Source organism: Pelodiscus sinensis, chromosome 6 (genome assembly GCF_052426305.1).
Source record: "Pelodiscus sinensis isolate ZL-2025 chromosome 6, ASM5242630v1, whole genome shotgun sequence".
Lineage (NCBI taxonomy): Eukaryota > Metazoa > Chordata > Testudines > Trionychidae > Pelodiscus > Pelodiscus sinensis.
In genome coordinates, this window is record NC_143057.1 from 14,721,875 (window position 1) to 15,875,307 (window position 1,153,433).

General features: G+C 43.7%; 2 protein-coding genes and 1 long non-coding RNA gene across 10 annotated transcripts; all 3 read left to right on the forward strand.

The window, feature by feature from the left end:
* Positions 1 to 122,215: 122,215 nt before the first annotated feature.
* On the forward strand, positions 122,216 to 962,066 carry LINGO2 (leucine rich repeat and Ig domain containing 2). Of its 7 annotated transcripts, XM_025185824.3 has the most exons (6): positions 122,474 to 123,954; positions 323,590 to 323,697; positions 432,831 to 432,898; positions 597,949 to 598,032; positions 710,116 to 710,275; positions 958,939 to 962,066. In XM_025185824.3, exon 6 carries the CDS (start codon positions 958,975 to 958,977, stop codon positions 960,793 to 960,795), a length of 1,821 nt encoding a protein of 606 aa, XP_025041609.2. In that variant the 5' UTR covers positions 122,474 to 123,954; positions 323,590 to 323,697; positions 432,831 to 432,898; positions 597,949 to 598,032; positions 710,116 to 710,275; positions 958,939 to 958,974; the 3' UTR covers positions 960,796 to 962,066. The 7 variants fall into 7 exon arrangements, 5 of the variants coding, with proteins under 5 accessions (XP_025041609.2, XP_025041608.2, XP_025041607.2 ...); XM_025185823.3 differs by lacking the exon at positions 432,831 to 432,898; XR_012904604.2 differs by lacking the exons at positions 323,590 to 323,697; positions 432,831 to 432,898; positions 597,949 to 598,032; positions 710,116 to 710,275; positions 958,939 to 962,066 and adding exons at positions 143,502 to 143,605; positions 149,682 to 150,114 and having other exon boundaries at positions 122,459 to 123,954.
* Positions 962,067 to 1,003,341: 41,275 nt separating this feature from the next.
* LOC142829805 (uncharacterized) lies at positions 1,003,342 to 1,034,749 on the forward strand. 2 transcript variants are annotated; one of them, XR_016349843.1, is made up of 6 exons: positions 1,003,342 to 1,003,715; positions 1,004,163 to 1,004,342; positions 1,004,487 to 1,004,661; positions 1,004,817 to 1,009,046; positions 1,020,973 to 1,021,112; positions 1,029,924 to 1,034,749. It is a non-coding gene; the product is annotated as an uncharacterized LOC142829805 (long non-coding RNA). The 2 variants fall into 2 exon arrangements; XR_012904606.2 differs by having other exon boundaries at positions 1,004,487 to 1,009,046.
* Positions 1,034,750 to 1,056,838: 22,089 nt separating this feature from the next.
* UTF1 (undifferentiated embryonic cell transcription factor 1) lies at positions 1,056,839 to 1,085,698 on the forward strand. The gene is made up of 3 exons (XM_089779534.1): positions 1,056,839 to 1,056,913; positions 1,063,390 to 1,063,548; positions 1,085,411 to 1,085,698. The coding sequence occupies exons 1-3, from the start codon at positions 1,056,839 to 1,056,841 to the stop codon at positions 1,085,690 to 1,085,692; spliced, it is 516 nt and encodes a 171-aa protein (XP_089635660.1). The 3' UTR covers positions 1,085,693 to 1,085,698.
* Positions 1,085,699 to 1,153,433: the final 67,735 nt, after the last annotated feature.

Genomic DNA, 1,153,433 nt, shown 5'->3' on the forward strand with positions numbered 1-1,153,433 from the left:
CATTCTACCATATAACAAAATCTGAGGTCAGTTTCTTCTTTCCAGCCATGATGTGCATGTGCTTGAACCACTTAAGCCATAAACAGTTTTAAATATTTCCAATACAAATATTACAAATGAATAATAATTGCTCAATTTAAGGGAACATGCTCTGAGTAACCGAAGATGATATTATGGGGCAGAGGAAGAAATTTAATCTACCTGCTCTAAGGCACTTGGCTATCAATTGGGGACACTATACTGAATAGGAAAGAAATAAAAGGGTAAAATTCTCAACCATAGGGGCCCAAATCCCATTTTCAAAAGTGACTTGGATACTTAAAAGATTCTAGATACTTTTAAAATACCTAAATGACTTAGAGGCCTAAATCCCATTAAAGATCAAGGGAAAATAAGCTACTAAATTACTTAGGGTATGTAAGCTTGAGTGGGCTAGACTTCACTGCCTTCTCCAATGTCTAAAGAAACCACTACTTCCACTGCGGTACTGGAGACCCAGGCTGTGTCTACATTGGCAAGATTTTGCACAAAAGCATCTGCTTTTGTGCAAAATTTCGCCATTTGTCTACACTGGCCCCGAGTACTTGCGCAAGAACACTGACATTCTAATGCAGAGGTCCCCAACGTTTTGGGGCTGCCGGGCGCCCAGGGGTGGGGCCTTTCATGCACCAGGCACCCGGGGGTGGGGCTGCACACATGCCCAGTGCCGGCGCCACACATGCGCCACACTCCCGGGGCCAGCACCATTCCTGTGCTGCGCGCCCAGGTGCAGAGTCGCCCATATGCCGCATGCCCGGGGCCGGAACAGCCCATGTACTGCATGCGTGGGGCCGGTACAGCTCCTGTGCTGAGCGCCCAAGAGCCGGCAGCGCCCATGTGCCTGGGTCCATCACTGCTCCTGTGCCACCCCAACCCTCCACCTGACCCCAATACTATCCATCCTGGAACCACCAATACTATCCATCCTGGAGCCCCCTCCCTGAGCCAGCATCCTCCTCTCTACTTCCTCCTGCACTCAAATTCCCTCTTAGAGCTTGCATCTCTCACCCCTTCCCAGTGCTTTTTTTGAGCACCACAATAACAGTGGAGACAGCATGAAGAGCTGGGGCAAAGTTGTTGAGCTCCTCCTCTCCCCTGCCCCCAAAAAAAGGGCAGGGCCACAAAGACCTGGGGAAAAGTTGTTAACAAAAAAAGCAGCCGTGCCCTGGGACAGTGTACCGGCACTTATTTTCCCCCAGCATGGTTTTTGGTTTTTTGGTTTTTTTGCTCAACAACTTTGCCCCAGCTCTTCATGCTGTCTTCACTGCTATTGTGGCTCTTCATCTGGAATGGTTTGGCCACCCCTGCTCTATTTCAAAATAACATATCACTATTTCACTGTGTTTTTTGTGTGTACATACTCAACTTTTAAATAAGCTATTCCAGAAGATATCTTCCGGAATAGCTTATTCTGAAAGAAGTTTGCAGTACCCATAGGCATTTTGGAAAATTGTAGTTTTATATGCTTAATTTTTCTTAAAATTTTGTCCTAATGGCTGTGTAGAATACAAAGCTGCCTTATCTATGTAGCTGTGTGCCTTCTATCATAATATTTAGAGTTAGTAGGATTTTTCTCCCCCACCTACTTCAAAATTTCAACTTTGCAATAACAAATTGAAAGTGAAAAAAAAAAAATAGATTTGGGCAGTGCAGCAGAGGTGCTTTATGGGAATTGTAGTTCCAGGTGCTTCTATATCCTAGAGTTCTTGTATGTACTACATCTCACATGATGCATGATCTCCTCTGGCTGATTGTGAAGCACAGTGCACCATGGGAAGTGTAATGTAGCAAAGGGACCTAACCCATAAAGGAAACACTTTGAAACCTGCATTTTTCAATGGAAAGTAGAAACTTTTCATTGTTTTTTAGTTCAAATCTCAGTTTTCTACAGTAAAACAGTTAATGGAAAATTATTGACCAGCCCTGAAAATATTTCAAAGGCTTGATATTTAGTCAGTTTTGATTAAATAACTTTTTTTGAGGGAAACTATAAATGTGACACTTGGGGGAGGAGGAGGGGTGTCTCCCTCTAGTGATGACTAAGCCAGAGTTAGACATTAATGAGCCTGCTTACAGTCCTGGTCTTTTAGCTCAGGCCATACAAGTTCATACTTTAGTATCTGAGGTTCCCCACGTGGTGCTGAAGATCCATTTAGGGGTCTGATAAAACATTCACATTCTACATTTAGGCCTGAATTCCATGGTCCTTGTTCATTTCATTGATTGTTTTGCGTGAGTAAGACCTGCAGGATTTGGCCTGTATAACCTGCCCAAATTATAACACTTTTCCAACACTGGTAAGTCAGTAAGAATTGTGTCTTTTGCTTCTTGAGTAAAAGTGAGATCACTTTGAGATGATACTGGAGTCTTAGTGTAACCCACACACCTAGTGTGGTTACTGAGTACTGCAAGTGGCACCTAGACCACTGCAACAGTTAAGATCAAGAGACCTCTACAGCTTGGGCTAGGAGCCAGCTGGCTTTTAGCTCAGAGGGTAGAGGCTCCTAGATTCCAGGTTCAAATCCACCCTGGTGGTGGTTACATTAGCACAGAAGTTCCATGGTCTAGCCAATACTTGTTGAAATTTCCTTTTTCGTAGCAATGAGAATCTCTTGTTAGAAGCAGTATTTAAAACCTCAGTATCATTGCCAGTACTCCTGAAAGCAAAGAGGGTTTTAATCATAGCTGGTGTTATCAGAGCTATGAAAACCCTATCCAGTGTGAGTCACCATCATAGTCTTGAAATTTAACCCTGCAGTTGAGTTTACAAGGGGTTAGTGTCAGATCAGTCATTTCGTATTCACATGGAGGTATGAGCTTGAGACATATCAAGGGGATATGTCTGTCCCCTCCCTTACAGCTATACCCAAGTTTCCTTATGCACCTTTCTCCAGCAAACCTGACGAACCACCTTCCTTATTTGTGGTGTTTCCAGGGAACCCAGTGATCCTGTGTCTAGTGGCTTATGACTTTAAGGCCAAATTGACTGAGTCGCAGTGTAAACTGAAACAGTGTCATTGACTTGGAGCTATATGAATGTACACCAGCTGAGAATTTGCCCCTGTGTGTCTAGGGACCAAATGACACCTTTCCATCCTCCCATCTTTAACTCTTAACTCCCTAGTGTAAACTAGGGCTATTTAAAAAAATCTCCTTATTTTGAAATATTAAGCAGAGCGTCCACACTACCAAGCCCATTATTTCAAAATAATGGGCTAGTTATTTTGAAATCTGTACTCCTGCTTTCCTCAGGGAATAACGCTTATTTTGAAGTAGTGTTAATGTCGATGCTCTTCTGCTGCTATTTTAATATAACTATTCCCCGGAGTCATATAAAGTAATTACTTCCCAGTGCTTCCTGGGGCTCTAACTTGAGGTAGCACGTTCACAATAATGGAGCCTGGCTCGGACTAATTTCAAGGCTTCCCTGTAGTGTGGACACACTATTTCAAAATACTTATTTCAGGAGTTATTTCAAATTTAGTTATTTCAAAATGATTTTCTAGTGTAGAGATGCCCTGAGTGAATAGTGGACAGTTGACGTCTACACAGCAACATTATTTTGAAATAACTAGCATTTCTTCTAAATAACTTAGTCCACTTCTATACTGCAGACAGTTAGTTCAAAATCTTGAAATACTGCCAAGCTGGAGGACTTCTTACTCTGACTCCTGTAATCTGCAATGTACGAGGAGGAAGAGTGCTCTATTTTGAAATAAGTGCTGTGTAGGCACTCCCTATTTTGAAATAAGCTACGTAATTGATGTAGCTTGTGACGGAGCCAATGGACTCATGCCGGGAATCCTAGGGGGTGGGGCTGGTTGGGGAATGCCAGCTCGCCCAGAGGACGCCAGCAGCAACAGCAGCTACGGGGATGCAGGTGGTGCCGACGTGGCCTGAGACCCGCCGCCGGAGGCAAAGGCTGCCAGGCAAATGGTACCGTGGTCAGACACCGTGGCAAGCGCAAGAACAGCTGTGAGTGGCCATGAAAGGTCCCACCTCTCACGTCAAGGGGCGGGAGATAACGGGAAGATGGGGGAATGCCCGGGGGGAGGGAGTATCCCCGGGAGCGCCAGATTCAAAAGGGGCAAGACGCCAAACGGGGGAGGAGGAGTGGCCGGAACGGGGACCGAGCTCTGTTGGATTGGAGGTAGCCACGGGGGAGTCATCGGCGGAGGGGGCGATTGGGTTGTAATGCGCTAGCCAGGGAGTTTAATAGGGTGAGTAGGAAGTAGCCCAGGGCAGGGCGTCTGACCCGTGGATCAGCGAGTTTCAGGCGGTGTCCCCGTTGACCACAGTGAGAGGATAGAACAACTTCTCCCCTTACCTAGGGCCCTGGGCTGGGACCCGGAGGAGAGGGCGGGCCCTGGTACCCCTATTCCCCACCCTGCTACAATGAGGCGAGGGTGTCTCTGCTAACCCGGGAGTGTGAGCACGGTGTGTGCATTAAAGACATGGGGCTCATCCCAGGCAGGTGTGTAATTGACTAAGGAGGAAAGGGCTGACTGAGGACCCTACGTACAGGAAAGGGGGGGGGACCTGGACGGTGCCCAGACCCTGAGGGTATGTCTACACTACAGCATTAATTCGAACTAACTTAATTCGAATTAGTTAATTCGAACTAAGCTAATTTGAACTAGTGCATCTAGACCTAAAAGTTAATTTGAATTAGCATTTTGCTAATTCAAAATAGCATGTCCACATTGAGTGGACCCTGAACCGAAGTTAAGGCTGGCCGGAAGCAGTGCCGGCAGGGCATCAGGTTAGGACTTAGAGTGTGGAGCTGCTGCCTCAGGCTAGCTGAGGGCTGTGCTTAAAGGGACCCAACCCCCACCCCGGGCAGACAGTTATCAGGGTTCCCCGCTTGCTTGTCTAACTCCATGAGGGACAGCAAAGCAGTCCTGTCTTGGAGTGTCCTGAGTGCCCACACTCGGCACATCACAGCACTCAGCCATCAGCCCGGTTGCACTTGCCGCAGGCTGCCATCCGGGGGGATCAATCGGGGGGCTGTCAGGGTCCAGGAGGCCCTGCAGCAGAGCTCCACCCCAAGGAGCCTGCAGAGCCACCCCAGTTCTCCCCATCAGGGGCTCGCGCCCCATTCGTCCCTCATTTCCTTCCACTTTCCCCTCCCTAACCCCCCTTCCTGATGTAAAAAATAAAGGACACGTATGTTCAAAAATAGAAACTCTCTTTATATTTAACAAAACGGGGGGGGGGGGGGATGAGCCTCTGGGGAGACAGGGAAAAGGAGGTGGGAGAGGGGAAGAGAGAGGGTGGGAGAGGGGAGGGGGAAACCTGGGAGGAGGGAGCTGGAAGGGGGAAGCCAGGGGAAGAAGGATGAGGGGGTATGTCTACACTACAGCGCTAATTCGAACTAACTTAGTTCAAATTATTTAATTCGAACTAAGCTAATTTGAATTAGCGCATCTCGACTTAAAAACTAGTTCGAATTAGCATTTTGCTAATTCGAACTAGCGCGTCCACACTGATTGGACGCTGGGTCGCACTTAAGGGCGGCTGAAACCAGTTCTGGCAGGACATCAGGTCAGTAGTTGCTTTGTGTGGCTGCTGTCTGAGGCTAGCTGAGGCTCGTGTTTAAAGGGACCCCCTTGGACAGCCAGTTCTCAGCTTTTCCGCTTGCTTGCCTACCTCACCGAGGTGCTTGGCTTCCCCCCCAAACCTCATGCTTGGCTTCCCCCCAAACATTGATGAGGTCCACGATCTCCGCATTTGACCAAGCGGGCGCCCGCCTCTTGCGGCCCCAGGCAGGCTCCTGTGAGCCGCCAGCCTAGTCCCGGGAAGAGGGGGAGGGCTGGGTGGCAGCGGGTGGCTGGCTCATCTTGTGCCAGGTGCAGGGTCCAGATGCACCACCCCCACCACTGCTCCTAGCTACCCCAGAAGTACCTCAGTGCTCAACACACTTTTCCCCTTTTAACCTGCTTTATGGTTGCTAACCTTGACCTAATGTGTGACGAGTGGGAGCGGAGACTGTCTGCCTCCCAGAGTTTGCTACAATATGTGCTCTAGCTGCAGGACTGGTCACACTGGTGGGATATTTGCCCAGGAAAACCTTTGGGCAGCCCAAAGGTCCCAAGAAAACCAGTACAATAGGGGGGCCTATGAGCATACCTTCCAACCTGGGGAGAAGATAGTACTGCTCCTACCAGCTGAAGAGTTGAAGCTCCTTGCCCACTGGTGAGGGCCTTATGAGGTGATCCTCCAGCTTGGCCCTGATACACATGAGATCCATCAGCCAGTGGCACAAAAGACAAATATACTATGTAAACCTTTTAAAGCTCTGGCAGGTCTGAGAAGGACTAATGATTGTCCCGCATCCCCCAGACTCTAACTTGGGGCCCCAGGTTGTAGACCTGGACCCCTGTGAGTTGGCAGAGGAGCATGCGCTTGGTGACACCCTCTTCCCCCAACATCACAAGGAGGTTCGCCACCTGCTGAACTCCTTCCAGGTGATGTTTACTGTCATCCAGGATATACAGTCTAACAGTTGTCTATCATAAGATACAAACAACCGCAGGACTGTGATCAGGGAAGCGGCTCGCCCTCTTCCCCGGCAAAGGTGGGAAGCCATCCAGAGAGAAATCCAGATGATGTGGGAGCTGGGTATGATAGGACCCTCCCAGAGCAAGTGGCAAGGCCTTGTTATGTTGGTACCTAAACCCAATAGGACCCTGTGGTTTTGCATCAATTTTCACAAGGTAAATGAGATTTCAAAGTTTGATGCCTATCCAATGCCCCAAGTGGATGAACTGCTGGAGCGCCTGAGGGCAGCCAAATGTATTACAACATTGGACTTAGCCGAGGGGCATTGGCAGAGCCCCCTCAACCCACAGTTATGAGAAAAGACTGCCTTCACCACCCCCACCAGATGATAGCATTTTGTCAGGATGCCATTTGGGCTATGTGGGGCTTCAGCGACATTTCAACTACAGATGGACCATCTCTTGAACACCCACATTGACTGTGGTAGACTATCTAGATAATGTCATGATATATAGCAAAGATTGGGGCATGCACCTGAGGCAGGTCACGGCTGGCCTTCGGATACTGCAATGGGTTGAGCTTACAGACAACCCCAAAAAAGGTAGGGTTGGATGGCAGGAAACAACTTATTTGGTTTCCCTGGGCAGAGGACAGGTCTGACCCCTTATTGGGAAGGCTCAAGTGCTACAAGATTGGCCGGCCCTGAAGACCAAACGTCAGGTCTGGCAATTTCTTGGCCTGGCCTACTATTATCGGCATTTTATCTTCCAATTCACAACCATTGTGACCTCCCTGACTTTGTTCCTGAAGAAGGACAGCCCCCAACTGATCAGCTGAACTGCTGAGTGTGAGGAAGCTTTTGGCACCCTGAAGAGGCTCTTTTCGCAGAAGCCAATGCTTTTTAGTCTGGATTTTGATAATGAATTTGTGTTACAGATGGATGCCTCTGAAGTAGGCTTGGAAGCGGTCCTCTCACAGGAGGTGAAGGGTGATAAACACCTTATCCGGTATTTGAGTAGCAAGCTGTTCCCATGGGAATCCAAATACTCCACGATTGAAAAGGAAGCCCTAGCCATCAAATGGTCCATTAAGGCCCTCCATTATTATTTATTTGGTGCTCCTCATGATAGACCATGTTTCTCTGCAGTGGCTATACCAGATGAAAGACACCAATGCCCACCCCACACGCTGGTACCTAACACTGAGGCAATATGCCTTCTCGGTCCGACACCAAGCCGGTAAGGAACATCTAAATGCAGACTTTTTTCCCAGACTTTTTTCTCTTCTTCTCTAGGGGAAGAGATAGAATCCAGCCCTGGAGACCCGAGACTGGACTTGGGGGAGAGGGAGCATAGTGAGTCAGCGTGGCCTCTCACTGACCCAGAAGAGGAAACTCTCCCTAAGACCCATTGGTGGGCAGTGGCAGAGCAACCCAGCCACACTCATAGGAAACAGAAAGGCTATGCCAGACCAGAAGTATAAAAGTAGGAGCTCCAAGCTCATTTGGAGCCCAGCTGCCAAGCAGGCCAGAAGCTCGGCTCAAGCTCCCTAGGAGGAAGGCCCTGCCATACTGCGTTGGGCGGGAGGACTGAATTGAGCTGCCAGTGCCACTGCTGGGCCCTGAGGATTGGCCCAGGCCACCACGTCTGCTGCCAGGCCCCAACAACTGGGCAGAGATGCAGAGACTACTGCCAGAGCCCGAGGACTTGCCAGGACCCCCAGAACCTTTGCCAGGCTCTGAAGAATGGTCTGGACCATGTGGGACTTTGTCTGAGCCAGCTGCAGAGCCCATGGACATGTTGCCAGAACCTTCGTCCCCAGCGGACCCTGCAGAGCCAAGGTGGAGCCAGGTAGGACTACAGGGGGAACCGGGAAGCAGCCCAGGGTAGCTGACCTAAGGCCAGCAGAGGAGATGGAAGTCAGCTGGGTGGTGTGTTGTGGCCAGGATCCACATTGACCCGTGACCTGGTTTGTGCGTTGTGGCCAGGATTCCCGCCAATGCAGTGGCAGCCTGCGCTGCCACTGTTAGGGCCCTGGGCTGGGACATAGTGGAGCAGGTGCCTGCATTTTCTCCTTTCCCTCCTGCCACAACTCACCTTAGCTGGCAGCAGGAGTGGCCCGAGGCTGGCTGCAGCAACTGGCTCCCTAGGCTGGGCGGTGCAATCAATGGCCGTGACATCATCATCGGGCACCCGGGCCAGCGGCGCCCTAGGCAGCTGCCTAGCTCACCTAGGCTCATGAGCCACCCCTGGGTGCAGGTTCCCCCTGTAGGGAGAAACCCCCTGTGCTTGTCGACTCTCCACCTACAAGGAGACCAGACACCGGCTCAGCCTGGGCTTGAAACTGATCAACTGTTTGTTTGCTGCCCCACCCTGACCTAGGGCCTGGACTCCTAAACTGCTGCTCAGCTTTCCAGAGCACGGCTTAACTGTTTGTTTGCTGCCCCAACCTGAACCAGGGCGTGGCCTCTATTAACTGTTACTCTGCCTGCAGTCAGGCTCTAGACCCCGGACTTCTGTGGCTTGTAGGGAGCCAGCGTGACCTCTTGCTCACTGGAACCAGGGGCGGATATAGGGCAGGGTGAACAGGGCAGCTGCCCCGGGCCCTGCACTTCTGAAAGCCCCGTGCATGTGCCGTGGAGCCGCTGCGCATGCGCATGGTGTCACTGCACATGCGCCGTGGCAAAGGGGGGCCCTGCGGAATTATGCTGCCCGGGGCCCCGCAAAACGGTCATCTGCCCCTGACTGGAACCATTACAATGAACCCATGACTAAAGACTATAATATAATGTATACACTTCATTCTTCTCATCCATGCCTAACTCAGATCACTGAGAGCACAAGAAAGAGTTTCTCTGTGTTCAGTTCAATTAACCTGCAGCACAGCACCTAAATCATATCAATTGTCAAAGGGAATTTGGCTTCCATGTGCCTAAATCCATTTTGAAAATAAGATTTGGGCTCCTTAATCAAATTGAATGCCTAAATATCTTTCAATATGTGGACCTAAGAATCAGAGGAAGGATAATCTTATGATTAAGACACTAGACTGAGCAAGGAGATCTATCTTCAATTCCTTTTTGTGTAATCTTAGGTGAGTCCCTTAATCGCTGTGCCTATGTTTGCTACCTGTATAATGGAAATAATATATCCTTCCTTCTGCACTTTGTCTCATTTATTTAAATATCAAGATCCTTTCTTTTTGTATATGTCTGCCCAGTACCTAACACAAAGGGACGCTAATTTAAGGTCTAGGGACATTACCATAATAAAAACAACGAAGGAAGGTTGTTTTGTTCCTTCTTTTCCTTTCCTTTGTGACTCACTCTTATTCTCTTGTGTTTGAGTCTTCTCTATAGCATACTCAGAGCTGCAAATAATTATTGCTAAAAATAGTATCCTTTTCAGTATTTGTTTTTATGAGATTTTTATTTCAGTGGGAATGTGCTGTAATGTAAAAGTGAAACAAGAGGATCTGTAGTCATTAGCAAGAAATACTTTCCCACCTAATGTGGGACAGATGAGAAAAATGTATCTAAATTAAATGTTGCTTAGTGAGTTTTGTGCTTGTACCAGAAGAAACTAGCACTCCAGATTTTGAGACCAAATAGATTTACATATTGCAGTGTCAAACTACTGTTTCAGCTGTTTCCTGATTGCACATAGTACTAGTTATTAAATATGAAGTAATTATTTTAACAATGAACCTTATTACTGGAGCTACTAGGACTTTTTTTTCCCCATGGGAATGATTTTCTGACCAAAAAATACCCTTTTAAGAAACAGAGTTTTGGGGGGAAAACAGATATATCCCTCTAAGAAAAATCAAAATGACAGCTTTCCTGGGATGCAATACATATTGTTTAAAAAGAGGCTTTCAGGTAATCAGAGAAAACATTCCCTTGAAATCCCATACAGTGGAAAGTTTTATTTTTAAAGCAAAACTAAAACTGTGTCAGTAAAGCATGGTTAAATTCTAGTCTGGGTAGAGCTTAGACATGGATACCTGATCACATTCTGAATTTGACCTTTCTCTCCTCTGGCCAGTCAGTCAAGGTAATATCATGCCCTTCACTCAATTCCTAAAAGTCACATTTAAGTTTTCCTATGTAGACAAGTTGTCAGCATCAGATATATTTTCTAAGGGTATGTCTACACTTGCCCCCAAGTTCGAACTAGGGAGGCAAATGAAGCATACTGAAATTGCTAATGAAGCGCGGTATTTAAATATCCCATGCTTAATTAGCATATTCACGGCCGGTCGCCATTTTAAAAAGTGGGTAGCCCAAATTAACTTGCCACGTGTAGACACAGTAGTCCGATCCAAAACCCTTCCCTCGAATTAACTGTTACTTCTCATTGCACGAGGAGTAACAGATAATTCGAGGGAAGGTTTTTGGATCGGACTACCGCATCTACACATGGTGAGTTAATTCAGGCTACCGGCTTTTTAAAATGGCGACCGGCCGCAAATATGCTAATCAAGCACAGGATATTTAAATCCCATGCTTCATTAGCAACTTCAGTGTGCTTCATTTGCCTCCCTAGTTCGAACTAGGAGGCAAGTGTAGAAATACCCTAAGGTAAGTGATCCTCTTAGATTTCATCTAATCATTGTGCTAAGAAAGTGATTCTCAAAGTGTGGTCCGTGGACCACTTGTGGTCCATGACTGCCTTGCAGTAGGCTGTGGGCTCTAGGATCATCCCCCCTTGCAATGTGGAGTCTGCACTGGTGCTGCAGCCCTGTGTCTCCCTCCTGTGGTTGGAGTGCTAGTGCCAGCTTTCCACTGTGGGAGGGAAGCCCCGAATCTCACAGGCCAGATCCAGCTCATGGGGGGAGGAAGCAACTCTGTACGGTCCTGCTCTCTTTTCCCCCAGCTGGGGAACAGTGGTGCAAGAAACCACTCACCTGGAGGCTTTCCCTGCTGCTCCGATTGGCCAGAATCATGGAGCCAGGTAAGTTCCCCCTATTCCTCTAATGCTCAGACCCCACAGCCTAGCCTACTCATGCACCTGCCTCCTGCCGATGCTCTGCACCTCCATCCTGCTCCTCCTCTCATTTTGTTATCATGGGTGATTGACTGGTGGCCCACGGAAAGGTCTTCACTGAGTGGGTTGGAACGCAGGCCAAAAAGTTTGATAACCTCTGTGCTAAGGGAACAGATTTATGGTTGTGGACAAGGTCTCTGGATCTTCACTTATGAAAATATAAGTTAGCTGAGGTAATGATAATGTTCCACATTTAGAGCATCATTACTAGGTTCTTTGGAATATTATGCCACAAAATTATGAGTTATGAGTCAGCTTAAGGACAAGAAAGATCTTGGATATCTACAGACTCTAACTGGTTAAAATAAATAGACATAATGCAGCCTTTGGGGAAATCATTGGCTATTCATCATAGAACATTAAGTAAAATGTTGTTTCTTCTTAACCTTTCTCAAAGGTAGTATATAGCTTTTTACTTTTTCGTAACAGTAGGTATTGTGTAGTGTTGATTTTGTGCCATTAAGCAGCTGTTTCTCTGCTGTTACTGGTGAAATGATCCCTATATATAGTTTGTACACTATATTGGTATGCTAAATTTCGATAAAAGGTGCTGTACAAAATATAGGATGTTAATTAGAACTAGTATAGGAAGCATGTGGCAATTATTTCTGTATTATTTCTGTATTTGGAAGGATCAAAGAAACCAAACACCTTAGTAAGAATGAAGAAACAAAGTAGCCTATACAGTAACTACTTTAGCACACTTTGTTTTTCCAGTCCCTGATCATTACTGGGCTTATTGTCACAAAAGACATAAGGCTAATACATCTGAGCCAAAGTTAAATTCATAGAATGGTAAAGGATCTTTTAGTCTGCGTATGAGAAATAAAACATGCAGCTATAACCAGTTGTATTCTTTTAAATTACAGCTACTTATACTTGGGTAAACTCTGCCAGTCAATAAATGGAAGATTGCTAGCAGAAGGCTAATATTTGAATTTTAGTTTTCCTAAGCTTGACGTTGTCTCAATCACGTGTTATATTCTAAAACTGTCCATAAAAATTAGATAAAGGAAGCATGAGGTTTGGAAATATGCACCATATTGGAAATGTCCATTGTGAGTGACTCATTTCTACCTTTACAGACTAAACAGCTAGAATGGCAGGTAACTTACCAACATCATTGCTTGCAGGTATATGTTGAACCTCTGAATTCCAGGACTGTCTAGTCCAGCAACATCCATGGTCCGGCAGGTTCAGGGACTGGGCTGGTAGTGCGGAATGCAACCTCAGCAGAAGTGCTGCAGAGAGCACAGCTCTGCTCAGCTGGAGGTGGCAGGACTGAGTACATCCCCAGCCAGCTGGTGGCTGACAGCAGAGCCCTAGTTGGGGCCAACATAGGGGGGAGTGTAGCCCCACCCAGGCCAGAGGCTGTGGGAGTGGTGGGGGCTGGTAGCACAGCCCTGACCAGGCAGCATAGCAGGAAGCATAGCCCCACCCAGGCAGAGGCAGCGGGACCAGTGCCTGGGAATGCAGCTGGGACTGGAGCCAAGGACAAGGAGTGCAGCCCCAGCACTCACTGGGGAGTGCAGCCCTAGACTCAGGCAGAAAGCGCAGCCCCATCAGGGCTGGGGGCAACTGGCCTGCAGCATGGATCGGGGCCAACCCTCCCCTGGTCGGGCAAATTCTGTGGTTCAAATTGCTCAGGTTCCAAGGGTGCTGGATCAGAGAGGTCCCATCTGTATTTAAATGCATGTTCATTGCATAACTCAGGGTGCGTCTACACAGCAGGGCTTACCTCGAAATAAGCTATGCCAATTGAGCTACATCAATTGCATAGCTTATTTTGAAATAGCTTATTTCGAAATTGGGAGCATCTACATAGCACTTATTTCGAAATAGAGCACTCTTCCTCCACCTTCCATTACTCCTGGTACAATGAGGGTTACAGGAGTTGGAGTAAGAAGTCCTCCAGCTTGACAGTATTTCGACATTATTTTGAAATAACTGCCTGCTGTGTAGACGAGGACTAAGTTATTTAAAAATAATGCTAGTTATTTCGAAATAACTCATACTCATGTGTGAGAGAGATTTGGAACATCCATAATTACATTACATAGAATTTGTATAAAATGAGGAAATCCTTATGCTTTCAGGCATAAGCCAATCACTAATAGTTCATCTACACTGCAGGCTTCTTGCTCAAGAACTGTTTTGTGCAAGAGTTCTTGTGCAAAAGTTCTTGCACAAGAGAGCATCCACACTGCCATGTGCTTTTGCAGAAGAGATGTGCTTTTGTGCAAGAGCATCCATCTCAGTGTGGATGCTCTCTTGTACAAGAAAGTTCTGATGGCCATTTTAGCCACAGGAGTTTCTTGAACAAGAAATTAATGTTGCCTGTCTACACTGCTGTCTTGTGGAAGAGCTCTTGTGCAAGAGGGCTTATTCCTTGTGGGGAGAGGAATAACTCTTCTGGAAGAAGCCCTGTTTTCTGACACTGTACTGTAAATTTACTTGCGCAAGAACACGCATGCAGTGTAGACACCCGGCAAGTTTTTGTGCAAGAACATGTGTTCTTGCACAAAAAGCCTGCAGTGTAGACGTAGTCTAAGGGTATGTCTCCACTACAGAGTTTTGTCAGAAAAACAGCCGTTTTTCCAACAAACTTGAGTTACATCCACACTGCAGTTGTGTTCTTCCAAAAGTAAATCAAAGAACAGAGGGGTTTTTTTTTTCCATGTTGGTAATCCTCTTTCTACAAGGAAGAAGCCTTTTTGCCTAAAGAGCTCTTTTGGAAAAAGGCATATACGGATGGGGACGAGGGAGTTCTTTCAAAAGAAGAGGAAACAGAATAAAGCACAGGTGCCCTGGTGGCTAGTCCGTCCATAGTTCTCACAGCTTAAATGCAAGATAGAGTCCAGTCAGCGTGAACACTATCTTTCAAAAAAGTAGATCTTTTTTTGATGTGCTTTTGTGTGTGGACGCTCTATCAGAAGTTTTTTTGGAAGGTTTTCTGACAGAAGCCTGCAGTCTAGATATACCCTAACTGACATGGAGTTTGGGAAGACACTTCTCAATAGTGTGTTCCATAATTACCCCCTACAAAGCTTCTTGCACTTTTCTCTAAAGAATCTGGTGTTGATCTTTCACTGTCAGATTCAGAAAACTGCAGTGCTACTGGTCAGATCCAGAAATACAGTATGACAATGTCTGTGGGAGTATATGCTTTATATATATGTATACTAGCCAATTAGCCCATCATAAGATGGGATTTTCAGGTCTTTCCTCCATGTCGGTCTTCTCTCCTGAGCTTCCGGTCTCTCGATCCATTACTCTCTCTCTCCTCCTACTGTCCCCCCCCCCCTCCCCAGCTCTCCTCCTGCACCTGCCTCTCACTCGGGACTGCGGAGCCCAAATGTCCATTTGGGCTCCGCACTCCCCGTGCTGCATGGGGAGCGCGGAGCCCAAATGGTCACTTGCACTGCTTGCTCCCATGCGGTGGCCTGACTGAGCAGCGCAGAAGTCAGCAGAGCGCCATGGCGGGAGGCGAAGGGGGGCAGGGTGGTGACATTCATGGCAAGGGGGCGGGGCCTAGAGTCGCTGTCATGCCGCACATCACCACCCCGCCTCCCCTTCGCCTCACCCCGTGGCACTCAGCTGACTTCTGCGCTGGTCAGCCGGGCCGCCATGGGGGAGCAAGTGGCACAGGCTGCCCAGAGGGAAGAGCCAGCAAGTGGCACGGGCTGCCCAGAGGGAAGAGCCAGCATTTCAGGAAACTGCACCCCCCCAGAAGGAAGAGCCAGCATTTCAGGCAACAGCGCCCCCCAGAGGGAACAGCCAGCATTTAAGTGTTACAGACTCCCAGACACTGGGCTACTGTATATATGATGACCACATGAATATCTACAGTGTTGTACTTCAGAGTGTGAATTAATTGGCAGTAACTTTTAAATGTTGTTCTCTTGCCTTTATAATTCTTTTTAATCCTTTTAACTCCAAATGTGCTCCTGTGATCTTTATCTTCTCAGTTTCTTTAATGTAATTTCTGACAAGTAACCTCATAAGCTCCAAACAGAATGCAGTTTACTGAAAAGAGTTGGAGCCTAGCAAAAATATATTGTGTGTTTTATTTAATACTTCTATTACAAGTAACACCCAGGATCATGAATCAGGGCCCCGTATTGCTATGTACAGATCAGCATCTCAGCCCTCTTATCTCTTCTTACATGGCAAAAGACTGGGAACCAAGAGATGTGATTTCATCTCTCAGCTTTTCCCAGAATGTTACATTAGACAACTCACTGGGGCTATGTCTAGACTGCAGGCTTCTTTTGGAAGAAGATTTTCTAGAAGAAATCTGGAAAAACTTCTTCTGAAAGAGAGCGTCTGCAACAGCAAAAGCGCATTAAAAAAGGGATCTGTTTTTTCAAAACATAGTGTCCACACTGAATGGACACTATCTCACATTTAAGCTGTGATTACTATGGCTGGGGTGGCCACCAGAGCACCTGTAATTTTTCCTCTTTTCTCTTCTTTTGAAAGAACTCCCTCTTCCCCATCCACGTGTCCTTTTCCAAAAGAAGTCTTTCAGAAAGAGGATTCTTCTTTGTAGAATGAGGTTTACCAATGTCAAAAAAACCGCTTTGCTCTTTCGATTTTTTTTCAAAAGAACGTGATTGCAGCATGGACATAAGTGACGTTTTTTCAGAAAAATGTCTGTTGTTCTGAAAAACTCTGTAGTGTAGACATAGCCTTAAGGCTTGCTCTAAAGCCCTCTGAAATCAGTAGAATGACTCATATTGACCTCAGTGAGCTTTGGATCAAGTCCTCAAATTGTTTCTGTTTCCCAGTGGTTCCCAACCTCAAAGGAGTATTCAATTCTAACTCATTAATATTTCTGACTTTTGAATTGAAGGCTCTATATAAGTATTTTCATTGCTTCTGGTAAGTGGTGGGAACATAAATAGCAGAGATTTACATACCCTTTAAGTCAGCAGACACATGCCCAATTTTGGTGGTAACTGAGAGGATTCTTGACTTGGCAGAAAAATATTACCTACCCCAAAATAATATTAAGCAGAGAGAGAATGACTTCTAGCCGCTTGTGTATTCTTAAGGGTAGAGAATGCTTTTGCCATTGCAGTATATTGAATACACAGGATAGAAGTAATTCAGATATGAAAATACACTAGGGCTGTGTCTAGACTGGCAAGTTTTTCCGCAAAAGCATTTGCTTTTGCACAAAAACTTGCCAGCTGTCTACACTGGCCACTTGATTTTATGTAAAAGCACTGACGTTCTACTGTCCGAAATCAGTGCTTCTTCCGCAAATGCTTTGACGTTCCCGTTCGGGCAAAAGCCCTTTTCCGGAAATGCTTTTGCGCAAAAGGGCCAGTGTAGACAGCTGAAAACTGTTTTGCGCAAAAAAGCCCTGATGGCGAAAATGGCGATCGGGGCTTTCTTGTACAAAACTGCGTCTAGATTGTCACGAACGCTTTTCCGCAAAAAGTGCTTTTGCGGAAAAGCGTCCGTGACAATCATAGAATCATAGAATCATAGAACTGGAAGAGACCTCAGAAGGTCATCAAGTCCAGCCCCCTGCTCTAGGCAGGACCAATTCCAACTAAACCAACCCAGCCAGGGCTTTGTCAAGTTGAGACTTAAACACCTCTAAGGATGGAGACTCCACTACTTCCCTAGGTAACCCATTCCAGTGCTTCACCACCCTCCTAGTGAAATAGTTTTTCCTAATATCCAACCTGGACCTCTCCCACCACAACTTGAGACCATTGCTCCTTGTTCTGCCATCTGTCACTACTGAGAACAGCCTCTCTCCATCCTCTTTGGAACCTCCCTTCAGGAAGTTGAAGTTCTGCTATCAAATCCCCCCTCACTCTTCGCTTCTGCAGACTAAACAGACCCAAGTCCCTCAGCCTCTCCTCATAGGTCATATGCTCCAGCCCCCTAATCATTTTGGTTGCCCTTTTTATAGTGGGGGGCCCAGAACTGGACACAATACTCCAGATGTGGCTTCACCAAAGCCGAATAAAGGGGAATGATGACATCTCTGGATCTGCTGGCAATGCTCCTCTTAATGCAACCTAATATGCCATTAGCCTTCTTGGTTACAAGGGCACACTGTTGACTCATATCTAGCTTCTCATCCACTGTAACCCCCAGGTCCTTTTCTGCAGAACTACTACTTAACCGGTTGGTCCCCAGCTTGTAATTATGCTTGGGATTCTTCCATCCCAAGTGCAGGACTCTACACTTGTCCTTGTTGAACCTCATCACATTTCTTGTGGCCCAATCCTCCAATTTGTCTGAGTCAATCTGTACCCTATCTCTGCCCTTAAGCGTATCTACCTCTCCCCCCAGCTTAGTGTCATCCGCAAACTTGCTGAGGGTGCAATCCATCCCCTCATCCAGATCATTAATAAAGATATTGAACAAAACCAGTCCTAGAACCGAACCTTGGGGCACTCTGCCATCCTGACATCGAGCCATTGATCACTACCCGCTGGGCCCGGCCTTCTAGCCATCTTTCTATCCATCTTACCGTCCATTTATCAAATCCACAATCCCTTAACTTGCTGGCAAGAATATTGTGGGAGACCGTATCAAAAGCCTTGCTAAAGTCAAGGTATATAACATCCACTGACTTCCTCATGTCCACCAAGCCAGTTACCTCATCATAGAAGCTAATCAGATTGGTCAGGCACAACTTGCCCTTTGTGAATCTATGCTGACTATTTCTAATCACTTTCCTCTCATCCAAGTGCCTCAATATGGATTCCTTAAGGATCTCTTCCATGATTTTTCCAGGAACCGAGGTAAGACTGACCGGCCTATAGTTCCCTGGATCATCCTTCTTCCCTTTTTTGAAGATGGGCAAAACATTTGCCTTTTTCCAGTTATCCGGGATTTCTCCCGATCTCCACGACTTTTCAAAGATAATAGCCAAAGGCTCCACAATGACATTTGCCAACTCCCTCAGCACCCTCAGATGCACTAAGTCTGGACCCATGGATTTATGTACGTTTAGCTTTACTAAATAGTTCCTAACCTGTTCTTTACCCACCACGGGCTGTCCATCTTCATCCCATCTTGCGTCACTTGGCGCAGAAGTCCAGGAGCCGACCTTGTCCGTGAATACAGAGGCAAAGAAAGCATTGAGTACTTCAGCTTTCCCCACATCATCTGTCACTAGGTTACATCCTTCATCCTTTAGGGGCTGCACACCCTCTCTGATCACCTTCTTCTTGTTAACATGTCTGTAGAAACCTTTCTTGTTATCCTTCACATCCTTAGCTAGTCGCAATTCCATTAACCCCCCGGCATTCTCGAGCTATACCTTTAAACTCATCCCTGGTCATTTGTCCAAATTTCCACTCTTTGCAAGCTTCCTTTTTGTGCTTAAGTTCACCAAGGATTTCCCCTGTAAGCCAATCCAGTCTCCTACCATGTTTGCCTCTCTTGCTACGCATCGGGATGGTTTCTTTCTGTGCCTTCAATAAGGCTTCTTTAAAATACTGCCAGCTGTCCTGGACTCCTTTCCCCTTCATGTTAACATCCCAGGGGATTCTGCCCATCAGATCTCTCAGGGAGTCAAAATCTGTTTTTTTGAAGTCCAAGATGTGTATTTTACTACTCTCTTTTCTTCCTTTGGTCAGGATCCTGAAATCTACCATCTCATGATCACTGCTTCTGAGGTTGTCACCCACCTCCACTTCCCCTATTAGTTCTTCCTGTTTGTGAGCAGAAGGTTAAGCTGCGCACGGCCCCTGGTTGGATCCTTCAGCGCCTGTGTCAAGAAGTTATCCCCAACATTCTCCAAAAACTTCCTGGATTGCCTGTGTACTGTCGTATAGGTTTCCCAGCAGATGTCAGGGTGATTAAAGTCCCCCATGAGAACCAGGGCCTGCGATCTGGAAGCTTCACTCAATTGTCCGAAGAAAGCCTCATCTACCTCTTCCACCTGATTCGGTGGCCTGTAGCAAACACCAACCATAACATCAATGCTGATGTTTGCTCCTTTAAACTTAACCCATAGACTCTCAACAGGTTTTTCTCCCTCTTTATACTGGAGTTCAGAGCAATCGTAGTGCTCTCTTACATATAGTGCAACTCCTTCTCCTTTCCTCCCCTGCCTGTTGTTTCTGAACAGTCTATACCCTTCCATGACAGTGCTTAAGTCATGCGAGTCATCCCACCAAGTCTCTGTTATCCCAATTAAATCATATTTTTTGGTCTGGGCCAGGGCCTCCAGTTCTTCCTGTTTGTTGCCCAGGCTTCTCGCATTAGTGTACAAACACTTCAGGTAACCAGTTGATCGTCCTATCTTCTCCATTCGAAACATGGGTCCTCCTTTCTTGCCCCTTCGTCTCTGCATTTCTTCCCGGTATCCAACTTTCCCACTCCCCTCAGGGTTTTGGTCATGCTCTTTTCTTCAAATGCTTTTAACGGAAAAACTTTAAAAGCATTTGAGGAAATTCATGCCAGTCTAGATGTAGCCTAGCAGTTGTTCTCAGGTGCCCCATGATTTGAATAATCCAACTTTATTGTATTGTCTAAGAAATAGTTCTAATTAAGTCCTGTATCTGCACTCTTAAAAGTAATTATTTCACTCTTATTTACATTTCATACATTCTAAAGTTGAGTAGCCATATCTCCAATAAAATGAAATACTAAGAACTCTTGAAGAAGCCAAAGTGGTGCCCACTATTTACGTGCTACTCATTGGCATAAATCCAGAAAAAACTGACTTTTATGCCACCATTAAAGGCACAAACAAGAATCAGAGCTTGTTTTACATGTATGGATTAATATTTTATTCCAAGGAAAAATGTAGTTCTGTAGTGTAACGTAATCGAAGCTTCATTGTTAAATATAAGCATACACTAAAGAAGAAAATAAAATACACTACTCCAGATTCTTTAGATTTCTCTTCTCCTGTAAAGTTGAAGGATTATGAATTCCAACCTGCTATGGTAAATAAATATTTTGTTTTATGTATTCAATAAACTATAGCACCAGGATGATAGACGAGATGTTTTATGTGTTGTAAAATAACTTGTGAGGTAATTCATATATTGTAGGAAAGATGTAGGAAACAGTAGCTGCACTCTATGCCAGCAAAGAATGCAAATACCAACAAGAATTATTTTATTGACATGATTGTTAATATTAAGTCATAATATACATTTTTAATAGTACTTATACCTGAGAGCAATTCAGTAAAGTGTTCTGTCAGGTTATTCGTGGAATTCTGCTTTGAGCTGGTGTTATCAATAGCATATGGCAGTTCTAATCACTGTCCCCCACTTATTTGTGTAAGGGTCTGTGGGCCTGATTTTCAAAAGTGCTAACATTCAACTCCAATTGTCATCTCTGGGAAACATCAGAAACCATAGTTTGTACACAAACACACAAAAAAAGAAAGGTAATATAGGCGAGGCCCTGGCAAGCTTGAATTATCAAACGTGTTTGACTGAAGCAGGAGCATGTACAGATAATTTTGTAGGAGTCCCTGCCAAGCTTATATGTGTGTATGTTATAGTATGTGCTTATTTTTAGCTCTGAACGTCAGTTGCTTGTATTGGACAGCAGGATGGATCACTTAATGATTGTTCCATGCTGTTCATTTTTTTGGAAGCATCTGGCATTGGCCATTGTTAGAAGACAGGATACTGGCCTAGATGGATCTTGGTCTGACCTAATATGGCCATCTTATGTTCAAATGATCAGTTATTGGCTGAGATAGTTTCACATGATCTTGTGACCTATAAGGCTGTGTCCAGACTCAGGGGTTTTTCCGAAAAAAGTAGCCTTTTTTCGAAAAAACTTCACCTGCGTCTAGACTGCAGCCACGTTCTTTCGAAATTAAATCGAAAGAATGCGGCTTTTCTTTCGACGGTGGTAAACCTAATTCCACGAGGAAGAACGCCTTCTTTCGAAAGTGCTCTTTCGAAAGAAGGCGTTCTTGAAAGCAAACAGGCTTTTTAGAAAGAGAGCATCCAGACTCACTGGGTGCTTTCTTTCGAAAAAGCGGCTTGCTTTTTCGAAATTCCGCGTGCAGTCTAGACGCTCTCTTTCGAAAGAGGCTTGCAGTCTAGACATAGCCTAATAGAAAAGCCGGAACACTATTCAATACATAAACTGCAGCACAATAAGAATGCAAAAGCTGTTTTGTTCTGCCAATTTTTCATCTTAAATTGCATTTTTTCCTCTGAAAAGTGATTATGTAAAAGTGAAATCTTGCTTATTTATGTAAGTTTTGAGTGTTTATACATGGTCCGGGGATAGCAGTGCCAGGAGGCTGGGGAAAGGAGCCTAGGGGGTAGCTGTCCCTTCCCTCAGATCTTTCCTGGTTCAGGAAACTCCTTTGTCTAGGACTGGTCAGGTTCCAAGGGTGCCAGACTAGGGAGGTCCAACCTGTAGCTGATGAGTATGTCTAATTTTTTTAAAATTTTAAACCAAATATAAGCAGTTAACAATTACTGGAAAATTAAATATATTACAGTACACTTCTCAGTGTGTACTGAATATGGCCAGCATTTTCAAAACTGGATATTTAAAAATCAGCTCCTAAATCCACATTTACTCATCAAAGCATGACTGCTCTGATTTGTAGAATTATTGAGCACAAATTCTGCAGAAGCTGGGAGCTGTAGGTACTCACTGTCTTTGAAAATAAGGGCATTTTTTAGTTAGATGCTTAAATTTGAAAATAGGAATTTAATTGTACACTTCCAGGCAAGATACTGAAGCAGGAACCTCAAAATTAGATTCCTAAATCTGTATTTAGGCACTTGCCTAATTTCCAAAGATTAGGAACACCCAACAATGTTCCTGTTGATGTTGGTCATTTACACATACCAAGTTAAGAACACATCTTAATTTTTCATGGAGGCAATATAAAGGCATTTTAAAATTCACTGATTGCAACTATGTGCACTGTAAAAAAAATGGCAGTACTATTCAGAGGGGAAAAAGGTGCTTCAGAACATTAGATTCCATTTTACTAGATGAGGATGGAGTAATCTGTTTAGAACCCTGCATCATCTAGATTTTATACACTACTGGTGGTTTACATGAGATAATTTAGTAGCATTTCAATGTGATGCATAATTGAAATGGTGAGTTAATACTTTGGCTAGAATTATCTGCAGAAAATAATAGAACAGATTTTTTCCACTTAAAATTATAATCCTAAAATTGGAGATTGGGATTATTGATTATACACCAAAATGTGGTATCTTGCAGCAAGGTTTTTGGCTGGTACATTTAAAAGGGTTTTGCCTGTTTTTGTTTTTTTCAACTAACAGGGCCCTGAGTTGAGGTCCAGGGAAGTGGGAGGGTCTGGACCCCCTGCCGTGGGATGTAAACTTTCTCCCTATTTACTGACTCAACAGACTTCTACATTTGGGTTACTGTGGGACTATTGAATTGTGCTGCCCTGACAAAGGAGGGTGAGCTATAGACTTCGATCCTTGGGTCATTTTGGGGACTACTGGATGGGTTCTGTCCTGTCAGTAGGGTTGAGATATAGGTCAGGCCCTGGAGCTTGAGGGCAGAGGGAGTAAACATACTCCAGGGTGAGACTAGAGGAATTGGCTAGGGAGAAAAAGGGTGGGGATAAGTGTGATAGGGGCGATGTGGGCTACCCCACCATGCCTAAGACAATGTCGTCCCCATAGCCATGTGACATGGAGCCATCAATAGCAAAGTAGTAGAAAATATCTGAGACAGAAGTTACAATGCCAGTGACAAGCTGGACTCAACTGAGTACAGCAAAAGGAAGAAATGATGAGGTAACTGGTTCTGTAGACACGGGAAAGTCAGTGGATGTGATATACCTTGACTTTAGCAAGGCTTTTGATACGGTCTCCCACAATATTCTTGCCAGCAAGTTAAGGGAATGTGAATTGGATAAATGGACAGTAAGGGTACGTCTAAACTACATGCCTCTGTCGGCAGAGGCATGTAGATTTGTTTTTTTGGCAAAGGCAAATGAAGCTGCGATTTAAATGATCGCGGCTTCATTTACATTTACATGGCTGCTGCGCTGAGCCGACAAACAGCTGATTGCTGTTTGTCGGCTCGCACGCTAGTCTGGACGTTCCCCCTGTCGATATCAAAGCCCTTTGTCGGCAGCCCCGTTATTCCTCGTGGAATGAGGTTTACTGGGGCTGCCGACAAAGGGTTTTGATATCGACAGGGGGAATGTCCAGACTAGTGCGCGAGCCGACAAACAGCTGCTCAGCTGTTTGTCGGCTCAGCATGGCAGCCATGTACATGTAAATGAAGCCGCAAACATTTAAATTGCGGCTTCATTTGTCTTTGCCTATGTGTCTAATCTACATGCCTCTGCCGACAGAGGCATGTAGTCTAGACACAGCCTAAGACAGATAGAAAGATGGCTAGAAGGCCGGACCCAGTGGGTAGTGATCAATGGCTCGATGTCAGGATGATGGTTGGTTTCTAGCGGAGCGCCCCAAGTTTTGATTCTAGGACCGGTTTTGTTAAGTATCTTAATTAATGACCTGAATGAGGGGATGGATTGCACCCACAGCAAATTTGCAAATGACACTAAGCTAGGGGGAGAGGTAGATACACTTGAGGGCAGAGATAGAGTCCAGAGTGGCTTATACAAATTGGAGGACTGGGCCAAAAGAAATCTGATGAGGTTCAACAAGGACAAGTGCAGAATCCTGAACTTGGGATGGAAGAATCCCAAGCATAATTACAAGCTGGGGACCAACCAGCTAAGTAGTAGTTCTGCAGAAAAGGACCTCGGGGTTACAGTGGATGAGAAGCTGGCTGTGAGTTAACAGTGTGCCCTTGTAGCCAAGAAGGCTAATGGCATATTAGGTTGCATTAAAAGGAACATTGCCAGCAGATCCAGAGATGTCATTATTTCCCTTTATTCGGCTTTGGTGAGGCCACATCTGGAGTATTGAGTCCAGTTCTGGGCCCCCCAATACAAAAAGGATGTGGAAAGGGTCCAGCGGAGGGCAACCAAAATGATTAGGGGGCTGGAGTATATGACCTACGAGGAAAGGCTGAGGGAGTTGGGTCTATTTAGTCTGCAGAAGCGATGGGTGAGGGAGGATTTGATAGCAGCCTTCAACTTTCTGAAGGCAGGTTCCAAAGACGATGGAGAAAGACTGTTCTCAGTAGTGACAGATGGCAGAACAAGGAACAATGGTCTCAAGTTGTGGGGGGAGAGGTCCAGGTTGGATATTAGGAAAAACTATTTCACTAGGAGGGTGGTGAAGCACTGGAATGGGTTACCTAGGGAAGAAGTAGAGTCTCCATCCCTAGAAGGCTGTGTCTAGATTGGCCAGTTTTTCCGGAAAATCAGCCACTTTTCCGTAAAAACTTGCCAGCTGTCTACACTGGCCGCTTGAATTTCTGCAAAAGCACTAGCTTCCTACTGTAAGAAATCAGTGCTTCCTGCAGAAATGCTATGTTGCTCCTGTTCAGGCAAAAGTCCTTTTGCGGAAAACTTTTGCACAAAAGGGCCAGTGTAGACAGCTCAGATTTGTTTTCTTCAAAAAAGCCCTGATCGCGAAAATGGCAATCAGGGCTTTTTTGCGGGAAAGCACGTCTAGATTGGCCCAGATGCTTTTCCGCTAAAAGGGCTTTTGCGGAAAAGCGTCTGTGCCAATCTAGACGTGCTGTTCCAAAAATGCTTTTAACAGAAAACTTTTTCGCTAAAAGCATTTCCGGAAAATCATGCCAGTCTAGACACAGCCGAAGTGTTTAAGTCTCGGCTTGACAAAGCCCTGGCCGGGTTGATTTATTTGGGATTGGTCCTGCCTAGAGCAGGGGGCTGGACTTGATGTCCTTCTGAGATCTCTTCCAGCTCTATGGTTCTACAATTCTATGATTCTATGAAATAAGGTGTCAAGTCACAGGGCCAGGACCCAACAGGGTTGTGGATTCGCTTCAAAACAGAGTTGATTAGAGACAGATAGTTGCTATTATTAATCTCACTACATAACTACTATTACAGGCATAATACTGGCAAATGGTTACACAACTACTACAAAATAATACAAATCGGCATAGGCAAAGCAATGCATAAAAGAGTAACAGGCACTTGGAAGTGCTTACATCTGTTTAGTCTGAGGAAAGTCCCATTCCAGTCACCTTGCACCCAGCTGCAGTGGACGTGGCTCCATCTAGGGGGATTCAGGACACCCTTCGAGGTTTAGGCTGCTGGTGAGACTCACTGGACATGAAATTCCCTACATTAGTTATACTACAAGGCTACGTCTAGACTGGCAAGAATTTCCAAAAATGCTTTAATGGAAAAGTTTTCCGTTAAAAGCATTTTCGGAAAAGCACGTCTAGATTGGCAGGATGCTTTTCCGCAAAAGCACTTTTTGCGGAAAAGCGTCCGTGGCCAATCTAGACGCGGTTTTCCGCAAAAAAGCCCTGATCGCCATTTTCGTGATTGGGGCTTTTTTGCGGAAAACAGTACTATGCTGTCTACACTGGCCCTTTTGTGCAAAAGTCTTTTGGAAAAAGACTTTTGCCCGAACGGGAGCAGCATAGTATTTCCGGAAAAGCACTGACAATCTTACATGAGATCATCCGTGCTTTTCTGGAAATTCAGATGATTTTGCGGACAAACTTGCCAGTCTAGACACATCCCAATTGTTTACTGGGTGTGCCCATACCTGGCTCAATGCCATTCTTATCACTCTGGGTATGTCTACACTACCCCGCTAGTTCGAACTAGCGGGGTAATGTAGGCATACCGCACTTGCAAATGAAGCCCGGCATTTGAATTTCCCGGGCTTCATTTGCATAAGCATGGAGCCGCCATTTTTAAAACCCCGCTGGTTCGAACCCCGTGCAGCGCGGCTACACGGGGCACGAACTAGGTAGTTCGAACTAGGCTTCCTAGTTCGAACTTCTGTTACTCCTCGTGAAAGACATACCTTCTGAGACCGAGGTCAAACTTGTTTAATGCTCAGTAGTTTCCCAGCTCAAGGCATGGCTTAACGCTGATAAAGCCCAGCTGCTTTTTGGACTTGCAGGGTCCCAGGCTATGCTAAGCTGGGTACAGCAGGGATGGAAACTTCCATCCCAGGCCTGCTAAGCCACAGGACCCACATATAATTTTTATATGACACAAAGTACAAGAGTTATAATTATCTATATAAAGAGCATGCTTATAACAGCAAATGAACTATTAATAACGGTTGCATTAAATAAATATAGTATCCAGAATGAAATAGCAATTCATAAAAAGAGCTTTAGATTAGTTTGGAAAGTATTCTTTTACTGGCATGCTCATTCATCACTGTCCATTATCCAGATAGTAATAATCCATTTAGGTATAATATAATCATTGCCAAATGCATTCCTAGGGCCTAATTCTACTGCATTATAGCTTCTTTTATTATGACAAACTTCAGAGAAGTCATCAGCATTCTCTGGGATGGACACACCACCCCACAACCATAAATGATAAAATGAGACGAGTGGATAGAAAACAAATATATTAAATGTAATGCAAACTTTCTTATCAATGTATCCTTCTCCCCTACCCATAAATAACATGAACTAAGCAACTGACATGCTGTGCTCAAGCCCTGCAAGTGAATAATTAGATGTATGCTCGTAGAAAAGCTGGTGCAAATATAGATGTAATCTCAAGAGCTGTATCTAGGTTAAACTTCTAAAATCTGAGACTTTCTGGTCCAGCAACATCCATGGTCTGGCAGGACCATGGATATTGCTGGACAAGAGAGCTCCGGCTGGCCAGGCTGAGAATCTGGGATGGCAGTGGGAGCGTAGTCCAGGTGGCAGCGAGGCAGGGAGCACAGCCCCTGGTAGGGCTGGTTGGGGGGAAGCACAGCCCTGCTTGGAAGCGCATCTCTGCCTAGGACAAAGGCAGTCAGTAAGGCCAGAACCCAGGAGTACACTGACTGGAAGGGGCCCAGAGCACAGCCCCAGCCAGGTGGGCACAGCAGGAAGTGCATTCTCACCTGGCTGAATGCAGTGGCGTTGGTGCACAGGAGCGCAGCCCCACCCAACCAGCACAGCAGGAAGTGGAGTCCCAGCCCAGCTGGAGGCAGCAGGGCTGGAGGCCAGGAGAGCAGCCAGACTGCCATCCCCAGTGGTGAGGAGGCAGCTCCGGCAAGGGTGGGGATAGCAGAGTGTGGCAGGGAGCAGGGCCAGAGGGGAGCTTTGACCTTCCCTGGTCTGGCAAACTCCGTGGTTCGGGACCACTTGGGTCCCCAGGGTGCTGGCCCAGGGAGGTTCTATCTATATTTAAAGCCCAATGTAATCCTTGGCAAAATAATCCACATTGTGCAGCAAAGGTCTTGGATCCTGTGGCAGTTGGAGTGCCAGATTTGAAAATACATGTATCCTCCACTTAAACAAAAATATCTCAGGCTCTTGTGGCATGAAGTATGGTTGTTGTCTCCATGTTTTCCATTTTTGATTGGCTTCAGATTTTAGTATATTCAGCGCATTACTGTATCAAAGTGGTCAGTTGGATACAAAGGGGATGTTGGATATTTTGAAAGTTATTTGTAAATTTAAGTACAGGAAGTAGATACTAGTGATAAAATGAACAGCAGAAAGAAAAATCAAAAGTGACATTTTTAAGTGTGAACACTAGGGTTCAGAGTTAGCAAGTCATTGAAACAAAATGATTAGGACAGAACTGGCCTAGTATGCTTACCTAAGGGTATCTGAAAACTCAGAAAAATGACTTGTATTGGTATACTTTTGTTTCACATTTTTAAGGCTTTCTTCACAGATCTGCAAGCTGACAGATTCAGTTTTAAATCACACTTCTGCAACAGCAGTAGATGAATGAAACTCTGCTTCCATCAGTCCTAATGGTATATGACCAGTTATTCAATTAGTACAACACTTGCAATCTGGATATAAGAGAGCTCTCATAGGAAAAATGATTCTTTGACTATTTTATTATTAACTTTGACCAAGTTTTGCCTGAGTAGTACTTTATTCCATAAGTAGACCTGTTGACTTAAGTTTTGCTTCTTCTGACTCAGTAGGTCTATTCAATGTGTGTAGGGATAAAACATAAAATCAGAGAGAAAACATCAGCTCATCATATACAATAGCTGATCCTAAACACTGTAGCTCTTTGAGAAACAACGTAAGTTCCTTTCAATAACTTGGTAAAGCCTACTGAGTAGTGGAAATCCCAATAGTAAGTTTTGGGTGACATATGAAATGAAAAACTCTAGCCTACATATTACACAGAGATCCTGCTGACCAAGTTTTGCAATCACTGCTGTTGTGTGCTATTTGCTGTACTATGAGACTGAGAGAGCTCCAGCTCCCAAATGTCTCCATGGAAAGACAAAGCAAATAAACTAGCTATTGAAGGGAGATGGCTGTACCTGTTTGAAGACTCTCACTCCAGTTAGCAAAGAGGCAAGAGAGCCCTATTTGTGCAATCTTTAAATCCTTTTTAATGCTTCTATTTAAAAGCAATAAAAATGTATCTATAAATGTTGGAAAAACCTGCACATTAGCACAGAGAGAGAAATGGAGAGTAACCTCTTCCCCTTTTAACAGATTTTTATAAGCTATGTTATATTGGAGATGGGTTTGTCTCTGACATGATACACCAGATGCTGCTAGTCTAAGCTACAAAAAATAATAATTACAATGATAGTCTGATAAGACAGGAGCCCCGAGAGAGATTGCAAGACATATGGTAGATTGGGAAGATAACCTCCCAAAGTAGGCCCTTTAACGATCTAGTTGTAGACGACATTGTGTGTTTGTAAATTGGAGCCATGTACTCTAGACATGCCCTAAGTTTTAGCCCAGGGGGGTTTCCCTGAGTATCTTTATCAATTGGTAGCTCTTCGCATCTAGCCACTTAACTATGCTTGCAACTGTAGCTTTGTAATAAAAATTTGTTTTTTATTAGCCGGTATTGGTTGATTGTTGTGCCCTTTGACTCAATGCCTAGTTATGAGGGCAGAGTCCTGTTTTGTCTGTGAATCCCCTCTGTTTTTTCCAACTCCAAGTAAAACAGAGGTTGGGGTAGGGGAGAGTTACCTTGATGAGAGGGTTTCCCAAGTGATCTCTTCCCTGGTTTTTTTGGAATTATTTGGGGAGTGGCAGCGGATTTCTCCAAAATCCAGGTATTAGGATTTGGGGGGGAAGTTTTGATACCAAAGCCTGTAGAGACAAGGTTTTGGAACACTCTTGCAGGCCCTCACTTCTGCATTTGTCATGCCAGAGTGCAGAACAGCCTTGACAATCCCACTTTTCCAGCACTGGCCAGTATAGCAAGAAGCAGCAAATATTATATTTTCAAACGATGCAGCAGAAGCCATACTCAGCACTCCTGGGGGCTCATTTTAAAATCATAACACTACCCTAGAAAATAATTTCAAAATAAGAAAAATTGAAATAACTCCTGAAATAACAAAAGCAAAATAACACATCCCCACTATAGGGGGAGCACCGAAATTGCTCAGAATTATTTCAAAATAGCTTCACACTGATTGGAGCCTGCCTCGGACTTAGAATCCCCGGAAGCTGTGGCTGCTTGGTCAGGCAAGCTATGTTTTCAGGTGCTCCCCTCTACAGCTGCATCTCACGTTCCACTCTTACACTGCTTACCCCCTTGTGGGATACAGTGTACTCTGCTTGCCCTTGTGGACACCACAGCACTCACAACACGGAGCTGCTAAAAAGCAATTCTCATGGGCCTCATGCTGTGCCTCATAGTGCAGTACTTCCACACTGCCCACACACTACTCCAGCAGGATGGGGACCAGCCTGGACTGCAGGCACTCATCACCCAGTTCCTGACACTCCTGATGCTGTAAAGGCCTCTCAATCCCCTGGACACTGTGGAATGCTGCTTCTGATGGAGGGAGACCAGTTTGGATTGGTGGGACCACACCGTCCTGCTCCAGAACTTCTGCATGCACCTTCCTTAAACTCTGCAAATGGCTCGCCCTTGCCATCAGGTGACAGGACACCCGACAGACCTGCCATCCCTGTGCAGAATTGCGTCACCATTGCTCTGTGGAAGCTCGCCACACCAGACAGCTATCGCTCTGTCAGGAACCAGCTTGGCATGGGGAAATCCACAGTCAGGGCCATGCTCATACAAGTAGAGAAGGCCATCAACCACATGCTGCTATGGAGGTTCATCACTCTGGGCAACATGAACACCACTGTTGATAGCTTCACTGCTTTGGGCTTCCCCAACTGTGAGGGGGTCATAGATGGCACTCACATCCCTATCCTGGCCCCTGACCACTGTGCCTTGGACCACATAAACAGAAAGGGGTACTTCTCTATGATGCTGCAGGCCCTCATGGATCACAAGGAAAGCTTCACCAACATCAACATCAGATAGTTGGGGAAGGCACACGATGCCCACATGTTCCAGAACTCCTGCCTGTTCTGAAAGATGCACTTGGGTATTTTTTTCCCGAACTACACCATCAGAGTCAGGGACATGGACATGCCCATTTGCATTTTGGGTGATGCAGTCTCCCCCTTGCTTCCATGGCTCACAAAGCCCTACATGGGCAGCCTGGATCCCACCAAGGAGAACTTCAATGCCAGGCTGAGTGGGTGCTGTATGGTCATCGAATGTGCATTCAGCCATTTGAAGGGGAGGTTCTGGAGTCTCCTCATCTGTCTGGACCTCAGCAAATGCAACATCCTCTCTGTGGTGACAGCCTGCTTTTTGCTCCACAACTTGTGGGAGAGCAAGAGACTTTGCTGACAGGATGGGGGGAGGGGGCAGAGGCTGAACGGCTGCCCAGGGCATACTAGCAGCCAGACAACAGTGATATACAGAGAGCACATCAAGGGGAGAGTTTCATCCATGGCCACCTTTAAGACTCTCCCGTGAGCCTTTCCACAAATCTCCCTCCCCCGCCATTCTCTCTGTGTGCCTTTCCTCTCCCATCCTCCATTCCTTTTCTGCTCAGCTAGAACCTCAGATAGAAGAGGTTGGAAGTCATCAGTGTGCCATCTCAGCAAGCATTGCAGCCAATCTGGAATCTGCCATAAATTAAGGCCATGAAAAGCTAAAGAGAAATCATTCCATTTTGATTCCTTAAGCTGACAAAACCGATTCAAAATTATTTTCGTTATGCTCACCTATAAAGATAAAATAAAATAAGATAAAAAAGATAAAAGGATTTTTTTCTTTATGCAGGGCACCTATTCCATTGCTGAAAGTGTCAAGAATTTGTGTAGTTACTGATATCATTTGGTCAGCCATTGTACAATTAACTTTAATGAATAAGATAAAATGTATAATGATCTTAAGGTTTCAGTTTGTGGGGGAACGTACATGTCTGATTTATTACATACTTATTAGTCTGATTGTTGCTTTGTTACACAATCCATTCAAACATTTTACTGATGCCAAGACATTTTAGTAATTAGACAATTCCTTTTTAATTTTCTCATAAAATGCAAAACACACACACAGGTAAGTTATCCTTGTGTGGATTTAAGATCTGTTTTCTAACAGAGAAAACATAAACATATCAGTTGAATTTTCAGACTTAATCTTGAAAAAACTAACTTAATTTTTTCTACTAAGCAAGTCTTTTTTCTTTTATAACTCAAATGTCCATACAATTAGTGGGTTTTCTGAATACTAAACAAGATTTTAGAAGTAATTCCATGAATGTAATAAACAATTTGCTTTTCCCCCACACCACTTAGCTATAAAGCCCTCATAAAACCTGTTATACCAAAAGGTTGCAAAGTTAAAGGTACAATATTTCCAAGAGATTGGGCTGTATCTATTTGTAGCCCAAGGTCCAGTGTAGTCCAAGGTCCAGTTTCAGCAGCAGCCCTGGGAACTACAAGTTGTGGACTACAAACCGCAGCATGTTGGGAGAACTTCCTGGTTCCTGCCAGGATGTGCCCTCTGCTCCCAGCAGGGTCTCAGCAGGGACTGTGCTAGAAGCAGCACACAGGCTGCATGCTGAGAGAAGGGGCTGCTGAACTGTGATCCTGTTCTATGTTTTTTTTACAGAATAAAGCCTGTTCCTGGTGGTTTATCTTAGTGGGTCTGGTCTGAAGTGCACACACACATACACAATGCAGAGCACACCAGGCAGCCTCAGGCCTAGCCCTCCCACCAGCCTTCCCCTATGCTGAATAACCTCACATTGGGCTAGTGAACAGGAGGGGTTACACATTCACAAGGCAGCAGCTACTGCCAGGCAGTTTCACCTCCTTCAGTATTTGGTTGCAAATCTACAAAATGGTTTCAAATTCCATTTATGTAAGCGGGGGAATGGTCCTGCTTTTGTGGGAAAATTTCCTGGCTTCTATACTATCCTAGTGAAATGGACCACTGAAAGGATTTGAGTCCCCACCCTCACTTCTTTTACCCAAAAGCCTCCCTGACCCTGAGGGCTCCCCTTGCACTTTCCTGAGTATCAGAGTCCTCGAAATCCCAACAAGGCTGGGCCCAAGTTTTCTGGGGCTTAATCCCCGATCTTGTAGTCACTTAGGGCAGGGGCAAAGGTGTCCCTACTCCAGGGTGCTCTCTTCACACTGGATGCTTTCCTGATCATTACATACAGTTCAAAGCAAATACAATTTATTAAACAGCAAGGAAATAATAAGGAAAAAATGAGAGGTTAAAAGAGAACACATAGTCCCACTCTGTAGCACAGGGGCATCACAAAAAGCAGTCTGCGGAGTGTAAGGACAGTTCACAGTCTATTCCTCATAAGTCCCAGGGCTCTTTCTCAGGCCCTGGCTGTGCTGTAGGGGAGAGAGAGGGCTGCAGGTTGGACATGCTTGCTCTGGCTTTGACCACATGACTTTAGGCTCTAGGTGGCAGGACCCTTCTACCAGTTACAGTCCCTCTGCAAGTCTGGCCTGCACAGCCTCTTGGTGTCTCCCTGCCCAGAGGCTCTCCCCCACCCCCTGCTTTTTTTGCTGGTCCCAGCTGCTCACCACTCACAGCTGCTGATTATGCTGCTTTGCCAGCCTCAAGCTCTTTGTGTTGCTTCTCTGTCTCCTTTGGCTCTGGTCAATGCAGGTCTGCTTCTTAGCACAGGATCTGTGCTCTTTGGGCTGTGTGGGTTTCTGGCTCTGTCACTGAAGGCCTGCTTCTTAGCACAGCTTGAACCCCTTGCTGCTCTTCTTAGCTCTCTCCCCTTTCTCAGAGACCCCCCAAAAATCCCAGCTCACACGGAGGATGGGACCTGGCCTTCTAATTCCCTCATTGCCCTGCCAGACCTGTCAGTTAGGCTGATCTGGAGTGTTGGCCTCTTCCCATTGTCCCTGGGGACTGTTGTTGCATAAATTGCTGGTTTCGTCCCCTTGGAGGCTAGTCTGATTTACCCCAAGAAGAGAGTCACACTTTCAGGCTGGGTCCAACTCAAGTTTATTGGTTGCAACCAAGGTACGGCTAAGGAACTCAATGTTCAAATCAGAGCCGACGACCAACATCTCATAGGCAGGGGTTTTTATAGGGTTCACATCTTTCCTGGTTTAGGTGCCTTAACATGATAGGTTACTTCATCTTTGACATTTAGCATTCCTATAGGTCAGGTTAATTTTCCAAATGAGGTTAAATACAGTGCCTACTTGCTGAACAATGGGCAAGCCATACTTCCCTTTTTCCTTTCCTGCTTGAGCCGGTCACAAGTTTAAAGGATGTGGAATCTATCCATATCTCTACTTAACAGAAGACTGGTTTCACTTCCCCTCGTCTCCTTATTATAAGTTATTACCTGTGACAGGCCTTGACCTTTGTCATGTCTTACTCCTATACAAATAGCAAATATATCTAAGCATTAGCAATGTATGTATATTGTACGTGCCCCTCATAGGGGAATCAATGGCTCCGGGGGATTTGACTTCCCTTTTACACATCACTGTCAGTCTCAGGACCCTGATTTCTCATGGACCCTTCCCCTTTTAATACTGGGAGCTATCCAATGAAAACCCCCCACTGAGTTTTAGTAAGGGGCTAACAGTCCCCTTACATAAGGTTGTAAATCAAAGCCCATGGATGTCATTGAGTCTTTCTAAAGTCGTGGTCACCAACCAGTTGATCGCGATCTACTGGTTGATCCTGAGGCCTCGACCAGTCGATTGCGAGGAGTTCTGGGCTCCCCATTTCACCCCATTCCCAAGACGCCCCACTACCTACCTCAAGCAACAGTGGAGGTAGTGGCAGCTTCCTGCGGGGTGGATGGAAGTCCTACAGCTGCGCATCACTTCCGGGGGTTCTGGAAATGCGCTAGCTGCTTCTTTGCCCCAGCTCCCTGGTGTTCCAGGAACTAAGGGTATGTCTACACTACCCTCCTAGTTTGAACTAGGAGGGTAATGTAGGCATACCGCACTTGCAAATGAAGCCCGGGATTTGAATTTCCCGGGCTTCATTTGCATAAGCGGGGCACCGCCATTTTTAAAACCCCACTGGTTCGAACCCCGTGCACTCCTCATTCCACGAGGAGTAACGGTAGTTCGAACTAGGAAACCTAGTTCGAACTACCTAGTTCGTGCCCCGTGTAACCAGCGGGGTTTTAAAAATGGCGGCGCCCCGCTTATGCAAATGAAGCCCGGGAAATTCAAATCCCGGGCTTCATTTGCAAGTGCGGTATGCCTACATTACCCTCCTAGTTCGAACTAGGAGGGTAGTGTAGACATACCCTTAGTGGGTAAGTCCCCAGAGGCATGCACTGGGACTTCCCTTCTCTGTGGGAGGGGGGAGTCAGGCCCGGAGGGGGCGCACAATGGAGGCTTTCCTGGTCCATGGGGGGGAGTGTCAGGTCCGGCAGAGGCGCATGATGGGGTTTCCTTCGTCTGCAGGGGTGGGAGGTCGGCCCCGGAGGGAGCACGCAATGGAGGCTTCTCTCCGAGGCTGGTGTAGGGGACTCCCTGCCCCCACTGGCACCCTGCCCCTGAGCCTTGTTCCGTCTCCCCTGCCTCCAGCCACAGAACTCTGTCCCCCCACCCCCCTGCTACAGAAACCTGTCCCCCCTTTGCAGAAACCTGCCCCCCTGGCACCCTGCTCCCCGCTGCAGAAACTTGTCCCCTCTGGCAGCCTGCCTCCTACTGCAGAAACCTGTTCCCCTGATCGCCGCTGCAAAAACCTGCCCCCCCCCCCCCCCGCCTCACCTACTGCAGGAACCTTTTCCCCTGACCTCCGCTGCAAAAACCTGTCCTCTGCTGTAGAAACCTGGCACCCCCTGTCCCCCGCTGCAGAAACTTCTCCTCCGCTGCAGAGACCTGTCCCCCACTGGCACTCTGCCCCCTGCTGCAGAAATCTGTCCTCCTGGCACCCTGTTTCCTCTCCCCTGCTCCCAACCACAGAACTCTGTCCCCACTGGCACCCTGTCCCCTGCTGCAGAAACCTGTCCCCTGCCCTCTCAGCACCCTGTTCCCTCTTCCCTGCCCCCAGCCGCAGAACCCTGCCCCCACTGGCACCCTGTTCCCTGCCCCAGCACCTACTAGCACCCTTCACCAGTACCATGTCCCCTGCTCCCAACTGATTTTTTTGTGGGTCAGTGACTCCTGACTCAAGACAGGTATCCTGCCCTTCTCATAATTAAAGACAATGCAGAAACTTTTTGTGTTTGACATAGTATTTTATTTAAAAATGAAGCCTGGCCAACAAACCCCCAATTGAGGCCTAGCCCCCATCTGTCAATAACCACTCCTGCACGCCTCCTTCCCCCAGACCCAACATCTGAGCCTATCATACACTGGAACCCCCTGCCCTGAGCCCATCACATACCCCGACCCAAATTCCTGCACCCTCACATCCACAAGCCTGTGGCTTGCCTAGTACTCCAGCACTGCCCGGCCTGGAGTCCCCTCCCCGAGCCAGCGTCCCCTTTTCCACCACCTCCTGCATCCAGATTTCCTCTCAGAGCTTGTATCTCTCACCCCTTCCCATACCCAAATCCCTCATTCCCACCCCAGAGCCTACACATCCTGTCTCAACCCAGAGAGGATACGGCTAGACTGCAGGAGTTTTTCAGGATTCTGGAGATATCCCAGAAACATTCTTCTGCATCCAGGGATGCGTTTATTCTTCCTCTTTTTTTAGTGGAAGAGCAAACATGCTCTTTCGGTCACCCCTATAGTCCCCTTTCCATGAGGAATAAGGGGGCTTCCAAAAGAAGGGGTTTTTCTGACGTTTGGTCCAGTCTATACAGGCCAAATGTTGGAAAAACCTCTTCCTACAGAAGAATTGAAACAAAAAAGCAGCCAGTATAAGGATTGGGGATAGCAAGTGATGGAGAAGAGGAGAATAGAGAGGTCAGGGCTTCAAGGAAGGGGCGGGGCGGTAGTTCTTGGCGTGGTCTGTCATTTAAAAAGTAATCTTGGGTGTAAAAAGGTTGGAGACCACTGTTCTAAAAACTTCCATAGATCTGGCCTAAGCTACCAAGAGGATTCATCTTTGTAGTGTAAAACACTGACTATTTCTGTTCCACCCAGATGCTCCTTATCTCAAGGTCCCTGCAAGAATCAGCATTCTATCCTTATCTCCGTATGGAGGCGAAGGCAGCGTCTTATTACATCTCTCGCGTTGTCAGGCTACAGACTTAGCCTGACTCTTGCTCTCTTGCTAATAAGACTAAGATGGCTGCACACAAATTCTCTTATTCCCTTTTGCCTGCCTCCACAACTGGCATGGATGCTCTTGGGCAAAAGCACATGGCAGTGTAGACACTCTCCTGTGGAAGAGTTTTTGACCAAGAACTCTTCCGCAAAAGAGTTCTTGCACAAGAAGCTGCCAGTGTAGACTAGCCTTGATGTTTTTGACCACGGTGTCACATCAGAAGTGTGTTCAGCTGATCATCACCCCAACTCCCAAATCTTTTTCAGAGTAACTGCTTCCCTCATCCTGTGAAGATAGCCTACATTCTTTGTTCCTACATATAGACACATAGGCTATGTCTAGACTGCAAGCCTCTTTTGAAAGTGGTTTCTGTACTAAATCTGATTTGTCAGTTTAATAATGTGTTCACTTTTTTCATTGTATTCCTTTGGAATATATATGGTCATGCCAATTCTCTTCCAGAACATGGTCTGAGGAAGTGGATCTGGCCCACAAAACCTATTAAACCATCTTATTAGTCTTTATAATGTGAGCAATGTTAATTTTGTATTTTTTTAATCAAAATGTCACATGATACCAAGTCAGATTCCTTACAAGTATCTATTATATCAACACTATTTCCTTTATCTCCCAAGTTTGTAATCTAATTCTTTTTAAAAATCAAGTAAAATTGACGAGATGTCTTCCACAACCCATAGTGATTTTCATTAATTACATTGCCCTCCTTTAATTCTCTGTGTCCATATCAGCCGGTCGGTTCCCTTGTCCAGGCCTATAATTACCTGGATCATTTCGTTGTTTAAAATTTGATACTATTAATTTTTTTCCAGGCTTCTGGAACTTCAACGTTACTGGTCCAGCAAGCTCTTTAGACAGTTCATTTAAAGCCCCTTGGATGCGAGTTATCTGGATCTGCTAACTTTCTGTTTAACATGTTCCAGAGATGCTAATGGAATGGAAACAGTGTTATGAACATCATGTGGTGAGATTACATTGTCTAGTTTTTTCCCCCCACATACTGAACAGCAATATTTATTGAATATTTCTGCCTTTCTGCATTATTATTGACACTTCTAACATTTGTATCTAATAAGGACCAAAACTGTTGTCCGGATTGGTTTTTGAACCTAACATATTTTTAAAAATCCTTATTGTCCTTAAAGCTGCTGTCCAATGATTTCTCCTTGTTTCCCTTTATTTCCCTTCCCTAGCTTTTTACTTCCATTCATTGCTATCAGTTTCCCCTTTGTTTAATTTGTTATACAGGCAGTCCCCGGGTTACGTACAAGATAGGGACTATAGGTTTGTTCTTAAGTTGAATTTGTATGTAAGTCGGAACTGGTACATATTGTAGGGGAAACTCTAGCCAAACATTTTTTTTAGTTTTGGATAGCATAGGGAAAGGTTAACTCCCCTCTAATGTTTGTTTTGCTGTCTGTTCCCCTGTTCAGAAGATTTCACATCTATTTCTGTCCCTGTGACAAACTCAGGACTAAAGGAGTAACTCATCAAATACCAAACAGCTCTGCACCATGCTTTGAGCTAACAGCTTTATTTCCACACACCACCCAGGGTTCTAGGAGGAGGGTCCTTTTTTTGCTAACACAATGAGGCCAGCACTTTGTTTGTTTTGGTGGAGTCTTTGTTTGCCCAGGGAGCCCAGCATGTATAGGGGGAGGAGGGGCGGAGAGGCTGCTTTTGTCTGCTGTTCGGCAGCCTGTTGCTCAGGGGAGGGGGCAGCCTGTTGCTGGCAGGGGGCGAGGGGGGAGGCGTGCAGGATGCGAGGCCGCGGGGGGGGGGGCAGCGGGCGTGGGGAGGCACTTTTCCTCTGCCCGGCAGCTCTGCGGGATCCCTGTCCCTGTGGCCAGCTGCTGCAGGCAGAGGCCAGTTGGAGCCGGCCGAAGAGGAGGAGGAGGTGGATTCTAGGACCCAGGTGAGCGAGCCCCGGGGACGCTGCTGCGCTAGCCCGGCATGTATAGAGGGGAGGAGGGACAGAGAGGTGGCTTTTGTCTGTTCGGCAGCCTGTTGCTCAGGGGAGGGGGCAGCCTGTTGCTGGCAGGGGGGTGGGGGGGGCAGCCGGCGTGGGGAGGCACTTTTCCTCTGCCCGGCAGCTCTGTCGGACCCCAGTCGGAGCCGGCCCGAGGAGGAGGAGGATCCTAGGACCCAGGTGAGCGTGCCCCCGGAATGTTGCTGCGCATGTGCGGGAGTTGCCTCACCCCGTTCGTATCTAGGGATCCGACGTAAGTCGGATCCACGTAAGTCGGGGACTGCCTGTATACAATTTTTATAGCTGCCTTCACATCCTCTCTAAAACAGGTTGTTATGTTGTGTTTCTTATTTTTTTTAAACCATTATAGGCTTTCTTTTTCCTAAGTACTGAGACTGAATCTCTGGACATCTAGAAAAGCATTATTGAATGATTTCCAATTATCATTTACATATTTCTGACTAAATTGTTCTTCCTAGTTTATTTGGCTCACAGCTGTTTTCAACTTTGTGAAATTGGCCCTTCTTTAAGCAGTTTTTCAATAAAATATTTCATATATTGTTCAGTGCTTGAGATATCTACACCCTAAAAAAACTAGGACTATTTTGACTCTTCGATTCAACCGCACTATTGCTTATTTACTCTTGTGTAAATGAAAAATGAATTGGAAGCCCTCAGCATCTAACCATTCTGTTGCTATATATAACACGTATGGTATAGAGCACAGCTTCTCTTGAAGGACTCTTTTAGGAACCACACATTCCTGAAAGCTGAAAGTCATAAAAGTATGTGTTAGTTGAATGATGAAAAGTAAGGAGACCTCATGTGAAAGAAGCCAAAAAGATTTTCCATAAAAATGATTTAACATCCTCAATGATTAATCACATGTACATTGATTTTAATATTAAAATGTCATTCTTTTACATGTAATGCATTAATTTAATTTGTTCTTTACCTGCCAAAACCATAGGTTAGGCCTAGATTGGAAGCTCTCTGGGGAAGTGGACATCCTTTTCCTCTGTAGATGTGCATTGCCTCTCACAATGGGGTCCTCGTCAATAACTGGTGGTCCTCCACTCAACCAAAACACAGACAATACATAAAAATATTTATATTGAAATAGTGTCTGGTAGCCGGAGCCCCATTGTGCTAAGCACTATGAAAACATATAATAAATGAGGGATGCCATCAGCTGCTATAAAGCCCCAGACACAGTACAGGGCAAGTTCTAGCTGTGGACAGTAGAGGTGTTCTGTAGGTATTTAGCAGTAAGCTAACAAGTACATTCTCGCATCCTGCATTCTGCTCTCCTACACCAGGGTTAGATTTCAGTCTGCAATTATGCTCTCACAAAAAATTTTCGGCACTGCTACATGAAAAAGAAAACAACAGTATCTAATTACTTTGCAATTCAGTTCCACATCAACTGCTTACTTGAAAGCCACTGTGTAGTATTTAGCTATCATTGCAAAATACCTGATGGCGATAACAGTAGTGTGTTTATGCTCATTTGAGCGTTTGCCTAAAAAAAAACCCACTATAAAAGTTAAGTATTTTCTAAAGTTCTAATTTAATTACACTTTGGGTAAAGAAATTCTGCCTGAACTACTTATAGGCTAATCCCTTCCTCAACATCAATAGAACTCAGTTATTTTTAATTAGCTACTGTATGTTAAATAGCTCATTTGCATGTCTATTACTTTTGCTCTCAGATTCTTGTGTATCTCACGAGTGGATCATTTTTTTAAACATGTAAAATGCATTCTTTCCAACTCCAATTTTCCACCATATAATGATTAATTAACATAGCACAGGAAGTATGTGCCTATTTTTTGTGTTTGCTGAAATTATAGTTTTTGCCTAAATCTAAACAATTACTGAAACTATAAAAGCTTTTAAACAAGTCAGTATAAAAGATATAGTTTGTTACTAATGGATTTCATCCCTTTAAATTGTCTGCCAGCAGACTGGTAAGGTAATTGTTATGCAGCTATATCAGCACTCTTTCTTCAAAATTTGCAACCTGCTTATCCCTGGCTGTCTGTGTGAAGGAATTCTGCTACCTTTGGTAGCCTGCATCTGGCCCTCATGCAAAGAGATCTAACAGGCATTAGTTCTAAGGAGCCAAAGGTATGAGTCACCCTCTATCGAGATAGATGTGGGTAAATGTCTAGTTGAAAAATTTCACTTCTGGGACCCTTGGAGCTTCAGCTTGGACATCAAGAAACTTTTAAGCTATTGGTTGGGGTCAATGCTTCAGTGACTTTTCGTACACTTTTGGTTAGAAATTTAAGCATTTTTGGCAACCACTAAGTGTTGGCTTTGAGAATATCAGTGGTGGACGTAGGCATCAAAATTTCTTTGAGGTCTTAGGCTATACCTCCCCAGTAATTGCTAAGGGCTAATTCATTGTCTATTCTGCTTGGTGACCTCCAAGCACCATACATGGTGTGTTTCCAAAACTTCAGCTATTTCCTATTAAATAAAAATCTCTATATGTCTCTTGTTGGATGCAACTTTTTGTGTAGACAATGCCATGCATCTGGCTACTCATTTGAAAAGTTTCCTTGAAGTTGCATATCGGTGTAAACTGTTTCAAGCTCCAAAGCATATTTGTGTCATGCATGCCTGTAAAGACCCTAGGACATTTTTATAAAGGGAGAGGAAATATTCACTACTTTCTAAATGAAATACATTAAACTTCAGTTATTAGAGGGAGTTATATGTAAAGACTTTCTTTTGATATATTTCCTTCCCCTAAAGAATCTATTTCAATTCTAGTTTTACTGCTACAGTTAAAGAGGGGCAGTTACCTGAATAACTGTGTGTTGGAATCATTCTGCACTGGTATCTTTTGAGCCAAAGGTCATATAAAAAGTGCACTGGAGATTTTAATATTGGAATCTTAACTTGACTTGCAACTTCTCTTTGAGAGCTCTGATTGTGCTAAAATATTCTTATTAGGTGGCTGAGGCAAAACTTGTTATCTGCTGTGACAGAATGCATTTGGCAGTGTTCCAAAACTACATCATTGCTAAAGCAAGAGATAAAATAATTAGCATATTAATCTGAGCATTTGAGCCTTTACAAAAGCATGTTTCAAAAAGTGAAGAATAATTTTTAAAGGATCATTAGAGGGGAACCTGATCCTACATAATTAAAAATGAAATATCATTTCAACATCTGTGGATTATAATACTGTCATGGCTACAAAGTGAATAGCTATTGTACTCCAATTGCAGTCCCATTCATTCAAATGGTGACTTTCATACTTGTTTGGCATAATTGTAGCCTGCTCCCACTTGAGTGTTGCTATTAAAGTGGGAGCATGATAAGACCCTTTAAGAACTTATTCCCTAAAGATACTACTGTGATCTGGGTAAACCCTCAAAACATCAGTATGGGGTTCTGTCACACCTGCCTTGTGACCGTGTGTTTCTAGCTGTTTTGTGCAGCTTTGGTTCAGAGTGCTGACACCAGCTGCATCCTCACAACACAATGGTCTCATCCTAGCTTACACCTTGCAGATGACCTCAATAAACATGTCAGGCCCCAAGCCTCCTCAAAATCATCTCCCTTGAATACTCACAGAGATAACACCAAGTTCACTTTCTCCAAAGAGTCAGTCCAGACAACACCTTGTTAGCTCAGCAAGAGTTACATATTTCACCTTAATACACGGCACTGAAATACTCTGTTTTAACACTAAGAATAAGTTTATTAACATAGAGCATAGATTCAAGTGATTTCAAACAAGAAGAAAAGAGATATGAAAGGGTTACCAACAAGCCAAAAATAGCACGCTTTGCTCCCCTTATATTTCCCTAAAGTTCACTGGGTGCGCAGACTTATGATTATGATCGTTAAGCAGTCATCTCCCCTACTTGCTCATTTGATGGCTTTGCTTGCTTTATATGGAAATGTGCTTTTCATTGTCTTCTGTGACAAAGCTAGTCAGACAAGTGATACACATTCCTTTGGTTTGGACAGTCTAGGTTTTAAGTGCCGTCTGCCAAATAATTTTAATTACATATTTCTAGCATACATTTATAACTTTGTACATGCAGTAACATTAAGAAGCAATATGATACCAGTTTGTATGTGATACTTTACCACAGTTTTGAGATGCAGTTGATAATAATAGAGTGTCTGGACAATGTGGGTGCATCTACACTGCATCATAGCTCAAAATAAGATGCACAATTTGAGTTACACAAATTGCATATTTTATTTCAATCTTATTTCAAAATAGCTTATTTCGTACTTTGGCTCTGTCTACACAATGCCAGATTTCGAAATAACCCACTGTTCCAACATGTCCCTTACTTCTTGTGGAATGAGGTTAAACATATAAATCTGAGCTGCACAACTGGAATTTTTCTACAGATACCACTAGCCCATGACTATTCATAGGGTTTTTAAAGCTCTTTACACACAAATTATTTAAAATAAAATAGATTTGGGTAGAAGGAAATGATAGTTAAGATAGCACAGCTATTGGAGGAAAGGAAATTAAATACCATATCCTTTTATGATTTAATATAATGACCATGTGGAATAGTGAACTGGTTATATTTTGAAATAATGGGCTTTCTGTGAAGATGCAGGATAGCTATTTTGGGGTACTCTGGTATCCAAAAATAGTGTTGCAGTATAGACGTAGTCTATGTGTGTCAGGCATGATATGAGTCAAGGTTTAGTTTCCCTTTGCCATTGGAACTCAAAGACTCACAGGGTAATTACTGCTACTTGCACAGCATTCTCTTGACATAGACCTTAGCTTCTTAGCAGGAGAACTCCAGAATTCCGTAACGTGGTTGGTCAAACATTTTCTATCTAAACTATTTTTGGTGAAAAATTTGGATTTTGTTTAAGAAAGTACCCATGAAAAATGTCATCTTTCAACATAAAGATAGCCGTATTTTTCTGCTTACATACGGAACACTGCAAAACTGATGAGGTTTTTTATTTGAAAATGCTGCCATAGTGTATCATGAGAGTTTCCTCATGCCCTCCATTGTTTTCTGTTGCCCAGGTTGCTCAGCTGGACTCCATCTCCAATAAACATACCATGTCCAAGGACTCCCATGGTGCCCTGAAGTTCCTCAACAAAAGGGGAATCTGTGTGATTTCTGTGAGGTGTTGACTGGCCTGGAAACCCAGCCCACAAGACAGTGGAGACTCACAAAGTACAACTCCTGTGAGATCCCACTGTAACATTGTGAAAACCAAATTTTGAATTTTGAGTTAAGAGTTTTTACTGATTCCCCTGAAAAATTAAAAATTAAGAATATGGGGGGGGGGGGTAGCCCATATTCTTACTAGCTTTTGCGGTTACTTAATAAGGACAACTGTAGGGGGAAAGTAACTATGGATGTATGTGAAGCAACATAGTCAGGTGGAACCTTGTCTGAGGTAGCATGAAGTCCTCATTGTCAGTTTGGATTCATATCCTTTGCCTTTGGTGAAACTGTTGATGCAGTTGGAACACTTTTTATCCTTAAACTGATTCTTGAATATACAATGTTGACACTTTGAGAAAACATCTCTGGCTTTAACATCAGTATGGCTATTCCAGAGGCTCTGGTATAGTCAATAGCTACATTTCCTGAAGCCCATTTAAGGCTGTAGATCTCCTCCTTCCCCCCATCAGCAATATAAGTCCCTCTCTCTTTGTAGGTATTATTTTATTTGAAGGAAATAACCAGCTGCTACTTAAGGACATTAAGTAAAGTTTGATTTAGATCATTTTCTCCTTTCCTGTAAATGATACCACATTCTAGATCTCATCTGCAAACCTGAGAAGTAGATTGTGAATGTAAATTGGCTAGGATTTTAACACATATGTAAATCACAAGTGTAGTGAGAAAATGGTAAGCAGGATGATTTTTTGTTTTTACTTTTTTCAATAAAAGATGGCTGGGAAAATGATCAAACACTTTCTGAATAAGGTTCTTTTTCTCTTATCCTATGTCTCTTTCTGTGGAAAGTTACGATAGCACAATCTAATACATCCCCAAAATAAAAATACTGATCTTCATGTGCCTTGTCACAAAGAAAAAAGTGTGGTTCCTAGCCCTGTGTGCCTTTAACTTCAGTGTTTTGACATTTAACTTTAAAATTAGTTGATCTATTTTATTTAAACATAATTCACAAGGTTTCATGCGTTTGTCTCTTTTTTTCCAGTTAGTCCACATTTTCTATCTTTCTAGAAAATCAATTTCTCTCTCTCAATGTTTTTTTTTGCTCCCGTGGCCCCTTCATTTCCTTTTGTCTTTCCTTCCCTGTACAGCATTTTCTATCTTTGCTTTCTCTCTCTTATATCTTGTCATTGCCAAATACTCACCCTCCATCTTTTACTCCTGTACCTTTACAATCTCTGTATTTCTCTCTGTATCTCTTTCTTTGATCTGTGCTTTCAATAAAACATTATTCTCCATGCATCACTCATCTCCCATAGATGGCCTCTCATTTTCATACCATATCTGTCCTCTCCCCTCCGCATACACTCATCACTCATCCAGTCTCTTCTATGCATGCATACTCTCATTTCCCATAAATCCACAGTGTATCTGTGTCTGTATCTCTTTCTCACATCCAGCAACTTATATGTATCCATTCATCATTTACTCTCCGTCAACTATCCAATCTACTCTGTCATACCAATCACATGCAACTTGTAATCACTATTGAGCGTAGAAGTTGAGGAAAAGTACTCTGGAAGGTGGATATGTGATCTTGGGATCTCTTTCTCAACTCTTTACTCAAATTATTTGCTGGGATCAGGCTATGCCAAAGCTTAAATAGACTTTGAAAGTGACAAAAGTTGTCTGGAGCATTTAACACATTATTTAAAAATAATCCAAACAATGACCCTGCAAATGGTTATGCTGTATTTAATTTTAATTCCATCTGAAGTTAATAGGATTATTAGTGAATTTAACCTCAGCTCATGTCCAACCTTTTCTAGAAATGGAGCAATTCAGAGCAATTGAACCCTTAGTTTAAAAGGCAAGTGTCAGCTAATGATTAGTAGAGCTTGTGGGAACATATACATGTAATGAAGCAATAAAGTACACAGGTTGTGAAAATGTGATGTCCATGTACATTAATGGAATTATCCATTAGTCAAATTAATTATCAAATCTATAATGTATTTTGTTCAGGTTAGGAGTAAAGTTTATAGACATTAAATGTGGTCAGGTCTGCTTTCTACATCTAAATGCGGGGTCCTAATCTTGCAAAGAGAACCACATGAGCAGCCACCTGTGCCTAGACACAGTCACAGTGAAGTCAGAATTGTGACCTGAGTGTGTGGTTTTCCTTCATGTGTTTAAACAAGAAAATCCAACTGTATTTGTTTATTCAGCTATTGATGTCACTTTTAGAGTTGTGAAAACTTAATATAATTATTGGTGTTTGTGTGTCTTTCAAGCAGATGGATCAGCCAGTTGTGAAATGGACAGAAACAAGGGCTGCAAACTTGAAAGTGTGATAGTCTCTGAAGCGCGCACACAGACGGTCTGCAAGAAGCAGAGGAATGGCTGTCTAAACATAGTTTCCAATATGCCATTGCTGATATGTTACAGTGGGGGAGGACTAGGCTGGAGATTAGGAAAAGCTATTTCCCTAGAAGATGGTGAAGCACTGGAACGGGTTACCTAGGGAAGTGGTAGAATCTCCATCCCTAGAGGTGTTTAAGTCTTGGCTTGACAAAACCCTGGCTGGGATGATTTAGTTGGGATTGGTCCTGCTTTGGGCAGGAGGCTGGACTCAACTTCCCGAGGTCTCTTCCAGCCCTAGGATTCCATGATCTGTTGCTATGTTTTCCCTCAAACAGCTTTTATTCACAAATTAGTTTATGTGGCCAAAATAAAGAGCAGATTGATGCTTCTGTGTTTAAAGCACTAGAAGACTAAGACTCAGGAAAACTAGATTCTGTTCTTGATTCTACTAGAGATTTCTCTCTTTGGACAAGTCACTTAGTTTTTTGGTGCCTCATTTCCCAAAATGTTTGTAGTGTGGGGCTGATAATATTTTTCTCTGGTTTATGGGACTGCTAGGTTTAATCTATTATTATATGTGAGTCTTTGCTAGTAGAATTGTGGGCACTCTAGAAACACAAAACATTAAATAAAACAAATAAATAAAATATGTCATTGAATTTCTGCAAAGGTCTGGAAATGTCACTCTGCAATTTAACCATCAGGGCTATATAAAACTGGCTGTGATTCTATGCAAAAATGTTACTTCCGAATCAATTTTTCATCAGTCTATCCCTCAAAAATATATATGCTTTTACTGAAATGTGTGATTTTTTTTCAAGATTCAGTGCAAAATTGATTTTTATCAAAATTATATTTTAAACATTGAAGGGGGTTTCCTTGAAAGCTCAAGAGTGTGTGGGGGGTATGTATAAGTACAAAAAGGATAATCCCCCAAAATATTATGTGGCATATAGGCTCATTTTCAGCAAAGATGATAAAGGCAAGAAATGCTAATTTTTCAAGGATAAACTCTGCCTTCTGCAACAACAGTGAGAAAGGGCTATGCAACAGTTGGAAAAAAGAAGAAATAGAAATTTTGACTGACAACCAGAATTTCCCTTAGGCTTTCAACATACCCTAGGGTACTTGCTGCACCAGTCTTGAAGCATGTGACATATACTGCCCCCTTTGTAATAGAGAACCAATGGAGCCATGGCCTGACTTGGACTCCATTCTTATTCAGATACCTAGACCCCCAACAGGAAAAGAGGAGGAAGCAAGGATTAAGCTCCTAACAGGATTCTAAATACTTCCTGTTGAGAGGCACAAAATATAGTACAGCTTCTTGTGCCCTCTTTATGCTGACCCTCAGTAATTTTGGTTTCAGTGGGACTATTTGCACATGAAGTAGTAGGTCACATGAATAATGGTGACATAGTATAGCCATGTGTTTCTCTGGTAAATAATGTATCCTTCAAAAATATGTAAGCTTTCCTAGGGCCCAGAATTGAATGTTCTTACTTTACTTTGGTAAGATAGGACTTTTATTAAATTTGGACTAAAAAATACAGTGTACACTAGTGCCATTGCTGGAGAGCCCACTCTCCTGGGACCACACCCTATTCCTATTTAAGAATGTGTCCCTAGCACCATAGCAAACTTGCATACATCATAATTTAAAAAAATCCCTTCATATTAAATATTCCATCACACATACATATTTACTTGGGATTGCTACACCAGGATGTTATAATCTGTCAGACTTGTCCTCTAGTTCTTAATATATTTAATGTCTTGTGGCATAGTGCTGATTTGGAACAGGTTTGGCTTTGCTAGTATTAAAGAAGGAATCTTCCCATATTGTTGCATCACCAATACTATTTATAATGCAGGAGGAAAAAGGGGGATTCTCTGATCCTTTATAATTTGTTTTAGTGCTTTCTTATTTTTAACAAATGAAAATATCTATCTGCTGGTCCTTTCTAGTATTTATAAAATATTTAATAGCTAAATTAGTTTCCTTTTATATTAATTTCATCGGGATGTTACTGCTTTGGATAAAAATGCTGCTCTGCTACGCCAAAATGAATCTCAAGTTGATGCTAATTCACATCAGTGTAACTCATAGTAGAATCTGGCTCTAAGACTTTGAACTTTGTTGTAAACAGTGCTTTCTTGGTAAGAAAAAAGGTGCCAGTACTCCAGGGGGAACGTTGCTGAGCAAATAAACAAACAAACAAACAAAAAAGCCGCGCCAGGGGCTGAAATGCCGTCGTGGCCCCTTTAAGAACCATGTGTCCCGAGTGGGCTTCCGTTAGGAGCCCAGCTGCGCCAGGAAAAGAGGTGCCGGTACGCTCGAGGGGAATGCAATTCATTTAAGTTATGCAGTGAAAATAGGTGCTGATACACCGTCCTGGGGCATACCGCCACAAAAAAAGCACTGGTTGTAAATATTATCCTAACCATTTTAATAAAGGCATTACTGAAAATTAAATGCTAACCAGAAAACATTTTAACACGTCCTTTTCCATGCAGCCTGCTGAAAAAGCAAAATGAAATAGGCAATTTAGCATTGAATCCACTATCTGTTGTACTCACGTATATTGTTTTCTTAGTATTTGTCTGTCCATGTCAAATGGCTGTCTCTTGTCTTAGACCAGAGCTACACTAGTGGAGAAAGTCAAACTAAGATATGCAACTCGAGCTATGTGAATAGCATCACTGGCGCTGACATACCTTAGTTTGAATTTGCATGACCTCCCACTCTCCCTTACTCTTGGCAACCTGGTAGAATGTTGGAGTCGATGGAAGTGAGATCAGCTGTCAATTTATTGAGTCTTTATAGGCTCGCTGAATCAAACCTCAGGAGATTGATTTCTCCAGCGTTGATCTTCCGGTAAGTGGTGACAAGACCTTATACTCCAAACTGTGTGGCACATGGACTATCTTTTTGTTCTGTGTTTATGCAGCATCTACCACAATGCAGATTCATGACTGGGGCTCTTACACAGGACTGAAGTAATATTCACAATATCTTCTATATCCTTACCATTCTCTGGGGGGGCGGGAAAGCCTGTCCTGAACCATGATTATGGTTTCTGGTGAGCAGATGTGAGTGAAAATTGGAATGTCTGTCAGGAAATTCCAATATTTTGACTTTTTTTCCATCTCAAATTGGACTGTGAAGAGAAAATATCAGAATTTTCTACAGAATGAAGTTTCAAAAATTTCTTAATTCTGAAATTACAATATGTTTTGCATCAGTTCCACATTAAACTACATTTTCTGAGAGCACCATAATATGTCATGGGAAATGTAGTTCCGTTTTGTACTTCTCTTGGCCTGCATTTCTGGGACAAACTATGTCATTCATAAGGTAATGTAGTCATATGACTCCCATGAAGCACTGCAGGGTTATTGAGAGCAGGAAATCACACGATGCATGATGTTCCTGCATTTTTTGTCAAAATCAATATTAGGTCTTTTTAGATCCATGGACTGGCATATTTAATGGTTATTTAGATCCAAATTGACTAAAATAAATACAAATGTAAGAATGGTCGTACTGAGTCAGGCCAATGGTCCATCTAGCCCAATATGCTGTCACCAACATCATCCACTCATCATTCCGAGGGGTGGGGAGGGTAGTAAACACCAAAACAGTTGGAGTGCTTCAACTCTTTCTTCCCCTCCTGACAGTTGGACATTTAGGGTCATCACAAGTACGGGGTAACTTAAACGTGCTACCTATTAATTTCATCAAGTGATTGCAGGTCTTTGTCTTCCTTCAGTGTTCCTTGGTCATCTGGTGGCTTCATTGCTTGTTTGGCAGGTTTCCTGCTGATGATTTATATACAAAAAAATGTTACCATTAGTTTTTTCATCTGTAACAATTTGCTTCTCAAATTCTTTCTTGGCCTGCCTTATGCTTCCATACTTAACCTGCAAGAATTAGTGCACTTTCCTATTATCCTCGGATTTGGCTTTAAAATATTAAAGGATGTCTTTCTGCTTCATTAGTTTGTTGTTTAATATTGGTTGCATTCTTTTGGACCTTTTTATTGTCTTTTCTGATTTGCCGTATACATTTAGTCTGAAACGTCTATGATGGTGTTTTTAAAGTCTCCATGTCCCATGTAGCCATTTGTCCCTTGTGATAGTTTCATTTAAATTTTATCTAACAAGAATTCACATTTTTGTGTAGTTCCCCTCATTAAACTTCAATATTTTTATGATGAGTGGTTTTGGATTGGGGGAAGGGGGACTTTTTGGAATGATCTCCCTTACAAACATGTTAAATTTAATTACGTTATGGTCAGTATTACTGAGCAGTTCAGCTCTATTTACCTCTTGGACTAGAGCTCAAGAATTGCCTTTCCCTTTGTGAGGGCCAGCCTAGATGCTCTAAGAAGAAGTCGTTTATGGTGTCTAGAAATTTTGTTTCTGTATCATGTCCCGAGGTGACATTTATCCAGTCAACATGAGGATAGTTAAAATCATCCATTATTGTTGTGCTTTCTGCTTTTGTAGCTTCTCTAACTTCCCTTAGCATTTAACAATCAATGCACCATCGAGGTCAGGTGGTCAGGAGTTCAGTCCTGCTGTTATACCGTTATTATTCACACCATGGAATTTCTTTCCAGAAAGATTGTATGGCCCAATTTGTTTCATGTACTACTTTTACCTTATTTGATTCTATACTTTTTTTTTCACATATACCTCTCCTCTACCAGTTCAACCTACACTGTCATTCCTGTATGTTTTATACCTGTTATTATTGTATCACACTGATTATTCTCATTCCATCAAATTTCTATGCTACCTATTATATCAATAACCTCATTTAAAGCCAGACACTATACAGTAAGTCCCCGGGTTACGTCACTCTGACATAAGTCGGACCCCTAGTTACGAACGGGGGGGGGCGCAGCTAGTGCAGGGTGCCTCCCCCACTGTCGCCGCCTCCGGCAGCGTGGGGGACGCTTCCCCCAGCAGACCAGGGAGACGCGGAGCTAGCACCCCCCCCCCCAGCAGACCAGGGAGACGCAGAGCGGCTTTTCTTGCAGCGGAGGATGCAGGCGGTGGGACCGCTGAGATGCGCCATGGTCCCGCCGCCCGCGTCCTCCGCGGCAAGAAAAGCCGCTCCGTGTCTCCCTGGTCTGCTGGGGGGGGGGGGGGGGGCGCAGCTAGTGTGCCCCTGTGACGGCTTGTGTGGGTGCAAACACCCCCTCCCGATGGGGCAGGGGGGTTCGGCGGACCCGCCGCCTAGGGTTCCCCGAAATGGGGCCGCAGTTCGAGTGCGATCACCCGGCCGCGACTCCGGGCCGGGGATCAGCGAACTCATTGTCCCGACTCCCCTCTGGCCATCCCGGGGCCCTCGGCTGCCCGGGCGCTATGGGCAAGGGGCCGGGGTCGCACCCGGTGGCCTGTCCGGAGGCAAGGTACTTGCCGGGGCGGGAGAAAGGGGGCTTTGGCCCCTTAGGGTCCTATGGCCCAGCTTCCGCCCTCTACTGTACCTTAGGTTGTTCCCTCCCCCGACGGGGATACGTGGGCTTGGGGGTTTTACGGGAGGGAGTGGGATGTGGGGGACCCGGGCCCACCCTCTCCACCGGGTCCCAGCCCGGGACCCTAAGTGGGGGAACAATGGGGCCGTTCCTCCCACGACAGGTGGGGACTATTCCCGTAACGCACCTGTCCACGGGTGCCAAAAGGACCCCGCCCTGGGCTCCTTCCACTCCCCGCTCCCCTTCACTCCGGCAGGGGGTCCGCCAAGGTCGCTTACCCCGCCTGAAGCGTCGGTCCCGTCCCACTGCCGTCGTGCGGGTTTGGGGTTGGTCCTTCCTCTCCTCCAACGCGGGGGGGTCTCCCCCTGGCAGTTGGGTCGGCGGCAGCTCTTCCATGTGCCACCTCTGCTTGTTCCACCCGGCCGCTTTTCAAGCGGCCCGGGCGAGGATGCTGGGGACGTCCGTTCCGCCCCCCGGGCGTCCCGACGCACCCTGACGTCAAGGTCGGGGCGTGCCGCCCCAACGCTGGACTTGCGCCGCTCGCTTTGAGCGGCGTGCCATTTGGGCTCCCCGCCCACCGGCTGCGGCTGATCCCGGCCCCTTCTTCCCCGGTGCGGGGCCGACCGCTCCTTCCCCGGTTGGGTGCCCCTCCGGGTCCGTTCTCCCCCGCCCCTGGGGTTGCCTGTCGGCCCGCCCAGCATCCTGGGGGGGGGGGCGCTCCCTGCCCCGGCGCAAGTGCGGACCTGCCTGGGTCCGTCACACACCTCCCCCCTTTGGTCTTGGTCTCCCTCGGGGTGGTCTTGGTTTCTCCTATTCGCGAAAAAAAGTCCGCGTTTTTATGGGTGGCCCCCAGCCGGTTTACCACCTCAAAACAGTAGGGTTGCAGCGCTAGATACCAGCGCATGATGCGGGCATTAGTATCTTTCATCTTATTCAGCCAAACAAGGGGGGCATGATCCGTTATTAACTTTTATTTATTTCCCCATAAATAATATCTCAGGGCATCGACTGCCCACCTCACCGCCAGGGCCTCCTTCTCTACGGTGGCGTAGCTTCTTTCTCGGGGTAGAAGGTTCCTGCTGAGGTACAGGATGGGGTGTTCTTCTCCCTGCCGTTCCTGGGCGAGTACCGCGCTGAGGCCCACCTCTGAGGCATCTGTATACAGGAAGAAAGGTCTATTAAAATCAGGTTGGGTCAGTACCGGGGCATCTGACAGTTTGTCTTTTAACGTCCGGAAAGCCCGGTCCGCCAGCGGGGTCCACCGCACCCACGTTGGCTCTGTGTTCTTTACCATCTCTGTCAGAGGCGCCGAGAGGGTGGCAAATTGCGGCACAAACCGTCTATAATAACCCGCGAGCCCCAAAAACTGTCGCACCTGTCTCTTCGTCGTCGGCCTCGGGTAGTCACGGAGCGCTTGGATCTTGCTGTAGATCGGTTTCAGTCCCCCCCCCCGACTGTGTACCCCAAGTAAGATACCTCGCGTTGCGCGAAGTGGCACTTTTTCGGGTTGGCCGTGAGGCCAGCCTGGCCAAGGGTCATGAGTATTTCTTCCAGGTGTTTCAGGTGTTCCTCCCATGTCTGGCTATAGACGACGATGTCGTCTATATAGGCGGCAGAGTACTCTTGATGGGGGGTCAGTACGCGGTCTATTACTCTCTGGAAGGTGGCTGCCACCCCGTGCAGCCCGAAAGGCATCGTGATGAAGTGGAATAGCCCCACGGGGGTCGAAAAGGCCGTCTTCTCCCTGGCTTCAGGGTCTAGCGGGATCTGCCAGTAACCCTTTGAGAGGTCCAAGGTGGATATGTAAGCGGCTTGGCCTAGCCGTTCAAGGAGCTCGTCCACCCGAGGCATGGGGTAGGCGTCGAAGCGGGATATCGAGTTGACTTTCCTGAAATCAATACAGAACCGCGTTGACCCGTCTGGTTTTGGGACCAGGACAATTGGGCTCCGCCATTCACTACTTGACTCTTCTATCATGCCCCACTGCTGCATCTGCTGAATTTCCTTGGCGATGGTGTCCCACACCTTCCGGGGGAACGGCCGGAGTGGTTCCCAGACAATCTTCCCACCCTCGGTCACTATTCGATGCGCCCCCAGGGTCATGCGCCCGGGTCGGGTGGAAAGGGTTCGTTGATGTCGCTGAAGGACATCTCGTAGCTGCCCCCGCTGCTGGGCCGTCAACTCCGCCCCTATTTCGCCCTCCCCTTCCAGCTCCTCCTCCCTGCCCCAGGGTCCGAGGTCCTCTCTTTCGGAGGGCGTCGCGATCATCAGGGCCTCGCGGGGTACCCACTTTTTCAGCAAGTTCACGTGGAAGACCTGGGTGCCTCGCCAGCTCCCCGTCAGCTTTATCTCATAGTCCACCTCTTCTATTTTCCTTACCACCTCAAAGGGCCCCTGCCACTGGGCCAGTAGTTTGGACTCCTTCGTTGGGAGCAGGAGCATCACCCGGTCCCCTGGTCGGAACTCCCTCAGACGGGCCTTGGCGTCGTAATACCGGGCTTGGCGCCTCTGTGTTTCCTCCAGGTTTAACCGGGCGTATTCCCCAAGCCGGCTCAACCTTTCTCGTAGCAGTGTGATGTACTGGACGGTTCCCCTTCCCGTGGTGGCTTGGCTCTCCCATCCCTCGCGCAGCAGGTCTAGAACCCCCCGGGGGTGGCGTCCATATAGGAGCTCGAAGGGCAAAAAGCCCGTTGATGACTGGGGGACTTCCCGAATCGCGAATAGGAGGCCAGGGAGCATCTGATCCCATCCTCGGGGGTCATCCTGTACGAATCACCTCAACATTCCCTTTAGCGTCTGATTGAATCTTTTGACCAGCCCATCCATCTGTGGGTGGTAGGCTGAAGTTTGGAGCCGCCTAATCTTCAACAGGCGGCACAGTTCCCGGATGACCCGGGAGGTGACATTCGGGCCTTGGTCTGTAAGAATTGCCTGGGGGAGACCTACCCTCAAGAAGATCTTCATCAATTCTCGGACCAGGGTAGGGGCTTTGGTGTTCCTGAGTGGGATCGCCTCGGGGTAGTGGGTCGCGTAGTCTATTACTACCATGATATACCGGTGCCCCCTCCCCGAGGGTTCGAGGGGCCCTACTAAATCCATCGCTACGCGTTCGAACGGCACCGTGACTATGGGGAGGGGTACCAATGGCGCTTTTGGCACCCGGGCTCGGGCGGTGTGCTGGCACTCGGGGCAGGACTCGCAAAAGTCGTGCACGGCTCGGAACACCCCAGGCCAATAAAACCTCTGTAGTACCCGCGCTAGTGTCTTTTCATGCCCGAGGTGGCCCGACCACGGGTTGCCGTGCCCTAATTCTAGGACCTCCCATCGGAACCGCACCGGGACTAATAGTTGTTTAAGTTCCCCCCCCCCCTTTGGTCACCCGATAAAGGTGGTCGCTCAGTACCTGGAAGCCCGGTCCTTGGGCTGGGGAGTCCGGGTCCCCCTCCGATTCCTCTGGGCCGACTGCCTGCTCCCAGGCATGCTGGAGCGACGGGTCTTGTCTCTGCTCTACCACAAAGTCCGGGGCCTCCTCCACCTCCAGACACGTCCCTCTTCCGGGGCTTTCGAGTATTCGTTGCTCGGCACTCCGAGTTCCCTGATTCTGCAGTAATCGCCCGAACTCTGGCCAGTCTCGTCTGATTAATACGGGGTAGGGTAGATGTGGGGCCTTCCTTCGCTCCTGCCCGCCCCCGGCTTGGCGGACCCAGGCGGTGGGGTACGCCTTCACTTCGCCGTGAACACATTTCATCCACACAGGCTCCCCGGAGGGCTGTCCCGGGGGAAAGGTCCGCCTGTACCAACGTTATCGTCGCGCCCGAGTCCACCAGGGCCTTAACGCGCCGGCCCCCGACCCTCATGTCGGCGAGGACTCTCTGTTGCCCGGTTTCCTGCCCTCCAGGGGCTTCAGCCCGCTCCTCTTGGGCTAGGGTACAGTCCATGAGCGGGCAGTCCCGTTTAAAGTGCCCCTCTTGCCCGCACTGGAAGCAGGGCCCCCGCGGGCCGGGCCTGAGGTCTCTCGGGGGCCTCTCGGGGTTGTCTTCCCCCTCTGGTTTCTCCGGGGCCTTGCTCGGCCACACGGGGGCCAGCCGGCGGATATTGTCCCTCCCTCGCCGGTTCCCCGGGGCCTGAGCCCTCTCGGCGGGCTTACCTTGGGGTCGCGAGCCCCCGGTCTTCAGGCCCAGTAGCGTCTCCCGTCGGCTGCCTCCTTCTTCCACCTCAGCCAAGAGGTGGGCCTCCATCAGGCCCACCGCCTCGTTCACGGTCGTGGGTCGGTTTCTTTGCACCCACCGCTGTCCATCCCGGGGCAGGATGTGGACGAACTGCTCCAGGACTATCAGCTCCAGGACCTGGGTTCCCGTTTTGTGTTCCGGTTCTAACCACCGGGCCGCCCACTCCCGGAGGCGTTGGGCCACCGCCCTAGGTCGATCCCCCGCCTTGAAGGACTCCTGCCGGAACCTCTGTCGGCAAGTTTCGGGGGAGTGGCCCTGTCAGGTACGGGGCCAGCAGGGTGGACCATTGTTCTGGGGCCTACCGGGCTGCGGTAGCCACCCACTCAAATGTTGTCAGGAAGGCCTCCGGGTCGTCCTGGGGGCCGAACTTCATAAGCCGGAGGGGTAGCCCGAGTCCTTCCCCGGGTCCTGGGGGGGTTCCTCGCTGGCGTTCCTATTCTTTTTTCTACTGTCTGGCACCATTGATCCTGCTGCGCAGCCAGTTCCCGTACCAGCTGCCGCTGGTGCTCCTGGAACTGCGCGGTGAGTTGCTGAATCAGCTGCGCCTGCTGTTCCTGCTGGGTCTGCTGCTGTTGCCGTTGTGTCTCCCCGAGCCAGTCCAGCAGCTGGCGTGGCTCCATCGTGGGGACCCCATCGTTGTCATCATCGGTTGCCCTCCGAGTTCGCCAACTACTCGGGCGCCTAAGTTCTGCGTAATGAATGGGGAACGACCGCTAGTTCCTGCATTCTCCACCACTGTGATGGCTCGTGTGGGTGCAAACACCCCCTCCCGACGGGGCAGGGGGGTTCGGCGGACCCGCCGCCTAGGGTTCCCCGAAATGGGGCTGCAGTTTGAGTGCAATCACCTGGCCGCGAGTCCGGGCTGGGGATCAGCGAACTCATTGTCCCGACTCCCCTCTGGCCGTCCCGGGGCCCTCGGCTGCCCGGGCGCTATGGGCGAGGGGCTGGGGTCGCACCCGGTGGCCTGTCCGGAGGCAAGGTCCTCGCTGGGGCGGGAGAAAGGGGGGCTTTGGCCCCTTAGGGTCCTATGGCCCAGCTTCCGCCCTCTACTGTACCTTAGGTTGTTCCCTCCCCCGACGGGGATACATGGGCTTGGGGGTTTCGCGGGAGGGAGTGGGATATGGGGGACCCGGGCCCACCCTCTCCACCGGGTCCCAGCCCGGGACCCTAAGTGGGGGAACAATGGGGCCGTTCCTCCCACGACAGGTGGGGACTATTCCCGTAACGTACCTGTCCACGGGCGCCAGAAGGACCCCGCCCCGGGCTCCTTCCACTCCCCGCTTTCCTTCACCCCGCCGGGGGGTCCGCCGAGGTCGCTTACCCCGCCCGAAGCGTTGGTCCCGTCCCGCTGCCGTCGTGTGGGTTTGGGGTTGGTCCTTCCTCTCCTCCAATGCGGGGGGGTCTCCCCCTGGCAGTTGGGTCGGCGGCAGCTCTTCCAAGTGCCGCCTCTGCCTGTTCCACCCGGCCGCTTTTCAAGCGGCCCGGGCGAGGACGCCGGGGACGTCCGTTCCGCCCCCCGGGCGTCCCGACGCACCCTGACGTCAAGGTCGGGGCGTGCCGCCCTGACGCTGGACTTGCGCCGCTCAATTTGAGCGGCGCGCCGTTTGGGCTCCCCGCCCACCAGCTGCGGCCGCTCCCGGCCCCTCCTTCCCCGGCGCAGGGCCGGCCGCTCCTTCCCCAGTTGGGTGCCCCCCCGGGTCCGTTCTCCCCCCCCCCCGGGGTTGCCTGTCGGCCCGCCCGGCGTCCTGCGGGGGGGGGCGCTCCCTGCCCCGGCGCAAGTGCGGACCTTCCTGGGTCCGTCACAGCCCCCCCCCCCCCCCAGCAGACCAGGCTTTTCTCGCTGACGCCTGGGGTAGAGCAGCTGGGGTGCTGCTGGGTTGGTTGTGTTCCACGAGGCGTACAGATAGTTCGGAATGGCTTGCTAGTCCGAACTATCTAGCCCGTGCCGTGTGTAGCCGCGTGGCACGGGGTTCGAACAAGGCGGCATTTAAAAATGGTGCCGGCCGGCTTATGCAAATAAAGTCCAGGAAATTCAAATCCCGGGCTTCATTTGCACGTTCGGTATGCATACATTACCCCGCGAGTTCGCACTAGCGGGGTAGTGTAGACATACCCTTAGAGTCACTGACACTTCCAAATGTAATACGTCACAGGTTGTTTTATTAATGTTATTGCTAAGTTAAACATTTTTTAAAAACATTTTGTTCAGTAAAGATAGAAGGGACAGTCTCTACTTGGTAGTACAAAATGTCGGAATTATCTGTTAGGGGACTCAGTAAAAATGAGATCCCGGGGTATATCTTAATATCTATAGAAAAAAAACAACAAATGGTTTGGTAGTACTTTATAGATGAACGATACATGTACATGGTATCATGAGCTTTTGTGGGCACAGTGTTATTTTTTTTTTAAATTCAATTTTTTTAAATTAATGGAGATTGCCTATCTCCTAGAACTGGAAGGGACCTTGAAAGGTCATTGAGTCCACTCCCCTGCCTTCACAGCAGGACCAAGTACCATCCCTGACAATTTTTTTCCCCAAATCCCTAAATGGCCTCTGCAAGGATTGAACTAACAACCCTGGGTTTAGCAGGCCAATGCTCAAACCACTGAGCTATCCCTCCCTCAGGAAACTGGCACCCCAGGTGGGACATGAACCCACAACCCCTGGCTTAGGAGACCAGTGCCTTATCCATTGTTAGTCTATAAAGTGCTACGAGACCATTTGTTGTTTTTTTCTGTAACAGACTAACCCAGCTCCCCCCTGAAGCTCCTTAATATCTATAGTTCACCTAAATGTTTTTCAGATTACACATAAAACAGCGATATTCTTCTTTCTGGCTCAAAGGTGATCAGTAACAAAAATATTTACACTTGTAATTTAGGTGACCTTTGTAATGATGATGTATAGCCAGAATGGAATCCAGCATATTGTCTTGGATAGAATGATAGAATCATAGGACTAAAAGGGGCCTTAAGAGGTCATCCAGTCCAGTCCTCTGCACTCATGTCAGGACTAAGTATTATGTAGCTTAGATAGCTTTGTTCTACTGCAGTATTAACAGAAAGAGTAAAAATATTCATGTCAGTACATTATGTAGGAACAAACACAAAGTGTTAGACTGGGTGCCATACTTTTTAACTGGACACAACTCAAATGTGAGACATGATGTGTGATAGACCCAAAATTAGAAACATGGAAAATTAATTCATGACAACAAATTGACATGTGTTGCCATCTGTCTTTTTAATATAAATTACTCCTCTCATAGTCTGCTGGATGATTTTTTACTTCAGATATACATCATTGTCAACAATTAAAGTGAGGATCCCCCAACGTTGTTGGGAAGGTGACTGTTGAAGAAAAATGAATAACCTCCCTTGCAAAGAGATACATTTGAGAACTGTTGCAGGTGCTGGAAATGGTCTAATGAAAAAGAAGTTTAGTTTTGACCAAGTTATGACCAATTGAAAACTGCCCCCTATATATTAGCAAACTCTAGTGTGCATATAATATTACACTGTCTATCGCTTCTTTAATGTAGCTGTGAAGTGAAACATTTGTTGAGGATACACTGCGACAGAGACAGTACTCCTGACTGCATAGTATACTGGTTACGACAAAAGCTACACTGTCCCTTGGGTTCTCAGAGTGAACATAAGTGATTATTTTAGAAGGAACTCCAAAGAGCCTCTTGTTGACATCATGCTACTACATTGCAAGACATATCTGGGTGATTTCTCTGTCTCTGAAGAAATCAGACCCTCTTTGGACAGTGGAAAATCACTCCTGCCAGACATGATTTACCCCCACGAGGACTCATCAAAAATACTTCCAAGAAGCACAGTCTTGTTGGATTTTTTCCCCAAATTTTGGAATGGATAATATTGTACCATGTTCTGGGTATTTTTGAAATATTTTCATAGGGTGGCATAGCAAGGAACTGTTAATAAAATATCCCCAAATCTCCCTATAAATGCCAACATTTTGAATTATGCAGATTGAAAGCTGTGCTATTGTATCAACTTTATATATTTTTTATCAGTACACCTAAAATACTTTGCCAAGTGGAGTTGATTCCTTCGTTCATAGTGGATATGAGAAAGTGTATTTAAACTGGAAAACAAAGGAAAAGATTAGTAGTCCCTCAGGGTATGTCTACACTACAAAGTTAGTTCGAACTAACGGACGTTAGTTCGAACTAACTTTAATAGGTGCTACACTAGCGCTCCGCTAGTTCGAATTTGAATCGAACTAGCGGAGCGCTTAGTTCGAACTAGGTAAACCTCATTTTACGAGGACTAACGCCTAGTTCGAACTAGCTAGTTCGAACTAAGGGCTGTGTAGCCCTTTAGTTCGAACTAGTGGGAGGCTAGCCCTCCCCAGGTTTCCCTGGTGGCCACTCTGGCCAACACCAGGGAAACTCTATGCCCCCCTCCCGGCCTCGGACCCCTTAAAGGGGTACGGGCTGGCTACGGTGCCCGTGCCAGGTGCAAGCCTGCCAGCACCCAGCTAGCAGACCCTGCACCTGGCACGGCACAGAGCCACCCACCCGATGCCCCCCAGCCCACCCCCTCTTGCCGGGACCAGGCTGGCGGCTCCCGGGAGCTTGCCCTGGACCGCAAGAGGCGGGCACCTTCCTGGGCTAGTGCGGACATCGTGGACCTCGTCCACGATCTCCGCACTAGGCACAGGAAAGTGGCCGTCTAGGGCAGGAGAGCTGCCAGCCTGGCCACCCAGGACCAGGTGTGCATGAAAATCAAGGGGGTCCACTGAGACCCCCGACACTGAGCCCTGAGCTTACAATGGCCGTCCTGGGTCAGACCAAAGGTCCATCTAGCCCAGTAGCCTGTCTGCCAACAGCGGCCAACACTAGGGACCCTGGAGGGGATGGACCGAAGACAATGACCAAGCCATTTGTCTCGTGCCATCCCTCTCCAGCCTTCCACAAACTTTGGGCAGGGACACCACTCCTACCCTCTGGCTAATAGGACTCCATGGACCCAACCTCCATGACTTGATCTCACTTCCCTTTAAACTCTGTTTTAGTTGTAGCCTTCACAGCCTCCTGCAGCAAGGAGTTCCACAGGTTAACTATTTGCTTTGTCAAGAAGAAGAACAACTTTCTCTTACTAGTTTCAAGCCTGCTACCCATTCCTTTCCTTTGGTGTCCTCTAGTCCTTCTTTATGGGAACTCAGGAAGAACTTTTCTGAATGCACCCTCTCCACCCAACCCCTGCTTTTAGAGACCTCTATCCTGTCCCCCCTCCATCTCCTCTTTTCTAAGCTGAACAGTCCCAGTCTCTGTAGCCTTTCTTCATCTGGGACCTGTTCCCAACCCCTGATCATGTTAGTTGCCCTCCCCTCTCCCAGCCTTTCTCTTCCCCTCTCCCACCTCCTTTTCCCAGTCTCCCCCAGTTTTTTTTCAATAAAGACAGAGTCAATGTTGGAAGAAACGTTATCTTTATTTTGTACATCAATAAGAAGGGGGGCTAGGGAAGGGTAAGTGGAAGGAGGTGAGGGAGGAATGGGGTACGAGCCCCCGATGGGGAGGACTGGGCTGGCTCTCCGGGCTTCTGGGGGTGGAAGCTCTCCTGCAGCCCCCCAATTACTCCCTCTCCCCAGATGGCAGCCTGCGGCAAGTGCAGCCGGGCTGATGGCCGAGTGGTGTGATGTGCCCAGTGTGGGCACTCAGGGCACTCCAAGCCAGAACTTCTTTGCAAGCGGGGCACCCCTTAGAACTGTGTGTCCGGGGTGGGGGTCGGGACCCTTTAAGTGCAGCCCTCGGCTAGCCTGAGACAGCATCTCCATGCTCTAAGTCCTCCTTTTATGCCCTGCCGGCACTGCTTCCGGCCATCCTTAAGCCCTGTTCAGAGTCCACTCAATGTGGACTTGCTAGTTCGAACTAGCAAAACGCTAGTTCGAACTAGTTTTTAGTTCTAGATGCGTTAGTTCGAACTAGCTTAGTTCGAATTAACTAAATCGAACTAAGTTAGTTCGAACTAGCGCTGTAGTGTAGACGTACCCTCATTCCTTTTCTCTGAGAATATTTGCACTCCTGGGACTCGGGGGTTTGCCACACTTTCAGACTAACAGAATATTAAACTATTGATGGAATGACAGTGCTCCTGTAACTGGGGAGGGGGAAAGTATATATAGTGCTCCCTGTCACAAAAGGTTAATAGGAGCTACTTGTACTTGGACGCTGAGCTGGGCCTAATCGAAGATGAAACTCAGCTGGGAGGTGATCATAAAGAGAGGTGGCCTGAAGGAAAAAGGAATCTGGAAGCAGAGAAGGACTCTATAGCCCTTTTCTGCTTGGAATACAGCAATGGCCTAGAAAGAGGCAGCTGTACAGTTAAGGCAAGGAAAGAGCTGTAGGAGAGAGTCTGAAAGAAGGCCAAGTTAGGAAGAAATACTGTATAGCAGGGGTTCCCAAACTTTTTGACACGGGGACCAGTAAATCCATTCACGAACTTTTGGAGGACCAGTAATGTTCATTTGCATCTTTGTATATTCATTAATCAAATGATGAATATTCAAATAAGTTGTTTCTGGGCCTCCCAAAACCCTCAGTGCCAGCTTTAGCAAAGCTTTTGATATGGTCACCCACAATATTCTTGCCAGCAAGTTAAGGAATATGGATTGGATAAATGGGCTGTAAGACAGACAGAAAGCTGGTTAGACCAGGGTTTCCCAAACGTTTTACTTTAGTTGGAACCCTTTTTTCCAATACTGCTTTTTGCAGCCCAAAAATATAAACACATAAAAAACAAACTAAGAAAATACCAGACATATAACATGTCTGGTATTTTCTCAGTAGGTAAGTTGTATTATTACTAGATGTATCAGTTTGTAGTTTCGAGCTGCCTGGCTGGTAAATGTGCTCAGGCTGCATGAGTGTGTCTACCAGCCAGACAGTTCGCAACTACTCGAGGGGGTGTGTGAGTGGGGGGGAGGGGACAATAGAATCATGCTTTGTGCTTTGCAGGGGGGAGGGGGGAACAGGGGCAGCGTCCCAAGATCTACATATGGCCAGGTCAGTCCCACTCCCCGCAGGCCGATTCATTCCTCCCCCCTGTTCCCCCCGCTGCACCTCTGGTTAGCCCCACTTCCCCCAACCCTCTCCCGGGTGCCAGGTCCCCCCCACTTCTCCTCCCAATCTCCCTTGGCCAGCCCTGCTGCCCGCATCCAGCCCTCCTTCCGGCAGCTGCTTCTTCTCTCCACCCCCATCTTCCCTGGCCAGCTCCCTGCACCCAACCTCGCACCCCCAGGCAGCCCTGCTTCCACCAGCCCCCCAATCTCCCCAGCCTGCCCCGATTCCCCCATCCAGTGCTGCTTCCGGTGGCCAGCTCTCCCCTCCTCCTCACCCCAGAATCCCCTGGCACCTGCACCTTCCCTTAGCCCTGCACCCTCCTGGTGCCTCCCCCTTCCCTTACTGCCCCTGCCCCCTTTGCCCTCTCTTTCCCTGATACCCACCCCCTCAGCACTCTATGCCCCATCCCCTCCTGTCCCTCTGTGCCCTCACACATGACTTGCTCCATCCCCACTTCTCTCATGCCCCCCTTCTTTCAAGCCTTCTTCCAGCACCTCCTCCTCCAGCCCCCAATGCCCTTCCCTCTCCTCTCCTCTGCTCTCCTAGCATCACCCTGTCCCCCCTCCCACTGACACCTCCCCTCCTGCCCTTTCCCTCATTGTCTGCACTTGGCCCCCTGGCATATGTCTCTCTCTCCTGCACCCTGTTCCTTGGTGCCTTCCCCTTCCCCTCCGCGCAAGCCTGCCGCCGCCTCCGCCCAAGCCTGTTCCCTAACTTCTGCCGTCCACATTGCGGGGCCGGAGGCTGCTGGAGCCAGCGTGGCCCCGCCACGTGCCTCCAAAGACTTTTAAAATCCAGAGCCGTGACATCACATCACGCCCAGACGTCCTCCCCGCCCACGTGCAACGCCGCACATGGGCAGCAGCAGGCGGTGAGGAGGAGCCACGCATGGCAGGGACTCTCTGGGGGCGGGGGAGGAGGACGCGCGGGGGACCCGCGCCCGCGCCAGGCAGAAGCAGGAGAGAAACCCAGCTCCACATATCAGTGGAGCAGGGCCCCCGGCTCTGTAACTTGCCGGCACTTATGTGTTCAGGGGCGCGGGGCCCGAATCGGCCTAAGGCTGGCCCTGCCGGCAGCCACCAGGTACGCTGAGGTCCGGTATTTATTTCCCGCGGCCCGGTACCAGGCCGTGGCCTATAGTTTGGGAAACGCTGCTGTATAGGACCCAGAGGGAGCAGACCTTAGCTGCTCACCACAAGGTCGTTGGACTAGTAGACCTGGGAAGAAGGAAGGCCTGGTTTCCCTCATGGGCTACTGGGAATGTTGATGTGAAAACACTTTTGCACAAAGAAAAGAAGGATTAAATGACTGTGGAACTGTCTCCTGTGACTAAAGCTCTAGGACATATTGCTCTGCCCAACAGAGGAAATCAGCCCCGCAGAAAGAGATGAAGAATCTCCAGAGAAGTGAGCTTTAAGGTTAAGAATTATAGAATCACAGAAGATTAGAGTTGGATGACATCTCAGGAGGTCATCTAGTCCAATCCCCTGCTAAAAGCAGGACCAATCCAAACTAATCATTCCACCCAGGGTTTTGACAAGCCTTTCCTTAAAGACCTCTATGGATGGAGATTCCATCACCTCTCTAAGAGCTCATCTAGACTACGCTCAGGTGTTGAAAGAGAATATGCAAATTCCGCAAGAAAAATGAGGTCTATGCAGCTTTTCAAAAAGGGGGGGGTTGCTGAAAAAAAAATGCATCTTGACTACTTTCACTTTCGAAAGCTCTGCTTTTGAAAGTGAGATCAGAAGAAGATATTCCCGCGGAATTTGCATATCCTCTTTCAACTCTTTAGCATAGTCTAGATGAGCACTAACTACCAACCTATTCCAGTGTTTCACCACATCCTAGTGAAACAGTTTTTCCTAATATACAACCTAAACCTCCTCCTTGCAACTTGAGACCATTGTTCCTTGTTCTGACATCTGCCACAAATGAGAACAGCTTTGCTCCATCCTCTTTGGAACCCCTCTCAGGTAGTTAAAAGCTGATATCAAATCCCCCCTTATGGTTCTCTTCTGCAGACTAAATATTCAGTTTTCTCAGACTCACATTAAATCATGTGCTCTAACCCTCTAATCGTTTTTGTTGCTCTTTGCTGAACTATCTCCTATTTGTTTGCATCCTTTCTGCAATGGGGTGGAGGGAGAACTCAAACTGAATGCAGTACTCTGGGGCTATGTCTACACTCGCGGCTTCTTGCACCAGAAATATGCAAATGAGGCTAAGCGTGGAATATAGCTGAGCCTCATTTGCATACCTAATGAGCCACCATTTTGCAGAAGAGGCTCTTGTGCCAGAAAGAGCTGTCTACACTGCCCCTTTGTGCGCAACAAATGCCCTCTTGCGCAATGCTGTTCTTCCTGAAAAGTAATCGGTATAACAGCATTGCGCAAGAGGGTTTTTGTTGCTCAAGAAGGGGAAATGTTGACAGCTCCTTCTGGCACAAGATCCTGTTCTGTTTAGATGTGCAAATGAGGCTCAGCAATATTCCACGCTTAGCCTCATTTGCATATTTCTGGAGCAAGAAGCCGTGAGTGTAGACATACCTAGATGTGGCTCACTTCCCTCGATCTGCTGACAGTGCTCCATATAATACAGCCCAATGTGCTTTAGCCTTGTTGGCAACAAGGGCACACTATTGACTCATAGCCAGTTTCTTGTCTACTCTAATTCCCAGGTCTTTTTCTGCAGAACTGCTTATCCTGTTTGTTTAATTTTAGTTTATTGGACTCCTTGTTCACCTTGGAAGTGGAGAGACTTTAGAATGACCTGTCTGCAACATGAGAGACCTCTGCAGCATCAGAGCAGCTGTCAGTGGGAAATGATATATAAGGAAACAGCTGATATGTATCCTATGCCCAGCCACCAGAGGTGCACTAATGGTGAGTCAACTTTTCTACCATACCTAAGCTACAAAAGACAGGAAACTCCTCTTTTAGACCTCATGAGGTGCATGGGACATGACACAACAGTCATGCTAGCCAAATAGTTCACAATGTAGGAGTTCCTTTTCCTTTTTACAGAAATCCAAAAGAGTGCCATCAAAACACTATATGAAAAAAATAACATTGTTGCACCTCAAAGCTCAGAATAAGTCCCAAGCAAAGGTTATGCCTTGCCTTCTTCACCTTTGCATGTTTAGCATACAATTATTTCTATAGCCTAAGCTATCTGTGTGTAAAATACCTTGATATTTTTCTAATTGGACTATATTTATACTAATTTCATTGATCAGACTTAAATGAGTCTCCCTGCTGTAATACATACTGCAGAACAGACTTCAGGATTAGTGCTTAAATCAGGAACCATATTCATAGGTTCTTTTCAACTAACAGCACTGGTGCAATTGAAGGTCTGAAGTGTTTAACTACAAAGCTAAAGACACAAAGTTTGGTTCATACATGACAGCCAATTATCACTATGATCTATTTTGTTTTTAAACATGCAGTAGGAGTATCTTGTATAACTATGATTTACTATGTACTAGCCATATGAATTACTTTGGCGCAAGATGACTGATCTTGAATATGTAGTGGGAACAGAATCACTGAATCTAAAAGTGCCATTTTTATGTAAGGTAGGCACTTTTCTGACAATGGTCATACTTTCAATAATAGCATAGAGCCTGGGTGAGTGAGCAATGTCTGAAGCCAATTTCCTCTTTAGTCATTTCCCCTGTTTGGTATGTAGGACACAAAGCTTTGTTACAGATTATTGGTCTCTGGCAACAGAGTGAGAAAATAAGGTGACTGCACTGAGACAAAGCCTGGCAATTTATAGCTGAATGTGATGTGCTCAAATGAAATTGCTGCCTGATATCTGGACTAATATGAATGGTCACAATATTTACAAAGAAAACAGAAAACTTGAAAATCTGAGAATTTCCTATTTTGAGCACTTTTGGAAGAGAGGAGGAGGAGAAATGAAAAGAGGTGACTTTGAGGGGTTTTTCCTCAAAAATAAGTTTATATTTTAAAGGAGTATTAGCATACGTGTACTCAAAATTGATACCAGGGAATATATAACTAATTTTTTTTTTTAGAATTTTCAAAATCCATACAGAATGGTCCAACCTGTGGCCCCGGTCTTGCAGATGAATCTGTGCAGGCAGACCCTTGTCTGTGTAGATCCACATTGATTCCTGTAATATAAGAACTAGGGGTCACCATATTAAATTAATAGGTAGCAGGTTTACAACAAACAAAAGGACGTTTTTCTTCATGCAGCACACAATCAACCTGTGGAACTCCTTGCCACAGGATGTTGTGAAGACTAGGACTTTAACAGGGTTCAACAAGGCTAGTTAAATTCATTGAAGTTAGGTCCATCAAAGGCTATTAGCCAGGATGGGTAGGAATACTGTCTTTAGCCTCTGTTTTTCTGGAAAAGGATGACAGAAGAGGGATCAAGTGATAATTACCTGTTGTATTCACTCCCTCTGGGGCATCTGGCATTGGCCACTGTCTGAAGACATGATACTGGGCTGGATGGATCTTTGGTCTGATCCAGTACAACCATTCTCATTTTCTTAAGATTTTTATTAGAATGATATGTGGACACACATGTCTGATGGCCACAATCCAATTGTAGATTTCAGGTTCTAAAAGCTCAGTTAGCTTTCTTCCCTACATGGGAGCTGGGGAGGAACAAGAAGAAGCTTTAGTTTTGGGATTTAAACTTAATTGCATCCTGAGTATGTACATGTGCTGTGAGCTGTCACAGAACTGGTTTTCAGCTTGTCAGATGGAGCATGTTTGGCTTGCTTCAAATCTCGCTCAGGTCAAAGGTATTCATTTTACAATCTTAAATGGACTTTGGATGAGGCTTATAAACAGTCCATTTCTTTGTCTTTTTAAAAATTCAACCTTCTAGAAAAGGGAAACTGCCAAGATTTTATTAAAATATTTACAAAACTAAAAACTACTTTAATTCCCAGGTCAAAAACTGTGTTTTATGTTGAGTAGTCTTTAAACCTTCTGTCTGTGAAATTTGTGCCACCATCCCATTGATCATTAATGCATAATATGAATCACAGCCAAATTATTGCATTATATATTAAGACTGTAGATGAAATCCTGGTTCCATTGAAGTCAATTGCAAAACTCCCATTGATTTCACAAGAGACAGAGTTTTCCCTTTCACATCTTTCCTCAATCTATCAGTCTGTTGAAGCAGCTTCTGCAAGCTATAAGCACCTTCTCCTAAAATGGAGACTAGCATGTCAATATAGGAGTGTGTTCATTGCCCACACCCTTGCTCTTTCCAGGCTACTGCAAGTGTGCTGCCATGGAGGGAGTTGTCACAGAGCAGTGCTTAATGCCTTGCAGGTGCATGTGAATCCTGTTATAGGGGCCTCTCCTTGCACAATAGAAGAGCACCTATCAGGGCTGAATGTTAGGCATAGCTGAACTCATAGCAAAACCTCATGGCTACGTCTACACTGGCAGCTTCTTGCGCAAGAACTGTTTTGCAGAAACAAAAAGTCTTCCACAAGAGCACGTCTGCACTGGCATGTGCTTTTGCACAAGAGATGTGCTTTTGCACAAGAGATGTGCTTTTGCGCAAGAGACTCCATGGCAGTATGGTTGCTCTGTTGCGCAAGAAAGCTCTGATGGCCATTTTAACCATAGGGGTCTCTTGAGCAAGGAATTCATGTTGTCTGTCTATACTGCCCTCTTGTGGAAGAGCTCTTGCACAAGAGGGCTTATTCCTCGTGGGGTAAGAAATAACTCTTCCGGAAGAAGCCCTGTTTTACAACACTATACTGTAAATTTACTTGCGCAAGAACGCGTGTGCAGTGTAGACAGCAGGCAAGTTTTTGCGCAGGAATGGCTGTTCTTGCACAAGAAGCTGCCAGTGTAGACATAGCCCATGTGAACAGTATCACCACACTATCCATATGCAGCTAAGCAAGTTATATTTTCTCTGACTGCGACCTTTCAGAGGATTTTCTGCAAATCATCAATTTAATGTACTATAAGGCATTTCAGGCAATGGAGGTAAAAAAAGTCATTTACTACACTACTTATTTCAACTGCTCTACTCATGTGACAAGGTGTTATTCAGTGTAAAAGTGGCAGAACTGGGATCCCGATATTTTCTTCACATGGGACAAGTGTATCCATTCCTGATTGGAGTTAAAGGAACTACTCCTGTTATTGATCACTAATGTCACAAAGGGGTAAACAATCTGCCCATGATATTTTGTATGGCATTAAGAAACATTGTCATGGGCACACTCATGCACATCCTCTGTTTTTCTGTCCCTTCCTTTCCAAGAGTTTTGCTTTTGGTTTGGGTTGATGTCTCTAACTTGTGGCCTGACGTTGTGTCAAGTAACTGCCTCTTCTGTGCAGACTGATGTTAATAGAGTGACTCATAGACTCATAGACTTTAAGGTCAAAAGGGACCATTATGATCATCTAGTCTGACCCCCTGCACAGTGCAGGCCACAAAATCTCACCCACCCCTCCTAGAATAATCCTCTCACCTATATCTCAGATATTGGAGCCTTCAAATACTTTGAAGACCCCAAGATGCAGAGAATCCTCTAGCTGTGATCTGTACCCCATGCCACAGAGGAAGGCGAAAAACCTCCAGGGCCTCTGCCAATCTACCCTGGAGGAAAATTCCTTCCCGACCCCAAATATGGTGATCAGCTAAACCCTGAGCATGTGGGCAAGACTCACCAGCCAGACACTCAGAAAGTTCTCTATAGTAACTCCTATCATCCCTCCATTGACCTATTTCCCACTGATAATGAATGGTCAATTAGTTACCAAAGATCATGTTATCTCATCAAACCATCCCCTTCATAAACCCATCTAGTTTAATCTTGAAACCAGATAGATCTTTTGCCCCCACTATTTCCCTTGGAAGGCCGTTCCAGAACTTCACTCCTCTAATGGTTAGAAACCTTCGTCTAATCTCAAGTCTAAACTTCCTACTAGCCAGCTTATATCCATTTGTTCTTGTGTCCACATTGGTATTAAACTTAAATAATTCCTCTCCCTCCCTGGTATTTATCCCTCTACTATATTTAAAAAGTGCAATCATGTCCCCCCTCAGCCTTCTTTTGGTTAAAGTAAACAAGCCACGCTCCTTGAGTCTCCTTTCATAAGACAGGTTTTCCATTCCTCGGATCATCCTAATGGCCCTTCTTTGTACCTGTTCCAGTTTGAATTCATCCTTCTTAAACATGGGAGACCAGAACTGAACACAGTATTCCAAATGGGGTCTCACCAATGCCTTGTATAATGGCACTAATACCTCCTTATCCCTACTGGAAATACCTGGCCTAATACATCCCAAGATCGTATTAGCCTTTTTCACGGCCATGTCACAATGGCAGCTCATAGTCATTCTATAATCAACCAGGACTCCAAGGTCCTTCTCCTCCTCCGTTACTTCCAACTGATGTGTCCCCAGCTTATAACTAAAATTCTTGTTATTAATCCCTAAATGCATAACCTTACACTTCTCACTATTAAATTTCATCCTATTGCTATCACTCCAATTTACAAAATCATCCAGATCTTCCAGTATGATATCCCGATCCTTTTCTGAATTGGCAATAGCTCCCAACTTTGTGTCATCAGCAAATTTTATTAGAACACTTCCACTTTTGGTGCCAAGATCAGCAATAAAAAGATTAAATAAAATTGGCCCCAAAACTGATCCCTGAGGAACTCTGCTAGTAACCTTCCTCCAACCTGACAGTTCACCTTTCAATATAACCCACTGTAGTCTCCCCTTTAACCAGTTGCTTATCCACCTCTCAACTTTCATTTTAATCCCTATTTTTTCCAATTTAACCAATAATTCCCCATATGGTACTGTATCAAATGCTTTACTAAAGTCAAGATAGATTAGATCCACTGCATTTCTTTTATCTAAAAAATCTGTTACTTTCTCAAAAAAGGAGATCAGGTTGGTTTGGCACGATCTACCTCTTGTAAAACCATGTTGTAATTTGTCCCAATTGCCATTAGCCTCCATTTAACTGATTCTTGTTATCAGAATCATATAAAATAAAAATACATGTTGAGGTGCTTTCACATGTCTAGGACTCATTTTGTTTATGAAATACCCTTACTTGCAGAAAATGAGCCTTCAATTTTTTTTCAGAAAAAATAAATGTTGAAGTAGAAAAAAAAAAGGAAATAAAGGAACTAGAAAGCTGTGGGGCCACCCAATGCTCAACTGTATAACATCCAATCACTTATAGCCTCTGAGGGTCTGCAGCATTATTGAATTCCACTAGGAATTTTACAGCCCTTCAGAAAAGTGGGTATTATCTCACTGTGCAGGTGGGAGACGGAGGCAAAGAGAATGGTTGATTGACTTGCCTGAGGCCATGCAGGAAGTGACTGACAGAACTGGAAATATATTATTAGAATTTTTAAAACCAGAAGAGCCTATTTGTCATCTATAATCTGACCTCCTGCATGAAACAAGCCATAGAATATCATCTTCTGGATTAAGACTGTAACTTCTGTTTGTGCTGTAGCACATCTGCAGCCTTGATTTAGACTTCTTCAAGAGATGGTGAATCCATCATATTTATAGGCATATTGTTCCAGTAGTTGATTAATTCAATTAAATATGTGTGCCTTATTTCTAGTCTGAAATTGGTCTAGGTTCCAGCTTGTAAATATTTGTGATCTTGTTATAGCTTTCCTCTCCCCTTCTCTGACACTAAGCTAGGGGGAGAGGTAGATGCACTCGAGGGCAAAGGTAGGGTCCAGAGTGACTTAGACAAATTGGAGGATTAGGCCACAAGAAAAATCTGATGAGGTTCAACAGGGACAAGTGCAGAGTCCTGCACTTGGGATGGAAGAATCCCAAGCATTGTTACAGACTGGGCACCAACCAGCTAAGTAGTAGTTCTTCAGAAAACAACCTGGGGATTACAGAGAATGAGAAGCTGGACATGAGTCAACAGTGTTCCCTTGTAGCCAAGAAGGCTAATGGCATATTAGGTTGTATTAGGAGGAGCATTGCCAGCAGATCCAGAGATGTGATTATTCCCCTTTATTTGGCTCTGGTGAGGCCACATCTGGAGTACTGAGTCCAGTTCTGGGCCGCCCACTACAAAAATAATGTGAACGAATTAGAGAGGGTCCAGAGGAGGGCAACCAAAATTATTAGTATAAGAGGGGTAGCCATGTTAGTCTGAATCTGCCCAAGACAAGCCCAAGAAAGAAACCAACAGAACACCCCTGGCCATCACCTACAGTACTCAGCTAAAACCTCTCCAACGCATCATTAGTGATCTACAACCCATCCTGGACAATGATCCCTCTCTTTCACAGGCCTTGGGAGGTAGGCCAGTCCTTGCCCACAGACAGCCCACCAACCTGAAGCATATTCTCACCAGCAACTACACACCACACCATAATAACTCTAACTCAGGAACCAATCAATGCAACAAACCTCAGTGCCAACTCTGCTCACATATATACACCAGCAACACCATCACAGGACCTAACCAGATCAGTCATACTTTCACTGGTTCATTCTCCTGCACATCTACTAACGTAATATATGCCATCATGTGCCAACCATGCCCCACTGCTATATACATCGGCCAAACAGGACAGTCCCTACATAAAAGAATCAATGGACACAAATCAGATATTAGGAATGGCAACATACAAAAACCTGTAGGAGAACACTTCAATCTTCCTGGACACACAATTGCACATCTAAAGGTAGCCATCCTGCAGCAAAAAAACTTCAGGATCAGACTTCAAAGAGAAACTGCTGAGCTAGAGTTTATCTTCAAGTTTGACACAATCAACTCTGGATTAAACAGACTGTGAATGGCTTGCTAACTACAAAAGCAGCTTCTCCTCTCTTGGAATTCACACCTCCAGATCAGCTACTAGAAGTGGGCCTCATCCTCCCTGATTGGATCCAACTAGTCATCTCCAGCCTGATTCTGGCCTGCATATTTATACCTGCCTCTGGAAATTTCCACTACATGCATCTGACGAAGTGGGTCTTTGCCCACGAAAGCTTATGCTCGTACACTTCAGTTAGTCTATAAGGTGCCACAGGACTCCTCGCCAAAATTATTAGGGGGCTGGAGCATATGACCTATGAGGAGAGGCTGAGGGAGTTGGGTCTGCTTAGTCTGCAGAAGCGATTAGTGAGGGGGGATTTGATAGCAGCCTTCAACTTCCTGAAGGGAGGTTCAAAGAGGCTGGAGAAAGGCTGTTCTCAGTAGTGATGGGATGGCAGAGCAAGGAACAATGGTCTCAAGTAGTGGTGGGAGAGGTCCAGGTTGGATATTAGGAAAAACTATTTCACTAGGAGGGTGGTGAAGCACTGGAATGGGTTACCTAGGGAAGTAGTGGAGTCTCCATCCCTAGAGGTGTTTAAGTCTCGGCTTGACAAAGCCCTGGCCGGATTGATTTAGTTGGGATTGGTCCTGACTAGGGCAGGGGGTTGGACTTGATGACCTTCTGAGGTCTCTTCCATCTCTATGGTTCTATGATTCTTCCTCTTATTGCTAGTTGTAGATTGTTTTCAAGTCACCAATTCAGGATAGGGTCCCAGGCATTTTCTCTAACTAGCAGATAATGTTTTCTGCCTGAGCAGAAGTTCTAAGAATCTAATTTTTTTTTACCCTTTATTACTCCTACCTGTTTGTTTTTCCCCACATTATCCCTTTTATTATCAAGGAGATTGATCCCATTATTATGATGTTTTTGTAATTGCTCTTAATAAAAATAGAAGCTAAAAGCACTTGATAAATTGTTAATGTTTTAGCAGTATATTAGTCTACCTTCCTCTTTCAATAAACCATAAAACAAAGCCCGTTAGTTACTACTCAGATGTTAGAACTTGGTCAGCTTCAAATGCAATGCCATTCTATAGATGGTCCTGCCGGAACTTCATTACTCAGGCTTGAGGGCTATTGATTCTATGGAATGATTTCCTTTCTCTTAACTGGTTTCTACTGGCAGATATAGACCTGGAATATCTGGATACAGCGATTCATTTCCAAATGCCTTTGAAGCCAGAGTAGATGCACCATAGCAGGGAGATCAGCTAGCATAAAATATTCTAACTAACATAGCAATCTTTTATTTGCATGAGATATCTTAGATCTACATGATTATGTGGCCAGTGTGTACATTCCAGTGAGTGCAGCAATGAGTGTTTCAGGCCAGGGGGGGTCTTGTTTTCTTTTTTGTTTGTTTTTTGTTTGTTTTTGTTTTCTACTTTTACTACAGTAAATCACTATACATCTGTGGTGCAGTATAAATAGTAAAACAATCATCGTATTGCTTTTATTCTTATGCCTGTTTGTTCACAGTAATTTGCATTCATCTGTTCCATTGAGAATGTGTGTAAGAGAACACAAACAAGAAAACTCTATCAATGGAAGGGCTGTGCCATTTTTATTTGTATGCAAAACATTATGGAAAATCCATTTAAGTATTTATATTTTCCACAAGTAAAACTATTGTATACTTCCTCTGCTCTTCAAAATAGAAAATGACAAAGAGTAGACATGGTCTAAATAAAAACCAAGTGTCTGAGGGTTTTTGGTTGGTTTGTTTTGTTTTATTTAGATATTTGTCCACTGAGATCAAGCTTGCAAATTTAAAATATTGTAAACCACAAAAATTATCTGGTTGATTCTTAATAGAGGATAATAATTATGGGCCAGATCCTCAGCTGCTGCACATTAGCTTCGCTTATACCAATGAATCTACATCAGTCTCCAGCAACTGAAGATCTTGCCTTCTACACTAATGTCAGAATAGAAATATAAATTCAATTCCTTTCCTAAAATACTTCTCTTAAGAGAAAGATATGCTCTTGTACTCCTTTGGTAGGAATGTTTTGTAGAGAATTTCCCCCTTCTTCCTAAAAGCCAGTGACATTTTTTGCTAATGCTACCAGTCTCAGTATGTGTGTGTGTGTGTGTATATATATATATATATATATATATATATATATATATAGTTACATATGGTAGCTTGTTCATCCTGTCCAATGTAGTATATTTGCATTTGAATTCAAAAAGTAAAACAGCCAAAGAATTTGCTTTCCAAAGAAACTGATTGGAACACTCTTTCCCACTGATCTGACAGTCCAAAGATATGGCAGTTGTTTCATTTCCTAGTAAATTTTAAAACTATTAAATTGATTCATATTATTCTTTTTCTTAAATCCACCATCCCTTAACAGTCATTATTTCGAATTAACTTTAATAGCTTCTATACATGCAAACCGCTATTTCGAAATTAATTCAAAATAGCGGAGCGCTTAATTTGAATTTAGTAAACCTCATTCTATGAGGAGTAATGCCAAATTTGAAATAGCTATTTCAAAATAAGTGCTGTGTAGACACTTAATTCGAAATAGGGGGCCTCCAGCCTTCCCAGGGTGCCTTGGTGGCTCCCTGGGTAGAACCAGGAAAACTTCCTGATTTTAAGAGGAATAAGGGATCTTCCGGAAAGCGGCAGCCATGTTCATGCAAATGCCGCAAGGGATATTTAAATCCCCCACGGCATTTGCAATTCTGAAGTGTCTCATTGGCATCCCTTTTCCAGAAAAGGGTGCCAGTGTAGACACAGCCGTATAGTATTGTTTTATCCTCAGGATACTTCTAGGTGCCAGCAACTTTCTGAAATGGAAATAGTACACCATGAGTTATACTTTAATCAATGAGCAGTACAAATACATTCAATGAAATTTCTTGAACTCAATGTACTACCCAACATAAGTAAGATGGTAGAATGTGCCCCTTTGTTTTGTTGTTGTTGCGGGTTTTTTGGCACTTGCTTTTCATTTTCTGTAAAAACACTGGTAAATGACATTAATGTGATGGAGGTGTGAAACTTCTGAATCCTTGTTCCGTATATTTGATTCTTGTAAGTGATATTTACTGCATGAATATGTTGAGTTAGTTTGATGCCTGGAAAACCATTACTGAGGAAACAAATAGGAAGGCAACACAGGAGCCAGAGATAAAACATCTTGCAACAGACACCCAAGGGCAAGGAGCTTGTTGCAAAACACTTGAAAAACAACAGGGAGATCTGTAGCTTTGATGTTCTAGTTGGGGACCAAACTCATTTTGGACAGCAGATACAAACAGATGATCTGAGAGAGGTTTGGGTGGATTCAAATGGAGTCTTAAAGGTAGGAAGTGAGGGGTGATAATTAAGGGGAAGAGACTGAGACCAAGCCACCAGAGACAGGTCTCTAGGTAAGATATGCATGTAGACCTCTGATTGGTTTTTAAAAATCTTTTGCTCTTTCATAAAAATTAAACAGTTTTTAGTTTTAAGAAGTGTGTTTTGGTCACTGTAATTCGCTGGCCACAAGCTTCCAAAGGGAAGAACTGCAGTTCTCAAACCCTGTTAGACCAGCTAGGCAAACATGGTTGATCCACAAGATACTGAACTCCTAGACCAAATCTAAGAATGAGAGAATCATGGTATTCCTCTTTAAGGAAAGCAAAGGCATAAGGTCTGAAATCTGGGGCTGGGAAGCAATGTTCCCTGTAAGCTAAGCAGTTGGATAGCCACCCAGGGGAGATTCAAATGCCACCTAGCTGATTAAGTAGAGTGCCCACAGTGGGTAGCATGAGTTTCTATTGGTGGTGCACATCCACACATGCCTCAGAGTTCATAACAAACTTTATTTCATGCATGAGTAGAAAATATTAGAGAGAACAGTGGTGGGAACAGTAACAAGAGAAGAGGTCAGAGATGCACGTAGTCCTCTAAACATAACAATGGATTTCAGAGTTGCCATGTTCACTCCTGGCTTTTTCACCATTCATAAATGGGCAGAGCAAGATAAATTTAGCAACAATGTATTCTTGAAGCCCAAGAAAACAATTGGAGGGAAAACTATATATTTGGCTAACAGTGATAGCAGACTAGAGCTGAACCAGATAGCCCCATTAGTTGACAAAAAACATAAGTTTCACCTTTCTCTAGAAGACAACACTGCTGCAATTGCTACAGGTTAAATGATTTTATATCTAGTACAAGGTAAGTTCCACTTTTGTCCATTTCATGTTTATATTGTACCTTACCCCAATCTGTTTTAGTATAGGTATGGAGAGCACTTAAAATTTATTAATCTGTATCTTTAATGGTTAGAAATAATTTGCAGTGATGTAGTTCAATATTACAACTTTCAAACTACAAAAGCTAACTTTTTTTTTAAAGTCATCACATAGTAGAAAATTGTATGAAAGGTTCCATCTCATTCCTTAGAGAAACGCTTGTATTCCTCTGGCACTTCTTGGAATGTTATAGTTGAGTGAGAATGTTGCACATATGAAAATAGCCAACATTAGAAAAGGAAAGTTCAGCTTTCTCTTGGCTTTTATCATTTTAATATGTCCTCTGCTGAAGGACTTCATGCTGCCTAGCAAGGACAATGAACATAATGACCTAATAATAACTTTTTCATCCTTTATTTAGCCTCTACATATAAAAAATATACATATTAAATGACTTTGTTAGAAAAGGCTGAGCTGTTTAATGGTGAGGCTAAATAAGACCCAATTTGAGCATAAAAGATCCATCCCCATGACAGGGCATTAGATGCTAAATCCATGCACAGACATACAGAATTAAGAGTTGTTTTGCTGACTCATTCTGGCAATTACACCAGAACAGTTCTTTGACCATTACCCAAAAATATAAAAGCTTGAAATACTCCTTTCTAATACAGACCACCAAAAGAAAGCCAAAGGCAGATAGAAGCTATATGTATTTGAAACATTTGTTTTTATCATTTTAAACGGTCGGCTGGGTGCTCACAGCTTGTGGATGGGTATTTTCTTTTATTTTCAATTTAGTCTAAATTTAAATTAACCCCACCCAAAGGGGAAAATTAGGACAATGTTTTGTCTGGCTAACCTTTGATAAAAGTAGATTGGGATTACAGGTACTTAAATCACCTTGCTAAAGGTTAATGAACAGGAATTTTGAACCTAAGAACATAAAGTAATTTCTCATGTAGTTTCTCTATTTAAGAGGTTGATACTCCTCTAAACTACCTCTTTTCCCCCCTTTTCTTCAGCCACCTACCTCATTTTACTTTTAAAAGTGAAATAGTGGTAGTATCAGCGCTCTTCCTTTTCTTTTGCATTGATGATGGGAACATTTTAGATAATTAGGTACATGTAAAGCTATAGCATGTATTGGAAACAATGAGCCCAGTTCAGCTTTTTATTTGCACTTGTGATGGGGAAACCGTTCCCCGTACTCGCAGCTGCGGTCCAGTGGAGGCGCGTGGAGGGGGAACTGCCGGGCACCCCGGGGAAGCCGGCTGCGCGTTAGCCGGGGCCCTCAGCGCATGTGCACCCGAGCGCCCCGGGGAAGCCAAGGACGGGCGACTAGCAGAGCACAGAGCCGTGGGTGTGTTTAGGTGTCTAATATCCAAAGTCCAGAGATCTTTCAGGATATGGACATAAGGCGATAACCTGTCTGCAAAGAGCTCAAACAAGATAAAGTGTGCATGCCTAGTATATTGAATGGTATAGCTCATATTTTAAAAAAATTCTATTATGGCACCAGCTAAGTCAAATGTTGTTGATATTCTAAATTGTGCTTTATCTGTGTCAGAACAAGTTAACAATCAGTGCACCTGCCTTAAGGGTTCTGCTTTGCTGTCTGTGGAACCCTATTGCCTCTGAGAAGGCTAGAAGGGGTGATGAAATTTCTAATCACATATCATCTTTATGATGCTTCTCTATTATATATATTTGGTAGAGAGCCTTTGCGATGTAAGAACCAGCCATACTTCATACAGTTCTATGAGGAGAGAGGTCACATTTTTCTAATAATGCGTAGTATTGAATCTAGGTTTCTGGGGTTTTTTTTTGGTTTTGTTAGCAACAACAACAATTTCTGGTTCTGTTTTAAAATGCCAGTCCTACACTACAGCATTAAGCCAGCAAGTCATGGGATTTCTATGATAAATCTCATTAATAAGCCCCTTCCAGAATTGCCTAATTACTGGATACAAGCACCATATATTAACAATTGTTTTCACAAACACCATTCAAAGAAATCCTAGCAAGCTCAATGGTTCTCAGAGATGCTATTTTATTAAAATTCTGGTGTGAAGAGGAGGGGGGAGATGCACCTTTTTAACACTTCAGTTTGACAAATGCACAAATGAAGTCACGACAAAAGGAAAAGCTGAAATGCAGTGCATCTGCATCTACTAACACTTGAACTGCTTCAGACACGACAGTATACTATTGCTGTTTCAACTAACTGGATTAACCAAGGCATGACCAAAATAACTCTTCTGGGGGCCTGGGGCTAGTAGATTTTGTGGGGGCCCCAGGCACTGGAATGGGGACAAAAACAAGCAGTTCAGTGTGTGGGAGGGGGGCTTCTGGGGAGCAGATTGAGTGTGGGGCATGGGGTCAGGATGGGAAGTAGGATGCAGAAAGGGGCTGGGGTGCAGGGGCTGGGAGTGATGGAGGGTGCAAGAGTAGGTAAGGGTTGGAGGGTTCAGGATCTGGGAGGAAGGGAGAATGCAGGAGAAGGGCACAGGATTGAGGCCCTTATCTAGTGCAGTTCCTGTTGGGCGGGTGGGGGGGAAGAGAAGCTGATTCCTAGCAAATGGGAGAGTCAAGGGAAAAGCCTGCAGGTGAGTGCAGGGACAGAGCTTCCCTGCCCTCACAGTGATGGCTCCAGCCCATGGAGTGAAAGGGAACAGCAGGGCACAGAGCCACCTCCCCTCATCCCTACCCAGTAGAACCAGTCCACAATGCAGCATGCAGGGGCTTTAGTGGCTGTATCCCAAACCCACTTTAGCCTGGGGCCCTGGGTTGCATTCACTAAAGCCCTTCTTAATCCAGCCCTGAGGAAAAATAACTGATAATATATATATGGAGCTACAATAAGGAAACAAATCACAGGAGGTAGGTAATATATGCAAGCAGGCTCAGCTGTAGAACAGACTTCCTAGGGAAGCATGTAAGGAGGCACTTTCCACCTACATGGAGACAGGAGAGTCATGAGAGAGCAGTGCAGAGACTTCAAGAAGCTCAGTTCCTTCATCAATATGAGCAGTTCATCACCAAAATGGTTGAGAAGTAACAGTTCCCCCTACTCTGAGACCACAGGGTATTCTGGGAAAACCAGTTTTTCCCAAAACAAGATATTGTAAGGCCAGGTCTACACTAAAGGTTGAATCAAGATACATAACACCATCTAAGTTAATTATGTAGAAGAACTCGATGTACCTTGTTTCAAGTTTCCCCACTGTTCCTGTTGGCTTCCCTTACTCCTTGTAGGAGCAGAAGTACCAGCTGCCAATGGAGGTGTCCTCTGAGTCTGATTTAGCAAGTCTTATCTAGACGCACTAAATCGAACTCTGGAAGATCAATCATGGCAGCATCGATCTTCTGTTTAATGAAAACATGGACTAAGCCTTCTCTTACCAAATAGCAGCTTCCTCAAACTTTCAGACATAGATTATGCCCCACAGAGAGCAGCTTTCCCTTCCATTAGCCATCTACCGATCCCTGTCAGACTTTGCTCTCTATCTGCATCCCAGGAGGTAGGCCATCTCCTTCTGAACTGAGGAAGTGGTTGCTCCAAGCCTCCAAAGGTTAGGACCTAATCTTTTGCTTTTTTTGTTTGTTTGTTTCCTCTTTTTTTTACAACAGTGAGGGCTCGTCTACACTGGCCCCTTTTCCGGAAGGGGCATGTAAATTTCACCAGTCGTAGTAGGGAAATGCGCGGGGGATTTAAATATCCCCCGCGGCATTTAAATAAAAATGTCCGCCGCTTTTTTCCGGCTTTTAAAAAAGCCGGAAAAAAGCGGCGGACATTTTTATTTAAATGCCGCGGGGGATATTTAAATCCCCCGCGCATTTCCCTACTACGACTCATGAAATTTACATGCCCCTTCCGGAAAAGGGGCCAGTGTAGACGTAGCCTGAAAGTATAAATATGAGAAGAATAACAATGCTTTGCACATTCCAAGCATGCTGAGAGCATTAACCAAGTCATATTCCCACCATCACTGTGTGGTAGAGTGGTGAAGTTACTGTTATTTTACAGATGACTTAGAAACAATGAGGTTAAGGCATTCATTTTCAAAAGTGCCTGTGAGTCTTCAATGACTCAGTTTTTGGGTGCCCAGGTTGAGCTTGCTTCCCTCCCTCCTCCTCTCACCCCCATCTTTTAAAAGCGCTGATCCCTTTTTGCATTGGCTGGAGTTGTGGCTTCCCAATATCTCCATAAGTCAGGCTCTAAGTGATTCAAATTCTGAATCTGAAACACCGGAAATTAGTGGACACTTGATAATTTAGACCTCAGTGATTTGACATGTGGTAAGGTTTTGAACAAAAGTGTGGTTTAGAATTCAGAAATGCCAGATTTTCACTCCCTTGATCTTATCTGGAGACCACACAGCCATGCTCTGTTGTGTGTTTTTGTGAAACATTTTTTTTTTTTTGGATGAGTGGAAGGATAGGTAGATATGACATAATGTATGCCTCAGTGTATAAATAGATAGCTGAGGTGGAGAGCATAATAGTAATTCTTCCTCTGCTGTTGCAAGGTAACAAAATGATCCTGCTGGCCTTCAGTGATTTGTGATATTCACTGCATTTCAATTGCCCCGTAATACACATTTCCTACTACACAGCTCCACGCATACATGGAAAGGTGTTTATCAGATGTGCCCTGATTAGCCCTGAGATAACTTCAGAGCGCAGTTGGCTAGATGAATGGTAGATATTAGAACATCACTGCAATATGTGGTAGCTTTTCAGCTGTGTAGTGGGAAGGGGGATAACATATTTAATTCCCATGCACCATGCTTTGTGTTCACTCCTATGAAGTAACTTCAGCACTTAAACATTTCAAAATATGGAAATGGCAGCAACAGCACTTCAGTCTTGCATAGTGCGACAGCTGTTGGAAACTGGGAAAGGAAGTGCTATTTCAGTTTAAACAGAGGTAGAGGGACACATCCTCTTCCCCACCCTGATTGCTTTGTGCCCCCTCTGGTGGTAGAAAGATGCCACAAAGCCAGTTTTGTGGGACCTCTGGTGGTAGTATCCCCTGGTGGTGTACAGATGCTATAACAGGTAGCTTAGAAAAGGGACAGAGGAGTGGTCTGTGTCCTCCACATTCCCATTCTAATTCTGTCAGGAGTCAAGGGTTGTTAACATCTCCGATAAATTAGGGCAGCAATGAGGTTCCTCTAATTTATAATGGGGGATGGCCCCGTGATGAGCCAGTCCCAGGATTAAGGAAGCATATTCTCAGCTGAACTCAGGATCTGGGCCAAAATACATACAGTCAATTAAGGCCCTATTAATGGTTTAAAATGTGGTATTTGTAAGTGTGTTGAGAGAGAAGGATACAGTACTTTTTAAATTAGTTACCAAGTGCTGAATTTTATAGGCCAGATTGTTGCTTGAGTGGATTCTTCTACCTCTTGTAAATTCATATTATGAACTGATATTTCTGCAATAGTCTAAAATACCTTTAAGATTTTTATAAACTTAAATGGTAAAGGAACAAGATCTCCTTTGCATACAGAAATGCAGCACAAATGAAATGTGAAATCTACCCTCAAACATAGATTTGAGTTTTCACATGGTGTTAATAAACAACAATTTTGCTGAGTTACACCAACTGAGAATCTGAACCTATATTTTAAGGAAGATTTTTATATTTAATTACTGCTTCATTTCTGTATACAGAGACCATCTTGTTCCTTTAAGGATTTGTATATATACTTTTAAACGGTAAAGGGATTTTAGACTATTGTAGAAATCAGTTCATAACATGAATTTTCATGAGGTAGAGGCAAGTGTTAATATGCAAAATAAAGTATAACTAAAGGCTTGTATAGAGAAATAGGTAACATTTATAGCAGCAATTTGTGAAGAGAATTTATTATACATCACACCTGTCAGGGTATATTTGAACTGTATATTTACTACTTGGCTATGTCTAGACTGGCATGATTTTCCGCAAATGCTTTTAACGAAAAGTTTTCCGTAAAAAGCATTTGCAGAAAAGAGAGTCTAGATTGGCACAGACGCTTTTCCGCAAAAGCACTTTTCGCCATTTTCGTCATCGGGGCTTTTTTGCGCAAAACAATACCGCGTTGTCTACACTGGCCCTCTTGCTCAAAAGCATTTGCGCAAAAGGGCTTTTGCCCGAACGGGAGCAGCATAGCATTTCTGCAAGAACACTGACAATCTTACATGAGATCGTCAGTGTTCTTGCGGAAATTCAAGCGGCCAGTGTAGACAGCTGGCAAGTTTTTCCGCAAAAGCTGCTTTTGTGGAAAAACTTGCCAGTCTAGACGCAGCCCTTGAGTATAACTATACATTATGCTTACAAGAAGTGTTGCAAATTACATTCTAGGTCACTCTACTTATCTACTTTGGAAATATAATATAGATGTCTGAGCCTGATCTAATTCCCATTATATTCAGTGAGTGCTTTTCTATTCAAAATAATGGGAGATTCACCATACCCTAATATGGCTGTGTAATAGGCCTCAAGTGCTCCTGGTGTCCAGTCTCTGCCCTATTAAGCTCAGGCACTCTAGAGTGCTACATCATATTGGAAACCTGTGACTGAGAGCAAAGCCTCCTAGGGGAGCATAATAGGGTGCACAACTAACCCACCCCCTTCTTGGGCATTGGTTGCCCTCTCAGATCAGGATCAAAGACCTCAGGGTTCTGAACATGCCTCTGTTGTCCTCCCACCAGTGCCAAACTACATAGAATCATAGAATCATAGAACTGGAAGAGACCTCAGAGGGTCATCAAGCCCCCTGCTCTAGGCAGGACCAATCCCAACTAAATCAACCTGGCCAGGGCTTTGTCAAGCTGAGACTTAAACACCTCTAAGGATGGAGACTCCACTACTTCCCTAGGTAACCCATTTCAGTGCTTCACCACCCTCCTAGGGAAATAGTTTTTCCTAATATCCAACCTGGACCTCTCCCACCACAACTTGAGACCATTGCTCCTTGTTCTGCCATCTGTCACTACTGAGAACAGCCTCTCTCCATCCTCTTTGGAACCTCCCTTCAGGAAGTTGAAGGCTGCTATCAAATCCCCCCTCACTCTTCACTTCTTCAGACTAAACAGACCCAACTCCCTCAGCCTCTCCTCATAGGTCATATACTCCAGCCCCCTAATCATTTTGGTTGCCCTCCACTGGATCCTCTCCAATGCGTCCACATTCTTTTTGTATTTTGAGGCCCAGAACTGGACACAATACTCCAGATGTGGCCTCGCCAAAGCCGAATAAAGGGGAATAATGACATCAGTCTTTACAAGGTTCCCCCCCCCCTCTTACTGGCACAGGATTTAGCTAGGAAGCTTCCACTCCCCCGCTGACTGGCCCCTCTCTCACTGCCTACCCCCACTTCTGGCCCCTGGCTTATCAAGCTGCAGGTATTGCCAATCCTCAGGCAAGCATCAGGCCTTTAAATCAGCCCCAATCTGTTTGCCTTGATTGGAGCTGACACTGAAGGGACTAATTACCTGGTATTGCACCAGCATCTTGCTATATACCTCCCTCATTAAACCAACACCAGGCTGATTTAGCTCACCCTTCCCCCACCCTTGGCCTGGGACGTTACTCTGGAGCCACTCTCCCTGGTACCCAGGCTTATTCTTTTGGGATTCTGGCACCTCTTATCCACAAAAGGTGCACTGCATATGGGTGGTCTGCCCCACAAGTTCAACTCTGCCCAAAGGTCATCACACCAATTGCAACCTTGGACCTTTCCTTTCCCAGTGATCACTCTGCCTGGACATGAGCTGTTCTGGGCCTCTGCTCATCAGAGTTTGGACCTCCCCATTTTGGATGAGGAGAGCCTGAGAGTGGAAACCCATGACTGGGATTCCCTCCCTTGGGTGGTTCCATCACAGGGAATCCATTCCCCCATTGGTCAATCCCATAGGGTCTTGATCCCAGCTAGGCTGTCTAGAGATTCTCCTTTTGTCTTCATGGGATCATAGAGGACCCCTCCTTACTCAGGGCCCACCCCCATAAGGGCCTTGCCCTCTCCTGTTGGGTTTCTTCCTCTTGCTTTCTCCATTGGTATCCTCCCCATGCCCTCCTTTGCTTCTGCGGAAGGGTTTCATTCCATCCCTAAGACTATGGGTTAGGGCAACCTTTCGACAACCCCCCACCCATTTTCAGGCAAATTTTCTTGGACTTTCCGGGGTACCTGGACCACAGGATAATACTTCCTATTCCCATGGATGCATTCTGAGCTGCATCCTTTCCCTGTGGATAAGCCAATGTGGCTTTATTATTTGTCTTTGTATGAGGGAGTGGGTGGAAGCCATATCCCCTAACCCTCTCTTGGTCTTGCTCCCCATTTGCACAGGGATGGTGGCTAACCCATGCCTCATTCTCCATCCCTGAACCTCAGTCCAGCCACAAAAATCCACGGTGCTGTAGTTCATCAGTGGATAGTCTCAGTTCTTGTACCTCAGGTACCCACAGCACTGGCGGACAAGTTGTCCTGGGTGACTAGGGCCTCCCTTGTGATCTTTACGTTGCTTATGTCCAGCCTTCCCAGGTGGTTGTTCACAGGGATTCTTCCCTCCCCCTGGGTCTCACAGAGCCCAACGCTCCCTCAGGGGGCAACTCCTCCTCTACATATTCCTCAGTTAGTTTGACCACAGCTTCTTCTGTGCTGTGCTGACGCTGCCACACCCATACCAGGATTCTATCTGGGAAACTGCAAAAACTGCTGAGGAATATTTGATCTATAATCTGCCCTAATGTTGAGTACCAGGCTGGAACCACCACATAGCCCAATCTGTCAATTTCTGTGCAAAGGCCTGGGGGTGCATGACCCCTATCCACCAGGCTGCCTGAAACTTTTGTCAGTACTTCTTACATGAAAGCCCCAGGTGGTCCAAGATGGCTGCCTTCACCATATCATAGTCTCTAGCCTGGGCATCCATCAGTGCCATACATGCTGCTTGGGCTTCCCCTGCAAGATATGGGGCTAGTCGTAGGGGCCCAACGGCTATGTCTACATTCGCGGCTTCTTGTGCCAGAAATATGCACATGAGGCTAAGTGTGGAGTATCACTGAGCCTCATTTGCATACCTAATAAGCCTCCATTTTTGCAGAAGAGGTTCTTGCGCCAGAAGGAGCTGTGTACACTGCCCCTTCTTGTGCAACAAAAACCCTCTTGCGCAATGCTGTTCTTCCTGAAAATAATCAACGTAGCGGCATTGTGCAAGAGGGATTTTGTTGTGCATGAAGGGGCAGTGTAGACAGCTCCTTCTGGTGCAAGAGCCTCTTCTGCAAACATGGTGGTTCATTAGATATGCAAATGAGGCTTGGCAATATGCCATGCTTAGCCTCATTTGCATATTTCTGATGCAAGAAGCCGTGAGTATAGACATAGCCAACTTGTCCTGTGCCATCCAGTGCCCAGGACCACACATTCAAAGGTGCCCAGAGAAGCTTCAGGGTCAGCAGCAGATATAACTTTACAGAGGCTGAACCTGAGAGGGGATAAGAAACAGGAAGAGTTGCTGCTGTACCACCACCTGTTCTTTAATGAAGTCCTATAAAGTCCATTGCTCTGCCTGCCAAGCCTAGAGCCTGTTTCTCCTGCTGGTGGGACTTCTGGGTCTTCTGCATCTCTCCTTGCTGTTATATCAGCCACAGCAGAATGCCCTCCCTCTCCAGGTCACCAAACTGTATCCCTGGCAGTCGCAGACAAGCCCTCTCATGTAAAAACTAGCTTCCCTGCTTGGACACTGGTTACCCTCTCACATCAGGCTCAACAAGACGTCAGGGTTGTGCATAACCTGTCTCTTTATTCACACAAGCATGTCCCACCACTAGTCCTAAACTATGTACAGTTTTTACAGGGTTTCTTATATGCAGAGTCTGTCCTCAGCTAGGAAGCCTCCACCTCCCTGACCGATCTCTTTCTGGCTGCCTGCCCCCACTTCTGGCTCCTTCCCTTGGCTCACTAGGCTGCAGGTGTTGCCAAGCCTCAGGCCAACATCAGTCCTTTCCATCAGCCCCAGTCTGTCCCCTTTGTTCTCCTAATTAGCTGATAGGGAAGAGGCTAATTAGGTGGTTTTGCACCAGCACCCTGCTACAGGGAGAAAGCAGGATGTGAAGACCAAACCATTCCCTCAATAAAGAGAGGCGACCTGTGAATTAGTGATAGAAATGTAGCCGTGTTAGTCTGGTGTAGCTAAAACAAAATACAGGACTATGTAGCACTTTAAAGACTAACAAGATGGTTTATTAGATGATGAGCTTTCGTGGGCCAGATCCACTTCCTCAGATCATAGAGTGGAAGAGTTTTCTTCCACTATTTGATCTGAGGAAGTGGGTCTGGCCCACGAAAGCTCATCATCTAATAAACCATCTTGTTAGTCTTTAAAGTGCTACACAGTCCTGTATTTTGTGAATTAGTAGTACCTGGATAGCACACAGACAGCTGGTGCAATGCCATCACAGCTAAAGGGAGTAGGTAGGGTTTGTTTGAGCTAAATGGACAGCTCTGAGAGACGATGGTAAGACATTGATGTGAGGGTCATGGCTCTGCTAGAACTGTGCTGACCACCTGAAGTTTTGATGTGCAAAGATTACTGCTAGCCCTAGTACAAAAGAAGAAACAAGACTGGATGTCTTTCTTACTGTATCTTAACCAGAAATTATGGGCTTGATGCAGGAATTACTGAGTCAAATTATTTTGCCCATATTACAGAAGAACCTAGAATAGATTAACATACTTGTTCCTTCCATTGTTAAAACTTATGAATGTCCTGAATAGCACCTCATAAATGTGATGTCATGAAGATGAAGGAAGATTAATTATTCCCAGATTTTATTGATAGAGCTTTGGAAGCCATATACAAGGTAAAATTGGGAGTGCACTTTCTCTGCCAATACAAAGCTGTGTTTTGTAATAATCCAAGCAGCAAAAAGAGAGGCTCCATTTTGAAGCTGGTAGTTCTGTGATGGGCACAGCAAGGAGTCAGGGAAATTGAGATTCAGTTGTATACCTAAGGATGGAAAAGTAAATCTCACATCTCCTGAAAGTGATATTGCTCAATTTGCACTAGCCAAAGATTTTATGGATCTAATCAGGTATTGTTCAATGCATCAACAGTGTGAGGAAGTAATGATAAAAGAGTAATCTTCTAGATATCAAAGCTGCAGTAAAAGGTATATCCATTAAAAGATGTACATGCATTGAATGAAACTTTATATGCACAAGTATAAACTCACCAGAATGCTATGAGGAAGGCAGGTCTAATTATAGCAAGTAACTGGAGAAAGAACTCTTATAGAAACAGGCAAACTAATGCCCTAATTAGCTAATTTGAAATAGATTATGAATCTTAGGTCATCTAGACCAGTGTTTCTGAAAGTGCTCCATGAAACTTTTTGAGAAATACATTAACTGGCCACCCCGGTTTGTTTCTATTTACTTGCGCCACAGTCACAAAGCTTTGCGGCTCCCATTGGCTCTGTTTCATCCTTTGCAGCCAAGGGAACTACCGGAAGTGGCATGGACTGAGCCATCACTTCCTGCTGCTCTGCTTGGCTGCAAAAAGCAAAACGGAGCCAATGGGAGCCACAAGGCTCCATGGCTGTTGTGCCAGTAAATAAACAAACCAGGGCGGCTAGTTAATGTGTTTCTCAAAGTGGTTTCTCGGTGCACTTTCAGAAACACTGATCTAGACTGTTAACTAAGTCTGTGTCTAGTTAACAGAGGGATGTAAATTAGACACTTTGAAATTGCAAATGAAGCAGGGATTTAAATATCCCGTACTTCATTTGCATAATCATGTAATGGCGCTCTTTCAAAAAAGCACCATTTCAAAAGTAAAACCGTGGTCTAGACGCAGTTCTGTTGAAAATGGCAGGCTTTTTCAAAAAATCCAGTACAGACACGGTTTTTGACAGAATCGCGTCTAGACCACAGTTTTACGTTGGGAACCAAGCCGCCCCAGGAAATAGGTGACAGTATGCCAGAGGGGAATCCCATTCAGTTCAAGTAAGATGGGAAAATAGGTGCTGCTACGCCATCCCGGGGCATACCGTCTGTGATGTAGTGGGGGTACTTGCTGGGCTGTGGTGACCCCTGCTGTCTGGAGCAAGACCCAGCAGGGAAAACCTCATTATGCAAAGCTAATGCCAAACTTGTTGAACCAGTGGCCAGACACCCCCCATGGAGAGGAACAAAGGAAGGTGGAAGGCTGCCCTGGCTGGGGGGCAGGGCTGGAAGTTAGTGAGTTGGTGGCTGGCTGTCTGTGAGCATGGAGGAGACAGCCTAGGGAGAGGAGCTGGAGTTTAGGGGCCCAGTCTCCCCCCAACTCAAGGGGGCCTGAGGCATCCTAGCCCAGCTCTGTGACCAGATTACATCTGTGCTGTATCCTGGAGAGGCAATAAACTTCCTCTATTCCACCGGCTGGTGCGGTCTGTCTGTGCCATTTCGGGGTGCAGGAGACAGGGGACCCCCAACGCGCCGTCACACCGTCACAAAAAAAGCACTGGTTCTTCCTATGCACAAGATTGAATTTCAACCTTAGAGACACAGAGCACATGCAGAAATTTGAAATTATTTTGAGACAAGAAATCAAAGCATCTGGTAAAAATGAAAGATTGTTTGCACACCTCTAAAGTGTATAATTAAAGATGTAGACCATCCAGTGATGTCTGTAGCATCCAATTAGCTGTGTTTGTACCAAGGTATTAGAGATACAAGATGGGCGAGGTAATATCTTTTATTGGACCAATTTAGGTTGCTGAGTAAGCTCTTAAGTTTACACAGAGCTCTTCTTTAGAGACCTCCCTCTCTCTCTCTCTCTCTCTTTCTCTCTCTCTCTCTCTCACACACACACACACACACACACACACACACACACACACTTTCTTGTCTCTGCAGCATTTTTGATCTACCATTTGAGAAAGCACCCCTCCCTTAGCTGAGCCTTCTGAAGTAGCAGTGGCCATGGAGAGGCTGCAAGCTGCTGCAGTGACAGAGGGATGGGATTGTCCTCTCTCCTCAGGGTAGCCTCTGTACTGAACCCCTCATCCCCAGCACCACCCCAGAGCAAGGACTTAATGAAGTATGTACATTTTCATTTTATTTTAAAAAAATTAATTGAGTAAAGGACCCAAGCAAAGCCAGGTAAATGTTCTAGTAGTCTATAAGTCTTGGACTGAGCCTTCGATCGATGGATCTCATCTTCTATGACACCTTTGGTGAGCAACTAAACCAATCCTTGATTGGCAGAGCCGGTTACAGATGTCACATAAAAAGCCATCAACTGCAGGCGCTGTATGTTCTTTTCGGATCCTCCGCATTTCCAGAAATCCCTGGATATGTTGACTCTCAAAGCAATTAAGAGCCTGTACAGTGGTTTGTAGCCAGGACAATCTGACCTGGACTAGAGTTCCCAGATCATTGGGAGATATGCCACATGACTTCATATTGGCCTTTAAGATGTCTTTACAGCAGGGCCGGCTCTAGGCACCAGCAAATCAGGCAGGTGTTTGGGGCAGCACTTTGCCAGGAGTGTCATTTCAGGTAAGCAGCTGGCGCCAGCCCTGGCAACACCTAGCCCCACCCCACCGATTTTAAAGGGCCACGGCCCAGGAAATGCCGTGGCTGCGTAGCCAGCTTGCACCAATGCTCACCCAGAGCCTGCTGGCCGCCCCTGTCCATAGCTTACCTGGTTTCACAAAATGGCTGCCGGACGAAAGACCTAGGGGAAACTCCCTTGTTCCTATCCATGCTCCTATCCAAGGCTCAAAGGTGATATGCTGTTTTAATGCTGTTTTATTTTTAATTTTATTTTTATTTTTGGCTTAAGTCTTGGAGTCCCCCTTTTTTTTTTTGCTCAACAACTTCAGCCCCCCCCCTTTTTTTTCCCCTTCAACAGAATTTTGTTGTTGTTGTTGTTTTTGTGGGGCGGGGGGGAGGGGTGGCCAAAATTTTTTTTGCTTGGGGCAGCAAAAAACCTAGAGCCAGCGCTGCTTTACAGCACTTATATTGACCACTGATAGAGTGCTTTCCATGAGCAAGCTGGCTGTAGAAGACCATCTTTGGTGTCCATGTATCATCCATTCTTATAACATGACCAGTCCAGTAAACTGTTTGTTCTTAAGCGTTGCTTCCATGCCCATGACACCACACAGCTTAAGAACTACCGTATTCGGAATTTTGTCCTACCAGTTCACATGGGCAATCTTCCTCGGACAACACATATGGAACTGATCGAGCTTCAAAACATGGCGATGATATATTGTCCATGGCTCTGAGCCATACAGACAATAACATTCAGGACACCTGCCTGATAAGCCACTATCTTGGCATGGAGTTTAAAACATGGTCATTCCATAGGTGTTTGGTCAGTTTTCCAAAGGCAGCGCTGGCTTTGGCTAGTCAAATGATACATCATGATCAACATTTATGCTAGAGGACAGTACACTTCCCAGGTAGCAGAACTTGTCAACAGCTTTAAGGACTGTACCAGCAGCAGTAAGCACTGGAGTGCTGGGCTCTTTCCAGACAGGCTGAGGCATAACTTCTGTCTTTTTGAGGCTCACTGTGAATCCAAAATGGTCAGCAGAAGTAACAAAGCGATCAAAAAGCTCCTGTGCATCCTTCACAGCTATGCACAGTCATCGGCAAACAGAAGGTCATGAATAGTTGTAGTAACCATTGTAGTGTGAGCCTAGAGTCTCTGAAGATTGAAAATACTGCCTTCCATCTGTTTGAAACTGAATAGGTATGCCCAACATGTAGTCCTTAAAAGCAACTAACAGCATAATTGAAAAGTAGATATTGAACGGGAGAGGAGCAAGGACACATCCTTGCTTTGTACCATGTGATATTTCAAAACGTGCTGATGTGTCTCCATTGTCCAGGTCGCGAGCAAGGATGCCATCATGGAGAGACTGAAAAATGTTGATAATTTTTTCAGGACAACCAATTCATCCAATTATTTTCCAGAGCCCATTTCTGTTGACAATGTCAAACACCTTGGTCAAATCGATAAAAATCACAAATAGGTCCTGATGGTGCTCTCTACATTTCTCTTGAATCTGTCTGTCTGTAAGTAACAAAGTAGTCTATAAGTAACAAATACTTAATAGTGGACTTTCAATCTATCAGTGAAAGGTCTAGAAAAACCCAATGGCTGGAAGTTATAGTTAGATCAATTCAGATGGGCAAATAAGGTGTACATTTTTAACAATGAGTAATTAACCACTAGAATACAGATCATGGTGGATTCTACATTGTTAACATTTTAAATCAAGATGTGCTCTAGAAATTATTTTGAGAAAGTCTTCTGGCCTGTTATACAGGATGGCAGTCTAGATTATCACAATGGCTGGTCTCTTCTGGACTTGGATTCTATGAAATTATGTTGTGTTTTGCAGTAGTGACCTAAAAAAAAGGAATCTGATATAAATGATGGAGATCATAATATGCAAGGGGCTTCAGTTAAATTACTTGTATTATAGGATATTTTAATTCAGTGTGGTGATAATAACTTACCTTTATATATTGCATAGTAACTCTCATGCTTTCTTTTACCAAAATATGCAATGTTTCTGCATTTTCCACAAAACACAGGAGTACAATTGCACATAAAGTGGCTCTTATGCTCCAGTTTAAGATAGAAAATTAAATCCATACTCTCCATTTTTTTGGTCACTTCACTTGCCTTCAGTGACAAGCAACAAAGATAGAAATTGTAAAATAGAAATAAAAACTATTTAAAAAAAAGCTCTGTACAAGGGCTATTGCTGTTTTTATGTGTGTGCAATGATCTGGAGTGGATTGCTGAAGTTACTCAGGTACAGCACTGTAGAAGGTGAGAATTCATCAGTGGGAAATATTACAGAGAATAATCTTAACTGAAAAGACATACTTAAGCTCCGTTAAATCATTTTAGGAGTTGATATGTATGAGAATGACAGCAGAATGGGTTAAGTTTAGTGGTGGAAACAATAGGGTGGTATTGTGATTGGTGTCTGCTATAGACTACTGGATCAGATGGATGAGGTAGATGAGGCTTTCTTCAGACAACTGAGAGAAGTTTCCAGATCACAGGCCTTGGTTCCCATGGGGGACTTTAATCACCCTAACAGTTGTTGAGAGACCAATACAGCAGTACACAGGCAACCCAGGAAGTTTTTGGAGAATGTTGGATGTAGACTGATCAGTTTCTAGTTCTTCTGACTACAGAGAAAACCCTTTGAAATGTGAATTGAAGTGTCACTATCTGTAGGGATCTGATACTGCAAAGGGATCTGCTGTCTGTGCCTTCATTCCAATGCAAAGTCTCCCTGAAATCAATGAGACCATTTAGGAGGCAGTTCATTTTGCAGGATTGGGGCCTTAATGAGTTTTCTTGAAAATTCATTAGGTTTTATGAGGGCCATATTGTGCAAGCTTTACTCTGTCAGAATTCTCATTAATGGTCAGTGGAAAGTTAGTCTAAAGACTAAAGATAGGAAGTTTCTGCCCAGTAACATTGTAAAATGGTGACTTTTGGAAGAATAAGTCAACAAGCTGAAATGAAGCTGTAAGAAAGAATCTCTTCACCATCATATCTAATTAACCAGTCTTTCTCCTATTGATGCTTTTATGTGAACAATTAAGCAGGCTGATAGTGATTTTGCTATCTCTTTCTTCATACCTTTTCCAGTGTTGCATAAGAGAAACTGGTTAAATGTATGCAATAGATTTACAAATAACTAGGACTGACCTCTATCAATCTATGTCCTTCCACAAGCCAGAATCATCGGATTATTTCATTGGCCCCGTGGGAAAATGTATGTATTTGCACAGCAGAGAGAGAGATTTTCGTCTTTTGATTTCTTTTACCAGGGATAGGCTTCTACTATAAGAGATGGGAGGAGACTCTAATACAGTATATACTTCAGAAATATAGTGGCTATATATATTGCTGACCTAGTGGCAATTTATAATCAAACATTTTTTTAAAATAGAATAAACGTTGACTGACATATAATCTAATCTGATTAGAATATGTATATTTTTATGCATTAATGTTTGGAAAAAAATCTATTTACTGATCCTTAATTTTTTTTCTCCATTGCTGTAGGTAGCTAGGTGGTATTTGTTTATTCTGAGAAATGGTTGTAGTCATGCCTACCTTTGTCTTCGGTAGTTTGATCACAATATTTTTCCAGGTGGTAGAATTAGTGTCTCCTACTCTTAATTTGGAACAAGTAGATAAGTAAAAGCTAAACTCAGCTCCATTTTTTGTATAGTTCTAATTATTCCTCTTTGTATGACTGGTTTTATGGGTAGAGAGATAAAAGAAATAGTTCCAATTAAATTATTTTAAAATGCCCCAATAGTTGATTTTTCCCGAAATTTTTAGAATGCCTAATGATATTGTGTGCAATTAAAATTTTAGTATCCTGTGCTTGGAATGATTTGTATAACTCACAGTGCTGACCCTTAGTGGTAGTGTGACTATTCAGATGAATAGTATGCCATGCCATATATTTCCTCTGACACAATTACATTACACCATTACATATAATGCGTTTGGCCAACACTGAAAATTGGCTAGTGGTCTTGGGTCTTATGGATGCCCAATTTCAGACAACATTTAACAGGGCATAATGTTTTCAGAGGGCTGGTGTTCAGCACTTAGTGTAAATAAGGTCTCTTTATGATGTCTCAGGGACATTTTCCAAAACGGAGATGCCTGAAATCATTAATCTTTTTTTTAGAAAATTGAAGGTTTAAAGAGAGGATGTCTGGTGGAGTGGTACATTATTCTGTTGAATTTATGCCTTTTGAGTTTCAGAGGGCTGCAGTACTCATGAATGGTAAAGTTACTTCATTGCTCATATGGTGGGGTTTTTTTTGTTTCCTGGCCACGCTTTCATTTTTTCAATAAATCTGAAAGTGATGAACGAGTTGTCAACGTAAACAATAGTTGTAGCTTTTCACTGAGGCATTTCAGAAGGTAGCATTGGCTTACAAAATGGCATACATAGCTGCAAGGTCCAGCCAAAATTGCTTTAACTATTGTTTTAAGAATCCACTGTACAGTGCTCTATGAAATGATGATCTGTTGTTGTTGCTCATTTCATCCATCATATGGTCAATTCCTCTTTAGGTTTTTTCAGTGCACTTTCAGAATCGGTGCAGATTTAGCAGAGATCAATAGTAAATAAATACAATTTTATCCATACAAGTAATTTGACTACAATTGCTTTCAATACCAACTGCTAACTTTGATTTAGACAGTATAAATTATGTTTGGGTACATCTATAGACATTGAACAACACCAGTTTTGTTCAGCCAAATGTAATGATGTATAATGTTGGATATATTCACAAATAGGACGTGATTTTCTTTCATGTATGAGTCATGAAATCAATAACACTTGAGTACTCAAGTAGCTGTTGTTGAAGTATTGTATTATCTCCCTCACAACTGTAATTAGATCTAAAAATGTATACAGTCGCAGGGTTCTTTCTGTTTATCACTTCAACCAGTCTCCTTATCAAACCAGCACTCATCCTTTACTTTAAATGTGACTCATCAATTAGTAGAATCCATTCACCATTGTTCTCTTCAATGTGTTAATAGATTTTTCGTTGTGCTGCTTATCACTCAATGTGCTGTGTTGAATGATTTTTCAGTAATCTATCTTGAATGAAGTCCAATCCCAAATTCAATATCATTTGCATTTTGCAGTTCTAATACAACAGTATCAGAAAATAGTTGTTGGGCTCATACTAAACCATTTAAAAATCTCATTCATATAAAGACTATTACATATGTGCAAATTATCATATTTTCTCCATAACTTGTTCTTTTGCCTCAGTGGCAAAATTAGTATTTCTCAAACTTAAATCTCTTTTTACTGACACTTGAGTTTCCTGCTTGGTGCAAAAAAGTGTTTTTCCATAATGTACACTCCTATTATTTTAGGAGTACCAATAAATTAAATACTATTGTTTGTCACATCTCAGTTTACCATTATTCTAATTGACCTGTGACAAGGTATCAGATACTGAAATTAAAACATTTGATCATAGTGAACTTGTAGTTTTGTCACAAACATCACTATGCTGGAAATGAAATCCAAGGTTCAAAATTATTCCTCTATGAAACACATTTCATTTTTCCCAATAATGTGCTGAGAAAAATTAGTTTGTTTGATGTAGATGGGCTTCTTTGTTGTTAACAATAATGTAGTGTAAAAAAAAGTTAAGGCTACTGACATCATTTTAAGGACTTGCAAACATATCCTATTGAGAGGAGACTGGGAAGTATGAGTAATTGAAAATGAGTACTAATAGACTCATTAGATTGCATTAGTCAATGTCACTGAATGGTAACTCATTTTGGGAAAATGAGTCTTCCTTTGCCCTAACCATGGAGTTGTCAATATGAATGCATGTGTGTCATTTCTGTTTAATGTTGTTGGCATTATTGATGTTTCTTTCTCATGCTTTTGCTTGGTGTGTGGGTGGGTTACAGTCTATTAGGTGACATATCTCTCATTACCTGTGTGCTTTGCAGGCAATAGTGTAATTGCCAGGCCTGATGCAAGTCTCGTATCTGAGGATCATTTCAAAATCTTTGCAGATGACACAAGGGTGGTGCTCATACAATGTCCCAAGACATAGGCAAATCTTAGCTACTCCAATAGCAGTACAACAGTGGTGTGACCTTGGGGGAAGAAGCAGAAAATTTCTTTCTCTAGATCACAGGGCACAGATGAAGTATTGAGTCCACAATACAATCACAGAGGGCCAGGTCCTGAAAGGCATTTAGGCACCCATAACTGTGTTCAAAGGCAGTTGAATATCTAAATATCTTTAAAGATACAGATCACGGTTCTTTCCACCAGTATGTTATAACGTTCCATTATTTTCTCAGTCCAGAAACCCTTCAATCCTTTGCATGAGTAACTGGATTCTCACTGTACTGTCCCTCTCTTTGCTGGCATGGCAAAGGACACCCAAATGGTTACCTGCACCTACCTTCCACTCTCCGATGCACATTGCCAGACTCCAGAATCTAGCTAAGACTGTGTAAATCTAGGAACAGAGTGATCAAAATGAATGTGGTAATGGTGACTGGTTCTCCAGAGAAATGAATAATCCAGTACCACCTTAGGGTATGTCTACACTTGCACCCTAGTTTGAACTAGGGATGCAAATGTAGGCATTCAAATAGTCAATGAAGCAGGGATTTAAATATCCCGTGCTTCATCAGCATGATCTTGCCAGCTGTTTCGAAAGTGAAAGTGCGCACCGGGACACGTTAGTTCTAACCAAATCCCTTGGTTCAAACTAACGTTACTCCTCAAAAAGGGGTTTGGTTCGAATTAACACATCTTTCATTTTTGAAACAGCTGTTGATCGGAGTAACGCTTCAGCAAGATCATGCTAATGAAGCGTGGGATATTTAAATCCCCTCTTCATTGATTATTTTGAATGCCTGCATTTTCAACCCTAGTTTGAACTGGGGTGCAAGTGTAGCGATAGCCTTGGAGACTAATGATAGACAGGCTTTTGTGGGCAAAATCCACTTCCTCAGATGAGAAAAGTCAAGGGATAGCCTGGAATAGGGATATGATGGGGTAGATATTGTAATTGGTCCCCAGTGTGCTGGACAAGCCACTGACACCTGCTTTCTAGGGCTCCCCACCACCCTGTCCCACTGAGCCAGATCCTGTCTTTCCCCAGACAAGGCACAAAGTTACCAGCCCCCTGCAGAGCAACACAGACACTAAATCACAGTTCTAGGGCTCAACACCCAGGAAACCAACCCTCCTCCCCATTAGGATATTAAAAAACCAACAAAATTGTCTTTCTGTGTGTAAAAGTTGTACTCAGCAAAAACATACCCGATAATCTCTCTTTCATTGATAAAGGGAGATGTGTACAATGATTGTTCCCCCAGGTAACAATTATTTACACTGGGCCTGATAGTAAACAAAAGAGTTTATTCAGTACAAACAGTAGGATTAAAGTGGTTGCAAGTGAAAACAGACAGATCAAAGTAAGTTACTAAATTAAAATGAAAACAAAACACATAGCAAGTTCTAATTCACTAAAATGTATTGTATGCAGATTCTTACCCTAAACGACTTTTCTTATTTCAGGCATAACCTGCAAATCAGAGACTAAATCTGACTTGGGTCTCCAGCCCTCTTTAAAGTTCTTTGTATCCTTTTGTGGTGTGCCAGGCAATTTCCCAGGCCAATCAAAAACAAAAGGGGATTGCGTCTTTTGCCGTAAGGTAGGAACCCTTGGTTTTACATTCCCACACCCTCACCTCCTTCCATGAAAAAATACTAGGTTCAAGAGCTATTTGATCTGAGGAAGTGGGTCTGGCCCATGAAAGCTCATCATCTAATAAACCATCTTGTTAGTCTTTAAAGTGCTACATTGTCCTGCATTTTGCTTCAACTACCCCAGACTAACACGGCTACATTTCTATCACTAGGTTCAAGAGAGATGCCAGCACCAGATGGTATCATCACATGTCTCCCCAGAATAACCACCTTCTGGACTTACAGGACAAGGACTTTACAAGTCATTCAATTGATCGCCTAGTTATCAAACTTTCAGGGCACTAGTAACTGCTCTCATTAGCACATTTAAATCAATAAACAGACTCACACTTCATATTTCTAACTTCACATACAAGAACGATACATGCATCAAAACAGGATATACAGATCCAGCAGATTTTAATGTTACATGAGGTATTTTATGTAAAGCACCTTTGTATTATGCATATTTATATTCATAAGCCAATTTTTGTATAAAGAATGCGGGGAATTGTAATGGAAGGGTACAGCTGAGCCCCCTTTCTTATTAACCTGGCCTCGCTCCTACATTATGATGTGGTGGCAAGCTGCAAACTCCTCCAGGTACTGCACTTGCACTGATATCATAGGCAGGGGACATCAAACTGAGTGACATGAATGCTTTTGCCAGCCACTTGTGAACCAACAATAGAAAGTGAGTTAATTCCCCATAGCTCCCCAATCTAGGACTCCAGAGCTATACTGTCTTTTCCTGGACAGAAACATGGCCAGTGTAATTTTATTATCCAGTCTTCCCATCCCTCAGTGTGGCAAGCACATGTCCCAGTTTTTGTTCCTGAGCGGATTCCACAAGCACATCAAGTAAGATGCACGGTTTTAGGGAAAATCTAAAACAGATTTATCAACTGTGGAGAGAATTTAAATGAGTGTAAGTAATAAGGTAATCAACTTTGCTCGGTATGACCAGAAATAAAAATAAAATATCAATCTGAGTTCTATACATTAGACAGAATTTGAACCAAGCAGTGTCTCACGTTGATGATGTTATTTCTTCACGTACTGGCTGGGTTTCCCCTTTTCAGCCTGGGACTACCTCACCCATTCACAGTCTTTGTTCTCCAAACATGTGTGTTGAGTTGTGAAGGGAATGTGGAAAATAATGTCACTTTCCCTCCTTTACAGGTTCTTCCAGCTTGCTGGAAAGATCTTTTTGCTATAACATGAGTCAAGCAGTCTCCATTTATCTATATGCTCTCTCTGAAGTACCCATTGTACACAGTTCCTGTGGTAGTCCTTGTGCGTGCGTATTCCCCTTAATGGATCATCATCAGTTTCTGCCTGCTTCATTGTTGTACCTGAGAGGCTGGTTGTAAGTCTTCCCAATCTGACAACATATTTAAGTCACATACTTATAGCAAACTTCATACCTTCCCATACAGTCCAATAGGATATTAATGTTCAACAGATCAAGACTTTTCATTAAATCATAGAACTGGAAGGAACCTTAAGAAGTCATTAGTCCTCTTTGAAAACTCGTGGAGATCGGGAGAGATCCCGGATGATTAGAAAAAGGCAAATATAGTGCCCATCGTTAAAAAAGGGTAGAAGGACAATCCAGGGAACTATAGACCAGTCAGCCCTACATCAGTCCCTGGAAAAATCATGGAGGGGATCCTCAAGGAATCCATTTTGAAGCACTTGGAAGAGAGGAAAGTGATCAGGAATAGTCAACATGGATTCACAAAGGGCAAGTCGAGCCTGACCAATCTGATTAGCTTCTATGATGAGGTAACTGGCTCTGTGCATGTGGAAAAGTCAGTGGATATGATATACCTTGACTTTAGCAATATTCCCACAATATTCTTGCCAGCAAGTTAAGGGAATATGGATTGGATAAATGCACGGTAAGATGGATAGAAAGCTGGCTAGAATGTTGGCCCAACAGGTAGTGATCAACGGCTTGATGTAAGTTTGGCAGTCGGTTTCTAGCAGAGTGCCCCAAGGATCGGTTCTGCGACTGGTTTTGTTCAACATCTTTATTAATGACCTGGATGAGGGGATGGATTGTACTCTCAGTAACTTTGCAGATGACACTAAGCTAGGGGGAGAGGTAGATATGCTGGAGGGAGGAATAGGGTCCAGAGTGACCTGGACAGATTAGAGGATTGGGCCAAAAGAAATCTGATGAGGTTCAAGAAGGAAAAGTGTAGAGAAGAACTTGGGACAGAAGAAATCCCAAGCATTGTTTTAGGCTGGGGACTGAATGGTTAAGTAGCAGTTCAGCAGAAAAGGACATGGGGATTACAGTGGCTGAGAAGCTCACTACGAATCAACAGTGTACCCTTGTAGCCAAGAAGGCTAATGGCATATTAGGTTTCATTAGGAGGAGCATTGCCAGAAGATCCAGAGAAGTGATTATTCCCCTTTATTCATCTTTGGTGAGGCCACATCTGGAATATTGTGTCCAGTTCTGGGCCCCCCACTATAGAAAGGATGTGGATGTATTGGAGAGGGTCCAGCGGAGGACAACCAAAGTGAATAGGGACTGGAGCGCATGACCTATGAGGAGAGACTGAGGGATTTGGGTTTGTTTAGTCTGCAGAAGAGAAGAGTGAGGGGGGATTTGATAGCAGCCTTCAACTTCCTGAGGGGAAGTTCCAAAGAGGATGGAGAATGACTATTCACAGTAGTGACGGATGGCAGAACAAGGAACAATGGTCTCAAGTTACAGTTGGGGAGGTCTAGGTTGGATATTAGGAAAAACTATTTCACTAGCATGGTGGTAAAGCACTGGAATGGGTTACCTAGGGAAGTAGTGGAGTCTCCATCCCTAGAGATTTTTAAATCTCGGCTTGACAAAGCCCTGGCTGGGTTGATTTAGTTGGGATTGGTCCTGCCTTGGGCAGGGGGCTAGACTTGATGACCTCCTAAGGTCTCTTCCAGCTTTATGAGTCTATGATTCTCTGCATGCACGGTAGAATCAAGCCCCATTAAACCATCCCTGACAGTTATTGGTCTAACCTGTTCTTAAAAATCTCCAATCATGGAGATTCCACAACCTCCCTAGGCATTTAATTCCAGTGCTTAAACACCCTGACATTTTGGAAGTTTTTCCTAATGTCCAGCCTAAACCTCCCTTGCTGCAATTTAAGCCAATTGCTTCTTGTCCATCATCAGAGATTAAGGATAATAATTTTTCCCTTCTTCTGGTAACTTGAAATTTTTCCCTTCTTGGTACTTGAAAGCTGTTATGTTCCCTCTCAGCCATGTCTATACTTACTGGTGGATCAATGCTCCAGAGATCGATCTTCTGGCGGGCATAGCGGGTGTAGTATAGACCCAAAAATCAAACACTGAGGACAGCTCTAGCCAGCATTTGTGAGAAGTACAGTCACAAGGAATAAGGAAAGCCAATGAGAGCCTTTGCTCCCTTTGGCCTCACACAGTGTGGACAGCACCAAGCTCAGTTTAAAGCAAGCTACTTAGCTGGAGTTGTGTACCTTAAGCTGACTTTCCAGGTCTAGTGTACTCAGTCTTCCCTTTTTCAGACTAAACAAACCCAATACTTTCAAAGTTCCTTCATAGGTCATGTTTTCTAGACCTTTAATCATTCTTGTTGCTCTTCTCCGGGCCTTCTCCAATTTTTCCACATCTTTCCTGAAATATGGGGCCCAGAACTGGACACAATACTCTAGTTGAAGCCTAATCAGCACAGAAAAGAGTGCAAGAATTACCTCTCATGTCTTGTTTACAACACTCCTGGTATTATATCCCAGAATTAATCTTGATGTCTTTGCAACAGCAACACACTGTTGATTCATATTTACCTTGTGGTCCACTATGACCCCTAGAATCCTTTCCACAGTAGTCCTTCCAAGGTAGTAATTCCTCATTTTGTATGTGTGTTTTAGAATGATACCTCACAAGACATGTTGTGTACAAAACATACTATAATCTTTGCTTTGGGGTACAGAGTATCATAATAATTGACTAATAAAGATAGGAAAAGACTGGACTTCTGTTTTAATATCATATTGTAAGTGAAGTCAACTTCTGTACAGTAGTTCAGGCTGCAAGGTCCTCTGAACTATGATATTGCTTAGGCCCTATAAACTTACTATCATTATAGTGTTAAGCTCTCATGTCTCTCAGTACTAGTATTTGATAAAATTTATTTGAAAATCCATTCTAATTGACAGGTGTAATTAATCCTAGTCCTCTTGTCATCTTATGATTCTCCACATGTTGGCCATTTCCAGTCTGTCTGAAGCATTATTCATGGAGGAGGAACTTGCATTTTCCTTGACTGTAAACTGGTCGCCCAAGCCATTACTCCATTCCTGGCTGTGCTATTCTGAGTGCGGAATTTAGGTTCCTTCTCTGCACCTCTCTCAGCCCTACTTTACACTGCTTTAAATTCTCCTCCATAGCCAGTTCTAGGTATCAGAAATACTAACAGAGCCTCCTGTGAAAATATAATAAAATGTATAATGGTTACAAAATGAAAGAACTGTTCACATAAAATTGTGAACTGATATAGATACTACCAAAAGCCCTGTTGGGCAAGCATAGGAATGGTCCCACAAAGTATGAAACTTAAAGCAAGCAGACCATAATCTGCTTATTTATTTCCCTCTTTGTCTTGGATTGTCTATTAGTTTTAAATGGTGACTGAATACACACACATGCTCTAATGTATCACTTCCTGTTACAAATTTGTTAACTTAATGTATTTAATGTAAGTGTCCTCCTTGTGCTGTTTTGTACTAGCTTTTCATTTCCCTCACATTTCAATGTTTACCTACTAAGAGAGTCATGTACAAAGACATTTTCCTTTCCATCCACATCCAACCTGCAGAGAAGATGTAATGTGCTACCTTGGGACTTGGGAGATCAAAGGGTTCCTGTACAATGTTGGGCAAGTAATTTAGGCCACATCTACACTAAATGGAAGATTGCTGCTGCTGCAATCGATCTTCCTGAGTCTTAACTAGACTTGCTAAATTGAACTTAGAGGACACCCCCCACCAACGGCCAGTACTTCTGCTTGTGCATTTGCTCCTATCAGCCTCCTGCTGTGGGGATGGTGGGAAAACGCGAAACAAGGTTTGTTGATTCCTGTTACATAATTATCATAGCTGGAGCTGCATATCTGCATTTGATGTTCTCTGTGAGTGTAGACCTGGCCATACAGTAGTGTTTTCAAAAGGATTTGAATCCTATTTACATGTATAGACCTAAAAAAACCTAACCTTCTGTAGTCCTCATACAGAGCCATTCATTTATTGATTGCCTGGGAGAATGAAATTTATGAAACATGGAATTGACCCTCTCCATTTCATGCTGTTACTTACATACTATTACCTACTATTTCAAGTAGTATATATGTATATAATGAATAACAAGTCCCATTTAATCTATACAGAACTAGAGGTAATTGGTAAATATAAGGGTATGTAATACACAGTATCTGTAGAACCAAGGAGCTTCTTATGGGGGAAATTAAAGGTAAGCTGTAATTATGTATGAAGATAATTTTTACTTTCTTGTGCATAGTCAGCTGCCGAAGGTAAATTTTCTTTAAAAAGTTGGACAAGAAGTCTTGACAATGAATGATTTCACCACAAATGGTGGATTCCATCTGGGATTTATGTTTGGATAGCAATTACAAAAAACACTTCAAAAAACAAAATAATGCTTGTACCAGCTAAGAGATCTTTCCAATCTTTGCACTGGGATAATTTAGAAACATGTATTCTGTTTTTGTTAAATACATCATGAATTTGATTTTCAGTGAGCCATCTTGGAGGACATTTCAGTTAGAAATAATTAGTCCTCACTGCACTCCATAGTATTATAGTGCATTGTATTTACTGGCAGGCATGATGATATACTCATTTCCAAAAATGCTCCATCAGTTCTGTGTATTCATCAACCGGATCTCAGACAAATGACTTCTGAATAATAAAAGGCCTTGAAAAAGTTCTTTACTGTTGATGTGCAAAGAAGGGACAGAGCTCATGTCTTAATTGTAATTAGCTACTTAATAAGATTGAGAGCATACACATTATTTGGAGCCAGGCCTATGAGTGGGGAACCTAGTGGAGAAGGAAAAATATTCTCCTAATAATGATGAAGGTGGATGAGCTATGATATCTAAACTGTTTGCTTCATGCAGAAGTGGTCCTTGGAAAGGGAACTGATGTGTTTTTTGAGGGGGAGGGAGCGCCACTCCATATCTCACCTGTCCCAATGACGCTATGTCTAGACTGCACACCTTTTTCAACAGAGGCTTTGTCTCTTGACAAAGCCTCTGTCGAAAAAGAGCGTCTAGATTACATTATTTGAAAAAAAGCATCCAGACTGCCAGCTGCTCCATCTAAAAAAGAAGGCACCCAGAAGTGTTTCTGGCAGGACATGGGGGCAGCCTCTATTTCCAGGTGCTGCTGCCTGCCCTTTGCAGAGACGCATGCTTAAAGGGATCCCCCTGGACAGCTGTTGCTCTGCTCCTGCTTCTGGCTTGCCTGCCTCCTAGAGGGAAAGCAAAGCTGCTGCAGTGCTTGCTCTGGTTGCCCTGCTTCCTCAGACACCACAGCAGTTTATTTGCAAGGTTTTTTTCTGTTTTTCACCTTTTATTTGGCAATGGAGCCTGAGCGGCCCCTGGGCAGGCGATGGCCCCACGGTGCCATACTACAGCTTCTGCTGCATCTGCATGACTCTGTCATGAATCTCCTGACCCATATGGACCCGGACTGCACCGAGGAGACCCTCCTCTGGGATGCAGGAGCTCTGCTCTTGCCCCAAAACTTTTTTGGGGACAGGCAAATTTGGAGGAATGAGATGAGTTCGGACTGTTGGGACCAGCTCATCATGCAGCTCTGGGATGACGACCACTGGCTCCGCAACTGCTGGATGCGGAAGGCCACATTCCTGGAGTTGTGAGCATGGTGCGCCCCTGCTCTGGAACACCAGGACACCCACCTGCGGCTCGCCATCCCCTGCAGAAGCGCGTCACAATCACCCTGTGGAAGCTGGCCACCCAGGACAGCTACCGCTCCGTGGGACACCAGTACAGCGTATCGAGGTCTACCATCAGGGCCGTCTTGATTGAAGTAAGTCGCTGTTGGGGAACAGTCTCTGCTGAGTGGGGAGATTGAAAAAGAGGGACTGCCAGACAAAGCCAAGAGGGAGTGGGGGATGGAGTGGTACTCAGAGGTCGCTCCTTGGCCACCCCTGCACTGATGCGGGGGAGGAGGGCGTCCTGACAAGGGGACGGGTGGGTTGGTGGGGGTTTCTCCCAAGTACTTAGGTAACCTGTCTAACTCCTTGGTTTCTGTCTATTTGTCTCATGCTGCAGGTGGTGAGGAGCTGCTGAAGAGTGCGCTGAAGAGGCTTGTCTGTCTAAGGGACCTGGACAACATTCTTGCCGGGTTTGCGCCCTTGGATTCCTGAACTGCGGAGGACCCCTCGATGGGACACATATTGGAATCAGTGCACCTCTCCATCGAGCAGCCCAGTTTATAAACAGGAAAGACTACTTTTTGATGGTGCTGTAGGCCTTGGTCAACCACCGGAGACACTTTATGGACATTTGTGTCGGGTGGTCGTGGTGGGCACACGATTCCTGCATATTCCACAGGTTGCAGGCAGGAACATTTTTCCCCCAGCGGTACCTCGCGCTCAGGGACGTGGAGATGCCAGTGTGCATAGTGGCCGCCGCGGCCTATCCCATAATGTCATGGCTCATTAAGCCCTACACCGGCCACCTGGATGTGAGCAAGGAGCTTTTCAACACACATCTTAGCCAGGATCACATCCAGGTGGAATGCACCTTCGGCCGGCAGAAAGGGAAGTTCCGTTGCCTTCTCACGCTGCTGGACATGGGCAAAGGAAACATCCTGGAGGTAGTGGCTGCATGTTGCGCCCTCCATAACCTGATTCCAATATGTGTCCCATCGAGGGGTCCTCCACAGTTCAGGAAGCCAAGGGCGGCAAACCCAGCAAGAATGTTGTCCAGGTCCCTTAGATGGACGAGCCTCTTCAGCACGCTCTTCAGCAGCTCCTCACCACCTGCAGCATGAGACAAATAGACAGTGACTTACCTCAATCAAGACGGTCCCAACCGTAGACCTCCCCATGCTGAACTGGTGTCCCTTGGAGAGGTAACTGTCCTGGGTGGCCAGCTTCCACAGAGCGATTGCAACCTGCTTCTGCAGCGGGATGGTGGGCTGCAGGTGGGTGTCCTGGTGTTTCAGAGCAGGGGCACGCCATGCACACAACTCCAGGAAGTTGCGGAGCCAGTGATCATCGTCTCAGAGCTGCATGATGAGCCGGTCCCACCAGTCTGAATTTGTCTCGTTTCTCCAAATCTGCCTGTTCCCAAAAAGGTTTTGGGGCAAGAGCAGAGCTCCTGCATCCCGGAGGAGGGTCTCCTTGGTGTGGTCCGGGTCCATACGGGGCAGGAGATTCAAGACACAGACATGCAGAGTCATGTAGGAACGAATGATACGGCCAAGAATGACCTTGAGCGGGTTGCTGCGGATTATGTAGCGCTGGGAAGAAGGATCCAAGAATTTGGAGCGCAAGTGGTGTTCTCGTCCATCCTCCCTGTTGAAGGGAAAGGACTGGGCAGGGATCGTCGAATTGAGGACGTAAATGCGTGGTTGCGCAGGTGGTGTCGCAGAGAGGGCTTTGGTTTCTTCGACCATGGGACTCTGTTCCGGGCACAAGGATTGTTAGGAAGAGATGGGATCCACCTAACGAACAGAGGAAGGAGCATCTTCGCGGGCAGGCTTGCAAACCTAGTGAGGAGGGCTTTAAACTAGGTTCGTCGGGGGACGGTGACCAAAACCCTGAGGGGAGTGGGAAAGTCAGATACCGGGAAGAAATGCATAGAGCAAGGAGCAAGAAAGGAGGACCCCAGTTTCGAATCAACTGGTTACCTGAAGTGTTTGTACACTAATGCGAGAAACCTGGGCAACAAGCAGGAAGAACTGGAGGCCCTGACCCAGACCAAGAAATATGATTTAATTGGGATAACAGAGACTTGGTGGGATGACTCGCATGACTGAAGCGATGTCATGGAAGGGTATAGATTGTTCAGGAAGAATAGGCAGGGGAGAAAAGGAGGAGGAGTTGCACTATATGTAAGAGAGCACTATGATTGCTCTGAACTCCAGTATAAAGAGGGAGAAAAACTTGTTGAAAGTCTATGGGTCAGGTTTAAAGGAGCAAACAGCAGTGATGTTGTGGTTGGTATCTGCTACAGGCCACCGAACCAGGTGGATGAGGTAGATGAGGCTTTCTTCGGACAACTGAGTGAAGCTTCCAGATCGCAGGCCCTGGTTCTCATGGGGGACTTTAATCACCCTGACATCTGTTGGGAAACCAATACGGCAGTACACAGGCAATCCAGGATGTTTTTGGAGAATGTTGGGGATAACTTCTTGGTACAAGTGCTGAAGGATCCGACCAGGGGCCGTGCACAGCTTGACCTTCTCCTCACAAACAGGGAGGAACTAATAGGGGACGTAGAGGTGGGTGACAACCTGGGAAGCAGTGATCATGAGATGGTAGATTTCAGGATCCTGACCAAAGGAAGGAAAGAGAGTAGTAAAATACACACCTTGGACTTCAAAAAAGCAGATTTTAACTCCCTCAGAGATCTGATGGGAAGAATCCCCTGGGATGTTAACATGAAGGGGAAAGGAGTCCAGGACAGCTGGCAGTATTTTAAAGAAGCCTTATTGAAGGCACAGAAAGAAACCATCCCGACGCGTAGCAAGAGAGGCAAACCTGGTAGGAGACCGGATTGGCTTACAGGGGAAATCCTTGGTGAACTTAAGCACAAAAAGGAAGCTTACAGAAAGTAGAAACTTGGACAAATGACTAGGGAGGAGTTTAAATGTATAGTTCGAGAATGCCGGGGGGTTATCAGGAAGGCGAAAGCGCAAATGGAGTTGCGACTGGCTAAGGATGTGAAGGATAACAAGAAAGGTTTCTACAGGCATGTCAACAAGAAGGAGGTGATCAGAGAGAGTGTGCAGTCCCTAATGGATGAAGGAGGTAACCTAGTGACAGAGGATGTGGGGAAAGCTGAAGTACCCAATGCTTTCTTTGCCTCTGTATTCACGAACAAGGTCGGCTCCTGGACTTCTGTGCTAAGTGACGCAAGATGGGAAGAAGATGGACAGCCCTTGGTGGGTAAAGAACAGGTTAGGAACTATTTAGAAAAGCTAAACGTACACAAATCCATGGGTCCGGACTTAATGCACCCGAGGGTACTGAGGGAGTTGGCAAATGTCATTGAGGAGCCTTTGGCCATTATCTTTGAAAAGTCGTGGAGATCGGGAGAAATCCCGGATGACTGGAAAAAGGCAAATGTAGTGCCCATCTTCAAAAAAGGGAAGAAGGACGATCCAGGGAACTATAGGCCGGTCAGTCTTACCTCGGTTCCCGGAAAAATCATGGAAGGGATCCTAAAGGAATCCATTTTGAGACACTTGGATGAGAGGAAAGTGATCAGGAATAGTCAGCATGGATTCACAAAGGGCAAGTTGTGCCTGACCAATCTGATTAGCTTCTATGATGAGGTAACTGGCTCGGTGGACATGGGAAAGTCAGTGGATGTTATATACCTTGACTTTAGCAAGGCTTTTGATACGGTGTCCCACAATATTCTTGCCAGCAAGTTAAGGTAATGTGGATTGGATAAATGGACGGTAAGATGGATAGAAAGATGGCTAGAAGGCCAGGCCCAGAGGGTAGTGATCAACGGTTCGATGTCAGGATGGCGGTCGGTTTCTAGTGGAGTGCCCCAAGGTTCGGTTCTAGGACCGGTTTTGTTCAATATCTTTATTAATGACCTGGATGAGGGGATAGATTGCACCCTCAGCAAGTTTGCAGATGACACTAAGCTGGGGGGAGAGGTAGATACGCTTAAGGGCAGAGATAGGATCCAGAGTGACTTAGACAAATTGGAGGATTGGGCCACTAGAAATCTCATGAGATTCAACAAAGACAAGTGTAGAGTCCTGCACTTGGGACGGAAGAATCCCAAGCATAGTTACAGGCTGGGGACCAACCAGTTAAGTAGTAGTTCTGCAGAAAAGGACCTGGGGGTTACAGTGGATGAGAAGCTAGATATGAGTCAACAGTGTGCCCTTGTAGCCAAGAAGGCTAATGGCATATTAGGATGCATTAAGAGGAGCATTGCCAGCAGATCCAGAGATGTCATTATTCCCCTTTATTCGGCTTTGGTGAGGCCACATCTGGAGTATTGTGTCCAGTTCTGGGCCCCCCACTACAAAAAGGATGAGGAGAGGGTCCAGCGGAGGGCAACCAAAATGATTAGGGGGCTGGAGCATATGACCTACGAGGAGAGGCTGAGGGACTTGGGTCTGTTTAGTCTGCAGAAGCGAAGAGTGAGGGGGGATTTGATAGCAGCCTTCAACTTCCTGAAGGGAGGTTCCAAAGAGGATGGAGAGAGGCTGTTCTCAGTAGTAACAGATGGCAGAACAAGGAGCAATGGTCTCAAGTTGTGGTGGGAGAGGTCCAGATTGGATATTAGGAAAAACTATTTTACTAGAAGGGTAGTGAAGCATTGGAATGGGTTACCTAGGGAAGTAGTGGAGTCTCCATCCCTAGAGGTATTTAAGTCTCGGCTTGACAAGGCCCTGGCCGGGTTGATTTAGATGGGATTGGTCCTGCCTAGAGCGGGGGGCTGGACTTGACGACCTTCTGGGGTCTCTTCCAGTTCTATGATTCTATGATAAGGGGATGGTTGGATGAAATAACAGGATCTTGGTAACTAATTGACCATTCATTATCAGTTGGAAATAGGGCAATGGAGGGATGATAGGAGTTGCTATAGGGAACTTTCTGGGTGTCTGGCTGGTGAGTCTTGCCCACATGCTCAGGGTTTAGCTGATCGCCATATTTGGGGTCGGAAAGGAATTTTCCTCCAGGGTAGATTGGCAGAGGCCCTGGAGGTTTTTCGCCTTCCTCTGTAGCATTGGGCACAGATCACAGCTGAAGGACTCTCTGCATGTTGGGTCCTTCAAAGTATTTGAATGCTTCAATATCTTTGATATAGGTGAGAGGATTATTCTAAGAGGGGTGGTTGAGATTCTGTGGCCTGCACTGTGCAGGGGGTCAGACTAGATGATCATAATGGTCCCTTCTGACCTTAAAGTCTATGAGTCTATGAGTCTATGAGATGCAGCAGAAGCTGCAGTATGGCACCGTGGGGCCATTGCCTGCCCAAGGGCCGCTCAGGCTCTATTGCCAAATAAAAGGTGAAAAACAGAAAAAAACCTTGCAAATAAACTGCCGTGGTGTCTGAGGAAGCAGGGCAACAAGAGCAAGCACTGCAGCAGCTTTGCTTTCCCTCTAAGAGGTAGGCAAGCCAGAAGCAGGAGCAGAGCAACAGCTGTCCAGGGGGATCCCTTTAAGCATGCGTCTCTGCAAAGGGCAGGCAGCAGCACCTGGAAATAGAGGCTGTCCCCATGCCCTGCTAGAAACACTTCTGTGTGCCTTCTTTTTTAGATGGAGCATCTGGCAGTCTGGACGCTTTGTTTTTGAAAAGGCAGATCGATTTTTCGATCCGCATAATGTAATCTAGATGCTCTTTTTCAACAGAGTCTTTGTCGACAGATACTGCAACAAAGCCTCTGTCGAAAAAGGCGTGCAGTCTAGACGGAACCTAGGTGATGACCAGTGGTGTTCTGTTGATTTTTTTTGTTGGGCATGTCTTATAGTAGTAGGCTTCTGGGTACACATCTAGCTCTGTTAATCTGTTTCCTCACCTCCTCCTGACATGCGGGTTTTCTTATTTAATCGCAATAGTAACATATTATTGAGAACTGGCTTCGGAGTGAAGTCATCCTTGGTCATTGGTGATGGTTTCTGGTCATATAGTTCATTTTGGGATAAAAGCCCTGAAAATTAAACTTGATGATAGGAGAGTACAGTACCTGGCCATGGACTTCTATTGGTTATGCCGACATCCACAGTTAACCTGCATGTAGAAGATCAGTAATAACCCTATGGAGCTTTTTGTATGTCTTTATTCTAAGTGTCCTGTGCGGCCATAGACATTTTGACACTAGAGATGCTCATTGGCTAAGCATACTATTGTGTTTAGGATTGTTGGCAGATGCACATTGGATTCAATTTGTAGCTGCAGTTTTTTTTTATCAAACTTCTGTCCAAAAACCTGTACTGTATATGGTGAGTAGTACAGGAACAGATGGGCTTACACTGCCAGAGCAACAGCTGGAAATATGGAAACTGTGTAGGGGTAGGGATATGTTGTCATTCATCTTTCATCAGCCCTAGTAACACCATCTGGATTCCAGTTAAGAAACTGCAAAAACAAACAAAATTATTTTCATTATTTCTTGGGAGAACCACCGAGTAATGTATTGAATATGATTAATGATTCTGATTTTAACATCAAGGGGAATCACAGGATATGGATTCTATACCTCAAGTAGTTTTGCAGTGTGGGATGTTGCCTCGCAGAAATATTAGGGGAAATCCACATACTGTACCCTCCATTGCCATATACTTGTTTTTTGGCTGCCACTATATTTTACAGTGCATTTATGTCTCTGAGGAAGACCTTGATGCAGGTGGTTTCATATAAATAGGTCAGCACAAAACCTATGCCATGGATTTCAGTGGAGTGCACTGTAAGTTGGAAAGAGTATATTGTATAGATCATGTCTTATTTAATAATACTGTGAAATAATACCTGACACAATAAATGACTGAATATAGTCTAATTTCAGGAAATATAGCCATCAGTGAAGATCAGTTAATTGGGTTTTGTCACAACATTTTCTAATTCTTGAAATGGTTTCTTCTGATTACAAGTCAATGTTCTTGAAAAGCCTGCAAGTATATAATTAAGCTTCATATCTCCCTCATGTATAAGATAGTTAGAATTCTCTCATTTTGCAGGTTGCTAAACCAAGACACAGGAAATTTATACCATGATTTTTTCCAAGCTCATGTAGCAAGCTGTGATGGGGTGTGTATACCCTGCACTGAACCAGGTGGGGTTAAAACCCTGTGGGTGGAGGAAGTCCCATCCCTCGACCCAGACTAGGCATGCTCCAAATGCTGGGGCAGCATCAAAGGTCATAAGGGCTGGCCACCAGAGGAGAAGGTCCTCTAGCAGCAACTCATGGGTTGTGTCAGCCAGAAACCCAGCTGACTGCCACGAGCTACCAGCACCAGAGGGCCTGGAGACCAGATGGAATGTTGTCCCGCCAACGCCTTTAGGAAGTGAGCCACTGAGGGTGGTACCTACCACCCAGGAGAATTCAGTGTATTTGTCAGATCCCCCACTATGCAAGCAGTAGCCCACACTGCTTCTCAGAGGGCCATGGGTTGGGACCCAGTGGAGTACAGTGGGCCTGGGTCCCCCTACCAAGGCTGTTGCCCTAATTTTTTGACCCTTTTCTGAGTTAAGGGCTCCCCCTTTATCGACTCTGGCCATTAGGCTGTGCTGCCCTGAGTGAAGGAGCAATCCTGGACTCTAGCCAATAGGCTATGCTGCTCTGAGTTAAAGGGCTACCCCTTATTGACTCTGGCCAGTAGGCCACACTGCCCTTATTGACTCTAACCATTAGGATGTACTACTCTAGACTAAGGCTTGTTTTTAGGGCCCAAAAGAAACTGCCAGCAACTCGGCAACCTACAGGGTAGGGTTTACAACCTGGAGCCCTCCCAACCCAGGGACAGTGTGTGCATACGCCACAACACAAGTTAACAGAAAATGTGAATAAAATAGTGCAGCGTTTCCCAAACTATGGGCTGCAGCCTGGCTGCCAGCAGGGCCGGCCTTAGGCTGATTCGGGCCCCATACCCCTGAATCCGGAAGTGTCAGCGAGTTACACAGCCGGAGGCCCTGCTCCACCGATACGTGGAGCTGGGTCTCTCCCCTGGCTCTGCCTGGCCCGGGCGCAGGTCCGCCGCGCGTCCTCGCACCCTGCCCCCAGAGCGTCCCCACCGTGCGCGGCTCCCCCTCACTGCCTGCTGCTGCCCGTGTGTGGTGTTGCACGTGTGCGGGGAGGACACCCGGGCATGACGTGACGTCACGGCTCAGGATTTTAAAAGTCTTCGGAGGCACGTGGCGGGGCCACGCTGGCTCCGGTGGCCTCTGGCCCCGTAACGTGGACGGCAGAAGGTAGGGAACGGGCTTGGGTGGAGGCAGCAGGCTTGCGCGGAGGGGGAGGAGTGGAAGGGAAAGGCACCAACGGACAGGGGTGCAGGAGAGAGAGACAAATGCCAGGGGGCCAAGTGCAGACAATGAGGGAAAGGGCAGGAGGGGAGGTGTCAGTGGGAGGGGGGACAGGGTGATGCTAGGAGAGCAGAGGAGAGGAGAGGGGAAGGGCATTGGGGGCTAGAGGAGGAGGTGCTGGGAGAAGGCTTGAAAGAAGGGGGGCATGAGAGAAGTGGGGATGAAGCAAGTCATGTGTGAGGGCACAGAGGGGCAGGAGGGGATGGGGCAGAGAGTGGTGAGGGGGTGGGTATCAGGGAAAGAGAGGGCAAAGGGGGCAGGAGCAGTAAGGGAAGGGGGAGGCACCAGGAGGGTGCAGGGCTAAGGGAAGGTGCAGGTGCCAGGGGATTCTGGGGTGAGGAGGAGGGGAGAGCTGGCCACCGGAAGCAGCACTGGATGTGGGAATCGGGGCAGGCTGGGGAGTTTGGGGGGCCGGTGGAAGCAGGGCTGCCAGGTGGTGCGAGGTTGGGGGCAGGGAGCTGGCCGGGGAAGATGTGGGGGAGAAGAAGCGGCTGCCAGAAAGAGGGCTGGATGCGGGCAGCGGGGCTGGCCAAGGGAGATTGAGAAGAGAAGCGGGGGGGACCTGGCTGCCCGGGAGGGGGTTGGGAGAAGTGGAGCTGGCCCGAGGTGCAGCGGGGGGAACAGGGGAGAGGAATGAATCGGCCTGCGGGGAGTGGGACTGACCCGGCCATATGTAGATCTTGGGACGCTGCCCCTGTTCCCCCTTCCCCCCCACAAAGCACAAAGCATGAGTCAGTCCGGCCCGGGTACTCTATTGTCCCCTCCCCCCCCCACACACCCCCTCGAGTAGTTGCGAATTGTCTGGCTGGTAGACACACTCATGCAGCCTGAGCACATTTACCAGCCAGGCAGTTCGAAACTACAAACTGATACATCTAGTAAATAATACAACTTACCTACTGAGAAAATACCAGACATGTTATATGTCTGGTATTTTCTCAGTTTGTTTTTTATGTGTTTATATTTTTGGGCTGCAAAAAGCAGTATTTAGTTCCAACTAAAGTAAAAAGTTTGGGAAACCCTGGTTTAACCAGCTTTCTGTCTGTCTTACAGTCCATTTATCCAATCCATATTCCTTAACTTGCTGGCAGGAATATTGTGGGTGACCATATCAAAAGCTTTGCTAAAGCTGGCACTGAGGGTTTTGGGAGGACCAGAAACAACTTATTTGAATATTCATCATTTGATTAACAAATATGCAAATATTCAAATGAATATTACCGGTCCTCCAAAAGTTCATGAATGGATTTACTGGTCCTTGTGTCAAAAAGTTTGGGAACCCCTGAAATAGTGAATCCCAGTGGAAACGTGGGCTGCATCTAGACTGGCAAGTTTTTCCGCAAAAGCAGCTGCTTTTGCGGAAAAGCTTGCCAGCTGTCTACACTGGCCGCTTGAATTTCCGCAAGAACACTGACGATCTCATGTAAGATTGTCAGTGTTCTTCCGCAAATACTAATTATGCTTCCACTCAGGGATAAGCCCTCTTGCGCAAATGCTTTTCTTATAGATGCTTTTGCGCAAGAGGGCCAGTGTAGACAGGTAAAAACTGATTTGCGTAAAAAAGACCCGATGGCAAAAATGGCGATCAGGCCTTTCTTGCGCAAAACCGCGTCTAGATTGGCACGGACGCTTTTCCGCAAAAAGTGCTTTTGCGCAAAAGCATCCGTGCCAATTTAGATGCTCTTTTCCACAAATGCTTTTAACGGAAAAACTTTTCCGTTAAAAGCATTTGCAGAAAATCATACCAGTCTAGACGCAGCCCCAGAGTTTTGACTCCCAATGCCCAACTCCAAATTTCCATTTTATTTTTCCTCTAATACTTTTCATTAGCCTACACCACTCTTCAAAATCATGGGCTTTACTTATTGGAAATATATTTGCTGTTCCCTTAAAATCTATGAAAATAATGAATCATTGTTTTAGGTGCACTATAAGAAGCTGTACAACAGTATGTTCCAGATTTAGCTTTATATTATGTCAGCTTTCAAATCACTGTAGTGACTTACATACTATGATTTAGAATAGTGGGAGAAAACAATAACTAGGAAAGCTTTAAGACCTAACTTGCCACTTAGTAGTTCCAGTTTTACACTAGATTGACTCTAACATGACCGACATGAATAATCTGCATGCTACTAGAGAAATGCAGCGGTGACTCAAGCCCTGAAAATACTAACTTAAAAATACTAACTTCTCTTTCTTACAGCTAAAATTCATATGAATATATCTGTCACTTGTGTATGTCCTATGCACATATATTCACCTATGTCCATATTTTTATTTATTCTCACCCATGTGGCCTGTGGGAATGAAATAAATAATAATAATAATTAATAATTAATTTCTGGTCCATATTCTGAATATTCTAAACAAAGTGCTAAGAGTTATGCAGGAATTTAAGCTTTTGGTGTCAAAAAGAGGGCTAGAAATAAACAACACCTAAGTAATTAAACAAGCAGAGAAGATGACTTGTTCAAATAGCTGATGAACCAATTTCATGCAAAAGATAGGTCTAGTTGTATGTTTCTGTTTGTTTAAAAGGGAAAAGATACACATCAAGAGATGATTTCAAAACCTAGGTAATTGTATAACTTTTATAGAATATATAACAAATTCAAATTGATTAAATCATGAACAGAAGTTCTGTTTCATTAGATCTTCTCTCTAGGATATTGTTTGAAATGAAATGATTCTTTCCAGTTAAAAAACAAACAAAACCAAAATAAGCAGACAACTTTATTTTTGCATTAAAGATAATGACTTGATTTTGCTGAACACTATTTGATATACCTCTTCTCCAGGATACAGCACAGCACAGCACAGCACAGATGTAATCTGGTTACAGGAACTGGGGCTAGGAGGCCTCAGTGCCCCCCTTGAGATGGGGGGTGGCTGGGCCCTACAATCCCAGCCCCCTCCCTAGCTCCTTCTCCCCTGCTTCCCACACAGAAACTACCACTCTCTTCCAGCCCTGCCCCCAGCCAGGGGCGGCATTCCACCTTTCTTTGTTCTTCTCCCTGGGTGGTAATTGGTCAAACAGGTTACCTCCCTGTCCCTTCAGCAACTCTGCTGGGCCGTGGTACAGACAGCAGCCAGTGGGGGTCACCCACAGCCCAAGCCCAACAACCAGCAAGGTATCAACATTACGTCACACCCCTTATCAACCAATTGTCCAGGTAGGCAAAGACCTGGATCCCGAGGCACCTCATAAAAGCCACTACCACGGCCATACACTTGGTAAACACTCTCGGTGCTGTGGAGAGGCCAAATGGGAGGACTGCAAACTGAAAGTGGTCCTGATCTACTGTGAATCTGAAAAACCTCCTGTGAGCGAGGATCACTGCAGTATGAAAATACGCGTCCCAATCTCCTTTCTGTAGGGAAGGAATAATGGAGGTTAACCATCCTGAACCTTGTTTCCTTTATGAATGAGTTCAGATTTCTCAGATCTAAGACAGGGTGTAGATCCCCTTTTGCCTTGAGAATAAAGAAGTATTGAGAGTAGAAACCCCTTCCCTGAATTCTTCTGGAACAGGCACGATCGCTTCAAGCTGAAGAAGCATAGACACTTCCTGTCTTAGCCGAATCTCATGAGAGGGGTCCCTGAAGAGGGACAGGGATGGTGAGTGGACATAGCCCTTTGCTGCCAGGTCTAAAATCCATTGGTCAGATGTTATCTGGGACTAGGCCCAATAGAAAAGGGACAAACAGCAACCAAAAGAGGGTGACGGAGGTGCGACTTATGCTGTCCCCAAGCATACCCTCAAAATGAAGGCTTGGGTTGCTGGCTCGGTGGTGGGGTAGATCCCCGATCTGAGTTGGATCTCAAGCCCCTGCGCCTGCTCCTAACTGGGTCATTCCGACCATTATTACAGCCCCTCTTCCTCTCCTGGTCCGAGCCAATTCCACATTGGAAGGGCCTAGCATTTGACCTGGGGTTGAGAGGCCTCTGAAGAGCTGGGGTGTGGATCCACAGAGACTTCAAAGTCACTCTGGAGTCTTTAAGACTATGGAGTTTTGAGTCTGTTTGGTCTGAGAACAGGCCCACCCCCTCAAAGAGAAGGTCCTGTAATATATTCTGCAACTCCGGAGGGATGCCCAACACTTGGAGCCATGCACTTCTTCTCATTACTATAGCTGTGGCCATCATGCAGGCTGCTGAGTCAGCATCATTCAGGGCTTCCTGTAGCACTATTCACACAACTGTTCTGCCTGCCTCTGTTCTAGCCCCAAATCCTTGCCATGACTTCTGTGGGAGATGGTCTTTAAATCTGTCCGTGGACACCCAGGTGTTGTAGGCATATCTACCCAGTATTACCTGCTGATTGGTGATGAAGAGCTGAAGACTCCCCATGGCATGAGTCTTCCTTCCCAGGAGATCGAGTTTCTTGGGCTCAGATTTGGGCATCGGCCCTGGCACTCTTTCTGCCCGGCAGCCTGCACTACTATCAAGCCAGGGGGAGGGTATGTGAAGAGGTGTTCATGACCCACCAGGGAGACAAAATAGCACCTCTCCACCCCCTTTTATGTGGGAGGGATAGAGGCCGGGATCTACCACAAGGTTTTAGACAGTTTGTCCACCATTTTGTTGAGTGGTAATGCCACTCTACCCGGAGTGGCTACAGAGAGGATGTCCACCATAGGGTCAGTCTCATCCTGGACCTCCTCAGCTCGGACCTATAGATTAGCTGCCAATCTCCTAAACAGATCCTAGTGCACCCTAGCATCTATTGATGGAAGTGGTGGGGCAGAGTCTGCTAAGGCCTCATCTGGTGAGGAGGAGGATGATTCTCTAACCCCCAGTTGCTCTTCCACCAATTCCACTGTCTTACCACCTGGCCTACCTCTGATGGAGGCGCCATAGCCCCAGGAACTTACCCTATGACTGGAGGTCTTACTAGATCCTTGTCACCTGGATGGCTTGCCTCTGATGGGTGGGAGCTCTGTGCAGGGGAGTCGCTCAGGGCACACTCCCCTGGCACGATGACACCGACATCAGGGGAGGTGGGTCTTGAGCCTGGTGGTATGCCCACATAGTCCAGAATGGCTGCCACTGGGGAGGGGGGCAAGTGCGTGTATCTGCAGGGCTCCGGTGCCGTGATCTATGATTGAAGCAGGAGCAGTGCCGGGACCTCAACCTGTATGAGGACATTGCCGAGCGTACAGATTTGGCCTCTGACTCCAATGAGTAGTCAGAGGCTGACCATGGGGGATCTTCTGATGTGTTCTCCCTCTGGTGTTGGGCTATGGCTGTCGGTTTCCCTCTGAGCACCGGGTCCAGTGCTGGTGGAGGCATTACTGGTATTGGGGTCGGATGCAGTTGCTCCATTGCCAAGGGAGGCAGTTGGGAGGACATATACACCTGTGGTACCAGAGCAATCTGCGGTACCAGGCCCCCCAATGCCGTCCATGAAAGCGTGGGCATCGGCAGCGCTATGATTGCTGGTGCTGGTGTCAATGTCGGTGCCGGAGGGGATCCTTCAGTGAATAATCTGATGGGGAAAATTGATAGCCTTAGTAATAACTATTTCTTTTTTTAGCACAGAATAACTTAGTCTATCTATAGTTATGTTTCTTTATCTCCCACTTAGAAGAATATGCATGAGGTGGCATCCTCTAGAAGAGACTTTCATTTATCTTCTTGTCAGCGTACTTCTTGGAGTACACCAGTGCAGTTCTGTAAAACAGTAACCTGTTATCAGTACTGAACTAAAATTGTAGCAACTTCTTTTAGGACTTTCCTTTAGTTAGACATTATGCCAGTGGTCACATGCAGCCCCTTGGGTTTCTGTGAGTGGCTCACAAGACACCTTGTTTACTGTTACCCACATGCAGGTTACCAGATTCTGCTGGGTTTCATCCATGTCGTTTTTTTTCCTTCTAGTATTGATAAAGTGATACACATGTAAAGCAAGGGCACATGAAGTGAGGTGTGTGCTGTTTGCACACCACATTGACTGTGAGAGCTGTGCGCTCCCTCAACATCCAATCAAAACACTGCTATGATTAAATTAGAAAACTCTGCAAATTATAGATATGCAAGCATAGTTAGCAAAACAATTCTATCCCGGGAGACTGTCTTGGTTACAATAATCTTGTGATCAGAGATGGAGGGCCTCTCAAATCCATGGGATCAGATTTCATGCATCCAAAGGTGGCCATTATCTTTGAAAGTTAATTGAGATCGGGAGAGGTCCTGGACAATTGAAAAAGGGCTAATGTGGTGCCCATCTTTAAACAAAGGGAAGAAGGACAATTCAGGAAACTATAGACCTCAGTCCCCAGAAAAATCATGGAGGGGATCCTCAAATATTCCATTTTGAGGCACTTGAAAGAGGGGAAACTGATCAGGAATATTCAACATGGATTCACCCAGGGCAAATCATGCCTGACCAACCTGATTAGCTTCTATGATGAAGAAACTGGCTCTGTGGACATGAGGAAGTTGGTGGTTGTGATATACCTTGTCTTTAGCAAAGCTTTTGATTTAGTCTCCCACAGTATTCTTGCCAGCAAGTTAAGGAAGTACAGATAAATGGACTGTAAGGTGGATAGAAAGCTGACTAGATTGTCACGCCCATCTGGTAGTGATCAACAGCTGGTTGGCAGTTGATTTCAAGCAGAGTGCCCCAACGATCGATTCTAGGGCCACCTCAGATCCAGAGATTGAGAGGCAGGTGGCATCAGGTATATACTTTGAGTGGTGTTGACTACATCAGGTGAAAGAGGAGTTTTTTTTAAGGAAAGAAAATGATTTATCATTGCAGCTGACCTAATTAATAATTGACTAATTACTACTTACCTTTCAAAGACTTTTCACTACAAGAAGGAAGAACTACTATTTAACTTTGCTGGTGAAGGAAACTATAGCCCACAAATGTATCATAGCTTTTTCACCAAACGACCATTTAGTTTCTTAATAGGAATCAAACATTTTTTCTCTTGACATCTTCCTTTTTATTTTGTATAATTGACATGTTAAGCAGCCATAAACCAGTGTGAACTGGTTTAAGTATGCCCATACATGATTAGCATTGGTTTAACTAAAATGATTTATATAATTTAAAAATAGTGTAACTGTTGTCCTTATTTTCAGAGGTCTTTCTTTTCAGAAAAGCACATTGTGCTGATGTTTTCGAAGTTGAAAGACTCCGGTGCACTCTCCATCCAACTTTCAGAGCTGTATGAAACACTTTTTTATCAAAGGGTCAATGATGTGTGATGATTTTTAAAGAGGGGTAGGGAGAGGAACACTTTTTTTTTGAGACTCCAGATTAAGAGAGCAGTTAACTATTCTTATTCAATTACTGGGTATCTGTGAATAAAGGATATACAATAAAATCAGTGTTCCTGCTACTGAATAGAAAAGACTCCTGAAATGTTATCTCTTGCCCCCTAAAGATGTAAATCTGCCAAGGATTCTGATCTTTTCACTTTGCATGTAAAGTATCATCTGTTTCAAAGGGGAAAATTTGTCGATGTGATTAATGGTTGAAGTGTTAGAGTCTGCCCAAGAGGAAGTGGCAGAACTACATAGCTAAATTTCAATTTAAACAAGAGAAATTAAAAAATCTGGCAAATGAGAATCCCAACTGGTGGCTTCATGTCTCAAATGTCAGAGGAGGAAGTAGAGTTGCAGGATCTCGTATGACACTATGAATAAAGGAACAGGCTCTGGTTAAAGGAGACTCTGTTGGTAGAATGATCTAGGTCCATTTCTGGACCTTGGAAAAAGGTTAACTTCCAAACGAGTTCTTCAAGACCAGCGATGCAGGGCTTCCAGAAGGAGCAGAGAAAGTCCCCGTCTCCTTCTTTCTTTCTGAGCTGAGAGAAGGTTTCAGATTTTCCTTAGCTCGTTGGAGGCGTTATGTGACATTATTCACGCATCTATGGCGAGCTGACTGCCTTCCACGTGTTTCTGTCCAATTTTTTCTGGATGATGTTGGAAAAAGAGACACTGGCGTCACATCTTGCGCACACAATCCCTTCCCTGAGATGCTAATGGAAACTCAGACAGGGAAACAACGCAATCACCTCCAAGTTACGCTCCCCAGTTTGTTTGGCCCCCTCCCCCGCCCCCCATTGCGGGCTTGACTTCCTGCCGGTGGCAGCCGCCTCCTCCCCCCAGTGCTTGCCAAGCTCCCGGAGAGACGCTTTCCTCCAGCACCCGGCTGCGGCTTCTCCACGGCTCTTCCCTTGAAACGCTCGTGCTCACCCAGCTGAAGGGCGAGGTGCTTTCACATCCTCCGCTTGCTTCTCAAGCGTTCCCCTCCAGTGCCTGGCGGGGATGGAAAGCGCGCTAGAGGGGAGCCATCAGCTTCTCCCGCCCCTCTCTGCGCTGCACCGCTGCCCATTACCTGCAGGGCAACCAAGCGCACTCGGCTCCCCGAGGAGGACAAAGGCGGCGAGGAGCCTGGCTGGCGGGTCGCCTGGCTAAAGTTCTTAGCTCCGTGCCGCGTCCAGCGCCGGGGAGGCGCACACTTCAGTCCCCACCCATGGCAGCACCAAAACACGCGCTGTGGACACCTAACCACCCACGCCCCGCTCCCTGTGTCACAGTCACCAGAAGCCCCCTCCCCTTAGTCACCGCGCGCCAAATCCTTCAGCCGTCACTCGGGGAAACTTGCTTTCCCGGAGCGTCTGACCGCGCCCCAGCTCCTTCCCAGGAATATAAAGGGGCTCTTAGAAATCGCGCCTCTGCCTGGTGAATCCTATCTCCTCCCGCAAGCAGCAGCGCCCTCTGCCCTGAGCAGTGGGGCCAGGAAGACCGAGAATAAACCGGAGAGGTGCAAGCTGCGAACTGCCCCGCACCCAGCAGCACTGCCCCCAGTGCACCGCTTAGAAATGGCTGCTAAAGTGGCTGGGTCTTTCCCTCTCCTCACCCCTCCTCTGTACCAGCTGAGCTTTCCACCTGCTACCGTCTAGCCTGCTATAGGGCCGCATTGAAAATTTCCCGGCGCCTTGCCACACGCGAGTTCCAGCCGGCGTCACGCCGCACGGTGGGTTTAGGCAGAGGCAGAGCTCTCTTCGCTGCCTTCCCAGGACGAGAACTTTCCGGGGGCCAAGCGGGGATGCTTTGGCGCCGCTATTCGAAGCGGTGCGGGGTTGCCTCGGACTCCAATGCCGCGGGAGGAGCAGCTGCAGCCGCGGTTCCTTGCGGAAGAAGTGGCTAGGGCGGGGCGGAAGGGGTTAATAGCTGCCTGCCTTCTGCACAGTAGCGGGCGGTAATTGTCAGACCAGGCAGCAGGCTGAGAGAAGCGGGCGGGAAGGACTTTGGGTGCCTTGTTGCAGCCGGCTAATTACCGAGGAGTCATTGGTTGCTTTTGGGTGGCGCATTTTATTTTCATGTAGCCCCCCCTCCCCCTTCCTGCTGCTGGTGTGTGCGTTACAGCCCGGGAAGGTGCAGCTCTCCCTTTCTCACACACTCCCTCGCCTAGGCTGCTGCTGCTTCAGCGTCACCTGAAAGTTTCCTCCGTGGAAGGGCTCCTCCGGAAGGGCACTGGGAGAGCCCCTTGCCTTGCAGCCGCCGTGTGCCCCCGGCGGGGCAGGAACAGAGCGACTTCTCCGTTAAAGAAGACGAGGAGAAGGCTAGGCTGGAGGATTTCCGTTCCGTCCTGCCTGATCCAGGGGATTGTCTGTAACGGGAAGGAAGATATCTGAAATGCCAGCCAAAGTGTAAAGGCTGAGAGGCGAGAGAAAGCCATCAGTGCGGGGCTGTGGCTTGGCACATCCCTGGGAAAGATTTCTTAGCTGGTTTCTGGCACCTACGCGGAACTGTGGATTCAGAAGCAAGTCTGCTGCCTGGCTTTTCCTGCGTCCCATCCCGCTTGTGTTAAGGACATTAAGGATAATTATGATCGCCTCGAGGTAAGTGAAGGAAGGGGGACGCAGCTGGGGTCCCTCTTCTGTCATGTAAGAAGAAATAACTCGGGGGAGGGGGCGAATACATCAGATAAAATCGCCCCTCCCCGCTCTCCTCCGCTCCCTTGCGGTTCACAGATTGATTGCAAGAGCAGAGAGGAAAGTTAGTGCCTCCCTAATTAGGCAGGCTGGGGAGGGGAGTGGTGGGGCTGGCGATGGAGAGGGTCTTGCCGTTAAAACCTTGGGGTGATTTAATGACCAGTTAAATCTTAGCACCGGGACTTGCTGCTTCCTAGCCCCCACTGATAGTCCTCCACTTTTAACTGAGCTTTGTGAATTTGCGGCTGGCTCCGAAGCTCCGTGGTAGCAGTGTGTGTCGAGCACAATTGCAAAACGGGGAAGAGCGCCGGGATTGCAAGTCCACGCATCTCCCGGCAGCCAGCGCCGAGCGCTGTCTGAGCCACTCCACTCCGGAGACTTGTCCTGGTTGCGCTTCTCCTTCCTGCCGCTAGAGGCTCTGGGGAAGAGCTGTGAGCGCGGGGAGAGGAGTGGCCGAGAGACTCCGCGCAGCGCGCCCGTGCCAGCCACCGGCATCTGTGAGCGAAAGGTGCCGCGGGGCTCCTCTCTCCCACCAGTTCCGCGTCGTGCAGCCAGGCACCGCTGTACAGCGCCATTAGCTCTCCCGCGCTCGCCTACCGCCAGCCTTGGAGGCGCGGCCGCCCCCTCACTGCCCGTGGGGATTTAGCAGTGCCCGCGAGAGCGTCTCAAGGGGTGCCTCCCGGGCAACATAGGGCAGAGGGGTCATTGCCTGTTCTTCCCCCTCCATTGGCCCAGTTCCCTCACCCCTTCGACAAGTTTTCCTCGTCTTAGCTTCTGTGTATGGTTCACTGAAAGCATTGTCCTGATCCGTCCTGTCCTGTAATAGCGGCGCCCTGCCCTTTGCCTGACAGAAGGCAGGGGACTGCAGCTAGGTTGGAAGCGGGGCCTGAAGAAACATCCCTCGCCCTGTACTATCGTTATAGACCCTGAAACGCTCCATCCTTGAGGGCAGTGTCTGGTCCGGGTTGAAAAGAGAGTGCACGGTAACCACCACCCTTTGTGCTGCTGGCGGTGGGGAGGAGTAAAAGGAGAACAACAGAATAGGAGTAAGGCAAATGATGCTAGACCTAACTCCTCCTCCCCCACCCCTTCCTCATTTTAGTGGTCATAGGAACAAGCCTATGGGTGGGACTTTGTCTTGATGCAGCTTTTTATTTAAAATGCTTTTGTAAGTGGCATGAAGGGACTACCACCCCTGTGCCCCGTATGATGGCAAATGTGCCTCTTGGAGTTTTCACTTTTAATTACTTTGGAGTACCTGTGGTCATCTGATACAACACTGCAGAATTTGCACATGCGGGGTTTTAAGGAGGACCTCTCCCGATAGAAGTGCCGGGAGCCGGTATCTTGCATGAAACTGGACGTTAATAACACAAGCAACCAACCAAGTCGGGGCCATTATACCATCTATTGGTCTTGCTGAACACAAAAGTTTAAATGCCAGTGCTCGCAAAATAATATCTGGAGTAATAATATACATAAAATGATTGCAAACATTTCTTTTCCTAGCTTCCTGTAGGATGAGACCAAGGAACCAGTGTACTCTCACCTTTATCCTATGTGACTGTCATTTTAAACTATTGCCATATAAAAAATAAGATGTTTTTTTTTTTTAAAAAGAGGTTAAATATTTCCAAAATATATAAAATTGTAGGTTGGCTGGTGAAGCTTTGACAGTCAAAAAGGGAGGGACAGTAGGAGTTTGTGGCTTTGACACACAGACTAAAAAGCAGTGCCTGGTTCCTAAATCTGAAACTACAATACTAAGCCACAAACATGAAAATTGCTTCATCATTTGTTGTTGTAAAGAAAGGGAAGCTTGGACTTACATACTGTAGTTCTCAAGCCTCACCTTAGTTTGTGTAGCTGTGTGTCACAGATGGCGAGAACCACAGTGTGAGTAGTATTTCCAAGGGTTACCCTATGCGTATATTAGACATGCTTGCACTCCATTATAATGCACAGACAAAAACACGATAGCAAAGTTGGAGAAGAAGGAAGTAAATATTTTTGCAAAGCTATACTATTTAAAAAAAAAGAATTTTAAAAAAGTGACCGCTCCCCAAAATCAAAACAGTAACGGCTACATTTCTATCACTATTCTACAATCAAGATGGGCACCCCTGTGAATGAACAGCTCTTCAATCTATTCTGATAAAGATAATGTGTAGATGATATATCTATGACCTGAATTACTGTGTTTAATATTAGTTAATGTGTGAAACCTTCTCAACTTGTTTAAAAGCGAAACATTCTGAAATCGGTTAAACTGTGCAGGTCTGTTATCTCTTACACTGGGCAAATAGAGGAAAATAAATATTGCATTTAACTTCTCTGAACTCTGTTCACTGATTAAGACTAACAGCCACAAAGATACGACAATGTGATATAGCCACATGTGAGTTGTGTGTCTTGATATGCTAGCAGATATTGTGCAGCATTTTTTCCCCCTAGACGTTCTGTGAAAGGGCTGTAGGTGGAAATGTTTTCCTGTGCAGTGGGAAGAGGAGATGAAATACAAAGTATTGGAGAAGCTTGTCAGTGCCAGATAGCTATCTGTAAGCTCTATATTTGTTATGTTAACATTAGTTATGAATAAAACCATACATTGTGATGTGATACAGTTAAGACTTAGGAGAAGATTAATTTGATATCCATGGTATACTCTTCTAAAATCAAAAGGAAAAAGGAGTCTGGTCATGTGGGCATCAGCTCAGTGACCTGATAACGTATTTAAAAAATGCAGGTCTTTTGGCATCTATTTTTGAAGACATCACACTAGTAGAAACGTGGCATCTGAGTGTAATGTGTGGATGTAAAAGTCTAGTGACTGTTGATATTCACTAGCAATTTGTGCCAGTAAGATATTTTGCTTTTGACACTAGCCTCTTGATTTTTATTCCTCGTGTTTGTTTAGAAGTCCTATCCAAAGCCCTCTCACTTCAGTAGGCTTGGTATTAAGCCATAAATTGTGTGATCAACTAGCCCTCAGTGAGCCAGGTACAATTAAAAAAAAGAGTTTTGGATTGATGGATTGGATCTGTTTCATTGAAATAACACACATTTTTAATACTCCATTGAAAACAGAGTCCTTTTCACAAATAGCCTTTTGGGTGATGAGATTAATTGTAATGTAATGTGTGTGTGTGGGGGGGGGGGGGAAGAGATGATGTATTGGGGTCTTTTAACAGCTGTCATTAATGCAGTATCTTTTTCTCAACACTTACCGATCCAGATATCGGTTTTTTTAAACATGTCTTCGATATACTGCATTGTTTATATTTACTAATTAATCATGGATTGACATTTGTATATCATTAATAGACTGATTTTTAGCTAAGCCTGGGTGTAATTATGGATTCTTACAGATACTTACCATATCATTTAGAATGAAAAAATTATTATCTAATACATTTTTCAGGTATTTGGAAAAAAATCTTTGGAATTATTTTTTTATTCTAACTGGAAAAAACAAATTACTGTATTTAAAATGTGTTAATAAATGAGCTGAACTCCAGAACCAATGAAGCTGAATTAGTTAATGCTACGGCCACATCTCAAGATGTTTCATGCAATATATAAATCGCATGATGATTTCAGTCATTGCTACTTTGGATGTTAAAACCCTTTTTAAGAGTTATGCTTTATAGTTTTCAAACTTAGCCCCACCCCCAGTTTAGGTTGCCTACAACTTCATGTGCATTCTGATCTGTTGAGATACTCATTTCTTAACTATATAGTGAATAAGAAGAGAAAAAAGACAAGACCAAATGGTAAGCAGTGCTGTATAGTGACATTTCAGTGACCCAATTTCTGTTGGTAGAATGCAAGTGTGTGTTTGTTCAGAAAACAGCATTTGAAATAATCTTGCGTAACTATTTGATCAAAGAGCTAATCTTTAATTCTCTTTGCTTAAAATAGACACCACTGTCTGTATATTGCAGAGGATTTCATTCACATACAGATTTGCTATTACCTACTCCATTGTATTCTTATAAAAGTTGTTTTGGGTCAAAATAACTATTAGATTAATAGGCCTTCCACTGGGAAGAGCTTTTGATTGACTTTTTAAAACCTGCTATTTGATAAAATAACATTCAAATGAAGATTTTTATTAAAATATTTTAGGGTTCTTTAGATTGTGGATGTTCTTTGTTCTAAATATACAGTCATTTATTGTTGATTGCAAGAGACATTAAATGACACGCATTCACCAGACTTTAGATGACATTATATTGAGTGGAATTATATTTTCCTTAGCAAGATGACTGACTGAGATGGGTATCTAGTTTTTCCATATCACTTATTTATTGCCTGGTCCCTAGGACAGAAAGTAAATGACATTTTGGTTATCGAATTGATGTAATATAATATCAAATTGTCTAAAGGCAGATATTTTTGACCTCAAAGTCAAAACCAAATGCATGATACAACGGAAATATAGGTAAAAATCATTAGCTAAATTTTCTATTCTGTAGTCACACTGTAGTGAATTAGATTGAACAAAAGGATTTGTGGTCTTCACAATCTCATTTTAATATATTACTATGATTAACTGCAGGATGTCTCTTACAGCCAGCATGAAGAGGAATAGCTTGTACACAACCTATTGCTTCTATGCACCAAGAGTAAATTATTTATTATAAATGTATTTTAAGCCAGTCCCCTATTTACTTTTGGAGCTTTTTAAAAACTCATCTCCCAGCTGAAAACTGAATTTGATACACTATTTCAAAAGGGTTGTAGTAGAAACAGAAGCCTTGGTCTATACTTGGGAGTTACTTCAAAGTAACCCCCCCCCCCTTTTTTTTTTGAAATAACACGTGAAGTGTCCACACTACCAAGCCCTTTATTTCAAAATAATGGGCTGTTTATTTTGAAATAATTCCTGATTTCCAAGAGGAATAACACTTATTTTGAAATAGCAGCAGTGGAGCATCCACACTACTGCTACTTCAAAATAACTATTCCCTGGAGTCATTCCTGGGGCTCTAAGTTGAGGAAGTGCATCCACATTAAGGGAGCCTGCCTCAGACTAATTTTAAGGCTTCCCTATAGTGTGGACATTCTATTTCTAAATAACTTATTTTGAAATCACTATATTTCAAAATAATTTCCTAGTGTAGACATGCCTGAAGGGTCCTAGAAAACATGGTTTAATTTCTCCCACCCTAACTTGTGGTGATGGCTCAAGTTTGACATACTGAGGAGGACAGATACTGCAGCATTACACGAACTGATATACTTCAGGCATGTAGAACAGCTGGTGTCCAAGCAATAGTTCAGTTTTGATTTATAGAAACATAATAGGAAAGGAAAACAATGACAATTATTTCAAACACACCAGGCTGCAGCTTTTAGAACCCTGGTATACATCACAGCCAAGAGTCCAATCTAATGCCTGTTGAAGTAGATACAAAGGCTCACACTGAGTGCAGTGGTTGATTGTTCAAATCCCTGACTTTCATAAAATGTGGACCTTTTCTATGGTCCTTTCTTTAGCAGCTACCTTTTGTAATTGCCCTGGCGTGCCTCAATCTTCATTCTGAGACCACACTCATAGGAATCATTCCCAGTGTTCTGGTGCTCATAAGTGGCCCTTCATGTTTTGTTGGGATAACCTTCATCTTCCTCTATTCTACCTGCTAACTATTTTTTGTTCCTATTCTATATCATTACTCTAATTTTACCCCTTTCTCTTATTCCTGAGGAAATAGCATTGCATCAAAGTGAACAGTGGTAAGAGTTGCAATTGTTCTGATGCATTTTGAATTGGAGACCTAATGAAATCCTGGTAGGCTATAAATGCATGGCAGCCATGCATTAGCATGGTGACCAACTCCGGAAGATGGACCATGCCTTTGTGCTCTTTCCAGAGTGAATCCCAGTCAAGAACTTAGCACTGCTACTGTTGTACTCAGCTTTTCAAGTTTTCTAACTTCTGCAAAACAGACAGGCTTTAGTTCTTCCTTAACTCCATCTTGACAAAACACCTGCAAGAACCACAGTTACAGTAACTGTTCTTTTCGTTGTTGGCACAGTGGTGAAAATGACACACACAGAGATAGAGACAGTTGATGGGAAAACTTGACTAGGCTTTATTTCTTTGGGAATGCCTGCCTCTTGGGTGACTTCCCCACACCTACATATGAACATACTTTTGAATTTACCTTTTGCCTTCACCCCTCCATCCTTCCTATCCCACCCTTTTCAAATCTTTAATTAAGAAGGGGACAATGGGATGCTCTAAGGGCCCTGTGCTGAATCTAATGGGAAAAGGAGATGGTATGACTCCTGTCAGGCCCCCTACCTGTTTTTGAAGAGTACCCTCACCCGATCACCTGACATAGGGTTGGAAGTGAAGCATGCCCAGACCCACTGCTTTTGTGTGTGTGAGTAAAACAGCTTCCTGGGACTGACTCATTTTGGTTTTAACAGGAAAGCATGTGCTGGGGAAAGAGTCTATTCTCTCTGCTGAAAACTTCTCCCCTCCCATCAGGGCTTAGGGGACTCTGTCTTCTTTGGAGCCATATGGATTCTGGTAACCTGCTCTGTTTTCTGATACTTGAACATTTTGTCTATTACTGTACACCAGTTACCTAATGTATATCCACTATAGATTTAGGAAGCAGGCTCATGAAGAAGAATAGGGGCCTGAGGAATTGGCTTGTGAATGGAAGGGAAGATGAGCCTCTATTTGAAGGAAGTGGGATATTTTTGGTTGGAAAATTAAGTGCTAAATTCTCACTTTCTGTAAACTGTATAACTCCAAGATTAGAGGAAACACCTTCATTTGCCCCCACTGAAAAGTTAGCACAATGAGCTTTGAACAGGACTCTTTGAAATATTGATGCTGGCATCATTTTTAAAGGATGTTAATGTTACCCCAAAAATTCGCACTAGAGACCACACAAGATTACACTAGCATGGGTTTATAGACTGAGGAATTAACACTGCACTATATGGTTAAACTAAAGAGGATAGAGCTGCCACTAAAGGTTTAAACTAAAGGGGAATTGTTATGTCGTGGGGAGTTTCAGAGTATAGGAAGAAATCAGTGGAAAGACAGAGAGCTGGAGTAGGTGCAAGTGTCCATTTTATTGCATAGCACAGAACTCACCAGAACAAGCCCAGACTAGCTGGGCTGACCCCAGTGACCTACTCAGTTACCATAACAACAAGATCTATATCTACAACCCAATATACAACAGGAATCATCTCTCACATTCTCATTCCTACCCTCAGGCACTTACACAAGCATTTGGGTTGCAGAAGGAACCAAGGCATGTTGGTTCTGGAAGGTCTGTCTGCTGATCATGGCTGGGGAGCTGGTCAGGAAAGAAACTGGTTGCTTCTTCTCAGAAAGAAAGAGGGTTTCTGCTCTCTCCTTTTATTGACTCATCCACATTCCTCACCAGGGATTATGCCCAGATTTCTCTTGCTCCAGCAAAACAGCAGTCTCCTTCATTGGTTTGATGACTCATCACCTGTTCCACATACACAGCCTTTCAATCTCTAATCCCAGACGCAATAGTCTCCACACACACACACACACACCCCAGGGCAGAATGCAGTTTAGAATAAATTACAAGCAAAGTGGCTGAGCATTACAAAGTTGCATGGCTCAACAATCACCAACCTTACAGTAGGCTTCTGAACTTAAAGCAAAGTTACTGAGAGTTACACAGTTGCAAGGTATTACAAAGATTACAGAGTTGCAAGGTTTAAGATTACAAGAAATTGCAGAGTTTAAAACCATTACAAAGCTTCAGATAATTATTTACTAATCCATCAGTAATTAAATGATTTAGAAGACAACTGCCTCTCCCCCCCCCCCCCCCCAGCAATGCAGTCAGCAGGAGGCTTTTGTGAGTCTCTCTAAGTCATGTTTTGGCAGGACATTACAGTTTAGTGTATTTCCAAAAAAAACATGTGTAATAGCCCATGCGAAGGCTTTTATGCAACAATAGTGTGTTCATATTTTGTGAACATTGGATAGGAAATGCATAGGCACATTGGTAGTCTTGTTACCCCATAGGCTGCAGGTAGTAGTTACTCTATTAGATTTGAGGAAATGTATATCTATAAGCACATCATTACCGATTTTTAAGGTCTGTGTTTACCTATCACAAGAATATAAAAACAGCTATTTTTAAAGGCATAGTTTGAAAATTTAGCCTTTTCTTAACATTGTGGGAAAAGTTATAAGATTTTAGACCATCTGTCATGGCGTTCCCAATCATCCTTATATTTTGCAGGTAGCTGTAATTAATGTAATGTAAAAATAAGTTCTCATCAGAATTTTGGTAATTTGTTCCAGTGAAGCTTGTGAGTTATTCTTTTAACATCGTTGCAAGAAGGTCCATAACAATGTAGAGAAAAGTGAAAACTCTCTAAGGCACAGACTTTGATTTAAGTAAAGATATTTTTCTAAACTATGGACCTAATTCTGTTCCCAGAGAGGAGTAAATTTGGAATATCAATAAACTCAATTAGATTCACTTCAGATTTATATTGGTCAGGGACCAGAGTTGTCATAATTGACCACAACAAATTTAGAACAACACGCTTTGGGTCTTAAGCCAATCTCCAGCTACTGGAAACAATGAGGCGACCCAATATAGGTGATAGGGGGTGGCATACCACTCCTCTTCTGCATATTGTAGAGTTTGTACACCTTTCTTTTGAAGCATCTGGTACTAGCGACTGTTCAGATGCTGCACTAGCTAGACTTTGAGACTGAGCATGGCAATACTTGCTCATGTACCAAAATGTGTCCATAAGAACTAATATGCTTTAACAGATTTTTCTAACCACTTTTAGCTTAATGTTATGATTATTATTTATTTTATTATTTATTAATAATAAGCCCTTCCAGGTCAGTTGTTTTTTCCTAAGCATTCACTAAGGATAGCAAAAGTAGGCTACAGTCAATGGACCTGATTTTCATTTGCATTAAGATCCATTACCAGAGTAATATAAAGGGGCTTTAGTGTAAATGAGACTGAAACTCAGTGGATCTGCTAAACAAACAGGCTCTAAAGGAGATAAATATATTGCAAAGAAGGTAAAATATCTTTCAGAGCTTTCTCCACATAGGATGATGGGGAGATAATTACCCTAGAGTTACCCTGTACAGGTAGTGAAAAGATAGTGATGTAACAACCAGAGAAATTAAATTGCACTCAAACATACAGGCTGAATGGCTTTCATCCAAAAATTCTAAAGAAAGTGGAAAAATAAAGTAGCTGCATTACTAATAAAAGTCTGTAATTCATCATTAAAAATGATGACTCCTGAGGGTGGCCAGCAGAGTACCCATATGTTAAAAGGCTATGAAAGTTGAGGCCATGGATATGCTTTATTTTAGTGCTTATGAATGAATGAATGAATGAATGAATGACAAATTAGTAAGTAAAAATTACAGTGCATCAGAGAAGCATATGACAGGAGAATTTAGATGAGGAAGACAAACTTGTAAAGCGTCTTAACATTGGCGGCAGCTATCATACCTTGGCTCATGCTCTACCCCCAAGACTCGCTCCTGCACTTGCCTGTGCTCTGTCCTGGACCAGGCTGGCTGGGGCTCCCCACAAAGACTTTGGGCAGCTGGTGCTATAATCGTGCAAGCGCTCTGAGGCTGGTGAGCCTGGGTACCACAGTGGGGACACTTTGGGCTTCTGCAAGGAACAGGGAAGGCAGAAGGGGAAGAACAGGGCCAGGCCTCGGACACAAGGGTCGGGAAGGGGAGACCAGCCTCTCCCAATGGCTAGGTTACCAGCCACCTATGCATCTGAATATAATTTTAAAAACGGCTCTAGCATTTTGAGGTTTCCTTGAAAAATGTCACAGAAGTATTGATAAAAGTGAATCCATTGACATACTATAGTGTTAGGCATTTGAAGTTTCAGCGTATCCCCCTTCCGAATTCTTGAGACCACTTAGGCACTTAAATTCCATGGCCTCAAATGGGAGCTTTGTTTAAATTTAAGCACATGTTTAAGTACTTTATTAACTGGCCTTATGGGCTTTCATGATGCTATTAGGAAACTTGATAAGTATTGGGGGGACACTGTCAAGGATTAATACTTTGTTTCCTAGGTTTTAAGCATTTAAGGGAATTTCCCCCCCCCATAATGTGGAAGTGGTGTTTAATGGTAGAGAATCCCAAGGGGTCAGTCTACTAAGCCCAAATCTACACTAAGGGAGAACGTTGATTTAAGATGCATAATTCCAGCTACGTGGATAGCATAGCTGAAGTTGACATACCTTTAGGTCAAGTTTCTGCTGCATCCCCACTGTGGGAGGCTGACAGGAGACAGTCTTCTGTTGACTTCTCTTACTCCTCGTGACCCAGTTGAGAACTAGAGTAGATGGGGGTGTCATCAGTGATCAATTTAGTGGGTCCTTACTAGATCCACTATATCAAACCCCAGTAAATTGATCTCCGCAGTGTCGATCTCCAGGTAAATAAAGACAAGCAGTAAGTGATGTTGTCTATGTAGTAATGGATTTCAAAGCTGATTTGCCAGCAACCTTCTTTACTTCATTGTGTTTCAAGGCTGGGATTCTGGATCTTCTGCTCTTGCTATAAAGTGCTTAAAAGCATTTTACTTTGTAGGTTATAAGAAAGTTTTCACACTGCATTTCTTCTAACAGGAACTACAATGGGAAGAGATGTTACAATGGTTTGAGAGCTGAAAACCAGAGCAAATCATTTGAGCCCTTTTCAGTAGGGATGTTTAAGTGATTATTTAAACTGTACTTCTGCTCCTTGAATAGCTTTTCAGTTTTTGAACTTTCTCTTCAAAACATATGAAGTCAAAAACAATAGATAAAGAAGGGAAGATTGCCATATAGAGGAAGATTGCTATAGCATGTATAAATCCTACACTGGCCAACAAGGGGTTAAGTAAAGAATGATAACTCTATTAACTTCACTTTGTTGCACCTGATACTTCCACATTCAGTGGATACTTCAGACATTCAGCAAATAAAAATTTAGTACCGCTGAGAGGAGAGAGTTAGCCTGGAGTTTCTGCTCTGTAGAAGGTCCCAAAGAGGTACCAGGCAGAGTGGAAACTGTGAGAAAAGCTACAGGAACAGAGTTGTCTCCTGTCTTGGGCCTTGAAAGAAGGGCATGATTCTAGGGATGAAGCCTTGTGCTAGGGATTCTAAAGACAATCCGTGAATTCAATAGAATCCAAGATTGACTAAAAGCTCAATTTGCAGTGGCAGAAGGTGCTTAGTCTGTTTGGAAGCACTGTGGGCCGTGGAAGAAGTAAGATGTGGTTATTTGCCATTATTGGTGTGGGACACTAATGCAGTGGAAAGGATAGAGCTATAGTATGACCGTAGAAGAGGACCAAGTCAGCAATGTCCTTCCACAAGTCTTGAGTGGAGGAGAGGCAGAATGGCCCAGATGGGTGGTGCAGTGCAGCAGGCTGTGCGGTAGCTCTGCTTCCCACAACTCCTGCCATTTTGGTGGGGTGGGGAAGACCCCTGTTTGCCACCTTGTGCCAGGCTTCTTAGGTAATCCCCCAGACTGTCCTCGGCCTCACGGGCTAGTATCAATGTGGAGAACTGGCACAGGCACTGTGGCCAGAGTCTACTCCTTTAAGGGCTCCAGGATTGGGGAGGATCAGAAGAGTTTTCCTGGTTGTGCCCAGAGTGGCCACCAGGGCACCCTGGGAAGGGCTGGAGGCCCCCTATTTTGAAATAAGCGCTCCACTATTTTGAATTAATTTTGAAATAGCAGTTTGCTATAACTGCTGTTATTTCAAAATAACTTTCCTGTGTAGACATACCCTGAGAGACCAGTGACTACAGGACTCTTGAGGGAAGTGTCTGTCTGTAGTGTGTGTGGTATTTGGGGCTCTTTTACTTTGTGCTGAGTTTGTGTTTGTGAGTGTGGTGTGGTTTTTTTTTCTCCTTTCCTTGCCCCATTGAGTGTGTGCTGTGACTGGGAGCTGGAAACTGTTGGCTTCTAATTAAAGTTTGAAATCTAGTAGCCTCTGCTGATTGGCTGAGCCTTGGTAGCAGGAGGGACTATCAGGGACTCCAGGGCTTTATAAAGGAGTGAATCTGCAACCAGGGAGCTTGCAAACAGATGATTGCAAGCCAGGAGTTTAGAGAGGGAGTTTGGAAGGGGAGAGGGAAGGGGGCGAAGTACTCTTGCCTTTCCTTTAAACCCTTTGGGTATGTCTACACTGCCATCCTAGTTCGAATGAGGGTGGCTAATGTAGGCATTTGAAGTTGCAAATGAAGCCCGGGATTTAAATATCCTGAGCTTCATTTGCATTTTGCCGGGCGCCGCCATTTTTAAATCCCCGTTAGTGCGGACTCCGTGCCCGCGGCTACCCGCAGCACGGAGTAGGTAGTTCGAATTAGCCTCTCTAATTCGAACTACTGTTACTCCTCGTGGCAGTGTAGACCATACCCTTTGTCAGGATAGCAGGTATGGATGGTGATAGGTCTGCTGTTATGTGCACAGCATGTGCCATGTTTGTCTTCCTCCTGGAATAAAGAAGGGATTTCATCTGCACTAAGTGCAAGCTGGTCGCCATTTTGGAGGAAAAAATTAGAGGACTGGAGACCCAAGTGTCGACCCGCCGTTCGATCTGAGAGGATGAAGACTTCCTCGATAGAAGGCAGCATTTAATCCTGCAAGCAAGGCAGGCAGAAGAGCCAGAGAGGACAATACAGGACAAGGAAGAGAACTGGCAGCCTGTAACTTCTAGAAGGAAAAAAAGGCCAGCACACGAATCCAGCATTCCTACAGAGGTAAGTAATCACTTTCAGCCTCTCTTCACAGGCTCTGTGGTGGTGAATGCTTTGGAAGGGACCTCACAAGGAAGAAATCGGAAGGGAACCACTTCTACTGGAAGACATGGGTTGCGTAATCCTATGGATGTGGGCTCCATGATCACCACCCCCAAAAGAAGAAGGTGGGTGGTGGTCAGGGACTCCCTCCTAAGAGGGACTGAGCCATCCATCTGCCGTCCAGACCTGGAATCTCGAGAGGTGTGCTGCTTACCGGGAGCTCGAATTCAGGATGTGACTGAGAGTCTTACAAAACTGATCAAACCTTTGGATTGCTACCCCTTCCTGCTTCTCTATGTGGGAACTAACGATACGGCCAAGAATGACCTTGAGCGGGTTACTGCGGATTACATAAAGTTGGGAAGAAGGATCAAAGAATTCAAAGCGCAAGTGGTGTTCTCGTCCATCCTCTCTGTTGAAGGGAAAAGACTGGGTAGGGTTCATCGGACTGAGGAAGTAAATGCGTGGTTGCACAGGTGGTGTCGGAGAGAGGCCTTTGGTTTCTTCGACCATGGGACACTGTTAGGATTGTTAGGAAGAGATGGGATCCACCTTACAAAGAGAGGAAGGAGCATCTTCGCGGGCAGGCTTGCAAACCTAGTGAGGAGGGCTTTAAACTAGGTTTGTTGGGGGACGGTGACCAAAACCCTGAGGGGAGTGGGGAAGTCAGATACCGGGAAGAAAAGCAAAGAGTAACGAGCAACAAAGGAGGACCCCTGATTCGAATGGAGAGGGTAAGGCGATCAACTGGTTATCTAAGGTGTTTGTACACTAATGCGAGAAGCCTGGATAACAAATAGAAAAAATTGGAGGCCCTGGCCCAGTTCAAAAACTACAATTTGATTGGGATAACAGAGACTTGGTGGGATGACTCATATGCCTGGAGCACTGTCATGGAAGGGTATAAACTGTTCTAGCTACTGTGGTGTATTCACTGCAGTGTGTTGACTGGAGATACTCTCCCAGTCACTTCTCTTAAGTTTCTTGTTGAGGGGAATATCAGAGTCAAAGGGAGACTTGTTAGCAGTCAATTTATCATATCTATAGAGTTAATAAATAGACATCCACTATCTGATCACTTCCCTATTGATCCAGCATGAAGTGAAGACATGCCCTAAAAACAACCTATGACAAATGGGGCACAGAAGTACAAATAAGAAAAGGAAAATGGAACTCCTCCCACCCCCCGCTTACTGTGTGAGGTTTGGTCAGAACAACAACATAAAGGAAGTTCCTTGGTTAAATAGAATTGGGAAGAGGACCTATGGAAGACCTCACTGGATGACACCAGCATAGAATCATAGAACCATAGAGCTGGAAGAGGCCTCAGAAAGCCATCAAGTCCAGCCCCCTGCCCAAGGCAGGACCAGTCCCAATTAAATCACCCCAGCCAGGGCATTGTCAAACTGAGACTTAAACACCTCTAGGGATGGAGACTCCACTACTTCCCTAGGTAACCCATTCCAGTGCTTCACCACCCTCCTAGTGAAAAAGTTTTTCCTTATATCCAACCTGGACCTCTCCCACTGCAACTTGAGACCATTGTTCCTTGTTATGCTATCCATCACTACTGTGAACAGCCTTTCTCCAGCCTGTTTGGAACCTCCCTTTAGGAAGTTGGAGGCTGCTATCAAATCCCCCCTCACTGTTCTCTTCTGCAGACTAAATAGCCCAACGCCCTCAGCCTCTCCTCGTAGGTCATATGCTCCATTCCCCTTATCATTTTGGTTGCCCTCCGCTGGACCCTCTCCAATGCATCCACATCCTTCCTGTAATTGGGGGCCCAGAACTGGACACAATACTCCAGATGTGGCCTCATCAGAGCCGAATAAAGGGGAATAATGACATCTCTGGATCTACTGGCAATGCTGCTTCTAATACAACCTAATATGTCATTAGCCTTCTTGCCTACAAGGGCACACTGTTGACGCATATCCAGCTTCTCATCCATTGTAATCCCCTGGTCCTTTTCTGCAGAATTGCTACTTAGCCAGTTGATGCTTGGGATTCTTCTTTCCCAAGTGCAGAATTCCATACTTGTCCTTGTTGAACTACATCATATTTCTTGTGGCCCAATCCTCCAATTTGTATAAGTCACTCTGGACTCTATCCCTGCCCTCCAGCGTATCTACCTCTCCCCCTGCCCTCTAGGGCAGTGTCATCTGCAAACATGCTGAGGGTGCAATCCATTCCTTCATCCAGGTCATTACTAAAGATATTGAAGAAAACTGGTCCAAGAACCGAACAGTGGGGCACTCCGCTAGAAACTGACTACCATCCTGACATCGAGCCGTTGATCACTACCTGCTGGGCCCAACCTTCCAGCCAGCTTTCTGTCCATCTTACTGTCCATTTATCCAATCCACATTCCCTTAACTTACTGGCAAGAATATCGTGGGAGACCGTATCAAAAACCTTGCTAAAGTCAAGGTATCCACTGACTTTCCCACATCCTCAGAGCTAGTTACCTCATCATAGAAGCTAATCAGATTGGTGAGGCACACCTTGTACTTCATGCTGACTATTCCTGATCACCTTCCCCTCTTCCAAGTGCTTCAAAATGGATTCCTTGAGGATCCCCTCTGTGATTTTTCTGGGGACTGAAGTTAGACTGACCAGCCTATAGTTCCCTGGACCATCTTTCTTCCCTTTCTTAAAGATGGGCACTACATTTGCCTTTTTCCAATCATCCGGGATCTCTTTTGATCTCCACTTATTTCTTATTCAAAGACAATGGCCAAAGACCAAATGACATTTGCCAACTCCCTCAGTATCCTCGGATGTATTAAGTCTGGACCCATGGATTTATATACATTAAGCTATTTTAAATAGTTCCTAACCTGTTTTCCCCAGCAAGGGCTGTCCACCTTTGTCTCATATTGCATCACATAGCACATTAGTCTGGGAGCTGACCTTGTCTGTGAAGACAGAGGCAAAGAAAGCATTAAGTACTTCTTCAGCTTTCCCCACATCATCTGTCACTAGGTTACTGCCCTCATCCAGTAGGGGCCCCACACCTTCTCTGATTACCTTCTTCTTGCTAACATGCCTATAGAACCTTTCTTGTTTTCCTTCACATCCCTTGCAAGTCGCAATTCCAATTGCGCCTTTGCCTTCCTGATAACTCCCCTGCATTCTCAAGCTATACATTTTACCCTGCCCTAGTCATCTGCCCAAGTTTCCGCTTCCTTTTTGGGCTTAAGTTCACCAGTGATTTTCCCTGGTAAGCCAATCCAGTCTCCTACCATATATGCTTGTCTTGCTACTCATTGGAATGGTTTCTTTCTGTGCTTTCAATAAGGCTTCTTTAAAATACTGCCAGCTGTCCTGGGCTCCTTTCCCCTTTATGTTAGCATCCCAGGGGATTCTGCCCATCAGGTCTCTGAGGGAGTCCAAGTCTGCTTTTCTGAAGTCCAAGGTGTGCATTTTACTACTTTTTTTTCCTCCTTTGGTCAGGATCCTGAAATCTACCATCATGAGATCTTCCCAGGTTGTCACCCACCTCTACTTCCCGTATTAGTTCCTCCCTGTTTGTGAGCAGCAAGTCAACTTGCGCACGGCCCCTGGTTGGATTCTTCAGCACTTGTACCAAGCAGTTATCCCCAACATTCTCCGAAAACTTCCTGGATTGTCTGTGTACTATCATATTGGTCTCCCAGCAGATGTCAAGATGATTAAAGTCCCCCATGAGAGCCAGGGCCTGAGATCTAGAAGCGTCTCTGTTGTCCGAAGAAAGCCTCATCTACCTCATCCACCTGATTCGGCAGCCTGTAGCAGACACCAACTACACCGTCACTGCTGTTGCTTACACTCTAAACTTGACCTATAGACTCTCAACATGCTTTTGTCCCTCTAAATACTGGAGTTCTGAGCAATCATAGTGCTCTCTTACATACAGAACTAATTATTTACAGAACTATTCTGAAGTCTTCATGTATATTTCACAATAAAGTCATCTGATGTATTCGCTCCTGTTGAGTTATTCAACTTTCCTTACCTGCTTTGAGTAAATAGGCTTCATACAGGGAATTTAACAGGAATTGGAGGTGGAGTGTGTAATCCTCCAACTCACAGATCAGAGGCTGCTTGTTCATGGCTGCTATTCTTGCCTATAAACATTACCCTTCCACAACCCTTCTGTACGGAAAGGCAGCTTTAGACCACTGGATCCACTTAACCTTTATTATGTTAATCAGAGTTGCAGAAAACTTAAAAATGGGGAGTAAGATGACTAGATTTGGTGCACAGCCACAAAGCCCATATAGAGCATCACAGATCTGCATTGTGTTCCTGACTCCTAGTTTTTACAGTGGTGTGCCACTTCACTGATAAATGTCATTCACATACTAAAAAACAGTACCCTATTTATTATGAGTGAAATGAAGCTGATGCATACAGTTGATTTCAGCCAGCATTTGGGATATACCGATACTGTGCATTATTATAATTTTAATGTATGCATTTATAGTGCCAAAAGTGTAGCTGGCACTTCATAGATGAATAAGAAAACAAGGGCCTAGCCTTAAAGATGTCAGCATCTTAATAAATGGCAGATGGGGGATGGGAAATGACAAAATATTTTGTTTATTAGAATAGGTTTCGGTAATGATATACAGCAGGGATCTTATTAATGCCATGTTCATTTTTTCTTGAACAGTTGTGGTTGGTTTAGTTAGCACATTATGGTGGGGAATGCTATGTTTCACAGACCACTTGGAAAAGTGGGAATTACTGTGTTTCAGTTCATTAGTTGTAGAAAAGGCTCAGCCCACTTTTAGTTCAGTCATAGTTCATTTTCATTATTTTCAAGTGTTTGACCAAGGAGGCAGGACAAAAGTAGAAAGCAGCTTATCAATTAAGTTATGGCACAACTAGAGAACTGTGTTGCATAGTATGTTTGTATTGGGATGGATGGGTCTTATTTCTATTTTTAAGTGAATCAGGAAATTTTGTTTCGAGTAATACACAGACCTTTTTTAGAAGATAAAGAATAGATTTTCTATCTCCTTTTCAGATAATTCTAAATATGAGGCAAAAAAGTTTTTGACATTGTTTGAGAGAATGCTCTGATCAAAGCTTCAAGAACAAGTGAATTTTTGGAAATATCTGCCAAGTGACACCTATCCAGCATTATGTAAGATGGCCATAAGGTTCTGTTGGTGCTGGATTCTGCAGAAATACATAAGACCAATAATTTAGATTTGTATGCACCTAATTGGAAGCACTTATGTGCAACCTGTTTGTCTTTGAAACAGGAACACATCAGAGATTGTGCCATCACCTAGCAAACTCCAACCTGCATTCCATAATGCATGTGACAATTCACAGGTGGAACCAGACACCAAAAGGCAGTTCTGAAGAGCTTTGTCCTCTGTATTCCTTTTCCCACAGCCCTCAAAGTATGTTTTATTTTGCTGTGCATTTTGTAAAGTGCCAGCTGGATACAGTGCATGTAAAAGACATTGCTGTTTGACTCCTGAAAAGTTGGTTTTGCATCTCATGGTTTTGTACAGATAGGGTTACCAGATAGTTTCACAAAAAATACTGAACATGGTGGGGGGAAAAATTGGTTGAGCAAAAAAAGTAAAAGGACCCATCAGACACAGCAGGGGAAAAATGTCCCCGCCGGCCTTCCATCCAAGAAAAACAGAAAATACCGGTATTTTCTGGGTTTTTATTATTATTATTATTATTATTATTATTTTTTAAACTGGACAGAAGACAATTGCCCGATTGTCCAGGTGAAAACCGAACACCTGGCAACTCTAACCCCATGCAGGAAAGGGGTGGGGGAGCTTCCCTTCCCTTCCCTCCCCCTCTTGCAAGGGATTCCTCTCTCTCCTCCCCCCAAGCCTTTCCCTTAGGTTCCACATGCCTCCTTAACAGTTAAGGAGGCATTGCCGCCAGTGTAGGTCTAGCTAGGGCTACAAGACACTGCTCCTTGCTGCAGCCAGCCTGTTGCAGAGAAGGAGTTCTAGGGCTTGCCCAGATGTGGCCACCCCTTCCTCCCTAAATTCATCCCATGCAGGGAAGGGGCTGGGGGTGATTCTCTTCCTTCCCACTCCTGCAAGGTATTCCCCCCCTTCCCTCCAGTCCTGCATGCCTCCTTAACTGGTAAGGCTGCAGTCTGCCAGAGGCTAGCCTGCCTATTCAGGGAAAAGGGGGGCAGAGGAGAGGAAGGGAGAAGCTGGCCCTGTTGTGGCTTCCCCTTAGTTCCAAAAGGTGCCCCATGCAGGGAAGGGGCTCGGGCTTCCCTTCCCTCCCCTCTCCTCTCATTCTGCTCACCGCTAAAGGAGTTTTGCTGGCAGCCTCCTGAGCCCAGGAAGGAGCGGCAGCCTCTTTCACTGCTGCCTGGCTGACACGCAGCAGGACTCCACAGCACGTGGAGCTTCTCCCTCTGGCCAGATCTCCTGTGGGGCCTCTCCCACACGCAGGAGAGGATACAGAAGTATCTGGCCGTGCAGCAGGAGAGACTGGGAGAAGTTTTTAAAGTGTCCCCAGGGACATCCCACCCCTCTCCCCTGCCAGATGTGGCAGGGGAAAAATGTCCCCCCAGCCTTCCGTCCGAGAAAAACAGAAAATACTAAGCATTTTGCATGTCCGGTATTTTCTTCTTTTTTTTTATCGGACAGAAGATGCAATTACCGGACTGCCCGGTCGAAAACCAGACATCTGGCAACCCTAAGGAAACTGTATGACAAGAGAAAAATCAGTGATTTGAAGATTGGGAAAGAAGGTGAACAGCTAGAGAAACTGCTCTTTTGGGTCTATTCTCTAATGCTAAATGTCTTTTGTAGTGATGGTGTGATTCAATGCTCATTGAAGTCAATGAAAAGATTCCCATCGATTTATGGGGCAGATCCTTAGCTAACAATGTAAATTGTCAAAAACTTCAGGGGGTAGCCGAGTTAGTCTGTACAGGATAAATTTAAAAAAACAACTAATAACCTGGTAGCACTTTAAAGACTAACAAAACATGTAGATGGTATCATGAGCTTTTGTGGGCACAACCCACTTCTTCAGGTGACACTCCGGGTCGAATGTAAATGGTAATTTTCCTCAGCAGAGAATCTGCTTGAAAGACCTTTGTCTCAGGCCTCCAGCTCCAATTCAGGAAGGGGACTAAGCACATGTTTAAGACAACTGCTGAATTGGGGCCTTGATTTTCATATTCTTGCTGATATAAGAATTTGCCCCTTAGGTACAGCAGCTAATTACAACAACATTATTTAGTGTCCTCTGCAGCTTCCATTCTTAAGCGTGCCTCCCATCATGTTAAGTAGACAATATAAAAACAATTATTCAATGATATTTCAATTTATCCTTAAAAATAGGAATGTATAAAACCTATGGCAATGTAATTCATCAATAGCATCAGTAAATATTTTCTAAGAATTTTTAGTTTTGCATTTTAAAAATTGCTCTGTAAAGCTAAGCTAAAAACTTGATCTTTTTAATACGACTCCACCACCAGAAGCAGGCACAAGATGACAGAGGGGTGTTCTAGAGCAGTGCGTTTCTCAAACTTTTTTTATAAAGTACCCCTTTAAAAAAAAACCTAAGTACTCCCAGTACCTATAGTTATCAGACACACAAACATTTTTTTCTACCATTGCAACACACTTGTTTAAACAACTTAATCGTAGCTGGGCAGGCAATGAAATTTTTGGGTGTAAAAAGTACAAAAATAATGAAACGCTGTAAAACTTTAAACAAAAATTTGGTTTTCTCCAAATTTCAGTTGTGTTGACATACCCCCTAAACATCTCTCGAATACCCCCAAGCATACTCGTACCACTGGTTCAGAAACACTGTTCTAGAGAATTGAGGTAGTAGAGAGGTAGCCGTGTTAGTCTGATCTTGCTAAAACAAAAGGAAAAACTATGTAGCACTTTAAAGACTAACAAGATGGTTTAATAGGTGATGAGCTTTCATGGGCCAGACCCACTTCCTCAGAACATGTTCTGAAAGGGTACGTCTACACTTGCCCCCTACTTCGAAGTAGGGAGGCAAATGAAGCATACCGAAGTTGCAAATCGAGCGCGGGATTTAAATATCATTAGGGGTACCAGTTAATTCGAGAGAAAGGATTTAAATCGGACTACTGCATCTACACACACCAATTTACATCTGGCGACTGGCATTTTAAAATGGTGACCGTCTGCGAATATGCTAATCAAATGCAGGATATTTAAATCCCGCGCTTGATTTGCAACTTCAGTACGCTTCATTTGCCTCCATACTTTGAAATAGGGGGCAAGTGTAGACATACCCAAAGAGAATTGGCATGACCATATATACCAAAGGAATACAAGGAAAAAAGTGAACACATTATTAAACTGACAAATCAGATTTAGAACAGAAGGTTGGGGCGAGGGAGGGAGGGAATAGCTGTTTATAAGTCAACGAATGGCTAATCAGGGGTGATAAGTGGGGAAACTGTATTTAAAATGTGTAAGGTAATGAGCATCTTCCTTAAGGCCCATTCGTAAAGTACCAAATTTAAGCATGAATGAAAGTTCTGAAGTTTCTCTCTGTAATCTGATGTTAAAGTCTCTTTGAATAGTAGATACTGCTAGAGACTAGTAGCTATAGCCTCTCTTAAAACAATTATTTAATATCTCAATTCCTACCAAAAGCTTTTACTTTTATAAATCAGACTGAACTTTATATTAGGGCCCCTATATTTGTACTGTGTAACTTTAATTTGAACTCTAAAACAGATTTAAAAATTCCTTGTCCTTCAATAAGGGCCAATATATCATGCATTGTTTCATCGAGCACTCTAATTCTAAAGGGCGCAGTTTAAATGATATTTCCACTGAATCTGATAGGATTTAGCCACAGATATTTTCCTTAAAATCCTATTTTCAAATGAAAGTCTTTAAAAGACTACTTCACTCCTTAATGATTCAAGATGTCACAGAACCGTAATCCTTATTGTCTGCAATTACGGGCACTCGCCCTAGAGATTAACCCAAGTGTATCACAATGTCAATATATCACAGTGAATGGATGTAAAAGAACTTCAGCCAATTCCTGGTAGAAGGAAGCTTTAGAACACTTCCAGTCTAAAAGGTGAAAAGACACTCTAGAGACTTTGCTTTTACTGGAAAACACAGCCCTATTCCATTTATGTGCAGCCATTAGACATCTGTTCTAGTATTCTTCACATCCACAGGCACCAGCCAGATTTGAGCCCCAATGTGCCAGGAGCCACAACAACAAATACAAATATAAAGTAGGGATATCATTTTATATGTGTTAATGCCTGCGATTAATGCAGTCCAGGATTAACGCCTTAATTTTTTGAATGCGTTAATTGTAAGCATTAATGCTGCATTGCCCCTTTGAAGAGCTGCAGTACCACTGCAGCTCTTCAAAGGGGCAGTGCAACCCAAAACCCAGGATCAGCTGGGGAGTCCCCAGCTGACCCCGTGCTCCACTGCCCCTTTGAAAGGCGCAGAAGCGGCATTTTAAAGGGGCAGCAGTGGAGCCTGGGGTCAGCTGGGGACTCCCAGCTGATCCCAGGCTCTCTGTGGCAGCAGAACCCAGGGTCATGGTCTTGCCTGCTGACCCCGGGTTCTGGGGAAATACCTCCCAGAGCCTGGGATCAGCTAGGGAGTCCCCAGCTGCTCCCGAGCTCCATGGCTGCCCCTTTGAAATGCCACCTTGGGGTTTCAAAGAGGCAGCGCCACACAGCTGTGCAGTGCTGCCACTTTGAAGTACCTCTTCAGAGTCAGCAAAGGGTGGGGGGAATTGACTAGTCCACTAGGCAACTGACTATAATCAACTAGTCTTTAACTTCCCTATGAGGGATCAGCTAGAGTGCCCATCTGATCCCCGTCTCCTAATGTGCTGCCCCTTTGAGGCACCACAGCAGCGTTTCTAAGGGGCAGCACAACACAGAGCCTGGGATCAGCTGGGCACTCGAGCTGACCCCAGGTTCCTTGATGCACTGCCCCTTTGATGTGTCATTGTGGCACTTCAAAGGGGCAGCGTTGCATCGAGTCCGGGATCAGCTGGGGACTCTAGCTGATCCCGGGCTCTATGCAGCACTGCTCTGTTGAAATGCTGCAGTAGTGTTTCAAAAGGGAGGCACACACGATTTACTTTTTTAGTCATGAGACAGCCCTAATATAAAGTCAACCTGGAGGTTGGGAGAGAAGTCACATTAAGAGTTCCAAGTCCCTGCCCTCTGAAGAGAGCACTGAACAACAGCGGCTCCAGATAAGCTGTCTCTCTCAAGAAGGGTGCATCAGACTTTGTTTCCATACTGCATACTTTCAATAGCAATCCTTCTCTTCCCCGTTTTGGAACAACATTTCCATGTACAGCCCTAGCCCTGCATAGTCCTTGCACTCTGAGTCTGCTTGGCCCCTCTCTTCAAGGAAGGTTAAAGGAAGAGATGTTGGGCACACTCTTGTGCCATTCTTTTGTACAATTCATGTAACTAGTTTAAGAATCATGCAGCTAGAACTGCAAGCTGGTCAACTCATGGTGCCGTTGCCCCTCTGCCAAGCTCTAGGAAATGCTTGGTTCTTGCAGGTTAGTTTCCTAGTGAAGGAAAAGTCAGTGACATAGAAATAAAGTCTGTTATTTGGACAAATTGTTTATTTTACACTGCACAGACCAATACCGAGACATGTCCCCAGCTTGCCTAGATCTGGCCCCCAAGGCTCCTTGACTCCAGCACTGGGAGCCTGTGCTAGCACTCCAGCTCCCACAGCCCCCTACAAAACTGATTTTTCTGTGGGTCAGTGGCCTCCCAACCCAAGAAAGGTTCTCCACCCCTGCTCTACAGAGTTAGAGGCAGAGCAAACTCTCTCACCATTTGCCAGAATCTCAAAAAAAGTTTTTTTTTATCACAACTAAACAAAGCAGAATTTCTTCAAAAGATTGAAGAGAGCTCACATGCTAAGAAAAGCAACATGTAAACTATAATATATGAGCTGTCTGGTGACTTTTGCCATAAAAATATCAAGATTTCACAACACATCATGATCTTCATTCCCATCTTATGTTAGGAAATAAAACATGCATGCAAGCTGGGGAAAGAATCATTATATAGTGAAAGCTTTGTTATCTGGCACTCATGGGGAACTGGGGTTGCCCGTTACAGGTTGAACCTCTATGGTTTGGTACTCTCTGGACTGGCAACATCTGTGGTCCAACAGGACCAAGGATGTTGCATGACCAAAGAGACCCAGGCACAGAGATTTCCAGTGGCTGGCAGCCTGCAGGATCAGCGGCTTGGGGGCAGGGAGCACACAGCTCCTATTAACAGAATGGGGCCAGCCCCCAAGGGTACAGATCCCTGCCTTGGCCCGAGTGAGATCAGCCTGAAGAGAAACCCTGCTGGCTGGGAACAGGGAATCCTGCCAGCCTGAGACATAGGGTTGCTATGTGTCCAGTTTTCACCAGGACAGCCTGAGTCCCCTGTCTGGTTTTTTAAAAAAAAATACCCAGAAAATACTGGACATATAAAATATCCGGTATTTTCTGTTTTTCTTGGATGAAAGGCCGGTGGGGACATTTTTCCCCTGGCGGAGGTGGGGGAAATGAGACTCTCAGGATTTAAAGGCGCAGCAACCTTATTTTTTTCTTTCTTTTTGCTCAACCAATTTTTTTGTTTGGGTTTTTTGGTGAAAGTATCTGGCAACCCTACAGGGACATGAAGTACTACTATGGCCAGACTGAAGCCAGATGGGCTGTGTCCAGACTCAGGGGTTTTTTCGAAAAAAGTAGCCTTTTTTCGAAAAAACTTCACTTGCGTCTAGACTGCAGCCGCGTTCTTTCGAAATTAAATCGAAAGAATGCGGCTTTTCTTTCGACGGTGGTAAACCTAATTCCACGAGGAAGAACGCCTTCTTTCGAAAGTGCTCTTTCGAAAGAAGGCGTTCTTGAAAGCAAACAGGCTTTTTAGAAAGAGAGCATCCAGACTCACTGGGTGCTTTCTTTCGAAAGAAAGCGGCTTGCTTTTTCGAAATTCCGCGTGCAGTGTAGACGCTCTCTTTCGAAAGAGGCTCTTTCAAAAGTATCTTTCGAAAGAGGCTTGCAGTCTAGACATAGCCATGGAGAGAAGTCCTGATGGCCAGGGTGCAGAGTCCCTCCAGCCAGTGCTGGACCAGCAACCCATAGAGGATGCCCATCAGAGTAGCACAGTGGCTGGGGCTTGAGCGAGGAGGGGAGATTCCATAGCCTAATCTCCCCGGACTGGCAAATTTGGGGAGAGTGCTGGACTAGGGAGGTCCAACCTGGAATTAAATGTGCCAAATAGCAAAGCTTACTGCTCTGCCCTCTCCTCCTACCAGCAGATCCAGCAGCTCAAGGTAGTCTATGGAGGAAGGATGCACCTGCTGATGATGTCAGTTGGCTGCCAGAAGCCCTGCCTTCCCAACCTGCCATTGTGGGAGACAGGCATGCGTGCCTGAAGATGCAGTGATATTGTGGCTGGGTGCAATGCTGGTTAAAGTGCTGGATAACAATGCTGTCACTGAAGTAGTGTTTATAGTTCATGCACACAATGTTTAAGGCTAGATGGGCATTCACATCGGGAGAAGCTTTCAAATGTAACAGATCTAATGGAAAACATATTTACCTTCAATTATTAAGATACATTGTAATTACTAAGAGTTTAGAGAATTAATATTTCCATTTCCTGTAAAATCAAATAGGAAAAAAAGGATTGTAGTCCATTGTATTGAATTTTTGGCATCAGAAAGAGTAATGTCAAACAGCATTGTAATAGCATTTCAGAAGACAGCAGAAAGAAAAATGGAGCTAACATTGATCACTCTCCTCTGTTACAGTGGCAGCTACAAGAAAATGTCTCCATTGGTGTCTTAATACAGGGGCCAGTGTTCTGTTACTAACTTAGACAAGGGAATTCCATTCGTAACCAAATGTAAGTGCAATAAACATGAGATAACTAACTGACTAACCTTTCTTTTTGTGTCCAAATAATTCATTTGCACCTTTTGGTATTTTTTTTTAAAGCCATAGGACTATGGAAGAAAAGTGATAGGTGAGAACTGTAGTCCATTTGAAATAATTAAAAGATTTATACTTGATAAATGTAAAATAGTCATAAGTCTGAGTTTCAAAGAGTCAGCTGCACATTTGTGTGGACAAGTGTGTGGGTGGTGAGTGAACCTAGCCCTGGGGAAGGCCACCCAAATCCTTTCTTCTCGAGGCCCCGTGAGACCTATGCACCCCCCCTCCCCACATAGGTGTAAGGGCAGCCACCCCACCTCCAGTGTACAGTCCCAGTGTTAGCCTATCTCAGCCCCAGTGGGAGGGCCGGCCCTAGAGGGCTCCTCTGGCCAAAGAGTGCAGGCAGTGCCTAGTCCCAGCCCCTCCCTCCAGGAGGGGCTAAAGCCCAGACAGCTCCAGGAGACTGGGGAGATGTGCTGAAGGGGGGGAGGGGTAAGTTTTTGGGCAGGCATTACCTTCACCTGCCTCATACCCGTTGTGCATTTGTGTGTGTGTGTGTGGGGGGGGGAACAACCCAAAAAATCCTACACCTACTTTGCCTGCACAATTACTGCAGTAGTATATTGACATGACAGTTTTCATGCACATCTAGTCCATTTCCTAGCTGGATAACTGGTTGTTTTGGTGTGCAAATACCCAGGTATAGGGCAAAAGGGTCTAAGCTGGTGGTAAGTAGCCTGCAGCCCACTAGGGTTCCACCTGTGGCCTGCAGACCCCCTATCTGCCCCTCTCCCCCACATGTCTCTCATGCACTTGGGCCCCACACCTCCTCCTCCTTCTCAGCACTTTTGGAGACCATGAAAGATTGATTGGCACTCCATCTGCTGCTCCCCCTTCCTCCCAGAACTTGAACACTTGAAAACTGTTTGTGGCTTTTCATCCCTGTTCTTCCTCCTCCCTTCCTGAGCTTGGAGTGCAAGTCAAGCATTTTCTGGCACTCCAAAAGCACTGGGAGGGAGGGAGGGAGAGAAGTAGGTCGTGAAGGGCTCCAGTGCCCCAGTCTGAGAGGCATGTGGGAGAGGGAGGCAGACAGGGTGTCCACACACACAAAAGTTGTACTTTAAAGCACAAAGAAGGCACACATATATATTCATTTTCAATGAAAACTTGTTAGGGTTGCCAGGTGTCTGGTTTTCACCTGGACAGTAGGGCAATTGTCTTCTGTCCAGTTAAAAAAAAATACTGGTATTTTCTATTTTTCTCAGATGGAAAAAATTACTCAACCAATTTTTTTTCCCCTGCCATGTTCGGTATTTTTTGTGAAACTATCTGGCAACCCTAGTTTCCATTTCTTGATCTGATTAGACTCCACTCCCAGATCTCTAAAGATTTCTCTGGTTTCTGGCTATTTGTTTCTCATCTTAGGTTATCTAATTTTTGCAAACCTGTTGAGTGCCTTTTGACCTACTTATGAGATTATTTTTATGGGAAACATACGCTATTATAATCTTCTCTAACTAAAAAATAAACGTAACTGATCAGTATTGTAGGATGTTCTGTCATGAACATTGTGAACACACATGCCTTCAGCCTATTTTCTTAGACATTTTGTTTCCAATTGTTTTTCATGTACTTCCATTTTTATTTTTCAATACTCTCATCAAATAGAAAGGTCAGCTCTAGTGCTTACTGCAAAATGCTGATGTCAAATCTAGTGCTTTCTACAAAATGCTGATCTTGGGGAAAACTTTTCTGTCTATGCCACAGATCTCTGCAAAAAGGTGTTCATTCAGAAAACTGTTGTGCCAGTAGAATTTTACCGTTTTGTTGAACAGTCTTTCATTTATTATAAAGCATGCCAGGTGGCAGAGGTGACTGTCATTTGTGCCCAAAGGAGACAAAAAATAAATAGGCTAGATTTATCATGTGTTCTGAAGTGGCATAGCTCCATTTACCTCCATTGATGTCAGTGGAGCAATGCTAATTTACATGTGTTAAGGAGCTGACCTGTAGTACTCACAGGTGGTTCTGTCAGGTTAGCTTAAAATATGAGCAAACAAAAGTCAAAATAGAGGAGAATTCTCTGGATAAACATTTCTTAGTTTTACAGAGAAATTAGACTATAAATTGTGTTTTGCTTTAAGAACTCCTTGAATGTATAAAAATAACAGTTGTTGAGAAAATACACTTCTTTTCTTCTCATCAGCAATTAAAATTAAATGGAGATTGCCTATCTCCTAGAACTGGATGGGACCTTGAAAGGTCATTGAGTCTTGTCCCCTGCCTTCACAGCAGGACTAAGTACCATCCCTGACAAATTTTTGCCCTAAATTGTCTCTGCAAGGATTGAACTCATAACCCTGGGTTTAGCAGACCAATGCTCAAACCACTGAACTATTCCTTCCCCCTGAAAGTTATGGTATCTATACTGGCTTTATTTTCACAGTTAATAGTCGATACATATTAGTTAAATTAAAATGCATGCATTTTGCCCCAACTGAAAATACAATCAGTATGAAGCACCAAAAATGTGTAAGTCTGATCTCTGGCTCAATATCCAATCATTTCATTAGAAGCCTAATTTATAGATGTTACTGCTACTACCATCTATTACTACTTATATTTTACATTTCAAACTGACTTCAGTTGTTCAAACTTTACCAAACCATGAGCTAGGGTCTCAAACTCATGTCTTGCAGGCCATCTATAGCTCGAACATTTTTGCAATCTGGCCCTGGAGTTCCGGGGAGGGGAGGGGGAAGGGAGGGGTGGGGGGCAGGGACAGGGACAGACACATCCTCCCAAACCACACATGGCATCCCTTCCCCCAAGGGACATTGCATTGGGGATTACTGGGGTGGGGAGCTGGCATGGGGATGTATCAGGGGTTGGATCCCCCTGCACTCACTGTGGGTCAAAATTTTCCATGCTAAGTGTCCCTTCTGAGTGAATGGAAAATTTAAGCCAAAATGGTTCAGTTGTTTGGTGGTTTTTTTCACCAGAAATAGGACTTCCATATTCTATAGCAGTTTTCTTTCAGAAGATCCATGCTTTGGAGCAGGGACTTCAGGGGAGAGAGAGGTGAGGTAAAATCTACCAAAATTTTGGCCAAGTTCAAAGTCTTTGAAAACTCACAGTTCCCGCAGGCTTAGTAGAGATTCTAGAAGCTAAGTTGCTGTACTGTTCAGCCCTAGGACAGAATTAGTATTTCCCTTGTTGCTGTTGCTCAGCCTGTGCCAGGACTGAGCACTAGAATTAAGAAGAGGGAGTCTGCCTTGTGTTCTCATTGCCGCCACTGCTGGCACCCAGGCAGTGGGAGGCAGCAGGAAACTACCTGGTTTAAATGCAGATTGGACAATATCTGGAAATGGAGGGCAGGGGCAGAAGGGGTAGTCTGGGACCAGAAGCTGGGGACAAAAAAAACCTCGAAATTGGTGTAGTCAGGAGGGAGTTGAGGTAGGCATGGAGGCTTCTGCTGTCACAAAGTTCCTATATCAGTGGTCTCCAGCTTTTTTAACCACAAGATCACTTTTTCAATTTAAGTGCAATGTAAGATCTACCTCAAACCCTAATACCCCCAAGTATGTCTACACTGCCACCCTAGTTCAAACTAAGGTGGCTAATGTAGGCATTCAAACTTGCAAATGAAGCCCGAGATTTAAATATTCCAGGCTTTATTTGCATGTTCCTGGGTGCCGCCATTTTTAAATACCCGGTAGTTTGAACACCCTGCGGCTACATGTGGCACGGACTAGGTAGTTCGAATTAAAGCTCCTAATTCGAACTACCATTAAGCCTCCTTGCAGGTAGAATAACAGTAGTTATATTTAAATCCCGGGCTTCATTTGCAAGTTTGAATGCCTACATTAGCTACCCTAGTTCGAACTAGGGTGGCAGTGCAGACGTCCTCCACTTCCTTCCTGCCCCTCTTTGAGGCTCCACCCCTGCTCTGCCCTTTCTCCAAGGCCTCACCCTGCTCACTCCATTCCACTTCCTCCTCCATCTTCTCTCACTTTCACTAGGCTGGGATTGGGGGTTGGGGTGCAGCCTCTGGTCTTGGGTCAAGGGGTTTGGGGTGTGGGAGGGGCTTTGGGCTTAGCCCAGGGCAGGGAGTTGGGCTCTAGGAGGATTTTCAGGATATAAGCTCTGGGAAGGAGTTTGGGTGTGGGTAGACTCACATCTGGGGCAGGAGGTTGGGTGCAGAAGGAGGTTCAGGGCTGGACAGGGGTTCAGGAAGCAGGCTTTGGCTGGACACGGTTGAATTCAGACGGCTTCTGGGTGGTGGAGCAGTGTGGTTAAGGAAGGGTTACTTCTGCTCTGGTCCTGCACCACTCCTGAAAGCAGCTGGCATGTACATCAATGGTTCCATGGAGCCATGTGCTGCCCCTCATCTACAGACACTGAGCCCACAGCTTCTACTGGCCACAGTTCCCCATGGGAGCTGCAGGAGTGGTGTTTGCAGGCAAGGGCAGCATGCGGAGGCACCCTGCTCTGCCTTTCTCAGGGACTACAAGGACATGCCAGCCACATCCAGAAGCAGCAATTACCACAGGGATAGTTACTCTAGCCACGACAGGGTCAGTATTTTAGAATTCACTGCTCAAAGAAATAAATGTATGCATAAGAGAGAAATGAAAATTATGAATTGCACAAACCAGTCAAAACCCATAAATAACCCACTTTGCAAGCAGTAACAGAAGTAACAACAACCTCCCACATATGTGCTGGGCCAGGAGATAAGAGTGAAGGACAGTGTGTGTTTGTGAGCATGACAGAGACACACACAGAGTGTGAGAGTGAAAGAGATTTGTATTGCCAAGCTTCATCCATCTGCTTCTCTCTGTGTGTGGAGATGGGGTACAGGAGTGGGGGAAGGAGGGATACTGACATGAGAGCTCTTCGTCTTGTCCCTCCCACACCTTGCAGAGCAAACAGGAGGCTTCCAGGGGGGCAGCTCCAAGGCAGAGGGCAGGAGCAGCATGACAGTGGTAGGAGGATTGAAGTGGTGGGAGGACATGATAGTGCTTAGAGTGGACTGAACAACCAGCGCTCCATAGCTTCCTGGCCAAACCAGTCAGTATCACCTGTCAGAGGCTCCAAGAACTACTGGTAGAGCCTGGTCTACTGGTTGGTGACCACTGACCTGTATGATGCTAGGCAACTCACCAGACATTTCATAGGTTGTCACACATCTTCTGGTGGCTTGAATTGCAATCTCTTGATCTCATCTGGTTCATTCCCTCTGATGGTCACAGCTGCAACTCAAGTCAACAGGAGCTGTGCTTTGAATATATAAAGTACTATGTAATGCTCATTCTCTGAAAAATCTGGTTCCAGGTGTCTCAAATTGGACACTGAAAACTAATGGATATTCGTTTTGACTTCATCTTTTTGTATCTAAATTTACCATGTGCAAAATGGAGATAGTAACATCCCTCGGCTCACTAATGTTTGAGGAGTTCTCACTGTAGTGCTATAGGGTATGTCTACACTACAGTGTTATTTTGAAATAAGCTATTTCGAAATAGAAATAAGCTATTTTGAATTAACTAAATAACACGTCTACACAATGCATTTCGATATAGCGTTTTGCTATTTTGAAATAGCACGTCCACACTGAATGGATGCTGAATTGCATTTAAGACCGGCCGGAACCAGGTCCGGCCGGGCATCAGTTCAGGATTTACTTTGTGTGGCTGGTGCCTGAGGCTATCTGAGGCCTGTGCTTAAAGGGACCACCCCCCTCACCCTCCGGACAGCTGGTTCTTAGGTTTCCCTGCTTGCTTGCCTACCTCGATGAGGGACAGCAAAGCATTTTGTCTCTGCATGCTCTGCTTACCCTCACTTGGGACACCACAGCACTCTGCAGCATGGAGCCGGAGCTGCCCTTGGGCACTCTGGTGCTTCTCCTGGACATGTTGCTGCGATCCAGGCTACCATCTGGGAGGTCCATTGGGGGGCTGTCAGTATCCAGGAGGCCCTGTGGGAGAGCTTCCACCCTGAGGAGCACTAACAATCTCACTGATTGTGCCTCATTCCTCCCGCAAGTCCTTCCACTTCCGCTCCCCACTCCCTTTCCTGATGTAAAATAAAATACGCATTTTTTTCATGAACACAAACGGTCTTTATTTAACAAAACTTGTGGTGGGGGGTGGGTGGGAATGAAACTGTCGAGACTGTGGAAAGGAGGCAAGAAGGGTAAGAGAGAGAGGGTGGGAGAGGGGAGGGGGAAATCTGGGAGGAGGGAGCTGGAAGGGGGAAGCCAGGGGAAGAAGGAGGAGGGGAAGCTCAGGAGTGGGGGTCTCACCAGACCAATTGATTTTCACGTGAAGCTGCTCCTGGGTTCGCATGTGGCCTTTGGTAGCCAGGCTGGCAGCTATCCTGTCATAGACGGATATGTTTCTCTGTCTAGTGTGGAGATCATGGACATTGGGGGCATCCCTCCCAAACCAGAATAAGGTCCATGATCTCCACTCTGGACCAAAAAGGCGCCTGCCTTCTCCGGCCCCTGGCAGGCTCCTGGGAGCTGGCAGACGGCTCCTGGGGAGCGGTGGAGGGCTGGCTGCCAGTGGCTTGCTGGCTCATGTTTTGGGGCCACAGTCAGGGGCAGTGACTGCTGGCTCTGGGCTAGCAGGCTTGGAGCTGGGACAGGCACTGTGGCCAGAATCTACCCCTTTAGGGCTCTGGGGAGAGGAGTGTTTTTGGTTGTGGCTGGAGTGGCCACCAGGGCACCCTGGGAAGGCTGGAGGCCCCCTATTTCAAAATAAGTGTCTACACAACACTTATTTCGATTTAGCTATTTCAAATTTGGTGTTATTCCTTGTAGAATGAGGTTTACCAAATTCAAAATAAGCGCGCCGCTTCAAATTTATTTTGAAATAGCAGTTTGGCTGTGTAGATGCAAAGAAAGTTATTTTGAAATAAGGTCTGTTATTTTGAAATAACTTTTCTGTGTAGACATACCCATAGGAAAAAAATGAGGAAATTGATTTGTGTTCAGAGCGTGGTTTGAATAATGTGCAGTTTTTGACAATTCTTAACTATTAAGGTTGTGAAGTCAAGCATTGAAGAAAGTTCTCTTAACATTGATCTCTCACTACGGGTATATCTAGACTACAGGGTTTTTTCGAAAAAAGTGGACTTTTTTCGAAAAAACTTCCCTGCGTCTAGACTGCTGCCACATTCTTTCGAAAGTAAATTGAAAGAATGCAGTGGTTTTTTTCAAACGTGGAAAACCTCGTTTTACGAGGATGAACGCCTTGTTTCGAAAGTGCTCTTTCAAAAAATGTGCTATGTAATGCAAACGGGTGTGAGTGTTTCTTTAATAAAAAAAAAAAGCAAGCTGCTTTTTTGAAAGAGAGCACCTAGGCAGTCTAGATATTCTTTTTTTTTAAAGTACTGGTTGTAGTCTAAACGCTCTTTTTTTGAAAAAGGCTTGCAGTCTAGAAGTAGACTCTGTGTTAAAACTATTTCAGCCAATGTTCTTGGGGCCAGGGGGGAGGGGAGAGAGGGAAGGAGAAGAAGAGGGAATTTTTTTAAAGCCATGTTGTGATTATTGCCAGTTCTCCACATGTCCAAACTGTTACTCAGCTCAGCAGCACACTCCATCCCTATAATTTCAATTGTATATAATCTACAGTTTCAGAAATGAAATTCCTTATTCCAGAACATGTAAAAAAACCTGGTATCTGACACCTATTAAACTTCTAACAAGGAGCTAGTGCCTGTATAACAAGGGAATTAGCACCAGTGACATACTTGTCCCCCATCATTTCAAGGACTTTCCCTGCTGTCAAGCAAGATGCTAATTATCAGGCAGATATGTCCCTAGTGATTCCATGTTTCCTCACTGCCTTCTGAAACTGAAAGGAGACAATTTTATTGCACTTCAGAACACAAACCTTTAGAACTGGGTATGAAGTGGTGAATGAAACTGGTGAATGAAACTATCAGACCCAGGATATACATTTTTCAATATTATTCAGTTGTTCAATATGTATGAAAGGGTGCTTGGAAAAATTCATTCCAGTGGGATTTCTAGCAATGTAAAGTAAATGCAGTTTGCATTTACTGCTACACTCAACAGCCTAAGTATGATTTTTGGGGTTAAGGCTCCCAGAGTGGGATTAGGAATCCCATTCTCTGCTCTGCTTGTACCCTGAGCTAGTCACTGAATCCAACCCATGCCTTATTTATCCACCTGTAAAACTAGTGATATACAGAGATACTCAATATACTTGGTACTTTTTACAGCAACATAGTTCAATGAGACATGGACAGAGCAGAGCCTCTAAGTGCTATAAAGACATTATTAAAGGTCTCACCTTCCTTTGGTCATTTATAGTGTTGCAGAAATTTTTGCCTGTGGTATCCACTGTTTGGAGTAGGCATGGGGTATCACCTATCAGGTGTAGGAGAACGCACAGTTACACATTTCAAAGTACTGGTTCCTAATAAGACACTCTTCAGTAATATTGTCTTAATCTACAGGATATGACCTAAATACTACAAATAAACTAGAAGGTAAAATTATTTTTTTCTATTTTGTGTGTGTGTGTTAAGAAACCTTAACTGCTGCCTCTCCCTCTCCAGGGATAGAAGAAAAATCAAACCATTAAGGTTGTAGAAAGGCATTATTGTTTTTAAATGAATACAAAATGTGGCAAGTTGAAATGGCCTTAGTTTATCCCTATATCATCCCATCTAGCCTTGAGTCTCCAACTATACACGTGTGAACTGAAGGAACAATAATTATAGGAGCTGGGCCAGATTCAGATTTATATGGCCTACAGTCATTTGCACCTGAAATTTAGGCTAGTTGGATATCTAAGTAGCTGATTTTGGTGTATTCAAATTAAGGTCAATTTCTGAAATGTATTCTCCAGTAATATAGTTGCTGGGGAAAAATAATCTTGGATCTTTTTATGGACACCTATGCAGGAGCAAAAGTAACTTGATTTTCTTACAGGTACTGTTGTATTGTAACCCTTCTCAGGCAGGAGGCTGGAGGGAGGTTGTGATATAATAGTTCTTGTAAGACATTTAAATGTGGTGTGCACTGTGTGGGGGCTCAGGGCAGGGAGCTGTGGGGGGTGCAGGTGCTGGGGCTGAGGGTGAGGAGGGGCTCAGGGCAGGGGGTTAGGGTGGAAGACAGGGAGGATTGAAGCCCTCCTAGATTCATACCAGGGTGCTGCTTTGCTGTTCCCCTTCCTGTTGTTGGGCACTAGCTTCCTCCACCCAGTCCTTCAGCACTGCCCAGACCACCCAGAGGCAATTTAAAGAGCATGAGGTTTTAGCTGCTGCTTCTACTGTGGTAGCAGCAGTGGTGGCCAGGAGTCCCAGCTCTTTTAAATCATTGGGCTCGGCCCCTGAAGATGTCACATACAGGGAGAATGTTTAGAATGCAAGTTCCATTAAGCAAAGGATTTTGAAATTTTTAGGCTTCATTCTGAATTGGGGAAGGGTGAAGGGGAGACTTTTCAAAACTCTACATTGACTGACCTGCAACAGTTTCTTTAGATTTTTCTTTACAATTTTTACTTATTCATATTAACAAAAATGTTACTTTGAAATGAAAAGTCAGAACTTTTTGATCCAGAAATTATCAGTTTTCAGGCAAGTATCTGGTTTCCTTCCAAAACAAAATTCCACTGAAATCAACACAGTTTTGCAAAGCATTTTGATTTAGAACGAAGTGCATATTCTTCAATGACTAATGTTTGTGTGGAACATAGATGGACATTTTCTCCTCCTCCCTCAGAACTACAGAAAAGTAAGAACCAGATGTATGCGGATGAAAAAAAAAAGGAGAAAATTTGGCACTTTTTGCTTCACAAAATTTCCTAATAGAAGATGGATAGAATAAAAACTAACAATTGCAGAAATATTCACTGAGTTACAAAAATGCATTACTGTTTAGACATCACTGTTTTCTATTTCATAGTGGCTAAAATGGACCTGTTCACTTAAAATCGGTGTTTGCTTGAAGTAGTACTGTGCAAATAGATGTTGAGATTGACTTGGAAATGTATTGCAGAAATTAGATTGCTCAGACTCCTGCTTAAAAATTCTGTGTCTTCATGCAGCATTTACTAAAATTCACGTGGCACATTATGGTGGGGAGGGGAGGTCGGAGGTGGTTAATCTTAAAGATGATTAGAGCTGACAGTATGAGGGTAGTATTAAGTTTAAAGCATAATTTTGTTGGCTATTTGTTTCATATTTTTGGACTGCCAGAAAGAATGCAGGCAGTTGTAAGGTTCTTTTTATGGATGGGAAGATGTTTCAGATAATTATTATCTTAGCAGCTTGTAAGCTGCCTACAGAACTAGTCACTGAGTATAAATTATCATAGTTCTGGTGATGGGGACCTAGCCTACGGCATCCCCCCTATTTTGAAATAATGAACTGTTTAAAATTTCTGTCACCAGCAGTTGCCCCAACATCTCTTCCCTCCTATTCAGCATGCTAAGGGTACCTACTTCTTGCTTGTGTTTGGTTTAATGTTTGGTTTAATGTATGCTATTTGCCTTCTATAACTGACAGGCTATACTAACTACGTTGACAAGCCTTAGCACTTTCATATACAGAGTTCAGTTAGCACCTGGGCTGCTGCTGAGAGAGAGAATTAGTAGCAAAAGCCATGTTACTATCCCTCAAGATTGAGAAGAGACACAGAAGATGATTTATTTAGGATGCTGGACACACGCAAACCCCATACCTCTCTTGCTCTTCAGATTGAAAGGAATACAGTTAGATACCACACGTGTTAGGCTTTTGGGTAAGACCGGGCCTGGAGTCAGATACTTCAGAACGAAGAGCTGACTCATGTCTGCAGTGAGCCATGCACATTTGGGAAGTTGTAAGGAAGTTGTGTTGGGGAATCTATTAAAATAACTGGAGTGAGGCAATTCTGAGAGCAGTTGCAGTTTTTCACATTTCAGATATTGCATCTTAGTGGGGAAAAAAGGCCAAAACTATGTAAACATTTACATGGCATTTATTTGAAACTCTAACTACAATAATTTGCTAGTCAATTTATATTAAATTAACATAATTAATTAATATTATATACCAAAGCTATGGTGCTTCATATACTGGTGTGCTTTTCTCATCAAACACAGAGGCATAAAGAGACTCATATTGCCTCCATTTTCCAAACATTGAAAGCTATTTCTTCTTTGAGTACAGAACACTGATGTTCCAATGCCCACCTCCTCTCTGACGTCCTTATAACAAAACATAGTAATGCGTATTAGTTTTAGGATTTTGGAGCCTTCAAATGAAGTATCAACACCATAAACTGAAGGGGAGACCTTCAAAAAAGCTTAAGGGATTTTAAGAGCACAAGTCCATGAGTCTTTAATTATGATATGGGCTCCTGAGACTCCTTAGGCACTAATAAAATCTCCCCCGTTATATTCACAAAGTGTAAAAAAGATATATTAAAACAGTGAGAACATATTTAGAGGCGAGTCTCAGAGAGATAGCTGTGCTAGTCTATATTTGCAAAAATAACCAGGAGTCCTGTGGCACCTTTAAGAACAACAGATTGAGTTGGGCATATACTTTTGTAGGTTAAAAACTACTTTGTCACATGCATTGAATGGAAATCACAGAATAAGTGGGATTTACCAATGAAAGCTTATGTCCAGATAAATTTGTTAATCTTTAAGGTATCACAGGACTCTTTCATTTTTCTTTAGAGTTGAGGATTTTTATATTTTAAAAATCATAAGTGGTCAACACTCCACTGCATTCAGCCATATGAATGTGATTTGCCGTGTGTATTCTCTCATTCCCTCCCAGGGGAGCAGTGTATGCAGTGGAGTGTTTTTGCCTATTTTTTTTTCTATGTAAAGATATGGAAGAAAAAAACCTGACTTCTCTCTAGCCAAGGGTGCTCAACATTCCCACTCCTCCCTATCCCTCCCAGAGCATCCAGAACACTATGAAGATTTTCCTCTCCCCTCCCCCGATGCCCTGTCGTGTGGAGCGTCAGGCCTCCGGGGGCGGGGTTACTTCCTGGCGCCCCATTGCTGGGGCGCAATGGCCTGCCTGGGGCTGCCGGCAGGCACTGTCTCCCTGGGCGGAGCGGTCCCGCTCTGTCCGGGGCTCGGCATAGGTGGCGTTCCAGTCGTGTGTCTGCCTAGCTGCACCTTCCCGCCGGAGCCGGTTTCAGTACAGGCCTCCGCTGGCCCGTCACACGAGCTTTTAGGGTGTCACTACATCATAGTTCACTTCTAGTTCTTTAGTTTGGTTCCCCATCCTCCTTTGTGAACAGAAGTCTTAGTATGTTAATTGTTCTTAGCTGTTTCAGAACAACTTCACCTATTACCTTGCTTTGTACATTGACTGTCTTTGCCATATCATTTGTATTTACAAATTTACATTTGTATTTATACAGGTGTAAAATCCAAATAGGTTCTCATCACAGAATTTGTGGATTGAAAACCTTTGTCTAAATCATGTGCACACCATCAGGTTTTCAACTGCATCATTCTTCTCCTCGTGTTTCCAGTTGACATTGGGAATTTTAAAGGGTAGCACATTGTCATGCCCATTGTCACTTCTGAAGGTCACTGAAGTGACTCATGGTCATGTTGTCTGCCCCAGCATACTTTACTCTAGATATCTTCAATCTGTGGGGTGTGCCCAGGGGTACACCAACCCACCCCTCACAGGAGGCAGGGAGGGTGCGCCATGCAGCCCCACCCACTGATCCAGTGTCCATGCTCCTTTCCTGGCTGCAACTGTAGGCCTTGGCTTCTGTCCTACACCCTGTTCAGCTGTGGGGCTCCAAACTCAGCCTCTTACTCTGTTTCCTTTCTGGAGCTGTAGTCCCACTCCTTTTTCTGGAAGGGGGGGGACACAAACAAGGGTAAAGGAAGACATGAGGCAAAAAGTTTGGGGAGCACTGCTTTGATTTATCCTTGTTTAGTATGACATCATTTGCCTTGGGATCTGGAAGGCAGCATGCTACCCAATTTTTTTTTCCTCTGGTCCACAGTCCACTCATCCAATTCCCCTCTTTACTGAGTCATCAACACATTTTGTTTTTTCTTTCTTTCTTGATCGTTAGATGATGCCACAAATGGATAATTGCTTGTCTCCCTCTCCCTCAAAGGCAAAGATCCTCTTGATGTATGTGAAAGGGCTTTTACAATACTCTAATAAGACAAATAGAGGACAAAGATGTTTCTAGTTCTGAGCCTCCATAACTACCCCGTCCCTTGTTCCTTCTTATGATCTCAGATTACTTATTACTTCACTTGATTTTGCTTCTTACGATAACACTGGTTACTGCTTTGGCCTCAACCTTTTTTTCTTCAGGATGGAGATGAGTTTACAGTGTCAGTTGTTATGATATCTCATTAAGATAATTTCTTCAGGAATTTCTCTTAGTTGTAGGGATTTTGTCAATGTCCAGAAACACTAGCCTCTTCCTGTCAGCTGAAAATTATGTCCCCCTTAACTTAAACCTGGTCACATATCACTGGCTTGCTGACCTGGGCCACACTTGGACTTGGAAACAAAGTTGCCAAAAGGACATGGGAGGCGTGTTAAATGAATGAGCTGGGCAAGCAGGGTTTTTACTTAATAATAATAAAAAAAAAAAGTAAATGTACATGAGTAACTTGAAGTAGCTGGAAGGAGTGGATAGGTCAATCAGACTGCTTTGACTGTGGGGAGGGGGAGAAATCACTTCCATACCATCTAGAATTCATCATACCAGTGGTCTAACAACATTAGCATATTGGAATGTCCATCGACACTGAAGAAGATGACATTGCATAAGTTATAGAAATCTAGATTTTTGGATATCTTATACCTAGAGCTAAAGAATGAGTCAGTATATGTGGGAATAGTTTTCTCAAATCATTTGTAGTGAAACTTTTCTCTCTTTGGTAGATGGTTTGACCTTCATTCCTTATAGTAGTTTGAAAAACTGTAAGAAATAAGATACAGTGAGAATCATGTTCTTGTTTCCTGATATAAGCTCATAAATCAGTGAGGGTATATCTAGACTACAGGGTTTTGTTGACAAAAGTGGACTTTTGTCGACAAAACTATACCTGTGTCTACACTACTGCCGAGTTGACAGAACACAGTAGTTTTGTCGATGGCGGTAAACCTCATTCTACGAGGAATAACGCCTTTTGTCGACAGAGTTCTGCCAACAAAAGGAGCTATTGCATCCATACTGTGCTTTTTCAAAAGACAGTGTCTAGACTCTCTGTCGAAAAAGTGGCTTGTTTGGTCAACAGAACTGGCTGTTGTCTAGAATCTCTTTGTCGACAGAGCCTCCGTCGACAAAAGCCTGTAGTCTAGACGTACAAAATTCTTTCCCTAGACATGAGGGAAGGAACTTTGTACCTATCAAGATGCATTCAGATGCATTCAGCTATATTAACTTTGTAGTACTAATGGGGTAAACAAAAATATTTAAGTATCTACATATTACTTTTGTCATTAATATAAGGAGACTAGGAACAGATCTGTTGAATAAGATGGTGGTCTTGCAGAACCATTTTTATTACCACGAGCAAACTTTAAAAGATTCACTGTTTATAAGATCACATTTGTATTCTGATAAAATTGTCATTTCTTGACTTTAGAAAAGATGGGCTAGTTTCTCTAGAACCCTCTGGCAGCTCTGCACCATTTTGGGAATGCAAAGTAGCCATATCACCATTTCATCTGGTCCTCTGGGCCAGGTTTGTGGATGTTTTGAATCAGAGCTGCACAAAGTAGTATACCCCAGAATCTAACCCACAAAATGAAACAATGGATCTATGCAAGATCCACAGACCTACTCAGAATAATATACTATCTCTGGTTCTCCAAGAGTGACTCCTAACAAAAGTCTGTAATAGGTACTTTGGAAAAATTTGAAGACTATGTGATTTAAAAGCACAAACCCAATGATGTATAAGGAGACCTACCTCCAAAGTCACTTAAGTGCTTTTGAAAGTTCCACCTTAGCAACACAAATACTGTGATAGTTAAGAAGAAAACAAGTCTATATGAGAGCTCCCCATGACTCTTGCTAATTTTTCTCTAACTCATAATTAGTCTTTGGGATACAAGTGTAAATATTCTGTAATATATTTGATGGAGGGCTCGGTGCCAAGTGTCTTTGAATTCAATTTAAATGGTAATTGATTTTTAACACTCCTATAGCAGAATAGTAAGAGTATCTGACCCTTATTATTTACTGTTTAAATTTGAGCCAGCTCATGAAAAAATTGCTGTGATATTGAATTTGTGTAGAAACTGATTTTGAGTAAGTTTCACAAATTTAAAATTTTCATATAAAAATAGTCTAAACTCTGTTATAGCATGGCAAATCTTATGCTGGCCCCCATTTTATACATGCATCAAGCAACAACAATGAGAAACTTGGACCTATTCATGGATCCATTATTCATTTCTGTAGTCTCTGCTCTTGCATGTGAGATTGAGACACTTTTTGCTCATATAACTAAAAGGATTTTGATTCAGTGGGTGGGAGGAAACCTGTTATGATATTAGCCTACTGTAAGCATGTTTGGTGGTTTTTTTTTAAAACTCACAAAATAGGTGTTTAAAAGATGTATATGTGCTGTAAAGTTTTCTGTAGACATTTTGCAGAACATTCCTTGTGATAAGCACACATTTTAAAATATAAATCACTAAAACAAATAAGGTACTGTTTTAGCTTACCATCTAGCTACTCTAAAAAGTGTTAAAGTAGTATTGGTATGTGTATATCTACTAATAAACTTATTGGATGAAATTCTGCTCCCAATGAAGTAAAAGTGTTCTGCCTTTGACTTCTGTGGGGCCAGGATTTTACCTCATCCTTGAACTGTGATATAAACAAGAAGATTAAATTATTTAAAGTCATAGGTTTAAGTGCCTTTAGATGTAACTCAACTTTTCTGTCATAGCTTCTAATGCGAATAAATTGATCTCCACACAATTTTCTTTCTCAGTGTTTGAACTGAGACAATTACCATAGGTGACCACCTCCAGCAGATACGCTATTCGAGGAGGACTCTGTGAAAGCTGTGTTCTATTCCTGGTTCTCTGATTAACCTGCTGCATGATCTTGGCAGTGTCATTTTCATCTCCCTGTGAATATGTTTCCCATTTCACTCTTAGGTTGTTTTTGTCTATTGCGTCTGTAAACTCTTTTGTGGTAGAAATATGCTCTTAATGTGTGTTTGAGCAGCAACATAGACTCTGATCTGAATGCAAACACAAATAAATAATACTTGGAGGAGAGCTCAAGCTGTTGTGCAGGGACTGACATTTTTGTGTGGATATTTTGAAATCTAATCTAGTGTGTTGCAAAGGTGCAAAAAATCCCAAGAAAAATTCTTTGGAAGCAATTTTATAAAACAAGGATTAAAATCATCCTTACTCAGGCCTGCTGATATGGGGGGCAAAAGGGATAATTGCCCTGGGGCCTGGAAATTCAAAGGATCCCGGGGACTCTGAATTCCACTGCTGCTATTGCAGCTGAAGCAGCAAATGGAGGCTGTTACCACTGAGTAACTGAGTTAAATTGCCAGTTAAATTGCCACTGGAGCACCACATCACATGCTCCAGGTGGCTCTGAGGAATGGGGAGGAGAGGGGATACAGCACTCTGGATGGTGCTAAGGGCTGATTGCCCTGACCCCACCCTTTCCCGGAGTGCAAAGCAGGCTCCCCCAAACACTTTGCCCAGGGGCCAATGGAGGCTGTTGGCATCTCTGTCCTTACTGTATGGTTTATCATTCTTCTTAGAAAAGTATCCACTCTCTCTAAGAATGATACCATTCTTAAATTCTTCCCACATCATGTTTCCTTCTGTCAGAATCCTGAGCTTTCAGGTATAACCTTGAAATCTGACACTAACATTTGCAATTTTTGGTGACTAAAGATAGCCAAATTACATGCAAGTAGCCTAGTTTTCAGATCACTAACAGTTCCCATCAATAAAAAGTAGAGCAAATAGTGACAAAATAAAACACCAAAAAAGATATTGTGTAAAATTAAATAGGGAAAATATTGGCTTTCCTTTTCCTTTTAGGAACACAGTCTGCTGTCAGAATGGCTGTCTAAGTGGATGTCATGGTCTTTGGGATTATGAGGAGCTAAAATATGCTACTTTGCACATTTAATGGTTGTTTTTTCCTTGTCCCATAGGGAAAATTATCAAAAGTAGATACCTGAATTATTTCCGCAAGACACACGTGCACAAGCAGACTGTTCTACATGTAAAGTGTGTATTTTTGTATGCAAAATGGTTAAGTGCACAAGTAAATTAGCACTTAGACACATTTATCAGTCTGGAAAAGGTATTTCTGCTAATATTGCATTCTCTATAATTTGACGGTAAAAAAGAAGAAAAAATTTTGAATGTTATTCAGAAAAACAACAATACAGACAGAAAAATATGTTTTGGCACAGTATTACCTTTTTAAGCACAAAATACATTTTAAAAGCACAAGCTCAGTATCTAATTTTGAGGCTAAATACAAAAAGTGCAATTAGGAAAAAAAAAAAAAAACCTCGTGTATGGTTTGTTGGGAGACTTTCCTACCCCTTGCACAGTAAACATTCCATTAGACAGTCTGGAGGCAGAATATCCCCGACTGTGATGAGAGAATTATTTAGACTATAAGCTCTTGACAGTAGGGAACCATCTTTTTGTTCTGTATGTGCATGTGTACAGTGTCTAGCACAAAGGTGACCTGGTCCATGACCGAGACTTCTAGTGCTTCTGCAATATAAATATTGACTAGTAATGACTAATCAGGCTATTTTCCTGTGAGATTTCCTTGGGAATCTGGCTCATCAGGGGAGCAAACATGTCACTTGCAACTCCATGAGCACTTGACAGGTTTGAAGTGTCAAAATACAGCTGAAAACATCAATGCACATTGTCTTTATGCTTAGACTTTTGACATATTCACCCAGTCTTAAACATTAAACAATCTCATGAGCATGGTCTTACCCTTCTATTTTCAAGATACATAGCTGAGCAACTTGAACATGGGTGTGAGAGAAGGCAGAAGAGGTTCCCCACTCCCCAAGGCTGCAATTCAACGTTCTTCAGTGTGTGTTAGTGCATGGGCTCTGATCCTTAAAGGCATTTAGGTGTCTAACTCCTACTGCCTTAAATGGCAGTTACACACCTAAATACCTTTGAGGATCTTGGTCAGAGGACTTTAAGTTGGCCTTATATTTTTGCTAGCTAGAGCTGGTTGAGAAATTTTTGCTAAGCATTTTTTACTTTTTTTTGTCAAAATGGAAATGTTTGCCATAGTATTTCCATGTTAGGCAAAAATATGGGGAGGGCAGAGTGTTTTTTGACCAATGAAATCTGGCATTTTGAAAAATTTTCATCTTTGTCTAATTTTTGCTGGATTGAAAAATCAAAAACCCAGGTGAAAAATTTCATTTCAGTGAAAACACCGAAAGTTCAGCAAAAAGTCTATTAAATTTGTAAGATTTAAAACAAATTATTATTCAAGATTTTCTCAGAGGCAGTGAAATACATTTCCCAACCAGCACTAGTGCTAGCCCTCTGCACAGAAGTGAATTTCATGCCACACTCCACTGATGGTAATGGCAAAGGTACCATGCGCTTGGATATGCCTGTCTTAGTTTTGTATAGTCTTCTTCTTCTGCAGCCAAGTGTCACTAAGGACGGTGATAATTTTTGCAGGCACAGTGTGGGTTGACTGTATCTTCTCCCTCCATTCTTGGAATGCCATTTTTTTTCTCTCCCTCCCCATCTCCAAAAGGGGAAGAAAAAACACTGCTAGAAGGCACTGAAACCAAATGGGACTGAAAAGGTAAATATTCCTAATATATTAGTTTCAGTTATGTGTTTCAGTAGAGAAAACTACAACATCATCTTGTCTTGGAATGAAGACAAAACCTAGTTAAAGGAGAAAAGAACCTTAACTTGCATTAGTTAGTCGTATGGGGGGAGGTCTTAAAAAAGGGCTTAACCTGATTTTTATCTTTTGATATTTTTTCCTGTGAAAGATTTTATTTTGCTATGATGCAAGTATTACTTAATGTTAAAGCAATATTTTGATACTCCTGACCTAACGGTATAAATTGGAATTGAAAATGTTTTGATTTATTCAGTCACCCACTGAATTTCATTTTTGCATTTGTTTACTGAATTGGAAGTGAGAGCTAGATAAATCCACCAACTACATTCTGTGGTTTCTGGCAGTGTTGCTGTGAAAATATATTGCTGTTTCCTACTTCTTTTACTTTATATTTCCCTCCTTGCCTGAAGGAATAAAACATTCATTATAGTTAGCTCTTTACGAGGGTGGGGAGGGGAAACAAACAGTTCCTATGATCTTAAATGAGAGGAACCTAATGTAGGGATCGAGGCACTGTTCCTAGCTATCCACTCTGATTTGTTTCATGATCACATTGGTCAAGTAACTTATAGCTTGATTTTTTTTTCAGAGGGGACAAACACCTACTGCTCTTACTGATATCAGTGGGAGCTACAGGCACTCAACACCTCTGAAAACCAGGCTGTTAAAACCAAGGCGTATCCATCAGCAAAATGAGGCTACTTCCCCATCTCCTAATAATGTGGCACTTTGCATTAATCAAACCCTTTGAGAGTCTCAGTTGGTATAATAATACCCCCAATGTCTGGTTTTTGTGTTTTTTTTAATGTCATCACATTACAGATAATGTAATATTTAAAATAATTAAGTAGATAAAATGGAAATAATTCTAGCAACACAATCAGTCCTGTAAAAATCAGCAATAAGTTGTTTATTATTATTTATTATTAAAGTAGCATCCAAAGGTCCCAGTCAGACTCAGGGCCCTGCTGAACTAGATGGCTTCGTGGGTTTATAAGTAAATGCAATCACTGCCCCAAAGATCTAGTCACAGACCTCTGTCTTGCAATCAGAGTCACGTAAATAAAAATGATTTTCATTAAGTTTTTAGCAATAGTCTGGGAGTGCTGTCTTCCCAGCCCTTCATCCCTGTCACAACAGCCTCTGAGCTGGGGCTGGGAAGGAAGTCCATCTTTCCCTGGTAGCTGCAGCTCTGGAGAAAGTCATCTTCATTCTCTGGCCATTATAGTCCTGCACATCCCAAATTTTCCCCTTTCTCATTCCATTGTCCCTGCACCTATTTCCTATTCCATTTCCTCCCCCAATCCACCATCTCACCTTACATATGCATATTCTCCAGTGTTCAAGCACCTATTTAGGGGGGCCATGCCCACATGTCTCCACTATTTAGCTTTTGTGTGTAGCTGCCCAGGCATGCACCTTAGAGGGAAATGTCCACGGACCACCTGAAACGTCCATAGACCACTGTTTGAGAATCTCTGCTATGGATGTGCAGCATCACACCAAACCTCTTTTAATAACATAGCTGAAGACTGAAATATAATTACATCAGATTCTAAAAACTGAACAGGCTGTCTGATAATTAACTGTTTCTCTTAAACCTGCTTGATATTAATTATTCCCTTTCATGTAAGTATTGTATCACTCCTGTTCTTGATAGAAACATTGACAGCCCCTTAACTTAGACTATTATAAATCAATGCTTGAGTGTGTTTGTATCTTGGAATTAATTGATTTTTGAAGCAGGAGATTCTGGGAATTTGATATACATCCTCTCTCTATCCAAGAGTGATACACACAACAGAAACATGCAATATCTATGTATAGGTTAATTAGAAAAGCTATTGCATACATTTTCTTAACAGTGAATATAGCTATTCTAGAGGCACAGGAACACTGTTTAGTGGGGGTGCTGAGAGCCATTGAACCAAATTGTAAACTCTGTAGGAATTTTCCTATTAATATATTGGAGTAGAAATATTTCAAAGAGCATTTGACAGGAAAATTTCATTAGTGCCTTATATTTACCTGTTTCCACATCTATGTATGTGGTGACATCAAGAAGAGGATTCCTGGTTTTGGAATAATTCTCTGGTTGTTTGTAATAACAGTGCATGTTCTGTCTTTGTTGTAACTAGAAAACTTCCACTTGTGATGCGTGAGATTGATACTCCAGTTTTCAGTTACAGAATCTAATGTCATATCTCCTTTCTGCACTACTACAGGATCAATATAGGACAGTGAGGGTGCAGGAGGAGGAGTGAATGGGGAAATACCATAGCTTTGATAAGAGATGGGGTAAAAGCACGTTATCATTGTAATCCAATTGTATCATTGTCATAGTTCCAAACTGGCACTTTATTAATTGACCAATGATTAAAAGACTTGTATGTTGCCTTTCATTTAAAAATGCCAGTTGCCTGAAATATAAATTATGGCGGCTTCTTTCTTAGAACCAGTAGAACTGCTATTACTTCTGCCCCTTGCCTATCCTAGTGTGCCTTTGAAATCAGTGGGATCTCTTCCAGGATCAAGCCGTAGAGAAAGCGTATGCTGAGATATTATACAGACCAAAGTTCTATATTACCAATGGCTTGATTTCAATAGCAATATGGAAATGTACTCCATTACCAAGTTCTGACGCTGATATGTTCTTTCTGATCTGAGCCCTGCTGCCAACATAACCTTTACTCCAGGAGGCTCGTGAGGAGATCCTTAGAAGGCAGCCTTCAGCTTTTGCTGAAGGAACCTTTCCCCAATGAGGTTAAGGCATTAGAACACTTTTTATGCTACTAGGGACTGTTTACTTGACAAATCGGAACTGGAGTAGGAATGGGAATTTCACCCATCCTTTTTGCTTAAACACCACACTATGGCTACGTCTACATTGGCCCCTATTCTTTAATAGGGATGCTAATGTAGCACTTTGGAATAGGCAAATCCACGGGGGATTTAAATATCCCCTGCGGGATTTGCATTTTCATGGCTGCCGCTTTTTTCCGGATTGTAGATAAGCCGGAGAAAAGCACCAGTCTGGACGCGATCCTCCGGAAAATAAGCTCTTTTCTGGAGGATCTCTTATTCCTACTTGAAAGTAGGAAGCACAATGGGAAATCCTTGAAAATAGGAATAAGAGATCCTCCGGAAAAGAGCTTATTTTCCGGAGGATCGCGTCCAGACTGGCGCTTTTCTCTGGCTTATCTACAAGCCGGAAAAAAGCAGCAGCTATGAAAATGCAAATCCTGCAGGGGATATTTAAATCCCCCGCGGATTTGCCTATTCCAAAGTGCTACATTAGCATCCCTATTACGGAATAGGGGCCAATGTAGACACAGCCCATGAGAATGTTTTCTGGTTCCCCACACTATTTTAAGTCCAACCACCTCTCGTTGGTTAAACTCTTCAGGGTTTTTTTTTCCAGATTTGTATAATTTTAAAGGTGTGGGGTTTTTTTTTCTGAAGAAGATGGAGTATATTGGATTTGGCAGGGCTATCACCAGCAGATTACCAACCTAAGCTGTCTTCTTTCTCCCCCTGCATTTCCTAAACAAAAATATTTGGGAGTTGTGGAATAAATGATGTCTGAAATAAGTAATATTTCATTGCTGAAAAAGTGGCTCATTTTATTAAAGACCAGTCCTCCTTCACATAGTTGAACAATTGTATTGAACAAGTGTTGTGTTAGTTCTATGGTTCAGCTACCAGCAACCCAAAATCATTCAGCAAAATAATTCACAAAAATAAAGCAAAATTGTTCAACACTAGTTCATGAAAGAGTGTTTACCCATAATAATAACCTTATGGGAGTCAGCAAGTCTGAGTGCTTACTATAATGGAGGTGACAAAGTCTGGCCCATGATAAACCTTGTAACATTCTTCAAGGATCAGGATAGATGTGACCCTGACAACAATTGCTTAACTTTACTTGTGTGGAGTGATTGATTTGGTTATAGTTATGCAAGTAAGAATTAAGCATGCCCATAAATGTTTTTCAGGAACTGTGCTTTTTGCCCCAGGCATACAATCCTGTTGTGTGCCTATGTTGAGTGAAAAATTCACACACTTGCATGTGGTGCTTATAAATTGACTTTCATTTTGATTCTTAGATGCATAATAATTTGATAGCTGTAATGTTTCTTCCCTATATCAAACGTGTTAGAAAAAATGCCCGACAAGGTAAAGGACAAGCCTTTTTTATATATGAACTGTTATTTTACTTTAGAAATGTTACTCACCAAGGATACAAATGACTCTCTGAAATGTTTCAGTCTTTGATGTTATTAAAGAGAGATTTAATGGAATGCAATAATACAGCAGAACTGGCTATTTTATTTAGCAATTCCCAGCCAACATGCAAAAATAAAATACAATCTTAGAGAAAACTACTTTTTACCTGCTGTTTCAGATTGAGATAGCTGTGAGAGACCACGAGCTTAAATGAAAGCCATTTATTTTATCTTCTCCTTTTTGCCTAAAGCTTTCTTTAGATCGATGGCTGTGTTATGAATAGAAAGGTAATTTTTTTTTTAAAAAGAAATAATATTGTTGAATGTACAATGCATTCAGTGGAACACTGCCTATTATTAACCATGAACATTAAATTGAAACACTGCTTTTTAATTAGTGTATTCTGTGGTGCAGAGAAGTTATTTTCCGCTGCCAATTCGCCAAGGACAAATGGCTAATTCCTAAGACTCTTCTGAGTTCTTTCATAATTAATCTGTCATGGTGAGGACTAGCATTGTGCAGCACTGTTTTGAGATAGCTCTGTGGCATAATATGTCATTACAGTGTGTCTTTATAGAAACAATTTACAAAGATATTAACTGGTGAAACCACACTTAAATATGGGACTGCTTAAAAACTTGTAGTTTCTAAATTGTGACACTCAATACCACTCTGGAAAGAGGGCTGTGGGACAGAACTAGACAAATTAATTCTTAATATTAAAATGTACTGTATACCTCACTGTCCATTTAGTATCATCTTTAATTATATATCAGACAAATGTAACAGCAAGAGAATCACTGAAGCAAAGCAGAATCGTTCTACGCTCTTTTAATTCCTTGAGATGGCAGTGCAAGCTATTTCCTGCAATGTGAGATGATTTCTAAGAAAAGGAGCAGATTTTCATTTAATATAATTATTTCCTTTCCTCTGGAGAAGAGGGGACAAACCTTCAAATAATCTTTAACCAGTAATATTCCATGACAATATTATGAAGAATAGTTTTTCCATTAAGAGAAGGCTTTAAAGCTAACACACAAGATCCTTTTCCCTCACAATGACCTCTAGCTTGCTAATGGCAAGTTTTTCAGCTATAGGACCAATCATTCTGTTTATTGGCAAATAAAGCAATAAAGTTTCCCTGATGGGCAGCATGAATGAAATTCACCAATTTGCAGAAGGCCTGCGCAAACCCTTGTAGCATTATACTGTAGGCTGAGGTCTTCACACAGCCCTTAAGTCTGAGAGATAGGCCTTCTTTTAGAGCTCTGTTCAGGTGAATTTCAACCTTCAATTCATGTTTTTCCTCATTCATTATATTAAAACAGTAACTTGCGACAGAATTTTTGAAATAACCGTTTCCTTCTTTTATATAACATCAAGTGCACTGATTGTTTTGATATTTTGGTTTCTTTTATTCTTAGGCCTTAGTATTTGTGTATGAAGTGTAGGGGAAATCACAGTCCTAGAAACCAAAAATCCTTCCCAAAATGGCCCTGAGTTCAGACAACCTCAAATGGAAAAAGAAGCAACATTTATCAAACCAGGGTAATTCCTCCAGCTTTAAGTAGGTAGTGGAATTACGGTTAGTGCTGGGAAGTTATAAATTTTGGTGTACATAAGGAGATATTTACTTTCAGTATAAGAATCTGGGCTTAACATTAGTTAAGGGAAAGCCCTCTATCTTCCCCTAAACCTGATATGCTAGAAGTTGGATTCTGATCAAATCCACAAACATTGACCTATAAAAGTTCAGAAGAACCAAGTCTCAGTCAGACATAATTGTGTTTGCAAAGAAACAATCTTTCTACTCCATCTCCAGCCCTTACTACCTGCCATAGTTTTAGCTGTGGGGTGGTGGTGTTGTTTTTGTGCAGTCTGGTTTTTTTTATCTTATTTTTTGTCCCACAGATGCATTGTTGATTTAAAAACAGCGTTAAAAAAAACCCCTCTGCAGGAAAAACAAAACAAGACTTCTTATTTATAGTGATTATAGAGCTATCATGGTGGTTTGGATGTGTTTCAAGATATTTCATACTCAAATTTAGATATTTAGATATGGGGAATATGGGAGGATCTGATAATGGGGAAGATAATTGGACAGATAGACTTCTAACCCTACACCTGGATCACAACAATGTGTGACTGTGACAATCAGAATGCATGGCTGAGAGATGGATGACACTGGAACAATATAAAGTTATAATTACACATAAGGGCTTCTTAGAATGATTTATTGCTCTGAGCAACAGCTGCTAGAACATCATTTTTACTTCATGTAAATTATGTGGAAGCATAATTGAAATTATGGAACATTAAGAAATGAACCAGTCTGACAAGAAGAAAACAAAAGACCTGTGAGTGCCACATGATTTTTTTCTTGTTCCTTTTGTTCTAAGCATATTACAAATGATCCAGATGGTAAAATATAACATGCCAAAAATATACTGAGTGATGACTTCTTCCTACTGATTTATACTTGACTGTGAAGTCTTTCCCAGATTTAAACACATGCTTGTGGTGGGGGTATTACAGTGACATTATTTGAATGAATTTATTAATATTTACAAGGTTCGATTCCCCCCCCCCCATGTTGATCATCTTTTAAAGAGTTATAGGAAATGACAGAACTAAGGCAGCATTTATGAGCCCTGAACGCTTCAATCTATTGACAGGTACAGTGGGGCGGGAATGGAGATTTAAAGGTATAGGTTTTTAAGTTGACACAAGAGGGAGCATTTCCTGATGGAATCTTAAGAGCAAGAAATATCAGACGAGCACACATATACTAAAAGCTTAGCATAAAACCTTGACTGAGAAAATGAAGATCTAGGATCTGATTCTCCTCAGCTTCCCAGTGGTATAAAAAAGAAACTCCCTTGCCTTCAGTGGAGTTACACTGAAATGAGCAAGAGTTGAATTGGGAATAAAGGAAAAATAAAATTGAAGTGGAGAAACGTTGATTATTTCAAAGTAATGTTGCTGTATCTCTAGCATTGAATTGCAAGCCTCGCTCATAGACTAAACATTAAATAAAAATAAATTAAATATTTTAAAGAATAAAATTTTTGTTTCCCTTTTGGATTTCCCATTGTGCTTCACAGGGCCGGCTTTGGGAAGTGAGGGGCCCCAGCAGCCAGGATTTTTTGTTGAGCCAAAAAAACCCCAACCCCCCACACAAAGAGTCACAGCCCCTTTAAATCTCCAGCTATAGGGCAGAGTCATTTCCCGCCAAATCCCAGGGCCGACCCCACTCCTCTCGCAGCACAGGGAAACCCCTGCGCTCAGCTCACCCCTCCTGCAGCACAGGGAAGCTGCTGCGCTCCTCCTCCAGGGACGATGCCCCTTCCCGCAGCACACCTGGCACACCAGCACACTTCCAGCTTTAGGGTGTGGGGCCCTCTTAGGCGCGGGGTCCGATTCAGGGGAATCGGTTGAATCGGCCTAAAGCCAGCCCTAGTACTTCATCATCCCCATTTCTCTACATTGTGAAGGATTTCGGTCTTCCTTTTTCTGTATACAATACCAAATATATTGCCTGGCATAACTGTAATAAAGAACAGAGGGAGTGCCACACTGAGTTAATGTTCCACAATAATTTTTAATTGATATAATAGGCCATCAGCAATATTTTTAATAATTAAATTGGAAACATTGTCTTCTCTAAATTGCCGGATGGAATACCTAAAGAAATTAAGGGATATCAAACATGGTAAGGTGTACATTGAATTAAAAATAGTATTAAGGGTCAGATTCTAATTTACACTAGGCCTTTCAGGTATAAATTATATTTGCATCCACTTTTACATTGCTGACATGGTGCAAATGAGAAATAGGTCATGTGAGAATGCTGTATACACTAGAATCCTCATTAAAGATTGCAACATTGTAGAAGATCAGGAAATATGAAAATCAAGCAAGAAAACAAGCTTTAAGAATTCTCTTGGTGCCTGCTTGCTGGCACTGTATTATCTGTTCCAGTTATTTTGTAGAATGCTTTTGGGCTTTTGTAAACTTTCCCCAAAGTGAGCATAAAAATGAAACTTGATATTTGTAGGGAAGTGTTATAGAATTTTTATACTAGTGGAAATAATATAGAAAACAGATCTTTAATCACAATATTTTCAAATTTGTATGACTGGGCACATTTTAAAGAGGTGATATTGGCAAATAGCGGTTTGAAGGGATGGAGGTAAAGCAGGATTACATATTTGGTCGGATGCTATTGACAAATCAGGCCATGCTGAGAGATTTTTCTAACCTAAACAAATATTTTGGTAATAAAGTATAGGGGTTATAGTACTTTTCCTTGCAAAACTGCTGACTATTTTATCAACATTGCTTTTGAGGATTAGTGCTCCAAATGCTTCAGTTATAATAGGGGTCGTATAGTACTGGCCACTGTACATATAAAGAATAAAAGACAGTCTTTGTTTCAAAGAATTTACAATGTAACTGATAAAGTGTAATAGGTGGGTATAACACTTGACAAGGTCAGTGTTTTATTTATGGGTACAGTACTCATTCAGTTTTACAAAATGGCTGGCTATAGTTTCTGTAGTGTCTTATATTTGTTGCTTCTCTTACCCATTCTTTAGTTAGCTGAAGTGTCAGGGAAGTGTTCTTTAATAATATGTATCAGATTCTGACTTGTAATGTTGCTCTACTGGCAATGTTAATTCCATATTATATTTTTCAGAATGAACATATTTATACTGTTCACTGTGTAGTGCTAAAAAAAAAGCAGCTGTTAGTCTTTATTTTCATACCTGTATACTTATTATCTGAGTCATACGTAAAGAAAAGGAGAGAGATTGAGAGCCCTTAAATATTTGAGAGCACATTCCCGAAAGCAGTAAGGCAATGCAGAAAATCTAAAGCATTCATGAAATAGTACAACACTATTAACCTCTAATAACACATCCATTTACCAAAAATGTAACATGGAAGGTTTTTATCTGGATAATCATTACAGGAACATCACACTATTATGCTTATTTCAAATAAATACCAAGATAAAAATATTACCACTTCAAGGAAACACGTTAACTGGTAAATGACTTAGACACAGAGCTCAATTTCTTTTCTCTTCCTATGTTGTTTAAGTCGTACCCAATCAAGCAACAATGCATAGTATTTTTAGGTTGAAATTTATTTTTCTGTTTTATACAGAATACAGCAAATCCAGGTATTGTATGTGTAACACAACTGCAACACTGAAAATATAGATAACTGACTATAGCCTGCAAACATTTGTGCACATGCTTAACTTTTGTTAATGTGAGTAGTTCAATTGACTTAAGTGTGTCTACTCATCTGAATAAAGTTACTCTTGTGTATTTTGTGCATACATGCTTTCCATATCAGGACTAAGATAGACAATTTGCATATACTGAAAAATGTGCACAACAATATTCTGTCATGTGGCAAAGAAGCCATGCCTACTTAGGTGAAAAGTATATAGCTTATTCGATACATCAGTTCATGCTCCAGTTCACCTGATGAAGTAGATTTTACCCACAAAAGCTCATGAGTGTATCTACATTTTTTTAGTCTCTACAGTGCCACAGGACTACTCATTGTTCATCAATACATATTTTCTTTTAAATTGTGCCAACTATTACTGTGCCCAAAATCTTAAAAATCTTTTGAACTTGTGTGTTTGATTTTTATCATACTAAATGACAAAATAAATTATTCTAATTTTGATAATAATTTTCCTGTTTCTGGTGAATAACATCATATAGATTTACCATGCAGGATGATAGTTGCCACATCAAATAATTGTAATTAAAGCAGGGCTTTGCAAACAGTGGCAGCTAACAGAGCGTTTTGAAAGGGAGTAGGAAGGGGGCAAGGTACACTTGCCATTCTTTAAAACTTTTAAACTAAACTAAAAACAAAACTTCTGGATTTAAATAAACATGCTATCAATAACCTAAGTAGTTGTAGGCAGAAGCCCAACAGCAGAGTGCAGACTATCCTGTTAATTGCACTCGATGTAGATTATCCGCCCTATTGGTAGGTGGCGTATGTGTGCATTTGGTGCAAGGAGCTCCTGGCTTTGGAGGCCAGGGTGGCTGAATTGAAGGAGCCGAGAAGTACATGGATGAAGCTTTCCGGGACACCGTAGAACTGTCCCACCTCTGGTCAGACAGCTCCTGTATTATTAAGGAGGATGAAAGACTCCGGGAAGGAGAATAGTCAACTGGAGCAGAGGGAAATGATACCATAGTTGGAATCCTCCTTCCAGAGGATCTTACGGTATCCTCTTGCACTGTGGATATATCTCCGGGGGAGGAAACTCTAGTCGTTAGGAAAAGACAAGTGTTAGTAATGGGTGATTCAATCATTAGAAACATAGATAAATGGGTTTGTGATGACCAAGAGAACTGTATGATGACTTGCCTGCCCGGTGCGAAGCTTGCAGATCTCTCAATACATCTAGATAGTTTTATGAGATGTGGAGAAGCTGGTTGTCGTGGTAAATATAGGGATGACAATGACATTTGGAAGGGTAGGAGAGAGGTACTGGAGGCCAAATTTAGGCTACTAGGAAAGAGATTGAAATCTAGGACCTCTATGGTAGTGTTCTCTGAAATGCTTCCAGTTCCACGCACAGGGTCAGGTAGACAGGCAGAGCTTCAGAGTCTCAATGCGTGGATGAGGCATTGGTGTAGAGCAGGTGGTTTTGGAACCCACAAGGGGAGAAGCTATTCTTGATTTAGTTCTAAGTGATATACAAGATCTAGTTCAAGAAGTAAATATAACAGGACCACTTGAAAATAGTGACCATAATGTAATAAAATGTAACATCCTTGTGGTGGGAAAAACGCCTCAGTAGCCTAACACTGTGGCATTTAATTTCAGAAAGAGGAACTACACAAAAATGAGAGAGTTAGCTAAACAGAAATTAAAAGGTACAGTGACAAAAGTAAAATATCTGCAAGCTGTATGGAAACTTTTTAAGGACGCCATAATAGAGACCCAACTTAAATGTATACCACAAATTAAACACAGTAATAGAACCAAAAAAGTGGAAGTCAAATCCTAGTGAGGAAAATAGAAAGGACCATAAACTTTGTCAAATAAAGTTTAAAAATATAATATGAGCCAAAAAGGAGTTTGAAGAACAGCTAGCCAGATACTCAAAAAGTAATAGTAAAATGTTTAAGTACATCAGAAGCAGGAAGCCAGCTAAACAACCAAGGTTGAGGGGGCCCTTGGATGATCAAGATGCTAAAGGAGCACTCTAAGATGATAAAGCTATAGTGGAGAAACTAAATGTATTCTTTGCTTCAGTCTCCCCAGAATATGGGGGAGAGTCGCAAACCTGAGCCATTCTTTCTAGGTGACAAATGTGAGGAATTGTTCCAAATTGAGGTGTCATTAGAGGAAATTTTGGAACAAATTGATAAACTTTACAGTAACAAGTCACTGGGACCAGATGGCATTCACCCAAGAGTTCTGAAAAAAACTCAAATGGGAAATTGCATAACTATTAACTGTGGTTTGTAACCTATCCTTTAAATCAGCTTCCATACCTAATGACTGGAAGATTGCTAACATCACACCAATATTGAAAAAGGGCTCTAGAGGTGATCCTGGCAATTACAAACCGGTAAGTCTGACGTCAGTACCAGGCAAATTAGTTGAAACTATAGTAAAGAATAAAATTGTCAGACACCTGGATGAATATAATTTGTTGGGGGAAGGTCAACATGGTTTCTTCAAGGGAAATCATGCCTTACTAATCTGCTAGAGTTATTTGAGGGGGTCAACAAACATGTGGACAAGGGGATATAGTATACTTACATTTCAAGAAAGCCTTCAACAAGATCCCTCACCAAAAGCTCTTAAAGTAAATTGTCATGGGAAAGGGAAGGTCCTTTTGTGGATTGGTAACTGGTTAAAAGACAGGAAACAAAGGGTAGAAATAAATGATAAGTTTTCAAAATAGAAAGAGGTAACTAATAGGGTTCCCCAAGGGTCTGTCCTGGGATCCATCCTATTCAACTTATTTATAAATGATCTAGAGAAAGGGGTAAACAGTGAGGTGGCAAAATTTGCAGATGGTACCAAATAGCTCAAGATAGTTAAGACCAAAGTAGACTGCAAAATGCTTCAAAAAGATCTCACCAAATTAAGAGATTGGGCAACAAAATGGCAAATGAAATTTAATGTGGATAAATGTAAAGTAATGCACATTAGAAAACATAATTCCAACTATATATACAATATGATATATTGGCTACAACTACTCAAGAGAAAGATCTTGGAGTCATTGTGGATAGTTCTCTGAAAACATCCATTCAGAGTGCAGTGGCAGTCAAAAAGCAAATAGAATGTTAGGAATAATTTTAAAAGGGATAAAGAATAAGACAGAAAATATCCTATTGCCTCTATATAAAACCATGGTATGCCCATATCTTGAATACTGAATACAGATATGGTCCCCTTATCTCAATAAAGATATATTGGCAATGGAAAAGGTTCAGAAAAGGGCAACAAAAATGATTAGGTATTTGGAATGGGTCCCCTATGAAGAGAGATTAAAAAGACTTGGACTTTTCAGCTTAGAAAAGAGGAGACTCAGGGGGGATATGATAGAGGTCTATAAAATCATGACTTGTATGGAAAAGTGAATAAGGAAAAGTTATTTATTTATTTCCACAATATAAGAACTATGGGTCACCATGTGAAATTAATAGGCAGATTTAAAACAAACAAAAGGAATTTTTTCTTCATTCAGTGCACAGTCAACCTGTGGAACTCCTTGCCAGAGGATGCGGTGAAGGCTAGAACTTCAACAGGGTTCAAAAAAGAGCTAATGTACCTGGAGGTTAGGTACATTAATGGCTGTTAGGCAGGATGGGTAGGAATGGTGTCCCTAGGCTCTGTTTATCTGGGTGATAAGAGAGGGTTCACATGAGGATTACCTATTATGATCCCTCCCTCTGGGGCATTTGATATTGGCCACTGTCAACAGACAGGATACTGGGCTAGAGGGACCTTTGGTCTGACACAGTATGGCTGTTCTTATGTTCTTGCAAAACATTAGACATATAAATATGTAGGAAACACAATAACATTGGTAGAACAGCTTAAATTTGTGTGCAGGGGAGCTGTCTGGCCTGGAGCAGTAAGATAAGATGGTGGACAGCTGCCAGCAGCCTGTTAAGGCCAAAAAGCCTCAAAAGGATTTCTTAAAGGGACCATGATTTTTTTAAAATTTAATTTTTTTTTTGCTTAACTCTCGGGATCCCTTTTTTCCCCCCTCAACAACTTTGGTTTCCCCTCCTTTTTTTCCTTAACAGAATTTTTTCCCCAGTGGTTTTTTTGGGGTATTTGGTTTTTTTGGTTAAACCATCTGGAAACCCTATCCCTGGTTTACAATCTAGAAACAGACAAAGGGTGTCGGTGGGCGAAAGGGAACTCAACATTCAAGCACATGAAGACGGTGACCACATTTTCAACACTTACTAGTTTCAGACGTTTCATAGGACGGTACAAGAAACTGCAATAATATGCAATAACTTTCTGGGGTGGAGGGCAGCATGTTCCTTGCCCCCATTGGATGTATGCCGTGTACTAGGAATGCCTAAGTAATACAGATCGCTTATGGTTGGAATTGGAAAAAATGAAAGGCCATCCAAGCATGGTAGAATGTAGCAACTATTTCTGCATGTTTGGTAATAAGTGACTTCCAGTTATTTGAGTTGTGTCTTGCAAAGTGAGCTTAGTTTAGTTTCTGAAGAAGGCCACTTTCTGTTTCCAAGTGTGAGAATGAGAAAATATTAATTTTTAAAAATTGTGCAAAGTGAACATTTAAAAAAAATTAAGTTAAATGTAGAGAGATTGGGGAAGTTGATTACGCTTTAGAGGAGTTATGCCATTTTAGTTCACAAATACTTGAAAGACTTGAATTTTTCATTTTTCAGGTTTTAAAAACATGAAATCTTCAGAATGGTTATTCAGCAATTCTGAAAGAGATAGAGGACATTTGCACAATTGTCTGGCATATATTATACCATGCTGCCTTTTTCACACAGCATATGAATAACTAAAATGAGGTGAGGCAAAGGAGTAAAAGAAAACGTTTGTTGTATAGGGTCCATTTATATTGTGCGACCAAAATATAGATAGGCATGGGACCTGACTCTGCAACAGGATCCAGAAAAGTGCAGACCTCTTAGGTCTGCATATAATCATCCTGAACGGGGCTCCATATGAGGGGTAGAGATATGCTTTTGTGGCTTCCTCTGCAGAATTGGGCCCATGGATGAGGTTGCTGGAACAAAATGGCTTTTCCATTTTTCCAGACTGAGACTAAGCTGTGATAGTTTTCAGAAAGAGAATGATTGGCTCATTGCTCATGTTTTACGACCTGTGTGGAGAATTGCAAAGATTAAAGTTATTAGGTGGACAGTCTTACGTTACTAATTTTAATGGCAATGAATCTTCTACATCCTGGTTAGTTAACTACTGCTAGTAAGAAAAGAGACTCATACCTCACTCATTTCAATGAGCTATAAAATAGATATTATAGTGGGTGAAGAACTAATTGGGGCAGTATGTAGTAATTAATTGGACTTCAAGGAAGCAGGTTTAATTTTCTTTCTTAAAAGCTATCTATATCCCACTGCCAGGCAAGTTGGCAATCATGGCTTAGATTTTTTTAGATAATTTTAAATGTTGCGATCTAAAGTTAATGATTGTAAAAAGATATTTTTAGGTAAATGCTCATCTGAAGAAATGACCGTAGGCTGCACAGAAATGAGTTAGGTGACATAATATGATATAGCTCAGAGTTTTAGTTGTGTGAATACCATTGACTTCAATAGCAGGTGGGAAGCTAAAAAAATCAGCCTGAAAATGAATCTACTCCCTAATTCATGCAAAAGAGAATGTAGTAAGAAAATAAACCTTTGATTGCCTAAAATATTACAAAACAGGTCCTGAATTCACATAGAGATTGAGAAGGATAAGATTTTTTTCCTTTTTTTGATCAGATTGCTCTTGAGATAAACAAATAAAGCATCACAACACAGAACACAAATAATGTAACAGGCTAGATTCATTGGGTCTGATTCTCCTGCATAGAATCATAGCACACTAAAACTGGAAAGGACCTTAAGAGGTCCTTTCCCCTACCATCACAATGGGACCCAGTATTGTCTAGACAATCCCTGATGTCTGTCTCACCTGATCTTATATAGCTCCACAGATGAAGATTCCACAACCTCCCTGGGCAATTGATTCCACCCTAACAGTTAAGAACTTTTTCCTAATGGCCAACCTAAACCTCCCTTCCTGCAGTTTAAGCCCATTGCTTCTTGTCCTATCCTCAGAGGTTAAGGAGAATAATTTTTCTCTTTCCTCCTTGTGACACCCTTTTAGATACTTGAAAACTGCTATCATGTCCCCTCTCAGTCCTTTCCAAACTAAACAAGCCCAATTCTTTCAGCCTTCCTTCACAGGTCGGCTACGTCTACACTGGCCCCTTTTCCGGAAGGGGCATGTAAATTTCACTAGTCGTCGTAGGGAAATCCGCGGGGGATTTAAATATCCCCCGCGGCATTTAAATAAAAATGTCCGCCGCTTTTTTCCGGCTTTTAAAAAAGCCGGAAAAGAGCGTCTACACTGGCCCCGATCCTCCGGAAAAAGCGCCCTTTTCCGGAGGGTCTTATTCCTACTTCAAAGGTCTTATTCCTTATTCAAAGTAGGAATAAGACCCTCGGAAAAGGGCACTTTTTCCGGAGGATCGGGGCCAGTGTAGACGCTCTTTTCCGGCTTTTTTAAAAGCCGGAAAAAAGCGGCGGACATTTTTATTTAAATGCCGCGGGGGATATTTAAATCCCCCGCGGATTTCCCTACGACGACTAGTGAAATTTACATGCCCCTTCCGGAAAAGGGGCCAGTGTAGACGTAGCCGTCATGTTTTCTAAACCTTTAATCATTCTTGTTGCTCTTCTCTGGACCTTCTCCAGTTTCTCCATATCTTTCTTGAAATGTGGTGCCCAGAACTGGACACAATACTCCAATTGAGGCCTAATCAGAGCAGAGTAGAGTGGAAGAATGATTTCTTGTGTCTTGCTCACAACACTCCTGTTAATGCATCCTAGAATCATGTTTGCTTGTTTTGCAACAGTGTCACACTGTTGGCTCATATTTAGCTTATGGTCCACTATGACGCCTAGATCCCTTTCTGTAGTACTCCTTCCTAGATAGTCACTTCACGTTCTGTATGTTCAAATGGATTGATCCTTCCTAAGTGAAGCACTTTGCATTTGTCCTTATTAAACTTCATCCTATCTACCTCAGATCAATTCTCCAGTTTGTTTAGATGATTTTGAATTATGACCCTGTCTTCCAAAGCAGTTTCCACCCCTCCCAGCTTCATATCATCTGCAAATTTAATAAGCGTACTCTCTATGCCAATATCTAAATTGTTGATGAAGATACTGAACAGAACTGGTACCAAAACAGACCCCTATGAAACCCTACTTGTTATGCCCTTCCCGCATGATTGTGAGCCATTAACCATTCTCAGAGTAGTTATTATCCAGCTAGTTATGTACCCACCTTATAGTAGCCCCATCTAAGTTGTCTTTGCCTAGTTTATTGATAAGAAGATCATGCGAGACCGTATCAAATGCCTTACTAAAGTCTAGGTATACCACATCCACCGCTTCTCCCTTATCCACAAGACTTGTTATCCTATCAAAGAAAGCTATCAGATTGCTTTGACATGATCTGTTCTTTACAAGTCCATGCTGGCTGTTACCTATCAACTTATTATCTTCTAGATGTTTGCAGATGAATTCCTTAAATCCTTAATCCTTGCTCCATTATCTTTCCTGGCACAGAAATTAACTGATTGGTCTGTGGTTTTCTGGGTTGTTCTTATTTCCCTTTTTATAGATGGGCACTATATTTGCCCTTTTCCAGACTTCTGGAATCTCTCCCATCTTCCATGATTTTCCAAAGTTGATAGCTAAAGACTGAGATCCTCTTCTATCAGTTCTTTGAGTATTCTAGGATACATTTCATCAGGCCCTGGTGACTTGCAGGCATCTAACTTTTCTAAGTGATTTTTAACTTGTTCTTTTTTATTTTATCCCCATTCCTGCTAGTATTCACTATGTTAGGCATTCATTCATCATAAGACTTCTTGGTGAAGAGTGAAACAAAGAAGTGATTAAGCACCTCTGCCATTTCCAAGTTTCCTGTTACTGTTTCTCCCTCCTCACTGAGAAATGAGCCTACTCTGTCTTCGGTCTTCCTCTTGCTTCTAATATATTTTGGGTATGTCTAAGTAGCCTTTTTTCGAAAAATCTTTACCTGCGTCTAGACTGCCACCTTGTTCTGTCGACAGTAAATCGAAAGAATGCGGTGGTTTTGTTGACAGTGGTAAACCTCGTTTTATGAGGAATAATGCTATTTTTGACAGAGATCAAAATGTGTGGATGCGGGGAAGTTTTTTTTCCAAAAATAGAGGCCTCCAAGAAGAAGCCCTGGTGGATACTCCTGCCAGAACTTTCACCTCTATTGTTCCTGTCTGCAGCTATCTTTTAAAGGCACAGGCACCTAGGAGTAGCATTGTGGCAGCAAGCCTGCTCCAACCAGGACCCTGACTGCTTGGCTCTTGCTGGAAGGCCCACTCAGAACCATGTCCCAGGGACAAGCCCCCTGAGACCTCCCTGGCCCTTCCAGGGACACATCCCCGCACCAAATGCTTGGCACCCTCGTCTGCATCTGAGATCAAATCCCTCTTGGAGCTCTAGTCCAAGGAGGAGCCTCTACAGGCCCCGCAATCCAGGAGGAGGACTGCGGACATTTATGGCAGAATGGCTGATGGCCTTGCCAAAAATGGCCACCATCCCCGCACACTAGACCAGGTGAGAGCAAAGGTGAAGGAGCTGTGGCAGGGGTATGTTAAGACCTGTGAGTGCAGCTCTTGCTCTGGGGAAACAGTACACTATTCTGCATACTATGAGGACCTGGACTGGATCCTGGTGGGGAGGGGAACTCCTGTCTCCAGAGAAGGTAATGGAGTCTGGGATGGAGATCCCCGTGCAACAGCAGCCACAGCTCCAGGATGACACCCCAGAGGACCAGCAGCTCCAAGACGAGGAGGAGGACACCGGGAGCACAGTGACCTTTACCCTGGAGCCAGACACCCAGATGCAGGAGGCCTCCCAGACAACTTCAGACACCTGGGAGGGAACATCAGGTGAGTGCTGTGAGGGTCCAACATGCACAGGGCGGGGAGGCGGGAGCAAAGTGGATGGTGCAGTGATATGATATGTCATGCTGATCACAGCCTGGGAGGGAGGGCGGGGACACACACATGGCTGACCATTGGGAGGGCTGTTCTATCTCTGCACCCACATGGGTGCAAGGCACCACCTGCTCCTGCAGACAGTGATGCCAGGTGCAGGCTTGGATTGGGGACCCTGGGTTTGCCACACAGCTTCAGGCCTTTCAGCAACCTGTGGGAACCCCAACTGTGGCCTGAGACTTGTCTGTGCTGCTTGGCCATGGTGTGTGTGTGTGTGTGTGTGTGTGTGTGTGTGCGCGCGCGGGTGGGGAGGCAGGATGGTGGCCTGCACACCTTCTGGGCTCCAGGGAGGCTGTGGCTGCTAGCCTGGCGACACCACGCCTTGCTGAGACCACATGAGCATCCCCTAACCCTAGGACAGGCACTGACTGCAGAGCAGGAGGGCATGCCATTTCAAGGGAATTGTGAGCATGCATGATTGATGATTTTTCCCTCTTGTCCTTCACAGCTGGACCAGCTGTCCAGGAGGGGAGTGCCACACCTGTCCCACCACCCAGACGACTGCATGGAACACATCAGCACTGGTGCACATACTTGGACCTGATGCACCAGCACATCTTGGTCCTGCAAGAGATGCAGGAGAGAATCACACAGAGGATGCAGGCAGAGTGAGAGGGGCTCAGTCGCTTGCTGGACGAGTTTGTCCAGCAGCACAGTGCAATTTGTGCTGCTATCCAGGAGGCGATGGCCTTCCCTGGTCCTGTGCCTGTTCCTGCTCCTTCTGCTCAGCCTGACCCCCCTCACCTCTTGCCCCCCTCTCACCACCTTCCATCCCAGACCCAGGTGTGGCCCCACCTCCTGCCCAGCTCCCTACTGTCCCATATCCAGAACAGCATAGCAGTTTCCCAATACGATGGTGGGACAGTTGGGAGCAGGGGTGGAGCACTACCTGCTGCCAGAAGTGACATTTCTTTCTCCACCAGTGGCGTGTCAGCAGTCTTTGGTAGTGGGACAGCTACCTCAACCTCGGCTGTCTACTCATGACTACTCTACAGGAATCGCTTGTGGATTCAGATACTCCTCAGTCTAGTCAGTTCTCCAACCTGCTCCTGAGAGATTCCACCAGCAGGCACCTTTCACATTGGATGGTCCCCCACAGCCTGGATTTCAGTAATTGGGAATTGCAAGCCACAGTCCCTGCAAACCACACCAGTATCTGGGTAGAGGCATCCATGGTCAGGTGGTCTGTCTGGCTACAGGCACAGGAGACAGAAGCAGTGTTGGCACAGGTGTTGCAGGTTTTTCTAACTAGAGTAGGACTCACTCTTAAACTCTCCTGTCTGCAGCCCCTCACCCACTTTGCTCCCCTGGTTGCTCTCTGTCTGGCTTTTAAACTTTCCTCACCTAAAGTCAGGTCTACCCCCTTGTTAGCCACACAGGGGAAGGCTGATCCTGAGGCTGATCAAAGGCAATCAAGGGAACAAGGGATCAAATGCTCCCAGGCATACAATCCCAACTGCCACAGTAACTGAAATCACCTGAAATCAGAATCAAAATTCAAACAGTTGAGCAAACTCACTCACACCAAAAGCTTGCACACTCACCTGGCAGCCTGTTCAGCAGCGGGATCTCTTGTTCTCCCTCTTAAATTCCCCTGTCCTCTTTGCTCTTGTGTGGTTTGCCATTGTCATTGCAAATTGAGTGTGAAATGCTGCTACATCTGAAGGGTAATGTGTCATGTACACTCTCTGGGTATGTCTATACTACAAAGTTAATTCGAACTAACAGACGTTAGTTCGAATTAACTTTGATAGGCGCTACACTAGCGATTAAGAGAGCTTAATTCGAACTAGGTAAACCTTATTCTACGAGGACTAACGCCTACTTCGAATTAACTAGTTCGAATTAAAGTCTGTGTAGCCACTTCATTCAAACTAGTGGAAGGCTAGCCCTCCCCAGCTTTTCCCTGGTGGCTACTCTGGGCACCACCAAGGAAACTCGTCTGCCCCCCTCCCGGCCCCGGAGCCCTTAAAGGGGCACGGGCTGGCTACAGTGCCCGTGCCAGGTGCAAGCCTGCCAGCACCCAGCCAGCAGACCCTGCACCTGGCATGGCTCGAGCCAGCCACACGCTCTCCCCCAGCCCTCCGCCTCTTCCCGGAACCAGGCTGGTGGCTCCCGGGAGCCTGCCCGGGTCCGCAAGAGGTGGGCGCCCGCCTGGTCTAGTGTGGACATTGTGGATCTCATCCACGACCTCCGCACTAGGCACAAGAAAGTGGCCGTCTAGGGCAGGATAGCTGCCAGCCTGGCCACCCAGGAGCAGGTGTGCATGAAAATCAAGGGGGTCCACTGAGACCCCTGACCCTGAGCCCTGAGCTTAGAATGGTCGTCCTGGGTCAGACCAAAGGTCCATCTAGCCCAGTAGCCTGTCTGTCAACAGCGGCCAACACTAGGGACCCTGGAGGGGATCGACCGAAGACAATGACCAAGCCATTTGTCTCGTGCCATCCATCTCCAGCCTTCCACAAAAAGAGGCCAAAGACACCATTTCTACCCCCTGGCTAATAGCACTCCATGGACCCAACCTCCATGAATTTATCTAACTTCTCTTTAAACTCTGTTCCAGTTCTAGCCTTCACAGCCTCCTGCAGCAAGGAGTTCCACAGGTTGACTATTTGCTTTGTGAAGAAGAACTTTCTGTTGTTAGTTTGAAGCCTGCTACCCATTCATTTCATTTGGTGTCCTCTAGTCCTTCTATTATGGGAACTAATAAAGAACTTTTCTTTATGCACCCTCTCCACACCACTCATGTTTTTATAGACCTCTATCATATTCCCCCTCCGTCTTCTCTTTTCTAAGCTGAAAAGTCCCAGTCTCTTTAGCCTCTCTTCATATGGGACCTGTTCCAAACCCCGATTATTTTAGTTGCCCTCCCCTCTCCCACCCTCTCTCTTCCCCTCTTCCACCTCCTTTTCCCAGTCTCCCCTAGTTTTGTTCAATAAAGAGAGTTTCTATTTTTGAACACACGTATCCTTTATTTTGTACATCAGGAAGGAAGGCTAGGGATGGGTAAGTGGAAGGAGGTGAGGGAGGAATGGGGTACGAGCCCCCAATGGGGAGGACTGGGCTGGCTCTGCAGGCTCCTCAGGGTGGAAGCTCTCCTGAAGCCCCTTGATGGACCCCCCCTCTGGATGGCAGCCTACGGCAAGTGCAGCCGGGCTGATGGCAGAGTGCTGTGATGTGCCGAGTGTGGGCACTCAGGGCACTCCAAGCCAGGACTGCTTTGCAAGCGGGGAACCCCTGAGAACTGTCTGTCCGGGGTGGGGGTCGGGACCCTTTAAGCACAGCCCTTGGCTAGCCTGAGACAGCAGCTCCACGCTCTAAGTTCTAACCTGATGCCCTGCCGGCACTGCTTCTGGCCATCCTTAACCTCGGTTTAGGGTCCACTCAGTGTGGACGTGCTAGTTCGAATTAGCAAAACGCTAATTCGAACTAGTTTTTAAATCTAGATGCGCTAATTCGAATTAGCTTAGTTTGAATTAACTAATTCGAACTAAGTTAGTTCGAATTAGTGCTGTAGTGTAGACATACCCTCTCTTACTTTGCTCAGCAAAGGAAAGAGGAGGGAGGGAAGAGCACATCTTGGTGCCATCAAGAGATAAGAAATGAGATCAGAGTTTTAGTGGTAAATCCTGCTTTACAGGAACACCCTGAAATATCTCCAATACCAAACGCAGTCTGGATCACAGTCCCAGATAACCAAAGATTGGATGGGTGTGTTTATCTTTGAATATGCCCATTAAAGATGGGAAAATGCATCTCCCCCACAACCTATAAAAAGCAGAACCTGTTCTTATAGGGAGTACCAAAACCTGTTTGAACAGAGTGGGGTCAGACTGTAAGAACCAGACTTAGTGCTGCTCTGCATGGCATGGGAAAGAACACCAGATAGTGTGATTTTTTTTTAAAGCACAGTTATGTCCTGTGATGTACACAATGTGCTCCAAGTACACCTACTTGCATGCTCTAAAAAATATTTGGTTTGCATTGTCACCCTGTTTCAAGGAGGACTATATCACTGAAAAATAGTAACTTTGACTGCACCAGCAAGGTCCGTGTGGGATAGATAAAGTGCAGCGCATTGGAACATTTCTCAAATCATGCCTCTCTCTTGCCACACTGTGTAGTCAAGCTCTGAGATGCCTAGACACAGGAGGATCTGGGATTTGCTAGCAGACTGCAAGATTTAAAGCACTGTTTTGAATCATTTAATTTCAACCTAAAGTCTTTCAGTTTTTCTTTTCTCTCAAAACCATAATGAGATTTCTTTTTATAACTAATAGGCTCCCATGGTAGTATACCAGACTTTTCTTCATTTTAATTTCTTTCAAAATACCTTTTGGTTTATTTGTTTGAGCTAGGTGTTAATGCAGTGCTCTCTCTCTAGGACCTCTGTAAGTCACCATCAGACTAAGGAAAAAGGGAATCTGAAAATGAGGCATGATCTTCTTTGTTTCAGTTTTCACCCAGAAGGTTGGTGATGATTGGATGTATAACATAGTGAATGATGGTAAAAATGAGGTATGTACAGAAATTTAAAATAGGAAAAGAAGCTAAAAATTATTTATACAACTTAGATGTCTTCAAGTCACCAGTACTTGATAAAATGCATCTTAGAATACTTAAGAAGCTGAGTGGGTAGATAGGTATATCATAAATATCTCATAGAGTTGGAAGGGCCCTTGAGAGGTCATTAAGTCCAGTGCCCTGCCTTCTCATGAGGACCAAGTACCACCTCTGACAGATTTGTCCCAGATCCCTAAATGGCCCCTCAAGAATTGAACTCACAACCTGGAGTTTAGCAAGCCAATGCTCAAACCACTGCACTATCCTTCCTTCCCTCCCTTAGAGAGCCATTTGGTATCATCATTGAAAAGTCACGGACGATGGGCATGATTCCAGAAGACTGGCATCTATAAAAAGGGAAATAAGGTCATCCCAGGGAATTAAAGACTAGTCAGCTTAACTTCTGTACCAGAACAGATAACGGAACAAATAATTAAGGAATCAATTTGCAAACATCTGGAAGATAAGGTGATGAGTAAGTCAGCATGAATTTGTAAAGAACAAATCATGTCAAACCAACTTGATAGCTTTCTTTGATAGAATAACCAGCCTTGTGAATAAGTGGGAAGTGGTAGGTGTGGTATACCTAGCTTTTAGTAGAGCATTTGATACAGTCTTGCATTACCTTCTCATTAATAAACTAGGGAAATACTACTTAGAGGGAGCTACTATAAGATGGGGTCATAACTGTTTGGATAATCATTTCCAGAGACTAGTTGTCAATGGTTCACAGTAATGCTGGTAGGGCACAAGAAGTGGAGGTTCCACAGGGATCAATTTTAGGACCAGTTCTGTTCAATAGCGTCATCAACAATTTTGATGATAGCATAGAGCAGTGTTTCTTAAACTGTGTTCTGCGGCACACCGGCGTGCTGCGAGGCAGTCGGAGGTGTGCAGCGGAGAACAACAAAGTTCAAAATGTCTGCCCTTAAAGGCCATTTTAAAGTTTTTTTGCTCAATAACTCCCCCCCCCCCCCTTTTTTTCAACAAAAAATCCTTGGTGTTCCTCATAAAAAAAATTGTTTGGTGTTTCTCGGTCTTAAAAAGTTTAAGAGAGACTGGCATAGAGAGTACACTTACAACATCTGTAGATGTTACCAAGCTAGGAGGGATTGCAAGCGCTTTGGAAGATCGGGTTATAATTAGAATTAAAAACCCTATTGTCCAAAGTACTTGCAATCCATCCTAGCTTGTTTAAATAAATTATCTGGATAAACTATAGAAATGGTCTGAGGTAAATAGGGTGAAAGCCAATAAGGATAAATCAAAGTACTCCCCTTAGGAAGGAAAAATCAGTTGCACATATAAAAAATGCAAAATGACTGCCTAGAAAAGAGTATTGCAGAAAGAGATCTAGGGGTCATAGTATACTACAAGCTAAATATGTGTCAACAGTGTGACACTATTGCACCAAAAAAAACCTACCCCATATTCTGGGATATATTAGCAAGAGTGTTGTAAACAAAACTTGAGACTAATTCTTCTGATCTACTCTGCACTGATTAGGCCTTCGCTAGAGTACTGTGTCCGGTTGTGGGTATTGCATTTCATGAAATGCACAGAAAGTTCAGAGAAGAGTAACAACAAGTGTTTAAAGGTCTAGGGAAAGATTTAGGTTGGATATTAGGAAAACCTTCTGACTATTAGGGTGGTTAATCACTGGAATAAATTGCCACTGAGTTGTAGTATCTTCATCATTAGAGATTCTTAAGAGCAGGTTAGACAAACACTTGTCTGAGATGGATTAGGAGTGCAGGAGACTGGGCTTGATGAACTCTTGACTATTGCCTTCCACTTCTGTGATTCTATGATCACTCCAAACTATCAGATTGTAATAGAGCCCATGTAAGAGACAGGGTTGCCACCTTTGGTTGGACATATTCCTGTATGTATCATCACATGACATAATGTTTAATGAAAGATTACTTTTTAATTCCTGATGAATCCAGGGCAATCCTGGGGGTAATCCCCTAGTAAGATAGAATGAAACTAGAATATAATTCATTCCTGTTCAGGCAAGAAAAATGTGTAGTCCCCAGAGAGAGAGAAGATTGGGTTTCCTGTTGGCATAAAAATATCCAATTCTTGCTGTTCGTTTTTCATGTACAGACCTGAAAATCTGCCTCCTAAGATTGGATCGTATGTTGCATTTATATTGTCCTCAGTCATATGCAAACCTTGTCAAAATAGGGAGAAAGGGAGGACTTTCCACTGTGGACTTTTAAAAAAAAAAAAGCTAGACTGACAGAAGAGCATATGCATGAACTATGCTCTTGGTCAATGAGCAGTTAGACTTCCCTGTTTGCTAAAAATTGCCTGCCAGTGTAACTTAAAACTGTTTGAAGGTCAGTACTACTTAAATGAATTATCTTTAAAGGAAATTCCTATCAAACTTAAATCTCTTCATGTTAAAAAAATCAGTTCCTGGTAGATTGGGTTACTACCTGTGCTCCTTCTCAACATTTGTGAATTTGTCAATGGGAGCTTCTGAAAAATCAGGCCAGCTTTTTAGATGACTAAATATACAAATGTAGGAACCTCACTTCAGGTGCCCATAGTTGTTACCTTGGTCAGTACTTTTCTTGGACTGTTTAGAGCTCATCTGATTAGTTTTGACATCCTGTCATCAGAAAGTATTCCAGACACAGAATTACAGAACGGTACTTACTAATGATCAGGAAGTTCATAGTGGATAATTAAGATTTCTATGAGTTCTAAATTCAGTCAGATATCCCCTACCTAAAGTTAATAAAGCCGAACTTGTGATTCAATTTCCCTTGCTTTCTAGTTAAGATTTATTAAAGTTTTTCTAACTATTTTCACAGGTGGTGCCTGGCAGTCAGAAAGTTCATTAGTAATATTGCCTTTCTCTAATTGTATGGAGTTGCATGGAAAGACTTATATGGACCTAACTATCTGTTTTAAATATTACCCTTAAAGGTAATTGTAATTAAACAAAGCACTTTATGGAGGAGGGGACAAGTGGGCTAATGAGAAAGAAGCTAATATAATATATCTCTAAGGGAAGTGTAAGGTGTCATAGTGGGTCATGAACGAGAGTACCAAATTCACAACAAGCTGCTGAGAAACAGGGCAGATGCACCCTAAAAATTGGTGGTCCCATAAGACTACCAACAAAAATAAACGTCTGTTTCACTAACCAGAAGGATTAGTGAAAGGAAATCAACTACTGGCTTGTTAAGTCTCTGGTTGCTCCCAGATCATTCCTTCTTTCCTTGGTTAGGATGCTCCCATTAGTATAACTTATGCTATTGAGAGCACTCTAACCAGAGGTTTGAACAGGAAAGAGGCAAAACAGAGATGCTTCCAGGACCTTTTATAGTTTCTGCCATATGGAAGGAAACCTACAGAGGTATGCCTCCCTTTTCTAAGGGCACCTTTTGTTAGTGAAACATGCCATCTTCATAACCTAAAAGAATGAAGTTCATTACTCGAATAGGCATAGCACAGCTGGTGGCTCTTCCCTGTACTGCACTTCTCTGTACTTCAGTTGAGACCTTAGAACAGTACTTTAGGGAAGAAATGACAGTTCTGTCCTCATCCATGCTAATTCAGCCTTTGACTTCATCTTATTTGTATCTTGATCCAAGTGGCTCATATTCTACTTTGTTGTTCCTGTTAAGAGTTTCACTCTTTAAGAGCTGTTTTTTAGCCTTACTTCATGTGCATATGTCATTCTGGTGCTACTCTCCATTTTGACTTTATATTTTTGGTCAGAAGTTTACAAACCATCTGGCCTCTTAACACCTTCCATGTTGTTTAGCCTGAAGGCTGATGTCTCTGTGTGTGTTGTTTTGTTTTGCCCTTCAGTTTGCTCATCACCATTTTTTCTCATCATTCTGAAGTCTGCCCTTTTGAAAGATCATCTTAACAGTATAACTCCTAGTGGAATATCCTTCTGTGTGGATATCAAACTCAGTTTTGCAGTGATCAGAATTGCTCAATGATGCTTCTACACTCGACTCATCCAGCAGATCTTTAAAACCTTTTTTTTGTTTTGTGGTGTGTTTTTTTCTGTCCCAAAGATACCAAAGCAATTCTCTTCAAGAAGCAGTTCCATATGTTGCTGTAGAAGGTGAATGACCCCACAAGAGTGCAATTCAGTGGTTACTGGTCTCCCTGTTGAAACATAGTTCAGTCTTTCGAAATCCACAACTAAGAGGTTTTTAGACCTCCCCTATATCACAGGAATTTTGGGAGTGGCCTCGACCTCTGAACAGTCAAGGTCTCATCTAGCTGACAGCTCTTGTAGTGCCCACGTTTTGTAGGCAGGGGAGCCCAAGCCTCTCAGCTGGGCTCTGGTCACCATTTAGTGCTAACCAGCTACCCCTCTTCTAGATCTTTTGCTATGCTCCGTCTCCATTAGCTTCCTGGAGTAACTCGTTTCAGTCTAGTCTCTGACCTGCATGCTCAGTCACTGGTTTCTCCTTCATGTGTTTGCAATGGTTTGTGAGGCTTGAGGCAATGAACATCTGGGCACTACTTTTCCCTCAAAGCAGCTGTCTTCTTTATTATGCTATCACCCTTAGAGATGCTCTGCTTTCCTTTTAAAAACTTTGGAAAGCCTGAACAAGCTGGAATCAGGAGTGGGTGAGAATTCAGAGCTGCTTCTTAGTCCCTTGTTCGCCAGTGTGAGGTTTATTTATGCCATCACATGTATCAATAACTTAACTCCCCAAACCAGGCCAGAGTATGCCATTGAACCAGTTAATAGTGAGTTATGTGAAATAACCTAATTCTTTAATATTTAATATTTTATCACACTTTATGTATACATGTTTTTATATGGAGTTGTATTTGTATTCTTCACATACAGTGAATTTGTAATCTTGTATGTTTCACCCTATATGACAGAAAAATTTCTCAGATCTCAAATTACTTTGGTCTTCTCTATACAACACATAAAATCACTTTTCTCTGGTACCCATATTACCTTTTTTTTTTCAGTGCCCTGAAATACAGTGTACAGACTATGAAAGTTTGTGAAATACTAATTTGGCATAATGTGTTGCAGTGAAATGTTCATGGCATCTCAAGATATAGTGTGTAAATCCACACTGTAACATTATACTGTAAAATACATGTGTTTAAGAAGGAAGCTTGAAATACGTAAGGCTGTAGTGGTCACATCCTACATTGTAGTGGAATATCTCATAGTGCTTGGAGAACAGTAGTTTATATTTTGGACAAAGTAAGTTTAATTTATTCATTTCAAAACATCCATCCCCCAGAGCTTTGTGTATCATGAATATTTTCCACAGGCCTAAAACTTTCTATATACTGAAGCATATCAATTCCTTCAGCAATTAATAATCACTACAAAGCACATTATCTGTATAATAGACTATTGATGCTGGCTTGAAAGATGAGAATGAGACTGTGACAAAGTCAATATGAAATGAGCATTGTCTATGGCTGTGCTCTGTTAAATAGCTGTCATGTCCCGTACCTGGCACTGTTTCAAACGATGGCTATGATGTGACATAACCTCTACCAGCCTGGAGTTGCCTTTACAGTCTGAGATCCAATTTTTTCAATGGAAGCATAGCTCTGGATTCACCATTACCTCTCCTAGCCCAAACCAGTTATACCATGGAGCTTTTATATTTCTATTCAAAAGCCTCTGTTTCCTCTTAATCTTTTGCAGCATGTTCCTCTAATGAGGGGATATACAGCAAATACTATTTTCTAAAATAGGAAGAGTGGCCTCTGTTGACAAGTGCTCTATGGCTTTTGTAGTACAAAAGGTTTCTTTTAACAACAAATTTAATGGAGTGAAAAAGACAGCTATGATAACAGTGACAGGTTTCCCAAATTCATGCTCCTGGCTGGCTGATCAAAACCATAGGCAGCTCAGGAATAAACACTGGACAGAGGATTTGAAACTTAGGAGTCCTTTGGGACCCAGTCATATTGACAGATAATGAAACATCTGAATAGGGAAGAGCCAGGACTTTCTAATAAGTGTTAGATCTTGCTAGAAAGTTCCAGACACCAACCTGCTCAAGAACTTGTGGTGGTTGAGTCACATTTCTAAAGAGAAATCATGTCAGGTTGTACCGTGTTAATGGGGTTCCAATGTATGGTAGGAAACTTGAATGAAATATGGGATCCTTTTAATATTTAGACGAGACAGACATGTAACTCAGGGTATGTCTACACTACCCCGCTAGTTCGAACTAGCGGGGTAATGTATGCATACCGCACTTGCTAATGAAGCCCGGGATTTGAATTTCCCGGGCTTCATTAGCATAAGCGGGGAGCCGCCATTTTTAAATCCCCGCTGCTTCGAACCCCGTGTAGCGCGGCTACACGGGGCTCGAACTAGGTAGTTCGGACTAGGGTCCTATTCCGAACTACCGGTACTCCTCGTGAAACGAGGTGTACCGGTAGTTCGGAATAGGCACCCTAGTCCGAACTACCTAGTTCGAGCCCCGTGTAGCCGCGCTACACGGGGTTCGAAGCAGCGGGGATTTAAAAATGGCGGCTCCCCGCTTATGCTAATGAAGCCCGGGAAATTCAAATCCCGGGCTTCATTAGCAAGTGCGGTATGCATACATTACCCTCCTAGTTCGAACTAGGAGGGTAGTGTAGACATACCCTCAATATGCTTCATTATTTTAGCATCAAGACTTCAAAAAGAACTTTCCAGAGAGGTTTCAAAACTCAGCAACTATTTTGAATGTTTAGAGGTCCAGAACACACAAGTATAGTTTTTAATATTTCATTTGAGACCTCCTCAATTGAGTTATAACTTTTGTGCCTACATGATCTTTAGGTATATAGGGAGAAATTTTTATGCCTGAAATACAGATTCCTATATCCAGGATATGCACTGGAGAGCATTTTCACATGTGTATATTATTTATTCTTTTTTTGAGTTATGGTCCTTAATATATATGTGGATGCACATGTGCACCATGTACTGGAGTCAGACCTCCTAGGGACCAATTAAGACGGGCAATCCATTCTGCTAGGCACTACAAACACAGAGCAGACATTCCAAGCCCTAAAGAGTTTACAATTCATGTCCCATTTAAGCCAATGGGCCTACTTGTATGAGTAAGGTTTCCAATGTCTGGGCTTACACTGATTCTCATTACTGCAGTACTCAAAGGAACGAATACACAGTTCCAGGGATAAAAGGTCTTATTTATCTCATAAGTCACTTTCATTGTATACCTTTAAATCAATACCTGACAAAGAAAACATAGGGGGGGAAATGCTGCCAATATGTGAATATAACTTGTTACCTAATTAAATTCTCCTTAATTGGAAATCTGACTTTAAAAGAAATCAATATGCCACCATAGCAAGACTATAATAATTCAAATCTGGATAAATGTGAATCTTGAATTTTCTCCCCTAAGCAAAAGGATTCCTGAACTTTTAAAAAAGCTTCTGTGTTTGAATATAAGAGTAAATTCTGCATTGAGAACTTCATGGTCTAACTACTGTACCCTCTTACAGCCCCAGTGACATCAGTGGAGTCTGCTTGTAGTTTCAAGGTCTTTATGTCTTTTCATATTAGGATCTAGGTTGCAATTTAAGGAACTAAATTTCATTTTTTTTGTTTTTACTTGGCAATAATCAATTCCTTAATATTTTGAAAAAGCCATTTACTTATTTGGGTAAAAACGTCTTGGTGATTAATTTTGGCAAATTTGGGTTTAAAATATTTAACCTGTGGTTAGAAAGCAAAAGTCCAGACTGAGGAAAGTATATGAGCACTTGTTTTCAGTCCATGTCCATGTGTATTCAGAGAATGTGGTGAAATACCTCTATCTGATCCTCCTTAAACCCTGTGAGTTATCTGTAAGGGTACGTCTACACTACCCCGCCTCGTGGAATGAGGTGTACAGATAGTTCGGAATAGCTAGCTAGTCCGAACTATCTAGCCTGTGCCGCGTGTAGCCGCGCGGCACGGGGTTCGCACTAGCCGGCTTTTAAAAATGGCGGCGCCGGCTTTATGCTAATGAAGCCCAGGAAATTCAAATCCCGGGCTTCATTAGCAAGTGCGGTATGCATACATTACCCCGCTAGTTCGAACTAGCGGGGTAGTGTAGACGTACCCTAAGCTAGTATGAGTCATCAGAAGCAATTTCCTGTAGATCTTGTGTTAGAAGTTAGATAATTTCATGGAGGTTAGGTTCATAAAAGGCTATTAGCCAGGGGATAGAAATGGTGTCCCTGGACTCTGTTTGTCAGAGGGAGGAGATGGATGGCACGAGACAAATCGCTTGATCATTGTCTTTGGTCCACCCCCTCTGGGGCACCTGGTGCTGGCCACTGTTAGCAGACAGGCTACTGGGCTAGATGGACCTTTGGTCTGACTCAGTATGGCCATTCTTATGTTCTTAAGTTATTATGATAGGTCCCATGTCATTCTACCAGGGTTCAGCCAATCCTCTAGTGAGGACTCGGCCAGGTAATCCCAAGAAAGGTGGTTTCCATTCACTATGTCCCCTGGTTCTTATAATACAGACGGAAAGCAGAAGACCAGAAGTCCAAAGTGCAGGCAATGCAATGCTTATTGGGGTTAGTTCTAAGCAAGAATATCCATAGCTCTGTATGCTAGTCGTCTGTTTCCCAGTGTTCTGTTCCAAGCTCTGGCAGTGCATAGCCTCTATCCCATGTTACCGATTCCTGCCTGTATCCCCAATTCTATTTTTCAACTCACCCTTCTTAGCAGGCCCAAATATACCTGTTGTGCATACTCCTAGTCCTACCCCTTACAACTTATGGTCATATTCTGTTTTGGAGAGTCATGAGTTTGAGCTCTTCATCTCACACCTTTTATTTGCCATGGGAGCAGTAAGGAGTGGGTTGTGTTCTGGCCAAGGCTGGTCTTTCCTTTGGCTTTTAGTGTTTCTTACACCACAAACCTGACTAGGCAGAAGCAACACACAGTGTCATTGTTTTTGAACACATTAGGAGATAAGAGTGTCAAAGGTCAGACCCAAAAGTCTGCCTCAGGCTAACAAACAAGCCTATATGCTATCACGAGAAGAGCAGTCTCTCCAATGTGCTCAAGGTTATTGTCTGGCTGGGAGTTCTCCCATTGCCAGTAGTGTTAACAGACTTGCTCTTGCAAGGTTGAGACCAAGGTTTTCAACCTTTTCAAACAAAAGAGCCAAATTACATAAAAATTCAGAACAAGTGGTCAATAAAAGCTGTATAAGAGTGCCCATTTGCATGACTGAAAATATACAGTGCAATATTATTAAGAACATAAGAATGGCCATATGGCCATGACTGGGTTGAGGTATATGAGAGGCTCAGGGCAGGGGACTGAGTGTATGATGGATTTGGGGCACAAGGCTGCAGTATGTGGAGGTGCAGGATTGTTATGGCAGAGAATTGGGGATATGGAGGTGCAGGAGTCTGGGGATGTGGGGAGACAGGGGGCTCAGGGTATGGGATTCAGGTGTATGACAGGCTCAGGGTTGGTGAGTGGGGGAGGTGCAGGAGTGATATGATGCTGTGGCAGATGGAGGCTGGGCCCCAACTGTTGGCCAAGCTTCATTTTTAAATAAAGTAAAATATTATGTCCAACACAAAAGGTTTCAACAGCTTCTTGATTTATGGGTTGGGGGCCACTGACCCACAGAAAAATCAGTTGGGGACCACACAAGTGAGAAGCAAAAAAACCCCCCAAAACAAAAAACAAACCCTCCAACCCCAGTCCTCACTGATGTAACCCCCTACTGAAACACTTGACTCCCCTGGTGCTCTAGCCTCATAGTGGGGGGGAGAAGAAGGGAGGACCAAGGTTCAAGGCCTCAGGCCAGATTTACTCTTCCGGGGTGTGAGGATTGGGACCAAAAATGAGGAGTTCTGTATATGGAACAGGGCTGCCAGAGAATGGGAGTGCATGATCTGGGTGGGAGGGGGTGAGGTGTAGGACAGGTGAGGATGTGAGGTCGGGGCAAAGGGCAGGAGTGGGCTGAGGGCAGTCTGCCTGGCCAGGGGTGGCAGGTGGGGGTGCGGGTGAGGGGGGCAGAGGGCAGGGGCTGTCTGGTGGGAAGGATGAGTGAGGGGGTGGGCATGAGAGGGTAGGAGGCACATGTTTGCATGCTATATAGCAGGCTCATGTAATGCACCTGCTGCTCCCATTCCCCAGAAGCCTCCATAGAGGATTTATTGGGGAAGCCTCCAGGGAAGTGTTTCCCAGAGGGATGAAAAAGGGCATGGAACCATTTTGGCTGCTTGTTTCCTGCATGTGGAGGGAAAGCAAAGAGCAGTGCACAGACATTTTTTTGCTCCGCTTGTTCGCTGCATGCCAGATCCGGCATGAATCCTCAGGGCTTTCTCCCCTCCCCCCCTCCCAGAAAGCCAGAGCTTATGCTCCTGTCTTGTGGGGGGGCCGTAAGGTTGTAGCATCAGTGCGGGCTCCCTGCTGTGAGAGGATGGGGGGGGGGCTGAGTTGGGGCTCCAGACGAGCCATAACTGGCACCCTAAAAAGCCATGTTTGGCTTGCAAGCCATAGGTTTCCAACCCCTGTTTTAGACTATGCCTGTTTCCATGCTAGTCACTCCTTTCTGCAGCATGAGTCTGTTGCTATCTCAGCCAGTTGCCAGAAGGTTCTGCTAAAAAACACTTAAGTATGTGCTTTCACAGATGGTATAAGTACTTGCCTAAATGGGCATGCTGTCCTGATGTATAAGTGCACCAGGTTTAACATGTGGATGTTCACATTAAAAATCTATCCTGGGCAGCAACATGATGAAATGAGGCAAAAATTAAAATGACTTGATGCTCCATTTTGACTCTAATTAAACCTCTATAGATCTAAACTCTGCCAAAGTTAGATGTTCCGGTTCTGCTATAGTTGCTGTCTAATATCAAAGGGAGCTGTAACAAAGAGATTTTTCTCTACTCCAGTTAACAAGTTTTGATCAGCCAGCCATGATCTGTGAGATTTTTATATTCCTTGTTTTGTTAATTTTTGGTTGCCATAGTGCTATAGTATTTAGCATGGTTAATTGTTGGTTAATGTTTTAATGGATACCTCAATATCTAAAATTTTATAGCATAAAAGAATAGTAAGTTTTCCTTTGTCCATTGCCCCATGCACATGGGTATCCTCTACCTTTTTCTCTGTCTATGAATCTGCAATGTCTGGATTGTCTGAATCTGCATTGTCTGCAAACACCAAAGGTGATTTCCTTGATCTCTGACCAGATATCTAAAGGAAAATCCCGTTGCTGTTCCCAGGAGAACTTTTTGTCTCTGGCTTTTTGACTTAACATTTATCCAGCATTCTATTTGAGAAACTCTTGGCATTAATTGATGTAAGGGTGTGCTCAGAATGGATACCATGAAAAAACATAAGGAGGAAGGTACAACAGAGGAGGACCCCTGATTTGTACGGAGAAGGTAGGGCAATCAGCTAGTTGTTTGTACATGAACACAAGAAGTCTGGAAAACAAGCAGGTAGAATTAGAAGTCCCAGCACAGTCAAAGAACTACAATTTGATTGTAATTACTGAGATTTGGTGGGATTTGGTAGGATGACCCACATGATTGGAGTGCTGTCATGGAACTGTGTAAACTGTTGAGGAAGGACAGGCAGGGAAGAAAAGGTAGAGGAGTTGCACTGTATGCAAGAGAGCAGTATGATTGTTCAGAGCTCCAGTGTAAAGCAGGAGAAGAACCTGTTGCGAGTTTTTGAGTTAAGTTTAGAAACAGGAGAAACCAGGGTGGTGATGTGATGTGTTTCTGATCTAGACCACCAGATCAGGTGGATGACGTCTGAAGAAAGTCTCATTGACAACTAACAGAAGCTTCCAAATCACAGGCCCTGGTTGTCATGGGGGACCTCTCATCACCCAGATATGTGTTGGGAGACCAATACAGCAGTACACAGACAATCCAGGAAGTTTTGAAGAATGGGGCCATGCACAGCCTGACCTGCTGCTCACAAACAGGGAGGTTAGTAGGGGAAGTAGATATGAGTGGGAACCTGGGAAGCAATGATCTTGAGATGGTGGAATTCAGAATCCTGACCAAAGAAAGAAAGGAGAGTAGCAAAATACACACCCTAGACTTCAGAAAAGCAGACTTTGACTCCCTCAGGGCAGGATCCTTTGGAATGCTATCATGAAGGGGAAAGGAGTCCAGGAGATCTGGCAATATTTTAAAGAAGCTTTATTGAATGCACAGGAACAAACCATTCTGATGTGCAATAAGAAAAGCAAATGTGGTAGAAGACCAGCTTGGCTTAGCAGTGAAATGCTTCCCAAGCTTAAAAACAAAAAGGAAGTTACTAGAAGTGGGAACTTGGATAGATGACTAGGGAGGAGTATAAATATATTGCTCAAGCATACAGAGGTGTAATCAGGAAAACCAAAAGTGCATCTGAAATTGCAGCTAGCAAGGGATGTGAAGGGTAACGAGAGGTTTCTACGGACATATTAGTAATAAGATAAGTCAGGGAAGGTGTGAAACCCTTACTGGATGAGGGAGGTAACCAAGTGACAGACGATGTGGGAAAAGCTCAAGTGCTCAATGCTTTTTTTGACTCTGTCTTCACAGGCAAGGTCAGCTTGCAGACTACTGAACGAGGCAATACAGTATATATGGGAAGAGGTAGGCAGCCCTCAGGGGAGAAAGAACATAAGAATGGCAATATTGGGTCAGACCGAAGGTCCATCTAGCCCAGTATCCTGTCTTCAGACAGTGGACAATGCCAGATGCCCCAAAGGGAGTGAACAGAACAGGTAACCATCAAGTAATCCCTCTCCTGTCACTCAGTGACTTCCTGAAGTCTCTTCCAAACCTGTGAATCTATTATCTGTATTTTAATAACTGTTAGCAAGTGAGTCTTTTCTTCATAATTTGATATATTATTTTAAGTAAGAAGATTCACTGTAGTCATAGGAGTAGAAGTAGAAAATACTAGAGACCAAAGCAAATGTGTAGGTTTGGAGACTGAACTCTCCAGCCTCTGGGGTTTGGTAGGTAGACATGCCACCTTCTTTCAGCCAACTGAAAATACTGAGGAGGATTCTGCAACAGGGGGAATTCAGAATCCCTCAGTTTTAGCTCAATGTGGTGGAAGGGAGTGATCTGAACACAATGAGAGGAACAATGACAGTTGAACAGCCTAACTTCTTGTATATACTTCTAGCTAAACACTTTTTTGCCATAACAAGGCCAGGACTGCCATAACTTTAATTTAAAAAAAAAAGAAGAATCTTGACTCTCAGTATTTTCAGGGATGTGAAAGTAATTTTCATTAGAAGAATTTTATATAAATCACCATTATTAGTTTAACTGAATATAAACACAGAAAAATACATCAATATTTGGCTCATTAAAGTCTGTTGTATACAGCCAGTTCCCGAGTTGCGAATGATCAATTTTCGACCGTTTGCATTTACGACCAAAACTCCCATTGAGTGGTTGTAAAGGCAGTCTCCAAGTTATGAACGCGACCCGTGCTTATGAACAGCACGGTTGCCATGTAACTCAGTGGGGTCCGAGTTATGAGCATTTCGAGTTACGGCCAAATGTTTGGTCCATAACTCGTTCGTAACTCAAGGAGAGGCTATATTTCCATGTGTACATGCGTTTTGTAATCAATAGGATATGTGTACATGAAGCCTTCGTCCTCATTAGTTGGGAAAATGATTTCTAACACGCTCTAAAATGTTGCAAGCCAATTGGCCTGCATGGATTCTGTTGGCACAAATAAAAATTTCCCTACTGCACGTTATTTTAGTATTTGGGCTATGAAGATGCTCATTTTAAAATGACAGCTAACATATTTGTGAAGTTACTTGATTACATCACCAAATATTTCAAGATTTTTTATAATACTGTGAGAGATGGCAACACTTATAATTTTGAACCAGTAAGTATTCACATGTTTATTTTTATAATAAGCATTTGATACAACCATCAAACCATTTTAAAAATTACAAACTGCAGGATGTTTATTTCATGGTTGTATAACTTTATTCCTTACAATATCTCAGCCAACACAGGTGAAATAAATCAGGCTACATCTACACTGTCTGTTGTTTTTCGGCAGAAGATATGCAAATGGTGTGCTCATTTGCAGATCCTCTTCCAATCCTTTTTGTGGAAGAGGTTTTAGCAATAAAAAGCCCTGTGTAGACAGGGCCATTTGTCAGAAAAAAACCCTTTTATGAAATGAAGTTTACAGGCTCTTTCACAAAAGGTTTTTTTTCCCGACAAATGGCTAAATGAATAAATCGCAAAATCCTTTTCCACAAAAAGATCAGAAGAGGATATGCAAATGAGCATATCTATTTGCATATCTTCTGCCGAAAAAACCATGCAGTGTAGACGTAGCCTTAGATTTGGATAGAAATAATATGCTAAATGGGTGGGTACAATATCCCCTACAATGTTGCTAATTGAACATAAATCTTATTTATTAGTAGATATTTACCCAGAAAACCATAGTTCAAATATTGGAAATATTTCTATTTCCAGTCTATAAACTCAAATGAAGGATCAAAAAGTTTGAATTGCATAACTTTAATTGAAACCACAGTATTACTTGTGCAGAGTATTCCTGACATCTTGGATGTGTTTACAAGCATATTGGCAATTTCATGCTGATATGAGGTACATTTCATAGGTGGGAGGAAATCAGGGCTGAAAAGCCTATATAAATTGCCTGGGCTGCAGCATCTGTAACTTGTCAGCCAAATAATTTCACTTCTTTCTTTCCTTGTACCGTGTAGTACACTAATATTTGTTCTCTTTGGAATGGTTTGTAAACAAACAAAGAAAAGGTTACCTGTATTTCTACAAATAGATTATTTCTCAGCCAATGTACATAACTTAAATCAACATTGAAAACTTGAGTTCTGGAGACAGTGTGGAACTAAATGCTGATTGACAACATTCTATTTCCTCACTGTAATAGTTTGCTATTGGAAACATTCAATGGTATGTTAGCAGGCTGTGCTATTTAGCGGAAGGGAATTGCAACCATTCACTAAACTTGAACTTAAAAAAAAGTGGTTACCAAGTAGTAAATATCAAGAAATAAAGAGCAAAATTTAACCCTCTATGTATGCAAAGCACAAAGCCTATGCATCACTTAATCTGTTATCACAGATCTTATATTCATGGATGTCCAATTGGCCTTCTGCAGAGAGAAGGATTTCACCCACATTCTAACCATTTCATGTGGCTACATTCAGGGAGAAAAGACAGGAAGATACTTGCTTCTCTCTTTCTTACACATCTGCTAAACAATAAAACAGGCATTTTGCCTCACATTCAGCAGAGGATGCCCAGTTTTCAAGTTTGTTTTGATTCAGCAAAGCACTTATACTCATACTTAACTTTAAGCACATGAGTAGGCTTACTGGAACAAATGGAACTAATGTACATGCATAAATTAAGGCTATCTTAAATGTTTTTGTAGATCTGTACCAGAGTACTCTGTGCTGCATAACTGATCCCCATACCTCCAAGAAAGCATGCTACTTGATGTGGTCACATTTCCCCCTCCTCCCACTGTTTGTACATGAGTCACAGCATCAGAGCAATAGTTATAGACTGGATTTCTCTTGGAATGTGCATGTTGCTGTATGTTACACTATGCAGCTTCAACCAGTAAAGGCAGGATTTGTATCATGTATTTGTACAGAATTCTTATGATATCGAGAGCAAAATACTAATTAAAGACAATAACATACTTGATGTTCCATAGACAATGAATTTACTCTGATCATTGGAGTTACTTACTGAATAATAAGAGACTGTCAGACCATAGAGATGATTGCTAATGAGTAGGAGACATTAAGATTTCCTGGATTTTAATTTGCTCATAATACTCAGACAATACTAATTTTGTTGTAATGTATTCACTTCAAAGATATTTGTCTTGATTTACATCTGTGTATAAGCAATTTCAATCTATAAAAATAATGTATTGAAGATGAAAATGATCCACAATATCATTCTGAAGGACACTTCTCTAAGGTGAGGAAACAGAGTGAGTAAAGAGCAGCACAAAAATGACAAATTTTGCAATAAGCTAATTGGAATGGAAATGCTTAATTAGTAAAGAGATGAGCCATAGAACACAGACTGAATGTGGAATATGTATTTCCATTTTGTGCATTTGTGCAATTTTGAGAGGTTTGTATCACTACATTAGGGCTTTCTAAAAGTAAAGATAGAGGCAGAATGGGAAACCTCTACATCTGTGGTTATTGTATATTGCAGTAGGTCTGATATAACTCCTCCTGATATAGAGCATAAGCCAACCAATAAGGATAGGTCTACACTTGGAGCTGGGTATATGATTCCCAGCTGCAGGAGACATACCCATGGTAGCATGATCAAGCTAAAATGCTAAAAAACTAGTGTAGCTGTGACTGTACAGGCAGCAGAATAGCCTGCCTGCCCTGCTATTCTGCTGCCTATATAGCATGTACTTGGTGCAGATAACCCTTCCCACTACTAGCAACTACATTCTATTTTTTCAGCATACTAGCTCGATGAGAGACAATATGAGTGTGTTTCCTCAAGTTGGGAACAGGAAGATTATCAGCACAGTGTGAAATTATATTCTACCACTGCCTACTGCAAGGTTTCTTGCACCCTTCTGTTATGCTGTGAACCGGCTACAGGGTGGACCACTTGATGATTACCTGTTCTGTTCATTCCTCCTGAAGCACCTGGCATGGGTTTCTGCTGGCAGACAGGATGCTGGGCTAGATGAACCGTTGGTCTGACCTAGTATGTGTGTTTTTCTGAAGCAAATTCATTGGTCACTGCTGGAAATTGGATGCTGGACTGAATGGACTCTTGATGTGATTCAGTCTGCCACTCACTAGTATAGTATATAATAATGAAAGGGAAGCTGCCTGTCTGGGATTCCCTCTTTGCTCTGTGAATACCCTGTCTGTGGTGTAATGGGGTTTGAGGCAGAGAGAGAGGTGAGACTGAAGCCTGCCACACTGGGGTCAGGGAAAGAGCAGTGACTACTGAGCTATCTCATTCAGAGCTCACTGGCTACAAAGAGCTGCAAGCAGCAGTTTGCTCTGAGTGCCCCCTGCAGGTGACTCTTGTATTTTGGGAGTGGAACTGTAGCCATCAAGGCTCACAGAGGGGCTCTTCCCCTCCAGGTCAGTGGGCGGCCACTCCGCCTAAGTCCATTAAGTCCCCATAATCCTGGGTCTTGGGTCTGTGATTGGAACAGTAGTTAATAAATCAGTTGCCCTCTACAGGGCTAGCAATCCCTAGTCTTGGTGCTTGGGCCATTTGGGGCTCAATAGCTCTGGCAGGGGTTGACATTCCTCCCAATCAACATCTGTCTGGGGTCCTGGTGGTCCAGGCCAGTCCTCAGCCTCCCAGCTTGGGAGCACAGGGCAGGCATCTGGCTTCTCCGGTGGCTGGGGCGTTACTGAGCTCTTGGGCTGGCTTTTTATAGTACTAGCCACACCCAAGAGGGTTTATGGAGGGGCTCTTCCCCCTTCCAGGTTAATGAATGGCTGCTCTGCCTCACTACAGCAATGTGTTTGGAAAAAATAGACACTTGAGATAAATTTGTATACAAAACATGTCTCTCTTCCATCAAAATTCATAATTCAAGAAACCAGTGTTTATTCCTGAGCTGCCTTTTGGATTTTCATAAAATAGTGAGCAGCCCCCAAAACCCCCAAAATCACATCTATTAGTGATGTTTTCACAAGTACTGGCACCTCTGGCCATTGAATGTAGCAGTCCTTGGAGAAATCTCAGCTGTGGAGAACTTGGCCAAATTGACATGGTTACTTTGACCACCAAGGAGACATAAAAGACCTTTCTTTCTTTCCCTCTCTAGATATTAAAAATTGAGGCCTTGTAGAAAACAGGCTGGCTACATTTAATTAGTGATTGACCAGACAGTTCATAGAAATGGTGGTCTGCTGACTCTTTCAGCTACACATCTTCATGAATCAGCAACCAAACAATTCTGAACTGTTCTAGAAAGATGCTTTTATACACAAATACCTAACCCTAACCCTCCCCTCTCCCAGCCTCTCTCTTCCCCTCTCCCACCTCCTTTTCCCAGTCTCCCCCAGTTTTGTTCAATAAAGACAGATTCCATTTTGGAAGACACGTTATCTTTATTTTGTACATCAAGAAGAGGGGCTAGGGAAGGGTAAGTGGAAGGAGGTGAGGGAGGAATGAGGCATGAGCCCCCGATGGGGAGAACTGTGCTGTCTCTGTGGGCTTCTGGGGGTGGAAGCTCTCCTGCAGCCCCCCAATTTTCCCCTCTCCCCAGATGGCAACCTGCGGCAAGTGCAGCCGGGCTGATGGCCGAGTGCTGTGATGTGCCCAGTATGGGCACTCCAAGCCAGGACTGCTTTGCAAGCGGGGAACCCCTGAGAACTGTCTGTCCGGGGTGGGGGTCGGGACCCTTTAAGCACAGCCCTCGGCTAGCCTGAGACAGCATCTCCACGCTCTAAGTCCTCCTCTGATGCCCTGCCGGCACTGCTTCCGGCCATCCTTAACCTCTGATCAAGGTCCACTTAATGTGGAAGCACTAGTTCGAATTAGCAAAACGCTAATTCGAACTAGTTTTTAGTTCTAGATGCGTTAGTTCGAATTAGCTTAGTTCGAATTAACTAAGTTAGTTCGAATTAGCGCTGTAGTGTAGACATACCCCTAGAGAAGAGGTATGGAATAACAGTTACATTTAGCTATTTGTGTACTCATGCTTATGTTCAAAAGGAGTGAGATGGTTTAATTTCTGTAGTCTTATTTCAGTTATCTGTCAAATAGCTCTTCCCATAGTCTACATTTCCCACCTAAATTATTCTGTGCAATAAAATGTCTTACATGGGTTCTGTAAATGACGCAAGACTGAACATGCTGACTGCTATATTGCCACAGTCAAACAAAGAAGTACATCATACTTCTTTTGGATGAGCTGACAGTGGATCATCTACTTTTAAATTGATTTTTCTTTTACTAGAGTCTTGTATTTTAATGGCTGTAATCAGATTTTCCTGATTTGATTGTATAGTCTAAGTGAAAATACCCTAACATGAAAAATAGAGTGTGTAGGTTGAGGCCAGTTTGCAAGTATTAGTGTTTTGTTTTTGTAACTATCCTCCCTACCCACAGAACATTTCAGCAATCTAGCAACAAATTGAAAACCAAAATTGTCCAAACCCAAAAATGTTCAGGCAAAACTTGTCTGAAAACCAAATAATTTGATTTAGAAATGTCACTGTGATGATACTGTGTTTCATTCTGAAACTGCCATTGTTCTTGCAGGGCCAGAGTCCCTGAGAAGATTACACCTCCCATAATGCGCTATAGTCTTGCCATTGCAGCGGTGCCACGGTGCTCCATGAGACATGTAGTCAAGTAAGGCATCTGGTCCGTTGAAGAGGAAGAGAATAAGAATAGGAGGCACATGGACTGCTGTACTGTTTCCTAGAGATACATTGATGGTATTTCCAAATTTAGTTTTTCAGTTTTCAACAGAACTTTTTTTTTAACTTTTTTTTCAGCTCAAACTTAGGTTTTTGGTGGTCAGTTTTTCAGTCATCAAATATTTTTGTGGACATGAGATGCTTTTTTTCAGTGAAATTCAATTAGTTAACCTAATTTTCCATTTAAAAGTGGCTTTAGTAGAAAATTTTCAAGCAGCCCTAGTTAATGTGGTATCATAATTTAAGTATGTAATATTGTTGATGGAAGGACTACAGTTTCTTTACTAGCTAATGTATATGGAATACTTCCTTCCCTTTCCCCCCTCCCCTTAATGGTTGTCCAATTAGCAGCTGTCAGAGACCGGGTTGACAGAGTGAAAACCAACAGAAGAACCTGTATCCAAGTGATGATAGCTAATATGTAGCAATATCTTAGCAATGATTCACAATGTTTACAGTGTACAATATCAAAGCAATTTGGGTAGCTTGATATTTTCCAAAAGCTAAAATAAAGGTCATTATATAAAATTTTGTATGTACTCAGAGGACATTACATGTTGCAATGAGAGACTTGTTTGCCAAGTACTATGCCTAATTCTATTCCTCTATTGTGGGCCAAATAATCTCCTATTGTGTTTTCATGTGAGGAAGAGATGAAGAGCCAGCAATTACAGACCAAAATTACTCAGAATACATCAGGTGCAAATTCCTGTGAAATCGGTATGGCTCCTTGAGAGAGGTGCACAGGGTACTTTGAGACACTGGAAACATAGCTTCTGCGGGAGCTGAAGTGTCAGGTGCTAGGGAGAGAGACTGGAAGTGGAATGTTGAGAAGAGCTGAGGAGAGGACTTATTCTCAATTTAAGAATAGCTGAGGGGTTTGAGTGTCATGCCCCAAAATTACACAGTGTTTCAGAAATATCTGCTCCTACTTATGCTGGTATAGTGCCAATAAATTCAATAGTATAATTCTGGATTTACACCATGAAATGTAGACACAGAAACTAGTCCCATGAGCATTTTTTTTTCTGCTGAAGAAAGTAATCTCTTATCTGTCATTCTCAGAGCACCATTAGACAATAATAGGAATGATTATTAAAATATGCTATTCCAAGATACATAGGAATTCTTAGAGGATGGAGTTGGGAAGCACTCAGTGCTATAGTGAGATACCAGTGCATGGTTCCTGGGTGGGGGGGAAACCCACTTATAATGTGTATGCCTCTGCCATTTCTTAACTTAACCCACTAAATTTTTGTAAAGTTATTAGCCCAAATGGAAATGTTTTGCCCTCCATATCTAGTCATTTTAAGAAAGTTGTCAAAAATAAGGGGACATCAAAATAGATTCAATTACCAAAAAGGTTGAAAATGTTTATAAAAGAAAGAGAACATGTTTTTTTCAGTCTTCATGTTAGTTACACATGGTAAAGCGATAGTTGTCAGGTAAGTGGTATTGCTATCAGTCTAATGAGAGCAGACAGGAAAAATTTAAGCTCTTGTAGTCAAGTTTACAGAAACAGAAGAAGATGGATGCTGTTTGACTGATAAATTTACCACTAGTTATTGTTGCTAAACTTGGAGCCAACTCTGCTTCCCTTTTTAACTAGTCTCTGATGCTTTCCCCCCCTGCATCCCAACACTTGCACACAAACCTATATGTAAGCGGGGGAATGATCCCGCTATTGTGGGGAACTTTCCTGGCTTCTATACACCCCGGTGAAATGAACCAGCAAAAGGATCTGAGTCCCTGCTCCCACTTCCTTTACTCCATGGCTCCCTGATCCTGAGGGCTCCCCCTCCACTCTCCTGAGTAGCAGAGCCCTTGAAACCCCAACAAGGCTGGGCCCAGGTTTCCTGGGGCTTAATCCCTGACCTTGTAGTCACTAGGGGCAGGAGTTAGGGTGTCCCCACTCCGAGGTGCTCTCTTTACACTGCAGGCCTTCTTGACCCAGTGATTACTTCATAAGGTTCAAAGCAAATACAATTTATTAAACAACAACTGATTAAAGAGAAAAGAATAAGAAAAAAATGAGAATGGTTAAATGAGAACATACAGCCCTGCTCTGTAGCACAGGGACATCAAAACAGCAGCCTGCAGAGTGTAAGGACAGTCCACAGTCTCTTCCTTAGAGGCCCCTTAGAGGCCTTGGATGTGCTGCAGGGGGCTGCAGGCTGGACACGCTAGCTCTGGCAGTGACCACACAGCCTCAAGCTCTAAGTGGCCAGACCCCTCTCCCAGTCCAGAGCCTCTCCCCACACTTTGCAGTTCCCAGCTGCTCACCACATCCAACTGCAGGCTGTGCTGTGTGACCAGTCTCTAGCTTCTTGGGTTGCTTCTCTGCTCCTTTTGGCTCTCTGAGCACTGCCAGTCTGCTGCTCAACACAGGGTCTGCGCTCTTGAGCTGTGTGTGTCAGGCTCAGCTGCTGCAAAAACTGCCCCTCAGCACACAGCTTGCTTTGCTAGGGCTGTCTCTCAGCTCCCTGTTTTTGCAGGACTTCTTCACACAGCTTGTACTCCTATTTCAGCTCTCTGTCTTTGCAGGACCTCTTCTGCACACAGCGTGTTTGTTCAAAGAGAGAGCCAGAACAATCCCAGCTCACAGGGAGGAAGGGGCCTGGCCTCTCCCCTTCCTCACTGGCCTGTCCAACCTGTCAATCAGGCTGAGCTGGAGTGTTGGCTGCTTTTCATTGTCTCTGGGGTAAGTCAGTCTCATGAACTCTTCCCCTTCAGATACTGCGAGCTGGCAAACCAAAAACTCTCACAGAGTTTTAGTAAGGGGTAACAGTCCCCTTACATATAGGGATTCTGTCAGCATTATCATCTGTCCCGTTGAACAATAAAACTTCTTTGGATCAGTGACCAGTGGGGAGTGTGTCTGGCAAACTGTTCCAGTTAGTCATCTGAGATCTATCTTCTAGGAGGGCTTGAACTTTCCTCATTCTGGGAATGGGGATTTTTGATATTTGTATATTCATTTTGGAGAGAGATCTAAGTCTTTAAAACTTTTGGGATGCAAACTGTGGTGCATTGATTTATTACTTTCATTGCTTCCTATGCTAGCTGTGCAAGAGAGAAGCATTTTCTCCTGAGAAGAAATACAATTATCTTAAAGAGGGTCTAGCTGTCATAAAATTTTCAGTGGTGGCCTCTGGGTGTCTTAGTAGAGGCCATCAATATTTCAAGTAATAGTAGGTTCATTTAAAGGGTATTTGGAGAAGTAGGACAAGAGGCATTACTAAAGGGGTTCTGTAGCTTTAGAGGCATTTCTTAAGGCATTCATCCCAGAAATTCCCCTGCTACTCATTCTCTCTTTCTCTGCTCCAGAGTGCTATGTCCTTGGTTTGTCTCTCTCTTTTTCTTTTTTTTTCTCTTTTTTTCTGCTTTGAAATTGCATTTAATTTTCATGAAAGGTGCTAGAGTTTGATAGCAGCCATTCATGTCTCAGGCTGTGTTTTCCAGACAATGGGTCCAGCAGACCCTGTGCCAGTGAAAAACCTTACCATGTTATTCTCCTGCCAATGGGCAATATAGAAAGATTTTCTCAAAAAGGCAAAGGAATTATTGTTTGGCCTCCATACCCAAGCAATCCTTGGCAATATCAAAAGTGATGCCACCTCTGTTACCATTTAGTATGGTATATGATTTTATGCATCCATTAAGATTTTGGCCAAGACTGCTAACCCATTGTACATCCTGTATCAAATACCTAGATAAGTAATACTGAACTTTTTATACTACCTTTTACACACATCACAACCTCTTTATGAACTATATTCTGTAATAAAACCTGTAAAACATTTTAGAAACATATATACTAAATACTGAAAAATTAGGAAATAACAGTTAAGGGCCTAGCATTAACTCCATCCCTTGTTCTATGTGCATTATGATAGCTTGGTTATGTGATAATTTTCATCTGTGTTGGTCAAAAACTGACTCCTGGGTAAACTACAAGGCGTCTGGTGGCACTTGAAAGACTAACAAATTATTGGGGCATTAAAGCATAAGGGTTCCTGAGCAACAATTCACTTCCTCAGATACTGAAGAGAAAAAGAAACAAAGACAGAAAGGAGGGGAAAAAAGATACAGAAATAGGAGTGTGACAAAGTGTTAATTAAATCAAAATGGATGTGGCTAATTTCCAGAGGTGGTGAGAAAGTAGGAGTACCTAAATGGGAAATTACTTACTGTAATGTGAGAATGACTCCATATGTTTGTTTAGACCTTGTTCAGGGTTTTGAATTTGCATATTAATTCAGCTCATCAGTTTATCTCTGCAGTGTGGTGTTGAATTTTTTCTGTCTGAGAATGGTAACTTGCAAGTCCAAAACTATGTGCCTAGGTAAGTTAAAGTGCTCCCCCACTGGTTTTTGGATGTTGTCATTCTTAATGTCGGATTTGTGTCTGTTATTTAAAAAAAAAATTATTTTAGGAGACAGTTTGGTTTATCCAATTTAAATGGCAGAGGAAAATTGATGGCATATATTATATTAGTAGATGTGCACATGAATGAGCCTTTGATAGTGGTTATGTCCTCTGATGGTGTCACTAGGGTAGGTATCATATATATATAGTAGCCCAATGTCTGTGAATCTGTAACACTGACGTACACTGACCCGCTCCCTGGCAGTGTACGTCAGCACCCCGCCCCCCTTCCTCTCCCTCCGTGGCGGCTCGGCTGAGAGCTTGCCATTGCTTGCTCCCCTGCCACGGCCCAGCTGAGCAGGCAGCACTCAGCCAAGCGCCACGGTGGGAGGGGAAGGGACGGATGGGGAGGGATGATGTACTCGGCCCTGCCCCCTGGCCGTGTATGGCACCACCCTGCCCTCTTCCCCTTCCTCCGTGGTGGCTCGGCTGAGTGTTGCGCGCTCAGCCGGACCGTCGCAGGGGAGGAGGGGCGAGGCGGTGATGTTCACGGCCAGGGGGCAGGGCCGTGTACGTCACCACTCCCTTCCCCCCCTTTCCCTCCCTCGTGGTGGCCCGGCTGAGCAGGCAGCACTCAGCCGAGTGCCACAGCGGGAGGAGGAGGGGAAAGTTTAGGGGAAGGGGGGCAGGGAGAGACAGTGGGGAGAGAGAGGCAGAAGGAGGAGGAGGAGAAGAGAAAGGGAGTGAGAGGCAGGAGGGGGGGAAGAGAAAGAAAGAGACAGAGAGAGAGGCAGGAGGCGAGAGAGGCAGGAGGTGGAGGAGAGCTGAGAGAGAGGGAGGGAGGGAGGCAGGAGGAGGAGGAGGAGAGAGAGAGAGACAAAGAGAGACCGGAGGCTCAGGAGAGAAGACCAACATGGAGAGACCTGAAAATCCCATCTTATGATGGGCTAATTGGCTAGTGTGAAGAAGAGTTGGCAATGGGGTTTGTTGCAGAGATAGATTCCTGGGTTAGTGTTTCTATTGTGGGGTATGAAGTTGGTGGCATTTGCCTTGGGTTGGGAAGCTGTCTGTAAGTGAGGACTGGCAACATCTACTCTAATAAGAATAATTTAAAGACCTGCTGTGCTTTGTCTCCAATGTGTTGGTTAAATGTTTTATCAGTCTGTTGGTTTCATACATCAGTTTTATATTTATATTTAGCAACTTAACTGTTGGAAACCATGAATTAAGGGCATGAATTTGAAGTGCACTTATATCATCTACTGTAAACCTATGTGCAGCCTGCCTTCATTGCGGGTCATTGTATATGTCCACTCACACAAGTGGAGGAGGAATAGGGATGAGGAAATAGCTACTATGTTATGTTCTTCTGTTTATCTTCCCAATACACTGGCCTGGCAAAATGAAGTCTGTGTAATGTGGGAAAAGTAATGTTCTACTGGACTTACTTTGCTAAGATATCTTCTTCCTATGAAATACAGGCAGTCCCCGGGTTACGTACAAGATAGGGACTGTAGGTTTGTTCTTAAGTTGAATTTGTATGTAAGTCGGAACTGGCGTCCAGATTCAGCCGCTGCTGAAACTGACCAGTGACTGACTACAGGAAGCCCGAGGCAGAGTTGCTCTGCCCTGGGCTTCCTGGAATCAGCCGCAGATCAGTTTCAACAGTGGCGGAATTTGGACACCTGGGACAGAGCAGCTGGGGCGCTGCCGGGTAGGTCCCCACAGCTCTGCACCTCAGCGCTGCGGGGACCAGCCTGGCAGCACCCCAGCTGCTCTACCCCAGGTGTCCCCAAGTCAGCCGCTGCTGAAACTGATCAGCGGCTGATTCCAGGAAGCCTGGGGCAGAGCAACTCTGCCTCGGGCTTCCTGTAGTCAGCCGCTGGTCAGTTTCAGCAGCGGCTGACTTGGGGACTCCTGGGGCAGAGCAGCTGGGGTGCTGCCGGGTTGGTCCAGTAGCGCTGAGGAGCGGCGCTGCGGGACCAACCCGGCAGCGCCCCAGCTACTCTACCCCAGGTGTCATCAGGGAGAAAAGCCTGGTCTCCTGGGGGGTGGGGGCGCACTGGCTGCGCCCTCCCCCCCTCAGCAGACCAGGGAGACGCAGCTGGTGGGACCACTGAGACACGCCGTGTTCCCGCCTGCATCCTCTGCGGCTTTGCTCCCCGTCTCCCTGGTCTGCTGGGGGGGCAATACACAAACACCTGTTGGAGAACACTTTCATCTACCTGGACACTCATTAATGGATCTCCAAGTCACCGTATTGTTTCAGACCAATTCCACAAGCCAAATACACAGAGAAGGGTTGGAACTTAACTTCATTCACAAGTTTAATTCTTATGTAAATTGTAGGAACAGGGATATTGGCTGGCTGGCACATCCTAGTGACTTAATCAACCAGCCCAACAATGGAGATGCTACTTGTTCTTATCAGCCTCTTGTAACTATTTGAATCAACTACTCAATATCTTTTTTTTTTCTTTCCCCCTCCTTTTCTCTTTTTTTCCCCTCTCTTTTTTTCTCTCCCCTCCCTCGCCCCCCTTCCCTTATTTATGGTTGGATCTGGACTTCTAATACTCCAGTCATCTGAAGAAGTGGGTTGCGCCCACGAAAGCTCTTGATACCATCTGCATGTTTTGTTCATCTTTAAAGTGGTACTAGTCTTTGTTGTTTTTTAAGTTTTTTCCTTAATATGAAGGATTCTAGTGGAAAGTTGTATAGATCGTAAGTATGTGGGGAGGAGCTATGTAATTATGTTTGATACTAGATAAAAGGGAGTGTGTGACAGAGAAATTTTATGGAATGAGTATAGAAAGAAAAATAAATATATACCTGCAGGAACAGACCAAGAGCAAATTACTCCCCATTTGGTGCAAGATAGGGCTGGACCAGGAAGGGAAACAGTCAAAATTCTCTGCCTTGTGTGTTTCAAGATTCACATACCTATTCACTGACTCTCATTTAGGACAATCTAAATTTAAATGTACCTGTGTATCTTCTGAATGTTGAAATCTGTAGCTCAAATCTAAATTGCCCATAGGCTATTAAAATAGTTGTCATTGTACTGTACGAATAAAATAATATTAAGTACTTTGTCATTCTGATTTCATCAGGCATATCTCATTATTTAACTTTACACTTATTTGATTTTCTTTGTCAGACTGATTTTTATACCAACTTATGGAGGTTCACATTTCCGTATCTACTGGGTAACAGTACTTTGACATGTCTCACATTTGCTTAAGTGAAAATGTTTGGAATAATGTTATCAGAATCGCTTTTTCAAATATATGCACACACATTAACTGGAAGTACATTGAAGTCAGTTTGCTGGAGCAGGCATTTGTTTTTTCCCAATATGCTCCATTTCCAATATTCCTCTATCATAATTAGATTGTATTTTGTTAATGTATTGTATAGTAGTCAATTGTTTGACCACACTTTGAGTATATTTTGTAAAGAGCCAAAGACCAAATAACTAATGTCAGTCAGGTTTATTAATATGGTACAAGAAAAATATTCTATATGTTAAGTGTCTGAAGAGTAAGACCCTGCAGTAATAACTTGCTATGTGCTTTATGAGGAGGGTGTGCTCTCCAAAATTATACCTGAAAACTACCCTTCTATACCCTACTTGTTTGCCAGTAATGGGTTCTGTATACATGATTTGAAACTAGATGTAATTAGCTTTTTGTCTTGGTTTTTATGGAAACATGATGTACCTCTTGTCTTTGTTCTAACCCACCATGCACCCCAAATTGTGATGCTATCTTACCTTTTGTTCTGGGTGTCTACATTCCAAATAATATGGGGTGTGAAGAAACCTGTTAGGCCTGTACCAGAATAAATAGGTTTATAAGCGTAACTCTTTCTGTTGCTATAAGAGAAAAAATGTATATACTGTCAGTGTTCCTTTTCCTCTTAAGTTACTTTAGTATATGCAAGGAGTTGCAGAAATATAGCTGGGTCAGTTGCGGGTGGTTTAGTTTCATCTTTATTCAAATGGATTTCTGAGAATCTGCCATTCTGGGCAGAACTGTACTAGGTGCCAGCGGCCCCCTCATTCAAAGCTAGCTTTTACCCTGCAAGTGATCTACAAGAAGCCTTTTATGCCTGTACCCAGAGCTTTGGTATTAAGGCGCAGTATTGATTTAACTTAGTGAATTATGGATGCAGGAAATATGTAGTTGTTGGGTTTTCAGCCAGCCTTAGCATTTTTAACATAGGTTTGATTATACTGTGAGATGTACTAGTTTCAGTATAGTTTGTCCAGAGTTGTTCCATCTTGCAATAATATGTCACTTTTCCACTGGAATGTAGGTTCTCTCTGTAGAAATACAATTGTGATTTGGACAATGCTAAGTCCAGTTGCTGACCTATATATACAACTGTGCTGGAATCAGATGAGAAAAATCAATAGAATAGATCAATACAAGATGAGATACATCCGATACAGGCAATGCATACATGTAAGCAGGAGCACTAGACTATATTGGATTTGGCCAGGGTGCAGGGAAACTACTATGCTATCATCACACCAACTGAAATGAATGACATATGGAATAAAAATTATGTTGGTAAAATCTAGTGATGCTTTCCAAATTGTATATCTTCTCATGAAGAGGTCAGGATTTGGTATTCTTTCCCTAAGTCTGTTCATGGCTACACACATACCAAGGTCAGAGAAGGCTAAATCATTTGGACATCTCATTAATTATAGCCATATTAAACCTTTTAGGCAAGTTTTTAGCAGTGCCTGCAGTAGTCATTGTAAATGTGTACCAAAGTGCCATTTGGATTGTTTATTTGAGAGATGTATTTGTTAACTGAGAGTACAATTTTTTAAATGTGCGCAAATATAGCATACAGATGTGATCCTTACCACAGGGGTCTTAAATTCAAGACACCACAGAGGCTGATGCCTGTTGCTGCCCCATGCCAGGTCCTTCTGGTGGGGGGATGGGGAGTGGGGAGAAAGGGTACAAAGTAGAGAGAGGGCAGGCTGGTGGCAGGAAGGGATGGGACTTTAGGGATAGGGACAGACAATACACATGGTTGGGCTGGACTGCAAAATTGCTCTAGTTGTAGATGGGCTGTGAGTTTGAGACCCCCATTATACCTGTTCCCTATTTTCAGTCTAAGTCTCTTATATTTAGTTTGCACACTTAAAGCATAAAAAAGTATAAAAATGTGTGTTGTTTATAAGGGGACTTTTCATTGTCGACACCCTCAAAGAATTCTAATTGATTGATTAGGCATTACTTTTCCTTTATAAACACTGTCTCTTCCCCTAACATACCATGTTCATCTATTGCAGTGGTCCCCAACGCGGTGCCCGCGGGCACCATGGCTCCCCGCCAGGGCATTTGTGTGCGTCCGCTGACAACCTGGGCTGGCCCTGACCCCGGCGCGTGGCGCACTGGAGATGCCGGCCGTAGGCGCGCGACACGCACCGGCGCCTGGTGCGCGGAGCTCGGGCGGCTCCAGCCCCGGGGCACATGTGGGCGCGTGGTGCCGGTGTTGACCCCAGGCGCGCGGCTCGGGCGGCGGTGCTGGCCCCGGGCCCACGGCTCAAGGCTCTTGGGCGGCCCCGGCCCCGGGGCACATGCAGGCACCACGTGCAAGGGCATCCCGCCCCTGGCGTGCCCCGGGACAAGCGGCCCCGCCCCCGGGCTCCCGGTGCATGCGTGGCCCCACCCTCCGGGCGCCCAGCGCGTGAGTGGCCCCACCCCCAGGCACCCGGGAGCCTCTATAGGTGGGGGACCACTGATCTATTGTCTGTTGATTTGGTTCTTTACTATAGTTTCATTCAGTTTTCCTGATATTGAAATCAGCCTTGTTGGCCTGAAATTGCCAGGGTTGCCTATGGTGCCTTTGTTAGAAATTGGCATAACATTCACTCTTGGCCAGTCATCTGAAACAGGGACTGATTTATGTGATAGGTTACATACCACAACTAATAGATCTGCAGTTTCATATTTGAGAACTTTCAGAACTCTTGGATGAAAACCGTCTTATGTGGGTGACTTATTAACATTTAACTTATCAATTAGTTCCAAAACCATCTCTATTGATCCCTCAGTCTAGAGCAGGGGCCTGAAATGGAATTTACTTTAGGGCTAGCTCTAGTCCCCAAATCCTCCTGGTGGGCCAGCAAACATCCCCCTGTAATAGGGCTCTGGGGGAGGGGCGTGTCTGTCCATTCCCCCCACACATCTCCTGGCCCTGGCTGCTAGTCTGCACTTGTCCCTCCCCACCCATGAATCCCCAGCCCAACCTGCTGCCCCTGAGTGATTAAACATTTCCTCTCCTCCACCCAGGGACTTCCAGTGCCACCACTGGTAGTGGAGTGGGGCTAGAATGGCTTTCAGCTGCTAGCTCTGCACTACTACCCCAGTGGTCTAGCTGAGGTGTATGCAGAGCTGTCCCATCCATAGGATGCTTTTGTGTGGCCACCTTGAGCCTTGTACTTCGTGAGACCCCACAGTGGCTGCCCCAACTGTCCTGTGGATAGGATGCTCCCCCATACTTAAGTTTCCCATGGGGCCCAGATAGGGTTGCCAGGTGTCCAGTTTTGTACCGGACAGTCCAGTATTTGCATGCTCTGTCCAGTAAAAAAAAAAATCAGAAAATACCAGACATGTGCAATGTATTTTCTGATTTTTCTGGCTGCGCACCAAACGGAAACCTGGCGTGGGCAGGGGGAGTGGCTGGGACTGCCCTCCCCTCCATGACCAGCCCTGCTTCCCATTGACCCCCAAATCTCCCCCGGCCAGCCTTGTTGTCCCCCCTCCCTTAGCTGTTTCCAGGGCCCCGCTAGTTCGAACTAGCGGTTTGTATGTGTAGCTCCTATTAAAGTTAATTCGAACTAACGGCTGTTAGTTCGAATTAACTTTGTAGTGTAGACATACTCTCAGTACCTCATTTGTCTAATAGCCCAATTGATCTTCGTTTCGCAGTCCTCCTGCTTTTGACATCATATATATAGTAGGCCAGTGTCTGTGAGTCTGTAATGCTGACATACACGGCCACGCCCCCTGGCAGTGTGTGTCAGCGCCCTGTCCCCCTTCCCCTCCCTCCGTCGCAGCTCGGCCAAGCGCTGCACCACTCACCTGGGCCCCGGCGGGGGAGCAAGCGGCGGCAAGCGTCCGTTTGGGGTCCATGCTCTCCATGCGTGGGGCACGCAGACCCCAAACTGCTGCTTGCCGCTCAGGGCCCAGCTGAACGGTGCAGTGCCAGCGCCATTCAGCTGGGCCCTGGCTAGGGTTGCCTGGTAGACCCTGCTAAAAAACTGTACACACTTGTCCAGGAGGGGGACCTGCCAGGAGGGGGGGCGGGGCTGTCTGGAAGGGGGGCAGGAAGCAGAGCTGGGCCCAGGTGGGACTGGAAGGGGGGCAGGGTACTGATGTACACGGCCAGGAGGTGGGGCCATGTACGTCACTGCCCCCCCTTCCTCCTCCCGCCGTGGCGCTGAGTGGTGCAGCGACATACACGGCTAGGGGGCGGGGCCGTGTACATCACCGCTCCCCTCCCACTGTGGCACTCAGCTGAGTGCTGTGCCCCTCTGCCAGGCCACCGGGGGAGCCAGCAGCGCAAGGGGCTGTTTGGGCTCCCCCGCGGTGGGAGGGGAAGGGAGAACAGCGAGATACATGGCCCCTCCTCCTGGCCGTGTATGTCACTGCCCCGCCCCCCCTCCCTCGTGGCAGCCCGGCTGAGCAGGCAGCACTCAGCCAAGTGCCACGGCGGGAGGGAAGGGGAAGAGGAAGGGGTGCGAGGTGAGATGGAGTGGAGAGAGAGGCAGGAGGGGGAGAAGAGAAAGAAAGAGACGGAGAGAAAGGCAGGAGGTGGAGGAGAGCTGAGAGAGAAGGTGGGGAGGCAGTAGGAGGAGAGAGAAAGAGAGAGAGATGGAGTGAGAGAGCTCAGGAGAGAGAGAGCTCAGGAGAGAAGACCTGAAAATCCCGTCTTATGACGAGCTAATTGGCTAGTATTAAATAATAGTTGATGTTACTTTTGTCTCTTCTGCTAGTTGCTCTTCAAATTATTTTTATCTCTGCTTCATTATACTCGATTTTCCAGAATTTATGCTCCTTTCCATTTTCCTCTCCATGATTTGGCATCCAGCTTTCTAAAGATGTCCTGTAGCCTCTAACTAACTGCCTCTTTTACTTTATTCAGTAATGGTGGCAATTTTTGGTCTTCTTACTGTTGTTTTGTTTGTTTATTTGGGGTATACTTTTTGTTTAGTTTGAGCCTCTGTTATACTGTGTTTTTAAAAGTTTCCCTGTAGCTTTCAGACATTTCACTCTTGTGACTGTTCCTTTTAATATCATTGACTAGCAAGTTCATATTTGTGTAGTTCTCCTTTTTAAAGTTAAATGCTTCAGTGGTGAATTTCTTTGTATCCTCTCCAATTGCCCTGATCATTTCACAATCACTGTCTCCATCTTGGTTAGATAGTTGGTAACATATTCCTTCTGATGTGCTCTTATAGTTCAGGCATGGAATTTCTGGCCATAGAATTTTTTAGTACAGTGTGATTCTATGTTTCCTCCATTGTATAAGAAGGAAATCTTTCTTCACATCATGGTTATTGAGAGTTGGGTTTTGATAAAACAATAGTAAATGTGCTATTGCCATTTCAGCTGGCAATCTGTATCCTCTGTCTCCAATGGGATTTACTGAATGAGTTAATTCTTCTTATTCTCATGTTGTCAGCTAACATGGAAGACTTAGGTGACAAAAGTCCATATATAGATCCCTACTAAGCCCAAGTGTTGCATACTTCTGGAATTGAGGCCACTTGTTTTTAAATGTTCAACTGTGGATCTTAGAGAGACAAGGTGGTTGAGGTGGCATCTTTTATTGGACTAGCTTCTGTTGACAAGCGTCGAGTTTTTGAACTACACACAGGTGATCATCAGGTATAGGAAAAGAACACAGAGTGTCACATCTAAATGCAAAATTAAAAAAAGTCATTAGAATATATTTGAAGAGACCATTCAAGGTTTAATGACCTATTCCTATTCCCATTTTCATTGGACAAAAATAGGGGATAATGGGTTGCAGATGGTAAAAAGTCATAAATCCAGTGACTATGATACATATATGATTTTTAATGTCTGGAAAATTCAGCATTTTAAAGCATTTTCTGCAGGTTTCCTTTGAAAAGTTGGTCCAGCAGAGGACATTCCCACACCCACTTTGTCCTTCTAATATCTTGAACTAATATGCTTAGAACTATATTGCATACAACTGTGAATCTGTGTAACAAACATAGGCACTTACTTTCCAAAATTTAGACCTAACTAATTTGAACAGCCAGACAATGCTCAGATCTGGAATAGAACTTCATAGTCAATCCAGAAAACTATCGATCACCTATATTTAGATGTGAGGAACCTTTTATTTAGGAAGTATAAGATAAAAGAACCTGAATGAGACCAAAGGATGGTGGTGTTGAGAGTGTCTGTATCAGTTTAATGATTCCAGAAGAAAATGAAGCTTTCAATTAGCCTAAAATTTGCAGTGGTTACAGTACTCTATTATCTAAACGAGCCAGTTTTAATTTGAATCCCAGTCCCCTGGCATGCAAAAATGGACACTAGCCGTAAAAGTGGCTTTTCAGGTTGCTGTCCTCCCCTACTTCTAGTGTAACCTATGTGTGTGTTAGTAATAGAAATGTAGCCGTGTTAGTCTGGTCTTGCTGCATAGTCTTGTCTTTTGTTTCTATGCGTGTGTTAGAAGTCTAAATAGAACCAGCCTGAAGTCCAACACAATATAGAGGCACGTATTCATCAAGGATACTCTAATAATACTACTGCATTAAAATGGTGAGGTAGTGTCAATATAGGTAAGCTTATTCCAGGATATCTTCTTTTGATTAGGATGGAAATGGCCCATAGAAAATCTGTGGTTTCAGTTGGAAGATGAATAATACATGATTATAGTACTTTATGAATTGCTTGAATTTTTATGGCAGTTTGATGGAAAAATTGCAAGGTTAATTACATTATACCTGTTTTTGGTGGTGTCATATGACTAAAATGTCTTTAGTCTCTAGTTTTTATTTAAAATAAAATACTCTAGGATCTGAAATATGTAACGAAATGTGGTGTTTCCTTTCTACGAGTAGACTGGAAGAACTGCCACGTTGGATCAGATCAATGGATTGAACCATTCAATCTAGCCCAGTATTCTGGATTTATTGGCCATGACCAGTGCAGATCCTTCAGAGGAAATGAACAGAACAGAGAAATTATAAATGATTCATCCCTAGAAGTCAGAGGTTTAGGGATACCATGAGCATAAAGTTATGTCCCTCATCATTTTAGCTAATCACCGCTGATTTCTATGAATTTATCCCCTTTCTTGTTGAATGCAGTTATACTTTTAATCTTCACAAGATTTCATAGCTATGAATTTTGGAGATTGGTTAGTTATAGTTGTAACCAGTTGGACACAGCCCCTCTCTACACTGGCGTGTAGCTGACTGGACATACTCCTCTGCTTTTCCCTTGATCCTACATCTCTTAGGGTATGTCTACACTACCCCGCTAGTTCAAACTAGCGGGGTAATGTAGGCATACCGCACTTGCAAATGAAGCCCGGGATTTGAATTTCCCGGGCTTCATTTGCATAAGCGGGGAGCCGCCATTTTTAAAACCCCGCTGGTTTGAACCCCGTGCAGCATGGCTACACGGGGCATGAACTAGGTAGTTCGAACTAGGAAGCCTAGTTCGAACTACCTAGTTCATACCCCGTGTAGCCGCGCTGCACGGGGTTCGAACCAGCGGGATTTTAAAAATGGCGGCTCCCCATTTATGCAAATAAAGCCTGGGAAATTCAAATCCCGGGCTTCATTTGCAAGTGCGGTATGCCTACATTACCCTCCTAGTTCGAACTAGGAGGGTAGTGTAGACATACCCTTAGTTACAATTTATGTTAAACTCTGTATCATGCCTTTGGTATGTTAACCCATATTATTTACATTAATCTTTTTAGTATGTCAAGCAATCCAATTTATGGTAGGTTTCTGGTTATTCAAGGCCAGGAGGATGGATTTTATCTAGAAACCATATTGCTTAATGTATGCTTATGAATATGTATGTACCTGTGGAAAGTGTGTGAGGTGTGAATGAGAAATATCCAATCAACGGCAATTTAGGATCTGTGACCTTTTAAGGAACACACAGACCCTTGCATGCACATAAATTAACTGAGATGTAGCCAGAATATTTCTTTTTCTTGGACAAGGTGTAATATCACAACAGAAACCTGGGACTGGCTCAGAGAAAGTAAAGCCCCCTGCAGATCTGAAGGGATCTCTTAAGGAACATCATGGGCGAGTGTCTGGGAAGCTGACACCATTCCAGCCACCTGCAAAATCAAAAGTAATCTACACTGCACTTGTAGCCTGCTTCCAAACTGCTATCATGAGTGATGTGTGTGTGTGTGTGTGTGTGTGTGTGTATGTGTGCGTGTGTGTGTGTGTGTGTGAGAGAGAGAGAGAGAGAGAGAGAGTAGCACCTTACTCTTAAGAATATGTACCAATAAACAACCCCAAAAGCAATATTGCTCCAATCCATCCTTTATTTGGGTTTGTTCCTCAGCACGTCTGAGGAAGTACAACATTCGATGGTGGAGAATGTGAGCAGCAAAGGGTTAATTTGAACTTGAGCAGTATCTAACAGCGGGTAGTGTTCCAATTCTTGACTGCCACATGGGTAGGCTAGTGAGCCCAGGTAGTGTCGAGAGCCCTTGTTTTCTGGCTGCCATATTGGTTGGTTGACTGCGTAGGTAGTGCCAGACACAAAGCGGGATAGGATAAACACTATGCTGCTGTTCAGTAAAGGGAAATGTAACAGTATTTGATGCAGGACAAGTGTCTTTCTCTCAGTCTTAGTAGTCCCAGATAGTGTTGAGACTCCCTTGTATTTTTGGCTACTGCAGTGGGTAGGACGCGGTGTCCCCAGGTGATGCCAGCACCAAGGTAAGGGGGGAGAAACTGGGTACACCATGTTCCGATTTGGGAAAGGAAAAATTGAACAAATAGAGTCAGAGAAATGGAAGTGGGGTACAGTGAGCCGCCCCTCAGACCACTTGGCATGGCTGCAGAATTTAGGCACTGATTCTTGGAGTCCCAGAGTGATTGGAGGAGGGTAAAGAATGTAGTTTAGACCCCTAATAAAAGTGACATCTTGAAGGATGAGCAAATAAGTTAGGGGGGAAAAAAGAGTAAAAGTTGACTCTGCAGAGTCTGCAGGGAATTGAGCAGTTAAAATGATGTGTAAATACTCAAAATAAAAGTATTATTGGAAAAGAATTCTTGGTTTCTTTGCAGCCTTTGAGGGAAAAATGGTCCCTTTTCCTGAGGTATTTCTGTAAATAATCCAGGCAAAGAGACAATTTGATTTAAAATATTTGGCCATGGACACATTCGTTAAATTTGCTAAAAGGCAAATAAGGGGTCCTATTGAAACTTAACTGCTCGAATGCATAAAAGGAAATGCAATCTATACAATATAGGTTTGTTATTCTGTTTTGTAGGCTTCAGATGAACTGGTGGTGTTTTGTTTTCAATATACCTTTTCATTTAAAGCTCCAAAACTGGCAAGACATTTTTTGCCAGGCACAGATAACTAGTGCTGCTTGTCTTTAGGTATTCAGCATGTAATCCTTAAGGAACTTCAATGCTTTATTAAGGTTCAATATCTTGTTATACACCAAATTGTGGCTGGTACTTGGGGCAGCCAAAATCCCCCAAAATGAGGATGGGTTCTGGATTAGTTTCTTTTGGGGGGGAGAGTAACAAAAATCAGGCTGTTCTTTGATAATGGTACATAAAATCTGTAAGACACCTCATGTACTCCAGAACAAAGCCTCAATGGCTATTTTTGCTATGTGCTTTGGACACACGGAGCCCGGAATAAGCTGTGTGGTACTACCTTTGAAATGTCACCATGGAATTTCAAAGGGGCAGCGCCACCCTATCAACCAATCGAATAGTCAATGCAACAATACCATGATTATTTGATTAGTGAATTACATGATGCTAAACATCCTTATGCTGAGTACCTTGATGAGGCTAAACCACAACTCCCATAACTCAGTGAATAGAGTCTTTTGCTTTGTTCTTTTTCCAGAGGTCCTCAGTCCCCTAGATACATATAATAATTTACATTTCTGTGGGCTTCTGAGCCATTAAATAAACTTCCCAGGTAGGAATGAGTTTGCCCGAATGCCAACAAATTATGGTCCTTTGTCCTGCTCTTGTGGTTACATGAACACGTGTAATGAAACATCTACTTGTCCTTAAGCCTTCAAAGCAAAATACAAATAAATACTCAAGATAAAAATGTTACACACACACACTCCACCACTCCACAAATACAGCATTGGGTTTTTTAAAGTTAGGAAGTATCAGGTTTTTAGACCCTTGACATATCAAATGCAGAATAATCTAATGCCTGTTAAAATTGATCAGAATATAATTCTAGCTGTTAATATTTTTAAAAAATCATAAATTTGTCATAGCACATGCTTAAGGAAAAATACATACTTAGAGTAGCAGAAATCTATACAGGCAGTCCCCGGGTTACGTACAAGATAGGGACTGTAGGTTTGTTCTTAAGTTGAATTTGTATGTAAGTCGGAACTGGTACATATTGTAGGGGAAACTCTAGCCAAACATTTTTTTTAGTTTTGGATAGCATAGGGAAAGGTTAACTCCCCTCTAATGTTTGTTTTGCTGTCTGTTCCCCTGTTCAGAAGATTTCACATCTATTTCTGTCCCTGTGACAAACTCAGGACTAAAGGAGTAACTCATCAAATACCAAACAGCTCTGCACCATGCTTTGAGCTAATAGCTTTATTTCCACACACCACCCAGGGTTCTAGGAGGAGGGTCCTTTTTTTGCTAACACAATGAGGCCAGCACTTTGTTTGTTTTGGTGGAGTCTTTGTTTGCCCAGGGAGCCCAGCATGTATAGGGGGAGGAGGGGCGGAGAGGCTGCTTTTGTCTGCTGTTCGGCAGCCTGTTGCTCAGGGGAGGGGGCAGCCTGTTGCTGGCAGTGGGGGAGGGGGGAGGCGTGCAGGATGCGAGGCTGCGGGGGGAGGGGGGGGCAGCGGGCGTGGGGAGGCACTTTCCCTCTGCCCGGCAGCTCTGCGGGATCCCTGTCCCTGTGGCCAGCTGCTGCAGGCAGAGGCCAGTTGGAGCCAGCCGAAGAGGAGGAGGAGGTGGATTCTAGGACCCAGGTGAGCGAGCCCCGGGGACGCTGCTGCGCTAGCCTGGCATGTATAGAGGGGAGGAGGGGCAGAGAGGCTGCTTTTGTCTGTTCGGCAGCCTGTTGCTCAGGGGAGGGGGCAGCCTGTTGCTGGCAGGGAGGTGGGGGGGGCAGCGGGCGTGGGGAGGCACTTTTCCTCTGCCCGGCAGCTCTGCGGGACCCCAGTCGGAGCCAGCCCGAGGAGGAGGAGGATCCTAGGACCCAGGTGAGCGAGCCCCGGGAATGCTGCTGCGCATGTGCGGGAGTTGCCTCACCCCGTTCGTATCTAGGGATCCAACGTAAGTCGGATCCACGTAAGTCGGGGACTGCCTGTACACTTTTTGAAATCATGGCAGGGAGCATTAAACAATACCACTCTGATATACAACCCACAGAGCCTTTTCTGTTTGATCTAAGGGGTGATATGGGTAGAGATTGTTGAAAGCTCAAAAAGAAAGAGACCTAAATTCTGGTGCATTCTCTCTCCCTGCCCCTCCCCCCTTTATCTTGCCTAACTTGGATCTGATTCTGTGTTTCCTAGTAACCCAAATCCAGGGTACATAAGATCGGCATTCAGTGATATGAATGAGCAAAAAAATTCAGCTGTGAGCTGAATCTGGAGAGATGCCAACTGTCCTTCACTCTCAATGATATCAACAGTGGTTGAGGACAATCACCACCTTTTAAGGATCAGACAATAAAAGAAAAAGATCTTTAGTCCTTCATTTTCCCTAGTCTGAGTGAATCCTTTAGAACCAGATTTTCAGTTGGTGTAAATCAGTATAGCTCCATTGCAATCAACAAAGCTAAGTCCATGTGTGGCTGTATAAAATCTGTCATTAGAATAATACATATCTCACTTTGACATTCCTAAGATTTTGGATTTTTCTTTTGTTAAAGGAGCTGCCACACAGGGATCTGATCTGAGGAAGTGGGTCTGGCCCACGAAAGCTCATCATCTAATAAACCATCTTGTTAGTCTTTAAAGTGCTACATTGTCCTGCATTTTGCTTCAGCTACCCCAGACTAACACGGCTACATTTCTATCACTAGGGCACACCCATTTACTTTCACCTCTGCTTCCCAGGCTACAAATCCATCTTGTCCAATGAGCATTAAAAAGAGAGGTGTGTTGACCCCGGTGTGATTTCAGTGGTGTGACAACACAGATGAATTAAGCATTTATATAATATAAGCACAGTTGGTTTACTACCATGACTTGACTTTCTGTGTTGAGATTAAAATACCATTTTGTTTTCCTCCAGGTATCCTTTAACTTTATAAATAGTTAATCAGTCTGAAGCCAGCCCCAACACTTAGACAGAACGGCTGTGTCTAGACTGCATCCCTTTTCCATAAAAGGGATGCAAATTAGACACATCGCAATTGCAAATGAAGCGGGGATTTAAATCCCCCCCGCTTCATTTGCATAAACATGGCTGCCGCTTTTTTCCGGCCAGTCTAGATGGGGATCTTTCGGAAAATAAAGCCTTTTCTAAAGGATCCCTTATTCCTCTTAACCCCCCCCCTGCTTCATTTGCAATTGCGATGTGTCTAATTTGCATCCCATTTACGGAAAAGGGATGCAGTCTAAACACAGCCAAACTGTTTCTTTAGACACTGCCCAAATGAGCTTGCAAGTTTATTTTCTGATGAAATTTTCTATTACTAATTTCTGGTTTTCATCCAGCTAAAATTGCATCTGGCCTAATATTGAAGTAAATGAGCACTGAACACAACTCAGAGCTTCTTAAAAACACACCCTAAATGAACAACTATGGAAACTGTTTTTCATTGCTTTTTTTCCCCTCTATGAAAAATGAATTGCTACTTCATGAAATTTGTTTACAAAAAATAGTTCAATATCTATGGTTTGCCATATTAACATTCCTAAATGGTCATTATAACCATTTATTATTTGTTAATAAAAAGAATGGCATATAACATTGCTTCTCTTGTGATGCAGAGATCAAATAGCAAATCGGTGTTTCATGTCACAGTCACTCCAATCCTTTTGCTTCTTTACCCTGGTCTAAATACAGACTATACAACTGGCAGTACATCAGAATGTAGCATATTCCAGGGGTTGGCTTGATAAATATAAAGAACTCCAAATGATGTACAAAATCCTGCCCAAATTTTTCCCTATGTTGGCTGTTCCATGGGTTCCTCTCCCAACAGGTCAGCCCACACTCTATTTAAAAGACCATACCTATTTGTCTTTTGTGTAAGAGAAGTAATGGTTTATCTGCTTCAGTGACTCAATAAAACACATTTAACATTTCTCAGTAGAACCATCTCTTCCCTATAGGTCGAGGCTTACAAGCAATCTCAAATGTTTGGCCATTGTAGACCTATTCCATTATGTTTATTTTCTTTTATCTTTCAATTGCTAGCACGTTAAAATGTTTATTAGCAGAACATTTTGTGGTTTCTTTTAAAAAAATTGCAGATACGAAGTGCTTATTTAGACTTAATAAATTGAAAGTATTGTTTTTCTTTGAGAATATATTTCTCCTAATATATCTCTTATTTTTTCAGTTCTTTTAAATTAGATGTGCTGAATTACTGTTAAAGACTTTTTTCTCTTATGAATTTTAGAACACACTGCTTCTGAATGATTTGAATTAAGCAGAAAGAACACTTTTCAAGCCTGCTGCAAAGAAATAGCAGTTCTCTCTGTGCAGGATGGCCTGTGGTTTTTTAACTTAATTTATTATCAATCATTCAAATTAGAACACGTTAGAGACGTTTTTTCATCTGCACTAAGTGTAGGGTATTATTCTGCTGAATGTTTAAGGTGGAAAGTCATATTTAATAACTTTTTTCCTCAGGAAAAAATGACTACAATGAATCTACAGATCCATTGCGTATTGTAGATATTGTCTTACTGTCAACGCTTTCTTTCTTTCTCTTCCACAAAAGAGAGAAAAAATACAAGTGTTCTTGTTATAACTGCGACTGAAAACATTCTTGATGCAAAATAGAAACACTGACTAGAAGTTTAGGTTATATAAATCAATGTTATTCCATTGGAGTCAACATCATTCCAACAGTGCAAATTTCTCGAAGATGGTGTCTATATATAATTTTGGAAGTCTAAATCCTGTTAATGTTTATGGGCTTTTGGCTCCTAAATATGTATATCCCTTTTGAAAATGAGTCAGTGGAATTTAGTATCCTACATCATTTTTGAAAATGGGTCTGAGCTATCAGTGATTTGGGTAGATCAACACAGTGATTTGGGTAGATCAACCTTTTAAAAATGTGTCCAAATTCAGAGGTCATATTTATGTTGTTGTGCGACTAACAACATAACATAATCCAAGGCATACTGAAGTCAGTTACACTACTCACATGCATATGCATAAATTCTTTACTGAATATGATGTATTCCAGGGCAGAGACTTAATCAGGAGTAATTCTATGGTAATTAGTCACAGTGATATAAAACTGGCCTGCATGAAAGAGTAATGAAGCTTTTGGATCTAATCCCATTTTATTTCTTAAATTGTATTTGGTTGTTTACAATCTCTTATCTTAAATTACATGAAAAAATAATGTTTTTTTAAAAACTTGATGCTGTAATTTGTTATATAATTGCTAGATTATAAAATCTTTAATTATAAATCTGCACTTCATGTCTCAGAAAATAATCCTGAATTCTATTTCAAGAAAAAAGAGCTAACTCTTTAAGTGTGAAACACTGTATTTTATTTAGTCTTTTTCTCTATGATGATTTTTTCAGTTAAACAGTTATTACAGCAGTTAATCATACTGAGGTCATTTGCTCGTATGCAATCATAAACTAGACAGACAAGCTCAACTGTATTGCATTTATAGATTGATATACAATTGTCTGTTTGTACCCATTCACTTCAGGTTAGTTAAAAATAAAAGTATTCCCCTTAACTGAGGGGTGCTGTTAGTGTACTGTGTTCCCCATTTCTGAGAGTGTTTTTAATTTTTTTGGCAGGAAGTGGGTTCAAAATATTGCCCTCTACCCACTATCAACAGTAATGCTCGCTCTGCCTATGTCAAGTACCTTTATAAAATATAGTGTTGTTTGTTGATTATCATATAATTCTTACTTATAATAAATTTGATACATTGTTATAAAATCTCTTTTGCTTATTAAATTGGAGGATATACATAGATGACAGACCCATCTATCCATTTTATCACAAAGAAATTACAGTGTACTGTCATGATACAAATATTATAAGAACTATAGGTTACTCTCTAGCCTAGTTTTTCTGGTTAATTGTTGTTAAAAATGAAGAATGATCAGAAATTAAGGACGTTACCTGCTCTAATCAAAAGGTCTATGTATCTCTTCCATCTCATAGTATGTATTTCTGTCTTCTCATGTTCCTACCACTGTCATCATTTCTTTCTCCAACATTTCTCCCCCCTCCCCCCCGCCTTCTCAGCCACCATTTACAAAGTGAGTATTTTACTAAGAGTTACTGCACCATGGTCTCTAATCTCTTGTACCATATTTACTTTATATATATATTGTGGAATCCCAAACATCAATGTACCAAGTAAAGACAGTGCAGTGTTATCCCAGCATGTACATCTTACAGCACATAGCTATGAGCCTCCTAGGCTTGGGCACTGTGCATCTCTCAGGAGACTTAGCGTGCTGCAGCATCAAACTATTCAGCCTTAGAGTGGTCCAGTCTCTTACAACTTAATGGCTTCCTTATTTCCATTATGGCAGTATACTTCCATCTTGCCTCCATCTCTGGACGTGCCTACATTGCAGGCACCAGGATATAGCTTTTAAGGAAGAGGGTTTAATGCTTTCTCTGCCATGGGGTGAGAGCATTCTGTCATGCACACCATCAATTAGATAATGGATTAGTGTTCTTAGTTCACAGTTGGTTAAATTGTCTAGTGACACTCATTAATTGGTTTCACCAACAGCTCTTTGGTTGTTCGATTAGGAGTATTCTTTTGTAGCTGCCATCACATTTGTGCCAGCACATCGCAGCCAACTACCAAGAGTCATTAGCTATAAAATCTCATGTGTACAGATGGGCCTAGGGCACAAAATTCTTATTCTGTCTGCTGTTACATATTCAGTGTGTTTGGATCTGATCTTTTGACTTTCAAAATAAATGTTTCACTTACAATTGCATATGGCAAAAAGGTTTTGAGCTTTATATGAGGAAATTGAGGGTTGGGAGGATGGCAAATGCAAGGTATTTCCAGCAGAAATTGAGACATATTAAGGTTATTGTGCAAGGTATGGGTAAAATCTCATTTGTAATATTGTGTACAATTGTTATTACCCATGTTGAAGAAAGGTGAATCCAAGCTGAAATAGGTGAGAGAAGATTGAAAATGCTTGGTTTGTTTAGTCTTGCAAAAATTAGACTGATGAACAGATATGATTGTTTTCTGTGAATATATTAGGGTGTAATATACTATGGAAGAGGAGTTAAGAGTGTAAGAGTTATTTAGGCTAAAGGACAAAGCACAAGAATAAGTGGGTATAACTGGTCATGAACAAATTTAGGCTGGAAATGAAAACAAGGTTTCTAATGATCAAAGAGATGGGTTTATAGAATAGCCTCTCAACAAGAACTGAGCTGGACATATTTATGAATGTGGGTATTGTTCTGATGAAGGCAGGGTTCGGCAACTCTGAGAGTCCCTTTAGTTTATTTTAAATATGTAATTCTAAAATCAGATTTTATATACTGATCTATATATATATATACTTATCTATTTCTATTAATTTGTATTTTATGGCAATAGTGAATATTTTTAAAAATTATAAGTACCTGCTTTTTGTATTCTCATAACATTTTCAAATATCCTCCTTCTGGTCTGAAATGTTCCCTGCTTGCGCTCAACTTGTGTGCTCAGCATGTTGATTTCCTTTCAGTTGCTTTTGTTCTTGAGCTTGAATCAAATCCTGTCTACTGTGTTGATGGGGAGATGGGGTAGAATGACAGGTAGACTACACCAGATTGAGACTCCTTTGCACTTGATCCCATTGTCTTCCCTCGATAAGCCAATCATTGAGGCAATGATACACCTCAGTGTCACAGCTGAAGCCACATCTTCACTATGCGGAAGTGAAAATTGAACTTGGAGGGTGCCTCTGTCAGTGCTGGTACTCCTGCTCCTTGTGAGGAGCAAGGGAAACAGATGGGAGCATTTGCTCTCATCGATCTCCCACTGTGGAGACCAAACTCAAATTAACGTATGTTGACTTCAGCTACGTAATTAATGTATCTGGAGTTGCATCTCTTAATTTGGCCTTTCAGGTAAGTATAGATTAGGCCTTCAGATTTTAGCAAAATGAATTTTGAATGAATGATTTTTTTCCTTGTTCCTACTGTATGACTTGACTTGGAGGCTGGGAAAAGTGTATATTTATCTAGCTTTTGATGGAATGGGGAGGAGAAAGATGGACAAAATTAAGCGGGACTGCTGGGATCTTTATCTCAGAGATATTGCAAATGTCTTGTTGCAGTACACACAGATTCATTTTTGGATGATTTTGCTAACATTAGAAATGTTAAGGAGGTATAATTTCATTCACTACAATAATTACTGGTGAATTTCTGCGTTGTGTTTTCTACATTCATTTAGATCAGGGGATCCTGTAATCTATGAAATCATGGTCATATGTGAGAAAAAAATATATAGCTTCCTCAATAGTAGCATCTTGCTGCCACTTCTGCACACAATTTTTTGTAAATCCTAAAATACCTTTTTGTTCCCTCCCAAATACCACTGCATTGTTGATATCAGCCTGGAGATAGTGCCATCACTATGTCAATCAGTGTGCTGGCGCCCTGTTAACCCCAATCTTGCAGCAAGGAAAGTTAGCAATTTACCTTATTCTCAAACCCTTTACCACTATGAAGTGTGAACACTAACGTATTTAAACATGCTATTAAGCATAGGGAGTCTTTTTCTTCATTTTTTTTCTTCTTCTTTTAAACAAAGAAATTAACTTCAGGGAACTAGGTTAAGCATTTTACATTAAGCTTTTACATTTGAATGAACAATACTCTGAAGATGAAACTGTTAGACATTTCAGTTAAAAAATTCCCAGCAAATTATGGGGAAACCACAGTTCTAAAATCAGTCACTAGACAGGACTTACTCAGTTCCATTAAGCAATGAACATAAGAATAGCCATATTGGGTCAGACCAAAGATCCATCCAGCCCAGTATCCTGTCTGCTGACAGTGGCCAATGCCATGTGCCCCAGATGGAGTGAATCAAACAGATCAAGCAATCTCTCTCCTGCCATCCATCTCCACCCTTTGACAAACAGAGGCTAGGTATACCATTCCTTACCCATCCTGGCTAATAGCCATTAATGGACTTAATCTCCATGGGTACGTCTAGACTATGGACTTTTGTCGATAGAGGCTTTGTCAACAAAGAGCATCTAGACTGAATAACGTGGATCGAAAAAGCGATCCGCTTTGTTGACAAAGAGCGTCCAGACTGCCAGACGCACTGTCAACAAAGAAGGCACCTGGAAGTGATTCTGCAAGGTCACAGGGGCAGCCTTAAAGCCCAGGCACTGCTGCATGTTCTCTGCAGAGATGTGTGCTTAAAGGGATCCTCCTGGACAGCCGTTGCTCTGCTCCTGCTTCTGGCTTGCCTACCTCCTAGAAGGAAAGCAAAGCTGCTGCAGTTTTTGCGTGGTTGCCCTGCTTCCTCAGACACCACAGCAGTTTATTTGCAAGGTTTTTTTTCTTTTTCACTTTTTATTTGGCAATGGAGCCTGAGCGGCCCCTGGGCAGGCGATGGCCCCATGGTGCCATACTGCAGCTTCTGCTGCATCTGCATGACTCTGTCTTGAATCTCCTGTCCTGTATGGACCCAGACCACACCGAGGAGACCCTCCTCCAGGATGCAAGAGCTCTGCTCTTGCCCCAAAACTTTTTTGAGGACAGGCAGATTTGGAGGCACGAGACGAGTTCAGACTGATGGGACCGGCTCGTCATGCAGCTCTGGGACGATGACCACTGGTTTATTTTCAGGTTTGGTTTTTTGCTTTTCACTTTTGTGCTTTTTGGCCATGGAGCCTGAGCTGCCCCAGAGCAGGTGATGGCCCCACAACATCATGCTGGAAGTTCTGGAATGCCCATGAGAGCATCATGTTTGCAGCAGAGCTGGATTCAGAGCCCAGCTTTGGCTGCAGCCCTACTGCCCATGCCCCCGAACTTATTCATGGACAGGTGAGTTTGGAGGCTGGACACCAGTTCTGACTGGTGGGAACGGCTTGTTATACAGCAGTGGGACAATGACCAGTGGCTCCAAAACTTCTGTATATGGAAGGATACCTTCCAGGAGCTCTGTGCCTGGCTTGGTCCTGACCCGCAATGCCAGGACACCCGCTTGGGGGCCGCCATCCCCCTGGAGAAGCGTATCGCTATTGCTCTGTGGAAACTGATCACCCCGGACAGCTATCGCTCCATGGGACACCGGTTCGGCATGGGGAGGTCTACTGTTGGGGCCGTCTTGATGGAGGTAAGTCACTCTCGGGGGACAATCCAGGGAGGCAGGGGCAGGTGGAGAAGAGGGACGGTCAGGACTGGGCACAGGGAATGGGGTATGGGGTGGGAGTGGTGGAAGCCTGCATGCCCTCACCCTGCAGGAGTGGGGGAGGGGGACTCTCGGGGTCTGGAAGGGGTGGGGGGCACCTCTCACCAGCTCATGCAACTCCTCTCATGTCCTGTTATTTGTGTTTGTATTTGTCCCTTTCTGCAGGTGGTGATGGCCATCAATTTGGAGCTGCTTCACTGGACTGTCTGCCTCGGAGACCTGCTTACTATCTTGGCCAGATTTTCCGGGCTGGGTTTTCTGAACTGCAGTGGAGCACTCGACAGGACTCACATCCCAATGCATGCACCACCCCATCTAGCAACACATTAACAGAAAGGGCTACTTTTTAATGGTGCGGCAGCCCCAGGCCACCAGGGACTGTTAACAGACATTTGTGTTGGGTGGTCAGGCCGGGCACACGATGCCTGCAAATTCTGGAACTCATACTTGTACCTCAGGTTTCAGGCTGGGGTATTTTTCCCGGAGAGGAACTATGCTGTTGGGGATGTGCAGATGCCTATGTGCATCGTGGCTGACGCGGCCTATCCCCTTATGCCCTGGCTTATGAAGCCCTACACTGGCCACCGGGATGCGAGCAGAGAACTGTTTAACTCCCTCCTGAATTGGGCCCGCTTCCAGGTGGAGTGCGCCTTTGGCCAACTGAAGGGCAGATTTAGATGCCTGCTCACTTGGCTGGACATGGGGGAACACAACATCCCCAATGTGTTTGCTGCATGCTGTACACTACACAACCTAGTGGAGAGGAAAGGGGAGGCCTTCCTCCCTGCATGGGGGACACGGTCTGATGTGGAAAGGAGACACTTTGAGCAGCCCTGGACACCTGCCATCCGGCAAGCCCACCAGCTGGGTTTGTGCATTCGGGAAGCCCTGAGGGAGCAATTCTCCCAAGGAGGCCAATGATTTTCCGCAGGGCCTTCTAAATGTGGAATTGCCCTATGGCCCCAGTGCTTTCCTCCCCAAAACACCTCCCGGCCCCACATTCACATTGCACACAATCGCACTGAGAACAGAGACCGGTGTTGTTGTTGAAAAAAAATGTGCACAGTTTACTTCATTGTGGATTTGTTACAAAACTATAAAACTCTTGTATTCAGAAAAATAAATTGGTTTTGTTAACAAAACAAAGTGCTCCGACTTTCACAGGGGGAGAGGGGATGTCAACCTGCAAGGGGGGAGGGAGGCCCACAGCTGAGGGTGCTGCCTAGGATGAGGAGCCTCTGCCACCTTGACCGTGGAGGCCATATCAGAGACGGGTGCTCCTGTGGGCTGGGACAGTAGAGGGCTGGGCACAAGGTGGTGCTGTACCTGGGTCTGGAATGGCAGGGGCTGTGGGGGAGGGGGCGACAGGGGCTGAGGGAGGAGGGCAGGCTGAGCAAGAAGAGCAGGCCCAGGCACAGGCCAGGGAAGATCATGGCCATGACATGTGTGCTGCTAGACAAATTCCTCTAGCAAGCACCTGTACCACTCGGCCTCTGCCTCCATCCTGTGGTTCATGGAGTCCTGCATCCCTTGCAGGACCGAGATGTGCTGGTGCACCTGGTCTAAATAGGTGCGCCAGTACCGACGGGTTCCCTGCAGCAGTCTGGGTGGTGGGGCAGGTGTGGCACCCCCTCCTGGTCAGCTGGTCCAGCTGTGGAGGACAAGAGGGAAAAGTCGTCAGCTATGCATGCCCACACTTTCCCTGAGAGGTCATGCCCTTCTTCTCAGCAGGCAGTGCCTGTCCTAGGGTCTGAGGCTGCTCATGTGGGTCTCAGTAAGGCATGGTGTGGCCTGGCCCACAGCCACGGCCTCCCTGGAGTCCAGAAGATGTGCAGGCCACTGTCGTGCCCCCCCTCAAACACGCCCCATGGACGAGCAGCACAGACAAGTGACAGGCCATGGTTGGGGTTCCCGCCGAGTGCTGAGAGGCCTGCAGCTGTGAGGCAATCCCTGAGTCCCCAACCCATCACTGCCTGAAGGAGCAGGTGGTGCCTAGCAGCCGTGCGGGTTCAGGGGTAGGACGGCCCTCCCTGAGGGCGGCCATGGGTGTGCCCCTCCCCCCAGGCTGTGATCAGCATGACATGTCACAGCACTGCACCATCCACTTCGCTCCTGTGTGCTCTGCCCTGTGTGTGTTGGACCCTCACAGCACTCATCTGAGGTTGTCTGTGAGGCCTCCTAAGCATGGGCATCTGGCTCCTGGGTGCTCCTGGTGCTGTCTTCCTCCTCCTCTTCCTCCTCTTGGAGCTCCTGGTCGTCTGCCTGGAGTTGCAGCCGCTGCTGAACAGAGGTCTCCAAGCCTGATTCCACAAGCCGCTCAGTAGGCAGGGGTTCCCCTGCCACCAGAATCTGGTCCAGATCCTCATGGTAGGCACAATAGTGTGCTGTTTCCCCAGAGCGGGAGCTGTGCTCATGGGCCCTGACATATCCCTGCCTCAGCTCTTCACCTGTGCCGAGTGCTTTTTACTCTTTTTTTTTTACTCTTTTTTTTAATCTGCTAGATCCTAAGATGCTGAAGACAAGATTAAGAATTTTTGAAAATAACACCTGCCACTAATTGTCTTTTTATTGTGTTTCTAGCTATTATCTGGGAAGTTACTGCCTTCCTGTACAGTTCTCATTGAACTCAAACATTATAGGCGAAGAATAAATATTCCACTATCACCAGTTCAAGTTACATCAATACATTGACACAGTAAAGTCTTACAACACTAGAGAGAATAACTTCCCCTCACTCACCTGAGCTAAGGCAGAAAACATATAGTTATTACAAATCAATATAAATTGATTTATACAAAGCAGTTCCTGCAGTATTCATAATCTTGTTACATGTCAGCTTCATTTCTGTCATGCTGTAGTGGGAAGACTGGGAATGGCTGGGTGATCAGCTAATAAAACATATTATGATGTATATGCATGGTGGGGGAGGGACAGTGCTGAATTAAGATTGCATGGACAACCTTCATTCTGGCATTTTTCAAACTTTTTGCTTCTCGGCTTTGCAATGATAGCAATGTTGATTTAATATAGGATTTTTGTGTATAAGATAAAGTGAATATGTAGGTAAGAACAAACAAAATACTTTTGCTAAGAATACCAGTAGTTCTAAGATTGTTTTGGCATAGTAAATCAAATCAAATTGACTACACTCCAGTATAATATATAAATGAAATTGCCCTCTATCAGGAGGATATTGTCTTGTTGATCTTTTACTATGATGGACAATATGGCTAAAACTTGGAGACAAAAAAGCTAAATTGTGGTTTATAAAATGTCTTATTTGATAAGTTAATGCACAGTGACCAAAAATATACACCAAATTGGTATAATAATGTAAAACAAAGACATTTTGAAATATGATTGCTATATTTTCCTCCTCCCTCTGTGTTTCTGTCTTCCTCGTGCCTTCTGTCAGTGGTGGTATTTTTTCAAAAAATTAAACTTTGTGTGTCTGCTTGGAATGATGCCTCGTTTAGAGCCAGTGCTTGTGACAGTTCAAGAAGGGTGCTGACAACTGCAATGTTCGTTGGCTCTCTGAAATGTGTTTCCTAGCACTGAAGTGCAGGTTTTTGACAGACCTCTTCTTGGGTTTCCAAGTGTGCTGTATGCTTGGCCGGTTAGGTAGCTGTAAAACTGTTTTGGAGGCTGGCAAAAGTTCAGCTTGCTCAGAGCCATCCTTGCAACTATGGAAGGTTTTTTTGGTTTGTTTTTTTGGCTCTCCTGTGGTAGAGAAACACTGTTTCAAATTGCAGTGCTCAGCTCAATGACAGGGATGCATTTCAACTACAAATTTAGAGCAAAATGAAAGAACATTAATTCCATACTACTTTTTTATTTCAGTGGCACAAGTGCTTGATAATGAATGTCATACCTGATTCTTAGCATGATAGTATTAAAGCTATTCAGTACAGAAATTTCCAATGGAAAAAATTTATTGGAGAGGCACAGCACTTGGAAAGTATTAAGCAATACCAATGGGAAACCCTGAAGACTGCTAGACTGGGAGGTTTAGCATCTGGGGGCATTGACCTAAACTAGTCCTTTATCTCTTTTCAAAGGCCTTGCAAGAAATTACCTATGGTTATGCTCTATGGTTATGTTGGGATTGGTCCTGCCTAGAGCAGGGGGCTGGACCTGATGACCTTCTGAGGTCTCTTCCAGCTCTATGGTTCTATGATTCTAATGTGGAGTTTAAAAATTCATATGCATCGGGGGGAGGGGGGGTTAAGGTGATTGTTTCAATGGTTTTATAGAGGGCCTTTCTAGAAATTAATCAACTATATTTTAGCTAATCAGCTTGCTCAAATCATCTGTCAGTCTTCTATTTCTCTTGTAATACCAGGTACACTTGGTGCATTATAGCTGTCTGGTAATAAAATGATCTGTCATTTGCACACATTTTATCAAGAAACAATTCATTTTTATGGGGAACATAAAAGTATTATCTTTATACTTATCTCAGGTAAAAGCAATTTGGTTGTAAATAAATCTTCTCAAACATATTCTTTTATTTTCTTCTGCTGGTAGCTTCCCACACATCAAGTGAAATGCACTCTCCCCACATGTGAATTTCATAAAATCAACAAAATGTGCCTTATTTTACTGCAACATTTTCATTGGAGATACTCGAAATAGAAAGAATTGCAACAGATTATTCATTCAGGAAGCATCCACACTGCAGCTAAAGCTTGAAATAAGATACACAAGTTGTATAGCTTATTTCGATGTTATTTCAAAATAGTGTATTTCAAAATTTGTCACAGCACTTATTTCGAAATAAATCACTATTCTGAAATATCCCTTGCTCCTCATGAAATGAGGTTTACAGGGACGTAGGAATAGCAGGCCCATTATATTTCGAAATAACAGGCGTGTTCAAAAGACACAAAATAGATATTTTGGGATACAGGAGTTTGAATGGAATTCCTCCAGTTTACACTGATGAAAGAACAGAAATAGCTATTGATGTTATCAGTGAGACAATCACAACTGCATAAACTGGCTCAGGGCTCTGAAGAGCACTTATGCTTCTTACATGTCAGTTATGTTCTACACATCTCCATAAAAGAGAATGCAGACCAACAGCAAAAAGTAATACAGCCTGTCGGTTATTCTGTTTGGCACTAAAACAGTTACATTCCGAAAGTATCTGGAAGAAATATGCACTCTGGTGAAAATGACATTCAAACCATGTTGGTTGATATCGTTTTAAAATTTCTTTGGCAAACAAGGTTAAACCGTCAAGATGAGAAAATTGGGCCTTGATTGTTTTTCTCATATTCCCGTATTAGCTGTTTGCGGATGCTTGCACGTCAATACACTGTAGGCATCAAACAAATAAAACTGTATATATGTGCCAGAGTAAAACACACAAAACTTTACATTGTCTATCTTTTGGAAGACCTTGTTTTACCTGCAAATACTTCAGCATCCTCTAGTCATTTTAGCAAACACTGCAGGATCACTGTGATATGCTATGGTATGTTAAACCATTATGCTAAAATGAAATACTAGCATGCTTTTCATGAGGGGTATTTGTTATAAATAAAAGTAAAAGTTGCTTTTGAGATTTCAGATGATCAGCAAATCAGGACACTTAAGAGCAGTGGGATGCAATTGTGGATTCTCTCTCTTTTTTAAAATTTTCCATTTCTGCAACCCCAGTAGCCTATTTCATTTCTTGTCTAGGACAACCACTGATTTATTCAATCTCTGATTCGTTGCCTTGGATATATTCTGGGGATTCAGAGTGCAGCAATAAATTATCGCCAGATTGCTGCTATCGCACCTAACATGTGCTGTGAGTTATTTAGCTCTTATCTCTATGGCACCTCTTCCTCAGTCTGTTCAGTGGACAGCTTGTATAGTCATTCAGATTGCACACAAACATTTTATTTTGTTCAAAAGGCTGTTGTATTTTCTCAGTTACACCTAGATGTTTTCCAAGACCGGTTGTTAAGAGGGAAAGGTATCCCAGAAATACAGCAGCATTGGTAGTTGATTCCAGTTGAGGATTTGGCCCCGGACTGGGAGTCAAGGTGACACTCTTGTGGAGGTGAGAGTTGTATTGAAAGGGATGAGAGAAAGTCAAGTGTTCTTAAAAAAACTGTTCCTTCCCTCTGACCAAAGGGTTATTTTTCTATTTTCTCAAAATCTGTAGGACTGTCTCAGATCTGAAGAACAATTGGTCTTTAGTGTCAGCTCTGCTTTTTCCTTCACTCACTATTTTTCTGCCCTTATTCCCCTTTTCGAACCATGTGAGCCAATACCATATTTCTACAGAAAATTCTGTGATGCCATCTGTTTTATACCAACACTGCCCTTCTTGAAGATCATAGAGCATTCTGTGATGTACAGGCAGTCCCCGAGTTACGCGGATCCGACTTACGTCGGATCCGCAGTTACGAACGGGGCACTTCCTCTCCCTGGTCTCGAGCAGACCAGGGAGAGGAAGCAAAGCGGCAGCGGAACACGCGGCCAGCTGACAGCCCAGACGCGTCTGGGCTGTCAGCTGGCCGCGCGTTCTGCCGCTCTGCTCTGCTCTGCTCCGCTCCGCTCTGCTCTGCTCCCCCTCCCCCTGGTCTGCAGACCAGGGGGAGGGGGAGCAGAGCGGAGCACGCGGCCAGCTGACAGCCCAGATGCGTCTGGGCTGTCAGCTGGCCGCGCGATCTGCCGCTCTGCTCTGCTCTGCTCTGCTCCCCCTCCCCCTGGTCTGCAAACCATGGGGGGGGGGGGGGAAGCAGAGCGGAGCACGCGGCCAGCTGACAGCCCAGACGCGTCTGGGCTGTCAGCTGGCCGCGCGTTCCGCCACTCTGCTCTACTCTGCTCCCCCTCCCCCTGGTCTGCAGACCTTGGGGACGGGGAGCAAAGCAGAGCAAAGCCACGGAGCCCGAGGGCAGCAGGATAGCCACGGCGCGTCTGGGCTGTCCCGCTGCCCCCGTGCTCCGCGGCTTTGCTCCGGACGCCTGTGGTACAGCAGCTGGGGCGCTGCCGGTTGGTCCTGTAGCGCCACTCTGGGTGCCACTGGACCAACCCAGCAGCACCCCAGCTGCTCTGCCCCAGGTGTCCCCTAGTCAGCAGCTGCTGAAAATGACCAGTGGCTGACTACAGGAAGCCCCTGCCCCGGGCTTCCTGGAATCAGCCGCTGATCAGTTTCAGCAGCAGCTGACTTGGGGATGCCTGGGGTTCTTAAGTTGAATCTGTATGTAAGTCAGAACTGGCGTCCAGATTCAGCCACTGTTGAAACTGATCAGTTTCAGCAGCGGCTGAATCTGGACGCCAGTTCCGACTTACATACAGATTCAACTTAAGAACAAACCTACAGTCCCTATCTTGTACGTAACCCGGGGACTGCCTGTATTGAAGTGTAGGGTCCATCTTCTGTGAACCACACTTGCATATCCATGATGCTGGGAATCATTTTTCTTTAAGAGGAGAAATAGCAAACCTTTGATGGAGCATTTGCAGAGTACTGTACTTGTTTTCGACAGAACTGTCTGTATTGAGGATGTTCAGCAGAAGTTGATTCATTTTTATTGATTGTCCAATTGTCAGTGGTAATATGTAGAAGATACCGCCTTGATTTCTTTACTATTCCACTGGGAACTCCAAAGACACAGTGATGATCCCCTTTAGAAGGAGCTGTAATGAAACAGAAAATTATGAACATTTCATTCTATCACTGGGTTGCTATTTTCTTTCTTCCTGTTACCTGGGCACCATTGCCAAATGCCTTTTGTCAAATGCTGGAATAAGCAAATTCCCAGCACCCATGTGCTAGTGCTGAAACCTAAGATCCTTTTTCTCTTAGAAGCCCCCACTTGCAATGAATCTGTGTTGGGGCACGTTCCCTATTTCACCTATTCAAGGAGAAAGTTTGTTTCTCTGTGCATTCTCAGTTACTCGTGCTATAGTGGGGGAATGTTTGGCTCCTATGTTTATAAACTGCCATTCAAATGGCACATTATATTAACCTTGAAAATCTGGGCACGCACTGCATAGCCAGAGTTAACTAAACCTCAAGTGTTCAACTATTTCAGTCTGTAGTTCACTTTTCAGTATCTCTGCCCTTTCATCATTATTCCATTTCCAATTAAAATGAAGGAAAAAGTGTAAAAAGCAATGTTAGGAAGGTTTACCTAAGTGCTATATTTTGCACATTAACTCAACCTGCTGGAGCATAGCTGATGTATCAAATTATTCTGGTAAAAGCTTTTTTAAATGGATGATATCTGTGATGATTCAGTCAGAGGTTAAATTAAAGAAATCTGAGAAGGCATCAAGAATCCAAAAATTTCCACAGAATAAACAAAAACTGGGAATGCTAGAAGCATTTGATGTGCTAGTAGGCTTTCAAACATTCCATACTTGTTTGGGCTAAGATAAAGTGTGACATCAAATATATAATATACAATCTGCTGGGAGAATATATTTTCCCTTCATAGGGAGATGGACTCAGTGGTCCAATAAATCTTCTTATACCTCTAGCTATATATGGTCAGGAAACAGGGCTTCCTGTTAGTGATCCATGTTTGTTTGCAGGCAAATGTAATGCATTTTTAAGAGTGTTGTACTTGAAATATGTAGAGAATTGGTTTCCTGTGTGCCAGAATCATTGTTCGTTTGTTTAAAAATTGCCTTCGGATAATGTGTAGGGAAAAGTTTAATGTAAGACTAGGGATGTAAAAGAAGCCTAGGTGACCTATAAACTATTATTGGGTAGTCTAGTCGACTGCTCACATTCCCCCTCACCCGCTTGCTGCCTTTATCTCAGTCTAAATTGTATTGAGTACATGATTAGTCATTTACCCACTACTTAACATCCTTATGCAAGACTAGTGGAATATTTGGAGAAAAATGACAGAGAAAGTGTTTTCAGAAATGAAAGAGGATATCTGACCATATAGTGAGATTAGAAATTGAGATACTGTAATGTTTTAAATGTTTTTTTTTTTTTTGTTACAGTCTTCCTAGATAATAGATTTTCCTGCTGTAAAATTGGCAGCCAACAGCCAATGTAAGGGACACAGTGTCTACTCAGATTCTATGCCACTCTAATGACATTGACATAAGCTTTATGCCTTTCATGGAAATGGAGTAGTTATGTCGGCATAATAGGGCACTTATATCAGTGGGAAACAGGCTGTAGTTTACTCATTGACATAATGGGGGCAACGTAAACTGCTTTATGTCAACCTAATTTGGAAGTGCTCCAGGACCAGTCTCTGCAACTGGCAGGTGGAAAGCTGATAACATCAAGATGTATGCTGCACATAGCCACTGGAGTAGGACCTAGAAAGCTAAAGTTGAACCTATTAGATCTAAAATATTCTTTAAAACAGAAATACAAAATAGATTTATGAGGATTGCTGGGAGCTTAGTTTGAGGGAACCCATTCTATTTTGTTTACTATCAGAGCTAAAAAGGGGGTAAAGGAGATAGGTGTAGACCCTTAATTCGAACTAGTGGGAGGCTAGCCCTCCCCAGCTTTGCCTTGTGGCCACTCTGGGCACCACCAGGGAAACTCGTATGCCCGCCTCCCGGCCCCGGAGCCCTTAAAGGGACACGGGCTGGCTACGGTGCCCGTGCCAGGTGCAAGCCTGCCAGCACCCAGCCAGCAGACCCTGCACCTGGCACGCCATGAGCCAGCCACCCGATGCCCCCCAGCCCTCCGCCTCTTCCCGGGACCAGGCTCTTGGGAGCCTGGCCAGGACCGCAAGAGGTGGGCACCCGCCTGGTCTAGTGCAGACATCATGGACCTCATCCACGAACTCCGCACTAGGCACAGGAAAGTGGCCGTCTAGGGCAGGATAGCTGCCAGCCTGGCCACCCAGGAGCAGGTTTGCATGAAAATCAAGGTGGTCCACTGAGACACCCGATCCTGAGCCCTGAGCTTAGAATGGCCATACTGGGTCAGACCAAAGGTCCCTCTAGTCCAGTAGCCTGTCTGCCGACAGCATCCCCTAAGTACGCTGGAGGGGATGGATCAAAGACAGTGACCAAGCCATTTGTCTCATGCTATCCATCTCCAGCCTTCCACAAACTTTGGGCAGGGACACCATTTCTACCCCCTGACTAATACCACTCCATGGACCCAACCTCCATGACTTGATCTAACTTCTCTTTAAACTCTGTTCTAGTTCTAGCCTTCACAGCCTCCTGCAGCAAGGAGTTCCACAGGCTGACTGTTTGCTTTGTGAAGAAGAACTTTCTGTTACTAGTTTGAAGCCTGCTACCCTTTCCTTTGGTGTCCTCTAGTCCTTCTATTATGGGAACTAATAGAGAACTTTTCTTTATGCACCCTCTCCACACCACTCTTGGTTTTATAGACCTCTATCATATCCCTCCTCCGTCTCCTCTTCTCTAAGCTGAAAAGTCCCAGTCTCTTTAGCCTCTCTTCATATGGGACCTGTTCCAAACCCCTGATCATTTTAGTTTCCCTCTCCTCTCCCAGCCTCTCTCTTCCCCTCTCCCACCTCTTTTTCCCAGTCTCCCCCAGTTTTGTTCAATAAAGAAAGATTCTATTTTTGAACACACGTTTTCTTTATTTTGTACATCAGGAAGGGGGTCTAGGGAAGGGTAAGTGGAAGGAGGTGAGAGAGGAATGGGGTACGCTCCCCCGATGGGGAGGACTGGGCTGGCTCTGCTGGCGTCTCGGGGTGGAAGCTCTCCTGTGTTGCATAAATTGCAAGGTTTCGTCCCCTTGGAGGCTAGTCTGATTTACCCCAAGAAGAGAGTCACACTTTCAGGCTGGGTCCAACTCAAGTTTATTGGTTGCAACCACGGTACGGCTAAGGAACTCAATGTTCAAATCAGAGCCGACCCCCAACATCTCACAGGCAGGGGTTTTTATAGGGTTCACATCTTTCCTGGTTTAGGTGCCTTAACATGATAGGTTACTTCATCTTTGACATTTAGCATTCCTATAGGTCAGGTTAATTTTCCAAATGAGGTTAAATACAGTGCCTACTTGCTGAACAATGGGCAAGCCATACTTCCCTTTTTCCTTTCCTGCTTGAGCCGGTCACAAGTTTAAAGGATGTGGAATCTATCCATATCTCCACTTAACAGAAGACTGGTTTCACTTCCCCTCGTCTCCTTATTATAAGTTATTACCTGTGACAGGCCTTGACCTTTGTCATGTCTTACTCCTATACAAATAGCAAATATATCTAAGCATTAGCAATGTATGTATATTGTACGTGCCCCTCATAGGGGAATCAATGGCTCCGGGGGATTTGACTTCCCTTTTACACATCACCTGCAGCCCCCCGATTGCTCCCTCCCCCCAGATGGCAGCCTGTGGCACGTGCAGCCGGGATGATGGCCGAGTGCTGTGATGTTCCGCGTGTAGGCACTCAAGGCACTCCAAGCCAGGACTGCTTTGCAAGCGTGGAACCCTGAGAACTGTCTGTCCGGGGTGAGGGTCGGGTCCCTTTAAGCACAGCCCTCGGCTAGCCTGAGACAGCAGCTCCACGCTCTAAGTCCTCATCTGATGCCCTACCAGCACTGCTTCTGGCTATCCTTAACCTCTGATCAGGGTCCATTCTGTGTGGACATGCTAGTTCGAATTAGCAAAATGCTAATTCGAACTAGTTTTTAAGTCTAGCTGCGCTAATTCGAATTAGCTTAGTTCGAATTAGCGCTGTAGTGTAGACATACCCAAGGTGAGACCCTTTTATCCGGAATATGCTGCTTTCACCGCTGTTGATATACAGCAAGTTGACTAGAGCTAAACTGGAGGAACTGTATTGTCCCAGAAACTCTGATTCAATGGCATTGAAGTATTCTGTGAGGTTATGTCTCGCCTGCAAGCCTCTTTCGAAAAAGAGCGTCTAGACTGCAAGCAGTACTTTCGAAAAAGCAAGTCGCTTTTTCGAAAGAAAGCAGCGAGTGAGTCTGGATGCTCTCTTTCTAAAAAGCCCTTTTTGCTTTCAAGAACGCCTTTTTTCGAAAGAGCACTTACGAAAAAAGGCGTTCTTCCTCGTGAAATGAGGTTTACCGCCATCAAAAGAAAAGCCGCGTTCTTTTGGTTTAATTTCGAAAGAACGCAGCTGCAGTCTAGACGCAGGTGAAGTTTTTTCGAAAAAAGGCTACTTTTATCGAAAAAAACCCTGAGTCTGGACACAGCCTGGGAGCATGTCAATTGTACCAATGTTTTGGAGGAAACTAGGCAGATGACCTGGAAAGGAGGCTCTAGACTCCCCAAGATAACTGGCTCTCCAGTTCCCAGTTTGGTGGGCTGCCACAGAAATTGGGCATCTGGATGCTTGTGTTGGCCAGCTCCCCATGCTGCTCAGTTTCCCAGCTGCCCACCTGACAGGCAGTCCAGGAACTTACTTGGTAGAGAGCTGCATATCTTACCTGCCAGGTGGATGAATAACAAGCTCAAAAAAATGTTTCAGTTCTCCTGAAATGGAGTTTTCTAAATATTTCTTTTGTAAAAATATTGACTCAGCATTTTTGTTCCAATTTTTAACTTTTTTTTCAAAATCTTGTAATTATTGTAGAAAAGAAAACCCATACTGCCCAAAACCTGCTCCTGGTGCTTATAGTTACTTAGTTCTGTATTCTTACCGTGTCAAGCGTACTTGTCCAAGCAGTCCCATGGACTTCTCTGGGACTTCGAATAACTGCCACTCAGCACAGCAGTGGAAAAATTAAGTCAGTATAAATTAACTCAAAACAAGAAGCTACAACACACTGGAAATTCAACCTGTATTCTTGAAACCTAGAGCTCCCTATCAATATATAGCAGTTCTAACTGTTGCAGCTTAGAAGAAAGTTATTTATGTCATGATTTAAATTATGGTGAAACTGGCAAACTGAACTAAGAATACAAAATATTGCAAGCTGGTACCATGGCACTCATTTTCAGACTTTTTACTACCTCCTCTGATGTAGCGTTATCTATGTGTGAAACATCTGTGGTGAATATTGCTGCTGTTTCAAGAATATTTAGATCCAATTATTTTTTCTCCCCTATCTCTTCTGATTTCAGTTTCCATGGGTGTGGAATAGCCCATATTTATTGTCTGAGAAGGTCAAGTTTCTTCAGGTGCTAGTAACTTCCTCAGCAGTGATGAATCCCTTCAAATCTCCTTTTTCTTAAATTGGAGCTGCTGAATGCTTGGCACTCTTTAAAATAGCACCACTTATTTAGGCACCTAAGCAAGAATTTAGCAAGCGGATGTTAGACTCTCATGTCCTGAATCTCTCTCTCATTCACACAGAGGGGATTGGGAACTGGTCAGGAGTATAAATATTTTTAATTAGAGTAAATTCCAAGGCATTGGGTGAAGATTGGGGGAAGGTCAAAATTACAAGCTAGTTTCAGTCAGAGCTATCCAAGATCATTCTTTCTATAATTATCATATTTTGCACTTATGCTATAACTTTTATATGCTATCCTTTTACAAATTTGTGTAGCCTGATCTAAAAGTTCAGTTTAAAAAAGTATCATTTTCATATTATATGCTTTAAAGTTGACTGTAGAACTGTAGTATGCCTTCATTACACCAAAGAATTCATCCTTTTAAAATGTAGGGAAATTTCAATTGTGGGAAAGTGCTTAGCAACCCAGTTTAACTAAAAAATACTGATGCAGTACGAGTTTTTACAAGATTTTTATGGCAGATCCTGCTCCTACTGAATTCAGTTATAACTTAGCATTAGGAGCAGAATTTTCCTGTCACCGAGTACCACTTATACACATATGCAGTATTGTTGTACCTGTGTCAGTCCTCGGATATCAGAGAGAGTAGGTGGGTAAGGAAATATCTTTTATTGGACCAACTTCTGTTGGTGACAGAGACTCTGATCAACAGGAGTTGGTCCAATAAAAGACATTGCCTCATGCATCTTGTCTCCCTCGTATCACTTTTCATGTGATTCTCATTGATTCAAGCAGAATCTTCATGTGAACAAATGCTACTCAGAATGAAGACAATGGTATCTTTTTCTTTGTATCAGGAGCAAGGCAGGTAATAGGGAATACTCCTGTTGACTTCAGCGGAGTGCAGGTTTTACCCACTTTTATGATAACCCAGAACGACATAATGCATGCCTATAGTCAGGAAAAGCATCAAAAGCTGTTGTTAATCCTATATTTCATCTATTGTTTTTATCTTCTAATGGTTCTGGTGATTAAACTCTGGTTCTAGTGATTAAACCCTGACGATGCAAATTTCTACACATATTTTAATCATCTTTAAACTTGTAACCATATTTAATCATGTTAATCACGGTAAGATTATTAAGGAACTTAGGTATGACAAATAGAACTGTGAAGGTAAAATACACAGAGAATCAACCCCACCCCCCCTGCTTACCCTCCCGGCATTAGGATAGATTGAGAGATTCTATGAACCAGTTCATCCCTAAGAATATATAAACCATATTTTAATTACTTACCTCATGAATATTGGAAGAAGTACAAGGCTCATTTCCATCATAATTGTTTGAAGAGATGCCTTTGGGGATCTCTAAGCTATATTAGCTTGAAAAGAACATGATTTCTGAAATGAACTTTGGGACAAATACATCCAACATATTTGAACAGAAAACATTCCTTTTATAAAACTATTATGATGGCACAGTATCTTAATTCAGTCTTTGTGCAAATTTCTTAAACTTTTTATTTATAGTCTATACATATTTTGGATAATTATGTGTCCCTATATAGCATCATATTTAGTTCTCTAATGTATTTATTAGCAAACTGTTTCAGGAGTCTTCTAGATGGAAGGTGCTAAAACTCGTAAGGCTACGTCTAGACTGGCATGATTTTCCGGAAATGCTTTTAACGGAAAAGTTTTCCATTAAAAGCATTTTTGGAAAAGCACGTCTAGATTGGCAGGATGCTTTTCTACAAAAGCACTTTTTGCGGAAAAGCGTCCATGGCCAATCTAGATGCGCTTTTCCACAAAAGAGCCCCAATCGCCATTTTCGCGATCGGGACTTTTTTGCGGAAAACAGTACTGTGCTATCTACACTGGCCCTTTTGCGCAAAAGTCTTTCGGAAAAAAGACTTTGCCCGAACGGGAGCAGCATAGTATTTCTGGAAAAGCACTGACAATCTTACATGAGATCGTCAGTGCTTTTCCAGAAATTCAAGCGGCCAGTGTAGACAGATGGCAGGTTTTTCCGGAAAAGCGGCTGATTTTCCGGAAAAACTTGCCAGTCTAGACACAGCCGTAGGGTATGTCTACACAGTGGCGCTATATCAGAATAACGTCCATTACCCAAAATAGCATTCTGTGCCGTCTACACAAGTAACCCGCTATTTAGAAATACATTCAAATAACAGGCTTCTTTTTCTGGCTTCTGTAAACCTAATTGCATGAGGATTAAGGAAGATGCTGGAATAACGATTTATTTCAAAATGTAATGCTTTGTAGCTCAAATTGCATAGCTTATTTTGAGGTATTCGCTACTGTGTAAACATACCCTTAGATTCTTAGTGCTACCAGCCTGCACACTGGTTCAGTTCTGACTCACAAGGACCATCTACAAAATAGACAATGCTACCTCTTGCCCCAGTGGAAAGAGGTTGGCTACGTCTACACTGGCCACAATTTCCGGAAAAGCCATGCAAATCAGGTAAGTCAGGATAGGGAAATCCGCGGGGGATTTAAATATCCCCCGCGGATTTAAATAAACATGTCTGCCGCTTTTTTTCCGGCTTGGGGAAAAGCCGGAAAAAAAGCATCTAGACTGGCGCGATCCTCTGGAATAAAGCCCTTTTCCGGAGGATCTCTTATTCCTACTTTGAAAGTAGGAATAAGTAGGAATAAGAGATCCTCCGGAAAAGGGCTTTATTCCGGAGGATCGCGCCAGTCTAGATGCTTTTTTTCCGGCTTTTCCCCAAGCCGGAAAAAAAGCGGCGGACATGTTTATTTAAATCCGCGGGGGATATTTAAATCCCCCGCGAATTTCCCTATCCTGACTTACCTGATTTGCATGGCTTTTCTGGAAATTGTGGCCAGTGTAGACGTAGCCGTTGAGAATCCCTGCTCTCAAGTCTAACATTCACACTGTCGCTAGCATAGCATTCTTTTTACCTTGGAGACTTCATTTTCCTATTCCCTCACAGTTTTTCTTTGTCCTTTCTAAAGTTTATCTGCTTTTAAAAATACTCAGTCAGGAGTTTTAAATAATATAACAATAAATTAACGAAGATGTCTACCTTAATTAATATGGAAAGAAATACATAACTAGGGGGGCAGCATATTGGGAGCAGAGGATTCTGTTTCTGAAAGCTCTTATTCAAGAAAATACCCCTTGTTTTGGGAAAGCGTTTAAGTATTAGCTACCTTTTGAAAGGAATACATCAACCAGAGTCAAGCAGTTAAGTTAGTACTTTCCTGAATTGGGGTCTAAGTTCACTTCTGAAGACTCTCCCTGATGCATGTCCAAAAAAGACAAGCAACCAGCAGCTCCTCCTTCCTCTCCCTCATGTTGTCAAAGCAATTGTCTTGGGATGCTCTTTTTTTTTCTAACAGCAAACTCTGAAAAAATATGAATTCTCTTTGCTCTCTGTGCTAGTCAAATCTAGAAAAATCAGACCCAATAAGAGGTGTATCTGCAACTGGTAAAAACATGAGCTGAAATTAAAGTTTCTCATTTAAAAAAAATTTTTTTTGGCTAAAATAAAATATTGTCAACTAAATATCAGATGTCTCTCCTATCAGCAGCCTAAGTAGCAGTTCTGGAGCAGGAAGGACATGATCTTCCAAGGCCTCTTTTTTTAAAATTTCTAAGTTCTATAATTTAATTTGAATTCTACTTACTTTGTGCTCAAGTAGATCATGGAACAAAGAAAAATGCCAATCATGAAAGCAATGGCATATGCTTTGTTGTTACATGATTGACAGTTTAATTGTGTATCTCAAATCATCCCTGATAACTGCTGAGAGCTGGTATTAAGCATATAAGGAAGATGCGCTGCATGAAAACGCATCAGAATCCAAAATTCCCACAGCAAATCTCAACCATATTTAAGGGCCTCACTGTCAAAGGCCATGAGAGAATATTTAAATTTCAAACATTCTATAAACTGCAAAATAAATTCAGTGTTCCTGATGGCCATTTTGTTAGCACCACTTGACCAGGGCTGTGTCTATACTGGCCAGTTTTTCCGGAAAATCAGCCGCTTTTCTGGAAAAACTTGCCAGCAGTCTACACTGGCCGCTTGAATTTCTGCAAAAGCACTGAATTCCTACTGTAAGAAATCAGTGCTTTTTGCGGAAATACTGTGCTGCTCCCGTTCGGGCAAAAGTCCCTTTTGTGCAAAACTTTTTGCGCAAAAGGGCCAGTGTAGATAGCACAGTACTGTTTTCCGCAAAAAAGTCCCGATCGCGAAAATGGCGATCGGGGCTCTTTTGTGGAAAAGCGCGTCTAGATTGGCCATGGACGCTTTTCTGCAAAAAATGCTTTTGTAGAAAAGGATCCTGCCAATCTAGACATGTTTTTCCGAAAATGCTTTTAATGGAAAACTTTTCCGTTAAAAGCACTTCTGGAAAATCATGCCAGTCTAGATGTAGCCCACGTGTTCAGCTCAGCCTTGGGTTCAGGCAGTGCTAAGGGATTACTAAGCAGATGGATGTGACCACTTGAGAAATCCCCCAGCATGGGGAACTAGCAGAAAGTACAGCATTAGCTACTGTGTCACTCTTCCTGCTAGGCTGTAGCATGTGAATGCTTGTCCAGTGGCATAATGGATAAGGAATCTTCCTCTGGAGGTTGAGGGGTCAAGCCCCGCCAACCCACCCTAAGGATAGCTACCACCAGCTTTCTGAGAGATGCAGCTGGTGCCCCTGGAAGGTAGGGCTGGGAAAGATGGTGTTGATGGAGCAGGGAGAGGGTGTAGCTAAAGTATGCTGTGCTGCAGCTGTGCTCAACTAGGGTTGCCTGGTGTCTGGTATTGACCCAGACAGTCTGGTATTTTCTCCTCCTGTATGGTAAAAAAAAAATTCCGAAAATACCGGACACCTAAAATGTCAGGTATTTTCTGCTTTTTTTTTCTGACCAGGAGGCAAAAATCCTGAGTTACCGGGATCTGCAGAGGAGCTGTCGGGCCCAGAGCAGGGAGACAAGATGGCGGACAGCAGCTGGCAGCCTGTTAGGGCCAAAAAGCCTCAAAAGCATTTCTTAAAGGGGCCACACTATTTTTTCTCAACAACTTTGGTCTCCCCCTTTTTCCTGGCAACAGAATTTTTTCCCTGGTGGTTTTTTTTTGGGGGGGGGGGTGTTCAGTATTTGTGGTTAAACCATCTGGCAACCCTACTGCCAATGGCGAGGGGGGAAACACTGGAGAAAGTTGCCCTGAAACCTGGTGATTCAAAGGTGCGTGGGTAGTTGGAGCCCCCCAGGCTGTTTAAATCACCACTGGAGCCCACTGGTCTGGTGTGCTCAGGGCTGACTGCCTAAGCCCCACCCCTTCTGTTAGGGAGGCTGCCAGTGCGTTTGGGTCCCCACGGATATAAGGTGATAGTACAGCCCAATGCTTCTCTACTGTATGCTGGGGTCAGAGTTCCAGAAGAATCAGGAAGCTGGAACAAGTTGTCACCCAGTCTCCATTTCTGCAGTTGTTCAGCAGATGAACTGTGCCACTGTGGTTTTTTTACAAGAAAAATCAGAAACATTAAGGTTTATGAAGTTCAATTGCTTTATATTTTATATAATTCAAGATCCAATGACTAGAAGCTAGACTGGAAATAAGGTGCAAAATTTTAATGGTGAGAGTAGTTAACCTTTGGAAGAATTTATCAGGGTCACGGTGGAGTCTTCATCACTGACAATTTTTTAAATCAAGATTAGATGGAGTTTTTTTTTAAAAAAGCCTACAGTATAGGAGTGATAGAAATGTAGCCGTGTTAGTCTGGGGTAGTTGAAGCAAAATGCAGGACAATGTAGCACTTTAAAGACTAACAAGATGGTTTATTAGATGATGAGCTTTCGTGGGCCAGACCCACTTCCTCAGATCAAATAGTGGAAGAAAGTAGTCACAACCATATATACCAAAGGATACAATTTAAAAAAATGAACAAATATGAAAAGGACAAATCACATTGCAGAACAGAAGGGGGATGCGGGGGGGTGGGAAGGGGGAGGAAGGAAGGTAAGTGTCTGTGAATTGCTGATATTAAAGGTAGGGAGAGTGGGATGTTTGTGAGTTAATGGTATTACAGGTGATAATTGGGGAAACTGTCTTGGTAATGGGTGAGAAAGTTCAAAGACTTGTTAAGTCCTTGTTGGTAAGCGTCGAATTTTAACATGAATGACAGTTCAGAGGATTCCCTTTAAAGTGCAGATGTAAAAGGTCTTTGTAGCAGAATGCAGGTGGCTAAGTCATTTAGAGAGTGTCCTTTCTGGTTAAAGTGGCAAGAAACTGTTTTCTCTTTGTGATCTTTGTACAGTATAGGAATTATTCTGGTGACGTTTTGTGGTTCCTGTTACACAAGAGGTCAAACTAAATGATCACAGTGGTCCCTGGTGGTTTTGCGCAAAACCCCACAGAGCGTCCACACCTCATGCATGTTTTTGCACAAGTAAATTTACAGTAAATCAAAAGAACAGAGGAGTTTTTGTGGTGTAGGTATTCCTCTTTCTACAAGGAATAAGTCCTTTTTGTACAAGAGTTCTTGTGCAAAAAGGTGTGTATGGATGGGCAACAGGGTCTTTTTGCACAAAAAGAACCAATTGAAAAAAGCACAGGTGATCTGATGGCTATTCTGTAAATAGCCATCAGAGCTTTCTTTCAAGAGAGCGTCCGTGCAGTCTGGACGCGCTCTTGTGCAAGAAGTTTTTATGGAAGATCTCTTCTGCAAAAAGCTTCTTGCACAAAAAGCTTGCAGTGTAGACATAGCCTGAGCCATCTGGCTCTCAGCTCAGGCTGTAGAGCTCACTTATTCTTATCTCTCACTGTAAGTGGTCTAATGCCATTACATGGGACTGTGCACCACACCCAGTAGGTGTGTTAGTTACATATACTTTAAACTAGAGTATACAGACCTGAGTTGGGATGCTTTACTTTTATATCAGAAAGACAGGCATACATGCCATGTTTTAGGTTTCACTAATCTAGATTTTGATGTCTAGTCATCAGAAATATGTAGCTATTTTTAAAGACTGCAGCCAACATGCTCCAACTACTACCTCTCAAGTATACCACTAATTTCTGAATAGTCTTCCAAAATATTGTCTCAGAATGCTCATCTTCCTTCATACTAAACCTATTAAACTGCATTATTTCTATTCAGACCCTTGGAGTTACATCTGCATCTTTTCTTTCTTCCTGGTTTAAATTGGCATGGCATTAATTTTACATGTGCAATCTAATCATGGCTGCATATATGATGAATCTGGAAATAAAGGACAATGTGTTTAAACTGAAAGGAGGAGTATGTGGAATTTTCCTCTTTCTGTGGAATTAGTGCCCTTTTTAGATTACAGCCTCTCTCTCTCTCTCTCTCTCTCTCTCTCTCTCTCTCTCTCGGTATACAGGCAGTCCCCGGGTTACGTACAAGATAGTGACTGTAGGTTTGTTCTTAAGTTGAATTTGTATGTAAGTCGGAACTGGTACATATTGTAGGGTAGTGATAGAGATGTAGCCATGTTAGTCTGGTGTAGCTGAAACAAAATACAGGACTATGTAGCACTTTAAAGACTAACAAGATGGTTTATTAGATGATGAGCTTTCGTGGGCCAGACCCACTTCCTCAGATCAAATAATGGAAGAAAATAGTCACAACCATATATACCAAAGGATACAATTTAAAAAAAATGAACACACATGAAAAGGACAAATCACATTACAGAACAGAAGGGGGATGTGGGGGGGGGGAGGGGAAGGAAGGTGAATGCCAGTGAGTTAATGACACCATTATTGGGCCTAACCAAGTGAGTTACAAGATCAAGAATACATATTCCTGCGCCTCCAGAAATATAATCTATGCTATCATGTGCCGAAAGTGTCCGTCTGCTATGTACATTGGACAAACGTCTCAGACCCTTCGCCAAAGAATCAATGCCCACAAAACAGACATTAGACAGGATCACAAAGAAAAAACAGTTTCTTGTCATTTCAACCAGAAAGGACACAGTCTCAATGACCTGCTAACCTGCATCCTACTTCAGAAGACATTCAAATTTGCACTTGAAAGGGAATCCTCTGAACTGGCATTCATGCTAAAATTCGACACTCTCCGCACTGGACTTAACAAAGACCCCGGCTATCTTACACATTACAAAGATAGCTTCCCCAATTATCACCTCTAATACTATTTACTCACAGACATTTCCCCTTCCCCACCTCTAATATCATTAACTCACTGGCATTCACCTTCCTTCCCCCCCCCCCCCCCCATCCTCCTTCTGTTCTGTAATGTGATTTGTCCTTTTCATGTGTGTTCATTTTTTTTAAATTGTATCCTTTGGAATATATGGTTGTGACTATTTTCTTCCATTATTTGATCTGAGGAAATGGGTCTGGTCCACGAAAGCTCATCATCTTATAAACCATCTTGTTAGTCTTTAAAGTGCTACATAGTCCTGTATATTGTAAGGGAAACTCCAGCCAAATATTTCTCCAAAGCTCAGTTTTATTCTCCCACACCTCACTTCCCTCAGTCCTTTATTCTCAAGCTGAGGTGTCTGCTGAGAAAAGCCGCTCCGCGTCTCCCTGGTCTGCTGGGGGGAAGGCGCTAGCTTCGCATCTCCCTGGTCTGCTGGGGGGAAGCAGTTAGTGCGGGGTTGTCTCACCCTGTTTGTAAGTAGGGATCCGATGTAAGTCGGATCCATGTAACCCGGGGACTGCCTGTATAAGTAAAATATTTGTGCTTCTACAAATATTGATACATGACTGAGGTTCCTTGGTGCCACTGCAGTAGATATAATAGCATTTAATATTCAGCTCTATCACTTTCTACAGATTACTGAGTTTGAGCAGTGGGTTTGAAGATACTTTTCTTCTCTAAATGAAATTTGTTTGGTTAAATCAAATGGAAAATTACTGTTTTTGACCCAACTTGAGTACTTCCATACGACAAGTTGACATAGCAGATAGATATACCTGATAGAAATTAAGTTGTCTTCTGTCTGCTTTGTATACATATAACAACAACAGGCAGGTTACTATTTATTTGGGCTCAGAAGTTCAAATTAACCAGAGAGAGGACAATTAAATTTCATATAAGGTAGTGAAACTATAGTGCCAAAGGCAACTTGAAACATTGCCATCCTGTAAATTCAGCAAATCTTTGTCTTGTCTAATTAGATTATAAACTCTTCATGATAGGAAGTGTGTCTTTCAGTGCCTATCATGATGGGAATCTCAAGCTGGACTATGCAAGCAACTGATTTTTTGTTGTTGTTTATCTGGCCAAACCAGAAAAACATAGTTTGGGTTCAAGTAAAGTACAATGTTTGATTTTGTTTTAGAATTTCTAAACATTTTGAAAAATAAAAATGAAGTAATAATCTACATGAAAGGGCATTTTGGATAAAATTCAGTTTCTTTTTGGCTGAAACAATTTAGCAAATTTGACACAAATTTATGAAATGTGTAGGTCAACCAAATCTATATTTTTTTAAGTTGGGGTTTGAAGAAGAGGATGGTTTTGTCTCAAAATCTCACCCAGCCTTAATGACCGTCTGAGTTGGGGCCTCCGGGAGCTACTGTAGTATAAATAATGATATCTATATCTCCCAAAACTCACTGGTTGCAGTAATCCATCTATTCTGACTGCAATATACTATAATGTGTAAGTCACTGTGATGGGGACCCCAGCGGGTCCCGCAGTCCCTTGGCGCCAGCCCCGGCATACTGGGGCGAAAAGCTGCAACGTAAGCTGGGATGGCTTTGCGGAGCCTGCTTGGTGGCTGCCAGAAGGCTCCAGTTTCTGCTCTGCCCAGCAAAGGAAGGTGGGGACAGGGCTGAGGAGCCGGTGGGGCTGCCCTGGCGACTTCTGTGCAGGCGCTGTGAGACGCTTAAAGAAGGTGCCACTGACACCAGAAGTGGAGAGAGCATAGAGGCGGCAGGGACCATTTTTTTCAGCTCGTTGGACATCGACTGCGGGCACTCCCCAGGGCCGATGCCGATTCAAAAGTAGATAGGAAGTGACCCAGGGCACGGCCGCTGGAAAGGCCTGTGGGTTGGTGCATTGAGGGAAGCTTCCCCCACCAACCGAACAAGGGTCATGGACCCCAATCCTTAGGGCCCTGGGTTGGGGCTCGGAGTGAGGGTGGGCCCGAGCCCCACTACCTACCTCAGCCACTCTGGGGTAGCGTGGTGTGAGTGATAGCCAAGGCATGTAGGGCGGAACCTGGAGATGAACGACAAATGTGGGTGAGACGCCTGCAAATTAACCCAAGACAGGAGGGGATTGGGACCCTGGACAGACCCAAGTATTCGGGTGGATAGTCAGAGCCCCGCGGGATAGAAAGTTGGGCCCCAGTGGGGGTGCCGGATGGATAATAAAGGCGGGATTAGATCCTATCCGAATCCTGTCCTTTACAGTCACCTTCTAAGGCAACAGGAAAGTTTCTAAAGGTAATTGTTGCAAATCAAACAAAATAGTGTAGCTCTACTCCATGGCACAGCAGCATCACATTCAATAGTTTGTTGACCTAACCTGTTATCTATCTGTTTTAACCAGTACAGTGGCCCTGTTTTGAGAAGGAACTTCCATCTTGTTTTACCATGTGGAATGTAGAGTGTAGCAGAGGAGTACCTCAGTTTGTGTCATGAATACTTAAACCCTCATGATTTACTATAATACTGTACATCTGTAAGGGTACGTCTACACTAGCCCCCTAGATCGATCTAGGGAGGCTAATGAGGGTGACCGGAATTGCAAATCAAGCCCGGGATTTAAATATCCTGTGCTTGATTTGCATGTTCCTGGCCAGTTGCCATTTTAGAAATTGACTAGCCTGAAGTAACTGCCGCGTCTACACATGGCAGTGAAACGGGATTCCGGAATAAAGCTCCTAAATCGAATTAGGTGGTAAACCTCATTCCACGAGGAATACCACCTAATTCGATTTAGGGCTTTATTCCGGAATCCCATTTCACTGCCGCGTGTAGACACGGGCAGTTAATTCGGGTTAGTCAATTTCTACAATGGCAACCGGCGGCGCCCGGGAACATGCAAATCAAGCGTGGGATATTCAAATTCCAGGCTTGATTTGTAATTCCGGTCACCCTCATTAGCCTCCCTAGATCAATCTAGGGGGCTAGTGTAGAGGTACCCTAATAGATGTTAGGAGTTTCTGGCTCTGTGTAGCTGTTAGAGGTATGACTGTAAGTGCTTTTGGACAGCTAGTAGCAATAAATTGTCTGTGTGACAACATTCCCGGTCAGCGAGGGACAAGGCCTAAGAATTACATAGAGGAAAGATTTAAGTCTTAAAAGTGGAAAATTTAGTAATGTAATATCTTATTTTTTTTGTATTAGGCTTTGTACCTTTCAACTAAAGTGTACAGATCTGAACTGGGATGCTTTACTATTATATCAGTGGGTATGTCTACACTACAATGTTAAATCGAACTAGCGGAGCGCTTAGCTCGAACTAGGAAAACCTCATTTTACGAGGATTAAGCCTAGTTCGAACTTACTAGTTCGAATTAAGGGGTGTGTAGACCCTTAATTCGAACTAGTGGCAGGCTAGCCCTCCCCAGGTTTCCCTGGTGGCCACTCTGGCCAACACCAGGGAAACTCGTCTGCCCCCCTCCTGGCCCCGGACCCCTTAAAGGGGCACGAGCTGGCTACGGTGCCCGTGCCAGGTGCAAGCCTGCCAGCACCCAGCCAGCAGACGCTGCACCTGGTACGGCACAGAGCCACCCACCCGATGTCCGCAGCCCACCCCCTCTTCCCGGGACCAGGCTGGCGGCTCCAGGGAGCTTGCCCGGGACCGCAAGAGGCGGGCACCTTCCTGGGCTAGTGCAGACATCGTGGACCTTGTCCACGATCTCCGCATTAGGCACAGGAAAGTGGCCGGCTAGGGCAGGAGAGCTGCCAGCCTGGCCACCCAGGAGCAGGTGTGCATGAAAATCAAGGGGGTCCACTGAGACCCCCGACCCTGAGCCCTGAGCTTACAATGGCCGTACTGGGTCAGACCAAAGGTCCATCTAGCCCAGTAGCCTGTCTGCCGACAGTGGCCAACCCTAGGGACCCTGGAGGGGATGGACCGAAGATAGTGACCAAGCCATTTGTCTCGTGCCATCCCTCTCCAGCCTTCCACAAACTTTGGGCAGGGACACCCTCCTACCCCCTGGCTAAGACTACTCCATGGACCCAACCTCCATGACTTGATCTCACTTCCCTTTAAACTCTGTTCTAGTTGTAGCCTTCACAGCCTCCTGCAGCAAGGAGTTCCACAGGTTGATTCTTTGCTTTGTGAAGAACAACTTTCTGTTACTAGTTTAAAGCCTGCTACCCATTCCTTTCCTTTGGTGTCCTCTAGTCCTTCTTTATGGGAACTAATGAAGAACTTTTCTGTATGCACCCTCTCCCCCCAACTCCTGCTTTTAGAGACCTCTATCCTGTCCCCCCTCCGTCTCCTCTTTTCTAAGCTGAAAAGTCCCAGTGTCTTTAGCCTCTCTTCATATGGGACCTGTTCCCAACCCCTCATCATTGTAGTTGCCCTCCCCTCTCCCACCCTCTCTCTTCCCCTCTCCCATCTCCTTTTCCCAGTCTCCCCCAGTTTTGTCCAATAAAGACAGATTCCATTTTGGAAGACACGTTATCTTTATTTTGTACATCAAGAAGAGGGGTTAGGGAAGGGTAAGTGGAAGGAGGTGAGGGAGGAATGGGGTACAAGCCCCCGATGGGGAGGACTGGGCTGGCTCTGCAGGTTTCTGGGTGTGGAAGCTCTCCTGCAGCCCCCCAATTGCCCTCTCTCCCCAGATGGCAGCCTGCGGAAAGTGCAGTTGGGCTGATGGCTGAGTGCTGTGATGTGCCCAGTGTGGGTAGTCCGGGCAATCCAAGCCAGGACAGCTTTGCAAGCGGGGCACCCCTGAGAACTGTCTGTCCGGGGTGGGGGTCGGGACCCTTTAAGCACAGCCCTCAGCTAGCCTGAGACAGCATATCCACGCTCTAAGTCCTCCTCTGATGCCCTGCCGGCACTGCTTCCGGCCATCCTTAACCCCGGTTCAGGGTCCACTTAATGTGGACATGCTAGTTCGAATTAGCAAAATGCTAATTCGAACTAGTTTTTTAGTCTGGATCTGTTAGTTCGAATTAGCTTAGTTCGAATTAACTAATTCGAACTAAGTTTGTTCGAATTAACATTGTAGTGTAGACATACCCAGTAAGACAAATATGCATGCCGTGTCTTACGGTTCACTAACCTAGCTCTGAAGTCTAGTCATAAAAAATACATAGCTATTTTTAAAAACTGAGGCCAACATGTTCCAACTACTACCTCTCAATTATACCACCAGTTCTGAATAGTCTTCCACCATATTCTCTGCTTGAAAACTGCAGTGTCATTTGAAAGGCCAATCACAAGCCCTGGCAAAAATGAGGCCAAAAATCTTAAACATGGGGGGCGGGGGGAACATGGATGGAGAAAGGTTTAGTGTTATGGCTACAGTGAACTCAGTTCTCATCCTACAGAAGGAGAAGACCATCCTTCCTCTGGAACATTATAATTTCTGAATATCGAAAGCATTTCATCATCATGCTGTTACTTTGTGTTGTAAATGGCATGAGAATTGTGCCCTTCACGTGAAACACCCGAAGTACTTTGCAAACCTTTAATTGAACTTTGCACCACACTGTAAAATAGAAAAACAGTAATTCATTGAATGGTGGCATTGAGTGAGTTTCCCAATATTATGTGGCAAGTCGATGACATGGCAGGGAAGAGTTACCATGGGCTAAATTCAGCATTGGTATAAGAGCCTCTTATCAAGGTAATAAAGTTGAAGCCTGCTGCTTCCAAGTTCTCTGCCCTAACCACTAAACCATGTGTAACAAAGGCTGGTGTTTAAAATATCAGCTTTTATTGTTCTGCTTCAGAAATTCATGTACTTGTACAGTAGCATTAATATAAACATTATTAATGAATTTAATGTGCATATTAATGAAAATTGCTAATGTGGTAAGATCATGTTTCTGTAATTTCATGATCATTGTGAGAATTTCAAAACAGTTCAGTTATTTGTATGATATGGTAGGCATACTGTTGGATGCTAGAGGACCTGTTCCCAACCCTTGATCATTTTAGTTGCCCTCCCCTCTCCCAGCCTCTCTCTTCCCCTCTCCCACCTCCTTTTCCCAGTCTTCCCCAGTTTTGTTCAATAAAGACAGATTCCATTTTGGAAGACACGTTATCTTTATTTTGTACATCAAGAAGAGGGGCTAGGGAAGGGTAAGTGGAAGGAGGTGAGGGAGGAATGGGGTACGAGCCCCCGATGGGGAGGACTGGGCTGGCTCTGCGGGCACTCCGGGCAATCCAAGCCAGGACTGCTTTGCAAGCGGGGAACCCCTGAGAACTGTCTGTCCGGGGTGGGGGTCGGGACCCTTTAAGCACAGCCCTCGGCTAGCCTGAGACAGCAGCTCCATGCTCTAAGTCCTCCTCTGGTGCCCTGCCGGCACTGCTTCCGGCCATCCTTAACCCCGGTTCAGGGTCCACTTAATGTGGACATGCTAGTTCGAATTAGCAAAACGCTAATTCAAACTAGTTTTTTAGTCTGGATCCGTTAGTTCTAATTAGCTTAGTTCGAATTAACTAATTTGAACTAAGTTAGTTCGAATTAACGTTGTAGTGTAGACATACCCTGAGATACTAATGGAGCAGAATGTTATCCCTTAACATATGATGAGACTACATCATTTGTCTGTTCCACTAAATACAGGACAGAGAAACTGATTGCCCAATTTTACCTTTTATGTACTATTATTAATGATGATGCCATTTCTCTCTAATAGGTAAATATCAGGATCAAGTATTCCTTTTGTTCATAATATAATTAAAAAATTCTTGTACTATTGTTCTTAACTCTGCTGTCCACAGATTTCTTCTTGTGTTCCTTTGCTTTTCCTCTCAGTGTTCTACAGTTCTTAGCTTCTTATTTATATTAATTACTATCAGCTTTCCTTTATTTTTCCAGTTGCATTATTTTTATACCTGTTGTCACTTCTCCTCTAAACCAGGCTGGCTTTATCTAATGCAGCCTTCTTCCTCCATAGTGGAATTGTGGCTTTTGAGACATCTGGTAAAGGTGTCTTAGACAGCTTCCAATTATTGTTCACATTTTTGTATTAAACTCTTCCTCCCACCTTATAACTGTTTTCAGCTCTCTGAAATGGGCCCATTTAAAGAAGCAAGGCTCCATATTACTTGTTTGATTCTGATTATAAATGTGATTAAGACATGATTGCTTGTATCTAAAAGTTACCAGTAATTTTTAGTTTTGTTATGTGCTTCTCTTTATCCTACAAGGCCTAATATGAAATTCACTTGTGCTGGATGTATCACATCATAAGTTAAAACAATGAGTTCTTTCATGGCACCTTAAAGACTGACACATTAATTTGGCATAACTTTTCATGGGTAAAAAGCACTTTGTCAGATGCATGCATGCCTCTCTTCATGTGCTTTTCCCCCAGAACAATTTCATAGCTCCCATTGGCTGGAAACTAGTCAATGGAAGCTCTATGCTGACTATTCCTAATCCCTTCCTCCAACCCTCTGCACCCCCTACGTAACCCAAACCCTCTGCCCCCAGCTCCTCCATTAATATCATGGAAGAATGCAGCACCTGAACAGTTACCAAATTCTTGAAGTGTCCCCCCCGCCCATCAAAAATTATTGTCCATACTGGGTGTATAGGCTATCACAGAATTCCTTCTCCTCATGTCCTTTGGTTCCTAGGTTAACTTCATTCTCAGCATCTCAGTTTTGTCCTAAATGAATCTTCATGTCTTCCTTCTTTTTATACTCCCCTCCTGCTATTAGTTCTCCTAAATATGCTAGTCAGCCTGTTCCCAAGCATATTGGCTTCCTTTCTACTGAGGTGGAGGCCATCTAAATTATGCAGTACTCTCTCCTCATAGAAGGTTGTTGTATCATGCAAGCAAGGTACTAACAAACTTCAACAGGCCTTTATTTACCAAAGGTGAAACCTCTTTACAAAGCTGCTGCTGCCCCCTCTGTAGCTCTCACTCTGCCTTAGCTCCTCTCCTCGCTCCTCCTTCCTGTTTCCTGTGCTTCCAGACTCCCAACAGCCAGTGCTCTCAGTTCTAATCATTACAAGCAGCATCTAAAACGTCACAAAGGTCAAACAATGTTTCACAAAACCAAAAACCTATACCATTTACCTAGCTAGCAGTTTGCTTTCAGAGCATCTTCAGGTCCAGAGTAGAGGAAGGGCTCTCAAAAGTAAAATTGGGGTTTGATCCTGAAAGATACTGAGCCCTGCGACCCTGCTCCAGCAAAAAATGTAATTGAGCTTAGCTTTAAACTCATGAGTAGTCCTATGGGCTTTCAAGATATGAATTATAATGGGCTCTGTCACTGAAGATTGTGGGTCAATGGAAAATCATAATCTGACTACTGTCTTTATTAGCTGTTGCTGACTTGCCTGCCTGGCAATTGCTTTTCAGCTCTGAAAATACTCATATGGGGGATGCAGGGCTTCAACATCTCACCTCTCATATTTACAGCCTATAAAGAGAGTCAGTCCAATTGCTCTGTTACATTTGTATTATCTACCTTATTTTAATTTTGTCACTTCCTACTGATGATTATTGAATTTCAGTATTTCTCAACCCTGCAGAATATTGTAATGTGGTGCTATCTGCATATGCACCAGATGCAATACTGAAATCTGATTATCATTAAAACTATTCACTCCAGGGCAAAGAGAGATTAATAAGAAATAGAAATGTAATTCTACACTTGACTTTTTCACTCTTATTACTTCTTAGTCTAGAATCCCCTGAGGTGTTTGATTCCTCTTTCTTGTAATTGTTGATTTATGGAGTCCCCTCTCCGTGGAACGCACCACATTTGCTGCCACTGGTTAACATCTGTGTGGCAGAAAGGGTCACAAATATTATTGCAGAGCCTCAAGTTTACTCTTGTACTGAGGATTAGAACTTGGTAATTGCCACTGTCCCTGAGGGAGAGGAAAAACAATGCAAAGGCACTATTTCAGTGTTTTATTACACATATGTCCTTCATCTTAGCCTTACATGCTACATGAACCCAAGAGAGACAGCTGATGTTATTCCTTTTTCTACCATTTCCCTTAGTAACATGTTTCTTTTGCTTTGTAATGCTAGTTTGTTGGTAGAAAACCTAATCTCACGCCACTCACTTTTACATTTTAGTGCTTGGTATTTGGCTTAAAATTTTCAAAAAGTGACCTTGAGTATTGCATTCTTTAAATGCGGGGTGCCCAGATTTAATCACGTTTAGGCTATGTCTATACATACGAGGTCATGTTTCCAGCTCATTGGGTATGTCTACACTACAAAGTTAATTAGAACTAAGAGACGTTAATTCGAATTAACTTTCATAGGTGCTACACATACAAACCGCTAGTTCGAACTTAATTCGAACTAGGTAAACCTCATTCTACAAGGCCTAACGCCTAGTTCGAATTAAGTAGTTCGAATTAAGGGCTGTGTAGCCACTTAATTCGAACTAGTGGGAGACTAGCCCTTCCCAGCTTGCCCCGGTGGCCACTCTGGGCACCACCAGGGAAACTCTTCTGCTCCCCTTCCAGCCCCGGAGCCCTTAAAGGGGCACAGTCTGGCTACGGTGCCTGTGCCAAGAGCAAGCCTGCCAGCACCCAGCCAGCAGACCCTGCACCTGGCACGGCATGAGCCAGCCACCCACTGCCACCCAGCCCTCCGCCTCTTCCCAGGACCAGGCTGGCGGCTCCCAGGAGCCTACCCGGGGCCGCAAGAGGCGGGCGCCCACCTGGTCTAGTGCGGAGATCGTGGACCTCATCCACGACCTCCGCACTAGGCACAGGAAAGTGGCCGTCTAGGACAGGATAGCTGCCAGCCTGGCCACCCAGGAGCAGGTTTGCATGAAAATCAGGGTGGCCCAGTGAGACCCCCAGCGCTGAGCCCTGACCTTAGAACATAAGAATGGCCGTACTGGGTCAGACCAAAGGTCCATCTAGCCCAGTAGCCTGTCTGCCGACAGTGGCCAACACTAGGTACCCTGGAGGAGATGGAATGAAGACAATGACCAAGCCATTTGTCTCGTGCCATCCATCTCCAGCCTTCCACAAACAGAGGCCAGGGACACCATTTCTACACCCTAGCTAATACCACTCCATAGACCCAACCTCCATGAATTTATCTAACTTCTCTTTAAACTCTGTTATAGTTCTAGCCTTCACAGCCCCCTGTGGCAAGGAGTTCCACAGGTTGACTATTTGCTTTGTGAAGAACTTTCTGTTATTAGTTTGAAGCCTGCTACCTATTCATTTCATTTGGTGTCCTCTAGTCCTTCTATTATGGGAACTAATGAAGAACTTTTCTTTATGCACCCTCTCCACACCACTCATGCTTTTATAGACCTCTATCATATCCCCCCTCAGTCTCCTCTTTTCTAAGCTGAAAAGTCCCAGTCTCTTTAGCCTCTTTTCATATGGGATATGTTCCAAACCCCTGATTATTTTAGTTGCCCTTTTCTGAACTTTTTCCATGGCCAGAATATCTTTTCTGGGGTGAGGAGATCACATCTGTACACAGTACTGAAGATATGGCGTACCATAGTTTGATACTTCCCCTCCTCCTTCTTCCCTTGGCTTCCCCCTTCCAGCTCCCTCCTCCCAGGTTTCCTCTTCCCCTCTCCCACCTCCTTTTCCCAGTCTCCCCGAGTTTTGTTCAGAGTTTTTATTTTTGAACACACGTGTCCTTTATTTTGTACATCAGGAAGGGGGGCTAGGAAGGGGTAAGTGGAAGGAGGTGAGGGAGGAATGGGGTATGAGCCCCCGATGGGGAGGACTGGGGTGGCTCTGCGGGCTCCTCGGGGTGGAAGCTCTCCTGCAACCCCCCGATTCACCCCCCCCCCCCCCGGATGGCAGCCTGCAGCAAGTGCAGCCGGGCTGATGGCTGAGTGCTGTGATGTGCCGAATGTGGGCATTCAGGGCAATCCAAGCCAGGACTGCTTTGCTGCCCCTCATTGAGTTAGACAAGCGAGTGGGGAACCCCTGAGAACTGTCTGTCCAGGGTGGGGTCGGGTCCCTTTAAGCACAGCCCTCGGCTAGCCCGAGACAGCATCTCAACACTCTAAGTCCTAATCTGATGTCCTGCCGGCACTGCTTCCGGCCATCCTTAACCTCGGTTCAGAGTCCACTCAATGTGGACATGCTAGTTCGAATTAGCAAAATGCTAATTCGAGCTAGTTTTGACGTCTAGATGCACTAGTTCGAACTAGCTTAGTTCGAATTAACTAATTCGAATTAAGTTAGTTCGAATTAGTGCTGTAGTGTAGACATACCCATATAGACTTACTCATTGGTAGCTGCCATTGAATGAGTGTACTAAATAGTATTCTAACCATGGCAGCACAGGCTAGCTACCCCTAGTATAAACCCAACTAGACCCTGCAAGTATGTTTTTGGAGAAGCTAGTCTGTGCTGCAGCTTGTTGTCCATCCCTGTGCTATGCTACTGTTTTAACACACTAGCTTTCAACAAGCTAACACCACAATGTGTGCTCAAGTTGGGAATTGTGCCTCCAGATCCAAGTGTAGGTATAGCCTTACAGGTACTGATACTCGGAAAATCCCTCAGAAAAATCAAGCTCCTTTTAGTATCTCACATTGAACACCCGAAGTCAGGGTCACTTTTGAAAATCTTGGCCTTCAACTTCCCCTTCAGCAGGAAAACCCTTAGCTTCCAATCTCATTTGGTCATAATTGAGAGACAACTGATCCATGGAATGAAATGGAGTAAAGGGGGAGATGCTGTGGCATTGGGAGGAACACAACAGCATATATCAATATATCTATTATATTATATATCAACAGCATATATCTATTATCTTTTCCTAGAGTCATAATGGAGCAGTCATTTGACAACAGAGGCAATGTACTTCATGTGGCAACCTATTCCGCAGGCCTCTAATACAAGTATTGTCCCTCTTCTGGTCATACCAAGAACTTACTAGGCTACTGAAGGGAGGAAAGCAGAACAGTACAGTCATTTCTCACTAGACCTGGTTAAAAATGTTAAGTATGTTCATCAAAACTTTGATTTTTTTCTAATTCATAAAAAGTAAAATTATATTGACAATTTTTAAAAAATTTTCAACAACAAAGTTGGAAAAAACAACTGCAAAACCAAGGTTTTCACTTTTTTCTTTTTTTCCAGTTACTAAAGTGAAAAGGGAAGAAGCAAGAGAAGGAATACAAATGAGGGGGAGGGAAAAACCCCCAAGAGTTTGCTCATACGTTTTTCACTTTTAAAAGGCAGTTCTATAGAAACAGTTCAGATAAAACTTTAGTGAAAGCTATACAGCCCAGTGGTAGGAGGTGGAAATGTATGCAACTAAAGATTTAAACATTGTTTTACTAATCTTATTTTTAATAAAACTGAAAGTTACAAGTACCAATCTTTAACTGCTCTGTTGAAACATTTGGGCAACCTCACCTTTCTATTTATTTCGCCCAAGAGAACCACAAGTATCTGGAGTTTGAGGCTACATCTACCCTGCAGGTATTTGTCGGAGGAGAGTATGCTAATGAAGTGCTCATTAGCATTTGTTGTGCTGTCATTTGCATATCTCTGCTGATGCTTTTTTTGCAAGAGGTTTTTGCACAAAAACAAGCAGTGTAGATGGGTCCGTTTTGTGCAAAAAAAAAAAAAAACCTTTTGTGCAAGATCCCTTATGCCTCAAAAAAGGTTTTTTTTTTTTTTTTGCACAAAATGGACCCATCTACACTGCTTGTTTTTACGCAAAAACCTCTTGCGCGAAAAGCATCGGCAGAGATATGTAAATGACAGCGCGGCAAATGCTAATAAACACTTCATTAGCATACTCTATGCGGACAAATACCTTCAGTGTAGACATAGCCTGAGTGTATTTTTTATTGATGTGAGCCTGTTACTAATGTTTAAGAAACAATTTTGGTCAGCAAAACAAAGTTCTTCAGTGGTGGCCTTTTAGTGGTGATAATACAGATGGGCCATCAGGGCACAGTCATTGGTGTTCTTTTACTAAAAATTACACGCTTTTTAAGGTTCACTCTATGAGTCATTTTGTGATTTCAGTAAAGAGGGAGCTCATACATTTTATCAGCAGAGGTTCAATACAGGTAAAGGCAGCAGCAAAGTGGTAGAAATGAGATTTACAACAAAGTTGGAATCACATTTTGCTGGAAAGAAACAAGCTTTCCATAAAAGTGGATTTACTGTTACTCCAGCGCATATGTCTCTGCAAATCCACATAACAGGAGTGGCAAATTGACAAGTTTTAAACCATTCTGCGGTAGGGTTTATGGGGATGTGCTGGTTTTAATAAGCTAAAAGGAGATTTGGTTATGTTTACAATTTTTGCTTATTCTAAGCAGCCAGAAATTGATAAAATGTTATCTAAGCAAAACATTTGGAACCACAATTTTCACCATTACTCATATGTATTCATGCTAACATGAAAAAGGGCACAACTGATTCCAGTGATAAAATTCAGTAGAATTTTCCTTTATCCCTATCCTATTCTTTGCACAAATGTATTGTGATAAGTAGTTCATTTCAGAGGGGGAGAGAGAGAGAATGTTGCGTAAAGATGAACATTATTCAATAAACATATTACTGAGATAATTATATTCAGTTACAAATTGTGAAATGTTAATTTGTTTTAACATCCCAGTGGTGGGGAAACACTACAATAGCCCAACACTGTAGCATTTAATTTCAGAAAGGGCAAAAATGAGGTTAGTTAAACTGAAATTAAAAGACACAATGCCAAAAGTGAAATCCCTGCAAGCTGCATGGAAACTTTTTAAAGACACCATAACAGAGGCTCAAATTAAATGTGTACTCCAAATAAAAAACACAGTAAAAGAACCAAAAAAGTGCCACTGTGTCTAAATGACATAGTATAAAAAAGCAGAGAGAGAGAAAAAGGCATTGTTTAAAAAGTGGAAGTTAAATCCTAGCGAGGAAACTAGAAAGGAGCATAAACTCTGGCAAATGAAATGTAACAATATAATTATGAAGATCAAAAAAGAATTGAAAAATAGCTAGCCAAAAACTCAAAAAATAATAGAAGTATTTTTAAGTACAACAGCAACAGGAAGCCTGTTAAACAATCAGTGGGGGCAACAGGACTATTGAGATGCTAAAAAAGCATTCAAGCTCGATAAGGCCATTGCAGAGAAACTAAATCGGGAGTGGGCAATAATTTTTACAAGGGGGCCACTTCATAAATTTCTGAAGTGGCCCTGAGCTGTCCTGGAAGGAGCAGGGCCTTGAGCAGGAAGGGTGGGGCCAGGAGACTTCTTGTACTTCCCCCCAAAAAAGACCCTAATTGGCCTTGGGTTGGGGGAGCACGTGAAGTCTTCCTGCCTGCCCCCCCCCCCCCCACCTAGACAGAATTGCTAACTTTTAAAAACAGCTTGGTGGTTCCCTTTAGGCGTAGCCGTAGAAAGAGACATTGCGGGCTCTCTCTGCCCCCAGGAAAATCAGGGCTTGGGGGCAGAGGAACACACAATGTCTTTTGTCTCCTGTCCCTACACTGCCGTGGGTGTGCAGAATAGCCAGCATTTCTCTCTAGCCACTGTGCGCCCCTCGTAGGGGATGGAGACTTCGCATGGTGTGTGTGTGATTCAGTTGTCTTGCTCAAGGACTGACGCAGGTCGAGCATCGAGCAGTCCTCTTTGGGACCCATTCTGTTCACCACACATAGGGAGGTAGCTAGAAAAAATGCCCTAAGAACAGTCTTGCCTCTTTTCCTCCTGGCTGGATAGCTGCATTCAGCAGGATCACTATCCTAGCGGTTGAAAATGTAATGAAACTTCTCAACTTTGGAACCTGGAATGTATGTACCCCGATAGACAACTCAGACAGTGACTGACCAGAGCAACATATAGCTATCACTGCTTGTGAATTGAATTAGTTTAACATCAATATTACTGTCTTGTCTGAAACTAGAAGACCTGATGAAGGACAGGCGAGGGAGGAGAAAAGAGAATACACCTATTTCTGGAAGGGAAAAGTCTTTAGATGAACCTCAATTGGATGGAGAACAAGCTTGTAAGGTGCCTCTCTGAGCTGCCAATTCGCATCAATGTGCAGCTTATGACACTCTGATTGAGGCTCACCAAAAACCAACAGGCAATTATTGTGAGCCTCATTGGGGTCCATTGTTGGTTCATAGGCAATGTAAAGGAAACATTCTACTCTGAGCTGGAAAGCATTTTATTGGAGACCCCTAAAGAAGATAAGATTATTCTTCTGGGAGATTTCAGTGCACGTGTGGGATGAGACTCAGACCTGTGGAAAGGAACAATTGGGAAAAAAAAGGAGTTGACAAAACTGATCATGAACTTATCACAAACACCCCTTTTCAATAAAAGGACAAGTTCAAAACATCTTGGAAACATCCACATTCAAAGCACTGGCATTTTCCCGACTGTCATAGTTCATGCTTAATAGCGACTTACTTCTCACAAGAGCAATGACAAGTGCTGATGACTGCTGGACTGATCATCGCTTCATTAGATCCACAATGAAAATTAAGATAATCGCCAAATGGCTTCAAAAGAAACAGACCAGGTATGCAAGCTGAAGATTCAAGATCTGAAGGACCCCATTAAGTGTGACCACTTCCACGCAGTCTTAGAAGAAAAATTTCCATCAGAGTTTCCAGAAGAAATTGAGGAACCTTGGAGCCAGCTGAAAGCAGTAATCAATACCTGTGAGGAAACCATTGGCTACCACACCAGCATCAGGACTGGTTTGATGAGAATGATGTTGAAATTGAGCAGCTCATCAATGAGAAGAGAATGGCATTTTGTGCTTGGCAGAATTATATTAATTGCAAGACAAAGAGGGAAGCCCAAGCTAAGGTGCAAATGGAAGTCCAACATAAAACCAGAGAACTCAAGAACAAATGGTGGACTCAGAGTTCAAGAACTCCAACATTTTGTGGATTCCCATAGTTCACGTAGTTTCTTTAGTGCTATTAAGGCTGTTTACAGGCCAGCTTGTCATGGCATGAACCCCCTTCGCTCAAAGGATGGGACCACACTTTTGAAGGACAATGAAGGCATTAATTTTCACTGGAAAGAACATTTTGAAAATCTTCATCTGCAACCATTGAATTACTATTAAGAAGTTCTTGAGCAAATTTCCCAACAACCTTCTAGGGATGTGCTCTGAGCCCCTCCCAATTTGTATGAGGTGTACAATGCCATCAAGCAGATGAAGACCAACAGAGCAGCAGATCCAGATGGTATCCTCACTTAAATCTTTAAAGATGGTGAATCAGAGTTAATTCTGCAGCTTAGCCTGCTTATCCTTAAAATCTGTAAAAACTAAATACCCAGTGAAATGAGGAATACCTTGATTGTTATTCTCTTTGAGAAAGGGGATAAAGCAGACTGTAGAAACTATCATGGTATCTCTCTCCTTGCTGTTGCAAGCAATGTACTGGCACAGGTCCTTGCAATCCATCTTCTGCAAAATTTTACCAGGGTCACAGAGTGGCTTCTGACCACGTTGCAGAACTGTGGATATGAACTTCATTGCATGGCAGTGTCAAGAGAAGTGTTTGGGAGCAAAATCAACCACTATATATGGCTTTTACTGATCTAACTAAAGCTTCTGACTCAGTGAATGCCATGCCTTTCGGACTGTACTTTTGAAGATTGGATGTCCTGATAAATACATCAGCGTCTTAATGCTGCTTCATGACAACATGAAAGTGACTGTTTTGAGCAGCACTGACTCTCAGAGTGAACCTTTCAAAGTACAAACAGGAGTCAATCAGGGCTGTATCGTTGCCCCAATTATGTATGCAGTCTTTATTGAAGTCATTTTTTACCTAATTGTGGGAAACTCCCAGTTGGCATTGAAATCATCTACAGAATAGATGAAAAGATGTTTAGGCTTAGCAGACTGAAAGCTTAAGAGAAAGATTTCCACCACATCTATTGTGGAACTTCGGTATGCTGCTGCTGATGCAGTTGTTGCCCACTCTGAGAGAGATCTTCTGGCTATCTTAAATGTGTTGGCTCATTCAACATCAAGAAAACCAAAGTGCTTCATCAGCCTTCTCCAAATGAGGTACCATATGCCCCATCAATTACAATCAAGAGAGGCACTGGAGAATGTCAATCATTTTCTCTACCTTAGAAGTTGTCTTTCATCCTGGATAGTTATTGATGTGGAAATCCAGCACTGTCTGAGCTGTGCCAGTACAGCCTTTGCTCATTTGTGGCAGAGGGTTTTTGAAGACCATGACATTCGACAGACACCAAACTTCTTGTCTATCAAACCGTAACTTTTCCCAACACTATGATATGAGTCTGAAACCTGGAAGACCCACAGACATTACTTGAAAGTCCTTGAGCGATATCACCAATTGTTCCTCCACAAGATCTTGAAGATCAAATGGGAAGACAGGTGAACTAACATCAGTGTTCTAGAAAAGACAAAATCCACCAATATTGAGACCATGATCATCCATTCCTGGACTGGTCATATTATTTGAGTACCAGTCCATTGCCTCCCAAAATGGTTCCTGTTTTCTCAGCTGAAGAATGCTGTAGTGTGGGAGGACAATGGACTTCCTAAGGGATAACTTAAAGAAGTGCAACATTGACATTAACACTTGGGAGATACTCACCCAGGATTGTTCAAAATGGAGACCAGTCCTATGCCATGGCTCTCTGCATTTTTAATTTGCCCACCGACATACTCAAGAGGAGAAGAGGCACAGGAGGAAGGAGAGACTAGCTTCTAGTCATGGTCAACAGCCTCCTGCTGTACCTGGAAACATCTGTCCTCATTGTAATAGTACTTGTGGTTCAGGGATCCCCTGAGGGTCCATAATTCCCATGGAAGATGATCATACTCAGCAACAAGTGATTACCAATCATCATCACAGACTGATAAGTCTAATTTCCATACTAGCTAAACTGGTTGTAACTATAATAAATAACAATTGTTAGAAACCTAGATGAACATACTGTCTCAGAGAAAAGTCAATGTGGTTTTAGTAAACAGAAATCTTACTTCACCATTCTATTAGATTTCCTTGAGGGAGATCAACAAACATGTGGATAAGGGGGATCCAATAGATACCGTGTACTTAGATTTCTGGAAAGCTTTTGATGAGGTCCCTCACCAAAGGCTCTTAAGTAAAGTGATTAGTCAGGGGATGAGAGAGAAGGTCCTTTTAAACTTAGGAAAAAATGGTTAGTTAAAAATAAATGGTTAGTTCTCAGAAGGGAAAGCGGTAACTAGTGGTGTCTCTCAGAGGTCTATACTGGGACTAATCTTATTCAACATATCCCTTTCTCTATATCATTTATGAATAATCAGTGAAGTAGTAAAATTTGCAGATGACTGAAAACTTCTCAAGATCATTAAATCAACAGCAGACTGCAAAGAGCATCAAAAGGATCTTCGAAAACTAGGTAACTGGGAAGATGAAATTCAATTTTGATGAAATATAATCCTAACTAAACATTGAAAATGATGTGGTCTAAGTTAGCAGTTACCACTCAAAAAAAGAGTTCTTGGAGTCATTGTGGATAGTTATTTGAAAATATCCACTCAATGTGCCGCAGCAATCAAAAAAGCAATGTTGGGAATCATTTAGAAATGGATTCAAAATAAGACAGAAAATATTGTAGTGCCTTTTTATATAGCTGAGGTACTGCATGCAGACGTGGTTGCCTGATCTCAAAAAAATATTAGAATTGGAAAAGGTTCAGAAAAGGGCTACAAAATTGATTAGTGGTTCAGAATGGCTACCAGATGAGAGATTAATAAGACTGAAACTTTTCAGCTTGGAAAAGAGATGACATATAAAATCATGACTGGGGTGGAGAAAGATAAGGAAACGTTATGCTCTTCTTCCCATAATACAAGAACTAGGGGTTGTGCAGTGTCACATTATGGAAAAAATGGTGGGGGATGAGAAAATAATCTTCTTATACCAATAATAATATACCATAGAAAGTTACTGTTTCAGGGAAAAAAAAAGGTACCTATATGCTGTTTGATTTATATAAAAATGATGGGGGGAGAGATAATCTTTTCTCAGTCACAAGTGCATCTTGCATAAATTTGAAAATGCAGTGTCATAAAAATGTAGCTGTTGCAAGTACTAAATGTAAAAACTAGCCATCCAGAGAGATCACATCAGACTGTTTTTGTTATCCAAGCTGTACACTGCTATGCTGTATATACCAGATTTCATAGAACCATAGCGCTGGAAGAGACCTCAGGAGGTCATAAAGTCCAGGCCCCTGCCCAAGGCAGGACCAATCCCAACTAAATCATCCCAGCCAGGGCTTTGTCAAGCCGAGACTTAAAAACCTCTAGGGATGGAGAGGTAACCCATTCCAGTGCTTCACTACCTTCCTAGTGAAATAGTTTTTCCTAATATCCAACCTGGACCTCTCCACCGCAACTTGAGACCATTGTTCCCTGTTCTGCCATCCATCACTACTGTGAACAGCCTTTCTCCAGCCTGTTTGGAACCTCTCTTAAGGAAGTTGAAGGCTGCTATCAAATCCCGCCTCCTCTCTTCTGCAGACTAAATAGACCCAACTCCCTCAGCCCAAGTGCATAGGTCATATGCTCTAGCCCCCTAATAATTTTGGTCACCCTCCGCTGGACCCTCTCCAATGCATCTACATCCTACCTGTAATTGGGGGCCCAGAACTGGACACAGTACTCCAGATGTGGCCTCACCAGAGCCAAATAAAGGGGAATAATCACATCTCTGGATTTGCTGGCAATGCTTCTCCTAATGCAACCTAATATGCCATTAGCCTTCTTGGCTACAAGGGCACACTGTTTACTCATAGCCAGCTTCTCATCCACTGTAATCCCCAGGTCCATTTCTGCAGAACTGCTACTTAGCCAGTTGGTCCCCAGCCTGTAACAATACTTGGGATTCTTCCGTCCCAAGTGCAGGACTCTAAACTTGTCCTTGTTGAACCTCTTCAGATTTCTTGTGGCCCAATCCTCTAATTTGTGTAAGTCATTCTGGACTCTGTCCCTGCCCTCCAGCATATCTACCTCTCTCCCTAGCTTAGTCTCATCCACAAACTTGCTGAGGGTGCAATCCATCCCCTCATCCAGGTCATTAATAAAGATGTTGAACAAAACCGGTCCCAGAACCGAACCTTGGGGCACTCCGCTAGAAACCAACCGCCATCCTGACATCGAGCCATTGATCAATACCTGCTGGGCCTGACCTTCCAGCCAGGTTTCTATCCATCTTACCATTCGTTTATCCAATCCACATTCCCTTAACTTGCTGGCAAGAATATTGTGGGAGACCGTATGAAAACCCTTGCTAAAGTCAAGGTATATCACATCCACTGACTTTCCCATATCCACAGAGCCAGTTACCTCATCATAGAAGCTAATCAGATTGGTTAGGCATGACTCGCCCTTCATGAATCCATGCTGATTATTCCTAATCACTTTCCCCTCTTCCAAGTGCTTCAAAATGGATTCCTTGGATTCCATGATTTTTCCATAGACTAAGGTAAGAATGACTGGCCTGTAGTTCCCTGGATCATCCTTCTTCCCTTTCTTAAAGATGGGCACTACGTTTGCCTTTTTCCAATCATACAGGATCTCTCCCAATCTCCACGAGTTTTCAAAGATAATGGCCAAAGGCTCCTCAGTGACATTTGCCAACTTCCTCAGTACTCTCGGATGTATTAAGTCCAAATCCCTAGATTTATGTATGTTTAGCTTTTTGAAATAGTTCGTAACTGGTTTCTTTCCCCACCAAGGACTGTCCACCTTTGTCCCATATTGCGTTATTGTGCATGAGTCTGGGAGCTGACCTTGTCCATGAAGACAGAGGCAAAGAAAGCATTTAGTACTTCAGTTTTTCCCACATCATCAGTCACTAGGTTACCACCCTGATCCAGTAGGGGCCCCACACTCTCTCTGATCACCTTCTTCTTGCTAACATGCCTGTAGAAACCTTTCTTGTTATCCTTCACATCCCTTGCAAGTTGCAATTCCAATTGCTCTTTTGCGTTCCTGATAACTCCCCTGCATTCTTGAGCTATATATTTATACCCCTCCCTAGTCATCTGTCCAAGTTTCCACTTTTTGTAAGAACCCTTTTTGTGTTTAAGTTCACCAAGTATTTCTCCGGTAAGCCAGTCCAGTCTCCTACCATATTTGCTTCTCTTGCTACACATTGGAATGGTTTCTTTCTTTGCCTTCAAAAAGGCTTCTTTAAAATACTGCCAGCTCTCCTGGACTTCTTTCCGCTTCATGTTAGCATCCCAGGGGTTCTGCACATCAGGTCTCTAAGGGAGTCAAAGTTTGCTTTTCTGAAGTCCAAAGTGTGTATTTTACTACTCTCTTTTCTTCCTTTGGTCAGGATCCTGAAATCTACCATCTCATGATCACTGCTTCCCAGGTTTCACCCATCTCTACTTTCCCTACTAGTTCCTCCCTGTTTGTGAGCAGCAGGTCAAACTGCGCACGGCCCCTGGTCAGATCCTTCAGCACTTGTACCAAGAAGTTATCCCATCATTGTAGCAAAAGTTCAGGCAGAAACAGACATGGGTGCATCTAGACTGGCAAGATTTTGCACAAAAGAGGCCGCTTTTACGGAAAATCTTGCCAGGTGTCTAAACTGGCCGTGACAATTTGCGCAAGAACACTGACGATCTAATGTAAGATTGTCAGTGTTCTTGTGCAAGAGGGCCAATGTAGACAGGGACAGGAATTTTTTGCGTAAGAAAGCCCCGATGGCGAAAATGGCTGCCAGAGCTTTCTTGCGCAAAACCGTGTGTATACTGGGCACAGATGCTTTTGCGCAAATGCAAATCTTTTGTGCAAAGGCACTTGCCAATACAGACGCTCTTTTGCGGAAATACTTTTAACGGAAAAACTTTTCCATTAAAAGTATTTCCACAAAATCATGTCAGTCTAGATGCAGCCCATATGTAAATACATACATAGCGAAAAAGTTTTCTTATTATATTGTAATGGTGGTGTTTTACCTCAGGTGTTTTGCAGAGTGGATTAGAATGGGCATAGAGAATGAGAGAAAAGTATTCTTGGTGCCTGGAGATAGCCCTGGGGAAGAAGACACTTTTGTTTGAGGACTCTGGCTGTATTAAAGGGTTACTGGATCTCAAGGAAATGAGCCTGAATGTTGCCCAGTACACTGAATATTCAGATTTTAGATCAGTGATTTATCTTCACTTTGCACAGATCTAAATTGTGTTGCCAATTCTCACTGTTTTTCCACTATGTCACATCTTTTCTTAAAGTCCTAGCACCTGGAATCATGATTAACCAAGAATGTCATATTCAATTTCTAAAAGTTTCTATCCCTTATGTTTGCAAAGAAAAATTTGAAAATGTCACCTGAACGTACCTTAAGGACACAAAAACCAAAAGGTTTTTAAATCCCATCATTTTTATACCAGTGTCATGCTTGTTAAAGGGCCAGCTAATTATTTCTTTAAATATTTGGAATTGGCTGCTGCCTGGCAGTGAGAAGTATCAGTCCCAATGTGGTGTCATCTCATTCTGTCAGATAACACAAATGTAATTGTATGTTTACTGTTGCTGATGAGACATAGTTTTATGTTACTCTTTGTCACAGTTTAGTGTTGTTGCATATTTTTAGTAGGGTAGGTAAAAACATATTTTATATTGTGAAAATAAACAGAGAGTATCAAGGTCAGAATTTTGCAGTGTCCCCAGCTGACAGAAATTATGTGTTGCTTTGTTAGAGTCTAATTAATTTGAAAAATAATCAGATGGATTCCAAGTTGAGAATTGAGATTATATTTATGTAACCCTTCTGCCAGGTAGGCCTGGCAGTAACCAGGGCTGAGTTCAATATCTTGGGGTCCATCTCACAAAGAACCGGCTTGAGCCCCCACCCAGTAATCTGGGAAATTCACACACCCCTGGGTGCCTCTGAGAGGCAATGCTTCCCCACTCGCAAGCACTGAGTCTGAGTATAGGAAAGAAACATTTAATGAAACAGAGAGAGAAGTCATATGGCATTATCTTGGGGAAAACACCACAAACAGAGTTCATACATGAGCTAAGCCCCCACCCCCCAGACAAGAATCACCTGAAGTCAAGAGAGTCCGACACCTCAAAAGTCTCTGTCCCTGGTCAGGGCCACCCAGAGTCCTAAAGTTTCACCTCCCAACCTGAGTAGAAATAGCGGTGGGGGGATAGATTGGGGGCACCTTACGACACTGCGCCACGCTCCACCAGCTGACTCATCCCACGCTACCGGACGCTCCGCGGATCGCCTGCCGCTGCTCCTCGCTTGCTGCCGGTTGCCGCTCCTTACCTGCCGGTGCTCCGCACGACGCTGCTGGGCACCGCTCCATGCCACGCCACTGGTCTCTGCTGATCGCCGCGCCTGGCCGGCCGCCACTCCTGCCGGCCATGTTACGCCACCAGCCAGTGATTCCCACCAGCCACTCTGCTGGCTGCCACCGCTTCACTGGTTGCAATGGGTCTGGCTCTCAGTCAAACCAGTGATTTCAGCTCTCAGTGATTTCAACTCTTTAGCCACCAGCTGGACTGGCAAAGGAATCCAGCTTCCACTGTACTAGCAAAAGAAAAGACTCCTCAGGGTCTCCTCAGACTGGCCAGTTTTTCTGGAAAATCAGCCGCTTTTCCGGAAAAACTTGCCAGCTGTTTACACTGGCTGCTTGAATTTTCGCAATAGCACTGACGATCTTATGTAAGATTGTCAGAGTTCTTGCGGAAATACTATGCTGCTCCCGTTCGGGCAAAAGTCCTTTTGCGCAAAACTTTTGCGCAAAAGGGCCAGTGTGGACAGCTCAGATTTGTTTTGCGCAAAAAAACCCCGATCGCGAAAATGGTGATCGGGGCTTTTTTGCGGAAAAGCGTGTCTAGTTGACATGGACGCTTTTCCGCAAAACGTGCTTTTGTGGAAAAGCATCTGTACCAATCTAGATGCTCTGTTCTGAAAATGCTTTTAACGGGAAACTTTTCCGTTAAAAGCACTTCCAGGAAATCATGCCAGTCTAGATGTAGCCAGGGAGTCTGCTTTAGGTCTGTCCTTAAAACAAAGGGGGAAGGGGCAGGTTGGGGGGGGGGCGGCCAAAATTTTTTTTGCTTGGGGTGGCAAAAAACCTAGAGTTGGCCCTACCACCCACAGCCCCACCTTGACAGAGAGCCTATAGACTGCTGCTACAGCCTGCAGATAGGCTGAGACCTGAAGCTCTGTCTCGACTGCTAGTTGCTCCGCCCTGAACTAGGGCTGGTCTTGGGAATTGCTGCTTGGACACAACGTTGACCTGAGCTGCTAGACTTTGGACTGATAGCCATGAGCTGGAGCTGGGACACTCAGGCTATGTCTACACTACAGAATCCATTCAATATGCATGCTATCTTTCGATGTGCTTTAGCAGTATGGACGCTCTCTTTCGGAAGAAGTTTTTTCATAAGATCTCTTCCAGAAAAGCTTCTTCTGAAAGATGCCTGCAGTCTAGACGTAGCTTCTGACTGCTATTTAGCTGGGGTATAGGCTGGAGCTCCTAGACTATGGCAGGCTTGATAGGCCTCTGAACTAGTTGACACACCATGTAGTGAGGCAGTTTGGCCTCCCTTCAGGAAGAAACCAGTACAAAGCCATTAAAAAGAAGTCTAAATGACTGCTGATTGACTGGAAAATTAATACTCTGTTCACATCCTCTGTTTTTCCTGGAACCTAGACATTTCAGGAAGATGAACAGAGCTTTGATGACATTACTATCTGTGCCATTCACATCAGTGAGATTAGGAACAGGATCTATATTGGTCTTTGTAGAAAGAAAAGAAATATGTATTTAAGAGAACCATGTATCTTTCACTGTAACAAATACAGAATGATATAAATAATTTGGCTAAGATATGTGTAAAATTTTTGGGGGGAAGGTTATATGATATCTGTACTTACGCTGCTCCAAATTTGTGAGTGGTATGTAAGTACAAATTTGGAACGATAAATGCCTCTACAAAATTAAGTATAGAACACACAAAAATGTAATCATAGTTGTAACTTCCAAGGGTTAAAATAGAAGTATATTCAGTTTGATGGTTTTACAGATAATATATGATTGAATCACAAATTCATGTGTGATTGTGAGCTGAAGTCTTTGTTTTTTGTAATATAGTCATATAGTGAGATTTGCAATTACCTCCCTTAGCTATATCTATATATCTTTCTAACCCATCCGTTGAACTTATCTCGTTCTAATATGGTAAGTTCTGTGATGAAGTGTCATTTAATACATCTGGAAATAACCAAACTTTTGATTTTTCTTATGGGATTTTCTTATGTAACTGAATCTGTCAATGAGGGATGCCAGTAAGAAGTGCTATCTAAATAGATCAACTTCTGATACCCAACACACAATCACATTGCACTAGATTGGAGATCATGGGATTTTTGGAACTAGACATTTGCAATGATGACAGTGTTGGTGTTGGATTTTGTATTTATGTCTGTAGGTCAACCTAAAGAGCTAATGACTACAGAACTGCCTGAAGTCCAGTGATATGGCTTAATGGGGTATTAATTGGTGGCAGAAAGTGACCATCAATGTTGAACATATAGGCAGGGGGCTCAAGACAAAAGTGTGAACCCTAAGTAAGAACCCTTACAAATTGTGGGAAGATGTATTTCACTTCTCTGTGTTGGTAAGTACAATGCTTTGCCTTTAGACCATACAAGGATCAAATGCATGCTTTGGAATTAAGAATCCAGGAATATCTATACTGTAAATTCCTACAGCAACATTAACTTCTTCCCAAGGCACATCTGCTGGGCCACATTTAAGAAGAAAAACCATATAGAAAATGTTATATGTGAGTAATATAGCCAAGTCAGTGCTGCTGAAAGATCAGTAACTTTCTCTATAAAGTTTCTCTATAATATTGCTTTCCCAGCACGGAGTACAAATTTTTCTCTCCTTCAATGCAAAAGACAGGAAAGCAAGCATGGAAATCAATGAGGAATGCTGTGGAAAGCAAGTGTGGAAATCAGAGAGGACTGTGTATTATTTTCATGCATCTGTAGAAAACAAAAAAGGGTTCATGTAGGTCTAGGAAGGTGTGCTCCAAGTGGACTGAATTACAGCTCCAATGTGAAAGGGCATGGGTTCCTGAGGATAGGGCGACAAAGTAAGACTCTTCATAAAAGCTTTGAGGAAAAGGCTGTCAAGAGCATGAGGTTCTTGATGTAGTTACGTTGATTTGGCGGTGTTCTATTTCTTTAGCTCAAGCAAAATAAGTCTCCCTGGACATCAGGTCAACATCTGTGTTTAAGTAAACCACTCATATGCCTGGAAGAAAGAGAATAAATATTCTGTACCTAATCACAGAATAAAAGTTTACAACTTTCTTAAAGGGAGACCCCTGCCAGAGAGACCTCCAAAAACAAGGCTGTTTTGTTCCTACACATGTGGGCTGTGGGGAAATGTTCTTCATTTGCTTTCCCTTCCCACAGTGGAGAGGAATCCTGGATCAGTTGGTAGAAAAGGCTGCTATCTATGCAGCTGGGTGCTCAAGAGTGTGTCATGTTGGTTATGATACTTACTAAAACTCATATCCTCATGTAAGCTGGTGCAGTGAGTCAGCCAAAAGCTGTAATCATAATTTTTCATCAGGAGCAAATCTATATCCTTGAACCTAAGCATACAACTAAGAGCAAAGTCAAGCATTAAATAACCAATTTCTTGTCTGAGACACCTGGGAGGTTGTGCCCTTCTTGCTTTCCCATAGGCATTTTGTATCCTTCCTTTCAAGAGCTACTGTATAAAGGGAGAGGGAAAGGATGCTAAAGATCCTGTCTTACTGATATTATTGCTGTAACAGGTCACTGCAAATTAAGATTGTTGCATTGCTGTTTACATAGTACTTCTAGTGTGGGTGGTGCTTTACAGAAAATAAGTTCCCATTCCCTAAAATGAAACGTACCACAGACTACAAGTACATAGTATATGCTATATGTTTAACATAAATGGAATTAATTCTGCAGTATTCGGCAATGGTGATCCAAATTTACTTGGCATTATGAAAACACTAACTGTGAGAAGTATACTGTGCATTTTAGGAATCCTCTCTTCTCAGAAAATATGTTAATATGCCAGGGTGCCTCATTATTCTTCATATATTTTATTGTACATTGCTGGAGTTTTGTTGTATCCAGCAACTCAGTGCTAATTGCTCACAGTATGCTTGCAGCTTGAATAGAAATGCCTACCTCATAATATGGTTGGTAGTTTTATAATAGAAATCTTTGGACAGCACTTGTTACCAATGTATGCGTTTTCCATGCTTCTTATAATTGCATAGCTTTTAGAGTGACTTAAATATTGAATTTTAGTGAATATATTTTTGTGTATACTATGCATGGATTTGTTCATATAATCCAGTTATCAGTATGTAACTAATGGTTATGTAAACAAAGAATAAAATATAGATTATGCCATGAAAAAAGTGTTCAATTTTCATTAGGATTTATCAAAGGGGAAGCAAACTATAGCAATTTTAAATCAGAATTATATGATTCTGAAGCCTAAGGATTTGCTAAATATTGTTATGTAAAATGGGGATATAGAAAGTCTGTTTTGTGGCATTCTCTGTGGATCCCAACATCTATGATAAATTAATAGTTTCTGTAGAGTGCTTTTGTTAAGAATGTATCACTATTTCTATAATAATCCTTTCTTTGAGGATTTCAAAATCAATACAAAACTTACTTCATGCTTACAATGTCTCTGTCCAAGGATGTTTATTGCCGGACTGTTTTTCTGTCCGTCTGTCTCTATCTCAAATAAAATGTGGCACAATCTGTATTTTACTCCTTTGTTTATACAAGGAGAGAGAGAGAGAGATTTCCACTACTCTAAACTGTGCGGCTATTCTTCCAAAATGAGGTACTCAACCACACATCATGGTTGTGCATAGGAGAGGCACAGAAGAATGTATTTTCAGTCAACACCATTCTTCTCCCTCTCCTGCACTCCTGGGGGATTGTGTTGTGTCCTCTACCACTTTACATGTTTGAGATAGGAAAGACTCTCATCTTCATAACAGGAAAATGTAAAAACTCATGCCTTTGTCTCTGGAGGTCCCTGGTTTCATCCCCAGCCAAACCAGCATTATGGCCATCACACAGTATGGTTCCAATTAGTTGACTCATGCATGCTCTGACACTCAGAAGTATCTTCATTTCAATGCCTTCTCTATACAGGCAGTCCCCGACTTACGCGGATCCGACTTATGTCGGATCCGCACTTACGAACGGGGCTTTCTCGCCCCGGAGGTCGGGGCGAGAAAGCCCCATTCGTAAGCTGCTCCGGTGTCCCTGGTCTGCTGGAGACCGTATCCAGCAGACCAGGGGCACCGGGCGGGTTCCCGCGCTTCTGAGGCTTTGCCAGAGCAAAGCCTCAGAGGCGCGGGGAACCGCCGCTGCTGCCGCTTCAGTCTAGGTGCCTGTGATCTGCTAGGGACCGTCCCCAGCAGACCACAGGCACCCAGACTGAAGTGGCAGCAGCGGCGGTTCCCCGCGCCTCTGAGGCTTTGCTCTGGCAAAGCCTCAGAGGCGCGGGACCCCCCCGCGGCTGCGGCTTCAGTCCGGGTGCGCCCCCCCCCCCCCCAGCAGACCACAGGCACCCGGACTGAAGCCGCAGCCGCGGCGGGGTCCTGCGCCTCTGAGGCTTTGCCAGAGCAAAGCCTCAGAGTCGCGGCACCCTGCTGCTGCTGCGGCTCTGCTCCCCGTGTCCCTGGTCTGCTGGGGGGAGGGCGCAGCTAGTGCGCTCCCCCCCCCCAGCATACCAGGCTTTTGTTTTGGACTCTGGGGCAGAGCAGCTGGGGCGCTGCCGATTGGTCCTGCAGCGCCGCTCTGGGCACTACTGGACCAACCCGGCAGCACCCCAGCTGCTCTGCCCCAGGTCCTGATTCAGCCGCTGCTGGTCAGTTTCAGCAGCGGCTGAATCAGGATGCCTGGGGCAGAGCAGATGGGGTGCTGCTGGGATGGTCCAGTAGCACCGAGGAGCGGCACTACTGGAGCAACCCAGCAGCACCCCAGCTGCTCTGCCCCAGGCGTCCCCAAGTCAGCTTCTGCTGAAACTGACCAGCGCTGACTACAGGAAGCCTGAGGCAGAGTTGCTCTGCCCCAGGCTTCCTGGAATCAGCTGCTGATCAGTTTCAGCAGCAGCTGACTTGGGGACGCCTGGGGTTCTTAAGTTGATTCTGTATGTAAGTCAGAACTGGCGGTCAGTTTCAGCAGTGTCTGAATCTGGACGCCAGTTCCGACTTACACACAGATTCAACTTAAGAACAAACCTACAGTCCCTATCTTGTACGTAACCCGGGGACTGCCTGTAAAGCTTTCTGAAGCTCTGTAGGAACCTTCATGATAAGATTGTGAGGGTACACTACACTACAAAGTTAATTCGAATTAACAGACGTTAGTTCAAATTAACTTTGATAGGCGCTACACATACAAACCTCTAGTTCGAACTTAATTCGAACTAGCGGAGCACTTAATTCGAACTAGGTAAATCTCATTCTACGAGGACTAACGCCTAGTTCGAATTAAGTAGTTCGAATTAAGGGCTGTGTAGCCACTTAATAAGAACTAGTGGGAGGCTAGCCCTCCCCAGCTTGCCCTGGTAGCCACTCTGGGCACCACCAGGGAAACTCGTCTGCTCCCCTTCTGGCCCCGGAGCTGGCTACGGTGCCCGTGCCAGGTACAAGCCAGCAAGCATCCAGCCAGCAGACCCTGCACCTAGCACGGCATGAACCAGCCACCTGCTGCTACCCAGCCCTCCGCCTCTTCCTGGGACCAGGCTGGCAGCTCCCAGGAGCCTGCCCGGGGCTGCAAGAGGCGAGCGCCCGCCTGGTCTAGTGCGGAGATCGTGGATCTTATCCACGACCTCCACACTAGGCACAGAAAAGTGGCCGTCTAGGACAGGATAGCTGCCAGCCTGGCCACCCAGGAGCAGGATTGCATGAAAATCAAGGTGGTCCAGTGAGACCCCCTGAGCCCTGAGCTTAGAACGGATGTACTGGGTCAGACCAAAGGTCCATCGAGCCCAGTAGCCTGTCTGCCGACAGCGGCCAGCACCAGCTACCCCGCAGGGGATAGACCGAAGACAATGACCAAGCCATTTGTCTCGTGCCATTCATCTCCAGCCTTCCAAAACAGAGGCCAGGGACACCATTTCTATCCCCTGGCTAATACCACTCCATGGACCCAGGCTCCATGAATTTATCTAATTTCTCTTTAAACTCTGTTATAGTTCTAGCCTTCACAGCCTCCTGCAGCAAGGAGTTCCACAGGTTTACTATTTGCTTTGTGAAGAAGACCTTTCTGTTATTAGTTTGAAGCCTGCTACCCATTCATTTCATTTGGTGTCCTCTAGTCCTTCTATTATGGGAACTAATGAAGAACTTTTTTATGCACCCTCTCTACACCACTCGTGCTTTTCTAGACCTCTATCATATCCCCCCTCAGTCTCCTCTTTTCTAAGCTGGGAAGTCCCAGTCTCTTTAGCCTCTCTTCATATGGGACCTGTTCCAACCCCCTGATCATTTTAGTTGCCCTCCCCTATCCCACCCTCTTTCTTCCCCTCTCCCACCTCCTTTTCCCAGTCTCCCCGAGTTTTGTTCAATAAAGAGAATTTCTAGTTTTGAACACACGCGTCCTTTATTTTGTACATCACGAAGGAGTGCTAGGGAGGGGTAAGTGGAAGGAGGTGGGGAGGACTGGGGTGGCTCTGCGGGCTCCTCGGGGTGGAAACTCTCCTGCAGCCTCCCGATTGACCCTCTCCCCGGATGGAAGCCTGCGGCAAGTGCAGCCAGGCTGATGGCCGAGTGCTGTGATGGCCAAGTGTGGGCATTCAGGGCACTCCAAGCCAGGACTGCTTTGCTGCCCCTCATCAAGGTAGACAAGCGAGTGGGGAACCCCTGAGAACTGTCTGTCCGGGGTGGGGGTCGGGTCCCTTTAAGCACAGCCCTCGGCTAGCCCGAGACAGCATCTCAACACTCTAAGTCCTAATCTGATGTCCTGCCGGCACTGCTTCTGGCCATCCTTAACCTCGGTTCAGGGTCCACTCAATGTGGACATGCTAGTTCGAATTAGCAAAATGCTATTTCGAATTAGTTTTTAGGTCTCGATGCACTAGTTCAAATTAGCTTAGTTCGAATTAACTAATTCGAATTAAGGTAGTTTGAATTAGTGCTGTAGTGTAGACATACCTTGAGTGATATCTTGCTTCACTGAAGTCAATAACAAAATTCCTTTCTACTTCAGTGAAGATGAGATTTGAGATTAGAGGATGTTTAAATGAGTATTTGGTCCTCACACAAACTAAATTAGGGACCAGAAATATGGGGAAAGGTTAAACACTAAGGGTACATCTACACTGCACACTTATTTTGGAATAAACTATTCTGGAATAAATACTCTGAAAGGGTATGTCTACACTACCCTCCTAATTCGAACTAGGAGGGTAATGTAGGCATACCGCACTTGCAAATGAAGCTCGTGATTTGAATTTCCTGGGCTTCATTTGCATAAGCCGGGTGCCGCCATTTTTAAATCCCGGCTAGTTCGAACCCCGTGCTGCGCGGCTACACGCGACATGGAGTAGCTAGTTCGGATTAGGCTTCCTAATCTGAACTGACTGTACTCCTCGTGGAATGGGGTTTGAACTAGCCGAGATTTAAAAATGGTGGCGCCTGGCTTATGCAAATGAAGCCCGGGAAATTCAAGTCCCGGGCTTCATTTGCAAGTGCGGTATGCCTACATTACCCCGCTAATTCGAACTAGCGGGGTAGTGTAGACATACCCAAATTGATTATTTTGAAATAGCTCATCTACACTACACGGAAGCCTCGAAATTAGTCTGAGGCAGGCTTCCCTAATGTGGATGTGCTACCTAAATTTAGAGCCCCCAGGAAGCACTACAGAGTAATTACTTTGAATGGCCCTGTGAAGGAGCTATTTCGAAATAGCAATTTTGGAAGAGATGTTATTCCTTGTGGAGTGAGGTTTGCAGAAGTCAGAATAAGCCATCCATTATTTCGAATTTATTTTGAAATAACGGAATTGTTGTGTAAAGACTCACATTGTTTTTGAACAATGGCCACTATTCTGAAAAAACATTGCAGTTTAGACACACCCTTACGGTGTGTCTAGACTGTCATGATTTTGCGCAAAAGCAGCCACTTTTGCGCAAAATTTTGCCTCCTGTCTACACTGGCCATGAGTATTTGTGCAAGAACACTGACTTTGTATGTACAAAATCAGTGGTTCTTGCGCAAATATTCTGACACTCCCGCTCAGGGATAAGCCCTCTTGCGTAAGTATTCTTGCGCAAGAGGGCCAGTGTAGACAGCCAAGTTAATTTCTTGGGCAAGAAAGCTCGATGGCTAAAATGACCATCAGAGCTTTCTTGCACAAGAGAGCATCTACACTGTCACAGATGCTTTTGCGCAAAAGCAAATCTTTTGCGCAAAGGCACATGTCAGTAACGGAAAAAACTTTTCCGTTAAAAGTATTTGCGCAAAATCATGCCAGTCTAGACGCAGCCCTCGAGAAAAACTTAAAAACAACAAATGGTCTGGTAGCACTTTATAGACTAACGAAACATGTAGATGGTATTATGAGCTTTCATGGGCACAGCCCACTTCTTCAGATGACTGGAGTTTTGAGTTTAGGATGTGCAGACCCAAAATAAATAGGGGAGAAGGAAGGGGCAGGGGAAGGAGAGAGGGTGGGAAACAAGGAGCAGAGGGTATGGAAATATCAAAGGGAAAAACAGGATGGCAGAACTGGGAATCAGTAAGCACCTGAAGATTAGGTAGTTAAAACTAAGCAGTTAAGAATCAAAGGCAATACATAGGAAGGGTACTAACACAGGAATCTACACAAAGAGGCTGTGTCTACATTCGCACCCTTTTCCGGAAAAGGGATGCTAATGAGACACTTCGGAATTGCAAATGCCGCAGGGGATTTAAATATCCCCCACGGCATTTGCATGAACATGGCTGCCGCTTTTTTCCGGCTTGGGGTTTTGCCGGAGAAAAGCGCCAGTCTAGACGGGATCTTGTGGAAAATAAACCCTTTTCCGGAAGATCCCTTATTCCTATTTCTCATTCCTTGAAAGTAGGAATAAGGGATCTTCCGGAAAAGGGTTTATTTTCCACAAGATCCCGTCTAGACTGGCGCTTTTCTCCGGCAAAACCCTGAGCCGGAAAAAAGCGGCAGCCATGTTCATGCAAATGCCGCGGGGGATATTTAAATCCCCCACGGCATTTGCAATTCCAAAGTGTCTCATTAGCATCCCTTTTCCGGAAATGGGTGCCAATGTAGACACAGCCAAAGCTGTATGCACCTTCACTGAAAGTTAGGTCGATAGATCTAGTGGACTAAAATAATCTATATGTTATTGAAGTCTTCCAGTTTTGCTTCCTTTTTTTTTTGTATATGCAATTCTCCTTAGTACAACCAAATTGCTCAAACCCTTGTATAAGTCATCTGTTCTCAGAAGTGAAATGGTTTTCCTCTTCTGGAGTATGAATGTATTCTTTGTGATCATTGTATCAGTAATGCTCATCATCCAACTGATTTGTTAGATTAAATGAACTACTGTATCTGTTTGTTCCACCCATAATTCATATAATGACTTTAATGAGACAATTGTCCTGGTCCAGAGCCCATCAATTTCAGGGGAAAAACTTCCATAGAAATGAGTTGGCTTTGAATCAGCACATTGTCATGTTGGCTACATCTAGACTGGCAAGATTTTCCGGAAATGCTTTTAACGGAAAAGTTTTCCATTAAAAGCATTTTCAGAAAAGAGCGTCTAGATTGTCACAGATGCTTTTCTGCAAAAGCACTTTTTGCGGAAAAGCGTCCGTGGCCAATCTAGATGTGCTTTTCCGCAAAAAAGCCCCGATCGCCATTTGCGCAATTGGGGCTTTTTTGCGGAAAACAAATCTCAGCTGTCTACACCGGCCCTTTTGCGCAAAAGGGACTTTTGCCCAAACGGGAGCAGCATAGTATTTCCACAAAAAGCACTGATTTCTTACAGTAGGAAGTCAGTGCTTTTGCGGAAATTCAAGCAGCCAGTGTAGACAGCTGGCACATTTTTCCGGAAAAGTGGCTGATTTTCCGGAAAAACTGGACAGTCTAGACACAGCCGTTATGTATAGTGGCTCACAGCTCTGAGGGTCACCCTCAAGACAGACTGTGAAGAAGCAAGCAACAACACCCAAGCTGGCGATATGTTGCATAATTAGATTTCACCAACCCAGTAACAAATGTGAACTCCTGAAGAACTATAACAGTCTAAGCATGGAGGCAGACATTCCCTTTGGCCATTCCAGTTTCTCTTGCTAACCAGGCAAGCTGGATTTTGACACGCAGAGGTGTTTAACACCAAAAATCACAATAATATTCACATTACTTTCAAGCTAAAGACAAATTCCTATAGACAATCCTGTAACAAACTAAAGATATCTGAAAAAACAATGAATTATTTACAAGGTTAAAGTAGGTAAGTATAATGAGAAGCAGATATTATAAGTAAGATTAATCCATGAAGAATCCTACAAGCATTCCATAAAATCTTAACTTTCTTATAACTCTCATATCTATTTTTCATAATCTTTTCCTTAAGGATGTGGCGTACATAGCAAATAAAGCATGTGTGTTTTTTTAAAATTTTTACAAACTACTCATACAGTCCTCTTCATTGTTTGCAATATTTTGTTGATTCTCTACTAGATCTGAAAACATTGAAAAAATCATCATACATTTTATTTGACCCAAAACAAGGTTTTCCATCACTTTTTTTGTGCCAATCTGTTAAGAGTAAATGGGATGACCTGGGTATTTATAGGCTTATCTGTCTGACATTTAATCTTGGGCAAGAAAATGAAGTAGTTGATCTGAAACTTGATAATACAGAACAAAAGGGAAGGTAAAGTAATTAATTATGCCACTCAACTTGAGTTTATGAACAGTACAGTCTTTCAGACTACCATATTTTTTAATGTTATTACAAGTTGATATAAGAACTGTGTAACAGTGCAGATATGCTATATTTAGATTTCTGTTAGGCATTTGACTAGGTATAAGCCTGTGCCAAACATAGTCCATGGGCCCAGTGAGATGGGCAGAGCTCCCCAGTTCGACAGGCTCTCCCTCCCCCGATGCATAGAGCCTGGCATCATGATGTAGGGGGAAAGTTTTGGTAATCAATAACGTGTACACCATTTTGGAAAAGTCCAAACCACAACATGGACACCTTCTTGGTCACTGTTACGGGGTCCGTGAGCCCACCCCGTCCTGGGCAGTCACACTCCCACGGTTGCCGTCCCGGAAGGTCCCAGTCTCAGTGCCGCGGCGCCGGGTCGGCCCTCCCGGTGGTTGCCCCGAGGATCCCGCGAGCGAGGAGGTGAGGGGGGTCCGGGCCCTCCCTCTCTCCAGACCCCAGCCCAGGGCCCTAAGGCGGGGGAGATGCTCTTCTCTCCCCCGACCTGGCTGATGGGGCACAGAGCCGCAACGCATCAACCCTCGGGCTCCAGTACACCCGCCCTGGGCTGCTTCCTCACGCCCTCGCTCGTCCGCTCACCAGCTGGCTGGTCTCGCCGCCTCCTCGGTGTCTCTCAGTCTCTGCCTCCAGCGTCCTCCTTCTCCTCCTCCCCTGCTTCTGCCTCTCCTGACTTTATACCTGGGGAAGGTGCCGCCCCACCCCTCCAGAGCACTCACACCTGTGCTCATCCACGGCCCCAGCTTCTCCTCCCCAGCTGTTTCCCCTCACCCCCAGCGTTCTCTCCCTCTCCTGCAGCTGTGGGGCATAGGGCCGGCTGGGGCGCCCGCGGGGCCGCCCGCCCCGAGGCTGGTGGGGTGCCGTCCCTGCCCGGTTGTCCCCACTAACCTTGCCGGGGGGGGGGTTCTTCCCCCGCGCTGTCCCGGGCTGCGTCCCTGGAGCCGCCAGCCTGGCGGCATGTCCCGGCTGCCCTGCTGCCTGCGTCCCCGGCGGCAGCAGGTCCAGCCGTGGCGTCTCTTCCTGCCCCGCTGGGGGGGCCCTCCTCGGTGCGGGGTTGCCTCACCCCGTCACCGCCCTCCCCTGAGTTGCTCGGGGTCCCGCCCGCTCGCCCGCCTGCCGAGCGGCGCGTCCCGGTTACCCCACCGGACGCGTCCTCGGCGGCGGCGAGACAAGCCGCGCGGCTTTCCCCTGCCTCGCTGGGGGGGGCCCCTCTAGTGCGGGGTTGCCTCACCCCGTCACACACCTCCCCCCTTAAGTCGAGCTCTGGGGGTCCTTTCGTCCCCTCAGCCTCCTTTATACTTCGCGATAGGAAGTCCGCGTTCTGGTGCGCCGCCCCCGGGCGGTGTACCACTTGGAAACAGTATGGTTGGAGAGCTAAATACCACCGCATTATTCGTGCATTAGTCTCTTTCATCGACTGGATCCACTTCAACGGTGCGTGGTCTGTGATCAACAGGAACCGGTCCCCTAGAAGGTAATAACGTAAAGCCTCAATGGCCCATTTAACTGCCAGGGCCTCTTTCTCAATAGTCGCATAGTTCTTTTCCCGATCGAACAGTTTGCGACTCAGGTATAGTATGGGATGCTCCCCCCCTTCGACTTCCTGCGCTAACACTGCCCCGAGCCCCACCTCTGAGGCGTCCGTCTGCAGGATGAATGGTCTTGAAAAGTCGGGTTGTCGTAATATAGGGGCGGACACCAGGCGTCGTTTGATCGTGTCAAATGCCTGCCTGCCCCTTTCGGTCCATCTTACTTTTTGGGGTTGGTTGTTCCGCGTCATGTCTGTCAACGGGGCCGCTAGGGTGGCGAAGTCGGCTATAAATCGTCTGTAGTACCCCGCTAACCCCAGGAACTGACGTATCTGTCTCTTGGTTGTGGGTAAAGGCCAATCCCGTACCGCACTCACCTTGTCGACTAAGGGCTTTAGGCGCCCTCCCCCCACGGTATAGCCTAGATATGACACTTCCCGGCGTCCGAATTTGCATTTCTTTGGGTTTGCTGTTAAACCCGCCTCCGCTAAGGTTTTGAGGATGGCCTGCACATGTTTCAGGTGTTGCTCCCAGGTTGTGCTAAATATGACGATGTCGTCAATATACGCGACGGCGAAGGCCTGGTGCTGCCGCAGTATTCGGTCCATGAGCCGTTGGAATGTTGCCGCGGCGCCATGGAGCCCGAATGGCATCGTCACAAATTGGTACAGCCCAAAGGGAGTGGCAAAGGCGGTCTTTTCCCTGGCTCCGGGGGTCAGAGGAATTTGCCAGTAGCCTTTCGTGAGGTCAATCGTGGAGAGGTACTGGGCTTCTCCAATACGCTCGAGCAACTCCTCCACCCGGGGCATGGGGTAGGCGTCGAAGCGTGAGATCGCATTCACCCCCCGGAAGTCTATACAGAACCGTAATGTCTTGTCTGCCTTTGGAACCAGCACTATCGGGCTCCGCCAGTCACTATGCGATTCTTCTACCACCCCCCACTGTAACATCAGCTGTAACTCCTGTTTCACGGGCTCCCATAACTTCCGTGGTAATGGCCTGAGCGGGTTGCGGACTCTCTTCCCGGGCTCCGTGTCTATCTCATGGGCGGCGAGGGTCGTCTTACCTGGATGGCTTGTTAGTACGTGTGGAAACGTCTGTAGCAGCTGTTCCATCTCTTTCCTCTGCGCGGGTGCCAGTTCTCCCTCTATCCAGGGTTTTTCCTCTGGCTCACACCAAGGGCCGAGGTCTAACTCGAGGGGCCGCGGATCCACCAATAGTGCTTCTCGGGGCTTCCACCTCTTTAAGAGGTTTACATGGTATATTTGGGTGTCCTTCCTTTTCCCTTGTAACCTCAGTTCATAGTCCACCTTCCCAACCCTCCGGAGAACCTCAAATGGGCCCTGCCACCTCGCCATCAGCTTGGAATCTCGGTCTGGCAATAGCAACAGGACCCGATCTCCTGGTGCGAATTCCCTCAAACGGGCCCCCTGGTTGTAGCGTCTTTCCTGGTGCTCCTGAGCCCTTTCTAGATTGCTTTTCGCTAACTCCCCCAGTGCTCTCAACCTTTCCCGGAGTTGCAGCACATAGTGGACTGTCCCCCGGGCCCTCGACTCTTGCTCCTCCCAGTTCTCTTTCACCAGGTCTAATATTCCCCGTGGTTGCCGCCCGTACAACAATTCAAATGGGGAGTACCCCGAGGAGGCCTGGGGCACTTCCCTGACAGCAAACAACAGGGCCGGCAACATCTTATCCCATTCCCGGGGGTCGTCATGTATAAACCGTCTTATCATTGCTTTCAGCGTCTTGTTAAATCGTTCTACTAGGCCATCCGTTTGGGGGTGGTACACGGAGGTGCGTAAGGTTTTAATCCGCAGCATCCGACAGAGTTCGCTCATTACCCGGGATGTGACATTTGGGCCCTGATCCGTTAACACCTCCCGAGGGAGCCCTACCCTCGCGAAGATTTTTACCAGCTCTCCCGCGATCACGGACGCCGTGGTGGACCGCAATGGGACGGCTTCGGGATACCGAGTTGCGTAGTCTATTAAAACCAATATAAATTGGTGCCCCCGTCCTGACTTCTCGACCGGCCCTACCAGGTCGAAAGCCACCCGCTCGAAAGGGACACCCACCACCGGGAGCGGGATGAGCGGGGCCCTCGGGATCCCTGCTGGGGCCGTCAGCTGGCACTGTGGGCAGGAGTCACAAAAGTCCCGGACAGCCCGATATACCCCTGGCCAGAAGAACCTTTGCAGCACGCGCTGTTGGGTCTTCTCCCGCCCCAGGTGCCCAGCCCAGGGGTGGGCGTGCGCCAATTCCAAGACCCGCCACCTATACCTGGTGGGGACTAATAGCTGGCGGACCGTCTCACGCCCCTCCCTCTCCTGGGTCACCCGGTATAATCGATCCCCGCGTACCTCAAATCGGGGATTCTGGCCATAGGTCTCCTGAGGCCCGTCTCCTTCACCCGGGGCCGTAGCTTGGTCCCAGGCTCGCTGAAGCGAGGGGTCTTCCCGCTGAAGCTGGATGAAGTCCCCTTCGTCTACCTCCAGATTAGACAGCTGGGTATCCTCTCCGGTACCGGCCGGCGTAGCCCCTCCCGTAGGGTGCCCGCTAGTCGGGGCCTGGGCTTCTTCCCCCTGCGCCACCTCCGGCACCCTTTCCCCGGGGTCGTCCTCGAGTGATGTCACGGCCTGCCCCCATTGTCGGAGCAAGGGGCCCAGGCCCGGCCAGTCGTATCCCAGCAGGGCGGGGTACGCCAGGTTTGGGGCTAACGCCACTCGCCACGTCTCTGTATGCCGTCCGTCCTCTATCTGGACCCAAGCCGTCGGATAAGGGCGGACGTCCCCGTGGACACACTGCATCCAGATGGGCCCTCCCGTAGCTGCTCCCCCTTCGACCAGGTCTGCCCGGACCATCGTCTGTCCGCAGCCGGAGTCCACCAGTGCCTCCACAATACGGCCCCCCACTTTTACCCTGGCCATCACCTTACTCGGCAGGGGCTTCGCCTTCTGGGCCTCCGAGGTCATCACCCTTCCGAAAGTACAGTCCATTACAGGGCACTCCCGGCGGAAGTGGCCCTCCTGCCCGCACTGGAAGCAGACCAGCTTATTAGGTGGCCCCACCTTCCGTCCGTTGTCTCCCTCGGGGGCGAGCCCCCTCTTCTCCGCCCTGGGTTCTTCTGCTGGGTTCCGCCATACGGGTGCTAACTTCCGTCCCCAGGCTGGCCCCGGTTCCGCCGACTGCCTTCGCTCTCCCCTCCCGGCGGGGCCCTTACTTGCAATTGACGCTCTCCCGGGCGGACCACTCACCGGATTCTTCCCGCGCTCCTCCGTTCCTTCTGCGGCCACAAAATCCTCCATCAACGTCACTGCTTCAGCTAACGTGGAGGGCCGGTGACGCCGAACCCACCTCTGTCCTTCCCCCGGGAGCACCTGTATAAACTGTTCCAAAATGACGAGCTCCGCCACCTGCATTCCCGTCTTGGGCTCGGGTTCCAGCCACCGCATCCCGGACTCTTTCAGGCGATGGGCCACTGCGCGGGGCCGGTCTCCTGGCCGGTATCGTTCTTGCCGGAACCGCTGGCGGTACGTTTCGGGGGTTATCCCTACCTGGTCTAATATGGCCTCCTTCACTTTATAGTAGTGGAGCGCCTCCCTCGCGGGCAACCCCCGATATGCCATCTGGGCCGGTCCGGACAAGTAGGGAGCTACTATAGTCGCCCAGTGTTCTTCCGGCCATCTTGCCGCCGTGGCCACTCGCTCAAAGGTTACGAGGAAGGCCTCCACGTCATCCGCTGGGCCTAACTTAGCTAAACGAACGGGCGGCTGGACCCCTCCCGCTGTGTCTTCTTCCCCTGGCCAGGGGGCTTCCCCTCTCCCTCGGCGGGCCCCTACCGCCTGTTGGTGTTCCGTGAGCTCTCTAACCAGTTGCCGTTGTTGCTCTTGAAACTGCGCCGCCAGCTGTTGCACGATCTGCGTCTGTTGGTGCTGCTGCTGCCGCTGGTTTTCCATCACCCACTCCAACACCTTTGCCGGCTCCATCTGGGCAGCCTCCTTAGAGAGAAGACCACAAACCTCCACCCTTATCCGTGCCCAAGAGCCACCCCTGCTCCGCTAGCGCCCCCCTTCCGTTCGGGGGCCCGCTGCCCACATTCTCCACCACGTGTTACGGGGTCCGTGAGCCCACCCCGTCCTGGGCAGTCACACTCCCACGGTTGCCGTCCCGGAAGGTCCCAGTCTCAGTGCCGCGGCGCCGGGTCGGCCCTCCCGGTGGTTGCCCCGAGGATCCCGCGAGCGAGGAGGTGAGGGGGGTCCGGGCCCTCCCTCTCTCCAGACCCCAGCCCAGGGCCCTAAGGCGGGGGAGATGCTCTTCTCTCCCCCGACCTGGCTGATGGGGCACAGAGCCGCAACGCATCAACCCTCGGGCTCCAGTACACCCGCCCTGGGCTGCTTCCTCACGCCCTCGCTCGTCCGCTCACCAGCTGGCTGGTCTCGCCGCCTCCTCGGTGTCTCTCAGTCTCTGCCTCCAGCGTCCTCCTTCTCCTCCTCCCCTGCTTCTGCCTCTCCTGACTTTATACCTGGGGAAGGTGCCGCCCCACCCCTCCAGAGCACTCACACCTGTGCTCATCCACGGCCCCAGCTTCTCCTCCCCAGCTGTTTCCCCTCACCCCCAGCGTTCTCTCCCTCTCCTGCAGCTGTGGGGCATAGGGCCGGCTGGGGCGCCCGCGGGGCCGCCCGCCCCGAGGCTGGTGGGGTGCCGTCCCTGCCCGGTTGTCCCCACTAACCTTGCCGGGGGGGGGGTTCTTCCCCCGCGCTGTCCCGGGCTGCGTCCCTGGAGCCGCCAGCCTGGCGGCATGTCCCGGCTGCCCTGCTGCCTGCGTCCCCGGCGGCAGCAGGTCCAGCCGTGGCGTCTCTTCCTGCCCCGCTGGGGGGGCCCTCCTCGGTGCGGGGTTGCCTCACCCCGTCACCGCCCTCCCCTGAGTTGCTCGGGGTCCCGCCCGCTCGCCCGCCTGCCGAGCGGCGCGTCCCGGTTACCCCACCGGACGCGTCCTCGGCGGCGGCGAGACAAGCCGCGCGGCTTTCCCCTGCCTCGCTGGGGGGGGCCCCTCTAGTGCGGGGTTGCCTCACCCCGTCACAGTCACCCTTCTTCCTCCTCCCCTCAGGGCATTTTCCTGCTCTTTTGGAGTTCTGGTGGGAAAACATGTGACCTAGGTCTGCCCAGAAACAGCAGCTTATTTAAGGGCTGCCTCTGGTGTTTTAAGGGGCTGCCCTTCTGAGTGGCAGAGTCTGGAGCTGGTTAGAGGTTAACATCCTACTGTTGGGGATGTCAAGTCAAGATATGAAACCATAAAGTGAAGTTGGGCAAAAAGTGCAGCCTCAAATCTGAAACCTTATGAATTTACATCAAATTCAGATTCTTCAAATGCAGTCTTTGTTCTTGGCTTTGGTCATGTTCTGGTCTCTTCCACTGTTTCATTTTGTCCAATGCACTCAAATATCCTGCATTCAATTTCTGCTTCTGTGTAGAGGATAAATAATATTTATCTGCCTTTTGTTAACTGCTTTGGAGATCCTGCAATGGAAGGTTGTTTATAAATGCAAAGTATTTCCATTCCTCTAGGCAGCTCCCTCTGAACTGAAAAGTACTTACTAATAACGTTCAATATCTTGTCATTGACCTATATGAGCCATCTGCTGATGAGTCCAGCAGGTGTTTCTTCTATTATATGCTAATGAGGATTTATGGATCATTACATCTTCTTTATTCATAAGATTAGCTAGAGAATTCATTTTGCTTATAATGTTAGTATTTTCTCAGCACTACAGTTTACAGCACAGAAATTTAAAATAATTGTATCAAATCTCAGTGGTTCTGAAACTTTACTCAAATGTCTAATTTTAATGTAAAAATGTTTACATAAGTCAATCACTAAATTGTTGCCTAATGAACTGCATAGCATACTAGGGGTATGAACATAAGAACGGCCATACTGGGTCAGACCAAAGATCCATCTAGCCCAGTATCCTGTCTTCTGACAATGGCTAATATTAGTTGCCTCAGAGGGAATGAACAGAAAAGGTAATCATTATGTCATCCCTCCCCTGTCACCCATTCCTAGCCTCTAACAAACAAAGGATAGGGATACCATTTCTACCCATCCTTGCTAATAGCCATTGATGGAGCGTCCTCTGTGAATTTATCTAGTAATTTTTTGAAGCCTGTTACAGTTCTGAACTTCACAACATCCTCTGGCAAGGTGTTCCATAGATTAACTATGCATTATCTGAAGAAATACTTCCTTTTAAAAAAAATCTGCTACCTATTCATTTCATTTGGTGAACCCTAATTCTTATGTTATTGGAACAGGTAAACAATATGTCCTTATTCACTTTTTCCACACTAATGATTTTATAGACCTCTATCATATCCCCCTTAGTCTCCTTTTCTCTAAGATGAAATGTCCCAATCTTATTAATCTCTCAAAACCTCTATTCATTTTTATTGCCCTTTTCTGAACTTTTTGCAATGCTAAGATATCTCTTTTGAGACAAAGCAAACACATCTGTATGCAGTATTTAAGATCCGGTTGTACCATGGTTTTATATAGAGGCACTAAGGTATTCTCTTACTCGCTATTGCTTTTTAATTATTCCTAATATTCGGTTTGCTTTTTTGACTACTGCTGCATATTGAGTGGATGTTTTCAGAGAACTATCCACAATGACTCCAAGATCTCTTTTGAGTGCTAATAGCTAATTTAGTCCCCGTCATACTATAACTATATTTGAGATTATGTTTTCCAATATGCAATGCTTTCCATTTAGAACACTAAAATTTTTTATCCATTTTATTTCTCAGTTTTGTGTTAATGAGCCTTGTTTGCAATATCCTTTGTGCCAGCTAGTCTCTAGTGGCTAGAATGTGGTTCCATAAAACCATGATAACAAAGTTAAAATAAGGGATTCTTTCCATTAATGTATCTGTATCCATGTATATGAGTAATATATTACCTTAGTCCCTAAACCTGTGCAGAAACTTTTACTCTCTTAGCTGTGTCTATGTGTCTACTGACATGAATCTACCACAGTAACTATTTTGGGATTCATTTTTTTAATCATAGAATACAACTGGGCTACGTCTAGACTGGCATGATTTTCCGCAAATGCTTTTAACGGAAAAGTTTTGCAGAAAAGAGCGTCTAGACGCGGTTTTGCGCAAGAAAGCCCCGATCACCATTTTCGCCATCGTGGCTTTTTTTGCGCAAAACAGTTTTCAGCTGTCTACACTGGCCCTCTTGCGCAAAAGCATTTGCGCAAGAGAGCTTTTGCCTGAACGGGAGCAGCATAGCATTTCCGCAAGAAGCACTGATTTCAGACAGTAGGAAGTCAGTGTTCTTGTGGAAATTCAAGTAGCCAGTGTAGACAGCTGGCAAGTTTTTCCGCAAAAGCAAGTGCTTTTGCGGAAAAACTTGCCAGTCTAGACTCAGCCCTGAAGAAAAGGCTTATTGTCTCTGATATGTCAAGGGAATTATGTATAAATTCGATGTATTTTAAAAAAGCTTGAGGGTATTTTACTTTACATCTGAAAAACAGTCAGATCAAATACTAGTGAAGGTTGCTGAACAAAGGTCATTTGGACCTGGAATGCTGTAGTGGCAGGATCTTGACCTTTTAATATGACTAAATCTTGGTGTTATTAAGGCAGTTCCTTTTTATTCTCCATTACATCCACTTTTGACATGCCAGTCCATTGAGAATTACACATAGCAGGTTGTAAAGAATTCAAATGGATGAAATTGTTCCGTGCCTTGGGAAACAGTGTCCTAAAGAAATAGAAAGGAAAAACAATTTAACAATCAAGTTAACTTTCAACTAAATCTAATAAAAATTAATCAGTCCAATTGCTGGAGATAGGATCAAATCGTCTGTCATTATGGAGACTTGATTAATGCACAACTCCATGGTTGAGGTGTATTTTCAAGGACTTTCAATATTAATTAGGATTTGGCTTTGGAAAAATGTTGTTTTCCTTATAGAGACAAGGTGAGTGAGGCAGACTCTTTATTGGACCAGTTTCTGTTGGCAGTATTACCTTGTTTCTTTAATATCCTGGGACCAACATGGCTGCAACAACATAAATGATGTTATCCTTAAAGCTTTTATTGCATTTGTAGATTCTGTGTGGCACCTGATGTGAAATTTATGATTAAAAGTAATGTACACTATGTTTTCCTTCAAACTGGGGAGGTGGAGCATGCAGAAAACGTAAATATTCATATCTAGACATTTTTGTAGTAGTAACATTTCTTTTTGAATACAATGATGAGTCAGGAATTTCCCCAGCTTGTTTAATTAGTAAACACTGAAATTCACTATTGGTAACAGTACCAAGTTTTTAGTCCCTAACATTTGAGATCTATCAAGCTCTGAGCTTGCAATTAGTTTTATTCATGGAAATCCAGGATTGTACTAGAATCCTCATGAATTAACATTTCATGAAAGATTTATCTTTGTCATGTAATGAAATTTCAAGGAACATATCTAATCAGAGTGGATAGTCTTGCTTATATGAAGCCCCATTGACCATATCCAGTTACAGGCTGAGGGCTGGGCACCGTAAATGGATTGGCTCAATTGTGAGTTACATCGCCCCATAGAGAACTGGTTTCAAAAGCTGGTCTTTTTCACCAAAATAAATATCAAATAAATATAATACCTTATCCACCTTGTCTCTCTTATGTAAAACAAACTTTTTAAAAAATTGTTGAAGCGGAGAAACTCTTATCCCAACCAATATGTCTCCTTGCCAATGTACATGGTTCACTACACTGCACTTTGGGTTTTTTGTCTATATTTAAGTATCACAAGCAACTATTTTTTTCTTTTTTTGGAAAATCATTCCAGAAGGAAGTACATTTCACTGCGAAAGTTTTTCCCTATATTAAATCCATTTAATCACTCATAGGGATATTGTTTCGCATCCAGCTAAAGAACTAATTTCCTCAGTACTGTATTTACACCTTGCAAATGTTCGTATAAGAGTTTATGACTTCTTAAATTTTATTTTGGTTTAACTGTATAAACTACATATTTAAAAAAACCAGTGAAACTATTGTAAAGGGATCTTTTAAATAGGTTATTTCCAGGCTGAGTGCAATGTTTAAAGCAGGAAAATGACAGTCAGGATCTTCTGTTGTCAAATCCCTCTTCTGCCACTAACTCTATGGCCTTGGACAACTTATTTGACCTCTTAGTCTTAGTTCCTCCAACTGTAAGTTTGAGATAATACTTAATCAGTCTTATTAGGATATTGAGTTTTAAGTGTTTCCCTAGTGCTTTGGAGTGTGTTGAAGAAGTACTGTAATTATAAAACTTTTGGATAAAGTTGCAGTTGTAAGTTGATCTTCAGCTTCAAGTGTTCAACTATTACTTATGTTAGGGAGGGCTCCCTCTTGCAAGTACAAGTTGGACATCCATGGTCCAGCACCCTCAGGACCTGAGCTGTCCCGGACCAGGAGGTTTGCTGGACCAGGGGAGGTCAGTGCTCCCCTGCTGACTGCCCTGCTGCCAGCTCTTCTGCCTGGGGCTCTCAAGGCTGGGGCTCCCTGTCCTGCTGCCCCCGCTGCTGTCTGGGGTTCCCCAGCCAGGGCCACCTTGCTGCTGCCTGCACTGCTACCTCCATGTGGTTCCTCAGGGTTTCCTGGCCCCAAGCTGCCCAGCTGTCATCGGCTCTGGTGCTGCAGCTCGGCCCCGCTTTTGCCAGGGGTTTCATAGGATTCCCTGGGGTTCCCTGGCTAGGCTGGTTTCCCTAGCTGCCACCTGGCCCCATAACCAGGTTCCCCAGTTAGCATTCCCAGGCCACTGCCTAGCCCTACTGCTGCTGGGAGTTTCCCAGTCAGGGCTGCCGGCCATCACAGGCCTGCTGGTGCTAGGGGGTTCCCAGGATTCTCCAGCTGGGGGCTGTCCGGCTGCTGCTGGCCCCACCACCAGGGGCCCTTCAACCACCCAATATCACTAACACGGGGGGTCCAGGAACATCCATGGTCAGAGAGTCCCAGATTTGGGAGGTTCAGTCTGTAGTTGCACTGATCTCAATGATACTACTTGTGTATATACATTAACACAGGCAAACATTGTACAGTGAAGCAGTAAAGTAACGCTCACAATGTTGCTATAAATGATAAAGAGAATATTTACATATTAGCATTATCCAAGCAGTGCCACAATTTCATTGCCCTGTCAAGTTCTGGTCCATCATTATTGGAAATTATAAATAACGTAAAAACAGATGATCTTCCATGTTTCTCTTAAAAATATTCACCTCTCCTATCGTGAAAACTACTCAGGATAAGAAAAGTGAGATTGAATTTTGGCATACATTCTGTTAAATAGTTTATAAACTCCAAGATTCTTCTGCACCTACATGAGTATCTTTCATGGGTATCTGTGGTATAAAATGCTGAAGCAATGGTAAATGGAATGAATTTACTTCTGCACAAGCACACATGCGAGGGATTTAATGTATTGCTTTGAGATGACATGCCAACCTACAGAAGACAAGTTAAAAAAGCTAAATAACAATAAATGCTATTAAATTAACTGACATAGAGTTAGGACGTACCAATTCTGTAATAGGAAATCCAGATTGTTTTACACACATAGTTTCTTCAAATAATGGCATAAATCACTTTTAAAATTGAAACTGTTTCCAGTCAGGTTGAATTTATTAATTTATCTACAGCCTCTGGAATTTCACTATTTATATGTATGATGTCTGTTTTTGAAAATTTGAATGATAGCCATAGTTTTGGTTGGGAAAGTCATGATCAGATTTGTTAATCTACTCCAATATGAATGTTTTGGAAAGGTTGTATATTGACAAAGTGTACATTTTTGTGTTTACATATAAACGAATGTTGATTACATAATAGAATGGGTTTGGAATAATTTGAAATGGTCTGAGAGAAAATACTAATTTATTGAAATGGATTCTTTTTGCAAAAAAAAATCTGTTTTGATGAAACTTTCTTTGGAAAGGTTTCTCAGGTCTAGAGAAACTGACCCACTCAGTGTAATATAGCCAATGGCCTAGTAGTTACCTGGATGTGTAACCCTGTGTAACCCTAGTAGTTACCTGGATGTGAAACCCTGATTCAGAACAGGTACTTAAACCTGGGTCTCCCACATGCCAGTGTATGTCCTAATCACTGGAATATTGTTTATTTCTCTGTATTTTCACAAATAAATTATAATGTTTTTCATATTTCTCTGGATGTATAATGGGAAACGTTTTAGAATTCTCCAGTTTTCAAAGGACGGTAAGAGTTTCCAGACCAGCTCTAATTAATTGTAGACGTGTTCAAAATGCTATTCCTCAATGCTGCTCCTGTCCATGTAACTTCATTTTGACAGTGCAAGTTAAGTGCTAAATAGATGATATAGTACTTATGGGAAACTATGCATAACTAAGATATGCTGTGACTGAATAAAAGAAGACAAAAGCTGACTAAAGAAACAAATTTTGCTTTGGAGACTTTTTTTTTAAGAAAAGAGAGTGTGTGAAATTTGAAGACCTTAAAGGAATCCAAATCATTCTTACATCTTCTTTTTATTGGCTTTAAAAGGAGAACATTGTATCTTGTGTGATTTTGTGGGTGTGTGGATTGACTTTTAAACACTGTGTGTGAAGATCAGCCTTTGGATACTCTCATGTAACCCCATCAGTGATAGTGGTGGTGTAAAAGTGCAACGGAGAACAAAACGAGCCCTGAGCAGGGATGGAGTGAGTGTTTGAAACGTAGCTCTATAAACATCTTTTGGTCCATAGAGGGCAGGAGGACTCTCATGAGATGCGCAATATTTGTTTCAGAGTCTCGAATAGAATTCAGACTAACTTGTCAACTTTATTGCTGAGGGGAATAAAAAGCACTAAAGCAAAAGTGAATTATATAGGTGGGCAGAACTCAGAAATGTAAGAGTAATAACATACTCCTGCCAGTGTTGCTTGCTTCTTTGCTTACTTCGGGCAAAAACAATCAATCAAGGATTCACTCCTTTTTCTGTAATTTTCTTCTTCTCTTTAGACTCATTGACAAATTGCTAGTCTGATGGAATGACGGCTATCCAGGTTGCCTTCATTCATGAATCTGCCTCCATAGAGCTACCATCATGGTTATAGATCAGCATGTGATTCCAGGAAGATGCATCTGATTTAGCATCTTTGCTTTGTCTGGAGTTACTGTTCCAGTAGACAGTCATATAGGAAAATATGGTACATCCATTGAAGCATGTATCCCTTATTTAGGCTGTCTGCTCCCATATGATTCTCAGGCTTTGCAGTTGCTATGTGAATCAATGAAAATGGATGTGTGAAAGTGGATTTAAAAAACTGCTCCTACATAGTTTTATTTAAAAGAGCTAAGCTGGAATTGTACAAGTCTGTCAGACTTGTGCTCATTAGAACTTTTGAAAATTTCCTGCTTTCTAGATTGTCTGAATCTGCCTTGCTGATTTCTCTCAGACTAAACCTGTAAACCATGGGAACCAGTGTCAGCTAAAGAATCTTCTAAAAATCTTACACATATTGTGCCAATTTGCATTGGCCAGACTGGAAATCATTGTAAAAGGACAGGGTTCCATCTTTGGTCCTAGTTTTAGTTTTTAGTAAAAAGAATCTTTTTTTAGCAGCCAATCCCTGAAGTTTAGCTTTAATGTCTGAGGGTACGTCTACACTGCAACACTATTTCAAAATAATGAGAGCTATTCCGAAATAACGTAGTCTGCATCTACACAGCAGGCAGATATTTCAAAATAGTGTCAAAATGCTGTCAAGCTGGAGGACTCCTTACTCCGACTCCTGTAACCCTCATTGTATGAGGAAACAGAGAAGTAGGAGGAAGGATGCTCTATTTCGAAGTAAGTGTGATGTAGACGCTCCCTACTTTGAAAGAAGCTATTTCAAAATAAGATATGCAATTGACATAGCTCAATTTGCCTCGCTTATTTCGAGTTATGCCCCGGCAGTGTAGATGCACATTGAGAGTCATGCTGGGTTATTTCCTCCTTTCACTGTCATCAGTAAGAAAGTTTAGAAGGACTATATACATCCTTGGTTACACCTGTGAGCCCACATTGCCTTCAGTGGAGGTGTTGCTAGGTTAAAATTGATACGTAGTAGTGTGAAACTACAGCCAGGAGCATGGATCTGCGCCCTCATCTTGCCCAGGAACCTGGAAGTTCTGTCAGCCCTCCTGGGCTATATCAGGGTATTATAGAGCTGGAGCACCCTTGATCTCTTCTATGTGTAACCCTTCTGCCGGGTAGGCCTGGCAGTAACCAGGGCTGAGTTCAATATCTTGGGGTCCATCTCACATAGAACCGGCTCGAGCCCCCACCCAGTAATCTGGGAAATTCACACACCCCTGGGTGCTCTGAGAGGCAATGCTTTCCCACTCGCAAGCACTGAGTCTGAGTGTAGGAAAGAAACATTTAATGAAACAAAGAGAGAAGTCATACCGCATTAACTTGGGGAAAACACCACAAACAGAGTTCATAACTCAAACATGAGCCAAGCCCTCCCTCCCAGCCAAGAATTGCCCAAAGTCCAAAGAGTCCGACACCCCAAAAGTCTCTGTCCCTGGTCCGTGCCACCCAGAGTCCCAAAGTTCTCCCGCAGGGTTTCACCTCCCAACCTGGGTAGAAATGGAGGTGGGGGAATAGATAGGGGGCACCTTATACGAAACTCTGCCACGCACCACCAGTTGTCTTGTCCCATGCTACTGGATGCTCAGCTGGGCGCCTGCCGCCGTTCCCCGTCTGCTGCCGCCACTGGTCACCGCTCCTCGCCTGCTGACACTCCACGCCACGCCGCTGGTGGCCGCTCCTCGCCTGCCACCGCTCCACGCCACGCCGCTGGTTGCTGCCACTTCACTGGCTGCAATAGGTCTGGCTCTCAGCCAAACCAGGGTATGTCTACACTACCCCGCTAGTTCGAACTAGCGGGGTAATGTATGCATACCGCACTTGCTAATGAAGCCCGGGATTTGAATTTCCCGGGCTTCATTAGCATAAGCGGGGAGCCGCCATTTTTAAATCCCCGCTGCTTCGAACCCCGTGTAGCGCGGCTACACGGGGCTCGAACTAGGTAGTTCGGACTAGGGTCCTATTCCGAACTACCGTTACTCCTCGTGAAACGAGGTGTACCGGTAGTTCGGAATAGGCACCCTAGTCCGAACTACCTAGTTCGAGCCCCGTGTAGCCGCGCTACACGGGGTTCGAAGCAGCGGGGATTTAAAAATGGCGGCTCCCCGCTTATGCTAATGAAGCCCGGGAAATTCAAATCCCGGGCTTCATTAGCAAGTGCGGTATGCATACATTACCCTCCTAGTTCGAACTAGGAGGGTAGTGTAGACATACCCCCAGTGATTTCAGCTCTCAGTGATTTCAACTCTTTAGCCACCAGCTGGACTGGCAAATGAATCCAGCTTTCACTGGACTAGCAAAAGAAAAGACTCCTCAGGGAGTCTGCTTTAGGTCTGTCCTTAAAACAAAGGGGGAAAGGTGCAGGCTGGGCCAGTCTTATAGCTCACACCTGGCAGGTGTGAAGCAGGCTGACTCAAGCCCTTTAATCCTTTCCCCCAGCTCAGTTCACTCAATTCTGGAAGGGGGGGAGACTTGTTCCTCAGAGACCTCTTACCATGATGGTGGTGTCTCTCCTGCAAGCACTGGTGGCATGTTTTACAGTTCCCACAACAGTCCCAAATTATTTACAATTCTCCACATTCCATTCCAACACTGATCCTCCACCAGCCCTGGCTGATAGCAAGCAGCATAAGAACATAAGAACATAAGAACGGCTGTACTGGGTCAGACCAAAGGTCCACCTAGCCCACTATCCTGTCTACCGACAGTGGCCAGCACCAGGTACCCCAGAGAGGGTGGACCGAAGACAATGATCAAGCGATTTGTCTCCTGCCATCCCTCTCCAGACTCTGACAGACAGAGGCCAAGGACACCATTTTATCCCCTGGCTAATAGCCTTTTATGGACCTAACCTCCATGAAATTATCTAGCTTCTCTTTAAACTCTATTATAGTCCTAGTCTTCACAGCCTTCTTTGGCAAGGAGTTCCACAGGTTGACTACACGCTGTGTGAAGAAGAACTTTCTTTTATTAGTTTTAAACCTGCTACCCATTAATTTCATTTGGTGTCCTCTAGTTCTTCTATTATGGGAACTAATAAATAACTTTTCTTTATCAGCCCTCTCCACACCAGTCATGATTTTATAGACCTCTATCATATCCCCCCTCAGTCTCCTCTTTTCTAAACTTTTCTAAGCAGTTCAGCCCCTGCTTACATCTGTATCAAAAGAGCTATCTAACTTTTTTACAGAATCATAGAACTCTTGTGTAGGTAGGGGCATCAAAAAGTCTTCATGTCCAGTCCTCCGTATTGTAGCAACCCAACTTATCATTAGACCATCCCTGACAGGTGTTTGTCCTGCCTATTTTAAAAAACTTCCTGTGATAGAGATTCTACAGCCTCTCTTGAAAGCCGAATCCAGAGTTTAACTGCCCTTACAGTTTGAGCAGGTTCTTTCCTAATACCTAATCTAAATCTCTCTTGATATGGATTATGTTTATTCCTTTTATCCCTTAACTTCATGGGACTTCAACAGTTAATTACAATCCTTTTTATAACACACCTCTGTCTTTTCCTCCTCAATAGTTATGTGCCTGTTTCAAAACCTTTCCTAATATATCAGGTTTGTGATCTTTACCACAAGAGAAATGAAGATCCATCCCACTTCATCTAATGGATTTTACCCAGGAAAGCCAGCTTGTTATTTCAAAATAACAGGCTTGGCAGTGTGGAGCCTGCCTGATGCTCCAGCCTCAATGACTTCCCTGCCTTTCCCTGCAAGATTATCATGCCAGCACTGGCTTCCTGTGGGGATAGGGGGAGAGAAGACAGCCCTGAGACTCTGCGCCGGAGGAGTGCCAGGCAGGCGGCGGCTCGAACATTCCCGGTCTTGGCCAAGCAGCTGGAGGCTGCAGTTCACCGCTGGTCCCAGAACATTGGGGCCCCGATAGCAGTGAGGAGCTGCTGCCGCCACCCCCAGCCCTTCTGCTGAGAGGTGGAATCTGCCCAGACCATGCTACGAGGTGAATTTGCCATCCCTAAACAGTGTCTGGGGCAGAGAGGCTGAGTGAGGGCGAAGCATGCTGGATGCCAGAGTGAAGTGATGTCATCCCATAGGAAAATCTTTTATATATATATATATAGAGAGAGAGAGAGAGAGAGAAAAGGATGTTTACTGGATGTATTGAGCACTCCCTAAATCAAATTTAACCACAAGGTTAGAGATATATAGGCTAGTATATGAAATAAGTTAATAAATTCTTAAAGATTTGTAGCCATGTTAGTCTAGTCTAGCTGAAACAAAAAACAGGACTATGTAGCACTTTAAAGACTAACAAGATGGTTTATTAGGTGATGAGCTTTTGTGGGCCAGACCCACTTCCTCTGATACAAGAATACTAATGGACCTTCCCTTTCAAATTAGTTTTTGATCTGTGCCTGGTTTATCATATAAATTTACGACTCAAAAGAAGGTACTCTGCTTAAAATGTCAAGTCTATTGTTACACTGAAATGTCAGTACAACAGATATTATTAATATGCATATGAAGTTATTTCTACTTTATGTAATGGCAAAATATGCACTGAAAGTTTACATATTATTAAAAATAGGGATTCCTTGAAGCAAATATCTTATCACCTACCATATATTGATGAAAAGTGAAAAATAAAAAGTTCAAAAGACGTGGATAAGGAAAGGATGTGGCACAACACGCTGTGAATGAGTGGCACTGTTTGACATGTATCATGCCAGTCCTGTGGCTTTTCATTTTTGTTGACAATAAACTGTAGCATCACTGTATCACTGTTTATCCCAGTGAGATACCTCTCTGAGGGAATCCAAAGCTGCTACATGGCTCATACATCATGATATTGCTTCAGTGTCAGAGCTGACATCTGTATTCTGAGACCAATTTTATCCTCTTTACAGTTCACCATTCGGGAAAAAACGTGTTCCTGAAATCTGAGTCTCTTCATGATAGCAACTGCAGATGTTACACTTACTTAGCCAAAAATATTCAGCTTTTCCACTGTAGTGTTCCTCATCTATATTTCTAATCTCCATACAGATTATCATGTTTCCCGCGTGACCTTCATTATTCTGTTTGCAGAGATTTAAGTGAAAAATGACTACACTCCCAACACATGACAGCCTGCAGAAGCATTGGAACCCAAAGGAATTACCTACATGACAAAGGGATTTGTAAGATCTCACCTACAGGGACAACAAACAGACCGTAAGATTGGTACTTAAATCCTTTCTGAGTGTCACTCACGTCTCAAGTTTCTTACATGAAGATGTCTTGATCACACCAGTCTACAGAATAGCCTTTGGCTATGGGGAAAGTGGCCAAGGCCAGGATCAAGGATATCATTGTTTCTGGGATTACCTCTTCTACAAACTGGTGGTTTTATATTTCTGTACAGTTCACAACATTTTAGTGATCAAAGCATCTCATCTCTAGCCCAGGAAGCAGACAAGTAGCCACCTTCTTCCATGCATCATAAATAAGCTCACTAATAGATTGCTGAAGGTCTGAGTGACACCATATCCCATATTCTTCATAGATATATGATGATGTCATAGTTATCATGTGAAAAGGTTATAATCTGCTGACTATGATTATCCCATTTGTATTCATGTGTCATTTTTGCATCTGAAGTTGTGAACATTGACTATGTATCTGCATACAACTGGGTAATAACCACCAAATAAAAGGCCTTCAGTCTTGATGACTGGCTGGGAAGGTTAATGAGCCATTGTGTCTTCCTGAAGATGCTACATATAGCCTCCCTGTCATAGCACCTGTGACACTACAGGAACATGTGATCATGTCCACTCATGCTGGACTCCATCTTGGGATATCAGTACTTTTCCACTGGCTAGGATGGGAACTTAACATTTAACCAAAATGTTCCCACCATATGCAAAAGGTGTATAAGGCAGGTGAGTGACATCATCTTGGGTTTGCACTGACTTCACTCCCAAGGTGGGGCCTGGAAACACCAGAGGAGTAAAGACTGAATGGGGACATGCTGGATCTAGCCTGTCAATGGAACACCCGTGGATTTCAAGCTGTAAAGCAAGTGCAGCTTGCCCCTTAAGAATCTGCACCCTGCCTGTATAATCATGTAGGCAGTTTTGTCAAATGAAACTAATGCCAACATGCAAAAATCACCAAAAGGAAAATCACCAGAGAGTGTTCACACTTGCTCGCACTATTCACAGATCATGTCCACACTGGAGACACCATCCTCAATCCCGTGAGCAATACACTATGGATATGTATCCAACAGTATAGTGTTGTAGGAAGGCAGAACTGATCACATCTTGGGATTCTCTCATAGTTCTCCCACAATCACCTCAGCTTCTTGGGGCAACAAGAAGTTTTTCTCAGTAAGTTCTCTGTGCTGAGGAATGTCAAAGCAGCACAACAGTCTGTCTCTCTCCCTGTTCTTAGTGCAAGGCAGAACAGGAACACTCCATTATTTTCTCTTTGTTGGTTCCTCAGAGCAGATCAATCAGCTGTCAGATACATCATAGAACTTTGAAAGAGGAGGGGTACATGCCTCCAGGGCAGCAAGTATCACAAAACACTGAGCAGAATATCAGGGCAGGTACTATTGGATACTGTTAGAAGCTAGTTCAAAACAAAGAGTCAACCCTGGGGCTGTGTCCAGACTCAGGGGTTTTTTCGGGAAAAGTAGCCTTTTTCCGAAAAAACTTCACCTGTGTCTAGACTGCAGCCGCGTTCTTTCGAAATTAAATCGAAAGAACGCGGCTTTTCTTTCGACGGCGGTAAACCTCATTGCACGAGGAAGAACGCCTTTTTTCAAAAGTGCTCTTTCGAAAAAAGGAGTTCTTGAATGCAAACACGGGTTTTTCAAAAGAGAGCATCCAGACTGCCTTTCGAAAAAGCGGCTTGCTTTTTCGAAAGTTCTGCTTGCAGTTTAGATGCTCTCTTTCGAAAGAGGCTCTTTCGAAAGTATGTTTCGAAAGAGCGTCTTTCGAAAGAGGCTTGCAGTCTAGACATAGCCTGGGAGGGGAAAAGAAAAAAAATCTCTTGTGGGGTAGAAATCTTTTGTCACCAAAACTGGGAATTTTTTCCCAACAAAACTCACATTACAGTGTATAAGCTCTCACTGTTTTGTTTCCCAAAAGTTGTTTTTGGCAACAGAACATAGTAGTGTAACACAAAGGGTGAGAATTTGCTATTCATAACCAATCTCATTAGTATATTTAACTTAGTTTGCATTTTTGTTTCTTTGCCTAGTATTTGTTTTGATCTTATGCTATAATCCCTTAAAATCTATCTTTTGTAGTTAATACTGAGGATGTTAAGGACTAGTTGACTATGTGATAAGCAAATGCTTATCAAAGGGGGGAGGAAAGAGAGGGTGCTTCAAAGCAGCAGCGCTGCACAGCTGATCCCAGAATCAGCTGGGGAGTCCCTAGCTGATCCCAGGCTCTGTGCAGCTCTGCCGCTTTGAAAAGTCGAGCAGAGCCCGGGATCAGCTGGGGGCTCTTGTACATTTCAAAGGAGAAATGCAGACATGCCTATTGACTAGTTGAGTAGTTGATAGAAATTCCATTGGCTACTCAACTAGTAAATTAGTCATTAGTTAACATCCCTAATTAATAAAGCTGTTTTTGCTGTGTCTAATATCATCTGTGCGAGTTGTAAATTGGGCAGAAAGCTGTTGTGTATTTTTCCACATTGAGGGAGGGGTGAATTTCATGAGCTAATGCTATACAGTTCTCTGTGCAGTAGGGGATGGTATGTTTTGTGTTTAGAGGGGGTATGTGGCTGAGTAGCTAGGAAGTTCCCTGACTGGAGCTTTCCTTTGCAGGGTTGATCATAGTATCTGTATGTAACTGCAGGGACAGGCTAGAGAGACCTTTGTACCTTGTCACAGCAGTACAAAGTTAAAGGTAACACAGGTTAGGGGCACCCCGGGGGAACCCATCTCAGTCTGTTCAAGCAGATCTAGGAATTGTGTGAAATCTTAGCCTTGTTAAGGTCACTGGCAAAAATCTCATTGAGTTTAGTGCGGCTGAGAGTCTTGTTCAGGTTGGAGAAGCTCTAAAGCATGTCTTCTTCACAATTAGAAAATGATCCAATAAAAGATATTATCTCACCCACTTTGTCTTCCTAATAATCTGGAACCAACATAGCTACAACAGCTGTTATATGGAAACTTTTATAATAGCTCAGATAAGATGCATGGCATAAGGCCCCAATCTTCAAAGAGTTATACATATATGTAACTGCATTCAGTTTTAGTAGTCTCATTTTTAAGTTACTACTTGCAAAAGTCATGTTTACTTAGCCACATATGTCTTCCCTGGGTCAGTAACCCTTTTGTGCACACAATTATAAATAAATGAGCACTTATGTTTCACAAGGATTTTTAAAAAGCACAGTTCACGTAGCTGTCAATTTCATATGCAAGCTATGGGAGAAAATCCAGCCTTTACCTTTTGATGTGAGGTTTCTTACAGGCACAGTCTCGCCCTCACCACTGACTGCTTGATGTATTTGTAATGGAAGGTCAGCACAATTACCATAAAAAATGTTAAATGTGATTTGATTTAATTTAAAGAAATGTCACCACCCAATTAAAACCCTGAAGGTCAGATGTCATCAGAAAAAAAAATGGAAAATTAATTTACCTAAACAGAAATCAATTTGAAGAAGTACAAATCTTCAGTATTTTATTTTTGATTAGATTTCTGTATTTGAGACTACTACATGCTCAAACATTTGCAAAATAACAAGTCAAACAATAAACCCTTTTATCTCTTTAATCCTGATCAATTTGAATTTAGTATACAAAATATACTGAGAATTCTGAATTTCTTTAGGTTTCAAGTTAAAAAATGGGGAGAAGGGAGGTAGGAAGAAGGAAAGCCAAGCTCTGGTATGATGCAATCTCACACAATTCAATGGAGCTGTAGCTGGGTGCAACTACAATTTGGCACAGTTTACAAAATGTAATAGCCAAAACATAATTCTTATTATTCCTACCATTTTTTCACCCATGAGATTAGCATTCCTACAAGGGCTAGTCATGTTTCATTGTTCTCATTTTACAGCTGAGAAAGTGAGGTAAAACATTCTGAAGAGAACAGGATGTTCTTGTGATAAAGTCACTGAACTTGTGACTCAGAATACTTGAGTCAAAGCTCTTCCATAAGCTTCCTTTTTGACCGTGGACAAGTCACTTAATCTCTCTGTGCTACAAAATGGTGTTGATGATAATACTTCCTCTCTCTGCTTATCTATTTAGAATGTAACCTTTTCAAGGCATCCACAGTCACTTAGTGTGTTACTACCTCTGGGGCTACGTGTACACTGCCCAGTATTGCGCAAGAACATATGCGGCTTATTTTCAGGCAGAATGGCAAGAGGATTTTTTTGTGCAAAATGGCAGCTCATTAAGTATGCAAATGAGGTGCAGCGATATTCATCATTGTGCCTCATTTGCATATATTATTGCGGAAGACTGGGCAGTGTAGATGTAGCCCTGATGAATTAGAAGTCTGATTTTGTTCGGGGCCAATGAGTGCTACCAGTTAAAATGAAGTTGCTTCAGTTTATGCTTTGAAGGTCCAAGAGCCCTATCCTAGCATCTGTCCTCTGCACTATATTGCCTCTGAGTTCTTTTACTTTTCAAATAGCACTTAGCCAGCACTTTATTTTTGGCACCTTACAATTTTAAGTTGCAATTGTCAGTTACTGTATTCACTGATTGCTTGACAGAGCATGTGAGTCTAGAAGTGACTAGATACCATTTACATTGAGAAAGCAGTCAACTGCTCACAGATAACACACCTAGTAATCACGGTTACTTTTCCTACTCTGTGTAAAGAGGGAAACTGGTTAATCTGGCCATTCGCAAATGCTGAATGGAGACTGGTGATTGTGGAAAGGAATCTGGAGAGCTGAACAAAGAGTACAAATACTAAAGAGCAAAATCAGATTCCAGCAGTATGGAATGTGGTATGATTTCAGAAGGCTTTGGATCACACTCTATGTGAACATTTTTTACTGGTCTGCAATTGTTGCATTTAGAGCCTTAATAAAATTGCAGAATTTCTCCAGGACTGGCTGTGATCATAGTCCATAGTGTAGCTTTCTCATTTCTGTCAGTTCTGTGAAGACAAAAGAATGAGAAAAAAACCTACTTTGATTGTCATAGTATCTGGTTTAAAACGATTTTGCAGTTATCTAGGAAAGAATGGCAATATGGAAAAGCATATTTTAAGAACTGGCTAGAATAATGTTGTCTAGAACGAACTGTCACCTAGGAACTCTATGACAAAGTGACAAGCAATCTGAGGAAAGGTAAAATAGGGTGATATGTGTTCTGGAGCTGAAAATAGACCCTGTAACTGTGTGGTCAGAATGTAAGGAGTTGCTGTAGTCTGAGATTTTAAAATAAAAATAAACATACTGGAAATGTTTCTTATTATTGCTCTGTTTTTGTTGAGGCACATTAGTAGCAGCAGGCTTACTTTTGGCACTGCACTTCTCGATCCCTCAATCTTCATTTGAGCAGCAGTATGCTGGATTCTGTGCTTCCTGCTGTTTTGGCCAATGAGTGTGTCTGGTGTAGTGTTGAGAGCTGAGATGCTATAGATTAGTAGAGCTGGCTGGCAAACAACAATTCCATTTTGTTAAAAATTTGGAAGTTTTGAAATTTCTTCTTGGTCCAATGTGGAATAAAACGTAGACATTTCAAAATATTGAGGAGAAAAATAAACAAGAATCCCCATGTCAGAGTAGCAATAGCCTGTAGATTAGAGGAGGATTTGGAACATAAGGTTTCCCGCATCCCAAGGGAGTACAATTACTCCTTTCTTATATCCTGGACTTTTCTGATGTATTCAGAAGTGCTGTACTCTTAGAAACCATTTCTGCTTTGAAAAATTACATTTTTTCTATTAGAAAATATTTTGTAAAAAAATTCCATGGGCATTGTATGCTACACTTAGAAATATAATGGCAATACCTGAAATCCGGGGTAGTGAAATCAAAGTGTATAAAGGAGGGAAGAGCCAAGGAGAGAACTCCAGGGAACATAATGTAGTAAATCCTATCTTATCTTATCTCTAACCTGACTGACTTCCTTCTGTCTGTAGGGGGATGGAAGGTGGAAGAATTCTGAGCTAAATGCAATACAGTATCAGGCCTTGTATTAGCAGCCACCAAGGCATGCTGATACTGTATTATATTAATTTTCTCACTAAGATGTTCATAATGTGTCATATATTATATGAATTCAAAATGCATAAAGGTGAATCATTTTTTGTCTACAAGGGAAATAAACACTCCCTGAATCTAATTAATTGATACTGTACTTGTCCAGTCCCACAAAAGCATTTCTTCATAGATTATTTAATTAATTATTTACTTTAAAAATCCTTGAACAATTATTCATTTTACAGCAACCCTCATTAAAATTTTCTACTTAGTCATGGACCAAAAAGTAAAATCCATTTGAGATGCACTGCAGCAAATTTAGATTGTCAAGAGAGGAGGTTATAATTTTCTCAGTTTTTTAAAAATCTTAATAAAATGTTAAATTTGGCCAAATATATTTGCAGTAATTGTTTTTGACCTAAGTAAATGTATCCACTTTACTTCAGCGCTCACCCATACTGAGCCGTTTATTGTATACTCCTCCATCATGAGCACCATTATCCTCCAATAAGGCTTGTGCTGTCCTGTCTATTGATATTCTTGCCCACTCTTCTTTTTTTTTTGCTTTTGAATACTGCATGTGAATTATGTGATAGAAATGCTGAGATAAAAGAGTGCTATGAAGTAGAAACAAAACCTGTGTTCTTTTCATGCATGGACATGTTGCTGAAGAGTGACATGAAAATACTCATGTGTGAAAAGCTATGAGTGAGACACTGAGCCAGCACATATAAAAAGTGCCGCCTTGGTGTATTATATTCATGGTCTTCTGAAGGACTGATTCTATACGTTCATCTTGTAAAAAACTCTTTTCGGAGATGCATGAATATTTATTGCAGCTCTAAATTCTGGACCATCCATCTAAATGTTATCATCTTTGGTTTGGAATGTCCCTATAGGTACAGCAGTGCATTTGTCATTTATGTATATAAGAAGATAGATGGCTCCAGTAATAGCAACACTGAACATTGGCAGAGTGCAGTGGAACTGGCCAAAGCGCATGAAACAAAACAAAACTAAATCAAACAAAAAAGAGAATCAGTCATATAGTGCTCATGGACACGTTTAAAGATGGACAAATGTAAAGCATATGGATCCATGTGGAATCAGATCATAATTTTTTGTTCTGTATCCAGATGGGCAGAGTTTCATCATTTCTGTGTATACTAAATAACTAGGCAGACATAATGAGGAGGAACTATGCTGTCAGTTACCAAAGCCTTCAGGTCACTGAAGTGCCAGAGCTAATGGGTTGCTAATCTATTTTAGTGCTGAGTTCTGCTTAAAAAAATGAATAGCTAAGTTGAATCAATCTTAAAAAAGAAAATGAGTGTTATCTGGAAAAAAAAACACATGTTGATCTGAAAGGAATTTGAAGTATAACTATGGGGGGGGGAAATCCATGGGTCCACTAGGCAGTTGGGGGCTTCAAGAGAGGAATTTTTATGACTGAGAAGCACAATTGGAATGTGGAGCTTTTTAATCTGATGATTTATATCCTGGTCTGTGGAGACCTAGAACATTGTCTATAGTAGCTGAAAATACTTAATATTTGGATCATTTTGCAAGAAAACTGTTTGTTTATAAAAACTGTTGTTATAATTTTGGGTTTTCCTTGACAATTATGTCCACAGTCCTGATGGAGTGTTGCAGAGAGAGCTGGTTGACTTATTTTTTTCTTCAAATATTGATGAAATTTTAAAATTAAAAAAAATTCAATGAAGAGGAGAAAAATTATATTAAAAATCAGCTCAAGGGTTGATCATAATGAAACCACTAGAAAAGCTGATTTTCATCTCTGAGATATTTCTATTGCTGCTCATTGGCATAATCTTTGAATTTCTTCTAGAAAAATCTGAATAATTAAAACACAGGTTATACTCACAAGTGGAAAAATTTACTATATTGTTCTACATAATATAAATCTTATCTGGCTACCAGTTAATTGTTTATCCTGAGTCTTAATGAATGCTGAAACACACACACACATACCTAAAACCTGTCCTATTTAACAAGGGTTAAAGTAATTGATGGAGTACATCCACTAACACAAACTCTAAAAACACAAGGAAATGGCCAGTGGAGGCAAAATCTGTACAGGCAGTCCCCGGGTTACATGGATCCGACTTATAAACGGGGTGAGGCAACCCCGCACTAGCTGCTTCCCCCCAGCAGACCAGGGAGACGCGAAGCTTGCACCCCCTCCCCCCCAGTAGACCAGGGAGACGCGGAGTGACGCGGAGGGGGGCAGACGAGTTTCCCTGGTGCTGGCCAGAGTGGCCACCAGGGAAACCTGGGGAGGGCTAGCCTCCCACAAGTTCGAATTAAGGGTCTACACAGCCCTTAATTCGAACTAGTAAATTCGAACTAGGCTTAATCCTCGTGGAATGAGGATTACCTAGTTCGAACTAAGCGCTCCGTTAGTTCGAATTAAATTCAAACTAACGGAGCGCTAGTGTAGCGCCTATGAAAGTTAGTTCGAACTAACGTCTGTTAGTTCGAACTAACTTTGTAGTGTAGACATACCCTCAGAGAATGTGACAGTAACCCAAGTTCCAGCACCTTTGATAGAGTGATGCTGTGGCTGAGATATGGCAGTGGTGGGCAACCTGCAGTCCGTAGGATTTATGTGGCTAATTGAGATTCTATGTGTGGCCCACAAGATGTTTTGTTTACCATTGTCCACATGCAGGATTGCCAGATTGTGCTGGTTTCCAGCCACATAGTTGTTGGTTTTTTTATTACTGGTAGTAAGAAAGTGACATGCAAGTGAAGCAAGGGCATGTGAAATGAGGTACGTGCTGACCATGACACAACATTGACCATGGCAGCCGTGCGCTTCCTCTGTATCAAATGAAAGTGCTTCTACAGTTCACTCAGCACACCCCGCAAATTCTAGGTATGCAAGCACAGCTAGCAAAATGACCCTATTCTCTCTCGGTTACAACGATCTTGTGGCCCAGTTAGATGAAGAGGGGCTACCCATGCAACCCAGTCACCAGCTTAGCTTCCCATTGCTGAAATACAGTGTGTGGAATAATAGGAATGTATACAGTGTGTGGAATAACAGGTAGATTACATACAATTGATTTTGCCATAAATGGGCATTTCCTTGTTTATTTTATTTTATGTAAGTAGATTCTGTAACCTTAAGTCATTGTTTTAAAAGAATAGGTTGTTTGTTTGATCTTACATACACACTTATAGCAGTATATGATATTTTGTCTCTAAGGGTATGTCTACACTACCCCGCTAGTTCGAACTAGCGGGGTAATGTAGGCATACCGCACTTGCAAATGAAGCCCGGGATTTGAATTTCCCGGGCTTCACTTGCATAAGCGGGGAGCCGCCATTTTTAAAACCCCGCTGGTTCGAACCCCGTGCAGCGCGGCTACACGGGGCACGAACTAGGTAGTTCGAACTAGGCTTCCTAGTTCGAACTACCTAGTTCGTGCCCCGTGTAGCCGCTCTGCACGGGGTTCGAACCAGCGGGGTTTTAAAAATGGCGGCTCCCCGCTTATGCAAGTGAAGCCCGGGAAATTCAAATCCCGGGCTTCATTTGCAAGTGCGGTATGCCTACATTACCCTCCTAGTTCGAACTAGGAGGGTAGTGTAGACATACCCCAACATATTATCCATCCTATAATACATACTTTTCCAATATGTAATTAGAAAGTATCCTAATGGATATGCTCAGAGGCACGTTATAGCATACATCAAGCAAGTCTTTCACATCCTGATACATGAATGGTGCAAGAAAATAACTGGACATTAGAATAGAAATGTTTCTGAGACTTCAGGTGAACTAGGCATGTCTGCTACCATGAACTCTGTGTGGGTGTGGTTGTGTGTGTACGTTAATGTCTCTGTACCACTGTACTGTAATAATAAGAACTAATGGTACAGATGGTATCAATGAATGCAATTTCATATTGTACATATTTAAATCATGAGGCATAAGGACATAGTAAGAAACTAGAAATGAAGGAAAAGGGAAAGGTCTTAGCTTCAGTTCTCAAGATTTCTTGTTTCCTAATAGGTAATCCTTTGGAGACTTGTTTCAAGATGTAGAACTCTGCTCCCTAGACTATCAGCATATTTCCTGATTGAAGCAGTGTAATGAAAATAAAATTCGCTTTGCCTTACGGTAAGATCAAAAAATACTTTGGATTCTACTTAATTACGTGGGTTAATGCTAAAAGATGTAAAATATGTTGGATGTGTATATATATACCATTGCAGTGATCATCACATAGGTAAAAAAAATCAAACTAGGCTGAGCTGCTTTAAACCTTTTACTGCAAGTCATTTGCTCCTGCAATCATTAATTAACATTTATCTGGATGATGTAAAAAAGAACAAAGTAGACAATAATGCAAGATTTTAGAAATATTTTCTTTTATTTTCATATTGATATTTTTGCCTTTCAAACACTGTGGCAGTATGCTACTACTAATTTGAAACATGCTGCATCTTGATGTCAAACTGCATGATAAACATCTTGTCTAATGAGTTGTTCAGAAATGAAAATGAAATACTTTTATCTAAGATATCTTTGCTCAAGGGGCCCATTTTTTACAAGGCATTTTAGAGACAGTGTCTGTGGCAGAATGTCAAAGCTATATGGGGGGGGGGGGCATGTCGTAACTTAAGGAGGTGTGGAAGAATCCCAACAGTTGTTCAAAAAATCCCAGTGTATGTGGTGATAGTTCTAGTGCACCCCAGAAATGTTTAAACCTTGTCTGCAAAGAGCAAGTAGCACAAGGATGTTTCTGAACTCCTGCCAGGGTCAGTTATGTGAACTAGAATGGTGGTGTTCTCCATTGCAGACGGCTCTTTGCTAAAGCTACCTGCAGGCTTCACCCTAGTACTGTCTCACAATGTGATTGTAATACAGTTCGTAGCACTTTTGAACATGGGCACAATTGTGTTACAGCTTAGGGAGTATCCCTGTTTCCAAGTTGTTTCTAGCAAGTCTTTTTTTCCTCTCTTGTTTGTTTGTTTGTTTTTTTGCGGCGGGGGGGGGGGGGGGGTAGAGGGGAGAGGAGGGAGGAAGGAGAATGAGAAGTGGGCAGGACCTCTTAAAATAAATCATTCTGCTTAACTGTTCCATGTAGCCATAGTATCTGAGTCTACAGTGAGGCTGTGGACATGTTGCTCCATATTTTTCAGGAAACACATAGTGCAACCTGACAGCAAGTCTGAAAAATCAAATTGGTAATGTTTAGTAATAGGCGCCTATATAAGAAAAAGCTTTGGCTATGGGGACCTACCCTAAAAAATAGGGGGTCTGGTCTTCCTAGAAATACAGGGCCAAGTTCAGAGGCAGTATAATAAGATAATAGGAAAAGAGTAACTTGCTGAAAGTGAATGTAAGTTGTAGTAATTTCTTGTGTTTTGAGGGGCAAAAGAGGTGTGATGTATTGAAAACTGTAAGCTGTCTCATTAAATTTCAGGTGTAGGATTCCTGATCCTGCTTGCAGGCTATAGAACTCTTTAGGGAAGTGAGTGATTTGGGTCTAGCAACAGCTGTCAGCCTTCAGTGAGTCAGGATTAGACTAATGTGGAGTGAGTTGTCCCTTTTTTCAGCAGTGACCTGCTCTTGTGTGTGTCTCTTCTGTATCTTGTTTATTGCTCTGAATTCTAAGACACAAAGTAGCACTATGCTGCAATCTTCCTGCAGGAATATAAGTTTTCGATGTATATGCATGAATATAATGAATGGCAGCATTGTAACAGGGGAGTATTTAATAAATAGAGTAAAATTGGAGGTTGCTTAATCTTACAAACTCTTATTTTTTTCTTCTGTTACAATCTTTGTTAGTGCCCCACCAGCAAGTGTGCACTAACTTAAGCTATTACAATGACTTAATGACATTTAATTCTCACTATTATTTCTTAAAATGGACCATATTTTCATTTGATGCCATGTTCTTACAGTAAAAGAGCTAAATAAAAACAGACTCAGTCACTGAAGCCAGTGGGAGCAGGAAGTGCTCATTATCATATCAGGTAGGCTGATGAGGTATCCCAATGTGGATATCAGTGCTTCTCTTCAGGCACTCATGTTTGAAATTTTATTAAAAATAAATGTTTTCCCCCAATTGAATTGGTTATAGGAGTCCCTCATACCTAAGAGAGAGTGCCAGAAATAAGAGTGAAATGCAGTTTTGCTTCAAAAGAAAAAAAGAGGCCCACAAAACATTAAAAATAATATGAAATAGCAAATTATTTGACAACTTAATTCCTTAGCAAAACATCTGAAGTTTTCCATGGTGGCCTATGAAAAAATATCACCTTGATGGTACTGGTGATAATGGAGGTAGGTTTCCCTATCAGTATTGCCTCTATCTGTGAAAAATCTTTGATGAATCAAACGTTTGGGCTCAAGTAAATTCTTGCTGTAGTAAGTATTCTTAAGTACTCTAATGTTTTTAAAGGATTATTCACAAACTGTATTATGTATTATGGAGGGAAAAGAGAAAAATAACACAGTAAAATATCTTAGATTTGATGGTGTCCTGGAGTTGTATCTGATGCAAGAAGAGAAGTTTGTCTATTACTAAGAATGTTCAGAGCTACAATAGTAAAGTAGTTTGGGAGGGGGTATAAACTCTCACTCTGCAGAACATATGCAAATTTCTAACTATCGGGGACTGGGAGGAAACTTTCTGAGAGTAGTCTAGCCAATAATCACTTATTATTGAATTTTATGATAAATATCTCTTAAGTCCACCTAACACTTCTTCACATTTATTGTGGCACAAAGTCACACTCCCTTTCCATGAGCCTTCTAGCTAACAATTGCTGGCTATTGAATTTCTGATGCTAGTCACTGTCAGAGATAGGATATTGGAACAGATGGATCTGACATTTTTTTGCGTTCTGTTAAATCATCTGGTTCTTCTTTCTATTATCAATATTATTTTTTTCTGACATTGCTGAGGAACAGCTAAGGGAAACCAGGAATAAATCAAGAGGAGGTGGGGAGAAGATGGAGAAAATGTATGACTATAACTAACTCCAAAAGGAAGTTATTAAGCAGAAGTTTGAAGTTCATTTACATCTGTGTGGATGTGTCTTAAATAAAATAATTTACACAAACCCAAAAGGATGCCATTTGACTGGTAACCTGATCTTTGTGGTAAAATGTCAAGCTTTAAAAATCTTGTCTAAGACCCCTAAGACATGAGAATGTATCCGAAACGGATGCACCTTGCATTGTGATTTGAACTACAATGTTAATTAAAACTATTTTTGCCCTGAATAAGATACTTGAGATAATTAAATACATTGTATCTGATGATTATGAAGTGCTACTATACAATGGTGTGCCTGTGTACCTATATAAATGCAGAGAGAAGCTAGATGAGATGGTATCCATCTTAAGTTTGACTTGAGAAATAAAAATGTAACTTGTCCCTTAGCATTCTGAAGAGTGGTGGAAAATATTTGGCACAATTAAATCATAATGCAAATGAAACCACTGTTTTTTGCAGATTCCAAAGAATATGTCAAGTCAATCTTCCTCCTTTAACATTGGTCACAAATCTCTAAGATCCTTGCAGCTCAAATTCTGCTCATGACTAGCTTCAGTAGTTTCAAAAGCACTTTGCCATTCCATGCTGCCATTACCAAATTAGCTTTTTCCCTCCATAGCTCTTTTTTCTGCCTTCTAGATAAATTAGACAAATTTCATAGTTTTGAGGGTATTTCAGGCTGAAACTGCATAATAAAATTAATTGCAGAACCCTCTGGATACCTGTTACAGTCTGAAGAGAACAGCCTATGAAATTGGCATTATTAAAATAAAGCTTTGCAAGTAGCAGGAGCCTTGACTATACCACAGTTGCCAGTTAAATAGAGACAGTATGTTATTAATGGAATGTCTGTCAACAGTTCTATATCGTTATCTGAGCTGCTTGTCATGTAGTCTCTGCTCTGCATTATGTCAAGTGCTCATCTAGCTTCATTACATGTCTCTATAGGTCCAGATGAAATAACTCAATTGAACTCTGAAACGACAAGTCAAGAGCCTTGAAGAAAACCATTGAGTCTTCTAAATTTTGTTTTCCCCCATAGATTCCAAGGTCAGAAGGGAACATTGTGATCCTTTAGTCTGACCTCCTTTATAACCCCGGTCACATGGAACATCCCAAAGATAACGTACCCCCCAAAAGAACTCCTGGAACATATCTTTTAGAAAAAATCCAGTATTGATTTAAAAATTGTCAGCAATGGAGAATCCACCATGACCCTGGATAAAATGTTCCAGTAATTAATTATTCCTTTGTATACTAATTTCTTGTTTGAATTTATCTAGTTTCAATTTCAGACAATGGCTAATGTGATACTTTTCTCTTCTAGACTAGTGGTTCCCAATCTGTGGTCCGTGGACCCCTGGTGGTCTGTGATGGTACTGCAGGGGGTCCCTGGAAAGTTTAAAAATAAGTCTCAAGCCTAGTGTAGTGGGCCTGATCTTTTCTTTTCTTTTCTCCTTGCAAGGGGTGTGGGGGTGGGGTGTGAAATTTTAATAGATTGAAAAGGGTCCATATGCTCAAAAAGTTTGGGAACCTCTGTACTAGACTGAAGAGCCCATCATTAGGTATTTATTTCTTGCATAAACTTAAACAACAAATAGTCCTGCAGCACCTTTAAAGAGAGGTTTGAACAAAGACCTTAACTGGATTACCCACTACATTCCACATCCTAATGACATAAAAAAGCCAAACGCCAGGTACTTAAGAGTATTTAGAACCTACTCTGTCATCTTCATTTATCATGGACTCTCTAATTGACTATTCTTTTCCCATTTTTCTCCTTTCCTTTCCCTCCCCATCCTCCCTCTTTCTCTGCTATTTATTTGGAATCTGGACCCCTTAAACTCCATTCATCTGAAGAAGTGGGTTGTGCCCATAAAAGCTCATGATGCCATCTACATTTTTTGTAAGGCGCTGCAGGACTTTTTTTTTTTTCAGTTACAGAGTAACACAGCTACCCCTTTGAAACTTATTCATTGTATAGGCATTTATAAACTTGATCAAGTCACCCTTAACTTTTTCTTTGTTAAGCTAAATAAGCAATGCATAAGTTTAGCAAGCTAAAACTTCTATTTTAATTTTTACGTATATTATATGTATATAGAAGGAGGAGGAAGATATGAGATGTTGACTATCCTCCAGATCAATTTTTTCTTTAGATGAACCACATTAAATTCCTACTATTTCTAGGGTTGTATGCAGAATCAGTTTCTAGTGAATTGAACCAAACTGGTCTATCTCCGCTCTGATTGAACTCAGTGAGAGCTAAGTTAAACTATGCCGAATGCTGTAGGAAATCATACCATGAAAGTTCAGTTTATCCAGCTGCTCTTCAAATACGACAATATTAATGATGCTCAACCTGAAGAAACTAATGAAACAAACTTCCAGTGGGAGCTTGTAAATTGTTTTTCGAATAATTTCTGTTGCTCTCAGGGAGGGCTAACAAACTCCTTAGTACCCTGAGGAAGATGGGAGGGGCAGCTCTACACCCTCAGAAGGGGCAGGGCCTCAGGTAGATGGAGCGGGGTTGGTGGTAGTCTCCTCCAGGCAGCCTACAGCACCACCCAGGCTGTGCTGCCCGGAGCTGTAATGGCCATTTTGAAGGGCCTGTGTCTTTGGGTGGGAGCAGTAGTGGTGGCTGGGAGCCCCAGGCCTATCTGAATCACCAGGCCCCAAGACAGCTGCCTCCCCCCTCCACCCCATTGGCAGGCCTGATTGCTCTCCAGTAGAGATCAAATCTTTAAAGTATGTGAGTACTCCACAAAGGACAGAAATAACTAGTATTGCTTGGTATCGTATTTAAATTGTGCTGAATTCTGCATTGAAGGAATTCAACAAGATCATGGCTTTTATGAGAGCCACCAGGGAATCAGTTATCTCCACATGATCAGTGGAACATGACTGCGGACTCCTTGAAATTCAGCAGGATTGAGATCATTCTACCTCTTCCTGGACGATGAGGCTTCAAAATTTTCTATATAGAACAATAAATAGACCATGCACATTTTTCAACAACCATTTGCCCTTCTCCATGCAGTTGCTCTATATTTTGAACACTAGGTGATGTCCTTACAAACTATATTTATAATAATATCTTAGGAGAGTGGAATCAGTATAAGATTACCTCTTCCTTTAATTGTATATGAAAATTATGAACCTTCGGTGACATGCCTATCAGACAACTTCAGTGATGGCAAACATCTGAGGAGGGATGATATTTAGTTGGAAAAAAGCTTTTACTTTCCGTCAAGTAATTATATTGAAACATTATATCTATTCACAGGTGTTGACTCGTCATCATTTCCATTGTTGGTGGAACAATTTACATTGACCAACTTAAAATAGTGAATTTGTGAATAACTTATATTTATTCTGAGCTTATTTTAATTAATAACATAGTCCCATGGTCTATGGAAGATAAGTATCAAAGAGAAAGCCGAGAATGTACGTAACTGGAAAGACTGGAAAACAACAGATAGTCTTTTAGCACCTAAAAACTAGATAGTTAAAAGAGGCAGAGAAGAACCATTAGTTATCCATAGAGAGGAAGAGAACTAAAACCAGATTCTCACAGACACAAAGAACCATTGGCACCTTCATTGGTTGGTTGATAATGTCCCAGCCATCCAGTATCTCTATTTAAACCTTTAGCATGAGAATTAAACTTGTGAATGAATTGTAGTTCCAGTATTCCTCCTCCTGAAGGAATATTTCCAACACGCCAATGTACAGTGCACTGAACTTGTTCCTCACCCCTGCCAGTCCCACAAGAGGAAGACTTTTATGTGGATCCCCCACTAACAGTCATAATGAGAGTCTTGATTTCTACATATGTTATATGTTGTCAGCAAACAACAGCATATAAAATATAACCTGAGCCATGCAGAATGCAATGCTATACACAGCCTCAAAAACAATCCTAAGATTATAAACAAAGAGACTGACAAAGGAGAGGCTTTAGTCAGCATGAACAGAACAGATTATGAGCAGGAGGTAACCAGACAACTACCAATACCAGATGCTGCAGGCCTCTCTCCTGTGATCCCACTAAAGAATACAAAAAAAAACTTCTACCCTGAAACAACTGCTTATGGAACTCACTGATGCTGCTCAGGACCAAATTTACACTAACATCCCATCTAATCCCTGACCAGGAGCTTTCCATCTGCTATCCAAGGTACAGAAACCTGCATCATCTCAAGCATTAGCACACTCACAACAGGATTATCTGGCTATACTGACTCCTTCCTCAGACTCTATGCTACCAGCACTCAGAGCTACCTCCGTGACACCACTAACTTCCTGAGGAAACTTCAAAACACCAGTAATCTATCTGAAAATACCATCCTGGCCACTATGGACGTGGAAGACCTTTACACCAACATTCCACATGAAGGTGGATTACAGGCCATCAGGAACACCATCTTTGGGGACAGAGCTCTATGATTTTGTCCTCACCCATAACTACTTCCAATTTGGAGACAATTTGTATCTTCAAATCAGTGGCACAGCCATGAGCGCCTGCATGATATCACAATATGCCAATGTCTTTACGGCTGACCTTGAACAATGTTTCCTCAGCTACCACCCCCTAACAACCTTACTTTACTTACACTATATGGATGACATCTTTATCATATGTATCCATGGAAAAGAGACCCTTGAAGAATTTCACAAAGATTTCAACAACTTGCACCCCACCATCAACCTCAGCCTGGACTAGTTCTCTTGGGAAATCCACTTCCTTGATACTACAGTACAATTAAATGATGGACAAATTTCCACCACCCTATACCAGAAACCCACCGACCACTACACTTACTTTCATGCCTCTAGCTTCCCTCCCAGACACATTTCTCAATCTACTGTATACAGCAAAGCCCTAAGATATAACCGGATTTGCTCTGATCCCACAGATAGAGACTGGAAAGAATTTGTTTCAAGTTGGGGAGTTGTCTGTAAGTGAGAATAGCCTTTCCCCCAAGGCCTCTGGGAGTGAGGGATCATTTTCCAAGATAGGTTGTAGATTGTGGATAATGCGTTGGAGGGGTTTAAGTTGCGGACCGTAGGTGATCACTTTAATCTACTGGACACTAATTAAGAGATCTCAAAGTTGCTGTTTTGTTACAGACCAATTCCAGAAGCCAAATACACAGAGAAGGGTTGGAATAACAATTCATTCATGAGTTTAATTCTCATGCTAAGTGTTTAAATAGAGATACTAGATGGCTGGGACATTATCAACCAACCAAACAGTGAAGGTGCCAATGGTTCTTTGTGTCTGTGAGAATCTGGTTTTAGTTCTCTTCCTCTCTATGGATAACTAATGGTTCTTCTCTGCCTCTTTTAACTATCTAGTTTTTAGGTGCTAAAAGACTATCTGTTGTTTTCCAGTTTTTCCAGTTATGTACATCCTCAGCTTTCTCTTTAATACTTATCTACCCTCTGCTACTTTCTGTTTCCCCACTCCCATTTTTTCCTCCTCCCGCCCCCCTTCTTCTTCCCTCATTTATTTTGGTTGTGGACATCAAACACTCTAGTCATCTAAAAAAGTGGACTGTGCCCACAAAAGCTCATGACACCATCTACATATTTTGTTAGTCTTTAAAGTGCTACCAAACTATTTGTTGTTGTTTTTTTTTTTTCTAATTTCTATGTAACTTGGTTGTCAGATGTAGGAAGTGCTGAGGAGTGATTTTTTTGAATGCGAGGAAAAGCTACTTTATAGTAACAAGAATTGTTAGGAATTTTAGGAAATGTTGAAGATGAAGTGAATTTTTGTTGTTTTTAGCTAGGAATAGTGATTTAAAAATCTGGAGCTAAAGAATGCTTCAGTGATGTCATAGTAGAGAGAAACATTGACTGAGATGGAAGTTGGAAGAGCTGACTTTGGCTATTCCAGTAGTATAAAGAAGATGGATTGGACTCCTGGGAAGATCACGCTTAGGGCCTGTATAAGCAGACCTTTGCTTATCTGCCTTTCAGCCTCTAATGAAAGGATGTATTGGAAATATGGACTGAAGAGAATGTATCAGAAGGTGTTGGGGAGGCTGCAGCATGTTGCTCTATGACAGTTCTATGAATGCAGAACATCCTACAGGAAGCTGTATAAACTGCAAGTTAGAGTAGCCCAACTGTTAGAATCATAGAATCATAGAGCTGGAAGTGACCTCAGGTGGTCATCAAGTCCAGCCTCCTGCCCAAGGCAGGACCAATCTCAACTAAATCATCCCAGCTAGGGCTCTGTCAAGCCGAGACTTAAAATCCTCTAGGGATGGAGATTCCACCACCTCCCTAGGTAACCCTTTCCAGTGCTTCACCACCCTCCTATTGAAACAGTTTTTCTTAATATCCAACCTAGACCGCCCCCGCTGCAATTTGAGACCATTGCTCTTTGTTCTTTCATCTGTCACTAAGCACAGCCTTTCTCCATCCTCTTTGGGACCTCCCTTCAAGAAGTTGAAGGCTGCTATCAAATTTCCCCTCGCTCTTCTCTTCTGCAGACTAAACAACCCCAAATCCTTTAGCCTCTCCTCATAGGTCATGTGCTCCAGCCCCCTAATCATTTTGGTTGCCCTCCATTGGACCCTCTCCAATGTATCCACATCCTTTCTATAGTGGGGGGCCCAGAACTGGACACAATACTCCAGATGTGGCCTCACCAGAGCCAAATAAAGGGGAATAATCACTTCTCTAGATCTGCTGGCAATGCTCCTCCTAATACAATCTAATATTCCATTCACCTTCTTGGCTACAAGGGCACACAATTGACTCATATCCAGCTTCTCATCTACTGTAATCCCCAAGTCATTTTCTGCAGAACTGCTATTTAGCTATTCGGTCCCCAGCCTGCAGCAATGCTTGGGATTCTTCCATCCCAAGTGCAGGACTCTACACTTGTCTTTGTTGAACCTCATCAGATTTCTTTTGGCCCATCCTCTAATCTCTTTTGGTCACTCTGGAACCTATCCCTGCCCTCCAGAATATCTACCTCTCCCCCAGCTTTGTGTCATCCGCAAACTTGCTGAGGGTTCAATCCATCCCCTCATTCAGGTCATTAATAAAGATGTTGAACAAAATCGGCCCTCAGATCCTTGGGGCACTCTGCTAGAATTTTTTTGATGTTAACAAAAAGTTTTCCAAGCTCTCTAGATGAGAGAGGCCTCTACAGGCCCAGATTCAGCAAGGCACACAAGTATATGTGTAATTTCAAGCACTGCATAGACCCACTGAAGGAATTAGCATGCATATGCTTAGGGTCCAATTTCAACAGGTCATCTAGCATGGGGAGGTCTTAGACTAGGTGCTAGCAGCTGGCACCCTCGGCGAACCATGAAATCGGCGCCCCCACCTCCAAACCCCTCAATGATATTGCGCCACCATTTGGTGCCCCATGTAAGTTGGCGCCCTAGGCCTATATGGATGGGCTGCCCCTGCATCTAGCCAATAGAAAAACACCTGAAAAAAAATTAATGTCCTAAAAGAATTAATTCAGTTTTAGCCAAGCTTTGCTCTTTCTTGTCATATGGTTTTATCATAGAATCATAGAACCATAGATCTGGAAGAGACCTCAGAAGGTCATCAAGTCCAGCCCCCTGCTCTAGGCAGGTCCAATCCCAATTAAATCAACCCAGCCAGGGCTTTGTCAAGCCAAGACTTAAACACCTCTAGGGATGGAGACTCCACTACTTCCCTAAGTAACCCATTCCAATGCTTCACCACCCTCCACTTTATATGACTGGCAGATTATAAATTTGTGTTTTTCAGTGCTTATTATCTCATATGCTAGGACAAATTTATCCTTGAGTATAACTCCACTAAAACCAGTGGGATTAGACTGTGGATGTGTTTAGTCTCATTGAGTTCTTGCACAGTTCTTCAATGTAAGCCTAAATAGACTAATTTGCTAGTGTTATTGCCTCTGTTGAAAAGCTTATTAAAGTTCTCCTTTCTACCTTCCCCTTTATCCTAACTTCTTTCCTTCTAGTACCTGGCACTTTTTTAAAGATTTGGCTTCTGCAGTCATAAAACCCCGGTATAAATTTAGCTTGTATGATAAAGCTTATTTCATTCTTCTTCCACATAAATTAATCCTTGAAAATCCATGGCTATCCACTTTATATCCATGGCTATCCACATCTGTGGATGTGGATTCAGATATCCAGGGATCATTTTTGTGGATATGGAAGTAAATTTTGTATCTAGAACCCTGCAAATTTGCAGATATCTGCTTTATAGCCACAGGTTTCCACATCCATGCAGGGATCTACATATAAGGCATTCCAACAGATGAAACTACATCTTCATGTGACAAACCAATATAAACCTCCAGTCATGGATTGAACGTTGCTTATGAAATAGCCCACCAATAGGGTAGCAGAAACAAAAATATTCATATGGAGGAAACAGATCAGAAAAATAAAGTTAGAGATAATTAGTACTTTGGAAAACCAAAGTGTATAATGGTATATTCCTCCATTTGTTTTGATGCATGACATTTATTTAAATATATACACAGATTTGAAAAAAAAAATGTACATTTCTAAGAGGACGAGTACTAAATTATTATTCTAGGCAATTATTTTTTTTCTTTTATATAAGTTATATTTATGAGCAACTAATTCTCTAGAGAGGAATTTTAACCTTGCTATTTGGACCACCGATAAAAATTGTGGAGATCACTTAGGGTATGTCTACATTTCAAAGTTATTTCGGGATACCAGAGGTATCTACCTGATAGCTACCCTCTCCTCCCCCCTGCATCTTCTCAAGCCACCCGTTATTTAGAAATATTTTTTGAAATAACAAGCGTGCTCTTTCGGCATCCCGATAACCCTCGCTCCATAAGGGTTAAAAGATGTCTCAAAATAGCTGTGTAGACAGCACCCAATTTCAAAATAGCTATGCAATTTGCATAATGCAATTTCTGTATCTTATTTTGAGTTTAGAGTGTAGTGTAGACATAGCCCTACTTAGAGAAATCACCACATCATACTAAATAAACATTTGATGCAATTGCTGAGTCAAGTCCTTTTATCACAGGATAAAGCAATTGCCCCTTATTTAGGAGATGGGGCTAGTCTAATAATATTGCTACATAAATTATTTTTACATGATGTACACAGATTCTAATGATTTTATTATTGTTCTAGTTAATGTAGCATATAGTGGCCCCCAACAATATCAGGAGACCATTGAGCTTTGCATTATACAAATACTTATTAAGAAACTGTCCCTCTAAGGGTATGTCTAAACTACATCCCTCCGTTGAAAGAGGGATATAAATTAGACAAATCAAAAGTTCAAATGAAGTGGGGATTTATATATCCTGCTCTTCATTTGCATAATGGCGTCCGAGTGCTTTTTTGAAAATGAGTTTTTTGAAAGTGAAAGCGCCATCTAGACGCAATTCTTTTGGGGAAAACCCCCTTTTTCAAAAGATCCCATACTCCTAGGGAGTTTAGACATACCCTAAGTTCACAAGCCCAGCCTCTGTGGAAGTGGAAACAGGCAAAAAGAAATGAATTAAGTAAACCACAGCATACATGTAGGAGCTATGGCATTCTGGAAAACAAGAATTACATTTCATGAATAATGTCAGTGTTTGGGCATTTGTTGTTTTTTTGTTTTTGTTTTTTCCCTCATGGGACAAAACCGAGGCCTTGAAATCTGAGAGAGATTTTCACTCAGAAATTGCCAAAAGCCAATGTACTCACCTATGCAGTGGGAGATTCAAGTCGATGCTCTGAATTTGAAACTTAAACCTGGGTCTCTTACATCCCAGATGTGATATTTGATGAGATTTTGTATTAAAATCCCACCCAGCTCTATGAGCACCAAATTTGCGTATCATCACATTCTGTCTCTATGGCATTTTGTTTTCTCAACATCAAGTGTATAGTTTGTGAAATGGAGTTTTAAACAGATATCTTATAATCTCTACAAGGACTTACATTTTTTTCTGTTTACTCAGATAAAATTTAGAGCCCTGATACAATGCAGAAGTGGGATCAAATCTAACAACTCCAGACCACCTAGAAAATTGAGAACATTCAATTTTAAATGAAAAGCCTAGTTATGGAGATGAATCTCTTCACTGTGCCGAAGATATATTAATACTGCTCCAATTCATTTCCATCTGAATCCTTATTCACAGAAACACTGATGGAATTGAAGCAATTTTAGATTAGATGTACATATAACATATGGTAAATTTTCAATCTTAAAGTAAATTGAACATGTTTTTATTCTTGGTTACTGTTTCTATCTCTTTATGTTGTGCAGAGTTTAGGGTGCTTGTAGTCCCCAGCTGCGTATGTCTTCATCTCAGCAAAAAAATCTGAAAATTATAAAATAGCATAATCTTGGGGTTTCTTTTTCAATTTTCTTTCCTCATAATTGAAAAAAGCTCTCTTTTCTTAATAAAGAACATGTTATGATTTTTCCTTCTCCTTAATTAAGTGTAATACCAAGGAGAATTTTGGAGGATGTGCAAGTATATTTTTCAATATCTTGAGAATAAAGCTTTTATGGCTAGTAATTTATGAGACTAGACAAAAGCAAATATAGCTTGCTGTGCATAAGTTCAAAACTGCTTGCGCAAGCAACAAAACAAGTAGCTAAATAGAAGCAAGACAATGTGAGCTGTCTGCTGGGACACCACAGAAACTAAAAATTAATAGATACAGCGTTATTGTATTAGTGTATCTAATTTTTATAAATCCCGTTTTCAGGTGCCTGTTGCTGTCATTTTCTTTGAAACTGAATGATTATATATGAAGCAATATTTTTTCAAAATCAGTTAAAAAAAATTACATACTATGCATGTCTGTAGCCAAATATAATACTCTTAAATCTGATTCAATTGAAAATAAATTTAAGATTAAACAAAAAGAGAAATTGTGGTTTCTGAGGACAACTTGAACCTCCCTAGAGTACGTATAAGACCCGACTGATTGTGAACCAGGGAGTTTGACGGATCAGCGGAGTCAATGCTGTCCATTGCACTCCTGATTACCAAACTCCCCTCCTGGTTGCTGATCACTGGCCCTGGTCTCTAGCCTGGCTCCGTACCTTGACCTGTACAGGACCTAGGCTGCCAGGTTTCTAGCTGGCTCCTGCTCCCAGCCAGGAGCGGATGATAATTTTGTGGGGCCCAGGGCTGTGCTGCAGGGTCCGGGGAGGCACAATTTTGCACATGCGCCTCGGCAGCAGCCGACCAGAAGTAGCATTTCGCGCATGCGTCTCGGCAGCAGCCGACTGGAAGTAGCGTGCACAGGGTGCGTGCACGGGGCCTATTGATGCGCAGGGCCCACTCGCCCTGCCCTATATCCACCGCTGCTTCCAGCCACCAACCCCCTACTGAGCTCTGGGACCGATCACTGGGCCCCCTACCCACAAATTCCAAGCTCCCTCCCAACAGGGCTCTGTGGTCCAGCAATGTCCATGGTCTAAGGCTATCAGACCACAGATATTGCCAGACCAGTGAGGTTTAACCTGTAGTATTAAAAGAGCAAAAACTCAGCTCCATGGTTTTTTATCATCAATATTAATGAGGAATAGCTCTGAAGCCAATGGAGTTTTACAATTTTGAAATGTGTGTGATATAAGAATGAGGCCTACAATTCACCTGCTATGATTTTTATTCATGCAACCACTGAAATTCAAGGTCAAAATCTTAAAATGATGCCCCTCCCCTCCAAGGCATATTTATGTTTAGTGAATTGCTTTAAATGTGTGTGTGTACCATTGTCCTCGGCTGGTAGAAATTAGCCCCATTAAGGTGTGACTCCTATTCTCAAATAGCTGCCTTGGAAAAAGAATAAAATGGCAGCCACTAGACTATTCAGATCAAGTGATAGAGGCCTATGTCTTTTTAGTAGAAGGCCAGGGGCTCCATTCCAAATAAGCCCAGTGTCTTGTCTTTTGACAGTGACCAATACCAGGTGCCCCAAAGGGAATGAACAGAATAGGCCCCTCCACTGGCACCCATTCCCAGCTTCTGACAAACAGAGGCTAGGGATACCATTCCTACTCATCCTGGCTAATAGCCTTTGCTGGAACTATCCTCCATGAATTTATCTAGTTCTTCTTTGAACTCTGTTAATCTCCGGGTCATCACAACATCCTCTGGCAAGGAATTCCACAAGTTGACTGTGTGCTGCATGAAGAAGTTGTTTCTTTTTTTTGTTTTAAACCTGCTATCTATTAATTTCATTTGGTAACCTTTAGTTCTTAATGTTATGGAAAGGAATAAATAATTTTCTCTTATTTACTTTCTCCATACCAGTCATGATTTTATAGAACTCTATTATATCCTGCCTTAGTCTCCTCTTTTCTAAGCTGAAAAGGCCCAGTCATTAATCTTTCCTCATATGGCAGCCATTCCAAACCCTTAATAATTTTTGTTGCTTTTTTCTAATTTTTTTACAATCCCAACATATCTTTTTTTTAGATGAAGCAGCCTCATGTGCACACAGTAGTCAAGATGTGAGCGTATTATGAATGTGTACAGAGGCAATAAAATATTCTCTGTCTTATTCTCTATCCTTGTTTTTAATGATCCCTAGCACTCTATTTACTTTTTTAGCACTCTATTTACTTTTTTGACTGCTGCTGCACACTGAGCAGATGTTTATAGAGAATTGTCCACAATGACTCCAAGATCTCTATCAAGTAGCTATAGCTAATTTAGTCCCCATCATTTTGTATGTATAGTTGGGATTATCCTTTCCAATATGCTTCACTTTTCATTTATCAACATTAAAATTCATTTGCCATTTTGTTGCCGAGTCACCTAGTTTTGTGAGATCCTTTTGAAGCTCTTCATAGTGTGCTTTGAACTTAACTATCTCTCAAGATAGTTTAGTTTTGCTACCTTGCTGTTTACCCCTTTCTCTAGATCATTTATGAATATGTTAAATAGGATTTGTCCAATTATAGACCCTGGTAGAACACCATCAATTACTGCTCTCCATTCTGTGTCCTGAGACCATTTATTTCTACCCTTTGATTAGTGAGGCATGATTTCCCCTTACAGAAACTATGTTGACTTTTCCCCCAACAAATTACATTCATTTTTGTATCTGACAATTCTGTTCTTTGCTATAGTTTCAACCAGTTTGCCTAGTACTGAAATTATATTTACCAGTCTGTAATTGCCAGGAACAGCTCTAGAGACCGTTTTGAAAATTGGCATCACATTATCTGTTTTCTAGTAATTAGGTAAAGATGATTTAAAGGGTACATTACAAAGCACAGCTAGTTCTGCAATTTCATATTTGAATTCTTTCAGGACTCTTATATAAATGCCATTTAGTCCTGGTGACTTCTTACCAATTCATTTACCAATTTGTTCTAAAACCACCTCTGATGACACCTCAATCTAGGACAGTTCCTCAGCAAAAAAGAATGGTTCAGGTTTGGGAATCTCCCTAACATCTGTGAAGACCAATTGAAAAAAATTAATTAATGCTCCTTTCTATTTCCCTCACTAGGATTTAACTTCCACTTTTTAAACTATGACTTTTTATTTCCTACTGCTACTTTTACTCGGTGGTTATACTCAGTGGCTTTTTGTTGTTGTTGTTCTCTTAGGCTGTGTCCAGACTCAGGGGTTTTTTCGAAAAAAGTAGCCTTTTTTCGAAAAAACTTTACCTGCATCTAGACTGCAGCCACGTTCTTTCGAAATTAAATCGAAAGAATGCGGCTTTTCTTTCGACGGTGGTAAACCTAATTCCACGAGGAAGAATGCCTTCTTTCGAAAGTGCTCTTTCGAAAGAAGGCGTTCTTGAAAGCAAACAGGCTTTTTAGAAAGAGAGCATCCAGACTCACTGGGTGCTTTCTTTCGAAAAAGCGGCTTGCTTTTTCAAAATTCCGCGTGCAGTTGAGACGCTCTCTTTCGAAAGAGGCTCTTTCGAAAGAGAGCGTCTAGACTGCACACGGAATTTCGAAAGAGGCTCTTTCGAAAGAGGCTTGCAGTCTAGACATAGCCTTACTGTGTATTTTAATTTGAGGTATACATTTAAGTTGAGCCTCTATTATAGTGCATGCAGCTTGCAGGGATTTTACTTTTGGCATTGGACTTTTTAATGTCTGTTTAACTAACCTCCTAATTTTTCTGGAGTTCTCATTTGTAAAATGAAATGCCACTATTTGGGGCTGCTGTGGTGTTTTTCCTACCACAGAGATGTTAAATGCAGTTATATTATGATCGCTATTTCCAAGTGGTCCAGTTACATTCACCTCTTGGACCAGATCCTGCATTCCACTTAGGTCTAAATCAAGAATTCTCTCTCCTCCCGGGGGTTCTAGAACCAACTGCTCCAAGAAGCAGTTATTTAAGATGTCAAGAAATTTTACCTCTGTATCCCATCCTGAGGGATAGTTGAAATAGCCTTTCTAATCTCCCTTATCATTTCACAGTCACTATCCCTATCCTGGTCAAGTGGTCAATAATATATCCTTGCTGCTATATTAATATTGTTACATCATGGAATTACTATCCTTATAGAGTCTATGGAACAATTTAGTTCATTTACAATTTTTGCTTCATTTGATTTTATTTTCTCTTTCACATATACTGCTACTCGCTCATCTGTTCTGTCCTTCATGCTGATATTTTGTTCCCTGGTATGACTGTGTTCAATTACTTATCTTCATTCCACCAAATTCCTGTGATGCCTGTTTTATCAATATCCTTGTTCAATACGAGGTCTTATTATTTAGAGTGCTAGCATTTGTATATAAGAACTTTAAAAATTTGTCACTATAGGTTGCACCCTATACACAGGAACTCTTTGTCCATCTGGACCATGGATGTTCCAGGATCAGAGAATCCTGGCATCCTGAGGTGAGTGGGAAGGAGGGGGAGCCTGGTGCAATGCCTGGTGCAATGTCCTGGAAGAGGACGGTGTGTGGCCCAGCTTGGCTGCAGGGAAAGGGATGTAAGCCAGCATGCAGCTGAGCTGGGCTAGGCAGGCTAAGCTGGGTTGGGAGGGAGGAGCAAGGAAGCCTTAGGGCCGGGGTGTCAGGGCAAGGGCTGAAGCCAGCAGCGGGGGAGTGGGCTGTAATTACCTTCTCTGATTTGGCAAAATTCCTTATCTGGGACCAGTCAGGTCCCGAAGGTGCCAGATCAGTGAGGTCCAACCTGTCTGCCATTACCTGATGTGACTGAATGTGACTCTTTCTCATGTAACTGTTTCTTATCTGGTCTTAATGATATTTTTATAATTTTCCAACCTCTCCTCTTCTCTAGGACATAGAGAGTCTCTATTTATAGACCTTCCCCTGAGGGATGTGTCTGTCCAATCATGTGCTTCTCTGTACCTCTCACCTTTCTCCTAGGCCTTAACAGTGATTTGACTTTAGATCTAAAAGCACAAGAGTTATCCTTGAGCCAGATAACAAGGTCCATTAGCTCAACAGTGTATTGGTCTAATGACAACTTGAGGAGGAGAATCGAGTGCTCTTAGTTTGAGTTACTTAAACTCATGAGATGTCAATTATACTACATAGATTGTTCTCAGGAGAGATTGATCCTGTGACATCACTGTAATATCTGAATACTGCTACCCTACAAATGCTGTCTGGCACTGGAAAAAAGCCAAGTTAATGCTACAGCCCCAGTGCATCTTTGACATTTTTCAGTCAGAAAATTCCTCAGTATTTATAGACTAAGATTCCAGTTCACTGTGTCACTCTGAAGCCTTGAATGTCTACTAAGTTAGTGTGAAATGATGCAAATAGTTACATTCTGATGAGATTCAACAAGGAAAAGTGCAGAGTCCTGCACTTGGGACAAAAGAATCCCAAGCATCGTTACAGGTTGGGGACTGCCTGGCTAGTAGCAGTTTGGCAGAAAAGGACCTGGGGATTATAGTGGATGAGAAGCTGGATATGAGTCAACTGTGTGCCCTGGTAACCAAGAAGTGCATTCGGAGAAGCATTGTCAACAGAATTATATAAGTTATTATTCCCCTTTATTTGGTACTGGGGTGGCCACATCTGAAGTATTGAATCCAGTTCTGGGGCCCCCACTACAGAAAGGATGTGGATGCACTGGAGAGGGTCCAGTGGAGGACAACCCTAATGATTAGGGGGCTGGAGTACATGACCTACGAGGAGAGGCTGAGAAGAGAATATTGAGGGTGGATTTGATAGCAATTTTCAACTTCCAAAGAGGTTCCAAAGAGGATGGGAGAGAGGCTGTTCTCAGTAGTGAGGGATGGCAGAACAAGGAGCAATGTTCTCAAATTACAGTGGGGGAGGTCTAGGTTGGATATAGGGAAAAACTATTTCAATAGGAGGGTGGTAAAGCACTGGAGTGGGTTACCTAGGGAGGTGGTAATCTTGCATCTGACGAAGTGGGTCTTTGCCCATGAAAGCTTATGCTCCAACACTTCTGTTAGTCTATAAGGTGCCACGGGACTCCTCGCCGCTTTTGCAGATTCAGACTAACACGGCTACCACTCTGATACTAGGGAGGTGGTGTAATCTTTATCCTGAGAGATTTTTAAGTTCCGGCTTGACAAAGTCCTGGCTGGAATGATTTAGTTAGGGTTGGTCCTGCTTTGGGTTGGGGACTGGACTCTCCCTTCTGAGGTCTCTTCTAGCTATAGGATTCTATGATTCTATGAAAAGCATGTCTAAGAGCTCTTAGTTCAGAATATCACCAGTTCAGTCATCACTGGGATTCATAGTCTGTTATTGTCCAATTTAAGTTCTCAGCAATTTGGACTTTATGAATGACATTTCTGTAATATTACCCATATTAATGAAAAAGAAGGCATTACAGTGGACTAACATCTTTAAATGGCAGTGAAAATGATAAAGTGCTTGACCTGCCATACTTTCTGCATGGTAATATAAAGAAGAATCTCCCCAATAAACTTGTGGACCTTTCTTATTCTTTATATGCAAATAGGTCACTTATGTTACTGCCTATGTACATCCTTATGTTGATAAAAACATACATATAAGAGCTTTCGATAATTAATTCATTTGAAAATGTAAGCGTTCCCCTTAAATACACTTCTGATGGTGTTTTAATTTTACATATATATATAAATAAATTTTCACTGTTCCTTTTACTTCATTAAATTTCAAACTGGAAGAAACTGCTTAGCTTAATTGTTGACAAAGAGTATAACATTTCCAAAACTAGTACATTCAGTCTTGATGGAACATAAAACACTGGCAAATACATGTCCACATGTCTATATTTCTTTGTATTATCACAGCACTAAAGATCTCTAATCATGAAGGACCAGGACCCCAATATGGTCCCTCAAAACAATTTGATTTAATCAAATCCGCCTTTTCTGATAGAAAACAGTTACATCTGAGAATTTTCATTGAGCTCTAACAACTATCTTGCACATTGTGATAGAAAGGCCAAACTAATGTGTAGATGGGCTCTCAGTGTAGAATTGTTCATCCATTTTAGATATTACCTTATTTAGGAAGAACAACACACCGACTATTTAGTAATGCCACATTTGGAAGCAATTTTCTCTACATATTAACTTGGGGTAAATCCTTGATCTTGTGACTATTTAATCAATAACCTTTAGTATGCAGTTAGCTCACTTCAATACAGAAATGCATTAGAACTTGTAAAAGAACAGCCATAGAGCAAGTGGAATTTTGACTTAGTGTATATATCATACTTGCAAATTGTATTGATACAGAGGGTGGCAGCACTTGATTTTTGCTTAGAATATGGTCAGCGATGTTAGAACAGAAGGTGATGATGTATTATCCTCTATCCTCTTGAGGCAGACACCCAAGAGGCAATATATGCTCACCTCCGACACTGTTAGGAAGGTCATTTCTCACTTCAGACTTGTTAAGTACAATATGTACATGAATAATCATTTTGAAAAAAAAAAAACCACTAGATACTGTCTCCTTGGTGGAAAATATTAACATTCAGAAGATGAGAACTTTTAAGTATAAAGTTATAATCTGAGTATTGCATAGCCTAAGAGCTATCTCCTTGGATCTCTGATTAAAGCTTTACAGTTACCACTAGACCTCATAAAGATCAGCTTCAATTATAACAGTATTTTATATTGGAGATTTTTTTTCTTAATACTGTGATTTGTTTTTTTCAATAGAACTGGGTAAATTCCCTTTCACCTTCGAAAACTCAGTGTTGTGGCATGTAGCAATCTGTGAAGGCTTGGTAGTTTGCTGTTTCCATATAATAGTATATTCATCTCAAAGCCCAGCCAGAAAAGTATTGTGGGCTATCACTTTTTGCATTTGGCACACTAGTTATTGGGGTGCTTTTTTTTCTTTGTTTTTGTTTGTTTGTTTTTTTTTGTCTTATTTTTAGAAATGTAAGAGGACTAGCTAGTGATATAGTTATGAGGATGGTTTGGCATTCATCATATGAGTTCAGTTCAAAACTCTGCCACAGCCTTTCTGTGTGACTTGAGGTAAATCAGTTGGTTTCCCTTTATCTTGTTTTCCCAATTTTTTAAAAATTGGGAAAACTTCTGGCAGTCCACTAATTGGCACATGCTGATGTATAAACCAGGAAGCCATCATGGGGAGCTGTCACTATTTGCTTCTGCTTTTGACCTTGCCTTTCTGTGGTCCCTAGACACTAGCTTCTAACTGTAGTTGGTTCCAACTCTACTAGTTGTCCATTGCCTGTAAGTTGGTGCCTGACACTAACTATCTGGTATCCTGACCTAGTTCAACCCCATCTCTGGTACTTCCCTATAGTATGTAACCTAGTACCACACTCTGACTTCCTGTTATCCTGAGAGGATTCCACTAGGACTCTTCTACTCATCTCCTGACCATAACTTGGTAACTGACTAGGACAGAAAGACTGGCCACAGCCAGATCTTTACAACAATGCCAACTACACTCAAAGGGGACAATTTAGAAAGGCATCTGTATCCACAAATATGAGGTTTGAGGTTTTACTGACAGTACTTTATTATATGTGATGACTTGTGGGTCAGGGGGAAGAGGAGGATGAAGGGAGTAACGTTTTATGACACTAGTCCTTTAGAGCATGGCAGAGCTTATACAGCTACAAGCATGAATTGTATGCTGTTCTGGTCTGTCCTTAACATTTGCATCATGACGTAAGTTTCAGGTGCAGGAAGAGTTCTGCCTAATTTAGGTCTGTGCGACTGTACAAACAAAATTGAGCATGATAAAAATGAGGAGTCCCAGGGCATCTTAAAGACTTAACAAATGTATTTGGGTGTAAGTTTTCGTGGGCTAGGACCTTCTTCATCAGATGCGTGAAGTGGAAACTTAGGTTTGGCACAGATATATACATGTAAAGATGGGTACGTTACATGATTAGGCAGAGAACCAGTGCTAATGAGGTCAATTCAATGAGAGTGGATGTGGATCATTCCCAGCAATTGTTGAGAAGAGGTGAATACCAAAAGAGGGGAAATTACTTTTTGTAGTGAACTAGCTGCTCCTGGTCTATATTCAGACCCAGACTGATGGTGTGAAGCTTGCATGTGAATCCCAGCTCTGTGGTTTCACACTGAAGTCTTCTTTTGAAGTTCTTTTGCTGAAATATGGCAACTTTCAAGCCTGTTACTTAGTGACCAAGGAGATTCAAGTGCTCTTTGGTAGTTTTTGAATGTTACCATTCTTGATGTTTGATTTACGTCCATTTATGCTTTTGTATAGGGACACTCTGGCCTAGACAATATTCATGGCAGAGGAGCATCGCTGGCACATGATGGCATATATGACATTAACAGATGTGCAACTGAATGAGTCCCTGATGATATGGCTGATATGGTTAGGTCCTATGATGGTGTCATTTAAGTAGATATGAGGACAGAGTTAGTAATGGGGTAGGTTGTAAGGACTGGTTCCTTGGCTAGTGTTTTGTAATGTTTCAGTTGTGTGGTGCGTAGTTGCTGGTGAATATTTTCTTCAGGTGGGGGGCTGTCTGTAAGTGAGGACTTGCCTAGCTCCCAAGGTCTGTAACAGTGAGGAATCATCATTCAGGATAGGCTATAGATCTTTGCTAATGTATTGGAGAAGCTTTAGCTGGCGGCTGACATGTACGTTGGCCAAACCAAAATGTTCCTAATCAGTAGTGGTGGTCAGTAGCCGTGGGCCCTTTTGAATTGCTGGGCCCTGGGATAATTGCTCCCTTTCCAGTCCCTGCTTCCCTGTTGGCAGGCCTGACAATAGGCCTTGTTCAGTCTTGTGGCAATCCTTCAGTTTCAAATTTTTTTCTGTACTCCTTTTTGATTAATATGATACCAAGCCTGTATTTTTCCATACTCTCTTGCTCTTTGGTGCTCCCCTTTATGTACTTTGCCATGCAGTAGACGAGCATGAACAAACCTTTTGCTCTTCATATACTCTGATTTTTGAAAGACACTTGATATTTTGTTTAATATTGACATTGCATCATCTTCCAGGTCTAGACTGGCTCTTTATTTGGCACCAGTAAAAATACAGTGTAGCAGCTTCTGCTTTATTTCCTTCCTTTGGCATCTTTTGAGATGGTTCAGTTATTCAACAAGAAAGACTAAATTGGCAGAAAATGTGGAACAATCCACCTGCATCAAAATGTATCCCTGGAGATGTTAGTACCTTTGCAGACAAGAAATGAAAGGCAAGGTGCTGACTCTTCTAACATTCAGGTTCCTCTTATTTAGGTCCGTTATCAGGAGCCTACACAGCATCTTATTTTTACACTCCATTTGTTCTCATTGAATATGCAGACTGCAGGCATAGCACATCTTAAACATTCAGCAACAGAGAAATCACTGCATCTTACAAGAAATCACTGTGTCTTACAAGAAGATGCCTATTAACAATGGGCTAAATAGAAATCAGGGAGAAGAAAACCATTTGAATTACAAAAATCTATATTATTTTTTCATTTTATTAGCTCAGTAACACTCAAAAGCAAAGAGGCCTCTTCAATACTAGACCAAGTACGAGAATACATACGGTCTGATCAAATCATCAGCTGACTAACTAGCTATATTAATTTTGTTGTCTTCATTAAAGTAAATATGCCATATGCATCTTATGCTCTGATATTTACAGTGTAGCTACCAAGATTAGTAATGGGGCATGAGAAGCTTCTGTCTATAAAAGCTTTGGTTAAATCCATGTTTTATGTACTATTGTAGCTTCACCTTTTTTCATTCTTTCTGTACTCCAAAACAGCATGATTTCTGATTGGCCTGTATGAAATTCTTGAGGATCTGGGGAAGCTCACATCCTTTCTCCAAATTCTGTGGCTAGTCCCACTCATTTCTTTAAAATGGTCCTCAACCATTTTATAGACTTAGCAAGCTAAATGTCCTAAAAGTCAATGGCAAAACTCTTCTGTTGAAATCTATGGAGACAGGTCAGTCTCACAAGGTATATAGCCTGTGTGGTTTTTGAAGGAGGTCTGTGTTGCATAGATGGGCACACAATATGGTCATTGAAGGTTTTAGTTTAATGCTGACAAATGGACCCGAACTTGGGATTGAATCAATTTCCAGTTTCCAGTTTCAAGTGTCATCTCCTGTACTGGCTTCTTTTATGTATTTTTACTGAGTTAAACGCTAATAATTGGATAACTAATAATTGGATAACTGTCATCACTTTACTTAGCATTATGCAAAACCTACAACAAGACCCTGTGCCATGGAGCCTAAAATGTAAGCATCCAATCTTGTTAATTGGAGTTCTACAATTTGTTTCACTTCATATACAGTATGAGTGTGACTAGACTACAGGGTTTTGTCGACAAAAGTGGACTTTTGTCAACAAAACTATACCTGTGTCTACACTGCCGATGAGTTCTGTCAACATAACGTCGACAGAACTCAGCAATTTTGTCGACAGCAGTAAACCTCATTCTATGAGGAATAACACCTTTTGTTGACAGAGTACTGTTGACAGAAGGCGTTATTGCATCTACACTGTCCTTCGTGTCTACACTGTCATGTCATGCTTTGTCAACAAAACTGGCTGTAGTCCAGATGCTCTTTGTCAACAGAAGCTTTGTTGACAGTATCTGTCAACAAAACTTCTGTCGACAAAAGCCTATAGTCTAGATGTACTCCATGATTAGACCTTAAAAATTTGAGCAGCTTGGTTGAGGACAATTGAACACATCTCCAGGGTCCAAGACTAACAAACACCCATAACACTGCCCTTTCTCTCTCTGGCTATTGACACTGCATAAAGTTCTGGTCAATGGAGATCTCCTCTGTAGTAGTGTCTGGGAGGTATGGGTGGGGCACATGGAGAATATTCAAGGAGTAAAAGCAGGGTAAGAGAAGACTTCACTTTGCTTGCCCAATGCTTCATTATTTGTCGATGTGGCACAACTTTCAGCTGAGTGTTCTAAGTTGATGCTTCAGGAGTTTATATGCTGGCCTTTCTCCTCCCTTCTAAGTAAAGCACTCTCAGCAAGCTTTCTGGGTCTAAGCATAGGGCCATATCCTGATGCTGCATATGAAAGCATCATCATCATCATCGTCAACAACCATGGGCTCAATGCCCGTTGGTGTCCAATGCCTCCCTCACTATTTCCTTCCATCTTTTCTCTTTTTCTCTATTTCCATCTTTTCTCTTTTTCTCTATTTCCATCTTTCTCTGTCCAATCCGGAGTGGCTTAGTTTCTATAGACTAGCTCCACACCAATCTACTATATCATGGTATATGTGTTAGTTGTGGTTTTCTTTTGGTAGCCAACCTATCGATCCGTCCCCGATCACTTGATTGGTATTGTGGACCTTGTTTATCCAGGCGACGACCAAGCCAGCATTTTTTATCAATTAGTTGTACTGGCATCAGATTTCATTCATATTGTTGTTTTATGATCAGTGCATCGACACTCATCTGACCAACCCTCCTCCTTTATCCAGGCTTAGGACTGGAATGAAACCCCTAGATGGTTCATGGCAGAGTTATATGAAAGCATGGAGGGCACTAAATCAATGGCATCAACAAGTATCCCCTTTCCAGACATACACATTACAAATGTCCTGTATGTACAAGGGAACATGCCAGACACTCCTCTCTACTACACATTCTTTCGAACTTTCCATTGGCATCTGAATAAGGGATCTTTCGGAAAAGGCTTTATTTTCCGAAAGATCCCCATCTAGACTGGCGCTTTTTTCCGGCAAAGCTCCGAGCCGGAAAAAAGCGGCAGCCATGTTTATACAAATGAAGCGGGGGGGATTTAAATCCCCGCTTCATTTGCGATTGTGATGTGTCTAATTTGCATCCCTTTTACGGAAAAGGGATGCAGTCTAGGCACAGTCTGGGAGAGTAACACAGTGAATCACGGTGTTGATTTCCCTGTCAGAATGAATTATCAAAGCACAAGCCTTGTAGCTACTGAGTTGTTTAATTGACCAAAGAAAACAAAACAAAATAACATTTGTACTGTTTATATTCTTTTTTCTTCATTTAGACTACAGCCTTGGGACATTTAACTTCCATGTTTCCTGTTGTCTATTTCCTGCCCTGCAGAGAGTGAATCCCATTGGCTGAATTCTTGTGTCTCTTTTTCACAGAGGGTACATGGAATTTGAGGGTTCCATACTCAAATGCCTTGGACGTTCCTGTTTCTTCTTACCTTACTCAAACACTTAAGTGAAGAGCAGTCTCTCCAAGATGGGTTTCGGTTTGAGACATATTGGTGGGAGATGTGCACATGTGGTACTTGGGCACCAAGACAAGCCTCAGGAGGAAATTTGATAGATTACTATAGGTTCCTTATTTACATCCTAGATGGCAGGATGATTGATGAATGACTAACATTCTAACATTAATGAATTACTTTGGATCCATTTTTCTTTTGTAAACAAAGTTTAACTTTTTAAAGGCAACCTTGAATTTAACTTTGTAGCTTGAGGGGATACTCCCTCCTTCTGACCCTTTTTTGTAAGATTCAGTATAGTATTGTATCTCCTAATCCATCACACAGCAGACTTTTGCAAAATTTCATCTCATTTACTCATTTACCATTCTCTTCCTCATTTCCAGGAAGACCTTTGCTCACACATTACTTCTTTTCTTTACTTTGCCCTTTTCATTCTTTCTCTTTATCACCCACCCATTCATTCTTTCCAGAATTCTAGATTTAGTCACAGATAAGAAACACCCAACTACTTGTTATGATTTACCAAACAAATGTGGGCAAAGAGGAATGCTTAAATTATTAATCTGTTGAATACCACACCTACACTGAAGATAAACTGTACATTACAAAAAACATGAAGTACCAATATTTAGATCATCAAAATTATATTTCAATTCTGCAATCTTTTTAAAATATATAAAAATTAAAATTATTTCTCTTTATTAAAAACTTAGCAATGAAATTAAGCCAGGACCTGGATAAATAGCCTGGCAAAACTTTTAACAAAATTACTTTTGAAGCTATTGGAATGGGAAATACTTTTCTCTTAGCTGAAGTGTGTGTGTAGTGTGTGTGTGTGTACACACACTTGGGTTGGGATTTTTTTTGGGAGGCAGGGTTGCTTTATTTTTTTGCTTGTACAGGCAGTCCCTGGGTTACATGGATCCGACTTACATCGGATCCCTACTTACAAACGGGGTGAGGCAACCGCGCACTAGCTGCTTCCCCCCAGCAGACCAGGGAGACACGAAGCTAGCGTCCCCCCCCAGCAGACCAGGGAGACGCGAAGTGGCTTTTCTTAGCAGACACCTCAGCTTGAGAATGAAGGACTGAGGGAAGTGAGGTGTGGGAGAATAAAACTGAGCTCTGGAGAAATGTTTGGCTAGAGTTTCCCCTACAATATGTACCAGTTCCGACTTACATACAAATTCAACTTAAGAACAAACCTACAGTCCCTATCTTGTACGTAACCCGGGGACTGCCTGTATACCAGTCACTTTGTCTGGAAAAGTCATTTTAAAGAAATATAACCACTTATCTTAGGCTGAGATTTGATATGCCAGATTTCATGTTAGTAGGTTTTCTAGAACACTATTACCAACCAGCATAAGAAGGATGTAATTAAATTTCTGAAAAAAATTATGTTTAGTTAAGTTGTTTAACTGTGTCCTTTTCCTGCAAGTGAGTCTATTGAAATTAACATGATTAGTTTTGAAGTAAAGTACTACTCAGGGTAGAAAAATCTGATCATGAAAAGATAAATTAGAAGACTGTGATACTTGTATGGTTAATTACAATGGTCTGTCTTTTTAAATCCTTATAAAAGGCAGCTGTACATAAAAGGTTATGAAAGTTCATGCTAGGAAGTTTTTTTGTAAAGTAGAAAAACTCATGAGTTCTATACTTAGCATATTTTACATACTCCATTATGTGAATGGATGAATGGGGGGTTTTTTTTACATCTACTTCACTTGATGAATGAGAAAATATGTATTCATGTAGAATAATACAGTCGAGATCTTAAAAACATTGTGCTTTTTAGTATAAGAATATGTCAGTCCACTTGTCTTTTATGGAGATTCCACAGTGATGTGATGGGATATAACTAGATAGACCTGAAACAAAACCCTGGAGCCATTCACTGCTTAGGCTTTTCTCTTGATATATCTAAGAGGTTGTGATTTTCCTGGTCAGGAATATGGTGACACTCTTTTCTTGCTAAAAACACTGATTTTTAAGTTATTTTGTGCCCTCTTCTCCTTAGAACTTGCACATCAATCCCACAGAGCATTAGAAATCAACTACAGATAGTAGCGAATGGAGGTTCTGTTTAGCTGAAGTAATAGGTGTGACACTGCACCCCATATTTTTTATATTTGTATGGTTATATTCTTCTTTGGGTGATGTCCCCATGGGTGCTCCACTGTTGGTGATGGGTCATCCCCAGAGCCACAGTTCAGAAATTTTTCTTAGCAGTTGTCAGTTAGGCTGTGCATGCGCAGAAGGTGTCTTGCACTATTGGCTTCAGTCCCTTGTTAACCAACCTTGGTCACAGACAGAGCTCCTATTTCTCTCACCTCAGGTGCCCATTCTCTTTACACAGTTCTTGTTACTAAACCTGTTTTTGTTACTGTTTAAGCGTTGTTAACTGGTTCCTTGTTGCAATTTCATTCTCCCCAAAAAACAAAAACAAAAGCTTTTTTCCTCTCAGTCTCGGTTCTAACAGACCACTCCAATGGTGCTGGCTCTGATTTCCCCGATTCCCCTCCTCATTTGTTCTTCTCCCTTTCCTTCTCCATTCCTCCTCCCCCCCAAAAAAGAGAAGAACGCCTATTCTTCACTGACTGTCTCCCATGCTCGGCTCTCAGGCTTTAAAAAGTGTCTCTAATGCTAGCCTCGGATGGGCATGATTCCTTCATACGATGCTTGGGGGAGTCACATGTCCCCCAAAATGTGACCACTGCTGGAGCCTCGCCACAAAGGCTAGGAAGGACTGAGAACTGTGGTTCTGTATGATTCTCTGCAGCCTTCAGAAGAGCCCCAACCCTCTTTAACCCTGGGAAACCCAAAGCACAACTCTGTCTCTCCCTTGCCCCACAAACAGTGCAGGGCAAAATTCTCTCTAGCAAGATCGCTACCAATAAAGCCATCCCCCAGACTGGCCAGTGGGGACACACCTGGCACATCAGCTAAGCTGGTGGCAAGACATTCATCAGGCATAACTGCTTAAGCAAATTTGTATGACCAGAAAGGTAGACTTGTACGTCTCACTTGATGCTTCAAAAATAAGGTGTGGTGGTAGACGCTAGAGTTTTTTGCCCATTTTCCAAACGTCTGAAATACCAGTTGAGTTAGATAATATTATTTGCCTTACATTGTGTAACTCAGTATTCATTATTAGCTCCATCTTCCTGCCCTAGGTAAGCAGTAAAATGTATGTTATACCTAATGCTAGACTGGAATACTCCCCGATATCAATTTCTTGATATTTCATTGAGTCTTCACAGCAGTAAAGATTGAATCCAGATTCTGCATCCAAAGCAAACTGTCGGAGAGATGATTTTCATGGACAGAGTTTCCAGTGACTAAACATCTCCATGGACCTGTTGCTCAGATAGCTTTGTCTTCATGTTGGGCCTTTATGAAGTCCACATGCCCAATGAGAATTCTGCCTGTCAGGGGCCTTGGCCATGGCTGCTGTGGCCTAGCAGCAGCATCACTTAAAACTGTTGGTCAGGGCAGTGGTTCAGTGAGTTGCTGAGGAATAGTGATTAAGGATGGTTCCCAAGGACCTGGAGGGTTTAATACTGGGTTCCTGTTACTATTCCTCTGTCTTAATTCTTCTTATCCGTCTTCTTACCCTACTTCAGATTGCATAGCTAGGCTATGTCTACACAGTAACACTATTTCAAAGTAATATAGTACACAGTTTGCAGTTATTTCAACATAATGTCAAAATACTGTCAAGCTGGAGGACTTTTTACTTTGACTTCTGTAAATCTCATATGAGGAGTAAGGGAAGTCAGAGGAAGAGTGCTGTATTTTGAAATAAGTGCTGGGTCACCAAAATCCAAATTAACCTATTTTGAAATAGCTACACCATTGACGTAGCTCAATTTGTATAGCTTATTTTGAATAAAACCCTGCTGTGTAGATGCATCCATATTGTGCATATTGAAATTGTCCAGATATCAAGTCAGCACTGGAAAAAATCATGGATTAAAATTTCACGATAGCATATGCTTGAGGCTAATATAAAACTCATGATTTGCACAGATGAATGTATGTATTTGTTGCTAATCAGGAAACAGAGGGTGTTAGGTGTTTTTAATTAATTAACTTAAGAGACAATTTCAAGCATTGTTTGTCATTTGGAAAATCAACAGGATTTTACTGAGGAGAGTGGAGCACTAGGAGAGTGGAGTGCTAAATACACTTGTACAAGTCTGACTTATAAAGAAATAAAGGTGCACAGGATGGTTCCAGTCAATGTGCACCTCTTCATACAAATGAAAACAGATTTAGGGGCAGTTTGTGAACTCCATCATATGATCTGTGCCAAAAACTGTTTTTTCTGTCCTATCATCTTTAGTTCATGTTTGAGTTTTTAAAATTTCTTAATGAATGAAAGCAAATTTCAAAACATTGCAAATACAAAAAATGAAATTGTTAAAAAATATAGAAACATTTCCTATATTTTTCTAAATTTTTCAGTCAAATTGATCATGCATTTATAAATTGTTTCAGTCAACCTGAGTCTTCATTCTTCAATAGAAAAAAGTTTTAAATGAAAAAGTTTCTCCCTGATAATCTATGATTCCAAGGGTGAGTGCTTACCCACGTATTATCTCTGTGGAAACATGGCGACACAATCTATCCCTAAGAAAAGCCCATTTGGATCTTACATGGAACCTCTAGTACTAGGCTTGTCTCTGATTTTTAGGTCTCTTCCCCACTTATTCCCTCGCCCCTTCCTGTAGCTGAGCACTCCCCCACCTGAAGGGTCCTGCTCCCCCGCCCCTTCCTCCAGCTGCAGAGGAACCTGCGGGATGAGCGCTCCCCTGCCTGGAGGCTGGTGGCTGCATTGGAACCTGGGGCAGTGAGTGGCTAATCCCCTCCTCCCCATACTGTAAATATACCCCCAGCAAGTATACCCCCCGGCACAGAAAAGGCTTGTATACCCCACAGGTTATATTCGTGCACGGGGTATACACGATTTTTTTTACTCAACTATAAAAAACCGCGGGGTATATTTGGGTGTGGGGTATATTCGCTAAATTACGGTAACTATTTTGAAATAAGATATTTCAAAATAACGCTGTAGCATAGACATACTCTCAGTTTCCAGTGGGGCTACTTGTGGAGTAAATTAATGTTCATTAAATTAGTCCGCACTAACGGGTATTTAAAAATGGCGGCGCCCGGCAAGATGCAAATGAAGCCCGGGATATTTAAATCCCGGGCTTCATTTACAACTTCTAATGCCTACATTAGCCATCCTAGTTCGAACTAGGGTGGCAGTATAGACATACCCTTGGATAGCAGCTTTGAACATGTCTAATGGGATTCAAGAGAATATCATGTTTCACCATGAATACTTACTGTATGGAAGGAGCAAACCTATATGTGAAGCAATCAGCAGGTTGAACAAAACAAAATCCAAACCAACAAAAACAGTGCTTACACCTAAAAATTAAACATTTAGTAAATCAGTACACTATTAAATATTTACACCTTGAGCAAAAAAAAAAAGTTTTCAATTTGTCCAACTTTAGCCAATTCCTAAGCACTGGTTTATTTTGGATGATAGATTTTATGGATTCTGCTCATATATCCAAGAATGACATGTTAAACCACATCTTCTTTTCATTTTATGAAATGAAATGAGTTTCATATCTTGGCATGATTTATCATTTGAAGGTTGAGCCACATATCTATATGGGTCAATTTAATACTCTTAAAATGATAGGATATTATCACTCCTTATTAAAATAATTCTTGGATGGCTATTATTGCTATACCTCAAAAGTGAAACACTGAATAGTTCATTTAAGTTATATTTAATCTAGTGTCTCTCTGAATATTTTCTTCAATAAGCCTCTTGCTTTAAAGTTTCAAAATGTAGAGCTCAAAGGGATATTCCGAGATTATCAAATCTTCTTTCCTGCAGATTGGGCACATTACTTCTTGTACTACCTTCAGTATATGTGAAGAACAATTAATCTTCATCCCCTTTATAATAGCTTTCATGTATTTGAAGACAGTTATCAGGGCCCCTTGGGTCTTCTAATTCTAGACCCTAGATATTTCCCTATTTTGCTTATAAGAATGTTGTGTGAGATTGTAATAAAAGCCTTACTAAACCTAGATAGACGATGTCTAAAATCACAGATGAAGATATTCTAGCGTTTTGCTATTTCGAAATAGCACATCTACACTGATTGGACACTGATTCACATTTAAAGGTGGCTGAAACCGGTTCCAGCAGGGCATCAGGTCAGTAGTTGCTTTGTGTGGCTGCTGCCTGAGGCTATCTGAGGCTTGTGCTTAAAGGGACCCCCTGGGCAGCTGGTTCTCAGGTTTTCCTACTTGTTTGCTTACCTCGATGAGGGACAGCAAAGCATTTTTTTCTCTGATTGCTTTGGTTGCCCTGACTCGGGACACCTCAGCACTTGGCACCATGGCACCTCTGGGCACTCTGGTGCTCATTTTGGATGTCTTGCTGCAAGCCTGGCAGCAAGCGCTGGAGACTGCCTGGCAGCTTCTGTGGCAGCCCAATCCCCAGGTCCTCTTCCGGACCCACCTGGGGGCCATGGAGGAGCAGTGGCTGGATGCCGGGGGGGGGGGGGGTGCAAGTGGCATCTGGACACCAGCAGCGACTGGTGAGACCACATTGTTCTGGAGCACTGAGGAGACCAACAGTAGACCCAGAACTTCCTCAAGTTCTGTGAGTGGCTCGCCCCTGCTCTGCGATGACGGGACATGCACATGAGGCCCACCATTCCCCTCCAGAAGTGTATTGCCATCGCCCTATGTAAGCTCTCCATGCTAGATAGCTACCAATCCATGGGGAACCAGTTCAGCATAGGGAGATCCACCGTCGGAGCAGTGCTCATGCAGGTATGGCAGTTTCCGACCACTGTGGTGGGGGGAAGAGGGGGCGGTGCAAGGAGGGGTTGGGCTACCCTAGGAAAAATGGGGGGAGGGGTTGCAAGTCCCCTCCACAGGAGGGTTTGGTCTGTCCCAGCCACACTACAGACTGCCCGCGGTGGCCAGGATTGCAGGGGGATTTGCGGGAGGCCCTGCGGAAGAGCTTCCAGACAGAGGAGGAATGAAGTCTCCCTGGTGAGCCCCACTGGAGCCTCGTGCCTTATTCCTCCTTCACGTCCTTCCACTTTCCCCTCCCTAACGCCCCTTCCTGATGTCAAATAAAACACTTGTTGCCAAAAAGCCCTCTATTTATTGACCATAACTGGGGGAGGGGGGGTGAGGATGGGCGAGGTGAGGGGGAAACCAGGGAGCAGGGAGCAGTAGTGGGAGGAGGAGTGATAGCTGGAGTGGCAGCAGGGGCTGGAGAGGCAGCAGGCAGCAATCTCTGCGCCATGGTCTGCAGGTGGTCGTGGATGGCACGGCCCTGGTCACGCAGCTCCTGCAAGCTCTCCTGCCACAGCTGGAGGTCTTCCTGCACCCAGTGCTCCTGGCTGTGGACCTGACTTTGCAGTAACCCCAGGTGCTGTCGCTGGTATCCCTCCTGGTTCCGGTGCGCCTGCTGGCCCGGATGCAGGAGGATGTCCTGGGATGGGTGGTGCGCCCTGCATTCACAGCTGGTGCAGCTGAGGAGAAACCAGAGAGGTGGTCATTTATCCCTGGGGACACAGCCTCCCTCTGCAAGGTGAGGACATCAGGTCTCTGCACCATCATGTCCTGCAGTCCCCAGGAGTGTGAGCTGACCCGGGACTGTGTCCATGCCCCTGTGCTGTATATAGTGTGGGTGTGGGGGAGGTGGGGGAGGATGTGGCCTGCCTCTGCATAGAGGGGGCTTGTGGAGGGAGGGCATCATGCAGTGTCCCTCCTTGGGGTACGGAGCATGTTATGTGCCTTCATAGATACATGTGTGTGGGTAACGGGCCAGGGAACATGCACAAGTTGCTGTGTAATCCGTGGTCAGCAAGGCCCACACGCGCAGTCCCTGGGCTCCCTCTCCCCTCCTCCCCCCCCGCCCCGCATAAGGGGACAGTGATGGCACTCACATGTCGAGGCCTCCCAAGCCCCGGAAGACAGAGGTGAAATTGCTGCTGGTATGCCTTGGGGGTCCAGGGTGAGTGCCACACTCCCTCCAGGCTCCTGCGACTCCTGACCGTCATCTTCCTCCTGCTCCAGCTCCGTGTCCTGGTCAGGGCCCTCTGCTCCAGGGTCGATGACCACCTGGGGGGCACAGACCATCCGGCCCCCCAAGATGCTGTCCAGGGACTCTAAGTAGGGGAAGGGGTCTGGGTCTGACCCTGGTTGGGAGCTGCCCCCTGTGGCCCTGATATAGGCCTGCCTCAGCTCTTTTATCTTCATGCGCATCTGCTCCTGGGTGTGCATGTGGACTTCGGTGGCCAGGCTGTCAGCCGTCTGTCTGTAGATGACCATGTTCCTGAGTCTAGTGTGGAGATCATGGATGTTGGAAGATTCCTCCCAAACCTCAATGAGGTCCATGATCTCCACACTAGATCAGGAAGGCGCTCACTTTTTCTGGCCCCTGACAGGCTCCTAGGAGCTGCCAGCCTGCTCCTGGGGAGCGGTGGAGGGCTGGCTAGCACTGGCTGGCTCACTCATGCTGACAACTGGGGCAGGGGCAGCGCCTGCAAGCTGTGGGTTGGCAGACTTGGAGCTGGCACAAGCCCTGTGGCCTAACTGACTCTACTCCTTTAAGGGTTCTGGGATTGGGGGTGGGGAGTGTCATGATTATGAGGGTTAGCCAGCAGCCTGGGGATTAAGGGGTTAACTACACCTAGCCAGGTGGAGTGACCAATAGGAATGTAGGTGGGATTTTTCAAACTGGGACAAAGGAATTTGGGTTTTTTTCTTTTTTCCTTTTTGTCTCTCTGGGTGAGTTCTCTGCAACTACAGAGAGGGACAAGCATGTCTCTCTCTCTCCAAGACACCATTCTTCATTTTCTGTAAGTAGGGTAAAGTTTAGGCAGTTTTATTGTTTTAAGGATTGGGTATGGGATCTGAGATCTGGCACTGTTTAAAAGATGTTTTGGCTTTTCTTGGTAACTAAGTTCTAGGCCCATGGAGTTTCTCCATGAGTATATTTTGTTACCTCCCTATCTAGTCATTATGGTTGCAACAGGAATATTGTTGTAATAATAAAAGTTCTTTCTTTTCTTTTTATTAACCTGGCAGTGGTTAATTGTGTGCCTTGATTTTTATTTTAGGGGTAAGATTTCCCAAATGATCTTTCCCCTGATTTCTTTATCAACATTTGGGTGGTGGCAGCGGAAGTTTTATTCCCAAGATCTAGGTTTTTAAGATCTTGGGGGGAAGTTTTATACCAAAGCCTGGTAGATAAGGCTTTGGGGTACACTTGCTGGCCCCCACTTCTGCATTTATCATGCCAGAGTGGGGAAGGAGCCATGACAGGGAGCAGAAGAGTTTTCCTGGTTTGGCCCAGAGTGGCCACCAGGACACCCTGGGAAGGGCTGGAGGTCCCCTATTTCGAAATAAGCATCTACATAGAGCTTATTTTGATTTATCTATTTTGAATTTGGCGTTATTCCTCGTAGAATGAGGTTTACCAAATTCGAAATAAGTGATCCGCTATTTCAAATTTATTTCAAAATAGCAGTTTGTCTGCATAGACGCTATTAAAGTTAATTCGAAATAACGGCTGTTCTTTCAAATTAACTTTGATGTGTAGACATACCCTGAGAGACTATTTATGGAAAAAAGTATTACTCAATGTACAAGAGGATATCAAAATCTCGTCCTTTGTAAATGTGCAACTAATTATCCCTGAAAGTTACAAGAAAATTGCACACATAGGAAATAGGAAATATGCTCTGATTATACACTCAAAAACTTTCATACCAACATTCACATCTAAAATAAAATACCGAGAATTCTCAGGAAAAATAAGTAAAATCTCAAGAGAATATTTTTTGAATAATTAACTGTAATGTCAATTGGACAAAAATGAAAATGTAGCAGATATCAACAGTGCCATAGTTTTGTCTAATCAACACAGAGTCAACTTAATGCATTCTGTGTTTTCTTAAATAAGTGACCCATGTCCTATTTTTTCAATTGTCCTTTGTTAGTCTACTATTCTGAAATCATCTGAGAATTCGAAAGAGAATTTCCCTGAGGAGAAATTAGACTTTCTACATAGGGCCTTCCTTGGAAGTGTTGAGTGCCAGCTGCTGTAACAGAAAGGCTATTGTACTAGATGGACCTTTATCCTGATTCAGTTTGGTAGATCCTATGATGGCCCATCCAAGTAATTTGTTTCTTAATTAATTTGATTAAAACATGAATCCTCTTGATCAATACAGTCTCTTGATCTCTATTGCTATAGAGTGGTTAAGTGTATCTGACTATTTCCTTCCAATGTCTTCTGCAGATGAACCATAAGGCTGTGTCTACACTGGGCCACTTATTCCAGAAAAGCAGCCGCTTTTCCGGAATAAGCTGCGAGCTGTCTACACTGGCCCCTTGAATTTCCGGAAAAGCAGTGACGATTTACGGTAAGAAATCAGCTGCTTTTCCAGAAAAACTGTGCTGTTCCCGCTCAGGCAAAAGTCCTTTTTCTGGCAAACTGTTCCGGAAAAGGTCCAGTATAGACAGCACAGTAGTCTTTTCTGGAAAATGACGAAAATCACGAAAATGACGATTGGGGCTTTTTTCCGGAAAAGCGTCCGTGGCCAATGTAGACGCTCTTTTTCCGGAAATACTTATAACGGAAAACTGTTCCGTTTTAAGCATTTCCGGAAAAAGGTACCAGTATACACACAGCCTAAGAGTTCACTTAATGGCCTTTGTCTTTAAGTTCAAGGGGTGCTAAAGTGCGCTGGTTCTATTCCTGTTGACAAGCCATGGTCAGGAGGTGTTCCATGCTCCCAGAAGGGATGGGACTTGGGCCAGCCTCCCCCAGCCACCTCTTCAGTGCTGCCCAGATTGCACCAGATTGGAGCCAATTCAAGAAAATCACACAGTAGAACACAGGAGAAAGAAGCAGGATCACTCCACACTTCACAGTGTCAAAACTCTTAGGGTATGTCTACACTACCCTCCTAGTTTGAACTAGGAGGGTAATGTAGGCATACTGCACTTGCAAATGAAGCCCGGGATTTGAATTTCCCGGACTTCATTTGCATAAACAGGGAGCCGCCATTTTTAGAACCCCGCTGGTTCGAACCCCGTGCGGTGCGGCTACACGGGGCACGAACTAGGTAGTTCGAACTAGGCTTCCTAGTTCGAACTACCATTACTCCTCATTTCACAAGGAGTAACTGTAGTTCGAACTAGGAAGCCTAGTTCGAACTACCTAGTTCGTGTCCTGTGTAGCCGTGCTGCACGGGGTTCGAACCAGCGGGGTTTTAAAAATGGCGGCTTCCTGCTTATGCAAATGAAGCCCGGAAAATTCAAATCCCGAGCTTCATTTGCAAGTGCAGTATGCCTACATTACCCTCCTAGTTCGAACTAGCGGGGTAGTGTAGACATACCCTTAGGCTGTGTCTACACTGGTCCACTTATTCTGGAAAAGCAGCTGCTTTTCCAGAATAAGCTGCGAGCTGTCTACACTGGCCGCTTGCTTTTCCGGAAAAGCAATGATGATCTATTGTAAAATCATCATTGTTTTTCCGGAAAAACTATGCTGCTCCCGTTCAGGCAAAAGTCCTTTTCCAGAAAAACTGTTCCGGAAAAGGGCCAGTGTAGACAGCACAGTAGTCTTTTCTGGAAAAAAGCCCCGATCGCGAAAATGACGATCGGGGCTTTTTTTCCAGAAAAGCGCGTCTACATTGGCACAGACACTTTTCTGGAAAAGGTGCTTTTCCGGAAAAGCATCCTGCCAATGTAGACGCCTTTTCCGGAAATACTTATAACGGAAAAATTGTTCCGTTTTAAGCATTTCCGGAAAAGGGTACCAGTGTAGACGTAGCCAACATGTTCTGAGGGCAGGCCTGAGACCTTAGAGTGTTGGTGGGAAAAGTGTGTGTGAAAGAGACTCACTTTAAGTTGAAGTTTATCTTACTATATAATTTAGAAATGTGCTCCTGTCTGTCCACCTGTGAGTCTGGTTTTTCAAGAACTCCTCCTAAGCGGTAAGAGCTAGACCACCAAATTCAGTATGCAGCTTCCTCTTATAACTTAAAGCAGGGACAGTTATACACATGAATGACCACAATAGGGCAGCCAGCGTCCAAGCCCCATGGAGCCCAACAAGGCTCTCACCAGCCCAGATGGTCCTGGGGAGAAGCAGAAGGGTGGCCTGTACCCCACCCAACCTGTGTTGGCCACAGGAGAAGCCTCCTCCCCCCAGCTGTGGGCCCCCACTCCTCCAGGCCAGTCCCGGGGAGAAACTGCCAGTCACCTCCACCCCTTCCCTTTAGAACTCCCACCCTCCCGTGCCCCACCCCACATTTTCCAACTTCCAACCCTGAGTTCCCACCCCCTTCTGACTCCTGAACTCTCACCCACTGCTCTGAACCTCTCCTGCACTCCCAACCCTGACTTTTGAACCCCCACACGCCCAGCCACCTTGCCGGAAGAACCAGAGCAATGCTGCATAGATCTTCTAGAGTTTTATAATTCTGTTGTCTTGCCCTGTATAATATCAGTAAATTTATCATTTCAAAGAGAAGATATTGGCAGCATTGGGATATAAAACCTAACCTACTCCTACCCCTTCATAAAAACCAAATGTAAATTCTTCTTTAAATGAAGAATTCTGATTTTATTTTTTTACATTTGAAAGTCATAAAAACTTGATTACTTCTGCATTGTTTGAATGAACTTTGGTTTCATAGCCATTTTAAACTGACTTAATTAGTCTCAAAGAATAGGACAGTGAATCATTAAATGTTGCAGTTAAATAGGAACTGATATTGTTTTCCCATTGCTCTCACACTTTACCTTTAATTATTGCCTTTTTAATTAATTATTAGTAATAGTGTGGGGTTTTTTTTCAAAAGGTGCCACTGCAGGAAACGGGAAAAATACTGATCTATTATAAATTGTTAGTTCAAGAGGTAATTAATTTTCATAACACCTAATAAGAATGAATTTAATAAAAAGCATTGGTTATTACAGAGCTAGTTTAACCCCAAGAGGAAGTAAAGGTCTGTTCTGATTGCTGGCAGGTTCATTTGAAAGCTAATTAGAAAGTTACGTTCTTGGGAAAATAAAATTCATCTAATCTATCATGCATTCAACTAGTAACTAAATAGAGTAACTTAGGCAGAGTGGGAATGCCCTTCTAGCTTGTCTGTATGAATAACATCAAAATATATATTTTAATCGTAATACACATTTTATGACTTATTCTTCATCAGCCCTATATATGAAACATAGAATCACAGAGCTGGAAGAGACATCAGAAGGTCATCAAGTCCAACTCCCTGCTCTAGGAAAGACCAATCCCAACTAAATCAACCCAGCCAGGGCTTTGTCAAGCTGAGACATAAAAATCTCTTGGGATGGAGACTCCACTACTTCCCTAGGTAACCCATTCCATTGCTTCACTACTCTTCTAATGCAATAGTTTTTCCTAATATCCAACCTGGACCTCTCCCACCACAACTTGAGACCATTGCTCCTTGTTCTGCCATCATCACTACTGAGAACAGCCTCTCTCCATCCTCTTTGGAACCTCCCTTCAGGAAGTTGAAGGCAGCTATCAAATCCCTCTCCCTGTAGGTCATATGCCCCCTAATCATTTTGGCTGCCCTCCGCTGGACCCTCTCCAATGCGTTCACATAATTTTTGTAGTGCGGGGCCCAGAACTGGACACAATACTCCAGATGTGACCTCACCAGAAGCGAATAATGACATCTCGATCTGCTGGCAATGCTCCTCTTAATGCAACCTAATATGCCATTAGCCTTCTTGGATACAAGGACACACTGTTGACTCATAGCCAGCTTCTCATCCACTGTAACCCCCAGGTCCTTTTCTGCAGAACTACTATTTAGCTGGTTGGTCCCCAGTCTGTAACAATTCTTGGGATTCTTCCATCCCAGGTGCAGGACTCTGCACTTGTCCTTGTTGAACCTCATCAGATTTCTTGTGGCTCAATCCTCCAATTTGTCTAAGTCACTCTGGACCCTGTCTCTGCCCTCAAGTGTATTTATCTCTCTCCCTAGCTTAGTGTCATCCGCAAACTTGCTGAGGGTGCAATCCATCCACTCATACAGGTCATTAATAAAGATATTGAACAAAACCAATCCTAGAACCGAACCTTGGGGCGCCCCGCTAGAGACTGACCACCAGTCTGACATCGAGCCGTTGATCACTATCCGCTGGGCTTGGCCTTCTAGCCAGCTTTCTATCCATCTTACCGTCCATTTATCCAATCCACATTCCCTTAACTTACTGGCAAGAATATTGTGGGAGACCATATCAAAAACCTTGCTAAAGTGAAGGTATATCACATCCAGTGACTTTCCCATGTCCACAGAGCCAGTTACCTTTTCATAGAAGCTAAGCAGATTGGTCAGGCACGACTTGCCCTTTGTGAATCCATGTTGACTATTCCTGATCACTTTCCTCTCTTCCAAGTGCCTCAAAATAGGTTCCTTAAGGATCCCTTCCATAATTTTTCCAGGAACTGAGGTAAGGCTGTCCAGCCTATAGTTCCCTGGATCATCCTCCTTCCCTTTTTTGAAGAGCACTACATTTGCCTTTTTCCAATCATCCGGGATCTCTCCCGAACTCCATGACTTTTCAAAGATAATGTCCATTGGTCCCTCAGTGACATTTGCCAACTCCCTCAGTACCCTCAGGTGCATTAAGTCTGGACCCATGGGTTTGTGTACATTTAGCTTTTCTAAATAGTTCCTAACCTGTTCTTTTCCCACCAGGGGCTGTCCATCTTCATCCCATCTTGCGTTACTTAGTGCATTAGTCTGGGAGCTGACCTTGTCCTTTAAGACAGAGGCAAAGAAAGCATTGAGTACTTCAGCTTTCCCCACATCATCTGTCACTAGGTTATCTCCTTTATCCACTGGGGGCCCCACACCGTGTCTGATCACCTTCTTCTTGTTAACATGCCTGTAGAAACCTTTCTTGTTATCCCTCACATCCTTTGCCAGTCTCTATTCCAATTGCGCTTTCACCTTCCTGATAACCCCTGGCATTCATGAGCTATACATTTTAACCCCTCCCTGATCATTTGTCCAAGTTTCCACTTTTTGTAAGCTTCCTTTTTGTGCTTAAGTTCACCAAGGATTTCCTCTGTAAGCCAATCTCATTTTCTACCATGTTTGCGTCTCTTGCTAAGCATCGGGATGGTTTCTTTCTGTGACTTCAATAAGGCTTCTTTAAAATACTGCCAGCTGTCCTGGACTCCTTTCCACTTCATGTTAGCAACCCAGGGGATTCTGCCCATCAGGTGTCTGAGGGAGTCAAAATCTGCTTTTCTGAAGTCCAAGGTGTGTATTTTACTATTCTTTTTTCTTCCTTTGGTCAGGATCCTGAAATCTACCATCTCATGATCACTGCTTCCGAGGTTCTCACCCACCTCTACTTCCCCTATTAGTTCCTCCCTGTTTGTGAGCAGAAGGTCAAGCTGCGCACGGCCTCTGGTTGGGTCCTTCAGCACTTGTACCATGAAGTTATCCCCAACATTCTCCAAAAACTTCTTGGATTGCCTGTGTACTGCCGTATTGGTCTCCCAACAGATGTCAGGGTGATTGAAGTCCCCCACAAGAACCAGGTCCTGCAATCTGGAAGCTTCTCTCAGTTGTCCGAAGAAAGCCTCATCTACCTCATCCACCTGATTCGGTGGCCTTTAGTAGACACCAACCACAACATCACTGCTGTTCTTTGCACCTCTAAACTTAACCCATAGACTCTCAACAGGTTTTTCTCCCTCTATATACTGGCGTTCTGAGCAATCATAGTGCTCTCTTACATATAGTGCAACACCACCTCCTTTTCCCCGTTCCTGTTCTTCCTGAACAGTTTATACCTTTCCATGACAGCACTCCAGTTATGCGAGTCATCCCACCAAGTCTCTGTTATCCCAATTAAATCATATTTCTTGGACTGAGCCTTGAGTTTTTCCTGTTTGTTGCCCAGGCTTCTTGCATTAGTGTACAAACACCTCAGATAACCAGTTGATTGCTCTATCTTCTCCATTCGAATCAGGAGTCCTCCTTTTTTGCTTGTTCCTCTTTGCATTTCTTCCTGGTATCCGACTTTCCTACTCTCCTCAGGGTTTTGGTCACTGTCCCCCAACGAACTTAGTTTAAAGCTCTCCTCACTAGGTTTGCAAGCCTGCCCACAAAGATGCTCCTTCCTCTCTTGGGGTATGTCTACACTACCACCCTAGTTCGAACTAGGGTGGTTAATGTAGTCATTCAAAGTTGCAAATGAAGCCCGGGATTTAAATATCTCGGGCTTCATTTACATCTTGCCGGGCGCCGCCATTTTTAAATTCCCATTAGTGTGGACTCCGTGCACACGCAGCACAGAGTAGGTAGTTCGAATTAGGCTTTCTAATTCAAACTACCGTTACTCCTCATGGAACTACCTAGTTCGAACTGTAATTCGAACTGTGTAGCAGCGGGCACGGAGTCCGCACTAACGGGGATTTAAAAATGGTGGCGCCCGGCAAGATGCAAATGAAGCCCAGGATACTTAAATTCTGGGCTTCATTTGTAACTTCAAATGACTACATTAACCACCCTATTTTGAACTAGGGTGGTAGTGTAGACATACCCTCGGTTAGGTGGATCCCATCTCTTCCTAACAATCCTTGTGACCGGAACAGAATCCCATGGTTGAAGAAACCAAAGTCCTCTCTGCGACACCAATGGATGAACATTGCACCTGAAAATTACCATGAATTACACTTGATAGGTAAAATCTATTATTTAATATATCCTTGTAGGGAAGCACAAGCATATGCTTTAGTGTAATTAAAACGTGTTCTTGTTTTTACTTCAAGCAATGTAGGTAGCCACATCTCCAGGTTAAACTAGTAGAGCTGCCACAAAGAGGCAGGGTACTCTTTATGGAGAAATCTGTGAACTGAACACTGCTGTTTGGTTTGCAGAAATGGAAAATTACCCAGTCTTCAGGTTATCTTCGTGATTTGAGTCTGAACTTTAATTTTCAATTTTTTTTTCTTTGAGTGCTTGCTCATATCCGTTCCATTCTTGCTGTTTACATGCCCACATGAACAGTCATCAGATATATCTGCAGGTTTGGCTGTGGTATCTCTGGAGTGCCATGCTTATATATTAATATATTAGATGCCACCAGCCTCCTAGTTCCTTCTTAACACCCTTAGGGGTTAGTCGGAGCACATCTTTCCCTTGTCTAACAAGTAGTCAGCAGTTTTTTCTTTGCTTCATGCTATAGTGTTTTGTAAATAATTTTGTTGACAACTGTTAGTTAGTGAAGTAGTTGTTAAGCACTGTTGCTAGTAAGTTAGGTTCCCTGTGGGGACTTTACCCCAGGCAAACATGTCCCAGTCTCTGGATTTTAAGCCCTGAACTGAATGTAACAGTACTAGGCTAGTTAGTTAGCACTAGTCTGCCATAGCATCTTCCTACAAATGTAAGAAATTTCATCCCAAAATACAGGGATGAAGGCCCTCCTCATGGCGGCTGCTCCTTGGCTGGACTCTGCTCTCAGTACTTAAGCCTCTATGTCTTTCAGTGTCCACCCAGAGAATTTCATTATGGTCACTGCCTGTGATGGACCAGGACGGGTCTGGGCACCACTGAGAGGGGTCAGCTCAGGGTGATAAGGGAGAAGTGGTGGACGTGATATAACTAGACATTAGTGAAGCATTTGATTCGGTCTCACATGACCTTCTTATCAATAAACTAGGGAAATACAACCTAGACGGGGCAACTATAAGGTGGATGCGTAACTGGCAGGAGAAGCATCCTCAGAGAGTAGTCGTTAATGGTTCATAGTCATGCTGAAAAGGCATAAAAAGTGGGGTTCCATGGGGGTCTGTTTGGGACTGGTTCTATTGAATATCTTCATCAACTATTTAGATATTAGCATACAGTGTATGCTTGTAAAGTTTGCAGATGATACCAAATAGGGAGGGGTTGCAACTGCTTTCGAGGATAGGGTCATAATTCAAAATGATCTGGACAAACTGGAAAAATGGTCTGAGGTAAATAGGACAAAGTTTAATGAGGACAAAGGCAAAGTACTCCACTTAGGAAGGAACGATCAGTTTCACACTTACAGAATGGGAAGTGATTGTCTAGGTAGGCGTACAAGATAAATATAAATCAACACTGTTGCAAAAAAAGCAAACATGATTCTGGGATGCAGTAATAGGAGTGTTTGAGCAAAACATGAGAAGTCATTCTTCCACTCTACTCTACGCTGATTAGGCCTCAATTCGAGTATTGTGTCCAGGTCTGGTCATCGTATTTCAAGAAAGATGTGGAGAAATTGGAGAAGCCCAGAGAAGATCAACAAAAATTATTAAAGTCTAGAAAACTGGATCTATGAAGGAACACTTGGGCTTACTTGTTTTAGAAAAGAAAAGACTGAGAGGGGACATGATAGCAGTTTTCATATATCTAAAAGGATGTCACAGGGAGGAGGAGGAAAATTGTTCTTCTTGGCTTCTGATGCCAAGGAGAAGAAGCAATGGGCTTACATTGCAGCAAGGGAGGTTAAGGTCGGACATTAGGAAAGACTTCCTTACTGCTAGGGTGGTTAAGCATTGGAATACATCGCCTAGGAAGGTTGTGGAATTTCCATTGCTGAAGACATTTAAGCACAGACTGGCGGCCCTTACTCTTCTACCAAGGTAAGCTAAAGGATTTTTCATTTAGGGTACATCTACACTACAAGCTTCTTTCAGAATAAGCTTTTCCAGAAGATATCTCCCGGAAAAGCTTATTTTGAAATAAAGAGTCCACACGCAAAAAGCATGACGAAATAGTTATGTGCTATTTCGAAAAATAGCGTCCACATTGATTAGATGTTATCTCACATTTAAGGCCACTCAGAACAACTTCAGGCAGGGCATTAGATCAGTACAGGCAGTCCCCGAGTTACGCGGATCCGACTTACGTCGGATCCGCAGTTACGAACGGGGCACTTCCTCTCCCTGGTCTCGAGCAGACCAGGGAGAGGAAGCAAAGCGGCGGCGGAACGCGCGGCCAGCTGACAGCCCAGACGCGTCTGGGCTGTCAGCTGGCCGCGCGCTTTGCTCTGCTCCTCCCCCCCTCCCCCCCTCCGTCTGCAGACCAGGGGGAGGGGGAGCAGAGCGGAGCAGAGCAGAGCGGTGGAACGCGCAGCCAGCTGACAGCCCAGACGCGTCTCGGCTGTCAGCTGGCCGCGCGTTCTGCCGCTCTGCTCTGCTCTGCTCCCCCTCCCCCTGGTCTGCAGACCAGGGGGAGGGGGAGCAGAGCGGAGCACGCAGCCAGCTGACAGCCCAGACGCGTCTCGGCTGTCAGCTGGCCGCGCGTTCTGCCGCTCTGCTCTGCTCTGCTCCCCCTCCCCCTGGTCTGCAGACCATGGGGAGGGGGAGCAGAGCGGAGCACGCAGCCAGCTGACAGCCCAGACGCGTCTGGGCTGTCAGCTGGCCGCGCGTTCCGCCGCTCTGCTGTGCTCCGCTCTGCTCCCCCTCCCCCTGATCTGCAGGGGGGGGGGGAGCAGAGCGGAGCACGCGGCCAGCTGACAGCCCAGATGCGTCTGGGCTATCAGCTGGCCGCGTGTTCTGCCGCTCTGCTCTGCTCCGCTCTGCTCCCCCTCCCCCTGGTCTGCAAACCATGGGGGGGGGGGAAGCAGAGCGGAGCACGCGGCCAGCTGACAGCTCAGACGCGTCTGGGCTGTCAGCTGGCTGCGCGTTCCGCCGCTCTGCTCTACTCTGCTCCCCCTCCCCCTGGTCTGCAGACCTGGGGGACGGGGAGCAGAGCAGAGCAAAGCCGCGGAGCCCGAGGGCAGCAGGATAGCCACGGCACGTCTGGGCTGCCCGCTGCCCCCGTGCTCCGCGGCTTTGCTCCGGATGCCTGTGGTACAGCAGCTGGGGCGCTGCCGATTGGTCCCGTAGCACCGCTCTGGGTGCCACTGGACCAACCCAGCAGCACCCCAGCTGCTCTGCCCCAGGTGTCCCCTAGTCAGCAGCTGCTGAAAATAACCAGTGGCTGACTACAGGAAGCCCCTACCCCGGGCTTCCTGGAATCAGCCGCTGATCAGTTTCAGCAGCAGCTGACTTGGGGCTGCCTGGGGTTCTTAAGTTGAATCTGTATGTAAGTCAGAACTGGCGTCCAGATTCAGCCACTGTTGAAACTGATCAGTTTCAGCAGCGGCTGAATCTGGACGCCAGTTCCGACTTACATACAGATTCAACTTAAGAACAAACCTACAGTCCCTATCTTGTACGTAACCCGGGGACTGCCTGTAGTTGCTTCCAGGAGCTGCTGCCTAAGGTTATCTGAGCCTACATCTAGACTATAGTGTTTTTCTGGGATACAGAGGTTTCCCTGAAAAACTCCACCGTGTCCAGGGCATGCGTCTGCTCTTCTGACATTTTTTGCAGAAGAGCAAATGCACTCTTTCAGAAGCCCCTGTATTCCCTTGTTTCACAAGGAATAAGGGCTCTTCCAAAAGAGGAGGTTTTTCCGAAAAAACAATCAGAAAAAGGTACGCAAATTGTAGAGCCCAATTTGCATTCCTGTTTCTGATAAAACTCTGTCACCTAGACGTAGCTTGAGATGCGAGCTTAAATGGATCCCCCTGGAAAGCTGTTTCTCAGGTTCTTCTTCTTGCTTGCTTACCTCTCTGAGGGACAGCAAAGGATTTCTTCTATGTACTCTTGCCCTGCTTCAGGACACCACAGCACTCCTTACCATGGAGCTGGAGCTGCCTCTGGGAACACAATGGCCCCACACTGCCATGCTGCAGTTTCTACAGAAGTTTCTACCGGCTGCCTTCATGGCCCTGTATGAGCTCAAGCCCAAGCCTGAGCTCATCAGTGAGAACCTCTGCCTTGCAACCTCACCCCACAATGGAGCAATGCTTCTGGAGGCCTGACACCAGTTCTGACTAGTGGGACCGGCTGGTGATAGAGCTGTGGGATGACCGCCAAAACTTCCGCATGAGAAAGGAGACATTTCTGAAGCTGTGTGCCTGACTCGTCCCTGCCCTCTGAAGACAGGACTCCTAGATGCAACCTACCATCCCCCTAGAGAAGCGGGTCGCCATTGCCATCTGGAAGCTCTCTATGCCTGACAGTTACCCGTCCGTGGGCAACCAGTTCGGCGTGGGGAAGTCAACCACTGGGGCCCTCCTCTTTCAGGTATGGTGCTCTCAGGCTGCAGTCCCTGGAGAAGGGGAGTACTGGAAAGGGGTTGGAGGGATGGGGGTGGGGTGTGGGTGGTAGGGGGAAGCCCCCGTCTCTGTGTGGTTCTGCGGTCCTGCCCTCACACAGCCCGGAGGGGGGGCTTCATAGAGAGCAGCTCCTGGGGTATTTGGGGAGGGGGAAAAAGGAAGAGGAAGGCTTGGGGACCTCCCAAGGGCTCAGGCACTCCCTTTGATTCTCTCTTTTGTTTGTTTGTCTCCTTCTGCAGGTGATGGGGGCCATTAACACCGTCCTGCTGCGCATGATAATCCGCCTGGGCGACTTGCACCCTATCATAGCCAGATTTGTTGCCCAGGGCTTCCCCAACTGCAGGGGCACAATTGATGGAAACACACATCCCCATCGGGCCCAGGCCACCGTTTAGTGCAGTACCTAAACAGAAAGGGATACTTTTCTATGGTCCTGCAGGCCCTGTTTGACCACAGCAACCATTTTACGGACATTTTCACTGGGTAGTCAGGGAAGGCACATGACGCTTGCGTCTTCTGCAACTCCAGCCTGGACCACAAGCTGGAGGCCGGCACTGTCTTCCCCAAGTACAGCATCAGGATCAGGGGGGTTGAGATGCCACTATGTTTTGTGGGGAATGCGGCCTACCCCCTCTTGCTGTGTCTTATGAAGCTCTCCACCCGCCACCTTGACCAGAGCAAGGACTGCTTCAGTGGCCACCTAGGCAGTGCCCACATGCAGGACGAATGCGCTTTCGAGTGCTTAAAGGAACAGTTCAGGTGCCTCCTGACACACCTGGATGTGGGGGAGCAGAATTTGTGGAGAGAGAGGAGGAGGCCTTCTGGGGTGGGGAGCAGAGGCCAGCTGTGAGGGAGGGGGCCTTCGAGCAGCTGCGCACAGCTGACATCCACCAGGCCTATCAAGTGAACGGGTGCACCCGGGACGCTGTGAAGGAGCGTTGCTCTCAGGGACCCTAGTAACTCTCCCCAGGGCCTCCCCACTAGGAGCCTATGCCTTTCCCCTCTGTGCCTTCCTTCAGTAACCCCTCTCTTCCCCCGTATGCTCCTGTTCCCTGCAGACACAATAAAAAAACCTGTTTTGTTTTGAAAAAAAATGTTTGCATTTTTATTTGGGATAGAAGTAACTGGGGAGGTAGGATGAGAACCTGGAAATGGGGAGGGAGAGGCGCTGAGAAACTTGGAGGGGGAGGAGAGGCTCAGGGCTGGGCCTTAGAGTGCTTCCTTTGCCTTGTGTGCGGGGACTTTGGCGACCCTCAGGTGTAGGGGGTCCAGGGAGGATAGGGGGATAGGCAGAAGCGGGGCCTGTAGCTGGGTCAGGCATAGGAGGGGGAGCAGAGTCTGGCATGGGGGAGTAGAGACTGGAGCAGGGACTGAAGCAGGAGCAGGGACTGGGACTGGGTAGATCAGGAGAGCCTGGACGGTCATGCACATGTTGCATGCCTGCTGCAGCAGCTCAGTCCATGTCTCTCTCTGCCACTGCGCATCATCCTGGACCTTCTGGGCCATCATCTGCTGCATGTCTTGGAAGATGAAGACATGCTCTCTCATCAGGTCTTCTGCAGCTCTCATAGGGTGTGTCTAGACTACATGCCTCCTTCGACGGAGGCATGTAGATTAGCCAGATGGGAAGAGGGAAATGAAGCCGCGATTAAAATAATCGCGGCTTCATTTAAATTTAAATGGCTGCCCCGATCTGCCGATCAGCTGTTTGTCGGCAGATCGGGGCAGTCTGGACGCGATGCGCCGACAAAGAAGCCTCTCTTCATCGGCACAGGTAAGCCTCGATGAAGAAAGGCTTCTTTGTCGGCGCATCGCGTCCAGACTGCCCCGATCTGCCGACAAACAGCTGATCGGCAGATCGGGGCAGCCATTTAAATTTAAATGAAGCCGCGATTATTTTAATCGCGGCTTCATTTCCCTCTTCCCATCTGGCTAATCTACATGCCTCCGTCGAAGGAGGCATGTAGTCTAGACACACCCCTGGAGTCTGGTGTCCATTGCCCCACAGTCACAGCTGGAGAGAGTAAAGAAAGGTGTCCAGTCAACCCTGGAGTGGAAACACTGTCCCTGAGGCCTTGCCCTCATTGTGAGAAGAGTAAAAGTTCCCCTGTCAGGGGAAGGTGATTTCCTGGGAGCAAGGCTATGTGTGACCTGCCTTACACAGGCCCAGAGAGAACTATGCTTTACCCCACCCACCACAGACAAGGAGGTAGGGGAAATGACTGGCCACAATGGGATCCAATGGCTAGGAGAGGGGCCTCAAGGTATCTGGGCTTCCATTGGTGGCACACACTTGTGCCTGGCAGCACCGTCCCCAGGAACAAATGTTGCCTTGAACATGCAGGCATGCCTGTGTGCAGCATTCTGACAGATTTTCCCCAGATCCCTAAATGGCCCCCTCAAGGATTGAACTCACAACCCTGGGTTTAGTAGGCTAATACTCAAACCACTGAGCTATCCCTCCCTCCAGAGTCTATGCAAGTGCACATGTGTGCCCTTGTCCCCAGACTCCTTCCAGCCGTAGCTTGTGGCCGAAGGGCATCCCCAGGGGTCAGAAGGGTGGACAGCCTCCCAGAGCCTATGAGCAGGAGCCCAGGGGTGCTCTGGTGCTGCCTCATAGGGCTGCGTAGTGCAGACTGGCGCTGCACGTGCATAAACACAGTGCGATGGCCAGGTGAAGAAGGCTGAGTGTCGATCGCAGCCCCTCAGTGCCCGTCCCCCCTCCAACCCTGTGTGTCTGTGAAAAATTAAGAGCACTCACTTATGATCCCTCCCTGGCATTGGAGGATGCCTAGGACACATCCAGGCTGTGGGGTAACAGCTCTAAAGTCAGTGTAGTGCAAGTACTGGCTGCGTCCTCCTCCTCCTGGACTGGGACCCCCGGGTGGGCAACAACAGGCATCTCCAGCCCCATATTCACCATCAGGAGTGGGGAAGGGGATACATCTCCCTCCAAGATGCAGTGCAGGACTTCAAAATAGAGGCAGGAGTGGGGTCCTGCCCTAGCGCATGTCCTGCACTTCCTCGCCTTGGTATAAGCCTGCCTGAAGCTCTTTCACCTGCTTCAGAGTCCTGGCATGGCCCTTCATGGCCAAGCCCTTTGCCATCCGCCCATAGTTGTCGGCATTCCTGCATCTGGAGAGGAGATCCTAGAGGTTCTCTTCATCATACCACACCTCAAGGAGGGCTATGATCTCTGCTCCAGACCAGGATGGCTCATTAGCATGCTCCAGGGAATCCTGTGGGTGCTCCCTGGGATGGGAAGGGGACTCCTGAAGGGCTTGTGAATCACACATGGTGCCCAGATGTCAGACACTGTGAGCTGTGCTGTGGCTGAAGGCCTACTTCCTGCCACAAGTCCTGTCTCCTGTGCCTGCAGCTTTAAGAGCTGCTGCGGAACAGGAACCAGTGCTTTTTTTTGTGATAGTACTTCCAGGTATGCAGTATCGGCACCTCCAAACGCAGTACCGGCACCTCCAGTCAAAGCGTACCTGGAAAGCACCTCTTTTTTTGTTTTGTTCAACAACTTTTCACCTGGAATACCGGCACCATTTTTGATTCTTCTTTTTTTTTTTTTTTTACAAAAAAAAAAAAAAGCACTGACAGGAACTGAGAGTTGCTATGAGTATGGATGGAGTGGCCAGCAGGGCACCTGTGATATTTCCTGGAGGCCTCTTTTTTTGACAAAACTCCCTATTCTGTGTCCACATACACCCTCTTCCAAAAAAGCTTTTTCAGAAAAGAGCTTATTTCTCATGCAATGAGGTTTACCACAGCCAGAAAAAACTGTCCGTTATTTCGACTTTCTGCTGAAATAACACAGTTTCAGTGTGAACACTAATGCTGTTTTTCTGGCCATTATCACAGAAAAACAATTCAATGTAGATGCACCCTAAGACTCACTCCTCATGTTGGTCCCTTTATGTCAGGATTCATGATGCATATGCATTAATTTCTTCTACTGCTGGGCCATTTTTGTGGCTACACTGAGGGTTTTATTATACATTTGGGCATTTTTTTAAATCTACATTAAATGAACTGAATGAAAATTCTCTAAAGATATATTTTGTGTGTCTAACTTGTAACACTCATTCAGATTTTGCCCTCCTTCCCCCGCAAATGTCTGATTTTGACAGGTAAATCATAAAAATATACTTAGCAAAACAAAGTCAGGACTGAGTAGACCCTATATATATTTATCTGAATTGTACTAATAACATTCCACACATACCTACATAAATTATTTCTAGTTATTAAACAAGTGACAAGTATTCATGAACAATTGCTTCCTCCAATAGTATCTTTCAGGCAACATAAGTTCTAAATAATTAGAGAGCAGATAGCTTAGGGGCTTTATGACAACAAAATAATGTTAGTGGTCTAATGGTTTTCTGATGAGATAAAATTGTTGCTTTTCTTTCAGGTAAAGCTATCTGACAGACTAGGTTGTCATACAGGTTGATGGGTTCAAATAAGTCACTTTCACTTGTATGCTTAAGAGAATAACTAATTATTAAGTGGTTTGTGTCTATTGCTGTAGATTGTCTAAAGGTTAAACTAGTCTGCATCGGTAAATGACTTCCTGAGGCAAAAGATAAAAATAAATGCCAGTGAGAAATACAAGTACCAATATATCTATGTTTGGGTTTGATTCGGAACTAAAATGCCTAGCCTATAATAAACAGAATAAATTAATTCTATGCTTGAGGGAGGACATTTTTGTTAGTAATAAGATTGTAAGTGCAAAAAAATATAACTAGGGAGACCAGAACTCATGATCTAATAGCTGTCATGTAAGCCATAAGGCAGTTCTCTGATGTTTGTGAGTCCTTACCTGACTTGGTACTGCAGTGAAATTTGATTCTGAGGCTCAAGCTTGAGAGGCTTGTGCAAATCAGCTGAAACCTGAGATGAAATGATGACAACACCTTGCCAGAAAATGTGCGTTCCTCCCAGCTCATTTTAGGAATGACAATTCACTTTCAGAAGAGCAAGTCCTCAGTCATTATGGGTACGTCTACACTACAGCGCTAATTCGAACTAACTTAGTTAATTAGTTAATTCGAATTAAGCTAATTCGAACTAGCGCATCTAGAACTAAAAACTAGTTCGAATTAGCGTTTTGCTAGTTCGAACTAGCGCGTCCACACTGATTGGACGCAGGGGGGCATTCAAGGGCAGCTGAAACCGGTTCTGGCAGGGCATCAGGTCAGTAGTTGCTTTGTGTGGCTGCTGTCTGAGGCTATCTGAGGCTCAAGCTTAAAGGGACCCCCCTGGACAGCCGGTTCTCAGCTTTTCCTGCTTGCTTGCCAACCTTGCCGTGGGACAGCAAAGCGTTGGTCTCTGTGCCCGTCTGTGTCGGTGCTTCCCTTCGGGGGGGCCGGGGCAGGCGGCAACATGGAGCCACAGTTCGCCCTGCACCTTCTGGTGCACGTTCTGGACTTGCTGCTGCAAGCCTGCCAGCAATGGCTCGAGGCTGCCTGGCATCACCTGGTGAACGTCAGCCCTCGTCTCTCCGCCTGGCCGCCCTGGGGGCCGTGGAGGAGCCGCGGCAGCGCCCCGGCACCGGCGTGCCCCGCCGCGTCTGGCGTCTGGACACCAGCACCGACCGGTGGGACCGCATCGTCCTGGAGCGCTGGGAGGACCGACAGTGGACCCAGAACTTCAGGATGAGGAGGGACACCTTCCTGGAGCTCTGCGAGTGGCTCGCCCCTGCCCTGCAAAGAAGGGACACTCGCATGAGACCCACCATCCCCCTCCAGAAGAGGGTGGCCATCGCCCTCTGGAAGCTCTCCACGCCGGACAGCTACCGATCCGTCGGGAACCAGTTCGGCGTGGGGAGAGCCACCGTCGGAGCGGTGCTCATGCAGGTATGGCACTCGTCGGCCACCGAGCCGAGGGGTGGGGGGCTGCGAGGAGGGGATGGGCCAACCCAGGGACAAAGGGGGGGCGGGAAGAGGCGAAAGCGCCCCGCACCGGAGGGGTCGGGCTGTCCCGGCCGTACTACACGCCGCCAGGGGGGTTGCTACCGGGAGTGGGGCGCGGGGCACTGCCAGGGCATGCACGCTCCCAGCCACCCGGGAGCCCCACTGATAGGCGCTTTGCTGTGTCTCTCTCTGCAGGTGGTCAAGGCCATCAACCGGGTGCTGCTCCGCTGGGTGGTCCGCCTCGCCGACCCGGACGCCGTCATCCGGGGATTCGGCGCCCTCGGCTTCCCCAACTGCAGGGGGGCCATCGACGGGACGCACATCCCCATCCGTGCCCCGGAACACCAGGCGTCCCGGTACGTCAACAGAAAGGGGTACTTCTCCGTGATCCTGCAGGCCATGTGTGACCACCGGGGACAGTTCACAGACATTAATGTGGGCTGGTCCGGCAAAGCACACGATGCCCGGGTGTACCGCAACTCCTCCGTGTGCCAGCGGCTGCAGGCCGGGACCTTCTTCCCCGACCGCCACATCAGGGTCGGGGACGTGGACATGCCCGTGTGCCTGGTGGGGGATGCCGCCTACCCACTGCAGCCCTGGCTCATGAAGCCCTACAAGGGGCACCTCAATCCCTCCCGCCAGGCCTTCAATGCCAGGCTGACCAGGGCCCGGATCGTGGTGGAGAGGGCCTTCGGGCGACTGAAAGCCCGCTTTCGATGCCTCCTCACCCGTCTGGACCTGGCCGAGCACAACATCCCTCCCGTGGTGGCGGCATGTTGTGTGCTCCACAATTTGTGTGAGCGGAAGGGGGAGGCTTTCCTGCCAGCCTGGATGCCTGAGCCTGACCGCATGCCTGGACACTACGGTCAGCCCCGCACCACCGCCATCCGGGAAGCCCAGCGGGGGGCCGTCCGGATCCGGGAAGCCCTGCAGGAGAGCTTCCTGGTGGAGGAGGAGGAGGACTGACCTCTCCCTGCATGCCCCACTGGGGCCTTCTTCCACCCTACCGCCCGTCCCCTTTCCCCTCCCTACCTACTGTACAATAAAGACACCTGTTTTTGAAACAAAAACGTCTGTTTATTGAACATAACTGGGTGCGGGAAGGGAGGAATGAGGGTGGGAGAGGGGAGGGGGAAACCTGGGACGAGGGAGCTGGAAGGGAAGGGGAGGGAAGGGAGGAAGGGAAAGGAAAGCTCAGGGGTGGGAGTCCGGCTGCCTCTCCCGCCTCGCCACACTGCGGGACCGGGGGTGTCGGTGGGAAATGGTTGTGGAGGGGGGGGCAGGCGGGACAGGGGGTGTGGAGGAAGCAGGAGCAGGAGCAGAGGGAGCAAGAGGGGGAGCAGGCGGAGGAGGAAATGGGATGCGGTCCAGCAGGCTCTGGAGGTGGCCTCGCAGGGCACGGCCCTGCTCCTCCAGGGCCTCCAGACTCCTCCGGCGCAGCCTGAGGTCCTCCTGGACCCAGTGGTCCTGGAGACGGAGCTGTCGATCCAGGAACCGGAGGTGCCGCCTCTGGTAGTCCTCCTGGTTCCTGGCTGTCCTGCTTGCTCGGGCATGGGCGGCTGCTGCAGGCGGGGTGGTTTGCCCTGCAGTCCCAGGGCTGTGGTGTAAGAAGACCAGCGGTCAATTACCCCAGGGGCCCAGGTGTGTGAAACCCAGCTCCCCTCTGCAAGGCCAGGGCCCCTGCAGGATTCCCAGCTGCTGCTCCTTGGTGGGCAAGGCCCAGGCGCACGGTCCCGGGGCTCCCTCTCGCCCCAGCCCCCCGTACACATAAGGGGAACACGAGGGTACTCACAGGTGGATGCCTCCCCGGCCTCAGACGACGCAGGCGAGTGGCTCTGTGGCGTGCTTCGGGGGTCCCGGGTCCCGGGCAGGCTGGCGGCAGGCTCCTGGCTCTCAGAGCCCTCTTTCTCCTCCTCTGTGTCCAGGAGCGGTCCCTCTGCCCCGGGGTCAATCACGTCCCGGGGGGCAGGGACGGCATGAGCCCCCAGGAGGCGGTCCAGGGCGTGGAAGTGGGGGCAGGCCTCTGGGTCAGCCCCTGGCTGGCAGGCCCGGGAGTAGGACTGCCGCAGGTCCTTAATTTTCCAGCGCACCTGCTCCCGGCTGCGCTGGTGGCCCCTGGCGGCCAGGCTGGCAGCCATGTGGCCGTAGACAGCCGCGTTCCGGTGGCTAGTGCAGAGATCGTGGACATTGGAGGCTTCCCCCCAAACCTCGATGAGGTCCACGATCTCCGCACTTGACCAGGCGGGTGCCCGCCTTTTGCGCCCCCGGGCAGGCTCCTGGGAGCCGCCTGGCTGGTCCTGTGGAGCAGTGGAGGGCTGGGAGCCCTCGGATGGCTGGCTCATTGTGTGGCAGATGCAGGCTGTGCAGGCACGGGTGCTTGCAGCCTTGCAACTGGCACAAAGTGTGTAGCCAGCCCGTGGCCCTTTAAGGGCTCCGGGGCCAGGAGGGGGGCAATAGAGTTTCCCTGGTGTTGGCCAGAGTGGCCACCAGGGAAGCCTTAGCCTCCTACTAGTTCGAATTAAGGGTCTACACAGCCCTTAATTCGAACTAGCTAGTTCGAACTAGGCTTAATCCTCGTAAAATGAGGATTACGTAGTTCGAACTAAGCGCTCCGTTAGTTCGAATTAAGTTCGAACTAACGGAGCGCTAGTGTAGCGCCTAGGAAAGTTAGTTCGAACTAACGGACGTTAGTTCGAACTAACTTTGTAGTGTAGACATACCCTATTTCTTCCAAGGTGTCTTTCACTACAGTATTTAAGGCTCTATGCTCATATGTTGCTGTACTCAGCTATATCATTATGCCAATACTGAGAAAATGGGGTTTTGTTTGGGATAAGTAGCGTGTAGAGTCAAGTAGTACAGTGGGGGAGAAGACTAATATAATCTACTCACTTGTGGATCACACCTATGTAAAATGCATTTTATTGGCTTTTAATGTTCAGTATGTGTGACGGCGAGTTGGGGTTCCCCCGTCTCCTGCACCCCGAAATGGCACAAACAGACTGCACCAGCTGGTGGAATAGAGGAAGTTTATTGCCTCTCCAGGATACAGCACAGCACAGATGTAATCTGGTCACAGAGTTGGGCTAGGATGCCTCAGGCCCCCTTGAGATGGGGGAACTGGGCCCCTTAATCTCCAGCCCCTTTCCCTAGGCTGTCTCCTCCATGCTTCCAGCCCGCAACTAACTAACACTCTTCCAGCCCTGCCCCCCAGCCAGGGCAGCATTCCACCTTCCTTTGTTCCTTTCCATGGGTGGTGTCTGGCCATACTGGTTTGCATAGTGACTCATCCTGTTTTGCTGGGTCGTGGTACCCACGGCAGCCAGTGGGGGTTACCCCAGAGCCAGCAGCATAGAAACCAGCCAGGTACCCCCACTACGTCACAGTTCTCCCCCCTCCAAGAGCGAACTGAGCAGGGTCACTCCGGTCGTGACCTAGGGAAGTTCGGGTCCTCTGTGTGGGAACCTGCCCTGGGGACATGGGTGCTCCCCTTGACTCGGGCCGGCCGTGGCGAGGCCCCGCATGAGCTGGCTTCCCTCTGTCCACTCGCCACCCCGCTCCAGGGCGACTGGCACAGGCCTGTCCTCGGGGGTCACACCCACCCTTCCGCTGGCCTTGATCTCTGGCCAGGGTCTCTCGGGCCGGGCCCATGAGCTCAGCGAGCCTTCTCTGGACAGCCAGGGCGGCTTCCATCCCCGATGCTCCATCCAGGGAGGTCTTCCCCTCCCATAACTCTCTCAGCAAGCCCAGAGGGTCCTCTATCTGGGGTAGAGACCCCCAAGCCGCTTTCCTACTGTCTTGGGCCTTCCCGCCCCTCTGGCAGGAGTCACAGGACCGGCAGTACCGCTTCACGGCTGTAAAGATTCCCGGCCAATAGAAGTGCTGGAGCAGCCTCAGCCGGGTGCTCCGGATCCTCCGGTGGCCCCCAACGGGGCCGTCGTGGGCCAAATACAGCAACTGGAGGCGATACTTTCGGGGGACGACCAGCTGCCGCTGGACCCCCCATGCCCTCACCTTCCTGGGGAGAAGCCATTCCCGGAACAGGAGTCCACGCTCCCACAGGAATCTCTCCTGGCCACCTCTCCCCCGGGGCTGAGCTGCACGGAGGCCAGCCTGGTCCCTCAGCCTCTGCAAGGAGGGGTCTGCCTGTACCTCAGCCTGGAATTCAGCTGCTGAGGCAGGGATCGGGACCTGTTCCTCACCTTTGCCTAGGTCCGGAGTCCCAGCCTGGCTGGACCCCGTGTCCACTGGGATGGGACCCTGAGGACGCTGCCAGGAGTCCTTCCCTGGACCCACGTTGTCAGCCCCCCGCTGGCTCTGGCTCCAGGTAGTGACTTGAGCCCGCTGGGATTCATGGGGCCACTCCTCTAGGTCATTCCCCATCAGCACCTCGGTGGGCAAGTGCGGGTGCACCCCCACTTCCTTGAGGCCTTCCTTCACCCCCCATTTCAGATGCACCCAGGTAACAGGCACCTTAAACGGGGACCCATCTATGCCCTTCAGGGTCAGCTGGGTGTGGGGTAGTATCCGCTCTGGGGCCACTATGTCGGATCGGGCCAGAGTCACCTCCGCCCCCGTGTCCCAGAAGCCCGTCACCTTCCTACCATCCACCTCCAGGGGTATGAGGCACTCGCTCCGCAGGGGCCGACCTGCTCCCACCCGGTACCCGGAGAAATCCACCTCCTGAGAATCAGACCTCCCAGCGGAGGTGCACTGAGCATCCTTCCCCTCTCTCTGAGCTGAGGTTTGCCTGCCAGCCCCTGCCTCTGGGGCAGCCTGCCCTTCCTCCCGCCCCAGCCAGTTAACCCTGGAAAGTCCCCGGTCCTGGGACCTGGTGCACTGAGCCCTCTTGTGGCCTTTTTGCCCACAGCGATGGCAAGTTAGGCTTTGGGCTGTCTCTGTCCAGGCCCTGGCTGGCTCTCTGGGGCACAGACGACCTGTTCCTTGGTCTCGCCCCGTAGTTGACTCCCTCCATCGCTCAGCCGAGATCCGGTCTCTGCGCGGTTCCCTTTCTCTCCGGGACTCCCGTTCACATCCGGACCGGCTCTCCGTGAACTCATCCGCCAGCCTCCCAGCCTCCTGGGGGTTCTCTGGTCTCTGGTCCTTGAGCCACAGCCTCAGTTTGGGTGGGCACGCTTCATAGAACTGCTCCATCAGGACCAGCTTTAGCAGCTCCTTTGCGGTCTGGGCTCCGACTCCAGACACCCACTTGCGGCCGTATTGTGACAGGCGGGAGGCCAGATCCACATAGGTCTCCCGTGGCCCTTTCTGTACCCCCCGGAACTTCTTCCTGTACATCTCGGGGGTCAGCCCAAACTTGTGCAGCAGGGCCTCCTTGACTCGGTTGTAATCCCCTGGCTATAGGTCCTCCAGCTGACTGAGCACTCCGGCCGCCTCCTGGTTCAGTGCAGGGATGAGCTCCTGCAGCCAGTCAGCTGGGGGAACCCGTTGCAGTCCACAGGCCCTCTCAAAGGAGCTGAGGAACCCGTCTATGTCGCCCATGTCCTTCAATTGGGCCACCACGAGCCTCTCCAAGCGTCTGGCAGTCCCGGGACCCTGGGGCCCATTGGCACTTGGCACAGCCGGTGCCCCGCCGGTTCTCCACTCTGCCATGGCCAGCTCATGCTGTCGCTGCCTCTCTCGGTCCTGGCGGTCCCTTTCTCGGTCCTGGCGGTCCCTCTCTCGGTCCTCTACTTCCAATTCCTTGATCCGCAGCTGGATCTCCAGCCGCCGCAGCTCCGCTGGGCTGGTCCCTGCCCTAGATGGGCTACGGCTTGCAGGCCTCCTGGGAGATGCTGTCTCATCTCTCCGGTGGGTTCCAGCGCTCCTCCCCCTCTCTGAGCCTGACACACTCTCAGGGGGGGTCTGGCTGCTTCCCCTGGGGACAAGATCCTGGCCCTGTGGCCGGTCATTCTCTTCCAGCTGGGCAATCAGCTGGGCATTGGTTGCTTTCTGCACAGGCAAGCCCCTCTCTCTGCACAGTCCCACCAGCTCTGCCTTCAAAAGTCGGGCGTAGGCCATCTGCCCGCGGGTCCCCTCGGTGCAGACTCACCAGTCTAGTGCTGCAGCACCCCACGATTCCCAGGAACCGCTTCGCTCTGTCTCCAGCACGCCTGGCTCCAGGGCTCTTGCTTCTACTGCGCCTTGTCGCTCGCCGCTGGAAGCTCAATCCACGGGGTGCAGTGCATCCCGCTCCTGACACCAGTGTGACGGTGAGTTGGGGTTCCCCCATCTCCTGCACCCCAAAATGGCACAAACAGACTGCACCAGCCGGTGGAATAGAGGAAGTTTATTGTCTCTCCAGGATACAGCACAGCACAGATGTAGTCTGGTCACAGAGTTGGGCTAGGATGCCTCAGGCCCCCTTGAGATGGGGGAGACTGGGCCCCTTAATCTCCAGCCCCTTTCCCTAGGCTGTCTCCTCCATGCTTCCAGCCCGCAACTAACTAACACTCTTCCAGCCCTGCCCGCCAGCCAGGGCAGCATTCCCCCTTCCTTTGTTCCTCTCCATGGGGGGTGTCTGGCCATACTGGTTTGCATAGTGACTCATCCTGTTTTGCTGGGTCATGGTACCCACGGCAGCCAGTGGTGGTTACCCCAGAGCCAGCAGCATAGAAACCAGCCAGGTACCCCCTCTACGTCACAGTATGTAATCAAGTGCACTTGTAAATCTAAATATGGAACTAATTTAAAACATTCAGAGATTATTACAGTAAATTCCTGTTTACTATTGGAATTTAGGCTATTGGTAGAGCAAGAAAAAATGTCTTGAATTTTCATTTTTTTTGTCAATAATTTTTGATGAAAACTTTAATGTCTGTGGGCACTTTTTAAGCAATATAAACTGATCAAAGCATGAAAAGTACAATTTAAACACTATTTTAAATTCATATAAATACTTGGACAGGTCCAGTTAATGGTAATTATCATATAAATATTTAAGATAAACAAAATACTTTTTAGAAGTGAAATGAAACCAAACATTCATTTGTGTCCCAATAAAAAGACATTGACTAACTGCCTTGAAAAAAAATCCATCTGATGATGGTTTTCAAGTTCTCCCTGTTTTGTTCTATACCTTACTTATGACTATAATATAATATATTTTGTATTATTAACAAGTAAAATCCAGCTTTGCCCAATATCTTTATTCCTGGGAAAAAGACACAAGCTATTCTACACAATGAACTAGGAGTGTGATTCCCAGCTCACATACACATTCTCTCAAACTAGCTCTTATCATGCTAATGTAAGGACAAATAGCAGTAACTGGCCAGCAGTACATACCCATTGGTTTGAGCTATGCTGCCGCTGCCTTTGCTACCATAGGTATGCTACTTTTTATACTCTATCTAGCTCCATGAAAGCAAGTGTCAGTAGATGTGCATGAACTGGTGCACGAACAATGCTCATTGTTTAGACATACCCTGATACAAGGATCAATAAGAGCCTGGATACATCACTTGCATTCAAGGTAGCGCTTTAATAGTGAGTATTTGGCACCCTTGATTAGGAAGGAGAACCCAGCTCAACTTCTCTGTTTTCAAGTGGACTCTTGTGAATTCTGGAGTTTGCATAACCATGGTCTAAAAATGTTTTAAAGTGGCCCAGGCTGGCAATTATTTTGAACCTTTTAATTACTTGTGTGTTCCCTCTTATCTTGGCTGATCTCTCTAAACTAAAGCGTTACCACATTGTGCTAGATATAGCATGATTTTCTTATTTTGCCTAAATGCATTTCAAGACAAATTACTGGAAAATGTTGCCTATGAGCATAATAAATTCATGAGCACCGTGAGAGGTTAATAGCTGTACAAATCACATTGAAATAAGTTCTGGGCTTTCTCAACACCTCATTGGTTATCCTTGCTAAGCCAGAAGGTGCCATGTTCTTTTTTTTAGCTGCTGAATTTCAAACAAAACTATTTGTCATCTCTGTATATTAAAAACATGATTATTTTTGAACAGTATTATTTATTTTCCAGAGTAAAACACATACTTACTTGGCTTATACATGTTTGCTACTTTATATTCAATCACTTTCCTGCTAAGTGATGCTTATAGAACCTTTGGAAAACATATTCAGCATATTCGTCAAGTTAAATCTTGTAAACAAGAATCTGACATAATTTCATTTAGAGATAAATTTTCATTGTAGAGGCTGGTATGTTTCCTTGGTGAGGGGATGTATGTATATGAGTGGGGGGGGAGGGAAGTGATACTGGATTGCACCCTCAGCAAGTTTGCGGATGACACTAAGCTAGGGGGAGAGGTAGGTACGCTGGAGGGCAGAGATAAGGTCCAGAGTGACTTAGACAAATTGGAGGACTGGGCCAAAAGAAATCTGATGAGGTTCAACAAGGACAAGTGCAGAGTCTTGCACTTGGGACGGAAGAATCCCAAGCATTGTTACAGACTGGGGACCAACCAGCTAAGTAGTAGTTCTGCAGAAAAGGACCTGGGGGTTACAGTGGATGAGAAGCTGGATATGAGTCAACAGTGTGCCCTTGTATCCAAGAAGGCTAATGGCATATTAGGTTGCATTAAGAGGAGCATTGCCAGCAGATCCAGAGATGTAATTATTCCCCTTTATTCGGCTCTGGTGAGTCCACATCTGGAGTATTGTGTGCAGTTATGGGCCCCCCACTAAAAAAGGATGTAGACGCATTGGAGAGGGTCTAACGGAGGGCAACGAAAATGATTAGGGGGCTGGAGCATATGACCTATGAGGAGAGGCTGAGGGACTTGGGTCTGTTTAGTCTGCAGAAGCGAAGAGTGAGCGGGGATTTGATAGCAGCCTTCAACTTCCTGAAGGAAAGTTCCAAAGAGGATGGAGAGAGGCTGTTCTCAGTAGTGACAGATGGCAGAACAAGGAGCAATGGTCTCAAGTTGTGGTGGGAGAGGTCCAGGTTGGATATTAGGAAAAACTATTTCATTAGGAGGGTAATGAGGCACTGGAATGGGTTACCTAGGGAAGTAGTGGAGTCTCCATCCCTAGAGGTGTTTAAGTCTCGGCTTGACAAAGCCCTAGCCGGGTTGATTTAGTTGGGATTGGTCCTGCGTAGAGCAGGGGGCTGGACTTGATGTCCTTCTGAGGTCTCTTCCAGCTCTACGGTTCTATGATTCTATGATTGTATGAAGCTTGGTCCTGCTTGTCAGTCACCAAAATACAGCTACTTAGTAGCAAGTGTCAGCTCAAGGACGCATCATCTACCACATGCCATCAGAAATTCTCGAATGCCATATAACTTCTTGATTACCCTGTGCTCTTAAGGGCTACGTCTACATTGGCCCCTTCTCCGGAAGAGGCATGTTAATTTCAAACTTCAGAATAGGGAAATCCATGGGGGATTTAAATATCCCCCGCGGGATTTAAATAAACATGGCCGCCGCTTTTTTTCCGGCTTGGGGAAAAGCCGGAAAAAAGCATCTAGGCTGGCCCAATCCTCCTGAATAAAGCCCTATTCCGGAGGATCTCTTATTCCTACTTTCAGGAATAAGAGATCCTCCGGAATAGGGCTTTATTCAGGAGGATCGGGCCAGTCTAGACGCTTTTTTCCGGCTTTTCCCCAAGCCGGAAAAAAAGCGGCGGCCATGTATATTTAAATCCCGCGGGGCATATTTAAATCCCCCGCGGATTTCCCTGTTCTGAAGTTTGAAATTAACATGCCTCTTCCGGAGAAGGGGCCAATGTAGACGTAGCCAAGGAGAAAGGCGTTGCTACATAGGAAACTTGAGCCTTAATACAGTATCTCAATGCCAAGAACTATACCTAGGCCACAGGTTTTACAAACTGGATGGGTTCAGGTCTTCTTTAGCTAAGGAGTCTGACAGAAGTCTGTGTCTAAATTCCCTCTTTGCGTGTCATGAGTCTTTGCTTAACAATCTGTTCTGACTCTAAAAGTAAAGTAACTGTTCTCTCAAAAGTGCAGTTCCCCACAAAAGTTAGAATTCTGAATCCTATTTGGGCACTTAGGTTAGGCTATGTCTTTACAGCACTGGTCTCCAACCTTTTTAATCACTTTTTGAATTTAAGTGCAATCCACAATCTATCTCAAACCCAAATAACCTCGCCCTGCCTCCTTGGCACTCCTTTTCTGAGGCCCTGCTTCCTCCATCCTCCTCCCTTCCTCCCCCATTCTCCTTCACTTTCCCCAGGCTGGGGCAGCTGGTTGAGGTGCCGGCTCTGGTCTTGGATTAAGGGATTTGGTGTGTGAGAGAGGCTCTGAGATGAACTTGGGGCAGAAAGTTGGGATGTCGGAGGGGGTTCTAGGTGCAGGCTCTGGGCGGGAGTTTTGATGCAGGGGTGCTCAGAGGTAGGGCAGGGGCTTGGGCTGCAGGAGGAGGTTCATGACTAGGGTGGGGTTTCGGGATGTGGGCTCCAGCTGGGCCCTGCTTATCTCAGGTGGCTCCTGAATGGTGGTGCAGTGGGGCTAAGGCAGGCTCACAGTTGCCCTGACCCTGCTCCACTCCCAAAAGCAGCCAGCAAACTCCCTCCATACTAAGTCCTGTTGTGTCCCCTCTCTGCTCTGTGGAGATAGGATACAGGGTGGGAGAGGGGCACCTTGACATCAGCGCCCTCCTCTCCCTCCCCTGCTCAGCAAACAGGAGGCTCCTGAGGGAGCAGCTCCAAGGCAAAGGGCAGGAGAGGTGCAGCAGTGGGGGAAGGGGCAGCTGAAGAGCCAGCACTTAATAGTCTCTTGGCCAAACCAGTTAGGATCTCCTGTCAGAGGGTCCAAGATCTACCAGTAGATCCGGATTGGCTGGTTGGCGAGCACTGTTTTACAGGCTGAAATGGCTGTGTGGTATTCATCTTAAGGCACAGAGAGCTTCTGTTTACCAGATAAATTACTTCTGTGTAACATAGCAATGATTACCTGCTATATGCTTTAAACAGTCAGTCTTCTCCAGCTCTCTGCCCCAAGTGGAGGATGGCCCTTGATCTCTGCAGCCACACTCCACATCACTGCCTCACAATAATAAGTACTCCACACTAGTCCCTAACCTGCAGCTACTACTGATTTTAGTCAAAGCAAACTAGGAATTTTAGACAGTACTCGCATTACCATTAAAGGGAGTTGTTTTTAAATTCCCTAATTATCTATAAAATCTCAATCTTGAAGCCTAATTTAAGGCACTTGTTTTAGGAAAACACCAAAGTTTTTAAAGCTTCGCAAATATGTACTAGAGCACAGCACCATACGCCTGCAGCTGTGTGTCACACAGGCATTTTGTAGCCTATTGTGATAATTACCCTAATTGTGAGCACAAATATGGGAAAGTAGATAGCAGGTTATAACCTTTCACCATAAATTCTAATAATGTTGATGGGAGAAGATATAAAAGGGAAACAGTGGCACGAAAACATTTTTAAAAGTGAGGGTCCTGACATTCCCCCTTACATCTGTCCTTCTGTCCTCAGCTGAGGATGGGATCATATTCTTAGTATGTGGGAGCACCACTTGGGACCTGGAGCGTGGGGCTGAAGCAGAGCCTCTCTTGCACTCAGGGCCAGCAGCTGAGCCTGTAGCGCATGCGGATGCAGCCAGCTCCCTGAGCACTAGGCCAAAAGCCCAGGAGTGCTACAGCACTCCCTCCCCATAGCCTTAGTTTGTGGACCCATGGAAACAGACACAATTACTCTAAATGAAAAAGCCTAGTGATAGCATTCATGAATGGTGTTAAAATCATGCTGGGCAAACAAGAAAAGCGTGGGCCTGGAACTCAGTGAACCAAGATTGGAATGTTAGAAATGAGACCAAATTCTTGAACAAGATAATGCAGGGATGGGCTAATTCACACATCAGTGCTTCTTGCCAACTTTTAAAAAGAGATTGTGGGAGGGAAAGGAAATGAACAGACTTGTGTACATATTAGCATCTTAAAAGACAGTAGAATAGGAAGAAGTGAGTTTCATCATGGATACCACTCTCTCAATCTCCTGGAACCGCAGCACTTGCCATTACATGAATAGGTCATCTTTTTCCTGATCCAGAGAGCTCATGTAACCCAGTCACCTAATGTGGTTCAGTCTTATTTAGTGGCAATTATAGCAATAGGCAAGAATGAGTGATCTCTACAGCCTAAGTTGAGAGACAGCTGGCTTTATATAGCTGAAGCCATAGAGGCTCCTACACTGAGGTCCTAGGTTCAAATTTGCCTGGTGGCAGTTGCACTGTCTGTGACAATATCTAGGGTATGATGTGGACCATTGAACAACTTTGTCCCTTTAATATAGCTGGGATGCCTTTCACCTTTCTTTGATGTCACTATATCCATTCCTGGCCAGCTCCCCCAGCCTCAGCATGCAAGATCACTCCCAGCTAAATACATGAGTACTTTGAATTATCTATAGGGTGACATTTGCAAATTCCCAGTCCCAGTCTTGTCCCCCCAGAAATTTGTGTCTTATACTGCTCAATACCCTTCGAACAGTACAAGTTTTAGAAAGTCTGTCATTTAATCAGACAAAAATGATGATACACAAGCTTTGTTATCACACCCACTTTAAGCCAAACATGCTAGTTGAGTTAAAAAAATAAGATACGTTTAACTGCCGTAAGATAGATTTAAACTGATTACAAGTGATGATGCATAAAAGTCAGGATTGGTTACAAATGAAAAAAAGAGTAAAACACAAGCTAATACCTAATTTAACAAGCTAAGTGAACTTATAAGTAAGAAGTCTCACTATAAGCATGCAGCAGTTTGTTTAAGCTGAAAAATCCTCTACCTAGGCTCACTCCTGACCTCTTCAATGAGGTTTCTTTTCTTTTTTCAAGTATTGTTACTGCTGTGAATAGAGATGGAGAGTTCTATACCCTGTGAACAGAGATGGTGGGCCATTCTTACACCCCTTGCTCTTCTTTGAGGATTGCTCCCAGCAGGAATGCAGGTTATAGGTGTTTATATGAGGTATGAACTGTCCCTGGGATGAAATGTAAATTTCTGGTTTACCTATTTCCACTGCAAAAGAATGGCTGCCTAAGCAGATGATAGCTCTTTAACACCTGGCTGGAGCCAATGTGTCTCTGAAAAACTGGATTGAAGGTGTTACCCAGAATTGCAACATATTTCAGTAACAATCATAGAATAGAATCTTTATAATTTCACATATATTGTTGCTTCACATCTTTGAATAATCATGTTTAGCCGGTTATGACTTCTCATACAAAATTTACCATACTCTTGCAATGGTGGAAAATGTAGTTGTGTCACAGTATCCTGGTCAGACCATGCCAACCAGCAGGAACCAGGTCACCGCACCCACTCCAACTAATTCACAAATACCAAGCCCCGATATGAGACTGTCACATCCAGGCCTCACACACACACACACATCCTGCTTGTGATCTTTTCCTTCCCCATCTTGCTTCATCTCTTTCCTATCTTTGTCCTTTTGCCTTTTGTTTAAGTGTCTGGTGTAGCTGGCTAGTCGTGTGTATTTTGCAACAGTTCTGTGAGTGTGTGACCAGAAAGACAGCTAACAACAATGCCCCCGAACAGCTCAACATTGGTACAAGTCTCAGAATGGCCAATAACACTATACTTACGTTTTTCTAGCTGTGAGGTTAAAAGTGAGAGTTAGTCCCAAAGACTGAGGCAACATTTTCTTCCTTTGCTGTTCTTGTATCTCTCTTCCTGTGTGTATTTGTCTTGTTTTGCCTTCAAGGAGAGAGGATTAGACATTAGCATCGGCAACAACAGTTCATGCCTTTTTCAGCTGACTCCTCTTTTCCTTATAAAGGATAATGGTTACCATCTTTAATACCATGTAAGACATTGTCAGAGAAGAATGTTCCCTCCCTCTTTTAAAGACATTCTATAGGTAAGGGAAATAAGGAATGTTGTTAAAATGATTTTTTTCTTAATAATTTACCAGTGTTTTGCCTTATGTTTTTCATAGTGTGTGCACTATGCTACTGAACACTTTGAGGTCTCAGGATACCAATCCCTAGAGCTTGTTTAAAACTGTTCATTGTTCTTGTTAACATCTTTGACTTTTTGGGACCTATATATTCCAATAAAATTAACACAGCAGGCCCTTTGCTCTTTACTTGTAATTATTTATGTATGTATGCATTATTGCATTGATTTCCTTGTTAGAAAATATTGTTATGAATTTGTAGTGAGTTAACAAAATTAATGTGATTAATACGGAAATAGCATTAATAGCATTAATGTAAAAAATTCTGTTAATTCACCAGAAAATCCATTAGTTTATCAGCGAACAGGAAATGAGGCTGCCACATTATAGAACAATAATCAAGACTAAAGCATAATTGCACATTTCAGCAATGGCCATATGGTGAGCAGAATTTATTTCTTTGGAAATATTTAAAAACCAGTTCCGCCGAGTTGTTATCTTTATGACATCCATTTCAGTGGTGTGGGGTTTGTGGCCTTTTCTCCTCCCATCTGTTCTTCTTTGCCAGATGCATTGTTGCATATGGGGAGGAAGAGTGATGAAAATTCCAAATATCTTTTAAACAAGCAGGTAAAAATGTGATTATATCACTGTTAAAGTTTACAGAAGTGAAGAGAAATCCATCCATTTAATTGTGAAACTGCTCTTGGTTCTCATTCCTGCCAAATATCATACAGAATTGTGTGCAGACAGCATTGTTTTAACTAGTTGAGGATGACAAATGCCCTTTACCCACCCCAAGCTCAGTTTCATCCTTATCCGTGCATAGTTTAGCATTTATTATATCTTTGTCAGCTTTCAAGAAATGTTAAGGTACACAATTTGATGAAAAACAATAATTTATAGAAACAAAAATTAATGCATTTAGGGAAAAAGAGTCCAGATCTGTGCTGTGTTCTCCTGAACTATGTAGCTGATCCTGGATCCATGGGAAAACAATATGTCCCTATAATATAACATACAATTTTCAGACAAAACTGTGGTGGTGTGAGTATATATTCAGGATTTTATGATAGAGAAGATGCACAGAAATTTAACTATTGCGTCTTTTAAGTTTTTGATATGTCATGTACCATGTAGGAGAGAGTCTAGTAAGACATTTATTGTTAATGCATTGTTAATATTTTGCATTCAAGGTTGACTTTAATGTCTTAAAATAAATGAAAATTCATTTAGATCAGTTGTTCCTATTTTTTTTTTTTTTTACTATTGGGATCAACGTTAGATAAACTCAGCAAAAATTGACATTATTAAAAATATTAGACAAGAAAGGAAAAGGGAGAGAAATTCTTACAAATATGGCAATTTTCTTCTGAAAAAAATAGGGATTATTATTAAGTATCAATATCTATGACTCCAGTAGACTCTTTGCATCTTGGCATGAGTGAGGAGGAAGCGGCAGGGGATAACAATTCATACACTCTCACTCTCTCCTTCCCCACTACCTCATGGTCAGAAAGAGAATTCTGGGGCAGCCACTGACAGCATCTCTCTTCTGGTAGCCATGTTATATTTGTGTGTGTGGCGGGGGCCGGGGCGGGAGAGAGGGGAGGGCATAACAGTGCTAGAAAACAATTAAGTGGTCTGTGTTCTGAGAGGTTTCTGGGCAGCTCTTGAGATAAAGTAGTGTCCCTCAAAAGACACCACTGTTGGCTACTTCGTGAAGGTAGCTAAATCTGTTGTTCAAATATTTCTGTCCTTCTGCTGGATTTTCCTGTGGAATGGATGATTTAGACCACTGTGCTGATTTGAGATCTCGCAAATCCATCATTCTAAATGTCTGATAAATCAATGGGCCATAAACAAAGACTAACACTAAATGTGTCTAAACTCACGGCTTTTCATTTTAGTACATCATTTTTCACAGTCAGATAAGCCTTTCTTGATCTTTTTATTTTAATTCTGATTCTTTCAGGAGAAATAAAGCAGATCAAGTTGGGAAACTGAATTAAACTTTCTCATGTGAAGATGCTGAATCAGGTCTTGTATCTACAAAGTACTTAAACATAAGCATAGACATATGGCTTATGTTAGAGCAATTGACTTCAATTATACTTACACATATATTTAAAATTAATTATGTTTTTCAATGCTTTACTGAATTGGGAGCACAATAATCAAAGAAAATATGACCCACTATATACTGCAATTTTGATTTAAAATGTTGTGGAGGTTTTTGTGTGTGTGTTTAAAATATAATTTACTACAGCAGCATATTGTAGTAAGCAAGAAGATAGGGGCATTGCTTGTGCTAAATGGTATTATCAAATAAAGAAAACAACAAATGTCAAATAAAATCAGTGTTTCAGGAGTATGATATGGCTTCTAAAACTACATTATTGCTATATTGATTGCATGTTTCATTTTCATATTCACGTCACGGTGCTCTTTTGAAAAAGCGCTATTTTGAAAGTGAACTGCAGTCTAGACGCAGTCTAGCCTTTTTCTAAAGATCCTGTAAACCTCTGTTGAAAGAGGGATGTAGTCTAGACACACGATATGTCTTCTTCAACAGCACCTTGTATTTATTAGCTGCACTACTACCAGGCAAACTATATGGAAAAGTAGATATAATAGAATACATTGTTTATAAATATAGTTGTGATGGTTCCCTCCCCCTATGCTGTATGAGATTGTCTGATCTATGCAAATATGCATAACTTGAAGATGCTTTGCACAAAATACCTCATGTAACCTATACATTTTTATGTCACAATCTGCTAGATCTGAATATCTTATTTTCGTGTATGCATCTTTGTGTGTAAAGTTATAAATTTGGGGTCTGGAATGGTTTATGGTTTTAAATGTGCAAATGAAAGCCATAAAGATTTTTTCAATGCTAGGATACCTCAATGACTGGATGATCAACTTAACAACTTGATATGAGCCTGTATTTTTTTCTCTTAAGTTTGAACAGTAGTTGGTCCTGGAAAGACATGTGGCCACACCAGCTTATTTTCCATGGAAGAGGGAAATGTAGAAACAAAGGTATCTACCCAGAAAGAAGTATATTTAAACTGAAAAGCTATCAGTCTCTTTACCTTTGGCTGGCATGACACACTCAAAGGGAGAAAAGGAGGTAAGTGAGGTAGTTGAACACCAGGAAGAATCACAAGGAGGAACGAGCAACAAAAGAGGACCTCTGATACAGATGGAGAAGATAGGGCAATCAACTGGTTATCTAAGGCATTTGTGCACCAATGCAAGAAGCCTGGGAAACAAACAGGAAGAATTAGAAGCCCTGGCCTAGTCAAAGAACTATGATTTGATTGGAATAACGGAGACTGGGTGGAATGACTCGCATGACTCGAGCACTGTCATGGAAGGGTATAAACTGTTCATGAAGAAAAGCCGGGGAAGAAAAGGAGGAGGAGTTGCATTTTATGTAAGAAAGCCATATGATTGCTCAGAGCTTCAGTATTTAGAGGAAGAAAAGACTGTTGAGAGTCTATGGGTTAATATATGGATTAATATTCGAACTATTTTCCAAGTTTTTAATTAATATATCAACAACGGTTTAATATAGATTTATCAATGAAATTTGGTATGTGCCATAGCATTAGTACATGCTATCGCTGTTCTACAACATTAATTGTTGGGAAGTAATGAGGTTGGTTGAAAATAAACACATAGTAATCTAACTTATCTAACTAATCTACACAAGTACATTCCCGCCTAACCTTGTCACAGAGGTGGAAGAAGTCTGCAGTGTTGCCGGATGTCTGATAATTATCTGATTCTTTAATAAAACATCTCCAAAAAACTTTGTAATTATGTATCTGTACATTAAATCTTGATTTCAGCTGAAGTGAGAATAACTGTGACATATTACGTAAAGTGGTAAAGCAGATGTTAATATCAATTGTTATACAATCTGAAACTTTTTTTTGGCGCCTTTAGGACTTGCTTGCTAAAATATTATTCATTTTGGATTGAAAATGAAAAAAAACTGGAGCAGTGGAGCAGTCAAGATTTTCTGTGCTCCGGTTCCACTCCAGCTCTGGGCAAAAACCTGCAAGCTCCATTGCTCCACACTCCAGCTCCGGGCTCTGCTCCAAAGCCCTACTATGAATTGTCTGTTGAAAAGCATAAAATTATGGTGTGTATGTAGGGAGGGAGGAAATTGGAGATTTTTGGTGTAGCAGAAAAATAGACAAACTCTCAGGTAAACTTCTTAACATAAGATTTGGCTATTATAGAAAAAGTGTGCTGATTTAATTTAAGGCATATCTACATGTACAATTTGCTCTAATTCAATTTATGTCAGTTAAAATAATTTAGATAACAAATGTAAACCCTTATGTGGAAAGACTTTCATGAATTTAAAACTAGTTTAATCAGTTCAGCTTGTAGATGTAAATGTACTGGTACAAAGTAACCTAATATAAGCTAGGTGCAAATATAATAGAATCATAGGGCTGGAAGAAACCTCAGAAGATCATTGAATCCAGCCCCCTGCCCAAAGCTGGAGACCAACCCCAACTATACCATCCCACCCAAGGCTTTGTTAAGCAATCCTGGACTTAAAAACTTCTAGGGATGGAGATTCTACCACCTCCATAGGTAACCCATTTGTGACGGGGTGGAGCAACCCCGCCACTCACCGGCGCCGCCGGAAGCGGTCGGCGGCGGGGGAACAGGCGAGACGGGCCGCTTGGCCCCGGGGCGTCTGAGCAGTTAGGAGGTAGCACGTCACCACCAGGCGCCTGGGCACGCTGGTGATGACGTCACGGGCGCGACGTCGGGCATGGGGGGAGGAACCCGGAAGCGCGGGATGGAGGAGGGCGAATGGGACATAAAAGGCGTCGGGGCACCCGGAGGAGAGGTTCCGAACCCGGAGGAGTCCGGGGGCAAGGGCAAGGCGGAGGAGGCCAGTGGAAGCCTGGACGAGGGAGGGGCTCGGAAGGCGGAGGCACCACTGGGAATGGAGGGTAACTATCCCGGCTGATAGCCGGCGGCGGAGTGGAAGGGACCCAGGGCGGGCCGTGAACCCCGGGAGCAGGCGTGTTTGGGGTTTGTAACCCCCCTGCTACCACTGAGAGTCCTGCTCTCAGTGTTAGGGCCCTGGGTCGGGGTCCGGAGAGAGGGTGGGCCCGGACCCCCCACTCCGCCCAGGAGGCACTGAACCCGGCGGTAACCCGCACAACACAGGACAACAGTGAGGTCGGGGCGCCCGACCACGACCGCACCCCTTGACACGATTCCAGTGCTTCACCACCCTCCTAGTGAAATAATTTTTTCCAATATCCAACCTAGATTTCCCCTGCTGTAACTTGAGACCATTGCTCCTTGTTTTGCCATCCGTCACTACTGAGAACAGCCTCTCTTCATCTTCTTTGGAACCTTCCTTCAGGAAGTTGAAGGCTGCTATCAAATCCCCCCTTACTCTTCTCTTCTGCAGACTAAATAAGCCCAAAATGTATTTGTGTGTTTACCCACAGTCATATCAGTTTAATTAAATTGATTTTAAAACAAAACATTTTGCTACACTGTGCAACTTTGTGTGTAAACCAAGGCTAGATAAATATTTAAATGTATTAGTTATTTGCTTTGTACTGTCGTAAGAAACATTTTTCATCTGACGTACCTGTAGCTTCCACTGAATTTAGTGGGAGTTTCACCTAGGAAAGGAAGACATAATTTAGCATTTAATAGTTGGTTTGGCAGTATATATTTTTCTCATATAACCTTAAACCATATATGTACCACTGAATGTTGTAAAAAATGTGGCAACAATTTTGAAGGTGTCAAATTCACTCTGTGTTTTTCCTAGAAGTACCCTGTACATATTATTTTCTGTATAATAAAAGCTTTCACTCTGCAAATCCATCTTATCTATCGGGCATCTGAATTCTGCAGGCATAGGTGTTTTTAGTGTATCTCTTAATAATGCATCAAGATCCTGGATGATACGGTAGGTCATACTGGTCAAAAAGTCAAGTTAGCCCATTTGATATGGGCAATTTGCTGTTGCTTTTAGCATTCGATCACTGCAGAATGTTAGCAATGGTTCTATTTTTGTATAGATACAATCTTATCAGTCATTCTACTGAATACATTGTTATGACAAATTGCATGAAGATGTACTGTATTTAATTTCCAGTAATAAGGGACACCGTCAAGGTTGTTAGGTCTTGAAAATGGCTTGCTTGGAAAGTTTTCCAGTACCCTAAAGAACTTAGATATCTTATCCCCACCTTAATGCAGGCCCCATTGTGAACCAATCTCTGCAATTTTACCTATGATACTCGGCACTACATATTTGCTTACTTGGTTTGTCTTGATGACTATATGCCCAAGTGGGTTTTTAAAAGGCCCAGAAGGGAGAAGTAGGTTAGAAGATCCAGGAGTTCTACCATTTCTGACCAGTTTCAGGATTTTCCAGGCACCCACCTCCTCATCACAGAATCCAGACATGTAGTTTATCTTGCCACAGATACCTTATGTTTAAAAGTTACAATCGAGAGGAAGAGATGCATACCTGACTGTCCAACAGTAATATCAGTAGGCTTATTTTTTCTCCTCTCAAATTGTCTTCTTGTACAGGTCTCCTCAATTTCTTTACATATCACTTCATGTTATGTAATGTATTAATTACCCTGTTGCTCATGCTAGCACTTCATCTTTTTGTAGCATGTGTGTGTGTACAGGGTAAATTACCAGATGTCATAACAAATGGATGTTATGGCAGCCTTAATAAGGATCTGTTGCGGACAAACAAGGCTTTTGGGAATTTGGATAAACCTGGATTACTGCTGTTCCTCTCCTCAGTTGCCAATGAGGAATCCAGGTTCCAATAGTGAGGCAATTGAGCAGAGTCCTACAAATAGTGGAAATTAGGTCCGATTACAAAGAATGATTATAAACAAATAACATGTGTATATAGGGATAAAATTAGACCACACAAGGCACAAAATGAGATTAAACTAACTAGAGGCATAAAGGGTAACAAGACAACATTATACATATATTTTAGAAGCAAGAGGCATGCCAAGGATAGGGCAAGCCCTTTACTCAACAGAGGGAGGAGACACAATAACAGAAAATGTGGAAATGGCAGTGATGCTCAATTACAAGTTTGTTTTGGTTTTCACAAAGAAGGTTAGTAGCAATTGGATGCCTAATGTAGTGGATGCCAGTGAAAATGAGATAGGATCTGAGGCTAAAATAGGAAACGAACAAGTTTAAAAATGATTTAAACAAGTTAAATTTCTTCAAGTCACTAGTGTCTGTTGAAATGCATGCCACAATAGTCACAGAGGTTACTGAGGGGATATCAGAGCCATTAGCTATTATTTTTGAAAAGTGATGGAAAACTGGAGAGATTTGGGAAGACTGGAAAAGGCAAATATAGGACCAATCTGCAAAAAGGGAAACAAAAACAAGTTGGGAAATTACAGACCATTCAGCTTACTTTCAGTACCTGGAAAGACAATAGAGCAAATAATTAAGCAATCAATTTGCAAACATCTGGAAAATAATGAGGTGAATGATAATAATAACAATAATAGTATTTTTTGACAGGGTAACAGACCTTGTGGATGGGGGAAAACATAAATGGGATATATATTGACTTTAGCAGGGCTTCTGATAATGTCTCATTTGTCCTTTTAAAAAAAAACAAACAAACAAAAAACCCCTATGGAAATATAACCTAGATAGGGCCATTATAAGATGGATGTGTTATTGGTTGGGAAATCATTCCTAAAGAGTAGTTATCAATGGTTCACAATCATGCTGGAATGGCATAACAAGTGGGATTCCATAGGGATCAGTTCTGAATCTGGTTCTATGCAATATATTCATCAATGAGTTAGATAACAGCATAGAGATTACATTTATTAGGTTTGCAGCTGGTACCAAGCTGGGAGTGGTGGCAAGTGCTTTGGAGGATAGGGTGATAATTCAAAATGGAGAGCATGCTCTGCAGTAAACAGGATGAAATCCAATAAGGAAAATTGCAAAGTACTTCACTTGGGAAGGAACAGTCAGTTGTACATATACAAAATGGGCAATGATTGTCAAGGAAGGAGTATTGTGGAAAGGAATCTTGGTGTTAGTGGACCATAAGCTAAATATAAGTCAAATGTGTAACACTGTTGCAAAAATAGCAAACATCATTCTGGGATGTGTTAGCAGAAGTAGTGTAAATAAGAAACAAGAAGTAATCCTTCTACTCTACCCTGTGCTGATTAGACCTTAACGTGGGTATTGTGTCCTGTTCTGGGTGCCATATTTCAGGAAAGATGTGGACAAATTGGAGAAAGTCCAGAGAAGAGCAAAATCTGATTAAGGGTCTAGAAAACGTGATCCATTAGGGAAGACAGAAAAAATTGGTTTTGTTTAGTCTGGTAAAGAGAAGACAAGGATGGGATATAACCATTTTCAGGTACATAAAAGGTTGTTACAAAGGAGAGGAAGAAAAATGGTCTTAACCTCTGAGGATAGGACAAGAAGCAATGGGCTTAAACTGCAGAAAGGGAGGTTGAAGTTGGACATTAGGAAAATCTTTTTAACTGTTAGGATGTTCATGCACTGGGGAAAAAATGCCTAGAGAGGTGATGGAATCTCCCTAATTGGAGATTAAGAGCAGATTAGACCTGTCAGGCATGATCTGGGTAAAATTTAGTCCTGCCATTAGGGGACTGGATTGGATGATTTCTTGCAGTTCCCACCAGTCCTATGAGCTCAGGACAGATGTGTGAGAGTACATGTGTGAAGTGCATAGAAGCAGGAGACGGGGAGCAGACACCTGAAGATTCACAAGAGGCTTTAAGAATTCTTTACAGAAGTGAATATAGGGACAGGGACTAGGGAGAGGAAGTCCTAAATGATTGAGGAGGAGGGTCCTGGGAAAAGGGGTACTAGAGCATTATAGGGAGAACAATAGTGTTTTATGGTGGGTATCCTGGGAAATGGGGAGAGGGGTAAATGAAGAGTCAAAGAACATACATTACTACTAGGTAAAAGGGTATGTATGGTTGTGCAATAGAAGGCATAAAACCTTCTACAGGGAGGGTGGTGAATGTTCCCCAAAAATACAGGACATCTTGAGTCAGCAGCATAATTTTGTGGATCATGCAAAGATTCATTTCTAAGATTTGTCTAAGCTTGTTTCAGTGCTGGATGCTTCCACAGCTTCTAGTCCCCTGATCTTTGATCATTAGATTTTCTTCTTTCACAAGCTGCCTGTTTGACATGGTAGAAAGAACAAAGCAAGAGAGGAGGAATTTAAAAAAGTGCTGAAAAAGGCAGAGGGCAGAAGAGGAATACCAGAAAAAGGAAAGAGAAGTAGAGTGAATGAAGCCGTTGTGCAGGAGATCTGAGAAGGGACTTGATGCCCTGCTGGCTAGTGCTTGGAGGGCTTCTGTACCCTGAGGCTGGGATTTTTTTTTTCATTGACTTCAGTGGGTCTTGGATCAAGCCCTCTGTCATAAGGTTTTAATTCTTTAGATTCTTTATTACCTTTTGATTGATATAGCACTTTATTGAGAGAACTGTGTTACTGTTAGAGGCAAGCTGTCAGCAAGATAAACAGGAGAGAGATCTACAGTTTTTGTTCCAGAGAACAGAAGGTGTGTGTGTGTATAAGTGGTTCCAAGGGCACCAAGAGGACAATCCTATACAGGTTTAATATTACCATTACTATATTCTGCATGAACCTGTCAGCAAGTACATTTTTTGTGCACTTCAAAAAGGCATCAGAAAGAAAAAAAAGCTTTGCAGAAGCTTGTGTTGCTTAATTACCTCATATTTAAATTTATGGGATGCAACAGCAAGATGTCATAGTGAATTTATGAATTGTGCACACGCACTAGTGGAACCTGGGTATCACGCCTCAAGGCTCACTCAAATGCAAAGGGAATTCCTCATCTTGCAACTAATGAGAGGTTTTCAAATTATGGTGCTCACAGGCTTTGATTTTCAAGTACCAGCACTCCTGAGACTTAAAACATGTGTATGAAGCTTGAAGGTTTAAAATAATTCTTTTAAAATTCTAAGCTTTTCCAAGACTACCTTAGCATTCATTACAGCAATGACTGTCTTTATTTAAACTTTAAGGTAATAAAGTTGTGGAGTATAGTAGGAATAATATGTAGAAATTTGCTTGAATGCAGAACACCGGAAATAATCTACAACAATCCTAGGGTGATGAGCTGTCTGGTTTTTGACTAGAATACCCAGTGAAAAGGGATACTGGTGAGCTGTAGACTGTCCAGTTGGTGGTCTCTCACAGTGGGGCTGTCAGGCTGCCAGGAAGCAGCCGGCATGTCCCCTCTCCCTATTGTGCTCCCAAACCAAGCATGTCCTGGCCGCTCCCATTGGCGAGGAGCCACAGCCAATGAGAGCAGCAGGGCCAGCACCTGTGGACAAGGCAGTGTACAAAACCACCTCGCTGCATCTCCATCTATAAGCAACAGAGGGGACATGATGCTGCTTCCAGGAGCTGCTTGAGGTAAGAACTAGCAAGAGTCTGTATCTGACCTGCTCCTGGACCTCAGTCCCCTCTCCCAGGCCCAGCCTTGATCTGCCCCTTGCTCTCTGAACCCTTCAGTCCCAGTCCAAAGCCTTCATATCCAATCCCACCCCAGAGACCACACCCCCAGGTAGAGCCCACACCCTGACCCCTTACTCCAGCACAGAGCCCCCTCTTGTACCTCAAGCCCCTTATATGTGATTTCATCCCAGAGCCTGCATCTCCAGCTGGAGCCTTCAACCCCTCTCGCTTCCAAATCCACTGCTTTAGCTGGCAGCCCTTTGACAGTCTCCTCATTACTGGCCTCGCCACAGAGCCCTCATCCCCCCTGTCACCACACCTCAGCCCTCTGAGTCAGCCTGGTGACTATGAGTGAGTGAAGGTGGGGAAAGTGAGCAACAGAGGGAAAGGGATGGAGTTAGTGGGAGTTGGTGCTTCAGACATAGGCTGGGAGTGGCATGGGTGGCATTTCAGATTGGGGGATGGGGCAGGGGGGCAAGGATGTTCAATTTTGTGCAAGTAGAAAGGTGGCTACCCTATTCACCTCACAGGGAACTAGAGTCTGGAAGTTATTCTAGTAAAGAACCAACATTCATAGATTTTGTGCTAGTCTGTAACTAGAAAAACTTAAATAACATATAGTCTTCCTGCATATGTCATAGATGACACTGTGAGAGGCAGAAAAGTGTTTTGAGTAAAATTAATTGTAAAACTCCTTTTTTTATTTGAACAGGACTAATAAAAATTGAATCAATATGAGAATGTTCAATCAAAGGTAGCTTTTTTTTTGGGAGGGGCGAGATGGGTATTCCCCCTCCAAAAAGGAAAAATGGAAGCTGGTGGGAGGAACACAACAAAAAAGCAAAATGTTTTTATTTTGATTCAGTTCAAATTAATATGAAGAAAATTTATTTTTTCATCCTGCTTTAGCTTTTCGTACTGTTCTAATTTGGAAAATACCAGTTCATTTTAAAATAGTGCCACAGATTAATAATCCACTTCCTGGGGCTGTGCCATCCTGCTTTAGCTTTTCGTACTGTTCTAATTTGGAAAATACCAGTTCATTTTAAAATAGTGCCACAGATTAATAATCCACTTCCTGGGGCTGTGCCATGCATTCACTTTCTAGTATTTCATCACTTTCTACAGAAATTGCAATCACTTTCTTTACTTTTATTTCATTATTCAAAGAGAGCTATTCTCACTATTTGCCTAATCATATTGTCATATAAAAACTTTATTAATATATTGTATGTGATAAAGGGTTACCCTCCAGAAAGTAGTAATATGGCTACTAGCCCCATTTAGCATTCTTGTTCACTAGAGTACTGTGCTATGTTATGCCTTTATAGACTGTAAGATTTCCAGGGTAAGGACTTCTTATTTGTTTTGACATCTCCTTCCTTGTGCAGAGTGCTGTGTATGCTGACATTTCCCTAACAGTATTAGGAACAATGGATTTCTTGTGTTTGGGATAGAAACGTTACCTCCATATACTACAGGCTGTACCTTCCTTACCCAGGACTCCCTGGTTCCTGTACCACAGAGCCCAGGAAGAGAGAGGTATGGCGGCAGAGCAGGAGCACGGTGGGAGGACCGGCAACTCAGCCGGGAGCCCAAACTTGGGGGGAGAGGGGAGGATGGACAGCATGGCAGGGAGTTCTGGTGCCAGCGGAGATCCCTGCCCACAGAGAGTTCTAACCTCGCTGTGACCGTGTTCTTGTGCCTGAAGCTGGGAAACTCCAGCCCCAGTGAGCTCTGACCTGGGTTGTGGAGCTCTGGCCCCATACCTCTGCCCCAGCCACAAATTTCTGGCCTCAGCCGCAGAGCCAGGCGGCTGTGGAGTTCTGCCCCGGCTGCGCAGCTCTGCCCGTGGTGCTTCGGCCCTGGCAGTAGCAGGGCTGGAGAGAACCGCTGGGGGCTGAGGCAGCAGTGGGGGCAGGTCAGAGCTCTATCCCGGTGGCAACATGACCATGAGGGGAGGGATCTTCCCTGGTCTGGCAAATCCCCTCATTTGGGACCAGTCAGGTCCAGATTGTGCCAGATCAGCAAGGTCCAACCTGTAGTTACATATAACACTTATATGTACTAGTTACAAAGTCTCCATATACTAGTTACACCACAGTTGTGTAACTAGTATATGCAGATGTTTCTGTCCCACACACAAGAAATCCATTTCCAATTCCCAGATAAAGAAAGCTAAGAATTCTATTACCTACCTTGATAATATGGTAATGGACTCTATTATTTTTCTACCTGTTAGGGTTGTTAAATAATTCCTCATTCATGAAGGAAACTGCAGACTTGAAGCAATCTAACAGTAGTGTTATAGAATCCAGCACCTTAGAAAGGAGCAAGAAGCAAGTCCAAAATGCAGGAACAAACCTTCTCTCTACCCAAAGGGAATATATTGTCAGCCCTCCAAAAAGAGAATATTTCATACCCACAACTGTTTCTAATGAGTCCTTACAAAGCCTCCTTGCAGGTTGTTTGTGCCAACATGTTCCTTGGCTTGTCACATCAAGTTAGTGTGCTCCTCTTGCACTGTTCACATTAGTACCCAAGACAAATTGTGTTTCTCCAGATCTTTCCAATATTGATACACTGATACTCAAAATGGTAAACTCAAATTCTGTTACTGGACTGAATAGAAGTGCACCCTATCTGAAGATAAACAACTACTACAAGAACTTATTGCTTGTTATCTGAGAACAAAGTCAGTGGTTTCAGAACACACACTCCCCTCCACATTGCACCTTTATTGTCAGTGGAGAGATAGCACATATTCAGACAAATGTTCTCACTTGGTAGATCAGCCTCACCTATTTCAGCTTGTGCAATGTGGGTAGGTTTGGAAGGCAAATAAATGTGTAGTAGTTTTTTGTTATTCTTTCTTATTATAGCAAAGGGCACAGTAATTGAATTTTATTCCTGGGTTGTTAAATTTTGATAACAATTTAACAAGGCTGCAGTAGATAAAGAGATTAATTTGATAGCCTTTAGAAATAAAGCAAAGTGTTGGCAAACTATTGCATGCTCTAGTGAACCATCAAATAAGATATAGCAATTATTTACTCATATATGCATGTTTAATATAGCCATAGTAAATAAAAACATGTGCTTCTTATGCTTACTTCTGGCCAGAGATGGCTTTTTAAAAAACAAACAAATAATTAAAAAAAATTGAATGGATTTATTGTAGGCTATGCATCCAAGAAATAACTCCCTTGAGGAAACTCAGGAGGAAAATGTATTTTATTGCTGCATACTGTAACTTGTGAAGGAAACATTCCATCACTGTAGCAATACACATAATTTCTCCAAGATCTCGTTAGTAATACTGTCTTTTGTTGATTTGGATTTTTTTACATTTATAAATAAAATCATGAGCATTGTTTGTTAAAAGAAAGATCTGGTGCTTGTTTATTAATAGAGGCTCCGGTTGTGGAGGTTGAGTTTTGTACTTCCAACGGGGATTACAGCCCTTACTGTTTCCTGACCGTTATACTTATTAATTTATTTAACCTTAATTTGGAATTTCCTGGGTTTATAATGCTTGTTTTGGAGATGAATACAACATCCTCAAATGGATTTTTTCCTAAATTATTCATTGTTGATGTTAAACTTAACTCTATCTCAGCATAGTTTTTGGCTGGTCATAGATTCAGGTACAAGTTATCACCAGTGTTTCATTAGAGGAATATAAATATAATCCTGGAGTCAGAAGAATGATGAGCAACTCAGTGCAAGCTAAATAAGTCATGTGCGTTATGGTGGGTCTTTCACTCTCATTCACACACACCACTCTCCTTAAGCATTTACCACAACAGAGTGAAGGCATCTTGCTAAATGACAGACTGCCTACAAGGGCAAGGGCAGACTCCACCAGAAGGAGCATATCTGGAAAGTGAGGGGAGAAGAAGAGGGAAATTGCTATATGGTGAACAGCAGGAGACACATAGCAGCTTGCAAGCCCAGGAGGGAGGATATTCAAAGGGCACTGTGCAAAGTCTATAGAGCATGAGGGGTGATAACTACAGCACTCTCTGCTGTGTAGAGATGATGGCTGGCAGATCTACCTTCCATTCTCTCATTAACCAATAGCAAGCAGCAGGTAATATCTGCCTGAATATGGCAACACTAATGAGATCTGTGGTGTTCAGTTACTTTACATTTCAAAGTGAGATGCGCAGAAAAATAGCGTAAATCTCCTTCAGTGGGCAAACTCAGTCACATGTTTAGTAATCGTTGCCAGTAACTTTTATATGGAAATATCTTTGTTCAAGAGTCATGACTGTACAATAGCTAACTTTTCTTTCCTGTTCTACTGGGAAAATACAGTTTGGACATTCCTGGTCCAGCACCCATGGGACCTCACTGGTCCTGAAGGAGAGATTTTGCCATAGCAGAAGAGGTTCATTTCTGGTTGCTCTGCTACCGGCTTCCCAGCCCTGGACTGGTCAGTCCCTGCCACCCCCCCTTTTCTGCCATGCCGGTCAGCCCAGCTCCCAGTGCATTGGGCTCCCTCCCCACCGGGCAACGCTGCTGTAGTGCACTGGGCTTCCAGCCCTGTCAGACAGCCCCACAGTTAGCAGCCTACAGCCCTGCCATTTCACAGGGCTCCTAGGTACCTGCCCTCATCCCTCCATGGGGACTCTCTGGTCTTGCAACATCCTTGGTCCTGCCAGACCGTGGATGTTGGCAGACCAGAATCCCAATTTACAGATGTTCAGTCTGTACTACATTAAATGGAGCAGAAGTAACATTAGACCTGAGTGAAAATACAAGTGAGGTTTTAAACAACTATAATTCAGTCTTTTTATTGATGTTTTCAGAAGAACTACAAACCTTAAATATATAATATAATGTGATGGATAGGATGAGTGCTGGCCAACACTTGGTGACTAAAGGGTTAAACTCAGGTAGCTAGGGGGTGTTGGCAGGGAGCCAGAAGAACCAATGGAATACTGTGCTGAAATTTGAATGGTAAAGAGCTGGGAGAAGCAGGATGTTTTAAATCCAGGCAGGACTACCATACCTCTAAGGAGTACTGGGCATGGAAATGGACTAAACCTTGAAGTGGATCATGAGTAATAGGGAAATGTATATTTAGTCGCGATTAGGTTATTTCCTTTGTTTTGTTGTTTGGTTAATTTCTCTGTGCTAAGGCATGTGCTCCCTCCTCCCCCATTCATTGTAATTAAACTGTGTTTTAATTTTTCTTAGTTGCTCTGTAACATGTAGCAACCAGGTATGCTTTATCAGTCTATCTTTTTTGTTTTGTTAATAAAATCACCTTTTTTAAGGCGATGATTTGATTCTTGTGTCCTGGAACGTAGCAGGAGGTATGTGTATGTGTGCCCAGGGTATGTCTACACTACAGCACTAATTCGAACTAAGCTAATTCAAACTAGTGCATCTAGACCTAAAAACTAGTTCGAATTAGCATTTTGCTAATTCGAACTAGCATGTCCACATTGAGTGGACCCTGAACCGAGGTTAAGGATGGCCGGAAGCAGTGCCGGCAGGACATCAGATTAGGACTTAGAGCGTGGAGCTGCTGTCTCAGGCTAGCCGAGGGCTGTGCTTAAAGGGACCCGACCCCCATCCCGGACAGACAGTTCTCAGGGGTTCCCTGCTCGCTTGTCTAACTCGATGAGGGACAGCAAAGCAGTCCTGGTTTGGAGTGCCCTGAATGCCCACACTCGGCACATCACAGCACTCGGCCATCAGCCCAGCTGCACTTGCCACAGGCTGCCATCCGGGAGGGGGGGGGTCAATCGGGAGGCAGCAGGATAGCTTCCACCCCGAGGAGCCCGCAAAGCCACCCCAGTCCTCCCCATCGGGGGCTCGTACCCCACTCCTCCCTCACCTCCTTCCACTTACCCCTCCCTAGCCCCCCTTCCTGATGTACAAAATAAAGGACACGTGTGTTCAAAAATAGAAACTCTCTTTATTGAACAAAACTCGGGGAGACTGGGAAAAGGAGGTGGGAGAGGGGAAGAGAGAGGGTAGGAGAGGGGAGGGGGAAACCTGGGAGCAGGGAGCTGTAAGGGGGAAGCCAGGGGAAGAAGGAGGAAGGGAAGTATAAAACTGTGGTACATCATATCTTCAGTACTGTGTACAGATGTGGTCTCCTCACCGCAAAAAAGATAATTTGGCCTTGGAAAGGGTTCAGAAAAGGGCAACTACAATGATTAGGGGTTTGGAACAGGTCCCATATGAAGAGAGGCTAAAGAGACTGGGGGTATGTCTACACTACCCCGCTAGTTCGAACTAGCGGGGTAATGTATGCATACCGCACTTGCTAATGAAGCCCGGGATTTGAATTTCCCGGGCTTCATTAGCATAAGCGGGGAGCTGCCATTTTTAAATCCCCGCTGCTTCGAACCCCGTGTAGCGCGGCTACACGGGGCTCGAACTAGGTAGTTCGGACTAGGGTGCCTATTCCGAACTACCGGTACACCTCGTTTCACGAGGAGTAACGGTAGTTCGGAATAGAACCCTAGTCCGAACTACCTAGTTCGAGCCCCGTGTAGCCGCGCTACACGGGGTTCGAACCAGCGGGGATTTAAAAATGGCGGCTCCCCGCTTATGCTAATGAAGCCCGGGAAATTCAAATCCCGGGCTTCATTAGCAAGTGCGGTATGCATACATTACCCTGCTAGTTCGAACTAGCGGGGTAGTGTAGACATACCCTCGGACTTTTCAGCTTAGAAAAGAGGAGACTGAGGGGGGATATGATAGAGGTCTATAAAAGCATGAGTGGTGTGGAGATGGTGAATAAAGAAAAGTTCTTCATTAGTTCCCATAATAGAAGGTCTAGAGGACACCAAATGAAATGAATGGGCAGCAGGTTTAAAAATAATAAGTGAAAGTTCTTCTTCACATGGCACATAGTCAACTTGTGGAACTCCTTGCTAGGCTGTGAAGGTTAGAACTATAACAGAGTTTAAAGAGAAGTTAGATAAATTCATGGAGGTTGGGTCCATGGAGTGCTATTAGCCAGGGGGTAGGAATGGTGTCCCTGGCCTCTGTTTGTGGAAGGCTGGAGATGGATGGCACGAGACAAATGGCTTGGTCATTGTCTTCGGTCCATCCCCTCCAGGGTCCCTGGCGTTGGCCGCTGTTGGCAGACAGGCTACTGGGCTAGATGGACCTTTGGTCTGACCCAGTACGGCCATTCTTATGTTCTAAGCTCAGGGCTCAGGGTCGGGGGTCTCACTGGACCAACTTGATTTTCATGCAAATCTGCTCCCGAGTTCGCATGTGGCCTTTGGTGGCCAGGCTGGCAGCCATACGGCTGGAGACGGCCGCATTCCTGTGGCTAGTGCGGAGATCATGGACATTGAAGGCCTCCCCCCAAACTTCGATATGGTCCACGATCTCCTCACTAGATGATCCTAATGGTTGACATGATGTTGTTATACAGAGGTGAAAAGGGTGTTATAAAAATACTTGCCTTCCATTTTCTAGTCAGTACACAATTTGCATGAAGTTTGTTTGAGGCCTTCCTTGATTGACTCCTATGTCTCTCCAATTTTATTCTTCAGTAATACCCGAAAACAATAGTGTTATGCTGGCATAGAACTAAAGTCTGTTTAAGAAGTGGTGTTACTCTAACAAACCGGAGTAATGTTGTGTTAAATCAGATGTTATATGGTCTAGTTTCCTTAATTGTCATAAATTTAAATTGCTGTCTTCCAGTATTTAAAGCAATTGTTTATGCATAACAACATCTATGGATCTAGTTAGGAAGTCATACAGTAACTTAATAAAATCTTGAACATCCTTTAACAGCAAAGCTTTCCAGTGTTAATAGCTTTTATTGTTTTGGCCAAAACGAGCTGCTGAAGATTATATTCCAACAATTGTTACTGTCACCTGAGCTATTTTTTCTGAATGAGGTGCTCCTTTACTTTATACAGAGATCAGGAAGGAAGCTAGCTCTCATAACTATAGATTCAAATTTATAGTCTTCTTTTATGCATTTTGAAAGTTCACTATTAGTATTAGGTTCTTGGGCAGTTATGTTAACCTTAAAACAAGGTTTATTACCTGTTCATCTGTTTAGTCATGTAACTATGTATTTATCCAGACATTTTAAGCATATTCTGCATTGTGAAATGATAGCTGGGATATAATTACCATCAATAGCAACAACCTACTTTGTTATTCACAGTTAATTAGAGAATACCAGTCAGAATACTTATCCTGAGTACAAGAGGAAGAGTTCATTTTCCTGTTGTCATATTACTTCCCTTCACTTGATAAATGTTTACTGTCATGGCTTGCTGAGATATGAGCTACAGTCTGCTAGTTCTGGCAGTTTATGCTTAGTGAGAATGTTTAGCTTGTCCTCCTGAATTACAGCTCAATTTATTTTATGCGGTTTCATTAATCTTTTTGTGTTTCCGTGGTCAATACTATGGTCACTGCTAATGCTGATTAGAGAAATAATTGCAAGCAATACTGTTGCAATAACTTGAAGAGGAGGAGAAGACTCTATAAGGATTGAAATATTGTTTTAATTAAATTGGTTGATGTTAGTTTCATTAGACTAGTATGTTTGTTGGAAATAAACTCTGGCATACACGTATTCTCATATACCTCTCTGCAGGTATGTGATAAGTGACAAATATATCTGAGACTGGCAGTAGACCAATTTGTATTTTAATTCATTTTAGCTTGAGAAAAGGGAGCTCAGTGTTGTCACTTGCAGATGAAATGGAAGGAGAGCAGCTGATTGCTGCAGAAGTACTGAAGATAGGCAGTGGTTCCTGTTGAGAGCAAGGATAATTGATTGAATGTACCTGCATCACTGGCATTTTGGTGACATGGCAGTTTGGGTCATTTTGGTTAAAGTGCAGTTAAATGTTCAGTTTGGGAGCTATAAAGTGCAATTGACCTTGTAGGGAGATGTAAGGAAAAGGGATCAACCTTGAATGTGTCTAACTGAGGGTGCTGCCAGGCATAACTAGGTAAGAAAGCTGGATTAAAGTTAGTCCTTGCTGATGGTGAGGATTCTGTAAAGGATCTTACATACCACTCATCCCTCCCTAGAAGCTGTGCTGAGACTACTTATCAGTGCAGAATGATGGCAGATCCAATTCAGCAGCAGGGACAGATAGCTCAGAAGTGGTAGTGCTTAAGGGGACATATGGCATAGAGCAGTGGCAGACCTAGGAAGCATAGAGAAAGAGAAACAGGATCCCACACAAGGGACTCTGGAGCAGGCCTTCCTATCTGGCAATTAAAGCTGAAATCACTCCATTTAGTTTAGAAAGTGGTATGTTGGACCTAGACTAGCTTGCGGCACTGATCGTTTGAATCCTTGGCTGCCTTCAACCAAGAACACCCACCCATAAGAGGGGTGCTAGGAAGGAGGAAGGTAACTGGTTCTGTTGTATGTAAAATTCCAGAAGAAAAGATACTTTATTCACTCTTATTATAAACATAATTTATTTTACTGGAAACAAAACCATTTTAATTTGAGGGGGTCACACTGCTAAGCATGACAAGTGTTTCTTAGGGACTCCACTCAACGAATGGCTACAAATGTCAGATACATTTTATTCAACTGTATGAGGTAGAAACAATAAAATATATTTAGTTTAAGTCCATTAAAGATCTTTCAAAAGCCAAAGAATACACAGAAATGCAACCTATAACACTTGCAAAAATGAAGAACGATAATACAAAATGCATCAGCTTTATCCATGAAAAGAACAGGCAGTTAAGTTTTACTTGCAGTATTTGATTTCATCAACATCCAAGCAACAGTCTCTTACATTTTCTCTGGGGCAGCTGGTTGTACAGGAAGCTGTATAACTCATCCCTTCAGTAAGGTCACTGTACAAGAAGAGCCTCTAATACGAGTCCTAAATTCAGCAGTCTCTCCACCTTCCCTTTTTTTCCTTCTCTTTTGACCTTCTTTTTTTTTTTTTTTTTAACTAACATCTTTAAAGTTACATTTACAGTGAGAGGTTTTAATAATCCAACTATCCCTAAGAAAGAGTTGCATAGGAAATTGTTTGGCCCTCGCCTGTTTTTTACTGCCAGACCATAATCGAACATTGCCCTTTCTCTCTCCTTCACCTCTGCAGGTGTATTTAATCAAACTCGGTAGATGGGCCAAATCTGCACGGCACTCACATGCTAATCGGTCCCATTACTCTTCTGTAACTTCCAGGTCTTGCCCAGTTCCTGACTACCTTGTTCCTACAAGTTGGGCAATAGCATGACTTTGTCTAGAAATGTTATGCGTCAAGATCACACTTCCCTTTAGTTATGTAACTAACGGACTTATGGGATTTTTTATGTATTGAGCCTTTTAATCTCTAAGGACTCTGCTTTCCTTGATAGCAGACCTCCATTTCACATGAAGCTCAGACAATACAGCTTAACAGAGGACACACACGCACTATGTGTTCTCATGGAAAACTGATTTTTCTTTATTCTGTTTTTCTCTTGGTGTAAAATAAAGGTCATTCTGACTGAAAAGATCTAGTCTTCATCTATGGGGAAAATAAAACATTTCTCCACTCCAGTTATTTTTTATATAGCACAAGCCAGCCAAACTGTATCTTGTATTCTTCATATCACCTTCTGATGCTGACATATATGCTTAAATATAGAGTTCCTGATCCAAATCCTATGGAAGGCAGTGGAAAGGCTCTTACTGGCTCTAATGGGCTTTGGATTAAGCTCAGAAGTTGCTAGTAATGGTTGTTTGTGTCAGGGGGCTCCCCCCTGACTTGGGGTTGCCACCCCCATCCGGGGCCTAGTTCGGCCCGTCTGGTCCTAGCCCTCAAAGTACAATGCCCCTCTCGTAGGGGAAATACGGCCCACTGGCCTAGTCCCAAAGTACAATGCCCTTCTCGTAGGGGAAATATGGCCCACTGGCCTAGTCCTAAAGTACAATGCCCCTCTAGTAGGGGAAATACGGCCCACTGGCCTAGTCCACAGTTCAGTTCCCCTGTGCTAGGGGAAATATGGCCTCCTGGCCTAGTCCACAGTTCAGTGCCCCTGTGCTAGGGGAAATATGGCCTCCTGGCCTAGTCCACAGTTTACAGGCCTAGAGGCCTAGTCCACAGTTCAGTGTCTGTTACCCCGGTCCCCACTTGCCAGGGTCTCGGGCAGCAGGGTTAGGGGGGCCCGGGCCCTCCCTCTCCACCGGGCCCCGACCCAGGGCCCTAGTAGTGGCGGGTGGTTCCCACCTCTGGCTCGGCGGGGGCTCCTCCCGGCAACGCGCTGAGCCCTCAGGGGCTTCTACAGCTCCCTGCCCTGGGTCGCTTCCTACCCCCTTCCCCCGGCCCGTCGCGGCCCCACCTGTTGGCATCGGTCGACGGGCTGTCGTGGTACTTCCCCTGGCAGCCTCAGAGTTGGCCGAGTCCAGTCCGGTGCTCGGGGGGTGGGTCGGTCGGTGGCTCCGGCGTTGGGGCCAGCAGTGCGCTCAGCTCCCTTGGCGACTCCCTCTCTGGCCAGTGGTTGCTAGCTCCAGCTCAGGTCACAGTCTGCCCTTCCTGATCAGGCCAGCAGCCTTTTGTACCTTTGCTCCCTTTGGAGCATGCCCAGTAGGGCTGTGTGGGTGGGGCCTTCTCCACCCCCGGCCCCAGGTGGTTTCCCTGGGCTTGAGTGCGGGGAGGGGCCGCCCCGTCACAGTCTGGTAGCAATCAGTGGCACCTGCTATAGCACACTAGGCACACTGAAGCACAAAAACACAAAATGAACTATATAATAGTAATACTCCTGTTTTTTGTTTCAACTATATACGTTCTTTATGAAGCACAGCAATTGCTTTGATTTTAAAAATATATTAGGGAGCTGTGCCCTCTGCTCACTACGCTCACTGCCTCCCTCCCCTGGCCGCTTTCGCTTTGCTGAGAGAGCCTGTCGACGCTGATGACATGATGACATTCTGTCACCCAGCAGGAACATTCTGTCGGCCGTTAGGAAAAACTTTTTTATCTATCTATCTAGAGAGAAAGAGATTAAACTAGAAGACTTACTCGGTGTTACTACTCTGAGGTGGGGCTGGAGATGAGAAGCACAGTATGCAGGCTGCCCTGGGGAGAAAGGACATCCCCAGGCCTCACTCACCACAGCAGCATGGGGCCAGGTAAGAAGAGCCTGTCCATGGCCACTGCAGCTGCAGTGGGTAAAGCTGGGGGAATGGTGTATGTCTCCCAGCTGGGGGGACAGACAGACAAACTCTCTTAAGTATATAGTAGGTAGACATTCCTTTCTCTACATTCTTGTTCTCTGCTGCCCCAGTAGGATTTTAGCTGTCCCAGTCCCCATATCTGGCCCTCTGTAGTCATTATACATCATAACTGTCCTTGCTAACAGAGTCCTCCCTTTGTGTGATATGAGAAACAATCTCATTGCAGGCATGTCCCATTGTCCTGGCAAAACCAGACTCTGACCTTGTGTTAAGTTAGGAGAAGAAGAAGCTGCACACCAAATTTGGTGTCCTTAGCTCTTACTGTTTAGGAGAAGTTATTGAACAGACAGACCGACACACTGACTCTCAGAGAGACAAATTCTCTCAAATATATAGTAGATTATCTATGGATCACTTTACATGGTACTTTGTGTTCAAGAAAAAAATAGGTGGTCCAGGAGAGGATGGAGTAAACAAAACTCTTTTATTGCCCACGCACGTTTACCTCGGACATCCAACACAACATCTGAATGGCAACAAATTGGCACCAGTTACACCCTTTTATATATTTTAGTATGTTAATTCACACGTCTATCACTACTTTTTCTAAAACCTTATTTAGTAATGTTAACTCCCATAAAATGAATATTAATAAGCAGTTGATGAATATTATTATTTACTAATTACTATTTGCAGAATTTCTAATTAAATCAACACTTTCCCATGCTACAAACTTTCTGAATCAGCAGGATACAGAGATTACAAGAAAAGTAACCCAGAAATATTCATACAGAGCTACTGAGAGTACGTAAAAGACACAACAAAGAAGAGCAGCTACATGCTTATCTATTTTTCTAGGCTGCAAAAACAAAGGAAAAGAGCACGTTCAAGGGCAATGCCTACTGTGGCTGAACTCCTTGCCACTATCACAGACCCCTATTCATTTTACATATCCCAACACTTTACTGTGGAGGACGTCTTTTTGTAAAGAGCTTATGGTCTAAACTAAATTAGATCAATTTGGCCTCTTATTTTGAGAGGTCCAGACAGAGCATGCAGAATGTTCACATTAATGCAACAGTTCCAGAATCATAGAATCATAGAGCTAGAAGAGACCTCAGGAGGTCATCAAGTCCAGCCCCCTGCCCAAGGCAGGACCAATCCCAATTAAATCAACACAACCAGGGCTTTGTCAAGCGGAGACTTAAACACCTCTAGGGATGGAGACTCCACTACTTCCCTAGGTAACCCATTCCAGTGCTTCACCACCCTTCTAGTGAAATAGTTTTTCCTAATATCCAACCTGGACCTCCCCCGCCATAACTTAAGACCATTGTTCCTTGTTCTGCCATCCATCACTACTGTGAACAGTCTTTCTCCAGACTGTTTGGAATCTCCCTTAACTTGCTGGCAAGAATATTGTAGGAGACTGTATGAAAAGCCTTGCTAAAGTCAAGGTAAATCACATCCACTGATTTTCACATATCCACAGAGCCAGTTACCTCATCATAGAAGATAATCAGATTGGTCAGACATGACTTGTCCTTCATGAATCCATGCTGTCTATTCCTGATCACCTTCCCCTCTTCCAAATGTTTCAAAATGGATTCCTTGAGGATCCCCTCCATGGGTATGTCTACACTACAAAGTTAGTTCGAACTAACGTCCGTTAGTTCGAACTAACTTTCATAGGGTATGTCTACACTACCCTCCTAATTCGAAATAGGAGGGTAATGTAGTCATACCGCAATTGCAAATGAAGCCCGGGATTTGAATTTCCCGGGCTTCATTTGCATAAAGCCGGCCGGCGCTATTTTTAAATGCCGGCAGTTCGAACCCCGTGCCGCGAACTCCTCATTCCACGAGGAGTACAGCTAGTTCGGATTAGGAAGCCTAATCCGAACTAGCTACTCCGTGCTGCGTGTAGCCGCGCGGCACGGGGTTTGAACTGCCGGCATTTAAAAATGGCGCCGACCGGCTTTATGCAAATGAAGCCGGGGAAATTCAAATCCCGGGCTTCATTTGCAATTGCGGTATGACTACATTACCCTCCTATTTCGAATTAGGAGGGTAGTGTAGACATACCCAAAGGCGCTACACTAGCGCTCCGTTAGTTCGAATTTAATTCGAACTAACGGAGCGCTTAGTTCGAACTAGGTAATCCTCATTCCACGAGGATTAAGCCTAGTTCGAATTTACTAGTTCGAATTAAGGGCTGTGTAGACCCTTAATTCGAACTAGTGGGAGGCTAGCCCTCCCCAGGTTTCCCTGGTGGCCACTCTGGCCAAAACCAGGGAAACTCGTATGCCCCCCTCCCGGCCCCGGACCCCTTAAAGGGGCACGGGCTGGCTACGGTGCCTGTGCCAGGTACAAGCCTGCTAGCACCCAGCCAGCAGACCCTGCACTTGGCACGGATTGAGCCACCCACCCGATGCCCCCCAGCCTTCCCCCTCTTCCCGGGACCAGGCTGGCGGCTCCCGGGAGCTTGCCCGGGACTGCAAGAGGCGGGCACCCACCTGGGCTACTGCAGACATCGTGGACCTCGTCCACGATCTCCGCACTAGGCACAGGAAAGTGGCCAGCTAGGGCAGGATAGCTGCCAGCCTGGCCACCCAGGAGCAGGTGTGCATGAAAATCAAGGGGGTCCACTGAGACCCCTGACCCTGAGCCCTGAGCTTACAATGGCCGTCCTGGGTCAGACCAAAGGTCCATCTAGCCCAGTAGCCTGTCTGCCGACAGCAGCCAACCCTAGGGATCCTGGAGGGGATGGACCGAAGACAGTGACCAAGCCATTAGTCTCGTGCCATCCCTCTCCAGCATTCCACAAACCTTGGGCAGGGACACTACTCCTACCCCCTGGCTAATACCACTCCATGGACCCAACCTCCATGACTTGATCTCACTTCCCTTTAAACTCTGTTCCAGTTGTAGCCTTCACAGCCCCCTGCAGCAAGGAGTTCCACAGGTCGACTCTTTGCTTTGTGAAGAAGAACTTTCTGTTACTAGTTTGAAGCCTGCTACCCATTCCTTTCCTTTGGTGTCCTCTAGTCCTTCTTTATGGGAACTAATGAAGAACTTTTCTGTATGCACCCTCTCCACCCAACTCCTGCTTTTAGAGACCTCTATCCTGTCCCCCCTCCATCTCCTCTTTTCTAAGCTGAAAAGTCCCAGTCTCTTTAGCCTCTCTTCATATGGGACCTGTTCTCAACCCCTGATCATTTTAGATGCCCTCCCCTCTCCCAGCCTCTCTCTTCCCCTCTCCCACCTCCTTTTCCCAGTCTCCCCCAGTTTTGTTCAATAAAGACAGATTCCATTTTTGAACACAATTGTTCTTTATTTTGTACATCAAGGAAAGGGGCTAGGGAAGGGTAAGTGGAAGGAGGTGAGGGAGGAATGGGGTACGAGCCCCTGATGGGGAGGACTGGGCTGGCTCTGCGGGCTTTTGGGGTGGAACCTCTCCTGCAGCCCCCTGATTGCCCCCTCTCCCCAGATGGCAGTCTGCGGCAAGTGCAGCCGGGCTGATGGCCGAGTGGTATGATGTGCCCAGTGTGGGTACTCTGGGCACTCCAAGCCAGGACTGCTTTGCAAGTGGGGCACTCCTGAGAACTGTCTGTCTGGGGTGGGGGTCGGGACCCTTTAAGCACAGCTCTCGGTTACCCTGACACAGCATCTCCACGCTCTAAGTCCTCCTCTGATGCCCTGCCAGCACTGCTTCTGGCCATTCTTAACCCCGGTTCAGGTTCCACTTAATGTGGACATGCTAGTTTTTAGTTCTATATGCGTTAGTTCGAATTAGCGCTGTAGTGTAGCTGTACCCCATGATTTTTCCAGGGATTGAGGTAAGGCTGACTGGCCTATCGTTCCCTGGATCATCCTTCTTCCCTTTCTTAAAGATGGGTACTACATTTGCCTTTTTCCAGTCATCCGGGATCTCTCCCAATCACCACGAGTTTTCTAAGATAATGGCAAAAGGCTCCTCAATGGCATTTGCCAACTCCTTCAGGGTATGTCTACACTGCCCTCCTAGTTCGAACTAGGAGGGTAATGTAGGCATACCGCACTTGCAAATGAATCTCGGGATTTGAATTTCCCGGGCTTCATTTGCATAAGCGGGGAGCCGCCATTTTTAAAACCCCGCTGGTTCGAACCCCGTGCAGCGCGGCTACACGGGGCTCGAACCAGGTAGTTCGGACTAGGCTTCCTATTCCGAATTACCGGTACACCTCGTGGAAGCCTAGTCCGAACTACCTAGTTCGAGCCCCGTGTAGCCGCGCTGCACGGGGTTCGAACCAGCGGGGTTTTAAAAATGGCGGCTCCCCACTTATGCAAATGAAGCCCGGGAAATTCAAATCCCGGGCTTCATTTGCAAGTGCGGTATGCTTACATTACCCCCCTAGTTCGAACTAGCGGGGTAGTGTAGACATACCCTCAGTATCCTCGGATGTATTAAGTCTGGACCCATGGATTTATGTGTGTTTCGCTTTTTTAAAATAGTTCCTAACCTGTTCTTTCCCCACCAAAGGCTGTCCACCTTCATCCCATATTGTGTCACTTAGCGCATTAGTCTGGTAGCTGACCTTGTCCATGAAGAACTTTGCTCATAGTCTGTGTGAGAAAGTCTGAGAAAAACATCAACAATAAATCTATGTTGAGAGTGTGTGTGACAAAGATGGATGTATTTGTGAAAATGTTTTTTGTTGAGCATTTTGATTTCTTTTCTAAGATGTCATGAAGTGATGCTGGGAATTGTTAATCCATCCAGTATTTCACCTGAGAGGTGCCCATATTTCAATATGGGTGGAAATAGTTTGAGGAACCATTTGTCAAATTTCATTCAGGCAAAACTCTCACCCCCTTCAAAGGGTATGAAACGAATGCAACATTAGAGCCATACAACATACAGGTCTTTTCTGCTTTCTCTGAAAGCTTGTCTCTCTGTCGTTCCCTCTGCATCTTGCTCCTTGCACAAAGCATCAGGTACTGGCCTGTACCTCCATCTCTTCCTTTGGATGAGAGATGATGTATCTTGTAAACTTTCTAACTAAGACTTGTAATTTTAGATAACCTAAGCTTATCCCCAGATGTAGACAACCTTTCCTTTAAGTTGTGTAACATGATTTTTTATTTCAAACTTTAGTTTTTATAAATGGAAATGATTCTTACTGCTTTCAAGGAAATCGTTTCTTTATTAATAGGTTATGAAAAATGATGAGTCATTAGATATATTACAGCTGGGCATCTGCCAGAACAAACACTAGAGGAGAACTTTTCAATCAGTAGGAGAGATCAAAATTGGCGACACTTTGTATTCCAACAGGCTAAACTCCTGGGAAGACATTCTTTCAAACATTTTGAGTTAATAAGATGCTTTCCATCAAAAAAACTAGGAAGAAAAATGTACAATTTGAAAAGAATGACATGACAGAAAAAAAAATCCTCTCTCTCCTCCCCTCTTCCCCTGCATTGTAGGGTAAATTGAGGCTATCCACAGCAAGCATGTTTTGTTGAGGTAGATTGATCGCTATCCCACTCAGTGGTATCAGACTCCCAACAGCTGTATCTGAAAGGCTGCTGCATTCCTCCTGGGCCATTAATCCATATGGATTCTGCTAGAGGAGGATTAACAGGAACAGCTTGCAATCCTGGGTCTCTGTGCTTTTGTCAAAAGAGTACTATTGCTGTAATCGTGTGTTTGTTCTCAGATGGTCCAAGACGGGGAAAACAAAATTTCTCTTTGTGACAACAATCATCCTCTGAAACAATCCATTTCTGTCTCCCTCCATGAGCAAAATGAAGAAAATAAGGTTTTAAAATTAATCCTAACGGCTTGACCCAGAAAGCAATAATGTCATTGGAAGACAGGTTAAAATGAATTAATCTGGATATATTTGGTCAGGTTTTTTTTATTGAATTTTTCCAATATTTTGTGGACTCAGTATAGTTTTCTACCAATGTACTCTGAGCCAGGAGAGTCCAGACTCAGCGGGAGGACTCTTAAGTGGGTGCACAAGAGCTGTTTGGTGAATATGGGCCAGATTCTGTTACTCTGAACGTGTGACATCCTCTGAGAGAAGTCCCAATAAAATCAATGGGCTAGTGACAGAACAAGGAACTACTTCATGCAGTCATTGTTGCAGAATTTGTTCACTCATGGGCTAAGCAGCTTATGACAATGCTTCTCAGCAAGTTGGAAATCCACTCTTTGGCCTTTGATTTTCACCCTCTCAATTCTATAATGGGTGATCTTAATTCCCATCTAAGAGAGAAATGCTGGACTCTGCCAGGGTAAAATGGCAGAAGTCAAAGGTTTCACTTTAGAGGCATATTTCCCACATCTGTAACTCAGAATAGAGTAGTTGAGTTAAAAAGTTTTATTGAAAATGTGTGATACATACATATTAATAAATTAAATCAGAATTGGATCCATGCTAGTCATAAAATGGAAGAATGAGAGCATATGTGCATGCATGCATGTTTGGATTCAAAACTCATACAGGGAGGAGTTGATATAGCCTGTAGAAGCTAAAGCACATTGCAGAAGTACAGTAAAAATAGCTGCAAGATAACCACCCTGAAAAAGGATGGTAACAGTAAGAAAAAGAGTCTTCCCTTGATTTGCTTTAATATTAATCTTTTTATCTTGCAACATGCCAGAGAATATTGTATTATGGGACTAAAATTAAACATGCTTAAGATAATATTGCAGCAGATTGGGAGGTTTCAGTAGGTTTCTTATGTTTCTGCATACTTAGTGCTATTTTTCTTCTGTTTGTTTTTTCCCCATATAGTTTTTTCCTATGTAGATTGTATATAGATTCCATTTTGTTAATAATCTGTTTCTTCCAGTGTTTTGCAGTATGGCTCCTAAATGAAGGCAACTGGACATTCACTTGCTTTCTTGCAGCACCATTTTTATTGATTTCACAAAATTGGTATGAAGACAATGAGTTTTTTCTTCCTTAGAATCATAGAATCCTAGTGCTGGCAGAGACCTCAGGAGGACATTGAATCAAGCCCCCTGCCCAAAGCAGGACTAATCCTAACTAAATCATCCCAGCCAAGACTTTGTCAAGCTAGGACTTAAAAACCTCTAGAGAAGGAGATTCCACCACCTCCCTTTCCAGTGCTTCACCACCCTCCTAATGAAATAGTTTTTTCCTAATATGCAACCTAGACATCCATCACCACAACTTGAGACCATTGCTCCTCGTTCTACGCCATGTCACTATCGAGAAAAGCCTCTCTCCATCCTCTTTGGAACCAGGAAGTTGAAGGGTGCTATCAAATCTTCCCCTCACTCTTCCCTTCTGCATACTAAATAAGCCTAAATCCCTCAGCCTCTCTCTGCAGGTCATGTGCTCCAGCTCCCTAATCATTTTGGTTGCTGTTCACTGGCCCCTCTCCAATGTGTCCACATTCTTTCTGTAGTGGGGGTCCCAGAACTGGACACAATGCTCCAGATGTGGTCTCACCAGTGCCAAATAAAGAAGAATAATCACTTCTCTAGATCTGCTGGAAATGCTCCTCCTAATACAACTTAATATGCCATTTGTCTTCTTGGCAAAAAGAGCACACTGTTGACTCATCCTCAAACAGCTTCTCATCCTCTAATTCCCAGGTCCTTTTCTGCCAAACTCCTAGTTAGCCAGTCGATCCCCAGACTGCAGCAATGCTTTGAATTTTTCTGTGCCAAGTGCACAACTCTGCACTTGTCCTTACTGAACCACCTCAGATTTATTTTGGCCCAATCCTTCTGTTTGTCCAGGTCACTCTTGACCCTATCCCCACTAGTATCTCCCTCTCCCTTTAATTTAGTGTCATCCCCTCATCCAAGTCATTAATATACATGTTGAACTAAACCAGCCCCAATACCGACCCATGGGGCACTCCTTTTGATACCGACTACCAGCCAGACATCGAACCATTGATGCCTGACTATCTAGCCAGCTTACTATCCATCTTACAGTCAGTTTATCGAATTCATACTTCCTTAATTTGCTGGCAAAAATTATGTAGGAGATTATATCAAAAGCTTTATGAAAGTCTAGGTATACCATCCACCGACTTCCCTATGTCCACAGAGTCAGTTACCTCATCGTGGCAGGCAATCAGGTTGGTCAGGCATGACTTGCCTTTGGTTAATATATGTTCACTCTTCCTGAACACTTTCCCCTCTTCCAAGAGGTTCAAAATAGATTCCATGAGGTTTTCTTCTATGATTTATCCAGAGACTGAATCATAGAATCACAGAGCTGGAAGAGATCTCAGAAGGTCATCGAGTCCAGCCCCCTGCTCTAGGCAGGACCAATCCCAATTAAATCAACCTAGCCAGGGCTTTGTCAAGCCGAGACTCAAACACCTCTAGGGATGGAGACTCCACTACTTCCCTAGGTAACCCATTCCAGTGCTTCACCACCCTCCTAGTGAAATAGTTTTTCCTAATATCCAACCTGGACCTCTCCCACCACAACTTGAGACGATTGCTCCTTGTTCTGCCATCTGTCACTACTGAGAACAGCCTCTCTCCATCCACTTTGGAACCTCCCTTCAGGAAGTTGAAGGCTGCTATCAAATCCCCCCTCCTTCTTCTCTTCTGAAGACTAAACAGACCCAACTCCCTCAGCCTCTCCTCGTAGGTCATATGCTCCAGCCCCCTAATCATTTTCGTTGCCCTCCGCTGGACCCTCTACAATGTGTCCACATCCTTTTTGTAGTGGGGGGCACAGACCTGGACACAATACTCCAGATGTGGCCTCACCAGAGCCAAATAAAGGGGAATAATCACATCTCTGGATCTGCTGGCAATGCTCTTTTTAATGCAACCTAATATGCCATTAGCCTTCTTGGCTACAAGGGCACACTGTGCATTCATATCCAGCTTCTCATCCATTGTAACCCCCAGATCCTTTTCTGCTGAACTCCTGCTTAGTTGGTTGGTCCCCATCCTGTAACAAAGCTTGGGATTCTTCTGTCCCAAGTGCAGGACTCTGCACTTATCCTTGTTGAACCTCATCAGATTTCTTGTGTCCCAATCCTCCAATTTATCTAAGTCACTCTGGACCCTATCTCTGCCCTCGAGCGTATCTACCTCTCCCCCTAGCTTAGTGTCTTCTGCATACTTGTTCAGGGTACAATCCATCCCCTCATCCAGGTCATTAATAAAGATATTGAATAAAACCAGTCCTAGAACTGAACCTTGGGGCACTCCGCTAGAGACCGACCACAAACCTGACATCGAGCCATTGATCACTACCCATTGGGCCCGGCCTTCTAGCCAGCTTTCTATCCATTTTACCATCCATTTATTCAATCCACATTCCCTTAACTTGCTTGCAAGAATATTGTGGGAGACCGTATCAAAAGCCTTGCTAAAGTCAAGGTATATCACATCCACTAACTTTCCCATGTCCACAGAGTCAATTACCTCATCATAGAAGTTGATCCAATTGGTCAGGCACGACTTGCCCTTTGTGAATCCATGCTGACTATACCTGATCACTTTCCTCTCTTCCAAGTGCCTCAAAATGGATTCCTTAAGGATCCCTTTCATGATTTTTCCAGGAGCTGAGATAAGACTGACTGGCCTATAGTTCCCTGGATTGTCCTGAAATGTGGTTTGTAGTTCCCTAGATTGTCCTTCTTCCCTTTTTAAAAGATGGGCACTACGTTTGCCTTTTTCCAATCATCCAGGACCTCTCCCAATCTCCACGAGTTTTCAAAGATAATGGCCAATGGCTCTGCAATGACATCTGCCAACTCCTTCAGCATTCTTGGATGCATTAAATCTAGCCCCATGGATTTGTGTACATCTGACTTTTCTAAATAGTTCTTAATCTGTTCTTTCTCCACTGAGTGCTGCCCACCTCCTTCCCATACTGTGTTGGCTAGTGCAGTAGTCTGGGAGCTGACCTTATCTGTGAAGACAGATGCCAAAAAAGCATTGACTATGTCAGCTTTTCCCACATCATCTGTCACTAGGTTACTTCCCTCATCCAGTAAGGGCCCCACACCCTCTCTGATCACCTAACAGGCCTGTAGAAACCTTTCTTGTTTTCCTTCACATCCCTTGCTATCTGCAATTCCAATTGTGCTTTTGCCTTCCCGATTACTCCTCTGCATGCACGAGCTATATGTTTATACTCCTCCTTAGTCATCTGTCCAAGTTTCCACTTCTTGTAAGCTTCCCTTTTGTGTTTAAGCTCATGAAGGATTTCACTGCTAATCTAAGCTAGTTGCCTACCATATCTGCTTTTGTTATTACTCATCATGATGTTTTGTTCCTGTGCCTTCAATAAGGCTTCTTTAAAACACTGCCACCCCTCCTGGACTCCTTTCCCACTTATGTTAGCATGCCAGGAGATCTGCCCATCAGTTCCCTGAGGAAGTCAAAGTCTGCTTTTCTTAAGTCCAAGGTGTATATTTTGCTGCTTTCCTTTGCTGCACATGGCCCCTTTGGTCAGGATCCTGAAATCAACCATCTCATGATCACTTGTCACCCACCTCTACTTCTCCTACTAGTTCCTCCCTGTTTGTGAGCAGCAGGTCAAGCTGCACATGGCCCCTGGTTGGTTCCTTCAGGACTTGTTCTAGGAAGTCATCCCCAATGTTCTCCCAAAACTTCCTGGATTGTCTGTGTACTGCTGTATTGATCTCCCAACAGATGTCAGGGTGTTTCAAATCCCCCATGAGAACCAGGCCTGTGATCTGGAAGATTCTCTTAGTTGTTTGTGGAAAGTTTCCTGTGTCTCATTTCATCTGATCTGGTGGTCTATAATAGGCACTGACCACAACATCACCTCTGTTGCTCCTGCCTCTAAACTTAAATAAGGACTCTCAACAGGCTTTTCTCCCTTTATACCCTGGAGCTCTGAGCAATCATACTGCTCTTATATACAGTGCAACACCTTCACCTTTTCGCCCCCACCTGTCCTTCCTGAACAGTTCATACCTGTCAATGACAGAGCTTCAATCATGTGAGTCATCTCACCAAGTCTCCGTTATTCCAGTCAAATCATAGTCCTTATCAATAGTCATAGTACAGTACTTGGAACGTCTACAGTGACTTCCACTGAAGAAAGCCTTGTACAAATATCAAAGTCTAATCTACACTTAAAAAATAGACTCATCTAGTTATGTTTCTCAGAGCACTAGCCCAAATCTGTCAGCCATGTCTACAGTGCTCCTGTCCTAGGCTGAAAGGATTCCCTCTAAGTCTATTCAGGAATCTGAACTAGGGAATCCCAATCAAAGGTTGGAACCCAAGAAAACAATGTACCTTGGAAATGGGTGTACAAGTCTAGATTTTCCTGACAATATTTTCAATGCTACCTTCCAGCAAAAACTACTTTTGTCTCTATTGAAAACTGTTCCTGCTACTCTTTCTTGTCTGGCACCCTTGGGACCTAACCAGTACTAGTGAGGGAATTTGCCAGACAATGGAAGGTCCCCTGACACCAGCCCCTCAGCCCAGTGTCCCTCCTTACTGCTGTCTCCTTCAGCCTGCCTGGGCTGTTAGCAGTCAGCCCCAATCCCAGCAGCACTGCTAGTTATCTGGGTAGCTCTAGACCTGCTGCTGAATGGCACATCACCTGATCGAGTTGCTGCTGCCCCAATCCCACTGCCAGGCAACACGTGGCTCCAGCTGCGCTGATTCTGTTGGGCTGCCAGGGCTGGCTTCCCTTCCTAGACTGCTGTGGCCACAGGCCCAGACCCTCTGCTGGACAGCAGGCAGCCTCAATCACGCTGCCGTCCGGACTGCTGTGGCTGCTTCCCAGGGTGACGCTGGTTAGGCTTCCCCTATTAGGCTGCTGTGGTCTCATCCCTGCTGCCAGGTTGCAGACAATCCCGATTGCGAACCACCCAGGCTGCTACACTCCCGCTGCTAGCACACTTGCATGGTTGCACTGGGCTCCCAGTTGCAGGCCCTCTTGCCCTGGGGTTCTCTCATCTAGGAGCATCTGTAGTCATACCATGGACCACGGATGTTGACAGATGAGAGAATCCCAGATTTGGGAGGTGCGAACTGTATTAGCCACTGGCCTTTTTTTAAAAGAGAAATAATTTTAGGCACTACTATAACCTCTCTTAATTTGTCATTTAATCAGAAACTGATTCATTTCAATAGGATTTTTGAGGGCATTATTCTTTCCCAAGTAGCCTGTAGTACTTTATCTTATTGATGACAGGTATGGTTAGGAGTACTGAGGTGATGAGATGCATTCGATGCATCCACAGTCTACGAGGCACCAGAAAATTGCTGTTCTAAATTGATCAGTTTCTGGATAATAGGAACAATGCACTGTACTCAAATGTGTAATGTTTCGATTCTACTTCACATTCATGCTCCCATTAGAGGCCCATCCATTATCTGCATGTTAATTGTGTGTGTGTGTGTGTGTTAATAAACATGCATGCACACATTCATATAGGAAAACAGGATAGACGAACATCTTTTAACTCAGGTGCTGAATGCTTGCAAACATATATATAAAATCAAGTGGAACAGTCACATTCAACTATACTATAAAAAGTAGGAGCTGACACAATAAATCTTTTCAAGGAGAAAGCTTCTATGCTGCTGTCAGTCATATCAGATCTGCCCAGGTGGATTGCAGACTACAGAAAGAAGGCCCTTCTGGATTCCATCAAATCTTGACATTCATGATGGCTCTAATGTGTAGTAAGAGTATAGTAACTATATAGGGACAAGCTGTCAAATGAGATAAAGCTGCCCGCCCCCCACCAAAAAAAGTCAGCCAGGACTTGAAAACATGCACTTTGTTTGCAGAGGAAGGCCCCTTATCCTGAGCAAGTAAAGTTGAAAGAAAATAAACTTATTTCAAATGTTGTTCCTATGTTTGTTTTGTATGTTCCCCATATGTCCTCTTTAAGGTGACAATACAGCAAAGCACTTACTTGTAAAAATGTGCTTAGCTGGCTTGCTTAATAAGGATGGACTTAAACAAGCACATGGTGAAAAAGTTAAATGTGTTCTCTAATGCTTGTCTATTAGGGTATGTCTATATTACCCCGCTAGTTCGAACTAGCGGGGTAATGTAGGCATACCGCACTTGCAAATGAAGCCCGGGATTTGAAGCCCTCCTCATTCCACGAGGAGTAACGGTAGTTCGAACTAGGAAGCCTAGTTCGAACTACCTAGTTCGTGCCACGTGTAGCCGCGCGGCACGGGGTTCGAACGAGCGGGGATTTAAAAATGGCGGAGCCCCGCTTATGCAAATGAAGCCCGGGAAATTCAAATCCCGGGCTTCATTTGCAAGTGCGGTATGCCTACATTACCCTCCTAGTTTGAACTAGGAGGGTAGTGTAGACATACCCTCAGGGCTTAAGTACCACTGGTCACTACTTTTCTTTATGTATAGAATAGCAGTCTTGTAATAGAAATGGTTACAAATCCCTCTTTCAAGGCTACCACTTAAAAATAAAGCCATTTCCCAAAGTTCACAGAGTGAAATCCTAGACTGTTTGAAGCCAGTGGTAGTTTGGCTCTTTAAGAGGTTGAATTGGGTAAGGCTGGAGAGAAGAGCATCTGTAAACATAACTGTTTTTGCTATGAGCACATCAGATCTTCTACTAAACAGAATTGGTTGTCAGTGACATCTCTGTCAAAACTGTAGGTGGGCACAGCAATTCTTAGTGCCACCTGCACTCATAAATGAAGGGCACTTCTGACAGACTACTTCTGTCCTCTGCTTTCACAGTTGGATTGTTCAGTAAACTACAGATTCAGTCTCCAAAATCTTGTTCATATTTCTGTTGCCTCAGCCATAATGGTTGCTGCCAGAAACCTTCAAAATGTGCTGTAATTTGTATGCCAAGCTTGTTTTGTAACATACTATGACATTGTATTGGATGAAAGGTCTTATATAAATATTAAAATGTTTAATTTGGGCCTTGTTTCTGCCACCTTCCTTAGGGTATGTCTACACTACAAAGTTAGCTTGAACTAACAGACTAACTTTCATAGGCGCTACACTAGCACTCCGTTAGTTCAAACTTAATTCGAACTAACGGAGCGCTTGGTTCAAACTAGGTAATCCTCATTCCACGAGGATTAAGCCTAGTTCGAACTAGCTAGTTCGAATTAAGGGCTGTGTAACCCCTTAATTCGAACGAGTGGGAGGCTAGCCCTCCCCAGGTTTCCCCGGTGGCCAGTCTGGCCAACACCAGGGAAACTCGTATGCCCCCCTCCCGGACCCGGACCTCTTAAAGGGGCACGGGCTAGCTACGGTGCCCGTGCCAGGTGCAAGCCTGCCAGCACCCAGCCAGCAGACGCTGCAACTGGCACGGATCGAGCCAGCCACCCAATGCCCCCCAGCCCTCCCCTTCTTCCCGGGACCAGGCTGGCAGCTCTCGGGAGCTTGCCCAGGACCGCAAGAAGCAGGCACCCACCTGGTCTAGTGCGGACATCGTGGACCTCATAAACGACCTCTGCACTAGGCACAGGAAAGGAGCAGGTGTGCATGAAAATCAAGGTGGTCCACTGAGACCCCCGACCCTGAGCCCTGAGCTTACAATGGCCGACCTGGGTCAGACCAAAGGTCCATCTAGCCCAGTAGCCTGTCTGCCGACAGCGGCCAACTCTAGGGACCCTGGAGGGGATGGACCAAAGACAGTGACCAAGCCATTTGTCTCATGCCATCCCTCTCCATCCTTCCACAAACCTTGGGCAGGGACACCACTTCTACCCCCTGGCTAATACCACTCCATGGACCCAACTTTCATGACTTGATCTCACTTCCCTTTAAACTCTGTTCTAGTTCTAGTCTTCACAGCCTCCTGCAGCAAGGAGTTCCACAGGTCGACTCTTTGCTTTGTGAAGAAGAACTTTCTGTTACTAGTTTGAAGCCTGCTACCCATTCCTTTCCTTTGGTGTCCTCTAGTCCTTCTTTATGGGAACTAATGAAGAACTTTTCTGTATGCACCCTCTCCACCCAACTCCTGCTTTTAGAGACCTCTATCCTGTCCCCCCTCCGTCTCCTCTTTTCTAAGCTGAAAAGTCCCAGTCTCTTTAGCCTCTCTTCATATGGGACCTGTTCCCAAACCCTGATCATTTTAGTTGCCCTCCCTCTCCCAGCCTCTCTCTTCCCCTCTCCCACCTCCTTTTCCCAGTCTCCCCCAGTTTTGTTCAATAAAGACAGATTCCATTTTTGAACACAATTGTTCTTTATTTGGTACATCAAGAAGAGGGGCTAGGGAAGGGTAAGTGGAAGGAGGTGAGGGAGGAATGGGGTATGTGCCCCTGATGGGGAGGACTGGGATGGCTCTGCGGGCTTTTGGGGTGGAAGATCTCCTGCAGCCCCCTGATTGCCCCCTCTCACCAGATGGCAGCCTGCAGCAAGTGCAGCCGGTCTGATGGCCGAGTGCTGTGATGTGCCCAGTGTGGGTACTCCGGGCAATCCAAGCCAGGACTGCTTTGCAAGCGGGGCACCCCTGAGAACTGTCTGTCTGGGGTGGGGGTCGGGACCCTTTAAGCACAGCCCTTGGCTAGCCTGACGCAGCATCTCCACACTCTAAGTCCTCCTCTGATGCCGTGCCGGCACTGCTTCCGGCCATCCTTAAGCCTGGTTCAGGGTCCACTTAATGTGGACATGCTAGTTCGAATTAGCAAAACGCTACTTTGAACTAGTTTTTTAGTCTGGATCCATTAGTTCGAATTAGCTTAGTTCGAATTAACTAATTCGAACTAAGTTAGTTCGAATTAACGTTGTAGTGTAGATGTTCCGTTGGAGGGAGTAGTGCTTTACTATGCAAATACCATTGTTTAAGTAAATAAGCTTCTCACATTAATACTACAGAAAGTAAGCTTGGCAGACTTGATTTTACAAATGCTCCAGAATAGTTCACTGCTGTGTGATCTAGCTATGGTTGTATGGTTCAGGATCTTTCTTTGAAATGTGTCTTATATGAACCAGAAGTTATTGGTCTAAATGCTGGAATTGCCAGAAATTATGTGACCTGTGTGAAGTAGATCAGACTGCAATGATGATTATAATGATCCTTTCAGGCCTTAAAAACAGTTATCCTATTTTGGGTTTTATGTGCTGTTGTAGTGTCAATAGAGCTTCATGTTTCTTCTTCTAGGAATGTTCCTGTGGATGCCATCTTAGGTATGCCAGCACTGCTGCACCCATGGTCGGCAGACTTTTGATAGCAGTGCCCACCCCCTTTGGCAGTGCATGCGGAGCACTGATGCACAACGCTCAAAATGGTCATCCTGTGGGCACAGCCAACTGCCTCCTCAGTTCCTTTCTGACTGCTGTCAGTTTTGGTCACACAAAGTAGCTGTCCTCACATACCTCAACCTAAAGTTAGACTTAGTGTTAGCTGTTAGAACACAAAGCTAAGCTAACCAATGTAATACTTTCTCATTATATTACAAAAATATATATTAAAAAGAAAGAAAGGAGAAGAGGGAGGGATTCTCCTCTGCTACACAGAAGCCATGGGTTCTACAATGCCTGCACAGACATTTTTCTCTTTGGCAAAAAGAGACCACCTCAAAACAGACTTTTTCCAGGACATACCTGGCTCCTCAAGATTCAAAAAGTGTGAATCCTATAAATTGTCCATTTCTTTTTCAGACACACATTCTCAGTAACTACCATTACTCCTCATTCCAGTTTTTTAATTTGGAGTATACGTTTAAGTTGGGCCTGTGTTATGGTGTCTCTGAAAAGTTTCCATGCAGGTGAGCTGAGAGATTCACTAGGCTGCTGGCTAAGTGGGGGAGGGCAGCTCTGTAAAGGAGCAGGGCCTTGCGCAGAATGGGCAGTCCTGGGCCAACCAGTCTTCTGTGACCCCCAAAATGCACCCAATCCCCCCCCCCCCCAGCAATGTCTGAAGTAGGCAATGTCAGGGGCACCCGGAGCAGCTTTTCTCGCCCCGAAGGTCGAGGTGGCGGGACCGCTGCGCTTTGGGCAGTCCCGCTGCCTGCGAGCTCCGGGGCGAGAAAGCCTCGTTCGTAAGTGTGGATCCGACATAAGTCGGATCCGCGTAACTCGGGGACTGCCAGTATCATGTACCTATTCTCTGTGGGGTCTGCCTCTCCTATTCGGGCCATCCATTATGCCGAATACCAGGATCTTAACTTTTCGCTCATCGTTCACTCTGCCTGAATAGCTGTAACTTCCGGTGTATAACCTTCTTCAGTAGGTTCTCTTTTGTCTGTATCTTCCTATACAATTCCTCATTAGTAACCTTCTGCATCCATCCTATTCTCAGGATCTTTCTATAACAACTCCTCTCGAACACCAATATCCTTCTCATCGAATCTTTCATTATCACCCATGTTTCACATCCATACAACATGCTGCTAAATACACACATTTTCAAGACACTCAGTTTTGTTCCTAAGTTAAATTACTTTTCCAGATCTTATCCATCGGCCTTCCAACTCACTCTTGCTTTCGCTATTCTAGTTGCTATTTCCTGCTTACTGTCTAGATCATATGCCCTGTTGCTCTCCAAATCTGTGAACTTCTCTTCATTCTCTAGTTCGATCCCTTCTACACTGATCTTCCTTCCTATTTCCTTATCTCGCACACCAGTATTTGCAGAGTTTATAAAAAATAATCAGACTCTTTGCCTTCTGTAGTATGTTTTGCTGAAGCCGCTAAGGCCGGTGTGGAAACTTAACCAGAAGACTCATGAATACACTTTTATACTTTTCTCCTTAGCTATGTAACCACTATAATTCAGATGTTTGGTCTTGGTTTTGGATCAGTTGAAAAAGACAAACTATTGTAACAGGTGAAAATGCTTCCAGGCAGAAAAATTGCCTACATCATTTGTCTGCCTCTTGTGAGAAAGTTGAGTGTGCTGTAGCAGTCAGTATTTAAATAAAGTGGGGCCATGAGAACAAACCTCATAGATTATTCATGTCTTTCAGCAGAGAGTCTTGAAATACTTTCAAAGTGCTAGTTAAGCCTGACACACAGCTATGAGATAGGTAAGTAGAGTACTATCCCATTTTACACACTAGTAAAGTTGAGCATAATGATTCTGAATGGTTATAAGGGCCCGCAATTTGTTCACGGGGTCAGTGGCAGGAATAGAATTTAGGAATCCTGGCTCCCAGTCTACACTAGACGCCTTTTTATGGTAAGCTTTAATTTTTTTTTATGAAGTAGAACTAAAAATACAAAGGATGGGAGAAAGACTGTGTAAGGAATGGGAGTTTAATGCTAGAAAATAGCTTTGAGTGCAGTTAGCTGTTAAGTATTAGTACAATTCTCTGCTAACTCCAATAATCTGATTTTACTTTACACTCCATTAAGCTGACCACTAAGGTTTTGTAAATGAACTGCTGTTGTTTTGTCCTTTCACCTCTGTTTATATACATTATGAGGAGTACTCAGATTGCTGACTTTGGTGCAATATGTCAGGCCAAACCGCCTTGCCTGCAGAATGTTAGCTGTTTTTATTACACAATAGATAAATAAATGCAGATAAAGCTGCTTTGCTACTTTTTAAAATTTATTTAGCTATGTACTTCCAGCATACTTGTTTACAGGATTTTAGACTCCCCATATGTTAATGCATTTTCCATAGCATGTTAGAGAATCTGTAGACCTTGTTCTTATTGGATATAAATAGAACAAAGCCAACTAGCAAAAGGGGAAATAAATAGGCATGACTGTACCTGACTTCTGTTCTGCAATTGACAATGCTTTGATGCTATACCATTTCTGTAAGTTTTCAGAGTGTGTTTGCAGTTCTTGCACTCGCTCCTCCTTTTTACAAGTTTTCTATCTCTGTATTACTTATTTTTGCTGACCATAGTTTCTATTCCCCTTTCTCTAAATATTAGATATGGAATCAGATTCAGATTTCAGCTACAGTGGTGAAAATCCCGAATAACACTATTGACTTCTGAAGGTACTGTATGTCAATATTTACCATTAGTCTGAGAGAATCTGACATTTCTTTCCTTAATTTTCAGAAACATTCTTTCTTTCATTTTCTCACACTACTGTATCTGCTCCCTAGCCACTCTCTGCCAAAGATACTAAACCTTTTTATGTCAGAAGCTCCCAGACTTTTCTTTCTTGGATGTCTGTTCAGTCTTTCTGGCTGTGTCTACACTGGGCCACTTATTCTGGAAAATCAGCCGCTTTTCCGGAATAAGCTGCGAGCTGTCTACACTGGCCCTTGAATTTCCGGAAAAGCAACAAAATCAGCCGCTATTCCAGAAAAACTATTCTGCTCCCGCTCGGGCATAAGTCTTTATTCCGGAACACTGTTCCGGAAAAGGGCCAGTGTAGACAGCCCAGTAGTCTTTTCCAGAAAAAAGTCCCGATCGCGAAAATGGTGATTGGGGCTCTTTTCCGGAAAAGCGCGTCTACATTGGCCACAGACGCTTTTCCGGAAAAAGGGCTTTTCCGGAAAAGCAGCCTGCCAATGTAGACGCTCCTTTTCCGGAAAAACTGAAAACAGAATAGTATCCATTTCCGGAAATTCATGCCAGTATAGACACAGCCTCTGTGTTTCTCCTTCAAAAGCACATATTCTTGTCACTTTGCCCCAGTTGGTTGATCTCTAAAATGGGGCTGTGTAATACTCAATCACCTCACACAGTTTTGTGAGTTCGCACTAGCCGGCTTTTAAAAATGGCGGCGCGGGCTTTATGCTAATGAAGCTCGGGAAATTCAAATCCCGGGCTTCATTAGCAAGTTCGGTATGCATACATTACCCCGCTAGTTCGAACTAGCGGGGTAGTGTAGACATACCCTCAGAGAGTTCTCTGCAGCTACAGAGAGGGACAAGCATGTCTCTCTCTCTCCAAGACACCATTCTTCATTTTCTGTAAGTAGGGTAAAGTTTAGGTAGTTTCGTTAGGTTTTATTGTTTTAAGGATTGGGTATGGGATCTGAGATCTGGCACTGTTTAAAAGATGTTTTGGCTTTTCTTTGTAACCAAGTTCTAGGCCCATGGAGTTTCTCCATGGCTACGTTTACACTGGCCCCTTTTCCGGAAGGGGCATGTTAATTTCAGAAGCCGTAGTAGGGAAATCCGCGGGGGATTTAAATATCCCCCGCAGCATTTAAATAAAAATGTCCGCCGCTTTTTTCCGGCTTTTAAAAAAGCCGGAAAAGAGCGTCTACACTGGCCCCGATCCTCCGGAAAAAAAGCCCTTTTCCGGAGGATCTTATTCCTACTTTGAAGTTCCACAATTGTAGGAAGTAGGAATAAGATCCTCCGGAAAAGGGCTTTTTTTCCGGAGGATCGGGGCCACTGTAGATGCTCTTTTCCAGCTTTTTTAAAAGCCGGAAAAAAGCGGCGGACATTTTTATTTAAATGCTGCGGGGGATATTTAAATCCCCCACGGATTTCCCTATTACGGCTTCTGAAATTAACATGCCCCTTCCGGAAAATGGGCCAGTGTAGACGTTGCCATTATGTTTGCAACAGGAATATTGTTGTAATAATAAAAGTTCTTTCTTTTCTTTTTATTAACCTGGCAGTGGTTAATTGTGTGCCCTGATTTTTATTTTAGGGGTAAGATTTCCCAAATGATCTTTCCCCTGGTTTCTTTATCAACATTTGGGTGGTGACAGCAGAAGTTTTATTCCCAAAATCTAGGTTTTTAAGATTTTGGGGGGAGTTTGATACCAAAGCCTGGTAGATAAGGCTTTGGGGTACACTTGCTGGCCCCCACTTCTGCATTTATCATGCCAGAGTGGGGAAGGAGCCATGACAGGGATAATCTCTTTGGAACACAGAGAGTGTTTTATTATAAGTTTTCTGAATTGTTATGAGCATTCACCATCATCTATAAATGCTGCAAATAAAAAAAAGAATTTATTTTTACTAATGAAAGTGGTTGCAGACAGAATCAGAGTTCAAATGAAAATATAGTGGCGCAATAAATTCTACTAGGAAGACGGAGCAGAGTTATGATGTGCCTTCACTCTTCTATTTTTTTTAAAAGCTATTTAGAAGGTAGAAAAGATGCATACAGGCAGTCCCCGACTTACGTGGATCCGACTTACGTCGGATCCCTAGATACGAACGGGGTGAGGCAACTCCCGCACATGCGCAGCAGCATTCCCGGGGCTCGCTCACCTGGGTCCTAGGATCCTCCTCCTCCTCGGGCCGGCTCCGACTGGGGTCCCGGAGAGCTGCCGGACAGAGGAAAAGTGCCTCCCCCTGCCAGCAACAGGCTGCCCCCTCCCCTGAGCAACAGGCTGCGGAACAGACAAAAGCAGCCTCTCTGCCCCTCCTCCCCCTATACATGCCGGGCTCCCGGAGCTCAGCAGCGTCCCCAGGGCTCGCTCACCTGGGTCCTAGAATCCACCTCCTCCTGCTCTTCGGCCGGCTCCAACTGGCCTCTGCCTGCAGCAGCTGGCCACAGGGACAGGGATCCGGCAGAGCTGCCGGGCAGAGGAAAAGTGCCTCCCCACGCCCGCTGCCCCCCCCCCCCCCCCGCAGCCTCGCATCCTGCACACCTCCCCCTCCCCCCCTGCCAGCAACAGGCTGCCCCCTCCCCTGAGCAACAGGCTGCCGAACAGCAGACAAAAGCAGCCTCTCCGCCCCTCCTCCCCCTATACAGGCTGGGCTCCCTGGGCAAACAAAGACTCCACCAAAACAAACAAAGTGCTGTCCTCATTGTGTTAGCAAAAAAAGGACCCTCCTCCTAGAACCCTGGGTGGTGTGTGGAAATAAAGCTATTAGCTCAAAGCATGGTGCAGAGCTGTTTGGTATTTGATGAGTTACTCCTTTAGTCCTGAGTTTGTCACAGGGACAGAAATAGATGTGAAATCTTCTGAACAGGGGAACAGACAGCAAAACAAACATTAGAGGGGAGTTAACCTTTCCCTATGCTATCCAAAACTAAAAAAAATGTTTGGCTAGAGTTTCCCCTACAATATGTACCAGTTCCGACTTACATACAAATTCAACTTAAGAACAAACCTACAGTCCCTATCTTGTACGTAACCCGGGGACTGCCTGTAGAAGTAAAATCAGCCTAACAGAGGGAATCTGTCACACAACAATTGCTTTCTCATTGACATCATATACAGAACACCCTTATAGAACCCATCTCAAGAATAACCAAGCTGGAGACTCAAGTAAATACATACCTAATTGTAATTTCTAAGCGAGAACATCTTTTATATAAATATTCCAAACACCTCAAAACAACAATGCACATTTAACTTCCAAAGCAGACTGCTCCACAGGAATATTTTAAATATAGCAATTCAATAGACTAATAGGCATTGTGAAACAGGAGCAAGAAGTTGAGAGCAAGATTCTCCTCACAAATTTGAAAAAATCAGAGGATTATGACGACACAATTGTGGAACGAGGAGTACAGATAGTTCGGAATTGCTACGTAGTTCGAACTATCTAGCACGTGCCGCGTGTAGCCGCGCAGCACGGGGTTCGCACTAGCCGGCTTTTAAAAATGGCGACGCCGGCTTTATGCTAATGAAGCCCGGGAAATTCAAATCCCAGGCTTCATTAGCAAGTTCAGTATGCATACATTACCCCGCTAGTTCGAACTAGCGGGGTAGTGTAGACATACCCTGACAGACAAAAGGGAGCAAGAAAAAAAACCCAAATTCCTTTGTCCCAGTTGGAAAAGTCCCACCTACATTCCTACTGGTCACTCCACCTCACTAGGTGTAGTTAATCCCTTAATTCCCAGGCTGCTGGCTAACCCTCATAATCATGACAATCCCGACTCACAAAAAGATGAAAGAAAGCATATAAAGATATATTTTAAAATTGTTTTATAATATTCTTAAAGACCAAGATATTGCACTACTGATGTCGACGTGAGCTTTGTCATTGAGTTAAATGTTTAGATCCTAAAATATTTCAAGGTAAAACACAGAGAGAGAAATATATTTTATGTTGTTCTACAGCACTCAAAACACCATGGTGGATGGGGATGATTTATAGCTAAAATCAAAATCCAGTGATATGGATGGTTTTATGATTTAAGAACTGGCCTGAGACACATATCTTGTTTCATATCTTGTTTCCCGGCTTTGTCATAGTCTAGCTATTTTACTTTGGATTAGTCACATGGGGATAGATTTTCAAAATAGTTGAGTAGCCTATACCTTGGATTGTAATGCTAATACTCCATTTTTGTGCGAATGCTAATACTCCATTTTTGTGCAAATTAAAATTTCTCCATGCCTCAATCCACCTATAAAATGAGAAAATCTATATTTATCTGGCTCACAAAATCCTTGTGAGGCTATCCTTGTTTTTTGAGATGCCCTCTACCACGTGGTCAACTTTTTGCAAAAAGTCCAGAAAAAATCCTCCACACTCTGACTCTACTTTTACCCCAATGCAACTCTTTAAAATTAGAATACACTTGTGTAAAGCTGGCTAACAGTAGAGAACTATCTCTTAGTCTACAAACATAGGTAAGAATTGCTGGCAATTACAATTACAAGCAAACAAAGGACCATTGTGAATTAACATCTGTGACAGGGCATTGCCCTGCAGTGGCCCTTTAAGGGGCTGAGAGTGGAGTCAAAGGCAAGCCCAGCTGAGGCAGCTAATGAGGGCTCAGGTAGAGGCTATAAAGAGTGACTCAAGGAAGAAGGAAGAGACCAGCCTGCCTGCTGCTCTGGAGGGAGGGTAGTAGAGACCTGACTGCCAGGGAAGCAAGAAGCTCCCTGGAAGAGGGCAGAGCTAGGGAGGCTTTTGTGCCTAATAAACACAGGTTAACAGGCCTGAGGCCCTAGGAGCTGTGAGAGGCAGCCATGGTGGGCGGGGATGCAAGAGGCAGTCATGAAGGGCCGGGCTGTGAGAGGTAGATGCAGTAGGCTGGGGAAGCTTGGGCCACGGAAGCCCCAGGCCATAAGGCCTGAAGGCAGGGTTGCAGGAGACACCCTGGTAGGCAGAGGTAGCAGGTCTGCACCCTTTGCCTAAGGGAGGAGTGGCCTGTAGGGACTGCAGTCTGAGTGGAGACAGGGGCTAGAGAGGGACTGGCAGTGAGCCACTGAGGCCTGGAAGGTGCAAGGGAACTAGGTGTTCCTAGAAGGAGGTGGGTGTTCCCTGGTAGAAGACCTGGAGGCCCTAGGGAGTAGGGAGGGCCCTGGAGTATAGTGAAGGAAGAACAATAACACACACACCCCCAGAAGGGGGTGCTGACAAAGACAACACCGTACCGATGGAGGACATGGGGGAGATGCCAGCGGAAGGGGGCGTGTAGGAACAGTCAGTGAATTCTCCAAAGTCATGCTGCTCACGGCTCCATGCTGGTGAGTCGACCCCATTACAGCATCATATAAGTCAAAGTGGAAAACTCAGGCATCACTACGTGGCAATGAACACGGTAATAATTTAAAGACTTCCACAGCAATATATTATTAGATTCTATGGGAAAACTGACTTCAGAAATTGTGTAATGTCAACACAAAATCCAGCGGTGTGGTGGACGGGAATGAAGAAGAGTGAGAGTGACTTGGGGCGTTGGAGAGCTCAGTGCAAGACTAACAGGCTCTCTGGCCATGAAAACAGTCAGTGGGGGGTGGCAAGTGTAACGAGCAGGGGCCGCAGCCCCCTACTTCTGATTAAAATGTTATTTCTGACACCAAGACCATGTACACACTCAGGGGTTCTTTCGAAAAAAGTAGCCTTTTTTCAAAAGAACTTCCCCTGCATCCAGACTCAAGCTGCGTTCTTTCGAAATTAAATCGAAAGAACGCGGCTTTTCTTTCGACGGCGGTAAACCTCGTTTCACGAGGAAGAACGCCTTTTTCGAGGGAGATCCGTCGAAAGAACGTGAGTCTGGACGGGGGGAGCCCTTTCTTTCGAAATTATTGGCCTCCAGGAACAAGCCCTGGTGGACAATCTGGGCCATGGGTTGCACGTCTGTGGTTCCTGGCTGCAGCCATTCCTTAAAGGGACAGGCGCACCCTCACAGCCACTTGTTGCAGACAAGGAGCCAGAGCACACGGCGACCTTGCTGCAGCATGTCACAGCCCCAAGAGCGTCCTGGCCCTTCCTCCGAGCCTTCTGGGGACCCAGCCAAGGGCTCCAAGCGCCGGGCACCATCCTGGTCCGGCGCAGAGATAAAGAGCCTGCTGGAGCTGTGGGGAGAGGAGGAGGCCTTACAGGCCCTCAAAAGCCGGCGGCGAAACGCCGACATTTATGGCCGCATGGCTGAAGCCCTGGCCCAGAAGGGCCACTACCCCCGCACCCAGGACCAGGTGCGCTCCAAAGTGAAGGAGCTGTGGCAGGGCTACGCCAAAGCCAGGGAGGAGAGCTCCCGTTCTGGGGCAGCCCCCCACTACTGCCCCTACTACTCAGAGCTGGACCAGATCCTGGGTAGCAGTGCAGAAGCACGCACACCACGGAGGTTCGTGCAGTCCGGACTGGCAGACCCGGTGGTGGACGCTCCAGAGCGGGAGCTACAGCAGTCTGGAGACGGGGACATGGGCCCAGAGGAAGAGGACACCGAGGAGACGGCGACCCTCACCCTGGAGCCAGTCACCCAGACCTCTGAGGCCTCCCAGGCGTCATCTGGCACGGGAGAGGAAGCAGCAGGTGAGTACAGTGAGTTTGTGTCACACCCGGGGGGGGGGGGGGAAGGTAGGTGGGTGGGTGCACAGTGGGTGATGCACAAGGGAAACCTGTCATGCTCAGGCTGATGCCCAGGTCTCACACACACACACACACACACACACACACACACACACACACACACACAGTGTGACCTTCAGAATGTCTGCTTCCCCTGTCTCAAGGGAGAGGGCATGCCCTTTTGGACAGCTGTTGCACACATGACTGATTGTGATAGAAATGTAGCCATGTTACTCTGATCTGAGGAAGTGGGTCTGGCCCTGGAAAGCTCATCCCCTAATAAACCATCCTGTTAGTATTGTAAGTGCTACAGAGTCCAGTTTATAGGACTGATTGTGTCTTCTTCTTTTCCTCCACAGCCGGACCAGCCGTGGAAGAGGGCCGCAGCACCCCAGCCCCACCTCCATCTCCATCTCCACCTCGGAGACATGGGAGCCGCAGACACAGGCGTGTCTACGCCGACATCCTCCGGCAGCACGCCGAGGCTGTGCAGGAGCAGAACGCCATCCTGCTACAGAGGGCGGAGGCAGAGGAGCGGTGGCGTGATCGGCTCATGAATGAGCTGGTCCTGCAGCGCACGGTGCTGTACGCCACCCTGAGGGAGGTCAGCGGCTTGCCTGCTGCTGTGCCTGGTCCTGCTCCTCCAGCACCCCATGACCCCACCCCACCAAACCCCCCTTCCACAACAGCATCCCTTTCCCCCCTTGGACCTCCCTCTCCCCCAGCCCCCCCAGCTCCCCAGCCCCTCTCTCCCCCTGGCCCTCCTCTCCCCCAGGCTTCCACGTCCCAAGAGCCCCCCAGCAGCCAGCCAACCGACAGGTGCATCACCCGATCCTGTAGCCGGGGAGCACCCCAAACACGAGGCCCAGCCAGGAAAGGGAAATCTGCCAAGCCCCATTCAACCTGATCCCCTTCCCCCCTCCAGGTTTCCAGTCCCCTTCCCCCCTCCAGGTTTCAATCACCCCCATCACCCCAGTTAAAGCACAAACAAAGGGTTAAAGGAACTGTTTGTTTATTGTATATAGTTTGGCAACAACAAAAATGAAATTTTTTTTTGTTATGTTTGCCACATTGTTTGATAATATGTACAAAATTATAAATAAGTAAAGAGAACATTTTATTTTGAAACACACCCTGGTGTAAGTAATGTGTCCAAACTGGGTCAGGAGATGGGTTGTGGAGGGAAGCTTCTATTGGGGGCCAGGGCCCAGTCCCCAGGCAGAAGCCCCTCAGTGCACTCAGTGGCCTCCACTGGAGAATAGGTCCCGGAGGGCCTCCCGGATGCCAACTGCAGACCGGTGAGCCTGGCGGATGGCAGCTGTCCGGGGCTGGGCAAAGAGCCTCTCCTGGGCATCAGCAGCTCTCCCCCACCCTGGTAGGAAGGCCTCCCCTTTCCTCTCCACGAGGTTATGGAGGACGCAACACGCGGCCACCACCTCGGGGATGTTGGTCTCCCCCATGTCGAGGCGTGTGAGCAAGCACCGGAATCTGCCCTTTAAACGGCCAAACGCACATTCGACCTGGTTGCGAGCCCGGTTAAGGCGAGCATTAAACTGCTCCTTGCTCGCATCCAGGTGGCTGGTGTAGGGCTTCATCAGCCACGGCATCAGGGGGTAGGCCGCATCAGCCACTATACACACCGGCATGTGCACATCCCCAACCGCAAACTGGCGATGGGGGAAAAATGTTCCTGCCTGAAGCCTCCGGTACAGGTACGAGTTTCTGAAGATGCGGGCATCGTGTGCCCGCCCTGACCACCCAACACAAATGTCCGAAAACTGTCCACGATGGTCGACCAGGGCCTGGAGGACCATAGAAAAGTAGCCCTTTCTATTGATGAATTGGGCTGCTCGATGGGGCAGTGCACGGATGGCAATGTGTGTCCCATCGAGCGCTCCTCCGCAATTGGGGAAGCCGAGGGCAGCAAAGCCGGCCATGACGCTGTCCAGATCCGGTAGACAGATGAGCCTGTTGAGCAGCTCCGAATTGATGGCCCTCACCACCTGCAGAACGAGACAGACAACAAAGTGTTAGAAGGGGTGCCTTATGTCTTAGGAGGAGAACCCAGCACCCACCTTCCCTCTCAAACAAACAGCCCGGGAATCCCCTCCTCAGAACCCCCCCCCACAATTCAGGGTGAGTAGAGGAGCTCCCTCCCACCCCCACTCCACTTGGCCCTTCCTGACAGTCTCCCTTCCCCCCACCCCAAACTGTGACTGTCCCCAGACAATGACTTACCTCCATCAAGACGGCCCCGACAGTAGATCTCCACACGCCAAATTGGTGTCCCACGGAGCGGTAGCTGTCGGGGGTTGCCAGCTTCCAGAGGGCAATGGCGACCCTCTTTTCCAGGGGGATGGCGGGCCGCAGGTGGGTGTCTTGCCGTTGCAGAGCAGGGGCGAGCCAGGTACAGAGCTCCTGGAAAGTGGTCTTTCTCATGCGGAAGTTCCGTAGCCAGTCTTGGTCATCCCAGATCTCCATCACGAGCCGGTCCCACCAGTCAGAGCTGGTGTCAAACCTCCAAACACGCCTGTCCACGAAAAAGTTCGGAGGCAAGGGCAGTGTGGCTGCCGGACGGGGGAACCCCTCGTCCCTCTGGTCTGGGTCCAGCTCGGGAAGGAGCCTCATGATTGTCTCACGAAGATGCAGCAACAGCTGGAGTATGGTGGTGTGGGGCCATCGCCTGCCCAGGGGCAGCTCTGGCTCCATGCCACAAATAAGGGTCTGCAAGCAGAAAAACCTCAAAAGAAAAAAGCTGCTGGGGTGTCCCAGGAAGCTGAGCACTCCAAAGCAGCACTGCAATGCCTTGCAAAATTCCTCAAGGGACAGCAAGGGCAGCTGCAGGAGCAGAGCAACGGGTGTTCAGGAGTGTCCCTCTCACCACGCGTCTCTGCAAAGGGCAGGCAGGCAGCACCCGGAAGGAAATGCTGCCCCCATGCCCTGGCAGAAGCAGTTCCGGGTGGCTTTCAATTTCGAAAGAGCGTCCGTCAGTCTGGACGCTCTTTTTCGAAATAGCGGATCGATCTTTCGATCCGCGCATTGTAGTCTAGACGCGCTCTTTCGAAAGAGCCTCTTTCGAAAGATGCTTTCGAAAGAGGCTCTTTCGAAAGAAGCCTGCAGTCTAGACACAGCCCAAGGTAGCTACAAATGTTTCAACATGGTGAGTCTTATGATCTCTATGCACATTCACAGTCTGTGCTAAAGGCTCAATTCTGTAATCCTCTGAGAAGAGCTGAACAGAAAATTAAATTTTTGAGTCCAGCAACAAAACCAAAGAAATCAGAGGACATGTGCTGTCAGCAACCGATGGCTCTTGAGCCAAATACAGCTCAGTACAGAACCAAGTATGGCTTTTTTTGTCATTTCCAAAATACACACAACTTTTTAAATTAAAATGAAAAATTAATTAGCTACTCATGTCAGGATGGTCTTTTTTTGTCTCTTTCACCTTTAACCAGAGGTGAAATTAAGGCAGTGTGCCCTGGTAAGAACCAGCTACGCTGGGGCACTCCGCTAATTTAACTGAGGACGTGCTGTAAGGCACACATTCATGTTTCCAGCCAGAATAGTAACAGGGGCTGGCGGCAGCAGATGCCTCCATCTGTTTCTAGTGGCCTGGCTTTAGCTCCCATCTGACTGTCATGATTTGTCCCCAGCTACTGTGTTCCTGGGGCAGACGCTGCAGCTCAGCCATGGTGGCCCTGCACTCTAGCAGCCCGACTACAGCGGCCTGGCTTGGGCTCTCGCCGTGGCACCCTGGCCAACAAGCCCCAATCAAGGTGCAGCCCCCCGCCACTGGCCACAGCATCCTGCCCCCAGCCCTGATGATCCTGGGGCAGGAGGGATGTGGCACGGGCAGGTAATCCATCCCCAGGGATGCCCCCCATACTTAGGGTTACCAGATGATTTCAAAAAAATACCAGACACACTTGATCTCAGATATGGCGGAGGACGGCCAGGAGGGGAGCGGGGCTGGCTGGAAGCGAGGCTGTCCAGGGGAGATGGGGAGGGGGGAATGGCTAGCGGGAAGCAGGGCTGGCCGGGTGGGGGTTGGGAGGATTGGAGCGGGCTGGCTGGGGGAGATCGGGGGAGAGGGGGAGGAACCGGCCAGCGGGGCATACGGGTGAGTCTGGCCCAGGGGATTCCATCCCGACCCGGCCCCCTCCTCTCTATTGTGTAGTTGCATTCTGCCTGGCTGGTAGACACACTCACACAGTGTGAGCATGTTTACTAGCCAGGCAGTACGCAAGTATGTACTGATACTCATGATAATAATAAAACTTACTTCATGAGAAAATACATTCTTCATTTATAGTCCGGTATTTTCTCAATTTGTTTCCCAGACAGAAAGCTCAAATACTAGACTGTCCAGTTCAAAACCAGACACCTGGCAACCCTACCCATACTCTACTTCCCACACCCAGTGCCCTGCCTTGCCCATACACACCAACCCCCTGCCCTGAGCCCCTCATATACCCCAACCCTGACTCTTGCACACCCACATTCACAAACTGCACCCCCAGTAGCAGCAGAAGTCCCATTAAATAAAGTCTGTGAATATAATGTTTCATTTATGCTATTATTAATCATCATGTCAATTATTAATAATATGACATCGTATATTTTCTGTTATGCAAATGGGCATTCTTATATGGCTCTTTGTTGACCACTTGTTCTGAATTTTGATGTAGTTTGGCTCCTTGGATTGAAAATGTTGCCAACCCCTGATGACTTAAATTTAGTTCTTCCTTCCAGGTGACCATCCTAGCCTTGGGTCTGTAGGCTATTCTAGCATAGGGTTATCTCTCTTGTTGAAGTTCTTCCATCTTGGCCCAGAAAATATATAAGAGAATAAGTAGGGACAATCTATACTCTGGTAATTAAGGCACTTACAACTATTCAGTTTTTCTCTAGGCCTGATTCAGAGACAGAATTTGAATTGACATTTTTTATCTCCTAGGTTGGTAACTTCATCATCAAACTATGGATTGTTCCCTCTTCCTCTTTGTCCTAGTGAATAGTTTTGTATTTATAGAGAGAAGAACAGCCTATAGCCTGATGTTTATAGTATTCACTGGGTAGAGGGGAAACACAAATGTTTATACAAAGAGGAATATTTCAAAAGAAGAGACTGAGTAACCAATCCCACAAAAAATATGGCCTGATGCTCATGTGCATGGGGAAATCAAAGTTCAACTCTTTATACTTAGCAGTGCTAATTTAAATCTGTCACCCCCATAGTAAAAACAAATAACCTAAGGACGGAGGTTGAAGGTCTTAAGCACACACATATGCATTGTATTTTCAGCAAATAGGCTATTAATAAAATATGCTTAGCTTTTATCCTGATCCACCTACAGCATTTTAAGTACCCGAGTAAATCCCATTGACTTTGTGTGGGAGACAAAGCAAGATACTTTAGTAATTTGCTGCATTTGCTGGGAACTTAGAAGATGTTTCACACCAGCCCACTGCAGCTTTGTTAAACCAGCCATTGACAATGCAGCTAATGAAGACGGTACAATTTATGTCAGCACGCAGCTAAAATGAATTGCTGTGTCTCCACCCCACCTCTGAAAACCCTCACCCAAACCTTTTCTGTCCAACATTGTCCACTTCATTGTTTTCTACCCAGTCCTTATGCTACCCTAATATCTACCTGCAAAAATACCTAAATATACTCTCTCTGAATCTTATGGAGCAATGCATTGTATAGTTCACATGTCTTAGTGACTTCCTTCCCATTATGGGTATAGAGCAAATGGTCAAATTCAGAGCTAGCCTAACTAGGAGTATAATCAATTATTTCAATGTGAAGCCGCCTTATAATTGCTTCTTCTTGCACTAGTTTCATAAATGCTGAATTTGGCCCCACTAGCTTTAGTCTACAAAAGAAAAGAAATGTACTGAGGGTCAGACTATTCATGATAGTTTTCCTATAGTCTCAAATTACCCGAGTCCAACTAAATGGCACAATGAGGCTGACATGGACAATCCAAGCAAATAATATCACTAAGGAAAAACAGTTGTTAATATTTAGTTACAGAATAGCCCCAAAAGAGTAGTTATAGACTATTATGAAGCAATGAATGAATATTCTGAAGGTCTGCAATTATGGACAATCAGGTAATTATATAATGACACCAAATGATGAATACAACTTTTCTGACCAGAAGTAGGGATTTACTCAGTGGACTCTTTCTGCAGCTCCATAAACTTGTATTTTATTTTGATATTGCCTTTTACTTTAACAGTAATAAAATATATCCCAGACACATCTTAAACTATTGTCATTATAATACATCCTTTAAAAAGAGATCAGATTTACCATCTGACAGGCTCACATTCACCTCTGAGCACACATCTTTGCAAAAGGGCAGAGGGAAAAAGTTATTTATGGTTGGAAATTAACTAGTGCACTGCCCAATCTATGCTCGAGACTGTGCAGGTAGAAAATGAGGACCTTTGAGATGTACCATCCAGCACCCTGTGCCTGCCTCTTGGCCAGACACCCACCAGCACCCTGCTCCTTCCTCCTCCCTCCTGGCCAGACACCTACCCCCAGCTTGCTCCTGTACCCTATTTCCCACCCAGATTCTGCACCCCGATCCCATTCTCACTCCCACTCACTGACAGCCCTGTCCTGCACACTGGATCCCTCATTTTTGGCCCCACCTCAGCATGTAGAAGGACCCACAAAATCCACTCATTTGGAGACCCAGGAGAGTTAATCTGGCCTAAGGCCTTGAACCTCAGTCCTACCTACCCTCTCTGCCCATGGGGCTGGAGTGCCAAGGGAGTGAGGAGTTTCAGTTGGGGCTGCACCAGTAAGGTTTGGGGGTTTTTGGAGGGGTTATTTATTTGCATCTCACTTGTATGGTCCCCGACTGACTTTCTGTGGGTCAGTGGCTTTGACCCAAAACAGGTTCCCCACCCCTCCCATGAATAAAGACAATGCTGAAAAGTTTTTGATGGACATAATATTTTATTTAAAAATGAAGCCTGGCCAACAAGCCCCCAATTGGGGCCAAGCCCCCATCTGGCTGCAGCATCATAACACTCTTGCAGCTCCCACACACCCCAACCCTGAGCCTATCATACACCTGCACCCCCTGTCCTGAGCCCCTAACATCCCCAAACTCCTGTACCCACACATCCCCAGTCTTCTGCCACAACATTCCTGCACCATCCACACACTGCAAATCCATGCCCTGAGTCCATCATACACCCCAACCCAAACTCTGCACCTCACATCCACAAGCCTGTGGCTTGCTCAGGACCCCAACCCTCCACTTGACCCCAAAACTCTCCAGCCTGGTCCCCTCCTGGAGCCAGCATCCCCTTCTCCACCACTCCTGCACCCAAATTCCCTCCCAGAACTTGCACCTCTCACCTCTTTCCACACCCAAATCCCCCATTCCCACTCCAGAACCTACACCTCCTGTCTCCACCCAGTGAGACTGAGTAAGGGCTGGGGACAGCAAATGATGGAGAGGAGGGGAATGGAGAGGGCAGGGCCTCAAAGAAGGGGTGGGTTCTTGGGAAAGAGATGGGGTAGATCTTGGCTTGCCCTGACATTTAATAAGTGATCTTGAGTGTAAAAAGTTTGGCGACCACTGAACTATATGTTAATCTTTAAGGTGCTGCAAGACTATTAGTGACTGTTTTAAGTTTTTCCAGTTACAGACTAATTCAGCTATCCCTCTGAAGCTTATTAACAATGATATTGCACATACATTAGATTTTTCTTCAATTATGAACAAGTTTGCACACAACAATGCCAGAAAAGCATTCCTAAAAGGAAGAGTTTTGCTTGCAGTGAAATTCACAATTAAAGTTATGTTTTTAACATACACATAATTGGTATCATGACTTAATTGTTAATAAATAATTGTCTTAAGTGTCCATTTTCATATATTCTTTTGGTTTTAGTATGACCCTGTGGATGAGAAGTTAGATACATCGAGGGGCTGGGGCTGGGTTGGTACCTCTAAACTTAAGTGGCCCGGGCCTCTGTCATTCTGAGAGGGCCTGGTGGTGTTGTACTTATTCTTGATGACTTTTTCTCCCCCCTCCCTTCCACTCTGAGGCTTCCTTTTTAAGTTAACAATTCTACATTAGATAAATTCTGTTGTTGAGAGAGAAGATGGTTCTACACTGTAAAACAAAAGCCTATGGTGTGAAAAGATGAAAGTACATTGAAAGCAAGTATTTCAGTTTGCTCATTCTCACCACCACACTTAAAGTTCACAGTTATTGACTTCTGGTCTCAAAGGACCTTATTAGCTCCCAGCTCCCAGTAGATGTGGATCTTTACAAGTTTTCCCTTCTAAAAATACCGGTGTGAGGATTTTTTTTTTAATCTCTTAAATGATAATGACACTAACAAAAACAAAACTGTCAACATTTATAAAAAATCTATTGTAAGATATCGGCACTTTGAGCTTGAAATGGGAGAAAGAAAAATGGATAAAAAATTTTCTCTGAATGTTTATAAACAAGTTCTCTTTATTTTGCTGAGGATTTTCTCTCCCTCTCACTAAAGTAAATGTGTAAAAGATGTAAGCACTTTGTAGATACAAAATTATGGTAAAAGGAAAAAAGGAATCCAGTTTTTTAGCTGACATTTTGTAGACTGTTGATACACTTGAAAAAGTTGGAAAGGCCCTACTTTAGCAATTAAATCCATGCAGGCCTTTGCTGATTTGGAAATCATTATGGGCTAGGTTGCTCAAAGCCCACACATTCCATACAGAGCTGTTCCTATTAATATATAATAGACCACTCTTTGTAAGTAAAATGGGATTTATTGGGGCATGTGCAATATTGCTACATTTATATTCAGTGTATGAGAGGAAAGGAATCTATTTATATGGCACTCTCTTCTATCTCTTGGAGTCTGAAGACACTTAATGGTGCCCTGACATCTTTTTCAAATAAAAATTCTCAAACTTGAACAGATTCCTTTTTCAGATTCTGCCTGCACATAGCCATGACCTAAGGCTATAGCCTGCGCACTCAATATTTCTGACAGGGCCATCTTGAAAGCTTTGGTCTGTGCATCCACTAGCATGCTCCCTTGCAAATCTGAACATTTGCAACTTCAGGGAGGGGGATATAAGGATTAGACAGTCTTTGCTATCATCCAGCTTCCTGAATGACAATAGTCCCTAAATGTAATACAGGGACTCACCTATGACTCAGCTAGGAGGTGTATCCAGATTATAATACTTATATAGTGCCTTTATAACTTTCTCTTTCTTTTCCTTTTTCTCTTTCTCTTTCCTGAGAAAAGAATCTAATATTATTTGAGATTGGGTTGAATTTTGCAACCCGTGGACCAGTTTTTGATACTCTTACTTGCCCCAAGTAGCATCGTACTCCACATAGTCTCGTTCAGTGGAATTATTGGTGGAGTGAGATGCTGCTCACTATTGCTATGTCTACACAGCAACATTTTTTCAGAATAATGTCAGTCCGCATTTACACTTCAAGCAGTTATTTTAACATGATGTCAAAATAATGTCGAGCTAGAGGACTTCTTACTCTGACTCCTCTAACCCACATTTTACAAGGAGTAAGGGAACTTGGAGGCAGAATCTGAAAAAGGACTTCTTGCTGTGTAGACAGAATCAAAAGCTGAAATAAGCTATTTCGACTTAAGCTACGCAATTGACATAGCTCAAGTTATGTAGCTTATTTAAGCTTTAGCCCTGCTATATAGATGTACCTTAAGTGAAAGAATAACTAAATCACTTCCCATTGTATTCAAGTGGGTTCAAAAGTAGGATAAAGTTTGCCTCTATATTTTAATTAACACCAAGAATTATTAAGAACAAGAGAGATGTTCAGTGCTATCTCATATTAATGCAAACATAAGTCAAGAGGGAGAATGTACTGTATATTTCTTTATTATATTTTATCAGACCGAGTAAAATCTTATCCTGAACTATACAATTTGGAATGAGTATACAGGCAGTCCCCGAGTTACGTGGATCCAACTTACGTCGGATCCGCAGTTACGAGCGGGGCTTTTCTCGCCCCGGAGGACGGGAGCGGCGGGACGCCCAGATGCGCCGCGGTCCCGCCGCCCGCATCCTCCGGGGCGAGAAAAGCTGCTCCGTGTCTCCTTGGTCTGCTGGGGGGGGAACCCTCCCAGCAGACAAGGGAGACACGGAGCAAAGCCACGGAGCACGTGGGCAGCCGGACAGCCCAGACGCGCCGCAACTGTCCCGCTGCCGGCGTCCTCCGAGGCTTTGCTCACCATCTCCCTGGTCTGCTGGAGGGAGCTCCCCCCAGCAGACCAGGGAGACGCGGAGCCCCCCCCCCCCCCCAGCAGACCAGGGAGACAGGGAGCAAAGCCTCAGAGGACGCCGGCAGCGGGAGAGCCGTGGCGTGTCTGGGCTGTCCCACTGCCCGTGTCCTCCGCGGCTTTGCACCGCGTCTCCCTGGTCTGCTGGGGGGAGCTCCCCTCCAGCAGACCAGGGAGACGCGGAGCAAAGCTGCGGAGAATGCGGGCGGGACCGCGGCACATCTCGGCGGTCCCGCCACCCACGTCTCCCTGGTCTGCTGGGGGGGGGGGGGCACAGCTAGTGCACCCCCCCCCAGCAGACCAGGCTTTTCTCGCCGCCGACGCCTTGGGTAGAGCAGCTGGGGCGCTGCCGGGTTGGTCCCGCAGCGTTGCTCCTCGGCACTGTTGGACCAACCCGGCAGCACCCCAGCTGCTCTGCCCCAGGCGTCCTCAAGTCAGCCGCTGCTGAAACTGACCAGTGGCTGACTACAGGAAGCCCGAGGCAGAGTTGCTCTGCCCCGGGCTTCCTGGAATCAGCCGCTGATCAGTTTCAGCAGCGGCTGACTTGGGGACACCTGGGGTAGAGCAGCTGGGGTGCTGCCGGGTTGGTCCCCGCAGCGCTGAGGTGCGGCGCTGTGGGGACCTACCCAGCAGCGCCCCAGCTGCTCTGTCCCAGGCGTCCAAATTCAGCCGCTGTTGAAACTGATCAGCGGCTGATTCCAGGAAGCCCAGGGCAGAGCAACTCTGCCTCGGGCTTCCTGTTGTCAGCCGCTGGTCAGTTTCAGCAGCGGCTGAATCTGGACGCCAGTTCCGACTTACATACAAATTCAACTTAAGAACAAACCTACAGTCCCTATCTTGTATGTAACCCGGGGACTGCCTGTACTGTGTTCTCTGTATTGAACCTATATGTAATAGAGATACATGACAAAAAGGATTAAGATAAGAGGTGAAATCCTGGTCTCGCGGAAATCAATGGGGGTATGTCTACACTACCCCGCTAGTTCGAACTAGCGGGGTAATGTATGCATACCGCACTTGCTAATGAAGCCCGGGATTTGAATTTCCCGGGCTTCATTAGCATAAGCGGGGAGCCGCCATTTTTAAATCCCCGCTGCTTCGAACCCCGTGTAGCGCGGCTACACGGGGCTCGAACTAGGTAGTTCGGACTAGGGTCCTATTCCGAACTACCGGTACTCCTCGTGAAACGAGGTGTACCGGTAGTTCGGAATAGGCACCCTAGTCCGAACTACCTAGTTCGAGCCCCGTGTAGCCGCGCTACACGGGGTTCGAAGCAGCGGGGATTTAAAAATGGCGGCTCCCCGCTTATGCTAATGAAGCCCGGGAAATTCAAATCCCGGGCTTCATTAGCAAGTGCGGTATGCATACATTACCCTCCTAGTTCGAACTAGGAGGGTAGTGTAGACATACCCTGGAAGTTTTGCCATTGGTTTCAGTGCACTCAGGATTCCAATCCATGTGTCTAGATTCTCCAGCATTAATATTGCTGGTATTAACTTGTATCAGCTATAGGGAAACAGATGGTTATGGTCTTTTTTATATGAATTATAACGTGGACTTTTGATCTGGTAATGGAGATTAGGAAAAAATATTGTATAAAACCTCCCCAGGACATTAGTTCAATGTCTTTGGGCAGTTTTTGTCCATTTTGTGAAATAATATGCTCTAAATAACCTCAGTGTTTACTCTGGACATCTAAAATTAGTACTCTCAATTAGAACAAGTAAATCACCAGTCTAAATGTTTTCAGCAGTACTGGATCAAAGTTTGTTGACATTAATGAAGTATTTATCAATCTAATGAAAGCAGCCCCAGCTATCTAGTTTACTGTTCAAGTAGAAAATATTGCCAGCTCACAGCAAGTCACTCTTAAAACATCTTCAGTGTAATTCCTTTATTGACAAGCTATTTGTACTCCATCACATAGCCAATTTTGATTTAAACCAGAAATTACATATGAGAGTATATGGATGTCACAGACCATTGATCCTTAAAAACAAAACAAGAACCCACTAAACAAAATCAAACACAGACTAGATTAAGTTTATCGTATCTCACTTATTTTTATATGGTAACCTGTGTGCTTTGCAATGAATTTATTAAATGAAGCATCTGGAGTTTAAGAAGTGTTTTGATTTGCTTCACTAGCTGTTCCAACAGCAGAGTATGTACAAAAATATTTCTTGCTGGAGCTCTTAATATGAAAGCAACATTTCAAAAAGGCATGAAAAATATTTTTATCTTCACCTTGAGACTATATTCCTATCAAGATTATCTAACCTCTGTGGTAGGATCTTGTTTTCTCAATCTGGAGAAAAATATCTCAGGTTCTATGGATACACCCACTGAAACAGATTAACTCTGCATTATATGTATTCCATCACTTGCAAAACTAAACATTTTGTGTTAGGATGAGAAAAACATCTATTAAGATCATCATGTTACTGTAAGAGTTATAGATTTATACTGATAAAAGATAACAGTTGGATTTCTGGTAGACTGCTACTGTGTAAAAAGTGTGTATGTATAAATCTACCTATGAGTTACCTTTCTTTTTAGGCACGTCTCATTCTTTTACTTTAGAATCTAGATCACATTATCTGGCTAAGAAGGAGAGGGAATCTGGAAAGTGAATTTCATTAACTGAATTAAAAATGGCAGGGAGAAAGTGTCCAAAAAGCCTCAAATGTGATTGGTTCAGAATAGATTAGCACAACTTTAGTTCTTTGAGGATGTCTGCAAACATGGGAACAAGTGTGATACAGTAAGTACAGTCCATTTGGACTTTCAGAAAGCCTTTGATGGGTCCATTACAAAAGGCTGTCACGCAAACTATGCGGTCATGTCAAGGCTGTTCCCCACTCTGGCACTTCAAGTGGAGAAGGTGGGTGCTCACAAAAGACTTTAAAACACCCTGCTCTAAAGGCTTCTGCTTAAAACTCCCCAAGGTCACAAATTCCCTGACCTTGGGTGGCACACTGCCAAATCCCAATTGCAAAACCCTTTTGATAGCCTAGGAACACGCACTTGGGAATGTCTTCCTCTAGGGTATTCTAAAGCTCTTTAACTGTTCCTCCAGAAAGAGCTTGATAAAAAACTCTTTCTTAATAGCTGACCTCCAGTCTCAGGCATGTGGACACAGAACCTCCTGTCTTCTAGGACAGTGGTGCTCAGCCTTTTTTAATTTGTGACCCCCAGAGCCAGGAAATTTTTGTTGAACAACAACAACAAAAAAGCGCCAGGAACATGTTGTTGTGGACCCTTTAATTTAAAGCACCGGTTCGCTCTGCTCCCTTGCCATTCCTCCCGCACACGCCGTGTGTACATCAGGCGCCAAATAAAATGCCAGCCAAAGTACTGCAACCCCCTAGGAAGATGGCTGTGACCCCTTTGGGTTGTGCGCCACGGTTCTAGGACACAGGAATCAGATCACAGTCTTAAAAAGGTGATTTTTATTAACAAAACAAGATGACATACATGGTAAAGCATACTTGGTTGGTAAGTGTTACAGAACATCTGAAAAAAAGGCAAATTAAAAGCATAGAGAATTGCTTTCCTGGGTTTCAGTTTAAAAATTACAGAGTAGGGTGAGGCATAAATCAGCATAGAGGAGTTCAACCAAACCCCAAATTTAAGAAAGTATCCTCATCGTGTCTAACTACACATTCCCTGTTCACTTATATGGCTGTTGTTCTAAAGTTCAGTCCCTTATAGGCCTGGATATTGCTGGAAATTCCATGCTTGGTTTCTAGTTTAATCAATCTCCATGTCTCTCCTCTGGCCACACAAAGACTGAAGCAGGCATACCATTTTGTTGTTGTTGTGTTTTGTTTTGTTTTGTTTTTCAATTAAAAAACTCACACTGTCTTCATACTGGCTTTCCTGGCTCCCTGCCAACACTTCATGGAGACCCACGGTCTCTGTGTTTAACCCTTTGCAGGCAAGTTAGTTAACTGAATATCTGAAATGTGTACAAAAAGGTAGTACTCCTCTTATCCATCACAGGTCATAAGAAGAATGGTCCTCTTTTGAATCACTGGGGATATGTCTACACGGCAGCATTTTTCCCAGAATAATGGGCATCCATATTGCAATTGCGTTCTTTCAACAAAAACTCGAAAGAATGGAGGGTCTTTTCCTATGGTGATAAACCTCTTTCTATGAGGAAAAACACCTTTTCTTCACAGCTCCATGAAGGAGGCCTTCATCATGCAGAATTTTTAGAACCACTGTTGGTCGTCCCACCACTACATCACCAGCTGGTCCCATCAGTCAGAACTGGTGACCAGCTTCCAAAACCATCTCTCTACCATGGAGTGTGGTTTCAAGGGCCTTACTCCCACACACAGGAAGAGGGTCTTGGTGATGAGCTCGGTGTTGAGCTCCTGCGGGACTATGAAAGCAGCCTGCACAAAATGCCGCAGAAACTGCAGCATGGCTATGTGAAGCCATCACATGCCCAGAGGCAGCACTGGCTCCTTGGCAAGGAGTGTGCTGTGGTGTCCAAAAGCTGGGCAACCAGAGCATGCCTCTTCCTTGGAGAGGTAGGCAAGCAAGCAGCAGAACATGAGAAATGGCTGTCTAGGTGTGTCCCTTTAAGCACGTCTCAGCTAGCTTTAGGCAACAGCATCCGGAAGCAACTGCTGACCTAATGTCCTGCCAGAACTGGTTCCAGGTGACCTTAAATGAAAGATACCATCCAATCAGTGTGGACACTATCTTTCAAAATAGAAAATCAAATTAGTAAATTTCATTGCACTTTTTGCGTCTGGATGCTATCTTTTGAAATAAGGTTTTCCAGAAGATCTCTTCTGAAAAAGCTTATTCTGAAAGAAGCTTGCAGTCTAGATGTAACCTAACGATTTAAAAGGTCATTTTTCACAATGGAGAGAGTTAAATAATGGGATCCCTCAAGGATCTGTATAGGAACCCATAAATAAGCTGTAAAAAGTGGTGAACAATGAGGTTGTAAAGTGTGCATATAATAAATGTGCACATAGATCACTCAATCCAAAGTTATGCAAAGAACTACAAAGCAATCTCCCTAAACTGGTTGACAGTGCAACAAAATAGCAGATGAAATTCACTATTGATAAATGCGAAGTAATGCACTTTGGAAAATGTAATTCCAACTATATACCGTATATACTTGAGTATAAGCCGAGTTTTTCAGCACAGTTTTTGTGCTGAAAAATGCCCCCCTCGGCTTATACTCGAGTCAGCATCTCGAGAACTGAGGCGGGCAAAGCCTCAGAGGTGCGGGAACCCCCCGCGGCTGCGGCTTCAGTCCGGGAGCCTGTGGTCTGCTGGGGACGGTCCCCAGCAGACCACAGGCTCCCAGATTGAAGCGGCAGCAGCGGCGGTTCCCCGCGCCTCTGAGGCTTTGCTCTGGCAAAGCCTCAGAGGCGCGGGACCCCCCCGCGGCTGCAGCTTCAGTCCGGGACCGTCCCCAGCAGACCACAGGCTCCCGGACTGAAGCCGCAGCCGCGGGGGGGTCCCGCGCCTCTGAGGCTTTGCCAGAGCAAAGCCTCAGAGGCGCGGGGAACCGCCGCTGCTGCCGCTTCAATCTGGGAGCCTGTGGTCTGCTGGGGACCGTCCCCAGCAGACCACAGGCTCCCGGACTGAAGCCGCAGCCGCGGGGGGTCCCGCGCCTCTGAGGCTTTGCTCTGGCAAAGCCTCAGAAGCGCGGAACCCGCCCGGTGCCCCCGGTCTGCTGGAGACGGTCTACAGCAGACCAGGGGCACCGGAGCAGCTTTCACCCCGACTTCCAGGGCTAGACCCGGTATCTATCTTCATTTTTTACATTTACCAGTAGCTGCCTCATTTCCTACCCTAGGCTTATACTCGAGTCAATAATTTTTCCCAGTTTTTTGGGGTAAAATTAGGTGCCTCGGCTTATATTCGGGTCGACTTATACTCGAGTATATACGGTATATAAAATGGATAGGGTAAAAATACCACTCGAGAAAGAGATCTTTGAGTCATCACGTATAGCTTCCTCAGAACAGATGCTCAGCAGTGGCAGTCAAAAAAGTTAACAGAATGTTAGGAACCATTAGGAACAGGATAAATAATAAGACCTATAACATCATAATAACAATATATAAATCTGGAAAAAGGGATGAACAATGAGGTTGCAAAGTTTGCACATAACAGTTTATTCAAGATAACTAAATCCAAAGCTGAGTGCAAGGAGTTACAAAGAGATCTTCCTACACTGGAAGACTGTGCAACAAATTAGCAGATGAAATTCACTGTTGAAGTAATGCTCTGGCCATCCCTAAAACATTGACTGCCAGAAGGTTGGACTGGACAACAGGGTGGCTCCACTCAATTGCCCTTTTCTTTTCATTCCCTCTGAAGCATCTTGCACTGGCCACTGTCAAGACATGATACGAAAACCTAAGATAACTCCTGTGGTAATGTATTTAAGCAATGCTATGGGTCTTGATATTGTTAAATATCTAGTTGCCCATATCTTAGGCAATGGTCCATACACGTATTGACTTTTAGGATAATAATAATGAAGTGGCTTTTCTAGGGAGAGGCTAATGCAAATTCCCAACATTCTGTTTATACAACAACCCAGCTTTTTGTAGTTACCCTCTGAGAAGACACCTTCCATTTATTAACATTGACTGTTATGAAAGGCTAGGATCAAAAGTTTGAGCTGCATAAAGAAATAGCTCACATCCTCAGTCCTTGTTCTGGGTTGGTTCTAAGACATGAACTTGTAACCACAGGGAGAGCCCAATTGTGAGTTTTGAAGGACAAAAATCTACCAAGGACTAAAGTCCTACACAGGAACTTGAGGTGATTACTGGTAAACTTTTTAAAAAACATATTGTTTTAGTAAATTTTCTCTGTCATACTTTTAGCTTAAGAATAAATGTGCTTGCTTAGTAAGAAGTGCATGTGATAACTTATATCTTAGGGCAAAGCACTGCTCATAGTCTTTAGAGAGTCAGCAAAGTTCAGGCACTGGCCTGCTTAGGCAGTTGGGCTGGCTGGGGATATCCCAGCGTAAATCGGGGAGCTGTGCAACTTTAAAATCCCCCAATCAAGTTGCAGTGAAATGTGGGTCTCTGCCTCAGATAGGTGATGGTTGGAAGCTGAGAATCTAAAATGGATGCCCTTGCTGAATCAGAGGGGGAATCATAGAATTATAGAATCCAATGGCTAGAAGAGACCTCAGGAGGTTATCGAGTCCAGACCCTAACTAACTTTGTCAAGCCGGGACATAAAAACTATTACTGATAGAGATTCCACCATTTTCCTAGGCAACCCATTTCAGTGCTTCACCACCCTCCTAGTGAAATAGTTTTTCCTAATATCCAATCTAGACCTCCCCCACTGTAACTTGAGGCCATTGCTCCTTGTTCTGCCATCTGTCACTACAGAGAATAAAGATGTAGTTTCCATGAAACATGACAAACATCTTGCATCATAAAAATATCCCTCTTCATCTTCCCATTAGAGTTTAGCATGTTTATACCATGAAAGACAGAAGGGAAATAATTGCTTTCTCAGCTGTGAGCCATAGGATGGATATTCAGCCAGTCTTCATTTCTTCCTCCTTCCTAACATCCTGCTTCTCAAAGTCTGCTCCAGGTGGGCAAAAGAGAAGAGCAGCCAACCATCCTTCCCGTCTGGCCTGGGTGGGAGGAGGGATGGAAAAGCACTTTGTGAAGAGACTAGGAAAGGATAGATGTACACAGTCTCTGGTATGATGAGGAAAATGAGGGACTCTGGGGAGTGGAAATGCACACAGAATGTTCAGTGTTGGGGAACTGAGATGCACTAATGTGGGGGAAAGGCAGTCACACAGAGCTTCTGGCACTGGAGAGAATGGGAGTAGATGGGAATGAAAATGCCAAAAAAGCCCCAGCTAAGGGGAATTTGTTATGAGAGATGGGAGCAAATGAAGACATGCACAACCCTTAGTGGGAGAGTTCCAAGGAGTCTCTATAAAAGAGAGTGATGGAGGGACAACCAAGAAGCTTTTAGGTAGGACTGGAAGGTTCCAAGGAGTTGAAAGACATGGCAGCCCATTAGTTCCTAGTGAGCATTGATCAGAAATATAGGAAAGCCTCCATATTATGTAGCTGATGCTCTAAAACTCAACATAACTCGTTTTTTTTCTAGCTATCTTGGTATTTATAAAGCATCCATAATAATAGTATCTAAGTGCAAACAAAGTTATAAGAAATATTTCTATTTATATTAATATGAGTATCATATTCTTCTCTTTGCCTTGTGAAAGTGTTTATAGTTAAGTTGTTTTTAATTTTTATTTGCTGAAATGCAATTTGCCATCCTGAAGGAAATAATTGTTCTAAGGCAAATGGAAAAGGATGAATCTCATTAAACTCATATTTTGTTTTGTTTTTGTTGTTTTTTTAACTTACTTTTGAATTCATTAGTTTGTTCCCAATCACAACATGCAGCATAGGAATTGGGGATAGATTGTGTGCATCTACAAATTGTGTTTGCTTGCATGTGTCTGCCTTTATTACATGTGTGATAACAAATAATCATTTAGCATTTGGATTCCTCATGTTTACATTGCACAAGAACATTTTTATATTTTGCTTGCTTTCACGTTTTGTTGAAATTAATTAGCTTGTGTTCCTTTTTGCTATTTTGAATTAGCTTATTTTTAAATTGGGGGAATGAGTTATTCTTATTCAATGCTTTGGAGTGACAGGCATACCTGCATCCTTCTGCATGAGACTACATAAACTGAAATAATGTTACCTAAAGAAATAACACTTCTTTTTTAAGAATGTGCAGTTACAGATAACACGGGCACACACATTTCAGGACCGAAAAGAGCCTGAAGCACAAAGATACAGGTACAGAAAATACAAGAGTGTTATTAGACTTAGAATCAAGTAGACTAATTTCTTTTCAAGTCTTTTTTTTAATAACTTCTGGTCTCTGGTTAGTGCAGTGCCTGTATTACTAAGACAGGCGACCTTCCTGAATGAGGTTTTTTTTTCTATTCATTTTTGTCATAACTAATCTTATTTGTGCAGATAAAGCATAGAGATAATGAATAAGAATATTTCAGAAGTATAGTGGGTTGTTTAATAATTTTAGCAATAACTGGTATTTGTCCAGCAATACTTACTTTGGATTAATATCCCTGCAGCAAAATAACAAAGGATGTCACAATAAAAGGAAAAACTATGTAGCACATTAAAGACTAACAAGATGGTTTAATAGGTGATGAGCTTTCGTGGGCCAGACCCACTTCAGCACTAATTATAAAGATAATTAGTAATGATGGGTGAATTTTAAAAGGTTTAGATAAGCATCATAAACTCTATTTTCATGCAAAGTTTGTCTAAATTGACTTGAGATTCAGGCTTACCTGAGTTGTCTCTCTAACCAAGCTCTTCCTTGGATAAAACCCTCTGGGAGGAGCCTGGATTCAGAGATTTCCCTAGTCCCCTCTCCCCCCAGGAAGGATGTATCCCCCTGCATTTCCCCAGCACCTTCCCAGTTGTCAACTAGTTACATGGTTTAGTTGCTCAAGTGATCAATTTTGGCTGGCATTGGGTTAGAAATCACTTGAATGCTGAGATAAAAAGATGTTATCCTTATTATATGAATAAAGGGCAGCAGATCTGTATTTGGCCTGTCTTCATTGAGGGTGTCTCCTTCAACTGAAACACATGGAGCAAGGTGTTCTGATACCAGTGGAGAGAGGATGAGAACAGTGTTTTGCTTTACCTTCTGCCTAAGAATCACAAGCAATATGGCTACGTCTACACTGGCCCCTTTTCCGAAAGGGGCATGCTAATTTTCAACTTCAGAATAGGGAAATCCGCGGGGGATTTAAATATCCCCCGCGGGATTTAAATAAAAATGTCCGCCGCTTTTTTCCGGCTTGGGGAAAAGCCGGAAAAAAGCATCTAGACTCGCCCGATCCTCCGGAATAAAGCCCTATTCCGGAGGATCTCTTATTCCTACCTGGCATGGGCACCGTAGCCAGCCCGTGCCCCTTTAAGGGGTCCGGGGCCGGGAGGGGGGCAATAGAGTTTCCCTGGTGTTGGCCAGAGTGGCCACCAGGGAAAGCTGGGGAGGGGTAGCCTCCCACTAGTTCGAATTAAGGGGCTACACACCCCTTAATTCGAACTAGTAAGTTCGAACTAGGCTTAGTCCTCATACAATGAGGTTTACCTAGTTCAAACTAAGCGCTGCGCTAGTTCGAATTAAGTTCGAACTAGCGGAGCGCTAGTGTAGCACCTATGAAAGTTAATTCGAACTAACGTCTGTTAGTTCGAATTAACTTTGTAGTGTAGACATACCCTGCCATTTCACTATTAGTCAAAGATCATAGTCTGTGGCATCCATGCTCCAAAGTACAATATATATATATATATTGATTGTGATACCTGAAAAGTTTGAAATGGTGCGTTATGACTTGCATACCATACCATGTACTAGGTGCATGAGAGACAGAATCAGAATAGTGACTGATTGTAGAACTTAACATTTTCCGGCTTTAAACAATTGTTACAACTTCTGCCTCCAAATCATGTTGATTTAATGTGATTGACATTTTCTGTAAAGTCATTCATAACATTGTGTGTGTGTGTTTGTGAATATTACGATGGTACTTCTTTCTGATATCCTCTCTGTCTATGCGTTACTTACAGAAGGATAAAATGTCATAAGACAGGGTCTTGGAACAACTTGTGCGGAGCAGCCAAAAAAGACTTGTGTTCTTCAGGCTCATTTCCTGAGTATCTATGAAAAACTGAAAAGACACAAACGGCACATATAGGCCAAGACAGTAAAGCTAAAGGGAGTGGATGACAGTGGCTTTCAATTTTGTGTGTGTGAGAAGACCGAAATAAATCTTACAAGCAGATGAACATCAGTAATAGCCAGATGTCAGTTTAGAAGAGACCTGTGTTGTTGTACAAGCAATAACTGCTTCTTTTTCTCTCAAGTCATTCTGGAAATTTTAAAAACCAAAACACTCCAGTGTTCTCTTTCCCTCTCTGCCATTAACTTTCACCTGGAGCAAATCACCTTTGTGTACTCTGTCATTCTCCCTTTGAAGTAAATGGGAAGGCCCCCATTTTACTGTGATGCGCATGTGGGGGGTGAAGCCCTTGTAAAATGGGGGATAAACAATGCTTTTTTGGCTTTGAAAAGATTATTGAAATGGATGGATAAAAAAATGCTATACAAATGTATTGTATGATTACAACCAGAGAATTCACAACAGCTGCAATTAAGGTGACATAAGTGTTTCTGTTCTTTCTATCAGAAATTGAAAATTATTCTTTCTTACTGGTTAGTGTTGCTGTTTTATCTAGTGCTGTAGCTACTTCACATTGCACCTGCCTACAGCTTCTTTACCTGTGCACTAGATTCTTAGATCATTTACCTCAGCAGGACTGCTCACAGGTCTAGTAAACTGCTTCATTTCTTTGTTTCTTCTTTGCATACGGGCCCAATTTGGTGTGGAGGTATATTTTTCCTAAAAGCATCACCGCTTAAAATAAACTAAATGCAGACTGAGATTTTTAATATAACCTCCCTCTTTTTCTTTATTGTAAGTATACAATATTTGGGAGATTTTGAACTGAGCTATTTTCTTTCCTGCTTTTTTTTAACCTTTGGAATCTGAATCTTACAAGGTAAATGTTGCATTTTAACTGACTGTACTGTAAAGTTACTATGTCTCAGAAATATTATAAAAGTCTTTAAAGTAAAAGGTAATCTTCCCTGTCTTTAAATGTGTCTATGGTTTCCATCTGCTAAATTTTTTTTATCCATTTTTTCCCCATTTGTTTTGAATAAAACCTTTAATTCTGGTGGTATTACAGACTAGGAGTTTTTTTTTCTTACGATGAAAAAATATTTTTTACTGGCAAAATGAGCTCTGTGTCCCCGAAGCCTCCCTCCTCACCTTGAGAGAAAATCTGAGCAGCAAGGTCAAATGTTACATCTGTTCTATTTTTTTCCTTGGAGTCTTTGCACCAACACAATGTCCTCCCCTGATATATTATGTTCAGGTTCCATTAGTTTTCCTTACACAGTTGCATTAATCCCTCATCTTCTTGCCAGTGAATCTAGTTTATCAACTCATGGAGATGAGAGGTTTTTAAAAAAAGCTGAATAGGAGTCTTGATTCACATTTTTAAACTCAGTGTTGAGCTGGAGAATATCTTCCCTTCTCACTTGAAGGCTGCTGAGAGCAGTATCCTAAAAAGTGGAAATAGGCCTGTTTGAAAAACAATATCAGCAGCCTCCTTTGGCTCCCAAGATGGGAGTGAGTATCCAGCTCCTCTGCATTTACTTAATAAGCGGATTCCCAAGACTCTACAATTTCACATATTATAGCTCTCTAACAGAAAAAGGAAAAGATTAATCTTCCTCCACTGTGAGTGAAGTGCCAGAAGGAGAGGTGGGTGGGATTTCTAAATGGAAAAAGGAACAGCATTTCTCTTACAGTGGAGGCTGACTCAAATGTTTAATGTAAATACTGAAGTCAGAGCTTGATTCTTAATGCTACTGTTTTGCCTCATAGAACCTGTAAATAATAAACAGTTTTGGGGAAAGGCCAGATGTGATGGTTCTTCATGTATTGCTGAGCACTGGTTATGGCATGCTGAAAAGGTATGGGATGTTTCTGAGTCTGTAAGCTAGAAGGAGCTAGTGCCCCTCCCCTTCCCAGGAAATATTTAAGGTAGAATGTGATGTTAAAACCTCCTCTTCCATCCTGTTCTTGATAGACAAGTGTATAAGAGAAGGCAGAAGAGGAGACGATCTTGAAAAGTAATTGTCAGTTGTCAGTCCTGTTTCATCAAAACAAATAAGCACATGCTCAAATTAACCATGTCTTTAAGTCCCATTTGACTCAATGAGATTTAAGCATGTGCTTAAATTTTTGCCCCATAAGGAATCTTGTCTTCATTGGGGTAAGAGAAATTATTATAGAAATGTTGCATAAAGTTTTCAAAAGTGTCTAAGTAATTTTGTGTCCAGAACTCAAATTTGCTTAATTTATACTACTAAAGTATATTTCTGCCTACAGGAAACAGTTGCAACACTGTTAGAAATGATGAAGAGCAGGCCATTAGAAATGATGAAGAGCATGCCAGAAAAGATATAATGAAGGATGCAAAAATTGTATTTATAGAAAAAGAGAAACGGTTCTAGAAGATTAAATTGCTAAAAGGTATATATTATCCTTTGACTTGAAACACAGATGAATGTAAAGCTTCCACTTTACATTGGATGTCATGTCTGTGTATCCAAAGTGAGTATATGGCACTATGAAATTTTAATAGAAAAAAGTTGGTGTTCCATGTTGACAGGGCAATGGGGCATTATAAATGTCTTATGATAAAGATGTTTTGATTTTGTGCCATGTTTCTTTATCAGACAGAATGGAAGATTCCGTGTTGCAATCTGATAATTACACAGTTTTAACTAGTAATTTGAGGCTATGGAGAAATTAATTTATCACTTTCTTTTTTCTCTTTATTGAAAGACACCCTAACATCCTCTTTAGCAGTTACTTTTAACAACAGGTTTGAATGATCTTAAACTAAACATATCTCTTCCAGCTGTGTATGTGAGCTGCATAAACTATCACATTTGTGAAGCTGTATAAAGAATAGTTACTGGATCTTCTAAACGTCACCTCTAGGTTAGGATTAGATTCTGAGAAGAAATATGTAGGAGAGGCTTTTAATGTCTCTTTTCACAAGAATATGCCATCAATTTTCTTAACAAAAAAATCCATTCTGTTCTTGGGTCTCAGAGCACCTGACAATGTTTTTATCTCAGACTTTATTAAGGGCTCATCTCTTATGTGGATTAGCCCTTATTCCATGATCAGTCCCACTCATGAGACTCCTTGAGGAGTAAGGTACTTCTCAACATAAGCAAGAGAGATAGTCTGTCCCAATATGTTTTTACAAGATTATCAGCACTTCAGCCAATCTGTGAGCAAGATGTGGTGCAAATTGTTCTCTCAAGTCAACTGAAATATAGTTCATATATCAAGACTTTGGTCTCACACTTGGTCATCTTCCAGCATCATTGTCAGACCTAGCTTCCCTATGTAGGTTTCTTCTGATATTCACATGCCAGCATAGTTTTGCCTCCTCCGATTTATCTTCAATTGGAACAACCCACATTAAGCCTCTTCAACCTCATTTTGTTTCCATTTCTCCTAACATGATACATTTACTCTTTTCTTTGGGACCTCACACAGCACCAGACTTCTAGTCAGCATAGTTGGGGTTGGTCCTGCTTTGGGCTGGATTCTATTTCTGCAATGCAACTTGCACACATACTCCACTTACTATTCATTCAGTTATTTAACTTCAGCATCCCATGACCAATTAAAAAAATCAAGCAAAGCTGTTGTACATTTCTAGTGGGGAATCAGTACTCCACAGCTGACATGGGCATCAGTTCACATGAGCTTATCTGTTGGATGAAGCTTTACAGGTCAGATGTCCAACCCTGACACTGTAGGTTTGAAATTGGACTATCTTTATCTTGGTGAGCTAATGAACCTCAACTGCCCTGCAAGACTTATTTTAAGGAAATCTTTATTCACTGTGACATGCTCCATCATAGGGCCCATGTAGCATTTTAGAGAGGAAGCCACACCAACAATTTCCCATCAAGCCCTGCTGAGAGAAGTGTGTAACTGCTTATTGAATATTCTCAGCTGTCCTGCATCTCTCCAGGACATTCCCCTATCCACCACCAGGGGACATGCCCAGTGGGAGCTGATTGATCCATCACAGGTAATTCTGCATATACAGATGCATGATACTGAAAGCTAGTTGGTGTTGGTCTGTTTTAAATATATATCAACAATAGTGTTTCCTTCCCATCCTGAAATCCAGAGCCAGCGTTTTAGAATGGTTTATATTTTAGTCATTAGGCATAGTCAGACAATCTTTGCTATTTTAGGCTAAATTGCTCAGTTGAGACACTGGGTGGATTTGCAAAGCAAATATAATTCTGCTCATCTATAGAGGGTGAAACAGGGGAGGATAACATGCAAAAAGTGCGGCCAGACAAAAGCAGGACAATTAAAGGGTAAGATCTGGCTAAGTCTGTTCTGTGCCAGTAGGCTTAAAAAGGCCTAACAAAAGTTTGCACACTAAAGCTCATTTTCCCCATCATAGAATCATAGAATCATAGAACTGGAAGAGACCTCAGATGGTCATCAAGTCCAGCCCCCTGCTCTAGGCAGGACCAATTCCAACTAAATCAACCCGGCCAGGGCTTTGTCAAGCCAAGACTTAAACACCTCTAGGGATGGAGACTCCACTACTTCCATAGGTAACCCATTCCAGTGCTTCACCACCCTCCTAGTGAAATAGTTTTTCCTAATATCCAACCTGGACCGCTCCCACCACAACTTAAGACCATTGCTCCTTGTTCTGCCATCTGTCACTACTGAGAACAGCCTCTCTCCATCCTCTTTGGAACCTCCCTTCAGGAAGTTGAAGGCTGCTATCAAATCCCCCCTCACTCTTCGCTTCTGCAGACTAAACAGACCCAAGTCCCTCAGCTTCTCCTCATAAGTCATATGCTTCAGCCCCCTAATCATTTTGGTTGCCCTCCGCTGGACCCTCTCCAATGGGTCCACATCCTTTTTGTAGTGGGGGGCCCAGAACTGGACACAATACTCCAGATGCGGCCTCACCAAAGCCGAATAAAGGGGAATGATGACATCTCTGGATCTGCTGGCAATGCTCCTCTTAATGCAACCTAATATGCCATTAGCCTTCTTGGCTACAAGGGCACACTGTTGACTCATATCTAGCTTCTCATCCACTGTAACCCCTAGGTCCTTTTCTGCAGAACTACTACTTAACCGGTTGGTCCCCAGCTTGAAACTATGCTTGGGATTCTTCCGTCCCAAGTGCAGGACTCTACACTTGTCCTTGTTGAACCTCATCAGATTTCTTGTGGCCCAATCCTCCAATTTGTCTAAGTCAGGCATGTCCAAAGTCCGGCCCGCGGGCCAATTGCGGCCCGTGTTCCGGTTTAATACGGCCCCACAGGTAATTTGGCAATATCTATCTTTTAAGGCCCCCAACAAATCCACATGTATTGAGATGAATACATTGTAAAATCTCAGTTAATGTCAGTTGGTCTAAATCAGTTATAAATATATTTGGACACAACATGTATACTTGGTGTTATGTTCCTGTTCATATTTTTTGAACTTAAAAGTTGACAGACAACCTTTATTACCAATAATATGTAATGTACTTTACAATGTTCCTGACATATATTTCAGCTTCCTGGATTTTTTTTCATCTGGCCTTCAGATATGAAAGGCAGACTGATTTAACACCTGTTTAGATTTGTCATCCATGTGACGAAATGAAAAGTATGCCGTTTGCAATAAACTTTGCATAAAATAGTTAATTTGCATTTAATTTTAATGGTTCAAAGAATGTCAGGCAAAATGGTCGGCCCTCAGCATGTTCACTTCATCAAATCTGGCCCTCTTTGAAAAAAGTTTGGACTCCCCTGGTCTAAGTCATGCTGGACCCTTTCTCTGCCCTTAAGCATATCTATCTCTCCCCCCAGCTTAGTGTCATCCGCAAACTTGCTGAGGGTGCATTCCATCTCCTCATCCAGATCACTAATAAAGATATTGAACAAAACCGGTCCTAGAACCAAACCTTGGGGCACTCTGCTAGAAACCGACTGCCATCCTGACATCGAGCGATTGATCACTACCCGCTGGGCCCGGCCTTCTAGCCATCTTTCTATCCATGTTACCGTCCATTTATCCAATCCACAATCCCTTAACTTGCTGGCAAGAATATTGTGGGAGACCGTATCAAAAGCCTTGCTAAAGTCAAGGTATATCACATCCACTGACTTCCCCATGTCCACCGAGCCAGTTACCTCATCACAGAAGCTAATCAGATTGGTCAGGCACGACTTGCCCTTTGTGAATCCATGCTGACTATTCCTAATAACTTTCCTCTCATCCAAGTGCCTCAATATGGATTCCTTAAGGATCCCTTCCATGATTTTTCCAGGAACCGAGGTAAGACTGACCGGCCTATAGTTCCCTGGATCATCCTTCTTTCCTTTTTTGAAGATGGGCACTACATTTGCCTTTTTCCAGTCATCCGGGATTTCTCCCGATCTCCACGACTTTTCAAAGATAATAGCCAAAGGCTCCACAATGACATTTGCCAACTCCCTCAGTACCCTCGGATGCACTAAGTCCGGACCCATGGATTTATGTACGTTTAGCTTTTCTAAATAGTTCCTAACCTGTTCTTTAACCACCACCGGCTGTCCATCGTCATTCCATCTTGCGTCACTTGGCACAGAAGTCCAGGAGCCGACCTTGTCCGTGAATACAGAGGCAAAGAAAGCATTGAGTACTTCAGCTTTCCCCACATCCTCTGTCACTAGGTTACCTCCTTCATCCATTAGGGGCTGCAAACCCTCTCCGATCACCTTCTTCTTGTTAACATGCCTGTAGAAACCTTTCTTGTTATCCTTCACATCCTTAGCCAGTCGCAATTCCATTTGCGCTTTTGCCTTCCTGATAACCCCCCGGTTATCAGGATAAGATATCATTTTTACAGCAGATATCTTAAACATTTCTGGCAGCTCAGACAAAGGCCTACTCTGGCTCCTTGGCATAACTTAAAAAAAATTATCCCTTCGGTCAAATTGGAAATGTCACTGGGGAAGTGAGGGAGAAAGCAGTCCATCCACCAGGTGCTGGGCAACTGTCATGCTAGAGATGTACAACTCTGACGGTGTAGCTGCATGGTGCTCTGTACAGCCGTGATATGGGCAGAATTCCTTGCTAGATATCAAGGGCGAGATTCCATCTGGTGTTTGCATTGGGCAAAGGTAAAGAAGATGATGAAAGAAATGCTTTAATGGACAGGCCGATTTCTGGTTCCTATTCCCAGGAGTGTGCAATGCCACTGCAATCCTATTCTCTTGGCACATGGGGATGCAATGCCCCAGTGATGGAGGTGGAGCCATGGACTCCTTCCTCTACTGTCCTCTATGAATCACTTACATTGAGCTGGACAGCAGCTGAGTATGGAAGGAAAGTAGGATAGTAGGTAGGTAGGTTATTCTCCCCAAACAAGTGGTATCCTAGGGTGATGCTTCTTGGATAAGTCAGCTCCGCACTACAGCCAACGTAGTACTGTGTCAGTGAGGACCAAGGTTAGTAAGGAAGTAGAAAGGAGTCTCAGCTCCATTTTGAGAGCTTGGGTATTTCTTTTTTACTCTTTTCTAGAGTGGCATGAAATTTTGGGGTTTCACTTTTCATGGATTTTGGTAAATATTTAAAAGCAAGAAAAAAGTAATCAATATGAATTCATACTCCATGGCTCTGAGATTTCTTTTGAACATTGAATAGTTGAGCAAAATTCGTTTAAAAAGCCTCATCTTGGTCATTTCCAGCTGCCAAGATGCAAACCAGCACATTTTAGATTTCTCTTATTCCAAGTCATTGATTCACTCTTGTGTGGTTCACAATGCAGTGGGCCCATATTTATGTGAAAAAATCACATTTCTTAACAAATCCCTCTCTTAATTTATCCAGTTTTGAATTAGAGGAGAAGCAGGAATACAGGAGAGCTTTTTGTATAGTTTTTTTTTAAGTGCATATACCTTGCTTCCCTCTCTCAAATCCTCCTTTTGCTTTTCCTGGGGAATTGTACTCAAGGTTTGTTTGGTTTTGTTTTTGCCTGTCCTTTCACATATCCTGCCAGATGATTAACAAAAGAAAAAAATGGAGATGAATTTCTGGTGATAACTCACTGCTCTCATTGGAATAACACTCAGAGAAAGGAAGGCCGTTTTTCAACTCTCGTTAGCCAGTTTCATTTAACACGACCTGCTTGTTTCTTGACAGTGGCAGTGTAAGCCTCCAACTTCATGAAGGTGTGTTCTTTGTTGCAATGCGTGGTGATAAATCACGTAAGGAACAGGATAACATTTATTACTGCTTGTATTTCAGTGCTATGAGATAAAATATGAGTCTTTGCCTGAGTGTACTAAAGATCTGGTCCTGCAAACTCTTGCTGATGTGAATATACACAAACAGACCTTAAAGGAACTATTCACATCAGCAAGAGTTTGCGGACTTGGGTCTTTAATGAGATCACGCACAAGCATTCAGGGACAATAGTTTTGACTGAGTATACAGTAGTTGGTTACAGTCATATGCAGGGTATTAGGTTTTCCATTCTGTGGCAGTAGTTGCCACTGTAGCCCCACAGCTGTAACTGCACCAGAGCAAACCTCTACTCTAGACACATGGCACTGCTGTAAAATGTAGGGTTGCCAGGTGTCTAGTTTTGAACCGAACGGTATTTGAGCTTTCTGTCCAGGAAACAAATTGAGAAAATACCAGACATATAAGTATTTTCTAATTATGGTTTTATTATTATCATGAGTATCAGTATGCAGCTACGCAGTAGAGAGGAGGGGGGCGGGCCAGCGCGGGATGGAATCCCTGGGGCCAGACTCGCCCATGCGCCCCACCAGGACCGTGTGTGGGATGGGCAGCACCCCGGGATCTGCCAGCCCCGCTCCCTGATGGCCAGTCCCGCTCCCCCCGACTCCCTCCTGGACAGCCCCGCTCCCCGCCAGCCAGTTCCCCCTCCCTCCTGATCTCCCCCGGCCAGCCCCACTCCCCCCAACCTCCTCCTGGCCAACCCTGCTTCCCGCCGGCTGGTTCCGCCCCCCCCCCCCGATCTCCTCCAGCCAGTCCTGATCCCCCCAAGCTCCTCCACCCCATCTGAGATCAAGTGTGTCTGATATTTTTTTAGATCATCTGGTAACCCTAGTAAAAAGTGACCTACCAGGGTGTAGCTTTATGCCCTTTGCAGCTCACCGGTATAAGCTGTCTTGACTGGAATATTGTTTTTACACCCAGGCTGTGTGTCTACAGAAGGGTTACACATGAATGCAAAACTGATGCTGCATCATTTAACTCTATCTCATACATTGAGACTGATTCTGTTCTAACTTACACCTCTGTAATCAGGAGTAGCTCCATTGACTGCAGTGGAGTTATATCCGTGTAACTCAGAGCAGAGCCAAGCCCAGTGTGCTGTTAATAGGGGAGACAACCAAATGTCCCCTTTATTGCCAGACACTAGCATCAGATACTTTTTAGCCATTAGTAACAGCCTTGATATGCAAACTGGCTTATGATTTGAAAATCTCAGCTAGGGGATTCCTATCCTGCTGATTAAGATTTCTCAATAAGAACGGAGAGCTTATCTCAGAATGGTAGCAGAGAAAGCATAACCTAAAATGGGTAAAGACTATCCTTGTAACTGCTGCACTTTGCAGACTGGAATGCATTGTGCTTCAGACTGAAATGGCAAATTGGACAATTAGGTTAAAATGACTATTTAGAAATATGCAAAAAACTGGTATGGACTTCAGAAAAATGTTATGTGGGCATTACAATGATAATACAGAGGCTTAAATCTGTCCAAAAGGTACAGTTCAAGATTTTCCAAAGTAACTGATGACTTTGGGAGCCTACTTGGAGATACCCTACAAAGACCTGATTTTTAGGAAGTGCTGACCATTCTTTCTGCATATCAGGCCTCTGAAAGTTCTTTGAACTTGAATATTTAAAAACAGAAGCCCCAAAATCACCTTTGGAAATCTTTACTTCACTACTTAGAGAACCACCCTCCAAAAATCAAATTATATTCATCACAAAAGGAAAAAGAACATTCTGACCTTGATCTATCTGGGCTCCCAGTCCATCTTATCTGTTTTGCTGTTATCTTGTTTAGATTATTAGCTCTTTGGGGCAGAGACTATCTGTATTTTTTCTTGTACAGCACTGAGCACATTGTTGACACTTGAGCAATTAATAGTAGTAATGTGGAATATTTTAATGTCCTGAATAATATCTTCTTGTTCTTCAACTGATTATTAAAAATTATATAGCAACATTTAGATGTAAAATTTTGGGCCAGATGACATTGAAAAGGTAAATATACTGGAAAAGGGCAAATCTAGTGCTCATCTATAAAAAGGGAAATAAGAACAACCCAGGAAGTTGCAGACAAGTCAGTTGAACTTCTGTGCCAAGAAAGATAATGAAGCAGGTAATTAAGGAATTCATCTGAAAACACCAGGAAGATAATAAGGTGACAGGTGACAGCCAGCATAGATTTGTAAAGAACAAATCATGTCAAACCAATCTGATAGCTTTCTTTGATAAGATAACAGGTCTTGTGAATAAGGGAGAAGAGGTGGATGTGCTATACCTAGACTTTAGTAAGGTCTCACATGATCTTCTTATCAATAAACTAGGCAAATAAAACTTAGATGGGGCTACAATAAGGTGGGTGCATAATTAGCTGGATAACCATTCTCAGAGAGTAGTTATTAATGGTTCACAGTTATGCTGGAAGGGGATAACAAGTGGGATTCTGCAGGGGTCTGTTTTGGGACTGGTTCTGTTCAATATCTCCATCAATGATTTAGATATTGGCATAAAGAGTACGCTTGTAAAGTTTGCAGATAATACCAAGCTGGGAGGGGTTGCAACTGCTTCGGAGGATAGGGTTGTAATTCAAAATGATGTGGACAAACTGGAGAACTGGTAAATAGGATGAAGTTTAATAGGGTATGTCTACACTACCCCGCTAGTTCGAACTAGCGGGGTAATGTATGCATACCGCACTTGCTAATGAAGCCCGGGATTTGAATTTCCCGGGCTTCATTAGCATAAGCGGGGAGCCGCCATTTTTAAATCCCCGCTGCTTCGAACCCCGTGTAGCGCGGCTACACGGGGCTCGAACTAGGTAGTTCGGACTAGGGTGCCTATTCCGAACTACCGGTACACCTCGTTTCACCGGTACACCTCGCTACACGGGGTTCGAAGCAGCGGGGATTTAAAAATGGCGGCTCCCCGCTTATGCTAATGAAGCCCGGGAAATTCAAATCCCGGGCTTCATTAGCAAGTGCGGTATGCATACATTACCCCGCTAGTTCGAACTAGCGGGGTAGTGTAGACATACCCATAAGGACAAATGCAAAATACTTAGTAAGTAACAATCAGTTACTTAGTAAGTAACAATCAATCTCAAACATACAGAATGGGAAGTGACTGTCTAGGAAGGAGTTCTGCAGAAAGGGACCTAGGGATCATAGTGGACCATAAGCTAAATATGAAGTCAACAGCGTGACACTGTTGCAAAAATAGCAAACATGATTCTGGGATGCATTAACAGGAGTATTGTGAGCAAGACACCAGAAGTCAGTCTTCCACTCTACTCTGTACTGATTAGTCCTCAGTTGGAGTATTGTGTCTAGTTCTGGGGCACCTCATTTCAAAAAAGATGCGGAGAAATTGAAGAAGGTCCAGAGAAGAGCAACAAAAATTATTAAAGGCATAGAAAACATGAGCTATGAGGGAAGGCTGAGGAATTTGGCTTGTTTAGTTTGGAAAAGAGAAGACTGAGAGGGGATATGATAGCAGTTTCCAGATACCTAAAAGGGTGTCACAAGGAGGAGGGGGGAAAATTGTTCTCCTTGGTTTCTGATGATAGGACAAGAAGCAATGAGCTTAAACTGTAGCAAAGGAGGTTTAGGTTGCATATTAGGAAAAATTTCCTAACTGTCAGGGTAGTTAAAAACTGGAATAAATTGCCAGTGAGGTTGTGGAATCTCCATCGCTGGAGATATTTAAAAGCAGGTTAGACATACATCTATCAGGATGATCTAGATGGTGCTTGGTCCTGGTATGTGGGCAGGAGACTGGACTTGATGATCTCTCAAGGTCCCTTCCAGTTTTAGCATTCTATTATTCTATGAAATACCTACCCTACTAAGAGGGATAATGCATGAAGTACTTACAATAAACTGTGTGACTTTCCAGTTTAGTCTGACCTTACAGGAATGTGAAGGTATGATTCCTGGGTGATTGCCAATTAAGTTTGGGCATTTATCATTTTAAAGAAATTACCATTACCTTGTTATTCCTTGATTTTTCAAATAATTTACATCAACATTTTAATTATGAACACTCAGTTTTAAATCAGATAGTTTAGATTGCTATGGCATCTTCTGATTTGACAGGCCCTGATCAATGAAAAGAAGGCATCTTTAATAATCTTACAGCTACATAAACACATCATATTAATACGAACCATTAAATAGTTTTAAGCAACAAATGAATGTACTAAATAAACATAGAAAATCTATTTTCTTTTTTCATAAACTATGTCATAACCCTTCCATCTTCTGCTTAAATGTTTTATTTTTTAATTTTCAGAGTAGTAGTTCTATCTTTCAGCAAACAGGAGCAGTAAGAAAAGAAAAGGGGAAAAAGGAATAACTGTGTGTGGAATAGTGATTCTAAGGGAGACCCTTAACCTGAAGTATTAATGAAAGTTAAATGGGGGTCCTTATTAAGATAATGTACAACACCATCTAAAATTGAATAGAAAGGGTGGTTTATTGTGATATCGAGAGAAGAATTTATATGCCTGCAAACATTTTTTTAATTCCTGTAGGTCCTTTACATAACATAAGCATCTCAAATACTAAGGTGGTGATTAAGGTGAATCCCTCAGGCCACTGGTTCTCAATCTGGGGGACCGCAAGCAGGTTTCAGGGGATCTGTGAAGGACTGGACTCCAGCCTTGTGCAATGGGGCTCAGGGTTGCCAAAACCTTAGGGTCAGTCTTCAGCCCCAGGTTCCAGGTCTTGGTGGTAGAACTCAAACTTTGTCTTACTTGTTTGTAAAAAACCTTCAATGAGAGAGATTCTACAACTTTCCTAGGTAATTTCTTCCTATGCATGACTACCTTTATGGTTAGGAAGCTTTTCCTAATGTCTACTTGCTGCAATTTAAGCCCATTACCTCTTGTCCTGTCCTCAGTGGATAAGAACAGTTTATCATGTTCCTTTTTATAACAACCTTTTATATAATGCCACTCTTCATTTTTTTTCTTTTCCATACTGAAAAAAAATGGGTTTGGTTTAATCTTTTCTCATAAATTGTGTTTTCTACACTCATTTTTTGTTGCTCTCCTTTAGATTTCCTTCAATCTGTCCTGAAGTGTGATGCCCAGAACTGGACATAGTACTTCAATACTAATCAAGACATAGATGTGTACTAATTTTTTCCTTTGTTGCTTATTGGATTTGGTAGAATTAACCATATAGTATTTGATTCAAATGAATTCTTTCCTCGGGAAAAATTTTGACGAAACTTTGACGTGTTTAAGGGGGAAAATCTAACTTAATTTTCTTTCAAATGAATGAAACTGTCAGTAATTTTTTATTTGATATGTCTACTCATCTTGTTTTTTCAGTGAAAACAAATGTTGAAAATGGATGCAAATTCCATTTTCCTGATAGCTTATTTTCCAAAGAGGATGCTTGATACAGAAAACAAATAATGGACCAGCTTAATTTTAAGTAGGTATAAGTAGCCAGGTACAGATGATCTTATGCCATTTTATTTACTACTTTTGGTTGTGGAATATTATCATGATCCTTGAACCTCCTTCCAAGAAAATATCCTAATTTTTAAAGAGGAAGGAGAAGCAAAGGAGAGAGAAATGTGAATTGTGTTAAATAAATGGGATAATCCTAACATTCACAAAGAATTTGCAGCTCTGCAAGATTGAACAAGTCAGTCTACACAAATGTGCCCTGATCATATACACAACTATATACCAAAATCCTGAGGCTCATAGTTTCAAAGGAGTCTAAAGGAGATAGCTACCCAGATTTAATTTCAAGATTTAACAACCATAGACTTCTTTGAAATCCCAGCCTTGATGCTTTTCTAGTTTACATAACCCTTGTGACTGAGCATGCTTTGTAATGTAGGCACACCAAATGGAATAAGTGCATCAAATCTTTAATTTGTGGAGGGGTCGGAGAGAAAGATATGAACACGACTATTAAGGGTTGGATCTTACAAACACCTATGCACATGAGTAACGTTTAAATCAGTGAGAATACTTGAATGAGTAGATGATTTGTGTGGGGGGGGTTTTTGTGGAATTAAGCACATGTTTGTTGTTGCTAAATTCACTTTGCACAGATAGTAGGTTCCAGGATTTTAAACTGACAGTATAGACTGAGAAAAGATAATATTTGAAAACTTATAAAAGACTGCCTGTATTGCCATTGTACAGTGTCCAAAGTGTCCTTCCTTCATGTGATGTGTTAAGAAACTTTGCTGCACTCTCAGTTCTAATCCCAACATATAGCATTAATGATGAACTTTTCTCACATCTTCTCAATGTGTCACAACTGGATAGATGCAGGGGTGATTTCTTGCATAAATTATTTCCAGTGTTGTGTTTGTAACTGGACCTCTTTTTTACTGTTCTGTGGATCTAGATAATGATATGACCTTCATCTCTGTCATGAATGTAAGGGGTTAACATTCTAATGGATTTATCTTCAACATTCCTGTGAAGTAGGGAAGTATGCCTATAGGAGTAACTGAGAACTGAAAGGCAAAGTGTCATAGGCCGTGTCCAGACTCAGGGGTTTTTTCGGGAAAAGTAGCCTTTTCTCGAAAAAACTTCCCCTGCATCCAGACTCAAGCCGCGTTTTTTCGAAATTATTTCGAAAGAACGCGGCTTTTCTTTTGATGGCGGTAAACCTCATTTCACGAGGAAGAACGCCTTCTTTCGAAAGTTCCTCTTTCGAAAGAAGGCGTTCTTCAATGTAAAGAGGCCGTCTTCGAAAGAGAGCATCCAGACTCGCTGGGTGCTCTCTTTCGAAAAAGCGGATTTCTCTTTCGAAAGATCTGCATGCAGTCTATACGCGATCTTTCGAAAGAGGCTCTTTCGAAAGAGCCTCTTTCGAAAGAAGCCTGCAGTCTAGACATAGCCATAGAGTACCTTCACTACCCAAGGTCTCATAACAAGTCTGTGGCTGTCTGAGATATGTGTTGAACCCAGATCTTGTGAAGTCTTAGCTCAGTGTCTTATCCGTCTTAGAGCAAAGTTCAAGGCCTGTAACATTGTTACAGTAAAAGCTTTGTTATCTGGCACTTAATTAACAGGAAAGGTCAATTAACTAGCATTTCTGATACCTCTCAAGACAAATCCTCAATCTAGCAACCCAGATTAGTGTATTGCCCAGCACTATCTGCAATTGCACATTCGGCACTCTACCTTCATACAAAAGAGGCAGAAGACAAATACACAAGCTGATACCAGGGATTGATTAAAAAAAAAATGAGCTTCCAACATCCTGAAATACCTTCTGAATCATCAAAGAACGATTTAAATTATGTTCATTATATAGTATAAAGTGTATTTTAGGGGATCTGAGTATACATCATGCTGTCCATAGTGATATGTATTGTCATAAGATAACCTACTGTATAGAAAAATGTACTTGTATACACGTAAGAGGTTCAAGAAACCAACCACTCTGCAGTACTACTAGATTAGTGAGTACCTGTATGCTATTGTATACTTTATTCATTGTATTGTATTTTTAATTCTTTGAAAATTGATATTCCTTTGATAAAGCATAACTCTCAGTTAACCAGACTATTCCACCAACATACCAAATAGCAAAGCTTCTATTGTATTACTTACTGTAGTAGGCAAGAGTAAGTCTCAGGTCTGCCATTGGGTTCCCAAAATACAAAGGACGCTACACAGGTATCTATCAAACACAAACAGTTTATTTCTTGACAGCTAATAGCTGTGTCCAATAAATGGAAGAACAACATAACAAAGAAGCAACATATCTTATGTCCCTTCCTGCAAGCGTGGGACCACGGGTAGGCTGCGAACGAAGTGGGAGGTTGGCTTAGCTTCCGAGGCTTTAGCACCCAAAGCCCATCGGTGAGGTCCGATTTGCTAGGCTCTGAGACAGCCTTAAATACAATTTTCCTGCCCTGTTTGGCAGTTTGGAAATTTCCAGGGCTTACTCATTAGTGCTGATGAAGAGTTTAGCTGTTAGTTAGCGATCTGGTTCTGATCTGGATCTTCTTGTCCTTTGGCCCTGTTTACATGATCAGTACGTTAGGGTAAACAGAGTTGTTTATGTGTTCTTGCCCTTTACCCTCATCTCATACTTGTTCTTGCTATACTGGCCACAATGCTTATCTTAAGTGGTGTATGTTCCCAAAGACTTGCTTCTGGCTCACCAGATATAGGGAAAAGGGAAAGGGGGGAAAGAATGCAGGCCTCACCACCCCAAACTATCACGTACAAAGTTCTTCCGCAATTGACTACTACATTTACTTATGGAGTGCTATAGGTATACACATTCACAACAAACACACATACACAAAATAAAGTGCTTTTAACTTGGTGTGGAATGAAAGACCAAGCCAGGGAATGGATCTTAGAGGCATTGACATGTATGGAATGACTGGAGAGAGTGATATTCTTGTCAGCAGTGTTGGATGCACTTGAGGAGTTCCAAAAGAAGCAGGTTGTAGCAATTCAGATGAAAGATGATCAGGGAAGAGAGGAGCAGGATTTGAAAGTGAGCCTGGGTAGTATAAAGGAAATATGGATTGAAGTAGTAATATAAAGGAAGAATCAACAGAATTTAAATAGAGCATAGATATGGGGAAAAGAGTCAAAGATGGCAGATTTTGAGAACAGTATTATAACATGACGTCGAGAAGGAAGGAAAAGAGAAACACTGTGTGGGGAAAGAAGATACTTCAGGTTTGGACATAGCATTTAAATTATATTATTAATAGATCTGATCTATCTAATCTCAGGGTCTGTATCAATTTCCTGGTCTCTGTAATTGTAAGGGATAGTCCTTATTTTGGATGAGATCTGCTCTGATGCTAGAGCCCATGAAATACGTCATTTGCTAGTATTCCAGTTTCATTTAACCACATTATAGTATGCCCCAGCTTTGCTTTGAAAACTTATAGGAACTCATTTTACTCAATATGTATTGTTTGGAAATAAAATATGAGGTAATATGTGTTTTAGCAATAGTCAGCAAAATATATTTTTGTGTGTAGCTGTGGATAGATAATGGTGAGCAGAACTACAGCCAGTGACAATGACACATTTTCTGAATCATTAAATCGTCAGCACTCTCACAAGAAGTGCAGTAGTAATCGTATGTTAGAGTATTTCTTGGAAGATTTATGGGAATAGAAGAGGATTGGAGAAATGAGTTCACTGAGGGTATGTCTACACTACAGCGCTAATTCGAATTAACTTAATTTGAATTAGTTAATTCGAACTAAGCTAATTCAAACTAGTGCATCTAGACTAAAAAATTAGTTCGAATTAGCGTTTTGCTAATTCGAACTAGCATGTCCACACTGAGGGGACCCTGAACTGAGGTTAAGGCTGGCCGGAAGCAGTGCCAGCAGGGCATCAGAGGAGGACTTAGAGTGTGGAGCTGCTGCCTCAGGCTAGCTGAGGGCTGTGCTTAAAGGGACCCGACCCCCACCCCGGACAGACAGTTCTCAGGGGTTCCGCGCTTGCAAAGCAGTCCTGGCTTGGAGTGCCCTGAGTGCCCACACTCGGCACATCACAGCACTCGGCCATCAGACCGGCTGCACTTGCCACAGGCTGCCATCCAGTGGGGAGGGTCAATCAAGGGGCTTCAGGAGAGCTTCCACCCCGAGAAGCCCACAGAGCCACCCCAGTCTTCCCCATCGGGGGCTCGTACCCCACTCCTCCCTCACCTCCTTCCACTTACCCCTCCCTAGCCCCCCTTCCTGATGTACAAAATAAAGGACACGTGTGTTCAAAAATAGAAACTCTCTTTATTGAACAAAACTCGGGGAGACTGGGAAAAGGAGGTGGGAGAGGGGAAGAGAGAGGGTGGGAGAGGGGAGGGCAACTACAATATCAGGGGTTTGGAACAGGTCCCATATGAAGAGAGGCTAAAGAGACTGGGACTTCTCAGCTTAGAAAAGAGGAGACTGAGGGGGGATATGATAGAGGTCTATAAAAGCATGAGTGGTGTGGAGAGGGTGCATAAAGAAAATTTCTTCATTAGTTCCCATAATAGAAGGATTAGAGGACACCAAATGAAATGAATGGGAGCAGGCTTAAAACTAATAACAGAAAGTTCTTCTTCACAAAGCAAAGAGTCAACCTGTGGCACTCCTTGCTGCAGGAGGCTGTGAAGGCTACAACTAGAACAGAGTTTAAAGAGAAGTTAGATAAAGTCATGGAGGTTGGGTCCATGGAGTGCTATTAGCCACGGGGTAGGAGTGGTGTCCCTGCCCGAAATTTGTGGAAGGCTGGGGATGGATGGAACGAGACAAATGGCTTGGTCATTGTCTTTGGTCCATCCCCTCCAGGGTCCCTAGTGTTGGCCGCTGTTGACAGACAGGCTACTGGGCTAGATGGACCTTTGGTCTGACCCGGTACGGCCATTCTAAGCTCAGGGCTCAGGGTTGGGGGACTCAGTGGACCATCTTGATTTTCATGCATACCTGCTCCTGGGTGGCCAGGCTGGCAGCTATCCTGCCCTAGATGGCCACTTTCCTGTGCCTAGTGCGGAGGTCGTGTATGAGGTCCATGATCTCCGCACTAGACCAGGCGGGCGCTTGCCTCTTGCGGACCTGGGCAGGCTCCCGGGAGCCACCAGCCTGGTCCCGGGAAGAGGCGGAGGGCTGGGTGGCAGCGGGTGGCTGGCTGAAGCCGTGCCAGGTACAGGGTCTGCTGGCTGGGTGCTGGCAGGCTTGCACCTGGACGGGCACTGTAGCCAGCCCGTGCCCCTTTAAGGGCTCTGGGGCCAGGAGGGGGGCAGACAAGTGGCCACCAGGGAAAGCTGGGGAGGGCTAGCCTCCCACTAGTTCGAATTAAGTGGCTACACAGCCCTTAATTCGAATTAGCTAATTCGAACTAGGCATTAGTCCTCTTAAAATGAGGTTTACCTAGTTCGAATTAAGCGCTCCACTAGTTCGAATTAAGTTCGAACTAGCAGAGCGCTAGTGTAGCGCCTATCAAAGTTAATTCGAACTAACGTCTGTTAGTTCGAATTAACTTTGTAGTGTAGACATACCCTAAATGAAAAGAGTTGCCTATAAGTTCTACCTTCAACCTCAGGCAGAGTTTCCAGTCAAAAGACAAGTTTTCTTCATCTATTGGCATGAACAGCAGGTGAACTAAGGGCCTGGGGAGACTATCCCTCAGCTGGCCGACCGCCTCAGGTCCAGTCTGTCTAAGCACCCACCCACCCCAGCCCTGGAGCACCTGGTCAGTGGATGAGTAGCACAGCCCCTAACCTCAGAGCACCAGGTGTTCAGGCAATATGAGCACTGGCTCAAGTATCTTAGAGTTTCTGGCTGCAGACTGGGACACCAGAGCCTTCTCAGAAATGTGGAAGGGAGCCAGAGGCTCCCACCCAAGATGGAGGCAAGGACAGAAAGTCCCTTGCTGAGTCCCAGCCCCACAGTTATCCATGCAGCTCTCCCTGACCTGGCTCTGGCTGGGGAAAGGGGGAGCCTTAGAGCCTAAGCCATGATAAAAGCTGGGCATGACTCATAGCTCTTCACAAGTGCCCATGGGCAGCTCAGTCCATGGGCAAACTGCAGCTCTGAGGCCCTATAGGACAGCTAATGCAAAACCGCCCTCTCTGAAAAACACAGTGAGGACAAGGCCCCATATTTTTACTATGTGGAAAACTGTGTAAGGTCAGCCTTGGGCAAGTAGTACAGTGCTGACTTGTTCTACCTAACTTTATCAGTAAAAAAAGCGTCAAGCTCTTATCTCCACTTAGGATTTCACAGGGATCCTATCTCACTATCCTATGCACACGGGAAAAAATGGGAACTTTCTGCTGGTTCCTGGGTCTTATTTATTGTAAAATACAAATAGCATCATTGTGTTTAAATTTAAAAAAAAATCTAGCCTGACACTAAAAATATCAGGTAAGGGTGTACATACTGATGTAGAACAAGTTAAAGATGAATAGGTTAATAACTTGTCATTACAGGATCAGAATTGAAGGTAGACTATCTAGTTGTGAATTTTTTTCTCCTTTTTCTCACTCAGATAACTATTTTCCAAGGTATTGAGGCCCCACTTCTGGCCAGGCTTTGCCTTCCCCTGCCTCTGATACCTGCTGCTTATATCTATTGGAAATAGCTGGCCAATTCCTCAAAGGGCCATGTGTTCAATTGTGCATCCCCACACCACCGCCCTGCCTCGAATGAAAGTGTGATGCTCAATTGAACTGGTATTGAAAGCAATCTTGAATATTTCCACAGAGCAGGTAGCTCAACACAGTGTAAGTCCTAGCCTTTCGAGTTACCATACCTACTGAACTCATGAATTGCACTGGTTTAAATAAGGACTGAATTAGTCCCAGTGAGTATCTTTCCTATGAAAGTTTTAATTAGTTATAGAACCATAGAAATGTAGATCTGAGCAGACCTTGAGTAGTGCTCTTGTCCATTCCTCTGTGCTAAGGTAGGCCAAATAGACCTAGACCAACCCTTACAGGTGTTTGTCTAACCTGACAGATGCCTGTCGGACCCCATCAGATACATCCTCCCATTCTGATGAGAAACCGTTGGTAACTGTTCTTTGAGTATGGACTGTAGCCCAGTTTTGCACCTATCCTATAGTAATTTCATCTGGAACACATTTCTCTAGTCAAGGACAGTTCTAATCATAAGCAGAATAAATAATTCCTTAGGGCCCAGAGCAGCTCAAGGGGCTCACCAAGTAATTATTAGTATGTGCTGTGTGTGCACAGGAGACGTTATTACTGCTTTGGGTCCCCAATGGACTAGCATGGGTACTGTCCTTAGGAGTTTTTTTTATGAGACTGTTCATGTGAAACAGTCAAAAGCCTTACTAAACCAAGATACATCATGTCTACAGCTTCCCTATAGTAGGCCTGTTTCGAGTAGGCCTGTAACTCTGTCAAAAAAGGAAAATAGTGAATTTTGGCATTATTTGTCTTTAGCAAATATTCATTGGTTATTCTTTAGAATCCTATAACTAAGCTCCCTACTTGATTTATAATATTTTGGATCCCACAATATTAGACTTCCACCACAATTTTAATTTGAATTAGCTTACTTTACATACTCCACAATTTTGCATACGTTTTGAGATTTGTGACACACCTTTTTTTCACCATTCATACAATAGGATCCCCTTTAACTGAGCTGGTAGTAGTTGGAGCTTGGCTTTCAGCCCCATGCTTTACTGAACATAATATAGTTGCAGCAAAATATCTGGTTATCAAAGATTTTGTAGGCATAACATAATACGTGAGTGTTTATATTTTTCCAGCAAATTGTTCTTGAATAGGTGGTCTTTGACTTTTCCTAATTACTGCAATGAATACATGTCCAATATTATTTTTCTGTGATTTTTTTCATGTCTTATCCATAATTCAGTTGTAATTATTTGACAGTCATCTAGCAATTCAAGTAAGTCCTTACCTATTACCCTGTGGGTCTTATTCATTGATTGTTTAATAATTAGTTCCAATATCTTCCAGATATTGAAGTTAGGCAGACTAGTTTTTAATTCCTCAGGCCCTCTTTGTTTCCCTTTTTAAAGGCAGGTACAATATCTCCCTTCTCCTGTTCCCCTAGGACCTCATTCATCCTTCATGAGTTCGTAAAATAATCACTAGCCATTCAGAGATTGCTTCAGTAAGATCCTGAGGTACCGTGGGATACATTTTATCAAGCCTTGATGACTTGAAAGCATCTAACTTATTTAAATCTTCATTAACATCTTTTGTCCCTCTGTTGTTAATATCAGGTATGGGTCACAATTTACCTTTTCAGTGAGTGTCCATAGATTATGAAGGCACAGCAGCTGTGACCTGTCTTGATATGTATTTGGTAATTTTGAGAATAAGCTGCTTTTCCCCCCTAGGGATTTGGCTAAGCAGATGGCATTCTTTTTAGTTGTGTCCATTCTACGTTAATCTCAGCTTTAGAGATGGAAGGCTGGTATTTTCTCTGCAAGGGTTGCCATTAGCGAATAAATGGCATTGTTACACATGGTTGCCAGTTCCTGAGCTAGTTCTCTAAACCTTCATTTTGCCTGTCATCTATAAAAGATTAGAAAAAACAAAATATCACTTAAGTTGAAAAGCTACTTCACCAGTCAAAAAGAGTAATAATTCTTTCAAAAAGATGGATTTTATATCTTCAAGATGTTCTTCTTTTACAATGCAGTGTTTTAGGCACAGGCTATGTATTTCCAAGGAAAAGCTAGTCTTTGAGGTGCCACCAACCCAGCAGCACCCCAGCTGCTCTGCCCCAGGCGTCCTGATTCAGCCGCTGCTGAAACTGACCAGCGCTGACTACAGGAAGCCGGAGGCAGAGTTGCTCTGCCCTGGGCTTCCTGGAATCAGCCGCTGATCAGTTTCGGCAGCAGCTGACTTGGGGACGCCTGGGGTTCTTAAGTTGCTCTGCCCTGGGCTTCCTGTAGTCAGCCGCTGGTCAGTTTCAGCAGCGGCTGAATCTGGACGCCAGTTCCAACTTACATACAGATTCAACTTAAGAACAAACCTACAGTCCCTATCTTGTACGTAACCCGGGGACTGCCTGTACTGTCTTTTCTTCCTTTCATCAGGATCCTGAAATCTATAATCTCATGATCACTACTTCCGAGGTTGTCACCCACCTCTACTTCCCCTATTAGTTCCTCCCTGTTTGTGAGCAGAAGGTCAAGCTGCACATGGCCCCTGGTCAGATCCTTCAGCACTTGTAACAAGAAGTTATCCCCAACATTCTCCAAAAACTTCCTAGATTGCCTGTGTATTGCCGTATTGGTTTCCCAACAGATGTCAGGGTGAGTAAAGTCCCCCATGAAAACCAGGGCCTGCAATCTGGAAGCTTCTCTCAGTTGTCCAAAGAAAGCCTCGTCTAGCTCATCCACCTGATTCGATGCCTGAGCGAATTTAAGTTTTATTTGTCCTACAGTTGGAGAAATTTGACAAACTAGAAGTATATGTAGCATAAATAAAAACATGTTGTCGACTAGTTCAGCACACCTGATTGAATTTCACAGACTTTATTTTTCCCTCATTTTACAGTGAAGATCTCATTAACTAGAAAAAAGAATACGACAGCTTACACAATTATAATATTTGTGGGGAACAAAATCTTAACATTTTTACAGGGCAGTTACTTAGGAATTATGAAGTCCTCAGTGGAGCTCCACTGAACTCAATGGAGTTTTGTGCTTTATATCAGTTGATGATCTAATATTAAGGTCAAAGGGATGAGATCTGAAATGCTTCACTGTTATTTTAAAAATTCAAGATTACAACTCTATGCATTTTAAAGTTGTGGAGGAGCTGGCTGGGATATAGTTTTATTTTTTTTCTTCAAGAATTCTCATGGAAGAAATCCCCATTCCACATTTTCCTGTGAGTAAGTGGAAAATAAAGTGGGGGGAAAAAAATGAAAACAGTTTTGATACTTTGCTATTGTTTTCCAATTGGCAAATTCAGAACAATCTAAATGTCAGAAGGGGTGTTCCCCCTTTTTATCTTTTCTGTTTGTCTTCTAACCATGGCCATTTGGAAAAAAATAAAAAGTAGAGAAAGTGGTAAGTTAGTGTACGGATGTTAAATATCAGTTAATTGAACAGCTGAGAAACCTCATGAATTCTTATCAGTTAGTCGACTATTCTATAGTCCCTGGGGGCGGGGGGCTGGCAGCAACGCAGGATGCCAGGCGGGAGCTAGTCCACAAGGGGAGCCAGTTTAAAAAACAGCCCCCCTCTTGCAGACTGGCTGCTTGTTGCTCTTTGATGCTCCCACTGATAAAGAGGTATCAGTGCAGGGTGGCAGCAGCCCCTCTCGGAAGAGAGGGGTCTGAGCTCCCGGACCCATCGCAAACCAAAACTGAACTGGACTGTCTGCCTGTTTGGCACCTAATACATTTGAAATTCAGATCCACAATGGGGGTAGGTCCCGACCTGGCGTGAGCCAGAACTGAGCTGGGCTGGTGGCCAGCCTGCTAAAGATTTACTGGTTGGAGAGTGAAGGGAAATGCGTATGGTCAATAGCATTAACTTATAAACTTTTTCTAATTGGTTCATCGGTTAATCAACTGCACTATTACATCCCTATGTTAGAGTAACCCTTCCTTAGAGAGAGTAGTATCATCACTTAAAAGTTGTATTTAAAGCAAAAATCGAAGTATTTATTTCTCTTACTACTTTTTTTTTTTCATTTCCCACTCCCACTTTCCTAGAAAAGATATCTTTAAAAAATATGGAGACTTTCGCACAATTAAAAAAACCCCTCTGTATGCACACATATATCTTTTGTGTGATTCTCTTGTGGCAAATGTATAGCTCATGCTCAACTTCTAGACTTTTATGTTCTATCAGTTGTAACAGCAATGTTAGAAGTTTGTGATGCAATGCAAAAATGACATGTAATATGGACATTGTTACAGTTGTTCATAAAGTTTTTATTTTTTAAATATCTAGGAAACTACATGGGTGGGAAAAAAGAAAGTTTTTAGGAAGTTGTGTAGTCAGTCACCTTGGAAAAGGAATATAATGCTGGATTCTTCTACCTATTGCATGGAAAAAGGTTGAGAAGTAACAGACTGATAGCCATTCCTGCAACCTTGAGTACATATTTTATAATATAGTCTCGAATTACAAGATCATATGCCACTTTTTCAGTAAAACACCTTCATCATTAAATGCTCAGCTAGGATGCACAATAAGGCAGAATTTAAATTGTGCAGGCAACTATAAATCTGTTATTTTCTACCTTCTAAGGCTTGAATTTGCATTTTTAACATTTTTAACATAGTTCTTTTTGTACCTTTTTTATAAAGGGGAACTAAAAATGCACTGAAGGGGAGCAGGGTAAATAAATTGTATAAAGGAATGAGGTGTGCTCTTCCTCACTTTAAAGTCCTTTGGAAATTGAGGAACCATTCCATATATTTTAAAGTTCAAATACAAACATCTAAAGGTTGGCCCAAGTTTAAATAATTAATTATCATTGCAATCATAGTCTGAATTCCCTTTTAAGGTTTGTTTGTTCCAGCTTCATAAATGCTTTGGACATCTGACATAGCTTTTGAGTCCTTTAAGTTACAGCAATGGCTGTGAATGGAAACCTTGGCTTCTTTAACATAAGTAAGGGTACGTCTACACTACAGCGCTAGTTCGAACTAACTTAGTTCGAATTAGTTAATTCGAACTAAGCTAGTTCGAACTAACGCATCTAGAACTAAAAACTAGTTCGAACTAGCGTTTTGCTAGTTCGAACTAGTAAGTCCACATTGAGTGGACTCTGAACAGGGCTTAATGATGGCCGGAAGCAGTGCCGGCAGGGCATAAAAGGAGGACTTAGAGCGTGGAGATACTGTCTCAGGCTAGCCGAGGGCTGCGCTTAAAGGGTCCCGACCCCCACCCCGGACACACAGTTCTAAGGGGTGCCCCGCTTGCAAAGAAGTTCTGGCTTGGAGTGCCCTGAGTGCCCACACTGGGCACATCACACCACTCGGCCATCAGCCCGTCTGCACTTGCCGCAGGCTGGCATCTGGGGAGAGGGGGCAATTGGGGGGCTGCAGGAGAGCTTCCACCCCCAGAAGCCCGCAGAGCCAGCCCAGTCCTCCCCATCGGGGGCTCGTGCCCCATTCCTCCCTCACCTTCTTCCACTTGCCCTTCCCTAGCCCCCCTTCTTATTGATGTACAAAATAAAGCTAATGTTTCTTCCAACATTGACTCTGTCTTTATTGAACAAAACTGGGGGAGACTGGGAAAAGGAGGTGGGAGAGGGGAAGAGAAAGGCTGGGAGAGGGGAGGGCAACTAACATGATCAGGGGTTGGGAACAGGTCCCAGATGAAGAGAGGCTACAGAGACTGGGACTGTTCAGCTTAGAAAAGAGGAGACGGAGGGGGGACAGGATAGAGGTCTCTAAAAGCAGGGGTTGGGTGGAGAGGGTGCATTCAGAAAAGTTCTTCATGAGTTCCCATAAAGAAGGACTAGAGGACACCAAAGGAAAGGAATGGGTAGCAGGCTTGAAACTAGTAAGAGAAAGTTGTTCTTCTTCCCAAAGCAAATAGTTAACCTGTGGAACTCCTTGCTGCAGGAGGCTGTGAAGGCTAGAACTAGAACAGAGTTTAAAGGGAAGTGAGATCAAGTGATGGAGGTTGGGTCCATGGAGTCCTATTAGCCAGAGGGTAGGAGTGGTGTCCCTGCCCAAAGTTTGTGGAAGGCTGGAGAGGGATGGCACGAGACAAATGGCTTGGTCACTGTCTTCGGTCCATCCCCTCCAGGCTTCCTAGGGTTGGCCGCTGTTGGCAGAGAGGCTACTGGGCTAGATGGACCTTTGGTCTGACCCAGGACGGCCATTGTAAGCTCAGGGCTCAGGGTCGGGGGTCTCAGTGGACCCCCTTGATTTTCATGCACACCTGCTCCTGGGTGGCCAGGCTGGCAGCTCTCCTGCCCTAGACGGCCACTTTCCTGTGCCTAGTGCGGAGATCGTGGACGAGGTCCACGATGTCCGCACTAGCCCAGGAAGGTGCCCGCCTCTTGCGGTCCAGGGCAAGCTCCCGGGAGCCGCCAGCCTGGTCCCGGGAAGAGGGGGTGGGCTGGGGGGCATCGGGTGGGTGGCTCTGTGCCGTGCCAGGTGCAGGGTCTGCTAGCTGGGTGCTGGCAGGCTTGCACCTGGCACGGGCACCGTAGCCAGCCCGTGGCCCTTTAAGGGGTCCGGGGCCGGGAGGGGGGCATAGAGTTTCCCTGGTGTTGGCCAGAGTGGCCACCAGGGAAACCTGGGGAGGGCTAGCCTCCCACTAGTTCGAACTAAAGGGCTACACAGCCCTTAGTTCGAACTAGCTAGTTCGAACTAGGCGTTAGTCCTCGTAAAATGAGGTTTTCCTAGTTCGAACTAAGCGCTCCGCTAGTTCGATTCAAATTCGAACTAGCGGAGCGCTAGTGTAGCGCATAGGAAAGTTAGTTCGAACTAACGTCCGTTAGTTCGAACTAACTTTCTAGTGTAGACATACCCTAATGGACTTTCCTTTAGGAAATTCTGTGAAGTTTAGTGACATTTATAAATGTGGTAAGCTACTCCACAGCTTTAGAGCATTTTTTATCTGTAGACTTGGCAGAATGTTATTTTCTCTCTCTAATTTTAACAATATCAGTGTTTATTTTAAATCATTTTGTATTTTTATTAAATTTTCACAGTTGTGCAAAACTGAGTTTTAGGATTTTTCTTTCAATTGACTTCTTAATTTTTATGTTGGGGAAATTGTCACAGGGTCAGATGTTGAGATTGATATACAATCAAACTTTATTACCATTAAAATACAAATGATCAATTTCACATGTCAAAATATACTAAGTAAATACCTTAAACGAAATCCAAAGCAGCTTTTTTCTTACCTTGTCTTCCTACAAATGTATATTATAATTGATTAAAATATATTTTCATTGATTTTTATACAGTGAAATCCACAGTTACCAATACTATAAAAATCTATTCTTTCCAAGACTAGCTATGTTGTCATCTTTGAGCTTTTCCCCTTTTTTCTTTCTGAATCAAACTGGAAAGCAGACAAATAAAATGCAAACAGGTGTAAAAGTAGAAATGGACCATGGGCTTAAAATGATCCTTTAAACTTATGGAAAGTAAGGGCATAACTTCCCTGTCAAAAGGTGTGCCTTTGCCATAGGATGGCTAATGCAAAACTGCCCTCTCTGAAAAACACAGTGAAGACAAGGCACCATATTTTTACAATGTGGAAAACTATGTAAGGTCAGCCTTGGGCAAGTAGTACGGTGCTGACTTGTTCTACCTACCTTATCAGTAAAAAAAGTGTCAAGTACTTATCTCCACTTAGGATTTCACAGGATCTCATTATCCTATGAACACTGAAAAAAATGGGAACTTTCTGCTAGTTCCTGGGTCTTATTTATTGTAAAATACAAGTAGCATCATTGTGTTTAAATTAAAAAAAAAAATCTAGCCTGACTCTAAAAATATCAGGTAAGGTTGTACATACTGATGAAGAACAAGTTAAAGATGAATAGGTTAATAACTTGTCATTACAGGATCAGGATTGAAGGTAGACTATCTAGTTGTGATTTTTTTCTCCTTTTTTCCACTCAGAAAACTATTTTGCAAGGTAATGAGAATATGCTGTAATTAAATGAAATCTTTCTAAACAAAAACAAAAAAAATTTCCTTTTCCCATTACACTCTTAGAATATAATCATATACTGAAGACTGACTTTAAAAATGGCCCTTTGAGATTCCGTATTTCACTTGGGGCAGTTTTCGAAGTTGGGGTGACTAAAATATCCCTAAACCAGACTTTAATACCTGAACTTAATATATAGGTGCCTAAATGTGATATCTAGGGGTTCATATAGACTACATGGCTCTGTCGATGGAGCCATGTAAAATAGTTTACTTGGCATAGTCAAAGAAGTGGGGATTTAAATAATCCCTGCTTCATTAAAATAAAAATGGCCACTGAGCTGTGCTGACAATCAGCTGATCTGGCACAGCGCAATGGCCATTTTTATTTTAATGAAGGGGGATTATTTAAACTATTTTACATGGCTCCGTCAACAGAGCCATGTAGTCTAGATGCACCCTAGGTAACTAATTTTAGGCACAAACTGGGCCTCATCCTCCCTGATTGGATCTACCTTGTCATCTCCAGCCTGATTCTGGCCTGCATATTTATACCTGCCTCTGGAAATTTCCACTACAGGCATCTGACGAAATGGGTCTTTGCCCATGAAAGCTTATGCTCCAATACTTCAGTTAGTCTATAAGGTGCCACAGGACTCCTCGCCGCTTTTGTAGTGACAGTAAATGAACACAAGAAGAAAGCAAGGATTTACTGTGTGTCTCAGACATAACTGTATAATAAACTATTACATTGACTTCATTGGTTTTGCAATACGATGTATTCATCCCTATTAAAAACATAGCTATGATGTAAGGAGCAGCAGCAACCTACAACTGCTAGTCTGTATGCAGGGGCGGATATAGGGCAGGGCGAGCGGGGCGGCCGCCCCGGGCCCCGTGCTTCAAAAAGCCCTGCGCTTGTGCGGTGGAAAAGCGGGGCCCTGCGAAATTATGCTGCCCTGGGCCCCACAAAACGGTCATCTGCCCCTGTCTGTATGGGTTGAAATGTATTAATGACCAAGAGGAATTCAGGTCTGTGTGCACTCTAATGCATGTGACCTCTTTATTATTGGCCTGGTCTACACTGGGAGTTTAGGTTGAACTTAACTGCATTCGGCCAATTCTTTAATCAATGAGGCTAGACCACCAAGCCTTTGAATTTAAGGGTTGTTAAAGACGATTTCGGTACTCCTGTTTTTTATAAGCTGTAGTGGTAAATTCAACCTTGTGTGGATGACTTCAGGGTAGTGCAGATGCAGTGCTGGGAAAATTGATGTTCTTCACCTCTGAGAGGTGTTATACAGTGTACCACTCCGGCCAAGACTTTCAACTCTGCTGCTTTCCAGGTGCACAGGAAAAGCCCCAAGATATTTTGACTTTTATTTCCTGTTTGGCCAGTGTAGCGAGCATAGCAGCATATCTCAGCAGCCCAGGATTGTAAACAAGCACCAGCATGAAGTATGCAGGAGATCCTGGACCTCATTGCTGTGTGGGGAGAGGAATAGTTTCTGGCAGAATTATGAAGCAGCAAAAGAAACGCTGAGTCTATGCCAAGATGGCACAGGACATGGTGGTGAAAGGATACATCAGGGATAACCAGCAGTGCTGTGTGAAAATAAAGGAGTGCAGGCAGGTGTACCAGAAAACAAAGGAGGCAAACAGATGGTCTGGGCCAGCACTGCACACATGCCACTTCTATGAACCGCCGAAATGGATTCCGGAGGGGAGGGGGAGAATCTGACTAGTTTCCCAAGCTAGTCAATGGACTCCTCCCAAGACAGACCATGGATGGAAACTTCGCAAAATTCCATGAAAAGTGCCCCTGTGCATGCAAAAGTTTTGCAGCCACTGCTTATCATCTCATAGATGTATAATTATGTGGTCCCAACAGTCTGTGTTTGTCTCAGCTTGTCACCAAAGCTGACATTCCACTGTGCCAATAGGATTGAATACCACCATTATTTGCCAACAACTTACTTCTAGTGCTCCACAGAAGAGTATGGTCATGACCTCCCAAGATTCTTCCTCATTCCAGCAGGCTCTGGATAGTCTCCAGCATAAGAGACACAATGGTTAATATGATTGTCCTAGTAGCACTTTGTTACTGAATGGGTTTCATGCTGGGTTCCATGCTTACCCTACTATGGCATCTGCACAGATAACCAGGGATAAAAGGGCGAAAAAAGATTGTTTGCCATTGCTCTTAAGCAGGGAGGGAGGGAGGAGATGAAAACATTATGAGACACTGATGACATTTACCCAGAACCACCTGCTACACTGTTTTGTCCCATTGACACGGGGGGTATAACCCAGCATGCTAAGGGGAGGCAGGAACTGTGGGATAGCTACCCACTGTCCATTGCCATCAAAGAAGACAGTAGCAAACCTACTGGGGATGCATTATATCAAACTCATTCACACAGTGGGGACATGCATCTCTGACTTTACAAAATTGGGTGCTAGAAAATCAACCTTAATAAATTTGACCTTATCTCTGTGTAACAAAGGCCATTCCCTAACATTTTTGTGGCAGCTCTAGTGGCTGAATGATCAAGTGATTTCAGACATCTCTTGTCACATTGGAGATACATTACTTCACCTTTCTTGATAATAAATGAAGGCCATATATCACTAAATGTGACTGAATCTTTCTTTTGGGATATAACTTATTTATGATCCTTTCTGGGGATCAGTTTTACAAACAGGGAAATTGAAGCACAGGCAGGGGAAGTGACTTTCCCAGCTTCATCAAGCAGCCTGATGGAAGATCTGGAAATAGAATCCATGTCTCCTGCATCTCAGTCCAGTACTCTAACCACTAGTCCATATTAAGCCCTGGTCTCCCTTTATTTTGAAATAACAAGCAGAGCGTCCACACTACCAAGACTGTTATTTCAAAATAATGGACTAGTTATTTCAAAATAATAACTACTGCTTTCCACAAGGAACAATGCTTATTTCAAAATAGTTATTTCAAATTAGCAATCATCTGGATTCTACAGTACTGCTATTTGAAAATAACTGTCTTCCCAGAGTCATTCAAAGTAATTACTTCCCAGTGCTTCCCAGGCCTTTAAATTGAGGGAGCCTGCCTTGGACTAATTTCGAGGCTTCCCTGTAGAGTGGACACACTATTTTGGACTAGGGAGTCGTTATTTTAAAATGAGTTATTCTGAAATAATTTCCCATTGTAAATTATATGCCATTAAAAATATATAATAATTGCTCTTTGTTAAAGAAGCATTCAGCTTTATCAAACATGTTAACTTACTCTTTTCTTTCTTTTTAAATCTTGATATTTGAGAGAGAGCAAATTCAATTAAAAATGCACTACAAAAAATTCAAGGGACAGGACAGGAAGTAAGGCTAAAATCTGTTAGGCTATGTCTATACTGCAGGGTTTTTGCACAAGTATTTTGCGGAAGTGTTCTTGCACATCCACACCTCAAAGCACATCTCTTTTGTGATGCACTTTTGCGCAAGAGAATGGCCATCAGAGCACCTGTGCTTTTTTGTATAGGCTCTATTTATACAAGAAACCCCTGCAGAGCGTCTACACATGCCTTTTTGCGTAACAACTGTAGTGCAAAAAGGAGTTATGCCTCATAAAAGGAGGTTTACCTACACCGGAAAAAGCCCTCTGTTCTGCCATTTTACTGCTGATTTACTTGCTCAGAAGTGCATTTGAGGTGTGGATGCTCCACAGGTTTTTGCACAAAACCAGCCATTTTTGTGCAAAAACCTTGCAGTGTAGATGTAGCCTTAATCTGGGTTGGAAATATATTTTATAATTTCTTTCCGTTTCCTTCACTAAGGCAAAGAGAGGTGGTATATTACAGGCATTATTTTTTCATGCATGAAAAATAATAAGACATCTCAGTTATGAACAGGGCTTGACAAATAATACAATCTACTTGCCTGTGGCGAGTAGATTGCAACCCGGAAGAGCCGGATTCAGGCGATCTGCACATGCGCAGAATGATCTGCGCATGCGCAGATCGCCAGACAGCGTGGCTGGCGAGTGGGGCTTGCCGTGGTTCAGCGGGCCCTGGTTATGAATAATACCCAGTGTAGCTCCCCACAGGCAGTAATGAAAGGATAGATCAGTACCATTACTAAGTTTACCACTATGTGGTACTTGTATAGATAACTGAAGTCTGAAGAACTCTGATACAGCTCTTCCATGATCCTTAACAAGAGTGTTGCCAATGTCTTCTCTGACACAGTTTATTACTAGAGAGGAAAATATTTACACAAATGAATTATTAGTGTAGCATAGTGGCTTGGGATGCATTATCATATTCCTGGCATATTTAGGAAAGCACTTTAAAGTTATGCACATGCTTAACTTCCCTGAGTTTTAAGCATGTGTTAAAGTGATTTCCTGAATAGGGATATATTTCTGAATCTGAGCCCATAATAGTTAACCCACTACCTGAACGTTACTCTCTTTGTTCAAGTGGGGCTTGTGCTTCTGTTGCTGAAGGCTCCAGATTCAGTCCTTGTTGGTTTACTGTTATTTATGCAAAAGATCATTAATATTACCAAAGTTATTTCATTCTTAGAAGCATTTGTTTTTATAAATGACCGTATTATGTTCAAAGTGACACCCTCTACAATCTTTAATGTGACTGAAGAAGCTATAAATCAGAAAACGTTTTAGCAAATATTCTGTGTTCTTTTTCTTGCAAAGATGTGAAGTTATGCAGAATCTTTCCTAAATTCAAACAAAACTAGTGTAAACCTTTGCTTTAATAGGTGATTTATTTCAATTGCATTGAGAATATAAGCTGTTTGCAGGAGAGAATTGTCTTTTTGTGCATTTATAGAGAATGAGGGGGTGCCCCAATTATGGGCCCTTTGGATGCTATCAGAATAAAAATGATCAATAGACAAAAATGATCAATAGATCAACAAGTAGCCTGGGCTATGACAAACTGATTCTGTACATGCAATATTTTATTGGCACTCCTTAGGCTAAAAGCTGTTTAGGAAGGCACTTTCGTGTGAATGTGTATATATGTTGCACAGTAGGGTCCTGCTTCCTGATGGATACAAATAAATAAGTACAATTTGGTTTCGCTTTATTAAATTAGAACTGTTTTATAAGCTTTATGGTCACAGGAGAGCTTATTAGAATATATAGTTCCATCTGAGCTAAGAATTCCCATTTTTAAAACTGTTGTTTAAGGATCTGAGCCAGCAAGGGACTGAGCACCCTCAACTCACATTGAAGTTGATGGGGGCTGAGAGTGCTCAGTGCCTGGTAAGATTGGGCTTTTTTCTTTTCTTTTCTTTTCTTTTCTTTTCTTTTCTTTTCTTTTCTTTTCTTTTCTTTTCTTTTCTTTTCTTTTCTTTTCGGGATCCTTGTTCTTTAAAGTAAACTTTAGCATAACAAAGTGGGACAGCAGCAATGCCAAGTAGAGTAATATGGATTTTGCAAGTCTGAAGTGCTGAAGCCCAACAATTCCTTTTGGAAATTATTTTTGGCTATCTGAAGGGGCTGATTCAAACAGTGGACTTGACCCTGAGAAGTTATGGAGAGGGCATTCTTCTCTGTTAAAGTGAAGGTCTTTTTAAAACTACAGGCAAAGTTAAATTACTATCAACTTCAAGCAGTTCTGATATTAGCTGGGGACATTTTACACAAGATTGCACTTCCAGAGGGAAAGTAGATCCTGCTTTGGTAGTACCTGTCAGTACAAGAGAGGTTCATTTTAGAGGTCTCGGTCCAGCTGGGCAGAGCTAGCTGTGCAGCGGGACTGTGTCTGAGTAGAAATACAAAGATAATCTGATCTCTCATTTATGGTTACACTCAACTCATTTCTTCTTCTGCTTCTCCACTTTTAACTGGGGAAGCTTGCTTTAAAAGCAATAAAAGTCCTTGTCACTGAAATAAAAATGATATTCAGTTATTTCTCTTTTTCTTCTTTCTTTTTGTTACAATTTTGTCTGGATGTAGGTGACAGGAGAGGGATCACTTGAGGATTACCTGTAGTGTTCCCTCCTTCTTGAGCATCTGGTATTGGCCACTGTCGGCAAACAGGATACTGGGCTAGATGTACCATTGGTCTGATCCAGTGTGGCTGTGGTCCAGTGATCTTATAAAGTTAAATATATATTCTCCTCATAGTAACAGATACAAAGATCTGTTACTCAGTCATCAACAACAATCATATCAATGAAACAAACATTTGAATATAGACTCTTAAAAATACAAAGCTGACTGAAGTTTATCCTGTGAATATGGCCAAATTCATGATCAGTGTAATTGGGTGTAGTGCAATTGATAAGTAGGATTTCTAAATAAAACGTTTTTGTGGGAAGAGATGTAAATCACTAGTGACAAATCAAAAGATAGAGTAACCCAGAAGAAATGTTTCAAGATTAAACAAATCTTTCCAGGGGAGTGGTCAGGGGTCTATAGGTTGGAATGATTTGGCCCTGCATCTTAAATAGCTTAAAAAACTCAAAAATGTGTGTCACACACAAATGTCACCTCAGTAATCCAGTCTGATGGTGAGACATTTATGAAAAGGTCAGAAAAAGAAAAGCCATAAACCTGTGGCAAATGTTGAAAATATAATTGCTGTCCCTAATTAAAAATCAGTGGTCAAACTATTGTACATCAGAGAGATTACTATTTAGGATAATCCAAAACCCACTAATAATCCAATAAAAGCCAACAATAAAGTAGTTAAAACTCCAGGAGATATGAATCTTTAATTATCTCTTCCTCTGAAATATCCTCTTCATGTTCCTTTTTTTTTTCCAGATATCAAAGAACATTTTGGCTTTATCATAGTCAAAGAAAATCTAGCTATTTCCCCTCACAACAGACCTAGCCTTTGCTTGGTGAAATCTGATTTTTCTGTCCCATCATGGGGGAACTCACACTTTAATAAAGCATTTTTTTTAAATCTAGGCTGTTAAGCATGACACATTCCCTTCGTAATGCCACTTATTCTTGATCTGAGAGCATAGGCCACTGTTGCTTCTCTTTCTCCTTCAGGGCTTTTTGATATGATGCCAAAATATGTTAGCAAGTATAAATGAGACAAGGAAGAAAAGCAAAGTCTGATTTTAAAAAAAATCCCCCAAACAAAATCCTTTTTGATTTCAGTGAGAATAGGCATGGATGAGCGGATTATGAGGCGTGGCCCCATGTTTGGCACATAGCAAGGAATGTAATGCTCTTGTGAACACAGTCAGCACTAAATCACAAATGAGCTATCACATTATTTTCTGTCTCTGTCTTCTGAATAAGAAATTGATCTTAACAAAGGAAAGAGGCAGCACTGCGTTTAAAATAAAATTTGAAGTTGCTGAAAGAATTGTTACACATCCTGTTTTGCGTTTCTGAATTTTTTTTATTTGCTTTATGTAGACTAAGTTAAAAGATCATTTCAAATTTTCTGAAAAAAGACAGTGGAGTGAACTGACTGCTGAACAAAAAATACAGCCTTGCAGTATGGTGAACTGCCATGTAAATAGATTGGTTAAAACTAAATACAATGTAGTGCTACTTAATTTAAAGGGAACTAAATTTTGCTTCTGGGTTTTATTTTCCTAACTGAATGAGTTTTGTAATGATTCAAACAATCTTTGTCACTTTGGGGGGGGGGGAGGATTTTTTTTAATTTAAGATTTCTTCTACTATAGTAGACCTGTGGGAGGAGAAAAAAGAAATTATTGGAATAATTCAGAGAAGTAGCCGTGTTAGTCTGTTTCAGAAAAAACAACGATCCAGGTGGCATTTTAAAAACTAACCAATTTATCTAGGTATTAGAGCATAAGCTTTCCTGAGCTACAGCTCACTTCCTCAGAGCAAAAATTCTAACATGTTTAAACCCACAGGCTAATCTTTCTTACTAAAAACACACTCTTTTTTCCATGATCAAGGACTGTCTTTTTACATGCTTAAAACCAGGCAGATGCATCTGTACTTAGACATTTAAATAAGTACATGGGTGTTTAGGGTGTCTCAGTGCCTAGAACCTAAGGCCATAATTAATAGGCCTGATAGGCAGGGATGTTGAACTACCTACTAAGATCATAAGGCTAGTTTGGTGCTTCATTTTATCCTTGCCTTCAAGAAAGGTTCACTTGACAGGGATGTCATCCTATGGGAGCCAGTGGAGCTGTAGATTCTTTTTGTTCATAGCATTTAAGGCCAGAAGGGACCATTAATCATCTAATCTGACCTTCAAATCCATAGTCTGTCTGAAAATTGGAAACAATATGTGTGGCGGGTTGTAGCTATTCCAGTCCTGAGCAATTATGTACCTGGAGAAAGAAGTGGGGGTGGGGGGTGGAGTTTCTCCCTTTCTTTAGTGGAATTCAACAACTCTCACAGGAGGTTAAAACATATGAACCAGCACAATATCTAAGAGATTGAAAAGCTGTAGCTGATGGATAGTTCCCTTTAGCTTCTCCAAACAGGCCAAATGCAGAATGCATTAATACACTTCTTCCTCCAGAAAACTTTTTTGAAATATATCAATATGTATGTTCTTAAAATAGAGAAACTGAGGCTGTGAGGTTAAGTGACTTCCCCAAATCCTGGTATCAGAAGTGGTGTGAACATACATGGCTTTCCAATCACTTTATATGCCATATAAACAATCCATTTCTAAAGTGCTTTAGTAAATCTACACACCCTTGTTATGTTTCAGCTCCCATTCTGTGAGATTGTGTGTTTTATTTATATTGTGGTAGCATACAGGGTATGTCTACACTGCAGCATGGACCCAGAATAACTAGAATTTGAGTTAGCAGCCCCAGGATTTGTTAACCTAGTGCTTGAGTGTCTGTACTCATTTGTAACCCAAGATAAGGAATTGAACACTGGTGCTCTAGCATCTCCACTATGGGGCCAAGTATGACTATCCATATCCCAAGCTTCCTAGTGCTCTGTTTCCTGGTTTGACTGAGATTTGATATACCACCCCTATGGGGTGCTGGGACCCTGGGTCAGAGTCTTGGGTTAGTGTGATTTGTATGTAGATGGAAGAGAGATTAGACTTGACCCTGAGTTAGAACCCTGGGATTAGATTGCTGTGTAGACATAGAAGCCATGGTCCCATTATGATTGGCACTATGCAAATATATAACAGAGATAGTCCCTGCTCAAAGTAGTTTGCAGTTTAAATAGATAAGCATTATGCATCATAACCACATATTGTCTGTTTCATAGGATAATGATGCCTCAATAATAAAATATTCAGAAGACAGAAAACTTGCTCATTTTCCTCTTACAAAGTCACTTTGGGTGGTACTTTTTGGTTACTATGGCTGATGTTCTTCAAGTTTTCCAGAGCTATGCAGACAGTATGTATAAAATGTTCTCAGTTAGGTTTTGGGGTCTGTCCGGTATTGTCTCTATAAAAAGAGCTATGTTCTGATTAGGAGGCATGTGCAATACATGAGAAATATTTGAAATGGGAAACTTTCACTTTTCATTTTTGTTTTAAATTGATGAAAATTACTGAATTCAAAGGAGGAAAGAATGGGGATTTTTCTTGCTTTTTGGTTTGATTCATTTTCCTTGAGAAAGCAATTCTGAATAAAATAAATGCAAGTTTTCTATATACCAGCAGTTTACCTCATGTTTGTTTCTCTTACATTTGTCCTTCAGAATTGGTGAATGTAAATCAAAGGTTTGGCAATGACTATGCAATAATTATACAGCAGGGTTAGCATACAGGAGTAGACTCAGACCAAATCCTTGTCAAGTGAACCTTTCTTGAAGGCAAGAATAAAAATGAAGGATCAAACTTTAGTGGGCCATACCTAGGAGGGAAAGGGGAATACATCAACATCTTGTAATGAGTTGCCGGCTTATTGGAGAAACTATGGTAAGGAAACGGATGGACATGCTTCTTATTAAACTTGCAGCATCAGGAAATGCCCATCAATATTCTGAACTCTGAAGAACTGCAAGTTGTCTCACTCCCATTTCAAACTTCTCAATAAATCAGCTCTTCTATGTGAATCTACATGTGTGCATTTGTTATACAATTAAGAAAACAGTGACCTTTCCTGGAGAATATATTATTTCATCAACCCACACTTTTTCCTCTCCACCATTCATCTGAGCACTACCCAGTGTAGGAAGAATATGTAGCAGTCTCTCTAGCCCAGCAGAAAATAAATTGGAACAGAAAAAAGTATTCATGACACCCACTGACCTATTCAATAGATAGAAATGTTGACACCCAATTGAAATCTTTTCCACCATGTACAAATTACATTCTGTCCATCCTCCCTTCTTAAAACAGGCAGGCTTTAGTCCAGTGCTGGTGGATTATCCAACTCCCTCCAGTGCTCTGGGATTGAGGTTTTTTTTTTAATTTTTGGATATCTGTAAAATGTTACCATTCCTTTAGACCACTCTTGTTTTATTTGAAAGCTGCCCTCAGGGAGCAAGGACACAAACCATGAATGGGATCCTCATCAGCATTTTTTCATTGACCAACATGCATGAGACAAAGGGATAGGCTGTACTGCGATCACTCATATCCAGTTAGTACTGTACTCTGCAAGGAACCGCAGGTGGGACTACCTGTGCTGCAAAGTACTATTCAAAATGAGTAAGGGTCTCATAATTAGGCCGAGATTTTAACCACCATAGCACATGCCTGTCATTTGCATTTGTATTGGAGATAGACTTGAAGTGTCTGACCTGAGTGACCATAGAGATAAGGGGAAGTTGAGATTTGACCCTACACCTGGAAGTTTGAGGTCATCTCTAATTCATATTTAATACCTTTATTTGTAGAGATTTTTCCCAGGTGTGTTCATTGACATGTATGGTATGTTTTGCTTCACTCAAGTTCAGATTCAAACGCACCTAGAAAATCCAAGTGAAATTTGCCTGAGACAAATTAGTTTCATCATGAGGTTGACCAGCTACCATAAATTATTTTTTGAGGATGGAAGGGGAAGCTGCTCAAAATTTGGCCAAAGATCTCAAGTTTGAAGCCTGTAGGGGTGGATATCATAAGTGAGAGTTGTGGGTTTGTATGGAAGAGACAGAGCCATTGATGATTGCTGCTAAAAGTCTACTGTGATTTCTTTTTTGCTGTCCAAGACAGGTACACCCATTTCCTTTTAAGGATTCTGGGTAGTACAGTATAGTCCCAGTATCTCCAGTATTACCAGATATTGCAATGGGAACTTCTACAAGACGGTACTTCACTCTCTCTAGCCACAAATTGCTGTGTTGCAATAAAAACCCCTGCAAATAGAACCATTACACCTGCTCACATAGTTTTCATTACTAAAGTATTTTACATTTCAATTTGCACAGGATAGGAAACAAATACCTCATGGTGAATATTTGTATTGCAAACAGGTGAGTCCATTGTAGAAAGCCTATTAACTGTATTAACTGTACACGGTCATCTTATAATACAGAATCGTACTTACTAGGAACTGGACTTTTCATTGTTCAGCTTTTAGGTTGTTGCCATACCATGGATATGCAGAGCACTATTGCCACTTCACAATGCAACCAAAGTACATCTGAAAAAGCTTTGGTTCAAAGGCAGAAGTGCAGCAGTCGGAACCGGGGTGAGCAGGGACTGCTTTAGTCCCCACTTGCTCCTGGTTCCCCTCTGCTCTCAGCCTTTTAAATGAAGTAAGAGCCATGGGCGTCTATTACTACATTTAAAAGGCAGAGATGTAGCTGAGATAGCTAGTGCCTCACCTCCCCCTTATCAGCAAGTCAATGGAAATTACATCAACTACTCGATTAGTTGATTAATTGAAATTTATCATTCCTAACTCTGCACCACACACAATTGGGACTTGTGAACCTCCGTTTTCCATCCATAAAAGAGGGATGAAAGTTCTCTCTCTCAGAGCTGTTGTGGTGCTTAAAAAACCATGATACAGACATGAATATATTTATGACCCTTGCCTTGTAGGAGGTATGAGATTAAAGTAACATATTATATATTTCCTGGCACATACTTATAAAGTGAAGCCCAGTGTTGTTGCCAATTTTGGCATTATCATAGTCTTACGTATTGTTCTCTGGCCATTCCTTATTAATGCAGTCTTCTTTTCCCTCTGCCTTTCCATTAGCAAATTCATTTTGCTGGTAAACATTAAATCATTGCCAGCTTTGTTTGTTCTACATATCCCACTTTATAAGGTCGCTGGGGGTGCAGAGGCTTATTCTGTAACTGGAAAATAAGAGATGATTTTTTTGTAATGCGCTTTCATCGGTGTAAGAGTGTAATTTTATTTTCAATGGGATATTGCAACTGTTTAGTGACCATCTGCTTCTACAGTTCCATTTCTTGTGGAAAAAAATAGTTCAGTGCTTTCATCAGAAGGATTGGTTTATGAAGGTGTCACAAGTTCCAGAGGATGTCAAAGCTACAGCTTTGAAGACAACCAAGTAGCATTAGATTGGTTATTTTTTATGGCAGTTTTTTGTTTGATACTGTGAAGACAGTCTGGTGCTATTTAAGAGAGACCTCTGATTAAACCCTCCCAGCAGTAGATATGCGTGGCCCCATATTAACACAAAGCATTGAAAGCTAGCTTCTTCTGAAGTGGTTACCACAGTCCCATTTTTGACTGAGGCACACGTCAGTCCATTTCTAAAATCTGTGCTGCTAATAGGGTGCTGAGCCAACCTCAGCCATTTGCCAGCGTGCTTCTCCTGAAGATTTCTTTTGAGAATTATAAGGCAGACCATATACTCCTTCTCTTCTGTAGAGGATTAATGCACTCATGCAAATACATTTGTGACACATGCTTCCTTTTCCCACTGTGCCATGTTTCATCATTTCACAGTAACCAGAAGCTATTGTTTCCAAGGGAAACAATGCCAACCAGAAATGACAGCTCAGGATGACCTGCCACAATGCAATCTTATCTCCCAATAACATGGCAGACAATGCATGTCATTGCTAGTTCACTGATGAAAGGTGCCATACTGTATATGTCAAGGAGAATAACTATTATGTGTTATCTTGCTTCCTCTTTGTGCTCTGGCTCCTTTTCCTGTGGCTCCCACAGAGCTTGATAGAAACCATTTCTAGAAAGCAGGCATGTTCTACTCTTGTACTGAATTTCCCTATTTATTAAATGGCTTTATGTTGCATTCTTGATTAATTGTGAAAATTTAATTCAGACATTGCATTTATGTGCTATTTTGTATAATAGTATTAATATCTCTTACATAAACTTTCAGTGAGCCATAAGGCATCTGTTTTCTTCTTAGCCAGCTCACAATCATCCTTGAAATGATCTGCCTTTGTTCTTACAGTTGCTTTGCTCCAATCCTCTAAAGCGATTCACAGACATGAATCCTTATGCCTGTGCAGAGTCCCACAAAAGGCAGCAGGAGTCTACGCAAGGCCTCCTGTAGGTCCCATCTCAGGACAAACAGCCAAATCTGTACCTATCCTTGATTTATGGAAGAATGACTGTAAATTGCTTTGTAATAATTCGTCCAGATTGCTCATAAAGCGGGTTTTGTTCTCCATTAAAGGAAGCATAACTCCAGGTACTGGGTAGGTGGATGGTCTTATGGTATAAGACACTGGGCAGAGAGGCAGGAGGCCTGATTTCTTTTCCTAACCCTCCTTAGGCTAGGAAAAGATTTTCGGTGCCATCCTTAGATGACCTTTTATGGTCTGATTTAAGGCATTGAAAACTATTGGATGCTCTCAGCAGAAGTGTTGAGATAAAAATAATTTCGCTTAAGCATTTAATGCTATAAAAGGCTTTGAAATCTTTGGGCAAAAGGTGTTGTGGAAACACAAAGTACTGAGTTGGGAAGGTGAGACTTTCCTTCCCTCCCCCACTCCCGTATCCCACCATACCTTAGCTGCATTTTTGGTAGAGTATTGAGTAACTGGGGGATATTTCAGGAATAAAAGAAAACTAATCCAGAGGCAACAGTACTGCTGACAGCTGTGACCATTGCATTGGAGCTTTCAATGTGTGTCTATAGATAATAGCTGGTTCTCTTAAGAAAAAATATAGTAAGTGCTTTAAGCTTTTCCTGTATTGGGGGGTTAATATTTCATGAGGTACTTGAAAGAAATTAATATTGATCAACACAGAGCATTTAGCACGAATATTTGATTTGAAAACTAATATGATTCTCTTGAATACTACTGGCAGTATCTTCCATGCTATTTTTACTATGGTGGTACAGGACCACCTCTGTTGTATAGTTCACATTGAATCCAAACAGAAAAATCATTCAGGCTTGGACTAAGAAATAGACTTTTAGACCATTTCTGCTTCCCTCGATGTTGGTAGCAAAGCTCCAAGGCCCTACCTCAGCAAGGTACTTAAGCATGTTTTATTTAAGCATGTGTGTAGACGTCAGTGGGGCTGCATGCGTTTAAAGTCAGTTATAAAAGTCAGTGTTTTGGGGAATGAAGACCCGGTTGATTTAGTAGTTCAGGATAAACCCTCTTTTGTCCAGAGGTTAAGTCTTCAGCTAGGCCCCAGTCATGCAAAGTGTGTAGTATGTGTGAGTAAATAAGAATATCAAGCCTGCAATTTATCTTTAAATGGACTCAATGCTGCTTCCACTACAATCCAGTGAAAAAGCTGCCCTTATCTTCAATGGGACCAGAGTCTTACTACAGTAGACTTCCGATAATTGGCACCTTTGGGATTTAGGTGGTGCCGGATTATCGGCTATGCCAGAGTATCAGGAGGTACTCTGGCGGGGGGCTGTGACGGGTGTGCTGGGACCCGCACTGCATCCGAGGGGTTGGCAGGGAACAGCGTGGTGAGGGGCGAACCCTCCGCTGTTTTGCAGGAAGGTGGGGGAAGCCCCGCGCAGTCTCCAGCGACAGGCCAGCTGAGGAAACCCAGCTGCCGGCCTGTAAGCAGCAGCGGAGGAGAGGGAACGAGAGCTAAGTCCCTGAACTTGCCCTGTTCCAGCTGCGCTCAGCCCTGCGCCGCCGCTGAGAGTTTCTGGGAGGGGAGCGGGCTCCCCGCCCTCCAGACTGCAGTAGTTATCGCCGAGCAAGGGGTGAGGGGCGGTGCTGCGGAACCAACCCAGCAGCACCCCAGCTGCTCTGCTCCATCACTTCCCCAAGTCCATGCTGCCGCTGCTGAAACTGACGAGCGGCGGACTTGGGGAAGCGGCGAAACAGAGCAGCTGGGGTGCTGCCGAGTTGGTCCTGCAGCGCCGCCCCTCACCACCCTGCTCAACGATAACTACTGCAGTTTGGAGGGTGAGAAGCCCGCTCCCCTCCCGGAAACTCACGGCGGCGGCGCGGGGCTGAGCGCCGACAAAACGGGGCAAGTTTGGGGACTTAGCTCTTGCCCCCTCTCCTCCGCTGCCGCTTGCAGGCCGGCAGCTGGGTTTCCTCAGCTGGCCTGTCACCGGCGGCTGCGCGGGGCTTCCCCCGCCTTCCTGCAAAACGGCAGAGGGTTTGCTCCACGCCGCGCTGTTCCCCGCCCACCCCCCACCCGCCGGCCGGATGCAGCGTGGGTCCCGGCAGACCCGTCACAGGGGTATAATCCCCTTCCCCATTTCTCTCCTTCCCTTTCCCAGCTGCAAGCACTCATGGGGCTCACAGCAGCTCCAATTGTCCAGCTGGCCAGAGCACTTCCGGGTTCCAGTTGGTGCCAGACTATTGGAAGTGCCGGACCACTGGATGCCAGACAATTGGAGTTTTACTGTAATTATAAGCAGCTAATGCAAAATGCCACAAGAGAGTCAAATCATATCGGCACAATTTTTGACAGAGATTAAATTAGAATAATGGTACAAAAATGGCCAGGCATTGTTACAGGGTGCACTTGCCTCACTTGGTGCTCAGCCCCATGCGTCCTAACATTGTAAGTCAATATTCCAGCTCTCTTCCTGCAGGGAAGCGAGGCTAGCAGCCAGAGTCCATAGAACAGCTCCCTGCGCACAGGGCACTGTGGCCTAGCAGCTGGAGTGAGTCATACAGGGACGGTTAGAGCCCGTGGTGGGATTCGTGTGGAGAGGGTAGGGTGTCCTGGACTCAGCCTCCCTACCAGGGCCATGTCAGCAGTGGAGTGGACCACCAATTACACAGCGGGGAATCCAGTGTAAACATGCCAACCACCTGTGGTGCAACTCCCCACCCTTGGCTACTTCCTGTCACTTTTCCCCTTGTAGTCTGCTCCATCTCTTTCCTCCAGTCCAGGGGCTTCTGCTGTAGTTCTCTGCTGACTGGCAACTGTCTTTGGGTGTGTCTGTATGCTTCCTCAGGAGCCTGAGCAGCTCCTCCTTCCTCATCGGCAGTCAGCCCAGACTGAGCTGCTCCACAGGCCAGTTGGAGCATGCCTAGCAGCAGTGTGGGGATGGGGATTCTCAGCCAGGTAGCTAGGCTTAACCCCTGCAGCCCCAGTGTGGGATTGGTACACCCGTCATAGGCAATTTTTTAACAGTAGTGGAAAACCGGACATACAAATCTCCTTTAGTAAGGATTTGCTTCAATATATGTGTTTGCAGACCGCTAGATTTAGCGGATTAATATAAAGAAGGCAGCTATAAACCAAATTGAAAGATTTGAGTCCAGTGATCAATAATTGATAGTAATGCCATGGAAATTGCAAGTAAAAACTATGAGTTCTAAAAGATTATACGAAACATGTTGATTAATTATAAACAGTTTATTTCTTGGTAATAACTGAAAGGAGGATGTCAGAGGGCAATGCAAGATTTCTCAGGCTATCTAAGGAATATCTCAGCTTTTTTCAAATCTGTTCCTTTAAAAATGAAATGTCAGTTTGGTCAATTTCAAAACAAATTAATATTATTTAAATCAAACCGTCTTTTCTAACCAATTACTGTATAAAACAGAGAAAAAGCAAATCCATAAGCCATAATATGGATTTCATTTCTCTGATATTCTTTCACATGAAACAACGGGTTCGACAAGATGTCTATAATCGTATGTGTCTTCACTATACAGTGGTGATGCTTCTTTGTTATGACTGAGACACAATGAACGGAAAGGTCAGTGTAGAAATCTTTGGTTGTGAGGAATGGCACTTTAATCCCCATATTATAAACAGTTGTTTGAATGTGCAGAAAGTGGAACTTTTTCTCCTGATTGGCCTGGTGGTGGGGGGAGCATGCAAAGTCTTTGCCCCCCCCCCCCCCACTCATGGTGGAGGGATGTGTGGTGCCTAGAGAGAACCACCAGCTATTTTAAACAGTTGGAAGTTCCCTCTAAGTGCTGTACCTCTGGCAGGGAGAGAAGACTTTGCGAGCTACCATGCCCCCAGGCCAATGAGGGCCTAGGGACAAGGAAGCGTGTGAAGACTCTCTCCCCCTGCCTCTGCCCTGCCAGGGATGTGTGGCCCTAGAGGGAACTGCCAGCTGTTAGTACAAAACAGCTGGCAGTTCACTCTAGGCACCACACACCCCTGGTGAGGGAGGAGACTTCATGTGCTCCTCCACCCCAGGTCTTGATTGACCTGGGGGCGGGGAAGCGGCAGGGTGTTTACAGGAGAGATCAACCAGCGTGGTGGGCTAAATGCAGTTCCTGGTGTAGATGTATAGACATTTAGATGCTAATATTTTATCACTGGTTAATGGGTAAAATAGGTGGCCATCAGGGACTGCTTATCATTAATTTCTCTTGACTCAAAACATGAATACTATGCAAAAAGCTAATCTTTGTCCCTGTCACTGTTAGATCAGTCCTCCCTTTTGAACCTCCACTCCTTTATTGAACCTACTTGTGCTTTTTTTCATAATTTAGTTTTCAAACTCTCGAAAAACAGAGATTGGTCTAATTTGTGGTTGTAGTTCATCTATCATAATGGGGCCCTGATGGAGACCTCAAGGTGCTACTGCAATAGACATAATTGGGTATCTACTCTTGTGCAGATCAGTAGAGGTGACTAAGAGTTACCACAGTAATAAAGATGTATGAAAGAGACAAGTGAGCAGCAAAGGGAAACTGAAATTTGTAAGCACACAGGAGGTAGTTTGGGGAAGATCATGGTAAATGGAAAAACGGTGGAACATTGTGGAACAATGAAACCATGAAAGCTAGAACCAGATGGCTGGCAAAGCTGAATATGTCCATGCTGCCCTGAATTTAAGGGAGGCATGTTTATTGTTAATCTGTAGAAAGCAGAACTAGAAGCAAAGTTGCAAGTATCCAGAAATATTCACATTGTACCTTTGTTACTTGCTTCTTAACTTGGGAATCAAAGTCATCAGAATATCAAGTCCACTATTGAGTGGAACTGCAAAATCCTTTCAGTTTTATCCCCAGAAACTGGAGGTGAATCTTATCCCTTCAGGGGAGTTGGGTTTTGAAACACTTATATCTCCAAGGAGAAACCTCTACAACTACCCCTTTCTATCTCCAAATCTTCTTTCCCTTGTAAGTCCTATCATCCCCTTTTTTATCTTTGATGTCACTGGAGAAAGGAGGTTTTGGTAGCCTGTCCTGTATAGTTTGTGTGTTTTGTAACCATGAAAGAAACTTTGGTCCTAGTTCATAAATTTGTAAGAGAATAAACTGAAGTTCATGAACACTCTGAGCCTCCCATGGCAAGACAACTCTGAGTGCAGATCAACACTTAGGTTTAGAAGTCCTCCATTTACCAAATACCTTCAACTCTTTTTGACCAAATAGTTGGGTAATAAACAGGCATGAATGGCTAGCATCAATTTATGGAGTAGTTTTGCTCTAATTGGCTTTTCGGCAGGAAATAACTCTATGACAAACCAGCTTCTATTAATTCAGCCAACCAGCTCGGTTTGTGAATGTTCATACATTTTGAGTATATGTAAAATTATGTTGATTTAAATGTTATTACACACCTGAACACATTTTAGAAATAGGATTTAAGTTACCTAGAGTCCTAGACCCATTGTATAGTGAAAATTAATAGCCAGCATGCAGACAATTTTCATGTGGCTATAATTATTTCAGTGCAAAACTGGAGAGAGTATCACAATGGGATTGCAAAGAGTAGCACATCCACCATTTCCATAAACATGGCTAAAACATGAGGAAGATGAAAATATAAACAGAGTAACATGAAAACAGGTCAATGGGAATTGAATCGAATTGGCAATAACATACCAATAAAATGTAAATCCTCCAAATAGATGATTAATGATGAAAAACCCATCCCCCAAAAGGAAAGGGAAATCATGTATAAAAATGTAGGGGAAACATACTCTGGTACAAAATGTTCTTTGTAGAATTTACTGTGAATCTTGCAATTTAAATAAAATAATGATAATCATTGCCAGTTCTTTGCTCCTTTTCAACCAGAAAATAGTGATGATATAAATAGAACACGAATTGCATACATTATTCTTCAACTGTCAATTGCTATCAGATTTCAGTTACTTGGGATAAACTCAGATCTGATAATAACGAGATGCATTATCCGTAGTCCTCAGAACAACATGCCTGCTTTTAGGAATCTTTTTTTTAATATATTCTTAAAAACAAATCACATTCAACACTGCTAAACAACCGGGAGCTAATGAACTATAGCAAAAAACGCTACCCATGTGAAATGAGTAAGACTTCAAAGCTGCTATGTGAGAAAGTTTCCTGTAAATATAATTTCAGAATGATTTTGTTTTGTTTGTTAGTAAAGACACAATACCCAGTTATTTTCTAATGCCAATGCTAGTTCACCCTAATAGCTTGCATAATTATATACAATAAACTCTAGCAGATGGATAATACTTTGTTTTTCCATGATGTTAGGAATAACAGTCCACCAGAAATAATTATTTCAGATTTTAAAAAGTCATTTTCTAACATGGTGTAAGCAAAGACGTATCAAAAGTGGACAGGTTGAGTGACCATGAAACTTCAGAATTTTTTTCAGGTAACAACTTAGATGCTGTGTTTCTCTGTAACTCTGAAGCATAGCTCTCCCTCCCAAAGAATGTATAGCAGTTTTGATCTCTTGCTCCTAATTCTCAGCATTTTCCTCAGTTTAATTTCCTAGATTGTGCTGTCTTTCCATAATAAATTATCATTAATAATGTGTCAGAAACAGAAAGGGCAAAAAAGAAAGTCAATGGCCTCACAACAAACTTTAAGTCAAAATGCCAAAGTTTATTCTAGTAAACCATAAGGACCCTTGAAAAATCAAAGGGCAATGTTCTTGTGCCAATTGCATGTAGAATCAATAGATCATGGCTGGGAGGTTTGGGGCAGGTGTTTTCTTTTTATAAATTCCTCTCATGTGGCTCAGTTAGCAGTTTGTCTTTCTTGTACCTGAAAGTTAAAAATAATTGAAAATGCAACACTCCAAAAGCAATATAAATATTCGTTATTCAGGTACTGAGTGCTTCACGGAGTCAAAAATATTAAAGATAAATTCATTCTTTTCTGTTATCTGGAAGCAGAAGCAGTGTATGTATTCCAGTAACATGCCATAAGATAAGTAACTTTCTTTCCCTCATATTTCTGTTTAAAATACACAAAACTATATAACTTCCTCTAGATATTTTCAGCCTGATTCCATTCTCATTTAGAATATACTGATGTAAATCATGAGTTGCTCCATTTGAGATATGCAAAACCAGTGAAATCAAAACTTAATTTACAAGTTGTAGATTGACACTGAGTCTTGTATAATTTCAAGATCCAACCACTTCCTCTAGTGGAATAAAAGGGCATAGTTGCATTGAAGGTAGGTAGTTTACCCCATCTTAGAATCTGGCCCAGGATTTTTAACAAATGTTTAATTAAACTGAAATGGGTTTAGTGTGCTGTGTCTTTCCAAAAAGGCAATTCTGACAATTCATCAATAATTTAGATAATGGCATAGGGAGTACATTGGAATGTTTTCAGGTAATCCCAAACTGGGAGAATATAGTTATAATTCAAAATTATTTGGACAAATTGGAGAAATGGTCTGAGGTAAATAGGATTAAATTCAATAAGGACAAATTCAAAGTACTCTAGTCAGGAAGGAACATTTATTTTCACACATGCAAAATGGGAAATAACTGCCTAGGATGGATTACTGTGGAAAGGGATCTAGGGGTCATACTGGACCACAAGATAAACATGGGTCAACTGTGTGACACTGTTGGGGAAAAAAAGCAATCATCAATCTGAGATATATTAACAAGAGTGTTGTAAGCAAGACACAAGGGGCTCGTCTACACTGGCCCCTTTTCCGGAAGGGGCATGTTAATTTCAGCTATCGTAGTAGGGAAATCCGCGGGGGATTTAAATATCCCCCGCGGCATTTAAATAAAAATGTCCGCCGCTTTTTTCCGGCTTTTAGAAAAGCCGGAAAAGAGCATCTACACTGGCCCCGATCCTCCGGAAAAAGCGCCCTTTTCCTACTCTGGCGCTTTTTCCGGAGGATCGGGGCCAGTGTAGACGCTCTTTTCCGGCTTTTCTAAAAGCCGGAAAAAAGCGGCGGACATTTTTATTTAAATGCCGCGGGGGATATTTAAATCCCCCGTGGATTTCCCTACTACGATAGCTGAAATTAACATGCCCCTTCCGGAAAAGGGGCCAGTGTAGACGTAGCCAAGTAGTAATTCTTCCCTTGTACTCTGCACTGATTCAGCCTCAAATGGGCTATTGTATTCAGTTTTTGACACCACATTTCAGAAAAGATGTGAACAAACTGAAGAAGGTCCAGTGAAGAGCAACACAAATGAATAAAGGCCTAGAAAACATGGCCTATGAGGGAAGACTGAAATAACTGGATTTGTTCAGTGTATAAAAGAGAAGACTGAAAGGGGACATGATAAAAGCTTTCAAGTACCTAAACAGATTATTACAAGGTAAAGGGAGAAAAATGATTCCCTTTAATCTCAGTGGATAGGACAAGAAGCAATGGTCTTGAATCGCAGTAAAGGAGGTTTAGATTGGACATTAGCAGAGGAGCTGTTTGAGATATGCCGAGGCAAACCAGTGAAATCAAAACATAATTACAAGTTGTAGATTGACACAGCCTCTGTGGACCCCTGGGCAAGGTCAGTGTGGGAGACAGCTCCCCGCACCCAGAAGGGGTGAAGCCTTGGGATGAAGGGATGGGGCCAGGGATAGCCAGCCCACCCCACCAACCCTCACTCTCATTATGGGGCAGGTAGCACCCCTGGGCACATTTATACTTGCCAGAAGATCAAAGCTCTGCATGTCGATCTTCTAGTGTTTGATTTAGCAGGTCTAGTCCTCACCTGTAAATTGAATGTTGAGGGCAGCTCCCACCAGCATCTGATACGTCTCTTATTGTGAGGAGTAAGGGAAGCTGACAGGAGCGTTTGCTCCTATCAAGCTCCTGCAGTGTGGACGCCTTCACGTCTCAGCTTAAGGGAAGCTGACTCCAGCTACGTATTTTGCTGGATTTGCGTACCTTAACCTGACCCTCTAGGTCCAGTGTAGACTTGGTCTATGAGCCACTTGGAGAACTCCATGAGGCACCCAGATGGTGATTTAAAGGGCCCAGGGCTCTAGCCATGGGCCGGGATCCACAGTCTCCTTTGAATCCTGGGGCAACAGCCCTCTTTGCTCCCCCACCCTGAACCCTTCGGCAGACGTGGACATTAGGAAAAGCTGAAATTGTAGCAAGGGATACTTCAAGGTTTAAGATAGTATGTGTGCAGTATCTCTAAGACTCACATGACCTTCAGTCACATATTGACAGAGCACAATCAAATATCTAAATTCCCTTGGAAAATCATATATCTCCATTACATTGCTACTCACTACTTTATCAGTATTTATATTTGCACCAAAAGGAACTGTTTGCTGAATTATTAATATAGCCTCCTCTTAAAACCACATATTTTATGTTATTTATAGGGCATCTGCCATCATGGAATCTGTATGCTGTAAATTCTTTTCCGGGTAGTTGCAGCAGGATTTGCAAACTGCCTTCAAAGGCTGAATGAACACAGCTATCCATTCTAGCTACTACTATGAATCCAAGATACAGATGAGTTCCCACAACAATAACCCCTAGCCATGCCTAATTCAAGAAACCTATTTGCCCATATATAGCTTTGGCTTTCCTGACTCTTTAGCTATTCAGGAGTATATATAACGTGCTAGCAAAGATCAAGAAAAAAAATGTGCTTGTCTGTATTCCATGGCAGGAGACAGTAATGTTCCAGCCCTTCCTCTTATTCTTTTTCTGCATTTGTACACCACCACTTTTTACTGAGGTAGAAATTTCAAAACTCACTTTCAATAGTTTTCCCTAATAGATTGAAGCAGGTGGAAAACTAAAGGATGGTTTGGTGCTCTTCAAACACCAAAACTGAACAATATTGTTTACTGCAGTTTCACTGTCTTCTACTGAGCTTAGAGGCACATCTGTACCAAAGCAGCTACACTGCTGAAAGATTGCTTGTGTAGTCATTCTATGCTGATAGGAAAGAGCTCACCTGTCCACATAAAACCACCTCAATGAGCAGTGGTAGCTGTGTCAGCAGGAAAACTGGCCAACACAGTGCAATGCACACTGTATCACTCGGATGTGTGTTTTTTCACAACCCTGAGTGACATACGTGATAGAAAGCTTCAGGGGTAGCTGAGTTAGTCTGTAACAGGAAAAACTTAAACAACAACAAATAGTGTGGTAGTTGACCTGGCCTCATTAAGTCTTTTCCCTCTAATATCTTGAAGTGATCAGTCCCAAAGGTTAATTGCTCATTCACAGAAAAAAAGTATTTCCTTGTATCTATTTTAAAGCTGTTGACTTTTAATTTTATCAGCTGCCTTTTGTGCTTATTTGAATTGGCTGCTGCTTCATTCAGACAACATACACCTTCACTGAGAGGATATTTTAGAACCTTGGCCTTTAAAGCTGTGCTGGCAGAACCCTGCAGTATAGATGAACGCAGACAGAGATCAACCAGCAAACAACGATAGCCATGCAGACCAAAGCATTCTTCTACCAGCACAGCTGTTTCTACATTGGGGGTCTGCCAGCATTGTTATGTACTTTGTTACACTCCTAGCCAACACAGTTATGCTGGCACAACTTTGCAATCTAGACCAGGGCTGACATGTTCAGAGTGTCAACTAGATCTTTTTTCTGAGGGGGGAAAACCATGTCACAATTCATCTGTGTGTACATGTAGTTTACACTGTTCGGGTATGTCTACATTACCCCCCCTAGTTCGAACTAGGGGGGGTAATGCAGTCATACGGAGTTGCAAATGAAGCCCGGGATTTGAATTTCCCGGGCTTCATTTGCATAAAGCCGGCCGGCGCCATTTTTAAATGCCAGATAGTTCGGACTGCGTGCTGCGCGGCTACACGCGGCACGAATTAGCTAGTTCGGATTAGGCTTCCTATCCAAACTAGCTGTACGCCTCGTGGAAGCTAATCTGAACTAGCTAGTTCATGCTGCGTGTAGCCGCGCGGCACGCAGTCCGAACTAGCTGGCATTTAAAAATGGCGCCGGCCGGCTTTATGCCCGGAAAAAGCGCCCTACTTCAAAGTAGGAATAAGAGCCTCCGGAAAAGGGCGCTTTTTCCGGAGGATCGGGGCCAGTGTAGACGCTCTTTTCCGGCTTTTCTAAAAGCCGGAAAAAAGCGGCGGACATTTTTATTTAAATGCCGCGGGGGATATTTAAATCCCCCGTGGATTTCCCTACTACGATAGTTGAAATTAACATGCCCCTTCCGGAAAAGGGACCAGTGTAGACATAGCCTGTTTGTATAAGCAATAAAAAAGTACACTTTTTCCTCTTTGCAGTTTTTAGGTGTGTTGTGATTGCTTGGTTGTTTGAATATTTTTTTCTAATTTAAGAATGAATGTTGGGGGGAAATGACATATGTGAAATGCTTACATGTAACAGTATGTGGAGAGTGGCTGATGCAGTTGTTAACAACACATTCGCTTATTTACCTAGATGGTTCCTTTAAGCTGGTTACATTTGTTGTGTGAATAGTGAATATCAATGAACAGAATTTTTTGAAATGGCATCTTTCTCCCTTTGAAAAACAGGATTTTATGAAAGAGTGACAGAATATCTGAAGAAGAGCTCTGTGTAAGTTGAAAGCTTGTCTGTTTTCATCCACAAAAGTTGATCCATTATCAAGAAAAGATATTACCTCACCCACTATGTCTCTCTAATATCCCAAAACTAACACAGCTATAACACTGAAAACAGGTTCTTTTGAGTCTGTCATGTCAAAGTGGTTGCCACTTATGCATAAACTATTTTGCCACATACTAACAATTCTTAGAAACTTTATTCAAATGAGCCCCCTTTTACATTCTGTTTTTTATTATTTTCCATCTTCTTACCGCCACTATTTTTTGTTCCTTTTTATTTGTTTTTGGCATTTGATGTTTAATTCTCTCATTTGTAGAATGCTGCTGAGCCTTTGCCTACCACCCTTGGATGTACCCATTTCATTACCTAGTATTTAGGGCTGTTCTGAATTTGCGTGGAGGAAGTTAGGCTGGATGAGGCTACCCACAAAGCATAACAGCTACATGGAGGAAGGACACAGCAGATTTCTTTCAAGCTGGACCACCAACACTTCTCAGAGGGTACGTCTACACTACAGCGCTAGTTCGAACTAACTTAGTTCGAATTAGTTAATTCGAACTAAGCTAGTTCGAACTAACGCATCTAGAACTAAAAACTAGTTCGAACTAGCGTTTTGCTAATTCGAACTAGCAAGTCCACATTGAGTGGACTCTGAACAGGGCTTAAGGATGGCCGGAAGCAGTGCTGGCAGGGCATCAGAGGAGGACTTAGAGCGTGGAGATGCTGTCTCAGGCTAGCCGAGGGCTGCGCTTAAAGGGTCCCGACCCCCACCCCGGACAGACAGTTCTCAGGGGTGCCCCGCTTACAAACCAGTCCTGGCTTGGAGTGCCCGAAGTACCCACACTGGGCACATCACACCACTCGGCCATCAGACCGGCTGCACTTGCCGCATGCTGCCATCTGGGGAGAGGGGACAATCGGGGGGCTGCAGGAGAGCTTCCACCCCCAGAACCCGCAGAGCCAGCCCAGTCCTCCCCATCGGGGGCTCGTGCCCCATTCCTCCCTCACCTCCTTCCACTTACCCTTCCCTAGCCCCCCTTCTTATTGATGTACAAAATAAAGGACACATGTGTTCAAAAATAGAAACTCTGTTTATTTAACAAAACTCGGGGAAACTGGGAAAAGGAGGTGGGAGAGGGGAAGAGAGAGGCTGGGAGAGGGGAGGGGGAAAACTGGGAGGAGGGAGCTGAAAGGGGGAAGCAAGGGAAAGGAGGGGGTGGGGAAACTGAAGGATCAGGGGTGGGGGTCTCGCCGGGCCGACCGCCTCCCAGTACAGCGAGGGAGGGGGCCTCGGCGTCCCCGGGGCGATGGGGTGGAGGGTGCGGAGGTTGAGGTGGGGGGTGTGGACATTGAGGAAGAGGTTGTGGGGGTTGAGGAGGGAGAGGTGGGAGGGGGAGCAGGAGTGGGAGGAGGGACAGCAGTTGGGGGGACAGCTGGTGCAGGATCAGCACGGGGCACCATGCTCTGCAGCAGGAGCTGCAGGTTGGTGCTCAGCCCTCGGACCTCAGACAGCAGCTCGTGGCGGACCTGCAGGTCTTCCTGCATCCATGACCGCAGTGTGCGGTGCACGGCTTGCAGGGCCCCAAGGTGCTGGTCCCAGTATTCCTGCTCCGTGCTGGCAGTCCGGAGCAGGCCGCGGGTGCGGGAGCATGTCCCAGGCGGGGTGGTGCGCCCTGCACGAGCAGCTGGTGCAGCTGTAGAGAAAGAAGAGAAGGGGTCAGTTCTCCCTGGGGACGCAGAGGATGATGCCCAGCCCCCTCCCCAACTCCGCAACGTGAGGGTGACCATGTCCTGCACCGTCACAGCCGCTGTGCTTGTACAGAGGCCATGGTCAGGATGTCTGGCTCTCCCCGGGACTGGAAGCTGCCCCAAGACCGCACCCATGTCCCTGTGCCATGTATAGTGTGGCCGGGGCGGTGGGGGGAAAGGGGAGATGTCCCCTGCCTCCGTGTAGAGGGGACATGTGAAGGGAAATCATCCTGCTGGGTCCTGCCCCGGGGTCGGGAGCATGTCACGTCTCTTTGCACAAGCATGTGCCTATTGGGCAATGGCCCCTGGGTGTCACGCAGCTGGAGCCACCTGCCCAAGGGTGGCATGGCACGTGCTCGCACGTGCACAGGTGTCTGCGTGATCCGTGGAAGGCATGGCCCACGCGCGCGGTCCCTGGTCTCCCTGCCACCTCCCCCCCCGAACTACTTAATTCAAACTACTTACCCGGTACGGTCTCCCTGGACGACCCTGCCGACTCCGGTGCTGGGACATCCTGCGGTGGCCCCTCCGGTGTGCCCGGGTCAGGGCCCTCCAGTCCCGGCTCGCTGTCCCCCAGGCTGGCACGGACCGCCCTGCCCCCCAAGAGTCGGTTGAGGGCAGAGAAGTAGGGGCAGGTGGCAGCCCCTGCTGTGGCGCCACCCCTGGTGGCCCTGGCGTACGCCTGGCGCAGCTTTTTAATTTTAATGCGCACCTGCTCCTGGGTGCGCCTGTGTCCCCTGGTGGCCATGGCGGCTGCTATGCGCCCATAGACGGCCGCATTCCTCCTCCTAGTGCGGAGATCATGGACGTTGGGGGCCTGCCCCCAAACCTCAATGAGGTCCATGACCTCCGCACTAGTCCAGGAGGCCGCGCGCCGTCTACGGCCCCTGGCTGGCCCCTGGGTGCTGGGGGACTGGGCAGGGGACATGTCACTCCCACTGGCTGCCTGGCTCATGGTGGGGCCACTGGTTCGGGGCAGAGACTCCTGGCAGGGCTGGCTGACTCCAGTGCCGTCTGGCCAGAGTCTACCCCTTTAAGGGCCCGGGGCTGGGGGAGAGGAGAAGAGTTTTCCTGGTTGTGCCCAGAGAGGCCACCAGGGGGAACCTGGGAAGGGCTAGCCTCCCACTAGTTCGAACTAAAGGGCTACACAGCCCTTAGTTCGAACTAGCTAGTTCGAACTAGGCGTTAGTCCTCGTAAAATGAGGTTTACCTAGTTCGAACTAAGCGCTCCGTTAGTTCGAATTAAGTTCGAACTAACGGAGCGCTAGTGTAGCGCCTAGGAAAGTTAGTTCGAACTAACGTCCGTTAGTTCGAACTAACTTTGTAGTGTAGACATACCCAGACAATCTAACTTCATGTAGAAGTTATGTGTCTGTCCTCCAACCTAACTGCTGTATTCCTCCATGCTCAGGGGAATTAGCTCAGGGCACACCTAGACTGCAGGGCAAAAGTTGAAATAAGATATGTTAACTCCAGCTACATCAATTGCGTAGCTGAAGTTGAAAAAGCTTAATTCGGCTTATGACGCTTTTGGCGCTGTCTGCGCAGCAGGAAGTTGAAGGAAGAATGCGGCCTTGTAGACATACCCTCAAGTGGTAGTGTGCTCACTTAGCATGTGAGATCGATGGCAATGGGATCGATGCCAACATTCTCCAGTGACCAGGGTGTCCTCATTCCATCTTTAGTTCTGCCTTGGGCAGGCTGTTGGACTCGATGAGCTCCTGAGGTCTCTTCCAGCCCTAGGATTCTATGCTTAACAGTCAGTTTGGGCTACTTTGAACTTTTCCTTCAGAAGGTATATGAAACCACTGCTTGCAAAGTGCAGAGGGTAGGGTAATTCTAAAGGAAAGTAGTGGCATATTTAAAAAGATATAACAGAGGAAAAGAGAAGGAAGAGGAGAGTGGAGACTGTGTGTTATGGGGCGTGCACAAGTTTTACAAGATAGACTGAAATGGAAAATATGGAACTGTTATTAAGGAAAAGAATTGGGAGGGGACTCTATCTACTCCTGTAGTGACTTGCCTACACTACATACTCTCTTCTGTTCTTTTACTATTATTTCTTTCATAGTAAAAAGTATGTTCAAGGAATATATAAAGTCTCTGAGGATTGTATCCACACATTGTCGTACATCCAGATGTAATATTTTAAAACAGTCATTTGCTGGTGAGGGGAGAGAAGAGAGATTGTTTTCACTTGGGGATTAGACAAAAAGTTAAAGAGGTATGTCCAATAAAGGAGGTTCAAGAAGATCTAAAAGAAAATGGTTCTGCAAGTGGTCAAGTAGGGGGTGGGGTAGTGGATACTCATGCCCTTGGGTTTTTTGGCTAAAGAGGCCACAGCCATGATGAAAATGATAGTTGACTAGAACAAAGGAGGAATAGAGAAATGATCCTATAGGTCATGCAAAAGACATTTTTGAGCCCTATAATGCATCCAAATTTATTCAATTTGGATAAGTCTTATTTTCATGCTTTATTTTTGTATATACCATTCATTGTAGTTTTTTCAAAGTTCAGCGACAGAGGCATTAGCCAAGAGGGACACAACTGATTTTTTCATGTCCCACTGTAGGGCATGTTCTTAATATGGCTATAGGTTAGTGATTTTTTTTGGTAGTATTCTTATGCACTGAAGCTCCACGTGACTACTTTCATTGTACTCTCATCATCCAACCAAAATGTTTGGTTTTTATTTTACCAACTTCATCTGAAAAAAAAAGAACCTGATAATCTAAATGATTTTCCTTTTGCTAAATGTGAGGATGATTCCCCCAGCTCTGCTCTGCACCAGTCTCTATACTACAGTGTTAATTCAAGTTAACTTAATTCAAAATAGTTAATTCAAATTAAGTTAATTCGAATTAGCGCATCTACACACAAAAACTATTTTGAAATAGCGATTTGCTATTTCAAAATAATGCGTCCACACTGAGTGGACCCCTAACCAAAGTTAAGGCTGGCTGGAACCAGTGCCAGCAGGGCATCAGGTTAGGACTTAGGGTATGTCTACACTACCACCCTAGTTCGAACTAGGGTGGTAATGTAGTCAACCGGAGTTGCACATGAAGCCCGGGATTTGAATTTCCCATGCTTCATTTGCATGTTGCCGGGCGCCGCCATTTTTAAATGTCCGCTAGTTCGGACTCCGTGCCCCATGGCTACACGCGGCACGAACTAGGTAGTTTGGACTAGCCTTCCTATTCTGAACTACCGTTACTCCTCGTGGAACGAGGAAGCCTAGTCCGAACTACCTAGTAGACATACTCTTAGTGTGTGGGGCTGCTGCTGAGGCTAACTGAGCTCTGTGCTTAAAGGGACCCTACCCCCACTCCGGAAAGACAGGGTTCCCCACTTGCTTGTCTACCTTGATGAGGGACAGCAAAACAGGTCTGTCTTGGAGTGCCTTGAGTGCCCGAACTCAGGACACCACAGCGCTTGGGCATATGGAGCCAGAGCTGCCCCTGGGCATGCCGGTGCATCTCGTGAGGTTGTTGCCATCAGCCCGGCTGCACTTGCTGCAGGCTGCCATCCAGGGAGTCCATCGGGAGGACTGTCAGGATCCAGGAGGCTCTGCAGGAGAGCATCCACCCCGAGTCACCCCCAGAGCCTCCCCGGTCAACCCCTCTGTGGGCTCGTGCCCCATTCCTCCCTCACGTTCTTTCACTTACCCCTCCCTAGCTCCCCTTTCTGATGTCAAACAAAAGACACGTATGTTCAAAAATAGAAACTGGGTTTATTGAATAAAACTGGGTGGAGGGGGAGATGAACCTCTGGTAAAAGGAGGTGGAAGAGGGGAAGAGAGAGAGTGGGAGAGGGGAGGGGGAAACCTGGGAGGAGGAAGCTGGAAGGGGGAAGCAAGGGGAAGAAGGGGAAGGGAAAGCTCAGGGCCCAGGGTTGGGGGGGTCTCATCGGACCAACTTGATTTTCATGCAGACCTACTCCTGGGTTCGCATGTGGCCTTTGGTGGCCAGGCTGGCAGCTATCCTGCCATAGACGGCTGCATTCCTCCATCTAGTGTGGAGATAATGGACATTGGGGGCATCCCTCCCCCCAACCTGAATAAGGTCCATGATCTCCACCATGGACCAGGAAGGCGCCCGCCTTGTCCAGCCCCTGTCAGGCTCTTGGGAGCTGGCAGACTGCTTCTGGGGAGCGGTGGAGGGCTGGCTGCCCGTGGCTTGCTTGCTCATGTTTTGGGGCCACTTGGTCAGGGGCCCCGGTGGCCACTGCTGGCTCTGGGCTGGCAGGCTTGGAGCTGGCACAGGCACTGTGGCCAGGGTCTGTCCCTTTAAAGGCTCCGGGACTTGGGAGAGGAGAGTACGTTTTCCTGGTTGTGCCCAGAGTAGCCATCAGGGCTCCCTGGGAATGACTGGAGGCCACCTACTTGGAATTAAGTGTCTACACAGCACTTAATTTGAAATAACTATTTCAAATTTTGCATTACTCCTCATAGAATGAGATTTACCAAATTTGAATTAAGCGCTCTGCTATTTCAAATTAATTTCGAAATAGCAGTTTGCATGTATAGATGCTATTAAAGTTAATTCAAAATAACGGCTGTTATTTCAAATTAACTTTACAGTGTAGACATACCCTAAGGGAGTTGCGGTAGTATGAAAGTCCATTGCCTGTGGGGTTATTCCCTGAGGCCATACTTTTAGCCCTTTCCTACAGAAAACTTTTAGTCCTTTCCCTTATAGCCCTTTCCTACAGAACTTCTAGTTTTCATACTAACACCATTAATTTCAGCTGCGAAGTCCCCTCATATTGTGTGCACACTAATCAAGTTAGTACAGTGATCAAATTTCTCAAAGAGAAAATGGGACATCCCCAGCTGCCTGACACATGCTGGAATGCTGCTTTTCACTTGGTCTGCCTTCCCCTGTGGGGAGGCTGGCAACTCTGTTCATCCCCTCCTCACTCTACCCCATGGCTACGTCTACACTGCAGGCTTCTTGCACAAGAACTGTTTTGTGCAAGAGTTCTTGTACAAAAATTATTGTGCAAGAGCACGTCCACACTGCCATGTGCTTTTGTGGAAGAAATGTGCTTTTGCGCAAGAGCGCCCATGGCAGTATGGATGCTCTCTTGCGCAAGAAAGCTCTGATGGCCATTTTAGCCATTCGGGTTTCTTGTTCAAGGAAGCCCTCGTGGTGAGAGGAATAACTCTTGCTCAAGAAGCCCTGTTTTCTGATGCTTTACTGTAAATGTACTTGGGCAAAAAGCCTGCAGTGTAGACATAGCCCATGTGTTTGATCAAATCAGCAGGAGCAAACAGGATTGTTCCAGCCAAACAGGACATATGGTCACCCTATTAATTAGCCTCTTCACAGCAGAAGGATTCATTTTCTGGTGCCTGATAGCAAGACCACTTCCATGGGCGTGGGTCAGAATTCTGTCTTGATAGAGTCTTGATAAAAGCAAAAGGAAGGAATGGTAAAAGGAATATTTTCCTTCCCCCATGTACATACAGGACTGAGGAGATCCATTCTTGGCAACCCTGTCCCCTCCACAGTCAGGAAGGGTAACTCTTTCATTCTCCTTGAGCACCTTCCTTGTTCTGTGGCTTACTAAGAATAATTAGAATAGACCAGGGGTAGGGAACCAAAGTCCCAAAGGCTGAATGCAGCCCCCCCAAATTACCTGGATCCAGCCCTTGAGGCTAGGGGCTCTCCCTCCAGCATTGGGGAGCCTGGGCTGATGCTCCAGCACTCCCCCCAACGACTACCCCCCTATGGGACTGGAGCACACAAAATCTACTAGTCTTGACCCCAATAGGCTCTGATGTGTGAGGGGAGTGTCTTTCTCCTTCTTGGTCAGACTACAGAGGTTTTTTTTAAAAAGTAGCCTTTTTTCGAAAAAACTTCACCTGCATCTAGACTGCCATCTTTTGAAATTTAATTGAAAGAACACAGTGGTTTTTTGACAGTGATAAACCTCATTTTACAAGAAAGAATGCCTTTTTCAAAAGGGCTCTTTCAAAAAAAGGCGTTCTTGAATGCAAACAGGGCTTTTTTGAAAGAGTGTCCAGATTGCTTGGGAAAAGTGGATCACTTTTTTGAAAGTCTTGTGGATGTCTAGACGAGCTCTTTCGAAAGATGCTTGTAGTCTAGACGTACTGTCAGGGGTGGTGTCAGTGAGGGTTTGGGTTTTTTTTTCTCATTTATGTGCGGTGCCCAACTGATTTTTTTTCTGGGTCAGTAACTCCTGACCCAAGAAAGGTTCCCCTCCCGAGTAGACTCAACTACTCTATCACCTTTTGTAAAGATAAATATCTCATATATACATTCACACACAAATGTATTCTTATCACAGCATAACAACAAGCCAAGTGGTTGTTTCTAGTCAGGAGTGGCCTTAGATGAGCTGCCGGCAACTGGCACCTGAGGCAAAATGCGCGATCGGCACGTGATCGGCGCCCCCGCCTCCAAAGCCCTCAATGGCAGTTTATCTTGGTGCCGTAGCTGAACGTCTAAGTCGCCTGTATTGACAAGCTGCCACTGTTTCTAGTACCTAAATGGGTGACCATGTACTTTTTGGCTGTGTCTAGACTGGCAAGTTTTTCCGCAAAATCATCTGCTTTTGCAGAAAAACTTGCCAGCTGTCTACACTGGCCGCTTGAATTTCCGGAAAAGCACTGACGATCTCATGTAAGATTATCAGTGCTTTTCCGGAAATACTATGCTGCTCCTGTTTGGGCAAAAGTCTTTTTCCGAAAGACTTTTGCACAAAAGGGCCAGTGTAGACAGCACAGTACTGTTTTCCGCAAAAAAGCCCCGATTGCAAAAATGGCGATCGGGGCTTTTTTGCGGAAAACTGCGTGTAGATTGGCCACGGACGCTTTTCCGCAAAAAGTGCTTTTGCAGAAAAGCATCCTGCAAATCTAGACGTTAAAAGCATTTTCGGAAAATCATGCCAGTGTAGACGTAGCCTTACTGTACTTACTGAGTTTTAAATTTAGGATCATTCAAAGTAATAAGACTGCTTGTTTTCAGACATCCAGCTGCTGTCTCATTAATTGCAAATTACTGTGGCTCTTACAATTTATTCTTCCTATGATATGCATACATCCACAATGTCATTAATTATGTTTGCCACATGATTAGCTTCAAAGTTTTGTAAACCTCTGTAGAGAGGACAAGTTAAATGTTAAGGAAGGTACCTGTCATGTGAAAAGGATATTGATATCCTGGGTAAAAGGTTCCAGCTCTTGAGAGACTATATAAACTCCCTGTGCAATAACTATTAATCATTGAGGGCCATGAGAATGATTCCTAATACAGGCAGACAGCTGAAGGCAGCACCATCAACAACAGCAGCACAGAAGTAAGGGTAGCAGCAATACAACCCTCTGTGCACTAACCTTGCAATCACCTCACAGTTCCTTTTGGGTCAGGATCCTTACAATCACAACATCTAAATAACTGAAATAATGAAATTTAAAATTTGAAAAATCCTATGATCATGCAATTGGGTGTGCTGCAATGTAAAAGGGCTAAAAGGCCATGATTTGACCCCGAACCTTGGTTTTAGCTGATGCCTGCCTGGGGGAATGAGGCCTGAGGGTCATGCCTGTGCATATGCAGACTATTACATACTGGAACATGCTTTAAACTAGTCAATAATATACTGTAATTTTCTGTAAATGGATAGCCAAGGCCCTAGGCACTGTGAAGCAACAAGGCTAAGCAACTCAGCAAGCATCCTCCACCTTCCGTGAAAACAGAGGAGCTGCTCTGAAATCTGTGGCAGCTGGGGCTGAGACTGCAGTGTTAGTTAATTAGAAAATTATTCAATACCATATGTGCAGTGGGAGGCATGAATAACATAAAAGCTGAAACAGAGTGGGGCTTACAGAAGGCAGTCCCAGGGCCTTAATCCCTGCTAAAATACAGGTTCTCTCCTGCTGGGCTTAAGAACCTATTGGACAGAGGAGGCAGTAGCACAAGAAGATGGAGCTGAAGCATTGTCTTATGGGAGTAAGAGGGAATTTCAGGAGACAGATCTGGTCTGGGGTTCCTAACCCATATAGTGGCAGTGCTCTGCTTCAGCAGGATTTAAAATAACTCCATAGCTTTCCCTTAATCATCAAAAGAAACCTATGTAGCTTAGGAGTTACACAGTAGCAAGAGGTCCCATTGTCCAAGCAGCTCTGCTAGGGAGCTGAGCTCTGCTTCTGCCGTGATCCGGAACCCAGAAAGCAATGTTCCTTGTTCCACTCCCAACTACAGCAGCTTAGCTTCCCCAAAGGCAGTGAAGCTGCTAATTTTATTTCAAAATCAAGTTTGTTTCAAGAAGGCTTGTTCATTATACTGTACTCACTACCACATACCTGTCAGGAATTAAGTTTGAAAAGGATGCCACTTTTTATAATCTGTCTAAGTAGTATAGTTCTCCTGGACAGTTTTCATAACCATTGACTATTAAACTTTTCTGCCTCCTAGTATCAAATAATTCGATTGTTGAAGGGGTTTTATTAAAACTTCCAGTTTTAACCTGATCTTTGATCCTAAGGTCAACAGGAAATACTTTAGTCCAGACCACAATGTTTTGAGAACATTTTATATGTGACTAAAAATTAAGGATTAAACAGAAGTGCCATCTCAGTCTTCCTAAATTACACAAACACTGGAATCCATTGTGAGTTTCAGGAGCCTTGCCACAGGGTTTCTCCTGCTCCCACTGGAGTCAGTGCCATCATTGTTACTGAATTTAACTGCAGCCAGATTGGGTCCTATTTCCTTTATCTTAGCATCCACCAAGAAACCAAAGAACACCATGATCAATATTAGAACTTAGAGCAGAGCTGGGAGTTTTGATACTGTTAAGAGTTGTTCTTAATTTAAGCTATTTTTAACGTCTTTTATGAAGATGGTAAATATTGTTAAAAGGAAAATATGCCCCCTAAAATTTTGTCCCATAATAAATAAGAGTAAGCAACTTCATGTCACTCTCAAACACAGCTTCACAAATTTACACACCTATAACAAATTCTAATTGTCTGAAGCCAGTGGAATACCCACATTTAGTAGGTAGTGAGCAGCTGTGAGGTTTGTGATAACTATATCTTCATCCCTTCAGTGGAGCCAAGGGGCAGCTTACCTGCTGAGGATATGGCTTGTAGTCTTTCAACCTGAAGATGAGAGATCTTGAGAATAATCACCTATTGAATAAACTGCTTATATAGAAGGAAATCTCAATTGCCAGTGCCTTGTCTCTGAAATTCTATTCACAGCCGCATAGACTTACTGGGTGTTAGTGCAGGGCAAAAGTCTGCCCACATGTGTCAGTGCAGGGTCAGTGCCCAGGTTTGCAAACTTTGCACAGATCATAAAATCAGTGGAGATTTTCTTCTCTACTCAATTTACAAAAGAATATTTTTATATCTGAGTACTTGTTTTATTGTTCTTTGTTAAGGTACATCTACACTGCAACACTATTTCAAAATAACTAGTGCTATTCTGAAATAACTTAGTCTGTGTCTACACAGCAGGCAGTTATTTCAAAATAGTGTCAAAATACTGTCAAGCTGGAGGATTTCTTACTCCAACTCCTGTAACCCTCATTGTACAAGGAGCAAGGGAAGTTGGAGGTAGAGTGTTCTATTTCGAAGTAAGTGCTGTGTAGATGCTCACAATTTTGAAATAAGCTACACAATGGAAGTAGGTCAATTTGCATAGCTTATTTAGAGGTAAACCCTGTAGTGTAGACTCATCCCAGGTTGCTGAGTTCACACACTCTCCTTTTTTATTCCTCCTGGCATTTACCCATGAGAGTATGTACTAAGGATGTCAATGAGTAGTCGACTGGATGATTAACTGATAAGCCTAGGCTTATTGGTTATTCTTGTTGACTACTCACATTCCCGCCCCCCACTTTCTGCCTCTGTATCAGTGGGGACCAAACTCCCCATGGACAGAAGCTGCTATGCACCTCTGGAAAAGCCTCTGATGGCAGCAAGTATGGGCCCACTTCAGACTGAGGCTGCTTCACAGTAGCATCCTCTGTCCTCAGGGGAGTCCAAGCTCTCCACGGACACTGTCTGCATGGGGAGCTGTTTTTTTAACTATCTCCCCTCGCGGACCAGCTCCTGGCTAGCACCCCAGGCTGCTGGGACAGAGACAGCAGTGTGGGGTGACAGGGGCCTCACCAGGAGGCACACTGGTAGGGGACACACTGACTGCCAGCCCCGCCGTTGGGGACTATTGAATAGTTTAGTAATCGCTAAAAATGCATGTGGTTACTTGACTATTCTGTTACCGAATATCTCAAATCCCAAGTATATAAGTGCACTTTCTGGTTGCATATGCTAAGGAATTTTAGTAATTCTCTCTTTCTCTCATTTGTTCATTTAATACTGATAAGATTTAATGAAAATAGTTTTCTGGTGCAGCATCCATTTTCACTGCCCTTGTAATTTAGGCTAAGGCGTTTTCAGCTGAGAGATTTGTGGAAGTTGCCACTATCAGAATAACTATTGTTGCAAAGGTAGAAAAAGGATAAGGTTTGGAAGGTCATGAATACCAAAATATCCAAAATACTAGGCTAAGTCTCCCTTGTCCTACTTTATTCAACATGCAGAACTGTCTTCTTTATAGCAACTTCTATAGTTTTTGCTATCCTCTCCCCCCTAGTTTTCTCTATATTAAACATATCGGCTGTGTCTACATTGGAATCCCTTTCTGGAAAAGGGATGCTAATGAGACACATCGCAATTGCAAATACGTGGGGGATTTAAATATCCCCCGCAGCATTTGCATTTACATGGCTGCCACTTTTTTCCAGCTTGGGGATAAGCCGGAGAAAAGCGCCAGTCTAGACGTGACTCTCCGGAAAATAAGCCCTTTTCCGGAGGATTTCTTATTCCTATTTGAATCTTCATCTTCATCAACAGGGTGGGTGTATTTGTTTTAGTTAAAGTGTCTGTCCATTTCTTAAGTTTGGGTTGCTTGTATCCAGTCACAGGAGAAATCTCAACTTTATAGAAAAAAACAGATTATTTTTGTTTCTCACCAAATCCATCCAGTTTGACTCAGTTTTAATGCAAAAACCATAACAAAAGTCCTGTGGTGCCTGGAAGACTAACAGATTTATTTGGGCATAAGCTTTTGTGAGTAAAAACAACTTTGTCAGATGCATGGAGTCCATAGAATCCAAGTGATTTTTATGCATAAAAGCTTATGCCCAAATAAATCTGTTCAGGTATGTCTACACTAGCCCCCTAGATAGATCTAGGGAGGCTAATGAGGGCGACTGAAATTGCAAATCAAGCCCATTATTTAAGTATCCCGCGCTTGATTTGCATTTTCCCAGCCGGTCACCATTTTAGAAATTGATTAGCCCAAAGTAACTGCCCGCGTTTACACACGGCAGTGAAACGGGATTCCGATTTAAAGCCCCTAAATCAAATTAGCTGGTAAACCTCATTTCAGGAGGAATACCAGCTATTTAAATCCTGAGCTTGATTTGCAATTTTGGTCACCCCCATTATCCTCCCTAGGTCTTGATCTAGGGGGCTAGTGTAGACGTACTCTTCGTCTTTCAGGTGCCACAGGACTCCTTATTGTTTTTGCAGACAGAGGTTAACATGGCTACATCTCCGGTTGAATTGTCATTTCAAATTCATACTCTTCGCACTGAGGAAATGAAGTTCAATTTGTTACCTCTCTGTCTGGATTTATACCCATTGAGAATCTAGTTTCTGAAGTCAGTACCTCCACTGAAATTCATTGGAGCCCAGCTGATCTACATCTGTGGAAGAGCTGGTTTAAGGTTTAAAAAAAACCCTATTAAAATAGCATCTCCAAGAGATGTCTTTAATTAGCAACTCGTGTCTGGGCCACATGCAAGGAAAGGATGATGATTTTTTCCCCCCATGCTTCATATTCAACACTTTATGAATATATGTTCCATAGATATTGTAATATAACCAACTCCTGAGTTTTGTACACTCTTATGCATCTTATTTTACAGATAAATCTTGCCATTCCAAATGATAAAAACAGTCTTGTGTCTGATCTGAAGATGAAAAATCAGCTGTTTCTTCAAGTCCTGTTTTTCATGAGTTTGTAAAAAAAGAAACTTCTCTGTTTTCTTGCTTGCCTCAGGGTTTTTGTTTGTTTGTGTGTTTGTTTCTCTGGTGAAAATATGGGGCAGTTTTCACAGCTGGAGAGTTCCAATGTAGCAAGAAGAGTAATGTCAACATGAAAATAGCAATGTGAAGTTCCCTCTACTCACCTGTCACCTTTAATTACATGCTACATATGACACCATCAAATCTAACTGCTCACACATAATAAGGATCCCACATGGATTTCTACAAGTTGTACAAACTCCCAAGGGATTTCAGAGGGCTTTGCTCATTCTCTCATGTATGTTTTCTTGGTAGTTGGTGTAATCTTGGCAACTCCTTCTTAAATGTAACTAAGCACTGCTGAAACTCAACTTCAGACCGTATCACAGTAAAATTTCCTCTTATTTCAGTGAAATTTACTCATGTGCAGAGAATTAACAGAGTACTTATGTATCTTCTCGGTCTCACTTTGAAGATTTATGTGGGCCTTAGACCTTTGGCTGACTTGATTCTGCAAACCATTACAATTTCAACATCACTAACCCTTTCCAAACTTTGCTCTATACTCATGAGGGCTAGAAACGCTTTTTGTTTATTGAAAATGAAAGCTGAAATTCTCTTGATCAAAAGATTCCTGAAGTTGTGGGTTTTAGATAGACACCAAAAATTGTGAGATTCTTAATTAAATCATAAGAGTTGACAACATTGAAATGTCACCTTTGAGAAAGTTAGTTTGCAGTAGTAAAATGTCCCTGAGAGTTTAATGAAAGTCCTAACTAGTGAAGAAAATACAAACTGCTGTCCAACATCTTACCATTAAACTTATCAGAGAAAAACTGATAGCAGGAAGTAGCTGTATTAGCCTCCTGGCTAAGGACAAATATCTACCAACACCAGAAGCTAACAAGCCAGTCGTAAGATACAGTCACCCATTATCAGGATATCAAGCTATGGAGAAGCCAACCCCAACCAGGAGTGTGGTAAGTCCAATGTTGTTAAAGCTTGTTACAGCTGCACCCTTGTCAATCTTAATTTCTGGCAGTCAGGACCTTTGCTGTCACATATTAATCAAATAGGTAAAGCAGAGCATTGGAGTATTTGCATATTACCTCCAGATTTTTCAACCTGCACACTTGTCACAGTCCTTACCTATACATAGTAAAACTATGGGAAAAACTAATATCTCAGATACTAGTGTGGTGTCCTGGCAATTACTGGCACTTCGGTGGTGACCACTATGCTGTGATTTGAGTGAGAAAGAGACTTGGTAATAACTTGTTCTATATTCAGTTACATGTAGACAAATGGAGCATGTACTGTAGATGCTACACATAACTTAACCAAGTACACAGCCTCAGGATTGATGTAAATAGGTTCAATTGAATGAAATCCATAGTCTACTGGTAACATTGTTAGATTCTTGTTTTATAAAACAGTATTTAATGATCCACTCCTGTAAATAGTTCCACTCCCACATAAATGGCTCAAGTAAATTAAACCAGGCATCATACTATTATTGACTCTCAGTAACAAATTTCTCTAATGTTACACGAAGGCAGTGAATCCATTGGGAAGAGTTTGCAGATGTGCAGCAAGTAGCTACTTTTTCAGATCCTGAAAATGATAAATATTTGAATGTAATAATGCTTAAATAATAATAATAAAAATATGATTATTATTACAATTAATAATTAAATCAAAATAGTTGCCAAAAGAAGCAGGATTATATCTTCTTCCTTCTTCCTGTTTATTTAGATGGGCTTTCATTGCCAATGGTTTTCAATAATGAAACATGGCCTTCTGTGTGGGATGACCTTCAAGCAAAGCCCAAATTATTTCTTGCATGATGCATTTTGTAACGTTGGTTTTCAATTGTGTGTGATGCATCATGACTCCCCCTTTGTGCTATATTCAGCTATCATGCCTCTTGAGCCCTCCTTGCTCTGCCTGGACTGCACCAGTTTAGAGCCTTTAATGTCGCTACCAATAAAAACTAGAGTTTGGCAATCGATGTCTCACTTTGAAAGAATGGACTGGTATGGAGACAACTAGCTACTCAATCCTAGAGGGTATGTCTACACTACCCCGCTAGTTTGAACTAGCGGGGTAATGTAGGCATACCGCACTTGCAAATGAAGCCCGGGATTTGAATTTCCCGGGCTTCATTTGCATAAACTGGGCGCCGCCATTTTTAAATCCCTGCTCGTTCGAACCCCGTGCCGCGCGGCTACACGCGGCACGAACTAGGTAGTTCAGACTAGGCTTCCTAGTCCGAACTACCGTTACTCCTCATTCCACGAGGAGTAACGGTAGTTCGGACTAGGAAGCTTAGTCCGAACTACCTAGTTGGAGCCGCGTGTAACCGCTCGGCACGGGGTTCGAACGAGCAGGGATTTAAAAATGGTGGCGCCCAGTTTATGCAAATGAAGCCCGGGAAATTCAAATCCCGGGCTTCATTTGCAAGTGCGGTATGCCTACATTACCCTCCTAGTTCGAACTAGGAGGGTAGTGTAGACATACCCAGAGCTAGTTTCATCAGCCAGGTTATTGCTGCAAATCTTTATTCAGAATAGCACTTACACTTCTCCTTGCTGATTCTGGCACTCATTCTGTAGATAAAAATAGGCTTCAGTCTTAGCCACCTTTTGCTAGTTACCTTTAGTTTTACACATACCCCCAACAACCTTGGTACGATCCCAGAAGAGAGAGAGAGACATTCTTGATGACACAGGCCAATACGTGAATGTAATCATGAATTTCAATGAGCTGCAGAGGCAAGTTATTTTTATGGCTCATTATTACTTATTTATTTCATTTACTGTTCTACCTTTTTTCAGAAGTGTGGGTAGGTTAGCAGATCCTTTCAACTGAAGTTTCTTGGGACCCAAGGAATAAAACTAGCCATCAAAGGGAGTTTTGGATACAACATTCTTGATAACATAAAAATTAAATTAAAATGTTAAAGCTTTAAAATGTTCAAAATATATGTAAAGACAAGAACATGCTGGGAAATTTAGAAGAAAAATACGCAAACACACGCAGCCTGTAAGTGATCAGGGTACATATAATTTAACTATAATCAACTTTGATCATAATAATAAGTATGTATATTCTGCTCTAAGCAGAGTAATCTCAAAGCACTTAGGAAGCAGAATCAATAGAAAAACAAATGTAGCATTTACTCAGCACACTGGGTATTATTCAACTGCAATACAATGTATGTTAAAAATGAAATACTTATAAATAGCTATGCCGATTTGACATGTGGGGCTGACTGAGTGTAAGTGTTTAAGTGTTCATAAAATAATGGGCTATAATGGCCCTACAACTAATAATACTGTTTTCATGTGAATGCCATGTCCCATAGATGCAGGAAGGATAGTATTTTACTGAAAATTGCAAAGAACTTGTATTAAAATAAATGAGGTCATTTTGTCTGTTTATGCTAGAGCCGTAAAGGCAGTAATGCAATATTCTCCGCCTTTTTCCTTTTTAAAAACATAACACTGTTTTTTGTAGGCCAAGCATTTGTCTGCTAAGTGCAATTTTTGGAAGGAGCCCCTGGAAGGTAATTCTTTGGGAAATAAAATTTTAGTGCCAGCAGTTGAAGACACAATTGCAACATCAGACCCAAAAAGTGCATCATTGAACAAGACGGTGTTTGCAGATGCTGCATTTTGGGCAGTATTAAACATGGTGAGGATGAGCAGGTAGCACAATATTCACCTTGTAGATATTCTGAATACGTGAGCACAGGCTCAACAGTATGGACCATTCCATGCAATGTTGCATATTAGTTCACAGAATCCTAGGGCTGGAAGAGACCTCAGGAGATCATTGAGTCCAGCCCCCTGCACAAAGCAGGACCAACCCCAACTAAATCATCCCAGCCAGGACTTTGTCAAGCTGGGACTTAAAAACCTCTAGGGATGGAGATGCCACCCTTTCCCTAGGTAACCCATTCCAGTATTTCACCACCCTCCTAATGAAATAGTTTTTCCTGATATCCAACCTAGACCTCCCCCACTGTAACTTGAGACCATTGCTCCTTGTTCTATCATCTGTCACTACTGAGAACAGCCTCTCTCCATCCTCTTTGGAACATCCCTTCAGGTAGTTAAAGGCTGCTATCAAATCCCCCCTGACTCTGCTCTTCTGTGGACTAAATGAGCCCAAATCCCTCAGCCTCTCTTCAAAAGTTATGTGCTCCAGCCTCCTAATCATATTTGTTGCCCTCCACTGGACTTTCTGTAATGGAGAGCCCAGAACTGTATGCAATACTCCAGATATTGCCTCACCAGTGCTGAAAAAATCTCTAGGAGTATGTCTACACAGCAAAGTTATTTCAGAATTACTTTACCAGTGTCTACACAGCCAAACTGCTATTTTGAAATTAATTTGAAATAGTGGAGCACTTATTTCGAAATTGGTAAACCTCATTCCACGAGGAATAGCGCCAATTTCAAAATTGCTATTTTGAAATAAGCTCTGTGTAGATGCTAATTTCGAAATAGGGGGCCTCCAGCCCTTCCCAGGGTGCCCTAGTGGCCACTCTGGGCACAACCAAGAAAACTACTCTCCTTCACACCCCCCCCCCCCCGGAACTCTTAAAGGGGTAGACTCTGGCCACAGTGCCTGTGCCAGCTCCAAGCCTGCCAGCTCAGAGCCAGCAGTCGCTGCACCTGACCCCAGTGGGCCTAGCATGAGCCAGGGAGCCAGTGCCAGCTAGCCCACCACCGCTACCCAGGACTATTCTGCCAGCTCCCAGGAGCCTGCCAGGGGCCAGAAAAGGTGGGCGCCTGCCTGGTCCAGTGCGGAGATCATGGACCTAATTCAGATTTGGGGGGATGCCTCCAATGTCCATGATCTCCACATTAAATGGAGGAACGCAACCATGTATAGGGGGATGGCTGTCAGCCTGGCCATCAAAGGCCACATGCGAACCCAGGAGCAGGTTCACCTGAAAATATAGGAGGTGAGGTAGGTGTATGCCAGGCCCACAAGGGGGCAGCTCCCAACCAGGGGCAGACAAAGACCCCTGCCCCTATTTTGATGCCATGGACTGCATCTTGGGGGGGCAGGACTGTCCGTTCCCCCCAGGTGGTCATCGACACTGGGACAGAGCTTGCTGCCTCCTGCTGCTCCAGCCCCTGCTGCCTCCCCAGCTACTGCTCCTCCTCCCACTCCTTCTCCCCCTCCTGCTGCTTCCTCCGAACCCTCCCCACACCCCCAGGGATGCCGAGGCCCCCACACCCGTGGTGCTGGGAGACAGTTGGGCTGGTGAGACCCCCAACCATGAGTCCTGAGCTTCTCCTCCTCCTTCCTCCCCTTGCCTTCCCCTGCCAGCTCCCTCCTCCCAGATTTCCCCCTCCCCTCTCCCACCCTCCTTCCTCCCCTCTCCCACCTTCTTTCCCCAGTCCCACCTCAGTTTCATTCCCCCTCACCTCAGTTTTTTTCAATAAAGAGGCTTTGTTGTAATGAACACGTGTCTTTTATTGTACAGCAGGAAGGGCGGTTATGGAGGGGTAAGGCGAAGGAAGTGAGGGAGAAATTAGGCACAAGCCCCCAGTGGGGCACACCAGGGAGACTGTTACTGCCTGAAGAACCTGCTGCCAGGTTCGCAGCAACACATCCAGGAGAAGCACCAGAGTGCCCAGGGGTGGCTCTGGCTCCATGCTGCAGAGGGCTGTGGTGTTCTGTGTGAGGGCAACCAAAACATGCAGAGAAACAAATGCTTTGCTGTCCCTCAGTGAGGTAGGCAAGCAAGCAGAGAAAGTTTAGAACCAGTTGTCCAGGGGGGTCCCTTTAAGCACAGGTCTCAGATAGCCACATAAGGTAACTCCTGACCTGATGCCATGCCAGAACTGATTCCGGCCGGCCTTAAATGTGATTCAGCATCCTATCAGTGTGGACATGTTATTTTGAAATAGCAAAATGCTATTTCAAAATGCATTTTGTGTCTAGACATATTATTTTGAAATAAGCTATTTTGAAATAACTGTTTCGAAATAAGATATTTTGAAATAATGCTGTAGTGTAGACATACCCTAGATCTGCTGACAGTGCTCCTCCTAATGCACTCTAATAGCCTTCTTGGCTACAAGGGCACACTGTTGACTCATATGCAGCTTTTCATCCATTGTAATCCCCAGGTCTTTTCCCACCAAAGTTCCCATACAGTTCCTATAGAGCCTCATTCATAGGATCTTGCATAGTGCCCTGTGTATAACTTACAGGATTCCCAACTCATTCCTTATCTGTGAGTGGGACTCTGTACAGTCCATTATTCCTGTTTTTTGCACCCTGTGCATAGGTAGAATATTTTGGGAATTAGCTTATGTGTATGACATAATAAGCTTTATGTGAAATACTTCATGTGAGATATCATTGGAAAGATTGTAAACTGCTGAATATGATTATCTCATTTGCATGCATATATTATTCCTGTATTTGACATTAGAAATATAAACCTGTGTTACCAATGTAGGCATGCTAAGTGAGGGTCACTAGTCCTATTCATCTGAGAATAGACTTGTTTTTTCTGTAAGCCTAGGCAGAAGTCCCCTTGCTTCCTTCCGCAGCAGCTTTGGAGCATTATAGTACTCTTGCTCTGAGGAAGTTGCAGGTCCATAACAAGCAGGCCAGTGTGGGACTCCAAGGCACTATGTCACTATGACATCTGTCAGTTTTGTTGTCACCTTCCATTCTGTCTAGGTGCTTGTTCTGGGACCATCAAGGTAGTAGTCATCACTCTAGTTTCTGAGCATGATAGTGTCACGTTTGTGCAGAGTTTTGTTTGGAAAAGGATCTTGAATGCACAAAGCAAGGGGAAAAGAGGGAAGGGATTTACAGAATCGGATCACATGATGGGTGGGCAAGAGAGATAACATTGGCCACAGCCACTATAACAGGTACTAAGCGTGTGCAAAGGCTGCTGGGATGTACATAGATAAAGTCTCAATTGGATGTTATGTAATATGTGAAAACATGTCAGTAAATTGTAAATTAGTTTGATGTGAGAATACAGGTTGAACCTCTCTTTTCTGACACCCTCAGGACATGACTGGTGCCAAACCAGAGAATTTGCCAAAAACACAGGAGGTCAATATTGTCTAGAAGCATTACCAACACTTCCACTGATTACTGGGCTCTTAGAAGACATGTAGGAGTAAATTAGAACTAAATAACAGCACAGAAAACTGAGAGCCAGGACCAATGGTTGCAAACAAACTTTATGAGGCCACAAGAAACTTGGCCACACTCAGGATAAGTGGACATCTAGCTAGCTTAAATCCTGCCAAACCATGGATGTTGCCAGACCAGAGAGTGCTGGACTACAAAAATTCATCCTGTATCATCAAGCTTAGTGCCTAAACCTTTCTTATTAGGGATCAGTTAGGGAGAGATGGAGTTATTGTTGTTCTTTGCTGTTCTGCAATTTGATTTTACTGATAGATCAGAAATACAACATTTACATCACAATAAAATATACATAATTCTATGCTGACTCATTAAAAGGAAAAGATGAATAGTTTTTTTAATCATAAAGACCATCCTTTTGCTTTAAAAAACTGAAAATGTTTTTGACAATACAACTTCATGTAGTAGTAGAACATGATAAATAAGGCGGATTTTGGAACAAAGGGATGAGTTAGTCTTCAAGTTCCATATCATTACTGCATCCTTAATGAAAGATAGCCATTGTAGTTGGTAATTGTTTTCCTTTTTACAATTACTACATTGTATTTATATGACTAATTACCTAGTTGTTTTGGAACACCATTAGCATGTGTGGAGAAAAACCTATTTAAATCATTGTAATATTAGACAGTCTTTGAGGGCACAACACAAAACTGAGAGAGAAGAATTAGTTGGCTTTATTAAAATGATGCTGTCAAGATAGCCATAGTTTTAATCAATATCTTCTTGGAAGCATGAAATTTATATTTGTCTTGACTAATATGTTTTCTTCCTTCAAACATACCTGATGGATGGTTTTGTGCGTTTTCACACCAGTAGGAGGCCGTTCAGATTATATTTTTTATTTAAAAATTTGTGCAGGTTTGTCTGTTCTCTAATCCTGAATATATTTAGAAGGAGAAAGAATAAAAAGGATGGTGTCATGTCAACATTTTATTGCATTTGGGAGGACATCAATACCCCAGAGTGCAAAGACTGCAATTAAATTCTGTAGGTAATGCCAAACAATTGCCAGTGAAACCTTCGTATCACACCTCACAACTGTATGTTCTGGACATGCCACATGTTTCAGAAATAACTGTGAAAACTTTTTTTGTGGCTTTTACCCCCTTATTCCTCCACCAATAAGGTTTTAGTCACTGATTCAACAAAGTTCTCAACCACATGCTATGCACATTTGGCAAAACACTTACAGGTGTTCTTAAGAACTTTGCTATACTTACCATAAGTCCATCCAGGTCTCAAAGGAAAAGAAAAATACATTTTAGAAGTCTTCTAAATTAACTTTTACATGCATAGTCATATCCCATCTTTATTGCCCAGTGCCTCAGGTGTGTTCAGGGCTAAAAAAAGTGCTGTGTGTCCCAATGGAAAGTAAACACTCAGCCTTCCTTTGTCCAGTGAAATGAAGTACATTAACCTGATTGGTATAAAAAGCCTCAGGGGGTAGCCATGTTAGTTTGTATCTGCAAAATCAATGAGGAGTCCTCTGGCATGTTAGAGATATATTAGTGTAAAGAGCAAGAAGAAAGCTGGTTTGTCAGAAGAGCGGATGCAGGGCCGTGTGACTCATTACCCATCAAAACAAGTTCAAGTAGCTGGTCCCATAATTTGGGAGAGTACAATGATAGTTGTAAACCACATTTGCATCCTTCCTGCACTAAATCCTTCTTGAGCACAACTCATTCAGATCCAGCAGAATCAGAAAGATTCTGCTGGATCATGAGATATGGCAATACCGCTGTAATAAAATTGAATAATTTTGAGCCCTGGGTAAATGTAATTTTGGGGGAAAATTGTACATCTGAGAAGGCTGGCAAGGTTTTCTGTTTTAAATAGCTATTTGAGGCTATGAATGGGGATGTTAGTCCTAAGAAGTCCCGGAGAAAATGAAGCAGTAGTCAGAGTACAAGTAAACTGGACTAAGGTATTTTAATTCAATGTATAGTATGGTTCTGTGATTTCTCATCACTATTCGGTTCTGCATATGTAAAAATATGTGGATTTATTTAGTTTTCAAAATAAATGGAAAATGTTCTTTTATGCCCAAAAATGGTGTGGTGCTTTTAATTATATGCAATGAGCCTTTCTTGAATATCAACAAGGAGTCCTGTAACACCTTAGAGTATGTCTACACTACCCTCCTAGTTCGAACTAGGAGGGTAATGTAGGCATACCGCACTTGCAAATGAAGCCCGGGATTTGAATTTCCTGGGCTTCATTTGCATAAGGGGGGAGCCGCCATTTTTAAATCCCCGCTGGATCGAACCCCGTGTAGCGCAGCTACATGGGGCTCGAACTAGGTAGTTCGGACTAGGATTCCTATTCCGAACTACCGGTACACCTCGTTTGGAATAGGGATCCTAGTCCAAACTACCTAGTTCGAGCCCCGTGTAGCCGCGCTACACGGGGTTCGAACCAGCGGGGATTTAAAAATGGCGGCTCCCCGCTTATGCAAATGAAGCCCGGGAAATTCAAATCCCGGGCTTCATTTGCAAGTGCGGTATGCCTACATTACCCCGATAGTTCGAACTAACGGGGTAGTGTAGACATACCCTTATAGACTAACAGATGTTTTGGAGCATAAGCTTTAGTGGACAAAGACTCACTTCGTCAGATGCATGTAGTGGAAATTTCTAGAGGCAGGTATAAATATGCAGGCAAGAATCAGGCTAGAGATAACGAGATAAATTCAGTTAGGGAGGATGAAGCCCACTTTTAACAACTGATCTGGAGGTGTGAACACCAACAGAGGAGACACTGCTTTTGTAATTGGCTAGCCGATCACAGTCTTTGTTTAATCCTTAGCTGATGGTGTCAAATTTGCAGATGAACTACAGCTCAGCAGTTTCTCTCTGAAGTCTGGTCCTGACGTTTTTTTTGCTATAGGATGGTTACCTTTAAATCTGATACTGTGTGTCCAGGGAGATTGAAGTGTTTTCCTACAGGTTTTTGTATATTGCCATTCCTAATATCTGATTTGTGTCCATTTATTCTTTTGTGTAGGGTCTATCCAGTTTGGCCAATGTATATAGCAGAGGGGCATTGCTGGCACACGATGGCATATATTACATTGGTAGGAGACAAATCGCTTGATCATTGTCTTTGGTCCACCCTCTCTGGGGTACCTGGTGCTGGCCACTGTTGTCAGACAGGCTACTGGGCTAGATGAACCTTTGGTCTGACCCAGTACGGCCGTTCTTATGCTCTTATGCAAGTGAATGAGCCAGTGATGGTGTGGCTGATTTGGTTAGGTCCTGTGATGGTATTGTTGATGTAGATATGTGGACAGAATTGGCATTGAGGTTTGTTGCAGGGATTGGTTCCTGAGTTAGTGCTACTGTGGTGCGGTATGTAGTTGCTGATGAGAATATGCTTCAGATTGGTGGGTTGTCTGTGGGCGAGGACTGGCCTGCCTCCCAAGGCCTGTGAAAGTGAGGGATCATTGTACAGGATGGGTTGTAGATCACTGATGATGTGCTGGAGAGGTTTTAGCTGAGGACTGTAGGTGATGGCCAGTGGGGTTCTGTTGGTTTCTTTTTTGGGCTTGTCCTGCAGCAGGAGGCTTCTTGGTACACGTCTGGCTCTGTTGATCTGTTTCCTTACTTCCTTGTGTGGCTATCGTAGTTTCAAGAATGCTTGTTGAAGATCTTGTAGGTGTTGGTCTCTGTCTGAGGGGTTGGAGCAAATGCGGTTGTACCTCAGGATCCCTGAAGATGCCACAGCACAACTGGTGGCTGAGCTCTGTGACTTTATCTTCACACACAATTATGTCAAATTTGGTGACAATATATACCTCCAGACCAGTAGCACCGCTATGGGGCACCCGCATGGCCCCACAATATGCCAACATTTTTATGGCTGACCTGGAACAGCGCTTCCTCAGCTCTCATCCACTGATGCCCCTTCTCTACCTCCCTACATTGATGACATCTTCATCATCTGGACCCATGGGAAGGAAACTCTGGAAGAATTCCACCACGATTTCAACAGCTTCCACCCCACCATCGACCTCAACCTGGACCAGTCTACACAGGAGGACCACTTCCAGGACACCACGGTACAAATAAATGACGGTCACATAAACACCACCCTATTCCGAAAACCTACCGACCGCTATGCCTACCTTCATGCCTCCAGCTTCAATCCCGGACACAGCACACGATCCATTGTCTACAGCTAAGCACTGAGGTACAACCGTATTTGCTCCAACCTCTCAGACAGAGACCAACACCTACAAGATCTTCAACAAGCATTCTTGAAACTACGATATCCACACAAGGAAGTAAGGAAACCCCTCTGTTTCTTGAATATCGTTCAACATGAGAAATGATGAGTCATAAAACTAAGCACAGAGTTCTGTGTAGTCAACACAAAACTAGGAAACTGTCAATGTAGTATTCAATGTACTACAACGTTGATTATATGTAGCTTGTTTATATAACTAACTTTATGTTCATGCTACTGTCTAAAGTAGAACTGTAGAAATGGTGACAAGTGTATTTGCAAATATTGTTGGTAAATTCAACTAATAATTGAATTAATCAAGTTCATGCCAGCTTGTATCTTTCTTTTATTTGCAAACATTCATGCATGCATATTTCTATTATATGAACGTTTTTGTGGGGAGATATCGGTGAAACTATGGATGGTGGTCCATAAATAAGCTAATGTATTACCATGGAAGTGTTTACTGCCCATGTTACATATAAAGGTGGTGGGAATTGGGAAATTGAAAGAGGAAACCATGTATGCTCTGATAATACATGTGTAAATTTGTGTAGCTCAGCCAGCAAGGTAACCAGCTATTCTGTGCTTTGTGAATGGGTGCAAATTTGATGCTTTTCTTCCCCCAGAGACCTAATCAGAATTTTGGATGAAATAGTTTTTCATCTTTTCATCTCAACCATTCAAATTCATCTAAAGCAGGGACTTGAACCTGTGTTAAACTGGAAAGGTCTTAGTTGTCCCAACATTGCATACATACTCACCTTTTCTTGGCTGAGAAGCAAGGAGAAACACAATTTAAATAGTTTTCAGTTTCTTTTACTTGCTTATCTTCAGTTCCTTCCAATCCTTGCTTATCTTCAATTCCTTCCACCCTCTTTCTGAAAGATTCAGATTCATTGATTTCTTCAGGAGCTTCTTCTGCTTATAGAAGTTGAGGTAACCCAAACATGGAAAAGAAGCCATCCGTGTAAGTTGAATGACAAATCTCACAGTCCAAACTTTCTACAAACACTGCACAAAAAAATCTTAATACAAATATGTTCATAAAAACTAATTACCAAACAATCACAAGTAACAAGCAAATTGATAGGTTTGTCATTTCACAAACTGGGTGGGGAGTTAGAGCCTAATCCTGTAGATTTTGTTTTCTATTTAAAGGCCAAAGAACAATTTCATCAGCGGCTTCATTGTATCTAGACAATGTTGCTGTCGCTAGAAATTAGCAGTTTTTTGCTCAGAATTCTGGCAGCACGGGGGGACAACATGAAAGGCTTGTTAGCTGTTAACATCCTGTTGATCCAGAAAATGAGGCCATTGCATAGAGCACTGAGGTCTAGCATGCAGGAGCTTTGATGTATGCCAGAGTCTGCTCTGAACACTTTCCATAACAACCACAATTAAATGAATGTAAGGGGGGGGGGGGGAGATTTTTTTGTTCTGATAGTTTTAAAATGTCCTCTGGGAACAGGGTTTTTCTTCCTAGCTTAAGAAAAATGTACATTTTTGAAGAGAGATGGTTGAGTGTTCCTCTGCTCACATATGGTGTTGGAGTGATTCTCTTTGCTAGATATAAATCAGACTGTAATTCACGGAAGCTATTGAGACACATTTCCCAAAGAATTATAAATGTTTTTATACTTGCTAGGGTGTGAGCATACTGATGAATCCCAATCAGAAAGCCTATCAAATTCTGTGGAACAATTTTAGAAAACTTAGCATAATATGTAAAATAAAAGATGTAAAATATGAGAACAAATAGCTGCATCTTTTTGTTCTTTAAACTTTAAAGGGTTATAGGTTTGTCAAACTTACAGGTGAAGCTGCCCTTTTGACCTCGCTTAGTCCCTTTTGAGTATATCTCTTGGGTGACAGCCTTGGCTTCCTGCACTCCCCCATAGGTGGAACCTACAATGTAACCACCCTGGGACTGGATCTCTGAGCTGTATCCCCTTTGCTTCCCAGCTCTGTTAGCACAGCAAGACCAACTATGTTTGGCACTTGTAAGTCCTTTTCCCTCAATAGACAGACAAACAACCGCATACAAAGGAATCCAATGCATCAGGGAAGGGCAGACAAATAAGCAGTGGCAAATGTTTAAAGTGCTTCCACACAAATGCTAGGAGTCTGACTAATAAGATGGGTGAACTAGAGTACCTCGTATTAAATGAGGAGATTGACATAATAGGCATCACTGAAACCTGGTGGAATGAGGAAAATCTGTGGGACACAATCATACCAGGATACAAAATATATCGAAAGGATAGAGCAGACCGGGTGGGTGGCGGAGTGGCACTGTATGTGAAAGATAATGTAGAATCAAATAAAATAAAAATATTAAGTGAATCAGCATGTTCAATAGAATCGCTATGGATAGTAATTCCATGCTCCAATAATAAGAAATTAGCAGTAGGGATATATTACCGACCACCTGACCAGGACAGCAATACTGACATTGAAATGCTGAGGGAGATTAGAGAGGCTACCAAAATAAAGAACTCTATAATAATGGGGGATTTTAATTACCCCCATATTGACTGGATACATGTCACCTTAGGAAGAAAAGTGGAGATAAAATTTCTCAATGGCTTAAATGACTGCTTCTTGGAGCAGCTGGTGCAGGAACCCACAAGGGGAGAGGCAATTCTTGATTTAGTCCTGAGTGGAGTGCAGGATCAGGTCCAAGAAATAACCATTACAGGACCGCTTGGGAATAGTGACCATAATATAATAACATTCAACATTCCTGTGGTGGGAAGAACACCTCAGCAGTCCAGCACCCTGGCATTTAATTTCAAAAAGGGGAATTATACAAAAATGAGGAGGTTAGTTAAACAGAAATTAAAAGGCACAGTGACTAGAGCCAAATCCCTGAAAGCTGCATGGAAACTTTTTAAAGACACCGTAATAGAGGCCCAACTTAAATGTATACCCCAAATTAAAAACATAGCAAGAGACCTAAAAAAGAGTCACCGTGGGTGAACCACCATGTAAAAGAAGCAGTGAGGGACAAAAAGGTATCTTTTAAGAAGTGGAAGTCCAATCCTAGTGAGATAAATAGAAAAGAACATAAACACTGTCAAATCAAGTGTAAAAATGTAATAAGAAAAGCAAAAAAAGATTTTGAGGAACAGCTAGCCAAAAACTCAAAAAGAAATAACAAAATGTTTTTTAAGTACATTAGAAGTAGAAAGCCTGCTAAAAATCCTGTGGGCCCCCTAGATGATCGATCTATAAAAGGAGCAATCAAGAACCATAAAGCCATTGCGGAGAAACTAAATGATTTCCTTGCTTCAGTCTTCACGGCTGAGGACATTGGGGAGATTCCCAAATCTGCACCGTCCTTTGTGGGTGATGAATCTGAGGAACTGTCCTGGATTGAAGTGTCATTAGAGGAGGTTTTGAAACAAATAGAAAAACTTAATGTTAACAAATCTCCGAGACCAGATGGCATTCATCCAAGGGTTCTAAAAGAACTCAAATGGGAAATTGCTGAGCTATTGTCTGTGGTTTGTAAACTATCCCTTAAATCGGCTTCCGTACCTAATGACTGGAAGGTAGCCAGCGTGACACCAATATTTAAAAAGGGCTCTAGAGGCGATCCTGGCAATTACAGACCGGTAAGTCTAACTTCAGTACCGGGCAAATTAGTCAAAATAATAGTAAAGAATAAAATTGTGAAGCATGTAGAAAAACATAATTTGTTGGACAAAAGTCAACATGGTTTCTGTAAAGGGAAATCCTGTCTTACTAAACTATTAGAGTTCTTTGAAGGGGTTAACAAACATGCGGACAAGGGGGATCCAGTATCACAGAATCATAGAATCATAGAACTGGAAGAGACCTCAGAAGGTCATCAAGTCCAGCCCCCTGCTCTAGGCAACTAAATCCCAACTAAATGAACCTGGTCAGGGCTTTGTCAAGCTGAGATTTAAACACCTCTAGGTATGGGATGAGGTGTAACGGTAAGCCTAATTCAAACTACCTACTCTGTGCCACGTGTAGCCGCGAGCACGGAGTCCGAACTACCGAGGATTTAAAAATGGCGGTCTATTTAAATCCCGGGCTTCATTTGCAACTTCGATTGACTACATTAACCACCCTAGTTTGAACTAGGGTGGTAGTGTAGACATACCCTCTGTGGGCACTGTAGCTGCCTTGGCAACACTGTCCCCCAAATGCCTCTCCCTCCCCCTCCACTATCTCCACATAAGTAGAGTTTGGGCTACTGCAACCCACTCCTCCCCATTGGAGGTCCCCCTGGTACAAGATTGCCAGGATTCCTGTTAGCTAAACTCACTAGTGAATCTGATCTAGGATCTGAATGAGGAGGTTCCAGGATGGCTTTCAACATATGAATTGTGATGCTGCAGCTGCTTCAAGGAGGACGTTTAAATGGCTTTTGATAGAAAGAAACCTAAATGAATACAGCCTGGACAGTATGAAACACAAGCAGCGAGCGGCCTCGTGTCCTAGTGTATTAGCAAGGCACTAGTGTTATGCCATCTTTGACCTAAATTAAGGACCAAAGACCCTAGTGTTCTGCAGTCGGGCATAGCACAATAGAAAAGCAGCAGCCTACAATGCTCCTTCTCCTTCCTAGACTAGCCCACCACAGCCTAAAACCTCCACTTCAGACTGCAACCACAAACTGACTCTAACCTCTTCTTTTTGATGGGGAATATAGCAGAAGTTGTAAGGAAATGGGGAATCTTCTGGGAGTTAAACCAGGAATATTGGTGCACATCTAAAGAGCCCTTATGAAATGCTGCCTTCCTGGCCTTGGCTCCATAATGTCTAGGAGCCCCTTTGGAGTAGCTGGAGATCACTCTGCTAAAGTAGTTCTGCTTTAGGACTCTGTGAGGCAAGGCTTCCAAAAGCCCCCCCTGCTTCTCTACCTTTCCAGGGACTCATTGGCTGCCACCTGTTTCTCTCGTCTAAGTCTCAGTCCGTCCCCATTAACAGCCCATGCAGTCATTTTGCTAAAAGCAGGAATTATGCAGCCATTCCTACTGCTGCATAATCACACATGATGCAGAAGGATGTGTAACAGCTTGTATTAATAAAGACACATCTATCTACATTATTTTCTCTCGTACATGGGAAGAGATGTCAGTGCATCAGGGCAAGAGTATTTGATAAGCCCATTTATCTCTCCCTCACTCTCTCTGAGTGCTCTAGAGACTCACTGTTAACCAGAAAGCGAGGAATGCACAAGCTCTTGTACCATGGAGAAGTGATTACTATATTCACAAACATCAGACAATGCTGAGGCCCCTCGTATGTGCATGTCTCCTTTATTCTGGAGTGAATGTAATTATCAAACGTAATTATCCAATGTAATTATCAATCTTCATTTAATAGGATTTTCATTCTTTGGAATTTTTGGATCTGAGGTTCCTATCTTGTTGTCGTTTAAAGTTTTTCTGTGTCAAAGCAAAAGCCTCACTCAGTTTATGCAGCTAAATAGACAGCTTTATTGATCAGTAAAGCCAAGTGAGCCAAATGTGGTCCCAGCAGAGTCGGGCCCAGTAAGGCTGGCTAATGCAATCAAACCTAGTATCTTTATACCCTTAGCCAAACAGCCTGACATCAGGGCATCCAATTACAGAAATCCTCAATTAAACTTGGAAAAACAAAGTCTTATCAACAAGATGGCGGACAGGTACGAGGGAGTACATCTCCTGTCCCAACCAGCCCAATTAACACATTCCAATAGCCCATTCTGTAGGCCTCTTCTCACGGGGTGACAGAAAGTTCACTCTGGTCTATGTGCCAAAGAGAAAAGCTGAAATGGTTTCTGTTATACAAGATGGCTTCTAGCTAAATATGAAATGGTTTCTACAGCTTTTACACATGGAAGCAGAGCTTAACAGTGCCAATCTGCATTTGCTGTCACATCACTCTGAGCCTATGAAACAAATTTCTGTCTAAGCACAAACACCTTGCAATCATTGTACAGATTTTAAACTAAAACTGAAGTTTAAGGTCAGGAAGGGTTGTTTTGCAGGTTAAGGGAAATAATGACCAACTGAAAGCTACAGCCTCCCTATTTTGTGGATAAATGTGGAAATTAAAAAGCTTCTTAAATTTTAGGATTAAAAGCTAAAAAATCTTAAACCATAGCTAAGGACAATAAACTGCAGGAATAAATGTATCTTAATCACTACTTGTAAAATGGATGGTGGCTAATACGATAGTAAAGGGTCTTTTGGTGGGGGGAGGCCAGGCATTTTGGGCCGGTTATTTACTTTTAATTTAATTTAATTTAGACATATAATTTATAGAAAATTGATATATTTATATTAACTTATTCCTCTAAAATTACATAGTTAACTGTATTCTAAGGCTGTGTCTAGACTACATGCCTCTGTCGTCAGAGGCATGTAGATTAGACACATAGGCAAAGTCAAATGAAGCCGCGATTTAAATGATCGCGGCTTCATTTAAATTTACATGGCTGCCGCGCTGAGCCGACAAACAGCTGATCAGCTGTTTGTCTACTCAGCGCGCTAGTCTGGACGCTCCCCTGCCGACATCAAAGCCCTTTGTCGGCAGCCCCGTTATTCCTCGTGGGAAGAGGTTTATCAGGGCTGCCGACAAAGGGCTTTGATGTCGGCAGGGGAGCGTCCAGACTAGCACGCTAAGCGGACAAACAGCTGATCAGCTGTTTGTCGGCTCAGCGCGGCAGCCATGTAAATTTAAATGAAGCCTCGATCATTTAAATCGCGGCTTCATTTGACTTTGCTAAAACAACAAATCTACATGGCTCCGTCGACGGAGCCATGTAGTTTAGACATACCCTAAAAGAATAGTTAACTGTTGGCTGAAGCATTTGGGGTGGGGAGTCTTTTGTTTTGTTTTTATCTTTGTGGCAAACGGTATATCTCCAATATACCCATTTTAAAGCATTTTCATCCCTTGCAATTGTTTCCCTATTGCATAGAGGATTGTCTTTCATATGGATTCCTGGTGGTTTGTAGTTGTTTCCCTAACGGAGTGGCATGAATGCAGAAGGTGCTAGCTGTTTCAGAGGACAATGGATGAACTCTGAGGAAGACAGCTACAGAAACCAGCATTCCAGGGAAAACTTCCTCTGACCCTGCGTAGTTAGAATTTGACCCAAAAGCACAAAGATTTGTGAACCTTCTGACATTCTTGTTTACCTGTTAGACATTTTTTTATCCATATACTTGTCCAACCTTCTTTAGAGTCATGCCAAACTTTTTGGCAAGTGTCTATCACTTGTCTGTTAGTCCTTCACTTAGGCTGATATATATCTAGACTACAGGGTTTTTTCAAAAAAAAGTGGCCTTTTATTTAATGCACTAGACTGTCGTTGCAATCTTTCAAAATTAAATCAAAAGAATGCAGCTCATCCAGCTCATCCAGCAGCGCACAACAATCTGTGCCACAATCCAGGAGGTCATGGCCTTCCCAGATCCTGTCCCTGTTGCAGCTCCTCCTGCTCAACCTGCTCCTGCCCCCCAATCCCTTTCCCCCCATCGCCCCATGGCCCCCCAAGCCTCCTGCTATTCCAGACCCAGCTACAGCCCCCGCTCCTGCCCAGCCCCCTACTGTCCCAGGCCCTGCCCAACCCCAATCATGTCTAGGTCCATGGACCCAAGGTGGCAGGACTCTGTGGTCCAGGCGACACCCTGTACCCTGAGCCTCCCTCCCTCCCTCCTCCAGGTTTACAGCCCCCTCATCCACAATTAAAGAAATGTTTTTAAATTTAAAACAGAGTTTATTTTTGAAAACAGCACTGTTCTTTTGTTATGGCATGTACAGTTTTCTTGTTCTTTAACATACAGTCTATTTTTCAAACTAAAACCTCATGTTTGTGGGTATGTCTACACTACCCCACTAGTTCGAACTACCGGGGTAATGTAGGCATACCGCACTTGCAAATGAAGCCCGGGATTTGAATTTCCCGGGCTTCATTTGCATAAGCGGGGCTCCGCCATTTTTAAAACCCCGCTCGTTCGAACCCCGTGCAGCGTGGCTACACGGGGCTCGAACTAGGTAGTTCGAACTAGGCTTTGTGGAATGAGGAGTAACGGTAGTTCAAACTAGGAAGCCTAGTTCGAACTACCTAGTTCGAGCCCCATGTAGCCGCGCTGCACGGGGTTCAAACGAGCGGGGTTTTAAAAATGGCGGCTCCCCGCTTATGCAAATGAAGCCCGGGAAATTCAAATCCCGGGCTTCATTTGCAAGTGCGGTATGCCTACATTACCCCGCTAGTTCGAACTAGGAGGGTAGTGTAGACATACCCTGTGTTTACTGTCCGGAAAGTGGGGCAGGGATGGGTTGTGGGGGTGGGGAAGGTATTGGGGGGGACAGGTGCAAGCCCCCTTTGGGGAGGCTCTGGGGAGAGTCACTAGGCTCCTTCTGAGAATCTCTTCCTCAGGGCCTCCCGGATATGCATTCCGGCCTGGTGGATTGCAGCTGTCCGGGGCTGCTCAAACTGCCTCCCCGGAACATCAGCCTGTATCCCCCACCCTGAAAGGAGGGCCTCCCCTTTCCTCTTCACCAGGTTGTGGAGCACACAACGCACGGCCACAACCTCAGGGATGTTGTGTTCCCCCATGTCGAGGCGAGTGAGCAACCTAAACCTCCCCTTCAGACACATGAAGGCGCAGTCTACTTGCAAGTGAGCCCGGTTCAGGTGTGCATGAAATTGTTCCTTGCTCATGTCCAGGTAGCCAGTGTAAGGCTTCATGAGCCAGGAAATAAGGGGGTACACCACGTCAGCCACGATGCACATCAGCATCTGCACGTCCTCAACTGCAAAGTTCCGCTGTGGGGATAATGTTCCAGCCTAAAGCCTGTGGAACAGGTAGGAGTTATGGAAGATGCAGGCATCATGTGCCTAGCCTGACGACCCGACACAAATGTCCGTAAACTGTCCCTGGAGGTTGACCAGGGCCTGCAGCACCATGGAGAAGTAACAGTGGGGCGGTGCACGGATTGGGATGTGAGTCCCATCGAGCGCTCCTGTGCAGTTCGGGAATCCTAGCCCAGCAAAGTCGGCCATGATCGTATCCAGGTCTCCAAGGTGGACAATCCTGTGCAGAAGCTCCAATTTGATGGTCCTCACCACCTGCAGAAAGAGAAAAATACCCACCACCTCCCATTGGTTGGGACATAATCAAAACCACCCAGGTTCTCAAGAAAGTGGTGCTGATGTTTTAATACTGGACACTTTTTCCTTTGTCAGTGCAAACCCAGTGTTACAGTAGCATTGGCCACTGCTGAGATGCACAGTCCTTTGGAAGAAACATTGAACTGAGAGTCACAAGAACTTTGGACTTGAAAGATTATTTTGGACTTTTTACAAGATTAAGGTTCACCTAACTAAATTCAGAGATGCAGACTTACATTCTGCTCCCTTACATCCTGTCCTCTGCCTCCCGCAATTAGCTACTTTTGGTTCTAAACTGTTATGTATTGTTACTGAACACTGATAAACAGCTGCTATATTTCATCTCAGGAGTGGCTGTTTCAGTGGTGGTTTGACGTAATCCCCATACATCCCCCTTACTGGCTCATAGGGATGTTAAGTCCTAATTCAATGTCTGCAAAGCACTTAGAAAGTCCATAGTTAGCAAGATGCTTTATAAATGTAGGGTATTTTAATAATAGTGTTAGTGTGATTCTGTCAAAGATGTTTGTTAAAAACTTGGACAGGTTGGAAGTGTCTAGAACACTTTTGGCATTGTATAAATAATAAATAATAATATGACCTAGTTTTCTATTTTAAACAATGCAGAATAAAAAAAACATATATTTAAAACTGATGCTGGAGAGTATAACAGGCTTTTTTTTTAAATGCAAAAAAGAGTATCCCAGCTCTTAGACTTACATTTAAAGCAAGTTTTACTGCTGATATTTTTAAATCATTAGTTCATATAGCCTCCATCCACTGCACCTTCCTTTCTTCTGTCCCCATACTTTCCCTACTCCCTCCCTTCAACCCTAATCAACTCAATGCTCCAGCTGTTTTTCTTACTCACCTTCACTGATATTCTGACATCTCTGGATGGGATCTCTCCTATTCTATCTAATGTCACCAGCTCTTCTTGTGTATTTAGGGTTTGGGTTCAGAGGTGCTCCAAAAAGCATTTTGCATTACTCAGTCTAGCCTTGAGCAATTGCATGAGATTTGATGATGACAAAGGTTGCTGTACCTGCTGAGTCTCCTTCATGGATTGGATGAGGGAGCTACAAAGACAGAGGATTTTTTAAGGGCAAAACAGACTTCAGTTCAGGGAGACTAATACCAGTACTTTTTTAAATTGCCTCTAACGCTCTTAAGTAAATAATCCTCTTGTGGTTCTAAGCCAAGCCAAACCAGTACTTTTATACTATCCTCAATTGTTTTAGCTGAGATTTGGGCTCGGTTTTGTATTCGGTTTTTGCGCATCTTTCGTTAGGAAGGCTCTACGTGACATGGGCATTATTTTTTCATTTAGGTAACAGCTTTTGACATCATGAAATTAGTGACAACCACACAAGATACATTGAGCCAGAGATATCACTGATATCACATACAGCTGACAAAGCTTTGTAAACTCTGGTACTGTTTACCTGCTGTTCTCCTTGTCTCTCCTAAACCTGAACTAATTTTACAACTAAGGCCACATCATTAATAGAAGTTTGCTGCTGCTGTGATAGATCTTACAGAGTTCAATTCAGCGAGCCTAGTTAAGACTCGTTAAATCAAACTCAGAGGTTACACCTGCTGGTGGCCGGTACTCCTGCTTCTGTGAGAAGTAAGAGAAGCCAATAGGAGCATGTGCATCCATTGGCCTATTGCAGTGGTGATGGTGGGGAAACTTGAAACAAGGTATATCAACTCCAGCTACGTAATTAATGTTGCATACATTACGTATCTTGATTTAATGTTCCCCTTAATGTAGACCTGGCTTAAAAGATGAATTAGTAACTCACAATGAATGCTGGCCAGATGCTGTTGAAGAATGTAAAGGAAACAACAGTGTAATCATACTGAAAACAGAATTTGAAGATCACCTTGACCTTTTAACATTAACTAACACTAACTAAGCAAAACGAGGTGACTGATTTATTCAAACACCCCATGTCTTTATTCAATAAACCTCATTGAGAATACAGGCATTATATTGCATGACAATTTTATTGATATGGTACACATAATTTAGAAAAACAATTGTCTCATTGAAACAGGTGGCTTTCTCTAGGAAATAGATGCTGGTGAAAATACCACAATGCAGGGCTCAGTTAGAAATTATTCAGAATGTTTCCAAGCAGTTATTGCAAGTTATTTAATCTATTTTGCAGATGTGTAAACAAACTTAAGTTACGTGATATGAAGGATGTAACAGCCTTTTCAGTATCGGAAAGTGGAAAAATAATGTTGTAAGCTGTAATAGAAAATCTGACAGCTAACTCTACAGAATTTAAGGTGTAGAGGAAATACTTGAATAATCTGATATATACAAATTGACAGCCAGCGAGTGACACAATGAATTAAGAATCCTCCCTTATTGAAGAGTTTGTAATTTATTATTGAAATAGACTGGGGCTGATACAAATATGGCTGTGCTCATGGCTACCAAAAGCTGTGGACTTTGCAACTTTGGGCTCAAACCAAATTTTTGCTAACTAGATGGAGCACAGGATGCTACACCAACAGACTATGGGGGACTTCTTAAATAACAGGAAAGTTAGGGTTCCTTGCAAGGAAGGTGCAATGTGCTTCATGGAATGTTTTGAGTGATTGCTTGTGGCTTGGGCTTCATGTAATTTCCCTGTGAGCAGATAGGAGAATTATCAAGAAAAAATACTTTCAATCCATGTCAGCTACTTTTGTCCTATTATGAAATGTCAAAAAAAATGTCAAAACAAATGTTCTCTAGCAGTGCAGTGTGAATAGTGGTGCACTAGATTTAATACAATACTTTTTTTAAAAAAATGTGTTTGTTCCAGAAGAAGGATCATACATTTGTAAGGATCCCAGGAGATTTCCAAAGTAACATGGGTGGGTGATGTAAAATCTTTTATTGGATAAGCTTCTGTTGGTGAAAAAGACAAGTTTTTTTGAACTACACATAACTGGTCTGCATGCATTTTCTTGGAGAAAAACACAAGTCCTCTGTCCATTTTCTTCCTGAGAATTTATGGGAGGCAGTTTCTTGTTGACTTGTATACTTTCCTGTCTGACACACGAGGAACATTATTTCAGATTTGTAGAAGAGACTTTGTCATTCCTTTATGTGAAATTACACTATTCTGTTTGTTGAATGGGAAGGAAATTGTCTGAAAGACCAAGATGAAGATACCTGTGAATTCTGCCAAAGATTTATCTACAGTAGATTTTTCATTCTACATACCAGAAATATCACACCTCACAAAGATAGATCAGCAAAATTAAACATGGACATTGCAGTGTTAGTTGGGGCTATATAACATTTAGTATTCATCTGTAAGAAGCAAATATAGAGGGTTCTTCCCCTTACCACAAGAACAGTTCAGCATTCCCTACATATTGTCAACCTCCGACAAGTAAACTCCTTCTCAGCATAGAAAAATATATAGCCAGCACGTACTCAGTACTTTGAAGCATATATTGCAGCCTATTCAAACACTTCTTATATGCTACTTCCATTCCATCAAGCCAGCGTTCAGAAATCCAGAATGCAGATCTGGCCCTTTGTATCTGGCTCATGGTTTTTTATTTTTTATAGTCTTTTTTTAATACTGTAGTTCTTGTAAGAGATAATAGGGTCTGATTCTTCATTTCCTGGCTCTTCTTGCAAAGCAAAACTGTTCTGATCTGATTGTCTTTGCACACGTGTAAATGACTACAAGACGGACGAAAGAGTAGAGAATCAACCCTTTTCTTCAGTTATCACTTGTAGACTAAAATTATATTCTGACAACTTTAAGGCAATCAGTATTGTAATACAGTGCTACATGGAAAGTCAATAAAGTTAAGATTAACTACCCATGTTTGCACAATCTTATCCACAGTACAATGTGAAATGATGAATTCTTGTTAATTAGTTCCTATTAATATCTTTAAACTTCAGTGGAACACTAATTAATCAGATTGAGAGGAAAGTAAGAATCTTCCATGAGGAAAAAAATTGACTGTGCAAAATAGATTGCTGGTTCAATACAACTGTTATACTTTGTTGATGTGCATTTGTTAAATATTTTAATATACCCTGAAAACATTAGCACTTTGTATCAAGGGACTGACACTGATAGAAAACTGAGTCTCCTAGAGCCAGTTTAATCAGTTCTGAGGACAGAACTAGTGACAGAGCCATGTTTGAAGGCAGTAGAAGAAAATGGAAGGTCTCTGGCCCTAAGGGAAGCAAGTAAAAGCCTGGAGAAAGTGCCTCTCAGCTGAAGACGGAAGCTGCATCCTAAAAAGTGTGAGAATCCCTGGTTTCTTTTAGAATAAAGTTTGCCCCAGAGACATAGAGTCCAGAAGGGATTCCTATGTACCCAGAACAACCGGATGGTGCACAGCAGCTGTTGCTTTTCTGTGAAGATGTGGAAGTGTGACTGAAGATCATCCTGATTTTGGAAAGGTCATTGTAACAATATGAGCACCCCTTGGTGGCTGAAGGGGATCTCGCAATATTTAACTCGCCTGTCTGAGGGCGAGTCAAAGTCCAGTGTGTGGCTGAGGTTCAGGCCTCCTCTGTTACCCCCTTGCTCGAGTGTGGTTTTCAAGGGGTTGGGATGGACCCAGGCCTGCCTACTCCTCTGGGTCCCCGCCTAGGGACCCTATATGTCGCAGATACCTGCCGAGTTTCAAAGTCCATAGGTATGGTCAAGTTTCTGGGCTACTTCCCCGGGATGCCGCTTCATCCAAGGCCTTCTCTAGGGCCTTGCTGCAGAGTTCCCCTTGTCCAGGTTCTGTAGTGTTGTCCCTGGCTAGCCTTTAGCCTCAGGATCTAGCTTCGCTTAGCTACGAGAGCCCAGCTCCCACTCGGTGCTATCCACAGTTCTTGTTGTCCCAGTCAGCCCAGAGGGTTGCTTGGGTTGAGCTCCAGGAAGGAAGTGATGGGCCTTAGCTAGTAGCTCCTTATATAACTGCCCGCCACATTCTGCTCGGTTGCAGTGCAGGCTGCCCCTCCACCCTGCTCGGAGGACCTTTCCACTGCTCCTGCTGCTGGCCAGGGTGCTGAAAGGCTTCCAGCGGGGTGGTCAGCATTGTCCACTCCATCACAGTCATACTCTGGTCTACAGTGATCATGAGGTTATGAATAAACCTAACCTAAACCTAAATGGTCTGACTTTAATGCAAGCAGCAGCACAAAGTACGCACTCTCAGCTACCATTTGGCTCTCTCAATTGTGTATGTCAAGCTGTCTGTGATTCTTTTAATTGTTGCTTTCCTGAAAGCACTTACATTCTTCTTCAAGGAGTGTCCCTGTGGGTGTTCCACCTTTGGTGTCTGTGCACCTAGTCAGAGATTTTTGGTAGCAGTGACCTCCGGTGGGCTGCATATGTGGAGCAGATGGCATGTGCGATGCTGCTACTACTCATGCACAGCAACCATTCCTTCAGTTACTTCTCTGCTGCTGGCATCATCAGTCAGAACCGCAGTTGCTCTCCAGCCCTTTTCAAAAGCTCAATAGTTCATTTTTATTGCAAGTGTACTTTAGGATGCTTTAGTATAGTTTTTCACAGTGTAATAGTTAAATCAGTTATTTTTTTAAAAAAATCTCTTTGCTGATTATGGCTGGTTTTGCTTTAACAATATTTCCTTCCTGGGATGCCAGGTTTCCCAGGCTTCAAATGCTGCCTGTTCTGCAGGCTCCCAATCCCAGGCACTCGCAGTGTTTTCGGTGCCTGGGGCAGGTACTTGCCATCACCCAGTGCCAGAGCTGCAAGTGGTTAACAGCCCACATGCATAAAACCAGGGAGCTACAATTGAAGCTTCTCTCCCTAGAGAACACTATGACACCAGCCTCAGACCCAGAGCACTCCACTGTACCTCAACAACTCTCTCTGTTGGCCACGTCTGAGAAGGCTGTTCCCTCAGGCTCCAGCACCAGGGACTCTTCCTCCAACTGGTCTAGGAAGAGATCCCATTCTTCATGTAAGGGTGACTCCTCTTCAAAAAATGAGGGGGGAGGAAAAGGCAAACACCCAAAATACCCGCTGCACCTACCGCATCTAAGGCACTGGACAAGGAAAATAAAATTTCTTAGGTAGGCAATTGAGACATAAGGGGAAGGGGAGAGAAGCCAGAGTCAGGGAACTGCATGGTGTAACATTTTGGAAGGAGAGCGGTAGAAACAACTTATTTGTTCCCAAAGGAGTCTTGAAAATTATAGCATCCATTGGAGCAGACAGAGGCTGTGTCTACATTGGCACCCCTTTCCGGAAAAGGGATGCTAATGAGACCAGTCGGAATTGTAAATGCCGCGGGGGATTTAAATATCCCCCGCGGCATTTGCATGAACATGGCTGCCGCTTTTTTCCGGCTTGGGGTTTTGCCGGAGAAAAGCGCCAGTCTAGACGGGATCTTGCGGAAAATAAGCCCTTTTCCAGAAGATCCCTTATTCCTTGAAAGTAGGAATAAGGAATCTTCCGGAAAAGGGCTTATTTTCCGTAAGATCCCGTCTAGACTGGCGCTTTTCTCCGGCAAAACCCTGAGCCGGAAAAAAGCGGCTGCCATGTTCATGCAAATACCGCGGGGGATATTTAAATCCCCCGCGGCATTTGCAATTCCGACTGGTCTCATTAGCATCCCTTTTCTGGAAAGGGGTGCCAATGTAGACACAGCCATAGTGTCCTTAAAAAAAAAGTGCGAGAGGGGAGAAGCTGCCTTACACAATAGGTCTCTATATTGTAAATTGCCTTTCTGGGGTTAAAAAAAGAGAGAGGGGAGAGTACAATTCAAAGGGCTAAATCCTGGAGTTGAAGGAATGCTAGAGGGAAGCTTTAAACTACTAGCCCATGGAGATTCTGTAATCTATAGAAAAGTGTTAAAATGACAAATTACAACTTACAAGGGGTTTCCTGGTCCTGCTTTCATGCTAGGGGAGTCAATCAGAATGAGTTGTGCAGACAGCCTACCTAAAGTAATGCAGAGTGTTTAGTGATCCTCCATTTCAAGAAACAGACTGCTTTTTCTACAGTGTTGGAGATCTTGTCTGTTTTGGGTTCTGATTTCTCAGAAATTAAGTAGAGTTACATTGAAATCTTCCAGCAAGCATATTGTATGTTTTTACACGCAGATTTCTCCATGTTTTCCCTTCTGAGGCCTACTTCCTGATGTTGAAAGCTCAGCATGAATATCCCATACATTACCTTTCTTAGTTTTCACAACATTCTGTGGTACTTCAGGCCCCTGGTCGTCCCCAGAGCACTGTAAGAATCTCTGTGATTAAGCTGTCCCCTTAGGCTGAACATAGCTAGCTAGTGATGTGTTTTGTTTAAGAAATTAAAAATGTTGAAAGGGAGGGAAATGACGCATTTCCAACAGTCCTGTCAAATCACATTGTCCTCATCCTTCATTTACGAACGGATTCATAAATAGATTCAGCTTCCACATCTATTTTTGATCAGCTTCTGCCTCTTCATTCGAGTCTTCTTGCTTTGCCCTTTACGCAGCTATACTGTGATGAAAGCTGTGCTAGCACTTGTGCTATAAATTAATTTTCAAAGGTTCGTTACTATACTGTAAAAGTTTGCTTCAGTCTGAAGGATGGCCTGTGCGGCCCAATCTCAATAGTCATTTTTCTTCCATTAACTGTGTGTGTTTGTTTTAAGGTATTAAAACAAACATGGCAAAGTAACTATGTAAAATTGCACCTGCTTTATAGTTTAGCTTTATAAGTGTATTTGGCATCATATCCCATTATTCTTGTGGCTAAAATAAATGTTTACTACTATTATTTATTTGAGTAAGCACAGCAGAATGAAGACAGGTAAGACATTATGGGCTGGATTCTATTCTTCCTTGTGCATCATCAGCGGAAGTACTTGTTATGAAGTACAATTAGATGGCTAATTGATTTCACCTGTGCAATTTCACGTATGATGATGAGGTGGCATAGATGCCAATGAGGACTTTTTTTGAAGATGGTGGGTTGCACAGATGTAACTGAGGACAGAATTTGGCGTGTAGGACATTTATAGATAGTGATGCTTGTGAAGAGATGAACCGAAGCTAAGCTTAAAGGGCTGGTCATTAGGTAAGTACCAAACACACACCCCCACACACATCTTCATTAGTAGTAAGCTGAATGTGTTTACTTTGGGAATATGTGAGTATGTCAGGAATAAGGTCCTGCAAATGAGCCAACTTAGTCTCCTAGCAGCCTGATAAGCAACAGCTGGGCAGCATCAGCTAATCTGTAGCCAGAATGCCTTCTTCATTGGCTAAGAAGCTAGCAGGTTTGGTCTTAAGCCCAGCAGCAGCTCCAGTTCAATAGCTGCTCAAAACATCGGCCTGTGGATGATATAGCTCCTGTCTTGTTCCCAGGCCTACTCTTGCCTTGTTCATGCCCTGGAGCCAGTCCTGCACCTGCTTTAATCCCCAGCCTTTCTCCTGCCTTATCTCCCTCTTGTTAGGCTGACTGTGCCCCACAGCTCTGATTCCTGGCTGCTTGACTCCTGCTCTGACCTCTAGCCAGGAATGCTCATATTTCAGTCCCAGATGGAGACACAGTAAGCTCAAAACTCTTCAATGACATTTTCCTAAAGCTTTTCAGAGCAGACCTGCATTTTAACATCCTTGGGCTTATTTTTCATCAATCCAGTGGGCTGCCACATAGACCCTAGAAGACATCACAGGATTGCCAGAACACAAGACAACCACCAAGCCTACTCTCCTCTAACTCAAAACATGCACACATGAGTGCACCAGGGAAGAGGTTGCTTGGGAAAGGAAGTGCCAGGGCAGCCATGGCTGCTTGGACATTTTCAGATAAAATACTGTTTTGCTGATAAAAGCTAATTCATGGGACCTGAGATGTTGCACAAAAATACTTTGGGTTCAGTGAAAACCCCAGCTCATGTCCTGGCTCTGTTTCCAGGCACCCTGCCATAGAGCTGGGAGCCTGAAATCCTTGTGAACCCTGGTTCCCAGCTCACCGTGGGCTTCCAGGATTCCAGCTGCAGGAGTCCAGCAGGGATCCTGGAAACTCTGAGAGCCCCAGTTCAACCTGGCACTCCCAGGGCTTCCAGACTGTTTGCCTTTGAGCTGGATTTCTGGTCCAGCTGGCTCCTTGGGCTGCCCAAGTCTTGGAATCTAGGAAACCAGCTGCCCTAGGGTATGTCTACACAGCAAAGTTATTTTAAAATAACTGCTGTTATTTCAAAATAACTATTCTACCATCTGCACAAACCAACTGCTATTTCAAAATTAATTTGAAATAGCGGAGGACTTATTTTGAAATTGGTAAACCTCATTCCACAAGGAATAGTGCCAATTTCAAAATTGCTATTTCAAAATAAGCACTGCGTAGATGCTTATTTCGAAATAGGGGGCCTCCAGCCCTTCTGAGGATGCCCTGCTGGCCACCCTGGCCACAAGGTAACTTCTGACCTGATGCCCTGCTAGAACCAGCTGGCCTTAAATGCGATTCAGGCCCCAATCAGTGTGGATGCGCTATTTCAAAATAGCAAAAAGCATTTTGTGTGTAGATGCGTTATTTCGAAATAAGTTATATTGAAATAACTATTTCAAAATTAGATATTTGAAATAACACTTTAGTGTAGACATACCCCTAGGCTGCGTCTAGACTGGCAAGTTTTTCCACAAAAGCAGCTGCTTTTGCGGAAAAACTTGTCAGCTGTCTACACTGGCCACTTGAATTTGCACAAGAACACTGACAATCTAATGTAAGATTGTCAGTGTTCTTCCGCAAATACTATGATGCTCCCACTCGGGAAAAAGCCCTCTTGCGCAAATGCTTTTTTGCAAGAGGCCAGTGTAGACAACTGAGAACCATTTTGCACAAAAAAGCCCTGATGGCAAAAATGGCGATCGGAGCTTTTTTGCACAAAACTGCGTCTAGATTGGCACGGATGCTTTTCCGCAAAAAGTGCTTTTGCGCAAAAGCATCCATGCCAATCTAGACGCTCTTTTCCACAAATGCTTTTAATGGAAAAACTTTTCTGTTAAAAGCATTTGCGGAAAATCATGCCAGTCTAGATGCAGCCCTAGAGTTTGGATGTCCTGGCAGAACTTGCATGGAGGCTTGTCACAGATCCAGACCCTGGGATCTGCAGGGGCTGCTGACATATTTCTGGTCAATTTCTCTGCTGCCAACCACTAATTCTGAGTCTGCTTCCTGACCTACTTCTGGAGCAGAACCTGTAGCATTACCAATACACAGGGTTTGTCCAAAGCCACAAATATGCTGAGAGTTGTCCAACTCAAAGACAACTTAGAAAAGCTGCATTTTATCTTTTCATCATGTTTAACTCCTAACAGTCTTTCTTATACTTGGCATGTTATTTTTAACTTCACATCTCCAATAGAAACTAGAACAGGGAATTTAAAAATGCTGCTCACTTCATATGAGGAAAGCAGATAAAACTAGGGTTGTTATAAATCACTGGTTTTCCATTGCCTTGATAGCAATTTTATATAGCAATTTATTGTTTCGTAGGGTGAGAATGTGAGGTAGGAAGGGAGGATGTTAGATATTAGTTAGTATTTTATCTATTGTATTTATAGTAGGATGAAAGTCCATATCTAAGTCATTTTCCTGATCGTTTATTATGTTTAAACCTAGATTGGTAGTCAAATCATATGGTTACATGGTAGATTTATATCTAATTGAACATTTCAGCTTTAATGATGTTGGACTCTAGAAACATTTCTATCCTGAAAAATATTGAAGATGTTTAATGATATCCCCTGCCAAAAAGAAAAAGCTAAATTATGTAAGGTATTCTTGTTCAGGTCATTATCAATCTTAAAACATCAAAGTAATTGTGTTCCTGTCACTGTGTATGAGAATACACAGAGAATAGTGATACCTACATGAACAGATTCAGCATGTGAATGATGCATTATGTGCTGCCATCTTCTGGCAGCAAAAATGGGGGAAGTGTGGAAATATTCTATATTCTGCTTCAGAGGCAATATTCAGTTTTTGAAATTTGTATTTCCTTAGGTGTACTAAATTATAGTAATTTTATTTGGTGAACAGTTCAAAGCCTCATTTATCAAGGAGAGAATATAAATGTGAAGGGGTAAAATTTCAAAAAGTGACTTAGGGGTTTTTCTACACAAACATGTGGGGCTAGTCTACATTAGGATCATTGTTGTGGTGCATCTGCACTAATGTAGCAGCACTGATGTAGTGCTGCTAGTGTACATGCTCTGTTCCAATGGGAGAGAGTTCTCCCAAAGCAGTTACTTTGCCTTCTTGATCAGCGGCAGCTATGTCAGCAGGAGAGCTTTTCCCATTGACATAGTGTTATCCTCACCATTGCTTAGGTTAGTGTAGCTTATGTCGCTCGTAGGAGGGGGAACAATGCCATGAGTGACTTAAATTATACCAAAGTCACAGTATGCACTAGCCCATACTTTGTGGCAAAATGGGAAGTTAATTTGCCCTGCACTAACCTGCTGGGCACTAAGGCTACGTCTAAACTACACCCCTCTTTCGGCAGAGGGATGTAAATAATCATGCAAATGATATTTAAATCCTGGCTTCATTTGAACTTTCGAAGTGCAAAAAATGAGGAGTACAGGATCTTTTGAAATGGGGCATTTCTGTTGAAAATGCCCCATCTAAACTGCTGGGGGTTTTTTCCAAAAAGCCCCGTTTCAAAAAAAAGCAGCAGCCACCATTATGCAAATGAAGCATGGGATATTTAAATCCCAGCTTCCTTTGCACTTTTGATACGTCTAATTTACATCCCTCTGCCGACAGAGGGGTGTAGTTTAGACGTAGCCCAATTGATCACATGGCTTCTTTTGCAATGCACTAAAAATCCACTAGTGTGCTCTGATTTATTTCTGTTTCAAAGTGGTATAGGTTAAGAGCTAACTATGGATCTTTTAGTACATGGCTTCCTCTGAGCTGTTCACGTTGACATGACCTTGGCACACAGGATCAAAAGTTTCATGGACAGAAAGAGGCAAATGTAGTGCCCATCTTTAGCAAAGGGAAGAAGGAGAATCTTGGGAACTACAGATCTATCACCCTCATTTCGGTCTATGATTCTATGAAGCACTGGAATGGGTTACCTAGGGAGGTGATGGAATCTCCATCCTTCAAGATTTTTAATGCCAGGCTTGACAAGGCCCTGGCTGGGTTGATTTAATTGGGATTGGTCCTGCTTTTAGCAGCAGATTGGACTCAATGACCTCCTGAGGCCCCTCCAACTCTAATAGTTTATGATTCTATGATTTAGGCTCTTTAGTCCTTTACCCTTAATCTTTAGGGGGTGATCCTAAGGGTAAGGGTAGCTAAACAAAAGTGGTTAATTGTAAACATTTCTGGATTTAAATTTTATTCCACAATAGGCTTATCCTGGTCCTCCTGACTGAACTGGAGCAGTGGTTCCATATACAAATTGCTAGTATTTTGTCACTGCTTCTTCGCCCCTGGTTTGGCTGTGTTTATTGGCAACTGATTTGTAAATCTTTTTGTATAAGGCACTTGACTATATATGACTATATCCTTGCAATTCATCTGACTCAAGAATAATTTAGTAGTTGGACTGTTTGACTCCCTTCTATTATTAATATTCTAAGCCCTGAAATATATGAGATGATAATCACAACTATTTAGCATCTGCAACAGATTTATAATACAATACAAAGGAAAGCTTATGTAGCTCTTTTAATGCAAAAGCATTCTCTGGTGTTTTTACATTAACTACAAAAAATACAAAGGGTAAGAAATGTTCATTCACTGAACATGCCTGGGTAAAAAAGATAAAAAGACTGAATTCTAGACCCTAGCTGGGAATGAGTTACAAATTGGCATGTATAACTGCTCAAAGTATGTACACTGTTTTGAAATAGCCAACTTCAGACAGTCTTGAACAACAGCTACTATCTAAGAGAGATAAATACAGAGGTTCCAAATTGTGCAGTGCTTTATACTGTAAGTCATCATACAGCAATTTTAAAATCAATTCAGTGTTGAATAGGAAGCCAATGTAATTCTCTCCGAACTAAAGTAGCATACTGAGGCCACCTTGGGTGTGTTAAAATCCCAGCAGCCATGTTTTGCACAAGTCTAAGACCAGGTAGAAATGTTTTTAAGGGAAACATTTAAAAAGGCATTGGAACAATCTAACCCTATGAACTACAGATAGTGCAGCTGTCTGTAATGGGATTTGGATACCTGCGTACTAGTAGAGTGAATGTGAGAAAGAGAGTCAGGGCAGAAGTCTTTTGTTCTCTTTTATTGAGATGTTGTGAAAATAGTTTTGATTTTTCCTTATCCAAAGAACCCCAACTGTTTTTCCTAGGAAAATAAATGGTGTGGGAATAAAGAACCATAAAGTCTTCCTTAAATGAAAGACAAAACCTACAGTGGGCTAGATTCTGGCATCCTTACTCAAGCCTACTAGCATCTTACTCTGTAAGAAGTCTATTCACTTCTATAGAGCTATTTGTAGCATGAAGGTACTGGAATCTGGACCAACTTATTCACTTTATAAGGAGATTTACAGCTCAAATACAAAAAGGCAAACTTTGTCAAAGCTGAAAACCTTGCATTAGTGCCGGTAAAACACAAAGCACACTGATGGAGTTACCAGTCCCTTACTTGGTCCCACCTTACCTCCCTTTTGTAGCTGTCCTTATTTACTAATAGTTTTTTTGTTTATTATTTTCCAATTTTGATTTTCAGCATCTTGATTCTGATAAAGGTTTGGTCAAACAAATCTGAACATACTGAAAACGTGAGATTGATGCTCAGCTGACTGGACAGGATAGCAAGATTAGTAGCAATGGGCAAAATTCAAGCAGAAAAATGTGACATTTCCTGAGACTCTTCAATTTTCCACCATTTTAATGCAACAGATTATAATTTTAACACAGCCATCTTCTCAAGCTTTGTTTTGGGATATAAATTTGGATCTTCAGTATTTAATGCCAAAGAGATGGAAAGAAGTCTGCATTATGGTCCATATACAATGTTTCAGTCTCTTCCTGCTCAATGTTGACCATTGTATTTGGAATAAATCACATTGGCTAAATCATGGGTAGATTGTATAGCTGCTTTGATTTTTTTTTTTTGTATTGTTTTTGTGTGCATCCGGTCCCTGGTATTTAGACCATGTCAGATTTTTACTGATATTATGATTATAGCATCCCATCCTCCTAAATTCTGAAACAGTATTCAATTATTTTTTGAAGTCTAATCTCTTTCCGTAGTTAGCACGTATTTTGCACGCTAATTAAATGTTTTAATCAAACTCTTTCTTGTGCTCGAATTTCAACATACCTATGAAGGATCACAATCTTCTTGAGAGTTCTGCTGAGTGTCGCTGGGAAAACTGAAGAATGAGGACTTGTTTTTCAGTCATTCAGCACCAGGGGAGACAACAGCCTTGCCTGGGCAAGGTGAGTAGGCAGCTCCATGCTTCTGGAAGGGGCAAGGCCTTGAGTAGAAGGGGCAGAGCCTCAGTACTGCACAGACGGCACCATGCCCTCCCCACCCCAGCCCTCAATGCCATCTAGAGTATGCTGGCTGGGGCTCTGGAGCATGGCACGCTGGCACCAATTTGTAGGGCCTAGGGCACTGCCCTCTACCCCATCATCAGACCTGTTCAGCACAGAGGCCAATTGTAATTATAGAAGACATATTGAATTTCCACAGGTTGCTTCAGATATCGCTGCTTTCTCAACAAGGTTTGAATAATGTGCTGAGTACCTATATATAATGAGTATCAGAGGGGTAGCTGTGTTAATCTGAATCTGTAAAAGCGACGAGGAGTCCTGTGGCACCTTACAGACTAACTGAAGTGTAGGAGCATAAGCTTTCGTGGGCAAAGACCCACTTTGTCACATGCATCTGACGAAGTGGGTCTTTGCCCACAAAAGCTTATGCTCCTACACTTCAGTTAGTCTATAAGGTACCACAGGACTCCTCGTCGCTTATATATAATGAGTTTAATATAATTGTATCTTAGAAATTCACCCTTTTTTTTTTTTTTTGGTCCAAGCTGGTTAGAAAAGATCCTTTTCATGCATAAGTCTGTGTTCATGGGTTGCATCTTCAGCATCTAAGACAAAATATTCTGTATGTTTCTTTTCCGACTTTGAATCAGTAGTATTAAGTAGGAATGTATAGCTTCTTAGAGCCATTATCAGGTCACTTCTTGTCTTTTCCCTGCTATTGATCATGAAGGTCAATGTTGATGGTTTTGCTTTTTTCCTTTTTTTCTGTTTCTTCACATGCAGCATTTGGAGGTGAACATACAATTTTAAATGACTCTGGAGGGAAAAGGCTGAAAGGATAAAATCACTTCTTTAGATTATTCATTTTGCTATATTGAAGAGGATGATGTTAGCATAAAGGTTGCAACTTTCTGAACAAGTTTAATTGTTTTCCTTAGAATTCTTTTTATGGCATAATCACTAATTGACCTTAGCCATATTAAAGGGTGCATGCGCCTAAATAAAGTCAATGTTAGCTGCTGGAAAGCCTGAAAATGCAGCTAAAATGGTCATATGTTCTTTATTTTAGTTATAGTAGAATCTAGGTTAAAGTGCATTTGGTAAACGATTTGAGACTAGGTCTGCTGATGGGGGGAGGCAAAAGGGTCAATTGACCTGGGGTCTGGCAATTCAGGAAAGACCACGTCTCCTAGCTGTGCAGCAGCAGCAGCAGCCAGAGCCCTAGACCTTGTAAATCGTTGCTGGCGCACCAAGTAGCACACTCTGGGCAGCGCTAAGGGCTGGGGGAGAAGAGGTGGCACAGTCCCAGATGCAATGAGAGCTGGCTGCCCTGAACTGCATGCCTTCCAATTTAGGTCCTGCACTTTCCAGGAGCATGGAGCTGTGGACCCCCACCTTGCGCCAGGGCCTAGCAAGTCTATCAGCTCCCCTGTTTGAGACCTGTGAATTAAAAGTGTTACATTATATAAGTGGAAAGCATTGTTATGGGCTGTACATTGGTCACTCTTTAGGATATTAAAATCAAGTGCTAACCAGAAAACTGGTATGACAAAGCAGAGTCTCAGGTATGACATTAGCTTGTTTAACAGAGACGGTGGGGGAAGGGTCTTTAATTTTTTAGAATCTGCTATGGTTGAATAATGTGTCTTAATAGAACGTGTTAGGCCTCTGAATATGATGAAAGGAGGCAGGTAGGACATATGAGAAAGGCAAAGCCAGAATGGTATTTTGTGTATAAAATCCAGGCAAAGATTCCAAACTAAGCACTTTTATAACAGTCTCACCTGAGTGCACTGCCTAAGATACCCCACATTGTAATGTGCTCATCTTCCAAAGGAGAACACTGGCACTGACAAGAACACCATTGGGCTCGTCTACACTGGCCCCTTTTCCGGAAGGGGCATGTAAATTTCACCAGTCGTCGTAGGGAAATCCGCGGGGGATTTAAATATCCCCCGCGGCATTTAAATAAAAATGTCCGCCGCTTTTTTCCGGCTTTTAAAAAAGCCGGAAAAGAGCGTCTACACTGGCCCTGATCCTCCGGAAAAAGCGCCCTTTTCCGGAGGCTCTTATTCCTACTTTGAAGTACTTATTCCTACTTCAAAGTAGGAATAAGAGCCTCCGGAAAAGGGCGCTTTTTCCGGAGGATCGGGGCCAGTGTAGACGCTCTTTTCCGGCTTTTTTAAAAGCCGGACAAAAGCGGCGGACATTTTTATTTAAATGCCACAGGGGATATTTAAATCCCCCGCGGATTTCCCTACGACGACTGGTGAAATTTACATGCCCCTTCCGGAAAAGGGGCCAGTGTAGACGTAGCCATTGTGTTCTACCTACCACAGATAAGCTTCAGTGGGAACTGGAAATAACTCCCACAAAAGGTAAGCTGAAAGAGAGCTATCACATATAGGGTTGCCAGGTGTCCAGTATTGACCCAGACAGTCTGGTATTTTCACCTCCTGTACTGTAAAAAAATTCAGAAAATACCAGACACATAATATATGTCCAGTATTTTCTAATGTTTTTCCCCTGCCAGGAGGCGAAAATAGTGGACACCTGACAACCCTACACACACTCAGCAACCGGGCCCAGTTCCTGAGCCTCTATCCCCACCTCACCCCCTGGACCATCCCACTTACCTGGATCCACAGGGAAGCTGTCTTCTGGCTAGATCAGGAAAACAAAGATGGCTGCTGGAAAAAAGCTTCAATGACTTTTCTTAAAAGGGCCATGCTGTTTTATTTTTAATTTTTTTTTTAATTTTTTTTTTTGCTCAACAACTTTGGTCTCCGCCTGTTTTTTCTCAACAGAATGTTTTTCTCTTTTTTGGGGGGAGGGGGGCGTGGTGTTCGGTATTTTTAGTTAAATCATCTGGCAACCCTAATCACATAAGACACTGATTCAGGAAAGAGCTTAGCAAGAGCCAGTGGAAAAGAGCCAAAAAGTCTGTGAATTCAGCTGGGAAGGCTTGAGAGAGACCCAACATAATACAAAAGTTTCAGAGGGGGAGCTGAGTTAGTCTGTAACTGGAAAAACTTAAAAGACAACAAATAGTCTTACAGCATCTTAGGGTATGTCTACACTACCCCGCTAGTTCGAACTAGCGGGGTAATGTAGGCATACCGCACTTGCAAATGAAGCCCGGGATTTGAATTTCCCGGCTTCATTTGCATAAGCGGGGAGCTGCCATTTTTAAAACCCCGCTGGTTCGAACCCCGTGCAGCGCTTAATTCGAACTAGGTAAACTTCATTCTACGAGGTCTAATGCCTAGTTTGAATTAAGTAGTTCGAATTAAAGGCTGTGTAGGCACATAATTCGAACTAGTGGGAGGCTAGCCCTCCCCAGCTTTCCCTGGTGGCCACTCTGGGCCAAGCCAGGGAAACTCGTCTGCCCCCCTCCTGGCCCCGGAGCCCTTCAAGGGGAATGGTCTGGCTACGGTGCCCGTGCCAGTTGCAAGCCTTCTAGCACCCAGCCAGCAGACCCTGCACCTGGCATGGCATGAACCAGCCACCCGCTGCCAGCCAGCCCTCCGCCTCTTCTCGGGACCAGGCTGGCGGCTCCCGGGAGCCTGCCCAGGTCCACAAGAGGTGAGCGCCCACCAGGTCTATTGCGGAGATCGTGGACCTCATCCATGACCCCCGCACTAGGCACAGGAAAGTGGCTGTCTAGGGCAGGATAGCTGCCAGCCTGGCCACCCAGGAGCAGGTTTGCATGAAAATCAGGGTGGTCCAGTGAGACCCCTGACCCTGAGCCCTGAGCTTAGAATGGCCATACTGGGTCAGACCAAAGGTCCATCTAGCCCAGTAGCCTGTCTGCCAACAGCGGCCAACACTAGGGACCCTGGAGGGGATGGACCGAAGACAATGACCAAGCCATTTGTCTCATGCCATCCATCTCCAGCCTTCCACAAAGAGAGGCCAGGGACACCATTCCTACCCCCTGGCTAATACCACTCCATGGACCCAACCTCCATGAATTTATCTAACTTCTTTTTAAACTCTGTTCTCGTTCTAGCCTTCACAGCCTTCTGCAGCAAGGAGTTCCACGGGTGCACTATTTGCTTTGTGAAGAAGAACTTTCTGTTATTAGTTTGAAGCCTGCTACCCATTAATTTCATTTGGTGTCCTCTAGTCCTTCTATTATAGGAACTAATGAAGAACTTTTCTCTATGCACCCTCTCCACACCACTCATGCTTTTATAGACCTCTGTCATATCCCCCCTCAGTCTCCTCTTTTCTAAGCTGAAAAGTCCCAGTCTCTTTAGCCTCACTTCATATGGGACCTGTTCCAAACCCCTGATCATTTTAGTTGTCCTCCCCTCTCCCACCTCCTTTTCCCAGTCTCCCTGAGTTTTGTTCAATAAAGAGAGTTTCTATTTTTGAACACACGTGTCCTTTATTTTGTACATCAGGAACGGGGGGCTAGGAAGGAGGTGAGGAAGGAATGGGGTATGAGCCCCCAATGGGGAGGACTGGGGTGGCTCTGCGGGCTCCTTGGGGTGGAAGCTCTCCTGCAGCCCCCCGATTGACTCCCCCCCGGATGGCAGCCTGCGGCAAGTGCAGCCGGGCTGATGGCCCAGTGCTGTGATGTGCCGAGTGTGGGCATTCAGGGCACTCCAAGCCAGGACTGCTTTGCAAGCGGGGCACCCCTGAGAACTGTCTGTCCGGGGTGGGGGTTGGGTCCCTTTAAGCACAGCCCTCGGCTAGCCTGAGACAGCAGCTCCACGCTCTAAGTCCTAATCTGATGCCCTGCCGGCACTGCTTCCGGCCATCCTTAACCTTGGTTCAGGGTCCACTCAATGTGGACATGCTAGTTTGAATTAGCAAAATGCTAATTCAAACTAGTTTTTAGGTCTAGATCCGTTAGTTCGAATTAGCTTAGTTCGAATTAACTAATTCAAATTAAGTTAGTTCGAATTAGTGCTGTAGTGTAGACATACCCTAAGGTACTGCCAGACTATTTGTTGTTTTTTAAGTTTTTCCAACATAATACAGTCTTTCTTCAGACTCAGCAAAAGAAGACCAGCATAGACCTTGCCAAAACACTGTGGCTGTGTCTAGACTGGCAAGTTTTTCTGTCAGTGTTTTTCCAGAAATACTATGCTGCTCCTGTTTGGACAAAAGTCTTTTTCCGAAAGACTTTTGCCCAAAAGGGCCAGTGTAGACAGCACAGTACTGTTTTCTGCAAAAAAGCCCCGATCGCAAAAATGGCATTTGGGGCTTTTTTGCGGAAAAACACGTCTAGATTGGCCACGGACGGTTTTCCGGAAAAAGTGCTTTTGCGGAAAAGCATCCTGCCAATCTAGACGTGCTTTTCCGAAAATGCTTTTAATGGAAAACTTTTCCGTTAAAAGCATTTTTGGAAAATCATGCCAGTGTAGATGTTGTTAGTTCAGTGTTTTTTTCTGAACCCAGGCTGATATGTAAATAGCAATCTTTTCAGGATTGAAAAGAAAAACAGTTGCATACAGCTAGCTTACTCCACAGCTTCAGTGTAGTTGTAGACTGCTTATGGCTTGAATCTTAGCTAACACTGTTTAATTCCTAACTGGGATACCTAAAGATCATTAGCATTAGAAAAGACAAAGGGATAAAGCATGGCAGTATACTACTGATTCTGTTTCTGGCTTCCTTATACTGAAGATTCATAAAATGTTAGACTATTTTTAAAACATATCCCCTTTGAGCCAACATTAAGGCCACAAATACACAGGACAAATATCATGTTAACTTAATCCCCCTGGCATGATTTTCTGCAAATGCTTTCAACGGAAATGTTTTTCCGTTAAAAGCATTTGTGGAAAAGAGCGTCTAGATTGGCACGGATGCTTTTCTGCAAAAGCACTTTTTGCGGAAAAGCGTCCATGCCAATCTAGACGCGGTTTTGTGCAAGAAAGCCCCAATCGCCATTTTCGCCATCGGGGCTTTTTTGCGCAAAACAATACTGTGTTGTCTACACTGGCCCTCTTGCGCAAAAGCATTTTGCAAGAGGGCTTTTTCCTGAATGGGAGCATAATAGCATTTTCGCAAGAACACTGACAATCTTACATGAGATCATCAGTGTTCTTGTGGAAATTCAAGCAGCCAGTGTAGACAGCTGGCAAGTTTTTCCGCAAAAGCAGTGGCTTTTGTGGAAAAGCTTGCCAGTCTAGACGCAGCCCCTGTGTATAGCTGTAATGTAGGTGTATAGATGCTCTTCTCAAAATAGCTTCTTGGAATCTGTCCAATGTAAAAAAAAAATATACTGTACGGGAAGGAGTAGCCGGAGTACTGGCTATAAAAATCAAATTGTGCAAGGAAGAGAAATTTTACCAAAAAGGAAAGCCAGTGAGGAAAAAACCAAAATGGTTGCGAGTATATGGGTACGTCTAGACTACATGCCTCTGGTGACAGAGGCATGTAGATTAGGGTACTGGACATAGTAAAATGAAGCGGCAATTTAAATAATCGCCGCTTCATTTAAATTTACATGGCTGCCGCGCTGAGCCGACAAACAGCTAATCAGCTGTTTGTCAGCTCAGCGTGATAGTCTGGACGCTCCCCTGCCGACATCAAAGGTATTTGTCGACCACCCGGGTATGCCTCATCCCAGGAGGCATACCTAGGTGTTCGACAAATACCTTTGATGTCGGCAGGGGAGCATCCAGACTATCGCGCTGAGCCGACAAACAGCTGATCTACAGTTTGTCAGCTCAGAGCGGCAGCCATGTAAATTTAAATGAAGTGGCGATTATTTAAATCGCTGCTTCATTTTACTATGTCCAGTACCCTAATCTACATGCCTCTGTCACCAGAGGTATGTAGTCTAGACTTACACTATGTCTCAAACAAAAGAGACCTTGCAAAGGATACTGTAGCCAGCCAAAAGAAGGGACATTTTTAGGAGATCTTTGAAAGGAGCTGACCAGCCAGTCGAGATGAAACATCAGCATAGAGAAGGATGTAACCTTTATTTCTTCAGTGGGACATGAGGAAGAGACATTGAGTGAAGTACTTTCTAACATTTTCAAAGTTAGTCAATATTCACACACAAATTATTGTACAAACATCCTGGAAACAATGAATAAAAACCATTTTATTTCAGTTTTATTAACAATGTGTTTATCCAGTAATCTAAGCACAACTTTGAATCAGAGGTGGGTGGCCGGGAGGCTAGGAGGGGGCGAGGGAGGGAGTCAAACAGGAGAACTAGTCAAACAATGGGATGTTAGTTTCACAAAAATGTTCTCTCTTTAGTTGAAGTTTAATTGAAATATCAAATTTTGAAAAATTTTCCCCTGTATGAGCTTGACAGGAACCAATGTCAGTAACAATCCTCAACCCACCAAGGCAAAGATGCTTCCCACATGGAGTCACCAGAGTAGTTTAGCCCAGTGAATAGACTTGGCCTACTGCCTCTCTGTCAGAACAGGTGAGCCCTGTGGAGCCAATTAAAGGGTGCAAGGCTACTCCAGGGGATGTCAGGGAAAAAAAAGAGGAGGAGCTATTGGGACAGGGTGTTCCTGGAAAGAAGAACCACAGATGAGTAGAACTGCAATGTAGCCCCCTTGGGGACAGATGTTCAGGAAGATTATCTTGGAGTAGTTGTTTCAGAGGATTAAAAGACCTAGAGAAACCAGATGTTCCTTTTTTAAAGAGACAGTCCCATATTTAAGGCCTTCTACAGGTGTCCTGACTTTTTCTTAAAAATGAGCAAATTGTCCGGTATTTTCTGTCTTCCCCCCACATCAGAACCAGGGGTCCTGCTGTTGGCCAGATCTCTGCTTGCCAGTTGCCTACCCATCAGTGGCGAATGTGTAGGGGATATCCAGTGACCAATGATTGGGATGGATGTGTGGCAGCACAAACGTGCAGTGCTCAAACATGGGTGGTCCCACTGCTGGTCCATCATCACAGCCCTTCCTTGCATGCTTGCTGGACAGCCGGACCACTCGCCCCTCCCTCAGCTCTTTCCTAGCTGGCACTGGCTGCAGTGGTTTGTGAGTATTGGCAGATGTCAGGGAACAGCTCTGCTGCCCACCCATCCACCCTTTATGTGATTCCCCTCTTGCTGTGCTCTCCCTGCATTGTCTCTGCAAACCCCACCTCTATTCTGCTGCTCCTTCATATCAAATCACTTACCTCTTTCTATTTCGAATATAGTGTCCTCTCATATCTAATACAGAAGATACTATAGCTATGCAGAGATTAGAACATTCACTTTCAGCCTTATGGAAAATATCTTGTGCATGTCTGTCTTAGTAAGGAGTCATTTCCAAGGGTATAAAGAGGTGACAAACAGGAAGATTTGGCATTTTTTGAATACATCTTCAAAAAAACCCACAACTTTTCACCACTCTCCCATTCTAAGATATAACTGGCACCTTGATCACAGAGATAGAGATGTAGCCGTGTTAGTCTGGTGTAGCTGAAACAAAATACAGGACTATGTAGCACTTTAAAGACTAACAAGATGGTTTATTAGATGATGAGCTTTCGTGGGCCAGACCCACTTCTTCAGATCAAATAATGGAAGAAAATAGTCACAACCATATATACCAAAGGATACAATTTAAAAAAAATGAACACACATGAAAAGGACAAATCACATTACAGAACAGAAGAGGGATGGGGGGGGGGGGGGAAGGAAGACATTCAAATCTGCACTTGAAAGGGAATCCTCTGAACTGGCATTCATGCTAAAATTCGACACTCTCCGCACTGGACTTAACAAAGACCCCAGGGTATGTCTACACTACCCCGCTAGTTCGAACTAGCGGGGTAATGTAGGCATACCACACTTGCTAATGAAGCCTGGGATTTGAATTTCCCGGGCTTCATTAGCATAAGCGGGGAGCCGCCATTTTTAAATCCCTGCTGCTTCGAACCCCGTGCAGCGCGGCTACACGGGGCTCGAACTAGGTAGTTCGGACTAGGGTGCCTATTCCGAACTACCAAACTACCGTTACTCCTCGTGAATAGGCACCCTAGTCCGAACTACCTAGTTCGAGCCCCGTGTAGCCGCGCTGCACGGGGTTCGAAGCAGCGGGGATTTAAAAATGGCGGCTCCCCGCTTATGCTAATGAAGCCCGGGAAATTCAAATCCCGGGCTTCATTAGCAAGTGCGGTATGCCTACATTACCCTCCTAGTTCGAACTAGGAGGGTAGTGTAGACATACCCCCAGCTATCTTACACATTACAAAGATAGCTTCCCCAATTATCACCTCTAATTCTATTAACTCACAGACATTTCCCCTTCCCCACCTCTAATATCATTAACTCACTGGCATTCACCTTCCTTCCCCCCTCCCACTTCCCCCTTCTGTTCTGTAATGTGATTTGTCCTTTTCATGTGTGTGCATTTTTTTTAAGTTGTATCCTTTGGTATATATGGTTGTGACTATTTTCTTCCATTATTTGATCTGAGGAAGTGGGTCTGGGCCACGAAAGCTCATCATCTAATAAACCATCTTGTTAGTCTTTAAAGTGCTACATAGTCCTGTATCTTGATCACAGAGTCAGTGTAAACATTTGAAGGGTGGTTAAAACAAAAAACAGGACTATGTAGCACTTTAAAGACTAACAAGATGGTTTATTAGGTGATGAGCTTCTGTGGGCCAGACCCACTTCCTCAGATCAAATAGTGGAAGAATATTGGCACAACCATATATACCAAAGGATACAATAAAAAAAATGAACACATATGAAAACGACAAATCAAATTTCAGAACAGAAGGGGGATGGGGAGAGGGAGGTAAATGTCTGTGAGCTAATGATATTAGAGGTGATAATTGGGGAAGCTATCTGTAATGGGTAAGATAATTAATGTCTTTGTTTCGACCGAGGCGTAAAGTATCGAATGTAAGCATGTTCAGAGGATTCTCTTTCAAGTCTGGTGTGAAAAGGTCTTTGAAGCAGGATACAGGTAATCAAGTCGTTGAGACAATGCCCTTTCTGGTTGAAATGGCAAGAAACTGTTTTTTCTTTGTGATCCTGTCTAATGTCTGTTTTGTGAGCATTGATTCTTTGGCAAAGTGTCTGAGACGTTTGTCCAATATACATAGCAGACGGACACTTTCGGCACGTGATAGCATAAATTATATTTCTGGATGAGCAGGATTATGTGTTCTTGATCTTATAACTCAATTGGTTAGGTCCAATAATGGTATCAGCAGAGTGAATATGTGAACAAAGCTGGCAACGGGGTTTGTTGCAAGGGAAGGTTCCAGGGTTGGTATTAGTGTGGTATGTCCTGTGGTGGTTGGTAAGAATCATCTTGAGGTTAGGTGGTTGTCTATAGGAGACTATGGGTCTGTCTCCCAGAGCCTCTCAGAGTTTAGTATCCTGTTCCAGTATAGGTTGTAATTTATTGATAATGTGTTGGACAGGTTTAAATTGGGGGCTGTAGGTGATGACAAGTGGTGTTCTATTGTTGGTTTTCTTGGGTTTGTCTTGAAGTAGATGGTTTCTAGGCATTCGTCTGGCTCTTTCAATTTGTTTTTTTATTTCTCTGGGTGGGTAGTTGAGGTTGATAAATGCTTGGTAGAGATCCTGAAGTTTCTGGTCTCTGTCAGTGGGATTAGAGCAGATGTGGTTGTATTGAAGGGCTTGGCTATAGACGATGGATAGTATGGTGTGTTCTGGATGGGAGCTGGAGGCATGTAGGTAACTGTATGAGTTGGTGGTTTTTCTGTAGAGAGTGGTGTCTAATTTTCCATTGGTGATTTGTACTGTGGTGTCCAGGAAATGGATCTCTCATATAGAATGGTCCAGGCTGAGATTGATGGTGGGGTGTACATTGTTAAAATCTCTATGGAATGTCTCCAGTGTTTCTTGGCCATGCGTCCAGATCATAAAGATGTCATCGATGTAGCATAAGTAGAGAAGGGGTAAAAGGGTGGTTAAGATGCTGTTTTTTTCCCCCTGGGGGATGGGAGAAGGCAAACATAGCTTACATTCAGATGACAGCTTTTCTACAACTGGAATTTCTATAGGTGTGTTAATCTCCTGCTTCAGAGATGGAGACCAGTTGCTTGGACAGTGCAGAGTTCAGGTTATAGACCAGTGGATGATTATGTCAGCTGTCCTAACCATAACACAGGGAACCTGCTGTTGAGACTATCAAATATCCATTGAGTGGAGAGATACTAAGGATGAAAAGTTTGCAGATGATACAAAACTGTTTAGGATAGTCAAGACCGAAGCAGACTGTGAGGGACTCCAAAAAGATCTCACCAAACTGAGTGATTGGGCAACATAATGGCAAATGAAATTTATTGTGGATAAGTGTCAAGTAATGCACATTGGGAAAAATAACCCCAACTATACGTACAGTATGATGGGGGCTAATTTGGCTACGACAAACCAGGAAAGAGATCTTGGAGTTATCGTGGACAGTTCTCTGAAAACTTCCACACAGTGTGCAGCGGTGGTCAAAAAGGCAAATAGGATGCTAGGAATTATTAGGAAAGGGATAGAAAATAAGACACAGAATATCTTACTGCCCCTGAATAAAACTATGGTACGCCCACATCTTGAATACTGTGTACAGATGTGGTCTCCTCACTTCAAAAAAGATATTTTGGCCTTGGAAAGGGTTCAGAAAAGGGCAACTAAAATGATTAGGGGTTTGGAACGGGTCCCATATGAGGAGAGGTTAAAGCGACAGGGACTTTTCAGTTTAGAAAAGAGGAGACTGAGGGGGAATATGATAGAGGTATAAAAAATCAAGAGCGGTGTGGAGAAGGCCGATAAAGAAAAGTTATTTATTAGTTCCCTAAATAGAAGAACTAGAGGACACCAAATGAAATTAATGGGGAGCAGGTTTAAAACTAATAAAAGAAAGTTCTTCACACAGCATGTAGTCAACCTGTGGAACTCCTTGCCAGAGGAGGCTGTGAAGACTAGGACTATAATAGGGTATGTCTACACTACCACCCTAGTTCAAACTAGGGTGGTTAATGTAGTCATACGAACTTGCAAATGAAGCCCGGGATTTGAATTTCTCGGGCTTCATTTGCATGTTGCCGGGTGCCGCCATTTTTAAATGTCCGCTAGTGCGGACTCCATGCCCGCGGCTATACGCGGCACAAACTAGATAGTTCAGACTGGGCTTCCTATTCCGAACTATCTGTATCCCTCGTGGAACGAGGTGTACAGATAGTTCGGATTAGGAAGCCTAGTCCGAACTATCTAGTTCATGCCACGTGTAGCTGCGGGCACGGAGTCCGCAATAGCGGACATTAAAAAATGGCGGCACCCGGCAACATGCAAATGAAGCCCGGGAAATTCAAATCCCGGGCTTCATTTGCAAGTTCGTATGACTACATTAACCACCTGAGTTTGAACTAGGGTGGTAGTGTAGACATACCCATAGAGTTTAAAGAGAAGCTAGATAATTTCATGGAGGTTAGGTCCATAAAAGGCTATTAGCCAGGGGATAAAATGGTGTCCTTGGCCTCTGTCTGTCAGAGGTTGGAGAGGGATGGGCAGGAGACAAATCGCTTGATCATTGTCTTCGGTCCACCCTCTTTGGGGCACCTGGTGCTGGCCACTGTCGGTAGACAGGATAGTGGGCTAGGTGGACCTTTGGTCTGACCCAGTACGGCCGTTCTTATGTTCTTATGAATGTTCCCTCCCCACAGAGATTAACCTGAAATTGCATTGCAGTTGGCATCCATTCTGATTCCTGTGGAATTCGTTGATAGACTTCATGGTTACAAATATGTAACTCATTGAGCTATTCTAAATTGGCCTATGTTGGTAAGATAATTGGGAGCTTGGCCCAAAGAGTAATATGTTTCACTGAGACTAGATGTAGACTGCAGGCTTTTTTTGGAAGATAGCATCCACACTGAATGGACGCTATCTCGCAATTAAGCTGTGATTACTATGGACAGAGTGGCTACCAGGGCACCTGTGCTTTTTCCTCTTTCCTCTTCTTTCGAAAGAACTCCCTCTCCCCTGTCCACACATGCCTTCTTCTGAAAGAGCTCTTTCAGAAAAAGGCTTCTTCCTTGTAGAAAAAGGTTTGCACATGTCAGAAAAACCCCTCTGTTCTTTCGATTTTTTTTCGAAAGAATGCGATCACAGTGTGGACGTAAGTGAAGTTTTTTTTGGAAAAATGGCTGTTTTTCTGAAAAAACCTCTGTAGCCTTAGTTTTCTATGATTCATTGTCTTACAACTCTCTTTCAAAAGAAATACTGTATTCCTACTTCAAAATCTGCTCCCTATGGGTATGTCTACACTACAGCGCTAGTTCGAACTAACTTAGTTCGAATTAGTTAATTCGAACTAAGCTAATTCGAACTAATGCATCTAGAACTAAAAACTAGTTCGAATTAGCGTTTTGCTAATTCGAACTAGCAAGTCCACATTGAGTGGACTCTGAACAGGGCTTAAGGATGGCCGGAAGCAGTGCCAGGGCTTAAGGATGGCCGGAAGAGGAGGACTTAGAGCATGGAGATGCTGTCTCAGGCTAGCCGAGGGCTGCACTTAAAGGGTCCCGACCCCCTCCCCGGACACACAGTTCTAAGGGGTGCCCCGCTTGCAAAGAAGTTCTGGCTTGGAGTGTCCGGAGCACCCACACTGGGCACATCACAGCACTTGGCCATCAGCCCAGCTGCACTTGCCGCAGGCTGCCATCTGGGGAGAGGGGGTAATTGGGGGGCTGCAGGAGAGCTTCCACCCCCAGAAGCCCGCAGAGCCAGCCCAGTCCTCCCCATCGGGGGCTCATACCCCATTCCTCCCTCACCTCCTTCCACTTACCCTTCCCTAGCCCCCCTTCTTATTGATGTACAAAATAAAGATAACGTTTCTTCCAACATTGACTCTGTCTTTATTGAACAAAACTGGGGGAGACTGGGAAAAGGAAGTGGGAGAGGGGAAGAGAAAGGCTGGGAGAGGGGAGGGCAACTAACATGATCAGGGGTTGGGAACAGGTCCCAGATGAAGAGAGGCTACAGAGACTGGGACTGTTCAGCTTAGAAAAGAGGAGATGGAGCGGGGACAGAATAGAGGTCTCTAAAAGCAGGGGTTGGGTGGAGAGGGTGCATTCAGAAAAGTTCTTCCTGAGTTCCCATAAAGAAGGACTAGAGGACACCAAAGGAAAGGAATGGGTAGCAGGCTTCAAACTAGTAAGATAAAGTTGTTCTTCTTCACAAAACAAATAGTTAACCTGCGGAACTCCTTGCTGCAGGAGGCTGTGAAGGCTACAACTAGAACAGAGTTGAAAGGGAAGTGAGATCAAGTCATGGAGGTTGGGTCCATGGAGTAGTCTTAGCCAGGGGGTAGGAGTGGTGTCCCTGCCCAAAGTTTGTGGAAGGCTGGAGAGGGATGGCATGAGACAAATGGCTTGGTCACTGTCTTCGGTCCATCCCCTCCAGGGTCCCTAGTGTTGGCCGCTGTCGGCAGACAGCCTACTGGGCTAGATGGACCTTTGGTCTGACCCAGGACGGCCATTGTAAGCTCAGGGCTCAGGGTCGGGGGTCTCAGTGGACCCCCTTGATTTTCATGCACACCTGCTCCTGGGTGGCCAGGCTGGCAGCTCTCCTGCCCTAGACGGCCACTTTCCTGTGCCTAGTGCAGAGATCGTGGACGAGGTCCACGATGTCCGCACTAGCCCAGGCAGGTGCCTGCCTCTTGCGGTCCAGGGCAAGCTCCCGGGAGCCGCCAGCCCGGTCCCGGGAAGAGGCGGAGGGCTGGGGGGCATCGGGTGGGTGGCTCGAGCCGTGCCAGGTGCAGGGTCTGCTGGCTGGGTGCTGGCAGGCTTGCACCTGGCACGGGCACTGTAGCCACCCCGTGGCCCTTTAAGGGGTCCGGGGCCGGGAAGGGGGCATAGAGTTTCCCTGGTGTTGGCCAGAGTGGCCACCAGGGAAACCTGGGGAGGGCTAGCCTCCCACTAGTTCGAATTAAGGGGCTGCACACCCCTTAATTCGAACTAGCTAGTTCGAACTAGGCTTAATCCTCGTAAAATGAGGTTTACCTAGTTAGAACTAAGCGCTCCGCTAGTTCGATTCCAATTCGAACTAGCGGAGCGCTAGTGTAGCGCCTATTAAAGTTAGTTCGAACTAACGTCCGTTAGTTCGAACTAACTTTGTAGTGTAGACATACTTAGATATTTTACCACCCCTATTTCCTTCTGCTCTTGATCTTAAAGGTAGTGAGACGACTGATTTTTTTCCCCTATTGTTCTTGGATGTAAATCTTGATCATTCACAAAGAAGCAGACAAAGCTAAGGAAGAAAAATGCTGTGCATGTACAGTAAATTGGAAATTATTTGTTTACATTTTTGTGTTACGGCTTGTATTGCTACCATCTGCTTTTAACTCGACCAACCCCCCGGTACCTACTAACACTGTTAAGCAGAATTTTAGAAAGATTTATGCTTAAAACAGAATAGTTGCAGTAACTACACCATCATTTTGGGTCTTAACAAACAGAGTTTGTTTGATTTAAAGTAGATAGTTATTACTTTTTGACTGTGCCTGTACTTGTCCTACCACTGTGATACCTGCTGAGTGACTGTATTGCTATATATTATGTAGCATTACAATAGCGTTTTCCAGGGGAATGAATTATATTCCTTGATTACACCAACAACATACTACATACTGGTTACTGCTGTTATATACTTCCCAATATCATTCACTCCTCTCATAGGGAACATATTGTTATTGGATGCCACTACTTCCAGAGAAAACATTTAGGACAATGAGTTCTCTTAGGCTACGGCTACACTGTAGTTTTCGTGCGGAAAAGCTTATGCAAACGAAGCATGGCGTGGAATATCGCCACGCTTAATTTGCATAATTAATTAGCAGCTGCTTTTGCGCAAGAGGCTTTTGCGCAAAAAGGAGCTGTGTAGATGTCTCCTTTTTGCACAAACCCCCCCTCTAGTGCAAGAGCCGTTCTTCCTCATTTTTTCAGGAAGAACGGCTCTTGCGCAAGAGGGGGGTTTTGCGCAAAAAGGAGACGTCTACACAGCTCCTTTTTGCTCAAAATCCTCTTGCACAAAAGCAGCTGCTAATTAAATTATGCCAATGCAGCACAGCGATATTCCACTTCATGCTTCATTTGCATAAGATTTTCTGCAAGAAGGCTACAGTGTAGCCATAGCCAATATTGTGATAGAGAAGATCTGAAAATCCGAATAAGCAAAAAAGGAAGTTGTATCAGATTCCTTTTCATGAAAGTTTGTATAATGGTGTCACTTCTCTGTCTCTTCATTAGACTGTGGTAATCATTAAATACAATCCCGTGGTCTGGTCTCTGTGTCTTTTACATGTCCCCCTCTCTCATTCACAGAGGGATGTGAGACTGTTAGATTCTTTAGCTCAAGCTGTAGAATTTCAATCTTTCTAGTTCTGAAGATCTAACTCAATGTCTGGAAGGGCAGCCATCTCTCTGTAGCTACTGAATCCATTCTACTAAATTTCAGCAGCTTTTCTTTACTGATTTTAAGATGGCCTGATGAAGTCAAGCACAGATAAAATAACATGAAAATTTTGAGTCTGAACATTGCTTACCTATGTAAGCATAAATGTCACAGTATTTAATATATTTCTTTCTGTAAAGTACTAAACCCTATTGTAAATTAGGGTATGTCTACACTACCTTCCTAGTTCGAACTAGGCGGGTAATGTAGGCATACCGCACTTGCAAATGAAGCCCGGGATTTGAATTTCCCGGGCTTCATTTGCATAAGCGGGGTGCCGCCATTTTTAAATCCCTGGTCGTTCGAACCCCGTGCCACGCGGCTACACGCGGCACAAACTAGGTAGTTCGAACTAGGCTTCCTAGTTCGAAGTACCGTTACTCCTCATTCCACGAGGAGTAATGGTAGTTCGAACTAGGAAGCCTAGTTCGAACTACCTAGTTCGTGCCGCATGTAGCCGTGCGGCACGGGGTTCGAACGACCGGGGATTTAAAAATGGCGGCGCCCCGCTTATGCAAATGAAGCCTGGGAAATTCAAATCCCGGGCTTCATTTGCAATTGCGGTATGCCTACATTACCCCGCTAGTTCGAACTAGCGGGGTCGTGTAGACATACCCTTAGAGATTAAACATAAGGCTCATTCTAGGTAAATTACCAATACAAATAAATGTAAGTAATTATCTTTTTTTGGGAATTAAGGAAATACTGGTGATCAGCAAGTTACAGTATTGAAGTCCATGAGGTTATTCACACAAGTAAGGAATATCCAGATAAGAATGTGCAGACCTGCAGTACCCTTTTCCCAATTCAGAGCTCTTTTATATGAATTTAGGCAGTTTGGGGCTGTGGAGAGGAACATGAAAATCTGAGTTGTAACTTATTTAACATGACCATTGAAATGGCTAGCCTTTTCCTAACGAGGCTGCTATTACTAGAAATAATTTTGTATAAATGGAAGAACTATCCCGTTTTAAATTTTACTATTAAACACTTTAAAGAACATCCAAAATAATTGAAAACTGATTACTAAAATTGTCAGATACATTTTTAAATACCAGCATTAATTATTTACCATAGGGGAATCTTTCTCCTCAATATGTGCTGACTATTAGTTTTATTCCATTTTGCTCTGAAGTCAGAACATAGTCTCTACTGTTTTGATCCATTAATAATATCTGAAGATGGTATGTAGTGGAAGCCAGACGGTAACGTAATTGTCACAAGCTACAATATTTAAAGACATGGAGCAAAAAAATTAAGTCAGCGAAATCTAGCTGTTAAAAGCATCATTAATCAAATGTGTATTTGAAACAATATGTTTTCAATCTGTGGATATCAGAATTTGTTGTACAGATTGTAACTAGTGAGTCTTTTTAAAAGGATATATTATATGATTCTTAATTCCTTTATGTACATTTAATGTGATTTCTTAATGTGTTTATGAACCTTTATATTGATTGTTTGGGTCACTTTGTTGACTTAGTAAATAGTAACATTTGTGATGGCTCTATGAAGTGATTTTTAATGCATCATTTAATACAGTTGGTGTTGCTTTCCATATTATTTAATAATAAGAATCTATCATTTCAGTAGAAGTTTGTGTAAAATTACATAATATTGAAATCCATTTTTTCATTAATAATGCAAAGTTGAAGTGCCCAACAACAGCATACACTAATATTTTGCCTCCAAGTGTTCAAAGACATAAAATAAATGAGGCATGGCAACTGATTGTCTTTGGCCTACATTATCTGCACAGGAACTATTAAGAAGGCTTTTCCATCTTCCTTTCATGCCTCATTTTCTCACACTATCTAATGAAGAGCTTCACTTAAACCATAATGTGCTACTCTCTTGAAAGTACATTTTTATGGTACTAGAAAGTATACTTCTGTATTAAGGGCTTTTTTTTTACAGCAGTGTTTATTGCCTTGTTGCACTGTATCAGAATAATAACTGCATCCAATTCTACACCATGTTATTTGTTTAATTAATTTCTTGTTTTAAGGTTTATTTTGTTCACTAGAAGCACAAACTACAATCACTTTTTTAGTTGAAAAATGGTTGTCAGCAATAACACAAGGGTTGGAATTTTAGGCTAATTGTCAGCAATGTAGGTTTGTGATAGTTTGTATTTGTGTGCTTGTGTAAGTTACTGCTGTCTTCTGTTCACAACTGGTTTGTGTGCGGGTAAAGATGCTTTTGTGGCATTACTGATCTATGATCTATGATTTCTATCTGAGCATAGAAATACTATATTAAAGCTGAATTTTTGGTGTCAGGGCATATCTGTGTTTATTTATATACTAGAAGATTTACCCAGATTTGCTCAGGTCCTTCGCTCAATTTATGTTTGTTTTCTTCATTTAAATCATTGCTCTGGGGCAGGGCTGGGGATGAAAGGTTCAATATGCAGTTCTAGGGGAGAGCTCCGTCTCATTGCAGTAGCTTGGGGCCAGGTGAGAAGCGCCTCTCTATGGCCGCTACAACTCAAATGGGCACAGCTGGGGGAGAGGTACATGTCCTCTGTCTGGTCCAGGTCCAGGTTCATCTGCCCCCTGCACACCCCAGCCTAACTGTGCACTTTCCCCTTACTCCCTGATTAAGGGGAACAGCCAGTAATGTTCCTGTACAAATCGTGGGAGGAAGGGAGTTTCAGCCTTCCCTCTCTCTCTACCTAATGGTTGCCTGGATGAAGGGAGGTTCAAGGCTAGGGGAGTCCTAGTTGCCAGGGTATGCCTCCAGCCAGCCCTTTTCACACCTGCCTTGTGATTGTGTCTCTTTTCAGTATGGTTTTATGAGAAGCAATCTCATTCCAAGCACATCCCATTTTCCTGGCACAATGTGATGGGATGGACTAGTCCTCGATATCCCTGCTGGAGGCATTTCTGCACCCTGCCCAGCAACAGGAGCAGAAGAGAGGTCCTCAGGCAGAATAGAGTGGCGGCCTCTGCTACAGCCAATCAGGGTGCAGCAGGCCAATATAAAAGAAGCTGCTGGACCAGAGCTTGGTGGTTCCTTCTTGGAGCTTGACCCAGGCTGACTGGGAGAATAGCAGCACTCTGGACAGCTCCAAGTGGGAGCTGGACTTCAGATCTGGTCAGAACCAGACTAGCAGGTAAGCCAACGGCAACCCTTACAGAACCCTGGACAGGGAGGACTTGACCATGGTCCAAGAGAAAGGGCTAGACAGAGCAGCTTCCCGTGGAAGTTGCCCAAGGAATGTGACAGCATCCAACCTCTTTGAGACTCAGCAGATAACTACTACTTGTAGGGTCCCTGGGTCAGGACCCAAAGGAATGGGTGGGTCTTGGTCTCCCCCAACCTCCAGCAGCCACAAGTGGGGGTAAGAAGAAGCCTGGTTCAAGGTCACACACCGGATACTTCCCCTCCCGCAGACAGCCAGGTAAAGAGACTACAAAACTCCCCTCGGCCACTGACGGGTGCTCACAAGAAGGGTAGAGCCCTTTACACACAACCAAACACTTACCTAGCTTTAAGTTATTATAAGAGAAAGCTGTATATTAAATGGTGGTCTTAGCTCTTACCGTTTAGGGCGAGCTCTTGAACAGACAGACAAATGCACAGAGAGACAAACTTTCTCAAATATATAGTAGATGGGAGTGGAAAGAATTATGGGGGAAATCAGCAGTTTCACAATAGTATTGCTTTGAGACTTGTGTGGCTTGAATCTGAAACTCAAAGTGCAACTCAGGGTGAAAAGGAAATCCATGTAATCCAAAGAATATTTTAAGAATATTTATGTATGAATTAAAACAGTTGTATTTCCTACCACCATGATGGCAAAGATTATGTGTCACAACACAAACTTCATTGTGGTTTTCCAAGGGTTCCGGAGAACTCTCATCCCTGGAAAACAGTGAGAAACTTGGGACCACTGAATATTGTGACTTTAGTTCTAAAATTTGTTGGGCCAGTGTAATTTACATATAATGTATTTAGACCAAATGTTAAAACAGTGAGTCCTGTAGCACCTTGCAGTGCTTCTATACAGCACTTTAAACTCAAAATAAGATATGCAATTTACACTATGCAAATTGCGTATTTTATCTCAAATCTATTTTGAAATGGCTTAATTTGAAATTTGGTGCATCTACACAACACCAAATTTCAAAATAACACGCTATTTTGAGCCATCCCTTAGCCCTCATGCAATGAGGTTTACTGGGATGGCAAAATAGTGCACCCATTATTTCAAAAAATATTTTGAAATAACGGGCAACTTGTGCAGATGTGGAGTTGCTTAGTATCAGTTGGGGAGTATGCTGAGAGAATCGTACTTGGGCAGATTACGCCAGCTAACAGTCTGGCTACGTCTACACTGCAGGCTTTTTGGGCAAGAAAAGCCGTTCTTGCGCACAAACTTGCGGAGCATCTACACTGCACAAGTAAATTTACAGTAAAGCATCAGTAGAGATGGCTTCTTGCAAAAGAGTTATTCCTCTCCCCACGAGGAATAAGCCCTCTTGCACAAGAGCTCTTGTGCAAAAAGGCTAGTGTGGACAGGAACAGGGGTTTCTTGCGCAAAAAATCCCTATGGCTAAAATGACCATCAAAGCTTTTTTGTGCAAGAGAGCATCCACACTGCCATGGATGCTCTTGCACAAAAGCACATCTCTTATGCAAAAGCACATGGCAGTGTGGACGCAATCTTGCGCAAAAAGTTCTTGTGCAAGAAGCCTGCGATGTAGACATAGCCTCTAAGTACATCCGTGAAGAAGAGTTCTGGTAAAGGTACTGCAAGCAGTTACAAGATCTTCTACACTGGAAAATACCAGCCAGAGACAGATGAAAAATATATACAGTAAATTCATGGAAGGCTTATTTCCCGTGTTTAACTATTTGTCAATGTGAACTGTGAATGTGCAGAGAGAGAGATTCTCCATCCAGTCCTCCTGCTTCTCTTCTCTCCAGAGGCATAACTGAAATGGAGGTCTGCACATTGCAGAATCCACCAAACACCCCAAATACTACTATGTCAAAAATTCACAGAGAAAATTTTGCTGCTTTTGCAATTCTCTCTTAGCATATTCCTGAGTAAAGGAACAAATGTTGTCTCTGTGGATATAAATAATGCACCCGTGTAGAAAACGAGTTGCAGAGATCTCACATAACCCCAATTTGATTAGACTTGCAGGATAAGCAGAAGGGAGCTGAGGTTTTAAGGGGAACGCTGTAAGGTTTGTTTCAGTAGGTAGTGAAATAATTTATAGAGATAGGCAACATATTCAATACAAATATTATTTCAACTCCAAACTTGATTAGAAGAGAAAGTGAATATTTAACTTGGTTGCTCAAAGTTCAGAGATTACTCAGACAACAATTCCAGGCATTTTTGTTCTCTCTTCCCCCACATCCCCTCCAACAGCAACAGTCAAAATGCATATTGGTGGTTTAATACAAATTTCAGTGAGCACACAAGCTCCATGGTGGAATTCATTTTATTAGACCCCGCACTCAATATAAAACATCAATTGCAGTGGGTCACGCTGCATCTGTCTAGCTGTCACACCAATATCTTGCTGAGTGCCTGCTGCAATTTCTCAGGTTCTTTATTTATACAGGAACTCATTTAGTTTGATCCAAAACCTATTTCCAAAACGCCTGTAGTACACAAAAAAGCACTTTATCAACAGACAGTCCATTGCTCTACAGATGTGAATTTCAGGGAGCATCTTTGTAGTACGGGAATCTACTCTCTTGGGGTGATAATGGTTTTAAGGAGAAACAATCTTAATTCCCAGGTAAATGTTTATATATTAAAAACATCCAGATGTTTATAGGTCTAATAGCACATGTTGCTCTCTAAAGATATTTCTAAGAGCTCTGCTTTCCAGAGTTTCTTCCTTATTTTCTTACATGAATATACAAAAATCCTGACACCTGACATAGTCATTTCTATGAACTGTTTGCTCCAGCATGGCATATTTTAAAGAGCATCATTTTCATGTGATATAGTGCTTAATTTTTTAAAATTTAGAAAATAAAACAAGGAAAAGGTTGCTGCATTTCTGCATTCTAAAGTGATAAAATTTATGTTGCTAAAAAACCTAGCTGATCATGTGTGTTAAATCCTGCCAGTCTGACTGAAGCTTGTGAACAATGGATTTCATCTTGCCATGTATTGAGAGATCTTAATCTTCCTTGTGGTAGATGAAAGTTTTGGATGCTTAGCCCTTGAGGTCTTGTATCCTTGTGGTAGAAATTCACTAGCTCCCTAAATTTGATCATTTATGGAAAAAACTTTTCAACCCCTCCCCCAATTCCAGCTTGATAATCACGTTAGTCATAAAGGGGTTTTTTTTTGTTGCTAATCAGCTATTGCTAGAGAGAGCCCCACTGTCCTTTCTCATGATACATATGAGAATGTGTGCTTAGTTTCCTGCTTCATTAAGGGACATTTATAATTAATTGAAGTGTTTTTGTGTGTGTTAAGGAGCAGCCTGCTCTATTGCATGCACATATTTCGACAAACCTGATAAGATTTATTTATTTTCAGCTATTGGTAAAAGGGAAGTTTCCCAGGGGAAAAGGCAGCAGATGTATGCAGAGTTTAACTGGTTACTTACTATCTTCATTGTTAATCTACTTGAAGAGCTGCTTTTCCTGCAGGCATAATCTAGGTCTCTGCACTGCATGTATTTTAAGCCAGATTCTGATATCCTTGATTACACTGAGTTAGTGCCTTCCTCCAGGAATAGTTCCATTGAAATAAATGGGACTACAGATGAAGTAATGTAATAAATGAGTATCAGATTCTAGCTTTTACCACATATAGTTGGGATGGGGACTATATATCTCAGAGAACTGACAATGAAATCATCAATCTTTCAATACTATGGTCGAGAGTCAAATGTTTCCTATGTTTGTAACAGCAAAAGTTGCCGCTGTCTGATGGATGTTCAATGTCCAAATAAATTGATAATCATAATCCAGCTCCAACTCAGATGTCTGAATCATCAAACCATCATGACACCTGTCACCTTCTTGAGAGGCTCAGCAGAAAGTCGCCGGCTGTGTCTACACTGGGCCACTTATTCCGGAAAATCAGCCGCTTTTCCGGAATAAGCTGCGAGCTGTCTTGACTGGCCCTTGAATTTCCGGAAAAGCAACGATGCTCTACTATACAAAATCAGCCGCTTTTCCGGAAAAACTATTCTGCTCCCGCTCGGGCATAAGTCCTTATTCCGGAACACTGTTCCAGAAAAGGGCCAGTGTAGACAGCACAGTAGTCTTTTCCGGAAAAAAGCCCCGATCGCGAAAATGGCGATCAGGGCTCTTTTCCGGAAAAGTGCATCTACATTGGCCACAGACGCTTTTCCGGAAAAAGGGCTTTTCCGGAAAAGCAGCCTGCCAATGTAGACGGTCCTTTTCCGGAAAAACTGAAAATGGAATAGTATTCTGTTTTAAGCATTTCCGGAAATTCATGCCAGTGTAGACACAGCCCAAGTGTTTAATGGAAACAGAGACTTGAACTAGCTACTAGAACAGTTCAAATTTGTTGGTGGTTCCAGGGAAAATGAACTCTTTCAGACAAATCAAATAAGTTTTGATTTTGGCCAACCTGAAAGTGATTAAAAAACTGTAAACAAAATATATATAGCAGGGATTTTTTAAATTAAATAGTGTGTTTAACATGAAATGAAACATTTTGTTTCAATTTCTATGTTTCTCCTTTTTATTTTTTAAAACAAAATTAAACATCATTTCAAAATGAAAAGCAATTTTAAATTTAAAAATAATCTGTGTTTAATTCCATAATTTTTAATCGATGTTTTATCTTTCAGATTTTTTTATCTGAAACTTTTTTTCATGAAAACATAAAAGATGCCCTTCCAGTTCAGGGCCCTCCTCAGGTGGAACAGTGTGAGAAAGTTTATGATGCTGCAGCCTGTGATGTACCTGTTCTGTGGATAATAGTTTCATTCATTTGGGTGGTTCACAAGTATTGTGTAGCAGCTTGGTAGCCCTAGTGGAAAATAGCCTGTTTTCTGTGTAAGTTGCCAAATGTTCAAATCTGTCTGATTACTCTTAGAATTAGTAAAATGTGTGGGCTTCTGAGTTCTAACTTCACTGGAAAAAATGGGGATGGAGTAGAGTGTTGTGTATAGGTGTCTTAGAACCAAAGCAAAGACTTGTTTGCAGAAATGCTCTTTGCATTACTAAAATTGAAGCCATAAACATATCTCTTTAGTGTAGATCTGTGTTGGCATTTTTTCCATTAAACTGCAGACAGCAACAAATATTTTCATCAGGGACAAACAAGGTCACCTGCTAGTAACTGAAAAAGAACATCAAATAATTGGTGAATGGGGAACTACCTAAGGAGGAAGCAAACATCCAGGAGACAGGAGATGATCTTGATATCAAGATAGACACACCAAAGAAGGAAGAGATCATTGAAGCCATCAAATCCTTAAAAATTGGGAAGGCTAATTTGAATGCAGAATTGTTCAAGGTAAATCCTGAGCTAGCATCATCTATCCTGGCCCTTCTATTTATGTGAGTCTGGAAAAGGGAAAAAGTGCTAGATGAGTGGATCACTGCGGTTATAATGAAAAAATCAGAGAAAGGAACTCTCGGTGATTGCAATAACTGGTATGGTCAGCACATCCAGAACAAAATCAGTAGAGCCAGGAACACCAAATTTAGAATACTGCCTGGATATCATCAAAATACAACACCAAAACCAAACCTAAGATTGATCAGAGCTGCATACTTTCAACATTACTTATAGTACATGATGCTATGGAATGAGAAAGTATGACATGTCCAAACTGTCCTCACTCCATACAACCTTACCTCAGAAAAAGCCTTTATATCTTTTGATTCAAAACAATCTAATACTGAGATTTATTGACACTGTGCAGCCAAGAGAATAAGAGCACCATCATTGCCAGGAGGCATTGGAGAAGGATTAGCCATGTGATTCCATCACCATGTAGCAATAAGATGGAACTTGAAAGCAAGCAGAAGTGAAGCCACTCAAAGACATGGCAAAACCTGTAGAAGCTGAGCTGAAAAATCTGAGGCGTAGTTGGGAAACCATTGAAAGTCTTGCCTGGAATGGAAAAGCTTCATCACTGCTCTAAACCATTATGGGACAATGATGATGATGATGAAGTGATCGGTGACAGGGTGTGCAAGTTGCACATTGGTGAGTGAGTGTGAATCTAAAGGTATTTGTTAGAATAAATTGCATGGTAAAGAGGACCGAATGATGTGTAAATTAATCAGTACAGAGCTAGGATTTGTCACCTTCTGCTTCAGGGAGGAGTGGAGAGAGAGATGATGGTGTACTAAAATGCTAATGTATTGCTGGCACAAGCCAGAACTAAATTACCACCCTCTCCAAACCTCCATTTACTAGTAAGTATTGGGATTGGAGCCAAGGTTGTATCTGTTTTTCCCATCTGCTCCAGATAAGGAATAAACTGGCCTGTTGGCCTTTCTTAATCCTGTGTGCCCAGGCCAAAGTTCTATAGATTGTCTGTGGGGATACGTGTGTCAGATGTTTGCTATTATTCTTGGGGGGAGGGGAGGGCGAGGTTGGAGTTGGGAGTGAGGTTGGGGAGGTTAATCCCTCATGTAGGTGTCCGTTTCAAGTCACAATGACTGCTTTCCTTTCACTTTGATTTTTCATGACAGAATTTGGCCCATGGTCTTTAGAGATTTTCTCCAGAATTCTGTAATATATTCTGAGATCCTTTGGGGCTCACAATATGTGCAGTGTATTTAAGAGAGTCCCTCATGGGTTTCGTGAGTAAAATGTTGTATTTAACAGAAACATATTACTTTTAATGCTGATGTTCTCTAGCATCCTAAAATATTAAAATAAGGCAAAGTCTGTTGAATTATGTGAATATGATTGTCCAGTCTCCTTGATTAAAACTGATGGTAAAATATTTGCAAAAGAATTCATGAAAAAGACTGGAAATCATTCTGCCAGACTTGATTCATCCCAGCCAAGCAGATTTTATTAAAAATAGGATACTCATGTAAAACCATCAGACTGTTCATTGACCTAATAAATATAATTCATTATGCTAAGGACAAAATTGTTGATTTGGTGGATGCAAAAATAGCTGTGCAGAAATGGCTTTTTTGTATAGCTTTGGACTGGGGCAAAATTTCAACTGAATCATTTTTTATCCCCAGAAATAGAATTGGCAGTATATAGATATGGAAGGATGTCCAAAACACTTCCAAAACAGAATTGCAAGACAAGAAGTCTTTGATTATAAGTATGAACTGAAATTGCAATAACAGTAAGGCAAAAATGCACACTTACATTGTTGATAAAGAATTCAAAGCAAGTGTGTGTACACACCCAATTCTATAATTTATAATCAAAATATTATAATATTTGCTGCAAAATATTAAGAGCTCAGTAATTTGTGCTGTTAAAAGGGATATTAAATGGGAAAATGTCTTAACTAAAGTCCAGACCATGAACTGGCATCGCAAGCCCAGTTACAGCTCCTTTACAGCAATCATGTGACATACAAGCGGTGTGCTATGTTTATAGGTGGCCAGGATAGTATTCCTCCTATGAAGGGAAACTTCCTATTGGTTCATTTGGGCTACTGCTGGCTGAGCATCCATCATCTGCACCCCTTCCACACAGTATGGTGTGAGAGTGCAGAGCCAGGGAGAAGCTGTGGCAGAGCTCTTCTCCACTACACTTATCCTCCACTGACATGGGGTCCATTGAGGACACTAAATCAGTGTACATCTTAAGTTGTGCAGTAGTTGTTGCTAGCCCCAAGAATATGACTAACACACACACATACCTCTCCTTCCTTCTCCTTGCACCAAGCAGAGTTCTCGTGAACAAAAAAAACTGCCCCTCTGTCTAGTGACTGATCTGAGGAATACTTTATCAGAGGGAACATTTAAATGTACTGGGGTGGAGAGTGCTTAAAAGCACTGAATTGAATAAAACCGTTGAAAATTCAAGAGAACCAATTACAAGTACAATAAGGGCCTGAATGAGAGACCCTAACAGCTGTCCAAATAACTGACTTGTTTGTTTGCTGACATTTCCCAAAAGTAAATAAGTGAAATCAGCTGAAGTCAAACTGAAACCTGATTTTAAAAAATCAGGAAATAGAAAAAGACCAGAAAAAATCATTTCAGGTTGAACAGAAAGTTTTGTTAGGTTTAATGAAAGTTTGGGTACTGTCACCCAAATAACCCATTTTTAGAGCAACTCAACTGGATTGTGAGAAATCCAAGTTTGAATTCTTATGGTGAATCAGGGACTTGAACAGGCTCGTAGGTGAGGGCCTAAGCACCAGCATATTGGGTATTCTGGGGGGGTTGTCGTTCTGAAGCTCTGCTGTTGAAACTGCTTCATTTTGTATAAATAATTATACTGGCATTGAAGCAGGACCTGGAACATGGTGTCCTGAGCATGCTAACTACCAGGTTATAGGCTATTCTGAGGTAGACTTATCTCAATCTCTCTCTAGTTGAAGCCTGTTTGTTTGCATTCCATGGTGCAGTTTGGGTTTACACGGGGCTCAACATGTGGCCCACTGGTGGGATCCTTTGAACATGGCCTCCAGTGGGAACATGCTCCACAACAGCGAGGCATCTTCCAGGTGGGATGAGCATTGAAAGATGCAAGCAGATGGGCTGGCTGAAATGGACGACTACAAGGTGTCAGTGTTTCTAGCCCCCAGAGAGGAGGTGCTGGGAGCGCCGGGGCATTGTGGGAAGTGCTTTGTATTCATGCCCATTAGTGTGAAAGAAGCTATTTGCATATATAGCTCAATGTCTGTGAGTCTGTAACACTGATGTACATGCCTCCACCCTACTCCCCTTCGCCGCCCGCCATGGTGCTCGGCTGAGTTCTGCGCCACTCAGCTGGGCCACCGCAGGAGAGCCCAAATGGCCACTTGCTCCGCTTGCTCCCCCACGGTGGCCCAGCTGAGTGGTGCAGAACTCAGCCGAGAGCCACGGTGGGAGGCGAAGGGAGGCGGGGTACGTCACAAGGGTAGGGTAAAAAAACCCCAGACACCTTTGATCAGGGGCCGGAGGGAGGAGGGACTGGCTGGGAGAGGAGCGGGGCTGGCTGGGAGGAGGGAGGTGGGGGTGGGAAGCAGAGCTGTGGGGGGGTCAGAGGCAGCGTAGCTGGCCTGGGGAGAATGGGGGAGGGGAGACTGGTGGGAAGCAAAGCTGGGCAGGGGTGGGGGTCAGAGGCCATGGGGCTGGCCAGCGGGAAGCAAAGTTGGTTGGGGGTGGAAGTCAGGGGCACGAGGCTGGCTGTGGGAAATCGGGAGGAGGAACTGGCTGGTGGGGGTGGGGAGAGGGAATCAGCCCGCGGGGAGCCAAACTTACCCGGGCGTGTGCATCCCCGACGGAGACAGAGGAGAGAGGAGAGAGAGTGAGAGGCAGGAGGAGGAGGAGAAGAGAAAGAAAGAGACGGAGAGAGAGGCAGAAGGCGGAGGAGAGCTGAGAGAGGGGGAGGGAGTAGGAGAGAGAGAGAGAGACGAGCAAGAGACCGGAGGCTCAGGAGAGACTGATGAGGAGGAGAGACCTGAAAATCCCATCTTATGACGGGCTAATTGGCTAGTTTGCATATATTTGCATATATATTTGCAGGTAAATGCAATCATACTTAAGTTGTGGCCCTTGGCATGGCTGTATCATTGTGGCCCCCGGGGCTTCCAAAGTTGAGTAGCCCTGACTTATATGTCATCAGGCTGGAGAGAATCCCCTTGTGAATATAGACTCCCAGAATAAGAATGTTTTGATTTTTTTTTCCCAAATGAAACAGTTTTATGTCAATTTTGGCAATATGTGAAATGTTTTCCTCAATACGAATCTGCTTTATTTGCAGTGGGAAGAAAATGTTTCGTCAGTAAAATTTCACCCAGCATAGCAACAAAGGCTACATCTAGACTGTAAGCCTCTTTTGAAAGAGGCTTTTCCGAAAGATACTTTTGAAAAAGCTTCTTTTGAAAATGAGCATCTAGACTACAACCAGTTCTTTTGAAAAAGCAAGCTGCTTTTTTGAAAGAGAGCACCCATGCAGTCTGGATGCTCTCTTTCGAAAAAGCACAATTTGCATTACATAGTGCCTTTTTTCAAAAGAGTACTTTCAAAATAAGGCATTATTTTGAAACAAGGTTTCCCGCAGTCAAAAAACCTGCCACATTCTTTCAATTTACTTTCAAAAGAATGCAGCATCATTCTAGATGCAGAGGAAGTTTTTTTGAAAAAAGGCCACTTTTTTAAAAAAAACCAGTAGTCTAGACACACCCGTAATGAACACCGAGCCCCACTAGTGTCACTAGGGACACATCTAGACTTGCTTTCACTTTTGAAAGAAGATATGCAAATTCAGCGTGAATTTGCATACCTTTTTCCAATCACTTTTTTGAAAGAGGTTCCTTTGAAAAAGAAAGTAGTCTAGACGTGATTCTTTCGAGAAAAAACCCTTTATTCCTAAATAAATGAGGTTTACACGGTTCTTTCAAAAAACGGTTTTTTTTCTCAAAAGAACTGCATCTAGACTGCTTTCTTTTTAGAAAGAACCTCTGTCGCGCCTTTCATGCTGAATTTCCATATCTTCTTTCGAAAGTAAAGGCAAGTCTAGACATGCCCTAGGATGGGAATACAGAAGGCATAAGTTATGACTCTGTGTGAGTGAGGGCATCACAATATAGCCGTTAGGGGGGACGCAGCCAGTCACCATGGCTTTGGACCAGATTATTTTCTCAGAGTGGTGAATGGTGGATTTGAATGAGTGATGAATTCATGAGGAGAAAGGTGCCAGTTTCCATAAAAAAAGGTGAGAGAATCTGACTCCTAGAGGTGCAGAATTAATATAATGCTGTTCCACTTCTGCTCATCATCAGGAACTCTTCATCCCACTGAAATAATTAAGGGTGCTATGATAAATGCAATATAGTTCTACAATTTTGCTATCAGGTCCGTTTGTGGCAGTATAATGGCAGGAGATGAATATACTAGATGTAGCACAGGTTACAGTGTGCAAGGGTGTTGCAAGTGGCAGTGCTATTCCTACACACATACACAAATCCATTCAATTCTCTTAATCCACCCTTATAAACCTGCTTTATATGCCAAGGCTCCCAAATTGCCTCAAATACCCGCAGAACTGTGTGGTTCTTCTTGACTTCAGGTTCTATAATGGTTTCCTCCATGCAGCTTTCAGCACTGTAGTGCACTAAAATTCATGTCCAGTTGTTCAATATGCAATATGATGTTGGAAAAAAGTATCCGGGAGCTAACACTCAAACTTCTGAGTGCACAGAAAAAGGCAGGAAATACAACAGCAAGTCCAAAATCCATTGAAAGGGGGAAAACCTTTTTTTCTTTCTCTCTTTTTTAAAAATATTTGGGCTTTGAAAACCAGTCACCCTTTACTTATACTGAAAGGTTACCCTATTGTGATTTTGAGTTCCAGGTTGGCTTCATTGATTTAAAAGGCCCCTATCATAGTGGTATATTAACTTGTCACACTGTAACATATGTGTCCTCCAAATATCCTTGTCAAATAGAGAAGTGTTATTACCTCCCCACCCCTCGAGATGATGAATCAAAGCGCAGGCTTCAGCAAGTCACTTTCTCAAAAAGTGACTTGTCCATCGTCACACCGGAAGTCTATTAGGGTACATCTACACTTACTCCCTAGTTCAAGCTAGGGATGCAAATGTAGCTGACCGAAATTGCTAATGAAGTGGGGATTTAAATATCCTGTGCTTCATTAGCATAATCTCACCCGCGCGTTATTCCACTTGCCAGCTGATTTGAACCAGGAAGTGCTCTCTGGGACGTGTTAGTTCGAACCAAAGCCCTTGGTTCAAACTAACGTTACTCCTCATTTTTTGAGGAGCACACTTACTGGTTCAAATCAGCTGGTGAGAGGAATAATGCATGGGCGAGATTATGCTAATGAAGCACGGGATATTTAAATCCCCGCTTCATTAGCAATTTCTGTTGGCTACATTTGCATCCCTAGCTTGAACTAGGGAGAAAATGTAGACGTACCCTTATAGAGCAAGGAATGGAAATTAAATCTCCATAGTGCCATGCTACTGCTCTAACCAGTAGACATCATCCCTCCCTTGTTTTCTCTTCCTCCTTGTCTTTTCTAGCACCTCCAAATTGGAAGGTCCAAAGAACATCCAAATCCTCAATTTAGCCCTTATGGCATGTCTACACTAGGAAGTTATTTTGAAATAACTTATTTTGAAATAATAACTCTGGAAATAACTATTTTGAAATAGTGTGTTCACGCTACAGGGAAGCCTTGAAATTAGTCCAAGGCTACTTTGACTTAGAGCCCCAGGAAGTTCTGGGAAGTAATTACTTTGAATGACTCTAGGGAATAATTATTTTGAAATAACAGCAGTGGAGCATCCACACTACCACTATTTCGAAATAAGTGTTATTCCTCGTGGAAAGCAGGAGTTATTATTTCAAAATAACCAGCCCATTGTTTCAAAATAATGGGCTTGGAAATGTGGATGCTCTGCTTGTTGTTTCGAAATAACTGTAGATTAGGGATGTAATAGTATAGTCAATTAACCAATAAGCAAAAGCTTATAGGTTAATGCTATAGACTATATGCATTTCTCTCCTCCCAACCTTGCCAATAAATTTTTAGCAGGCTGGCCAGCAGCTCAGCTCAGTTCTGGCTGGCACCGTGTCCAGAACCTATTCCTACTGCAACCCTGCATTTAAAGTTTATTAGAAGCCAGGCAGTCAGACAGCATGGCTCAGTTCTGGCTCAGGCTGGGTCCAGGAGCACAGACCCACCTTAGACAGGGGCTGCAGCAGCACTGGGCAACAGGCAGCCAGTCCACAGTGGGAGCTGTTTTTTTAACTGACTCCCCTCCTGGACCAGCTCCTGCCTGACACCCTGAATTGCTTCCTCTTATAAAATGGCTACTGTCCTACCCCCAGGGACTATAGAATAGTCGACTAAATGATAAGAATTCATGAGGTTACAGGACTATACAATTAACAGATATTTAACATCCCTAGTGTAGAGCAGGGATTCTGCCTCTTGTTTCTTCAGATCTCTGATGCTCTTTATTTAGTTGCTCAAAAAGAAAATCACAGTTGTTTGCACATGCACCAGAATTAGTTGTATTTGAAGTCCTTTCTCAAAATTCACAAGCCTGCAGTAATAGGATATGAGCTTTGGAAAATAATTGAAGCTTCCATGACATCATCTATTCTCATATGTCTACAGCCGTTAGTTCGAATTAACTTTCATAGGTGCTACACATACAAACCGCTAGTTCGAACTTAATTTGAACTAGCAGAGCGCTTAATTCAAACTAAGTAAACCTCATTCTTCGAGGACTAACGCCTAGTTCGAATTAAGTAGTTCGAATTAAGGGCTGTGTAGCCACTTAATTTGAACTAGTTGGAGGCTAGCCCTTCCTAGCTTGCCCTGGTGGCCACTCTGGGCCAAGCCAGGAAAACTCTTCTGCCCCCCTCCCGGCCCCGGAGGCCTTAAAGGGCCACAGTCTGGCTACGGTGCCCATGCCAGGTGCAAGCCTGCCAGCACCCAGCCAGCAGACCCTGCACCTGGCACGGCATGAACCAGCCACTCGCTGCCACCCAGCCCTCCGCCTCTTCCCAGGACCAGGCTGGCGGCTCCTAGGAGCCTGCAAGGGGCCGCAAGAGGAGGGCGCCCACCTGGTCAGGTGTGGAGATCGTAGACCTCATCCAGGTTTGGGGGGAGGCCTCCAACGTCCACAATCTCTGCACTAGGCACAGGAAAGTGGCCATATAGGGCAGGATAGCTGCCAGACTGGCCACCAAAGGCCACATGAGAACCCAGGAGCAGGTTTGCATGAAAATCAAGTTGGTCCAGTGAAACCCCCGACCCTGAGCCCTGAGCTTAGAACATAAGAACATAAGAATGGCCTTACTGGGTCAGACCAAAGGTCCATCTAGCCCAGTGGCCTGTCTGCCGACAGCGGCCAACACCAGGTACCCCGGAGGGGATGGACTGAAGACAATGACCAAGCGATTTTTCTCATGCCATCCATCTCCAGCCTTCCACAAAAAGAGGCCAGGGACACCATTCCTACCCCCTTGCTAATAGCACTCCATGGACCCAATCTCCATGACTTTATCTAACTTCTCTTTAAACTCTGTTATAGTTCTAGCCTTCACAGTCTCCTGTGGCAAGGAGTTCCACGGGTTGACTATTTGCTTTGTGAAGAAGAACTTTCTTTTATTAGTTTGAAGCCTGCTACCCATTCATTTCATTTGGTGTCCTCTAGTCCTTCTATTATGGGAACTAATGAAGAACTTTTCTTTATTCACCCTCTCCACACCACTCATACTTTTATAGACCTCTATCATATCCCCCCTCAGTCTCCCTCTTCTAAGCTGAGAAGTCCCAGTCTCTTTAGCCTCTCTTCATATGGGACCTGTTCCAAACCCCTAATCATTTTAGTTGCCCTTTTCTGAACCCTTTCCAAGGCCAAAACATCTTTTTTGAGGTGAGGAGACCACATCTGTACACAGTACTGAAGATACGGCGTACCATAGTTTTATACTTCCCCTCCTCCTTCTTCCCCTGGCTTCCCCTTCCAGCTCCCTCCTCCCAGGTTTCCCCCTCCTCTCTCTCACCCTCTGTCTTCCCCTCTCCCATCTCCTTTTCCCAGTCTTCCCAGAAGTTAAAGAGAGTTTCTATTTTTGAACACGTGTCCTTTATTTTTTACATCAGGAAGGGGGGCTAGGGAGGGGAAAGTGAAAGGAGGTGAAGGAGGAATGGGGCACGAGCCTCCGATGGGGAGGACTGGGGTGGCTCGGCTGGCTCGTCAGGGTAGAAGCTCTCCTGCAGGGCCTCCTGGACCCTGACAGCCCCTCGATTGACCCGCCTGGATGGCAGCCTGCGGCAAGTGTAGCCAGGCTGATGGCCGAGTGCTGTGATGTGCCGAGTGTGGGCACTCAGGGCACTCCAAGCCAGGACTGCTTTGCTGTCCCTCATCGAGGTAGACAAGCAAGCAGGGAATTCTGAGAACTGTCTGTCTGAGGTGGGGGGTCCAGTCCCTTTAAGCACAGCTCTTGGCTAGCCTGAGGCAGCAGCTCCACACTCTAAGTCCTAACTTGATACCCTGCCGGCACTGGTTCCGGCCAGCCTTAACTTCGGTTCAGGGTCCACTCAATGTGCACATGATAGTTCAAATTAGCAAAACGCTAATTCGTATTAGTTTTTAGGTCTAGATGCGCTAATTCAAATTAGCTGAGTTCGAATTAACTAATTGGAATTAAGTTAGTTTGAATTAGTGCTGTAGTGTAGACATATCCATAATCTGCATCAATACATAAATGTCGGTTCCTACCATCTACTATCTAAGAATACAAGTGTTCCTAATACTCTTCTATGTACCTATTTTATTAAATAATAAGGGAAGCTTTAGGAGACCCTTAATGTAACTTTAGCAGATTACGCTGGGCTGCTTGACGAGTGCTTACGGGCACTTCTTAAGATGTGCTAGCTACTCAACCTCACAAATTTAAAAATAATGAAAGAAACAACATGAGCTGTCACTGTAATGCACTGGAAGATTTCTGACCCAGTTACCTAAGTTACTTCCTCTAAAGACTTTAATGTCATCTTTTTTTTTTTTAAACTAGGTTGATATGAAGATGTACGTTCTGATACATTGAAGCAGAGGAAGAGCTCCACCAGAAGCATGTGTGATGCACAGTTTCAAAAAGGTATGCTTCTGTCAATTTATTTTGTTGGTGGTGATTTTGTCCATCACTGATTTACATTTACAGTAACCTCTCAGTTGTTACAATGATTCCCCCTCTCATATTGTTGGCTATCTAGTTTTCCTGATGAAAACTGGCCTTTCTTTTAACAAAACACAAGTGTCTGTTCTGCTGGCTTAGCTAATAGAGATTTCATTTTACAACTGAGACCAGAACCTGCTGTAGTCCACATACAGGACGGACTGTTGTATAATATAAACAGTGTCTCCTCTTCATGTGGGACTAGTACCTAGGCGTATTTATGAACAATAGGCCTGTTCTCTTTGGACACTGGGCTACCTAGTGGTTAGGATACTGTGCACCCAGCAACCCAACCACCATACCACAGTGGCGGAAGCACATATTTGTAAGTTATTGAAGTAGGAATAAGATCCTCCAGAAAAGGGCACTTTTTCCGGAGGATCGGGGCCAGTGTAGACGCTCTTTTCCGGCTTTTTTAAAAGGCCGGAAAAAAGCGGCGGACATTTTTATTTAAATGCCGCGGGGGATATTTAAATCCCCCGCGGATTTCCCTACGATGACTGGTGAAATTTACATGCCCCTTCCGGAAAAGGGGCCAGTGTAGACGTAGCCAATAGGTGGCTCAGGCAGTGGTGCTATAAGGAGGGCTTTGGGATGTATGGCCACTGGGAAGCATTCACGGACAGAGGACTGTTCTCTCAGGATGGACTTCACCTAAGTAGGGAAGGAAACACACTTCTAGGATGGAGGCTGGCACAACTGATTAAGAAAGCTTTAAACTAGGAATTTGGGGGAGACGGTTGGGAGATGTCCAGGTAATCTATGCCGGATTTTAACATTGAGAGGGAGGAAAATGAAGTAAGAAAGGATCTAGCCGGGGGTAGGAGAATGTACATAAGGAGGAAGGGCAGAGTAGATGCTAGTCTAATAGGTCATATTGGAGGTACAATGTCCATGCCAAATGGGGTAAAGAATGTGAGTGAGATGAAACAGCAAAAATTAAGGGCTGCATCTAGACTGGCAAGTTTTTTCACAAAAGCAGCCGCTTTTGCACAAAAACTTGCCAGCTGTCTACACTGGCCGCTTGATTTTGAGCAAAAGCACTGACATTCTACTGTCTGAAATCAGTGCTTCTTGCGCAAATGCTTTGACATTTCCGTTCGGGCAAAAGCCCTTTTCTGGAAATGTTTTTGCGCAAGAGGGCCAGTGTAGACAGCTAAAAACTGTTTTGCGCAAAAAAGCACCGATGGCGAAAATGGCAATTGGGGCTTTCTTGCGCAAAACCGTGTCTAGATTGGCATGGACGCTTTTGCGCAAAAGCACTTTTCTGTTAAAAACTTTTCAGTTAAAAGCATTTGCGGAAAATCATGCCAGTTTTGACGTAGCCAAGATGTTTGTACACCAATGTGAGGAGCCTAGGTAACAAAATAGAGGAACTAGAGCTACTGGTCCAGTAAGTGAAACCAGATATTATAGGAAGAACAGAAACATGGTGGAATACTAGGCATGACTGGAGTACAGGTATTGAAGGGTATGTGCTGTTTAGGAAAGACAGAAATAAAGGTAAAGGTGGTGGAGTAGCATTGTATATCAATGATGAGGTAGATTGCAAAGAATTAAAAAGTGAAGGAATGGAGAAGACAGAGTCTGTCTGGGCAAAAATCACATTGGAGAAGAAAGCTATTAGATCCTCCCCTGGGATAGTGCTTGGGGTGTGCTATAGACCACCAGGATTTAATCTGGATATGGATAGAGACCTCTTTAATGGTTCTAAAGAAGTAAATACTAATGGAAACTATGTAATCATGGGAGACTTCAACTTTCCAGATATAGATTGGAGAACAAATACTGGTACTAATAATAGGGTCAGATTTTCCTAGATGTGATAGCTGATGAATTCCTTCATCAAATAGTTGTTGAACCAACAAGGGGGGGATGCTATTTTAGATTTGGTTTTGGTGAGTAGCAAGGACCTCATAGAAGAAATGGTTGTAGGGGACAAGCTTGGCTCGAGCAATCATGAGATAATTCAGTTCAAACTAAATGGAAGGATAAACAAAAATAAATCTGAGACTAGGGTTTTTTATTTCAAAAGGGCTAATTTTAATAAATTAAGGAAATTAGTTAGGAAAGTGGATTGGACTAAAGAATGTATGGATCTAAAAGTGGAGGAGGCCTGGGATTATTTTAAGTTAAAGTTGCAGAAGCTATCAGAAGCCTGTATCCCAAGAAAGAGGAAAAAATGTATAGGTAGGTGTTTTAGACCAAGTTGGATGAGCAAGAATCTCAGGGAGGTGATTAAGAAAAACAAGAAAGCATATAAGGAGTGGAAGATGGGAGGGATCAGCAAAGAAAGCTACGTTATTGTGTTACCAGATTTGCCCAATACTCTGGGGTATGCTCATTTATCAGGGTTACCCTTATGGGACTGGGGGATGGTTAACAGTTCTATCCGTGTGCTGTTGGTGCTTACTTGGGCTCTCATATGGAGCTGAATTCTCCCTGCTGCCAATTCCCCCTCCCACTGGAGCTCTCCTGCGGGAACTAGGTTCCTCAGGATGGGGTTCTTACCACCTTGGCAACACACACAGACACTCACACCCACTAACAGAGCACGTCTGAGAGGACTGGATACTCAGCACTCACAAGCTGACCCCCTCATATGTCCCTGGACTCAGCTGGCTGGGTTTCACAGCAATGCCACACTGCACCCTCATGTACCTTTGGACTCCGTGGGCTGGATTAAACAGCACTTTAAGCTGCCATCCTCATAAGCCCCGAGGTTCAGCACCCCCTATCCCCACTTTCACACCACAGTCATTCACCGGTAAACCAAACGATGAGCAAAACCCACAGGATTTTGAGCACTACAGGGATCTTTTGCTTGGGTACAAGAAGCGTTGTTGCAGAGCGAATGGGGAAGCCAAAACAACACCCCTTAAGGAAGAGTGAGCAAAAGAGAAAGAAAGAGAGAGAAGCAACCAGTTTAACAATGAAAGTGATTTATTTCTGAGTAGTGAATAGATATCAAAAGGTTACAATATTAAATCTAACAATTACAATATTAAATCTAAATTGAAACTGATTACAAATGTTAGGTAACCATATAACAGTTTACACAGGGCAGGGTCAGGAGGCTATGCTTAGAGAGATAGTTGATGAGAGAGAGAAAGAGAGAGAGAGAGAGAGAGACCTCACCACTCCACGGAGCTTGCACTGATCGGGGTTCCCAGATGATGATGGTAGCCGGGGGTCCAGAGGGCAGGAGAAAAGCAGGACAGAGCCCCCAGCACGATCAGACAGGAGATGAAGAAGTCTCAATGGAACTGATGCAGTTTAAGTCCAGGTATCAGAACAGTTTTCTTGGGACAAGGATAGGAGTTTTTATAGGGATAGTTCAAAGAGAAAGAGGAGAGACAATAGAGACTGATCACCCCTGGTTATGGGTGATGTTCCTTGAATGAGCTCACAATGCAACTAGGCAGTTTCAGTATTTTAGATGTCAATAGGATCGTTACTAGAATTGGTCTGATAATGACTAATTTGGGTGTGAGCAGGCCTAGGTTCATTAGCATCTGGAGCAGGGATTTCCCATCAGGCAGTGCTTCTCTGCTTTCGGTGTCCCATAGTTCACTGCGGTTCCTGCCTTGGAAGAGCTGCTCTCCATTCTGTATGCTAATGAGATGTCCCTCTGTTCCATCTTTAATGTAAATGAGGCTGGGGTGTTTCCTTAATTGTATCACCCTTGTCTGAAGCAGCTAGGTGTGTCTTCCCTGGCCTTTTCTTTGCTTTGTCTTTGATTCTAGCAGAGGCCTGAGGGAGGGGGATGGTTTTCCATGAATGTCACTCCCTGACTCCCCAAGAGCACAAGGCTGACAGGCGACCAGGTTCTGGTTCCCCAAGAATCACAGAGCTGGTGGGTAACAAGTGAGGTTCGAGCATGTAGGGACAAAGTGAGAAAGGCTAAAAGTCATGTTGAGTTGGACCTTGCAAAGGGAATTAAAACCAATAGTAAAAGGTTTTATAGACATATAAATAGGAAGAAAACAAAAAAAGAGGAAGTGGGACCGCTAATCACTGAGGATGGAGTGGAGGTTAAGGATAATCTAGACATGGTACAATATCTAAACAAATACTTTGCTTCAGTATTTAATGAGGCTAATGAAGAGCTTAGGGATAATGGCAACATAACAAATGGGAATAAGGATATGGAAGTAGATATTACCAAATCCGACGTAAAAGCCAGACTCGAACATCTTAATGGAATGATTGTAGTTCCTGGTCTGTCATCATCTCCAAACAGGGTCAGAATGCATTGCAGGGGGCAATTACAAAATAATTGGTGTCCTTCATAGACTTTAGAGAGCATCCTTTTCTGAAGTACTGATTTTTCAGAAGCAGGCCATTGACCACATACAGGTCCTTTTTGGGCCTGCCAGTGTGGAAAAAGGTCTACACCTACTCCTCTAACCCCACCCTCTTTGGCAAAGTTCCATATGTTTCTGGCATGTTCCAGCTTTTGCCCTTTCATCTCGAATTTTCAGGGGTAGCCAAGTCAGTCTGTTACAGAAAAAAACAACAAATGGGGTGGTAGCACGTTATAGACTAACAAAACATGTAGATGGTATCCATCTACATGTTTTGTTAGTCTATAACGTGCTACCACCCCATTTGTTGTTTTCACCTCAAATTTCTTAGTCATCTGCAAAATGCTGGAATTGCTGCCAAGACAAGGTCAGTGTAATCCTTGACATGTTTCTCTAAAGCCTTTCCTTACCCCCTTATGGACTGCTAAATAGTGTCTGATTCAGGGAATGCTTTTCCCTGATATGTGTTCAGTGTTGTCTTTACTACTAGTACTTAGGCCATATTGCTGTTACTTTGTGGTTCCTTGTATTCTCACTTGCTATGTGTGATCTGGGTCTAAGTGATTCTGTGATGATAAATTAGTGTTTCTTTCAGGAAATAATAGAGATGTAGCTGTGTTAGTCTGATCTTGCTGAAACCGAAGAAAGGACCATGTAGCACTTTAAAGCCTAACAAGATGGTTTATTAGGTGATGAGCTTTTGTGGGCCAGACCCACTTCCTCAGATCAAATTCTGGAAGAGAATTGGCATTACCATATATACCAAAAGAATACAATGGAAAAAATGAAAAAAAAGTGTTATAACATGTTCACTTTTTTCATTGTATTCCTTTGATATATATGGTCATGCCAATTCTCTTCCAGAATTTAGTCTGAGGAAGTGGGTCTGGCCCACAAAAGCTCATCACCTAATAAACCATTTTGTTAGTCTTTAAAGTGCTGCATAGTCTTTTCTTATAGGAAGTGTTATTGTAGCCATGCTGGTCCCAGGATACTAGGGAGATGCTGTTGAGAAGTAAAACAATTTTTTATTGGACAAACTTCTGTAGGTGAGAGAAGCTTTTGTGCTTACACAGAACTCTTCTTCAGGTCTGGGAGTTAGTTTCCCAGATCTGAAGAAGAGCTTTGTCTGGCTTGAAAGCCACATCACAATACTGACCTCTTTTTATAAAGTGCTTTTGATATCTACTGATGCACACTCCTATATAAGAGCGAGGTGCATTTATAACAGACAGAAAATCTGAAGTGGAGACATTAGTGATTTTCCATAGAGTGATTTTCCATAGATCAGAAACAGGAGTCCTAGTCAGAGCTGGGATACGAATTCAAGGAGTCCTTACTGCAGTGGTGGGTAATAATCTGGGCCCTTAATGGCTTCTTCCATCCTACTTGCTCATTTGGGCTGTGTCTAGACTGCAGGATTTTTTCGAAAAAAGTAGCCTTTTTTCAAAAAAACTTCACCTGCGGCTAGACTACAGCCACGTTCTTTCGAAATTAAATTGAAAGAACGCGGCTTTTCTTTCGACGGCGGTACTCCTCATTTCACGAGGAAGAACGCCTTTTTTCAAAAGTGCTCTTTCGAAAAAAGGCATTCTTGAATGCAAACAGGGTTTTTTCGAAAAAGAGCATCCAGACTGTCTGGGTGCTCTCTTTTGAAAAAGTGGCTCACTTTTTTGAAAGAAGAGATTGCAGTCTAGATGCTCTTTTTCTAAAGAACCTTTTTTGAAAGTATCTTTCGAAAAAGCCTCTTTCGAAAGAGGCTTGCAGTCTAGACGTAGCCTAGGTGTGCTGCTCCATTGAAATGTACTGCTGATATAGACTCAATGGAATAAAGAGAAAGCAGGGGAGGAATTTGGGTGTCCGAATCATGGTGTAGTTCATACTTAAAGCCTTGCTCAGGTGCATAAAGGTAGAATCTATGCCATCATAAATTAAATAAATTTAAATAAAACAGGTTTTATGGATGAGCTGTTTCTTGACATTTAACGGCTCAGTTACAGCACAGCATATGTTGTATGCTATATCTAGAAACATTTGTTTTATTTAGTACACCAATTAATAGTAAGATGGAAAAGTGGGTAGTGCAGGGTGAGAGATGTTTGCTCCACACACAGAATAGATTTCAAAGTTTGAACCTATGGTAGTTTGCATTCATATCGACATTTCTGGTGAGGAAAGCATTTTACACAGCTTGCATGACCTTTTAAGAGGTAGACACAATGAGTAGCTAATACATCTAAAAGCAAGGTTCGTCCCTTCAAAGAAAAAAGGCTGGTGGTGGTCATATTCAAAGAAGTCTGGCAGGATGGAATGAAACAACAATTAAAAAGAAATTCAAGGCTGACACTTGAAGGTCAAGACACTTTTCTGTGCAGTGTGTGTATTTTCCCAGAATAGGAACCCTGGTGGAGATCATAGATTTCCTTTATAGCAAAGATCTTTTAGAACAACTGCAGCTAAGTGCACATAAAATCAGGTTTGTATCACAGATGTGTAATATTTGCATTTAAAGAGAAGTAACAGCAAAAAGAAGGGGCTGGAGAAGAAAGAGGGCCTAGTAAGGGAATACAAACTCATTTAAGGCCCTGACAGAATTTGAGTAAAGGACAGAGAAATAACTGAGGGATTGTGAAGCTATTTTGAGTCAAGGGACTTTAATTTATAGGAAGAGTAATGGGCCAAATTTTCAAAATGCCCAGCATATTGGTGGCTGATTTTTTTCAAAAAAATGTATGCAGTTTTCAAAATGAAAGCTGCTGGATGCTGAATACTTCCAAAAGTGTGGTCCTACCTGAAAATTTGGCTCCACCATGACTTGCTGTGGCTCCTCAGGAAGTCTGTGGCTTGGATACAGATATCCTGAGACCCACTCTAGTGCCTGACCCACAAGGACACTTTTTCCTACTTCATGTAAGTGTTGAAATGGCCAGTGTGGCTGTGTTTACATTGGCATCCCTTTCCGGAAAAGGGATGCTAATGAGACACATCGCAATTGCAAATCTGCGGGAGATTTAAATATCCCCCGCGGCATTTGCATTTACATGGCTGCCGCTTTTTTCCGGCTTGGGGATAAGCCGGAGAAAAGCGCCAGTCTAGACGTGATTCTCCGGAAAATAAGCCCTTTTCCGGAGGATCTCTTATTCCTACTTGAAAGAAGTAGGAGATCCTCCAGCAGCCATGTAAATGCAAATGCCGCGGGGGATATTTAAATCCCCGTGGATTTGCAATTGCGATGTGTCTCATTAGCATCCCTTTTCCGGAAAGGGATGCCAATGTAGACACAGCCTGTGGGTTTTCACTAGTTTCCAATATAGCTGTTTAAACAATAATCACATTTACTTCAAGTAAACAGGGGATTTGTCCTTCTGCAATAGAAACTTGTGACTGCAATATTACACAAGAAACCAAGCATGAACAGAACATAGTGGGTCCAGTTCGATCTTAGTGTAATGCCACTGAAATCAGTAGAGTCACAGAGAGCCAGTGGAGAAGGATGAATTTTGCCAATTACCATTTAAAGCATAAAGAAAATAATTTGACTTTTAAAAAGATGTGGCCAAACCTGAGAAGAATATACAGCAACTACATGTGATAAATCGTGGAATATGATACCATGTTCATTTAAGGAATGTGCAGAATGTGTTTCTAAGTGGCCACTTAAGACATGATGTTGCTATGTAGAGTTCTCGCCAATTGCAAACACTTCATTTTATGCTTGAAAAAATTAGTTAAATTTTGTCCTGACCTTGAACATTTGTTGATATTTACGAAACAACAATCATGTAATAAGAATTTCATTTGCACCTATAATCATGATTTATAATCATTAACCTTTTTGCTGTCAATGTCTTTTATGCATGCTGATCTGAGTGGAAGAAAGAGAGGGTAGGGTGAGCAGGGGACACATAATTAGTAAATACTATAATTAGCTCCTAGTGCAATACTTGCTATCATTTTGGTAGCCAAGATTTCAGTTTTACTCAGGTATTAAGCTTTCCTTGAGGAAAGGATATTTTCTTTTTTTTTCTTTTCCTATAACTTTCATGTTAAAAGATATTGAATTGTGTATACGTTAAGATGTCTTTCAATTAAGACTCCTGTACTCTACAGCAAATGTAACACATAACCTCGTAAGCAAGGAAATGAGAAATGAAGCTATTTAGCAATATATTCCTTCCTCTCCATTCACAGAGAGAGAGGTACATACATGCACTTCATCCCTTAATATGCCACCATCTGCCTTGGAACAAATATCACAGCCTGACCCTATTCATAGAAGAGCGGCCAGAATTCCAGCCCCCTTTCTTTAAAATGGTATAATGCCACTGAAGTCGTCAATCGCAATCAACAGACCAGATCTGCCCCATAACATTACTTTCTGCACAGTTCTGCCTCCCCTCCCCACACTCTCCTACACATTTCCACTTTGGGAAGGGAGGGCTGAAAGAATGGTTTTCTAGAAATTTCAGCAGTAGACATAATAAAGTTAAATTCTTGGCCTCTGTTTTGCAACCAATGCCCCATTTGTGACGGTGGATTTTATAATGTGCATGTGCATGACACTGAACTAGTATAAACTGACATACTTTACGCACATCACTGAACAACCATTCAGTTGTAACTAGTTTTTAATTCCTAATAGTCTTCAGTAGAGTCATGCCAACAATCTTTATGTCACAGGGTTTGTGTCCTACTGTAGGTCCTTCCAGCTATCCCATTCAATTAACATTTTGTTCTGACATGCCGTTGTCACTCTCTCAGTTCCATATTCAGTTGCTGCTCCACTTCCTCTTAACATCAATGAGACTTTTTTTTTCTGTATCTACTTGAATTGAGTAAATTTCCTAGTCCAGACCTACACTTTATTTATCATATGTCCAAATATTACATGTTGAAGAGGTGCTTAAAGCTGTGTTTGGCATATTGCACATTACCTTTACATTATATTTGTACTGAGCTCTTTTCATGGAAGAGCATGCTTCCCTTTCAAGCATAAGGTATTGTCTGTTTTAGATATCTCTTTTCTTCCCTCATTTCATCTTTGCCATATATATTCAGGCACTGCTAAAGTTTTCTTGTTCTTTAAAGAGTAACTTTTTATTAGAAGCTCAGGCTCATGACTATCACTAACACAGCAATAAGAAATTTAAATAATCATGTCTATTTCTGGGCCCTAATTCGGCAGAATACTTGCGTTAGTTTTAGCATGTGAATACTATTTGCTTTAGTTTTAGCATGTGATTAACTCCATCCATAGTCAGCAAAATACTTAAAAATGTGTTTAGGTAGAACTATGGGTTTTGCTGAATTATAGCTCTAGTCTTCAAATGGCCCAGAGTACTGGATCCTCAGATTTGTTCCTGCTATATGAGTATGAATGCTTTACCAGGAATGGAGCTGCACTATTTACTGATGTGTTGGAAATAGAGAATGGCCAAAATGGACAAACTGTCTTAAATTTAACTTTTTTCTATTTAAAGCCAATGGCCATTCTCTTACGCACAACTGCCAGAAGTCAATATTCTAAATAATTATTTTGGAGGATAATATTGTATTAAAATGCAGGATTTTTGGTGCTAGAAGTCATTACTTCTTAAGGAAACAGGACAATAATATTTGATTTTTTTCTCTTAACCTTGTTTTCCTCCCAAGCCCAATGTCTGTAATAAAATGTATCATAAAGTGTCTCCATCTTTCACCGACGTATTTTTCTCCCCTTAACTTCCCTATTCTGACTGTGTGCTTTGTGGGTCAAGAAACTAAATTGAGGGCCTTAAAGTATTAACAGCACCACAACAGAGTGACCTTGTTGTTTGTTTTTCTACTACAAGTCCTCTCTGATTCTTTTCTACTCTATAAGAGATACAATCTGATGCTTCTCATCAGCCCACTTAGCCATGTATTCTGGTGTCCTGTATCCAGCAGCGACCAATAACCAATGCTTCTGAGTAAAAGGGGGGAGACCTCACTCTTTCAGCAATAGAATGGTTCTTCCTGAACCCTGAAGCAATTAGCTTATTCTTATTAGCATGAGAATGTTCCTGTCCTTTGAGACATTAATCTGCCTCTTCAGTAACTTCATGTTTTGTGCATGGTCATATTTTGTATCTTACCATTGCTGTTATTTAACTACATGTTCATAATTAAATTACATTCTAGTCATTCATTTTTTTAAATCAAAAGATATTTAATTATCAAGGTTTAGCACTTATAATATTTCATTTAGATTTGAAATCATGTCTAATTCATAGTACAGAAGTCTTTGTTCCATGTCAACTTAAAAAATAGTGGAAGTCCTGAGAGACCTTTTTATCAAAACCTACAAGCATGCATGAGACATCTGACATATGGTGCATGTGCTGTGAACCAAGATTGAAAGGGTGATTCACTGTTCATCTATCAGAGAAGCAGGTTTAGCAGTTCATAATTTATACCGATCCAATTTTCCCAACAGAGTTCTCCCTAGATACAGAAAAACCTGAAAAACACTGTTCAAAATTGGTAATTATAGTTTCCTTTGTAATTTCCCTTGTAAAGTATTCTCATTGAAATGCACTTTGTGATACCCTGCCTGGATTGCTAATTCTTTTCAAAGAGAATGCTTAGCTGAGTTATGTTACTAATCAAATGTATGCCTCCAGCAACCTTTCTTTATGTGTGTGTGTGTGTATATATATATATTTCAGAAATGTTGCAAGAGTAAAGGAAACTATGAGTGTGAAATATGTTCCCAGTACTGATCCTTTTAACAAAGATTTAGTAAAGATTTAAGCTTGCACCATATAATTTAAAATGACTGATCTATTAACCTGTTGAGGTTATTATTCAGTGTTCCAGAATATTAATCCTTTTCTCTAATTAAACTAACCTTTTAATAAACTGCTTTGTGTCTTGACACTGCATTTGGCTTTAGCTATAGTGGAAGAAAATGAGGTATTTTTGAACTTGTGATATTGTCTGTCATGTAGGGAAGATATTTTGTGCACCTATGGGGAAATTCCAGGCTTGTGGTCACTCCCTTAAGCACAGCTTTCAGAAGTAAATATTCTGGATAATTAGATTATTTTGGGGAATGATGATACATCAAAATGTAGCATTTTTGGCACTAGAACTCATTTCTTAAGGAAACAGGAAGATAATATTTGATTGTTTCTCTAACCCATTTTCCCTCCAAACCTAGTGTCCATAATAAAATGCGTCATAAAATTTCTCCATTTTCCTCCATAATATTTTTCTTCCCTTAACTTTCATATTCTGGCACTGTGCTTTGTGGATCAAGAAACTGAACGGAGGGTCTTAATGTACACCAGGGACCACAACAGAGTAACTCAGACATTTTTCTGAAGTTCCTATTTGTAGCAGAAGGGAAATCTGAAGTAAGCCAGAGATTGCCTGAATAATGAATGCTTTCCTTTGCCTGAAGAGTGTGTATAAACCTGGACATTTCTTATTGTGTATTTTCTTTATACTTACTGCCAAGTTCCTTACCACTCTGATTTTTTTCAGTAAACTTTCATTTACTCTTCTTATGTTTTTTCATATATTGTCTTACTTAGAGGATTGATTTTTTTCTCTCTTGCAAACCTGTCTTCTTTTTCTCATTGGACCCTGGCATGCACTCAGAATGGCAAGTTTCTTATACCATAGCTATTCTTAAGGCATGAGACTGATGAGAGTCAGGTTTTTAAATATACTGCAGGATTAGGCATATAATAGATGTTTGCAGTTGGGCACAGTAAAAAGGCCATAAAAGTACAGAAAATAAGCTGTGAAGCAAACACAGATATTTTCAATAACATGAGGCAGAGCATGTTAATCTAATGAATTTATCTGTGTATTTTTTCAAGTTTCTTCCTGTGTAAATGGCCTGGTTAAGGGATATGTGACTGTTGTCAGAATAGTGCAGTAAAAGTGAAATGTATGTTTAGCCTACCAAAATGCAGCAAACATCTCTAGCAAAGAATGTACATAATCAACTTTCCAGCAACACAATTAGAATATTCAGTGGAAATAATTTACTACTCTGTTATGTTCTGCAGAGGAATGCAGCATTCCTATTTCCTTGTCTTAATCTCTCCAATGCCTATGTGCAAAAATGCACATATGCACTAAGTGTATCGGCTGATTCCCAGGGAAAAAGAATGACCTTTTAGAAGTAGTTAATAGAAGCTATTTTCAACTTCTAATACCCTGTCTTGGTAACAGTAAAGTTTGTTAGTGATAGCAAGATGAAAGCTTTCTGCTGCCAGTAAATGTATTTGTTAAATGTTGTACATTTCAGAGCACCGGCTGGAACCTCATCCAGAGTAAATTAATGTAACTCACTCCAAGTCATGAGTGTATGTTGATTTACATTCTATGAGGATTCTGCACTGCATCATAATTTCATTGCAACTTGTTCAAAATCACTCTAAACATAAGGGTTCCAGATGGTTTAACAAAAAATACTGAACTCCCCCACCCCCCAAAAATGGGAAAAATTTTGTTGTACAAAAAAACCAACAATCCAGCAAAAGTTGTTCAGCAAAAAAAAAAAAAAGGGAGGTGGGGGACCGACCAGGGCCAAAATACAGTCATGGCCCTTTTAATTCCCAATCCACTCCATCCTCCCCCTGCTCCAGCCAGCCCAAGCTGTGCCTTCCGGCAGACACCCAAGCCAAGAAAAAACAGAAAATACAGCACATTTTACATGTCTGGTATTTTCTGAATTTTTTTACTGGTCAGAAGGCGCAAATCTCGGGCTGTCCAGTTTAATACTGGACACCTGGTAACCCTATCTAAACAATGGAAGCTCAATGGAACACAAGATTGCATGGATAGGATAGGGGCTTTTTTGTTCTGAAGTAGGGCTCATTCTGTCCTGATTTTGCATTGCTTGCATTATCACATTATAATGAAACTAGAATTGAATTTGAATCAAAACTTTAGATCAAAACAAGTCTTTGAGGAAGTGCAGATCCAGATTAGGATCTGATCTCTGCAGCTCAGGCTTATTTGCAAATGAAATATCCTCAGGAGTATAAAGAGAAGAAGCTCTGGAAACAACATTTCTCCATCATAAAATAGCCTGGTACTACATCCCAGCATCTGATGAATAGCTCCATTCAACCAATGGGAGCATCTTGCTGCACTGGTAAATTTAGATACCTCCCAGATCAAACAGCTTGGTAATAGATATACAAAGTAGTTACAAGTCAGAGTACTGAGAAGTAAAACCTCCAATTGGGAGGTCTTTCTTTCTTTCTTTCTTTCTTTCTTTCTTTCTTTCTTTCTTTCTTTCTTTCTTTCTTTCTTTCTTTCTTTCTTTCTTTCTTTCTTTCTTTCTTTCTTTCTTTCTTTCTTACTTACTTACTTACTTACGATTTATAGTTCTCTTGGCACCACAAACCATTTTAGGAATACACCTTGTAGTCAAAATCTAGTCTTCATCTATAACAGGTCATAGAAAAATAGATAATTTTATAGTTCTCTGGCAAATGAAGGTCCATTCAAAATGAAAACATTTCATTACATCAATTAATTTTCCTGCAATTTTTTTAAAGAAAAAAACAGGGTATGGGAGTTCTCATAGGGTGCATGTACATTTGCTCCTTAGTTCGAGCTAGGGATGCAAATGTATGCGACAGAAATTGCTAATGAAGGAGGGATTTAAATATCCCGTGCTTCATTAGCATGATCTCGCTGGCGCGTTATTCTGCTCAACAGCTGATTCGAACCTGGAAGTGCGCACCTGGATGCGTTAGTTTGAACCAAATCCCTTGGTTCAAACTAACGTTACTCCTTATGCCAGCAAGATCATACTAATGAAGCACTGGGTATTTAAATACCTCCTTCATTAGCAATTTTGGTCGCATACATTTGCATCCTTAGCGCGAACTAGGGAGCAAGTGTTGACATACCCATAATGTCAAAAGGTTTTGCTTTGATCTGTAACTGTTTTATCACACAGTGGTTTAATGCCCATTCCTCAAATGAAATAAAAAAGACTGGACTTTGGGGGAAGGAAACATGTTACATCAGGAAAAAATGAGAAACATTTGGTTAGCCGTGGTGGTAACTTTTTTCATGTGATGATGGCTGATAAATCACTGGCAAAAGAAGTGTCATATGTGATTCAAGCCATTATATATTTTCTAAGGGTACGTCTACACTAGCCCCCTAGAACGATCTAGGGAGGCTAATGAGGGCGACCGGAATTGCAAATCAAGCCTGGGATTTAAATATCCTGCGCTTGATTTGCATGTTCCTGGCTGGTCACAATATTAGAAATTGACTAGCCCAAAGTAACTGCCCACGTCTACACACAGCAGTGAAACGGGATTCCGGAATAAAGCCCTAATTCGAATTAGCTGGTATTCCTCCTGCAATGAGATTTACTAGCTAATTCGAATTAGGGTCTTTAAATTGGAATCCCGTTTCACTGCTGCGTGTAGACACGGGCAGTTACTTCGGGCTAGTCAATTTCTAAAATGGTGACTGGCTAGGAACATGCCCTCATTAGCCTCCCTAGATCAATCTAGGAGGCTAGTGTAGACAGACGTACTCTAACAGAAGAGCCCTTCCCTCTGCCAAATAAGTTGGCATTATTTACTAATAATAGCAATAATAAGTGATTCAATAGTTTTACATGCTCTGAATGGGTGAATTGGGAAAACATTATCAAATCTCCCCATCCTCATCTCCATAAGGAGAGGGGGAAAGAAATTAAAACCTTTCTGGTAATAACTGAAGCATATGAATGCAGTTTCAGTTGATTAATTTTTGCATCTGGTCCCAGCATCACTGCTGCTCCATAGTTTCTCATTGTGCAGCCACAACTGAGACTAATGAGATTGTTCTCTATTTGTTGTATCCTTTTGGGAGTTTTAGCCTGGCTTTATTCTCTTTCAGAGTTTTGGTTTTCCTATGTTTCCCTTCAAAACTGCCTGCATAATGCTTATCTGCATCTATTTCAGTCTCTCTCCATATAAACAGGGGGTTGGGGGTTAACTAAGTATTTATATGCAAGGCAATACTGATTTGGGTAAATCAATCACTGAAAAGTCAGAAACATTAACTTTTGGAGTTTCCCATTGCAGTGCTAGCTCAGCCAGGTTGCATAGCATTTATTATGGAGTTACAATACATTGGGCATTTAAAATGTTAATTACGTATCTCGGACCACTCCTCACCTGAATTACAAGGAGTGAAAATTTGCCTAGATTAAATATCAGAATGAATCCTTTCAGCCCTGATCCTGCAAAGCCTTGGGTATGTGATTAACTGCACACATGTGAAAAATTACCAAGTCACTATCCACATACCTAAAGTTATGTCCATGCGTATGTCTTTGCAGAACCTGAATGCTCCCATTGTATACAGAGAAACAAGGTGAGGCAATACCATCCACTTTGTATCTTTAATATCCTGAAAACAGCACTGCAAACAATGTATTGCATGCATCAGGAAAAGCACGTGCTCTCTATGTGCAATATGTCGGTTAATATTGGAATGAGAACCTTGTGCTTGATCCCCAGATATCCTAGGGGCTTGTATTACAGCTCCTGGCACACTCCCAGTACACCCCAGTGAGTTCTCTGTGATAAGCTGATCTTTAGCTGCTGCATTAAATCTGCTCTCAGTTTCTGCACTATTTCAGCCGTTCTAAAGGAGTTTACAAAGCTGTCAAGAATCTGCATTTGGGAATTGAAGACTGTGAGGGCTTGATTTCACAAAGTCACCATTACATTAACCCTAATTTTTACTTTTAATTTCCTTGAAAGCGTTTAAGGAAACAAAGTTGAGATGAATAAGGAGGTTTACCTTAAAAATAAACAAAACAAAACCAAGAGAAAACCAAGGCTCTTTAGTTTCACAAGAAAATAAGTTCTGCCATTTTCACTTGCATAGGTGCTCCAGACCCTTTTGGCTTCTGGAGCTGACAAACACAAAAAGGAATGAGGCATGTGGCTACACAGCTAAGACGCAGGTATGAAAGGGGACTCAATAGCCCAGCAAATGCCAAAAATATGGTGTGCAATATATCTGCATGAGCAAATATTCCAGATGGTTTTGTATGCTGGTATGAGTGACAAGGGGAATGGTTCATCCGTGATGATGTGTCTCCAGGGGCTGAAAATGCAGGATTCTAATAAGTGTATTTTAAAATAATTCATAGATAGTAAATTCATAATAAATCTTCCTTCCCCCACAGAATCCTCTGAGCTCTTATGAACCTATTGGCAGGAAAAGTGGGCTGTAATGCTTGACTTAATTCTCACCACACTCTGAAAACAGTTTCTATCACCCCAGATTCCAAGGCTAGAGGGGACCATTTGGATCATCTAGTTTGACCTCTGGTATAACACACACCATAAAACTTCCCTAAATAATAGTTCCTAAGGCAAAGCAATATATATATACATATTATAGCTAAGTGTCAAACTAAACATTAAACTAATGCATAACAAAAGATACAAAATATTGTTCGCTAAGAGTCAGAAGTTTCAGAGCTGTAGCCATGTTAATCTGTAACTGAAAAAAAACCTTAAAAAAAATAGCAAAGAGCCTTACAGCACCTTAGAGACTTAACAAAAATGTAAATGGTATCATGAGCTTTCATGGGTACAGCCCACTACTTCAGATGAATGAAGTTTAAATTGTCCAAGCTCCAAAAAAAATAAAATACATACAAGCAAAAGGCAGTGCTGCGTGCCTTTGCTGGTGCATACTGTGACATTGCTTGTGATAGGTTGAGATTTTGAGCTACGGTATTCTCCATAGACAAGGTGTGGAATTGGAGTCTCATGAGATTAAGGGACATATTTGGGGCACATGAAGGAAGCTGTTCAGTCCTTGTCTATTGTCTGTGCCCCTTGCAAAGGGAAGTGTCATTATCGGTCCTTCTTAGCCAGGCACTTCCTTTAGATCCGTTATCTGTTATCATATTTCATTAAGTATGCCAACACATGAACACACGATACTTTAAAAAAAAAAGCAAAAATCTCTATCCCGCCTGAACTTGATTTATTTTTGACTAATGTTGTTTAGCTTTATTTGATGAAATGTCATGGTCCTCAGATGAACACATTTTAGCCAGTTTTATCAGAAATCATGAAAACCTATCTCTAGCACTCTTGCTGTAATAGCTTTGCTGAGAAAAGAATAGAGATCATAATTTTTTGTGTATGCAAGATATGGACTGTGTGGTTTAGAGAGGTACTATTGTAAGGTGTCCTGCACAGGGAAACATTAATTTGGCCTTATACCAGTTCCAGATATAGAGCTCCAAATTAGCCCAACATACAGAGATGTCTTATGATGGAAGCAATTTGTAATTAAGGTTCTGAGGTGGAGATAGAGATTGAGATATAAGGCAACATCTGTCCTATTTACTAAATATTACTCATGTTTTTGTTTTTTAAAATAAGGAAACAGAGCATAAGTTACCTGTAACATAGAAGTTTACATATGTTAACTTTATAGGTGAGGTTTTGATGCTTGAAGTCTTGTCAGTCTCTGTCTTATGAGAAAGCAGTTCCAACAGTACTGAAATGTTCAGTTTTGATATATTCAGAATGAAAGATTTGGGGGTTTGGAGTCAACTATTTGTTTCAAAGCTGATTAATATAAAAGTAATCAAAATTGAAATAAATCACATAGTATTTTCCAATGTGAAACCATATCAAATAACATAACATTATATCTCTCCTTCCTGCCTCCACCCAACCTTTCCTTTATGGGGAAGTTTGGAGTTTTACTGTTTTGGAATAAAATTTTTTTTGAAAAACCTTTGTGAAATGGAACTGTCCTCCACACAGCTCTGTTCACTAGTGCATTTTTCACAGTGGTTCTGAATAATCGTATTTTAAAAGTCCAAATTTATGCTTATAGTCCGTAAAGTCACAGAAAAGGAAGTATTGAACTCTTTTAGCATCTTGAAATTGTGTTGTTAAAGTCAATATTCAAAAATAGTTCATTTCAGATACCACTGTCAGATAACAATACTTCCAGTCATCACCTACTGCCCCCAACTTAAACCAAACCAGCGTACCATTCAAAATCAACAGCCTATCCTGAAAAATGATCTATCCCTCTCACATGCCTTGGGGGACAGGCCAATCCTCACTTGGGGTATGTCTACACTACCCCGCTAGTTCGAACTAGCGGGGTAATGTATGCATACCGAACTTGCTAATGAATCCCGGGATTTGAATTTCCCGGGCTTCATTAGCATAAAGCCGGTGCCGCCATTTTTAAAAGCCGGCTAGTGCGAACCCCGTGCCACGCGGCTACATGCGGCATGGGCTAGATAGTTCGAACTACGTAGCCATTCCGAACTATCTGTATGCCTCGTGGAACAAGGTGTACAGATAGTTCGGAATGGCTACGTAGTTCGAACTATCTAGCCCGTGCCGCGTGTAGCCGCGCGGCACGGGGTTCGTACTAGATGGCTTTTAAAAATGGCGGCGCCGGCTTTAGGCTAATGAAGCCCGGGAAATTCAAATCCCGGGCTTCATTAGCAAGTTCGGTATGCATACATTACCCCGCTAGTTTGAACTAGCGGGGTAGTGTAGACATACCCCTACAGACAACCCCTTAACTTGAAGCAATTTTTTTCTAGCAACCATATATCACACCCCAAACATACTCACCCAGGAACCTACCCCTGCAATAAACCTCATTGCCAACTCTGTCCACACATCTATACAAGCAACACCATTATAGGACCTAACCACCTAAGCTATAACATCAGAGGCTCATACAACTGCACATCCTCTAACTCAATATATGCTATCAAGTGCCAGAAATCTCCCTCTGCCATATATATTGGCCAGACTGGACAGTCTCTGTGACAAAGTTTAACTGGACATAAGTCAGATGTCAGAAAAGGTAATACACAAAAACCTGTAGGAGGACAGTTTAATCTACTTGGGCACTCATTAATGGATTTTAAGTAGCCATTCTTCTACAAAGGAATTTCAGAAACCAAGTACAAAGTGAAACTGTGAAACTAGCCTTCATATCCACATTTGACACTATCTTTCATGGCCTGAACAAAAACCTGAACTGGATGGGCCACTATATTCAACACCCAAATCACATTAAAAGCTAAGTATGGAACACTTACAGCTCACTCACTTAGCCTCATTAGCATGGGCACTACAATTTACAACTATTTTTTCTCACCCTCTCCCTTCTTTTTCTGTTATAAATTGGAAAGTTCCCCCTTTTTTCTGAACTCTCATCTGAGGAACTCGTTTTTGTGTTTGTTTTTTAAGTTACAGACTAGCATAGCTATCCCTCTGAGACGATTGTATCTACTGTATTTTTCTTTCATAAGATCAGCAGACTAGGCTTCCAAATCAGCAACCACAGTATGTGGCAGTTGGGCTTGAAATATCTTGGCACAAGATCAAAACCTTTTTTCGTGTGTCAGCTATCCCCCTCAGTGTTTCATACATAATTAGAATTCCTTTAAGGCTATGGTGATGCATAAGTCACTTTTTGGTAATGTCTAGACTATCTTTTTGCTTCTTTTTTTGGTTGGTTGTTTGCAGTGGTTTTTGAAGTCTTCCTGTTCCATTAGTATTTTTCCCATCTGCTGCCTTAATGACATTTCAGTGGGGAGTGAGTGTTTGAGTTGCTTGACTGGTGAAAAACCTCTTTGCATGTTATCTCACAGCATGACTCTAATTCTCCATATATTATGTTGATATATACCCCAGCTCAGTTTCTCCCATCAGCCCTTGTACTGTGGTGCCTCTCATTTTTACAGGAAAAAACCCCCCACAACATACCTACTGTCATTTGACTGCAGAGCAGGAATAGTTAAACTGTGCTTTCATGTATACTTTTTCTGCCCTTGAACTTCATTCAACTCCTCTTCCTGAGAATAAAGTTCTGAAACTGTGTTTTCCCTGTGCTAAACTCTTAGTCAACCATGCAATCTTTTATAATTGAGGGGACGAATAGCTTAGAACTGCAGTTTTCCATCAGTGAAATTCTGATTAATCTACAGTACATTTAGCTTATAATAAATGGTAGATGTAGTTGAGTTGAAGTGAGTCTCCTTTATCTGCAGTGTTCCATTATGGAAATAGAATTAATCTGAATTAAATACTAGCATCAGAATCCCTGCATCTTAAAAGTGCATTTAATGTTTAAAATGTATCTCCTAATATTTTTATTTATTCACCCATGATTAATGTGACTATAAATATGGTGAAAATAAAGAGGGGCTAAGTTCTGAAGGCATTTAGACTGTTCTTTATAAGTTCTGAAGCTGAAATCATATTAGGATATTTTAATTCTTTTATTGTTTCTGGATTTGAACTGCCATCAAATCAATCATGGTTAATCTGAACTGGAAAAGCTTATAGTTTGCCACTCTTGAGCATTTCATGGTTTTCTAAATTGGTGAGTCCCCTACTTGGAAATCTGTGAGAAGTAGGATTAAGGTACAATTGGGATGTATGGAACACCAGAGCTGGGATGCTTTTGAGCATGTTGTCCTTGGGATAGCACAGTATAAGAACCTCGGATAGTCTTTTCTGATTAGTATCACAATATTCAGTTTCTTGCTAGATTTGGTGATAGTTCCTCATCATGAAATCATAATGTAATATACAGTAACTCCTCATTTAATATCATCCAGGGTGGGTTGGGCTCAAGCCCTCACTCTCTGGCTTCAGAGGCATGTACCTTATCCACTGCACCACTTTAACCCCCTTCCCCCTAGCTTCAGGGGCCCCCTTATCCTTCCTCGACTCCAAGGGTGACAGCTCTGTATGCTAGACTCTGCTAGAGTTCTTTGAAGGGGTCAACAAACATGTGGACAGGAGGATCCGGTGGATATAGTATACTTGGATTTCCAGAAAGCCTTTGACAAGATCCCTCACCAAAGGCTCTTAAGTAAAGTAAGTTGTCATGGGATAAGAGGGAAGGCCCTTTCAGGGACTGATAACTGGTTAAAAGACAGGAAACAAAGGGTAGGAATAAATGGTAAGTTTTCCAAGTGGAGAGCAGTAAATAGTGGGGTCCCCCAAGGGTCTGTCATGGGACCAGTCCTGTTCAACTTATTTATAAAAGATCTAAAGAAAGGGGTAAACAGTGAGGTGGCAAAATTTGCAGATGATACCAAACTGCTCAAGATAGTTAAGACCTAAGCAAACTGTGAAGAGCTTCAAAAAAACTCACCAAACTAAGCAACTGGACAACAAAATGGCAAATGAAAATTAATGTAGATGAATGTAAAGTAGTGAACATTGGAAAACATAATCCCAACTATATATACAATATGACGGGGACTATTTTGGTTACAACTACTCAGGAGAAAGATCTTGGAGTGATTGTGGATAGTTCCCTGAAAACATCCACTCAATGTGCAGCTGCAGTCAAAAAAGCAAATAGAATGTTAGGAGTCATTAAAAACGGGATAGAGAATAAGACAGAAAATATTTTATTGCCTCTATATAAATCATGGTACGAGCACATCTTGAATACTGCGTACAGATGTTGTTGCCTCATCTCAAAAAAGCTATATTGGCATTGGAAAAGGTTCAGAAAAGGGCAACAAAACTGATGAGGGGTTTGGAACAGGTCCCATATGAGGAGAGATTAAAAAGACTTGGACTTTTCATTTTAGAAAAAAGGAGATTAAGGAGGGATACGAGACAGGTCTATAAAATCATGACTGGTATGGAAAAAGTGAATAAGGAATAGTTATTTACTTATTCCCATAATAAAAGAACTAGGGGTCACCAAATGACATTAATAGGCAGCAGGTTTAAAACAAGCAAAAGGAAGTTTTTCTTCACTCAGCATCCAGCCAACCTGTGGAACTCCTTGCCAGAGGATGTGATAAAGGCTTGAACTTTAACAGGGTTCAAAAAAGAGCTAGATAGATTAATGGAGGTTAGGTCCATCAATGGCTATTAGCCAGGATGGGTAGGAATGGTGTCCCTAGCCTCTGTTTCTCTGGAGGTGAGTTACAGGGGAGGGATCATGTGAGGATTACCTGTTGTGATCTCTCCTTCTGGAGCATCTGGTATTGGCCACTGTCAGCAGACAGGATATTGGGCTAGATGGACCTTTGATCTGACCCAGTATGGCCGTTCTTATGTTTTTATATATCCTGGTTAATGTTGTATCATTATTATCCTGCAGACCCATTAGAGAATAGTCATGTAAAGTTGTGCAATCTTTGGTTATAACATTATTTGTCTGCTGACTGCTAGTACGTAACTGCTTTGTGATATAAGCCAACTGACAGTCCTGCTTCAGCATCGTAACCATTGTTCTTTATATTGTGTCAGTATTCATATTCCCTGAACATTTTTAAATCATTGTGATTGCATTACCCAGAATCATGAGTCTAAATGCCCAGCAAGTGATAGTGGCACTATCAGTAAGAAAACCAGGAAAACCATTAGTTTAGGTACTAAATTAAAGTTTTTTGATTCAGGTGAGCATGCAGCAGATATTGGCATTGCTCTAGACTTACTCCAACCACTGTGAGAACAATTTGGAGTAATGCTGACAAGATCAGGTTTAGTGCTCAGTGCATAATGCTGCTTAGTGCTACTAAAATAAGTGGATTCCGAAGTAGTTTGATGAAAAACATGGGACATCTTCTCTCAGGCTATGTCTACACTGGCATGATTTTCTGGAAATGCTTTTAACGGAAAAGTTTTCCGTTAAAAGCATTTTCGGAAAAGCATGTCTAGATTGGCAGGACGCTTTTCCGCAAAAGCACAGTACTGTGCTGTCTACACTGGCCCTTTTGGGCAAAAGTCTTTCGGAAAAAGACTTTTGCCCGAACAGGAGCAGCATAGTATTTCCGGAAAAGCACTGACGATCTTACATGAGATTGTCAGCGCTTTTCCAGAAATTCAAGCGGCCAGTGTAGACAGCTGGCAAGTTTTTCTAGAAAAGCGGCTGGTTTTCCAGAAAAACTTGCCAGTCTAGACACAGCCTCAGTGTAGAGGGAGGCCCAAAACCAATAGAGCATATGTCTCAGTTTCCTAGTGATACAATTTAAGGCAAAAAATTATTAGATATCCAATAAGAAGGCATGAATAACTGGAGCTATTTGGTTCAGAATGGGTGCCTCTCTATGCTGTCCCATCTTGATTTAAGAATTTATTACATATTAATGCCTGGATGAACTGCACAAAAACATCAAAGTTGTCTTTCTGAGACCTAATACCATATCACTCATCCAGGTCATGAACTTAGGAGCCCTCACTGCATTTAAAGTCTATTACTTATGACATACTTTTGACCAGATCATCAGAGGTACTAATGGGGAAGGGAAGCCTTTAATTTGACAATACCATGAGGATCTATGGCTGGGAAGCCGGTAAGTAAACAGACTGGAGTAGCTCAGTTGCAGCTTTCTCAGAGTAGGACCATTTTGAGAAACACTGGTCTAATACTTGTTGGGGTCAGTGGAACTATTCATGCAATTGAAGTTAAGCATATGCTTAAGGGGTTTGCTGGATTGGGGACAAACTTAGAGCTGTGTGAATAATTGATTTTTCCATTCACTGAGGATTCTTAATAAAGAAAAACATAAAGATAAGTGAAGCAAAATGCAGGACAATTTCTTAAATGCAATGTTTTCAGTTTACAATTTGAAATGACTTTTTGTTTCAAAGTTACCTTTGATTTTATTTTCATTTTTTAAAAAGAAAAAATCCTCAAAATCAAAATGAAAACTTCCAAGAAAGTGTTTCGACTCACCACTTATCTTTATAGTGATAGAAATGTAGCCGTGTTAGTCTGGGGTAGTTGAAGCAAAATGCAGGACAATGTAGCACTTTAAAGACTAACAAGATGGTTTATTAGATGATGAGCTTTCGTGGGCCAGACCCACTTCCTCAGATCAAATAGTGGAAGAAAGTAGTCACAACCATATATACCAAAGGATACAATTTAAAAAAATGAACAAATATGAAAAGGACAAATCACATTGCAGAACAGAAGGGGGATGCGGGGGGGTGGGAAGGGGGAGGAAGGAAGGTAAGTGTCTGTGAATTGCTGATATTAAAGGTAGGGAGAGTGGGATGTTTGTGAATTAATGGTATTACAGGTGATAATTGGGGAAACTGTCTTGGTAATGGGTGAGAAAGTTCAAAGACTTGTTAAGTCCTTGTTGGTAAGTGTCGAATTTTAACATGAATGACAGTTCAGAGGATTCCCTTTCAAGTGCAGATGTAAAAGGTCTTTGTAGCAGAATGCAGGTGGCTAAGTCATTTAGAGAGTGTCCTTTCTGGTTAAAGTGGCAAGAAACTGTTTTCTCTTTGTGATCTTGTCTGATATCTGTTTTGTGGGCATTAATCCTTTGGCGAAGTGTCTGAGATGTTTGTCCAATGTACATAGCAGACGGACACTTTCGGCACATGATAGCGTAGATTATATTTCTGGATGCGCAGGAATATGTGTTCTTGATCTTATAACTCACTTGGTTAGGTCCAATAATGGTATCAGCAGAATGAATATGTGGACAAAGCTGGCAACGGGGTTTGTTGCAAGGGAAGGTACCAGGGTTGGTATTAGTGTGGTATGTCCTGTGGTGGTTGGTAAGAATCATCTTGAGGTTGGGTGGTTGTCTATAGGAGACTATGGGTCTGTCTCCCAGAGCCTCTTTGAGTATGGTATCCTGTTCCAATATAGGCTGTAGTTTATTGATAATGTGTTTGACATGTTTAAGTTGGGGGTTGTAGGTGATGACAAGTGGTGTTCTATTGTTGGTTTTCTTGGGTCTGTCTTGAAGTAGATGGTTTCTAGGTATTCGTCTGGCTCTTTCAATTTGCTTTTTTGTTTCTCTGGGTGGGTAGTTGAGATTTATAAATGCTTGGTAGAGATCCTGAAGCTTCTGGTCTCTGTCAGTGGGGTTAGAGCAGATGCGGTTGTATCGAAGGGCTTGGCTATAGACGATGGATCGTGTGGTGTGTTCTGGATGGGAGCTGGATGCATGTAGGTAACTGTATGAGTCAGTGGGTTTTCTGTAGAGAGTGGTGTCTAATTTTCCATTGTTGATTTGTACGGTGGTGTCCAGGAAGTGGATCTCTCGTGTAGAATGGTCCAGGCTGAGGTTGATGGTGGGGTGTAGGTTGTTGAAATCTCTGTGGAATATCTCCAGTGTTTCTTGGCCATGTGTCCAGATCATAAAGATGTCATCGATGTACCGTAGGTAGAGGAGGGGTGAAAGGGGACGGGAGTTGAGGAAACGTTGTTCTAGGTCAGCCATAAAGATGTTAGCATACTGTGGGGCCATGCGTGTACCCATGGCTGTGCCGCTGATCTGGAGGTATAAGTTGTTCTCAAACCGGAAATAATTTCCGGTTTGAGAACAACTTATACCTCCAGATCAGCGGCACAGCCATGGGTACACGCATGGCCCCACAGTATGCTAACATCTTTATGGCTGACCTAGAACAACGTTTCCTCAACTCCCGTCCCCTTTCACCCCTCCTCTACCTACGGTACATCGATGACATCTTTATGATCTGGACACATGGCCAAGAAACACTGGAGATATTCCACAGAGATTTCAACAACCTACACCCCACCATCAACCTCAGCCTGGACCATTCTACACGAGAGATCCACTTCCTGGACACCACCGTACAAATCAACAATGGAAAATTAGACACCACTCTCTACAGAAAACCCACTGACTCATACAGTTACCTACATGCATCCAGCTCCCATCCAGAACACACCACACGATCCATCGTCTATAGCCAAGCCCTTCGATACAACCGCATCTGCTCTAACCCCACTGACAGAGACCAGAAGCTTCAGGATCTCTACCAAGCATTTATAAATCTCAACTACCCACCCAGAGAAACAAAAAAGCAAATTGAAAGAGCCAGACGAATACCTAGAAACCATCTACTTCAAGACAGACCCAAGAAAACCAACAATAGAACACCACTTGTCATCACCTACAACCCCCAACTTAAACCTGTCCAACACATTATCAATAAACTACAGCCTATATTGGAACAGGATACCATACTCAAAGAGGCTCTGGGAGACAGACCCATAGTCTCCTATAGACAACCACCCAACCTCAAGATGATTCTTACCAACCACCACAGGACATACCACACTAATACCAACCCTGGTACCTTCCCTTGCAACAAACCCCGTTGCCAGCTTTGTCCACATATTCATTCTGCTGATACCATTATTGGACCTAACCAAGTGAGTTATAAGATCAAGAACACATATTCCTGCGCATCCAGAAATATAATCTACGCTATCATGTGCCGAAAGTGTCCGTCTGCTATGTACATTGGACAAACATCTCAGACACTTCGCCAAAGGATTAATGCCCACAAAACAGATATCAGACAAGATCACAAAGAGAAAACAGTTTCTTGCCACTTTAACCAGAAAGGACACTCTCTAAATGACTTAGCCACCTGCATTCTGCTACAAAGACCTTTTACATCTGCACTTGAAAGGGAATCCTCTGAACTGTCATTCATGTTAAAATTCGACACTTACCAACAAGGACTTAACAAGTCTTTGAACTTTCTCACCCATTACCAAGACAGTTTCCCCAATTATCACCTGTAATACCATTAATTCACAAACATCCCACTCTCCCTACCTTTAATATCAGCAATTCACAGACACTTACCTTCCTTCCTCCCCCTTCCCACCCCCCCGCATCCCCCTTCTGTTCTGCAATGTGATTTGTCCTTTTCATATTTGTTCATTTTTTTAAATTGTATCCTTTGGTATATATGGTTGTGACTACTTTCTTCCACTATTTGATCTGAGGAAGTGGGTCTGGCCCACGAAAGCTCATCATCTAATAAACCATCTTGTTAGTCTTTAAAGTGCTACATTGTCCTGCATTTTGCTTCAACTACCCCAGACTAACACGGCTACATTTCTATCACTATAAAGATAAGTGGTGAGTCGAAACACTTTCTTGGAAGTTTTCATTTTGATTTTGAGGATTTTTTCTTTTTAAAAAATGAAAATAAAATCAAAGGTAACTTTGAAACAAAAAGTCATTTCAAATTGTAAACTGAAAACATTGCATTTAAGAAATGTCAACGCATTTTGTTTTGACTTGGTGGGATTTTTGTTAGGTTATTTTTTTAATCTACGCAATTCACTGAAAAACACAAATTGGCAAAATGTCTCAGTCAAAAAAATGGTCCAGCTTTAGTCAGAGTGGCTGTGTCTACACTGGGCCACTTATTCCAGAAAAGCAGACGCTTTTCCGGAATAACTTGCCAGCTGTCTACACTGGCCGCTTGCTTTTCCGGAAAAGCAATGACGATCTACTGTAAAATTGTCAGTGTTTTTCTGGAAAACTATGCTGCTCCCGTTCGGGCAAAAGTCCTTTTCCGGAAAAACTATTCCGGAAAAGGGCCAGTGTAGACAACACAGTAGTCTTTTCCGCAAAAAAGCCCCGATTGCGAAAATGACGATCGGGGCTTTTTTCCGGAAAAGAGCGTCTATATTGGCACGGACGCTTTTCCGGAAAAAGTGCTTTTCAGGAAAAGCAGCCTGCCAATGTAGACGTGCTTTTTCCAGAAATACTTATAACGGAAAACTGTTCCGTTTTAAGCATTTCCGGAAAAGGGTGCCAGTGTAGACGTAGCCAGTAAGTAAACTCATGTAAAGTCCTTGCTTGTATGTAAGTTCATGAGCATTTAATTATAGAAATACTGGTTCAGGGATCACACTTCTCAGAGGCCACATGCATTAACAAAAATGCATGATGGTAAAAGTGTACATGTGAACATATCAAGGTGCTTACTGTTGTTGAAAAGAAGGTGTTGTAACAGCAAGACTTTGTTCTATTTAAAGAAGAAAATATCATTAAAGAGAGATTGAAACTGAAACCCAACATGAATTATTTGGTTGATTTTGTTCTTTGCTTTTACCTCTGACTGTTCCTAAACAGCTTTGGAGTAAAATCTGAAATGAAGAATTCCATGAACAGTCTTTCAGTTTTATTTTATAACGATGGATTGAGTTATTCCTACCACTAAAAATATCAGCCATTAAGGCTAGCAAAGAAAATAGAGTATTGAAGAAAAAGTAAAAAAGTCCATGTAGCTCATGTTTGATTTACTCTATTCCCCCAAACAACTATGATTTCTGGTGTTTAGTATCACAATTGACTCAGCAACAACATATTTCAGTGTTGTTTAATAAAGGTGGGATTTAGGAGAGGAGAAGGAAGTGTTCTGCTGCTTTTTCAGCTACAATTTTTTGAGCCCCTGGAAATCCTTGTCCTAGGCCATCTTATTGAACCACAAAATGGTTTTATGTGTTGGTTATAACAGTTTTGTTAAAGTCAAAGAATAGTGAATCACTAGCAGAGTAGGATTTTGGGGAGTGGTTTGAAAGCTTCCAGCTATCAGTTTTTAAAAGAACATAGTGTATTATATTGACCAATGTTGGCTACTGACCTTTAAATTATGGAATGTCAAGAATATATCAGCTTTTCCGGGTTGCTCACCAAGAGGAGTTCTAATACTGGCTTCAGTGAATCCCAGATAAAGCCCAAATATGACATAAGATTCACATGTTTTAAAGCCAGGTGGGAGCTATATAACTAGTCAGTCTGTCCTCATGCAGAACACCTACCGTAAACCCAAGTCTATGCAAAATTTGACAGTTGATTTCTGTTTGTATGTTTGTATTCGATAAAGGAGTGACTTTGTTTCCACAGTTTGATTATTTTATTTTATTTTATTTTATTTTATTTTATTAGTTCTGTTGTGTCAGCTTCCCATGCTATGTTTACCATGGCTAAGAGAGATTCTTCCTGGACATTACTGGAAGAAGAAAGCTGTGTTTTGTAGAAGTGAGTAATCCCTGGATTCTGTACCTGTGTGGAAGAGCCGATGGCTGTGGTGTCTGTGTGATACTTCATGCAGCTATTACCATGCTGCAACAACAGCTCTAACAGGCGTCCACTTTTTCCTTTCCATTTTATGCACATTTCTCTTCTAAGTGGTTCTATTTAATTATTGGAGCAAATGGATGAAGGGCATAAGAACTGTTAAGTAAAGCTTCATCTGATTGCATGAATATAGTACTGTCTGAGTGAGGTGGAATTGTAAATGGCATCAAGGACAAAGAAATAATGGAGACCTAGAGGGACTGGAAATATAGGCATAAGATAACAAAGTGAGATCCAACCTATAAAAATGGAGGCTAAAAAATTGGGAAAGAAAACAATCCAAATCAGTTATATGCCATGGAAGAGAGGGAGATGTTAAAAAAAGAAGAAGCAGTATCAGTGGCAGAGACCTAGAGCAATTAGCAGACAGTAAATGATACAAAATAATATGGCTGCAAAGAAATCATATAATGGAATCAGGGAGGTAATAGTTCTTCTCTGTATAGCTGCAGAGTGACTGTTACATTTCTGACCACGGCACTGGGCAGAATACAACAAAGCATAGCACTGTATTAATAGATGCATATTAATACATCAGAAGCACCTTAGAGAAGAGCAATACGGTACATATAATCCAGGGACAAGAGGGATTGATTTCCAAGGAAACAGTAAAAGATCTAAGTATGCTGTTCTTGGCCAAAAGACTATTGAGTGGTGGAGGCTGGAGCATGGAGAAATCCTTGAATGGTGTAACCACCACTGAGAGAAAGGTTATTAATTATGATGTGAGGCATAAACAGGAGTAACTGGAGAGAATTGGGGTCGGGAAGGAATTTTCCTCCAGGGTAGATTGGCAGAGGCCCTGGAGGTTTTTCGCCTTCCTCTGTAGCATGGGGTACAGATCACAGCTGGAGGATTCTCTGCATCTTGGGGTCTTCAAACTATTTGAAGGCTTCAATATCTGAGATATAGGTGAGAGGATTATTTTAGGAGGGAGTGGGTGAGATACTGTGGCCTGCACTGTGCAGGCGGTCAGACTAGATGATCATAATGGTCCCTTCTGACCGTAAAGTCTATGGCTGTGTCTACATTGGCACCCTTTTCCGGAAAAGGGATGCTAATGAGACACTTCAGAATTGCAAATGCCACGGGGGATTTAAATATCATGCATTTGCATGAACATGGCAGACGCTTTTTTCCGGCTCGGGGTTTTGCCGGAGAAAAGCGCCAGTCTAGATGGGATCTTGCGGAAAATAAACCCTTTTCCGGAATAAGGGATCTTCCGGAAAAGGGTTTATTTTCCGCAGGATCCCGTCTAGACTGGTGCTTTTCTCCGGCAAAACCCCGAGCCGGAAAAAAGCGGCAGCCATGTTTATGCAAATGCCGCGGGGGATATTTAAATCCCCCGTGGCATTTGCAATTCCGACTGGTCTCATTAGCATCCCTTTTCCGGAAAGGGGTGCCAATGTAGACACAGCCTATGAGTCTATGAGAATTGATAGAAGGAGAATATGTTAGCTATCAGGAAAAACTTCATAGCACTGAAGTTTTTAAGGATGTGGAATCAATAGCCTGCAAAGCAAGTGCAGGAAGACTACTGGTTTGGGATGTTTAAAGCAAGAGTGGCAAAGAAGCTACGAAATATGTTATTTGGTTCAATCCTACATTGGCTCTCATGTTTGTGGACCAAGGCCAGAATAAGAAAGGAGCTTTATGGGCCGTAGCCCATGGCCCCTGGCTAACGGGGACCCATGCAAAAAGATCTCCAGGCCACCACGGACAGATCTTTCTGTGGTGCCCTCTTAGCCTAGAGTCCCATCTGCAGTCGCTGAAGTCCCTGCATTCCAGCTGTGCCTGGTGGATGTGGGAGAGGGGGACACAGCTCTGCTCTGCATGATGTTGTCCCCCCCCATTCCCAACTAGGCTGGACTTGCAAGTGCTGGAAAGCTCTGTCCACCTGCTTCCCTCACTTATAGACTCCGCCCCCGCAGCTCCCATTGGTGGTGTGTGCAGGCAAGCACAGAGCATCACACACAGCCACCTGGCCCCAACCTTCCCTCGGGTCTGTGCCACCAAAGAGAGCTGCCCCAGGTAAGTGTCCTGCACCCCAGTCCCCTGCCCCAGCCCTGAGTTCCCTCCCATACTCTAATTCCCACCCAGACACTACATCTTCACCCCCAACCTCCTGCCCTGAGCCCACTCCCACCCCCACAAACTCTTTGGCTCCAGCCTGGGGAACCCTCCTGCACTGCAACCCCCTTCATCACCAACCACTCCCCAGATCCTGCATCTCTCTCACTCAACCTTCTGCCCCACACAACTTTCTGACTCAACCCAGAGCCCTCTCCCACACTCTGAACTCCTCATTTTGACCACACCCCAGAGCCTCCGGGGACCCCCAATATCTAATAGCCCTGGGTCTCCAGAAGAGTTATTATTGGTCTAGTTACTCCATTCATGTGGAAAATTGTAACACATATCAGTACTAAGGAGCATCTTAGCATTATATAGTAAAAAAGCCCAAAACCACAGCAACCAGATCATCAGCTGCTGTAAATTAGTATAGTTCATCGAAATAAATTAAGCTAAACTCATTTTCCCCAGACAAGTATCTGTTACATGGCATGCACATAAAAATTAAATAGGCATGAGAGAGAACCTGGAAGGACTCTGTCGTACCGATGACCCTTGGTCGACCCCAGACATCTCTGCGGAGTAAGCTGCTTTCACATAAGAAACTCGTGATGATTGGCACGTGGAATGTAAGAACTCTGAGGGTACGTCTAAACTACATGGCTCCGTCGACGGAGCCATGTAGATTTGTTTTTTTGGCAAAGGGAAATGAAGCCGCAATTTAAATAATCACAGCTTCATTTAAATTTAAATGGCTGCCACGCTGAGCCGACAAACAGCTGATCAGCTGTTTGTCAGCTCAGCGCGCTAGTCTGGATGTTCCCCTGCCAACATGAAAGCCCTTTATTGACATCCCCTGTAAACCTCATCCTACGAGGCATAATGGGGATGTCGATAAAAGGCTTCCAGGTCGGCGCGGCGCGTCCAGACTAGCGCGCTGAGCCGACAAACAGCTGATTAGCTGTTTGTCGGCTCAGCGCGGCAGCCATGTAAATTTAAATGAAGCCGCGATTATTTAAATCGTGGCTTCATTTCCCTTTGCCTATCTGTCTAATCTACATGCCTCCATCGACGGAGGCATGTAGTCTAGACACACCCTGAGAGAACAAGGGAGATGTGCACAAGTGGCAAAAGAAATGCAAGTGTACAAACTCTCCATCCTCGGCATTTGTGAGGCCAAATGGAATACCTTTGGGAAGACAAGGCTGCAGTCAGGAGAGACCTTATTATATTCAGGAAAAGAGAAGGAAGATGACATCCATGAAGCAGGAGTAGCTTTTCTGTTGTCCAAAGAAGCCACCAGAAGTCCAATAGAGTAAGAGCCAGTATCAGAGCATCTGATCAGAGACAGATTTGAATCCCAATTCCAAAAGGTTACCATCATAATGTGCTATGCCCCAACTAATGCAGTGGATGAAGAAGAGAAAGAACAGTTTTATATACACCTGCAATTGGTGCTTGACAAGATACCTAGACGCGATATGCTGATCCTGATGGGAGACATGAATGACAAGGTAGGCAGTGACAACACCACTAGGGAAAAAGAAATGGGAACACATGATTTAGGCCAAATGAATGAAAATGGCGAAATCTTTGCAGACGTGTGCCTTTAATGGACTTGTAGTTGGAGGCACACTTTTTCCACACAAAAATTGCCATCAAGTAGTTTAAGTATCACCTGATAATCATACACAAAATCAAATTGACCACTTTGCAGTCCAAAGGAGATGGCAAAGATCTCCGGAAGATGTGCATGCTAGGTGCGGAGGAGACATCGGATCAGACCACCATTTAGTAAAATGGTTGCTAGACGTAAAATGAAACTTGTGGCAAGAAAATGACTGCCCAGCATAAGAACCGATGTGGGGAAGCTGAGGATACAAGAAATGAAAAAAACCTTCCAGATTACCTCGAGCAATCACTTTGAGGCACTCCAAAACAAGGAAGGAGCAGAACAAACTGCAGAGGGAGTCGGGAGCTTAATGAAGGAAGCAATAGTGGAAACGTGCTACGTGGTGTTAGGGCGACCTTCCATTAACCGAAAGGAATGGATCACAGATCAGACATGGAGAATGATTGAAGAACGGAAGGGACTCAAACAATAAGTCAACCAAGCAAAAACAAGAGGCCAGAAACAAGATGCATCATCCAGATACCACGAAATTGCTGGGGAAGTAAAGAAAAGTCTCCACAGTGATAAGAGAAATTTAATAAATGAGATTGCAGAAAAAGCAGAGGCAGCATCTAAACAAGGGGACTTGAAAACTCTGTACAATACAACTCGAGTCTTGAGAGGAAGGAAGAGAAACCCAAACAGACCAGTCAAAAACTAAGATGGTCAGTTACTTACCTCAGTGAATGAGCAGCTAGCCAGATGGAAGGAGCATTTTGAAGGAGTGTTAAACAGACGACCACCAACAAATCCACTACAGCTAGAAGCAGGAGAACCCCTAGACATCAACACTGGGACAATTACAAAAAAGGAAGTCTGCAGGGCAATAAAGAACCTAAAGAATGGCAAGGTAGCACGACCTGATAATATTCCACCTGAAGTACTAAAGGAAGGAGGAGCTGCTATAGTGGACCAGCTACACAGTTTGCTAAATCTGATATGGACAACAGAAGAGATTCCAAAGGATTGGAGAAAAAGGCTGCTAGTGAAACTCCCTAAATCCGGTGATCTGTCACTGTGTGAAAAGTGGAGGTAGATTACTCTCCTGTCCATCCCAAAAGTATTAACCAGAGTCATCCTGGAATGAATGAATGAATGAAAGATGCCATAGACCACAAACTACGAGAAGAACAGGCAGGTTTTACGAGAGGACGATCTTGCACAGACCAGATAGTAAGACTTCAGATCATCATAGAACAATGCATTGAATGGCAAGCACCACTCTATATCAACTTCATAGACTTTATGAAAGCCTTTGATAGTGTGGACAGGGAGTCCATCTGGACTATCATGCAACATTACGGCGTTTCAGGCAAACTGATTACCGTCATCAAGAAACTATATGAAGAATCCTCTTGCCAGGTCAGCCATGATGGAAAATTGTCAGAAAAATTCCAGGTCACAACAAGTGTACACCAAGGCTGCCTTCTTTCTCCATTACTCTTCCTGATTGTCCTAGACTGGGTCACAAAAACAGCATATGCTGATTCAGGTAGGGGACTCCAATGGACTCAAACTAGGAAACTTGAAGATCTAGAGTTTGCAGATGACTTAGCCCTGTTTGCAGACAAATTAGAGCATATGCAAGAGAAGACAGATGTCCTGCAGGAAACAGCTGAGCGAGTGGGCCTCAAGATTAGTCAAGAGAAGACCAAGTTGATGCTCATTAACAGATAGGAAGGTGAAATTACAATCAAAGGAAAAGCAGTGCAAGAGGTAGATCAGTTTGTATACTTGGAGAGTGTTATCAGCAAGAATGGGAGAACTGAAGAGGACATCAGTGCAAGAATATGAAAGGCGCAACAAGCCTTTGCCATACTACGACCAGTATGGGGTACAAGAGCCATTTCAACAAGAACCAAACTACGTATTTTCACTTCCAATGTGAAATCAGTGCTGCTGTATGGCTCGGAGGTGTGGCGCGTGGGCCAGAGCAACACTAAGAGAATTCAAACATTTGTCAATAAATGCCTTAGACACATTCTCCAGCTAAAGTGGTACGGTAGAATGCCAAACGAAACCTTGTGGACCAAAACAGATCAGAAACCAATGGAGGTCCAAATTAAGAAAAGAAAATGGCGATGGGCAGGCCACATCCTGCGTAAGGACTGTGAGGAATGTATCATGAGACAAGTGTTAGAATGGAATGCAAAGGGAAAGAGGAAAAGGGGACGTCCTAAACAAACATGGCGACGAAGCGGCCTGGATGAAGTAAAAGCAGCTGGCTTAACATGGGATCAAATCAAGACTATCGCTAAGGATCGCAAGAGATGGAGAATGACTGTAGAGGCCCTATGATCCATTAGGAGCCCAAAGGACAAATAGATAGATAGATGAGAGAGATGTTTCTTTAATTTTCAGATCTAGCACTTTATATGTGATTTCAAATTAGATACATGAATCAAACATTCAGGATATGTCTTCATTGTAATATAGGCTAGGGTTAATAGCAGACACTGAGGCTACGTCTACACTGGCATGATTTTCCGGAAAAGCTTTTAACGGAAAAGTTTTCCGTTAAAAGCATTTTCGGAAAAGCGCGTCTAGATTGGCAGGATGCTTTTCCGGAAAAGCGTCCGTGGCCAATCTAGATGCGCTTTTCCGCAAAAAAGCCCCGATCGTCATTTTCGCGATCGGGGCTTTTTTGCGGAAAACACTACTGTGCTGTCTGCACTGGCCCTTTTCCAGAACAGTTTTCCGGAAAAAGACTTTTGCTCGAACGAGAGCAGCATAGTTTTTCCGGAAAAGCACTGATGATTTTACATTAGAACGTCAGTGCTTTTCCGGAAATTCAAGCGGCCAGTATAGACAACTGGCAAGTTTTTCCGGAAAAGCAGCTGATTTTCCAGAATAACTTGCCAGTGTAGACACAGCCTCAATTTGTTAATGCAGGGCTTGAGCATCTGCACTCATTTGTAACCACAGGTTGGAAATTGATGAACCTTGGTTCCCTATCTGCAGCATCAGCATTTATGATGCATTATGAGGCCTTGAGTCCAAACACCCATATCCCAGACTTCCCATTGCCCTCCCCATATCTGGTTGCCCTACCCCTTGGTTGATGGTGCCATGTGAGCAAACCTGACTGTCCAGTGCAGTGATCCCCAACGCAGTGCCCGCAGGTGCCATGGCACCCGTCAGGGCATTATTGTGCGCCCGCTGAATGATCTGGGCCGGCCCTGCCCCGGGCCGTGGGAAAAAAATACCGGGCCTCAGCATGCCTGGTGGGTGCCAGCAGGGCCGGCCTTAAGCCGATTCAGGCCCCGCGCCCCTGAACCCAGAAGTGCCAGCTCTGCCTGGTGCGGGCGCAGGTCCCCCGCGCATCCTCCCACCCCGCCCCCAGACTGTCACCGCCATGCACGGCTCCTCCTCACCGCCTGCTGCTGCCCATATGCAGTGTTGCACGTGGGCGGGGAGGACACCCGGGCGTGACATGACGTCACGGCCCGGGATTTTAAAAGTCTTCTGAGGCACATGGCGGGGCCAGGCTGGTTCCGGCAGCCTCCAGGCCCGCAATGTGGATGGGAGAAGATAAGGAACGGGCTTGGGCGGAGGCGAGGAGGCAGCAGCGGGGGGCTTGCGCGGAGGGGGAGGAGAGGGAGAAGAAGAGGAAGGCACCAAGGGACAGGGTGCAGGAGAGAGAGACAAATGCCAGGGGGCCAAGTGCAGACAATGAGGGAAAGGGCAGGAGTGGAGGTGTCAGTGGGAGGGGGACAGGGTGATGCTGGGAGAGGAGAGGAGAGGGGAAGGGCATTGGGGGCTGGAGGAGGTGCTGGGAGAAGGCTTGAAAGAAGGGGGGGCATGAGAGAAGTGGGAATGGAGCAAGTCATGTGTGAGGGCACAGAGGGGCAGGAGGGGATGGGGCAGAGAGTGCTGAGGGGGTGGGTGTGATGGCGCGTTGGGGGTCCCCCGTCTCCTGCACCCCGAAATGGCACAAACAGACTGCACCAGCCGGTGGAATAGAGGAAGTTTATTGCCTCTCCAGGATACAGCACAGCACAGATGTAATCTGGTCACAGAGCTGGGCTAGGATGCCCCAGGCCCCCTTGAGATGGGGGGAGACTGGGCCCCTAAACTCCAGCCCCTTTCCCTAGGCTGTCACCTCCATGCTCCCAGACAGCAACTAACCCACACTCTTCCAGCCCTGCCCCCCAGCCAGGGCAGCATTCCCCCTTCCTTTGTTCCTCTCCATGGGGGGTGTCTGGTTCAAAAGGTTTGGCATCACCTTTGCATAATGAGGTTTTCCCTGCTGGGTCTTGCTCCAGACAGCAGAGGTCACCACAGCCCAGCAAGTACCCCCACTACGTCACAGTGGGTATCAGGGAAAGAGAGGGCAAAGGGGGCAGGGGCAGTAAGGGAAGGGGGAGGCACCAGGAGAGTGCAGGGCTAAGGGAAGGTGCAGGTGCCAGGGGATTCTGGGGTGAGGAGGAGGGGAGAGCTGGCCACCGGAAGCAGCACTGGACTGGGGAATCAGGGCAGGCTGGCGAGATTGGGGGGCCGGTGGAAGCAGGGCTGCCGGGGGGTGCAAGGTTGGGGGCAGAGAGCTGGCCGGGGAAGATGGTGGGGAGGGAGAAGAAGCGGCCGCCGGAAGGAGGGCTGGATGCGGGCAGCGGGGCTGGCCAAGGGAGATTGGGAGGAGAAGTGGGGGGGACCTGGCTGCCCGGGAGAGGGTTGGGAGAAGTGGGGCTGGCCAGAGGTGCAGCGGGGGGAGCAGGGGAGAGGAATGAATCGGCCTGCGGGGAGTGGGACTGACCCGGCCATATGTAGATCTTGGGACGCTGCCCCTGTTCCCCCCTCCCCCCCCACAAAGCACAAAGCATGAGTCAGTCCGGCCCGGGGATTCTATTGTCCCCACACACACACCCCCTCGAGTAGTTGCGAACTATCTGGCTGGTAGACACACTCATGCAGCCTGAGCACATTTACCAGCCAGGTAGTTTGAAACTAGAAACTGATACATCTAGTAATAATACAACTTACCTAATGAGAAGATACCAGACGTATTATATGTCTGGTATTTTCTCAGTTTGTTTTTTATGTGTTTATATTTTTGGGCTGCAAAAAGCAGTATTGGAAAAAAAAAGGGTTCCAACTAAAGTAAAACATTTGGGAAACCCTGGTCTAACCAGCTTTCTGTCTGTCTTACAGCCCATTTATCCAATCCATATTCCTAAACTTGCTGGCAAGAATATTGTGGGTGACCATATCAAAAGCTTTGCTAAATCTGGCACTGAGGGTGTTGGGAGGACCAGAAACAACTTATTTGAATATTCATCATTTGATTAATGAATATGCAAAGATGCAAATGAACATTACCGGTCCTCCAAAAGTTCGTGAATGGATTTACTGGTCCCCATGTCAAAAAGTTTGGGAACCCCTGCTTCAAAGCAATGGGGCTTGAACCTTGAGTCCCAGCTTGACTCAAGCTTGGATCCTCTACCCAAACAGGGTAGTTAGGCATGAATTCAAACCCTGGGCTTATGTTGCAGTGTAGACATGCTCACGTAGACTATGGCTACACTGCACAGTTATTTCGGAATAAACTATTCCGGAATAGTTATGAAATAGATTATTTTGAAATAGCACATCTACACTACAGGGATGCCTCAAAATTAGTCTGAGGTAGGCTTCCCTAATGTAGATGTGCTATCTCAATTTAGAGTCTCAGGAGGAATAACTTAGAATGGCCCTGGTGAGGAGCTATTTCAAAATAGCGGATGTGGAGGATCTACACCCACGTTATTTCAAAATAGCTATTTTGGAATAGCCATTATTCCTTTTAGAATGAGGTTTACAGAAATTGGAATAAGCCATCTATTATTTCAAAATTATTTTGAAATAACATCGTTATTTCAGAATAATGGCCATTATTCCAAAATAACTTTGATGTGTAGACACACCCGTAATATAATGAAAAAAATATTTATTACAAGCTTGGTGGAAGAAGTACATGACTTATGTTCAGTGCTTCCTTTGAGTTTTATTCCTCTGGTATGATATTGGAATTTATGGATCAAGTTTCTACACAAATGATTCACTTGTCAGAAGTCTTGTTGCTGCTGATCTGCTCCTTGCAATACTCTTGAACTGGAGATTTGTATAGTGTTCTGAAACTTTCAGTCTCACAGGAAAAATGTAAATGCCCAACATAAAATAATCATGAAAACATTAAGGCTGTGTCTAGACTGGAAAGTTTTTCCGCAAAATCAGCCGCTTTTCCGGAAAAACTTGCCAGCTGTCTACACTGGCCACTTGAATTTCCGGAAAAGCACTGACGATCTCATGTAAGATCGTCAGTGCTTTTCCGGAAATACTATGCTGCTCCCGTTTAGGCAAAAGTTTTTTTCTGAAAGACTTTTGCACAAAAGGGGCAGTGTAGACAGCACAGTAGTTTTTTCCGCAAAAAAGCCCCGATCGCGAAAATGGCGATCAGGGCTTTTTTTTTGCAGAAAACCACGTCTAGATTGGCCACAGACGCTTTTCCGCAAAAAGTGCCAATCTAGACGTGCTTTTCCGAAAATGCTTTTAATGGCAAAGTTTTCCGTTAAAAGCATTTTCGGAAAATCATGCCAGTGTAGACGTAGCCTAAATGTAAATGTGTCTATTTTAGGTCACAGTGACACAAACTGGTAAAAGGCTGACGTGTCATTTTTACCTGATACCACTATGTCGAGAAAGCATAAATATGTGAACTAGGAACTATTTCCCATCCTTAGTGATGTGCTATCAAGCTCCTTACTGCATTTTTTTTTACTTCCTTGTTTATGGTGGTATACTCCTGATAACACAATAAATAATCATGCAAGGTCCACCTAACTTTTCTCTTTAAATCACTGTTTTGCAGAATAAGCATTTCATGAATTTGAAAGACATCTTTTGTAAAATTAGATCTGTGAGTACTTTGCAAGCAAAGGAATCTTCAAAATAAATCAGAATTTTGGATTTCACTATTGCCAATTTCGAAGAGTTTGGGAGTCAACCCCTCTTCCAAGAGTTTCAGAATAGTCATATCATTTTCTCCCATTCTTTTAAATTTCCCTTCTTTTTTCTAAATCTTTAGGGTGTGTACAGCTCCTATTTCCGAGATTGTCTCTACAACCATGCAGGATAGAACCTTACTCTTTTTTTTTTTTTATGAAAACTGAGATTCTCATATATTCATCTGACTCCAGAAGCAGGAGCTTTAAGAAAATCAATAGAGTAGAATCTCAGAGATATGAAAATTGGAGCTGTTCATAACTCTGGACAAAATGTTTTTTTTTTTCTTTCAAAAGTTTACAGGTACACATTGACTTAGTATAGCTTTGAAATTTTACTATGCAAAAAAAATGCTGCATTCTCTTTAATTTTTGAGGAGAATTTAACACAATCATAATCGGTTTCTCTCTTGCTCTCTCTCCCTCTCCTTCCCTCTCACTCTCTATGCTGCTGCTTCTGCTGCTGTTACCTTATTCTGGTTCCAGCTGAAATCAGTTCTTAAATCTGGAAAACTTAAATCACAACAAATGGTCTACGTTTAAACAAATGGTTTAAGTTTATCCTGTACAGACTAACTCGGCTACCCCCAAAGCATCTTAAATCTAGTGTTTGTAGTTCTGAGGTTCTACTATAATTATTACAAAACATGAGCTGGCAACACTGGGATTTGTAAACATTGATATATTGGTTGCCATTTCTATGAAATACAAATGTGATGTGGTATCTTTGCGGGGGTTATCCTTGGAGCTTGTTGTGCCAGTTAGTATGAAACATACTGGGTTGACAGTCCCAGAGACTGAAGTCCTGTTATGAATTCCTGATATATAATTGCTAAGTTGTGGCTAACACAGTTCTACAATTGTAACAACATGAACACTCTCCTCATATCTCATTCTGAATGACAGCAAGCTGAGAATAGGTTGAAAAGGTCATCCTCTCCTGGAGCCTTTTGGCCTGTTTGAGCGCTACTTGTTGTTTGTGGCATTTTGCTTGGTTTTGTAGAATGGATACCACCTGTCTGCTGGGAATTGGCCTGAGTCAGGCTCACCAATAGGGTAGGAGTAAGGCAAAAGGGGCAGCTGCCCGTGGGCCATAGGGTTCCCACCTCCAGTACCAATGTGGCCATAAACTGCCTGCCTGCCGGCTCCTCCATGTCCAGGGCTGCTCTGGCCCAGCATGGCTGGCCTCCACCGGAGTTCACCAGCAAAGGCCAGTTAACTAGTTAACTGTTAAGTGTGCAGGTAAGCCTTATGTTTACCAGTGCACTTACTGCTTAATCCTTTAACCTCCCTAATAGCCGTTAAATTAGATTTGAGGGATCTCATGGAAGGAACCATATCTTCCTATATTTCTGCATAGAGCCTAATACAATGGGGTCCTACTCATGAAGGATCCTTTTGATGCTACCCTTACATGGAAAATCATTAGTAAAGATACTGAGCAAACCATCCATCCTACCCCTCAACTCGCCCAAGCTTCATTTGGTAAAATTGTGATAAAAGAAAGTTTTAATGTCCTTTTCCTCCCAAAGAAGAATGCTTTAAATATAGTTTCTGTTCAATGGAAAAGTAATATACCAAGTTTTATAACTTTTGTTTGAGTTGAGCTGGATTTTTCTGCACCAGTTTGCTCAAAGGTGTTAACATATAAATTATTGAAGCTAAGCTTTGAAGTTAATACTTAAATGGAAATTCACATTTTTTTTAGTGCTTCTCTGTATTACTTGTCTCGAGCTGGTAAATCAGAGAATGAATCATAGAATCATAGAATCCTAGAACTGGAAGGGACCTTGAGAGATCATCAGGTCCAGTCCCCTGTCTAGTCCAGTCCCCAGACCTCATGGTAGGACCATCGAGGTCATCCCTGATAGATGTCTATCCAACCTATTCTTAAATATCTCCAGTCATGGAGATTCCACAACCTCCCTAGGCAATTTCTTCCAGTGTTTAACCATCCTGACAGTTAGGAAGTTTTTCTTGATGTCCAACTTAAACCTCCCTTGCTGCAATTTAAGCCCATTGCTTCTTGTTCTATCATCAGAGACTAAGGGGACAATTTTTCTCCCTCTGCCTTGTAACACCCTTTTAGATACAGGCAGTCCCCGATTTACGCGGATCCGACTTATGTCAGACCCGCACTTACGAATGCGGCTTATCTCGCCCCGGAGCTCACGGCTTATCTCGCCCCGGAGCCCTACCAGCAAAGTCGCTGGACCCCCCAGCAGACCAGGGATACCCGAGCAAAGCCGCCTCCTGGCTTGCTGGACCCCCCCAGCAGACCAGGGGGACAGGAGCAAAGCCGCGGAGCACGTCCGCAGGGGGACAGCTCAAGCGCGCCCAGGCTGTCCCGCTGCGGGCGTGCTCCAAGGCTTTGCTCCCCATCTCCCTGGTCTGCATGGAGATGGAGAGCAAAGCCACGGAGCACGCCCGCAGCAGGACAACCCAGGCGCGTTTGGGCTGTCCCGCTGCAGGCGTGCTCCGCGTCTTTGCTCCCCGTCTCCCTGGTCTGACCAGCAGACCAGGGAGATGGGGAGCAAAGCCTCGGAGCACGCCAGCAGTGGGACAACCGCGGCACGCCTGGACTGTCCCGCTGCCCGCGTGCTCTGCGGCTTTGCTCCGGGTCTCCCAGGTCAGCAGACCAGGGAGATGGAGCAAAGCCATGGAGGACTTGGGCAGTCCCGCCACCCCCGTCTCCCTGGTCTGCTGGGGGTAGGGGGTGCAGCTAGTGCCCCCCCCAGCAGACCAGGCTTTTCTTGTCTACCCCTGGGGTAGAGCAGCTGGGGGCTTCCGGGTTGGTCCCGCAGCGCCGCTCCGGATCAACTGGGCAGCACCCCAGCTGCTCTGCCCCTGGCGTCTTGATTCAGCCGCTGCTGGTCAGTTTCAGCAGCGGCTTAATCAGGTCGCCTGGGGCAGAGCAGCTGGGGTGCTGCTGGGTTGCTCCAGTAGCACAGAGGAGCCGCCCCAGGCGTCCCCAAGTCAGCCGCTGCTGAAACTGACCAGCGGCTGACTATAGGAAGCCCGAGGCAGAGTTGCTCTGCCCCAGGCTTCCTGGAATCAGCCACTGATCAGTTTCAGCAGCAGCTCACTTGGGGATGCCTGGGTTTCTTAAGTTGAATCTGTATGTAAGTCAGAACTGGCATCCAGATTCAGCCACGGTTGAAACTGATCAGTTTCAGCAGTGGCTGACGCCAGTTCCGACTTACATATAGATTCAACTTAAGAACAAACCTACAGTCCCTATCTTGTACGTAACCCGGGGATGGCCTGTACTTGAAAACTGCTATCATGTCCTCTCTCAGTCTTCTCTTTTCTAAACTAAACAAGCCCAATTCTTTCAGTCTTCCCATAGATCATGTTTTCTAGATCTTTAATAATTTTGTTGCTCTTCTCTGGACCGTCTCCAATTTCTCCACATCTTTATTGAAATGTGATGCCCAGAACTAGACACAGTACTCCAACTGAGGCCTAATCAATAAGACCTAACCAGTGAAGGATATCTTTGCAGTCAGAAGGACTGAAATGTGAGTGAGTGAGTGAGTGAGTGAGTGAGTGAGTGAGTGAGTGAGTGAACATGCACACATGTTTAGTTTATGTCCAGTTGAATGAAAAAGATGAAAACATTCTCTGGAAGAATCTCAGTCTAGATAAATTCCTAGACTTGCTTGCTGTTTTTCTTGCTTTTGAATTCCCCCAATAGACTTCTAAAAGATAACATTCTCTGTTTTTCAGTAGAAGAGACTAATTTTAAAAGCCCAGAAAAACCTAGTAGGATGTTTTTGTACAAATAAATATTCTTTCACTTGCTTGAGTAGTTAGGTGGGGAGAGTGATACTGTGAATTTAATCTGAGGGAAAATATTCTTTATTTTTAAACCTGGTAGAAACATTTTGTATAATTAACAGGAATAGAATATAATAAGCATGGTGTGAAGTTTAATATTAAATACACTTTAGACAATGAGTCAAAATAAAAAGTAAGAACTGTCCCATTTTCATCACTGTTTGTTTCTCCCTTGTAGTTCCCTTGTAGCTCATGAAACTCCGTTTTGAACATTATTGTGAGAATTCCTGATCTCACTGAAGTCAAAGGAACACTGCCTTTAACTTTGATGGGGCCAGAATATCACTGTAACTTCTGCAGGTCTCTTCCAATTTCTCTTTGCCTTTGCAGTTGTTATGTCTTAAATTAATTATTATTATTATTAATAATAATAATAATAAAATCAATGCCAAGCCTTTTTGACTTTCAGTGTACCTTCCTGTGTAAAGTGTACATTCCTGTGTAAAGTGAAGCACAAGTGTTTGCAGAGTTAGGACCATAATATATCTGGTTATAATTGTAAATTTAGTTGGATGTGAGTGCATTTTAATGAGGCATTTACTCTATATTATACTGTAGCAGAGTCCCTGCTCAGGCCCCTTGGGCTGCTACACTGGCTGGTCCACAAATCAATCACAAGCCTTCTGATGCAAACACCCGTGCCTTTATTGTAGTTTCCCACCACCTTCTATTTACAACATTTAGGCTACGTCTAGACTGGCATGATTTTCCGCAAATGCTTTTAACGGAAAAGTTTTCCATTAAAAGCATTTTCGGAACAGAGAGTCTAGATTGGCAGGACACCTTTCCGCAAAAGCACTTTTTGCGGAAAAGCGTCCTTGGCCAATCTAGACGCGCTTTTCCTCAAAAAAGCCCCAATCACCATTTTCACAATCAGGGCTTTTTTGCTGAAAACAAATCTGAGCTGTCTCCACTGGCCCTTCTGCGCAAAAGTTTTGCGCAAAAGGGCCTTTTGCCTGAACGGGAGCAGCATAGTATTTCCACAAAAAGCACTGATGTCTTACAGTAGGAAGTCAGTGCTTTTGCGGAAATTCAAGCGGCCAGTGTAGAGAGCTGGCAAGTTTTTCCGGAAAAGCGTCTGATTTTCCAGAAAAACTGGCCAGTCTAGACACAGCCTTACAGTCCAGACAACCAACTCCTCTCTCCTTCTCCTTCTCCTTCCCCCCCCCCCCCCCCCCCCCCCCTCCCCCCCCCAGCACACTGAGCCACACCCTGGCTCCTTTGGCTTCCTTCCTCTGCCTTATATAGCTCTCCTGCTGTGAGCCCCACAGTTGCTTCTGATACCTTTGCCGGCCTGGGCTTGCTCAGCTGTTTCCCCTTAACCAGGTTACTGTGGCAGAGCTCTGGCTTAGCCAGCAGTCTGTCACATATACATATTTATATTTCTTTATATTAAGTTTCAGTCCAGTGAAGACTTAGATCCATGTGTAAGCAGTTTATGAAAGAGATCTCCATCTAGTTGTGAGCTGGGGAAAAGATTTTAGGTCCGAAGCATAGCATATTTGCATAAACATGCCTACTTTACCTAGGTGCACAGCAGAGGGCACTGCTGTACCAAAATGATCAGTTTCAGAGGGGTAGTCGAGTTAGTCTGTAACTCGACAAACTTAAAAAACAATGAATAGTCTAGCAACACCTTAAAGACTAACAAAACATGTAGATGGTATTATGAGCTTTTATGGGCACAACCCACTTCTTCAGATGACTGGAGTATTAAAAATCCAGATCCAATAATAAATAAGGTAAATAAGGGAATGGTGGGAGGGGGGGTAAAAAAAAGTGAATTGGATTGTTCAAGTTACAAGAAGTTGATAAGAACAATTTGCATCTTTTTAAGTACCCTCTCTTCCATGCCCCTATGCTATATATATTGGCCAAACTGGACCATCTCTATGGGAAAGAATTAATGGACATCTTGATATGCTGCCATCTTCACCTTTAAATTCACAAACTTTTACACTGTAATATCTGTAGCTATTGATAAAGTACAGCTGAAGATAACTGTCTTTGTTTCTACAACTGCTGGAGGTTTTAAGATCTAGATGTGTAGTGACACAAATGTGTAGAGTAGTTTTCTTGCAGTGAGTTTTAGCTCTGCTTTCCAGGAGAACTAATGGAGTTGCAATAGGAGTGTACAGAAAAGAGTAGTTTCTGGGGACTAGCAGTCAGTGGAGATAACTGTAATAGATTTCAGTTGAGACAAAGGCAATTCAGCTGAAAGAGCAGCACAAAGAGAATTATTTGTTGAGAGGATTTTTCCTGTGTTTTCATAAAGCAAGGTCTTCAGTGAGTTTTGAAAATGTATTAGAATTTGGCAAGAGAAGAAACATGACTATAAAACCTGATCTGCTTCCTTTCGATGTCTCATTTTGTAAGGAATACTCCCAAAAGGCAAGATTTATTTTTTAATTAAAATTTACCAAACTTTTCCCGTTTGGCTGAAACTAAAATGTGAAAGTGTAAAATAAATCACTTATTTATTTAGTGGGTTTTTTTTTTAAAGAAAAAAACAACTTGGAGCTACTCTGTTCATCAGATTGGTTCTGAATGTGCTGTGGTATTGCAATATCTGGTCATATAGTACAAATATTTGACATTCCTATTAAGTTGATATGATGCTAAAATGACATTGACATGTACTAAAATATTTAAGCACACAAACAATTCTCCATTTTGCTGTGTTGTTTCAGTAAGTTCTATTTAAACTGCTGTAAAATATAGCTGTATTCTTCATAACATAAAGATGTTCTTGCACTGTTAGCCCATTAGGTTGTCTTATTGTCAGATAGTTAATGAGCAGAATTGTTTCATATCTGGCCATCAGAAGTTTAATAGGATATTTGTATGCTAAGCTGAGGCAGGGATTTTATGTTTGAAGCAATGACTTTTAATATTACTAAACGTATGATGATTGGAGTTCATTCATCAGTATGACAAGTCTTATGAAGGATGAAGGATTTCTCCCCTTTGAACTCTTCAATCCTGGGAATGTTGTTCCAATCAGAACAACACTTCTGGAAGGATTCTGAAAATCCATCGTATTGACCTTTAATGATATAAAGCTCTGACATTCACAAGAAGACAGTTGCACACTAATTGGGGGAAAACACATTTTGGTTTACACTGTAACTTATGTAAGTCGGTGTCAGTTGATTATTCTGAAATTAACTACTTCCTAAAATAAAAATGTTCTTTTACCTCATCTTTCCTTCCCACACAAGCAGCGATTTCATTTCACACTTTCACACTTGCAGTGCCATATGTTGCAAACTAATAAGCGCTAGTGGGTAAATGGGCAGGTGTTGGCAGCAGTTCACCAGTCTCCCATTCATTTCAGCAGTAGACTTGAATTCCTATGAAAGCAGTACAGACACAATTTTCCAGTCTCTGCAGCAGACAGTGTTGTTACCATATGCAATAGGTTGCGGGCCTAGTGGACAGGGCAGTAGATTTGATATATCTTGATCTACTCATAAACAAACTCAGGCAATATGATGCAAATGAAATTGCTATAAAGTTGAGTGAGCTATATCTATCTATATATTTTAGAAATGTGTGTCCATCTGTGAATCCACTTGTTCAAGAACTCCTCCTAAACGTTAGGAGCCAAATTTAATATTCAGCTTCCTCTTATCCAATGTCAGGATTTGGTTGTGCCAGGACAATGGGATGCCCCTAGAATTCAATTGTTTCCTATAAAATGGAAAGGGAGGGGTCTGATGGGAGGCAATTATACTGTGGAATGAGCACAGGGAGGCAGCAAGTGCTCCAGTGAGAAGCCACAGGCAGGGAGCAGCCAACACCCCAACCAGCTTTGGGGAGTGCTGCAAGGCAGCTTGTGTAGCCCCCTCCTAAGCCAGGCTTGGAAGTGCAGGCAGTAGGCATGCGTGGCCCACCTCTATCACATGACTGGGTCCAGGGATGCTGGCAGGAGGTCTCTATGCCTCCTGCTCAAACCCCCAGTCCAACCCTTGAAAGCACCATTGGGAAGCCTCTGCCCACCTCCCATGTTGGGCTGGGTCCAGTGAGCACTGTTGGGAGGCCTCTGCAGCTGCCCTACCTCCAGGCTGGGCCAGGGTAGTGCCAGCAGAAGACATGTGCAGACCCCCACTGTAGGTTGGGTCCAGGGTGCACTGGAAGGCAGCCCAACCATCCCTGAGCTGGCCCTTATTAGCACCAAGTGGTGGCAAGAGGTCGGCATGGCCCCCCTCCTGGCCCTGGGCAAGACCCGGACAACAGCCAGTGAGGCTTCTAGTGTTATAATACATGTAAAGTGGGTTCCTAGAGGGTACTTGGGAAGCCTTTTGAAGTTATGCCCTGCAGAGAAAAACCCATTGTCTCCTAATTGCCTGTTCTGGAAACTCCAGATCAAAGGCCCCTGAAGTGTATAAAGGAGGGACTAAATGTTTCTGAGTATGTTAGTACAGAGCTGAGGCATTTATCAACTTGTTGCAAGAGAAGAGGGCTCTTTTGTAGAGTTTGAAGGACGAATTACCTGCAAGAGCCTATGTGGAGTTGAGCTGGTTTCTGGAAAGCTTATTAGCATTGTGTATAAGTTCTTTTATTGCTTTTAATATTTTTGATCTTTGATGTTTTTCCCTGAAGAATCAATAAGTTTGCATAGAGCTGAGGATAGCTTACTTTGGGCACTTACAGTATTAGTCTCTAAGGAGAAAGCAACATGTTTGTTTAGGCAGACTGTCTTCTGGTGAGAAATACAGAGTGAAGACAAAGAACCATCCAGCCTGGAAAAGATGCTGGGGTCAGAAATGAGAGAGATGTGTGTCTCTACCCAAGGGCTTCGTCTAGACTCGCATGATTTTCCGGAAATGCTTTTAATGGAAAAGTTTTTGGAAAAGAGCATCTAGATTGGCACGGACACTTTTCCACAAAAAGTTTTGCGGAAAAGGGGCCGTGGCCAATCTAGACGCGCTTTTGCGCAAAAAAGCCCCGATCGCCATTTTCGCGATCGGGGCTTTTTTGTGCAAAACAAATCTCAGCTGTCTACACTGGCCCTTTTGCGCAAAAGTTTTGCGCAAAAGGGACTTTTGCCTGAACGGGAGCAGCATAGTATTTCCACAAAAAGCACTGATTTCTTACAGTAGGAAGTCAGTGCTTTTGCGGAAATTCAAGCAGCCAGTGTAGATAGCTGGCAAGTTTTTCCGGAAAAGCGGCTGATTTTCCGAAAAAACTGGCCAGTCTAGACACAGCCAAGAGGTGCAAGAGCTAAGGGAGCAGTAAGCTTGAGACTAGATACCTTTACTGGGCCCTGGCAGGCGAATAGGTTGAATTGCTCTGCCTTGTGACATTAGGCAACACACTGTAAGAAAGAAGGGGACGCAGAATCCATAGGAAATCAACAAAATGATAAAAGGTTTTGAAAAACTAACTTATGAGGAAAGGTTAAAAAGAAAAACTTAGGTGTAGTCTTGAGGAAAGAGAAGGGATCGGATAATACTCTTCAAATATGGAAAGGGTTGTTAAGAGGTCAGGGATCAATTGTTTTTCAGATCCCAAAAGTAATGTGTTTAATCTTCAGCAGTAGAAGTCTAAGTTAAATGTTAGGAAAACTTTCTAACTCAAAGGGTAGTTATGCTCTGGAATATTCTTCCGAGGGAGGTTGTGGAATTCTCATCATTGGATGATTTTAAGAATAGCTTGAACAAATGTGGAAGCAAAATGCAGGACAATGTAGCACTTTAAAGACTAACAAGATGGTTTATTAGATGATGAGCTTTCGTGGGCCAGACCCACTTCCTCAGATCAAATAGTGGAAGAAAGTAGTCACAACCATATATACCAAAGGATACAATTTAAAAAAAATGAACAAATATGAAAAGGACAAATCACATTGCAGAACAGAAGGAGGATGCGGGGGGGTGGGAAGGGGGAGGAAGGAAGGTAAGTGTCTGTGAATTGCTGATATTAAAGGTAGGGAGAGAGGGATGTTTGTGAGTTAATGGTATTACAGGTGATAATTGGGGAAACTGTCTTGATAATGGGTGAGAAAGTTCAAAGACTTGTTAAGTCCTTGTTGGTAAGTGTCGAATTTTAACATGAATGACAGTTCAGAGGATTCCCTTTCAAGTGCAGATGTAAAAGGTCTTTGTAGCAGAATGCAGGTGGCTAAGTCATTTAGAGAGTGTCCTTTCTGGTTAAAGTGGCAAGAAACTGTTTTCTCTTTGTGATCTTGTCTAATATCTGTTTTGTGGGCATTAATCCTTTGGCGAAGTGTCTGAGATGTTTGTCCAATGTACATAGCAGACGGACACTTTCGGCACATGATAGCGTAGATTATATTTCTGGATGCGCAGGAATATGTGTTCTTGATCTTATAACTCACTTGGTTAGGTCCAATAATGGTATCAGCAGAATGAATATGTGGACAAAGCTGGCAACGGGGTTTGTTGCAAGGGAAGGTACCAGGGTTGGTATTAGTGTGGTATGTCCTGTGGTGGTTGGTAAGAATCATCTTGAGGTTAGGTGGTTGTCTATAGGAGACTATGGGTCTGTCTCCCAGAGCCTCTTTGAGTATGGTATCCTGTTCCAATATAGGCTGTAGTTTCTTGATAATGTGTTGGACAGGTTTAAGTTGGGGGTTGTAGGTGATGACAAGTGGTGTTCTATTGTTGGTTTTCTTGGGTCTGTCTTGAAGTAGATGGTTTCTAGGTATTCGTCTGGCTCTTTCAATTTGCTTTTTTGTTTCTCTGGGTGGGTAGTTGAGATTTATAAATGCTTGGTAGAGATCCTGAAGCTTCTGGTCTCTGTCAGTGGGGTTAGAGCAGATGCGGTTGTATCGAAGGGCTTGGCTATAGACGATGGATCGTGTGGTGTGTTCTGGATGGGAGCTGGATGCATGTAGGTAACTGTATGAGTCAGTGGGTTTTCTGTAGAGAGTGGTGTCTAATTTTCCATTGTTGATTTGTACGGTGGTGTCCAGGAAGTGGATCTCTCGTGTAGAATGGTCCAGGCTGAGGTTGATGGTGGGGTGTAGGTTGTTGAAATCTCTGTGGAATATCTCCAGTGTTTCTTGGCCATGTGTCCAGATCATAAAGATGTCATCGATGTACCGTAGGTAGAGGAGGGGTGAAAGGGGACGGGAGTTGAGGAAACGTTGTTCTAGGTCAGCCATAAAGATGTTAGCATACTGTGGGGCCATGCGTGTACCCATGGCTGTGCCGCTGATCTGGAGGTATAAGTTGTTCTCAAACCGGAAATAATTGTGGGTGAGAACAAAGTTACATAGGTCTGCTATCAGGTTGGCAGTAGTGTCCTCTGGGATAGTGTTTCTAATTGCTTGTAATCCGTCTTCATGTGGGATGTTGGTATATAGAGCTTCTACATCCATGGTGGCAAGGATGGTATTATTGGGGAGGTTATCGATGTTTTGTAATTTCCTTAGGAAGTCAGTAGTGTCTCGGAGATAGCTGGGGGTATTGGTTACGAAGGGTTTGAGAAGAGTGTCTACATAGCTGGATAGACCAGTAGTGAGCGTGCCAATACCAGAGATGATGGGACGTCCGGGGTGCCCAGGTTTATGGATCTTGGGAAGTAGATAGAACAATCCTGGTCGGGGGTCAGAAGGTGATTCTGTGAGGATTTGTTCCCGAGTAGCTGTGGGGAGGCTTTTAAGGAGACAGTGTAGTTTCTTTTGGTAGTCCAAGGTGGGATCAGAGGGGAGAGGTTTGTAAAATGTGGTGTTCGAGAGTTGTCTGGTTGCCTCCTGGTTATAGTCGGCCTTATTCATAATGACCACAGCACCCCCTTTGTCAGCTGGTTTGATTACAATGTCCAGGTTGTTTTTGAGACTCTGGATGGCATGGTGTTCAGCGCGGCTAAGATTGTGTGTCGCTTGTTGTCGTTTGTGAATAATGTCAGTCTGTGCGTTGTTGCGGAAGCTGTGTATATAGAAATCCAGATTGTAATTCCGACCGTCAGGGGGAGTCCATATAGAATTATTTTTCCTTTGGTGTTGGTAGGGGGGATCTGGTAGGTCAGATTGATGTTCAGTGGTGGTTTGGAAATATTCTCGGAGACGGAGGCGGCGAAAAAAAGCCTCAAGGTCACCACAAAATTGTATCCAGTTTGTGGGGGACGTGGGGCAGAAAGAGAGACCCCGGGACAAGACAGACTCTTCTGCTGGATTGAGTTTGTAGCTGGAGAGGTTAACAATATTATCCGGTGGGTTGAGGCAGTTGCTGTTGTAGCCAGTGGTATGGAGCAGGTTAGAAAATTTATTGTCTTTTCTTTGTTGTAGGGAATAGAAGTGTGTATAGTAGATTTTGAACAAATGTGTCAGGGATGGTTGAGGTTTGCTTGGTCTTGCCGTGGTACAGGGGGCAGAACTAGATGACATCTCAAGGTACCATCCAGTCCTGCATTTCTATGATCCTATGAAAATGGGTCTAATATTTAATGTTCAACCTGTTACAGATTGATGAAATTGGTGTTATCCTGCCTCCAAGGCTCTGTTCATCCTCTATTGGGCAAAAGGGGAAGAGAGAGGCTTCCTTCCTTCCTTGTGCCAAGCAAAAAAATTGCATTTTAAAGTAAAAAATAAAACAAAACAACGCGATTGGTACAAGTTAGTAAAACAAAAGGCCTGTTTTTAGGGGTGTGTTTTCCTACTTGGAATTTTGAAAATTGAAATTGCAGCCAATAACTCTGATTCTCATGGGTCTGTCCCAGGATGGTTATTGCGATCTGAATTCCATTTTGCATTGTGACACACATTTCACCTACTTTATGATGCCATCTGGGAAGAGGCAACCTAGCTGATTCATAGAAAATGTAATGGGTTAGGTCAACAGTTCAAATCCAGGTCTCATCTAATAGTGACCAAACATCATTAGCCTTCATGGCTCTTCAATGACCTCAGTAAGGTTTCCAGTTAAAAGCTGCCCACATCATAAACACTGTTGTCATAATAGCAACCATTACTTAATGGCCCTTTCCATTATCAGCTGAAACCCTGCGGGGCAGAGAGGTTGAGAAAGGGAAGAAAAAAGAGAATTATTTATTTTCTTGGTCCTAAAAGTTCTGCCAGGAAAGATCTGAAGCTTCAGCAAGAGCATAATTTTCTCAACCATTAAAAAGCCCTTATATTCACATTTAATGGAAAATTCAAATGCAATGTGAGACTTTGATTAAGCTTTGCAGTTTTGGTTGTTGTTTTTTTAAAATTATGTTACTACTAAACAGAAAAGTGAAGCAGAAATGGAACTCTTAATTATATCTTCTTTTGAGTGTCTAATATAAAGGGAATTTGTGGGGAAAGCCATACAGTGGTTGATTGAAAGGTGGGAAAGGAAACCATCAATCTCATCAGACCAGAGAAATACATGAGAAAGAAGGAAAGGGAGAGGAGAGGAGAAGATGAGGGCTCACTGGGGGACAAAACATAAATTGTCACTTGTGTTTGGAGAGAGAGAGAGAAATTGAAGCAAGAAAAATTAAGTGAAAGAAGGTCTCAAACTGAAATCATGAACTGGAGAGACAACAACTGATGAGAACTAGTCCTATGATGGACATAGTGTGAATCATAGATAGGCTTAGCAGAATTCAATTTTTAGTTTTATATGTATTTTATGGATATTGATTTTAAATTTTTACAGTAGTGGGGGGAGGGTCAGACAATAGTTAACGAGAGTAGTTGGGATTCAAAAAGTTAAAGACTTAAAACTGTTAAGACACAAATTGTCAGTACAGGTTGGACCTCCCTGGACTGGTACCCATGGAACCTGACTGGTCCTGGTTGAAGGATTTTTATAGACCAGGGGAGGTCATTTCAGTCCCCCTCCCCTTGCTGGCCCTCACCCAGGCTTCCTGGCTCCCCCACAACCCAGCTGAGCCATGCGCAGGCTCTCTGCCCACCCCCCTTGCATCTCAGCTGAGCCACATGCCAGCTCCCGGCCCCCTTCCCCCCTCACAGCCCAGATGAGCCATATGCCAGCTACCAGGCCCTCATCACCCTACAGCATGACAGGATGGTCATGCTGGACCCAGATGTTGCCAGACCAGAGAAGTCCGAATTTTAGAGGTGTAACCTGTATCCTATGTCAAAATATACAAAGCAAATATCCTTAAATCCACTTTCTTGAGCAGCATTTTTATTTCTTTGCCTGTCTACATATTTTTATTATTGTTCTATATTTTTCACTTGTGTGTGTGTGTGTGGTCTGTGTGTGTGTGTGTGTGTGTGTGTGTGTGAGAGAGAGAGAGAGAGAGAGAGAGAGAGAGAGAGAGAGAGAGAGAGAGAGAAATTGCCAATGCTTTCAACCCTAATCATGACGCTCAACAGTATAATGATGTAAAGTACATGCCCAAAGCACAGAGTTTTCCTACATTTTTTTCCACTGGTGTTTTCTTTAATTGGTTACCAAATTGACTCAGAAGCTAAAAGGAAATATAGTGTCATTGGTCTTCAAAAGTCTCTTTTTCTAAGTTAACTACCAGAGGAGGTTGATCTTTGATCACTATAGGCAATCCAAAATATCCAGTTAATACTGAATATTCTAACCATCTTCCTATATCAGGAAGAGTACATTATTTGTTCAGTGACTTAGAACTACTTTTTTAGGAAAAAAGAACACTTAACTGTTGTATTCTCTCTACTTATTTGAGCCTCTCTAATTCTCCTGAGAGCACATATAGCATATTCTTGGGATGGATCTTCAATGGCAAACATATTTATCATTTATATTTCTGCTGCCACAGGGTAACTATTTAATACCAAGATGTTGACAAATTTCCAAAGAAATACAGGTGCTTCGCACAAAAGATTGGCTCACAGTGAATGTATATAATCTCCCTCAATACGTACCAGGGTGTCTTACTTCACTGAGGTGTGAGAGAAGTAGATCAGTAGGTATTTAGACCAGGAAATTGTCCAGATTTATTTTTTAAATAGGGCATAGAACACTATACCTTGTTTAGTCTGACTCTCAGTATGAAGTACATATTAGCATTTGTAGATTGCTTGTCCTGCTTTCCAATACTGTTGGTAATCATGGTCTGTTCCATCTGTAACTCATTCAATAAGGGCTCCCCACCTTCCCTGACTACCCTTTTATTGCTAACTACTTCTCCTATTTCTTGTTACCCTTCACATCTCTTGTTAGCTGCAATTCCAGTTGCACTTTGGCCTTCCTGATTACACCCCTGCATGCTCAAGTAATATATTTATACTCCTCCCTAGTCATCTGTCCAAGATCCTGCTTCTTGTAAGCTTCTTTTTTGTGTTGAAGCTCACCAAAGATTTCACTGTTAAGCCAAGAATATTTGTGTTTCTTACTGCGCATCGGGATGGTTTGTTCCTGCACCTACAATAAGGCACAATAAATATTGTAGATGTTTCATGTCACTATGTCTTCTGATATTACAAAATAAAGCTCAGATAATCATATTGATCATTTTTCTGTTGAGTTATCATAAATCTGATGCATTTCAGATATGGGGGGAGAATTGAAGTGTATATATTTACCAAGAAAGCATATTGGATAGGTCGTTTCATTTTACCATACACTATGTAAATATCAAATTCCTGATTCTGAATCTGAAGACACTTATCAAAGGATCTAACAACCAAGCTTTACATTCTAGAAATCATGTATAAGCAAAGTAGTGTGTGATTAAACACATACACATACACTCGCATTCAGTCTGAGTTCAAAGCTCAACCACAGAATTGTTCATGCAGTGAATAATATTGTAAATATTTATCACCCAAAGTGAAAGATTATTTAAGCATGAGGCACAAATTAGTATAGCTGTTGATCCTGGACATAGTTTCTACAGCTAGTGCAAATTGAAACCAAAGCCAATGAAGCACACTGATTTACACCAGATAAGAAATGACTGATAAGTCCCCGGACTTTCATCCACCCCTTCCTCCAGTTGTCCTGGACTGAGAAAACTCAAAGCACCAAACAAGCTAGATATAAGGTTGTCCTATCAGCATGTGTTTAATGTTTTTTGGGGGGAGGGTGGCTTTAGAGGATCCATCACAGCTGTCTGTTGACAGGCTTTGAAGGGAGATCCCAGGTTACTGTCCTCCAACAGAACAAGCAATGCCAGTGAATATGGTCTTGATAACTTCTAAATTTTTTTAGACAAATAGTTTGCATCTATTACCAACTTTCAATGTCAAACCCAGTGACCTTGCAGAAAACATTTCATGCAGCATTAGCTGTCTTCTGGGCAAAGCGGAATTAGATTGTCAGGTCATAGTCAGAACTTGGCTTTAAAAAAGATGAAAAATGCCACTTCCTGGGCTAGTTTATTTAATTAAAGGATTAATGTGAAATGTTTCTTTCTTGTTGATTTTTTCCCAACAGGAGTTCTATCCTGCATGGTGCTGAGCTCATTCAGTTCCCTTTGAATTCATTGGCAGTTGTGGCCTTAACTCCTTGCAGGATGGGATCTTTAAGCATGTAAGCTCTATTGTAACCCTTTGCCTGTCCCCATTGTTTATTTACTGCAACAGGAATTGGGTGAACAGGACATTTTCCTTGGCCATAGCACAGTAATGAAAAATCAGGGAGTTTTCCTCAGACGTCCATGTTTCTGTACATCACCCACTTGAAATCCTTTGCTCATGAAGACCACAAAAAGAGAGACAATTTATGGAGTGGCTCCCTGACTCTCTTACAAGACCACTAAAATGTTAACATAACCCTCTGAAGGATGCTGAAAGGCTGAGCCAGGGAAAAAAGGTAGGAAGTGGGAGGAAGGGAACTTAAGCCTATTACTTGTAAAATGCCAAGCTGTGAGTAGTTTGCTTGTGCTCAGCAAATATAATGAGCGATCTGGCATTTGACTCATACCTAATAGAGAGTAGAACAAAGGGATTTGGGTACATTTAGTTCTGCTAATTCAGTAATGAAGCATTCCTTCTGCCTCTGTACAGAGACCTCCACACAGCAGATGTGAAATTATGTAGTGGGTTAGGTGGAAATTTCATTCCTGATTGGTTTTTGTTCCACTTTTTTCTCCCCTTTTAGAAGCATCCTGTGGAATAATTAAACAATAATTTCTCTCCCTTAAAGCAATATTTTCTATCTCAGTGAAATCCTGCAGAAAAAATGTAAGCAGAGAATAAAATGAAGCAGATGAATGAATATTGCATATCACTATGGTAAAAGTGTAAAATGATGAAGTGGAGGATTCAGACTCAGGGTGGACCAACTACCAGTAGTTCGTTTAAAGCAAGAATCCTCTGCTTTGAAAATTGTCCCATCTTTGAGGTTCATTTGGGATCACTTTAGCCTTTTTTTTAGGGGGGGGGAGGTTTGGGGATCTTTAAGGTATGTACACTACGAGGTGTACCAGTAGTTCGGAATAGGAAGCCTAGTCCGAAATACCTAGTTCGAGCCCCGTGTAGCCACGCTGCACGGGGTTCGAACCAGCGGGGTTTTAAAAATGGCGGCTCCCCACTTATGCAAATGAAGCCCGGGAAATTCAAATCCCAGGCTTCATTTGCAAGTGCGGTATGCCTACATTACCCCGCTAGTTCGAACTAGCAGGGTAGTGTAGACATACCTTAAGTTCTAGGCACATGGAGTTTCTCCATGAGTATATTTTACCACCTCCCTATTTAGTCATTATGTTTGCAACAGGAATATTGTTGTAATAATAAAAGTTCTTTCTTTTCTTTTTATTAACCTGGCAGTGGTTAATTGTGTGCCTTGATTTTTATCTTAGGGGTGAGATTTCCCAAATGAACTTCCCCCTGATTTCTTTATCAACATTTGGGTGGTGGCAGCGGAAGTTATTCCCAAGATCTAGGTTTTTAAGATTTTGGGGGAAGTTTTATACCAAAGCCTGGTAGATAAGGCTTTGGGGTACACTTGCTGGCCCCCACTTCTGCATTTATCATGCCAGAGTGGGGAAGGAGCCATGACAGGATACACCAGCACCTTCTCCTCATAATTTTAGAATGAAACTGAGGAGTACGTGGGGTTGACAACGGTCTCTCCCAAGGTTCTGTGCTGCAGCAGAGCCTGTTGTTATGTTCCACCCAGTATGGCTGTCTTTTAACACTCTTTATGCAAATGTTACATTTCTTAATTTTTGGACTGTGTCAATCCACATTGTAATGGTTCCACAGAAACAATTTGTAAGAGGCATATTAGTTACCATATCTATTATGTAAATATGAACTGTATAGCACATTCAACTGTTTCTTTTAAAAGCATATTATTTACCGCCCAAACCAAAACAGCTCCATTAGCACAATTGTATTCAATCATGTAAACACAAAAGCAGATGGTTGGGGGTTTTGTTTTAAGTTTGTAAATGCTTGTTATGCCCTTGATAGACCATTATGGCTTTTTAAGAGCCATAATGTTCTCTTGAATAGAGTAAATACATATTCAGGCATGTGTGCTGCATGGTGCATGTGCAGTCAGTATTGTATATAGGAAAGATCATCAACAAACCTGTGGAATACCTCACATTAATCACTGCCCCTTTGGAAAGGAACACATCTTCCCTACTTTTTTTCTTTCTATAGCAAGAGAGATTCTAGCACTTAATAAAAATCCTGTAGTAATGCTTTTGGGCTAGGTTATGGCTTGCATTACATCCTCATGAGGGAATAAGCACTGGCTGTCTCTTCACAGGTAGAAAACTCCACTCTTACTTGCATTTTTTGTGATGGTTGCCCTGGTCTACACTAGAGACTTATTTCGAAATAATACCCCTCATTTCAAAATAACAAGCGGAGCATCCACACTAATAAGACCATTATTTGGAAATAATGGGCTGATTATTTTGAAATCTGTGGTTCTGCTTTCCATGAGGAATAATGTTTATATTGAAATAGTTATGTGGACGTTCTACTGCTGCTATTTCAAAATAACTACTCCCCAGAGTCATTCAAAGTAATTACTCCCCAGTGCTTCCTGGGGCTGTAAATTGAGGTAGCGTATCCACATTAAGGGAGCCTGCCTCAGACTAATTTTGAGGTTCCCCAATAGTGGGGACACACTATTTCAATGTTGTTATGTTGGGATTTATTATTTCAAATTTAGTTATTTTGAAATAATTTGCTAGTGTAGACATGTCACCTAAGTGTTATCCAGGAGCACAAGCACAGCAGTTGTCTATCCCTCTACAAGAAAGCACAAAGTAACTTGATTCTATAGATGGTTTCATCTTTCACAGTTGGGAGTAGAACACCTGTCCTCCAGCAAGAATCAGTACTTTCATCCAGCCTGCTACAGGAAGGAGATTGAATCATGAAAAGTAGCTCTAGTCTGGATCCATACTTTCCCAATGATGGTCTGGGATTCTCTGAGCCAATACCATTCAGTGAATTAATCAATTATCAGATCTCTGTTGGGAGCTCAAAATTGTGTGTGAGAAAATAGCAGAAAAGTCAGTGGAAACAGAAGTACTTTTTCTATCCCAATTTTTTCAATAAGTGAAAATTTATTTTTAACTAACTACAAAATTGTATTGTACATAAGAATCTAAGGCTATGTATACACTGCACAGTTATTTCAGAATAAGCTATTCTGGAATAGTTATTCCAAAATAGCTTATTTCAAAATAGCATGTCTACACTGCAGGGAAGCCTCAAAATTAGTCTGAGGCAGGCTTCCTTACTGTAGATGTGCTATCTTGATGTAGAGCCCCAGGAGGACTAATTTAGAATGGCCTGGTGAGGGGCTTTTTTGAAATAGCAGAAGTGGAACATCTACACATGTCTTATTTCAAAATAGCTATTTCAGAATAGGTGTTATTCTTCGTAGAATGAAATAAGCCATCCTTTATTTCGAAATTATTTCAAAATAACGGAATTGCTGTGTAGCTGCTCACATAGTTATTTTAGAGTAATGGTAGTTATTTTGAAATAACTTTGCTGTCTAGACACACTCTAAAAGAACATATCAGCCAGGAACAAATTGTATACTCTGTCTAAGCTCCTGAAATTAAGGGTTTATAATAGAAATATGCTGACTAGCTATAATTGTTTTGTTCAAAAAGCCTGTTAAATTGTCCACTATATATATTGGTTATAGAAATGACTATAACTTTTAAACAACCTGAGTGCTGATTTTTCTTTTCTGTTCTATGAATTTCATTGTAGATGGAAGAATATGCTATAAAGAAATGAGCTTATGCCAGGGTTAAAACTGTTCATTGTGTTTTATGTTTGCCCCTTAAGTAGCTCTTCTTTCGTCATTATTCTGGTTATCAGGTATAGAACAATAAAATTTTTTCTCTTGATTTGCTGAGCTAAGAAATATACTTTTTTGATTCATCTCTGTCCTTAAACACATCAGCACAGACTTCAGCAGGATAAGATTCAGAAACCTGTGATCTCTGACAGTGAATTGTGTTTCCTTTGCCTTTAGTGGGATAGAAAGAAGATAACAAAAATATTATCCTGTATGTTGTCTAAGAGGTGATCCTCGGTTGGTCAGAAGTAAATAGGTACACAATGCCCTTGCTCTGTGAAGCTCTGCAGGTTTACAGACTAATGTGTTTGATTGGAAGAAAGACACTCAGCCTCTCCAACGCTGTTTATATTTCTCTCCAAGGCAATTATCTGCCACTGTCAGGCTTGAGTTCCCATAAGAGCCAGTGCAGTGGTATTTTATTAATGATGTTCTGCAGCAAAATGTGTAACAAATTTTGCTGTTTCATTAAAACAAAACCCTTTCCATTGGCAAGGGTGTATGTCTCTCCCATAACCTTCTACTTAGTGAAACAGCCCACTTCAGGAGCCCCTTCCATTTCCTGCCAAGCCTGAGTGCAACAGATGTGTGTTTGGATGTGCTGAAGTGAATTATGTTGAAACATAAATTAATAGAAAAGTTCTTCAATCTGTACAGATTTAATTGCTATCAAGCATCACATTCATGAAAGCAAACTCATCTGTTCATATTCTATTTGTGGCATTCAGGAATTCCAGCAGTGGGACGCATACCAGCAGGTATGCATGTTTAATCTTCAGTAATCTTCCTTTTTCTTGATGTTTGCCAGGGCTGATCCTCATTCTAGCACTCCGAGTGCAGAAGGTGGGGCCCCACAAAGACTTTAAACATACCTTGACACTACAGACACTGGTTACAAAAACTTCCCCCAGAATCACAAATCCACAGATTGCAGGGGAGAGGATTGCTGCCACCATCAAGTGATTTTTGTTATCCCTAACACTGGGAACGAACACTTGAATTCTCCCCCAAGGGTACCCCAAACTCTTCTGCCACAAGAGAGCTTGAAAAAAGAAGAGAGACAAACACGATGCAATCTCTGGTAGCTGACTTCTCAGTCTGAGGCATGCTGATACAGACAGACAGATCGCCTGTACCTTCCAGGACACAAGAATTAAATCATCACCTTAAAGTGATTTTAATTACAAAACAAAAGATATAATTGATAAAGCATACTTGGTTGCTAGATATTACAGACCAACTACGGAAAACAAATTAAAACACAGAGAAAATCTCTGGGAACAATGCTTAGGTCAGTGGTCTCCAGCCTTTTTACACCCAAGATCATTTTTTTAAATGACAGAACAAGCCAAGTTCTACTGCCCTGCCCCTTCCATTAATCCCCCCCTTTCTTGAAGCCCCACCCTTTCTTGTCTTCTCTATTCTCCTCCTCTACATCACTTGCTATCCCCAACACCTTATACTGCTGCTTTTTTCCCCAATTCTTCTGTAGAAAGAGGTTTTTCCAAGATTTGGCCTGTCTAGATTGGACCAAATGTCAGAAAAAACCCTTCTTTTGGAAGCCCCCTTATTCCTCGTGGAAAGAGGAATATAGGGGTGACCGAAATATCATGTTTGCTCTTTCACTAAAAGAAGCAGAAGAACAAATGCATCCCTGGATGCAGAAGAGTTTTTCTGGGATATCTCCAGAATCCTGAAAAACTGCAGTCTAGCCGTACCCTCGCTGGGTTGAGATGGGATGTGTAGGCTCTGGGGTGGGAATGAGGGATTTGGGTGTGGGAAGGGGTGAGAGGTGCAAGCTTTGAGAGGAAATTTGGATGCAGAAAGAGGTGGATAAGGGACACTGGCTCAGGGAAGGGACTCTAGGCCAGGCAGTGTTGGGGTCAGATATAGGGTTGGGGAACTTTGCAAGCCACAGGCTTGTGGATGTGAAGGTTCAGGAATTTGGTTTGGGGTATGTGAGGGGCTCAGGGGGTTCCAGTGTATGATAGGCTCAGATGTAGGGCCTGGGAGAAAGGGGAGCGCAGGAGTGTTATGATGCTGTGGCCAGATGGGAGCTTGGCCCGAATTGGGGGTTTGTTGGCCAGGCTTCATTTTTAAATAAAATACTATGTCAAACACAAAAGGTTTCTGCATTGTCTTTAATTATGAGAAGGACAGGAAACCTGTTTTGAGTCAGGGGTCACTGACCCACAGAAAACTCAGCTGGGGCCACACAAGTGAGATGCAAAAAAATCTCCTCCAACCACCCCTCCCCCTCTACACACACACTTCACTAATGTGGCCCCAACTGTGTTGGTGGGAACAGGGGACATAGTACTGGGGAAGGGTGCTAGTGGGTGCTTCGGCAGGGGGCAGGCTGCCAGTGGGGACAGAGTTCTGCAGCTGGGGACAGAGGAGTGGGGACAAAGTTCTGTGGCTGGGGGCAGGGGAGAGGGAGCAGGGTGCTGGGAGGGCAGGTAACAGGGTTCTGCGGCAGGGAACAGGGTGTCAGTTGGGGCAGAGAGTCCCCTGCACCTACCTCCTCCCAGGATCCCTGCCCCCCCGAGGCGGGAACCACCGTCGCGCGCCTCTGCCCGGGCCAACATGAGTCTCCTGCAGAGCAGGGAACCTCCAGTGTGCAACCCCTCTGGGCCCGACTCCTCCCTCCCGCGGAGCAGGGAAGCCCATGCACGCACCCCCTTGGGGCCGACCCCTCCTCCCATGAAGGAAGGAAGCCCTGTCATGTGCCTCCGCCGGGGGTGGCATGCGCCTCCCGCAGAGCAGGGAACCCCTCTGGGCCCAACTCCCCCCTCCCACGGAGCAGGGAAGTCTGAGCCCGTGCCCCCTCCGGGCCCAACTCCCCCCTCCCACAGAGAAGGGAAGTCCCAGCGCGCGCCTGTGGGGACTCACCTGGTGAGTTCCTGGCATGCCACAGAACTGGGGCAAGGAAGCAGCCAGCGCGTTTCCAGAACCCCCGGAAGTGACGCACATCTGTAGGACTTTTGTCACCCCACGGGAAGCTGACACTACCTCTGTTATCACTGGAGGTAGGTAGTGGGGCTTCTTGGGGGTGAGGAGAAATGGGGGATCCAGAACACATTGTGATTGACTGGTCGATCAACTGGTTGGTGACCACGGGCTTAGGTGGTAAATGGGGATGGGAGGCATAGATTCAAACAGAACAGTTCAAACCATACCACAAGATAAAGAAAATACCCTGATCACCACTAGATTCACTTTCCCTGGACTTTCAATCTTTTTTTTCTTTCAGTCCACTTCCATGCCTGAATTCCTTGAAGGCTTGATAATCCTGCCTGGGTTTCAAACAAACAAAAGAAAGTTTTTCTTCATTCACCACATAATCAATCTGTGGAACTTCTTGCCAGAGGATGTTGTGAAGACCAGGACTTTAACAGGGTTCAAAAAAGAGCTAGATAGATTCATGGAGGTTAGGTCCATCAAAGGCTATTGGCCAGGATGGGTCGGAATGGTGTCCCTAGCCTTTGTTTGCCAGAAGCTGGGAATGGATGACGGGGAGGCATTACTTGCTAATTCTCTGTCTTGTTCACTCCCTCTGGGGGCACCTGACATTGGCCACTGTTGGAAGACAGGATACTGGGCTAGATGGACCTTTGACCTGACCCAGTATGGCCGTTCTTATGTTCTTAAGAGACATGAATTCTATTTCTGGTTCTGCTCTGTGACTTTGGGCAAAACATTTCCCTTCTCTCTCTCTCTCTCTCTCTCTCCCTCCCCATGATTTGTCCCCCCTTCTCTATTTTATAACAACACAACAACAATAATAATACGAATATATAATTTATATGGTGCCTCTCATCAGTAAATCTCAAAGCATTTTACAAAGAAGGCCAGTATAATTGTTCCCGTTTTGCCAATAGGAAAACTATGGCAGAGAGAAATGAAATGACTTGCCCAAGGTCATCCAGTAGGCTAGTGGGAGAGCCGGGAATAGAATAGAGATATCCTGAGTCACATCCAGTTCGCTGTCCACTCTCTGTTTTGTTATGTTTGTTCACTTTCTAGGGCTTTCGGGTTTTAATCTTGGATGGGCCTTTAGGCACCACCATTTCTGTAACACAAATAATAGAGAATATGTGAGTCTTCCCCTTCCCTCCTCCAACAAAATAAGTTGGGTAGGAATCTGGAAGAAAAGTCATTATGTTCAGGGACAGACTAAGGGGTAGGTGAGCCGGGCAGCTACCCTGTGCGCCAACCAATGGGAGGCACCTGATGGCAGCTGTAAGGGGTGCACGGCATCCCTTATAGCTGCCATCAGGCGCTGTGCACCTGGCTCCCACAGTGCCAGCCCCCCCCATCCCTGCGGCAATGGCCAGCAGTGTCCTTCCCTCCACGGCTGCGGGGCCGTGCACAGCCAGGCGCGGCCCACCCTGGGCTGCGTGCCAGCAGCAGTGGCCAGGCCAGGCTGGGCAGCGCATATGCCATGGGCTGGGCAGCGCATATGCCATGGGCTGGGCAGCGCATATACCATGCGCCGTGCACCCCGGGGGTGGGCCTGTGCACCACAGAGGAGTGGGCTCACGCCCCAGGGCTGGCCTGTGCATGTGCCGTGCACCTGGGGGCGGCACCTCGCACCCGGGCCTGGAGCGCCAAAATGGCTCGGGCCAGCCCTAATTATGTTTGTAGAGTAGGGTAGGTTCCTTCCCACCCCCAGCCAATGCCAAGCCTCCAAACCCTGCCTATATGGGTTTGTGGAGAGGGCAGGATTTACTTTCAGGAGAATTTTGAGGTCTGTAGTGACTAATACAGACTCTTCACACTGGGAAGTATTACTTTATAAAGTGGAGATGCATTTCTGTTCCTAATGTAAAAAGGCTTTTTATGCCAATGTTTGCTCTTCTCACATCTCCAAATATTTTACTAGAGGAATTTTTGAAATGACTCTGATTGATAAATATAACACAGTAGCCACTTTACCAGCACTGAAAGGCCAGTCTCTCCTATTTTGATGAATCATTCAAGAAGGGACTATCAACAGCCAATCTGCTGAGCTGCTCAGAGATTACAGTTTTTGCAATGTAGGTTAAGGGAGGCTAGGGAACATGCATACAGAGTGATTCACTGTATATAAAAGAAACCAGGAAGCAGATGCAAAGCAAGTGCTGTATGAGAAATGTACTGAGGATACCCACACAACTGGGAACAGTCTAAATTAGCTGGCTGAAGATGTGGCTACATTAGTAATATGCTCAGCGTGTTCTCTATATAGCAGAGATGTTACGTCAGCAGTACAACCAGAGAAAGATAGCCCTTGGTCTCTGTTTAAATTGTCGGTAAATTACCAGTTAAACCTGTCTTTTTGTTTGGGACTTGCATACTGTAGATGTGCTGAATTGGAACTTCCAGGATCTTTAGATCACTCTAAAAGAAAGGAAGTGAAAGCTTTAATTGTGTTCATTTATCACAGATGCAAAATGGGAAAGCACTTACAGTCTTCAAGGCCTTAGGAATTGCATACAACAGAAGTCTGGCCTTTTTCTATCATTTAGCCAAAGCTTTATGAAAATCCCCATACAGCTTAGATTTTTTTTCACCTTTAACCATAATAATTTTATTTTTTCTCCTATTTTCATATTATCTCAATATATCCAGGACATGATACCTATTTTTATTGGGCCAGAGCCTCATTGTATTAGGCATTGTACAAATATGTAGCAAAAAGGCAAAAGAGCTTACACTCTCACAATAAGATGCAAGCTATACCTATAACATCTTTATACCAATATAACTAGGTCCACAATAGGACTTTTTATGGATGAAATTATCTCTCTTTCTAGATCAATATAGTTAAATCAATAGAAAAACACTTAATGATTCGGCTCTGTGGTTAGTGGATATAAAATGTAATGAGCCAAATTTATCCTTGTTAGTTCCAATATATTGTTTCAATTTAGTACATTTGCTCCAGGAATAAATTTGGCCCAATATGTTCCTTCTTGTACACAACATATTTAGCATTGTTTAAGTAAATACTATGGTAGTCAGTTTTTTAAATGAGAAAACCAGATTACTGTTATAATATATAGCATCATAATTGCATCTTCCGTCCGGGAGTGGTCTATTTATAAACAACTCTGTAATCAGTATTTCAATGAAGTTATAGAAAGGAACTCTAATCAACAATCTGGAATATTTTATCAAAGAGAGCAGATGTGATGTTGGTTCCAAATCTTATTGTTACAGATACTTATTTGGAATTGCAAACATACATTCTTATGAAAAAGAACTTTTGTTTAGTTTATACTGATAGCTTCTTAATTAGTGAGAGAGACTTCTCGTGATTAAAACATTGGACTGGGATTCAGGAGATTTGAATTTTTCCATGGTCTGTCCATTAGAGACTTGAGCAATAAACTTGGGCAAGTCATTTAAGCCTCATCTACACTATAAAGTTGTACTGCCTTAACTATCCTGATATACTTAATGGGGTCAACACACCGAGGCTACGTCTACACTGGCATGAATTTCCGAAAATGCTTTTAACGAAAAAGTTTTCCGTTAAAAGCATTTTCGGAAAAGTGCGTCTAGATTGGCAGGATGCTTTTCCGCAAAAGCACTTTTTGCGGAAAAGCGTCCATGGCCAATCTAGACGCGGTTTTCCACAAAAAAGCCCCAATCGCCTTTTTCATGATCTGGGCTTTTTTGCAGAAAACAGTACTATGCTGTCTACACTGGCTCTTTTGTGCAAAAGTCTTTCGGAAAAAGACTTTTTCTGAACGGGAGCAGCATAGTTTTTCCGGAAAAGCACTGATGATTTTACATGAGATCGTCAGTGCTTTTCCGGAAATTCAGGTGGCCAGTGTAGACAGCTGGCAAGTTTTTCTGCAAAAGCAGATGATTTTGCAGAAAAACTTGCCAGTCTAGACACAGCCCTAGCATGGATGCAGTTATACTGGCATAAAAGTGCTTGTATAAATGGAATTTACTCCTATAGGGGGAAGGAAATAATATGTAGCCATTTAAAAGTATCCACACTAGGCCTTTTACAAGTATAAATATTTAGGTAATTTTTTAAAAAGTCACTCCACAAATTTTATATCAGTAAAACTTTTAAAGTGGATACAGAGAGTCAGTGCATCCTTTTGTAGTAACATATGACTACATACATAAACAGGGCATGCTTTTCAGAGTGGCATGCACCTATTGGAGTTGCATTGGAAGATGTTACTGGAGTTGCAGGTGATCAGTACTTCTGAAGATTAAGCTAGTAAACTCCCTGTGCCTCAGATCTCAATTGGTAAAATGGGAAGAATACTGCCTTATGTCACAGTCCTGTCAATACATTTGTGATTGGGAGGTCCTCATAAAATGTGCCAATGAGTGCCTATAAAATATCTATTCAAGAAGCCTATAAAATAATCAATTTCATTGAGGGCCTCCTGGTTCCATGGCTCTGATTCAGTCCATTGTGTCTTTCCGGTATAATAAAGAACCAAATTTTAAAAGCTACAAGTTAGTAGACATTTAGCCAATCCTCAGGATGATATCACAACCATATAGTACACATCCACTGTAAAAGCTCAGTCTGGACCTGAACCTGAGCTGAGTTCACCTGACCTAAAACCAACCCAAAAGAGATGAGTTGTTTTCAGAACTGATCTGATCCAAATCTGAGACTTCCACAAGAACCTTTATCAGTGCCATTGCCCATCCTTAGGCTTGGTCTAGTGTACATGTTACTCCAAGAACAGACTCAGAGCTCCCAGAGAAGCCCTCCTATTGCTTACTTTTTGATTCCCAAGTTGTTTATCTATGAATCTGTTCTAGCACTTTTCAAAGCAGCTTACTTTTCACACTCTTACACGTGGGAGTCACTCTTTTGGTTTCACTATACCTAAATAAAGTTGTTCACATAAATTTATGGACTCATGCCGCAAAGAAGTCAAACTTTAGTAAATAAATTATCTAGCCTGTGATTGAGCACATAAAAAATATTCAGTGAGTGATATTTGGTAGCTTTCAGGACTGCAGCATCTCTACAATCATTACCTGTAATATTTTCAGTGTCCTATTTTTATGATAAATCGGGATTAATTCTAACATGGAAAAGACTTTCTTTGTAACACATTTTATTATATGCCAAGACCCACTGGATTGCAGGCCTTAAGAAGGGAATTGCTGAAGGTACATAGACATGAAGTCACTTTCCTGGCTTTAAAAAAAAACTTCTGACCTGGTTCCAGTGCTAAATGTGGTGGGATCTGGCTGCAAGTAGTCTCCCTTGCAATCCAACTGCCAGCAGGATGGATCTGTCTCTCTTTGATTTCTCCCCACTCTATCACTTTCCTTGTTTATGCTTAAGGCTAACACAGCAATATCACTAACACATTTAACTTCAACATTCACACTGTGGATGAAATGCAAGAACATCTGCAGTGCTTTAGGTAGAAATTTATTTTTAAGAATTAAGGAGATTTAAAATGCCTGACTCTGGAGAAAAAAAAAGTTAAGGTATGAGTCACCAAACTGAGCAGTAGTGCTGAAACACATTGGGGGAAACAGAATAGGTATCTGTTGCTAAAACAGCTGGAAAAAGCTGCCAACCTCAGTGGTAAGTTTTGCCTGAATAAAGACTGTACCAGTTCATGACCGCCAGCTAATAATAATAACTTTTTTTCTCATGGTAACATATAATAGAATCCTAGAGCTGGAAGAGACCTCAGAAGGTCATCAAGTCCAGCCCTTAGCCCAAGGCAGGACAAGGGAATATAAGACTAAGGGAAAGACTGTGACTAGCCTTAATGCCATTGTAGAAAGGTTTAGAGATAAAGTAGAGTCAATTTGCATGGTGGAATTGAGCCTTCCTGGATTACAGCTTCTGTCACAGTACTGAATAGGGGCTGAGCAGAGATGATCATCCCTGGGAACAGGAAAGATGAGAGCTAACGTCAGCCATGCTCAAGCCAGCAAAGCTGGCTGAATGTTTGACAGCCAAACCATGAAAATCAAAGGCGGAGATGAATTTTAGAAGTATGGACAGTTAAATTAGGTGAAAAGCTGCCAAGATCAAGAAGGATGAGGATTCAGTAGAGTCCCTGTGACTTAACCAGGGAGAGATAATGCAATATTTTCATAGAATCATAGAGTTGGAAGAGACCTCAGAAGGTCATCAAGAGCCTTGCAAAGACATATGTTTAAAGGGTTTCCACTGGACAGCCGTTTCTCTGGTTCTGCTGCATGCTTGCTACCTCTCTGAGGGACAGCAAAGCTCTTGCATTGCCTGCTGTGGTTGCCCTGTTCTTTTTTTGAATGCCACAGCTTTGTTCTTTGTGCCATGGAGCCAGAGCTGCCCCTGGGCATGTGATGGCCCCACGCAGTACTTTGTTCCAGCTGCCTTCCTGGTCCTGCATGAGCCGGACCCCAAGCTTATTCTGGGGACCCTCTCCCTGAGTGCGGCTGCTATACTCTGGAAACTGCACCTCACAGTGGACAGGCATTTTTGGATGTTCAACACTAGTTCGGACTGGTGGGCCCAGCTGGTCTTGGAGTGGTGGGATGACCAGCAGTGGCTCCAAAATTTCTGCAAGGGGAAAGCCACCTTTTTGGAGCTTTGTGTCTGGATCGCCTCCACCCTCCGGTGATGTGACTTCCACCTGTGGCCCGCCATCCCCCTGGAGAAGTGGGTCACAATTGCCCTCTGGAAGCTTGCCACCCCCCACAGCTACTGGTCGATGGACAACCAGTTTGGCATGGGGAAGTCCACTGTCAATGCCCTCCTCATAGAAGTAAGGAGCTCTAGGGCTGCAGTCCCTGCATGGGGGGATGGGGAGTGAGGGTCAGTCCTGGAAAAGGGGGTCCCTTGGAAAAGGGGGATTGGGGACTGTGGGGGTGGAGTGGAGGTGGGGGAAATCCCCGTCCCTAGAGTGTTGTGCCGTCCCGCCCTCACACATCCCTGCTGCCTGGGAGGTGGCCTCATAGGGGTTGGTTCCTGGGATGTTAGGGGGGGCAGGGGAGGGGAGAAGTGTGGGCAGCTCCCAAGGGCTCAGGCACTCCCTCTCTCGTTCTCTGTGTTATGTGTTTGTTTCTCTCCTTCTGCAAGTTGTGAGGGCCATCAACTCAATCCTGTTGCAGAAGGTCATCCATCTGGGAAACCTGGATATGACCATGGCCGGATTTGCTGCCCTGAGGTTTCCAAACTGCGGGGGAACCATTGATGGGTCTCATATCCTGATCCGCGCTCCGGACCATCGAGCATCCCAGTACATAAATCGAAAGGGCTACTTTTCGATGGTGCTGCAGGCCCTGGTCAACCACCGGGGACACTTTAGAGACATTTGTGTTGGATGGTCAGACAGGCCACAAGCTGGAGGCAGGCACATTTTTCCCCCGCCATGAACTTGACATTGGGGATATGCAAATGCCATTGTTCATTATGGGGGATGCAGCCTACCCCCTCATGCCATGACTTATGAAGCCATATACTGGCCACCTGGATCCCAGCAGGGGCCAATTTAATTCCCACCTGAACCAGGCCAGGATTCAGGTGGAGTGCACCTTCGGCTGCCTCAAGGCACGTTTCTGGTAACTGCTGACCCGCCTGACTGTGGGGGAGCACAACATCCCCAAGGTGGTCACGGCATGTTGTGTCTCCCACAATATTGTGGAGAGGAAGAGGGACGCCTTTCTCCCAAGGTGCGGGACAGATGCCAGCCATGAGGGTCAAGTGTTTGAGCAGATAAGAACAGTTGCCATCCGACAGGCCCATCAGGCCGGGGTGTGCATCTGGGAGGCCCTGAGGGAGAGGTTCTCTCAAGGACCCCAGTAACTCTCCCCAGGATCTCCTCCGTAAGGGCCTCTGGTTTGCAGCCCTGTGTCTTCCTTACCACAACCCCTCCAGCCTTTCCCTGACCTCTCAATAAACACACTTGTTTGGTTTTCAACAAAATGAAGGCTGTATTTATGAAACATTCAAAAAAGTTGGGCAAGGGGAGGGGTACTCCGGGCTGGGAGGGGCATGGGGGTGGCTCAATGTGCCACCTTGGGTGCGGGGATCTTGTCAGAGTTGGGGTTGGGTGGATCCGGGGAGTGGAGGGGGCTAAAGCAGGGTCAGGGTTGGCAGGGGGCAGGAGGTGGGCGCATAGACATCATCTGGGGAGGGGGTATCACCTGGGGAGGGAGCAGAGGCATCGCATGGGGAGGGAGCAGAGGCATAGCGGGGGGGGGGGCAGAGGGAGAATGGGCATAGCAGGGGAGGCAGGAGGGTTGAAGTCAGGAGCAGAGGCATCAGGTGTGTGTGCCATCATGCGCAACATGACGGCACACATGTTGTCATACATCAGCTGGTGCCATGTGCCATTCTGACACTCCAAGTCCTCGCAGACCTTGTGTACCAGGGTCTGCTGGATGTCGTGCAGGACACTGATATGATGGTGTCTGGTGGCTGGCTGCAGTGGTGTAGCTCGACCCTAAGTCCAGGCTGTTCCAGCTGTGGAGAACACAAAAAGGGAGAGGTAGTCAGTCATCCATGCAGACTCTGTCCCTGAGGCCATGGTCCCCTCTGCAAGCAGCGACCAACAGTCCTCGGGACAGAGGAGAGGGATGTCCCAGGAGAAAGGCCATGTGTGGTCTTCAGAGCAGGCCCAGCTTCAAAGGGGCCCTGACATGCCCAGAGGACTGAGCTGCCTGCTTAGCACCCCCACTCCTCCCAGCCCACGAACAAGCAGGTAAGGGAAGTGTCTGGCCACAGTGGGATCCCCTCATGGATGGCAGAGGAGCCGGGAGCAGCCTGGGCCTTCCTGGTGTCCACACACACAAGTGAGGCTCACAGTGCTGTCCGTGGGAGCAGCTGCTGCCTCGCACATGCAAACATACCCGCATGCTGTGTACAGAACTCCTTGGTCTGTGTGGGGTCGTGCCTGCACCCTTGTGTCTAGCTTGCTTCCAGCTGGGGCAGCCTCCCCGCCCCCCGCTCCTGTGGCAGGACATGTGTGGCCTGCCCTGAGCCTGGAAGCAGGATCCCACCCATGCTCAGGGGCTGCCTGCTGGATCTGCATGTCCCACACTAATGCTGCATGTGCACGGACTGCAGCACAATGCCCAATCCAAGCAACCTGAGCAACACTCCCCTCCCCCACCCATGTGTGACAAAGTAAGGCCACTCACCTGAAAATCCTTCCCAGGCCTCTCAGGATGCCTGGGTGATGTCCTGGGTCACTGGCACTGGTTCCAGGGAGAGGGCCATGGTGCCCTTTTCCTCTTCCTCCTCCTACGCCTCCTGCTAGCCCTGGACCTCCTGCTCTACCTCTGCAGAGACCTCCGGCTGGGTGATGACAGGGGTCTCCAGGCATGGGGAAGACGTTTCCCTACCCCCCAGGATCTGGTGCAGCTCCTGGTAATAGGGGTAGGTGTGGAGTCCTGCCCCTGAGCGTGAATTATGCTCTGTGGCCCAGACATATCCCTGGCAGAGCTCCTTAATTTTACTCCAGACCTGTTCCAATGTCTGTGATGGGTGTCCATGTTCCACCAGGGAGTCAGACATCCAGCCATAAATATCTGCATTATAATGCTTGGACCAGAAATCCTGCAAGATCTCCTCACCCCACAGTTTGAGGAGGGACAGGAACTCCGGTCCAGACCAGGATGGTGTGCCCCTTTTTCTCCCCCTGGGTGAGTCCTGGGACCCCTGGGGCTGCTAGGGCACGGGGGGCTTGAGGCTCAGACATGGCTGGCAAAGTGTAACAGACCGGGCCGGATATGAGCCCTGCTGAGGGTGTCCACTCAGAGCGAATAGCTCAAAACAGGGGCTCCTTACAGCTCCAGACTGGAGACCTTTCCCAAATAGGCCACAAACCAGTCATACACGAGTGCTCCAGCTGCCAGTCTGGCCAGCAGGAAACCTCACGAGCAAAACCCCTCTGCATCCCAGCTCTTCCTGTGCCACAATCAGCCCCAGGCCTGCACACAGCTGAGGAGTTATAGAACCCAATCTCACCTACCCCGAACGGGTCTTTCCGGTCCCAAAAAAAACAGCCACAAATCCCCAGTCAGTTTGCACTTTGGAACTTACCCACAAGAGCACGCTGAGCCAGTCCTTTAGAATGTAAAATATAATGGTTTATTAATAAAAGAAAGATACGGTATGAGAGTAAGGTTGTTAAGGAGAATACATTACATGCACAAATGACCTTGATGCAGGCTCTCAGCAGACATGTTACAAACTGCTATCTTAAAAGTCTCTGGTGTACATCCTATGTCATAGAATCATAGAATCATAGAATCATAGGACTGGAAGGGACCTCGAGAGGTCATCGAGTCCAGCCCCCTGCCCTCAAGGCAGGATCAAGCTCCGTCTACACCATCCCTGACAGATGTCTATCTAACCTGTTCTTAAATATCTCCAGAGAGGGAGATTCCACCACCTCCCTTGGCAATTTATTCCAATATTTGACCACCCTGACAGTTAGGAATTTTTTCCTAATGTCCAATCTAAACCTCCCCTGCTGCACTTTAAGCCCATTACTCCTTGTCCTGTCCTCAGAAACCAAGAGGAACAAATTTTCTCCTTCCTCCTTGTGACACCCTTTTAGATATTTGAAAGCCGCTATCATGTCCCCCCTTAATCTTCTTTTTTCCAAACTAAACAAGCCCAGTTCATGAAGCCTGGCTTCATAGGTCATGTTCTCTAAACCTTTAATCATTCTTGTCGCTCTTCTCTGTACCCTTTCCAATTTCTCCACATCTTTCTTGAAATGTGGCGCCCAGAACTGGACACAGTACTCCAGCTGAGGCCTAACTAGTGCAGAGTAGAGCGGCAGAATGACTTCACGAGTTTTGCTTACAACACACCTGTTAATACAACCTAGAATCATATTTGCTTTTTTTGCAACAGCATCACACTGTTGACTCATATTCAACTTGTGGTCCACTATGACCCCTAGATCCCTTTCTGCCATGCTCCTTCCTAGACAGTCGCTTCCCATCTTGTATGTATGGAACTGATTGTTCCTTCCTAAGTGGAGCACTTTGCATTTCTCTCTATTAAACCTCATCCTGTTTACCTCCGACCATTTCTCTAACTTGCTAAGGTCATTCTGAATTATGTCCCTATCCTCCAAAGAAGTCGCAACCCCACCCAGTTTGGTATCATCTGCAAACTTAATAAGCGTACTCTCTATCCCAATATCTACATCATTGATGAAGATATTGAACAGTATGGGTCCCAAAACAGACCCTTGAGGAACTCCACTTGTTATCCCTTTCCAGCAGGATTTAGAACCGTTAATAACCACTCTCTGACTATGGTTATCCAGCCAATTATGCACCCACCTTATCGTGGCCCTATCTAAGTTATATTTGCCTAGTTTATCAATAAGAATATCATGCGAGACCGTATCAAATGCCTTACTAAAGTCTAGGTATATGACATCCACCGCTTCTCCCTTAGAAGAGGATGGGTCAGGATGGGTCGACAATCCTTCCTGGCTCACTGTCTCTTGCAAGGCTGCATCTGGGATCAGTAGCAGAATTGAAGACAAGATGGCGTCTACCTCATGGCACTTCATATCCATCCCTGGTACCTTCCAAGATGGAGCAGGTCACAGTGACCTATCCCTGTGTCTCATGTCAGCAGCCATGATATTGGCTGGTTTGCAGGTCTCCAGATGCATTCCTCAGGTGGGCACTTTGAGAGCTATTGTCCTTGGGGCTGTGGTAATTAGCATAGTCATTCATTGGACAATCCTTCTTTACACCAGGCAGTGCAGGCCAGTATCAGCACAGAGTCCATATTTATAACTCCACCTACAAACATCACACAAGTATATGTGCAGCATACATAGACTCGGTAGAACAAAAGCTTTCATTTGACACCTCACATGGCCTCCTTTGTACAGACTTTGGGCAAACACCTCCCACCCCCCATGGGTGCAGCAGTGATCTGGCTTCTCCCTTTAAAATCCAATAACGTGACACAAGGCCTGTGGCAGGGAAAGCCATGCCGGGAGGTGCTGCTCTGTGTCCAGCTTCCTGCCACAAGGCTTGTCCAAGGTGCCTGCAGCTTTAAGAGGGGCCAGGAGACAGGAAATATAGAGTTGTGATTACTTTGTATGGAGTGGCCACCAGAGCACCTGTGCTATTTCCTGGAGGCCTGTTCTTTCAAAAACAAACAAAAAAACAAAAAAAAAAACCCTCTCCATCCACACACGTCTTTTCCTGAAAGAGCTCTTTCAGAAAAAAGGCTTCTTCCTCAGAGAATGAGGATTACCGATGTCAGAAAAACCCCTCTGTTATTTTGATTAACTTTTGAAAGAATGCAATTTCAGTGTGGACATTCCACAAGTTTTGTCAGAAAAACAGCCCTTTTTCTGAAAAAACTCTAGTGTAGACATACCCCTATACTAAAAATGCACTTACATTAGGCAAATGAATCACAGTGAAGATAGATAGAGCTTTATTTTTAGTGAATATCTCAACTGGATAGTAACAGTCCAAGCAAGTGAAGATATCTTACACAAGTATTGAACAGTGATAGGAATCATAAAGAGAACCAGCACAGACTCTCTGAGATGTTAGAGAACTGAAGATCCTTTGTGGATAAAAGAAAAATTGAAAAAGAAACCTCTAAAAAGCAGAAATATGATGTTTAGAAGAGCCATAAAAATTAATAGATCACAGACAGGAAGATATGAGAGATGAAAAAATCTGCTCACCAAAACAATGAATGCCCAAAAGAGTGACAAAACTAAAAAGACTTCTTAGAGTCTTTCAAAGAGTTTAGAAATGTTGGTATGAAATTAACTACAATGAATGTCTTTGAATTGCTGCAACATGTAATAGTTGTAAAAGGAATATAAAGCTGCTAGAAAGGAATTAGAATGTTGAATTTATTAAGGCAGTATTTAGTCTCATGAGTTGCACATATTCTGGAACTTAAAATATGTGGGCTGATTTCAGAGATCCAGGCATCCATAGTTCCCATTAAAGCCAGTACGTACTGGGCATACTCAGCACCACCCTAATCCTATCCACAGATAATTAGACTACTTATTTGGGGGCAAAAGTGTGGCTTGACATATCAGTCCACCTATTTGTTGCCTGTAACTTCATTGTGATTCTTTTTCCTCGTGTGTAAATGAGGATGCTTTTATCAAGTTCTCAGTGATTTGAGATACTCTGATAATGTTGAAACAGAAGCATAAGCTATTATTTATTTGTTTGCATATTTCAAAGCATTGGTTTTAATACAGATTCATAGATTCTAGACCAGAGGGGGCAAACATGTTAATCTAATCTGTCCTCCTTCATAGCACAGGCCAGAGAACCTTCCCAAAATAATTCCTAGAGCAGATCTTTTAGAAAAACATCTAATACTGATTTTAAAATTGTCAGTGATGAAGAATCCACCAAATAACACTAGGTAAATTCTTCCAATAGTTAATTACTCTCACTGTTTAAACATTTGCCTTATGGCAGTCAGTCTGAATTGATCTAGTGTCAGAGTCCAGCCATTGGGCTGTGTTGCCTTTTTTCTCTACTAGATTGAAGAGCCCACTATTAACTGTTTTCCTTCACAATGAATTTTGAAATTTTGGAGTTTCATGATAATTCAAAATTTAGCAAAATTTTGAAATCCTTCACAAAGTGGAATAATTGTCCTCTGATCAGCTTTCCTTCTGTCCAGTTAATATCTCAAACTTAACATTGAATTATTGCTATTTTTATACTGCAATATGCATAATTGGTATATCGCTTCAATAACATGCATTTAAACTATATCCTTATCCTCGTTTATTCATTTATCTTACGCCACATGGAGGTTTACAGGGCCTCAAAGTGGGCTAGACATCAGTGCTGTGCCCACTTTAATACATGTAAAGAGATTTATAGAATGGCCAAAAACTGGAGCTGTTGTCCAAAACCATCAACTATCCTCATTTACCAGCCCACCAGAGCTCAATGTGCCTTTGTTACCCTCCCTATATTCGCTCAATACCTAACACATGTTCATCTTCTTGATTTAGACTAGAGACATACCGCCTCAGGTCTTACTTCTCTCTGTCTACTGAACAGAAATTGGCTGCATAGCTCAGACTATCTCTTGCACCTAATCAAGGGCTTTACTTTTATTTCAGAGCTGATATGTGCAAATCTGGCAAAATCTGTTGTTGCACAACTGTAGCAAACAGTACAATGTGGCGTTCTTAGAATTGTGCCTTTCATTCAAGTTTCCCAAATGTCATAGAAATTTATTAATTAGATTGTAACATATCTATGAGGTGTGTAATATTACATGTATGTTGCAGATCAATGAGCTGAGTCACAGAGAAGTTGCATAATTTGCTGAAGATCACACAGTGAGTCAGTGGCAGAACTGGCAAGAGAACCCAGAAGTCCTCTTGTAACAATGATGCAGTTTTCACATAAGCACTTTCTAGCAGAATATAGAAGAATGTAGTATATATACCTATTCTAGCTTGGCTAGAATGACTCATTCTTCATTTTACATTTAATATGATTGTGCTGTTTTAGACAAATTGTTTAATAAAAACAGAGAGAATGTAATTTCCCCATGAGACTTCAGTGCTCTCGGCACACATTATGATAATTATTCAACATGGGTACATAATTTGGTAGCCTATAATATTAGACATGTGAGGTAATTGCTATATCAGAAATATAGGTGGAGAGGGTGACTCTCCAGGCTTTTGCATTTACATAGGCAATGAAGAAAACTCTTAACTTACAGGATTTCTCTGAACTATCCTAGAGAGGGCAGAGTATCTCATTTGCTTTACTTCAATTACACCGTTTTTCTCATGGAAGTTTTAATAGCAGTGGGAGTATCTAGGGAAGCAGGCTAGAAATGCAAGTTGAAGACCTCATGGGATGAGAAAGGGTGCCAGTAAATGTCAATATTTATTTTTGTTCTTGTACCATTGGAAAATGTCAAGGGTAAGAAAATGATCTCAGGAAGGTTATTGACAGGTTTTACCCTGAAGTGAGATTATATGCCTACATTTGCAAGTAGTATATGTATAGGACAATTTTTTAAGTGCTTGAAACAAGATAAGGTGAGATCATTCATTTTGCAGCCTTCCTCTTTATAATGGATTGATGCTTATTTGAACATAGTCCCAGAAAGTAATAAATTATTAATGTTCCCAGCAGATTCAATAGACCCCCAAGATAATGAGTTAGTTTGCCGATTGCAGTTTTTAGAACAAGAATAAGTCACTGAGAACCTGAAATTATTTTAGTGCAATGCTGAGACTGTTTTACAGTTGAGACTTTGCTGTAGGTTAATATACTTCCTGTTACCTGGTTTCTAAAAAATACAGATGTTTTAGCATATCCATATCTTTATTTTAGTCATATCTTGCTAGTTGTGTAATTATAATGGGTCATACTACAGGTTTAAATCACCCTACAGGAAAAGTTGGCACATCTTTTCATAGGCCTGGTCTATGCTAGCCTGGGAAGGTCACCTTTAAGGTATGCAAAATGCATAGCTGGAGTCAGCTTACCTTAATCTGCTCCAGTCAACTTCCCTTACTCCTCACAAAGGGAGGAGTATCAGACATTGGCAGGAGCTGCTCTCGGTGTTTGATTTAGGGGTCTATACTAGATCTACTAAATCGAAGGCCAGAAGATCGGACTCCATGTGCAATGGAATTATGTGTATAACTCCCAACTATAGTTGAAGAAGTGATGAGTCTGTCTGAGCTGTGCTAGGGAAATATTACCAAGGATTTCAGTGGGAGCAGAATTAGGTCAACACAAGATAATTCTACCCTTAAAATACATCTTTTTGTACCATAGTCTTTGTTCTGGTACAACAGAATACCTTCAGGGGGCCTTTTAACCTTTAAAGATGATGTATTGGTTGTACTTGCAGTGTTTCCGGTATTATGTATATGGAAAATGTCCAGGAATGCCTAGCTGTATGGATGATTTTTTTTCAGAATCTATTGAAGTATGTTTGGTAAACCTGAACTATATATGAAGAAATCTTTTTGGATGAACATAAAGCCTTATTATGTTCTTAAGAGTAAATTTAAGAAGAATATAGAGGGTTAGATCCACAGCTAATGGAAGTAATTGAAGTCAAGTGATTTGTGGTGATTTTTTTTGAGGATCTGGTTTATACAGTATATCTTAAAAGTAGAATATTAGTGCACAATTGCATGTTACCCAGTTTAGAAATGGTATTTGCTACTTTATCAATCTTAATTTTGCCAAGTTCATTCCTGACTCCCTGTATAAAACATGCCAAAACAAAGTATAAGAGATTGTATATCCTGAATGCATTCACAAGGGAAGTATCACTAGCAAGAAACTTTCAGAACAGGCTGATGGACTTTGGATTGATCCCCTTGCTTTCATACATAATCCAGTAGTCTATTATAGGATCAATATCTTCTCACAAACACTGAAAGTGACTAATGCCTGACTAAATACCTAACTAAATGCTACAAATGCTTTCGTAATTTCCTAAGATCCTGCTCTCTATTCCTCCAATAATGGCCATGTTCATGTTTATCACTGTCTGACAATCCTAATTTAATATGTAAAGCTTCATTGTTATCCACACTCACCACACACGGGTGCGTATGTTCACTTCAATAAATTAAAAATGAGATGATGGACTCTTTCCCTCAACACCAAACTCACTTAATGTAAACCAAGTCTGTGGGGCTACGTCTAGACTGGCCCCTATTACAAAATAGCCATGCTAATTTCCAACTTTGGAATAGGGAAATCCGCGGGGGATTTAAATATCCCCCGCGGGATGTAAATAAACATGTCCGCCGCTTATTTTCCGGCTTGGGGAAAAGCCGGAAAAAAGCGTCTAGACTGGCGCGATCCTCCGGAATAAAGCCCTTTTCCGGAGGATCTCTTATTCCTACTTGAGAAAGTAGGAATAAGAGATCCTCCGGAAAAGGGCTTTATTCCGGAGGATCGCGCCAGTCTAGACGCTTTTTTCTGGCTTTTCCTGAAGCCAGAAAAAAAGCGGCGGACATGTTTATTTAAATCCTGCGGGGGGGGGGGGTTTAAATCCCCCGCGGATTTCCCTATTCCAAAGTTGGAAATTAGCATGGCTATTTCGTAATAGGGGCCAGTCTAGACGTAGCCTGGGAGATTAGTATGTCTCTCCTCTTTACAGCACAGTTTGAAACTAGTATCTTTTCTAACCTGGTGTTTCGCCATCCTCTCAATTGTATCCATATAAACAGAATTTTGGGGCCAATTTCTTCTTCAAACTTCACCAGCATAAATCTATTGTCGCTTTCTGTACTTCACTGGACCTATGATGGTCACAGCCTGGCCCAAGTTAAATAGGTGAAGATCTCTGCATTCCTCAGTCTTTGCTAACAAGCTTTAACAAGCTACATTCCACCTTTATTCAATGCTTGACAGAGCAGCAAAGGACTATGTCAGCTCTAGCCTGACCTGTTTGAAGAATACAAAATGCCAATCAGTGGTGCATATTGTGTTTTAATGTGACACCAAACACTTCAGTGGCATACATGCCACCTATATTATGTTGATATGTGTTCTGAATGTGGCTTACGTCCAATTAGGACTTCTTAAGGATGCTGGCGAGCTTGGTTCACTCCACTGACTTGGCCCTCGGGTGACATCAGAGTGGAGTGATCAGAGCTCATTTGAAGGAGATCCAGCAGGAGCTGAATTCAATATAATTCTGCTATCATCTGACATTGCCCATTTTAATTCCATCACTGTAATAAACAGGACACAGTGAAAAACGTGTATTTCCTGCTTTTGCCTATTTAGACTTTGTTTTCCTAATTTTTGTTGCTGCTGCAAAGCAGAACTATGTTCCATATTTCCTTATCATATCTGTTGAAAGTCTTAAGCTGATAAAGACCTTGATCCACAGCCCATTGCTTTCTTTTGTCTCCATTAGTGAGCCAAATCCTGAAGTCCTTCCTTCTTTTATACATGGTCAAAAGTCACAGAATCATAGAACACTAGAACTGGAAGGGACCTCAAGAGGTCATCAAGTCCAGTCCCCTGCCCTCATGGAAGGACCCAATACCATTTAGACCACCCCTGTCTATCTAACCTGCTCTTAAAGTCAGTCCTACTGAGGTCATTGGGAGGTTTCAGAGTAAAACACTCAGGGTATGTCTACACTACCACCCTAGTTCGAACTAGGGTGGTATGTAGGCAACTGGAGTGGCAAATGAAGCCCAGGATTTGAATTTCATTTGCATATTGCATACTCACATTTCACGAGGAGTAACGGTAGTTCGGAATAGGAAGCCTAGTCCGAACTACCTAGTCCGTGCGCGGCACAGAGTCCGCACTAGCGGACGTTTAAAAATGGCGGCGTCTGGCTATATGCAAATGAAGCCCGGGAAATTCAAATCCCGAGCTTCATTTGCAACTCCGGTTGCCTACATTACCACCCTAGTTCGAACTAGGGTGGTAGTGTAGACATACCCTCAGGATTTGAGGTTTTCGACATGTAGTAGATGTGCGTAAACATGAAGAAAAGGAAAACACTTTGGATTTGATACTTTTATTTACATTTAGTTTGAATTCCCAGGGGTTTATTTAAGGACTGTCTATGTAAAATAAGAATTCACCTCAACCTTTGTCCTCACTCTGAGCCTGAACCTAAGTATCTTTGAGTGTCAGTGTGGATAATATTTTATCTCACCCTCTCCTCCCCTTTTCATAGACTCATAGAGCTGAAAGAGACCTCAGGAGGTCATCAAGTCCAGCCCCCTACCCAAGGCAGGACCAATCCCACCTAACACCTCTAGGGATGTAGATTCCACCACCTCCCTAGGTAACCCATTCCAGTGCTTCACCACCCTCTTAGTGAAATCATTTTTCCTAATATCCAGCCTAGACCTCCCCCACTGTAACTTGAGACCGTTGTTCTGCCATCTGTCACTACTGTGAACAGCCTTTCTCCAACCTCTTTGGAATCTACCTTCAGGAAGTTGAAGGCTGCTATCAAATCCCCCCTCACTTTTCTCTTCTTCAGACTAAACAAAACCAAATCCCTCAGTCTCATCTCATAGGTTATGCGATCCAGCCCCCTAATCAATTTAGTCACCCTCTGCTGGATCCTCTCCAATGTGTCTGCATCCTTTCTATAGTGGGAGGCCCAGAACTGGACACAATACTCAAAATGTGGCCTCACCAGAGCTGAATAAAGGGGAATAATCACTTTTCTGGATCTGCTGGCAATGCTCCTCCTAATGCAACCTAATATGCCATTAGCCTTCTTGGCTAAAATGGCACACTGTTGACTCATATCACGCTTCTCATTCACTGTAATCCCCAGGTCCTTTTCTGCTGAACTGCTACTTAGCCATTCAGTCCCTAGCCTGTAACAATGCTTGGGATTCTTCCATCCCAAATTCAGGACTCTGCACTATTCCTTGTTGAACCTCATCATATTTCTTGTGGCCCAATCCTCTAATCTATCCAGGTCACTCTGGACCCTATACCTGCCCTTCAGTGTATCTACTTCTCCCCCTAGCTTAGTGCATCTGCAAACTTGCTGAGGGTGCCATCCATCCCCTCATCCAAATGATTAAAAAAGATGTTGAACAAAACTGGTCCAAGAACTGACCCTTGGGGCACTCCACTAGAAACCGACCACCAACCTGTGATCAAACCATTGATCATTACCCTTTGGGCCCGACAGACTAGCTAGCTTTCTATCCAGCTTATAGTCCAGTTATCCAATCCATACTCCCTTAACTTGCTGGCAAGAATATTGTGGGAAACTGTATCAAAAGCTTTGCTAAACTCAAGGTATATCACATCCACTGACTTTCCCATGTCCACAGAGCCAGTTACCTCATCATAGAAGCTAATCAGATTGGTCAGGCACAACTTGCCCTTTGTGAATCCATATTGACTTTTCCTGATCACTTTCCCCTCTTCCAAGTGCTTCAAAATGGATTCCTTGAGAATCCCCTCCATGATTTTTCCAGGGATTGAGGTAAAGCTGACCAGTCTGTAGTTCCCTGGATTGTCCTTCTTCCATTTTTTAAAGATGGGCACTACATTTGCCTTTTTCCAGTCATCTGGGATCTCTCCTGATCACCACGAGTTTTCCAAGATAATGGCCAAAGGCTCCACAATGTAATTTGCCAACTCCCTCAGTACCCTCATATGCATCAAATCAGGGTCCATGGATGTTTGTGTATGTTTACCTTTTCTAAATAATTCCTAACTTGTTCTTTCCCCACCAAGGGCTGTGCCCACCTCTTTCCCATACTTCATTACCTAATGCATTTGTCTGGGAGCTGACCTTGTCCGTGAAGACAGAGGCAAGGAAAACAGTTTTCTACATGCAGTTGTCATGCCTCTTCAATTCCTGGCTGTGCCTGGAAGCTGATATGTCCAGCAACCATGAGAGAGGTCATTCTTTTAGTATAGCCGACCTGATAGAAACCAGGCAGTATCAGTTTTATTCCCAATTTTGTAGACACAACAAATTTGGACAAGGGTAGATACACTTAAGATAAGTATTCATGTCTTTGCTGCTCATCCTTACTGAATCTTTGATCCTTTTGAGGTTTGTACATTACTAGTTTTATTATTTATATTTCTTCCTTTTAAAACCTTTTTAAATGATTTATATTTTGCCTTTGAAAGCTAACTGACAGGCAGAAAGAGTAAAGCTAATTAATATTGGCAGCTTCCCATATCCTCATTTCTACCATATCTAATTTAAAACATCTTCATGACAGTATTGAAAGCCAAAAGCTGCAGTTTTATTTACAAAATACAGTAGGAAGTCATAGAAAACCATCGATATGTTGACCTTGCTAAGGGGGAGAATTGACTTGGGTTGAGTTATTTTTTATTGAAAATTTAGGATGACTAATTTTATTATTGTACTTGTGGTTTGGCATAACTCCATCTCAATATGATGTCTCATAATTTGTTTTATCTCACTCTATGATATAGGCCCAACCCTTGCTTTAATATTTTCCCATGATTCTGTCTAGCTGTCTGCTCACCAAAGTCCCTGAAAATAGTTGCCAAAACTTTTCTTCTGACACAGTGATAAACTGAAATTTTTGATTGGATATCAACAATGATTGCCATATATCAGTTGAGATATAACTTCAGTCAGTTGACTGAAGATGCTGTTAAAGTGCTCCAACAAAACAAGTTAAAGGGAGAGATCTATCTTTTTAAGAAGTTATTCCCAGAATAAAAGGATATGTCTCTGGTGAAGCCATTATATTGCCTTCCAGAAATACATGTGAGGGGGCCACCTTCATATGCCAAATTTAAAAGTTCTTATAAAGTTGCTTTCCAGTGATATTCTTTGTTTTGGGTTAGCTAAGATTTGGAATTCTGAAATTGAACCAAAATAGTGCAAGATTTTGTTACTTTTAAATCCAGCTCTGCATATAGAATGGCATTTCCTCCCACGTACAACCATAAATTATCAGGTCACTTCTTAAAAGTCTCAGAGCAGTGTCGGACCTGTAGAATATCTACTATACGAATGAATAGAAAATCACAGTGGCTCCCCTTGGCTAGAAATGGTGAACCAGAGCCAATGGGAGCTGCAAGCTCTATGGCTATGGAGCATGAACCTGCTTGCAGCTTTCCCAAACACTTTAAGAAACCCCTGTTTAAACTGACTCAGGACTTCTTTCTGATCCAGCAAATGAACAGATGCTTCTGTCCAAATGGCACTCCTTAGGGGAAAGGTTTGAAGGACTGAGAGCTGCCAGAGTCCAAAATTGGAGTTGCGGTGATCTCTGGTACACTTATTAGCATGTAGTTCTTTTGTTGTTTTAATATTTTCTCTGTAATTCTTTTACATTAAGATAAATGTGCTTATTCAAAAAGGGCTGTATGGAAACTTTTAATTGTGGGCAATTACGTTGTTCATAGCCTCTATAGAGGATGCTAATCAGGACTATTTAGGCAGTTTGAGTTGTGGGGGAACTCAGTGTAGGCAAGAAACCTGTGTGGCCTGGAAAAACCCCAGTCATAGGGGAGAGAGAGGCCTAAGAGAGATGACTTCTGAGGAGCTGCTCATTGATGGAGAAGGAATACAGGCCAAACTGAGACACTATTTACAAATGCTGACACATCACACATGCAAACAATATTATTGCATGCAGAAAATGGGCAAATTCCATGTATCTGCACTAAATCTACAAATCTTTACATGCTTGATTCTCACGGACTAATGGGAACCCTAAAGGCCAGATTTCTGATTTAGGTGATTAAAATGGAGATAGGTATCTAAATTCCTTACAAAGTCTGGCTCTAACCAACTCCAGCTCACAGAATTGGGTCAATAGTGAGTTTTTTTCTAAGGCAGTATTTCTAAAAGTAGGGCGCAGGCCCACTTTAAGAAAGCTGCTAACAAGCCATTCCAGTTTATTGAGGATCCATAGCCCCAGAGCCTTGCGGCTCCTATTGGCTCCGGTTCGCCATTTCCAGCCAAGGGGAGCAGCAGGTCCTATTTGAGAAACTCTGTTCTAAGTCAACATCCACAATATTAATTTTCAGAAACTCACAGATTCCCCTCCACTTAGCTAATTTGAGTTAGCCAGTTGATAATCTGTAAGTGCTATTTTTCTTCTCACTTCATGACAGCTCTGTAGTCTCTTCTTTTTTTTTTTTAGCATTTGTTAGTCCATTCTCACTTGTGCTCCTGCAACACCCATTGACATAGAACTGTTATGAGCCTAGTACAATTTTGTAAAGATTCATTTTTTAATTAATTATGATTCACAAACTATAGATGAGAAAAAAGTTGAAATGCACTTCTGTCTTATTTTTAGTCTTGAAACAAATTCTTCCCATCTGTGTTAATTAGGCCATTGTAAATATGCACTTGAATCATTTAGTCTGTGTTAGCTGAAGCTTGTATCCATAAATGTGAGCTGTTATTGTAGCTTGCTTGTGAAATAGATGTTTCATTACCTGGCATTTCAGTTAAACTCCAGATCAGACCCCAGTTCTTAATGCTTCCCAGCTATGATCTGCTCTTAGGGTTAGTTTATACTTGCAGCTGGGGACATGATACTCAAGTTTGTATAGACATACTCAAAATAGCTGTAATCAGGCAAGGTTTCTAAAAATAGTAATGGTGCCAGTATTGCTGGGAGGGGTGGCATAGTCTAGTTCTATTGAATACAAACCCAACTGTAGCCCATGAGTGCATACTCAGCACAGTTAGCCCATGCTGCCATTTAGCTGCAGTAACAGGGGCTGCAGTACACTATTTTACCATGGCAGCCCTGTAAGTGTTAGGATAAATATGTCCAAATGTGCTGGGAATCATAACCCAGCTTCCACTGAAGAGGGCGTCTTAATGACATTATTAGGTGCTTCTCCTTTTATCCCAAAGAAAGTAGGGCCAGGGGACAATTTAAATATTTAATGCCCTGACCTCAAATAGCATCTGTGGAGTTTTCACATTATGCTGGAATTATGAATTGACCTTAAAATTTACTTCAGCATGTAATGTTTCTTGAGAGCAAAAAGGCATATTATAGTCCAAGTAGTCTGGATAGGAGCAAAGTGAATTTTTGCTCCTGTTAAAGGAGAATCATAGTATTGAATTTTACATTCAAAACTAGAGTGGCTTCTTTGCCCAACGTATGAACTATTTGCTAATTGCTAAAGTTTTATTTTGAAAGTCTGTTGTTGTACTATGGTGCCTTATGTGTGTGTGCATGGGGGAGAAGCAATTTAAAATTGTCTAGAATAGGGTGTGAAGTCAGTGTGAGTGGACAAATTTAAGTTTGGATCAGAAAGGCTAGAAATTTCCACACACGGGTACTGTTTAGGTTTCATGAAGAATTTCAAATATTCTGATCTTTTTCTTTTCTAACTACATGCTCTGCATCAATATCTGGCCAAGGCCAGGAAGGTTAATGATCCAGCCAGAGGATTAAATTCAGTAATGAATTCTGGTCCCGTGCCACCTGACACACATTGCTCATACACTAAGAAGATTCTAAAAACATTTTGGTAGATATCTACACATGACCTTTAAGTCAATGGGGAGCTCTGGGCCAGAGGTCATCTTTTTGTTCTATATTTGTACAACATGTCACCTGGTCAGGTCTTGGTCTGTAACTGGGGCTTATAATCACTACTATGCTTACTATTAACCAGCTGGCTACATCTAGACTGGCATGATTTTCTACAAAAGTTTTCCGTTAAAAGCATTTGCGGAAAAGAGCATCTAGATTGGCACGGACGCTTTTGCGCAAAAAAGCCCCGATCGCCATTTTAGCCATCGGGGCTTTTTTGCGCAAAACAGTACTGTGCTGTCTACACTGGCCCTCTTGTGCAAATGATTTGCGCAAGAGGGCTTTTGCCAGAACGGGAGCAGCATAGTATTTCCGCAAGAACACTGACGATCTTACATGAGATCGTCAGTGTTCTTGCGGAAATTCAAGCTGCCAGTGTAGACAGCTGGCAAGTTTTTCCGCAAAAGCAGCTGATTTTGCGGAAAAACTGGCCAGTCTAGACACAGCCAAGATGTTTATAATAATTCATATAATTAATTAACAAAGTAACATTTGTTCAGATAATTTTTATTCTTTGTTTTTAAAGAAATCTTAGGTGTTATTTCTTTCTTCCTAACTTTTTAATAACTGCATTTTTTCAGAGTTCTTTTAACAATCAGTGAAAACTCTTTTTCCAATATACATTCACAAAGTTTAAAGCCCATAAATCTGAGCATTTATCATGTTTTCAAATGCCCCTCCTGCAAGTATAACTCATTAAAATACATGCATGGCTATAGTGAGCTGGGATAAGCACACAACAAAAAATCTGTCTATGTAGTTTCTGCAGCCTTCACCAGTGCTGTGTTTGAGCGCCTCTCAATCAATAACAGATTTTATGCTTGTATGAGACCCAAGGTAAATTAAATGACTTGTCTTCAGTCACCCAAGAAGGCAATGAGTGATCTGGGCATTGAACAATGATTCCCAAGTCCCAGTCCAGAGCTTTAACTATAGCACTATGAAAGCTCCTGCCCAGGGATTTGGTCGCTTTAGGCAGCTGACATAGTTCCTAAAGGAACTGGGTGATATAAATGAGAGTTTAGCTGAAGCCTTTGTGGTGCTCTTTTCCTGTGGCTTCTATAAGGACTTCATCTCCCCTCACCCACATGTACATTCTGCCAGCAGAGATCAGCATGTATGATGTTTGTGGGTAAATGAGGAAACACATAGGGTCTCCTGCTATGGATGAAAGACCAACTTTGAAACACAAAATCTTGATCTTAAATTCTGTCTGTTCAGTTGACCTCCAAGGACACTGATTGGAGCTAGATTTTTTTTTAATGGTGAGAGTCCTGACACCTTGACATGCATGTATACACTTTAGAATGTGCTGATACGTGTACACTAAGGCAGTTTGGAAGATGTTTGGGGATTTTCCTTTTATTGTGTGTGTAAAATACTTGAAAAACAAAAAGGGTTTGTTTTGTTTTTGTTTTTTTTAACAGGACTGATACCTGGGATTTGATTGGGTTGTGTAGGCTGTAAGCTGTGAAATAATGTTACTCCTTTACTTCTTTTATGGTAGTGATGAATGGCTTTGTATATGCATTGATCTTGCCTTGTTAGAGAAAGCCAGTGAAACTTAATTATAACTACGCTACTCTGATCTTTGTCTCTTGAAAAATATATACGTAATCACCAGAAACCATATGATACTCAGATTCTTTTTAAGTAGCCTAATTATGTGCACATGCATGTGTTTCTCAAAAAGAGATCTGCAATCCAGCAAGAGAACAGGCTCAGTAAGACTGAGTGTGCCTCTGCTCGGTTGCTTCATGTAAGTGGAGTCCTTTTCATTGAGTATTAATTGCTTTTTAAAAAAATAATACCGTTTAATTCTAGATATCATCATTCACTGACATTTTATGCTTTTGATTGACCATTCTCACTCCTTTACCTCCTGAGATGATGTTAGCCTTGTGGTGTTTTGATGAAGATAATAATGGTGATGAACTGTGACTGATTCTTGCTCTAGGTGCATTTCCATGCACTGAGTTCTCTGACAGCTCATTTGCTTTGAAATTGAGTTCTCAAATTACTTACAGTGTGGCTGCTTTTGATTCACACCTGATATTTATGGCTCATCTTGTTGTCTTTTCTTTCTTATGTTTTTGTACAGCTGTCAGTTAACTTTCTCCATTCACAGTTCTTTAAATAATGTGTTTTGGGCTTTGTTTGTTTGGGTTTTTTGTTTGTTTGTTTGTTTGTTTGTTTGTTTGTTTGTTTAGTGGGGCTTTTCCAGGGATGTGTGGTCCTTCAGACTGATGTTTTGCCTTCTTCACAGCCTGTTGTGCAAGGTGGATTGCATTAACAAATCTGACTCTTGGCTGATTTCTGTTGTGGACTGGTTTCTCTTTAAGATACTGTATAGTTCTGCAGTTTTGTGCATAGACAGATTCAAGAATATGTAATGCTTTCTCTTACTCAGCTTTCAGTTTGGCAACACAACAATAACATCAACATTGTTCCATGTGAGCATATGTAAACATGCATATGGTTGTGTGCACTAGTGATTGTCCCAGAAAAGCTAGTCTCTCCACACACAATTAATTGCTTTGTCAGTCATTGCATGCCATGCCCTGGCAGCTGCGAGACCGCTTCCATTTGATTAATTTCACTGCTGTAAACATAATGCTACTATAAGCAAGCAAATAGTATTTAAAGATTGCACTGGTCTCTCACAGGCATAGTTGGGGAGTTACTGCAATAAATTAAGGCTTTCCCTCCTGACATACAGACATTGTGTAAAATGTTTGTTGCATTAAAGAATGGATGAGTTGTTCTAGGGATAAATCTTTGTACTTAAATAGTATTTTGTATATTCAAAGCATAATACAAACACTGGCTCTGATTCAGGGACCTGACATTATTGCACCTACTACAGCACTGGGGAAGCTGAGACTGGCCCTTCACCCCGGACCTTGGAACAGGTCTGGATTAAAATGAAAGAGCTCCGTCAGGGATACATGAAGGCCAGAGAGTGCAGCTCACACTAAGGGGCAGGACTCCATACCAGCCCCTATTATTAGGAGCTGCTCCAACTTTTGGGGGGCGGGGAAACATCTTCCACCCCATCATCATGGATTCCAGCCTCGAGACCCCTGTCGTTGCCTGGCTGGAGGTCACAGCGGAGGAGGAAGAGGAGACAGACACCGTCACCCTGTCCCTGGAGCCAGTGCTTGTCTGACACCAGGGAAGGATCTTCAGGTGAGTGCTCTCAGTTTGTCACACACCCAGGGTGAGGGAGGCATGCGCACAGGGGGCGGGGGGCGAGCATCACTCGGGTTGCTCAAGCTGAACATCATGCTATAGTCTGTGCATGTGGAACCACATTCAGTGTTAGTGTGCAGCACACGGACTCCACAGGCAGCTCCTGAACACAGGTGGGATCCTGCTGCCAGGCTCAGGGGAGGCCACACACATGTCTGGTCCTGGGGAGGAAGGGGCCCTACCAGCACCTGCCACAGCTGGAAGCAGACTAGCCAGAAGGGCACAGGCATGACCCCAGACACCCCAAGGAGTGCCGCACACAGTACGCAGGTATGCCTGCATGTGCGAGGCACTACCCTCTCCCGCGGACAGTGCTGCAAGCTCCCGTGGACAGTGCTCACCCCATGGAAGGCCAAGCTACTCCCAGCTCCTTTGCCACCCATGGAATCACACTGTGGCTGGACACTTCCCTTGCCTGCTCATCCGTGGGCCAGGGAGGGGGGAAGCAGTCACCATGGTCCCTTGGGCACTTCGGGGCCCCTGTGAGGCAGGGCCTGCTTTGCAGGCCACACATGGCTTTGCTCCCAGGACATCCCCCTCTTCTGGTCTGAGGACTGTTGGTCACTGCTCACAGAGGAAGGTATGGCCTCAGGACAGTGTCTGAATAGATGACTGACCACTTCTCTCTCTGTGTTCTCCACAGCCAGACCAGTCAGGACTGAGGGGTGAGCCACGCCATCCGTGCCAGCTGCCACAGCCCAGGGGGACCCGAAAGCACACCAGGGTCCAGGAAGTCCACATGTGCCAGCATGTCAGCATCCTATGCGACATGCAGCAGACCCTAGTGCAGAAGATCCACGAGGATGCTCAGTGGCGGAACTGTGGCTGGGACCAGCTCATGTAGTGGTGCAATAGCATGTATGCCATCATGAAAGAAATGATGGCACACCTGCCAGCTGTCGCTACTCCTGCCTACCACCTCCTGCCCCCCCTGCTGTGCCCATTCCCTCTGCCCCCATGCAATGCCCATGCCCCCTCCCCACGTGATGCCTATGCCCCCTCCCCTGCCATCCCTAACCCTGCTCCAGCCTCCCCTCCTGTCCACTCCTCTGTGGTCCCCAGAGCCACCTAACCCCAACTCCAACGAGGTCCCCGCATACTACTCTGCCCCCATACTACTCCGAGCCCCCCTCCCCCTCCAGGTTATGAGCCTTCCTCCCCTTCTGGGTTATGAGCTCCCCTCCCCCTGCCCATCTTTTTTTAATGAAAGATAAATACAGACTTCATTTTGTTGGAAACCAAACTCGTGTTTGAATTGAGGTCAGGGAAGGGATAAAGAGAGGGGTTTTGGTAGGAAAAAGACTGGGCAGCAAGCCAGAGGCACCTGTTGGGGAGGCTCTGGGGAGACTTACTGGGGTTCTCTCCCTCAGGGCTTTACAGATGTGCACCCCTGCCTGATGGGCCTGGTGGATGGCAGCTGTCCACGGCTCCTCGAGGCTCACTCCTCACGGTTGGTGATTGCCTCTCACCCCAGGAGGAAGGTATCCCCCTTTCTCTCCACAATGTTGCGGAGGACACAACATGCTGTGACCACTTTGGGGATGTTGTGCTCCCCCATGTCCAGGCGGGTCAGCAGGCGCCTGAACCATGCCTTGAGGTGGCTGAAGGCGCACTCAACCTGTATCCTGGCCCAGCTCAGGAAGGCATTAAAATCGGTCCCTGCTGGGATCTAGGTGTCTGGTATAAGGCTTCATAAGTCACCGTATCAGGGAGTAAGCTGCATTCCCCACGATGCACAATGGCATCTGCACGTCCCCAACTGCTAGTTCACGGTGGGGGAAGTATGTGCCCACCTCCAGCTTCCCATACAGGCTAGAGTTCCGAAACACTCAGGCATCAGGTGCCCTGTCTGACCACCTGACAAAAATGTCCATGAAGTGTCCATAGTGGTCGACTAGTGTTTGCAGCACCATGGAGAAGTAGGCCTTCTGATTAATATACTGGGCCGCTCGATGCTCCAGTGCGCAGATTGGTATGTGAGTCCCATTTATGGCTCCAGTGCAGTTGGGGAAACCCAGGATAGGAAATCCGGCCATGATCAAGTCCAGGTCTCCCAGGCGGATGACCCTCTGCAGCAGGAGCAAGTTGATGGCCCTCACAACCTACAGAAGGAGACAAACAAACACACAAAACAGAGAATAAGAGAGGGAGTGCCTGAACCTTGGTAGGTGGCCGCCTCCTCTCCCTTCCTCCAGGAGCCACCCCCTTTGAGGCCACTCCCCCAGCAGCAGGGACATGTGTGTGTGGGGGAGGGGGGGAATGGCACAAACCCCCAGGGACTCCACAGTTCCCAACCCCCCTTTCCCAAGGGACTCCCGTTCCCAAGTAACCCCTTTTCCAGGACTCCTCCCTCCCCACTGCCTGAGAGTGCCTTATCTCCATGAGGAGGGCCTCGGTGGTAGACTTCTCCATGCCAAACTGGTTGTCCACCAACCGGTAGCTGTCTGAGGTGGCATGCTTCCAGATGGTGATTGTGACTCGCTTCTCCAGAGGGATGTTGGGCCGCAGGTGGGTGTTGCATCTCCGGAGGGTGGGGGTAATCCAGGTACATAGCTCCAAAAAGGTGGCCTTCTGCATTCAGAAGTTTTGGAGCCACTGCTGGTAGTCCCACCACTCCATGACCAGCTGGACCCACCAGTCCGAATTGGTGTAGAGCCTCGAGAAACACCTCTCCACTGTGGGGTCCGAAAAAGCAGGGCAACCACAGCAGGCACTGTGAGAGCTTTGCTGTCCCTCGAAGACGTAGGTAAGCACGCAGCAGAAGCAGAGAAACAGCTGTCTGGGGAAGTCCCCTTTTCTCTGCAAGGCTGCGGCACCAGCACTCAGAAGCAACTGGTGACCTAAAGCCCTGGCTGAAGTAGTTCTGGGTAGCATTTTATGCGAGAGCATCCAAGCAGTCTTGATGCTCTCTTTTGAAAAAACAGATGGCTTTTTCAATGTGCTTTTGTGTGTGGATGTGCTCTTTCAAAAGAAGTTCTTTTGGAAAAACTTCTTTCGAAAGAAGCTTGCAGTCTAGACGTAGCCTCATTCTTTCTCTCTTCTCACTCACTCCTATGACTCAGGAGAACTGGACGGTGTTGGAATTTAATTCCTGTAGTAATACCAAGAAATCTGTTTGTGCATGTTAAACATAATTTTGATTATATAAATGTCCTCCTAGAGGATTTTACCTCTTTCCTTGGTAAATCACACCAGGCCTGATTATATATTGGCTAAAGAGATAAATCCATTCAGTTGTAATTATGTTATCTTGTTAAGCATCTAACTAACTGATAGGAAATCAGTGATTACATTTCCATTCAGAATCTGTCTTCATCAGTTGCAAAACAAGCCGGGTGATTATCCCATTGTAATTGTGAGAACAGCACCTTCATTATTATACTGCTAGTTGTTTGCAGTTGAAGAGTTAGAGGAATTTAGTTTCTCTAGATCAGGGGTGGCCAATCCACTAAATGAAGAGAACCAAAACAACGGCGGAAAAAATGTGAAGAGCCACACCAAAATTGTTGAGCAAAATCCCTTTTAAAAACTGCGGGCAGGCTTTTTGGCCACATCAAGCTCCCGTCAGCCACCACCATTTTACCAAACCAGACAGCTCCCCTGCACCCGCTGAGCACAGGGGGCTGGGGCTGGGGGCCAATTGTAGGGGCATGTGGGATGGCTTCGCCAGCCATGGAGGAAGCTTCATGAGCCGCACTTTCAGGGGTGAAGAGACGCATGTGGCTTGCATGCAGTTGGCCACCCCTGCTGTAGACCACCTAGCCCAGTACTTTAGATTTGGTGATTTTTTTCTCATTGAGTGTCATGTAGCAAATTAATAGTATAGATTATGTTAAAATAAATAATATTTGTGTTGTCCTTCTGGGACACAAAATAGTACTTCTCTGCTGTGCCTCATGCTTCTACTCTGCCTTTTAATCCAGAGTGTTTTACAGATCTTCATGAAGCACTCCTAAAATACAGTTGCAATTATATTCACTTTGCTGATGGAGAAACTAAGGCATATGGAAGTTAAATGGTTTGCTCTAATTCATGAGATGACTCAGTTCCCTTGACTGCTTCCTGCATGGACTCAACTTGACTTCATATCTATCATGAAATCTTAAAACTCATGACAGTATCACAGTTATTTTGGTGGGAAAATGGCTGCAGACAAGTGCTTTGTGTGACATTCTTAATGCTTACTGTACTATTAACTGAAATGCATATTACATGCACACAGTGGTAAGAGAACATTAAGGGAACAGTAATTACATGATCACAGGGTCTCTGCCTTATTCAGTCCACAGCTGCTCTGAATCATGACTGTGAAGCAAAGGAGACTGTTGTCCCAGTCTCTTTGCCTAGCTGGTCTCCCTCTGCAGCCCAATCACCAGTCAGTGACTCTCCTTCCTCTCCTGCCCCAATTCCAATCTCTGCAAGCTACTTGTCCTAGTCCACTCCTTTCTCCTTTTCCACTTCCAGTCTGGTGCTTGTCCCCTGTGCATGTGAATCAGCAGCTTCCTCCTACACACGGTCTGGGAGTCAGCAAGGGGGTGATTCAGAGCTCCGGTGTCTGATTCCACCCTGAGAGGCCAGGAACCTCAATTGCAGGGCTTTGCAATTGCAACCCTGAACTAAATAAGCAAAGTTGCTGTCTGGGATGGCACACACATAATGCACTGGACACTAGGAACAATGAGGGAATGAATCATGCTCAGTGAAGACAGATCTTCAGAGATTTTTAGCTGCTGAAATGAGTATGGGCATGTGGGAACCCACATTTTCCAATTCTTGCAACTTGGCCAAATGTGAATGGATTTTCACACAAACATCCTTGACACACACAGGCCCACCAAAGAGGTGGGAAATGGGGGAGAGCAAGGGAGCAGTTGCCCTGGGGCCCAGCAATGGCAGCAGAAGTGGTGGCCAGAGCCCAGGGCCCTTTAAATTGCTTCCCGAGCTCTGTGTGGCTTGCTCTGTGCAGCTCTAAGGGCCAGAGGCATGCTCCAGACAGCATGGCAGGCTGGCTTCCCCAGGCCCTGCTCCAAATGCTCAAGGCCTTTGTGGGAGAATGGAACTGTGATACCCCTCCCCCCCGTCATTCAGGGGCCCACCTAGGCTATGGGCTCCCCATGACACATGGCACTCCGCTGCTTCCATCCCTGCAAAATTTCAAGTCTCTGCTTCAAAATTTGGGGATTCTAGAGCTTTCCAAATAGAAAGGTTATGGGATATTTTTAATAAGGGAAAATATTGTTTATTTGCCCTAGACTTATTCCTAGAAACTGCTGAGATGCCTGGAGTAGAACTTTTCAAACATTTCAGCCAGAGGCAGTCATCCAGTATGGAAAATTCTCATCCAAATGGTTAACATTTAGCAGATGTAAATTGAAAGCATGGCCTTACACTGGGAAGTATCAGGCAACCTTATTATTAGATGGCACTACCAAACCCAACTATAATCACCTGTCTATTGTATTGTAAAAAGTCAGCAAGTAATTCATTTTACTATAATGATCTCCCTCTCATGGTGAATCTGTGAATATTGCTAATGTCACTGAACCCATACATGCAAACTGCTGAACACTTTCTGGAAGTTGCTTACTTTCTTCAGGGATGGAAAAATGCCCAGTACCTCGCAAGAGTTATATCAGGGTTGAATTTTGGCCGCCTCTATTTTCTATTGCCAAGAATAAACTGTTTCACTTATGCTTCAGGGTGGCATTTATTCACTACTAATGTGCATTTACGGCTCTATTGATAGGCTACAAGCAGATTTCTATAGGTTTTTCAGTTACTGGTGGCACTTCTAACCATATCCGTGATGTGTATTCACCCTGCATTGTATTGGCTTTATGAATCAATATATTGCTTCACATCTCTGAAAAACCAATGTCAAAATGTAAATGTAAATAATTATTCTGGAAAGAAATGTGGTAAAACATTTTAATTAGAACTGTGAAATATATTATTGTACAATGGCAGTTTTTATGGCATCCTTTTTCATAGCAGCAAAGGAACTATTTTAAGAGAATGATGAACTAAATTCATATGAGTGAAGTGTCCTAATGTAATGTCATATTACAAGCAGCATTAATTAAAGATGCTCTTTTTGATTCTACTCTCACATCAGTGGAAATCAGCAGGAATCCTGCTGAGATCAATGCATGTGGGCCAGGTAGAAATCAATGTGAGTAAAGAATAATGGACGCTGACTTTAAGAGCCCAATCTTGAGAAATGCTGAGTACCTTCAAGTCCCTTTGGGTAGATGTTGCAAATAGTTGTCACTTCTCGGGGTCAGATCCTAACTTGAAGAGGTTTGAGAAGGTAGTGCCATATATTAGGGGTTGATTGTTAAACATTCTAATAGAATTATTTGTTAGATTACAGTGAGTGATACCTTTTTGAAATTAAAAGAACAGCTGCAGGTATTTCTGAGGGCGCGTCTGGGCTGTCAGCTGATCGCGCGCTCCGCGGCTTGGCTCTGCTTGGCTCTGCTTTGCCCCCCCCCCTCCATCCCCCTGGTCTGCAGACCGGGGGGGGGGGGCCAAGCAGAGCAAAGCCACGGAGCCCGAGGGCAGCAGGACAGCCACGGCGCGTCTGGGCTGTCCCGCTGCCCCCGTGCTCCGTGGCTTTGCTCCGGACACCTGTAGTACAGCAGCTGGGGCGCTGCCAGTTGGTCCCGTAGCGCCGCTCTGGGCGCTACTGGACCAACCGGGCAGCACCCCAGCTGTTCTGCCCCAGGCGTCCTGATTCAGCCACTGCTGGTCAGATTCAGCAGCGGCTGAATCAGGACGCCTGGGGCAGAGCAGCTTGGGTGCTGCTGGGTTGGTCCAGTAGCGCCGAGGAGTGGCGGCGCTACTGGACCAACCCAGCAGCACCCCAGCTGCTCTGCCCCAGGCGTCCCCAAGTCAGCTGCTGCTGAAACTGACCAGTGGCTGACTACAGGAAGCCCCTGCCCCGGGCTTCCTGGAATCAGCCGCTGATCAGTTTCAGCAGCAGCTGACTTGGGGATGCCTGGGGTTCTTAATTTGAATCTGTATGTAAGTCAGAACTGGCGTCCAGATTCAGCCGCTGTTGAAACTGATCAGTTTCAGCAGCGGCTGAATCTGGACGCCAGTTCCGACTTACATACAGATTCAACTTAAGAACAAACCTACAGTCCCTATCTTGTACGTAACCCGGGGACTGCCTGTATTCAGAATGTATTGATTTATCTAGGTATGAAAAATATTTACATTTAGATCCCAGCATTAAGTATTTCAGAAAATTATTGAGGAGCTTATAAAAATGTGCTACGGGAATATTTGTAGTCCTGGAGGCCTGGGGGTGGACTTGCTTGCATCTGGAATCATAACAAAGATTAATATTTGGAATCTGTTGCAGTGCAATCAACAAATCTCCTTTGTTTAAGCAGATTCAGAATGCCAACCTTGTGGATCAGCACTTGTCTCCTAGCCAGAAGGCCAGGAGCCAAGTTCTGAAGCTGGAGTGTGTGTGTGTGTGTGTGTGTGTAGTGAACTTGTTGCCAATAAATTACCAGGTGTTGACTGTTTTTATACTAAGCTAAGAGGGTTCCTTCAGAGATTCTTTAATGAGATGAATATAAAAAGAATGTAATAAATTATTTGTATAAGTTGTGTAATTAATAATGAAGCAGAACAATAGCATGTAAAATTAGGCCCTGAAACACCCCTGTGCTGTAATAAAGTCATGGTTAGTAACAGAACAGCAGTATAGTCATCTGGATAGAAGTACCTCTTTTTTTCAGGACTGCAAGTACTTTTATGGTTCCAGAAAAGTGGACATGGAAGGTCTGAGATTTTATGAATTGTTTTAAAAATAAAGAAAAAAAATAATTGGATCATTCTAAAACTTGCAAAGCATTTTAACTTTCACAAAATAAAAAAGTCAGTTTATGTTTGTTTTCTCATCTCCTCCTCCTCCCACCCCATTGAAAATGGAACAGAAACTTGTACATTTCCCCCAGGAAAAAGTCTAGAACTCATGAGGCTATATGCTCAGTTAGCATAAATCAGCATAGCGCCACTGAAGCCACACCTGAATTGCACCACTCTAGAATCTGGTCTGCACTCTTCTAACTACTACTTCCTTCTACACAATCTCTTGAATACTCTACTATGAATAAAATGCAGATTTCTTTTACTGCATATAAGTATTGTACAAGTTACAGCAGAATATGACTATCAAGACACCTTTTTATCCCTCTATAAATGTGAGATTGTTCCCAATGGTATGTTCTCCAGTGTTTTGATAAGTCTACTTTTAAATGACTCGGGCATTGATTAATCAATGAAATTCCAGTTTTTATATTCCCCTTTGTCCCCCAGAAGAAGAGCTTTAGACCCGTAAGATGAAAGGATGTTGGTGAGTCATTCTTCTGTGCATCTGTGATGTCAGCATTTATGTGGGAATAGTGTTTGCTGGTTAAGTACTCCTGTAATAACCAGTGCTACCGAGAGTTCAGAATATTGTTATCTGATCCACAAAAATTGTTGCCTTTGAAAAGATTTCTTACTACCTGCAAGATGCTAGCTCATTTATATGAAATGCACTTGGAATTTAAGTATAGTTCCTAGTAAAGAAGTGTTCATCAGATCACAATGAATTCTTTTGCTGGCAGACTTAGAAGAAAGACCAAGGGACTGACCAAATTACACTTTCATCTCTCAGAGGTAGCTCCTCCAGGTCGGGTTTGAAGTGCATTGCTGTGCAGTGTAAAGAAGCTTGTATTACCACAGCCCATGCAGTATCTGATCTGTGGTTTAATAAAGGATTTCAGTTTACAGAACTGTCTGTCCAGCTTTTCATTAATGTTAAAAGCTTTAACGTGTTTCAAAAGAAACATTCATCGTTTTTACATATCAAGATTTAAGGTAAGTTATTTAGATTTTGATCCTAAAATAACTGCTGCCTACTTTTGGTATTAATGTTGTAATTAAACTTTGGTTAAAAATGAGCCCAGAGGTTTTGCCTTCAATGTATTTATTTTCTTTGTGGAAGGGCTGAAATGGACCCATTCTCTCATTCTACTTTAGCAATCTGCCTCAATTGAATCTATTCCATCCATCCTACTGGATGGACCATGAGGGACCTTCTCAGGGATGGATATTTTTCATTGTTTGGTTTTCTCTCTCGGAGCAAGAGGACTGAAAGAACAATGTCAGGGCAGTGTTGTCAACTCTTGTGATTGTATGTGGTATTTTGTAAAAGTGTGGCTCTTGGAATCAGGTGGGAATCTCAGCTTACTTTATGCATAGAATAAGTTTCTAGTCCTACTGGCTATGTAGAAAAGCTTGAAAACATGAACTTTAAAGGCTCACAAACCAGAAGGCCAGTAAAAAGATCCCAATTTTTTTCCCCAAAAATGTCATCATTCTTGGGTTTGAATCATGACTATCCAGTGGCCTGGGAAAGAGGGGCCCTTGCCACACCCCTCACTAGGGAAGTAAGTGACTAGTCAACTAGTCGATTATCCAATAAGTAAATGCTTATTGGATATTCAACTCAACTAGTTGCTTCCTCCCTCCCCTTGCTGCCTCTATCAGAGAGAGAAAGAAAGCAGGGGCGCAGGAGACAGATGCTGAGGAAGCAAGCTTAAAAGCCGTTTTCCCCCAGCACCATCTCTGGGGGCGGGAGGGGGGGGCACAACAGGCAACTGGTGGCGCTTCTGCCTTTAAAATATAGCAAGTGTGGTGCACTTTGTGCTCTTGCATTTCAAAAGCAGAAGTGGCAGGGGACTCTAGCTCAGCCTAGGACGTCCCTGGGTGGGCACAGGCAAACTGGGGGGAGATTCAAGCTATTGACCTTTGGCTCTGAAGGCAGGTGCCTTAGCCACTGCACCAGTGAGGGAACTCTGTAGCGTCCCTACATGATGTCTATTGTTGGTATTAATGTTGTAATTAAACTTTGCTTAAAAATGAGCCCAAAGATTTTGCCTTCAATGTATTTATTTTCTTTGTGGAAGGGCTGAAATGGACCCATTCTCTCATTCTGCTTTAGCAATCTACCTCAATTGAATCTAGTATCAAAATCTAAATAACTTACCTTAAATCTTGATGTGTAAAGACGATGACTGTTTCTTTTGAAACACGTGTCTAGTAAAGCTTTTAACATAAATGAAAAACCGGACAGACAGTTCGGTCAACTGAAATTCTTTATTGAGGATAAATAAAGTTTGGCATTGGATGCACCTGGCACCCTTGGAAGAAAGGAGAGATAAGGGGGACCCAGAACATAGGGCAGCTGGGGTAGCTCCTCCAATGGTGCAGTGGCTAAGGCACATGCTCTCAGAGACCAAGAGGTTAACCCCTACTGTCAACCAACATGGCCCTGACACCCTTGGGACACAGGAAGTACAAGATTGCAAGGAGGCTGGGGGGCTCACACAGCAGATAAGGTACCCCAGGGATCAAGGACAGCATGTGTAGACCTCATGGTACTACCAGGGCTCTTGCTACATTTCAAAGTCAGAGGTGCCCTTATCAAGTAATTAAATACTCAATGCAAATTGATTAATCTAAATTTAACATCCTTACTTCAAACACCATTTTCCTTTTTCCTTTTCTCCCAATTTACAATGAGTCTTCTGGGGGAGAGGACTGTATGATAGCCCTCAGTCTCCATTATGCAGCAGCATGGCAGGAAACATTCCTACCACCACTACTAGGCTACGTCTACACTGGCCCCTTTTTCTGGAAATGCTTAAAACGGAACAGTTTTCTGTTATAAGTATTTCCGGAAAAAGCGCGTCTACATTGGCAGGATGCTTTTCCGGAAAAGCACATTTTCCGGAAAAGTGTCCGTGGCCAATGTAGACGCGCTTTTCCGCAAAAAAGCCCCGATTGTCATTTTTGCAATCGGGGCTTTTTTGCGGAAAAGACTACTGTGCTGTCTACACTGGCCCTTTTCCGGAACAGTTTTTCTGAAAAAGGACTTTTGCCCGAACGGGAGCAGCATAGTTTTTCCGGAAGAACAATGACAATTTTACATTAGATCGTCATTGCTTTTCCGGAAAAGCAAGCGGCCAGTGTAGACAGCTGGCAAGTTATTCCAGAAAAGCGGCTGCTTTTCCAGAATAAGTGGCCAGTGTAGACACAGCCCCAATGTATATTCAACTAAGATGGCCCAGGTAGTGGGTAGGCTGTCCATGACTTTTTTGTGTTCAGTCCCCTCCCTATAGTGTCCACATCACAAAAATCTCATTAGCACCTTTACTATCAGTCAGCAACAGATCAGAGATAGCAAGGCCCTGAAGAGTCCCTGTATTCCTACAGGTGGTCTTTTCAGGACAGGGCTGAGCTACAAGAAGTTTGCATTGCCTACTATTGCAATCCCTACTATTTGGCTGCCTGAAGTATCTGTGTAGGTTTATAAACCAGGTCCCCACAGGTGACTATGTGTCCAGATGCACTGTATAAACATGACAAAATCTGTCATAGTTCAGGATCTTTGTACTGCAGTTGGCTGCAAAAAGTAGTTTGACCAAAGCCATTAGACTGTTTTCTGCAGTTCTGCTGACAGAAGGGAAGAGGCAAGAGTGCAGGCCTGGTGATTTTAAAGAGCCCTGGAGCAGTAACAGTGGCCAGAGTCTCAAGTCCTTGAAATTGCTGGTGAAGCCCCATGCAGTGCGCTCTGTATGGCTCCGTGGGCTGGGGGAGAGAGCGGCATGATTGTTCCAGATGACACTGAGGGCTGGTCACCGCTGACCCCATCCCTTCTGCCTGAGGCTCTGCCCCTTCTCCTTTATCACATCTCCTTTATGTCCAGTGCCTTTCCATCTCCCTGGACTGTGGCACTGTGCTTTTAAAGGTAGAGTGCAGCCCTTAGCTTAGACGTTCAAGTTCTGTTGTCAATACGTTTTTCTTAGAAAGTAGGATTGAAATAACAGAAGGTATAAATAAGTGGAGGAAATACTGGCAGTTGGATATTGAGCCCATTTAAATGGGGCACAGGGGGCATTTTAGGTGTACTGCCATGTTTGGTCTTTCCTATCTGTACTTCCTTTTTTTAATACTAGCTTTGTTGAATGTTTGTGTCTTGTAAAATCATTGCTAACACAGTTTCATTAATAGCAATGCAGGCAGAGTGGAGAGACCAGTCCAGCTTTCTTTTACTGTAATAAAATAATGTAAGACAGATGACATTGATTTGCCACACGGCAATGTAAGATGACAGAAAGCTATTGATGCTTCAGTCTTTGTCCCATCTTCTGTAATTAACAAAAAGAATAAAGGTTGTGAGTCCAAATCTGTCCAGTACAGCAGCTTTTACATGACAAAAAATGGAATCTTAACAATAAAACAATTTATTTGTCTCTAGCATTTTCAGTATTTTGAACCTTATTTTTAAAACATTCTTGGTCCAAAGCTTTGGCATTGGGACCAAGTCTAAAATCGATGGTATTAACCCGCTGTGATGCTGAGATTTTTTTACTTTTCTTGAAAACTAAACATAGTCATATAATCATAATCACTCTGTGTCGGTGACTGGATTACTAACACACCATTTTTGCTCCATGACTGGCAATGCATTGTGTAGGGATAATGAGTATGCTATACAGACACCTAATATCATGCATGTAATGGACTGTGCGCTCTGGCTTTTTTATGTTGTTTCTTGAAGAAATGTTTTAAAATAAATTCCATTTCTTACCACTTTTACTGTCCTTTACTATCACTTACTCTCACCATCCATCTGCTCTATCAAAGATTGTTTTTACTGACCTCTGCAACTCATATTTCTGTAGCCCACTCACCTACATATACTGCTGCATATTTTTTCTGCAGATCCCTGGTGTCTGTGTTCAACGTCATCTTCTCTTCTGTTCTTGACTCATTTTCACTGTTCAGTCCACCCCATCAGCCAGCAATCATGGCTCCACTTTTATGTCAGTTTTCACTGTTCATGATCCTGGTGAAAATTAGAGATCACTCTGATTCTCTTCATTCCTCAAATTGTCTGCTCTTCTTTAAATTCTACCATATGACTTCCTCCCTGATTGGCTTACATCTATTTCACCTCTTTTCTCTCTGTCTTCTCATGCCCTCTTTGCTTCCTTCTCACTTCCCTTTCTCCCAAAGATCTTTTTTGTCCTTCCAAAGAAAAGATTAACATCTAATCTGCCTGGACTCCAACCAACCCTCTCCCTCTCCATCCCATTCTCTGATTTAGAATTGTCCTCCCTTTTGATCTCCAATCCCTGGATTACCTGCCCTTCCTTCCAAGTACTGATAGCTTTGCTCCCATCACCTTCTTCCTTTTCACCTCTGATATACCTTTTAAGATGTCTCTGGATGATCATACACATCTTGAGTTACTCAGGTTTCCTAGTCACTATTGGAAATCTTGGCCTTATTTTCTTAAGTACCATGTGCGCCTTGGTATATGTGTAGTTTTTAATAACCACATATTCACAATGTTATGAATTGTATGCTCTTTACAAACAGTAGTTGAATTAACTCATGTTTTCCTCTTTACTTTTGAGAAGTCTACTCATTGGTAAAAAGATATATTTTTGTTCAGGCTAATTGGTTTGTGTGTGAGAGAGAGGGAGAGAGAGAGAGATGTTAGGGTACGTCTACACTACAGCGTTAATTCGAGTTCATTTAATTCCAATTAAGCTAATTTTAATTAACACATCTACACACAAAACCTATTTCAAAATAGTGTTTTGCTATTTTGAAATAGTGCGTCCACACTAAGTGGACCCTGAACCAAAGCTAAGGCTGGGCAAAACCAGTGCTGGCAGGGCATCAGGTTAGGACTTAGGTGTGGGGCTGCTGCTTGAGGCTAACTGAGCTCCATGCTTAAAGGGACCTGACCCCCACCCCGGACAGACAGTTCTCAGGGTTCCCTGCTTGTTTGTCTACCTCAATGAGGGACAGCAAACAGTCCTGTCTTGGAGTGCCCTATGCCCACACTCGGGACACCACAGCACTCGGCAACATGGAGCCCGAGCTGCCCCTGGGCACGCTGGTGCATCTCGTGGGGTCGTTGCCATCAGCCCGACTGCACTTCCTCAGGCTGCCATCCGGGGGGTCCATTGGGAGGTTGTCAGGATTCAGGAGGCCCTGTGGGAATGTCCATCCCAAGGAGCCCTCCGGTCCTCCCCACCAGGCACTCATGCTCCATTCCTCCCTCACATCCTTCCACTTGCCCCTCCCTAGCCTCCCTTCCTGATGTCAAACAAAAGTTTTATTCAAAAATAGAAACTGGGTTTATTGAACAAAACTGGGGAGGAGGGTCATAGAATCATAGAACCATAGAGCTGGAAAAGACTTCAGAAGGTTATCAAGTCCAGCCCCCTGCTCTAAGCAGGACCAATTCCAACTAAATCAACCCAGCCAGGGCTTTGTCAAGCTGAGACTTAAACACCTCTAGGGATGGAGACTCCACTACCTCTCCAGGTAACCCATTCCAGTGCTTCACCACGCTCCTAGTGAAATAATTTTTCCTAATATCCAACCTGGACCTCTCCCATCCCAACTTGAGACCATTGCTCTTTGTTCTGCCATCTGTCACTACTGAGAACAACATCTCTCCATCCTCTTTGGAACATCCCTTCAGGAAGTTGAAGGCTGCTATCAAATCCCCCCTCACTCTTTGCTTCTGAAGACTAAACAGACCCAACTCCCTCAGCCTCTCCTCATAGGTCATATGCTCCAGCCCCCTAATCATTTCAGTTACCCTCCACTGGACCCGTCCAATGCATCCACATCCTTTTTGTAGTGGGGGGTCAAGAATGGGACACAATACTCCAGATGTGGCCTCACCAGAGCCGAAAAAAGGGGAATAATCACATCTCTGGATCTGCTGGCAATGCTCCTCTTAATGCAACCTAATATGCCATTAACCTTCTTGGCTACAAGGGCACACTGTTGACTCATATCCAGCTTCTCATCCACTGTAACCCCAAGGTCCCTTTCTGCAAAACTACTACTTACCTGGTTGGTCCGCAGCTTGTAACAAAAGCTTGGGATTCTTCCATTGCAAGTGCAGGACTCGGCACTTGTCCTTGTTGAACCTCATCTAATTTCTTTTGGCCCATCCTCCAATTTGTCTAAGTCACTCTGGACCCTATCTCTGCCCTCAAGCGTATCTACCTCTCCCCCTAGCTTAGGGTATGTCTACACATCCTCCTAGTTCGAACTAGGAGGGTAATGTAGGCATACCGCACTTGCAAATGAAGCCCGGGATTTGAATTTCCCGGGCTTCATTTGCATAAGCGGGGAGCCACCATTTTTAAAACCACACTGGTTCGAACCCCGTGCAGCGCGGCTACATGGGGCACGAACTAGGTAGTCCGAACTAGGCTTCCTAGTTCGAACTACCGTTACTCCTCGTGAAATGAGGAATGAGGAAAATGGCGCCAGCCGGCTTATGCAAATGAAGCCCGGGAAATTCAAATCCCGGGCTTCATTTGCACGTTCGGTATGCATACATTACCCCGCTAGTTCGAACTAGCGGGGTAGTGTAGACATACCCAGAGAGAGTGTGAGAGGGGAGGAGGAAACCTGGGAGGAGGGAGCTGGAAGGAGGAAGCAAGGGGAAGAAGGGGGAGGGGAAGCTCAGGGCCCAGGGTTGGGGGTCTCATTGGACCAACTTGATTTTCATGCAAACCTGCTCCTGGGTTTGCATGTGGTCTTTGTTGGCCAGGCTGGCAGCTATCCTGCCATAGACGGCCGCGTTCCTCCATCTAGTGCGGAGATCATGGACATTGCATCCCCCCCAAACCTGAATAAGGTCCATGATCTCCACCCTGGACCAGGAAGGCACTCACCTTTTCTAGCCCCTGTCAGGCTCCTGGGAGCTGGCAGACTGCTCCTGGGGAGTGGTGGAGGGTTGGCTGCCAGTGGCTTGCTGGCTCATGTTTTGGGGCCAGTGCTGGCTGTGTGCTGGCAGGCTTGGAGCTGACACAGGCACTGTGGCCAGGGTCTACCCCTTTAATGGTTCTGGGGCTGGAGAAGAGGAGAGTAAGTTTTCCTGATTGTGTCGAGAGTGGCCACCAGGGCTCCCTATGTCTACACAGCACTTAATTTGAAATAGCTATTTTGAATTTGGTGTTACTCCTCATAAAATGAGGTTTACCAAATTCGAATTAAGCACTCCACTATTTCGAATTAATTTCGAAATAGCTGTTTGCATGTATATACACTATTAAAGTTAATTCAAAATAACGATTGTTATTTCGAATTAACTTTGCAGTGTAGACATACCCTTACATACCTAGATAATTCCTTCTTGCTATCTTTGTGGACATGGTAGCTAGTTACAAAAAAGGCCCTCTGTAATACATTTGTACTGTAATACATTTGTGGTTTGGGCACATTAGCAGTTGTAATATTAGATATATAAGGGTGTCTTAAAATTTGTGTCTGATCCTTTATGTGTATTAATGGTTGATACTGTGCAAATTAAACTCAATGGTAAAACTCACACTACTAACCTGATGCAGGATGAGGCTCCAGTTGTGTTTATATTCATCTGACCTTGAGCATAGAAGATCAGAACAGAGTTATTAGTCTTGATTGTTATTAATACTGGTGCATCCAAGTACTTATATTTGATGTTTATACATTGCTGCCTTTTCAGCTAAAATCACCCAGAAGCCTGCAATAAATCTACAACTGTCTTTTGTTGGTGGTGCATTCTACATCAGATGTCACCAACCTTCTGCTTAACATTTGGCAAAGTATGTTTGTGGAGGGTTTCAATTTACTGTGCATTTTATTACATCTCTTTTTAAACCTGTCTTTTGTTTGCATATGCCTTTGGGTTTAACTTGATTACCCTAACAATTACCGTGGGTTACAGAACAGTTTCCATTATGGAGGGGGTTGCCAACTTTTTAATTACACAAAACTCAGCTTCATTCACATCACCCCCTTTATGTGATGCTCACTATTCCCTATTCTCACTCACTCATTTTCATGAGGCTGGGAGAGAGGATTGGGATGCAGGACAAGGTACGTGCTCTGGGATAGGGATGTGGACTCTAGGATGGGACGAGAAATGAGGGGGTTTGGATACAGGAGGAGGCTCAGGGGCAAGGAGTTGCAGGTGTGTGGTGCACAGGTTCTGGCCAGTGCTTTCTTTAAGTGGCTTCCTGGAATCAGCGATATGTCCCTCTGGCTCTAGGCAGAATGGCAGCGAGGTGGTTCCTCATGGTGCCTGCAGTCACAGGTGCCGCTCTTGCAGGCACTCCAGGCTAGGACAGCATGCAGAGCCACCTTGGCCCTCTTTCCAATGAGGAGCCAACTCACATTACTACTGCTGGGGAGCTATGTGGAGCCAGGTATGGAGCTGCACCAACTGGGCTTTTAATGGCCAAGTCAGCAGTACTGATTGAATCTGCCCAGGTCCCTTTTTTGACTGGTGTTCCAGTAGAAAATGGGGTGCCTGCAAATCTAGCTATGGCTCTCATATTTTACCTCAATTGTTGCTGTCTTACTTCCGTCTTTTTAAGCAGAAATGTCTCATGCTTAATGTGTTTCCAGTACTGAATGATTTAAGTTAGACGAAAAATCAGAATGCTTTTTTGGGAATATGCATTTTGGGAGGAGTTCTCCCTCATACATACATGCATTTGCTCTGTATAATAAAAAGTAAGTTGCATTCAAGAAGATGGCATCCACATCTAGGGGTAGGGAGCAGGTGGTGATTACGCTGCCAGCTTCCCAAAGTATTCCCGAGGCAGTGACAGTTTAAGTTCCAGCAGAGGCTCAATAAGAGTTATAATCTTAGATGCACAAGTGTCTCTTTCAATTGTTAAAATTTAGTTCTGAGACTGATTCTTTAGGCGTATGAGGGGCTGATACTGTGTGCATTAAAGTCAATGGCAAAGCTGAAGGGCCCCCAAGGAATCACTGTCTCTTCGAGATGCCTTGGCCCTGACATTTGCTGGCTGCTCCGTGGACCTTGCCAGTGAAATCTGGACTTGCCTTGTGAAGTAGAAGTTGCAGAAAGTTAGTGTCACTGCTGCCAAATTCTCCAGGCAGTTTTATTGTGGCTCGGATTAACAGCCTGGTTTCCACTGATAGAAACCTGGGGCAAAATAGAGAAAATCTAGGGCAAAATAAATACCCTTGATGCATATTCAGTTCTGCTTTTCTTGTTGAACTAGCCAATTAGCCCATCATAGGATGGGATTTTCAGGTCTCTCCTCCACATCGGTCTTCTCTCCTGAGCCTCCAGTCTCTCGCTCCGTCTCCGTCTCCCTCTCCTCCTCCTACTGCCTCCCCCCTCCTCTCTCTCTCAGCTCTCCTCCCCCTCCTGCCTCTCATTCGGGGGACTGCAGAGTCCAAATGGCCTTTTGGGCTCCACACTCTCCATGCTGCATGGAGCCCAAATGGCCACTTGCTCCACTTGCTCCCACGCGGCGGCCTGGCTGAGCGGCGCAGAAGTCAGTCAAGCACCACAGCGGGAGGCAAAGGGGGGCAGGCCAGTGACATTCATGGCCAGGGGCGGGGCCTGGAGCCGCTGTCACGCCCCACATCACTGCCCTGCCCCCCCTACCCCTCCCGCCATGGCGCTCAGCTGACTTCTGCGCCACTCAGCCAGGCCGCCACGGGGGAGCAAGCAGCCATTGGGGCCCCACACTCCCATGCAGCACGGGCCGCTCAGAGGGAGCAGCCAGCATTTCAGGCAACAGCGCTGCCCAGAGGGAACAGCCAGCATTTCAGCAACAGTGCTGCCCAAAGGGAACAGCCAGCATTTCAGGCAACAGCGCCCCCCAGAGGGAACAGCCAGCATTTCAGGCAACAGTGCCCCTCAGAGGGAACAGCCAGCATTTCGGAATTACAGACTCTCAGACACTGGGGGTACGTCTACACTACAGCGCTAGTTCGAACTAACTTAGTTCGAATTAGTTAATTCGAACTAAGCTAGTTCGAACTAACGCATCTAGAACTAAAAACTAGTTCGAACTAGCGTTTTGCTAGTTCGAACTAGTAAGTCCACATTGAGTGGACTCTGAACAGGGCTTAAGGATGGCCGGAAGCAGTGCCGGCAGGGCATAAAAGGAGGACTTAGAGCATGGAGATGCTGTCTCAGGCTAGCCGAGGGCTGCGCTTAAAGGGTCCCGACCCCCACCCCGGACACACAGTTCTAAGGGGTGCCCCGCTTGCAAAGAAGTTCTGGCTTGGAGTGCCCTGAGTGCCCACACTGGGCACATCACACCACTCGGCCATCAGCCCGGCTGCACTTGCCGCAGGCTGCCATCTGGGGAGAGGGGGCAATTGGGGGGCTGCAGGAGAGCTTCCACCCCCAGAAGCCTGCAGAGCCAGCCCAGTCCTCCCCATCGGGGGCTCGTACCCCATTCCTCCCTCACCTCCTTCCACTTACCCTTCCCTAGCCCCCCTTCTTATTGATGTACAAAATAAAGATAACGTTTCTTCCAACATTGACTCTGTCTTTATTGAACAAAACTGGGGGAGACTGGGAAAAGGAGGTGGGAGAGGGGAAGAGAAAGGCTGGGAGAGGGGAGGGCAACTAACATGATCAGGGGTTGGGAACAGGTCCCAGATGAAGAAAGGCTACAGAGACTGGGACTGTTCAGCTTAGAAAAGAGGAGACGGAGGGGGGACAGGATAGAGGTCTCTAAAAGCAGGGGTTGGGTGGAGAGGGTGCATTCAGAAAAGTTCTTCCTGAGTTCCCATAAAGAAGGACTAGAGGACACCAAAGGAAAGGACTGGGTAGCAGGCTTGAAACTAGTAAGAGAAAGTTGTTCTTCTTGACAAAGCAAATAGTTAACCTGTGGAACTCCTTGCTGCAGGAGGCTGTGAAGGCTAGAACTAGAACAGAGTTGAAAGGGAAGTGAGATCAAGTGATGGAGGTTGGGTCCATGGAGTCCTATTAGCCAGAGGGTAGGAGTGGTGTCCCTGCCCAAAGTTTGTGGAAGGCTGGAGAGGGATGGCACGAGACAAATGGCTTGGTCATTGTCCTCGGTCCATCCCCTCCAGGGTCCCTAGGGTTGACCGCTGTTGGCAGACAGGCTACTGGGCTAGATGGACCTTTGGTCTGACCCAGGACGGCCATTGTAAGCTCAGGGCTCAGTGTCGGGGGTCTCAGTGGACCCCCTTGATTTTCATGCACACCTGGTCCTGGGTGGCCAGGCTGGCAGCTCTCCTGCCCTAGCCGGCCACTTTCCTGTGCCTAGTGCGGAGATCGTGGACGAGGTCCACGATGTCCGCACTAGCCCAGGAAGGTGCCCGCCTCTTGCGGTCCAGGGCAAGCTCCCGGGAGCCGCCAGCCTGGTCCCGGCAAGAGGGGGTGGGCTGGGGGGCATCGGGTGGGTGGCTCTGTGCCGTGCCAGGTGCAGGGTCTGCTAGCTGGGTGCTGGCAGGCTTGCACCTGGCACGGGCACCGTAGCCAGCCCGTGCCCCTTTAAGGGGTCCGGGGCCGGGAGGGGGGCATAGAGTTTCCCTGGTGTTGGCCAGAGTGGCCACCAGGGAAACCTGGGGAGGGCTAGCCTCCCACTAGTTCGAACTAAAGGGCTACACAGCCCTTAGTTCGAACTAGCTAGTTCGAACTAGGCGTTAGTCCTCGTAAAATGAGGTTTTCCTAGTTCGAACTAAGCGCTCCGCTAGTTCGATTCAAATTCGAACTAGCGGAGCGCTAGTGTAGCACCTATTAAAGTTAGTTCGAACTAACGTCCGTTAGTTCGAACTAACTTTGTAGTGTAGACATACCCTGGGCTACTATAGGGTATGTCTACACTACCCTCCTAGTTCGAACCATTACTCCTCGTGGAATGAGGAGTAACGGTAGTTTGGACTAGGAACCCTAGTCCGAACTACCTAGTCCATGCTGCGTGTAGTCGCGCGGCACGGGGTTCGAACGAGCCGGGATTTAAAAATGGCAGCGCCCAGTTTATGCAAATGAAGCCCAGGAAATTCAAATCCCGGGCTTCATTTGCAAGTGCGGTATGCCTACATTACCCTCCTAGTTCGAACTAGCGGGGTAGTGTAGACATACTCATATATATGATATCTACCACAAATTTACAGAAGGTGTCACCAGGTTGAGTGAATGTTGCTGCAGGATGCTGAAATATTGAATTTCTTGACTTTTTTAAAATCTTGCAAGCTTAACATGGAATAGGTGTTGAGAACCAGATCCTTTTCTGGTGTAAATCTGCACAGCTGCATTGACTCTGTGTATTGGTTGAGTATCTGGCCCTGAATATTTTCCCTTCAGATGTAGAAGGTTTTCTGTATATATAAAGTTATCGTGTAAAATGTATAGGTGATTGGTATTAGTTTGTATTTGATCTTGTGCTGTTTGTCACCTGGGAAGCCTGCTATGGAACACCCAAATATTACCTCACAGAGTTCTACTCAGCACTCCTTCCCCAGACAAAATTCCCATTCACTTCAGGTGGGAGCTTTTCCCGTGATGGGGTGTGAAATGTACCCTCTCTGAGAAGGGACTTCCAGCTGTGTTTGCAGCAGAGTCATAGTGGACAGCTATAACTTTATAAAGATAAATATATTATTATTAAGCCTGATAGCTTTAATAGATCAATAACTACATGGTGTAGCAACACATATTCAGCAAAACCAATTTCTGTGGAGCAAAAGCTTCACAGTCTCTGGCCTTAATGTTTATCAAGAGCCATTTATGGGTTTGTACACTCTTCTTTATGAAGCACTTATTGATTAAGTAGTGATGCCCCCTGGTTCTTGGACATGGTTGACTATTTTTCAATTAAAATGAAAGAATATCTGTGTTACAGGTTCATTTCAAGCAGTTGGTGTGCTGTGCCGTGAGAGATGCTGTTGTCCATGACAGGAGAGGATTATTATGATCAAATACTCTATTTGGACTTCACCCAGTGGCCAAGCACATCATATGGTAGACAGCCACGGACTGAACTTTTACTAATAGTGTAACAGGTAAGACTATTGAAATCAATCAATTTATTGACCGCTTCCAGGGCTTCTATTAACTGCAGTTGTTCATAGCATTATATATCGCTCTGCTGTTGGTTTTTTGTATTATATACAACAGATGTCTGCTTTTACTGTATTTTCTCAAAGTGATTTCTGTCATTTAAATTAATCCTTCTATTCTCAAGGCATGATAAGGCAAAGACTGGGCTTAAGATTCACATTAGATAGGTACAATAACATTTTACTCACATGTCTCTGAACAATAGAGAGGAATACAAAGACATGCTTTGACATTATATTTACTGTGTGTGTTTCTCTTAAATTGTGGCAAGGTAAGCACTTGATTTGCCATAAAAACTGCATTAGAATTAATACTGGTCTAAAATATTTGCACAATTATATCTATTCTTTTGTTACTGTGAAAAACTGTTTTGTGCAAACAGAGATTAAAAGAGATTATTCGATTTCACTTCCAAATAACTGATATATTACCTGAAAAATTTTGCTTTATTGAAAAATCAAAATATTTTTGACTTTATCAAAGGACAAAAATCAAAGGGGAGGTACTCTGCTCTTAAGTACATCTGCATAAATCAGGAGGAGCTCTGCTGAACTCAGTAGCATTGTACTAGTTTGGAATAAATGAAAGTAAGGTAAAGCTCAGGCCTGTAGAAGCTTAAAATGGCCAGTGTTGCTTTATTTGAAGAATCTTAGAACCCTTGCTTACCTTCAGGCAAGACTCCCTTTTGGTTCCTGGCTAATTTAGCTCCCTGCTTAGAACTAGCCATAGAAATTAATTAATTTAACCTCATGTTATCTAATGTGATGAGAGTCAATCAGCCACTGCTGCATATAACCAGAATTAACCCGATCTGTTGCATCTCCAACAGGTAGCTTAATAGTTCAGGGATTTGTTTCTCTTCACACTCATTCTCTGTCTCTTGCTTTCCTTCCCATGTGAAACTGCAGCTAAAACAAGATCTAGAAACCACTTATTAGTTTGACACAATGAATGAAGTGCCAGACTGCTTGGTCTTGCTAGTGACAGTCCACCTTCTGACATAAAACCCCATGTTTATAGACACTGGTTAAAATCAATAATAGTCATCTTCTGTTTCATGACCTGGTAAAAGGGGTGAGAGTCTCTTACATTTTCTCAATGTTGCTGTATATATATATTTTAAGAAACATTAACAGAAGAACTATTTTTGTGGTTATGAAAGGAGAGGAGACTATAGCTGGTCTGCTGTACATCAGTGCATTGGGAATGAAAAACAATAATTACATCAAGAGGCATATTTGTAAACCTGATTATAAACTTAATCTTATATTCATAATGCCTATCCTCTGAATTCAGAAGTAATTATTTAATGAATAAATTTGTTTCAAATATTTTCACCATAGCTCTAATGTGTGCTATACTTTATCTTGGCAGGCTCAGGAGGAGGGAAAAAAGGCAAAAGTAATGACTGAAATAATATGGCAGTTTACAGTTTGGAGAGTACATGGTGGTGTAGCTGAAATTCTTGTGGTACTGTACTCAGGAAGTTTCATGGCAGTGCTTTTTATAAAATCAAAAACACGTTCTGTTTAAACTATGGGCATCATAGTCTGGGCTTTCTCTCTCACCTTTAAGGTCACTTTATGCTACGTAAACTGTTGTCCAATAGTATATGTCTGTCATAGGTTTAACTCATTTGTTCCAGTTTTACTGTGGTGTAGCTCTGCTGAAATACAGTTACACTGCTTCATAATCCTTAGCCTTTCACCCCCAGCTTTTTGTCCACCTCAAGAAAAGTCTTTGTGAAATTTAATTTCTGGAATAATATGGATGGAAGCAGACAGTGGTGGTACTATGACTTGTAGTTTAAGATGTTGTGTAGGCTATGATACATTCTGTGTGTATAAATACATGCACTGAATACATGCACTTCTTTCTACTTCTTCCAGAAAGGTCCCACTTTTCCCTTGCTTTCCACTCCTAGCCAGCCTCCCTTGCCTACACTATATAAACAAAACATATACTGTTGTCCAATAGATCCTTGATTGGATCCACCTTGTCATCTCCAGCCTGATCCTGGCCTGCATATTTATACCTGCCTCTGGAAATTTCCACTACATGCATCTGACGAAGTGGGTCTTTGCCCACGAAAGCTTATGCTCCTACACTTCAGTTAGTCTATAAGGTGCCACAGGACTCCTCGTCGCTTTTGCAGATTCAGACTAACACGGCTACCCCTCTGATACTTAATTTTACTTAGGAATCCATGCAGTGAGTGTCCCTTTGAATACACTGAAATTAGGGTCCTTTTAGGTGTCTGTAAAGTGCCACCCAAACATATGATGCTACAGAAATAACATCATGATAGATATAGATAAAGCTTTAGCACTCAGAAACATTACACTTCACCACACAATTTGCATTAAGGAGCAAATCTTACTTCCAGTGTATGGTCTGAGTTGCTAGATTGCATACGGTGGTTGTGCTTTGGTGGGTTCTACAGAGCCATGATTCTGTCCCCAAAGTTTTGGTTCAGCAGAATGACTTCAGTGGCTGTTAAAGCCGTTTCAGTGCTTATAATAGCCTTTCTGTCTTCTGAAGTACTCTGACTCATAAGCAGGGGGAGAGAGGGACAAAGAGGGCAATTGTGCTGAGGCCAGACAATTCAAAATGGCCAGAGGTTCCCAGATGCCTGTCCTGCCGCAACTGCAGCAGTGGAAGCAACCAGAACCCTGACGCATTAAATTGCTGCCAGAGCCCTTGGTGGCATGCTGTGGGTAGCACCGAGGACTTGCTGGTGGGGGGAGGGTGCAGTCCGGGTGATGCTAAGGGCTGGGATAGCCAGCCCCGCCCCTCTCTCCCAAGAATCTTCTGGGAACATGTAGCTACCCCCCCCCCCTTTGCCCAAGAACCCAACAAAACTGTTGGTTCCTCTGGGTACTCTTCATTGGGTGTTTTCTGGTGAATCTATTATCCTTTGTTATTCCGAATCCCACCTGAAATCACCCTTCTGTGGTGATGAGGAAATAGCCTTGCAGTGCTGGCAGAATTACAGAAACAAGCTGCTAGCATCTTCCCCGCCTTCTCCCAGAAGAAGTACAAGTTTGCTCGGGCAGGGATAGTCTTGGCCTCTAAATCTAGAACCAATATGTTTTTACAGGAGTCTATCCTTACCTGAGTCCTTTGGGTGGCGGGGGCTGGGTGTGTTACATGAACTCCCCAAATAATAAAGCATCTTCCGTGTTCATTGTTTTAAAAGATTTTTAATGGGAAAATTTTGCTATCCATTTTGCAGTTGTCATCCTTTTTTTCCTCTCAGTGCAATTTTTCAGCAGCTTCTAATAGAGTTGTTAAAAAAAATGCAGCAAGTCTTACCTCAGGATGTCTTATATTTATACTGTTCTTAAAAATCATTGTGCCACCTTTTGAAATTACTGCATAGCACAACTTTAAATATAACAGTTCATAATTTTACAGGACTTCTTTGTGCTTGTTCTTTGAGTAAGAAAGGAAAACAAAAAACACCCCCTCCCCATCCAGAAAGTGATGAGTCTGTCATGGTATTACAGCACATTGAGCATAAACAAGAAAGGAACATACTGCAGGCAGGCCAACAGTATTCCACTCCCTGGTTTTGCCTTAAATCTGACATGTAGTTTTTGAGAATTTATTGATTGATTACTATGAAATGCTATTATACTGTGTCCTTCTGCCAGGGTTATTACAGAAGTTCAATAGACAGACATGAAGCTTTAAATAGAGCTCAAATGTTCGTAATAGTGCACCTCTACATTTATGTAAAACATGCAGTTATTTGGGTGCACTAAGGATGAGTGACCAAGTTGGTACTCATATGATTACAGACTCTAATACAGGGTCTAACTGTTTAAATATGTTTTGATACTTTTTCACCCTCCCTGAATAGGTTATGAAACTAGAACTCACCCTATACCTAGTTTATCTTCAAAAGGCCTCGGGCTACCCTTTCCACTCACTCTCCCACCTTTACAGAGTTATATTAACCACTGTTGCAATTTCATAGTGAGTTTCACAATATTTGGTGTTTTTCTGAATTCACCCAGCTCCTGGAGTCATGTGAATGTATGAAAATCTCAGCATCTTCTTTTCTTCCAAGTTGCCATGGTTACAGGAAAACTTAATCCTTTTACTTGAGCATGTCTTGAAGGATCAGAAACTAGTAGGCAAAGAAAATGAATCCAAAATGTAATCTAAAAAAATACTGTGATCTTGGGAGATCTGGTTCTTAATTTTGAGTGCTTGGAGTTGACAACACTGGAGTTATCTTATCAGTTCCCTTCTATTCCCCTCTTTCCTTCTGTAGTCAATGGATTTAATTTACTAGTACCTTGTTGGATGATTGGTGGCAAAATCAGCTGGTATTCACCCTCCTAAAACTGGCTAAGGATCTTAAGGACTTCTCTGAAGAACTGTCCATTCCACATTAGTGCAGGGAAAGTGGGGTAAAACATTCTTCATTATCTTACTGCTCTGGCACTGTAATGGGAGGGAGGGAAGATGCCTGGGAGTGCAGCAGAGGAGTGTGATTTCCCACACAGCTAAGTGCTCTGAAGGAAGGTCTCAGCTTCAGATTAACAAAGGGCCTGTGAAAAAAGGGTTGTGTCACAGTTCAGGGCCTATCCACGTGTACCCCCTGCTGGTTGTCCAGCAAAGGCACCCAGTCTTGGGCAGAGACCCGCACCTCTCTCTCTGCTGACCAGTATTTTTCCAGGCTGCTTGGTACTCTACCTTCACCATCAAGTCCCCAGAAATGCAGATTGCTTCAGTAGGACTGCTTTGTCTTCTCTGAGGCTATAAATACTGTGATTGCCTACAGTTATCACACTGTTGTTTTCCAAGGAAGCACATTTATTTCATTCAGACTGATTCCTCTACCTTTTTTTGTCAGAACGGGGTAGGTTGACCACTGAAGGCTTAGCTGGGTGTGTCAGAGAGTGGAAGGGGGACAGTAGACCCAAGGGCTGCCCTCTCATCTTTTGGGGAAATGGCAGTGTTAGGAGGATGAAATCTTCACTTCTGGGTCCAAGAAAAGTGATGTTGAGCCTTTAAGAAGGAGACCCTTTTGATTCTTTCTCACATCTGAATGGTAGAAAGAGAGAACTTCTGCAGAGTTCTCTCCCTCACCCCCCATCTCGTCACCCCCCCCCCCCCATCCGGTCCCCATTCTAATTGACTCTGGATCTGGAGGCTACTTAAGAGCAGTGTTCTTCCAACCCCCAATTTATTGTTAAACAGGCGGAGCGCTAATCAAGCCCAGCCAAAGAGTTTGCAGGTCCCAAGGTGACCTGTTGTGATTGGCTGCACCGCTCCCTGCCAGGACAGCAAGCAAGCAGCCGGGCAGGTAGGTGCCGGGCAGCGCAGGGCCCAAGGCAACCACCATGCTCTCTTTGCCCTAAGGCTGGGCCTGGCACTAATTGGCATTCCTTTAGTTCCACCTAAAATGAAAATAGGGAAGGAGGTGCTACAGTAGATGGCATTGATCAGAAATCCCTCTGTAGCTCCAATCTGCTGTTAGCCATAGTACTGAAAGCTTTACCCAGGGAATCGACAAGAAAACCCAGTTATTATAGCTATTCAGCCTCAGTCATGCTTCAATGGCCAGATATGGTTGGTGATTGTATTATATAGAAAACTAAACATCTGATTTCTCCATACCCTGTGATTACTACGACTGCCTTTTATTTGCTTCCAGAAACCCTCTCTAAATACATCTTTGCAGAATAGGCCATATCAGCTCAGAACAACTCAGTATCCAGTACTCAGAAAAATCTCCCTCAATATATATTTGCTTAAAATGAAATCTCATAATCTGTTCCTGAAATTGGTGTGTCAATTAAAAAGGAGGAGGCTTCTTCACAACTTTGTTTCTCTTAGGAAGCTTTTATCTTTCCAGCTTTATCCGTCTATTCATCATTTAATCATCTCATCAATCATTAAATTTCAACTCTTGAGAGAGCTCAGCAGGCAGGGGAGGAAATATTACATGAAGAAAAAGTGAATATGCCCAACACCAGCATATGCACAAATAAAACTCATTACGCTGCAATAGAAAGCTACCCAGATTGTTTCAGTCTAGACACTCGTCTGAAAAGACTGGTTAAAGCACATCCTAGCTGAAAAACAGGATTACTATTAGAAACCAGGCTGAATCCTCAGCTCTGATTCTGAGAAGCCCTAAACTTTGGTGGAATACCCACCTGAATGCTGGTCTGGCCCTAGAAATAGGCAAGTAAGTTCTTACATCTTTCAGAATCTGTGTCAGATCAAACTTTGTAAGAAGTCTGGATAATGCCCTCACAGCTTCTCTATTTTTATTTTCAAACCCCTCTGCATTTTTTGTTTCTGGTGAGCACTGTGATGGAGTTGCCAAAAATATCCTATTTCAACTGTATTTCCAGCCTCACCAGGGCTATGTCTATACTGCAAGCCTCTTTTGAAAGATACTTTCGAAAAAGCCTCTTTCGAAAAAGAGCGTCTAGACTGCAAGCGGAACTTTCGAAAAAGCAAGTTTCGAAAAAACAATTTGTGTACCTTTTTCCGATAGGTTTTTATAGCGTAGACATAGCCTGTGACAGGATAAGTTAAGGATGAATTCCAACCTGTACACCAAAATCCAAATAAGTAATGAATAGGCATTGTTTGGATGGAGTGAAGACACAATGAGACAACACTGTAAATTATTTCATTTTGTTGTAGCTCATATGCCCAAATCTCAGCTGTTTTTTTATTGGCATTGTCGTTCTTCAGTTCTCTGCTCAGTAGCATGTTCAGCACAATTGCAAAGTATAATCTGACCTTTTAGATTTTTGTGGAAAGATCTCTGTTTAATCACATAATCTCATATGAATATCTTAATTGCAATCACCTCAAATGTCACCACTTTCCGCAGTAACAGAACTCTTCAGTCTTTTCAATTTCTTTTCCATCCACGTACACTTGTGCATCTGTTGTCCTATTCCCTATCTTCATAATCTTGATTTCTCTATTTATTTTCAGTTCAATTTTTGCTGATTCCTGATCTGCCTCTAATGTAAGGCCAATCATTTCATTCTACATCATACTTGTGCAATGTCATCAGCAACATGAAGGTCGTATAACTCATCTTCACTACCCCATGTCACACTACCCACAATACCTTTTTTTTTTCCTGATTCATCACTGAGTCCTATTACTAATGCAAAGTGAATTGGTGAAAACATGTTTCCTTGTCTAACTCCTGCCATAATATAGAATTGCTCATCCAGGCCTCTTTTCAATCTTACCATCCATCTACTTCCATCATGTGAACTCCTTAATATGCTGATTAGTTTGTCAGGCATTCCATAGCTCTTAGCAATATTCCACAGGTTCTCTCTGTAGATATTATCAAATACTTTCTTAAAGTCAATAAAGATTATGATGGATTTATGCCAAGCAGTAGCTTTTTATCAGTGCAGGCGATTTCATTGCACAGTTCAGCAAGAACTTTACTGGCTATCTACAGCAATGGAAATAGGATTTTCCAGTACAGGAAGATTCACAAACTCACAAGGACATCATCAGAAAATGAGACTGTCAACCAGATAGACTATGTGAGTATAGCTTTTAAACTTAAAAAAAAATCATGAAGATAGAAAGTGTTATCACAATAAAGATGCTCAGGACAAGGAAATCTAGATCTGATTCCAGATTGCAATTAGCAGCCATTCCAGTGTTTTACTGGACCAGGCTGATGGAAGTCTCAATATATGGTCAAACTAAATCAGGGGTAGGCAATAATTTTTGACTGGGGTGGGCTGCTGCAGAAGGGGTGGGACCTCAGGCAGAAGGGGTGAGGCCAGGACACTTCTGTGCTTCCCATTCCACAGACCCTGATTGGTCTGGGAGTGGAGGAACATTGTGAAGTCTTTCCCTTGCCCCTCCCCGAGAGAATCGCCAGCTGTTCTGAACAACTGGTGGTTCCCTCTATGTATCCACACCCCTGGTTGTGGGAGGAGAGTGCATTCTCCCCACACCAGCCCCCAGGTCAATCAGGGCTTGGGGACAGCAGGAACAGACAAAGTCTGTCCCTGACCTGCCATGGAGTGCCACGCTTAGAATCACCTGCCAGCTGAGCAGCAGCTTGATGTTGACTCTAAGTGCTGAGCCCCTTGCAGGGTGGGAGGAGACTTCACACTCCTCCCACCCCCAGGCCAATCAGGGTTTGGGGGTGAGGGGAGCACACAAAGTGTCCTCCTACCCTGCCCCCGTCCTGCAAGAAGCGCATGGCACTTCTAAGTGGCACGCACTCCTTGCAGGGCAAAGGCAGGGCAGGAGGAGACTTCGCACACTTCCCCCCATCCTCAGGCCCTGATTGGGCTGGGGACAGGGGAATGGCAGGACCTCTGTGGGCCAGATTCGGCCTGTGGAGGCCCTTTGGTCCACCCCTGCACTAAACAAAGATGGAAATTAACACTGCAAAATGAAGTAGTGGGCTATCAAAGGGGGGGGGGGAGAAAGATACATGAATTACAGGAATATAGGGAGTGATAGACTGGTGAATTGCTATGAAGGCAGAAAATAAATAGTGCGAAACATGGGCAGAATTCTTGGAGGCAGATGCAAGATACAGAGAAAAGGACAAAGAGATAAAGATAGAAATATCTGGGTCCAACAAGGGCTGAGGAAGCAAAAGAAGCAGTGAACAGTAGAGACTTCAGGCAACTCTGAAGAATCATGAAAAACCTCTCAAGGACGAGCCAGGTCATCACAGATAATGATCACCATCAGAGATTCTTATGGATGGATGTTGACAATAAATGAACAATCCAGATGATTTCCATTCCATATTAAACTGTCTCGAGTCAATGATCATGCATGGACTGGAAAGTAATGCCAATGCTAAAAAGGAATCAATAGCACCCACTGATATCAAAGCAGCCATTAAATGCCTCTGATAATATTCTGATGGAACAGATAAAAAAATGAAATATAAATGAAAAAAAAGAGCGCAACAGAAGGGTGATCTTAATATTTGAACTAGAGTACTATTGTATGTTAACAATCCCAGACAAAGTTTAATTATACTGAATAGCATGAAGAAGTTAGTGGATTAAATATAACGTGAAGAACCGGCTGGGTTCCATCCAGGTAGACCATGTTGTGGATAAATGTTCACTGTTTGACAGATCATTGTAAGAGATGCTACTTGGGAAAAAAGCCATTCTGCTGTTCAGTGTGAATAACAACCCCAAGCCCTAACGGGGGTAGTAGCAAATGCTCAATATTGACATAGCACGGTATTTGGATTTCTCCGTCTGATAATTAGATTATGACATAATGGGTCACAGAGTCAAGGAGCCTCTCCCCTTCCCTAAACATGGGGCAGAATCTGGGTTCTGTGGAGTATGTATTCTGGGTGGTTTTGTGATTAAATAGATACAAATGTACTTAAACACATGCACTCTCTTATTTGAAATTCTGGACTAAAATGGGAAATAATATTTTGCTGGAATTTCAGCAAAATATGAATCTTGTTCCTTTCCTGTCCACATTAATATTGTAAAATGCAACACTACAATAATCACATTCTAAACTGAAAGAAAAATAATGACTAACAATAATAAATTCCATGAAATTGAAAGACTGGTCCTACTACAGTACTGATTTTCTGGAATAGCTGCGTTCTGGCAAAATATATAGGCAGGTCAGTTTCTCACTGCATACTGGGAATTCTTTGGCTACTTTGATTACATTAGTTCTATTGCAGCTTCACACAGTGTAATGAAACATTTATGGGATTTTTTTGTAACTTGGCATATGCTCTTCTCTAAGCTAAGCTGCGTGGTGTATTTAAACATATGAAAGGATAGCTAAATACAGACTAAGTGTTTGCTTTTCTGTGTTTTAACTTAAAACCGATCCCTATTGTCCTTGAATGGTGAACCCTTTAAAATGGAAGAAGGAAGGAAGGTATTACAGGAACATGTGGTCTCTGTTGTTCATGAGCTGTAAGCATTTGGTAACAGTGCTTTCAGCAAGGAGGAATAGTTATCTGGGAGAAGATGCACATCTCATGCTAGTGCTAACGTGAACTATGTTGAGTGAAACAAGGGTTGATCTAAAACAGCATCATTCATCTGAAGAAGTGTGTTGTGCCCACGAAAGCTAGATATCATCTACATGTTTTGTTAGTCTTTAAGGTGCTGCTAGACTACTCGTTATTTTTTAAGTTTTTCTAAAATAGCAGTCATTAATCAAATTGTCAAACAAGTGCCACTGAATTTTTTGTTTTTTTGGGGGGGGGGGGTTGGGGGCTTGAATAATATACTTAAATACTAAAGGGCAATTTTTTCAAAGTTATTTGTGAGCAGATTCAGTCATATTTTTGTGCACTGGATGTTTGTGAGCATGTTAAAGACATGCAAGTCATGTACTTATTTATTCATGTGATCCATCAGGAAACTCACTGACGATTTGTTCATGCAAACACCTTAAAAACCCTTCACTGGGGATTTACACAAAATTGTGGGGGAGGTGTTAATATGGAGGCTAGTTACACACATTTAGCTCTGAAATAGCAGGAATTTGGCTATCATCTCATGCCATTGCTCATCAGAATTATGCAGAGCTCAGTGGGCTTGGCTCAAAAGGTTTCTTCTTAAACTTTTCTAATGTTTCCTGTGAGGTTGGTGATTGATTGATTGATTGGTAATATACAAGCTCAAAGTCAAATGCTGTTGAAAGCCTGAATTCAGATATTGTTTCTCTAACCCTGAATATATCACACACACACACACACACACACACACACACACACACACACACACACACACACACACACACAACCTGGTGAATATACAGGCAGTCCCCGACTTACGTGGATCCGACTTATGTCGGATCCGCAGTTACGTACGGGGCTCCCCCGGAGGACACGGACTGCGGGACCTCGCGGTCCTGCCGCCCATGTACTCCGGGGCTTTCTCCGCGTCTCCCTGGTCTGCAGACCAGGAAGACACGGAGCAAAGCCTCGGGGAAGCCGGCAGCGGGACAGCCCAGGCACCCCGCGGCTGTCCCGCTGCTGGCGTCCTCAGAGGCTTTGCTCCCCGTCTCCCTGGCAGACCAGGGAGATGGGGAGCAAAGCCGCAGAGGACCCAGGTGGCGGGACCGCGGTGTGTCTTGTTCCGCCGCCCGCGTCTTTCTGGTCTGCTGGGGGGGGGGGTGCAGCTAGTACGCCCCCCTCCCCTCCCAGCAGACTAGGCTTTTCTCCAGACGCCTGTGGCAGCGCAGCTGGGGCGCTACCGGTTGGTCCCGCAGCGCTGCTCTGGGCGCTACTGGACCAACCCGGCAGCACCCCAGCTGCTCTGCCCCAGGCGTCCTGATTCAGCCGCTGCTGGTCAGTTTCAGCAGCGGCTGAATCAGGACGCCTGGGGCAGAGCAGATGGGGTGCTGCCGGGTTGGTCCAGTAGCGCCGAGGAGCGGTGCTGCTGGAGCAACCCAGCAGCACCCCAGCTGCTCTGCCCCAGGCGTCCCCAAGTCAGCTCCTGCTGAAACTGACCAGCACTGACTACAGGAAGCCCGAGGCAGTGTTGCTCTGCCCCGGGCTTCCTGGAATCAGCTGCTGATCAGTTTCAGCAGCAGCTGACTTGGGGACGCCTGGGGTTCTTAAGTTGATTCTGTATGTAAGTCAGAACTGGCGGTCAGTTTCAGCAGCGGCTGAATCTGGACGCCAGTTCCGACTTACGTACAGATTCAACTTAAGAACAAACCTACAGTCCCTATCTTGTACGTAACCCGGGGACTGCCTGTATAGCAGAATCAGGCAAATATTGACAGGTTTCATGGTGAAAGTTTTGCAAAGTTCAATCAGAAGAGGTTTTTATTCGCATACAAGGTCTCTCTCCCAGTCCCACAAAATTATTTTATCTCATTTGTACTAAAATCTGCCCATAATTTGTTCATGCAATTTGCTCTATTGAGTTATGAAGCTTTGAGATAAAATCATGACTCATTCCAATTAATGAGATAGATTCATTAATGTATTTGTACTTGGAAGTAACTTTGTTTGAAATCATGTTATCTAATTAATCAGCAAGCAGTAGTATTAATTACTCTTTTACTTGCAAAGGACTAATCATGCAATACACACTGAGTAGTACTTATTTACATCTTTCATATTCAGCATCTGTAAACTATTATAGGCAAATAAACATATATATATTATTGATAAGACTTCCTTGAGTTACCGATACTTTGATATGCAACTTTTGTGTCTTTTAGACCAAGTAATTTTTCATGGCATAGCAGTGTTGGTTAAGGGAATAATTATTTTTTACTCTCCACATTTCTATACTAATGTGCATGAAGTCATACCAGCTAAAAATTATTTTGCTAGTATAGCTTATTTTGCTTGACAAACCAATATACATTTATATTGGCAAAAATCACTGTTTTGTTGGTATAATCCATGTCTATCCTGAGAAGATTTTCTGGTACAGTTATGCCTGGATAGATGTTCTGGCAAACCTTATTTAGAGTAGACCTAGCCTAAGTAAATTAATTTGAAATGTTGCATTTCAATGATTTTATAGTGGAAAGAGGAGAGAAAATGTCCTATTTCCAGTTAGTGCTGGGAGTGGCAGGTGTATCCAGTCATTTTCCTAGTTCTGTTTGAAGGTGCAGTGTTAGATAATAAACACATTTAAATAAGCAATCAGCTGCCTCAATTAGATTTCACTAGAACTTAAAAATGTATCAGTAAGTATCACTCAAGTTTCGTATTTAATGTTTTCATTTCACCCAATTTGGGTGATGAGAACTAGGCTGTTCTGTTTAATTTTTTGTGTCTATCCAAGTGTGTCTAGACAGCCCCTTCTGTCAGAATAACCTACACAATTTCTGCTGTGCAAATTGCGTAGCTTATTCTGAGTCTAAATCGAAAGAGCTTATTTTGAAATTTGGCACTGTCTACAAAACACTAAATTTCAAAATAAGGCACTATTCCAACAAATCCCTTAACCCACATGGATCGAGGGTTACAGTGATGCCGGAATAGTGTGCCCACTTTTTCAGGAAATAGCAGGTGCTTTTAAAGATGTGGTGTTGCTATTTTGGATACTTCCGGTATCCCAAAAGAGCAACGATGTCTAGATGTAGCCTCAGTTTCACTTTTTGGTTCTCTTACAATATGATGGAACTGTATTATTTGGGCTCCCTATGTTTGTTTTCTTTATATTTTTACAAAGTTGTGTATCATTTTAGCGAAATCTTAAAATTCTTGATGTTTACTCAGACCTACTCCAACATGAGTTTTACAAGAATAGTGACTGAATAAGGAATTTGAGATGTTGCTCAGTTCTGTTTGTTAAAACATTGTTTTTAAATCTAAATCTAATCTGATATTATACTGTTCTTTTCATGGGAAAATTCTTCTCTTTGTGAAGTGGAGTAAACAACGTATGGATATTTTTGGATTTTCCTTTTCGGAGGATTATTACTAGATCCCTGTTTAGTGGATCTATAGCTTTTGATTCCCAAATTTGATTGTTTTCTACAGTCCTCCGCATATTTTGATTCCCAACTTTGATTGTTTTCTACAGTCCTCCGTCTGTCCCAGGGAAGATAATGGAGCAGGTAATTAGGGAAATCATATGCAAACACTTGGAAGGTAATAAAGTGATAGGGAATAGCCAGCATGGGTTTGTGAAGAACAAGTCATGCCAAACTAATCTGATAGCTTTCTTTGATAAGATAACGAGCCTTGTGGATAAGGGAGAAGCGGTGGATGTCATATACCTAGACTTTAGTAAGGCATTTGATACGGTCTCGCATGATATTCTCATTGATAAACGAGGCAAATATAACTTAGATAGGGCCACGATAAGGTGGGTGCATAATTGGCTGGATAACCGTAGTCAGAGAGTTGTTGTTAACGGTTCTAAATCCTGCTGGAAAGGGATAACAAGTGGAGTTCCTCAAGGGTCTGTTTTGGGACCCGTACTGTTCAATATCTTCATCAATGATGTAGATATTGGGATAGAGAGTACGCTTATTAAGTTTGCAGATGATACCAAACTGGGTGGGGTTGCGACTTCTTTGGAGGATAGAGACATAATTCAAAATGACCTTAGCAAGTTAGAGAAATGGTCAGATGTAAACAGGATGAAGTTTAATAAAGAGAAATGCAAAGTGCTCCACTTAGGAAGGAACAATCAGTTCCATACATACAAGATGGGAAGCGACTGTCTAGGAAGGAGCATGGCGGAAAGAGATCTAGGGGTCATAGTGGACCACAAGTTGAATATGAGTCAACAGTGTGATGCTGTTGCAAAAAAAGCAAATATGATTCTAGGTTGTATCAACAGGTGTGTTGTAAGCAAAACTCGTGAAGTCATTCTGCCACTCTACTCTGCGCTAGTTAGGCCTCAGCTGGAGTACTGTGTCCAGTTCTGGGCGCCACATTTCAAGAAAGATGTGGAGAAATTGGAAAGGGTACAGAGAAGAGCGACAAGAATGATTAAAGGTTTAGAGAACATGACCTATGAAGCCAGGCTTCATGAACTGGGCTTGTTTAGTTTGGAAAAAAGAAGATTAAGGGGGGACATGATAGCGGTTTTCAAATATCTAAAAGGGTGTCACAAGGAGGAAGGAGAAAATTTGTTCCTCTTGGTTTCTGAGGACAGGACAAGGAGTAATGTGCTTAAAGTGCAGCAGGGGAGGTTTAGATTGGACATTAGGAAAAAATTCCTAACTGTCAGGGTGGTCAAATATTGGAATAAATTGCCAAGGGAGGTGGTGGAATCTCCCTCTCTGGAGATATTTAAGAACAGGTTGGATAGACATCTGTCAGGGATGGTGTAGACGGAGCTTGGTCCTGCCTTGAGGGCGGGGGGCTGGACTCGATGACCTCTTGAGGTCCCTTCCAGTCCTATTAATCTATGATTCTATGATATTACTCTATTTCATTTTCTTAATAATAGCAGTAGAATAGTTCATTTTCTTTAGGTAAAACAAATACAGCAATAAATTTGCTTTCACCAGCACAATGATGAATAGATATATTGTATGACAGACACCATAGTTGTGACTGCTTGAGAGAAATTAATGCAGCATATGAAAGAGCATGAAACATAGCCTACTGCCTCTTTCTTTTTCTTAAAACTAGCAGTGACCCCCTGTCACGTTGCTGGATCTTGAGGGGAGCAGCCAGATCACTGATGCACCCATAGGTGGGGGTGTTGGCCCCAAAAATGGTATAGAAGGGGGCCATGTGAGGTATTGAATAGAAGCTTATTATCTGATAATCCTATGTACGCTGTTCATGTGTTTGTATAATGTCTGTGTCTGCAATTATTAGCATGTACTTGTACGGACACTGAAGATTTCCCTGCATGTGGTTAAGCATTGGGCAGGGCTGAGCCTGTGGACATGCTAATTACCGAGGCCCTGTGAACAATGGCTTTCAATGGGCCAAGGACACACCCAAAGAATGGGGGCTGTCACCTGAGAGCAGCCAGCAGGGAACACAGAGAGGCTGAGGACCAGGTGACCTGCTGCATACCAGAAGAGGCCAGGAAGGAGGTATAAAGAGGCCATGAGGTCGATGCCATTTTGTTCTCAGCTCAGCACTTCATCCCAGAAGCAGCACTGCAGAGATCGAAGAGCCTGGAAGACCTGTGAACCCATCCTGATGATAGGATGTGCAACAAGAATTTTTAAACCAGCAGCTGTACATCTCTGCTAGAGCCTACATCGAGGACTGGGAGATTCGGTGCATGTAACGTACTATTCTTTAACAACCTTACTCTCATGCTTTTCTTTCTTGTGTTAATAAACCTTTAGTTGTTAGATGCTAAAGGATTGGCTCAGCGTGATTTGTGGGTAAGGTCCAGAGGGTAAATTGACCAGGGATCTGTGGCTGGTTTCTTGGAACCGGACAGAACTTGTTCGGGGTAGGTGGGATTGGGTGCTAGGACCCCCCACCTGTGTATGAGGCCCGGGGCCATCTGGGGCACGGATATTGCAGGGGTGCCGGAGGGGTTTTGCTCGTGAGGCTTCAAGCAGGCAGCTGAAGCGCTCTGTGGGACTGGTTTGTGGCCTGTTTGGAGAGGTCACCAGTCTGGGGGCTGTAAGGAGCCCCGGATTTGAGCAATTTGCCCTGAGCGGACGCCCTCAGCTGTGCCCAGACACGACCCGGTCCGTCACACCCCCGCTTTCCTAATTCACTAGATCTGTTTTTGCATGTGGGCTATTTATGCAGCTCAATTGTTGTTATGCACCATTTAGAGCTTCTCCATTGCTATGTTTGATGTAATCTGAGAACAAATGAAACCTTAAGAGGAAAACGAAAGAATCCCCATTCTTCACAATTTGTATATAGGATGCAGAATGTGACATAAGTTAAATGTTGAAAAGTAAAAATGGCTCGGATTTAATAGGAAATTATATAGTTTATAAGCTTTTGGGTTTCCCAGAAGTACAATCAAATGTATCTGTTGGCCCCTAAAATCAAAATGCATGCTAGAAGTACTAATTTCAGGAGGATACAATGAATCAAAGGCAAGAGATGTGACAGAGTTTGGATTCCTTGGGTTGTAATTTGGGCTTTTGGTAGAACAAAGGCGTGCCTTCTTCATTCTTCTGGTCCATAGCCAATGGAAGTTAAGGAAATTACTTGATCAACTACAGAAGGTTTTTTTCAATTCCTGAATCTGGATGGGTAGATTATGCAGACAGAGTTCTTTGACATATACCACAGTTTAACAATCTGAGAGGCATAGTCTTCTCTTTTGTGTCAGATCAGGGATATTTTGTAGTGTAGTTTTAATGATTGTATACCTTACTTTGTAATGAAAGCATTACACCTTTGAGCAGTTTGAATAACACTAGACAGTAGATGTATGTCTATACATTTATACCTCACCAAGCCTGCCAAGCACTAACTGTCCCTTTGGACCCTGCTGATGAACACTAACCATTCACTAGTGTGCTGTAACCTAGTTCTGATTTGAAGCAGTGTATCTCAATAGACACTAATTTTGAGTGTGCAGCAGGTTAGTGTAGGGTGGGATCACACTCCAGTTGTGAACTAAATGTGGATTTGTAGATGAGCCCTATGTGGCAACCAGGTTGGAACTCCTATTTCTCTCTTCATCTCTCTGTTTCTGCACTGTGAACATAAAGGTTATGGATATGAACATGATTAGATTGGGCTATTTGCTGTAGAGGGATCTCAGACAAAAGGAAGCTGAACTTCATTCTCAGAGGAGGTTGAATAAGGAATGGAGGTAACAGAGTATCCAGTCAAAGGTGAGGGAGTTTTGATTCTCCTATGCAAACAATGCCAGAAAGACTCTGGTACAGGACAGGACAGATGTTAAGCGAGATGATTGTGGGGGGCGGGGGCTATTTTACAGATGTCTATTTTCAGTACATGATTAATTATGAAGAGTTCTTTTGCACCTGACCAGAAGCATTCACAAATATCTATCCAGGTCAAGTAGACTAATTTAGCACAATCCCATCTCTGAATAAGAATCCATATGTAATTGGCATGTGATCTTGGGAGTATGAATAATTATGTAAATAATTATAAAATGAATGGAGCTGGTGGCCTTCTCAGGAAAGGTGTGGGAGGTAGGAGGAAATGATACCGGGCACAGAAACTTTTCTACATAGAATACAGTAGAGAGCAGTTGGGAATATATAGGACCAGGCAAGTTTGGAATTACTCATGAAGCCCACTGGGGCAATGCGTATAAAACAAAGGCGCAGGAAGGCAGCCTGAGTAGCCACAGCCCTGTGAACAAAAGGTGAAGGATTCAGTGCAAAGCTGCTGCACCATTCATACAAATTGATGTAACTGCAGAGAGAATCCCACAACTCAAAGGGAAAGGCCTAAACTAAAAATAGCACTAAAACTTGTAAAAAAAAATTTTTTTCAAGAAAAATTTCATTCTATTAGGGAGATCAGCTCCTCATCTCTATAATGGTGCCTTCATCTGTGTAACAATGCTCAGCTGAGGTACTTTATGCTCCCTTCTGCTTTTTTATAAAAGGGGACAGGTGACTGTTCCGCTGTACAGTTGCTGGCAGCTGCTCCCTGAAGCAGACTGGGATGGTGGGGGCTGTGCTAATCATTTGTGAGTATAATTCCCCCATGCTTGCTTCTCCCCTGTGGTCATTCATGAATATAATTCTCCCTGTTATCACACCCATTACTTTTCATTCAATGCGAAAAAAATCACATTCCACACACATCCTATTGTTCTGGCATAACGAAATCCTGACATTGCTTTAAGATAAGAGGAGGCTGCATACCAAATACTAGTTCTTACTATTTAGGAGGAGTTCTTGAAGAAAGGGACTTAGACAGAGTCACAATTCTAACTTGTATAGTAAGATAAAGGACCTGAACAGTAGGGATCTTACTGAAGATTGTAATTTTCATGAATTTCTGGACAAACTTATAGCATGCTGTAATTGTTGTGCATAGTGATATTGTAGGTTGAGATGCCCTGGAAGCTAAAGTTAGTTGATTGACAAGATTTATGTTGCTTTATCTAAAAAGCATTTAATTCTATATTCCAGGAAACAGTAAATGAAACTGAAAGGCTAGAGATTAGAAACAACGAATAGAAACACAGTTAGCCAGTGGAACTCACTGCTACGAGATATCATGAAGTTCAGAAGTCCAGCAGGATTTGTATGTATGTATTTATAATACACACACTCTCCAAAATTATATTTGGAGACCAGATAATAAAATCTACAGGGCTACAGATTTTCATATTGCAAGATATGAGCCAAGAGCCAAACCCTATTTGCTCTAGTTCAGCTGGAAATTCCCCTCAAAGCAGATTTTTATAAAATTATCTTTTACAAGTTTTCTTGAACCTTCTTAAATGTTTAGTATTGGCCATTACTGGAAACAGCTTGCTAGACTAGCAGATCAATTGGTGTCATCTGATATATGAATTCTTCTGTTTGGATAACAGAGCCTTTTAAAATGTGGGAACCTAGCACTGATATTCTACAGTCTACATTTTCTGGACTCCCACAAAAATCAAATATATGCAGAAGCTGAAAACACTGAAAATGAATGCCAGTTGCCTACTAGTATTTTCATTATCTGCAAATACCACATCAGGAAGTGTGAACATGACTAGAAAGTGGAATGATTTTTTTTTTATAAAGTAACACTGGTTCATGTAAATCAGCACTGAACAATAAAATATATAAGTGAAAAATTTCCTCCAGCCCCATAGAAGACATTTCTTTCTGGTGAAAAGGGGATGACATTGTAAAACATTTGCTGAAAATAAATGATAACTTCTGAGATCTCTTTAAATATCTCAGAGTATTGCATTGTCTGGATAAAGCTAAGCTAAGTATTGTTGTGGTTGGTATACCCTTCTTTGGATGTGGAAGTGTGGTGGCCACATGCAGTAGGTACCCTGGAAAAGCAATGCCATGTCCAAGTAACGCATCCGCTTTTCTGAACATTTTTTTAAAAAGTAGACGCACTCTTTTGCCATCCTTGTAAACCTCGTTCTAGGTGGCATAAGGGATGTGTCAAAAGAGCAAGTTTTTCTGAAATGTGGTGCCATGTAGACATGCCAAATTTCAGAAAAACCTCTTTCAAAACAACATTGGAAAAAGATGTGTAATTTCCATACCGCCAATTGCATATCTTTTTCCGATTTAACTCTGCAGTCTAGACGTAGCCTTAGGGACTGTAACTAGAGCTGTGACTGGTTAGAAAGGGTTCAGTCCCTTGAGTTTGAGCTGGTTCTATTTATGGGGATGGAATAGTGTTCTTCTATGACCAATCAACAGGTTATGAAGACTGATTTATACCCAGACCAGGATTCCATCATCCTCTCTAAATCATGCTGCTTACCTGCCTCTAAGCCACAGGAAGGAAAATGCAATCCTTAAGGCCCACTCTAGTCTTTGAGCCATATCCTCAGCTGGGACAAATCAATATAACTTCATTTTCGGACCTTGGAGTTTTACTAGTATGAAGTTCTTGAAATGTGTGAAATAGTCTCTGCCACTAGTCATGTTTAATTTGACAACACTAACAAAAAAAAAACCTAAACAAAGGAAATTAAACAGTTGTTTTTTTTCTTTGTGAGGCCTCATAGAAGATTTATGACCAGCAAATGAAGTACAATCTGCTAGTTTGGGTGTTTATTGTATTGCATTTACTTAGTCACACATGCTCTTTTTGAGCTCAATTTGCTTTACTCCTTTATAAATGTGATTTTGTTTAAAATTCCTCCTTGTTGTCATTTGAGGGTCTAGAGCTGTTTGGAAAGCATGTACCTCCAGCCACCCACTCCACCTTTTTTTTCCTTTTTGCAAAACTGTCTGAAATTTTTTATTATCATTTCAATTAGGAATGGAAACAGATTTTGAAATGTGGAAAGTCTCTGCAATTTGAAATTGTCAGGCTGTAACTATGTCCTGTGGGTACTCACGTACCGGGGAAGGGTCTTGAGAGTTCTAGGTTCAATTTCTTGCTCTGTCACAGACTCTTTGTGTGATCTTGAGCAAATTACCTCACCTCTCTGAACATCATACTCCATCTACCATCTGGGGATAATACTTCTATTCTCCATGGCTACGTCTACACTGGCACCCTTTTCCGGAAATGCTTAAAATGGAACAGTTTTCCATTGTAAGTATTTCCGGAAAAAGCGCATCTACATTGGCAGGATGCTTTTCCGGAAAAGCACTTTTTCTGGAAAAGCGTCCGTGGCCAACGTAGACACGCTTTCCCGGAAAAAAGCCCCGATCGTCATTTTCGCGATCGGGGCTTTTTTGCGGAAAAGACTACTGTGCTGGCTACACTGGCCCTTTTCTGGAACAGTTTTTCCAGAAAAGGACTTTTGCCAGAACGGGAGCAGCATAGTTTTTCTGGAAAAACACTGACAATTTTACAGTAGATCATCCTTGCTTTTCCGGAAAAGCAAGCAGCCAGTGTAGACAGCTGGCAAGTTATTCCAGAAAAGCGGCTGCTTTTCCGGAATAAGTGGCCCAGTGTAGACACAGCCCATGTGTTATCCTATTATTTTAATTGCAAGCTCTTCAGCGTAGGGATTATCTCTGTAATGCAAACAATGAACAATGATAAAGCATTTTATTCAAGTCCTCCTGCATGGGCTCTCATTTACCTTTTATTTTTAAGTGAAGGTGACAAGCTATGAGGATGAGAGATGAGAGACCACAGAACAGGCAAAAACCAAGCAAAAATCTAGCCTGGAGGGACCACTTTTATGTGTGGGAAAAAAAAAGTTTTGTGGAAGATTCTGGTTCAGATTTGGTCCTCTCAGACAGATTGTTAAAATATTCATTAACAAGAATTCTTCCATAAGTGTAAGAATTTTGTTAGTGAATATAGCTATCGCTGATTATAATAATTAGAGCTGTAGAGATGCTCAGGCAGCTAGTCAAGGGTGTCATTTTGGACGCATGTGGGGGCAGCAGCCGTGTGCTCTGGGACAGGGCTTGCTTTTCATCCCATTCCCTAGATGCTAAGGGAGTGAGGGGAAAGTGCTTGCATTCCATGCATTCCTCACACCTGGCTGGTGAGCTCTCTTGTGTGAAAGTCAGGTGTGAAAGGCATGCATGGAATGCAATCACTTTTCCCTCACTGCCTTAGCATCTGGGGAATAGGATGAAAAGCAATCCGCATCCTGGAGTGCATGGCTGCTGCCCCCCAACGTGCCCAAAATGGTGACTTTGCAGCTAGTATCCCCCAGAAATTCTGTTCTACTACAGTTTTTATATAGGACCCATGATCATAACTTCCGAAGTCTCTCAGTGTTATACCTACACTGATGCTAGGATGGGCTTCAAATCAATTTGACTGATCAATTTAACACTTGACTTAACTGCATTACAGGACACAAATAAAAGTAATATAATCCTGTGTTGTATTACTAAAAAGCATTCAGTGTTTTTACAACTCCCATAACTTACCTTAATATGCATAAACACTTCTATTCAATCTGATCAAGTTACAATGAATCCCACAGAAAATTAATTTGATTTATTCATACACATAGGCCCATGGTTTTCTGAATTCACTGTGAGCTCCTGTTCTTAGATGCTAGCCTTCGTCTCTGATTGTCTTTGATATTGCTGAGTATCCAAGATCTTGAGTAACTGATGGTGAAGATGTTTTCTTGGATGACATTTAACGCCCTCGATGGCCGGTGAAAGTTTAATCTAATAAAACAAGAATTCAGCATTGCATATACTAGTACCTTAAATTGTGAATAACATATTTGTGATAGGTTCGGTTACAGAGACTATCGCCTCATATGCTAAAATATTACTAAGCCTACTTACCTGCCCTCTGGGGTGTCACACCACTGAGTCCACAAAGCCTCCAGCCTCTTCCAGCATTGTCACAGAGCTGGGGTCACAACTCACAGCAATGCACCACAGATACTGAGATCAGCTCAGCTCTGGGAAGGCTCATTCATAGGGACTTGGTATAGCACTCATATACACAGCCCCACTGGGACCAGAACCCCAGATAAATGCATCTTACTTTGTTTAAAGTTTATACTGAGGAAGCTCATAAATTGTTTCCCCCTTTATCACTGAAAGAAAGATACACAGCTGGGCTACGTCTACACTGGCCCCATAAAACGGAAGAGGCATGCAAAGCAGGTAAGTCAGAATAGGGAAATCCGCGGGGGATTTAAATATCCCCCATGGATTTAAATAAACATGTCTGCCGCTTTTTTTCCAGCTTGGGGAAAAGCCGGAAAAAAGCATCTAGACTGGCGCAATCCTCCGGAATAAAGCCCTTTTCCGGAGGATCTCTTATTCCTACTTTAAGAGATCCTCCGGAAAAGGGCTTTATTCCGGAGGATCGTGCCAGTCTAGACGCTTTTTTCCGGCTTTTCCCCAAGCCGGAAAAAAAGCGGCGGACATGTTTATTTAAATCCACGGGGGATATTTAAATCCCCCAGGGATTTCCCTATTATGACTTACCTGCTTTGCATGCCTCTTCCATTTTATGGGGCCAGTGTAGACGTAGCCCTGTTGTTTCAGTAGCAATTATCATCTGATGAAGTGGGTTTTACCCATGAAAACTCATAATTCTACATATTTTGGTTAGTTTCTAAGGTGCCACAGGACTACTCATTTTTCCAGTAACAATTAGCTACACTAGATTTATTAATAAACAAAATGATTCTATTAAGTATGAAAAGTAGGATTTAAGTGGTTGCAAGTAATAGCAGACAGCTAAGCTTAATGCTAATTATTTATCCTAACAGTAGTTCTAATCATTTTTTCTCACAAGCTAGGAAGCTTTTCAACTTGGCACCAATCTTAGTGTTCAGTTCCAGGTGGCTGCAGCACTTTACAACCTTAGATGGTGAATTGGGGTGTCCAGGTCTCTGCCAGCAGTCCCTATCTGGATCCTCATTTATATAGAGATTTTGCTTAAAGTGGGTATCCTTTGTGTTCAGTTTAAACTTTTTTAGACTCCCCATGGAAAAGTGAAGCTTCCAAAATGCGTTCCAGCATCAGAAGACCTGGCCACATATCTTGGTAAGACCATCCATAGTCTAGGTTTACAGGAAAAACAAAGTTATTCACAGATCATTGTGACAACTACCAGGACATTAAGATTATTGAATACTACTAATGGCCCTCACGTAGCATGTCTAGATTAGTAAACATTTGGTATTTCTAACTTCAAATACAGGAATGATACATGCATTCAAACAGAATGTACATGTTCAGCAGATTGTAACTTTTAAAATGATATATTACATGAAGCATTTTGCAAAAAGCTATTTGAGTTATGTCATATTCCTATCCATAAACATATTTCTGTAAATCACAGATCACAATGTTAATCCCAATAAAGCCAAATAAAGAAATTGCCCACTTTATAATCCAAGTTATGGTAGTCTTGGAATCAGAGACACTATTTAAAAACGTATCATTTGTACTCCATCATTTCTACTATTTTCATGGTTAAAAAAAGTTACAGATAGTTATTGAAGGTTTTATTTATGATTTCAAATAAACTATGTGGGATCCTTAAATGATTCAACACAAGAATATTTAAGTGAAACTTATTTATATCAGGAGTCATATGCTGCTGTCCAGGATTCTAGCAGTTTTCTTCATTTATAACACACAAAGAAAAGAAAAAAGGTGAAGGGACTCATCAGAGGGAAAAAAGTACAGGGTTTTATGAAATGCTTTCCAAATCTCTACCACTTTCTTTTACCTTTTTCATTGTTTTTGTTCTGTTTATCATATGAGTATTACCTGGGCTATTTTTGCAGGGGCACAGGAACTTTATAGCAATCCTGTCTCCTTTGATTTCCTCATTTACTACATGATTTTTTTACAAGTGTGTCCAACTGTGTAAACACAAAGCACAATTTTTTAATCTTAATGTTCAGGATTTGCTTTACTGAAAAAAATCAGAAAAAGCAAGAAAAATATAGAAGCCCAAATAGTTCTGTTACTGGAATATGCACCAATACATTTTGTCTAGATTGTTATAATAATGGTATAATTTATTTAAGTGTAATGTCATGCCAGAATATTAATGGAGTAAAGAGAATCTCTGGGACCTACTATAAAGAGTGAAATTAAGTTGAGTTAAATTTCCAGAGACTTGAGAGAATCATGGAATGAAAAACAAGTTAAAAACTGAGCTCTAATAGTCTGAATTTTATTCTTACTATATCACCAGTAGGCTCAAGAGTAAAGAGGTCATAAGTGGAGAAAAAGGAGAAGACAACTGCAAAGCAACTACTGTCTGACTTAAAAATAAGAAAGGTCCAGATGTTTTGTGAACAGGAAAGTAAGCTACCTGCTGTTGGGAGCTCTAACTTTAGATCTATCAGTTGTGTCTGCATAGCTGAGAAATTGCTAGAAGGCAGAGTTTTGAGAGACAGTTTGAAGTACAAAGTATCTCTCTAGGTATCATTGTGTGTGAAGCATTACCACTTGGAATGTGTAAGCAAGGAATTGAGGAGGCATTGATAGGCAGACAGGTTGCGCCAGGTGATGAATCCAGGATGGTACTGAGGTTATTGATGGAGACCAGTAACAAGGGAGGTGGCAAATGTTTGAGACTGGTCTTTCTTCTCAAGAGAATTATTTCTGTAAGACTCCCATCTTTGCATGTGTATGCAACACACATATAATACGTTCATCTGTCAAACTGAAGTTTTCACATATTGTATATGATGAAGTAGGATGCAGACAACAAAAACTTATGCCCAGGGGTGCCGACTGACTTGCCAGGCTCGTGGGCAAACAGGGAGCTGGCTCTGCACTCCTGGAAATGGCAAGGCCTCGGGCGGATGGGAGAAGCTATCCCTCAGGGACTGCCCTGAAAGCACATCAACCTGTCCCCTCCCTGCAGCCCTCAGAGCTGCTTGGAACACACTGCCCAGCACTGTGGCACATATTTCAAGGGCTCAGTAGCACTGGTAGTGGCTGGAAGCCTCGGGCCTTTTTTAATCACCGGGTTCTGAGGCAGTTGTCCCCTTTATACCTCCCCGTCAGTGCCTCCTTATTATCAATGCATTTGTTAGTCTTAAAGTGCCATGGGACTCCTTGTTGGTTTTTCTGAAAGGGTATGTCTACACTAGCCCCCTAGTTCGATCTAGGTAGGTTAATGAGGGTGACCGAAATTGCAAATGAAGCACAGGATTTAAATATCCTGCACTTCATTAGCATGTTCCCAGCCGGAAGCCATTTTAGAAATTGACTAGCCCGAAGTATACTCGCGGCAGTGAAACGGGATTCTGATTTAAAGCCCTAAATCGAATTAGCTGGTAAACCTCATTGCAGGAGGAATACCAGCTAATTCGATTTAGGGCTTTATTTCGGAATCCTGTTTCACTGCTGTGTGTAGACATGGGCAATAACTTTGGGCTAGTCAATTTCTAAAATGGCAACCAGCTGGGAACATGCTAAAGAAGCATGGGATATTTAAATCCCACGCTTCATTTGCAATTTCGGTCACCCTCATTAGCCTCCCTAGATCGAACTAGAGGATTAGTGTAAACATACCCAAACAGACTAAAACTTGATGCCTTTCTTTGAGGTACTTGGCTAATAAGAAGACAGCATTTTACATTGAGATATGCAATGTGCAAAAGTTCTGTGGGGAATTCAAATGAGAAACTACTAGCTATGTTTTGTAATTTATCCTTTTAAATCATTTTCTGTACCTGGAAGATAGCTAATGTGCTGCCAATTTTTAAAAAGGGCTCTAGACATGATCCTGGCAATTATAGGTCAGCAAGTCTCACTTATCACTATGAAAATTGGTTGAAAGAAGAGAATTGTCAGACACACAGATGAACATAATTTGTTGAGGGAAAAGTCAACATGTTTTCTGTAAAGGGAAATCATGCCTTGTCGATCTACTAGAATTCTTCGAGGGAGTCAACAGGCATGCGGGCAAGATTGATGCAGTGGACATAGAGTACTGAAATTTCCAAAAAGCCTTTGACAAGGTCCCTCACCAAGGCTCTTAAGCAAAGTGAGCTGTCATTGGATAAAAGGGAAGGTCCTATCATGGATTGATAACTGGTTAAAAGATAGGAAACAAAGGGTAGGAATAAATGGCAAGTTCTCGGAGAGGTAAGTAGTGGTGTCCTGCAGAGGTCTATACTTGGACAAATCCTTTTCAGCCTATTTATAAATGATCTGGAAAATAAGTAAACAGTGAGGTGGCTAATTTGCAGATGATACCAAAGTGTTCAAGATTGTAAGTCCAAAGTAGACTGTGAAGAACTTTCACAGAGCTCACTAAACTACGTGACTGAGTAACAAAATGGCAGATTAAATTCAGTCTTGATAAATGCAAAGTAATGCATGCTGGAAAACATCATCCCAATTATATGTATAAAATGGAGACTAAATTAGCTGTTACCACTCAAGTGAGGGATCCTGGAGTCATTGTGAATAATTCTCTGAAAACATCCACTCAATGTGGATTCTCTGAAAATATCCACTCAATCCAGCATCAGTCAAAAGAGAAAAAGGAATGTTGGACATCATTAAGAAAGGGCTAGAGAGTAAGCATGTGCTAGCTTAGGTTTATCATGTTGGCAGGGAAGGGGTCATACATTTAAGGTGTTTCTGGTGGATTTGGGGTTATTTGAACAAATAAAGTGGAATTATATTGTAAAGTTGTTGCACAAATCTAAGCAGATCCGCTATGGAACGAGGTGTACAGCTAGTTCGGATTAGAAGCCTAATCCGAACTAGCTAGTCCGTGCCACATGTAGCCGCGCAGCACGGGGTCCGAACTAGCTGGCATTTAAAAATGGCGCCGGCCGGCTTCATGCAAATGAAGCCCGGGAAATTCAAATCCCGGGCTTCATTTGCAAGTGCGGATGACTACATTACCCCCGCTAGTTCAAACTAGCGGGGTAGTGTAGACATACCCTCTGAGAGGTAAGGTACTCCTTAACGTGAAAGGGCTTCTAAGAATCTGGCCCCAAGATATTTTTAATTAAAACAGCAGGATGTAACAACATCATGTTCAGAATAGTTATATGGTCAGAATAGTTACAGCTGGCATATTACTCTTTCATTTGCTGTTTTTAAAAAGTAAGACAGGAAAAGAATGCTAGTTTGATAAAGTATTGAACAGAAGCATTCTTTATACTTCCAGTTGTTATGTTTCTATAATCGGGTTAGTTCAGCTGAGATTTTTATTTTCCATTCTTCTATGAATAATAAAAATAATGTCAATTAATAAAATATATGAGACCTCTTGGCAGAAAATGGAACATCATGAAAATTTCCTCTGGGTTGTTAAATTAACATAAACAAAATGTTCCAGAAGAACACAGTGTTCTTCTTTTGTCTAGTTTTTTCCTTTCCTTTATATTATGTTTGCTTCACCTTCTCTTTCTCCTGTTAGCTGAATTCAGCAGTGCAGACCCATAGAACACAATTTTTACAAACTAGCTGACTGACTTCTAGGCAGACTGACTGTCTGCCATGACTGATGACCCACCCTTGCCAAAAGCACAGAGCAGCGAAGCAACTTCCCCAGGTTCATCCTGTAGGCTTGTGGAACATTGAGGAACAGAATCCAGGTATCCTGAGTATCTCTGTAGTGTGCCATACTGCCTCTTTTCCTCTGTCGATGGGGAAATTTAGACGATGGAGTAATTATAAATATCCAAACAAAAATATCTGGAAAACTGTTAAAGGTACTGATATGTGATTTGAGCCATGTCTGTAAATATTTTGAATAATGTAGCATTGACCTCTAGAACTCATTGACACAAGATGATGCTGAGGGCAAGAGCTTAGTGTTTTCAATAATAGGAATAGGCAAATAGATTGATAACAGGAAAATGAACAGGTACATAAGAAAAGAGCTTTATACAATTTTGAGGATATAAATCCTCATGTTTCAGGAGACTAATCTCTTGTTGCTAAGAATAAAAGTGACCAGATAGGCATATTTTTCCATAAGTGAGCATTCCTCTGAAGTACCTGGTATCGATTACAGTCAGAGACAGGATACTCAACTGGATAGACATTAGGTCTGTTGCCATATGGTGCGGGTTATGTTCTTGTACCTAGCACTGAAATATTTCTATGTAGCAGAAACCCCAAACATCACAAATAGTTCATAATCTAGACCCTCTACATAGTGATGTTTCAGGGGTGCTAGTAAATGTTAAGAATTCTGCACCCAGATTTTGCGAGCTTATGCTTTTCCCCTACAGCTGGCTGTTTTCAAGATTGAATTATTCAGTTCACCATCAGCAATATGAATGAATTTCTAAAGATACAGACCTATTGCTTTCATCCTGAAAACTGAACTGAAGCAACAGCATGTCAGAACATATGGCCCTACAGAATCTGAAGATCATAATATTTGTGAAGATAGCCATGACCTTGACTTTTAGAAAGGACAGAGTCACTGTTCTTTCACTCCCCTGGCAGTTATACAAAAAATACCATCATGTGTGATTTACAGAGCCATGCTAGGAATCTATCAGAAATACTGATTTGTGTTCTGGTTTTTGTTTGTTTGTTTGTTTCTTTGTTTGTTTTTTGGAGTAGGGGAAAAGGACATCTTTTCATGACATTTCAAGTTTAGCTACTAAATATAGTGCAGCTTTGTTAAACATATTTTAAATCAAGTTTATTAAGACAATATTTCATTTCCACATGTTATTATACCACTTTCCTACTCCCTGGAGAAATATGCTTTTTTTTTTTTTTGGCCTTTTGACAAGAGTGCCAGTTGGAAAAGTAATAGCATTTCAAGCCGTATCAGAATATAAACAAACATATTCAATCTAATAGTTCTACCCATTGAGACTGAACTGTTGCAGTCCATTATATGTGCCATTCTACAACTCTGTTAACAAAATTTTAATAGTCATGTTAATGCAAAACTAAGATTAACATTTATGTCAAAGTGCAACCCACACACAGAAAGGATTTTTGCACTTAATACCTTTAAATAGAATGATATTGCAACAGGGTGAACCAGGTTCAAAAGCCCCCTGCTGGAGGCCTCAGAATCTTGCCACACCCATCCCAAGAAAGGAGCAGTGGAGTTAGATCCTCCAAGTAGGCTAGAGAGGCTGTGGTAGAAACACCCAATCAGAGAGTCTATAGGGCGTAGCCTATTGGGACCCAGGGACTACAGAACTAGAAATAGTCAATGCCTTCTTGGAGTCAGAGGCATGTAAATGATGTTCCTGGAAAGCGAAAGGACACTGCAATCTCATGCACAGCACAGTGCTGGCAGGGATCGGGGAGCATGAAAAAACTCCTTGCTAGCTGCTGGGCCTGAACTCAGAAGAGCAAAAGGTGAAGCATCAGTGAAGGTTGGGGCCATGGGTAAGTGGTCCAAGGAACTGAAAGCAGTTTTATTTAAGGGACATGGCAACAGATAGCTACTATACTTAGGGTTCCTGGACTGGGACCCAGAATAGTGTGTGGGCCTCTGAGGAAGCAATACTAAAATTTGACGCTGAGTATTGGAATGGGGGATTCTTTTGACACCATTCTGAAAGAGATCTTTTTAGCTATTTTCTTAAGAAAATAGGCCTGATCGTCCACTGTCTGGTACCTTGTTGTAGTCTGTCAGGAGCTGGCCACCTGAGCCCACCCTGAGGAGGAGTCACAGTGATGGCCAGCTCCTGTTTTCTCTCGCCCTTCTGAGGGAACCACGCTGGAACCAGAGTAACCAATGACCCTTCCAGCGTCTACCTCCCTCAGGGCGTATTCCCCACATCCGGGTTCGCCTTCTCACCCTGGCCTATTCATCCCCTTTACCCTTGGCTGGTTCAATGGCCTGCACCCAGGGTCCACAGTTCAGCCCTACAATTAGTCCTTCACCCTTGGCCAGTTATGGCCTGTACCCAGGGTCCACAATTTGGCTCTATACCTTGTCCAGGTCCAAGTTTCAGTTCAACAGCTCTGTAGCAGCTCCAATCCAGGGGCCTTACTCCTGCCCAACAAAGAACTCTGACTCCTCTGAGAGCAGTGGTAGGGGGAACTGGGCCTTCCCTCGCCTCCAGGTCCTGGCCTAGGACTCTAAAGGTAGCGGCAGCCACTGCTACCTGGCTGATAGGGGCTATACCCCAAAACCTGTCAACCTCTTGGGCTTCCGTACCTGCCCTGGGCCACTTCCTACCTGCGCTAGGGCCTACCTCCCTTCGCTTGATTTGAGGGAAAACACTCTCTCAGGCTTGGCATCCTACATCTTCCTCAGCATCTGGCATCCTCTGAGGGTATGTCTACACTACAAAGTTAATTCGAACGAACGGACGTTAGTTCAAATTAACTTTCATAGGCGCTACACTAGCGCTCCGCTAGTTCGAACTTAATTCGAACTAGCGGAGCGCTTAGTTCAAACTAGGTAAACCTCATTTTACGAGGACTAAGCCTAGTTCGAACTTACTAGTTCGAATTAAGGGGTGTGTAGCCCCTTAGTTCGAACTAGTGGGAGGCTAGCCCTCCCCAGCTTTCCCTGGTGGCCACTCTGGCCAACACCAGGGAAACTCGTATGCCCCCCTCCCGGCCCCGGACCCCTTAAAGGGGCACGGGCTGGCTATGGTGCCCGTGCCAGATACAAGCCTGCCAGCACCCAGCTAGCAGACCCTACACCTGGCACGGCTTGAGCCAGCCACCCGATGCCCCACCAGCCCTCCCTCTCTTCCCGGGACCAGGCTGGCGGCTCCCGGGAGCTTGCCCGGAACCGCAAGAGGCGAGCACCCGCCTGGTCTAGTGCGGACATCGTGGACCTCGTCCGCAACCTCCGCACTAGGCACAGGAAAGCAGCCGTCTAGGGCAGGATAGCTGCCAGCCTGGCCACCCAGGAGCAGGTGTGCATGAAAATCAAGGTGGTACACTGAGACCCCCAATCCTGAGCTTACAATGGCCGTCCTGGGTCAGACCAAAGGTCCATCTAGCCCAGTAGCCTGTCTGCCAACAGTGGCCAACCCTAGGGACCCTGGAGGGGATGGACCAAAGACAGTGACCAAGCCATTTGTCTCGTGCCATCCCTCTCCAGCCTTCCACAAACTTTGGGCAGGTATACCACTCCTACCCCCGGCTAATACCACTCCATGGACCCAACCTCCATCACTTTATCTCATTTCTCTTTAAACTCTGTTCTAGTTCTAGCCTCACAGCCTCCTGCAGCAAGGAGTTCCACAGGTTGACTCTTTGCTTTGTGAAGAAGAACTTTCTGTTACTAGTTTGAAGCCTGCTACCCGTTCCTTTCCTTTGGTGTCCTCTAGTCCTTCTATTATGGGAACTAATGAAGAACTTTTCTTTATGCACCCTCTCCACCCCACTCATGCTTTTATAGACTTCTATCCTACCTCCCCTCAGTCTCCTCTTTTCTAAGCTGAGAAGTCCCAGTCTCTTTAGCCTCTCTTCATATGGGACCTGTTCCAAACCTCTCATCATTTTAGTTGCCCTCCCCTCTCCCACCCTCTCTCTTCCCCTCTCCCACCTCCTTTTCCCAGTCTCCCCTAGTTTTGTTCAATAAAGAGAGATTCTATTTTTGACCACACGTTTTCTTTATTTTGTACATCAGGAAGGGGGGCTAGGGAAGGGTAAGTGGAAGGAGGTGAGGGAGGAATGGGGTACGAGCCCCCAATGGGAAGGACTGGGTTGGCTCTGTGGGATTCTGGGGGTGGAAGCTCTCCTGCAGCCCCCCAATTGCCCCCTCTCCCCAGATGGCAGCCTGCGGCAAGTGCAGCTGGGGTGATGGCCGAGTGCTGTGATGTGCCCAGTGTGGGCACTCAGGGCACTCCAAGCCAGGACTGCTTTGCAAGCGGGGCACCCCTGAGAACTGTCTGTCCGGGGTGGGGGTCGGGTTCCTTTAAGCACAGCCCTCGGCTAGCCTGAGGCAGCAGCTCCATGCTCTAAGTCCTCATCTGATTCCCTGCCGGCACTGCTTCCGGCCATCCTTAACCTCCGATCAGGGTCCACTCTGTGTGGACATGCTAGTTCGAATTAGCAAAACGCTAATTCAAACTAGTTTTTTAGTCTGGATCCGTTAGTTCGAATTAACTAATTCGAATTAAGTTTGAATTAGCGCTCTAGTGTAGACATGCCCGTACTCATCCTGCCGGTGGGGAGGCTCTGGGGGAGTGTCAGGAGGCTCATGGTTCAACCTGTGTCGATACCCTATCAGGCCAACCACTCCCAGAGCCCTAGGCGGTGTGGAGGCTGGGAAACCCCCGTCCTCTGCCTGGTCAGATGGCGTTTCGCCAGCCGGCTCTGTGTCCTCCCCGTGTGCTCTCCACGCCACCAGCATTTAAAGCTCCCAGCATGCACTGGAGCATGCGCAGCAGCAGCATGGGGGAGGGGCAAGATAGCTGCACTCGTTAGCTGCTGCTCCGTCTCAAGGATGGGGCCGCCGTGCACCATCACTTAGTCACTTAAACTCGGGTGAAGTGCTACTAATCAAAATTTCTGATAACATCCATTTTGCATAAATGATAACCCAAGGTAGGCAGTGGAGAACCAGGCCAAGACCATCCAGTATATTTTATAGATTCCAGTAAGGTTCAATGAGCCAGAGTCATGCTGGGAGAAGGTGACATGACATACAGAAGGACAGAGCATAATGCCTTAAGGTTGTTGATGAGTGCAACTGACACCAGTAGTGTTCTGAAACTGCATGTTTCTTCTCTGAAAGTGGAATCATACCCAAGTCCCATGTACCATCTTCTAGTACCGTGGTCAGTAATAGGTGATCACTTTGGGTACGTCTACACTACAGCGCTAGTTCGAACTAACTTAGTTCGATTTAGTTAATTCGAACTAAGCTAGTTCGAACTAACACATCTAGAACTAAAAACTAGTTCGAACTAGCGTTTTGCTAGTTCGAACTAGCAAGTCCACATTGAGTGGACTCTGAACAGGGCTTAAGGATGGCCGGAAGCAGTGCCGGCAGGGCATAAAAGGAGGACTTAGAGCATGGAGATGCTGTCTCAGGCTAGCCGAGGGCTGCGCTTAAAGGGTCCCGACCCCCACCCCGGACACACAGTTCTAAGGGGTGCCCCGCTTGCAAAGAAGTTCTGGCTTGGAGTGCCCTGAGTGCCCACACTGGGCACATCACACCACTCGGCCATCAGCCCGGCTGCACTTGCCGCAGGCTGCCATCTGGGGAGAGGGAGTAATTGGGGGGCTGCAGGAGAGCTTCCACCCCCAGAAGCCCGCAGAGCCAGCCCAGTCCTCCCCATCGGGGGCTCGTACCCCATTCCTCCCTCACCTCCTTCCACTTACCCTTCCTTAGCCCCCCTTCTTATTGATGTACAAAATAAAGATAACGTTTCTTCCAACATTGACTCTGTCTTTATTGAAAAAAAACTGGGGGAGACTGGGAAAAGGAGGTGGGAGAGGGGAAGAGAAAGGCTGGGAGAGGGGAGGGCAACTAACATGATCAGGGGTTGGGAACAGGTCCCAGATGAAGAAAGGCTACAGAGACTGGGACTGTTCAGCTTAGAAAAGAGGAGACGGAGGGGGGACAGGATAGAGGTCTCTAAAAGCAGGGGTTGGGTGGAGAGGGTGCATTCAGAAAAGTTCTTCCTGAGTTCCCATAAAGAAGGACTAGAGGACACCAAAGGAAAGGACTGGGTAGCAGGCTTGAAACTAGTAAGAGAAAGTTGTTCTTCTTGACAAAGCAAATAGTTAACCTGTGGAACTCCTTGCTGCAGGAGGCTGTGAAGGCTAGAACTAGAACAGAGTTTAAAGGGAAGTGAGATAAAGTGATGGAGGTTGGGTCCATGGAGTCCTATTAGCCAGAGGGTAGGAGTGGTGTCCCTGCCCAAAGTTTGTGGAAGGCTGGAGAGGGATGGCACGAGACAAATGGCTTGGTCATTGTCTTCGGTCCATCCCCTCCAGGGTCCCTAGGGTTGGCCGCTGTTGGCAGACAGGCTACTGGGCTAATGGACCTTTGGTCTGACCCAGTACGGCCATTGTAAGCTCAGGGCTCAGGGTCGGGGGTCTCAGTGGACCCCCTTGATTTTCATGCACACCTGGTCCTGGGTGGCCAGGCTGGCAGCTCTCCTGCCCTAGACGGCCACTTTCCTGTGCCTAGTGCGGAGATCGTGGACGAGGTCCACGATGTCCGCACTAGCCCAGGAAGGTGCCCGCCTCTTGCGGTCCAGGGCAAGCTCCCGGGAGCCGCCAGCCTGGTCCCGGCAAGAGGGGGTGGGCTGGGGGGCATCGGGTGGGTGGCTCTGTGCCGTGCCAGGTGCAGGGTCTGCTAGCTGGGTGCTGGCAGGCTTGCACCTGGCACGGGCACCGTAGCCAGCCCGTGCCCCTTTAAGGGGTCCGGGGCCGGGAGGGGGGCATAGAGTTTCCCTGGTGTTGGCCAGAGTGGCCACCAGGGAAACCTGGGGAGGGCTAGCCTCCCACTAGTTCGAACTAAAGGGCTACACAGCCCTTAGTTCGAACTAGCTAGTTCGAACTAGGCGTTAGTCCTCGTAAAATGAGGTTTACCTAGTTCGAACTAAGCGCTCCGCTAGTTCGATTCAAATTCGAACTAGCGGAGCGCTAGTGTAGCACCTATTAAAGTTAGTTCGAACTAACGTCCGTTAGTTCGAACTAACTTTGTAGTGTAGACATACCCTTTGTTAGTAGCTGTCAAGCAATCAAATTAGGACTATATAGGAAAGCTGGTCAGGAAAACTGCTTACCGTGCCAGCTTCCACAGTACAAATCTCCAGAGACTTCTATGGTGTAGATTCTGTGGTACACTTGATTACTGTAAGATGTGCAGAATTGGTTAGTGTGGTATTGCAAAGGATTTACACAGGAGAATGGCTAAGTAAGAGTTAACTTTGGAGAGTGGGAGACAGGCAGGAAGAGATCCAAGGCCAACCCCTCCTTCAGCATCTCCTTCACAGAACTATTAATTTCCCTAACTTATAAAATATTCAGCACATTGTATGAAGACTAAACCAACACACGTCTCTGTTCCCAGCTTTTAGGAGAAAGAGAAATTCCTCCTGTTAGGGTTTCTAGTCACTGTAAGCTTCAATGTGATTGCTAAGTCAATGAGTGATAAGTCGTCAAGGAGAGAGTCTGAAAAAGGTTTCCTATGTTATAGCTCACAGCTTTTATGCTACAGAAATCTGATTTATTTCTGTATTTCTGTACCTCACTAACAAGACACTCTGGTGAGATGTTAATCTCTGCAGACTGCTCTTCCCCTGCAAAAAAAAAAAAAAAAAAAAAAAAAAGCGCACAGCATTCCTGGAAGATATTTTAATGAGGCATAGGAAGCAGCATATCCTTATCTATGTCTCATTCTGAAATGAAAGCAGTAGACTTTGTTAAGACAATTTTACTGCTGATATTAAAGAAAAGAAACCAAAAAGAAAAGTGCTTTCAGAAATATTCTAGTGACATATTTCCTCATGATTCCAGAGTTGCTCCCTGACATTTTCACTAGTATGATTGCTCCTGAATTTGGGTATAAAAAGAAGATCCCAAAGCTGCAGAGGAAGGAAGCCGGGGGGGAGGGTGGGAAGGGGGGAAAGAAGGAGCCAGGAACGGCTCAGTGTGCTCCCCGGTAGAGCGAGAGGAGCTGGTTGTCTGGACTGTAAACTTTGTAAATAGAAGGTGGTGGGAACTTACAATAAAAGCATGGGGGACTACACCAGAAGGCTTGCTGACTGATCTGTGGACCAGCCGGTGCATTGGACCAAGGGGCCTGAGTGGGGACTCCGCCACACTAAGCTTTTCCTAGACCTAAATCTGCAAATTAAAAGCTCATTTCTTTTGAAACGCTTGGATCTTATATCTTTATTCCCTCACTACCTATTTTGTGTCACACTGTGCACTGCAACATGGTTCTCCTTGTTCTTCTGATAGAGGGTATGTCCATTCTGAAACAAGAGTAACAGCCATTTTACCAACAAAGCCTGAGTTATGTCCACACTGCAATTGCATTCCTCCAAAAGTAAATAGAACAGAGGGGTTTTTCCAGTGTTGGTAATCCTTTCTATGAGAAAGAAGCCTTTTTCAAAAAGAGTTCTTTCGGAAAAAGGTGTGTGTGGACGGGGAAGAGGGAGTTCTTTTGAAAGAAGAGGAAAGAGGAAAAAGCAAAGGTGCCTCTCCATCCACAATAATCATAGCTTAAATGCGAGAAGTAGTGTCCATTCAGTGTGGCCGCTACCTTTCGAAAAAGCAGGTCGCTTTTTTGATGCTCTTTTGTGTGTGGATGCTCTCTTGGAAGAAGTTGTTTTGGATGATCACTTCCGAAAAAAGTTCTAAAAGAAGCCTGCAGTCTAGACATAGTCAGAGTCTGGTACAAAGCCCATTGAAATCAATGAAAAGATTCTCACTGACTTCATCAGCCTTCGGATCAGCCCTCTAATCTCCCACAAGCAACACTGTATCCTTTTCTCTGCTGCCCCTGTCAAGCAGTCTTGAACCAGCTTATGAACATGCATACTAACTTCAAGGCAGACTGTAAGGAAATATGACACAAACCCCAAATTTTTTTTGAGTTCTAAATGTAGATTTTGCCAACCAATTATCCAGTGTAAACTCCTTAGGCATTGTAATGGCATAACATGAAGTCACAGACAGTTCTGTTGGGTATTCTGAAGTGATCTTATTTTTCAGCAAAGATTACAGCAGTGTTCAGTAGTGTCCCAAATGACCAGGAGTGATGTTGTGGTATCCTCTGCACTGAGGATACCTCCCATGGGAGGGAACTCCATTCATTAGGAAAAATCAGGTGTTAGTAATAGGGGATTTGATCATTAGAAATATAGACAGCTGGGTTTGTGATGACCAGAGGAACTGTATGGTAATTTGCCTGCCTGGTGCAAAGGTTGTGGATCTCTCAAGACATCTAGAAAAACTTGTGTACAGCCAGTGGTAGTGGTACATGTAGGTACCAATGACATAGGGAAAGGTAGGAGACAGGTCCTGGAGGCCAAATTTAGGTTGGTAGGAAAGAGATTGAAATCCAGGACCTCTATGGTACCATTATCTGAAAGGTTCCAGTTCCATGTGCAGGATCAGGTAGGTAAGCGAGCTTCAGAGTCGCAATGTGTGGATGAGATGACGCTGCAGAGAGGAGGGGTTTAGATTTCTTAGGAAACTTGGGAAACTTTTGGGAGAGGGGAGATTATACAGGAAGCGTGGGCTCCACCTAAACCAATATGGAACCAAATTGCTGGCACTTAACATTAAAAATGTTGTAGAGTAGTTTTTAAACTAAGGACTGGGGGAAAGCTGACAGGTGTGGAGGAGCACATGGGTCAGACAGAGGGTGTATTAATAAAGATTCTCTGTGTAAAGAGAAGAGAATGGAGAATGATAAAGTATGGGTAAGATCAAATGAGAAACAATCAAATGAAAAAGAGTCTAATACATCAGGAAATGGCAGACAGTTAAATAGTGACAAATGTTTCAAGTGCTTATACACAAATACTAGAAATCTAAATAATAAGATGGGTGAACTAGAGTGCCTTCCATTAAAGGAGGATATTGATATAATAGGCACCATAGAAACTTGGTGGAATGAGGACAATCAATGGGACATACCAGGATACAAAATATGTTGGAAGTATAGAACAGGTCATCCTGGTGAGGGAGTGGCACAATACATGAAAGAAAATGTAGAATCAAATGAAGTAAAAATCGTAAATGAACCAAAATGTTCTATAGAATCTCTATGAGTAGTAATTCCATGCTATAATATAGGAATATAGCAGTAGGGATATATTATCGACCTCCTGACCTGGATTGTGATAGTGACTATGAAATACTAAGGGAGATTAGAAAGGCTGTCAAAATAAAAAACTCAATAATTGTGGGAGTTTCAACTATCCCCATATTGAATGGGTATACGCCACCTAAGGATGGGATGTAGAGATAAAATTTCTTGATACCTTCAATGACTGCTTCTTAGAGAAACTGGTTCTGGAACCCACAAGGGGAGAGGCAATTCTTGATTTAGTCCTAAGTGGAGTGAAGGATTTGGTCCAAGAGGTAAATATAACTGGACCTATTGGAAATAGTGACCATAATGTAATAAAATGTAACATCTCTGTGGTGGGAAAAACACCTCAGCAGCCCAACACTGTGGCATTTAATTTCAGAGAGGGGAACTACAGAAAAATGAGGAAGTTAGTTAAACAGAAATTAAAAGGTACAGTGACAGAAGTAAAATCCCTGCAAGCAGCTTGGAAGCTTTTCAAAGACAACATAATAGAGGCCCATCTTAAATGTATACCCCAAATTAAAAAACACAGAAAGGGTATGTCTAGACTACATGTTTTTAAATACATATTTAAATAATCCCCACTTCATTAAAATAAACATGGCCGCTGCGCTGTGCCAACAATCAGCTAATCTGGCACAGTCTAGTCGTGGATTTGTCAGCTGGGGAAGCCTTTGCCGACTGATCCCTTATGCCTCGTGAAACAAGGTTTACAGGATCGGTCAGCAAAGTCTTTCCCGGCCGGCAGATCCGCATCTAGACTGCTGCGCTGTGCTGGATCAACTGATCGTCAGCACAGCGCGGCGGCCATGTTTATTTTAATGAAGCGGGGATTATTTAAATCCCGCTTCTTTGCCTATGCTGGGTAAACTAGTTTACATGGCTCCGTCAACGGAGCTATGTAGTCTAGACATACCCTAAGAGAACCAAAAAAGTGCTACCATGGATTAACAACCAAGTAAAAGAAGCAGTGAGAGATAAAAAGGCATCTTTTAAAAAGTGGAAGTTAAATCCTAGTGAGGGAAATTGAAAGGAACATAAACTCTGTCAAACTTAGTGTAAAAATTTAATAAGAAAAGCCAAAATGGAATCTGAAGAACGGTTAGCCAAAAAATCATAAAGAAATAGCAAAATGGGCTTTTAAGTACATCAGAAGCAGTGAGGTTCTTGAACAATCGAGATGTCAAAGAAGCACTCAAAGATAATAAGGTTATTGTGGAGAAACTAAATAAATTCTTCAGGGCCGAGGATGTTAGGGAGATTCCCAAACCTGAGCCATTATTTTTAGGTGACAAATCTGAGGAATTGTCCTAGTCTGAGGTGTCAGTAGACCTTACATTACAGATTGCGAGGCAATCAGATACTGCAGTACTGAGGCCACATCAGAACCTCAACTATATAGGCAACAGACATTTTACTGCAGAGAGCCCTGGTGTTGAGGTCCTAGGTATAGTTTATATGGTTAAATACTGTCATTGTACAGTGACTTACTTTTCCTAGTGGAGAGGATAAATGGTGAGAGAGTTACTTTTTCAATTCAAGGAAGTATTAAAGGAAAAAAACCTTGTTAATGGTTTTTCTAGGAAATGTTAATCTCTAATGCTGATTTTTATTAAAATGACATATCTATTGGTATAAAAATGTGTCTATGGCTATTATTTATCTGGATATGAATATAAATGACAGCCTTTTCAGCTTTATCATCTGAGCTAAAAAATGTTCTTCTCTCACCAAAGAGGGCCAGATTTGCTGTTCCCTTTCTAAAGAAGTTAGAGGATGGATATGATAGAAAAGAGGCATGCCTTCCCATGGGGTTTGAAGTATATCTAGAAGCTATCAAATCCTGCAAAATACAAGATGCCTTTTTCATTGAGTATAAAACTCCATCGTGTTTTCTGTACGTTATCTGAAATAAGCACACATCACTCAACTTTTTCATCTTGGCCAGGTTTATCAAATGCTGCAGAAGTAGATTCTCTTGTAATGGGAAGCAGGGTGAATATTATTTATTAGGAAATTATATAATTCTCTGCATGATTGTAGTTCTTTTCTTGGGCAGCCACTGCCATCTGACAATTCAGCTGTGAACAGTCAGCAAACAAATGCTTCAGTATGAAAAGTAAATTGGTTGATTTCAGTTTTCACTCCTAGCAATTTTGATTTGGAAATAAAAATCGTTCTCCATCTGCTGGGGCCTGACTATCTTCTTAGTACCATAAATATAAACAGAATTTAGTGAGAGTTGAGGAAGTTTAAGTAGGTGTAGAGATGCACCAGATTTAGTGATCTGCTCCTTCTATTTCTCCACCTGGAACAGAAGACTGACACTGTCATCCTTCATATTGAGGAACTAGTATTCACCTTGCACTGAAATCCAGACATATGCCCTAGCCCTTATAATTGCAGCCTTGTCCTGCCAAATTATAGTACAACTAAGAGATGTGCTTTGTACCTTTTTCAAACAACAAGTTTCACAGCATTAGCCTCTTTACAATATGTCTATGTTGCACAAATAGGTGTGTTGTTAAGTTAGCCACCTCAGATTCAAGTACCAGTGAAGACATGGCAACTCAGCATTTAACTTTAACAGCTCAAGTTCATTGGGGTTGAATTTCAGCTGTTAACCCAAGTTAAAAGTCATGTCTTTGTTACTGTATTAATCCCACAGACCGAGAACATTCTTAAAACTGAAATACCCATGCAGAAAAGTGAAAAAACAGATCAACAGAGCCAGAAAAGTACCCACACATGAACTACTTCAAGAGACGCCAAGAAAAGAAAACAGAATACCACTTGTCATCACCTATAGCCCACAACTTAAATCCATTATCAACGATCTACAACCTATCCTGGAAAACGACTCCTCACTCTCACAGGACTTGGGGGACAGGCCAATCCTCGCCTACAGACAATCCCCTAGCCTCATACAAATTCTTTCGAGTAACCACTCAGCACACCTTCATCATACTCGTCCAGGAACCCACCCTTGCAATCAACCCCAATGCCAACTCCATCCTCACATCTGTACAAGCGATACTATCACAGGTCCTAACCACATCAGCCACCACATAGAAGCTCATTTAACTGCACATCTACTAATGTGATCTATGCCAGCAATGCCCCTCTGCTATGTATATTGGCCATACTGGACAATCTCTATGGGAAAGAATTAATGGACCCAAATCAGATCTCCAAAAAGGTAACACACTGAGACCTGTTGGAGAACATTTTAACTTGTCTGGGAACTTATTAATAGATCTCAAATCACCATACTGTTTCAGGCCAATTCCACAAGCCAACTCCCATGGAAGCTTTCGAATTTAACTTCATTTCTATCACAAAAGTATGAATAAAGACATTGGCTGGATGGCCCGCTACATTCCACATCCTACTGACATAAAAAACCAAACAATGGGTACTTAAGAACATTTTGCAACTTTTCCATCAGCTTCATATAGAATGGAGACTCTAATTGACTATTTCTTTCCCTTTTTTCCCTTCTCTCCCCCCACATCTTTTATTTATTTCAAAACTGGACCTTTCATAAATCCATTCATCCAAAGAAGTGGGTTGTGCCCATGAAATCTCATGATAGCATTTATATATTTTGTTAGTCTTCAAGGTGCTGCAAGAGTATTTGTTGTTTTTTAAGTTTTTTTGTGTGTGTTAACCCTAGTTAGCTATTGAAGATTAGCTAACTTGAGTAAAGAACACACTTTATTTTGCTGTGTTTACACATACTCTTAGGCTATGTCTAGACTGGCATGATTTTCCGCAAATGCTTTTAACGGAAAAGTTTTTCCATTAAAAGCATTTGCAGAAAAGAGCGTCTAGACTGGCACGGACGCTTTTCCGCAAAAGCACTTTTTGCGGAAAAGCGTCTGTGCCAATCTAGATGTGGTTTTGTGCAAGAAAGCCCCGATCGCCATTTTCACCATCAGGGCTTTTTTGCGCAAAACAATACCGCGTTGTCTACACTTGCCTTCTTGTGCAAAAGCATTTGCGCAAGAGGGCTTTTGCCCGAATGGGAGCAGAATAGCATTTCCGCAAGAACACTGAAAATCTTATATGAGATCGTCAGTGTTCTTGATGAAATTCAAGCGGCCAGTGTAGACAGCTGGCAAGTTTTTCTGCAAAAGCAGCTGCTTTTGCGGAAAAACTTGCCAGTCTAGACACAGCCATAGAGTATCAGGCTATATAGTGTTGGCATCTCAGAAAAATAAAACCGTTTTTAGTCAGTTTTGGAAGAAAATAATATTCTTCCACTATTATCCTAAGAAAGGGTTTTAAATTATTTGAGAGAAAGGTGAATTTTTTTTTCTACTTTAACCTTTAGGCTTTCTTTTCATAATTTTAAAATATAAAGGTGGCAAAAAAATCATTTTTTTTTATTACAGACATTCATTCAGCCTATTTGATGAACAGTTTTGAATGTAAAATAAAAAGCTAATTTAATGTTAATGATCAGGGGAAAATTTTTACTTCTGACTGAAAGTAATATAACTCATCTTTTCTTTAATGGCAACAATAAGTAAAAATAATTATTCATGCATACTTGCCATCTCATTAAGCATTTGATGTAAAAATCTCTCCAATAAAAACGCTAAGTGGATTTTTTTTTGCAAGGTTGAGTTTTAGAAGGTTTATTATTTCCATTAGGCTTTGGAATATGATTATTCAATCAACCCACTTCAGTCCAGAAAATCTCTCATGGCCTGCTAATTTAGTGATGCTTCTTGGTTCGTACCATGATTATTTAAAAAGATGTTCAAATAGCAACACTTTCTCCCTACTTCTTTTTCTTCCCTTTCTTGCTGTACTTCATTTGTGATAAGCACATTTTACAGGCTTTCTTGATAAGCTAGTTTAACTAGAATGGTGGGAGGGGGGCACCTCAAAAACCATAAGCAAGATTGATATACAGATGCAAGCTGGCATTCCTCCCAAAATATTGCTCTGCTGCTCAATAGCAAATTAGCTATTTCTCTTCTTTACATTTTAAAATTAACTTTTAAACTCATTTGTGCCTTTTTTTTGTAAAAACATCTGGGATAGTTTTCTTGTAAACTGAATAGTTTCACTGCAGCTTGAAAAATCTAGGAGCTTGAAATCTATTTGTGTTTGTGGACTTCAAGACTAAAATGTTCAACTGTTAGACCCATTTTCAGGAAAACATTTATGCATAGCCTTAAATTCCATTTATTTCAGTGGGTGTGAACCCCAGACTTAGATGTTCTTTCTGAGTAGGAATTCTTTCTTGAATCAAGGCTTAAATGATTGCATGGGCAATAGAGAGGTTAAAATACATTTGCCTTATCTACAGTAGACTTTTCCTAGTACTAAGGCTAAGATTTTGTCAAGGATTTTAGTAAGTCACAGACAGGTAACAGGCGATAAAGAAAAATTCACAGAAGTCATGGTCTGTCCATGACTTTTACTAAAAATATCTGTGGCAAAATGAAGAGCTGCATTCCCCACACTGCCTTCTGAGTGGCAGCTAGGAGTTCCAGGATCCCCCAAGAACTGCAGCGGCCCTCACCACATGCAACGGCTGGGAATTGTGCGATTCCCCTGCCACCTATATCTCTGGGGTTCACCTGCTAAGTTCCTGCCTCCCCAGGTCCCCAGAACTGCAGGGGTATCTGTAAGAGCCAGAAGCTGTGGGATACCCCTGCAGTTCTGTGGGCCTGTGGAGGCAGAAACTTGGAAGATTCCCCCATCCCTCCCCAGCTCCAGGGCCACAAGCTCTGGGGACCGACAGTGCCCAAGGCAGCCAGGAGCAGGGTTGCCTCTAACATGCATGCTGCGTGGACACACACCAAAAATTTGCCTCCCTCCCATCTCCTCAGAAAAGGTGCACAGTACCTGCTCAGCTGCTCTGGGATGGAACTGCGTAGCGGGTGGCTGTTTCACCCAAGGAGCAGCAGGGCAGCCACCACATAGTCCTGGCCCTAGCTCCAGCCCTCCACAAGGGCTGGAGCTGCAGGCTGTGTGGGAGGTGGTGGTTTCTCCCGTGGCCCGGCTGGGGCCAGAGCCAGAGCAACATCATGGGTGGTTGCTCCTCCAGCAGCCCTGGCTGGAGCCAGAGCCAGATGCCACGTGTCATGTGGTGGGGCCAGAGGCCATGTGGCTGGCAGCAGCTACTCCAGTAGCCCTGGCTGTGGTGGGGGCTGGAGCGACCCTGCCTGTGGCATGCCAGGCCTCACAGAGCTGGAGCAGCCAACCAGTTGACTATAAGTAGTATTGATTGTGTGTGTGAGTGCGTGTGCGCTAGGTTGGTTTTTTGGTTTTATTTGTATTATAGCTTTTTTTGAGCTGTTAAAAGATTTTAAGTAAGAAGTATTTTTTTTGTATTTTATAGGAATACCTAAAAATATTTTTAAAATTTTATTTTAATGATCATTTGTATTGTTTTAGTTGTTTTATTATTGACAAAGGGGTTCAGGATGTTTATTTTGGATTTCTCTTTTTATTTTCATGTATTTTATGTTTAATATTAATCACTTAAGAAAAAAAAAGTTAAACTTTGTGAAAGTATCAAAACACTTGAAGAGTTAACTAACAAAATTAAGGCTGTCGATAGATGCGTGCTGCCAGAGTAGCTGTCAGTTTTGTAAACTTGAATAAAATATTCAAATGGATTTTTATTCGAATTTTTAAAATATATTATATATATATATATATAATTTTTTTTTGAAAACTTGAGGTTCCGTTATATGCTTATTATGAGAGACAAAATATTTTAAACTTTCTTGGCTTACCTTTTAAGACCTGAAGTTTTGAACCTTTTTTGTTTTTAAAACAATTTTAGATTTTCAAAGAGCTTTGAGGGACATGTGTGTAAACTGCAAGTTTTGAACACATGACTCATTTAAGTTGCTTACATTTCTAAACTGCTATTCATTTTTATATTTAAACTTTGACCAAGGGTTTTGTTTTGTTTTGTTTTCAGGTGAGATCTCTTTTGAATAAGGGTTTTGTTTTGTTTTCAGGTGAGATCTCTTTTGGCCTGCACTTTGATAACTTCTGTATTTTAGCAATGTTTAGTTCCATCTTCTCCAAGAAATGGAGATACAAAATCACACAGTAAATCAGCGGCAAATATGAGAAAAAAGCCCAAGTCTTCTGCCTCAACATTGAATGCTAACCCACGTTATTTCCTGATTTAGTAAATTGCTCCGATAGTTAAGTGAATTCATTAGGTCTTATGAATTCATTAGGTCTGTGTTTCAGACATCTGATCTTAACTACATTTTTTTATAGTTAAACAATCTAAATGGGATTATTCTTGTACCTGCTGCAAACATCACAAATTACAGGCTTATTTGTTAGGAAGCAGCCATTTCCTTCAGAATGACAGTGAGGCCTTCCTTGTTGTGTGTGGTGACAAATCACATAGTCAATGAAGGGATGGTCAATAAGCAGGTTGTGGGACAAATACAGCACATTGGCACCTAGGGTCAGCCATTATAATAAAGATGTGTGGGTGAAAGTGCTGATTTAACAGCTCTTTTTTCCTCTGTGGCTGTGAAAGGGCTGTTTTAGTAGTCTTTCTTCCATAACATATATGTGACTATATTTGTTAGTAACTGGTGGGTGCAACGGTGGCACACATCCGAACAAGCACACATGACTTCAATATTGGTGCACAAGACAAAACTCACTCCGCTTATGGATGGAAAAACCTTAGAGGGAATGCTGGCCAGGAGCTCAGTGAAGTCTGTGGTGACCAGGAGCTAGAGGGATTCCCCTGCTTGTACTGCCCATTGTGGCTGGGAGCTTGCTTCTGCCACCTTCAGCCAGGTGGTTCTTCTGACGCCCACAATTCTAAGGAGCTTCACTGCCCACAGCAGCTGGAAACTGTGGGTTATATCCACTATCTGTGGTGGATAAAAGCTCAGAGGTTATCCTGTAGCTCTGCCCCCGACCCCTTGCATTGGCCAGGAACTCATGGGACTTCCACCATCTCCTTGGCAACTTGGAGTTCTTGGGGCCACCAGAGGTGGCAAGTGTTCTGCACAGCTCCTGGCCCCTATGGGCACCAGCTTTTAAGCACCACAGCCTGAAGTCACAGAAGTCCCTGGAAGTCACAGAGTCCATTACTTCTGCGACCTATGTGATTAAATCTTAGGCTTACTGATTACTGCTACTACTCATTCAGCCTCACTGGAGGTGGCAGCAATGGAAGGATGAGTGCATACAGAATTTTAAGCACCATGTCTTATAGACCTGATCTAACCAGAGTTAGCATTTTTAGCACAGCGTTATCTATCATATTTTTGTACCCTATGTGCTAAAGCTCCTGCTGTTGCTGCAACAGGTAGAACTGAATGGCAGTTAGCAGAGCTGGGAATACGTGGGACCCGGGGGACATCTATAAATGATAAGCCTTTGTGTCTCAAGACAATGTTGTGACATCTTGCAAGGCTGAATAAATAGCTGGTGAGTACCAATCTCAGCAAGGTGAATAATGGATCTTTTAGTTCATTATCAATTTCAAATATTTTGCTGAGTTCTAGGGCCAACTAACCAATATTATCCTCCTTTATAGTTGAAGAAATGGAGATACAAAATCACACAGTAAATCAGCGGCAAATATGAGAAAAAAGCCCAAGTCTTCTGCCTCAGCATTGAATGCTAACCCACGTTATTACCTCATGCAGTAAATTGCTCCGATGGTTAAGTGAATTCATTAGGTCTTATGCCTTTACTTTGTTTCTATGATCTACCACCAAGTCTTTGGCTGAAAGTATGATGACTCATCCTGGAATTTAGCTTGAAATTGTTGAGATCCATTTTGAAGCTATAATATAAATTACTCTTCAAATAAGATGTAAATCTGCAGGGCCAAATCATGAGATAATAAAATTGTCTGCTATTTAAACTGTAGACCTTAATTGGTGCTTTGTTTAGTACAAATCCTTAAATCTGTTGCTTGTACAAATCCCAAGATCCCCAACTTTGGATGTGCTGTTATTTCAAGAGGTTTTGAAAGTAATGGATTTCTTCCACTGAGGAAGTTTCCTTACGACAGGTTGAACCTCCCTTGTCCAGCAACCTTGGGACCTGAATAGTCTGAAATAACAGAGTTTGCTAGGTGAAGGAGGAGAAGGTTTCCTACCCGGCTGTAGGCTCTGCTTCCCAGTGGTGCTGTGATCCCTGCACAGCCTCCAGCCTCACGCTGTGCTAGTCCTGGCTGGGGCTATGTCCCCCACCACACAAGCCCTAGACATGGGCTAGCCCCACTGTGTCCAGCCCTGGCAGTGACTGTGCCTCCCTCCATCTCTCCATGGCACCGGTCTGAGCTGCGTGCCCTGCTTACTCTAGCCCTGGCTGTAGCTGTGCTTCCCACCATTATTCCCATTTGGTTCTGCACCCCTGCAACATGGCAGCTGGGACTAAGGCTGTGCTTCCCACCGTGCAAGCCCTGACCGAGGCTGCAGTCCTCAATGTGCCAGCCCGGGCCAGTGCAACACTCCTGGATTTCAGCCCTGCTCCCTGCAGCTCTGGCCAGGGCTGTGCTCTCTACTGTGCTGGCCCCACTGAACCTGGGCTCTCCACTGCCAGTCCAACCCAGGCTCTGCTTCTGAACCTGGTCAGCTGGGTCTCTCTGGTCCAGTGAGTCCCGGATTTTAGAGGTTCAACCTGTACAAGGTAAATTATAATGGTACTTAACAAATCTATTGCATTGCTACTAATTCTGCTTTCTTCCAGAAAATTAGCAATGAACAATTTCAACCCATGTAACAAATTTAATGCAGCTTACTTTGTTGTTCACTCCTTGTCCAGATTATGAATGGAGGAACTTCAAAACAATTAAGTTTGAATAAGCAAATAAAAATGTAACTAATATTTTCCAAATTTATCTTGTCAGATGTTCGGCTCATGTGAGGTGATATAGCTCCATTGAAAGTCAGTGGTAGTACACAGATCTGAAACAGCTGAGGAGCTGGTCACTTCCGTTTGGAGATTATATTGGAAAACTTATGAAAATATGCACTTCTGAAATATTTCCATTATTGCTACTTAAGAGTCAGGCAAGATAGTCTCTCACAGTCTCAACAATTTTGTGAGAGGCTCCCAAATCCCAGTCCCCAGATCTAAGCACCTTCGAAATTTTGAGAATTCCCAATCTAAACTTTGTATCAGGCTGGTTTCTAATTTTCACTGAATTTGTAAAAGGGTTGTTTCAATTAATGGTAGTAAAACAAAGTCTTGCAGAAAACTAAGCAAGGGAACACTATTTGTAGTCTTTACAAATAAAGTAGACTTTAGTGGAAGCAGGAAAAGCAGAGGGGTGTAACATCAAAAAAATAATCAAGGACGAAGAAAATTAACTGCCCTTTTTAAGCCTGAGAGGATTTTTACTGAAATTTAGAGAAAACTCTGGGAAATTCTCTTACTTATTTTTTTATTGGAGCCTGTTTACCCATCTCTGTCACTGATCTTATTTCAGATATTTTTTCACCCCAATTTAGCACATGCCTAGCATTAAGCATCTGAGAAATCACTTGCTTCAGTGACTCCCTTAATCAAGTGATAGAAATGTAGCCGTGTTAGTCTGGGGTAGTTGAAGCAAAATGCAGGACAATGTAGCACTTTAAAGACTAACAAGATGGTTTATTAGATGATGAGCTTTCGTGGGCCAGACCCACTTCCTCAGATCAAATAGTGGAAGAAAGTAGTCACAACCATATATACCAAAGGATACAATTAAAAAAATGAACAAATATGAAAAGGACAAATCACATTGCAGAACAGAAGGGGGATGCGGGGGGGAGGAGGAAGGAAGGTAAGTGTCTTCCACTATTTGATCTGAGGAAGTGGGTCTGGCCCACGAAAGCTCATCATCTAATAAACCATCTTGTTAGTCTTTAAAGTGCTACATTGTCCTGCATTTTGCTTCCCTTAATCAAGGCCTTTGTGCCCTCTTTTCTAAAGACCTAACCTTCTGAACCAGTGACTCATTTTCTTCTTTAAATACTTGAGAAATCTATTACCTTTTACCACTTTTTTTCTTTCAAATCACTTTAGTGCTGGTAAAAGCTGATGTACTGACAGCCCTGGAGACTGAAGTCTGTTTGTACACAATGAGTACAGCTTGGGCAGCTGCAATACAAGTTTCCTTACATCTCCATGTTAATGGTCTTCAACAGAATTTCTCCTAGAATTTCCCTCTCTGAGGGTGAGAGCATTTACCCTTCAAACTGATGTAATTCCGTATCTGTCTGGAGAGACCACTTAGGTTGTGCTAATTAATGACAATTGTGACCTCAACACTGGAAACTGGACAGAGCCTATCAAAGTCTCATTTGCAAGCTCTTGATTATTATTATGGGACCGGGCCTCTAAAGGCTGAGTTTCCCAGACACAGGATATGTCTAGACCAGTGTTTCTCAACCAGTGGTACGAGTACCCTTAAGGGTACTCGAGAGAAGTCTGGGGGGGTTCATCAACACAACTGAAATTTGGAGAAAACTGAATTTTTGTTGTAAGTTTTACAGTGCTTTATTATTTTTGTACATTTTACACGCAAAAATTTCATCACCTGCCTGGCTACAATTAAGTTGTTTAAACAAATGTGTTGCAATAGAAGAAAAATGTATGTCTGAAAACTGAAGGTACTAGGTCCTTATAATTTTTTTTTGAAAAAGGGATACTTTATAAAAAAAAAGTTGAGAAACACTGATCTAGACCACAGCTGTGGGCTGTTTTTACCCAAGCTACCATGTTCTAGCTAGCTTGCATACCAATAGCAATGAAACTGCAGCAGCACAGACTTCAGCCGAGGCTAGACAGCTGCGTAATTATCCAGCATCCCACACAAGTTTGCACTGCTCTCCACTGCTATCAGTATATGTGCTAGCTAGAGTAAAGCTCAGTGACATAGGTCAACACATGCTATGATCACACACCCCAATTTCAAAGTAGATATGCCTGTAGGTCTGGGTGGGGTTCGTTCTCTGGAGCTCCTGTTATGCCAAGTTGGAAATGGATACAGAATAAAGCACATTTCTTTCAATTACCATAAGCATGGGGTGATTACTGAATACCAGAGTTCTGACTTTGTCATTACTGACTTGAGTCAAATTTGAACTAGTGACCTAGAGTTAAAAAGGCTCCAGATAACATCAACAGCCTTTAAAAATGATCTTGTTCTTTAGTGTATTTTTCTTTATTGTATTTTTCTTCTACTGCAGAGGTTTTGTAGGTAGATGTTTATTCTCTACAAATGGACATTTAACACTTAAAAAATCAATACCAATTGGTATTTTCACTATTTATTTCGATGCCTTAGTTCTTTTATGTGCTGTTCTTGCAGGTTCTTTTATCAGCATAGAATTTTAAAAGAAAGCTAATTTAGCTGAAGCATGTGGCTTTTTCCTGGTTTTGGAGGGAAACACTGAAACTTTAACATAGTTCTTCCACTCATCCATGTGAATGTGCACATCACCGTTTCAGCTGTGTCTTCTAAGAACATTAGCAACTTCTCTGTAGAAGACACTTCTCCTCTCAGTGCTATTATTGGCAATGAGACCAGAGACTTGTTTGCAGTTTGTGACTTTAAAGAACAATTATTGATTTGTTCATGAATGATTGATAATGAATAGTTTGGCAGATCTGGAAACTGAAGTCTACTGTATCAATGAATGAAGAAGTCCTGCTCTGTCAGGTGTACAGCAAGTGTCGCCATGCTGTTTGGTTAACTAGGAGCTGATTGGACCCCTTCTGAGGGTCAAGAGGATAGTTCAGTCTACAAGCCCATCCAGGCCACATTCTGGTAAAGCTGATTGTAGAATAGTAATTGTGATTGTGGTATGTGACTGTGGGCCCCTATCCTTTTGAATGAAATTCAGACTGCAGCAATGGTTTAATATAGACCATTAAGCAGCTACCAGATAACTCATAGCCTGAGCTGGAATCCTAGCAGTAAAATAGGAGGCAAAGGCTCTGATATCCCCTTTGCAATGGCCTACCCATGTTATATGCCCTCCTTCCTCTAGTTTGTTCTGTGTTTTGTAGTGTTGTTTTTGGAGTCCTCTCTTTGGAGTTACATTTCAATGTGTTTCTCAAAATACTTCAAGGTCAGGCAAGGAGCCTCTTTTAAAGTAATTCACCCAAAGCCTATCTGGATCTGGTATTAGGCTATCTGACCATTGTACCAAATGAAAACTGGCCTCCTGCCATAGCTTCTTTGTTAATGGTGCCAAGAGCCTGACTAAAACAAAAAATAGGGATTTAGCAAATGGGATCACCAGGCAAGCCACTGGTCTTTCTATTACCCAGTGGTATTAAGAGGAAGATGGAGAAGCCAGTTTCCATTTTCACCAGAGGTCAGATGTGGTGTTTGTTTAAAGCACTGAGGATTATTAAGTGCAGTTGAAGAGCTTGTCTACTATGCAGTAATTATATTTTTGTAGTGTAGACCAAGTTGCTGGTTGTCTTTGGTGGCTGCCTTGATTGTGTAGGTCTCCAAAGCTATATGCAAAAAAACAAGGGGAGGCAAGAGACAGCCAGCAGGCCAGATGTGTCCTAGCAAGTCACCAAATCAGGCCTACAGCTGCCTCACCAGCACCCTTAAGCACAGAGCAACTGCAGCCTCTTTAAAGGCTGAAGAGGGAGGGGGGAGGATTTGTGTGCTGCCCCTGCCCTCAGCAAAATCCCTCAGCTCCCATTGGCCAATTTCTAACCAATAGGAGCTGAAAATTTTTGCTGGCAGCAGGAGCAGCGTATGAAGCCTCCTTCTCCCCCACCTCCATGCCCAAAGCAGAGTCACTTGGAGCAGACAGCAGCCTTGGACCTCAGCAGACAGCTTGCCTCAGGTTCCTGCAGGGCTGCTGGCTGGGAGCTGCCTAAGTAAGCACCTCCCAGCCAGAGCCTGCCTCTGGCACCACCCCCCAATTCCCTCTCCAATTACCTGCCCTAGATCACCACTGAAAACTCTGTTCCCCATTCTCCCAGGTCACAACCCCCTCCCTGATCCTGCTCCCCACTCTCCTGCCTTTGATCATAACCCTCTCCTTCACCCAAACTTCCTCTCAGACCCCACACCCCTTCCTCCACCCCAGTCCCCTATCCCAAGCTGCCTGCTGCATCCAACCTCCTAGAGGGAGTTTGGCTGTGGAAGACTCTGGGCTAGAGCAGAGGCTTGAGGTGCAGGGAGAGAGGGTGAGAACTCCAGCTGGCCGGGGACATTGGCTGGGGATGTGGGCTCTTGGGTGGTGCCAGAAATGGGGATATTGGTATGCAAAAGGGGATTTGGGGTTGCACCAGCACTTATCAGGGCTATCAAGAAGCAGTCTCCAAGTCTTTGTGGCCCCTTGGCAGAGGAGTGGTCATCAAGGCAGCCCTCACACTCACAGGCTCTGCCCCCACAGCTGTTACCAGCCATGATTCCTGACCAATGGGAGCTGAGGAGCCAGCACTCAGGCCAGAGCAGCACATGGAGCCTCCCTGACAACCCATATACCTAGGGCCTACAGACATCTACTGGTCACTTCCGGGAGCCTCACAGAACCAGAAAAGCCTACATTAGCCCCAAGCCCCAGAAGGCACTGGAGGGAGGGAGAGAGGAGGAGGGAGGAGTTGATCAGTGGGGCCCACGGACCCCTTGGAGTTCCCTCACAGACCCACAGGGGTCCCCAGCCCCAGTTTGAGAAATGCTGGTCTAGATATTAATGGTGAAGTCAATAGGGCTATGTCTACACTCGCGGCTTCTTGCGCGAGTAATATGCAAATGAGGCTAAGCGTGGAATATCGCTGAGCCTCATTTGCATACCTAATGAGCCACCATTTTTTTCAGAAGAGGCTCTTGCGCAAGAAAAACCCTCTACACTGCCCCTTCTTGCGCAAGAAAAACCCTCTTGTGCAATGCCGTTCTTCCTCTCAAGTAATAGGTGTTAGGTATGCAAATGAGGCTCAGCGATATTCCACGCTTAGCCTCATTTGCATATTACTTGCGCAAGAAGCTGCGAGTGTAGACATAGCCTAGGAGTTTTACCATTGACTTGAATGGGATCAGGATTTCACTGTACAGGTTCAGCTGTGAAGCCCTTACTAGTTCACACTTCAATGAGGCATTAGATTGACTTTAATGAGTCTGTGCTTACCAAGATAGGTAAGGGCTGCACAGTCAGGTCTTTACTCCTCACAAGAGGTCTTTAAAAGGTAGCATATCGATCAGGGACTGTTGGGCTCAGGTATCTGGTGATGCTGAAGACTATAGCTAAGAAGACTAACATTATTTTCAGATGTATAAACATGGGAATGTCAAGTAGAAGTGGGGATGTGGTGTTATTCTTGTATATACCATTAGAGCACTACTGGAAAAGCATATCCAATTTTGGTGTTCACATCACAAAAAGGACGTTGACAGATTCAACAGGATTCAGTAAAGAGCAACAAGAGTGATGTGACATCTGGAAAACATGCCTTGGAGTGAGATGCTGAAGAAGCTTACTCTGTTCAGTTTGACCAAGTGAAAATTAAGAGAAGACTTGATCTTGATCTACAAGTATCTAAACGAGAAAGCGATTTAAGATGAAAGAGCCCTTTATTATCAATCAGAAAGACATCAAATGATCTAAAAGTTGGAAGCAGAAGCTAGACAAATTTTGACTAGCAATGATGGACAAATTTTAAACAAAGTAAAATTAACATTTGGAACAACTTAATTTAGAGATGCAGAGGATACTCCATCACTTGAAGTTTTTAAACAAGCCTGAATATCTTTCTAAAATATGTGCTATAACTCATACAGAAGCTATGGGCTTAAAACAGAAATTACTGGGTGAGTTTCTTTCACCTTTGTACTGGTGGGAATTAGGATCAGTGATCACATTGGTCCCTCTGCCCTTAAAATCTATTAATCTAGTTGTAGTTAAAATAAATGCTCCAGCCTCTCTCAGAATATTTAATTATATTTTTCAAATGATATAGTATTTTTATAATTTGAAAGACATTAAAAAATGAAAAAGCAATTTGTTTTTCAACAGTATTCACAATTTCTGTCCACGTGAGCTCTTAAAACTAGGGGTGAGGCCCAGAGCACTTTCTGTATCTGTGAAGTTAAATTAATTGATATTTTAAGTGCACTGGGAACTTGGGATGGAAGACATTATATATACATATAGGCTGTGTCTACACTGGCAAGTTATTCTGGAAAATCAGCCGCTTTTCCAGAAAAACTTGCCATCTGTCTACACTGGCCGCTTGAATTTCCGGAAAAGCACTGACGATCTAATGTAAAATCATCAGTGCTTTTCCGGGAAAACTATTCTGCTCCCGTTCGGGCAAAAGTATTTTTCCGGAAAACTGTTCCGGAAAAGGACCAGTGTAGACAGCACAGTAGTGTTTTCCGCAAAAAAGCCCCGATCGTGAAAATGACGATTGGGGCTTTTTTGCAGAAAAGCGCATCTAGATTGGCCACGGACGCTTTTCTGGAAAAAGTGCTTTTCCGGAAAAGCGTCCTGCCAATCTAGACGCGCTTTTCCGAAAATGTTTTTAATGGAAAAATTTTCCGTTAAAAGCATTTCCGGAAAATCATGCCAGTGTAGACGTAGCCATAGGATGTTAAGGTACCCAAATACCACAGCGATTAGCTCATTAGAAATACAGAGAAAAAAAAATCTGTTATCTTTTAAAAAAAAAATGACATTTTCTGCCTGTGCCACCTACATCTGGTTTTCCTGAAAATGTTGTGACTGGAATAAGAAACATAACTATTGCATCACCTAAGAAAACTGAATCTGTTTTTTCAGTAGAGAGACTTTTTCCTGTATTTGTGTTTATGATGCAACCTACACATATAGCACAGAAGGTTCTGCTGCAAATGCTTGGGGAAGAAAATAATCAATAGGAAGGAAGATGTGTTGGACAGATATGTCACTCAATGGAAACTTATTCTGATTGCTCTGCAGAGATCAGCAGAACCAGGAAAGACTCATGTTAACTTGTTCTTATTAAATGTGAAGTATTGTTTGTGGGGCGTTATGCTGGATTTTTAACATAAGATATGTTTTCTGAATAGAAATGCCTATATCTTGTGAATTTTTGTTGATTTGTATTTGTTTCAGTGTCAACCTGGGTTGTGCTCGAAAGTGCCCTTTTTGTGCACTACTTACTGTACGCGTTGGGTGACAGAAAGATGCAGCATGAAGCTTGTGATGAGTGGATAACTTATTTTTTCTGTTCTCTAGTTATTTGGAAAATGTGAAAAAAATAATTTGTTGACCAGAAAAATTTGTCAAACAAAATATTTAAACTTTGAGTGTTTTTTTAAACTTAAAAATAAAACTAAAGACAACTTCTACACAAAATTAATATTGAATTGAAAAATCAAAATGTCTCACTAAAAATGTAAAAATGAAACATTTTTCACTTTTAGGGAATTTACTTTGGGGAGTGGGATGTGATGGGGTTCAACATTAACTGTCCTGTTAAACTGACACTCAATGGAAATACGTCAGGGGTGCAGAAATAAACCTTTCAGTTGAAAAATTTCACTCAGATCTACCAATTAACTCCTAATTAAGCCTTAAAATAAAGCCCTGCACAGGAGTAAATTTCACCCATTGTGTATGCTTGATATGAATTCTGCATGTGTTGTGCCTTTAGATTCTGAGCCAAGGTGAATCAATGTAAATCTAGAATAATCCCATTCATCTTGACAGAAAAGGATGTAGTAGGAGGATTAACACAGTACAGTATTGCTATTCACTTAGCATGGTGATTCAATGCAATCTGAACTTACTCCCGCTACACTGATTCCAACTGGTGATTTAACATTCATTTCAACAGAAACAGGTCATAAGGGCCAGTTCCTCAGTGTTACTATTTGTGTTTCCTTGAGGGAAAAGGGAATAGCACACACCTTCCTAAAGGGTGTAAGTCTGTGATGAAGCGAAAACAAGACCCCCAAATACTGCCATTTGAGAGCAATGATTTTATTGCATGATGAAAGAATACACAGAAAGGTGAATGGAAAATGGGTATGAATGCCAGAAAATGGGCAGGCTGTGTCCTATAAATAGAAGGTGCCCATCTCTGATACAAAACCTATGGAAAAATAAATATAAACAAGGATTTTTGGCCTGAGCAGCCTGCATTTTATAGAGTGAGCCTGTCCAGCCCTGAATCTTGAGACATCAGAGAGCTACCTACATGCTGTCTTTGCACTGTCATGTGGCACACCTAACAAAACAGCAAAAGATCTGTATCACCAGCACTCCGTGCCACATTGTGACCTACTAGCGTGCCAATATCTAATACGCATCATTGCAGGGTAAAGAAATTCGGGAGGTAGCATTGACTCTTCCTTCATGGCTATAGCAAGTATTCAAACAAACCTCTGCCATACCACAAACGAACAAAATGACTCTGACGCACTTATTGACTTCTACTAATTAACAAACCCTGTGTGACTGGCCAGCAAAATAGGGATGTGATCATCCTATGTGGGAAAATAGGGTAATTACCTAAGTGGGCAGGGGAGCCACAAGCCCCTATGGAGCTGCCAGAAGGGCTGGGGACTTAGGCAGAAGGGGCAAGGCCAGGGCAGTCACCCGTCTGCTCCACCCAGAGCATGATGCCTCCCCCCAGCCCTCAGAGCCGTGCAGTGTGTGCAGTGGTGCAAGGTAGTGTTCAGGTGGAGATTTAAAGGATCTAGAATTCCAGCTTCCACTACTGCCACAGTAGCAGCAGCAGCCAGGAGCCTGCAGTCACTTTGAATTACTGGGCTCCAGGGCAATAGCCCCCGCTTCCCCCGCAACCATTGGTGGGCCTGTCAGAGTAGACAAGCACAACAGAAGGGGGCTTACATAGACCTAATTCTGTAGTGTTCATGTCCCCCTTGGTGCCTTAAATTGCCCATGGATTTATTAAAAAATTTCAGATATCCAACCTATTGGGCATGGGAGTTTCTTCTCAGTGATGACAGCTTCCCTCCCCCCACTCTGGAGAAGGCATTTCAGACGTGGTGTTATTCTGTCATCATTGATTCTCTACATGCCTTTTATTCCATAGATTAGAAGTCCAGAAAAAAACAGTTTTGATCATTTGGTCCAACTTGTATACAACGGGCTATAGCATTTCCCTGAATACATTTCTGTTTGAACTAGACCATGACTTTTAGAAAAAACATCCAGGCTGAGGTGCTTCTTTACTGGACATTTTGAAACTACCACAACCCTTGATGCATTGGTCCAGTGCTTAATTATCCTCTTGTGGCCGGGTCTACCGGGCAGCGAGGTGACCTAGTGGTTCAGTCCCAGAGTTAGCTGGTGGCACAGGGCATAGGCCCCTACCAATGAGGCCCCGGGCCTAGGAATTCCAGCCACTTATTAGAGACTGGTTCTTAAGTTTGGGGCATGGCCCCAAGAGTCCAATTTCCCCCTGCTCAGTGAGGGTTCCTTCTGGTTCTCCCCTCTTTGCACCAGGGGGCAGGGTTGGAGGTTTACCTGCTCCTGTGGCTGACCCAGTAGACAGCTCTGGCTCAGGTCCTACAGACAGCAGAACCAGCTCCTGTCTCTTCACTGGTCAGCACCTAACTGAGCCAGGTTTCTCTCTTTTATTCTCCCTCCAGGCCTGGCATTGACTGAAGGAAAAATGGGGCAGGGCTAGTTGGGCAAAGAGGCCTTTTTTAGCCCCTGCACTGCCAGGCCCTCCTCTCACTCCCTCACGCCTCTGTTAAGAAATGTGTACCTTACTTCTAGTCTGAATTTTCCTGGTTTCAACTTCCAGCCTTCCAGTCTTATTGTACCTGTCTCTATTAGTCTAACGTGCCCTCTATTATCAAATTTTTGTTCCCAATATAGGAATCTATAAAATACATAGACTGTGATCAAGTCACCCCTAACCTTTTTATTTGCTGTGTTGAACAGAGTGAGCTCTTTGAGCATTTCACGATCATCTGAGCATTGGTCATTCATGAGAAAAAGAAGCCTGTTTGGTGAAATTTTAACACTAATTAAATGAGCATAATAATTATTTGTTGAGGAAATATTTTAATAATTAATATTATTAGGAGTGGTGAAAGAGGCTCTTTTTAAAGGTAAACCCAAATTAAAAATAAAGCCTATTCCTGTTTATTCTAGACTCATCAGTAGACCCGTTGCATTCATATATTAAGATCAGCATGATTGGGCCTTTATAGTGTGATTTTTTTTTAAAGCACAATAAAAGCTCAAATATTGTGCTTTTCCTCCTTTGCCACAGAATTAATTTTAGCTCAAAAGCAGAGAATCATGGATGAAATATTTCATGCATTGCTTTGGTTGCTGCTCAGAGAAAATGATCTTTTCATTAAAAATTCATCATTTGTCTCAGATGTTTGATTTGATGAATTCTCGGTATGTGACCTAGACCTTGACTGTGAGTTATGTTGATATGAACAATATAGCTTATTTCATACACCATGCAAATTTACCCATTTGAGTTTTTTCATGGTAATGTTTAAGTGCGATTTCCAATGCACAGGCACATTTTCTAGTTGTAGCTGTCTCATGGAGAATGAAATATTTACACATCATTTTAAACTGCAGAATAAAAGTATTCTATCACAAGTTAATGTGATTATCCTGTTTCTAATTTATCAACTGTATGAGTAACCAAATCTAAACAAGCATGTATTTGGTACTGGGAGTGATTAAACTGTTCAGCTTCTAAACTACAGGGGATTTCTCCATGATGAAAGGGATCATGCACAGAAATAAATAATTGTTTTAACTTTCCACTGCATTGTAATAATAACCAAATCTCATTTCTGTGTTTCTAATTCAGCAAATGATGCAGTTTGTCAGTACCAGTGTGGTGGCAGCTACATCATGCAATACAGGGTCCCTGAGATAAGCATCCCGATAATCTAGCATTAATATATTATTTTACATTTTCAAATTGATTTACAGACATGAACTAACTACTTCTCAAACCACCTCTGTCAGGTAGATAGGGATAAGTACTGTTATCTACATTTTACAAATGAGATGACTGAGATCCTGAAAGGTGAGGAAATTTGCCCAGTATCACTGAGTGGCATTCAATTAGCATTAGTATTTAGAACTCAGGTTGAATCAAACTACTCAGGCTATGTCTAGACTGCAGGCTTCTTTCAGAAGAAGCTTTTCTGGAAGAGATCTTCCAAAAAAACGTATTCCAAAAGAGAGTTTGGACTGACCCCTCGCCTCATGTGTAATCCATTAGAAAATGCTCCTTCTGCTTTTAAAAACTCCCATGCCTTCTGTAAGATGATCCCTACTGACTAGAGCTTATTAGAAAATGAGAGGAGGGGTTACGTGGATAATTTCAATGAGGATGAAAAAAAAAGAAAATTTCCCACAAAATATTGAAAACAGATAGAGTTTTTTGAAGTTTAATTCCCATTTTTCTCAACGGCCCAGGTTCCCTGGACAGATTACATTAAATGACTGGGACATGATCCTTTGACCCTTGATCCAGGACAGCTGACTGAGACCAGGAGATAGAGTTAAATCTCTCTACTAGCCTTCCTATATGTGTCAATTCTACATGACACTATCCACTAAGCTTAGGAGGGTTTAATATGGAGCTGAGACATGTTTACAGCAATACAAAGGATGAAAGTTCAAAATTAATTTGAAGTAGAACACACAGACTTGTAAGATTGTTAAACAAATTCCCATGTGATCCAGCTGATGGGGAAGAAATTGCTTTTTTTAAATTAAACAGTGGAGAGATGAAGCCACCAGTAAATACAAAATAAAACTGAAGGTTACCTGTGCTCTCTTCTGAATTTAACAGAATGCTTAGTTCCCCATGGGTTTGTTTGTAACACATACATTTTCTGGTTGGAGTTCTGGTTTTGGATTGTCTGCTTGTTTTGAGGGATAATTTTCCCTTTTTCCTATAAATATTCCTCAATATTTCCATTTCTTCAGGGATAGTTGCAATTCATTGTCACCTTATTGCTGAATACTAAGATTAATAATGTTGATAATTTTGTTGGTATAGGTTTGTCAGTGCTTTTTAAAAAAATATATCCTTCTTCATGGCAAGATGTTCTATTCCACATACACAAAAACACACACACACAACTGAAAGAAACTCACAAAGCTGATATCATGTAACCCTTAAGACACATTAGTCAAGCTCTTTTTTATTATTAGTCATAATAGTAGGCATTTTTCAGTTGTTTCAGAGCTCTGTAAGGGAAAGCACAATGTATAGGGATACAATAAAATCTTGATATTTGGGCTAGGACTCAACTTTCCTGGAATAGCTCAGACTGAGGTTATAGCTACACTACATAGTTTTTGGAAAAACAACTGTTTTTCCGAAAAAATGTCACTTACATCCACAGTGCAATTGTGTTCTTTAAGAAAAATAAATTGAAAGAACAGAGGGTTTTTTCCAACATTGGTAAACCTCTTTCTACGAGGAAAAAGCCTTTTTCTGGATGGGGAAGAGGGAGTTCTATTAAAAGAAGAGGAAAGAGGAAAAAGCAGAGGTGCCCTGGTGGCCACTCCATTCATAGTAATCACAGCTTCAATGCAAGATAGTGTCCATTCAGTGTGGACGCTCTCTTTCAAAAAAGCAGATCGCTTTTTCAATGTACTTTGGCAGTGTAGACACTCTCTTTTGGAATAAGTTTTTTTGGAAGATCTCTTGCGGAAAAGCTTCTTCTGAAAGAAGCCTGCAGTCTAGACATAGCCTGAGTAGTTTGATTCAACCTATTGTTAGATCCAATTGTGAAATTCTGAGCAAGAAATAGTCTGTTTCAAACTACAGGAGTCTATATACTTGTAATTTGGATGTATTTATTTATGGCCTGTCTTTAAACAATAGGGGCTCGTCTACATTGGCCCCTTTTCCAGAAGGGGCATGGTAATTTTTGAGATCGTAATAGGGAAATCCGCGGGGGATTTAAATATCCCCCGCGGCATTTAAATAAAAATGTCCGCCGCTTTTTTCCAGCTTTTAGAAAAGCCGGAAAAGAGCGTCTACACTGGCCAGATCCTCCGGAAAAAAAGCCCTTTTCCGGAGGATCTCTTATTCCTACTTCAAAGTATTCTGGAGGATCTCTTATTCCTACTTTTTTCCGGCTTTTAGAAAAGCCAGAAAAGAGCGTCTACACTGGCCAGATCCTCCGGAAAAAAGCCCTTTTCCGGAGGATCTCTTATTCCTACTTTGAAGTAGGAATAAGAGATCCTCCGGAAAAGGGCTTTTTTCCGGAGGATCTGGCCAGTGTAGACGCTCTTTTCCGGCTTTTCTAAAAGCCGGAAAAAAAGCGGCAGACATTTTTATTTAAATGCCGCGGGGGATATTTAAATCCCCCGCGGATTTCCCTATTACGATCTCAAAAATTACCATGCCCCTTCCGGAAAAGGGGCCAGTGTAGACGTAGCCTAGTAGAAAGAGAGGAAAAAGTGTTTCCACATGCAATTTAAATGTACAAGAAGAAGAGATAACACAAAGTTTTAAGCAAGATTTATACCAGTTAGAGCATTAAATCCTCAATTTAACAAGATACTTAAGTATACCTAATCTTAAGAACAGCAAGGTTCTTAAGCAGCTCTAACTTTAAGTATTTAAGTAATCATATTTAAATCTATAGTTCTTAAAGTTATGTATGCTTAATTAACGTGCTATGCCTAAAATGAGGTATGATGAAGTATCTTGCTGACTTATTGTATGTGCTCATCCTACGTTCTCATCCTATGTGCTTAAAGATCTTTTATCTAGACTGTCACATAGTATTCCAGTGGTAATACTATGTATAAATCAGGTATGAAGTGCACAGCACAAAGTTGCATATAAACAAGAATTAAATTATGGTTTAAATCAAATAATCTTTTTTAGAAAAGAAAGATGACTTAGTCGTTAGGGTGCTAGCTCTGGGCGTGGGAAACCCAGCTTCAGTTCCTGCTCTGACACAGCCTTCCTGTGTGACTTTTGCAAATCATTTAATCTCTCTGTGCCTCAGTTCCACTTCTATATAATGGGAATGATAATACTGCCCTGCTGTACAGATGTGTAATGAAGTTAAACACATTAAAGATTGTGAGGTGCTCAGATAATACTGTAATAGGGGCTATGTAAGTACCTACAGTACACAGAATAATGCAGAAGGATCCAAAGTAAAGCCTGAACGGAGACATAACATTAAAAGCGAGAGACAATACATACTTCAGTTTTTGGTAGTTCTTTAGTTTTAGGTCTCTCTTATCCCTGATAAAAAAAATTGCTTTTCCTACTTATGCATTTAATATTAGGCATCCAAAATTAGTCATCATCTAGCCACAAGAAGAAAGTTAAGTGCTGTTATTTGTTCTAATAAGTTTTATTCTTTTGTTGACAAAGGACTGTTTGATCACCTCCCATTCAAAGTAACGTTTCAATGTCTAATACATGAACTGCACCATTAACTTTCTGTGGTGCTAAAGCAGGAAGGCAATATATACTGTTTTCACTCTAGCTTCAGTTTTATTATTTATTTATGTATTGGAAGATCACTGCTTATCTATCATGCCTAAACATTCAGTCAACGTCTAGGACCTTTTTTCAGATTCTTCTCCTCCACCAATCTGCAAGAGAATCAACAAGCATGATTTCTGGTATTAGTTACTATCAGATGCTTTTCACATACACACCCTCCACTCGCTGGAAATAACTGTTAAGAAATGTCATGTGTCCATTGTGAAATGGTTAAATTGCTCTGGAATCTACACATAAGTAATATATTTCGCAGCTGTAAATAGCCTGTTTTTATACCATATTATGTTTTAGTTTGCTTTGACTATAAGCTATAGGCAGAATTTGTCCACCTAAGACATGAGTAATTGAGGCAGACTAAGGAGTGAACAAACAATAAATAATATATCTCCTCTTATGGGGCCTCATTGAAAGGCCATTGAAGACAGTGGGAGTCTCTTCATTGCCTTAAACTTTGGCTTAAGCCTTTGTTGGGGTTTTTTTCTTTATAGAGATCTAAGCACTTCATGAAGGAAGGTATGTATCAATATCACCATCTTCAGCATAGAAAACATGGGTCACCTTACCAAGCTTGGTTTTTGCCAGTTTGCAATTTCCCTTCCTTTTTTGCCCATGTTGTTGTTCACAACAAGGAGTAGATGCTGTGTAACAAAAATTCCAGCCATTGCCAGGCAAATATGGCTTTGTGCTTACTAATATCTGTGGGAATCAGGATCTCTTCCACTCCAACTCATAATAATGAATATTATAGTCCACTGTAAAGAACATAAGTCTTAGAGGAGTAACCATGTTACTCTGTAACTAAAAAAATCTTTAAAAACAGATGCTTCAGGACCCATATGAATGCATTTTGTACTGGCTAGGATACTACCTACTTAATAACCACTGGAGGAGCTAACAGATGTCTGAGTGGTATCCTTCCTGTCTTAGCAATCTATCTATTGACTTTGATTTTTATCTGCTTAGGTTTAAGTACCCATTCTCCAGATACTTAATGATTCTCTGTCTCACACACCCCTTCTTTTTTTTCTTTTTCTCTCCCCTCTCCTATTTATTTTGAGTTTTCATATCCCCTACTCATAACTCCGGTCATCTGAAGAAGTGGGCGGTGCCCACAAAAGCTCATGATACCATCTTCATGTTTTGTTAGACTATAAAGTGCTACCAGACCATTTGTTGTTTTTTTCTATAGACTCTACTAACACTTTTTTCCAATAAACACACTGATTGAAGCACTCAGAACCAAACTCCATCTCCTTTCAATATGTCCATGGGTTATTTATGAACTGCTGGCTTCCCTTTTTGAAGTAACACAGCCCCTAGTCTTCACTTGAAGTTCTCTGCCTGCACTGTTTATCTCTATTTTAGTGTGCTACTAAGCCAATGTGTCTTCAATGGCAATTAGTTGCTTCATTTTGGACAATGAAGAAACCTGCTGGGCACCTTACTGAAAATGAATCTGATTTTAGAAGACCTTTTAATGAAACCAAAGTTAATGTGGTTTACATTTGGCAAGGTGAATCATCATTCCTGATATCTTTTCTTGTCCAGCATAACTTTCAATGACTTCATATCAGTGACTGCTGCTTGCATGTTGTGAGTTTTTAAATTCCCCAATATCAAATAGGAAAACCTATGAATCTGGGCCAAAAGTCTGGAACTGCAAGGTGCATATGACCAGCATAAGTAGTTTATTTTGTGAAATTCTTCTCTCTCGGGTGAGCAGGAAAAGGTGATATAAATAAATAAAATATGTGCCTGAAATGGACTTGAAAAATATTTGACTCCAGGAGAACATTCCACAGTTCAGGGGAAAACTGTTTATGGGCTACCTGGAAATAAGGCCTGCCCTGGTGACTGTAGCAACTGTCTGTGTGCTGGATATATGTGCAAGAAGCTGTAGGAAGGAATGCTTCTCTCAGTCATTCGAGGCACCCATAGCATTTATCATAAAACCATAGATTAGGACTGGAAGTAACCTCAGGAGGTCACTGAGTCCAGCCCCCTGCTTCAAGCTGGACCAATTCCAACTAAATCATCCCACACAGGGATTTGTCAAGCTGAAACTTAAAAACCTATAACAATAAAGATTCCATCCCTAAGTAACCCACCCAAGTGTTTCACCACCCTCTTGGTGAAATAGATTTTCCTAATATCCAACCTAAACTTAATGCTTCCTCTCCTGACCCCACAGAGACCAGAACTAAAGGATCCATTCAGAATAAGAGCCACTAGTCTACATATGTCCCCATCCTGCACCCCTCGTCCATGCACTGCCGGGCCAGGGACTGCTATAGACAGAGCTGTACATCACTACATGCACCCAGTGCTCTTCTCAACGACAGCCCTGGAATGCTGCCTCCTTGAGCAGCAGAATAGCACTGAACACCCTTTGTAAAGTCACAGGCAAGACTTGGTCTTTGGTGCTTCCTCTCAGGTCCAACTATGATTGGAACATCCTTGTACTGGTTTTCCAGAAAAGGCCACATTTGGTGGATTTTTCCCCTAAATCACAATTTTTGAAGACAGTCAGCTGCTGCCCTTCACACACAGATGAAACAATAGGTTGTGAAAATGGCAAAAACTAATTACATCTCCACCTCATACTTTCCCAACAGCTTTTTTCTCACTCCTGGTAATGCTAAAATCTCTTTTCCTAACATTCCTGAGGTAATCCAGCAAGGATGCTTTAAAGCTTTGTTGTGCTGCATTTACTCCAGCAGAGGGGACTGAAGTGTTCAGTGCAGTGCATTATCTTTGCTCAAGTCAGTGCTATAGCCGCAGCTTTTTTAGTTCCTGATCATGAACAATTAATATGCCTGGGAACAAAATGCATCCTTTAAGCTACCTTAGAGTTACTGCATATTGCTTTCTAACCCTGAATGTTTAATGAAGTGTGTGTATGCACTTCATTAAATATTTTATATATACATGTGTGTGTGATTAGAGAAGGTGGCTGGTTAGAGACTTCATTAGAGTGGATAGTGGTAACCCTAATACTGCAAGAAAAAAATTATTGTTTCTACGCTAACTTGTTATTTACATGGTAAGGAACATTGTAGTTTAGGGGAACTGGATGGCTTTGGGCACTAGTAATTCAGTAAAGAGCCTTTGTACTTCTCTGTCATTATATCAAATCCAGTTTAGAGCAGTACTGAAGCACACCAGAGGAATCTAAAATATTCATAGAGGAAAATTGAGATGTGAGCATTTTTATTCATTTTGTTGCAAATGTTGAAATTGCTCTCTTTTTTGTGTTTAAAAAGAAATTCATTTGTAATAGAGAAAATGCACTGATTTTCAAAGGAAAGTAGACCTGTGTAGAGCCCAACAGTAATAGGCTGATGAACTCAGTCAGGTTCTTAATGGATGATTTGTCTGTATCTCAAAGACACTGGTTGGCACTGTCATTGATAGTCCTAGCAGAGAAGCAGAGAAGCTTGGAAAATACACTGCCCTTTCATCCTTCACAGGGGTCCCTTAAAATCAAAGCCGAGGCATATTGGCCATTGACCATACTGTATTGGTAATAAGGCTTAAAAGCACTTCAGTTCCAGGGTTGTAAGTCCAACACTTTTCACAAGCAATAAAGTTACATTAGAAAGAGAAGAGAGAGAAAAATTCTGAAAGGGGTTGCGTGACTGGCAAAGACACTTACAAAAGAGAGAGCTTATGATTTCATATTTGTAAATTAATGTACATGAAACATTTGCATCTAGTCTTGCTTTAGACCTTGATAAAAAGAATCAAATTGATATGGCTATTTGAATCAATTATTTTAAAACAAGATAGTGATTGCCAAATGCACATTTTATAGTGCTTTAATGTTACTAATTGCTAGAGTTTCATATGTCTGGCATAGCATGTGCATTTCTAAATGAATTTTGGACAATTATAGGAACAATGGTCTTGATGAGTTCTGGACCTATGCAAATCTTCTATCCTCTGCACTGCCAGATGATATCCAAGTATGAGAAATTAACTGAGTTAAAAATGTTTCTAGCAAGTCTTAAAGTCCATCCAGAGTTTTTAAAGTAGTATTTCAAATGGAGATTCATTTGAGAAAGGAGCCAAATGCAAAGCTGATGTGTAAGGCAAATCCCTGGCTAGATTCTCAACACACGGCCTCTCCCATGATTTCAAAGGAGATGCTCCAGATTCATATCAATGTAACTACCACTGAAGTAACTGGAATTGCTTTTGATTTACATTGGTGTGAGAGACTCAGGGGCTAGCTTTCTCGCCCACTCTCACAACTGATTCATCTTATTTATACCTACTTACTCTTGCTTAATGGGAGTAGGATGTCTAAGTGAATGTAGAAATATAGTAAGAAAAGGGAAGTTAAAATGGAGTTTGATCTATTTAACAAAAATCTAATCTTTAGAAGTGGGTGACATTTTGTAATGAAACTTTTTTGGCAAAAACATGCAGATTCAATTACACTGAAATATTTCATGTATTCAAGCTTCTTTTGCTAAATTGTTCATTTCTAAAAAGTACAGTAAGGCTGAAATGCTTTTATTTTTTGTTCAAAATAACTTTTTGTACTGAAATTTCCATTTCTTCATGCCAAACTTTAGATAATTCTCAGACTCAAATGAAATGATTAATTTCAAGTTAAATGAAATGTCTCATTCTACACAAACCTTTTATTTCAGGATTTATCAAAAAATTAAAAATGTATTTTTGGTCAATGTTTGCTATTCTGATTCCACCAAAGTGCTCGGCTGTGTCTACATTGGCACCCTTTTCTGGAAAAGGGATGCTAATGAGACCAGTCAGAATTGCAAATGCCGCGGGGGATTTAAATATCCCCCGTGGCATTTGCATGAACATGGCTGCCGCTTTTTTCCGGCTCGGGGCTTTGCCGGAGAAAAGCGCCAGTCTAGACGGGATCTTTCGGAAAATAAAGCCTTTTCCGGAAGATCCCTTATTCCTGACATTAAGAGGAATAAGGGATCTTCCGGAAAAGGCTTTATTTTCCGAAAGATCCCGTCTAGACTGGTGCTTTTCTCCGGCAAAGCCCCGAGCCGGAAAAAAGCGGCAGCCATGTTCATGAAAATGCCACGGGGGATATTTAAATCCCCCGCGGCATTTGCAATTCTGACTGGTCTCATTAGCATCCCTTTTCCGGAAAAGGGTGCCAATGTAGACACAGCCCTCCAGTGCTGGTTCACTCCTGTCTTCTGACACCTTAGGATATGTCTAGATTGCATCCCTCTGTCGCCAGAGGGATGCAGATTAGGCAGGTCGACATTGCAAATGAAGCAAGAATTTAAATATCCCACGCTTAATTTGCATTAAAACGGCCACCCTTTTTGCCGACTCAGCAGTTTATCGGCAAAAAGCAGCAGTCTAGAGGGGGATCTGTTGAGAAAGAAACCTTTTTCAACAGATCCTGTAAACCTCCTTGCAGGAGGCATAAGGGATCTGTTGAAAAAGGCTATCTTTCTCGACAGATCCCCTTCTAGGCTGCTGCTTTTTGCCAACAAAGTGCTGAGTCGGCAAAACCAGTGGCCATTTTATGCAATTTAAGCATGGGATATTTAAATCTTCGCTTCATTTGCAATGTTGACCTGCTAATCTGCATCCCTCTGCCGACAGAGGGAATCAGTCTAGACATACCCTTACTATGTAAGCTTCCTAGACTCAGCGAAGGTCTACGATACTGGGAAAAGTCAATCTAAGCTATGCAATTTCAGTTATGTTAGTAGCGTAACTCAAGTCACCATAGCTTAGATCTGTTTACTGTGGGGCCCACACCACTCATGGTCAACTGGAGAAACTCTTCCATCAGCTCGTCTTACTGTTCTCTTCTCTGAGTACTGGTTTAAGAGTGATTGGGAGAGCAATCAGCAATTCAGTGGCTCTTCAACCCCATATGGATTGATCACTGCAGCATCAATCCCATCGGTATGGAAACAAGCCCTCAGTGAACCAAGTGCATGGGTTATGTGTAAGGAGCAAAGTGTTGGTTACCCACAGGAAGTCCATGTCAGTCTTGAAAGGTGTAAATTATAGAATTTAGACTCACTAGAATCCCAGGGTCTGCGATTCTCCACTGCCTGCCAGTTGAGTAATAATTTATACTTGAGCAAAGTGGGTCTTGGATCCTACCATCCTAATGTGGTATATTACACAGGTGAAAACAATTACACATGATGAAAGGCAATGGAGACTGTCATACTTAAGCCTTAGAACTCTGAATTTAGGCCAAGCAATACAATCATTCCCTTTTTTCTCCTCATGCAGCCTTCTTATTCCATATTGCAGAAGGCTGACATTTTATTACCAAGCTCCTTAATCATTTTTATATGCCTAGACATAAAAATATGGAAACACATAGAGTAGGGTCCAAGATTAAAATGTAACAGAAAATGCAAACTATGAATTAGAAAAAGAATTGATAAATGTAGTCTGCAAACCTATGGTTATTTATTTTAACAGCTGCGGGTATAATACATTATTCCATAGTAATGTTGAAATTTATGAATTCAGTTCACATGGAAATTTAACAGCCTGTTCTCTGCTGAGAACTTGAGGATTTGCTGTAGCATATGCAGTGCTAGTTATTCCACTCTTGACACAGCTGGCAGTGGCATTGCCATTGAAGAATGGCAAAGTGAGGGAAAGCCCAATTCATTTTTATGGGAAATTTTAGCCCCTCTTCCATGTCTTAAGTCTTTCTTACGTTTCTCACCCTGTGTGGTGCTTATTTACTATTCTTGTTCTCTTTGTCCATAAGCAGTGCAAACATTTATTTTCAGTCAGAATAACATTTATTTGGTACTTAGAGACTGACAAACCAAAAAAGAACAAAAGTAGGGTTGCCTGGATAGTGTATTGATGTCACTCTGGAGCAGGCTGCATCAGGACATAATGGCAGCTGCATGTGTAGTAGGAAACTGTACCCTCCCCAAATACCATAAATCATGCCATAATAGATATAAGCTACACACTCTATGGATAGACGGTATGCTGTTGTTGACATCTTGCTTTTTCCCACTCTCTGTGCAGTGTTCATCTTACGTAGGGTGATCACCTGAGATTAAGAAGACTTGTACAGACAGACTTCTGCAACCTATTTGGAAGGAATGGCAGAGGGAGTGAGGCCTGTGTAGTAAGTTGAGGGTCAGTAACATGGAGTCAGCAGGCCTAAATAGAGGCCTGTAACATGAAAACAGCAACAGACCTGCAATCTAGTGAGCAAGACTTTGGTTCAGTAACACAGGAGCCAAGAAAGAGGCCCTATTGATAACTGTGTAATTGTGTAAGTTAGGTCGAGCATGGCAGGACACAGGGAGGCACTGGGTACAAACTGTAAACCAAAGGGGAGTAACTGAACTTCTTAATAAGAAATGTCTTGGTACAAAGACTACCTAAAAACTAATGCACATACCGACCTAGGTTCAGGACCAGGACGGAATTGACAGCATGAAGGTAGTAAGTAAGTCCCCCTTCCGTAAGGTGAGGGGTGGTTACTAGGCAACAGAGGGTGGCAACCTGGTACGTAAAGAAATGATGTAAGTTGTTTGTACCTGTCTATAAAAGGACACCGCAGAGGGTGCTCTCTGGCCGACCTTGGGGGGAAGGGGTGCACTAGGCGCCTGAACGGCAGGTGTCATTACCTAAACTTACAGAGTGTACAGTAGCTTAACTATGACTAACTGCTGTTAATATCTGTTATATGGCAATAGGCCTGCCCGGTGTTGGTACCTTGTCAACGCGGGCCATAGTGCCCAGTGGTGTAACATTGTACTGATCTCTGTTACCAACTGGTAGAGCTTCGCATTTGACAATAAACCTGCTCGACTGATTTCAAACCTTGCCTGCATCTGTCGTTTCCAGGCCTTTCAGAGATCTCCTGTGTTGACCCAAGTGCACGGGGTCTAACACTCTAGATAAAGGGAGTACCGATTGTTACACACGCAGCCGAAAGTTTATCATCACCGACTGAGTAGAGGTCCTGTCAGAAGCGTGCCAGGACGACCCTAACTAGATGACACTGACACTGACAGTTCAGATCACTGAAGGTACCGAGGTACAGAACACCGAGGTACGACAGCCTGGATCAGTGGATGCTACTGGGGGGAAAGGCAGGAAGTTTTGTAAGCTTTATAAGAGGTTCCAGATTGTTTCTCATGAAGAAGATGGGTTGGATTTCAGAAGCTGGTAGGATGATGGGATCAGGTACTGACTCCTAGGTATGGTGAGTATGTGCTGGGAAGAAATGCTAGCCGAAGTCAGGTCCAAGATGTTCAGGGCATGTGCTCGGGACAGGACCAAGGTACGAGGGAGAAAGTTACATTATTTACATCCACAGTGATTAAAGCATCCTCAACCTTTTTAACATTATCTTTTGATCTCCTATACGATCTGACATACAACAGAGGCCAAGGGCCGCACTCTTCCATGATATTAATATTAATGGAGGAGATGTGGGGTGCGGGATGGAGGTTGGGTGCAGAAGAGAGCTTGGGGTAAGGGATTGAGGTTCAGGAAGGAAGACTGGGCTCTGGGAGAGAGTTTGGGTGAAGGAGGCAGTTGTGACCTAGGGCAGGTGTCTGGAGTGCAGGGGTTTGGGATCTGACCTACTTTAGAAGGGGATTGTGATCTGCGGCAGGAGATTGGGATGCCAGATCTGGTAGGAGGTGTGTGTGTAAGAGGGGGACAGAGGGGTTGTGTATGTTGGGGGTGGGGGCAAAGGATTGGGGCGGGAAAGGACTGGGGTGCCAGAAATTAGCTGTGGCCAAGAGACTTACCTGTAAGCTGCCAAATTAGCCTTTGTGCCTGCAGAGCTAAGGCTTGCAGCGCTTAAAATGTGTCCCAGCCAACCAGACGGCCTGCTTGCCTGGCCATGTGCTTCATTGAATAACTGAATGGATGAGAGGGGGTGCGGTTCTTCTTGGCTGCCTGTTATTCCAACAAGCAGCTCCTATTGGCTGGTTTCTAGTCATAAACCAGCCAATGGGATTGTGATGGGGGCAGGGCAGCTCCCGAAACTTCCCCCTCTCCTCCAGTTTGAAAACAGAAACTGAGTCCTGCAGCTGCATTTCTGCACAGTATGCAGGGCTGTGGGGGCAAGCAGGGGAGCCTGTCTGGGGCTCCCTGCTGCCTCCAAGGACCAGATCCGGTGGCTTGGCAAGCCAGATCCAGCCCGTAGGCCGTATTTTGCTCAGGCCTACCATATTCCTCTGAAATAATTAGTTTTGCTTTTGTGCTGATATTGCATGTATTCCTATTGGATATGGATCTGGGTCTTGGGATTTTTGCTTTTTGTTTTTAAATAGCTATCAAACATCATTGCAAAATATTGCAATTTAATCAGCTTCTTTTACCAAGCAATTATGAAAATAATCTGAAGGATTGAAGTGTTATCACACTTGTTCAATCCAGTTGTGTGTTCCTGGAAACAAAGTGGAGACAGCAATGGAGATCAGTGTTAGACTTTAAAGGTTTCTTCTTTTTCATTCAGTAACTGAACTCTCTCTCCCAGAATATAACACTACCTACTGCTATTGTACATTTGGCTCTCGCTAAACAAATGCTGAAGAATGTGAGTTGTTCGGTATTTAACAAGTTTCAAAATGGATTCTAATTTTCTCCATGTTTTTAATGCTAGATTTTATTTTCACATGGCTAATTTGCTCATGTAATATTGCCCTTATTGCCTCATTGTCCTGCAATGAGGTTTAACAGGTATTTCAGAATCGGGCTTTATTTCGAACCCCCACTGCCCTGCTACGTGTAGACGCGGGCAGTTACTTCAGGCTTGTAAATTTTAAAAAAAAATGGTGACCGGACAGAAAGATGTAAATCAAGTGGGCGATATTTAAATCCAAGGCTTGATTTGCAATTCCAAATGCATACATTTGCAGCCCTATTCTGAAATAGGCTGCAAGTGTAGACATATCCTTAGATAGTATCACAATCTCCTTACTGCTTGTTGTTGCTATTCAAGTTGCAGTGAGGAATTGTGGGGAAACCCCACTCAATTCATCTCTTGAATGAAAAGTTGATGGTTGTATGGTATTGTTTGATGTTCTCAGTTGTTGTCATGGAAGTTGTCATTTAACTATTTCTGCATTAGTGCCATTTAGTTCATACTGAACTACATTGCAATTACTCCTTTTCTGCTCTTCTCCTTGTTTTTTTGTAACCACACACTGCATTGCTTCATATCTATAAAGATGTTAGCAAGAAACATTATCTAGTATAAGCAGGATGCTGACTAAAAAGAACATATGCTGCCTTTCATAGATTTGCACAGAAAAAAATCATTGATTTCAGTAGTAGTTTTCCTGTATACAGGCAGTCCCCGACTTACGCGGATCCGACTTACGTCGGATCCGCACTTACGAACGGAGCTTTCTCGCCCCGGAAGTCGGGGCGAGAAAGCCCCGTTCGTAAGCTGCTCCGGTGCCCCTGGTCTGCTGGAGACCGTCTCCAGCAGACCAGGGGCACCGGGCGGGTTCCCGCGCTTCTGAGGCTTTGCCAGAGCAAAGCCTCGGAAGCGCGGGAACGCTGCTGCTGCCACTTGGGTGCCGGTGCCTGTGGTCTGCTGGGGACCGTCCCCAGCAGACCACAGGCACCGGGACCCAAGCGGCAGCAGCGGGCGGGTTCCTGCGCTTCTGAGGCTTTGCCAGAGGCACCCTGACTGTACCTTTTGCCACAGGCACCCTGACTGAAGCCGCAGCCGCGGGGGGTCCCGCGCCTCAGAGGCTTTGCCAGAGCAAAGCCTCAGAGGCGCGGCACCCCGCTGCCGCTGCGGCTCTGCTCCCCGTGTCCCTGGTCTGCTGGGGGGAGGGGGCGCAGCTAGTGTGCTCCCCCCCCCCCAGCAGACCAGGCTTTTGTTTTGGACTCTGGGACAGAGCAGCTGGTGCGCTGCCGATTGATCCTGCAGCGCCCGTGGGCACTACTGGACCAACTCGGCAGCACCCCAGCTGCTCTGCCCCAGGTCCTGATTCAGCCGCTGCTGGTCAGTTTCAGCAGCAGCTGACTTGGGGACGCCTGGGGTTCTTAAGTTGATTCTGTATGTAAGTCAGAACTGGCAGTCAGTTTCAGCAGTGTCTGAATCTGGACGCCAGTTCCGACTTACATACAGATTCAACTTAAGAACAAACCTACAGTCCCTATCTTGTACGTAACCCGGGGACTGCCTGTATAATGAAAAATTGGGCAATCAAAAATGAGATTCTTTTCTGAAAGTGACTATAAAAATGTCCTTGTGGGGTTCCATGTTTCTTGTGCCTGGAGAAGTTCAATGTCAGATGTCCTCCATTTACCAATAAAAATCAATTTCTATCTGCCAACATGGGAAACACAACTTGGATGTTCGAAGTCAAATTGGGCGCTTTCCATCTTGGTCATTTCCAGTTGTAAAGTTTCTATAAGTGGAAAAAGGGAGGGATTCAGATTCAAAATATGGACTCAACAACTTCCAAAGACGTGTTTGTTGCCCAGAGTTCAAACTTTCTGTCTGCTGAAGTGATACATTTGGTCAACTGGTCTGTACAGAAGTGAGAGCTGGATACTTTAAAAGGTCACTGGGAAATAGGTCTGAGTTTTCCAGTTTTGATGTTATAGAAAAATGTTTAAAATTAGCTGGATAACCAAAACTATGAACAATTAGATGATGATGATGGATGAATTTTAAAAGAGCACAATTACTTGAGACTCTATACAAGACAATGCCATCATTCTGCATTGTGTGACGAGCAGAGCTGGGATACATAAATTAAGTCAGGAAGCAACACATGGAGTATCCAGCAACTTTCATACCTAAGGAAGGACTAATTCTTGGAACAAAATGCATACTGAGACATGATCTGGTTATTTTCTTTATTTGGGGGTTTGTTTGACTTCTTTGTGCTGAGCACATGTAACTACCCCCTTCAGTAACTTCTAAACTGAATTCCATGGAAGCAATTATCCATGCTTTAATATTTCTTTTTTTTTAAGTTGCTCTATAACATGTAGAAACCAAGTAATCTTTCAACAACTGTGTTTTCTTTGTTTTGCTAATAAAAATCACCTTTTTAAGACCATGTTCTGATTCCTGTGTTCTGGAAGGCAAGAGGTTCTGTGTGCACATGCCTAAGATTGCAAGGTCAACTACTAAGAAAAAATAAAGGTTTTTTTTCAAGCTCTCTGCAGAGGGAGAGTTAAAGAGCTTGAGGGTACCCCACGGGAAGAAATTCCCAAATGCACCTTCCTGGGTTTTCATTAGGGTAGTCGCAGCAATACCTCGCCAAGGCCAGGGAATCTGTGACCCTGGGGAGTATAGTAAAAAGAAGCCTTTAGTAGCAGGCTATTTTAAAGTCTCTTGTGTGCCCCACCTTCTGCATTCAGAGTGCCAGAGTAGGGAAGAGCTTTGACACAGTCCATGTCCTATAATGATATATAAATTCAATGTAATAAGATGTCCAAAGGTATTGCAGGAAATTGCCATATCTGTCACATCAATTTTTCAAGATTTCCAAAAGCCTGATGAACAAGAAAGACATGTCACTTGCTCACACAGGCCTCTTACTTGCTTATTTCTTTATTTTTGATTTGTGCCTTTTACCATACATAATTTGCAAATGTTCTGAAATGATGCCCTTGATTCATGAGAAAAAGTAATGACGTCAGGTAACTTAAAATGGGACAGTCATGTTATGGCAATCTTTAGATGGCATTATGTAAGAAAAATCTGACATTTGTGGAACCTGGGAGACCTCAGATAGAGGCTTATATATAAGGTGTCACAACAACTTAACTCTCGCTTTCTTGGTCTGTCTGATTCATTTGTGTAAAGCAGAAGTTCAACTGAGAAAACTTGAAATTACAGAACTCTTAGAGAGATACATTTCTGATGAAAGCTTTTACACATATGGGCCATTGGAAATGACTCCATCAATTTCTTACTTTTACTCACCTATATATAATTATAAAAGAAATTAATATATATTGAGAGAAAAAGCAATCCTTTGCATCAATGTTCTGTAAATTATTTGATACTGAGAGATGCTACTATATCCAATTCCCATATTCCTTCTTTGCATCTCTCAGTCTTAGTGTGAGAATAGTTTTTTAATTTGCATTTTAAGAATATTTTATCCTTAATGTCAAAAAATTGACATTGATATTTAGTCTGCTTCAGTGATTTCTATGTTGAATTTGATTAGTGTATATTCAAAACTAAGATATTTTTATCTTCCACTAGGACAAACTCTATCTGGTATCTGGAAACAAAGCTATAGGCCACTTCTCTTATTTCCTTCTAGTGGAAAATGCTGCATTCCACGAAATGGTACTGGTGTTAAACTGAAGAATGGTCAGAAACAGACTTAGTTTCTGCTTCATACATGTTAAACAACAATAAAGCATGTTGGATCAGAAATAAGCACGCAGAAGCTTGACTCATGTGTATATACCCATTACTTCCATTATTGCAAAAGTGAGCTTTGCCCACTTGGACTTTGAAACCTGGTGAAATGACATATTAAGGCCATGGAAAGCACATTTGCTATTCAAGATGATCTGTCCTCAAAGAACAGTGTTTATAACAAAAAATATAAGTCAGCCAAGTCAGAAAAAGCATCTGACATCCTAGCTTGAGTCTTTAACCCACTTCTGGGCAATGGGGCTCAGCCTTCCAGTAGGTGCTCTTCCCCTCTGTCCTGCAGCCCTTGATAGGCCTTCTCTGAGCACGGGGAGAGAGAAGTTGAAGATACCAGAGGGCAGGTGACACCTCTGCATGCTGTCAGATGAACCTAAGACTGCAACTGTACTAGGGATCCATGATGTGGAATGAAAGTCTGTATTTCTCCACAATTACACAGTACGGTTGTCTCCCTCTAGTGGCTGGATCTTGAAGAGTTCTCTGTCTGCCACTGCCTTTGATGTAAGAGCTGAGTCTTTTGGAAAGAATGAGCTTTAAGTGCCCAAACACTTAAAGCTCATGCTTTCAGATCTTGAAGTCCCAGATTCAATCCTCGCTATCAATGACTCGTCCAGAGCATCACATTACACTTCCATAGCCATGTGGATTCTGCTGTGTAAGGATCATCACTAATGTAAATAAATCTGTTTAGAAGCTAACATAAAAGCCAGGTTGTGACTGGATTTCTATGAGCACACAAGGAAAATAGTGTCAGTGCTGCTTTGCCAGTAGAAGAAGTGGGTAGGTGCTGAGAGGAACACAACACTAGCCCCTTTCAAAAGATGGCATATTTATGCCTTTGGTGTCCTGGAGTCCAGGAAGAAATCCAACCAAGTTTATTAGAATCCTTCTTTGGATTCCTACTACAGAGCTGCCCATTCACAATTCCTCTGTCGCACAGCTGGACCTTAAAGGCCCACAGAGAATGTAAACTCTGTCATATATCAAAGAATAATTTTGGAGCTTAAAATATCCACCCTTTTATTTTCTAAGACAATTCATAGAGCAACATAATGGAGAACAATTAAATGTCTCGTGTTCCTTTGAGTAAAATAACCTTTATTGGAAACAAAATATGATTTTGAAGGATTCAGATAATGTTCTGCATTTAGAAAAGAAACACAAGAGCAAAAAGGGAGAAGATAAGAACATAAGAATGGCCATACCGGGTCAGACCAAAGGTCCATCCAACACAGTACCCTGTCTGCCAACAGTGGCCAATGCCAGGTGACCCAGAGGGAGTGAATCAAACAAGTAATGATCAAGCGATCTCTCTCCTGCCATCCATCTCCACCCTCGGACAAACAGAGGCTAGGGACACCATTCCTTACCCATACTGGCTAATAGCCATTGATGGACTTAACCTCCATGAATTTATCTAGTTCTCTTTTAAACCCTCTTATAGTCCTAGCCTTCACAACCTCCTCAGGTAAGAAGGTCCACAGATTGACTATGCACTGTCTGAAGAAGAACTTCCTTTTATTTGTTTTAAACCTGCTGCCCATTAGTTTCATTTGGTGGCCCTTAGTTCTTATATTATGGAAACAAGTAAATAACTTTTCCTTATTCACTTTCTCCACACCACTCATGATTTTATAGACCTCTATCATATTCCCCCATAGTCTCCTCTTTTCCAAGCTGAAAAGTCCCAGTCTCTATAATCTCTCCTCATATGGGACCCGTTCCAAACACCTAATTATTTTAGTTGCCCTTCTCTGAACCTTTTCAAATGCCAGTATATCTTTTTTGAGATGAGAAGACCACCTCCGTATGCAGTATTCCAGATGTGGGCATACTATGGATTTATATGAGAGCAATAAGATATTCTCTGTCTTATTCTCTATCCCCTTTTTAATTATTCCTAACATCCTGTTTGCTTTTTTGACTGCCCCACTGCACACTGCATGGACGTCTTCAGAGAACTATCATTTTTTGAGGAGTAACGTTAGTTCGAACCCAGCGCGCACTTCCTGGTTCGAATCAGCTGTGATTCGAACTAGCGCACCAGCGAGATCATGCGACTGGAGCGTGGGATATTTAAATCCCGGCTTCATTAGCTACTTCGCTCGTCTGCATTTGCATCCCTAGTCCAAACTAGGGAGCAAATGTAGACATACCCTAATACATTAGAAAAACATGATTTTCCTTTACAGAAACCGTGTTGACTTTTTCCCAACAAATTATGTTCTTCTATGTGTCTGACAGTTTTATTCTTTACTATTGTTTCAACTAATTTGCCCTGTACTGACGTTAGACTTACCGGTCTGTAATTGCCGCGATTGCCTGTAGAGCCCTTTTTAAATATTGGAGTTACATTAGCTATCTTCTAGTTGCTTGGTATAGAAGTTGATTTAAAGGATAAGTTACAAACCATAGTTAATAGTTCTGCAATTTCACATTTGAGTTCTTTCAGAACTCTTGGGTGAATGCCATCTGGTCCAAGTTTATCAATTAATTCCAAAATTTTCTCTAATGACACTTAAATCTGTGACAAGTCCTCAGATTTGTCACCTACAAAGGACGGGTCAGGTTTGGGAATCTCCCTAACATTCTCAGCTGTGAAGACTAAAGCAAAGAATTCATTTAGTTTCTCCGCAATGACTTTATCATCTTTAAGTGCTCCTTTTGTATCTCGATCATCCGGGGCCCCACTGGTTGTTTAGCAGGCTTCCTGCTTCTGATGTACTTAAAAAACATTTTGTTATTACATTTTGAGTTTTTGGCTAGCTGTTCTTCAAACTCCTTTTTGGCTTTTCTTATCACATTTTTACACTTAATTTGTGTTTATGCTCCTTTCTATTTACCTCACTAGGATTTTACTTCCACTTTTTAAAAGATGTCTTTTTATCTCTCACTGCTTCTTTTACATGATTGTTAAGCCACTGTGGCTCTTGTTTAGTTCTTCTACTATGTTTTTAATTTGGGATATACATTTAAGTTGTGCCTCTATTATGGTTTCTTTGAAAGTGTTCATGCAGCTTGCAGGGATTTTACTTATTCACTGTAGCTTTTAATTTCTGTTTAACTAACCTCCTCATTTTTGCATAGTTCCCCTTTTTGAAATTAAATGCCACAGTGTTGGGCTGCTGAGGTGTCCTTCCCACCACAGGAATGTTAAATGTTATTATATTATGGTCGCTATTTCCAAGCAGTCCTGTTATAGTTATTTCTTGGACCTGATCCTGCACACCACTCAGGACTTAATCGAGAATTTCCTCTTCCTTTGTGGGTTCCTGTACCAGCAGCTCCAAGAAGCAGTCATTTAAGGTATCAAGAAATTTTGTCCTGAGGTGACATGTACCCAGTCAATATGGGGATAGTTGAAATCCCCCACTATTATTGAGTTCTTTATTTTGATAGCCTCTCTAATCTCCCTTAGCATTTCATAGTCACTATTACTGTCCTGGTCAGGAGGTCAATAATAGATCCCTACTGTTATATTCTTATTAGAGCAGGGAATTACTATCCAAAATGATTCTATGGAACATGCTGATTCATTTAAGTTTTTTACTTCATTTGAGTCTAAATTTTCTTTTACATATAGTGCCACTTCCCCACCCACATGACCTGTTCTGTCCTTCCGATATATTTTGTACCCTGGAATGATTGTGTCCCATTGATTGTCCTCACTCCACCAGGTTTCTGTGATGCCTATTATATCAGTATCCTCCTTTAACATGAGGCACTCTAGTTTACCCATCTTATTTTTTAGACTTCTAGCATTTGTGTACAAGCACTTTAAAAACTCGTCGCTGTTTATTTGTCTGCCCTTTTCTGATGTGTCAGATTCTTTTTTATTTGAATGTTTTTCGTCTGATCTGGCCCATACTTTATCCTCTTCCATCCTCTCCTCCTGATTAAAACTTAGAGAATCTCTATCAATAGACTTTCCTCTAAGAGACGTCTCTGTCTGATCCACGTGCTCCTCCGCACCGATCGGCTTTCCCCCATCTCTTAGTTTAAAAACTGCTCTGCGACCTTTTTAATGTTAATTGCCAGCAGTCTGGATCCACTATGGTTTAGGTGGAGCCCATCCTTCTTGTATAGGCTCCCCCTATCCCCAAAATGTCCCCAGTTCCTTACAAAGCTAAACCCCTCCTCACTACACCTTCGTCTCATCCACGCATTGGGACTCTGAAGCTCTGCCTACCTACCTGACCCTGCGCGTGGAACTGGAAGCATTTCTGAGAATGCCACCATAGAGGTCTTGGATTTCAGTCTCTTTCCTAGCAGCCTAAATTTGGCCTCCAAGACTTCTCTGCTACTCTTCCCTAGTTATTAGTACTTACATGTACCATGACCACCAGCTCCTCCTCAGCACTACACACAAGTCTATCTAGATGCTTCAAGAGATCCACAATGTTTGCACCAGTCTGCAACCTTTGCACCAGGAGAAGAACATTATGTCATGCAAAAGTTCACATATTTGAGGTGTGGAAGATAATAAAATACATAACTTCTCGAAATTCAAGAGGGACACTTCTATTATTATGAAACCAAAAAAGGCCTATTTTCAGAGAGAAGAACCCGGATTCTCAGTGCTATTTAGGTACTTACCTCAATGGGAGTTACGTGTCTTAATACTTTTGAGAATCAGAACCTATATTACTAAGTGACATGCATTTATTTTAGCCAATAAAGCCAATTTTCTAAAGAAAATTATCTGGGAAAAACAGGTCTCATTCAAAATGATGATGGAATGTTTTAGGAATGTTCCCCCTTGCACTCAGATATTTAAAAATTCACACTTTTCTTGTGAAGGTGTGGCCATTTGTCAAAATTGGCAATCAAGTCAATAAATGTAAAAGGAGAGATCTGTGACATTAGTGATTATCTTCAAAAATTCATGGAATATGGGAGAGATTTCAAAGGACTGGAAAATGGCACTATATTTGTCCACCTATAAAAAGGAAATAAGGACACCATATGGAATTACCAGTCAGCTCAACCTCAGCACCCAGAAAGGAAATGGAGCAAATAAGCTATCATTTTGCAAATACCTACAAGATAATAAGGTGAGAAGAAACAATCAACATGGATTTGTCAAGAACTAATCATGTCAAACCAACCCAATATTTTTCTTTCACAGGATAACAAAATTTGTGGATAGGGTGTATACGATGGACATGATATATCTTGAGTTGAATGGCTTTTCATCCTGTCTTGCATCGCCTTCTCATAAAAAAATTAGGAAAATACAAACCAGATGAGGAGCTACTATTAGGTACATGCCTAAGTGGTTGATTCCCAGGGAATAAAGACAAATGCAAAGGAAGGAACAATCAATTGCACACTTTCAAAATGAGAAATAACTGCCTAGAAAGGAGAATTGTAGAAAGAGAATTGTAGGTGTGATGGACCCAAATAATCTGGCTGCTGAACTCTAATAAAGGGCAGGTATGCTGGGCTCTGGGTATTATAGAATTATAGAATCATAGAACCATAGAACTGGAAGAGACCTCGGAAGGTCATCAAGTCCAGCCCCCTGCTCTAGGCAGGACCAATCCCAACTAAATCAACCCGGCCAGGGCTTTGTCAAGCCGAGACTTAAACACTTCTAGGGATGGAGACTCCACTACTTCCCTAGGTAACCCATTCCAGTGCTTCACCACCCTCCTAGTGAAAAACTTTTTCCTATTATCCAACCTGGACCTCTCCCACCACAACTTGAGACCATTGCTCCTTGTTCTGCCATCTGTCACTACTGAGAACAGCCTCTTTGGAACCTCCCTTCAGGAAGTTGAAGGCTGCTATCAAATCCCCCCTCACTCTTTGCTTCTGCAGACTAAACAGACCCAAGTCCCTCAGCCTCTCCTCATAAGTCATATGCTCCAGCCCCCTAATCATTTTGGTTGACCTCCAAAGGACCCTCTCCAATGCGTCCACATCCTTTTTGTAGTGGGGGGCCCAGAACTGGACACAATAGTCCAGATGTGGCCTCACCAAAGCCGAATAAAGGGGAATAATCACATCTCTGGATCTGCTGGCAATGCTCCTCTTAATGCAACCTAATATGCCATTAGCCTTCTTGGCTATATGGGCACACTGTTGACTCATATCCAGCTTCTCATCCACTGTAACCCCCAGGTCCCTTTCTGCAGAACTACTACTTAACTGGTTGGTCCGCAGCTTGTAACAAAAGCTTGGGATTCTTCCGTCCCAAGTGCAGGACTCTACACTTGTCCTTGTTGAACCCCATCAGATTTCTTGTGGCCCAATCATTCAATTTGTCTAAGTCACTCTGGACCCTATCTCAGCCCTTAAGCGTATCTACCTCTCCCCCCAGCTTAGTGTCAGTTCACAGTTTTCTCTTCCCTGAGTAAACAGTGCAGCAGAATTAGGCAGGCATTTGGGGCCAATTAAGAGCTTGCAGGAAGTAACAGGCTAATCAGGGTACTTGCAACCCATTAAGACCTGCTGGGGCTCGTTTATAAGACCTCCCCATCAGGGAGGGCAGAAGCCCAAGATCTGAGACTAAGAGGTGTTCTGAGTGAGAGCTGAGGACTAAGAGTAAAGCAGAGTGCTGTGGAGGAGCAGGACTGACTTGCTCAGGTACCACAGGAAAGGTACTGGTGGGATCGCTTGGGGAAGTGGCCAGGGAAGAAGCTGCCAGCCGGGAGTATAAGAACCCTGTCTATTGTTGCTGTCTTAGGGATTCTTGGCTGGAACCTGGAGTAGTGGGCAGGCCCAGGTTCCCCCCAGTCCTCCCATTGCCACTACAGAGTCTCTCCCTGAGAGGGAAGACCAGGACTGCAGAGGAGTATGCACCCCAAACTGTGAACTAGCCTATGATGAGTATGGCTCAGTAGGCAGTGGCCCTTACCTCTAGAAAAGAAGCGGCTATGTGGAGGATCACAGAGAGCCTCTGAGGCAAACCCTATGTGCTAAGAAGCACAGGACCCTTAGAGCACAGCCAGAGTTTTGCCACGGGGGTCAAAGTAGATTACTAAATGTAAGTCAAAGGTTTAACAAAAAAAGCCGACATCATTCTAGGATGGAATAGTAGGAGTGTTGTAAGCAAGACAGAAGACATACTTCTTTCACTCTGCTCTGCACTAATTAGACCTCATCGGGAGTACTATGTCCAGTTCTGGACACCACATTTCAGGAAAGATGTGGAAAAATTGGAGAAAGTCTAGAGAAGAGCAACAAAATTATTAAAGATCTAGAAAACATGACTTACGAGACAAGATTGAAAAAAGTGGATTTGTTTTGTCTGTAGAAGAGAAGGCTGAGAGGGGACATAACCGTTTTTAAGTACATAAAAAGTTGCTCTAAGAAGCAGGGAGAAAAATTGTTCTCATTAAGCTCAGGATGCAACAAGAGGCAATGGAGTAATTAACTGGATATTAGAGGACAAACTAGATGACCTAAGTGGCCCTTTTCAACATTAAGCCCTGTGGTATGATGACAGTGATCACTGAGGACAACAGATACTTTTGTGCCAAATTCAGGAAAACTAAATGTTTGAATTTTGCAGAGTTCTAGTTTGCAATGTTAAAAGATGAAAAACATAAAACTATGGCTGCAGTAGTATTCAGAAGTGCATAATGAAGCCCCTATTTGCAATAGTTCTCTGACTCTCAACTGGAGACAACATTCAGTTTTGTACCATTAGATATATTTAGAAAGTCAGGAGGTCTGAAAGATGCTCTCATTCAGTATTAGAACATTAATGTACTTCCTTCCAATTGGTTTATCTACTATGGTTTTTCATTTTAGCTTTCTTTATAGCAAAAGCTGTGCAGATGGATGCCCATTGGAACACAATCCCTCACGTCTTGTTAAATTCCCTAGCAATGTACATGTCATCTCTAAAATACATCCCTCTTCCTTCCTTCCTTCATTGTATTTTCTGTAGAGCAAGAATCTCTGCAGGGAATTCTGAGCAATGAAGGAGATTGATAGGGATGCAAGCCCAGGAGCATTATGTAGAGTATAACATGACTATATTTAGACTGGAAGAAACTGTCACTATGATAACTCTGAGGTGGTTCTGTAAGAGAATTTGCTAGATGCTTTGGGAACAAGTGAGTACAGGCTGCTCAAACAGCAAGGTGACTGGAAAGAGACTGCAGGTCTCTAAGTGACTAAACAGTGGCTGTGGTACTGCAATGCAGCTTGGTCTTGTACGCAGCTTGTACACATAAGGTTAACATCTGCTTTTCAGGCTAAGTTAAACCAAAGGTATGGGTCAGAGGCTGAACCAAAGCTAGAGTCTGGATTTAGATTCAGGTTCAGATTTCAGGTGCTGAAATCTCCTGAGCTGGCCTTAGGAGATTTCAGCTCAGAATAGCCCATCTTAGAAAGAGACACATAATGCAAGATGAAGACGTTATTCCATTGAATGCAAAACACTGAACATTGATCAGCTGGCCAGTTCACTTTCTGCTCTTGCAGCCTGATTCTGCTCACTTATACCAAGATAGCTCTGATTTCACTGGAAATACTTCTCATTTAAACTAATATGAGAAGTTAATCAAAGCCCAATTCTATAATTGTAGCTTGTGATCCATCTGCTTTGGGAAACATGACTAAACCCATCTTGAAGCTGAATAAAGCGTGCCTCGATACCTGTGAAATGTATGTAGTAAGTATCTAGGATAATCAAAATGATTAGAACTTCTGCTCTCACAGGAGCTCAGGTAATGTAAGCTGCATCCAAACAGAATCTAGAAAATAGGCCCTTACCAGTTTTTTTTTAATTCGGTGTCAAATCAAAAACCACAGGCCAAGTTTTAGATCCAGGGATTTGATTAGTTTGGTTTTTATAACTTTTAAACTATCTTGCATCCCCTACAACACGAAGATGTGAAAGAATGACAGATGCTGGAGAAGTAGGGCAGCAGGTGGCATATAGCTGTATATTTTGATTTAACATCATGAAGTGGCAGTCATTAACATGTCAGTAACCCTGACTCACAAGGGTATTGAGTGGACAAATGGTTTAAGGATTGTGAGGCACTCAGATACTATGGTAATGATTGTCACATAGGATAGCTAGATCTCCTACTGTGCTGCACCCAGCATTTTCAAGACCTAGCAGAGAATTTTGCCTAGGGTGCTTAATGAAATCCTGAGGCCAGGAGAGTATCAGAATTGGTGCTCTTTTGTCCATGTTTCACTATATACAAAAGCTTCAGAGGGTAGCTGAGTTAATCTGTACAGGATACATTTAAAAACCAACAAATAGTCTATTAGTACTTTAAAGACTAACAGAACATATAGATGGTATCATGAGCTTTCGTGGGCACAAATCCACTTCTTCAGATGACCAGAGTGTTGGACATCACTGTATTTAGACTCTGTTCACTAGGTAAATGGGTGTTTTAGGTTATTTCCTTTTCTAATGTGTCCACTGAGTCCTGTTATCTTTGGTTTGTAATGTGCTCTTTAAATATGTCCAAACAATACAACGTATAAACTGCCAAACTTCTGTTTAGGATACAGTGACTGGAGGAGGGAAGTCTACACAAGCACTTGATATTTTTGTGGTCTCCAGTTTAAATCCATTTGGACCCTGAAATGCAGAAAATCCTTTTTGATCTTTTGTTTTTAGCGAATAGTTCTCACTGGCCTCCTATCTTGTCAGAATTAAATGAGTAGCTTTAAAATGACTGGTCAACTGCTCCTGAAACAGTAGCATTTCTCTGAGAAACTAAAGTGATTAGAAGTTATGGTATAGCAACACTGGGCTAAGCTTCAGATCACAATGACATTGAGCTAAGCAAATTCTTTGCTGGGGGAAGCTATGGATGGACCCTACCCTTAGAGTGAGAGATGTTTAGTTCCTTGTCTGCTCCAGAGAAAAAAATCTATTTATAGCACGCTAACTGTGGCTGGTTTTGAATTACCTTATAAAATCCCACCCCCATAATTGAGAGCTACCTTTGGCCTAATGCAGAGTGCCCTGCAGGGAAAGCAAAACTAATCTTTGGTGTAGAGCTGCTTGTTATATATTGTGTGTTGGCCTCATACCACAGTGATTTAACAGTTCTAGAAACATAAGAAGGGCCTTATTATAGCCAAGCTTGCCACTTATCCTGAGCTTGATTTATACACCTAAAAAGAAATCGGAGAAAGCACCCTGGAAGGGTTCAGTCTTCTGGTTATCCTAGAATTCATTTAATTTTCTTATAATTGGGTTGCTGATTTAGCCAGATTTAAATAATCTTATAGGCTGTGTCCAGACTCCATGCCTCCGTCGACGGAGGCATGTAGATTAGCCAGCTCGGAAGAGGGAAATGAAGCCGCGATTAAAATAATCGCGGCTTCATTTAAATTTAAATGGCTGCCCCGATCTGCCGATCAGCTGTTTGTCGGCAGATCGGGAGAGTCTGGACGCGATGCCCCGACAAAGAAGCCTTTCTTCATCGACACAGGTAAGCCTCGTGAAACCAGGTTTACCTGTGTCGATGAAGAAAGGCTTCTTTGTCGGGGCATCGCGTCCAGACTCTCCCGATCTGCCGACAAACAGCTGATCGGCAGATCGGGGCAGCCATTTAAATTTAAATGAAGCCGCGATTATTTTAATCGCGGCTTCATTTCCCTCTTCCGAGCTGGCTAATCTACATGCCTCCGTCGACGGAGGCATGGAGTCTGGACACAGCCATAGTTGTTTGTTGTTGACAGCAAGGAGCTTTACAGGCTCACTAAAGTGACAGGCAAGTAAAGCCCTGGTTAGTGTAAGATTATATAGGCAAGCACTGTGTTTAGGGGTTTTATGTTTAATCCTAACCTGCAGCAAATAGACCCCTGTGTCCTCAATAGCACAATAAAGGGCTAAATCCTAAAGTCACTCTTGATGGTGTGTTCCATTTCAGTGGTACGAAACAGCCCTAAAGCTGACTTAACTAGAATACTCCTGTCACAAGGAAACCTTGGGTGACAGAGAGCTGCTATAGTGAATCCCACATCACCATCCCTGCTAAAATCTGGCACGGGGGAGATGGCCAAAAGAATGGGGTCATGACCAGGGCATTCCTATATGTAGGCAATCCCTGACTGCTGGAGCAGTCTCTTGGAGGGCTGAGCAGCTGGGCTAAATTACCACAGTCCTGAAGCTACTCTAACATATGCGGGGGGGCTAGGTCATCAGAGGACAGCTCCAGGATGCAAAGCCATCTTTGTCACTGCTCCTCCTTTTAAATTGTATGCCAAACTCAGCTAAGCTGAGTAGGAGAATCTGTCTCAATATATTTATAGCCAGCAGTTCTTAAATGGGGCTCTGATTTTCTGGGATGGCTGAATATCCTTTACAGCAGGGATGAGAAAACTTTTTTCGGGTTGGGGACTGCTGACCCACAGAAAAATCAATCGGAGGCCCAGGGCTTGGGGGAGGTAGCAGAGGGACTGGAGTGCCAGTGTGGGCTCCCCAATGCTGGGGGAGCCCCTAAGCCTCAGGGGCCAGATCCAGGCAATCCTGGGACCACATCGGGCCCTGAGACTTGGGTTCCTCACCTCTGCTTTACAGAGAGACTTAGGCACAAGTGAACTCAAGTCACAAGTGGCTGAAATTAGAGCATCACAGAACCTAAAAGAATATGGGCCACACTTATGCTCAGCTTCCTTCATAGAAACCCCAATTCATTGCCCTCCAATGATGGAAGGTTTGTGTGGGAAAGGAGGCAGGGAGGGCAAGGAGGTTACAGTGAAAAAGAAAGTTGCATTCCTCACATATACCCCATCATGCTGCAAATTGTGCAGAGCCAGCCAGATCATCATTGAAAAAAGCAGCCTTTGCTGGCTTGAAGCAGGCAAGATGTCTAGATAGTGGATTTATTTCCTGGCATTCTCTCAGACTTTTCAGTTTTTTAAATCTGGAGTGTTTCCCCTCCCCTCTTCCTCTCCCCCTCCCCCCCAGCTGCCAGAAACACTTGAAAAACTAGAGTTCCCTTAAATCTAGCCATTTTTTAAAGGAATGTCTATTCTGAAAGTAGTCAGGGATTAGTGACAGCTTTATCTAGTTAAAAATTCATTCTGAATAGCTTTTCTCCAAGCCATTATTTCTTTTATCTCTAGGGGTATGTCTACACTGCCACCCTAGTTCGAACTAGGGTGGCTAATGTAGGCATTCAAACTTGCAAATGAAGCTCGGGATTTAAATATCCTGGGCTTCATTTGCATGTTCCCGGGTGGGCACTGCCATTTTTAAATGCCCGTAGTTCGAACTACCTGCCCGCGGCTACATGCAGCACAGACTAGGTAGTTCGAATTAAAGCTCCTAATTCGAACTACGGTGAAGCCGCCTTGCAGTATATAAATATGTCATTTTACTTACAGTGCAGGTAGTCAAATTGCACTAATTATACTGTGATAGACCCCACTCTACCCTTGAAATCCATGTCAAAACACCCATTTGTTTGAATGGCATAGCATTAAGTACTGTCCCCCCCCCCTTTTTTTTTTTTTTTTTTTGAGAAAGCAAAATGTCTTTCACTGGGACATAGGCATACAGTAGCCTAAATGGGGCACAACCTTTCCAAACCACCAGGCTTGGCCCCACCACACTCCACCCCCAGAACACCTGCTGCCTGCATACTGAAGGCAGAGTGTTACTGCCCCTGAGCACCTGCCATCTCCGTGCTCCGGGGCTGGGAGATTGGAGCTGTGTGTCTCTCTCTCTCCCCGGTGCTCCGGGGCTTGGGGGGCTCAGGCCATATGCCCTCCTCACTTCCTGGTGCTCCGGATCTGGGGAGGCTGGGGTGCATGTACGCTCACCCCCTCCTCACACCTCCTCAATGTGCTGCCCTACCTCCTCCCCTCCCATGGTGGGGAGAGGGGACCTCAGCAGAATGGGTGGGACTATAGGTGTGGTTGGGGGCCTGCCTCCCCCAGCCCTACCTTCACCGACCTCCCATGCCTAGGGATGTAGTTTTATAAATTCTATCAAATAATTGATTTGTGTAAGCGCTTTTCATGGAATACAAATAAACTAAAGACATTAATGAACAGAATCTAGTTGATAGGTAGAGAACAATTGCTTATTTATATACACTTGGACAGAATGAATAACTTCTTGTACACAGAAGTTAACATACATATAAAAACTGTGTGCAGATGTGTACACACACATATGAATGTGTACAACATTTCTAATGTTTAGTGTTAATATTCAACTATTCACTAGAAGTGAAATTCAACTCTCATATGATTTTGACTCGGGATTTTAAGCAGGGTGTGGGGAATGTATTCATTCCTGCAGTACATGAATGGAGTGGCTGCAACACAGTCCCACTGAAACAGTAGCCACTCTCTTTCTGTCAAGGAACTGGGGCATTGGATCTGGGGAATTATTTTTTTAGTGGCTTATTACCAAACATGTTCTACATTCAAAGGCAGCAGTTAGGACCCCTCCCCTCCACAAACACATATAATATGGTAAGTGCAACATTCTTCTCCCCCACCAACCCCCAGCAAAGCCTTACTATGAGGTTTAAGTGTCCTTGTTCCAGTTCCCCAAATGCATCTTGAATTTGACTTTGACTAAGGTATAGTGGCAGTGATATTAGTTTCAGCCAGAATGTCATGATCTCACTGCCCTGCTCATACTGTTAAAAGGGAGGGGTGGTCCTAGTCCAGAAGCATGAGTCTCACTGAAATAGACTCAATGCAGAATCCAAAGCAGACCAAGATTTTTGGAGGGTGGATATTGGTTACTTTCTGAAAATCAGGCTTTAGAGGTGTTTCGTATTGGTTACCCAAATCACTGGTCACATCTGAAAATCTTCAGCCTGCAAGTTTTTGCCTTTGAAACCTATTCCATCATTCTTTCTTTCTTTCTTTCTTTCTTTCTTTCTTTCTTTCTTTCTTTCTTTCTTTCTTTCTTTCTTTCTTTCTTTCTTTCTTTCTTTCTTTCTTATAATGAGGTAAACTGATTTAATTACAGCATGTAATAATTATTGTGCTGGACAAAGCACACAGGAAACACATGCCAGGGTTATACATTGGGCAATATCAAATTTCTGTTTCTCTAGTATAGGTTGGCAAAAGATACAGAGGGAGGTTTAAAAGTCTACCTAATCACTGTAATTGCAACCATAAAAAAGCCTTCCTACCACTAACAATTATCTTTGGTACTAAAAGCATTCAGTTTCACTGGTTCATTTGTTAAGTGCTGCTGATTAAATAGATACTTTTGATTCAAACATGAGTTGTTGCCACTGGAAGTTCAGCCTTAAATAAATACAAACCTTTCATCTTTGCATAGGGCTATGTTGAGGTTTTAAACTCACAGGCTGTGTCTACACTGGCCCCTATTCCGTAATAGGGATGCAAACTTTGGAATTGGCAAATCCGCGGGGGATTTAAATATCCCCCGCGGCATTTACATTTTCATGGCTGCCGCTTTTTCCAGCTTGTAGATAAGCCGGAGAAAAGCGCCAGTCTGGACACGATCCTCCGGAAAATAAGCTCTTTTCCGGAGGATCTCTTATTCCTACTTTCAAGTAGCAACAACAATGTAGACGTAGCCAAGGTGAGTAAAAGACTCCATCCCAGGGAAGAAATATGATGTGAAGCCACAGTTTTTCTTATGTTCTCCCTCTTGCACCTGGGGGTAAATTAAACCAGCTCTCACCTAGCAAGCTTCACTGGCTGATGCATTAGAGCTCTGCTACTCCTCGTCTTCCCTCAGGGACTTTACCCATGTCAAGGCTGTTACCTACTCTGGCAACTCAAATGCAGATGGGGGTGGGGACCACAAGAGATCTTAAAATAACCTGCCACTGAATAATAAAGATCCCCAAGATCACAGATTCCCTGAGGGTACATCTACACTTGCTCCCTAGTTTGAACTAGGGATGCAAATGTAGGCGACCAAAATTGCTAATGAAGCGGGGATTTAAATATCCCGCGCTTCATTAGCATGATCTCGCCAGCGCGTTACTCCTCTCATCAACTGTTTTGAAAGAGAAAGTGCATGCCGGGATGTGTTAGTTTAAACCAAACCCCTTGGTTCGAACTAACGTTACTCCTAATATTGTGGAATAATGATAGTTCGAACCAAGGGGTTTGGTTTGAACTAACGCGTTCCTGCATGCACTTCAACTTTCGAAACAGCTGTTGAACGGAGTAACGCAATGGCAAGATCATGCTAACGAAGTGTGGGATATTTAAATCCCCACTTCATTAGCAATTTCGGTCACCTACATTTTGCATCTCTTGTTCGAACTAGGGAGCAAATGTAGACGTACCCTGACTTTCAGTGGTATGCTGCCACCACTCATATGGAAACACCCCTTCAGAACCCAGGACGATACACTGGCAAATATCTTGGGAATTTATTCCTGTTGGGAAACCCCAAGCTCTTTAATCCTTCCTCAGGAGAGAGTTTTCAAATATACTGTAATTTCTTAATAGCTGACCTTCAGTCTCATGCACATGCACACAGAACCTCCTGCCCTCTATGATACAAGAATCAGATCATAGTCATAAAAAGGTGAATTTATTAACAAAATAAATATATATTTGATAAAGCATACTTGGCTCCTAGGTGTTACTGAGCAACTGAAAAGAACAGACTAAAGCACAGAGAATTGCTTCCCTGACATTCAGTTCAAAAGTTACAATGTACTGGAGTACTAGGGCTCAGCAAGGAGGAGTTTAACCAAACCCCAAAATATAGAAGATAATCTGGTTCCATCTAATCAAACATTCCCTGTTCTACTCACATCTGTTTTTCCAAGGTTTAGTCGTTTCTTTGGAATGGAATGGATATCACTGAATTCCTGGCTCAGTTCATCTCTCCTAGCTCTTGTTCTGAATTCAATTAAAAAACAACAACAACCCTGACTGCTGGCTTCTTTCAGAAGAAGCTTTTCCAGAAGAGAAAAATGGAAAAGCGCATCAAAAAAGCGAACTGCTTTTTTGAAAGAGAGTGTCCACACTGAATGGATGATATCTTGCATGTAAGCTGTTATTACTATGGACAAAATGGCCACTAGGGAACATTTGCTTTTTCCTCTTTCCTCTTCTTTTGAAAGAACTCCCTCTTCCCCATCCACACACGTCTTTTTCTGCAAGAGCTCTTTCAGAAAATGGTTTCTTCCTTGTAGAATGATGATTACCAGTGTTGGAATTCCTCCCCCTCCCCCCCCCCCCCCCCCCCCCGCTTTTCTTTTGAATTTCTTTTGAACGCAATTGGAGTGTGGACATAATTGAAGTTGACCATTTTTCCGAAAAGACTCTGTAGTGTAGACATACCCGTAGAAAACATCTATGTAATTTAATTAAAAATATGAATATATCTGCATGGATATTTGTACCACCATATAGAATATAATTGATAATTATATCCAAATAATATGAATATAAAGACTAATTTAAAAAAAGTCTATCCTCCATTAAACTTTATTGCTTTTAGAGGGGTTTTTTCCCCCAAAGCATGCTATATTCTGGAAGAGTTTCCCCTCATGGCAAAAGCTTTGTCTTCTGTGCAGGCATGGAGAGGTCGCAGGGTTTGTCCTATTAGGAAAGAGAGAATAAAATAAAGACAGTAGAGAAGTAAAGCTTTTGAACTAAAAGCCCATCATACATAATTTCTACATCTCAAACTACTGCTTTTTATTTCTAACAATTAAAAGCGCTTCAGATGTTGCAGAAGTAACACTTGAATGGTAAGGGGCAATGAAGGAAACAGACTGTTTTTTGACTTGCTACGTACATACATACATGGTTTTACATCTCTTCTGTCTTGCCGTAATTCTATACAAGGCAAAAGTTTGACCTGAATCTTGAGAGCCTTTGACTTTTCTAAGGAAATGCAGCAGACAGGGCTTGCCTTTCATATTAAAGCAGCATTTTGCAAACTAAAATCCATGCTCAAATGGGTTTAAGTCTGGCTTAAGCCACAGTGGCTAAGAATCAAAGATGATGCTGTGTCCTTTGCTCTAGTCAGTATCTCAGAGGGCCCAAGAATAATGAGTAAACTCTCTTCCGTGAATTGCAGACAAAATAGGCTTAGTGAAATAGAGTATTTCAGCCTTGACTTTCAATTCTGTAGCATTTATAGGCTAATCCAACCTCTAACTATTATTTCCATGTTGCCTTTGTGCATCTTTTGATTGAAAGGCAAACCTGAGCCCTTGATACTTGTGCAGTAACAGTAAATTGCATTTCACATACTGTCTTTTTATACTAAACAATCCCCAAAAGATTTTCCAAGCCAGGACCCTCCTCACATTCCTTGGAAGGCCAAGAAACCCTTTGGAACCACTGGGCTCATATACACATGAGTCTAGATAATTTTGGGAGCATTTGAAATTAACTGCAATCGTTCTGAAGACCAGATGGTGAATCTTTTATTCTAGTTGCTCAGCAGTCACAGACAGAAGTGGTCTGAATGGAACTCCTCAAATGCATGGCAGCTCACTATTTTGAGTGGGAAAAAATGGCAATCTGGCCTTAAAACTCCATATTCAGATTCTTTGGAGTCATTCTAATGTAGTTTATCAATGCACACACCAGAATAGAGATGTTTGCCCCTTTGACAAAATGCAATATCTCTAAATACTTAAACTGCATGTTGTTAGCAGTGCATCTCTTTAGTAGTTTCACCGATCATTTTGCTTCTTCATTATATTTTCAGAGAGTTCTCTGAATTTCAAAAACACAGTCACAATGTTGATAGTTCTTTGTGTTGGTGCAGTCTTTGGAAACAAACTTTTGGAAACTTGGTGTAAAATGAAGTTCAAGAAATGTTTCCACTATCTGGTTCAGTAGGCACTTCCTTCTCAATAGTTCCCCTTCCTAAAGTGGCATTTGAGAGCTCTTTGGCTTAGGGCTCTTTTGTGCTCAACTAGTATGAACTAGAGAGAGAAAAAGAGACAATGAGGCAATGCTGCCTTTCCACTTTGTAAAACAGGTTTATGCTTTGGAGAGGAATCTGTACACAGGTAATTCCTTGGACTTGCTCCCTTATATGTTTGAAGTATAAGAGGGCTTCACAGAAATACCAAGAAAGAATCCCAGCAGAATTCCTGAAGTGCCTGCATATCAAAGGCCCAGGAGAACTGAACTCCAAATACCTGGCATTGATGTTTGTTGTATATACACCTGTAGTTTTATAGGCAGTCTTCCATAGGCTTGCAGCCTGTGCTATGAAGGAGCTTTGTTTATTGACATGTTTCCTTTGTTTTGTATCTCTGTTCCAGCAAGTGTATCAGTGGGGGGGGGGGGGGGGATGAGTCTTAAGTGTAAGAACAGGCTGAATGGCACTGGTTTGTAATTCACTGATCGATGCTCTTGTCATTTCGATAGGAAACTCGGTAGATACAACAGGGGGCAGCAACTAGGCAAGGGAAGTCAATTTGAATCAGTGCAGTGAACTGGAAGGAGACTTCTCCCTGCTCTAATGAAGGGAAAAAGTACAGAGGAAAGAAATGTTTTTAAAAGAGAGAGAAAACAATTAGAAGTGAAAATACACCTAAATCCTATGGAGTAAAAATGAGTAAAACACAGTTCTCTCCCCATGGGCTTTGGTTTAAGAGAGGATTACATGTGAGATTGTGCTTCGAGTCTTGATGTAGGGGAGGTTGGAGAATTAAGGATATGAAGCTTGAAGCAGAGGGAGAAGGAAATAGTGAGTCAACTTTGCGTAAAACACAGCTGTTCTCCACCACTCCCTGTTGGTGCATTTATGTGGTAATGTATTTCATTTTAAACTTGTTAACTAATGTTCAGAAGAAAAGAAGCCTGTGGCCCCTAATCTGATTTAGCAATGTGCAATGAAGTAGCCTGCCATCATCAACACATTGTTACCTATTTGCAAGTGCAATTTTTTCCAGGTTGTTCTGCATTAGAGTAGGGGAAAAAATGTATTCAGTCACTCTACAGTGAAAGTCAGATTGATTTAACCATAAGCAGTACCGATTTTTTTGGATGCTATAATGAAGGTTTGCCTATTTTGCTTGATGAGAAGAATGTGAATTTTAACAATAACCTCATGAATATATAGATACAGTTTTACACTTGACCTTGTTACATCTAATTCATTTTCAAGGCAGAGTATACACAATTAAAAGAGAGCATCTAGGGTAAGAACCAGGCAAAGCATTATATAGAATGGCCTTGATTTTATCAGACCTGCAACTCATTCAATTCAGAAACTGAATTTGTTATTCTGTTGTTCTTGTTTGTCTTGAGAGATGGTCAAAATTGTTTTGCCCAGAATTGTTTGGATTTTTTTAACTCTGAAAACTAACTTCAAGTCCCAACTTTTTTCTCTGTAGATTGCCAGGCCAGGCAGGGTTTACTCAGCCTATAAAACTTCCCCTAAATGATTCCTGCTTGCAGCATTCTTTCCAAGTGGCATTTCCTGTGCTGAAGGAGGCAGCACACTGTCTAGTACCAGTCCTTCCCTGCCTTTGGCCCTAAGTACTTTTTGTACATGTATTGCCTTTCTTATTGAAGAGAGAGAGCAGCTGGAGAAATGGGGGCAGTTATACAATTTTTTCACACCAAATAATTGGGAGGGAAGGGCACTATAATTTGTTTTATCCCAAACACTCTGAATCTTAATAATGATCATCTGAAAGTTAACATTAGGATCCTGGGGAATTGTAGGTGGAGCTTTGGGCTTGTGGGTAGTGTTGAAATAAAATAGAACCATCTTCCTTCCCTTTACGTTCATGGTGTACACTTAAAACAAAACAAACAGGAAAAATTGTTCACATCAAAGAGTGAACTGCCTGATGTTTAATGACACACACAAATGTTTAGTTTCTAATTCAGTTTTTTAAACATATAAATACAAACCCAGCAATAATGGAAATGGAAAATTGCAAGATTAACTGGAAGTTTCTATAAAGCAAAAGAGGGGAAGCAGTGAGATACCAAACTGTGTAGGGATTCTGTTGTTTCAAGAAGCTAATTTTAAAGGAGAGAAAATAACGTTACTGCTTCTCAGGGGTTGGTCTAATTATGTGGTTTATGGTTATCTTCAAGATGAGAAGAAGGAATGACAGCAGTAAACAATATGTGTAATCACCTCTGCAAGTGGACAAGTGTGGTTTTTTTTTTAAATCATACCATTTTGGAGCTGTGAAGTACTGTACAGCAAGTAGCATGTCGTTCTACTGAACAAATGTTCAAACATTCAAGATGTGTTAGAATAACATTGTTCGACTAAGAAACAAGAATACAATTAATGCTACAATTAAATGTATTGTACTTAATGTCAGATTCTAGCCAGCTCTTGTGCTTAAGAGGAGGAACCACAAGGAGTTTTTGCCCCTTTACTCTCAGCTGAGTGCAGGGGTGTTGGAACAACTATAATAGTGGCAGTGCTGGTGATGGAAACTATGTAACTGGTGCTACTACTACTTCAGCTTAGCAGTTAAGACAGCACCCCAATTTCCAAACCCCACAGACTAAGCAATTGTATAGAATCCAAATAGGGAGTATTCACTCTTAGCTATCCTGTGGTTAGTTACTAAATGCCTGAAGAGGGATAGGGGAGTACTAGATTTGGGTGAACAGCATATTTTTCAGTTCATTGGCAATTCCAAAACAAACAAAAATCCCACAAAACCATTCACAAAAATCCAACGATTTTGAACCAAAAATTATTATTTTTTTGTGAATCAAAAAGAAAAAATATCATTTGGGGGTCAAACAAATGTTTCATTTCAATGTTGAGCTTTTAAAATGTGTTTTAATTTTTAAAAAAATTTTAAAGGACATTTTGAAACTGTCATTTTGAACTGAACAATCAAAATGTTTCCTGTAGGATATATTAAAAAAATGTTTGTTTTCCAACTTATTTGTTCTAGGAGAGGTGGTTTCGTTTCTCCAACCAAAACCACCTCACACCAATTTGTACAAGATTTTGGTGTGCCTGGATCTGCATTTTTTTTCCTGAAGAAAAGTTTTTGGTTGAAAAATGTCTTCCAACTCTAATGAACTCAATGGCAGGGCTCCCCCTCCCTTCATGTCATCATCAGTACAGGCTGGTAGAAGGGAGCGGGGGCCCTGCCACTGGGTTCATTAGAGTGGGCTGTAAGTATATACAGCCTCTTCACAACTTAGTAATGTAGCCAGCGATAGTAAGTGGTGACAAGAGGCATTCTGAAGGAATTCTGGCTGACTTCCTGGAGATTCCATGTGTTAGAGTCAGCCTCCCTCCTCTTTCCAGTGCCTCCTGACAAAGCATAGGGCAGAATCTACCCTGTAATGTTTTTCTTTTGGCATCACTTTTGTGCATTAGGACATGTGATATACATTTAACAAGACAATGATTAACTGGAAAATAACACCTTTGATCAACATCAATCTAATTATTTAAATAAAGGGTGAAGAGAAAGCAAATCCTTCTATAGTCCACATCCTGTTGCTTACATACCTCTAGGTATATGGTCAAGAATCTGACCCATTTCCTGCAACACATCTTTCTTCATACGGATAATATGGTGCTACCTTGATTCTCTTGATTTATGATTCATTCCAAAGTGACAGAAGACCCAAGCCCTACAATTGTAGGAGTAATAAATCACAAAAGCAAACTCTTTGCTTTGGTGATGGTTTTGAGCAGGGGGGCTGACAGACATGCTGGGCCCCTGGGCAAATTGGGAAAGGCTGTCTCTGTGCTCCTGGAAGGGACAGGGCCTCAGGTGGAACAGTTAGGGCCTTTTGCATCCAGCCCTCAGCACCTCCCAGAGTATGCCACCCGGTGGCCCCATCATCCCCAGACAGCCCTCAGAGTTGTCCAGAGCGTATGGCATAGCACTCTAGCCCGGGGCCTCCAGCCACCACCACTGCTACTGTAGCAAAGGCATGGAAGCCCCAGGCACTTTTGAATCATCAAGCTTCCTGGGGCCACTTCCCTCTTTTCTTCCCCCTACTCATTACTCCCTCCCATCAGCAAGCCTCGTTTTGAATCTCATATAGATTAGCTAGCGGGAATTAAAGCACGCTGGCCAGGGATTCAATAGGTTTCTCATAGGGTGTTTAGGAAGTCCCATTTAACACATGCAGATGATGACAGGTGTTCCCTTTTTACTTAGTTCATTGAATTTTTCAAGTCTATTATTTTAAATATGTGATGTCTCCCATTTAATGATATTGAACTTACCTTCATATGCATATCAAACTGATGATTTTTGGTATAGTATATATGTGTAATTCACTTAATAGTCAAGGAATTGAATTAGTCTAAATAGTTTCCTGTATAGTGTTGCTGATTCATTCTATAATACAGGTTGCATCTCTATAAACCAGAACTCTCTGGTGTGCCAACATCCATGGTACAGCAAGACCACGGATGCTCCAGGATCAGAGAGTCCCAGCACACTGCAGGGGTTGGGAGGGGCCGGGAGCCCGGTGTTATGCAAGTGGGGTTACATGTGGCTCAGTTAGGCTGGGGAAAGAGGGGGAATCAGGAAGCCCATGGGAGGAGCAGGAAGGGGGTGGTGCTGGAAGCAGGGGGCCAGAAATAACCTCCCCGGATCTGGTAAAATCCCTCATCCAGGACCACTTGGGTCCCAAGGGTGCTGGACCAGAGAGGTCCAACCTGTATATAAAATCTCATAACTCAAACTCCATCTCCCATTCAGCACATCAAGAATTAGACACTTTGAAGGAAGTTGAACCATGGGTCAATACAAATACACTAAGGAATTTGCTAACCATGCATTAAAAAAGAAGTCAGGTGCTCCAGATTATAAGACTTATATAATATTACTACCTAACTCTTATCATTAGATCTCAAACTGCCTTATAGTGGAGAGTAGTATCATTACCCTCATTTTACAGATGGAGAAACTGAGGAACAGATGTGTGAACTGACTTGACTAAGGTCACTCAGCAGACTACTTGCAGAGCCAGCAATAGAACTCAGATCTAGTTCATTATCAACTAAGCTACACTGCCTTCCTCTAATTGTAAATAGCACTTTTTTCAAGAGTATTTATTATTATTTCAAATGAAAAGCACAAGGTCACACAGAAGCAAAGTTGGGAAGAGAGCCAGCAATTCCTGAATCAGTGCTTTTAGTGATACACAGCCACAAGTCTGTTATTGTTTTATTGTGCAATAAATTCATATAAGCTTTAATTCTCAAGGTTTTTCCAGTTCTAACTTCGATTTTTTTCAAAATCAATAATTTCTATCTGGTGAAGTTAGCCAATAGAAATAAAAGCTCTCCTCTAGGTTCCCAGTACATCACCTGTCTGTTTTCTTGAGTTTCAGCTCTTTGTGCTCTGTACAGCACCAAGCACTCAGACAATTAAATCCTTGAGCTAAAGAACTTTATTCTGTCGGGGTTAGAAAGGCATCATAGGAGGACCTCCTAAATAATATGTTAAACAAACTTGCTATAAGCCTTAACAATACAAAGTGGATATGCATTATAATAGCTAGTGTAACCCCCAAGGAGATTGCTTGGATTCCCGGGGCTTTGTCTGCTGGCAGCTCAGGGAGAGGCACTCTGAGTTTGCCTTGGCTCCCCCTCCCTACCAGGGCCAGAGTCTGCCCGGCAACCCACAGGGAGTGAGATGCCCCTCCCAGGGGGAAGGAGAGACCATTGTTGAGGGGAGTCTGGAGCCAGCCAGGAAAAGGGGAGGACTGAGTGTGTGGGAGCTAGTAAGCCCCAGGCCTGCATGCAGGGTTCCCCCTGAGAGCTAGCCTCTAGGGACCTGAAGGCAGGATCCCTCAGCTGGGTTTATGTCTCCACTGTTGATTCCCAGTTGTGGAGTTTGTTGGGAGGCTTCCCCAGCCAGGCGGAGTTGGCTCTGGTAGGGAGGGGGAGCCAAGGCAAACTCAGAGTGCCTCTCCCCGAGCTGCCAGCAGACAAAGCCCTGGGAATCCAAGCAATCTCCTTGGGGGTTACACTAGGCAATTGCAGCAAGGATTACAGACAGAAACATTTTATGAAAGCTTATATTTAAAAAAAATGCAAACAAAAAAAGAAGTTTCTATCTTGAGTGGTTTTTTTTTACTGCTGCCCTTTACTGTAGTATCTGAGAGCTTCCCTTGTAAAAGGTGACCTTCAAAGAGAGCTAGATGTAGTGGGGAACAAGGAAAATTACAATAGGGTCATAGCAACAACAAGTGGGAAATCACTGATAGAATCTGTTTAGCATCTTAGATGTCTATATACACACATGCAAGTAGGGAATAAACAGGAAGAACTGAAAGTATTGTAACATAAACTGAATCCAAACTTAATTGGCATTACTGAGACTTGGTGTGATAAGTCTCTTGCCTGGAGAGCTGGTATAGAGGTGTATAGCTTTTACAGGAAGAAGAATCAACATAAAAAACAAGGAGGTGTTGCATTATACATCAAGAATATTCATTATAAAACAAGAATACTTGTTCTGTAGTCCAGAAGAAGCTGAGAGGAAGACCAATGGGAAGTCTCTGTGTAAATAAAGAAAAAGGTGTGACATACTGGTAGAGGTCTACTATGGACCACCAAATCAGGAGGAGATAATGGATAAAGCATTTCTAGAACAATGGTAGAAATATCCAAAACATAAGACCTGGCAAGTGAAACGGGGCTTTACCTAGGTATCTCTTAAGGTACATCTACACTGCACTCTTATTTTGAAATAAGGTATTCTGGAGGAAATACTTCTCATTGCACGAGGAGTAACAGTTAATTCGAGGGAAGGGTTTTGGCTCGGACTACCATGTCTATACACGGCAAGTTAAATCGGGTGACCGGCATTTTAAAATGGTGACCAGCCACAAATATGCTAATCAAGTGCAGGATATTTAAATCCCATGCTTCATTAGCAACTTTGGTATGTTTCATTTGCCTCCCTAGTCCGAACAAGGGGGCAAGTGTAAACATACCCAAAGATTTTCCATGTACACTGAAGGTAGGAAAAGAAGAAAGGAGTTCAATCTGCAGCATGAGAGATTTAGATGAGATATTATGAAACTCTTTTTAATTGTAAGGGTAGTTTAAGCTCTGGAATAGGCTTCCTGAGGAAATTGCAGAATCCCCATCATTTGGAGGTTTTAAAGACCAGGGTGGACAAACAACTGTCAGGGATACTTTCAAGTCTTTACTTAGTTCTGCCTCAGTGCAGAGGGCTGGACTGGATGATTTCTTAAGCTCCCATCTGATCCTATGATTCTATGATAAAATCTTAGCCATAGTAAAGTCCCAGGTTTACTTCATGGGACCTCTGTCAGTTTCCTCTCCACAGGGTTAACTCTTTATTTTAGGATAGGACTTTGCTTTAGATTTTGCTAATACACTTTTAAGTTGATTTGCTACAGCATTTTTTGTTGTTGATTGGATTCCTGGGATCATTTGGGGAGAAGGAAGTGTTAGAGATTAGTTTGTCAATTTTATGGACAAACATCCATTACAGAGAGGAGGGTTCATAGTGTTTCCTAAATATGGTTAGACTATGGATTCACTTTATCATCCCTAGAAGTTTGTTCCATCTCTTTTGACCAAGAATTTTGTGACCTTAGGTTTTGTTCTCCATCTTGGGTTCTCTAACTTGCTCTTTGCCTTTACCCCATTCCATTTATCACCAAGATTGTGTTAAATCTTTGAACCAGTAACTAAATGATGCTATCAGTAGATAAAACAAATCCTAAAATTAAAACCCAACTTGTTTTACAAGATCACAACTGTTCTCATTTTAATAATCAAACAGAAGTAATAAATCAACTCTATTCTTCTGTTGACTATTGGACATAATAAATATTTTGAATAAAAATGTTGATTGGGGAGAGGATGACTGGAAGAATGAACCGTATATGATGGATGTTAGTCACATTAAGTAATGTGCTAATGGAAGGCTCTCAGATGCTGCAGTGATAAGGGTAATCTGAGAAGCTATACAGAATATAGTTGTGCTAGAAATCCAAATCCCGGGAAGGACTCTGCTTTCATGTTGCTAATATGTGGACATCACTCCAATGAAATAACTGACTTAGGTGAAATCATGGCCTTGTTGACACTGAGCAGAGTACTCCCAGTGACTTTAATAGTGCCAGGTTAAAGGAATATGTAAGGAAAGAGAAGTTTTATGTCAAAAAAGTAGCATTCTGTAGTTCTAGATAATATCTCTGGGTATGTCTACACTACAAAGTTAGTTCGAACTAACAGACGTTAGTTCGAACTAACTTTCATAGGCGCTACACTAGCGCTCCGTTAGTTCGAATTTAATTCGAACTAACGGAGCGCTTAGTTCGAACTAGGTAATCCTCATTCCACGAGGATTAAGCCTAGTTCGAACTTACTAGTTCGAATTAAGGGCTGTGTAGCCCCTTAATTCGAACTAGTGGGAGGCTAGCCCTCCCCAGCTTTCCCTGGTGGCCAGTCTGGCCAGCACCAGGGAAACTCGTCTGCCCCCCTCCTGGCCCCAGACCCCTTAAAGGGGCATGGGCTGGCTACGGTTCCCGTGCCAGGTGCAAGCCTGCCAGCACTCAGCCAGCAGACCCTGCACCTGGCACGGATCGAGCCACCCACCCGATGCCCCCCAGCCCTCCCCCTCTTCCCGGGACCAGGCTGGCGGCTCCCGGGAGCTTGCCCGGGACCGCAAGGGGCGGGCACCCGCCTGGGCTAGTGCGGACATCGTGGACCTCATCCATGATCTCCGCACTAGGCACAGGAAAGTGGCCGGCTAGGGCAGGAGAGCTGCCAGCCTGGCCACCCAGGAGCAGGTGTGCAAGAGAATCAAGGGGATCCACTGAGACCCCTGACCCTGAGCCCTGAGCTTACAATGGCCATACTGGGTCAGACCAAAGGTCCATCTAGCCCAGTAGCCTGTCTGCCGACAGCGGCCAACCCTAGGGACCCTGGAGGGGATGGACCGAAGACAGTGAACAAGCCATTTGTCTCGTGCCATCCATCTCCAGCCTTCCACAAACCTTGGGCAGGGACACCACTCCTACCCACTGGCTAATACCACTCCATGGACCCAACCTCCATGACTTGATCTCACTTCCCTGTAAAATCTGTTCCAGTTCTAGCCTTCACAGCCTCCTGCAGCAAGGAGTTCCTCAGGTTGACTCTTTGCTTTGTGAAGAACAACTTTCTGTTACTAGTTTGAAGCCTGCTACCCATTCCTTTCCTTTGGTGTCCTCTAGTCCTTCTTTATGGGAACTAATGAAGAACTTTTCTGTATGCACCCCCTCCACCCAGCTCCTGCTTTTAGAGACCTCTATCCTGTCCCCCCTCCGTCTCCTCTTTTCTAAGCTGAAAAGTCCCAGTCTCTTTAGCCTCTCTTCATAAGGGACCTGTTCCCAACCCCTGATCATTTTAGTTGCCCTCCCCTCTCCTAGCCTCTCTTTTCCCCTGTCCCACCTCCTTTTCCCTGTCTCCCCGTTTTGTTCAGTAAAGACAGATTCCATTTTGGAAGACACGTTATCTTTATTTTGTACATCAAGAAGAGGGGCTAGGGAAGGGTAAGTGGAAGGAGGTGAGGGAGGAATGGGGCACGAGCCCCCGATGGGGAGGACTGGGCTGGCTCTGCGGGCTCCTTGGGGTGGAAACTCTCCTGCAGCCCCCCAATTGTCCCCTCTCCCCAGATGGCAGCCTGCGGCAAGTTCAGCTGGGCTGATGGCCGAGTGCAGTGATGTGCTCAGTGTGGGTACTCCAGGCAATCCAAGCCAGGGCTGCTTTGCAAGCGGGGCACCCCTGAGAACTGTCTTTCCGGGGTGGGGGTCGGGACCCTTTAAACACAGCCCTCGGCTAGCCTGAGACAGCATCTCCACGCTCTTAAGTCCTCCTCTGATGCCCTGCCGGCACTGCTTCCGGCCATCCTTAAGCCCGGTTCAGGGTCCACTTAATGTGGACATGCTAGTTCGAATTAGCAAAACGCTAATTCGAACTAGTTTTTTAGTCTGGATCTGTTAGTTCGAATTTGCTTAGTTTGAATTAACTAATTCAAACTAAGTTAGTTCGAATTAGCGCTGTAGTGTAGACATACCCTCTGTGACCCTAAATGGGGAAAGGTGAATATGCAGTCAGGAGACCTGTGAAGAAATACTGCTAATGCTTTCTCTCCATGGATAAATATGGAAATCAGCACAGGAAATATGCTTATGGCTGTGGGACCCTGATGGAATCACACAATTTCTTTGTCTCATTTTATGCAGCAACACCTTATTTTAAAATGCAGCTTTTCTGCCTTGTGGCTTCAGGACAAGATTCAGATGCTAAAATAATCAACCCAAAAGACCCTCTCTTTTTAGGATATGAGCAAAGACAAGCTGGCAGTCTAAATGTATTTCAACTGTAGATCATCCATAATGTCAGGCTCAGTCCTACTCAAACTATACGGACAGAATCTGCCACCCTTACTCAGACTGAGTTGAACCTTACTAGCGAAATGGTGCCATTTATTTCAATGGGACTGCTCAAAGAGTAAGGAACTACTCAGTCTGGTTTAGGGTGACAGAATCTGGCCAAATTAAGTGGCCCTTTACCCACTACCGCTTAAGTGAAATGGAGATCACTCATGTGCGTTAGCTATCTAGGTGATTTTGTCAGACCTATTTCAAATTCTCATTGTTGGTGTATATTTCAGGTCAAGTGAGACCCATCTCTGTTAGATGCCTCCCTACCTTCAGAGCATCCCTTATCCTCCCTTCCTAATGTGGGAGCCAGCTCCATCCCTTGGGAAACTGGTGTTGGCTGCCAGGCCACTGCATGGTGGGTGGACTGGGAGCCGAGGGTGGGGTGGGGGGGACTCCATTCAACCACCTGCACTCCCCAGGGGAATCCCCTAGTCCAGTCAAGAACCCACCCCATCTCCCTGCCTTCAGAAGGTCCCTTATCTTATGTTGGCTGTCTGGTCACTTCCAGAGTTGGCGTCATTTTATCCTTGTAACTGAAGATTTGGCCAATAGTAAGATGAGTGACTGATCCATCTGTAAAGGTAGTTAGAACTCGGAACATATATTAAGAGTGCTTATACACTGCAATGGGAAATGTTGCAAATTGCAAATTCATAACATTTGATTATAAATTATGTTTAAGTGCTCATTAGGGCACAGGAGCATGCATTTCATTACCAAAACATAGGGATTTAATACAGGTGGAAAGTCATTATAACACTCACAGGGATAATAAACTATGAACAATTTACCAGTCTGCTGTAGCAGTGAACTAATATATATTCTGTTCTAGGCTTTACTCTAATAAATAAGCTCGGATACCAGGCAACATTCCAAAGAGTCCAGAAATGGAAATGCAAAATTTGCAGCTTGTAGTTTCGTTCTGTCTTTGATCAGTATGTGATCCACCTTGATTTGAGGCCTTTTCAGTGGAAATTTGGCCTGATGGGAGTTTGACATTATTACTGACAGCTTTACTTGGAAGTATCACAACAAGGCATTAATTGTGTGATCAAAAATACTGTTCTCTCTCTAAAGATGAAAAAAATTAACAAATCAACAAAATGGCAAACTACTCAAACAAAGAATGACAAAATGACACTCATAATCTGCTCAGCAGAGATCCTTGTTCTTGACCTGATTTCAAGTCATTCTGTAAGCATCGCTTGAGTACAGATACAGCTGTCTTCCTCCACTGACCTCCCCTCCCTCTGTAGTTATTTGTCCAGGAATCTCTAGTTATGAAAATTAGAATGCCTGACCAGTTAATGATAATGCACTTCTATAGCACCTTCAATCTAATGATTTCCAATGTGCTTTCCAAACCATTAATTAAGCTTCACAATCCCCCTGTGACATATGCTAAGTGTTATTCCCGATGACAAGGAAACTGAAGCACTGAGAGCAGTTCATCCAAGGTCAGGCAGACAGCCTGTGGCAGAGCTAGGAAGTGAACTCAAGTCTCCTGACTCCTCACCCTATGAACTAACCACAAGATGATTTCTACACCGAATGTCACATCTAATTCAGAATGAGCAACAACCTTGAAACGTCAGGAACTCTGAGTAGGAATAGAAAACAGCTACTCTGTTTTGTGCCATGTGGCAGAGGTCAGTAAGTTCCATGGGATAGTTATAGAAGAAAAGAGAAAATGACAGTCAGGGTATGTGTACACTACATGGCTCCATCCACGGAGCCATGTAGATCACCTTTGTAGACATAGGAAAATGAAGCGGCGATTTAAATAATCTCCACTTCATTTAAATTAAAATGGCTGCTGTGCTGTGCCGATCAGCTGTTTGGCGGCATAGTGCTGTAGTCTGGACGCTCCACCGTCGACATCAGAGGCATTTCTCGACCTCCCCGGTACACTTCGTGGGATGAGGTTTACCGGGGAGGTTGACAAATGCCTTTGATGTCAACCGCGGAGCGTCCAGACTACAGCGCTATGCCAACAAACAGCTGATTGGCACAGCGCGGCAGCCATTTTAATTTAAATAAATTTCATTTTCCTACGTCTTCAAAGGTAATCTACATGGCTCCATCGATGGAGCCATGTAGTGTACGCATACCCTTACTTGCAGCTAGATCAGATTGTCTGGTAAGAGATGCGTCAGTTTTTAGGAGCGAAACCTGTGAAATGTTGAGCATTTCTGTGAAGCACATTAAATATGTGCTTAACTGCTTTGCTGGACCCAAAGTGCCCAACTTCTTCTAACATCATGCTATTACAGACCAGTATTTGGTATGTTTCGGCAGATCTGTGAATCAGATTTTGTCTATTGCAATCTCATCCCAAACACAATGAATTCCTATGCACCTTTATTACACCACTATCCACATATCCAACCTAAGAATCTTGGTGCGGTTAGAGCAGTGGTGTTTTCGTGTACAACCCAAATTAATTGGTTTGTTCTTCAAAGCCAGTATTTATAGGAGAAAGGGAAGGAGAATATTTACATTTCCCCTTCACTTAGCTGCATGATGCAGCAGCAGAACATACCTGCTTGTTCCTTTTTACATTAGTGGTCACTTTGTATCAGGTTATTTTTAAAAAGCTGACTTCACAAAGAAAAGGGGTTCCAATTTAAGGGCATGATCCAAAGTCCATGGAAGTTCTTCCATTGCCTTCCAGGGGCTTTGGATTAGACTCTTAGTTATTTACATTTAAAATGTCCCCTTTACATTTTATGAAGGTTTAAGGTTAGGCCATGAGGTTTGAGTTCCAAAGTGCAGCTCTGTGTATTTATGGTAATTAGTTAAGTGCTCTGGAGTTCCTGAGGCTTAGACCAAGGCTATAGAGACAAAAAATAATAGATGCTGTAAGCTTCTGAAGTCTGTTTTAAACAAGAACTATGAGAAGTTTACTATCTTCTTTTCAACTTGTATGTCCTTTGGATTCATTTTAGAGATATCTAACCAGTCAGGCATGTATCCTGGAATGGCTCTAGTCAGCACAGTATATTGAGAGGCATCAAAAAGACACTGAATGTCAAAGTTCACTGCTGCAGATTATCAAGTGTTTGTCATGCTATACCAATTTCCTTGGAGCACACTGTTAGGAAAAGAATCAGAGCTAATGTATTTAAGTACAAGACACGGCACATAATTCAAAATGATCTAGACAAACTGCAGAAATGGTCTGAGGTAAACAGGATGAAGTTTAATAAGGACAAATGCAAGGCACTCCACTTAGGAATGAACAATCAGTTTCACACATACAGAATGGGAAGTGACTGTCTAGGAAGGAGTATTGCAGAAAGGGATCTAGGTGTCATAGTGGACCACAAGCTAAATATGAGTCAGCGGTGTGATGCTGTTGTAAAAAAAAAGCAAACATGATTCTGCGATTTATTAACAGGGGCATTGTGAGCAAGACACGAGAAGTCATTCTTCTGCTCTACTCTGTGGTGATTAGGCCTCAATTGGAGTATTGTGTCCAGTTCTAGAGAACATGACCTATGAGGGAAGACTGAAAGAACTGGGCTTGTTTAATTTGGAAAGCAGATGACTGAGAGAGGACATGGTAGCAGTTTTCAGGTATCTAAACGGGTGTCACAGGGAAGGAGGGTGGGATTGTTCTGCTTGACCTCTGAGGATAGGCCAAGAAGCAATAGGCTTAAACTGAAGCAAGGGAGGCTTAGGTTGGACATTGGAAAAAACTTTGTAACTGTTAGGATGATTAAACAATGGAATAAGTTGCTTAGGGAGATTGTGGAATCTCCAAGAGATGTTTAAGAGCAGATTAGATAGAAATCTGTCAGGGATGCTCTCGACAGTACTGGGTCCTATCATGAGGGCGGGGGAACTGGACTCAGTGACCTCTTGAGCTCTCTTCCACTTCTAGGGCTCATCTAGACTATGCTAGAGTGTCGAAAGAGGATATGCAAATTCCTCAAAAATGAGTTTTATGTGGCTTTTCAACAAAGGGGGGAGGAGTTTGCCGAAAAAGCTGTGTTTAAACTACTTTCCCTTTCAAAAGCTCTACTTTCGAAAGTGAGATTGGAAGAAGATATGCAAATTCCCATGGAATTTGCATATCCTCTTTCGACACTCTAGCGTGTAGTCTAGATGAGCCCCTAGTGTTCTATGATTCTATAATTGTCTATTTGAGGGAGTTATTTGTAATTTAAACTGCTGAATAGGGCAGCAACTTATTGAAATGTATCAACTGCCAATACTCATTCTTGTTAAGAGTTATTATTACCTTCATCCATGCAGTCACCCATACAAACACTCAGGGCATATGAGGTGAAGGTGCATATCCATTCTGGCTCTTGGCACTAGTTATAATAATAAACCTTGGTCATAAGAGGCTAAAATCACTGTTGTCTCATTTTTTACCACTGTATTTCAATTTCTCATACATCCTCCAACTTTTTCTACCACAAACTGGTAGATTGATTGGTTAGAAATTGGACAGGCAACTATAATACCACTTACTAGAAGACCCTTGCCAAGAGATACGTATTCTAGAATGGAATAGCATTGTGTATAAGACTTACACATCTGTCATCTTTATAAAACAAAGTGCCATGGTTGAGGGCAACTGCACACATATTTCCCCATACTAGTCCACCAATGGCAAACTGTGCTGATAGTTACTCACCTATCAAATCTCTTCGGTTGTGATGCACATCCCTCTCTCATCTAACCTGGGGAATGCACAGTTCCCTACCTAAACTATCATAGTCCTGGTGAGCCAGACAGCCCAAGGAGGCCAGCATCTGTTCTTTACTTTCTCTTCAGAGAGTATGAACATGTAACCCCCTTTTTCCTCCCCGGGTTACTCGAGAGCAGGTCACACACAGAGGTGTCCTTGGGTGCCTGATGGTTTTAACATAAAAGGAGATCCTGAGTACCTCAGTGGTGATGTTGTTTAGTTGGGGAAACCCTATCCACCCCCTTTCTGCAGTCCTTGCTCGTAACGAATATACAATGGCAGTGCCTCCACCTGGCTGGCCCCATACACACTTAATTATGTGCCTTGGGAGCCTCCAGGAATAAGATTATTCCAGCAATAATCTGGATCTAATTCCAAAACAACAATTACAAATTATAAATAATATACATGTAATTGATTACATTAGAACGAACACACCTTTACTTAACAACTTAAGGAAAGAGTGTTTAACAGATTAACAGTGAATAACATTAATGAAGTGAACAAAAGTAATAGTTACTTATCTATCTAGCATTTGCACTGCCACCATCTATCCCACCCCAGAGTGTGCACTCCTCTGGACTCAGAGTCCAAACGCTTGCATCGGCCCAGTTGAAGATCCACTGCAGCTGGAGTGGATGTTCTCTGTAGGTTGTGTGTGTATTAGTCCAGATGAGCAGCCAACTGCAAACTCCCTCTGCAACTACAGGCTCCATCAAATGCCAGGAGTTCTGGTTCCCTGGGTTGGACACTCTGCCTCTCTTTGACCCAGAGTAGTCTAAACCTCTGAGGTCTGTCCCAGGCAGCATTTTCCCAAGGAGCCCATTTACTTACAGCCTCCTCCTGTGTGTTGGTTTGTACAGTCCTTCTCAGCCACAGGCACAGCCAGAGTCTCTCTCCTCTAGGGCAATCAGCAGCCTTCTAGGTCCAAACACCGCAGACTTTCAATCCCAGGCTGCAGATGCAACACCACAGCTCCTGGATGGAATATAAGGCTCTTCAACAGCAGCCTGGCTCCTTTTGTCCCCTGCAAAAATGGAGAGCCCACCAGAATCCCCTGAGCCCTCTCTCCACATGGAAAGCCTCAGACCAAAAAACTTACTTCATGGTTTCCTCAAGGGCTCATGGAAATTGTAGTCCCTAGAGCTAGATTGAAGCACACAGGATCTTCCCAGAAAAAGTCAGAGGTATCTTTAGTAAGGGGACTACAAACAGTTATAGTTGAAGGCAGTTACAAGTCACCATAGGGCTCTTAATAAGCAAGTGCACTTATTCCTAAAGTGAAAGGATTACAGCAAAAAACATTTTTAAACCATAAAAGAACCAGTATGCATGTTAGTAACCTTGCCAGAGATCATCCTTCCTAATCAACAAAAATCTATCAAACTTTACCAAATGGGTTTTTTTCCTTGTGATTACAAGTCCATAACTAGGGATGTCAATGTGTAGACAACTACTTTATTAGCACATAATACTGGGCTTATTGGTTAATCCTGTTGACTACATTTATCCCATCCCCCCTTGCTCCCTTGACAGTGCTCATGGGGAGCCAGCTTTTAAGTCAGCTCCCCACGAGCACCAGATCCACCTTCCCCTAACACTACCATGCTGCTGATACAGAGACAGCAGTGTGGAAGATGAGGGTGGCAGGTGGGAGCTCTCCGCACATGCGGGCTCCCTGGACCCACCGGTCCCCTCCCCCATCTCGCTGCTTCCTACAGAGGCGGTGGGGAGGCAGAAGCCAGTGCTCAAGGGGAGTCAGTCCCACCTCCAGGGACTATCGAATAGTGGTATAACCACTAAAAAATTATGCACTTACACGAGTATTTAATTACACGCTATCTAATATCTCTATTCATAACAGTCTGTGCTCAGCAGGGCACTCCTTAAGCAAATGCAGCATACGCAGCTGAGTAGGATACCCACAAAATTGGGGCATCCCTGGCACTTAGTATCTACCTCCCTGTTCTGACCTTTCCAGCAGGCTTCCACAGCTACTGTTGCAGTCTTCCTTTACAGGCAGGCTGCCAGCAGAGGAGGGGAGGAGGGCCACAGGGAGCAGTTGTCCTGGGGATCAGCAATTCAAAGGGGCCTGTGGCTCCTGGCACTGCTACTGTGGCAGCAGCAACAGCTGGAGCCCCAGACCCTTTAAATTGCGACCAGAGCACTGCACTGTGCACTCTGGGCAGCTTTGAGAGCTTGTAGGGGAGGGGGGATGCCACAATCTGGGTGGCACCTGAGAGCTGTCTGTCACTGGCCCTGCCTCTTCTGCCTGAGGCCCTCCTTTTCCGGGAGAGTGGAGCTGACTCTCTCTCTCTCTCTCTCTCTCACACACACACACACACACACACTCTCTCTCTCTCTCTCTCTCTCTCACACACACACACACACACACACACACAACTTTCCCAGGGGCCTGTGGAGACTGTGGGCTTCCCTATTCAGAGGGCATCTAGTAACTTAAGAGAAGAAGCCTTCCAGCCTGCCAAGAACTATCAGCACAACACTGGAACTTTTAAAAAGCCATGACCGTGGTAATGAAGCTATGTAACAGGTGATTGTGAACGCCCAGTTATATCCTGTTGGTTTTTTAATTTACTGACAAAAACAGTTGGCATTACTGTGTTAGTTACTCAGATCATAATAGTCTACAGGACCTTGGTTTATAATCTGCTTTAAATTTATTCCATTACTGCATTGCTGAAAGTTATAAAATCATCTCTCACAAATCCTTGTGTAGATTTTTAGATGCACAATCTGAGTTAGATTTTTAGATGCACTATCTTTAGCTTTAAATGCTTGGATCTTCAGATGATTTTTTAAATAAATCCTTCAAAAGACCACCCTTGTCTGAAATACACAGTTCAATTGTAATTACTATAGTGCAAAAAACTTGCTTCCAAACTCTCTCTGACTTTCTGTCCATCCCTGTAAGTTTTCACTCTTTAGCCCCCTGTCGAAGAGAGCCCTTAAAACAGTGGTCCCCAACCTGTGGAGGTTGCCGGGCGCCAGGGGGCGTGGCCGTTCGCCCGCCGGGCGCCAGGGGGCGGGGACGGGGGCGGGGCCCCCCCCATAACCGCGCGCCCCCCCCCATAGCTGCGCGCCCGGGGCTGGCGCCCCCCCCCCCTCCTCCAAGTGCCCGGGGCCACCTCCAAGGGCCACGCGCCCGGGGCCAGCGCCCCCTCCCCACCCAAGCTCCGTGCACCCGGGGCTGGCGCCCCCCCCTCCTCCAAGCGCTGGGGGCCGGGGCCGGTGCCCCCCCCTCCTCCAAGCGCCTGGGGCCGGCGCCTCCTCCCCTCCAAGCACCGTGCGCCAGGGGCCGGCACCCCCCCTCCTCCAAGGGGCCGGGGCCGGCACCCCCCCCCCCAAGCGCCCGGGGCCGGCGCCCCCCCGGGGCCGGCGCTCACCATGAGCCTGGAGCCGGCTCCGGCACTGTGCATGCGCCACGTGCCCAGGGCCAGGCCAGCCCCGAGCACGTGGCGGGCACACACGAATGCCCCCGCGGGCGCCATGGCGCCCGCGGGCACCGTGTTGGGGACCACGGCCTTAAAAGAACAACACCCCTTTTCTTCCAGATAGTTGGAAAAATTAGCTTCCTTTTCTTTCCCTCTGACTATTTGATGAACTAATTTTAAGAGAATCCTCCAGCAAAATCAGTACCATAGTAAGATATGAAATCCTTTGTTATACCAAAAATCTTTGGAAACATATGATTAAGTTGGTGAAATTCCATAAACATGTCTATTGTTAGGGAGATCACACAATGTACATTAATGTTCTCTTTTTCTAAAAGCAATGAATATTGTTATGACTGAACATCTGTCCCTGATTAATTTAAAGTAACGTCTATTTTAGTTAGTTAAATATGTAGTAATCTGCAATGATTACTTTAGGAAAGCTTGAGAACATTTAAAAAATAAAATCAGCTTAGAAATACTGATTAAGAAAATATAAAACTGAAGAGCTGCGTCATGTATTGCTAATATTTAATGCTGTGTTCTGCAGGGCAACTAACTCTCCCTGATTACAAAGTTTTTGCAAATAAATCTCTGACAAACTTCAAGGTGTGTGTTTATATATTTAAACCCTCCATTTTTTAATTAGGTACCTTTTGCATGTCCAGTCTTTGCTCCATTTTCTTTACAAAGAAATTGCAAAAGAGTGTTTTTTTTTCAAGTATCATTTGCTTCGTTTGGGTTCAGGAATTTGGCTGGAAGGAATGGGAGAGAAATGAGAATGGAGATAGTGGGAAGATGGTAGTTCCTGGGCAGAGTGGGGGTAGGCTCTGGGACTGAGCAGGGGTGACATATAAGTGGGGCCACAGATAAAAGAGGTGGGCTGGAGAGCTAGCCTACCTAGGGAGCAGCTTCGCCCACCACACATGACAGCTCGTAAGAGCAGGGTGGCTCCCGCACACCCAGCATGAGCTGCAATCTCCTTAGGCAGGGGCCATATTCACAGAGCCGAATGTACCAGTGCCACACATGATGCATGAGGGAGAGAGTCAGAGGGTGTCTGTGGGGAACTGTGACTCTCTGCTGCCCTGACATGAGCCAGATGGCTGGGTATTCTTTGCTGCATTGTCTCTCCTCCCTTAGGTTGTGAGCCGGGGCTGCCATTGGGCTTAGGGGCACCAGTTTAATCATACTGTGTAGGGCCCCATAAATCCTAAGGATGGTCCTGATGCTCAGTCCTAGCAGCATCCCCACGAGTAGATTAGCCTTTCTGCTGTACAGATTAGGTCTTTATTCTCGAGATTCTGAGCAGGTAATCAGCACACATCACTTCACCATGTCACTTCAAAAAGCTGGGCTCTTGCATAACTGGCAATGGGGAATTTGTATTCACCTCCCCTTAGAAATTCCCCACACAAACCATTTGACACTATTTGTGCCAAAAGTCCACGCTTGCCTAGGACAATGTTCAACACAATCCTTTTGAACTTCATATATTTCCCATCTGCCCCCAGAGAGAGATTATATACAATGCTGGCCCATTGTAATAACTTTTGCATTTAGTACACTGGACTCCAAAGATGCTGAAGCTTGATTCAGTAAGGACTTTCAAGGATCTTTCAGGATAGTGCCATATCTGTTACATAAGGGTCTTGGTGTTTTGTTTGTACCTGACAAAAACATGGAAAAGAAGATCTGGAAAGATGCGACAATATCCAGTAAAATAGAGAGAGCAAAATTCTGCCAAATTAAATCACATAATACTGAATCTATATTTTAACTGCATTATTTCCTCTTCACTCTCATTAACTTCTGAACTACTGTGGGTGGGATCATGTACATCAGCATGGATGGGAGGCTGGTCTTTTAGTATAGGCACATGTCTGAGTTAGGAAACTGGTGAAATCCCTACTCCACTGAAGTCAGTATGGCTACATCTACATTGGCCCCTTCTCCGGAAGGGGCATGCTAATTTCCAACTTCAGAATAGGGAAATCCGCGGGGGATTTAAATATCCCCCGCGGGATTTAAATAAACATGGCCGCCGCTTTTTTTCCGGCTTGGAGAAAAGCCGGAAAAAAGCGTCTAGACTGGCACAATCCTCCGGAATAAAGCCCTTTTCCGGAGGATATCTTATTCCTACTTCAAAGTCTAGACGCTTTTTTCCAGCTTTTCCCCAAGCCGGAAAAAAAGCGGCGGCCATGTTTATTTAAATCCCGCGGGGGATATTTAAATCCCGCGGGGGATATTTAAATCCCCCGCGGATTTCCCTATTCTGAAGTTGGAAATTAGCATGCCCCTTCCAGAGAAGGGGCCAATGTAGATGTAGCCTAGGTGTTCAGACATTGACTTAAATGGGCTGGGATTTCATCTCAGGACTCTGCTGCTCCTGGTACTATCACAGACTCACTGATCTCAGGCAAGTCATTTAATCATACTATGCTTAAGTCTTTGTTTGTGTAATGAAGATGATAATATTTTTCTACTTTACCAGTAGTAAATTGGCAGGCTGAATGTTTGAAAAGGGGTTTGAAATAAATCTTCAACATTAAAGAACTACTCCTTATAAATTACTACTACTGTAGGCCAGGGTTCCTTTGCATTGATGTTTCTGTTGCCCTTTCTCCTTATTGCCCTAAGCTCCCAGAGTTTGCATTGCTCTTTTTCTACACATTGAGCCATGTTTTCAAGTATACATATAAAGGCTGCCCTCTTTCAATAGCACATGTAGATAAATTTGTAATGAATTTGTTAAGATCCCTCTTCTTACAAGTATCTATTCCAATTCTTCCTTTCCCGAACAAAAATGTTACTGAATTTCTTCGTTAGTAATTCCAAATTCATTCAGACTACAAATATTGGAACCCATACACATGGCACGTAAAGGATATATGGATAATGTTCCTACTGTGGGCCAAATTTAGTAGTGTTTTAAATGGCTGTGTGTCTTTTACTGTGGGTTTAAGTTGGTCAGAAAGTAGGGGGTTTTATTATTATATTATTATAATGGAGATTGCCTATCTCCTAGAACTGGAATGGACCTTGAAAGGTCATCGAGTCCAGTCCCCTGCCTTCACAGCAGGACCAAGTACCATCCCTGACAAATTTTTGCCCCAAATCCCTAAATGGCCTCCACAAGGATTGAACTCACAACCCCAGGTTTAGCAGGCCAATGCGCAAACCACTGAGCTATCCCTCCCCTCAAAATAGGAAATGCACCGTAAAGCGCCCCAAATTTTCAAAGGCGGGGGAGGGAGATCAGGAAGGAAGAGCAACTGAGAGGATTATATATCTTCTGCAATTTAATTTTACCCTCTCTTGTGAATTCGTTTAGTTGCCCTCATTTATAATTGGAAATGGGGGCCATTGTGCAGCTAGGAATGAGCGAAGCAGAAGTTGCTCACCTATTGTCCACCATCACCTAAGCCAGGGATTTATCTTCATAAGAGGAACCCTCTCTGTCATAAAGAGGGAGATCAGTGTTTACAGCATTGCTAGTAATTTCATAGGTATTTATCAAACTATATCTGATCTGAATTTTGCTTTGAGAGTTAAATTCTGCCAATAGTTGTGTCCATGAATATATAACTGAGGGCAAAAAAAAGCCTGCTAATCTGCATGCCTGTTAATACCCCATGCTTCAGAAGTATCCCTGAAAGATTGGTTTCTTTCAGCTCTTCTGCACCACAATATTTATTAATCACCAAAAAAGTATTGTTAAATATCTTGCTTTAGTTGCTGTATTCCAGAATGCTATCTTCCAACCATGACAAAGGACTCAATCCTGAGGCTATGTCTAGACTGCAAGCTTCTTTCGAAAGCAAGATTGATTGGATTCTTTCTCGCATTTAAGGCCATCCGGAACCATTTCAGGCAGGGCATTACATCAGCAGTTGCTTCTGGGTGCTGTTGCCTAAGGCTATCTGAGAGACACCCTTAAAGAGGCCCTCTGGACAGCCATTTCTCTGCTTCTGCTGCATGCTTGCCTGTCTCTCTGAGGGTATGTCTACACTGCCACCCTAGTTCAAACTAGGGTGGCTAATGTAGGCATTCGAAGTTGCAAATGAAGCCCGGGATTTAAATATCCCGGGCTTCATTTGCATCTTGCCGGGCACCGCTATTTTTAAATCCCCATTAGTGCAGACTCCGTGCCCGCAGCTACACGTGGCACAGAGTAGGTAGTTTGAATTAGGCTCTCTAATTTGAACTACCGTTACTCTTCGTGGAACGAGGTGTACCGGTAGTTCGAATTTGCAACTTCGAATGCCTACATTAGCCACCCTAGTTCGAACTAGGGTTGCAGTGTAGACATACCCTGAGGGACAGCCACGCTTTAGCAGTGTGTGCTCTGGTTGCCCATCCAAACTGGCTTTTGGATGCCACAGAATTTTTCGTGACATGGAGCCAGTGCTGCCCCTGGGTATTGCGATGGCCCCACATGGCCATGCTGCAGTTTCTGCAGGCAGCCTTCATGACCCTGCATGAGCTCGACACCAAGCTCATCCTTGAGACCTTCTCCCTGTGTGTGGGACCAAGACCCTTGCAATCTCACCCCACAGTGGAGAGACTGTTTTGGAGGCTGGACACCAGTTCCAACTGGTGGGACCGGCTGGTTATAGAGTGGTGGGACGACCAGCAGTGGCTCCAAAACATCCGCATGCAGGTGGCCACCTTCTTGGAGCTGTGTACCTGGCTTGCCCCTGCCAAATTCAGTAGGGATTTAAATGGCTGTGTGACTTTTACAGTGGGTGTAAGTTGGTTAGAAAGTAGGGGATGAATAGGAATGCAGAATAAAGTGCCACAAGTTTTCAAAGGTGGGGGAGGGAGATCAGGAAGGAAGAGCAACTGAGAGGATTATCTATCTTCTGATATTTAATCTTACTCGCTCTTGTGAATTCATTTAGTTGCCCTCATTTATAATTGGTATTGAGGTTTACCGCCATTGGAAAATACCCTCCATTCTTTCGACTTTCTGTCAAAAGAACACAATAGCAGTGTGGACATCAGTGTAGTTTTTCCAGAAAATGCTGCAGTATAGACATACCCTGAAAATGCCGCCTTTACTCTAAGGGTATGTCTAGACTACATGCCTCTGACGACAGAGGCATGTAAAATAGGCTATCCTGACATAGTCAATGAAGCGGGGATTTAAATATCCCCGGCTTCATTAAAATATAAATGGCCACCGCACTATGCCGGCTCAGCTGATTGTTGGCACAGCGCGGCAGTCAAGACACCGATTGGTCAACAAGGGAAGCGTTTGTCGACTGCTCCTGTAAACCTCGTTTCATGAGGTATAAGGAAGTGGTCGACAAAGGCTTCCCTTGTTAACCGATCCACGTCTTGACTGCCGCACTGTGCCGACAATCAGCTGAGTCGGCACAGCATGGCGGCCATTTTTATTTTAATGAAACCGGGGATATTTAAATCCCCTCTTCATTGACTATGTCAGGTAACCTATTTTACATGCCTCTGTCAGTCTAGAGGTACCCTAAGTGAGTACAGTGGCTAAGGCTCATGAGTAAGAGTGGCAGAGTGTGGCCATAAATAAATATTTTCCAGTGGGAACTATTATTCTTAAAGCTATCATTTGATCACTGATTCATGTTACTATCTAGCTGCCTGCTCTGCACTCTGACTCTTCCATTGTTTTCTTTTGTCATTGCTGAACCAGAAATAATGTAGTTTTCTAGAACAGGTCTAAAAAAAAACTGACCGAAGGCAAATCATTTGATCACTGACTCGGCAATCTGAGTAATGTCAAAAAGCCAATGTCTTGCCAACTTTGTTGTTCTGACTCTTGAGGAGTTGACATAATGAATCAACTTTCTGTACTGGCTTTTTTTACTTTGTTTAGTTTTGTGTGAAGTATATCTGTGTGTTAAGAATGTCTGCTTCTCTCTCTGGCTCCCTCTCCCCCACCCCAGAAATTCCATTTAGAATAGGTGAGGTGTGTTCCTCAGACACACATGGCACTGTTAGTTCACTGTAGGAACTTTGAGATTACCCTTTGACCAACAGAAAAGTCAGTGAGGGTAACATTTCAGTCTGTGGTGTTAGCTAATTGATGCTGCACTTACTTGCTCCCTGCCGAAAGAAAAGAAAGCTCAGTTTAGCTCTTTGTTGTTCTCCTTCACTCTGGAAACCTATAGTGTAGCACCAAAAACTCAATCCTTTGACTGAAAAAATATCAAGAAATTTATTAAATATTCTCTCCATGAGCAATGTCTGCTTAGATGGTAGAAAAAGAAATGAAATATTAATCTTACTTCTCTGTATTGTTGCTCTTATTTTACACTAGCATAATTCTATTTGAAATCAGCAGAGTAACACTAGCATAGAACTGGACTACAACCCAGTATTGTATACAGCTGTTAGTTCAGGCATAAGAGTCCACTGGGAGAATATCCAGGGAATGTAAACTATGCATAACACACAAAGAACAAATGGCATCCAGGAAGTGCTGCTGCAGGATCAAAATGCTCCCATTCTGAAGCATCTCACAGTTAAGAGGGCCCTTGTCCTATCTGTGCTATGAGGTGCAGTATAAAAGAGGTCAGATTACAAAGAGTGACCATAAAGTTTGTTTAGAGGTGTTCTGAGGGAAATCAGCTGCTTTCTCAGATAGTATATTTCATTGTGGGAAATATATTTATTTTCATTCTTAAAACAATAAATTTAATGTTAGTACAGGAACTGAAAATGTTCAATCAGATTTTATCTACACAGACCTGAAGAAATAGTCAGTTAACATGCTAAATCTTATTCCTTTATATAGTATTTAACTGTTTCACTGACTGCTCAGAATAGTGCTCTTCAAGGGACTATGTTTATGTCAACCAAGTAAAACATTATTAGTATTTCTTTTTTCTTTATTACCATGTTTATCCACAGCGTCCCAGGCATCTTGTAGTCAAACACACATGAGTTAACATACAGGGTAGGAATGAGGAAATATGAAAGATCAAATAAGCTGCAAGATTGCGGTATATGAGAATGAGATGACTGGGGCTGAGCAAAATAGAAGTGATGTTAGTTGATTAGGGACACCATGTAGAGCAGGCCTGGGCAAAATATGGACTGCAGGCCGGATCCGACCCGCCAAGCCACTGGATCTAGCCCACGAAGGCAGCAAGGAGCCCCAAGCAGCAGTGGCGTAGGAGGGGGGGCGGTTTCAATGAAACCTTAAAAAAGTAAATAGGATGATAGGACCTCAGCCCCTCCCTTCCCTAAACCTCTGGCCCCCTCCACCCATTCAACATATCCAGAACCTCTGCCCCCTCTCAGATCTGTCACCTGCCCCAGATCACAATCCTCTTCTAGTCTAGGTCACAACCCAAACCCCTGCACTCTAGTCCCCTGCCCTTGGTCACATCCGCCTCCTTCACCCAAATTCCCTCCCAGACTCCAGTCTCTCTCCTGTACTCCATTCCCTTACTCCAAGCTCCATTCTGCACCCAATCTCCATCCCTGACCCCGCATCACCTCCATTAATATAATGGAAGAATGTGGCCCTAAACCACTTTCTAAAATCTTGGAGTGGCCCCATCAGAAATTATTCCTCACTCCTAATGTGGAGAAAAGTGAGCTGAAGATACCACAGTACTAGTGGCCTTTGGAATACTTGAGACAAACAGACTGACAGGGATCATACTTGCCCCTTAAATTGGGAGTTGCCATTTAAGGGTACTGCAAAAACATTTGCTTTTGCAGATCCAGACTAACACGGCTACCCCTTTGATATTTAAGGGTACTGTGTCTCTGATTGCTCTTTGCTTAGTCTTGATAGAATTAAGCTTCCATCAATTTAAATTAGCAGTGGTACTAATTTGTGTACATGAGTCCAGAGACCTTGTGATGGGTGCATTCTTTTTCTTAAAAAAATAATCAATTTAAGTATGTTTGTTGCTGGAACACCTTGTAATCCTTTTCCTCATGGTCCCACTACATTTATCTCCAGATACTAGATTATAACAAATTTGTGCTTTCTTATAGGAGCTGAGATTTGCAGTGGCAACACTCATTCTAAAGATGTAATTTCACTGAAACTTAAGTTTTACTGGCATGTCCACTACACTAATTCAGCATGAGTCACATTCGCAGTCTCCAGTTGGAGAAACCACCTACAAACTAATGAATGTAATTTGTAAATGAACTGTTTGTTTCTCTGAAAAGATAGTTGTAGTCATCTTGCTGTCAGGTCTCCTCTGAGTTGCTGCATTGTTAATCAAGGATGTCAAAGTCTAGCCATTTTAAATTAGAGAGGATTTCTGGAGTTGTTACTACACTTGGCTCTTGGACAAAGAATGTGAAAGGCAGGCAGGTGATCTGTTTCCTATTTTTCTCAAAACTGTTTTCTCAGAATCTGTTTCCTATTTTTCTCAGAACTGATGAAGCAGAAGCACATGCTACAGAAGGTCTTCCATCTCATTGCTTAACAATGTGAGAGAGTGCTTAACAATCAGATCTCCTTGTAGAACATTTCCCAGCTTTGCATTCATCACTCTGTGGTGTGACACAGATGAGAGCTAAGAACAATTGCTTTATGATTATGAAAAAATCAAATATGAAAATCACACAGTGCACTCTCCGGAATAATGATAACATGTGACGCAGAGCCCAGGGCTCAGTAAGCCCCAAAGAGATTTACATGATTTTTCTTTAAAAGGGAGTCACTGTCTCATGTTATTTCTGTTCCTGCTCCCAACTAGCTCAGTTTGTTATAGTTCTTAGGGCTCTACTGGAATAGACATTCTTTTTCTGATGGGTTTTACTGTGCATGTGTATAACTCTGTTCTGTTTGCATACATAACCTGAATAATAAAGCTGGAGCTGGCTTACTGATTTCCTGTTACACTTATTAAGGGAGCATGTGCAGCCAAAACAGAGCCCAGTAAATTTCAGACCCTATTATAAGAAGGGTTTGCAGCATAAGATAAGGTTCAAGATTGCAGAATTCAAACTCCAGATCCTGATTAGACATGCTGGTTGATTCTTTCCTATCCATTTTACACTCAAAATCTATGATGGAAAAATGTTTTACTATATGCACCTACTTTGTACCCAGAAATTGTATCTGTAGATGTTTACTCTCTGGGTACAGGTAACAGTTACTACTTCAATTCAGTTGAGTCTTGCAATATTTGATTTTTTTGTTGTTGAAATCACAGCTCCTACATTCATGTGATTAGTGAAGATCTTTGCTTGAGCCCAGGATATATTACTTTAAAAAAAAATTAATGATTTTTTTAGCCAATTTTATGACATTTTACTCTAGAGTCTAAACTCATGATTTTTGATCACTTGGGTTGGTCGGTGCTGCAGCAATGCAGCTTGTGACACCGTTATCCATTTTTTAATACCGTGAATATGTTCATGTTCAATTGCCCTGCTCACAAATGACTGCAAACATGTTGTAGTCACAAATTAGGCACACTTATTGGAAATTTGAACTGTGAATGTTCTTAGTATTTGATGTGATGCCTGTTGCCAGAATTCAGGACAGGAAACAAGAATGACATACACATCATGATGTATTAAAAATAGAAACACAGGCAGCTAATGTACCTTTCTTCCCGTCTCTGCTCCTTGCCAAACTGAAATGGCACTCGGATTTCTCCATAGTGCTGCAAGAGAGGCTTTATTAGAGTTGAACTAATAATTGGCAATACATAATTTAATAACTCTTTTGCTTCTCTATCAGTTTATCAGTTGTCTGTAAACAAATTATAAAATTTGTATATTTATTCATTATTCTAACTTATTTGTGGATTTCTTTAGCGAATAATTCTTGGTCAGCAGATTTTTATGAAAAGTGTATTGGCAAACATTTACAATGTGTGTTGTCATAGACACAGACTTCTCTTCTTGCCAGGGAATGCTTGACACCCCCCACGCTCCACTCCAGGCCCTACCCTTGCTGCACCCTTTGTCCCAACCTCCTGCCCCACCTTTTTCCACCCCTGGTCAGCCTCCACCCCATTGCCACTTCCTGGAGCTTGAACACTGGGAATCTGCTGTTCATAGTGCTTTGGGAGGGAGAGGGGGTAGTTGGTGAGTGGGGCCACTGGAACACAATAGGTGCAGAGGGAGGGGCAGAAAGGGGGAGCTTGATCATTTTAGAATCATAGGGTTAGTCCAAAAACTAATTTGAATGGGTATTCCTGGAAAAATGTTCTGCTGGTTCCTTGGCTCTGTTTATTATGAACACAGTGCAGTGTTCCTCTGCAAGGACAGTTTTTTATTTTTACAAACTAATGTAATATTTGCATCCAATGCAAGATTTGCAGTAAGTAAACGGCAGTCTGTAGCCAGGTGGGCAGGCCCAGGGCTTCCGGCTGCCACTAGGGTTGCCAGGTGTCTGGTTTTCACCCGGAAAGTCCATTATTTCTGGCCCTTGTCCGGTAAAAAAACCAGAAAATACTGGACATGTATTTTTCTCTTGGACGGAAGTCTGGTGAGGACATTCTTTCCCTGCAGCATCTGGCGGAGGTGAGGAAAGAGAGAAGCTTAAGGATATTTAAAGGCGCAGCAACCTTTTCTTTTTCATTCAACAACTTTGGCTCCCCTGCGTTTTTTTTTTGTTTGTTTGTTTTTTTTTGCTCAACCAATTTTTTTTCCTGCCATGTTCGGGATTTTTTGTGAAAGTAGCTGGCAACCTGAGCTGCCAGACTCCAGGCCCTTTAAATCATCATCAGAGCTCCAGGTAGTGCTAAGGTTTGAGAAGGGGACACCCCTTCCTTCCACCCAAGGCCTCGCACCTTCTGGGAGCATGGAGCCATCCCCCTACCACCACCTTACCCAGGGGCTTGACAAGGCTGTCAGCTGCCCTGTCTATAGTGTCACCGCCCTGGTGTCAGAGAGGAAAATGTGTTGGTATGAATCATTGCCATATTTTCCTCCTGACCCCTCTTGCTGTGGGGAGGAAGAAGTTACTTTCCCTGGAGCAGTTTGCTTTCCTCCTGCGTACTTAGCTACGTGTCTGCCTGTTCCCTGGCAGTGTGAGCTTCTTCTCTACCCGTTTTGTTCACACCAAGGAATGAATGTGAGATAAGTATTTCTTGCTTTCTCTGTGAAAGCCAGAGTTGCAGTCTGTGCACGGGAGTAAGAGTGGCTCAATAAGGACTATGAAAGTCGAGCCTCAAATTCACTAAAATATGCTGAGATTACGTTGAACTCTACTAATATGGATTTTGATGATCTGCGATCACATTCAGGTGCAGTTCAGTTTCTACATGATTTTTTGCTAGATCATATTTACTGCAAATAAAGGAATAAATATGCTGCCAATTAGAGACATTTGGGAAATGTAAGAGCTCAGACATGGGAATTATATTGAGCTGTTCTCAGTGATTGATCAGACCTGTGTAGCAGTTCAGCTTTCCTTAATGTCACTATTTAGGTTCATGGGTTCTGCCAGTTCAACAGAGAGGAAGGTCATTCAGTTTCTTCCTCTGTCCTTTTCTTATTTCCCCAGAGTTCAACACTCTGCAGTCTATCTGCACGTTAACCAACTGGAACTGAAACCTCTTCTATCTCATAAACCAGACTCAAAAAAGACTCTTCTTTCATTGCCTACTTGTATATGTTTATACAGTGCTATTTTATCTTGGAAGGGGGAGAAAAATCCCTCTTCTGCATTAGTTGTGGCATTTTTTTAGCACAGTACTTCTGGCACTCTCACATCGGTATATAAATAGATCGGTATATGTACAGGACACATACACCCATGATTTCCTCTGTGTGTTTGTCTCTTTCAAGCATATATATGCCAAATTTAGATAGGACTGGAGAGCTGGCTTAGATCAACAGTGATCTTTAGTAATGGAAGAGACTGTGTTGTTTATTTTCCTTTAAGCCAATGGATTTTCATGCTTATTGGACCGTTGAAAGGTTTTTCAAAATTCATTGCCACAGCTTCCCTCAAGTCTTCTAGCAGCTTAAGTCACAGTATCTCTGTTTTTGGTATTTGTTTTCTAGTAGAGGGAGATGGCTGTTAAAATGTACTTGACTTGTTTTATTCATATGTAAAGTTTGAGGAAGTTCTGTGGGAAAGCACAAGCCTTTCTGACACGAAGTCATTTGAGATGGTTTGATCTATAGGAAACTGTTGAATCAGCTGGTTAAAATCTATCAAGTAAATGGGATTTGGGCTTTCTTAGCCTGCCACACATTCCCCTTTTCACACTTATCTTGTCTATAGCATTTGAAGTGTGAATAATATGCATCTTTTCTGACACAACACAGAGTCATCTTTTAAGGATTCTGTCTCTACTGTGTTGCTATTAAGTACCGTATAGCACATTTAAGCCATGTAGGATGTTTTAATGAGCGATACTAATTAAAAGAAGAGGCTATGCAGTATTGCCAGAAGGGACAGCCAATGGAAGAGTGATAAGACCTCTCGTTTCCACGGTTTCCCTCTATCTCCTTTCATCTCCAGCAGTTGGCCCCTTACCCAGAACTTTTCCTACAGCTCCTAATGAAAGCTAATAGCTGCCTCTCTACCTATCATGTTCCTTGGATAGCTGTTGGGACACTCTTGAGAGAAGCAGCAGTAGATGTTTTCCCTGTGGTGGGAAGTTTGGACTCTGCCAGGCAAAGAAGCTGGAAAATCAAATCCGGGCACAAACTCAGCTGTCTACTATCACATCTCAGGCTGGCTGGTTTACTTAACATATGCATTCTATTAACAGTATCTGTCACTCTATATAATGACCATGCAGATTGTGTAATATGCAACCTGTGTACATATGGTATATTATAAATGAACAAGGCTAATGACTTATGGGGAAGGTGGGGGAGTACCATTTAAAGGCTAATGCACGCAAACAAGGTAATTTCTTTTCAAGTCCCTATCCTTGAGCTGACTTGTATTTAGCTGCCTCAGTGACTTCACTCAAAGAAACAATATGAAGTTATGACTCGAGACTGTACTTACACATAGTTCCTGAGCCTCCCTGGCTGCTGCCATGGCTCTTCTCTGCAGGGCTTGTATCCCTTTTTCTTAGAGAGACATTCAGCCTTTCCTCTCTTTTAGGCGACTAAAACATTCTGTAACTGGTTGAATTGTTTGGATGAATCAGCAGAATAGCACTACATCTCCATCCAGGGTCCTAACGCCGGACAACCTGCTACAATATCTTACAAAAGTTAGCTGGTTTTGGAGTTATCTAATTTACAAAATTAAAAATAACATGCAGTGGGAATGTGATGAAGTATAGAAACACCATCTTTGAAAGGAGGAGGGTTAAGCAGGAGCTTTGGGCTTAGGGAGCCCCACTCTGTCACACATGGAAAACATGCATTGCTTGAAGGAAGAGCTCAAAATTAGAACAGCCCCAACGGCGAAGGTGGAGGTGATCTGATCTGGCCTGGAGCTCTTGCTGCCTTAAACCTGGTGATAATGAACTGAAGGTGCTTTAGTTATTTACGTCACCCTGTGGGAAAAGAGAAGACATGTAATACGTGATCCAGGGAGGTAACTGTATAACACTTCAAAGTGCAGGCTTTAACTACCTTCCTTGGGTAGGATCAGATCCTGGTAGAGAGTGTGAGCTAAGCTCTCCTGCCAATCCTAAAGAGGGACAAAGGATTGTTGCTGGGGAAAGGCTCTGAAGCTACAGTGATCCAGACCACAAGACCCTGATCGAAGGGGAATCCTTGCTGATTCTGAAGAGTCATTTATTGAACTCAGGAGTGACCTTGAAAGTATGACCTGGCTGTAGGGCTGAGTCTCTGAAAGGACATACCATTGCAGTATGGAACTGCAATAAGAAAAGGGGGATGCCAAGGGAAAAGGCAACCTGCCACTCACTTCCCGACCTGACCCCTACGAGGCACTGGCAGTGAATGTTTCCATTCACAGAGGGGTGAGACCTGAATTAGGTATTCTGTGCCCAATAATAGAGTTCACTAGAGTGGATGATTCACCATGACGGGCAAAATCTTGCTCTTCTTTCCACATGGAGAATTCTGATTTGATGCCCTACTTTCCTGGCACGTAAGAGAATAGAAGAATGTACCCCACAGATAGGAGGATCTGAATATCCAGGCCATGGTATGCCATGTGGATCTGAGAACAAATTTTTGCCACAAAATAGGAAGAGAGGCAAAATATATTCCCACACAGAAAAGAAGTTGAAGGTTTTTAAGACTGTGGCCTTGCCAACATGAGAAAGTTGCACTGCTTTAGGTAAAATTGATTTTTAGACTGTCCAAAAAGAACAATTATTGAATAAGCTATAGACTGGCATGATTTTGCGGAAATACTTTTAAGGGAAAAGTTTTTCTGTTAAAAGTATTTCCACAAAAGAGCATCTAGATTGGCATGGATGCTTTTGCGCAAAAAGCGCTTTTGCGCAAAAGCATCCATGCCCAGTATAGACGCGCTTTTGTGCAAGAACGCTCCGATGGCCATTTTAGCCATCGGGCTTTCTTATGCAAAAAATTAAGGTGCCTGTCTACACGGCCCTCTTGCGCAAGTATTCTTGCACAAGAGGGATTATCCCTGAGCGGGAGAGTCAAAGTATTTGTGCAAGAAGCACTGAATTCTTACATTATAACGTCAGTGCTCTTGTGCAAATTCAAGTGGCCAGTGTAGACAGCTGGCAAGTTTTTGCCAGTCTAGATGCACTCAGTAAATATAGCCAGGTTACAAATTCACTGCCTTATACCCTAATCAATTCCTTTGATTCTTTAGCTCCTTTTGACATCTGCAAAAGAGTGAGATTGACCAAACTCTGTTTAGAACATTAGCTCAATTTCTAAAGGTTTTGCAAATCCCAAATGTTTCCTCTTGTTTCTCTTTCATTCCTTTTGCAGTCAGATGGGAGGGGGGTTTATAGCTGGAAATGACTTTGTTTTTTAGTTTGAATGTGATACATTTAGCCTGGTCCCTAGAGAAGGAGGAGGTGGAAAACTGAGAGAAGGCAATGTCTTCATGCATTTACTACAAAAACTTGAGGGATAAAAGCTTCAATTTTTCTTGGCAGTCTGAATCAAATAATGACAGTGACCAAATTTAGAAGCTCTCACACATAGTCTTTGTTTTGCAAAGGAGAACCTTTGTTTTAACTTCCAGTTACAGGTTTGGGTGGTATTTTACTTTGTGTGATGCAGTTTATTTCAGCAAGACATACATTAGAAACCAGACTTCCCAGAGAATTCATGACAAATCATCATCAGCATTCTTGTCAACTTGTCTTCCACTGCTGTAACTGGTGTGGTGTTCTGCCAATCCTTTCTATAACAGTGTTTGGCCAGTCTGCATTTATAAGGGAAGCATGGCTGCTGTATAGCCATGTTCAAACTTAGGAGATTTGGGGTGGAGGGAAGTGGAAAGGGGATATTTTTGTTTTCATCTCATTTTTATGAGTATTTAGGTGGGCTATACTGTACATAGGAGTTACAGTGCACACTTCTTGGGCTGCCGTCTGATAGATCCAGCAGTGTATGGGTGTGCACATTTGCTTGTTCTTCTGTAAGCTGATCTCTGCTTGGGCCCTTTAGGCCCCAAATCTGATTAATTGTGCAGGAACAAACACTGATTCCCCTCTAACACTTGGCCATTTTCATATATAAGTAAATATCACCTAAGTCTTGGCAGTATTTCTACAGTGAATATGGGTAAGCATCACAGAGGAGCAGATACTGAGGTAACTTAAGCTGAGGCAGAAACGGCAAGGTTTAAAAGATAATAATTGTAGGCTGGGTGCTGGCTCACCTTGTGTGACTATCAGAAGTGGTCACAGCTGCAGGAACTTTCAGGGCATTTCTGACTCAGAATTGATAATGCTGTTGAGCTACAGGCATTTCTTAAGAGAGACTTCATATACATATGATTTGTCTAGTTTATAATCACATATAATCTAGATTGACCACCCTATTATTTGTTTCTTAGGGAGAGACAAGAAATAAATATATACATAGGGAATACCCTTTGTTCTCTTCCCACACCCGCAGAAATGCAGCAATTTGTATAATGTTGCATTTCCTCCAGTGCATCTTACTTGCATTTTATACTTTCTTCTGAAATCCCAAACAAATATATGCTATACTGTATATACTGTCTACTGCTATGCTGTTCCAAATCATAGTGGGGCAAGTTGATTTACCTCACTGAAATTGGTGTACGATATTAGATTTCTTTCTGTTTCTTTATTCCCTGATTATGGGCAGGAGCCCGTGATGCTGAAATGAAGAATTGGTTTCCTTGGCAACAAGAACCATATGTAAGCTCTCAGAAGTCCCCCTTTTACTCAAACGACTTCTTTCTATTCTTTCACAACTGCTAAGTAAAGGCAAAAAATAAATTGTTATCGCCATAATATAGTGGTAGGCATTAATATGCCCCAGTACATAGAAGTTGGTAGATAACCACTAACACACAAGCCATGTGAATCACTAGTAACTAATGGGACTTTCTGTTCTCTATATTGATTGCTCTATATTTTGATTCAGTTTCACAGCATAGTGTATTACTACTGGATCTCTTCTTATAGCAAAGAGGTATGCAGTTTTAGAAGGACAAGGCTTTTCTGTTTGTTCTGTTAGCCACTGTTAGAAACCATTCTGCCTTGAGTTCCACTGGACATTGAATATACAGGGCATTCCATCCATCTTTTAGAAAACTGAAGAATATTGGATTGCTCTTCCTTACTCCATATGCCTCCCTAGAACATAAATTATTTCTACAGTTAATAAGAATGAGCCTCCAGTGTTAATGATCTTAAAATTATGAAACTCTTACATATAATTTGGATGGAGTTTTTTTTACTTAGTCATCTCTTGATCCTGCATTCCCAATAGGAGTTTTCTATGCAGAAATAGTATGATAATGAGCCTATAAGCCTTTATGATTCATTCAGAGACACTCCACTACAGTCCATAACAAATACATTTTTTCTATATATGAGTGAATTCCCAAAACAAAACTGTATATTTCACCTAGTCTTATTTTTCCTTTATTTTTCTTTTTGTTTTTTGAGGAAACATCCTAACAAGGGAGATGTTCACTGTTGCCCACTGTCCTGATACTTCATTCTGAGTCTTGCAGTATTTGGTGTTTCACTCCTGAAGTCAGCTGATTAATTTTCTAGCCCACGTGGCTGCTGACAAAAGCTTTAAAACATGAAACCACAGGGGCTTAAAACTCAAAAATTCCATTCCATTAGGCAAATGGAAAGAACACAAAGGTGGTATGACAATAATGATGAGGATGATGATTAATTTTAAACTTAGAGTAAAATATGTTGAATAATCATAATTTTGGGACTTTAGGAGTTGATAGTACTGAATTATCCAGCTTTAATTTTGCTCTGTCAGTCTTTAAGCAGTTTATACTAGTGATAGAGCAGACACCTGGGATTAAGGGGATCTGGATCCTATCCTTGACTCTGTTGCTGGGCAAGTCATTTCTCTCTGGCTATGTCTAGACTGCAAGCCTCTTTCGAAAGAGGCTTTTTCGAAAGTATCTTTCGAAAAAGCCTCTTTTGAAAAAGAGCATCTAGACTGCAAGCAGTACTTTTGAAAAAGCAAGCCACTTTTTTGAAAGAAAGCAGCGAGTGAGTCTAGATGCTCTCTTTCTAAAAAGCCCTGTTGGCATTCAAGAACGCCTTTTTTCGAAAGAGCACTTTCGAAAAAAGGCGTTCTTCCTCGTGAAATGAGGTTTACTGCCGTCAAAAGAAAAGCCATGTTCTTTCGATTTAAGTTCGAAAGAACGTGGCTGCAGTCTAGACGCAGGTGAAGTTTTTTCTAAAAAAAGGTTCTTTTTTCGAAAAAAACCCTGAGTCTGGACACAGCCTCTGTGTGTCAGTCTTCCTGTTGAGAAAATGGGGATAATGATGAGTGCTTTTGTGCTTTGAGCTGTACTGATGAAAAGCACTACACAAAAATAGGGTAGGTATGGTAGTGAATTTGAAAAATCAGCAGCCAGACTGAAAATATACTTTCATTCCTTCAAGACAGCTAGCATTGCATTAGCCAATTGCATCAACAAAACAACAGTCTTGTTATTTCAGCTGTCTCAAGACTCTTTGGAGTTTGCTTACATTATGCTCTTTTCTCCCACAACCTAATGAGAGAAACAATATGATCATTATTTAAATATTTTGTTAGATTTTTAAGTTGCTGATATTACTTTTACTTTCATGAACAGCTTTATGTTTTCATGTATTCTGTTGTCTACACTCCTGCTCTTTTGCAGAAGAGGAAATGCAAATGGAGCGCTAATTAGCATATCGTATGCTCTCATTTGCATATTCTCTTCCGATTCTTTTTGCGGAAGACGTTTTTGTACAAAACAACATAGTGTAGATGGGACCATTTTGTGCAAAAAATCCCTTTTGTGCAAGAACCCTTTTTCCTCAAAAAATGAGGATTTTTTTTTTAGGAAGAAGGGTTCTTGCGCAAAAGGTTTTTTTTGCGCAAAATGGCCCCATCTACACTGTGTTGTTTCTATGCAAAAACCTCTTCCACAAGAAGGATCGGAAGAGACTATGCAAATGAGAGCATGAGATATGCTAATTAGTGCTCCACTTGCATTTTCTCTTTCACAAAAAAGCGGGAGTGCAGACGTAGCCGAGGAGAACATTATTCTTTAGATCCAGTGCATCTAAGGTAAATTTGTGTCTGTGTGCAGATAAAAAAATTTGCCTCTATTAATCTCATATGTATCCTACATAGTGAAACCTGAAGGATGGCCTTTCAGACCCTCTTTCCTAATTCATACTTGGCTGTCTGACATAGGAATCTTTATATATCTCCACTAAACAAATAGAGTTGCATTGTATATGAATCTGGTTCAGTCGCTGTTGAAAAAAAATTATCCGTAACATAGTATCATAGAAGATTAGGTTTGGAAGAGACCTCATGGGGTTATCTAGTCCAATCCCAACTAAAGCCCCAAACTTCAATAGTAGCCATTTGCTCTGAAACTTCCAAAGGGGGAGTATTTGAGTTGTATTTGTAAATTGCCACTTATTAGACAGATGATACATATATGATTCAGGCTGCTTTTCTCCTGAAATAGATTGGTATAGCTGCAGTTTAATTTGTTGTAAGGGTTACAGTGAGAGAACCTTTGTCCCAGAATGAAATATATGAACAAAGGGTAGCAAGAAACACATAAGGCTAAGATGCCAGGAAAGAAATTGCAATGGATAAATAAGATGAGATGAGGTCAGAAGTTTAGCAGGACAGATGACTTGTGAGCTGATTTATTTTGCTAGGGGGCAATCATTTTGTAGCCTTTTGATTTACAGGGATCATGCCACTATTTCCAGTCCTGATTCCCTATCTGATGGGGAGCTATAACTTGGATATCACAGAACACCTCTCTGGTGACTAAATGCTTGGTTCTGAGATGTGCAGACCACCAACTGCATGGTACTGGACACCTTCAAATCTTATTTGAATCTATGGAATTTGAGGATGCACAATGCCATACAAGTGGAACTCAGCACCTTGTATAACTGGGCCCCTAAAGACAGGTGAATATGCTTGTACTGGTCGCAGACCAGAGGAAGACCAAGCTGCCTCACTACTCTGCATTCCAACCAATTGTTGGGCCTGTCAGGTGCTGCTACAGGGCTGGCCTGCCCCAGTCTAAGGGGTTCCAGCCTATAGTCCGGCTAAGTAGCAGTCCAGGGTCCTGGGGCCCTGGCCCATGAGCTGACTGAGCAGCAGTTCACAGGCCCAGGCCTGGCTCAGGGTAGGCAAGCAACAGTTTCAGGGCTCAGGTCAAACAGAAAAACAGTTTATAAACAGCTACAGAGTTTAAGACTCAGACCCGTCTGTAGGCTGAGCAACAGTTTAAGGCCAAGTTCTGGGTCAGTGCTGGGCAACAATCAAACAGTTTAAACAGTTTAAAACTCAGGCCAGTCTGCAGGCCAAGCCATGGTTAGGTCTCCTTGATTGTCAGAGAGCCGACAAGCGCAGGAGGTTTTATCTCTGCAGGTGGGGAACCTGCCACCCAAGGTGAGGGTTGGCAGGGGAATGCAGGCCCACTCGCTCTACTGCCCTCCAGCCCAGAGCCCTAATAGTGGCAGCACGGGCTGCCACTGAGTCAGTGGGGATCCTGGCCACAACACACCAACTAGGTCACTAGGTCAGCGGGAATCCTGACCGCACTGTGCTGCCCAGTGGATCTCCATTTCCTTAGCCGGCCCTTGGCTGGCTGCCACCAGCTGCTTCCCGGTTCCTCATGGGGCCGAACAACTCAACCTTTGCTCCTCAAGGTCCACTGGGGATGATGGTGCTGGCAGCATGTCCATGGACTCTGGGTCAGGCAGGGGTTCAGGCGGCGAAGCCCAGTCTTTGGGGCCTGGCAGTGGTCCTGGCTGTCCAGGCCAGTCTTCCTGGCCTGGCAGCAGCCCAGGCAGCTCAACCCAGTCTTCCCTCGTAGGGTGGGACAGCCACACCTTTCTTCTCAGGAGCCCGGGAAAAACATCTAGCTTTCTCAGCCACTGGGCTCCAACTGAGCTCTCAGCCCCCTCTTTTATACTCCCAGATCCACCTTTCTGCTTCCTGTAGGTGTGGCTGGGTTGCTCTGGCACTGCCCACCAAGGGGTCTTAGGGTCGTAAGCTTGCCTTTTGCAGGACTTTCTGATAGAAAGATAAACTAACAGCTTGTGTTTTGGACTATGAAAATATCCTGAAACTTATCAGTGTCAGTGTTCTATTAGACTTGCCTTCAGACTTAAACAAAACTTTCAACATTACTATTATCATGATCCCAGTGGTCTTAAAATATCATTGTGCAAAACCACCCATTTTTGCATTTAACAAAAAAATGTGATTTTCATGATTTCACACGGGTAATTTCATGATGAATATTTTTGCTGGGAAGCCCTCCAGATCTCAGCTATGACAACAGATGAGGACAGGACGTAACGTTGGACTCCTTTCCATCCAGTGACCTTAAGTCTGATGAGGAGTATTTTGCCCTGGTAAGTCTCAGAGGGGTAACCATGTTAGTCTGTATCTGCAAAAACAATGAGGAGTTCTGTGGCACCTTAGAAACGTACAGATTTATTAGGGCATAAGCTTTTGTGAGTAAAACCCACTTCATCAGATGAATTGGAGTGGAGTTTACAGAGGCATTGGGAATATATCAGGACAAGAAAAGAAAAAGGGTACTTGTGTAAATGAGACTAATCAAGTCATGGTTGAAGTGGCTCATTCACAGCAGTAGATGTGAAAATGTGAATAACAATACAGTGGAAATTTCCTTTGTAATGTGTTAACCATTTAAGATTCTTATTTAATCCTAAATTGATAATGTGGAATTTGCAAATGAATTCTAGTTCACCTGTCTCCCTTTGTAATCAGGTTTAGAAATTCTTTTGTAGTAGGATGGCTACTTTGAAATCCATTACTGAATGTCCAGGAAGGTTCCCCTACAGGTTAGTGTGTGTTATCATTCCTGGTGTCTGATTTGTGTCCATTTATCCTTTGTCATAGAAACTGTCCAGTATTTGTTTGGCTCAGTCAATCTGTTTCTTCACTTCTTCAGGTGGGTATTTAAATTTGAAGAATGCTTAATAAACATCTATTGGGTGTTTGTCTATGATGGATTGGAGCAAATATAGTTGCATAGTTGCATCTTAGGGCTTGGTTGTAGACAGTGACTCGTGAGATGTGTCCTGAATGGAAGCCAGAGGCATCTAGATGAATAAGAATAAGAATGAGAAGTAAGAATAGTGGTCAATAAGTTTCTGGTATAGAGTGGTTTTCATCATTTAATTGTACTGTAGTGTCCAGGAAATGATTTCTTACATGGGATTGTTCCAGGCTGAGGTTGATAGTGGAATGAAAATTGTTGGAATCACAGTGGAATTCTTCAAGGGCCTCCTTCCAATGCGTCCATATGATGAAGATGTAGCATAAGTAGAGGAATGGTGCTAGAGAATTGGACCTGAGGAACTATTGTTTATTCTACCTATCTTATAATGCCCATTTAAGTAATTAATGGCAGAATTAAAAAAAAAATGTCTAATTTTCAAAAGTGATTTAGGCCATGTTCTTAAAAGGTGCCAAACGCCTGTTGATTTGGGGCTTGAATTTCAAAAGAACTCAGCATCCGGCAGCTCCTGCTATGTTGCTACCTTAGTCTAAGATTTCAGAAGTGACCAGTGATTCTGGATACCTTAGTTTCTAGATGCCCAATTTGACACCTAAAGGGTCATGATTTTCAGAAAGTGATAATCACCCAACCTCTGAAAATCAGGGCTTTTTAAGGTGTTTCAAAGTGGACATCCAAAATCACAAGTTACTTTTTTATATATAATCATGGTATCTTCTAGGTGCTGAACACTGTGGAAAAGTGGCCCCACATACCTCAACCTTAAAAGGTGCAGCAGAGAGCCAACGCTCATTGACTTCAGTAGGGGTTAGTGTGATCAGCATATCACGTGTACTTTGCCTTCCATGCAACCCTGACTCAGGCAAAGGCCTGGTTGAATAGCTAGGCCTGAGAGCCCTTCCTGAAGTTTGCTTGATAGTTTCCAAAACTTGTTAGGAAGTCGCAGTTGGTAGAATTTAAATAAGCTTTGGTGAGCAATCTTGATAGCCTCCTGTCATTACCATGAGGGCTGGCCAGCATCTGGGGATTAAGGGGTTAAGTATGTCTCCTGTCTTTAGCCAGGTATCTGCTGAGTCAATAACAATGCAGGTAGAGATTTCAAACTGGGACAAAAGAACTTTTCCCTCCTTTGTCTGAGTCATAGCAGTTTCTTCCATGTAACAGGGAGATGGAAAGGCCTGTCTCTCACTCAAGAATGGACTTCTTATAAGTGTAAGTAGGGCAAAGTCTAGATAACGCATCAGATTCTGTTTTCTGGTTTGGGAATGTGGTAATGATGTCTGTGCTGTTAAAAGTGGGTTTTTCCTCTTTTGTAACTAACTCGTGAGCCCAGGGGATCCCCCTGAATATCTAGATTAATTGGTGGCTCTTTTCCATCTAGTCACTATGCTGGCAACTATGGTTTTGTTTTGATGATAAAAGTTTGTTTTCTTTTTTTTTAATTAACCTGGTATTGGTTCATTTCTGTGTCCTGGAAAATCTATCTGTGGATATCTGCAAGCCTTTGACTAGGGGGCAGCTACCACAGACTGCAGCTTGTATTTTCTCTTTTCTTTGTCAAGCTCTTTGGGGAAAAGAGCTTGAGGTATCCCGAGGTTTTTAGGGAGGAGATTTCCCAAGTGATCTCTTCTCTTGTTTTCGTACAATTACTTGGGTGGTGGCAGCAGGTTTTTTATTCTCCAAAGTCCAAGTGTTAGGATTTGGGGGGGAAGCTTTTGTACCAAAGCCTGTAGAGATCAGGTTTTGAGGTGCTTTTGCGGGCCCCCACTTCTGCATTCATTGTGTCAGAGTGGGGAACAACCTTGACACCTCCTCAGCTTCAGAAGAGATGAAAGTGTCTTGTTACCTAAAATGCCCTCAGTTCTGCTTTGATGCTGTTTTGAGAGGTTTCTACTCTGACACTGCGCCAAAGCTGAAGTGAACATGATATGGAACAGCACAGTTTAAAAAATACCTTTATCCTTTCACCTTCCAGCTAGAGGGTCTTATTCTCAGTTTCTGTCTGCAGACCAATTAAATGTGTATATTAACTAAAAAGTATATTTTGCCCTCATCTCTCATCTGCCATTTTCTGTTTTAAGGCAAGAGTTAATAAATGCATATGGAAGTTAATAATATTTTACCTTCTTTTCATCCATCTCTTTTTATCCCCATTGACAAAATTAAAAGTCATCTTCATGTCTACCGTTCTCTGGACTACAGGTCCCTATCCAACACCTTTTCATCCATTATACTAACATTCACTTCTGTTGTAATTCCACTGCAGTCATCCACTGCAGAGTTGTGTTAGTGGGATGAATTTTGTCCAGGACAGTTAAAAGATTTCTCTTGACCCAGATGAAGCACTAAGTAGATTTCATGCAAATGAACAGAGTAGGTTTGATATAAGGATAAAAGCCCCAGGAATAAATGAACTCTGCAACTCAAATAATAGGATTCACAATGGGCTTTATGAGACACCAGGCTCAGAAATGATACATCATCATCTCCAGCCATCATATCTGTGACCTTCTACCATTCTAGTACATTCAACACACTACAGCTCAAATTCTTCCTTGCCCCCTAAACGGATTGGGTCATATAGAGTTCTACTCACTCAAGTTCCTCTGCTGGCTTCTGATCCCATTATACCTCAATTTCAAATACCAGCCTCAGGTTTCAAAGCTCTGCACACTGGCTCCTTACTACAACTGTGCCTATTGGTGGCTTGCTTGCTGTTGGTTTTTCAGTTGATTGAAATGCATTTAGCCATAACTGTGCCCCATCCTGGGAATTTTTGTCCCACTACACTTTTGTTTCACACTACATGGAACAACTTCCTTTCTCCATTATGCCAAACTGCTGTCCCTCTGCTCTTTCAAATCTCTCCTAAAATGCTCCTTTTCAGTTAGCGTTCTGGCGGCAACAACTGACCTATGCATTTGCTTCACCTCATTGCTTCACCTTTAATTTACCTCACAGTATGGAAGAAGAATACATTTCCATCTTTAAAAAAATCCCCAACCTTTTAAGCCTGACTCTGTCTGATCTAGCTGCCTCAGTCACTCTATTTCCAGGCTGAATTCTGTCCACCCTCACTTTTTGTCTTGTGGGGTGGACGGAATGCAGGGGCTTGCTATAAATTATAATCAAGACAATAAAATTAGGAGGATGAATAAATTCAATAAAGTTCACTCACTGCTCAAAGTTGTTAGTTCTTACTCCCCTTTCAGTTCATTCTTTTCCCCACAGCTCTCCTTTCTTTCTCTTCTTCTCTGCCTGATGTTTTTTCTTTTCTCTTCTTCACTTTTTGCACTTGTTGCCTTATTTACCAACCTTCTTTCAGTTTTTCTCTCTCTAGCTTCCTGTTCTTCCTTTTCTCTTTGTCCCTATTTTCTCTCTGTGCCCTTTCCTTTCTTCACCTTGTTGCCTGTCCATCCCATCTCCTTATCTACTTTGCCTGGTCTTTCCTTTCTTTCCCTTTTTTCTGAGTCCCCTAATCTGTCTTTGCCTTTTTTCTCTAGATTCCTTGTGCTTCACTTGCTTTAGGGCTCCCCAAACATCTTTTGTCATCTATTCCAGTTTCTCCAGCTTCTCACATTGCTATTCCCATCTCATTTTTATAAGGCTTCTCTGAGATTCACTTCTTCCATAAATCCCCTATCTCTATCAGTGCCAGATTTATATCTGATGTGCTTCTAGGCACAGCATCTTCAGCTCTCCTTGCCTAAAACTGACCTTTGTTTTTTCCATAAAAAAAATAAACTTTTAACTTTTAGGCACCCCTAGACACATGCCTACGGTGCGTAGTTGGAAATCCAGGCCTGATCTCTATTCCTTCTCTCCAGCTGTGAAAGGGGGAATGTATGAAATTGATGCTGGCACTTCCATTCCTGCAGAGCAAACCTTCTACTACTTTGCTGTTCACCCACACTCCTCTCTACACATGGGACTTCCCTCCTTCATGTCTTTTTTTTTTTTTTGTACCTCTTTTGGGACCCCGTAGTCACTCCCTGCCTACCATATTTCCTCCTTGCCTCTGCATCCCCTCTTAAGTGTCTTATCTCTGAGCCCTCTTCACATAATGGTAGGGGCTCCCAAACATTTTACCAGCTCAACCCCATTTTGATGAGTATTTCCTGTCTGGATCCTAGAAGATGCCAGTTTGAAGAGTTAAATGGTGCCCTTGGCCCCGTAGGGATCACTATGACCTCACCTGTTAGTGGCACAGCCCCACTTGGAGTCATGACCCACAGCTTGGAGACTGCAGCCCTGCAGCCTTCCCTAGTTTTCTCCCACCCCTTTCTCTAAGCTCTTATCTCAGTTCTCTCAGGCCTTTCCAGCACTGTGCTTCTCCTTTCCCTGTTATCCCTGTCCCCGGCCACCATTCTTTGCTTGTCTCTTTGGGCTCCCATTTGAGCTTAGCAAAGGAAGGGTACTACTAGGATTGACAGATGATCTCCCAAAAATACAGGACACGTGGTATTTTTTGGTAGCGCAAAAAAGAAAAAAAAAAGAACGCGGGATAATAAGTGCCCCCATTCTGGGACGATCGCAACCTCGCCTCCCAGCTAGGACTCCCAGGCTGGGAGGTGGGGCCATGATCGGCGCTGGGAGCCTGTGATTGCGCAGAAGCCTTGCAGGGGGTGGGGAGAGTGGCTGGGACTCCCAGCCACCTTCCCCCCTCCCCTCGCCTTTTGCGCAATTACAGGCACCCAGAGTGGCGATCGTGGCGCTGCCTCAGCTGGGACTCCCAGGCTGGGAAGCGGGGCCGCCATCGGCACTGGGAGCCTGTGATTGCGCAGAAGGCTGGAGGGGTTGGGGGGAGTGGCTAGGAGCTGCTCCCCCCACCCATGCCAGGCTTTCATCTGGTGTGCACCTGGAAAAATCAAAGAATACCGGACATTTCACATGTCCGGTATTCTCTGATTTTTTTTTACTGGACAAAGAGCGCAAATACCAGACTGTCCAGTAGAATACCAGACACCTGGCAACCCTAGGTGCTACTGAGCCATGGTTGCAGCAGCAGCAACATGTGGTCCTCTACTGCATCGTAGGGAGGGAGGGTCAGCCCAGCTGGGCAACGCCCCATGCAGTGATCTGCTACCTCAGAGTGGAGTGGCAAGAGGCAGTGTGCAGGCTTCAAAACACTCTAGTTTCCTGGGCACAACCCTAGAGTTCTTCTAACTGGCCAATCAGCTGCTGGGTGCTCAAGTCAGTCCCCTAAACAACAGAAAGTAGGAGCAGGACTTGGGGTTGAATCCAGCCAGCAGCCCATTTGTTTACACAGAACTCATAGACTGAGGGTGGTAGGGCAGTCAACATTTACTGATCTTGCTGACCTTGAGATCTAGCCGGCTCCAAGGAGAGCTGCAGTCAGGTCTGACAGGTAACTGGAGGGGGCATGCTGGTATGTTCCATGCCAGCCTACAGTGGCTTGCTCACTGGAGTATGTTTGTGGCTTAAATGAGAGCTATTCCATCTCAAAATATATTATTCAGTAGCAAACATAAGTATGTTATCAAGGCTGACTATTAGGGAGTTCATGCCTTTTAGCAAAAAACATCTGAAACAGTGCCCCTGCTCCTCCCCTTTAATATGGCACTTTGCAGTTCACAAGCTTGCTTGATTAGGCTTAGAAAAATGTTTCTTTTAAGGAGAATTTTTAAACCATAGAGGAGATTATCTTGTTCCCATTAAAGTCAACTGCAAAATTGTCATGGACTCCTATTGCAAGAAGAGCCACAACATGTAACCGGACAGCTGATGTAAATCTATTGAGTTCATAACTTTCACATGTGAAAACTTTTAGGTGAGGGAAAAAAAGAAATGTTGCAAAGAGGACAGAAGTGTGATTAGATCAAAAACATTTATCTGTGCACGTATGCTTTTAATATAGAATAAAATATTAAAACAAGCCTTGCCTTACTTTACATAGAGCAAACAATTCCACTTTTCCCTGCCAATAGCCTTTTAGAGAACTAGCTGAAATAAGGTTTATAATTTATCAGCAGCTCTGCAATCCTTTAATTAGCTATTCTGAACAAACACTCTGCTGACAGGCTAAATAGAAATATTGCCTGTCAGCTAATTCTCAGTCTCTTCTACAGAAGATGCAAAATAATGGCATGATTCTATCCCCTCTTTGTCTCCTGAGGTTCTAAGCTCCCACTAAATATCTTGGGAGTTGCTAGGCTCAGATAGTGTTCAGCTCCTATAGAATCAGGTCATAGGATTTTACTCAAACAATTCACAGTCCATAACATGCATTTTTAAAAGCAACCTGTATATTAAGGACTACAGGTTGAGTAATACAGAAGAATAGAAAATGCCTTCAGTGCTGTAAGAAGTTTATGCAATGTTTTGCATAACCCTGCAGAATAAAATGTAACTGATTTTTTTAATATCTCTACTATATGTGGGTGGTGATAGGGAACAGAATTTTATTTATGAAAGCCTCTATATTTTTAATTGCTCACATTCAGACATTCTAAAATTTTCTTTTTTAACATGGTGTCAAGTATCAGAGGGGTAGCCGTGTTAGTCTGAATCTGCAAAAGCGGCGAGGAGTCCTGTGGCACCTTATAGACTAACCGAAGTGTTGGAGCATAAGCTTTCGTGGGCAAAGACCCACTTCATCAGATGCATCTGATGAAGTGGGTCTTTGCCCACGAAAGCTTATGCTCCAACACTTCGGTTAGTCTATAAGGAGCCAGAGGGCTCCTCGCTGCTTTTTTTAACATGATCATTCATAGAATGTTTATGAATGTTAAAACAGCAGCAATCATTGGTAATTCTCAACTTGCAGCCACAGTACCTGTGTGTCAAACTGAGTGCAGTATGTGTGGAAAAGCTAGCCCCGAATGGCCAATATACAGTATCCTTAGGTTGATTTCTGGAGGTTATTGTACCAGAAACAATGGTTACCCCATCAGTTTATAGAACACCAGAATACAAAAGAGTTTGTATTATTATCTCCTGAATGAATGTTTTAATGCATGCATGACTATAACCTGAAACCCTGATTTATTTTTTAAAAATAACACACAAAATCACACATTATAGTTAACATCAAAAATTTATATTAAAAGCCATCTTTTTGTCAGAAATAAAAATGAAGAAAACATGGCTTTTTAAAAATATTAAAAATGTCACTCTTTCCCTGAAATCTCTGTTATAACTGTTCAAGTTTGTTTGGAACAGTAACCATGTGTATGCTGTAAGGAATCATGTGGCAAGTGCAATTCAGTCAGGATAAAGGATGGGGAGAGAAGTTTAGCTGAATGCCTTCCCTAATCTGACTGAATTTTCTGAACATGCTACTATTAAGTGAATGGTGCCTAAGGCACTTGCATGACAAGGTGTAGCAATTCCACATTCATTCCACTAATCCATCCTCAGCCTTTATAACATGTACAGAAGAGTTTAATTCTCAATAATAAAGACAACGTTTTGGCGGGAAAGATTTCAGTAGAGCTCTGCTCAGGCACACAACTCTATTCATGAAGTGAAACAGTGTAGGGTCAGTTGTGCCTGCTCAGGCTCCATTCTTGAAATCTACTCCACTTTGGCAGATATCTGTATTCATGAGGCATTCCATTTAAACCAGTGGGTCTTCGCACAAGCACAAGAATCCACTTTCATGGAAGAGATTGCATAATCGGAGCCACAGCATTTGGACAGATTTGAAAAGTTGATAGATCCTAAATTCAGGCAAATGGAGTCTGAATAATGGGAAGAAATAAAAGATTGCTACATTTCAGGACACATTTTATCCTGAAAAAAATTCTGTCCTTTGCTCCATCAGATCAGAGCTATAAAGCTGGAGTAAGTTTATCAGGAATTAGGTTGCTGTATAAAAAGCACAATATAAATATGTTCACAATTCTACTAATTCTAAATAATTTATGTTACCAGAGAACAAATCACATTTTTTTCTTTACTTTGCTTAGGTTGCATGTCAATGTGTCACACTCAATTCATTCTCATTCTTCAAATTGACTCAAGATAGTTAATACAACCTTTCTGAACCATATTATTCATTCTAAAGAGAAATTTATTGTACCAGAAACAATGGTTACCCCATCAGTTTATAGAACACCAGAATACAAAAGAGTTTGTATTATTATCTCCTGAATGAATGTTTTAATGCATGCATGATTATAACCTGAAACCCTGATTTATTTTTTAAAAATAACACACAAGATCTCACATTATAGTTAACATCAAAAATTTATATTAAAAGCCATCTTTTTGTCAGAAATAAAAATGAAGAAAACATGGCTTTTTAAAAATATTAGACTCAAGCAAAATCCAATTTAAAAAAATTCTTGTGTCAATAGTGGGAAGATTGGGAGGCGGCTAATTAGGGTGTGTCTACACTGCACCCTTAGCTCAAAATAAGTTACGCAATTTGAGCTATGCAGTGCCAAATTTCAAAATAAACCATTATTCCAAAATGTCCCTTAATCCTCATGGAACAAGGTTTACAGGGATGTCAGAATAGCGCTCCCGTTATTTCAAAAGCTATTTCAAAATAACAGACGTACTGTCAAGATGTGGGAAATACTATTTTGGGATACCGGAAATATCCCGAAGTAGCGCTACTGTCTAGAGGCACCGTTAGATAAGAGAGAGAACTCAGCTCCTACCTACATATGTCTACTCTGAAAATCTGTGGCTAGTTCATGCCAGCTGGCTGGGACTGTTTAATTGCAATGCAGATTTCCAGGCTTGGGCTGCAGGGGCCTGCAAAGTGAGAGGATCCAGGGTTACCAACTTTCTAATGGCACAAAATGGAAAACCTTTGACTTACTCCTGCCCTGTCCCTTCTCCAAGGCCCCACCCCTTATTCTATGCCTCCTCCCTCCTTTTCACTGGGCTGGAGCAGTGGGCTGGAGTGCAGGAAGAAGGGCAGATTCCAGCTTGGCCAGGGATGAGGGTGTTGGGGTTAGGGATGTAAAAAGTCAGTTAAAAAGGTAACCGTGTAACCACTAAAAATCTGAGTGATTATACAGTGACATATACTGTGAGCTCTGTCATATAAAACTTAAATAAGCTTTATGCTGCAGAGCCCACCGCAAAGCCACCTCCCCAGGAGCTGGTCTAGCAGGGTCTGCCGACTCTACTCCTGGGAAGGAGGCTTCACTGCAAGCTCTACAGCCAGCTACCCACTACTGCAGAGCCGGCTACTGGGACCCAGTGCATGCTGGGACCGAGCCTTCCAACTCCTAAACTATATAGCCTATATGGGGGCGGGTGGGGTGGGCTGAGCAGTTCTGGGTCTCGGGGCTGTAACAGGTACTACCCATGTAACTCCCATTGGTTGTGGTTCCTGGCCAATGGGAGCTGCAGAGCTGGTGCTCAGAGCACGAGCAGTGTGTGGAAGCCTGCTTGGCCACCTATACCCCTAAGAGTCACAGGGACCTATCAGCCACTTTCTGGGAGCCAGGGCAGATAGGGAGCTTGCTACCCACTGGACTTCTAACAGCTCAGTCAGTGATGCTGACCGGAGCCACCAGGATCGTTTTTTAACTTGATATTCTGATCAAAAACTGGATGCCTGGCCACCCTAGGAGGATACCAGATATCAGGCTGTATCCTGAGCCAGAATGTCCACACTGTAATTAAGCAACCTTGCCTCAAGCCCCACAAGCCCAGTTCAGCTAGCACAGGCCAGCTGCCGGTATCTAAAGACCATGTAGACATGCTTTGTGACACCAACGGCAAGAGCCTCCCATGAGATGTTAGCTGCCTTAGAATCATAGAATCACAGAATCATAGCGCACTAGAACTGGAAGGGACTGGATGATCCCTTGAGAGATCATCAAGTACAGACCCCTGCCCTCATGGCAGGACCAAGCACAGTCTATATCATCCCTGATAGATGTCTGTGTAGTCCCCTTACTAAAGGTGCCTCTGCTTATTTTCTGGGAAGACCTTGTGTGCAGGGCCGGCCTTAGGCTGATTCAACCAATTCGGCTGAATCTGGTCCCACACCTAAGGGGTCCCTGCGCCCCTGAACTCAGAAGTGTGCCGGGTCATGGGCGGCAAGTTACTATTCAGAGCTGGGGGGCCCTGCTCCAGCAATATGTGGAGCTGGGTCTCTCCCTCAGCTCAGCCTGGAGCGGGCTGCACTGCCGGCTCCTTTGTGCATCCTCCCACCCTGCCCCCAGAGCGTCCCCCTCTGCCCTGGACCATCCCTGCCATGCGTGGCTCTCAACATGGCTCCCCCTCGCTGGCTGCTGCTGCCATGGTGGTGTTGCAGGTGGGTGGGGAGGATGCCCAGGTGTGACATGATGTCACAGCCCGGGATTTTAAAACTCCTCGTAGACACATTGCGGGGCGTGGTTGGCTCCGGGTTCGGACTCCGGGACCTGAGTGCAAACTCCAGCCACTCAAAGTGGAAGAAAGAAGGTAGGGAAAGGCCTTGTGTGGTGGGGGAGGGGAACGGGCTTGTGCAGAGTGGGAGGGGAGAGGAAGGGTCTTGTGCAGAGGGGGCGGAGGGAGAGGAAGGGGCTTGTGCAGAGGGGGAGAGGGGAGGAAGGGAGAGGAAGGGGCTTGTGCGGAGGGGCAGAGGAAGGGGCTTTTGCAGAGGGGGAGGAGGAAGGGGAAGGGCCTTGTGCGGAGGGGGAAAGGAGAGGGAGGGAGAGGAAGGGGTTTGTGTGGAGCGGGAGGAGGAAGAAAGGGGAAGGCACCAAGAGACAGGGTGGAGGAGAGACAAATGGCAAGGGGCCAAGTGCAGACAATGAGGGAAAGGGCAGGAGGGGAGGTGTCAGTGGGAGAGGAGAGGGGAAGGGCATTGAGAGCTATTGGGGGAGGGAGAGGTGCAGGGAGAAGGCTTGAAAGAAGGGGTGGGCATGAGAAAGGTGGGGTTGGAGCAAGTCATGTGTGAGGGCACAGAGGGGCAGGAGAGGAATGGGGCAGAGGGTGGTGAGGAGATGGGCATAAGGGAAAAAGAGGGTAAGGGGGGCAGGAGCAGTAAGGGAAGGGGGAGGCACCAGGAGGGTGCAGGGCTAAGGGAAGGTGCAGGTACCAGGGGATTCTGGGGTGAGGCAGAAAGCCAGACACCTGCAGGGGAGGGACCAGCACCAGAAGAGAGAGGCAGGGCAGGTGTGTAGACGGAGGTGTTGGAAGAGGGGATGAGGAGGGGTAGCTCACTTGATCAGAGTGGGGCTACTGGAGGAATGGCCACAGGGGGGAGTGAAGGGCTGGTGGAGGGGGGCAGGTCGCAGGAGAGCTGAGGGCAGTGAGAAGGGCAGGAGTCAGGACAGCAGAGGAGGGCGAGGCGTTGGGGGGGGAAGCAGGCACCAGGGGAGATGATGGAGGAAGGAGAGGAGACATGGCAGCAGACAGAAAAGGTAAAGGTTTACAAATATTTATTAATAACTTGGTATGCTGCCCACGGCCAGTTTGTTTGCGCCCTGCGGTACAGTTTGGGTTTATTTGGGGATCAACACGAGACCGGCAAGTGGGAGCCAAAACAAAAAAGTAGTCAGTGTAATGATCCGTTGATATGTGTTTTAGTAGTTAATTTCATGGACTGTCATTGCTCATGAAAAGTGCTGTCACATGGGTAGAAATCGGGTAAATATTGCATTTTATTAATATCAGCAGAACTGACTTAAATGGGGCCTGTGTGTTGTGTAGTCTTGCCTTAATCTTTGTATTCATGCCTGTCAATGTGATATAAGCTATTTGTATATATTTGCTTGCATATGCAACCACACTTAAGCTGAGGCCCTCAGCATGTTCTGTAAGTATCAGTGTGGCCCCTGGGGCTTCCAAAGTTGATTTGCTCTAGCTCATCCCTGACAGGTGTCTGTCTAATCTGCTCTTAAATATCTCCAGTGATGGAGATTCCACAATTTCCCTAGGCAATTTATTCCAGTGTTTAACCACCCTAACAGGCAGGAAGTTTTTCCTAATATCCAACCTAAACCTCCCTTGCTGCAATTTAAGCCCATTGCTTCTCATCCTAACCTCAGAGGCGAAGGAGAACAATTTTTCTTCCTCCTCATGATACTTTTTTAGGGTATGTCTATATTAGATCCACTAGTTCGAACAAGGGAGGCTAATGTAGGCATTCGAAGTTGCAAATGAAGCTCCTGGAATGAGGTGTAACAGGTAATTCGAACTAAGGACGTAGTTTGAATTACTGTTTAACTGCCGCATGTAGCCGCAGGCAGTTAGTCCGAACTAATGGCATTTAAAAATGGTCACCGGACGGGAACATGCAAAGAAAGCCCTGGATATTTCAATCCCGGGCTTCATTTGCAAGTTCGAATGCCTACATTAGCCTCCCTAGTTCGAACTAGGGAGCTAGTGTAGACATACCCTTAGATATTTGAAAGCTGCTCTCATGTCCCTTTTCGGTCTTCTCTTTTCCAAGGTAAACAAGGCCAATTCCTTCAGCCTTGCCTCATACCTCATGTTCTCTAGACCTTTCATCATTTGTGCTGATCTTCTCTGGACTTTCTCCAGTTTCTCCACATTTCCTGAAATGTGGTGCCCAGAACTGGACATAATACTCCAGCTGGGGCCTAATGTAGATGGCTCATTCCCTGCCTAGGGGATGTAAGACTGGGCGGGTTATTTCCAATCCTCCTGTTTATTCTTTTCCTAAGCCAGGAGGGCACGGTAGTTCTGATGGGGGCTCTGTAGGAAGGCAACCCGCACTGCCCCCTGGCTGAAACCTTGTGCAGGTGTTAAACAGCTGTCCAGCCCACTCTAGAGGTGACTGCATTTCAGCGTGCCTGAAGCAACACAGCACCAGCAATGGACAGGAGAATGGCTCCCGGGCATGGCTTGCTCATAACTGCTTCAGTCCCATTGGATGGGCCTCCGTCTCTTTTCTTCCCCTCCCCTGCTTTGCAATGGGGCTGTAGACTCTGGTGGGAGAGGAATGGAGGCAGGCAGAGATGTCTCCCTGCAGCAAATGTAGACATGTCTCCGTATTAATCATTCTCTCATTGAAGTTTTTAGCTTTCTATTGAGTCCTTTTACATGGAAACTTTGTATTTTCATCTTGGTAGAATAGTCCCTAGGACAAGTGAGTCAGAGACTGTCCCTGTGGGGTGAATGAGAATATAGTAATGGTGTCTTTGCTTTCCGATATCATAAATAATGAACCAGCTGGTGATGTGTGTTTGCCTAAGTTGGGCTCAATCCTGCATGATGCTAAGCAATTACTGGAGGTGCTGAATTTCTTAGAATGTATATAAACACATATATATGTATGTATATCAGTACACTAAAGCATGTGGATTGCAAATTTTGTTTAGAATTTGAGATAGCAGTTTATTTATAGCATTTAAATACTTGTGGTTTATTCCCTGTCTTCACTGAAAAGGTTGTTAAATGGCCCATTGGGTAAACTGTATATTTGGGCATTTTCAAAGGTGATTATTTGTACTCACATCCATAATGCCTCTGAAGGAAGGCGCTATTAGCGTCCTTTATATATGGACAATTTCAAAAAGACAAAGAAAAAAATCTTGTGATTGTGAGAAATGTGCCTGATAGACCCAAATTGTTTATTTTCAGCCCGGTCTAAGGTATAAATTCATTCTAATGCACAGCTTACATCTTGTATGCTGAGTTTGACTGGAGTGATTTTTATGGCTGAGTTACAAACCCTTGAAAATAAGAGTGTATAATGGAAACATGGACAAGCCTTTAAGTGTAGCATGGCTGGCAGGCTCTGCTGCACTGCTGCATCTTTCCACAGGACTCCAGCAATAAACAAACTGCCAAAGAAGTCTCCTCTCTGTGAGCAGTTTCTATGTTGTTCCAAAGTGTTGATAGCCAAAAAAGGTCACAGATGACTGTGTCCTCTGAAATCGCAAGATAAACATTTGGGTAAAGCCACAGGGAAAGAACTTAGAAGCAGACATTTTTTCCTTCATTGCATTGCTTCTGAACATTAGCACTGCCCCTCAGAAGCATTAAATCCATTTCGCATATATTTTTAATGGAGGATTAAGGTTAACTTTTCATCATTCATTACAGCATTGGTTCATCAAAAAGAGACTTCATTGGCCTAATTTAGGCAATTCATGTGATTATTAAGCACCATCCTGTACGGGAGCATAGCAGCCATACTACTGTATAAGAAAGATGTGTCCTGTTAAGCTTTCTAGATATTGGAGTTGTTTCATAGTTGCCTTAGAAGGATGCAAGATGATGAACAGAGAGCAGGAATCCCATACTTGCCTTTACCCCATCAATAGCTATAATGAGAGGTCATTGCCAATCACTTTTCTTACTTGGATTCTCTGTCACATCAAACAGCAATATTGAAGGAAAGTCTAAGTCCAAGAGGTAAAGCTTGTATTACATACTGTGCTTTAAATTGCTTCCATTCTGTAGACATGCTGTGCATTACATGTGTTGATCTTAGGAAAGCTAGTGCATATATTTTTTCCATTCTGTATGCCCAGAAAGTTTATAGAAGGGAAGATTGTCTAACTGTGTGACAAAGTAGATGTGTCATTATTTTATCTTGATATATGCTCAATTTCTTGGACTAGAGATATTAATTTTGTTAGTTTTTTTTCTAAACATCCTTTGATATTTAATTTCCAAAGTCAATGAAAATTATTTTTTCCCTCATAAATTAACCAGTTTGGTTTGGAATTATAGAAAATCTATGTATCATTATAATGGAGAAAAGTTGATGACCTGTGGATTATGATGCTTTTAAATTTTGTCTATTCCTCATTCACAAAACTGTAAGGCTATAATGTGTCTATATATAATCTTTTCATGAAGCATATGTGAATTGTCACTTGGCTAAAGATCAATTCTAGGATCTTACAATACCTGGCTGTTGCTCTGTTCATGCTTCATGTTATATGGTTCTTTTCATGTGTGTGAAAGAGTTCAGAGAAAAAAAATGTACCCACCATATTATAGTCTGTCAAGGTATAGAAGTTTAATTTATCTTGTTCTATAAGAATGTCTTCTACGGGAACTTCATTATGATGTTTTATTATTCCCAGCTTGGCTCTTCTTAATCTACATAATAAAATTTCACCTTACATCATCATAGAGATTTCCATGTGCCAAGTCCAGTTCAAAGCCACATTAATATAATAACAGGTACCACTATGATACAGGTTAAGTTTAGACAAAAAATTCCTAACATATTGCTTTATACCTCATGGCCTTTTATTTAAAACAATTGACTTTAGTGAAGTTACTCCTGATTTTCATGGTGTGAGAAGAAACTCACACCCAGGGGCTGTGTCTACACTGGGCCACTTATTCCGGAAAATCAGCCGCTTTTCCGGAATAAGTTGCGAGCTGTCTACACTGGCCCTTGAATTTCCGGAAAAGCAATGATGCTCTACTGTACAAAATCAGCCGCTATTCCCGAAAAACTATTCTGCTCCCTCTCGGGCATGAGTCCTTATTCCGGAACACTGTTCCGGAAAAGGGCCAGTGTAGACAGCCCAGTAGTCTTTTCCGGAAAAGCGCGTCTACATTGGCCACAGACACTTTTCTGGAAAAAGGGCTTTTCCGGAAAAGCAGCCTGCCGATGTAGACGCTCCTTTTCCAGAAAAACTGAAAACGGAATAGTATTCCATTTTAAGCAGTTCCGGAAATTCATGCCAGTGTAGACACAGCCCTACTGTTTTACTGTGCTAACTGAATCAAAATTAAGGTGAATCGAGGAAAGTTCTCTTTTTTTGGATGGGCTTATTGAGCAATTCTGCACAATAAGGTGTTATTTTAAAAGCAGGTAAGTTAGATGAAGTGAATTGTATTCTGTTCTAAATCTCTGGAGGAACACTAGTGGTTAGAAGTAGTTGCTATATATTTTTCTCTAAGACTTTTTAAAAGGGTATGTCTACATTACAGAGTTTTGTCGGAAAAACGGCCATTTTTCTGTCAAAACGTGAGTTACATCCACATGCAATCGCATTCTTTCAAAAGTAAATTGAAAGAACAGAGGGATTTTTCCAACAGCGGTACTCTTCTTTCTATGAGGAAGAACATCTTTTCTGAAAGTGCTCTTTTGGAAAAAGGCATGTGGGAGTAATCACAACTCTATAGTTCCTGTCTCCTACCAGCTCTTAAAGCTGCAGGCACCTGGAACAAGCCTTGTGGCAGGAAGTCATCAGTGGAGCAGCACCCTGACCACACGGCTCTCCCTGAAATACAACTTGGAGGTATGGCCGAGCAACAAGCCCCCCAAAACCTCCAGGCCCTCACAGAGAGCAGGCCCAGGTCTCCCAGGACCCAGTCAGGGGCAGCAAACAGCCTGCGCCCTCCTAGTCAGGGGTGGAGATCCTGTCTCTCCTCGAGCTGTGGGGGAAGGAGGCCATCCTGCAAAATCCCCGCTCCTGGAGGCAGAATGCTGACATCTATGGGTGGATGGCTGAGGTTCTGGCTGAGAGGGGATACCACCCCCTCACCTTGGACCAAGTCAGGAGCAAGGTCAAGGAGCTGCACCAAGGATACGCCAGGGCCAGGGAGCACAGTTCTCACACTGGGGCAGGACCACACTCGTGCCCATATTACGAGGAACTGCACAGAATCCTGGGGTGTGGTGAAGCCCTTTCCCCACCTGTAACGGTGGACTCGGGACTCGAGACACCCATGGTCGCCTTGATGAGGAGGAGGAGGAGGACCAGCAGCTGCAGGAGGAGAAGGAAATTGCCAGTACGGTCACCCTCACCCTGAAGCCAATACCCCAGGCCCTGGACATCTCCTAGGCATCCTTTGATGCTGGAGAGGGATCATCAGGTGAGTGCTGTCAGTTTTAGACACAGGGCGGAGAAGGTGGGTGCAGAGGGGATGGGGAGCAATTGTCACTTGGCCTGCTTGGCCTGGCCAGCATGCTATATTCTGTGCACATGCAAGCACATGCAGCTGCAGTGTGCACCATGTGGCCTCAGGAGCTAGCCTGGAGCACCCATGGACTCATGCTCACAGGCTGTGTGGAGGCCCCACACAGGTCTGACCCTTGGAAGAACTCTCTCTCACCACCAACTGGTTGGCCACTGACCGATAGCTGTCTGGGGTGGCAAACTTCCACGTAGTGATGGCGACCCGCTTCTCCAGGTGGATGGCAGGCCACAGGTAAGTGTTGCGTCATCAGAGTGTGGAGCGAGTCAGGCACACAGCTCCATAAAGATGGCCTTCCACATGCGGAAGTTGTTGAGCCATTGCTGGTCCACAGCTCCATCACCAGCCAGTCCCACCAGTCGGAACTGGTGTCCAGCCTCCAGAATCGTCTCTCTACCATGGGTTGTGGGTGCAAGAGCATTGCTCCTGCATCCAGGTAGAGGAACTCACAGATGAGCTTGGAGTCAAGCTGGGGCAGGACCATCAAGATGGTCTGTACAAACTGCTGCAGAACCTGCAGCATGACAGTGTAGGGCATTGCATGCCAAGGGACAGCTCCAGCTCCATAGCAAAAAGAATGCTGTGACATCCAAAAGCTGGGCTACCAAAGCACAAGAGCTTTGCTGTCCCTCAGGGAGGTAAGCAAGAACTCAGCAGAACATAGACTCATAGAATCATAGAGTTGGAAGGGACCTCAGGAGGTCATCAAGTCCAGCCCCTGCCCAAGACAGGACCAACCCCAACTAAATCAACCCAGCCAGGACTTTGTCAAGCCAAGACTTAAAAACCTCAAGGGATGGAGATTCTACCACCTCCCTAGGTAACCCATTCCAGTGCTTCACCACCCTCCTAGTGAAATAGTTTTTCCTAATATCCAACCTAGACCTCCCCCACTGTAACTTAAGACCATTGCTCCTTGTTCTGCCATCTGTTACTACTGAGAACAGTCTGTCTCCATCTTCTTTGGAACCTCCCTTCAGGAAGTTGAAGGTTGCTGTCAAATCCCCCCTCACTCTTTGCTTCTGCAGACTAAACAAACCCAAATCCTTCAGTCTCTCTTCATAGGTCATGCGCTCCAGCCCCCTAGTCATTTTGGTTGCCCTCCGCTGGACCCTCTCCAATGCGTCTACGTCCTTTCTATAGTGGGGGGCCCAGAACTGGTCACAGTATTCCAGATGTGGCTTCACCAGAGAACAATAAAGGGGAATAATCACTTCTCTGAATCTGCTGGCAATGCTCCTCCTAATGCACCCTAATATGCCATTAGCCTTCTTGGCTACAAGGGCACACTGTTGACTCATATCCAGCTTCTCATCCACTGTAATCCCCAGGTCCTTTTCTGCAGAATGGCTAATTAGCCATTCAGTCCCCAGCCTGTAACAATGCTTGGTATTCTTCTGTTCCAAATGCAGGACTCTACACTTGTCCTTGTTGAACCTCATCAGATTTCTTTTGGCCCAATCCTCTAATCTGTCCAGGTCACTCAGGACCCTATCCCTGCCCTCCAGCAAATCTACCTCTACCCCTTGCTTAGTGTTATCTGCAAACTTGCTGAGGGTGCAATCCATCCCCTCATCCAGGTTATTAATAAAGATGGTGAACAAAACCAGTCCAAGAACAGATTCTTGGGGCATTCTGCTAGAAACCGACCACCAACCTGACATCGAGCTGTTCATCACTACCCATTGGGCCCAACAGTCTAGCCAGCTTTCTACCCATTTTACAGTCCATTTATCCAATCCATATTCCCTTAACTTGCTGGCAAGAATATTGTGGGAGACTGTTATCAAAAACTTTGCTAAAGTCAAGGTATATCACATCCACTGACTTTCTCATATCCACAGAGCCAGTTACCTCATCATAGAAGCTAATCAGATTGGTCAGGCACGACTTGCACTTTGTGAATCCATATTGACTATTCCTGATCACTTCCCCCTGTTCCAAGTGCTTGAAAATGGGTTCCTTGAGGATCTCCTCCATGATTTTTCCGGGGACTAAGGTAAAGCTGACTGGTCTGTAGTTCCCTGGATTGTCCTTCTTCCCTTTTTTAAAGATGGGCACTTCATTTGCCTTTTTCCAATCATCTGGGATCTCTCCCGATCTCCACGAGTTTTCCAAGATAATGGCCAAAGACATTTGCTAACTCCCTCAGGACCCTTGGATGCATTATATCCGGATCCATGGATTTGTGTATGTTTAGTTTTTCTAAATAGTTCCTAACTTTAGAAACAGCTGTGCAGGGAGGTCCCTTTAGGTGCGAGTCTCAGTTAGCCTTAGGCAACAGCACCCGGAAGCAACTGCTGACCTAATGCCCTATCTGAAGTGGTTCCTGATGGCCTTTTGTGTGAGATAGTGTCTAATCAGTCTGGACACTCTTTTGTGAAAGAAGAGATCGCTTTTTCAATTCTCTTTTGTGTGGGAACGCTCTTTTTCTAAAGATGTTTTTTCAGAAGATCTCTTCCGAAAAAACCTTTTGAAAGAAACCTGCAGTCTAGAAGTAGTTGAAGAGTGTTACTTAGTACATACTAAGTTGAGGATAAATTGCCTCACTAAGTTCTATTATTCTGGGAAACAATGAAAATAACTAGTTGAGGCTCTGATGAACTCAGAGAAATATGAATAACACATTACTGCTTGAGATGTATCAACAGCATGACGCCTGGGGACACACATTTCAAACATGCTAGGGAGTCCCAGAATAGTTTTCTCAATGGCAGGGCCAGCCCAAGGTATCCTGGTGCCCAGGCACGGGTGCGTGGTGCCGCCCCCGGACGCATGGCGCATGTGCGGGTCTGCCCATGGGGAGTGAGCCCGCCACCCTACGGAGCACAGGCCCGCCCCCGGGGCGCAACCCAGCTACAGCTGCTGGCGTGCAGCCTGGGTCCGCCCCCGGGTTGCACGGTGCATGTGTAGCCTGGCTACGGCCGCTGGCGTATAGCCCGGGGCCCGCCCCTAGGGTGCACGGTGCAAGCGCGGTCCAGTCTAGCCCAGCTGTCGCTGCTGGCACGCGCACCAGACCGTGTAGGGCTCTGAGGCTGTGGGGGGAAGGGCGTTGCTGGCCGACACCAAGGGGATGCAGGCGGGCCGGTGCTGCGGGAGCTGGGCAAACAGCACCTGATGGCAGCTGTAAGGGACGCCGCGCGCCCCTTACAGCTGCCATCAGGCGCCCCCCATCATTTGGCGCCCTGGGCAGCTGCCCGGCTTGCCCATGCCTCCATCCAGCCCTGCTCAATGGCAGATCTGGAGATGGCGGTCTCACCATGAGATTTGAAAGACCACTTTTGACGGCTCTGGAGATGAGAGGCTAAGCCTAAGGAAGTGGGACGTCTCTACAATTTACACTACCTATAAAAGGGGAGGCATGTGTGCACACCCAGAAAACTTGGTATTCATATGTTATTGGTACTTAAGTGATCATATTGCAGGATTATTACTCCTCCAGCCCAGTTGCTGGCTTGATACCCAGGAGAGTATGAGGACATGATAAAGTTTCAGAGGAAAGTACAACCTTGTTGAAATCTATTCCCCTGTAGATCTTAGTACATGACATCATGGTACAAAATAGCCCTTACCGTGACACAGTGTCCAGATATAAACAGTAAATGAACATGGGCTCTGTCACACATAATTCAAACCACATTTTTGTTATTTTATCCTCATGGAGAATGCACTTTTTTAAGATGAGATATTCCTATTGACTTCAGTGCACTTCTGAATCATTCTTCAGTGCCCTTGTGTTGGGACAGGATAGCGATCTAATTCTGCAATTTATATGTGCATATGTAACCTACTCACTATCCCATGTAGTGGCACTTAGACCACATACAATGAGAGAGAAGAATGAGTGTGTGTTACAGCCTAAGCTGAAAGCCAGCTGGCTTTATAGCTCAAGCTGTAGAGGCTTCTGCAGTAAGCTCCAGAGGGTCCCAGATTTTAATTCACCTGCAGGTGGTTACACATATACTAATGATGTTAATGAAACCTAATAAGTCCAGTAACTTCCAAATGTTTCAGCATCCCTATCTCTCTGCCACTGCCTGACCCATGGGCAGAGTCACATTTTCTGCCCACACCACCAATGAAGCACCTGTGCTTTTCTTTCTTGGAAATGCTGCTTCCCATCAAAGCAACACTTTCTGGAACACTGTTACCATGGTCACTTTTTTCTCCCTGGTGCTATTACATCATGCTCTGAGATACTGCTGGGAATAATGTATTAGCAGTTTGGAATACCCACAGGTGCATGACTTTATAGGTAGTGCCTGGGAGCATAGTCAGCTAACGGATACCTATTTGAAAATCCATCTGTAATTACTGGCAGAGTTAATGTACAGGCGATGACAGTATGGCACATTAGGAAATGCCTGAGTGAATAATGGCTAATAGTTCAGTCCTCTAAGGGTTAATTAGGAAGGGAGCCCCCTTCAGGACCAGGAACTGTTTACTTCAGTAGTTTTGATACAAACTACAGTGTTTCATTTGGGCACTAATTGTGCCTGATGGACCCATTACTCTGTAATCAGAGCAGCTCTGTCACTGATTCCCCAGTGGTTAATTAAATGGATGAGGTAGTGCCTAGATCTTGGTAGCAGACAAGACCACCTGAATTTTCCACCATCTGTACAGGGGAAACTATTGTTACTACAAGCAATTGAGTTGCTCTGCACCAGTGGTGTCTTTTACCTTTCAAGTTTATTAGGTTACTACACTAAGACAATGCAGCATGATCCATCAATGTTCCCCTTCGTGACTGGGCCTTGCAGCTGCACACAGAGGACCTCATGAGGCTCTGAAAACTTAAACTGCTTTCAGCCAGGCTTGTTTCCCAGAAAGGTTATTTCCTGACAAGATTAAAGGTGCAGCACTTGTGAAAATGACTGGGCCTTCATTAAAAGACAGGAGAGCTGTCACTTAACTGCTGTTCACTTCACAACATACTAAGCATGGCAGGAGGCCAAAATGAATGGTAAGGTGATTACATCTTATGATGTCTATTTATTGCTGCCACTGTGGTCTGTCCTGATGTGACGTGACTTTCAAGGGCTGTGGCTACTGGGTGCTCAGTGTAAATTGTGTTGTTTAATTGCAGTGAATCCATGTGAAAGGAGGAGGGAGCATGTGAAATTAGGCACTGAGCATATGAATGGAAGTGGAGAGTGAGCTCTGAGAAATAATTAATAGCAGACTGTATGGTTGTGTTTTGTGTGGTTTTTAGTATTTGTGTGGGGAATGTAGATTAAAAATATCAGCTATATGTATTTTTATGCCAGGAAACCACTGTTCTTGCAGTAGCTGTTTAATTCAAATTTAGGCACACCAGCTGTGCTAAGCACAGTGTAATTTGCAGGTGTTTATGAAAATGTTCTTCCCTGTGTGTCCTCTGCCAGTGCTTAGAGAGGAACTGTGTTGCCCTGGCCAAAACAATTAGTCCCCTTTGAGTTGGGTTGCAGGCAGGCTTGTCTTTAGTGAGCAGGCAACATCAGTCATGAAAAGAGCAGTGTCTGGGACTCTGATTCAGCAAAGCACCAAAGTACATGCTTATTCTGTGTTGAGTAGCATACTTAACCAAGTGTTTGAAGGCAGCGAGAGTTTGGCATATGCCTCTGCTTTGCTGAATACATAGGGATTTAAGCACATCTCCAGGTGAAGTTTGTGCATAAGTGCTGGGCTGAGTTGGGGTTTGGCATTCCCCTTCCCTCCACTCCCCACCTCATGCTTTGTTGTGTTTTAGTGAAATTCCATCATCAGGAGATAACTACTTTGAAATGGCTTGTGCATTCTGTTCTCTCCCCGTGCCTGTTTTGCTCTGAGTATCATCAAACTCAGAACAAAACTTACATCACCTAATGTAACTTGATAGTACTGCAAAACTACTAATTTCACATGGTTACAGTGAGATGTCAAAGGTGGGCCCGGACCCCTAGAAAGGTGGTGATCTTAGTAAATCTCAGGAGTAGATTTGACCGTGTTTAGTGTGATTTGGGATTTCTCTGCGAACTGTTTGCTCCACTTTTGTGGATACTTACTTCCATAAATTTGTACTTACTAGGAACATATTAAGTGGTTGGTACTCTGTTGTATAGGTTTATTGATGTTGCTAAGGGCATTCATGGGATTTTTAGAAAATTTCAAGGGAATAATGTAGGTTTCATGTTTGCATTGTTGAGTTAAATTAATAAAATTGAAAGAAGACAGCCAGCATAATAATAGGCTAATTAGTGATTATTCTACCCTGTGAGAGACTCCTTCATCCAAATAAAGAGTGCTGTGGAGACACCTTGAGGTTTTTATGCAATAAACCCTTCCAGTCATTAAATGGGTATGAGCTGATTGAAATTTTTCTGCCAAATTTTTACTATGACGGTATATTTCAAGGGAAGGGTCTGTTGTCCATGCATGATTTTGACTTTTCACTGAAAAAACAAATACACAAAATGCGTTCAATTTTTTTGCTGAAACAGAAAACTGAAAAGTCAGAATTATTTTCAGGAAAAGAAAAACTGAGCATCTTTAATGAAACACTTCAAAAGTAGATCTCACTGTAGCTTTTATTAAAGGATGGAGTACATCAATGAACAAACTAGTGGTGAGGAGTCTCAAGGAGACATATGGAGAACTCCTAGGATAGGGAGAGAATTTAGGCTCAAAAATCCCATGAAGAGAGAAGCTCCATTTTCTTCAGCATGTAGTGTGCATAACCCTGGGAAAAGCCTGAGGCCACAGGTATACTTACCACACCAGAGATCCATCTTCTGGCATTCCATTTAGTGGTCTAGTAAAGACCCGTTAAATCAAATGCTGAGGTTGCTCCTGCTTGTCGCTAGTACTCCTCGCAACAGTAAGGAGTAAGGGAATTCGATAGGAGCATTTGCTCTAGTCTACCTCCCACTGTGAAGTGGCGCCAAGTTCAGCTTAAGGTTTATCAACTCCAACTATGTTATTTACAAAGCTGAAGTTGTGCATGTTAAGCCGACCTTCCAGATCTAATATAGAGCTGACCTGAGCTGACTTCATGTAAGACACAGCCCATCAGTGGAAATAGTACCTAATTCCATGCTGACAAACAGTAATTACAGAATGACCAAGACACATCCAGACTCTTAATGCAAAATCATGAATATAGAGCCCAATCAATTTGGGCCAAAGTGGAATTGTTTCAGGAATGAAAATGTTAGGGGATAAGAGATGTAACTCACTTTAACAAGAAAACTAAGATAAGTAACTCACATTAGTAAGACACTTAGGGTACATCTAAACTACACTAATCTTTCAAAATAGGAATTTGCATTTTCTAGGATCTTTCGAAAACAAAAATAGTCTAGATGCAGTTTAAAAAAACACCCTTTTTTGAAAGAACTGCGTAAACCTCCTTTTTTTTTTTTTTTTTTTTTTTGGAAGAATGGGTTGTGGGTTTGTTTTTGGTTTTTTTCTGAAAAAGAGGAGGAGGTCAAAAAAACCGCATCTAGACTACTTTCATCTCTTTTGAAAGATCTTTGTAGTTTAGACCTACCCTTAGGGTGTTCCTCAAAAGATGGCCTCATCTATGGGGTTAAAATACAAGAAAATAGTGTTAGAGAAATGTCCATCTTTCATTTTTAACTACACAAATTCTGGCCTGCTACAGCAGGAGTTAGAAAGTGTAACTAACCCTGTAGTAAGTTTACTATAGATAGATAGATACTTAACCTATTAATGGTACACAATAATTTCAGTGTAAAATTAATAACTTATAATGCATTAACAGATAGGCTTCACAATTGAATTGAAGGCCCCACTGTGACACATGTTATCCGTACATCTAGTAAGAGACAGTCTTTGCTCTAAAGAGTTTATCTAGCCACTTTGTGTACTGAGATTGTAAAGAGTTAGAAAGTTATGTATTATCATCCCCATTTTACAGACGGAGCATTGAGACCCTGGGAGATTGGGATTTACTCAACATTACACAGAGTGCGGAGCCAGCAAATGTACCCAGAGCTCTTTAATCTCAGTCCAGAATTTAACCACAAAACCATCCTTCCTTTTTTCTTCATTCTGAATAGTTACCCACTAGACGTTGCAGACTCTATTTTGCTCAGCTTTGCACACGTTATTGTTATCATCATCAAAGTTGTGCAACTCTCTGAACCTGAATTGAAATAAAAAAGGTTTTAGACATAGTCTCAAAGCACTGTAGCTGAGCAGCATTCCCTGTCTGCTAAATTTGAATGACAGTGTTCTATTGACCCATTCTCCAGCAAATAAGGTTCTACACTTCCTTCCTATGGATTTCAAAACTCTTCATCTTATTTATGATAAGAAGGTTGAGTTGCTCAGGTCTTCAAGATAGAGGTTTGGGGATGCGGGGAACTCAGGGCAGGAGGCTAGAAGTGTGGGGGGTGTAGGAGTTTGAGGAGAGGCTAACAGCAGGAATATAAGGGTGTGGGACGGTGAAGAAGTCAGAGTTGAGGGGTGGTGAGGAGCTCAGGCAGGGTCTGGAGGGTAAAGCAACAAAATGGCAAATGAAATTAAACGTTGATAAATGTAAAGTAATATACATTGAAAAACATACCAACTATATATAAATATGATGGGGACTAATTTGGCTACAACTACTTGAGAGAGATCTTGGAGTTATTGTGGATAGTTCTCTGAAAACATCCAATCAGTTTGCAGCGGCTGGCAAAAACGCAAATAGAATGTTAGGAGTCATTAAAAGGATAGAGAATATCTTATTGCCTCTATATAAAACCATGGTATGCCCACAGCTTGAATACTACGTACAGATGTGGTTGCAAAATCTCAAAAAAAGTATATTGGAGTTGGGGGGGAAAAAGGCAACAAAAATTATTAGGGTTTTGGAACGGGTCCCATATGAAAAGACATTAAAAAGACTTGGACTTTTCAGTTTAGAAAAAAGGAGACTAAGGGGGAATATGATAGAGGTCTATAAAATCATGACTGGTATGGAAAAAGGGAATAAGGAAAAGCTATTTATTTATTCCCACAATATAAAAACTACGGGGCACCAAATGAAATTAGTAGGCAGCAGGTTTAAAACAAACAAAAGGAAGTTTTTCTTCAAACAGTGCACTATCAACCTGTGAAACTCCTTGCCAGAGGGTGTAGTGAAGGCTAGGGTTCAAAAAAGAGCTAGATAGATTTGTGGAGGTTAGGTCCATCAATGGCTATTAGCCAGGATGGGTAGGAATAGTGTCCCTAGCCTCTGTTTCTCTGGAAGTGGGTGACAGGGGAGGGATCACATGAGGATTACCTGTTGTGATTCCCCTCCCTCTGGGGCATCTGGTATTGGCCGCTATCGGCAGACAGGATATTCGGTTAGATGGACATTTGGTCTGACTCAGTATGGCCATTCTTATGAAGGAATCAAAGCATGAGGCAGGGGACTCAGGGCAGGAGGTGGGGTTGCAGGACTCTGGGCAAGGGGTTGGAAAAGTTGGAGGGGCTCAGGGTAGGGGGGGAGGCAGATAGCTGCTTCTTCCTGGAGCTGCCCGTGGTGACAGGGGCTGTGAAATCCTCCTGCTGGCTTCTCCCCATGACCAACCGCAGTGGTAGGGGCAGTGCTGGCTGGCCAGCAGCTGCTCCCCAGGGCCACACTGGCATGGCGGAGGCCCAGCTGCTCCCCGGAGCTGGGGCACTTATTGTCCCTCCCCCCCATTAGCCATTCGGGGGTATAACTGTCCCCAATGCTTTACTGCACCTTGTGGTCATTTGGAAGTAAAACAGTCCCCGCTATCACAACCCTCCCTTTTTCTTTTAACGAGAAACAATCTCACTCCATGCATATCCCATTGTCCTGGTACAACCAAACCCTGAGCTTGCTTTAAGTTATGAGACAAGGAAGCTGAAACCAAGTTTGGTGATCCTAGCTCTCAGTGTTTAGGAGGAGTTCTTGAACAAACTCATAATTGAATGAACACACAGACAGAGAGATGCACAAAGTCTTTCAAATCTACAGTAGATGTCTTAAATGGATGTTGTCCAATATACCTGAGAAGGATAACTAGGTGTCTTTTTTTTCAATCTTGTTCCAGTATCCCTGCTAATATCAGTTTTTGTTTTGTTTTCCTCTTCCAGTAAGAGCAGGCTGGCAAGCCTGTGTCTAATTACATGCTGCTATTCTGCCTTTCCACATCCTTCCAACAGTAAACTGAGCAGCACTATGGAGAAAGGAGAGGAGAATCTCCCAGGTTCTGATGGCCCACTTGTATCTCTTGCTCAGATTTAAGGTTTTGGTGGCCATCTCTCTTGGTTATACAGTAGACTTCCGATAATCCGAAACCTATGGGACCTAGATGGTGCCGGATTATCAGATATGCCAGACTATCAGGAGTGCCGGACTATTGGATGCCAGACTATTGGAGTTTTACTGTAGTAAGCTGCTGCAGAGATGCGCCAGGAGAGCAAATGAAAGGCCTCTCCTTCCTTTTGAATACACACCCCAGATGCACCTTGTTGCTTTCCCATAATCTATTCACTAGTTCTCTATACCCTTTGCCCTATGTTTGTCTCAAGGAGAATTTCTCCCATGCCACACTTCACCATTATTCCAGAATAACAGCTGTTATTCCAGAAAAATAATGCTAGCATCTACACAGCAATTGCTTTATTTCAAAAGAAAATCAAAATAACCAACAGCTTTTTCTGATGGTTTTTAAACCTCATTCCACAAGAAATAACTCCTCTTCCAAAATAACTATTTTGGAACAAGGGGGGTGTGGATGCAGCACAGGGAGTTTTCTTGGAAAAAAGGGTCTCCAGGAAATCCCACAGGTGCCCTGCTGGCCACTCCATCCACACTCCTCATGACTCTATAGTTCCTCTTCCCTTGTATCTCTTAAAGCTGCAGACACAGGGGAAAGGGCTTGTGGCAGGAAGCTGGCCCTCGTAGCCTCCAGTCACATCACAGCTGCCAGGGAACGTTGTCTGGCCACCATAGCTGACCCTCCCCTCCCCAAGAGCCCCCTATCCACCCCAGGGAGCATGCAGAGGGCTCACAGGAGCCTGCCAGGAGGCACAAAAGGCGAGCACCCTCCTGGTCTGGGGTGGAGATCCTGACCCTCATCAAGGTGAAGGGCAAGGAGGAGAACCTCCAGTTCCTCTGCTCCAGATGGCACAATGCTGATATCTATGGCCAGATGGCCGAGAGCCTGGCCACAAAGCACCATACCTGGACCCAGGAGCAGGTCCAGAATAAGGTTAAGGAATTCCACCAGGCATATGCCAGAGCGAGGGATGGGCAGGACAGAACCCCACTTCTGCCCCTATTATGAAGACCTGCATTGCATCCTGGTAGTGGGCTAGGGGCTGGAGATGCCCGTCATCAGGCATCTGGGGTTCCCAGCCGAGAAGGAGGACACAGCCAGCACAGTGATGACTATCAATCTGGACCCAGTACTCCTCAGCCTAGATGTGTTCCAGGCATCCTCTGAGGCCAGGGAAGGATGATCAGGTGAGTGGTCTTAGTTTCCTCACACACACACACAGGGTGGGGGTGGCGGGTGCTGAAGGACTGTGGTGGGATCGTCACTCAGCCTTCTCGGCCTGGCCATCGTGCTGCTATCCGTGCACGTAGAGGCATGTGCAGCTCCAGTCTGTGTCAGGCAGCCCCTGGAGACAGCACCATAGCACCTCTTGGCTCCTGCTCACAGGCTCTGGGGAGGCCGGCTACACTTCTGACCCCCAGGGTGGATGCCTTCCCACCACAAGCCACCTCTAGAAGGAGGCTGGTGACAAGGATGTACACACACATACTCTGGAGTGCCGCACACGGGTATGCCTGCATGCACAAAGCAGCATCTGCTCCCGGGGACAGTGCTGCAAGGCGCAGGTGTGTTGTGCTGCTCAATCCCTCCCCTCCGCACCCTCAGCCCCTCTCCTCCCAGCAGCCAGGGATACAAGGTCTCTCCCCTTGGGAGAGCCAAAGCCAGCAAGAGTGCAACACTGATTGAAGGCTAGGAACTCGAGGCCCCCCTCCCACCCATTGGATCCCAGTGTGGCTGACAATTTCCCATGCCTACTTGTCCTTGGGGGGTGGGATGGGAAGCATGGTCCACTGGGGATGTCTGGGCTGAGAGTCTGGCCACAAAGTGCAATACCCGGACCTAGGTGCAGGTCCAGAGTAAGGTTAAGAAGTAAGAAAGGGCCCACTTTACCAGGCCACACATGGCCTTGCTCCAGGGACATCACCTTCCTCTGAACTGTTGCTCTCAGCTCACAGATGAGGGCAAGGCCTCAGGGACAATGTCTCCAGGGATGACTAACAACCTCTCTTTATTGTCCACAGCCAGACCAGCCATGATAGTGGGGTGGGCAACACCACCCGAGCCAGCTGCCTGACCCCAGAGGAGTTGCAAGTGCCAAAGAGCCCAGGAGAACCTCATGAGGGAACATATCTCCATCCTCCAGACATGAAGGAGACACTGGCCCAGAAGGTCTGGGATGACATGCAGTGGCGGAGTGGGATGGAGCTGCTGCAGCTGGGACACAACATATGTGTGACCATCCAGGCTCTCCTGACCCACCAGGAGCCAGCTCCTGCTCCTGCCTCAGTTCCAGTTCCCGGTCCTGCTCCCACTCCCATTCCTGACTCTGCCTCATCCCCTCCTCCTGTTTATCCCCCTGCCTTCCTGGACCCCACCACCCTCTAGATCACCAAGGTCCATGCATATGAGGCAGAGGAAATACCCGAGCCACATGACACTCCCAGCTACAACCCTGAGCTACTGCCCTCCCTGCTCCAAGGTTCTCAGCCCCCCTCCTTTCTCCCAATTTCCAGGTTCAGTCCCTCTTCTCCCCACTCACTTCTACCCCAAATAAATCAACAAACAGTTCTGTTATCAACCAAAAAGGTGTTTGGTTTTTTTTAATTGTGTCTGAAGGGGAGAGAAATGATGGGAGGTAAGGAGGGGTTGCTAGAGGAAAGGCAGAGGGGGTAAGCCCTCTAGTGGGGAGGCCTTGGGGAGAATGTCACTGGGGTCCTTGTGAGAAACTCTCCCTCAGGGACTCCCATGTGCGCTCCCCCACCTGATGGGCCTGCCGGATGGCAGCTGTGTGCAGCTGCTCAAAGACCCTTCCCTCCTGGCCGGCCTCTGCTCCCAACCCTGGAAGGAAGGCCTCCCACTTCCTCCTCACTATGTTATGTAGCACACAACATGCGGACACCACCTGGGGGATGTTCTGCTCCCCACATCCAAGCGGGTTGGGAGGCACCTGAACCTCTCCTTCAGATGCCTGAAGCCCGCTCCACCTGAATGTGGGCCCTGCCCAGGTAGTTCCTGAAGCAGTCCTTGCTCAGGTCAAGGTGTTTGGTATAGGGCTTCATTAGCCACAGCATGAAGGGCGTAGGTTTCATTCCCCATGATGCACAGTGGCATGTCCATGTCTCTACCCCTGACGCTGTGCTTGGGGAAGAAAGTGCTGGCTTCCAGCTTGTGGAAGAAGCTGGAGTTTCTGAAGAAGTGAGTATTGCGTGCCTTCCCAGACCAGCTGACAAAGATATCTGAGAACTGGCCACAGTGGTTGACCAGGGCCTTCGGGACCATTGAAAAGTATCTCTTGGAGTTGAATAGTGATAGAAATGTAGCCGTGTTAGTCTGGGGTAGCTGAAGCAAAATACAGGACAATGTAGCACTTTAAAGACTAACAAGATGGTTTATTAGATGATGAGCTTTCGTGGGCCAGACCCACTTCCTCAGATCAAATAGTGGAAGTAGTGACTATTTTCTTCCACTATTTGATCTGAGGAAGTGGGTCTGGCCCACGAAAGCTCATCATCTAATAAACCATCTTGTTAGTCTTTAAAGTGCTACACTGTCCTGCTTCTTGGAGTTGATGTAGTGTGTGCCCAGATGGGATGCTGTCAATACCCCACCCCCCTGAAACTGGGAAAGCCCATGGCAGCAAAGCCAACAACAATGGGGTCCACATTGCCTAGGTTGATGACCCTGCACATCAGGGTGGTGTTCTCACCACCTGCAGAAGGAGACAAACACACAGAATCAAAGGGGGTGCCAGAGCACTTGGGAGGTTCTTAAGCCTTCCCCTTCCTTCCCCCCTACAAATACCCCAGAAGCTGATCCCTATGAACCTACCACCCCAGGCTGTTGAGGGCAGGACTGCAGAACCACGTGGGAATCCCCCACCACCTGCATCCCATCCCCTGCACCTCTAAACTCCTCCCCCCCCCCCCGCCCACCCGCTTCCTTAGGGTTCTCCTTTCTAGTACTTCCCCCTCCAGGGACTGCAGCCCAAGAGTGCCATACCTGCATGACGAGAGCCCTGATGGTTGACTTCCCCATGCTGAACTGGTTCCCAACAGCTCGGTAACTGTCTGGCGTGGCGAACTTCCAGAGTGTGATGACAACCTGCTTCTCTGGGGGGATAGCAGGTTGCATGTGCATGTCCCATCGTGTGAGGGCAGGGGCGAGCCAGGCACACAGCTCCTGGAACAACCCCTTTCTCATGTGGAAGTTCTGGAGCCACTGCTGGTCGTTCCACCGCTCCATGACGAGCCAGTCCCATCAGTCGGAAGTGGTGTCCAGCTGTCAGAAGTGTCTCTCCACGGTGGGGTGTGGCTGAAAGACCTGCGCTCAGACATATTTTGAGGGTCTCCTCAAGCAGTTCAGGGTCATGTTTCCACAGAGCCTAGAGGACAGCCTGCGGAGACTGCTGCAGAAACTGCAGCATGAAAGTCAGGGGCTGTCGCATGCCCAGAGGCAATTCCGGTTCCATAGCGGGGAGTATTGTGATGTCCAAAAGCAGGGCAACCAAAGCCCACAGTGGAAATGGTTTGCTGTCCATCAGAGACATAGGCAAGCAAGCAGAAGAACCTGAGAAACGGATGTCCAGGGGAGTCCCTGTGAGCATGCCTCTCAGCCTCAGGCACTAGCTCCAGGAAGCAAATACTGACCTAATGCCCTGCCTGAACTGGTTCCAGGTGGCCTCAAATGCGAGAGAGCATCCAATAGCAAATTGCTATTTCACTGCCCTTTTTGAGTGTAGATGTGCTATTTCAAAATAAGCTATTCCAGAATATAGCTTGTACAGGTGTAAATGAAGGCAGAATATCTGCCCTTAGTCATGCTGCTGCTGACTACAACAGAGTTTAAAGAGAAGCTAGATAATTTCATGGAGGTTAGGTCCATAAAAGGCTATTAGTCAGGGGATAGAAGTGGTGTCCCTGGCCTCTGTTTGTCAGAGGCTGGAGAAGGATGGCCGGAGACAAATCGCTGATCATTGTCTTCGGTCCACCCTCTCTGGGGCACCTGGTGCTGGCCACTGTCAGCAGACAGGTTACTGGGCTAGATGGACCTTTGATCTGACCCAGTACGGCCATTCTTATCTAGCAGCTCCAGGAAAAAAAAAAAGACAAGCAATGTGGATCATAACCAAACCAAGCTCTGCTAGTTACTGTATCAAAGCAAAGATTCCATGTGGAATCTCTTGAATGTTAGCTAGTAGCAGAGGCTGGGGGAGCTTACATTATTATAAATCAGGGGCTGACAGCCTTCTAAACCAAAGAGCCAAAGTCCATCAAAATTCAGAACAAGTGATCAGAACAAGAGCCATATAAGAATGCCTATTAGCATGACTGAAAATATACACCTTAATATTTTTGATAATTGACATGATGGTTAATAATAACATAGATGAAATATTGTTCTCACAGATTGTATTTAATGGGACTAGGGCTGTCAAATGATTAAAAAAATTAATTGTGATTAATTGTGTGATTTAAAAAAAATAATTATGATTAACCAGGCGATTAATCATGTGTTGCGCCTTTGAAATGCAGTGTTTCAAAGGGGTAGTGCTGCGGAAACCCAGGATCAGCTAGAGTCCTCAGCTGACCCCAGGCTCAGTGCAGCTGCCTCTTCAAAACACAGTGGTGGCGTGTCAAAGGGGAAGCACCGCAGGAGCCCGGGATCAGCCAGAGTCCCCAGCTGACCCTGTGCTCCGTGCAGCGCTGCCCCTTTGACAAGCCACCTCAAAGGAGCAGCACTACGCGGAACTGGCTCTCAGTTCCGCTGCCCCTTTGAAGTACCACTCCGATGCTTCAAAAGGTCAGCACTGCATGGAGCCCGGGGTCAGCTGGGGACTCCTAATACACTGCCCCTTTGAAGTACCAGAACGGCACATCAAAGGGGCAGCTCAGCATTAACGCCTGCAATTAACACGTTAATTTTTTTACAGGCCTAACTGGGACTGCTGCTGCATCTTTTCACACATTTCTTTGAAGTTTACATCAGAACTAGTCAAATTCGTGTTCAAGCTACATGAGTAATTATGTTTTTAAATTTTTAAATTAATTTACTTTTTAATTTTAAAAAATTGCATGCATTTTCGGAATGACAAAAGACGCATATTTGGTTCTATGCTGAGCCATATTTGTCTCGAGAGCCATAGGTTGCAGACTCCTGCTCTGAATCATTGAGATCACCAGAATATGATTTAAGATAAAAACAAGAGCTGTGGTCATGTTTGGATCCTATTAATTTTCAGAGGAGTTGAATATGGGACATCTGCTCAAACACACCATTATTAAGAGAATGTGGGGCCAAGGGTGAATCCTGTAATACAAAATGATACCTCAATGGAAGACCAGTCAAGGAAGCTTTGAGGCTAGTCATAATGAATGATTAATAATAATGATAGTAATTTTTTGAGATGTGAGGTATTAGCTTCCTTTCTCTTTTCTAAGATGTTTCCTAGCTGAGCTAATAATAGGTAATTTCACAATCTTAGGAATAGGCAGCAGAATTAACAGGGACAGTCTTCACACAAAAAGGTTCTGAGACCTCACAGGTCAGAAGTTGTCTGCAAGTTTTGTGGTTTAAAAGAAAAGAAAGGGTTGAAAAGTTTCCTCAGAAGTTATTTTGACATCTTGAAATGACTTGGGAATGATAAATGGAGATCATGTTCACTGGCATGAATTGGTAGTATTAACTCTTCTCTAGGAACTAAAGCTATGCCCCGTCTGTGTGTGTGTGTGTTGTTATAAGAGCTGTGTAATACATAGTGTCCCCAACTCTCAGAGACTTCCACAGTGTTTGTGCTGGCTTATCATCTTTCAGAGTCAAGGCCATGGAAAGGGGCCTAGTGGTTGGCTCTTAACTGAAGCTTCCTAAAGTTTACGCAAGTGACTTTTCTCAGTATCATCAGTATCCCCTGTTGTAAAACAGGACTAGTAAAACTCCTTTCAGTATAAAAGTATTGTGATGTTCCAATCATAGATAATCAAATTGTTTTAAAGAAAAAAAAATCTGATATTTTGAGATGAAAGACACTAGAGAAATACAAGTTACTGTTACTAATTTATGGTACTGCTATCCAATGAGCAAGACCAGCAAAATAAAATCTGCAGCACTGCATTAATAATAAATATAGAAAAAAGTTTGTAATTTTACAAGAATTGTGAGTACAGGGTTTCAAAATTTGAGCTGAAATTCATTTCAGACATAAGATACAACAGAGTTTCAAGGAATTCAGATGGGAATACTTGATCAGAAATAGAGCTTCTGGTGCTGTCTCTTGTCAGGGTTTTATAATAGGGACTGTCAAGTATCCTTGTTTTCAATTATTTGTAATTGTGCCAAGCTTTAACCATCTCCAGGTACCTTCCTCAAGCTGAACTTTTTTGGAGACTGGGATTGTATGAAGAGACTTGAACAAGGACTCTGGAATGAGAGAAGAATGATCTGATGGGTGGTAGAGGGAAAGATGATTGGGAATGAGAATAGGGGTGGAGATTCTCAAAGCTGTGCCTGGCAGAGGGTTGAATGCAAGGTTTTGGCTCAACTTAATGGAAAATTGTTTCAAAATGTGGATATAGATCCTGGTTTAGTTTCCAAACCTCATAAAGTGTTGTGGTATTTGAATTCACAGTAGGGTTCAGCTCTCTATAATACAATAGCCATATATTAATTAACACACATCCTTGTCGTGGAGAAAATACCACCGAAACTACTCACAGAAGCATTTAATTTCAACACTGAAATGAAAAGAAATGGTAACAAGAGTGAAATGCTTGCAAGCTGCTTGGAAACCCCATGCCAGAGCTTCAAACTAAATGTACATCCCCAAATAATAAAAAGTAAAGGGATCAAAAATACTACCATGGCAGTAAAAGAGGCAGTTGGAGTACAATTACATTACATCACTATTTTGGGATACCAGAGGTATCCCAAAATAGCTATCCCACGTCTACACAAGCCTCCCATTAAGTTGAAATATTTTTCAAAATAACGGGCATGCTGTTTTGCCATCCCGGTCAACCTTGTTGCACAAGGGTTAAGGGATGGCTTGAAATGACGTGTTATTTTGAAATTTGGTGCTGTGTAGATGCACCAAATTTCAAAATAAGCTATTTTGAAAAAGATTTGAGATAAGATATACAAGTTGCACTACGCAAATTGCATATCTCATTTTGAAATTAGTGTGCTGTGTAGACACCCTTAGAGGCAAAAAAGCATCCTTCAGAACTTGGAAGTCAAACAGCATTTTTTCAAGTACAGCAGACACAGGAAGCCTACAAAACAATCAGTGGGTCCACTACAATTGAAGTTCTAAAGAAACACTGAAGTGAAGATAAAGCCACTGTGGAGAAGCTAAATGAATTATTTGCATTGGTCTTTACTGCAGAGGATATGAGGGAACCCTTCCACCCCAATCTAAGCCTTTTTTTAGATAACAAATCTGAGATACCATCCCAAATTTAGTTGCCAGAGAGGAGGTTTATGAACAGTAGTATGTCACCATTTTGTTCACCTCAAAATTCTGATGAAACTCAAATATGAAATTCCAGCACAACCATAACTTAAATTAATCGCTGTGCCAGATGACTGGAGTATGGCTAATGAAATGGTACTTTTAAAAAAAAAAAAAAAAAAAAAAGAAAAGAAAGGCTCCACGAGCAATCCTGGTGATCACAGGCCAGTAAACTTAAATTCAGTATCAGGCACTGTTGTTTAAAAATAATAAAGAACACAAGAACTGCCATACTGGATCATGCCAAAAGGCCATCTAGCTCAGTATCCTGTCTTCTGACAGTGGCCAATGCCAGGTGACCCAGAGGGAATGAACAGAACAGGTAATCATCAAGTGATCCAACCCCTCTCCCATCCCCAGCTTCTGGTAAATAGAGGCTGGCTAATAGCCATTTAATAGCTTTCACAGCCTTTTTTCTAGCCTTTTTTTTTACTATGCACTTTCATTTATTTGTATTAAATCTGCTGTCTATTAATTTCATTTGGTGACTCCCTAGTTCTTGTAGTATTAAGGAGTAAATAACACTCTTTATACACAAGTCATGATTTTATAGACCACTGTTATGTTCCCCTTAGTTGTCTCTTTTCCAAGCTCAATCTTATTAATTTCTCCTTACACAGAAGACATTCTATAGCCCTAATAATTTTTGTTTCCTTTTCTGAACCTTTTTCAATTCCAATATATATTTTTATATATCTGCATGCAGTATTTAAGATGTGGATGTGCCATAGATTTATATACAGGCAATAAGATATTTTGTCTAATTTTCTACGCATATTGAGTGAATATTTTAAGAGAACTATCCATAATGATGCCAAGATCTCTCTCTCTTGAATGGTAATGGCTAATGTAGACATCATTTTATATGTATAGCTGGGATTATATTCCATTTATCAATATTAAATTTAATTTGCCATTTTGTTGCCCAATGTTTCAGTTCTGAGAGATCCTATGTAGCTCTTCTCAGTTTGCTAGGGACTTACTCTCTTGAGTAGTTTTGTATCATATGCAAAGTTTACACTGTACTGTTTGCCCATTTTTCCAGAATATTTATCAATACTTAATAGAACCAGTCCTAGTATAGACCACAGAGAGACACCACTATTTACCTCTCTCAGTGGTGAAAACTCACATTTATTTTCTATTTTTTAACCAATTTCCAAACCATGAAGGGACCTTCTCTCTTATCCCATGATAGCTTACTTTACTTAAGAGCCTTTGGTAAGGAAGCTTATCAAAGGCTTTCTGAAAATCTAAGTACAATATAATACCGTGGTGTGCAACCAGTCACACTCAACCGGCCGAATAGCACATGAGGCTAGTGGCTAGTGTGTAGGACACCACAACTATAGTCACTTGTTCCCCATTATTCACATGCTTGTTAACTCCCACAAGGAATTCTGGTAGATTGGTGAGGCTTGATTTCCCTTTAAATAGCCAAGTTGTCTCTTCCCTGCCAAATTATTTTCATCTAGGTGTTATAGTTTCAACCAGTTTGTACAGTACTGAAGTCAGGTTTACCAGCCTGTAATTCCTAATTTCTGAAGCCCTTTTTTTAAAAAAAATTGCCATCACAATAACGGTACTCCAGTCATTATATAGAACAGAATTATCAGACACGGAGATGAGCACTGTGTTGGAGAAGAGTCAACACAGCTTTTGTGAAGGGAAACATGCCTCACCAGTTTATTAGAGTTATTTTGAGAGTGTCAATAAGCACATGAACAAGGGTGATCCAGTGGATATAACGTACTTGGACTTTTAGAGAGTCTTTGACAAAAGTTTTTTGACTGCAGAAGTCATAGATATTCAATGACTTGCAGAAAACCAAAAATGGGGACTATGTCAGAGTCGGGACTAGTTCCTGATAGGAATGTGAATATTTAACCAGTTAAGATTAACTGATGAAGGCTGGAGCAGCTCCCCACCTAGGAGGCTTGCCTTGGACAGGGGTGCCTGTGGTTGGCGTGCCCCAGCACCTTCCTTTAATGGGTTAACTGATTAAACAATATATTTAACCGGTTAACCAATTAAATGGGATTTTACATCCCTAGTTCCTCCATCTCAATCCTGAGCATAAATTGGTATGTTGCAGTTGCCCTGCAGTTATAAGATAGAGTGTTAATGACATTTTCAAAGTTCTAAAGGGAAAATTGGTGCTACACAGAACCACAGTGAGGTATATTCTTGTGGTACTAAAATAGAGACCTGTGCTTGAGAAGTGAAGGTATCTGTGTATCTAATACCTAGAAGCCGAGAACTTGAAGAAAATAATGAAACTATGACTCCAAAGCCCATTAAAGTTACCAGAAATAATCCTTTAGAAAAATGGTGACTGTAGCTTTTTTTTTGTAGACTTTTTAAGATTGGAGCAATCTGATATCTCTAATAATATCTGAAACCCATCATTGTTGCTTACACTGGTGAGTTACTCAGGCAATATGGCTACTGACTGCTGAGCATTACCTGAGTAAAGCATGTAGAATCAGACCCCAGATTGATGAATATAAACATCCACAGACACTGAAACCAGCACTAAATATGTACACCGCAATTAGGCTACCATCTGTCCTAAGCAACCACTGTAAAGTATCCACACAGATTTCCAATAGGCTGTGTCTAGACTACATCCCTCTTTTAACAAAGGGATGTAAATTAGACACGTCAAAATTGCAAATGAAGTGGGGATTTAAATATCCCACCCTTCATTTGCATAATCACATCATGGCGCTCTTTCGAAAAAGCGCCATTTTGAAAGTAAAACTGTGGTCTAGATGCAGTTCTTTAGAAAAGATCCTGTAAACCTCATTTTTTGAGTAGTACAGTAACTTTCGAAAAAGCCTCCCATTTTCGAAAGAACCACGTCTAGACCACGTCTAAAAAAAAGCGTTTTATTTTCGAAATGACGCTTTTTTGAAAGAGTTCCATGATGCAATTATGCAAATGAAGTGGGGGATATTTAAATCCCCACTTCATTTGCCATTTTGACGTCCCTTTGTTGAAAGAGGGATATAGTCTAGACACAGACATTTTGTTTGACTTGTTGTAGAAAGTCCTTTTATTGAGCAGCTGATTTTGCTGATTTCTTTTGTGTTTATCTGAGCCAGAGTCATGTCTACCACTTGCCGTCTCTTTCCCTTTAAGAAAAATAGAGAAAGGGGAAGAATGAAATAAATAAAGCAAGTTATCACCATATATGCACTCCTTCCTGTTAAAAAAAAATCCTCAATTAGTAATTCCAACCCAAAAAGTTGTGCCTGATTAGAAATTAAAATGTATATCTTTTGATAAATGATAATGAGATTGTTAAATGCAGTCTGTATTAACTGTGCAGATATCTGAAACTTAACATGTGAAGACAATTTCAAAAGGAAGTGAAGTAATAACCAGCACCAACTCCCTTGTGCATTTTACTAGCACAGCTATTTTTTTCTTCTGATACTATTAAGCAAGCAAATAGCTGAGCTTTTTCTCAAAAAAAAACTTTTATATTTTCTAAGGTATTTCAGAAAATCTTTTCAGATTATGCTTGTAATGCTGTGATTCTTACCAGATATGAGTGGTCAACAATTATCCCATAGTGGCTGTCTTGACAAGTCATTCATTAAATGTATCCAGTGGGCTTAGCACAAGTCTCTATGCACACAAACGCTAGCACATTTTACATCTTTGCAGACCAATAGCTAGTTTCATATATCAGAGGAAGTGACTTCCTTATTAGGCAAGTTGAATATTCCACGACTTATTCCTCATGCTAAATACCAGCTTTAAATGCCCTCAAGATATGCACTGATGTCCTCTATGTGTAATGTTTGTGTAGTGGAGGAGATGGTGTATACTGGGACAGCCTCTGGGCCTCACCATTAGCTCAAAACTCTGTGGGCCAGTGGCAGAGTCCAAGCATTCCTTGTTCCCATTCCTCCCTTGGATGTGCTAAAATCTCATCAGGTTAGAAAAAGTGCTTGTTCCTGTAAAAACTTCCATGCTCGACTCCTCTTTCCCCAAGTCAACCCCCCTCTTTTTTCTTTTTTCCCTCTGTGCTACTGAACCATGTAATTAGCTAACCCAGTTCTATTGAAATGACAGGCAGCAATATTTATTTAATTAGTGCCATCTTTACAATTTTATTCAAAATAGTCCTTCATATAATTACGGATACTTGTTAAGACAGGGGAAAAAGAACAAGAGACATTATTTACTGCAGTCGGTAGTGAATGCAAAGAGAATATTAGAATCACACGATTCTAAAGGGAGTCTGAAATGGAGATTGTGACAAATAGATTAAAGATGTGAGGTTTCTGGAAGGCCCGGGACAGAATTAAAATAGATATAATATGGAATGTTTCATGAGAACTACGACAAACTGGTGCCAGGAAGCAAGGTGTCATAAAGCAGTAACAAGAGGATGTTTGTTCTCCAAGGCATTCTCTCTAAGCTATTCCTAATGAATGAGTGAATGAACCAGGCCCCTCTTTTGTTAAAATCTATTCACGTGATGATTTCTCCCTGACATATCACATCAGATTCTCATTATGTGCCTGTGACTTTTTCATATAATCTGTTACAGGGTTGCCAGGTGTCTGGTATTAGACTAGACAGCCTGGTATTTGCAGCATGTGTCTGGTTTAAAAAAAAAACAGAAAATATCGGACATGTAAAATGTCCGGTATTTTTTGTTTTTCTCAGCCAGAAGGCCATTTAGGACATTCTTCCCCCGCCGTGTCTGGTGGGGGTGGGAGGAACAGGGAGTGTGTGGGGATTTTAAGGGGCTGTGATTTTTTTTTTCTTTTTGTGCGGTTGTTATGTTGTTTTTTGCTCAACCAATTTTTTTTCCTGTCGTGTTTGGTATTTTTTGTGAAACTATCTGGCAACCCTAGTTTACTAAACATTATGGTGACAACTTGCCAGTTTAAGAGTTGAAGGAAGGAAGGAACTCTGATTTTGCAGCATATTCTATTGTCTTACTGTTTGCTAGAAAATTTTGGAATTTTATGCAGGGGTACCATACTTAAGAAGAATATTCTTGCAGATCAGGCTTTCTGCTTAGATATAACGAATAATTCTGTAAATTTCACAGGAGTAAAGGAGTAAATTTCACAAATTTCATATGTCTGCTTGATAAGGGGTGGGTGGGTGGGTATGTGACAGAGACTTTCTCTTTTACTTTCAGAATTTACTACTTATGCAATTTGATTAACTGTTGAATGCTGAATAGTAAAATTGGGAGCTGATTGCATTTTCTAAAAAATTTTAATCTTTATGTAATCTAGAAATCTTTAAGTGTGTGTGTTAATTTTATTCTTTGTAAAAAAAAATATAGAAAATTAGAAATAGAGGAAGTTTTATAACGCATACAAACTAGAAAGCCCAATTATGTATTTGCACACTCAACTTTTATTTGATTATACCATCCATCTATCATGAGTCTTCCATTGATATTCATACCCATAATATATAGATTTTTTTCCCCTTTCTAATCTCACAGAGGTCTTGAGTTCAAAAACTTACGCTGCATATGGAAATTTGTGGTTGTACTTCTCTAGCATATACTCTAAAATAACAAATGCTACAGAGGTTACTATTTTAAATATCCCTGATGCCTTGTTTGCTACTTGCAAAAAGACTTTCTTCTTGTTTTCCTAATGCCAGCCATCCCATAGGATAAGGTTTATATTAGAGAGGAAGTTTGATTTTTGAAGTACTTTTTCTATTTTCCATAAGGAAAATTGAAATAAAATATTTAATTTTGAGGCATTTTACGTGAATTGAAACACTTGACTAAAAGGTGCTTTATGATTAATTATGTATATGGTGAGGAAAGCAACGTTTTAATATTTATTTACATGTAAAAATAAAGTAAATCAAGCTTCTTTTACAAAGTGATTTGGGGATTAAAAGGACTTCTAGCAAGTAAGTGCAGGACACTTACTAGCAACTTTTAAAGTGTGTATATTTCATCTATATTTTTTAAAAATATGTATCCTTTAAAACATCTGGGAGAATAATAAAATAATAGGTAATTTTGTTATGGCACAGGCATACTCTAAATATTTATCTGTCAGATGGTTGACCAGCTGCTTCGTTTTAGTCAGAGAGCCTTCAACATATATCCAAAATTAAAGTTAAACTTTGCTTTATCTTTAAGGGGGAAATAGTGTAAAGTGAATAGCCATGAAGATCAAAGTCTGAGAGTCTCAAGAGCAATATATATATATTTTCCCCAAGAATGTTTATTTGTTCTTGTGCATTTATTCGTCAAATGAGAGAAGTTATTTTTCCTATTTTTCCCATATAGGCTTAATTAACTTCCTGCATAGCTGTTCCTTGCCCTAAACAAGAAGAAACTTTCTTATTTATTGTGAAGATGTTTTTGGAATCTCTGGACATTGCGTTAGTATGTCTTTATTATATCGGGTGTGTCAGAGACACTCCACACTCTTCATTTATCAAGTTGAGATCTTGCCCTTCTAAATTTAAATGGACTGGTAAAATGATAGCATCATAAATCTCTTCTAATCTGCCAGGGTATGTCTACACAGTAAAGTTATTTTGAAATAACTTTCCTAGCATCTACAAAGCCAAACAGCTATTTCAAAATAAATTTGAAATAGTGGAGCACTTATTTCGAATTTGGTAAAACTCATTCCATGAGGAATAACACCAAATTCGAAATAGCTATTTCAAAATAAGTGCTGTGCAGACACTTATTTCAAAATAGGGGGCCTCCAGCCTTCCCAGGGTGCCCTGGTGGCCATGTCAGCCCCAACCAAGAACACTCCACTCCCTCTCCTCCTCCTCGGAACCCTTAAAGGGATAGACTCTGGCCACAGTGCCTGTGCCAGCTCCAAGCCTGCCAGCCCAGAGCCAGCAGTCACTGCCCCGACCCAGTGGCCCCAAATCATGAGCCAACAAGCCACTGGCAGCCAGCCTTCCACCACTCCCCAGGAGCAGTCTGCCAGCTCCCAGGAGCCTGCTAGGGCCCGGATAATGCGGGTACCTTCCTGGTCCAGGGTGGAGATCATGGACCTTATTCAGGTTTGGGGGGATGCCCCCAACATCCATTATCTCCGCACTAGATGGAGGAATGCATCCGTCTATGGCAGGATAGCTGCCAGCCTGGCCACCAAAGGCCACATGCGAACCCAGGAGTAGGTTTGCTCTAAAACCAAGTTGGTCTGGCAAGACCCCCACTCCTGAGCCCTCAGCTTCCCCTCCCCCTTCTTCCCTTTGCTTCCCACTTCCAGCTCCCTCCTCCCAGGTCTCCCCCTCCCCTCTCCCACTCTCTTCCATCTCCTTTCCCCAGTCTCACCAGAGTTTCATTCCCTCTCCCCCAGTTTTGTTAATAAAGAGAGTTTGTGTTCATGAAAATACATGTATTTTATTTTACATCAGGAAGGGGGGTTAGGGAGCGGTAAGTGGAAGGACGTGAGGGAAGAATGAGGCACAAGCACCCAGTGGGGCAGACCATGGAGGCTCTTAGTGCTCCTCAGGATGGAAGCTCTACCGCAAGGCCTCCTGGATACTGACAACCCCCCACCCCGATGGACCTCCCGGATGGTAGCCTGCAGAAAGTGCAGCCAGGCTCATAACAATGTGTCCACAAGAAGCACCAGAGTGCCCAGGAGCAGCTCTGGCCTCCATGTTGCAGAGTGCTGTAGTGTCCCGAGTGAGGAGACAAAATGCTTTGCTGTCCCTCATTGAGGTAGACAAGCAAGCAGGGAAACCTGAGAACAGGCTGTCCAGGGGGGCCCCTTTAAACACAGACTTCAGCCCCGCACAGTAAGTCCTGACCTGGTGCCCTGCTGGAACTGGTTTGGGCCAGCCTTAAATGTGATTCAGAGTCCACTCAGTGTGGACGCGCTATTTCGAAATAAGCTATTTTGAAGTAACTATTTCAAAATAAGATATTTCGAAATAACATTGTAGTGTAGACATACCCCCAGAGACTACACTGCACCATTTATGCTTACCACTGATGCTGCAAAACCAGTAAATGAAACATGTGCCCTTTCAAAAGCTTTTCATGGAGTTCCTCTTATAAATTTTAACCCTGTTGAATAATACAGCTTCAAAATGATACTTCTAAAATGCTGGAAATGGTGTTATGGTAATTTTGTAGGGCCTAAAAAATTATTTTATAATGTTTTTGGCGATCTAATGTTTCTCCCAAAAGAACTTTTGTACTCAACCTAATCCTGAGAAGCCATATTTTCCATACAAAAGGAGATGCTCAGTGATATTCAGTATTATAAACTAAAGAACAGATACAAAGATGGGAATAAATACAAAACTTGTAAAGCCGCTGTGAGACACATGTATAGATGCTGCAAAAAAGTAAAGGATTTATAAAAGCAAGATTTAAACTTCAACATATGGTAACAGTTTGTTATAGAAAGGGAAAATAATTCAAGAATATTTTCATTAACCCTTATTTTCTCTTATGTTAATATGAAATCTTTGCTTCTCAAAGCAACTTAGGAGTGCTTTGCCTTGACAATATCCTGTGTGTCCTTTCATAACCATTAGAAAAATTCCAGCATGAACGCCATAATTTTTCAGGCACTCTCAAAAAGACATTAACAGTGTGACTCCAAGGTCTCTCAGCAATTGAACACCTTATTGGTATAGCTTCCAGCACAGTCAGAAACTTGGAAGTAACTAGACTCTAACTAAAAAATGCATGAAAATGTGCTTTCTTGAGTTGCCTCGGAGAAGCTGCTTAGGCTTCTGACTTTATGTTCTGCAGGCCTCAGCTAGAATACTCATACACTAAAATTCTCAAACCTCACATGTATGTCCATATAATACTACAGTAACATCCTTTGTAGAAGATAATGAAAATGTGATATTTTTTAAAGATACTTCCATGAACTAAGAAACCCACACCTAAGTAATATTACTCTGTAGAGTGCTGTTAAATATTTTAGGACTTAAAAACTTCTAGGGATGGAGATTCCACCACCTCCCAAGGTAACCCATTCCAGTGCTTCACCACTCTCCTAGTGAAATAGTTTTCCTTAATATCCAACCTAGACCTCCATCACTGCAACTTGAGACCATTGCTCCTCATTCTGCCATCTGTCACTACTGAGAGCAGCCTCTCTCCATTCTTTCTGGAACCTCCCTTCAGGTAGTTAAGGGCTGGTCTCTTCTGTAGACTGAATAAGCCCAAATCCCTCAGCGTCTCCTTGTAAGTCATGTGCTCCAGCACATCCAATGCATCCAGCTTCTCTTCCACTGGAATCCCCAGGTCTATTTCTGCTGAGCAGCTGCTTAGGATTCTTCCATCCCAAGTGCAGGACTCTGCACTTGTCCTTGTTGAACCTCATCAGATTTCTTTTGGCCCGATCCTCCAATTTGTCTAGGTCACAAATTGGTTGAGCATGTATGGGGCCTTCATTTTTTCTAACTCATTAATTTTGGGGCATTGGTTGTATTATTTCAATACTCATGCTGTGAGGACTCAGAATTGTATTGAAGCAGGAGTCTAAAATCTTCCTATATAGACTTTATAGCACGCTACTGCTAAAAACAGAAGTAATAGGCAGTTGCATTCTATGCTGCAAGTAGCCTGACAAATGATCATTGCTATTAATAGTGACGTTATTAATCATGTCACAAAATGAAATGATTATTAATTAAATAAATAATGGAAAAATAGATTTTTTTTCTCTTGGAAGTCTAGGCTATCTTTTCTATTCTAGTGCTACAGTACAAAGTTATTCCTTCAGTCTCCCACAGAAAATAATTAATTATATTCATGATGGAAAAGCAACTGAGTAACAGCAGCTGATTGTGCAAGATTTAAAAGCTGCTAGGGTGCTGGAGTGAATTCTGCTAACTTTTAATGAATCAGTCTGCTTTTATGATATTAAAGAAATTAGAAATTAGAGTTGAAGTTCCAAGAAATGTAACAATTATCTTTTGATATTTGAGTAATGCTATAAAGGAAGGCAGCAAAATGGATTTTGTAAATGTTCCAAGATACACAGTAATTCATCATCTCTTACGCTGATTAACACACTAGCACTTCATGCTTTGTAATCAAATTCCAATTTAAAAAAAATCAAACAAACCTGCTACTGAGAGGAGGACACTTTTCCCTCCAGTCTATTATCACTTATTTACAGCAAGTATTGCAGTATTGTGCTTGCAGTAAGCACAATAAGATAGTAAGAAAAAAAAAGGATATAAATATGTCCAAGGAAAAATAGTTTGAAGAACCGTATACAGTTGATGTAATAAATTTATGCAATATATTTAACATCAATGTGTTCATAGATGATCTGAGAATTTGGAGATGATCCTTTGAAGTAGTTTGGTAAAATGTTGCTCTGATTTATTCATCCCCTATCATTCTTTCTGAAGAGTAAACAAATTGTTTTTTATCACTCCTTCCCAAATTTTTAAAGAACCCCAGTAAGATTACAAAATACTGTACATCCAATTTGCATTACATGATTGATGCAGAAGCTAAGAATGCCTGTACTGTGATAAACAATGTAAAGACTTATAAATGAATGTGAACCACAGGTATCATTAGCAATAGCAAGGGTATGTTTGCCTTATGTAAATCCATTATGGGAATTAACGCTTTGTTTATAAAACTATTCCCTGACATTTAACATAAAGCATTTGAAACTTAGTAAACAACTTGACTTGTCAATAATTGGAGATACAGTGGTATAAATTAGTGAGGCTAAATTTTTATCAGTACAAGTTGTCCTTTTACATTTGTTAAAAATGCCTGCAGCAGTATGTTTGTTGATCACTGTCACCCAGCTCTAGCTGGGATAAATTTTTGAATGGATCTGTAAAGTACTCAAAATCAGAAGTCTGATGGCATTTCAAAACCCAACAATGATTTGTTAGAATTGTTGAATGGGAACTTTGTGCAAACTTTTTTATTCTATCTAGATTGCCAGGGATATTTTCTGTGTGTGACTTGCCTGTGCATTTTGAATCTAATTTGTCCTTGGGGAAGCTAACCTACAGCAAGTCACATGGTATTTTCTAAAACAGTCATAAGTTTTACTGTTTTTTCTGGCAAATTTTGTGTGAACAAGAATAAGTCTGTGTGCACCCATAAAACCCAGACCTTGCCTACAACTTTGCACAAACATTTGACCATGGTTTATTTGAAACAGCTTTGAACTTCAGAGCATCCAAAGCCATGCTTACATGGAAAATTGAGAATCCATTTCTAACAAAATGCAGAAGCATGCAAGCAGTTCTCTACTCATTGGGATTTAAAGCATTCTTTGATAGGGGGAACTGGTTGTCATTACTAGAAAAAAGCCCACAGGTATAGGTCTTACGCATGGTATTAGACATTTCATGTTTTCTAATATATCTTGTTGCACTTTACGTTGGCAGTATCTGAAGTTTCTATTTGTCTTACCAATCATGATGTTCTTTTGAGGCTAGGAGAATGAATCACAAATCTGGTTGAATGAAACACTGTAAATTGCATTTTGCAATCTATGTGAAAAACACATTGAACTGAGTGACTTTGTTTTTACAGTGTTACCCAAATACACTAAAACATAAACTTGTATAAATTGAAGCATTGCTCAGTTAGATGATAACTCCCATTGAAAGGAGCATCTACTATGTGATAATTCTGTTATCCGCTGACTCCAGTAAAAATAGTTTTACTTGAATCAGAATCCACTTTATTGGTTATTAAGAAGGGATGGGTTGGGTAAAATAAAAGCTTCACCTCTCATCCAAATCTCAGCTGAACTTGTAATAAGGCTTGGAAAAGTTTGGTTCAAGGTTGTCCCCATTATATTCCATTGTGATGTGCTTCTACATTTCCAGATATTTGCTAGGACTCAAAAAGAAAACCATAAATACTGAAGATGAAAAAGATTTATCAGCTGAGCCCATCCCACCATTTCCTCCTACCATGGTAAAACTGGATCCTGACAATGTGTTCTCCAGATCTTTCTCCAGATTAGTTTTAAATGTCTCCCAGGATGGCAGAGGAGTGGGGTGACTAGAAATAGCTTGACAGCTCCAAACACATTCAATTGTACAGGAAGTTTGAAATCTGGATTCAAACTTTTCAGATGAACCCAATTCCTCATGTAAGTTTTGGGAGAATTCAGATTAGTAGCCAAAGACCATTATCAGAATCCCAAAAATAATTATAATGGGCAATTATCTTGGGTGTTATATCTTCAAGACATCTTTTTAGAGGCGCCCCTGGTGAACTACTTGTCTGAAGACCCAGCTTCCACAAAAAAGTATCCTACAAGATACATATACAAGATGCATAATTCACCGATTTTTAGGTCTGTGAGTTTGCGTCTGCAGAATATACATCCTTTACACATAGCTTCTCCAGCTAATCTGGTCTCACTTTAATAAAGTGGAAAATATAGGATGGGTGTGACAGAGGCCCATTTGGTGCTCACTATTCTGTGTTACCATCACTTGTCAGTCCTCGCCTATTCACTACACCTATCACCCTTTTGTCATAATCTGTATATAAAAGCTGTCATGTAAGATAACACTAGTAAATGAGTATGTCCCTGATCATTAATATTCTTATACAATGTATGCACACAGTGTGTAAAACAAATTATAAGTATGTATTATAATTATATTCATAAACTGTGTTTGGCAAGCAGTTTTCTTTAGGGATGTGGAATTCATATAAATTTAGGATTGTGGATTCATGTCACTTTACATATAAGCAGTAGATCAGTGGTCCCCAACCTTTTTGGGTGTTGGGCGCTGCGCGGGACTGCTGGGCCACCCGGGGGCGGGGTCTGGGCCACCTGGGGGCAGGGCCACCCGGGGGAGGGGCTGCGCATAGGCCGCGTACCCAGGGGTGGGGCCAGGGCTGGCTCTAGGTGTTTTGCTGCCCCAAGCAAAACATTTTTTGGGCCGCCCCCCCAGGACAGGCACTGAGGAGGAAAGCGCCCCTGTCTCTTTGACTCCCGCCAAACCCAGCATTCGTCCTGTCTTCCCTCCATACACATCCCTGTCCACACACATCCTGACTCCCTCCCCCTCCCTCATGCACGCACGGAACCCAATTTCCACCTTCTCTCCCTCCCAGGCAAACCCTACCTCTCACTGACTGGACCCAGTCCACCCCTCTTCTCTCCCCCACCTGATCCACCCTGTACCCTCTTCCCTCCCAGCCAAACCAGATCCCGACCAGACCCAGTTTTCTCCCCTCTCCCGCCTCCCCCCAATGACCGAATTCCATCTCCTTTCCCTCTCCCCACCAAATCCTTGTGTCCCCTCCCCACAGCACACTGGCGGAGCACTCTGGGGGAGAGGTGAAAAGTGTCACGGGTCCCCCTACTTCCCTTTCTCTGCAGCTGTACACACCTTTCCCCCATGTGAAGCGGGGCGCCGCAGGCACCTCTCCCCTGCAAGAGGAGAGAGAGGAGCCACCAGGCCAGGGCTCGCCTGCAGCCACTGCAAGGGATTCTGCGGCCAGCAGCTCCCGGGGGTGCTGCGGAAGTGCGGAGGGGCCGGCATGGTAGTGCAGCTGGCTGGCAGCCCTGTACAAACACCTGGGAGCAGGAGCGAGGCAGAGCGCTGGGTGGGGCACTGCCTGCGCCAGGGTCCAAGCTCCCCGTGGAGCAGGCGGAGGGTCTCCCGAGCTCTCCTGGAGCTAATTAGACAAGAAGCCCGAGGGAAGGGGATAGATGGGGGGAGGAGCTGAAATCAACAGCAAGCGGCGCGGCGCGGCAGCAGTGCGAGTGGGGCAGCACTAGGCGGGCGCACATAAATGCCCCGGCGGGCACCGTGTTGAGGACCACTGCAGTAGATTAATGAAGTAGAGAGACTGCAGAAAACAAAATAAGTATTAGTAAATACCAGCAGGGAAAAAAGAGCATGGAGTATCCTTCACCACCAGACTCTATGTGACCTTCCTGACTGACTGAATACGTTTTACTTTGAGGGGCATCCAGAAGAATCTATTTCAAAGGTTTACTGGTTTATAATGACAAGGGAGCTGAACCTTAAGTAATAAACAATTGCGTCAACTTAATGTATACAATATTACTATATTATAAAAGTGTATAGAGCAGCAATAGGCAACCTAGAGTAGTAAGCCACAAAATGGCCCTTCTTCATCTCAGTGGTCTGGAAGATTGTCAGGATCGGGTAATTTTGCTAACTGCACTGACGTACCTTAACTGAACCGTAGTAGAACTTTGGCTGAATGCAGAGGGAGCACACGGCTCTCACAGTCAATGTTGTGTGCAAACAGTATGCACCTCACTTTACATGCCCTTGCTTTACATGTGTGTCACTCTTATAATAGTAGTAGCAAAAAAAGCAATGCAGATGAAAACCAGCAGAATCTGGCAACCCTCCATGTGGGTAACTGTAAATAAAATGTCTCAAGGACTACACACAGAACCCTAATGGGCCACAGATTGCCCACTACTGCTATTGACTGAGGTTTTTTCTAGAAGCTAGTGACACTTGTGATTAATGACATTATGATATATACATTTTAATACTAAATGAGAAAATATGGATATTTAATGATTCCATGCTTTAAACTCTGTGGCCAAACAGGGAGAAATAAGTTGCCTTCCAGACAGGGGAAAAGGCAGTACTCTCCTATGTAAGTTAAACATAGTAGGATCAAAACAAAGGCACTCCATTTACATACTGGGGGATGAGAATTCCACAGGAAGGAAGAAACCGCATGAGATCATCCTGCTTCTTGAAAGAAGGTATTTGAACTTTTGAAGATATTAGCAAGAACAAAAGCCATCTTTGGCATCCATCACTAGACAGATATAAGAGGCCAGACCCCTTGCTACCAGAGGTCTCTGGAAACTGAATACAGATGGAAAAAAACCTGCCTAGGCAAAGATGTTTCACATAGGAAATAAAGGGAGACTAGCATCTTGTTCTTCCATGGAAGGTCCTTCTTGAGGGAAGGTCAGTAATATCTGAGGAGAATAACTGGCAAGAAAAAACATCTTGAAAACAGTCTGTACTTTGCTGGATTAAGTTTTACTCTTGTGGATATATTTTCACTTTTATTTGCCATTACTTAAGCTATGTCTTACATTCGTTTTATTTTTATTATAAACCAACTCAATGCTGTGTTTGAAGGGAAGCAAGTTTTTACCCCAGTTAATAAACTGTGGTGTGGTTTTGTCTCTTTAAAGGAACAAATAAACCTTATTATATCTCAGAACTGTCCAAGAGAGAACTAGACACCTCAGGACATACCACTTTGGGAAAATTCAGGCTCAGTCTCACCTTGATGGTTGTAACCAGGGCTGGGGGAAATCCGTATGGGCCTGCGGGGAGGCTGGAGTCAGAACTGTTGAAGTAGGGCTGTCTAATACACAGACACTCCGAATGTGACCTGCATGCTTGTAGGTTGCTTATGACTATACCAGGCTAGGAATTACAGCAGTAAGGGATCAGAAGGCCCACTGGGTTGCAGATCAAGTGGAACATACCCTTCACTGGTCTAGCTTCAGTCCCGAATATCATGACAATAAGATTTTCAAATTATACTTAGCATTGGCCTAACTCTTCTGTCATTAAAGTAAATAATAAAACTTCTTGTCTTCAGTTGGAGCAGAGTTAGATGAATGTTTTTGAAAACCCTGTGTTTACAATATAGTAGGATGGTATTGCACAGACACAGTGAGTGGGAATAAACAATACAGAGAAGGAATCATCAAAATGGCCAGAGAACAGATATCTCTTCTTGTAAATAACACTTAAGGACAATTTATCCCACACGTCTGTTCAGCAATGAAATTCCAATGTATTCAGTGTGTCAGGGGAGTTCATGTCTATACCATGAAGCTGAAAATGAGTGCACTTTCTTTCTTTGCAATATGTACAGCTCGAAGTGAGGCCACAGAGCAAGAACAGATTGAATTTAGAATCTGTTCCCATGTGGGCTAACTCATTTCACAAAATGTGGCCTCATTGTCCTAAGCTGCCATTACAAGATATGTTTCAGTATTGCTGAATCAACAGAATAGAGGTACTGAGTATAGGGCTGCTGTGTTTTGTTGGCTCAACATAAAATAAATATTTGGGCTTAGTGAGTCTATAATGGTAAGACTATCTTCTCCCCACTTGAAATCTATGTATTAATTAATGTTCTAGCCAGCGTTTCAAGACTTACTCTGCAGTGACTTAAAAGCTTTGGAAGCACTGACTAAATAAAGACAGACAGAAAGAAAGAAAACAAAAAGCACTTTGAATTTTCCCACATGGTCAGTTTAGGAGCTAAAACCCACTTGCCTTACATTTAATTGTTAGGTCCTTTTGAATTATTTCTTGGATCAAATTTTCAGGAAGACATTGATTTTTACAGTACAACACAGATTCAAAGTCCACATCTTACATAAGTCCTGTAAACTCTCTTAATATTTGTTTAACCAGAGCTGCACAAATCTCTCTGAAGAACAAATTGGAAAAGCAAAGTGGGACCAAAAGGTTGCAGTTCATTGACTGGTTTTTTTTTTAAACCAGAATTTGGCTGCAGACAAAATAAAGATCCTCACCATAGCTCCTGTCACCTATTAAGGGTTTATGCTATTTTTTTCCTTCAAGAATCCCCAGCAGGGGGTGAATTCAGTATATAGAACAGAATTATACTTGATTGAATGAAAGGAAGGATGGTCTTTGGATCAACATATGACTGGGACTTATGAGAGTTAGGCATATTTCCTGGCTCTGCCACAGACTCACTGTGGAACCTTGAGTGACTCACTAAATTGCCCTGTGCCTCAGTTCCCCATTTGTAAAGTTAAGATAATGTTTCATTTCTCCCAACCTTTGCCAGTCTTGTTCATTTTGATAATATGTTTTACTATGTTGTTTTTCCAGTGCATAATGGGGGCTCAGTCTTAATTAGGGGCTCCACTGATATCCACAGCAAATAAAAATTCTGTGGTATGCAAATGTAGTGGAATTATTGTTGTGAATAGATTTCTTGAAGACAACAGGGTGACATTAATTTCAGTGGAAAATGTGTGTACTCAGAACATCTTAGGGTCAAAGCAAGGCTGGATTAAGACCTTTAGAGGCCCCAAGCACTGAAAAGATTATGGTGCCCCCCCCATATGTGCCACCCCAAATAAAAACAATACTATACCGTAAAATCTCTCTCTTTTTTTTTTGGTGCTCATGCTTTTTTTGGTGCCCTAAGCACGTGCTTAGTCTGCTGATTAGGTAATCCAGCCCTGGGTCAAAGCCAAAGTCACAAGAGCCATCCAATATTTGTTCATTAAGCATCAAACTAAAACCCAAACAACCAATTAGCTGAATGTAACATAGAAGTTAACCTTTGGAGGTCTCTTCCAATCCTAATCTAGTCTGATCCCCTGCTCAAAGCAGGACCAACCTCAACCAGGACTTTGTCAATCCTTATCTTAAAAACCTCTAAAGATCGAGATTCCACCCACTCTTTAGGTAATCCATTCCAGTGCTTCACCACCCTCCTAGTAAAGTAGGGTACGTCTAGACTACAGGCTTTTGTCGACAGAAGCTTTGTTTACAGATACTGTCGACAAAGCTTCTGTCAACAAAGAGTGTCTAGACCTCAGCCAGTTCTGTCGACAAAGCAAGCCGCTTTGTCGACATGAGACTGTAGATGCAAAGGACAGTGTAGATGCAATAACACCTTCCATCAACAGAACTCTGTCGACAAAAGGTGTTATTCCTCGTAGAATGAGGATTTCTCCAAGGACTGAGGTGAGGCAGGCCGGTCTGTCATTTGCTAGATTATCCTTCTTCCTTTTTTTTAAAGATGGGCACCACACTTGCCTTTTTCCAGTTGTCCAGGACCTCCCCCAATTCCCATGAGTTTTCAAAGATAACGGCTAATGGCTCTGCAGTCACCTCAGCCAACTCCCTCACCACCTTCGGATGCATTAGACCCGGCCCCATGGATTTGTGTTTGTCTAACTTTTCTAAATAGTTCTTAACTTGTTCTTTCTCCACTGAGGGCTGCCCACCTCCTTCCCAAACTATGTTGCCTAGTGCAGTAGTCTGGGAGCAGACCTTGTCTGTGAAGACTGAGACAAATGATTGAATATTTCAGTTTTTTCCACATACTCTATTACTAGATTGCCTTCCCTATTCAGTAAGTATCCCACACCTTCCCTGACCTTCTTGTTGCTAATATACTTGTAGAAATCCTTCTTGTTATCTTTCACATCCCTTCATAGCTGCAACTCCAATAGGACTTTGACTGTCCTGATTCAAACAATGCATGTTCAAACAATGTTTTTATATTCCTTTCCTGTCGTCTTTCCAAGTTTCCAACTCTTGTAATCTTCCTTTTTGTGTTTAAGCTCACCAAAGATTTCTCTGTTAAGACAAGCAGATCTCCTGCCATATTTGTTATTCTTCCTGCACATTGGAAAGCTTTGTTTGTGTCTTCTTTACAATGCAGCCAGCTCTCCTGGACTCTTTTCCCCCTTATGTTAGCATCCTAGGGGATCCTGCCCATCATTTCCCTGAGGGAGTCAAAGTCTGCTTTTGTGAAGGCCAGGCTCTGTATTTTTTTGCTCTCCTTTCTTTCTTTTGTCAGGATCCTAAACTCAACTATCTCATGGTCCATGCTGCCCAGGTTGCCACCTATTTCTACTTCTCCTACCAATTCTTTCCTGTCTGTGTGCATCTGGTCAAGAGGAGCATGACCCCTAGTTGGTTCCTTCACTTACACTCTCCAAAAACTTTCAGGCCTCACAGACTCTATGGCTTGTTTGACTTAACTAGGCAACAGGGATCCCGGAATTATTTTTTTACAGCCCCTAAATCCTCTCTTGTTTGCTATCCTCTCAGTCCTGTGCAATCAATGTAGTATCTTTTATGATGCAATATCTGATTTCAACCAAAGTAGAAAATAGGTAGGGTTTTATAATAGGGCTGTAAAAATTAAAATTGGTAGGGTTTCAGAGATGGGCTAAAAAAGTTGAAAAGAATGTTTTGTACATCTGATTGTGAAAAACATTTCAATTAATCAAATTATCTTCTGTGGATTGTTTGCTCAAGTCTGGCAATAACTGTAACCATGACTAACAGCTTACCCTTCTAAACCAATTTCAGATAAACTGGGGCAACTTTTTTTGTTTATAGACCAGGCCTTAGGAAGATATTATGGTATCTGTTAACTAGTTTTCCTGGAATTTGGGGGATCGAGATGGAGGACAGACGATGTGATCAGAATGGTCCTTGTGGCATAATCTGTGAATTGAAAATCTATGGATTTTGTTTAAACCTAATTAAAATGATTTTTCCATGTTCAATTCTAAAATTGTGGGTTATCTGATGTAAAATCTGGCCTAAATCCACACAATTCAGTGGATTTTCCCTGACTATACACTGGCAACAGAAATTTGTCCCTCTTTTCCTTCAAAATATATGGTCTAGAGTTAGAAAATGAAGTTTCCTAGTTTGAGGCTTTTTTTTTTTTTTTGGAATATAAATTCTTTTCATGATGATCAAGGCTTCACATCCTCTCTGGCTTATTTGACCTAATTATGTGGCAGGAGCCCTGGATTTTTTGTCTTAAGTTACAGCTGTCCAGTCCCCTTGGTCCTGGTCCTGTGCAATCAATGCAGTATCTCCTGTGCTGTTATACATTTAATTTGGGCTTGAATTCATTCTGGTATACTTTGCCCACGAACTTTCCATATGAGAATGCTTATGCTGTAACATGTAGCTGCACTGTAGACCTTGTCAGAGAAGAGTGGAGTTCTGGAGCTGTTGTCATCTAAGAACGCATTAGACGTGATGTTGTAATTTTAGCACTTAGAAGGCATTTGATGCTTTTGACACCTGGGAAAGGGCACATCTATTTTTTTCTCTTCCCCTTTTTTTGGGTGTGGGATGAGGAACTTTAAATGTGGCTGGTTTCCATTCCCCATGGCAGCAACTTCATGCCCTACTGCACTCTGCTCCAACATCTGACACTGCGTCCAACACCAGGGGATAAGCATATTATCTTAATGTTTCTCCTAAAGTGCTCAAAGACAAGAGTGCTTCTGTCGATGCAGCTATTCTCATTCAGGGAGGGTTTGTTACTATATCAGCAGAAAAACTCCTTCTGCCATTCTAAGCTGAAGCTGCATCCACAGAGCCATGCAATATAGACTAGCCCTGAATCAGCACTGCTCATAACAAATGTACCCAGCTAGTCACTAAGTCTCAAGTGCTGCTTGGCATTTAAGAGGTTCTTCTTTCCCACTCTTTGATTGGCTGGTGCAGTAAGTGTGAGTAGATTGCTTAAATTTTATTTGGGGGTGAATGTGGGTGGAGGGGATTACATTGAAATATGGTTTCAATGAATGGTTATGGATTCCTATGGATTCCTATGGATTATTTTATGATTATTTTGTCTACAGTGCCTGCAGAAGAACTGCCTTGTTTCTCTCAACAAGCCTATGCAGCGTACAGTGTGATGAGGGTATGCAAATCAACTGTCTCCATAAAGCATAATTGAAATGTGATTAAATGTCATCAGTTAACAAGACACACAAACACAGTGAATGTGAGGCTCTACCTCATTGAGAGAATTGTAGCTAAATGTGTGTCTTGGGTCTTATGCTCTCAGCCCTTCTGCTTTCAAAAGAAGCTGGCTTTTCTGTTTGTAGCTTCCCTCTGGCCTATGCATTGCTCCCCTTCCTTCTGAATGTTGTCATCTCTTGCACCCAAACAAGATCCAACTAGTTCATCACGTCATGGTTCAGGTACAGGACAAAAATATATCCCTTCTTTAAACATGAACCAAATCAAAAATATTTGTCTAGATCTAGCTGACCTTAGTGCTTTGGAAAAAGTGGGATCTAGTTATTCAATTATCACCAGTTAGATGATGTAGATGTTATCATGAGCTTTTGTGGGCGCAACCTACTTCTTCAGATGACTGGAGTATTAGAAGTCCAGATCCAAGAATAATTATTAATATTCTAGTAATAATAGAGTATTCTAATACTCTAATATTAGAGGACTTCTAATACTCCTGTCATCTGAAGAAGTGGATTGCACCCACGAAAGCTCATGCCTGAAGTTTAGATAGCTATAGTGTCAAATAACAGACCAACTTAAGCATAAATTAAGAGCACTCTGCATGGAGTCTGGAGCCACATTAGCACATCTAAATGCCCTTGCCTTCACAAATGTCCATTTGTGCATGGAGTTACCCATGCACAATAATGGGAGTGCCAAGTCACATGTCCATACATAAACCTGTCTCCAGTGTCTGAAAACCTGCTTCCCTGAGGTTTTCATGCCCCTCCCATAGAGTGCTAAACAATTCCAACTATACGTCATTTGCTTCATTTCCAATCTCTTCAACATTCGGTCTCTACAAACTACCTTGGTCATCCAGGCCTTTTTACCATCACTCTTTTTATATTATCAAAATATGAAAGAGTTATCAACAAAAAAATAACTTTACTCCACTACCTTGCCACTTTGGTTTGCTAATGTGACATCTGTCACCTTGTTCCTTTTCTCTCAGTCCTCTCCATGATTCTCTTCTCTCAAACCCCCTGGATCATAGTTCTTCCCTCCCCAAATTTCATTCTTTTCTCTGGAGAACTAAATTTCTGACATCTACTCTTTTTGCCCTTTCTTCCCAGTTCCCAAGTGTCTCTCATTTGATATTGCATCTTCATGGACACACACAAATATATCCGTGCTTTATACATTATAGCTATGATTACAGATCTGGGGTGCTGGGACAATTTTTATAGCGACGGTACAAGCCAGGTATTTTGTGTGTTGTTCTATTTCAAATAAACTAAAAAAAACAACAAATGGTCTGGTAGCACTTTATACACTAACAAAGCATGTAGATGGTATCATGAGCTTTCGTGGGCACAGCCCACTTCTTCAGATGACCAAAGTAAGTACACGCCGATCATCCAAAGAAGTGGGCTGTGCCCACAAAAGCTCATGATACCATCTACATGCTTTTTTAGTCTATAAAGTTCTACCAGACCATTTGCTGTTTTTTTAGTTTATCCTGTACAGACCAACTCAGCTACCCCATGAAGATTTTATTTCAAGTCAGGGTGTATTGCAGCATCTCCAGAACCACTAGTTCCAGCATTACTGATCTGATCTGATCAGTTCAAATCGTTTGAACCCTGTAGCTTCCATGGGTCAGAAGCACTCTGAAATGAATTCCTTCCAGAAGCAGAATGATTCATAACATTTGAGATAAGATGTACCAAAGCAGAGTTCCAATCCAACCCAATTTTATCTATGAAAGTTTGTACATGGCACCCATTCCTGTAATGTCTGAGAAACTTTACACCTCCTTTCGTGTTCCTTCTATTTGTAGTAAAGCCCATCTTGATATCCTCTTTCATCTCCTCTTATCACAGTATTATCTGTGGACTTTCATGGTGTTTTTGTGCTACAACTCCTCGTTCCAAAATCTCTTTGCTCAGCCATCTCCCTTGCCTTATTCAAATCCCTCCTAAAAACTCACTTCTGCACTAAATCTACAAGAACTGACAGAAGAAAATAAACAACATAAAAATGACTGGAACTTCTAACCTCTGAACATGCCTCTGATAAACCATATAATGGTATCCTCCCTATGTTCCTCTCCCTGTCTGCTGATGTCCCTCACTTGCTTTTGCATGTAGAATGTAGATGTTAAACTTGTCACTACAGGAACTTTTTTATACTGGTTTCTTGTGAGGTGTTTGGGCAATGCGCAAACAATGTATTATAACTATGTTCGTCCAAGCTCTTTGACAGCATAACTTCATTGGAGGCAGTAGGTGTATGCCAGCAGAGAATTTGGCTTAAATTCTTTCTTCCCCAAGGACAGAGCTTTCACTGCAGTGTTCCCAACCTGTCTCATCTCTGAGGTAAATAATTATGCTCATGTTCTTAACCTCAATCTCTTACCATCAGATTGTCATAGTTTCAGTTAAATACTTTTCATGCCCATTCATACTTTGCCTGCCTCTTTTAAGCAAAACCTATTATTGATACCAATAAGGAGCTCATTTTGTGCTTAAGAAATAAAGTGATGCTGAATGGGCTATCAGATACATTTCTCTCATGGTAAGGTCTGCATTCACGCTTAGCTACTATTAGTAAAAGGTGTGTGCATTGAAGTATGAAATGTTTATTATACTAAATTTCTAAAAGGGCTGTCAACTATAGTATTGTTGATAGCAAGTAACTCAAGTTGATAGATTGGGAATTATCCCTAAGAATAGGAATACAATGGCAATGTCCTGTGATTTCAGCTATTTCTTTTGTGTCCATAATAGTAGTGCACAGCAGTCTGTCTCTCTTTCTTGTCCTCCATCAGCTTAAAATGTGAACTTGACTTCCTATGCTGTGTGTCAAGGTCAGGCCAGACGGCTGCACAGAGTGGGAAAAATGCAGCCCCAAAAGGCCTGCTAATTAGGGGCAGAGGGCTGCAGGGCAATTAGGAGCAGCTGGGAGGGAGCTGATCCAGGCAGACTGGGGCCAGCTGACTCCACTTCTGGCCTGCCAGAGGCCTGCTGGAGGCCTTTAAAAGCCTCGCCAGTTAGAAGGCGGCAGAGGACAAGAATTAGATATGTATGAAGTATCTACAATTATAGAGCTAGAGACAGCAGGGGAGGGAGTCCCAGAGGGAGTGACTGGGCTCCCTACCCCAGAACCCAGCTGCAAGCCCATCCCCTGGCAAGGGGCAAGGGAGAAGGAGGCTGCTGGCCAAGGAAAGAGGGGTCCTTGCCACAGCTGCTAGTGTTTCTGTTGTCTGTGAACTTACTAATGGGAACTCCTATTTGTTTCAGTTAAGGCTTGGGGGAGGGATGCATAGAGAGAACAGGATAATAATCTAGATTTTTATTCTTAGAGTTTTAAAAGGATTAAATGAAATTATACCAAAGACAACAAAATTACATATATTTAAAAAGCGGTGACCTGAATTGTTGAGCATCATCTGTAGAGGTACAAGTAATTGCTGCATAATTATTATTCTCATCAGCCCAAAGCATGTCAGTAATTGAGTGGAAAAAAATCCTCACATTATGTAAAGTGATTACTGCCTTTAAGCCATAATAAACAATGATATTCTCATAGTAGTGCTGTTAAGCAGTTGAACAAATGAGTGCAGTCTGCTGATTGTGCACTGTCTGGATCATTACCGGTCACTGTAACCCCAAAGAAGTAAATGGTTTAATTATTAGGATGCCTGTATAGTTCATTGTTGAAAGAAATTAAAAGCACAGGAAGAACCCACTAAATCCCATTTTTTTGACTCTGAGGCTGTGTCTACACTGGCATGAATTTCTGGAAATGCTTAAAACGGAATACTATTCCATTTTCAGTTTTTCCGGAAAAGGAGCGTCTACATTGGCAGGCTGCTTTTCCAGAAAAGTCCTTTTTCCGGAAAAGCGTCTGTGGCCAATGTAGACGTGCTTTTCCGGAAAAGAGCCCCGATCGCCATTTTCGCGATCGGGGCTTTTTTCCAGAAAAGACTACTGGGCTGTCTACACTGGTCCTTTTCCGGAACAGTGTTCCGGAATAAGGACTTATGCCCGAGTGGGAGCAGAATAGTTTTTACGGAATAGTGGCTGATTTTGTACAGTAGAGCATCGTTGCTTTTCCGGAAATTCAAGGGCCAGTGTAGACAGCTCGCAGCTTATTCCGGAAAAGCGGCTGATTTTCCGGAATAAGTGGCCCAGTGTAGACACAGCCTGAGTGACACAGGCATCTCTACCTATTGCATTCTTGCCCCCTGGGCTTTGGCTCATGTTCGACTTTGGTACTGCGTGGCAGGGTCAGGATAGTTGTTAAAATGCAATGAGTATTTGGAGTGCAGTAACTGACACATGTTCCAAAGGCTGCTGACAATCTTACTGAATGAAATTCATTACAGCTCCAGAGACGGGCTGCTCTTTTATGGGAACAGCAATCTGCAACACCACCATGAAAAGTTGATTTCTTCTCTACTACTCCAGGCTTTATACGATGTAGGAGGATCTCACCCAAAATTGAGTGATGGGATAGATTTAATGGTGACATTGCTGTCTCCTTCGGCATATTTTAGGCTGTGTCTAGACTACACCTCTCTGTCGACAGAGAGATGTAGATTAGACATGTCGAAATTGCTAATGAAGCAGGGATTGAAATATCCCATGCTTCATTAGCATAAACATGGCTGCTGCTTTTTTTTCAAAATAGAGCTTTTTCGAAAAAAAAGCAGTCTAGATGGGGATCTTTTGAAAAATAAACCCTTTTTCAAAAGATCCTATATTCCTCAAAAAATGAGGTTTACAGGATCTTTTGAAAGGGTTTATTTTTTGAAAGATCCCGGTCTAGAATGCTGTTTTTTTAAAAAGCTCCATTTTGAAAAAAAGCGGCAGCCATGCTTATGTAATGAAGTGTGGGATAGTTAAATCCCTGCTTCATTAGCAATTTCGACATGCCTGATCTACATCTCTCTGTCAATAGAGGGATGCAGTCTAGATGCAGCCTTACTATTTGCTTGAGATACAAACTGTTGCTTATAGAAAGAAGGAATAATCCAGAGAATTTATCAGAAAAAAATCCCATAGTCTCCCAATTAGCATGCTGTGCATGGAATAGAAACTTCCTTCATGCTGCCTTAATAAGTCGTAAATACTGACTCTTGAGTCAATAAGTATTGGGCCACAACTCCAGCTGGAGTGTGGGTATTGGGAACTATACCATTTAATGATTTATTTTCCCATACTCAAAATCTGGTGGAAAGACTCTGCAGGACTCCATATTCTATCAGGGGACTTTTGCGAGGGAGTTCTTCAGGTAGAGGAGTGATTACAAGGCTGTTGGGATAAGTTGCTGTCTGTAGTGTGTGTTTGTGTTTGCAATGTACAATGCTGCTTGACCAAAAGATACTGTGTGGTCTGTTTGTTTGGAAAACCATGTGCTGAGGCTATCAGCCAGCAAAGCAAGGCTGAGCATATTTTAAGGAGGCTTTGATCCCTAATCCTTTGAGCACACACCAACTCTTAACTGGGATACATACACTTAACATTCCTTACACTTGTTTAAACTTAAAACCAAAATCCAATCAAGAAAGTATCAAGCTCCAGGAGTAAAAAAAAGGATGCAGACAGAAGCCCAGCAGCAGAATGGGAGCTTTCCAGTTTATTGAACCCTATGTAGCATGTATGACTACCTGCTCTATGGGTAGGTGGCATATGTGTGTATTGGATGCAAGGAGCTCCTGGCCCTCAGAGACTCCTACAAGCTTTGGAGACCAGAATGGCTGAACTAGAGTCGTTAAGATACACAGACAGATGATACTTTCCAGGGCATAATAGAACAGTTCCATCTTGGGTCAGCAGACTCCGTGCTGCTGAGGAGAGTGAATGATGGAGAAGTGGAGCAGAGGAAAACAATCCCATGAATGGGACCATCCATCCAGATGATGCTGTGGTATCCTCTCACATTGAAGAGAGGATGCATCTTCAGGAAAGGGAACTCCAGTTATTAGGAATAGTATTAGTAATGGGGGATATGATTATTAGAAACAATAGATAACTATAAAAATGAGTAGTCCTGTGGCATCTTAAAGTCTAACTAAAATATATAGTGTAATGATTTTTCATGGGTAAAACCCACTTCATCAGATGATGAGCTGAACAAACTGTGTTTGCGATGACCAGGAAAACCGTATGGTGACTTGTCTGCCTGGTATAAATGTTGTGCATCTCTCAAGACATCTAGATAGACATATGTGTGGTGCTGGGGAAGAGCCAGTGGTTGTGGTTCATGTAGGTGCCAATGATATAGAGACGGTGTGATGGATAGAAGGAGTGCTGGCCAGCATTCAGTGACTAAGGGTTAAACTCAGGTAGCTAAAGAGTGTTGGGAGGGAACCAGGAGAGCCAATGAGAGAGGGTGTCAGAATTTGAATGGGAAGTGTTACCTGCCATTGTTTTCTTTGTGAGAGTTTTTAAGAGAGGAGTTGGGGGAACAAGATGAATTGAACCAGGCGGAACTACCATGCTTACAAGGAATACTGGGCATGGAAATGGACTAGACCTTAAAGCATTAATCTGTAAGTAATACGGATAGCTATCAGGGAATGAAAGATATATTTAGACATGATCAGATTATTTTCTTTGTTTTGTTGCTTGGTTAATCTTCTCTGTGCTAAGTACATGTGCCTCCCACCCACCCCCATTTGCTATATTAAGCTGAATCACAGAAATACAATTCTCTGTTTTAATGTGTTCTTTTCTCAGTTGCTTTTTAACACCTAACAGCCTAGTATACTTTACCAAGTTTATCTTTTTGTTTTATTAATAAAATCACCTTTCTTAAGGCTGTTATATGATTCTAGTGTCCTGGAAGGTAATAAGAGGTCTGTATATGCATGCCTAGGACTGAGAGATCAGCTCTCAGAGATTGCAGATTGTTTTTTCTTTTCTTTTTTTTCCGAGCTCTCTTGTGGTACCCACTTGGGGGTACCCACTGGGAGAAGTTCAAATGCTTTCTTCCTGGGTCCAAAAAGAAGGGGGATTTCACTCAATGGTAGCAGTCTATCTCCCAAGGCCAGGAAATGTGTGACCTTGAGAGTTTTTTAAGCAGAAGCCCATAGTGACAAAGTATTTTAAGGGCTCTTGTGGGCCCCCACCTTCTGTACTCAAAATGCAGGAATGGGGAACAGCCTTGACAGAAGGGTTGTAAAGAGGTCCTGGATAACTGTCTGAAAACGTCCACTCCACATGTAGTGGCAATCAAAAAAGCAAACAGAATGTTGGGAATCATTAAGAAAGAGATACATAATAAGACAGAAAATATTGTATTGCTTCTCTATAAATCCCTGGTATGCCTGCGTTTTGATTACTCTGTGCAAATATGTTCACATCATCATCAAAAAAAAAAAAAAAGATAACAAGGAGTCCTGTGGCACCTTAAAGACTAACAGATTGATTCTGATGTTGAGGTCTAAAGAAGTTACATGTAACAAAACTTTTTCTGGAGTAGGGATCCGCAAACTTTCAGAACAGGCATGCCAAGATTTAATTTATTCACTTCTATTTACAGGTCTGCATGCCAGTGATACTTTTTAAAGTCAATAAAAGTCCTACTTATATTTTAGCAGTTTCATTAATAAATAAATATAGATGCAGATCTTACATTTAGTGTGATCCTTGGCCTTGCTTTCCCTTGCCAAGTTCTCTGATCTCGGGCTCGTAGTTTGATACTTTAAGCAGCCTCTGTCGTCAGAGCTGCTCCACCAGTGATGATGGCAGAAGAACGGCAGCCAGATCCCCCCACCGCAGCAGCAGCAGCCACTGCCACAGCAGGTCCCCAGCACTCCCATTCCACACCACAACTCCAGGTCCAGCCCTAGCAGCCACCCTGCGGCCTGCCCTAGGAGCAGATACCAGACAGTCCTAACCCAGCTCCAACCTACCTTCTCCAGGACAGAAGCTGGGGCCAGAACTGCATGGTGACTTCCCAGCTGTCCTGTGTAGTGGTCTCGGCTGCTGGAGAAGCTGCTTCTGTGGCCACACAGTCTTGAGCCAGCCCTGGAGGAGCCACTGCCACGTGATCCCAGGCCAATCCTGGAGGCGCTGCTGCCTCAGCCACGCAGTCCCAGGCTGGCCCCGGATGCCTTCTCCCACCACCACCAGGTGCAGTGCAGCCTAATCTGTTTCCAAGGAAGGGGGAGGGCTCCAGCGGCAGCACAGGCTTCCCACTGCATAGGGGAGGAGGAGCTGATCTCCCTGGCTACGTCTACACTGGCCCCTTTTCCGGAAGGGGCATGTAAATTTCACTAGTCGTCGTAGGGAAATCCGCGGGGGATTTAAATATCCCCCGCGGCATTTAAATAAAAATGTCCGCCGCTTTTTTCCGGCTTTTAAAAAAGCCGGAAAAGAGCGTCTAGACTGGCCCCGATCCTCCGGGAAAAGTGCCCTTTTCCGGAGGCTCTTATTCTTACTTCAAAGTAAGAATAGTGTGATCCCTGGCCTTGCTTTCAAAGTAGACGTAGCTCCTGTGAGCTGCTCAAAATTGGCTTGCATGCCACTTATGGCACGCATGCTGTAGGTTGCCAATCCCTGTTCTGGGATCGGCAACCTACAGCATGCGTGCCATAAGTGGCATGCAAGACGTAGGTTGCACTGGGGTGATCTTATCGCACTTATGGCATGCATGCTGTAGGTTGCACTGGGGTGATTGCAGACTGAGATGGTATTACTCAATCCTCTCCTTTCTGGGCTGTGTAGCTGAAATCTTGCTAGCCAGTCATCTGCTGCCCTCCCATCTCTGATGTTAGGGATTGTGCCTGAAGCAGGAGCGACTTGATTGGGAGTCCACAGTGCACTCAAAGACGCCAGGAGCATGATGGCTTCTTGGGAGCTGTTACATGACAATTCAACTTACAGTGTCCCTGAGACTACTCTGTATTGTGCTGAAGAACAATTCAACCTCCAGGATTGGGTGTAGGAGTGGAAGTAAGTCTGTTTAGTGCCCTTCACCTTCAGAGGTTTGCTGCTCTGGTGCACCTGACTTCCAGTTCTATCGATCCAGTGCCTTTAAAAAAAATAAGAGTAAGGGTTTTTTCTCAGTGTCAATGGCTCAAATCCTCCCTTCTTCTGTGTCCCACCCCTTCCTGCAGTGTACCATTTGTTGCATTTTTAATGAAATCCACACATGGTGCATCTCAAAGGTGTTGTACTGTTACATAAATGTGCAATGTTGTTTGGACTATTTTATTTTAAGTTTCAGGTCTGGCACCAAAAATTCTGGACAGTTTTTACTTTATTCCTATATCTCTGTGACAGGCCTTCTTCAGTATAGTATTTTCTCTTCCATTCTTTCTCCCTTTCTCTTTCAGTTTCCCTCCAAGTCCAATTTCAACATACATATATACATCACACTAAAAAGTCATGTTCAAAACAGAAGGTTAGGAAGCAGTGAATGCTCATTCTACAAAACACCTCTGGGGCTAGACCCTGAGCTGGTGTAAATCAGTGCAATTTCATGGACTTGCTGTGGTTCTAACTTTTTTTGTCTTTTGGCTAGACAACCAACTTCTGGGGGAACTGAATTTTATTGTAGTGTTTTTTTTCCCCTCTTTTGGTCATTTTCAAGCGTTCATTGCAAAGTTAAGTTGCTATGGGCAGAGATGTGAGATTCACAAGCTGTCAGAGCTGCACCACAGCCAGTAGTTTGCAGTGGCTTTCAGTAAGTCTTGTCTCTTTTTTTTGTTTGTAATGAACATAGCAAACTAAATTATGCTTTTTGTCATATGTAGATTTCCCTTCCCTTTTGTGGGGATCACAAGTTTTTAATGTGAATTGTATAGTACCGTCTCCTCCCTCTCACCCCTGTCCTCTCAGGTATTGAAATGCCATTTGGTCAGAACTGCCATCTTCCCTGATGCCCCGGTTTGTCCCCTTTTCCTTCCAGCTTACTCATTAACTGCTTTCTGATGCCTGTTACTGAACTGAATCCCTAATTGAATGAATTTTTGAGAGATGCCTACAAAGCAAGCAATACATATTTGTGTGAACTTGTTGAGCAGCCTTTTGATCTGACACTGTATTGTGGAATTCTTGTAAATTATTTTTTCTGAAAATTAACATATAAGCATATATTATTTTTAAAACTCCACAATTCTTATATTTATGGCCAACCTCAGTGGACCAGATTTATCTCCTCATGTAACCCCACTGCCTCTAGTGGAGTTTCTTCAGGAGTGCATTTGGTCTAGGGTATTTCCATGAATCCCTCTTAGTTTTGTAGCTACAATTTCTCTTAAAGAATGGAAAACCATTTTAATAAAGCTGCAATGAAAGGAGCTCTGACAAGATAATGTGATTGTAATTACTTTGCATTCTGTCTGTCTTTTATAGTGGTCTCACAAAAGAAGAACCATGTGAGACTAACTGCTATGCCAGTAGAAAACTCCATCTTATTACTGTCCACTCACTCTGTGCAGACATGTTTCTAATGGACCAGTTAGCTAAGTGCCACCAAATTCTGTTTGAGAGATGTAATCCTGTACACCTATCGTGCAATTATGCAACCTTCCACCATTCTGAGGACACTGACATAGCAGTCTGAGATGGGGTAGCCGATATCAAAGACTAGTATTTATGTCAAAGACTATTGTGACAATTATAATTGAAACATATGTAGTGATAGAAAAGTGCTTCTTTTTTACCAAAATTGAGCAGTTATATTTTATGTATTTATTACATCAGCTCCAAAGGATTGTTCTTTGGAATAATTTAATTCTTTAACTACTTTAATAAATCCTTTATGTTTCTGTATTCCTACAAATGAATTGATACTGTGTTCAGAATATATTCCATGTTATTAATGGATGCTCCCCAGAAAACATTGTAATGAACAAATCAGGTCATCTAAACAATGACTTCTGTTTAGCACCAGCCTGGATTGCTTTATGTGTTACATTAGCTAAGATGCACACAGCTCAATGACACTTGCATAAAAAGACTAAAAAGTAAAATTACATAAATAATCAAAGGCAGTGGGCAGAGCACCCTGGAATCTTTACTTTTCATCTAACCAGGTGAAAAATAATTACCACCATCTCCAATTTGCATCAATCACAAGGAAATAAAAGCAATAAATATCACTGAGCTCATTGTATGTAGTGTAACTGTAATCATGTGGGTTCAGGAATATGAGACATACAGGAAAGTGAGATAATATCTTTTAATGCCACTTTGGAAAGTCTTTTGCAGTAGGTGCTAACTATTTATGCTAAAAAGTCTCGGGGGTAGCCATGGTAGTCTGTAACTTAAAAAAAAAAGAGCAGTCCTGTGGCACCTTAGAGACTAAGGGTACATCTACATTTGTTCCCTAGTTCAGACTAGGGATGCAAATGCAGACGAGCAAAATAACTAATGAAGCTGATTCAAACCAGGAAGTGTGCGCTGGGACGCATTAGTTCAAATCAAAGCCCTTGGTTCAAATTAACGTTACTCCTCATTTTTTTTATTCGAATCAGCTGTGATTCGAACTAACGCACCGGTGAGATCATGCTAATGGATCGCGGGATATTTAAATCCCGGCTTCATTAGCTACTTCACTCGTCTGCATTTGCATCCCTAGTCCGAACTAGGGAGCAAATGTAGACGTACCCTAAGACAAATATATATATGATATATAGTATCATGTGCTTTCATGGCCAAAAGCCATTTCCTCAGATGAGTTTGAGTGGGTCTAGCCCACAGAAGCTCATGATACTATATATATTTTTCTTAGTCTCTAAGGGCATGTCTACACTACAGGGCTAAAGTCGAAATAAGCGATGCAACTTGAACAATATTACTTGCGTAGCTTAAGTCTAAATAGCTTATTTTTACTTTAGGCTCTGTCTACACAGCAGTGATTTCAAAATAGAGCGCTCTTCTCCTGACTTCGCTTATTCCTCGTACAAGGAGAGTTACAGGAGTCGGAGTAAGACGTCCATTATTTCAAATTTATTTTAAAATAACAAGCTTGCTGTGTAGACTCACAGTATGTTATTTCAGAATAACTGACATTATTCCAAAATAATGCTGATATGTAGACATAGCCTAAGATGGCACAGGATTTCTCATTATTTATGCTAAATAATTTGTTCCATCTTGCATTTTGTTGTGACACTAGGAGTGTCTTTTCCAGACCTAAAGAAGAGCTCTCTATGACTCAAACCTTTGTCTCTCTCACCAGCAGAAATGGGTAGTGATAAGGATATTACTTCTCCCACCTTGTTTCTCTAATTGAGTTTAGGATTAGCAATTGCCCGGTTAAGGAAACACAAAAAGGAGATGAGAAATTCATAGAGGGTAGATGGCCATGTCAGTCTAGTCATCGTATCAAGATCTGATGAAATAGGGGAAACCAACTATTAGCTGTGCCATCTGACAGAACAGACGTATACATGTAGCTCTTCATTATGTGGCAGGACCATTGTCTCAAATCCTGTGTTAAATTTTACCCTACAAAATAGAAAAGCTGCCTTTAAATTTGTTTTCCCAATTATTGTGCTAGGCTTGTGTGCAAAATGCACAGCGTGAAAAGCAATGAGATTCCAGTGAATGCCAGATGAGGCCTAGACACCCACTGGAAATATACAGAGTAGTTATGTGATGTGAAGGTAGCTTATGATGGACTCACTGATTTACTGCACGTGCCACATTGCACTTGGTGGTGATTTTACACAGCAGTGCCTATTTAATCTCTTATACTTTTTAATTTGTATCATAAGATATGCTAAGATGCACATATTATAGGATGTACTGTGCCTAGGAGCTCTAGCCATGGACAAGATCCCCACAGTGCTAGGCACTCTGTGGACACAAAACAAAAAAGATTGTACAATATTTCTCCTGCCACACTTTTCAAGGATCACAATGCATTTTTAGAGACCCAAAAATGAAACCTTACATAATCTGTTGTTTTTTATTTATGGGGAAACAAAGGAAGCAAAGCAATAGCAAAGTCAATAATAGAACTCAAACATCCAATTTCCCCGACTCTATCTATTAGCCCACGCTACAATTATTGGTCTAACTCAGTGTTTTGTACTCCTCCTATTTGCCACAAATAATTCCAAAAGCTGTTAGAAGTTTTCCACTGACTAATATACAGTGTGTGGGCAAAGCTGCCAAACCGCAATCTCCACAATTGTCATGTTAGATTACAGTAGCAGAGGAAGAGATTCGAGTGTTCAGCTCTGTCTCCTGAGGGCATTTTCACACCATAGAAAATGTCAACGGAGTAAAAGGTTTGACAGTATTATCGAAACATGGAAGGGGTTTTTCATTCATCTTGAGGGAAAATAAAACCCATTTGTTTGTCTACAAAACAGCTTAGTTCACCAACTACTTACCTGTCACCAACTTGCATAGTCAACTCTTGAAGAATAAATCTCATCTCTTCAACGTTTGATGAGTTCCAGAATGGGAAAACTTCAAGAATGTGCACAGCATGATCGGTTTTTTAAAGTCAACATTTATTAGCTATTAATATGCTATTATTATTTTTCCATAAGCATAGCCAGGAATGGTGATGATCTCATGTATCAGTGGAAAATATTGACAGTTACTGCAGATGCAGGGACTAGTACTTGAACACTCATTGAATGGTTCTCCTCAGTTAGGGTATGGCTACGCTGCCACCCTAGTTCGAACTAGGGTGGCTATTGTAGTCATTCGAACTTGCAAATGAAGCCCGGGATTTAAATATCCCGGGCTTCATTTCATGTTCCTGGGCGCCGCCATTTTTAAATGCCCAATAGCTCGAACTACCTGCCCGCGGCTATATGCGGCACAGGCTAGGTAGTTCGAATTAAAACTCTTAATTCGAACTACTGTTACTCCTCCTGCAATGAGGAGTAACAGAAGTTTGAATTAAGAGTGTTAATTTAAAAATGGCGGCGCCAGGGAACATGCAAATGAAGCCCAGGATATTTAAATCCCGGGCTTCATTTGCAAGTTCGAATGCCTACATTAGCCATCCTAGTTCAAACTAGGGTGGCTAATGTAGCCATACCCTTAGTTCTTAACTCGTGCAGCACTATTATATTGGACCACTATGCTGAAGGAGGTACTGTCTTTCCAATAAGATGGTGAACTTGTGACTAGTAAAGATCCGATGGCATATTTTGTCAGAAGGGAGAATGCTAATTCACTAAATGCTATTGTAATGCCCAAATACATTTTAGCTTTGCTATTCACAATCCACCTACTTGACTCTTACAAGATGTGGAAACTTAAACAGATAACTAGGCATGCGGGGTTATAATCAAGAAGGCAAAAGCACAATTTGAATTGCAGCTGGCAAGGGACATGAAGGGTAACAAGAAAGGTTTCTATAGGCATGTTAGCAAGAAGAGGGTGATCAAAGAGAGTGTGGGGCCCCTACTGGATGAGGGAGGTAAACTAGGGTACGTCTAAACTACATGGCTCCGTCGACGGAGCCATGTAGATTTGTTTTTTTGGCAAACGCAACTGAAGCCACAATTTAAATGATCGCGGCTTCATTTAAATTTACATGGCTGCCGCGCTGAGCCGACAAACAACTGATCAGCTGTTTGTCCGCTCAGCGCGCTAGTCTGGATGCTCCCCTGCTGACATCAAAGCCCTTTGTCGGCAGCCCCAGTAAACCTCATCCCACGAGGAATAACGGGGCTGCCGACAAAGGACTTTGATGTCGGCAGGAGAGCGTCCAGACTAGCACGCTGAGCGGACAAACAGCTGATCAGCTGTTTGTCGGCTCAGCGCGGCAGCCATGTAAATTTAAATGAAGCCGTGATCATTCAAATCGCGGCTTCATTTGCCTTTGCCTGTCTGTCTAATCTACATGGCTCCATCGATGAAGCCATGTAACCTAGACACAGCCCTAGTGACAGAAGATATGGGAAAAGCTGGAGTGCTCAATTCTTTCTTTGCCTCTGTTTTCTTGGACAAGGTCAGCTCCCAGACTACTGCACTAGGCAACGCAGTATGAGAAGGAGGTGGACAGCCCTTTGTGGGGAAAGAACAAGTTAGGAACTATTTAGAAAAGCTAGAAATACACAAATCCATGGGTCTGGATTTATTGCATCCGAGGGTACTGAGGGAGTTGGCAAATGTCATTGTGGAGTCTTTGGCCATTATCTTTGAAAACTCATGGAGATTGGGAGAGATCCCGGATGATTGGAAAAAGGCAAATGTAGTGCCCATCTGTGACAGGGCGCCTGCCCTGCACTGGGCCTTTAAGCCCAAGGCTCAGGCCCGGAGCCTGAGGGAAGCTGGAAGACCAGCTGAGATGGTTAGGCTAATGAGCCCAGCTGCCAGCTATAAAAGGAGAGGCCCAGTTGCTGGAGAAGGGAGGGCAGGGCTGACTGCAGAGGCAGCAAGAGCTCCTGGGAGGGATACAGCTGCAGGAGAGGGACTGGAGAGGGAAGCTCTCCCGCAGCAGTTGCCGGGGACTCCAGGAGAGGCCTGGAGGAAAGCAGAGGTGAGTTGGTGTCACCTGGAGACTACCTGTCGAGGGGACGCCGGCCTGGAGATCGCAGCCAGCTGGGCAAGGCCAGGTAGGAAGTGGCCCAGGGCAGGAGTGGGAGGCGCCCCTCTTTGCCCGAGAGCCTCGGTGGGTTTCGGCTAGCTAGCCCCACCGAGGGAGTGACCCTATACCCGGTTGCTCACAGGGCCCTGGGCCGGGACCCGGTGGAGTAGGGTGGGCCCGGGTCCCCCTACCGGGGGTGCCCAGCTATGACGAGAACCTGTTTGTGGACTCGGCCTGTTTAAAGGGCCAGTATAAACTGCGGTGAAGCCGATGATGAGCAACCCATACAGACTGTAACTCGCCCTGAGATGGGCCATGTGAAGACAGTCAGGGGGCACTGAGGCTACTGGGGGGCGTGCGCCCCATGACACCATCTTTAAAAAAGGGAAGAAGGACAATCCAGGGAACTATAGACTATAAGATGGATAGAAAGCTGGCTAGACTGTCGGGCCCAACAAGTAGTGATCAACAGCTTGATGTCAGGTTGGTGGTCAGTTTTTAGCGGAGTACCCCAAGGATCTGTTCTAGGACCGGTTTTGTTCAACATTTTTATTAAAGGCCTGGATGAGGGGATGGATTGCACCATCAGCAAGTTTGAAGATGACTCTAAGCTAGGGGGAGAGGTAGATACGCTGGAGGGCACAGATAGGGTCCAGAGTGACCTAGACAGATTAGAGGATTGGGCCAAAAGAAGTATGATGAGGTTCAACAAAGACAAGTGTAGAGTCCTGCACTTAGGACGGAAGAATCCCAAGCACTGTTACAGGCTGGGGACCAACTGGCTAAATAGCAGTTCTGCAGAGAAGGACCTGGGGATTACAGTGGATGAGAAGCTGGATATGAGTCAACAGTGTGCCCCCCTGTAGCCACAAAGGCTAATAGCATATTAGAGTGCATTAGGAGGAGCATTGCCAGCAGATCTAGAGAAGTGATTATTCCACTTTATTTGGCTCTGGTGAGTGTGTCTAGTTCGCTCCCCATCCCCTGCACTATAGAAAGGATGTGGTCTCATTGGCCCAGCGGAGGGCAACCAAAATGATTAGGGGGCTGGAGTGTATGACCCATGAGGAGAGACTGAGGGATTTGGGCTTGTTTAGTCTACAGGAGAGAAGAGTGAGGGGGGATTTGATAGCAGCCTTTAACTACCTGAAGGGGGGTTCCAAAGAGGATGGAGAGAGTTTGTTCTCAGTAGTGACAGATGGCAGAATGAGGAGCAATGGTCTTGAGTTGCAATGAGGGGGGTATAGGTTGGATAGTAGGAAAAACTATTTTACTAGTGGGGGAGGGTGAAGCTCTGGAATGGGTTACTTGGAGAGGTGGTAAAATCTCCATCCCTAGAGGTTTTTATGTCCTGGCTTGACAAAGACTTGGCTGGGATGATTTAGTTGGGGTTGGCCCTGCTTTGGGTGGGGATGGAAGCCTGGACTTGATGACCTCCTAAGGGCTCTTCCAACCCCATGATACTATGATTCAATGATACTCACCTTGCTTTCTCAATTTAAAATATTGTCCCAAACTATTCCATATTGTTGCTGTGACCTGTTAAAGCTGCTATATTCGACCAAAGAGATAACTGTATTTAAATAATAAAAGTTATTACTGTACTTAGTGAAGTTTGAAAATGAGTTTGTAAAATATTTTGAGAGGGAAATGTTCACCTGACTCTCCATGTGTAAGAAAAGCATAATGTACAACTCCTGACTCCCAGTCATGTGCTCAGTTTAACAGACAAAATAATAGCTTATGTTCATGTAGCCACTTTCTTCTCAGAGAATCTCCAATAACTTTGCAGATCAAACCTTGGTCCAAAGCCCACTATAGTTAATGTGGGCACTAATCAAATCCACAAACTGGAATCTTGGTCACACTTTATGATACAGAGATAATAATCACACTTGTAATTACAGTGTAATTACAAAATAGTTATGCTTTCTAATAACTGCTACTAGTTGGAATAACCAGAAGCTTTATTACATGACTGAATTACTTATTACCAATTCTTTTTCTTCATAGTTAAAATCTAGGTGCATCAATTAAATTGTGTTTTCAATTATTGTATTAGCAAGTAACTGCAATACATGATTGCAAGCAAGTTAAACCAATTTTTTAACCTTAGCAACCTTATTCATGTTTCGCTCATCAGACGAAAATACAGTGTTTTCAAATCACAAACCCTGCTGAAATAATCAAACATTTAATAGCATACATGAAGCATGAAACAGGAAATAAAATCCAATGTGGCCTCACAAAGCTATGTTAAAGATTGACATGACATTTCTAATTGGATGCTTGGAGTAAAGAGCATTGCCTTTTTTTTTTTTTTTTTGTTTTTTTTTTTGCATACATATTATATACTTTTGAATCTCTTAGGGTATGTCTACACTACAGAGTTTTGTTGGAAAAACAGCTGTTTTTCCGACAAAACCTGAGTTACATCCACACTGCAGTCGCATTCTTCCAAAAGTAGATCAAAAGAACAGAGGGTTTTTTCTGACATTAGTAATCCTCTTTCTAATGAGCTCTTTTGGAAAAAGGTATGTGTGGACGGGGAAGAGGGAGTTCTTTCGAAAGAAGAGGAAAGAGGAAAAAGCACAGGTACCCTGGTGGCCACTCCGTCCATAGTAATAACAGCTTAAATGCAAGATAGCATCCATATAGTGTGGATGCTACCTTTCAAAAAAGCAGTTGGCTTTTTCAATGTGCTTTTGCACATGGACACTCTCTTTTGGAAGAAGTTTTTTTGGAAGATCTCTTCTGAAAAAAGTTTCTTCCGAAAGAAGCCTGCAGTCTAGACATAGCCTTAGCAATTCATGGAAATTATATCCATTTAAACACAAAAATATTCATGGATCTGATTGCTGACATGAATACATTGGATAAAGAGACACTAAGCTACCATCTGTAAATTCAATGAGAAGTTTTGTGTGCATATTAAGCATGCTTATAGTTTTCCTTTACATTTATGAATCCCTGTTGTGCTTAAAGGCATTGGTCTAGATCCTCAGCTAGTGCAAATCCATGTACCTCCATTGACATGGACAAAACTATGTTACTTCACACCGGCTAACAACCTGGCCTGCTGGATCAAAAACACATAAATGAAAATTTCCTAGCAGCAAAGGACAAGGCTCTGATTAGGACATGTACAAAACAAAACCCAAAGCACTGCCCAAGAAGACGCACCAACAGATACATACACACAGTCTCAATGAGATTGGAATCTGCTGGCTATGGGTTAAAATACTTCTTTCATGCTGGCTGGCTGTGGGTATGTCTACACTAGCCACTCTAGTTCGAACTAGGGTGGCTAATGTAGACATTTGAACTTGCAAATGAAGCCCAGGATTTAAATATCCCGGGCTTCATTTGCATGTTCCCGGGCACCGCCATTTTTAAATGCCCCATAGTTCGAACTACCTACCCGCGGCTACATGTGGCACGGACTAGGTAGTTCGAATTAAAGCTCCTAATTCAAACTACCATTATTCCTCCTGCAAGGAGGTTTAATGGTAGTTTGAATTAGGAGCTTTAAGTCGAACTACCTAGTCCGTGCCGCGTGTAGCCACAGGCAGTTAGTTCGAACTATGGGGCATTTAAAAATGGCGGCATCCGGGAACATGGAAATGAAGCCCGACATATTTAAATCCTGGGCTTCATTTGCAAGTTCGAATGCCTACATTAGCCACCCTAGTTTGAACTAGGGTGGCTAGTGTAGACATACCCTCTGTGATATGTTGCTTGTTAAGAGAGGGAGAAGAAATGTATAATCTTACAGGCACTTACCACCATGAAACAAAGCCAGTATCAAGCAACATGCAGTAGACAAGAGGAGGGAAGTTTGAACAGGCTTCACTGTACAATCCCTTCACTAAATAAGGAATATGTGTTAGACATTTGGCAAGTACCATAAACGTGCTTGATATCTCTTCCCCTTACTGGAGAGATGGTCTTGTGGTCAAAATATAGGCTTTGGACTCAGAAAAGATACGGTTAATATCTTAACTTTGTTTTGAGTCCTGGCAAGGTTGGGATGTGGAAAACTGGGGCTATGTCTACACACTGGCCTTTAAAACAGCATGGCCGTGCCACTTCAGCTGCACTACTGTAAAGTGTGCTGTGTAGCTGCTCTTTTTTGCCAGGAGAGAGCTCTCTTGGTGACAAAATAAAGGCACCGCAAGAGATAACAGCTTCACCGGTGGATGCACAGCTCCCGCTAACAAAGGGCTTTTCATCATTAAAACTTGTGTCATTTGGTGGGAGTTTTTTCATTCTTCCATTCACCTAGCTGCATCTTCTTTGGGGTCGATCTAATTATATCACACTGGGCAAATATTTTTCACGGTCCTGAGCAATGTAGCCAGATCTGACTAATTTTTAGATATAGACCAGGCCTCAATAATTCTCTATACCAGTAGCCAAATTTTGTTGCTTCCAGTCCTGGAAAGGAAGTTTGGTTTAGCATGAAACTCAAAGAATCCAACCAAACTAAAACTGATGAGTTGCAAAACTCAGAAAGAATGTTTGTAGGACCATTGAAACAGATGGAAGGAAACATAAGGTGTTCCTTTATATAACATAAATAACATTTTCTGCAAACTAATTTTCACGATTCATTCAAGTAACGATACTAAATAAACTGAAATAATAAAAATGAGATAAAATAGTTTGTGGCATTACAGCAAATCTGCACCTAATATATAGGACACCCATTGTGATGAAGGACAGTTGGGATACCTGCTTCAAGGGCTGTTATGGGCTTGCAGGTTTGAATCTAGAAGCTCAATTCTATTATCTTTTCTTATGATCTGCAGTTGCTGGCACTGGCAAGAGAGGCATTCAGAAAACAAAATGTGCAAGAAAACATTTTAGCTAGATTATATCAAATCATTAACTGCAATCCTGGTTTAATCAGTTCTGCTAACCAGGCATAATAATCTGAGAGTAATTATCGATGAGAAGGGTAGCCAGAATGGGAGGACCTGCCCGACACCGTGTCTAAGTACTGGAGCTGGAAAGACAAATTGTGAAATGCTGGATTCTTTTTTTCTTCAGTGCTCGCATCAGCAGAATACTAGATCAGTCCAGCACTGGCACTCATTGCCTCTATCATGTTTGTGCTTAATGTTTTCAGTCAGCAGAAGTGTGAGGTTTTAGCAGATCAAATTTTTAGAGTTTCAGGTCTCTGAAGCCTGCATGTGAGAGGGTGACTCTGATGTTTTCTTACTCTTGCTGAAAAACCTAGGTGCTCATAGGTAGGCTTTCCTCCTTGATCATTTTCATTTCAGAGAGAATAAGTTATTTTCAGTGAATTGATGGTATATGTGAGTGATGGCACCTTTCACTATAAAGATCTTTGAGATGCTTCCAGAATAAGATGCTATATTAAAAACAGCAAAGGAATTAATATGTGCTAACATCATCCTTTCAAAGACACGTTTTTTACCAGACTTAGCCTTCCTAATAAAAATCTTGGCTGAGTTTCCCAAATTGAGCTTTTGTGCTGTTTGACATGGTTTTTCTATAATCCGAACCATTTTATACAGTTCTATAAATCCCCGTACTTGCTGCTGTTAGCTGAATAATGGTTGTATAAAGTACTCCAATCTGAAATTGTTTATAAAAGCACTCTGTTTCATACTCATGGCTTTTCCCTTATCCATTTTCCCTCTGTTATACTGGATTTTTTTTAAAATCCTCTATTCTATGAGTTGTGTGGGTCCTTCCCCTGCCTTCATCCCACTTTTAAAATGCAGGCCCTGATTCTACTCTTAGTAATGTCCAGTGAAGGTTTGCTATTAATGTCAGCGGAAACAGCATAAGGAGTCCCTTCTTTGGGAATGTTGTGTTTCAGTTTGCATTCAGACTCCTTGTTTTGATATTTTCACGCAACCTAAGCTCCCATGTGCTTTGTGCCTCAGTATGTGCCACATACTCCTGAAAACACTGGAAATAAACCGTGCTGTCTTTGCACTCTGATAGGCCCAAATCATATCTCATCTTCCTTTACCCCAGTGATAATTGCTTATCAACACATGCAGACTGTTTCATGTAGCTCTGATGCCATCAAAGTTTACTATTCCCAGAAAAGACAGACAAGGTGTTCTGTCCAATGAATCAATTTTTAATGGTTTCCATAGAAATTGGATGATGATAGACCATTGTGCACAGCTGATGCTTGTGTATAAAGATAAGGCCCTTCCATAGATGTATTTTCCTCTCTTTTGAATTCTGTCCTTCTCTTTACCTCTCATGCCCCCAAGATATGGGGAGAAACAATAAGAAACATATTCAACCAAAACTAAAAATTAGACTGAGCACTTCCAGCTATACTGCAGCTTTCTCCACACAGCAAGATCAAAGGCATGAAGATAAGTAGCATCCAGACACACAGGTCTCATATAAATAAATAAATCTTCAGCACTATGTGTAGTAAAAGTGAAAGCAGCATTGGGTGTCTCAACTCTCTGGTGGAATAAATTAGTCATCACTGCAGTTCATGGGCCACGGTCAGGGTTGGACACTGTGGCACAACATGCATGAAGTGTGGGGGAAAGACGTCAATACAGTATTATCAATACTAATACTTATTTGTAATATGGTAATACCTAGAGATTGAGGCCCCATTAGGCTAGGCACACAGTAGCACACAGTAAAAGTCAGGGCTTGCCCTGAATAGTTTCCAGTCTTTCTAGAACCAAGAGACAGAGTGGAAGGAAGGAAGTATAGTTATCCTCATTTTGTATATGAAGAGACACAATGAGAATAAGTAACTTTCCCAAGATCACACAATCAGCGGCAGAGCCAAAGGGCCAATAGAATTGTGCAATGGTAGGGGGTGGAGGGAGCAGCGCCCTGGGCAGAAGGAGTGGGACTGACCTCAGCACCACCTGAACTGCACTACACCATACCCCCTCCAGTCAGCTCTTAGCACCGTCCAGGGCTCAGACAGCCATCGAATGGGCCGGGGACTTTAGCCACCACTGCAGTAGAAGTAGCAGTAGCAACAACAGCCAGGAGCCCTGGGTAAGGTTGGCAGGTGTCTGGTATTCGCCCAGAGAGTCTGTTATTTCTGGCCCCTGTCTGGTTAAAAAAAAAAAAAAAAACAGAAAATACTGGACATGTAATTTTTTTTTTTCCTACCATGTTTGGGATTTTTTGTGAAAATGTCTAGTGACCCTAGTCCTGGTGCCTTTTGAAACACCGGGCCCTGGGGCAACTGCCCTCTTTGTTCCCCGGTTCACCCGTCAGTGGGCCTGTGCAGAGCCAGGAGATGTACCCTGATCTCCTGAATCCCAGCCTTGGCCATCACATGACCCTTTCACCTTCATGTCATGCTAAATTTCAAATTCATCAGCTTTCAAATTACTGCCAGCTTTGTTTCTGAAACAGCAAAAGATTCTTTTCCTTCATCTTAACTATAGTTTTACCCATAAACAGGGACTCGGTGAAACTAATTTTTTTTAGTCAGGGCGATTGGTCCTTTTTTGCATATGTGACCCTACTACTTGGAATGTGAGCGGGGTGGCACTGATCTGAGAGGCGAGTCTGGCCAACAAAGAACAAAGCTTCACTGTTGGGTCTTTGTCTCTCTCCTTTTCTCTCTCTCTGTCCATTTCGGCCCTCTGCCTTTTTTTCTCCTTGTCCTTTGTCTTTCCTTTTCTATCTCCCCCTTTTCTATTGTCTCTTTTCTGACTCTGCTTTTGTTTTCTATTTGTCCTTTTTTTCTTCCTTCTTTCCCCTTTTGTTTTTCTTTCTTTACTTCACTTCTGTTCCTCTTATCATATTACTCTGCTGCACCAACCAGAGGTGCTCTGTCCCTCCCTGTCCCCAGCTGAATACTCCCACTGCTCAGTTTCATGTACAAATGGTGACAAGTGAAAAGCAGCCTGATCTCTGAAGCACAGTAAGTGCTTGAGAGATCAGAGATTTGTCAGTCTTGTTTTGGTGCTTTCATGTTGACTGAAGCAGAAGAAAGTGCACGTCTAGGATACGAATGTAGGCTGGGCTAACTGGAATCCTGCCCCAGATTCCCCAGCAAGGTGGCATTTCATAGATACAATGAGGTTGCTCTTTTTCTAGCTCGTCTTACCCTTAGAGTCAGGGTCATAAGTTAGGGTTACACTGGAATAGAACATCTCTCACTGGATTGTGTCAGCTGTCTTGGGTGGCAGGGTTACAAAATTCAAATGCAAACACGCAAGCTCCAGCTATTCTATAGTCCCACAGCCTGAGCCCCACAGGCCCATGTTAGCCGGAATGGCCCAGCTATGGGTGTTTTATTGCAAGGTAGACTTACCCACAGTGTCTTTGGTCTGGGGTCTGCATAAGCAGTTAGGCCCAAAGTCAACTAGTGGAGCAGAGTTATGGAGGGCCTTTCAGACCCATCATTTAAACCCATACGGAGGGACATATCCAGACTTCATCTCCCTGGCTATGCATAGCTCCTTTGCCACAGGATTAACAGGGCTGTCCTGCACAAGGTGGAAAGCTGGATGTTGGAGACTTATGCAGTCTCTTTTGACTGGATGCTGGACTCCTGATTGGAGACGGAGTGGGACTTAAGTGGTTTATTAGGGCATTACTCAAGCCCTCTCAACTGAAGTGACTTTCATCCTACTATATATTATTCTTATTAAATACTCTAACATTGCTTGTATTTGCATTTAATAATAGTGGAGCCAGAATGTATTTGTTAAATTTAGCGTTTTTTATATTAATAATGAATGAATGTCAGAAAATATTTGGGTTTGTACAAAGTTTGGCCTAAGGTACCAGAGGTTTTTATTTTACCCAGCCTGGTTTGCTTATCTCATAGATAACTGGTTGTAGTGAATTTGTAACTGATGACAATGTAGCACAAGCACAGTATGCGATGAACACCTATCAACGACTAGATACAATCCAACTGGTCAGTCATGTGAGTAAAGTTGTCTTCCACTATGATCCTTCCCAGTTCACCCTATGGAGGGAGAGGAAATAATGAGCATGGTGCATGGAGGAGAAATGAATGGAAATGAAGCAAGAGAAAGTGTCTGCTGAATGTCAGGAGGAGGTTTCTGAGGCTATGTCTACACTATCAAGTTATATCAAAATAATAACTCCTGAAATAACTATTTTGATATAAGTTTATTCCTCTTCACAAGTGGGACTTATTATTTTGAAGTAACAAGCCCATTATTTTGAAATAACAGGCTTGGAAGCGTGGTTCTCACCTTGTTATTTCAAAATCTATTTTATTTGGAAATTTATTTTAATTTAATCTATTGTTATTTCAGAATAACTCCTTAGTGTAGACATGCCCTAAAAGTGAAACATTTTTGGCTATGGAATAGATTCTCAAGAAAAAAAGAGTATAATGGGACTTTTTAACAAGATGATTGGGTAAAAAGGTACTGTGAAAGTTAACTTTGCATTGGCATGGAGATGGAATGGATGATCCAACAGAACTGCCTAAACATTTGTGATTATGGAGAAATAGTACTCTCTTCAGAACTTGGGGTATGTCTAGACTACATGGCTCCATCGACGGAGCCATGTAAATGAGTTTACTAGACATAGGAAAATGAAGCGGTGATTTAAATAATTGCCACTTCATTTACATCAAAATGGCCACCGCGCTGTGCCAATCAGCTGTTTGGCAGGACAGCACGGTAGTCTGGATGCTCCATGGTCGACAACGGAAGCCTTTGTTGACCGCTCTGGTAAGCCTCATTCCACAAGACATAACGGAGCGGCTGACAAAAGCTTCCGTTGTTGACCACGGAGAGTCCAGACTACCACGCTGTGCCACCAAACAGCTGATCGGCACAGTGCAGTGGCCATTTTGATGTAAATGAAGTGGTGATTATTTAAATTGCCACTTCATTTTCCTATATCTAGTAAACTCATCTACATGGCTCCGTCGATGGAGCCATGTAGTCTAGACATACCCCAAGGGTACAGCTAGCATCTATGATAAATTCCCTTTTTATTTATACTGAAAAAAAAAAGAATTTGCATGTATAGTGTCTGTTTACTGATGGGGCAGGAATGAGATTTTTAAATTATGATGACAGACCTATTTCTTTGTACTGATCAAGAATACACACAATGCATTTCTTTTTATGTTTCAGAAGGTTGTAGAAAGCATTGATTGTGTGCAAGGAAGGGATTGCCCAATATCTTTGGTTGACTTTGGTCACTGAAAGAATTAATTAGTGAAAGAGGGGTCTGAGAGAATATATTCAGCATGTGTCCATTCTCTTCTCCATTGGTTCTCAACAATATTTCAGAAAGAAGCCATTGCACAATCTTAATCTGAAAAGTCACATAGTTAATTTCTTCAATATTTACAAAGCAAACTCTAGTGATCAATGATCATTTCTCCTTAGTAATGAAAGCATGAAGATTTTGTTGGTGTTTAAAGATGGATCAAATTCAGCCATGTAATGGGAATCTATCCCTTGAGGGGAGATAAGCTCCCACATAAACCAGAGATATATTCCGATTTAGGCCTAGAACCCCGAACATTTTCTATTAAAATCAAGCCTTTGTACAAGGGCTGGTAAAAAAAAATCCATTAAAATGGGAAACAACGTTTTTTGATAACAGAACTTGTGTAAAAAATATCTGCTTTTCACAAAAATGTTCAGTATTTCATTAAAAATGACTACAATCCATAAAGATTTTGGCCAAAATGTGAAATGTTTGATTTGCCTCATTGAAGATGTTTGGTTGCCTTGCATCTCCTTTCTCCTCTGTGGGCTGAGCTCTCTGCCCTGATTACATCTCTGATGAAGCCTCCTCTTCACGTAGCCAGATTTTAGAGTATGTATCATGGGAGATGAAATCCAGACAAAGAGCCATATTTTAGAAGACAATAGGAACATGTTTCGCAAACGACAATTCTCATGAGAGACACTATTGACATTTTTAATCAAAAGACGTCATTTTTGTCCAAAATATTTTCTGTTTTGATATTTAACTGAAAAGCCAAAATTTTCTGTAGACAATTTTCATAAAAATAAAGGTAGCTTTGTTTTTGTTTAATTTGTCAGTGGACCCAAAAAACCTACTTTCCAACCAGTTCTAGACTCTACCACATCAGCTAAAAGGAAGTGATTGTAGTTAAGGAAAATCGCTTCAAAAGCATTTTGAAAGTGATCATCATTATTTTGTCTTCATTGCAGCAGGAGTGATACAAGCAACTGTAGTTTAGATTTAATAAATATTTAGGTTGGGATTTTCAAAAGCCTTTAGTATTGGCTGAATTCTGTTCCCATTTAAGTCAATGATAAAACTTTCATTTAGTTGAATGGGAGTAGAGTTAGGCCACCTCTGAACTGTTTTGAAAGTCCTACCTTTATTTTTTGCTTCCTGGTTTCAGTTACTTATAGCTTTCCTGAGCTTTCAGGTTGAAATTTTCCAGTCTTATTTCTGCCCAAAAGTGGTATTTTAAGAGTTTAATTACATATTATTTAGCTTTATTGGAGTAGAAGAGTAGGATACATCTGGGATGAAGAGAGAAATCACTCAGGTAATTCCCGTCTCTAGAAAGCTTATGAATCAGTTTCAACCAGTATACTGAAAAATACCTTTCTGAATGTGCAATGAACTACCCACAAATATATGTCTGCTGTGGTGGACACTAGAGAAAATGTACTGATTTTCTGAGTATGCCCTGTACATGGTCTCCAGAAGTAAACATCTGCTAAGCATATACGCAGTTTATTTAATCAAAAGGAGACTGTACAGTTGAGTAGCAATGACCTTGCCTGGCTCAGTACTGTATCCCTGAAAGGCTACAAGGGAAAAGATGATTGACAATAGGGGGAATTAGGTGCTGTGGACTGATGGCACTGTGGTGCCCAGTTATCTGATGCTGTATTTTTAAGGCAGTTTTATCAAGTGTATCAGCAAGCCTTTGCCGTCAGGTAAGCTGTAATAGTCTAACAGACACCTCGTAACTTCATAAAGGGTGTTGTTCATGCCATGCACTTGATGAACTTTCTAAGTGTGGGGGTGGATTTTTAGTGCCTTTGTTTCAAGGTTGTCTTTCAAGAGGAGTTGCACGGCACTCCGGGTTCTTCATGGAGCCTGTATTCTCATTTTATAAACACAAAGGGTTTTTTCCAATACAGAAACTGTGTTTTCTGACTGCTGAAGTTGCTATTTTGCAGAGACGAGAAAAACAGGTAGGAGGCCGCTTTAAATATAAATTCACAGGCAATGAACAGAACAGGGACTCATCAAGTGATCCAGCACCTGTCGCCCATTCCCATCTTCTGGCAAACAGAGGCTGAGGATGCTTCAGAGTGGGGGGGGAATAATTTTTGATGGGGGGTCCAATCCAAGAATTTGGTAAGTGTTTGAGGGCTGTACTTTCCTCTGATACTAATGGAGCAGGTGCAGGGTCAGGGCTGGAGATTGGATACAGAAGGAAGCTCAGGTTAGGGGATTAGGGTGCAGGTGTGAGAATGTAGGGGGTGGGATGGAGTTTGGGTGCAGGAGGGGCTGTGACCTGGGGTAGGGGTGCAAGGGATGGGTTGTGACCTAGGGCAAGTTGTGACCTGGAGGAAGGTATTGAGGTGCAGAAGGGGGTGTGGGATCTGGGAGGGGATTTGGATGCAGGAGTTGATTCTGACCTGGGAGAAGGGTTCAGGGGGTATGTGACCTGGGCCAGGGAGTTGGGGTGTGGGAGGGTGTCAGGTGCAGGTTCTGGCCAGGAAGCGCCTACCTAAGGTTGACTGTGTGATGAAATACTTCCTTCTGTTTGTTTTAAGTGTCCCACCTATTAATAATTGTGTTTGATTGACTCCTAGTTCCTGTATTATGAGAAGGAGTAAATAACACGTCCTTATTTATTTTTCCCAAACCAGTCATGATTTTATAGACTTCTGTAATATCCCTAATCACTTTTCTTGCCCTTTTCTGTACCTTTTCCAATTCCAATACAGGTTGGACCTCCCTGGTCCGGCACCCTCGGGTCTTGAGCGGTCCTGAACCAGGGAGTTTGCTGGACCAGGGGAGGTAAGTGCTCCGCTGCTGGCTGCCCGGCTCTCAGTCTCCTTTCCCTGCTCTGTCACTGGTCCTGCTAAAGCTGCCTGGCACCGCTCCCCAACCTGCTGCCCACCCATTGCCCCAGGGTTTCTCAGGGTTCCCAGCAGGGACTGCTGCTGATCCCACTACCACAGATGCCACCCACTGCTGGCCCTGCTTCTGACAGGGGTTCCCCAGCTGAAGACGCTCTAGCCACCCCACCCCACTGCTGGAACTACCCTGCTACCCACTAGGGATTCTATGAGTTCCCTGGCCAGGACCACCCACCTCATCCAGGAGTTTATTGGCAGAGGTTGCCCGGTCACCCCAACCCTGCTGCCACTGGGAGTTTCCCAGGGTTTTTGGTTGGGGCTAGGAATGTGAACGACTAGTCAAGTAGTCGACTATCTGATAAATAAAAACAGATAGCTTATCAGATAGTTAACACAGTAGTTGACAAGTTGTTTCTGCTCCCCCCCCCCTCCCCCCCGTTCCTCGCTGTGTCTATCAGAAAGAGGCAGAAAGCAGGGGGAAAGGAGGGTGCCTCAAAGTGGCAGCACCACGTGGAGCCTGGGATCATCTGGGGACTGCCCTGCTGGCCCCATGTTCCCCGCAGCGCTTTCGCCTTTGAAGTGTAGAAACAGCCCCAAGGCGCCCTTATCGACTAATCGAATAGCCGATGCAAATTGCATCGGCTATTTGATTAGTCAGCTAATCAAAATTTAATATCCTTAGTTGGATATTACAGCCCAGGGTTCCCCAGCTGGGGCCAGGATTCTCCAGCCATGTGACCCCAGCTGGGGTGGAGCTCCCTGAGGCCACCTGGCCCTGCTGATGCTGGGGGCTCTCCGACTGCTGCCTGGTCTTGTTGATGCTGTGGGCTCCCAGCCAGGCTGGGGGCTCTCCAGATGCTGCCTGGCCCAGCCGGTGCTCCTCAGCCCTACATTGCACCAGGGCTCTTTGGACCAGCAACATCCCTGGCCCTGCTGGACCATGGCTGTTGCTGTACCAGACAGTCCTGGATTTGGGAGGTTCAACCTGTATATCTTTTTTGAGACGTGGTGACCAGATCTGCATGCAGTATTTAAGATGTGGCCATACGGTGGATTTAGAGGCAAGAAGTCATCATATGTCTTATTATCTACCCCTTTCCTAATGATTTCCAATATTCTATTTGCTTTTTTGGCTGTCATTGCACATAGAATGGATGTTTTCTGAGAACCATCCACAGTGACTTCAAGATCTCTTCCTTGAATCAGTAATGGCTAATTTAGAACCATCATTTTGTATGTATAGTTGGGATTATGTTTACAATTATTTAAAAATATATAAATCTTCCTCTCCTGTATTTGTATTTCTGAAGAACAGAAAGAGAAAGAGAGAGAGAAAGAAATATGTGTGTATAGACAGTACATGTTGGCTGGTCTATGTTGTGACACTCATCTTCACAAGGGAAAAGAGACCATTTTTTGTTACTCCTCCCCTCAATCATAAAGATCAATTAGATAACATAAATCAGCTTTAATGTATTACTCTCCATGTAAATGATTAGCTGCATAAAATGGCTCAGCTGCATGCACAAATATCTCCCACTGTATATCAAGTCTACATGCCTAGTGGTGCTTGCAGGCCCATTATTCTCCCTGCTCACACAGCCCTCAGAAGTGCTGCATCTAGTATTTGGCATTTTCCAACCTGTGGACTGTTTAATAAAAAGAGAGGGAAATTCTCCTGGGCCAGATCCCAAACCCATTTGGGTTCCTGCTTTGTGCTGAATTCGTATCCTCCTTAGATCCCCAGGAAGGGCTTTGCAGACCACGGGCAGACCAGCTCAAAGTGATGGTTCAGAATGCTGTGTGACAATGTACTGGGGTTCTCTTGTGAATGAGGAGTTCTTCAGCTTCCTACTTCCTTCTCTCAGGGGAAGGGCTCTAAGCAGCTACTTCAGGAGGAGTGTCTATGAATTTAGTGAGACTGTGGAATAAGGCACTTCTCAGTGACAAAAAGTAGCAGAAGCTTGCCTCATGTAAAAGCAGGAAATGTGTTAAAAGGCAAACAGTGTTTTACAGTAGTATTGTAAATATAACTGTGATTATATTAGTGATAAAGGTCAACATTTTCAGATGTGCCTCCTAATTTTGGCTGCCGTACATGAGACACTTAGGCCCTGTTTTCAAAGGTGCTGAGCATCTACAGTTCTTGCTGACTTCATCTGGAATCAGGCCCACTGACAGGGGGATAAAAGAAGCAATTGCACTGAGATTCGGCAATCCAAAGGCACTCCAAAGGGCTCCTGGCCACCACCGCTGCTACTGTGGCAGCAGCCAGAGACCCAGGTCCTTTAAATTGCTGCTGGAGTGCAGCACCATGTGCTCCATGATGAGACTCTGAGGGCTGGAGAGGGGCCCAGCACCATGCTTCCCATGGTATTGAGGGCTGATTACCCATGCCCAAATCCCTTCTGCCCAAGTCCCCGCTCCTTCCAGGATGCAGAGCCAGCTCCCACCCCTCTTGCCCAGGGGCCCACAGTGGCTGTCAGCCCTGATGGCTGGAATAATGGGTGCTCAGCCCCTCTAGAAATCAGAGTGTTTCAAGCTGAGCACACAAGAAATGAAGCTTTTGAAATCACAGGCTGCTTTTGAGAATGCCCCATATATTCTTCTTTCATTTAGAATTATTGTTTCTTCTCTCTTTCTGTTGTCTGTTTTTGTACCCCCTTCTCTTTCTTTGCTTAATAGTGACCTTAAGGACAGTTTTAAAAAACAGTGTTTCTCAAATTGGTGGGGATTTGCTTGCATTTCAGGCCATTTATTTCTTCCCTATTTTTCACCCATAAATAGGTACAGGATTTAGTACACGAGAGTATGATTTCTATGCAGTAAAGTATAGTTTTTTATAAAACTTTTAGGACTTGGTGCATTTCAATTTAGCTTAGGATATTATAGGTTTATTAAGATAATAAAAAAGATACAGTTGTCAAGCTTTAAAAGAAGAGATGTGTTAAACTCTTCTCCACAGTAATCACAGTGGATTACATAAACTACTTGTGTCATCTTTTGCTGAGGCTAATTATTGCTGCGCTTGGTTAGTTCTGGTTGTTTGGTTCGCTTCTGACTTTAGAGTGCTGTGTGAGTGCTGAAATTGATTGTAGTTAGCATAGCCTTAGCATAGCATAGTCAACAAAAGGCTTTCTTGCATCACATTCAATGTGATTTGAACCGAAGAACAAAATGGGCCTGATTCTGTTAACTCTAAGGCCCCTTTATACTGCTCTAACAATAAATTACATTTACATTCACTTTAAGAGTCCTTTACAGCACCAGAGCTACTTCACTCTGACGGACCTTAGTGTAAATGAGAATCAGGCACAAGGTTATCTAATGATACATATTCATCAACATCTTCAAAAATCATATTAAGCTATTTTAAATAGAGTTGGGTGAATTTTTTTCAGCAAAATGGTTTTTTAATAGAAAATGCTGATTCAACATTTCTACATGAATTCATGTAGATTTCCATGAATTGTTTCAGTTACAAAAGAAAACAAAAATTCAGAAAAGCTGAAGCTATTTGGGTTGAGTGTGTGCTCCCATACCCCCACTCCAGTAGCCCAGTTATCATGGGCTGCACGAGGATGCGGGAAAACCAGGCTCAAATAACCACTCTGAGCATTGGCCTGAATGCTCTTTTTCTCTCTCCTGCTGAAGCCATTCCACTTTATATAATGAAATATTAATTGGACCAGAGAGAGAAAAGGGCTCTATAAACTGGTTGTTAGGTCACTTCCTAGGAGGCGGACATTTTGGGTTCTAGTCGCAGCTCCACTAAATATTTCATTATTGATACTAAGCAGAACAGCTTCAATAGGAGAGATGATTAAGAGAGATCTGTTCCAGACTTGCCAATAGCCTACTGTTTAGGACATTCATAAGGGAACTTAAGAAAACCTCCAATCATAGCTTTGCTCCAGAGTAAGGATTTGAACCTGGGCGCATCCGAAATGTATGTCCTAACCACTTGGCTATTGGGTAGAAAGGATACCTCCTCTTCCATTTTGAGAATCTAGTCTTCATTTACAAATGTCCTTTGTTTTTATTTTTAAATAGCAGTTTAAGTACCTCAAATCAAAACAAAATAGTTGGTTTGGGGTCAAATAAATGTTTAGTTTGACCAAAAAGAAAATGTCTTCTGACTTTTTGATTTATAGAAAATTCTGCAAATTATTGATTTCAGACTGGCTGAAAATGAATTTTTTGAGAACTGCCAGCAAACCAAGTAAACGGTTAATTGCATAGTTCTAATTCTAAACAGTACTGAGATTCTAGTCAGGAACTAGTTCTGAGTGGAAGCTGAACATTATGTGTTCACCACTTGTTTTAGAGGGGAACATGTATGTGTGTGTTTATTGGAGTGGATGATAAAGATATATCTGGGTGTTTCTGAGGAATTCATCAAATAGTTGATTATCCCTAGCATAACTTAAATTTCTTACATGTCCTGTTAAATTCATAATCTTTATTTTCCTGTCTGGAAAGAAATGTTTCTGGTGCCATTGGGTCAGCACTTTCAGTAGGATAAATCTGATGGAAAAGGTAGTTGAATTATTGTATATCCTATAATTCAGCAGGGTATATTGAGTACTGGACAAGCTTGTGAAGCAGAAATGTGAAATGTTGACCTCTAATGCAATCTTAATTAAAATGTTTCTCAATTAAAATCTCTGTCCTTCTAGCAGTTGATTACCAAGGAAACTTGGCTGTATATTTCATATAATATACAGTAATTTTGAATTTTAGACAATAGAGAAGTCATAGTTTTCACTGAAACAGAAGCAGATCATGCACACACACAAAAAGCAATATTTTACCTCAGGGAATTAAGTTAGTAGCATGCAAGGCTAGCTTTTGAGTTCTCTTTTTCAGACTCTTAGTCAATTTTATTGATTAAACCTCAAACTATCAAATGCAATGCATACTCTTAGATGTCTATAAATTGTCTCTGAACACATTGTAAAAATTTGGTCTGAACAGTTAAGTAGCACCAGTCAGCACGGCAAGGCTGCCTTCTGTGTTCAAGGTCAAATAATATTCCATCTGGATTTTAAGAAGTGAAGGGAAAATTTCAGAAAATTCCAAAGTTAATTTTAGAGAAGCCCCAAAATTTTGGGTTTCTCAGCCTTTGGTTACCTCTTCCAAATTCAAACTTGGCATTTTAAGAGATTTTTCCATCACTGCTTAGGACTATGCACAGTTATAACAGGTTAAATATTAGTCATTGCAAACCTTACCCAAGTTCTGTGGTACTGTGGATATGAAGTGAAAATCTCATGAGAACAGTATTTTTCATGAGATTTCCTTTGCCTCTAATTTCCAGTCTCCTCAGAAACATAAGAATGGTATTTTTGTTTGGGTTGGGTTGGTAATTCAGCTATTTTGTTTCCTATTTCAATTTAAGTATCATTGTTATTTGTACAGTAATAACAACCAGTCATGCATCAGGATCCTATTCTGCTAAATGGTCTACAGACACAAAATGACAGACAATCCCATTATATAAAGGTACTAGGGGACGGTGCCCCCTACTCGCTACACTCGCCAACCACCCTGTTTGAGGGTAGTCAGTCACAGTTCCCCCCAGCTATCAGGGAGGGCCAGGCTGAAGTGTGGCAGCCCTGAGCTGCCCCAGCTCTCTCCCCCTCCGGCCACCAGGCCAGTCCCAGTTCTCCCCCCGCCCCACCGGATGCCAGGGGATTGAGGTGGGCCAAGGACGCAACTGGCCCATCTCTTTCCCCCAGGGCTCTGGGGAGACTGGGGAAGCCACATGGCTGCTGCCCGCCCCAGCACCAGAGGGTTTGGCCTCCTAGTGCCAGTAAGGGAGGGAAGGGAAGAGGTTGGGTGGCTAAGTGGGGAGGGGCTGTGGGACGCAGAGTGATGTGATGATGTCACTCTGTCATCCCTCAGGAAAAACTTTTTTATATATAGAGAAAGATTACATAGAATTCAAAGGATTGTAACACTGGAAATAGTTTAATAAAAAGTTTAACAAAAGGTTTGTCCTGGTGTGAGTTTGTGTTTAATCTGAAGAATTAGAGTGAAATCAGTTTGGAAATTGCAAGTAAGATCAGGCTCTCTCTGTCTTTGTTTCTTGGTTTGGTTAGGTCTGGGCTTGGGAGATCCATCTGCTTCACAAGAGGGTTCCTGTGTGACCTTGGGCACTTCACGTAGCCTCTGTTCCCCATCTGTTGACCTGGCAAACCCCTGTAACACTGAAAGGAAATTCCCTGCATGGCTTTAGGTGCTTGGAAGATTAGCAGCTGTGCAATACAGATAGCACTCCTTTCAGTTACTGCTAAGGTCAAGCAAAAACTTAGGCAGGCCCTGTATGATGACAATGGGGCTGCTGTTCAAGAGTCGACCGCCCCCCTAAAATCAGTGAGTCACCGCACAAGTAGCGAGCATCTGCTCTACAGATTACACGCTACATGATAGGTTCCTAAGTAACACAAAGTCTGTTACTTTGGGGGGTAGAGAAAGTTACAGGTCCAGGACCTTCAATGTAGAATCCCCTTTCTTGACAAAATTTTCAAGGGCCCAATTCCCATTCAGGCCCCAAAATAAGTGGCCAGATTTTTAGAAGTGTATCTCCTAGAGCATCACAATGGGAGCTGCTGGGCGATGAACTTTTGAAAAATCTGGCTCTATTTGTGGGTACAGAGCAGGGCTGGATTACCCAATAGGCAGACTAAGCATGTGCTTAGGGCACCAGCAAAGCAGGGGCACCAAAAAAATGAGATTTCACAGTATAGTATTGTTTTTATTTTGAATTACATATGGGGGGCACCATAATCTTTTCAGTGCTTAGGACTTCTAAGGGCACATCTAGACTACATGGCTCCATTGATGGAGCCATGTAGATTAGGGTTGTGGGCAAAGGGAAATGAAGCAGCGATTTAAATAATCGCCACTTCATTTAAATTAAAATGGTCGCTACGCTCTGCCGATCAGCTGTTTGGCAGCACAGCGTTGTAGTCTGGATGCTCCGTGGTCGACATCAAAAGCATTTGTCGACCTCCATGGTAAACCTCATCCCACGAGGCATAACGGGGAGGTCAGTAGCCTGCACTCTGGATTTGAAACTTTTTTTTTTTAATTTCCCTTCACTTTTGATTAAACATGCTCTACTGTGCCTTACTCTGTCTTCTATGGCCAACTCTGATTTTTCTTTTGTTTAGAATACTTGTCACAAACATCCTTTTGGGGATCATTCAGTTCACATGATCAAGGCAAAACCTGTTCTCAGACCACAGAATAAAGGGCAAGACACTCTGGAATGTTTATACAAGAAATAGGAATAATACCCACTATCAACTTTGTGGATTTCTGCAGATTGAAGGATACCTCTGAGGGGGAGGGAATGCCAGTTAGGAAGAGGCAGGTGTTAGTAGTGGGTGATTCGATCATTAGAAACATAGATAGTTGGGTTTGTGATGACCGGGAGAACTGTATGATCACTTGCTTGCCTGGTGCGAAGGTTGCAGATCTCTCGAGGCATCTAGATAGACTTATGTGTAGTGCTGGGGAGGAGCCGGTGGTTGTGGTACATGTAGGTACCAATGACGTAGGGAAAGGTAGGAGAGATGTCCTGGAGGCCAAATTTAGGCTGCTAGGAAAGAGACTGAAATCCAGGACCTCTATGGTGGCATTCTCGGAAATGCTTCCAGTTCCACGCGCAGGGCCAGGTAGGCAGGCGGAGCTTCAGAGTCTCAATGCGTGGATGAGACGATGGTATAGGGAAGAGGGGTTAAGATTTATTAGGAACTGGGGACACTTTTGGGAGAGGGCGAGCCTATACAGGAGGGATGAGCTCCACCTAAACCAGGGTGGAACCAGACTGCTGGCACTAAACATTAAAAAGGCCATAGAGCAGTTTTTAAACTAAGAGATGGGGGAAAGCCGATTGGTGCGGAGATGCACGTAAATCGGAGGGAGACTTCTCTTAGAGGAGAATCCATTGATAGAGATTCTCTAATCTGTAGTCAGAAAGAGAGGAGGGGAGAGGGCAAACCACGGGCCAGGGCAGACAAACAACCGCATACAAAGGAATCCAATGCATCAGGGAAGGGCAGACAAATAAGCAGTGGCAAATTTTTAAAGTGCTTGTACACAAATGCTAGGAGTCTGACTAATAAGATGGGTGAACTAGAGTACCTCATATTAAATGAGGAGATTGACATAATAGGCATCACTGAAACCTGGTGGAATGAGGAAAATCAGTGGGACACAATCATACCGGGATATAAAATATATAGAAAGGATAGAGCAGGCCGGGTGGGTGGTGGAGTGACACTGTATGTGAAAGATAATGTAGAATCAAACAAAATAAAAATATTAAGTGAATCAACATGTTCAATAGAATCGCTATGGATAGTAATTCCATGCTCCGATAATAAGAAATTAGCAGTAGGGATATATTACCGACCACCTGACCAGGACAGCGATACTGACATTGAAATGCTGAGAGAGATTAGAGAGGCTACCAAAATAAAGAACTCTATAATAATGGGGGATTTTAATTACCCCCATATTGACTGGATACATGTCACCTCAAGAAGAAAAGCGGAGATAACATTTCTCAATGGCTTAAATGACTGCTTCTTGGAGCAGGGGAGAGGCAATTCTCGATTAAGTCCTGAGTGGAGTGCAGGATCAGGTCCAGGATATAACCGTTACAGGACCGCTTGGGAATAGTGACCATAATATAATAACATTCAACTTTCCTGTAGTGGGAAGAACACTTCAGCAGTCCAGCACCCTGGCATTTAATTTCAAAAAGGGGAATTACAAAAAAATGAGGAGGTTTGTTGAACAGAAATTAAAAGGCACAGAGACTAGAGCTAAATCCCTAAAAGCTGCATGGAAACTTTTTAAAGACACCATAATAGAGGCCCAACTTAAATGTATACCCCAAATTAAAAAAACATAGCAAGAGACCTAAAAAAGAGTCACCGGGGCTTAACCACCATGTAAAAGAAACAGTGAGGGACAAAAAGGCATCTTTGAAGAAGTGGAAGTCCAATCCTAGTGAGATAAATAGAAGAGAACATAAACACTGTCATATCAAGTGTAAAAATGTAATAAGAAAAGCAAAAAGAAATTTTTAGGAACAGCTAGCCAAAAACTCAAAAAGAAATAACAAAATGTTTTTAAGTACATTAGAAGCAGGAAGCCTGCTAAAAAACCTGTGGGTCCCCTAGATGATCGAGCTATAAAAGGAGCAATCAAGGACGATAAAGCCATTGCGTAGAAACTAAATGATTTCTTTGCTTCAGTCTTCACGACTGAGGACGTTGGGGAGATTCCTGAATCTGCACCGTCCTTTGAGGGTGATGAATCTGAGGAACTGTCCCGGATTGAAGTGTCATTAGAGGAGGTTTTGGAACAAATAGAAAAACTTAATGTTAACAAATCTCCGGGACCGGATGGCATTCATCCAAGCGTTCTAAAAGAACTCAAATGGAAAATTGCTGAGCTATTATCTGTGGTTTGTAACCTATCCTTTAAATCGGCTTCCGTACCTAATGACTGGAAAGTAGCCAACGTGACACCAATATTTTAAGGGCTCTAGAGGCAATCCTGGCAATTACAGACCAGTAAGTCTAACTTCAGTACCGGGCAAATTACTTGAAACAATAGAAAAGAATAAAATTGTGAAGCATGTAGAAGAACATAATTTGTTGGACAAAAGTCAACATGGTTTCTGTAAAGGGAAATCCTGTCTTACTAATCGGTTAGAGTTCTTTGAAGGGGTTAACAAACATGCGGACAAGGGGGATCCAATAGATATAGTATACTTGGATTTTCAGAAAGCCTTTGACAAGGTCCCTCACCAAAGGCTCTTGTATAAATTACATGGCCATGGGATAAGAGGGAAGGTCCTTTCTTGGATTGAGAACTGGTTAAAAAACAGGAAACAAAGGGTAGGAATAAATGGTAACTTTTCAGATTGGAGAGGGGTAACTAGTGGTGTACCCCAAGGGTCAGTCCTGGGACCAATCCTTTTCAACTTATTCATAAATGATCTGGAGAAAGGGGTAAGCAGTGAGGTAGTAAAGTTTGCAGATGATACAAAACTATTTAGGATAGTCAAGACAGAAGCAGACTGTGTGGGACTCCAAGAAGATCTCACCAAACTGAGTGATTGGGCAACAAAATGGCAAATGAAATTTAATGTGGATAAGTGTAAAGTAATGCACATCGGGAGAAATAACCCCAACTATACGTACAGTATGATGGGGGCTAATTTGGCTACGACAAATCAGGAAAGAGATCTTGGAGTTATCGTGGACAGTTCTCTGAAAACTTCCACGCAGTGTGCAACAGCGGTCAAAAAGGCAAATAGTATGCTAGGAATTATTAGGAAAGGGATAGAAAATAGGACCCAGAATATCTTACTGCCCCTGTATAAAACTATGGTACGCCTACATCTTGAATACTGTGTACAGTTGTGGTCTCCTCACCTCAAAAAACATATTTTGGCCTTGGAAAGGGTTCAGAAAAGGGCAACTAAAATGATTAGGGGTTTGGAACGGGTCCCATATGAGGAGAGGTTAAAGAGACTGGGACTTTTCAGTTTAGAAAAGAGGAGACTGAGGGGGGATATGATAGAGGTCTATAAAATCATGAGTGGTGTGGAGAGGGCCGATAAAGAAAAGTTATTTATTAGTTCCCTAAATAGAAGAACTAGAGGACTCCAAATGAAATTAATGGGGAGCAGGTTTAAAACTAATGAAAGAAAGTTCTTCTTCACACAGCGTGTAGTCAACCTGTGGAACTCCTTGCCAGAGGAGGCTGTGAAGGCTAGGACTATAATAGAGTTTAAAGAGGAACTAGATAATTTCATGGAGGTTAGGTCCATAAAAGGCTATTAGCCAGGGGATAAAATGGTGTCCTTGGCCTCTGTCTGTCAGAGGCTGGAGAGGGATGGCAGGAGACAAATCACTTGATCATTGTCTTCGGTCCACCCTCTCTGGGGCACCTGGTGCTGGCCACTGTCGGTAGACAGGATACTAGGCTAGATGGACCTTTGGTCTGATCCAGTACGGCCGTTCTTATGTTCAGTCTTCCTTATCCAAATGGTTGCCAAAAGTGCCAAACAGACACACTTCAACTATTGAACTACAGCTATAAGATACTGTCTATGCCAGTGTTTCTTAAACTATGTTCCGCGGAACAGTGGTGTGCCATGAACAACTCGCAGGTGTGCCGCGGCCTCGTCTTTCTTTTTGTTACTTCTTTATTTTTGTCTTTTTTTGTGTGTCAACAATTTTTTTAAGAAAATTTTCACTGGTGTTCCACAGAAAAATATTATTGTTTGGTGTTCCATGGTCTCAAAAAATTTAAGAACCACTTAAATGATATTAGAGGTGATAATTGGGGAAGCTTTCATTAGCTCACAGACATTTACCTCCCCCCCACATCCCTTCTTCTGTTCTGAAATTTGATTTGTCCTTTTCATATGTGTTCATTTTTTTGATTGTATCCTTTAGTATATATGGTTGTGCCAATTTTCTTCCACAATTTGATCTGAGGAAGTGGGTCTGACCCACGAAAGCTCATCATCTAATAAACCATCTTGTTAGTCTTTAAAGTGCTACATAGTCCTGTTTTTTGTTTCAGCTAGACTAGACTAACATGGCTACATATCTATTACTATGAGATAGTTGTTATTGAGGCCACAAAACTGCTATAGCATTATTCAGATGATCAGGATGTAATATGTCATCATTTCCAGTTTGTTCCCACAATGTGATTTCTGGAACACTTCAGCTGAACTGGTAAACCTGAGCAGTCAAACATCATGGACTTGGTGTAAAAATGATACATTTTAAAAATAATAAACGTTGGATTGATTTTGATTTGTCTCCTGGGTTTTGAACCACTAGGAGGCACATTTTAAATCTTTCCTCTGTTTAGAAACACAGTTGCGTGGGGGAGGGGAGTGTTGGTTGTTTGGTTGTATAATTACCTGGCTGGAAAGCTAAGCCAGAAAGGAAAAGTATAGGATGGTTAAGGTGCTTGACAAATGCCAGAAGAACCTGGAAAAGCTAATACCCAGAGCAACCAGGTAGAAGTGTCCTAGCTGTGAGTAGACCCCATCTCAAAGCCACAGAAACCTGAAATCTGGGGCATGCAGAATGCTGCATCACTAACATAGAATCATTCTCTGTAATGAGGCCATAGATCTAGGCCTTCAGATGCTAAGATTTTCTGTTGAGTCCACCTCGTCTCATAGGTTCTTCAGTACAGTTTGGAGAGACCTGCTTCTGAAGAATGAATAGATTTGCTCAGGCATGTCCAATAAGTGCATAAAATAGGCTGGATTATCTCATAGGCAAAGGGAGCTACAGGTAGAGCCAGTTCCGTCAGCGGAAAGCTCTAGCAATGTCTAAACTTGGCTAAGGAATGTGTTGTTCTTGTTTTTAGAGCTGCCAGTAAAGCCAAGAATGGGGAAGAGGTTGACGTATTGGGATGTTTGATTTATTAGGAGAAGGGTGGCAATGTGACTTGTTTACTTTGTGCTTATTTATATTTTGATCAGTTATATTCATGGGCCCAGAGGGAGATAGAGACCCAAAAACATTCATCCCAACATCTGGCACCAACTTGTTTTCTAAAAGGTATTGTACTGGGTTGAAAATGTCTGACAATAATATATATTATAGCAATAAACTCATCAGTATGATGGGGGGAAATATGGATGATAGCTTTTGACATTTCACTAACAAAGCATTAAAATATTAACTGCTCACAGTCAGCTATTTAACTCTCTCCTCCCTGCCGTTATTTAGGAACTTTTATTTCAGAGAGGTCACAGGTCTCTCTGTAATATTATTCTTTGTAACTTATGCTCCATTTACTGGTTTGTTGATGCTTTTAGCCAGGGAGCCATGGTAACCTCAGGAAAGTAGGAAAGTAACAAATCATCTTCTGCAGAGTAGAAAAAGATAAAGATAGTACTGCAGAAAAATGCAGCACTACTTACAGTTCTGGATTTCCTGGAGAAGTGAACTGGTCTATTGGAAGAGTGTTAAATAATATTCCAGCAGCCTGGTTTGGCATAGGCAACATTTCCTTTGAGCAGCAGAATACTTCTGTGGGAGGAGGGTTGAATGACAGAAAGAGAACTTCTTTGTCCTTTTTGCTTTCTAAAAAAATGTGTAAATGTGCACCTGGACTCCTTCCTTATTACAGTAGAATAATTAGTAAGGTTAGGTATCCTGATAGCCCTTTAAGTGTTTGTTTCTGACTCTTCTTATTCCCATACCAGCTGCTTCAGTAATGATCAGAAAACTATTTTTCCCCCTCCCAGCTTTCATTTCAAATCCTGGCAAAATTTCCTCTAATCTGCTTTACTGCATATTTTTATATGCTTGCACCAAAGTGAAGCCAGGGAATGAGAAAGAGAAACACAAAAGGATTGTGATGTAGGAAGAACTGGAAAAGGAAGGGCTGGTGGTGTACTTCTGTCACACAAAATACTAAGGATTATTGATTTGTGGAGGATTTGCAGGTCTATGAGTTGTCTAAAAGGTGTCAAACTGAAATCTGGCCAAAGAGATGTGGGGAGGGAGCATGTATGTATGTGAGCATCCTAAGAGCACAGCTGTTCTTTTTGAATATACATTCTTTTAAGTTATTTAAACACAAAAAAAGCTGAGTTTGGCTGAGTTGCAAATGTGAGAAATAGGCCAATTATAATGGTTTTGAATTATCTTGTTTTATACGTTACAATACATCAACTACAATTCATGAATCTATACAAGGGGGTTTGTGAGCACCTCAAGCATGATTTTTTTTAAATGTCCAGAGGTTTATGGTTAAAAACCATTTTTAGAGGTTTTAAGTCCCAGCTTGACAAAGCCCTGGCTGGGATGATTTAGTTTGGATTAGTCCTGCTTTGGGCAGGGAGGCTGGACTTGACCTCCTGAGGTCTCTTCCAGCCCTAGAATTCTATGATTCTATGGTTTTCTATTAAGGTAGAACAAATGAGAAGTAATGAATACTATATTGTCTATATGGAAAAATAGAATGAATTTTTCAGATACGCAATCCTGATTGACTGCTTCATTATATGCTGTAAAAAGGGGCATCAGTATCAATTCTGCTTTTGCATTAAAAGGAAGAGTAACTTCTCCTCTTTGATGTTTTATTGTCTCTCTTAAACCATCACTACCTTTACCTGCCCTTTAGTCATGACCAGGTTCCAGTCTGGCAATTTTATACCCTACGGGAATCTAAGGAGTACAAATTCCAGTAAAGCTGGTGCTTCTGCTTAGCAAAGTTCCTGCGGACTAGTGTTGAACATAACACCAGATGTTTGAATACTGGAATTTTACTAGCCATCAAATGTATTACAAAGATAGGTCCCAAATGTTGTTGTTTGCACACAATGAATAAAGGGCCTGCTAGCCAGTTAATTTTTTCCCTGGTTTGTCATTACTCAAAAGACACATGAATGATATCTTTGAAATGTGTTTTCATTTGGAATCCCCCTGCCAGATTTACTGTAATAGGCCTTACTACCGTTCAATGACTGAGAACAAAATCATCATAATTAGACCAAGTTGGGACACTGCCTGAAAAAGAAATTTCAATTACCAAGTAATTATCATCAACCATGTATACACAAATAAACAGCAGTTGGTTCCTGTGATCAGTATATTGACCATTGGGGGCAGATATAAGCCCAAAGATCTTGGTGAATTTTCCAATCTAAGGGTACGTCTACACTTGCATCCTAGTTCGAACTAGGGATGCAAATGTAGGTGACTGAAATAGTAAATGAAGCGGGGATTTAAATATCTCACACTTCATTAGCATAATCTTGCCCACATGCTGTTTCGGAACTCAGCTGTTTCGAATCAGAAAGTGTGCTCCATGCCATGTTAGTTCGAATCAAACCCATTGGTTCAAACTAACGTTACTCCTTTGAGTAACCAAGGGGTTCGAAACAGCTGAGTTCCGAAACAGCACGCAGGCGAGATTATGCTAATGAAGCACGGGATATTTAAATCCCTGCTTCATTTACTATTTCGGTTGCCTACATTTGCATCCCTAGTTCGAACTAGGATGCAAGTGTAGACATGCCCTAAATGAATAATATTTTAATAAAAATGACTTTGGAGAAAACCATGTTGCATATTTCCAAATTCAAGACCTGTGGGGAAGAAATACTGTGTCAGCACCTAGGAGGTCCTCTGGCTTCATGGGGAAGCCTTTCACCTTCTTATACATAGGCTTAAATTCTCCCTTAAGATATAGGTGAAATAGGTGGGATGCTTTCATCATAGTTCCTAGTGTGCCTTAGTCTTCACACAATTTGCTCTATATAGTAGTCTCTTTGCTCCAGAATGGTCTGGGTCTGCAGTTCTTATGAAGTAGGTGCATCATGGGACACTGTTACAGGGGCAGCTCTGGAGAACAGTTTCAACAGAGTTGTTCTTTTCTTCTTTTTTTTTAGGCCCTGCTTTTTGGTGTAGAAAGATTCCCATTTCTAGTGAAATCTGTGGTGGTTGGAATCGAATCGAGAAAGATATAACATGGCTATCAAGCTAGACAAATTCAGACTGGACATAAGGCATAATATTTGTAACAGGGAGATTAATTAACCATTGGAGCACTTTACCAAGAGTCGTGATAAATTCCCTATCACTGCCAACTTTAAAATCAGTATTTTCCTAGAGGAAATTTGGAGCTACTTTTGGGAAGTCCAGTGACCTGAGTTATACAGGTGGTCAGAGTAGATGATTGCAATGGCCCTGGCATCTAGTTCAGCCCTTACTCGCTGCATGCTTTTGCTTTGCTCCAATTCCCTCCTTCCCCCAGAATAAAGTTTGGGTTTTTCTAGTACCCCTCGTCTTCAATTTGTCACACTCATTCCAGTGACTGTTTGTCGTCAATGAGATTTTAGGTTCAGGAGCTAATGGAAAGGCTGAATTATTAGAGATTCCTTTCAGAGGTGTTAGTCTGTTTCAGCAAAACCAAAAAGGAGTCCTGTGTCCATCTACACAGCAGCATTACATCTACACAGCAGCATTATTTCAGAATAATTGATGTTATTCTGAAATATCATGGTACACGTCTACACTACAAGCCTATATGCAATTGACGTTGCTGAAGTTGCATAGCTTAATTTGACTTTAGCCTGGCTGTGTAGACTTACTCTTAAAGACTAACAAATGTATGTGGGCATAGCCCAAATGAATATGTTTGTCTGTAAAGTACCATAGGATGACTTGTTTTTACAGAGATTCTACAGCCACAGTTACAATATTGCTGGCTAGAATAGTGTAATATTTATTGTCATGTAGTCATTTCCTCGCAGTTTCTGAATGACAAGTGTGTATCAGTTACCAGTACTGGTGCTACCTTAACTTTTAAGATCCCAAATAATATATTCTCATCTGAGTTTGTAGAGTTTTTCACAATTGCCTTTGATATTCATGGGTATGTCTACACTACCCCCCTAGTTCAAACTAGGGGGGTAATGTATGCATACCGAACTTGCTAATGAAGCCCGGGATTTGAATTTCCTGGGCTTCATTAGCATAAAGCCGGAAATAAAAAAGCAAATTGAAAAGAGCCAGACGAATACCTAGAAACCATCTACTTCAAGACAGACCCAAGAAAACCAACAATAGAACACCACTTGTCATCACCTACAACCCCCAACTTAAACCTGTCCAACACATTATCAATAAACTACAGCCTATATTGGAACAGAATACCATACTCAAAGAGGCTCTGGGAGACAGACCCATAGTCTCCTATAGACAACTACCTAACCTCAAGATGATTCTTACCAACCACCACAGGACATACCACACTAATACCAACCCTGGTACCTTCCCTTGCAACAAACCCCGTTGCCAGCTTTGTCCACATATTCATTCTGCTGATACCATTATTGGACCTAACCAAGTGAGTTATAAGATCAAGAACACATATTCCTGCGCATCCAGAAATATAATCTATGCTATCATGTGCCGAAAGTGTCCGTCTGCTATGTACATTGGACAAACGTCTCAGACACTTCGCCAAAGGATTAATGCCCACAAAACAGATATCAGACAAGATCACAAAGAGAAAACAGTTTCTTGCCATTTGAACCAGAAAGGACATTCTCTCAATGACTTAACCACCTGCATTCTGCTACAAAGACCTTTTACATCTGCACTTGAAAGGGAATCCTCTGAACTGTCATTCATGTTAAAATTCGACACTTTACAAAAAGGACTTAACAAACATTTGAACTATCTCACCCATTACCAAGACAGTTTCCCCAATTATCACCTCTAATACCATTTAACTCACAAACATCCCACTCTCCCTACCTCTAATATCATCAATTCACAGACACTTACCTTCCTTCCTTCCCACTCCCCCTCCCCCGCCCTGCATCCTCCTCCTGTTCTGCAATGTGATTTGTCCTTTTCATATTTGTTCATTTTTTTAATTGTATCCTTTGGTATATATGGTTGTGACTACTTTCTTCCACTATTTGATCTGAGGAAGTGGGTCTGGCCCACGAAAGCTCATCATCTAATAAACCATCTTGTTAGTCTTTAAAGTGCTACATTGTCCTGCATTTTGCTTCAGCTACCCCAGACTAACACGGCTACATCTCTATCACTATTCTGTAAACTGTGATACCCTCACGAGGAAGTGAGCAGGGATCGTCGAATTGAGGAAGTAAATGCGTGGTTGTGCAGGTGATGTCGGAAGGAAGGCTTTGGTTTCTTCAACCATAGGACTCTGTTCCGGGCACAAGGATTCTTAGGAAGAGATGGAATCCACCTAACAAAGAGAGGAAGGAGCATCTTCGCGGGCAGGCTTACAAACCTAGTGAGAAGGGCTTTAAACTAGGATCATTGGGGGACAGTGACCAAAACCCTGAGTCGAGTGGGTAAGTCAGATACCGGGAAGAAATGCAAAGAGGAATGAGCAACAAAGGAGGACCCCTGATTCGAATGGAAAAGATAGGGCAATCAACTGGTTATCTGAGGTGTTTGTACACCAATGCGAGAAGCCTGGGCAACAAACAGGAAGAATTGGAGGCTCTGGGCCAGTCCAATAAATATGATTTAATTGAGATAATAGAGACTTGGTGGGATGACTCGCATGCCTGGTGTGCTGTCATGGAAGGGTATAAACTGTTCAGGAAGAACAGGCGGGGAGAAAAGGAGGAAGAGTTGCACTATATGTAAGGCTGTGTCCAGACTCAGGGGGTTTTTTGAAAAAAGTAGCCTTTTTTCGAAAAAACTTCACCTGCGTCTAGACTGCAGCCGTGTTCTTTTGAAATTAAATCGAAAGAACGCGGCTTTTCTTTCGACGGCGGTAAACCTCATAGCACGAGGAAGAATGCCTTTTTTCGAAAGTGCTCTTTCGAAAAAAGGCATTCTTGAATGCCAACAGGGCTTTTTAGAAAGAGAGCATCCAGACTCACTCGCTGCTTTCTTTCGAAAAAGCGGCTTGCTTTTTCGAAAGTACTGCTTGCAGTCTAGATGCTCTTTTTCGAAAGAGGCTTTTTCGAAAGATACTTTCGAAAAAGCCTCTTTCGAAAGAAGCTTGCAGTCTAGACATAGCCTAAGAGAGCACTATGATTGCTCAGAACTCTAGTATATAGAGGGAGAAAAGCCTATTGAGAGTCTATGGGTTAAGTTTAGAGGTGCAAACAACAGCAGTGATGTTGTGATTGTTGTCTACTACAGGCCACTGAATCAGGTGGATGAGGTAGATGAGGCTTTCTTCGGACAACTGAGAGAAGCTTCCAGATCACAGGCCCTGGTTCTTGTGGGGGACTTTAATCACCCTGACATCTGTTGGGAAACCAATACGGCAATACACAGGAAATCCAGGATGTTTTTGGAGAATGTTAGGGATAACTTCTTGGTACAACTGTTAAAGGATCTGACCAGGGGGCCATGCTCACAAACAGGGAGGAGGACAGCAGAACAAGGAACAATGGTCTCAAGTTGCAGTGGGAGAGGTCCAGATTGGATTGGTCCTGCCTAGGGCAGGGGGCTGGACTTGTTGACGTTCTGACCTCTCTTCCAGCTCTATGGTTCTGTGATTCTATGACACTTAGATGTCAACAACCAGACCTGTCCCCTGTAGATTATCATAGCCTTTTCCCTGGCTCGTACAATACTTACACACAGCTGCTGGGAAAAGTGTTCCCAGTTGCCAGCAGTATGCCGAAGGCATATCACTATGTTGTTCACACCTAACAACTACATTACAGTTATCCCAGCATCTGGAGGAGGAAGAGCTGGCTGGTGTTAAAACCTAGAAAGATGTAGGTTTTGGTAGGGGGCAGAGGAAAACAGTTTGACAATGTTTTCAAAACAGTGCAACCTCTGTGAGTTAAAACCATACATCCATAAGGTGTGGAGACAGTCCACAGCTTGATTCCTCACAGATCCAAGCCTCTCATATAAATGCATATGGAAGAAACCTATTCCACCACTCACCTAAGAACCTGCATCCCACGCTTGCTGATGATTACCTATACTCTGTTATACATGCATTTGTCACTGCCCAACTGGAATATGGTGATGTCATGCAATTAACCTTACAGGCATTAGCTGTGAAAAATCTGCAACTGGCTCAGATTGCAGCATCAGCTCTCTTCAGCAACTCAGGTACCAAGAATAGCTCACCTAGACGACATTCTCTGTTGATGGAGCCATGTAGATGAGTATACTCGGCAAAGGGAAATGAAGTGGCAATTTAAATAAACGCTGCTTCATTTACATCAAAATAGCTGATTGTCGGCTGATGGTCGGCACAGCGTGGTAATCTAGACGGGGATCAGCCGACTCCAGAACCTTTGTTGTCAGATCCTTTATGCTTGCTTCCCTAAGACAATGCCAAATTTAAAAAAAAATCAAATTCCCTGGAGAATATAATCCTGTTTATTGCATATATTAATGCAACTTTCCTGGAAGAGAGACAACCTCTTCAATGGAAGTAGGGGAATCATTTTTCACATTTTATTTTTTATTTTTTACATAGACCTGATGATGACAATGCCAGCGTTTACTTATTTTAATCAGAGTGCTCAGCCCTCCTACTGGTCTGGTTTCTGAGGTAATTTACTCAAATGGTGTTAATTAGTGCAGCTGTGAGAGATAAATGTAATATTTAACTCTCACGCAGTTCCATTTTCGGCCTCCTGGTGATTCCAGCTATGTTTCCTAAAGTAATAATAACAGATACATGTATACTGAAAGAAAAATTAAAGGACTCTTAGCTGTGGTGTGTAATTGTAAATGAAACATGGGACAACAGCAAATGGTCTTTTGATCAAGCCTAGGAATGTACAAGTGAAGATCAGGATACCTCTTCAGTAAAGATTTTACCCAGAGTAAATCATTTGAAATAAATAATGTTAAAAACTTACAAGCATCAGTATAACGTTACAGTCTTTGGCAGCATTTTTTGCACAGTGCTTAGTCTCCTTTTTAAGTATTATTTATCTGAGCCAACAGACTTAGATTCTATTCTTGACACTGACACTGACTCATCCTATTACCTCAGAGCAGACTTTTCACCTCTCTGTGCCTCCATCCCCCTCCTTGTCAAATGTAGACAATATTTACTACAGTCTGTGACATATCCTATAGTCTGCCATATCCTTGGGAGACTTTATTAAGTAGCTTCAGAATCCACTGTATTAAATGAATGGTTTATGGGTTATTGTGGGCTGGGATTGCATGGAACCTTTTTTGGGGGCGAAGGGAGAGGTTGGCAGATGGGAGGCCTAAGGAGTCAGAGGACTATATTAAAGAATGTTCCAGACAGGAATGGAGTTTTGGAAAAATAAGCATCCAAGTGTTTTTTGTGAAGGAATATCTAATTTTCCATCCCTGGTTATGCAAAAACTTTGCCTTTTGAAGCTATGCTCTGAGGCACAGGCTATTTTTTGCTAATCACCTGTTAAATGAGCACACGATTGAAGACCGATAATGTATAAAGGAAAGATTGAACTAGTTATCATGGCTCTGGTCCTTACTCTGAGATAATTATAAATGTGTTGCCACAGGGAAAATCCATTTGTGGGTTTGGAGCAGGTTGAGCAACTTGCAGCCCATCAGGGTTGTGTGTGTGAACTTAGGACATTTTGTTCACTATTGCCCATGCACAGGGTTACCCGGTTCCACTGGTTTCCACCCACACAGGTTATTTTCCTACCATTATCACTAAAGTGGCACACGTGTAGCAACAGTATGTAAAGTGAAATGTGTGCTAATTGACACAACATTGACTGAAAGAGCCACATGCTCCCTCTGCAACCAATCAGTGTTGCTACAGTTCAGTCGACACACCATGCAAACGCTAGATACTAACGCGCAGTTAGCAAAACGACTCTTTTCTGAGAGATTGTCTTGGTTATGACAATGAAATAAAGGAAGACCACTGCATTGGTTGCCCCTTGTTGATTTAGAGGGGCTAACATCTGAGGTTGGAGCTGGGGTAGCCTCTGGTAAGCTTCTTAGCATGTGTGTAGATTCTTTTATTTTTTGTAATTTTTTTCCATTAAAACATAACGGAAAAGATAAAAGAGCTACATAGTAACTTATAACTGCAAGCCAGTGTGCTGTTTATAGCCTCTAGAGAGAAAGCAAAGCATAGATACTGGCCTGGTCAGGCAGTCTAGCTTGCTGGGAATAACACGTAGTAGGCAGGGAAACTGTAATCTGGAAAGCCCCTGATCAGGAAGAAGAGATGTGGGTCTAGGGTTACCAGGTGGCCTAAAAAAAAATACCGGACACACTTGATCTCAGATTGTGGAGGGAGGGGACCAGTTGGGAGGGGAGTGGGGCTGGCCAGGAGAAGGTGATAGAGGGAAAAACCGGCCGGTAGGAAGCAGGGCTAGTGGGGGGAAGGGGTGGAGAGGGCAGCGGGCCTGGCTGGGAAAGATCAGGGGAGGGGAAACCAGCCGGTGGGAAGCAGGGCTGGTCGGGGGAGATCAAGAGGAAGAGGGAGGGAGAACCAGCTGGTGGGAAGCAGGGCTGGTCGGGGGGAACGGGGCTGGCAGGGTGGAAGGTGAGAGAATCGGCCAGTGGGGAGTGAGACTGACCTGGGCGCACGCAGCTCCCAGGGTGTTGCCTGTCCCGTGCATGGTCCTGGTGAAGCACAAGCGAGTCTGGCTCCAGGGATTCCCTCACGTCCCCGCCCACCCCTCACGTAGTTGCGTATTGCATGGCTGGGAGACATGCTCATGCAGTGTGAGCGTTTCTAGCAGCCAGGCAGTTTGCAACTACGTACTGATACTCCTAATAATAATAAAACTTACCTAATTAGAAAATACCGGACATTTCATATGACTGGTATTTTCTCAATTTGTTTCCCAGACAGAACCCTCAAATACTGGATTGTCCGGTTCAAAACCAGACACCTGGCAACCCTATGTGGGTCTGTATCCAAGAGAGGTAACAGCTGAGAAGCTTTGAGTGTAGAGTTCGTATCCTTAATGAACCCTGGAGAGAGAAAACACTAGTTGCCGTGAACTGTGATATTGCCAACTGAATAATTTGGATTAATTTCACCTTCTGCATCTGTTCCTGAATTGTCTGTGACCAGACTGTAAAATCTTCATATATATTGGATATTCTGTATTTCTTCTGCTCATAATTCTTTGCCCACAAATAATTTCTGTGCATATTTGCAACTTGCATTGTTTGAGAAATATGTAGATTGCTTGATATTATTCCTGTCCTTGTATAGGATTACTTAAATAATTAATCAGTGCAGAGCAAATTTTGAATTTTACTTTATTTCTGAGGCTCTTTTATGACTCTTCCCTGTCTACTTCTGATCCTGCCTCTTTTTCTGTTGCTTCCTGTCCCCTCCAATTTATCAAACACACCAAGCTCAGATGCTCATTTGTCTGATAAATTTCTCTGAACTTTCTTCCATGCTCCCCTTATGCATGAACTACCCTCCCTAAAAAATCCAAATCTTCAAATTATCTTGCTACTACAACACTACTACCAGTAATAATTTTAACATAAAAAATTGGGCTTTTGGTGGGTATTCGCCCTACCAGACTTTTTGTGCTGAAATATTTGTGGAGAATGAACACTGGCTTATGAACATAATCAAAGCTTTCTTCCAAATTTGAATAAATTGCTAGAGAATTTTTTTGTGCAATATATACACAGTTCTAACACTTGCCTACTTCAGAAGGATGCTGTAAGGTTTAATTAATTATTTGTGAAATGTCCTGATGTCTTGGATGAAAGGAGCCATAGAAACGCAAATGGATTCTTCTTGTGTATTAATTATTGGATTGTATATTGATTAATACTTAGACGGGAAGTTCTCTAATGGGAAATAAATTCACTTCCTTAATGTAAGCATCATTGATTCTAAAGCTCTGATGAATGCACAGCCAAGAAAGAAGGAGATGACAAACTTCCTATAGAAATGAAGAAAAGCTATAAAGGAAGATGGGAGAGAAAGGAATAAATATGATGACCCATGTGCCACTGCTCTGCATCAGTGAAACCCCGATTCAAGAAAGCATCCCTGTTCAAGACAACATTCACGCACATGCTGAAGTCATCCAGATAATGGGCCTGAGAGAACAGGAAGCAAAAACAGACCTCTCATTTCCCAATGCACTATGCAATACATTACATTGAAAAAACAAACAAACCGTACTTTAAAAGACTGTTGAGGTTGCAAACTCAAGCATTCCAAAGCTAGAAAATGCCAGCATAAGAACTATGCAATCTTGTGTCTGCATTATGACACAGTCTTTAATTACATAATTACATATCTGTTCCTACCCCTGTGCCCCTCTGCTCCTGTCCATTCCTGCCACTTGCTCCTGTCCCCACTCTCCATCTATTACCCCCCTCATACTCCTATAATCCCCTATTACCTTCTCCTCTGCCACATTCCCTACACTTCTACTTTCCTCTCTGTCTCATTGCTCTCCATATCAGTGCTTGGTGTCCCATAGCTGGGAAGACTAGCTGCAGGGAAAATCCTGCTTTCACACCTGCAGTCCAGAGATGGAGAATGCTCAGTAGAGACTCTTCAGAGAATTTAGCTGTCAAATTACAACAATTTTCTATCGGAAATGGGCTAACAGATATTTTGAAGGCTTAGTATTTGCTCAGATTTGTGCAGGTCTATATGGGAATGGCCAATTACAATAATGTGCACCGCTGACTAATTTCAAGACCCTTCTCCAAAGCATGGAAGAGCTACAGCTTCTCTACAAAATAGCTCTCTGAATCTTTTTAACATGGGTAAAACAACATATTTTTCCTTTAATTTATTCTTAGAAATGGCTGAAATATTTTAATTGAAACTATCCAAAAATATTCAGCCTGAGACAGACACCCAGAATAGAAAATTTCATCCATGGTAGCTAGTTAGTAAACATAAACAGCTGAAAACAGGGACTTACAATACCAAGTGTTAGATGACTTTTACTATAGGCTATATTGTCAGCTCTGTCTATAACACAGTTATCCCTGATTTGCCTGTTTGGGTGTAGGTTCTACACTACCAAATACTTATGGCTTGGCTGAATTTGGTCTTTAGTCTTTTACTGGCTCTGGGTAGACCCTGTGTAGTGAAATAGAGTCACAGTGGACAAGGTATAAAACCAGATCAAAAAGGAGTATGAGCAGCAGGACAGCAGCTATTAATCATCAGGGCTGGATAAATTATTCCTATTTAAAGGTGAAATTCACAGCCCTATAGAGGGTCTGCACAAGACCCAAACAATCTTATATAGTCTGTTAAGTGGTACATGGGATTTTGGGCAAGCTTGCTGCACTGGGGTGTTTTCTAGTTTAATGTAATGCAGGTATACTCAGGCTCTGGTCAAACATTTGCATTTAGCTAGAAGAGAGATAATCAAAGCTGCAGGGTTTTGAACAAGTGATTTGCATTTCAAAAGTCTGAATAAATACTAGCAAAAAGGGGTCTCAAGTGTTTTGGGTGAGATCAAACAGAACTATTAACTAATGACTTAAAACAAACATTGTTATTTGTTAATCAGTCATCTGAATCCTGGGTAAGGTCATATGTTGAAACAGGATAGGAGGGATGGTAACCTAATTCTTAACAATGAATTTAAAAGGCACAGTCAGTGACTGAGAAATGAAAGAAGATGAAGTTTAATTTTTACTCTTCAGTGAGGAATAGTGTCCTGAAATGTGTCATTCTGTCACGAAAATAACCTAAAAAGATGGGTGACCAATTTTCAAATATGGATAATCCAGATCAGGCCTTTGGATGCTTAATTTGGCACTGAGGCAGACAAGTAAGTACCAATTTGAGTATTCAGCTCAGCAATGTAGCTGCCCTACTAGATTATTATATCTGAAAGCTGAATCCTTTGTCAGCTAAGTGCAGAGTTTTAAATAAAATAAACATCATAGAAGTGTAAAGAGAAATGAGCCACCATTAAATGTACAGTCAACTCCAGAACAGTCATTTTATGGACAAAATATGTTATGCATAATATTAATTCATAAAGTCAAAGAAAACTTCACTGGATGTGGGGTGACTGGATGATAAACTGAAGTGTCTGTAACTGTTGTTTTAACACATTCAAGACTGCACTTACATTTCATTCCGTGAAATGCTCACTAATAGTTACAAAAGATTCCTTCCTGTGGTTTGTTTCCTGTTTCTCTCTGTTAGATTATAAGGTCTAGGTTTACTTTGTTCTGCCTCAGTGCAGGAGGCTGGATTTCATTATTTCTTGAGCTCCATTCAAGCATGACATTTCTATTATTCAATAATCTGCAAGAACACAGATTGCTCAGATACATGCCATAATATAGAGCCTAAAGAGAAGAGAGCTGGAAACTGTTGGTGTAAGCCAAGGGAGGGGAACCTAAGTCCCAGGAGCCAGATACAGCCTCAGGCTTGCCTGGATCTAGTCCCTGAGCCTCAGGGCTCTCCACCCAGCATCGGGGAACCAATGCTGATGCTTCAGCCTCCCCCATCCCCGATCCCACAGCAAACCAGAATGTGAGGATTGGGTTGTTTGTTTGTTTGCTTGCTTGCTTCTCTCTTCAGTGAGACCCTGATTGATCTTTCTCTGGATCACAGGCCCCTTACCCAAAAGAGGTTCCCCATCCCTGGTGTAAACTGATAGACTGACCACAGATTATCACTATTTAACACACTGAGTAGTAAGGCAAGGCAATGTATGCTTCTAACACGTTAGCTGATCCAGTTGAACCCTAGGCAGAAATCTTCTAGGAGTGTGAGCTAGCATATTCTGAAAATATAACTGTGGCTGGGTCTCCCGGGCAGCAGGGTGGCCTAGTGGTTAGGTCCCGGTGTTAGCTGGGGGCCCGGGATGTAGGATTTCCGGCTGCTTTTCAGAATCTGTTCCTTCAGTTTGGGGCATGCCCCAAAAGTCCAATTTACTTCTGGTTCTCCCACTTTGTGCCAGGGGGAGGGCTTGGAGGCTTATGTCCTCCTGTGGCTAACCCAGCAGATAATTCTGGCTCAGGTCCTGCCGACAGCAGAACCAGCTCCTGCCTCTTCGCTGGTCAGCCCCTAATTGAGCTGGGTTCTCTGCTTTTATTCTCCCTCCAGGCCTGGCATTAGCTGCAGGTAAAATGGGGCAGGGCTAAATGAGCAAAAAGGCCTTGTTTAGCCCCTGCACTGCCAGGCCCTCCTCTCACTCCCTCACGCATTCCCCCGCCTCCCTTATGACCGCCATTGGGGTCTGGCCCTCCCCCAGCTGCGTTCCATCCCCCTTGGAGAAAAAGTCTGCATTTGCATGGGCCTTCCTAGCACAATGTTGAATCCAAAAGGAGAAAGGGTTGGAGGGAGAGGTACCACCTCATAATTCTGGGGTTTGTCTTTTCCATTGCATGTAGCCAGTGAAGAGGGGCATGGTCTGTGTCTTCCCAGGAGGTAATATCAGAGGGTATGTCTACACTACCCCGCTAGTTCGAACTAGCGGGGTAATGTAGGCATACCTCACTTGCAAATGAATCCCGGGATTTGAATTTCCCGGGCTTCATTTGCATAAGCGGGTCGCCGCCATTTTTAAATCCCCGCTCGTTCGAACCCCGTGCCGCGCGGCTACATGCGGCACGAACTAGGTAGTTCGAACTAGGCTTCCTAGTTCGAACTACCATTACTCCTCATGGAATGTTCAAACTAGCGGGGTAGCGTAGACATACCCAGAGTGAGTCCACTACCCATTTCACCACTAGCACCTCCTCTTCGATTGCAGAGTAGGTCTTCTCTCTGGGAAATACTGATGTAGAGGATCGGGAGAGAACAGCTCTGAGGCATCTGTCTATAACAAGAGCTCCCTTGAGAAGTCAGGGCTGTACAGGACAGGTTCTCAACAGAGCTGGGCCTTTAGGGCTTGGAAAGCTTCCTCACAAGCTTGAGTCCACTGGATTTGGTTTGGACTCTCTTTCTTGAGGAGGTGGGTAAGGGAGACTGCAATGGAGGAGAAACCCGGGATGAAGCGGTGATAGTACCGGCCTGTGGGCCACATGCAACCCACAGCCCATTTATTTGCAGCCCACGGTGCGGTTTGGGTTTACGCGGGGCTCAACGTGGCCTGTGGGTGGAATCCTTTAAACATGTCCTCCACTGGGAACATGCTCCACAACGGCAAAGTGTCTCCCACATGGGGTGAGCATTGAAAGACGGGCTGGCTGGAACAGATGGGTACAGAGTGTCGGCATTTCTAGACCTCAGGGAAGAGGTGCTGGGAGTGCTGGGGCATTGTGTGAAAGAAGCTATTTGCATATATTTGCATATATATTTGCATGTATATGCAACCACACTTAAGTTGCAGCCCTTGGCATGCGCTGTGGGTATCATTGTGGCCCCCAGGACTTCCAAAGTTGAATAGCCTGGGATTACATGAAGTCAAAGCACAATTTTTATTTCCCTAGTGAGGGCAAGGCCTAAAATGCACACAAGGGAGTTGGAAGGGAGGAAAGTCTCCACAAAAATAACTAGTAGGAGGAAGAAGATGTGATGAGTGGGGCTGGGATGCCTATGCAGCAAGAAGTTAAAATTAACCCTCTATTCTCTCAACTTTAATTCACATTTTCTTCTGGCCTGCAATTGTGTGAATCAAATCAGTTTCATTCTTTTAGACTCCCCTCCTCCTGTACTTCCAAACATATAATTTACACCATCTTAAACCTCTGAACCTCAGACATACACAGGCATATTAATGTGTACAAATTTTCCAGTGCACATGTATACACATACAAACAAGTTATTACAAAAACAACCTCTTTTTCTTCATCCAGTCATGGTGAAGAAATCCTTTTGTCACTTTTCATTCTCCTTATCTCCAACTTTTATGTTACTTTGAAGTTTTAGTTACCAGATAGCATGGATGTCTGCAGAAAAACATTTAATACTTTTGCCAACTCAGATAAGCACTCCGGGGATGCTTGTCTTCCACTGAACCTATTTACTTTTTGTTTTCTACATTAGGTGAATAAGATGGGGAATGAATTCCCTGCTCAGCAGAAGTATAACCATGAAAGTGCTAACCTCACAGACTGAGTTAAAATATAATGATCAGAGTGGCTGAAAGCCCCTTTGATCAGAATTCAGTGGACAGACCCAAATCACAGAGGCCTAATGATTTTCAGTCTTAACTTAGTTCCTAATGAAGTGAAGTTTATCTTGGAAAACCTTTGTCACAGTTGGACATAACCAGTAATTTTTATTCTCAAGACTTCTACTGAAGGGGGAAGCTAAATGATTCTCAGCAGTTTGTCCGTACAGGACAAGGTTGAAATGTATTTTTATAGGTAGTGTAACAAAGAATGGTCTTCATCCTAGTCCCTGGGTAACATCACAAACCACCACACAATTTACCAGCATTATCAGTTTCTGCCTGGGAGAAGCACTGGAGTGGAAGAGGGAGGCCATGCAGGTCAAGGCTAAGGTGCATGCACACAGTTATGAGAGGAAACTTGCACTGCCTATGCGAGCAATGTGTCTAGCTCTGAAAAGTGTTTTTAGTCACATACTTTCATGTGACTTAGGAACATCTTTTTTGTGTATGGAGTCACAGAGATCCTTTAAAATGCAGCTTCAGGGGACAGTAATTGAATTTAATAGATGACGTTCTTGGATAAGCTTCCCTCGGTTTAAATCTGCAGGTGGGAGTAAATAAATCTAATAGAAACTGTGGCTATGAAGCAATACATTGTCTCTATTTGGGAAGTGTTTTGTGGAGGGGCGGGGAGTGGTTCACTGCTGCTGCTCCTCTCTCCCCATCACTCCTTACATATTTAAGAATGAAAAAGGTACTCGGTAAGCAGTGACCTTTGCAATAGCTTTCATCTCAATTGGGCTTAATAAATAAAATCCCTTTGTGAAGCTAAAGCAAAGTTTCAATAAGAATGTACATGCTAATCAGAGATGCATCAATTCCATCTGTCTGTCTGTCTGTCTGTCAAGCTTTAATATCACATCACTGGGTCCCAGCGCTGCAAACATTTCATAAGTGCAATTAATTGTATTGCTATGCCTGTTACCACAGAGAGTGTGTTTGTCTCTGATTTAGCAACAGCACTCTCATGCCAAGACCTACATTGGAAAAATAATACTCTAGTCACTGTATCCAGTAAGAAGAATTGCTGAATGGTGTATGTGAACAGATTCTTAGACCTATCTCTTGACTTGTAATGAAAATCTGTTTTCTTTTTGTCTCCATTTACTATGTGGTTTCATTGTGGTTTTGCATGGAAATCTATGCCTGCTTTGAAATGGGTGCCAGAAATCTGGTCAAAACACTATTTTGTTACTAAGCTATCTTCTCCCCTTTTTCTTACTTCTTCCTCCAGGCTTGTGACCAAGAAGTAGACAACATTGGAGGAGTCATGCTTCACACGGCCATATCATGCTGGCAGCCATTCCTAGGTCTGGCTGTGCTGCTTGTTTTCATGGAGTCCACCATAGGCTGCCCAGCACGCTGTGAGTGCTCAGCACAGAACAAGTCTGTTAGTTGTCACAGGAGGCGCCTGATCTCTATCCCTGAGGGCATCCCCATTGAGACCAAAATCCTGGATCTAAGCAAGAACCGACTGAAGAGCATCAATCCTGAGGAATTCACATCCTACCCGCTGCTCGAGGAGATAGACCTCAGTGACAATATTGTTGCCAATGTAGAGCCTGGAGCTTTTAACAATCTTTTCAATTTGCGCTCGCTGAGACTGAAAGGAAACCGTCTGAAACTCGTCCCTCTAGGGGTATTCACAGGGTTGTCAAACTTAACAAAGCTTGATATAAGTGAAAACAAGATTGTCATTTTGCTGGACTACATGTTCCAAGATCTGCATAACCTGAAGTCCCTTGAGGTTGGGGACAATGATTTGGTTTATATATCCCACAGGGCATTCAGCGGACTGCTTAGCCTGGAGCAGCTCACCCTGGAGAAATGCAACTTAACAGCTGTACCAACAGAAGCCCTTTCCCATCTTCACAACCTCATCAGCCTGCATCTGAGACATCTCAACATTAACCTTTTGCCTGCATATGCCTTTAAGAGATTGTTTCGCCTAAAAGACCTGGAGATCAACTACTGGCCTTTACTGGACATGATGCCTGCCAATAGCCTGTATGGTCTCAACCTCACTTCTCTCTCAGTCACCAACACCAACCTGTCTGCAATACCTTATTCTGCTCTTAAACACCTGGTTTACCTGACACATCTAAACCTCTCTTTCAACCCCATAAGCGCCATAGAAGCAGGCATGATTGCAGATTTGGTGCGTCTGCAGGAACTGCACATGGTAGGGGCCCAGTTACGTACCATTGAACCACATGCTTTCCAAGGGCTCCGTTTTTTGCGTGTTCTTAATGTGTCCCAAAACCTATTAGAAACACTAGAAGAGAATGTATTTCATTCCTCCAAAACTCTTGAGATCCTCTGCATTAACAACAACCCCCTGGCTTGTGATTGCCGCCTCCTTTGGATATTACAAAGGCAGCCCACGTTACAGTTTGGTGGCCAGCAGCCCATGTGTGCCGGCCCAGACAGCGTCAGAGAGAAGCCGTTCAAAGACTTTCATAGTACTGCCCTTTCCTTTTACTTCACCTGCAAGAAGCCCAAGATACGAGACAAGAAACTACAGTACCTGGTAGTGGAGGAAGGGCAGACAGTGCAACTGATGTGCAATGCTGATGGTGACCCTCAGCCTACCATCTCCTGGGTGACACCACGACGGAGGCTGATCACGACTAAATCAAATGGAAGAGCCACAGTGCTGGGAGATGGCATGCTAGAGATCCGATTTGCTCAAGATCAAGACACGGGAACCTACATTTGTATTGCGAGTAATGCAGCTGGGAATGACACATACTCAGCATCCCTTACGGTAAAAGGATTTACTTCAGACCGTTTCCTTTATGCCAACAGGACCCCTATGTATATGACAGACTCCAATGACACCAGTTCCAATGGAACCAATGTGAACACCTTCTCTCTGGATCTTAAGACAATACTGGTGTCCACAGCCATGGGCTGTTTCACATTCCTTGGAGTGGTTTTATTTTGTTTCCTACTTCTTTTTGTGTGGAGCCGAGGAAAAGGCAAGCACAAAACCAGCATTGACCTTGAGTATGTCCCCCGCAAAAACAACGGTGCTGTGGTTGAAGGGGAGGTTGCTGGACCACGGAGGTTCAACATGAAAATGATTTGATGGTATAATGTGAGCAGCGCTTTTCTCTGTGGCATTATAACCAATTAAACATGCCTGGCATGTGGAATTGCCAGGCAGGGGCAGCTCAATGCAGTTGTCACTGTGTCAAATGGTTATGTGGAAATGGAAAGACTATTTGGGGGTGTACAATAGAGCCTCCTAGACTTGAGGCATGTGTGTCAGGGCCTTTCAAATCGTTGGTAAATGGTACTAATTGTTTGCATTGCAAATATTGGCATTCTGGGGATCTCAGTAATGAACTGTTGGCTCATGTTCATGGACAGTTATTCAACATTTTCTACCACTACAAAAAGAAAAAGAAAGGAAAAAACCTACAGTGTAGGATTTACATATTTAAAAAGACACATTTGTCTAAAACATACTCTGCAGTGAAATTTGTATCTATAGATCTCATTTGTTAAAGCCTTGCATCATACCCTAGAATTGGTTCAACACCACAAAGAAATTGAACTTATCTTTTTTTTTAATATACATATATACTGTGTACATTTTAAAGCAATATGAATGAGAGGTTGTGCTTTGAGCTATCCACCAAGACTGACCCAAGTGTGATGTCACTCCTCCCCTTAACTACACTCAAACTCCAAATTAAACCTCTGTAGTTACCAATGAGATAACCCAAGATACTTTTGTTTTCATGTAGAAGGCCAGAGAGGCATAGAGGCATAGCTTAGGGCAGAAATGTTCTGCTCTGTCGGTCCTCTCTTCATATAAATAAAAGGCATGTGCCTAGTTTTGATACAGAATGGAGTATTTTTTATATCTGTGATATCACACTGGACCAGCTTACTGTAAAAAAGCCCTGGTTCTCACCCAGGAGAGTCCAACCTACTATGGATAGCAGACATATATAGGAGATTAATTATACTTTGAAAAAAGAGATTTGTTTTTGTCACCCATTGGTTGTAATTTACAAGCCATGTTAAAATGTTAATGTGTCCTGGGAGGGCGAGGGAGAAAGAAAGAAGAAAACGTGTTCTGTGTACTCCTAGGGTAATATGGTCACCTTAGTATTTGAGGGAGTGAATTAAAATGTACAAAAACTCTGTTGATCGAAATGAACTCTTCTCCAATGCCAATAAACTTGGATTGTCCATGCATAATACAAGGACTGTACTACTAAAGAATTGTTGAATACATGATAGCCTCCAAAAGGCCAAAGTCACTGTCAAGCGCATCCCACGTATCTATAAATAACATACAAACACAAAAGCTAATTTCAGCTTTTCTAGCTGCCATTTTAATAATTGTATTGTCTTGGGGGCTTTAGGGACGATGTCCCAGAGCAGGAGGGGACAGTCTGTTTTGTGTTTTTGTGTGGAGAAGGCTAGGGGAACATTGACTATGTGTTTGTTTTGTTCCTCTAAAGATCATGCAAAAAGGGCTTGGAACTGGAACTGTAATGTCATCTCATTGTACTATTTTCAGATTCTTGGTGGGAGGAGTTGTGTTTAACTACCTTTTAATGTCCTAATACATATGAGCCATGGATTCATTTATTTAAATGTATGATTTATTTGGAATAACTTTCTATTAGAATAATAATCCATGTGCTTAACCAGTATGAGTACAAAAATCAATCCACGGTGAAATGTTCAAAAGTGTCTAAGTGACTTAGGAGCCTATGTCTCATTTTGCAAATTGACACAGACACTTTGGAGACTAAATCAGACTGATTACTGTGATTGTCACTTCTGAAAATGTTACCCATGCTCCTTGGCTGAGATGTTCATAGCAGAGCTATGGAATTCAGACACCCTAATTCCATTGCTATTAATACTAGAGGGTTCTTAAATCCCTTAGGCCACATTCCTACAATGAAAGCTGTCCAGACAGATCTCTGATCTAGATGCAGGATCAGGATCTATGCTGCTTTGAAAATATCAACCTGTTGTTTTCAGCAGCTGATCTCAGTTCAAACCATTGCTATGTTTCATGTATCTGGATTTCAAGAGGAAGCTGAGAACTATGAGGGTGTTCCCTTTTATAGCACTACACTAGATAACTGAAGATTTACCTGCTGAATAAATTCAATGTATTATCCTTTGAAATTAATAAAATGAAGTTACCCCTGAATAAACACATGACAACAGATTGCTTTTGCTGATCAAGCAGCAAAGCCACTGAAACCATGTGACACCATATATGGACAGTAACATAAATAAATAAATGAGCGGGGAAGATGGCTGAATTGTCAGTTGGAGACATTTCCATTTGCTTTTCTCTTGTAATCATGTATTCATTAGCAATCCATTTCCCCTATAGTGATGATGACCTGATTTAACTCAGACAATAACATGAACATTTTGCGCAAAAGTGCTGCTAGTCTCGTTAGTAAAAATCTAAGCGGGTGAATTTTTTATTGCTTTAAAATACGCACAAAAGAAGAAAGTGATGGGGAAAACAAGGGGAGCTATGTTCACAGAAATTAATCTAGAATTAAGTGTGTTTTCAAGTTCAATTTCTATCCAGCTGCTGAACTCTTTTCTTCCTCCCCTTCCCCATCCCCCAGATACATCTCACCGTGGAAAAAGTAATGCCAAATTGATGATGTAGTTGTTGCGCTGATAGGGTATCTTATCAGTACTAGAAGTGGTCATTTAGTTATGATGCAAATGGTAAAATCCATAACTATGGAGGCCTTGCAGAGACTTAATTCATAGGATTACACCCAGCAAGAGGTAGAGGATTATAGTACATTCTGACTTTTGTTGCCCAAGCACCGCTATTTGCTTGTAGGCTGATCCTATTACCCTCATGCTCAGCAGTACACTACTCCTTAAGACAGCCCCAGTTATTTCAATAGGCGTTTGAAAAGAGTAAAGTCCAACTTAACATGAGTAAAAATGGCAGAAAAGGGCACTAATCATTTGGTTTTTGGCTTCCTTTAGACCTGATCCTATACTCCTTGGGCATGTGACATTGACTTCACTGGGGTGAGCAAAGAAGGCAGGTTCTGGCTCAAGGTGAGCAATTCACTGCTCTGTTTGTAAACATAAGGGAGCAATGTCCAGAAGTGTATTTATTCTGCCTCTTATGCACCTCCAATCTTTGTCTGTTTGGACCACTTACACACCTGCCTTTGAAAGCAGGTAGTGTCTTTAGCTTCCTTTACTGTGGGCCAGATTAGTTTGAGAGGAATTAAATTGAGTGTAATGGGTTTTGTCTACTGCTCAAGGGTCCACCATAGCATATTCCCAATGCAGGAAAGTGAGCACAAATTGAACTCTTTGCCCTTGCTTTTACTTGTGTTTTTTCTACCTCTAAAGAGCTCGTTGTGGGGACTTGCAGACAGTGAAATTCCATCCTGTAGTGAGTTAAACACCAGAACTGCGAGCAGCACCAATGCCAGGCATAGTTCTTTTGAAAGGAAGTAGTTGGAAGCACTGAGAGTCCCAGAAGTCCCAGCTAGAGCATGCATTAGAGAAACTGAAGAAAGCAGTATGCTTGCTCACCCCTTTCAAAGTCTTTGAGACACAGACAGCATCTTGCAAGTCAATAAATCCTCCTGCTTTGACAAGTGAAGATCACATTGCATATCTGCCTTATAATCTGCAGCCTATGTGATTGCTCTGATGCCCCACAACTACAGTGAAAAGGAATTTGCAGGCATATCAAAAGGTGATATTAGAACACCATGACACTAGGGTGGATAAAGGGCATCTGAGCACTCTGACATGTCTACCCTTTGGTCTACCCCATGTGACACAGCGTATTAACCCTACACTGGGCCTGAAGGAATTAGAGAATGATTCTAGGTCCAGGTAGCACTTCCTCTTCAGACCTGCAGAGCATGCTCAGCTGGAGAGAAATCTTAAAAGGGAGCAACGCAGTGTTGAAGGGGGATATAAGCACATTCCAGTTTCACTCCTTCTCTGATTTAAAGAGGGGAAGGACTCTGCAAATGGAAGATGGAGCTGAACTTATCCTCCAGTGAAGAACCAGACTGAAAAGCCTTCCCCATTGAGGGGCAATCTGGGCATGTTACCCACTAGGTCACCTGGCCTCTGAAGGTTCTATTACATGCTACAATACATTTTTGTTCTGACCTTGCTCATCAGTTAGGAAACATCCACTGCCAACATCCTACCAATCAACTTAGCTAGATTCACTGAGTTTCCCCCCGCCCAGGCAGCCCAGCCTATCCTTGTTCTATATTCTGCCTGCAGATGTCAATAGCTGGCAATATTTTCAGAAGCTATTCTTGAAATAATGCAGGTGTTGTTAGAGGGCTAGTGGTGCAATATGGTGTGTTAAGTGCATGGGGAGGGGGGAGGGGGGTTGAGGCTGCCTCTAAAGATTTCCTCTCTTGCATGACCAAAAATCTACATTTTCTTTCCTGTATCATCATGACATTGTATCTGCTAATGATGCCATCACTAGGTAGAAGGGTGTGGAATCACACCCACCACATTGCAAAATTCCATACAAATCCAGTTATGGTATTCGCTCATCATTATTATTGCACATTATTTATAAAATAGGAGTACCCAGAAGCCCCAGTAAGGATAGCCACCTATTCTGCGAAGCATTTTATAAACTGATAGATACGTGTTCTTTCTCCCACAGAATAGGTAACACTTACTAACTGCAAAATGCCAAAAGACACTATGCACACATATACGACCGCCCCCAAAGTGAGTTTAGCCATTATTTGTTGCAGATTTTGTGGCTGGCTCAGTGAAGCCCTCTAACCTGTGAGTGCTCTCCAAACCTGCTCACTTCCAGGTGTTCTTTGCTTTCTCATCTGTTATCATCTTGAGGAAGCCAGCTGTTTGTTAACATCCTTTCCACTGTGATTGGGAAGAGGCCAGTTGACCTGCACTGCACCTCAGAGGTATGCCTCCTTCTCCTTCACCTCTCACTGTGGAGAATCCACTTCTTTCATCCTTCCGTTATTGGTCATGATTTCCTCTTTCTTTACTCCAGCCCTTGCATGGTATCATCCCCTTTCTTTTGTGATGCCTTTCTAGCCTGTCCTATTAGGGTGGCTATCTTCGCTCTTCACTTGCTCTTTGTGCTGCCTCCTCTCTCTTCTTATTAGCTTTGAAGGGGATAAACCTTCATCCAGTGGAGGGACCCAGTAGAAAGAGGAGAGAGAACCTGCCACTTTCATTTCTCAGGCGTCCCTCCTGGATCAACCTGCAATGAAAGACACAAGAAGGAGCTAAGAAGACAATAGACTATGTCTCTGGCTATCCTGAAAGAGGAGTGACTTCTACTAGACGTAGCTAAGAATTCTGGTCACATCCATGCCAAGAGATGCTATGGGGAAACATCCGCCATTTATTGTGGGTCCCTTGTTCCCTTTAATTCAGCTCCTCCTAACACTTCTGCTGCATAAGGTAGTTGGTTAACATCAGAAGCTGTTTAGAAGGCTCGTGTGTGTGGCTTCCCCATCCTTTCTACTCATCTCAGATCACAAAATGACCAGACATAAAGGTTAAAATGTAGGACTGTGTAGCTCATCTGCTCCAATCCTTTCCTCTGGGTCTTAATTCTTATATCCTATGGCCCATCTCCCCAAAATTCATGGGTAGTCCTCCCCTGCTCTGAGCAAGCCTATGACGAGAAAGATTTCAGAGACAAATAACTGAAAAGCCATTTGTTTCATGCAGTAGTTAAGAGAAGATTAATTGTTCTTGGGGTGGGGTTAAAAGTTAAGTCGCTGCCGTGGGAAATAACAAACTATGTGATAGATCAACTAATCATTGGGTTGGTTGCTGGAGAGTCACTGGGGAGAATGAGTGAGATTTTTCAAAGCCATATAAGTGATTTGGATGACTAGCTCCTATTAAATGGAATGGACTTGTGGACTCAAATCCCTTAGGCAATTACGAAACTTTCAGTCTGTTGCTTAGGTGATTTTTTTCTCCATTTGTTTCTCTTCTTATTCTTCACGCAAGCACCCTCCACATAACTTTGACCCACAAGTGCCAATATATAGATTTGGAGACATTTAAATATTTGGGATCTAAAGCTCGACATAGAAGATTACAGTGTGTGAACCTCTCCCAAGAACTTGGTTGGAATTAACTTTCCCTGCAGATGACACCAGCCAAGTTTTCCACAGTTCTCCTGGCTAATAAGATAATCGCATGCTGACAGTCAGTTGAATGAGTCTGATTTTTTCCCCTTTTACTAGGAGCAGGTGCTTTGAAATAATGCCAGCCTGAAATAGAAATCTTTCTTTATAGCATGGCCAGAATGAGAAAAAGCACTGGAATAGTCAAGTTCCCTTTTATTTTATTTTTAAGGAAAACTTTATCCCTAATATGCAAAATAGAAGTCAACAGATAGAAGGTTTTCATTTTGTAACTTGCTAATTGACATTTATTCTTACAAGTGCCAAAATATCTGCATCTAATGAGCAGAGGTGTTAGAGCAAAATAATTGAGGCCAGACTTATCTCATTTAGGCTGCTGAAAATCAAGTTTAACTCCATATAAAAGTGGCATTCCTGATTTACATTGGTAAAGCTTATATTGGAAGCTGGCCCTGTGTTTTCCATATGAAGAGGGCTAGCATGAAAAACATGAATTTGTTTTATTTATTTTTCACCTCATTGACATACCTTCTGTTCTGACTGGGTTAATAGTTATCATTGCTGGCTGAGCAGGTTATGAATATTCAGACTTCCAATAAATAAACAAACACAACAAACACAAACTAACAAGCTGTATATTGCAACGTATGGTAATAGCAAATCACCTACCATATAGACTCACATATAAACACAGAATTTTAAGCTAAAATTTCAAAATAACTGTTGTGGTGCAGTCAATTTATCCATAGGATAATAATGCTGTATTATTTCAGAATTAAAATTATTATTTAATAATTTATACGTTTATTTTATGTTAGTAAATAGAGGCCAGCATGATTGGGCACCCAGTGTGTTAGGCACCATACAAACATGGTAAATGACTGTCCCTGCTCAAAACGAATTTACAATTTTAAACTTACATGTGAGTATATATGATAACAAGTCTCCGTTGGGGAGGAGTTGCCATAGCATATAATTTTTATAACATTGTCACACATACTGAAATCCATCTGCAAGCATCTGTAGTCTTATGTATATGTTTGTGTGTGCAAAAAAAGTTATATTAGATTTTTTTTAGACTTAAAGTATTAAATGTGATTTTAAAAGATAATGAGGTAAAAGCAGCAAAAAAGTTGTGTTGTATTTTATTTTAAATATAATGATCATAATTATGGATGATAAATGAAACAGCCCTGTTTTTATGATCTATGAAGCAGATGGCAACTAGGGTTTGCCTGAAAGCTTGTTTCATGTTTAAACAAAATATTGCTAATGCTAATGTCAAAGAGCTTTGTTTCTCCTGAGAACTATCCTCAATGTCTTTTTTTTTTAATTTCATTTTGTTTTGATCTTAGGAATTATGTCATGGTGTTTATCAGGCTTAGCCAAAATAATCAATTCATGGACTTATAACATTTATTTAAAAAAACTGAAGAAAGTTTACCCTTCCATAGTAACTGTTCATCTGTTTCCAGGAGGGTAATGAAATGTAACCAAGCAAAGGAAAACTGTATTCTACTCACATTGAGACCTGAACTCTTTAGTCAAAATTCTAAATGAAGCCTAAGAAAGGTGTGAACAATGTAATTCATCTCAAAGTGGATCTTGATAAATTTACAAATGGGATTATTTGACTAGGTTGTCTGGGATAGCAAGGGACTGGACTAAGTGACCCAGATGGTCCCTGCTATGTTCCTATTACTATCATCAGCTACAGGTTAACAGCTTGAACCTTTTGAATTAAAAGTATGCACCTGTACTATTTCAGGTAAAGGACTAAAACTCCAAACTTTAACAGCTAGAGTGCACCAGTCATTTGTGGGGGGACCAAGTCCTGCAATGTAGCATATGGGTTATAAAGGACCTCACAATGCTGCTTCAGTATCAGAAAAATATCCTAATTATGAGTACATCTACACAGCAGGGCTAAAGTCAAATTAAGCAAGGCGACGTCAGTTGTGTAGCTTAAGTTGAAATAGCTTAATTCAGCTTTTGATGCTATCTACACAGCAGGAAGTGGAAGGAAGAACACTCTACCTTTGACTTCCCTTACTCCTGGTAAAATGAGGGTTACAGGAGTCAGAGTAAGAAGTCCTCCAGCTCGACATTATTTCAAAATAAAGGCTTTCAGTGTAGACATGCTCTTTGTTTTTTCAGAATAACATCAGTTATTCCAAAATAATGCTGCTGCGTAGACATACTCAGGGGCTGTGTCTACATTGGTGTGATCTTGCGCAAAAGTGGCCACTTTTGCGCCAAAACTTGCTGCCTGTCTACACTGGTCACGAGTTCTTGCGCAAGAATACTGATGTTCTAATGTAAGAAATCAGGGCTTCTTGAGCAAGAACTCTGATGCTCCCGCTCAGGAATAAGCCCTCTTGCACAACTGTTCTTGCGCAAGAGGCCAGTGTAGACAGGCAACATGAATTTCTTGCGCAAGAAAGCCCTATGGTTAAAATGGCCATCAGAGCTTTCTTGTGCAAGAGAGCATCTACACTGGCATGGATGCTCTTGCACAAAAGCACATCTCTTGCACAAAGGCACATGCCAGTGTAGACGCTCTGTCCTGGAAGAGTTTTTGCACAAGAACTCTTCTGCAAAAGAGTTCTTGCTCAAAAGCATGCCAGTGTAGATGTAGCCATAGAGTTTTATGCCAATTGGATAGTCATCCCAGGAAAATAGGGGAAACTTTGTTTCTTGTGTCATTTAGAACTTACCAGATTAAGCACTCAAGAGCATGAAAGCATTATGTCATGATTCACGAATGTAAATCCAGGTTCACATAATGTTAGAGAAAGAAGTAAAGGATATTTATCTGCCTGCAAGATAAATATCTAAGTACTTACATTGCTGTTGGCATAATTAGGCCATCAACACAAGACTTCATTAAGTTCTTTAAGTTTGTTTCAAGGCACTTCTTAAAACTCTCAGGCATGCAAGAAACATGATCAACAAGTCATGTCCCTGGGATCAGTATGAAGTGTGCAGATCTTCATGTAAAGTTCAATCTTCTATCCTAACCATCACTACCTCACATAATACCCTCTTTAGGGTCAAGGGCAAGCAGCAATTGGACACATGATGGAAAAAGGCTAGCAAGACTCCTGCACACCAGCCCCAGGAGGATTATAGTAGAAATATAATACAGCCACAGAATATATATTGCCTTTTCTAAAGAGACTTCTGTGGTCAGGGATCACAGAATCATAGAACCATAGAGCTGGAAGAGACCTCAGAAGGTCATCAAGTCCAGCCCCCTGCTCTAGGCAAGACCAATCCCAACTAAATCAACCCAGCCAGGGCTTTGTCAAGCCGACACTTAAACACCTCTAGGGATGGAGACTCCACTACTTCCCTAGTTAACCAATTCCAGTGTTTCACTACCCTGCTAGTGAAATAGTTTTTCCTAATATCCAACCTGGACCTCTCCCACCACAACTTGAGACCATTGCTCCTTGTTCTGCCATCTGTCACTACTGAGAACAGCCTCTCTCCATCCTCTTTGGAACCTCCCTTGAGGAAGTTGACGCCTGCTATCAAATTCCCCCTCACTCTTTGCTTCTGCAGACTAAACAGACCCAACTCCCTCAGCCTCTCCTCATAAGTCATATGCTCCAGCCCCCTAATCGTTTTGGTTGCCCTCCGCTGGACCCTCTCCAATGCGTCTACATCCTTTTTATAGTGGGGGGCCCAGAACTGGACACACTACTCCAGATGTGGCCTCACCAAAGCCGAATAAAGGGGAATAATGACATCTCTGGATCTGCTGGCAATGCTCCTCTTAATGCAACCTAATATGCCATTAGCCTTCATGGCTACAAGGGCACACTGTTGACTCATATCCAGCTTCTCATCCACTGTAACCCCCAAGTCCTTTTCTGCAGAACTACTACTTAACTGGTTGGTCTCCAGCTTGTAACAAGGCTTGGGATTTTTCCGTCCCAAGTGTAGGACTCTGCACTTGTCCTTGTTGAACTTCATCAGATTTCTTGTGGCCCAATCCTCCAATTTGGCATCTCCATAAAGGTGGGTCTCAGGAGAAGCCATAATAGCATGCCTCCATTGGAAACATTTTGCCAGGAGTAGGGTAGGAAGGGATACTCTACAGGATTTGAATGCTATCCCAAGTCTATTCCTTCTGGGGCAGAGAATCCCTGCTTCAGTAGAGCCAGGATTTCGCCTTAGGTCTTTCTTGTGATCAATTCTATTGAAAAGACTAATAGGTAGTGTTCTGACCTAACCCTATTGTCAGAAGTTTCATCTTCCTTTGACACAGTTAGAAGGAGTTAGAGGAAAGGGGAAACATGCCTAGAGTTTTATCAGGCTCTGCTATCAAATGCAGAAGAGCCCTTTGCTCACTTTAGAGCTTTTATTTGCAGAATCACATTATTGTCATAAAAGTATTATTCAAGCTGGGCTCTTTGCATCCAGAGAAAAGAATAGGAAGAAAGCAGACTGAGCTCCCACCAGAATCACAGTGATGGAAGCAATGATTTGGAGGTTCTAAATCTGTGCTCTCTTCTGTCATCCTGATGATGTTTCCACTCACCTTAGAGGCCCATAGTGCTACTTTCTTCTTACCAGCAGAAGGGAGGCACTGGCTGCTTTCTGCCACTACAGTCTCCTTCCATGGCAGAGGTGCTAGGAACCTCAACCAATGTCTCCATTGGCCAAAGCTGGTATTAGGCCTGAGGCGAATTTGGCTCATTTTCATTTTTCCTTTCTTTTCCTTTCAATCTGCTATACCTTTTCTGGTCTGGAAAGCTGCATTCAGCTTCAGCATGACATGACACAAGAGCTATCCTGACTCTTCCCTGTGTGTTGAGAACACTGCAGTTAGAAAAGATGTCTAAGATGTCCTAAGAGAGCTCTTCCACCTCTAATTTTATTATCCTTTTATGCTGTTGTTATTCCTTTTCAAGGCTACCTGAGATTAGCTCCAGAAATGTAAGCCATTCCAAATGCACAAATTATGACATGGTCTTGTCTGATGTACACAGTGGTCAGAGAACACCATCTCCACCACCGTGGGCACTAAGTCACTGGCAACTTCCTTGAACATTTCAGCACAGCAATCAGGGACTGAATGGACATGGGGAATGAACTCTCTCCCCATAAAGCTGACCCCCCTTTATGAGACACATTGGCAAGTCGTCATAAGTGGGTTTCTGTTATTTCTGCCTGGGCTGTAGCATTTTTGCAAGAGATTTTTCAAAATCACCAAGTATATCTAAGAGCACAATTCCTATTGAAAATCAGTGGTCTCTATGCACCTGAATGCCCTAGGCATTCTCAATATCTCTCTTTCTAGGGATGATTACAAGATTTCAGTTTCCATGATTATCACATTTTTGAAATTGCCTTTAAATAAATACATTTTTAAAAAGTAGGGTGAGATTGAAATATTTGACTATTTTCCCTCTACCACTACCACATCAGCCACTATTTCTCATGCCAGATACTTGATTCCACATGTTTTCACGTGAGCTGGAAAGACAGGCATTGGGAAAGGAGGGTGGATTGAAAGCCTTTCATGTTTAAATGGCAAAATGTATCCAAAAGGTGTGTCAGATTACCAAGTTAGTGCAGTCTTTGAAGAGGATAGGGATGAAGGGAGAGGAGAATCTGGCACATTTGTGAAGAACCCCTGGTCCCATAGGATTATATATGCCTGAGTGTATAGTCTTTTGAACCATGCAAGCCCTACATTTAACCTTCTCTCTTGGGATCACATTTGGAGCAGCTGCACAGGGGGGTCTATGTATCCCTTGCATTCTCTGGACTGGAGGAATGAATACTCGCTTGTTCTAGGATCCATTGAGCATTGACCAAGGATGAGACTCCTGAATCCAGAAATCATATGTATTAGCCTCCAAAGGCAGTAAGCCTCCAGACTGGGTGTCAATTTCTTCCTTCTTAGCCTCCATGGAGCTCCCCACACAAAACCAGTCTCTGTGCTGGGAAGGATCAGTTTCACCCATAGTAATTAAGTAGAAAACATGGTTCAGTAAAGTGTTGGTGACACACAAAGTCTGATGATAGAGAGGAAATGAAAATGAAGCTCTCACAAAAGATGATGTGACCCTTGCCTCAGTACCTGGGTCTTGTGCAGAATTGCAAGAACCTAAGGGGATCATTTAACTAGTTAGTGTTGTAATCTCCAGCTGGATGATCTTATTTACCTCATCACTTTGTAAAGTGGAAGTTATATTTTTGTGAGATATTTTTCATAACATTGCAGTTTATATTTTTCAAGAGCACAAGTAGGAGAGCACACTTATTATAGGAAGACAATGCTAGTAAATTTAATCTATTACTTTTGCTACGAGCTATTAGCTATACGAACAAAGACTAATAGGTTGCATCCATTATATAAAGTGTTGCTATTTACTAAAACCAAACAACATTTCCTCTTACAAACCTACCACGCTAGACTGAAGTCTGCACAGTGCATCAATTCTAGCATTCTATTGGGAATTCCTTTCTTGGGCTTGCACTGCAAAGGTTTACAGAGCCAATACTTCCCGTAGATTTACATAAAAGCTTTAATTTTAATGTGGCTCATGGAGTCTGGTTGTCTTTGCTGTAGTGGATTTGGCAGGCTGTTGCATTTTACTAATGGTAATCAGATCAGCATTGTGTTTCTTTGGGATGGTCTCATTGTCAGAGGGAGCTGAGGCCTAATAGCATAAGCCCAAGTACGGGAATGGATATTCCCAAGTTTTAATCAAAACACTGCCCTTGAGTTTCAGTATCTTTGCCTCGGGATCCCTATGTAAAACGGGATAACAATATTGCCTGTTGATAAGGAAGAGTCTACTGCTGAGCTCATGGGTTAAAACTTAGACAGCTAATGGTGTTCTACTAGTCCTAGGTTAAGGAGTGAAAATCTTTCCCACAGGGTACCATTTAAAAAAGACATTTAGATAACTTGATTAAATATGCAGAAATCCAACACTAGCTATACAAAAATTTCCCAAAAATTAGTCTCAAGGTGGTAGCAGCGGTCTACACTATACTTTGTGGTTCCTCTCTATTTAGAATTAGGATAATGTTTGCAGAGAAATTGCAGTGTATCAACTGACAGTTTGTATCAACAAAATATATTTAATCAGCCTTTCCGTTTTCCCTGATTCAATGATTTCTCTCTTATACAGACATATAAATGCCCAGTTTAATATATTTTTGCAGGCTTATTAAACTCAGTTGGCTGTGTCTAGACTGGCCAGTTTTTCCGGAAAAAGAGCCGCTTTTCTGGAAAAGCTTGCCAGCTGGCCGCTTGAATTTCCGCAAAAGCACTGATTTCCTACTATAAGAAATCAGTGCTTCTTGCAGAAATACTATTCTGCTCCCATTCAGGCAAAAGTCCCTTTTGCGCAAAGCTTTTGCGCAAAAGGGCCAGTGTAGACAGCTCGGATTTGTTTTCCGCAAAAAAGCACCGATTGCGAAAATGGCGATCGGGGCTTTTTTGCAGAAAAGCGCGTCTAGATTGGCAAGGACGCTTTTCCGCAAAAAGTGCTTTTGCGGAAAAGCATCCATGGCAATCTAGATTCTCTGTTCCGAAAATGCTTTTAACAGAAAACTTTTCCATGAAAAGCATTTCTGGAAAATCATGGCAATCTAGACGCAGCCAGTTCACTTCTAAAGAGTTCGCCACAAATTCTCGATGTCCTTTTGACTATAAAAAACGGATGCCTGCACACACACACACAAAACACATATGGTCACCTGCAACCAAAGAAGGATGAGGAGGAGAGAGTGGATTGTGAGAGAGGAGAGCTCAAATCTGAACATTACTTAGAAATCTTAGAATCATACAATCATGGGGTTGGAACTTAGGAGGTCATCAAGTCCAACCCCTGCTAGAAGCAGGACCAATCCTAACTAAATCGACCCAGCCGGTGGGATTTAAAAACTGCTAGGGATGGCGATTCCACCATTTCCCTATGTAGCTCATTCCAGTGCTTCACCACCTTGCTAGTGAAATGAGGGAAGACTGAAAGAATTGGGCTTGTTTAGATTAGAAAAGAGAAGACTGAGAAGGGACGTGATAGCAGTTTTCAGGTGTCTAAAAGGGTGTCAGAGGAAGGAAGAAGAAAATTGTTCTTCTTGGACAAGAAGCAATGGGCTTAAACTGCAGCAAGGAAGGTTTAGGTTGAACATTAGCAAAAACTTCCTAACTGTCAGGGTGGTTAAACACTGGAATAAATTGCCTACGTAGGTTGTGGACTCTCCATATTTAAGAGCAGGTTGGCTAAACATCTATCAGGTATTGATCTAAACAGTGCTTGGTCCTGCCATGAGGACAGGAGACTGGACTCGATAGCTTCTCAAGCTCTCTTCCAATTCTAGTATTCTATTATTCTATTCTATGAAATAGTTTTTCCTAATATCCAACTTAGACCTCCCCCACTGCAACTTGAGACCATTATTCATCATTGTGTTGTATATCACCACTGAGAATATCCTCTTTCCATCCTCTTTGGAATATTATTTTGAACATTACTTAATAAACTTCCCTTTGGGTTGATCACCTTCTCCTATAAGTATGCTGAAAAATGAGGTGTGTACAGGTTTTTGATCATCTAATCAAATATTGGGTTTTTTTAAGTAAACAGATTCACAAAATACTCAAGAAGCTGTAATGGTTAAAGGTACCCATTTCTAAATGAGACACAGTGCCTGATGTCAATGTTTATCCCATAAAATGTAACCAGACAATTTACTGCATTTGTCACCACAGTGAACTATGGCCTGGCTTTGATTTTTTTCATGAAGATTGTTTTAATTAGACATGAGCCACTGCCTTTTCCCTAGCTTCTGTCTTTTGGATCCTAGTCTGTTTATGGCCAGAACAATTTGCTTTGAGCTCTATGTCAATGGAGTAACCATCCAGAATGACACAAACCAAGTGCCAAATTCCAAACTCTTATACTGAATAGCACCTTGCTCCTCAGGTGGTCTCATTACAGCCTTTGGAAATATTCATGAAGTAATAGGTTACTTGACATGAGTAGACATATCAGAACCTGGTCCTCAATTTCCTCTTCCATTGTTGAAAAGGGGAAAATAATTCTGTGTGTGTGTGTGTGTCCACTTCTGCCACTCAGAACACCTTTCAGCTCAAGTCAGTGAGAACTGAAGCCTTTGGGTGTTGCGCCTCTACTTCACTTCTCAGGTCTGAACAGAAAAAAAGATACCTGCCCAGAATTAATTTGGCTATTGGTCCATCTCTATTTTTAACATTATCTTTTAAAAGCCTAAACATATTATTACCCAGGAAAATCAGACTAATGCAAAAAAAAGGAGAATATGAGGGTGGATGAGCACTTCCCTGTCACAGATGATCTTTTTTATATTATTAATAAAAAGTCATAACTGAACTTGACAGATTTGTTTGACTGGGAGAGATTTTTTTTTTAATCTGATAACATTGACACTCCCTTGTGACTCTGTGACCCTGTGACAGGGTCCCTCTCTCCTTTCACAGGAAGAAAAGCTACAGACCACCTCCTTTCGTTACCAATGTTTTTTAATTCAGTGTGTGCTAATCAAAAGAACAAATCTCTTCTTCATCTTTTCAACAACTATTGCAATTGTTTTTCATAGGAATCAATTTTAATTGTAACATTGTTCTGCTAAAGCCCTATTGTCTGTGTCCTTCAGAACTGTCAGTTAATTAAATAAAATTTAAAAAGCTGAAAAGCACATTGTTGTAATTGCTTTGTATGTTTAAATTGTCTTATCAGAAAACAAGATTCCGAATTTCATCTGTTGAAATGCAAAAATAAAATACTTTCATAAAAAATAAATAAAAATAAACCTTCTCCTCTGTTTTGTTTGAGGTGCTTGAGAAATAAGTGTGCTGGTGTTGAGTAATACAGCATTATCCACACATGTAGTGTTCACTACGTATAATGATTTGAGCCAAAAAATACATTATAAAAGAAAGTTAATGTTGCAAAGTCAAACACATACACATCAGGAAGTGCTGGAATTAAGTTGCCCCGTGCAACCTTAATTCAGCCCCATAGTGTATGTACAGTATGATCACCTGCTATTATGGCTACTCCGTCACACCTTGTCATGGAGCATATTCCTTCTGCTCCTCACTGCCTGCGTGCCAGCTGTGGGAACCCTGAAAGCACAGAAGAGATTGACTCCCTGCTATCATTTGCAGTGTGCCAGCAGATGATAGGTGCAATCGCATGGAATAGCTGGTTGGTGCAATCCGTTCTGAGTGAGAGTACATTCAGTCACTCTGTGGGGATAATGCCTGTGCAGTCAGATCTGCATATCCGAGCTGTGAGAGGCTGGAGCATGCTCAGTACAAATGGTATCCGCGAATTTAGCTGCCAGACGTTTAAAAGTCTCTACTAAGCACGTGTGACCTGAGCTTTTCAGAGCCTTGTAACTTGAACAAATTTTCATGAGATGGCAAATGGCATCCTTAACGCCAGCCTGAGTGACCCCTCTATCAAATTTCAAGTTCGTGCATCAAAGCATGGTGATACCACAGCTCTGTACTGAATCATCTGAGAGAATTTTTATAATATGGTCAAAACAATGTATTGTTCCCTAATCTCATTCTGAGAAATGGCTGAACCATTTTAGCTGAAATTTTCCCAAAGTGTTGGCCCCGTGTTAGACATCCAGCATGGGGAAATTTCAGCCTGAACAGTTAAAATTTGGCAAGAAAACTGATTCTTATAATGGAAAATATTAGGCAATCATAACTAAAAGCTGCACTTCCTGCACCCACTGTAATTAGCTAGAATCAGTACAGGGGAGTGGATGGGGCAGGGAATAGTCAGTTATCAAATGAAGGGTGTTTGGTTTTCCCCAAGATTTTGATCCTGTATTCAATGCACAGTAAAGCTTTCTATGACTTAGGGCTGATTCATTTTGCTCTGTAATTGTGTATCAATTAGCATCTATAGAAAGTAGATGTAAAAATGTTACCAAATCTGAAAAGCATCCTGTATTCATTGCACAGGTATAAATGCCTATTGAAAGTACAGAGCACTGCTGTATTTATTTGACGGTACATGTGCATATACTTTACCGAATGTGGCTCATTCACTGGTTCACTGATGTGTAACACAACTGGTTCAGTGATGTGACACCAGGGATGCAGTTGGCTCAGTGTGATGGCAAACATACCTACAGTTAAATACCAAGGTTAAATACCACCATTGCCCTTTGAAGTGTATGTAACAGTAACCCGGCGCAGCCATGCTAATACAGCAGACAGACAGCTCATTTTTCAGTCATCACACCTCCACCACGGGTTACACAAAAAGAGAGCAAAGCTCTTGTACAGCAGCATATGACTCAGTTCCAGGTGCTTGGGCATGGTTAGGGTTCTTTATTTAATCCACACCTCCAGCAGTGGAAACAGTCCTCAGAATTAGTCCATGTCAAAGCCAAGATTAAACCTGTAAAATTCAGCTACCTCTTTCAATAGCCTTTGGAGAAAAATAAAAAAGTAGCACTATTTTCATCTGGCCAGCTGTGTTCTGTCATAGAAATTGCAACATTCAGAAAACGACATCTGCAGTCAGACAGATGAGGCTCCAATTAGGCAAAGCACAAAACCACATGCTTAAAGTACGTGAGTAATTTCATTAACTATAGTGTAAAACACTTCACTGGGACTTCAGGTAGTGGATTGGGAACCTTAGAAACAAACTCTCGAATAGGGGTGAATGAGAATTTTTCATCGGAACATTTTTCTGTCACACAATGCCAATTGGTCAACACGCAAACTTTTTGCAGGGACATATCAATTTTTATGTATATGGCTTCCCTGATCTTGGATGAAATTTTGGGTCCAACAAACAAGTGAGAGAATTATCGACCCACTAAACAACAGGACTGTAGCTTGGGATGGAGACAGAGGTTCAAGACCTTACTTTGCCTAACTGCTGAGATACAGCATCTCTCTGCCCTGTTGGAGCTGTTCCACTTTGCATACATAATTCATTGACATAGAGACTGACTCTGAAGCCTGAAACACTAGTTTTCTGGCCTTGAATACCACTGAGGCCTTTATTAGTAAAATGTTCCTCTATGAGCAGAGCTCTGTCGGCAGTATTTTAAGTGAAAGGAGCTAAAAAATAGTATTCAGTTCAACACATAGCATTATACGTTTGTTCTTATTAGGGATGAGTGAACTGGGTTAGATAAAATTAGAACTGAACTCAAACTCCTGGCCAAAAATTGAACCAGAATGAAACTGTTTGGGGGTGTACGAAGAGTTTTGTTAGCCTCCCCCCCCATCTTAATATATTAAGGAGAATGTTTGTATGTTTGTGCATTAATAACTTAGGGTATGTCTATACTACAAAGTTAATTCGAACTAACAGCCGTTAGTTCAAATTAACTTTAATAGCGGCTACGCATGCAAACCGCTAGTTCGAATTTAATTTGAACTAGCGGAGCGCTTAATTCGAACTAGGTAAACCTCATTCTACGAGGACTAACGCCTAGTTCGAATTAAGTAGTTCAAATTAAGGGCTGTGTAGCCACTTAATTCGAACTAGTTGGAGGCTAGCCCTCCCCAGCTTGCCCTAGTGGCCACTCTGGGCCAAACTAGGGAAATTTTTCTGCCTCCCTCCTGGCGCTGGAGCCCTTAAAGGGGCATGGTCTGGCTACAGTGCCCGTGCCAGTTGCAAGCCTGCCAGCACCCAGCCACCAGACCCTGCACTTGGCACGGCATGAGCCAGCCACTCACTGCCACCCAGCCCTCTGCCTCTTCCCAGGACCAGGCTGGTGGCTCCCAGGAGCCTGCCCGGGGCCACAAGAGGTGGGCTCCCGCCTGGTCCAGTGCAGAGATCGTGGACCTCATCGAGGTTTGGGGGGAGGCTCCAACGTCCATGACCTCCGCACTAGGCACAGGAAAGCAGCCTTCTAGGGCAGGATAGCTGCCAGCCTGGCCACCAAAGGCCACATGCAAACCCAGGAGCAGGTTTGCATGAAAATCAAGTTGGTCCAGTGAGACCCCGGGCCCTGAGCCCTGAGCTTAGCACGTAAGAATGGCCGTACTGGGTCAGACCAAAAGTCCATCTAGCCCAATAGCCTGTCTGCCAACAACGGCCAACACCAGGTACCCCAGAGGAGATGGACCGAAGACAATGACCAAGCGATTTGTCTCAGGCCATCCATCTCCAGCCTTCCACAGAGGCCAGGGACACCGTTCCTACCTCCTGGCTAATAGCACTCCATGGACCCAACCTCCATGAATTTATCTAACGTCTCTTTAAATTCTGTTCTAGCCTTCACAGCCTCCTGTGGCAAGGAGTTCCACAGGTTGACTTTGTGCTGTGTGAAGAAGAACTTTCACTTCTTAGTTTTAAACCTGCTGGCCATTAATTTCATCTGGTGTCCTCTAGTCCTTATACTATGGGAACTAATGAAGAACTTTTCTTTATTCACCCTCTCCACACCACTCATGCTTTTATAGACCTCTATCATATCCCCCCTCAGTCTTCTCTTTTCTAAGCTGAAAAGTCCCAGTCTCTTTAGCTTCTCTTCACATATGACCTGTTCCAAACCCCTAATCATTGTAGTTGCCCTTCTCTGAACCCTTTCCAAAGCCAAAATATCTTTTTTGAGATGAGGAGACCACAGCTGTACACAGTACAGAAGATATGGTGTACCATAGTTTTATACTTCCCCTCCTCCTTCTTCCCCTGGCTTCCCTCTTCCAGCTCCCTCCTCCCAGGTTTCCCTCTCCCCTCTTCCACCCTCTCTCCCACCTCCTTTTCCCAGTCTCCCCAGAGCTTAATTCCCCCTCCCCCAGCTTTGTTAAATAAAGAGAGTTTCTATTTTTGAACACACGTGTCCTTTATTTTTTACATCAGGAAGGGGGGTTAGGGAGGGGTAAGTGGAAGGAGGTGAGGGAAGAATGGGGCATGAGCCCCCGATTGGGAGGACTGGGGTGGCTCTGTGGGCTCCTCAGGGTGGAAGCTCTCCTGCAGGGCCTCCTGGATCCTGACAGCCCCCCAATAGATTCCCCTCGGATGGCAGCCTGCGGCAAGTGCAGCCGGGCTGATGGCCAAGTGCTGTGATGTGCCGAGTGTGGGCACTCCAAGCCAGGACTGCTTTGCTGTCCCTCATCGAGGTAGACAAGCAAGCGGGGACCCCTGAGAACTGTCTGTCCGGGGTGGGGGTTGGGTCCCTTTAAGCACAGCCCTCGGCTAGCCTGAGGCAGCCGCTCCACACTCTAAGTCCTAACCTGATCTCCTGCCGGCACTGGTTCCGGCCAGCCAGTTCAGGGTCCACTCAATGTGGACATGCTAGATCAAATTAGCAAAACGCTAATTCAAATTAGTTTTTAGGTCTAGATGCACTAATTCGAATTAGCTTAGTTCGAATTAGTGCTGTAGTGTAGACATACCCTTAGACACTATAAGAGCCTCAGCAACCAAACTTTGCATGAGATAACCTTTCCTCAAGGAGAAGCTTTTAAGGTACTTTTGGACCTGATCAGGCCCAATCTCAACCTGTAAAAATAAAAAATAACCCACTGCACTGCAGGGGCAGTCCTGCTTACCTTAGGTCACATGCCCGCCACCTGCACCCCCAGCACCATCCAGGACTCGCCCCACCCCCATGAACCCGCCTCGGGCACCCGCCCTGCCCCCCCCCCCCCATGGCTATGGTTACCAGGTAGTCTAAAAAAAAACGGACACACTTGATTGGGGGCGGGGAGGGAAGAACCTGCCAGGAGGGGAGTGGGACTGGCTGGGAGGAAAGGGGGGGGGCTGGAAGTAGAGCTGGTGGGGGAGCGAGGGCAGGGGGTATGGCTATGGGAGATTGAGGGATGGGTGGCCAGCAGGAAGCAGAGCTGGCGGGGCGGGGGGGCAGCGGGGCTGGCCGGGGGAGTTCAGGGGAGGGGCGAATGGCAGAAAGCAGAGCTGGTTGGGGGGAGGGGGGGTCAGAGGGGTTGGCCAGGGGAGATCAGGAAAGGGGCAGTTGGAAAGGGGCAGTCGGCAGGAAGCAGAGTTGGTCAGGGGAGATCGGGGTGGGGGGGCGGCCGACAGGAGTGGGGCTGGCTTGGGGAGATCAGGAGATAGAGAACCAGCCAGCAGGAAGCAGGGCTGGAAGGGGGGAAGCAAATTGGCTGGCAGGGAGCAGGTCCGAGCAACGCCGGGTAACTCCAGCTAGTTATTACCTATTCTTGGAAGTGCCAAGAGAGATTTTAGTTTCTATAAGTATTTCCAACCTCTCTGGAGCAGAAAGACTGTTTTCATGCGATTTCCATTGCAAGCCTGCAAACTTCAATTGACCTGCAACTCTTTTGTGGTTTGTCCATCACTATTTATTAGTTTTGTGAACCAATACTGTTTGATTGGGAGTCATTTTCCATTATTCAGGAGTAATCACCTCCTTGTACTTACTCCCCCACCTAACACTAACACTATTAATTTTTCTGGGTGCCAATTGTAACAACATTATTCCAGGTGAATTCTCCCACTGCTAATATAAATGTAATGGGAGATTCCTTGGAAATGTCACTATAGTTTATCATTAAGGTCAAAAGATGGTAAAAGCATTTATTTTGTTCCCCTCAATAGAAACCAAGCTGTATGGAAGGATGAAGGGGCATTTTCTTCCACCAGTATTATCACAAGATGATAGCAATCATGTCTAGCACTGAAAAAATGGTTTGCCTTCTCTCATCTCCTTCAAAATCTAACACTCTCCTGCTAATGAAGCTGTATTATATATATCTATATCTTTCTAAAGTGGTTTATATAAATAGAAATACAAAACCTTCATTTAATTTTCTCATACTGCCTTTTTATTGATTTGAATAAGCTTTCTCGGATCCTTAAATTAAATTAAGGGGGGGCATGGATCATGCTGTTGACCTGGGTGGGGGAAACAAGGTCTCCATTTTTGAGATGTCTATGTTTTTGACATGTTGTATTTCCTTCAGGAGGGACCATAAAGCCTACTGAAATGGAGTAGTGTTGTCAGTTTCATTTTGTTATATAAGATTTATATGCATGGTAAGAAGCACAAGAAAGCAATCAAGCAGCAAGGTTTCACTGTTGCTCACTGGGTCTGATCCACATCCCACAATGTCAGGGAGGCTTTCAGCTCCCCCTCTCCCTCTGTGAATTTAATCGCTCCTTGTTCAGCTGGATGGAGGCGATGTTTGGTTCTTTGCTTTGGCTGAACACAGAGTAGTACATGTGCAGATGCAGTGCCCAAGTGGGACTCCCAAAGTCCTGTATTTACTCACAAACTAGCAAAGAGAGTTGTTAACAATGTTTACTTAGTGTTTGGCAAAGCAGCCTTGGAGTTCATCTCTAGAAATTCATCTCACCCTTCACTGATCCAGAAATGGATATGGTGAATGGTGGAAGCTGATTCTAAAGCTGAGAGCGCAATATATTATTTAGATTTCCAGTTAAACAGCTGCATGGTAAATAATGACAAGACCAGCCTTCACACTGAGTTTTTGTAATCTCTGTAATATGGCACATATTATTTATGCAAGACCTCCATTTAACTGCAGCAACACAATTCTGCCCTGCTTTACAGATCTCATATTGGCAGTCCTGCTTTTTTTTTTTTAAAAGTAACTAAAAGGTCCTACTCCTAAGAGGAACTGGGAACCTACAAATCCACTAAATTCAGTGAGAGTTATAGAGGCCCAATGCCACTTAAGATATAGCCCAAAGCTTTTTAGCTGGGTTTTGGCAGCAGGGCAAGGCAATGCTATAATTATCAAACAAGAAAAGTGTAAGGCCAGATTGTATTGCATTCCACTGTGGCGAGTGCTTTTCTGCATGGTCCCACTGAAGTCTATGGGGCTACCCATTTGAGTCAGTGTTCACTCAGGAGACTGTTACCCATGGGGAATAGAAGGCACAGCAGGCTTTTAATGTTCTGTGGAGACTTTCTTCTGTATCTCACCAGTTCCAAGTCAATGTAGGCCAGCAATCTCTGACCACTGTTACCATCCAATGGCTATTCAGTGGGGAAACAGGGTGGCCCATCCTATAAAGGCAAGGAAGGGGAGGGGGTTTATCAATCTTGCCCTGCCACACATGTGCAGGGTTTGATGTCAAAGGAAGAAAGGACTGGAACCAACAGCTAGCTGGGAAGAAGAGCAGATAATCTATCCTGAGGTGGGTAAGAAAGCTAATTGGAGACAGGAGTCAAGGAGAGTTACAGCCTGTTTGAAAATCCTGGGAAAGAGAAAAGGGTATTAGCCTATCAAAGCTGGTATTGGTTTATTAGAAATGGGTCTAGCTGGCAATGGGGGAATCTAACAGCTGACCTTGGCTGAACTGTATACAGGTTGAACCTCTCTAGTCTGGCAACATCTATGGTCCAGCATGATTAGTTAGCTGAGTGTCCATTTATCATGTGTGTGGCCAAGTTTCCTGCGGTGCCATGAAGTAACTTAACTTGAAGTTACATAAAGTGTGTAACTTACAAAACTACGAACATAAATGGCAGAATCTGGAATCTTTCAGGCTGCATCTGCAGTGAAAACATTCCCTCTGCAAAGGGGGCTAACAAGGTAAACAACACTTTAAAGAAACCTTCCAGGTGTGACAGAGAAGTTGCAAAGCCATATGAGCTCAGAGAAAAGAAGAATATACCCAAATTGTACAGTTCTCTCTCCTACACGGTTGCATTCCAGCAGGGGTGCTGGAACAATTTTTACATCGGGGCAGCTGTTTAAATAAACTACAAACCATCTTTACAATGGAAACCACTTCAAGCCAGGGGGTGATTCTAAAAGCCAATATACACAGCTATGGATCAGTCACTGAGGGTATGTCTACACTACCCTCCTAGTTCGAACTAGGAGGGTAATGTAGGCATACCGCACTTGCAAATGAAGCCCGGGATTTGAATTTCCCGGGCTTCATTTGCATAAGCGGGGAGCCACCATTTTTAAAACCCCGCTGGTTCGAACCCCGTGCAGCGCGGCTACACGGGGCTCGAACTAGGTAGTTCGGACTAGGATTCCTATTCCGAACTACCGGTACACCGAACGAGGTGTACCGGTAGTTCGGAATAGGAATCCTAGTCCGAACTACCTAGTTCGAGCCCCGTGTAGCCGCGCTGCACGGGGTTCGAACCAGCAGGGCTTTAAAAATGGCGGCTCCCCGCTTATGCAAATGAAGCCCGGGAAATTCAAATCCCGGGCTTCATTTGCAAGTGCGGTATGCCTACATTACCCTCCTAGTTCGAACTAGGAGGGTAGTGTAGACATACCCTGAGGGACTAGCACCTTTAAACGGGAGCAGGGACCAATGCACCTGTGAGTGGCCAGCTGCCTCCTCACTAGACTTAAGAGAAGGCCCCTGAGCCCTGGAGAGAAGAGCCAGAGAGAGCTCTCTGAGAACAGACACAAAGGAGCAGCCCTGTAGGGAAAATACTCAGAAGTACAGTAACTATGAACTGCTGGTGGTGAGTGCTAAGAAAAACTGTTGGTCAAAGCTGTGCAATCCTGCCAAGGAAGTGTTATGTGGAGGCCAGTGGAAGCGACGAGAAATCCAGGTAGGCCAATGTAAGCTGGGCCCAGAAACAAGGGGTCCTTGGAAGGAGGTCCCCAGAAGCAAGGTAGGATTCATACAGGCAAGGAAGCCAGCGGAGTGTATTGCAGCAGGGATCCCACTGGCAGAAGACCCAACATGGAAGCCTCTTAACCGACCATTGAGGAAACACTGTGTTCTTTTTATGGCTAGACCAATGGGAAGCTGAAGTAGGGTGCTTCAGAGCCACCCCTGGCCATGAGGGGATGCTCAGGAGGCAGCTGGCTTTCGACCCGTGTATTTTCTCCTATCCTTTGCACAAAAGACTGCTCATGAGTTCTACTAGTTGGTGTTTGTAAAACTTACTAAACTTATCTCTTGTCTGTCTTTTTAACTACATTTCCAGTCTCTGATATCAGGAGTTTAGCTGGCTTCCAGTGATGCATTTTTATTCTTATGCTGCTGTTAGTTGGAATCTGTCTTGTAGGTATGATGATGGGCACCTTAGAACTGCACGTTCATTGATTGACATTTTTTAAAAGAAAGTCACTGGCCCACATTCATTGCTCCAGTCCAACTGAATTTACTGCAGAGCCAAGACTGGAGGGCAAAAGAGGCTTAAATCACTTTTGTATGCTCCTAAATCCCAAAACTGCTGGGTGCCCAACTCTCTTTAGCAGAAAACAGGAAGCTGGAAGGAGGCTAGTGTGTTTCACACCTGGCTTCTCCAGTCCCTTGGGTCAGATCTAAAAGCTAGTCAGATGCATATATGTCCAAGGCTCTCCCTCTTTTCCTTGCTCATAGCTAATGACAATAAATGCACCAACACAAAGCATCCTGTAATGTAGGTGATGCGAGGACCAGTGTTATTCTCATTTGCCATGGGGAGGTACCTGAAATACTGAAGTTATTACCCTGTGTTGGGAATAACAGGCGATACAGTAGTACACTGAAATTCCTTTCATCTGTCAACCCTGGGAAATGGAGTTTGCCAGATTAAAGAATTTGCCGGCCTAGGGAGGAAGTGAGGGGGGATGGGAGTAGGATGCTTGTCTGGCGCTCTTTATCCCCAGCTGCTTCCAGGCTCCACTCTCTGCTGCTCTGGGAGTGGCAGGAGAGAGTTTCTGGCAGAGCATGTTGCTGTGCTGCCCTTTCCTCAGCTGGAGGTAGGAAGGAGGAGCAGCAGCCTGTAGACCTGCTTCCCTCTCTACCTGCCAGTATCTGTACCATGGGCGGTGTTCCCAAATTAGACACCCAGAGTAGGAAGAGTATAGTGGGTCCCTGAAATCCTTGTGTAGAAAGGATTGGTAAATATTGACCCATAATCTGCAAATTACTTTGTCCCACAGTATATTATGGGAGTTCACTTTGTGGATGTCCATGAAAACATGAAGTCTGCTGTGGGTGGATCAATTTAGTCTCATTATCCAGGACAAATAGGCAACTGTTTGAACAGCAGACCCAGTAATTAACAGAAACCTTTGTGTTAGGCTAAGAAAAAAACAGTTTTCTCTGCTGTGGTGAAACCTAGGGCAAGCCCTTAGCATTAGCCTCATTCTTCTCGCAATGAAAATAACTGCAAAACCTCCCTCCAACTGCAATGGGTTCAGGTTTCAAATAAATAGCACAGAGAGGGGATGTAGGAAGAGGAGGAAAAAGAAATAGAAAAGATTTCACAGCTAGTGCCTAGTCTGAACCAAGTTAATCCAGCTTTTCTGTATTTGTCTTCTCTTTTACGAACTTTTGTCAATAAACACATTTCTCAGGATGTCACATGTCTGCTTGGAGACATTTTCATTACTTTAGGAAATATTAGTTGATACAACAGTTTCAGAAAAGATCTTGGAAAATGTGAAATATGTAGTTACTTAAAATCCCCATTCAGGAAGCTATTTCTAAGTCATCACCTCATTTCTAATCAGATACAATAGCTTCACCCTAATTATGTTCATACCACTGAAGCGTGTTAAAAAAATTGTGCACCTTTTGTTCAATGAAGCTCAGTGAAAGCACTCCTACAAAATACTTCTCGTGTATAGATAGCACGGTCTATTTTAAATGAACAGTTTGTTATAATTAAAATAGGAATATAATAGCTTTTGCTGCAGTCTTGGGTTCACAATAAATTTGCTTGATTTACCTCTCAAAGTACAATCCTAGCCTGTAATTCTACAACGATGTAGAAGCAGTAGTAGGTGGCCTCTGACACATCCTGGCTACGTCTAGACTGGCATGATTTTCCGCAAATGCTTTTAAAGGAAAAATTTTCCGTTAAAAGCATTTTGGGAACAGAGCATCTAGATCGGCACAGACGCTTTTCCGCAAAAGCACATTTGCAGAAAAGCGTCCGTGCTAATATAGACGCGTTTTTGTGCAAAAAAGCCCCGATTGCCATTTTCACGATCGGGGGTTTTTGCGCAAAATAAATCTGAGCTGTCTACACTGGCCCTTTTGCGCAAAAGGACTTTTGCCGGAACGGGAGCAGTATAGCATTTCCGCAAGAAGCACTGATTTCTTACATGAGATCGTCAGTGTTCTTGCGGAAATTCAAGTGGCCAGTGTAGAGAGCTAGCAAGTTTTTCCGCAAAAACAGCTGCTTTTGCGGAAAAATTTGCCAGTCTAGACACAGCCCCTGAGAACAGTGGACATTCTTATACATCCAGGAATGGTGTGGGCTTACCCTTTGGTGCAAACTCACATGTACCAGCCCCTGGTACCGCTGGGACCCCTGCAGAGAGGTTGTTTCTCAGCAGCAGCCTTCCCTATCCCTCCCCAGGACAGGCAGCAGTGCGGAAGCAGGCAGCACCTCAGAGACAGTGCTGGGAGGAACCAACTTATTAGTATCCCCCCACTTTGCTGGCCCCATGTTTCCACTGAAGCTCTTCAGCCCCTAGGAGCTCTTGTAATTTCAAAGCTTGAAGTGGCCACAGTGGGAACCATTACCAGCGGGGACTGCTTCAGCCACCACTTGTGCCATTTCTCTGCTGCGCCCTTACCCCCTCCATGGAGATGGTGCTGTGGGGAGCCATCTTTTAAGCTGGCTCCCCCCCGTACCAACTCCTACTTCCCACCCTTGCTGCCCCTCTCTGATAGAGGAAGAAAGGGGGATGGGGAATGACTAATTGAGTCACTACTCACCTATCCGAAAAGCTTATGCTTATTGGCTAGTCAACTAGTCGCTTACACCCCTTATTTTGAAATAACAATGAACGTGTCCACACAGCACGCCTGTTGTTTCAAAATTATTTTGAAATAATGGGCTTATTATTTTGAAATAATAACTGCTGCTTACTTCAAAAATGTTACTTCAAAAGAGTGCTAGTGTGGCTACTCAGCTGTCATTGTTTCAGAATAATTGGCCTCCAAAGGCTTCTCACAGCTGCCCTTGTGGTCACTCTGTCCACACCTCTGACATCTCCAATGCTCCCCTTCTCCTGCTGACTTTAAAGCTGCAGGGAGAAGGGAAGGGGCTTGTGGTACAACATGAGCCCTGCTAGTCCCATGCCACACAGCATGTCTTTGAGCCACGTCTGACCCCAGCGCTCCCCTTGAGCCCCGCAGTCACCTAGCCAGAGGTGAAAGAGGGCACCGGCTTGGACTGGTGTAGAGATCCTGGGTCTCATTAAGGGCTGGAGTGAGGAGACAAACCTTCAGGCTCCCTGCACCAGACAGCACAATGCTGATGTTTACAGACAGATGGCTGCCAGCCTGGCCAAAGGGGGGCACCGTGGACCAGATGTGGATGAAAATTAAAGAACTGTGGCAGCCCTACACAAAGGCCAGGGAGCAAGGTTCCCACTCTGGGGTGGCCCCACAGGTCTGCTGCTACTTGAATCCATGACCCTGGGGGTCCCAGGCCAATGCCCTATCCCCTCAGCCACTGTGGAGCCCACCCAACCTCTCTGCCTTCAGTGTTTCCCTTATCTGGCCTTCCTGGTGGGGCAGTCTATGGTAATGCTCTTGTGTTGGTAGGGCTTGAGCCCACATCCCTGGGGTCTCTAGGCCAATGCCCTAACTCCTAGGCCACTGAGAACCCACCTGACTACCTGCCCTTCAGGGTGTCCCTTATCCAGCCTTCCTAATGGGGCAACTGGTGTTGGCTGTGGGCAGCAGTTCCGACTCCATGATGAGACTGCTATGGCATCCGCGAGGGCAACCAGAGCACGAGGCATGAGTTTGGTGTCCCATGAGGGGGTGGGCAGTGCAGACGAGGACTATGAGACATGGCTATAGAGAGGCGCCCCTGTAAGCACGAGTCTCAGAAAGCAGCTAGAGACTACTCTCCTGATGCCCTCCCCAAAGTGCTTCTTGGGGGCTTTAAATGCAATGCTGGCTCCAGTCAGTGTGAAAACACTATTTTGATGTAATTTTGTGTTATTTCAATGGTGGCTTTGAAGTGTAGATGCACTATTTTGAAATAGTTATTTTGAGAGTTGTTATTTCAGGAGTTATTATTTTGAAATAATTTCCCTGTGTAGACTGTAAGTGATTTTCTGGTCCTTGGGGGTTCTCTTAGGCTAAGGTGCCAGGCCAGGTTTATTGTTAACAAAGCACAACTCTAGCTCTCTGGATGAGATGTCTACAGTTATGCTAATATATGTATGCTCATCGCAATTGACCAGCTCAGTTACTGGTGAGATTTTCGACTACCCCCAGGGTAAACAAAGAAATCCTCTCTGAGATACATCTTTTTGCACAAATACAAACAAGTTGCCCATCACTTCTAATGTATCAGGGTGCTACCTTGTATGTAGTGGTTCAATTAAAATGTTGCTATCCATCACGCTGTCACCCTGAATCCTATACTGCCCTGGGGCCAGTATGTTCCTGTTAGCTGTGGTACACCCTAATGGCATCACCATTCTGGAATGTGTTCACCTTGTGCCTAGTACTGTTAGGTATGTGTATTTATGCAATATCAGCTCTGTTCCTGCCAGACATGCCTGCCTTTTGCTCACATTTATATTAGTAAAATCTGGACTGCTTTCGACCAAGCCTCACACATCCGGTTATCATAGATGATTAGGGGGTTGGAAGAGACCTCAGGAGTTCATCTAGTCCAAGCCTTGCTCAATATAGGACCAACCCCAACTAAATCATCCCAGCCCAAGTTTTGTTAAGCCCCACCTTGATTCAGGCCCTCTTCTTATTACCCTAAACACCAAGAAAATTCAAGGTTACTCTTGCCATCTCTCTCTCTCTGAACAACTTGGAGCATACTGGGCCTGAGCCAGCGCCTGCTGCATGCCCCGGAAGATGGAGACATGCTTCCTCATCAGGTCCTCTGGTGCCTGCAGCTCCGGGGGTTGGTTGGCTGTCTTGGGTGGTGTTACCCACCCCACTGTCACGTCTGGTCCAGCTGGGGACAGTAAAGAGAGATGGTCAGTCATCCCTGGATGATGCACAGTGGTGAAGAGAAGTGGACTGAGCTGCTGCAGAAGGCATGCAACATGTGCATGACTGTCCAGGCTCTCCTGATCTACCTAGCCCCAGTCCCAGTCCTTGCTCCTGCCCCGCCATGCTTGACACCACCCCTCACGCCTGACCCCACTTTGCTTCCCATGATTGCCTCCGCTCAAGCTTATTCCCCTAGCCTCTTCAGACCCTCCACCCTCATCCCTGAGGTTTCCAAGATCCCCCGCACATGACACAGAGGAAGCACTTGAGCCACGTGTCATTCAAAGTCCCAGTTTCTCAGCCCCCCCCCCTTCCACCTCACCATTTCCAGGTTCTCATCCCCCCTCTTCCCCAATTACTTCTACCCCAAATCAATCAGCACACAGTTCTGTTTTTATCAACCAAACAGGGTTTTTTTTTTAATTGTGTCTACAGGGAAGAGTGGTGGAGGGGTTGTTGGAGGAAAGGCAGAGGGGGTAAGGCACAGGCCCCTAGTGGGGAGGCCCTGGGGAGAGTTACAGGGGTCCTTGAGAGAAACTCTCCCTCAGGTCCTTCCGGATGCGCACCCCCAACTGATGGGCCTGCTGGATGACAGCTGTGAGTGGCTGCTTAAAGGCTCTTCCCTCCCAGCCAGCCTCTGTCCCCTACCCTGGAAGGAAGGCATCTCCCTTCCTCTCCACAATGTTGGGTAGCACCAACATGCTGACACAACCCCCACATCCAGGCAGGTCATGAAGAACCTGAATCTCGTCTTCAAATGGCTGAAGGTGCATTCTGCCTGAATGCGAGCCCTGGCCAGGCAGCCATTGAAGCTGTCCTTGTTTGGGTCAAGGTGGCCTGTGTAGGGCTTCATTAGCCATGGTATGAGGAAGTAGGCCACATCCCCCATGATGCACAGTGGTATGTCCACGTCCACGACCCTAATGCTGCACTCGGGGAAGAAAGTTCAGACCTCCAACTTCTGGTACAGGCTGGAGTTGTGGAAGATGTAGACATTGTGCACCTTCCCTGACCAGACAACGAAGACATCCATAAACTAGCCACGGAGGTCAACCAGGACCTGCAGGATCACTGAAAAGTATCCCTTCCTGTTAATACATTGCACTGCCCGGTGGTTGGGGCCTGTCTGGGGATGTGTGTGTTATCAATAGTCCCCCCACAGCTGGAGAAGCACAGAGTGGCAAATCCGGCAACGATGGGGTTCATGTCACCCAGGCAGATGACCCTGCATTGAAGGACGGTGTTGATGGCTCTCACCTCCTGAAAGAGACAAATGAAGAAATAAAACAGAATCAAAGTGGGTGCAAGAGCCATTTGGAGGTCCCCGGTCCCTCCCCTCCAATAGCACAGGAGCCACCCCCTAAGAAGCCCACCCCCCTGCAGGGATGTCTGAAGGCTGGAGCTTCTCCCCGCTACACCCACCCTACCCTCCACGTCTCCAAACCCTCCTTTCCCTAGGGTCCCCCTTTCCAATACTCCTCCCCTCCCCCCGTCTTCAGGGACTGCAGTCCAAGAGCACCATACCCCCAATGGTCTACTTCCCCATGGTGAACTTGTTGCCTACTGATCAGTAACTGATCGGCGCAGAGAGCTTCTGGACGCTGATGGTGACCTGCTTCTCCAGGGGGATGGCAGCTCACATTTGCATGTCACATCGTGTGAGGACAGGGGCGAGCCAGGCACACTGCTTCAGGAACATCTCATACGGAAGTTCTGGACCTGCTGCTGGTCATCCCATCATGCCAGGACAGGCTGGTCTCACCAGTCGGAACTGGTGTCCAGCAGCCAGAAGCGTTGCTCTACGGTGGTGTGTGGCTGCAAGCGCAGTGCTCCTGCACACATACTGAGGTTCTCCTCGATCAGTTCAGGGTTGTGTTCATGCAGGGCCAGGAGGCCAGCCTGCAGAAACTGCAGCATGGCAGTCTGGGGCTGTCGCATGCCCAGAGGCAGCTCCAGCTCCATAACAAGGTATACTGTGGTGTCCAGAAGCAGGGCAACCAAAGCACACAGTGGAAATGCTTTGCTGTCCCTCAGAGAGGTAGGCAAGCAAGCAGCAGAATCTGAGAAATGGCTGTCCAGGGGGGTCCCTTTAAGAACACGTCTCAGATAGCCTCAGGCAGCACCTCCAGGAAGCAATTGCTTCCCTGATGCTCTGCCTGAACTGGTTCCAGGTGGCCTTAAATGTGAGAGAGCATCCAGTCAGTGTGAAAGCTATCTTTCGAAATAGCAAATCACTGTCATCACCCTTTTTGTTTGTAGATGCACTATTTCAAAATAGCGCTTCTGAAAAAGCTTATTTCGAAAGAAACTTGCAGTGTAGATGTACCCTAAGATTTCTATTGTCAGTTTTTATTTCACATTTTTAAACTTTTATGTTGTAAGATACAAAATGGAAAATGTTAATTAGAACAAAACATTGAATTTGTGTTTGTGACTAATACTAGAACACTCTTTTTCTTTAGCATTTCACGTCACAGAAAATTACATATTGCCTGTGAATTTACGTTTTAATTTATGCCCAACTGTACTTGTGGAATTTCCTTCTTCTTCTGTCAGCAGCCTTGTCGAACAATTCAATAGGAGCAATGGGACTTGAGGAGGTAAAGTATTAGGAATGCCGGACATTCTCAGAGCTACTGTAACACTGTGTCAATACTGTAATGTAGTTAAGCACATGTCCATGCTAAGTAAGCAGCGTGTTTGAGGCTCCTGTGTCTCCCTTTAATGTCCTAACCCTCACCATTCACCATGCTGTCAACCATGTCTGTTATAAAAAAAACACACCAAAGAAGTGATTGGTCAACATTCTTGTTAGTTTTCACATTTATACCTGAATAATTCCATGGATTTCTTTTCTGTATTGTCACATTTCCTATGTGTGTCCTTTGGTTCAAGTTATGGGACTGGCTGTGAACTGTTTACTTGGGTGGGCCCGCCACCCAACTTTGAAAATCACTGTTCTAAAATAATCATCCAAAACACTGCAATTCTGCCATTACAAGATATGCTGCCTGACCCTGATTCACTGATTCACTCACATTTGTCTTACGGTAATGCAGTGCTATTGGTTTCAGTAATGTTGCTCTGGACTTCAATGTAAATAGAAGAGGAATCGAGCCTATGGTGCTTTGGATCTTGGCAGTAGAAAGACTATGGCAATATATTTTATAACTAAGGCCTGGAGCTCAATAGTGTGCCTAAATGAGATTGGTAGTTACTAGCCAGGTGTGATGCAAGCTGTTTTGCCCCTTGCCCCAACTCAAAGGGGCTAGCTCTTGCGCATGAGACACTTATGCAGATGGCTTATTTTATACTTTCCCAGAAGTATAAAATATCTCCAATATCTCTTGCTACATCTCTAGCCTCATTCTCTAAAAGGGAAATTCACCATGCTCACAGGGCATGCCCCCATCTGAGCAGCTCTCTTCACAATGGTGAATTTCACCCATGTTTCATCCTTGTCTCTTCCTCCACCACTATCATTCATTTATTCCAAACTCCTCTCGCTACAAAACTCATTTTCTTCTTGCCATACTCCCTTTCCCATTGACAGTTTGGACCTAGCTCCCCTGCCAGTCCCCAAATTGCCCTTGCAAACCCCTCCCCCAGACCCACCAACTGGCCTGATCTTTTGCTGCAGTCATTTGCATTTTTATTATCAGTGGCAGTGTATTTCAAAATGTGTGCTCCTTATATTTAGAAAACTCATTCATATTCAGAGCCTGTGTACTGTACAACCTCCTTATTAAATAATGAGCATGCTGCATGCCCATCTCCCACATGGTGTCTTGTGTTAGCTGGAGCTGGTCGTGGCAAGCATTAGTAAATTTAATAAAAGTGTTATTACATATTCTCAGTGTACTCCTATGAAGCCCTGACACTGTGTGCCATGAATGCATGATTAGGATGGAAAACATAGATCTGTAACTCCACAAATCCTCACCTGGGAGTTTTATGACACCACAGACTATACAAAACTCTTCTAGTATCTATTAATCCTCAGTCAGAAAGAAACCCAATACCATGAATGTTGAATGCAGCAAAGTCCCTTTATAAGTATACAGGGCTTGAGTGGAATTGTAATAATAATATTTAGTGTTCATATACCAACTTAGCGTACCTAATATCTGCCATTGAAATGCAGCCATATAGTATAATTTAGAAATAAACCCAAACATTTGTGCAAGCTGAGGGTATTGAAAATCTATGCTGGGTCAGCATCCAAATTTAGAAAATGGCCCTGGCTCTAGAATGAACAGAAGTAAAATCTGGGGTTGAATACCTGGAGATGCTGGGATGTGCAAACATCCAGACTAGAATTCACCAGCTTAAGCCCATTGCTAGTATTATAATGATAAATGTGTGTGTTTTTCTCTAGTGACCATAATTTGTACCTCTTGAATATTTGGATTGAATGCTAAGGGGTGTTCTGCTCGGGTTGTATTATTTATTATTTATTTTAAGAGAGAAACCCAGACAGTACATTTCACTTCCAGGTTTGGATGATAAAACCGTCTCCAAAATTCTCCAATAAAGAATACCATGAAAACAGCTTGTCCTGTCCCAAAATTCCCACTACACATCATAGTTTCCAGACCAGGGAGCTCAATGCAGTATGGTGAAGGATCAGAAGTTTTCTTGTTTATCTGAACTGAATCCTTATGAGATTCACTCATGACTAGTTTCTCCACTCACCAATGAACAGCAATATCCAATTTCAATTTACAGAGTGATCTGTACAAATGGCATTTTGCATCTTGATCAGTTTAGGACAATATAATGGTCTTTTGAGGTTGTGAGTAGGTATCTTAAGGTTCACTGCAGGTATTTCTGATGGATCATTGAGTTGGAAAGGTGCCTCCATATTCTAATCTAATGCATAATCACTTAAAGGGGCCCCATCATGGCTGGATAGATAAAATGTAACTTTACATTAAATTTTTTTAAATGCTTTTTGAAAAACACTTTATTACTTCAGCAGCTGCAAGATCTATTGATGTTCCACGGAAAATACATCAGAACATCATGGGGCCGCTAGTACTTCAGGCAAGGCTAGCAGGAGAATTTTGCCAGACATGTCTAGCATGTAAAGCAGCAATTTCAAAACAGTTCATATTCCCTCAATTCTGAAACAAGCTATCAGCCATCTTCAAACTAAGGTTTTGCTGCAGTGCTGAGAACATTAAGGATAACAAGGATACAGTGTTTGTGATGATCTTGGATGTCTCTATGTTGAACTCTCTCTCACTTCTCCTTGTCTTTTCAACTCAAGCGAGAAGAGAGGGCATGGAAATCTTTTGGCATGTACAAGAGTATCAATACTTTGCCTGACCACAAGGAAGAGCAGTCCAGTGGCATATTTGGCACCCAGCATGTTCCCACAGGAGCCTTTCCTTCTCTGGCTCCTTGGCCAGGATCAGACCAAGATAGGGGTGCTTCTTCTCTCCCATTTCCGTTGCTTTCCACCCCTCTCTCCTCCACTTCACAGTTTCTCATCTTTTTCACAGCACTGCACCTGATTCTAATCTTTCTGCTTCAGGGGATAGCCAAGTTAGTCCATTACAGAAAAAAACAACAAATGGTCTGGTAGCACTTTATAGACTAACAAAACATGTAGATGGTATCATGAGCTTTCGTGGACACAGCCACTTCTTCAGATGACCGGAGTTATGAGTAGGGGATATGAAAACTCGAAATAAATAGGAGAGGGGAAGGAGAATGGGGAGAAAAAGAAAAAAAGAAAAAAGGAAGGGGGTTTGTGAGACAGAACATCATTAAGTATCTGGAGAATGGGTACTTAAATCTAGCATCTAACTTAGGTTAAGTACCCATTCTCCAGATACTTCATGATCAGGGCTCGACAAACCGCTGTTTCTACTCACCCGTGGTGAGTAGATTTCAGCTGGTCATTCAGTGTGCCCCATTCACCGGCGCTGCGCACGTGCACAGTGCCGATCTGGCGCATGCGCAGTGCGGGGCTGGCGAGTAGCTCTCGCTGCAGTTTTTTGAGCCCTGTTAATGATGCTCTGTCTCACACCCCCCTTCTTTTTTTCTTTTTCTCCCCCCTCTCTTTCCCCTCTCCTATTTATTTCGAGTTTTCATATCCCCTACTCATAACTCCGGTCATCTGAAGAAGTGGGTTTTGCCCACGAAAGCTCATGATACCATCTACATGTTTTGTTAATCTTTAAAGTGCTACCAGACCATTTGTTGTTTTCTTCTCTTTCTGACACTTAGCTGCTTCTGCTCCTCTCCTCAAAAACTGCCACACTCATCAACAAGGATTTCAGCATCCATATTGATGATCCACCTGACCTCCTTGCCAATGCCATCTCACAGTTCAGAAAGGTCAAGTCCCACCTTCAAATAACCTCCATCTCCTGCTTATTGAATTGTCAAACAAGCACATTGATGCTTTCTCCCATGCTCCTCCTCACATGTCAGTGGAGCTGTCTTGAAACACTGACTACATCCTTATCCTCCTCCAACTGCCTCCTTAAAACTCTGCTTTGCCATGTTGCCAATAAATAATGCTTGAAAAGGGTTAGGTTGCTGGCATGCTGAGACCACATAGCCGAGCAGGCTGGCCAATATTGTCCCCCTGTTTCCCTGCACTCTCCCAGTGTTGTCTCTTGTCTTATTCTGAGATTGTGCTCTTTGGAGGTAGGAGGACCATCTTTTCATTCTGTGTTTGTGTAGCCTCTTGTCCAGTGGACTTCTGGTCCATCCTATATGCTATAGTAATACAGAGCTCTTGCTCTGGAAACTGATTAGTGTTCAAGGAATGAGCTTGTTCAAGTTATACTGATGATAGATGCAACCATGAAGCGGCTCTTTGGCCGTGTCTCCGTTAGAATCCGGGTCTGACACACCAGTTAGCAATCAGTGAGGCAATACAGAAACGTCGGGGAGTTAGTATTTCAGGTTATTCCTAGTAATTAAAACTTGTGTCCTCTTCACTGTAACCATATTTTTCTCACACAAACTCAGTTTAAATGTCACTGCTAAGCCCTTAAGATGCATTCTAGCTCCACTCCTGCTCTCTTCCTATCTATGTCTACACCACACACCAGTGTTGGTGGCATGTAAGAGAGGTATGTCTACAAGATACAGTGAGAAGCAAGCTGTACCCACACTGCTGTGCATAGCTACACATATCAGTGAACGTCTCTGGCACAGGGAGGCAACAGTTATACTGCCAAAAAGAGCAGAGTGAAGGAGGAAGGGCTGATTGCTGTGTAGAGAGCTGTGTAGGGTACATACCCAGGTGAACATCCATAGGTTTCAGTGTGTCTTGCCTCTACTTGCCCAAGCAGTGCTTCATTGTTGCCACTCCTATGCTAGAGGCTCACCCATGTACGGACTCAGCAAGCTTCAAAAATAAGCATGTATTGTAGATGTACCTTCAGGTACAGTCCCAGCCCCTTGAGGGTAGAGTAGTGCTGCACTATCCAGCAGGGCCACTCTGGGAGGAGGCTATTATCTGTTCTGCTGTGAGATGCACAATGCGCCCTAAGGCACCTGGGTGTGCAGAGAGCATGTGCTAGCTCCTACACTACTTTGGGCAGGATAGCTTGTTCCCCACCATGCTCAGCACTACTGAATTGTGGAGAAGGGAAGGGAGGAGCAAAAGCTCTGCCTCTTCCCTGTCCCCTTTGGTGTGCTCTGTACTCTCCATGGAGTAGAAGCAGAGATGCCTCTTATACACAAGCAGCAATTGTGCCTGGCCTCAAACTGCACATTGTTGCAAGGGTTTTACAGAATCTGTCCCCTGAAGTATGATTTCCCTCTAATCACTTGTATTCACCCTATTCAGTTACTTATAGGAAAAATAGATTAGAAATAACAGGCGGCAGCAATACATTATTAGCATTCAACAGTTCATGAAATACATGGTCAGATTTTGCCAAAGAGCGAGCAAAAAAATATAAATTGATATACAAAATAATCAAAATGCTATATCTTTCTCCCTGAGCCCCCCAGAAAAAGAGATCACAGAGCACGGCAGCATATTATTTAACAGAATACCCCAGAGCAAGTACATTAGCTGCAAGAAAATTGGAAAGGATTTTGAGAGGTCTCTTGAATGTAGTTCATGACTTACATTAAATCATCTAGCTGTCGTTAGCTATAAAATACCTATCAATAATTTGGTTTATTCAGGCATTAAGACATTTGTGACTCTTTTCAATGGACATCTATCATGGCCATTTTTCTTGCTATAGGTGACTTTTATTTTCATAATAGCTACATTATTTTGATTATCTGGTATTTACAGCATCCTTTCCTAGCTAAGGTGATTCATCTCATTTTCGAAATTGGCTGGCACTAGCAGAATGAGCACCCACTTAGTCTGAGAGAGGGATAGAGTGCCATCTTCTTCAAGACTCAGTGTTCAGAGACCAATCGGTGAAGAGCTGAGCCCCCACTCAGGAGCTTTTTAGTTTGCTGCGGGTATTTTTTTGCCAAATGGTTGTGTTCCTACATCACCCTGTAGCTGCCTGTAAGCAGGGAGGCACCAAAGAACCAGCACTAGGTTCACTGAATTAAATTACTTTTAAGAGTGACTCAATATTCAGATAAAATAATTGGGTTGCATATCAGTAAGTGGAGTTGCCATGGGAGAGAAGGAACAGTCCAGTGGTGAGGATGACAGTCCAGTGGTGAGGGGACTTGGAAAAACCCAACGTCCTTCTCTGCCACAAGCTCCTACTTGATCTTAAGCAAGTCATAAGGCCCAGATTTGTACTCACGACTGCAAGGCTTAAGATATTTGGTTTTGGACATCGCTTAGGCACTGAGCAGCTTAAGCCCTATTGAAGTGAGGAGAACAGGAAGCCAAGTGGCTCAGAGCAACAGAGGCTCTATAGGAGATAGTGTACTCTGCTGGCATTTGTTAGCAAGTCTGGGGAAATAACTGGCTGGGCCAGCTTTCATCTGCATTTCAGTTAAGTGACAGCTGGGGAAATATTTGGTTAAATATAATTGAGTTTCGAATTTGAAGATAATAAAACACAATTTTTCCTACTGGGCAAGAAAAGGACGAGATAACTCCACCAAATGTGCTTTGTGTGATCCAAACTGAAGCCCAGCCCAGTTGGATAACAGAGCATAGGCAAAGCGACAGAGGCAGAAAGGGTCTCTTATCTCATGGTGGGAATGCATCTCCAGGGATAAACATTCTGTTTAGAGTTCTGTTTGCCACTCAGCTGACACAGAGATAACTTCAAGGCAGGCCATGGTGCTGAGGTAGCATTCATTGAAGCCACAGATGGCAGTAGCAGAGCTGAAGAATTCCTCTAAGGGGGCGCAACTAGGGAGCGTGGAGGACATGCCACAATGGCCACAGGGAGGGCCCAAATCAACAGATTCACAATTGAAACCTTCAGGGGAAATTATTCTGGTAGTTAAAAATAGCCACGCACAACATACAAGAAATTACAAGTAAAATTATCAGGATTTAGAAAGAACAAAATGTGAAACAGCACTTTCTTTGGCCTAACACTGATATTATTGCAGTACTGCACATACCCAAGAGCCATTTTTCTCACATCACATGTGCATCGCTGTACAACACATCTGAGTGTGTATGCCGTCAGAACATAAAGTATCCAAGCTGTTTTTGTGCTAATTGATAGCGAGCTCTCAACCATGAATGTGCCAAGTAAAAATGTGTCTCAAGCCCAAAACCACAAACATAAAAAAAGTAAAGTGGAGGCTCCGAGAAAAATCACAACAAAAATGACTGATTGGTTAACACATTCCTCTAAAAACCAAAATATCACATGTGATGGTGACAGCACCTGCAGCAGTTTTCAGCAAGGCCCAAGGAGACAGCATCTTAGTTAGTCGTATGGTAGATTCAGCTTGTGACGAGAGTGAGGCCTACGGAGAGACAATCCCAGTTGTCTTGGATTCAACTGCTGCCAGTGATGTGAGGGAAGCCAAGGGTGCTGTTAGCTACGGGTTTCCAGCCTCTAGTGATGAAGGGCAGGAGCTAGGAGAAGGATTATATAATGACTCTGATGTCATCATGTAAGTAGTATTTAAAAAATGAAGTGACAAATCCATCAGAATGGTCTTCCCCCATTAGTATTAGTGACATTTTTTGCCTCTAGATGACAGAGCTCGGGGATGAGGGTGTGTAAAATGTCCAGATGGACCATTTCCTCGGACAGAAAAGGGCAATTGAGATTTTTCCAAAGAGTTCTGTTTCAGACAGCTAGTTAATGTGGAACTTGTCAAACGTGACTGGCTCATGTATTTGCAGAAAATGAATGAATGAAGTATTCTGCTTTTTAGGTATGCTTTGTGAAACGCAAACATACGTGGTATCCATTTAATTAAGGGATATAATCACTTACCATTTCTATCAACTGTACTTCAATGACACAAAACTGGGAACTGCCACATAGTCCTATCTCTAGAGTTAAACTAAGACATGTCAACAACTGGGAAAGTGTACAGTCAGTTGCATAATATCTATCAAAGCAGAGAGGGAGAGTGGCACTGACTAGAGTGTTCGAATGCATTTTGATTCTGGCAGAAAGGAATTTAACACTGAGAGATAAAAATGCAGAATTTAGGAGAATTCAAGGAATGGACATTTTTTTAGGGCTATTACAACTTACTGTGATTGCTGAACATCTTCAAAAATTAAGATGATGAAGTGTATGACATCATAATTGAGTTGGTATTCATAGAATTAATTTCTGAAGTCCATTTTAGATTGTTTTATTCACAAAATTTGTGAACAGGTCTGAGCAGCTAAATACTATCTATCTGGTAGAATTAGACTGAACTCCCAACATTTCAATACATCAATAATAATATGTTATGTAAATATTCATGACAACAAAGGGACAAGCATTTGAGGAATTATTTCTTGGACTCACAAGTGTTAGTGATACAATGGGGAAAGAGCTAGCAGCAATGCTGATAAACATTTTAGATGAGCTAGAAATTGATTTGGCAAATTGTTGTGGCCAAAGTTACGACAATGGCTCAGACATGGCATCCAGTCAGTAATCATGGAATCCTAGGGCTGGAAGAGATGTCAGGAGGTCATTGAGTCCAGCCCCCTGTTCAAAGCAGGACCAACCCCAACTAAATCATCCCAGCCAGGGCTTTGTCAAACCAGGACTTAAAAACCTTTAGAGAAGGAGATTCCACTACCCATTCTAGTGATTCACCACCCTCCTAGTAAAATATTTTCCTAATATCCAACCTAGCCCTGCAACTTGAGACCATTGCTTCTCATTCTGCCATCTGTCACCCCTACTGAGAATAGCCTCTCTTCATCCTCTTTGGAAGCTGCCTTCAGGTAATTAAAGGCTGCTATCAAATCTCACTTCACTCTTCTCTTCTGCAGACTAAACAAGCTAAAATTCCTCAGTCTCGCTTCATAGGTCACATGCTCCAGCCCCTAATCATTTTGGTTGCCCTCCGCTGGACCCTTTCCACTACACATCCACATCCTTTCTATAATGAGGGGCTCAGAATTGGATGCAATACTCCAGGTGTGGCCTCACCAGTGCCGAAAAAAGGGGAATAATCACTTTTCTAGATCTGCAGGAAATGCTCCTCCCAATGCACCCTAATATTCCATTAGCTTCCTTGGCTACAAGGGCACACTGTTGATTCATATCCAGCTTCTCATCCACTGTAATCCCTAGGTCCTTTTCTGCCAAACTGCTTCTTAGCCAGTTGGTCCTCAGTCTTTAGCAGTGTTTGGGATTCTTCTGTCCCAAGTGCAGGACTCTACACTTGTCCTTGTTGAACCTCATCAGATTTCTTTTGCCCCAATCCTCCAATTTGTCTAGGTCACTCTGGACCCTATCCCTGCCCTCCAGCTTATATAACTCTTCCCCCAGTTTAGCGTCATCTACAAACTTGCTGTGGGCACAATATATCCCCACATCCAGATCATTAATAAAGATGTTGATAAAAATCCTGAAGCCTTATTTTTACCATGTTCCAGCCACAGTTTGAACTTGCTGCTCTGCAATGCTGCTTCCTCTTCTCAGATGGGAGATTTTAAAATAATTTGTTAACATTGCGTTAAAGCCATTTAGCGAGAGAAGGTGGGAAGCTAAATTCCATTCCATTAAAGCTCTGCGATTTCAGCTTGGTGACATTGTTAAAGCTTTAGAAAAGTTAGAGCACACAACAAAAGAAAGCAAAATTTGCTCTGAAGCTAATGCACTGTCAAACGAAAAACAGTGTATAGATTTTTTAACTTCTCTGTTGAGCTGGCATGACCTGTTGGCAGAAATCACACCATTAGCATTGCAGTACAGTCAGAAGACATCATGCTAGACACTGCTGTTCTGCTGATTGACAACTTGCAAGCTCTCTCATCAAATTTTTGAGAAAATAGATTTGAGGAAGCTTCTTCTGGTACACTTGCAATGGAACTCAGTGCTTCCACTGCTTTTCCTGAAAAATGCAAAAGCAAATGCAAAGCATTTCACAATGACCGGAACACTTACTGCACTGACCAAATGCAAACCTCTGACCCAGAACTTCACTTTAAGCACAATATGTTCTATGCTATGGTTAATGCAGTAAACAGCAAGATTGAGAACAGATTTCAGAACCTGAGACCAATATCAGAAAAATATTGTTTTCTTCTACAAATGGAAAGTATATCAAGGGAGGGTTTGTAGATCTGCTCTTGAGAAACTGAACTTTATACTGAAAAACAATGTTGAGTCAGTTTTTCCAAGTGTGGCTGTCGCTATAAGAGTGTTTTCACCATGCCAGTGGCAGCCACTGAAAAATCCTTCAGCAAGCTGAAACTGGTTTAAAAAATTACCTGCAGTCTACACCGGATCAAGAGCATTTAATGAACCTGGCAGTCATTGCAATTGGGCACAAGTTTGCACAATCCATTCCCTTCACAGAATCTTTGGCTGGCACAAAAGCAAGATATGTAAAACTATCATGTAAGTATTCTGATGCTGCTGTTTACAGTATAATGTATGTCTCAACAAATATCCATGTTGAATAATTAACAGATTATTTTATGTGATATTAAGCAATGCAGGTGATTGCTCTCAAATTTAAATTAAGAGACATTTGCGTTTATTAATAACTTGGGAAGTGCTGACTTTTGACTGGCATAAAATCTGTTTTTATTGTTCATTAAATAAAATACTAGGTACAATTAAACCTACACAAACTTATTTAATTGTTCTTTAATACACTGAGATGATGTAGTAAAATAATTAATGTTAGCCAGCAATTAATGCTCAGAAGGTCAGCCATGAGAGGAGAAGGGAGGGCAAAGTCATATCTTGCATGCCCCCATAGAACAGCTAGTTGCACCCCGATTCCTCTGAGGGCCTCTTCTAAGCAATCAATGAAATCTGTAATTATTCCTGCTGAGACAGGTAGCAGAGATCCTGGAGCAAATTAAATGGTGCTTTCTATATGGACGGGAGACAATGAAGAGTGAGTGAGGGTGTGCAGCCAAGGAAGGAAGTGACTATTGCTGGAATGTTTTGCTCATTCCATGAGAGGAGAACTGAGTATAAGATTATTGGAAAAACATCCTGAATAGACAGACAGAGGTATTGTTGTATTATTACCAACTTTCCCAAGTTTATTCTGATTCTCCTTTTCCACATAAAATTACCTTTGTGGGGTGGGGGGGGGGGGAGGTATTACTTGCAAAGAGAGATCCTTGGGTGGGTGCTCTTATTTTATTTTTCCAGGTTACTGGGTGAGGACAAAAGCCAATGTTATTAAGTTTTCGGAAGAAACTCTTAAATAACTGAACCTGGCCCTCTTCAGTTCTGGTAACACCTGGCAGAAGGTTTACAATGTTGTTGAATCTCAAGGCCCAAATGGGCTCTCAATGGAGAAGAAGAGTAACGTACAATAAATGAGGTAGGAGCCAGGAACTACCTTGACCCAGTCAGTATGCAATTCGGATGTTCTATTTGTCTGACTACATTCTGTCTCACCATGCTATGTAAAAGTAATGACCTAAATAACGATTGAACATTATAAATATTGAATATTGCTTTTTTCACTCAATATAGTCGATCCTCTGCACAGGTAAAGCAGAAAAAAAGGTAAGTGAGCATCAAATTATAGACATTATGTTGCAATGGCATCATTATCTTTAACAATTCCTGAATTTGGAGTGCTTCACTTTGCAAACTTCACCTTCTCTTAGTATTTTTTTTTTTTTGTAGGGGAAAATATGAAATGAGAAAAGCACACTAAATACAGTTATTTCAATTAGTTAAGGTTTCTAACCCACCATTCACATTGGCTACATCTACACTGGCCACAATTTCTGGAAAAGCCATGCAAATCAGGTAAGTCAGGATAGGGAAATCCGCGGGGGATTTAAATATCTCCCGCGGATTTAAATAAACATGTCCGCCGCTTTTTTTCTGGCTTGGGGAAAAGCCGGAAAAAAAGCGTCTAGACTGGCGCGATCCTCTGGAATAAAGCCCTTTTCCGGAGGATCTCTTATTCCTAGGGGGACATCAAAACTCATGCTGGGATATAGGAGAATCCTTATTTAGTGAATCCTGGGGTTTTGAAAACTAGATATAAATGTAGCTATCTCTAAGCTGTTTGATCCGGGAAACATGGCTGTAGCAGAAATGGGGTGTTCCAGTGGCAGGATGGGACAAGGCAGAATAAATAACATTTTCCTAAATTTTGCTCCTAAGTTTCACTGGAGGGTCACCTTGGTCTCCAGAGAGCCAAAGATTAGTGGAGGAGGAACGTGGTTTAGAACCACCTCTCTCTCTCTCTGCTTACACTCAGCTGCAACAAGTTTACTGTTGGCACAGATGAGAATTTGAGCCCAAACTATCTTTGAGGTGAGCGCCCTTAACTGGATCATTCTAATGTGGAAGGCCTTATCTGAAGTATTCCTGACAAATATATCCAAATGGAGTCCTTCTTTAATCAAGAGTCCTTCATCAAAGATTAAGCCCTCGTTAAGGATGCATTTTTAACAGAGGTATCCTTAACACAGAATTCCTATCTCAAGATAGCCTTGGTCGGACCTTATATTCTTTACATTTCTGGGATAAGTAGGTCACTAAAAAAATAAAATGCATAAGAACATAAAGAACATGAGAACAACCATACTGGGTCAGATCAAAGGTCCATTTAGACCACTTCTGGCAGTAGTCAATACCAGATGCTCCAGAGGGAGGGAACACAACAGGTAATCATCACACAATCCCTCTCCTGTTACCCATTTCCAGACAAAGAGAGACCACAATTCCTATGCATCCTGGCTAATAGATTCATGGAGGTTAGGTCCATCGATGGATATCTAGCTCTTTTTTGAACCCTGTTAAAGTCCTAGTCTTTACCACATCCTCAGGCAAGGAGTTCCACAAGTTGACTGCGTGCTGAGTGAAGAAAAACTTCCTTTTGTTTTTTTTAAACCTGCTGCCTATCATAGGCATGCACAGTGTGTGTGCCGGGTGTGCCCAGGCACACCCTAATGTCTCAGAAAAAAGTGGCTTTGCATTTTAATTTAATCGCATGGTACGCTTTTTTAGTTTTAAAGTATGGATTGTTGTATTATGCAATAAGCGCTGAATGTAGAAATGTATAGAAAGCCTGCGTTTGCTCACAGCATGTCCTTTATGATTGAGTATTCAATAAATGTTCACCTTTTAAAAAAAAATTCCCTGGGTGCACACTCTAATGAAATGTGCTGCGCATGCCTATACTGCCTATTAATTTCATTTGGTAACCCCTAGTTCTTATATTGTGGGAATAAATAGCTTTTCCTTATTCACTTTTTCCATAGCACTCATGATTTTATAGACCTCTATCATATCCACTCTTAGTCTCCTCTTTTCTAAGCTAAAAAGTCCAAGTCTTTTTAATTTATCTTCATATGGGACCTGTTCCAAACCCCTAATCATTTTTGTTGCCCTTTTCTGAACCTTTTCCAATGCCAATATATCTTTTTTGAGATGAGGCGACCACATCTGTATGCAATATTCAAGATGTGGGCATACTATGTTTTTTTTATAGAGGCAATAAGATATTCTCTGTCTTATCCTCTATCCCTTTTTTAATGATTCCTAACATTCTATTTGTTTTTTTTGACTGACGCTGCACACCGAGTGGATGTTTTCTGAGAACTATCCACGATGACTCCAAGATCTCTCTCTTGAGTAGTTACACTAATTTATCTACATATTAAACTCCCTCTATGAGCTTTGTATTTCTGAATATGACAGCTTTAAAAGACTTGCATATTTTTTTTCTTCTTCAATAGGGTCTGTGATTTAAGCCAAGTTCGTAAGTTTAGCACTTCTGGGTTATGCAAGTAACTGTCCTTGGGGAGGGTCTGTTCTCTCCTAGCTCCACCCAGGCCCAAACCCCACTCCACTCCTTCTCCCAAGGCTCCACCCTATGTCCCCATCCCACCTCTTCTTCATCCGGTCCAGTCCCCTCCATCAAGATGCAGCAGCATCACTGCTCTCCCGTGCTCCCTAGTGACTCCAGATGCTGTGAAACAGCTGATCCACACCAGGTGCTGGGAGGGAAAGGTGCTGACTTGTGGGGCCTGTCAGTGGGTAGGATGCACTGGAGAAAGGTGGAGTTTCTGTTATGGGGTGGCTGGTGGGTGCTCAGCACTCTATGCTTCCTCACTTCCTTCATCCTGGTATTCACTCTTCCTGATTTGCCTCACTCAACCCCACTCGCCTGTCTGCCACCCCTCCCTGACTTCCTCCTCATGATTTTATTAAAGCATGTGACCCCCAAAGTGTGGGACATCACCCTGAGGCACCACACTCAAGGAACAATTCTCAAGGAACTTTTCCCATAGTTTCCGGTTAGAAAAATTATTTTCCTTCTACTTCTATAACTCAAAAATGTCTGAACCAATTTTGATCACACTTAAAAAAAATCCCAGCATTTGGCTGAATCAGTTTCTAAAATTTTAGCCTTAGAACACACCTTACATCTGTGAAAGTTATGAGCAACTTTTAAAGTGGAGATTGGACTGAGAACAGAAACCTTATGCTTAGCTATAGCATATTTACAACAAATAACTTTTATTGGACTAATTTGTTCTGTTGAGAGAGGGAGATGCTTTTGATCTTTTTCAGATAGTGATGCACACTATTATATACATTGAAGCATTTCCACATTTATTGAGATTATTTCCTTGGCTTACATGGTCAGTAGCTCTGTCTTCTTCTGGACAGTCTAATAAAGTCACAGTTTATCATGTTCACATGTTTTCAGCTAAATGAGACATTACCAGACAGGAGAAAACTGCTTGGGCCAGGAACCACAAGGAGTGGAAAACCTTCAGTTCAATTAAGACCAGATACAAAGCTCATGGAAGGTAGTGGAAGTCATTCCATTGACTTCAGTGGGATTTAGAGCCGGCCCTAACTCATGTGGGAGTTTTTACAGCATTAGGACCTCAGGACTTGGACCAATAATTTTCTTGATAAACTATCCCCCACATCACTATGGCAATCATAGTGCTGAAAAATAATGCAAAATGTGACCTTCAATAGCTCAAAATAAAACAAATACAAGCTAAATAAAGTCATTTTAAAAATACTGTGTTTACCACAATTCAATAGGGAACACTACTTTTCCCTCCTAAAAAATCTTGAATGAAGTGCATGGCCATATATAATCCCTAGTCTTTAAAAATTAATACAGCTAACAGAGCAGAGCCATCAGACAAGTGCTAGAAACCACACCCCAGCTCCATGCATATCAGGGTAAGGGGTAGCAGAGAGCCTCCACAAACACCCTGCCCAATCTTCCATCCCCTAATATGACAATGCTGATGTTGTCTATAAATTCCTCTGCTCACCTACCACAGAATGGAATTACACAGACTTCACTGCAGAGCTGTAGGAAACTCCACAGACCAAATAAGTGAGGGCTAAGAAAAGATCAAGTTGCCTACAGGGCTGCTTAGGGAGGCATAAAGAGTTGATTGCATGATCTCCTTAGTGTCCCACTTCTGAGGAGCAGTGTCTCTCTATCACAGATTAGGAATAGGCCCCTTCAGTATTAGAACACAGCAGGGCCCAACCATCCTCAGCGTGGTACTGTGTCAAATTATACACAACAGTCAGGGCCTTAGGAATCCTTGATGGCTATATCAACAGGGGTCAGTGTTTGGCTCATGCTATTTAATTGATTTTGCAGTTTCTGCTTCAGGGACATTTTGTTAATGACTCTGCCACTGTTTGTTTCGTTCCCAGAGGGAGGAACTGTTAGTCAATTTGAAGAAGGAAGATAAGGAGGTAAGATTTCCACAGTAACTTAAGATATAAACATAATGCCATAGATGAGAGAAAGACAAGTGGGGATTTGTCTCTTGGTGTTCCCTAGAGGAACACTGAAGAATTAGGGCCTGATCCAAAGATTATTCAAACCAATGGGAGACTTTCCATGGATTCAATGGATTTTGAGACAGGCCCTCTTAGAGAAAATTATCAGCTCTGTGGGCATTGGACCAAGCTGACTACTGCAGTGTAGAAGAAAAACATGGGCTTCACAGGAATATGAGGCTGCCTATCAAGTTACACTAAGAGCAAGTTACACATGCTAAATCTGTTTTGAATGCATGTGATGCATTTGTAGAATAAGAGGATGCAATGCCTGAATGCACTCTGCTTGCCCATGCCAGAAGTCACCAGGGAACAAGTGTGCATGTGTCAAGGTGGCAGAGCTCAAACACACATACTATGAACTTGTACTGATAGGAAAATTGCCAAAAGTGTATGTGGGGGAAGGTATCCAGCCCCTTCTTCACTGGCTTAATAGTGGGTAGAGGCCTCTTGTGGCAAAATAAATACCCTCTCATTGTGTTCCCTGAGCTCACTGGATGGAAGAAGGTTACTCTGGTGGTTAATTCTGAAACATGCCATCAGCAGACCTGACTTTTGTTTTGGATGTAGTAATGACTTTCTCTGTGGCCTTGGACAAGTCAATTCGGCCAGAAATTTCAAAAATGGAAATTAATTTAGAATGTGCAACTGGAGACCCCTTCAGATTGGTGAGTGGTATTACTTCCCACTCCTCCGGTATGTGAAATTTTGAAACTGGCCATGAAGCTAATGTCATGCTCAATGGAACAAACTTTGTTCACACAATTGGGCCATGAACACGTCTAACCATTAAAGGTGCCAGCAAAAGAGCATTAACAACTCTCAGAATTCAGAACCTGAAAATGCCTTCTGAAATGGAGGGAATGCCTTCCTCAGTATTTGCTCCAATCCTGTTTCCCTTAAAGCTCATCAGCTGTTTGGATGTTGTTAAGCTAGCCTCTGAAGTCCTGAACAAAATGTCATTGAAGCCAGTGGATGGATGTCCCTGATCATAGTGAGTTAACATCTGTGTGCATCCCCATATGTATAATTCTTCTACATCAGTGTTCCTCAACCTTTCTTTATAAAGTACCCCTTTTAAAAAAAAATTACCCCTAGTACCTAGTTTTCAGACACACATTTTTTCTACCATTGCAACACATTTTTAAAGAACTTAATCGTAGTTGGGCAGCTGATGAAATGTTTGGGTGTAAAAAGTACAAAAATAATAAAGTGCTGTAAAACTTCAAACAAAAATTCAGTTTTCTCCAAATTTCAATTGTGTTGATGTACCTCCCCTCCAGACTCCTCTCAAGTACCTCGTACCACTGGTTGAGAAACACTGTTCTACACAACCATTAAAGACATCTACATTTAATATAGAATCTGGTATTGGTCATCTTCCTTTCCAAGTGCAAACTAACAGTTCTTATCAGCCTCTTGTAACTATTTAGTCTTTAAGATGAAAACTGTTTGTTGTTTTCAAAAGTTTTTCCTGTTAGGGCTCATCTAGACGACACTGAAGTTTCAAAAGAGGATATGCAAATTCCACAGGAGCTTTTGAAAGTGAAAGTAGTCGGAACAGATTTTTTTGGCAACCCACCCTTTTTCAAAATGCCACGTAAACCTCATTTTTTGAGGAAGAGCAGCTTTTTGAAAAAGGGAGGAGTTTGACAAAAAAAAAACCACGTCCCGACTACTTTCACTTTCAAAAGCAGAATTTGCATATTCTTTTTCGAAACTTCAAGCGAAGTCTAGATGAGCCCTTACAGACTAACTCAGCTATCCCTCTGACGTTTATCTACTCACTGTCTCTTTTTTTTCTTCCTCCCCTCCATTTTTTTTCCTTCTCTCCCCTTCTCTTCTCCCCCATTCATTCTTGGTTTTGGACATCCAGCACTGAAGAAGTGGGCTGTGCCCTCAAAAGTTCGTGATACCATATACATGTTTTGTTAGCCTTTTCGGTGCTACTAGACTATTCGTTGTTTTTTACATTTTTTCTGTTACAGACTAACTCGGCTACCCCTCTGAAGCGATTAAAGACACAATCCATGCTGTGCAGTGGGTGCATATAAGAAGTTCAGTCCTACATGGCTACATTTCTATCACAGTCCTTCTGATGTCTGTCATGTGAATTATTTTCCATAAAATACAGGAAAATGAGGCTAGAGTAAAGAGCAATGGTTGCTAAAGCAAGGCTATCCGATTGCATGGACTGACTGACCAAAAACCTATATTTGGTCCATAAATCAAAGGTTAGCGGGCTGCAGATCTCTAAATTGTCACTAAAAAAAATTAGACAAAATGTAGGTGAAAACACAATAAAAGGCATTCAGTGAAGTCCAGATCTCTGTGAGGATTACTCACAGGATGTGATAGCGTTTATGTAAAAAGCAGCTATACAAAACAGATGGCCTGATTTTTCCACTGATGTAAATCCACAGAGCCCTATCAAAGTTAGTAGGCTACACTGATTTACACCTGCTGGAGATCTGGCCCAGCATCTTAGTCAGAACAGCACGCTGTATGCCAAGAAAAATGATTAGGGAACATAATGCCACCAAATAGATGCTGTGCTGATTTGCATGATAAACAACTTACCATAAATATTTAAAATCCATTATAACTTTTTTATTTATTCTTAAATACAGTCTGATAATTTGGGGATGCTGAAATCATTCAGCCCACTTATTTGCATAATTGCCGGAGTGCAGTTAGATAAAAGTTTTGATTCAAGATATTTATAAACGATTGTGTGTTCATTTATTATTTTAAAAATTGACAATGTGAATTGCATTATAATCACCACAGATGAGCGAGAAGAAGGATTACATTTGAGGGAGGAAGAAATGTTTCCATAAATTAACAGTCTCTGCTGGGTGCTAAAACTTCAGAATAATCTGAGTAAATTGTAAAATGGGTGTGCTGGAAGAATGAACAGAGCAACATTGATTGAAATATTAACTTGTATTTAACTGTAATTGGCAGCAATTCAATAAAAATGATTCTTTCTAAAGGTGCACAGAAAATGGCAGTGAGTATCTGTGACAGGCGTGAACAAAGCCAAACCAGGCTCCGGGGCCTCAAGTAAAAGAGAGCTGGAGGGCAGAGCAGAATCTGTGGATGCAGAGAGCCATAGGAGCGAGGAATGTGTTTCTGGGGTTGCCAGAAGGTAGCAGCTTGGGCAGAACAGTTGCCAGCAGGATTCAGGGGTGTGAGAAGGCTAGCTGATGGGATCTGTGAGCCCCGGGGGCTCTGAGAAGAGGGCAAAGAAGGTATTGGGGCCCCAGGGAATTGAAACCGTGCTGGCTGAAAAGTTGAGGATGCTGCTATATACAGGGTCCCTTGGCTGAGTAGTGACTAGGTCAGGTCCCCCACCATAACCACCAATAGCCATATTATAGAACCAAGAGATATTTTGCCTCCAGCTGAAGGGTCAAATCATGAAAAGGGTGCTGCATTTCCCTGGCTCAGAGCAGTCTATAGTGGAGACAAGAACAAAAGAAGCACCACTACGAGATGGTGTGCCAACTGAGAGCATTAATCCCCAAGATGGCCAACAGGAGGCACTGCTCTGGAGAGTGAATTCTGTCATGGCACATTTTCAGATTTCTTTTTTGTAAGTGCTCCAGACTTTCATGCTTATCTTATGCTGTAAGACACATCCTGCCATTGTTCTGAGAATGCACTATCTATAGATTTCATGATTGCCAAAGGGAAAAAACCTGTGCCCCTCAATTCCAAAAGCACAAACGTACCACGTGAGCTGAAGGAGCAGCTCCATTAGTTGCTAGATGACCAGCTTTATCATGGCTGGGTCAGTGACTAGTGGGAAATGTTGACCATACATGCACTAAAGCCATTGTCTTGTAATTCCACATACTGAACTCCCAATGAAGCAGAACTAGAAAAAAAACAAGCCATAAAAATTCAGATTGGTTTCTGGCTCTGTCCTTTCTGTAGCCTGGGGCAGGTTGATCAGATGCAATGTTTTACTTCCACACTTTATAGGCCTAATATCCAACTGGTGAAGTAAATGTAGGTTCTGCCCCAGAGCTCAGTGATTGGGCCCACAAAATCCAGCTGTGTATTTGAGAATACTCGGGGTTGGTAATCTGATTCAGGCCCAACTCAGCTTTGAAGTCAGTAGGGGCTCAAGAGCTCAGAATTCAACAGCACATACAAAAAGAGAGTATAGGCGGCAGGTATAATAGGGAAGGATAAGCCTCTCTGGCACCACTGCTGCCGCAAGCTGAGGGGTTTGCATAGGGAAGATTTTGCTTTTTATGAGCTTGTCACATGTCTGAGGTCAGAACCTCGTCAAGGGCGGGATAGGGGTGTCTGCCTTGCCCTTGTTACGCCTGCATACTTTCTCTTTCACCCCCAGTCAGGGCCTTCAATCTTGCATGCTCAAGTCAGATTACTCCTGTCCTCTAACCCCTGGGTCCCAATCTATAGCTCACCCTTATTGGCAGAGCAGTTGAGTTCAGTATTCCCAATACAACCCAATGGTCAAAGTCTGTAAATTACCTCAATTAGCAGGGCAGCACAGTTCAATAGTCTCAATATGAGACTTAGGCATTGGTCCATAACCAAACATTTCCCACATAATCAAAGCATTATAAAGGGCTTTATACACTTGTATCACTGCAGCAGCATATTTGCACTGCTTCATGAAGACACTTCCTATCCCGATGGAAGAGCTTCTCCATTAGCATAGGTACTCCACACTCCTGAAATGCAGGAACTGGCTATGGGAGAAACTGTCCCATCAATATAGCACTGTGAGGCTACGTCTACTGCAGGCTTTGCAGGCAGTGCCTATGGAAATGAAGCATGGATTAGCATTTTGCCATGCTTCATTTCCATAATTTATTCAAGCCATTTTTGCACAAGGGGTTTTTGCGCAAAAACAAGCAATGTGTACATTTTTGCTCAAGGGTTTTTTTGCACAAAAATCCCATTTTGTGCAAGATCCTTATGCCTCTCTAGGACAGGCATAAGGAGCTAGTAAAAACAGGGGTTTTGCGCCAAAAAAACCCGTCCACACTGCTTGATTTTCCGCAAAAACCTCTTGAGCAAAAAGGTCTTGAATAAATTATACAAATGAAGCGTGGCAAAATGCTAATACGTGCTTCATTTGCATAGGCACTGCCGGCAAATCCAGCAGTATAGACATAGCCTGAGAATTCAGTTCAGATTTTCCACACTCCTAAGCAATGTAGGTATACCAATGTAAGTTCATAGTATAGATGGGGGCTAGAATGTACGCTCATTGGTAGAGAGGTCTGGCTTTTTTTCCATGATTGTGGGGCTCCTATGTGCTAGCACAATACATGCAATCCTTATAATAATTCTGAGCATGACCTGCAAAGATTGTATAGACAGACTGCAGAGGAGCAAAAGAAAACTGCAGATGTCTTATCCCTGCCTTATGTGGCTACAGATATATTTACATGGTCATAAAATGAAAGTTAAAAGACGGCATTTCAAAGCAGTTTTTAAAAACAACTGAAAATTATTCAGACTCAGCATTGATATGAAAGGGGCAGCTGCGTAGTCCTAGGGGACTACCTTTAAAAAAATTACTGCAACAGGAAACACAGCTTGAAAATCTCTGTATCAGCAACAGGAAATGCAGCTTTATAATGTCTACCAGGATAGACAGATAAGAGCCTGCTGTTCTATGAGAGCTCAGAAGTGTAGCCTGCTGTTCACAGCTGGTGGCTCCAAAGAGTATGGGCCTGTCCTGACACGTCATCAAGATGACAAAATGGTTGCTTCATGTTTATTAGATAGTCACAATTTTTAATGGAAAAGATCCATTTTAAGAAGTGTTGTATTCATTCGGGCAAGCCTTATTCCTCCGTGCTTGTCCTTTAGCAAAGCTGCCAGGCAGGAGCTACACCAAATTATCCAATCTTCACCCTGGTAAGGAAGCACAGATGTGTCAATGAGCAAAGCAAACCTCATTGCAAAACCAGATAAAATTATAAACTAATGGAACCAAGAGGCATAATGGTGTCATTTCCACTCACTGTAACAAAATGGACTACTACACACAAGTGGACAGCCAAACAATGCTTAGCTTCATTAGAGCTAAAGATAGAGTGAGCTTAGATTCACATGAATCTTTTCTATTCCCCACTTCAGCTCTAGCTCTGCACTGAAATCATATTCTCCTCCTATTTCCAGGACCCCCAAATGTTTTTTTTTAATCATGAGCCAAGATTCTAAATTCTTTGTGGCTTAAGAATCATTATATATATATATATATATATAGGATTTTTAAAAATTTGTCTTGTGCTTTTCTAGGCCTTTAGGGGGTACTGGTGTAAGATTTCCATTCTTTGATCTCCAACTACAGGTTGAGCCTCTCTGGTCTGGTACCCTCAGGACCTGACTGGTGTCAAACAAGAGAATTTGAAGAACCCTGGGAGGCCAATATTGTGTAGCAGCATTACCAACACTTCTGGGCTCTTAGAAGGCATTTAGGGATAAATTAGAGCTAAATAACAGCGCAGAACACTGAGAGCCAGGACTAGTGGCTGTAAACAAACTTTATGGAATCACAGAAAACTTGGCCACACACATGATATGTGGACATCTGGCTAACTAAAATGATTCCACACCACTGATGTTGCCAGATCAGAGGGTGCCAGACTAGAGAGGTTCAACCTGTATAAGGGCAAGAAACTTACTGGCTATGTCTACACTGGCATGATTTTCCAGAAATGCTTTTAACGGAAAAGCTTTCCGTTAAAAGCATTTTCGGAAAAGCGCATCTAGATTGGCAGGACGCTTTTCCGCAAAAGCACTTTTTGTGGAAAAGCGTCCATGGCCAATCTAGACGAGTTTTTCCGCAAAAAAGCCCCGATCGCCATTTTCACGATCAGGGCTTTTTTGCAGAAAACAAATCTCTGCTGTCTACACTGGCCCTTTTGCGCAAAAGTTTTTCAGAAAAAGACTTTTGCCCGAACGGGAGCAGCATAGTATTTCCGCAAAAGCACTGACAATCTTACAGGAGATCGTCAGTGCTTTTGGGGAAATTCAAGTGGCCAGTGTAGACAACTGGCAAGTTTTTCCGCAAAAGCAGATGATTTTGCAGAAAAACTTGCCAGTCTAGACACAGCCACTATGTTTTTTTTAATGAAAGCTGAGATTTTATAACATTCAGAAAATTCTAGAAGCTGGGGCCTTAAGAAAAAACACATTTATTGTGAGACTTATAAATATGTGAATTAGGTATTGCATAGCTCCCATTTACTATAGCATCTGAGCACCTGAAAATGTATATTTTGTTTGTGTTCTCAATACCCCTATGAGGGAGACAAGTATTATTTATCTTTGTTTTTACAGATGGAGAATTGAGGCAAAGCAAAGCTAAGCCCAAGATCTGCAAGGGTATATATGCCTGCCGTTTAGTTACCTAAGTGCCTAAATCTCATTTTTTGGCACCACAGCGACCCAACAAACTCCTGCCAAGCTGCCACCACAGTCAGTACCTAAGATTTTCTAGTCAAAGTTTCCCAGATGCCTGTGTTCTTGCATCTGGTCACGCTCACTGCTACCTCATTCTAGGCACCCGACACCTATCTCCTACTTGAGCCTTACAGTGAGCTAAGAGCTAGGGAAAGACAGGCACTCACACACATAATTCACATGCAGGGCCTCAGACAGTAGGTATGCTCAGAGGCACTTAAGTCCACAAAAAGTAGCCAGTGCAAGGAGGACCTCTCTTATAAGCTGCACCCCAGTGGTTTGGACACTCACTGAAAGATACCAAATCCCAACTCAGCTTCCTTTTCCTCATCAAGCAGAGGATAGACATGAATCTGTAATCTTGTATATCTGCATGAATGTGTCAACTACTGGACTAATAGTTATAAGGGAGTGGCTCTTGGTTGCTTTGTGTAGAGTTACGTGGCCATTGAACATGTTCCTACCTTGTTCCCACACGTGAGGTAGGCAGAGAGGAGCCTATTGTTCCCCTGGTTCATGGATCACTAGCAGATATAGGTACCCAATTTAGAGAGAGGCAGGGCTTAGCACACACCCCTCTTCTTGGAATCTCCCAGTGGCTAGGTTAGGTGGCTTGATGGCCTTTGTGGATCACATTCTAAGGTACCTCTCTCTGCCCATTCATTGTAGAGGGAAACTTGGTGCCTCATTCGGTCTTTGTGGGTCACAAATGGTGATCCTGTATTTCTTCTAGGCACTTAAAAATTAGGCACTGTGATGCTCAGCATCACAACACCTAAGTCTCTGTGTAAATGTAGGCCTCAATGGCATGTCCAAGATCATGTAGGAAGGCAGTATCAGAGCAGGAACATGAGCCACTCTGGCTCCTAGACTGTTGCCCTGATTAGTGGACCATATTCCCTCCACTAAAATGACAAAAGCTGGTGTGATGGTGTGTCGAGGAGCCTCCGACTCTGCACCGCCATCCGCAGCCAGATGTGACTCTCAGCCAGCAGGTAAAACAGAAAGTTATTGGTTCACATATCGATGTTAGCACAGGAGCCAGGGTAGGCAGCATTATTCCTCTCGCGGAGAAGGGGCTTCACCCCTTCCTTGATCTAAAACATCCTAGCCCAACCGAGACTAACTCACACTCCCAGCAACTGGTCACTCGGCCCCCGGGCAGCCCCGCCTATATCCCTTTGTCACTTTTTCGGGGAACAGAGTTGTTATCCTATCAGGCTGGCCCTTAGGTGTCTACGGCCAATACACACTTGGAGGGAGTCTTTGGGAATCACACATAACACAATACAGACAGGCAGAAACACAAGGTTACAAAGTAGATAGCACCCACACTATGTCACAGCTGGTAACACAAAAATTCTCCTTTCCATAATTCTTGCCTGCCATGGTTTTACAACTACAAGTGAAGTAGTTTTTTAAAATGCAAAGTCCAGTTTTCCTGTGGCAAATCTTACATATAATAGTGCACAGTAAAGCAGCATTTCCATAGTAACATGATAAAAAATCAAGTCACTGTTTCTCTTGAAGAAGCTCTAGTTTACAAGGTAGCAGAGGCTTACCAGCACAAGTGATGAATCGATAAAGCTTCTAGCTAGCTTGGGCCCTCTTTTTCCTGGGCTATTCTTCCCCAGGTTTGGGCTGTGTCAGCAAGGTAACCAGCTACCATTAGAGCTGGTAGGAAGGGGCTTACATGCATCTTCAGCCTCCTCATTCCTGACAGGTTTAGTGGATTTTTTAAAAGAAACTTCAGTTTCCAGGGCTATTATTCTAAAAACGGGTGGGGAACCTAAGGCCCAGGGGCTGGATGCGGCACCCGGCTTGCCTGGATCAGGCCTCCCCAGCCCCCCCTCACTGTTCCCCCTTGGGGCTGGGGAGTTGCAGAGTAGGCTCCCTGATGCTGAGGGGGAGTGTAGGCTATGATGTGTGAAAGGAATGTGGGGAGTATCTTTCTCTTTCTAAGTCGGGGGCCACTTCAGTGAGGGTATTGTTGTAGTTGTTGTTTGTTTTTGGGAGGTTTGTTTTTTGTTTTGGTTTGGTTTTGGTTGGTTGCAGTTTTTTGCTTCTTATTTGTGTGTGCCCTCCCCAAGTGATTTTTCTGTTTTTTCTGTGGGTCAGCAGCCCCAGACCCAAAAAAGGTTCCCAACCCCTGAAGATCCCATCAAAAACATACATTGCAGATAGTGAACCTGACAGCTACCTGCAGATTCCTAATTAATTCAAACTTTTTTTTACAAGCATCAGTTTTTTATGTTGCTAAATGACTGCTCCTACTCTAAAACTGCCTTTAACAACAAAAATATTCTTTCCTATTGTAAGATATTATATTTGTATTGCCTGCTAATTACAGCATTGATCAGATCTAATTAGCTGTAGTCTTTGTCCAGAATGATCAATGGGAACTGCCTTATGCTTTCCACCTCTTCGCTCTCCCTGTTGAGCTCTCCATTCTTTTCAATGACACACAAATCCATGGCTATATAGCATCTGCTGTGGGAATAATTTATTTCACAGACCTGCATATAATTATTACTATTTATTACTTCTGACAAGTGCTGAGTCATTCCAATGTGAAGATGAAGACTCCTGAAGTTTAGTCTGAAATAGTTACGTAATATGCTAAGCTCCTCAATTCAACCTATGAGCTCCATACCCCCAGAAAGGGTGGGGCCTGAGAGGCAAAATGCAAGGCCAGGGGCAGCCAGTCCTCTGCACTGCTCAGACTGTGGCACGCTGCCCTCAGAGCCACACAAAATACATCACACAGCTCTGGCCATGATTTAAAGGTCCAGGGTTCTGGCTGTCACCGATGCCACAGTGGCAGCTGAGGGCCCTGGGCCCCTTTGAATCACCAGGCCCTGGGGCAAGTGCCCTCTTTCCCCCACACCCTGTCTGTAGGCCATATAGAAACTGCTCTCCAAATTGGAGAGCCTCTCTGCTGACAGACTTTGTGCTACGTTACATTTAAAGCTCCAGTACATAGGAAACTAGAGCACAACAACTTCCAATAATGTATAGACGCATACACATACGAGTTTGTTTGCCTTATTTTGTATATCTATAAGCAGAATTCTGGTGCCACATATTTTTAATTGTAAGCTGGGTTATGTATGCTGTGCTATGAATGAGGTACATCAGGTCACTACCAATTTATTATTGTTTTGTTGCAACAAAAGTCAATTTTATATCCTTTTTTTTTTTTTTTTTTTTGAAAATGTGGTACCACACTATTTTAATATCATGTTTGGGATATAATCATAAAATTATTAATAATATCAACATCACTGTTATAAAGTTCAAAAATATCTCAGTTATAAATGTACAGGTATCTCTGCCTCAACAAATAATGCAGTAACAAAGACTCTTCTTTTATTAATTAAAAGAGGGGGAGGAATTGTTGAATTTTTTTTATTCAAAGAAAAAATGCAAGGAGAAACCTCAGCAATATGGAAAAGTAATATTAATAATGTTAATTTATTGTTTGGGCTTTTTATAAACTTGTTTGCACTTTAAATATAGTTATTACAATATAACAGAGCAAAAATGTTTAAAAATAATAATTAATGCATAAAGTTAACCAAATAATTTCAACAGATTTGTCTCCCAAACAAAACCAAGCATAATAAAAGTTTAAAACCTTCAAAGTATTTTCCTAGAACTATATTTATAATTCGTTTGGGAATTTTTATTTTATTTTATATTATGTTAAAGGAATGTAGTGATTGTTAACATGTGTACTTCTAAACAGTTAACCAAAGTGGAATTGGTTTCACAAGCAAATTAATTCTTAAAAGCATGGCAAAAATTATTCTACTAATTCTTTTGCTCAAAGTGTTTAGCAAGGGGAAGCAATACTCCTTCTCATGGAAGAGTGTGAGCATCTATTTTAACATTTAAGCATTACATTTAGTATAAAAATTAGTAATTCACCTCAAAATAAAATGAATGTCAACACAATATTTATAAAATTTAGACTTGCTCCCTACTACATTGTTAATCCACACAAATTAATCTGTGTATTAAATATGGGTTATTAAAAACAAGAGAAATGTAAAACAAACACACACACTTTTATTATATTAACTTACGTAAGCTGTTTAAGGTTATATCCCATAGACCAAAGACACCAAGAGATATTACACTGCAAAAACACTTACCAACACATAGGCAAAAATCAACAAACAAATGGCAACAATTAACATGAAGGATAAAAAATTAAATTACATAGTAACTACAAATTGGGTAAACAAATCCCACGTTTGTACCAGTCAACCTTTCAATAAGTAACACTGTATCCTAATTGAGGCACATAATTCAAAATAATCTTTTTCACTGTCTGGCTACCAACACTAAACTTGACACTTGTTAAATTGGTTAGTATCATTCAGTAGGTTATCTGGAAGACAGAAACTACAAGAAACAACTGGATCTGTGTCAACAACTGGTGTATCACAGAGCAGAGCAATGCAACCAATGAAACAGAGAAGCTAGCCATTCCTGTTTCCTAACAACAAACAGGTAAGTATAATCAATAACATGAATTAACAGTACTGTGTAGTAACTGAAAACAAAATGGACAACAAAAATCTATCCATCAATCATACAAGGAAGTGTGCAAATGAAGGGGCAAATGTGGCATGAATGTTTGGATGGCAAAGTAGGTGGCCACATAACAGTGTTCAGGCTACTGGGTCCATGCGTTATGCTTTTCCAGGATTCTGAGTAAACATCTTCCCCATAAAAACACAAAGTAGGGAAATATAGTAAGAAGAGAGCCTGAAATGTAAGGTTGTGTATCAGAGGCCTGGTATGAGGCTTAAGGCTTGGACTAAAGTAATGGTCAAAACTGTGCTAATCATAGAATAGTAGAACTGGAAGGGACCTGGAGAGGTCATCAAGTCCAGTCCCCTGCCCTCATGGCAGGACCAAGCCCTAACTAGTTCATCCCTAATCTAAAGCAAAGTGGAGTTATGAACTAGAGGCAGGCCTTGCTCACAGCAGCTAGCATGAATAGAGATCATATTGCAGAAACACACATACCTAAGAGGTACTAGCACAAATCACACAAACACATTCTAGGGTAGCACCAGATCATCCTGAGATCAGCACACTCTCTATCAGGGCAGCTGACAGACTCCTGGGAGGAGTGGGGCCTCTAGCAGAAAGGAGAGAACTAGGGCTAGCCTCCTCCAGAAGTGTGTTGCCCAGGGCTCTAGCAGCAATTTAGAGGGTCCAAGGCAGCTGCTGCTGTCACAGTAGCGGAAGAAGCAGCTGGGAGCCCCTGCCTCTTTTAAATTGCCAGGCCCCATGGCAGCTGCTCCCTTTGTCCCGATATTAGTGGGCCTGCTGCCCACAGAGAACAAGAATGTACTGACCCATTCTAACAATAAAGTCATGACAGGATGATAAATTGTTTTAGTCCAAACACAATAGAGGGTGTCACCTGGATGGATCAGGAATAACATGTAATCTGTTTGTATCTGTGTATAAAAATGTATCTTGGGGAGGGGGTGTCTTTGTCTGGCCTAGGAGGCATTGGTGGAAAGTTCCACCACTGGCCGAGCTGGTCCATTGTTGGGGCACATTGGTGTAGTGGCCAGGTAGAGTCTGCTAGCAACTATTACTGTGCTTCATTTGACAAAAAACTTGGCAGGGTGCCTGCATCCTTGTATGAGCAAGACTGTACAGAGTCTGTGACCCTGTCACACCCATGTGACCGCACAGGCTTTCATCTACCATTCATTTGTATGAAATATTTGAGCAGGATTCCCCTAACTCTCATAGTTCAATTGCTAATTTTTTTCTTGGCTTCGTACTGATTTTTTATGTAAGTAGTGGGCTTGCCATGCCAGACCCTGCTCACTGACCCTACCATAAATACCGTAGTCTGAGTGCAGCAGCTCTGTCTTTCAGTAAACTACATATCACAGCGTTTCCCGAGCTATGCCGGGCCCTGCGCCCCTGCACCCGGCAAGTGACGAGCCGGGCCCTGCTCCAGCGCTATGTGGGGGTGGGGGTGGGGGTGGGGGTGGGGCTGGGTCTCTCCCGGGCTCTGCCTGCAGCGGGCCTCGCCCCTAGAGCGTTCCCCTCGGCCCCGCCCCTTCCCTTCTGCGCGCAGCTCCTCCTCGCCGCCCGTGCGCGGCGTTGCACGTGGGCGGGGAGGACGCCCGGGCGTGCCGTGACGTCACGGCCCGGGGTTTTGAAACCCGCGGGAGGCACGTGGCGGGGCCTGGCTGGCTCCGGGTTCGGTCCCGCAGCGCGGAAGGAGAAGGGGGGAACCGGCTCGTGCGGCGGCGGAGGCGAGTGGGGAAGGCACCGAGGGACAGGGCTGCAGGAGAGACAAATGCCCGGGGGCCAAGTGCAGCCCATGAGGGAAAGGGCGGGAGGGGCGGTGCCAGTGGGAGGGGGACAGGGCGATGCTGGGAGAGGGGAAGGGCGCTGGGGGCTGGAGGGAAAGGTGCTGGGAGAAGGCTTGAAAGAAGGGGGGCATGAGAGAAGTGGGGATGGAGCAAGTGATGTGTGAGGGCCCAGAGGGGCAGGAGGGGATGGGGCAGAGAGTGCTGAGGGGGTGGGTATCAGGGAAAGAGAGGGCAAAGGGGGCAGGAGCAGTAAGGGAAGGGGGAGGCACCAGGAGGGTGCAGGGCTAAGGGAAGGTGCCAGGGGATTCTGGGGTGAGGAGGAGGGGAGAGCTGGCCACGGGAAGCAGAACTGGATGGGGGAATCAGGGCAGGCTGGGGATATTGGGGGCTGGTGGAAGCAGGGCTGGGGGGGGGAGGACCTGGCTGCCCGGGAGGGGATTGGGGGAAGTGGGGCTGGCCAGAAGCGCAGCGGGGGAAACAGGGGGGTGGAATGAATCGGCCTGCGAGGAGTGGGACTGACCCAACCCCGTTCCCCCACCCACAAAGCATGAGTTAGTCCTGCACAGGGATTCTACTGTTCCCCCCACCCCGCGCACACACACACACACATCCCTCGAGTAGTTGCGAACTGTCTGGCTGGTAGACGCACTCATGTAGCCTGAGCACATTTACCAGCCAGGCAGTTCGAAACTACAAACTGATACGTCTAGTAATAATACAACTTACCTAATGAGAAAATACCAGACATGTTATATGTCTGGTATTTTCTCAGTTTGTTTTTCATGTGTTTATATTTTTGGGCTACAAAAAGCAGTATTAGAAAAAAAGGGTTCCAACTAAAGTAAAAAGTTTGGGAAACCCTGGTCTAACCAGCTTTCTGTCTGTCTTACAGCCCATTTATCCAATCCATATTCCTTAACTTGCTGGCAAGAATATTGTGGGTGACCATGTCAAAAGCTTTGCTAAAGCTGGCACTGGGAGATCTGGGAGGACTAGAAACAACTTATTTGAATATTCATCATTTGATTAATGAATATGCAAATATGCAAATGAGCATTACTGGTCCTCCAAAAGTTCGTGAATGGATTTACTGGTCCCTGTGTCAAAAAGTTTGGGAACCCCTGACATATCATATTGCCCTGTAAATAATTCAGATCTAAACTTACTTTGACAATATATAGGGGTGTGTCTATACAGCAAAGGTATTTCAAAATAGCAGTCGTTACTTTGAAATAAGTTTCCTAGCATCTACACAGCCAAACCACTATTTTGAAATTAATTTGAAATAGCGGAACTTCATTCCATGAGGAATAACACCAGATTCGAAATAGGTATTTTGAAATAAGTGCTGTGTAGACATATCGAAATAGGGGGCCTCCAGCCTTCCCAGGGTGGCCACTCCAGCCTCAACCAAGAACACTCCTCTCCCTCCCCTCTCCCCAGAGCCCTTAAAGGGGTTGACTTTGGCCACAGTGCCTGTGCCAGCTCCAAGCCTGCCAGCCCAGAGCCAGCAGTCACTGCCCCTGACCCAGTGGCCCCAAAACATAAGCCAGCAAGCACTGGCAGCCAGCCCTCCACTGCTCCCCAGGACCAGTCTGCCAGCTCCCAGGAGCATGCCAGGGCCCAGAGAAGGTGGGCGCCTTTCGGGTCCAGGGTGGAGATCATGGACCTTATTCAGGTTTAGGGGGGATGTCCCCAGTGTCCATGATCTCTGCACTAGATGGAGGAACGCGGCCATCTATGGCAGGATAGCTGCCAGCCTGGCCACCAAAGGCCACATGCGAACCCAGGAGCAGGTTCGCATGAAAATCAAGTTGGTCTGGCGAGACCTCCAAACCTGAGCACTGAGCTTCACCTTCCCCTTCTTCCCCTTGCTTCCCTCTTCCAGCTCCCTCCTCCCAGGTTTCCCCCTCCCGTCTCCCACCCTCTCTTCTCCCCTCTCCTATCTCCTTTCCCCAGTTTCACTAGAGTTTCATTCCCTCCTCCCCAAGTTTTGTTAAAGAGAGTTTGTATTCATGAAAATAGTGTATTTTATTTGACATCAGCAAGGGGGTTTAGGGAGGAATAAGTGGAAGGATGTGAGGGAGGAATGAGGCACAAGCCCCCAGTGGGGCAGACCAGGGAGGCTCTTAATCCTCCGCAGGGTGGAAGCTCTCCCACAGGGCCTCCTGGATACTGACAGTGCCCCCCATCCCCCGATGGACCTCCCAGATGGCAGCCTGCAGAAAGTGCAGCCAGGCTCACAGCAACACGTCCACAAGAAGCACCAGAGTGCCCAGGGGTAGCTCTGGCTCCATGTTGCAGAGTGCTGTGGTGTCCAGAATGAGGGCAAGCAGAGCACACAGAGACAAAACGCTTTGCTGTCCCTCATCGAGGTAGACAAGTAAGCAGGGAAACCTGAGAACTGGCTGTCCGGAGGGTCCCTTTAAGCACAGACCTCAGATAGCCTCAGGCAGTAGCCCCACACAGTAAGTCCTGACCTGGTGCCCTGCCAGAACTGGTTCTGGCCAGCCTTAAATGAGATTGAGTCCACTCAGTGTGGATGCGCTATTTCAAAATAGCAAAATGCTATTTCGAAATGCATTTTGTGTGTAGATGCGTTATTTTGAAATAACTATTTTGAAATAGATATTTCAAAATAACTCTGTAGTGTAGACATACCCTAGGAGAACTACAGGTGCACACAGATGACTTCAGCGTCTCTGGATCATAGCACACAAAAAGTAGACTGGCCCTATCAAACTGAGTATTTCCTTTATTTGTGTGAAGTTTCAGAGAGAAGTGATTCGCTTCTCCTTTCAACTACTGCTATTTACAACAGTACAACTTATACCATACTAAGTGCAGGGCTCTTCTTTTTAAAACTGTCCCCTGGCGGACATGGTCAGTATCACCCCCATAACAGGCAGTAGCAGGGCCTGTAGGTTTGCTTCCCTGTACAGGAGAAATCAGTGACGTGGAGTGTGTGTATACTGTTTTACACCAGCCCCTGAAATGAGATGGTCAAGTTGTTTGCAGGGCAATACCATCTTCCATGCATTCCCACCTCAAGAATGTGCTCTAAACAGAGCCCAAAGCAGAGAACAAACTCGACTTGCTGATTGCACAACTCCAACTCTCCCAAAGCTCTATTGCTACAAAAAAACTCTCACAACCCAAAACTAGCATAGAGTGTCTTCTCAAGAGTCAAAACTTGCTTGTGTTCTATGGAAAAAACCTTGGAGGACAGTGTGATAAGAGTCACTTGGTGACACTGCCATAACAATTCTTATAGGTATGTAACTCCATTGACTTCAATAGAGTTACTCCTGATTTACAACAGCAAAAATTAGAACATTAGGCTGGTTGTTTTTAAACTACGCTAGATGAAATTATGAGTTAGCATCATAGCACAGTGTCCAGTTCTCAATGTGGGTATGGAAGATACTGTAAATAATATGAAATATTAATCATAAACTCTTTTCAAAGGTGTCATAGTGGGTAGTGTTTAACTCGCTGTAAAATTGTATATTTCATGTGATGTTATTTCTGGCAATTTAAACTACTCATACAAGGGTTGGGGTTTTTTGTTTGTTTGTTTTTTGTATTACATTCTATTCCCTGGTAATAAAGGTAGTATGCTGTTGCTGGAGATAAGTCATTGAGAAAATAGTGCAAGCATCAGCATGTGGAGGTGAGTCAAATATATGTGTGAGTGGAAAGCAGAAAGATTCTTTCACTCTCTTAGCTGAGTTCAGAGTGATTTACATGGTAGGGGCAAAAACTCAGGCTGGATAGAGGCTCTTGGCAGGTGTTTGTGATAAAACAATTATAATAATCAGAACAGTTTTATGCATATGTTTGAAAAAATTCCTATAGGATACAGCTGCATGAATGATAACGAGGACTTCTGTTGCACTTTAAAGACTAGCAAATTTATGTAGGCATTTAGTTCGTTAGAAGTATGAAGTGGAAGCATCAATTTGGCAAAGAAAAATGCACAGGCAAAGATGGGAGTGTTACATTACTATGTGGAGAACCAGTGTTAATGAGGCCAATTCAATCACAGTGGATGTGATCCACCCCCAACAGTTGATGAGAATACCAAACGGGGGAAATTACTTTTTGTAGTGAGCTAGTCACTCCCTGTCTCTGTTGAGACACAGTAAGATAGTGACAACTTTGTATATGAATTCCTGCTCAGCAGTTTCACGCCAAAGCCTGTTTTTGAAGTTGGGTCTTTTTTGTTGAAGCATGGCAACTTTCAAGTCTGTTATTGAGTGTCCAGAGAGGTTTCAGTGCTCTTCTACTGGTTTTTTAATGTTACTGTTCTCAATGTCTGATTTGTGTCTATTTATTCTTTTGCACGAAGACAGTCTAGTTTGCTAGTGTACATGGCAGAGGGGCATCTCTGGCACATGATGATATATATCACATTAGCAGATGTGCAGTGAATATGAGTGATGTGGTTAGGTCCTATGGTGGCGTCATGTGTGGACCAATTGGCAATTGGGTTTGTTGCAGGCATTCATTCCTGGATTAGAGTTACTGTTGTGTGGTATGTAGTTGGTGACGAGCTTTTGCTTCAGGCTGGAGATCTGTCTGTAAGCTAGGAGTGGCCTGCCCTCCAAGGCCTGTGAGAGTGAGTGACTGTCAGGTAGGATAGGTTGTAGATCCTTGATGATGTGCTGGGGAGGTTTTTGTAGGTAATGGCCAGGGCTCGACAAATAATGCAATCTACTCGCCTGTGGCGAGTAGATTGCAACTCGGAAGAGCCAGGTTTGGGTGATCTGCGCATGCGCAGAACGATCTAAACATGCGCAGATCGCCGGACAGTGCGGCTGGCGAGCGGGGCTCACTGCGGTTCAGTGAGGCCTGGTAATGGCCAATGGTATTCTGTTGTTCTTTCTCTTTTGGGTCTGTCCTGTAGTAGGTGATAATTTGATTGGAGGCATAATTAATTATTAGGTGGTGAAGACTGCAGTGCTAGGGGATTGTGCTTAATTATGTCTCTCTCTCTCTCAGCCTTAAATAAAAAGCAGGACTATGCTTTTCATTTCAGCTACACCAGACTAACACGGCTACATTTCTATAACTAGCCTTAAATAAAACATCGACCTCAAAGTTCTTAAGGTTAAACCCATGGGCTGTGTCTACACTGGCATGAATTTCCGGAAATGCTTAAAACGGAATACTATTCCGTTTTCAGTTTTTCCGGAAAAGGAGCGTCTACATTGGCAGGCTGCTTTTCCGGAAAAGCCCTTTTCCTGGAAAAGTGTCTGTGGCCAATGTAGACGCGCTTTTCTGGAAAAGAGCCCCGATCGCCATTTTCGTGATCGGGGCTTTTTTCCGGAAAAGACTACTGGGCTGTCTACACTGTCCCTTTTCCGGAACAGTGTTCCGGAATAAGGACTTATGCCCGAGCGGGAGCAGAATAGTTTTTCCAGAATAGCGGCTGATTTTGTACAGTAGAGCATCGTTGCTTTTCCGGAAATTCAAGGGCCAGTGTAGACAGCTCACAGCTTATTCCGGAAAAGCGGCTGATTTTCCGGAATAAATGGCCCAGTGTAGACACAGCCATGATGTTCTAAAAGGCCCTATAGTACTGGTTTAAGAGAGGCATTAATACTATTATTACAAGTCTTTAAAAGGTGGCCATTACTGAAACACCTGGGTACACTATTCGGTTTGATGAAATGGAAAAACATAGCCTGTTGATGGGACAACCCTGATCCTCAAGTGTGGTAGAGATCCTTCCTTTATTCTTTCCTTCTCAGAGGCTAGCTCAGTGTACTCAGTTACAAAAGCCCCTATGACACTGTCATAACCATGAGGGTTAGCCAGCAGCCTGGGAACTAAGGGGTTAACTGTACCTAGCCAGGTAGCAGTCAGCCAATAGAAATGCGGATAGGGATTTCAAACTAGGACAAAGGAATTTTTGGCTTTTCCCTCCTGTCTCTGGGCAGTTGACTCTCCAGATACTGAGGGAGACAGACAAAATGTCTCTCTCCAAGAAAAGACTCTTCACTATCTGTAAGTAGGGTAAAGTTTAGATACATCTATTAGGTTTTATTGTTTTATGGTTTGGGAATGGGAATCTGATGTCTGTGCATTTAAAAATGGTTTTTCTTCTCCTTTGTAACTAAGCTTTTGGCCCCTGGGGATCCCCCATGAGTATATTAATTGGGACTTTTCCATCTATTCATTATACTTGTAGTAGGCATATTGTGGTAATAATAAAAGTTCTTTCTTTTTTATTAACCTGGGTATTGGTTAATTTTTGTGTCCTGATTTTACTTTAGGGCTGAAATTTCCCAAGTGATCTCTTCCCTGGTTTTTCTTACCATTACTTGGGTGGTGGTAGTGGATTTTTATCCCTCAAATCTAGGTTTTTTTAAAATTCTGGGGGGAAGCTTTATACCAAAGTCTGGAAAGATAAGATTTTGTGGTACTTTCGTGGGCCCCTACTCCTGCATTCATTGTGCCAGAGTGGGGAAGGAGCTTTGACAAATACAATTTATTATTAAAGGACATCAAGGATCAACAGTTATGAATAACCCATATTTTTTTCTAGGAAAAAAATTGAGGTAGATTCAGAGACAGGATGGTGAACTGGCAAGGGGCTCAAGGAAAAAGTTACAAATGCAGACATTACAGGAGATACATTGTGTGAAGCCAAACCCTAATCTGTGAGCCTATACCGAAGGTCTCTGTAAAGACAATGGAGATATGTTCCATGCAAGATCAAATGTTAGCTTTAAATTGAGCACTTTACAGCAGGTGCCCAGACATTTCAGGAGTGCATCAGGACTTACTTGGTGAGAGGCCAGCAAAGGCAGAAGCCTGCAGATGGGAGGGCGGAGGCAGTAGTGAGCGGCTTCCCGCCGTGTCTGGCACATGCCAGGTCCAGCACATGTGGCCTCTTGAGGACACTGCTTCTTTTTTTTGCCCCAGAGAGAGTTCTAATAGGTTCCCCTCTTCTTCCCTCCAGGATGCCATGCAAGTTATCAGTCTTCCTCGAATCACAGCGAATGATCAGGAGCATATGATGAAGCATATGTGGAGGATGGAATAAGGCTGGCCTTCCCAAAAATATTGTGAGAAGGATCAAAGATTTCCTATGCGAGAACTTCATGGAACTGTCTATGCAGCCAAGACTCCTACTCCATGGGCTGACACATTAACAAACTGTTCTGTGCCCCCTACGCAGTGTAGGCAGAGAGTGTGTCACAGTTCACACCACATTGCCTCAACCTGCTTGTAGTTCAAAAAAGTTTGTGAACTCACTGGAAGTGCCCTCCTTGGGATTGGTGCTGGACTGGGAGACACCCTGGTAGGGTATGACCAGCTCCAGCATCATGACAAGCTCCTGGCTCTCAGGAATGAGCAGCTGACTAGTCTCCTCCGCCTTCTCATCCTCCTGCCCTTCCACCACTCCATTCTCCTTCAGGCTGATGACAAAGAGTGACTTGGGCAGACTCCACCACCATGTTGGGGGCACTAGCTGCCCTCCTCTCCTGAATGGCATCCAGCTGCTCATAGAAGCAGCACGTGTCAGGTGCTGCCCCTGAGAGTCCACTCTCCTCCTTCACCTTGTGATAGGACTGGCACAGGTCCTTGACTTTTACTCTGCACTGCTGTGTGTCCCAGGAATATCCTTTAGCCCCAAGGTAGCTTGCAGTCCTGCTGTAAATCTCAGCGTTCCTCCTGCAAGGCTCTGAGCTCTGTGAGGATGGCTTCATCTCCCTGCACCTTGATGAGTCCTAAGATTTCCTAGACGCTCCATGCCGGTGTTTTTCTGTGCCCTGGGAACTGGTGCCTAAATACTCGCAGTCGTCACAATATACATTGAAACATTGTTGGAACTCGTCTCCACGTGTACCACAGTGAGTTGCTCACTCACAATGGGCTTGCAATAGTGTCCCATGGAACAGGCCATTCTACTGTTCCCATGGCTTTTTGAACACTGCGGGAGTACAGAAATTGACTTCAGCAGCCCCTAAGGGCGACACAACAGGCTTGGTAGTGTAGACGCGGTACCTAGAAAATCAACCATCCGCAGCTAAATTCTATGTAAAGTCCTAGTGTAGACCAGGCCTCAATAGACAGAAGATAATTTCTTGATTTCAAGTAAAGAACGTAAATTCCACCAGCAGTAACTTTCAATATTTGACAAGCCCAGAGAAAATTTTAATTTTTTTAAAAAAAGCACAACTTTTTGCACTCTGATCAATTTGGTTTTGAACTTCATTTACATCTGTATGAAGTACATGCATGGCTGCTTAAACCATTTTAAACAAGTTTAAATTATTCTTGAAGAACAGTTTAATTTAGTGTGGCCTGAGTTATTTCTTTTTATTACATTGTTACAGCCTCAATTTGCATAACTTAAATGAATAATACTTGATTCTATATAGACATTTTGTCTGGTACAAACTGATCAAGATAAACGGTGGTATTTTGAAGACTATTCACTGGTTTTGGCATGCAATCACTGGCTGGTGTTCATATGGAAATTATTTTAAGAGCTTTAACTCATGAATCATAGTGAGGTGCAAGGGGATATTTTTTCTATTACATTTAATAGTAAAGTTAGTCATTGTGGGTATAATTTAATTAAGAGTCAGTAGATCCCCCAATAGTAAGATTTCAGGTATACAGTGTGAGGCAGATTTGTACAGTTTTGAAATTTGACAGAACACCTCCAAATATTCTTTATGTGCACAAGTGACCCACATATTCCAAAGCATGCCCGAGGGCAGATTTTAAAGTGAACGGAAGAAACGCTCCATTTCTCCCATAAGAGACTTACACCTAGTCAAACAGTCGTCCAGACCATCGCAAATCTTATGAAGTAAGGCATCAATTTAAATGTCAGTTCCAATCTATCGTGCTTGATTATTTTGGTAGAATCACATTACTTCCTTTGATTTCAGGCTTTCTCTAGGACTTTGCCATATTCGATCACCCTTTTGGTAACATCTCTAGAGTATCTCTTTCTGTGTTCCTACTTAATCTACCATGTATTCCCCCCCCCCCCCCAAAAAAAAAAAGAAACCCTCTCTCTGAAAGTCAGAAGCTCCATTTCCTTGACTCTGGGAATATACTGCAATGTATGAACTGAGAACTAACTAAGATTCAGAGTTCTTATATAAAACAAGGCTTAGTAGGTGATACAACAGAAAGATTACTATAAAGTTAAATGTACAAGTCTTGAATATTCATCACATATAATGAAAAAGTTAGAGTCAAATGCAGAAAATTACTATCCCTAATTCTGTGGATGTCTAGAGGGGAAAAATAATCTATTTAGAAAAAAAATAGAACTCTGCATCTTATTACTCTAGGGAAGGGGATCATTGGTCTGCATTTTTCTATGTTCTCAAAAGTTTATTTCAAAAGTAGAAGATGGACTATGTTATTGGTTAAAAAAGATATTAAAAGCTGTTCAGAGGAGAGCAACATAATGAATGAAGGGACTGATTTACGAGGAAATATTAAGACGCTAAATCAAAGACTTTTGAAATCAACGTAAAGAAACACACTGACTTACAGTGTCTACTGGATGAGGTCCTGAAAGTACAGTTTGATCAAAGTGGTTGAGTCCTGATGAAAGGTATGGAAAATATCACACCTAAATGTTAGCTTTGCTATCCTGCTTTAGGTAGATCATCCTGGTTCAAAATTTCCTCTGAGTTCAAGGAAAATCAAATTCAGTATTTTCCTCGGCCCATTTCAGATACTAGCTGCAATCTGGAGTTTTCCAAAACTTAGGTGGTTTTATCTTCTGTTCTAGCATAGGTCCTGCTTTAATTTATAGCTTGGCTACACGAAAAAGATTTAAGTGCCCACCTTAGCATCCCTCAAATTCTCACTGAAGACTCTAGTATTTAGTCTAGACTTGTAAAAGATTGAATGTACTGTACACAGAATGTAGTGCCAGGCCTTGAAGGGGAAATGTAAACATCTACAAGTTTCTGAGCAACATGTAGAGATGAAGCACCTGTTTAGGGTGGCCCAGAGGACCTTATTTGTAATTATGTGGTGGAATTGAACAAATTATAGGTTAAATCTGGAAATGTAACAGTGAGGTGGTCACTGTGGAACAGTCTTTCAAAGGGAAGTAGTGCAAGATGGAGTCATTTACAACAAGACAAAGCACTCAAGAACAGTGTTGGGAATGATCCTGCTGTGACAAAGGGATGGATGAAATCATCTAAAAAGGTTTATCTACATCACTAATGGTTGATAGTAGGGTTCTCTTTAAAGTATGGACTTACAACTGTGGTACTATCAATTTTGTCTTTAAATGACTGGAGATCATCACAGATGAACTAAGCTGAAGAATATAACCACTTCCCTCAAGCAGCTGAATTAGAGCAAACTACTTGTATTAGCACCAAGATACATGTTTTGAACTAAGAAATACTGTTTATATTACATCTCTCTTACAGCCCCCTACCTTTCAAATTTTAACAACTCATGTACCTTAAAGCAGAGGTTAGCGGATCTTTTTCATAAAGTGGAGTTATATTGCCATGTCCCCTCCTAGTCACAATGCCACAAACCTCCTATCTGTGATCAAATAACATCCTGGTGGCAGCTGAGACTAAATTGTAAGTCAAAGATAGTCTCATGCATTTTTCTGAGGGTTAGCATAAACTGTTGATTTTTATGTGTACTGTTCTATGGTCACAATCTGGAAAAAGCATGTTACTAGTGCCACTTACCTGAGTGAAACAGATATTTTAAATTAACCACATAAAGATGGCTTTTGGAGGTTGATTGGTATATAGATAATTGGGGCTCTGAAAAATAGTTGCAATGATATTTGGAAATACTGGGTTCTGAAACTATCCCAATTTCACATACAATTTTTTTCTTCAGAGTGGGTTTATTTTCAGTCTAAAAAACACAGGTTTTGAACATCGAATACAGAATTTCATTTTCACAGTGATCCGATCATGGCTTAAGACACAATGTTATTCAGTATTTCAATGCCAAAACTGCACGTGTTGTATAAAATGAAGTTGTGAGGCTGTGAAGTGGTCCCTAAAGAAAAGTGTTGATTGTCTTATTGTGATAGTTTAGGGGAGATATGGCTGTTTTTACATAGTCTTCTTGCTAAATATATTAGACTATCGTTTGAAACTGCACTCTATTGATTGCACCTGCAATTACTTGCAGATACAAATTTGGTAATTTAGACGTAAGTACCTGATTTAAACCTCAATCCTGTAAAATTAAACACATGCTTAACTTTAGGTATATTAATTATCTCAATTCAATTAAACTACTTCCATGCCTCAAGTTAAGCAGGTACATAAGTCTTTGCATGATGGAGGCCTTAATATTTAATAGGTTAATTGGATATTTTAAAAACTCCAGTTGAGCCTTCCTAGGAGGTTAATAGAAGCTGAATACTTGCTCCACTTTACACTTTACACTGGAATATTTACAATATAAAATAAAGAATCTTTTACTACATGTACTGCAATAATTTCCCTTCTGTAAAGGTAATTACATTAGCCAGTATATGGTTGTATAAAATTTAAATACTAGTGATATTTAACACACCATAGCTATTAAAGTATTACATTGTTAAAATAGATACATTTAATTACTCACATCGACACACACTGTTGTAATTCTCCTTATAGCTTGCAGATGGTGTGAAGTGGATGATTCCCCCCTTCAGAGCATTTGAATAAATCATGTGTGACATCACAGTCTCTTTCATCACCTTTTCACAATGCTGGACTAGCAAACAAACAACTTGATAAGTGGCTTCCCCTTCAGAACCTAGCCAGTAAGGTTTTTTTTTCTTTGTATTTTCTTAACATATGGGCTGTGTCTAGACTGGCAAGTTTTTCCGCAAAATCATTTGGTTTTGCGGAAAAACTTGCCAGCTGTCTACACTGGCTGCTTGAATTTCCGGAAGAGCACTGACGATCTGATGTAAGATCGTCAGTGCTTTTCCGGAAATACTATGCTGCTCCCGTTTGGGCAAAAGTCTTTTTCTGAAAGACTTTTGTGCAAAAAGGCCAGTGTAGACAACATAGTACTGTTTTCCGCAAAAAAGCCCAAATCGTGAAAAAGGCGATCGGGGCTTTTTTGCAGAAAACTGCATCTAGAATGGCCACAGACACTTTTCCACAAGAAGTGGCAGGACGCTTTTCCGCAAAAACAATCTAGACGTGCTTTTCTGAAAATGCTTTTAACGGAAAAGTTTTCTGTTAAAAGCATTTTTGGAAAATCATGCCAGTGTAGACGTAGCCATCATGTACCTTGATCCAGATCCTTCACTGGTGTAAATTAGCATTAGCTCCATTGAAGATAAGGGAGCTTTTCCGATTTATACTAGTTGAGGATTTGGCCATGAATGTCAGCCATTCTATTATTTTTGTTACTTAATGAAGGCAGAGAAAGAAATGATAAGCTTAAGCTGCAGCATATACTATTAAGGATCAGTGTTGAGGAAAACATGACTAATGTGCTGCTAAACATTTCAGTTCTGATCTGTGCAGGCTAGCATCCTGGGGAGGGATATAGGATGGAGTTTTAGAATGATGCTGTAGATCAAAGGTCAGGGGAGGGGACTTACAGAAGGATTCAGAGGTGCAGATGGCTGCAATGGCTACTACTTGAGGAAGGAAGTTGGCTACAATAAACATGGAGATAAACAAAGAGATGAAAAGGTGCAGTCAGTGCAGGAGCTGCAGAGGTATACGCATTGAAAAAGCACCAGTCTGGCAACAGGTAACCTGTTCAACATGAACTTCAAAGATACACAAAAGCAAAATATGCTCCTCCTGCCTATAGTTGATGGACAAAGCTGTAGTGATAACAATACAGAAACCAGGTTTCTGTGGCTGGGTCACTCAAGTAAAGTACAAAGTGAGGTTCTGTGGCAGATTTGTTTGTGACAATGGAGAAATATGAACAAACCATTGACTCCAATATTTGTTTTGAAGTTTAATTCAACATAATCTTAATCAGTGCATACAAAAAGCTCAGTAAACTCCAGTGAGGCTGAATCTACTAAAAGAGGTTCTATGGCCTGCATTATATAGAGCAGTGACTCATCAGGGTTCTATGTACGGCCCACAAGACGTTTTGCTTACCATTGCTCGCATACAGGTTTCCGGATTCCACTGGTTTGCGGCTGTGCCATTTTTTCGTACTGGTATTACTAAAGTGACATACACATAAAGCAAGGGCATGTGAAGTGAGATGCATGCTGATTTCAAACAAGACTGACTATAAAAGCTGTTCGCTCTCTCTACATCCAAAGTGCTGCTACAGTTCAACTTTCACACACCACAAATTCTAGGTATGCGGGAGATCTTGTAGCTCTTTGAGATAAAGGAGAGCCACTCCTGCAGTCCATTCACTAATCTAGGTTGCCCATGGTTGACATAGAGAATTGGACTAGATGACCCTTCTGGCCTTTAGTTGCGATGTTTGAGTTCGTAAAGGTGCAGGGAACCCAGGTCCAGATTCTCATTGTTACTTTGCTTAACCTGCATTCATTTAGGTGCCTAAATACCTTTTGAGAATCTGGTCAATAATGTGATTTGCAGAAGTACCTAGGCAGGTACCTGTAAGAAACAGCTGGGAAACCACTGTGTTACCTTTCTGCCTCCTCTTGTGTGAGTTTTACTAGAGATTAGACTGTTGTCAGCTTCCTTCTGCACCATTCTATCTTCCTCACCAGCAAACACCTCATGCCTCTCACAGCCTAGCCTGGTCTTAGCAAAATGATCAGTGAACTCTAGCCCCCAAGCTCCTCAGAGATCTTTCTCTGCAATGTGTAGCACCAACTACTTGACAGCCATGGAAAATATTAAGTTTGCTGTTATGTTAAAATCAATAAATTACAGATTATTTGCTTAACTGGGGTAAATGCACCCTTCCTTCAAACACAGCACTGAATTGTTGTGAAATTTTTTTAACAACAAAATTTCGTGGATTAAGTGATGCCAAATAAAAGACATAAAAGGTGGAAAGGAAAAAAAGCAATTAAAAGTGAAAACATGCAACTAAAATTCTAAAACTTGATCTCACAAAATACAGCTTTTCTTCAAAATGGTTTTTCTCATGCACATTCTTCCTTTTGGCTTTTTACTGGCTACGTCAGTAATCAGTTGGGTTATTTTGCCTCCTACTGTAAAGGATAGAGGTGATGCTTCTTTGTTCTTTATATTCCAAAAGACAAGTTTGTGTTTTGCAAGCCAGAAAGGCTTCCTGCAAATTCAGTCTCCTGTCTCTCTATAGGGTGTAGCAGCCATGTTAGTTGTATCTCTTCAGTTTAGAACACCTAAAAGCTTAGCTCAATGGTTTTGTTAACTGCTAATATGTTCACTGAGGTAAACTCACATTCTTTTGTGATGATACCGTTATCAGCAGACCATTCTATCACCTTTACCTGAACTAGGCTGTCTGGCTTTAAGTATGTTTTAGTAACACACTAGAGAGGAAATTCATAACTTGACCCATTAAATTAATGCATTCTACAATTATATTAATAACCAGCATGTTATCTCTCATATGATCCCTCCCAAGGAATATGTTGTGAAAATATTACTGCAGGGCTGTGTCTAGACTGCATCCCTTTTTCGTAAAAGGGATGCAAATTAGACACATCGTAATTGCAAATGAAGCGGGGATTTAAATCCCCTCCGCTTCATTTGCATAAAAATGGCTGCCGCTTTTTTCTGGCTCGGAGCTTTGCCGGAAAAAAGCGCCAGTCTAGACGTGGATCTTTCGGAAAATAAAGCCTTTTCCAAAAGATCCCTTATTCCTCTTAAAATAAGGAATAAGGGATCTTTTGGAAAAGGCTTTATTTTCCGAAAGATCTGCGTCTAGACTGGCGCTTTTTTCCAGCAAAGCTCCGAGCCGGAAAAAAGCGGCAGCCATTTTTATGCAAATGAAGTGGGAGGATTTAAATCCCTCCTTCATTTGCAATTGCGATGTGTCTAATTTGCATCCCTTTTATGGAAAAGGGATGCGGTCTAGACACAGCCCAGTAGTTTTTAGAAGAAAACTTGTGCCAAAGGTGGCAATACCTTCATTGAAATCCATATAAGTATATACTTTGGAAAGTCCTCTAGATACCTATATACTTTTACAGAACTGACTTCATGTACCTAGGCGATGCATACATCTCTGTGCCTGGTCCTGCTCCTCCAGCACCCCATGACCCCACCCCACCAAACCCCTCTTCCACAACAGCATCCCTTTCCCCCCTTGGACCTCCCTCTCCCCCAGACCCCCCAGTTCCCCAGCCCCTCTCTCCCCCTGGCCCTCCTCTCCCCCAGGCCTCCCCGTCCCAAGAGTACCCTATCCAGCCAACCGACAGGTGCACCACCCGATCCCGTGGCCATGGTGGACCCCGAACACGAGGCCCAAGCAGGAGACTGAGATCAGGCAAGCACCGTGCAACCTGATCCCCTTCCCCCCTCCAGGTTTCAAGTCCCCTTCCCCCCTCCAGGTTTCAAGTCCCCTTTCCCCCTCCAGGTTTCAAGCACCCCCATTACCCCAGTTAAATGACAAGGAAAGTGTTCAACAAAATGTTTATTGTATATAGTTTGGCATGAAACTATATTTTCTACATCAAAAATGAACAAAAGCTTTTTTATGTTTGCAATAGTTATACTATTTTCCACTGAGTGATATTTAAAAAAATAAAACGGAACTTATTATTTTGAGACAAACCCTGGTGTTTATGATTTCTCCAAACAGGGTCAGGAGATGGGTTGTGGAGGGAAGCTTCTTTTGGGCCAGGGCCCAGTCTCCAGGCAGAAGCCCCTCAGTAGAGTCAGTGGCCTCCACTTGAGAATTGCTCCCGTAGGGCCTCCCGTATGCAAACAGCAGACCGGTGAGCCTGGCGGATGGCAGCTGTCCGGGGCTGGGCAAAGTGCCTCTCCTGACCATCAGCACCTGTACTCCACCCTGGTAGGAAGGCCTCCCCTTTCCTCTCCACCAGGTTATGGAGAACGCAACACGCGGCCACCACCTCAGGGATGTTGCTCTCCCCCATGTCTAGGCGTGTGAGCAAGCACCGGAATCTGCCTTTTAAACGTCCGAATGCACATTCCACCTGGTTGCGAGCCCGGTTAAGGTGAGCATTAAACTGCTCCTTGCTTGCATCCAGGTGGCCGGTGTAGGGCTTCATCAGCCACGGCATCAGGGGGTAGGCTGCATCAGCCACTATGCACACCGGCATGTGCATATCCCCAACCACAAAGTTGTGATGCAGGAAAAATGTTCCTGCCTGAAGCCTCCGGTAGAGGTACGAGTTCCTGAAGATGCGGGCATCATGTGCCCGCCCTGACCACCCAACAGAAATGTCAGAAAACTGGCCACGATGGTCGACCAGGGCCTGGAGGACCATAGAAAAGTAGCCCTTTCTGTTAATGAATTGGGCTGCTCGATGGGGCGGTGCACAGATTGGAATGTGTGTCCCGTCGAGCGCTCCTCCACAATTCGGGAAGCCAAGGGCAGCAAAGCCGGCCATGACGCTGTCCAGATCTGGTAGACAGACGAGCTTGTTGAGCAGCTCCGAATTGATGGCCCTCACCACCTGCAGAACGAGACAGACAACAAAATCTTAGAAGGGGTGCCTTATCTCTTAGGAGGAGAACCCACCACCCACCTTCCCTCTCAAACACCCTGGGAATCCCCTCCTCAGAACTCCCCCCCCAACAATTCAGGGTGAGTGGAGGAGCTCCCTCCCACTCACACTCCACTTTGCCCTTCCTGACAGTCTCCCTTCCCCCCACCCCAAACTCTGACTGTCCCCAGACAATGACTTACCTCCATCAGGATGTATCCAACAGTAGACCTGCCCACTCCAAATTGGTGTCCCACGGAGCGGTAGCTGTCGGGGGTTGCCAGCTTCCAGAGGGCAATGGCGACCCTCTTTTCCACAGGGATAGCGGGCCGCAGGTGGGTGTCTTGCTGTTGCAGAGCAGGGGCGAGCCAGGTACACAGCTCCTGGAAAGTGGTCTTTCGCATCCGGAAGTTGCGTAGCCACTCTTGGTCATCCCAGAGCTCCATCACGAGCCAGTCCCACCAGTCAGAGCTGGTGTCAAGCCTCCAAAAACACCTGTCCACAAAGAAGTTTGGAGGCAAGGGCAGTGCGGCTGCATGACGGACGATCCCTTCGTACCTCTGGTCTGGGTCCAGATGGGGAAGTAGCCTCATGACTGTGTCATGCAGATGCAGCAACACTTGCAGTATTATGGTGTGGGGCCATTGCCTGCCCAGGGGCAGCTCTGGCTCCATGCCAAAAAAATGGGTCTAAAACAGAAAAACCTCCACACAAAAAAACCTGCTGGGGTGTCCCAGGAAGCTGAGCACTCCAAACCAGCACTGCAATGCCTTGCTTACCTCCTAGAGGGACAGCAAAGACAGCTGCAGAAGCAGAGCAACGGGTGTTCAGGAGTGTCCCTTTAACCACGCGTCTCTGCAAAGGGCAGGCAGCAGCACCAGGAAGGAAATGCTGCCCCCATGCCCTGGCAGAAGCGGTTCCGGGTGGCTTTGAATTTCAAAAGAGCGTCCAGCAGTCAGGACGCTCTTTTTCGAAAAAGCGGATCGATTTTCCGATCCGCGTATTGTAGTCTAGATGTGCTCTTTCGAAAGAGGCTTGCAGTCTAGACATAGCCAGAATGATTGGGGAACAGAAAGCTTTATAGACAATGTGTTAGGGTGTAACTACCATGCACCAGCCCCCAAAGGGTTAACTGTTGCAAGCTGAGAAAGCCTTGCCCCTCATGCTGTGGGAGGCAATGTATAAAAGGAAGCAGCCCAATGGGGCTGGCTGCTGAAGGAGGGGAGGATGCAAACTCTCTCCAGGGAGTTGCTACAGGCCTTGACTACAGAACCATGGCACCCAGACTTCCAGACAGACTTCAGGCTGCCTAATGAGCCCAGAGAAGAGACTGTGCTGGCAGGCACCTGAGGGTGCCAGAGACTCTGGGGAACTATAGAGCTTTGCAGAGGGAGAAAGGGTATAAAGCAACCCAGGGAACTTAAGACTCTTCTCCAGTGAGTAAACCAGAGAAGCAGTCAACATGTTTTGGGAGGATCCCCTCTGACATGGTGGTGACTGTGCCAACTACCAGCAGGATGCTGGACTGGAACTCGGAGGAACAGGGAGGGCCTGTGTCCCTCTACTATGGACCCCCCCCCCTCCAATTGACACCTCATTTCCCCAACAGGACACACAATCCCACAGAGATGAACTACTCTATTGACTCCATCCCAAGTGAATGGAATGGCTGCTTACTGACTGTACTACCACATTTTGTAGTCAGGTTCATGAACATAGAGCCTAGCAAACTGCTATCCAGTTCTTTTTCCTTTCTTCCAACACATGACCTGGCACCCAGGATGGAGCAAACCTATCCTAGGGCAGACTTTAATTCTAGGTTAATTTTAGCTTGTGGCAGCTATGGGTGCTACTGTTTTGACTATTTTGCTAGATTGAATAGCTTTTAGCATTTGGGTTTCTGCAGTCACCAGTTTAGTTATCACAGAGCAGCCATGCTGCTGGTTTTCAGCAAGTAGGAGCAAGGTGTGTGAGTCTCACCAGGAGCACAGAATCATAATAAAGAAGAGTGACGACATAGCTTGGCTTTGGACTGGGAAAGCCCGGAGCCCCTTTTTCAGCAGTTGAAGAAAGAACATAGTTGAAGTGGGTTGATGAACTGATGAGTTGTAGCTTTCACCAATAGCAAAGCTGTAAGAGAAACCAGCAGGAGACTCGGTTACAGAAGAGAAAAAGAACTGAACTATAGAAGCTTTCAATACCCAGGCTGAGAGTTCAGAGATAGCTGTCGGAGTTAGAGGTGGAAGCTGACGCAATGAGCTATGGGATTTCTCATCGCCTAAATCATTCTGTTATTCATCAGGCATTCAACATAATGATCAGGGATAGATTGAGTGATTGCTTCTTAACTACAAGGCACTTACAATCTGTCCAAGTAAGGTTGTGTGACAGAGATGAAGGTCTTCCTTTTGCATAGTTGGGCTGATTGATAATATTGTGAGGCTGTCTGGACATAGATTATCTGAGAGCAAGTGCTAATAACATCCTCTTCCTATTTATACCAAGTATACTTTGATTAGTTATGTATCTGAGTCTAAGATATTTCTGCCATTGTCTCTTGAATTATTTAACAGGGGAAGTTGGTAGTTCTGAAATCATGCATTTTTCTCCCCTAGAGTCAACTTTCTTTGCCTTCTGCGATAAAGAAGAGTTGGTTTGCACTCAACAGCGCTTTCACTTTTAGATTTGGCCTTCAGGGTCTATTGATGTATTCACAAGAAGGTTTGATCAAGGACCGATTTCTCAAGTTTCTATTTTTTTCAATTTTTTAACAATGAGGGTAATTTAACAATAGAAATAATTTACCAAGGGATGTGGTGGATTCTCCATTACTTGAAACCTTTCAATCTAGTTTAGATGTTGTTGTTCTCCCTACATTGTTGCTCAAGCACAAGTTATTGGAAACTGATCCAGGAATTACTAGATGAAATTATATGAGCTGTTCCATATTTCTAAATTTGTTTTGGATTCCTTTTTTTGTGTATTAAATGAGATTTTCTTTATGGGAACATGACCTTGATCTAGTAAAAGCAATTTAGTACATGGATAAATTTAAGTACATGAATGGCCCTGTAGTGGTGCACACACCTTCTCCAGACAGGGAAAGGTCACAGGAGAGTGGGTGGATACCACTTGCGCTGCTGCTGGTCTGGGCAGCATGGCCCAATGGCCAAAATCTGCAAAGCGGCCCTTCCTTCCAGGGCAGCATGGCCTAATGGCCAAAGTCAAGGAGATTGCCCCTAGATTGCATCGTCCTGGAGCGCTGGGGAGACAGACAGTGGACCCAGAACTTCAGGATGAAGAAGGACACCTTCCTGGAGCTCTGCGAGTGGCTCGCCCCTGCTCTGCGGCGATGGGACACTCGCATGAGGCCCGTCATCCCCCTCCAGAAGCATGTGGCCAACGCCATCTGGAAGCTCTCCACGCCGGACAGCTACCGATCCGTCGGGAACCAGTTTGGCGTGGGGAGATCCACCATTGGAGCAATGCTCATGCAGGTACGGTACCCACCGGCCACTGGGCTGGGGAGCAGGGGGGCTGCAAGGAGGGGATGGGCCGTCCCAGGGAAAATGGGGGGTGGGGGGACAGGAGGCGAAAGTGCCCCGCACCGGAAGGGTTGGTCTGTCCCGGCCGTACTACACGCCGCCCGGGGGGTTGCTTCCAGGAGTGGGCGCCCCAGTGATTCGTGGTTTGCTGTGTCCATCTGCAGGTGGTCAAGGCCATCAACCGGGTGCTGCTCCGCAGGGTGGTCCGCCTCGCCAACCCAGACGCCGTTATCTGGGGGTTCAGCGCCCTCGGCTTCCCCAACTGTGGGGGGGCCATCGACGGGATGTACATCCCCATCTGTGCCCCGGAACACCAGGCCTCCCAGTACATCAACTGAAAGGGGTACTTCTCCGTGCTCCTGCAGGCCGTGTGTGACCACCGGAGACAGTTCACGGACATTAATGTGGGCTGGTCCGGCAAGGCACACAATGCACGGGTCTACCGCAACTCCTCCGTGTGCCAGAGGCTGCAGGCCGGGACCTTCTTCCCTGACCGCCACTTCAGGGTCGGGGATGTGGACATGCCCGTGTGCCTGGTGGGGATGCAGCCTACCCCCTACAGCCCTGGCTCATGAAGCCCTACATGGGGCACCTCCACCCCTCCCACCAGGCCTTCAATGCCAGGCTGACCAGGGCCCGCATCGTGGTGGAGGGGGCCTTCGGACGATTGAAAGCCAGATTTAGGTGCCTCCTCACCCGCCTCGACCTCGCCAAGAACAATATCCCTCCCGCAGTGGCAGCATGTTGTGTGCTGCACAATTTGTGCGAGTGGGAGGGGGAGGCTTTCCTGCCAGCTTGGATGGCTGAGGCTGAGTGCATGGCTGGCTACTACGCTCAGCCCCGCACCGCCGTCATCCAGGAAGCCCAGTGGGGGGCCGTCCAGATCCAGGAAGCCCTACAGGAGAGCTTCCAGGTAGAGGAGGAGGACTGAACTCTCCCTGCATGCGGCACTGGGACCTTCTTCCACCCTCCCCACCTTCCCCTCCCTAACCCCCCTTCCTAATGTCAAATAAAGAAAACTGTTTTAACAACCAAAATCTCGTTTTGTTTTACATAACTGGGATGGGGGGAGGGAGGAGTGAGGGTGGGAGAGGGGAGGGGAAACCTGGGAGGAGGGAGCTGGAAAGGGGTGGAAGGGAAGGGAAAGTTCAGGCTTGGGGGTCCTGCTGGCTCTCCCGTCTCACAGCACTGCAGGTGCGGGGGCGTCGGGGGGGAAGCGGTTGTGGAGGGTGAGGCAGGAGGGACAGGGGGTGCGGAGGAAGCAGGAGGGGGAGCAGGAGTGGGAGGAGGAGCGAGAGCTGGGACGGCTGCAGGGGTCAGTGCAGGAGGAGGCAGGAACCTGTCCACCAGGGTCTGGAGGTGACCTCTGAGGGCACAGCCCTGCTCCTCCAGTGCCTCCAAACTCCACTGCCGCAGCCGCAGGTCCTCCCGGACCCAGAGGTCCTGGGTGCGGAGCTGGTGATCCAGGAACCGCAGGCACCGCCGCTGGTACTCCTCCTGGTTCCTGGCGCACCTGCTGGCCCTGGTGTGGGTGACTGTTGCAGGTGGGTTGGTGCGCCCTGCAGTCCCAGGTGCTGTGGCTGTGCTGAAACAAGAGCAGCGGTCAGTTCTCCCTGGGGACAAGGTGGGTAAAACCCAGCCCCCCTCTGCAAGGTCAGGGCCCCTGCATGACACCCAACTGCTGCTCCATGGCGGGCAAGGCCCAGGCATACGGTCCCTGGGCTCCCTCTCCCCCCACCCCCCGTACACATAGGGGGAGCATGATGGTACTCACATGTGGAGGCCTCCCCGGCCTCAGACGACACAGGCAATCGATGTGCTCTGTGGGGTGCCTCGGGGGTCCTGGGTCCTGGGCAGGCTCCTTGCAGGCTTCTGGCTCTTGGCGTCCTCCTGCTCCTCCTCCTCCATGTCCAGGATGGGTCCCTCTGCCCCGGGATCGATCACCACCCGGGGGGCATGGACGGCGTGAGCCCCCAGGATGCTGTCCAGGGCCTGAAAGTGGGGGCAGGCCTCCGGGTCGGCCCTTGGCTGGCATGCCCTGGAGTAGGACTGCCGGAGGTCCTTGATTTTACAGCGGACCTGCTCCCAGGTCCGCAGGTGTCCTTTGGCGTCCAGGCTGTCAGCCATGCAGCTGTAGATGGCCGCGTTTCTGTGGCTATTGCGGAGATCGTGGATGTTGGAGGCCTCCCCCCAAACCTCAATGAGGTCCACGATCTCCGCACTTGACCAGGCGGGCGCCCGCCTCTTGCGGCCCCGAGCAGACTCCTGGGAGCCGCCAGCCTGGTCCTGGAAAGAGGCAGAGGGCTGGGTGGCAGCGGGTGGCTGGCTCATCCCGTGCCAGGTGCAGGGTCTGGTGGCTGGGTGCTGGCAGGCTTGCAACTGGCACAAACACTGTAGCCAGACCGTGGCCCTTTAAGGGCTCCAGGGCCAGGAGGGGGGCAGAAGAGTTTCCCTGGTGTTGGCCAGAGTGTCCACCAGGGCAAGCTGGGAAGGGCTAGCCTCCCACTAGGTCGTATTAAGTGGCTACACAACCCTTAATTCAAACTACTTAATTCGAAGTAGGTGTTAGTCCTCGTAGAATGAAGTTTACCTAGTTTGAATTAAGCGCTCCGCTAGTTCGAATTAAGTTTGAACAAGCGGTTTGTATGTATAGTGCCTATCAAAGTTAATTCGAACTAACGTCTGTTAGTTCGAATTAACTTTGTAGTGTAGACATACCCCTCCTCTGGAAAAAGTTACGCAAATGGTGAACTGTAATTTGTGTAGCTTTTTCCGCTCCTTTTTTCGGAAGAGGCTTTTCTACATTTGGCCCATCTACACTGGGCCAAATGTTGGAAAAAAACCTTTTGGGGGACATCCCTTCTTCCTCATAAAACGAGGTTTACAAGGATGCCGAAAAAGTGCATCTGCTCTTCCAAAAAATATTTCAGAAGAGCAGACGTGTTCCCTGGACATAGCAGAGTTTTTCTGGGATACTTTTGGTATCCCAGAAAAACCATGTAGAACTATGTAGTGTAGACATTATATATATATGATATGCTACATCATGAATACTTCTTGCAGATCTGTTCTTCTCATCTAAAATACCAGATGTTTTGAATTTGGAAAAGATACAGAGAAGGACATCAGAAATGATGAGTGCAAAGGAACATCTTTCTGTGAGGAGAAATTAAAAAGACTGGGACTTTTCTGCTTGGAAAAAAATGACTAAAGAGTGGGGGAAATGTTAGAGAAAATCATGAACAATGTGGAAAAATAGAATAAGGAAATGTTATTCATTCCTTCACTAACATAACACAAGAAGCTGACCCAAATTAATTTATAGGCTGCAGATTTAAAACAAAATACATTATATTTTCATGGTCAGCCTGCCAAATTCCTAGCAAGGGTATAATGGAAAGGCCCAAATTATAACAGAGTTCCAATAAGAACAAAGTAAGTTCAAGGAGGATAGGCCAACTACTAGCAAAAACAGGCAGAGATTGTGTCCTGAGCCTCTGTTTGCCTGAAGGTGGAAATGAGCAACAAGCCTCCCAGCCTAGGTCAATAGACTCCTCTAGGCTTCAAAGCCTGTGCCTTGAGGTCAAAGCACTCTTCTACCACTATTTTTAGAGCACAAGCATGAGCCCTGATAGCCAATTCTATTGGTCCTGGCTGGGAGGTTCACTTCCATGGCCCATGTAGATGTACTCTGAGAAAATATAGAACTCAGTCTCTATGCCCACTTCCACCCCGAGCAACACCATTAACCTAGGCTGAAAGTACCACTTAACTCAGGTAAGAGGATAAGTTTGTATGTGAACGCAGGGGGTGCGTCTAGACTGGCAAGATATTGCGCAAAAGCCGCCGCTTTTGTGCAAAAACTTGCCAGCTGTTTACACTGGCCGATTGAATTTGCACAAGAGCACTGACGTTCTAATGTAAGAATTCAGTGCTTCTTGCACTGAGAGAATGACTGAGAGAATGACAGTGTGCCACTGGAGGAAAGAGTGTTGGCCAGACAGAGCTAATCCCTAGACTTAGTCACAAAAAGTTTCTTCAGAAATGAGCAGAGCAGCCCATGACAGGGAGTGTGAGAGAAAGTATCTTTGCATCCTCCTGCACTCACATACACTTACACCTACGCAGGGGCTAGGTGTAATGTTGACAAGATGAATATCACTGAAACCCCCCAGGGTTGGGAAGAGTGATGAACACATTTGTTAGACCATCTGAGCCTGGTCAAAGTATTTGTTGAAAAAATAATTCCCCAGGCTTTTACCAATGCAATAAAGATGAAATCCTGAAACATTGAAGGGAGCTTAATTTGCTCAAGGAAAAAAGTGCTGCTAAAAACCCCTCTGAAAAGTAATAATGGAGAAAGAAATGTTTTATACAATTCATCCACAGGAGAAGAAGGGGTTTGTATCCTTTACAATCTGTGAAAACCATCTGGAAAACTACACTGCAAGTTTTTTTTCTAATGCACTCTGTGCTATTTTAGACTCTACATATGCCTGTCAACCAGGAGATGCTCCCAGCTGAGGTCTGGTCTACATTGAAACTTTTGCCACTACAGCAAGGTTATTTCTACAGTAGCAGAAGTCCTAGTGCAGCTATAGTTATACTGGCAAAAAAAACCAAACACTTGCTGGTATTGCTTATTTTGTTTGGGATAAACTTCTATAAAATCAGGTCTATTGATGGGGGAGGGCAAATGGGGTAATTGTCTCAGGGGGCCAGAGATTCAAAGAGGCCTGTTGAATTGGGCACCGGAGTACTTCTTTGCATGGCTTTGAGGGCTGGGGGTGTGTCTAGACTACATGCCTCCTTCGACGGAGGCATGTAGATTAGCCAGATCGGAAGAGGGAAATGAAGCCGCGATTAAAATAATCGCGGCTTCATTTAAATTTAAATGGCTGCCCCGATCTGCCGATCAGCTGTTTGTCGGCAGATCGGGGGAGTCTGGACGCGATGCCCCGACAAAGAAGCCTTTCTTCATCGACACAGGTAAGCCTCGTGAAACCAGGCTTACCTGTGTCGATGAAGAAAGGCTTCTTTGTCGGGGCATCGCGTCCAGACTCCCCCGATCTGCCGACAAACAGCTGATCGGCAGATCGGGGCAGCCATTTAAATTTAAATGAAGCCGCGATTATTTTAATCGCGGCTTCATTTCCCTCTTCCGATCTGGCTAATCTACATGCCTCCGTCGAAGGAGGCATGTAGTCTAGACACACCCTGGGAGAGGTGCACCACACTCTGGTCAGTACTAATGGCTGACTGCCCTCAGCCCTGCCCCTTCTATGGGAACAGAGTCAGGCTTCCTCATGCACCTTGCCCTGGTCCTAAGATAAACTGGCAAAACATTATTTTGCAGGCCTAGCCTGTATGTACACTAGGAGGGTTTGCCAGTATCATTATAGCAGCCAACTTTTCCTAGTTTAGACAAGGCCTTCTTAGCATGGCATTGCCCCAGTGAAGAAAAGTGTACTTGTCCTGTAAACTTCACAGGGCTGAACTTCCATGGGATCAAACAGAACTGTGGGCTGGAGTGCGAGTACCTTACTGAACTGAGTCCTAAGTTAGGTTGTGCAATAGTAAAATCAGCCATAAATATAATTTTTAGAACACTGGTGGCTTTGTGGTTTTTCCTCAGGGCTATGTTTCAAGTGCCGGGAGATAAATGGAGCAAATGCCCTGGGCCCAAAGATTCAAAGGGGCTCAGAGCTCCCAGTTGTCACCACTGCTAGTGCAACAGCAGTGGCAGCAAAGAGCCCCTTGGCATTGCTACAGGAGCACCAGAGCACTGCTTTGACGTTAGAACAGTACTCTGTAAAGACATGCAAGGCCAGAGCCCAAACAGATGTATTTAGATGGCATAAATAAGACATCTGTAAAATTAGGCTCTCTTAGATCTACTTGCACCCATTTGGATGAGCATGGGGGTCTCAGATCCTTGCAGTACAAGTTATATCAAGAAAAAGGGGGGATACATTAAGGCCCCAGTTCAGCAAACTAATGTTTGCTTATGTGCTTACGTTCCTTTGAAGCCAAGTACCTGCATGAGTGTTTTGCTGAACAGAGATGGACTGATGAATTGGGGTGCAAAGTATAGTGAAGGTAGTTTTAGGTTAGATCTTTTTGGATTCCCTGGCATGTAACTTTTATGCCTTCTTAGACTCCCCTGCTTATGAGAAGAGTGGGTGTAAGTAGGTCAAAGGGAGTCTGACTGATGAATTTGGCCATGAACACTCTAGAGATCACAAAAGCAGCTGCTGTTTCTGAGAGCATGAACAATGATTTCTGCATTAAAGCCATTGCAGACAAAGAGCTATCACTGCAGGTCTTAAAATTGCTTAACTAATAAAAGAAAGCCTTCCCATGCACAAATGAGAGTTTAATGCAGGTTTTTTTGAATGAAAGTGCCCTGATATTGATAAATTACCTCATGGGAAATTGGCTATATTCTCCTCAAAGCAAATTGATGAAAAATGCAAGGCTCTGCTGTTCTCAGCTTCCTTGCAGATGAAAGCACAGATGTACAAAGGAAAAGAGAACTTTCCATTTATGATCATGTGATTGACTCACAGATCATTGTTGCAAATTCCTTTGATGGCTCTGAAGACAACAGGGCTCCAGCTTGGCTTGTTATGAGCAGAGAAAAAAAAGGCAGAAACTCTTTTTTCATTAAAGATGCAGATTCAGAAATGTCATGCTGTCTAGAATATCTCACAACATCAAGGCTACATCTACATTTCTCTTTCTTGTGCAAGAAAGGCGCCATTTTTGCGCAAGAGGCTTTTTGCGCAAACCCCCCCTCTTCCGCTTATTTTCAGGCAGAACAACTCTTGTGCAAGAGAGGGTTTTTGCAAATGAAGGAGCAGTGTAGACTGCTCCTCCTTGCGCAAAATGGCGGCTCATCAAGTATGCAGATGAGGCATGGTAATATTCATCGCCGCACCTCATTTGCATATGTTCTTGCTTAAGAAAGCGCAATGTAGTCGTATCCTTGCAAGATAGCCCTGCCTGTCTCTGGTCACTCAGCCATAAAACAAAGGCAGACACCTAAACTCGGTGGTATGTTCAGTAATTAGATTTCACCAAGCCAGTAACAAATATGCACTCTTGGATCACTATAACATGGAGTAACCAACAGTCCCCTCTCCAGCCTATCTTGCCACCCAGACAAACTGAACTTTGTAATAATAGTCACTTACACTACAAATCACATCACAACCAATTCTCCCATTTAAAAGGGACCATTCACCCTAAATCAATTTCTGTTCTGGATTTCTGGATCTTACACCAAAGATGACAGCCAACTCAATAGTAAATATAAATAGTATATAGTAAGTCTATATAGGTTTATTAAGAGAAAAAATGAATTGAGATGTTATAACAGGTAATATATATATATACAGGTGAATCACAGTCTATAATTCCAAATGTTCACATTTCCCAAAAGTCTGTTAGGGCTACCCAGAATAACACTGAAGGGCCTCCATATTTTTATTCAGTTATTCTGTCTTTTTAGAATCCAAATAATCTAAAGATAAGAGATTTTTCTTTGCATCCATATTTATAATCTTTTCAACACAGAAGGCAAGCTGACAGTGTCTCTATACATGTGGGCTGTGTCTACACTGGCAAGTTATTCTGGAAAATCAGCCGCTTATTCCGGAAAATCAGCTGCCGGCTTCCCCGAAGCTTTGCAAAGCCGCGGGGGGGCTTGGGCAGCGAGGCAGCCCAGGCATGCCTGGGCTGCTCCGCTGCCAGCTTCCCCGAGGCTTTGCTCCGCGGCTTCCTGGTCTGCAGACCAGGGAGACGCGGAGAAAGCCCCGGAGTACATGGGCGGCAGGACCGCGAGGTCCCGCAGTCCGTGTCCTCCGGGGCGAGTCCCGTTCGTAACTGCGGATCCGACATAAGTCGGATCCGCGTAAGTCGGGGACTGCCTGTAAATGTTTCACACTGACCACGTACATAATGGCCCTTACTTTGAACTGAATAAGTCCTTAAGTTTTCCATTGCCATTTTACAAAAAAATAATTATAGGTAATTTAGTTACAATGGCATTACCATGTGAATATTTGGTCTTACATTATGACATTAATAGATAAGTGAAAACAATAAAAGTATCATTCCACTAGTTTTCATGAAGTTTAAAAACCTGAATGCACACTTCTACATCTAACCATTACTTTGATCTACACAAGTGAATTGACCTGAATACACTCTAAAATGGCCTGGTCAGCAGGCTTCACCCAAAAGTTTTGCAAATTTCTGTCAGTTTTTTCTCAAAAACAGTACTTTAAAAAAAAGTTGCATTTTGACAATCTTAGTCATAGGACTGGAGGGGTACATCTACACAGCAACATTATTCCGAAATAGCAAAGAGTGCATCTACACTACAAGCCTTTGTTTCGAAATAATGTTGAGCTGGAGGACTTCTTACTCCGACTTCTGTAACCCTCGTTTTATAAGGAGTAAGGGAAGTTGAAAGAAGAGTGTTCTTCCTTTGACTTCCTGCTATGTAGACAGTGCCAAAAGTCGAAACAAGCTATTTTGACTTAAGATAAGCAACTGACATAGCTGAAGTTGTATAGCTTATTCCGACTTTAGCCCTGCTGTGTAGGTGTACCCAAAAGGACCTTGACCAAAGAAGTCATTAAGTACCTCTGCCATTTCCACGTTTTCTGCTATTTTTCCTCCTCTTCATTGAGTAATGGCCCTATCCTGTCCTTGATCTTCCTCTTGCTTCTAATGTATCTGTAGAATGTATTCTTGATACCTTTTATGTCTCTAGATAATTTGATCTTATTTTGTGTCTTGTCCTTTCTAATTTTGCCCCTGCATACTTGTGTTGTTTATATTCAGCCTTTGTAATTTCACCTTTTTTGTACAACTCCTTTTTGATTTTTAGACCATTGAAGATTTCCTGGTTAAGCCATTTTTCCTGTCTTTCCTACATTGTGGAATAGTTTGCCTTTAACAATTTCACTTTGAAAAACTGCTAGCTCTCTTCAGCTTTTTCATCTGAGATTTGCTCCCCATGGCATCTTATCTACCAACTCCCTGAGTTTGCTAATGTCTGCCTTCTTGAAATGCACTGTCTTTATTTTGCTGTTTTCCATTCCTTAGAAACATGAACTCTATGGTTTCATGATCACATTCACCCAAGTTTCCTTCCACTTTCAAATTCTGGACCAGTTCCTCCCTGTTTGTCAAAATCAAAACTAGAGCAGCTTCCCCTAGTAGTTTTCTCCACTTTCTGATATAAACAATTGAAATTAGATGTTTCAATTTTCATTTTTAAATTACTTTTTGTTTCAAAATTTCATTTAAATTTAAATTTATTTTAAGATAAAAATGTTTTAAATGGCTGAAGTGATTTTTTTTCAATTGCCTTTGACTCCCATATAGATGCCCCAAATCTGTTGTTCATACAGTATGAATGTAGACTCTGGGATCAACCCAGATGGAGCTCACTTCAAGGACTGGGACTATGCAGCCAACATTCAAATTACTACATTAACAAGACAGGGCTGCATTTCACCTTTGCAAGAGATGCCAAAATAATTAACATCCTAAGTAATGGCCCATGGGAGCAAAGGTATTGGGAAACAGCTGATGAGAGAATACTGTCAGTCTTACTACATGCCACAGTAGTGCTGATGGTGTTTTTTCTCTGGAATATTACTAATATAGCACTTCCCTTTGTTGTAACCATATTCCATGGTCCTTACTTCTTCCACCATTGCAATGCAACAAAAGTAATGGCTGGTATGTATGGAGTGTTTCTGGACATCAATTAAAGTTAAACATCATGACTTTTCTATTGCCTAGAGTTTAGCTCTCATGAGCTCTCAAATTGCTGAATCAGTCCCTTATGTGAAAGAATAACAAGGCACCTTAACAAATCTTGTCTATTATTTTCAATCCTCAGTAGTGTAATAAGCTGTAAATTAGATTTCACTGGATAAACAATGATCAAGGAAATTCAAAATGTACATGTGCTAGCTATCTGCAACACAAAGCAAATTATATGTAAAATTATGGATTCAGGGGAGATCCCATATTAAAGTAAATAATGGAACACAAATGGTTTTACAAAAAAGTAGACCAGGTTAGACAATACTGTGTTGATATTTTTTGCTTGAGGATGTCTAGCTATTTATCATGGAGCTGTGCTTGTACTGGAAGAACAGAATCTGGCTATTTGAATGATATGGGTGCCAGTAAATTGCTGGTTGTTGGCACTAGTGAAAGTTAGGCAGTGGGGGGTAACCAGACTTTATGGCAAGACTAGAGATTGACTTGAAAATGAAAAGAATAAGCTGCCTTTCAATCAAACCCATTTTATACAAAGAAATATCAATTAACAATTATACTAATCATGTTAATGTTGAACTGAGGACATAATTTATCTCCAAAGGGAATTTCACATTATAGTAATAGCTGACCTGAAATACTGTTTGGCCATGACGGGGAGGAAAAATTACTGTCTGCATTTGCATCCCCTTGAAGGTGCAAGGTGGCTAGCTCCTGTAAAAAAAAAATCCAGTTCCCCTGTGCTCTCATTTGGCCAACTAAGAAAGTGGAGAGGACTGGAGGGAAGGGGTTCCATTGAATCAGACCAGACTGCAAACATTTATTATCCCTGTTATTGTAGCCAGACAGCCCGCCCCCATCACATCCATCTTATTTGCCTCTCTGAGGTTCCTGAAGCATACAGGATAGAGAAGGAGGAATAAAATCAGCATAGTCTATGCTGGCTCATCTGATCCTGAGAAGCTGAAAACACAGATATGTGGAGAGAGAGCGATTAAGTCAATAAGCTGGCCTCGAGGCTGCGAGAACGGCCCCGGCTGGCACCCATGTTGATTCGAACACACACACAGTCCCTGGAAGAGGAATTTCCCACTGAGAAAAGAATCCCCAGTAATTCCAATTTAGTTATCTCTCTTACAAGTGTAAATTAAGTTCACAACTCCCTTGTAAGAACTGGTCTCACAAAAGACAGACCAGCCCCATTTGGCATGACAGACAAGAAAGAGAAATACGTGACCCAATGGGTATATAAGATGGGTCCAGCACACACTCACTTTGAGTGTCATTCTACCCTCTACCTGCTGGTCGGGTTAGGTGTTTGACCTCCCAAGGTTCTATGGGGACGCCCACCTCTTATTTTCGTCTTTCCTAGGAATTGAGGGACCGGCCCTGGCCTGACATGCTGGAGTCGAGAGGCACAGAAGGGGGTAAAAATTGTACCTGGATGTGGTCCTCTGTCTTAAGTGTACACATAGAAAGAGTAAGCTGTTACTTGGTACCATTATTTCTATTTTTCTATCTTTATCTTCTTTGTAACCATTTTTAAGATCTATATTTTGCTAGTAGTTAAGAAATAGAACAATAGCCATTGCAACCATATGATTTATAAGCTTCCTCAAATAAACCTGTAACTGTTTAAGTTTTAACCTGACTCCTTCAGTTGCTGTAATAGAACCAAGCACAATTTAAAAGAACTTCAGCTGGTCATAAAGGGACAGTTATAGGAAGAGTTTGGGCGTTTGGATTTGTGTCACACCCAGGTGACACAATCCACTTGGGCACCTTTCAGTCTTTCCCCAAGGCTGCCCGCTGTGAAGGAATTACGAATTCTAGCAGCTGAAATCTAAGGTGTAATTAGCTCTTCCTATAAACTCGGGGCGTCTGTTGGCCTGCTGGCCACCCTCTGCGATGGGTCCCCGGTCCTAGCAGTAAAGACACGGACGTTAAACCTTTTCTCGGAAACGTACACACCACTCACTGCCCTGACCATCAGTTGGCAGAATTGGGGCACTCGTCAACCTCCTCCAGGTTGCCCTCTGCAAGGGACCCCGGTCTCAGCAGTTGAAGTCTCGCGTGTATAGCACACACACACACGCACACACTGCCCTGACCGTCGGCTGACAGTTATCTATCAGGGATTTGTGCTATTCAAAAATATTCTCAGAGGGGTAGCCATGTTAGCCTGCATCTGCAAAAAGAAGCAAGAACCCTGTGACACCTTATAGACTAACAGATTTATTTGGTAAAAACCACTTTGTCAGATGCATGAAGTGCATAACATTTCGGTAAGCTTTTCTGGGCAAAGACAATCTATTACTCTGTTTGCACAGTACCTAGTTCTGCTTTTGATGAGTCCCTATGTGCTACCATAATAAACACAAGGTATTTATTATGGTAATCAACCTTCTTTGCCTCTCAGCTGTCTTCTTTTAATTGCACAAAAGTACTTCTAGGAATGATTCCAAGCTCTTGGAGGTGTTTCTGAATTTTCTGTGCTCAGCACATGAGCTGACAGATTTCACTATCTTCTTGTCCTTTCAATGTGATGCTTTGTAACTGGCTCCCGTCATCATCATGAATGTCCTGTTGCCATACCCTGCTAAACTGGCAGTGGGGTAAGCCACCTGACTCTCTTTTCTTTCATGCATTGTAGGTGTAGCCATGTTGATCCCAGGATATTAGCGATACAAGTTGGAAAGGAAATATTGTATTAGACCAACTTCTGCTGGTGAGAGAGAGATGCTTTCAAGACATGCAGAACACATTTTCTGCAGAGATAATGAATGGTTTAAGCCTAGGATTGGGGAACCAGGAATGCTTTTTCTAATCCTGGCCTTGACATTTGACTCACGCAATCTGAACTCTGTGGCATTAGCATGTGCTAAAGTTGTCCTGTCCTGGTGTAATGTATTTACATATTTTATGTGCTTTTAGCCGTGCTAGCAGTTTTAGTGCCATGTTCATGTCCCTGGCACTGACTTGCAAGCAAACATCTGCTTTTGACAAAGCCGATCTATTACTCATAGTATAACTCTTGCTTACTTTGGTTTAGGTCTCAGGCCTTACGCCAGGCCCATGTTTCAGGCTCTTACTTTCTCCTACAAGTGTTACATTAGCTAATCTCCAGTTCAGAGGTTGATTTAAGCAATAGGATGCATACCACATTTAGTAGATCTGCAATTTCATACTTTCACTTTCTTCAGAACTCTTGTGAGAATACCATCTGGTCCTGATGACTCATTACTCCAAACCATGCTGTTGACCCCCTCAATCTGGGTCAGTTCCTCAGATTTGTCTTCTAAAAAGAATGCCTCAGTCATGGAACTCTACCTCTCATCCTTTGAGGTGATGACTGATAGAAAAAAAATAATTCAATTAGGACAATGGTCTCATTTTTCTTGAGTGCCCTTTCATACTTCCCCAGGCTTTATGAAAATTGGTTTATGAATATGCATAACTTGAAGATGCTTTTACACAAAATTCCTCATGTAACATATTAATTTTAATGTTACAATCTGCTGAATGTGTATAACCTATTTTAGTGCATGTATTATTCTTGTATGTGAAGTGAAAAATACAAAATGTAGATCTGTTTATAGTTCTAAAGGTGCTAATGAGGGCCATTACAGATGCTCTGGAAACTTAATGTCTTGGTGATCAAATCAACAACCTGTGAACAATCTTGTTTGTCCTATGGCTGGTCTCAGAAGGACACAGAATCATAAAATACTAGGACTGGAAGGGACCTCGAGAGGTAATTGAGTCCAGTCCCCTGCCCTCATGGCAGGACCAAATACTGTCTAGACCAGGCATGTCCAAAGTCCGGCCCGCGGGCCAATTGCGGCCCGTGTTCTGGTTTAATACAGCCCCACAGGTAATTTGGCAATATCTATCTTTCATGGCCCCCAACGAATCCCTGAGCGCCGCTCAGGACTAAGGATGAGCTCAGGCGTGTTCGCAGCTCCACGTACCCGAACCCGCCGGGAAGATGACAGCACGCAGCGCTACTCACAAGTACTGAGACATTTTCCCAGTCCGCAGCTGCAGAGATTGGGAAATGTCTCAGTACCTGTGATTGGCGCTGTGCACTGTCAGCTTCCTGGCGGTCTCGGGCACGTGGAGTTGCGAACACGCCCGAGCTCATCCTTAGACTCTTCACCACACACAGCCACAAAGGCAAGGGGAAAGTTGCAGCAGTGAACCAGCTTTATTCACACCTCAAAGCCTTTGGAACAAAGCTGCAACTTTTCATAAGGCAGTTGTCACAAACACTGCCCAATACCATACATTTTTCAGCGTTGCAGGAAATAATGAACAGTTTTCCACAGGACAATATCAGTGCGCAAACGAGCAGGTATGCAGCAGACATCGCATCTCTTGCTGGGGAGTTTAAACGGCGCTTTCAGGATTTTGCTGCTGTTGAAAAGGAGATCAGCCTTTTCTCCTCTCCATTCTCTGTTGACCCCGATGATAATCCAGATCAGCTGCAGCTCAAGCTCATTGAGCTGCATTGTGACAGCGAGTTACGCAGTCGTCACCAACAGCTCTCTCTTGTGAACTTTTACCGCCAACTGGATAAGAGCTGGTTTCAAGAGATTCGAACATTGGCTAAGAAAATGCTGAGCTTGTTTGGCTCAACATATATGTGTGAGAAGACATTCTCTGCTATGAACTTTAACAAGAACCGCATGAGGACAAGACTAAGTGACTCTCACCTGCGTGACATTTTGCGCATCAAAACCCCTGCCTTTGAACCAGAGCTAGCCTATATGCTGCAGTCCGGATGTCAGTTTCACCCTTCACATTAGTGCAGGCAAGTTTTTTTTTCAATTGAGATTAATACATTGTAAAATCTCAGTTAATGTCAGTTGGTCTAAATCAGCTATAAATATATTTGGACACAACATATATACTTGGTGTTATGTTCCTGTTCATATTTTTTGAACTTAAAAGTTGACAGACAACCTTTATTACCAATAATATGTAATGTACTTTACAATGTTCCTGACATATATTTCAGCTTCCTGGATTTTTTTTTCATCTGGCCTTCAGATATGAAAGGCAGAGTGATTTAACACCTGTTTAGATTGGTCATCCATGTGACAAAATGAAAAGTATGCCGTTTGCAATAAACTTTGCATAAAATAGTTAATTTGCATTTAATTTTAATGGTTCAAAGAATGTCAGGCAAAATGGTCGACCCTCACGCATGTTCACTTCATCAAATCTGGCCCTCTTTGAAAAAAGTTTGGACACCCCTGGTCTAGACCATCCCTGGTAGACATTTATCTAACCTACTCTTAAATATCTCCAGAGATGGGGATTCCACAACCTACCTGGACAATTTATTCCAGTGTTTGACCACCCTGACAGTTAGGAACTTTTTCCTAATGTCCAACCTAAACCTCCCTTGCTGAAGTTTAAGCCCATTGCTTCCTCAGAGGCCAAGATGAACAAGTTTTCTCCCTCCTCCTTATGACATCCTTTTAGATATCTGAAAACTGCTATCATGTCCCCCCTCAAACTTCTCTTTTCCTGACATGTGGCCAGGCTACCTGATGCTGAAACCTATTTTGGATCCTGTACTTTTCCACTTGAGGTGAGAAAAGTTTGAACTGAGCATTCGTCAGAATTCCTGCCTTGAGCAAAAGAGCTCCAGAGGGAGGAAAACAATGAATAGGGACATTTGCCAGATGCTAGAAGACCTCCCCTCTTACCATCTAAAATGCCTAGTGGAAACATCTAAGACTGATCAGGCCCAGCCTAGGAGGCAGCTTAGCTTGTGAAAGAGTTGTCTAGAACAACTGCTTAAGATAAGAATTTGGATGAAACAAGTTTCTTAGTGGATTAGGATAAACTGGCGGTTTTTGTTTTAATTTAGTAATGTACTTTGATCTGACTGTTTTCACTTGCAACCACTTAAATCCTACTTTTTATATTTAATTAAAACAGTTTTGTTTATTATCAGTGTAAATCATTGTTACATGGGATTAGGGGGAGCAGCCACAGTGTGTATCTCTCTTTCATTGATAAAGGAGGCAGGCATCCTTATGAGCTTTCTCTGTGTAAAACATTTACATAGGGTAAGATGGATTTAGGTAGTTCCTAAAGATGGATTTGGTTCCTTTTGGGGGTTAGTTTCCTGGGTGCTGAGCCCTTGTATCTGAGCCATCCTCATTCAGCTTCTGTGTTGCTCTGGGAAGGGGTAGAGGTAACACCAACTCTGTGTTTTTGCTGAGGGAAACCAGAGCTTGCAGCCCAATAGGCCAGGGTGGCAAGGAGCCCCAAAAAGCAGGAGGGCGGGTGTCAGTGGATTGATCAGAATATGGGGGACAACCCAAGGGGATTTCTGTGTTCTCACTGATCACCGACTCTTTTCCATTTCTATCTAGTGGCCCCACTAATTGGCCTTCTGCTATATGAAAAAATAGCTGTTATATTTTGTCTTTTGATTGTTCTTTTTAAATTATTTTTGGCCTGCCTAATTATATGTTTTTACTTGATTTGCCAGCACTTTCTATTTCCCCTAGTGGAATTTGACTTCCCACTTTTACATGATGTCTTTTTTTATTCCTCTTAACAGTTCTTTTACTCTTTTTAGCCCTGGTATCATTTTTATCCTCTTGCAGATTTTTTTTTTGGGGGGGGGGGAAGAAGGAAGGAGGGTATAGATATAGGTTGAAGCCTTTATTAGGGTATTTTTAAATAGCTTTCATGGACCTTGTAGACTTTCACTCTTGTGCCTGTTTCTTTTAATTCCAATTTAACTAGCTTCCTCAGTCTTGTGGAGTCCCTCTTTTTGAAGTTAAATACTACTATGGTGGATTTCTGTGGTATTTTCCCTCCTACAAGGATGTTAAATTTAATTACATTAAGATTGCTATTACTGAGTATTTGAGCTGTATTCACCCCTAGGGACAGATCCCGTGTTTTACTTAGGGCTAAAACAAAAATGGCATCTCCCCTTGTGGATTCCAGGACTAGCTGTTCCAAAAAGTAATAATTAATGGAGTCCAGAAACTTTATCTCTGCATCCCGAAGTGAGGTACTAAGTTCCTAGTAATTATAGGGATAGTTGAAATGACCTGTTGTTTGGGAGTGGGGAGAGATTAATAGACTCTCTAATTTTCCTCAGCATGTTAGAATCACAGTCATCATCTTAGTCAGGTGCATGTTCCTACTGCTTTATTTTTATTATTCACACATGGAATTTCTATCCATAAAGATAGTTACAGTTTGATTAATTTTAACATTTACTGTATTTGACTCCCTGTTTGCTTTCCCATACAGAGACACTCCCTTTATCAGCACTACCTACTCTTATTCCTAACCCCAGCATTGCAATGATTGATTATCATCATCCACCAAGTTTCTGTGATTCCTACAGTATCAAATGTAATACACTGGAATCTTGTAAAGTAACTCCACTGACTATACACAAGGATGGACTGTAGCTCGCTCTCCCACAGCTGTGTTAGCTCAGTGCTAACAGGAATAAAAAGCAGCAATCATTTTATATGTCCTTTAATTAGTTGCTGCTAAACTGTATTTAAAAATGTTGGGGAGGTGGAGTGTGAGGCACAGAAAAACTTTGAAGAAAATATTTGTAAAATTGTTTTCATCTAAAGCTTTCATGGAAAATTAACTCTTTTTTTCCAGCAAAATTGTGATAACCAAAAATCAGAGAAAACCTGAAATATTTTAATTTAAAAATACTTCTGTAATGTAAGTTGTGGTTTGGGCGCTATGTTCTCCACAGTAGTCTGGCCTGGATGTCTGGCCAATCTCTCCCATGACCTACCCTCTGGGAGAAGGGAGGAGGTATATCAAAGGAATTGCAGCCATGGTGGCACACTTCCAAATTGGTATATTTTATTTGGGGTGAAGTATTTCAGGTTTGGAGCATGGTTTTTCAACAAAAAAAAGATAAATTATCCATAGTAAACAGATGCTTTTTGTGAAAAAATTGCCTTTAGACATTAAACTATTCTTTAATGGAAAATAGGGTTTGATCGAATACTTTTGGCTAGATCTAGACTATGGGGAAGATTCAAAAGAGGATATGCAAATTCTGCGGGAATTTGCATATCTTCTTCCGATCTCACTGTTAAAATAAAAAACTGATTGCACTGATTAATGTTAGGTATGACTGAATAATGAGTATGGGATGAACGCAATACATTCATTGGGTTTGTACTAATGGGACCCAATCTGTTCTTTGTAACTCTAAGTTCACATTGCATATTCCAAAAGGAACTAAAGTGTATTACTAGAGAAGATATTTCATAGCTATCCAACTGGCTGATCATCTTCTTTTTTAAAATCTTTTTAAAGTATAAAGTAATGGGTATTCAATATTGAATTTACCTACCCTAGGAGAAGAATATCTGTTCTTAGCTTTATTTACCTGTATTTTCACCATGCATTACAACTTCCTGTGACATATCAGTGTTGAACCAGGCTAAAGAGTAGTTGTCACCCCTTCCCTATAATCAGGGGCGCCTTTTACAATGCCTTAATGCTGTGGACCGCAATTTAGACTATTCACTAGCAGCCTTCAGCATGTGAATGACTTGCAGCTGTGCCTCTTGAGTGTGCTCTGCCAACCACACCTTGGCTCTTAAAAATTATCACACTCATTTTAAGGGAGTTCAGGTCATGGGGCCTAACAGTTAGAAATGTCTACAAGAAAAATAAAATGCTTACTGGTGTCTCATGTCACAGACTATATTAGATTCAAAGCACTGTTTTCTCACCATGTGCTGTCAGCAGTTCTAGTCTACACTGCACCATAGCTCGAAATAAATTGTGTATCTTACTTTGATCTTATTTCAAAATAGCTTATTTTGTAGTTTGGCACAGTCTACACAGTGTCAAATTTTGAAATAAATTGCTATTCCAAAACATCCCTTACTTCTTGTGGAATGAGGCTTACAGGCACATCAGAATAGTGACCCTGTCATATTTTGAAATAAAGGGCTTGCTGTGAAGATGTGGGATAGCTATTTTGGGATACTCTGGTATCCAGAAATAGCATTGCAGTATAGATGTAACCTTACTGACCAAACTCTGTAGGTCAGGACCCCACCCACAGAGTCCACTGGCTGCTCCTTTTGTCTCTGCAGGTGACACTAGTTATACTACAGTTGTTTACTGGGTATGCGCATACTGGCCCAATGCCACTCTCAACATTCCCACTGGGCTGAGAACCGAGGTCATGTTATTTATCCCATACTCGGCTCTCAGCTAGCAAGCATAGGGAGTTGCGTCTGATGAAGGCTGTCTGATAAATCCTGGTATTTTTGCCAGCAGAGCTCATGGCTGGCCTAGAAGAATACAAATTGAACCCCTGCAGGCCCACATATGGCTTTTTATGTGACACCTATGCTACAATTTCAGGTTTGTACATGGGTGTAGTGTAAGCAACAGAAATTCCTACAAGGTATTGTTCTGCAAAACATGTTTATCTTGTGCTACTCTCCTCAGGGAATCTGCTGTAATACTGCTACCACTCTGCCTCAACAGAAAAGAGCTCTTTATTCGATCTTAGAATGTGTCTTAGCTCCTTGCCATGCTAGTCTCCCTGCTTCCCCAACAAACTCCTCAAGTGCCAGTCTAAACCTTGCACTACAGATAACATTCCGTGAGCCTCAGTTCCCAGAGAAATGTGTCTGCAGTATCCAGTCACTTATTGTGCATTGATAGCAGTAACCAATCTGCTGCTTCCAAGCAGGCAGTGAAAATACCAGCCTGTTAGTTTAATATAACAGTGAAACTAAGGATACGTTTACAAGATATGGATAAGGATATGGTTTACAGTGAAACTAAGGATACGTTTATTAGTAAAGAACACAAATGTAAGTGATACTAAGTGAAAGAAAAAGAGACAGTTATAGTTACAAACAAAACAAATAAGAAGCTTTCTAATGTACAAAACTTAACTTAGAAAACTTCAAACTTTCGATTACTCTATATTCACCGGGTGCGTCTAGACTGGCAAGATTTTGCGCAAAAACTTGCCACCTGTCTACACTGGCCGCTTGATTTTGCACAAGAACACTGACGTTCTAGTGTCCGAAATCAGTGCTTCTTGCGCAAATATTGTGACGCTCCCATTCAGGAAAAAGCCCTCTTGTGGAAATGATTTTGCACAAGAGGGCCAGTGTAGACAGGCAGCTAAGACGTTTTGCGGAAAAGCAGACTAAATGGAAAAAAGCCCTAGTGGCCGTTCGGACGCGCTGTAGCTGCAAGACTGCTCCTGACTTCCTGGTAACCCGAGATCCCTTAAAGGCAGACCAGACTGCTGAGGCCACGAGGCAGAAGCCCTTCTGGGACCTCTGGCCACAGCTCTGCCACGCAGCCCCTGCTGACCCCAATGCCACCCAGACGACGATGGCAGCTCCGGGGTGGGGATCAAGCATCTGCACCCCCCAGCACAGGAGACCCCACGGGGTCGAAAAAGAAGGGCCCTATCCTTGTCCTCAGGGTAGCTGGAGGCACTGCTGGACCTCTGGCAGGAGGAGGAGGACCCGCATGACACCTGCTCCCGGCGCCGGAACGCGGACATATTTCACCACATGGCCCCGGCACTCGCCCAGCAGGGACATCCAGCCCGGACCCTGGAGCAAGTCCGGGCTAAAGTGAAAGAACTGCGCCTGGGCTATGTGCAGGCCAGTGAGGGCCAGAGGGCAGGAGCTGACACCTGCCCCCACTACCGACGGCTCCACGCCATCCTGGGCCAGCCAGCACCACAGGGACCAGACATCCCTGTGGACATCTTCATGCGCCCCCCCCCCATCACCAGGACCACCAAGGCGGGGAAAGGAGACAGCAGCGGGTCGAGGATGAGGCCAGCACTGCCACCCTGCAGGCCCCCTCCGGCAGCCCTGACGTCTCCCGTGCATCCTCGGAGGCCGGGGAAGGATCCACCGGTGAGTGTTGCACTCTGCACTCACAAGGGCGGGGAGGGGGAGAGCACATCACGCAGGCCACATGAGCTGCAGGGGCTGTGTAGCATTAGGCAGTATGCAGCACGTGCAACCATGTGGCCGCAACAGGCAGCTCCAGGGCACGCCTGTGACCATGCTGCTCACACACATCCGGCGGGACCGGGGGGAAGGGTGGATGCTGGCTGGAACCGGCCAGGGCCCCAAGGGCTCAGGCCAGAGCCCGCACCTCCGCAAGGGTGCAGCACACAGAACAGCAACACTGTCCCATGCCTGGCTGTGAGGCACAGCCAGCTGCTCCTGGGAAAGCCTCAGCGTCACAGCCCATGAGCATGGCCCCCACTCAGCCCCTCGCCTGTTCCCGGTGCCTTGGCTGGCCCCCCAAGGGAAGTCCCCATTGTGGCCACACATGTCCCTGGGCTATGTGTGTGAGGGCTAGCGGGAGGGAGAGGGGGGCCGCCTGAGTTTTGCTGCAAGGCTGGGAACTCCCCAGTCACTCTCCTGGTTCTGTCCAGGAAACATCCCACGTGATGGGGATCTGAGAGCCCAGACCACGTCTGCCAGATGTGCTCCCAGGCACTGTGCGGGGATTCATCTCACTCCCTGTCAAACACCATTTTGATTAGCCCAAAGCCTCACAGCCTCCACCAGCAGGGAGTTCCACAGGTTAACACAACACAAGCGCCCTCCCACCCTCCAAGTGGCCAGGACACAGACCGGTGGTTCCAATACATGGAGGAGGACCCTATTCCAGGGGCAGTCCTGTATGCAAACATACAAGACGGGGGGGTGGGGAGAAGAGTAACCGAGTGGGCCCAAGCCATACTACTGTGGGGTCACCTGGACTCAGGGGTGGAGCCCTGCAGCAGCGGCAGCAGCAGCACCCCCAGCCACCTCCGCCACCGGGACCGCCACGTGCAGGCCATTGAGCCATCACTCGGCGTGTGGAGGCGGACCTGCAGTGGCGCCAGGAGGCCTGGGGCTCCTTCCAGGCCCAGTGCATCTGCTTGACGGATTCAATTGCCACCCTCACTGCACACATTGGCCATACCATCCATTATGGCATGGCCTTGCCCCATGCCCCTGCCATCCCTCCCCTAGTACTGCCCCTCCCATCCTAGATCTCCCCTCTCCCCATTGTAAATAAAAAGTTACAAGTTTTTGTGTTCAAGAAAAAACTGTGTTTGTGGTTTATTAGGAGGTAAGGGGAGGAGAGGGGAGGGGAGGGGGAAGGGCAGGGGATGGGAGGGAGTTGTAAAGGGAGACTGAGGTGACCCTGCTATGGGGCCTGGGAGAACATGTCTGTCGGGGCCTCCCGGATGCGCACCCCAACCTGGTGCGCCTGGCGGATGGCAGCTGTGCCGGGCTGTTCATAGGCCTGGCCCTCGCCTGCCATCCATGTGGGGAGGAAGGCCTCCCCCCTCCGCTCCACAAGATTGTGGAGCACGCAGCACGCAGCCACTACTTCTGTGACATTCCGCTCACCCATCTCGAGATGGGTGAGCAAACACCGGAAGTGGGCTTTCAAGTGGCCGAAGGTGCACTCCACTTGGTTCCAGGCCCGGTTGAAGTGGTCGTTGAACCAGGCCTGGTTCTGGTCTGGCCGCCCCGTGTAGGGCCGCATTAGCCAGGGCAGCAGGGGGTCCCCCACGACACAGATGGGCATAGGCACATCCCTGACAGTAAACTCCCACCGAGGGAAGTAAGTGCCTGCCTCCAGCCTGTGAAACAGGCCGGAGTTCCGGAGGATGAGGGAGTCGTGTGCCCTGCTGGACCAGCCCGCATAAACATTGAGGAAGCGGCCACAGTGGTCCACGAGGTCCTGGAGTACGATCGAGCAGTACCCCTACCTGTTCATAAAATGGGCTGCTCAATGCTCCGGGGCCCGTACGGGGATGTGAGTTGCATCCAGGGCTCCCCCGCAGTTGGGGAACCCGAGGGCAGCGAAGTCGGCCACCGTAGCGTCCACGTCACGCAGGCAGATGACTCTCTGGAGCAGGACGTCGTTGATGTCATGGACGACCTGCAGAAGGGTGCAGAGAAACACAGGGGAACACATCACATAAGGCAGGGTGAGTGTGTGCTCCCTTGGGCCCCTCCCCCCGTGATGTCCTCTGTGCTCATGCACAAACACACACCAGGGCCCCCTCGCCCCATGCCCCCCCCCCCACCAGCAGGCCTGTGCAAGGGAGGGACGGCCCAAACCCCTGGGCGACCCAGCCTGGAGTCTTGGCTGCCCCTGGCCATGGAGTGCAGCACCCTCCCTCCACCCCACTCCCCCTGGGACCTACCTCCATCACGACGACACCAACGGTGGATCTGCCCACCCCGAACTGGTGTGCCATCGATTGGTAGCTGTACGGGGTGGCCAGCTTCCAGACTGAGATGGTGACCCTTTTGTTGACGGGGATGGGTGCCCGCAGCCGGGTGGTGGCTCTTTGGAGCGCAAGGGTGAGCCAGGCACACAGCTCCAGGAATGTCTGCTTTCGCATGCGGAAGTTCTGGAGCCTTTGCTGGTTGTCCCATTGTCCCAGGACCAGCCAGTCCCATCCGTACTGGTGTCCAGTCTCCACAGTGGCCTCTCCACGCTGGGCCTCCATGGTGAGGTTCTGGAACAGGTCCTGGAACAGGAGGACAGCAGCCTGGACCACCAGCTGCAGACACTCCAAAATGGCCGGAAGGGGCCAGAGCAGGCACATGGCCACCCCTGGCTCCATGGCACAAAAAATAAGGAAGATGAAAAAAAGAACAGGCAAAGGCACTAAAAGGCAAAAGGCAGTGGTGTCCAAAAAGGCAGAGGGCAACCACAAAAACTGCTACGGCTGTCAGTCCCTGCAAGAGGTCCTAAAGCTCACAGCAGGAGAGAAACGGCTGTCCAGGGAGATCCCGTTAAGCACGTGTCTCAAAGGAGCTCCAGCCCCCGCCCCCGGAAAGGGCTGGTGCCCATTTGCCCTCTTCAAAATGGTTCAGGGCTTCTGCTTTTGCGCAAAAGCGTCTTGCCAATGTAGACATGCTTTTGCACAAAAGCGCATCGTTGTTATGATAACTCCAGGACCAATCTAGGTGCTCTTTTGCGGAAATACTTTTAACGAAAACCTTTTCTATTAAAAGTATTTCCGCAAAATCAAGCCAGTCTAGACGTAGCCACCAAGTTTTATTTCCATTCTTAGTTGGAAATTTTACAAGATACTATTTTTTCTTGAGAAAAGGGGAAAAAATTCGTTCTTCAAATAGCTGCATGAGTCTGTGTTGCTTTTAACATAATGTTTGCATCTCATAGTCCTTTATGGCTCAATAGTGCAGTCAGTTACTCTGAGCTTAGGTCTACACTAGATCAGGCAGGTTGGCTTAAGGTTTTGGATTTGATTTACCTTAAGCTGAGCCGCTGCAGCATCTACATTGTGGGAGGCTGATGGGAGCAAAGGTTTCCATTGGCTTCCCTTACTCCTTGAAGAATGACGAGTACAGGACACCAGGGACTGCCCTCACTATTCAATTTGGGGGTCTACACTAGACTCGCTAAATCAAACACGAGAATATTGACCTCTGAAGGGTCGATTTTCTCCATAGTGTAGACATACCCCAATAGACCTTAACAGTAATGCTGCTAAACTGAGGCACAGAAAAGCAAAGGAGATTGCCAGTGCCCTGATGAGTTCCTTGAGCACAACTAGAAGTAAACTCCAGCTCTCCTGAGCTTTATTTAATCAGTGTACTCCCTAGACCATATTTAAGAATGTGGTTTGTTGATAAGTCATATTGCCATTTTGAAGTTTTCACTTTGCACAAATGTAAATGATACAAGTACCAGACAGGTCCATAATTCTGTACACTAGCACTTCAGCTACTGAATTTAATTTGTTCCATTGTGCTCATGATTCCAGTGAAAACACTGAAATTACAGAAATACCTCTGGAGCAAATTCCTGGTAAGAGCTACAACTTCTGATTCAATTAAAAAACAATGAATAGCTTTGCAGCACCTTAGAGTCCAGCAAAAATGTAAATAGTATACAGGCAGTCCCCGGGTTACGTACAAGATAGGGACTATAGGTTTGTTCTTAAGTTGAATTTGTATGTAAATCTGAACTGGCTCCAGATTCAGCCGCTGCTGCTGAAACTGACCAGGAGCTGACTACAGGAAGCTGGAGGCAGAATTGCTCTGCCCCCAGCTTCCTGGAATCAGCCACTGATCAGTTTCAACAGCGGCTGAATCTCGATCCTGGGACAGAACAGCTGGGCTGCCAGGTAGGTCCCTGCAGGACCAACCCGGCAGCACCCCAGCTGCTCTACCCCAGGGTCCACAACAAAAGCCTGGTCTGTTGGGGGGGGCCCCCCTGCAGACCAGGGACACGGGGAGCAAAGCCGCAGCGTCAGCGGGGTGCCGCGCCTCTGAGGCTTTGCTCTGGCAAAGCCTCAGAGGCACGGCACCCCGCCGCCGCTGCGGCTTTGCTCCTGGTGCCTCTGGTCTGCTGGGGACCGTCTCCAGCAGACCAGAGGCACCGGGAGCAAAGCAGCAGCGGCGGCGGGGTGCCGCGCCTCCCCGGCTTTGCCAGAGCAAAGCCTCAGAGGTGCGGGACCCCTCCGCCTCCCTGGCTTTGCTCCGGGTGTCCCTGGTCTGCTGGAGACGGTCCCCAGCAGACCAGGGGCACCCGGAGCAGCTTTTCTCGCCCCGGAGGTCGAGGTGGCGGGACCGCTGCGCTCTGGGCGGTCCCGCTGCCTGCGAGCTCCGGGGCAAGAAAGCCCCTTTCATAAGTGCTGATCCGACATAAGTCGGATCCGCGTAAGTCGGGGACTGCCTGTAATGAGCTTTCGTGGGCACAACCCACTTCTTCAGATGAATGAAGTTTAAGGGGTCCAGGTTTCAAATAAATAGCACAGAGAGGGGAAGAGGAGGAAAAAGAAGAAGGGGAAAAGTGGGAAAGAAATTGTCAATTAGAATGTTCATGCTAAATGAAGCTGATAAGACTACCTAGTACCCACTCTACGTACCCTTTGTTTTTTTATATCATTAGGATATGAATGTAGCCAGCCATCCAGCCAACATCTTTGTTTAGACTTCTGTTGTAGGTATCAAACTTGTAAATGAATTTAGGTTCTGTAGGTACCCTGTCGAGCTTGCTTCTTAAAATTGGTTTGAAATAATGCGGTGACTTTGAGATCCATTAATGAGTGCCGAGGCAAGTTAAAATGTTCCCCCAACAGGTTTCCATGTGTTGCCTTTTTGGACATCAGATTTGTGTCCATTAATTCTTTCTTGTAGAGATTGTCCAGTTTGTCCAATATACATGGCAGAGGGGCATTGCTGGCATTTGATGGCATAGATCACATTAGTGGATGTGCAGTTGTACGAACCTCTGATTTGGTCATTTACATGGTTAGGCCCTGTGATATTGCCTATATAGATGGGTGAACAGAGCTGGCATCAGGGTTGATCATAGGGTGTGGGATCCTGGATGAGTATGATGGAGGTATGCTACATGGTTATTGCAATGAATTTGTATGAGATTAGGGGGTTGTCTGTAGGTGAGGATTGGCCTGTCCCCAAGACTTGTGAGAGTAAGGGATCATTTTCCAGGAAAAGTTGTAGATTGTTGATAATGTGCTGGAGGGGATTAAGCTGGGGGCTGTTGGTGACAACAAGTGGTATCCTGTTGTTTTTTTGTAGGGCCTATCTTGAAGAGGCAGATGTCTAGATACTTGTCTGGCTCTGTCAATCTGGTTTTTCACTTCTCCAGGTGGGTATTTCAGTTTCAAGAATGTTCTATATAGATCCTGTAGGTGTTTGTCTCTGTGTGTGGGATTGGAGCAAAGCCAGTTGTATCTTACAACTGTAAACAATTGATTGGGAACCAAGATGCACAAACCTGGAAATCCCAGACAACCCAGCATCTCAAGCATTGGCACATTTATAGCAGGATTATTTGGTTATATTGACTCTCTGCTCAGACCCTATGCTGCCAGTACATCTAGCTATCTCCGAGACACCACCGACTGCATGAGGAAACTACAGAACATCAGAAATCTCCCTGAAAACACCATCCTGGCCACCATGGATGTAGATGCTCTTTACACCAACATTCACACAAAGATGCATTACTGGCTCGCAGGAACACTGTCCCTGATGACGCCACTGAACACCTGGTTACAGAACTTTGCGACTTTATTCTAACCCATAACTATTTCCAATGTGGAGACAATTTATATCTTCAACTCAGCAGCACAGCTATGGGCAGCCACATGGCCCCACAATATGCCAACATTTTTATACCAGACCTTGAACAATGTTTTCTTAGCACTTGCCCCATAGTACCCTTACTCTACTAATGCTACATTGGCGACATTTTCATCATATGGACCCAGGGGAAATGTTGGCTGGATGGCTTGCTACATTCCACATCCTAATGAAATAAAGAAAACAAACAAAGGGTACATAGAGTGGGTATTAAATATTCCTATCAGTTTCATTTAGCATGGACACTCTAATTGACAACTTCTTTGCCTTTTTTCCTTCTTTTTCCTCCTCTTCCCCCCCATCCCATTTCTGTGCTATTTATTTGAAAATTGCCCCCCTTAAACTCCATTCATTTGAAGAAGTAGGTTGTGACCATGAAAGATCATGACACCATCTACATTTTTTGGTAGTCTCTAAGGCTACATCTAGACTGCAGGCTTCTTTTGGAAGAAGATCTTCCGAAAAAACTTCTTCCAAAAGAGAGCGTCTCCACACACAAGCACATCGAAAAAGTGATGCTCTTTTTTGAAAGAGAGCGTCCAGACTGATTGGATGCTCTCTTGCATAAAAGGACATCCAGAACCACTTCAGCCAGGGCTTTAGGTCACCAGTTGCTCCCCAGTGCTGGTGCCAGAACCTTGCAGAGACACGCGCTTAAAGGAACCCCCTCACACACACCCGCGGAAAGCCGTTTCTCTGCTTCCGCTATGTGCTTGTCTACCTCTTTAAGGGACAGCAAATCTCTTGCAGTGCCTGCTGTGGTTGCCCAACTTTTGTGAACACCTCAGCTTTTTCCTGTGAACCATGGAGCCAGAGCTGCCCCTGAGCATGTGATGGCCCCACACGGCCATGCTGCAGTTTTTGCAGCACGTTGTGTCAGCTGTCTTCCTGGTCCTGACCGAGCTCGACCCTGAGCTCATTCTGGGGACCCTCTCCCCAGGTGCAGGAGCTACATTCTGGTAACTGCACCCCATAGTGGAGAGGCGTTTTTGGAGGCTCAACACCAGTTTGGACTGGTGGGACCGGGTGATCATGAAGCGGTGGGACGACCAGCAGTGGCTCCAGAACTTCTGCATGAGAAAGGGGGGGCTTATAGGAGGTGGCTCCTGAGGTGTCGTTTCCTGCATGTTGTGTCCTCCACAACATTGTGGAAAGGAAGGGGGAGGCCTTCCTCTTGGGGTGGGGATTCTGTATTTCTCTTTCATTACAAACAAGTGGACCGCTGGGAGGGAGGCTCATAACCTGGAGGGGAGAGGGGCTCAGAGTAGTGTTGGGGCCGGCTAGATGTGCCACCTTGGGTGCAGGGACCTCGTCAGGGTTGTGTGAGTCTGAGGACCACGGGTGGGTGGACAGGAGGGGGAGGCTGGAGTAGGGTCAGGAATGGCAGGTGGGGCAGAGGGAGGAGTCATAGGCATCATTTAGGGAGGGGATATGGGCATCACCTGGGGAGGGAGCAGAGGCATCGCATGGAGGGCAGGCGGAGGGGGAATGGGCATAGCAGGAGGGGCAGGGGGGTGGAAGGCAGGAGGAGCAATAGCAGTGGTTATGCCATCATGTGTAACACACCGCTGCATGAGCTGGTCCCATGCGTGGTTCTGCCACTCAGCATCCTCGTGGATCTTCAGTGCCAGGGTCGGCTGCATGTTGCACAGGATGCTGACATGTTGGCGCATGAGGTCTTCCTGGACCCTAGCATGCCTTCGGGTCCTCCGGGCTGTGGCAGCTGGCAGGGGAGGTGTGCCCTCAGTCCGAGCTGGTCCGACTGTGGAGAACACAAAGAAGGAGAGGTACAGACACTGTCCCTGAGGCTGTGCCCGTCTCTGTGAGCAGCAACCAACAGTCCTCAGGACAGAGAAGGAGGATGTCCTGGGAGCAAGGCCATGTTGGCATACACAGCGGACCATGCCTCACAAGGGCCCTGTGGTGCCCAGGAGAAAGTGCTGCCTGCTTCCCAATCCCCCTCCCCTGAGCCTGGCAGCAGGATCCCACCCATGCTCAGAGGCTGCCTGCTACATCCACGTGCCGCACACTAACGCTGCATGTGGTTTCACGTGCGCGGACCGCAGCACAATGTCCAGCTCCAGCAGTCCGAGCGACACTCATACCTCTGCTCCTGTGCGCCCACCTCCCCTACCCTGTGTGTGTGACAAACTGATACCGCTCACCTGAAGATCTCTCACTGGCGTCCGACGAGGCCTAGGAGACATCCTAGGTGACCAGCACTGGCTACTGGGACAGAGTGACAGTCTCCTCCTCCTGATCCTCTGGATGGCCCTGATCCTCCTGCTCCTCATCCACCATGACCTCCGGCTAGGTGACAACAGGGGTCTCGAGGCACCTCCTTGTGCAGCTCCTGGTAATAGGGGCAGGTGTGGGGTCCTTCCCCTGAGCGTGAGCTGCGCTCTCGGGCCCAGACATATCCCTGACGGAGCTCTTTCACCTTACTCCAGACCTATTCCAAGATAAGGGGTGGATGTCCGTGCTCCACCAGGGACTCGGCCATGTGCTTGAATATGTCAGCGTTTTGGCGCTTGGAGTGGAGATCCTGCAAGGTGTCCTCCTTGCCCCACAGCTTGAGGAGAGACAGGATCTCCACTCCAGACCAGGAGGGTGCACACCTCGTGGTCCCCCTGGGTGGTTCCTGGGACTCCTGGAGCTGCTCCCTGCGAGGGTCGGGGACTCACGGGGGGGGGGGGGGTTGTGGCTCAGCCATTGCTCACTGTGTGGGTAGCAGGGAGAGTCGCGCAGTCAGGTGGTGCTCCAGGGCTGGCTTCCTGCCACAAGACTTGTCCAGGGTGCCTGCAGCGTTAAGAGGTGCCAAGAAACAGGAATTATCAAGTTCTGATTACTTTGGATGGAGTGTCCACTAGGGCACCTTTGTTATTTCCTAAGGCCTCTTCTTCCGAAAAAAACCCCTCCTCCCTGTCCACACGTGCCTTTTTCCAAAAGAGCTCTTTCGGAAAAAGGCTTCTTCCTCATAGAAAAAGGATTACCAAAGCCGGAAAAACCCCTCTGTTCTTTCAATTTACTTTCAGAAGAACTCAATTGCAGTGTGGACGTAACACAGGTTTTGTCAGAAAAACGGCTGTTTTTCCAACAAAACTCTCTAGTGTGGACATACCCTAAGGTGTTGCAAGATTATTTGTTGTTTTTTAAGTTTTTCCAGTTACAGACTAACATGGCTACCCCTCTGAAACTTCTGATTCAGTGAGGTTCTCTAACTGGTTTGGGTTTTTTCTCTCTGTCAATATGTCATTACTAATAGACACCTCTAGGAACACCCCATGCCTATCTGCTTTTCTGGGTTTGCTTTTTATGCTTCACTCTTTATTGTTATTGATGCCTTTTTGAACATTCCTGCAGCAGTTGACAGCAGGCAATTACTCCACACTCCTCTCCTGAGTAAAGTCAATAATTACTGGTTGTGGATTGGCCAATCCAGATTGATGGAACACTTTGGATAGAACAAAATATATTTTATATAGTGCAGAAAATGTCATGTAACCTCCTTGTTTCCTTTTTATTGCTGTTTTGCACAGCAGTGGATCACATTTCTCCCTTCCCCAATCCAGTTCTTCTGTTGTTGGATAACCCAGCAGAGAATTCTTATATTTCTTAGTTGTTATATAGACATCCACTACTCAGTGCATAGTGAAGAACTATCTTTCAAGCTTGATGCCTCGCTAGCAGCTTTACATTGTCTTCTTCATCTCATATTTGATGCAGACCACACATTTTATTTGGAGAAGGAATGGTTTTAGTGTAGAGGGTGTGTATGAGAGAGAGAAAAAACACAGGGGTCTCACTGAATTCACCATGTAGATTTCTAGTGATATTGCTCTGTAAGTAAACATTAATAGAAGCATAATATTTCCCCAAGTCTCAGGGGATTTTAAGCATGTACTTAAGACTAGGATTTTCAAAGGGCTTAAATGATTTAGGAATGTAAGTCCCATTGAAAGTTGGCAGGTGCTTTTGAAAATTGTATTTAACATTTTAGAGTGGTAAACTGATTGAGCCTATTTCTTTTCAATTTGATCATCTGCAAAAATTGTCTCAGAGCATCTAATTGTCACAGCAAGCTGCTGCAAAGTCCATACATTTATTGTAAAAAGTGATTTTGTATGTTTTTTATTAGAGGGGAAAATGTAACAGGACTATATTGCATCACTGAATTTCCTTTGTAGATAATGCTAAAGTTTGATAGTTGTTTCTATGATCTCTCTATGACAGTATAGTAGGACATTTTGAATTATGGCAACATTAAACTGTTTCTCTTTTTAATTATTGTACTTTACAATTACAAAACAGACATGAAGCAAGAGAAAATTACAATTAGTCTCATGTACGCCACTATGAGTTAATTTTCTTTTAAGAAAAACCTCACAGGAGTTTAGAAAAACAAGATGAAAATGAGCTACATTATATTTGTTTAACCATGGTACCATATGCATGGCGTATTTACATGCAATATATAGAATGTAAATGACAAAATGTACTTTAGCCATATTTTTCAGCACTGCCTCTGATTTCTGGGTCACAACTTTGCTAGGTTCTATTGCAAATCATTGGCAGCATGCAACTCATAAAGAAATGTGGCAAAAACAAGGGTTTTTTTCAAATTATGGGAGGACATTGGTTCTGTCTTTTAATCTGCAGGTCTGCTTTCCTGTTCACTTTAGCCTGCTGCATAACTTCATCTTTGCTGTCAGTTCCATGTTTAATTCCTCCCTAGTCAAGAAGGCTAGCCTTAGAACATAGGATCCATATGCCACGAACTTTCACATTTGTCAGATTGTCTACAGGGCATATCATTCTGGCTGTTGACAAAAGGTGAAGCTGGCAGCAGCAATATTCCCACACACAATGCTGATCTTTGAACCTCATATCCAGGAATAAGTGGGCAAAGAGTGAGGAAGGCTTTTCCTGCTTTGGTCCCCCACCTAGGGGCCAAGCACTGCTGTGGTCCTTGAACTTACTTTATGTCTAGAACTGCTTTGGACCCAGTCTCCCCAGAGGAAATAGGGTCACTTTGTTTTCTTCCACTGTCCTGTATTGGGAAGAGGGTCTGTATGCTGCACTCTCTGCACTTTGAATAGATTCTTGGAAGGCACTGGTCCCACTTGAGGCACAGGGACTCCAGCTGCAATTGCTTGGATGGTGCAATACATATATTTGCACTTCAGGAATAATGCTATCATTACTAATTCTGAGCAACCCAACAGCCACCCCCCAAGGATGTCTCAGCAGCAGACTCACAGATCACACTGGAGGTTGCCTCTTGCTCTCTTTTCAGCTCCTTTTTAAAGGGACTATGTTGGAGAATCAAGCCGCTACTGGAGGAACTGTTCCTCAAAGAACAAATTGGATTCAAAATAGGCAGAAACTATCATGACCAGATCCTTGTATTGACCAACTCTATAGAAGCCAGCTGCCTATGCCAAGTTAACACAGCAACAGCATCTGTTGATCTTTGTTCTGCATATGGTACAGGATGCTGGAACACTCTTCTGCTGCAACTTGCAGGAGCCATACCCTGGCTCCCTATCATTAGATTCATTGCCGAATGCTGAGCAACCGCAGCGTCTCAACATAGCTTAGTGCTGCTGTCAGCAGCCTGCAAAAACTGAACAATGTACCCCCACAAGGGTCTCTTCTAGCTCCAGCATTTTTCAGTCATGCTCATGAATGACATCAAGCTGGCTACTCAGGCTTCCTCATTTGAAACCTCAAAAAAGGTTCTAGGACAGGACCTATAACCACTGAAACCTATTTCAAGGCATAAAAAGGTAAAAGCCAAATGTCTCAAACAGTGAGCTCGCTGCTTCAATGATTCCCAGACCACCAAAAAATTCAATATCAGTTTCTGTGGGTCAGTGTTGATGCATGTTCATAATCCACAGTACCTGGGAATAACCCTGGACCACACACTCAACTGTCAGCAGGTTGAACAAACCAAAAGGAAAACAAAGACCAGAGGCAACATCATACAGAAGTCTGCAGGAAGATCTTTGAGAAGCAACACCCACATACAGTAGACTTCCGATAATCCGGCACCCTTGAGACCCACGTGGTGCCGGATTATCAGAAATGCCGGACTATCAGGAGGTACTCTGGCAGGGGCGGGTCTCGTTGAAGGAGAAGCGGAGGAGGGGGCGGGGGTGTACCAAACCCTTCCTCCTGCTGCAGGGAGGCAGAACCTGCGAGCGGAAGAGGAGAGGAGGTGACAGGCAGGCAGCCGCATTCAGGACGTTCTGGTCAGTTACAGTCACTCCGGCTGGATCCACAGCCGACACGCAGTTAATGTAATTTTCCTCTCTACTGCCGGGAGGGGGGGGGGGCAGGGGAAGGTAGGGGTCGGTGGGAGGGGGGAGGGAGAGGGGTCTCCCACCGACCCCTACCTTCCCCTGCCCCCCTCCTCCCGGCAGTAGAGAGGAAAATTACATTAACTGCGTGTCGGCTGTGGATCCAGCCGGAGTGACTGTAACTGACCAGAACGTCCTGAATGCGGCTGCTTTGGCACACCCTCGCCCCCTCCTGCTCCTGCTCCCTCTCCCCCTCTCCCACCGACCCCTACCTTCCCCTGCCCCCCCCCCCTCCCGGCAGTAGAGAGGAAAGTTACATTAACTGCGTGTCGGCTGTGGATCCAGCTGCAGTTAATCAATTACTCTAGCAACTTGAAGCAGCTGCCAGAGCACTTCCGGGTTGCAGTTGGTGCCGGACCATCAGGCGTACCGGACCACTGGATACCGGACCACTGGAGTTTTACTGTACTTAAAATATCAGCAACTGTCATGCTCCATTCCACAGTAGAATACTGTACAGCACTTTGGAGGTCCACACCCCATTTTAGCAGACACCAAAGTTAATGCCATTCTTTTCATAATAACAGCACCCTCACATCAATGCCACTTCCATGGCTATCAGTATTGTGCCAGCAAATATCCAGTGAGACACTGAAACAAGTAGGGAGTATATCAAGATAATGGCGAATACCATGCCACTGCTCCAGCTTGACCTAACAGTTCTTCTCCCCAATAACTAATATCAAGAAAACCCATGCTACAGCCCTCCTTAGCTTCCACAAGAACATTCTCAGCAGGGGCTTTGACATCTAGGCAGCTGCCAACGTACTAAACAAAAATCGAATTGATGACTCAAGTGTGCAAGTGCTTAGCTTCTCCTCCCCACACACGTATAGACAGCTCTAAACTGTCCGCACCAGACGTGGCAAATGCATATTTAGTCCATAGATGGAAAGTGAGGAATTCATGGTTTTGGGACTGCGGCATGGAGAAAATTGTGAGACACATAAATGATTGTTTATTCCATGTTTATCCTGGATGTGTCGCAGCTCTTCCCTCTGCTCTGACCTGGATAAAAGAGCTTCACATTCAACTATTGTCATGCTGTTTACTTTCACTGTTCCACTATTGCCTATGAAAGAAGTTTATTAAAACAGCTTCTATTATCTTTTTAGAACCTCAGCCTGTAACTCATTAGTATGTTTACCTGCGTCAACATTGTAGATAATTCATTTCTTTTTCTTAATCTTTAGTTATAGGATCAGGCACAAGCATTGTTTTTGCTATAGGATTTGAGGAGCATTTGCTCTAGAGCACTGGTCACCAAGCAGTAAATCGGGATCTACTGGTAGATCTTGGAGCCTCTGGCAGGTGATCCTGACTTGTTCGGCCAAGAGGCTATCAAGTGCCACCACTTCAGCTGCCTCTCTCTACACTGCTGTGCAGCTTCTGCCTTCTGTCTTGGAGCTGTCCCCTCTGGAGCCTCCTGCTTGCTGGGCAGGGGAGGGAGAGGAGGGTGCTGATGTCAGGGTGCTATCCTGTACACTCTGTATCCTATCTCCACAGAGCAGAGAGGGGACACAACAAGGTATGGAGGGAGTTTGCTGGCTGCTTTTGAGAATGGTGCAGGGCCAGGGCAGGAGTGAGCCTGCCTTAACCCCACTGCACCACCACCTAGGAGCCACCTGAGGTCAGCAGGGCTCAGCTGGAGCCCACATCCCAAAACCCTACCCCAGTCATGAACCCCTCCTGCACCCCAAGTCCCTGCCCTAGCTCTGAGCACCTCTGCATCCCAACACCCTCCCAGAGCCTGCTCCTAGAATCCCTCCTGCACCCCATCTGCCTGCCCCACGCTCAGAGCCCCTCTCACACTCAAGATCCCTTAATCCAAGACCAGAATCTGCACCCCAACTCTCAGCCACAGCCTGGTGAAAGTGAGGGAGGGTGGGGGAGGGAGGGAGGATGGAGTGAGCACAGACAGGGCCTCAGAGAAGGGGCACAAAGAAGGCAGGGCAAGGATATTTGAGTGTGAGGTAGATCTTCGATTGCACTTAAATTCATAAAGTGATCTCATGCTTTAAAAGGTTGGAGACCACTGCTCTAGAGTAAGTGACTTGTTCTTTGAGACGAGGAGTAACCTGAACATCATGATTTTCATGTAAGGGATCATCTGTTACAAAGGCAAACTTGCATGGGTGGCAAGACAAACCAGAGTACCCATGGTGACTGTCTGTGGTTCCATGTTAAGGCTATCATAGAACTTTAGGAGTTGACACTTGATAAGTATGGAACTCACAACTTGTTTGGGGTTTGTGTCCTGCTTTATGTCCTCAGTTTACAATCTGCCCTGAGATTGGGACTCATGCTCATGAACCTCTCCATCTCCAGGTGGCTTGATAACACAAAATAGGATCCATGCAATGCCACTAAAATGCCATGCACAGCTCTTCCTGTTCTGCAGTACCTCACTGGAACATACTTACAATAACCAAAAGCATGGAATCTGATAAGTAAAACTATAGCAGGAATAGTTAAGTTTCATCCACTTCTCACTTTTGCACCTTGTCTTCAAAATGAATATTGATTGTTCTATTTTCCGACCATTTTTACAGGAAGAATGAAACACTCTGTGTACTATACACTCTGTGGCAAATAGCCTGCTGAGAATCTCTGTTGTTGGAGTTGCCTTTTGAGTGGGTGTGGGATATGGTAAGAGCTTACAGAAACTTTCTCCCGTGTGAAATCATGAAGCATGATTGCTGTAAGAAGTGTGAAAACATCTTAGCACATCACTATATTTTCTGCTTTTGAGAGTTCTTCTTTTGGCTGGCTATGGCACCAAAAAAATTGAGACTGAACACATGAGTTAGTGAAGGACAGATACTCCATCAATCCAAAGCTGCTTGAATCCTGAAATGCTAACATCATATGGTAAAGTTTGGCTTACAGTTAATGTCAGATTCTTCACAAACAAGCCCAAATTCAGTGCACATACCTAGATCTATGAGTGCAGCTGCTGCAATGGCATGTACAAGTCAGACATTTGTACATGCGGCTGGATATTTAGACATTCTTCTATGAGTCTGTAATCTCCTTTTTTTGCCTGTGTATTTGCCCAATTTGTCCATGCACCTGAAACAACTGTTTGTGCCAATACTGAGGCACTAGTGTGTGCCTCCTTCATTTAAAGATCTGAATCTCAACCTCAGAATTATTTTTAAAATCATAGTGTCAACAGGCCCTACAACATTTCCATCTGAATTTTAGTGGAACTAAACTGTTGGGAAGTCACCAGCACTCTGATTTCAGTCCAGCTTCTCCTTAACAGTTTTAAGTGTCAATTACATCACATCCTCTATGGACTTAGCTATACTTCAAGGATCTGTGCAATGAGAGCCCCCAAACTGCTCACTTTTTCCCACTCAGGCTTGTAACTCTGCATCCATCTTCCCAAACAGAATCATGACACTTAGGTATAAAAGAGGATATACATTTACATAATCTACAACTGTACAGACTCACAGAAACTGCACCTGTAGAAACCATACCCACTTAGAATGCTATAACAGCTTAACCCAGAGCTTCATTAGAGTAGGGTGCTGCCTGCATATTGCTTTCTTCCTGGGGTAAACTAAGATGCTCAGATACTAGCACGTGCATGTGAGTGCCCGACTCTCTCACAAAATTTATAGTAGGCCAGGAAATAAACCTTATCTTCCATTTCATCTGCCTTTGTTAATTGTTATGTTTATGCAAGGATGGTGAATCTGCTCATCAGAGGTACTTCCAAGAGAGCTGTGAAGATGCAATAGTCTATGATCTGCCATCTGTGACAGACACCTCAAACCTATTACCTGCTATGCATCAACAGTGTTCACAGTACCTATATGCATCTCTCGTTCTTTTCTTTTAGATAGCTAGCCAGCCAATCTTTTTTTATTACATAAGTGACTAAAAATAACAGAAGACTTGACTACCTATGAAATCAATAATATGTCTTTTAGTTATAATGGACTTATAATATAATTTAGTCTCTTATTTTTTTATCATTTGTATTATCATGGACCAGGACCTAAATGTGCTAGGTACTGTACAAACACAAAGCAAAGATCATCCCTTACTTTTAGTATTTAAATATTTGCGGTTTTCATTATAATTTGGGGGTGTTTTCTTAGTTTTCCAGCCTAATTCCTTTTGAGGTGATTGTCTTCAGCCATGCTATACTTTATGCTGCACCTTTGATTTGATATACTTTTTATGCCTCCTTACTTCTGCTCTTGAGTCTTTCGGTAGCTGCCATTTTCCACCCCAGAAGTGGTTGCATTTCACTAGTTGGTGAAGTGATTCTAGTATCTACTAATGAAAAGTCTTTAGAACTAGCCAATTAGCCCGTCATAAGACTGGATTTTCAGGTCTCTCCTCCACATCGGTCTTCTCTCCTGAGCCTCTGGTCTCTCACTCCGTCTCTCTCTCTCTCTCTCTCCTCCTCCTACTACTTCCCCCTCTTTCTTTCTCAGCTCTCTTCCCCCTCCTGCCTCTCACTCGGGGGACCGCAGAGCCCAAAGAGCCGCTTGCGGCACTTGCTCCCATGTGGCAGCCCGGCTGAGCGGCGCAGAAATCAGCCGAGTGCCACTGCGGGAGGCGAAGGGGGGTGGGGCGGTGAGGTTCACGGTAGGGGGCGGGGCCTGAAGTCATTGTCACGCCACACGTCACTGCCCCGCCCTCTTCACCTCCCACCGTGGCGCTCCGCTGACTTCTGCGCTGCTCAGCCGGGCTGCTGCTGGGGAGCAAGTGGCCATTTGGGTTCCCCTGCGGTGGCCCGGCTGAGCAGCGCAGAAGTCAGCCGAGCACCACGGCGGGAGGTGAAGGCGGGTGGAGCGGTGACGTACATGACGTACATTCTCCTCCTGCCGTGGCGCTTGGCTGACTTCTTCACTGCTCAGCCAGGCACCACGGGGGTGCTGCATGGGGAGTGCGGGGCCCAAACGGCCGCTTGCGCAGCTTGCTCCCCCTGGCTGAGCGGTGCAGAAGTCAGCCGAGTGCCACGGCGGGAGGCAACAGTGCCGCCCAGAGGGAACAGCCAGCTTTTCAGCATTACAGAGTCAGAGACATTGGGCTACTATATATATGATAAAAGGCACTATAGAAACACTCCATGTTATTGTAATAATGGCTACTGCACTATTAGGTAACATAGATTTAGCAATTTAGTTTTCAGTGTCCTTGGATTTCACTTCACAGAACAGTGGGGATGCATGTATGAGAGAGAGAGAGGGAGAGAGAGAGAGAGAGAGAGAGCACTCTGTCCGTGTGCTCAAGGGATGGGCTTCACAAAGAGCAGTTGCTCTTGTAATGCACAATGGAGCTCCCTGGGGTGAGAGTTTGGGATGGCTGACTAATGCAGGTGCAGAAATCTATCTTTCTCTGTGGCCGTCGGTCTCCAATCTTTAAGGGGTTTTCATGGTGTTCTTTAAAATGCATAGAAATTATCCATTTTGAAAAATGGACTGTCCTTATGAAGGCTCTTATTATTGCCAAATTTCCTCACAAAAGAACAGGCTCGCTGCTCCTTTTTCACACCATTAATGAGTTGCTTAAACCAAAAAGCACAGCTTGTAACTCCGAGTCCATTAAAAGCTCTTTGTGAAACTCCTCTGACCTTCTCAATAATAAAGTTGAAACTTCGTGGCTTTGGTTGGATGCCTGAACAGTCTGCTGGGAATCCTGATTAATGTGCGGATCTGCCATAGCTGCACTTCAGACAGAGCCCTGTGAGACAGTGGCAGGATTAATTCAGCCCCAGGCTAAGTGGATGCAACTCTCATTTATTTCAATGGAAGTTGTACCTGTGCACAGCAGAAATGAATTTAGTCAACCACATGTGTGTGGTGAAAGGTCAGCTAGCTATACTGCTGATGCCTCAGCCTACTCCCACTGACTTCATTGAGGTAAGGGAGTATCAACATGCTTTGATAATTGTAGCACAAGTAAATTAAGGGCCAGAAGGAAACTGCATAATTTTGGCAGCATTTGCCCAACTTTACTATAAACACCTGGTAAAACTTAAGTAAGTTTTAAGTTCCGCCTCCCCAGCTTGTATTAATTTCCATGAACAACGTGATTAAATGTGACTGTCATGAAGTCTCACATGATACAGGGTCAGAATCACATACTTCAATGGAAGACACATTTTTAGACATCCCACCTTAACTGTTCAGTATTATGTCAGCTGTATGAAATCCAAATATACCTGTGTCACTGCCCCATGCGAATTGGCTTATGAATATGAATATGCATAATTCTATGATTTAGGCAAAATGCAACAGTGACATATTGTTTTTAAAGGTACAGTCTGCTGAATGCGTATATTCTATTTCTGTGCATGTATCATTCTTATATGTGTAGTTAGAAATATGAAGTGTGGATCTGTTTATAATTCTAAATCTGCTAATGAGAGCTATTGCTGATACTCTGGATACATAATGGCTTGGTACTCAAGGTAACAATCTGTAAATGGTTTTGTTTTTCCTGTAAACTCAAACTGAAGTTGGTACAAAAAGAGCTGTGGGACTATGCCACCTGGTCCTGGAATCATCTTGAATCTAGTATTTTTCCAAGGAGATAGGGAGATTAAACAAAGGGTTCTTGCTCTAGGGAAAGTTTATTTAAGGGATGGAAAATGATCAGGTTTTGATCTTTAGCTGGCTTTAGAAATTGCCTTTTGACCCTAAGAGGATACACATGAAAAAACCTGGAAAAAAACCCAGCCGAGGGAAAAAATCAGCTCTCCTTTGAAGCATTTTACCTGAAGGAATATACTTTGAAACAATTTATCTTAGGGTATGTCTACACAGCAAAGTTATTTTGAAATAACAGCTGTTATTTCTAAATAACTGTACTACACAAGCCAACCACTATTTGAAAATTAATTTGAAATAGCGGAGGTCTTATTTCGAAATTGGTAAACCTCATTCCATGAGGAATAGCATTTATTTTGAAATTACTATTTCAAAATAAGTGCTGTGTAGATGCTTATTTTGAAATAGGGGGCCTCCAGCCCTTCCCAGAGTGCCCTGCTGGCCACTCTGCCCCCCCCCCAGGAAAACTCCTCTCCTCCCTCCCCAGAACCCTTAAAGGGGTAGATTCTGTCCACAGCACGTGTGCCAGCTCCAGGCCTGCCAGCCCAGAGCCAGCAGTCGCTCCCCCTGACCCAGTGGCCCCAGAATGAGCCAGGCACCCAGTGCCAGCCTGCCCTCCACCGCTCCCCAGGACCAGTCCCCCAGCTCTTAGGAGTTCAGGGCTCAGTGTTGGGGGTCTCACCAGCCCAACTGTCTCCCAGCACCGCAAGTGTGGGGGCCTCGGCGTCCCTGGCGGGGGCAGGGTGGGTGTAGAGGAAGAAACGGGAGGGGGGGGAGGAGTGGGAGGAGGAGCTGTAGCTGGGAAAGCAGCAGGGGCTGGAGCAGCAGGAGGCAGGAAGCTCTACATAAGAACATAACATAAGAAGGGCCGTACTGGGTCAGACCAAAGGTCCATCTAGCCCAGTATCCTGTCTGCCAACAGTGGCCAGCACCAGGTGCCCCAGAGAGGGTGGACCGAATACAATGATCAAGCGATTTGTCTCCTGCCATCCCTCTCCAGCCTCTGACAGACAGAGGCCAAGGACACCATTTTATCCCCTGGCCTTTTATGGACCTAACCTCCATGAAATTATCTAGCTTCTCTTTAAACTCTATTAGGGTATGTCTACACTACAAAGTTAGTTCGAACTAACGGACGTTAGTTCGAACTAACTTTCCTAGGCGCTACACTAGCGCTCCGTTAGTTCGAACTTAATTCAAACTAATGGAGCGCTTAGTTCGAACTAGGTAAACCTCATTTTACGAGGATTAAGCCTAGTTCGAACTAGCTAGTTCGAATTAAGGGCTGTGTAGACCCTTAATTCGAACTAGTGGGAGGCTAAGGCTTCCCAGGTTTCCCTGGTGGCCACTCTGGCCAACACCAGGGAAACTCTATTGCCCCCCTCCCGGCCCCGGAGCCCTTAAAGGGCCACGGGCTGGTTACACAGTTTGTGCCAGTTGCAAGGCTGCCAGCACCCGTGCCAGCAGACCCTGCACCTGCCACACTATGAGCCAGCCACCCGAGGACACCCAGCCCTCCACTGCTCCCCAGGACCAGCCTGGTGGCTCCCAGGAGCCTGCTCGGGGGCGCAAAAGGCGGGCACCCGCTTGGTCAAGTGCGGAGATCGTGGACCTCATCGAGGTTTGGGGGGAAGCCTCCAATGTCCAAGATCTCCGCACTAGCCACAGGAACGCGGCCATCTACGGCCGCATGGCTGCCAGCCTGGCCGCCAGGGCCACCAGCGCAGCTGGGAGCAGGTGCGCTGCAAGATCAAAGATCTGCGGCAGTCCTACTCCCGGGCTTGCCAGCCAGGGGCCGACCCAGTGGCCTGCCCCCACATCCACGCCCTGGACCACCTCCTGGGGGCTCATGCCGTCCCTGCCCCCCGGGACGTGATAGACCCCGGGGCAGAGGGCCCGCTCCAGGAGAAGGAGGAGGAGGAAGAGGGCTCTGAGAGCCAGGAGCCTGCCGCCAGCCTGCCCGGGACCCGGGACCCCCGAGGCACCCCACAGAGCCGCTCGCCTGTGTCGTCCGAGGCCGGGGAGGCATCCACATGTGAGTACCATCGTGTTCCCCTTATGTGTACGGGGGGCTGGGGCGAGAGGGAGCCCCGGGACCGTGCGCCTGGGCCTTGCCCACCAAGGAGCAGCAACTGGGGATCCTGCACGGGCCCTGGCCTTGCAGAGGGGAGCTGGGTTTCACACACCTGGGCCCCTGGGGTAATTGACCGCTGGTCTTGTTGCACCACAGCTGCAGCACCTGGGCCTGCAGGACGCACCACACCGCCTGCAGCAGCTGCCCGTGCCCGGGCAAGCAGGAGAGCCAGGAATGAGGAGGAGTACCAAAGGCGGCACCTCCGGTTCATGGATCACCAGCTCCGCACCCAGGACCACTAGGTCCAGGAGGACCTGAGGCTGCGCCGGAGGAGTCTGGAGGCCCTGGAGGAGCAGGGCCGTGCCCTGCGAGGCCACCTCCAGAGCCTGCTCGACCGCTTCCCATTTCCTCCTCCTGCTGCTCCCCCTGCTCCTCCTGCTCCCCCTGCTCCCCCTCCTGCTCCCGCTCCTGCTTCCGCTCCTGCTTCCTCCACACCCCCTGTCCCTCCTGCCCCCCCCTCCACAACCATTTCCCACCGACGCCCCCGGACCCGCAGTGTGGCGAGACGGGAGAGGCAGCCGGACTCCCACCCCTGAGCTTTCCTTTCCTTTCCTCCCTTCCCTCCCTTTCCAGCTCCCTCGTCCCAGGTTCCCCCTCCCCTCTCCCACCCTCATTCCTCCCTTCCCCCACCCCAGTTATGTGAAATAAACATACTTTTTTGTTTGAAAAACAGGTGTCTTTATTTTACAGTCGGTAGGGAGGGGAAAGAGGAAGGGGGGTAGGGTGGTAGAAGGCCCCAGTGGGGCATGCAAGGGAGAGGTCAGTCCTCCTCCTCCACCTGGAAGCTCTCCTGCAGGGCTTCCCGGATCCGGACGGCCCCCCGCTGGGCTTCCCGGACGGCGGCGGTGCGGGGCTGACCATAGTGTCCAGCCATGCGGTCAGCCTCAGCCATTCAGGCTGGCAGGAAAGCCTCCCCTTTCGCTCACACAAATTGTGGAGCACACATCAAGCTGCCACCACGGGACGAATGTTGTGCTCAGCCAGGTCCAGACGGGTGAGGAGGCATCGAAAGCGGGCTTTCAGTCGCCCGAAGGCCCCCTCCACCACGATGCGGGCCCTGGTCAGCCTGGCATTGAAGGCCTGGCGGGAGGGATTGAGGTGCCCCGTATAGGGCTTCATGAGCCACGGCTGCAGTGGGTAGGCGGAATCCCCCACCAGGCACATGGGCATGTCCACGTCCCCAACCCTGATGTGGCGGTCGGGGAAGAAGGTCCCGGCCTGCAGCCGCCGGCACACAGAGGAGTTGCGGTAGACCCGGGCGTCGTGTGCTTTGCCGGACCAGCCCACATTAATGTCCGTGAACTGTCCCCGGTGGTCACACACGGCCTGCAGGAGGATGGAGAAGTACCCCTTGCGGTTGACGTACCGGGACGCCTGGTGTTCCGGGGCACGGATGGGGATGTGCGTCCCGTCGATGGCCCCCCCGCAGTTGGGGAAGCCGAGGGCGCCGAAGCCCCGGATGACGGCGTCCGGGTCGGCGAGGCGGACCACCCTGCGGAGCAGCACCCGGTTGATGGCCTTGACCACCTGCGGAGAGAGACACAGCAAAGCGCCAATCAGTGGGGCGCCCGGGTGGCTGGGAGCGTGCATGCCCTGGCAGTGCCCCGCGCCCCACTCCTGGAAGCAACCCCCCTGGCGGCATGTAGTACGGCCGGGACAGACCGACCCCTCCGGTGCGGGGCGTGTTCGCCTCCTCCCGCCCCCCCTTTGTCCCTGGAGCGGCCCATCCCCTCCTCGCAGCCCCCCTCCCGCCCGGCTCGGTGGCCCACGAGTGCCATACCTGCATGAGCACCGCTCCAACGGTGGATCTCCCCACGCCGAACTGGTTCTCGACGGATCGGTAGCTGTCCGGCGTGGAGAGCTTCCAGAGGGCGATGGCCACCCGCTTCTGGAGGGGGATGGCGGGCCTCATGCGAGTGTCCCTTCTGCGCAGGGCAGGGGTGAGCCACTCGCAGAGCTCCAGCAAGGTGTCCCTCCTCATCCTGAAGTTCTGGGTCCACTGTCGGTCCTCCCAGCGCTCCAGGACGATGTGGTCCCACCAGTCGCTGCTGGTGTCCAGACGCCAGATGCGGCGGGGCACGCCGGTGCCGGGGCGCCGCCGCGGCTCCTCCACGGTCCCCAGGGCGGCCAGGTGGAGAGGCAGGGGGCTGACGTGCACCAGGTGGTGCCAGGCAGCCTCGAGCCATTGCTGGCAGGCTTGCAGCAGCAAGTCCAGAAAGTGCACCAGAAGGTGCAGGGCGAGCTGTGGCTCCATGTTACCACCTGTGGCAGCCCCCCCGAAGGGAAGCACCGACACAGACGGCACAGAGACCAACGCTTTGCTGTCCCTCGGCGAGGTTGGCAAGCAAGCAGGAAAAACTGAAAACCGGCTGTCCGGGGGGGTCCCTGTAAGCTCGAGCCTCAGATAGCCTCAGACAGCAGCCACACAAAGCAACTACTGACCTGATGCCCTGCCAGAACCAGTTTCAGCCGCCCTTAAATGCCCCCCTGTGTCCAATCAGTGTGGACGCGCTAGTTCGAATTAGCAAAACGCTAATTCGAACTAGTTTTTAGTTCTGACGCGTTAGTTCAAATTAGCTTAGTTTGAATTAACTAGTTAGTTCGAATTAGCGCTGTAGTGCAGACATACCCGGGGAGAGGAGCATCAGGAAAGGAGTGTGTGCAGGGAACTTCAAGTGCAACACCAGGATAATGTCTTGTTGTCCCTTATGGCTGTGATGGACTACATGGCGGCTTTCCAAGATGTATTTCTGGACAGGCTCCTTCCCCCACCCCTTGCAGAACAACTTTCCTTCCTCATCTAGCTCTGCAGCCTCCACCACCATAGGGCAGGGTAGATGCGCTAGTTCGAATTAGCTTAGTTCGAATTAACTAATTCGAACTAAGTTAGTTCGAACTAGCGCTGTAGTGTAGACATACCCTTATAGTCCTAGCCTTCACAGCCTCCTCTGGCAAGGAGTTCCACAGGTTGACTACATGCTGTGTGAAGAAGAACTTTCTTTTATTAGTTTTAAACCTGCTCCCCATTAATTTCATTTAGTGTCCTCTAGTTCTTCTATTTAGGGAACTAATAAATAACTTTTCTTTATCGGCCCTCTCCACACCACTCATGATTTTATAAACCTCTATCATATCCCCCCTCAGTCTCCTCTTTTCTAAACTGAAAAGTCCCAGTCACTTTAACCTCTCCTCATATGGGACCCGTTCCAAACCCCTAATCATTTTAGTTGCCCTTTTCTGAACCCTTTCCAAGGCCAAAATATCTTTTTTGAGGTGAGGAGACTACATCTGTACACAGTATTCAAGATGTGGGCGTACCATAGTTTTATACAGGGGCAGTAAGATATTCTGGGTCTTATTTTCTATCCCTTTCCTAATAATTCCTAGCATCCTATTTGCCTTTTTGACCACCACTGCACACTGTGTGGAAGTTTTCAGAGAACCGTCCACGATAACTCCAAGATCTCTTTCCTGATTTGTCGTAGCCAAATTAGCCCCCAACATACTGTACGTATAGTTGGGGTTATTTTTCCCAATGTGCATTACTTTACACTTATCCACATTAAATTTCATTTGCCATTTTGTTGCCCAATCACTCAGTTTGGTGAGATCTTTTTGGAGTCCCTCATAGTCTGCTTCAGTCTTGACTATCCTTAACAGTTTGGTATCATCTGCAAACTTTACTACCTCACTGCTTACCCCTTTCTCCAGATCATTTATGAATAAGTTGAAAAGGATTGGTCCCAGGACAGACCCTTGGGGTACACCACTAGTTACCCCTCTCCAATCTGAAAATTTACCATTTATTCCTACCCTTTGTTTCCTGTCTTTTAACCAGTTCTCAATCCAAGAAAGGACCTTCCCTCTTATCCCATGGCCATGTAATTTACACAAGAGCCTTTGATGATGGACCTTTTCAAAGCCTTTCTGAAAATCTAAGTCTAACCAAGGTCTGCAGTTGCTCACAGATGGCACAGCCCTGGGCAAGCAGCTCCCAACAGAGCTGCAGGTCTTCCTGCACCCAGTGGATGAGGGTGCGATGCAGGGTGATTAAAGTCACCCATGAGAACCAGGGCCTGCGATCTGGAAGCTTCTCTCAGTTGTCCAAAGAAAGCTTCATCTACCTCATCCACCTGATCCAGCAGTCTATAGCAGACACCAACCACAACATCACCCCTCTTGCTTCCACCTCTAAATTTATATCCTTCCATGACAGTGCTCCAGTCATGCGTGTCATCCCACCAAGTCTCTGTTATTCCAATCACATCATAGTTCTTTAACTGGGCCAGGGCTTCTAATTCTTTCTGTTTGTTTCCCAGGCTTCTCGCATTGGTGTACAAACACCTTAAATAACGAGTTGATCACCCTGCCTTCTCCATCTGAATCGGGGTCCTCTTTTGTTGCTCGTTCCTCCTTGTGATTCTTCCTGGTGTCTGACTTCCTCACTTACCTCAGGACTTTGGTCACCATCCCCCAATTAACCTAGTTTAAAGCCCTCCTTACTAGGTTTTCAAGCTTGCCCACGATGCTCTTTCCTCTCTTGGTTAGGTGGATCCCATCTCTTCCTAACAGTCCTTGTGCCCAGAACAGAGTCCCATGGTTGAAGAAATCAAAGCCGTCTTTCCGACACCACCTGCGCAACCACACATTTACTTCCTCAATTCGACGATCCCTATCCAGACCTTTTCCTTCAACTGGATGGATGGACGAGAACACCACTTGCACTTCAAATTCCTTGATCCTTCTTCCCAGCGCTACATAATCTGCTGTGACTCGCTCAAGGTCATTCTTGGCCGCATCGTTAGTTCCTATGTGGAGAAGCAGGAAGGGGTAGCGATCCGAAGGTTTAATCACTTTCGGAAGACTCTCGGTCACATCCTGAATGTGAGCTCCCAGAAAGCAGGAGATTGCTTCTTGAGATTGCAGGTCTGGATGGCAGATGGATGACTCAGTCCCTCTTAGGAGGGAGTCCCCGACCACCACTACTCGTCTTCTTCTTTTGGGGGTGGTGGTCGTAGAACCCCCATCCCTAGGACTATGCATCCCATGCCTTCCAGTAGATGGTATTCCCTTCTGATTTCTTCCCTGAGAGGTCCCTTCCAAAGCCTTCTCCACACAGTGCCTGTGGAGAGAGCCTGAAAGTGGTTACTTACCTCTACAGGAATGGGGGATACCTGAGTTGGCCTTCTTCTCCTTCTAGAGGTTACATGCTGCCAGTTTTCTTCCTTGTCCTGTACTTCCCTTAATGGCTCTGCACGATTAAATGCTGCCTTCTATCGAGGAAGTCTTCATCCTCTCTGGTAGAACGTAGGGTCGATACTTGGACCTCAAGTCCTCTAATTTTTTCTTCCAAAATGGTAACCAGCTTTCACTTAGTGCAGATGAAATCCCTTCTTTCTTCTGAGAGGAAGACAAACATAGCACATGCTGTGCAGGCAACAATAGCAGACCTATCACTATTCATACCTGTCTTCCTTCTGAGAGATTCCTCAGTTGTTATTAAATGCCTCCTTTAAGGACAGGAGTGTAGTTAAAATATTTTTAAAGAATGGCAACTGTATCTCACCCCTTGCCCACTCCCCTTCCTAATTCCCTCTCCAAACTTCTGTTAACAGCCCCTGTTCGCAAGCTCCCTGGTCACTGACTCACTCCTTTATAAAGCCCTGGATTGCCTGATAGCCGCTCCCCCTGATTATGGATCAACCAATGAGCAGAGGCTTCTAGATTTCAAACCCTGATTAGAAGCTCACAGCTTCCACCTGCCAGCCACAGCACACACTCCGAAACTAAGATCTTTTCTTCTAAGGAGTCTGTCTGCTCCTGCTGCTCATTTCCCTCAGCTGAAGTCATAATTCCCTGTGACATCACAGTTGCTGCTGAAGAAAAACAAATGTTCTTTAACAGTTCTGATCTTGAAAAGGCCCTAGGATGTTCTTATGAGCATAGTTTAAAAAATTGCATTTTGTATTCTGTTGCTGCCCACTCTGTTTCAAAGCCAATCTCTCTAAATGGCAAAGATATGTCCATAAATAAAGTAGAGAAAGCCCCCTGTTGCCATTGCTGAGTAGGCAGCATTGTCATTCTATTCCCTCTACATGGTATACCATAATAGCCATGCACCAGTGATAAGTGCTGTAAACCTTATACCCCTTCATATAGAGTGGGGTGGGCAATAATTTTTGATGGGGGGGGCACTCTAAAATTTGCTAAGTGATCAAGGGCCACACTCTTCCATGATATTAATAGAGGAAATGTGGGGTCTGGGACAGAGGTTGGAAGCCTATGGAAGCTCAGGGTATGGGATTGGAGTTCAGGAAGGGGTGTGGAGTCTGAGAGGAAGTTTGTATGAAGGAGTGAAGGAGGGGGTTGTGACCTGGGGCAGGGGATTGGGGTTCAAGGTCTGGGTGGGAGCGGGTATGGGTGCGGGAGTAGGGGCGTAGAGGGTTGAGGTTACATGTGGCGGAGGATTGGAGAAGGGAGGCACTGGAGTGCCAGAGTTGCTTACTTAGGTGGCTCCTGGCCAGCAACCCAACAGGTCTTTCTCTCAGGCAGGCTTCCTGCCTGTCCCACCCCCACAAGCAGCTCAGAGCAGCTGACTTCTGAGGCCATGTTCTGCTCTGAGTGCTGTGAGCTCCTGAAGGGGGAGGGAGGAGGCATACCTCTCACACTGCCTGCCCTGCAAACAGGCAGCTTCCATTGTCCAGTTTCCAGTGAATAGGAGCTGTGTGTATGTCTACACTACCACCCTAGTTCGAACTAGGGTGGTTAATGTAATCAACCGAAGTTGCAAATGAAGCCCGGGATTTAAATATCCCGGGCTTCATTTGCATCTTGCTGGGTGTCGCCATTTTTAAATCCCCGTTAGTTCGGACCCCGTTAGTTCGGACGCTACACGCGGCACAGAGTAGGTAGTTCGGATTAGGCTTTCTAATTCGAACTATCGTTACACCTCGTTCCACTACCTACTCCGTGCCATGTGTAGCCGCGGGCACGGAGTCCGAACTACCGGGGATTTAAAAATGGCGGCGCCCGGCAAGATGCAATGAAGCCCGGGATATTTAAATCCCGGGCTTCATTTGCAATTTCGGTTGACTACATTAACCACCCTAGTTCGAACCAGGGTGGCAGTGTAGACATACCCTGTGAGATTATGCTAGGGGTGGTGCAGGGCACAAAGCCTCTTCTATCCTCCTTCTCTGTCACGGCAGTGCTCAGAAAGGCACATGGCTCCCGAGCCAGCCACTCTGAGTTGCTTGCAGGGGTAGGGCAGGCAGGGAGCTTGTCTGAATCTCCTGCTGGGCTTTGGCCAGATCCAGTGGCTTGGCAAGCCAGATCTAGCCCACAAGCTATATTTTGGCTGGCCTTGATGTAGAAGCTGTCTGTTCTTCCATGGTTCCCCAGCACATTCTTATCTGAGCTGATACCCTCTATGTCATAGTAGTGTTCTCAATTTCCCACTGCTCTACTGCAGACCAGAACAGAGTTCCATACTTTGTAGGTCCAGAAATTGTGATGCTAAGCCTGGACATTCGGACCAGGAGGGAGGCAGCTGCTTCAGTTTGAGCATTTTCTGTTGCGTTTTTATAAAAAAAAAAAAAACAGTACACACAAACCCAAGCAGGTCTCAAGTACTTCTGTGCAAAATATCAAATTTCTAAGTGAAGCAAGACCAGTTCTAATGGGAGCTGTGATGTTTCACTAAAGTCAATACCAGTAAGACTCCTCTTGAAACATCACCTATTTGGTCCTGCAAGACTCATGAGTATTCCCTATCATTTCCTTAAAAAAATGAGAGGGCAGTGCATGACAATTTGAGAGGCACAGCTGATTCTGCACCTTCTGTGGAAGTTCGTGCAGATTCCATCTAAGGTACTAGAATGGCCAAGGGAGCTTCCAAAAAAGGCTATTAAATGTTTATAGAATCCTAGAATCCTAATGCTGGAAGAGACCTCAGGATGTCATAGAGTCTAGTCCCCCTGCCCAAAGCAGGACGAACCCTAACTAAATCATCGCAACCAGGCTTTGTCAAGCCGATACTTAAAAACTTCTAGGGATGGATATTCTACCACCATTCCAGTGCATAACCACCCTTCTAGTGAAATAGTTTTTTCCTAATATCCACTCTAGACCTCCCTCACTGCAACTGGAGATGATTACTTCTCGTTCTGTCATCTGCAACCACTGAGAACAGCCTCTCTCCATCTTCTTTGGAACCTCCCTTCAGGAAGTTGAAGGCTGAACTTCATCAGATTTCTTTTGGCCCAATCCTCTAATCTGTCCAGGTCAATCTGGACCCTATCCCTGCCCTCCAGCGTACCTCTCCCCCTAGTTTAGTGTCATTGCAAACTTTAAAATCTCACTCCTTGACTCTTATGCAATATTTTCCAGGGTCCTTGTGGCTCTTATGACTTTATCATGAGACTCTCAATAGTTAGGCTACATCTACACTGGCGCGTTCTCACGCAAAAACTCTTTTGCAGAAGAGTTCTTGTGCAAAAACTCTTCCAGAAGAGAGTGTCTACACTGGCATGTGCTTCTTTTGCGCAAGACATGTGCTTTTGCGCAAGAGCATCCATGCCAGTGTAGACACTCTTGCACAAGAAAGCTCTGATGGCTATTGTAACCATAAGGCTTCCTTGCACAAGAAATTCATGTTACCTGTCTACACTGGCCGCTTCTGAAAGAGCCCTTGCCAAGAGGACTTATTCCTGAGCGGGAGCGTAAGAGTTGAGGGGGTTGATCTTCAATGGATGGGGCTAAAGAGCTAAAGCATCATTGTAGCAGAACCCATGAGTGGAAGCAATTGATCAATAGAGACCCTGTGGCAGAGCAAGTAATGACACCTTGGGCCACAAAGAGGAAGCACACATCTGAACTGTGTCATTCTCCTCTCCCTTTCATTTTCAGAAAGACACTGGCGTTATGTCTAAACTGGCAGCTTCTTGCACAAGAATATCTTGTGCAAGGGTTCTTGTGCAAGAAGTCTTGTGCAAGAACATATCCACATTGCAATGTGCAAGATGTGCTTTTGCGCAAGGGCATCTATGGCAGTGTGGATGCTCTCTTGCGCAAGAAACCCCTGCCGATTATCCACACTGCCCCCTTTCGCAAGAGCTCCTGCGCAAGAGAGCTTACACCTGTTAGAAAAGAGAATAGTTCTTGTGCAAGAAGCCCACTCTTATCACACTGTACCATAAATCTTCTTGCACAGGAGCAGGTGGGCAGTGTGGATGCGCTGCAGATTCTTGCGTAAGAACAGCCATTCTTGTGCAAGACCCCGCCAGTGTAGTGCACAAGTGCTTGAAATGCTGCTTTGCCTGAGGGAACAGACAGGGCTAGTGTAACCCCCAGCCTGTGGATTTGAACCTGGGACCTCTGCATCTTAGTGTAAGACCCTCTACTGCTTGAGCTAAAAGCCAGCTGCTTCTCAGCTTAGGCTGTAGCGCTCCCTTGTTCTCACTGTAAGTGGTCTAAGTGCCACTACATGGAACAGTGAACCATACTAGCTGTGTGGGTTACACTAGGACAGAAATAGGTTGGTGGCAAGGGCCTCCTAGCTTATATTACACCAAGTCTCTTTCTTTAGTCATTTCATCATTCCTTGGTAGCAGTAATAATGTATGGAGTGGGATTTTCAAAACTGACCCAGCTGCTTGCATTAAAGTCAATGGAAATTCTATCCTTGATTTCAGTGGGAGCAGAAGTAGTCTGACATAAGCTTTTGCAATCCCCTCCTGATGTCTGTCTGAAAGTCTAAATCAGGGGTGGGGAACCTCAGGCGTGGGGGCCAGACGCAGCCCCTGGCTTATCTGGATCCAGTCCCCAAGAGTCAGGACCCCCTCCAGTATTGGGGAGCCCATGCTGGTGCTCCAACCACCCTTCCCAGGGCCGGACCACTCAAAATCTACTAGGTTGGGCTCCCCTAGGCTCTGGGATATGCAAGGAAGAATGTGTGGAGTGTCTTTTCTCCTTCTCAGGTGGAGGCCATATCTGTGAGGGTTTGGGGGGTTTTAATATTTGTGTTTTTTTTTTCATTTTATCTTGTTTTTTACTTCTCACTTGTGTGCAGCCTCCAGCTAATTTCTCTGTGGGTCAGTGGTCCCCGACCCAAAAAAGGTTCCTCACCCCTGGTGTAAATCTTTGTACTACTTCATATAAGCATAAGCCCTTTGCACTTATGTGGACATTATCAACTGAGTTAGAACGGCTACCATTGAGCTAGATTAGTTCTCACACACTCTGTGGTACCCCTCTCTGATATATTACCTGCTTGGCCTCCTGTAGCAATAATTTGGGGGCTCCTTTCCTACTGCACTGTATGCAGTCCATTAATAGGCTCTGGCTCTCAGGCTTAGGTGTGACCTCTGTTTGCATGGGACATTTTTGCTTATTATTATGCCCCATGCCAGTTCTAGCATCAGCAACCATCCTGGACTTTGGGAGCAGCATATACTGCCTCCTCATATGCCCCAGACAAGGGATATATAAAAAGCTCAAGTTCTTCGAGAAGAAACAAGCTTTTCCTGTGGGGCAGTTTGGAGTCTCGAGGGAATTAGTGCACTGTGTGAAGATCCCTTTTAACTCAGATGATGAGTGAAGATGTCCACTTGGTCCACTTATTGGAACAGAGAAAAACCTTGAAGCTCATTGGGAATGATTGAGGAAGCAATATTTTATTCTTAACATTCTTCTGTCACTTCTGATTCTTCCATTATGCTGTTCATTCGGAAGAACTCTTCTTTTTCACTGTGTCATGTTAGCAGTGGTCAAGTCTTTATGGTCAAGTCTAAAATATTTTTCTTTCTAAACCACAAATATGCAGTTAGGCTGCAGCCCACCCTGACTGTGAGCTGGAGCCAAGTGGCATGCATTCAATTAAGATAATTTTGCATATACATTGGAAAACAGTGCGTGCAACTAGCCAGTCAGTAAGAATCAAGTCTTAAATGTGTAAACCAACCACATTTTGACAATTCAGCAGTATAAATACACTGTCAGAGCAAGCTGCTGAATATGAAAATGTTGTGAAAGATCCACAAAGAGAGATTTTACGCTCTCTAGAGAAGGACTGACAAACAGTGGTTTGGGATGATCTTTTCAAAACAATAATCTGAGGGCACGTCTACACTGCAGGGCAAAAATCAAATTAAGCTATGCAACTTCAGCTATGTCAATTGTATAGCTGAAATCGAAATATCTTAATTGGGCTTTTGGCACTGTCTACACAGTAGGAAGTTGAAGGAAGAACACTTTTCCTTCAACTTCCCTTACTCCTCATGAAATGTGGGCTACCGGAGTCAGAGTAATAAGTCCTCCAGCTCAACATATTTTCGAAATAACAGCTTGCTACGTAAATGCGCACCATGTTATTTTAAAATAATGTCAGTTATTCTGAAATGACAGTGCTGTGTAGACATTCCCTAAGTGTGTATACTTTATCCCATTATGAAGCCTGGCTGCGTCTAGACTGGCATGATTTTCCGGAAATGCTTTTAACGGAAAAGTTTTTCGTTAAAAGCTTTTCGGAACAGAGTGTCGAGATTGGCATGGACGCTTTTCCGCAAAAGCACTTTTTGCAGAAAAGCATCTATGCCAATCTAGACGCGCTTTTCCGCAAAAAAGCAGAAATGAGGGTGATCGGGGCTTTTCTGCGGAAAACAAATCTGAGCTGTCTACACTGGCCCTTTTGCGCAACAGTTTTTCGCAAAAGGGACTTTTGCCCAAACGGGAGCGTCAAAGCTTTTCCGCAAGAAGCACTGATTTCTTACAGTAGGAAGCCAGTGCTTTTGCAGAAATTCAAGCAGCCAGTGTGGACAGCTGGCAAGTTTTTCCAGAAAAGTAGCTGATTTTCCGGAAAAACTGGCCAGTCTAGACACAGCCCCTGTGTATAAAGGGAGCAGTAAAACGGGTGCCTAGATCCAATTTTCTCTGTGTTGAAATAAAGGGGGAAAGATAGACCAGTTTATCTGATTATTTTTGTTATGCATTTTAAAGTCTTATCGCAGATGTGCTAGGGGTTTGTGATGAATGCAAAACCCAGAGAGACTGGAAAAGATTAACAAACTGTGGTAAGCTTAACCAGCCCTGCCTGCCACACCCAGAGTGGGTTTCAGACCTGTGGGGAGGGGATGAAAAGGAGAAAGCTGGTTGACTTGTAGCTTGTTTAGTCTCTGATGGACGACATGGCACAGAAAGTGAGAGCTATGTGTGTGTTGGGAGATTAAGAAGATGGTTTGTATCTGTGTGGCTTGGTGTCAGCTCATCGCTTGTTGCTGCTCCCCATGTCCTTCCCCTGCAAGTGTAGCCCCCAGTTGGTAACTTAGGCTGGGTCTACACTATAGCCTTTTATCGAAAAAAGCTACGCAAATTGTGCTCCACAATTTGTGTAGCTTTTTCCAATTGCTTTTCCAGAAGAGGCTTTTCTACCATTTGGCCCCAACTAGACAGAGCCAAATAGCAGAAAAGCCTCCTCTTTTGGAGGATTTCTTATTCCTCATAGAACAAGGAATACAGGACTCCCCAAAAGGGCATGTTTGCTCTTCCACAAAAAACAGCAAAAGCATTCCCTGGATGCAACGGAGTTTTTCCAGGATACCTCCGGTATCCCAGGAAACCACAATCTAGACGTACCCCAGAGCCCTCTCTGTGACCACCAAGATTTCCAAAGGTATCTAGCTGCCTGCAGATACATCAGAAACAAATGCATAGATAAAAAGGTGTATATTGGGCAAGGGCCCAGTGGAAGCAGCTACTTAATTTGCCTTGTTGCCAGGATGCTGCATACATTGCTTTTTACCCTGCACCTGTCAGGACCTGCCCCCTGAAAAATCATACATTTTTTTTATCATCTTCCAGTTCCTTCCATAGTGTCCATCTGCCTTTTAGGTGACTGAGGGCCACTTGGGGAACTCTGGGTACGTCTACACTACAGCTATAATTCGAACTAACTTAGTTCGAATTAGTTAATTCGAACTAAGCTAATTCGAACTAACGCGTCTAGAACTAAAAACTAGTTTGAATTAGCGTTTTGCTAATTCGAACTAGCGCTTCCACATTAAGTGGACCCTGAACCGAGGTTAAGGATGGCCGGAAGCAGTGCCGGCAGGGCATCAGAGGAGGACTTAGAGCGTGGAGATGCTGTCTCAGGCTAGCCGAGGGCTGTGCTTAAAGGGACCCGACCCCCACCCCGGACAGACAGTTCTCAGGGGTGCCCCGCTTGCAAAGCAGTCCTGGCTTGGAGTGCCCTGAGTGCCCACACTGGGCACATCACACCACTCGGCCATCAGACCGGCTGCACTTGCCGCAGGCTGCCATCTGGGGAGAGGGGGCAATTGGGGGGCTGCAGGAGAGCTTCCACACCCAGAAGCCCGCAGAGCCAGCCCAGTCCTCCCCATCGGGGGTTCGTACCCCATTCCTCCCTCACCTCCTTCCACTTACCCTTCCCTAGCCCCTTTTCTTGATGTACAAAATAAAGGACAATTGTGTTCAAAAATGGAATCTGTCTTTATTGAACAAAACTGGGGGAGACTGGGAAAAGGAGGTGGGAGAGGGGAAGAGAGAGGGTGGGAGAGGGGAGGGCAACTACAATGATCAGGGGTTGGGAACAGGTCCAATATGAAGAGAGGCTAAAGAGACTGGGACTTTTCAGCTTAGAAAAGAGGAGATGGAGGGGGGACAGGATAGAGGTCTCTAAAAGCAGGAGTTGGGTGGAGAGGGTGCATACAGAAAAGTTCTTCATTAGTTCCCATAAAGAAGGACTAGAGGACACCAAAGGAAAGGAATGGGTAGCAGGCTTCAAACTAGTAACAGAAAGTTGTTCTTCACAAAGCAAAGAGTCAACCTGTGGAACTCCTTGCTGCAGAAGGCTGTGAAGGCTAGAACTAGACCAGAGTTTAAAGGGACATGAGATCAAGTCATGGAGGTTGGGTCCATGGAGTGCTATTAGCCAGTGGGTAGGAGTGGTGTCCCTGCCCAAGGTTTGTGGATGGCACGAGACAAATGGCTTGGTCACTGTCTTCGGTCCATCCCCTCCAGGGTCCCTAAGGTTGGCCGCTGTCGGCAGACAGGCTACTGGGCTAGATGGACCTTGGTCTGACCCAGTATGGCCATTGTAAGCTCAGGGCTCAGGGTCGGGGGTCTCAGTGGACCCCCTTGATTTTCATGCACACCTGCCCTAGCCGGCCACTTTCCTGTGCCTAGTGCGGAGATCGTGGACGAGGTCCACGATGTCCGCACTAGTCCAGGCGGGTGCTCGCCTCTTGCGGTCCCGGGCAAGCTCCCGGGAGCCGCCAGCCTGGTCCCGGGAGGAGGGGGAGGGCTGGGGGGCATCGGGTGGGTGGCTCGAGCCATGCCAGGTGCAGGGTCTGCTGGCTGGGTGCTGGCAGGTTTGCACCTGGCACGGGCACCGTAGCCAGCCCGTGCCCCTTTAAGGGGTCCGGGGCCAGGAGGGGGGCAAACGAGTTTCCCTGGTGTTGGCCAGAGTGGCCACCAGGGAAACCTGGGGAGGGCTAGCCTCCCACTAGTTCGAATTAAGGGTCTACACAGCCCTTAATTCGAACTACAGGCAGTCCCCGGGTTACATGGATCCGACTTACATCGGATCCCTACTTACAAACGGGGTGAGGCAACCCCGCACTAGCTGCTTCCCCCAGCAGACCAGGGAGACGCGAAGCTAGCGCCCCCCCCCCCCCCAGCAGACCAGGGAGACGCGGAGCGGCTTTTCTCAGCAGACACCTCAGCTTGAGAATAAAGGACTGAGGGAAGTGAGGTGTGGGATAATAAAACTGAGCTCTGGAGAAATGTTTGGCTAGAGTTTCCCCTACAATATGTACCAGTTCCGACTTGCATACAAATTCAACTTAAGAACAAACCTATAGTCCCTATCTTGTACGTAACCCGGGGACTGCCTGTAGCAAGTTTGAACTAGGCTTAATCCTCGTGGAATGAGGATTACCCAGTTCGAACTAAGCGCTCCATTAGTTCGAATTAAGTTCGAACTAACGGAGCGCTAGTGTAGCGCCTATGAAAGTTAGTTCGAACTAACGTCCGTTAGTTCAAACTAACTTTGTAGTGTAGACATACCCTAAGGGAATTATTTGTCCTATCAACTGCTGTCACATCTGTGATATGTTTGCAAAATTACAATCACCTATCACAGCAGGAAAACAAGTTCCAGAGTTGCTTTTTGAATTCAAAGTGAATTGAGCTATGGACGGAACTTTTATGGCCCACATTGCCACAGTACTCAAGCACCTCACGCTATAGACATCCTCCTAACGTTCCAGGAAAGTAGGGAAGTGCTGATAGTTCCATTGTTCACAAGGGGAACTGAGGTACAAAGACACAGATCCTCAAAGGTATTCCTGGACCATTGATTTAATGAAACTTAGGCACCTAAATACTTTTTTGAGGATCTGGGTCTAAATGACTTGGCCCCGGCCACTCAGGAACTCAGCAGCTGTTGTCAGTGAGGTGCAGTCATCCTGATGGGTTCCTGACAGGTTCTCTACTCCGTCAATGATGATAAACTTTTGGCTGTATGTGTTCCCGTTTAACGTAAGTAGTTAACATGACAGACTCCAGAGACCACAAATCAGATAAGGATCAAAAGCACCCGAGTAGATTTATTGCCAGGGGACATACAATAATATTTGTCAGTGAACAGACTCACCACTACGCCACTACACCTATGTAAGCTGTGACAATGGACTAACATCCAGCTAAGGACTCTAGATTTCAGTGCCCCCACAGTCAGTCAACGATCACCCTTTGGGGTGCACTTTTATACATGGGTATAAACAAGTTACACGTCACTCCTGATGTATCAGGTTGCCACCCTCTGTTAGCTAGTTACACCCCTTGCCTCACAGAAGGGGGGTTTCCATTACTATCCATCACGCTGTCAATTTAGACCCAATGCTGAACCTGGGTCAATATGTATGTTATGTGTGGGGTGTGTGTTGTTATTACTAAGATGTTTCTTAATGAGGTGTTCTGTTATGACCCCTCTGGAATGTGCTTACAGTCTGTGTCTAGTACCTTTTAGGTATGAATATTTCCGTAATATCAGCCCCGTTCTTGTCAATTTCTGTGAGCAGGGTCTGCCTCTTACAGCTTAACTTTGCTTTATATTAGCAAAATCTTGATCATTGCTGTCTAGACCTCAGGCCTCATACCCGGCCTGTGATACAGGGCTTATGTTTCAGACCCTCATCTTCCTACTGCAGCCAAGCAAGGAATTGAATCTGGGTCTCCTAAAACCCAAGGTAGTTCATCCCTGTGCTTGAAATCTGGTAACATCCACAATTCCTGCCTTCACCCTTCGGCCTAAATTGACTAAACTTCCTTCAAATGCAAATAGCAGAACGATCGCCTTTTAAGAGTGAGAAATGCTTCAGGAAATGAGCCATCCTGGGCATTGCTTTAATAGTCCTTGATGGAAAGTATCTCAGTGAGTTCATTATTGCAATCTTGATAACACTTGGGTAACAGAAAACACATTTGACTGGAAATTGTATTGCACTATTCTCACTACCTAGAGGTTGCTCACCCTGTCTATATTGTGTTTTAAAGAGATGCAATTAAGAAGCTAATTACATGCAATGAATGGGAGGATACGAGCAGGAGCACTGATGTAAAAAAACCCAGCTTTCCATGTGTGGAGAGTTTTACCCTTCTTTTCAGAGATGGACTTTGTTTAAATACAACAAGTATACAAATATTCATTTTGAATTTTGAGGAATCTCAAAAGCATCAGCTGAAAGATCCTCCATTCTTAGTTAATTGGATTCAGATGAAAGGTTCTCAACAGATAATATTAACTACTGCTGAAATGTGTGTGCTGAAGTGGGATTCAGTGCTGCATTTGTCCTAACTATTAACATAAAACCCTACAGAAGAAGAATATATCTTTTATTAAGACTAAAACGAAGAAATCTGGGAATTCCTTCAGCAGCTCTACATTTACTTCACAAAGGAAATGATTTCATCACCTTCATCACCATAAACTCTATTGGTTTTGTTTGTTTGTTTGTTTGGAGTGCAAAGAGATGAATGGCTATAAAGGAAAACATACACACATTGGTTCTAGAATATTCCTCATGGGTATACAGCTTCTCATTAACTTTAAGTTTCGGGTCTCAAGAGCAATGTTCACAAAGCTTCACTGTGTACATTCTGCGTTTCATGGAATATACCTTAAATTGATGCCTTAATCTTAGGCCCAGATTTTCAGAAGAACTAAGTGCTCAACATGCTGAGTTCTTTTGAAAATACAGACATTACAGCCTATCCTCAGCAGGCCCATATGCAGGGGGGCACAAAGGGTGTGAAAGTAAGTATGCTCCAACCGGCCAGGGGAATGCAGGAGCAGTATGCAGCCCGGGCCTTCCCTCCCCCATGCTCTGGCCAGCCAGGGGAAGGCTGGGGCTGATTTTCTTACTTACTTGGGAGATCATGGGGGGGAATTCATATCCTTGTGGTTCACTTTTACAAATGCAACATATACAGAAATTCTTGTGTCCGGGCCTGCCCAGAGATGCTGAGAACTCCTTTGACATTTATGGGAGCAGTAAGCGCTAACATCTCTGAAAATCTGGCCCTGTGACCAGTGTTCCCTGAAAACTGACACAGCAAGGGGAAGAGGGTGAGGGAGGAACCCATGCCCATGGGGATCCGGCTTTAACCTGGCTTCCCATGAGCACCAGATCTGCCTGCTCCCCCACCCCATGCTGCTGCCTCTGATAGACAGAGGGTGAGGGGGGCAGGCAAGAACCTATATGCATGGGGAGCCAGCTTTTAAGCTGGCTCTCTGCTCATGCCTGCTCTGCGGATCTACATGCTCCCCCCCACAGCTGCCTCCTACAGAGGCTGGTGAGGGAGGCAGGAGCCAGTGGGGAGGGAGAGCCAGCTTAAAAGTTGGGTCCCCCCAGCAATGGCTCCGCAGAACCGTCTGCTCTCCACGCCCCACACTGCTTCCTTTTTTGGCATGGAGGAAGGGGGGCAGAGGAGGTGGCTGTAAAGTACCCTCTGTTTGTTATGGGTCCAGGCTCATCGCAGACAGAGGCTGCTCCGCAGCAGCAGACCCTGTCCAGCAGGGGGCGAGCTGCATTTGGAAAGAGGCTTCTCTGTGCTGACACAGCCTCTGTCTGGGAGGAGCTTGGACCCCCCCCCCCCCCACAGACAGGGGCTGCTGCCACCCCACTCTGCTGCCTCTGACTATTGAATAGTCATGACTCTCAAATAGTCATATAACCGCTAAAATCTGATGCAACTTCACAACTATTCAATTACTATCTAACATCCCCAGGTAATAATGAAAAGTTAAATGCCGCAGCAGCCATGTGTTAGTCAAGGTTTTGTTTTTTATAGCACAAGGGCAAAACTCTCAGACCAGGCTGCCTAAAGCTAAGCTTCCAAATCCACATTTAGTCCTCTATTTTCACTGCAACTGAGCTCCTGCATTTCTCACTAATTCCAAGTCTATAGGTCAGATTCACTGCTGGTGCAAACAGGGTGCTGTAGCAATGTGCATGATGGGGGTGCTGAGAGCCATTCAACCAAACTGTAATTCAAGTGCCTTTGGAGCTGTGGGAATGCACACACTTAAGCAATACTCCTCTGGCTTATTAAAGGTGTTGAAGCCATTAAGATCCAGTCTATTTACCTGAGGTCAAGGTTATGATGCAATTTCTTTGCATGTAGACAGCTCTCTAGTGGTGTTATAGTGTTTTCTTTTGATACAGCTGTGTTGTCCTATAGTAGCACTCAGTCTAGGAGTGAAGTTTTGGTGATCTGTGTGTTTCTTTGGGAGAAAGGGGATTGTGCTTTAGTTTGTCAAACTGCAAAATGGTTCCTGTATGTTACCAAATATCAAAATATTATTGTTGGGCTGCAGGAGCAGCTGTGGCAACTGGCCCCAGACAGACGGTGCAATTGGCATCCCCGCCTGTACGGCCATCAATGGCCATGACGTCATCATGGGGTGTCCCGGTGCCCCATGACGTCATCATCGGGCGTCCAGGCCAGTGGCCCTCTAGGCAACTGCCTAGTTCGCCTAGGTTCATGGGCTGACTCTGTTGGGATGTGAGGAACTGGGGAGATGTGGGAGTTTAAAGGGGGGCTATAAGCAGAGGGGGCTCTCAGTGTCCCTGGGATGTTACTGGTTAAATGTGACAAGGGAAGAGGGAGTCTGTAGTTTCAGAGAACAGCATAGAACTGGAGCCCCAGTGTCTGGTGCCCTGGTGACCCTGGCCCTGCTCAGAAGACACAACTAGTTCTGGCCAGACAACAGACAATGGGCTGCAGAGGGGGACCCTGGCGACTGACCCAGCTGGTTTCAGCAAGGGGAGAACATTGGATGGAGGACAGGGAAGTGGAGAAGAGCAACCCTGTAACCTGGAGAGAGACAATGGACTGGGGAGGGGCTGTTGCTCAGGTTACTGGAGGCTTGGCTGGAAGACTATTGGGCTGTTCAGGACAGAGAGCAGAGCAGGCAGGGTTCACCTAGCTTCAGGGAACACTGACGTGCAGGGCTGAGGGCCCAGGCCTGAGAGATCCTCTGCTGCATTCAAAGCTCAATAAACCCTCCTGTTTTGTGCTGGCTGAGAGTCGCTCTGGTCTAGAGAACAGGATAGTCCCTACTATTCTTCATGCTGTCAACTTTCACCCGGTCCTGAACTTAGGTCAGCATGTACATTAGTGTAACGCGGGAGCCAGTCCTGCTTCCCGCCGTGAATCTGTTCGCCCCCCTTTTGACGTCCCTCTCACCACTTGTGCTCCTCCGCTCCCCTCCTCCTCGTGCTGCGTGCCTCTCCTCCAGTGCCCTGTGCCTCCTTCCTCCTCTGTTCCCCTCTCCTCTCCTCCTCCACTCTTTCTCCCGCCTCCGCTCTCTCCTCCTTGTCCGCTCCTTCCTCCTTCACTCGCTCTCCGTCTCCCTCCTCTCCTTCTCGCTCCTCCGTGCTCTCCCCCTTTCCTTCTGCTCCTTCCCCCTTTTGAATTCCCCGCCGGCGTCCGGCCCGGGCGACGCAACGCGCCACGTCACCAGGCTCCGCCCCCGCCATGCGCGTGTGCCCGGTGACATCAGCCGTCACGCCGCCGAGGCTCCGCCCCTGCCCTACGTTGCCGTCCGGACGCAGCCCCGCCTCCGCCGCGCCGCCCGCTATCCGGGCCGCGGCCAGGGAACAGGCCTCGCAGTGCCGCCGCGCTCCCTGGGTGGCGCCCAGGAGGGACAGCGCGACCGCGGGCCGAGTGCGGGGCGGGCCGCCGGACGGGGTGTGGGGGCGGCGCGCCCCGTCACACACCTCCCCCTCCAGGTTCGCCTGCTCCTCCCCTCGTGTCTCTGGGATCTCCTCGGGTATTCTGGAGAAAAAGTCTGCGCTCCCGTGGTCTTTCCCCGCCCGGTGGCTCACTTTAAACCGGTAGGGCTGCAGCGCCAGGTACCACCTCTGGATGCGGGGGTTGGCGTCTTTCATAGCCTGGAGCCACCGGAGGGGTGCGTGGTCGGTCACCACCGTGAACGTACTGCCTAGGAGATAATATCGTAACATGTCAACAGCCCACTTAACCGCCAAAGCCTCTTTCTCTATCGTTGAATACTGCTGCTCCCGCGGGAGTAGCTTGCGGCTCACATATACTATAGGATGTTCTTCCTCTCCTTCCCCCTGGGACAATACCGCACCGAGCCCGCGCTCGGAGGCGTCCGTCTGCAAAATGAATGGGCGGGAAAAATCGGGCTGCGCCAGTACGGGGGCTCGAGTTAGCCTCTGCTTTAGAGTCTCAAAGGCCTGGGCGCACTCGGGGTCCCACCGCACCCTCTTAGGGGCCGCGTTCCTGGTTAGGTCCGTCAATGGGGCCGCCACGGACGCGAAGTCGGGCACAAAACGTCTATAATAACTGGCGAGCCCCAAAAACTGCCGGACCTGGCGCTTCGTGCTCGGGGGGGGATAATTTCGTAATGCCTCCATCTTCCCGATTTGGGGTCGTATCTGTCCTCCCCCCACCGTGTACCCCAAGTACGACACCTCCCGCTGGCCAAACTGACACTTCGCGGGGTTAGCGGTGAGCCCGGCCTCCTGAAGGGAGGATAATACTGCCTCTATTTGCCGAAGGTGCTCGGCCCAAGTTGCGCTGAAGATGACTATATCGTCGATATAGGCCGCTGCGTATGCCCCGTGCGGCCGGAGCACTTGGTCCATTAGCCTCTGGAACGTGGCAGCGGCGCCATGGAGGCCGAAGGGCATCCGTTTAAATTGGTATAGGCCGAACGGCGTGGAGAATGCGGTTTTCTCGCGGGCCTCCTCCGTCAGTGGGATTTGCCAGTACCCTTTCGATAGGTCGATAGTGGACAAGTATCGGGCATTCCCCAGCCGCTCCAGCAACTCATCTATCCTCGGCATTGGGTAGGCATCGAACACAGACACCGCGTTGACCTTTCTGAAATCGATGCAGAATCGGGTGGTGCCATCCTTCTTAGGGACCAGTACGATGGGACTTCTCCACGCGCTGCGGGATTCTTCGATCACCTCCCACCGCAGCATCTTGTCCACCTCGTCACGTACCGTCCCCCACAGTTTCCTGGGCAGTGGCCTGACCGGCTCCCTCACAGGGCGACCGGGTGTGGTCACGATGGGGTGCTGGACCAGGTCGGTCCGTCCTGGCGTCTCTGTCAGGACCTGAGAGAACCTCCACAAGGTTTCTTGTAGTCCCCTGCTCTGCCCTGGTGTGAGGCCTAGGCCCAGGTGGGGCCGTGTGGCCACCTCTCCTTCCCTCGGCTCCGAGCCCCACCCCGCCAGGGCCTCCCGGGACCGCCACGCTTTCAGCAGGTTGACGTGATAAATGTTGGTTGTCTTCCGTTTCCCGGGCATCCTAATCTCATAGTTCACGTCCCCGACTCTCCTGATCACCTCGAAGGGGCCCTGCCAACTAGCTAACAGTTTTGAGGATTGTTCGGGCAACAGGAGGAGAACCCTATCCCCGGGCTGAAAGGTGCGCAACCGGGCATTCTGGTTATAGTAGCGGGCCTGCTTCCCCTGCGCCTCCTCCAGGTTGCGTTTGGCGAACTCGCCTACCCGACGTAGCCTTTCCCTGAGCCTCAGGACATACTGTACTGTCCCTTGTACTCGGGTCTCCTGCGCCTCCCAGGCCTCTCTCACTATATCCAGGATCCCCCTGGGCTGCCTACCGTACAGGAGCTCGAACGGGGAGAACCCTGTGGAGGCTTGGGGTACTTCCCTTATTGCAAACAGGAGTGCCGGCAGGGCTCGGTCCCACTCCTTAGGTTCTTCTTCCACGAATTTCCGGAGCATCCCCTTGAGTGTCCGATTGAACCGCTCCACGAGCCCGTCGGTTTGCGGGTGGTAGACCGATGTCCTCAAGGTCTTTACCCTCAGCAGGCGGCACAGCTCCCTCATGAGCGCCGAGGTGAAGTTTGTCCCTTGGTCGGTGAGGATTTCTCCTGGTATGCCTACTCGTGAGAAGATCTTAATCAGTTCGTTCGCGAGCGTGGGGGCGGTAGCATTCCGAAGGGGTACGGCCTCGGGGTAGCGGGTTGCGTAGTCCACTACCACAAGGATATACTGGTACCGGTTCTTCGTCCGCTCCAAAGGTCCTACCAGGTCCATGGCGATCCTCTGGAATGGGACATCTATTACCGGCATTGCCACGAGCGGGGCTTTGGTTACCCTCCCTGGTCCCATTCTCTGGCATTCAGGGCAAGATTCGCAAAAGTCTTTAGCCGCCCGGTATATGCCAGGCCAATAGAACCGCTGCAATAAGCGCTGCACCGTTTTCTCATACCCTAGGTGCCCGCCCCAGGGGTTGCTGTGGGCCAGGTCTAACAGCCGCCTGTGATGTAGCTTCGGTACGACCAGCTGCGTGATCACCTCCCCGTCCTCTCGTCCCTCGGTGATCCTGTATAGGCGGTTGTCTTGGATCTCAAAGCGTGGGTAGCCCCTTTCTCCCTCCGCCCCGGTGGTCGCGTTCTCCCATGCTTGCTGCAGGAGGGGGTCCTCCCTCTGTTCCCGGACGAAGTCGGGGGACCACTCACCCTCTATGTCGGTCGGGTCCTCCCCGGCCCTCGTTCCCGGCTCCCTCGTCGGGGCCTCTGCATCCTCCCCGGCCAATGCGGCTTGATCTCCCTGCCACTCCCGGAGGGCCTGCCCGAACCCGCTCCAGTCTCTTCCAAGGAGCACGGGATATATTAGTCCCGGTACAAGGGCGACGTAGGCCCTCCCTTCCGAGCCCCCATCCTTCAAGCATACCCAGGCAGTGGGGTATGGCTCGACGCGTCCGTGCACGCATTGGACGAACACGGGGGGCCCCCGGGGCTCCCTGGGGGAAACTAGGTCAGCCCGAACCAGGGTCTGGCCGCAACCTGAGTCCACGAGGGCGGTGACTACCTGGCCCTCTACCTCCACCTGACGTAATATCCTTCCCGCGGGTTGGGGCCCCGACCTGATTTGCCCTGTCATTACCTGCGTGAAGGAGCAGTCCATCAGTGGGCAGTCCCGTTTGAAGTGTCCCTCTTGGCCGCATTGGTAGCACGCTCCCCCGGGGCCCCGTGCCGGGGGTGTGTTGACCTTCCGCTCTTCCAGGGCAGCTGGGCGGGGGATTGGTTCCTCCCTCACAGGGCGGCTCCACACCGGCGCTAGGCGTCTGCCGCCACCGCGGCCGGGGCTGGGGGGGGCACCCGGTCCCCTTGTCTCCCCTTGCCGAGCCGGGGGTCTGGTCTCCCTTGCTGTCCCGCTGGAGTGTTCCCCTCGGGACCTGGGCCCTTCCCGGCCCCCCTCGGCCGACATATAGTCCTCCATTAGGGTTACCGCGTCGGCCAGAGACGTAGGGTGGTGCCGTCTCACCCACCGCTGCCCCTCGCCCGGAAGGATGTGTATAAACTGCTCCAGGACCACCTTCTCCGCTACCTGGGGTCCTGACCGCTGCTCGGGTTCTAACCAGCGCCAACACGCCTCCCTGAGCCGTTGTGCCACGGCTCGCGGGCGGGCCCCCGGGGTATATTTTTCTTGCCGGAACCGCTGTCTATAGGTCTCGGGGGTGACCCCTAGCTGGTCCAGGACTGCCTCTTTCACTTTGTAATAATGTAGGGCATCTCGTGGATCTAGACTCCGATAGGCCAGCTGAGCTGGGCCGGTAAGGTACGGAGCTAGTAGCGTAGCCCAATGTTGTTCTGGCCACCGGGCGGCTGTGGCTACTCTTTCGAAGGTGACCAGAAAGGCCTCGGGATCGTCGGCAGGGCCCATTTTAGTCAACCTTACGGGGAGCTGGGCTAGGGCCCCACCCTCCGCCCCTTCCCCCACGACCGCTGGGGCTGGCCCCCGGCCCGCATTTTCCCATTGTCTCACCCAGTGGTCCTGTTGCGTCCGGAACTGCTCCGTCACGTAACGTAGCAGTTGGGCCTGCTGCTCCCGATGCTGCGTGGCCAACTGCTGGAGGAGGGCCGTCTGCTGTTGCTGCTGCTGGTGTTGATTGTCCGTCAGCCATTTGAACACGTCGGCCGCGTCCATGGCTCCTCGTTGCGCCCAGTCGCAGTTCTACTCGGCTGCGCGTCCTGTTACACCGTTACCTCCTCCACCCGTGGGTTTTTTTTTTTTTTTTTTTGGTGAGTTGTTTTGGGGGTTGTGCGCTTTTATCTAGAGTTCATGCCCACATTCTCCACCACGTGTAACGCGGGAGCCAGTCCTGCTTCCCGCCGTGAATCTGTTCGCCCCCCTTTTGACGTCCCTCTCACCGCTTGTGCTCCTCCGCTCCCCTCCTCCTCGTGCTGCGTGCCTCTCCTCCAGTGCCCTGTGCCTCCTTCCTCCTCTGTTCCCCTCTCCTCTCCTCCTCCGCTCTTTCTCCCGCCTCCGCTCTCTCCTCCTTGTCCGCTCCTTCCTCCTTCACTCGCTCTCCGTCTCCCTCCTCTCCTCCTCGCTCCTCCGTGCTCTCCCCCTTTCCTTCTGCTCCTTCCCCCTTTTGAATTCCCCGCCGGCGTCCGGCCCAGGCGACGCAACGCGCCACGTCACCAGGCTCCGCCCCCGCCGTGCGCGTGTGCCCGGTGACGTCAGCCGTCACGCCGCCGAGGCTCCGCCCCGCCCTACGTTGCCGTCCGGACGCAGCCCCGCCTCCGCCGCGCCGCCCGCTATCCGGGCCGCGGCCAGGGAACAGGCCTCGCAGTGCCGCCGCGCTCCCTGGGTGGCGCCCAGGAGGGACAGCGCGACCGCGGGCCGAGTGCGGGGCGGGCCGCCGGACGGGGTGTGGGGGCGGCGCGCCCCGTCACAATTAGTTTTTGGGGAATCACTTAGTACCAAGACGTTCTTATTGAGATGTTCTGCTACTCCCCTCTGGCTCACAACCTGTACTTGATCCTTGTACTTCATGCTTCCCTATGTTCTTCCATGCTCAGCCTAACTTACACAATCATACAATTATCAATAGAGCCTCTTTCCTGGCTGCTGTGTTACTGAACCAAAGTCTTGATCACTAGATTCCAGGCCTGTTGCTGTTTTTATGTTACAGGTCTTTATTCAGGCCTGCTGACTCCATGGCTGTGTCTAGACTGCATCCCTTTTTCGTAAAAGAGATGCAAATTAGACATATCGCAATTGCAAATGAAGCGGGGATTTAAATCCCCCCCGCTTCATTAGCATAAAAATGGCTGCCGCTTTTTTCCGGCTCGGAGCTTTGCCAGAAAAAAGCGCCAGTCTACACGGGATCTTTCAGAAAATAAAGCCTTTTCCGAAAGATCTCTTATCCCTCATTTTAAGAGGAATAAGGGATCTTTCGGAAAAGGCTTTATTTTCCAAAAGATCCACGTCTAGACTGGCGCTTTTTTCCGGCAAAGCTCCAAGCCAGAAAAAAGCAGAGCCATATTTATGCTAATGTAGCGGGGGAGATTTAAATCTCCGCTTCATTTGCAATTGCGATATGTCTAATTTGCATCCCTTTTACCAAAAAGGGATGCAGTCTAGACATAGCCATGGGTTTATCTAGACATACTTCATGTTATTGATCCTCAACTTACTGCAGAGTTATACAGAGTAAAACCAGCATTGAGAATCAAGCTATGTATCTGGAATCTTTCTGGGTAAATTCCTGGTGCCACTGCAGTATATGGAGTTTTGCCACTAACTTCAATGGGGCCAGGAAACCATCCTATGTTTTTTTCATATGAGATGATGATAACCTCTCATTGTTGGGTGTCAGTGCATTATTCACCATATCTGCTATCCTTTCTTGTTCCTAGCTGGCTTTCTTTGGTTAGTTATTATGAAGAGTCAAAGAACTATCTTGTTCCATATTTGCTAAATGGTCAGCTGACCTGAGAGGAGTGAAGACCAGAGTTCAACCCTGGACCTGTCTTTGCTTCAGAAGATTTGTACAGGAAACCCTTGCCACTTGTGGTGGATGTGATCCTGGCACCACCACTAATGGTGAAATTTGTGAATACTGGGAGCCATGGCTCCCAGCCCCCACATTGAGCTCCCTGCGGAACTCACTGCAGGGCTCAGAAACCGCAGGGAATTCACCATGCTCCCAGCGGATGCAGTGAGCTCCCCATGGCTCCAGGCAACCATGGGGAACAAGGAGCCAGGGGCTCCCAGCTCCCACCACCCCTTCTTCCCCCCAGGCCATGACAGGAGACTCCCGCAAATAGGTGAAACCATGAATAGTGATTCCGTGAATCATGAGGGTCTCCTGTACAACTTTAATTCCTTATGCTTTGCCTACCCAAAACTTCCTTTCACTTTAGTGGGAAATCTTGGTGAAATACGAATACAGGCTTATCTCATTTTAATAGTGTTTAAATAGTGTTTGTGTCGGAATAATATTTTTTCTTGTCTCACACTCCCATTAAAGAGAAAGAGTTGACATTTCACTACCAATATATTGATATGCATGAAAATACCTCTTCTTACAGCATACCGCCTAAGTAAATGTATATTCCGGATTAGGATTCACATTGTTTGTTTGAAGTTTATGCAGTGAACTGTAAATGTTCCTACAGATTGATATGTGTTTAATTATGCTAATTTTGAAAATATGTACTGCAGTTACTCCAGACTTACAGGTATGTAACTGATTACAGTACATGACCCTAGGTTCCTGCACTGGGGGATTTGCAACCTAAAGTCATGACCTTGCAGCTGTATATGTACTTAACATTAAGCACAAATCAGTGGAAGAATATTACTTACATACTTAAAGTACAGAGCATATGTAAATGTTTGCAGGATTGGAGCCTAAAATTAGAACAGAACAAAACAAAACATCAAAACCAGGGGAACCATACAATCATAGAGCTGGAAGAGACCTCAGGAGGTCAGCAAGCCCAGCCCCCTGCCCAAGGCAGGACCAATCCCAACTAAATAATGCTAAGTCAAATAAAGCATCTGGTCTCTTAAATGCAAAAAGGGGAAGACAGCTCTAGGTATAAAGCCAGAAGGAAAGAAACCCTTCACAGCCATTGCATTCTATCCTGTCACTCTATCTTGGTGCATGAATCACATGCCCAAGAAATCTGTAAAAGCTATCAGAATACATTCTGTCAAACCAGCAGTCATGAAGGAGCCTTAAACCAATGGACTGAAAAGCTTTAGCACTTTTTAATTTTGAGTGTTACTGAACACATGCTCTGGGAATGAGTCCTTTAAAATGTTAGCATCTCAATCTTCTTTCTTTGAAAAGGGGGAACTTGACTTTGAATTCGTTTTTAAATGGGCCATTTTTTAGTGTGTGTGTGTAAAAAAGGGGGACATTTAAAGTATATATATTTTTAACTTTAATTGTTACGATGGAATATTGCAGGTTGAGGCCTTGTAGGTCAAGTTCCAGTGATTTTTTTATAGCTGGTTCAAACTCATAAACCACCCAACAATAGAAGCTTATAATAGAAAAGCTGACACCATCTTAACTTTAATGACAGAAATATGCTGCTATAATTTTCTTTGCTAGCTAATCTCCTGCCGTTGCCCCAGGGAATTTTAAATCTCTAAAGGAGGAAGGGTGGGGAAAGTGTTCTCTTGTGGGTGTGAAAAGAGGTTAATAAATTAAATTAGTATCAGAGGTGATTTCATGCAGTCTTTAGAGAATACTAAACCAAGTGCTTTCATGTGCTAAGCTATCCAGGTGTACTGTTCTCAGTTCTTTGCTTTATATGTGCTTTTAAAGAGTCATTTCCTTACACAGGTAGGTGGATATGTGGTTGTTTGCCTTCCCCCTTCTAATTTTTGTTCTTGTCATGTACCTCTTGGATCCCAAGGTCACCCAAGCTAAGCTCTTCCCACAGACAGCTGGGTTTTGACTAACACTATACCACACACTCCTTTCTGGTAGATCCTCATGCAGGCATCCATAATTCTCTTTATTGTTCATTTGAAATGCAACTTTCTTATCTCTGCACAGCGAAAAAGGGCTAGTCGCCCTGTCAGTAGGGACTTGTGGAGCAGCAGCACCATCTGCTGGATTATTGCAGCATGGTTCATGTTGGCAGCAATTCCCAGGTGACCATTGGTTTAGCTGCTTTTTGCAGTGTCTTCTGTTTTTCTGTGGAGGATAAAATGATCACGTCACCATAGCGTATCTGTGTTATCTGTTACTGGCTTAAAGCTGAGTTTTGCCCTCACCTGTGTCTATGCGGGCATACAACCAAACATCTCAGGGTAAGTTTAGGGAAGATGAGATCATTTAAATTTGTGTCCCTTTGCAAGCAGTGAGTAGGATTTGCAGGGTCTCGGATATAGATATAGAAGTAGCAGAGACCACCCTGAACTACCCTGCCTTGATCTTTTCATCTTCTCTTTCCCTGTGACCAGCAATGTCTTCCCAGCTTGATTTCTCCCCTTGTCTCTTCTCTTCTCCTTCTACACAGACCTGTTTTTTTCTTTTTCCACGTTTTCTTTACTTGTCCTTTTTCTAACTTTTTCCAGATTCTCTTCATCTGTCCTGCCCTTTTTCTTGCTTCTTTCTCCCACCATACATCTCCTCTTATTTTTCTGTATACTCCTTTCCTTCAGCCGCATTTCCCCTTCCACACTTACTAAGAGATCCAAATGCAAGTGACAGAACTAACCAGATCAGTTTGGACTCAAGCAGACGTGCACTCATCTCTTATTGGCCCTCCCTGGTGTGAGAGGCAGCAAGAGATCTACTTCTATCTGTTTTGACATGGTCTAGACAGACCTGCTAACAAAGTCATTTACTACCCCTGGACTCCTGCCCGGCCTGGCCCGGCCCACAATAACATGGAACAATAGTTCTACTCATTGCTACCTACATTCAAGGTAATGTGGTCTCCTGACTTTTTGATACACAGACAAAGAGGTCAAAGGGAAACTAACAGAAATGAATGCTTCATTGGATTTCTTGTGTATTCCTTCATTTTTTTTCCAGATGTCTACTGTGTCTTCTTGGCTGGAATAGGGCCTGTTTGCAAACGAGGGAATCATTCTTGGCACTAAAACGTATGGCTGGCTTCTGTTTATACTGTGCACGAAGAAGTCCTCTGACAAGTGATGAACTTTACTGCAAGCAAAGCAGGACAAACCCAGCTAAAGGACATGTTTCTGTTTGTGGTATCTTTACAGATGAGAACAAGTTGGGCTGTAGCTGACTGACTCACTAATGAGTACCACAGAGGAAAGCAATTAAATGTTATTTGGATAGCCTCTACTGAATATGCTTATCACAGGCAGTGTTTTTGCTCATACAACATTTGCATTGTGCTGCAGAGGAGCAATAGGATTTCTTCTGCATTCTGCTACAAGACATAGATCTATTCAAGTTCCTGATTAAGGATGATTACCTGTTACCAAAGATAGCTTGAGTAAGAAGACAGTGTACAAAGTCTCTGATTTTTGTATGAAGCTGAAGGAACTGTGTGGCTTTCACAGTCTCCTGTGCTGGCTTTTGCATTTGCAAAGTTGAATTTGATTTGCAGGCCCCCTTTTGTTTTTCATCTGTTGCAACCATGATTCATTTAAAAAAAAAAAAAGGTTTCCAGCACAAAAAGGAACCTATGCTTTGCATTTAAGATAGATTCATTCCTTCCAAAATAGTACAATACAAATACTTGCTATTGTGTGTGTCTACATGCATAAAATAGAGAGAAAATCACACCTATCGTCTCCTAAGCATTTTTTCTCTGTTCCACTCATTTGGCCACTCTCTGCTCATTACAATACAAACACAAGAATATTTTAAGTTTGAGTTAAACATCCAAACCCACCATTTTTCATCAGGTTCTAAATTAGGCAAAATGAGTTCACCCATTCCTAACTGGATTTGTAACAAGTTGAAAACCTGGATAAAGGATGCCCTACATGCATACACCATGCCAAATAGTGCTTCTATTTCCTGGACAATGAACAAAGTTTAACTTTGGTTAGCACCTTTCTATCCCCTCCCACCAACCCTTTTCATTTTTGTCTAACTATGTCCTTTTGGAAATTACATATGGATCCTACAATTGCTGTTTAGCACTAGGCCTCTTCCATCTTGTGGCTTCTGGGAAGGGAGGACTCTGCGATCAGGGAAGAGGGAAGAATGTGCCAATTGGTATAAATTCAGCAGCAGAACTACAGAAATCAATCTTTGGGATCAGGGAGGCAGATGCAAAAAGAAACTTCGTCCCACAATCCCAAAACAAGACTGGGGACAGCCACTTACTTGCCCTATTCTGATCTCTTCAGTGAATCTTGTTGCTAATAATTCATCTTACAGGAGTAGCAAAAAACGTCAAATACTTGTTTACATGCATGAAGGCCTGAGAGACCCAGGCAGTATCTCACAGTTGGACAATTTATTACTGATGGGAACAATCCCTCCTAATCAAATTGCTCTAATTGCGCAATGAAAGGTAACTGGGTTTACCCGTTACTAAACAAGCTAGCTACACTGCTTTGAGGTACAATTGTGATGGTGGAGTTTTGGAAGGATGAAGATACTGTCATTTACCATTTGTTATTAACCTGGATCAGTGGTCTCTCTAGCTCATTATTCTGAGACTATATTTGGCCTCCCTGGTCCTATTTATAATTCCTAAAGCATACAGTAACCCAGCAGCTTCCCTTCAAGAATATATATTTCTGCTCTTGCTTTCTTGAAGGTAAGAAAAATATGAAGAATGATTAATATATAGTAGTGAAAGTCTTAAGATTGGTCACCTACTTTAAACTTCTTGGCTTCTTGGCTTGAAATTATATTATTTTTAAGAAACCAACTTTATTTTAAATGCAGGAGAAAAAGAAACCAGATATCTGAAAGATGCAGTTTGTTTCTACAGATGAAGTTTGAAATGATGAAGATGGAGAGTGGAGGTAAGAGGAGAAACATTGTTGGATGGACAAATAGATTTCATGGACATAGGTATTGCCATCAGAATCTGCATTGGGCCAAGGCAAACTTTTCCATGGGAAATATTTGGGGAACATATAGGGAGCTGCTAGCACCATGGACAGATCCTTGACAAAAAATGTTGAGGGGCTGGGGTACTAGTTAATTCCCCGATGTCCACGTAGTTGCTCTCCAGAGGTGAGAGGATCCATTCCAGACCACCAGGATGTGTTTTCCCTTTTCCTCCCATTAGAACTTGTGCCCAAGATCCTCTGAGCCATCTAAGATATAACAGGTGTCAATCCAGCTCTTTGCCATCTTTGCATTCTTTGGATCTTGGTTAAGAGATATCTTGTCCTGAGATGAGCTGGCAAAGCAATTATCTATGATGCAGTATTGTTAATAGCTTCAGTTTGGGCTCTGTGGGAGCAAGTGTCCAGCTCTCTTAGAACACCCAGACTCATGGATGTTCTAGGGCTGTGATCCCCAACCTTTTTATGCATGAGATCACTTTTTCAATTTAAATGCAATCAAAGCTCTACCTCCAGGATACACCCTTGCCCCACCTCCTTCTGGCCCCTTCTCCAAGGCCCCACCTCACTCACTCCATCATAGAATCATAGAACCATAGAACTGGAAGAGACCTCAGTAGGTCATCAAGTCCAGCCCCCTGCTCTAGGCAGGACCAATTCCAACTAAATCAACCCAGCCAGGGCTTTGTCAAGCCGAGACTTAAACACCTCTAGGGATGGAGACTCCACTACTTCCCCAGGTAACCCATTCCAGTGCTTCACCACCTTCCTAGTGAAATAGTTTTTCCTAATATCCAACCTGGACCTCTCCCACCACAACTTGAGACCATTGCTCCTTGTTCTGCCATCTGTCACTACTGAGAACAGCCTCTCTCCATCCTCTTTGGAACCTCCCTTCAAGAAGTTGAAGGCTGCTATCAAATCCCACCTCACTCTTTGCTTCTGCAGACTAAACAGACCCAAGTCCCTCAGCCTCTCCTCATAAGTCATATGCTCCAGCCCCCTAATCATTTTGCTTGCCCTTCGCTGGACCCTCTCCAATGCATCCACATCCTTTTTGTAGTGGGGCATCCTCCCTCTTCCATCCTCACTCACTTTTATTAGGCTGGGGACAGGGTTTTGGGGTGTAGAAGGGGTTCAGGATTAGAGCCCGGGTTTGGAATGCTGGCTCCAGCTGGGCACCACTTACCGCAGATGGCTTCTGGATGGTTGTGCAGGTGGTTAAGACAAGCTCACCTCTACCCTGGCCCTGCACCACTCTCAAAAGCAGCCAGCAAACTCTCCATCCCTGCCCTCCTCTGCTCTGTGGAGATGGGCTACAAGGTGTAGGGAAGGGCTCCTTGACAACAGCACCCTCTCCTCTTCTTCTTCCCGTGCCCTGCACAGCAAGCCAGAGGCTCCCAGGAGTGAGGGCACCTCCAAGGCAGTGGGAAGGAGCAGTAGGGCAATGCTGAGGGGCAGATGAAGTGCTGGCTCTCGATAGACTCCCAGCCAAACCTGTCAGGATCACCTGTAAAAGGTTCCAAGATCTACCAGTAGATTCCGATCTACTGGTCGGTGACCACTGTTCTAGGGAACACTTAAACCTGCTAATAACCTGATGAGATAATTAGCTCACCAGCTAGAGAATGCAGGAAGGAAATCAAGAAGTATGAAAGGCTAATCCAGGGAGCAGGATAACTGCTGATATACAGGTGTACTGTACCTGGCATGTAAGAAGGAAACAAACAGCTCTCTTAGTGAAGATACGTTGGTGGATCAGTGTGCTGCTTACATTACCCTGAGGGCTTGCCAGCCAGGGTTTTTACATGGCTGTAGAACTTGTTTCTCTGGAATCAGTTGGTGAAGGAGAAAATAACCTAGACACAATTCACGAGGCATAAGGGAGCGGTTGACAAAGGCTTCCCTTGTCAACTGATCCGCATCTTGACTCGCACGCTGTGCCGACGATCAGCTGAGCCAGCACAGCGCGGCAGCCATTTTTATTTTAATGAAGTTGGGGATATTTAAATCCCCACTTCATTGACTATGTCAGGTAGCCTATTTTAATGCTTCTGTCGGTAGAGACATGTAATCTAGACATACCGGCAATGATTGCCTGTTCTGTTTATTCCCTGTGAAGCCCCTGGCATTGGCCATCATTAGAAGGCAGGATACTGGGCTAGATGGAGCATTGCTTTGATCTACTATGGCAGTTCTTGAATTCTTACTATTGTGTGTGAACATGGGTTTTAAGGAAAATATCCAATGGACCAGCATTGTAGTGGGTATTCCAGTACAATATAGTGTCCGAATGAAGACCAAAAATGAGGATTGTATCCCAGGGGGTGTGAGAAGGACAAAACAATACATTATGCTACACTAGTAACATAGCCTTCAAGTCAATGTTAAAAAAAGATTTAATCATGTGTGGTGGGGCTAGCGTATTGAGCTCCCACTAATGAGAGCCCCTGGCAGGATTGAGCCCTCAAGAAACAGTGAGTCAGTCTGCAAGTAAGTTATGAGCCGCAACCCCTCCATGCTGCCACTGCTCAAGTCTCTGGATGAGGTGGAAGTGAGAGACTTTCCTTTGGCCTGAATATTGAATATAAAACATTTGCCCTTTTGTATCTTTGCAGATGTGCTGAAGCCTAAACAAATGCTCGCTCAGGCTTCCAAAAGAGGGGAAGACTTAAAAGGAATGAGCGTGGCTCAGCTCCAGCTTTACAAAGAAAACACATTACTACGGCCTTCTCAGAACTGACTCTAATGAGCATTCTGTGGTCCCAGAGCCCCTGAGCACAGTCCCTGGCACACAGAAAATGGCTGAGTGATAACTGTGAGACAGAGGAATGCTCCAAACAAAAGAGAGGGCTAAGCTCACAATGGGTGCATCCATTCTGTTTATTCTTGACCTTGGGAATGATTGGCAAGTGAAAATATAAGGGAATGACGTTCCTGCCTAATGCTGCCTGCTTGGCCACAGAGGGGCTAAATGCACGCACTAACCCATTGCATGCACTAACCAATTGCACTTGGTGCAATTTCCCTGACACTTATAAAAGCCATTGAAGGCACATATCTGCTATAAAATTACTGGTGTATACTTGACATTTAAATTTATTAGCTGACACAATTTTTGTAGTACCATCTGCCATCCTGCACTAAACTTCCTGTAACTAAAGATGCACAAGCCCTGGAGAATTGGCATTAGGTAAAATAGATTCATTTAATATAATTGAACATAATTGTGCATGTAATGCTTTAAGTTAATATTACTCAACAGATGTGCAAATAATAGCAGGGTGATTTGCCACCAACCATATGCTGGTGATAAGATAGAAACAGCATTGTAACACTTACCAGGACCAACTCATTGTAGTGGATGAGTGGCTAGAACAATGTACTGCAAGACAGGTGAGGTTATGACCTTGTAACACCAAGACAGGCTTCAAGAAAATGGTGATGCTGTCAGTTTGAGGCAGAGCAGTTGTTAGGCTTTTCACTCTGTGGAAAGATACTTAGGCTAAGTCTACATTGGCACTTTACAACACTGTAACTTTCTGGCTCAGCGGTGTGAAAAAAAGAGACACCCCGGAGTGCAGCACATTACAGTGCTGTAAAGCACCAGTGTGAACCAGGCTACTCCCTTCACAGATGTGGCTTATCTAGAGCATTGGGAGAGCGCTCTCCCAGCACTCCTGCCATGGCCCCATTTTCAGTTTAAAACGCTGCTATGGCATCTAAGTCTATCTTAAGCACCAACTTTAAACAGACCTTGTGTGGATTCAGGACAATTTTGTTTCCCCTTTATTACAGCTCTAATAGGTGAATAATATTGCCTTGCTGTCCTGGATAGTCACCTCAAATTCTAAACTGAGCCAACACTAAAAACACATATCCAAAGCCCCCGGAACTTTGTGCAGATTTGGAGTCAATTTTGTTTGTTTATAAGTCCTGATATGAATTTTGCAGCTTATACCCGTGCTGCCTTAAAATAAGCTTCATGTAGCCTGTCCTCAGGAAGGTATGCTCCCAACCACGCATGCAGGGCAGCAGTCCTAATGATTGCCATGAGACTGGGGAAATTATACCAGAGCAGAAAAGTAGGAAAATGAAAATGTCTGACAAGTCCTCACGGCTCCATTTAGATTGCCTAAAAGTGGGATCAAAGATGTGACAGCCTCCCTTTAATATGCCCTGAGAGAGGCATGAAAGAGATGAATGCCTGGGGCATGTTTTGTTCTAAAACAAATGCATAAAAGAGAGATGTCAAGACATTGCTATTTATTGGTACCAGTGTATGATGCTAATTGCTATGGACCAGATTCTGCTATCCCTGACATTAATGGGACTTCCTGCAGAATGAGGTATTACTCATAAGGATAGAATCTTACCCATGGTAACTAGTATCCTACTAACATCAATGAGTTAAATTCTACAGGAAATAGCCTTGCCAAACTGTCAAGAAAGCTTGGGAGCACAGGCACAAACTCTATTCATCTCACGTATTCTTTATCACAATAACCAATTAATACTAGATAAAAATAAGTTTTATTTGACCCAGGTGAGGAAATGGAATTTTAAGTCTGTTTTACTAGTCAGTCACTTATTTCTTAGTAATTACTGCCTTTTATTATTAGTTACTATTGAATGTGATAACAATGTTGGGGATGGTGGTTAAATACCAAAACTTGATGGCTTCCCTCTTCTAGTCACCTGGGGCAAATTTACAATTACAAAGGTACTTATGCACCTAAAGATGCAGGTGGGTACCTTGTGGGAGTTTAAAATGCATCATAGACTTTCAAGGGGAGTTTGGTGCCCATCCACATTGTTAGGTGCTTAAATACCTTCGTAAACCTGGACCTTAATGGTCTATGTTTAAACTCCTATTCGGCAGTACTGAGCTCATAGAGAGTTCTGATGTTAATTTCAGCTGGTGCTCCTTAGAGCAGGGATTGGATATCGTCTGTATGCTGCATTGCTCTGAGCGCACTGTCAGTGCTTGACAAATTATACATGAAGAAAATAAGAATATGAAATCAGCGTGTGAGTGTGTTACAGTTTACATCCTTAAATAGTTTAATGCCCTAAGATATAAATGTCAGCTATTGTTTGCAAGAGAGTGTATATGTTATTTATTCAGTCTAGTGTTCTTTGTCCTTGTCCTGCAAACAGGAGGCTTACCTGTGTAAATATAGCATATAAATAGGTTTTAAATGTTACACATTTGTTAACTTTCAGACATCGAAGTGAGAAGAATGAAAAACATCAAATAGGTAATTGGAAGAAACGATTGTTCCTTACAGAAGCTGTGCAAAATTGTGTTGCCTGGCTGTTCATGGTTTCCTAAAGGTATAGAACAGTAGGCTATATGCAAAGACTGCCTGCTAGTAGCGGAAACAGAATGTCCTCTGCAATAAAACACTACTTATTCTCCACACCACTGAGATACTCATTATTAGAACAAACACACACAAGCTGTACTGAAGTAACTAAGATTATGACAGAAAGTTTCAGGGCAAAGAAATGTAAGTTAAAGCACAAACCATTCTGCTGGAATGGTTGCAGAACAAGTGGTAGATTAAAAAATCATTCTTTCTTTAGTGACATGATTTATGTTGACGCTGTTAAATACTGAATTTCTGGGACTTCTATGATGACATTTGTAAAAGTAACTATATATCAGTGCAAACACAATAAGTATGTTAGCCAAGCTGCCTTTGTTTAGTTGTATATTTTAAGACTGGTGTTGATGATTTAGTAGTAGTAGTAGTAATAATAAGAATTGCCCTTCATTACGAAGATTAAATTAGAGACAGACCCAAGAGGAAGAGTTCAGTTATGAATCTGTTTATGCCTCAGATTTGGGTGTCGTTGGATGTGAGCCCATATCTAGATAGGATGGATGTGCTGGACAAACAGATATCTACAACAGAACTTTTCATGAGTGCTTCCCATATGTCAGGGTTTTGTTGTTTTTATCTCTCACAGAAAATTAAGAGGTATAGGATAATTGATGGAGTATAGGAGTGGGAGATGTGAACTTCTGAGGACACATCTGTTGACTCTTTCTGAGGTTTTGGGAAAGTCATTTAGGATGACACTATCAAATGTGGATGGTCAAAGTTCAGCACATGAATCCATATTTGAGCATGTAAATAATGTTCTGTGACTCCTGAACTCCTTGCCCACCTCTGAGTGGAACTGAGCCACCACAGCACCCATGCACAGCACTTTTTTTAAGAATAAATTTATTTTCGGCATCTAAATAAAGATTTAGGGGCCTACTATTAGGCCAATATGTCTAAAAATGGTGCCTTTAACCTCTGTGTTTCCATCTCTATGCAACTGAAGCAAGCTGTGGAGAAGATTAATAAATCTGTTTTTGAAAAGTATTTCTTCTTTTCCCAGAACCTTAATGGAAGGTGCGCCTGAAAGTGCAAAATATTCTAGTAGATCCAAATTCTGTCCCACCCTCCCAAGAAAAATTGTGGTGTGGAGAAAGTCCTCCATTACTGGATCTCCCCTTCTGCAAGCAGAAGAAGGCCTCTCACATCTCTGTGACACAGCACTGCCCCTCAAGTCCACTCCCCAGATCATGTGCAGGCTGTATGTGGGGAGAGGCTGGAGTCACACTGGGACAGAACTGTATTATCTTTTTCTATATATCATCCTAGGAGCTTCTATGACCAGCGAAGTCCCTGATAAGGTGCTATTAAGAGGACAGAGCTGCTGTGGTTCAGGGTCTCTGTTGAGATGGCTCTGGCCTCCCATATATTCCAGCAGTGCTGCCATGTTTGGAGATTTTTCTTCTGATAATTGGACCCCAACCTGCCACAGTATACTTTGGTGGAATCTCCATGAGAAAATCCCTGGGAACCCTCAACAGAAATCTGGCCCTCAGCCCCCCTTATTTCCCTCCCCTCAACCACCACTGGTGGTGAAAGATACATCTAAGAGTACATTTAAGAGTACTTAAAGAGTTTCCTTTATAGCCTTCCATATACAAATGTTCACAGCTTTTCAAAACAGTCACCATATGTTTTGTCTAAAACTTTCTATACTTGGGCTTTAAGTATATATATATTACATGCAATATTTCCTGTAACTTGTTCAGAAGTTGTATTTTACACAGTAAGGGCCAAATTCTGTCTTTGAGTCTAATGGGAGCTGCAAGCAGACATCTAAGAGCCACGCTTAGCCTAAAGAGTTTGTCTCTTCTCTCAGTGAAGGATAGGTTGGATTTACCTATCATTGCTAGTCTGCTGTACATCTACCAGGTGTTTCCCTGAACATCAACTTTTATGGACATGAAATATTTCTGCTTCCATTTTTCTTGTTTGGAAATGTCTCCAGTGTCAAGGGACGATGCGAGGGTAGCTGACTCGAAATGGATGGTCGGCCCGCTCGCTTCCACTGCACAGCAGCACTTGGAGACATCTGCACCAGTGAGAAATAGTGACGGTATAGGCCCGACCTGGAGTTCTGGCTCAGAGACCTACCCCTCGAAGCCTTTAGTTTCTTCAGTGCTGGGGAGTGAGAATGGTGCCGAGCCCTCGGTACCAAAGTCCGCTCATGGGATGGGGCATCCTGCATCGACACCGGCGCACTGCGCACCGGAGAGTGGCCAGTTGGTGCCGGTTGAAGAGCCGCCTCCATGAGGAGAAGCTTCAAGCGTGAGTCTTGCTCCTTCTTCGTGCGCGGTTTGAACGACCTGCAGATCTTACAGACGTCTGCTAAGTGGCCCTCACCCAAACACTTTAAGCAGCTATTGTAAGGGTCTCCCTTAGGCATGAACTTGGTGCATGCTGCACAAGTCTTAAAGCCTTGTGGCCCTGGCATTCCTCACCCCCAAAGGGGGGAAGGAAAACAAAGAACTCGCTAACTATCTAATTAATTAATTAAAACTATTTACAACTATTTACAAACACTACACTAAGAGAAACCAGAACCATTAACTACTCAGAGAGGGTATGTCTACACTACCACTCTAGTTCGAATTAGGGTGGTAATGTAGGCAACCGGAGTTGCAAATGAAGCCCGGGATTTGAATTTCCCAGGCTTCATTTCCATCTTGCCAGGCGCCGCCATTTAAATGTCCGCTAGTGTGGACTCCGTGCCACACAGCTACACGCGGCATGGACTAGGTAGTTCGGACTAGGCCGTGCCGCGTGTAGCTGCGCGGCACGGAGTCCACACTAGTGGACATTTAAAAATGGCGGCACCTGGCAAAATGGAAATGAAGCTCGGGAAATTCAAATCCCGGGCTTCATTTGCAACTCCGGTTGCCTACATTACCACCCTAGTTCGAACTAGGGTGGTAGTGTAGACATACCCAGAGAGACACTCCAACGACCATCACAGGCGGTAAGAAGGAACTGAGGAGGGGGAGCGCCGGCAGGGGTACTTACCGCTCTGCTATAGTGGCGCCACTCCGGGGGCGCCACACCAGCACTATGGGTACCGCTAGGGAAAACCCTCCGGAGACGCAGTGCACATGGTGCGCACACCTGATTCGAATGGACTCAAAGAAGAATATGAGCTGCAGTGCTTTATGGTTTATAGTGTAAAATATTAATGTCAAAGGTTGAAATTAAGTTGTAGGGGTGGGAATTTAATGTGTCCAATCTGGATCTTACGTTAATACCTATTCACAAAAATCCACACCTGCCCACAGCTTCTTATCCATAAGAGTGTTGCTCATTTTTCCTTTTCCCACACCCCCCAAAATTTATGTATTGCTATTGGTGCAGAATAGTTGCTTTATTCCCCCTCAGAGTACCTGCATTTGGGGCTTGAAAAGTTATTCTACTGTCAGTGCAGTCAATGAAGTGCCCTGGGATCTTCCTGGAGGAAAGGCACAATATAAATGTAAGATATTATTATTACTGCTAATAATAATAATTCAAGCCCAGAATAATGTTTGTGGCTGGGTTGTTATAATCCCCTATACAAATGGTTTTATGTAGAAACAGAAATGCTGACACCAGTATACTGTAACAAGAGCAGTTCTTGGAGGCATTACTGTAACTCAACCTAGGGTCAGTTGGGGGTGAGATTCAGTGTTTTAATATGCTGTATATGCTTGAGAACATAGGTGCTATTTGTGTCATAAACCATTCCTTGGGTATAATAATTCTGATTGATAATGGAAATGGATCATCATTTTCTGCTCAAATGCTCTGCTAGCCTGTCCAAACATGTTCCCCACCAAAGGAAATATCTCTTTAAGTTAGTGAATTTCATTCACTTAAGCCTTCCAAGAGATTCTACGTGCAACGATACTTAGCAACATGACAATTACAGAGGGAACATCTAAAGAGTCAAGACTGTCTGCTCCTATTATATCTGACAGGTAGGTAGGGCAGATGCTGTTGATCTCAGAAAGCTTCGGGAGTCAAAGTTGCAAGCCATGCTCTAGGAGACTCAAGACAGACTTAAAATGCCACGTTATTTTAGGAATGGAATAGTGCAGTGGGTCAGCCTGTATATTTATTGTGCTTCCACTGTGATCTCAGAGCACAGGAAAAAGGAACAAGGCTTGGATTCTGCAAAGTGCCAGGTGTTACTGATGTTGGAAGCTGAGGATGCTTGATGACAAAGTAATACTGTATGTCATGAAGGGAAATCGAATTGTAAAGCTTGAAGGCAAAATTCTGAGTCAGAGATAAAAACTAGATTGTTGGAGTTTGGGAAACTAGAATGTTGCACCATTCACATAAGGAATCCAACCATCAGAATCCAATCTTGTTCCTGCAAGGTCCCATTCCAACTTTCACTCTTCTCCCAACACCTCCTCCTAAATTCTGTCCCTGACAAAAGTGAATAATGTGCCTTTAAGCCGTTATTCTACCCACTAATTAAAAACAAGAGACCAGACATTTCCCTGTAGGCTACTCTGAAAAGCCCAGCATTAGCAAACAAGATACTTAATGAGGCATTGAGGTGATTGACTGTTTTGAGTACAGTTTTTTTCAGCAAAAAATTGGAGTTTTGTCAATACAGATGTCTATCATAAAACAGTCTGATTCTGACAGAATTTGTGATGAAAAGTTTTCTAAATGAATCAAATTTTCATTTTGATTTGAAATAAAAATGTTCATTTCTTGTTGGTTTTCAAAAATTACAGGTTTTTACAAGATTGAAAGTAGCTATAACATTCAGGAAATGGATTATCATTTCAATAGAACAATTTTTTTCCTATTTAAAAAGCCTCAAAAGCAAAAGCCCCACTAGGAATGGGTGTATAAGAGATTTTCCCCTTTCATAATTCTTCTTTTTCCAGAACCCCATCTAAGTTATACTTCACCACCCAACCAAAACTATGCCCACCTTTGTATGCTCTCAAATAGTATCATCTTGCTAAATATATACAAACATTATAACTTACTGCTCAATTTGAGCCAAAAATACTTAAAATTAATTTGTTTCAGGGAACATTAGAGTATGTCAGAGCTGCATACATTTTCTGCGACAGCAATATGTTGGTTGAGAAATATAATGTTTTCATAATGAATAAAAGGACCACTTACACTGTGGTTTGGGAATCTTACATTGAGGCTATGTCTACACTGCCTTTTTTTCAGCAAAAGATATACAAATCATGCTCTCATTTGCATATCTTCTGCTGCTCCTTTTTGCGGAAGAGGTTTTGCCGCTAAAAAGCCTTGTGTAGACGGGGCCATTTGTCTCGCACACAAAAAAATCCCGCCCTTTTTCACAAGATCCTTTATTCCCCAAAAAATGAGGTTTACAGGATCTTGCGAAAAGAGGTTTTCTTCTGACAAATGGTCCCGTCTACACGGGGCTTTTTAGTGGCAAAACCTCTTCTGCAAATTGTATTTATTATTTATTAAATATTTTGGATGTTTCTGAAATATATTGATTTCAGTTGCAACATGGAATACAAAGTGCGCAGTGCTCACTTTATATTATTTTTATTATAAATATTTGCACCATAAAAATGATAAGCAAATGAAACAATTTTTCATTTTTTTCAGTTCATTTCATACAGGTATTATAGTGCAATCTTTTTATTATGAAAGTGCAGCTCACAAATGTAGATTTTGTGTTACATAACTGCATTCAAAAATAAAACAATGTAAAACTTTAACATCTACAAGTCCACTCAGTCCTACTTCTTGTTCAGTCAACCACTATGAGAAACAAGTTTGTTCAAATTTATGGGAAATAATGCTGCCCTCTTCTTATTTATAATGTTACCTGAAAGAGAGAACCTGGTATATTTGCATCGGGAATTACAAGGTATTTGTGTACAAGATATGCTAAACATTTGTATGTCTTTTCATGCTTTGGCCACCATTCTAGAGGTCATGCTTCCATTTTGATGATGCTTATTTAAAAAATGTGTTAATTAAATTTGTGACTCAACGCCATGGGGGAGAATTGTATGTATCTTGCCCTGTGTTTACCCACATTCTGACATATATTTCATGTTATGCAAGTCTTGGATGATGACCCAGCACATGTTGTTCATTTTAGAAAACCTTCACTGTAGATTTGACAAAATGCGGGAAGATTCTAATGTGAGATTTCTAAAGATAGCTCCAATACTCCACCCAAGATTTAAGAATCTGAAGTGCCTTCCAGCATCTGAGAGGGACTAGGTGTGGCGCCTGCTTATAAAGTCTTAAAAGCTCAACACACTCATGTGGAAACTACAGAATGCAAATCTCCAAACAAGAAAATCAATCTTTTGCTGGTAGCATCTGACTCAGGTGATGAAAATGAAAATGCATTGCTCTACACTGCTTTGGATCATTATAGAGCAGAACTCATTGTCAGCATGGATGCATGTTCTTTGGAATAGTGGTTGAAACATGAAGGGACATACAGATCTTAATGTATCTGGCATGTAAATATCTTGTAACATTAGCTACAACGCCATGTGAATGCCTGTTCTCACTTTCAAGTGACATTGTAAACAAGAAGCAGGCACCATTATCTCCTGAAAATATAAACAAAATTAAACAACAAGGAGTCTGGTGGCACTTTAAAGACTAACATGTTTATTAAGCTAGGGCTATACTTACCCCAAGATCGAGCTTCTGGGATTAGATTTAGTGGGTGTGGTAAGGACCTGCTAAATCGACTGCTGATGGCACCCTCTATCAACTTCGGTACTCCATAGGGTTGCAAGGAGTAAGGTAAGTCAACAGGAGAATTTTCCCCATTGACCTCCTGCAGTGGGGACACCACAGGAATTCAACTTACGGTACATCGACTCCTGCTACGCTATTCTCATAACTGGAATTGCGTATCTTAAGTTGACTTCCTCTGGTAGTGTAGACCTGGCCTTACGGTATTAGAACATAAGCATATTTTCTTCCAAGGCAGGGCCAAAATTGCTGTTCCAGTAGATGAGCTAGTCAAGTGTTTCCTCAGTCACTGCTGCTTGCATAGAGAAAATATAAATTGCAGTTCTGCCCCAGTTCTCAATCTAAAAACAGCTGTTGGCAGGGGTGTGAGTAGGGGTGAGGCAAAAGTTCAGGAAGTTCATGTCAGTTAGAGATTTGTGCTGGGGGAGTGATATGTGATGAGACATAGGAACTCCTTCTGGAATGGAGATCAATTTGTGCATGCTCTATGTCCAATAAAGTTCTTCCACTTAGTGGGTAAACAACCATATTCCTCTACACTTCTTAATTAGCCACAGCTAAATACTTACTTTCCCTTGACTGAGTGGTCTTTTAATTTAACATCCTCCATTTTCCTGTTGTTTCCAATGATAGTCTTTGTTGCCTGCCTGCCTGCCTGGTACTAAATCAGCAGGGGGATGTGAAGGAATTTATTGCATTAAGTTATAAAGACTCCAGATACTAAAATGAACATTATCACATAATCAACAATGTCATTACACATAGGAAGTCTAACAAGCAACTGCTAACATGGGAGACATGAAATGTACAAGCAATTATTCAATAATTGTTTGTTTGAAAAGTTTGTTCTTAAAGAAAAAACTGTTTATATAAGAATACAAAACATTATTAGCAGGAGTGGGGAAATCTGTATTTTGGCTAGAATTAAAACAAGACTTAACCTCTGCCTGACCTTTGCTTTGAAGCCAGTTTAAACCTTTTGATGAGCATTAAATAATCTAAATAGAAGATATATATTAATTTCAATCACAGGTAAGTTCCAACTCTTTCCCAAAAGCCCTTTTGACCAACTGGTAAAGCAACAGAACTGAGGGCCTGTATGTGACAGGCTTTCTATCAGATCATTGTATCACCTCATTCAATTTTTAGATTTTCAAAGCATTGCACTGAGATTATGAAGTGCTTCATGATTATTTATTGTGAATGAATAGTAGTAGTCACTTATGCATACCGAGTGTAGGGCAACCTGAGATACCTTGTTTTGAGGAGAGTCTTGTGGTAGCAGAACACGTAGCAGAGTGGGTCATTGGAGGAAGTTGGTTTTCATGGAATTGGGAATTCTGTTGTTTTAATTTAGTCACTGGCCTGGGTTCCCTGACATCACCAGGATGCAAGATACTTGCCTCTCTGCTGAGCTGTATGGAGCATCATTGGGCAGGTATCACATGACTGATCATTACAGTCTGATTAGGGTCTTCAGATTATAGGGGATAATTGGTGTATGAGGCTCCAAATTACAATTCCTCTGAGGTAATATAATTCCCTTTTACAGTTGTAGTGATGTTTTGGGTAAATTCAACAAACTGAAATTAAAGAATTTGTTTCAGAAGTATCAAAATGTTTTATTTCCAGTAAAAATGCTGAAACAAAATGTTTTGTCATTTCCTAATCTGACCTTTTTTTTGGGGGAAGGGGGGGCTTCTTATGCCATTTCAAAACATTGCTACTGCCACGTTGTGTCTTGATGCAGGACAAAAACAGATGGTGAGCAGTCAGAATATCCTGTGGGATAGAAATGCTAATTGTAGCTCAGCTCTGTCATAATGGCCCACTGATCAAAAAATGCTCAGCTACATATTGCAACCGTTGTAATGAGTGAAAAGGTGACAAGTGGCCCCTCTGCTAAATGTCACACGATTAGCATATGGTAAAAGAGCTTTGTCTGGAAAGAAACCTAGACACCTGTAGAAAATGATCAGGTTAGCTGCTGTTTCACTAATCAGGTAAGCTTTTCTGGAGTAAGATGAGCTTTTCTGCACAAGTAAGATGAGTTTTTCTGGATGACCTTGCCTCCAATGCACACTACATAATTTTAAAGCATTAATCATTTTTTGCCATTTAGCATGCAGTTAGGTGACCTTCTCTATAAAGTGAGACAACCCATTTTGGGCCATATTCATCCCTGGTATCATTATTGGCCTGCATGGTGTTTCTCCAGGAATGAGTTTGTCCTGTGCCGTAGTTGTAAGTTCAGAGGATTGATCCTTATTAGCCCACTGGGGTATTATGCTGATCATTTCCTTGTATGATCTTTTTGGTTATATGGCCTCTCTCAGGCTGGTGTTCTAATATAATTAGAATACAGAGGCAATTTTGATTGTCAACATGTGTTTAGTATATCATTTCTATGCAAGAGTATGTGCCACTGATTCACAAAATACAAAGACAGCAGACACCTAGGGTATGTCTAGACTACATGCCTCTGACAAGATGTAGATTAGGCTAGCCGGCATAGGAAAATGAAGCAGCGATTTAAATAATCGCCGCTTCATTTAAATTTAAAAGGCTGCCACGCTGAGCCGGTCAGCTGTTTGTCGGGTAAACCTCATCCCAGGAAGCAAACCTGGGAGGTCGACAAATGCCTTTGATGTCGACCGCGGAGCGTCCAGACTACTGTGCTGAGCCGACAAACAGCAGATTGGCTCAGCGCAGCAGCTATTTAAATTTAAATGAAGCGGCAATTCTTTAAATCACCGCTTCATTTTCCTATGCCGGGTAGCCTAATCTACATGCCTCTGTCACCAGAGGCATGTACTCTAGACGTACCCCTAGATGGGAGAAGGAACTTTGCATTTACCTGCATAAAACCATTTCTTTGAACAAAAACCTGGGATTACAGAATTACTTTATCAGACAGCAGACCACATGTGTCAATTAGTGCATGCTAAAATAACAAGGCTAATAGAGTCTGTGGCTCCAGATAACAAACTAGATCATTATTCTGACCCAGGCTGGCAGTATGATGCTGTGATTAGGGATTTTGGAGATCTTGATTCAATTCCCTCCTTTGAATACGGAGGCACCATTATGGGTCTAGCTTCCCTTTGAAGCTTGTATAAAAATGTAGAAAAGTTCAGAAATCAGTTTTGATGTACTTCAGAATACATTCTATAACGGGTAACACCAATTGTTCTGTGCATTGCCTTTTATTACTAGAATGATTGAACGTGGGTGCTCTGCATGGAATATCTACCATAGCGTAAGTGAAGAGTAACTCCACTGGAGTCAAAGGAATAAGTTCAGAAGGGCAGGTGCATTTAATTATAGGTACAATTTATATAAAAGGTCTGATTTTTTAAAACTACACATCCCTACACCAGATTTGCATTTGTAATCTTGCTCATTTATGTGCAATTGTGCATGTAGCTCTGGAGGGTGGTCTCCCCTGCATCACTGACTATTCATTTCCTCCTAAGACTTTCCTAAAATCTCAGTCAGGGTATGTCTACACTGCTGAGTTTTTTTTCAGAAAAACAGCTGTTTTCCCAAAAAAACTTCACTTTAGTCCACAATGCAATCGTGTTCTTTCGACAAAAAATTGAAGGAGCGGAGGGGCTTTTCTGACAGCAGTAAACCTCTTTCAATGAGGAAGAACACCTTTTCCAAAAGAGCTCTTTTGGAAACAGGCATATGTGGACCAGGAAGAGAGTTTTCTTTCAAAAGAAGAGGCCTCCAGGAAATAACACAGGTCCTCTGGTGGCCACTCCATCCAAAGTAATCAGAACTCGATAATTCCTGTTTCCTGGCACCTCTTAAAGCTGCAGGCACCTGGACAAGTCTTGTGGCAGGAAGCCAGCGCTGGAGCACCACCTGACCACGCGGCTCTCCCTGCTACCCACACAGTGAGCAATGGCCGAGCCAGAAGTCCCCCAACACCATCCTGGCCCTTGCAGGGAGCATGACCAGGGCTCCCATAACCCAACAAGAGGTACCAAGCAGCGGACACCCTTCTGGTCTGGAGCAGAGATCCTGTCCTTCCTTGAGCTTTGAGGGGAGGAGGAGACCCTACAGGATCTCTGCTCCAAACACCAGAATGCAGACATCTAGGGGCACAGGGCCGAGGCCCTGGTGGAGTGGGGACACCCACTCAGACCTTAGAACAGGTCCAGAGTAAAGTCGAACTCTGTCAGGGCTATGCAGGGGCCAGAGAGCACAGCTCACACTCCAGGGCACAACCCCACTCCCGCCCGTAGTATCAGGAGCTGCACCAGATCCTGGGGGATGGGGAAGCCCTTTCCCCACCTGTGGTAGTTGACTCTAGACTCAAGACGTCCATTGTCACCCGGCCAGAGGTCGCAGATGAGGAGGAGGATGAGGGACAGCAGGGGCAGGAGGAGGAGGATGACACAGAGACCACAGTGATGCTGTGCCTGGAACCAGTACCCATAAGCCTGGACATGTCGCAGGCATCATCTGACACTAGGGAGGGATCTTCAGGAGAGGGTGCCAAAGCAATCTCAGGGATGTTGTGCTCCCCCACATAGAGGCAAGTCAGGAGGCACCTGAACCATGCCTTGATGCAGCCAAATGCACACTCCACCTGCATCCTCGCCCGGCTGAGGTGGGAATTAAATTGGTCTCTGCTGAGTTCCAAGTGACCGGTGTACGGCTTCATCAGAGATGGCATAAGGGGGTAGGCCACATCCGCCATGATGTACAGTGGCATCTGCAAGTGCCTAACCGCAAAGTCATGGCAGGGGAAAATGTGCCCATCTCCAGCTTCCCGTAGAGGCTGGAGTTACAAAATACACAGGTGTCATGTGTCCTGCCCAACCACCCAACAGAAATGTCAGTAAACTGTCCATGGTGGTCACCCAGGCCTGCAGCACCATTGAGAAGTAGCACTTCCTGTTAATATACTGGGCTGCTCAGTGTTGTACTGCGTGAATTGGAATATGGGTTCCATCTATAGCTCCACCGCGTTCGGGAACCCCAGAGTGGCAAATCCTGCAACGAACAGGTCCAGGTCTCCCAGGCAGATGACCCTGCACAGCAGGATGGAGTTGATGGCCCTCACAACCTGCAGAAGGAGACAAACAAACACACAAAACAAAGAATAAGAGGGAGTGCCTGAGCTCTTGGGAGGTGCCTGTCCTCCCCTCCCCCACAAACACCCCAGGAGCCACTCCCTATGAGGCCACCCTCCCAGCAGCAGGGCTGTGTGAGGGCAGGACAGTACAACCTCCTGGAGATGGGGTTTCCCCATCAGCATGAACCCCCCCCCGCACCCATCCCACTTTCCCTAGGGACCCCCTTTTCCAGGACTCCCCTCCCTTCCAGGCAGGGACTGCATACCTAGAGTGCCTTACCTAAATGAGGAGGGCCCTGACGGTGGACTTCCCCACACCAAACTGGTTGCCCACCAACAGATAGCTATATGGGGTGGCAAGCTTCCAAATGGCTATTGCAAGCCGCTTCTCCAGGGGATGGCGGGCTGCAGGTGGGTGTCGCGTTGTCAGAGGGCAGTGGTGAGCTAGGTACACAGCTCCAAAAAGGTGGCCTTCAGCATGCAGATGTTTTGGAGCCACTGCTGGTCATCCCACGGTTCCATAACCAGCTCGTCCCACCAGTCAGAACTGGTGTCCGGCCTCCAGAAACATCTCTCCACCATGGAGTGTGGTTGCATGGGTCTTGCTCCCGCACACAGGGAGAGAATCTCAAGAATGAGCTTGGTGTCAAGCTCATGGAGGGCCATGAAGGCAGCCTGCAGACACTGCAGCATGGCTGTGTGAGGCCATCACATGCCCAGGGGAAGCTTCGGCTGGCAAAAAGAAAAATGTCGTGGCATCCAAAAAAGCTGGGCAACCAGAGCACACATTGCAAAAGCTTTGATGTCTCTCAGGATACGTCTACACTACAACGTTAATTCGAACTAACTTAGTTCAAATTAGTTAATTCGAACTAAGCTAATTCAAACTAACGGATCCAGACTAAAAAACTAGTTCGAATTAGCGTTTTGCTAATTCGAACTAGCGTGTCCACATTAAGTGGACCCTGAACCGGGCTTAAGGATGGCCGAAAGCAGTGCCGGCAGAGCATCAGATGAGGACTTAGAGCATGGAGCTGCTGTCTCAGGTTAGCTGAGGGCTGTGCTTAAAGGGACCTGACTCCCACCCCGGACAGACAGTTCTCAGGACTGCCCCGCTTGCAAACCAGTCCTGGCTTGGAGTGCCCAGAGTACCCACACTGGGCACATCACAGCACTCGGCCATCAGACCGGCTGTACTTGCCGCAGGCTGCCATCTGGGGAGAAGAGGCAATTGGGAGGCTGCAGGAGAGCTTCCACCCCCAGAAGCCCGCAGAGCCAGCCCAGTCCTCCCCATTGGGGGCTCGTACTCCATTCCTCCTTCACCTCCTTCCACTTACCCCTCCCTAGCCCCCCTTCCTGATGTACAAAATAAAGGACAATTGTGTTCAAAAATAGAATCTCTCTTTATTGAACAAAACTGAGGGAGATTGGGAAAAGGAGGTGGGAGAGGGGAAGAGAGAGGGTGGGAGAGGGGAGGGCAACTACAATGATGAGGGGTTTGGAACAGGTCCCATATGAAGAGAGCCTAAAGAGACTGGGACTTTTCAGCTTAGAAAAGAGGAGACGGAGGGTGGATATGATAGAGGTCTATAAAAGCATGAGTTGGGTGGAGAGGGTGCATACAGAAAAGTTCTTCATTACTTCCCATAATAGAAGGACTAGAGGACACCAAAGGAAAGGAATGGGTAGCAGGCTTCAAACTAATAACAGAAAGTTGTTCTTCACAAAGCAAAGAGTCAACCTGTGGAACTCCTTGCTGTAGGAGGCTGTGAAGGCTAGAACTTCAACAGAGTTTAAAGAGAAGTGAGATAAAGTCATGGAGGTTGGTCCATGGAGTGCTATTAGCTAGGGGGTAGGAGTGGTGTCCCTGCCCAAAGTTTGTGGAAGGCTGGAGAGGGATAGCACAAGACAAATGGCTTGGTCACTGTCTTCGGTCCATCCCCTCCAGGGTCCCTAGGGTTGGCTGCTGTTGGCACACAGGTTACTGGGCAAGATGGACCTTTGGTCTGACCCAGGACGGCCATTGTAAGCTCAGAGCTCAGGGTCGGGGATCTCAGTGGACCACCTTGATTTTCATGCACACCTGCTCCTACGTGGCCAGGCTGGCAGCTCTCCTGCCCTAGACGGGCATTTTCCTGTGCCTAGTGCGGAGGTCGTGGACGAGGTCCACGATGTCCGCACTAGACCAGGCGGGTGCCCGCCTCTTGCGGTCCCGGGCAAGCTCCCGGGAGCTGCCAGCCTGGTCCCGGGAAGAGGGGGAGGGCTGGGGGGCATCGGGTGGGTGGCTCAAGCCGTGCCAGGTGCAGGGTCTGCTGGCTGGGTGCTGGCAGGCTTGCACCTGGCACGGGCATCGTAGCCAGCCTGTGCCCCTTTAAGGGGTCCGGGGCCGGGAGGGGGGCAATAGAGTTTCCCTGGTGTTGGCCAGAGTGGCCACCAGGGAAAGCTGGGGAGGGCTAGCCTCCCACTAGTTCGAATTAAGGGACTGCATACCCCTTAATTCGAACTAGTAAGTTCGAACTAGGCTTAGTCCTCGTGAAATGAGGTTTACCTTGTTCGAACTAAGCGCTCCGCTAGTTCGAATTAAGTTTGAACTAGCGGAGCGCTAGTGTAGTGCCTATCAAAGTTAATTCGTACTAACATATGTTAGTTCGAATTAACTTTGTAGTGTAGACATATCCTCAGAGAGATAGGCAAGCAGTCAGCAGAAGCAGAGAAATGACTGTCCAGGTGTGGTCCCTTTAAGCATGCCTCTCAGATAGCCTTACACAACAGCACCAGGAAGCAACTGCTGACCTAATGTCCTGCCTGAACTGGTTCCGGGTGGCCTTAATCAATGTGGAGGCTATTGTAGGGAATAATTCTGGTAGGGAATAATTCTGGACACACTGGGTGCAAGTGAAAACAAGGATTAATTGGTTCACACGGCTGATGGAGTACCCACCAGGAGTTAGCCTGGTGAGCACTGATTCAACCAAAACATACATTAGATTATATAGGCAACAGATAGGTGGAGGGGAAGTGATTTGATAGGTCTAGCGGCGGAAATAAGATATGCATATAAGCCAATGAACTATGAAGGTTACACAGGATCCCCATCCATCGCCAATTAAACATATTATCACTAATACAAATAATTATTCCTAACAATCTAAATAAGCCAACATAAACAAAGGCATGTTGATGGTAATTTCGTCGGCCGGAAATATAATGCATCTACTGCGGGGGTGGTATTGCCTTGCCGCGATCTTTGGGATCCCAGCTTTTTTTCTAGGAATAAAGCAGACAATAAAAAACAATCCCATGAAGTTGTTTGGTACCAGCGTTATCAAAGTGAGGCCTGTCATATCTCGGTGTTCTGTACCTCAGTACCTTCGGTTGTCTGGACTGTCAGTGTCAGCGTCGTCTGGTCCGGATCGTCCTGGTGCACTCCTGACAGGACCTCTACTGCGTCGGTGATGATAAACTTTCAACTGCATGCGTAACAATCGGTACTCCCTTTATCTAGAGTGTTAGACCCCGTGCACTTGGGTCAACACAGGAGATCTCTGAGAGGCCCCGGAAATGACAGATGTAGGCAAGGTTTGAAATCAATCGAGCAGGTTTATTGTCAAATGCAAAGCTCTACCAGTTGGTAACAGAGATCAGTACAATGTTACACCACTGGGCACTATGGCCCGCGTTGATAAAATACCAACACCAGGCAGACCTATTGCCATATATCAGATATTAACAGCAGTTAGTTAAAGTTAAGCTATTGTGCATTCTGTAAGATTAGGCAATGACACCTGCCATTCAGGTGCTTAGTGCGCCCCCCACAAGGTCGGCCAGAGAGCACCCTCTGCGGTGTCCTTTTATAGACAGATACAAACAACTTACATCATTTCTTTACGTACCGGGTTGCCACCCTCTGTTGCCTAGATACCACCCTTCACCTTATGGAAGGGGGGCTTACTTACTATCCTTCATGCTGTCAATTCTGACCTGGTCCTGAACCTAGGTCGGTATGTGCATTAGTTTTTAGGGAGTCTTTGTACCAAGACAGTTCTTATTAAGATGTTCCATTACTCCCCTTTGGCTTACAGTCTGTACCCAGTGCCTCCCTGTGTCCTTCCATGCTCGACCTGACTTACACAATTACACAGTTATCAGTAGGGCCTCTTTCTTGGCTCCTGTGTTACTGAACCAAAGTCTTGCTCACTAGATTGCAGGCCTGTTGCTGTTTTCATGTTACAGGTCTCTATTTAGGCCTGCTGACTCCATGTTACTGACCCTCAACTTACTACAAGGCCCTTTTGGAATGTGGTTGCCAGGACGACCAGGGTCAAGTTAACTGGTGTGCTATATTCCCAGACTTGTCTAATGATGTAGTATTTGAGTTCTCAGTTCTCAGCAAGATACCATGGACTGCCTCAGTTTACCCCTACACTATCTTTCGAAAAAGCAGATCGCTTTTTCGATGCACTTTTGCTGTGTAGATGCTCTCTTTTCATAGAATCATAGAATACTAGGACTGGAAGGGACCTCGAGAGGTCATTGAATCCAGTCCCCTGCCCCCATGGCAGGACCAAATACTGTCTAGACCATCCCTGATAGACATTTATCTAGCCTACTCTTAAATATCTCCAGAGATGGGGATTCCACAACCTCGCTGGGCAATTTATTCCAGTGTTTAACTACCCTGACAGTTAGGAACTTTTTCCTAATGTCCAACCTAAACCTCCCTTGCTGCAGTTTAAGCCCATTGCTTCCTGTCTTATCCTCAGAGGCCAAGATGAACAAGTTTTCTCCCTCCTCCTTATGAAACCCTTTTAGATATCTGAAAACGGCTATCATGTCCCCCTTCAGTCTTCTCTTTTCTAAACTAAACAAACCCAATTCTTTCAGCCTTCCTTCATAGGTCATGTTCTCTAGACCTTTAATCATTCTTGTTGCTCTTCTCTGGACCCTCTCCAATTTCTCCACATCTTTCTTGAAATGCGGTGCCCAGAACTGGACACAATACTCCAACTGAGGCCTAACCAGCACAAAGTAGAGCGGAAGAATGACTTCTCGTGTCTTGCTCACAACACAGATCTCTCCGAAAGAAGCTTGCAGTCTACACGTAGGCACATCTGCCATTGACTAGACTTAATTTCTTAATCCTTGTACTTTGTTCCTGCATTTTTCTATGTTCTGTAGCTATTATTTATTATCATATGGAGCAATATTAAATCTGTTAAACTTTTTGTAATCTAATGCTATGAACGGTGATGCACAGGTCATAGGTGCAGGAAGTAAAGATATTGGAGGGGCTGCTGCAGCACACTGTACATTTTGTGCCCTCTGCTGGGATCCCAGCCACCAATCTGAGCCTGAGGTCCCACTGCTATCCAGGGTCCTGGCCACCAGTTCCGGGGATCTCAGCTGCTGGCCTCACAGGCTCCACTATCGGCACCAGAGTCCCAGCAGTTGGAGGCTCTGCTGCCACCCAGGGTTCCAGCAGCTCCGCTGCAGGCCCTTGAGCCCCAGCCATCAGCCCAACACCCAGAGCTTTTCAGCCGCCCCCGAGATGTGGCCCCGGGCTGGGGCAGTGAAGGATGCAGATGGAGTAAGGCGGGAGGGTGCACAGCTCAACATCCTTACACTAAAAATTGTTCCAGCACCACTGGTATCAATAACCAAAGCTGCAGAGCTCACACACATGCGGGTGAAACCAACTAAGTGTGCATGCCCAGCACCTTTGCAGAATCAGGCCCAAAAAAATGGTGGTAGTGTTACTGAGCATGCCACTAACCATTCTGTTGCCCTCTGCTTCTGGATACCTTCATAAAAATAACTGTCACCTATTTGCCCTCAAGTTTAAAGCAGAAGTAGACTAGAGTGCAGTTGTTGCATTCCTGGATTTAATCATATCAGAGGAAATATTAGATTTCCAATCAAACATTGTAACAAAAAGATCTGCTCTCTCAAACTCAGTTAATGAGGGTCCCTCCTGAGCTTACTCTCCCTGCGGCCCTTCCTAATTACTAATTAGTTCCTTTCTATTGCCTCCCATGTTGATTGCATGACTGATATCACAGATTGCTTAACAAGTTGACTTAGCACCTTTGCTAATTGCTCTGTGGTATTATGTGGGGGTTTTGTTTTCTTTCAGCGCTTTTAAATATGTTAAATTCAGTAACCCTTTCAGATGCATTGTTGCATTACTTATACCATCCTTGGCTGAATGCACAATAAAAAAAAGTTGCAGCCCTAACTAGCTGGTGTGTAGTGGTATGTCAGGTATCTATGAGAGCTGAAGGAGAGGATAACGTTCATGGAAATGCAAGGCTGGAAGGTATCTTAAAAAATCTAGTGCAAATTTCTGTGCTGAGGCAGCACCAAGTAAATCTGACATGTATTTGTCCAACCTTTTCTTAAAAACCTCCCACGACTGGGGTCAGGGTGACCAACAGATTTCACCAGGCTCTGGGTAAGGTAGGAGACTTTGGGCCCTAGGAGGGGCTGGGCCTTAGGCAAAAGGGGCAGAGGTGGGGGCTAGCCTCCCTCAGCCAGTCCTGCAGTGTCGCCTGCCATATGCCACCTGAAGACATGGAGTCCCATGTGCAAGAGGTTCCATTTTCATGTTTATTAAAAAGCACCTCACTGGAAGCATCAGCTTGACTTTTGATCTCAAGAAACAGATTTATTCACTCCCCAGGCTTGTCTGACAATTGTATTTCAGTCATGATTTCAGTTTATGCTATAATTTTACTTATAATGATGCTACACACATTTTACCATGATTGGAATGACCAGCCAGTTATCAGTTTTCAGATTATACATCACAAGATGTATTTTGTATGCATATTATTACAGTAGTGTGTAGATGTGAATATAGACGTTCATTAGGTCATAATGATGCCCAGAACTGGACATGGTACTCCAACTGAAACCTCTCTAGTGTCAAGTAGCCAGGGACATTTACTTCTTGTATCATACATACATCACTCCTGTTAATAAACCCCGAAATACTAGCCTTTTTTGCAACTGCTTCATGTTATTGGCTCATATTCAATTTGTGATCCATTCTAAACCCTGATCCTTTTCAGCACTACCGCTAGCCAGTAATTCCCCATTTTGGGATTGTGCATTGGATTTTTTTTCTTCACAACTGTAGTGCTTCCCATTTGTGTTTATTGAATTTCACCATGTTGAATTCAAATCAATTCTCTAATTTGTCAAGGTCATTTTGAATTCAAATCCAAAGTGCTTGTAACTCCTCACAGTTTGGTGTCATCTGAAAATGTAATAACCATACTTTCCATCCATTATCCAACTCATTAATAAATACTGAAGAGTACTCAATCCAGGACTAACACCAGCAGGAACCTGCCAGATTCACCCTCCCACTCAGGCAACAAATCACTGATAACTCTTTGAATAACTCTTTCAACCAGTTATGGTACACTCACCACTATGACTACATTTCCCTAGTTTGCATATGAGAAGGTCATGTGGAGCTGTGTCAAAAGCTTTACTAAAAATCAAAATATATCATTTTTCTGCTCCCCTTTTCCCCCGTACGCTAGGCCAGTACCCCATCAAAGAATGAAATGGGGCTGGTTTGGCATGATTTGTCTTTGACATCCTTGTAACGCTATTGGCATTTTCTTCCTTCCTTGTCACTTCTCCCCTTTCCCCCACCTTTTGTTCTATGTAATTTTTTTACCTTCTTTCATTGTATCCCTCTGTTATAAAATGGTCATGCCTATTCTCTTCCAGAATATTATCTGAAGAAGTGGGTCTGCCCCATGAAAGCTCATCACCTAATAAACTAATTTGTTAGTCTTTAAAGTGCTACATGATTGCTTTTTTGTTTTACAAATAGATTGTTTAATAATTTATTCCAGTATCTTTCCAGGTATCAAAGTTAATGTAATTGGTCTATATCCTCATGAGTGAGTAATGTTAATGTGGTGGAACGTGGTTTTAGTTAAAGTTTTATGATGAATATTGATTTGTTTTCTTAATAATTTTTTGTGGCACCCAGTATAGATAGATATAGATATAGATATATAGACCCTATGCCCACTCCATATATTCAAACTAGGTCCTGCAAATAGTCATGCCAGTCCTGGATACAAAGGAGCTGCAGAAAATGCAGGAATTATAAATGATGGTCAGTGGCCTTAATCTTTCTAGACTGGTGTACCCTGTGCTGGTGTCTGATTTGTCTTGTGTATCCCTAAGTTACACTTCTCCTTAAAACTAGAAAATCAAACATAAAAATACAAAAAAGGTCACAGCACACTATTATTGAAAAATTGCTTATTTTCTCTTTTTTACCATATAATTATAAAATAAATCATTGGAATATAAATACTGTACTAATAAACGAGTCATTGTCTATATGAAATTTTAGTTTGTATTGCTTTTGCAAGTGGTTTTTATGTAGCCTGTTGTAAAACTTAGCAAATATTGAGATGAGTTGATGTAGCCCCTAGAAGTCTTCGGCATATCCATGGCTGAGAACCACTGGACTAGGTTATGATATGCCCAGAAGCATTGTGCCTGAGGGCAAGTCTACACTGAAAAGGCTTCACTTCTGCACTGCAGTAGCACTTCAGGGAAGATACTCTGAGTCAAGGGAAGAGCTCTCTTCTGACAGCATAGTTAATCCGCCTCTCCGAGAAGCAGTAACTATGTCGGTGGGAGAAGCTATCCTGCCAGCGTAATGTTGTCTGCATGGAGAGTTAGATCAGTATAACTGTATCAGTCAAGGATGTGATATAATTATGCCAATAGAAGTCTGTAGTGTACACCAGATCTCAGAATCCGTTTCTCCTCTTCCTCTTTTTTGTCCAGTTCTGCAGAGTGAGTGTCTCAAAGGGTACGTCTAGACTACATGCCTCTGTTACCAGAGGCATGTAGATTAGGCTACCAGGCATAGGAAAATGAAGCGGCAATTTAAATAATAGCCGCTTCATTTAAATTTACGTGGCTGCCGTGCTGAGCCGACAAACAGCTGATCAGCTGTTTGTCGGCTCAGCGCTGTAGTCTGGACGCGCGGGTATCGACATCAAAGGCATTTATCGACCACCCAGGTATGCCTCCTGGGATGAGGTATACCTGGGTGGTCGACAAATGCCTTTGATGTCGACACCCGCGCATCCAGACTACAGCACTGAGCCTATAAACAGCTGATCAGCTGTTTGTCGGCTGGGCGTGGCAGCCATGTAAATTTAAATGAAGTGGCTATTATTTAAATTGCCGCTTCATTTTCCTATGTCTGGTAGCCTAATCTACATGCCTCTGGCGACAGAGGCATGTAGTCTAGACGTATCCAAAGTGTACTTCTGACCAATAGCAAACTAGCCAGTGAATGGACAGAGTGAAACCAAGGCTCACTCCCCACTCCTCTCTGCTCACTTGTTCTGCTTTCTCCTGTATGACAGCACCTGAAGTCCAGGTAGCTCTCTTAGGATTTGTCAACACTGCATTCCTCTTTTAAGAGAGGAATGAAAATGCAGACGAATGAAATTGCAAATGAAGTGTGGATTTGAATTTCCCATGCTTCATTTGCATAATCATGTCCAGGCGCTATTTTGAAATATCCTATTTCGAAAAAAGAAATGCTGTGTAGACACAGTTATTTTGAAAGAAAACCCTTCTTTCAAAATTACCCTTACTCCTTATAAAATGAGGTTTAAGGGTTATTTCGAAAGAAGGGTGAAATTTGCCCACACACATGTAGACAGAAGACAGCATACACGTTGTGAAATGTGTGTTGCTTGGATGACTTTTATGCTGTGTTCTCACCGCAAGACATGAATTGTGCATGTAATACAGATTTGTTTTGTTTTCTTAGTTCTGTGGCCTGTATTTTTTTTATCTTGCAAATCTAAATGTGTTGCATTTTTGCACAATAGGATTTTGCTGTAGAACTGAAAGGCCTGTAGGGAGAAACTTTTGTTCATCCTTAAAAGGATGTTTCCTATTTAGTTCATTGGGTTTTGTGTGACTGAGAGTTACTGAGAAGTGCTACTTAGATTGAATACAGCAGAGAAGGCTTGTCTGTGCTGCAATAATGCATTACATTTATATGAACTTAAGACAAATTGTACTGGCAAAATTGAAGCTGCCCTTTTAAAATTGTGGCACAGCAGGTCTTTACCATCTCTAAATGTGGTGATTCTATTTTGTCTGAAATGAATAGTGTAAACTATTCCCATTTTGTATGTGGCAGAGCAACTGAGATTGAAATAGGTTTTATTTTCTTCATTTGCCATGGCCTCTTGAAAATGTTAAGCATTTGTTTCCAGATATTTGAGTAGAACACAAAATGGATCATACATCCTGCAAATGTGTGATATTTTTCTTCCTGCTGAAGCTGATGCAATTTGATCTATGGTAATAAAAATGTATTGGTTGTTACACTTTGAGCAATGTGGTTCATTTTATGCTGTCAGTGAATGGAGCTGGCAGTCTTTCAGATGCTGACACTGAGTTACTTTTCTAATACCTGATATTCCTCTTGTCACCTTATCAACTTAACTACATAGAGTGGGATTGAGAATGTTTTCTCTTCTGCCTTTTCCAAGATTTGACACTCAGTAAGGAGACATAAAACTAAAAAAAAAAGCTGTTTCTAAGCCTGTTCTAAAATTAATTATTTCATATATCGTGAAAGTGCATAACTGCAACTGAACATATGTGCATATATCTGTGCACATATGACTCAAAAGGTAGCCCACACAATTGATATGGTAAGCTTCCGCCTGCTGGATGTCCTTTTGTTTAGATATCTTACAAATTCCTTCCGCTGTTTTCAGCAGTATCATTATATCATGGAAATTAGAGACAGCTGATGTACAAGATCCCACTGTCTAGGGAGTTCTCCAACTTATTTGTATGTATCACTACAGTGACGTGAAGTTCTCTTTCCTCAGAAGAGTATTTTACAGACTAGTAGAGCTCACTATCAAAATGTTTTTAGTTCCATCTAAATTATTCCTGTCTTAATTCTGCCTTTATTGATGATTGGAACACCTTCCAATTTGCAGCCTGTGAATTTCATTGACTTCAATTTCCCACTGCTACCAGAAGCTGTTAGATAAGACTAACTCAGATCCTTGCCACATTGTAGCTCATCCTGATTCTACCCCAGAGTCAATATGCTACAAATGATCATTATCCTCTTTGTTTTCCTGCAACTAGTTTTCAATCCATGTGTGACGGGCTGCCAACGGCCCACACACTGGATGGCCAGGGCCGGCGGAAGAAGAGCGGGGCCACTGGTGAAATGCCCCAGCACCTCAGAGCTGCCGGAGAATGGCGGCGGGGCCGGAACCTGCCACTGAGCCTGCGCAGTAGGGAAGCCGCAGGGCCCACCCACGGCAGGGCGCAAGGAGGGGCCGGCGCAGTGAGTGGCAGCTGGGACGTGGCCAGGGAAGCCGCCACATCACCAGAGGGGTGGGATCCACGGACCGTGTCAGAACCGGCTGGCCATTTCAGAAGGGCCCGCCGGCATAGAGGGTGGGGGCACCCTCCTCCACAGCAGGCAGAGGAGGACCGGGAAGGAGGATGGACAAGAGGCACTCCCGAAACTGGCCAGCAGCCCGCCCCTGCCCCAGGGCATCCCGGGACAACCCCCGCAGGTGGCGGGCGGCCAGCCCAGGGCCTGGAACCGAGTGGGGCAACCCTTGATGCTCAAGGAGGGAGCAACCCGGCTGGGACGAGGCACAGGTGAGCGGAGCCTCAGGAGGAGCAACCAAGGAGCGCCCCAGGCACCCAGCAGCAGACCCCCGGTAGGCACAGGGGACCGGCAGGCGGGCCTCAAGGGCTGGAGGAAGGGATGAAGCAGCCCAGGGTAGAGCCCTGGTAGCACCCATGGACAGATGCATTTCGAGAGTAAACCCCCATCTGTCGTGCAGAAGCGATGGCAAGCCCCCGCACTTAGGGCCTCGGGCTGGGACCCGGTGAGAGGGCAGGCCCAGGTCCCCCTTCCACTACCCGCCTTCCTCACAACCTGGGGCAGGGATGGTGTTCCTAGCCTCTGTTTGCTAGAAGCTGGGAATGAGAGACAAGGGATGGATCATGATGATAGTCTCTTTTGTTTATTCCTTCTGAAGCACCTGGAATTGGCCACTGTTGGAAGACAGGATACAGGGCTAGAAGGACCATTGGTCTGACCCAGTGTGGTCATTCTGGAGTTCTTATATAGAGCTGAAATATATTTTCCCCTCTTGCTATAACCCACCAGATCCCACTCCCCTTGCAGAGCTGAGATAGAGCCCTGGAGTCCTGATGGGGTCTCTCTCTCTCTCTCCACAGAGTTAGTAACAAAGTAGGGATGTTAAAAAGCAGGTAATTTGCTAATCATGCAGTCGATAGAATTTTTATCGACTACATGATTAGTCAATAAGGGAAGGTAGTTAAAGTGCTCAGTCCCAGTTCACACTACGTCTGGGACCAAACCCTGCTGGGGCTCTGCATTTAAACTGGAGTAGGATCCGGGCGGGCAGGCAGCCCCCGGCTCAGTCCTGGCTTGTGGTGGGTCCGGGACCGAACGCCAGTGTAGCTCTGCATTTCAAATGGCTCCTACCACATTTGAAATGAAGAGCCACAGAATATGCAGAGTTTGAACCCTGAGCCGGCGCAAGCTAGGACTGAGCCGAGCTGCCTGCCCACCACAGAAGGGCTCTGCATTTAAATGTATATAGTCGATAGCATGATAAGCAAAAGTTAATTGGTTAACTGACTATACTACTACATCCCTATGACAAAGTAAAAATATACATTACGATTTTAAGGCTAACTGCTAAGCTGTCTGCCAAAAAAGTAGTGTTTTCCAGTGCCTTAGTAGCCCCTGGATAGAGGTGATGTGTATTTTGGGCATGTGGGTGGATTGGGTTGGTTTCCTTCCCCACATTTGGTGTTTGAATTGTACTGAGCATGATCGGTAACACTGCTAAAGCCTCTATCTTCAGCGTCTCCCCTCCCTCCCCTCCCCATGCTCTCACTCTCTTCTCTCCTCCCTACCCCCATCACAGCAGGAACAGGTCAGATCCCCCTATCAAAATCTGAAATGGTACCCCTGCCTCCAAAGTATATTTAAGCCCTCCCATCTTGGTATCACCTGCAAACTTTATAAGTGTACTCTTTATGCTGTTGTCTAACTTATTGATTAGTATGTCTCATTCATTTTTCTCTTGGTATATTATTTTACTCAGTGCTTTTTTTGTAAGAAAAAAGGTGCCGGTACTCCAGGACAAAGTTATTGAGAAAGAAAACCACCATGCTGGGGGCCCCTTTAAGAGCCATGTGTCCCAAGCAGATTACCGTCAGGATCCAAGCCGCCACAGGAAAAAAGGTGCCAGTACGTTCCTTTTCTGTGTGCTGGGAAAATAGGTGATGGTACACTATTCCGGGCCATAGCTTCACAAAAAAAGCACTGATTTTACATAATTATTGCGATCAGTTATTCAGTATAGCCTTAGATAACTAGGAATGCTAGTATAGGGAGGGGGCGGGGTGACTTTGTTTTGGAGAAAGTGGACCTATTGGCTGTTAATAAATAACCAGACAGTTTATAGTGGGTAAAGTCGGCAATTTTAACTCCTTTTTCTTATGAAACCAAATGAAATATTAAGAATGTTAAATTCAATTAAATGCCACTATTTCTGTTTACCTGTATTTAAACTGTTTAGGCATAGATGGGTTAACACTCAGGGATAAGTTTGAATTAAGATATGCAGCTTCAGCTACGTTAATTGCGTAGCGTAAGTCAAAGTATCTTAACTCAAATTTCGGTGCCATCCACACTATGGGAAGTTAAAGGAAGCACACTCACCCTTCGACTTCCCTTACTCCTTGCAGAAGCAGGACTACTGGCATTGACAGGAGTATGCTCTCAGTTCAAATTAGTGTGTCTTCACTAGACCTGATCATTTGAACCCCGGAAGATTGACTCCAGCTGCTTGAATCTTATCAGTAGTGTAGACGTGGCCTGGGTGATTAACAGTCTGAAGTTACATCAGTGTTCTAATAGTCCAATAAACTCATTACAAAACTGCTAAATCAAATCTCTTGTCAATGTTTTAACTTCTTCTCACCAATGCATGTTGACATTTTGGGGAGATTTCCTTGGGTGATTTAATATTAATTCTTTTCTGGTTTTGTTTTTTTCTTATCTGTCTATGACAACTTGTTTGGAGACATGGACAGGATACAGTATGGAGAATTTCCTCTCTAAGCAGAGGAACAGGGGTTGTGATGGATTCACTTCAGACTTTTTTTTAAAATACCATTCTTATTTTAATTAAATGATAGGAAAACACACCTTTGTTCTTGCTTACCTTCTAGACAGTTGCTATACTCTTGCATTAGCTAAATGCCTTTGGGGTTTGCTTAGGTGACCAATATACAGTCTGTTCAATGAATATGCAACCTTTTTTTGATTGCTTTTCTTTTTCTTGTGGAAGAAAAGATTTTGATAACTTTCTTTTTATTCAGCCCATCTTCTGAGAATTTATTTTACTTTTATAAGATTAAAAGTAAATGAAATTCTCTTTTTAAAGAGTCCAAATGCATTTGCTCTTTATAAGAAATTCTTAATTCTAGCAACAATCTTTGCATCACAATTTTCAGAAGGATGATTTTCTTCTTGTCCTGCAGTGGGTGAGGGCTAGATTGTGAACTATCCATAAATAATTAATTAACTCCTCACTAATTTATTCTATAGTTAAATGACTTCTTAAATTAGGAATTAGTCTAACATTTAACTGAGTTTCTATATTTCTATGTGTAAGCAGGGTCTGAATCAATGCATCCAGCTGGAAGGGGAAAGGTGTGGTTATGCTCATTCAGGCTGTATCTAGACTGCCACTTTTTATTGGAGAAAAATTATTTAAAAAAATCTTTTTCCAATTGTTTTTCCCAACAAAAACCTCCTCTTTTGGGAGAGCCCTTCTTCCTTGTGAATCGAGGGAAGAGAGGGCTTTCAAAAGAGCATGTCTGCTCTTCCGCAAAAAATGTCAGAAGAGCAGCCATGTTCCCTGGCATGTACCTTATCCACTGCACCACTGGAGGAGCCCCCCTACCTCTCAACTCTCAGGGCCCCCTTTTTCCTTCCTGTGTTCCAAAGGGAGCCAGCTCCATCCCTAGGGAAGCTGCTGGTGCCTGACCCCAAGGTGGGTGGGACTCCAACTTACAGCCACCTACTCAGTCAACACTAGCTTCCCCAGCCCTATTTTCCAATGGTGCCAGCTCCATTCTGACTACTCCGTAATCTAGACATAGCCTCAGTTGTTTAGCCCTGTAAGGCAGGTGTGGCCAACCCACGGCTCGCGAGCCGGATGTGGCTCTTCCCCCCGTCAATGCGGCTCGTGAAGCCCCTGAGGCTCACAAAGCTGCCCCCGCCTCCTGGCTCCCCTGTGCTCACCAGGTCAGGGGAGCTGTCCGGATCCAAAATGGCGGCCACAGACAGGACCCTGCTGAGGCCAAAAAGTCGTTTTGTTTTTGTTTTTTGCTCTACCATTTTTTTGCCCAAGCTCTTCGTGCTGTATCCAGCTGGATTTTGGCTCTTCGTCCAAAATGGGTTGGCCACCTGTGCTATAAGGTATTCAACTGTTATGTAAATACAGTTCATGTTAGAGTGGGAAAGAAATCCTAGGTGTGCTTATGTAAATCCAGGTCAGGCAGTGCTATAGGCCTGATGGATTCTCAGTTGTTAGAATGGTATTTTGCCTATTGTAACTACTTTGGCTGTTGTGGGGTCACAAACCATGTTAACCCTAAATGTAGGAATTGTAAAATATGACCACCAGTGCCTGCAGGAGAGACACCGTCATTGTAAAAAATCTCAGATAGACAAGCCTTTCCCATCCAGACTCAAGTGGATTGGACTGGGGGGGGAGGAGAGCAGAGCAGAGCTCTGAACCAGCAGGCTTCATGCCCTCCAAGCATGAGCTGTAAGACTGGTTCAACCTGTTTCTTCCCCCTCCCCCCCCCCCCCCCCGCCACCCTTGTTCTAATGATAGAACTAAAACAGATTCCATAAGAAGCCTTTTTAGTTTCTGCTGGCCTGTACTGTGGGTCAAGAGCTGAAATCACTGAGAAGCTGGAATCACAGAGAGCTGAAACCACTAGGATTAGCTCAAATCCAAACCCATTGGCAGCAGGCTGGCAGAAGCAAGCGTCCGGCAGGAGCGGCAGTAGGCGGCTAGTAGGGCAGCTGGCAGAAGCAAACAGTGAGTGGGAAAGACACCTCCTATCCCCATCCCCATGGGTGGAAGGTGAGCTCTGAAAACCATCTCTGAGCCCTGGCCTGCTCTGACCAAGGGCAGCAACTGTGAGTGGGGTACAGAGAAGGGTTGGGCATGTGAATGGGACACTTACATTGCTCGATTTGTGAGCCTGAGAGGCAAAGGACATTGCCCAACCTACTTGAGCTGGGAGGTTTACTTGTGGGTTGGTTATGAACTCTGTGGTGTTTTCCCAAGTTAATGCCATGTTACTTCCTCCCTCTTTCATTAAAAGTTTCTTTTCTATGCTCAGACTCTGAGCTTGTGGGTGGGGAATCATTGCCTCTAAGAAGTGGCCGGTGGGGGGGTGGGGTGAATTTCCCAGGCTACTGGGTGGGGACTCAAGCCAGTTTTGTGTGAGATGACTAAAAAGAAACCCCTAGATTCTGAACCCAGGCCTGGCTGCTGCCGGTGCTACCTGAAGGGTTACATACATAACATATCTTTTTATTCATATAACCATGACAAGGAGTTATCACATGAAGGCCCACATTTAGATTTCAAATACACATATTAAAAAGAAGCTTATGCCATCATAAGCATTTGAAAAATGGCACAAGTTTTCACGTTCAAGTGAAAACATGAGCAAAAAGTGTTCAATATCTTCTGTAAAACGTTGTCCATCATAAATGTTTTCAAAGAATAAAGACATTAATTGTTTACAAAAAAACTAATTTCAGTAGGGGCATTTACAATTTTGTGTGGATTTCTTTTTTAAATGAAGGGGGAGGGCTGTTACAAGCCCACTTTATCTGTTGAGCTTTATTGCTCTGATAACACAACCCTGTATTCGTTTCGCAATCAGGTTTCTTCCTAAAAGTGGTATATGATTTGTCTGCTTAACTTGCTTGTCCTTGTAGGGTAAAAGTAGAAACCTAATTAGAAGCAAGCTCGGCTGGGCAGAACAGGAAAGGCCTGTTATGAAACCCAGTAGCTGAGAGCAGAAAAAGGGGCTGTAGAGAAAGGCTGCAGGGTCAGATTCAGCAGCCAATCTCAAGAGAATAGAGAGTAGACTGGTGAACCCAAAGAAAGAGAGGAGCCAGTTATGTAGGAAGAAGCCCAGAGGAAAACCAGCAGCAAGGGCTAAGACCACACAGGCCTTGGCTGCATGTTAAGGAGTCCTGGCATGGAACCCAGTGCAAAGGATAGGACTGGGCCTACCAGCCACCGAGTAGTGGCTCACAGGGCATTGCAGACTTCAGCCAACCAGCTGAAATGGAGAAACTTGGCCCTGGACTACACTAGAGAATTATTCCGAAATAACTCCCCCTATTTTGAAATAACAAGAGGAGCATCCACACTACCAAGCCCATTATTTCAAAATAAGAGGCTGGTTATTTTGAATAATAACTCCTGCTTTCCACAAGGAATAACACTTATTTCAAAATAGTTATTTCAAAATAGCAGTAGTATGGACGCTCCACGCCTGCTATTTCAAAATAAGTACTCCCCAGAGTCATTCAAAGTAATCACTTCCCAGTGCTTTTAAAAAAAAAACACACACCAATGAACAGGGCTCACCAATCTATGTAATCTACTCGCCCATGGCGAGTAGATTACATCCCGGAAGAGCCGGGTTCGGGCGATCTGTGCATGCGCAGAACACCGGACAGCACGGCTGGCGAGCAGGGCTCGCTGCAGCTCGGCGAACCCTGCCAATGAGAGCTGTGGGGATGGAGCTTCCAGGCAAGGGTAGTGTGGGAACAGAGCTTCCCAGTGCTCACGGCAACATGGCTCCAGCAGGGAGGGTGGGAGGAAGGAGTGGCACCACACAGAGCTTCCTCCTCCTCCCCCAACCAGGAAGGGCTGGCCCAGAACAAAGAGGCTTTATGTGCTGCAGCCCCTAAAACCACTGTCTTAATCCAGCCCTGTTTGGCCCATAGGAGCGTGCCGCAGCCCTGGCAGGGAGTGCTGCAGGTGGAGGAAAGAGGCCTCTCCCCAGCTGCGTCAGCTCTGTGCATGGTAGCCCTGAGCCCCTGTGTAGGGCCTATTAAGTGGCCGTGCAGCTTAGAGGGAACTCTGGTGTCCTTGTTTTATAGAGGTGCCTGGGTAATCCACTGGTAGGTGTGCAATGCTTTGTTTATTCAAGTGTCCATAGACATGGAGCCTTGCAGCTCCCATTGGCTGCGGTTTGCTATTTTCAGCTAAGGAGAGCTGCAGGAAGTGACGTGGCCCGGGCCACCATTTCAATATTGGCCATACCTGGTCAGGCCAATGGTCCATCTAGCGCAGAATTCTGTCTTCCAGTCATACCCAATGCCAGATGCTTCAAAAGGAATGAACAGAACATGGCAATTGTCATGTGATCCATCCCCTGTCCTCCCAGTCATAACATCTGGTAGTCAGAGGCTTGCACTAAGTCTTGGAGCCTGGGAAGATTCAGAAGACTTGAAGAAACTTCAAGTTGTGCCAATATTTTTGAAGTGTAAAGGGGGTAATTATGTTGGGTTGACAGGCCTGTCAATCTGGAATATAATAAGGGAACAAGTGATATGCAACTTGGTTAAAAAAGCATTAAAAGGGGATAACACAATTAATGCTAATCAAATTAGATTTATGGAAAATAGAACTTGTCTAACTCAACTGTTTTTTAAATATGATTACAAGTTTAGTTGATAAAGGTAAGAACATGGATACTTTTGACTTGGTTCTCCGTAACATTTTAAGAAACTAGAATGATGCAAACGTGGCATATTAAATTGACTAAAAGCATGCTAACTAATAGGCCTCAAAATATAATTGTAAATTGAAAACTATTATCAGTTGGGTGTGTTTCTATTGAGATCCCGCAGGAATCAGTTCTTGGATGTATATTATTTAACGTTTTTAGCAATGATCTGGAAGAAAACATAAAATCATGATTGAAAGTTTGCAGGTTAGCTTAAGATGGGAGAGTGGTAAATAATGAAAAGGATAGGTCACTAATACAGATTGATCTGTATCTCTGTGTGAGATGTGTGCAGTCAAACTTTTTGTTCTGTATGTACAATGGGATCCTGATTCATGACTAAGGATCATAGGCACTATGGAAAACAGTAATAAGAGTTAATTTGTGCGGCAGAGAGTATATACAGCTGCCTCATCTACACTGTGCAGTTTATCCTGTTAAAGCAACGTGCCCCAGATTTTATAACAGGGTTTAGTCTTGCTTATGTGAATTTGCTGCATGTTGTGGGCCTGTTAAGGATGGAATCACTTAATGGTCAGAGCAACTGCAGGTTTATTTAGGGTGATAACAGTTCGGCCACCACTATACAGGCTCCTGCCCAACCCACAAGAAGCCTTCACTCTCTCCCGCACCCCAACCCCTTGCTCCAGCCTGGAGTACCCTCCCATATCCTGATCCCCTTTTTTTTGGCCCCATGTTAGAGCCTAGAGGAAACCCCTAGTCTCCCACTCTGCTCTCCCCCTCCAGGGCTCTGTGTGATAGGGGGTCAGTGGCAAAGTTTCCCTACTCCTGTTCTACC

Excerpts from the sequence above, each read along its gene's own strand:
- LINGO2 (XM_075931453.2), top strand. The coding sequence starts at position 915,792 with ATGGTTAGGCTAATGAGCCCAGCTGCCAGCTATAAAAGGAGAGGCCCA. Across the intron at positions 915,984-958,938 it reads AGGCCTGGAGGAAAGCAGAG|GCTTGTGACCAAGAAGTAGA; the intron begins GTGAGTTGGTGT and ends TTCTTCCTCCAG.
- UTF1 (XM_089779534.1), top strand. The coding sequence starts at position 1,056,839 with ATGAGCTCAGGCGTGTTCGCAGCTCCACGTACCCGAACCCGCCGGGAA. Across the intron at positions 1,056,914-1,063,389 it reads GCACGCAGCGCTACTCACAA|CTGGAGGCACTGCTGGACCT; the intron begins GTACTGAGACAT and ends TCCTCAGGGTAG. Across the intron at positions 1,063,549-1,085,410 it reads TCCGGGCTAAAGTGAAAGAA|CTGAGGCTGCGCCGGAGGAG; the intron begins CTGCGCCTGGGC and ends GTCCAGGAGGAC.